Source organism: Bombus vosnesenskii, unplaced genomic scaffold (assembly GCF_011952255.1).
Source record: "Bombus vosnesenskii isolate JDL3184/JDL3185 unplaced genomic scaffold, Bvos_JDL3184-5_v1.1 scf7180000014105, whole genome shotgun sequence".
NCBI lineage: Eukaryota > Metazoa > Arthropoda > Insecta > Hymenoptera > Apidae > Bombus > Bombus vosnesenskii.
In genome coordinates, this window is record NW_022883371.1 from 1595831 (window position 1) to 2749263 (window position 1153433).

A 1153433-nucleotide genomic window follows, 5' to 3' on the forward strand; every position below is an offset into this window, starting at 1 on the left:
GAACATTTCTTTTACAGTAGGTGCCCTCGGATTCACTTTCGCGTAGCTCTCGAAATAACAGGGTCCATAGTAGCTGTAGTCAAGGATCAACGGACATGAATGTATGGCGCGCGCGCTTTCGTTCTCATTGCTCGCCAATAGATTCCTCGAGCGCGACGCTCGTTTACGCACAGTCTCATAGACACAGACCCATACGTGCATAAAGTACGCAACTGGCACACGCGCTCCCCCCGGCATATGGCGCGCACGGTCCCCCTTTTCAGTTCCGGGGGAGAAGAAACGAGGGGGCTGCGGCGCGTGCTCAAAATCCCCACTACCTCTTCCTCTTTGCACAACACGCGTTTCCCTCGCGTGCTTCTTGCTCGCTCTTTCGCCTTCTTTCTGTCCCTCGTAAACCCTAATTCCCCTCGCCCTCTGCACAGCGTCTCCCCTGAAACCAGCCCTCGGTCTCACTCTATGGTGCAGCAAAATGCTGAAACCTAACCCATCTATCGGATGTCCGCGTTCATTCTCAACGCAGACGCCATGCGGTGCGTAGCACGGAGGTCTGATCAGAAACGAGAACTGCCATTCGCCGGGAAGAGCTCTGTGAAAAAGTGACCGCTGACGAATGCCGAGAAATCATCGGCCACAGTGTCAACGAAATCTTGATAACCCGAAGGAATTTCGGACTGAGCTCTCGCGTGATTGTTTCTTTCGATCGGTTCGATGGGATCGAATGGTTCATGATGGGCTCATCGCGAGTGAGTTCGAACGTGAGATCGTGTTGGTAGAAATTCGCCATTCAGTGTGAGTTCAATATTTTTACAAGTTGAAGGTTGAATCGATTGACGAATTTTGTAAATGTGAAGAAAACGGGAACATTTGTAAAATCCTGTCGTAATTGTCGTTCGAGATTATTAAGTTGGTTTCTTTGATTAGACCGGCATTGGCTACGGCGCGTGCTTACAAAACCCCCCACCACCTAGTCCCTTTGCTACCCCTTTTTCTCCTATGCGCGCTATCGTACATAAGTACGTCCGTGTCATTCCGTGGCGTAGTAAAATATTAGACGGGATCTAACCTCTTGTCGAAGAGGTTTCCACGCTCATTTTGTAGTTAAACGCTATGCAGTCCGCGACGCGGTTTTGTTTAAAACGATGCTACTCTGATCGGTAGCGAACGCTCGGTAACAGTTTTATCGCCTGAATGGAGTTATATTTGTGTAACGTATGTGAATTTCGACCACTTTCAAGGAAGCAGAATTGCGACTGTAACGTTCGTCTTGAAAACCGTAATCGACCAAAAGAATTGTTAATGTTGAAATTACGCCAAAGAAGAAAATTTGTATGGTGCTCGAAAAGTATTAACGACCTATATCAAAATATTGATCTCAGGATTCTTGACCATTTGAATTACTTAATGGATTTGTGCCTTAAATTTTTAGTAGCAAGTGACCTTAGTCCTACAGATAGAGGAACGAAAATTGGATACAAGTGCCTTAATAGCCGAAATAGATAAATCGATTCGTAATAAGTGTTGAAACACGAACAATGGTTATTTGTACCGTTATAAATCATTAAGATCGTTTCAATGCTCTATTTGAAGTTATTAAAGTGCTTTCCTTTTAAATAAGAGCATTTAACTGGTGCTATACAATTCCTTCAGTCATATTGTGATAATACAATTCAAAGATCTCGATTCTAATTGAGACGTCACGCGACGTTTGAATGATATTCTACAATTTCAAAAGTTACTGTTTCGTAGCAAGAGATACGCGAATGAAGAGTTGAACGTTGACAATTGTTTTTGATATTATTAATGTTTTTAAAATGTAACGAATTCAGATTCCGAAGAATAATTTCCGAGGAGTCGACGACCGTCGTGGAGAAGAATAGACGGTGACCTCATGCTTTACTTAAGCCGTTGTGACCGACAACGAGACAATTGGATCTTGGTTCGGGTCATCAGCTTCATCATTTGGTAGAAAAAAGGCCTATGGCCTATCGAAAACTTTGGCAAAATCGCTCGTTTAGCAGAGATCGTAACAATAACAGCGTTTTATTAAATATCTGTTTATGCTTACCAATTTTTCAACAAGAAAGTATACGCTCTCGTACCTGTTATGTTATAAGTATCATAAATAATTTCAATCATTTTTTTGTATAAAAAGGATATATAATCTGTCGTTACTCATTGATACATAAAACGAAAGAAATGTCTTAGAAATAAATGGTACTGTTATTCTTGTAAAATAAAAAGTGCAAATTAGAAACTCTTAAAACAAAACCGAATGATACATAGGAGTATACCTTTATGCTGGAATGATATTTTTTAGTATTAAAGAAGATATAATTCTAAAAAGAATCATTGTCAGGCAACTTTGATAATCTTCAAGATTTTAGTCGTTAAAAGATATTCTGATCCAAATTTAAGTATCAAATCGAATAGTCGTCTAACCGTCTGTATCGATAAACATCTTTGTCTTCGAAGGGAGAGCGTGGTTTATTTATAAGTCTATCAATTAGACTCGTCCTCGAAAGGCATTAGAGTCGATAAGTTACTCGTTCTCTTCGCTATTCTCACAATATAAGCTCGTTCTGCAATCGCCACGATTCGAGCCTGTTATTTTTAAGAAAGAGCATTTTGTATTAAAATTACATTGAACGATTTTGCGTTCATACACTTGAAAAAGACTGATGATAACAGACTTTACCAACGATCGTTTCGACCACGTTGTAACGTTGTATGTATTCGCCCAGTGAATGAAACTTTTTGGCTTGGCTATTAAAGCAGAAAGGTGATCAAAATGACGACTATGGGAGTTACTGTATTTTGTAATAGGGTACAAATAAATGGAAATGATCAAGAGCAACTAATGTTGCTAAGAACGTTGCAAGATAACGAAAGCAACATAATCGGCAATCAAACTCATCTGATAGTCCCCAAAAATAATAGTAATACTAACGCAACCGCTTCTGCAACCGTGTTGCCGCCCTACGATCCCTCTAGATTGAAGAAACACGGAAAAAACGGACAGCCGCCGCCTGTTGCAGTTGCAAGAAGAAATGCACGCGAGAGGAATCGGGTTAAACAGGTGAACAATGGATTCGCAACTCTGAGACAACACATTCCGAGTCACATCGCTGCAGGTTATGGCGATAGAGGCAAGAAATTGTCGAAAGTAGAAACCCTGCGAATGGCCGTGGAGTACATTAGGGGACTTCAAAGGTTGCTCGCCGAAGCTGATGGGGTTGAATACGATTCGAATGTTGGTGCTACACAGTGTATGCCTTCGCCCACCAGCAGCGTTGTTTCATCGAGTCACAACGGTTCTGGGGAGAGACTCGTCTTGGAAGACGATGTCCTTGCTGCCGAAGACGATGATGGCGAACAGCTAGATGAAGACGAAGAAATTGGAAAACAGAAAACTACATCCAAGTAATTCTTTTGTTTTACATTTTATATTCTTATATTGATCAATATAGCAATTTATTTAAAATGGCCCAACTTAAAATTTAAAGTAAAAGTAAAGTATTGCCAGTAAAACGGATTGAAGTAATAACAATGTTTATATTAATGATTTTCAGATTGTCACCAAATCGAACTGCAGTTACATCGCCCCGTGATTACTACTCATCTTCGATAGGGGATGAAGAGAATCTCGAACCAAGGACTCTATCAAACACGCAGAATTTTTCCCGACTCTCGCCTAATTCGGTAGCATCTCCACCTTCGGAATATTATGGACAAAATGAAGAGAACCTCGAGCCTCAAATTCTATCGCCGTATAGTGGCGCCGGGGATAGCGAAGAGGGTGCAGCCACCGTTTATGCGGCAAGTCCGGAAACCTTTTCTGGAGCCCTGTATTATAAGCAGGAGATCACCGAATCCGGTGAATTCATGGACGTCGTAAGCTGGTGGGAACAAGAGCAGGGTAGGCTAGTACATCAGCAACATAATCAACGCCTCACACACGTGTAGTAGGAAGGTTCGTACTTTACGTTTTTTTATAAAATCTTTCCCATTTACTTTACCTCCCATTTCTAATAGAGAGTTTATGAATTTCATAACTGATTATAATTATTAGATTGCGGATACTTATGTAAATTCGTATTTTTATGGACGTAATTGAAGAAATGGAATCTCAACAGAGATTTATTTTACTTCGTAAATATTATAAATACTATATTTTGTATATATTTATATATTTATATATTTTTTCAGTTTTGCAAATTGTTTTACCTTTCAATTTCCCATACATAAAAATCCGTAGTCTACTGATTACACGATTACGTATTTACTAAAGTAAAGAAATCCAAAATACATATTTTGCATTCCTTATTTGCAATGTGGAATGATTACAAATTATCGATCTTTAAATGTATATAATTATACGTTCAACAGAATATATGTACTAATAAGTGTTTGATACCTATACTATTTTAAACAAAAGATATACAAAACAAATAAACATAAACCAAGATTTAATTTTATATAAATCATTCATAAATAAAATCATATTTGGTTAAAAGAGTTACAATTATACATAACGAGGCACGACAAAATTATATTTGAAACATGTTTCTTCTTGAATCTTATGTCAAAAATTATTCACGAGTTTAATAGACATCTTATTAGGATATAAATAATTACATCCTTGAATATCTATATTGAGCTATAACATATGTTAAAAATATCATTTCATCGTGAGAAGTATTGAACAACGCGCGTGAAATAAAGCTGCATCATTATCAAAATTCAGAAAAGTTACACGTGCGTTATGGTCGTGCATCAACGAACCGGATGAGCGACAATAGAGAGCCGCGTAATATTGTTTTACGTTCGTAAAACTCGCATGGTTCGAGTAGAAGAGTGCTCATTGAAGTACTTTAAGTGGCTTGAACCGACAGGGCTGTTGATCGGCGCCGCGCACGTGACAATTACTCCGAGGAAGCGTCGCCAAGTGGAAACTCGTGTACGGCGTTTCCTTTCGAACACGTGCTCGAGCGTCGACGCTCCCAAAAATAAACTTTACACGTTATAACCACTTTGCGAAGTATGTGACGACGTGACATTCGAGTATACCCTATATGCACTCCAATTTCGAAACAATAAAAAAGCAATGTTGAGTAAAAATTTATTTGCAAACGACGATATGATATTCTGTTTTAAAGTTTATTATATTTATATAGTGGGCTCTTTAAATGGCTTATATTGAACATAATCATGCATATTGTGGAAAAATGGAAAATAATAGATAAAGAATCAGGATAACTATTGATTTGAATCAAAGTCTCATAGCTTGGATTAAGATTAGATAAAACTACATAATTATTTCCTTCAGAAAAAAGTAGTAAAAGAACATACATTTAAATGAATTGATATTTTATGAAATGTTGATACATTGAGCATTCTTATATGCTTTAGTTGGTGTATAATATTCACGATTAATGTTCTACTATATTATATTAATGTTGTATTAAATTATACATATATAATTTTGCATTATACACATATAATTATACATATTAATGTTCTACTAAATTATACATATATAATTTTTCTTCGTGAAATTATGATTTCCTTTGAAACAGCACTTGCAAGAAATTAGTATTTAAAGAGTGATAGATTTTTAATATATATATATATTACAATACATACACTTTATATAAAATATTAGATTATAACACTCCAAAAATTACTTTCTTCAGTTGAAGTAAATACAAAATAATCTGAATAAACATCACAAGCTAATTTTTCAGACACCACTGCATGGAACCAATTTATTTCTTTTGAATTATATTTCCAAGGGAATTTTTAAATTTATTTTAAATGGAAAGCAATTAATTTCTCTTTTTTAATATTATTATAGAATCAGATAACATTTAGATGAAGCTTGTTCTTTTATTCTGTGTAGTTCAATAGTTGTGACGGAAACTCTAAAGTACTTTTGAAAAATTAAAAAAAAAATTTTTTATTCTATATTTTCGACTTCGTTTTTCGCGTAGAATCACCCCCTTTTCGCTTGTTACCAACCACCCTGTATATTTAGGTTATTGCTAGAACAAGATAAATCAAGAAATTCTTTTGTGTTTACATTATTCTATTTTTCTTCGTATTTATAAACAATTTGACCTGTTTGCTTATAATGTAACGTATCGCATATCTTTAAGAACTTATTAAGTTATTAATCGATGAATGTATTTGCTTTCGATAATAACGGCGTTAAATTTTAATGCATTGCGTCTCTTCTCTAAAACTACCAGAAAAAATATGTTCCTATTATTAGTATTCTATTATTAATAATTGGTAAAGAAAATATTTTTTCTACAGCACAAAGTAATTTAATCTTAAAAGGATTAAAACATGCCAAAGTTTTCCTACTCTTTAGTGTACAATATTTTGTAATTTTTTGTTCATAATTGTTACACACCTTCCACTTTTCTCATATTTTTGCTACGTTAACACACATATTTTATTTTTTGTTCTTTCCTGTTTTTAAGGGAACGGTAGAAAATTGCATGCTTTAATGATTTTAGTTGGTTCAACAAAGTGAAGTAAATAACATTCATTTGTATTCTATTTCGTTTCTTCGTTTCGTTCATTTCATAAATGCACAGTACTACATAGTAACTTATATCTCGTGATAAGATTACGCTAAAGTGTACTTACGCCAATACCATGAAGGCAGCTCTTTTGCTATATAGACGTATCAGGTATACGAACAAACGCACGTCAAGGAAATTTCAAGTTCATATCAGCTTATTCTACTAGTCGGCTCGTACGTTTCGAAACCCTGCTGCCACTGTGGCATGTAACATCAAAAGTGCGCTCCCATAAACGGAAGTAGTTTACCATTTTACCATATGTTAGCTATCCTCCTCGAAAATATCTCTCGACCAGACCTTTCTCAATCTTCGTGGTTTCCAATTGCTCGACATTGATCCGTTTCTTTTCGCGTCGCTCACGCATATGCTCGCCTCCCTAAGTTAAATCGTATTTTATGTTTTTAGGTTGTTTCAAAGATGTAAAACTTTTGTCGTGTAATGAATTTGTTAATAGAATTTTACAGTTAATGTATACGTGCATTACATAAGCAAATATTTAACTAAGAAAAGTATTATTTTTTATCAGGTGTTGCTAGTTTTTGTAGGTATTGATTAGTTGTATTAAATAAGTTGTTCTTTGTCATCACTCTATAACACAATTTGTTACGGAATTACATTGAATGTTATTACTGTAGAATATCCCGTACAATAATTCCGATTTTTCAGATAATTACTAATGATTAACATTAGTTCTAATTTCAAATATGCAAAGATTGATTACAAAATTTAAGTTACATGAATTATTTATCTTTCCTTAGTAATTAGATGAATGATTATCGATTTTATGTGTTAATAAATGACATTTAAATAAGATAATTATTATTAGCTAAGATAAGATATTAAAACGTTGACTGTTTTATTAAAATGTGTTACTTAATATAACGTAAAATCCTAGAACAAACGATAGAAATATTTTTGTATAAACAGATGTTTCCAGACAATCTAACTTTCTAACACGAAAATTAAATTTTATAATATTAATTTTATAATATTATAGGATAAAAGTTAAAAAGGAATTGATGCAGTTATATAACATATTAAAAAGGGGGTTAATTATCATGGAAATAAATTAAAAACATTTTTCAATTTTTTCGCATCTCGGTATTAATGAAATAAACGTCGACGGAGATGCAATGCAGAAATCGAGTTATAGAGAAAAGAAATCAGCTTGCTGTGCAGTCGAGTTATAAATAGAAATCATGATTTCCTTAAAAACATTCGTAACCCACGTGCCATATACTAAGTCTGATATAATGTTTGATACATGTGCACATATCGGTACTCAAGGAGGCCATAAGGCGACAGAAGCTCTTCATATTTTTAACATATGGGTGGCAAGAGGACAGTCGTTAAGTAAGGAATACGGGAGATAATTTGGAAACTAAAATTCGAGTTTAAAAACCGGAACAAGTATTTATTTGTTTCTTCGATTCCTTTTTTTTGGATAAAAATACCATATTTCTAAATTTGTTTTTTAAATTTTGCACAATTAATATGTATAAAATAATTTTAATCGAAATAATCTTAAAATATTATAATAATTTTATTAATCGACTGGTGGAAAATTATATAATAATTATGATATAAGTAAATTTTTTTATTTCAACTCTTAAGTTTCATAGACAACTGTATTAGTTTCTATATATTATTATAGTTGTTTTTTACTTTCTCTCGATAGGAACATGCTTTAGTACCTTCGAAAAATATATAAGGCTTTTTATACCTAAAATATCATTTTATTACAAAATAGTATTAGAAACTGATATGATTCTTAGTTCACCAATCGTAAATGGAATATTTAAACATAAGATTTGTAGTGTAGATGGGATTTTATACAATAATATAAATATTGTAGATGTTAAATGTATTGTGACTATTGTAGGTATTCTTGAGGGTGCAAAACAAACAAATATTGTTCTTATAATTAACAATTTCTCAAAACAAATAACAAAACAAGTAAAACAGTAACTAGTTACACAGAAATATACACACACGTGTGTACACATATGTATCTGCATTTACTTGCAGTTATCTGTATATAATTATTGCACATATAAGGATTGTTCTAATAATCAAAAATTTGTAGTTGAATAGTAGAAATATACTAACCTTTTAAAACAAAATTTAATATGTGTCTATGTTAGCAGTTAACAAGTATGAATAACGTTGTAAGATATTTATAAAAAATATAACATTCATGTTTTATAATGTCATTATTACTTATAAGATTGATCTGTTATTTTTAACTTACTTAAAAAGTGCCTATTTGAAACTGCTCAGATCATATCTAAATACATTTTTTTGAAGATTATTTTTCTTAATAACGTAAAATAATGGAATCTATTTTGGAAATGTAAATGAAGAAATCTTTCATATAATATACTAATTTCAAAACGTATCATATATTTACTGATTACAGAAGAACAACTAAAAAGTTTCCCTTAATCCTTTGTATTGTGACATTATTATCTACTATGAGAAAATACATTAAATGTTTATAAATATGAATTCTCTTATACTTAACTTAAACACTGAAACCCTCAAGTTTCAGTGCCATATGGGTAATAGCACTGCGATTAAGAAGCTTTAGCGAAACGACTACCATATGTCAAGTAATATATTTGTGCATACCCGCCTTCTTTCCAACTTCTCATTTTGAGATTGCCAGTATTGAATCAACCTCTAAAACGTATCATTATTGAAAGAACATATCGATTCTGTAAGAATTGTAACCTTGCTACGTGCAAGGTACAATGTCGAAATTTTTTGATAATTATTAGCGACTTTAGCGAAATGACCGATATTAACTTTCACGTTATACGCAATTTAATTTCCATTCGTCCTACTGGCCAAAACTTTTTTCACAAGGTTCACCTTTAAAAGAAATCATTAACATGTTTGCGTTCTTACGGTCCTTATAAAGTCTCTTTTTCGTTCCTTACGTCGTTCAATTACCTTGGCCTTAAAACGAATTCCCCGCGTCAATCATACAAATTAAAATGATCCGCTTCTGGCAATAAGCAGTCCACCAGTTTCGATTTTTCTTTTTTCTTTCCGGTTTTTACGATACTCGACGCGGAGGCCTGGTTCACGAGAAATTTCTGAATACCGGAGGCGTAGTTCTCGATGAAAGTAGCAATAAAATGTGTATCCTAGGGAGTAAGAAGTTCCACGCGAAAGTCGGGCCGAACGAGTGGACAACCAAGCAAGTAATTCTCGACAATTATAAAGTGAGGTCATCTACGAAATTTACGAGATGCGTCGCCGCGGCAAATTAATTTAATAAATTCCTTCCTTGGCTCCCGGTCACGTTGATATCGTCCCGTTGCGCGCGAGCCCATCGGCCTTCTTTCGGCTTCTCCATTTTACTCTGCTCCGCACTACTCTCTTTTGACCTCTTCTTTCTTCTCTTTTATTCTTTTCTTTTGTTTTGTTTCGTTCTCCTCTGTCTGCACTGTTGTGCTCGTAACGAGCACGCCGAAACTTTAACCTTGCTATAATCGCGACTATTTTTCTCCGGCGACCGTACGAAAAGCCGGAAGCTGTTCGATGAAATTTCTTCTTTAACTAATGATTATGCATCCTCATACGCCGACCGAAATTTCTTATGGCGGGTAAAGATACGCCGACATCGGTAGCGTTTTAATCCCGCTGTTAATCGAGAGAATTTTTCTTCGGGGCGCGTGACATACAACGTGCGATTACGTTTAGTCGTAAGTGATAGGTACAAATGTTATTCTTGCGAACGTAAAGGATGTTATTGCTGGAAAGTGTAGTGGAATAGCGACAGTCTGTTAATCTTTGTCCATCGTGATCACAAGAAAAATATGTTCGATTAAGTTTCACGATTGGACAATAATCAAGCTAATTTATATTTCGGAGTTTTATGTTGCTGAATACATTGTCGTTGTAAAAATATATTAATTTATATTTATAATTGGGAGAATATATGACTTATGTGCAGAAGTAATATATTTACGTAATAGGATTTTTTAAAAAATAAATAGTTAGGGAGAATTACCTATAAGATATTAATTATAGAAGAAGTTACAGGAAGGGCAAGCAGATGATTTCTTTGAATTATTTAGTATTTGCTGAAGCCAACTTAATAGTATACGTATCCAGTATTTCCATTTAAAAAACAAACGTAGTAAGACGTGCAACTGCGTCATAAAATAAAATGGTAGTAACATTTATGCAAGCCTGCTGTTGTTCTTCTCCTTCGACTTGGTGCGCCAAGAACAAAAGAATTTAAAGGTTTACCATGCTGGTAACCCGCATGTTGCCTATCTTATCAATAAACATTACCAGCATGACAATGTGACGGCGTCCGTATCGGCGACGGTTTGCAGCCGATTATGCTGTTTAGAAATTAAACCTTTTCCGCGAACGAGATCCGTGTTTTTAAAAATTGGAATTGTTTTATTTATCTTTTAGAAACATTTTAATATATGTGTCTAGTATTACACATATATACCATTAATTACAAGTCACATTGGAACATCAAAATAATTTTTATTTCTGATTTTTGCGGCTGTGATATTTTCACATATAATAAAACACTAATATTACTAATTTATCATGTACATTATATATTTATAGTGTATCAAAACAATGAAAAAATAATTTTCAAAATTATTTTTTTATTGTGTTACCGAATGTCCGCAACAGACATACATTATATATAATTAATTCCCAGATTAATTATTGTAACTAGACTGTTTCCTTATTATTGTGAAAATATTAATTACGTACCTTATTCACTGTGTACTTTAATTATCTACAGAAGTTTAGAGTAAGTTAAATATAAAAAAAGACAATAGAGTTACAATTAAAACATACATTTGGGATATAGAGATATATAATAAGATAATAGAATAAAAGATAGATTATTCTTCGCCTTATTATATCTATTTTTTACACATTAAATGATTTTTATTTAGAATTAGTAATACGAATATTCGAAGTTTAAAAGTTTAAACAGATCATATTGTCTACTTAGTACATACATATACTTATCTGCATACTAACTGCATATTAAGAAATATATTATTAAAATTATGTATTTAAGAACTAGAGAGAACTTAAACAAATATAGAATAAATTAATGCGATTATTGTTATCTGAGTAGTTGCAGTAGGAAAATAAGTATTACTCTAACAAAGAAGATATATTATTTATTATACTATATTGAATTCCATAATACTGTTAAATTCCTGATTATGAATATGCCAATAAATTTGAATAAATTTGATACGAAAAAATTAAGTCAGTAAAATAGGTACATAAATTTGATAATACAAATAATAATAGTACATAATGAAATTTATGCACCGAGTGTTAAAAAATTACTTATCATGGCTTTGACAGGTGATTCTACACCTTCGGATCGGCACGGTGAAGATTTATTTAAAAAAGTATCCGCAAAATTAACTCCGATATCGGATTTTAAAATTAAATTATTTTTCATTACATTCTGTGGAATTTGTTACCAGATATAAAAGTCGCAAAGGGACCATGGGTCCCTCAACTCAATCGTTCTCTTGGAAAGAAACTGTTAAATTTTCATTAATTGTATATACTAGCTAAAACTAATTTTCATTATAACATATTTCTTTAAAAATAATATATTTGCCTTACAGTCAGATGTAGGGTAAGCCTCATCTATTGTCGCACGTGGATACTCGGATACATTATTCGATATTCCATGTTTTCCTTTTTGTCCTGTCGTATCTGTGTAATGTTCATGTCTACGTGGCAACTTCTACATGGTCACTACTGTCGTTTAAGCAACGTCGGACACGCATTTTCATATTTCGCCTAAGTTTCCCCAAGGTATTATGTGAAATGATTTTACATGATGGAAGGTATATTTAATCTGATGTTCGAATTGTTCAACGGATGTAATCCATCCAACCGAACTGAAATCCATTGAATGGTCCAATCGTTGAAAATCACAACGATCTGAAATTTTTTCTGAACCGCAGCGGTCTTCCATTGTTGTTTGCCGATTGTCGATATATTTCACGTACCAAAGAATAAGTGCTACTAGCTTCATCAATAGCACGCTATGTAAATTCTACCTGACTGCGAGATTTAACGTATTATAACCAAACTCAGTTCTATGTGTTCTACGTCCCTTGTGACATGACTTACACGATGTAATAAAAAAATTTGAAATTTAAGATCAAGATCAATTTCGCCGTTGCTTCTTTAGCTCTCTACTACGCCTACGTTTTCCACTAATACGATAAAATATGATGTGCGATAAAATGAAAATGTTCCAGACGCTTTTCGGTCAAAGAACCACTTTCTGTGGTTCTTTAACATTTCAAAGTGTTCCTCTTAAAAGCAATTTCAAGTCGCGCCCTGCTACTGATAAGCAAATGTCCTTGCAGTGTCTTTCTCGTTTTTTTTTTTTTTTTTTTTTTTGGTTTTATCTGGAAGCGATACTCTTCAAGGATCGCAACTTTATATATAATTAACGTAATTTATTTGTTAATGGTAATATAGCATGTGACATTTTCCAGTAGAAGTGCTATTAATGCTTTTATTCTAACTTCACTGCATTTATGCCATTTACATGAATAATATAGCGATATGTTCCCTAAATATTCTTTTTTACTATGAGTTTCCGTGAAATGTAGCACATTAGGAAATTATTAAGACTCATAAAACTATTATAAAAATAATATTTTTTTGAACATATAAAATTTATAGTATCAGGTGATTAGTTGAAATCAATAATGTTATTCCTGGAAATAAATTGTTTAACCATAATAGTCGAAATTGTCATAAGATAAAGAGTACTATAATACATATTATATAGTCTTAGATTATTTACGGAGAGACTGTACATCTTGTCTAATATTGCATAGTTTTTGTAAAAGATCATATAGAATGATTTATTAAATAAAAAATATATTGCATTCTCTAAGAAGCACTTTCATTAGTTAATCATGTTTTAATTAGTATTTGGCAATTTTTATGGAGATTCAAGTAAATTATAAATGATTATAAATGAAGTTAGCGAAACAATTGTTAATTGGTACTATGTAAATATTGATTTGTAAAATTAACTTAATTCTGTCCATGAATCATACAATACAAATTTTGGTGAGGAAAAGTATAAGTTCCTTTTGTCATCAAGTGATGGGTACTTCCGTGAATTCTCTCCCAAATGCGTATACTTTTCCCACGATCTCTGGAGTTGCAACAGGGTGTCTCTAAGATTCGTCTGTTCGTTTCCGTACTTAATTCTCGTTGATCCAGGTAAATAAGGATCTTCACGATCGAGCTGAAAGAAATACAATGGCCAGGTGGGATAGTATCCCGAGGTTATATAGGAGTCTTCTTCCTCTTCCCGTAGAAACTTTTAAACCATTTGGGGAAAATATAAAAACTGATTTCTGAAATAAATCACTCAGGAAGAATTTGAGGGGTTCCGTTAAAATAACTGTTTCTCATGAGAAAAAATTATCTTAATAATATGACTATAGCTAATCATTGTCGTATTGTTTTTTTCCATGTCCACGATGGCACATAATAAGTAATTATGTAGTTCATGGTAAATGATAATGAAGGGAAACGTTTCCATGTAGACCTGTATACCGGAAGGAAATTAAATTACAAGTCAAATATATATCATATTAAAAATCACATTGATTTCATGACTATAACATAGTAAGTAGCATAATAAAATATTGTAAATAATAGAGTTTCAATCTAATTTAATTATTTGTTTTTTAGAAAATATCATTTCCTATCCCTTCTATGCTATGTTAAACATTAAAAAGTATCAATAGTTCCTTGTTATACTGGAATAAAATGATTATACATCTCTTAAATTATTTTATGTATAATATATTTTCTACTGCTATAAATAAATACTTCTTCCTTAATTTTTAATCCTTTTGTAATATTTTCCAATATATAATTTATTTTAATTCAATTTAACATTATGAAAAGTATTTAATTAAAGTAATTGATCTTGTTGGATTTGAAGCTGATAAAAATTTGCTACATTCCATTATTGCTGTTCCATCATAATTCGTATTAGTAATTTCTTTATTTCTTGTATGTTACAGGTCTCATAGAAAGTCTTAGACACACAACTCGTTTGAGTGATCTCACGAAGAGTTGCTTCGGAACCAAATTCCAATCGATTTTAACGTGGCAGTAAGAATAACGACAAAACCTGTACTTACCGCACAAAGTACTTCCACAAAGACACCACTGCCTATGATGTCTTTCCGCCTCGGTTTTATCTTTTTTATTTGATAACACATATAGAATATGCGTGATCCAATTCGATAGCAAAACGTTTCTCGCTCGAGTGCCTTAATACAACTATTTCAACTATAAGCAAAGTGATTTCTGCATTAATTAGAGTAATTCCTTAAAATCGTAATATGTGTGTTTGAATTACGAGGAAAGATTGACAAATTTATTAAATTTTTATAAATTCAAGTATAAGTAAATAAGTTTTTTAACTACCATAGTGAATATTTAAATTCTTTAAAAAATTCAGTATATCTAAGTACATACCTAAATACTGTGCAGAGGTAAGAAATTGACTAGCAAAAGAAATTTTTGTTACTACCATATTTCTAAACTGCGGATGTTTATGCAAATTTGGAATTCTTCTTCATTTCTTTGGTATTTTGCATTCGTAGATTTCTCGTAAATACATAATCATCCCGATTCTACATACTTCAAATCAAATAATGTATGACATCGCGTGACGAAGAGGACAAGTAGGACTTTTTGAGATCGAATAAGATACAAACTTCAGAGTATTCTGTGGATCCAAAGTAATTACCGTTAATACAAGGTAAAGAACAAATCAACAAGGTGGAACGTAATTATTCCTATCTATCTCTGTGCAGTTGAAAATAAAATAATGAGATTTTCGAATGTACTTTATTTTGCTTCTATGCCATTTCACTAACCATCTTCTCACTTCTGCATAGTACTTGCATTTATACATTTTGTTGTCTTTCAACGTGATTCAGATATAAAGATACAGCTGATGAAAATTTATATCTTATTTATAAAACAACTGTACGTATATTACATTTCAAATTTTTAAAATATTGCATAAGTACACGTTCTATGGTTTGCATAAGACATAATAGTTATATACATATGATATTTTAACGAATTTTTAATTATGCTTTTCTCGTCACTCAATACCAATAAATATACGATACCATTTAAGATCTCGCAAGCAAAAAATTTAAGTATTTGTAAACCATAAGCAAGAAATAACAAAGAAATTTCTGTTTTTTCTTTCTTTTTTTGCCATTTAATAAGATTTTAAGATATCTACGAACAAGAAATTTTGTAAATATCGTGAAATATAAATGGTAATGAATTAGTTTTAACACATACTGTTGTCCATGTTATTTATACAGGCTAATTGTGAAATCGTGGTACAATGGAAATGAAGATGACTTCTCACGCAAAACGATGCCATAAATATAAATTAAAATTTTTTCATATAAAGTTTCATTTTCGAGAAAATCAAATTTGAATTTCGTTAAATACGGTTCCACTTTACTGCTAGATGCTGCTTCCTTTACTCAATCGGACTAGTCGTCACCAATCATGTTTGCGTTAACAAACAATATCAGACATTCAAAAATTAATAAACAGCAATATCTTTTTTACTTCATTTACATTTTCCATCCTGATAGTCAATTTTGGCTATAAATAAAAATCCTCGCTGTTCATTATTCTCTACGGTCCTATTAACTTCTGACTGATTCGATATTATTCTGTAAACGGAATATAGTGATAACAAGCAAAATTAAGCGAACGAAACAAGATGGAACAGGTGTAGGTACTTAGCGAACGTTTGAATTGGGAAAATGAAAAATATGAAATTTTATTTTACTTTCAAGTTAATTCTGCGTGAGAAACCAACTTCCGGTTATGATTATACTACGATTTTACGAACATTCTGTATATGCGAAACATATTCTTGTTAAATAAACATATTTTTAGAGAAATACTGAAACTTCAACAACAGGATATTATAGTAAATTAGAAATACGATTTACAAACGAGAGGCGGTACTCTTATTACTCATAAAATAAAAATTCTTATTAAAGTTGATTTATTACTACCAAACTTTGACGCAATGTTAGGCAAAGCAATAAATTTTCTGAAAAGGTGATGTAGTTTCACGTCCAGGATGTTATGTTTGACCTCGTACTAGTATTATGCGAATTATCATTAGACTAAAGACAATATAAGAATGAAAAGCGGTACAGTAAAATCGAAGAATGTGTATATACGGAAGTGCCTTAAATGAAATTGAGGGGAATTGTATTTTTTCTACTTTAACTTTTTAACGAGTATTTAAGAAACGTTTTAATATTTATATTTATAACGTTGTCCACTCATTAGGAATTAATTATAATACATAAGGCAATACGCTTCGAAAAAGGAAAAAAAAAGTAATTTCGCGTGCCAAAAATGGAAAATGTTACTCCCACGATATTATTTAATTACTATTAAGTCTTGGTCAGTATCTGTTATGTTAAGAAAAAGGAAAATTTTAACGAATTATTATACAAATTATACTGGTTCTTGATCGTTCGGTATTAGGAGTACATAATATTTATCAATTAAATTAAAATTGCATATCTTTATAAAACCTGACTGCGAGTTTACGATCGGATCCATTGTAATTAGTTTATTCTTATACAAGAATGTTACGTGAGTTACAAAATCATTGGAATAATTACAGTAAAAGTATTGAATATATGAAAAATTAATCTGAAATTTTTATAGTTACATATATTCAGATAATAAAGATTATATTTAAATAAAATTTGGAAATATCTATTATATAAATATAAATATACAATGTTTATGTAACATTTACCATAGAAATTTATTCAATTGATAAATTGTTAATATATTAATTATTATTAATTGAAATTTCGTTGATATAAAATTCACATTTGATACCAAATATATTACTTTTTCATGATTATCGTAGCTAGATACATAAAATCATATATCAAAGCTCATGAGAGTACTTTTCTAGGAACTTTTTGTACAAAAAATTTTGAAATTTCATCAAAATTTTACTATTATAATCACGGTAGTCGTATTTTATTAGAGTGCTAACTAAATTTCAAAAAGTACGTAATATATTCATAAAAGAATTCTATGGTAAGTGTTCAAATATTTCCGTGAGCTGCTGTAAAGCAGTAAAAGATTTACCAATGAAATTTTAGGATCCTACCAGATCCATTAACATATTTTATTACAGGACAATGAGATAATTCAATCTTTTATTAAAGGCTAGAACCGTATTATATTCGAATGTCTTTGTAATTCACTGTGTATCATAAACTTTTTTTTTTGTATACTATATGTATGTATTTCATTGGCACATTTTTCACTATGATGAAAAATATCGATTTGTTGTAAATTCTGCATTAGCCTAAAGTACTTGTTTATTTCTATTAATTTAATTAAATGCGAACTTAAGTTACTAACGATGTAGCAATTTCTCCTAACTTAATTATAAAACGCACAGTACGTACGTCCAATTATATAGAAGGGAGGAAGTTTGCACAGAAGTCTTAAATTATTTTGCGTTCGTACGATACGATAAAAAAATCTTTGTAAATACAAGTGCCTTAAATATAACTACAGTGGTAGGAATTTTACTGGTAAGCTGTCTTCGATATGACGAAAAGCTGGGATTTTCGGTTGAGTTAGTTCCACGCATAAATTCATATAAAAATGTAAAGATATTATAATAGAATAATTCTTATACAATAAGATGTGACAATACAAAAAGATTTTTGCTCTCAATTCCAGTCAACGACTGTCCTGCGTGTAATTTTTTCTTATTATTATGAGCGAAATATTCTGTACTGAGTGGCGTATTTTCACTTTATTGCGTGTATTAGAAAAATTATAATGTATCCTTCTGATGTTGGACCTGTAGGACAGTGGAGCAAGGAAAGAATTTTTAAAACAGAAAAATTCCATATTTTCCACACAATATATACTGAAACTTGCACTTTTTCTATTTTACTACCACTGTCACTCAGTCCGATCTATGTAAATATTCCTAGAACACATTTGATCACATTTACGATCTTGGGTGATTGATCATCTGACCATACATGTTTCTTTCGTAGTCTAATTTCAAGTAATCGGTATCTTCCTCGCATTTTTATCGTTCGAAACTCAGCTACTCGCTATAAACATTTATATTAAATTCCCAGTCCTGTACCGTAAGGATTTTTTAATTTGTATCTCCTGTAACAGTTTTTATGAAATATTTAAAATACATTTTATTATTTATACAATTCCATTGTTATTTATTTATTATACCTTCATAAATGATCGTGGAAGACTCGTTAAAGTGCGTACGATTATAATAATGTTGTTTGTTTAATTAATCTTCAACGTAATGAAGGAATTTATTTACACTCTCTTTCCTTAGAATTTATAAATCAGATTCTATAGTAAATAGAATCTTGTACATTTTATTATTAAACAATAATTTCCAATCTTATTATTACCTGTTAGGCAGATAAGAACTATAATTCTAAAATTTTGAGAATAATTACCGATATTGATTGGTGTTTAATATCTATACATGTGGATATATGTGTAAGCATCATAAATATTTTCAATTCTCTCTATTCTTAATCCATTCACATATCATATAGTATAGAAACACTTTGTTATTTCTCTTTTTTAATTTATTTCATTTTTCATTCGCGTTACAATGGAAACTCAAGTACAAAATTCTGCAAATATCATTTTTAAGATTATAAGATAATAATTTCTAGAAGATACACTAACCAAATAGTACTTTTATTCTCGACATTTGTAAAGTATCGTTTTTTCATAAGAAAACTAACTAAACTAACCAAACATTAACCGGAACATTTTATAACACATACATATGTATGTATACCGCAAAAGAGGAAAAGAAATTATTTTTCATTCGAAATGGTATACATATATGATAGAAACATATGGCGTCTGATATTCATTATTGTTTCAATACTTTTACATTCAAACTGAAATTCAAATACAGTATTTGCCGATCATGTCCGCGTTGAATAATAAATATTGTTCACCTGCAATTAAAATAAATGACTCACGTTTATACATTTATACATATACATAAAATTTTATTTTTATTTACATTACTAACATTTTCCTTTAAATGATCTCTTTATGTCTTTCGTATCTTTTATTTATTATATTTTTTAAATATAGATTTTAGTAAAAATATAATTTGTGTAACTTTCCTAAAAGTATCGGTTATGATATCGAATATTAATTGAAAGGTGTTTAGATATAATGACAGAATAAGATTAAAAATGTTTGAATTTCATGTTACTATAGACATATCTCTAATCATCAAATATTTTTAATTTCCGTATGTATATATAGAAGTATTTAATGATATTCTGTATTTAATAATAATAATTTTACAAATTTACATAAATGTATAATAATAAAAAAATGCGATTATTTTCCATAGATACATACATATGCATAGTCGACTATTATGACGTAATAAAATTAATTTTTACAAATGAATATACATGTAATAAAAAAATTACCATCCGCTGATAGTTAATCTTATGAGATTGTTTACATGTTTCAAAAGTTCTTTATTTTATTTAATTTTCATATATACTATTAACAAGCTTTTTTGATACATAATTTAAATCCGTAATAATCCGTGATAATCGATTATATCATTGGTATGTCATTATTTCATATATCCTAACTCCATTGGTGTGTTATTGTTACAATTCAACCAAAGTATCTAAATATTTGTAAACAATACTATTTAATTAATCTAACAAATATCGTATGACTAGATTATACGAGTATGAATACAATACAATAATTCTATAATTTTTATTTCTAATCGGTATCGTTTATTTGCAACCCACATCGTATTTATTTTTATTTTGAAAAAATAATTTCAAAGAATGTATTGTGCATTTGATGGGTTACAAACGTATTTTCATCGAGGCGTGTCAGTCGCCTGTTTGTGAACAATTCGGTTGGTCAGGAAGTAGCGCCGGTAGTAGTAATAAAGGGTGGTTGATTTGGCGTCCATCGATAATTTTGTAATTTCGTGAAATTGGTCCCGCTTAACCGAACTTGACGAGGGAAAGTTCCTTTTTCTCGCCCCCCTATTTCGTACCTTTTCTATCTATACAACCCTCCTCGTTGTTTTTTTATTATCTTACAGGGTCGATTTCCGGACACGTACCATGTAGGGGGTGATCGGCAAATTGCTACGTCATTTCCGGAAGTACTTGTTTCCACATCAACGATCTAGCGGTTATTGTTATAATCGTCTTTTCATCTTAAGGTACGTGTATACGTGTATGTATAGCATATTACTTACTTACACGTAATGTAATAGTTAAAAATGACTATACCTTTCACGATTAGCATTTTTTAATTTTTCACCTTTTAAAATATAACAAACTATAGCTCAATTTGTTGAAATTAATCTTTGTTTCGCACATCTGTATTCACGTCTTATTTAAGCATTAAAAGTAAACAAACGAAATAAAAAGAAATAAACGTGTTGCAGAAGGATGGCGCAAATGTAAATGAAAAGTATAAAAATCTTCCAAAAATGCATTATGTTAGAGATGATTTAGACGATATCGATGAAAATGGTATTGCTGAAAAGAAAAGATTCGCTCTTCTGGATCTTTTATTGGAGCTTTCAAGAAATGGTGCGAAACTGACCGATCAAGAAATTCGAAAAGAAGTAGATACTATAATGTTTGAGGTAATAGAAGTAATCATACATTCCTTCCAAAAGTTCTTAAAATAAAGTATATATATTTAAATAAACTACGATTTAACGAAAGTTTCATATGTAAAGCAGTTCAATTAATAATTATTTATTATATATATTAATATATATTAATATATATAGAAAACCTCGTCGCTTAATTTTATGATAAACTAAGCTAAGTGAATTCGAAACATGTTTTCGATTGTATGTTACTCTCAATTGTCCGGAAAATCATGTGAATAATTAATCTTTCATTCTTCGTATGTAATATGTCATAAGAAAATGTTTAAACCAAATTTATTCTATAAATTTTATGCAGAAGAAACATTCTAAACTGAAAATGACACTATTTTACAGTGTTTAGTACAAAGTTATAGCTTTTTGTTTTAAAAATAAAAGCTTATAAATTTTTAGATGTTACATAATCTCCTTTTATCAAAAAATTTCTTTCGAATAAAACAGAAAATAAATATAAAAATGCTTTTTTCGTATAATGAAAGGACGTTACATACATTTTAGGGTCATGACACTACCGCTGCAAGTTCTAGCTTCGTTCTTTGCGTGCTTGGAATTCATCAAGACATCCAGGTGAGTAGAGTAATAGTGCATTAAAATATGGGCAACAAATCTAACGAGTCATTTTTCTCTAATTTTGTTAATTTATTATTTATTTTATTTGTTTATTTTCATCGAACTAACGCTAAGAATACCTTATTTTGGTCACTGTACAAAATATTTCACATAAGTAGATGCAATTTTTCGAATTTTCATTTCAACGTTGCTAAGAAAGCAATTATATCTCTACGATCTTCCGCTTTTTTAATACCATTGAACATCATTTTCGTGCCAGGGATAAATTGCTTCGGAAATTGTAAATATTCATTTAAAGTGTTCTCGTCCCATACAACACCTTTTTTCCTCATCGCATCGGTAGATTTAAATCCAGATACAGCTAAATTTATAATTTTTTATAAATGATTTTACATGAACTTTTAACAAATATGATACTTATAAAGCGATAAATTAAATAAAAGGAGGTTTTTTGCTCTCTTAGGTATTTTTTTACATTTTGTTAAACAAACATTTTATTATTCACGACATATGTATTATTAAATGTACCTATCGCCTCTATGAATGTGTGTGTCGATATAATTTGGGTATACGAAGATAACGAAAAACCAAATAGGAAAGAATTTTTTCATAATGAGAAAGATGGAAGATACTCCTATTTTCTTAATTAATTGGAAACTAAGAGAAACATATATGTGTAGCATAGTAACATTTGTATATTTATGATCCACATATGGTTATATTAGGTTAAATGTATATTTTAGAAATAAAAGTTAATAAAAATGGGATAGTGTATTGTGCGAATGGAATTTGAATAAACGATATTTATAAGTAAAATTATCATATGAAATTAAATATTACGTCGGTATATTTGGAATATAGATTGAAGACATAGTTTTTTATATTGTACTTATATATAATGTTAAATACGAAACGAAAATAGTATTTAGTTACCATTCATATATAATATATGATTGTTTTGTATATGTCCCTACATAAATCATACGTATATTTACTCGTATCCTATACGTACGTAATATACATGTAATATACGCAAAACATATTTTTCCGTATTTCAGTGTAAAAATTAATCAATATACAAAGATAATATATACATACTGCCACATGTTTTGCCAAATATTCCAAAAAGGTTAGGACCTATTTTATGTCGCTCGTTTTTATTACACGTATGACACATGCCACACATTCTGAGAAATAAAGTTTTCCCATGTACTGGATCTCCCATTCTCGCACAAAAATTTCCTCTCGGTGAAAAAGGTTACATCGATTGTCTGTGTAATAATTGAAGGTTAATGTTTTACCATTCCTCTAAGCCCTAAGTTGATGTTGATCGATTACAATATAACTTGAAGTTTTCAAGTAAGGGATATCTTGATGAATTTAGTTTTTTATGGACATGAATCTATTTGTCTTTCTCAGATCATCTATAGTTTTATTTTAAACCTACCATTAGACTATCGTACAGATCGTAAAAGAAATTGCAGTTGAGTTAATCAGTCCATGAAACTAATCGATAATTACAGATACTGTTAATTAACTTGACGTTGATTAAAAACATTAATTATCAATTGCAATTTAATTAAAACTTTATTTGTTGCTAAAGAACTAAATTACTAATTTAATTTTTTATTTAATTGATGATTACTTAATAAACTATTTCAGTTGTAATTAAAAATTGTTAAACGTATTAAATATTATTCAATCGTGTAAAACATATATTATTAATTGTTAATATATATTTTCGCTTATTTTAATAAGAATGTATTGCTTTCTACAAGTTCTTCTTTTTTTTCTTTTAACAATCATCGTTACTAATTTCAAATAATTTCTTTTATATGAAAATAGGTTATAAGAACAAACTATTAATCTTTCATTTATTATATTTCACTTAATTATCTATCTTGTGAAGCTTAATATTTTCTGTATTTTTATTATCTGTAAAATACAATAATTATTACAGGAACGAGTATTCGAAGAACTAAACGAGATTTTCGGGGAATCAAATAGGCCTTGCACTTTCCAAGATACTCTAGAAATGAAATATCTCGAAAGAATAATTTACGAAACATTAAGACTTTTTCCACCAGTTCCCGCCATTGCAAGACATCTTAACAACGACGTCAAAATAGGTCAGTTTTGTATTTTATCTAACAAACGAATATTATTTGTTATTTATTTTTCCATAATACATAATACATACAACTAGAAGTTAAAATCTTGCTGCCACATTTCCAGAATTAATGAACATTAAATAATAATTATTTTACTATACTCTTCATTATTGCAAAATAGATATTATTATAAACTGGCATATTTCTATTATCACTTAAAATAACTTTTCGAAATGTCCCCATTGGTTTAAAATCAGATTAAAAATATTAAAGCGTACAGATTAATTATACCTACTTGCAATTTTAATTTATATAAATGATATTAATGTAAATAATATAATCGACTACATTTTTAATATGAAAGATACCACTTGGATATTGGTTGCTGATAGTTTGCTGAAATTTGTACAGAAATTAGTTTTTTGGAAAATATTACGCCTTCTTCTATCAAAAATCATTCATAATTAAATCCGTTACAAATGAACAGGTTTTGTCCCACGAACAGTTCTGGCGATGAATTAACATTGCCTGAAAATGTATAATATTTATTCAGTTTATTCGAATTTGTAAAAATTAATTCTATCAAAATCCTCAGTATCAATGATTGCTAGTTAAAATATCGTTTAAAGTTCGACTCTGTATTATCGACAGTTTATTGATTAAAACCGTATTAAATAGAATTCATTTGATGTATTTAACGATTCTTTTACAGTGACGGAATTATTTATTACCAAAAGGTTGTACGATTTTGATTATAGAGTTCACCGATTGAAAAAATTCTATCCAAACCCTGATGTGTTTGATCCTGATAACTTTGTGCCGGAAGAAATGCAGAACAGACACTATTACTCGTTCATTCCTTTTAGCGCAGGGCCAAGGTATTTCTTTTCTTCATTTTCGCATCAATTCATTAATCTTATCGTTATGTTTATCATTATTCTTATCCTTATATTTTACATAATGTGAATTAAGTAATTAAAGTATGTATACAAAGTCGCCTTTGCCCATACAATGTCAGCATTACGTACCATTGCCTGACAAAGTCCGACGAAATAGTTGAATAGCGAACATGGGAGGTTTATAGTGGATACATTGTAGATAATGATAAATTCATGCGATCACCGTCGTGTTAAGTTGTTCCTGTTTCATTCGTTTTAGTTATACCGTTCCTTTTATAACGAAGTATCGGTATTGGGTTATGCATATAAATATTTCTTCTAAAATTTATACCAAGTAATGTTATTTAATAATAAACATCAGTTCCTAGAAGTGAATAAAATAAGAACAACCTGTCTCTCACTGACCGCACATTTTTATATACGTATCGAAACTCACATGACTCTAATCTGATCTATTTCTGCGCTTAATGACAATATTATTTGCCGGTGATTTTCTAAATTTTCATCTAGTATTGCCAACCTTAAAAGCTGCAAAAGTTTCATAAAATTCAAAACAACGATGTTTTCCGAAAACATATAATGATAAAAACAACAGAAATAATAAAAAAATAATAAAAGTAAAAGATGTACAGATACTAACTTCCATTAATAAATTTACTTTGATGGAAAGCGATAACGTATTTATGTTAACACTTTACCAACCGATAGTCTATTAACCGGCTTTTTTCGTTGCCGACGTTCACCAACCGATAGCCTATTAATCGGCTTTTTGTCACTGACAATCTTTCTCATTATTTGAGCAATAATTTGTTATTTAGTACTAAGGTACCTTACTCAGTTGCGTCAGTTGCGTTGCTTTGTACGCTTCCACAGTTTTATATCAATTTGAAAAATTTACCGTTCGCGATGAACGAAAAGAATGGTATTAGAGAGTCTAAGCCGAAACAAAGCCGGCGCCAGTGAGAATCTGCGCCTGAGATGCCGGTCGGACGTGCGTATGCTTTGAATCGCTAGCGGTCGGTAAAGTGTTAATTAAAGAAAACGTTTCATATGTCAGAAGTAGACTGTGAATATTTATGCATTTATGGAAAATTTAAAGCTATGAAAATGTACAGAATGCATGTAATACGCAAAGGTATATAAAATACTCAAAATATGACACTTGTTATGATACTTAATGAGTAAAACAAACCTCTGCGAAGTTTCATTTCCGCTTTTTATAAATGTGATTGTGTCTTATGTTATTATATTGCGTTTTTTTTTTAGGTGATGCGTGAGAAGGAAGTACGCGATATTGAAGTTAAAGGTTTTATTGTCGACGATCCTGCGGAACTACAAGATCCTGCGGATCTCACAGAAAAGGACTTCCGGCTGAAGGTTGACATTATTCTCAAAAGAGTAGGCGGCTTCCGAATAAAAATCGAGCCACGAAACAAAAGCGACCAGAAGGTTCTCGTTTAAATGAAGTTCTCATAGATGATTCGTACTACATTATTAACGTTAATAGTAATAACATGTTCAAAATATCTGCACACATTTTTGTGAGTAATGTAAAATGGATTATGATATAAGTAAACATTATATTAGGTATATATAGATATGTATAGGTATATTATAAGAAAAACATTCAAGGCTCCTTATATGTGTGAATAAATTATGTTTATATACAATGATTGCATATACTATAAATGGCACAAATGTTAAAATTATATCTAGGTTTAGTAATAAAACTTTGCATAACATTTTTTGTTTTTTGAACTCTTGAAAAGACGTAGAATACTTAAAAAGGACCTATCTATAGCATGTTGCATAGAAATACAATTCCGAGATAATAAAATATTAAAGTAATAAAAATTCATTTCGAGGAACTACCAGTTCACGGTTATTTTAATCTTAGACTGGCAATCATCATCTACTGACCATGTTGTCAAATTACCTGTTGTCCCTGTGGACGTAAACAATATTATACAAAACTGTATAAAAATATGTGTAATATTAAATGAAGAAGTAACTGTCATTAAATATCACATTCCAAATTCATCTTTCGTTTTTCATAGTGATTATCGCTATATATATATATACTTACATATATGCTATATAAGATATATTATTATATATATATCATATATTATCCTCCAATTTTTCTTATTATTTTTCATGAACCACATTTAATCGAATTTAACAAATTATGAATTAATATATAATTAAAAAAATTAAAAACAAATCGTTTTTAAAAGTCATACACAAAGATTATTATACAATGTTCTCTTCATTTATTTCTTATTTTTACATTTAATAATAATTGCCACGATATGTGCAACAACTTGAATATAAAATATTCGTTTCAGTGTCATTCGCGACAGACTTAGAATTGGATACAAGATTTGTCTATGTACACCCGATATAATATTATGGCTTATACTTAATAAATTTAAATTAATTGAAATTTGTGGTTTTCCCGATTGTTCGTAAAGCATTTTACGATAGGATATGTAAAAAGTTTAACTGATATATATGATCTGAAAAATATAAATGACTACATATCGTTGTAAAGATCTGTACATTGTATCTCACACTGCAATAATTAGCGCTATGGGTAGTAACCCCCAATTCACAACAATTTCCATTTTACGGACAAATACATTTTGTAAAAAAATATTTTTAATTGCCGTAAAAAAATATCTAAATTTATTTTTGTACAAAAGAGTTTCTACTATCAAATAGTAAAGACGTGTATTACACACAAGGTCTTTCTCCCTCTCTCTCTCCTTTTGCATCAATCTGTAGAAAAGGAACCGGAAGTTTGGGCAGCAATTTTATCCATCCGTTCCTTCCTCCTCTTTGGTAAATCTACTGAAAGGAACTGTACTGCCCATGGAATAACGAACAGGACGTTCATTAATATAAGGGCAAGCTGGCAGACTACGAAACTGTTGGTCCAGTCTTTCAGGAATCCTGAAAGAGATCATTTATATTTTAAAATTCGCTTTCATCTCCTTATAGTAAATACATATGCTTTTTACATTTCGTTCGTCATTAATATTTGAGTAAAACATTGATTTTGAGTAAAAGTGATTAATAGTGATAAAACATTTGTATTTACAATATTTTTATTTTTACGGCCGAATCGTATTTTTCTATTACTAGACAATTTTTTAAGTTTGAGGGAAATAGAAAAGAAACGTTATCGCGTGTTTCAATTTTACGTTAAAGATCTTTTTAAAACATTAAAAGTCTTCCTCTCGACTGAAGCGGAAACGAAACTGAGACGTAAGAACGTCGGAAATCACATCAAAGTAGTGTAACTAAAGTTACCATTAATTTTTAAGATATTGTTTTCAGCAGATTATGGTAATTTTACTTACCAACAATTGGACCAAATAATATAGAGATCACTCCGTTAATAGCGCCAGCAATTCCGTACGCTGAAGCAAATTTATCAATACTGATATCTTCTATAATGGCCAATGGCTGAGGAACCAATAACCATGATCTAACCATTCCTATAATTGTTATCATCACAAATGTACCGATCAAGGTATCATTGTACAGCAAGTATCCTGAAAAATAAATTCAGACTTTTAGAGGTATACATGTTTTTATGCAACGCGATAGTAGCTTGAACCGAAACAAAAAATTGTTCATAATTTTGAGAATATGTAGTAAATTTCCAATCTATGTTTACTAAGATTTAGCAAATATGATTTACTTTCAAAATTTCGAAACACTTTCTTGCAGCAACTTTATAATTTGTGCTTTTGTGATTTACAATATTGTGAAACGCAATTATTGTATTATATTAAAATTTAATGCATATAATTTACTGACCAACTTTTGCGAACGCCATGCAGATCATAGCGACGAAGAACATGTACTTCGCTTTGACTTTTACCAACAAGATGAAAATTGTGAGTAAAATCTTGGATACCAATTCCGCGGTTGCGGAGATAGTAATCGCTTGGGCTGCTTGGCTCTTCGTGTAACCATTGTTAGTTATCATTAGTGGCAAAAGATAAGTAAACGTGAAATCGCTCGACATAACGAAACTAGTGCCCAGACAAATGTTTAGGAAACCACAATTTTTTAAAAGTGAGATTTCCAAAAGTTCACCCAATATTTCTCTACAATGTTAAAAATTTTCTTATTGATCTTCGATATTTTTGAAATAAATTAGATATTATAAGAAATTTAATAAAATACGAAAAGTCATATTCAGTAATTGAGTTATTATAAAGAAATTAAAAAGGAATAGAGAGCTGAGAATGATAATGGTGTAAGTCAGTTCATTGCTCGTTTCTATAAAATAATATTCTGTATATGTTACTGCAAAAAATTCATGATATTTTCTTAAATCATGGGATCATTGCGACTGAGAACATAGTTACTTAATTATAAAACTTAATTCTAAAACGAAATGTATAGTAGTTTCGAAAATTGAAATGTATGAACAAATTCAAATTTCTAAAAACTTAACTTACACCATTATGATTTTCAATTTAACAAATGCAAGAGATGTTGCAGAGTGTTTAAAGGTTAACAATAAAGAAAATTATGTAAGAATAATTCACGTACTCTAATTGACCTTTACCGATATCCTTTTCTTCCTGCATAGAAACTTGAATTCCTTTCTCTGTTCGTTTTTCTTTAGTTTTCTCAGGATGATGTTGCCTAGTATCTCCTAAACTGCCAATACTTGTCACCAAATTCACTAAACTTGATGATGACAAGGTCGATAGTCGTCGTGTTAGCAACTCGCGCATTGATCCAGATCTTATTCGGTTGCATATTCTGCCCTCTAACTCCGATATCGAAGCTACCCTTTTTGCAGGTGACTGTATTTAACAGAACATGTAAATTTAATAAATAAAGTACGAAATTGAAACCTTTATTAAAGATAATTGTTCTAATGTACTTAAATAGTTGAAAAACTTATAATAGAAATGACTCGTTTCCATATCTGCATTTTTCCAGGACAACAAAAGAATACTTTGCGAACTTTAATTTTCGTTCAATACATTTCAATTTTTTAAACATAATATTCACGATATTACACAGGGTGTCCCAGCAGAATACAATCGTTTAAATATCTGCCTTCTCCATAGTTGTATGAAAAAACTTTTCAAGACAACTGCTTTCTCTCATGTCTTTCTTAATACATATTTCTTCCTTCAAAGTAACAATATCAGAACAACGTATAAAATTTACTTTCAATGTTTCAATTAAAAGCGGAACCTGTTTTCCGCTTTCGCCCTTGAGACTCGTTAAGCTGCTCCATCTGGTTTTTGCAGGAGTTCGTATAACTTCACTGTAACGACGATTTGAGAATACTATACCGCGCAACTTCCGTTCTTCTCTCTCGCGCATCTTTTCCACGCGAACTTCTTCCGGTTTCTTCGCATGCCATTCGACAGGGTGCATCATTGTCATACCGACGATGCAGTTCAAACTCATGGCACCCGTCATCAATGCTGTTCCTATAACACAGTAAAAGTTAGCGATCAAATACTGAAAATCTCAATATGTCGAAACTTTCTGTTATAGCTGCGATCAAGAATTCTCAAAACCCAGATAATGCTTGATGTAGCGGCATATGAAAATCTGGTCAATTAAGTGGCGAATTTTCTATTTGCAAATGTATGAGTTGTGGATTTATAAACTGGTCGAATGGTTGAAGAATTGTAGACTGAGGAGAGGAAAGTGTGGCTGAAGTTACAATGTGTCATTCGATTATATTGTAAGTGCGACAAATCGTTTTTGTTGTTGAAATGTGAAACATTCTGAATCTTGATATGTACCAGCATCGGGGATACATATGGCTCATTGATCAATTCGTTTATACAGATTAAAGCAATTTAAAATTCATTATGCTCATTTTCAGACTCCAAGGACGAATTAATAGAGTACCATAGTATTAGTTAACTATTATATTATTTAGAAAATAAAGTATTTAAATATCGATAGCAAATAAATTCTGACATTTTCGAATGAATGTTTCTTGAAAATGAAACCTCCAATGCAATTGTGTTGTTCGTGATTTTTGTCTTATTTTGAATGGCAGAATCTCCCTCAATTAATTTATACCACGATTAAACCTAAAAACCAAAAATGTTTAATGAGCGAAATAAGACAGATTTAGACAGCCGTGTTTGTTGCAGTGAGCGCAACATTTTTAATAGTGATGCTTCATATTTTGCATGATTGTTATGATCGAGCAAATGGAGCTTGACTATATAAACTATATAATTATATAGTTTAATATTAATATTTATTAATATTTATTAATATTTATTAATCGTGTTATCAATATAGAAAGAAATTTACCTCGAAACCCATACATCCTCATCATTTTTTCAATACATATAGGATAGGCGATTCCTCCTAAGCCGACGATAACTTGGGCCGCGCTCATTACCTAAATAGCAAGAATTTCTCTAAAAAACTAAGAATATAAGTATGTTAACAATTATATCGGCCAGCGGCCCTGCATTTACGTACTGGTGCCCTTTTCTTTACGAAGTAAGCATTGAAGTTCGTGTTGCAAATGGTAACAATGAGACCAAGACCCATTCCTTGGAGAAAATTTAAGAAGGCCATTTCGTAGACATTTGTAACGAAAGCCAGACAGACATTTGGTAAGGAGAAGAGCACCGCACCAAATACCCCCACTGGCCTCATAGAATATCTCTTTATTAGCGAGTTGGTCATTAAACCTGAAATTTAAGTTACAATTATTATATTTTATCTTCTAACTGTTGAAATCCGTGATATAGTCCTTACATAATTGTGAGATACTTTTGTTTAAAATAATTTTATATTTTTCAATCAAATTTGAAGTAGGTGTTGCAATAAGGAATCAATAAATCAACAAGAACCAACCAGGAATCAAGTACTTTCTCAAACATATAAATATTAATAGTTAAATAATATTCATATTAATAACGTTTTGCAACTCTGTATATAAAACTTCTAAATATTGAAAACTATACCCCTTTTCCTCTGCAATAAATACAATTCAAATATTAGGAGTCTCTTTATTGCTGCAAATCCTTTATCTCCCAGAGTCTAAGTGTCGTAGTTTACTTAATTTTTCACTTTCAAGTGATCGCAGCACATTCACCAATTAAAAAGTATGTACACTAATAACAAATATAACAATCACACCACCGTAAGCACTATACCTATTCATAAATCTTTAAATCACTTTTATGTGATTTACAGATTTACAGATAAGCATCGTAGCGTATAATAAAGAACGTTCAAATAAAATGTAAATTACATTAAAGTTGTCAACCGGTTTAATTATTCTACAGATAATCAAATGGTTAAGTGGATGCAATAATTAGAATCTGCTGATTCATCTCTCATGTATTGAAATCCCAGTTCTGCATATAGTCTATAGCTTCGACACGAATTCTTTATCAACATTGTTCTTTGATAACAATGAATGAAATAAAAATTTGTTTTAAATGTAGAAGTTATCAATACGAGAAATTAGATCCATAGTGCAATCAAAACAGTTCATAGCATTCTGAGCTCTGGTTGAAGAATTAGTTCCACTTCAGACTAGAATCATTGTAAGAGCTATATTAGAAAACAAAATACGTTTTCCTAAACTCCTTTACACTTTTTAGCTTTGTCGTATTTTTCGGTTCCTTTCTTATCATTCAATGCAAATATTATTTAGTATAATTCAAAATACGGAGAGTTTGAAGGAACATTTTATTTTAAACTTTAACATTTTAATAAGTCTTTCATAGGAAGGCAAAGAACTACTAAATTAATAAAATTGATATAATATATTCAAACTTCAATTTTCTATTTTGTGCAAACATTAAATAATTAATTATTTGTCTATTGTTTTGACTGCTTAACTTATTACTTGGAAGTACCCAAAATTATTGTGTTATGTATGTAAATAAATTATATTAATAAATTATATGACATATCCAATGCAAATATTAGCAATAGAAACAAAAATGTAGTATACTTATTATTAAATTATATTGTTATTTTGCCATAAAATCGTTAACTATAATTGTTTCGCAATTTCGCTCTTATCTAATAGCTGTAAAGCTATAAAAGATTTACATAACAATTCGTGAGCCGCCGTCATACGCTTATCGGTAATGTTTTCAGTATTTAATAGTATTTAGTAGGAAACACACGATAGTCTTTGTGATAATCTAATTGCACTTATAATTATATTAAGTAACTCTAAACACTACATAACATCTTAGTACTGAAATACACAGAAAGATATATAATTTGTAATGTAATACAGATTTATTTTCTAATATAAAAAATCAGGTTTTATTAAACAAATTTCGTTTTATTTAAAACAATTTGATAATATATAGTGAATAATGAAATTATTGAAAATTATATATCCTAATTTAATTTTGATGAGAATATTATTTTTATTCACAAGGGCGATGACACCATCGATTATGAATAAATCAATGTTAAATATAATTTATATATTCGAAGGAAGAAAGAATAGTAACCATACAAAGTACAACTTATAACATCATGGGAATAAATATTGTATGAAGTGTACCTATTTTATGTTTCTTTAATTAATTATTCGATCAACTATTATCGTTATATAAACTATTATTATCATGAGATGGTATTATCAATTTAATTACCAACAACGAGAATTACACGTGAGTCTAAAAATATATTGTATCAACACGTTAGGATTTCCAAGCATAAAGTCTAAAATTATTCAATGACGTTTATCACTTTTATGTTCTTTTGTAACAAAGCATATCAAAAAGTAAATATATCTAACTATAAAATGTAATTGTAAAGTAGATATGATTAGCTTCGTAATAGTTATTTTCCATTAGTATTTCCAATTTCGTCTGTTTCAATATTTCAAAATCAATTATTGAAAGACACATTGTTTAATATATTTCTTTTCCTGTTAAATTTCAAATCCTTATTTTTATGTTTTTATTTTAATACCTTACAGTAACTGAAAAACTTTTAATTTTTACATACATAACATAATTTAATTATCTCTTTATGTTCTTTTATTTTATTGAAGTATTATATTAAAAAATAATTTTTTTTATAGAAAATTTGTCTCTGTAATCACGAATGTTATGGATATCTATTATTGATATTATGGATAAATAAAAAAGAAATATGACATTGAATGCGTGTATTAAAGCTGTAAATTAAGGCAAGGCACATTATTTGTACGGACAGACACGATTTTCACTTCCTGGTGTCTAGACATATTCATTCCACGTAGATAAACGTAAAATACATGTGATCAAATTGGACGAGTAATAATGTTACATCTTTTACAGTTTGAAAAGAATTCATGCATACATGTACATGTATACAAAGCGAATCATAAATATATGTCCTGTTCATGTCCATATTTCAGGGAGTGAATCTACACAAAAAAAAAAAAATAAGTAAGAAGGGTTTTGAGAACATATGTCCTACATATTTTAGTTTTCAAGTTATGGATAATTAAAGAAAATTTTCGAAGTGTCTGCTTCGTGCCTAGGCATACAGTATTACACGACATTGAGTATTCTTTTTGAGTATTCACGGAGTCTCAAATCCATTTTTCATCTGTTCTGTTAAGGAATATTTTTGCTGTAAAAAGGAAAGAAGGCAAAATTTTAAAGATTTTTTGTAATCACCCATAACTCGAAAACTAAAGATACGTGGGATATATGGTCATGCTTTTTACTTATTTTAATGCATAGATTCACCGCTTGAAGTATGGAGACATGGATATATTCATGACTCACCCTGTATATTGCACCTACCGATTCCATTGCAATGATAGAAAGAATAAAAAGTGGGACAGGCTGCTTACCAGCAATTGAAAATGTAATCATAAAAACAGAATTGAAAAGTGTCATTGTTGTGCCAGCTTGACCAGTTGCTTCAAGAAAGTCTCCAAATATTATTGCAAATGATGTAGTTGGTCCAAATGTTGTAATCTAAAAAAGAAAAAATTAATTGCATATTATAAAAGTAATCATAGAAAGAAAGATGACTCTTATACAATATTCTATCATTTGATAATTTTCAAATGTTATAAGAAATACTTATATCACGATAAAATTTCTGACGAATGAAATAATTATTGTTCTGCATTATTTTTACTATACTATCTTAATATATGAATTACAATTACGTCTTTAATGCCTTATTGTCCCAAAGTACTAAACGCTATTTTATTCGTAAGTTAAAATTCACACACTTAATGACATTGCAAAAATAAAATTTAAAGAATTGTTAATAACTGAAGAACAATATAATCGGCTATTAATAAAAAGATACTTTTGAAATATATCTACCATTCTCTTTACTAATAAAAAATATATGTACACATTAAGTATAAAATGCGAAATATTTGCAAAAGTAATGACTTTACTGAATGGCATATTGATATATTTTATGGTTATACATACGAAATGATACCGATATTGTCTCTTAATTGTTATAAGAAATGTGAATGAATAATAGAAATTAAACGATGAAAGAAGAATCAAAGGAGAAAAATTGCAAAATTTATGTTTAATACTAATTGAACATAAATACTAACAAATACTACTATCATAGCAAAAGCTACCATCCACCCCCAGCCACCATCTGGAGCCAAGTCTTCTAATGTAATTTCATCATCGTCATCTTCATCTTCTCCTCCCTTGTAGGGTAACAAAGCGTTACTTTGAAGTTTCTTTTCATTCTCGGTAAAGACGGTCGTAGTTGGATCCATTGTGGTTGTTCCATTACTCGTAACTACCGTCATATTCTTATCAAATCTATATATAATAGAAAATATTTGTTAATTAACTGCTTTGATTATTCACTATCATATTAAGAGTTGTGTTTAATATCTCTCAATCTTTCTCTAACACAAACCAACAAATTTCTTTAAAACTTAAAAAGAATTTTTTTAGAATTTTACATTTTAATCATCATCAGTTTTATATGCAAATACAATTTTAATTAACAAGTAAATAACTAAGTTGAAAACAATAAGTTAAAAATTACTGTCTTAGTATCAGTATTAAGTATTTTTAAGGATTATAAATGGAATCTAACAATATAAGGCGTCCCTGGAAAAGATATTCTTTTTAAATGAAACGAGGGAAAAACTATCTTATACACATATGCATAACGGCATAATTAAATGAATATTATAATATATTTTCGGTATAGTTACTATCTTCGTTGTTACAGAACTGAAATCATCATAAAAGCGATCCAAATGTCTGTTGGGATACATCTAACACTTTTACTTATCATTGAATTTTATGATCTCTCTTAATATTTTCGAATGCGTTTGTTTAACCTCTCCACAATTCTATTTAATAATTCGTTAAACACTATTTATTTAATCGGATTTACATTTTTGATATTACTTTGATAAGACAGCTTTTATTTTATTTTCCATTTTTTTTAAGTAATCTTTCTCAAGGACGACCTGTATATGCCTACGTATATTTAAGCATGATACTGCAATAGTACTATATTCATAAATTCTGTATCACTCAAAACTTTCTAAAATTTGCACATACATATAAATTAAAAAATAAGAGGAAAGACAAAATTTCTTGAATCTACTAATACCTAAAACTTGTTTACAAAAACAGTATCCACATTTTGTGCACTAATAACAATCGCAGGAGATATTTTTGAATGAATGAAAGATAATTATTTTATATATTGACACAATCGAGACAAAGTTGAATACATAAACAAGGATCTTACCAGCTGAAAGTCTTCAATTTCTTCCAATTGATAGATAGAGGAACTGTGGATATAATTAATAAATTTTATACAGTATATGACAGTCGGCTGGATGGTTTTTGACTGAACGAAACAGGGTACAAACGATTTCGAAGACTTTCTTATCTATGTACACAATGTCACCGTACTAAATACCTATCCTTAATAAGAATGAAATATTGCTACCGTAGCATCTGGAATTAGGAAATCATTTGAGGAAAAAATCAGATTGTAAATGAAATTTTGCAATACTACGTGCAAAACTGATTAAATCGCGAGATAATAATAAGGAAATAATAACAATACAGTAATATGTTTTCATACACATATACGGTGCTCTGTTTTTGTATTCCGCTTCTCTTATGCTTTTACTTTAGCTTATAATAAATAATTATTTCATAGTACAAGGCATAATATAAAGAAGTATTTAGGATACAAATATGTATTTACAATGATATAGCAAAAAAGGAGAAAATATAATGTCTCTATTAAATATATCTGTGATTTGACAATATGTATTTTAATTGTTTTAAAAGATATGTAATCATAAAAATGAAAATAACCGACGATATATATTTGTTTTAGTAATCTTTTGTACATTTTAATAACATGCAACATGTGTACATTATAAACTGTAATTTTAATTAATGATTCTAATAAATTAATTTATAATTGTGGTAGGAGATACATAAAATTTTATAATTATCATGTATTATTTATGATCAAATGATTTAAACAAGAATTCTATTAAAATCAAAAATATAACACATTCTCTGAAATATAAAAGTGAAATACAGATAACAAAACATCTAAGTTCGAAGCATACTACGCGTTTCAACTTCATATCTGTGCCTAAATGTGTAGAAACATTTTGAAAATTTCGTTAAAGGTTTGAAATGCTAAATTGTAGATAGTAGTAAATTTTGTTCGCTCGGAATTTTTTAAAAATTACTTATTTTATTCATACATACACACTACTTTTAGACATAATTTCATTATGTACCTGCATGTTTCGACTATTTACACGTTTATTCGATCACCGGTTTTTCTGATATTCACAGTTTATCCCTGTTAAAAATATTTCATCTTTCACATCATTAGAAATATTTCAAAAATTTTACTTTACATTTGAACGATTTTACTCCATAAATAACAACCATTATTTTTTCATGATACTTTTCCTAATAAGTTTAAAAACTTTATTTCACTAAACGAAATCATTAACCAAAAATTCATTTCCATGTAATTTAAAATGTAATACAATACGTTAAACTTTAAACGATACTTCTTTTTGATCCTAACATATGCACTGCAGTTTCCACTGTATAGATATGGTTGCAGGAGATAAGGCGTACGCAGACTGTAAGCTCTACGCATTGGAAGATTTGTAAAATACCAAAGAAAATCGATGATACATCACTACAATATTTACGTATTATAAGTGTTGCACCATATATCATGTGTCTTATCGCCCACATATGATACGAATATCCCCTCCAGGATAGATATAGTATATCTATCTATTTTAGAGATTTATATTCCGAAAGGAAACAATTTTGTAAGTTTATGGAAATATTATAACTAGACTACAGATATTTATATAGATCCATATTTTCATAACCATAACTAAAGAAACGGAATCCAAATAATTTGTTCCGCCTAGCAAATGTAATTTTTCATTTTATTTATATCTTTGTTTAAATTTTGTTATGTTTAAAAAAATGAAGAAAAAAGAATGAACACATAGCAATAAAAGCTATTGAATGATTTAAAAGACAAAAAGCAAAAATAGCTGCATGGACTTAAACAATCCTATATGCAGACGATTATTATTTTATTAAGACGGTTATTAAAAATTAGGTGATAGACGGAGGGTTATATTTCTTGCACATTGTGTATCTATGTATTACTGCATCTTCAAATTTTCTATAAATACATAAGCATATACAATCTTTTTATAGTAATCAATTGCTGCTTTATCGTTTGTTTATTTTCTTATCTTACTTCCTTAAAGTTTCGTATTTTTAATCTTCAAATACTTCATAGAATTATATTTGATGTCAATAAGGATGATATAAGTAATTGAATAACGATGTATCATACTCTACTTTCTTATCGCAACATTTCAAAGCTGTTGTAGCAGTTGCAATACATTATGAATATTTAAATAGAAATGAAAGTCTAAAATATAAGTTAAATTAAAATATAAATTAAATTAAATATTATTAGAATGTTAACTCTATACGCTAATACACAGTTATTGTTTATACGTGTCTATCTTTATTCTTTTATAATTTAGTGCTCCAAATATATCGATGTATTAAAAATCATATTTTTAGTCAATAACTTCATATGCTACATATGATAGCAGTAAAATTGCGTTTCTTGGCGCTTTAAGTAACATAATTAACGCGTTCCGAATACGTTTATCACGTTTCAACGTGATAAAATACAATATATACAGTCTTCGCACGTGATAGATCGTTTGTATGAGAAATATTATGTACACGTTGACATTATTAATATAATTCATGTATATGTACATGCCTTTCTATGTTTAATCGTATGGATAATATACCTACTGATATTTTTACTAACCAATAAGTAATTTTTTGTAGCCTTTCGTAAATTTATTACCAATTATTTGAATTGACAACAAAAAATGAATTTCGATAAATCTCCTCTCATCATTTAGTTTAATTAATCTTTAAGTTCAGGGTGAATAATATTATAAATGTTGAAACATTGATTGCGATCAAAGTATATTTGCGGTGCAAAAATAAATTTGCTTTTAAACCGCAGCTAGTTCATACCGCAAGTAATTTAAACCGTTGGTAAAAAATATTCTTAGTGGTCATGTTAATTAATCCATGTAACGTACAGTTACTACTGAAGCTAATAATGAATAATTTAACTGATTTATATAACTCTTTAATGATTAATCACATTGACATTGTTGTCTATAAAATTCTGTTTATATTATTATATTTTTATAACTTTTGTATAAAAATAAATTTGTTGTTATTCAGTTTCTCCTTGCGATATATTTTATTTTTAATTTGTTGTATACATTAGAGGAATAAATTTAGCTTACACATTTATTTAACTTAACATGAATAATCGTAACAATGAAGTCATGAAAAATACGTGACTTCTCAATATAAAGCACCTCACATTTTAAAAGTGGAGAAATTTTTTAATGTACAAACGGGGTGTTATTCGCTTGTGTTATCAATCTTATTGTAACATGTACATATGGACTTCGCGAGACATAATATGATAAGAATAATAAATAATAAGAAGATAATTGAGAAATTCTTGAAATTAGATCAGAATACAATTTTTCTTTCGTGTAACATGACAGAATAAAATAATTTTTACCATTAAAAATTCAACTAGCAAATGTAAGTTTTTTCAGTACGTATGCATCCATAGTAGTTTATGTATTGAATATTCATGTTAGTTGTGCTAGCTATGTTCCTCTTTTAAAGATTGCAACCAGACCATAAAAATAATGCTAGATTTGTAATGCGAATTATCGAAAATGTTTTATATGTGACTGTATCTATGGTTTACTCTTTGAATAAAACAAAGGCGTAAAATTCACATACTTGAATTGTTTTGAATTGTGCAATCAAAGTGTAATGGCAGTAACAAATAAAGAAATTAGAGTAGTATTGATAATAACACTAATGTCAACTGTGAAAGTGATAAAGCTATCTATTTCTGAAATATTTCATTTTGAACCATTATATCAACATGTATTTCATTTTATTTGAGCATACCTGTTGAAAGATATTGCAATGTAAATATATTCGATATAAAATAGGCATTATCACACACATCCACACATCCACAAATAAACAACCGGCGAATTTATAAAAAAAAAAAGGAGAATATGAAAAACGACGTCCGTTTCTTCACTTTACTCGTTCTCGTTCGAGAGAACGAAAAAAGTTAGAAAGGAGCAGGAAGAAAGAAATGATTCATGATTATGAAGAAGAAGGATCATTAGTAATCAATCCATCATTGTTATCACCGTTCCAAACAATATGTGTGTATCTTCATTTTAGCCTAAATCGATTCAGTTTTTGATTTAAATTCCTTGGTGTGTAAATGACCGCTACGAGAAGCGTGTTTCTATTAAATGCAAAATGAAACAATATCGTGCGGCGATATTGACGCGGATGTTCGAACGTAAAGCTTTGTCAACGTCAATGCACATTCCGCCGGTAATGCTGCGAAAATCGATCTCACCACGCGCGTACAGTGTCGCACTCGGACGAAGTTCACGTAATAGAACGAGGTGTGCACGATGCAACGAGACAGTCAGTTCCGAGACCGAGTATAATAAAAATCGGCTGCGATTCGGGAAACGGAGAACAACGAAGAAGTGACACTCGGGGAAACCAAGGTTGGATCGACTGATCGCCTGCACACTAGCCGCGAAACGCGACGAAACGAATGCGAGGCAGCAGTGATCGTGGTCAAACGAGAATAACGAGATATCGGTAATCTCTTGTGTCTGCTCCGCTTCGGGCTTTCGTTCCTTCTCGTTGTCGAACGATCTTCCTCCAGTGTATTCACTTATCACGAACTACGATAAACATAGCAGTGAAAAAGGACGTGTGTGACATTACGAAGACTTTTCAGTACGCGACATTCGATGTTCACCATCCTGGATGGCATCTGTTCATGATCATTCATAGTGAACGCGATCCGTAAAACGGGAAGACGAAATTTGTGTGCGAAAAATATACAATTCTGTGGTGAAATATGGACAATAGGACGAACTGCTTCTTTCGTCCGACTCTGGTTATATTTTTAATGGAAACACGAGTTTTTGAGACCGAATACGATTATCAATATGTATCTGTTCTATATTCTGAACTGTCCTTGTAAGTACGCGTTTTCTTTTAGCTTAATTTATGTTTTTTGGACAATTGACTTCATATTACGTTATAATAGTGAAAATGTTATGATAAAATTGCGGATATGTGTTTAATACGGTGTACAATTTGCACATTTTCTTGGATTATTATTTTACGTAATATTTGGCCCTCAGAGATTCACTGAATTAATTCATTGAATCAACGTTAATTCTATGTGACGTAAACTGGCATACTTTATACAGTACATTAAGAGAAATATGGTCCTTTTAAAACGATCTTGAATTTTGTAAGATAATAAGAATAGATTAAGTTTAAATAAGAGACATAAAGAAATAAATTTCTAATTTTAAGATCATATTATAAAGTAAATTAAGAGAAGGGGAAACATCATATTTTTGTACTATCTACATTGACATTCGTTTGATATTAATTTTACTTATAGGAGATATTATTGCCAAAAGGTAACAAAAATTATATTTAAGTTCTTGGCGCATGATTATATTAAGAATTGAAAAGTTTTAATATTTTTAAAGATTGAAAAATTCCAGAGAATCTATTTAACATTTTCGTACATCCGATCTCGACTGTTATTGTACGAAAGGTACATTGAATATTGAAAGAAAGATAATTCATCATATTCAAAATACCTTTTTTTAACTTGCATATTTTTCATAGGAAATAATTAAAAACCTTTTAATATTATTTAAAAAATGTTTGATAAACATTTATGAAGTAAATCTTTCATTAATTACAAAAATTACAATAGTAATTATCTTATTGAATCTATTTTATTCTTCCAATATTTTTTAATATCATTCAACATTTATCATAGTAAACATAATGATCATGTTGGAACTTTCTATTTTATTCGACATCATTTGTTTGCTTATATTTAAGTGCAAAAGGATCGTTACTAAGAGATTGACGTTTTTTATTTTATATTAATCAAACACAAAGATTAACGAAAATATTGGATTTAGAAATATTAATTAACAAAATGGATACATTATGTGATTACTTTTATTTTTGTTTCATTTTTTTTTTTAACATACTGCCTGGTTGTATTGTTTAATTAACATACTGAAAGCCTAATTGTGTGGATGGTAAAAGATCAAAAAGTTGTGTATTTAAAGCTATAGGATAAAGCTATAATTTTAAAATACGTAAGTAAGTTAATTCATAACGTATATTAATATTATATATAAGTACTAATTTTTGTAATAAATGAATGATATTAATACGACAAATTTTATAGTAAGCGCATTTTATGTTTCGAAACATTCGACCATTCTTCAATTAAAATTTTGGATAAAGATATATTGTGGTAATTTTGAAATATCAGTATATTTATAAAGCTATCAGAACTAGATAGGATAATTATCAGTATTATATTGGTACAATTTAAAATTAACGTTTATAAAATGTTAACCTTAAAGATACATCAAAATTATCACTAATGAATGCACATTATATATTGTCAATTTGCATATGCATTAAAGATGGTGTAATTAAATAACGTAATATGCGTATTATGAGTATATTTGTAATTGCTACTCTTAGATAATTTATGTTTATAACAAATAATTTGTACTATGTACAATAATTGTGTTATTGCTGTAGATAATATTGCATTTTCTTCAAATTCTGATAACATCAGTTTGATGCTAGTTCTTTAAACTTATTGTTAGAAATTGTATATAAATTAAAAATTTAATTTTTTACTTTACACATTCAAATATATTTATGTTTCGGGCTGGAACTTTGATATTCACCAAAAATTCTTTCTACTAATAGTATAACCATTCTATGCTTGAAATCCTCTGGATATCCGTTTTATATTTCGCGATCGATTTCCTGCGGTTACGTGTCATTGGAGGAATACTGTGTCTCTTTCAAAATACTTCAAAGTTACTTAAAAAACCTTTATCATTCTTGTTCTCGCTTAATTGTTTACGATATTAAAGATCATTCGTTGTTTTTCTTCTTCTTCTGTCACCTTGAACTGTGAAAATGATGGGAAACGAATATCAAAATATAAAATCTAAATAAAACGGAAATTGAGATAGAGAACTCTGCGCATTTACATATTAACAATCAACGTCATGTGCCTATGTTACTATGTACGCATCAACGTTTCAATGAATCTATGAGTTTTTATAAAAACGTTCGTTTCTCTTGTGCTGTTTAGAAACTATGCTGATGTATGTAACTTAGTTATAATTGTACATAGTATATTTCAGATATTTAAGCAGCCAATCACTATAGATAAGAGATCTAACCTTTTTACTTGTCGTGTTCCCAATTCACTTCCAAGTTTCATTTTTGGAACACCTGTGATCTATGGAATTTTATAAGAGATATAAAACCTGAACTGTTACGCATGATCGAAACTTAAATTCAAAATATGATATGTCAAATTTTATGTCTATAAAAAATATATATAAATTCAGTTCAACTCGTCTAAAAAGAAATAAAGGTGTTATTTTCTGTCTGCTGTCTAGTACTTTCCCGCGAAGGAGCAAAATGTCCAACTTAAGTAACACGTAATTATATTTATTAGACTGAAATTTCCATGATTGTTTTCATAGCAATTATAATATAAAATGTAAGTATCACGAGTTATAATTATCTTATAATAACTTGCTGTGTAACAAGAGTGTCTTATTTGCATTTCTACACGTGTGTACAGTATAAAATGTGACTTGAAAGGTGAAATAAATAAAAGTTACAAACAAATGAACGTGTACACGAAGGAGTATAATTGTAGTAATGGACTTTAAAATTGTACGGATCATTACCGATCATAAGATAACTATTATATATGTATATTCTCATGGAGCGAATATGTGATTATTTGTATAGCTGCTCAAATGAACAATTAATTAATCATTTTGCTAGGAACGATATAGTCATAGCGAAAGAAATAGAAGGTGTTATTCGATATTTTAAGTATGCATAACACGTTATCGAACATTTCTATTTATTATATTTTACATATGTATCGTGCATTTTTGTATTTTCAAATTTCCTGTAAATGCATAAAAATCCACAGTCTGGTTATTACGTCTATTAATATTTCGTTATATTTATTTATGAATGGAAAAAAGAGAACATGCTTAATGGTTCTTGCAAATTCTGAAAATAATGGTTGCAGTTGAGAAATATTTTCTTAAATTAAATATAGTAATTAACACGAAAGATAATATTGTATTTCTAACAAACTATGTGCTACGCTTTTACAAATAATTTACTCTCACCTCTGCTTTGTATTTACTTTAATTCTATACATCACTTCACACTTCTTTTACATACATTTACATAATATAATAAAATAATAATGAAATAAAAGATAAATAAGAATAAAATGAAATAATAAAAATTTACGTAGATTAAGCAATTGAAGAAATAGCATTAGTAGCATTAGTATTACGAATGCATTCTTGAAGAATGTACCTGTAAAAAAATGTCCTCTCCACATAAGTAATGTTAGCTGCAGACTCGCAATATTTTTCATTCCTTGAATCGCATGAGACACCAATCCATATTAATACCGTTTCATATGAAATTATTTTCTTGTTATGAGTCCTACAAAAGGATGTAACTCGTATTTTTCCATGGGCTGATAGAACAAAGAGGGGCAAACGTGAAACGAATCGGTTCGAGATGGCATTGCAGTAACTTGCCAGTACTTAATCGAAGCAAGAAGTGATAGAAACATCGAGCCGGCCTACCAGACTACGTATCGGATCATTGAGCAGTGAATAAAGAGGCGGTGACTAAACTATTCTGGGATATGGAATAATCAGCGTATGATCGCGACAAGTTCATTTTACTACACGTATTGCACGATATCGGTTAGATTCCTGACAGTTCTTGCATGTAACTCGTTCATATGTGGAAAAATAGTTGGAAGCAAACAAGATGAATTCTGGTGACAAGAAGAAGAAAGGGCTTGATGGCGGTTGGGGATGGCTCGTTTGCCTTGGCAGTAGTCTCATCACGGTAATAATATTTACTTATAATTGTTCTTTGGGTTTCAGTACCAAAGATTTCTATGGGTATATTATGCGTGTTGTACAAAACTTTTTGAGATTTTACCTGTATTGTACTGAAACACGACTATCGTAATTATATCGATAAAATATAAAAATATAAAACAAATCTGAAAATGTATGTGGAAATTAAATGTGTGTTTGTTACAAATGTATATTTCCATTTAGTGAAAAATTAGTATGTAACATAAACGATGGCCTTAAACATATAATTCATGCTAAAGATATTCTCAGTACATATTATGGGTTACTAATATGATTAATTGTTCAAACACTTTGTGCAACACTTTGTTCAAACTACGAAATGTATGTTTGTATAAGTCGTTGTATGCATATATGTTATATACATTTTCAGATTCGTTTCTACCAATATGTATAGTTATAAATGTCGTGTCTCATTACACCGCGAATGAAATTTCAAAATATGTTATGTTACATAATATATTCTTATCATAAGGCATTACATAAGAATATTACATAATATATTGATAAAAATTTACTATATATGTATTTATGAACATAAATATGCGCACTATACATAAATATATTTGTAAGCCGCTATGCATGAACTTTCCGTTTTAGTTGTATATAAATGTATATATATATATATATATATATATATATATGTTTGAAGTCTTAGTAACCTATTTTTTCTAGATTCTGATATCTACTAATTCTGATATCATTATATCTTTGTTATCAAATCGATTTGCTTTTTCAGCCGGCACCTCTACAAATCGATTTATTCGTAGTTATATGTGTTTATTTCAGCGCGACCTCTGATGGTTCGGGACCCACTTTAACCTGTAAATCTCACATGTTTTGCGATTGTACCAAAATTCATTATTGCTCTGCGAGTACTCATAAAAACGTTAGACTAATAGTGTCGAAAAACAGATATTCATGTGCCCCAGAGTACTAGAGCTTTTGTACGCGAATACCACAATGTATAACTCACACAACAACTGTGTGCTGTATAAATCAAAGTAGTCGCTAATGAGCTCACAGTTTATGCGATTAAAATAAGTAACGCAAACAAATCGACTTACCACCTTTGTGCTTTTAGTTTCATAAATCTCATTGATAGGTAACTTCAGGGGCGACGCAAGGTAGGTTCAGCGCGTTCGCCGGAATTCGGCCCCGTGTTTTGAGAGACCCCGCGGTCTACAAAAATTACCCAATTAAAAAACATCGATTTCGATTAACTTTTTACAGAATGATGATACCATTAACAGATGCAACACATTTTTTTTAGTAGCGTTGATTCAGTTTAAAGGAGTGAGAAAAATCATAAAGGTTCAGTGTAACTCCATAAAGTATCTCATATCCTGGAAACTACTTTAGATAAAAAAAATCCAGGCGCTATCAGAGCAATGTACTTTTTAGAGAAATTAAACTACATCAATAGTTTGTTGCAAAAATCATGATTACAGATTTTCTACTTTCATTGAATTTGTTGCCCCTTGAAAACGAATTATGCATGCGAAAAAATATTACTTGGATTTGTTTAAAAAACTGCTTGTAAAAAATATATAATATGTAACAGAAATTGTAAATAAATAATTCCTCGTTGTAAAATTTAAGTGTAAGATTTGAATATGTATTCAGGCTGCGCAAAATTTTCTAAATTGCGCTAGCCCTGGGTTACTTCGTGCAATTTTGTTGCATTAATGTTACATGGTGTTGACTTTAGTATTATATGAAGATACATTTAGTAGCTATTATATACTATGTTGTTTAATATACATATATTATGTATGTACTAAATATTTAATTATTAATTACTATGTACTAATTATTTAAAACTATGTACGAATATTCGAACATTTTTAAAAACTATTTATGTATACATACATATGTTAGACAAAAAATCTTGAAATGACATTAAAACTATAACGAGACACGACTGTTCTGATTATATTGGAAAAATTTGAAATGGATCTGATAATACATATATAGAAAATATGTAAAAGTTGAAAAATATTTAATTAGAAGCATATACTTCACAAAGATGACCGAAGTACTCGTATAGCCAGTTATTCAGTATATTAGTAAACTACAACATGTAGTGAGATCATTTGTAGCACTAATTGTATACTTAAAATTACTATTTATGCAGCGCATCAATCTTCCACTAAATGTGCATATATATATATATTTGTCATAAATGTATTGTAATTTCTATATACATTTGCGAATTGGTTTCAAATTTTACTATTCTAATCACGATAGTGGTATCTCATTATAATGCCAATAAAGTATCAACGAGTTTCGTATAACGCTCATAATAATGTATCCACAAAAAAATTTTATAGTAAATGTTCGAATATCTTTGAGAGCTGTTGTATATTTGGCTATCTTGTTTATTTTAAAAACATCTGTATCAACAATATGATCGACTTTTCATTTACAAATATAATTTGGATATTATACGATTGTGTATCCTTCCAGCTTTCTAGTTAAGAATGAGTACATCTTAATAATGGCGTAAAAGTTATCGCACAAATTTGAATAAATAAATTAGTTAGGAATATCAATATTTCGGAGTATAAGTATAAATAATAATAGTAAAAAAAATTATTCTTTTTATTTTGAATATTTATTTTTCTCCATTAAAATATATTTATGTTACATAATATAATCGCGCCAAATCACTTTAAAAATATTAATAAAAGTGCGCATGCACTAGTAGTACTGAAAATGTATAAAAAACTCCCAATATGCATAGGAGATTGATAATTATTCAACGTGATGAATATTTACATGTACATTTTTATTCAAATCTACAAAACTAAAGTGACGCTTTTATGATAATTACCTTAACACAGAAAATATGTAATACATAATTTTAGAAATTTGGTTTTCAGCTTTCTTTAAGATCTTTGGATCCCTCGTTTGGACTCCTTTTCCACGACCTCTTTATAGAACTTGAAATTGACTCCACAGGAGCGTCATTCATAATGAGCATTCTTGATGCTATTGTTAATTTCTCAGGTATTAAGGAAATACGCAAATAGATCTAAATACAATATAATTTGTTTACATATAACGCCAATTGTTGTTTTATAATTACGAGTAATTATAAAATATATATAGTGTTATTTTCTACATTAGAAAACATAAATTTTTTCATTAATAATTCATAAATAATTGTCATTAGAGTGATTTCTGATATTTAATTATACCGTATGTTGATCTATAAAATAATTATATTTTATGTATTTTTTATTTAAATTAAGTTTACCATAATAAATTTAATTTATTTTATTGTAATTCTTTTTTGTTTGATTATAATTTAGGTCTCTTAATAGGACCGCTATTGAAAAAGTATTCTTATCGACAAGTGGCATTCTTTGGATCTCTTTTAAGCTGTACTGGACTGATATTGACGTCGAGAGCTAATAGCATGTTCCATATTGTTTGCACTTATAGTGTTTTAGGAGGTATGAAAACAAGATAAGCCTTTGAATTGTAATACGCTAATTACATGTTTTTGCACGTAAATTTTATATTTACATTATATATATTTTTCTGGATTGGTCTCTCGTGTATATACATATGTATAACCATTTACATAAGGTTAATGCATATGAAATACCTTTGTTTTTCAGATAAAATATCATAACAACATAAAAATTATACGTAGTTTTTTACACATCACATTTTAAACATCATATATTTCATCAAAATGATTTTTATTTTATTATGTGCAGACTTTTTAACAATCAATTAATTTCATTATCCCGACTTTCTAAAAATTATAATTCTAAAATCCAAAAATTTTTCTATTGCTACTTTTACAATTCCTTTACTTGAAAATAATGTAAGTTTAAGCAAGATTTCGAGATTTTAGTTGATTTCTATTTGTTTATTAAATAAAAGTTGTTTTATTAATAATTCTACATGTACTTCATCCATTTATTTCTAATATGTTTCTGCCGTAATTGTAGTTTTAGATTACAGAGAATGATAATAAATAAAGAATAATATATGACTATCTACAAAGAAAGCGACAGTTTTGGCATACATTTTGCTTCTTCATCTTTGTCAAGATCTTATCTTAAATGTTTTCAATCGTGACACATGGCAATTTGTTTTAAAACTCGATGCTATTTATTTCTTTCAAATTTGGTGATTACATCCATTCTGTTCAGTTTCTGTACATTAATTAACACATCTGTCTACCTTCTCTACTTTATCCTTAGTTTTTCTTATTTGAACCATATGAGGAATATCAATGGAATGCCCTACTTTCATTTTATACACTTATAATACCTTGCTGTTTCGTGAACTATTTCCTTATAATATGTAATTAATAATACATATAATATAATATAATATAATATAATATAATATAATATAATATAATATAATATAATATAATATAATATAATATAATATAATATAATATAATATAATATAATATAATATATATATAATATAATATAATATAATATAATATAATATAATATAATATAATATAATATAATATAATATAATATAATATAATATAATATAATATAATATAATATAATATAATATAATATATATATATAATAATATAATATAATATAATATAATATATATATATATAATATAATATAATATAATATAATATAATATAATATAATATAATATAATATAATATAATATAATATAATATAATATAATATAATATAATATAATATAATATAATATAATATAATATAATATAATATATATAATATATTATATTATATTATATTATAATATATTATATTATATTATATTATATTATATTATATCATATTATATCATATTATATTACCATTGCCTGTATAAATAATATTTCCGTAATATGCCTTATTTTCAAACGAAAAATCACTCTTTTCCAATTTCAAGAATCATTGTACTAACATTATTATTATATAACAATTATATAACAAATGTACTAACATTTATATCCATTTGCAAATCAAAAATTCTCATTTTTTACAAATTCTACGATTGTTTTCCCAATTTTAATTTCATATAAATTTAATCGTTTCTTAAAGATCGCTTATAATTACATTTTGACATTTCTTCTAGATATTTTATTCGTATTTGATTTATGTATATTATGAAAAATTTTTCCCTTAATGTAGTTAATAACTTTTTAAACGTTTTAAACATTTTAATCTTTTAAACTCAATATATCTAACATTTTAATGCGATTATTTATAAGAAATGATAATCAATGTTTTTATTCATAACAAATAATGAACAAATATACCTCGTTATGTTCATTTGTTGTTAAGTATTACTATATTTACTTAATTTATTTTGATATACTTATGACAGGCTTAGGAACTGGACTGGCCATTGCATCAGCGTTCGTGGCGTTGAATACATTTTTTGAGAAAAAAAGAGGACAAGCTGTTGGCTTTTCTATGGCTGGAACAACTTTGGCCATGATGATAGTACCTCAGGTACGAGATATTTTTGTTTTTAATTGTTACATTTTTAATTATATAACATTTTTAATATATTTTCTTTATACCATATTTTATATCACATAATAGTTTCAACCAGATTTGAAATACGATATATCCCTATAGACTTTTCTGTAATCTTTCTAAATACATAATACGATAAGTTATCTTCTATAAGAATGATTTCAATAGATGTATGATTCAGATAATTATAAAAATTATATTCATCGATGGTTTCTTTCTCCTCTTATAGTTAATTCATCTTCTTTTGAATTCATATGGATTTCGTGGAGCGATGTTAGTGATTGGAGGATGGGCGTTGCATTCCACTATTGGCGCTTGTTTATTACGTCCATTTGAATCTGAAATTGAAAGTACAAATGCCGATACAAAGGTAAGATTATATTACTATTGAAATTTAATATTATGTTAGATCTCATTGAAAATTCAACGTAATTTGTGATGCAAATATGTACATATAAAAACAGGAAGTTTTGCACTATAAAATAAATTAGAATTGCAAAATTCCGATTCTTTTTGTTTAAAGTATGAAAGTTTTTTTTCTTTCGAAAATACCTTAAAGGTTTGGAGACTTAGAAATTTACTAAGTTAAATTAGATTTGATCAAAAAGATTTAGAGATATCAATCTATTTGATTACTATAATAACACTCGAATTCACGAAATAGATTCACTTGAAATTGTTTAACTGAAATAGAATTCCCGTGTCATTTTTATTTTTTGATCCTATTATATCTTTCAATTCACCGTTTTGCATTTCGAGTAATTCTACTATACGAAGATTGAATGAAAGAAAAGAACAGATTAGTTGACAATGGCTTGAAAGGAGTTTTAATGCTGAATAAATAATTCATCAAAGTCACCTTTGTACTCTTTATAACATTTCCATGGAACTATTACCGATGAATCTTTCTGCAAACAGAAATAAGTTCAAATATAATTTCGTTTAAATATTATAGTATTTTGTTTTACGCCAATTTGAATTACTATTTCTTCATTCTTTTAATAATATTTGGTTTATAAAATAATTCTTGAGAAAATTTTTATAATTGTTAAATTACATGTTAACGATAATTAATTATTAAATCATTTTAAAGTAGTGTTGTATTTTTCCATTTCATCTCAAAATGTTGGAAAGTGAAATATATCATATTTATTAATAAGTAATATAATATCATTTGTTTAGTAATTGTTTAATTTTTCTCTTGGGAGTTTGTTACAATTTTGACAATTGGTCAGTTATCGTTTTTTTACTGTGTTAAATTTTTTTACACTTTATATCATCTTATGGCAATCAAAATGAATAAAAATTTGTCGAGGCTGTTTAATAAACAAAGTGACTGATGTAATAGCTTCTAATAATACTCTTTTATTGTCACAAATATTTTTTTATTCTATGTAATATTTTCAACGTGTGCGACCAAATATTATCATAAATTGAAACATGAATGTCCAGTTTATTAATATGAATTACTTCCTTGCTGATGCTATTTGTCACTTCCTTAATTTCTGTTTCTAAATTGCAGCGATTACCATTCAAAGTACAAAATAAGAAACGATATAAATTATCGAATAATTGGATGATTGAACAAAATTGTATTTAAATTTCTTTTTATCAGAGAAATTTTAGGAATCCAACAATATTAGCTTCATAGATTTAGAAACAAATATAAAACTTCAAATTTCTATTATCCAATGATAATTGAATATTAAATTAATATTTTACTGTCATCGACTAGTTATTCGAATATGAAATATCATTTGTCGTTGTTTGTGTTAATTCATACAGTAAAGATATGGTGGGTTGACTACACGTTAAGCGGAAATAAATATATATTTAATCATTTATCTAGAATCCATCGTCAGGCATTTACTCTTACCATTTTACACAATTAATTCATCAAAGTGAAGGATCCGTGTCATCTAAGATTGACTCATACCATGATGATTCAATTATTAATGAATTCTAACTCCACGTTTGTTCTAACTCATTTCTATTCTAATTCAATTCTATTCTAACTTCTGTTCAAATTCCATTTTTCAAAAAAAAATCAATCCACGTATATTTCATTGGTATAAAGGGTACAAATTTATGAAGATATGAACCATGAAAATTCTATTTAGAAATTAACAAATATTCAACTCTAACTCCAGGCAATAATATTAAACTTCATAAACTTTGAACTCAGTATTCCCAGTTTACAAACTAATGGAGATAGAAAACAATTAAGAACTAGAGTGACGGCATATGCACATATTTCATCTTATTGTTAGAAAAACTTTGTTAATTGAATTATTGATTTTTTTACAATGAAAACGATATAATTATATTTAAATGATATTGGAAAAATAAAGAGCACCTTATGTATCATCGATCTGCTGAAAGCGTGACACGTAAATTATTATTATTGTTCCCTACAATAGATAGTTCGAAATATAAAATTGTTAACATTTTAATGTCATACTTCATATCATTACATATCATATACATATACTACATATCATTATGTTTGGTCAAAATTACATACGTAAAATTACGTAAAGCACTTCTTTTTCACACATTTCTCTAAAAATCAATGAGCCCTAAAGGAGCAATATATGAGATTAATATATTATCTAATATTAATATTGGAAATTTAGCAATGAAAAAATTTGTTAACTTTTAGAATTCAGATACTAATCTTTGAATCGTAAAGGTCTGCAGTTATATTGTTCCTGTATTATATATATTGTTATATATATTGTAAGTATCTTAAGATTGACAATTTTTGAAATGTGCCATTCTCCTAGCAAATTGACGATACCTTTCATTCAGTGTTCATTGAAATAAACAAATGGGGCAAAAAACTTTCTATTTTAGTGGAAATTTGTTGGAACGAATTACGTTTAGTTTCTAATAATATCTAGTCTTATCATTCGTAAATTTGTATTATGATCCTGAATAATATTCTCATTTGATAAATATCGATGACCTAGGCAAAAAAAGAAAAAGGAAATTAATGGACAATTATTACTTATAACAGCATAGAAATAATTCAACTAGAAGTGACATGTTATTACAAGTAGAAAACAATGGAATGATGAAGGACGTTAAATGTGATACAAGTGATTCCGAGAATAATATGCTGGAGTATAATAAAACGGAGAAGATAAAAAAGAAATCTCAAAATGAATACCTTAGGAAGATAAAGGAAACCTTTGATTTGGACTTACTTAAAGATGGCATCTATCTAAACATAGTTATTGGTTTGAGTTTATATTATGTTGCTGAATCGAACTTCAAACTAATGACACCATTTTTTTTAACTAGCATACGTAAGTAATTCTTTAAAGGTGAACTTAAGTATGATTGGTACCGTAGCAGAGGATGTTGTTAAAAACTATTGAAATTTATATAAAATGTTTTAATATCGCATTCGTTTAAATATTTAATCTTTGTACAAATAAGTTAATAAAGTAATAGATATATTAAATATTTAATATAAGAACTAGAAATATTGTATTGATAAAAATAGTAACAATAATATTGCAATATATAACACAGTAGGAAAACGTTTATGCTTTATGTAACATCCTAGCTACGGTACACAGTGGAGCGAACCCCGAAAAAACGCGACAAATGGTCAAAAACTTGATTATAGAATTTCTAATAAAATATTATTAATCTAACGGCATCATGTGTTGCGAGTATAACATACTACATATCTAATATATGTATGTTATAGTTTAAGGATTATAAAGTGATATACCATAAATACATAAATAAATAAAAGAAAATGATATTATGAATAGAAAAGTTTCATAAAACGATTTTCATCAAAATATTATAATGAATATACCTAATCTTAGCAGTAAATGAATTAAATAATAGTTAAATAATAGAGTGGGTTTAAAAAAAAACTGTGAAACGCCAAAATCAATTTTTCGATCATTTATCGCGTTTTTCGAGTTTCGTTCCACTGTGCTCCATTTTTTAGGATATCGGTAGACTTTTCGAAGGAACTTGGTCGACAGGAATGAGCAAAGCGGAAGTTGCCTCTTGTTTGTCGATATCTGCATTCACCGACATTCTTGCCCGCCTTTTACTACCAACCATTTTCGATAGATTGGGATTGAAGAACAGAACCATCTTCTGGATTTTCTGTATTCTAGTTGGAATTGGACGATCTAGTATGTACTTTGCATTTATATCTACCATGTTCTTTCCACATACAAATACTCCATACGCATATAAAGTTTCTACGTTGCCATTAATGATACTTTGTATATCAAAGAAACTCAATGTCAATATCGAGAAGCATGAGAACAATAATTAGTAATGCAATAGTAGCAAATATAATTAAATCGATATATTTTCAATAGTCAGAAAGAATAGCAACATGCCTTTTGATAAATTACATTTATGTAAAATTACGTAGTAGGTATTGGTAATGATTAGCATACTTCTTTATATATATTTTGCACATTTAAATTTTCCATAAATGCATAGAAATCATCAATCTAATAATAATCTATCGTTAACTTTGATGCGAATTCTCAACTAAATAGCGATCGGTCAGATTCAACCGATCGGTTGATATCGCGAATTTCGAATCAGTTAACACTCAAGGTAGAAGTAAATTGAATATATCGAGTGTTAGTATAATTTGGTACTTTATTTGCACTTTTAGTATACACGAGGAGTTTGACGTTCTGATCACGACGGTTGTACGATCTTGTTGAAACTGAATACGATGTAGTATCACACGAACGGTACGACGCTCTGATGAAGAGTGTTCTTGTTGTTGCTCTCTCCACCAGAAGCTTCGTCTCGTTAATGTTTTGCAGCTTGGGGAAGTAAACAATTCGAACTTTCTCAAAAAAGGGATATGTATCGTCCGAGTCATAAACTGACGGCCATTCCAAATCCCAAACAAACTTAAAGCAATAAATAACATATCGCTGGTTCTGTGAAACCCAATATTCTAATTAAAGGATACATATCAAAAGTGGCACCCTTAAAATTTTTAAACTTTTCAGATAGTAACACATACCGTTTTTATCAGAAGCTATATAAGCTCACAGCATGGTGGAATTGATATTACAAAAAAGAAAAATGATCTATATCTTGATTCCTTGTCATATTAAAATTATGCGATTCTAGAAAAAGCTTTGACGTGAGGTCGACATGATTTAATTAGATATAATTCTTTTGTGGTACAATTTCAGAGTTGTGGTACACTCATAAGAATTATGTAATATAATGAATAAAATTAAAATTCATTAACAATAGGTAAAAATTAAAGATACTAGAGTATCCCTTGGCTCTTTTATAGAAAAATAAACATGAACAAACACCTTTTTTGTTATAAGTCTTTCAATTTTCTTATAGTTCTTCTAGTATTTAGATAATTTTCTTATAGTAGAATCTTTCTTTTTATATTTTTCTTTTTATGCAACTTCTTGTTACTGAAACTACATGCATATTTTGAATAGATATTTACCATCAAAAGTATTAATATTGTTCCTTCATTTTTTCTAATTTCTGTTTATTATACTTTTCAGTTATGGCAGCGCAATCTAAAGGAGTACTTTTGATAATAACATTCGTGATAATAGGGTTTCTACGTGGCGCCACTTTGGTAAATTTAAACCTTACCGTTTCCGAATATTGTCCTTTAAACAAGCTGCCAAATGCCTTTGGGATGTTTATGGTATTTAAAGGTTTATTCGTTGTAATGCTGAGTCCTTTAATTGGTAGGTCTTTAATAATTTAATTTAATTGAATCCTATACAATACAGGATTTTAATTTTATACATTTTATATATATAGAAGTCGAAAATATAGAATAAAAATTGTTCGTTTGAAGCTTTATTTTTGAGAAAATCGACTTTGAATTTTCGCTCGGTACGCGTGCGGTACGTTATAACGGATCTCACTGTAGATCGTTGTCTCGATGGAAAAATTAAAAAAAAAATTTTTTTTCTATATTTTCGACTTCTTTTTTCGCGTAGAATCATCCCCTTTCCGCTTGTACCACCAGTTACCAACCACCCTGTATATATATATATATATATGATAAGTTAGTAAAAGAATATAAGTCGAATTTTGGATAAAATATTGTAGGATTTGTACACTAATATACTAATCATTCCCTTCATAATTGAAATCAATTATAACATCTTATATGAAATCAGGGGTTTTAATACTTATAGAGGGGCATGCATAAAATCATATATTCACGAGGGAATAGAGCAAAATGTAGAGACGTAAAATTAGTTTATGACATTATTTAATATTGTAAAAAAGATATATTATACGATAATATATTATACTATTAAATATGATGGAAACTTTTTATGTTAATCAATTTTTATTTTTATCTTAGGATACATCAGAGATGTCAGCGAAAGTTATGCACTTTGTATACATGTTATGACATTAATGATAAGCATCACGTTCATTACATGGAGTATCGAGTGTATGTATAGGACATTTAAAAACAGGAAATCTGTTTTAGCTAAACAAGCACAAGACATCGTGATAGAATAAGTATTACTTAGGATTTAATATTTAGCATTTTCATAAGAACTGGTAGAACACAATTTTAATGAAATTTAGACAAAACTTCATCTAAATAGGTAATGGATATTTATTATGATTTGACTAACAAATGAACACTGCTTCATCAAAATATTCTATTATTTATATATTTGAGTATAATAATATTTTATCGAGCGATGAATATTCGATTATTAACAGATTATTTATTATGAAAATTTATATTAATATGTTAATTAACTTATAAAAAATATTTCACAATATATACAGCTTATAACTGTTTGCAACATTTGCAAGCATGAATATTGTATTCAATAATTCCGTCTCTTATATTTTGTTTACTTTTAGCAGTTTAGATTGCAAGCCTTGAAATACTTTTGTAAGTAATTTTACAAAAGTAAACATTAAATACTAGATAATGTTTTAGTGGAGATAGATGAATTTTTCATTTACGTTATATAATCACTAATATACATCACATAGTTTCGATCTAATGCAATATTATTTTTTTAATAAGAAGCTATTTTTAATAAACGTAACTCCTTCTTTTTTATTTTTATCTTCTTTTTTCTTTTTCTTTAAGATCGCATTCACTTGTAAATGTTATTATTATTATTAGTGTACCATAATATCATTAGTACCATAGTACCTACATAGATGCATTATATAGGCTTGCATTATACTATATTAAGTTCGTACGTCCTTAGATTATCGTAGATATGTACAATATTTACATTGTTATAACGAACATTTATGTATAATAGATGCCAATTAGGGGTGAGTGGCGTAATACCGATCGTTTTAAGTTCTTTTTGTTACATCTTGGGCTAAAGTCGGTAAAAAACAACATTTTTCAAATGAGTTTATGATACAAGTGGTATTTAACGAAGGGAAAGAAAAATTAATTTTATGAAATTCAATAATACAAATAAATAATTTGCAAGAGTAAAAATGTTATGATTTGTAAAAAACGAAAAATTGTCGTCCAGTACCGAACAATTATTTAATCAGTAGATTTTTCGGTCTAAATGATTAATAATATTAAAAGAAAACATTTATATGTTAGAATACATATTTTCATTCAAATATTATCTTTACATATATAAAAAGTAAAATAATCAATATTTTTTTGGACTGTGCATTCGACATGTGCCCAGCCTTCACATTCGTTGCTTTTTGAAACATTGAAAGCCTCAGCGTCCTGTTTCTGGATCATTTTATTTTTGACGCTTCAAAGCATCATTCATATTCTTTTTTGTATATTTTCCTTTTCTCTACTTTGAAATATCGGACATTTTTCTGCGGGAGAACGTACAAGAAAGATTAAATGAATACCTTTTAATTTAATTTCAGTTGCTAACAAATTGAACTTACAGATAGATAAAATTTGGAACGTATTGGTCTATGGCTGATTCGTTGGTACAGGATGACAAACACGTGGAAACGTTTTAAATCATAATGTATATTTATACATTACATGGAATTATTATATTCATTTGTTTATTCAAATAAAAGTGCTAATATCTGGTAAAAAAGGTCAATACTAATTTTGATCGCTGTATGCCGGTCGATACTGCACGACTCTCCTCTACAGATTAGTTGAAGAAGGTTTGTGTCTTTTAGGAACCTGTCAGTATTGCAACTTCTACGCGTGTATCCATTGTTACATAACATGCAAACTAGTTTATCTTTGTGATATTTTAAATGTTGATATCCTTAAATTTAGTTTTGCTGTATTATACAGGATACTCCACTTAGCATGGTCGGCTGAAAACTATGTTGTTGCTAAATTTATCTACATTAGTAAAATTTTGAAACTGATCTAATTATTTATATATTTTGTGAACCTCAACATGATCTCATAAAACTAATTTTCGTATCACTTAAAATAATAGGTATATTTCAGATGATCATGTTAAGTGAGGTAGGCTATTCATTAATTTTTGTCATTTGTTTTATATGAAATTTTCTAATATAATGTATAATTTATGTTACTTACAATATGACAATCGAATTTAAATTTTTAAACTTTATTTAATTCGTTTATTGGAATCTTATTAAAAAAAAATATCTGTATATGTATATTACTAACTATTTATATATTAGTAAATACCAAAACACGTGTAAATATTGTAACTTATCATAGTGAATTTAAAGATTAGATATTTCTTTATTCGAAATAGCCAAACACGTCGAAAGGAAGTGCAATGAAAGTCGAAAACTGATGTGATCTTTGTATTTACAACTAATTTCAAATTAAATATATTAAAGTATAACGAACACAATTAATAGTGTTTATATAAATGCTATGATGTTAATCATAAATTTCATGTTATTATTCTCATAATGAGATGTACCTGACATTTTGTATATCGTAGGGATCTTTCATGCACCTAGTTTTGGAGCACTTTTGATGAGAATTTAAAGTGAAAGAATTAAGAAAAATTGTCGCAATCTATTATAATATTATGACGAAAATTAACTGCTAGTCGATGTATTGTATCTATACATATCTTCCTACCTCTATAGACAAAAACAGTATGTCGAATTTAAATTGTTATTGTAGTTAAAATTATATAAACTTCCTAATAAAGAAAATAAATATAAAACACACCCAGAACAAAATTTATTTCTATAAAATATCAATATTGTTTACATAAATAAAATAACATTCTTCGTAGATTTAAAAATACATACAATGCATACAATATAATAATATATGTATATACTTAAGTACAAATACATACAGAATTATAGAAAATAATATTTCTTTTCATTTAAAATGAAAATAAAAATTCATATTTAAATATAAAGTTCTTAAATGACAATTCAAAACTCTATTTAATTGAAAAAGTCTGAGGAAGAGTATTTCTTATTACAATTAAAACGTTTTAATCTCTTAAATTTGTAAATATTTCCGGGGACACATTTATTCAATACATTTGTATATAAGAACTTTGAAAAATCTTACTGCAATAAAGCTCAAACTATTTTGTAATCTGCTATTAGAAATTATTCACTAAAAATTTATATCAACAACATATTTATGAATACGTACATTCCGAAAATATTTTCTGGCACATAACAAACATGTATAATGTATTCGTCTTTGCTCTTCTAAAATATTTCTATTTATCTGTTTTAATATTAACGTAAATAATATCAAGGCTAAGCGTTGGCTTGTCAGATATAAAATTGTTGCTTTTTCTGTTTGTCATTTAAGAGTTTTAGACATGTAGAATCCTAAAATGTAAGTCTTAACTTTAGGAATCCAGCGGTTCAAAAATTACACGTATGTAAAGCTGAGCGTTTTTAGCACGTTTTACACATTACTTTGATGCTTCTGATTTTGAGTAGAGTTGCTAGCATGTACAAGTGCACGTGGCTGGTGGCCATATAGGATAAGTCAAATGTTTCTATGTATTTGCATGTGTATTGCAGATGTTTGGCTTGTTGGCCTAATATGATTCAGTTGTCTTGCAGAATGCAGGTAACAGCTTCTTTCAGTTTATGCAATGCGTTCGGAGTGTCTACATGTGTTTAGCTTGTTCTCCTTCTGCTATTTTTGTTGTTGTTGTATGTGTTTATATAATACGGGATATGTAAAGTGAAATTTGTGTAATTTGCAACTTCAAAGGGAGCGACTATTATTTGTATAAACGGATATGGCCTTTTGCGCACAAGAAAAAATTGATCGGTTCATAGAAAACCGATGAAATTGTATAATCGATCAGAAAACGAAGGCGGAATTGGACGTTTTTATCGCAATATTGGTCAAATTAAGTGTAATTCCGGCTACAGTTGATTCAGTTTCCAAGAACGCGCGGTTGCCTTTAGATGAAGTCATCAAGAGATTCCTCTGCTTTATCAAGTAAAACAATCGTCGCATGGTTTCACTACCGTCGAGAGATGATAGTGGACCATTTGTAATTAGGGAAATTAGGGGGAATTTCAGAATCAAGCTGTACGATTGATGTTCAAGTAAGTTATGTAACAGTTCGACATTTTTCTATTTTTGTGTTACTTATTTTTCCACCTGAATGTTGCTATTTTTATATGATTTAAGAGTCAGGAAAATTTGCTTTCTTGTTTCAATTTGGGAATATATGCTGACTCCACCTCTGCTTTCACCGATCTATATTATGGATTATATTTCGAACTCATAATTTTCTCCCACCTTTTCCCCTTACACCTATCTCTGCATTCACATTCTAGATTCTGTTACATTCTCAAACCTGCATGCATACCCCATTCTCTCCTCACGTTCCGTCTCTCTAACTCCCACTTTGATCGTTCCATATTTCCCTTATTAGTTTTGTTCCTAATTTCTCGTGAACACAGTATCTTAAGTTAATAATAAAGAAATTATATATTTCAAAATTAAAATAGACTGCATAAATAAGCTTAATTACTTTTTAAGAGAGATTGTATAGAGAATTGCATAAATTGGATAACTGTAATCTCGACTTCAACTTTATAACAGTTGCAAACATACAATGATGTAATAAATAATATGATATAATCGTATTACAATTTATCATATTATGGATAATATATTTCTACACACTACACCCTATCTCAACTAACGTAATAATTTTATTGCGTAATAATATGATTAACGATAATCACTGTTTTGGAACTTATATTTTCTTCTAAGTCTTAATTAAGCATTTACAACATGCGTGACAATGGAAAAAATTACTTGCTAATTATTCCGAATATCATTTCGCGTTTATACTTTGATTATTCGTGCGGTAAAGCACGTAGAACCGCCAGCTTCAAGCTGTTTGTGGCAAATCGACAGCGTTGGAGGAACGGAGATATAAAATTCTTCCGTCTCACAAAAAAAAGACACATACATATGTATTTCTCCGTTCTTCCAGCTAGCCATTGTTGCGGCAATTTGCCGCAAGCCACTCGTCTGAAGCTGGCATAATGATGCACGTAAATGAAGCCACAAGTCAAAGACCAGACTCGGCTTAGAGTCGAGTCACGAAGCCGGTTTTTATCGGTTGACTTCCCTTCATCGAGCCAGTAACAAATAGTCCGCAGCTCAGTTCGGAGTATATGTTGCTTATTTTTGTGCCTCACTCGAGCCAGGACGCGACGCAGCAGCTACCAGTGAAAAGTTTCCAAGAATGCGTTCGACCAGGAAATACGGTAATTTCCAATAGGAAATTGTATTCGTTGTAGTTTCAGTTATCGTAGTTGGTAGTTACGTTCATGAAACACGTTTTTAACAGTGATAATAATCTAAGTGCGAATTACAATGTAATCGCTTGATGTATCGTCATAATTCAAGCAATGCAACGAGAAATGAGAAACTACGTTTTATTTCAAAGAAATTGTAAGTCTATTCTCCTTTTCATTTTCTCTGATTTCCGTTTTCTGTCATAAATTTTGTTATGTTTTTCTATAAATAGTGAGTCACAACCCAGTTTTTTCATAAATTCATGTATGCTCAAATGTTGTGCATATACAAAATTTGTTTCTCTTCCCTTTCATTTTTGTATTGTATTGTTACTGCGTCACTTGTACTGTACCGTTAAGAACACTTCTATGCGTTCACAGCAAAGTAAGTGATGATAATTTCGATTATTCCTGTTTTCCGAAAATCGAAAATTGTTTTGTATATTCGTAGCTAAAATTAGTTTATTCAATTTCAGACATCTTTTTGTGTATTGTTGTTGTGTTTGTATATTATTTTATTATTGTATTGTATGTATATACACGAAGTAAAATAAGGATTACGAATTTACTAATTTATTTTACATTTGTTTCAAAACTACACTGAGTCAAACATTTTACTTATTAACAAATTAATAAATCACAAAAACTGTAATAATTTTATATATGAAATATATATTATTGCTATACATTGTTACACTTTTGATTATAAATAATTAATTTATCTTGGTTTATCTTCTTAGCTAAATAATCTTTACTTTTTAAATTTCATTTATCATTGTTTATTTATTTTATTATTTTATTATAATTATTATTAGTCATTATTTAAAAGAATAATGTCACAAATTATTAAGAGAATCGGACACATCTAAATGTAAGAAAAATATTAATATCAATAATAAAATATAAAACAAAAATATCAATAATCAGCGAGTTAGGAGGTCCTGTATGTCCTTTTACAACTGACATGTCCATAACTTCCTTTCTATATAACCAGAATCTTTTATCTATTAATAATAAAATTTCATACATCGTAATGTCATCGAATTTCTATAAACAAAATGTTTAAATAATTTAAAAATTAGTATACATCTTGTTATTTCATCTTGCCAATAATTTCCATAAAAATGATATACACTTGAATTTCATTTTCTTTGCAATAATTTAATTATTAATTACTTTTCAGTAATCCGAATATAAATTGTACTTTTTATTGTTACTTATTATGAAATAATTCATAATGTTTGTTAAGAATTAATTATTTTTAATATCTGTTATATCATAGATTACTAATATAAACAAAATTTAAAAAATATTTCAAACGTTCCCTTAAAATAATTAAATCTTGAACTCAATTCTTAGCAATAATGCAATTACGTATTACAAATCGTACGTTTTGAATTAAAAGGCCGTTCCTAAATCAACATTTATTAAATATCTTGCTAAAGAATAAAACGCATAATTCAATTCAATCCAATTGAACACTTGAAGCTAAGGAAAAGTATTATCAAGTGGCCATTTTCACTTGGGACAAATGCTTACCTAGTTGGACAAACTAGTAGTAACGGGGCCATCAAACCATTATTAAACAATAGGCTAAAGTAGGATACATGATGAAGAATTTTATTCTTTGTAATTGAAGCACTTGTCATTAATATCATCTTATCGCGTTTAAAAGCTTGTGTTTCAGATTTTTTCACTCCATGCATAAATACCTATCAACTAATATATGTATAACTGTCTAATATCTATCTTATCTATCTATTTTAGAGATTCTGAATTTATTTAAGAAACAAAAGATATTTATTGGATCATAATGTTCTATTTTAAAATTAATAGTAAATTAAAAGTTAATTTTTTAAAATACGAAGTTAAATAATTCATATAACCAGGTTCAAGTAGTAATGTTCATCAGAATTTTTTCCAATTATATTTTGTGATTATACTATTATAGACTCATAAATTTTATTTGTACAAAATATTATAGTACTGCTAATGCGAAATATGCTTATATCAATGCAAATACTTTAAGAGTGTATTAATAATCTTTTTAGTACAATATAACTTCCTAGTATGTTTTCTTACATCTTTTTACTCGTCTTTACATTCTCTTTTTTTGATATTAAAAAGTCATACAACAATTAAGATAATAGTAAAGATTTCTTACTGCACTTATCAATTATCAAGTACTATTCTATCGTATCATCATTACTAGTATAAAAATATACATGTATACTCTCAATCCCCCTTGATAATTTTCTTAAGAGGCAATATTTTTTGGTATCTAATATAAGTTGTGCAAAAAGTGTTAAACTATTTCATATCTCATAAAGATCAGTTAAATACGTATTAACAATATTATCATATACGAATAATCATATTAACTCGTATATAGAAATATGTTTAATAAACTAATCACTTTCTACTTTGAGCGTTGGATTATAGATAATGTTAAGAAGAACCATACATTTGAGGTGTCCTAAAATATAAATATAACTTCTCACAAACTTTTCCGTTATTCTGTTATCTTCTATAATTTGTAGACCTTAGGTTTTATAATGTCATACGAAGTATGCTATCTGTAATCAAGAAAACAATATTTTATGAATATCAAACAAAACGTTGGAGCCGAACTTTAAGACAAGTAAAAGATAAAGTATATAAAATACTGTTCCTCTAACAGATACATCGTTTAATATCGTTCTTTGAAAAAAAAAGAAGAATAATTTGATTTTCTCGTTTTACGCTTTACAATTATACATTATATTCGAAATTAACAATTATTTAGACAGATAAAACTTTATCAAAATGAATCTTAGTAAGCATGAAAAGCAGCAAAAATATTTGTTTGTTATTATAAATAATTTTTGGTTATCCAATCCTGTAACGTATTTAAGTAAATATAAATTACATAAAACAAAAGAAATACATTTAAAACATTAATTTAAATATAGTGCTTAAATTAGTGCTCGGTATATAAAGTACGCATTATAAGAAAATAACATAGGTTGGACATTATAATAATTTATAGGCAGTGTTTGATTATTTTCTTGATTACAAAAATATACAATATTAAAAAAGATATATTTTTTTCAATAATATTTAATATCATATAGTGTAGGGGAACACACACTAATCCGAGCCTCATCACAGATCACAGATTATGTATGATATGTAAAGTATTTAAGATACTTATTGTTATTATATTTGATCTCTACTTTGATTACATTTTTAATAAAATCAGATTAATCCGGAAAAGTGTCTATACATTTTTCATTTAGTAAATTTTAAAAGATCGAAACGGGACCGATCCAGAAATGGTCATTACTTTTGCGAATTAATGTGTATCATTTTGTACGAATATACATACTTTATTCATCGTTTGAAATAATATAAATTTTGTCCTTGTATGCTGTGTTTTTCTTTTTTAGAGTCATAAATACGAAAAGTAAGTTACATGAGAGATAAAGTAAATTATTTTAAATTATGTAAAAGATTAAGATACGTACAATCACGGTAAAAAATATTCGTACAACAATGAGATTCAACAAAAGATATCGTTCGTTAAGAAAATTTTAATAAATGAAGGATCCGCAGAATAATTTTCATGAAAGAAAAGACGGGATATCTATATCCCATGTGAAAATATTAACAAATATCTAAAAAAATGGCAAAAATATATGAGGAATAAGTATTCCTACAGTTACGGTTTAATGGGAAAAACTAATAAGACTCATTTATTACGCATATATTTCTACCATTTTTTAAATATTTGTTAATATTTTGACAAAGAATATAAATATTCCATCTTTTCTTTCATGAAAATTATTCTGCAGGTTCGTAAGAATATGTAAATATCCTTTATTTATTCAAATTTTCCTAACGATATTGTACAATATTTGTTTTTGAAATAAATTACTGTACGAATACTTTTTACGCTAATTGTATGTGGATTTTATAAGTGCATACATTTAATTGTATTTATATCTGCTTTCATCAAATAAATTCCTTACTAGAGAAACCCATCTTTTGCTCTAACAAAATAACAGAAAGGTTTCTCCAATAAGTAAAGTAAAATAATAATAGGATTAATTAAATTTGTAACTGCCTTGTTATTGAAACTTAATTTCACAATTATATCTAGAAACAATTTATATATTTTACCGATTTGAACAATTAAGATATCGATTAAAGAGACGCAGACCGACTCTTCTAAAAACATTTTTAATTACAAATAATGAACACGTAATTACGAATATAAAAGCGAGCATCACTGACTGTTCAAACAGCAGTACGGTTCGATTTCTCTGTGGTTATGGAAGTTATGGAACTGTAAACAGTTGGTATATACACATGTCTCTGCGTAGACGTAAACGTCTAGTACTTATCCAAGCTAGCGCGTATCTTATCATTTACCCAATCCGTCTTGTATTTGGTCGACACGTTAAGTTTGCAGTCTGCGATCGACTCCAAGGCACGAAAGAAACAAAGGATCGACGCCGTACGCTTGTCATTCCTATAGGAATCGTAACGTGAAAGTGGAAGCAGTATCTCGATGATGATCGATAAAATGTCACGTGGTAAAGCTGATAGAGGTTGGGCGTGGATAATCGTCATCGGCGTGACAATCATTAATGTGAGTTTCCCCAGTGAGTTTTCTGTTTTCCAGTCTCTTATACGAGCTATAGGCATAGAGACATCGCGTGCTCTGAATTGACTTACAAGATACATACATATGTACTTACTATGAGACATATTCCACACGCATGTGCTTTTGTTTAATTATCAAAATATAAAACCGCAATGAAACAATATTATGGTTCATTTTATGTAATAATATTATTGATTTTGAAATTATACACTACCAACGTATCTACATTTACGGCTACATTTCATTCTATGCAAAATGATGATCGTTATAAAAAGGATGTCAGATTCATTAAAGCATCAATTGGAAGTGTAACGACACTAGTAGTTTTACCTGAAACCGTTGGAAATTTAAAAAATATTACCATTTTGTCAAAGATCAATTATTTTTCATGTATGTTACAAAGCTCGATATTTTGAACACCTTTTTTTTATACATATAACTGGTGGTCGACCGTAATTTTCGACCTTGGCTCTAGTTTTCAAACTAGATTGAGTTAATAAGTTAATATAGTAGTGGTTAACCCGGTGTTGTAGAGCGCCATGAAGCGATCAGCCAGCGTTGTTTATATAAATGCCAATAAGGGAATTTACTGCGCTTGGCCGCCCCGTCGTGTTGTCAAATAGCCGATTTGTATTATAATACTAACTCAATCCAGAACTGAATTTGAAGACTAAGGCTGGGCAGCAGAATATTTTTCCGCATAAGCCGAAAACTAAGACCTTGTATGGTAAACAAACTTAACGGACTTGAAAGATTATATTAAAAGCAATTGTTTTGTCACTTCCTTTCTTTTATGTTTATTTATATAGTAGATATCAATAGCGAGGATTAGTATGGAAGTATTGTACATATTGTATTGTATAGAAATATCTATATGATATAAAGTAAAAATACAGCATAAAATATATTGTATAAATATTCTGTGAAGTAGATTCATAAATTATTTATGATTATTTCCCCCCAAAAATTGTAACACATAAAATATTGATACATCTATGAAAAATTCATGATTTACGGTGATATTTCTTAAATAAATGAAATAGCTTTTATAATTAAATAAAATTTAATTAAATTAAAATAATATTTAATAAATTGTAAACAATATAGTTATATGTAGAAAAATTTATGTTTACTTTGAACTATGTTCAACTATATTTTTCATAAACACTCCAAATAACATATTCTGTTACAAGCTCAAATATGAGCTCAGCTAAAATATAACATTACTAAAATAAATTTATGACATGTGAGGTGGATAAACTATTCAAGGACAGTAAATAAGAAAAAGGATATACTGTTTTTACACTTGAAATCTCAAATTATGCAATTATTCAATTAATCAATTTATTGTCTGTACTGTACAACTCAGCTTATTCTCCTTTCCTTTTTACTGTACACTAAATCATATTATTAATGCAAGAGAATATAAATGTATTTATCAATATTTAATTTGATATTAAATAAATTATATACACACATTAGATTGTTAGATAATATCTAAGTATCAAGCTTGAACATTTATTAAACTGAGATATTGGTAAAACCGAATCTAGTCCATATTTATCAAACACGTGCAACAATTGTTATAAAAACCTGCTAAATTAACAGATTTTTGCATTTAATGTAAAGATTATACTGTTATATTGTAAAATAATTTTAAATGGCTTGAAACGATTTTATTTTACTACATATGTATGTGGGAGCACGGATACATTTCTAACTACTCGGTAAAAATGAATATGTTATAGCTGGCGGTACTTCCAATACAGCAAAGCTTCGGGCTAATCTTTAGGGAACGTTTTTTTTCACTCAATATAACCGCAACACAGACATCGTTAATTGTTCATTTGAATGGTACCATTACAAGCAGTCTAGGTCTGATAAGCGGTCTAATGATGAAGAAATTCACGTTTCGAAAAGTTGCCTTTCTTGGTGGTCTTATCGTTGCCATTGGAATCTGTGCGACTGCATTCGCAGTCTCTCTTCCCGCCATTATTATCACTTATTGTATTATCGTCGGTGAGTAATCTCTACCGGATGTTTGCTTTTTTTTTAATCCTAATAAAACAGCACATTATTCTCGTGGTGTACTTGACTTTATATCTATGACGTTATATGTGAGAAATGAAAATGCAAGTAGATTAAAATAACATATTTCTTTCGTATTATATGTTTGCAAAGAATAGAAACTATGTACATAATTAATATCAAAATTCTGTGAAAATCAATATGATGGTGAATTTGTTAGATAATAAGTAGTCAGAGATAGTAGTAATAGATAAGAAATATCTACACAATAAATACATCTTGAAGAGTATTTAAGTTGAAACACTGTTGCAATGGACTCTAACATAATCATCTCTCTAACATAACTAAATTAGATCTTTGAAACAAAAAATCATTAGTCTTTCCATTAGCTTGTGAGAGAAATTAATGATGACTGATAGAAAAACACTTTGGGATAGTTTTTTAAAGAAGATACATTTGTAGTAAAATTTGAGATTAGTTTAATCGAAAAAAGTATATACGAATATATCTATCTTTTTAGTTTGAGTTTAGTTAAAATACAATGTTGCTTATACGCAATATCGAATGTGAAAAGATTAACATTTTTGTAGATGTTAAACGTTATTTTATTAAGCTAAAAGGTTCTGCCGAGAAACATAGATATTGATATTAAATTGTAATTTATAGGTATCGGTCATGGTATAATTTTTCCAGCCACGAATCTCGCGATGAACACTTATTTTCGGAAAAAACGAAATGTAGCTATGGGATTGTCAGTAACTTTAACTGGCCTTGGACCTATTTTGATGCCACTTCTAATAGCAAAATTATTGGAAAATTATGCTACCACTGGGACTCTTTTGATTATCGCAGGTATAGCGATGCATTCATTGATCGGGGCAGCGCTATTGAAACCATTTAAGGAAAAAGAAGTGAGTTTAATAAGCGTATTAGAAGAATAATGTGTATGTGTTAAGAGGACATTGAACGATGTATTTAGTACTTGAAACTAGATCTTAATTTCTTAGCAATTATAGTAATTCGCCTTTCACAATTAATTGAAATTTATATCGACTATTCACTTCCTTTAAACTTATTTTTTAGTTTACTTCGTTGACAAAAGGTAGCTTAATATATAGTTGAATTAGATTATTCAAAAACATTAATAAAACGCTTGATATGAACTTTGCATATAAATTTAGGAATGACTTCTGGCATGCAAATATTACGTCTGAAAATGATTATCTCAAAATGTTTCCTTCTTTTTATCGATCATGCTTATCTACTTTATTATATTAGTATTGTGTATGCACTATCATTATTTAGTTGATACAAAATTTCATTTGATTTTATTGGGACTTTATATTATTATATATGTACACTGAATATTTTTTTCTAAAAGGACCACAAAAAAGACAGTAAATATAGGTACAAAACAAATAGGAAATAAAATTAAATAAATGATACATCATTGAATTATCATTTTGTTAACATATACATATACGTTTCTATATACGTTTTGCATAAGTCTTTTCTACTTCTTTATACAATTACATTATCAAACAGCAATAGTGCGTTCATAGCAATTTTAATACAATAAATTAAAAACCTAATCTCCGCAGTCAGACGAATAAACATGAATTATTTGTAAAGTTACAAATAGTATTCATAACTTTATGCACTAATTTCGTACGTCCAACAGTTGTGTAAATAATAATCATGTACACATGTTTTTACAAACTAATAAGTTAAGTAGTACATAACAATAATATATTGATAGACAAGTAACAAGATACTGACTATAGGTATGTATGTATATTCTATAAAAAATATTTTACGAAAGTACTGGAGAATAGGTACAGAATAGTATTTTAATCTAGCTGTGTAAGATGTTATCTTTATGTATAATTGAAATCTAGAATTCTTATTTCTAACAAAATCTATTTAATAGTAGGCATATAGGCAGAGAAACAGGGTTGGTTTTTGTTTAAGTATATATCTTTCTGCAAACATTTTTATATGCATAATATATTTAAAATGAAACTTTCTGATTCTGATCGAGTTTACGAGAATATTTTATTATTCATGATTATCAAATATAATTCATTGATTATGATTGCTAGTAATTATTAAACTATGAATGTTTATGCAAGTTCTATTTTTATATACATAATTATAAAAATGTAATTTATACAAATATTTATTGCACACAATAAATACATATTATAATCAGTACTTTACTACTTTTCGTATAATAATTGCATAAACATCTGCTTGCTTAAATATAGCCATAATACATCCTTTATTGTTCACTGTCTTCTTATTACATAGAGATAACAATGATTAACGTTCACGGTCAAGTTTAATTTGTAATAGATTACAAGTATAACAAAGGACAATGACATCACGGCATCTTCCGCAGAGAGCAATGAAAACAGGATACTAAAAGAAGTCAAAAGATTAAAAATTGAAAACGTAACTGATGTCAAAAACGACGGTGCTAATTCTAAATTATTGAAAGAACGATTGGAACAAAATACGAGCAATTTTGAGCAGAATTTATCAGAAAATGTGAATAGCGAAAATAGCAAACGAGAGAAGAAGTCGATTTTGAGAAAAATAACACAGCATATGGATCTTGATCTTTTGAAGGATAGTCGTTATGTCGCCGTCATCCTAGGTAATACTGCTTAAAAAATTATTTGATAAATGTGGCCTTTTATCATTTATTAATTATTTTACAAGCTCATTCTATGCAATATGTAATAAGATAACATAAAAATTAAAAAAATAATTATTTCTTCCTCTTAAAGATTTCTTGTAGGTTTCCATATTTCGTGAAGCTATCTTTCTAATACGAAACATATGAAATATTATATTTTCAGCTCTCAATGAATAATATATTTTAATAATTTTTTAATGTATAATAACATTTAAGATATGAAATTTTCATCTTTTACTACATTGTGAAAGAGTTATATATCATTAAAGTTAATTTTTTCTTAAAGTTTTGATATTTTCTACAAATTTATATTATTCTCGATTATACAGAATTCGGACAAAATATTAGCGTAGCTCTAAGAGGATGAATTTATATAAAAATTGACCCGAAAATATAGAGTAGTATCTTTTCGCACAAAGCTTTATTTTTTAATAAATCAATGTTGAAGATTGATCAAGTACGCGTATGCTTAGGTACGTACTTATACATCATCTCAAAAATTTTTAAATAAATAACTAGTTTTAAATATAATTTATTATAAAATAAATTTTATTTCATATTTTTTTAATTTATTTCATTTTTATCTCCATCATTTTACTTTTATTTTTCTATGAATGGGACCTTCGTTGTAACTGAGTCGATAATCTCAGACTACAAAAAGGTTTAATTCGGTCCTGATCTCACTTATGTCTACGTTTAACAGACATCATCGCAATTCTCCTGACTCATTGCAACACATAGTAAGAGATAAATGACCGAACAAAAATTTTTATTCAAGAATTTTTTATTCTTATTCCACAGTCCTTTCTATTTTCTTACTTTTCTTTTTATAAATATTTGTCCAGTTCTTATAATAGGAAGATGACAATTCATTATCGATTGTTTTACGCAGTCACAACGATAGAATGACAAAGACTCGGAGTCTGAATTGAGAACGATAACAAGTTATAAGATTGTTGATGTTTATAAATGTAAACGTAACTAGCACAAGTCTGGAGCATATTCAAATGTAAGCATATTCGATAAATCTTTAGCATTAATCTAATCAGAAATAAGGCTGTCGTTCCGTCATTTATATTTTTAATTACACCGATTCGGAAACATCCTGTACACGCGTATTGCACAAATCTTCAAAATCGATTTTCTTGAAAAATAAAAGCAACAGAATTTTATCTTAATCTGCTCGTTTATCTTCGCTGATTTATCTTCTCTGCACGTAAGAACATAATCTAGTCGATTGACCACGTTATGCGAGACTCTTTGTATATAAAGAATATAAAATATACATGCATAATAAATTCTCCACCATTATCGCATTTTATTTACGACAGGTATGGGAGTGTCTTTAGTCGCTGAAACAAACTTCAACATTATGATTCCTTTCGTCCTAACCGAACTTTCTGGTCTTGAAAGGGACTCGATCGCAACCATAATGTCTATCCAAGCTGTGTCAGATATTACCGGACGTCTTTGCATTCCACTCCTTGCGCACAAAGCTGGTTGGACATCCAGGAACCTTTACGTGTTGTCTTTAATAGGATCCACCATTGGAAGGACCAGTACGTAAAGCAACGTAAAATATTCGAAAATGAGAAATCGACCCCTTCATGGCAACGAATATACGATCTGCTGGGTGGGTTGATTTCAGGTTTCTGATAATCTGCATAGAACCAATAGAAGTTACGAATATTGGTTTTACCAAAGCATTTATGAACGAATTATTTTATTTTTCTGTTGATAAGATTTTGATAATATTTTATTGATGTTTTCATTGATGTTAATATTTTATATATGTTTCTTCTTGTACTATATATAAAAATTTTATTTCATAAATCTCTATGACATTAGAACTTACATCTTGTTGGTCAGTTCATACGGAACGTGTCTTAACTTTTTTCGCAAAACATTGTCAGCTTATTCTATGAGTAAAAATATAATAAGTAACAAATATTATATAAACATAGATTCATAAGTGCTTTAGTAAAACATTATAATGAAAATACCAAATGACAATGAATGGATTTTTCATTTAGATATGATGGTTAAATGAGCATTACCCACAATAGATATCATTCTATGAAATTCATTTTCTTATTTCGTCCTATGTCAATAAATAAATCGCTTATTCTTATCAGTTTAATATGCCCATTTTGTTAAGCTCTTATATAAAAGTCTGCTAATTTCAGTAAGTAACTTTCCTTTTTATCTTGGTGCTGTTATATTGTTTTATCTTCTTTTTATCTTTCTTTTACTTTTTTCTATTTAATCTAGTTTCAGACGATCTATAATACATACGTACGTATGTTCATCAATACATTTTTTCTTACTTTATATATAAAACATATTTACCAGGTTTGATCGTAAAAAACTGCGTCAGCATAAATATAACAAAAAGATAAAGCAGAATAAAATATTTATGACTGCCAACATACGAATAAAATTCAATATTTGCAAAGAATAGATATTAATTTACAACAAATATTAATATTAATTTAAGGCAAATTTATAAGTTAAAATAGATAAATAATAATCGTATAAATATACAAAATATTTACATATACCAATCTGTACATGTAGACACATAAATAAGTAAGACAAATAAATAAATAGTACATTAATAAAATTTTATTAATTGTACAATTAGCAAATAACATTTTATAAAAGAAATTCAGAACTAATAACGTTAATTTCAGTATTATCAACGTGGGGCAGTACGTACATTGTGGTAATCGGCGTTGCATTAATTATTGGAATCGCTAAAGGAACGAAAGCTGTCTTCCAAACGCTAATAATTCCTGACTATGTATCTCTTGACAGACTTCCAGCTGCATATGGGATGCAAATGGTTTGCAATGGTATATTATCTATTGCCATAGGCCCATTAATAGGTAAAGAACTATGTTCAATTTCCTTATTTTATATTTATTTTTTAATACTTTTTTATTGTTCACAATCGCATCAACTAGTACAATACGCTGTTAGCGACTTTGTCCATTCCTACCTTTATTGATTAATTTACCTTTCACAGATTCACTTTTTTGTCTGATTAAAAATTATAATTGCTACTATTGCCTGGTAATTTTTTATGCATATCTCTGCTCTTTAGAAACTTGTTTTGTTATTTTATTACTATTTCAATTATTCCTTTTCGTTATTATCAGAGATCTTTCTTTTCTGCAATACGCGATAAATAAACAAATTGTAGCTTCATTCATAATGAAAGTAAACGAAACTTACGAAATTAATTTTAATTTTAGACAGAAAATAAACGGAATAAAACTGGCAAATAAGTTTACACCGAATCTTGTCTCACCTGATTTCATTCTTCTTGTGCTTTTCTTTCGCATTTTCTCATTTTGACCCACATTTTATGCCTCACCTCGATTCGCTTAGCGCGTTTTCAGTGTGTAAATCTCAATGTGCTAAATACTTTTGCTTTGCTGTGTGTATAAAAATATAAAAAAGATTATTAAATTTTTACATCTTAAATATATAGAGTACACTCCTTATTGGCTATCCTTCGTACGATGGAAAGTTCAGAAATGCTTCACACACGAATAAAAATATAAATAAATATATCAAAGAGTAACATATGAATACTTATACAACTCGGCTACACAAAATGCTTGACTTCCAATTTCAATCAACTATTATCCCCATACATTTTCCATACGATATAAATGTGTAGTCTGACAAATGTTTTCGTAAATACAAAAGGCAACTCATATTTTTCAACTAAACGATATTATGTGCACCTTCTTTCTCATTTTCGCGTATTGCATGTAACCAATAGTGATTGAAAATATTTAGATTTCCATAGCTCTATGCTCCTGTATATGAAACGCAAACTATATATATATATTTATAATCATCGAATGATTATCAAAAATAAAATGCACCATCTTTGCAATACATTATACGAGACATTACACAATTACTTTCATTATAAAATATTAATACATTTTTTATTAAAAATTATGTGAAATACAAAGCAAAATACATCGTGTAATACAGTTTATTATATTATCACATTTTTAAAGCTAGATACAGTATGTGACCGATGGAATGGATAGAATTTATTGAATAGAATACATATGTACAAATATTAGTATCATACTGCATCTAGAATACTTATTAATGCAACTAGAAAAATAAGTTTCTGAATTATTATTAATTTTTTTGTTTTAATATTTAAGGTTTAGTACATGATCAAATGATGAGCTACGTAGGCGCACTCCATTTCACATCAATTTTAAGTTTATCTTGTGTTGTTTTATGGTACATGGGAGGACTTTGGACATTTAATAAAAGCATTAAAAAACATAGTGCAAAAGAAGAAATGTCTCAAACACAAGAAAATTTGCCTGAATGTAATGCATAATCATTTGTTATATACAATTGAATCGATTATAAACAGAATTTCAATCGGGAGAAAAAGTTTAACAAAATCTAACAGAAGAAATATTTAGTACAGTATTAATAAAATAAAATGGTTAAGTATCTTCCACGAATATGATGTAAAATTTAGGCTTCGTGATTTCGAAGCATAATATGGAACATTGGAATCGGAATAATATTGCAAGGTTTAGAAAGAGAATATTATTAGTATTAAATATTTATGTTCAACGACGTGCTATTTAATATTAAGTTATTAAATCAAGCTATCTACGACTGATTCTTATATAATGTTAAAGACTCCTCGAGTGATGAAAAACTTAAATTATTTAATAGAGTATATGTGTAAAATATAGTTTTATGGTATATTACAGTTTTGTAATAAAGCCATATAAGAGACAAATTGATTAACTCTGTTAGAATTTCTCGTTTAATTTCTGAAAAATTGGACGTTACCCATCTGATAAAATCTAGTACTAAAATTGAAGATCTTTGGGAAAACGATGTTTATCACTTTGTCTTTTGAATGGCTGAATTAATAATATCACATAATGTTGTCATAAAATAGTTATTTTATTTTGCTATCAAATTTTATGCTGTACGGAGCTACGTAAAAACTCAAAAGAAGAAAAAATAAACAGTACAATGTTTGCAAATACGCTATATTTCTTAAACTTCTTATTTTATTTTCCTTTACAATTTCAAGACTACGAAAAGATTATAGAAGTTCTACATTTTATCACTGTATAAGACATCACTTTTTTATTTACTAATTTAATTAGAATCTGATTTCACAAGAATAATAAACATAAAAAATTAAACTTAGAATTTTTAAAAGAATAAGAAGAACGTTCCCTTTACTATTATTGAATGTTTAAGTATAAGTATAGGATACAGAAAAAACTATGTTAATCGCGATGTAATTACTATTTTAAAAGATTTTTTCTGTATTACATAAATCTTCTATTAAAAAAGATAATCCGATAGTAAGCATGTAATTTTAATTAATCAATTGCAACCACATTATTATTAATTTGTGATTACTATTTGAAATATTTACACCGAATTTAAAAATAAAATAAAGTGATGGAATAGGAGAACTGTACTTTAAAGCCATACGCGCGATTTACTTAATTAAGTTTAGTCAGAAAATATTTATTTTTATTACCTCTAATCTGTGATATTTTTGTTGCATTAGAAAATCTCTAATTTTTTCATATATTAAAAATAACTTTCCTAAATTAATGATTTTAAATCATAGCAATTCCGTTTTTTAAAAACAACAATTACAAATTATAATTAAAATTTTGCTAAATTATGTTTATCCTCAACATCTAAATTCCTGTTTCGAAATGAAACCAACCAATATCGAAATGTTTCATTTCAACGCTTATTATAATTTATTTACGCGAGAAAAAACAAAGAAGAAATGGAAGGAAAGACCGAAAGGATCTTAAGGTGATTCTTTTATTTTGTTTATATACAAGAAAGCTATAACGAAATAAATATTATGTTGATGATTATCATTGTGGTTTACAAATTTAGACATAAAATTTTTGTGCTATTTTAAACGTTAGCACTTAAAGAAAGAAGGTGATTGACAAATATATTTTTTATCCATTTATTTAAAGAAGCTTTATGTAATTATATAAATAATATATCATGATAATAATAGTTATCATCGGCTAGATTTATACATAACAATAAATTTGCGAACTAGTATATGTAACATTCTTACTTTGATATCTCTACTTGATATTGTTCGTAATGATTCGTACGATTATTTAACAATAAATACTTTAAATTATAAATTGAAATTATATCAATAAAAACTGATATGGCATCAAAGGTAAACCTGTGTTGTTTCGGAATTTATGATTTTCGATATTGAGTTTTCCACGATTACAGTTATTTTATTAGCGTGCGTTTCTGCCGACTTCATGTAATACCGCTAATGAGACTTCATAGCGTTATCAGAAATCGTAACGTAATCAGAAATCGCTGAAGTCCGTGCGTGCTCGTATGTGTACGCGACGAGCAGCTTTCTTTTCTACTGCTAGGTGAAGATGCAAGAACCAGTATCTGCGTTCACTAGCGGCCGCGGCAAACTGGTATTTTGCCAACTAGTAATCGGGCGAAACGATGCTCCAATAATCCAATGCTATCCACCTAACGGAATAGTACAGTATAATACTATTACCTTAAGGCTATCGAAGGCATTAAAGATGCATCTTTTAACAGTAAAAAGTAGGAACGTGAGCAAGTAAGCAAGTGAACACACGTAAAACATTTATGCTGGAGTTGCATGGCATCCGTGGAAAATCTATGAGTACATACTGTTCATGATTTTTTGCTTAACAAATTGCTACAAATTACATATTATTTTGTATACTCAGTTATCATACTGTTGACAAACATGAGTTTAATCTTGAAGGAATAATTTTAGAGTTATACTTCATAGTTTTTCAGAGAATCCTGTATGCTATATAATATAACTATATAACTTTAATTTTTTTATAATCGCCAAGTATAGTTGTGGAAAATATAGAAGTAAAAAATGTCCCATTTTAACATTATTTTATCACGATTACTATATATTATACCACGCTGTTTGTAAGACTTACTTATTTTTCTTACTATTGCAAATAAATATTTATATCTATGATTTATTATGAATATAAAAATATAACGAATACATTTATTTATTTATTACAAAGATGTTTGTTTGTCAAATTAGTCATTTTAGTAAGTTATATTAATAAACAGTATTTAAGAACTTATTAAATCTATATGACTTTTCCATACGATTAAATCCACACACAGTAAAATACTATAGAAGAACCACTAAATTATACAAAATTGTCTAAATTGTATGGTAACTTAGAATCGCAGTTTTTCATTTTTTTTTTTTTGCGTTGTTCTCAGTTTAAATAAAAATAAGTAATGCAAAAAAAGAAATAGAAATCTACTCGTTATATTAATGTAAAACATAAGAGTTTACTAAAAGAATGCTGCTAATATCAGTTACAACTGCTTATGTTGTGTATGTTTCTTGAAATCGAATACAAGTTATCGAGTGGATTATCGTGACACATACATACATACATATATATATGCGGTAACGAAAGCGTTGCATCTTTAGTTGCGTCTTTGAATGGTCGGTGCCTCCGCATCACACAAAAGCAAAAAAATGCAGTGAAAGAGATTTCAAGTGACAGTGGTTACGAGGTCAGTGGAACACGCAGAAAGTTTCGTTGGAAGCGTTAAACAGCATTTACGACCATACTCCGCAGAATTTTTTTCCTTGTAAATAAACAAAGTGAACAAGGAATAACCACGAAATGACAGAAATTTCAAACAGAACTTTTTTACAGGTGCAGCAATTGTGCAGCATTATCTTTTATACTTTTTCATTATACATGTTAGTACTTTGTTTTATTGTTAGAGAATAGTATATTTTACATGTAAAAATTAAATAAGATTTCTATCAATTTCAAATAAACTCTGATATAATGTTACTTCAATTTCATATAACAAAATAAGATATAACAAATAAGACTGAAGCGTTAAGTTTAATAAGCATTAATTACTTAATTATTATCAATAAATAACATTGGTATAAAGGGAGCTATCCATTTCTCTGTAAGTAATCATGGACTGGATCAGTATAAACAAACAAAAATGTAAATATTCAAATTATTTATCATTGTGAATATACAATTAACTATCTAACGTACCAATCAATATAAACGAGCTGGAGTAATAATCGTTATTAATTAAAGGTGAAGAAAATATAATTAGTATACTGCAATAAAATCAATTATCAGTAAAGTTCTTAGATAGATAGATAGATTCTTTTAGAAAGCTGTTAACTGTTTTCATAACAAACGTTAATTGTCAATTTTGCCAAACAAACGAGCATCGTAATGTTTTATGTGAGAAACGAATTAGCAAGATTTTAACCAAGCTCTAACATGGGCAATATGATAAGTAGGTTAAAATAAGTAAATACCTAATTGTCTATACGATCTTTTTTAAAAAAATACATATGTATGTTAGGAATATTTACGATACTATTTTATTTCCTTGATAGCTACTTTTCGTCTTTCACGTATTGAGCAAACATAATTTGTTGGATTCTTTTCCACTCTATTACACATTTCGCATCTACATATCGACAAAAGACGAATCCGTGAATTTTACGAACTGACTAATACCGAGCTCTACTTTAATTACGTGCATTTCCCCTATACGAATGTTACACATAGTTGTATGTACAGTTGAAATGAATCTCACGTAAGGTTTGAAATACCTAATAAAGGAAGAAACAATTGTCATGGGGGAAAAGGCGTTTAGAAACAGAAAAAATGTCTGGAATCTCAAATTAGAAATTCGAAAAGAGAAGAGACGTGAGGTTAGAGAGGGACGCACGATAGCACGATCCATTAACCTTCCTCAAACAACTGATCGCGAGCCAAAAGATAATGCTAAAGAGAAAGGATATAGTGACATGTCCGAAATCCCACGCAAACGGTGGCCCAGAGCGAAAGAAAGAAAAAGCTAGTAGTACCACAGATTCGCAAAAACGATTAAGTAGCCGATATTGCGCCAGATTTCACCAGTTTCGAACAATATATATAGCTATTTCTGATGATCGCCTAGAACAATAATCCTCGATGTGAAGCGAACAATCCACGAGAGAGCAATTTTTAATATCTTTGGATCAATTAGAAAAGTATGTTGCATTCGTGACCTGCATCAGTGATAGAAAGTTAAAAGATCATCATTGTTTTATACGCTAACAGGCGCTTCATTCAATACAACATCTTTATATGCTATTAGTTTTCTAACTACCCAAAGGATACGCTACTATTAATTAAATAAAATGAACATTTTGTCACAATTCTATTAGGACCATATAACAATTTGGGACATAAACGACCTTTTGTATTCTCCAAATTTATATTTATTGAAAGCAGTCAAATTAAAAACGATTTATCCCTACGCCCCTTTCTTTCTTCTTTACTTGACCTATCAACATTATACGCCGATACTTTTGTAGAATTTGGTTGACTGTTATATTATGGGTGGGATGAAAGCCTTTGAGGTATTGCGGTGGTGCATAATTAAGAACGATCGGGAAGAAGCACTGCGCTAAGGCTAAAGGCACGACATACGCTCTATTAGCTACCTTTCTCCTAATTGACCGAGCAAGAAGAGGTCTGTTGCGCCAGCGCCTAGGAGGGCCCTTGCTACGTCACTGCGGGGCCCCGTGACACACATCAATGGGCCGAAATGTAACGGTACCCTCCGCGGTGACCTACTCACCGGGTGACGCGCGCTCTCTCTTCCCCGTTCCTTCCTCCTTCCTTCTCGTCTCTTCTCTCTTCCTTGCACCCTTTCTCTGTTCGCCTCTATCTCGGTTGCTTCTCGGTCAAGCGAGCGTCGAACGCGAGCGGTTCGCTGTTCTCTGCTTCCCTGCTGCTCTGTACTTTTACCGAGCGAACCCGAACCCCTGGCATTGCACGCGACGCCGGCTGATTACACGGTCAGTAATGAAAGCGTCCTCCTCGCGCGCGGAGGTGCTGTCATGTAGCCGCGAACCACCGTACCGCCTGTCCCTGTCCTTTTTTACGCCGGCAAACGTCCTGTCAGTGAAAACGGTTTACGTCTGCAGACTAGTAGCGTGATCGCCGATTAATACTCTTGGACCTCTCTCGCCGGTCCAAAGCTTCGAATTAACATCAAACGCGAGTTATGAATGTGATTGTGCATCTCGTCCTCCAGGTGAGCGTTACTATATGTTTCACGTTTTAAACTCCTCTGTTCGTCGCAAGGTTTTACTAAGTCCAGTAATAAGTATACAGATCCCGCGTGTTTATTCCTTTATTTGTAAACGTATGTTACGGTAAGCTTATACCCTTAAGCTATGTAAACGTGTATTATCGATGTCCAGTACGCTTTCCTATAAGTAAAAGCTTTCTTTTAAAGAGCTTGAGGAAGCTTATATAACTTCATTTGAACATTCATAACATAGAAATTATAATAATAGATTGGAAACATGTATTATCACCGCAAATCTGTGAAGTGAAATGCGTAAGATAAATTGTCATGATTAAAGCATTCTAAGTATTCTTTATACAAATTGTCATAAGGGAAAGAGGACACTGATACTGTAGTCGGAATGATCAAATTTACATTAATTGTACATGTTACTAACAGATTTTTCAGAACGTGACTCGATATTTTTGTATCTTATTACTCTTGGGAAGGGGGTGATCGCCTCTTTGGATCGGATTATCTTGAATACAAATATGTATCTTGTAGGTTTTCTTAAATCAATATATCTTTTGTAATTGTTATAGATAATTTATAATTGCGTTTCAAAAATACCTATTGAATAAAAGAATAATTTCGCGACTGATATATATCATGAATGTATAAAGAAATATGAAAGAAGATGTAAAATAACTATTCGGAGAATCATATCAATTTTAACATTTTTCTATTTTATCAAAGAAATGAGAAGGTCAACATTATCAAAATATTTCAGATCTGTAAATGAATAGAAGATACAACACTTAAAAAATAATAAAGGATAGATTTAAAATTATCCTTATGGTAATTTTTTCCTACATATCAAAATATTACTTAGAATGTTATAAAATGTATTCAACTGGATTTCTGCTGTAGATAAACTTTCAGAGCAAAAATTTATGTAAAGAAATTATTGTACCTAGTTGCCTTTATCCAAATGATTATCGGAGAATAAGTTCTATTATATTTACTATGCGTTTATTTATTCTTTACTCTGCATAAAAATACATATTATGATGCATTCTACATCTTATCCTTCCTCCTCAAAATAGAAAGTTTCAAACACATACTTAAGGTACACCCGGTAATATTCAAAGCATGTATAAAAGTTCACAGAAGAAACATAGTCTATGACGTAGTTCGAGATCGAGGAAGTAGTTAGATTAATCGATTAAGGAATAAACAGATATAAAATTACTAAAACCTATTCCTTTTAAATACATTAAATTGCGTTTAAGAATTTAGAAGAAAGCGAGGCAGCATACGTAAGTGTATCTAACATTAATTCGATCTTTGCGTAGGTGATCACATATCAGCTTGTAAGATGTCAAGGAGGTGGACCAAGCACCTTTGGATATGACGCATCCTCGGCTTGCAGTAAACCATATTCTAGAGCTGGCCGCGCAAGATTGGTAAATCTTCCTTGTGATTTTCAACAGCAAAACTGGTGTACAGTAGCTGGTAGCTCTTATCCCTGGTAAGCCAATAAAATCATTTGTCCAATGAAATGCTTAAATAAACCGATATTAGCTTTTAAATAGTTCTTTGTGCAATATTACCGGCTTACTGACAAATATACAGAACTGAAGATTTCCAATTCAGATGTAACTTTCAGACGTATATTATATTTAATATATTTCATGTATTAATTATAATACACTTAACGTGTGATACTAAATGTATTTTATTTTGGAAATCGAAGTGATGTTATGTACTTCATATATTGAACAAAAAATTGTATTTATATTATCATGATTTGTGGAAGAGGATAAAGGATCTTAAAGAAGAAAATCATGAATCATGATATTCATCGTTTTGAACTAATTAACCTTGTTCTGACACAAGTTTTCGTATCGATAAAAGTAGCTAAGATATTAAACAATCTGAGATAAACGAAACACATAAAATTCAATTTCGAGGATCTGCAATAATGTCTAGAAATTAAATAATCAAACACCAAGAATTTTAGTGTACTAATTAATTGGATCACAAACTGATAATATCAAAAAACGAATATCAATAAAAAGTTACGCTGAATTCATTGGCAGTAGAAAGTTAATTGACAATACGGCCAGAGACATATTCTGGGAGTTTCACTATTCAAAGGTATCATTGCTGATCTGAATTTTAAGCAGGACATTGAAGCTTCAATTATTAAAATCCTACGTGACTAAACTGTGAGAGTATTGAGGAAACGACGTACTTTTACTCTCGACAATGCGTACACAAACTTGACATGCTATAATTTCGATGGTACAAAAGGCTCCAAGCGATGACAACTGCGTAAAATAATATTCATTTCATTTCACATTTCATTCCTGATTTAATAAATTTGTTATATATGTTCAACCTCATTGACACAAATAGTTAATATTGTCTGTTGTAACTATGTGCATCGTTTAACTGAATTTTAGTTCAACTGAACAGATTTATTAAACGATAATAAATTGTTCGTAAATTTAAACTAAAGAAATTAGAAAAATTAAAAATTAAATTTAAGATTAAAAGAATAAAGAATTTTGTTTGGTAAAAAGCAGTGGAAATACATCAGGTGTTTCAAATATAAATAAAGAAATTTAAATAGAACTTCTTTAAATAATAAATGATTTAAATAAGATAGAGATACTTAGGTTTCCAGTTTAGCAACTTTCACTGAATATACACATGTATATGTACCTCAAGGTTTAGACGTTTTTATAACTAAATATACATATTTATATCTATAATAGAACTAAATATTGATAAAATACTTATAAGAAAATAAAAGTTTGCGTTACGCTTGTGCATTGTTTGTTTAACATGTTAGGTTTAAAGACGTTAAAGATTACATATTGAGCTATAGTACAATTATGCATACTTTGTATGAATATAGTCGAAAATTGAAAATACATTTACGAAGATAGACCCACGAAAATACATCAACATATTTTGAAATAAATATTTAGGCTCTTAACTGAATTATTTGAAAATATTTAATAATTACAGAATTTTTTCTTTAAAGAAACCATCATATGTATATAGATAAAAGAAAAGAAAATTTGTGTTCTATTCTATGAAGCCAATAAAGAAACTATTTTTATAATGTCATTTCTCTATTTAAGAATGTTCCCAAAATATTTTGTAACTTTTAGTAAATACTTTAAATTAATAATATATTAAATTAACAATAATAATAATATTTTTTAAATATTTTATTATCTATTAATCTTAAATCACACGTGCAGTAATACATATGTACATACATGTTAGAAATTTAAGAATACTATACGTTTCATATATTACTCGACGTGAAAGTAAAAAATATTGCTTAAATATTATTGAAGAATAACACTTAGATCGAATATTTTAGTAGCAAGAGAATCGAAATTTTAGTATGAGTTTAGACTACAAAATCCGTATCCGTATGAATTATAATATACCTTAAATTTATCAAACATCAAGATGGTAGAAATTCTTCTAAAAGTTATCACCGAAATCAATATATTAGAACGAACTATCTGAAGATATTTATTATATAATTTTAGGCATGCGGTTCGTCGTTTCGTGCAAGAAAACAAAGGATTAATGAGGCGCATGTATGGCGATGAAAGGCATATCAATGTATTAAGAGCCGAATTCGAGAGAAATGACATCGAGTTAAACTACGACGATTATTACCAGCATCTTGCTGACGATCATAGGTAAGTTTTTGAAATAAAATAAGTAGTGGTAATAAATATTATGTAATTAGGTACAACAGTATTTAATAAAGTAGACGAATGACCACTCAATTTTGTCCCTGACTGTGTATTCCAGACTTAATACATTTTAACGAATTTCTTTCTTAATACATTGTTTTCTTATACAATGCGTAACCTATTCACGAACAATATTTTAGAAAATATCAGTACATGCACGACTACGAGTACTTCGAGTCCGAAGACGATTTGAAATTAAACGGCAATGAGTTCGAGGGACGAAGCTTTACGAGCAGATCCTTCAATGACAATGCCGCGAAACGGGTAAACAAATTTCCAAAATTAAGCGAATACACGAGGCCCCATTTCCGACCAACCGAGAAGACTACTACTTCAACTTCGACAACGACCACTAGCACAACCACAGCATCGACGACTACCGCCTCTTTTACCAAGGAAAAGACATCATCGACGATAACGTCAACTGCTTCGCCTACCCGTGAAACAACCACTCAATCCACGCCTTCGATAACGAGTTTAATAGTAAATAGGACAAATGAAGAAAAAGGAAACTCCGCGGACGAAGCGACGACAAGCTCTTACGCCGTGAAAGAGCAAAATTTCAGCATCAACGAAATTCTCGAGCAGATAGACAGAGTCGACGAGGTGGTGGGAGAAGCTGGCGAAGTCGTAGAGATCTCTGAATCTAGCCTCGATGAAACGTCGACGGTAAATTTGTCGGACACCACCGAATTTCCGGATGAAGTCGATGGCAGCGAAAGTCTATTTGCGACGCCGAAAGGAACAACTGTTCAGGACGAGACGTTGAGTTCGATCGACGAACAAGAGTTCAGGCCACGACCGGAATATCGACCTGCCATTAAACCGGAAGCTTCGACTATGGGAGGACAGTTGTATCAGGATGCCGCCGCGAAAGATCAACAGGAACAACCGGTTTTGAAGCTTCGAGGAGTGTAAGTGTCTCTCGGTTTGTTTGCATTAGTTGTGAATTTATCGAAGGTGTTTCACTCTTATTCAACACACTCTTAATACTTCCTTAACACTTGCCTATGATTAAAACAATAGAACGACATAAGCTGAAAACGTGAAATTATTTTTTAAGATGATAGAAGAGAACGACAAAATAGACAGGAAAAGGAGGAACGGTAGATCAATGAATAAATTTCTTTTAGATAAGAACACGATATTCGAGAACTATTTGTCACGTGCATCGTAGCCTTATTCTACACCTCGCATCGGTAAAAATCTGTAAAAGAAAGTAGATGCAAAATTGGCCTTGAGCTAGAAATTCAAAGTGAAATTTTTTGTTGCGTCGTATTCTACTCATGACGAGGAAGAAAAGTCTCAAAGGAAGCGTAGGTCGCAACTTCTTAACCGTTCTCCTGGAAAAAAATATTAAAGTTCCATTAATTTCCCAGCTTGCTTTAACTGTAACGTGTTTAGATGCTGGGAAAATATCATCTATTTTCGTACGTAGTTACCCTAGATCTACCATTACATATCCCGTATCTTCATTTCTTTCTTTTTCTTCTTTTCTTCCTCGCTATATAAGCAACTATTTAAGCGGATTCACAATTTTATATTCCGGTCGTGTTTCTTCCTAAGACTACGCACCAATTTTAAACGATGAAAACATTGGCGAATCGGTCGATGATGGTGCTCTATCTCACACTGGTGAAATGAAATGTTTGGGTCGCGACGGGCAGTATGCAAATCTGCTGCTTGCTTATGGCCTCCTCGTTCACCAGTTTTGACCAATGGATTTCTTCCTTTGGGTAGGAAATTACGTAAAATTGCGTGAAAGAAATTGTTCATCGTTTGAATGAATGGGTTATATGCGTTAAACAATTGAAATATTGGCTCGAATATCGCTATCATCATCTAAAGTCAATGCACGATCGTGGAGAGAAACTTGATCGGAATGTAGAAATGCGAGTTTGAGACTACTTAAATAGCGAGAAGGAAAGGAAGAAAAAAGAAAGGAAGATATTGGATACATAATGATAGATCTGGATTAGATACTATTTTCCCAGCATCTAACTACAAAATGTAAACACATTATAACTAAAGCGAGCTGGGAAACTAATGCCACTTTAACACTTTTTTTCTAGGAGAAAGGTTGAGTACGAATGATTGAGTATCATGGTTCCTTTGAGACCTTTGATCCTCACGATGTGTAGCATACGGTACAACCAAAAATTCAACCTTGAATTTCAAGGTCAAGATCAATTTTACGGCTACTTTCTTTTACAGATTTTCACCGATGTAGAGCTATAGAATAAGGCTATGATGCTCTTGAAAAATAATTTCTAAACGCCCTATATATATATATTGATATGATCATTTATGTATTAGTTTATGTGATTAAGAAGTTATACTTATTAAAATCGAATTTTGTTACATCTTTATTTGCATTGCTATGAGTACAGTTATATTCAATACATTTCATATCGTAGCATACTTATGTAGGTCATACCTACATCGAAGTAAGAGTCTTCTGCATAATGTATACCTAATCGATATTGTTTTAAAATGCATATAAAATATTTCTTATCTATTTATGGTAATATTTCTTTACTTATTTATAATTAATATGTAACAGTAAATTTATATTTTATTTTAAGAAATCACTAGGACGATTAAGGTTTCTTTCCTCAAACAGTAAAATCTCATTAATGATATCCATACTTTGTAAGAGATTTTATTAAAAAAAAAAAAAGAATAGAGAAATAAGTGTAGAGAAGTGGAATTAAAAAATGCGCTGTACGATTTCACAATTATAGTCTGTTACGATTTACCTCTTGAACTTCGCGTATATAAGTGTATATGTAACAGATATAATCTAATCTGACAGTTATAATTTATCTTCTACATATACTAAAAATATTTCAGAAATGCTTGTCCTGTAAAAGAGGAAGTGGTTGCGCCATTTTGGGCGAATAATACCAGGGGCGAGGTATTGGCACTTTTGAATCTTTATCCGTTCGAGCAATACGTTCACTGGGAAAAATGCACGTGAGTATTATAATATCTTAACTGCTCTATCACTTCAAATTGTACATTCTAATTCATGCTTTTGTAAAATATTTGAAATATTTGTTAGTATAAGATAACACTAATTAAATACTTGTTGATATTATAGTATTACACATTACATCAACAATATTATACAATATCAACACTGTAACACTTTTAAACAGGTTCTCTAAAAATGTCATGAAAAATAAGTAATTATGGAATTGTGGATATTTATGCAAATTCATATTTTTATAAAAACATATAAAGAAATAGAACTTAAACAGTTTGGTTTATCTATCAACTATTACAATAGCTAAGTGTAAAACTTTGTATATTTTATATATTTTTACGTATTATGTGCATTTTTAAATTTCCCATAAATGCATAAGAATCCGTGGTCTAGTAATTATAATATATATTTCCATCTGTTAGTTTATTATCATATCGTGTCGCTTTGAAAGAGAACTGTTTTGAAATCAAAGCTGTCCAATTTATTTATATTGATATGCATTTCATTCCTTTAAGTGGATCAATACACTTATACATGTATTTCAACAAATATTTTTCAGTTTTTCAGTTTTAATTAGTTCTTAAAACACTTGTAAAAGAAGACAGTAAACGTTACTATTCCTTCATATATTTTTTTCAAAATGCCGATAAAATAAACTCCATAGATCTCTTACAAAAACCTTGAAGAAAATGCTTCAAATAAGATATGTACCGCTTTAAGATTCTCATCTTCAGTAGCTTATTGGGATTATATGGGATTATTGACTATCATTTTGTTTGTTTAAAGACACGAAAACAAGCAGATGTACTGTCGAGATGGATGCAGATGCGAACAACAATACAGACTTCATCGGTTGTTAGCTTACGATCCGAACAACGAGTGTCGTGGTATCTTCAGCGATTGGTTTAAGTTCCCGAGTTGCTGTGTTTGTCGCTGCTACGACTTACCTCTTGAATTTCGCGTAACATCGCGTTCACCTCGCACGCAGAAACAACGAATTAAGGTACGACCGCCGCAAACTCGTTAGATATATTCAAAGAAACAAATTTTGTTTCGTCGATGTAATCCATTCTCAGTGTAATACGAAAATACAGCCTGTCACTCTCTTTGATACATGTCAATGAGAATGTAGCAAATTTTACTTCTTCTATTTATAATACTGTTATATATAAAGGAATTATCAAAATTTATTTACTAAAAAAAAAGTAAAATGTATGACGTCACAAATCTTAAAAGACCTTGACAACAAAAAAGATAATTACTTTCTAAGTCACTTGTTCCGAATGCTTCGTTATTTTATTACATCGTAAAAGGGTTAAAGCAATTTAAGTAAAAACGGCGGCCTATTAAATATTAGGAAAGAACTTTTCACTATTTCCATCACTAGTTTAATATGAATATTGAACATTTTGTAAATAATTCCATTATCAAATTTCATACCTTATTTTGATGAAGGATTTCAACACATAGGATGATGCTGGAACGCATAGAATGATAGGATGACATAATTTGTTAATGCGATTAAGAGGGAGATAATCTTTCATGCAGAAAGAAATAAAGTTTTAATAAAAAGATGAGTAACTGCAGCTACAACGAATATTAATATGAAAATATTACTCCTTGACTCCAAAAAGCTTTGTTATAGAAGTACTGGGCTTTCTAGTCGATTATATCATAAAAATTTTTGAGTACGAAGGGTTACATTAAATTACGTCGAATCGTATGTGTATCAAGTAAATTTTCAAAATATTTTTTCGTAAAAACGAAACAGTACAAAACAGTACATATGTTCTCTTTGCATGAAGAATTTCGTTCTTTTTCGTCTTAGTATGATTTACACTGTTATTGTTATTTCATGTAACAAGAAACATACTGCCGTAAAATTTGAAAGAATATGCATTAATGTGTGTGGTTTGAAAATTTACGAAAATTTAATGGCTCCAGGCTAGTCAAGAAATTTAGTCTTCGTTATTGTTATTTATCACAAGGAAGAAATTTTCTCCCATACAATTCATTTGCCATAGCCATTTAATGTTACGTTACTTGAAATATATGTAGTTTAATGTAAATATAAACGATTGAAATGAAAAAGTATAATCCACGAAAAAAACATTATCAACACAATATAGACTATTATTCCTTTTAATTGTTTTACAATAAAACTCAATTGTCGTAAATACCAATTGACACGATTGATAGATGTATTACATTATGTTTCTATAGATATTTACACGTAAAAGTCACTAAAACTCGCTTAAGCAACGATAACTTATAAGAAGATACGATATATATACAATGAAACGTCTGAAGGTGAAAAAAATATTTGTCTTGGTATTATACACTTGAAACTAAATTTTCTTTTAAACGTCTTAAGAAAATACAATATTTATATTAGGTTTCTATTAAATTGGTAATATTATGTTTTTAAAGATTCTTCTTATACGCGACACGAAAGTTCAATTGTATTTATATTTCTTACAATAACATGTATATACAACGTGGAAAGAAATTAGTAGATTCTTTCTATCAACGTTTTACTGAACATTATTCTTCAGAAGTAACGAAAAAAATACCTTTAAAGGTTTTGCAAGATATGCATGTATTATTATTATTAATCAATATTTAGAAACTATATATCTATTACTTGTTACCGTTAATTTTATCATTACTTAATCATTTTAAAAAGTACTTTCAGATCGAACACGAATATTTAAGAAAAATTTCTTTACCGATGATTTATAAAACACCTCTTTCCATATCTTATTTTATAAAATATACATACAACAATGATTGTTATCATAAGTAAGAATCAAAATTTATGTTAATGTTTCATCATTTATAGATTGTAATGTGATCTTAAAATTCTTGTAATGTTTCGAAAACTTTGAAAATTAATGTAATGCTACTGAAAACTGTCGGCGATCTAAAATACTATGTTAAAATGCATAAATTTTCAAAACATTTTTACGTAAGTAAAGTAACAAATAACGTGGATTAAAACACACATATGTTGTTCAGATTAAATTCATATTGCCATAGTTAAACAACGCTCTAAACGCTAATATGTAACATCCTGGTTAAAATATCAAAATTATTTATGGTAAAAATAATTAAAGAATAACAAGTGAAATACAAATTAGCATAACACGAATAATACATTGATAAGTATTATAATACTTAAGGTTTCAATATTACAAAAAGTGGACGAAATCAGATTATCATTAAGTGAAATGTTTTATTATTCTATGAATTAGTTTTTCATTCAGTTGATTCTGTAGCAATTCTTTTATTAAAATTGTATATGTTCAGTGTAATGTTTTTTCTTCATAGTATCGTTTATAGCATTTTCGTCCCAATGAGAAAAGATAATTACATAAAAGCACTTCGAGATACAAGCAAATACACATAAACACATTTATCTAATATGTATACATAGTATCGTATTTAATTAATTTATTCGTTATTATAATTGTATCGGTTTTAATGCCTATATTATAGGAACTTTAAGGCTTGTTTAAGATGTTTGTTAGATAATTTGTTGCAAGATACTATAAAAAGATAAGGCTCGTGAATAAAGCTATATAAGCCATGTTTTCGTTGCGTTTGTCGTTAATTAATTTTGAGTACTAGATATTACATACCTGATCTTAGATTATATACATTCGTAACATGTAGCAGACAATGGTAATGGAGCTTTGAAATGCAAAAGTTTTGTAATACTAAATCATATAACATTGTTACCCGTAATTGTTAACATCTAGTTAAGAATGTAACTATTTATTTAGCAAGTAATTACATGTTTTATGCCAAAAGATTAATGTAAAAAGCTTTGCATTCGTTGATTTTGTAACCATCGTAAGAAATCTGGGTCGACCTGATTATATATGTATCGATGTTAATTTACAATAAAGAATAAATACATTATAGTATGAGCAATTTAATTCAGCATACAATTACAATTTCTTGTATAAGTAACAATCGAAAATTAGAATTTTCTCAATGGAGTAAAAGCAAACCAGGACTAACGATAACAGTAGTTTCTAAAATTTGCATGAAAGAAGTTATTAACAAAAGGATAATTTTTATTTAAATGAAAGAAAGTGATCACTAAATCTTAAAGAAACTCTTAAAAAGTTAAATGATTAAAAAATATTAGTTTTTAAATGTTCTGATTACGAATAACCATTATAAATGATCAAATATTTTTGGTTACTAGCAACCATTATCGATGAAAGACTTCTGTTTGATTATCAATAATCATTATCAATGACGAAATTTGTTTTGGTTCTGTACTTCCTCTGTCGTTTTGATCCCCAATCATCATTATCGATGGTGGAATTCTTTTTTTGTTACTGATAACCGTTATCGATGAAAGTATTTTCTAACTTACCTTCAGCCACTGTCAGTTTTTATTGATATTAATGATAAGCAGTACCTACCTACTCTTTTGTGTACGTATAAGGCCCTTACGTAATTTCACACAAAAGCTTTGAAATATTTTGATTATAATGTTATAGATAATAAGAAAATTTCAAATACAATAAAATTTTGTTAAATTTCATATACATGTATATAAATATATGTATATGTAAAATAGTAATTGAAATAGTTCATAAAATACAAAGCAATACCTTGTGAATCAGAAGACACTTCTGTAGAAGTTCAAACAATAGACAAGTTCTCAGAGCATTAATATTATGATCGATTTGTATAATATCATTAAATTTTATTATATGTCACATCACTGTTCTGAAATTGTTTTTAATTACATTGAAGTTTCTTTGTATTATAACTCGTAGAAATAGTTTCTACACAAACGATTATAATTGACAATATTTACTGATAATTTGATTTATACTATAATTAGGCTTTTAGATTTATTCGTTCACATAATTTGTTTACGATACACAAATTAAATCGAACAGTTTGGCTACACTTTTAGCTGGTTCAGAAACTTCACTTGTTAAAAATAAAACTGTTACGTTCGATGTAATTTTCATGCTCTATAAAAGAAGGATCATAAGTCTACTACTACACTATAGTAGTTCAGACTACTATCATAAGTAGTTCAGAAATTATTACAAGTTTACATTCTATTTACATTCTGTAAACTTATTATCTTAAATTAACAACCTTATTTTATTTTATAGTATTCTTATCACAATCAATAATATCGATTATATGACCTACTGAGGACCTCAAGACCTCGAGTTTAAAAAACATTGCTGTTCAACACAATATTTACATGCACGAATAAAAATAACATCACGTATCATACTAATTGCTTCAGAAAAGTGCTATAAAAGACAGATACAATTATAATAATAAATTAATTAATCAAACACAATACTATACGTATATACCTATAAGATAAACATTCTTCTCGTGAAACAAATTACTAACAAATGAAAAGAATAAAAATATTTCAATGCGACTAAATAAGATAAATTACAAATTATATCTTGCAAAATAAAATTACACCGGTTTTTTTAAATAATTTAAAATTAAAAATTCTGAATTTTTTTATTACGACAATATTTGAGCACTAAAAATTCGAATCATAAAATTGCAATAGGTTTTTTTAACAAAATTTTAACATTTATTGGGTTATATATTCCTTACGTTTTAAACAGTTTGGTATATCACAAATTATTTTATGTAAATAACGAATGTTAATTTTCTGTCATTCTTTTGACAAACAATTTTTTAATTCCTCTTTAGTGTTTATTACGCTTACGTATTTATCTAAACTATAAAGCTTATCAGTAAAAATTGAACATAAGTTTGAATATTTTTATAATCGATCGCATGTTATAGGTCGGAAGAGAATTTTGAATATTGGCAGAAAAGCTATTCAAAATTATTTCCATACGAAACAAGAATCATCCATAAAAATTTCTTCAAGAAGAAATAAAAATTTGATTTCTCTAGAGATAAAGCAGAGAAAATAAAATATTAAAGATAAGTACCCCAAAAAAGCAAACTTCCGATGAAACGTGATATCAGTGACGTATGGGTGTTATATAAAACATATGTATATAACGTACATGCGTTAATAATAATGATATATGTAAAACAATCACTCTCTATTAATTTCTTACTTGAATAAAAGAGAATTGATGAAAGAAGCTTTCGTTACAATCGACTTTATTTCCTTGCTCTCCTACATAAAACAACTTGTACGTTTTACAAGAAAGAAGGCTTACAAAGAATAACGAACGTCGATACGTTAATATTTATTATAGGGGCGTTCGTGTGTTGCTGGAACAGTCTCACAGCAATACCGATACATCCCTTATATTATACATATTAATCAGAGTGTCACATATACATATATATTATAATATTACAAAGATCGCCGACGGTCCGTGTATCGTCGCGTTGCAAATATATGTATGTACATATCATATAACGCATATATATATACACACACACATATATTCAATATATGTATTTATATGTATATAAAGGAGATGCTTATATAAATAGAAGTATACGTATTTATAAATTACGGGCTATAACATTTGGTATCAAAACCATTGCAAAAGAAACGAAGGAAATTGAATGATACAATACAGTTTTTTATATATTGTTATCGTAACCAAGGAATCCTACAGTGATCGATAAATTAGTCGCATGAAAAACAAAGAAAACATGTTCCATGTTCATTATTCTGCTAGTAATTATAAATAGATTACGAATTACATAGTAGATTGTTTAAGAATTTTCTTTCTCAATATACTGTAGTCTTGTGTTTATTGTTAATTTTGATACTTTGTTGTCGTTTAAAAGAGAACAATTCAAATTACGATGTCTATTATTATTACCGTATACAAGCCTATAAGAAAACTTTCTGTCGTTATTCATGAATTCATATCTTTAAGATCAAATTGGAGCTCGTTTTGTTTTCTCATTGAGTTTCTGCAAAACTCGAATTCTATTAAGTAGTGTTTAATTGTTTCTTTTTTTCAAATTTCTTAATCGTTTAGATTTCCAAAGGCCTACGAATCCATATTGTATATTCGAAATCTTTTAATAAAATTTAATTTACTATAATTCGGTTTCATACACTGTACGAAACTTTACCACACAAATTGTTCTGATCTTAAGGAATTGACAGTTTTATTCATACCATGTGATTTTTATTGTAATTTTTATCGTATTTGATAATTGCGATATTTCTTTTTTCGTTATTAGGTACAATCAGATAATACTAACTGGCATCAATATGGTATTTAGTTGTTACGGTTAATAAAAGATTTTAAAAATAATTTTCACTAACCATGAAAGTAATGTTGCAGTTATAATCGTATACATTAGCATACAAATGTGATGAAAAATCGTGAAGGTTTGGTAGAAAATATTTCCAGGGCAGTCAACGCGTGGCAGGAATAGACACAGGAAGACTTATTTTCTTTCAAGGGAACGGTGTAAAATTGGACATTTGAAGCATGTACTTAGTAGTTGTATCAGCTATAAATATTGAGCTGCAGCTTGAATTTTAAATAAAATTCAAGCAAAACTCGCGCTGTAAATCGGATTCTTTTCAACACGTAAAATCAATGTATCATCTATTTGTGAAATTGGTATAAGATGATACGACAACATATCGGATGTGTTGCCAGATGATAACGTAAACGTATAAAATCTCCGAAAATGTTGAATTGTTTCCTCATTACAGAATCGCACTTTTTATAAGATTATGTTACGTTTTCGTATTGTACGTAATATGTGATGCCAACAATTTTTCAAGAAATTTAAAGTTGACTATAAGAAATAGAGAAATAAAATTAATCACGTTCCATTCTTATGTATAATATTTACTTCGTATTCGAACGAATAATTAGCTCCAATAACAATGAACAACCGTTCCAATAAATATTGCATAAAAATCTTGCGATTTACTGTCATAGAACGTTTTGATATTCGGAAAATTTGTCGAACCATGTACTAAGTTCTACCACTAATTTCGTCTCTCGGTACATTAAATACGATCGGCTACCGTCTGAGCATATACACCAATTCGTATAAAAAATATTTGCATCTTAGTATAATCGCAAATTTCATGCTGCTTATACGTGTCGATATATATTGATCACAGATTCTGAAATATCCTATCCGTTCGATCCTGATAACAAAAAAAAAAAAAAAGGAGAAAAAGGAAAAAGAGAGAAAAAAGATGCTACAATCGCATAATTGTATTACACTGTTAGTTATCAAGCGCGATAAAAATATTATATTAATAATCGTGCACGCATTCACTGTTAAAGCTTACGCATACAAAGCACATTGGTGGGAAAGATCGAATGACGAATACTTGAAGGATTTATACAAATGTACATTACGTTGTATTAGTTTATCAGTAGTGGATTATTGGACGTCTTGATTACAACCTTCGTGATTAGAATTAAAATGCGAGAAATATTTTGAGTGATTGATAAATACTCTCAATAAAATATCTCTTCCTCCTTTCATTTAGTTTGTTAACCATTCTCCATCTATACGATATAAGTATGAGTAAATAATATAAAATTCAATAGAAATATAAAATGTAAAAATATATAAAATCTTTGTATTTTACGTGCAATAAACAAAACGATTCAAACATGCTGGATAATTACTGAGATAACAAGAAAACACGTACTCTGAAAATAAACAGACAAGTTTATTGCTGACTATGTAAGAATTTAACTATAAATAATAAATAGTTGAAGATGTAATAACTTAATAAAGGCACTTGTCGTGCGGATTTTCGTGTGAGTAAATAAGATTTCGGTATTTTCTTTATGGAAGCATATGGAAAACTGCGTTACCAATCAAAATTAAAATGATCCTTAAAGCTCACTTAAAGTAATACGAAAACTTTCTCTTTATACAATCCATGATACATTACGCACAAATATGCTACATATGTATATACAATACATTTATAAAACATAATATTATATCACTATAATATTACTAAATAATATTATTTAACATTATTTCAATAATATTGTATTAATATAATATTATTTAACAAAAAATCATTTACAATCAAATCTCTTGAGTTTCTTCTTAACTCAAACATCCGTTTATGAACAATAAGTTTTTACAAGACGATTTTCCCACCACGATGCAAGTTATTTATCTATCTTTTCTCCATAACACGTTTCATACGTATATTTTTATTGCATTGCAAATATTTAACCTTCTCTATGCATTAGCAGTATAAAGAAACAAAAGTTAAATAAATATTTGGCAGTGAATGCGTTTATAAACAAACGATACAACCATATATTCCGATTTTTGCTTGTAAATGGAGACTTCAACAACCTATGAAGCACAACGTTTTCTTCTTTTAGTTATTCAAATTGGTAAATTGATCAATGTCTCATAATTCTATCACCGATAAAATAGACACAAATTTGATGATTGATTATTTTATAAATCAGTCTAGGTTTATCTGCACTTAGTAACTATGTATACAATTCCATTTCAATAATGCACTCTGTGTGTGTAAAAACGTAGAAATGTGATTATCAAAAAACTAGAAACGTCATTCTGTAATCTAACTTTTATAAAATTTGATTTAGTCTGAATTTCTTGCATCCTGATATTATGTAGTCATTCATTTTGTAATCGATTAACGCATTTCTTTTTAACAGCCATAAGTAGTACATTTTAAGAGTCAGTATTGTTTGTTTAGTTTTTCTTAACTCTCTGATCGCTGAACATTTCACTGTTTTCCTCTTGAAAAGTCATTTCTTCAAAAACGTTTTCAAACAATGGAAAAGATCAAAAATTTATACCGTGAAAAATATAATAATATAATCTATAAGTCTTTCAAAATTTACAAAAACTTTATCTGTACACAATCAAAGAGTTAAATATAAAAATTAAGTGTTATTATCGATAAATACTCTTCACTGAAAAATACTCAAATCTAATTTATCTACGCTCGCAACATTGTTACATTTGTATTTATACATATTATACGTTTCCTTAGTCAAAAGAAGAATAAATTTTACTACTGATGAGGTAATACTCTGATTCAAAGACGGTTCTACCGATGAGGAGAGACGAATAAGACACTTTGCATGCCCAATTAACAAACTTTTCTGTTGTTCATCAATGAATTCTCTTTAGATTCTCTTCGAATTTACCGAAATCGTAATAATCTTCATTATCTCAATAAGAATCAAAATACATACGTATGTTAACAAAAGATGTGTATACACATACAGATATAAAAATTTTAAACCATCCAATATCATAGTTCCAGGATATGCACAAGTGCTTACGATCACATTAACTGATAAGAGAATATTCTTAATATATGTGTATAAAAACTAATGTAAGAAATGTGTAAGAATAAACAGCACCAAGTTGATATTATTACATTATACATTTGCGAGCTCTATTCGCTAATTTTTCAATAAGTATAAGAATTTTATTGTTCCAAAAAATATGCTGATTAAGAGGAAAGGCTACAGACAAATTAAGTGTATTTGATTAGACAATAAATTTAAATCCATTAAAAATTTTGATATTTGTTTTGATAGCTATAATCACTTTTGTTACAAGATAAAAGACTCGTAGAATACTTGAAAAATATACAGATATGATAGAAGTTTAATTAGAATCGTTAATATAGTAAACTCATATGTTCTCATAAATTACAAATTTAAGATAAGTAATTTGTTTTTTGATATTCATCAAATTTATATAACCATATTGATTGGGTGATAACGATTTACAATTGTGGAAATTTGGAAGACAAAAGCAAACAATGACAATACTTCCTATTATAGTAAGTCGTTTCTCTATATTTCAGCATTTCGCATTTCAAAAGTAACATTTTTAATTAAATCTGAGTTAAAATTGAAATTTAATTGAAATTGAATTTTTTAATTAAAAAAAAAATATAATTAGAGTTTTTCATTTTTAGGAACTTTTATATAACACAACATCTAAATTTGTTAACTTCGAGTTTAATAGAAAATATTTGAAACAAAATAAAATCAGAGAAACGAAAGAAATAAAACATAAAGTCAAACGTGCTTTTAGTTAAGTTTAGAATAAACTCTTTTCAGTGATGATGCGCAGTGTAATTGTTACGTACATCGTTATTGGTTAAACAAATAGTGCGATACAAATAGAATAGGAAACCTATGGGGAAATAGCGAATATAATATCGGACACAATGATATTAAGACGATAAAATTTCAGCTGGAGCATACAAGTTATACTGCGAGGAGAAATTCGTTATAGAAAATAGAATACTATTGAAGACTAGTCGCGATTGTCGTTTGAACAAATCGCTATTAGAATCATAAATCATCGATCTATATCGCGCATTTTTCAAACCCAATCGTCAGGCTTTGCTTCTTGTCTAAGTAATATATCACCATAAACGCTTCAATGATTGCCAGTAATTAATGCTTCTATTATCGTACATTTAATTGTTTGTTAGTGCACCACTCAGCACGTGTGTCAATTACGTCTCAAATATTTTTAGAAACATTTCGAGTGAATAATACTTGCAAACATATTTGATTTATTTCCTTCATTAGACAAATTCAATTACGCTCTTTTAAAAATACATTAAACAACAAATGAATAAATGAATAATAACAATAAATAATAACAAATGAATAAAAGTTCAATGATCGTTAGAAATAAGTAATTTGTAATCTGAGATAAATAAAAAGATATAATTGCATTATACTTTCATTTTAGTCCGTTAAAAAGTAATAAATTTAAATTTTTCATGAAAAACATACTTTTATAAGTTTTATCCTTATACATTTTTAGATAATATATGGAAAATATCTGGAATTTTTCATTCAAATTCAATCCACTCGAAATTCTATCGAAAGAAGTGTACATCATACATCCTTCGTTTATTAAGGATGTATTTGCGCGCACTAGTGCTATGTATGTGGGTATTGAATGGTTCAGAATCACGTGCTTATGAAAAATAGTAAAAGTGCTTAGTTAAATATATATAACATTTATGTATATGTAAGTATTGCCCAAAATATGTATGTATATTTGTAATAGTAATGTAGAAGGATTGTGAAATTGATATGTTATCAAAGCTGTAATGCTATATGTATCACAGTGCTGTGATTGAGAATAATCATAATACAAAATTAATCTTTTCTCCCTCCTCCTTCGATACTGTTTTCTTTTTTTCTCTCTCTTTTTGTTATTTTTGGCATTTCACTTCGCCCTCGACCTATCTTAATTTTTCCTCTTGCACCGCACAGAAATTATGTTTAATTTAAATATCGATAGTTTCTGTTTTTTAAAATAGGATAGTTGTAGATGTATCAAGCTATGGGAGAAAACAAACCTTTTAACTCTCCACAAACGAATCTTGCCCGTTATACAAGATTCTTATGTAAGGTGAGAGTTTTATTGTTTCGTTCCATTTAAAAGATTATTCAATACGGCACAATTGCAATAATTAACAAAATTTTATGAAGTTACGGTTTACTCTTCAGTTACATTATACCTAATTTTAATTAAAAAATATATTACTCAAGGCGCGACTTATGATTTGGATATTTTTTTAGAGTTAATATCCATTGTAGTTTTATTTTTAATATAAATTAAATAACGACGCGTGCTGTTTTCATAACAAACTGAGTCTTATGTTATATTTTGCACTTCATTTATCGTAGATACTATATATATATTAAAAAAAATATCTATACATTAATATTTTGCTATTTTCTTTTTAGAATTAAGTATCTCAATCGTGCTTTCGTCAATTCAATAGTGAAAAGAAAATTACTGCCATTCTTACAAAAAGTAAACAGATTTGTTGTATTTTTCAATTCGAACAATGCCAAAATAAATTAGGAAAAATAAAATCGTTATAAAAAAAAATATAATGTATTACTCTCATAAGTATTGTACGTTTGTAATATCAGCATATAAAATATAAATAAAATTGTCGATTTAAATAATTTACTTCACCCCACACATGTATAACGTTCAAGATTCATATGTGTGTACAAATATATGCAATATATAAACGTACACACACATATATTATCATATCCTCTCTACTTATTAAAAGAATAAGAATTAAATATTCTTTCCCGAAAATATTTTGTTATATTAGTTCGCTAGTAAATTCCTAATTTTAACGCCTAGATTGTCCACGATAGCCTTTTAAAGAGTATTTACCTTGGGTGCGAAATACAATAATTCCTTGTTATTATAAGCTGCCAAGTGTGTACGGCACTTTTTATAATTCATAATTTTTCCCCTTTTTCTTTCTTTTTGAGCCTTTTTTATTACGAAATTCGTACCGATGATTTCGCAACGTATCAAAAAGTATATATCTACACTTCCGCATTAAGCATATCGACGCTAACGATACGAATAAATTTAATTGTAATCCTTATGAATTAGCATAATATTCTTTTAATTTTTGGTCTCACTTTGATAACTTACGCCTAAATATTGTCTTTGTTAGAAAACTAAATTTCTGTTTTACAAAAAGCAATGTTTAACTTCATTTGTTTGTCTTCCACTCTTACTGGATTCTTTCTGTACGTACAAATTGTTATTAAACTTGATATTCGATATTCATCGATATCATTAAAGAACGTAAGCCTCTTTTGAAATTAGAAAGGCTTCATTTCGAACAAAAAAAAAAAAAAAGATTATGTATTTAAGTATCGAAGCATCGTTACTAGACTTTTACGATAGCTATTTCTTTTAGCTATTTCATTTAATGTACTCTTAATTTTTTCTGATAATATGTATATACGAAACTTGTATCTACATCCAGATATTGAAAACAATATAAAAAATCCCGCTATATTTATCAAAATGTTTAAGAAGAAAGCAAGAAATGGGGCAATTTAAATATAATTTTTAAGATAATAACAGTAAAAATTATTTAAAAAATGTATGTCGTCCTTATATTTAAAAATGCAATAAGAAATATGTATTGAATTCTGAATGTAGATACATAATGATACGTACTCGCATTTTAAATGTGTTCAAAAATATGACTGCACCTTACAAAGCGTCTTAAACTCGATTTAAAAACATTACAGTATAAATTCGTAAAATAATTCGAACTACAGAAGTAAAAAAGCAGTAACATACTCCATCATACGTTTCGTTACGAGCGCTTTATATTGAGTTTCTCTGTGTTGCGGATATCTACTGCTTATTATCATTTCAGATATTTACAAATTTAAAAAATGGCAAAAACAATCCATTTTTTGTCAATTCCGTATTCAATTTCTTTACATTTTTTAATTCCTTGACCTACAACATTAAAATTTTAACCCCTCAAACCAATTGCTACGCAACAAATGGATTATAAACAGTTTTATGAAACAATGACTAAAGTATCACTTAAATTTAAACATACAATTAAAGGATTCATCTAAACTAAAAATTAATAAACATATAATCCATAAGTTTCATAAGTAAATTATATACAAATAAGTAACCTCCTTTAATTTATAACGTCCTCTGTACAATAATACTAATCACGCAAAATTATTCTGTACAACGAAGTGATCTGAGGGGTTAATAACATCAGCCAAAAACTGAATGGCTGAGACTTATTCACTAACTAATGAACTTTACATTTATCCACCAAATGTTTTATGGGCCACAATACGATGAATATTTTTATTTGCTACATTAATTCATTTATGGTCTCACGCCAATTGCAATAGATAATTTTCACATTGTTGCATACCTTATTGGGAAATTATGATCGATCGAGGTTCGAAGCAGCAAGCAAAGTTTTCAACTTTTATGAAGCATGAAGAATAATTTTTGCACATGTCTACTTTTGCACATACTATGCTGATTTTTTTCCATAAAAGTGAAATATTGAAATGTAATACATCAATAGTGTCATTTTCATGAGGAAAGTAAAAATCAGGGAAATTAAAGTTGAAAATATAAGATAGAATTCGTATAAAACGTACTGTTTGTTTCTCTTCTTTTTTAATATGAATGTTGACTGCATGATATGTTTAAATATTAAGAGTTTTATATGAAGTCTTGTTTATCTCGTAATATTTTATAGGAAATGTCAGTGTTGTTTAAATAGCATCAAATATTTGCTGAAATAGTGAAATACTTATTAAAATACTTATGACAAAGCTTATTAAAATAAATTGTATAATTTGTATCAGACTTCAAAGTAAAAAATAAATGAAAAAAGGAAGAAAGACAAAAAAAAATATTAAAAACTTTGCATAATTGCATTACAATAAGGAAATAAATAAAAATAATTAAAAAGATCGTAGTAATGGAACCATGAAAAGAAAAATTGAAATTCCTGTATACTGTCGTGACAAATAAGAGACCATAAATAAAAAAAATTGTAACAATTTTACAATCGTACGACGTAAGGGCCCCCTGGTGGAATTTAGATTGATTTCCACTGTGGTTTGTGGGGACCCCCCCTTAAATGTCAGGGAGGTCCTCTAGGAACCCACAGCGCTTTGCTTTGTTCTTCATCTACTGCAGCTTTTACTTGAGTACATATGTACGCGACATTTACTCCAGCTGGAATTACAGCTGAAATGCGTGAAAGTCGTATCAACAAAAATGCAACAAATTCACAGTAAGACATAAAATTGCATTTTTATTTTATAGATATTCTTACCAGAAATATAATGTTTATACTCAGCTTCCAATTTTAATGCTTGTTCATACATCTCCTTGGCCGCTTTCGCACTAACTTTATCGCTTGGGTATCTGGAATCTTTGACTTCCTTTATTTGTTTGGTACTTTTAAATTTAATCAACAAAACTATAGGATAGATCTGATGTCGATGAAGTCGCTCGATCGACGCAATTGATACATCCAATATGCAATGAGTATTCTATAAATAAACATGTATCAACAAAGTTTTAATAAAAGGTAAAAAAGAAATAAAAATAAATTCGCAGAATTATATAAATTTTAAATGATCTACTTTTAGGTGTTTAACCTAGTGTTTATACGCTTACTATAAATAACGTTATCAATATTGTATAGGCATTGGATAAAAAAAGATACCTTCTCACAGATGTCCTTGACAGCTTGTACTGTGGTACACTCGAAATAGCTTCCTTTTTTTCTATAGTCCACATAAAGCGAATCGCGCAAACCTTGTTCGAGCGTCGCTTGAGAACAGTGCATAGCTTCTGCGAGACACCTAGTGAACTCCCCTGGAAATTCTTGTAATAGTTTTGTCACTACACACTCGCTTAATGGTCCAATGATCAACACAGGTCTTAAAGCTGGATCTGCATAAAAATAAAAGTATAAAAACGAATTTAATATTTCGATAGGATAAATTGAATAATGGTTAATGATAAGTAGTAATAACTGCGTATTAAATAAATATTTGATGTAACAAATATTTACAATCCAATCTTTCAACACGTTGATAACTTGCTGGAAGAGTTTCTTCATTTAGAGTTCCACTATCACTATACCAACCCAAATTTACTCCTGTAAGATGTGATAATTCTTTACTATCCCTACTAGAAGAACGTTGATGTTTCTTTCGACGAAAAAAGCTTCTTCTTGCGCTTGTGCTACCTCTTCTAGTAGTATCTGTTTCTAAATCGCCTAATGAACGTCGTAAAAGCAGTTCTTCTTCGACCCTAACGATATTATGGATACATATGAGATATAATAGAAATATAAAACATAATCTTAAAAGAGATTCATACAATATTTGATTTACCCAACATACTTGAATTTGCTCGGAATTATACCACAGGTTTGTCTTCTTCCAGCTTGATCAACTATCCAAGCTCTCCAATGACCCGGAGTACCATTAAACATTGTATTATCGACGTATAAAATATCATCTTTACTAAACCTAAGTTGTAGGCTATCTCCAACTTCGCCTACTCGATCGAACATTGCCTTCACATAAAAACTGTCTCCAGGTTTATCCTTTACTTCGTTATACCTTTCAGGTACATATTGAGCAATCAGCGTTACTTTATCTGCTGGTCTAGCCAATTCTAAAGCAGCTTGTTCTGCGGTTGCTTGTCTGAGATCAACACCATTATATTCCAGGATACGGTCACCGGGACGTAATCCTGCATCTTCCGCGAGGCAACCTGGTTGTACCGAGTGTACGAATATTCCGACACCATTACCACCAACAAGGGAAATACCTAAATTCGAACATTTCCTTGTTTCGATAAAAAGATACCTCGGTTCACTTGGTGGTGGGCTTTTACGATTTTGTTCTTCTTGTGTCGGACTTCTTACAGTTGCATTTTGTCGTTGTAACGTGGTCGCTGCATTAAGCTGTGCACGTGTAAGAGTATTAGCAGTACCACGTAATGTATCAAGAGTTGCGGAATTACGCATATTATCTAACGTAGCTGAACTACGAAGTTCCGGCTTTCTGATATTAATATCCAAAGATGCTGATGCTCTAATTTCTCGTTCTCTCTGTTGCGTACTTGGTACTTCCAATGAAGCAGAGTTTCTGATATCTCTTTCTCGAATTGTACGAGGTGGTTCTAAAGTATTTGAAGTTTCGCGCATAATAGTCAAGGTATTGGAAGTATCGCGTATTGTACTTAAACTAGTAGAAGCGTCACGTTCAGGTTCTGAGCTCTCCAATGATTCAATAGTTGTTTTTCTAGGAGCTTCAGGGCTATTACATGGAGTGGGTGATCCACTACGACTACCTCCTTCAGCACCACCAGCTTCTGATGAACTCGAAGAAGCAGAGCCTTCTTCTAACTCATTGTATTCTAGCAAAAAGAAGTGACATATAAGGGTGATGTTATATCAAAATAAGAACCATGCAATAATGATAAATAATGATCACGTTTAATAAGAAAGGTGCAAGAAGATTTGTATAAAGTGCAGCTTGTGATAGGGATATTCTACTTTTTCTAACAAAACACTGTACTTACTGTCTGGACTGTACTGCACCAGCATCGTAATGGAATTACCGCACTGACGTAACACATTGGCAGCAAGTTGATAAGTAGCACTCCTCATATTGATACCACAGACTTCAAGCAACTGGTCACCGATTTGAAGACCGACTTGAGATGCTAAGCTGTGCTCGCTAACGGTAGAAACGAATACACCGCCGCTCTCTAAGCAAGAAATCTGGATACCTAAAGGTTCGACTGACTTGTCTATGTGAACTCTGCGAAGTTCTCCAGGTGCTGGCCTAGGTTGAGAGTAGCAATAGTCCGGCATGCTGGACCGTTTGTTGCCACTACTTCCTCTGACAGTTCCACCAGAGCTATTTCCGCTACCGCTACCAGGACTAAGTACTTCCACGTGGAATGTTGGCATCGGACTGCCTCTTTCTGAAGTTCTTTCTATACTGCCCGTAGATAATTTACCCACGCTGCTTTTTGAAGTCACACTAGGATTTGATGGTATTCGAAAACGTTGATTTTCCTTTTTTCTTGGAAAAGTTCCACCTTCGTAGCCATGTGTGTACGCTGGTACGTCGTATGTAGTGCCAATCGGTGGAGCGCGAGATTTGTGGTAATGCAAATCTACAGAGGGTGTGTGCAAATGCCCGAATCCTGTTTGCGGTCCGGGGCTATATGAAGGTTCGAAACAATAAGATCGTGCATCGGGTAGTCCTATTGACTCCCCGGACTGTGCAGACGGCAAAGACGGCGGGGAAGGGTATCTCGAAGGTAAAGAATTTTGTTGATGGGGATGCGGATGCGAATGCGTATAGGGAGGAAATGAAAAATTACCAGTCAACTGCTGTCTCGTGCCGCTAGTCGACGAAGTTGATGATCCAGCCCCGGAATAAAGTTGAGATTGCACTCTATTATGCTGTAGTGTGTCTACTTGACTCTCGTTGCTAGGAGTATACTTTTGTGTTCTTTTCTTCGAGAAATATTCTACATCTTTTCCCGTATTTCCAGACTTCACGGAAAAATCGATGCTAGTTTCAGATGGTGTCAGCGTAGAACTGAGTCTATTTTCCGTGTTCTCGAATTCGGTTGCTGGTTTCTTATCTATCGGGATATCTTTGAACTGCACCACTGGAGTAAAGGATTTCTGACTAAATAACGGTCCAGTTTTAAGGAAATTTGGTAATGGTTTTTCTACAGGTTTATAAACCGTATGCCGATTGTTCATATTGGAAAAATTGGTTAAGGGTATAGGATTAGAAATACGATTATAATTATAACTTTCATACTTTGGTGGTTGATTAAGGAGTACACTTAAGGGCAACCTTTCTTTTGTCTTACGTGGATGTAAAATAGTACCAGTACCATTTTGAATCAGAGGTCCACCTCTGGCTTTCGGCCACGTACCTCCATTTTTCTCAACCTTTTCGGTTCCGCGTCGCTTACTTCGTTTCAGTACTCCATTATTTGCTTTCTTGTGGTAGCTCTCTATTACTGAATCTAATTCCGCTATTGCATCTTGCTCTTGCTCAAAAGTATTTGGACTTGAGTTGCGGTGTCGTTTCTTCTTCTCCTCCCGATCTTTGCTATGTTTACGTCCTCGTACTATATCAATCTTCTCTCGTATATTGTCCCAAGCATTGCTAATTCCACTTGGTTTTTCACCACTAATGGATTTTGAAACTTTGTAAACACTTCTATCACCAAAGTTCGAAGCAACGTGTCTTCTTTCATAATCGTCCGATGGAATCTTTAACAATATTCTTTCTTGTTCTGTTTGAGAACAACTATTCACCATTTTTTGTTTCTCAGTACCAAAGCTACCATCAATGGTCATAGTTTCAGAACTAGTTGCCGAAGGCAATGGTATTCCTTTCAGGGTCGTAATAGTTAACACATCCGTACTTGTATCATTCAAAGTTGCCATCGCTTCGTGGCTGGAATTAATGCCTTCCATTGGTTTACTATTAATCTATAGAAAAAAGAACTATATTAATATTCAAGATGAATAAATAAATAAAATCAATACAAAATATGTATAAGACATACATTTAAAACTCTATCTCCAACAGCGAGGTTGCCATCTTTAGCAGATAAACTACCCGGTGAAATCTTCGAAATATATACTCCAAGCTCCAAAGAAATACCATGAGGAACTGAACCAACAGGCAATTGCGTTGTCCTTAATGACCTTCTAGTTAAACGCCGTCTTCTTATCGTTAATGTAGCTGATCCCACCGAACAGGTACGTAAAGTTTCCATAATTACACGCGTAAAAACAGATGTACAATCTACATTGTTTACTCGCATAATGCAGTCATTCACTCTTAATTTACCATCAACAGCACTTCCTGATGTTACTTGAGCAACATAAATTCCTGTATCGTTTGGATAATATGGATTATCACGACCTCCGACTAATGTCAATCCCAAATCACGATCAGAATCTAAGCAAACTCGACTAAGATCCAAGTGAATAGTAAGAATTTCCCAGTCACTAACATCAGTATCGATCGCCGAATCATGTGCATGCGCTAAGCTTTGCGCAAATTGACTTGCTCTTAACGCATGATCACCAGATTCTATCTTTTCTTTGAGATCCTTTAATTCTTTCGATGCTTCGTTCCGTTGCTTTTTAATATCATCAGAATCGCGTAACGCACCCGCTAGTTCCGAAACAGCACGATCACGCTCTTTTCTTAATCTATCGCAGAGAGTTCTAATACTTTCCCTTTCTAAAACTATTTTATCCCTTTCACTGAAAGCCCAATCTCTTCTTCGTTTTGATACTTCTGCTTCTTGGAGGGCTTCCTCAAGTTCTGCTTGCAATTTATCGACAGATTTCCGAAGTTTATCCAATTCCAAGTTAGCTTGATCCAAGTTATCCATACGTTCCTTATCTCGTTTAGTGTAATCTGTAGTGTTATTTTCTCTTTCAGCTTCTTTGTTCGAATTATCTCGTTCACGATTATATGAGTGTAATTCCATACGATTTTTATAGTCCCTGTTTGAGCCTTCAGAATAATCACCAAACTTTTGGCGTAATTCGTTACATTGTTTTAAAGCATCGTCTCGATCTTGCAAAGCGGATGAAATTTCTCTTCTTAAAGTTTCAATTTGATAGGATAAAGCTTTTTTCTAAAAATAAAGAAAACAGATATTAAAATACAGAACATTAATTTAAAAATAGTACACGTAGTAGCAAGTAATGTGCAGTGTATAAATAACTAAAACCAATACAAAATCTATGAGAAGAAAGTAATAATGAGCCGATTATTGTACTTAGTAATTTCTAATTATATTATACTGATATTGATATCATGTTTTATAGCACATTAAAATGGTTAAGTAATAAATAAAGATATATATATATACATATTATTATTATTATTATTATTATTAAATTTAATAAAAATAAATTTATCATTGAGTTATTTACATGAACAAATTAATTGTTTTTTAATGACTAATTTAAGAAAATTTACCTCTTCCATAAATTGTTTATTCTGATTCTCTAAATGTGTGATTTTTGTATATGCTTGTGTAAGATCATCACCAAGTTTTTCCATTTCTTTATGCACTGTATCGCGCTCGCCCATAATTAAACTGTATTCTTGTAATGCAGCATTTCTTTCTTCTGTTAATCGTTTCATATCCTTACTAGCTTTCATGCGTAGTACCATTGCATGATTAATTTCCTTCACTGCTTCTTCGTGTTGTTGCTGTACTTTGGCTAAGGCTTCACGATATTCATTTCTTTCCCTTAATGCAATATCCCACTGTCTAATGGCAGCAGTACACTGTTGTTTTAAACCATTACGCTCACGAACTGCGCTATTACGTTCTTGAACAATTTCATCATATTGTTTTTTTAACCTGGCAGCCTCTTCTTGAGATAATTCCAACTATATTGAACCGAATATATAAAATTTGCATTACAAATAAATTTTAATATGTGCATATATGTTTCAACATTTTGTAAATTAATATTTTGTACATACCTTATTAACGGCCGATGAATGCGATGATATTAAATCATCGTACCGTTTCCTAAGGGCATCGTACTCGTCTTTAACTGCTTCATATTTTCGAAGCGCAGATAGATAGTGCTGATTCATAGTGTCACTATTACTAGCATCAGAAACGAGAACTTCTTGATTTTGACACCTTAATTCAGACACTTCCTTTTGCAACGCTTGGACTTCCCGATCTAGGCGTTGCTTGTCATTTACTAAATCTCCATATTTGCCCCGCAGTGCGGAACTTTCTTGTGACGTTGCCTCTAATTGATTCATGACTGCTATATGCTGTCCCCTGTAGTATTCCAATTCCTTCATAGTATGTTCACACCTGCATTTTAAAGTACTTCATTAAATAAATGTATAATTATTTAAATTATATTTGCTTTGTACAAAACATCAAACACAATATCACAAACAATTAAGCAATACCACATTAAACAAAACCAAGACAAACCGTCTTATAGTATCGGAGTGCTTATGCCTAAGTAGCTGAAGCTGATGCATGGCTTGATCACATTGAGCTTGCAAACCATCATAATCACTACGACATTCAGGCCCACCAACAGGACTGCCAACACTGCCATAGCCTCCACTATCTCTTTCTGCATGCCATACACCCAAGTTATATCCAATAATGCAAATTGCAAAACAATAGATACAATGCAATTAAATATAATTTGTGTATTTCTACATATAAAAGTAATATCAGTGCAACAAAGTGTGCATTAAATTGAAAATAGCTTATATTAAATGCTTTTGTGTCAAAATTTATTGTATATAAGGATATAATTTTAATTTGCTTCACATAAAGGTATAATTTGGATTAAACACACATCTTAACAGAATACATAGAAAGATAGTAATATAACTTGAATACTACAGTAAATGAATAATTTGCTCATTTTAGATAAATTCTCTTGATACAAAATAATTTGTTACACAACACAATTTGATTGACATTAATTTGTACTTTCTTCACATATTAATCTTACCCATATTGAGTGCTCCATCTGCAAAAAAACAATGAATAAAAATGTAAGTAATTGTAAGTATAATATATGATCCACTATAAATATAAAAGTGAAATGACTATATTTATACAAGTATACACTATGTTGTTACAATTGGTAGAACAATATAATCAGCGGTCTAGCTAGCTTTCACCAGGAAAGAAACTCTATGTCACGCATGTAAGCATCATGATTCACTGTTTTTTGCAAGGTGAAATTATAAATACTCTTTAAGTATCACACACCTACAACTACAATGCTCCATTTATTCAAGAACTATAAAACTATGTATTTAAATTATACATTACATTATTTGTCCAAAATAAAATTTGATACTACTTTCTGGCAATGAATTTTTGTAAAATGATATAAATATATCAAATATTATATTATATGAATGTTTACATAAGACTGTCTTTTTTCCATATTTAGATATGGATAGAATATTGTTGCTTCCATTATTGTTTCTTTTGCTGTAGAGTTTAAAATTAAAATAAATCATTTTTTAATAGCATTGAAATTATCAGATCAAACTTTCCATTTAAATCTGTACCTATAAGAGTGGACAACTAATACAAATATATATTAATATGTAACATAGAAAACTAAAAACTACACTTACCACTACTTCCAGCACTATCCAAGGAAGATGCACCAGAAGCCATACTCTTGATTCATCGAGGATCTACCACAAATATTTCTCTAGCAAGGTACGTGCTAGGTATTGCCTGGAAAGTATCCATGCGCTGTACTTCACGGAAGAGTGAACCCTTTGTGAATTACTAAGAAGTAGCCTTCGGGATGACATTATGGCTATGGTCTAAACGGTGCATGGCTCTCATCAGAGGGATGCAACAGTGCACCTGGCACACATACACACAGAGTAGCTCTTACTCCAATACAGACACGTGCCTGGTAATATCGAGACTTTTCATGCATCACTTTTTTCCGCGCGGTTACTGATACGGGAGAAACAACGGGTAGACGTATGTTTTCTGAATGGACGTAATAAATTAATCTACGTTTTGCTGATGTGTCTCAATCTTTTGAGACCGCGTCGTATCCGTTTCTTTTTTTCCTGTCAACTGCGAGGTTATTGATTCTCGTACGCAAGCGAGTCCAGACAAGTATCGATCACCGGCTAGCTCATATCTAACAAACTGAAAACTTGTTATCACTGTAGAAAAAAAAGGAGCCAACAAGCCTTTCAGCAGTAATCTCGATCGCGCACCTCTTCAGATAATCCATTAAGCCGCTCGACAACACTAAAATCGACACAATTTTCACTGATTTCGACTGTTCAGATCGCTACAAACTGCGCACCGTTCATCCCAAAGCGACTAATGTCCTGATATTAACGATAATTGATCGCTCACCTGCTACACCAACGAACCTGACAATTAGCCATTTTCATTCCGCCACTACAGTCTGTTTCGCATTGTCGATAATAAACATACTTTGTGGACGAGCTTGTTACTTGTGGCGCTAGTATCCACATGAAATCAGTCGATTATGTCGTTTAAAAAGGCTCATTCTAGAGTACTCATTCTATTAATGCATTCCTAAATAATTTTATTCAAGACATGCAATATGTTGTAGTATTTTATTCATTTTATTCACGAAATGATTAATTCATTTATATAAAATATCACTTTTATTATACCACTATTGTTGTTGTTAAAACTAAGTTATCTTAGGAGAGAAAATTTTTATTTTCATGTATTTACTTATAATTAGAAGAAAAATAAATATCTATGTATTATTTTGAGATTTTGAAAATATAACTAATTAAAAAAATTTTTTTAGCAAAATTAATATGAAATTAATTAATTAATACGAATTTCAGATGTTATATATTTAAAGCAATACATATATGATAATATTTACTCCGATATCAATAAAATGGAATTTGTAAAATATGTATGTATATACATACGTACATACATAGTTACTGTATAACACCATATTAACCATCGATCACCTCATTTTCTTCTGTAGGACATTCTCAGCCGAAAGAAAGAATTGCGACGTCGATTATTGTATGCAGAAAAGCATCAGTGACAAAAAGGAGATACAAAAGCTACTGAGATTTTAAAAAAATACAACGTGTCTTCTTCAAAAACTATAAATATTGTCTCTATAGATTAAGTGGTTGATACGACTTGAAATAAATAAATGACAGAAAATTAATTAAAAAACCGTATAAAAATAACTTTCTGATTATTTAAATATATTTTATCATAACAAAAATATCAAAAACGATTGCAAAATTTTAATTAAATTTATCGGCAAAAATTATATTTATCGGTTTTATATTCTACTAAAATATTTTATCTATTTTTATATGATAACGATAACTGATAGAAAATCAGTAATAGATATATTTAATCCTATATTAAGAAGTATTTTATATACATGTAATAATTACAAACAATTGGTTTAAATTATTTTATTTATTGGCGAACATCATTACCACTGATTTTCAAGTTGACAGTTGTGCATAGAAAAGAAAAAAATATTATGCGAATACTTACACCAGTCATAAGAAATATATACTTTCGTGTCATAGTGTCAGAGAATAATAGTATTCGCAGTTTTGTTAGATAGATTTGGGCGATTAATATTAAATACAAAATATATATTTATAGCAGTAATATTTTATCTCTCTCTCGTTCGCACTCACACTCTCTCTCGTAATATAATAACACATATCTCTTTGTAATATAGATAATCTTTCTTTGATTTTGCAAGGCCAGCATAGAAATCACACTAGAGAATGGTAAACACAGTTTTTTTCCTAAATTTTAGACAAAGAGACGCTCTCATCAGATGACCCATTATTTAAACGCAATTCACGTTATGTACATACATTTGTAAAAGTAATCTCGATTAATTCCGAGCTCTTCATACGTAAATATCAAATTTAATATGCAGTAATAAAAGTTTTTGAGTACCTGCACTGATCTTTAACAGTGAAATACATTCTATTAAAATCGCGTTTATGTCCTGCAGCTTCAGATTTATTTATCGTATGTATATGCGTATGTATGTGCGTGCTTTCTTCAAATTATTGAATGTTTATGGTTTATAAAGAGATATTTTAAGATTCAAAATAATTGTAATGCACAGTTTCTGATATTTGAGATGTTTTGAATATTTTGTTCTATAAATTTCACAAAACCAAATATTCGGCTGACCTACTTCACGCTCATTCTAAAAGAACTTTGTAAAAATACATTGATCGTAAACCGTATAAAATATACCATGTGTGCTCATCTTTACGACAGTTAAAAATAGTACTACTGGAAAGTGTTCGCAGCGATTGCTATTTCTTGTGTATCTTTTTGGAAGCTTCATTTTCCTGAAGATCTCAGCCGGCATTACAAAGATCATCATTTCAAGTAAATTCGAACGTAAATCATCATAAAATGTTTGGAGACGTAGTTTGCTCTTTATAATGACGATTCGTCGATGAGAAATCTTCATTTATATACCACGGTTCTCTTACATATGGGATAGAGATCTTCGTGGATAGAAGTTTTCCGAGATAAGCAATGCAAGTAATTGAAAAAATCGTATCGTACCGCGTAAATTGCAAACCAGAAATTTAGTTTAAAATGGAAAAATGTTATACACTCCAAAACGACATTATACAGGCAGTGATAATCGTAATATGTCTGCAAAGTATTTGTAAAGACATACAAAGATTCATTGAAATTCAGAAGAAAACTTGTACTTGTAGAAAAAACGTTTGCTTGAGGAAAGTATATGCTATTTTTATACGCAGGTTTTAGAGGCAAATATCGTATGAAAAGGAATGTAGAAAACTAAGAGAAGTAGATTTTACTATGATAAACTTTGGTATTATATATGAGTGAACTTTCATGTCCCTCTGTCCTTTCTTTCACAACACCCTCGATCTTTCTGTGTAGAAAGATAGTCAATTATTTACAAAAGAAGAAAGAATGCTATAAAGTAAAACGAGATTAATAGTAATAATAATAATAATAATAATAATAATAATAATAATAATAATAATAATAATAATAATAATGATAATGATGATGATGATGATGATGATGATGATGATGATGATGATGATGATGATGATGATGATGATGATGATGATGATGATGATGATGATGATGATGATGAATGATAATAATTATAATAATAGTAATAATAATAATAATAATAATAATAATAATAATAATAATAATAATAATAATAATAATAATAATAATAATAATAATAATAATAATAATAATAATAATAAATCATACTAATACCATTGGTGAAAGATAATGAAGAAAAGGGTGCATAACTAAGCAAATGAAATACACTTAGTTTACTTTGCGTATTTTAACAATGAATGATACGTGTCTTACTCGCATGTTACTGACACATCGATACATCATGTGTTATTAAACAATTTGGTGCATTTAAATCATTATAACCGTTAAAACGGCTAGAAAACCTAATCTTATTCTAAGCCGGCTAATGATGCCGTAAGATTAACTAACGAGGTGTTCTCATGTTTCCTAAAGTTGTTTTGAACTAATACTAAAAAACTAGTAATGGTTTCGGTAAATTCACCGCGACGAATACTGCAACTAGCGATACATATCCTTGTTTCAATGTGAGACGTCAGGAATATATCGATAAAACACATATTTCTATAGCCCATAAGCGTGTGGACACTTATACTTAAGATCGTTTTATGGGACAATACGCAGTTGTCTCATTTGAAGACGGTACGAGAACTGTAACTGCTGCTTTATATATACATATATATATATATATATATATATATATGTTATATATATGTATATATATCATATATCATATATATTATATATATCGATTTCGATTTATGCACATTTAATTATTACAGATAAAATATGTTATATTAATTTCTGTATATTTACTCTTGATTTCAGAAACTAAGTCTAAAGGCCATTTTACTTTTTATTCTAATCTATCTATTATATAATGACAAGATGTACCTACTTTTTTAAACATTCCTATTGATATTTATGTGTTGCGTGTGCATGTGTGATCATTTATTTGTATCTATATTGACTATTAGAGATTAACTTACACCTACTAATAAATTAATAGATAAATAATATTGTTAAAAGTCAAACAAATATTTCTACAAGTAACAATTGGCGTCTACATTGCTAATATTTCGAAAGACGCATCACTATAGTTATATCGCAAAACATTTCCTCTAAATATTCTTCACTGACCCGTCCTTTTGTAATATACAGCGTTTGTATCAATTTCTACCTAAAGAAGTTCAACCACAATGTTACAACATAACATAAAGCATTTCTCAATTGCGAGTTTCAAACTCTTTGCAAACTACTTCGGAAAAATTTCTTTAGAAGAAGCAATTCCGAAAAAGTACGATGTATAGAGTTTTCAACTACTGCACCTAACTAATTATTAAAATCTAATAATTGCAACGGGAAGTTTTATTCGCCGACAAAGGCATATTAAACGTATCTCAAGGAGATCTTTAAACGGTAGACGTTTGCTGATTATTGTTATCCAATGGAATACTCGTCGAACATTCTTTCAACATTGCTCGCAATCGAAGAATTTCTTTTGAAGCAGCTGCAAGGTCGGATTGCAACTGAAGTTCCTTTTCTCGTAGACGTTTTATATCACGTTGGCAAGTCTATAAAATAAAATTATACTTAAATCATCGCAAAAAAAAAAACATAGAAAATTTCATATCTTTACATACGTACCACATTTTGCCTCAGTAAATCTAACTTATCGCATTTAAGCCTAGTGACTTCCATTCGTAAATTTTCATTTTCTAAAACGCCATCCTTAGTGGTACATCTTGCTGTATCATGAGTTTCAGCTGAACTCATTGATTCGAGGCCTGTATCGCTGTCGGGATATACAGCTTGGTCTAGCTCCAGCTCGCTATTTAATGAGCTATCGTCACTTTCCGAAATAACACGCTGTGTTGTTTCTGTTTTCTCGGATCGCTCTTGTTTTCGTAAATTTTCGTGAGTCAGTCTTTGAACAGACGATACAGAAGTTTTGTCCACCAACGTCGTGTCATTGCTAGCACAAATTGAAGTAGTGGATTCTCTACGATCAACTTCATCTTGTTGTAAGGTAGCCAAACTACTATCTTGATTGTCTGTATTGGATAAACTACTGTCCTGACTTCCTAAGCTAGGGCTTCCACGTTCTGAATCTCTTCTAAGGGTTAAATCCGGAGAACCTAAGGGACTCGAAGGTTCTACCGAACGTTTGCTACTAATTTTCGTGGTCGATTGTCGATTGCTCGGTGGACTAGGCTCTGACTGGCCCTTTTTCGATAATTGTTGTGGTACGCTCTCCGTCGAGGCATTTCTAACACGCGATATCAGCGCCTTTCGAACGGTATCAATAAATCTAGAACCACTTCCACCGCTACCAGATCCTGACGCATCACTTGCTGTTGGACTTACTGGGCAATTTCCTCCAAACCCCATACCGGTAGCTCCTAAGCCGATCGCTCCACCGAGAAATTCCGCAGTCTTTGCTTGTAATTCTTCCGTTAAAGATTCTAACAGAGCTGACCTCGTTCTTAGCTGTATGTTGAAAAATTCTATTATTAGTTTAGTATTTATTTGATTTTCATTATTTAATAATTTATAGCTATTATCAAAGCTATTTTTTTTTATATTATCATAATTATTCTACTATGGCTAAGAATATACTTAATAATTTTGTAAACGTGTGATAATTACCTCAAGTTTTGAAAATTTCTCAGCTTTATACGCCGCATTCTCAGCGTTCACTAATTTCGTCAAAAGGAATTCCTTGAAATCGACTCCCCGCAAAAATACAGCTGGTGTTGGCAAAGCTGGACCAAACCAGGGAACATCATTTCGTGCCGTTATACTGACCTTGTACCTACATACAGAATTCAAATGAGTGTCTACAAATTATTTATCACGACAAAAATTTAATATATGAACGTGTTAGAACTTTGATTAATACTAGATTATTAGATTAATACTTTATTAATTGATAAAAAAGAAAACCTATTTTCTGTACCTGAGAAAACGCAACATTTAGCGAACTAATTTAACCGGATGTTTGTTCAAAGTTAGGAATAGCGATTTCGTAACTGACGCACCCGGACTTTATACGACCTTACTACATAGACATGGTTCATACAAATCTAAGAATATACCTTGTATTAGGAGTGCAGGGGTCGACGACTTGTACCACGATGAATGCATGTAAGAAGTGACTGGCGATCATATCTGGACTGAAAGGGGTTGGCTCCTCTTGGAATATTATCGCGACGATGTCATTGCCGATGTGTCTTTTACGCTGCAATTGCTGAGAGTCTCCTGGACTGTATGGCAACAGAGAAGCCACATGAAACAGCACTTCTCGACCTCGAAATACTTCGTATACCGCGGAATCTCCGGTCTGTCCATGTCGAGTATCCAAACCTCCGCGGTATCTATAAACAGTGATACACATATTTGACCATACAGTAACGTCATTGCTTTCAAAAGAGGCGAAAAATAAAATTAAGGACCGATATTAGATTATATATATAATATGGCGATTATTACCTATATATAATATTTAATTTTATACCTGAATTACATTTTTAATTAGTGAATTTCTTGTTAAAGTGAAAATATTTTTTAGTGAAGTGAATTCTTCAGTAGATGTAAAATTACGGGATATTTAATTCCAAATTTCATTAAATTCACTAAATTTGTTAAATGGGAAACAAAATACGTAATGATAATTATTAGAAATGTTAACTCTCAATGTGTAACTAGGACACTAATAGTAGAATATAGTTTCTTTAAAAGTATTGTTCGAGCTTGTTTTGAAACTAAATCAAAATGGATTGCATTATTACTATTTAAATATAAAAAAGATTTTGAAACTTTTGTGTCGATGTATTTTTAAAAATCATTTATGCAAACATTACATAATGTTACCCAACTTATATATAGTAACAGATTTTGTATCGCAATTTTTCATTCGGGCTGCGTTTGTAGCAATAGTGTCTACATTTATTCTATACATTATATATATATATATATATTTTACAACTGGGTACGATATATGTCTTAAGAATAATACATTTTTTCTTTCTCAATATACAAGATGCAAAGTAACGAAACAAGTAGAAATAGAAATATATAAAACATTACAAAATTTATCAAATTCATAGATAGTCTTATTTCGGCTTTTTTAAAAATATGTCTAAGTTAAGATCTTCGTTTTAATAAATACATAATAATAAATATAATTCTTTATTAATAATAAATAATAATTTTATTTAATAATATAATATAATAATAAAAATAATAAAATAAGATAAAATAATAATATTTTATAATAATAATTTTTTATGATAAATCATATATAAATCATAGAAAAAGACGTTATTAAATATATAATGCAAGAAAATAAAATTCTATGTCTAGACATATGTACACATAGCGACTAAAGCTTGATTACTATACTACCCTCTTACATAATAATTATGTATCTATTAGTATCTATTATGTAATATTACGAAATGTTTTATGATTATGTACCTTGTCAATATATCAAATAGTCTGATTAAAAATCGGTCTATTACCGATAGCACATGCAACACAAAACGTGTTAACCATATAAAACATTTTATAAAAATATAGGTTCTTATATTAAATAAACAAGTTTTTTTTATTTGTCAGCCATAAAATCGCATAATTTCATATTAAACAATGTATGCATTACCGCTCAGAAGTATCCGGATACATTGATCAATTTGTCTTAATAGTAGTGAATTTTAGCGAAGTCTAGAAGTTAATGATGGATTAGTAACTGGAAGTAACATTTGATACCTTTTTACGGAATCATTGAAATACCTCTTAGAACACAACAATAATATATTTTACCATTTAATGTATACAATACGATTACGTGCATTTACTATTTAAATATCATTGACATTATTAAATATCATTGATATTATTAACATTGACAGTGTATCAGTTTAGGTATTTAGAAGATCCTTATTAATCTGACTTCTAATTTAGAAATTAAAAGATCTATGGACAAAAAGCATGTTAAATAATAAAATAGTTCTATAAGGTTTGTCAATTATAAATACCGATCTTATTATTGCATATTGTCCTTTAAGAACTAATTTAATGATTAGAAAGGACTATAATGATTATAAGGAATAAAATCATTGCAGTTTGGATTATCCATAATTATATAAATGACATACATCACGTAGAAAATAAACAAGTGTCCAGATACTTTTGAGCGGTTATGTATGGGTATTTATTATTTTGTGTGTTATGCTATTTTTGAAAATATTTTTAATCAAATATCTTGTAACAAATGCTACCAACCCTTTGTGATCTTTCAAGTCGATTTTCTGACCCAATAAGTCAAGAAACTCTTGGAAAGCTGGTGTAATTTGTCTATTTCCAAAGAGTTGTTCTTCGGTAACTTGGCCGGCACGTTGGTGAAGAACACCGAATTTAAACCTCGATACCAAGGCATGTTCGTCATACCGTGCTATCAGTGTACCAGCACCGGAACAGACAACCGGCATCAGCGTGCTCACGTTCAGGGATTCGTTGATCGCCTGTAAAAAGAAACTACGTCATGCTCCACCGTGCTGATAGATTACGGTCTTTTTCTTTTACTTTGGGAATGTACATATTTGCAATCATTTTCTCGCATGGAATTATAAATAAATCTGTTAACATTATATCTTGAAAATTTAAGTAATTTCGAGAGAAAGTTCGAAAGAAAAATAAAAAATAATTTGTACCGGACTTTTCATGTGATACATGTGGCAATGATTCAGCTTATGATTAAAAGTTAGCATCTGGTTCTCTTTTATTGACCATGACAGTTGTAAGCAAAATCGTTGATAGTATTAAACCGTTTTATTCAAGACTTATCTGTTGTGCATTCCAGTCCTATGCATTGGCGTGAAATAGTTAACAGATAGAATTTTAAACCTTTGCATATGTTATTAATAGAAATGATATAGTAACTTGCAAAAAATTGGAAATCTAAAAATAAATAATATAAAATTAACGGATTCTCTATTTAAATCTGTTTAATTGAAATGGAATTTATAAAGTATTTATGTAAAATCGAAAAGTTAATTTTAATCTAATGAAAATATAGATCATCTAGAAATTAATATAGTAAACATTGATTAATAAATCACCGATATAATAATATTTAATATGTTAGAGATATTTTTATATTAAAAAGATTAAACAAAACTAAATTAAAATTTTTTTGTATTAAAAAATCAAACAAAAATGGGTACCTAACATATTTATTTTGCCAACCAACTTTTATTAAAATTACAAGCAAATAACATTGAATTCACAACTTGAGTGTTACTTCTTTTTTCAAAACGAAAGAAGCTTTCGCAACACTTGCTCATATGAAATGTAAATTTATGAAAAATCATTTGAATTGAAAATAAGTAACAAAATTATAAACAGTAACATTTTTCAAGCGATATGCATAAAATATGTACATATATGTACATATTTGCATAATGTAACATACAGCCTTGCAAATCTCGACGATTGTTGCAAATACCAGGAAGCAGAGACTGGAATTGCTACTTTATGGGTTCAAATTAAGGACAATTAGAAGCCTACAATTAAAACGCAGATTCGAATCAAGTTCTTGCAGTAAACTATTGAAACATTTATAAACAATTTCTATTGTAAAAAAGAAAAGAGATTTTTAAAATTCATAAGAAACATTATTATACTGCATTAAACGATCTTTCCATTACTATATGAAAATCTACTTTCAAAATGTTTACTAAGATATATATATATATATATATATATATACACACACAAGACCTGTTGCATTATTGATGTGACAATAAATAATAATATAAATTTATATATATATATATGTTATTACAATAATAAAGTTTCTTTCAGCTTTTCATATTTTTCTGATTGCGTCAATTCTCAAAGTGAATTTACTGTCTGGATACGTCAGCTTCTGTTTCAGTTTTAACGATTTTCAAAACAACAACTGTTTGAAAGTTTAAAACCCATAAACCCCTGTCTGAAATTTTCCATGATCAATTTATAAAACAGTTTTAAAATACCTCTAATTTCAATTCCTTATTTTCTTTGGAACTGGCACTAGTCCAAGTACATAATCATGAGAAAAGAATATGCCAGACACACTGCTGTCGAATTAGTATCTGATTATCCTCACAGATAAAAACAAAAGAATTGTGTTCGAAAAATTAAATAATGCAAATTTCCTTTTGCTGTTGATAAAAATTTTTCAGATTAAACAGCTTGCAATTGATAATTGATAATTTGATAATTGCAAATGATACATATTTATCATACAGACTAATGTAAAAGCATGCTTAATATTTTTTTTATTTGTACGTTCATATGATTAATAAATTATATGTATTAGAAATTCTGTCATACATAATTATTGTCCTTCTTTATTCGTAAAAAATGAATGTTACAAATTTATTCGACCTGAAAACTCACTCGTTTCGATATCGATATGCAAAATGAGTTTCCTTAAATCTCATCTTATCACTTTTGTTATAATCTTTATAAATTTTTATTACAAAGTTTATTTGCAATTTTCAAAGATATTCCGATATGCTCATTAATAATTTCCTACGCATTTTATACATACTTTTTAAAAATATATTATGTAGAATGTTAAAACAATATCTATCTTATTACTCATAATAATCGCTTACTGTCAGCATTTCTCTCGGTTACTTGACCTTCCATCACAGGCTCCTAATCACGAAAGGGTAAACAGTGCAATTTATCTGCTCGATAGATTCTAACAAGCGTAGGGAAACTCTGTATAATGGTAAGTACTCTAAAAGGAGAAATTCGCGCTCGGTGAAAGCATTAGACCAAAAGGGGTATTCGAAATTCCGAGTTTCGCTAAGGAGCGGGTTACTAAAAAGAGATGAGAGACTTCACCTTGACCATTTTCGCAGGTGATGGATTCGGGCCGAGATTCGCGGCCGGTACCAATTCGTGAGTCGAACCCGCTCGCAATCGCAACAAGACTCTCCAATGCTCCTGTCCAGCAACCGTCTCGGCCTTCACCGAGACGAGGACCGGCCCGTTCTCTCCGTCCCTTCCCACCAGATTCACGTGCTCCTGTAAAAGAAAAAAGTTCAAGTTGGTTGAAACGAAGCGGGTCTTTTTACGATCGAGGCCGACCATCGAAAGTCGCAGCAACTCGTGCGAAATGCACCAACCGCTGCTTTTGTCGGCCGGCTTTGATGCCCTTCTACGCCGAGTACATACACGGTGAAAGGTGCAACATTTTCGTGGTGGCCCAAACGGCGCACTTAAGGGTGCACGTGTCTTGAAAAGTCAAGAGAGTTACGATCAACGTATCGATTCCTTCACTTCGCTTCGGTATCCTTATATAAAAGATTCTGCGACACCGTGAAAACCATGGTACGATATATGAAGAACAGACGAGAAAAACACAGAAAAATGATAATACAGAAAGATATATAAAATATCGAGAGCACAGTACTCATTATGATATTTAGTAGATATTTGAAGCCAATATTTATCTAAGTTTCTACTTCAGTGTTCAAAGAAATAAAATTTCGCATAGAAAAATGCGGTCATTACACAATATTTTAGTATGACATAATTCAAAATGAAAACAACGTGTGACGTTCAAAAGGGAAAGTTTTTTTAAAAATAGATAAGTGGATGATGTTTTTTAGAAGCTAAACTAAAAATAAACAATGTTTTAAACATTTTTAAGGGGATTATAAACACACGTTTAGCTCCAAAATTAAATAGAAAATCAATTTTGATGACATAGGATTGATATTAAATTTTAAAACTGCGTCTCTGTCGAAAATGGGAAATTTGATTTATCATGTCTTCCCTCTAGCCTTCGCATGCATTTATTAAAAGTATAAAGAGCGTTTGCAATTTTCAAGATTTTGAAGTAGATGTTACAAACAAAAATTAGTCAGTACTTTTCCTTTAATAAAAACTCAGGCTCGCCTTTACTTTTTAAATGGTAGCACGCAATTCTTTTATCCAGTATTGTAGGTTGCATCGTTATAAATTTAGCAATGTCTTATGTTTCTTTTAGAGTACTTTGACGAGGAAGGCATTTTGAAATATAATAAAACTCCTTACTAAGACGTAAGTCACATATGAACTTATAAGATATCAAATGCATTGAGAGAGACAGAGAGAGATAAGAAACCTTAAGGAATCTTATATTTTCAAATGATCTTCTAAGCAGCTTATTCAAAGAAAGCGACTAAATGAGGCATCCGTGAAATTAGCCTGATATTACCTAAAAGAAGCCATACATATTTGACTCCCCATTGAACAAATTTGATGGTATTATAGTATTTTGATTTATTGTTGATTATAATATATATTTGTTAGATCACTGATTGAAAAAGCGTAGTGACTGTTACAAAATAAACACACTATATACAGTGATCTGGCAATAAACCGATCAACTTCTTCAGCATATTTCAGAAATCATTCTAAACAAAAAATATTATATAAGCAATGGATCATATTAATTCCTCTAGCGGGTTATGATTCAAAATACTAATATGTACTGTTTACATACTACTTTGAAATCGTTGTACTATCCTTGTAATATCCTCATTCTGACTGAAATGAGCTATTTCCTAGAGTATTTATAGTTTGTATTGATAAGAGTAAAACATTGGTTTAGTTGATGACATCCAGTTAGAAGACAATGACGTTAACACATAATAGCATTGCTTTGTTAGGGCCTGTTGCTTGATGGATAGGCAGCGGCCGAGCTGAAACATAACTCCCACGGTTAACTATCCTATTCTTCTTAAATTTTTTTGTGATGATGCAAGATATTTTTATATTATACGAAGTTTGGATTATCTTTATTGAGTTACTTTGATAATTGAAAAGGATGATATTTGACAACCAGCGTGGAATAATTAAATCAACGTATATCGCGACAGAAAAATAAAAGACGATCAGTTTTTATTGATATTCTGGATATTGATTAAAGAAAAAATATTAATTATAGAATAGTCAGACGTTACTTTTACCGTTACCGAAACTTTTTACAAAGTGGACTGAATTATCTGAATAATTATTGCGTAGTTATATATTGTAAATAAGAAGAATATGAATGAAAACGAGGTTCGATCCCGAATGTTTTTAAATATAACATATGTATAATATGTAACTGGTAATTTGTTAAACACGTGCAGCATTTTTTGACCAAAATAGTCCGGTAAAGAAAGAGAGTATATCTGCAAAATTTTTCAATGATAGTGTAAAATTTAAAGAAGCGTAGAAATTAATGATTGATAAAATATTATTCGACGAGCATTTACATATATTATAAGAGGAGAAGTAGGAATTCTAATAACTCAAGACGTAATTATGTGCTTGGATATATAAGATGTATGTTAGATGATATGATGCACCGTGTGTTTTGCGTTACATAATATGCACTACGGCGTAACACGTTGCAGTATCTCATTATCGTACGTTAGGGTAGCGCGTTACATTATATTACAGCACTTGAAGAGATACCTATGCCACTGTATCACGAGATAATAGAACCTATTAATAAAGATAGACTAATTAATTCTCTATATTCTCATATAGCTTAAGACCTATATTTTTTATATACTGTTTTGTCTATTCACTATTATACCACTATATTTTAATATTATATTATTATATTGTTAAAAAGGGATCTGTTTATAGCAATTATTAGTTTCTAGCTTTTCATATTAAATGGAGGAATTTTAAGATTAAATTATAAATTGAACTTCCTCAATTGAACTACTCAATTTCTAATTGAACTTACTCAATTTAATGGTATACTATTCATTTCTGGTTTATTTACATTATTAGTATACTACCATAAATTAATGTAAGTAATGTAATTAATGTAATTTATTTCTTGTATCTTCAAGTATCCTGGCCCTACTTTCGACTGTCTTCAAAAATGTATCAGCTATAGTACTTTTGGTTATCAGTTGGTAAATTATAATGAAATATATTAACAACATCTATTTATATTATCTCTTAACTGGTATGATACCAGTTAAGGTTGAATCATTGGAGACCATAATAATTTAGGGTTAGATTACTTAATTTTTGAATTTTTAATTAAACTAATATATTAGTATTGATCTCTACCACAGAGAATGTAAGATACAAAATCAAATTCAATATCCTACATTTCCATACTCTAATGTAAATTATGATAATCATCTATAATTCAATAATACTATTTGAGGATTACATGTATATTTGGAAAATCATTATCGATATGATAGTTACAGTTCTACGAGATGAAACCAGCATAGTTCATAAACTATTGTTTAATTTTATTATAGTAACAATTAAAAAATAAAAATCAACTAACCAAAATTCAAAGCAAATGAATCTAGAAAAAACAATAATAGTGATAATCTTCGTGCATGTCGTCACCAAAAATATAGCGTGAGCTGCTTGAGTGAAGATTGAGTATAGTGTATAAGATGTGGTGGATAAGCACACAAAGGGTACACCATCTGGAGATTCCAATAAACTAATAATTCTCAATGTTACCCTTGTCAGTTTAGATATCGTGCAGTGTATAGGGCTTTACTCAGTCCACGTGGCAAAATCAGTAAAAGAAAAGATTTCCTTTTATCGTCCATTTTTCTTTTTTATTTTTATTAAGCCTTTTAAATCATTTTTAAATATTAGTTTTGTTATTTGATATTCATTATAAAAAATTTGGTAAATATAATTTGTCTCATAAAGTGTGAAGTTATAAACATATATAGAACCTTAAATATATTGTATTTTGTATATTTTCTTATTTTCTTCTGTATACCTTACACTGTATACAGTTTCTCATAATTCCTTGTTATAATTTCTGTTATATCGTATAATCGATATTTTTCTCATGTATCTTAAACAGCAGATTGACATACAATGCATTATATTGAATAATGTACATAAGAAAGTACTAACATCAGAATCTCATGGGAGATCTAAAAACTTAAAAGGAAAAAACGATTCTTGAACCAATATTAGCTATTGTGATAGAAGACATCAAACAGGTTATTTTCCAAGTGAAATTCTATTTAATTTCTAAACAAAGACCTGCTGCATTGATGTACGTTTTGAAAAGATGTCTCACGACTTCAAATTTTTTCCTAAGACCGATTTGCGACTCATGAAAGCGTTTCACCGTAAATATATTGTGTACTCTTGCAACGAGAACAGGATGCGTGCACGCATGCACGCACAATGAGCCCACAAATCTACGCAGTGACGCAACCATCAAGGAACTCCTATTGCATGTATAAAACGACAAAAATACTTAGTTACTTATACGTAATTCGATCCAGTCGTCACTCGTGATTACTTTGCATAGAATATTCGAAGAATTCATAATTTTAATTCGGACGCACGTCTAATCAGATATCTAGTGTCGGAAATATTTGATAACAGAATGTAACCCATTAATTTTATGTGTATTATATCATAATAGATATTAAATATTAATAAAAATAGTTTCATAAGTATCGTTAATCCTTTATAAGCAGAAGTTTGTTTGCTTACAAAGAAAGAGATTGTAATTGGCTAGGAGATTATGCATGTTTATGCATTTATTAGAAACTTAAGAGGGATGCGACATGATATTATAGTATTGTAATGTGGTAAGTAAGAAATACATTTTTATTTATGTTCTTTTGTTTTGGTTGCCCCTCACGAAAATACAAATTTGCACAAATATATTTGCATAAATATGTACACAATCTATTGATTAACGATTTTTAAACAAATTTGAAATTTAGATACCAATAAATAAATCGTTTAACGCTAATATGTTATATTAATGAAATAGGATAATATTTATATAGATGAAATAAAATAAAATTATTAAAATACATATGGATATATACATGTAGTTAGCGTTACAAAATCAAATCATACAGCTACTATAGCATCGTTCATAGATTGTTATGTATTTAAAATATTTTAGGAATTTTGACAAAAATGTCTTTATATTAAATTATATTCCAATTCTATAGAATATTTGTCTTTCATTCATAAATTTATTTATGTTTATTTGCAATATAAATTTGTATTATAATAGCTATAAAATCAATAATTTAGAAAAAATAATGTCAAAGGAAAGAGACAGAGTAATCATAATGCACAAAAAATAAGATAATATAATGAAACATACCGTATGAATATTAATTAAATACAATTATACATAATTGCTTGTTTGTATTTCTATAATTTTCTATATAAATGTAATAGGTACTGTAGGCGAGATACTAAAGATAATTGTAAACTTTACTATTGTGTAATTGTTATACAAACAGCAATAAAATAAACTTCTATATTAAAATGTGTGAAGTTTACAAAGATGGAGTTATATTTAAGAATAATTAAGCGGTTGTTGAGAAAAGCTTTTATGTTCAAACATGGAAGTACTGATAACACTATCTTTAGCCACGATAATATCGACGGGGTACTGCGTTTCCTTTTTCACATAATTAACTGTATTCAATCGAATTCTATTGACACTCACCTGTATGTTTCTTTCGTTTCTGTTATTTTTAGGAATTTTATTACGGAGATAGAGAACGAATTTGATATCAAAAGACAGAATAAAAAAGAACAATAATCGACTTTTCAGGGAATTAATTTTCATCCACATCAAAATATTACATAGTTTGATTTCTATAAATAAAATTCAAGATTAACTATTTAGTTGAACATATAGAATGTAAAGAAATTTTGTGGTAAGAACAACATTAGTTCTATTTCTGCAATTGCTTCGTATCATATTTTGCATAATATGTTACAAAGAAACAGTAACAAATAATTTTTATACAGCGCAAATTATACTTAAGGGTCAGATCAGCAAACATGTTCGTCAATAAATTATTTCGCAAACTTCATTCCTTTTTTCATTTTCAGATCTTATCACAAATGTTACTTGTAACAAATATATGACCATTCCTCTCTCCGGTGATTTTTCAATCTCTACATGAGCGACATATAAATATAAACAATGCGTTAATGAACTTGAATGACTAATACATTGTTTGAATGTATTACTGTGAATGTGTATTACTGTGTATTTACACCATTTAAGTATGTTAAGGGCATCTCTTGTGTTTGAATGATATCTACTAATGAATGTTGGAGAATTTCTGTGTTTGATGTTTACTCTTCGAGAGTTGGAAAATGTCTGCTTATGTCTTTTACTGAGAGAGTCCGAACCTTGCTTTGTATATTCAGGATGCGTGCTGATTGATTATCGTTAAAAATGTAATTTTCCAATCAATAGCACCCTAAGTGACGTGATCGCTCTCCACGTGTTCTTACTACGCCGTCTTCTACTATGTGTGGAGCTTTATCTAAACTAACGCAAGACGTTCAGTTTTTCAGAAAGGTTCCAGGTCAGAAACTTCAGCAACTGTTACTGTTATGTATAAGTACATATGTGTTTCTAAATTTCCCTCCGGAAATACCAAGTATATAACACATCCCTTACTACTCAGTACGAAAGAAACTAACGATAAGATTCTAAAGAATATGCGGTTTATTACTCTATAATATATGTATATATTAAGATTAAACTAAAAATGAGCATTTTTTACGAGCACGCTACAGTATTTACTAACGAGACTTCACGTGCTTCTTTCGTGTGTTCCGGACGGAATAATAAATTTTCGAAACTGGCAAAGACATGTTATATATGCTCACTATACTGTGTTCGAAAGAGTTTTGATGAGAATGCTTCAGAGAACTATATTTCAAGAAACATGCTCACGTACATTATGCAAAAAGTATTCGTTAAAGTCAAGTAATGCGTAAAATGAACAAATAGAAGTATATATGTAAATAAATAGATACTATAGAATGTTTCAAGGAGGTAGACCAAGTTATAGTTTTAAATCAGTAGAAGATAAAACAAGATTTTACTAGCCAACACGAAAATCAAAACAATGGATTCGAATATGTCTGCTTTGGAAATGGATACGTTTCAACAATTTGTAGGTCGTATTTCTTTAAATGCAACTACATATTTTTTAATGCACTGATACATTTCCTCATTCTTTATAAAAAAATGTTAAAGTACTTATATATCTTGAAACGATTACACAGTTCAAAAAATATATGGGTGTATTAATTTTAATTTAGCAAAGTAGTATCTGAATTAATAAGCTATCAATGACTGAATTTGTTAGTAGAATTTAATATCTTCTTACAAAGAAAAGTCTATCAAAATTCACGTTGCTTCATGGGAAATTCCCTATCTTTTATCGTTTTAGAAGTATGATTTGATCTAATTACATAGGATAATCTGTAACTATATACATACATGTATACAAATGACATGAAAATATTTAGCTTCATAAAGATTAGTAGCATTAAAACATACGGAAAAGAAGTATTACAGAAAGAGACACGTTTGTATCGAATTAATCATTCGTAATTACAATATCTACTTCCACGAGTTCAACAACCGTAAACACTCAAGGCAAACCAAGGTTACGTACGATATTTCTACAACTCTTATCAACAGCAAAGCGTACAAAAATTTAACGTTAATACTAGCTAACTTATATGCACACTCTGTTTTTAATCAATATTGCTTCGTCTCGCTATCAACGAGTTTAAACATGAGCAAAATTTCACCGCATTCCAGTTCGTAATAAATAATTTCGGAAAGAAGTTCATACGTATAATAGTTGAATAAACTCCATGGCAAACGGGATGCCTTAATAATTTGCGTTATAATACGCGTCGTATTCGAGCGAAAGAGTTAATTAGGTGAACGATATTTTATACAACGAATGTATGTACATACATTATTAACGGATTGGTTGGCGGGTAGAGCATTCTAACCGACACTGTCCTAGGTCTTTCCTATATGAAAGAAGAAGAATATGTGGCATGTTCTTAGATTCGAGCTAATGCAATAGCACGAAATATTCCAGGAAGTAGAATAATAGCAATCTTTTTAATTATACTTTTAATTGAAATAATCAGATTTATCACGAACAAAGTCCATGCTGTGTGGTTTCTTTTCTTTCACTCCTAGTATCGTGTATCACGTAGCTTTGCAGGATTATGCTATCACTCATTTCTTTGCATCGTGATGTTAGTGTCTTCGTAGATTCGAGTATAACCTCTTTTATGCGTTAAAAAGTTGCATACATATTTTTTCTTTCTTTCTTTTTGCCACTTGAATGTGGAATTGGAGCGTTATAAGAGAAGTTAAAGTACGTACATACTCCGTAAAATATACTAGAGAATGTCTACACTTTTCGAGAATGTATTTTGCTTTCTGTTCTTCTACATACAAGTGTATTTAGTAATATGTAGCACGAGGAAATATACGAGAAATACTTTTTAGATTCTGGCAAAATTGCATTTTGTATTTTAAATGGTACTGAATTCGCAAGAGAACATACATATTTATATTTCTCTACTATTTATTACATCCGCTAGAGTTAATTGCCAATAAAGCTTACAACATGCAAAAACGACTCGTATTACACTATGTGCTCAGTTTCCTGTGACTAGATACGAGAATGATTTACTTTTCATAATTTCCTTGTTATACGTAAAAATACACCTTGTATTTAAATCAAATAACTTTTTTGATACATATACCTAATACTCTTACATAAGTTTCTGATTATTTTGCTACGCAATAATGGAAAATCATTTATGTAAAGAAAACATATACATATGATGCAACGGTAAATCGTTAAAATAGAATATAATTCCCTATAAGGTAAAAGTTATAAAGTTAAAATTGTATAAGATGTTAGTACTACTGTATTTGAAATAAATAATACACAATATCAAACAATTTCTTTGCTGTTACTCTTAACTCATCTGTCAATTTTTGAATTAAAGCTATGTTAAAATTTAAACACCAAATAAGCATTTAAATTAATATATATCATGATATAATATCTTCTATAGAGCTAAATAACTGCCATTAAATAAATTGTTTTCAAAGTTTCATAACTCTAAAAATATCCGAATGTTAGTAGTTATCAAACCTGTTTACGTAATAGGATGCTAGCAAACATGCATATCAATGACGAATTAGTAAAAATAAAACCGAATATTATACTCAATGCTAAATTGATTAGAATAAAATGATTAGATTAGATAAATGATTAGAATAAAAATTGAACTGTGAGTGTTCTTTTTTCTCTTAAAATTTTTTCATAATATATAATCATTAACATTATTTTCTTATCTTTCCGATGTTAATAATTGACCTACCCGATACGATTCGGCCATTACTGATAGAAGCTACTCTGTCAACATGCATAAAAAAATATCTCTTTCTCCCCATTTTCTCTCTCGCATGTGCCCCTTCGATTCGGTTATCCGAGTAAACTACGGTTATCGTATGTGGCTGATATATTTATGATGATTCTCCAAGCGCTTTACTATTAGCTATCGAGACCCGGATATTCGAGGAAGATAGATAATGGGAGTAAGTAATTGAAGAAAGTCTTAATAATCCTAATGCTTTTAGGATTGTTTAAAAGAATCTTCGTTGCTTCATTAACAATACGACAAATTATGATCTAAGAATCTCTTGCAAGATAATTTTATTAATTGCTTTCATTGCTTTATTGAATTCAAAAAATATTTAAATACGATGTGCTTCAGGAAACGGTAGAAAAGTCGATAAATATATCCTATAGAATACATGCGAAGTATTCAATGAAACAAATAATGTTTGACGTTGTCAGATACTGTATTAAAGTTGAAGAAATTATTACCAATTACTATTTTTGTATCTCCCTTTCCCATCATACAGACATATATTTTTCTTGAACGTTTCAATTTTAATCATAATTAGAAAATTTTGCGTCACCAAATGTAGGAAGCAAGATATTAAAAATAAATAAGATAAATACAAAATCGTTGCATCAGATATGCACTGAAAGAGATGACAGTAAATGGATGGTTGGATAAAACGGAATGGAAGAAATAGCGCTCATTATTTCCTAGAAGAGTAGAACAGTAAAACTGGGAAAGAAATAAACATATCAGTAGCTACAATGCACCATTTCGTATACTAATTGGAGAAGAAAATTGATCTAACCATTCTCCTAACAGTTCTTTATTCATCACTATTCGAAGTAATTTCCGCGTTACTTTATGGCAATTACAGGCAAATGTTATTATATTGATATAATTGTGCAAAATTATAACTGGATATGTTAATTAGTAAAATTAAAGTGTCTATAAATGCATTTAATAAGAAAAATTAGTATATTTCTTATTAAGAAATTGAATTTAAGCAATGTTGTAGCTGTTGTTTTCAATTAAAGGACAGTTTTTAGTTAAGCACAAAGTGAATTAATTAAACAATTCAACTAAATGGTATAACGTACTCACTGATTCGGCAAACAGATAAAAACAATTTCATTTCATTAAAAAGAAAAGAATGTACTTTAAGGTAATTCCTGAAAACACTTCCCAAAAGCACAAAGTTGTTTCCTCATGAATTCCGTCTTCACGACTCTATGAAATTTACAATAGCTTAGAAACTTTTCCTCTTCCTTTGTCCGCTAAATTTATGTACGAAAACTTTGACTCCCCTTATTTTTAAAAAGCGAGACACTTGAGAGATAAAGTATGCTACTTTATTTATTTTTATGAATTTTAATATCAAACTTTCAATCTATGTTTCTCTGCGTGGCAAGCGAAAGTAATATTGTAATTAATTCTTCGATCACTTCTAGAATAATTAAATTAATGTAATGAATAATTAAAAACTGTTTCTTAATTTGAATTTATATTAAGAATTATTTTTCTAGAAAAATGTCCTTATGTAAGAATAACCCACAAATAATAAATCTAAATAATTAAACCGTTTGTATATAATACATCAGCTTTCATTCTACTAAATATCAATTTAATAATTCGAAATATGTATGATGCGGAAAATATCTATATTATTGGAACAATAAACTATTTTAATAGATGCACGATTAGGATTATGAGTGAAAATACTCGGTTATATAAATTATTGCAATAACAGTTTCAGTGATCTACAATCAACGAGAATACAATTATGTGTACTGTACAAAAAATAAACGAGAGATCTAGAAGTACAATTTGTAATAGATCGGAAATTTGATAATCGAAACTAGCATTAACTCCAACTTCGAAATAAACATGTTTCTCATTAATTTGTAACAGTAAAGATAAATCACTATACACGCATGAGTCTCTCGGTATTCTCCAAACAAAAACGCTCAACACTTAATTATACTTTATTAATTCCTCATTATACCTTATTAAATAGAACGTTTACTCGCGATTTCCGATATTCTCACGTCACAGAGGAACGATCGGCGCACGAAAGCCCATTGGAAAGGTAAAGAGAAAGCGAGCAGTTATATCCTTCAGAATTCCGCGCGGTCTCCCGACATTTCAATGAAAACCGCACAAAGCTATAAAAGAAAAACCCCGGAAGAAGCGGACAAAAACAACGCAACTGAAAGAGCCTGACCGTAGCGTAGCCAACGCAGAGTTAGTATCTACACAAATAATTCCGCGTTGGAAAATGAAGGACGAGAGAGGAGGATGATGAGCAAGAGGGCAAACGGAAGAAAAGCGGAGGTACCTTAAAAGCAGTTAAGGATGAAAATCAGGGATGTTGAAGAGAGGAGGCGAGGTGAGTTTCTTCTTATATAGGCATTGCTTGTAGACTATGAGAACGTTCCCACTCCCACGCCCGAAGTACTCTTTTCCTTCACCTGCGCCTCTTTCCTTCTCCTTTTCTTTCTACCTCGCTTCATCTTCCTTTTCTATCCACCTTCATGATTCCTACGTGTGTAGAACGCTCGCATTCGCAAGCCGTACTACAGGGTGATTGTAAAGTAATCTCGCGTTTTCTTATATTACGCAGGAATAAGATCGAGATTGCAAACCAACATAATAAATTCATAAAAGAAATCAAATCCGTAAGATATTTATGCAAAATCCGCAAATACGTAAATGCCCGGATATTTGTGTAGTGTAGATATATAAGAAGACGAATGAAAGTTGGGTCTATGTTAAGGTCGATGATACTTATCCCAGACTGGTACACTGCAGCTGTCTTTTATCAAGATGAGACACTTCTTACGATATGGAGTGTATCTTTTATTTTTTGTGTGGAATGAAAACGAGAAGTTTCAGATACTCACTAGAGTAACTCACAACAGCATTCCTGTACAAGTTTATTTGTCTGCTTTTTAGCTTGATCCTTTTTCTCTCTTCATTAACTATGTAATTTTATTAACGTTGTTATTTAAACTAATTTTAGTGATTCAAGCTTGGATATATTTTGTAACAGAGATACATTTATACTCTCTATGTTTATTTTATCAATATTTTATTACAGGAAAATAGAGTGAAATAAAACAAAGTTAAATACAACGAAATATGCAATATCACACACATAAAAATAGATTAATATCGTTACGTTATCATTACTTTGTAAAAAAATGATGCGAGTAGATGTATTTTTTTATCTAAGGATCAAATTTATTTTCTAATCACCCTGTATTTACCGAGAGCCATCATGCTTTGCAGCACGCATAGTGTTTTACATATGCATGTCTTGCCCATTAATCGTACTTGGAGCAGTTGCGGGAGAAACGGCAGAAATTAGTTCTTCGCGTGATATTTTTCAAAATGCGTGCAAATTTTGCAATAAAATTAGAATTATTCGGTTCAGCGATCGACGTTATCAGTTTTTCCAATTTATCTTTAGCGACTGTATAACCAAAGGAATTAAATAGATTTAATAACTTTGGAATGTTAATTTTAATGAATGAATAGTGTTGTAACACGACCGAGATAATTAGCACTTAAAATAATTCGCTTAATTGTTACTCAAATAAGTTAACTGGGACTTAAAATCTCGGTTAAACGAACTGTGAAACGATCGCTCGGTGAAACGATATCAGTCGAATATATTTTTCACGTAAAATCTAATTTGATTTAATTTATCTTTTTTATTTTCCATTTCTATCGGAAAATGTCAAAGATGCTTTGCTATTTTTATACGTCTTTTATTGATTAGGCTTAGTAATGTAATATGTAGTAGAAAATCATCTTGTAAAATCACCGCGAGCCGTATGAAAACCGTGCTGCTCATTGAATTTCAAATTTTCCATTTTACAATTTTTCAATCGGGCTGCTTCTTCGGAATAAATTTCGATACTCGTTTCCGTAAGTTTGATATACTCGTGCATACAAGTATTTCAATGATTTTCCCATTGTATATGCATCTTTGATCAACATTCGCCTCTTTTTAATCAAACTATGTAGATATATTGTTCGTTCCCTCAACTGTATTGGGTGCATTTGCGCTCATAAATATAAGAACGTGTTTCCATGATTCTGTTTATATTCATAAATATAAGAACGTGTTTCCATGATTCTGTTTAAATAACGCCATTACTCTTGGGTACAATGAAGTAATTAGCAAAAGGATACGGACGGTAATGTTCACAATCATCAGTGCTTGCTTCAACCTGCATATCTAGGCATTGTTTCAGAGTAGAATGACTAATCGGCTCAAGGTACACTGGCTAATCGTTATAATCTTATAATTTCTTCTCAACACTGCCCAATCATTATGGATTTAGAATTTTAGTAGCTACTCCAAAGCGATTTCGTACAACGTGTAACCATAAAATGGTAGTAAAACATACACGATGGAATTTATATTCGACTAGTTAAATTAATGGGCTAATTAATCTACAAGATCGAGCATCTATCGAAAGACATATGCAAATTAGTACAAATTATTGGACAACGAAGCTTTATCGGTTCGCAATTCCAAAGAGATACGAAACTTTTAGGAAATCGGTATATCTTGATACATTTGAACATCATAGGCATCAATCGATAACCAATATTGAATTCATGTACGCAATACAGTTTATGGAAACCTAAACACGTTTCCATTTTGCATTATTCGCGTATCGTAGTATTAATTAACTTCTGTAACGTTTAAAGTTATTGTAACTTTACGGAAAGAGGATGGGGTGCAACCAATGTTCCCTGCGATGCTAACGTATGAATTTATTTTTTAGGTATGCGCATGCATATATTCGCTATAATTTTACGAAAACAACAATATACGACAGTATAATTATAACTTCCATAGCCTCGGTATTTTAGGGAATGCTTTGCGAGGAATAAATATGTATAATAAATAATGAAATACATTAAAAAATTAGAATTTTATTGCAAAAAGAAATTATTATATTTAAAGCAATTTATGATTAAAATAAATTACCTATGATAAGCGTTCGAGTTCTATTAAAGTATAATATAATAGCAAATATCAACTAATATGTTATGTAAGTTTATTTGAAATTATCGGATATTTTAAGGAAACTAAGTGATATTTTTATATTTTACGTTTGCAGATATCACATGAGAATTAAGTATAACGACTAATCTTTTTATTGATCAATGTTTCGTAAGAGTGCTCGTGAAAATTGTACGTTTCTTAACGCCACAGATTGGAGTCGTTGCTATTAAAATTCTTAAATTTATTTTTGATTTAATAGTATAAATAAAATATGATTCTATTAAAAAAATAAAATAAGATACTTTTGGCAATTTATATTTATGAATAAATAAGTATTCTTCTGAATACCTTATATATATGATAGTTAAGGAACTTCAAAACACATGATGTTTAATGAAATGTTTCAATGAAATTGTATAAGAAAGCTCTATTTTCGCAAAAAATGCGATTAAGTAATGTCATAATTGTAGTTTAAACAAGAAACCTTTCAGATATTTTATATATAAACTTATCTCGTTGTACTTCCTTTATTGAAACCTATTCAAATTCGTCATGTGACGAAACATAAATGAATATGCATAATGAAAGTAATGCATATAAAATTGTAAACATTGTACTCCGAACGAAAAACAATTTCATAGGACCAATTTTCGATTCATATTTCGTTAAAGTAATGTTCAATTAATACTTTATAAGACTTTAATTTTCAGTTATAATTTCATAAAAATACTTTCCTACGCTCGCACTTTCGACAACAGTGTAATTAATTTATTTCAAAAACAATTAATTTCGTCTGTTATATATCGTATAAAAAAATATAAAAAAAATTGTAATACTTATTACACAATACTAGCAGATTCTACACAATCTGAATGAAAGTTCAAACGGACAATGAAATACTATAGCGCAACTGAAAAATTTGAAATTAAAAACATTTTGTACGTAACATAATCATATTATATAAGAAAACATTTATATTTACAGAATTGTTTACATTTCCCTTTCTAAATTTTATACCATAAAAATGAATAATTGATGAGCTAATATTATTTTCAATATAATTAAAATTTAACTGGTTTTGCTTGTTTGCAAAACTTACGTACATATTCCAACACGAAAGTGGTAGTAAATTACAACTTACGCTAGAAGTCGTTAGTAATAAGCATGTAGCGTAGTCTGGAAACCTGTATCTTATTAAATAGTGAAAGAAGTATTTGAGTGCATACATATATAAGTATACTTAACATCTGATATTTAAGCAACGCCTAGCATTTAAGTTCCATAAAAATAAAAGTGAAATGATATATAATAAAATTATTATAAGTCTATAATCACATTTTCTTTCTCAGAAGATCAGAGAGTTAAAAAATTATTTTCCTCAATCCTGAATTAATAATAACATATATCTTTCAGTACCTAAAAAAAGCAGATATTTACTTTATATCTTTATAAATACTAAATAAACACCTAAACAAACATTGAATATCTCCGTAAATTGTAATTTTACGAAAAATTAATTTAATTTATACTTGAAAATCTAAACACCAATTCACCATGTACAAATTGTTTCTGTCTTCGTGTTTAGTTTATTGAAAATCATTTTCTTACATTTATACATTAAAATTATTCTAAAATCCCCAACTTTTTAACACGGGCATTACATGGAATTACTCTCTATATTTCATACTTTTCATTGTTTACGTTGAGCTTTTAAAGGTATTAAGGGTGTTTTAGTAATTCCTCCAAGAATGAAAAGAATCTAAATATAGGAAAAAGCTCCATAATTCACATTAGAAGAAGCTCCACATCAGTCCTAAATTTAATATTTAGAAAATGAAATAGGTTAAAGTTCTGTAACTGATATATTCGTTTCAATTAATATGCCTACTCTGCTTTATTCAAAGTAAGTATTGTTAAGTAATATTACTAAATATTACTAAATTTATTATCATTTTTTAATTTATTTTTTAATTTATTAGAAGCCTGACTTGTGGTCTGTAAAATTTCACTAATAATAGTTCAATCGTGCAAGTCGGCCCAGGAAGTATTTCAAAACAGTATGAACAAAACAGAATCTGATAAAATGGATATAAAAATAAAATTCACGATTAATATGTTAAATGTCGAAGAACATATTAGAGAATATACTCGTACATAATTTACATACCCTTCCAACGAAGAATCGCCTATAGCATTTGGCTGTATCATCTTGGTCTATCCTGGGTTGCCATGCAGGCTGCGCCGGAAGTAACGCCCTGCCAGCTGAGTCCAGGGCGTGTCGATGATCGGTACCGTCGACCCAGTATCCAGGCGGTGTCACCACAAGAGGTGGCTGAGTTCCGGAAGTGGCTTGCTGAAGCGCAGCCTCCATAAGAGCCCTGCCAGCGGGTGCATCGCCAACTGGTGACGGGGATGGCGTGGGTGTGTGATTATTCTGATTACCAGGACTCGACGCTGCCCTGTCCTCCCTCGGGGTCTGTAATCACGGCAGGCCAGTTCGATATGAGCTCAAATTCACCTCCAATGTAGTCTATCTTTTAAAAGCCCTTTCAGAATTTTAAATTGAATCGTTAAGAGATCTAGAACTTTCCGCAATTTAAGCCACTCTAATAATTGTCATTTTCGCATTTTGCTATCTTTAATAATACCCCGAAGAAAAGATTAATGGTGCAACGACTAAAAAAGCTTTTATACCAGAATATCAGAAATATAGAATCAAATATATATGAAGCATTTTTTAACTTGCGGTAGTTCTTCTATCAAAATTCTTACTATTTGTGTTATTTAAATTATGTTGGACATTGTGACTTATTAAAGAAACGCATGTGAGCAATTTTACACGTTCTTTCTCCTACCATTCTTATTAAATCTATAAAGAGAATCGTTTAATTTATGAAACCAATTAACCAATTAAAGCGCATAATACAATTCCGCGCATTGTATTATAAGATACAGACATACAAGACCTTAAATAAGGTATTAAAGATATTAAATAATTTCAATTATAGTATTCGTCTATTCTTCTTATACATATGGCTGCAGAGGCTCACAAAAGTATTTGAGCACTAACCATAAAAAATTTTTTTATACATTTTTAAATAAATTTTATTTATGTGTATGTTGTGTAAACATCGTCTTCAATATATGATAAATTTTTAAAATGGTCCCTCTAAATACTCCAGTTTATTAATATTAACAGTATTTAATTAATATAACGTTTTATATTATATACATGTAGTTAATATGACTGGTCGTTTAAATACTTTTGTAATCTTTGGAAAGCATACACTTGCGCTGAATATATCCTGTTGCTTCTACATATATATTTAGACTTGTTCCAAACTTTATTAATAGTTTAAAATGTTAAAAATGTTTCGTATAATATAAGTACATAATATATCCATAACAGGTTTCTACAAGTGTTCGAATCGGTTCATAAGTAAATATATATGTATGTACGCACGATGCAGTTCTAAATATGTACTCAATCGACATTGAAGAAGAATATTCATTTATTTTAGGATATACGACGTAAACTAACTGTACATTACGTGTACTTGCCATAAAATATTGCTGAACGGTTTTGTTGGCCGCGGGGGAAGCAAGCAATTATTCTTCTTTCTTCTCGCTTTCTTTTTAACTATTATTATTAGAGTACCGCGGCTGGCGCGTATATTTCTTTATTACATATGTGCTTTTTAATGAATTTCATTTGGCATTGTTACCAGCAATACATGTTGGTCCTATACCATTAACGTATGGAACTTCCACACTCGCTTTCTATGTTTCTTTATCGTGCCACCCCTTTTACGGAACTTTGAATAGTTTCAGTTACATAAAGAACCAGAATAGGATGCAGTCAATTAATGCCAACTACATATTCAGTGTAACAGACGCGAGCAAATGATGTAACAAACTAATTAAAAACAAATTGATGAAACTCCATTTTATGCTGTTCTGGATTCATTAGTGAATAACATTCGTTTGATACGTATACCGTATAGTAAATATAATACATATATTACATTTTGCCGAATGAAATTTTATCGTGTTGCTCGTTTTATAATGTTTTTGACAGTCGATACGTTCTGTTCTGTATATGATGAGAATGGAGAAGAATTATTTGTTATGTATTTTTGTCAAATAACGTTGAAATTGAAACATTGAATTTGGACAAACGCTACGTTAAGTTGGATATATTAAACGTAGTAATTAAAGAAAAAATCCGGAATTAGTCAACAAGTACTATTTTTTAATAAGACAATATTAGACATTGTCTTATCGACAAAGTGCAAGCAGACAATTCTAGGTCTTAACTGGGATGTTCAATCTTAATTGCCTTACTCATCGCGTATTTTTGCATCTACGAATCTTTTATCATGACAAGAAATCAGATACTCTAGAAGTCTGTAAAAGCTTCAAAGAAACCGCTAACGGAAAAGATAAGTTAAGTGCAAAATATAAATAAAAAACATTGATACTCGTTGTACTATTATTTCGAACCAAATTATGTTCTACGTACAGTGACTCAAGTTAATAATATTTTTAAAATCGAGTAATACGATTATGACTGAAGCGTAAACAAGGAGAGTTTACATATCTTACTATATAAAATAATTTTTTTTATTAATCCTAGTCTAATTCACAGCGAGCAGAAGCGATAGTAAGTAACAGTAGGAAACAAGAGAAACTTGGGTTGAATGTAATTTCACAGCAATTACTCAACTTTTACTCAACTATGTAATCGCTTTAAATTCCTAACGTATGCAGGGACTCGCGTTACTATCTAGTATTCTGTTTCATTCTGCGTTAGCTGGTACGTTACATAAATAAAAGTGCACTTTCATACAATTTCAATCATGTCGCAACGCTGGCACTGAAGCGATCGATCGATCCACCGGAAGGGAAGAGGCAAAAGAAATGGTCGTATTGCAGGAAATCGGAATGTCTTCGACAATTCCGCATGTTCATGAAACCAGAACGACTGAATGGTTTCTCGGATTGAAAAAGAAGGCGAAGTAAGTGCATCGATGAATGTCAGTTAACATAAATGTCAGTTAACAATAAATAAACAGAAGGCGATTCGTTATGAAAAAATAAATAAAAAATGTGAAATAAACATTTATCATTCGACGTTTAGTTTTCGAGAAAAGCAATTCTACAAAACCGTTGCGTATGTACACACTAATATTTCTATTTCTCCTCTTTTAAATCCAATAATTCATGAAAGTCATGTAAACGTTGCATTAGAAAATTTAGATATTATATTAGAAGTATGATAGATATATTATTTGAATTATAGAACTGCTCAGCGAGCCTTACTTTAGCTATATATACACTACTGAAAATATTTATTGTATGATTCGATTGTATGATATTAAAAGTATAATAATCTAATACGAAATTCGTTTTCTGCCCGCTTGTATAATACATTTGCCTGTTGAACAATCTGATCCCAATCATACGCAGATTTCCTCCTTGAAGTATCTCGAATCGATTAAAAAATGTCGTATTTATTTCGAATTAAGAAAAAATTGATCGATCAAACACATTTTCCTTTTTATAATTTTCTTACTAATATTTCTTTGTTCTGCTCTATTTTGGTACAAATACATAGTGATAGCTAAACTATGGATGTTTATCGCAAAGGATATAAGCATTATATACGCAAAAATGTACAAAATTCATCAAATATGAAAAAATATATAAATATTCAAAGCAAGCTACTTCTCATAGTATGAACAGATGAAATTAATTTTCATTTAGATTCCTATCATTTTTTTCTTGGTTAGGTATACCTGTCCACAAAAATATGAATCTGCATAAATATGCGCAGTTTAGTGGTAACGTATATGTATAGCATATAAAATATGGCTTCCGGTCGACAGTAAATTATTGTTGTTAAGTTTATGGAGAAATTATACGCGGATTTTCAATTACGTCGTCTCAAATCCTTGTGTCGTTCAAGGGTCTGCTATACCATATTTTCAACCGCACTCGGTACAAATATTCGGTCTGTGTGTAGTTTGTAGAGCAGTTATGCTGTTATTTAGAATGTTATAAACTATTTCTAATTCTAAGGCAAGATAAAGACTACTGTTATATGACAAGATAAAACGAGTTATAGCATAACGCTTGTATTGTAACGCTGTAGAACGAGGCTATATAACACTACAGTATGCTCCATTTACAAACGATACACTTTTAGTTTTACTCTCAATTAGATTTAATAAGTAACGTTCTGTTAGACTTATTACACGTATGTATTCCTTTGTTGTATTCTTTTCATGAAAAATAAAACCATTAAACGGCCTTATAATTACATATGTGAAATTAAGGTCGATATTAAGGCAGATGTAATTCCTATACGTTCTTCTCATTATGATATAATTGGTGATATGAAAATTGTAAATAAGAGAAAACGAATGATCGAGTAAAATGCGTAGCGATACCTTGCGAAAAAATATTTGATGAAGCAAATAACAAGTTATTGTGTAAGTACGTAGTATCGCACAATTCCGTAATACAGCTAAATACTTTGTCCTAAATTGGTTATATACATGTGTCTCGGTATACAAAATGTTATTCGATGTAATTACCCCATCTTAATAAATTATGTAAGTTTACTTTGATATGGAAACAAAAAAAGCTGTTTATCAAAACTATGCTTTGTTTTTCAGCAAAAATATTCCTTTCACGCCAACTATTTGTTAATATCTAGAACAATTTTTCAAGTAGCTATAAAATAATCAGTATCATTTGAAAAAATTAACGCCACCAACGTCGTAAATAATACATTCAGAAGCAATATCGTAACGTTATGAATCACAGATGGTCTCGTCGCGATCATAATCGTAAATTTTCATCTTTCGATCTGCTAATTCCAATTAATTGCGCTATCTAGCAGAACCTATAGTGCGAAAACGACAGTATACATCTCTACCAAGCAAATTGGATCTCAACTATTTATGAATCTTCTGTTCAAGTCATTCTCAACGCGCAATAGAGCTTTATAGGTTTATTCTTTAAAAAGTCAGAACATTTTGCCCTTTTCGTTTCACACATACATACATATATAATATTTCAAAACCATGCTTTTTGCAATTCTTCTTTATGATATAGTATATTATATTATGTCAATATAATACAATACAATACAATATAATGTAATGTAATGTAATATATGTATATTATATTCAGTCGGTCATAAAGTCTGAACATTTTGATTGATTTGTAATAAGAGTGAATTTAACAAAATCGCAGATATTTATGACAAATTAATAATCATGAGTAATATTGATTATTTTCTAATGAAATCAACAGAGCATAGATTATAATTATCCATATACAGTCCTACCAGTAGTATATTACAATTATTAAATAAGCAATTCACGTTGATGTATGCATACCTACTAATCTTATCTAAATTATACATAGTTTGAAATTGAATAATCTGAAGATAAGAAGCGTCCTATAGTTTCAGTTCCAATAATAGCTTTACAATATTTAAAAATTACAAAAGCTAAATTCCCTGTTACATACATATTAGCATTTAAAATTCAACCATATTGTATCATAATATTCTACTATAAACGACTGTAATCACCATGAAGTATAAACTGGTTGAAAAACTTTTATTCGCAATTTTGTAATTAAATTGTACGGTACAAAAAATGAGAAAGTACCTGAGTATTTTTTAATTATAGCATATACATATGTGTATATAAATTAAAACTATATTATGTATCAAGATAAATGATATATAGAACTACATTAATCGAGGAAGCACAGATAAATACAAAATTGAAAAATACTTAATATATGCTCCTTGTAATATGAAAATATAGTACACATAGACATGTACATAGATATGTCTAGTATGTGTCTCTGTTTAGTGAAAAGTCTTAAATTTACTTTCGATATTTACTGAAAACTAATTGTGAATAAAATGTAGTTTGGAGAATACTTGGAGCTATTAAAGTTTGAACGTATATATACAATAACAATTCAATCAACAATATAACAACAATAGCAATTCAATCAACCTTTGTTTCTAGAACGATGCCAAAAGGAATAACAAATTTATTAGACTTTTCAGTCGGAATATTTTCGAATTGAAATAGGAATAGAAAGTGTGGATCGAAACAAATTGAAATACCCTCGTGAGAATTCTCTAAAATTTTCATTTGTACTTCAAAAAGAAAATAAAAGAAAGTCTTGAAAGCGACAAATAATAAAATTTTAGGAATACAGATAATAGATGAAAATGAATTGTTATATTTAATAAAGTAACATTATGTTTCAAAAAGAAATGTATACACACGTCACACGCTTATAGAAAATTCTTCCATTTTCACGTGCAGTAGATTATAAAACGAAGTATTAATAATAAGCACTGCAATGAAAGCAATGCAAATTCATCATTTTAGGAAATAAACGAGTAGTACGATCGTTGAGTATCAGCCTTTGAAAGAGAAATATACCTATATGAAAGTATTTACGTAACAGTCTTCCGCCGATTCAATGAGAATTTAAACAGTTCCCGTAGGCACAGAAATTCAAATTGGAATATATTCACATGTCAAAACGGACGGCGTGTACACACATCTACAGTTAACAATGTTCAGGATGCTCTAACGTACATATACGTACATATATGGTAATAGATACGGACAACCGATAGAAATACCGGTAGTTTACTTATCAGACATCACACTGAAACATCGACTCGTTTGTCGAAGTACTTAGCATTTGCGTAATAATATTCCAACATGATCAAATATTTCCTCCTTCGCCCCCTTTCTCTCTCTCTCGTAAAACTGTTGTTATTATTTAAAGCTGAAATAAACTTGGCTCTCCAGCACCTGCACATCAAATTTATATAGTCTACCAAAAGTTTTCTTTTATTCTTTTACTAATATCACTCCTCAAACTGTTATACTTATATTATCTTAAACTGATGCGCATAAATTATAAAATGACTGTTTTACGCAAAGTTATATAACAAAATTTAAATTCAAGAGATTTAATCACAGTATCCAAAATTTTAAGTTATTTAAAATATTACAATATTTTCCTTTTCATATTTAGAATGATATGCATGTATTTTATATATATGTGACATATGTATTATAATATTTTGCTTATTTTCCTTTTTAACTTAGGAAATATTTAGAAAATTATTAATCGTATCACGTTAAGCACGATTTCAAATTAAAACTACATTTAACTAATAATTTTTTTAAGTACCTGGATAAAAAACTGGGAAACATTTTTAAAAAATAACATGAAAATTTTGATAATTGGAAGAAAAATTGAAAAGAATTTTGATGTCTTTGTGGGAAATATAAAGATGCGAAGATTCAGAGAATGCATACTATGCATATACATAATGCGAAGATATATATACCAAATACATGTATCACTTGTTATAATATTTAATGAATAAAACAAATCTTTGCTTAGGTTTTATCTCTTTACTCGTGTTCAAAAATATGAATTTACATAAATATCCGCAATGTAAAAATTATATTATATGTTAAAAGGATTAAATATCAGTATTGACATGACATGTTTAAAATACTAATATTTTGTATTTTAATATTTTAAAGACTATAATGATTAAATTATGCCTGCTGGTCAGTGTTATAAGCTCTTAAAGTTTCATTATAAGCTTTTTTTTTAATAACTAATAACTTCAAATTAGTACGTATGAATGAATATATTAATTTTAATTAAATACATATGTATGTCAATATATCTCAATAAAGACATTGATATGAAACATTTTTATTAACTACTGATAATACCTTCTATAAAAAATAAGCGAGGATAAATGTTCCTGATAAATTATATTACACAGCTGACAAAATACGTACATGTACAGCGGGTATAGCGGAAGGCATACGTAATGTAGCACATACGTTGGAAAATGCATCGAATACATAGCGTTGCAAGCAGGTGGCATGTGCTGCCGAAATATCAGCGGTTGAACGTTATCATGTGTCACACGAAATATCGATTATTGGAGACCGATTTTCAATGCAAGATGCGCCTTCGATAATTTCTCTCATTGTTTCTCAATACTCGATTAACTGTTAGTGAACTAGTTATTCATAAAGATAACTACCTATTGATTTTAGTACTTATAAGTATAAATCCAACATATTATTTTAAGTAATAATTTTTCGCCTGTTTTTAAAACTGATAGTATTGCAAAACATTAATTGGTTTTAATTTGCAAATTATCGGAAATATTAAGTATCAGTATAAGTATTCAGGTTCTATTTTAAAATATCATTATCTTTTAACCTAAAATTAATGTTGATAAATTATCTACAACCTTCACCTTAAAAACTTCTAATTAATATAAAACATAAAATTATTAAGGAAATAAAGAATTATCCAATGGGCAACATATAGATTTACAATAGCTTTACAATAACATATTTTGTTACCTTGTTATTCTTGTTATCCTTGACATTAGTGCTAGGAATATAATACGAAATTACACCAAAATATTTCCTATTTATGTTTATATAATGTCTTTTTCATAAAGATAAAATTTTATTTATGATTGAATATCGTAATTGACTAAATTTTCCATTAAATAGAATAAAAATACCAGGAACAGATTACACATGAAATGATAACACAGTAAAGAATGTTCAAAATAATTTAATATTTCCTTTTTATTGTAAAATTAATCAAACAATTGGATTTGATTATCGCGTATGAAACGATTTTAATAAAACCGGCTGGTTAAACCTAAAGCCTATGGTTGTAATTGTGAATCGACAGTGAATCGAATAATTTGATAAAACTTTATTTTTTTCATGAGAACTGAAATTTTGCGTATTATTTACAACGTGTAAACAATTCATAATTATAAATTGCAATGCTGAGCACGTTGCAGGTGATACATGACATCGTTGTATCGTAATATTCCGAACAGGTGTAAACGGGTGCGGAGCAATAAAATATCCAGTCGCTGTCTTATTCTAATTGTTAATTTAAACGACTTAAATTTCGGAAAAGTTATCCTTGTCCTCCACCAATCTATCAGAAAATCGATATCTATATAGTATATAATGAACATTTTCACACACACACACTTACAATGAGAGTGCAAACGTTTCCTATGAAAATCTTCCAAATTCAAATTTTAATTTAATAACGTGTTTAATAATTAGTTTTATAAATTTAATGAATTCTATACCATTTCGACTGCAAATTGGAAAAATTAATATTAAAATATCTTTTACGCGCTTGATTTCTGGATATGCAAAAATAAGAGAGAAACGAATTTCAATTTCGTAGCAGAATGGGCTGCGTAGCAGAAGCTGACTTTTCGTTCTAGAAAGAGGGAGTTTTGTTATTTCGTACAGCGATGTAAGCACGATTTTCTTTTTTCTCACACACGTATATCCGGACAGAGATCATAAGAATAATGAGAAATTCATAATATCCAAAATAAAGTATATAATATTTCGATGGATTACATTATTCCAGTAAATTAATTTAATCGGTCTTAGGTCTATTCGCGTAAGTATTGTAAGAAAACCGAAAAAGGAAAACCAAAATATTCCAAATTTAACTAAATTTATTTCGAAAAATATGCAGATCATTTTATTTTGTTATCTTTATACATCTGTAGGCTACACTTAGTATATTTATGAAACATTGATATAATTGAATTTCCTAATAATGCAACTAGACATTTTGAATATTGTGGCGGATATAGTTCATCAAAAAATTGATTTTGATACAGAGTATAGAGAATTTGTGTGCCGGGATTTGTCCACTCAATGGATTGGTTGTACAGTGGATCTCTAGACAATTACAACGTGAAACGTTGAAAGGAAGCGATTAAGAATTAAGAGAAATTAAGTTTGTTAAATCATTCGTATTGAACGACACTTCGAAGCCCTTTTCCAGCGAAGTAAGTTGATTATGCGACTTCGCCTCTCTTTCGATGGAAAATAAACTAACCGAGAATAGCAATGTTAACGTTATTTCAGGGAACTAAATTTCGACCATTCTATCGAAAGCACAAATAAAATGTATTCGACGATCAGGTAATAAAAACGACATGTACTGACCATAAAGGATAGTGAACGCTAATAATAGGAACATATGGTGTTGCGGCAGGTGATGCTATAATATGAACGACTACTCGTGAATATCAGTATTTGCACGATATCGAGCAAGCAATCAGTTATTTCAGTTTCCAGCTGGCTTCTCGCGCACCAAAGCGACGTGCTGGCCTTTTCTCGTTTAAAACATTTCGTAAGCAAAAGGAACGATTTCGTTCCTGGTCTCGGAGAATGGCACTTCCATTTGGATCTCGGGTCTAGACGTGCAAGTGAACGTCGTCCCTATTTCGATTTTACATACATGATTCTTATTTCTCACGTATTCGTTATTTTGTCAAGTTCTACGACAATAAATTGGTTCTTCATCGTTATGAAATATTTATAAGCTTGTAATTCTTAAGTGAAAAACGGGGAGATACAAACATACTTTTGTATACAATTTATTCACATAAAAATTTATTATGGTATAATTCCATATAAATTATTTGTATAATTACATATGTTTAACTTAATATGTTTTAGTCAATTTTAGCTTTGACACGCGTAAATATAATCTACAGTTAATTTTTAAAGAACAGGGTAGCTATAAATATAAAAAGTATATGTTACACCCAAGAAATTAACAATCCGAGTGACCAGTTAATTTCTCTTTCCCGGTTAACGGGACGACCCTAGTCCGTTATTAAATTGACAACATCTCCACTGTAAATCCTTCCTACATAATCTTCTAATTTCTACGTTAGGTACTAAAAACAAGTTGGATCTCAAAGTTAGATACCAGAAAGAACCAGTTTAAAGGAAAATTATTTCAATATAACACAATTTTGTATTCATATATGTAACGTGTCTACTCGTTAACTGGCTCATTTCTGCTATTCTGTTAATAAATTAACAGCATTTAATGGTATGTAAACAGATATTGATTTTGTTCTTGATAGAGAATGAAAAATATGTTAATTACGAACATGGCAGTAAAATAATACAATAACATATGATTAAATATCTCACGTTAATATTTTATTATTTCTCCCTTCAAATCCAAGCTGTATAAAGTAGATGTGTGGAATAAATAATTAAACGATTATTCAAGCATGTGTCGGAAACACATTTGCTCCCGTTAATTAAACAGTCGTCGCCTGTTCCTGGCCGACACTTTAACAGGCCAAGTATTCGCTTCGACCTTGCTGCTATTCATTTCGTTTCCAATTATACGTAACAAGATTGCTTTCTCGTTAATACACATCTGAATAATTTGGTTTCCTGTTTGAAGTTACGTCGATTAGTTACCGATCAACCCCGACTCATGCCAGCCAATAGTTGACAAACATACAACTAACCAAAGAAGTTTGCCTTTAAATAGAGTAAGAATATCTACACTGTAGTAATACCATATCCTAATAATCGTAAATATATTTCTGAACACTGCCCATAATTTATAGGTGTACATGTTAGGAATATAATCCACGTTAATTCAATTTTGATGTAATGTACAATTTCCTTTATTCCAAATTGACTCGAATCTATTGCACTGTTTTAGTATAACTTATTCGAAAGCATAGTACAAATGCAATTTCTTTTATTCTCTCGGACATTGACGAACTTCGCGAGGTTGATTAACTAACAATTAATTCATAAGTTAATCTCGATAAGTTTTCGAATTTTTAAGAGGTAATTTTTTCCAATTTTACCTTCTTCTAATCCTAATTATATCTTATAATAATTAGGCATGTCGAATTGTATGAAATAATAATTACCAAAGCGATAATAAATTTCTTTGACTAAAACTTTCATTAATAACAATAAACGAAATTAAGAATTGATAATACAAACATTCGAGGTCTTTAGAACTAAAAAGAATTCAGTCCTTAAACTAATTAACAGCAAAATTAATTCCTCTAATATGAAAACATTTCCATGGAAAATAATACAAAAACGATCAATGATTTTATGTTGATGCAAATACAAGAACAATACCACAAGCTATTTTCCACCTAATAACTTAATATTCATAAACAGGTATGTTTTCCATTCCTCGTGTTTAAGCTTTCAGAACATATACATAGGTCAACCTACTTTAAATTTTGCAAATGCTTCGATTATCTGAAGCAACGGGATTCCCCTATGGAATCGGCCGATCTAAAGATAGTTGAATAGAAGTCGCGATGGAGTTGCTGTCACTGTTTAACTTTTTGTTCCACTTCCACGATCCTTTCCCCCTGGTAGCATTGCTTCTTCTTCCCCAAAGCTTCGAACGGCTCCGGTTTATATTTGGCAGTGAAGGAAAGGGAGCGAAGAAGCGTAGAATGACGGCGAACCAAAAGATCATCGTGTCTTCCTTTTCGTTTTTCCACTAGACCATCTCGTATATGGTTCATCCTTTTTCTTTTTGTTGCTCGTTCCCTGTCGTACACGAATTTAGAGCCACTTAAATTAGTGGCCGAAGGATAGGGGGAAACGGGCAGCAAGTTCTTCGACAACGAATGGCACACGACTCGGCATCAGAAACTACAGGAAGTTGAAACCAGACGAAGACTTTGAAACGTAATCCGAGCACCCACATCCGCATTACTTTTAAACTCCACCGTGTCTTTGCCCCTCCTTTTCATTGTCCCTATGAAACCGGCTACACCACTTTCTTTTCCTTCAATTTAATATTTTCCTTCTTTTCCAATACCTTTCGTTTCTCTCCCCTCCACCTCCATTTTCAGCCGTGTTCAACCACTCTCAGTCTTGTTAAAATCCTATTCATTCTTGAAATCCGTTGAGATGGAACCGCACAGAACGAGAAAGTTTCGCGTCTACGTGCTTGCACGCGCATTAATACACAGCTGAACTAACGGTAACTTTTAAAACGCTCTTCAACCAACAGATTAACCGTAAGAACGAATTTTCGACTGTACGAAATTTCGATTTTCCAGAACGAAGCTTGTATGTCGCGTATAAATACGCATGACGCTTTTTTACTTATTGTTTGATTTGTTTTTGTAGCTATAGAGTAATTCATTTTTAAATTTCTGTTTAACATATAGTAACGAACAATGCGAATAATACGAAACAAGACAAGCGATGAATGTTTAATAATTTCGTAAAATATCGTCAAATTTACATAATTTTCGTATATTATACAAGATATGAGTCATAAATCATTGGAAAGGAATTTCTGTATGTCGTCGACATACATATTTTAGGATAAAAGTATATTTGTTCTACTAACTAAATTCTGACACGCTAACGTTATTGAAATAATAAAAATTAATTAATGTTCCTACTACGTAACTTTGATTATAGAATATTCCAAAAGTAATATTTGGCCAACTAATTAACGTTCGCTTTGCATTCATTCGAAAGTGCCTTATCGTTTTAAATAGAAGTGCTTTGAACGCTTTATTTCTTTCTTCGTTAAAACTATTCCTAATGTGCGTTTCTCGGTGGATAGGCGATGGAAACGGGCACGAAATGGGCAGTTCAATTACGAAATTTCGTTTTCGCATTTAATTAATGCTCGGAACGAGTATTCAACACACGTTGGTGGTCCTATACAGTATACGCAAATAACGTTAGTATACCTATAAACCGCGTAATATTTCGCAAGCAACTGGATAATTTTGCGATGCGTTGCATTCGGCGGCAAGCAAGCAAACGCAAATATATATGTGTGTATGATTAGAGAAAGGGCCGAAGTGAAAGAATTTCTAGCGGCAGCTTTCTTTTTTGTGGAAACTGCGCCGTGGGAAGACCGAAGAAAAAGACGTTCCACTTGCGTTTAACGGGTTAGAAATTATAACATTCGTGTTCTGTTCTGGGAGTTCAAGAACGATGAAAAACAATTGCTATTATGGCTGCTTTTCCTGGCGATTTTCAATGTGGAAGAGTAGATAGGAGAAACAAACGAGATGGCCTTAATCACGATTTAAATATTTAAACATGACGCCACGCGCTATGTATACCTACAAAAGTACGATTTCACGATGATACGATAGAGAACTACCACTTTGTATGCATATCCAGCGATGTTGTATTAGTGAGAATCCGAATAGCGAGTTCTAGAAGTCAACTTTTACAAATACAACTTTTACAGCTGAGTGTTAAAATGAATTAGATGAATTATTAAATACTATTAAATAAATGAGAAATACACCGTGTCCCACAGCTATGAAGTAACTAAGAAAAAAAAATTGTATAACAGGAAGGAATAATACCGAAATACATACAGAAAAATATAGCTTTATTTATTAAAATAATTACTCTTCTTTCAATAATTGATTTTTGCATTTTTGGCGTTGCATTCCTACATTCTTTCTCTGCGTCTATAAAAAACTACAGAACTAATATGTTATGTTATACCTATATTTTTACATGTTAACGTGATAAGGAACGAAGTATGTCATGTTTGACATCATACTGAGAAACAATTTATCCTCTTCTCCTCAAAAAGGAATAAATTATATTCACTGGTAAAAAGAAAAACTAGTTCATTCCTTTTGTAAGTACAGATCCAACGTAACAGAATATTTCGTTACACAAAAATTGAATTCAGACTACAATGAAGTAAAATTGTATTGATAACCCTTATAACTTTAACTGTTGGGTTGTGTATTCTTCAAGTCAGTATTTATCATGTTACATCTTGTACTCTGTATATATAAATTGAACATTTTTAAGTTTACAATTATCAGACGCAGTGTGTCATCAGATTCTCCTTGTTTCTATTTATATTAATCAATGATTATTTATTTATCGTATTACACCATTTATTTATATTAAAATTACTCTATAAAACTGTATACATAGTACAAAATTATACTTGAGTACATATACATGCGTATCACAAAATTTTCAGTGTTAAGATGAGGCTTAAAAGTTGATACAACCTTCCTATCGAACGGAACGGGTCTCGCTGCAAATATCAAGCTAGTATTTAAGTAAATATCACCTATCATCGGTTGTGTGTTACTAGGTAAAAGCTATTTCCGTATAGTGTGACGTAATGATGCACAATTTGTCGAAAATGTCTAGAGGTGAACGCAATTTATAACACGCTCATATTTACATGTAGTGATTATCAAATTGCAAGGATATTCGAATTTGAAACATATACATATTCTCTGTGTATTGAAAAATTGTTTCTAATTAATAATAAAAATCAGTTATAAAAGATACAGCGAATTTTCACTCTACGACATTAAAAGAAAAAGAGAGTTCACGTGCCATTAAAAGATTTCTTTTTTAATTGAAGCTTTTGAAGAAAGAATAATTTGGAGAATAGAAAAGATTAATTTCACGACGTAGAAGTTAAATGTCGGTCTATTTAAAAGAACATTTAATTCAATTTTATGTAACTAATTAATATACGGCTAATAAATAACTATATTAGCTTTTACACGTACCAGCTTCGATTCATTATTCACAGCTAGCTACAATTTTCACGATTATATCGTTAAGCAAAACGGTAAATGGTAGTGCTTGAACGAAATGATCTACACGGAGAGAGCAACTGATAAATTGTCGGCAATTACAAACTAAGCATCGAATGTATCGGCTTCCCAATTTACATTCGTTCATACAAATGTTACGGGTTAAAAAATAATGTTTATCGTCGTGTCAGCGCACAAACATATGTTTACTTCACACGCTACGATGCAGAATAAATCGGTCACATCGTACAGTCTGTAAAGCATATGTACGTGTATATTTCATTGCAAATGAACGTTTGATCATTGACATGTTTTATTTGAACCAAACAACCAGGAAAACCAAATAAATGCTCTCATGTGAGCAATTTTTCCATAACACTCTGCCTAAAGTCAAAATCTGAACAAACTACCCCTATTTAAATAAGTCTTAAAAGATTTTAACGGATAAAAAATAGCTTCAAGTATCTTTATATTAATTCGCAAAAACAAACCATTTGCGTTTTGTGAATGACTTAAGATTCTTTCACAATACCGTATATTATTAATATATTCCAGTTTACAAGAATTTCAATATTCCACCAACTCTTTTGTAAATACCTTTTACGTAGGTATTATATTAAATGTACTCTAACAAAACTTTAATATGTCTATCCAGAATATTTCTACAAACATTAATATCCCTCTTTTTCTATTATATACATTTAAGTTAAAATTACAATTTCAGAGATAACTGTATCAAAGAAAGCAAGAAAAACAATTGCGTTTATTTTAACTCTCATTAAATTTAAATTTCCCTCTTTTCGATTTTAATTACCTGCCACTTCAAAGTGACGACGCTTCAATTACGTTCTCCAGTTTTCAATAAATCGACTTTCTGACAGAATTAATTATGCAATGGATATCAACACCACAACTGGAAAATATGTTTCCTTCGACTGGTGACATTGAAAAACTGTTGTCAATCGCGTTTATGCAACTTCAGGTCGACTTCGTTGGTCTGTTTCGTTGCGTAATATTCGCTTTAAAATATCCAGAGCGATAGACGTGGCCACATTTTTCATAGATATACGTCAAGTTAACTGTCTATCTGCTTAGTTGTACGGCTGTTTCGTAACAAAACTTTAAGGGAATTTGAAAGGCAACGTATTTTTAAAGCACCAGAATTTCATTAAATAATACATGTACTTCCTCTTTCTTTGTATTTTTTGCTATTTATCGACTAGCTCCGCAGTTATTTTTTCGAAAAACGCTCGTTCTCAACAATGTATTTTTTTGAGGTATTAAGTATCAAATAATTACATATGGAATAGTTAATTTTAAAAACGCACGAAATTTTTTAGAACTTAGTGGTTGATCTTAATGCTTCGGCTTAGAGCTTTAAGCTCGTTAAATATATTACGACTATTCTATTATAAACTGGAAAATTGGATATTAAAGCGAAGCATAAAGTAAAAGTGAATTTTTAAACACCCTTCTATGTTTATACCCTTAAACATAATGGTGCAAAGGCCGATCGTAATATCGATACAGATCAATGCAGAAAAGCTACAAAATAAATAATCTATCATTGCTGAGAAAAATCTAAACCAACCTACCAACCAAAAATCTAGACCAACTAAAAACCTTAACTGTAATGATCACAAGCTCATCTTGTATTCAAGATGTATGACAATTGATATACATATGATATACTTGATATATATATATACATATTTTGCTTAATATTATTCCCAACAAAGTTATACCTACACATATTTTACCATGAATTCGATTGTTCTTATATAATGTAACATAAAAAGCTTTAAAATAAACTTCCAACGTTAATACATCTTCAAGCAAATGTATACGTGACAATGCTTACGTTTGAAAGATCGTCACGTGTCCGTCGGGTAATTTTTTAATGCGATAATGCTAGTTCCTGTTCCAACCACTATGTCGATAATGAACACATAATTAACCAACTTACTGCGATGTAAAGCGTTGACCGTGCGCAAGCGATAGCGGCGATTACACGCGTGAACGTCGATTACTCTCCTTGCATAATCGCGACCGCGAATTTTCTATATGTTAATTGTGATACTTATGCTAGCTCATATGCATGAGGCCATTCTTAGAATTCTAACGATGCGATACTAATCAAACGACAGACGAGAGAAACAGATTGTGCTAGACGATTATCTTAAAATATAATAATTGCTGTTCGAGTATCGTTCACAGACAACAACCTGACTTAATTTCTAAACAGGAAATCTGCAAATCGCTGAACTGAAGAAAGCTCCTGGCTGAGACTTCATAACCGGGGAAACTCTAAGGGAACTTTCAAAGAAAGCCATTATCCTTCTAACCGCCATCTATAACGCGATACTGAAAGTTAGCTACATACCTATCTCTTGGAAAATTGCCCAGATTATATTAGTTCCAAAACCAGTTAAACTTACGGAAAACGTTCAATCTCACCACCAATAGCCTTGCTACCAACTGCATCAAAAGTATTTGAAAAACTGCTTCTGACGAGACTTTTACCCACACACTGAAGCAAGAACGATTGATACCGGAACATCAATTCGGGTTTAGGCATAAATATGCCACTACTGAACGAAATCACAGAATATCCGACAAAAATCGCGAAAAATCTAAATGATAGGAAGTACTATTCAGCTGCTTCTTTCGACGTATCGCAAGCTTTCGATGAAGCATGGTGTACGGTTCTGCTAATTAAAATTAAACAGCAACTTCGCTATCCATATTATCTCTTTTCGAAATCGTATTCGACCGACAGACTTCTCGAAGTAAAAATTCAGTACACCATTTCCAACCTGTATTTTATATACTCTGATGTTCCACGAGGAAGAGTGCTCGGCCCAGTACTCTACACTCTCTTTACTGCCGATCTACCGACAAAAAGCAATACGGTAATTGCAACATATACTCACGACACAGTAATCTTAGCCACTGACGTTAATCCAGATGAAGCCGCGGAGAAATTACAGTCACAACCCAACGAAATCGCAGTCTGGTTGAAAACATGGAAGATGGAAACTAATGTCGCCAAGTTAATACATATTACTTTTACAACGAGAACTAAAACTTGTCCGGCAGTCAGTTTAAATGCCGGCACGGCATCGCAACAGGATACGGTTAAATACTTGGACGTACACCTCGACAGACTCACATGGGAAATAAACATACAAAAACCTATGGTGAGAAAAAGTCACATCTTAATACTACAAATTATTATCACACAAAATGATTATGAAACCAATCTGGATATATCTATTTGAAGCAAATTGATATTGCTTGTTTAATAAAATTATCCGTAGATTTCAATATTTTACAATTTCCAGAAGTATATATGTATCAAGATTGTAAAAAACTCATTTGACGTTCAAAGGAAACAAAATTTTATAGCGGAAGATAAATCAAATTATTTGGATAAATTTTAATTCTAAATTTTCTTTCTACTAAAGACTTACAAATACAAGGACGAAATAAGCGTCGAATAAATCTACTTAAACGATCCAAATTCTTTTTATTTAAACATAGTTTGAGTGCTCATGTCAACTTAACCGGTATTCCTTAGGATATGAAACTTTCTTTCATAATCTTAAAGAATTACTCACCGTCTGTTTGCTTTAAACAGTAATTTATGCTTTTAAAGTGTCAAACTATTTTCCCAACACTTTGCATTACCATTTACGTCCGGCAATGTGTTTACTTTTTCATCATAGCCCTATTACGTCGCTTAAAAATGTTAACAGAAAACTGTTAAACACCTGTGAATGGGAGTTAGGTATCTAGGACAGGTTGGCCAGAGTTTAGAGTCTTTAAAGATTAAATTCTGACGAGGACGTGTCTCTCGAGGCAATAGCTTTCGTAACATACATACACGTACATACACATACTTAGATATATATTTTATAAAAAAAGAGAGAAAGGTAGAACCACAGGAAATACTTTGCTTTCATGTAGGCAGAACCACGAATGAAATCGCAATGTGAGCATCGCTCTAACAGGTCATAAAAGCGGAACTATAATACCACACTATCCGATTGTTACCAACCTGCATTTTCAATGAGAACAATGCTCCTCGACGTACTTTGTTAACGTGTTCTGAACTGATACATGTTATTTGCACTTCTAGACATTTTTACCGCACGCTAAACATATACTTCTGATGTAGAAAAGTGTTGCATCATTTTCCAAAGTGAATTACATGCAGTGCTATTTATTTTCTTGCAATGAGTGCCTTAATGCACTGATAGATAATCAAAGATATGCAAAAAAGTAATTATCTTGTAAAGCATAATGGCAAGTGTATCTCAGAATATCCGGGAAAAAACCATTATGTATTTCAGTGTAGAAAGAAAAGAAAATGTTGCAAGATAAGTTTCCGGTAATGCTACCAAAATTAAGAAGAATAATTATTAGAAAATAATTATTAATTATAGCATACCTTCATATATTATATGTACATAATATGCCTATTTTTAAATAATACAAGAAGATAAATAAATAATAGTAGTTGATTAACAAGTTACTAGTTGTAGGTTCTAGGTTTCTTTAGAATCTCATAATTTTTCCCCAAATGGATAACTTACAATTTGTAAAATTTACTTACAAAATTCAATTTACTTCATTTGTTTTACTACCAAACTTGTTAGTGTCATGTAAAAATATTTATTAATGGCGAGAACTTGTAACTTGTAAAATTTCTCTAATAATATTAATCAATTCAGGGATAAAATAGATAGAACGTATATATTTAACTTCATAAAAATGTCCAATGACATTAGACGCGACACTGTTCTGAAATTTTTAGTAATCATTTATTAATAAAGTTGAGCAATTGTTCTTCAATTACTTCAAGCTGCAAGGAAATTACATGGAATTTTACACGGTTTGGTCAAAAAGGCCGAATGCAGTAAAAAATCATAGCTTAACTGTGTTTCAGATAAAAGTACGACAGGTCTAACGATTCATTGATTATAGAGATTGATGGGGGTAGTATTCAAGGTTGTAAATTGAAATTTGATTTGATTTCGCAACTGAAATTTATGATTCATCTATTGTATAACTGTCGCCCAAACGAGTTAAATAAATAGCAGTAACTCAACACAGAAAATGACAGATTTTTAGTAAGGCTTCTGCAAAAAGAGAGTTAGGTAATGTTTGCTCATTTATCACGAATATCTACGTATAAATATTAGCTTCGATAAATCATTGAAAGAGATATTTTGAAACAAACATTAGTTTAATAGCTCTTTAATGAATCTATGAAGATAAAACATGCTTGTTTGCAAAAGTGTTACATTTCATAGAATTTTCATCATTGGTGAGAAGGGTAAACGAAACTTTAGTATAAAACTTTACTTCTTTATTATGAGACAAAAAATTAAATTGCGTTAATTTCGCATTTCAAGCTTCTCAAACTTGGATAATAGACTTATTGCATTACATAATTACGGTGTTTCATGGATCATCAAATGCCACATTATAAAGACCAAAAGTGCAGCTTTAGATACCTCAGCTTCAGAAAAATATCAATGCATTTTATGGCCTTAAAAAGTTCAGAGGGAATAGAGGTTACTGTATAGTTCAGGATATTTTCAAAACCAACGCGCTTTAATAATAATGTTTTCCAATAGAATTAAAGAGCAGACGAATTTGTTTTATGAAATCCAACGTACACTAGTAGATCGATAAGCGTGCTTTTAATACTACTTTTTAAATATTGTATTAAATGTTACTACTTTCATATTTCAAAATTTACAATATCAGAACAGACTGTATTTCTTTTTATTCTATTTTATTATTTTTTGTAAGCGTATTAAGCAACTTGTTTATTTTACCTCTGTAAAATGCTGTAAAATGGAAGGAATGTGCTCAATTCTGACTGGACAATCATTTCTACAATCCTTTATAAATTTCACGCCTATAAGTTTGTTTTAAAGGTATGTAGGTATATTTCGGCGATCACTTTGACGAAAGTTTGTTCGATCGATGATCGGTGAGCCTTAACGTCTTTTTGTGACATTTTACACACGCCAGAAAAATTAAGAAACCTTTAACTCTAGTACGCTTTCATACAATTTAAAAAGTTCAAACACATTATAAAATTGTGTAATACCTATTGAATTAACATTTGTCCCGTTTTTATATCCTTCACACAATATTCACAATCTTGCGGCATGTTTTTGGTCTTTTGGTACTAAAAAAGCAAAAAAAGGTAGTAATATGACAAAAATGTTCTCTATTTCTTGGCACATTTAAAAATTTCATAAGCAACAAACATAGACAACAGATTTTAATCATTATGTCCGTTGGGATGTAACTTTAAAAATTGTATATAATATTTGTAGGCGTGAGGTTGGTAAAGGATCATGAAATCCAATTTCATTCAATTTGATTCAAGTAATCCATGTAAAACCTACATTTTAAGTATGTACACCACATACTTGGAAATTTGGAAATTATTTGAAATTTTTTAAATTTAGTCTTCAATATATTTATCCACTATAGTAGTAATATCTTTGTATTATTCCTTCAAATGCGTACATTAACGAAATATGAACATGTTATTCTTCAACTTATAAAACAATCCATATTGTTTCATTTGACTCACGAAAATATTCGAACATTTTTAAGAGCTTCACATATTGTATTATATAAAAGATTTTGAAATTCGTAAACACTATAGGGAGACACAGCTATGAAAGTTACCAAATATTTATTGGAAGCATATATATACTTCGCAAAGATCACGGAAATATTTAAATAATCCATTATTCGCTATATATATCAATAAGCCACAATATTTAGTCCGTCCAATTTTAGTATTAACTGTAAGATTACTGTTTAAGACTACTGTTCGTGTTGTATACTAATTCTCCTCTAAATGTATGTTTGTAATAAATATCTTGTAACTTCTACATATATTTTCGAACTAGTTTCAAATTTTACTATTATAATCGTGATAGTCGCGTCTTGTTACAGTGGTAACCAAATGTCAAAAAGTATCGTATAATGCACACAATGTATTCGTACAAATTTTCTACGAGCTACTGTATATAATATTTTAATATCCAATATCACCCAACTTATACAATATTACGAAGTTTCAGAAAACTTTAGCTTTATAATTTCAATAGAATGTTATCATATAATTTAATATTTTCATTAGATTCTGCTCGAAAGAACTCGAGCAAAAGTCATGAGAAAATTAATCAAACACTCTTTCGTTCAACACTCTTTGGCTTTCATGCTATTATCTCCTTTCTGTTTATGGAAAATAATAAAATTGAATTGCAACAATGAGTGAAAATGTATGGCAAATAAAATGTGCTATTTTACTCTTTTTTTTCTCTTTTGGTTAATACTAGTAATTATTAATGATTGATATTAGCGGTGAGATTTCGTTATGATACAATATTTTTTTAGGTGTTTTCAACTAGTATATTTTTGGACCGATATGTTATCACAAGACCATTTTACCTGGAAAAAATTGTATTGTGTGACTTCAAGTTTTATTATTATCAACACCCTATATACCAGAGAACTGGTTGAAAACACGATGTAGTTTTATTTGAATCTCTCAATTTATTTTGCATGATTTTATGGAGGAATGTGATACTATTTAAATACCTTTAGTATTTCTTAATGCTATTATCATTGTATGAGAATTTACTAACATAATATAGATACAATCAATGTTTTATAACATTATTATTATTACTACTTTTATTATCTAAAATTGTTCTAGTTCGATACTTTCTGAACATGTTCAAGTACGTGCAATTATCAACAAAGTAATAATTCATTTCAATGAATTATTTGTACTTGTTATTATAGTGTACTAAATATTCAACGTATTATTAAATTAAGACTATAAATTAACATGAAAGAATATAATTAATAAATATATATAAATACTTGGCACATTTAAATGGAAGAAAATATAATAAAAAGTTGAAGATTGGTAAACACAGCAAAAAATAGAAAAGAGATATTAAAAAGGATAACAATAAAAGTTGATAAGAAAAAGCAAATAAAGAATTTCTCTGAACAAATTGTAAAATTTGGCACATAGTACTTCTTGGAATAAAGATAAGTCGAGAACGGCAGAAATACAATTTTTTTCGTTTCAGATTTCATTTCCGAGAATCTGTACAATATACATGCACTCAACTATTTTATGATTGGACACATTCATCGTAGCTGTCGATAGTCAACAGTGTCCATGACTCGTATTTTAAACTTGGTTTTCTCGAAAACCAGACCTAAAAGAAAAGGTTTTATTTTACACTTTCGACTTATCTTTAAATGCAGAGTAACATTCTACACAATCCTTAGTTATTGACAGTTGGGAGTTATAGACGCATGCTGTACTATATGTACAGTAGCGTGCAAAAGTTTCCAGTCGGATATTTCTCTACTTTATTTTTTTAAAGCGATACGTGAGAGAAATTTAACTAATATTGGGTAAACATTTGTAATAAATGAAAGAAAATAGTATGACAAATAAACAATACTCCTTATGAATTTTTTTACAAAAATATCAAAATTACGCGTTCAAAAGTTTTCAGCCACGCCATTTTACAGAAGAAATTCGAATTTTAACTTATTTTATTTTAATTTTTAATTCTCATCGTTATGCTTTTTGCTTTTATGACTGCAGGACAGCGGTGCGGCATGGATTTGATTAATGTTGAAATATAGTCTGAAAAAATTGCATTCCATTCTCTTTTAAGATTCTCGAATAATTCTTTCTTGTTGGAATGTTTAAATTTTGTTAACTTGTCGTTTTACTTATCTCCATAAATTCTTTATTGGGTTTACGTCTTACAATTATGCTGGCCGGTCTAAGTCCTTTATTTTTTGGGCAATAACTACGGCTCAACAAGCTTTGAGGTATGCTTGGGCTCATTATCATGTTGAAATACCCACTCCCTTGGCATCTATCTTTCTGTGTAGTCTAATAAATGTCTGTCTAAGATATCTTAGTACACGACACTGTTCATTCCCTTGATTTCCACAAATCATTTGATGTCCACAAGTGGACCAACCACTTGAGCAGAAAATACTCTCCAAACCATTGCATTTTCTCTATCGTGCTTTAATCTTGATATCCAATGTAAGTATTCATTCGCAAATCTTCTATTCAGGCCTTCTGATTCTTTTTACTAATGAGAGATCTTCTTGTACCTGATCTACCGAAAGGACCTACTTCGTGTAGATGTCTTATTATAGTCGAGTGACTAATATTAGCAAGTTGTTCCTCGTGTAATTCGTGGGCTATTTCAGAAGCAGTCTTTTTTATATCTACCGCAGATTTTCTTTTTATTAATTGGTCAATTCTTCTAGTAGTTTTTCACGGTTTCCCACTTCGTAGCTGGTTTTCCAAACCTTTTTCAGAACGATATCTTTTTATAAAATCATTTACCATGGATTTCTCGATTGTTAATATTAGCGATCTCGCGAGTAAACTTGCCAGTTTTTGACAAATCAACTATTCTCTCTCGACGATCGATAGAAGTACGTCGACCTGTGTTGGAGCTGTGGCGAAGCATCAGTAACTAATTCTGATATGTTGGCATTCATATGCAACATAACTAGAGCGTAATGGACTTTGAATACATTGGGAGACACGACCGACCGGAGACTTTTGACCCCATCGTATTAACAATTTTGCAAATATCTACATAAAGGGATAACAAAACGTTGTTATTTTGTGGTTCTGTTTTCTTTTAGTTGCCATACCTGTAACAATTAATGTAGTAATAGTTAATATTGATCTAAATATCGCTTTTGGGAAATAATATCAAAAATAAATCTGGCCAGGAACTTTTGCACACTAGTGTATACGTATATTATATCTACAAGTTTTCGAATCTAACTTTCTTGGCAGCGAGACCTTAAAAGGCTTTATTCTTTACTTTCGACTTATTTATGTAGGTAAAATGATCTTTGGCCTGGTTGTATTAACTTTTCTGAGACACACTGTACGTATGGCGACAAATATTATGTGATAATATTATATAATATAATTGATTTACTAGAAATATTTACTCGCGCTTGATTATAAATATATCCAAAGGCCTACGGCAAAAAGAAGTAATTTTGGTAAAATTAACTGAAAAATCGATCAAAAGAGTACAAAAAAGCAGACTCAATAAGCTGACCGAACGACAAGCCCGAGGCGAACGAGAGATGCGACGGGCTGATAGATACAGATAAAAATGAAATAGAGATGATGTATAGAAATATACGTACGAACTTCGATATAGATAAAAGCAGAATTGAACACCGAAATCTACGTAGAGATAAAAAGCGATATACATACAGATATATACATAGAAGGATTAGTATTAAACTCGATAGCGGCTAAAGATTCTTCTTATGAAGCAAAAACAGGAAACACAACAATAAAATATAAAATAAGAATGAAAATTATTTTCATATTCTTTTAGGTAGTAAATTTTAAATATTCTCGACTATCTGAATATCAATATTCACAATTTATATTTGTTTCTCAGGCAATGTTTATAATTTCTGGGAAATAACTGGAACGGTTGCTGTTTTTTTCGTGTGTTACGTTAAGAAGGAACAGGACTCATCGTAGAGCTATACGCAAAATGTTCCTATACAACATCGTTTTTTAGAAACGTGAAAAATTCAGGGGATTTTCAGCATTTTGTTGCGACGTACATTCAGAATCGTCGCGACGCGTCAGCGTGAACCTTATCGCGATAATTTACAAGCATGGACTTATTCACAATAACTCCATTATTTCCTTGTTTATATTCAGGGAGCATAATGCAGCAAATGCGTGTCATATTGAATGTATGCCACCCTGTACACCAATGAGGAGGCGTATCCACTTGAATTATAAATAATGACGTGTGACTGACAAAAATATACGCATTGGTCGTACTCTAGACGGGATGACTGAGCTAGGAAATTGAAAGAAATATGGAGGAACAGACGAGAGGAGGAGGGAGGTGAGAAGACGACAAGTAGGAAAACGAGGAAAAAGAAACGAGCCAGGCATCGGAATCGAGACCAAGAACAGAGAGGGGACGAAGGAAAGAAAACGAGGGAATAAGACTTCAGCAAGAGGCGCAACGCATAACCATGGTGTACGACGTGACTCATCGAGTGGCAACCGTAGAAAACCCTCGATTGCATCGACAAGGAGGAATACGAGAACGCTATAACTCGACGGAGGACTGCATGAACTTACGGAATGGATGGCAGAGCGGGAAGCAGGATCGAGAGCAAATGTGCGAGCATTTGTGTTTAGGAGAAAGTTCCCTCCACAAGTTCAGAGATATATCACTCGTTCCAATACATGTGTACACAGTGTCTTCGACGAAGATACCCTCTCACCAACTAGTTCATAGTTCGCGATCTAATTTACCCAACAGTTTGAATGACTTCGAGATTGCTACACTAGTCGGTCAATGGAGAATCGATTGACTCAGCTAATTGATTCGTTGAATAATTAAATATATCGTATAGCTCCCTGCTGATGGTACGACTCAAAAAGTGAAAATGTATAGGATACATGTATTTAAAAAATTTATATGCTAGTAGAGCAAGGCTACTCAAACTTTTATGGACCGAGATCCACTTTCGTAAATGGCGATCTTCTGCGGCCCAATCGAAGATTACATAATGTATAACTGCTGTCAAGAGTTTATTGATAAAGATTGGAAAATTTATTTGATATATATCTGTGAACTGACAGAGATTAGATAGAAATATTAATTCTCATGATCTTTAATCGAACCGACTTTGAATTGTTTATCAGACGATTCTCCATGAGTAAACTCCTTCACACTTTAGGAATTAATGTTGTAGAGTGTGGAGCATTGAACTTTTTATAACTTTTAAATCTATTAGTTTAACATAGCATACAATAAATGGTATATGTGTAAATATATGTCACTAACTTTGTAAGTTCTGTCACTTGCATATTATGCTATTACGAAATTACGTGAGTTTACAATCACTTCATTACGGTTACTCTTTGGCGTGAAAGAATATGTATCTATTTGTAGATTCTATGTCTTATTTGTAGATATTGATATTAATACAAAAAGCAAATATGATTAAATTTAATACTATTAACTCTATTATGATGTTCGAATTATGTCTCAATCTCGCACCCATTTCAACAATGAAAGAACGCAAGAAGATTTTTAAGAAAAATTGTAACATGAAACATTCTTTTATATTTCTCTCGAGCTTAAAAAATTGTTATTGGTTGAAAATAACGAATAAGTAGAAAATATCTTAAAGAATGTAGCGTGGTTAAACGCACCCTTTTGTCGATTCGACGTTTAAACTACAATCTTCCTCTATACGAGAATGAAAATATTTTTATATAAAAGTACATGAAAATAAAAATACTTTAAAAATAGAAATTCGAGGGTCACGCGAATTCAATCCGACATCGTTTTCTTTTAACCAATCAAATATGTATTGAAAGCTTGAAATATAATTTGTACGCTGAAATATTATTTCATACAAATATATTATGATAATGAATATTTACTACATTCATATCAAAATTTAAATATGCAAACGAAATGTAAAATATTTATGAAAGCGATTAAATCTTTTTTTATTAAATTATTTTAAGTTTTCAACTGACACACAATAAGTCATTTAATAAACGTGATCTACGTCAGTATGGCGTGTGAAAAGGTACACGCAGATTAATAGTCCTTCAGGAATAGACTTACTGTAATTAATTATTTCACATTAGATCCTTGGGCTTTGTTCTATTTATCAAATATAAATTTAAATGATGTTAATTATAAATTATATCTATTAAATATAAATCCTTGCGACTATCTTGAACATTTCAAAAATAATTGTCATAACATTATGCTATAGCTTTGTTAAAAAATTGCGTACGTTCATCATCTACCTCTAAAAAGCTTATTTTTTTTTTAATTTAATAACTGTGTAGGTACCTGTTATTAGTAGTATATTTACTATATTATTTACTACATTAAAGTACTCTCTTAACTCTTTTCCCGTGGGATTCTTAATTAATACAATTTATATAACAACAACTATAACATTTGAATTGACGTGAACAAAAACTGTAACTTTATTATTGTATATTACTATACAAGCAAAATCACTTAATTAGTCGATATTTTTCTACAAAATCTAGATTGAGAGTATCAAATACGAGTGGTTGCGTCATTGGTAACGAAGCAAACATAGAAAAGGGAGAGATACCCTTGACTACATCTTAGTCATATCTCTGTTCCTGGAATTTTAGGGGAGAATGCAAACGACCGTAAGGGGAAAAGAAAAAAGAAAAGTTTCCTAGGCAAGGACAAGTAATAGACGGCTCCACCCACCCTTCGATACGATTCTTATATGCCAAAGAAACGAAAGAAGAGACTAGCAGCTCCACGAATCGATTGAACCACGGGTAGTCACGATAAGAAGCCAATTTCGTGTCTGACTCATGTATTGCTTGCAATACCGATGTCGAATTTATTGAAGGAGCATAATACTTTGATAAAGGCCGATCGCCCCGATCACAGAAATGTGTTTCGTGCGAAACTCAACTGAACAAACCTATCTCCAATGCTGTTGTTTAACTTGTTAGAGACCCAATGAATTCTTATCTCTATCAGAGCTATTTTTCACAGGACGTGTCATGAAAGACCATAGAAGAAAAGCAGTATATATACTGTCTTATTGATTTTCCTTTCACTTGTCTAACCTTGTAGTTTTTTTGTCGCGTTGTAATCTACAGTTTCAAATAGTGAAATTTTCATTGAAACCATGCGTACACCGCGATTTAAAAGCTTCGACTGAATTATTTGATGAGAAGGAAAGCTGGAGTTTTTAATGTGAAAAAGAACGAATACACGCCCCAATTGTTCTATAGTTTAAATTGATACGTTTAACAACATACAGCAAAAACGTTATTTTATAATTATCAGTTCATACAAAATGTTTTAACGATTCGATCCTTGAAACGAGGTGTATTGTCAATTCTTTCTGCTCATATTTAACGTTGCGTAGTTAAACATATTGAGTATCGTAAAAAGTTAATTATCTAACGAGGACACGAAGTGCCATAGATTTCTCTTACAATGTATTAAAATACTTTCGAATTGGAGAATTCTACGTTCGAGGTACATGAAATAAACAAAAATATAGTAAAATATTATATACTCGCAAAATTAATACATATGACAATACAAAAAAAGCCACAATAATTTATTAAAGACAATAAATAATGAATTATGTTAGTTTAGATTTTATTTTCTTTCATTAACCGTGAAAATTAAAAGTTATTCCAAGGTTTCGAACGATAATATTTTGAATTTCATGTTAAAATATAAGGCACTCATACAGAATATTGCTCAGAAAGATACAGGCGAATTTAGGAGTCAATGTACATATTAATGAAACATCTGAAACGAACATTCAGACAAAGATAAGGAAATTAAAATCGAATGCAAAGAAAAGCAATTCTAATGTGACAGAATAAAATAAGGTTTTCCGTTTCAGAAATGAAAGTACCGAGCTACTTTTAACCGTAGCATGCTACATGAAAACAAAGGCTTGTCATTATCAGCGCAACCACTCTTATTACCCTTTTATCTGTATTTTTATAATAAGATACTTTACACGCCGTCGTGCCGTTCTATTTTAATATAGCTTTGAGAAAAGGTCCAGTTTCAATGAGTTTCGTATTATGAAAAATTACTCCTTAAATTAAGTTTACTAAATTTTTTGTTACAATCAAAACCTTCCTTTTTGTTACGAATAATGATTAATCTGCACTTTGTTCGTGATTACAGGCCTTTCATCTATTTATCTATTTTATCTATTTGTGTATTTATATTATATTATTATTATTATTACTATATATCAGTATATACATTATATGTATTATATTATATTTCTATCTATAAATATTGATTTTAGAATAATGAATATTTTACAAAGGAATCTGTCAAACATGGTTTATGAAAAGTAAAAGATTTTTTCAGACACCAGAAGATTATAACAATGAGATAATAGTGCTTTAAGCTTATTACTTACATCCTTCTTAATTGCAAGTTAGGAGGTAGAAGCTCTTAAGTAGGAAACGTGACGCAATCAATCGTAATTGCGAAGTATATCACAGCGAGGAAAAGGATCGAAGTTAATAATATTCTATCGTACAAGAAATCATATTTGCAATTTAATGTTACGAATGAAGTGTAACGTGTTTATCAAAATATAAGGCGTGAAAAATTACATCGACATAATGCATAACATCTAAATCTACATTATTTTTACTGTACATAGTACCTGTAATATTTGTTCAATTTGTTTTGAGTAACTTGAACTATTTAACATTTTCAACAGCATCTACGATTATATGTGTTAAACCCCGTTCTCTTGGTCTATGAACATGTACTCTATCATTCACAACCATCCGAGAATTTTGATTGATATGTAGTAACAGCATGGAAGTTTTATCAAATTATACATATTAATCACTAAAAGTAGCATTTACTACCTTGTGATAGACTCAGCAGTTTTAAACTATCGAACTGTCTATATAATTTAACCCTGCAATGTTCTTCAATGAACTTTCATGTTCTAATCTTGTTCTTCTTCGACCAGTAAAGATTTTTAAAGTTTCGAAAAAAACATTAACGTAAACCTCAAATAACAAACTGGATAACTATTTTGCCATATTTTCCTCAAATTTAGTGAAAAATTTCCTTAATAATCGAAACACGTAATTTAAAATAACGTTAGAGCGGAAATGAGCAAAAGGTTATCCTATAAGTGCAAGAAGACGTAATATTTATATAAAATATAATATATAAGTAATATGGTTGTTTCTATTATTTGAAAATAAAAAATTACTTGTTGGTATTTGACCACCAATGCATTTTCGCTTATCATTTTGCAATTATTTATCTTTCTCTATTAAGTTCTCTATTCCAATTTCATCGCGAGTTGCATTAGACTAAACTTATCTCTCAGAAAAACGGCATTATTTATGCCATGACTTAATCCAATACATCAGAAGAAATGCCATTGACATAAATATAGCCTATGAATCATTCTGTGTGTTATAGCATTGATGCTTGTTTTGCATTATTTATTTACAGTTTTCATTAAAAAGACCAAAAATGTATCCAATTCACAAGCGTGGCATAAAAAATAATCCACGACGAAGGGACAAACACTGCTTTACGAAATATTGCCAGTTGATATTAATCAAAGGCTTCTTAATAAGTAGTTGCCATGAATTGTCTCCGAGTATACTCATCCTTAAATAATGCAGGACTTTCTAATGCGTAGGCGGAGAAGGCAGTGGGTATATGACATGCTTCGAGCACGTCTTCTACATCTATGATCGTCATGGAAGTTCAAATGTTTCTTTTAATGAAAAAACATTCGTTAGACGAGTTAAAATAACGCATATCCGAATGTTGGTATTCGACGTAGACGAATCGGTAGGTCGAATGAGTTTCGCGCAGTGTGCCATTGCGGGCAGAGTTGAAGCTAACCGAGGAACGACAAGAGTAAACAAGAGCGTAAAAGAACGAAAAAGGGATGAAATAGAGAGAAAAAAACGGAGAAGAGAGGGATAGGTAGAAAGGCGGGAAGGAAAAGGCTGAACGCAACTCGCGTATTAATAACGCAAGTCGTGAGGGCGAGACGGAAAATCGGCAAAAAGAGAGGCCTTTTTAACCCCTGACAAACCGGGGAGTTTGCTGCATTATCCCTCGACCCTAAGCAAACTGCGTGAGTGCAGATTCATCGTTCTTCCTTCGTCTCCTCTTTCTTCCCCGTTCCCTTTCCTCATCGTGTGTGCGTACCATCGCTCATCTATGTGGTCGCATAAACGCTACGGCGCACGGTGTGACTCGTATTTACGTACCTTTATGCTAGCCACTTCTGTAAACGTAGCTGCACATCCCCGATTTCCACAAATCGCGATTCTCCGAGAAAAGTCAAAGACTAAATCACGCCCAGAATATAATGCAATACCGATCGGCGAATGCGATGGGCGCGCCATCGACTTTGCATAGCATCGCCTTTCTGGGTATACTCAAGTCAAACATTTCTACACGTATTAGTGACAAAATTAAACTTTATCTGGTCTTAACCGGTTCAAAGGATCGAGAGAAACGTTGTTTTCTTACCTTTACCTCACTTTGTCAACAGAATTCAAATAACAGTATCTTAAAAATTTCCTATTTGCCGTAAAAGACACTTAATGCTTTCAGAATGGATATTTTGTTCGCTATTATTTTTCGATCCAGTAGCCCAGTGCGTTTTTTTATTTGTTGATAAACTTTCTTCTCAATATCAAAAGGATATTTAGGTAACAAATGTAAAGGATTAAATAATGGAGATCCATCAATTACCTAATTTAATAGAAGTAATAATCTTATAGATCGCTGGATGTTATATACTGATAGAGATGAAGATTGTTATTTAATGGAGAACTTGCAGACTTACTCAGAAAACGAAATTACCTGTGACTTAATCTAATATATGAAAACGTACTCCGTGAAATCCTGGTTAAAAGGATACTCGAATTACTGCAAAATTTCAATCTGTTCCAGAAATATTCATATATAATTAAGTGAAGTACGCTCATGCTGATTAAACAAATTTACTAAGCAACAAATGGCAATCATCTTTAAAATACATTAGTAGCGTTAAAAAATAATGATATTCAATTTACAACGTTTATCATATCGCGCATTGCCGATACCGTGTTATCAATTTTTTTGTGACAGACAACTTACGATTAATTATACTCTATACTCAGACAATTTATGAACATTCATATAACGAAACGGAAAATCCAATATGTCGCGTGTCATATAAATTTAATAAACCTCGGTGAAATCAGTTTTATTGGATTTTGATAGATGATTTGTAGAGTCTCGAATAAAAAAGACGAAAGTGTATGTCAGAGGTTGATTCGTTGGCACGTGTGAGTGACACCGTACAATGGACGTAAATGCGTCTGCAAATATCCCCGTGATGCTCCGCGATACCGACGTACATACGTGTTGCATATGCAAAGTCACACCCATCCGAGCAAACGCGACGCTGTACACTGTACACATATATAAGTGGTTACCTATGGGGATTGTGGTATAAAATGACAGAAACAGGTAGGCAGACGGAAACACGGACAGAAACTGTCAGACGGAGGGGATATTTATCATTAGAATACGAACCGCGGAAGAATAAGTACTAATGGTCGTTTCAGAACACGCGCGGTTACTGAAATAGGTACGGTACTTGTACACAAATGCTCGCAAATAGTATTACAAAGCAACCTATAAGAGCGAAAAAATTACTTGAAGATTATACAAAACTTGCTAAAGCATAACGTATCCCATTTTGTCGGAGCACTTATTACACGCTTTACACCAACCTTGCTATTTTCCTTCTACGCACCGTTAGAAGGAAATTTAATTTCCATAAAACGACTGAATGGGAATGGAAAAATATGCCGCCTAAACCTGTAGATTTGGAATTAACAGGAAAAAGCAAATGGAGGCAACAACGAGAGACAGTCAGAGATGAAAATAGTGAAATACAACAAATGTTAAAAGCAGCAAATGCTAATTCATAAGCTCTCATGGAAATAATAATGTGCATAAGTACAGTAAAATACCCTAGAACACATACATCCCAGATATATTCCGCGTTATACGGCACTCATAGCATAAAAACTAAGATAAATTCTTGTTCTGCAGTAGTAACATAACTAATTCTGTACTAATTGTGTACTAATTCTATGTAGAGATAACTGTCACGTAATACGTAAAAATCTCCTTGTCGTACAAAAGTTAACTCATGACCACGATCTTCGAGTCAATTCAAAAACGCACACACTTGCATGAAACGAATGAATCAAGCTTGCAACAGCAACAGAAGGCAAGCGCAACAGATTCATTACAAATATATACCGTCGTTGTTTACTTTGTATACTCCAAGCAATCATTTTGCACTTTTAAAATTTACTGTCACATGCATAAAATTTTTTTAAGCAATTTTGCAATCGCGTTATACAAGGTCACGGTAACAATTTTCTGATCCTGTTGTACGAGTACCGCGTTCTACGGGTTGCTACTGTATATATATATATATATATATACACGTGGCTCGAAAAATATCCATGCGCTTACATACATGTCCAGTTACAACTGTAAAGACGTAGTCATAGAATATACATATGTGTGCGTGTACACGTTACATACCAAAGAATGCTGCAGCTCGAACCAGTCGTAAGCGATGATGTAACAAGGGGAAACGAAGCAATTATGTCGCGTTGGTAACTCGCGTGAGATTCATCGTCACCAGGATTTTAAACAGTCCCGAATATAATTGCGCAGAAAGAGAAAAATTAACAGAAAGATAAAACTTCTTGCGTATCTACGTTAATTACGTCAGTGATTGACTACGTACCGATCACGCGCGATAATTAATTCCACTGTAGTAACTACACGGTGCTGCATCATCGATCGGTAATTAATCTTATAGGTTCTCGCATAATTAGTATCGCCGATCTCTGTCTCTTATACTCACTTTCATGGCAAAGTTTAACGCCATTAAACAACATCGTCTATCGCATAGCGAGGATTTTAAAATTAAATATCGATTTATGATATTTTATTTCACGTACCTGTTGTTTAAAATAGCATCGAGTGTTCTTTAGTGTTTGGTATAATGAATACTCGTGATATTCGAATCATTTTCTTTCATTTTAAACTGAGTTGTTTCACGAGCATATTAACTATGATATTATTAACGTAGTTTATGAAGAGATTTCTATTCAAAAGTCTGTCATCGCTTGTTGGCTTCCTTAATTCTCTTTTAGCGATAGCAAATAAAATCTCGCAACCAGTCTCAACTAACCTTGAAAGAAAAGAACAAGGTTGGTGTGCACAGATTTCATAAAACTCAGCGGGACAATATTTTTCGGGAATAGCAGCTGTCAAAAATATCGTAGATATACACCTTCACAGTAAAAGTGTACCGATTCTAGTACAGTATCTACTTGAATTTAACAAATTTACTAGGGTGAAAGGGAAAATTACATTTACTTTAACCAAGGGAAATAATTATTTCACATATACGATCTAATATTTATTTAATCCAATATCTGGATTATTATATACATAAATATACATTGTTTATTTCTCGACTAGATTTTATTTTTCTGATCTTTTATTTATTAAGAAAGATAAATAAACGAATTCGGAGAAGGATAAATAAAAAGCGTTCTTGCACAGAATGATAAAAAAATTTCAGCCACACCGTTATAATGGCCAGTATCTTCGTTACTTTCTTCGGTAACAGAGTTGCAGCAAACAAAAAACATAAATTGACTGCATTCACAGAAGAAGACTTCGCGTCGCGTCAGTCTTACAGTATACCTATATACAAAATCGCTTTCCTACCTCGCAAAAAATGTTTATGAAGGCAACGATATCAGCGATTACACTAAACGGTGCAATGTCCACATTTCATGCTCGTTTAAGTGTTAGAATTTTCTGTCATAAAAATTTATTAAGTCACCGTACAATTCTTCAATATCTTCGACGAAAGACACTTACGTGCGTCGGAAAATTTTATGAACTCATTATAGCGACATTGCAAGTCACTTCTTCTCAATTCAGAAGAGCGAGCATTACGAATAAAAAATTGGGAATATGTTTTGCATAAATAACAATAGAGGTGGGATCAACATAAAATTGAAAACCGTGCTTGATGGAGGTACTTAGTATTTACTGCGCATACGAATGCAATAGAATATTGAATATGCACATATATTAAATATTCGATATTCTGAGCTTTAGCAATGTCATTTATCATTTTTATGAATGGACGAAGCTATGCTGAACTACGCGAAAACTGCAAATATCGTTCGATTTTGTTAAATCGTAAAAATTATGAATTTAAAAAATACAATTAAGAATACAAATATTTTAACGCTTCGCGCAGTTAAAATTTCATTTCCTGGTTGATTTCGGTCAGGTATGTTATACCGATTTTGAAAAGCTTTTAACTATGTTAAATGGACGAAGAAAATTTATCATTTCTTTTAAAAGTCAAGAAACGTATCTCTCGATTGTGACAAGAAAGTAAAGGAATTTGGATACAATAACGCTTTCGAGTGAAACGTATCTTCTCGAATCGGTTATCTTGACACGAAAAAATAGGAAAGCGTTCTTTTCTTCGGGAATTTCCTGGGAATCTGGTCGGAAAAAAAACAAAACAGCTTCGACAAATAGAAATTCTAGCCGAGAAATCCGTTGTTTGACGGAGAAGATTCGCGAGAAAAATCAAAAAAGTGATTCTGCTCGAAGAATCTCCAGAATATTTCGCCAACTAAACGGCCGGATTTCCTCTTGGCCAGATTGTACGTCCGAAAAAAATGTAGATAGAAGAAAAGAAAGGAGGAAAGTCGGGGAAAAAGGAGCCCTCTTCTCTCGTCCGATACGGCAGAGAAGGAGAAAGAAACAAGAGAAACGCTGTCTCCCGCGGGAATGAATAATTCAGTACGGGCGCGCATAGTTGGACGCGCCCATGTACAGTCTCGTATATACATAAAGCAGAAGGTGTGCCAGGAATGAAATTGTCGTCGTGAACCACGGTCATTCCACTAACAACATCCAATCTATACCTATCCGTACCACCGAATGTCACCAAGTCGAAGATGCTCTCTATCTTTACAAGTAACAGCTTATGCTTTTCATTTGCAAAATGAACCACTTCCGTCCTGCGTGTAAACTACGTGTCGTTTACGCCTTCTGTTCCGTCTCATCGATAAACAGCGGAGGAAATGTTACTTCCTTTAATCATCGTATACCGTTGGCAAAACAAAACCTTCCTGCCTACAGCTTGATCATGATCGAGTATCCATCTGTTGCAGGCATGAATCATCTTTGTATTAAGTTCAGAATTTATTTTAATTTGCTTGTGTAATAAGGTCATTCGCATTTCTTTGAAGAAGCGTCCAATATCGTTACTCCTAAATAAGATCCATTTAATTGACTTCAACTTCCTTAAGTGGATTAACGCTTAACTAAATTATTTAGCTTATGTTTCCAAAGTATTTCGTTCTTTTATCAAAACGTGTTCCAGTAAGAATATTTTATCAAAAATGTCCAATACAATAAAGTAAGAATAACAAGAATAAACGATTACCGGCTTGTGAGCAAAATATCACAAATATTAAAACAATTGATGTTTCAATGTTAATAGTATAGCAAATAATCTCAATTATGAGTTGTCAGAACGACAATGTAATAATTTTTGCTGTGTCATAAAAGAAATTTGTAATCTGAGCTATATATCTGTAATAACAAACAATTTTTTTACTAAACATTTATAATATTTAGCTTTATTTCATCGTTGACATTAGGTTATTAAGTTACAAGCAATATTTATCCATGCTTCTTGTTATAAGCGACGTCTTTTCATTATTTCTTAATAATGTAACACTGCAAGACGAACGATCTTATTACATAATATAATAGAATGAAAAATAGAACGTAAACGATAAATTGCAGCTTTAATAAAAAGATTTACTTCTCAGTTTAAAAGCTATCTACAATATCAGCAAGCTAAAGGTGTTTCCCTTTCCCACAAGCTCCTATAACTTTCATAATGTTGTAATTTACTATTCTCTTAATATGATCTCAATTTTGTAGTAAAAAGTTATATGGCGGCATTTTTATAGCAAAGTTTCATTGAAGGAACTATTACTTTCTAAGAATATAGTAAAGTTTAATTGTCTATCTATAATACTGTCATTCACTAACATTTAATTCTATTTGAACTGTACATATAATACATATCTATGTGTCTCAATTTAATGTTGTACACTATGTTTCTGATCGTATGAGAGAAATATTAATAATAATTCTTTTCTATACATAACAACGAAAATATGTGCTTTATAAATCAAAAAGGATAATATAAAAAATAACATAAAAATATATAAAATATGACGTATACAATAAATGTTTGTTTATCATTAAACTTGGAAACTGAGAAAAAAATTTAATGGCAAAAAATCCATAAAATGCTGTAAGAAGTGGTTAATACGTAAAACGATAAAATTTGACAAATAAATTAAAAAAGAAATTAAATTAAACAACATATTTGAAACATACGTGCTTGCATAATGTCTAATTTTATACGATTATTAATAATGCCGCGTAAACGATACGCGATAAAACAAGCATGTTTCGCGATATGAATTTGAAATAAAGATTTACTAAAGAAATAGAAGTTTCATCCCCACCATGAGTCATTCTCCGACAAAGCGAACTATCAGTTTGATGTTATATAATACTATTTTCATATTACGTTTCGAATCGCTCTGAATGCAGACCTATAAACAGAATGAGCAGAGAAGAATACTCTTGAATTTCGTGAATGCAATTGATTATTTTCAAATTGTCTTTCTGTTTTAAAAATACAATGTTTTCAGTTACAGGAATTTTTATAATACCAAACAAGACCAAAACAATTTTCTAGTATATCACGTAACATATTTTTAAGTTCAAAATTTATATACTGCAAAATTAACATTAAATAATTCTTAAGATTTGTGTTTTCAAGTCATATAATGTTTATAAAGATAGATACATTTAGCTCGAATAATTGATAAACATTTTGTCGGATAATATGTATGCAAGAATTATAGAGGAAGCTGTGATTATGATTGTTTCTCAAGAACATCCGCTAGAAATCTGGAATGATTAATTATGTTATGACAATTTATTACACATTCTACAGCAATATTTATATATTTTTGTCTTTTATTAATTGTAAAATGTTAGCATTTCTATTATTAAACAGAGAAAAATTAAGTTCTTAAATATCGCAATAAATAAATTTAACAATAGAAACCAACGAAAGATATTAATAAATTTGCGAAATGTAGACAACGGGAATTTTCATAATAATCTCCTAGAATATTCCATCGAACTTTTATAGTCCCTTCTGAACTTAATCATTATTTAATAAACTAATTCTCTGTGGAACTAAAAATATATCGTCTGAAACTATCCCCGATGGAAAATTTACGGGAGAATATCTTGAATGCAGCCATTCTCTGCACGGCGGACGATGAAATTTGTATTATCCTCATGTGAACTCTAAAGTCGTGAGATTTACTTGTTCCCTTGATATCGGCGCTTAATGTTCTCAAGCAAAAAGATCAAAATGATAAACCGAATGCTTAATAGGGCACCAATCAAACGCGTATAATACCAATTAACGCTTCAGTGTTCGTTAGTCATTAGAGATTAATGAGCTCACTATCGAGTGAGTGGCATTTAGAATTATAAAACCACCATCTGTCCGACTATCCCAACTAATTATGGTGCAAATATAATATGGTACTATATAGTTTGATCATTTACGAAATACCTACCAAATAATAGGTTTTTTTCTGTTGTTCCTATTTCGATCAGTTAAATACTTGATACGGATAAATTATTTTATTACAAACTTTGTAATTTTTACATTTAATTTGATATTTTTGCATTTTTCATGAGTTTATTCTTCAAACTTATGCGCTTAAAAGCTTGTTAGATTTCCTACTAAAAACCTAATTTACGCAAGACGTATTTTGGCTGCGGAGAAGCAGTTTCTTACGTCCAAATACTTATTCGAAAATGATATTTTTATTTATGTATAATTAGAAAATTTATCATGAATCATTATAATATAAAGCTTCATATATTCATAATAAACGTTCAATTAATTAAAGCCTTGATCTTAATACTTACTTGATGGCTGTTTGAATATACGAAGTTGATACTTTTTAAGTTTCTGCCCAATATAGATATAAAACTCATTAAAAAACAATTTCAACTTCTTTTTGGATAAGTACGAACTTACATCATAACGAACATAACTCTGATATCCTCGAAAATTATAAAAATTGGAAAAAGTATAAAGAAGCCATAGATTCAAAAAGCTTGATACACATTTACGAAAACTTCAAAGTTAAAAAGTCATTAGGATATTATCACGTTAGACTATAAAGAATCCATATTTAATATTAGAATAGTGTTTTCATAAACTTGATATATATAATAGAATTATATACTTTTCTCTTTTCTTTACATCTATCTATTATTTTGATGACATCATATTATTAACATTCATATTAGTATTGTATTTGCTGTAATTCGGTTGTATGCATACCATAAATGATTTTGCAACACATTTTTAAATTTTAGGTATACTTTTGAAAGTTTCGTGTTCAGTGCAACTCAAATTTTTGCAATAGAATTTATGTTAGAAGACTAACACGTAATTATTATATTTTACTATGTTTGGCAAATAGTTTTAACAAATTTCCGCTATACATATATATATTGAATCTGACAAATTGATTGTTTCCTTGATAATTTAGATTATTTATCATCGATTTATTTTACATGAAACCAACAGTTATCCTAATACTTATAAACGGTAGTATACATGTATAATGAACAAAAAAGAGATACATATAAAAGAAACTCCGTTTATTCGAATTTCTCCCACTAACCTAATTAATTCTATCTGACGCCGGATGAAAATTTGTATTGCGTTTATTGTCCTTTGTTTTGAAGGAGACAAACGTGTCGTATACTCGTTTCGAAAGGAGGTGAAGGTCGATAACGTGAAATTAGCTACACAAACGATCACACGATCCATCGTAAACATGGTTACATTGTATTAGAACATCAAGCTGTTTTCATGTCAGTGAATGAAACGTTCAATACCAGATTGCACGTATTCACTTGCTTTTTAAGCTAATTCGAGCGTATTATCTTTCGATCCGACTACGATAACCTTTCGCGAAGCTCTCAACGTTCATTTGAATTCCACGATAAGATCGATAATTACACCGATGTTATACATCATCGTGTCACTAAAGAAAAGAAAGGCATCGAAAGAAAGAAGTAATTGGGTCGCTAGAACAATTTTTTGTTTATAGAAACATGTAACTCTGACCAAACCAAAAATAATAATGTAGCAACTAGCAATTTCCTTTTAATATTTGCAATTCATTAGTGAATATTATATTCAATATTAGTGAATATAGAATTTAATTCGCCGGTATTAACTTTTGTCCATTCACATTAACCTTCCAAAAAAATCCAAATATTCGAAGAATACGTTCGTTTGATGTAAAGAGGAATTTATATTTATGTTTCATTAATTTTAAGCCTGTGACCCATGGGGAACATTGAGCTGAGGCAACATATGAGAGAACTGACTTGCAAGGATGCAACGTCAACATTCCATTTCAAATAAAGAAACTTTCAATTACGCGAAGGTTGACAATTCTTTATGAGCTAAGAAAGGAATGTATCGAGTGCTTGAAAATTTACAATTAATTTATTGTACAATTGTTTTTATACTATTATCAACTAATCGTTAATTATTAATTGACAAATGCCAAATTTTAATATTTCAAATATCATATATGTATGTAATTTAGAGAAAATATATTTGTTGTATTGTGGAATGATGTACTGTATTGCTAATTTAGCATTGCACAATTAATAAAATAAATATGTCTTAACGAGTGATGATTGTATGTCGCATACTAATTCTTAATATTATCAGTGTGTATTAGTGTGTAATAATATTTGTTTTGTGAAATTCATTTTTATTTGATAACAAACGCTGGTATATTGCAAAATTCTACTCTTTGTTCCAATTTTGATTTATTTTTACATTACATAGAACCGTATGATATCAGAAACTAGATTCATATTGACTCTGCCAACATTTTCCAAATGACAGCATAAACAGTAATTCAGACTATAGTAAACGTCTTTTAATTAATAATATAGTCTGTAATAACGTCTTCTTTTTTTGCATCACTAATAATTCAAGCGATTTTCAAATCTACTGTTTTTCAATTCTTCTTCATGTATCACTTCATATGCCTTCAGATATCTTCTTCTTGAATTTTCAAATACTTTATTCATGAAAAGTGTAAAATGCACCAAGACTAATAAGATATAAATCTATTGAATACTAAAAGCAAATATTTAAATCTCGAGTCCTCGAGAAAAATAACAGGGTGGAAAAAATTGAAAAATGTAATGAAATTTAAAAAGATGAACATCTTTAATTAACTGATTATCAAGCATATACTTATGTGTGAAAATGTGTTTATTTCTATTCCAAGCACCAACAGGCAATTTCTTCCACTGACGAAATTCGTGTATGCGTGTATGCGTCACATCAGGGAGGATATTGACGTTGCATATGGGTTAAAGGGTAATTTAGTGTATCGATTTTCTGGCCGCTCAGTGGACTGCACACACGCTAGGCGAAAGCTCGATTCCGGTCTAGGATGGATCGATTTTTCGCCGTTTCGTTAGTCAGTAAGCAGACGGTGTATGGCAGCTGCGATACCCTTTGCACCTGGCTATCTATATGGCGACCGAGCAAACGTGTCGTTACGATGATGGCGACTCACTAAATCTCTCTCTCTCTCTCTTTCTCTCTCTCTCCTTCTCTCTCTTCTGAAGCAGCCATATCCTGCGTATACACGAATCTCCACCTTGGCTTCGGACCTTATACGTCAAAATAGGGAAAAAAGAAGAGAGAAGGAGCCGTACGAACAGCTGTGCGGCCCCTTTTGCGAAGCGCCTTTTAAAACGAAACTGAGCTACTCGTACGACCGACCGGCTTTTACGGTTCAACTACACACACTTCTTCCATGCTCGTATTTTGCTTCGAAGAATGCAGCGGTTAATACGTTGATTATAAATGAGACCTTTGCCCTCTCTTAACATAATCGATTATTTCCATGCATCGATTATTTAAACTTTTTCTTAAATGTTCAAGGTGGAATGTGAAGCCATGAAATTTCTGCACAGCTTGAAATAATGAGTAAGAATATAGTAAATCTTGTTTTTTTTCATTCTGTTACGTTCTTTGGCTTACTTTCGACCTACTAACCGCATTTCTGTATTTTTAATAAAGTAAGTTCAAGAAAAATATAAAGGAACGGCTCTGAATACATGGGATTTCTCGTTTTCTTTTTCTTTGAGGTGTTTCTCTTAAAACGTTACAAATCTTTTTATTTGTTTGAACCGAAATGTGACTGAAGGACAAAAACTCAAGAGTCAAATTAGGATTAATTTTTTTTCATTATTTTTTGTCAAATAACCTTCCTAATTAAACTTTTTAGTTTAGTCAAATGAATAAATTTCTGCATCTTTGAAAAGATTTCCGAATAACAAATTCAAATTAAGGTACTGTAAAGGAGACAGGAGAATATGTAAGTATGTACATACTTTGCTATTCCAACATCGCTGCAGTTAATTTTGCGTAACTCTATTTCCTCATTTAAATGTAAATAATTATCAACGAATAAAGTTGCATCATTTACTTAAAGACAACCAAAGAAGAGAACTGCATATAGATAACTTAATATAGGAATATCCACTCGTTACATTTATTTTATTTTATTTAATATTTTGCATAACAAGGTACGTATGATGTCAGTGAAATAATTATAATAAACTAACTAGAAAATAGATACAAGCAGAGGAAAGCATTCAATTTACACTAAATATCAGCAAGAATTTTAACACTTATGGCTGATAGTGTATACATATGGAAATTAAAAGAAAATGTTTATACAAAATTTCAAAACACGAAGTTCAAATGTAATCGTTTAAATTTTAAGTATAAAAGCTTTTAAACCATTCTGTATGTTCAGTGTCGTTTTTCTAAAAGAATCTCTATGTAGACTAAAACAGTGGTGACGGAGAGAATATAAAAAAGGCTCAGCGCTGCTTTTTAAAAATGCATTCGATATACATAGTATGTATGCCCGCATTTGTAGTCACGGAAAGTATTCTCTTCTAGAGTTCCGTTTATCTTACAATACTTCCGGGAACAATATTTTTATGCATTACACACGGTTGTAAATTTTGAAATTCTTTGAAGAAAACTTAAACATTACACCTGTATCATGATGGGTCTTCGTATTTTCCAGTTTAACGTTAAAATTATGTATACGGTTCCATCTCTTTCAGTAAATTATTTATTTATGAATGTAAACACACATAGCTATTAAAAACACTATACCTATGTGTTCACAAAATGAAAGTTTTTATTTCATTTGTTGAATGATCGACCATAAAAGAATGATCGATTCTAAAAATTTCTGATTTTATCTAAATTGTCTTTATCTTCATTAAAAAAAATATTATGTTATATTTTTATTGTGTTAAACTTATGTTCTAACTTAAAACATTTTTAATTATACAATCTTCAATTAACTTTTCATTAATCCGCTATAATACTACGCTACTGGACAGTCACACGCCTATATAGCTATATTTCCGAAATTTTATTTTATTTACTCAAGATTATGGTTTTAAAATTATTAACAGCTGGATTTCAGGAAAACTAAGAAACTTATAATGATTTATAGTCTCTTTTATCATAAACGGACAAGAAGTTATGGAGACTTCTAGATGTATATACATCAGGAAAATTCTTTAAAATATTCTTGAATAAACTTAGTTTTACTGGACAAATTCTAAATGAATTATTTGTCTCAAATGGTATAAGTGTTATATGTATATATATTTATTTCTTTTAAATCACATAGAATGACACTGAGCTCGATGTTTTCTATCGACTTTAAATCCATTTCAACTCCATTTCAAATATGGTACAAGTCCGCCGGGAGTAGGTACTGTCATACTGATTTCGTGATCGGTAAATCGATAAGTCACGTGTATCGATACAACGAAGGCCGTAATAACACAGTAACCGTTTCGAAATATTCACCATACGAATTTATGTCAAGAAAATTGGTACACGCAGCTCATGGTGTTTTTACTAGATGAAATTATATGTAATTATGATAAACCGTTAGTTACACGTAACTGAGATTAAAACAATTTATTTCGTATGTTTTGCACAGGATATCTCTATTATATCGAAACCAAATTCACCCGTAAAAATAGATATTTGTAGAAAAACGCTAGCAATTTTTTTCACGATATTTCTCTTCGAACTTCGTGTGAAGAGCAGCGTTACGTACTATTGTAATAAACCGTTAGCTGCTTGTAATCGCTTGTAGAATATATTTTACGCTTGCAAAATATTATTCTTACCATAGGCAGTCAGTATAACGAAAAAAATTCGAGGAAACGAACTAAAAAATTTTCTGCGGCATTTACTTTTTCAACGATGCCTAACTTTTAGACGATTATTAATGTAGAAATACGAACTTCTACTGGCTCAGATATATACGTATAAGATATTGCTTAAAAAATTTAAGCATGAAATAGTGGGCTAAAAAACATGGTAATTTACGTCGGTCTTCGTACTACTTTTCATAAAATTAACTGTAAGATATTCATATGTTTGCAGCACGAAACGTAGATCAGTAGAGAGTGTTAAAACCTAAATTGATTATGAAACTAAATGGATATACGCTTACAAATTTAAAAAACATTAACTCAAATTCCTTTGAGTTAACCTTTGCATGGTACCACTACGCTTGATAGTATTACATGTTCGCGGATTGGTTACAATTTTTTAATGAAGCTTCAAATAACTTATGTTTATATAACGCATTTCTTTAACTCATATTCAGAGAATATATCAATAATGTTCAGCTAGGAAAAGCTAAAACATAAAGACTCATTTAAGCGAGCAGAAAATGATATAGAACCTTATCATTTTCAATATTTTTAAAAATTTGCACGTTTTAAAATACGAACGAGGATTTCTCAACGCTGGATTTCGTATCATTCGGGATAATAACGTCCCCCTATAACCAAACATTGAAAATTATACGATTCCAGAACATGTAATTCTTAATTCAGAGAACGCGATAATAAAACTCAATGTGGAAAAAAAGATGCATGTAAAACCGGAGTATATACGATTCCTTTTAAAGCTAGTCCTCGCTTTCATGGCTACAACAAACGTTCTCTTCGTTGGCCACGTTTCTGCCCGCCGATACAACGCGGAATTTTATCTTTTGTAACTCTAATATTCCTTACCAGTGTCTTACAATATTTTCTCTTAATATTTATCACGTCCAAAAAGTGGAAAGAAAATACGGAAAAATATGGAAGCCAACGTTTTCCTACAGGGAAATGCAAATGGAATATTTGATATCGTACGAGAATATAAGTTACAAAAACTACAGGATAACCTTATTTGCTCACTGTATCACGATTACTTTGGTACAAGGTTCCACAATTAAACTACAACTTTTTATGAGAATATAAGTAGAAAATTATACTTGATACGTCTGAAACACTTTTCTAAAGGAATATTACGACATAATGAATAAATGATAGAGTTTCTACTTGTTAATCAAATAATTTTGTTTCTGTATGCATTCTGTATGATATCTGAGGCATTGATAAAGATATTTCTAAATATGAATATCTTATAAGTACGATTTTACTCTAGAAGTAACCACAACAAATGTATTGCTATAACAGGTTTTTCTTGTTTTCTTATCTTAACTCCAGCTTAAAAAAGTAAGAACTATTCAATAAATTATTCATATTTTGTAACTCCAATTCTTTTCATTTAGATAAGAAATATAAGTTTCGGTAAAACGTACTTTTCTCCCTCTTAAATGGAAAAATAACATTCAAATAATACATAATATCCTAATTTCCAAATGTTTGTAACAAGATTTTATAATATATTTGATTCTTATGAAATATGTATTCTTAGCTAAATACTCGAACTTCAATAGAGAATTTAATGAGATATACGAATTAAACAATACATATAAACATTAAATTAAGTAATCCCGCTATTTCAGTCAGCTTATCGAATTCAAAGAAAATGATTAATAATGAGGGGAAAATATAAAATATCACTTTCAATACTATCATATAATCTTCAAATTAACGTGAATGTAAGTATGACAGTTTATCCACAGGGTCTATAAGTAACTATTATCGCTTAATTTAGTACCATAGATACATTTACATATATCATTTACACCAGCTACCGAAAATATATATATATACCCTTATTTTACAATGAAACAATTTTTTTCAGTTCTATACATTTCATCTTCGTAGTATCGTTATTTTAGTTATATGAAAGTACTGCAAAACAATACGAAATTTGATAATATTTATACTTAATTAATTAGTAGTATGTGTTATAATACACTGGTATGCAAATATTTTTTGGAAACATTGTTTTTTCCTTCTGTTATAATGAATAAATCAATAAATTTATATTAAATTCCGACATTGCTCCCTTCTATATATTAATCATATATTAATTTCACGGAACTAAATATAAAAAATTAGTTTAAATACTACTCAATTTTTCGAATATTCTTGAGGTATTAATAAAGTATAATAAGAAGTATTAGTATTTTATACAAATATTTGATGATATTTCATTACCACAAATATAAAAAATCTTTTAATTTTAATTTGATGTGTATTGTGTAGCTAGTAACAGCGTACTCTCACTTCTTCTGAGTGTTTGCTTTACTTATAAATTTTTATTCGTTATTTTAATTACGTCATAATAGGCATAAAATGTAAGCAAAATCACATCAAAGGAAGAAGACAAAGCAAATGCGATACATAAAACATAACACAAATAATATTCAAACATATGATATAAACGTTAATTAAATAACATAACATGTACAATTTGTAATTAGTTGTTTGTATTTCTACAAAATAATAGATTTCCCAGCAAGTATGGCCGGTCGAAATGTCACCATGACAGTCAACACATTAATATACATGTATGCGTATTACTAAACAACGCATTTCTTTTATATCAACTGTAAACGATGATGTTTTCGTAAAGCTCGAAACAATTACAGCTACCAAGCAACCACTTCCATAATGAAACCAGTCGTTTTGCAATATAAATTACGACGACAATTTTTTAATAGGCTGTTGAGAAACGGCAAAGTATGAATAACAGTTTCACAGGCGACGTCCGGGCCTCAATCTTTTACCACGCACATGCAAATGAAGAAATTTCAACGGGCGAATCCAGTCGTAGCTATTTATGAGTCACAACTGTTTTTTCGCGAGGCATTGAAGGCTACTCTGGGGTTACGAGAGATGAAAGCAACCCGCGGTTTTCAAAAGGAAATTTGAAAGTGAATGGAACGTCGATACAAAATGCAGCTACGTGGGGCGTCGAGAGTGCACGCGAGAAAATGGAGGATTTCATAGAAAATCGAATGAGCCGAGGTTCGAGTGCAGCGTGTTTTACCTGCAAATTGTACCCATCGCTTTCGCAACGGAATAAACTATTGGATTCACAGTTTAATCATTCGAGAACACGTTTGTGTATCTTTCGAAAGATTTAAGTGGACGCAAATGTCATTAACACTGCCACGCGAGTTGGAACGAGGCAACTGGGCAGATATAAAAATAGAAATTTCTTTATGTAGGAGATTAGTCGTAAAGTGCTAACGAGCGACATAACAGAAGATTGTTCTTACTAGTTAACTAAAAAGGAAACCAGAAAATGCTGGCAACACTTAAGACGTATGTATTCGCATACGAAATGCGACCAGACAAAGGTAGACACGATTTAAATCACTAACGCGTACAGGCTGCGAGGGAAGATTGTTAGCTAAATTACAGCCAGTCTATTACGTAAATTATTATCGATCTCAATGTCATACTAATGCGAAGTGGGTAGAACCAATGAATCATATCGAGGGAATCGACTATTTCGAAGGCATGACGAGTTCTTTGTCACGAACCTTCCAGCGTTGAAAGCTTGCTCATTTATTATGCAAAATTCAAGAATTTATCTTAGGTCATGTTCTAGTTTCCCTAAGAAAGAAACCTGCATACTTCATCGATCACGTGCCAGAAAGTGCTTAAATAATTCATGAATTAAAAAGTCTTAGCGTTATGAATAACAATTATCTTCTATACTTATTAATCGTTCAATTAAAATAAAACATGGCTAAACCACGAGAGAAAATTTGATAAAATGGACAAATTTCACGGTACTCGAACTTCACATTAATATGTACATTATTCTTGATGATATTAGGATAAAGATATATCAAGCTTAAACCGTCGATAAAGTGATTATCAATGTATTACCTGCAACACTTAGTAAACGTCCTCTATCAGTAAGTGACGTCATCGTCGAACGAAACGACGTGCCAAGATCTTACATTCGAATCGTATTCAGTTATTAAGCGCTGAACGAGAGATCCTTGCCAATGAAACTAGTCTCAATTTCGTTCTTGTCAGGACAGAAATACAATCTGCTGATGAACATGTGCTGTTCTACTGTCAGACGCGTTATGCCGCCAGATTCGTGTTTAATATAATACATTAAACCAGGAAGATCAAATTACTCATTAAGAAAAGTCAAATTTAAAATGTTCGAACAATAACATTCGTGAAAAATTGATTTTAATGATGTTCGACACATGTGTAGTTTACAGAGAATTGTTTCTTCACAAACAATTTCTCAATAATTCTTGCGTTACGGCAACGCCGTTTTCAGTTTGCATAAATTGCAAACACAATCGAATGCAACAAAACAGTGTATTAAGAGAACCGAGAAATGGAATGTGTATAGCAGAAAGCGACTAAATGAATTTTAGTTGTTTTAGATAAACCCCACTGGTTTTTGTGGCAAACCATTTTGCATCGAAATACATATATACATTCGATGTTATGTGTCGAAACTGTTGATTCTCTTTTGGCTTTTCGTGAAGTCCCAAAATTTGTAGCAAAAAATATTATTTTAGATAGACATTTTTCTCTCAGTATAAGATAAGTATTTAAAGGAATTTATTAAAAAAATTTTCAATTTTATAGGCAAAAAATAAAATAAAATAAGGTTTTGATTAAGAAAATTTATTTATCCCAAAACATGAATAAAGTCATATAACCAGTTGCTATTACAAAGTTTATAATATCATTATGTGTTATATAAAGAAATCATGCCAATTTCTTGTTGTGAAGAAAAGGAAATAAAAAGAAAACGAGAAATGTTTTATGCTATATATTTACTCGTTCATTTTCAGAATTAGGAGGTAATAAAGAATGATGGATCCTGACGTACCCTGATGTTTGCCGATAAATTACAAAAAGCAATTAGATTACCTATTCAAACAATGTTATCGTCCGATAAAGAATACATCTAAAAAGTCTCAACATGTCATATAAAATGTTCCAACTTCTTTTGGAATAACTTATATCTATTAACGGGTGTTTTAAAAAACAATAATAATGAAAATAAAAGTTTCTTTTTATAACACAAAAGCCTGCAATAATAAGTCATTTAAAACAGATGAAGTATATCAACGTTGCGAAGAAAATATGTTTCAATCTTTCGGTATTAGTACACACATGTATAGGTATGTATATGTAGAACCGGAATCCTTGAAGATGTAAATTCCTTTTTAATATTCAATATTATTTTCAGTACATTAGTAGGAAATTATTTAAATCTCCAATATAAATACTAAATTCCGTTTAATAGTCAAATCAAATATTTCTTTTTTGAAAGGTAGTATAATTTCGAAAAGAAAACCTAAATATTGTATAATCTTTACTTTGCAACGTGTTTCCATTCTGCGCTACAAATATATATTTGGTTCTTCTCGTGGCACAGATTTATCTCTCGAAACGTATGCGTACAATCAACATTTTACTTTCTCCTATGTAAATTTGTCAAAAAGTTATTAGTACAACGAATTCATAACACTGGCCCCGAAACATTTGGCTTTAAATCAAATTACATTGGCACGTTACACAATTTCGAATTTACACAATACTAAATTGCGTTACTCGCATGCACTCAAACAAGCAGAACCAAACAAATACTCCTAGTTACAAAATGGTAGGAACAAATGCAGAGAGCTAGGCATATTTTACAATCGGAATTTGCCAATTACCCGAGCAAACCTAAGCAACTCAGCAATGCGTACATAGTTAAAGGGTAGATGGCAGGTAGAAGAATTCCTGTACTCGACCCTATGCATAATAGGACTATCGGTGAGATCAAACACAACGAAACAACCAGCAAGTACCGTGCACGTCATTAATAAGTCTCGCTTTCGTGATCTTTAAACAAACTTTAATTCGCTTTAGACGACGACAAGTGTAATTCTTGCCAATCAGGGCCAGTTCGTCTTCGGCAAGAATTAAAGTGCCTGTCGTCGAGAGCACGTGCTGGCAAGTCGTTAAAAGCCAGCCTTTAACTCGTCGGGCAGTCGTGCCGAGGCCCGTCGAGTAATTACGCGAACGTATAGGTTTTCACGTGTAGGCGCACAAAGCGTAGAAACTCATATACACGCGTATTAAGACTGATTCAGACAGTTGTTTAGTTAAGTAACAGGTAAAGCCGAATTTACACTGTTCGCTTTAATTCTATTCATTAAACGAGGATGAAAGCGACGTTTTTCGACGAATCAACAGCGTAAATTCGGTTTAATTTGCTATTTGACTAAACTAATGGCCGTGTCTGAACTAGTCTTTACTGTCAAGACGTATCTTGAACGGCATCTAACTGTCTAAAATTGTTTGCAACAGAAGCAGCAGCATGATGCTACAAGTTGTGAACAGTTTATGAGTAAAATATAGTTGGTTATAGAATTATTACAATGTCCATATATAAAATTATTGTAACTTTCAATTGATATCATTTAGTCATCAATGACTACAGTAGTTTGGATTATGTTACTGAATATTTTTCAAATATTATATATTCAATTAATTAATTATTTATTTAATGAATATATTTCAAATATTTATCATACATATCTTTATCTTTATCTTTATCTTTATCTTTATCTTTATCAAATAAGGTACAAGATATAAATTGAAATTAGAAATAAGTGAATTGAGATATAATATATGTATATATCCAATATATAATATTCGTTCGATGCTGATGAGTGGTTGTTATTAAACAAATTAAATTTTGGTATTTAACCTTTCAAATGAAATTCCATTCTTGAGCTTCTTTCCTTTAGATTTTTACTTGAAAATTTGATTGTACAGCGAAGTAAAGATATTAGTAAGTATTCTAGAATTTCTTCAGGATTTAAAAAATGTAGAACAGTAAAAGATTAGACTTGAACAGAAACGACTCAGTTTATCTGCGAAGCGTGAAAAATAAATTTGCTCTACACAGAGTCAAAGGAGTGTATAAACAAAAATTCTTGCCCGTATCAGCTATATACACAATAATATAGATATAGCGTCGGATGAAAAAGAGAACATCCTAACAGAAGAAATATACTGACAGAGAAAAGTCTTCAAACGAAGAAATATATATTTCTGATAGAAACTAACACAGTAATGTTCATTTTATAACCAACCACCAATCACAGATCGAATATAAATTGCAAATTGACAAGAAAAATGGTCAAACGTGCTAATAACGTGTTGCATCGTGTGTTACACACGTTCTAATAATGATCTCGCGAACTCTTGAGCGAATATGTAGTCGCTGGCAAATTTATAAGCTGTTCACGAAAGTGACCACATTGCTGGCAAACAAACTTCAGAATCTGTTTGCGAGCTGATTGCGAACTTCAGTATGAACTACAGATGCTGCTAACAATTATCGATACATTATCGATAACTTCTACATACATATTAAGATATCGATAATATCGTTAATTATATCGACTAAAGTAAAATGTAACATATAGATAATATATTTATTACTCCTTTATCCCCTTTTGTCTGATTGTGATTGTTGGTATACCGTAACAGTTGCCTTATTCTCGCATTAAAACGAATTTGTTCTATTTTTAAGAAATAATTTGTTAATTGGAATAGCTATATCTATTAGCAGTATACATAAATATTTAAAAGACAATCATAAGTAAATTACGAATATTTATGTACATTCAGACTTTTCTGAATATACCACCAATTAAACAATTGGAATCCAGATAGAAAATTATTTTATGTATTAAATGTTATTATTAGTACTCCACTTTGGATACTTTTGCATATGATATGCATCCTATGCATTTTTATATCTTCAAACTTCCCACAAATGGATAAAAATCCGCAAACTAAAAATAAGCTTGAGAAATTTTTAACTTCTTTCGTATTTCATTATGTCATTCGATCATATACATTTGGATAATCATATCATATAGATCATATAGATCATATCGTCTTGACAATACAAGTTTTCAAACAAGGGACACACCTCGTTTGAAATTACCACGCGTGCACGTAGTCAGTTATCGATATCGTTAGGATATTATCAATATATCGAGTTATCTTAATACGTCGAGATAACTTTTCGATATTATCGATATTTATCGATAAGGTTGTAACAGCATCTCTAACGTGAACGCAACATTACGCACACATAACCAATCAGTCGGCCGGTCATGGGAAAATAGGACTTTTTAAAGCGTCTCGTAGCGCAGAACGATGGAGTAACGGGTTGTTAGAGGAAAATTACCGCGAAGCTGATCTTTGTGGTTACAGTTACCAGGCTCGTTTCTCGCTGCTGCTCCTTTTCTTTCCTTTCCATCTCCCTCCACCTTGGAACCTTTCTTTTGTCTGGACGCCGCCGTTACAACGCTGCAGCTAAAGTTTTCTGCTACTTTTCCTTCCGACTGGTTCAAAGCTCGTCAAGCTTGCGCGCAAAAAGCGTAACAACGGTGTTATATACGTTTTCTCTGTGGCCCGGCGTGGACGTGCCACGGCATTGCTCAACGTATGAAAACGAAATACACGGAAGCGTACTTGGCATGCGCGACCAAAAGGAATTAAGATCGCGAACGGATCATCCGGGAATGTGCGAACCACGCATCGAGCTGTTACGCGTTCCTACCGCTTCGGCCATCATTGCGTTTACCGGTTCGATCGACGATTCTCTACATCACAAGACAATGACAACCGGTTGGTATAATTACTGCTTGGTGGATTCAAGTATATACATCGCAAATAGATTCGAACATCGGTCGAATTCTAGATTCGACTTCTAGATTCGAATTCTCTATGAAAGTTATAGGAAGTAGCTTTCACAAGTGTATTATCAAGTACGCTTGATAATCTAAACGCAACAGATCCAAGACTCTACGAATACTTTGGCAAATAAAAAATGCATTCCCAAATAGAATTGGACGCTGCTCGAATTTACACAATATTTCACAAATTTATCGTTCTTAAACAGACACAAGTGCAGACGTTCAAATAAATTTTTAGGTATCTCGTTTATTGTCTATAGATCTATGGAATTTTATAAATGATTATGCCTTTCTAACTGTTGCAATTCGATTGCTATTTGCAAGAGATTCGATTCTTTCGAATATCGAAATAGATGGTTACAAGTAGATTTTCGAAAGTTGCGAGTGTTCGCGAAACTAACCATTAAACTAACGAACCATTATATCTTACAAGTAATATTCGTACCCTATGAGGGGAAACTTGGATATTGGATTTGATTCGGATTTATAAGTTACATATTGAACTTGATCCTATCACTAGTAATTACTTCAAAGCATCCGTGGAAGCACGTCCGTCGTGGAATTTCCTCGTTATTTGTGAAACGCGACGAGTTATTTCGGTCAGATCGTTTAGATTTCGTGGATAGGTTTATACCCAACTGCTACGCTTGTATCTCTGCCAAACGGTCGAAAGTTTGGGTGAGTTTAATTTTGCCAGATGCTTATTTCGTGTCTTTGTTAGAATTCTCGAAATTCCAATTCTATATTGTTTACGAAAACTAACCGGGTAAACAATATGTTATCCAATGGTTAAAGAAAATATGTCGTAATTGTAATTGTATTGCATTTACAACTATAACGTACTTTGTAATTTATAAGGTATGATGTACTTCAAAATAATCTCTTTATGGAGGTTTAAATCATTATAATAAAAGAAAGAATAATCGCTAAATCATTGTAAATTATTGTGAAAATTGTAAATAGGAATTATTCGATAATTTGTTAAATAGAAAATTATAAAATGATTAACAATTATATTTTATCTGGCTTTTGAATCATACGCATACATCCAATTCGATAATAACCTAAAATGAGAGATTTGCAACTTCCTATCTTTTTTTTCTAACATCTTAATGTAAGTAACTTGCTGAACAAAAGCTAAATTAAAATAGATAATCAAATAGAAAGGTACTAGAAAGTACCATTTCACAATGATAGATCTTACAAAAGATCTTCTCATGGAACATATGTTCCATTCATAAAACGAAAGGATGCCAGTAAGCCGTATAATATTTTCCTTTCATAGATCGACATCTGTCGACGATAAAAACTCGGCCCCATCAGATCTGATCAAACTGATACCCAATCCCTTGATTTTAAAGAAAATCCATCTTATTTTTAAACCTCCGGGGTAACGGAATAATGGGAAGAGAAAAATAGAAAAAGTACAGAAGTTCGTAAATTAATTCCTGTCCGTTCGATCGGATCTAAGCTCGACACTTAGAAAAAATTCTCGCGAAATAACAAAACGACTAATGAAATAATCGAGTGATCGCAGTTAATTTCCGTGAGCGCGGGAAAAACTCACCTGTGATATAAGTTTCGGCAGTGTGTGTGTATGCGCGTGCGCATGATTATTGTGTCCTGTCGAAGACCGTTCGCTGTTAGGCCGTTGCTGCTGCTGTTGGCCGGCATCCGATCTAAGATCGTGCCTCCATCTCAATACACCCATCATAACCGCCTACTGTATCCTCTATTTCAAGACTCTACCAAACGCGTATCGTATCAACGTCCGCACTAGGGGAACCAGTTCGATCTCGACGCTCCGACCTAACCTAACGCGAGTGTCCTGTTGCACCCTTTACGAGGCTATGCTGATCCTCGAAACGCCAGACACCTTGACGTCGACGTACTGTAGCAGAAATACGACTCTATGGAAGTTGACGTACGCTGCACCAAAATTCGAGTGAAACATACGTGATACGTTTCGCACACTCGTTTTTTTCTTTAATTGAGAAACGCGCGGGAAAGATTTTCCGAAATATGCGTAGGTAAGTTCTTCTGTCACGTATTCACCGATAAAAATCAGGATTTCAACAACACCAGACTACACTCTATCTTTTAGTAATTTCCGATTAAGGCGTAGGTAACTCAGCACTGCGTATCTGCTGACATTATTTTCGTTTATATCCTATATACGCTCACCAGAAAACTAAGAACCCACTCGATCCTTCACTACGAATTTGATCGTGTGATTGTTCGTTTGGTCACTGAAGTTCACTGTCATTTTCATACTTCGATCTCGTAATCGTACGATGGATCAAACGCGCAGGATATCACTTAACGGTGCGTGTCACTTTTTCCTGGCTATTCTAGCTTTGTTCGTCGCCCACGTTTCGATCAACTAAGCGAGGTCAGAGTAGAAAGTGTTTACACCGTGGGCGCGTTCGGCAGACAGGATCGTGTACACACACACACATACATACATACATAAGTACGTACGAACGAAGAAACACGTAAACGTGCCAGAACGAACGCGTACTAACTCAGTTCGGTAGCGTAGAAGTGCAGGAGCGCGACTGGCACTGGCATCGAGACCGTACGGTTCGAGGCTTGCCTCGTCTGCCGTCTCTACTTCCCCACCACCACCTCCTCGCGCTCCTCTACGCCCCGCGGTGCTCGTAGCTTGAACGTCCTGCTGTTCTTAAAACTCCCACCACCCTACTATCGTACCGTGAACAAACGTTGCCATGGTCGCCATCAAACGCGTAAACTTGGTTTCACGCAACTTCCATCATTTTCTTTCCTCGAGATTAACGATCGATCGATTCGATCGAAGCGTTTTCAAATTGTCTTTCTTAGTTAACGCCATGTCACTTTTACAACAGCTGCGAAAACGATATACGTTATTTAATAAATATTTCTTTTGATCTAATGTTTTAACGTAACCATCGAACGATTTTCTTTTGAAGTATTCATCTTAGTTTGTTGCCTGTTGTTTGACTATTGCCAAATTTAAGATTTTACAAATTTATTTAATTGCTTTTTGTTTATTAGAACGTAGATCAACGTAAAATATAAAATGGCTACAGAAAGTATTGGTATATGTGTGAATATAAGGGTACGCCCTTATATTCCAATGAAGTATTTCTTCTATCAGGATCTGCGATATGTAAATGATACGTAACTTAATATATTTGAACTTATTTAGTTAGAATATAATGTTTGTGGCCATTTTATGTATGTACCTATGTACACTTCGATTAATATTTAGCTGATTCTTGTTTTAAGTTCTTCATATTTAATCTCTACAGCTAAGTAAAGCTTCAAATTTCTCTGCAACGATAATCATATATTTTTTCGAAACGTTCGAATCGAGAGTAAACTTTCAATTAATGTACATTGTAGCCTTCGGCATTAACCCCTTGTTAGTATAATGTTCTCATGGTGAAAGATAGTTTTGAAGTGTAGTTGTTGATTCTTGCAACTTAATTATTAACAACCAAGTATATGATCCCGTCAGATGTTTGTACATGTAATACCAAAAATTATAGGAAATGATTCTATGATAACAGGAATATTTTTAACGATCGAAAAATTGTAAACCTTTTAATGATTACTATTAATCGCCTAAGACGCCATATAATTTGAAAGTTATATATCCAAGTACTTACATATTTAAATTTAGAATCTTATTTTGTTCATCTATTAGTATAATATACTATTGTATTTTATTATATATATTAATTAGATATTTCCAACGCATATTTTTTAATATGTAGCCATACATATAATCGAAAACTTCGTTAGTAAGCGATACACGAACATATTAGAAATAAGTAATTAACGATTGGTTCATTCAACAGACTGTTGAATATTTCAAAATATTTGTATTATCCTACATCCAAATACTGTAAGAATTACGTAAATCCAGGCATCGTACGCATGAGCGATATGCATAAATTTTTCGATATTCCTGATAATTTTATTACATTCGTTAACTGTTTGCTTTTTATCGACAATGTTCAGCGTTTTAATTTTTTCCGATGGAAACACTGAATATTAGAATAAAATCAAAAAAATAAAACATCGAGCAAAAACAAAATATCGGGACGATATCTGACGCGTTTCGAAACATTAATTATTAATTTTGTAATTGTGTGCTAATACTCTTGTTAGAATAGCTGAAATTTGCTTAGATTGGATAAAAAAAACATTGTTGTTTTTATTTAGCTATTATACGATCCTATAATATATTTAAAACGTATAAAGGCAAGTGATAAATTATCAGTAACTACACCGATGATCAATCCATGATATGTTTTTTAAGTATTTGCTCACTGTTCACATAATTAAATACAACTCTTTAATTGTTGGATAATATCAATGAATCAGATATAATAACTTACGATAATTTTCAAGCAACAAAAGTTGGCCAACTCACTATCATAATTAAGTCACATATTACAATAAATTAGTTCCAATAATTATATTTCGTTCGTTTAATTCTGAGAATGCTTACTGTTTAATTTCAATAAAAAAATTTGTTTCTTAAATTACCTTACTAATCACTGACGTTTCTAATTTTGAAGAAAAGAAATTGTTTCATAAATACATATTTCCTACATAAATATTTCATAAGAAACAAATACAAGAGCTTAAAACTGTTTATAGAAAGCAAAAGCTATTTAAGCGGTAGGAAAGTTAATAACATAATTTCGCGAAAACATTTTTTCACAATGACTATGTTGATGTTGCTAATATGTAATTTATTGTCTTACTGCGATTCTGTGATATATCGTCATCCATGACTGTATGAATATTATAAATTATGGTACATTTTAAATTATGATGAACTTACACTGTTCCTCTCCTGTATTATAAATTACAGAATGTCATCGGAATTAATGATACTAGATTTGTTTCTCTGTGTAACAAGCTTACTGAACTTTATTTGCTCGACCTATTTTGTAGCAGGGGATCATGTTAAAAAGTATCATTAATATCGAAAAGACTATTTTCGAACGAAATGACGATATAGTGCCGTGTGCATAGAATGTTATTGATTTAAATTAAAACTGTACCTCATCTTCCTTTTTAAATGATTTTATATTGAAAAATATGTTTTGGTTTGTCAATAAGACACCCACCTTTTTCATAAAACGAAACATTAATCCTCAAATAGCATCGTTAAATGACTGTAATAATTTGTGATAGTTTATTAAAATTTGGAGTACTTCATTTCATTTCATACATCACATTCTTCGTGATAGAGATCAATAACAAAATTAAAATGAATTAAAGATTCTAAAATTAAGTAGGTAATTTAAATTATTATGGTCCTCGGTAGTTCAAAGGCACCAGTTAAGAGTTAATACGTTTAATATTGAAATGATTAAAATTGATACGACGATGGAAACTTTGTAAATCAATTCCTTCGAACGTTTGCTCCGACAACTCTAACAAAGAACAACTTAATACTAAGAACATGACGTAGAATGGGGAACAAGGTGTCCGCAATCTGATTTAAATAATCGGAACGATGCTCGACGAGAAGTTCTCAAGCGGCGACGATGATCAACTCTAAAGGAGCAAACCGCAATTCAATCCTGTCCGAGTCAATTCGTTCGAAATGTATTCGGTCCAATTGTAGCAATTTGCAAGCACGGACGGAGAATGAGTCTTACATGGCGAAAAGAACGCGATCACATGGTAAAGCCGCACGCTTCCGTTAAACCGAAGAAATCAAGAGACAAATTCTTTGGTATTCGAGAAGAAGTTAACGACAGGTGGAGGGAAGTTGGGGGGAAGGTGAAACCAAAAGGAAGCAGACTGCCATGGCAGCGAGAGACTGGCAGCAGAGCGGATGTCATTTCGTGGTCGACTTATTTCGTTACCGGTAGGTAGATAGTACCAAGGCTTCCCATTCCTTTGTGTCCACCTCTTTCATTATTTTACCCAACTTCCTGCGTCCGAAAGCGACAGAAGACACAACAACGCGCTCCTCGGTTACGAGCATGGATCGTCTCGCGATGCGGTCCCCCTCTTCGCCACTTCCTCTTTCGATCCCTGGCCCGTCGTCTCTCCTTTCCTTCACGGTCGGCCCATCCTTTCCCCCTTTCACCGTTTCTTCCCGCGTATCTTCTTCCACGTCGCGCGACTCTTTGAAAATGCTAACCTTGTTCCATTCTTAACGACTGCTCTTCAAGTCAAAGACATTGGGCAATAAGCGTCGACCGAACTCCAACTCGAACTCAGACCCGCTGTCTCGATGCGTGGGTAGACGTTATTTTCTATATTCTTCTCGAACGTCGAAGTTTCTCTCTGAGAGAATAACTGGTCATAGGGTAACGGTGAAGCTTACTTTACGCGTGAAAATTTGTGCTATGATTTACGGCGATAGGCTGAGCTGCAGAAGTCTCGGAGACCGCGACTGTGCTCGACTCAATGAAAATTATATCGGACAAAGCGAATAGATAGCGATATCGGCTTCCTTTTACGCATTTCTTTCTGTTCTCACAGAACTAGATTCGAATTTAAGATAACAGACAGGTGCGCTCCGGTTAAATTACTATTGTTGAAGAGCAACGTGTCGAATCACACGTATCTGTCGATACACGGATATTTTATTTCGGCAATGTTTGACTAACCGGACGTCTGTACTTTCTCTTTTTCAATCACAGGCTCCTTTAGTAACTTTCTTGAAGAGAGAAGAAACTCGTTTCGAAAGAACGATGTTCTTCCGTTCAGAATATCAGAATTTTAATGCTCAGAAAGAATGATCGATAATAACTGGAACGTTGAAGTTTTATTAGATACGGAAAATTGCAATTTAATTCGGCGAAGATAAAAGATGTAGTTAATGATGCACGATGCCACGTGGGCACGAAATGTATTACGCAAATAAATGCCACTTTACAATGTTTCTTTGTGTCAAATTAAGAGGGTATTCTATTGTTGACACAGGGACAATTAAAATTAGGTAACAGAAACGAGAATTGTTGATTATCATGACAATACTTATTCACACGTCTCACTTTTAGCACCGATGAAAACTAAACGACCTCGATTAAAAAATTTCCTCATATCTCTCTTCCCTCTCTTTCCGCAAACACTACAGGCTTCCTTCTGCTTTTCACCATTTAAATACTGATTTTAAGAAAGATATCCTTACATCAACATCACTACTAGAGACTAGTAGAATTTTACGATTCTATAGATTTATCTTGTTTCATCAAATTCGTTTATATGAATATTTATAACATCGAATATATTATAGCATATTAAAATTAAAATTATTTTTATATTACGAAGGACAATTATTTACTGCGATTTCCTCTATTTAGTAGAAATTTTCTTTACAGTATTCGTAACACGGTCCAATAACATTTATTTAACAATAAGCCTCTACTTTCAGCAATAATCATCGTATAACGACGAGTTATACATATGTATTGTACATACCTAATTATCTTTTTAATTAAAAAAAATTACTTTGAGCTATCTTTTCATGTATAAGAAAGAGGAATAGCTTAACCTTTATTTATGGCACTAAACTAATTAATTCACTAGTCATGTGTTTTATGCATCACTTACAAATAAGAATTTAATATGTGTTAATACGACACGCAACGCGTAGTATATCGTGTTACAAATAAACGAAACTATAAAATGCAGAAAACCTGATCATTATACTAGACGCAGAAACGTTTTCATAAAGCGCTCAAAGCGTAACGATGTCAAGTTCGGGCTCTGTTTGCGCTAGTTTCGGGGTCATTCCCACGTGAAACCAGCGGATACAATAACCTGTTGTATACCGTGAACGTCGCCAAACTTGGATCTCTGATCTTCACGGGTTGCGAGCAGACAGAAATCAGAAAATCTTCCCGGCCATTCGGTTAAAGCCACACCATGACGACCGGTCGTGGTGCTTCAACCGACACTTCCGGTGTGCGTACCTGCACGGCCGGAAGCGCGCTCCTCCCCCTTACATCCTGAGAGGATCATATATGCACCTTGCTTTACCAATAACAACAACCCGCATTTCGAACATTTCGGCCGATGCCTATACCATTTCCAGTAAAACATAAAACCGATTTACAGCCTGTAACTTTTATATACCTGCTGCTTTGTCGAACGAACGTAGAATTTTAAAGGTTTCAACGCTTCGAGCGATTCAAAGAAAGAATGATGAAAATGTGTCGAATTAGTGACCCTTTGAACAAGTAAAATTTTCATAACCGCAATATAATATAATATATAGGTATCCTAATGTAATATAATGTAATAGATATCCTAAAATACCGCAAGAGTACAATTACTTATGGCAAATGTAATAGGAGAAAAAAAGGTAGAAGTTGGTGAGTGGTCTGAAACTTGGAACTTTCTGATTACAAATGATCGTAACTTCGGAATGAATGCATGAAATTATAAACATTCGAACGCTATTTCGTAAAGGAAAATCGATATTTATGTAGTATGTGAAAACATATCGTTCAACTCGTTAATAACAATAAAACGCGACAAGTTAAGGCAAGGTATTACGATACAAATTTATTCTGTGAAATATGTTCGTTATTATAGTATAACGCACTTATTATAAGAATTATTGTTATATTTCATCGTTTTCTTTCTTGAGCAGTTTTTTAACAAAAGCATCACTAACCACAAATTATGCAATATTTTTAACTTTAATAGAATTTTAGATGCATAAATTAGGTACAAATTTGATACTTTTTGATCATCCTTTTGTCCCATTTTTAACTCTTTAAAAAACTACGTTTTTATGTAAATTCGGCTTATGTAAATTCATTTGTAAAATTTATAAAGTTAATTCTCGTTTTGTCTTTTTTTCTCACTGCCGACTACAAATTTTATATAATTCTTTTTAAATGCTTATTAATTTGTTTTCAATAGCCTTAAAATCTCTGAATTGAAATTTACAGAATAGAGTCAGTTTAGAACTTAAAATAAATTCAAATAATAAAATAAATTTTTCTTTGATGAAATTTCATCTAGAAAAGTATAAATACTCGTACTTTGAAAATTAATTCACTATTCGTATACTTGTTTGATGCTTGCAATTAATCTAATTTATTATTACCTATATTTCATTGCAGAAAATGTGGATGGTTTGTTTGATGATGTGAATGATTTGTTCGTTATCAATAGTCATCCGTATTGCCATCATTGCTATGAATTTATATCCGACAACATGTATGACAAAAAATAACGGGCAATGCAGACAGCCATCTCCCTTGCGAAAAGTCAAATTTATCTAAATATGTTTAATAAACAAAATTCATTTCTTTATATGCCTTTAAATTATCTTAACTTATAAATAATAAGCAAATCATTCCGAATGTCCATAGTAAAATACAATACACGGAGTAGCTATAATACTACGTATACACGGAGACTTATAAAATAAAATTAATCATTTTAAATCCTTGTCTTCCTTGTTTATCATACATTTCCTTACAAAATAGTTATGTGCTTATTTGTTTCTTTAATACTTAATAACGTTAACGATTGTATTGCTTATATTAATTTGAGTTGTCATTATTGCCTTTTTTATGTATTATTTTATTAATATGTGTAAATATGTATACATAAGACAAATTAACATCCTGTAATTTTTTCGATTTGGCTAATTGGATATGGCATTAACATATCGATAAGAATATTGATACATTGTTCTGCTCTTAGTTTATCTGTTATAATTTATTATTATCTGTTCGTAAATTCTTTATATATTATATTTTATTGTTAAAAAAATATTTAAGCTTGTTGTTCAAAAACTAGGAAAACATTGCTTTGTTTTATTAAAATCGGATAATTTTTATCTACTACTTTTTATTTATGAGTAAAATTTCGTATGCTTTCTACTTTTCGCGGAAAATAAAACAGATTTCAAACAAGTAAACCTGAATTGATCACAGCGAACAGAAAAGGTTTTATACTAACCAACTGAAAGTGTATCAGCTGTCGGTAAGTTTCCTTTACTTGTTGCACGTACTTATCATACGTCGCTTTTTCCATGATAAAAGAAAACTACTATACCGATACACGGTATAGTAATTGGTCAATCGAATAAATTTTCTCAATACTCAGAAGCAGAAAGCTTAAAAACTCTTGCGAATCCAAGTTTCTCACGACATCATCGTCACACGTGTTATACACATGAGTACGGGCTATTGCATTTGGAAGCCATATGAAGTAGAGATACAAAAAGGCAGATGGGATGTACTTGTCATTTTTATTTTAACCTGTGTAAATGAGAAAAAATTTAGATTCTTAACATAAGGTAAGCACACAAATCTCTATAATATACATATAGTTTTATAGTTTCATATTTATATGTCTATATTATAGAAATTTTTATTTTACTATCATACTATTGCATTGCCGCCAAATTATTTTGTGTACGTTTTGTAATTTTTCCACATTTCACTTACAAGATTCATTAGTATCAATCGCTCAATTATTCCTGTCAGTTTCCAACACGCTGCAAACGTGAAAAAGGGTAGACTTCCTTATTTTTCACAAACCTGTGTCAACAGTTTCTAGCCAAAAAAGATACCCAGTTCTTCTTGCCTCGTCATTATATATATTACACTACAATGCCAAAAATTTGTCAACCTTTATCTTCGTAAACTCACGTTAATCTCCCATCAAAGTTTTAATTTCGTTGTTAAACAAAGAAATAGTCTTGTCGTTAGGTTTCATTAGATAATCGCGGTTCAAAACGCCCCAATGAACGAGTTCCATGATCATTTTCGTTCGCGCGAACTCTCCACTTGGAACGGTTCAACACGTGACTAGCAAGATCCTCCCCTAGAAATCGACAGACCGAAAATTTTATAGACACTAGAAGGACTAGAAAGGCCGGCAGACAATCCTGATTGAAATTCAAGCAGCGCGTGACCAAACGATTCGTCCTAAAGCTTTTTGCTACTCGCACCGTGGATGATGACGTTCATTTATCTTCGAGTCATTCGTGGCAGACAGATTGAGATTCCGGCTGCACGTGGATACTGACCAGACAAGTAAGCAAGCGCACCGTTCCAAACCGATTCTGCATACGAACAGATTTTTCAACCACAATAGCGTCTTAACTACTTGGGCCCCTTGCCAAAGCCTTTGGTCGTGCGTTTCTTCTCTTTCTACTGGATAAGATATACATTTGATTCTTTCGACTAAACAACGGCAGAATGGATCTCTGATTAAACAAGGTAAACTAAGTGGATTGAAATCGAGGTACATGATTGGTCTTTCGATGAAAATGACGAAAGTGTGCTTACCATTATTAGCCATTATTTACTTTTATTAATTCCTTTCGATTATTGCTCGATGCATACGATTAAATGACGACCGTTCGATAAAATTTTCTCTTTAATTCAATTGAAATTTTTAATTTGACGAAGTTTTATAAAATTGAAAGCTACGAGTATTATTTTAACATTAATTTATAAATGTGTAAAGTATAGTAATATAATAAATGAATTTAATTAAATATAGAAAGCTAAGTAATTCTAGATCTACCTCGTAAATAAAATAGTTAATTACATGAATTCGTATCATTTCATAGAGATGATAAATATACATTTAGAACTTAAATGTTATTCATTATCTTATTGTTATGTGTTTCAAATGAATTTAATTCATGTGTAATATTTAATAAATTTAAGATTTTTATACTGAAAATTTATGAAATATATAGACGGATACTCCCCTAATTATATTGGTTGTTATCATTAGCTGTTAATCTCGTTATTAGTATCGTATTGTTTTCAATTTTTTTACTTCAATATTAAGAATATTTTCTTTCATATTTTTATTATTTAAAAAAATATTAACCTCTAGAAGAGATCACATAAAATAAAAGGAATATATATATCTCCCTACAGAAATTTCATTATTTAAACAATACAACATGAGTCCAATGAGAAATCGCTAGACAGTTGCCAATTTCAGAAATAATGTTTATTAAAATAAACCTTAATATTATGTATTTAATTTTCTACCAAAACCAATGAAAATGACTGGTCTTTAAAAAATACGTAATAATAGAATATTTTTATATTTATTGATTTATTACCTTCTTACAGAAGGAATTCCATGTTACATAGTACATTTTTGGTATTATTAATCCATCTAGGTCCATGACCCCTAAACGAGGGTTGACACATTTATAAAATTGTAGAACCAGTCATTTTGACTGCTGTGGTATTTCTAGTATTAACGCACGTCACTTTCAATTCGTTTTGTAAAACAAAAAGTTTTATTACGTACATTTATTTACATCCTAGATGTACTAAATGTCCAATAAATTGTTCAGTAGCATCAGAAAAGAAATGTATGATACTAACTGTCAGGACGAATGGGAAAAATACTTTCAAAGCTAGAAAACGATAGAAGGATCGTGAAAATGGCAGTATTTGACAAATTATTTCCGGTATTAGGAAAGAACACGATTAACACGTAAATAAAATGCTGTTCAAGTTGGCATCATAAAATTTGTGTAATTTGTTTAATAACAAAAGATATGAGACTTATACTGAATTAAACAAATATATTACGTTACCTTACTTTTTCCTAGTACGTGTTTGCTACTATGCCATTATTTTTTTTTTGTAGATAAATATTTCTCTATCAGGAAATACCCTTATGCGAACGACGATGCTGCTATGCTAATCCGTAGACTGGGATTTCCACTAGAGTGCTTATACTAACTACGCCTAGTATTATATTTGGATCATGAGTGGAAACGTTAGATATTCATATCATGGATAACTTAATCCAATTGTGGTTATACGACGTATCAATTAATTAGAATTTATGCATTGATATTGATAGTAACATGTATCGGAGTAAAATAATTTGTGCCTGATTAAGCTATTCGTCTCTTACAAGCATTAGAAAACTAGTAGCTATATTTCTAAAGAAAGTATCCCATTACGGTACATAAATAAATTTTTTAAAGCTAAACAGTAATTTGAAATAGTTTTCATACGATGTAATTTAGTTATAGACTATGGATATAAGGAGTTGTAATAATTTTATTCTATATTGTCATTGCAGAATACTATAATATGAGGAAATAAATTTTGAAATTAAAAAGTTAATTCCTAATAATATAGGATAATGTAATTTCTAAGTTGCAGATCACAGACATAAAGCGAAGATTTTTTCAAGCTTCATTAAATTTATAACAGTTTTCATTTCACTTGATTATTTAACTCTCTACTAATTATTAGTTACTGTTATAATAATGTACAATTAAAATGATAATTATATGTCTGACGGATATTTTATTAATACCTATCTTGTTGTTGAAAGTGGATATAAATAGCCTTGCTCCACTTGAAATCCGATCAGATCATAAAATATAATCATTTGATATAATGAGCAGTTCGATTGTATATTTTGTCTTTACAATTCTCATTGTGGGAATTTTTAATTACGATGAAAATCATATATGTGAAAGGCAAAGCAACTTGTTACACGAAAAGTAAATTATGAAATCCTTGAAATTTCAACTAGTTATATATCGACAGCAATAAAAGTACCTAAGTCCCTTAACGAACTGTAAGAAAGTAGAAGTTGAACAAAATAAAATATTTCAATGTATATGGTTGGACGATTACAGATGATAATGGTTATTAGCGAAAGATATTAGCCTTCGTAAACTTCTTAATGGAGCATTTTAATCCAGCCAATCTTTCTAGAACCAAAGCTTCTGGAAAGCATGGATTCGACTCAGCAGAATGGAACATGAATAAGCATCTTAATGTGTCTCTTACCTGAGAGAAGTACGGTGGTAAAACGCATCGTTGATCATCAAGACGCGAACACTGCACTCTTTCCAGCAATTCGAATAAATCTTGCGTAGTACCCTGCAGAAACAGAAAACCGTAGCGTTGACACGGCTAGTTCGAACGAGTTTCCATCGCAGAATCAGTCGCGACATTTTGGAATTTTTGCTAGAAATTGTTAAATCTACAGTAAGTAGAAGAAATATTCATACAGTAGTTAATTTCAACGAAACGAATTTTGTAAAACTACTCATATTTGGGACATTTTAACTAATAAGAAATGTGTACATATTGTTAAGAATCTGGAATATGGACTTCATTAAAAAAAAATATTATTTCTCGTTTATTTCGAGCACAGCCTTACCTTTATCTTTTCCTGGTTGGCACCTTGAATATCTTGTCTTTCATCTTCGACAGCAGTACGCCGGGATTCAGCCTCACAATACACCGATTGTTCGAGCTGTTGTCTCCTAGAAGAAAAAGATTAAACGTTTATATAGAGATTTCGTACATTAAATTGTAATGTTATACTATTATTTATTATTGCATATTATTATATACTAATGATATACAATATTAAATACTACAAATGTAATTCACTATGCGTAACATCTATATTCTTGTTATTTTAAATTATTTTTAATTTCCACTGTGTGTTATACGGCATTAGGATTCAAATTAAGCTTTCTGTAGAAAATATCTCTTTGGACGAAAGTGCTTAAAAACTTCAAAGAGAGAATCTTTCTTCTCGAAGATTATTAATCTACAGCCGCAAGTAACAATTAACGTACAGAGTATTAGAAAATACGAATTTAACGAAATAACAGATGACGAATCTTTATTAAATCTTGTTAGGATTTTATATAAATTATCAACATCGTATTTTACTTCTATATGTATCCTTTCGTGTTACACTCCGGTTTACAAACTGCTCTAATCGAGTTCCGTTCTATTTTTGATACCATCCATCACTCCTTATCGTATCGAACGGTTAAGACACTAGGCTATTTAGAAGTGAAACATCAAGAAGCAGATGGGCCAGAACATGGAGTTGTTAATGGCTACTCTCGACGTTCCCGAAAAAGTCGTGAAGATCACCTAATTCGAGCCTCTCCTACGAAGATTCTCCGAAACAACCGCGCATCTGGTAGCAGCTGCTGATTTTTAAGCCATCGCTTTATGTCTCACTATCGAATCTTTCTGTTCGTTTAATTTGTTCTCACATTCTTCTAATTGCAATTATCAGGAAAAAAATAACGTTGATCGACTCGCATCGGCGAAAAAAAGCATTGATTTTTTAAAAAATGCAAAAAAATATTTCTGAACGTAACAACGCACCACTTCGTCAATGAAATTTGGCAGCAAAAAGAATGATGCTCGTAAAACGTTATATTTGATGTAGTTCGTAATTAGCGAAAACTAATTTCAAATTACGATGCTAAGCGTATATTAGGAAAAAATTGTTTGGTTAAAAATAAACCCAAACTTTCACTTTCTTTTTTTTTCTACACTTTGTAATTTGTCTATGTTGTATGAACACATAATATTATAAATACATGATCACCGATAACCTTTACGCACTATGCTTAATGAGTAAAGGGCAGTCATTTGATTCTACTAAAATTTTATGTCATAATATTGCCAAGCACGGCTGATTGGTTGGCTTTTATTAGTTACTTTTTTACGCATCCTGAGCATCTACGTAGAAAACAGATTCTAGCTGGCTCTGTTTCAAATTATTTTAAAATTTTGTTTAAAATAATCGATACTTTGAAAATATCTAATATAAGCATTTTGTGAAATTTAGAATGCGCAAACGTTGGATTTGTCTTATCATAATCGATCGTTTCATATTTGTCATTACTTGTTTGCCAAGTATTTGTGTTTAAATTCAATTATTACAATTTTAAAAATCTTATAAATATATGAAGCAAATTTAATGTATATTTAATATATATTATAAATTTTATATTTATATATCTTATATACATATACGTATATTTTATATAAAATGATACATTGTATACATATATATATATATATAATATATAAAACAAAATAACAACTTACGAGTAATGGTATTTTGTTTGAAAATAATAATATATACATAGAATCATACACTCATATATCTATATTTTTTAAATTTTTATCGACCGTGGTTCTGTATTTAATTTAATTAGTATATATACTAAAACTAAACGGTATCTTTGTCACAATTATTATTTTTAAAAACTAAGACAAATATGAAAAAGTATAATCTTTTTTCTCGTAAATAAATAATTATAATGGGCTATTTCGAATAAAAGAGGTTTGTCAAGCAATAACGAAAAATATGAAAATTTATCGTAAAGAAAGGAAGAGTTTCTGGTTATAAGCTATTAACGAAGAACTTTTAACTCCTGAGGAAATTTTCAACATTGTTTCGTGTTAAACAAATTAATTTCCAATAAATTCATTGTAATCTGCAATAAATTTCAAATAACCTTACACCGCAGCGTTAATCTACTCAAGTATATAGAAGTATAATTACGTTGTAGACGAGAGAGAAAATTTACTTCCATTTACAAATAAATTCCATTGCAAAGTAGAAAAGTGCATTTCTTGCTATTGAATTCCCTCTAATATAATAATTTATTCTCTTGATGTTAGAAATGTAGTTTTAGAAATTTCTTTAGAAAACATTAATATTTTCTACGATTCGTCACTATTTTCTCTTATCTCCACTTTCCTGTGTTACTAGACACAAATGCACGTATCTGTTTACAATAGGTCGCGAACAACCAATTTAAGTGTGAATTCAAGCCGATATATTATGCAAATTCAACATCGTCGGGGTCGACCTCGCTTTCAACCAATTCTGCCTTCGAAAAATTCGATAGTACGGCTCAAACGTACAAAAGCAAGAACGTTCGAATCTCTTGTTGTAAACCCTGCGAAGTATTGATTCGGAGGTTCCAATCTTTTCGACAATCTAGTTTGGCTGTGAAAAATGGAAAAGTTACAGAATCGCTTAAAGGTAACTGGGTTATGTTACTTTGAACAGGATACATATATTTTACGTGGTTCAAGTATAATATTATCAATAAGAGAATTTGCAATAATTTCATCCTTTAACAAATATATTTATAAACATATATTTATCCCGTACCCTTAAATATAGCTACATATATAGTAGAATATTGTAGAATGATAAAATTGGGTTTTGAAAATGTACAATATATAGTGACGATATTGGTATCTGTAATTGCCAAGAGCTACTTGAATATCTAAGAAAGCGTTAATCTTTAAGACGTTTAATTTCTATGCTACATATAAGTAAGTTAAAAAAGATTTTTGTTAACTAACAAAAAGGTTATTACGACTACTTTAGCAGTGACACAACTAATGGACATACATATCAATGTATGGTTGCTAACTGTTTTATTAACCCCAAGTTAGTGTTACAAGAACTGACTTTCTTTTATTTTTATAAATTTTTAATGAGAAAGATTTCGGAGATAACAGACTCCTTAGCTGATTTCACAATTTCATTCTTCTTTTATATCCTTCAAGATTTTTTTAATTCTTGGGAAATTAATACACAGAAATGGATGACTCAGTAATCGTAAAATTCGACTGGTAATGTAATTTAAATGTATTATCTACTAATTCCATGACAAAGATAGTACGTGGTATTGATTTATTATTGCACAAGTTATTAATTTATTATTATATGTTGTATACTTTGGTAAAATTCAGATGTTGTTACTGCAAATCGATCGAAATAATTGGATACGAGCGGTGGAATTTAAGTGGTATTCTTTAATTTAAATTAAACAATGAAATGAAATATCAAAGGCTTCGTAAATTTACTCGGGCAGAGAATTTAACTGTTTGGAATGCAAAAATCTCGTATTGCACTCGGCGACCGTAATATGGAAACTACCGTTAAAATTGTATTTAAGCGAGAAAGGAAATCAGAACTCGATGCGAGACGAATAATGTAATTTTCGCGTTGTAGTTGAAATTCTGGGGAAGAAAGGCATATTTATTTCACAAAGCTGTAATGCGCTCGACGATGCTAAACTCGATTAGGAGAAACGAAGCGCTGGTGTTCGTTCCAGTCTCGGTTTCACAGTTTTAGCAGAGAATTGTTCCATTTTGATTAATAAATTAAAATACCAAACCAGACTGGCTTTATAACTTTAAACAAAACAACCTAAACACACTATACTTCTTTCTCGATTTTTGAATTGCAACAAATATTTTATCGTTCTGATATTATTCTACAGGAACAAATTGAAAGGATCGCGACAATAGGAAAATAGTATCGTATATTAAATATCTTATCTTGTAAATAAAATATGATCATTCGCTTAATTATATATATATCTCATCTGGTGAAGAAAGATAATAAAGATCAAGATCTTTCATTTGGTGTAAAAGGAGCAAGCTTCGAGCGATAATTGAGACTTGGTAGCAAAAGAATAATTATAAAACCGTTTTGAGATATAGATTACAAATTGTAAATTATTAAATTATAAATCGATTATATAATTGCACAAAGCGACATGTGGTTTCGTAATAAGTAAATTGGAAGGTACAGATAACTTGAGATAGTATAATTTAGGCAACATGGGATGTAATTTGTTGCGACAATTATATAATGCATTTTAAAGGTGACTTTATTCTTAAAATTTTTTATTTCATTACTAAATTTCGTTCGCGACTTAGTGCGTGTAGAGCTGGAGAAAACTGATATTTTTTCCTGTTTTTATTTGATATTATAATACTTCTATATAAACTACAAATTTTAGTTCTATTACTGGTAAGAACTGATATTGATTTTTTAAATTTCTTTTTTAAACTTAAAAATAAACCGATTATGTATAATTATCGGTAAGAAAAATATTCTTCTCTTAGGTTGGGCCTAATTGAGGCAGACGTTATTGTGTGATTAAGCCGTTGATGGAATCAACCACGAATAATTTTTTATTCCTCGCTTGTCACCATACATTCTCAATGAATAACCGAGTTAAGCTAGCTCTCGTTTTTATTTTCTACCATAGGATGAGCCTAAAAAATGTTGTTTCTACGACGTCGTTTTCTTCGACGAATAATAGAAGCAAACAACAACGTTTTCTCTTCGAAATTCATTATGTTCTTAGGCTTGTAGTGTGGTTGTTTGTCGTCGGTACGGTCTTCAAGCGACCAATAAAAAATGGTTCGTGAGTGGTTGATTCCACCGACAGCCCAACCACACAATAACTACAAACAACCACCGTTTTGTGGTTGTGACGTGTTCTAAAGTGGTTCGCCTGAGTTAGACCTTAGACCTATACCCACATACCACTCGACTATCAGTCGAGTGAGGTGCAATCGTGCGGTGGAAACCAGGCTGCGTTAATTCAACTTGAGTCGCATTCGTGCTCACGATTCGGTTTTCTGAGTAATAAAATAATGTCTACCTGAAGGAAATGTACTTTCGCTTCTAATTGTGCGGTAAGAGAATTATGGAAATCCGTTGAATAGTTTCTGAGATTATCTCCAACATACATACAGACTTTTTCTCTTTATATAATAATATTAATGATATCATATATAATATATTAATATTTCTAAATACACACACACAAAATACAATTACAATCATTTTGATTACTAGATCAACTTAAAATTGACTTGCAAGAACAATTTAACTGCTAACACACATTTATCATTTTCTTCCAAATTGTTTTTTCATCTCGTTCAATTTTAACTTCGCCTGCTTTATCATTGTTATAAAATGTATACATTACCCAAACGTCTGTAATAATTATCGGGCATTATAGGATAACATCAGCAGTTGCAACGTAAGCGCAAGCATCATAATACTAACAGAACTTTCACGGTCGAAAGTGTTAACTGCAGTACTCTTAACTGTTCGAATGCTCCAAATTGCTCGAGCAGATGTGCGTTCCGATTTGAAGTGTCCGCGCCCAAAGGCCAAGATATTTCCGGCAATATGCTCTAACATACGGTGCCTTCGATGTAACTCTAACCTTGCTTTGTGACACTTTAGATGACTGTCCTCGAAATCGACCGAGTGGGAGCGGTACCCTTCCATTGATGGAAGAGTCGATCAACTGACTTAAACATTTTTTTTAAAGAGAACTTTAATATTCAATATTATTGTTGTAGAACAGTAAGTGAAAAAATTGTACAGTATCACATCCGATTGTCGTATGAAGTAAAATAAAATAACATAAATAAATCGGTTAAACTCACGAAACTTATACATTCGCGTAAGTCTATCTACGATCAAATCATCGTGAAGTAAATACATTCTTTGAAGCTCCTATAATATCACATGGATTGAAAGCTACATACTGTATCTATATCTATGATTTATAAGTATTATTTTATACGTTTATTACTGTACAATTTTGTCTTATTACTACATCATTGCTGTTCAGCAATCTGTTTATCTCTTTAAAATCAAGTTTTCCATTTGTAACACGTATAATTGCCAAATAACCCTTTTTTTTTGTTTTTTAGAGATTTAAAGTTTATTGAGTCCAAGAATACAGTTTTAGGTACATATTCACAGTAAACGGTGATTTTTTTGTAATGGTATGTTAGGCAAAGATACCGATACGCGGCGGTACGACGTAGCCATGCTGTATTATGTGTCAGCGCTTTACATTTTTCGTTGTATGATACAATTTTTGGGGTTAAGCCGCTGGGGAGTGGAGCTTTTTTATGTATATTTTTTTTATTTTTTTTCTGTCCTGAAAACTTGGTCGCAAAACAGGACGTTTCGGTAGTTTGCTGGACGCTTCGGTAGTTTGCCAAATAACCCTCTTTAGCATCATGTGATTTGAAAATCACCTACGTACGTTACATGTCTATGTACGTTTATACTTTGTTATACCGCTTCGTCGCTATATTATTGCTATTAAGCATTTTGTTTATAACGATTATTAGTTTCCGTTAATCATAAACGGAAACAACAGAAATAATGCTAATAAACCTAACAAAATAGACGTAATAAATAAAAGTCACATTAAACTCACGTATTCACACCTACTTTCTAAGACCGAATGTCCCATTTGCAACGTGTATAATTGCCAAATAGATCTCTATAATCTACAGCATGACATGATTTAAAAATTACATGCTTATATGCATCTATTATACCTTTTAAGTATTAGTTTGTACGTTTATTACCTACTCTACACTATTTCCTTTTATTACTATATCGTTACATCGCAATTACGCAATGTATATGTAAGAGTTACTAGTTTCTATTCCTCGCCTCAGAATGAAAATGTAATCAACCGTAATAGTAGCTGCCTAGAAGCGCGGAAAAATTCGATTACAGAGTTTAAATTGCTCAAAGTAGATGTACTGATTATATACTTCGCTGTGTACCTGTTCTACTTTCCAAATTAATAAAACTTCCAATGAAAATTTCAGAGTTCATAAGCAATTATTAAGAGTATTCTCTATCTTAAGAGATTTAATGTTTTATATACTTATAGCTTGAGTTCCTCTAACTCGTAATGCTTTTAAGTGAAAATTTTCAACCTTTATTCATTTTAATAGAGCTACACTACCGTATTAAATAAAGATAGATTAACATACTTTATTAAAAATTGTTTACATACGCGTATTAAAAAATATTCTATAGGAAAATTCAAATTCTCATACAACCATGTTAATGGATAAAAACATTGCAAGGATCACGGGAAATACGCGGGATAAGTTCATTTTTATGGACTCTTCTGATTTTAATATCACTCCATAATTCAAAAGAAAAATGGCATATTGAATCCAAGAAAGGAGAAATTTTTAAATAGATACAGGCTCACGAAATTTTTCAAAAGATCAGCGTATTTCTCATATTACGGCAAACAATATTTCTGAAATATAATAAAATAAACAAAAATAAGCAGTGTCTTGTTTGTTTTGTAATTATCACTCTATTTTAATTACTTGAAAATCTCAAATAAGAAAGAAACCTATATCATCTTCTTTATTATCATCTAGTCTTTATTTGTTTTAATCCTAACACTCATTAAAATGAAAAAGATAGAAAAAGGTCTATAATTAATTGGTTCTTGAAATTAATCAAATAAAATATACGACGTATAATACGATTTCGTGTGACACCTCGATGCAAAGGAAATCGTAACTGTTATGGGCCAAATAAATGACGCGATCTTATCGTTAGCAGCGGCTGTTCGTCACCTCGTGGCGAGCAAAAGACATGGGGGAAAAATAACAACGACGAGTCGCTGGATTTCTGCAACTCATCCAGTTGATCATCCATTCGATCGCGATTGACCGAGTCGTATTCTGCGAGAATCGTGGATCGAGGATCTCTCGCGGCGCATCTTGCCGGTATTTCGTAACACCATCGCAAGAGATAAAGAAAGAGCTGTCCTTTCAATCGCAGAGAAAGGAAGACTGTGTGACGTGACAGTAATTTAAATAACCTAACTCTAAAGAAGCACCGTATCGACGTATCCCGTGATTGCTTCTTATTTTTCTGTCACTTTGATTACGATATAAAACGACCGGGTCAAATAAGACCCTGGCAATTCTATCTTATTATTTTACGTTCTATTGCCTGCATTCTGTTTGTATTTCGTTGCGATTACATTGTATTCGTCTGTAATGCGTCGTTATTAAGAAAAATCGGAACATATTTCTTTGAGATTTGATCGTCTGTTTACTAACAGATGCAATTTATATTTAAATTAAATTAAAACAAATATATGATTGCGGTTATTAAACCGCGGATATCTAAGTAAATCCAAATTTTTGCAAATATAAATAAAAAGAAGACCTAAACAGAGATTTGTTTTATTCGCTAAATATTATAATGATTACTATACTCTGGACATTTGACGTATTTCTGTATTATTAGGCGCATTCTGCGAATTTTTATACAAAAATTTTTCGACTCGATTTTTCACAAATGCATAAACATCTATAGTATAATGACGATTTAAAACTTCTAATTAAGAAATGTACCTAACGTATTGAAATAAATCTTTTATTACAGATTTTGTTTCATTTTTACAAGATAATTGTTGCCTTTCCTCTTTTTTTTTTTTTGCAACGTTAGTGTTAATTTTTAAGCAAAATCCATTATGTTCCTGCTCAATTATAATTTGCTATCTTTCGTTCCTTTTCTCGATTCATCAAAATCACTTTTACTGTGACGATCATTTCTAGAAAGAAAATGAACCAGAATTACTACACTCAATGCTAAGCTCTTTTTATAAGAGCTTACACAATCGCGAGAAAAAGCTCGTAAAACTGTCCATTCGACCAATCGATGAAACATTAAGTCCTATCTGAAGTATAAATTTACATGTTATTAAATCCGTTCGATTCACGCCACTCATCAGCTTTCATAATAAATCCATCACCTTGATCAACGATATTTGGATCATGGGCGAATCTGGATTATCTTCAACGCATCCCTGAGCAAGATGAAAGGACGATTCGTTCCTGTCGAAACGCTATGAAAAGCGTTCGAAAATTCCACGTGCAACCAGCATGAAATCGCGAAATCTCGTTCAATAAGGAAACGTACACAGTTGTTGCCGAGATTTTTACGCAGGATTTAGAGATTCAATAACAACGCGTGCACGTAGCCGACGATTGAACGTTGCGAAAGAAGGTCGAACGAGCGAGAAAGCGGACAGCCAGGCCGGTCTGCCTCGACAAGGCAAATCGGCGAGCTTCTAAAACGAACTGCAATCATTCTGCGACTGGCATTTATCGTCGTATCTGTCGATAATCGCGCATTCCGCCTCGTCGAGTGCCATAAAGGAGCAGTGGCATAGCTCGAGTCGCGGGGTGTCCTACCATAGCTGGCTCTTGCCACTCGAAATCGGCACAGACTAAGAAAAAACTACGGGAAAAGTAAATGTCCCGGTAGTTATTTCACCGTGATAGGAATAGCTTTCCGTTTTTTTTTTTTTTTTTTTTTTGTAACGTTTAAAGTGTTTCGGATAGCTCGAGCTTTTCCCCTTCTCGCTCATCTTACTCCTTTGAAACAAGTTTTCATGTATAAATTGCTTTGAAACGAAACGGTATTGTCACTGATTATTCCAGTCTTTTTAGTGTGCACTGAACACAGACTGAGACCAAGCCTATATTATTATGTCATTTCACAAATTCTGTCGCCTTTCCTTTATTAATTTTTAATGAGGTATTGATCGAAGTCTGTTGAAACCATGTTGTTTTGCCATTGTATGCTCTTTCTTAACTAGTATTTATTTTTTGGCAGATGTAAATAGGTAAAATTGGTAGACGAAAGAATGACAACCGAAAGTCGAAATCGAAATTATTTGCAACAACACTGTATCCTTTATCAATTTTGTAAAAGGATGAAGCAGCGGTGGAAATCGAAAATGTTGATTCAATTTATCCGCAAATGTATAAGAACACACTGAAGATGGTTTCGAAGTTTCAGAAAGGAAATTTTTAGTACAATATTTTGAGCAAATTCTGAATTACGAAGATTTTATAAGTTAGAGATCAAAAGTTAGATTTTAAATGGAAAAGGATAAGGGAAAATTCATCGGTAACTGAACTGGATTCTTTCTTCTAATCTCATGTTAAACTTTGATTAAAACTTATTAAGTAATCTAACGTAAAAAACAAATAATACGAATATCGCAAATCCGAGTAAATTTCAGTATCTAAATTTCTTTCGATAGATTTGAAATATTACTTGATGCAGTAACGTTTCAATGATTATGCGTACATACTTGCAGTGAATTGTTAGATTTATAACTGGTTTAGAAATTCAGAGTGATCTGTGGGTTTCGAAAATGCTAGTAATTCAATGCTATGTCAATTGGTCAAAGTTTGAACCTAGTTGCGAGTAAATCCCACCATTAGTAATGAGCAAACATAGCAAGCATTAAATATTGCAAATAAATTTGAATAGGATTGAAAAATTTCGAATCTTATATATAGATATCTACCTTAAAAAAAAGTGGACATTTTTAAACAGACTCGAGAGAACTTTCTTAACGATTTGTAAGTACTTTGAGAAATGTAAAAAATAAACAGATAAGTACTTTTACTAAGCTTCTTATAAGCACTTCATCCATTTTATTTTATACAAATATGTGAATAGTACAGACTACGGTACTCTTGTGACAGTTTACTGATAACAACATTGAATTCGAACGAAATCAAATTGTAAGTGCATAACACTTACGATATGTAGTTTCTTGTCTTCCAGAGCACTAGTTTCATGAAATTAGATTTTTTCAAATATCATAGTAAAATGCTCTTTCCATTTGCCAAAATAGATTCGTATAATTCGAGTACTTTCTAATAATATGAACTTGTAAGTTCATATTGAAATTGACCTCATCCCTAGTAACGAATTATTTCACATTGGCAATTGGTCGTTATGACAGGAAAACGAAAGGAAAATTACTTTGCTTATTCTGTTATTTAAAAATAGCAAAGAGAAGAGTATTTATTCCTGATAGTATAATTAGCGCATATTTTACGTAAACGAGTTTAAGATAATAAATACTTAATTGTGTGGCAGCAGACCAGTATGATAGCGACCTTAAGCTGTGTTATTTAAATTATGAAGGACATGGTATCGCTGGTTAACTTTAATTGCTGCAACGTGGTTACGAAAGGATCGAACCTAATTTGTAAATGGTATAAAAAACGTTCGATGTTTGCAACACGAATGCAGCCCGTAGATATACTGTTAAAATGACCATTTAGCGATGTTGATATCTTTTTATAGATATTAATTACGAATTAAACGACTAGTCAATCATCACAAGCTTATCAGAGATAATGTAATTGCAGCTTTCATAAATTATCTTCGTATTTTTCGAATAGTACAAGTTTTACCTACTTGATACTTTGAATGGTTTCATAGTTAATTTTCATGTTGTTTTTAGAAAAAGCATTCAGTTATTATATACTAAACTTCGAATCCCTTCTATTTATATAAATAGAAAGATAGCACGCTTTACATTTTACTCCATTGTAATATGTAATTTTAATATCTTATTTAATTCTCAACTATTTAGTATCACCGGGTCATAAATAATTACAATAGTCAACATTAGAATATTTAATTCTTTTCGTAACTATTCTTTGTGAATAAAATACGCGTATAAAAAGTAGCCGATTTTAATCTAGAAATGCGAATTATTAGTAAATTATCTGCTGTACGAAAAAAAAATTCACACAGAAGTTGAATGGTTTTAAGAGTGACATAATTTGGCGTAATTAGTTTTTCTGTAGCTAAACGCTTGTCTAGCTGAACGAGATCATATGAAGGTGACATATATAAGTTCTTAAATCGAATCATATAATTTTTAATGTACTAGTCGGTCGGTCTTGACATTTTCTATAAAAATTATTAACCTATTCATGTCGAAGAAGTATTTAGCTTAGCAGGTACTTTAATCTTTTTGAAATTAATGATTATTTATGTAACAATATTTAGAATACCTCTAAAACTTTCTGTCACTCTGCTTATTAGCACGAATCAACAAATATTTAAAACATAAATCGAAACAAAATAAAAAGCATTATACGAGTAGAAAACAAGGAATCTCTAACGTACTGTACTCTTTCTTGTTCAAGGATATAAATGTTTGATTTTTAAAAAAGAATTTTTCAAAAGGTGGTCCCTGAGAAATGATATTTTCATTCTTCTAGTAATAACAATTTCTCAAATATCCTTAATATGCAACGATAAAAACTAGAAGATACGAAGAACGTGGATCAAACTTCTAGAAGGTACATCTAATGCTAAAAATTTTCTATTGTTTACGGAAGCAAAACGACACACGTATTTCAGCTTTACTATGTAACTTTAGAACCTATCATCACATTTGAGAGAATTGGTACAAAATTATGCGAACAAGTATCGATATCGAAGCTACGTTTCGTGAAAGCAAGCGGTAATGGCCACAAACTGTCGGAAGCGATTATTTGCCTTTAAAAAAGCATAGTCGCCCTTGATATTGCATTAACTAAATCTTCCAGTTTACAATGTCAGATAAACACAGACTCGAGCCTAGAACAAGATCGAGCGCAAAAGAAAAACTATAACGCGTATCCTCTGTCGTAACACGGATAATGTGTACGCTTTCTCGGGGTAAAAATGTACTCGATAATGAAAAATACTTGCTTCTCGATTCTTGTAAACGCGAAGCTTCCTATATTTAACTAAAAAAGAAGAGGAGAAGGGGCAAAAGAAAAGAGAAAGAGAGGAAGAAACGTGAAACGAAAGCAAAGAACAAAAAGACGAAAAAATCAGGGAGAACGCGATGATGACTTAATTTCTGGAATTATCCCGATCATAACGGACGAATGATACGCATCGACGCATAATGCTTGCATCCTGTCGATGTAGGAGAGGGCTGTCGGCAATTAGTTTGGAATTACGGTGTACCACTTATGCGAGACGGATGAGCGGCAATGAGCGCGTTTTCGATGTACCTCGTTCAACTCATTGCCAGCGACATCGATCAAAACGAACAGCAAGTAATAACAGTCGTTAGATGGATACTAAAACTAATCAAAGCGCGACATGGGATACAGTTACACTACCTATCCAATCGATTTAGCACAGATCGATCGGCCCAGATCACCGTCGCTACAACCGACTCGGTCGTTCATATGCTTTGTGTACACACTGACTATCGAGAATTTCTGCTTTCAGCATCTGGGAGGAGACTAGTAGCGGTCCATTCGGAAGAATTTCATATTCAGCACCGTTCTGCTACTGCTGTTACTGCATGATACTCAGCTCGTATCGCTGGCAACGGAATATAGAGGTAGCGGATAAAGCACAATCGCCGACCTAAATAGCTATGATTTTTGTAAATTTGACAGTTGCTTCGTGCTCGGGAACTTGGAGTCGGCTGATTACGCCGATGAATTTCTTCGTAACATACAGCAACCATACGAACCACACGGACGTAAAGAGAGAGTTACATAAAGGTTTCATATCTGTTGTTTACTCTCCAGCTAATACTCGGTACTTTCACTGCATGCAGGAAATGCTTCATTGAAGTACAAGTACTGTAAATCTGGTCGTCGATTTGAAAAAAGTGACATTTACTTTTTATTGTTAATCTCAATTCATTTCTTGAATAGAAGGATGTATCGAAATGATGTTAATATATGTAGCTGGGCATAAAAATGTATTGTCTGAAATTATAAATCGTTACTTTTGTAAGGAAATCTATTTTCTTTGTGTAGCAGATGAAGAGGAAAATCTTTCGACATAGGAATACAATACGATCGGTAATTTTCGGTAGCTTTATTCTTGTCCTTTATATATGATAATCCATTAAAATAAAGACGCCCTAACGTTTCCCTATTAGGCTGATTTTAGAAAGAAACTTCATTAATAGCGCATATGTAAGTAATTAATTTTTCGAACAAACCTGTACCTTTTCAAATTCATAAATAAATCATACGAAGATGTATTTCTTTCTAAATCAAGATATTGTGACTTAAACTTTCCATTTTTCCCAAAAGTAATATAAACTTATTCTAATACTGATGCAAGATCATTTCGTTGTATTTATAATTGATACAGGATTCGTTAATATAACATTAATAGTTAATTTTATAATAAACAGAAAAAATTAAAACTCCAAATATTTTTTGAAAACGAGGAACCCATTTACAATTTGCAGAGAATGTAACTTACCAATTTTTAATTTGTTGTAGAATTCGTTAAAAAAATGGATTTAACAAATTATAATACATAAAATATTTAGCAACAGCACTAAATATATGCATTAAAATTATTAGTAGCAGATTTTAATCAAATATATTGCTTTAAGGATACAATTATGTGAAACCATAGGTATTAAAAAGAAGATAGATTATAGTAATTATACTTTTTAAATGACTAGTTATTTACTACTTAGTTAGCTCTCCTTAATTCCGACTACTATGCTATTATTATACCTTTACACATTTCCACTTGAAATATATTATTTGTCACTGTAATTTCACGTAAAAGTAGATTCTCATTCCAATTTAATGCTCGTTAATTTTATAAGTGATATACTGAAGACGACAGTATTACATGATCGTTTAAAGATAAACCCTATTCAAGCCTATTTATTTAATTACGAAATAAGATGTTAGAAGAAGTAAATCACATTTCATTTAGAAAAAATGTCTTTATGTGATATTACCTCCATATTGTCTATCTTCTCATTTATTAAACTAGACAAGAAATGTAAATATAGAGACTACAAATTATTTTAATTAGTATACTTCTCAAATAGAAATCTAAAAGACTTTGTAAATGAGAATTAAACTTCATTCACGTGAAAAGTTGCACTTGAGAAAAACTCAAAATAAGATTTTTGCTATTTTTTTTCCGAATTCATCAACCATAATATAATGTATGTTTCGTACAATCTTACAATTATTTCACTAATTACACATTAGAAAGCGGAAAATTCTTGTATAAATAAGATATTCGTCTGAAACAATAGCAATCTAGTAACGAGTTAATTCATCTTAACAGCTAAAATAATCTAATTGTCTCCTTTTATATCTTACAGTGGTTTTGTTTCTAATTATGAGTTACTTTATATATTGAAATAACAAGAAAAATTGATACACTTTGTTTCGAAGAAGATAATTCGTTAATTCGAACATGATTCGGAATTCCAAGTAGCTTGGTCGTTATGGTCCTTCCTATCGATAATCACGCATTCCTTTTCGTCGGCTACCGTAAAAGATCGGCGTGCTTGAGTGTCACGGTATGTATTTCGTGCACATTATCGTCTTACGTGGTTGTAAATTGAATTATACTACACTAAATACTGAATCTTATCTCTAGTGCATTCTCACCTCAGTTTTAACGAGTTTTACTCTGCGTTTCCGATACACACTCACGCGTGAAATTTGAAATTCTCTCGTTTCTTACGTTGTATTTCTCCTTACTTAGATTTACAAGTATATTGTAAACTTATAATGTAAGTCATTTAAAGAATTTTATTACACCTTGTTCGACTAATATTATAATCAATCGTAAATTGTTCTCGTATGTTTTCTATGACTATAATTATGTAATGTATCTCGTCTTCAAAATTTTTACGTTTTTATAATAAACGCAAAAGTACTTTTATAAAAATTATATTTATTATGTAATGCTGGGTAACATTACTAGGTATCACAATCGTAATTTCGATATTATCAATCTTTATATTCGGTAGTGCTTGACTTTAATCAGTACTACTTTCAAAATATGTTAAACGGCAATAAATAAATCCTTTGAACTCAATTTATTAGAAATTTCTTAGAAAACTTTCCACAAGACATCATTTCTCGTTTTCTAAACAGGGCAACCATAAAGATAAGTTTTTCCTAAAACAAGCATTATGTAAGAATCTTGAATGCGATAATAAAATATAGTCTTCCCATTAAACGTATTTGTTCGAAACAAAATACTTAGAATTCTAATTGTATTAAATGTTTAAAACATGTTTAAAACTAATATTTATAGTACCCTACAAATCCAATGAATCAATTTTATCAAAATAATAGGCGAACTTCTGTTTGAATAATCTAATACAAATAACTGAAATGATATTTTCTTTCTTGTTGTAGCATGCAGAGTTAAAGCTTGTTACGTGCTACGTATTTTGTCAATCTATCGTAAAACGTGTCCATACCGTGTGACTGGCAAAACTAGCAAGCTGTTCTTCAACGAAGCAGCTCGCATTTGGAAGTTGGAAATAGTTCTAGCTTCGTTCGAGATAGTAGAAGAAAGAAGGGTAGCACATAGGAGACACGAGGAAACTATGGAACGACGTTCGTTCTCATAGGAATCAGGTTTCTACGGGAACTGCACGTGCGGTCGCTTGGTGAAATAAAAGGACGGGTCCAATTAAACGAGTTAATTTAATAAGCGCTCGTGACGAAGCGTACGAGAGAATAGGCGCGGTTAGGCCGCTAGGACAACGAACAAAAAGACCATTTACGCACGCCAGGTTGAACTTCCTAATAGATTTCTTATTTTCGAACACGTCGTGGCGACAATTGCAGTAACACTAAACGCCGCTTCTCATTTTACAGATCATTTCATGAATTTATGCCATGATTGGTTCATATACTTCACGATATGTTTTATTATCTTTACCTTCACGTAATGCAAAACAACCAGTATTAAAGGTAATCGGAAATGAGAAGAAGATTTAATGCGACAACCGCAGAAGAAATCGATAACGGATCAAAAAAGAAAAAGATCTCTTACAATAATGAACAAAACTCAACCTATATCCCTGTCAAGTTCTTTCTATTTGATGGAAATTTCAAGTCAAGCATTTTTAATATTAAACATTTAATTTCGGAGAATACTTTAAAATTATTTGTTTTTGCTTCTGAAAATGTTCCAAGTTTGATTGCATGTCGTTTGTTGATTTCTTTACAATTATAATTATCAATAATATCACTTGAAAAGTCGTCCATTTTATCTACAACTGTTTCTCATATTTTTAGTAATGTGATATTAGTTTGGTGCATTTTGGTGATGCATTAAGAGGAGCAGGATTATATTTCTTCGTAGTGAGGTGATATGTCGTGATAGGGTCGGAAGGAAAACTCAGATTTATTCAACGATAAATGTTTATTCACGCTAATGTCAATGAGTACACTTGACGCAGGACTCGCGATTATATTCGGTTCGCGGATGCGCGGTTACAAGTTAGAGCTCGGATAGCTATGATTCGAGATGCGCTACGAGTGTGGACAATGGTTGCACGAGGTGTCGAGAGCTTAGGTCGTTGTATATTGACTCGCTGTAATAGACTGACTTTTTTGTCGCGATGCTACTGCGGAGGAAGACTGCGTTGGGATGTGTCTAAGGATGCGAAGGCATCGGATTCGTTGAGAAAAGCTTTGGTTCGGAAAGTGAGGGAAATGTACGTTAATGTTTATTGGCTAATTCGTGTTGCTCGTTGGAAAAGGATGCCCTTGAGAGGGTGTTGCTAGCGGGAAGCATCGTACGTGAGAGATAGCAGATTTCTCGTGTGTCCCGGTGGTGGGTGGTCGACTTCGAGACTGATAAACAAAGACTGTTTGTCTCTTTGGAGGACCTTAGCTAAAATAAATCCTAAGATTTATAGCGGTCCTTAGGCTAGCTGGAAATATTCGGTACGAATGTATCGACATCTGGCAATCATCTTGTCCGCAGGTATAGAGTCTTTGTGTCGTGCGTCACACGACGTAAACTGTTGGGAAGTTTACTGTCAAGTGCTGTCACAGTAGTACTTATCTTTCTCATATATTTACAACTCCCTAAAGTTTGTTTTCGTATATAACAATATTATAACTTGTTAAATACCTGCTTGTTTACATGGTAATTCTAAGTCTTACTCAGTATATGCAAGCATCTAATTGAAAATTATTACTGTCCATATACGCAGAGTACATTGGAAACATTGTATTTCAAATACTTGTACATACATGACGTTAATAAATTACGGAATAACATTCTAAATGCACGGCCCTAAACAACAGAATAAATGCTAAGAATTGTTAAAAAAGAATCTAAAAATCACATAATTAAGAAACATATTATTTGGAGTAATGGAAAACCTGTGGATGGAACATTTAAATAAGAATTTATTGATTAATTCATAAATTCTATGTGGCAAATGAAAAGGTTAAAAATATTTATATTTCCAATATTGAGTTAAATATGAGTATAATATACAATAATTGATATGATCGGTCTTAGGGCGAAGTGATATATGTCGATTGTCGAATTGCGTAACTATTTTATCTTACGAAAGTTATCACATCGGCCGTTTAGATCTAGTGGACTAGACGAGTTTATCAGTTTCGGGGAAAGTTCCTTTGGGTTAACGTGACCTCTGCTATTGAACAAGGTACGCAAACGCTCTGATCCGCCTTAGATTCTGACTGCGCGGACCTTTCAGCTCTCGATTGCAAACCAACCAATTCGAACGCGGTGGTCTCGCGCATATTTCACGTACTTGAAATACAATCGCGTTTCTCGTTTTTCTCATAAAACACTCGTATTGAGAAATAACTATCGTGCATGAAATGCTTAATGCCACTGGTTTTCTTTGTACATTTATTTTTCCTTATCCTCTTGATGCTACATTTTTATGATATAGTATTATCTTGGTATAATGAAATTATTACAGTAGCATTGTTATTTATATTATCAAATATCGAAAAACCTATTATAAATGTTATAAACAATTTTGTAAATAACAATAAATAATTATGCGTACCATTTTTAATTAAGTATTGTATCAATATCTTAATATTTTACTATATGTGGAGAAAATATGTGAATATAAAATATCTTTTTTAAATTTATTGTTATATTATCTATATTTTTAAATATCTATATATACAGGGTAGTTGGTAACTGGTGATTCTACGCGAAAAAGAAGTCGAAAATATAGAATAAAAATTTTTCGTTTGAGGCTCTGTTTTCGAGAAAATCAACTTTGAATTTTCGTTTGGTACGCGTGCACTTTATCACGTCTCGTTATAACGGATCTCACTGTAGATTGTTGTCTCGACGGAAAAATTAAAAAAAAAAAATTTTTATTCTATATTTTCGACTTCTTTTTTCGCATAGAATCACCTCCTTCCCGCTTGTACCGCCAGTTACCAACCACCCTGTATAAAGCTACTTATGCCAAAAATTAGTTTTGAAGAGATTTAGAACATTTATTTGTGTATCTTTACTAAAGATTAGACACATAAAATTCAGCCGAGTAATAGACACGGAGGAGACATTTTAAGTTAGTCCGTGACAGGCTTAATATTAGAAAAATAGATCGTAAAGGATTAAGTGCTACAATTATCAAATTTTTACGAACGAAATCACTGCCAGTGAAATTATATTCAAAAACAAGACTTTGTATTGAAGTTAAAACTGTGTTAACTAGTGCTACAAGTTTATACGTACAGGCACTAATGAAATTTTACAGGAATGTGAAACAACTACAGCAGCATACGTAATCTAACGTAGTGTAATATGTATCTAACCCCTAATAAATTCTTAATTAAATTCCGGATGAAGCTTAAAATTAAATTCTGTTGCATGATAGAAATCTTAAAGTAGAGATATGAATATTTAAAATCTAAAATAAGAATTAAACGTAAATATGTATAAACTAATGGAAACTAAAGTAACAATACGTTGGAATAGATTATTAAATGTATAGAGCTATTCTAAGTACATAACTTTAACGCTGTAATTTTATTTTCGACATTAATGCTAATTTTTCTTTAAATACTTGTTTTTCTGGTAATTTGCAACTCACCTTACTTAATCCCTCGCTAAACAACATAATTAGCTTGCCATTTACTACAGCTCGTTATCATAATTATTAACAACACTTTTACACGCATATATATGAAATAAGAAAGCGTAACATAATTTCTGTAACATACTTAACTTTTTCCCAAGCTAAATACCAAGCATCACTGAAACAAAACTAATAAAAAATAAACACATATCTATTCCATTGTCAGTTAAACCAAAGGTTAAACAAATATTAGGCCTTCATCTCGTGTAAATTCCAATCTACTCAGGTTGTCAGTGCTAATTTTCTTATTTAAAATCATCAATAGTCGTATTAGTGACCCCTCTATTTCAAGACTGATAAATTGCAACCGTCACGTCATGATATTTCTCACCATCCATACCAGAGTTCGTAAACAGGTTGGCAAATAGTGCGAACTACGAACCCTTTATTCGTAAAACTGTTCGCGAACAGTATGCGAACTGGACCCAAGCGTTTAATTACATATTTCGACATGTCCTATGATTGGTTTGTTCGAAAACTGTTTGTAGCTAGTTCGCTTTCAGGGCGAATCTCGTGTAAATTCCAATCTACTCAGGCTGGTTGTCAGCGCGAATTTTCTTATTTAAAATCATCAATAGTCGTATTAGTGACCCCTCTATTTCAAGACCGATAAATTGCAACCGTCATGTCATGATGTTCCTCACCATCCATACCAGAGTTCGTAAACAGGTTCGCAAATAGTGCGAACTACGAACCCTTTATTCGTGAAACTGTTCGCGAACAGTATGCGAACTGGACCCAAGCGTTTAATTACATATTTCGACATGTCCTATGATTGGTTTGTTTGAAAACTGTTTGTAGCCAGTTCGCTTTCAGGGCGAACTTTCCGCTTAACGAACACAAGAGAAAAATACATTTGGGTATCCTGGTTATAATATGTCTACAATAGAGTAAAAGAATGGACTATATTTTTTAATATATTAAAGTGAATATTGTAATTGGAGAAACATTTACTTTATCCATTTAATTACTTCAAAACATTAAAAAGCACAATCAATTCTTTTACACTATTATAAACAGGTATATTCAGTAATATAATATCTTGTACGCCACGGTGCCGAAAATTAATATGTGTCACTATATATTTTTGGCTATTTATTGTAACCAGTTATGAAATGATCGTATAGGATAAGGATTTTGAGGTAGGTATAACGTCTCCTTTGTTGATTTCATATTATCGATGACAATTACTTTATATAATTAAAGGTTTTATACTTTTGTGCGCCGTTCTTGATGCTTTAATGACAAATTATAAATCAGAGAGGCCCTGAAGCATTTCTCCAACGTACGATGAACAGTATTCTGGAATTCCGTTTTTCATGTCAAATAGCCAATGTCATTGCCAAAAGTCAATTTTTCAAATTTAATATTTTCTAAGAAACTGCAACAGAGTGTACGATAATGGTGCCCGTTTAGTTAATAATGCATAGGTCCGAAAGATCATAACCGAAAAATATAATTATTTTATATTTTTTATTATATCACTACGAAGTGGCCTTTTATTGTAGTTGGATTCATGAGATTCGTAAGAAATGACCTGACTCCGTAGTATTTTATTTCACTCCGCCTATTCTGCTTCACTCGCACTGTCGAGGTACTTCTCACCCCGAGCGCACGCACGGCGTTTGAAAATCTAAGGAGGTACTTGGACAGGTCCTTAAAGATACATACCACCGTATGTATACTTGGTGTTCGGTAACTATTCGTCAACTTGAACAAGCATGTTCGTGAGAAATCGACTAGCGGCTGTAACAACATATTTGCGAACTGCTCGCAAACATGTCTTCTAGCGTGACCCCCATTTTAATTACCTCGTACACTTGTCAATTCAGAACTAATCTCATACGCATATTCTACTACTACTAAAATTTGTTCAACTAACAACTTATTATCCTACTTTTACTCAACTCACTTTAATTGTTCTTTATACAAATTATAGCCAATTATATACAAACTCTCCAACTATTTAAATAGTTTTATCTAATTAATAATTTAATATTAACAATATATTGTTCACTATAGTAATGTAAAATATCTAAGATTAACATGATAAAAATTCCTAGAAATCCAAAAAAATAAGTGTACTTTTAGAAACAAGAATTCAATAATTTTAAATTTGCAAGATTTTCGTACTGTCAATATATTGCACGATATTACTATGTTTATCTTCTATATTACATTACTGAGTTCATAATAAGTTATAGATAATGATATTATTTGCAAAACAAATAGATTTATGATTACTCATTTGATATTCAAACATTTGATATTAGAATGTACGCGTATGCGTAGTGCATAAATTCCAGTTCCAATTATCAAGAAAACCGTAACGATAAGAAAGTGTATCAGCAAAAGTACCATAAAAATCCAAACACAAATACAGCCAGTCTTCCGTCACAATCATGTCAGTAATTATAGAAATAATTTGAACTATACAGGGTGTTTCCAATATATTGAACTGGCATTTTTATCGAAAATAGCAAGTTTGTGAAAAGAAAGCGGCGGAGGGAGACGTGTAATGTCTTTTATGGGGAACATGCATGATTTTTTCACATTTGCAAAATGATTTCATCGTCACGGAAGTGAATTGGAAAAGCCATTGTCGATTTGTGCGAAATTTCGTTCCGGTATAGCGGTTTCCATTTAAAAAACACGTAACAGAGAACAGAAGGGTACAAGTTAGAAATTGACGGACAGACAGATGCGTCCAGAGAGCATGTATCCTCGCAATGTCACGCATGAATATGTTAATGCATATCAGCCATTGCTACACGGCCGACAAGCTTACTCGATGATGGATTACAAAGCTCAACCGTGTACGCACTTTCTCTTTCGTCGTTCCTCATTTTCCATGGTCCTCTCCCGACCCTTTTTCTCGCTGACTGTTAGCTACGAGAACGAGCACAACAAGGGGGCACACCCGACTCACATTGTTGCCTCCGATTACTGAATTTCACCTGATCGATCGATCGATCGATCGATTCGCGGCCTCGTCTCCAGCACCGTAATACACCCGACAGCGAATGCTCGATGACAAATGCATCGCGTTTCTCTCCGTGATCACTTTATTACGGGGTACGGTTCGTGTACACTCGTCGATATTTAACATCGACCAATGACGCTTTGATGTTGGTTCAACACGAGAGAGAGAGAGAGAGAGAGAGAAAGCGAAAATGGAAGAGACTATCAGTTAAGAGGAATGAGCCGACTCCCGCAACGTACATCGCGACCATGAAATTATTAGCGAGTTTGGGCTTTGTGTAACAAGAGTGGATCAAGAGTAGAAAGTTCCGAAATGTACAAAGCGGAACGACAGTTCCCCGCAAACTTTCAACCAATTTTGGTAATTTTATCATGCTATTAATTAACGATCTACCTGCTCCTCTGTCTGGTGCTCCTTTTCGTATCACGTTTCTTTCGATATCGTTTTTCAAACTCGCTTTATTTGTATATTTATTTAAAATCGCAAACTGGGAGGTTACTTTCATGGGAATTACAAAGGATAGAAAGAAAACCAGCCGTCCTACTTATTTTTATTCGAATCGCATATTTTTATCGATGTGATGTGCAATATGGCTAGTAATTGTGTTATGTTCCAAAGCTTTTTATTAATACTACTATAAAAGAGTACAATGATTGAAACGATGCGATATATAGTCCCATAAATGGTCCAATAAAAACACATCGATGTACAAGATATTTAGAATATATAAAATATAATTTATCATTTGATTGAGACTAAGAAAAGACAAAATAAATATCAAATATTTCTTGTAAAAGCAACAAGAATGCATGCATTTTGAAGAAGGCATACTTTTTAAATATTCACTATCCCTAACTAAACAAAGGAGATTGTCAAATAATTAAAGCTGATAAACAAATCTACCAATAATTTCTTTTGTTCTAAAATGTATCGTGATTTAAATTTAACACACTTATTTCTAAAAAAAATATATAATTACTTCTAAATTTTAGTTATTTTTACATTACAGTAATAAATACAAATTGATAAAAATGTTTAACCTCTGAGCAGTAAAATTTTAAATCGTTAAAAAATAAGTAAGCTTGATGTGAAAAAGTAAGGCAAAAAATCTTGCATTTCTTAAATTATCCGATAGCATAAAATACAATATCATATACGAGAATAAAGGAAATCAGAAAATATTATACCGCAGTTTACGACGCGTAGTCAAGCCTCGATTACATTATGAAGCAATATCCTGTTGCGCTTATGCGTTTCATCCCGGAAACCACTACTGTATCGCACGCAAAACTCCGCGACCCAAAGAAATTTTTACGATCCGCCTCGCAAATCAAATTCCAGCAGAACTCGCCGAAAGTGTGCAATTAATTGCCGTTGACAAACTTGAAAACACTCAGGAAAATACTTAGTTCGTGCGTGCAGTCGAGTTGCTTCTCAAAGGGATCGATATTTGTTCGGATTCGACGCCACGCAAATATTTGCCAGGCACGAGATGCATTGGTGTCGATCAATCACCGAAACACGGTACTCCTTCGCAAACTACAATGATCGGCGCGACAACTTCATTACGATGCATGGAAAATCAACGAATCGATAGGACGATGCGTCAACGCCAACGGGCGTTACCCCATTGTGATTTATGGCAGGCAAGTTTGCCAATATTAACGACACTGTCTCCACAGACGAGGGGCTTCTGAATAGCTCCGATGATTCGTCCCGGTTGACCCCTGGTCTCTTTCGTTCAACGATCGAAAGGGACCGATTGTTCCGCGAAAACCGCGCGATACTTGCGTAATTTTCTCAACGCCCACGTGTTTTACGTCGAAGAACCTCGTGAAAACACGCTCAAGTTCTGGACACATGCTACTTCTCTTTTCCATTTACCGATGCCAAATCGAATAAACTGGCGAATATATTGACCCGTACGCTGGACGTTTCCAAAGGTATAGCCGATCTTTCTCGATCCTCCCGTGAATTTAGATACATGAACATTCCATGATTATATTTCTAATGTATTCAAATTTCGCTGGCTGGCGCGCGAAATGTACGTCCAGGCGAACACGCCTGCGCGGTTTATTCGAATAGTTGGGCACGAGCAAAGCGAGTTTATTGTATAACAGATTCTTGAATTAAAATTGTGAGCATCAAGCCTAAATATTTTAGTCAAATATTCTATTGCGCTTAAAATTACAGTTGTGAGAGTTCATCACGTTTTGTGGCTGGAGGAAACTTTATAGCCGAATTTGAAATTCTAATAAACATTAAAGTATTGAATTTAAACATTTTATTTTCTCTAATTTGAACTACTGGAAACCCGCAGAGCAAAGAATTCATTAAATGTTTAGATATCATATAAAATTTTATTTATTTTTATTTTATTTTGCGTATGTATAATGAACTAAATTATCCGTATCTCGCAGCACAAATTGTCTTTATTTACAACATAGTAAAAATCGACTAATTTTATTTAAATTCACAAATTTAAATAAATTTAAATTTTATTATTCATCTAACTGAGAGAATGATCAATTATAAGAGCACGTTAGATCATTGACAAAAATGCAAACTGCGAGACTTAGTATGGTATTAACGCAATAGCATACACGTGTGATTACGCTGTTTCTTAAATGTGCAGCACTCTATCTGTTACATAAATCAAGGGTTAAATCAAAGTACAACAGTGTATCAAGTGCACGAGCATTTATAAAAACGAGGCGCCCCAATTATTTTGCGCAGCACATCGGTTATTCGTGCTGACAAATACCGACGCGACCTGCTTTTAACCTTGATTCGAAACAAGCTCTACAATTTTTTTCCGAACGTACCCTGTAATTTGTCACGTAAGTGACCATGCAACGCACCACTTAAACATCGTCCGATATCAACATCGTTGATATCCTTGCCCATGTCCTTATACATGTCCTTCGTGTTTGCTCATTGGCAACAACTGGCACGCAGCTCGTTTATAACCAAGCAGCAAAACAATTAAACCTCTCGAACGGATACGCGTGACACGAGGAGAAATAAAAGAAAGACCGGAGGCGTCGAAAAATAGTGTTACCATAGGACGCCGTGCGGAAGGATTTGTTTATCTTGAGACGATTAAACAAGAATTAACATGGAGCCGCGAAAACATCGGTCGAAAGACGCATCGACATCGCGCGCGCCGTATGTTTAGACAGAGGGTACCGACCAAGGAGATGAAAGAAATAATAAACAGTGGCCCCGTAATTTCGGGGGTTCGGCTGCTCGAGGGGTTGACAACCACGTGATATATGCGCAACCCTGCGTCGGGCATATGTCGCCTCTACCAATAGCCGCATGCCTTTAATCTACACGAGAAAAATATGAGACTGCTTTCCCTCTCTCTCGTCCTCGCTCTTCCTCGTTTTTACTTTCGCTTTATCTCTCTATCGCGCTACTGTCACCGAGCTTCTCTACCGTGTCCTGTCTCTGCAGACTCGTCCTTGCATTTGCATAGCCCATATTTCTTTCTTCATTACCATTATTATGAGTATTTCGGTATTGTGCATCGAACATAATGCGGCCTGCCGTTCTCTCCCGGTGACATTTGCATCCCGACAAAGAGAGCATTCACGCCTCTTGATGGCACCCTCGAAATTCTCTGCTCGAGAGACTTCTGGATCCTTGATATCGCTCCTCGTCGAAACACATTATCGAACGTTTACGCTTATGCGATACGAGCCCCTGTTCAATGCGATCCGACAAAGCATATCGATCATGGAACGCGGCGTGTCTGCCAGAGACGTAGGAGGAACGATGACTTCCGTCTATAGAACAGGCGCTGTAGTCGTACTGCATACGAATTTACACGCGTTAAAGATAGTTTTTAAACACGAGGAGGTGTGAAGTATTGAATTTGTCATGGAAAATTTGTCATAGTTTAAAATCTAGTACAGGAATAGAAAGCTTTGCTTTTTACATCGAGTCTTACTTTGTTACTATGTCACATAGAGATAATTATATGTATTTTTATATACAGCGGTATGTTATTTATTACTTGAAATAGCTTTGTAATCTTGAAAAAGACGTGGAAATTCAACTACGTACTAATTGAAAACCGTTTAATACAGTGCGATATAATTTAAAACATTTCGATCCAAATGTCTATATATATGTATGTATATTGACAATAATATAATGGATATGTGTGAACGTATAAAAAAGCAATTATTTAAATAATTTTTAATTAATGCAGTTATGAAGAATATTCTTAATATGTGTTTAATTCACGTTTACATATTTCATTCCAATCAGAGAGAATTAATGAATTCTTCAATACAATAATTATACTATGTCATTGTATCGTATTAATTTTGATCAAACTAATTTAAATAATATGAGAATTGCTTCTATGTAAGCTTGTGATATATGTGTCCATACTCGTTTGAATACCACATATGGTTGTTATATACACTATAAAATTTACATTCAACTGGCAACCGCTCTCACAATTGGTTCCATTATTGCCTAAACGTATAATAAAATGATATTTAATTACACATAATTTCCCTTTGTATCACAAAGCGTAAATTATTACTTCCAGCCGTTTTTTAAATTCTTGATATACTCAAAGAACCTGTGTTTTAATTACAAAAAAAAAACGTTCCAACGTTTCTCTACGGCAAACACGGAAAGCGCATAAAATGAGACTCGCAGCTGCTACTAAGATTTCCCTCCGGAACATCCACAATCCACAGAGTAATAAGTATAGGAAAGGAAAAGAATTCGAATTCTCGCAGGAGACTATAACGCGAGCCTAATTAAAAGAGAAAATATCATAACAAAAAGAGACGACTGTTCCACACTCTCGTCCACACTCTCGTGAGCTCGGTCTATTATGACGACGGTCATAAACGAGAGACGACCGCGCTATTATAGAATTCATTTGTATGCATCTCGATGTAATGACACGAATGTTCAGATCTAAATCTTATTAGGCGAGTTCCCAAAGCAGATGACGGTCGAAACACGAAGGCCGCGACGATTGCACACGGTGTGGATTACGTATCTCTATCCTGTATCGAGATAGAATCGCAATCGTGTCGTGTACACGCGTGCTCGATACACGAGGCATTTGCAGACCCACGTGCTCGAGGGCCTTGGCTGGCGTTTTCATTTGGTCGACCACGACGCGGCACGCGATTCCAGCGATTGCTTCGACACCAGTTCCGATCGGCCAACACGCAACGATCGGCGTGCCAACGGAACGTCCATATGCCGAGAGACCATGATTCAACCTAGAATATATTATTGCGCGCCGAGGAATTTCATGTAATAACGCTGTGTACGATATCGTGTTGTGTCTGCCTCATGTTCCGTCAGTAATTACCTGAAAGTCTCGAAAGCCTGACAACAGTGCGCTGGAGCCGTGCATGAGAAACGATGGAACTACACATCCAATCTCAAAGTTCTATTGCATTAAACCAGGATACTGTCAAAACTGTACAACAATTTAAATCCTTCATAGAAATAAAGTGTAATAAATTGGATATTATTGTAAAAATGTTTCTTATGCAGTAAAATTATGTATGTAATAGAACTCAATATCTGCATAAAATTCCAATCTTATGTAGATTCTACCCAAAATTACATAACGATTTTAATTCTCCGTATAAATAAAGTATAGAAAATTGTGTATTACATTGCGAAGTTCTCTACTGGACTAAAATAATTCGATGCACATTGAAATACAAGGTTCATTATATTTCTTCGACAAATTTTTAAGATTTTTAATATAATAATTTTTTAATATTTGTGATGGAGTTGGTTTATTTGAAAATAGCTTATGATGAATGCAATAGAAATGGATATACAATTTTCTAGGTAATTTATCTGTTGCATTAACTAGTTTCAAACAACAGATAGTGGTAATTGTTATGAGGGTCACTGGTCAGTTGATTACCAACATTGGTTTTTATATTGACGTCATGGAGGTCATTGATAACAGGCGATACCGGAAGTAATTATAACATTTAAATGAATGGTTATAATACAATTTTCAATATATTTAATATCACAGTGGCAAAGTAATAACAGACTAGATGTACCATAAATTGCTTAAACACTATTAATGCGAAATTAATGTTCTCACAATACATAATCTTTACTTGTGATTCTTTCATTAAATTATGTACTGTCAAGAATAAGCAAGTGTCCATACACATTTGAGCGATAGTACTATGTACGGTATATGTTGCGCCCTGTTTAAGCTAAGAAATATGGTGTCTGAACCTCTGCGTACTTTGAAGTGTCGCACATAATTCTACATGGTAAGTACTTTACACGCGAAGGAAAAACTGTTTGATGTGGCGATGATTCAACATGCACCTTATTATTTTACAGAGCATTTACGTTGCTGGTTTCGCGATGCTAATTCGCCTTATTACTCGAGTACGTTTCACGGGGCGTGCCCGATTGACACGCTAAAATTCTCTGTTCCGTCCAAACGCGACAGAAGCGACCGTCGCTGTTATTAACGGTTGCCACGTGTGTAATTCCAAGTTATTTATGTCCCGTTATCCCCATATGTTAGATTACAATATCAGTTTACCGAATGATATTTAATAAATACACCGTGACATGGATATGACAGTTTGGATAACGTTGCAGAACTCGACAACTAAGAAGATGCTAATACCCATTACTTTTAATTACTTTTAATTAACCAATGTCTTCGTTCCGTATGCCTCCACAGTCCACACACGCTTATCATCAACGTTTATTAACGCGTGTCATCTCGAGGATAATGGATACAGCACGGTGTTTAAAACGCGTGAAATTCCTATATATCGAACAGACAAATTTGTAATTTAGGACGACAAAGGAAAATAGATAAAAAAAACAGCGATAAAACGCGTGAAAGTCTTGTAAATCAGGCAGATAAATTTGTAATTTAGAACGATAAAGCTGATACCTAAAGAAACAACAATAAATTATAATAGGATACGGCATCTACATGCAACATTATGTTCGTGTTTAAAAATATGTTTTTATGGAAGTTTATTATTAGTGTATACCTGTTAATATGCTAAAAAATTAATTCGAAGCTTTTCTCACATTTTATTTTTAGAAATTAAAGAGTAAAAAATATATCACTTTTGGTTAACCCATTATTGTTTTGTCCTTTAAATTACAGCATATGATTTTCCATTCATATATTATATATAATTGAATACGTATTATATTCTGCATATCTGTTGTTCGGATCTGATATTTCGCGTGACCTCTTCAATTTACTGCGAAATACGGATTCCAATTTTGCGGCTTGAAATGCTTGATTATAAATTGCACAAATATCATCCCGTAACTGGATAGCTTCGATTTGTCAGATATTATTAATTAACGTGTCAGCAAGACGTGTTTCGATTGCTTAAGTTTGTTTATAGATGACGCAAAATTTGATTTAAAAAAAGCAATCGAAGAAAATTCATCTGTCTTAAACTAATTCCTGAAAATTTGAATAAAAAACAGTATTATTTTTGTACGTATGTCTTGGCAATTAATTCAATTTCAGCAATGGCAATAATCAATTCATATTTATTAAAGCTTATTTCATAAGAATGCTGTCCACACAGCGCAATGATATTTATAACCACATAAAACTACGCGTTACTTCCAAATATTGCAAATAAATTAAAAGATATAGAATGCATATACGTAATATAAAGTGCTGCAAGATCTTGACAAATAACCAATAACTAACGATACAGCTATATTGGCTTTTGAAGTGCAGAAAAACAATCAGACGTTAAAATAGAAACATTTTTATTTTCGAGAGCATCTAAAAATTTCGAAAATACGAGGAGAGTTATTACACCTTTTAGTAGAATTGAATTCAAAAATATTTTTTTCGTACGATCTTTATCACGAAAAAGGATATACAGATACATATTTATTTTTTATTGCGAATTACTTATTACAAACTTTTTTAAAAATAATCTAGCAGGGTGTATAATAATAATTACAGGTATACTTAGTAAAAAGTTTAATTTAATAAAAGGTTTTAGAAAAAGTTTGAAGAAAAAAAGAAATGAAATTTCTTTGAACTTTGATCAAAGATACACCATAAAGTAATTTATCTTTGCAACTTATTTTTTTAACTTCCCGCGTTTGCTTACCTTCATTCTAAACTAAAACAAGTTCAATGTAGTATATATAGTACAGCACCAATATAGCAACTGCTATCAACGTTCACGATATCGTTTCAGTGACTGGTTTATCGGTTTACTAGCCATCACCTTTCTCAATTATTCCATCGCGTTCACGCTGCAACCAAATTTACGACGTGAAAATTCAACGCGTGTATATAAACCAGCGCTTGGCAGTTAATCATTTTTAATTGCTTGTCGATAAAAGGGGCTGCTTTCAACGATCGAGAAATTCCTCGGTTGAAAGGGAAAATAACGCGCCCCCGCGTAGCGTCCAACGTCTGTTATGCATCGCTGCGTAACCACGGACGAGCATTTCGTGCATTCTTTTCGATTGTCTGTGGAAGATTAATTCCTCGCGTGGCTTTCGATATTATCGATGAAACCATCAGTAACGCACCGCTGCCTCATCGTAACCTCTGCTTACAATAAAGAGTGGTTATGAATATCTACGCTACTCTGTTATTTGGATGCAAGGTATACCAACAATTTAATACCGGCAATAATTCTCGATCGCAACTGCTCGGCAAATTTTCTTCTGCGGCTTACTCGTGGCCAACTAAATAGACGCGCACGACTCGATCGTATACGATGCATGCGTGCGTATATATCTCTTGTTTTTCCCGCAACCTGCTACGAATCGAAGTCTCAATAAAATACGAACGCGTTTCATGCTCGTACCAACCATGCAGAGTTAATGTATTCACTGTACATTAGATTTTTATTACCTACAAATAATTTTCCTGGTATTAGTAAAGCCTCAGTATTAGAGTGCGGATTTGTATGAATTTATGGGAAACTTGAGGATGCAACAAATATTTGTTACAATATCTAGTAGAGAGAACAATTCTTTACCTAAGTTTCATATTTTTTTATTATATTTATAGAACTATGAATTTGCATGAGAATCGTATATCATATGTGCTTTACATATTTTGATATATATATCAAAAATATGCAATACATTAAAAGCATTAATACGTATGTTGAACAGATACAAAGAGTTGATTGATTAAGAAATGAAAAAATGAAAGAGACTGGTTGATTAAGATGAAAAATCGCACTAGTAACATAGAAAATGCAAAAAAAGTTGAAGATTAAATAATGTTATTCTAAAATTTACACCTTTAAGTGAAATTAGTCACACAGTATCAAGGTCAAGTGAAACTATTTTTGTTATTCAAAAATTATTACATATTTCAAGATGCGTTCAGCGAAGTTTATGAAGCCTATGCGAGGATGATAATTTATCGGATATCTCTGTGCATAGATGAACATCAACAGTGCAGTGAGGCGAAGTAACGGAGTACCCATCTTACCCCTATGTTGCAGTACCATCTCAATTTCTCATCTGTGCACAGTACCCGAACTTGATATTAGCCTTCGATGTTTATAAAAATATCCAATAAATCATTTTTTAGACCTATACTTCGTACAAATTCAGGATAATAGAAATATGTATGCATAGGCAAAAAGACGATATTGAAATCTCAATATAAAGGATTAAACAAATTCGAAAATTTCAAATATTAAGTTTTTTTTTGCTAAAGTGAATAATTTCATATGAAAATTTTTAGTAAATATTATTACATCATCCTATATAAGTATTTAATAAGTCTCGTTGCAATGGCAGTTTTAAGGGAGATGAATAAAAAACTATTTGGTATATATACAAAATGTAAAAATTCACTTCTATGTATATAATACTATGAGAAAATATTTCTTAGGGATATAATACTACGTGAAAATATTTCTTGACGATATGACTAGATTGCTATCTCGGTTGACCTAAGACTTTTGTATACTACTGTATACATATGCATGTCTTATATATAGGAATGTAAAAACACCAAGAATACGAATGATGTATGAGTGTATAGAAAACAAAAGAAGGAAGGTTGGAGGTTACTGCAAGAAGATATATACGCGCAGGAAAGAAAGTTTGTCTGACAGCGAAAATGCGTGTTGTACGATCACATGTTTTATATCCAACATATATAATATTTCATCTTTAACAAATACAGTATTAACATTTTTCTTGTTTTCTTGTATGTACTCTAGGTTGGACATTCAACAATTACTGTTGAACTTAATTAGTAAATCTAAATATTTACTAAATATTTAATAATACCGTGTACGTGTAAAATTATACCGGGTTTATGCTGCCAATGATCAGAATTTCATCATTATCTCGAAAGCATCAAATTTCATGAAGCTTCTAGTCGTGACGTAGCATAGCTAACAGAATAAGTCCAATTAGAAAGCATGGCCACATTAATGAAAATAGAACATCATTAAATCAATTTTGTTATTATCGTGAGATTATTTTAAAACAACTTTTAATTAGTTTCAACACGATAGTTGCTTCTTGCATGTCTATAATAACATACTTAAATGATATGTTCAACAAATTTTACACATTTTCACAGATAATCTTTTATTATATATTTATGAACATGTGATACTTTTTAATAGGCTTTAACGTCGCATCAATTGCGCATATGTGATTATTAGCGACAACTTTAATATATAACATTAACGCTTTTGTATGTAACGTTTTGTTATGTAATATCACGTCTTTGTGATTGAGATTTCTACTTAGTTTTCTTATCGCAATTCACAATTCTTTTGTTGTATATTAAATTTCCTTACCTGCAAATATAATATATAAATTTTTGTGTGTCGATCACAAATTTCATGATACAGGAGTTACTGCATACAAAAATATGCTTAGTATTTTCATACGAAAGTTTTACGAAAGATATAAAACATATCGTGTTTTGATTATGTTACCTATAGCTAATGTAGTGTAATGTAATAATTTTCATATATACGTTATGTACATAATAATTACTTTTAAGGGTCTCTTTTCTACTTTCTATTATTGGTCCATTCAAAAAGACTAAGTTTTAGTTAAATAAAGAAATTACTTTTATGCTAATCAAGCTCGTAAATAACAGCTTTTAATATTTTTAGTATTTTTGCTAATTCTCGTTCAGTACGTTGTAGATTATTTATAATTAATATCTTGATTTTATCATGATGAATAAAGGACAATCTTCCAGAGTGTTCTTGATCTTTAATATCGAAGTTGCTGTCCCTAAACTTCGTAAACCATTTATGAACAGTTCCATCAGATATTATACCTTTCTCGCAAACATCATTTACTGTTTCACTGACACACTTTCCACTTTCTGATCAAAGAAAAGCACTAAATATGTCAAATGTATTATATCTTTCCTTATCTTTAAAATATTATAACTTCTAGAGAAACGAACCAAGTTTATAGAACCAAAACCAAGTTTGAAACTTTGACAAAGGAAATGTTACACGATAACCTTTAAAATTATACTCATATTCGTTTTCATTCGTTTTCATTTATTTCGACTCAGTCAATTGTTATACATTAAATATATTGATACGAACTTTTCAAACAATAGGTACATCATAAAATATTAAAAGTTATTAAAACAATAATATTTATTGTATTAATTAAAAATTTGTTTGTATTAAATTTTATCTGAGATTTAACTACAAATAAATTAAAAATTATTCGCAGAAATATGACAGCATATAATGAAAAAGAAATTCTATATTGCTACAATTTTATGTAATTGGTGTAAAATTCGTTATTACAACGAAATTTAAATAGATATTTAGCAAAATTACAATTATTAAATCGCGAAATAAAATTTAGCAACGAACATTGGTATATTAACGTTCCTCGGTACACTGCAACCATCAACATTTGCTAAAATCAATGTTCCCAACTCAATGAATTCCCTTTATACAAAAATTGATAAGTATATAATTCAGTTTCTAATAGACTTATCCGCTAATCGATTACAGGCTCAACAAGCCAAAAGAAAGAAACAAGAAAAAAATGAATCGCGTAAACTGAATCGCCGACAATGATGATCCCTAGGGCTGTTGCAGCGGATGATGATGCATGACTCACAAAGTGCCCACTGTGCCGTACACATTGTCGATTATCATTACTGTACGACTACAATGGGTCCAATGACCAGTTTCTACCATTCGTTGCGTAATAGAACTCATATTTCACGTATGAAAACGTAATAACGTAAATAAATCAGCGATATTTGGCCTAACGCGGGTACTGTTGTATGCCCTCTGTTCACATTATTCAACAAAAGTGATGGGAATATATAGTTAGAATAGAATAGAACAATATAGAATATAGTTAGTTATAGTTATGGAAAATTAAAAATATTGTTTGAACGTTATAAAGAAATGATTATAAATAGACTAAATATTTATGTAGGTCACAACTACATAAAACTAAAAAAATGTGAAACTCAAATAAAAATTTTCTTCGTTTGCCAAATGTTATAACATTTACTTAAATTTAGTTTGGGTTCGATTTAAAATTTACTTTGGATATTCTATATATTTTTGCATATTATATGCATTCTATACAGTTTTGTATATTCAAAATATCCCACAAATACATAAACACCTACTCTCTAGATACAAAATAATTGTATATTAAAAATAACTCAAAGGTAATAACATAAAAGTAAAAATCTCGCAAATATCTCGATTTATTAATAAACATAATACTAATTTCTGTTTACTTCGTTCGTTCTAATATGAACGCACTGCAAATGTTAAATTATGACATATGGCGATACAAGCTCGTTGCTCCACCCATTTCCATTATTGAATTCATTTTATCAAAGTCTATCGTCAACCGCATTTCGAACGCCTGCCTGTCCGAAACGATTCGACAGCTAGCGAGCGCGTTAAAAACGAGATAAAAGCGAGATAAAAACGAGACAGAAAAGAGAAGAAAACCGAGGCTGTGCGCCTGACATAAGCTACCAGCATCCCATATCATGAATCGTATTTAAATAACAATCGGTCACTCTCGAGTTTGTATACGATAGAGCGAAGTGCACATAGAAAGAAGAACAAATTTCACATATAACTGGCCAAGATAGAATAAATACGAAAATGATAGGAAAGGATATGAAAGAATAGGATAGTAGAAAAAGAGAAAAGTATCGAACGCTTCCCGCAGGGGTCGTCGATGATGATCTCGGGAGGGATGCATCAGTGGATGACGCGTGACTCACAAAGTGCCCACTGTCCCGCACACCCTACCGATCTCGTGGTATTGTCGGAGCCCTGACCGGGCAAAGGGATATACGCAGTCCCTCCTCGGTATTATAACCACGCTTCCGTATACGCCGGAATTGCGGTTACGCTCGACGACTCCATTCACCAAGATTACGTGCTCGATAACGTCTGTTTTGTGCAAACATGACTCCCTGGTCCGGTATAATCGGATTGATTTAATAAAACGTTGATGCGAGGTGCGGAATGTCGATGGCACGTTAGCGATGATTACGTCTGCGACTCTAAGGCAACGGTTTTCTATTATGTATGGTAGGGCCATAGGATGCTGTACATATTCGTATAACGCGATTAGAAAATTGCTATCGTATTTTCGTGATCATAAAATCCTTTAGAAACTTTATATATGTATATGTAACAGCAAATTTTAAAAATGCAAGAGCATATTATTGCCTTAGATATGCAAGGTAAATGAACCAGAACAATATTTGTAATAATTTGGTGTACTTCCCTTCTGTGTTTTCTTGCGACTTACTCATTTCTGGCAGACGAATGTATATATTTTTTAATCGTTTCGAAGATCACAGTTGCGCATGAACTTTTGTACAATAAAAAGGACTTTATGCATTGTGCGACAGTTATTTTTACACATAATTAGTTTTGGTAATTTGGAAGAGAATTTATCTCAGTTTTTACCTCGTAGATCTCCTATAACACAGAATCTCCTACTGTAGTTTATAGAAAATTATATTTATTTATAGCGGCTACAAGAAGTATTGCACAATTGTACTTATTTTAGCATTTACATGCTAATTAATTAGGCAGGATAATATTAAATTTCATATCACGTAGTTATACATGTAACATTCTCATGTAACTACAAAAATTTGATATTAAAAAAATGAAATGTAAAACCTGATAAAAAAATGTTTCATTGGAAAATTAAGATATGTGGTAAATACTTTTTATAGTGAGTAAAGATGTAGTGATTGTATTGTTCGATATGCAGAACTGTGTGAAAGCGAACTCTAGGTATGCCACAACTGTCAAGTATCGTATGGTCATTCGGTTAATGTCTCTGTGTTTGAGAGCTGTGCGTGCTTCCTTCTAATACCGTGTCATCTACGTGGGATGTATCTTAATCCCTTTTTGCTACTACAAGCAATGACTCTCTCGATACTTTTGGTTTGCTTTTATACTCTAGACGTAAAATAAGTTTGATATGTTTTGTCGAAACGTTTAATGAATGCTGAATTAAAAAAATATTGTATTATAACATTTTCTTATATGTTTATGTATATATAATGAAAATAAAATTAATGTAATAATATATATAAATAATTATTATAATTTATTGTATATTATTAAGAATATAATAAAATTATTATAATAATATATATTAGTATAATTTATCTAATCTCAGATAATGGTATAATAATGAGATATAATTATTAAGTAACGAACAAGTAAAATAAAGTTTTAAATATAATGGTACATGACTATGAAAGTACCAAGTCACATGTAATTATAGAAAATGAAACAAAAATCTATTTCATATGCATTCAGATATAACAAATTCAATTAATTTACCATTATAACAAATTTATAAATATAATATAAATACAATTATAATTATATTATATTATTATATTTATAATATAAATACAAATCAAGAGTTTAAAATAATTTAAATAGTTTTCAAGAATTTTAAAGTTCTCTACCAGAAATTTCTAAGCATTTACAACTTAAACCAAAAATAATTATGTTTAATAAAAAAACATATTTCACTTCACAACAGAATAATTTTATGTTATTTCTACTTGATTTAAGGATTCATCGACCAGTGGGTTTACGTAATTCAATCTGTTTATCTTGGTTAGATTTCGCAGATATGGAATCTCCTGGAACAGATTTTCCGTAATTCCACCGGATTAGATGGTTTTATCGTTCTGTTGCCGATCGTTAGTTCTGCCTCGTTCACTAAACTGCGATTGATTTTCATGCATTGAAAATCACGTTTACTTAGACCATGAATGAAGTAATGTGATTTGCCAGAAGGAATTTACCGCATAGTAATCCGAAAATAGCGACATTTAATTACTGATAATGAGTGATAGAAATAATTGAGTTTAGCGACGACATTGGAATTAATTTCTGCATATAGGGGACTTTTGACGTTTTAAATGCTACTAATGTGATGGCAATTATTTTCGTTTAATTACATAAATGTATCTTTATTTAAGGCGTTTTATTTAAAATGTGTCAACACTGATAACAAATACTTCAAATGTATATTCATAGCTTCATGAATGCATTTAACTTTTTCATTTAATATACTTGCTTTTCTATACAATATATATTCATTATCATCTATATTCATTATTATCTAATTTGTTTATATAAATAAATTATTTTCAAATATTATAATTCTAATAATTCTATTTTCTCTACGTAATTGTAGTAGCAGTCTTTATTTCGGAGAAACAGTTTATTAAAAATTATGTAATGAATAAAAAATCTAAAAATGTTAGATAAAATACATTTTGTGCAATTTCTTAAACATGTTATACTTGTCATGCTACTTTTTATTTTTCGTACAGTGAAGTTCGTATGATTGGAAATCTTCTTCTGACTTCTGACACAATTGTAAAACAGTCAATATAATGTAAAAATAAATAGTAAAATTTGCAAAACCTTTTTTTGGGTATAAAATACATTGTTTACAGATAACAGAAAAATTATATATCGTGCCAAATTGGCGCAATAAATGGATGAAAGTTAAAAACAATTTACTATCTGGAATTAAACACAAACAAACTTTTTATCTACAATTCAATCGAATCTTACTCGAATTCCGTGTAATTGTATCACTCAATGAATCAGAGCCAATTGAAAACTCGAAATTCCGATTGTTTGCTCTGTTTGTCTAGAAATATTACTGGCCTCGTCTATCGCTATTCAAGAAATTCTGGTTTCTTAACGACACAAATGTTAGCCTGTGTTTCACGAGCAAAGTACCGTGACACGTTCGACGCACCGCGTAAAATACAAGCGCACGACCTAGCTAGTGGCGCGAAATTTGTTGCAAACATAAAATCAATGCTAGACAGATTTATCATTGACACCCGGTGCGAGCAGGGACAAAGAACGCAGAGCAAGAGAGAAAGAGAAAGAAGAGAAAGGGGGAGAAAATTCTTACGGCAGCCAATAAACGGCCCTTGGAAATTCAAAACCGGGACGCAAGAAAATTTCTTATCTCGTGCAAGCGATCTACGTGGTAAATCAATTTTACACATCTTCGATTATTCGATTTCTCCCGGTGCACAGCTCCAACTAAATCACCGATTTTATTGCACCTGGATCGGAGAGGGTCCGTAAGCATAGTCAGAGATCGGCTCTTATGGCATTCCAATCACGATCGTTTTACAGAGAACTCGTGCTCGCTCGCGCACACCACACGGTCTCGCGCCAATTCGTGGACGAGTTTACGACCTCCTTTTTCTTTTTCTCTTTCCCTCGCTCTGTCCTTCCTCTTTGCTCCTAGCTACCCTTTGCCAGCCGAGGGCCAAGCTGCTGCCTTGCTTGCTACTTCGTCTCTTGTGTGTGAGATAAGCTTGCTCTGGCCACTTAATTGCTCGTTTCCTGTCCAGAAGCGAAACCAACTGAACGCCTTTCCTGCACCGGAGTCGGAACTACGAGACCCGGCACCTCTCATCGGAACCACCTCGCGATACATCGACCAATTAACACGGGAATCGACTCGCCTTTCGCGAGATTCTTCGACCGTTTCTCTGATTCTAATCAGATTACAAACGCATCGCGTCGTTACAGGCCGACCCTGTAACATGTCCAATCCTCCCGCCGCGCCGCAAGATCAACATCTGTGGTCGCGTTCCAATCAAGGTGGTGTAATAACCACTGTTATCAATGCTAAACGTTCTGCGATATACAACACGTTCTGAAGCAGAAAAACTCGAAATATCATTCGCGTTTTCTATTTGTCAATCGAGAACAGTTATTACTCAGTATCGAGTTAGACGTTGTTCGATGATTTATTACGGCAATCAGTCTTCGTTAAAAACCAATTAAACATGGAGATTGGTAACAAGATTGATCAAATTATAGAAACATATGCAGACAATTTTTTTGAAAATACCATGATGATGTCGATGATAATGATTATTTTTGAGAATAATTGACTTTTACAGTTTAGAAAATAATAACACGGTTATACCATAAAGAAATTTTGAACAGTTTGAAAAAAAATAGTCGACGTTCCAAATGATATTGATGACGATTGTAGTTGCGATAAAATCAATATAAATAAATAAAATGTAATAGAACTAAGAACATTTTTACAATAACGGATAAGAAAAATAAAAGCATGTATTATAATTTTGAACTATTTCTCTGAATTAATATTTGACATGTCAATAATATTTAGCAACTGTCAAACCATAAGAGATTTAAAAGTATTTGACGCAGAAAAATAACTAGTCACCGAACGCAATTCCTGGAGCAATGAAATAGACCGCAATGTATATATATTATGTATTAGTATACAGTGTCGTAAGTTAATGAAAATGCAATTAACAGTGAATGCGTTAATATTCAAATTAAACGAACGATAAATTTGGAATTTTATTAAAGAATATAATGACTATATTTAAATACAGATCTATAGTTAGAAAGCAATGTTGTGTAAATTAAGCTATAATAATTTGTCAGTGGTACATTGGGACTTGAAAAAGAATGTCAATAATATTTATTTTTATCTATTTGTCCAGCTGAAGCGTGTACAAACTTACGGGCATTGCAAGTAATCTACATACATTGTCATATGTAGGCATATGATATCATATGTGGGCTATTACACTGAATTATATGTATATCCTGTGTCGCATAGTATGTATGTATGTAGGTACACACTTGTTTTGTGTTCATATTTTACAGAATTCTGTAGTCTGGACAGTTTATTGATATCCTTATATGTAATACGAATATGTATCTGCAATGTCTGTAACTCCATGCACGGCTTAAATGAAGGGTATTTTTAATTGTTTATAACTTACTTCGTGTAGTTTGAAAGTGACAAATCCACGATGAACTATACTTTTTAAATACGTTTAAAATACGTACTTTATTTTGTTCTTGCGTTATTGCTTTATCACTCAGCAATTTGTTTATATCAGCCATTAGTTCTTACTTAACTATTTTCATTTGATATATATACTTATTTCATATATATATAAATCTTAAAATATTCCTATAGAATTCAAAATGATCTGTGTACTAAAGAACAGATCTTTCAACGATTCTTAATTTTCAAACTTTGTACAAATTCCTAGAGATATTTCAATAATATGCATACTGAGCATATGAATTATTTAATTCCATTACCCTCTCATATATAGTACAATTTCATGAATAGTGAAACAAGTTTCAAATATAGTAAACGCATAATAATTGAACTCCTCAACTGACGAGAGGCGTAAGTCACTGCAATCGCGTAAGACTTAACTCACTTGTCAATTAAGGAGCTCGATTAAAGCAGTATTCCCGCATTAGGAAGCTCAAGTTATCTTTCAGAATCTTTCCCTTTTCCTTCTATAACGAAACCATAATTAATAAAAATCTCTTTGACAGAATTACATATATCCTTAGTTATTATACTTTAAATATATTTTTAAAATCTTTTGATTATTAATATACTATAGGACAGTTGGAATATTCAATTGTTTTAATCTATATATGTGTCTATGGTTGATAATTGTACTTGAGAGGTTTGTCTAAATAATGTTTAGCCCAGATTATATTTATTTACATATTTTGTTATATTTCGCGACGAAACTATTCGCCAGTATAATTTTTTAATTAGTAAAAAGATATTTTAATAAATTTATTTAAATAAAAAACAATTAGCGTACATCATTCTATGCAAAATCCAAATTTATCTGAATGTAAAATTTATTTTCAGAATTCTGAATGAAATACATTATTTGTGAAAATACTGTGTTATGAATAACTAAACTTAGAATCAGTGCTATTTGTAAATGAATACATTCGCCATTGTACTTTTTTCCATATATTGTTATCATAGGAACAAGGGGAGTCAGAAAAAAATTACTGTCAAATAAAAAGCCCAATATTACGTTCTTCCTTTGTTATCTCGCTCTTGGAACAATGCATGAGATATAATAGTAAGAACAGCCTGTTTTATTCACGAGTATGACATGGGCAGCATTGCCTTAAATGAGTGAATACTTGGATGTCGTCCAACAGTGGATCAAGTAAATAGTGCTATTTAGGCTAATATGTACAAAGTTCCTATTATAAATATTCTCCAAAGTAAAAGTAATCTCCTGAATTTCTCTACCTCATCAGGTGGCTTCGTCATTCTAAATGACGACAGTAATATCGAAAAACAGCTTGCATACTTATACTAACTGTAAACTACACGTACTTTCACATTAATTTGTTCACAAGAGCCGCTGTACGTCCCACGTATTTTTAATTTATGAATATTTGATCTTTCACATCATATTATATTAATTATACCGTTATTATATTTTAACATTTCTAAAGCAGGTTTATTTGAATCAAGGTAGTTAATTTAGCTTAAATGGTGAAAACAGGCTGTTTAACTCATTATTAACGTGGCATTATGAACGATGAAATACATCATATATTATAGTACGTAGAAATACAAATACATAATCTTATACGAGAATATAATTTCTACTCACCAACGTAAAGATGATTATTCAGCTAATGTTAATACTCTCAATTGTAATTATCTTAATTCAGTAGCGCGTGTTATTGCTTCATTTCTAAAAGTTATTTTTTTATTTATTTTATTAGATTTTAAGTAATACCTTCTCACTGACTTAAATACCCTTAACACAGGGTTGTTAAGATCATTTTCTCGTTTTTGATATTTTTTCTTACGTTTTTTTTTTTTTGGACCTGAAGTATACAATATTTTCTTATTCTTTCGTTATTATATTAAAGACTAATAGTGTCATAATATACAACAAATTTAATTATTCTATGTGATGTTCTATCTTGAATTTTAAGATGACGAAGTTAGCTGACTAAAATAACTCTGTTTTACTATATGTATCATTTTTAATTTTATTTAGAAATATGAAGATACGAATGTATTTAGCATATTTTTACAATCCTAGTTTTCTAGTTTTCCTAGTTTACAATCGAGCTTTTCTGAACTCGTTAAGCCATTAATGTAAAAAGCCTTGTTTATTCGAAGCTACAATGACAGTTCTATATGCAAAACGAATACAAGCTGTCTACATTCATTTTCTCATTTCAAACCATATATAATTATATTTCGTCAAATTAACTTCATCTTCACTACTGAATGTGTCTCCACTATAAAAAGAAAAATACATTGCCATTACATAAAAAATCAACTCATAATAACATAAATCAACTCATGCGAGTTAATAGAAAAGAACTGTGTAATGGAATTTTTGAAGATTTTTCATGTTATTCGCGCGATAAACTACATCAACGAAAATTCCTGTGGTTGATTGCGCTTAATCTTGCAATAAAAATAAATTAAACAATACTTTTAGTGACAAAAAATTCTATGAGAACAAAGTTAGTATATTCAGAATGACGAACATTGTGATTCACGACATTTTCTCCTTAATGGTTTTTCTTCGAATTTTCAAGATCATCGACATTTTCTTTCAAGCAAGCTACATATCTTTTCATACATCAACCGATGTCTATAAAAGAATGTTTCATTTTCAACTCCAAAGAACTTCGTAATTTTCTTTGCAAGTTCCACACATTCCATCGACATTTTCCACGCAAAATGAACATCTATGATGCAACTTACACAGCGTTAGTGTTACGAGAGAGGAAGCAGATGCTTAATTAATTCCTCACTGCTCTTAATGGTAAAATACGTTTCGTCTGATCCGGCAAGTGGTGACGCAATACTTTGAAAAACATTCTTTTTCCCGCGATCAACGAGTCCTCGTCTGTCTGGATCTTTGACCCGGCTTAATTTCGTTCAATTTTCAGAAGCGTTCCACATTCCTGTCGGATCGTGTCACTTCTTCCGGTCTGTGTCACGAACGATGATGTAGCAAAACAAAAGTGAAACTTTTCTGGGAAACTTTTCGCTCTTCCACTAGCCATTATAAACGTGACTTCTCTGCATTATAACCTGCTTTCAGTTCTTTCGAATGTCTTGAATATTAAGATAGGCAAAATGCGCGTTAGTTGGAAAGCGCGTTGATACAAGTTGTGCATTGTGGAAAGTTTCTAAATAGACAGGAAAAAGGATATAGTAGGTACGCATCTGCCTATGCATATATTATTCTTAACGAAAATTTCGATACGTGTATAAAGTATTTTTATACAAATTTTATAGAATCTAATTTCAAATACAATAAAATATTATTGCGTCTTAAATAAAGATAATATTACGGCGTCTTTTTATAAATGTCCAATTGAATTTAATCCTTTGTATTGAAAACTTTTTCGAATATTTCCTTTTTGGACTTTCATCATAATTTAGTTTTACGATATTCCTGGAACGTAATGTACCTATTTGCCAGCTGTCAGCTGCTTTTTTGTATTTTGTCTACTGTTTTAAGGAAAGTTTCGTAAAAAAGAAAACCCATTTCATTTTTGATCAATACAAAATGGAAAACACTATAATAATTATAATTGTAATAAAACGCTGTATAATTTGCCACAATATCTTCTTAGTGTGTGTAAGACGAGCGCATATGATAAACTGATCACAAAATTTGGATACATGAAAAAAAAAAAAAAAATAGCAGAAAGCATGAATAATAAAGGGCCAAAAGAAAGTATAGATCAAGAACATATGTTCTTTCGTTTCGCCCTAACAATTTCGAAAAATTGCCCATGAAATCGAGAAGACCCGACTAAATTTGCGTGTAATTTCCCATAACCAAAAACCTACGACTAAATTTAGAGCAAATGCCAACGTCATGTAATAACTTATACCTCGTAATCGTATCAATACTTTTAAGAAAAAAATGAATGCGACAATCCGGAATTTTTTTTATTAAACTGGATCTTGTCAGTCTATGATTTCTAGTTACGAAGCAAAACATATGGTGTATATAAACTGAACGTCTGTCATTTATTAATTATTTAAAACATAACTAATTAAAAATGAAATGTTGATATAGTTTAAAGAAGACAGTTACATTCAAAATTATTATCTTCAAACTTATTATCAACGAAAATCGCGTTTATGTTCCCCAAGGTGCAACTCCATACATTTTCCTTTTTACTTTAGATATCGATAAACTCGAACGAACGCGATTAAACGTTTTATTATTATTCGATATTAAGTAAAGAATAAGAACGTAATTGCTTGCAAATGAATATAGATACATTAAATAACATCATCACGAGCCGATAATATTAAAGTAGAATTAACATAGGCTAAGATTTCACTAACAATCGCCTTTAAAATTTAATAATTGTTAATTACATTCAACATACATGTATAATTATTCTAAATATAGCTGAAGTACTATAACGTTGATAAATCGCTCTAAAGCAGAAATGCAAATCCTATGAAAAGTTGATCGTAGTTTGAATTCGAAAATAGAATGGCGACATTGACTAAATGTGGATCAAGCAAAATCCCGAGAAATCAATAAATATGCGTCAGCTAAATATACAAGGTTGTAATTTGAGCGCGTAGGATGTAAGTAGGAACATAGAGACTAAAGTGCATACATTAGAACGCGGTGTGATGAATCCGACAGAGCGCAGCCGGCTTCATGAAAATGTTGGGGCTTCGTCACCCCAGTCCGGTGACTTAAGCACGTGCTAATCCTCCCTCGTGATCCGGATTTTCGAATCAAGGGTCGAACGAAACCTCCTGCCGTAGACGTGGGGACTCTTGGTCGAAGAATGATTTAGTGTTTGGTCCTCTTTTAAGGGGAACGAGCACCTCTGCCTTCAACCGTGTGACGAAATCACTAAAATTGAATCGTTATTCACGATGTTTATTCTAATTAGGATTCATTCTAAAAAATGTTTAGAATGTTTCCACTTTTTTGAAACAAAGGTAGAACAAAACGTAATTCCCTCAATTTTATAATTAATTGATTATTTAACACGTTCTAAATATCCACTTTGCTGTTGACATACCTATAGTAGAAGAAAGACACAAGGGATTATACAGCTGTAGTTCATCGATCGAATAGGAGAATTTTGATCATGATATCTTATCCTATTTTCTAATTAATTATACAATTGTGCTATAATCTGATTTTTTAATTCGATCGTTTTGTGATAGCTTTTTAAAACTTATCTACCATTGGAAAAAATGTGGGATAAAAACAATCAATTATTATAATTACGTCCACTATGAAAGCATCTGAAGACCAAACTGGAAAAATATCCTAAGCTCATTCTTGTTAATTTTCGGGCTTCTGTGTCGCTTGATGGTTAAAAAGAAGTATTTTAATATGAAATAATTGAAGAAGAGAAATAATCCGATCGATTCGAAGATATACCCACATCTTTTGAGAAAATTAATAAATGATATTTTGTAAGAGACGAATAATATTGGTTTACATGTGACGTTAATTTAACTTAATTAATATTAGTCTACAAACCTTTAATGTTATTAATATTTTTTTAATGTTTTAGAGGATGCCAAAACAATTAATAATGTATATAATTAAAAAATTACTCTTCTATAAAGGTACTTACTTACCATGTTTCTTACCCCTTTCATTTGATAAATATAGTTTTAATTGCACGATTTGTTTCGTAAATTAGAATCTTAAGCACCTATACTATTTTGTACGGGTTTCCCCCATATACAGACTTGCTTAATGATTGTTCATTAAAATACGAAATAGCTGCAGCATGGCTGAACTTTTGTGATCGGAGGAAAGCTATTGTGAATAACTTCGCACTGTAGCATGAAAATTCCCAATGAAGAGAAACACACAGGAATAGCGGGTATAAAGTGTAATGGCTCCTATCGAGACTATCCCAAGCATTAATGCTCCATTAAATGACTTTATACTGTAGCTGTAAAGTGAATGATACTGATTGCGTTTAATAGAAATAATCAACGCGATGTGTTTCTAGAGATGCTGCGAAGAAACCAAGACACATTGTGAAACCGAATAAAAGCTCAATTATACCACACTATAGACATCCGTAACAGCAGTTGAATACATTTCATACGGCCGGGGATTTATTCAATGGCATACGGAACAATTAATTGATTGTATTTCTAAACATCTCGAGAGAATAAATTATATCGCATAGAAGGCATTTGTTTTCAATTTTGATAGCGGTATATTATTCCTTATTAAGGGTAATATTTTAATGAATAGATATGTTCATTCTAACGATGATATTCTACTTCAATATGAAATTATATATTAATTTTTATACACTGACATTAAAACTTGATTCATTGTTACTTTAATTGTAATACTAGCAACGTCTAATATGAAACAATTTGCAATAAACTAGGCCACCCTTTCACTGCCTATAAAATTCAATTTCTTTCAGTTCTTCATAAATAACGTACTTTGATTGTTCCATACATATAGTATACGTATAAATCACATAGCCCACCGTAAAAATCCTTATAAAACGTAATCTTTGGCATTTTAAAAACGCGAATTTAAAACTGATCCAAAGGCGGTTTAAGTCGGATTCTACAAAATAAATTTAAGTGTCTCAACTGTTTGCTTGCTCTATCCAAATCCTATTTCACACATTTCATAAATCTTCTATACGTGTAAACATCGGAAAATATTTATGAAATACTGAAAAATAACGCACACACATAAAGTTAGACAAGCGTGTAAATTGAACGAAGTAAAAGGCGTAATCTATAGCTGGATGATCTAAGGATTACTTTCTGTAAAGGGAATATTGCAGCACGGTTTTTCCATCCTATAGAAGAATTACTCACTTTTGCTGTACGAATATTATAAGCTGGAAATCACATACTTAATTGGATTCGTAATTCTGGGAATCAGGCTTGAGGAATCGTCACTGCCATTACACAATGAACCATTCTATTCCATTATTCCTCGTTTCCGCGAAAACCACCGAGAGATACGGATATCGTCGCGATGCAATAAAGTTAAGAACGAGGCGCCTGCACGCATGCCTCGAATTAATGAATGTAAAATAGGCCAACGTTCCGGACGTCTTCCGGCTTTTATGCAAAATCAAACTTCTACAACTATGACATCACTCTTTCTCCTACGCTTTTTTTACTATAATAATACACTCATCTTGTGACGTATAAAAAATTCTCAAGTATGTATCTCCACTATAGCACATACTTTAAGGGTTTGCTTGTTAAATCGTTGAAAATCGCAAGACAATTAAACAATTATGGATGTACTTACATTAAAAAATAAAGCAAAAATTAAATCATATAGAAAACTAACTGTTACATTACAAAATAAAATAAAAGTATATTAGGTTTGAGTGCTAAATAATTTTATAGGAATACCAATGGAGAGCTATGAAGCACTGTAGGAAATTAATTGATCAGCTTATATAATTATCGCATGTTAGATTTTCTTTCTCTATTCTTAGCTTCAAAATACACGTTCCTTACATTTGGCACTGCACTTTATTCAACCGTATCACGGAGGTGACCTAAACTGTGCTTGCAAGATATAATTTTGAATTTCAAACGACCATGTACTCGGACGGACTAACAAAGAACGTTGATAACATTTTAGCATAGATAAGAATCGACTACATTTAAAACTCGTTTCTTATCGTTAATTGCAAATATGTAGTATGAAAACGTATTATCTAAATGGCCCACCAAATGGACAAACCGAATGTTACACTGATCTACGTATTGTAAAATATAAGGTTTTGAAAAAAACATATATCGCTATTATTTCTATAGCTTTTACAGGATGGTGAGTTAGAAAAGAGCTAAAAATATAATATCCGCATAGGTGAGGATCAAAGAAGTAGTTTCAGTGAACTTTAACTATAGACAATAAAATTGATAGTAATTATTTTTATATCATGGCATACTTTACCAATTTTAATGATCTTGAAATATGTTGTCAAAGTTATTCTGAACAACTTTCCTCAACACATGTTACCGGCCTTAGTTTTTGCGATATTTACCAAGACCTTCAACTAAATCTAGTTCCAGTACACTTCATTCTGGTGTATATAAAAATGCATCCAGCTACTCCAAAATAAAATGTAACCGTAAATTAAATTCTATTGAGGTTTTTTGTGAATACTTTGAAAATTAAGGACAGGGGCGGTAACATGTGTCGGGGAAATTGTTCAGAACGATGATCTTGACAACATACTTCAAGATTATTAAAATCGATGAAGCACGCCCTGAAGTAAATAATTAACCAAGCTTAATGTTCAAATTGTTCAGATGAAGTATTTAATAATTTAGAGAATGAAAAAATTAATTTCTAATTTTTAATAATAGAATTATTGTGATGTATGTTTTTAATTTTCCAGTTGTGAAATAAAATACCAGTTTCGAAATAAAAATAAAGAAAATATGTAAAATTGCAGCATAAACAACGTAACACAGACAATAAATCCAATTTCTTCGGGCTATTAAACATCCAACGAGATTAAAGGCAGGAAATGCGAAGTTTTATGCAGATGAGTTTTGCGATAAATCAGCCTGACTGGGGCTGTCCTTCTTTTCTAATTGCCGCTCGAAAGTCTTCGATCTCTAGAGAAAAAGTGGCAAAGAAGAACAGGAATAGTCGATTTGTTTTCAGCTCGGGTCACCGGGTCACGTTTTATATTCGACGTGAAATAAGAAATTTATGAAATAAGCGAGAAAGAAGGGAAAACGCCGATAGTTCGTGATTTTCTTCGAGAAAAATCTCACTCCGACCTTCACGAGGCTTTCAGAATCGATACAAACCGCGCAATGTCGATGATGCCAATAAACTAATTAGTCAACTACTTACAACGTCATTACGTCAAACAGAGTAAACGAGATAACGCAGTGCACACAAAATTTAATTATAATATTATCCTCTCTTTCTCATTCAGCTGAAAAAAATATGGAGACTATATTTCTTACGTAATTAATTGGCGTCATTTCTTTCATTTCTCTTCTTTCTTTTTCTTAGTTTCTTTGAACAACATACGCTAGCAAGCAATTTGTGTAATTTCTTATCATTTTATGTAGTTTTTATATTGTAAAGTAATTTCTTCTTTTAACTTCAAGAAAATAATCAATATAATAAACAATCGATTAATCCTTAAGCATAACGTTCGTATTTTTGTCATTACCAGAGTCATGTATAAAGTAACAGAAACGTTAGAACTTCCAAATTTCTGCATTAATTGCAAGTTATGATAGTAAAATAAAAATTTTAATTCTTCTTAAAATCGAGTGTTTCGTAATTAGTGTCAATATAAACAACAAATTAGTAATCAACATCGTATTCCACCGTGTCCATTCAGATCATCTCCAATATTTTCATTAAAATATATCATTATTATATTCTCAAGAAAAAGGCTACATGTACCTGTATTATAATTGAAACTTACTGAAACTCAAAAGGGCGGCAAAAAAGAAAAGATAAGTAACTTCTTGCGAATAAATTTTATCCTAATTTTTATCCAAGATATCCTGGATATTTTAATTAAAATATGCAAATTATCACATTCTCTAGAAAGAAACTGCGTTGTTATCTTATTGTCACTGTAATTTGATCTCGCTGAAATTTAAAAGCGGGGAAAAAAGGAGGAGATAGGTAGGTAACTTTGTACAATGAAACTTCCCTCGCGAGAATCGAGTGCCACAACTAGCCACAGTTTAACGTTTACCGATATACCAAGGAACTGTCACGAACAGCTCTCAGTGTTCGAAGAAAGTTCCGATTCGACGAGTTTAACGACGCACGGTTTCCTTCGTGCGACTGCTCGACCGATTGAAAATTCGCTGAATACCGTACGAGTCACAGTGGTTCGATTCATCCTGGAGGATCGAGGGACGGAAAGGGGTGAATAAACGAAACAGACTTCGCACGAGACGGGAAAAAGGAACGACAGGCGTAGAGACGGAACTCTGGCAGCTGCGACCGCGAAGAAAAGGAAGGATCGAGGAGAGAAGCTGGTGAAGATATCACGAACATACGGTCACTTGTTCTCTCGACTTACATGTTAATTTATATCTGTGTCCCAGCCTTCGCGACTTGTACTACGGGTCCATACAGATATTCTCGTGAACGATCGCAAATATACAAAAATGTGTCCAACATTTCTTAAGTCTAGTGTCCGTCCGCAGTACGCGCCACGTGTAAATCATCTATTGTCATTGTAAGCGCGTTCGAATATCTGCTGGAAGATCTCTTACCTACGGTTAAAAGTGCGATCATTCATCTTAGTTAGCTTCTTATACTTGTCTCGGGGTAAAACTTTTCAATATAATATGTACTGCGTGATCTTTGCTGTTTCTTGAGTTATGTGTGCTATAGTCATCGAATCTGATATATGAAGTACAGAAACGAAGTAAAATGTAAGAGTAAAATGAAGAAGAAAAGAAATTATTCATTTTACATAAGAAACACAAAAAGCTTCTTTTGTTTAGGTATATATTTATTAAAAGATTTATGAAAAGATGTTCCAGTTTTCAGGATTACCATATCAATATATTTATTATATCCGTTGTTGCAGGAAGGGAGATTAAATGGAAATCTTTACCTAATATAAATTACAGCTCCTCGTGTTAAATTTATGTTTGCATTTTTTCAAACTTTAGTTCGTAATGTTTACATGTGTGAATTTCATCTCGCTTTATATTCAAATGGTTTTACACGTTTTATGTTAAGCTTGCGTTGTTTTCCTAGTAATAGGATATTTATACTCGATTGTAAATAGGTATCGAGCAATGCATGAATTGGTTGATATCAGATCATATCTTTTTCGCCATATAAAAAAATATTATCTTTTATTCAAAAGCTATAGAGAATTAAATTATTCAATATTACGTTTGATATTTGTAAGGCAGAACACTAAAGTTCTTGTAAGTGAATTTGCGATCATATAAAATATTAATAAAGTAAATGTTTATTTTAACATGAAAGAATAGAAATTAATTTTACAATAAAGATTTTGCATAATTGGGAATTCGATAATATTAAAGATATGATATTAAGATTTCAACGAAATAATACAATCGTTTAATGATTAAGAATAAGATATGTTTTAAATGGTTACATATATACGTACAAACTTCATATGAAAATTTTGGCAAGATTTAAAAATAATAAGGTAACGTTTACTTTAGATCTATGACATTATCATAATATTTAATATCTACAAAAGTATCAAGATTCTACGTTTTACAAAATTAATTACCAATAAAATAGCCGTATAGTTGGAACAAAATATGTAAACTGGATAATCTTAACATAATTCACTTTAGTTTCAATCAACATATTTTGTGTATATGTAATTTTCTATGAATCTATCGTGTCCTATAATTTCATGTAAAATTATAGCATTTTGTCTGCTGTATAGTGTATAAGCAATGAGCGTGTATAACCAATTACCCGCAGCACAATTTTTTCAACATGGATGAGTCGTATTATCCCTTTTACTTGAGCAAACTAACATTTCCTATGAGATTCTTGATATATCGTATACCCTTGACCAACCAATAGATCTCCGCTGATGATAAAACTTGTTGCGGGTTCTGCAGATGAAAACGATGATGAAATCCAATAAGGCGATCTCAATAACAACGATGATTGAAAGGATAACGAAATGGTTGGAGACATTAAGGTCGATATATCCTTCTCGACTGTACTTATATTGAAAAAAAAAATACTAATCAAAAGCACGTATGAATTTATAAATCGTATAGAATTTCTATATAAATCTAAATACTAAGTAACAATGTTTAAACTTTTTTACAAGACGTTTTTTTATAACAGAAAAAATAAATGTACTGAACTGAAATCAATTTACTTTTAGAAATTTCAAATAGCGATAAATGCACACTGGCCAAATGAATGAAGTATCAATGAACAATAAACTTGAAAAAAATACTTTAGAAAATATTTCCTCATTCCTATCACATCAACTGATTCTCAAATTTGACCTTATATTTGACAACATTCTGACATTGATTGAAATGTAAATTCCATTGTTGTAAAATAGTAAGCGTATACAAAGTAACAGTAATAGAAAATATCAATGTAAAAATAAAAAGAAATTCCACTTTCGAATTTTTTTATATAAATGACTTTCCTCGATGCAAAATATGATATCTACAACTCACGTAGATCTATGTAATTTCCGTAAATACAAAAATTTATGAAGTTGCTCGAAAAATGCTGCTGTGATATATACTTTTCCACTTCCTTCGGAAAAAAAGTTTTCAAACGTTTCAGTCGAATTATTCGATATATGTATACGAAGTAATACAACATTTGTAGACGTAAATCCTTCATATTCTTGTATATATGGGAGCCAGTAAAATCGACGAATTCATATTCATCCTTCCGTTACAGTTCATCTATACGTTCAATTCCTGACGATCTCGGCGCACGTTCAATTGGAGACCTTAAATAATGCCTGGTGTGTGGCTACAGTTACCCACAAAACGTTTCGTTCGTGGAAACAATTATGTACATAAAATATATGCCGCAATTGTGTATTACAGTTTGGTACACTAAACTTTATCATTAACTCAACATCGAACTTTTATTTCAAATTTATAGATTCCTACTTTCATCAAAAATTAAAATCTGGCAGATAATTAGCTAAAAATTTTGTTTTTTCTTCGCTACTAAACGCTTTTGTCCTATCGATAATTGTAATATCGATAATATCAAATTAATAATATTTAACAAGAAATTAGGAGACGTTACAAAAAGTGTATTTTATAAAAATCTACGATAGAAGGAAGAAACAGACCGGGCGTATAAAGAAACATACAAATATCTACATGCTACGGAATTATAATAGATCCATTACGAGAAGCGGGATAAATAATATTTCGGAATCAAGGATAAATGCATCATAATATATTAGTAAGAGTATGCTGTACGTAGGTACATGAGATATTTCGTGTTAAATAGAACTTCAAAGGGCACTCGCGTTGCCGCGATGTGCATTCGTAACGAAAGAAAAGGGTCGAGGATTTATTGGTTCAACGTCGACTTAACGCTGACCGGCTTAACAGACTTTTCAATGAGTAGACACGCGTTACCGAAGGAACATGTATTACATAAAAGGGGTGCACGGACGATATGTATTTGCCGTTCATACCTGCACGCGCCCCAACCATCCCTTTTTCGTCTCCTTTCAACTAAATCTGTATTAATGTCAATAATTCCCGGGGGTTTAACCGCTCCATCTGATGTCATAATTTTCATGACGATGTAACGTGTCGGTTAATTTACCTCAACGATATATTTCCCTTGTACGTTGCTCAAAAGAAAATTCAAGTCATCGAATCGGTTAGCGTGTTCGAATGAAACCGAACACATCGGCTTGATAAAGGGACCTTTATATTTGCTAACCGTCATGAAGCACGTGTATGTTAGCAATAGAGAAATGCAGAATCATAATAGGACCATCGATATTCATACTAATTGACATATTCGACTGTTCTTCAATGGGAATTTTCATGCAGTATAAAACATCGTTTAATATCAATTTGATATGATCTTCAAAATATTGTACAGTATATGTACATACATAGTAGATACTATTGTAGTATTTGAAAAGAGTTCTTTAAATTGTCCTTTTGCGTGGAGAAATTTGAATGAAAATACGTATCTTTGCTTTTTAGTTAAAAATGCTTTCCAACGAGGAGGTAACACGCCATTTATGTATCTACTTGTAACGAAAATTCATGTTCATTGATAAAACCACACTTTTTATATTTCTGTCATGTGTGAAATAGTTGTTTCCCAAAAAGTTGTTCAGATCTCTAAATAAATGAAAATCTGTTAAACAAGTTTTATGAAGGGAAGCAGTATCTTCTCACTATAAACATCGACTAAAATTTTTTCAAAAGGCACAAAACGACCAGTTCATAGCCCAGACGAGTCCAAATAGTTATCAGCCGAAATCAGGGCTCTTCAAGATCTCCCGCTCTTACCTTCTATGAAAAGAACCAACCCAACAATACGAAGAGTGTAATACACAAATAACAATAGACCACCTGATTTTGTACTACCCAAAGTACAGTATGCTGCGCGAGAAACACGGATCGATAACCCTTTTCTAAACGAGGGAATATTTTCCCACCATCCGAAAGATAACTTGAAAGGCAAAAAAAGTCATGACTTATTAAGGTTTATCACGGGAGCTGGGCTATTTAACGAAATAGCGTAATGTAAAGTACCATACCATCCCTCTCCATGGTTTGGCTTGTAACTGCGCAGTTGATGCGACTGTAAATCTTAATTAAAAAAAAAGTTCTATCTTAGAAATGTTTCATGGTTGAATGAAATTTTGTAAACCAATTTCTGACTGAGCTACCAGAAATGGTTTTTTCTTCTAATTGATCTTTAAGCTAACCTTACTGTTTCAATTGAATTGATTCCACTGTTAAAACCACAAAATGTACATAAGTAATTATTTTATTTTGATGCTAATCTATCTCTTCAAGGGTAAAGAGAATAATAAGATCGTCTGTAATATCTCTTACTTGACTGTATTTCTTTCCTATGGTTCTTTTATGGTTCTTGAAAGGCAGTTATTCTTCTTGATAATTGTTATTATATACTTTCTAACTAACTACCACTTCAGACTGAAAGACTTACGTATACGCTGCTCATTCAATACGAAGAAATTTTGTAGCTTTTCCACGGATAAATCATGTACTACCTATGTATTTAACAAGAGAGAAATAATTTTGCACATGACATTGAATAAGAGTGTTCGAAAGCGAAAACAAATATGTATGACATAATTCCTATCTCTAAAGTGCACTTCTGTACATCCATTGCAGAGACACTTTCTTACAACAAGGTTTTAATATTTCCAATTTGGAAGTAGCATTATTACGCTAATCTTACTGCGAATAAGCTTACAATGAATAATATATTGTTTCATTGTCGAGTCAAGCATAATAATGCATAGAATATTACTTTAGTAATCACTGCTGTCTAAATGGTTTATTCGCACAGTCATGTGGATAGATTTATACTAACAATAAGTTATGCAGATACTTACGCAGGTCTCATAAACGGAATGTTGTAGAATGTTTGTGATTTAGAATAGGTAGAACATAATATTACGAAAGAAGAAGGAGCGTTTAAATCGAGTATTGTTCGAATAACGAAAGTCCTTGTTCACCCATAAATTTCGACGTTTAAATTTTCCACGTTGCTATTTTTAATCGGATTTTAGTATCTTGATGATTCCATGCAAAGCACCTTATTTTTTACTGCTTGTCTCCGGTTTACTCTCTACGTTAATGGCGACGTAAAATTTCCGAAACTGTAGTCGAAGGGAAACCGCGCGCGCGTGTTGACGTTTTATATATTTTAGAGCTTTGTACACTTTTTAATGTTATTTGCATCTCATGCCAAGAGAACAAAACAAGTGGAGTTAAAACGTAAAAAAGATAAAAATACACGACAGAGTAATTTTAATCGATGCGTATATAATTTGAAAATAAATAAATATTTTTGATTTTCATTACTTTCTATTCTTTCCGGAAAACTGAAACACCAATTTTATTTGTTGCAGTATTTAATCATTTCTTTAATTACATAAATCTCTTTGTACATGTAATTGAAGGAAAATGAAAATACGTTTGAAAATTATTGTTGATATATGTACATATTGTAAATATTAGCATTAAGTCAATAATTGCATTACGTTTTACAATCGTAACTTGTCAGTAGTAATAATTGCATCAATTGGAATATTTGTTATATCCTATATACCTCATGCATTAATGCATCAGTTTAATATAAGCTTAATATAAGCTACTAAACTTTAATTAAAACAGGCCTTTTACCCAGGAGAAAAATAAATAATTCTATTTGAGAAAATGCTTATTTTAATGAGGACATTGTTTGCAGGCCTCATTTACACCAAGAAACTATTCACCTTTCGTTTCGAATATCTTTTAAGTTTCTAACGATAAAGGAAATAATTTTATGTATTCCTTTTTCTTAAGTACATATCCGCTAATTTCTAGGAATAACATGACACCTTCCGTCAGTATGGACATTTCAATTACATCGTATACAGGAAAGAAATATAATTCGAAAAGGACATTTAGCGAAAAACGAGCAACCATTCAGCAAGTTTGTAATAATTCGTGGCTTCTATTACCAACTTCAATAAGTATATTTAATTTAAAGAAATTAATTTGTAGGCTAACTTATATTAAGATAAACTAAATATACTAAGATATAGAAATGCTGCTTTCCCCAAGTTTTCTGTACATATACACAGGTAAACAGCAAAAACAAAAATAATGTGAATCATTTGAATATTATATTACATGCATTTATCACTATTATTACCACTGTATGCATTTATGCTCTAATTGTAACAAATATTTATACTTAAAATATGTTATTTGAACAATATTCAAATAGAGCAAGGATTGTGATAAAGAGTTACCACGACATACTTGTTTCTTTTTGCTTTAACTACAATCTTAAAAAATTCACAATATGTTGCATCTTCTTTAAGGTTTGAATTCATCTTCACGATATTTCTTGCCCATTACACGACAAAACCTGTGTATATTTACCATTTTCTGGATTCAACTATGGATTTCAATAGCACATTAAAGGAACATCAGACAAATTTTCTCCGTGGAATATTTACCGACCCATCTGTAATTAATTACTCGACAATTTTCGATGCGACCACACCGATTCATTCGCGGGGCGCGTTTATATTTTTGCCCGTTTCCAGTGAAAAGGATCCTCGAGTCATCAAGGTGGTTATCATATTCAGTCGTAATCGGATACGAAAAATTTTCACCAAGAACCATTCGGAATTCTCAATTCGCTCGTATCCGCATCTATGTAAATAGTTTAACTGCCAGGTTCTGCATATGGATGAATATTTATGGCAACGGTACACCGGATCTTGGTCCTCGAAATACCATAATTTTACCCACGATCGTCGTTGTAATATTTCATATGTCTGTTTCTTAATTCTAATGTACGTTTTATGAAAATCACAGGACTGGAAAATTCAGAATAACATTATTTGTATATTTTGTGTATAAGTATGTATAATACCATTCATAGCCAATAAGTACTATATATTCTAGCGATGGACATTAACAATAAACAGAGCTTACACCGATCAGTGTAATTAGTAAAAGATTAGGAACATCTTCTAAATTTTAGCACCTTATGTCAAAGTAAGAATAAACCAAGAACCGATCCTGACTGTAGACGAACAATATCAAGTTTAAATATATCGTTGCCTTTGTAAATAGTTGGGTTAATTTAAACAACAACTATGTATAAAATTTTATAAAAGATTCGTTTAAATATTTTTAAATAAATACAGAAATAGACAGAATAACAAATCTAAATCTAGAGAAGTTAAAATATAAAAAGCTCACATTAACCCTGTTCCATTTTATGAACTTAATAAAAAAAGCGTTAATCGGGCGATTGTAAAATGGATACTGTAAAAGTGAAACGTGTCGATATCCTTATGGCTCCTGAGACGTAATTTATTTGCGACGATTCGTCAGTGAATTTTTTCGCGGTTGTGAAGACACGTTATTGCGAAACCGAAAACTAACGGGTAGATCAATCTGGCGAGAGCATGGGCGGATATGTCTGGAGTTATATTACTGGTATCCCTCTGTGTGGTTTCTTTTTTTAGTTCCGGTGATGGTGTGTAAGGATGAAATATAGAGCCCTGCATTTGACTCAGAACGGGTCACGCTAACGAATATTTGATAAAAATGTCACACGTTTCGAGAGACCGGGATTTAACGTTAAACAATATTAATCAATGCTTAAATAAAAGATGTCTAGATGAAATTGCACGGGATAGATTTATTAAGCTGTACGGAAAGTTCTTGCATTTTTTATCATATTAGATACCGCTATATTTTATACGTAACACGTGAAAGTTACGTTTGAATACTTTTAAATACATTACATTTTTTATATTATCAAGAAATATATCGTTTCTATGCAGCATAATTTACATAAAATTGAATTTTTCTCTCTTTTTATATCTTTTATAAGAAATTCTTTCAAATGTGATATCAGCATCTGAGAATAGATTTGAATTGTTAGAAATATTGTTAATATTGATAAAAATGTCATTAATACTTGTTAGTGCAAGTAATATAATAGATACGAAAATTATATAACACCGAAAAACCACCGTTGTGATAATTACTGAATTAATGAACTATGCATATCCAGATCAACTCACAACAAATGATAATTTAGTGGGCCATTATTGGTATAATATATCATAATTCTTTAAAGTAAAAAGGAATTTTACTTCCAAGAATTGATGGAAAAACTACATAAAATATTTCCAAATTCAGGCAACATAACATACATTGTCTGATTCTATAAAACACAAAATAATACTTTCTAAAAATATTGTCGGACGCATTATAGTTCGAATATGAAAATGTGTCATTTACAGTCGCACGTATTTGCTTCAAGTAACAAACTTAATCTGGTGAAAAATAAAAGCACATTTATATTTAGAATCGAAAACGAATTTTGTTTTTCATATACATGTGTGCTACAATCTAACATTATGATCTATAATGTAATCTACATATGTTAGCCTCTATTATTACTTTTTAATGTTTCACCATCTCTTTGTTTTCTTCTGCGTAGATATTTCTTTGCTTGGGCATAAGACAATTAATTTTGAACAGCGATATTGACTTTCACGTACACTTTGTATTTTTTCAATTCAAATGATTCTTTAACTATTTGCATGAATAATAATCAAATAGCGCTTAGAGTGAATAATCAATTTAGTTCTTCTTTCTTCTTGAATTGTGAGCCATAAAATTCGCATATAGTCGATCCTTATGCCGATAGAGGACGACTTCTTCTGCGTTAACGAGATTTTCAGAATACAATCACAGCACGTAATAGAATACTAGATAAGGTTATGAAAGCAAAACAATAACTACGAACGAATTATTTATAGTAGCATCCCATACAAAATGCAACGAACTTTCGTTCAGCTAGATATAATTCGTTTCATAGTATTCATTAGAATACTATTCTTGTATGAATTTTTGTATGAATTTTTTATTTTTCTCCATAGGTAGTATATACACATAACATTAATAACAATAGTAAATAACAATAATCTTTAACTAATAACAACTACCATTTTATTCGAATTGCAATTAATATTTTATCTCAGTTGGTTTATAATTCAATAAACTATGTTGATACTCTTCATGATCTGACTGTATTTCCGTATGTTCGTCAGTTGTAAGCATTGGTGTATATATATCATATATTTCAATTAACATTAGAACTATCGACCTCTAACACGTACCTACATTACACATAGCGAATTAGAATTAATCCAATATGCAAGTATGAATAAGTATGTATATGTAGTCATATTTATGTCTCAATAAGAGTAAAAAGCAATGTTACCAGAAATACTTGCATCTTGTTGGTAATTACGAAAAGAAAAAGTCTGTTATCAATCATTTTAATTGGTTTGGCAGTTCTAGAGTTAAATTATATTACAACGTAAAGAAGTGATATTTTGTATGTTATAATTAAAAGAATCAAACAGACTAAAATATCGTCTCTCTTCAGCCTTCGACATACGACCAAATAAGTAATATAACCACTACCAATCAATATTATTTTGAATAATTTTAACTAAAATGGTGTCAAAATGATGAAATTCAAGTTAACGATTTTGCAACAAAAAGCTGCACCGTTTAAAAATGATGAACGAGACTAACCACTCAACCCAAATTTCCAATGTACAAGAATTAATGCGGATATTAATATGAACAATTTTATCATTCTTGACGTTCAATGTATTCTCCAGAATCGGATACTTAATTTCTCTCCGAAACGCGAGATCCTTTAATTACTTCAACAAGCGTAATTATAGCTATATCCATTACTCCGGCCGAATTGATATTTAAAATGACGCATAACAGTGATATATGTATACCTCATTTCCATTTAAATGAATTGCCCAAGAAATCGCATTTTTTCCTGGCTGAATCTTACGCGAAATCTCATGGCCGCCGAGCGAAGCCTTTTAACCCGATAATGTGAAAATTAGACGCTAGAGTATGCATCTGTTGATATTCAAATGGTTGCAAACGCGCGTTTATCGTCGACGATAAAAGTTCCAAAAGTCAAGTTATTTAACTGAAACATGGAATATAGCTGTAAACATTTTCTGTATATCGAATGGTCGTATCTTGAAAGAATGTTCAATTTAGGACATTTACCGTAGTATTCTACTGTTGTGGTTAGATTGCGGATTCTTATGCATTTATGATAGATCTAAACACGTAAAAATGTATTAGGTTGTCCGAAAAGTTTCTTTCGTTTTATAAGGAAATAATAGATGTACAATGTTTTTTGTTTTATATTAGTTTATTGAATTATGCACGAACGTAATAATAGAAATACAACGAAATGGATCATACCTAATTCAATAAAATAATATAAAATAGAAATTGTTGTTCATCTATTATCACCTTATGAAACGAAAGAAACTTTTCGGACAACCTGATACCTACAGAATGCACAGAATATTCACAAAAATGTATAAAATAACGAAAGCAACGTACTTGTAATATTTAAAGACTGAAACAAATTTCGATCTATGCTCCATTACTTTAGTGGTATTCAAAAAAATATGAATTTAAATAAAAATTCACAGTCTAAATGTGATATTCGTAAGCTTTGTAATATCTGTATTTATAGAAACTAATTGATTGTAATCTTTACTTTTGGCTTCGTATGTTTCTTCTGAGAATTCATCAATTCTCACAAGTCATTTATAGTAGTATGTATCTAATATGATTGTGGTAATATTTATACTCTTTGATACGCTGTTCATACGCCGTGTAGTGCCACTTGACAGTAACTATAATACTTCAACTGAGTGAAATCTGATTATTTGAGATGAGAAATTACACAAGTGACGAACTACTTATAAATGCCTAGAATGATTAAACAGAAGGATGTAAATAGAAAGATGACTGTAAGTTGTGTGTATGTTTTTGACGATTCTAAACTTTACTTTTCGTCCTAAATTTTTGTCAAATTTTCTTATTTACATGTATCAATAATAAATTTAATCTAAATTACTGTTAAATCCCTAGCTTTTTCTGAATAAATTGCTTTCTTGAGAAACATTGAGTGCAAGTAACGTATTTATATCTACTGATACCCGCATGAGATAAAGAAATCGTAAAACAAGATAGAGATCAATCCAATTGCCAGTTTCTTGGAAACTAGCATGAGGTAGAATTGTTTGTGGCTTTAGGAGAGGAAAATTCCTTCTTTCGTATATGCTATCAATTACACCCACCACAAATGGTTAATTTTTTTTACAATGGTTACAATTTTTTTTAATTAGCATAAAGTTGAAATTTTTATTACAAACTATGTTGTCCAGATACTGTCATTATTTTATATTATAATATTAATGTAATAATATTAAAAAGATCGTTAACATGACATTATGGATTTAATAGGATTTATATTTATATACAATAAACTGTGTGATTACTATAAAAAAATATTATATCTCCCAAAATACAAATAAATTCAAACTGCGAGAATCATGGTATAAGCTCATAATAAGCGTTTAAGTGTTGCGATGCCTGGACTCTTCTGACTTTGAATTAAAAGCGAATATTACAAAATACAGTTTATCATGTTATTATCATATATCATTTACCGTGCCTCAACATCAAGATATTTTTAACATTAAAAAAATACTACTGAATCAACCGAATTAACGATACGTTTAATCACTGATATTTCTGCGTTTGTAAAATTAATCATTTCTTAGATGTAATTTTCTCTCAAAAAATATAACCGCTCAAATTTCCAACATTACAGAAATCAATTTTTGATTACCGCTGGTTTGTTTTATCCGAGTGTATTTTATGGCGAAACAAAGAGACAGCTTGATCGGCAAGCATTCGAAGACAATCGCGGTTGTAACGTAATGCGTCGCCATAAAAAATCGCTCGTGTCCGCGCAGCGCATCGAAAAACAAACACGTTTCCGGAGAACGTGGTGCATCCGCATGTATCGCGTTACAGCGTGCATTCCGATTTTCTGAAACGCCGCCGAGCCGGGAGAGTCCTCCTCGTCCCCGGAATTCAACGCGACTCGCGTACCACGTATACACACGTACTTAACGTATGTACGTACATACGTACATAAAACGTGAACAGTGATTACAGTTAAGAAAGGGGGCGAGGAGCGTCAAGACAAAAAAACGCCGAGTCGATCAAACCCGTAATCACAATTTACCAACGAAATATTTATGGACTGTCATTTTGTAAATTACTGCGAGATTACGGCTCGTTACGTGGCTTCATGCAAACTTCACGGTGCTCGTACGCTCCCGTCCAGGATGTAACGGACATGCTCTAAACTCTTAACGACATACACCGTAGGGGAAGAATACTTGCATCATGCTACCCTAATTCGCATCCCGAGTTGGGTGCTGGATGCGCAGGATAGCCAAACTGAAGTGTTATCCTGAGGACATCGTGCGTCGTTTTAAATAGGCTAACGTGATCACTCAGCGTAAAAGTAGATCGGACAGTGATAGTCATAGCGTGTGCTTTTGAATTAAAAGCAATGTACAAATGAAATATTGATGATAATTATTAATATAATGATAATCTTAACGAGTCGGGCAGATAACTGTGAAACATAGCGAAGTACTAGGAACTAGAAAAAAGTTTTATCGCGGAGAACACTATCCAAAACTTAATGGATACTTCTTGTTGCAGGTAAATAAAGAAATATTCGAAATATTAAAAAATTAAAAATTATTAATGTTATTAATTTTCGTCCTTTGTTTTTTATATTTATTGTTTGTAACAATAAATAACGATTAATATGAAATCTATCGTTACTGATTCAATTGTACTCTTTACTGGCGATACCCAATTCGATATAATTTTTATCATAATAAAAAAAGTATCTTTTATTAGTAGCACGTATTTTTGTGATATCAAATAAACAGAAATGAACATAAGTTTCGTTTCCATGAAACGTTTAAGATTTTCAAGAGAATCATAAAATTTATACTTGGAAGTTCTCGAGATTTATTTCGATAATTCAAGTGAACTATATAATGTTTATATATATATAATGTTTATATTATTTTCAGAATGTTAATACCGAATAAGGGCAATTATTAAATCTTTAAAAACTCTCGTGTAATGCGTGATGTATTATTGGAATTCAAGCTCCTGAAATGATACGTTTTTAGGATAATACGTATAATTTATTGCACCAAATTGAGCAAATTATAACTCTATATTTAGAAGCTATGAAGTATTATGTTAGTATACATTGAGGAAACTGTCATCCCTTGGCACTTTATAAAAGAAGATTTAAAGCCACTTCAAATTCATGTAATTTACATACATTTTTCGTAAACACGATTCGAAGATCGAAAGAACATATATTACTTAAATTCGCTTACAAGCACTGTATATTACTAAATAAACATTTATATTTATAATATTAACTCAGAAGTATTAAAATGTGCAATTTACTGTTTCATATAAAATGTCTATGCATATACTGTATGTATTTTGCAAATACTGTAAGTTAAATCTGTGTTAGATGTTGTCATTTTAAATTGGTATTATTTTTTATATTATCATATTATTATTGTTTATATGCAGAACGATATAAAGAAGGAAGATTATTATATTATTAAAAAACAATCATAAAGAAATACAAGTTACATCATAAGAAAAGATATATGTCATGAAATGCTAATTACGTAGAAGAACAAGTTCTTTAAAATTGCAATGTAATAAATTATAAAAATTTTCTAAAAAGTCATTTTATCTGATCTAATCCAATTTTTCCATTTTACTGTAGATTTAATATATGAATCAGAACAGATGTTATAGAAAGAGGTTTTTATAAAAAAAAATTATGACGAAACTTGATGTTGTCTACATTTTTGTTCCGCGATATTAAATAGCCAGACATCGATAAATTACAGAACTGCTTAAACGGGGACAGCGAATACATTCATCGCAACAAGGCTAATATGTGGTAAATTGAGTAAACCTATCTGCTGCCATTCAAAAACCAAATGTATCAGGTGTAACCCATTAATTTAAGCATTTACATTATATCTTTCCACATTATGTGTCATCATACTATATCAAAAGTTTCCGGAATTAATACTGGTAGCAATGACTCATTGTAATTAGAAAAATATTAAAAAGTTGGCCTCAGTTATTTATTTGGTTGTCCAAAAAGTGTCTTTCTTTCGCAAACGTGTTTTTTACAACAGTGCACCTTTATACAAACGTGAAACCAAGTCTGTGAAATGTCGCGGTGTCTATCTCGACAGAACAAAGTGGATCGTACGTAATTCGACAAAATGATATAAAACAAAAAACGTTATGCGTCTATTATTTCCTTATAAAACGAAAGAAGCTTTTCGGACAACCTAATATATAGTCAGTTTTGTCTTTGAGACAATAACAGTTTTTAGACCTTTAGGTTTTCAAGGTTATAATTTACTTTTCAATATACTTGAGCGAGGGAGTCGTAAGTCATGCAAAAATGTAATAGATTATTAAGATACTAACAAAATAGTATGTATATATATCGTAAAGTATCATTCTCGCTTAGCGGACAATACGCGAAAATTCTTTTCTCGTTTAAGATTTAAGATTTATAAAAATTAAAATATACATATACCCATGTATTTGAATTAAAGACCCCTAATTTGTAATATTTTTATTGCTTTAAAACACGTTCCACGTGTTTCGTCTAAGTAGACGTATCTGTTTAATACACGTTCACAACTAATAGAAACACAGTTAACCTATCGATGTGTAACACCCTCTGCGATTTCTATGATTTCAAAGTTACGTTGCACAGCTCAACATTCTGAACAACTGTTTCTTGTACATATAACCGGCGATCGGCCTTAGTTTCCAATGTTTTCAATCTGGTATGTAACATTAATCGGACCGCCGCGCCGCACGGTCGGCCCCATGAATCTCCTTATCAATATATCGCCTCTTGGCATTGATAGTGGCGCAACTTAAAAAATGTAAACTCTAAAGGAGAGGCTTTATTGATATAACTGCCTTCTGACGGAAAACTGATAGAATTATAAATTTGCTGTTTTACATGATAAAAATAGAAACACAGCGTAGACCTTGTATGCAATAAAAGCATATACGAAATTTGTTGAGCTGTGTCACCATTATTGTCAAGCAGCGATATTACTATAAACAGTGCGTAGCGACTGGATATTACTACATACTACATACTAACCCAATTCAGCTTGAAAACTAATGCCGAACGGAGGAATATTCTCGTATGCAACTGGAAAACTATAGCCGATCGCCGGTTATACGCATTGGAAAAAGTTGCTCAGAATGTTGAGCTTTACGACATATTTGAAAATCATGGAGGTCGGGGAAGGCGCCACATATCGATAGGTTGACCAAAAACAAACTATTACAACTACAAATGGAGGAAGAAGTATGATAAATTACCGTTTCTTGGATAGGAGCGTGTACGACTCCTTGGAGCCGGTGCAAAGTCTCATCCGCATTTTGCGAGCTGCCCTATCGACACTTCGCTTCTTAGCTACACCACCCTCTAAAACTGGCATCCAGACCAATTCGACGCGCGTCTACAAACGACAAGATGCAGAACAACACTACAATGATCATTGAACACCGCCCACGACACACAAGATACGCACCACTCCCACGCACCTTGCGCCCTGTGCTTTCGCTTGGTGTTTTTAAAACTGACCGATTCACAGGGTCCGGCCGGGAATAACCGAAGGTACGATTAATCGTTTTCCACTCGCCACGCACTAGGTAATTATTTCGTCGGTGATTTTTCCTAGCCAACAGTAATATAATTTACTGCTGATAATTCTTGCTTGTTGCTGGCCTTATCGAGAAAAGAGCTCTTGCTTCTCCACCCACGATTCTCTTCGATACGTACTTGCACCACCTCCTCTTTCTCAATCCTTTACTTGCTTTTCTCTCTTTTCCTCTCTCCCTTTCTCTCTCGTTCTTCTAAACAACTATTACCGCGATAAGTGAACGCCGCTTTCAGCCAAAAGCCTATATACTTTTCATCGATAGATACTCACTCGTGACACGTTTCTGTTCTCACAACCGTAGCGAGAATTGATTTTCAGATCGCAGCTAATGCACCGCGCGAAACCTATCTGCCAGTCTACACGGCCGCGCAGAAAAAAGCGTGGACCTCATAAGTGGCCTTTTTGTTCGACGATCGAGGCAGAGGCTAGATAAGCATAAGTGCAGTGGCAAGAACTCGCTCGCTTCCCGTTTCCTGCCGAGATCAAAAGCAGCCTTGACAGTAATGTCTTTCGGTTGACACCGTGTGGAATTGTATCGCGTGCCTTCGATATTTTTCTTGCCGCGTCACTGTCCCGTTGAAACGCTCTCTGTTTACTCTTTCGACTTAAATTTTCTTCTTCTCTCGCGACCTTATTGCTCAATCCGCCGGAAACGAACACGCCGCGCCACAACCAACGATCACTTTCTAGAGTTCAGGTACTTGTCGAGCGTTCACCGCGAAAACGATAACGTTGTCCGCTTAAAGGATGTTTGACACGCTCAAGAATACTCTCGGTACGGGTAGTCATTCCTCTCGCAACGCGAGAAATAAACGATAGCGACGATACGTGAGTGCACAAGCAATTCATCACCGCGTCCCCGGCACAAAGAACCGCTCACGCGCTTTATCGCATCGACGAGGATGCCTCGTGTCCACGATTAAGCACAATCCACAACAGACGGCGCTATATACTTATTTTCCAAACGAGCCGGCGACAACGCAACGACAACGACACGCACGTTCTCGCACTTATCGCACTCAAGATGTTACACGCGGCCGAGTTCCGATTTGTGAATGAAACCGACGACACCGTCAACTGTTCGAGATCGTTAAATTTCAGTCCGGTCGAGTCACGCTCCGTTCCGCTTGAAAACTGTGTCGCTCTCTTCCAGTCAAGAGTCCTTTCAAGAAACACGATCACGCACGAAATTCAGCTTCCGAATGTTCGCGAAGGAACAAGACGCTTGTAACTTGTGGATCTTGTAATTGGGGATATAGTTGGAAACGCTTTGAGTCGCATAAAAGCGGAAAACTTCGAACGAGAACACTTTCTATTTAGAACATTTCGCTGGATGAATTGACAAATTTAAAAAAAATTAAATTTAACTTATATCGTTAATGTCCAACAACAAATTTTCCGTTTAAACTATAAACATTCTTTATAAGTATATAAAATATATAACGTAAAGCAGAGATAGTGTAGGTAATTTTAGTGGAATTTCACGACACGATATTAACCTTCTGCGGTCTGAGCCACATTCTACGTTTTATTGCGATCGTTTCATATCTAATATATTAAATTCGAAGGTATAATCGAAATTTAACTATAACTACAAGTGTTTATAGTTAATAATATCTGTACATTAATTTATTTTTATTGAATCCAGTTTTGTTCGATTTATGATTTGGGAATCGCGAAAGGTTAACTTAGTTCACAATTCACGCAAACGTCTTAAACTTATCTTCCTCTTGGAACGGAACGATACTCCTGTCGGGTTAACTATTTTTACACGAACAGTTCGATTAAAATCTCCGATCGTGTTGAATAAAATCGATGCACTATACACGTAACGCGAGAAACACGTTAACTACTATAAACAGCAACTGTGAAACGAACGCGATGCTTGCATCGCTACGTATGAGCGTGCCAATTGCAGATTGTTGGACGATCGTGGGGCAGAGTATGTCAGCAAAAAGAGGGGAGCCGAGAGTCCTCTAAGAGCCCGATGGCAAAAGTCAACAAGAGTTCTCGTAGGCGGCCGCGAAAAAACTTGAAGACGTTGATAGATACCGCGATGTTCCACACCCGCAACCTCTGATACGCGTGTAAATATTGCGTGAATATCAGTGAGTCGTTCTCTGTGTGACGTCACGTGCCGCCGTAAGCAGACCAGGGAAACTCGTCAGCGTTTCTTGCTGTATTCGTCTGTTTTATTCGAACCGAATTAACAGTTTGAATTTTCTAACCATCTCGAGTTCAAAGAACTTCACACGTGAGATGTGCGCGATGAATCCACCCGTATCGTCTTCGCTCGGACGTGAAACGCAATCTGCACGTGTGCGCGAGAAACGGAACAAACACAAAGGCAGCAGGGTAGTCGTTAGACCATATTATCACGAACGAAGTTGGAAAACGAGATTCAAAGGTGTACTTCCAACAAGCAGAATTCTACGATTTGTTATGTTAATAGTCAACAATGCCGGTCGAAATAGCAACGGAGAAAAAGTATTCCCGCTTATCGTTCAATGTCTTCTTCGAACACTTCCACTTCTACGAACAATGTAACGTCTTGACAAACACGCACGTGCCACGTTGTCCTTCACACTCGCGAACCCATATCCGGCCGATTCGTTCGCTGTAATTTTCGATTACGTGAAAAATACATACAAGAAGGCGGTATGTTCACAGCAGGGATGAGAAACAACTGAAAAACCGAGCTTCGTATCAGCCGGTGCAGATTCTCGGACAAACACGCACAGCCTAGGCTAAGGAAGGATTCCCGCACGTACACTTGAATGGGCCTCGGTAAAGAACGCACGTGCGTACGCGCAGCCCGACGAAGCGAGTATGAAACAAGAAGGCATGCGTCACGCTCTCGTAAGGCCCCGATCCTAGTGGCAGTGGCACAACTGCACCGGAGGGGGCACGGCGCTCACTAGGGGAACGAGAGGAAGGGAAAATCGACGAGTAGGCCCCCGGGGAGGAAATATCTCTCCCCCTCCCGGCTTTTGCTTCTCTCTTTCTCACTTCTGTGGCCTTGCGATCTTGCTACTTGCTATCTCGTTTACGCGATTATCTGTTTCGTATTTCTACTGCTGCATGTTCCCCGTCCCTCTCCATCTGCTGCTTCGAGCTGTTTCTCATTTACTCGTGTCGTCTGTTTCCGCCCTCATGATTCTTGCGAACATAGTACCATCGATTTTTCTTGACTTTCTCTCGACTTTCTTAAACACGTTTAGTGTTTGTCATTCAGCTTTATATGCTGGCACGCTGATTCACAACAAGATTCATCCATTTTTGTGAATATTCGTGGTTGCGTAGCTATGTATGGATAGTTCGCTCGTATATGCATATTCGTTCTTAGATCTTCGTTATATCGTTTTATCTTTGGAATCGAGCAACGAACGCTATTACATCAAAATGGAATGCGTAAAGTAATTGATAGTACAAGAAACCAAAAATCGATGTCTTACGTGCCACACATGTATTCCATTTCACTGGAAAATTCAATTATGTAATTTTACTTATCTCTTCCTCACATCTAATCTGAGTAGTATTAGCTTGTATTATTAGACAATCAAGTTAATATTATTAATGAAATTTTATAAGTTGTAAATTACCAACTGATTGCCCTACTTCATGAAAAATTGTAAGGTTATCGGGACAATAGAATAAAACCACACCTTGTTATTTATTAACGTTATTGATTGTTCGTAAATTATTACGTGAGACTCTATTGCTCAGCATGAAACTAATACAGGAAGAAATACACAATTTCAATGACAAAAGATCCGCATTTATGAAGCTCGTGTTTTCAATAAATATAAAATCGATTTTTTTAGTTTATACTATACATGATAATCAATATAAATTTACTATAAGTCAAGTTCAGTATAAATCAATTTAGTACAAATTAAATGTACAAATTTTCTTTGTTTGTTCGCTTATTTTATCATAAGTTCATATTTTCATAAAAACAGCTAGAACAGTAGATCGCAGACAGCAATTTCTTACATTTAATATTATTAAAACGAATGCCGTAGTTTGTATTTATATATTTTTCCATATTATATACGGTTTTTGGATTTTTGCACCTTCGTATGTTCCATAAATGCATCAACAACCGCAATCTAATTATAAACTCGCTATTTTACTCGCATCATAAATATGTGCTTTATCATGTAAAATACTGAATAGAGTAAAAGTCTTTTTCCAGTAACGAGTACATAGATGTTTTAATATTTATGACTGGCAGTGTATCTTCTCGTTTCGTGCTCCGGAATTTCGTCCGCTTCTTTGGGATTCGTTTCTCTCCGTTTTCCGTGACCTCTGCTCGTCTATTACTCTCTGTAGGTTAACTCCATGTCACGCGCTCTCTGCAAGCACTGTGTGTGCCGTTATGTGTTAAATATGCGCGTGCATATGTTTCCGTGGCTGTTGGCAGCGAGGTTCAAGACTGTAGGTGGTAATCACCGATGATGTAAATCGAGGAGACTTATGACCACCCACGACCTCTTTTCCCATCTCGATGTCGTGACGGTGTGTCCTGCTACTTTTAGGTGATATCCGAGATAATTGGTTTTACTTGTAAGGAAATTGCGAATGATTCACTTGTTTTTATAATTCGATTCATTCGTCAGTAATTATTTAATAATTGCATGCTTATTTCAATGCTGTCAATAGCAATTATTGTAATTTGTATTTCAAACGACAGACTTTCTGTGCATATCATTATGAATATATATGATAATTTATTCCTTCGAGCAAATACACTTTATTTATTGTATTTCATTTATATAAACGAGTATTATGATCTCTTTCGTTGTATTTCCCTCGTGGGACATTATTTAAATTAGTATAAATAAATAACGCTTAACGAATTTAGATATAATAAAATCATTCAATTTCATGGAAACATTTATGAAAAAAATATATCGGATAATTTAATTTAATGAGTTGTAATTGCATGTAAGACGTTATCAAACAAAATTTAGAAGAGCGATGTTATGAAAATATATAAAATGTAAAAATGTAAAAATACATTGCGTTATTTGGTTAAAGCGAAAGATTGGAAATATATTTTCTACACTTCTTTCACTCTTTTACGATTTTCATTAACGGAATATATGTCATTCGTTCGTCATTTACTAGTTTATTAAGCGCGTTATAATTTAATTTTAAAATATTCATGATTAATATGTCAAACGATACTTGTTTCTGTTTTCGTTATAATAACAAATTTACGCGGACAAACATGAATTGCAATGTTTTCACAGGATTAATAATTTAAATATCACCACATAATTATCTGTTGAACGCAATTATCATATTGAATAAATGTGCAAAGCATCGTAGTATAAGCTCATTACGAGTGTTTTGCTTTTCATAAATACCTATTTCGTTTATATTTTATACAATCGATTATTATGAATTGCAAAATACGATAAGCTCTTGTCTGAATATCCGAATTAAGCGAAGGTAAAACTTGAAGTGACATGTATAATATTGATTACTCTTAATATTATTATCACTGTTGCAGCGAATAAGAATTAATTAAAGGCATCAAATGACGATAATCTTCAAATCATTTTAGCATCAGAAAAACAAACACGCAACGTGCATAACGAACATGGATTTAAATGCTAATAGCAAACCGCCGTTTAATTTTCTTTCATTGCTTCTTATTGCAATTATTCAATAACACGCGCGATAAGAAGCACGGTTTAGCTTGAAAACAGGGTCATATTAATTATACCGTTTCGGCAGTAGCAAATCAAAGGAAGCATGCGTCTCGTACAATTACCTGAACAAATTTCCATTTATGTAAATGAACGGCGAGAACAGGTGCTAATGTAAATTATCATAGCTTTCACAGACTCGACTTTTCATGCGTTTCAGCGTGTACGCGCGCATCATGCCGTTAAAATCCTCTCGAGATGGTCGCAAAAGAGAATGGCTGCATAGGCAGACTCATTTTTCCACTGCTCTGAAATTCAATGACGTTTTGGCTACGCTCCATTATCCACGATCCATAAACTTCCACATAAGTGGAAAAACGTGCTGCGTTTCATGAACCCCTTCTTCCATTTGACGAAGGTAACCATTCTCACGGGAATTCGATGATGGCACGCGACATATGCGCTCCACGGTCGTTCGATCCCGCCAATTTTCGGGAGAAATTGATGGGAAAGCGGACCCGGCTGCCGCAAAACCGCGTAGGAATGAAAATTAAACGCACGCCCATTGTTATCGATAATCGACGATTCGCCGAGCCGTAAGTGATTCTGATTCGAGCTCGTCGAACGTTTCGGTCAGAAATCATTATGCGTCAATAGGTCTAATTCGTCGGCGAATTGAATCGTTACCACGCTTAATTATTCAAACGCGTTTTACCTGCGGCTACCGTTTCGGTCCTTTATGGTGGCTGTTCATTTGCGGGATCATGGGCTGCGTAATTTCCGTTCGTTCTACCAAACTGGATTTCTTTATTAACTCGAACCTTTTTCTTATTTTCTTCTTTTCAAAGCCATTTCTCATTTCTCATCAAAAATTAATACTAAAATATTTCCGCGAGTTACTGTACAAATAAATAGAAATAAAGCGCTGTATAGCGAAAATAAATAGATTATATGTATGTAATCATATTTCTATCTCAAATAAAAATTAACATTACTTTTTTCAAAAATACTTATATATGGTATTCTTAATAATTACAAAAACGAAAAATTCGATACATATTATTTTGATAGTTTTGCTAATTCCAGAGTTAAGTAATAATTGGTAAACTGTATGTAGGTACAATAGTGATAAAATGGAACAATGCCTGTATATTGATTAAATTCAATACTGTATTTATTTTGATTTGATAATATTGACTTTGTACATATGTTATCGGAAAATAAACGGTTTCTGATATAATATTATACACATGATTGCGTAAATTAATTATGATTATACAGTTCCTGTTGACCAATCTTTCCTATTTTGTGCTAAGAAATATATTAGCGCTATTATAGTGAAATAGATATACATTAACTCTGTTCCGTCTATACCTGTTCTATATCTGTTCTATCTGTTATATCTATATCTATGTTCTATCTGATATATCTATACATAATAAGGTTTGAGGTATCACAACAATGAATTTTATTGAAATCTGGACCTACAAGGTATACATAACAATAAGTTATCAGATTCAACGATATTATCTCGATACTTTCGAACGATAGTGTAAATGTTAATAAAAAATCATGTGATAGAGCTAAGAATAGTACAAAGTAACAATAAGTAAAGATAAAGAGAAAACGAAAAGAACAGAACTATCGACGCTTGTAACTAACGAAAGAAAAGTGGATTGCTGGAATCGACACCAATGTCACGATGATGATTTACAGGTTCTTTCACAGCTGACGTCGAACAGTGTCCCAACGTGGAAAACACGAACCAGTAACATACAGGGCAGCATCGAAGCATATGTGCGGCACTCGTAAATTACACAAGCACAATACTAGTCTTTTGGTCTGATTACTATTGTTCCAAACGTGAACAAACAGAATGAAAGTCAGCGATCCTATAGCACTTGATAGTTATACCGCGAGAATATTGTTTATGTAGGAAATGCATCGTCGGGAATACTTTTGTACGTTGCTTACTCTTAAATCGATTCATCCAACTGCACGCAGAAGTTTTGGCACGATGACTTTTACAACTTCAGAAAGCTACAGACTTTTCCGTGTCGCAGTGTTTCATTGTTATTTCGTTTATAAATATTTTGTTTCAACAAAATTTAATATGTTTTATGAAATCACAATTTTGGAGTTTCATCGTACAATTTTTTCTTTAGATATAATATCTTTAAGGGAAGAAATATTGTTTATTTCTCTAAATTAATGTTAAATCTATTTGTTTAAATAGTTTAAAAATTGTCTCATATCGATTATGGTAACCTTGTGAAATAAGGCAGTAATAATATATTTTACTATATTCATTGAAAATAATTAAATCAAACGCAGGAATAATTTTATATAAATTTTCAGCTCTAACTTTCAGCAAATTAACTCTCAAGCTTTAATTATTAAACTGTTAACAACATATACATATTTTACAATCGTGATCGGAAAATATTATCGTTCAATCAAATATAATACAATTAGACAGAAAATATAGTTTCACGAAATGCGCAAGGTACATTCTACAGAACGATGTATATTTCTTCAAAAGTGGAAACTTTCTGAATAAACGCACGATCATTACTTCCGTGTACAAAAAAATGCAGGTACACGGAAAAATCAACATTAAACAAAAGATCGGGCGTATCAGACAAAAGATCACTTTTTAAACTGATAATAACTCATATTGTGATATGGATGTCTATTATTCGACTCGGTAGCTGCATCCTGTGCATTCATTTCAATCTCCGGGGTGGCACGTGTGCGTCAATGTGCGCAAACGTTCCCTCTACCTACACGATGACAACCGCTTGCCCCAGCTATCTGCCTACCTACCTACCTACTCACCTACTCGTACATATCCATTCACCCAACCTGTCCCGTTTCTGCAACGCTTTGCTCTCGCTTAATGCGAGCAAACTATGCGAGTGTAGTATCATAGTATCCCGTCTGTGGTAGTACGCACTAAACGGGCAAGAACTTTAAAAGCGGCTCACATACTGATAACATTTCCGATACCGCGATTAATTCGGATAAGCTCGAATTTTTTCACATTTTTCGAAGTAATGTCATTTTGTTTTTATTTGAGGTTTAAATCGAATCTGTCTAAATATATCAAACTTGACTTTTATCAATAAGTTTGATATGAGCTATCTATTAAAAATTTATGAAAAATTTGATCTGAATACAATGCTGTTTATTCTGAAAATTACATAGGAGTTATGAAAGACGTTACCACACGTTTGTTACAATTGCAGAGATAAGGGAGATAATAAAAGAATGCTGATGTAAGGGGATCATTTAGAAACTGAATGTAAATGAATATCTAGATGGAATTAAATTAAACGTGAATTTAAATTCACGAGGTGGCTATAATTCCAAATGTATTTTACGCTTTAATTAATGTCATTCCGTTCGCTTCTCGACATTTTCAGCGCATAGCTATTTAAGCGTCGGTCAAGGTACTATAATTTGAAAATCAATTCGATATTAAACGTTCTCGTATTCGTATAGAACGAAAATTTCAATAGCGTTTGATATGAACGTGCTAGGGACGCTTCTACCGCGTTATTGTCGCAGAATATTTCCCTTAAAATTGCTGGATAGTGCCAAGCTCAAATTTCAAAACTTAACGCCAGGACAAGCTCAATTTAAATATTAATTTCAATATAAACTTTAAAGTGTATCTTGTACATTGACGTCTCGATGCCTTGTAACTCTAATTTATGAAAATCTTTTAAAAGCTCTTCTTTGCGATAAGTATAGTGCATATTATACTGGTAAAAAAATTGAATTAGAAGCAAAGCTGAATACGTACTGAATGAAATACGATGTAATATAATTTTTAAACGTTTAGTAAAGTGAAATAGCGAATGAAATAGCAAATGTAGGTAAATGTTAGAAATTTTCCTTATACCTTATCTCAAGATGTCAAAATCATTTTCTAGAATATTAGACAATGGCACATTAATATTATATTTACAGAATTGCTTGCTGACTATGAGTACAGTTGTCTGTTCATTTACAAACAATGCAGTTAGACCTCCAATTATTTTACTTCATTAAAATTTCGTGCTCAGAAGGAATAAACAACGATATATAAACTTTCGAGTCTATTGAACTAATGATTAGAGATATATGTATACAACGGGAAGGAACGGAAATTCTGAAGTAAAGAATTGCACTTAAAAAGGAACATCTAATCGGACATCAAGATCGCTACGAGGGGTGACGCTCGAGCCCATTGTTACAAGACCGGAAGTCAGGAACCCCGTAAAAATCAGAATAACACGAATCAAGATAAAAGTTAGGATAAAATTGTACGAAGTAAGAGAAAAATTAAAAATATGTTAAAATTTTGTTTCCTTTCGTTGATGATGTCATTAATCGTTTAATTTTTAGACTTTTTATAGGTGTTTTCATAACATTGTTTGTATCTTTATCTGAAACATTTGGAACAATTCCTATAGCTGTTTAACGTGCTTTAAGTGCACAATCAGCGCTTATACAAGTATACTTTTACTTTCCTTTTACTAATATGTAAATGTTGTTCGTAAATTTGTTTTATTACAACATCGAGTACATATTTGACAAATAAACCAACATACTTTCTTTTTTAATATTCCTTTCTTCAATAATCTTTGTTACTGCCTAATGGCTATCGAGATTATTGAGAATAGTTCAAATAAAATATTTCAATTAGAATTAAGCAAAGTCCATTATACTCGCCTATAAATGTAATATGTCGTGCATCATAGATGTAAACATGTTGTAACCGTAAGAAGAAGTCCCATTGCTATGATCTACGTAATAAGCGTCTTTCATTAAAAATATACAATATACTTGAAATCTCTTTGTAATCATTCTTGTATACATATATCATTCTTGATCACACTTTTAATAACTTCTATATTATTTATTTACAGCCTATTTAGAGATCAGGAATATATTCAGACAACGAACACGCCTTACCATCTTAAACATTGTATCAATGTCGATGTATATGATATAAAACACAATATATACATATACATATATACAGGGTGGTTGGTAACTGGTGGTACAAGCGGAAAGGGGGTGATTCTACGTGAAAAAAGAAGTCGAAAATATAAAATAAAAATTAAAAAAAAATTTTTTTTTTTAATTTTTCCATCGAGACAACGATCTACAGTGAGATCCGTTATAACGAGACGTGATAAAGTGTACGCGTACCGAGCGAAAATTCAAAGTCGATTTTCTCGAAAACAAAGCCTCAAACGAAAAATTTGTATTCTATATTTTCGATTTCTTTTTTCGCGTAGAATCACACCCTTTCCGCTTGTACCACCAGTTACCAACCACCCTGTATATATGTATGTATATACCTATACTATCGTCAGTATAAATCATGAGACACTTATAACAATTAGTACCTACGCTTAAGATAGTCATACATATATATTGCAATTACACAATTATTTAAATTATTATAATATTAATATTTTTCATAAGGAAACTATGTTTTGCAGATTTTATCCCTGGAATTTCATTTTATTGAAGCTTATGTTTACAATTAAGATGAGAATGAGTACAAGTACCGAATAACATTTGTTTGTTATATGACTTTGTTATTTAGTGATAGAGTAGTTGTCTGTTTCTTTAGCTATCGCATGACGTAATAGAATTTCTTCTCGTTAACTTTAATTTTTAACTTCATAAATAAATTTCGAAGAACGTTTAAAATAAAACGTAAATCAAAACTTATGCTAATAATCGTGCTTCATATATCACAATTCTTGATTTTTCGCTGGTTCTGTTACGGTCTCATGCAATTCCATTGCACAATATAACCAATATAACCGCCCGTAGCGTAACTACCTTTGCTTTCTCACAAACGTGCAATAAAAGAAAGGGACAAAGTTGCAAGCCAGTACGTTGCAACGAACGTGCAGTGGATTTCGTAAACAACGAGATTAGTTACCGACACGACGCAATAGTGATAAACGAAGAGGCGTGGACGCGACTACGCTCGCCACGATAACGTAGATGCCGTAGGCGATAACCTGTATTATGAATCACAGCGTTCATTAATATGAAAATTGTATTCGTTATTCCTCTGCGATTCCTTTATCGCGCAAGAAAGGACAATGCACTCAGCCGAAGAACCTCGGAACCTGTCTGCGGAAAATGCGCTTGTTCCGCGCGGGAAAGGAATAAGCACAGTTACGTAATGAGTCGCATGCGCCGAAACATGTTGCACGGGCGTGCGCTAAGAAAGACTAAGATAAGGTCCAATATAAAAAGACTAAGATAAATAACGTGTCGGTGGAAGATGTAGTAACGTAGGATTATTTGATCCATCTTAAAATTCAGGCCTAGACATCTTAAAATTCAATTTTGAACTTTGCATAGAATAGTGAAACTTGTTGTATATCACAAGACGCTGTTACTCTGTAATATAATAACGGAAGAATGAGGCAATATCGCGTACTTTACGTTCAGCAAGAAAATATATCAAAAATGAGAAAACAAGTACACGTATAATGTCATACGGTTATTCGAGTCAGCGAGGAGATATCGTATAAGAAATTATAAAATAAACAACAAAGTAACTTTCAGAAATATTATAATTATATAAAAAATATTAATATTAGCTGAACAAATTTTCCTTTTCACGAATAAAAGTTATGTCCTGGTAGAAAACCATGGCCATCGATCAAGGTGTTACTCACTGTTTATCACGCCAATAATAATCCATTTTCAAATATAAATTGGTTAAAAATTGTTCATAATCGGATTTGACGAAACACAAGGCAAATTACTTAGCTTGACTTAAATATTCTTCAGAACATATCCTATCTTACCCTACTGCACGATTAGTTTCACGTTTTCCGTCTTCCGAAAGCGCACGGAGTTCGAATTGCTGTTAAATCTGCCACGATGTTCGAGTTTTTATCTTCCAGTCTTATTTTTGTTTTAACAAGAAAGTTTTAAATGTTCTATGAACCCATTTATATTTATTCTTTCATATTCTCTTCAAAATTAGATTTCTGAACAGTAACATTAGTGAAGGTATTTAACTGATTAGTCTTCATAAATACCTTCATTCATTGACTTAACAAAATACTCTGATGAAAAATTGACACTGATTCGTTATAAGCCTATGAATATCATGTACATTGTGAGAAATTAAAAGGGAAAGTCTTTAGTTAAAGAGCTTTTTACCTTCTTTTTCTCGATTTTGGATCGTTTTATTATACTAACTGTAACTCATTGTTTTTAAAGAAAAATATTGTTGATTGCAATAACAGTAAGTTTATTGCAAACCATTAGTTCCATCTTAACTCATTCTTTATATATATATATATTAAAACTAATTGTAGAACATGTGTTCGCACCATCTTTTTTATTCCTGCAATTAGATGCTAATTAAATAAGTGGGTTGAATTGCCAATTTTTATGTAACTATATCTTCGCAAATAAATTTCCTCGTAACTAAATTACTTTTTAACGCGATGCAAAGAAGGTTGAAAATAGATCTAACTAAAAGAAAAATATAGTGTACACAGATAATAATTTGCGTATGCATCGCACATAACTTTCTTCATAAACTCTATTTAGTATATCCATAATAACAGCTCGGAACTTTCAATTTGGTTTACCACGTACTCTATCTATTAAAATTTCTCGATAATACGGGTTCGGTTAATTCTAAGATTAGGTAACTGTGCTATTTCGCGAGAATAACTTCAAACTGCGAGCCAGCAAAACCGAATACCAACAGGAAAACAAATAACGACGGCGGTGAGTTGTTGCAAATGGAACTTTGAGAGGAACTAGGTTTTCCCTTGTAAATCGAATCTGGAATAAACGAACGGGATAATGGTAAAAAAAAAAAAAGGAGAAAAAAAACGTGGTGCGACGCTAGAAAAACGGGAAAACAAAAGGCGGGTGGAAGGGGTAGAAGCCCCTTTGGCATGAACATCATCGTTTTGACAGGCCTTGACGAATTTTGACAGGAGCCACCACATGGCTGCTCGGTTTCGAAAAGCCTCGCCAATGGTATCCTGTGGAGGAAAGAAGGGGGCACGAACCGTAGCGAACAAACAAACGAAATAATAATGTAACGCACACTCGATCGTTTTCGCTTCACCGTTGCATCGTATCGCGTCGTTTCGTAACAAATGGAGCAACTGAAGTAACTGGAGCAACGACATTTGGGATGTGCAATCGTGTTTAGATAAACGATTCCCAGTGCGCTTCATAATTCACGGTTCTGCATGGGCTGCGAACTCGAGATAGCAAAATATTATCAAATTTTGTAAAACACCTGGATGGTGTAGAACAGCAGCAAAGGAAAATGCAAGGACGCGAAGAGAATACGGAAGAATAAATAATAATAATGGCGTTATTATTTCAGAAAATGTATAATTTAGGAGAATAATTTTATGTTTATTGATTAAGCAACGAGTAAGGTATCTGTTTCTAATTTTCAATTTCAAGTATCTATCCTATCAATTTACTGATAAAAGGCTTCAGAATACACCAGTCGAATTATTCGATTATTAAATGGGTATTCGTGTCATATGCTTTTGTAAAATAGATGTATCTTCAGTGATACACTTATTATTACTATTTAGGTTTATTTTTGGTTCTATGTAATATTAAGGTTCATCTATGTACATTGGAGAGCTGCGAAATAAGATTCAGTATTTTATTTTCTAAGATTAAAATATCGTTGAAATAATCTTTTGAATATTAAAACGAACATTATTTGATTCGTTTGAAGCGTTATTGCTATTGCTGTTTGTTGTAGATTGGTTTTAGTGATATTTCTTAAAAATATTTTAGATTTATTTTCAGTAATACTTTTTATTTTATCTATATAAATCCCCTATTTTAAAAAAGGTCATTCGATGAAAAATTAAAAAGGAACTGGCAAAGAGAAAAAAGATTCTGTAAGAATATTATAAGAAGAATAAGAAGAATATTGTATGCTAAAGGTAGATAAAAAAACTAAAGAAAATAAAAGAATGATAATCTTCTAACACATAGATAATAAATGTAGTCAATTCAATAACAGATATAAATTATGAAAAATTATAATGAAGATAGCGAAAATGATACGGAATATTAATTTTTCAACGGCAACTATAAACATGATAATAAAGTAGAAAAGTGTGCACAACATGTTGTTGTATTTCTTGTTTTCATTAGAGATACGACGAGTTACATACGTCCAATGTGTACAAAAGATAGTAGAACAAAATAAATTTTATAAAATGAAAACTATTCGTTTATTGGTTTGTTTTATGTAAATAAATATTAATTTTTAGTAAGAAAAATAAAGCTTTTGAATTTTCTTTACAAATTATCTATCCACTTTCTTTACTGTAATTTCAAAAAATTTGCAACTTTATATATTTTATTAGCTAAATATGAATATCTATTAATTTTGTCGGCTTATAGTATTTTGTTTCTTCGGTTATTTATGATCGTATTAATTACCTGTATTATGATTATTAGTGACGCAAAAAAAAAATTGAAAAAATAGGATTATATATTACTACATAATTGACGATATTTCAATAATTTGTATATTGATTTATGATCTTTTAGATTGTATCGTTTCCATTAGAAAGAAATATTTCTTTATGTTGTGTAAACTATCACAATCAGATATTTCATATTCTGTATTTACCCTGCTTGAAGGAATATCACACACTATTAATACCTTAATATTCGAATCTCAAAATACCGATAAAAATGCGAGCATTTTCATAAATGACACGTGCGCGTATGTACAGCACCCAACGAGGGATACAAAATGATTGGAACGCGTGCTTTGAAAATAGGGTCACATTGAAGGGGAACACTAGCCATGCGGTTGAAGGAAGACGAAGGGTGCCCCATAGAAACCTGTTACAGCCATGGAACCTATTTCTGTGCCGTTTATCCGACCGTCACACGCGTACGAGCCAGTACCAGTAAAGATCATCAGACAAAATGATGCGCGTGCGACAGGCAGACGTATTGCGTTATTGATGACGACGAAGGGCCAGTTGCTTCCGAACAAAACTTCTATGGCAGAAAAATTTTCTCGCATGTACTCCTGTCACCCTCTTTCATTGGGCTTCGCATGTTTTTGCGAGCTCGTGCCCCATGCTGAGTGTCAAAGTTCATTTTTTGGCGAAATTACTCTCAATCTCATCGTATCAGGAATAGGGCGTTTTCCCTGGAGTTCCGAATTACCACCATTTATTTTCGTACTGCGTAAAAAGATGAATTTGAACGTGACCATCAATGCCCCAATCACCACTGCAAATGTATCCGACATCAGTGAATAGCCATTCATTTCATTCGCCGTTTCAGGTTGACAGCTAATTTATTTAAACGAAACATCGTGCATGATACGCATTGGATATAATTGTTGGTAAATTTTTATTTCGAATATTTTGTTTTATTCATACGATGCAGAAATGAAATTGTCTCTGTTCCTCTTTCTCGTGAAATGTACGTGATAACATAGTGGTTATAGAGAAATTTCGACTATGGTATTTTTCACGTAATATTATGTAAAAATCCAGTTACATTTAAATTAATGAACAGAACGAACTGATTGCATATGTATTCTATGTGTAGATTATGCTTATATAGATAAAATCTCAATATTATTGAATACCGATAATGGTCAAATAAACTCTAGCAATTATATAATAATCGTAAATGCTATTTGTTGCTTTCACGGTATGAATGATTCGTTTAATTAAATTTATCAGCCAAGTGCTTATCAGCAAATTGATTATTCATAGTTTAACATACTTGCGTTAATGAATTAACAAGTAAGCAACAAAGTATATAATAACTTTTGTCTCATTCCCAAATCATCGATGGTGACATGCAATGATAATTTAAGCTTATTATTATCTTATGATAATTTAGTTAACGCGATGTTTCGCGTTTTTGCGTACCATCTGTCAATTTGCATTTGTTTCTATGAATCTTTATTATTTAAAAAAGTTGTAATCGCGTGAACGCAAGCAGGAATGGATATAAAATTAAATCGACATTTTTATTTAATTTATTATGTAATTTATTAAATTTATTACTTAATTGACGGCATTTAATTTAAGAACTGATTCTAATTACATAATTGACATGATGATAATTTACTAAGCAAATGTATATCATAGACTAGAGGCGATCTTACAAATTTGATAAATAGAACTAATTAAATAGAAATATTAACTAAGCGTAAAGAGTAATTAAAAATGATTAATTGACAATGCACACAATGCAAACTACGTTTGTATTTTAGAAATTGCGTTTAAACACAAACAAAATTAAAATGTAATTAAGTATAATCTATTTATTGCATTTTAATGTTACTCAAATTTATAAAAACATATAAAGTTATTTATAAAGACAAATAAATTCATATTTTCTGTCTGTGTCTTAAATGATTTTTACCATGAATTTCTTTAATTATAAATAATAATTATAAGTATAGATATTTGTTAAATTGTACCATGTTAAATTTTATGTAATAATATGTTCTCAAATGTAATGTATTTACAAAATTAATTATTATAATGTAATTGTTATTATCATAGATATATTTCTTAACGAAAAAGTTGCCAGCAAGTATATAATTATTAATCTAATAATAATTTAATAAATTATTTTAATAATTTATTATTATTATATATAATTATCGTGTTTCTATATATGTAAGTTATTAATTTAGTATTGTTATCATATCCATAATAAAAATAGTTTCGAATAATTTTGTGTAAAATTTAAATATTTGTTCCAATATAATTAATTTAATATATAGGCGCATTTTTTTCTCCCACTAAAGAATCTTACATCTTGATATAAATTAACTTATATGCGTAATCTACCTGATAACAGTTAACACGACTGTAGTACAATGAAACGTGTTTCCTCTATCGCTAATGTTTAATTTCGTTTCTCCCAATGATGTTGCTGAAGACGCGACGTGCAGTACAGGCATAACGAGGGTCAACTGGTGTGACACTAGAACGACACCATCATTCGAATCACGTTTCGCCATCGGCATTTGCTCGCTCTCGTTTCCGGCATACGGTTTCCGGTAAATTAAATCTGCGTTAGCGTGCGCATCGAGATCTTCGGGCACCACGAAATTTCTTTCCTGTGCGACGTAAAGGGCACTTGCATCGAAAGGCGGAAGCGGAAACGATTTCCTAGATTCGAAATCTGCTTTCTTGACGGCCATTTCTTCCTTTCATTCCACTCTTTTACATTAAACGGTAATCATGATTCGGAAAGTGATTGCAGGAGCTTACGATTTCTATCGGCGAGGAAATGAATCGAAAGTCCAAATTAAGATGTAATGATAGCGCCATATAATTGCAGGTTGCCGTACGTTAGAATCTTGTTGTGATATTCTTCTAGAGCAGCTAGTAGTAGCTAGTTAATTAGTATCGGACATGCTCGAAGGAATTTTGAAAAAATGTGAAATAATAAAAAAAGAGTCAATTATTTCGAGTGATTATTTGAGAATTTATTATTAATGGAATGTAATGTTGATGTTGAATATACTAAAATTTTATGCGCAATACCATGAAATAATACCATACACCATATAACATACATACATAGTGACCATACATATACAGTATAATAATAACTTATACAATATACATATTTTTATTTATTATATATGTATATATATTATTTAGTATATCTATTTAGTATATACTAGATTTACTTTCCAGAATTCATAGCTAAAAATGTACATCAATCATACACGAAATTATGAAGATGATCAAGTACGAAATATTTTATTAACTGTTTCATTATAAAATGACACATTTTGTGTCAAAGAGAATTGAGGAATTAAGAGGGACCGCAAATGTAGATATCTAAAAAGGTATAAAAGAATTTAAACTTCACGCGAATTATAGGCACCACAAAGTGTCGCCTATGGTTGAAAGAAATGAAAGTATAACGTAAAATGAGCAAGTTTAATTAATCTGACATATTTTATTCTCCCTCTGAATCTATAAAGATAATAGATGCTGAAGCTCTATATTGTTCAAGTAATAAATTATGTATGTATTAGGTCATCCGAAAAGTTTCTTTCGTTTTATAGGGAAATAATGGATGCACAACATTTTCCGTTTTATATTATTTTATCGAATTACGTATGATCCATTTTGTTGTATCAAAATAAAGATCATAACGTTTGACAGATTAAATTTCATATTTGTATAAAGATACATCGTTGTAAAAGACACGTCTGTAAAAGAAAGACACTTTTCGGACAACCTTATATATGAGGAAAATACGTCTTTTGTACCTTTTTTACTCAGAATCTTCGACTCAGAAATTTCTAATATTTGTTCAAAACTGAATGCGAATTGTTTATTAGTTTTTAGTGCATTTTTAGTGCAATTGTTTATTAGTATGCGTGGCGTAACAAAAGTTACTGATAACATTAAGAAAAGAAGAAACGACCTTCTAAAGTTAGTATAGAGGATTTAAATAAAAATGAATCACCTGGGTAAGAAATAGAAATGATTGATAATGATCAATTAAAGACTTTAATCGAGTTGAATACACATCAAAGCGTATCTAGTAGATATTGCAGATAAATTACGTATGCATTATGCAACAGTTTCTCGTCACCTTTATAAGCCATACAGAATACTAAACAGTTAGACAAATGTGTTCTCAACGATCAAATGGATATACAAAAGCAATGATGGCTAGTTCTAACACGAAATCAAACTCTTTTCTTATATAAGATCATCATTTACGATGACAAGTCTATCATGCTTTCCAGAATTTAGATCACATCTTAGTCGAACAAAAATTTAGCAACAAAACCATAATATAAAATACTTCCAAAGACTTTCTCGTATTTGGAAACGTAAAATTATTAAGTAAAACTATTTAAAAAACCTTGTTTTACGAATATCAGGAGCCGGCATATTAAACGAGCATGTTAAACAGATAGTGTTGTTAATAAATATTTTCAGTGAAATAATAGAATTTAAACATTTTTTTTAAATTTTGATTACTTAATTTGCAACAAACCAATTTTTAAAAATATTATGTCCCTTTAGGAATTATGAAAAGTTTCACAACAGATATTTTTCTATGTAAGTCCGCTACAATCTGCATTATCTTAGTGCAGAATATAAGCTAAAGTTCGCTTAATCATAATCTGTGTTAGACAGGTAACTACAACAAGAAGTCGCTGTTCAGCTCAAAGAAAGTTCAGCTTGTAATACAGGGCCAGAGGCAGTTAAGCTGCAACTCATTCTGTAGCCAGATCGGAGGTTAATAATAGTTTATTGAATTAAAGCTTAGCAGAAACACGTAAATATAACTTGGAGTAATACTTGAAAGAAAACTAATCAATTAGTGTGTGTTGCATAGTGATTTTTATTTTGCAAAAATCACGAGTCTTCGGATCTCTTTTATGAATCGATGGAAGTACATACGATTTTAAATGAATAAAACGAAAACAAATTAATCAATAATGCCACGTTCTAAACAACAATATCTTTAATCTCAAATAAAAAAATAGAGAAATTATTACTGAAAATAGAAACTTTCACTTGATATAATTGATGTAATGAACATATTACATACTCGTAAGTATTCACGCTTATTTTAATAATAGTTTCTAACGCTATATAAAAAGTAGTTCATGGTTCATTTAGAATACATAATAATAATAATTTCTAATGAAGGGATTTATACCTTTCAATTTATTGGTGTGTTCCAATAATAAGAAAGTAGTAGAATAAATATAGGTTTGAAAATATTTTATTATAAAATCGTATTAAAATTACCAATATACCTACGTATTTTTCTCGATACAATATAGTAAAACTCCGTTTATCTGACACCGTTTATCTGTTTATCTGTTGGGGGACAAGACGTGTTGGACAACTGGATCAGTCGGATAATGGGAGTCGGATAATAGTTCTCCCTTCCCTTGCTGTTTATCATTTGAAGTTAATCGGAGTTAATTTTCATGTAACTGGCTTTTGCTAAGCTGAAATTTGTAAATGCTGAGGCAAAAACCTTTATTTGCCTAGAATCAGATAATAGGTAACATTTTGATATGTAAATACAATAGATATACCGAACTGATATCATTATAATACTCGATTTACCGAATATATTCCTGAAGTTTTATTATCTTATTTTCAAATAGTGATTTGATATTAATGAAAAACTGAAATATTACAAACTTTTGTTGATTATCCTTCGTTTCAACGAATCCATTATCAATTGTTTATATTAATATTAAGCCATCATGTAAGTTATTTTGTCTCAACGTTGATCTCAGACCTAATAATATCGAATTAAGTTCAGTTAAACATATTTATAGTATATAATTACGTACGACAGAAATTTTAATAATGCATTACAAACACGGACTTGCATTCTCTTTTACCAAAATCTCAGGGCTGCAGTAACTGAAAATTTTCACGGCTAAAATATCGATCTCATTCGATTTTATCTCTGACAATGTTTATCAAAATATTGCGCTAAAGGAAACCACTTCATTCTTACTTCGTATGCATGTACTATGTATATGTTTTTTAACAGAGTATTTATAAGCCGACGTTTATAAAATTTCGTTTCGTATTTTCCCTCGTACAATAACGGACGTCATCTGACAAAAAAAACCTAAAACATCGTGTATACAATTTATACACAGTAGGAAAATAATATTACAATAAAACATTCCTCATAATTGATGAATGAACAAGAATGTTTAATTAAATAGACTCGTTAAGAGCGAATTCACACCTTCGCTTACATGGTATCGCGCGAACTGGTTACACATTCTTCATACTATGTTTTCAGAGTTCGTTTAGAGGTCCATCAATCCTTTGATAAGTCTCTTGAAAAAATACTAGACAGAATGACACGCGATTGGAAAGGCCGTGCGAGCGGTACATTATTTCCCGCCTTCGCTCGCACTTGTGGATAAAACGAATGAGTATACTTGATCCAGGATGGAAATCCTTCTTCCTGTCGGCGGATCGTAAATCGACCTGACGTCCGTTTTCTCCGAGACAGTGACTAACGAGGTGTAAAGACACTTGCTGAGGCCCCGTGTAAGTGGGATACGATGATGGAAAGGAACGCGAATCGGAATTGGAGAGTGACGCTCGCTTCGTCGCTCTATTTGCTATTTTCCCTCCTTTCCCTTAATTTGCTATGCTATGCTAATGATCATTGATAATTTCAAACAAATTGATTTGTCTAACGCGATAATACAAATCACGTTTAATCTTACACGGCGTTGTGATGTATTTTAAATAGCGACGAGACGATCGAAGCTTCGAAACACTCAAGCTTCGAGATTTAAAAAAGTTTTGAAATCTCGTCGTGTCATCTGAACATTCAAAACTTCGTTCTACGATTCACAGATCCAGTACTGGTACGTTATACATTTGTAAGCATTATCATTTGTGATATTAATACGTTCATTTATTGTCATTAGTGGGTTGAATGTAAATGGCAAATTAGGTTTTTCAACATGCCCGGTATCTAATGATTCCTCTTACTGAGTAATAGGTATCATTTATGTTTTGTCCTCGAACGTTTTACATAAAAAATGTAAAAATTTTGCAAAAAGGGTGCGACAGATGGCCCACTTTATAATACGATCAAAAATAGATTTCATTTTCTACATATAGAATAACAAACTGCGAGTAATATTTCTCTATCACTATATATCTTTTACGAACAAGCAAAAGGATTTTCAATATTTTAAGAGTCACTTTAGCATACACTTACAACGAGAAGCCATACATATCAATAACGTTTTTTCATACTTTCCTCAAGCTTAAAAAATTAATTAAGAATAGAGAAATGTTTCTAATTGGGTGTAAAACGATTTCTAAGAGTAATTTGTTAAGAATATAAAAAACACCCAAAACATGTAAAAAAATGTCTAAAATAATGCAAAGAATGCAACAAGGTTGATAAAACGATTTTAGAAAAGATATCTCTTTCGCAAAGAAAGCGATTCTTAAGTATTTTCCAATTGAGATTCGTCGCGAAACGATTTAATGGCATGCAGATAAAAAAGAACGTATATACATACACGATGTTTTATTGCTTCAATATGTTGTACGTCGTATCGTTGTGGTTTATCAAAAGATGCGAAAACGACGGAACGGAGGAATAGCCGTATCGTTGTACGAGAAAAATCGCACAATACGCGCAGCAGAACAACACACCTGTTGCACGCACGCTGACGGTAAATCAATCGAGCTGGCAGTAATGCGGTTTGCGGGAAAGCCGTAAAAGCTCAGTTACGTCTTGGACCTTCTTTCGTTTGATCATTTCGCCTATACGTACGTTGCGTATACCTCGATCGTTTTGCGTAATATAACCTGACTCGTTACGCGTAACAATTGTCACTGTCATGCGACACCGCGTGTAACATCTTATCGCACGATCTCGCGCCTTTTGTACCGGTTTATAACAGATAAATCGCTTTCACTTCTAAACTCGCGTTGTCCGATTTTTGCTCGTCGCTGCGAACGCTCGGTGGAAGCACAAACATAAGACTTATGCGAGAAACCGATGGAATTCGGTCGTTAATTGTCAAATTTATTTATGCATTACCGCTTACTGTATTTACCACTGCCAGTGGTAAATGATCAAAATATATGATGACGGACCATCTTATTTAATGAAACACAAGTATGTAATCTTCGTATAATGTAGTAGTTATAGAATGCGGTTCCGATATAACGCGTGTAATATGAAATCGTCTATTTTACGTTAATCTAACAAATAGCCAACGGATATTTGGACAATTTCATATTTTTATGAATATAACTGAAGAATCTAGATAAAGGAATCTAGATAGAAGTTTGTTTCAAATATTATGATATCTTAGTTTGAGCAGTCCACATATTCTATACATTTTTGCACATTTAAATTTCCTATAAATACATAAAAATTCGCAGTCCACTCATAAATTTTCTTTCAAGCAGTATGACGTGTCTCTCGCTTGTAGAATACACGTATACAGTTACACATCACCAGCAGCGAATTTTATGTATCGGAAATTCTCTTTTTGCATAGATCTTAATAATAGTATAAGTCGCAATTGTGTTTTTCAAAATAGCATTTAGTTAATTAAACAATTACCTCTTCCCAATTCGATAGCTAAAGTTTATTCAAAAGAATCGTTCTTCCAGTGTAAACCCATTCTTTATATATCTTCGTACTGTTTTTATGTCTACTTTTCGTACTTTTGTATGTTACATATTCTGAGACTAACGGTCTTTAACATATTGTAGAACGTTAAAAGCTTAGGTGACTCAAATAACCCTATCTTGCTATACATATGTATATAATTATGTACACGTGTCTCCTGCTATAAAATCTCTTTATTAAGATTTTTGTTTTACCGTTTTTGAGATCCTGTATACACGAAATACGCTTCAAGACGCAACAAACACTGCTTTCGTTTCTTTCCACAGAAATGGTGCGCCTATTTGTATTGGGTTGCCTGGTTTTACATATGCGGCCAAGTATATACAGCAACAGTGTTTCTGCATATGTTTCCAGATTCAACGATCATTTCTGCGCGCACCGGTGAAAAGTAAATTCTTGCGGGCAGTTCGCGCACAACTCGATATACCATAACGCGGGCGTACGATATAAGGAAAGAGAAAGAGAGAGAGAGAGACGCTGGTGCGTGAAGCTAACAGCCGAAGCGCTTGTGTATTGGTGGCCGACGTTCTCGTTGCTGGTGTCAAGGGATTATTGCTCGAACTCACGAGCACGTCGGGTCACTGTACACTTCATAGATATAGCCTCATTCACAAGAGGCCGCTCACTTGTTAGTGGCTTTGTTCGAGAAATTGTGGTCTGTACGTGCACGTTTGCAGTTGCGCCCCGTGGTAATAGCCTAACGATATTTCGTCGTGCAAAAGGAAAGGATGCTCCCTTGCTGCGCAAGGCATCCGTGAACCATCTTCGAGAGATCCTACTATGGAAATTAACTGCTGCATTGTATTATACAAATTGACTTTTTGTTTACCTTGAGATTCTTCGGCTTTAAAAGAATCTCAGGCGCGCGTTCAATACACGTGTTAAAGCGCCTGTAATAATTTCTTTGAATATGATAATAGCGCGTTAAGGAATTATCCAATGAATGAACAGAACGGTATAGTGTAATTGCATATTTTAAACTTCCAAACGCACGCTTTACAATGTATAAATTATTTTTATTACTGCGTAACGAAGTTTGAATTTATGAGAATCTGTAAAAATTTCGGCTAGGCTGATATGACTAAAATTTCGTGACACGCGACAATTCGCACAGCAGGATAAACAAACGAAACTAGTTTATTGTCAGATAGTCTTTACTTTTGTATTTGTTTGTTCAGAGATATTAAATTTGACATTAGGTACGTTGAAATTGTTCAACAACAATTCTCTGGCTTTTAATCGGCGATATCATAGCCTATAGACACGTTGAATTTATAAACCGAGTTATTGTGTTCTAAAAGAATAATAACCCACCCTTAAACGAGTGAACTTCCTACTTTTACAAAATTGTTGAATACGTATACGACAAAGCCTTTTTTCTATTATGATCATATCGTAAAGATTTGTGTTATTGTATAACTTTCCGTGGCGTGTTATTGTCTTAAACAAACCTTCCAGAGTTATAATTAAAGATTCTGTAATTAATTCAATATAAGTATTCGACTGTAAAAAATGCATTTCTTATTTGTATTAAATAAAGCAAATAAATTCGCTACATCTATTCTACAGGGTGTCCGAAAATGATTTGTCACGGACATCGTAGCGTTCGCCAAATCTTGAATAAAATATTTGGATCATGGTAGATAAGATGCAGACCTGTCTTTCACTTGTGGTCTCCTCTTTCCCTAGTTTTAGCACAAGTGGATTTCTACCTCTGGAGAGTTATAAAAGAAATTTATAATTCGGGTGAACAGATTACATCCGTTGAACAATTTGAAACTTCGAATTAAATGTGGTTTTCATCATCTATTTCAGTGAGTAATCTTGGGGAGAAACTTGACCGGAATGTAGAAATGCGAGTCCTCGGCCGCTTAATTAGCGAGAAAGAAAGAAAAAAAGAAAGATACAGGATATATAATGGTGGATTTCGAGTATTCACGTGCGACATTAGATGCTATTTTCCCGGTATCTGACTGCATAATATAGGCACATTATAAATAAAGTTAATTCAAAAACTAATGGCACTTTAACATTTTTCAAGAGAATGGTATAGTTGTAACCTATGGCTTCCTTCATGATTTTGATCCTTCTAACAAGTACAATATGCTGGAAGAAAAAGAAATTTGACCTTGAATTTCAAATTTCATTTCAATTTCATTTTTCTGATACAATTTGTAGCAAATCTTCACTGATTCAGAAATATAGAACAACTATGCTACGACACCTTTGACAAATCATTTTTCAATCTTCATGTTCAATATTGCATTTTATCATTTATATATAATTCTTAAGTTTCTCTGATATTTTTTGTTATAATTAAATTCTTGATATTGAATGAAAGGAAACTTTAAACGTAAAACTATTTGACATTTTTCTAAACGTTATATATTGAATCATAGAAATTTGATCATCGAGCACAAACTTTTAAGATGTTTACCATGATTACATACACAATATATGCATCGTTGGCTATAAATACTAGGGTACTTAGCCGTTGCACATTTATTAGCAAATTTTATCATATTTTAGTTAATTTAGAATCTTATATCGTAAGATACATATGATATGACTGAAGTAAAAAATTTATGATAACATAATAACGAAATAAGAACAGTAAAAATCCTTCAATTTGTACTAACTGTAAACTGTAATTAATTGTTAAAATTACAATAAATATAAATTGTATTCAAACACATCGGTATTTACGGCTAGCAGTATACATGCACACATTTATATATGTACTCTATACAATCTATACATTAAAAAATTATTTTTAAGTAAATGTTTATATCGGTTACTCTTGCTTTGACTTTATTGGTACAAACTAACGAAATAAATTGTTAAAGTCAATACCTGCACAAAATTCTTACTTTATTCCTATTATAATAATAACAAAAATTTTGGCATTAGGTATGTTACGATCTACATACACCGTTTTGAAAATGTTTCCCTCGTTTTCTTAGCAATTGCTCAATATAGCATTTGATATATCCGTCGTTTTTACAGAATGCGCGTAAAGGAAAAAGGAAACGCACGATTTGCTTCGATGAATAAATTACTGTTTGCACGGAACTGAAAGCCGATCGTAGCGGCACATTAGACTTTTTACAGAGGGGAAACGATACGAGAGTGACATTGAGAAAAATAACATGACGAAATCACGGGGACGTATTATCTAATTCCATCTTATCTCCGGTCTTTTACTTTTCGTCATGACTGGTTTCAGGACTTTCGTGGACACTGCGTGCAGATTCGTGCCACGTCAACCTCTGTAATTATCTTGACACAGTTTAATTCAGTGTTTCCCAACCATTTTCTGATCGTGCCTCAATGTCTCAAAGATTTCGATGCCTCCTTGCTACTACTTAGTATAATAATTAAACAAATTCTAAAAAAAGTACGATATAAATGGATAATTCAAATAGAAAAGGAGGAGGAACATAATAGGTAAACTGTTTTTAATTTGACTGCCTTTGATGAATAGAAATCTTTAAAATATGAAAGATTGTGCTTATGTTTTCAACTAATGAAACCTAATATAATTGTAGCAAAGTGTTCATTTTATTTAAATTAATAGTAGCGCAACTTCTGGGTAATCCAACAGCTAATAACATATACAAATGTTACATAAAAAGAAAAAGCTTGCTGGTATAAAAAACAAATTCTTTACTATGTCGCTGGTGAAGGTGATGAATGTAACATAATTTTCTAAGTGTCCCTGAAATATTAAAAATTCGGGTTTACGCGCCATGTTGGGAAACACTGATTTAACCGAACACTGTGATCCATAAGCTTTTTCCCTGTGCAATTGTGCCTATACGTTTAAACGTGATTCCAAATTACTATCCTTTACTCGATACATCTAGTAAAAAGTGACGCGGTTGAAAAGGGGTACGCGTAATTGTACATTTCAAACACGGGGCAATTGAACGTGTGTACAGAGCCTGGTGTAAGTAATATTAATAGGTCAATTATACTGAAATCTTGAAGTGGTTGGAGAATCGATTACGCGTTGCACGATTTCATAATATGCGTTGCTTTTATTTTCTGCGAATTAAACGTGTCAATGTATTCTAATCAATTGATATATCGTACCCGGGTCCTTGTGCACAGCAATTTACTAACTAATAACGTTATCGAATTGATGGTGACAGACAATGACAGGTGATAATGTGTCATTTATAAACTTCAGTGGGTTAAACGGTTTTGTACGGTTTTGTGAGTTTTATTTGTTTCAATAGCGTGCTTATTGCTGTTACGCATGAGATTTATTGGAATTAGCATTACCCAAATATTTGAAATGCTTGTTACACATCGGTTTAATGTAATCTAAATATTGATCGATTCATTTACATACGGAATTTAATCAAAATTAATATTAAAATTATCGGTTTAATCGTATCAATTATTATCAGATTAATTTTCCACTTCTACATTTCATCGTTCGTACTATATTTTTTAAATTATACAGATATACTGATACTTGTATAGAATTATTTTTACCATATTTGCAACTTTATTAATTTATTAATATAAATAAAATGTTAAGCAAACACGACGAGGTAAAATTCTGTGAAACTAATGGTTTCCTAAATCAATAAGAATTAACATCTGTTCTTAATTAATACAAAAATATCTCTAGATATTTTGTAGAGCTTTTATCATGAGTTATTATATCTTATTGTAAGGATTATAATATAATGGAACAGAAGAACAGCGAATACGTTTCTCGGTTAAAGTCAATTTCCTTTGCTTCTTAAAAGAATTTTTTGATTAAGCTTCTCAAAGAGAAACTTTTGTACTTTAATACAGTACAAAAATAGAATACAGTTTTTAAATAATGTTATACACACACACAGCACATATGTCAATATTTTATATTATATTTATCTAAATACGTGTAACAAATACACTTTTATAGTATAATAAAAATTTATTAATCGTAACCATAATCATAGCTCAAACTTTGCCCAAACTTTTCTTTCATCAAAGTCCAAGCGTACTTACGAGACACAAGTTTTTTAAGATCAAATTGAAAGGAGCATCCCCTTTTAATCTTCTTCATATTGAAGTAGCGAAATGATCAAAGTGTAACCGTCCCATCGGAGATCGCTGCGATTCTTTCAAAAGATTTCCCTTACCAAACGAAACTGGTCGCCGGATGTAATACGCCTTCTTCTTCGTTGCAACTTCCTTTTTAACCGGGCATAGATCGTGCACGAACAAAGAACAGCAGGTTCAGCAGGTAAAGGGCCAGTTTGTACCCCATTTTCATCGCTGTCTACGATACGGTGAATGTATTAGATTCAGCCGAGTACCTGGCAAGTACACATTAATTCGTGTGGACCGTTTCAACGGGAGGCCTCTTTCAAACCAGGATGTAAGGCGAGAAGAGCGCAAAAATGAAGTGGGCGTGCATGAAAATATCGGTAGGGCTTCTGCGCTAAGAGAGAACACACCATGAGAACTCGCTGCTTAATATTCCAGAGGTGGAGAACTTTTTATGACCAGGTGAGTGACGGTTGAACAGATTTCGCATCTCTGCACGTCATTCGAACTACAATGTTCACGATTACATGAGAAAAAATTGCGACAAGGTTATTAAACCGCGATAATATCGCCGGTGTGACGCTATTAAATCTTGTTCCGACCTCGAGCTCCTTCCGTATCCATTCAAAAAAGAAACGGCGCAGCGGATCGATATTTCGCTTTACGCATAACGTGTCGATGTAATTCCTCTCACGTGTTTATACACGTGAATTACGTAAATACACGCGTATTTCGTAAATTGAATTAATGCGAGAACATAGCAATTGAAATAATCGCATATTCCAAAAATAAAAGATCGTAACATCGATATCTCAATTTTGTGCTCGTGTTATCACAATGGAGATGATCAGCGCGGCTAATCCGCTTCTGAACTCAAATGTTTCTCTTGAGTTTAAATTTATCGATCCGTTAAATTATATAACATTAAGTCGATTGTTAGCAAACCCGTTAATGAAGGAAAATTTTACCAAAATACATGCGTATTAAATGCTAACAAGGAGAAGTAATGTTAGAGCCTCATTATCAACCGTTAGGGATAATTAGAATATTTATGTGATTTTTTTAATATAAGTTTAAACTTTTGTCAAATATCGTTTGTTGGAAACATAAATTTAACATTCGGAGAAAGTTATAAAAATGTTACAATAGTCGTGTGTTACTTGGTAATCCTTCGTCAGAAAATGAACCAAGAAGAATACCAGAAAATATCATCGAGAATACTGTTTTGAAACAAATATTAGTGAAAATGATCTATGAAAAACAAAAAAAGAATTTCCAAAATGAAAATAAGCTCTTCTATTATTATTTGTTGCTTGATTTAAGCAAAAAAAAAAAACAAAGAAAATGGACGAGCTTAGATGAGTAGTTATGATAATCATTAAATGTGTTGTCACTTATGGTGAAAATTTTATCTACATGCAATTAATAACTAAACTTTTCTCTTTAAACGATGACGTACATTTTTTGATACTTTCTTTTGTATATGGCGAGAAAATTCGATTTATACAAAAAATAAATTTTCGTAACAAAGATAATAATATTATTAAATATACATCGATCATTGTGCTTGCAAAGAAAATAATTTTACAAATGTAGTATTCTTCGAAGCATTCATCTTTCTCGTTTAATACTATTTTTCAATTGAACTGTGAACTAACCTACTCTCGTGCAATTTTTATACTGCGATGTTGTTTCTTTATCTTACGTGGCGATATAACGAAATTCAATTTATATTAAAAAACTAAAATAAAGAAATTACGTTTAAAAAGAAATTGGCAACTTTTACTATAAAATTCAAAATAGCAGCGTAAGATTTAATAACAAAAATAACAATTTCGAACGTGATAATAGTATTACGATTTAACAGCAAGTACATAGCAATTTGGAGAGAAAAAAAATACAATTAATTACATCACTCAATTTTATCATCCATATAATCGATATCCATAACGTGTATATACGATATATAAATTTTGAGTATAATTTGAAATATATATTTAGAGTGTAATAATTTCGAACATATAAGATAAAAGAAATAGCGTTATATGCTCATCAACGTAAGAACCCCATTATACTTTGTATCGAGGAGAATTTATATCCATAATCGAGTTAATGAGATCGTAACGATACCGAGTTTCTCAGCGCAACGTGTTATTTCGTTAATATTCCGCATAATAGCGTAATTGTTTCGCATACAATCGCGATATCTTCGTAATATTTCAACTTTGTATCCGGCTGACCGACGCGACGGTTAAATTGAAATCTCGTCTTTACGCTGCCGCGAGGATTTACATAGTTGCACCATGCGGCGGGATCACGCTGAGAAAATTGCATTCAGGTTATTAATAAGCAGAATATCGAAAAAACAATCGATTTTTAGCTTCTCTTCCAAGTGTTTCCGCACAGGTGTATCACGAACGATAAATTGCGCGAAACCGGCGTCGATGCAATAAATAATCGACAAAAGGTGTTGAGTCAAACATTAATTTCGATCGTGCAAAAGTTTCACCTTGCAAATTGTCATCTATTATCGCTAATTGCAAGCGCACCGGGACCACTTTCGAATTGTTAATCGTGTAAACGATTACGATACATGATCGGTTATCAATCTTCGTAAACTAATAATAATTAACATCGTACTACATCGTACTACATCGTAGACATCGATCATTAACAAACGATAGTCGTACTCGAACTTCCCTCCTACAATCTTTACCAACGTATTCTCGAATAAACGCGTGCATTGATATCCAGAAAATGCCGGCATTTTGGCGAAAAGAAACTATTGAACAGCCAGACAAACTTCATATGCGAACCATCTCTGTGCATCTGCGTCGGCCGGTCATAATGCGAAATTGCGCGTTTGAGAAGCTAGAGACGAGGTTATTAAAGAGGATAATATCGGCGGCGCGGCGCGGCTGTGCAACGAAATCGAGTTTCATACGATGCATGAAATTCAATTGGAAAACGTACTTCGGACGGAGACTAACTGCGATCCAATTACCATAGTATATAAGTAACTAAGAAACGGACCTGCAAATTGATTTTACTCGGAAACTCGTATCGCGTAACGACTCTTCGCAGCTTCACCGTGGGGGGAGGATACCTGGCCGTGAGCGACTGTTCATCAGATTTCGCGGCTGCTCCCTGTTACTCGAACCATCGAACAACCGTACGATTACACGTGTGAAAAGATTGCAACAAGGTTATTAAGAACGATAATATCAGGGGTGTCATACCATTTGCATACCTTGCCGATCAACCGACGTCACTGATGTCGTGCCTCATAACGAGCGTATATATACACGTACGCATGAGAATGCCTAACAAATTGTTGCATACAATATAATCTTCTGCGGTAGAAGATGTTGTTCGTTCATCTTCTTGCTCTCGTTATACCTAATAAATCGTACCATTCGGGCGTCGAGACGAACGTGATTATTAGAGCGCCTCGGTATTTTGAAGGTCTAGTTTATTGACACAGAACGTGCAATGGAAATGCAAGCGATTGAAACAGACATCGCGATTTTAGTTTGAATGTGACAGAGTACAAAAGTATTAATTTTTCATAAAATAAAAAATATAATGTTATTGATAAATATGGATAACTGACATGCTCTTTCGTTAAGATACAAAAATGTGTCAGAACAATACATGCTTTACGCAAAAGTATTGTATGGATTGAGTGCATACCCGAAAAAGAAAGAAACAAATTATTTGTTAGGTATAATGCTAGTTTATTACAGCAAATATTTTAATTTTTTAATAATATCGTAGGATCTAAATGGGAGAAAAAATATTAAGCAGGTCCCTTGCATTCCCTTTTATAATAGCGAACGAAATGTTCTAACGCAATATTGGTCCGGAATCAACCAAAGGAACAATGCTCATAAAATAGAATCAAATATCGGTTTCGTCGTTTTATTATTATGACCTCAAAGAATCATAAAAAAACTTATCCGTGTAGCGATAAATGAAAAAACTGTTTTTAACATTGCTTTATTTTTGTAACAATGCGATACCATTATAATCAGTCTATTGTGATCGAAAGGTTTGTCAAACGCCTTATTAATGAGCTCTGTTACGATGGAAAAATTAATATATTATTATAGAATGTTTCAGATATAGATATATACATTTTTCTATAATGTAAAAGTAGTTGTATGATGTCATTAATTATTCATTTCCTTAAATATTTAACTATAGATGTATTATAAGCAGTTAAATTCGGTTTGCATAATTACTTCGATGCAGTTATTGACGTAATTGCGAGAATACAATGTTTGAGAAGCAAAGACAATTGCCGAGTTAAGAATACGAACATTGAAAACAGTAAAACAGATTCATACGTATCATCAAAACTTACAATATTTCAATTCCGTCGAAATAAAGCTATTTTTTTCATTTGCAAGTATTCTTACACAAGATAATTCGTATCACGATGATGTCGGAATTTATGTGTTGTGTTTATTCATAACGAACATGACAATGGTTAATAAATATAAATATAAATTTAACAGCGATTAGAACTTCCTTCGTAGCAGGATAATTCAGTTAGAACTGAAAAATCAGGAGAGATGAACCAAGTGAATGTATGCATATTTTTCAAACTACTACTTCTTTCAAGTGCGTAATATGCCAATGTTATTTTAATGAATGTATCCGCAAATTTTTATTTCTAACAAATCAACATTTTAGTTTCTAATAAAAAATCACAAGAATTTACAACTTCTATTTAAGCGATCCTCCTTAAACGCAATAATAATGGAGAAACCATAACCGATGTAACCAGTCAACGAATCATAGATATATAGCGTGGCGATATATTTCATTGGACGGTTATAATTTCAATACTTTCAACTGAAATAAACATAATCCGAAATTTCAAATGCCGAATAAAGAAGAAAACTTTTTAAAATCTAAGTTCATCTCTCTTCATCTCTGAATTATTGTATATTATGCATGTAATACTCGAAACGTCGAAAGGAAAGAACAAACTTGTGCATCGTAATATGTATGCTCAAGCAACTGTTCATTATGCAAATATATTGTATTTAATGTTTCCCTTTGACGAACAAGTAATCAGCGCAAGTTTTGAAGATTGATTGAAGAGAGAAGGGTGTTGCATAAAATTTTGCGTTTCACGAAGGCAGCAGTCGGTCTGTTCTTTTTAATATGTGTCAAAAGAAGAGAAGTCGTGTGTGATTAAACGAGTAACGGTTATACAGATTACTTACATTGTAAGCATGCACTTGCATATAAACAGAAATTAACACGAAGTACGGAAGATAATATTCAGGATGGGAAGAGATCCAAATTTATTTCGTGCACGAAATGATGTTTGAAATTGCATCATAAAGCCAAGTGGAAACCTCTCAAATATATATAATGACATACAGAAAGATTCAAACTTATGACGGCTTGGTATCAAGCGATTTTCGGCTGGAAAACAGTAATCCGCCTCCGTTTGACTATCGATTACTAATTTCTTTAAATTACTGAGCCTGTTTTCTGAGAATATGCATAAAACGAGTGTGAATAATTTTATGCGTTGTATAATGTATTTTTTATATATACACCGGATATGAAAGAACATCGGAGCCTTCCCTTTGGAATTCTTGAGAAAATCCCCAATACTTTGGTCTTTACTATTTAACCCGATTATAATTGTCCGAGATTTGTGATAATGAGCTTAGGCTCGAAGTGACAACTAGTCGCTGAACGTAGCCGCGGTCACAGGATGAACGTTTTTACCTAACAGAGATATAGAGTAATTGTATAGCTCTCCTTAAAAAGGGATAGTTGTAGCGGCACTCGACAGCAAATATTACAACGGTTTCTGTCTCGTGGCTCGGCATACACCCTATTTCTCGGGCAAGATGATTACCAGATGTCGATGCATCTCCACACTACATGTTCAGTTCGCTTGAGGACGAGCTATAAATCTTAAGATTTTGTTAACTAAGGTCCTCCAAACAGTCTTTATCCTAACAGTCCCTAAATGTATCAGCTACTACGGGAAGATACGGGAAATCTGCATTTCACACGAACGACGCTTCCCGCTAGCAATTTTCTCTCAAGGGCGGTTAGCATCCCTCTTCAATCATCAAATAGAAATTAACCAACCAACAGGAACGTCCATTTCCCTCACTTTCCGAACGAAAGCTTTTCTCGACGAATCCAATGATCTCGTGTCCTTAGACACACCCTATCATAGTTTTCCTCTGCTGCATCATCGTGACAGAAAGACGCTCTCTCGTGCGATCTCATCAGCGAGTAAAACAACGTCTTTACGAATATTTCACGTTTTTAACAAAGGATCAGACTTAGACTTTGGAGGAAAGTACATTTGCTATCCCGTTGATCGCGGATTCGTTATTGAACCTAAGATCATTGCCATTAGCATCTCGAGTATCTAATTACCACGGTTACTTGTCAAATTCTGTATTGATCATATTTGTACTAGTAAATATCTTCTCTATTGCATAACAACAATGTCTAATCCAAATGAAGATTCGTTACACGCCCCTGATTCTAATCATAATGACAACTCGACATATATAAATGTGTTTTTTAGTATTTAATATTCCACTACAATTTACATAGAATATGAAAGCACTGAATAATGAAAAAGTACATCGGTATTAAATTTAATTTAAACATAGATATATATTTCGGGTATCAATTTATTTTATACGATTACATTTTAATAATTCTTTACCAGATACTAAATATACCCCCATTGATGAATATTTCGTGATCTACGATGGGAATACTGTGACAATTCACTCGTATCACGTACTAGATATTTCAATTCTATTATACTAGATGTATCGCAAAATTCAATAAATTTATTTCGAATGATTTCACGTAGGGGAAGAAAAATATTGCATTTGTATCATGACCCATAACAAAAATAACCATTATATTTTATACATTCGCAGTCTATTAACACAAATTGAAGCGATTTCGCTAATTGGAATGCCATGAATTAAACTGAATCAAATTTACATTTATATCATTATCAAATGAATTACATGTATCTTTAAAGAAACATCGTACTTACGATACGTTGTATTATCTATATTAATGAATTTTAAAATTATGAATTTTATTAATTCAGTAAATAAATATCAATGAAGATATCTCATTAAGTTTACATTCTTTATCTCCGCGTGATCTGATGAAAAATTTTCGAAATGAAAGTTGTATAATTTGACTAAATATTTGCATGATTAAAAGGTATAGTTTTCGTTGTCTTGTTTCTTACAACTGTTCTTTTAAATCTTAGCTTACATTCTTGGAAATTTCACTGCACTTCAACTGTTCGATACAGTAATACCTAAAAGGAACGGCTGTGATTCTCTTCACTTTTTATGGCGCTGCCAAAGAGCTTTTACATATTTGTACGTGTACCTATATACATAGAGCGTCTTCTTTTCAACAAAGAACCGAGCCTTTCAGATATTCTCCCTGTTCTCCATGCTTACTTGTCATCATCACGCTCCGAGATACGGAACACGTGATGTATACTGACATCTTTGAACATCATTTTCTGTGTTACTCAAATTTTTTTGATGTACGAACACATTCACATTATTTGTCGTAACGTTGCTTCAAGGGATTTTAATATACATTTTTAAAACGCGTCGTTATACATTCTCGTCTGTTTTGCTTTTAAATTTTATCTCAAGTTATCTTTGTCTGAGAAGAAATTTAAAAATATTCTATTTTCTATTACATTTTCCCAAGCCAAAACATCGTCATCTAGCGTTTAACTAGCAAATCATCATTAATTAAAGATTTTACAAACGTAATAAATATCGCAAAATTCCGTTATCAAAAGAAAATTAATTCTATTCTCTTAAGATAAAAATAATTTGACTGGAAACTAGACATAATTTAAAACAATATACTTTATTTGGAAATACTAGGAAGTAAAACTTTTCTACTAAATTTAACATAAATAATTCTATAACGATGGAGAAGAGAATTCCTGCACGAACTGGAATGATGAATGTAAAGATAACTTTTGTCTTTTTTTTTTTGGCGAAATTACCCTTGCTGTTGAATTTCTTTTGCAAGGACATATATAATTACTCCGGAAGTTAGGCGTTAATTAACGTTCCTTTTAAGTAGGAAAACCAAAAGGGACGCGTAACGTAACCTTGGCGGAATAAGGGTTCACATCACTGTCTTTCGAATATCATTAGCGTTGACAGATTCATTGGCTCAATTGGAACCCAATCGATCGAATTGCGCCAGGCAATTACACATTCATCTATTCATTAGAACGTACAAGGACGACTAGAGCTACGAATAGATGATCACGTAGCAAATCAATTTATGTCGATTAAATTATAATTACTTGACGAAGTTTCGAACTGTTCAATCGATCAGCGATGCGTTGTATTATCGTAGTTAAAACCACTCTTCAATTTCCTCGCCGATATATTAAATGGCGCTACAAGTTTAATTTAATTCGAAAGTTTCGCACAACCAGCGAAATATCCAGTTACTTATCAGATCTTAATTGAAAGAAACTGAAAAGAACTTTGTTTGCACTCTGTACGGTACAGTATAATACAGAAACAGGTATTTAAAATGCGTTTTGTCCTTTGATTTAAGTGGCGTGAATGTTTGTGGAGCAAATTATTTACATGGCTATCTGTTAACTGTCTATGTGATAATACTTTATGTAAAAATTAATTTTATTTAATCTTTTATTCTGTACTTTGTGATTTAGCTTTTTAATGAAATTACATGTAGCTATTCTTCCCTTTTATTCTTTTCTAGAAATATACGTAATTTAATTTTCATGAAATATAATATTTTAGGTAAATGTAGTATACTTGTGAAAGATGAAATGCATTTCTTTAAATCTATAATAACTAGAAATTCAGAAACGCAAAGCTTGAAAGTCAAAATTTTCCGGTATGTTAACGTGAAAAACAGGTAATCGTTCAATCTACAACAAGGTGCTGCTTGTATAATTTATACGTGTAATAATTCATACTTAGCGGTAACATATACTATACTCATACCTAATTCACTGTAGATACTAAATGTTGAAGAATATGAAATTCAAAATACTGATTTTGCTAACAGCCATAACGGAATATTTATCTAGTATGGAAAGTATACAATTTCATAGGTGTAAAACAATTTCTACAACCAAAAAGAAAATAAAAGAGCTGAGCAATTAGACAAATGAAACATCGAATCAAAGATAAAAGTAATAACGTATACTAATTTATATGTACGTTACAGTAATGCATAATAGTAAATGCAATCGTTTTAATAACACAATCTGTTTGCTTCAACATTGAATTCGATATTATGTCGGGTAGCGAAGCTCAAAGAAAACAAAATCCAAGAGAAAGAAACTGAAACGAATAACAGAACAATGTAATTAAAAAATCTAATATTTACTTAAAGAAAATAAAGCTGAAGAAAGGAGAAAACTATGATTAATAACGGAATAACATAATTAAAAAATTTAATATTTGAAAATAATTCTTGCTTTTAATTTTCTGTGTTAATATTTACGATATACCTTACCACGAGAGATATGATACGATAATCTCCATCAATTGTAAAAACTAACGAATTAATTATCTTACTATAAAAATGTAAAAGAAGAACAAATTTTTTAATCTTATTCAGATTTTAATATTATTGTAATAACAGACATCGCCGCTCAAGCAAATAAGAATTACTTCTAAAAATTAATATACGAAACATGTATTAAGTAAGTATACAGTATGTGTTAGTATGTGTACAGAAAAATAAAAAGAAAGCTATACATACAAACGTATGCTCATAAATGCCTGTTAAAGAATTATAGAAAAAATACTATGTAGCTTATTCTTACAAATAAAATAAAAAGTAAAATCTGTCATATTTTGAATTCTTTGTTGATTTCCTTTCATTTCAACGCACTGATTATAAACTTCTTATTGCATTCTTAAGGCTTATCAATTTTTAATAAACTTTATAATAACCTCCGATATTCTATCTTTCAAAGTTTTCCACGAATAAAAATTCAATACCGTGATATTCAGTAATCTCGGTACGCGAAGAATGCATGTTCTACGACCTGGCCATCGTCGAGAATTATCGCTTCTTTAACCATTATATTGAACCAGAAAAACCAGTCTGTTGTTATTTCATATTTTTATTGTAACTTTCTAATAAAACATTTACAAGCCTACATTTATATAACATTTTCTCCATATTTTTATTCGTAAAACACACTTGCACTGTTTGTCAAGCGACACGCTATATAATATGCTGTTTCACAATAGCAATAATTTCGAAGGAATACATTAAACAATGCTACGAAGTATGAGCATTAATTACAAAAGATTAAAAAAAGATGAGTTAAGACGTAAATGATTTGAAGTGAAATTCCATTGAATTTAATAAGAAAAGATTATAGAGATAATTTTATTTTCCAAATCAGATCGAAAACAAGTATATCATAAATCATGCTCGGTAAAACAAAATGAGGTTTATAAAGCTGAAAAAATGAACATGTTATAAAAATTGCAAATCAAAGCAACATGAAAATATTGCTTCTAGAACAATTTGTAGATTTGATAGCAGTACGTTGCAAGTATAATACAAGTATATATACAAGTATAAATATATGAAACGTCAGAGATTTATACTTTTAGCTGTCCTCCTGTTTTAAAACATTCTGTATACCTGCGTACATAGAAACGTAGGTAGTACCTAACGTAGTTATACGAACTGGACAACCTTGCCCGCGAAGTATCATTTTCACGAATACCAACGTATCCATATGCTTACAGGCTACATATTGGTGCACAAAATAAAGGGAGTAAGGAAGAAGTATACCGCGATCGCGTGATATTTTGCGCGAACATACGCGCTACTAACCACCGATAAGTAATTAAAGCTTTAGAATCGCGCTTTTCATTTCACTTTTTAAATGTAAATTTTACTAGAACGATATTTTAATTTATCTACGATGCAAATTTTATTACGCGAGAAACTTAATTACTTGCGTAAAAAGTGACGATGATGATGTCTGAAAAAGAAATCTACTATAAAATGTAATAAGAAAAGTTCGCCGCTTGACTTTTTAAATCTTACTTTTACGGAAACAATATTTTAAATCTATTACGTTGTCCGAAAAGTTTCTTTCGTTTTATAAGGAAATAATAGACTCACAATGTCTTTTGTTTTATATTAGTTTATTGAATTATGCACGAACATCATAATAGAAATATAACGAAATGGATCATATCTAATTCAATAAAATAATATAAAACAGAAATTGTTGTTCATCTATTATCACCTTAAGAAACGAAAGAAACTTTTTGGATAACCTGATATAATGCTAATAAATGCTAGATGAGAACTTTTATTCCCAAGTAATAAACGATGATAATAATCGTTCTGATGTTTGAAAAAGAATAGAATATTGGGATGAATTCGAAAGAATTATTATACTTTGCGTGAGAGTAAAATAGGAAAAGTAAAGTCTATATAAATGAACTTTGTTTCATTGTATCATACGTGAAACCGTAAGCTTAAAATGTCATTAAAAAAGTCTATGTAAACGAACCTTTTTACGATTTCGTACATGATACAATGAAACGAAGTGTGAGTCGATCAAAGTTTATACATTTTACAAACGAGCAATTGAAGGTATTGATCTTTTTGCTACGTATAAACTTGGTTATCGAACGATGACCTACAATTGATATCTGTAGAACGATAAATCGAATCGTACAATTACACGCATGTACAGCAGATGTTCCATTAGAATCAATTTCCTCAAAAACAAAGCTTCCTTCCATACGATCAAGCTGTTTTATTGTTTCATAATCTTATCTTATTTTTGTATAAAGTATAACTACAGAAAATTAATATGATATACGTTGTACCTGTCTTTATTATAATAAAAGTTATCACTTTTGTCGCTAAATTATTAGAAGAATATTACAAATTTTTCCACAGCTGTTTCTAAGGTTCGATTGTAAATAAGGTCAAACTTTTTTATTATAAACAGATCTTGCAGTACACGCGAATAGAGAGTCAAACTCAGCTCCATGTAAGTACAGTTCGAGCGATATGTGGTTTGAATGCGCAACGAACGACAGCCTGAATATATAACGAGTGAATTAATAATCATGAATACACTTTAATTATATTTCAAAAAGTGACTCATTCGATATACAACGACGAATATAGTAAGAGGCCGACCTACGCATCGAGAGTGTAGTCTTGCTATTAAAATACAACCGCAACTGTTATCTGAATGCTCAGCGTGTTAACAACTAATAATTTCCAGCATATTTCGCTCTCAATTAAAAGCTTGTCCACTTTATCTGAAACGTGTACAATTGCCCGACACTGATTACTATGTATCTCAGTTTCTCATTATCCGTTCATTTTTACCAGACCGATGCCTTTCAGTTGAATAATCATTTTTCAACCTCGCTCATTTAAATAATTTTGTAACTGAATGACTATTTTGGACACTTCTTAGAAGAGAAAGTTCTTTACAGGATATTTTTGAAACTGTTAAGTCCCATTTGCATTAATCAGGTTGTTCAAATTCTATAAACATTGAACTTTTAGTGGCTTCGAATCATACAAATCGAGTTGCTCGATTCAAAGTCGTTTCATTTTAAGTATTTAACTAATTTAATTGCAAGTGGACTACCCAGTAAACGAGCGCAAAATTACAGGTAACATTATATTCTCCAGCGACTGTTGTTCGTTTTGAACAGATTTCAGTGTCATTTGAAACTTGAAAGTTTATTTCAAGCCATATGTAACTGGAAAGGTAATTTCACATTGCTTCGATTCGGCAACTACATAATATAACCGAAACTATAATCCAGTTATTTGACTTCGAGTCGAGTGACTTTGACTGAAGCGACTGTTCCTTGCCACGAAATACGTTTTAAATGGTATAAATAATAATATATTATTTAGTACATGTATTAATACACATATAAGTGAAACAACGAAAAAATTTCGAAATTTTTAAAAATTTACAAAGCTATGACATTTCATAGAATAGACAGATGCATATACGCAATATGTGTAGTGTCAAGTACCTCAGCTTGTGTGAACAGGAACCTGAAGTCTGTAAGAAGTGAACTATATACCTCAATTCAAATAGTTTCATCAACTTAAAAAGTATATTAAATGCGAAACGTGATAGAAAGATTCTGAAAGCTGTAAGAAAATGAGGAAATGTGATGATAATTAGATTCATGAAAATGTAACGCGTCTTCTTTTCATTTTTTTCAGATAATGATTCTTTGTTTAAAAAATAAAAATGAAAGAAATACCTGCTGACAAGTAGAGCGAGATTAAAATATATACCACGACTATACTTTCCCAATTCCTCAAAACGTACATAGTATTAGTTACTAATAGATAGTACTTATTTATTAGATAATACTCGTAGATGCATAGACAAACTGCATTTTATAATATTTTTTAAGTATATCAATTCCATTTACCATATTGGTTTACGAAGAATATAAATTATCTATCTAACAATAAGCATACATATCTAAAGAATGTCTGCCTAATATCAATCACTAGCAACATCATCAGGAAGATGCGTAAATTGCAAAGGATATAAGATTTCGAGTAATATCGTAGATTGAGTAATGTAGAATAAGGCTAGGTTGCCAACTGTATTTTACTCTAAATTGCTTTCTGAAGAAATCAAGAATACGAATTCTGCAATCTTGTATCCCATCTCATAACTTCCTATAGGATGTCATAGCGTTCGCCACATATCCACGATGGAACAACCGCCACGCCGCGCTTGGTCTGGATGCGCAATCGAATTTGCGAGCTTCGGCTGGTAATCGTCGAACATACATAGTCAGCGCAGACAATGTGGACAGTCCGCAAAACCGCACTCTAAAAGCCTGCACCCACTTTGTTCGCGGAAAATCCGGCACAACGTATTGTCGTTTGAAAAATGGAATTTTCGTGCTGTGCCGTTTATATATATGTATGTGTCTGCATTTAAACGTAATTTAAAATTGCTCGTATCTTCTATGCCTTGGATATATGCGAAATAGTTTATTTATTTATTTATTAGTTGATGTAAACCAGATACATGTACGAAATATGTCTTATTTCCTTTGAATATTATTATTTTCCAATGTTCCTATGAAATATAAACATCTGAATATTAAAGACAATACTAATATACTTATTAAGTTAAAAACATTTTTGTGGTAACTTCTGTAATTTTAATCGTTTTAAAAAATAATTTGAAGTTTAGTTAAGTAAATAATTTCTGATTAAACAGTAGATATTGAAATATTAATTTTAAATATACGCATCGCCTTCTATCTTTTTCAATAATAAATTAACGATTTTCATTTAAAACTGAGCGAGCTGAGTGAGTATAACATTTCGAACTACTTCCTGGATATAAATGTGAATATATGAGTAATAGTAATGAATCATTCTTCACAGTCTTTTCTTTTGAATAAAATTTAATCTGAATATAATCTGTTATATTCTCTCTTGTATATTCTATATCTCCTATATTCTATAATAAAAAAAATTAAGCATTAAATTCCAGAAACATTATTAATTTTCTAAAAGTAAAATTTATAACAACGGTTGACATGTTTCATGTGAAGTACGAGGCGAGATATAAAATATTATTTTATAATTATTTCATTTATTTCTATATCTGTTAACACTCTATCGACGAGATGCTCTTATCATAAAGAATAATATGTTATCAAGGATATTTTTAGAAAATTGAAAGAAAGATCCATCGTTTTCTTTGAATCGTATTTTATAAAAATTAATTGCGATCTCACTCCTCGTAAATAATATAAGAATTGCTTAGGAAATTAATTGGCGTACCTCCATCGTTAAAATGTTAAGGTGTTTTACGAACTTTCTGAAAAGTATTTGTTTCTGAATTTTGTTCGTATGTTAGTACAGATTAATTAGTATAAGTAATTACACTTGTGTTACTATTTCTACATATAATATAATTATATCGGATGGTATGTAGCAAATACATCAACTGTTATCTGACATCTAATATTTATAATTAACAATTGTATTTTTATTCTATTGAAACACACGCAAAAACACAATTTAAGTACCATTAAATGCGAATAGAAATTCGTTAGTCTAGAATTTGCCTTTGTTTTTAATTCTGCATTTAAAATACAAACGTAGAAATCGACACTTTCCAACTATAATACGATTCTTTTAATTATATCAGGAAACTTTTGACCAACGTATAAATTATAAAGGCTAGAGCGGCTTAAAAATAACGCGTCACGAAGCGAGTGCTCTCGTTCTTGCCGCTTGAAAAAGTTTCACCGAGTGAAACCTTCTGACGCCTCTTTGCCTTCCTGTTCGAGCATCGACGACCTCATTAGATCAATTTGCCAACATTTTGCACCCACAAACCGGCCTTTATTATATCGCGGATAAATTGACGGTGTGGGTCGTGATGAATAAACAGGAAATTAGAAACGTATTCTCGCGGATTCGCGCTTTGACCATTCCATTAACTACCATTGGAGAATTACGCCCCAAAATTAGTTCCATAGAACGGACAATAATTGATTTCAAATGGATAGAAATATATTTCAATGAACAAGTAACCACGCTTTCAGATAATTTCAGTAAGCAAATTTGAGTATCGAGTACCTAATAAATATTTCTATAATTATGTGTTAATCTCATGAATGTTTCATTTATAAAGGATGACATACATGGACCTGTGTGATTTGTATGGGAACAGGTATTTTTGAAAGAGATAAACACGTATAAATTGAAACTTAATTGATTACATATATTTAACAGAAGCTACAAGAAAATGGAATTTAAAAAATAACTACATATTGTGTTAGCAAAATTACACTGTATATTGATAAAAGTAATATAGCTTTTTGCGATTTATAGAAAACACAGGTAACTGACAGTTGTGTTCGAAGAAACGTTTTTCGATTGTGCGTATTTACAATCGTAACAAAATCGATTGAATAATTTATAACTTTCAAAAAAGCACTAATAATATAGAAAATGAATTAATAAACGAAAAAATATGTTTAACCAACTGACACCTAATTAACAATATCTACACTAAACAAACTAAATGAAATTTTGCGAAATAAAGAATTTACTCGGTAAACTCCACATTTAAGAAAGATACCACGAACTAGTATAATAATAAATGCTTAAATCATGTGATAAATAATATCTTTCAAGATTTGTTACCTTAAAGTTAGCAATAAAAAAGAGTCGTATAACTTTAATTCTATAAGGATGTTAATAATTCCCAAAAAATTATACTCAATCCAATATAATGTTGGAAATTTCTACGTCTATATTTACGCAATATAAATCTTTCTACATATGCTACCTTCTATTCGTCATATTTCAACTACGACATACGTATGTATATCTCAATAACTAGACGTAAATATATCTCTTCGATTGACAAGCGTGAGTAATAACCTAACAATCATTACTCCATAAAATGTGTCTGTCCTATATAAATTGCAGTAAAAAGAACAATTTGAAGTGTCATTAAATTATTTCTTTCTGCATACCATAAAGACTCAAGCTCATGAGCCTTATTATGATGCCTTAAAATAAAACTTCAAGAGTATTTTCTTTTCTTTTTACTTAAATATGAAAGCTATGCTGAAATAAATTTGTAGATCATTTATACAATCGATTCAGTGAAATAAATTTATGGATTATTTATACGATAATATAACGCAACAGTACTCCAAAAATCATTGAACAAACCGATCTTCAAAAATTGTTCTAGTATTCTTAAAGGGAGATATAAGTTCTTGGATTTCCTGGTACAATACATCTATATTCATTAGGTACATTGCATACAGATAACTGTCTAGAAGTTCTCGCAATTGCGTAAAAGGATCTTGCAATCTCTCGATAATTCAGATTTGAGTCGCTTTTCCATTTGAATATTGTAAAATCCGGTGCCATTGTATCGAACGACCAGGAAGACCAATTAAAATTGCAAGCTCGCGAAATGAAACGATTTCCAAAAATTTCTCCTAGCAATTACATCGTGAGTCTGGTTGCATGAGTAGTTGCCCCATCTCGTTACCACCGAGTCTCAGATACACTGTAGTGAACTCCTTGAAAGTCGAAGTTAGCGAGAACGTCTTCGAATGGATGTTCCAGGTTCTTCATGAACGCTCTCCTGGGAACGTTCAATATTTTCCTCCATACGTACTGAACGTGGTCACCGACAGAACCCTGTTGATGGAAACGCTGCACCAAATGACGTATCGCTAGTTTTGTCGGTTTTATCATTAAAATAACAAGTATATGCTCTCTGCGTTCGAATAATGGAGCACTCGTTTCGAAAATAAAATTCAATTATCTTTGCTCGTTGCCCCGTTGTAGATTTTTCCATTATAAATTTCCAAAAAAAAAAAAAAAATGGATTTAAAAAATCGGGAAGGAAAATCTAAAAATACACCTACAATAAAAAGAAGGTTATGCACTTTTCAGATGGGAAAGCGATTTATGGACCACTCTGTAGAAACGGCAAATGTATCGACGAAGCGCCATTCGATAGCTCTTGACAAATATTTAAACGATAATGGTGCAATTACGTACGAAACAGCGTATCGTAAATTTGAGAGATTTAAGGTTATCTGGCCGTAGCGAACCCTTTTGACAAAATGAGGTCTCTGCTCGTTCTAATTTCGTCTTAAATTTTATCTACGTTAAGTACGTTGCAGAGCCGTCGTTATATTCGAAGAGAAAAAGAATATCGGTCTTGTTCTCAAGCGTGTTCATTAGTATTCCGGACGATACATTTCTAGTGGTCGGCAGCGAGACAAGTAAAATGGGTTCCCCAATCATAATTTCATTCCAAATGCAAATACCTGGTCTGTTCTTAAAAGCATGTCATGACAAAAAAGTACACCTACTACTGTGGGATTTAAGGCGTCGAAATATGCTAACCCTCCTACTCGTTCGTTTAATTGCCCTCAGGTTAAGTAAATCGCGTTCCGCACGAATGAAAAATAATTGGGAAACGCGAGACACGACCAATGTTATATACCAACGTACCGATAGAAAATAACGAGAGGCTGTTATATGTAATTTTGACCATTTTTAGACGATTTTATCTCGCGTACAACCAGTTTTCACACTCCAAAAATCGAAAAAACCAGTTTCCCGTCGACCTTACTGCCAAATGCAACTTTCAAATTGTTTTGTAAAAGTGCATGGATATCCCCGCAGTATGGCGATGTTAAAGCAGAACTGTACATTCCATTTTTTTTCCCACCTCTTTTCGGTTACACATTTTTATTGCAGAAATAATACGTTTTTCTACTAAATTCTAGAATCTCTAATACTTAAGTATTCTAGTATTTTGGTGCTCAAGTAATTAATTTAGAGCTCAAGTATTCCACACGTAAGTAAAAATATTTTGTATGTTATAGTTTTGATGCCACGTTAAAAAATTTTTTAAACATTTAATTAATTGTTTAACAAAATTAAACCATTAAAATAGATTATTAACGACTAAATCGATCATGTATTGAGTTTTATAATTTGTTGGAAAGGATTTGCTCGTTTTAAAAATTATAATAATTCTAATACCTCATTAAAATTTGTTGTCTTTTATGAAGAACTTAATCGTCCATTTTTAAAGGAAATCATCGCGTGAAAATATGTTAATCTGAATAGTTTTCAAGAATTTCATATTCCAACAAGCATTTTAAACATTTTAAATAATTATTACTTTTTTAGAATGTATCATATGGCAGAACCGCGACATTCTTTCATCAAAGAATTTTTCTCTAAAAAATGTCAACCAACGACATTTAACGAAATTAATTAAAACACGTGAACACAGTCGATATTTTGCGTCATTCGCAAAATCGCCTAGGGATTACCAATTCAATCTGGGCCAAATATCAGTCTCTTTTATTAACATAAAGTAATCACCTACACGCGCAAATGAACGTTATTGCGCATGCCGAGCGACCTAAAACGAAGAATCTACGCTTCAACCCATCATTTCGCGACTGGACTATGAATGAGTCTGTTCACGCTCTCACAAAGCTACGCGAAGGTAAAGGCATCGTCGCTATAAATGCATATGCTACTTTACGTTACCGTACAGAAAGCGTAGCTAAGAGCTTAGTAAAGTAAATGCCTGCTAGTAAAAGTTCATTCTTTATGAAGATTCGAAAAGGATATTAATCTTCTCGTCTTTATGCGATCGTATCATTAACTCTTTTATCGTAAGAAGGACTAATAAATGAGTAATATACTTGATTATTTGATAATTAACCAAGATGAAAAAGAGATTAATAAACGTTGGAATAGAATTTTCAAGATAAATATAAAAATACAATTAATTGGACAGCTTTCTAAAATAGGCTTATATTAGCTATGTATAGGGAGTGTGAATTTGAATGGAAAATGATTTTGTATTATTAGGAACTATGAATCTTTCATAATTTTCAACGAATTTCAGGATTTGTAAATCATATATGTCTATTGAAGATAATAAAGTACTCCGTGATTTTAATTTGCAATGAAGATAGGAAATATGTAAAATATGAAAATTTATTGTTGTACAAATATACTAAAATATTGCAACGAATACGTAACGTATGCAATAAATAGTTTCGTATATTGAGAAAACGATATGATAAATATTTTGTCTATATTAGTAACAATTAATCAATAAGTATTGTCAGTTAAAGTTATTTTATACTAACTCGATATATATTCATAGTAGATATCTAAATTTATTTCTCTTGAAGTATATTTCCACGATTTTTAAATTTCATTAATTCGTAACAGAGTTCTTTGAAGTTGGATTTCTCTTCAAAATCGTATTTTACTCCGACATAATTTCTCCAACATCTTTAGCTCATCGTTAGATTTCTCTCGATATGTTTGTGTGTGACCTTGCACTTAGAGTTTGTTCAAAGTTCTAATAAACAATATTGAATTAGATTTAATAAAAACAAATATGATAAACATATATGTGAAAAATAATAACATAATGTTAGTGAACTACTAAATAACAGATAATATAATCTTGCATAATTCCCTAAGAGACATGTACAACACGTACGAAATATGCAACATTTGCAAAATGAAAAATATATGATTAAAGTCTTCTAAAAGGAAAACAAATCACTATACAAGTTCCACTTCATTGACAATTTTTTATAAAAATTGTAGTCTTGCAATGAACAAGGGAACATTTTAAAACTAACGAAATTGACTAATGAAATAAAAACCATTATGTCTTAATCAATATTTTAAAAGGTTTCCGAATAGGTTTAGTTTCGTAAAACCCTTTTATAAGACAGTATAAGTATCAGAAATAATTAAAGAAGTATTATTGTTATAAAGAAGAATAATTGTCAAAGTAAAATCGAGATTCGTTATCGTTTGAATAATTACAAGCAACACTCTGGGCAATGGAACCTCGCTTTTGCTTAATGCATGCATTTTCACGCACGTCAACATAAATAGCGAAACGATAATTATTACGCAACGCACCGATTAGGAGCGCGCGTCAGGGACATGCCGCTAGTTCACGACTTTTGATCTGTCAAGATCAAAGCTCGCAGTTATGCGTTGAAATATTAAACAAAATGACAACTATTAACTGTCGCAAGAACACTTACCCAGTGTCCCCGATGTAATCCAACATGCGTATCTTCAGCATCTCAGGGCGAGTCGCACACGAGGCAATTCCAAGGAAAATCGAATGGAAGTTGCGGCGTGAAGCAGCTCGTGGGAATCGCGAAATTCCCGGTCGTCGAGGAACGTGGACCGTGGAACGACCGGAAGGTGGCCGATATCGACAGAGTCTAACACGAAGAATCAAACGGTACCACGTCCCCGAAGCCTCGAATCGAACACGCGTGTAAATACGTGATGCTCGATACGCTCGGCACGTGTGTATGCACTCAGGATCTTTCAATTGCGTTATCGAACACTTAGATTCGACGGCAACCAGTTCGAAAAGTTCGGAAAAATCCTTTGCAGATTAACAGACGTCCAAAGTAAATCTTTCTCGTTTGCTCTCTTTCTTGATTCCTTCAAATATGTACCGAAGAACACGCAAAATGTTTATTTCATTTGCTCTTCGCGTGTATGTTTTATGCGCGATCCACTCAGCAATCTGGTGCAGTACACTTACGACGTGTAACTACGATATCCGACGATTGATTTTGAATACGATTGAATCGTAATGTCGAACGTCGTAAGAGAAGCAAATGCGTGTTCTTATGGGTGGCGTTTAATTAGACAACGTTCTGTTCGATCAGGCCAATCGTCCTTTCGAAAATCGGCAACGTACGATTTCCGCGTTTCTCGTAGCTTCTGTCGGCCTCGTGTGCGACGCTCGGCATTCGATCGACAATCCCCTCGAGTGTTTAATCAGAGCCCTGTGTCGGATAGCAGAAAAAAGCGAACTGAGTCAGAGCGTTTCCGCTAGCCATTTGTGGCAACGAGTCGCACGATATATATCCTCATGTTCAAACGTCGTCGTGAAACTTTGATGAAGTTGCAGCATCTTTTACGGAAACGACAATCCAGTACAAGATTCATTTCGCTTGGTAGTCGATCTCTCGTTCGATGCTCGCTCGTTCCACGTCGTTCGTCGCGCTCGGACAGCACGATGAGGTTAAATCTTCCAGAAAGAACTTGTAATTTACTTTAAAGCGTAGATAAAAGCGTGCGCATCGAGAACGTTTCGCCGGCATTATCGGAAACCGGAGGCAACCTCGCCGTGCGTAATCGGTTCGCGAGCGAGAAGAGGGAGCAAGGAAAATCTGTACGTACAACTTCGAACCCCGGCGAGATGTCTATTGCAACATTTACATTTAACGAATGATCCACTTAAAGGAGTCGATCGGACGGCTGTGATTTATGCGGGAATATTCCGAACAGAATCTCAGCCTCGAGACATTTCAATTACGTTATCGCGCCACGCAGAAACGGATACCTGACCAAAGAAATTCTCGCGCTTTCGACAATTTTCTCTTGCCTCTTCGGTCACTCGGTATTTATCGGTTAACGAACGATCCTCATGAACGGTTCGAACGACAAAAAGGAACACTCTCGGGCTTCATCTTCCGGACGTTTCAATTATATTATCAACAACGTCCGAGGCTATACATCTCCAGTGGATATAAATTTCCATGCACGATATCCTTGCACCTTAATTATTCGTTGAAATTTAATTCATACGCATAATAACCGAACGTTGAATATCGAAGCACGAACCGTCGAATCGAAAGTGACTCGTTTACACGATGAGTTATTAAAAGCGAGCGTCGAACGTGTGGCGATTAAATTATTATTTTTTGAGATGACGATAATTTATTCTGCCATGATTTATTTATCTGTTGCGCGATGCATCCGACGCGCACGACCGGATTAACGTCATTTTATCTACAAAAACATCCGTTGAATTTTCGATGTGTCTAACAACGCAGACTTTAACTTTGAGATCATTCCTTTTTGTAGTGTAGGTGTATTTTATCGTGTAGTGTCTATGTCATATTGTTCTTGTCAATAATTTTAGAAAATACGGGACGCTACTAGCGACTGTGTCGAATTATATCTCCATTCTGTAAGAGAAGTTAGAAAAATGTCGTAGAGGAAAAGTTTGCCCTGTTTAACAAGCCCTATCATCCTGTCGCGTGATGTTTCTTACAAGTGCATCGGTGAACAAGACAAGACCATTAAATACTGAATTCACGAGATATTTTATTTTTATCCGTTTCAACGTAATAATATAAAGAAGTAAATGAAAAAGTTTCTCTATATTTTCCATTACATTGTTTAATTATCTTCACAGCAGACACATTCAACGATTAGGATGTTAGAATATTAACGTGAAATCAACAATTGTTATCGTGTTTTCTTCGTAACTATTGCAAAAGTATTTAAATACTTGGTTATCTTTGAATACAAATTTAATTACAAAATTATAAATAGAAAATTTATCCAAGACAATTTTGTCCTTTGTTGGAACTTATATTCTGACACGATAAAATTTACATGGCTACTTTTAATATGCAATAGAAGAATTGGAATTTGTAATTGTCAGACCGTATCGAATAGTATGATTATTTAAAGAATTCATTATCCTTTGTTCGTATGGTTATCATTCTATAAATAAAATTTACAGAGACTATTACGATTATGCGATATAATTCTAACAATAACATTTACGATCATATACAACACTGTCGCGTCTTTCATTTCAATCCACTACCATTTATATTCCATATGATATACATACATATATATATACAGGATGGTTGGTAACTGGTGGTACAAGCGGAAAGGGGGTGATTCTACGCGAAAAAAGAAGTCGAAAATATAGAATAAAAATTTTTCGTTTAAGGCTTTGTTTTCGAGAAAATCGACTTTGAACTTTCGCTCAGTACGCGTGCACTTTATCACGTCTCGTTATAACGGATCTCACTGTAGATTGTTGTCTCGATGGAAAAATTAAAAAAAAAATTTTATTCTATATTTTCGACTTCTTTTTTCGAATAGAATCACCCCTTTCCGCTTGCAGCACCAGTTACCAATCACCCTGTATATGTATACTATTCATTTTACAAAAACATAATAAGTATAATCATTAATCATTAGCATTTCATTAATTCATTTAGTTTTTAGTTATTAATATAACTTTTTCAAAATACTTATATATTTGCATATGATTATGAGCGACGATATACGTACTACTTATGTTATTTTATATTTACATCTACATTTAATATAATCTTAATATGTTAGTAACCATATGATAAAGATAATGACGATGACATGTATAATGGGAAATGTCAAGAAACAATATCAAGGAACAAAAAACTAATCTGACTTTATAGCTTTAGTTGGAACAACTCGAAGAATTAATTTATACAGAAAAGGTTTGTATAGTTCCACTGAAATATAATTTCATTTTACAAGAATTAGATATGAAAAAAAGGTTGTGGTATGAAATGTTACAGCTCGTTGAATAGTACAGAATTTTTTCCTACCACTTTTGTCTAACTCTACTTCAAATACAGATAGAGCTTGTTCAGTTGTTAGGTTCGTTCAGTATACAGAACTGAATGTTTTATGCATTTTCGTACGATGCATTTTTGAGAAGGCGTTACCATTTGTAGGGATCTATTTCTAAAGAATCGCCTACTTTGTCTTGTGAAAACAACATATGGTTCTGACCTGGGTAGAACAATTTAAAAGAAGAAATAAAACTAATTAATAAGTTCTCGAGTTGCAGAAAATTAGAGGCGCAAGTTGTAAAGACAGTTGTTGATGATTAGAGATATTTGTAGTAATGTGCAATGTTGAAAATTCATAAAAATTGAAATGCAAGTCCTACTTTAAGGCCGCCAGGCTGGAATAAAACTATCTATCTATCTGATAAGTTCTCGTAACTCGTAACAAGCAATATTGATGAAGAAACTTGAACGCGAAGGTGTGTTTGGTTAATTTAAGAAAGACGAACAGTAAATATGCAATTGAAAATTTCATTAAAAAAGATCGTTGAAAGTTAATATCCGATATCTCAGTTAGAATGAAATAAAAAATGTTACAAGAGGATACGAAGCGTTTTCTTCGCTTAACCAAAAATGTAATGTTTAAGTAAACCTTATAAATCTTGTACGTAGGATGCAACAAATTGTCGATGGAAGTTTCCAATAAATAAATTTGTACATAATTTACTAGGAATGATCTCAAGCTTGTTGTCGAACGTAGATTCTGAAAACTCGATACGTTTCACTTTTCAAAGTTTCACATGGAACTTTAACACTTTCTCAATCACACATTAGAAAGTGAATGTAATTCCGACTAATTAAATTTATTATGTGTATAACGATATACCTATTAAGACAAGCGAATATTAAACCATTAACTTTGTACCTAATCTAGATTAGAATCAACTGTTCCCTAATATTCAATCGAAATTTTTATTGAAATTTTCATTTTCTAAAGAATTGCATATTATCTGAAATAATGAAATAACTGAAATAATGGTATTGATGATTGATAACTTTTACACGAAAAAAACGCAACAGTAATGGATGATAACGATTTCGAATGTGTTAAAATTCCTTGATATTTTCTATCGCGTTGAGGATGAAATTTCAGTGTAAAATTTATTGTACGATATTTCACCTTAATTACCTTTCTCAGTAGCACGCTTTGCTGTATAAACGTAGTATCCAGCGAATGTTTAATATTCACAGTACTTGACAAGGTATATACTGCTAGTATCGTTCAAATTTAATCAATGCTTCCGCTTGGTCTCCTTTAAAATAGGATTATATTTTGCAATTTGTTCTCGATCTTCCTTTAGAAATGACACGATTCCGATAAAAGTCGCTTCTTATGCTGTCTACGGTGAAATCTGTTTTAAAGACTCGTCGAAGCTATATCTCATCGTCACGAAATTCTAATATAACGAAATGTTGAACTTGAGACTTTTCTATCGAACAATTTATTCTAACAATTCTAGAAATTTAAATATTCACGAGATATTCGTCCGTGTCTTCCAACGTTTGATAATAAACGTTTAACGCATTGGAGAAATTGAATTCTGGTCGAAGAGACCTAATGTATGTCAATATATGCAGGCCTCATTTTCTTTGCATCCCACAGCCTGAACTTAAGCGGCGATCCATCTTAAACCCTCGTTCGAAACTTGCTTAAACGTTGAATATATCTTTGATCCTTCTTCTCAGGATAAGCTTAAACTCAAAGAAATTCTGTTGGCCGGGTGTTCATTCAAATTAAGCTGTCCAGAAGAATACAGTTTAATTGCATAGACGATAGAAATAGCCGCTGCTCACTGGAAACTTCGCAGTCTGAATTTAAACAATAATTAAATTCTCTTCTTCAAGAAGTTCCCGTTCTAATCGCGTTTGCGCAAAAATGCAGTAACAATTTTCTCCGGATACGTCTTCAACTTCGCTAAGAAGAACGTAGCAATAATGATAGATTTAAGTGGAATCGTAACAGCAAACGTTACGATCTTCCAACCGGTCAGTTAATTGAAGCGTCGTAGTCCGTCGATCACTTCATAATTTTCCAGGCGAAATTTTTCTTGGGTCGTCGACTATCGTGGATTTCGCTGCAGTCAACTCGTCAACATCTCAGTGACAGGAATTCCTGTTCGGCCGTTAGACGTATCAATCGGCTCGAAGTCTCAGCACGAACACACGATGCCACAGAATCACGTTATAACAGTTTTTGTTGATCGCAAAGACGAAAGAAGAGCGTGTTTCGAGATCGATGCTCGTTACTGGAATACAATCTAGGGGGTAGGTTTACCGTTCGACTTGGTTACGTTGCTCGTTACCCGTTTCGCCGAATCACGTCTCCGCGATTACACGTCCTAAGATGCACCGAGATCCCGTTATCGTTTGCGATCGATTAATTCCCTTGGTGTGTTTCTTCGTCGGCATGACAGATCAAGCAGATCCACCGATCTTGGACAGGGTACGAGCGATTTCGTTTTTCTACGCTATCGTATCCGCCGATGCATCACTGAAGAATAATCTTTAGTCACCAAAAAATATGAACTGACACTTGCTTGCGATCCGTTCGCTTCCCCAACTGGAGTTTGCGTACTCCACTTCCGTTCCTTCTTCTTCTTGTTTTTCTTCTTCTTCTTTTTCGTTTAATCGAATGCGCGCTTAACGGCAACGTCTTTGTTCAAATCCCGCCGGAAGAACGCACGACCCGTCCGCGACGTAGCAGCGATATAAAGGCACGATACGTCTACACGAAAGGCTTTTTCACATTCTCAACGTCAGCACACTATCAAACTCGATGACACATTTTTCCCCTTTTATCTCGCACTGCGCTTGCCATCGCGAAAAAGATGTGCCCAATCAAGCACAGGGCCCCTCCCCTTATTTATCCTTCTTTCCTTTTCGTGTGCAACTCATCCAGCTTTCGAAGAAACCTCATTCACCGAATCGATAACTTCTTCGATAATTCTTGAGAAACGGCGATAAAGATATCACGATAATAGAAGACAAGAAGAAATTAACCTGCGATGTCACCGATGTTTTTAATCACCAAAAAGCACACGAACGATTCCAGGCACGCGTTACTTTACACCTTGCAAATTAGCGCGCGGACAGAGCAAGAATAATTACCGTTAGCGATGCGGTAATTACTGCGAGCCAAGTGACTCGTTATGGTCAAGTAAAATGCGATTTTTCCGGTCCGCAGCAACCGGACGGATACGTTCAACTATCTCGCCGTTTCTGTAGATTAACCTAGTACGCTACATCAGCCGACGCTAATTAGTTGTCGTTGCAGCAATTGCGAGCAACAGGCAGATAACATTGTTTGCCAACTGGCAAACTGCTCCAAAGCAATTGCCTCGATACTTCGCCACCGTACTAGCTCGTTTGCATAGACAACAACTAATTTTATTGGGCGCGCACGCGAACCCCGTGCATGAGCAACTCTGACCGATACTTTCTCGTTTAATAGCCATGAAAAGCTTCGTACATTTTTCTTACGAATAGATCGAATTCAATTCGTTTCTAATTGATCTGTTCAACGTCCGCAGTACTCACTGTCTACCCCAAAATCTTTGTTTCTGTGCGTGAAAAGATCGTGATACGGCTGGACTATTTCGCGCATTTACCGTCGTTTTCAAGAACTCGGTGAAACTTCGTCGGGAAGATGATATCGATCGCTGGTTTCCGGTGATTCGAGGGCGTCGCGCGTGGAATCGAGCAGCCACGCGATAACCTTTCTATCCGTGCACACCGAGAAACAGAAACGGAAAGGAACACGAGGTAGCGAGCGTTCGATCGATCTTGATCGTCTGATCGAGGAAAGGCAGCTTGTGCTCGGTCGGCACGCGCTACTCGACCTGACAACGGATCGAAGTGCCGGAGGACTGTTTTAGTGGCTGCTCAATGCATCGCCACTGGCAGTCACTCCCTTCTCTCGATCTCCAACATCGTTCTCTTCTCTCTTTCTCTCTTGCCTGTGGACGCCACCTCCACCTCCGCAACCACCTCCAGTCTGACAACCGGAGGCTTATATGAGAGTAAGCCGCCGGTGGAGGGAACGTTGCGCGAAACATGCATCGGTTTAACCGCTTGTAAACCCTCAGCGCGTCACACGTATCTATACTTCTTGTTGCGCGGCTTATCGTACGATCATGTCGTCGAGAATTTCGCAAGTACGCCCCAATGAAAATGTTATTTTCATCAAGATCGAACTGCTTTCTAAGTAAATGCTACGAATTCAATTTGTCTTGTTTCGAACTTCAATTGCACAGTAGCAAACAATAGCATTGAAAATATTATTATTAATCATAAAATGAAGATTATTTGCGCTAGGTACTGGTCTTAACTAATTTTTCTTAAATCATTTACTGCATGTAACTGTTAAAAAATAACAAGTAATGTAACGTTTTAGCAAGATTGTGTATGATTAAAAGACAACGAATTGGATATAAGAACATGGAAATTATTTATTTCGTTTGATATTTTCTATAGTCGATTGAATCGACTTTTGCTGGCTTAATTACGTAAAATAGTTTTTAGAAGAGTAAGCCACCTTTCGAATAGATTCCAAAAATACTCGCGAAATTTTGAAAGTTGATTACTGTTTTCCTAGTTTTCACCGTAAATCATACGTTTCACAAGAGAGCGTTATGCTTTCTGTGCGTGCTTAATTCAAGCGGAAGCAAAAATTTCTAACAGACCGTTTTGTAATACTTTTTCTAGGTGAAAAGTAAAAGATAGATAGAAGTGTTATACGCACGTGATATGTACTGTTCTAATAAACGATGTACCAATAACGAGGACTTTTGTTTGCAACATAATATTTATTATCTTTATCTATTTATAATAATATTCATAATACGACTAAAATATATTTATTGTCGTCTATTGACCCTCTATTTAATAAATTTTGATATGTTAAATACTATTTACTATGTTTAATTACGATTTAATTTTAATTGATTATTGCATTCAGAAAACAAATTTCGATGTTCCATGTGAATTAAACTATGTATAATCTTATCTGACTCAATAATATATTTAAAAAACAATGACACTCTACATACTTTATTTCAATTGATATTGCATTTAACAATTTCGCTAAGAAGTTAAAATATTTCAAAAGTTCTTAGGATAACGTGAAAAAATAACAATTGAAATGGAGAAACAAGTACATCGTTACATCCAACGTGCGATTATTTTTTTACTTCCAACTTCCGACAAACCCCTTCGCCGTTTCTCTTTCTCCATTATCCTCCCTCGTAAAGCGTCAGCTCTACTTTCACTTTCATTCTGATGGGAGATTCACGAGACGAGTAGGAGCATCGGTGTACGCAAGCATAAAATACAGGTTGATACATAGCTGCCGAGCGTCTGCTTCATATTATTCATTTTTCATCTTTACAGGAAAGAAGTGGTACTTCTCGCTTTTCTGCAATTCTGCAATTCTGCAATTCTCAGTTGGTATGAAGTATCGTTTTTTTCGTTTATAATTCCTAAGTTCCGAGAAAAGCTCGCAATAAAGAATTTTATATGAAGCTCGGTTTCCCGACTCCTCCGCACGTAATGTAATTTATATTTCGAAATGTTTATGTACGATAAATATGGTAGCTCAGGAAATATCCGAAAGCTTTTATAAATATATTATGCATGCTATGTGAAACATTTAGAAATTATTAGCACTATAATAAATCTCGAATATCATCATTATATTGATAAAGTTTGAAACAAGTTTGAAAATACATACGGTTATACAAAATAAAAATTATTAATAAACCTCGATATTCGGTGGGACCATTTTTGACACTTGTTACATGTTTAAAATGGCCACTCATGCTGTATACTGATTTTTTACTAAATACATATATGTTTGCAATAAATATCTCGCAAAAAATAAATAATTTTTGTATACATTCCAAGATTTCAGATTTTACATACGTAACACGTACACACACAATTCATATAGAAGTTTTCTAAATGTTCAAATACTTTCGTGACCCAAGGTATGTTTAAACGTAACACGTTGAAAAATATAATATATGAAATTTTAGAAAATATCCTTAATTTTGAAGATGTAGTGAAATATTTGATAAAGTAAACGCGTTTAATACAAATATACAAAATGTAGTTGTAATTTTGAAAATACAGTGTTGCTGCTTCATAGTTCATAGAAAATAGTAATAAAAAAGAAGAAAAGCTTCTTTCACAAATGTTCTAGGCGAATATTGCGTGTGTAGTCTACAAACGGATGTTGTATGAATTCCACATCGTTCAACCTACAAAATTACGGAGAACGGTTTCATACGCTTTTTTCACATGAAAAGTAGTGCAGCTTGTGTAACATTAGGATTATACATTCTTTGTACAGTAATCAACTACTTGGGCAATCTGTCCAACTGTACGCTATTCACACGCAAAAAAAAGTCATTCTGCCGATAAAGAACAAGTTCTGCAGTTTTATTGCATACACGTGCGTTCTTATTTGAAAAACGTAAAATATAATCAGGAACAGTAACACGAAGAAAAGAGGAGGATTCGTTTTCTTTCATATCATATACATTTTTCTAATAGTACGAATATCTTACGGCAATATAATTTCAATTACGTTTTTTACAACACAAACAACGTTCAATATCTCTGCAATTAAAAATTTCCGACTTTTATTACAGGATTATATTAATTTAATACACATGCATATTCAGATGTATGTATAGATGTATGTACACGTGCACCGATAAAATAATACTTTAACATTTAAAATCACGTGCAGTTTTATCATCGTTTATGTTTTCCATTTATTTTTCACATGGTTAAATTATCTTTCAACTTACAAAGCTTTAAACAAATTTTAAAAAATTATTAATTAATGTTTCTCGGTTCAAGAATCTTTGATTATTGATCTGTAAATAACAAAGTTATATTTACAAACTTGAAAATATAAAACAAAATTAAAAATGTACTTTGTATTTAATTAATAATTGCTTTTCATTCCTCTTTTTAAAGAATATATTTAAGACATTGTATAACTGTAATTAAATGTAACAGAAATAAAAGTAATATATTACAATATACATACTTTCCGTTTTAATGACGATATAATTACAATACAGTAGAAATTATACTACAAATATTATACCTTTTTATAAAATCCTTTCTTTCTCTCAATCTAGGTTTAAGTAATTCGCTTTGGATTAAAACACATGGTTTAGTTAACTGCACCCCGTAATTAGCAGCTATTATTACTTGATACGTTAACAACTTGCAATTAACTATGATTACCCCACATTGGTAATATACAATACACAATGGCAGGCAAAAGAAAGTTTATAAAATAAGAAGCACAAAAGGATATCATAATTTAACGAGAACAATGAATAAATATAATAAATGAATAGATATATATCACAGAGTAGATGACTATTATCAACATCGTAAAAAATTGTTAATACAAAAGTTACTAAGATTCATAGTGTACCAATTTTAAACTTTTTTTTATTCGTCACTGTGTAATTAAATACATACTGTTATAATTACATACGTTGGTGTTTATATCATATATTGTTCATTATTTTCAAAATCTCTGTTCCAAGAAAAGGAAAGAGAAATAAACAATTTTGATAGTAGAGACACGTAACAAGAACGAATGTTGCATCTTCATTTATGTTAAACTATAAGTTGAAAATAAACACTACTTACTCATGTTATCAATATTTTAAATTCAGTCATTTTTTTAGGCTGTGAATTACAATCTTTTTAATGTATTAAAAATACTACGATTGTCACATTTCCATTTGAAAGTAATAGAACAACTTAATTCGTTCCTATTAACTTTCAATCGCATGTGTAAAAACATTTCAAATTAAAACATGACCCAGTTAACGCACGAAATGCTCAAACAGTACTGTCAGTATCATTTTATTCCGTTTCGAGTAGTTTGTATGCTTGCACACCATGTATATATCATCAACATAAAATTTCCATACAAGAAAATGACCCGATTAAAAGCAAAAAACAAATCACAATTCTTGGTATCTGGAGGATTATTATATCTACCTAACCCGTTTGCAGACAACACGTTACCTTCGCGTGAAGACAGCATGGAATGTCGAATATACGAACCAACAATATGAAAACGACAAATGAAAAACGTTAAGGTAAATATTGCATAAACTGATATATCACAACAATAATAAATCTATTTCAATGTATCACATACCGCTATATTACAACAACAATAAGTCATATACAATTAATCTGAATCAGCTTAGCAATCAATTATCCAATGCACAATAAAAGCTCGACGGTGCTGCAGTTGCTACTTTAGAGTGAAGAAATAAGAGAAGATCCAAACATCGCTATAGTACACGAAGAAACAACTAGATCAATCAATAGATACAAAAGAGAATCGACGCACGATCGAATCACTAGCCAACAAAATGCAGGTACAGATAATTAGTAGGTACACGTAATATATAGTTCTCCTTTGAAAATTTCAAAGAACACACGCTGCACATACTACACATAAACGTATGTACATACAGGTAAATTAAATCGACAGATCTCATCAGTGCAAATGTTATCTCAATGGAGAAAGTGTCTACGAAATACTCTTTAACAAAAAATGTAACAATTTACCTCGTGTCTGTACTAACAAATTGCAAAGAATACCGAAGATAAAAGAAGAGGAAAGAGAAACATTTGCAGACACACACTAGCTGAAGGATTTCGGTTCTCATCGAATTCATCGCCAGTGGCAATGACTCTCCTTTCAGCCCTCAAGCTGTGTATGCCTCTTTCTCGACGATCTTTCTCTTTATCCCCCCGACTCTTTCCATCTTGTTCCTGGAGAAGCTCGTGAGACCGAAACGAGGCGAGGGCTCGGTAGCGTGTACACACGTATAATCGAGAGCACACACGGTGACCGGAGGTACCGCATATTTATGGTGAACATAGGACCCACACGACTAACAGCGGAATCTGTACTAACCACGTCAACGTTCATTGAATATAAGTGGCCTGCTCTCAGCGATTAACCATGCTGTATTCTATGGTCCGCTTTAGTTCATGGCAAGTAGCCGATACCAGTTTAGGAATTTATTCACTAGCCGAACTCGAGTTTTTGGAATTAATGTTACGCGGAAGAACGATCAAGTAATGATCATTCTGGAATATTTATGATATTAGCTGTCGACCTTTTTGGAGCAATTTGGTTCTATGTATTATTTCTTCGATGTATAACTCGTTTTTCTTTTCTTCTTCCTTTTAATTTCTCGACTTAACGATGCTGTTCTTTTGATGAATTAATTAGCCGTTCTTATTTAGATTTTAATCTATGTCTGTTTCAGAAGAAATTTTAAATGGTAATTTAACCTTTACATATGATATTTCCGTGTATTATTCATTAGTAATGGAGCGTTGAGTGTTTTAATTTCTGATACAAGGTACTTTCTTTGTTCCTTCTGAAACTTGCAAATGAAGATTTTGAATATGTTTAAAAGTAATTCCTAACGATACTTAACTTTTTTCATTAATAAGATCTGTATGTAATTACAGACCTAGTTGCGAAACTTGTTACAAATTGTACAAAGTAGAAGTTGCCTAAATTTCATCAAATATTTTCAAACGAATAAGTATATGGATACAAAAAAGAAAACAAGACTGTAATAATATATAGCGAAGGTACAAGAATCTGTATTTTCTACTTTTTATATTGTGAATTTATGTTTTAATATTTAATATGTACATATACTTCATATACTACTTCTGTTATTGTAAAAGATGCATTTATAATACCTTTCACTTTGCATATAAAAGTCACAATCGCAATCTCTCTCTCTCTCCTTTCTGATTGAAAAATGTAAATATTTATGTTGAATAAACCAAAATAGTATGCAAGGGAAATCATAAAAAATATTCCAACTAACTGAGAAAAGAAAAAAATTTTATATTCTAATTTGCAGACGATAAATAATAATTATTTATTAGCTAACTAAAAAATATCCGTACTTTATTTTATATATATTCCATGAAAGTTTTCGAACTGCCTTATTACCAAAACCAGTCGATATCTTGCCTCATCATTGACGAATTCGAAGAAAAATCTAGTTGCCATGCACTGAAACTGCCAATATACTGCTGAACAGCCGTAATCATAAAGCCATAAACATTTCGCTTATATCGATTGCCTTGGTATGATTGCTTTGGTATGTATACGCCACAAAATAAGACGAATTCCTTCGAGGTAATATTTTTCAGATAATATAGAAGCAATTAAAAAAATAATAATAATGATAAGAATATAATTCAAAATATCTTATTTTGTAAGAAAAAGATATTGATAAAAATAGATTAATTTTAGAATAACTTTTTATTAATATTTGTAACAGAACAGAAGTAAAGCAACTATTAATAAAAATGTTATCAATTATTTCCAATAAAAATAATATAAATAATAATATTTTTAAAGCTCATTGATAGAAAAAATGTATATCTATTTTCTTCAATAAGTCATCAGTTGCCAAATAGAAAATTGTAATGTAAGAATAATTGTAAAATTGTAATTGTATTGTAAAAATAATAATAAACGTCCTAGAAATTGATATAAATAAATATTTTATATATGTACGTTAATTATTGTTTTTTATTTTTTTGAAATCTCAACTCTATTATACCTGTTGGTGCGCGCCTAGTAGTATGCAATATGTATCACACATCACTGTAATACGAATGAAAGTAAATACGTAGGTACATACAGTAGTCCAAGGCCTAACTCATCACTTCAAACATTTCTAATATTTGTGCATAATTGTCAAATTATTAAATATTTAATTTATTAACGTTATTATTATAATTATTGAAGTTGTATAATAATTTTAGTTACACGTTAATTAATCATTTCTTTAATTTTATCAATAAAAAAGTTTATAACATGGTCCAATATCCAGAATAGGATTTGACAAGTAAGTAAATTTTCTGTTAATAACTCGATCTTTTTGTTGCAGGTACATATTACAACTGTGTTGAAGATTCATCGTGGTGAATTTCAGAAAGAAAGAATATCCATTGTCTATAATTATATGTATATAATTCCAGGAAATACCCAGATTAATTGGCCGTCACGTTCGCCCGACCTTTCAGCTCCCGATTACGTCCTGCGCGAATACCTGAAGGAGTGGGTGTACTTGAACAAACGGAGTACACTTGAGCAGTTCGTGGACAATATCCGTGCAGAAATTCGAGAGCTAAAGCTTAAACATTAACCAATGCTATCAAGAATGCAATTGAATGGCTCCAAATTTGTGAATTGGCTACTGGAACTCATTTAAAAAATGTCATCTATCATAACATCTTTCATAGTCAAACAAATTTTCACGCGTTAAGCATTTATTGTATGTAATATCACTGAAATTAATTTATTAATAAAAAAGTTATTGACTTCTCAAACTCTAATTAAATAATATAGCAAATATTTGTGATTATCATTAGGATCAACATTACAGGCACTTTAATAAGTGGTAAATCTCATTATGTACTTATATGTAGATAAAGGTATTCAGAACTGTTGCAAATCGTAATCATAAATAACACCATTACGTTCATAATAATTAATTACTATCAATACTATCATAATACATATGTAATTGCATTACTTATAATGTATTGCAAATAAGAGCTTGTTAAATGGACCATACTTTTTACATACGTTTTTATGTTCTTGTAGTCTAACTCAATATTATAGTCATCAAAATGTTGAAAAAACAATAGGTTTTAATTATAATATATGAATATACATATATAGATGTAAGTTTAATAATGAAAATATAAAGATCGAAATTATTTACATAGAAACCTACCATTAAGGTTTTATAACCGAATTTAATAAGAACAAGTGATATTTAATCGACAGTCAATTACATCAATGAAATGATAAGTTTAGATTATTCATCGATTTTTAAGTTCAGCTTTACAATCGTGCCTTAAGTGGTTCACTTATGTACCGTGTTGACCTGTGATTATCTAGCGCGTTGATGTGCAATAAATATGTGCCACTTTCTCATGCTTTCAATAAGCTCATATCTATATATACATTATACAAAGTATCCCCTTCGTGAAGTATTAAAAATGTGAAATTACATATTTAAAGTATACTACAATGTAAACAAACATTTGACATTTCAAACGATAGTGATTGCATCTAATTTGGAAATTTTAAGTAAATTACGCATAACATATTTGATTATTTGTATGAATAACCAAAAGAGAAATTTTAAATAGTATTTTTGAAAAAGAATAAAATTATTACAAAAGAATCTTTTGTAACATTACTATTAAATACATAATTCTACATGAAATTTTCAACAACATGTATAATGTTTATAAACTGGAGATTTAGAGCAGTAGGTAGGTACACAACTTCTTAATTAAAGTAAACAAGCACTGCACTACAACAAGTACTAATTACACATAATTCGCTCTCGATCATGTTATTTTTTTTTTTTTTTCATGCATTCATTTCCGCTCATTCTCTTTCTTTGAAACATTTTCGTTATTTCATTGTAATTCTATTTCCGCACTAAAGATTTTCATTTGAACTCAACAAAAATTCCAAATAATCTGAAATCTTTATTCAATTTTCAGAGGAAGTTACACGTATGAAAAGGGTATTAAGCAAAATTTAAAAATCAAATCCAGCATATAAATTATTGCAAGTAATATACGTCAGAAATTTTAGAAGAAAATTATTGAAAAGTGTAAATTAAGCGTATGTGTGAGCGAAAATCAATAAAGGCGCAAGGAGGAAGGAAATTCTAGCTAGGAACATTGTTCTAAGCGAAAATTTTTGTAAAACTTCATTACGTTCTAGAAGCACATTATACAGAAGCTGTTACAGCAGCGTGAACTTTTTAATTTTAGCAATCTGTGCAGCAGACCGGTTGAACTACCTTTAGTCAGGAAATAGTATTTTCTATACGATGAAAGTCGAAGAAAAATGAACTTCTGCAAGGCACAGAATTCAGCCAAACTACGTAGAACATTTTTCCAATTAATGTTGTGTCTTATATTCCAATATAGTACAGGTAATTCTATTACGAAATGGAAAAACATTAAGGAATTCATAGAATTTTTAATTATTGAATAAGATATTAAGCTGAGAGCTAAACATTAAGTAAAATAGAACAGAAATAGAATAGAAATAGAAATAGAAATTGTTTCGATAAGTTGATATTTTATAAAATAATACCGATGGTATTTGTAATAATACTACGAAATGAGTTTATATGTATAGCTTGATATTTAGAGAACGGAAGGTCACACGAAATATTAATTATTTCAAGAATTAATCAAAATTTTCTGGATAAATTATCAACAATTCTTTAACTAAACACTTCTTAAAAGATACAAAGTTAAAATAACATCAGAATTCTCTTGTATAATGATTTATTAACTAATAATATAAGTGAATTGAAAAACGATAAATTACAGGTTATAGATACCTATCGTATAACGTTATTATTTTATACTTTATTCCTATTAAAATAACACAATTACGTGATATGTAATTTCTAAAATTGATACGTACAATATCATTTCTTTTATCACCAATCTCGTTATTGTTATACAATAGAATTTCTTAGCCCCGGTAATTTGCAACCTAATAATTTTATATATAACTTAATAATTTGCAACCTGTAACTTATACAATTTTGCTAATGATATATTGATTCATTTGTGCAACCAGAACAAGATATCGCTATATTAATTCATAAGAACGACACATTTTTGTTTAGTAAATGTTTTAAGATTTTTTGTACAGTACTGTATAAAAATAAAAATAGAAAACTACTCGTACGAAGGGTGTTGATTCAAATTATCCAGTACCGTTTCAAGAAAATATTACCGTTGACATTCGATCAATAGAAGAACTCACCACCAATCAGTCAGTCATTTCCCTTTGCGAAAAAAGATAATTTATGCGGTCATCTCGAGTCGAGTGGAATGGAGTCGAGTTCAGTATACGAGGCAAGTTATACAATTCATACTTAATGCAGTCAGCCAAAGCAATCATCTTCGAAGCATGGAGCAGAGTGTTACTCAGGTTCGGTAACACAGCCTGTTGTTTCCGTGAGTCCCGTGCCCTCTTCTCTGTGTTATTATCCCACTCGAAAATGATCGGCTTTGCCAATGTAATAATAGCTTGACCCGGAGAACTGTGGAAAAACGGACAGTCGCGGTCGCCACGAAAAAGAAAGAAACTCGTGATCGACTCTTTGGCTATCCGCTGCGACGTTACACGAGTGTTATACGAGATTCAATTATCGCGTACATCTCGTTTGCATCTCACTACAGAATCACACGCGGTCGGGAGTCTTGTAATTAATATGTACGAGACGCGATATACACGTTGAGAAATAAATGCTAACGCAATCGGAGATCGGTACGAGAGGATACAACTCTCGGTACAATCGTTTGATTGGAAGTAACGAATCCCTTTCGGTGGTGCGCGCACCGAGATGTCTTCCATATCTTACTATTCTTACTATGAGATGTACAGGGTGATTCCAGTAATTAGGCCAGACTATACTACCGACCATAAGTATCAGGGTATTAGAACACACACCTGTTTATAGTAAGAACTCATATAACGCGAAAGATACGTTACGTAGTTGTAGAAATTACGCGTTATATGAGATCCACGACGCAAAATCCAAAATAAATTCTTTGTTTGAAGTGACACAACTACCTCTGTATAGAAATAAGTATCGTACAATGCGTGAAGTCTTCGTTATTATACAGAAGCTTGTGCATATCTACGGTTTTCAATCAATTCAGTAACATACATTTGCATGTCACGAATGAATCAAGTCTGCGGCAAAGCTCAAAAGAAAAGCTCAACAAATGAATTGCTCTGGTTTGTTTGCTTGTGTGTTTATAGGAATAATATGTTTTTACACCCCTAACAAATATTGTAACGTACATGTATTGTAGTCTTTTTAAAAATGTTTGTAATCGCGTTATACGAGCACTACATTATATGGGAACCTATATTTTTGGAAAAAACTAACAAATTTTATCTTATTTTATTTAGTACTTTACATACGACGCGAATGAAATAGCAGGCTTTTTATTTATATTTTATTATAACTAGAAAATAAGTATGTACGAGTGTAGATTTTGCACTATTTAACAAGGTCGTAAGGAGTAGCTTATTCTTTCAAAAAGGTATAGCAATATTTCATCGTTATTTTACATTATTTAGCTATTTAGTAGTCATATGTAGAAATAAATTGCCATGTTAATATTGAATCATGATATATACATATCAATATCATATTTGTATCGCAAATAATAAAACTTTATGGAAACTCTCGTACTCCTACACACTGTTTATGTCATTGTAGATTTGAATGAATATTAAATTCAATTAGGGATCATACGGTAACAATTAAATCACGTACTCGAAAATAGTTTAAAAAATACAGAAAATTGCACAGAATGTAATGTTGAGATATCTAGAAAAATGAAATATCTCATAAAATACAGACTTTTTAATTGTTTACCTTTTATTCGTATAATAACTCGAAAAATGTATGCAAAAGGTTCATTTGATCTCACTTAAAACATTTACGACAAGAATCATGCCGCATAATGATATAGTTTATAAAACAATGTAAAATTTTGTACTACAACTTTCCAGCTTCACTTATAATAGAAATATAATTTGCCCCAAATGTTAGGATCATCCTGTATAAATCCGTTTGTACGTACGTAACATAGGTAAAGAAACATCGGAGATAAAGTTACTTAAGGTCATCCGGTTTCTTGTATTACTGATTCTAATGTCTTTTAAAGATTACACTAAGTATGCTGAAACTTGCAGTATCCAAATTAATGAGAAATTATGATGATATTGCATAGGATAATATCTTTATATGATATTATACATTACTTTTATATCGTTATACCTACGTCGAGAAAAAAATAACAGCGATAACATCAGTAAGCAAAGAACATAAGATGTAGTATAAATGTAACATGTCTTCTATTATTTATAGATTACATAGCTTTTTTTACTGCGAAATCGTACAAAATTTTTAATATGTTAGGTTGTGTTGTACTATGTTCCATTTATGGTTTAAACTAATCTAAATGTCCCTTTTCCAATATTATAAACGTTTCGGAATGCAGATACCCTCAACGTTATATATTTTTATGACTTTCCCCATGCTTTTACCATTTCTTCGTCTTTAAGATATCTCTCGTTTCGTTGCAACAGTTAGTATAATATCATACGTTGCTTCTCTGATGCCATTGCACGTTATGGCACAACACGCTGGTAGTGCTGGTACGTATAACCCCAACTTCGTATTAAAATGGTGAAAAAAATGTACTGTTTACATAATGGAACTTTTGATAGGGGCACATTAGAATAATACAAGACTTTGGATAGTAAATATTCAAATAATGATGGTCCTACTACATGCATTAGATATTTAAATAAATATATTCATGCCTTTTGTATGGTATATAGTTTACTATTGGCATATTTGCAACTAATATTTTTATATGTTAAAAAGTGAACGATACTCGTGCAATATTTTTAAAAACGAGGTAACAAACATCCCACATCAAATATTTAGATTATTTTCTATTTTTCGGAAAATGTATGATGTTAATGGAAATATAATCTATTTATATAAGTAATAAAAATAATGTTAAATGTGAGATATTTCTAAAAGATAAGACTATTAATAGTAATGTACGGAGTAAATATCGTTTTTATAAACCTTTTATAAATCTTCTAAATTGTTTAGTACAATTATTTATATTTCTTTTTAGCTGGACGTATTCAACGTGTCGATTTCGGTATACAGTAAAAATACCTTAAAGAAGTATTCTTTCTCTCTTGATCCCTCTTGCTGGGTAATAAAATATCCGTACTGTTTTATATTATCTGTAAAATATATTTTATACGACCTCAGTTTATTGCAAACATCCGTCAAGTTAAATTACAGAAAAAAGCTACGCGATAAAAGATCCGCGTACTGTTAGTCATAAGATACTTTTTACGAACTAAGTCAGCTTGCTACAAAGTTCTGTAATACTAAATTACAGAAAATTACTTCCTCGAATTAAAAGCATCAAACACTATTGCAGTACATAATACATATAAATTGTCGCACATTACACCTAAACCATGAAAATAAATATACTTCATATTTTCAATTTTACTGTAGCACTTATATTAATATTCTGTACATTACATAAACTGTACTAAAAGTACAGTTTAGAAGTAAATACAATTGCAAAAAATTTATGATGCCATTGATCTCATTACTCAAAAAATTATAAGTTACGTTCGCTAATAAAAACACAAACAAGCAGCTGAATTATACACACATACCTTACAAAGAATTTAAAAATAAATAACACACTTTTTATTATTATTTTATTTATTACTATTACTTTAATAATTAATTAAATTTTATTAAAGTAATAGTAATTATTACTTAGTAATATAATAATAGTATAATAATAATATTACTTAATAATATAATAATAATATTATTAATAATATTAAGCAATATTATTAATAATAATAATATTACTTAATAATATAAAGTAATAGTAATTATTATAAAAATTTTATCAAATTTTTATTTTATTATATATAAAATTGTATTATATATAAAAATTAATAACATTTATTTTAATAATTAATTAAATTTATTAATGCACACTTATTATTCCTTGTACACTTATGTATAATAGTTATTGATAGAGCCTGTTGTGAAATAATGGCTATATATTTTTAATTGAAAAAAATAAAAACGGAAATAGCAGAAAGACAATGATGAAACTTCAATTTTCCCGGACGTCTTGAAATTTGAAATAGAACATTTTGTAGTAGTCTAATAATAAACTTGTGTTTATTCTCTCTAGTTATTCTCCGTATTAAAAAATATTAAATTATAAAATGATCCGATTTCAGAACAAACATGACATATACAATAACCATCGTTGCTTGACCTCTACCCCATATGGAAACATATACTACTCAGATCCCAAGCTATTTCTCAACTGTTACAAAACAGATCAAGATGAAACATAACCCATTTTCTTTCCCCGACACTAAGCTATACAACAGAGAAAACCCCATCAAAATCCGCTCAGTAGTTTTTACGTGATACTCATATCAAGCGATACGATACGAGAGACAAACAAACAGAAGGACAAAAGCTCAAAAAGTTAGTTTTTTCGATTCCGTACCGTATAAGTCGTTCCTTGGTAATTCGTTTTTTTATTTTGTTTTGTTTTATTTGTTTGTTTTTATCGTATGTACGGACACAGTTCTTCTACCGTTTTATTATATGCATGCAATATAGAGACACAACCTTTCTAATTTTTTATTATGCGTATAGATAAGTCAAAAGCAAATAACTGAATCAGACTTTAAAACGTAACGAACAATGAGCTTCTTTAATTTAAAAAAGACGCGTCTCAGTTGGTAATCATAGTCTATACGACTCAGAGGAGGGGGATAAGAAAAAAACAAACTAACGGTCTTTCGTAACGTGTGTGCCACGTTTTTCCAATCTTCAGGTCGACACAAACGAAGATACGAATGTATTTGTTTGCGGTAGATTCTCTTGGGAAGCCACCCAGAGATAACAACTCCAGTACTGCAGGAAGTTCCACTAGCCGCATGCAGGCGACATTTCTTTGCTACAACTAGACGAGCAGATAAAGCAGCCGTATACTACAGAAAAATGTTAGAAAATTACAATAGCTTTCTTTTTCCAAGCTTCATATAACGACGAGTTGTTACAAAAATTACAGTTATCCATAATTCGTATCTTATTAGATTCTTGGACGAAATGGAGCGCCATTCTAGTCACGACACGATCGTGAGCTGAAGTAAATTGAAATTAAATGTTTCTATCCCTTTTGTATCTTCCCCTATTATACAAATGCACGCGACTTCAAAAGAGACACGCTTCGTTCTGTAACAACATTGTTCTCGAAATATCGCGTTCAAAAATATTTTCATTTTGCAGCTGTGCACTCTGGTTGTTTCCATAGAATAAGAGATACAAACGTATTTTTACGTAGTGTAAATGCTTTTGTAAAATCGTCTGCTTATTTTTTTACGATTACCCACAAAGGAAAAACGCACGTAGTTTAAGGTCATTTTACTAGAAATATAAAGATATCATCATAAAGAGTATGTATTTATATTTCGTTATTCTGTTAATTAAAACAGAGCTTTGAAGTAATTTCTTTATTTAATCACATTGTATCTGTACAACACAAAGGATCGACCAATTCTTGGAAAGTTGTAACTCGATATGAAAAATTAAAACAGAACTGTTTTATACGAAACTTGTAAAAAGTAAAGTTCCGCTAAATACTAAACTTATACAGGGTGTCTGATAACCGCTTGTGCAATCGGATGGGGGGTAATTCTATGTGAAAAATAATTCGAAAATAAACGACAAATTTGTTTCTTACGACGCTTCATTCCGGGAAAACCGAGTTTGAAAATTTGACAAGTGTATTTATACTTCTAGTTCTGAATGGAGCAAGAGTACATAATCGATAGGAGGTTATACTGCACCAAAGAATAAGTCAAAAATGCAGAATAAAATATTTTCATAAAATGCTATGTCTTCGAAAAAAAAATAAATTTGAAAATGTATCGTGCGTGTGCGCTAGATCAATTTTTAACTAAACATGTTCAAACTTTATCCTCTTGAAAATGAGGCCTTAAATGGAAAAATATTATTTTACATCTGATTTATTTTCGCATGTAGAATAACCGCCTGCTGATTATTTACTCATACCTAATCGATACTTAGCCAAGTTTAAGTATACCCGACAAATTTCCAAACTTGATTTTCTCGGAAACGAAGCGTTATAGAAAAAATTTCGTTTGTCGTTTGGAATTATTTAAATTATTCGATGAAATGTAGTCGTTGATACAGTAAATCTGTAGATATCTGTAGATGTAAATCTGTGGGTAGATAAAATCTGTTTATAAATTAAAATATTTGAGACATATACAAAATAGTTTAGACATATGTAAACAAAAAGAAAGACCAGGTCATGCCTTCGATAGATTTGAAATTATCGATCGATAATTGCTCGAGCGGTTCGATCAAATCGAAGCATAAAACTGCAATTGGTAATGTTACTTTTTATGCATTTCGTTTTTGAACGTGAATCGTTGAATGTTTCTGATCACTACATACGTGCTCACATGTAATAAAGACGATTTTAAGACCAATCAACGAGAGACGAAAACGGGAAAACATTTCTTGTTGATCACGATCAGGGATGAAACCCAAACGAACATCGTTCTTTTCAATCGCTGTTGTATTGGGTTGCCGCAAAAGTTTCTTTGTTCTATTACTACAAAATGGATCATCATAAAACGAAAGAAACTTTTGCGACGACCTAATATTTTCGACATATTTTTCCACATAGAATCACTCCTTACGGGTTGTAGCATCAGTTTCAGAACACTCTGTATAAAGTATTAAAAGTTTCATAAAACGACGTTTTTCTAGATAAACTTGATGTGTAAAATCACATTATATAAACGTGTTCCAACTTTTTCACAATTCCTTGATTCCATTACGTAAGTACACGATTAATGTTCAATTCTCAGAAAATGACTTATTGCTATAAGTTGGTTTATTGCAACAAAATGACATAAAAATAGTGGATTTTACGATAAATTTGAAAAATAATCTTTGTAACATCACTGTTTCCCTCTTCTTTAAAATTTACGGAGTCGTTCGATGCTTCTGAACGCTGAAAAATAGTGCATATCTTTCAACACCCTGTACAAGGCACGGTGAAACAAGAGAACAACGGTTGTACAAAACGAGAACGCGAGATATGTTCCATCACGTGGTAGTTTCGTGAAAAAAGAAGCAATTAAATCAACCGGGGAGGATAATCGTGCGAGTACTTCTAGGTAACTCACTGTTTCTTATCTGATGAGCACCTAGGGGTCTTCGCGCCTTCACCAGACCCCTACAAGGGTATTATCGGGAGAAGCCATAAACGGTTACCTCCCACCTCGTACAAATCTCTACGTTTAACCCTCTTTCTGATTTGCGCAACATGGTGAGTACGGTTTTTTCCGACGGGCACGAGGCTCCCTCGTGCGTTCGAATCACGTCCCACTCGGAGATCACTATCTCGATCTGTGGATTGAAAAATCCCATACGGTCTAATGTTGTGACACACGCTCTTGTGTACGTAAAAGTCTACGTACGCCGTTAAAGTATACAATTTTACAGTAACCGTTAATTCTACGAATGGCACGCCAAGACACGTATTGTTAAAATGTAACACACATGATTCATTCTCCTTCATACTTATTAAGGAGAAAGAAGTAAAAAAAAGTATATATAAAATGCGATGTTACAAAAATTACATGAACCTGCTGTACATACACCTAGGTACACCTGTTGTACCTGCGTGAAATCATAAAAATAGTAGTCTTAATATAATTTTATATTAATCTCTTTACAGGTCTCCTTCATCCGTCTGTAAGCATCAGTAATGACCTACAATAGTATCTCCTTGATATTGATAAAATTGAAAATTTTGTAATTTTTGATGTAATTTTAGTCCCAAATATTTGTTGGTTAAGTATTTTTATTATTTTAATGCCCTTTAGAAATGCATTAATAATTGTTATATCGATTTGCAAGTGCAGGTAATTTTCGTTTTGTTTCTTTGGTAACTTAGATAGGCGTATGTAGACTTTCGTGATTGACTATACGCAAGTATTGCAGGTTTAAATAGGAAAAGTGATTTTATGAGCGTGTTTAAATGTTTTTAGATTATTATTGTGAAATAGTCGAGTTAATTTAATTTAATATACGAAAAATAATCAAGAGACAGATGTACAAGTAATCACGTACGAAATCATAAAGCAATGAGAGAAAAGAAGGATCAGAAGTGGAAAAGTATAGAGTGAACTAAGAATATCCTGACAAAAAGATCATGCCATTCAAATTGAGCTGAACAACGCACAAAAGATACATATTTCTTTCTCTTTCATCGAAGGATGAGAGACCGAAAAATTGAATAATTCTATAGTCGACATCAACGAATACGCGTATATTTTATTTTAAGATTGGAAACGTCGTCGAGTAGAAAATAAGCAATCGTACGTAGGATAAAAAATTGACAGCTGTTAAAATACTCGTAAGATGGGTTTTATTTTAAACCACGCACCATTAAATAGCATCGATCGTGAGGAAGTTCCATGATGGAATTAATCGCTGGAGTTGAACAAGAAGATTGATTGAACTCAGTGCTTTCATACACTGCCATCGAATTGGAAATATCAGGATTTATTTAAGAAATTTCTCGTATTCGCCTGTCAACATTAATAACACGGTAAAATTCCTTTATAGTATGTCTTTATGTATACAGCAGTTTTCATCCACATAAATTGTTCGCTATATATCGCTGCATATTCCAAAAGCGATATCTAAAAGGATTTTAATTAGTGTTAGGTATAAGAGTATAACAGATAAAGCAAAATAATGCGACAAACAGACACTGTTATAGAATTAAACGATATTAGTCAAAATTCTTCTAGGATATCGCATTTGGAATATCTATCTGATCGAAAGGATTACTGTTGCACTACTACTGTATGCACAACTTCCTTTTATTTCCATTTTTAATATATTTTTCAAACATAAGGTTTTGAGATCGTTATCTTCAAACGTACGAGAAAAATTGCAATATAAGACGAGTCATATAAAAAATTCTTAATCCAAAGTTCTTTATATTCGGTACACGGAAATGTTTGTATAAAAATGATACGGATAATGAAAGTTATAATGTCATTAGAAACACCGCTAATGTTTATAACTGTCAAGTATCAACAAATAACACGGAACTTCCAAGTTCCGAAGGTCTCTTCAAGTAGAGAAAAAAATGTCGGAAATTGTATAATTTCAATCCTTTAGATTTCAAAGTATAAGTTTACCTTCTATAAACCTATAAAGACTGTACTATGCACTGGAAAATTGCTAAAGCGTTATGTAATAATTAATATTCCAAGAAAAGTTAATAAAGATAGAAATTAAGCTTTACTTTGCAGTTTATTTTCTGTACCGTTAGTGAAAAGCAAAATTTTCTTTCATTTACTTGCAAATCGGCCAGTTATCTCGTCTTCTGGAATTGAAACATCTCAAACGTAAATTATCTGTTTCGGTATTTCTTGCTCTTTAATGTACCATTTTACTTCCATCAAGAATAAGTTACGTTTCATATTCCAAGAACCAAACCGATCTAATGGAAATCCGGCTTAATCAACTTTTAATTCCCTAAGCAAAGAAGCTTTCGAGAGGTAATATGTTACGATGTTACGTTATTATTATTTTCATAAACTTTATTCAATTTACACAAAAATAACATTACGATTTATATACGATGAATAACAATATTCTAAAGAAAAATGCAATGATATATCGTCGACTATCATCTAACGATGCAAAGCCCTGATACAATTTAACGCAGCTTCGATCTGTTTTATTTTTCCAGTCAACGCGAATGCATCGCAAAACAGCATAACATCCCTTAATAATCCCTCGCAATAAATGAATTACGGTTAATACCTCGACGTATCTGGATCATTAATTAAACTGATCCGAAGCTTACCCGTGACAACGTTCTATCGCTGTGTTAGCCCCCGTTTCAAGCACGGACAACGATCCCCTGGATCAAAAGGGGTTTCGTGGTCAAAATCGAACGCCCTGCAACCCCTCGCTCTAACCGAAAGGATAGAAGAGAATAGAATCCTTTCGGACGATTCAATTACGGCAACTCGAGCAGGGGTTGTGATCTGTAGCTAGTACACGAGGCGAAAAAAGGGACAGGGAAGGATGGGATGCGCATTTCGGGGTGCATTTCGACTAGAATAGTCAATTACGGTTGCGTGGCGCGTGCTTTTTTCGCGAGCAATCTCACGGCATTGTGAAGGTGAAATTTAGCGGAATTATCTGGCTCCCTCCACGTTAGCCGACGCCGATCATTAATCTTTGTCGAAAGTTGCGAGTGTCCTTGAACCTTATGCCCCGCTGCGTTCATCAATTCTCAATGCAAAAATTGACGGCTGCAGCAGTGTACCCTGGCCGCGGAAACTTGGTCGGAACAAACGATATCGATTTCGAGACCGGATCGGACAGACGACGTTGATCCACTCTTTTTTGCGGCGAACCTGATAAAAGTAGAAGTGGATAATCTAGTTGCGATGTGGGCTCACGTACCGACGTGAATAGAGAAAAGAGAAGCTATATACCCTGTAGGCCGTAGGTATCGTGTTCAAGAGCTCCAGAGGCTCTTCAGAACGAAGGAACAGAAGAGACGAGATAGATCAAAGGAAAATTATACGATGAAAAGCTTGCGCTCGGTTTAATGAAGCAAAACGATTCGAAAAACGATTCGGAACACGAATCGAATATTGTTCTACGGGATTTATAAACCATACAGATTGGCATAATAAGCTCGTAATAACTGTTCGTTAAACAATTGCAGTTATGATAATAAATTGTGGTTCAGGCTGGGTTGTGCATAATAGGGTTATTAAACGAAATGTGTCCTTTTTATATGTCATACGCCGGGATATGTGCTGTTTGTGTATTGCAACATTATGTACGAAACGAAGTAAACACCGGTAGTTATCTAGATTTATAGACAAAATGTTATTTTGACAAGAAGTTACGAAAGTATTATGTGAATTTTAAATCGTAAATGTAGCGAATTTATAATTGGACAATTTGGAATTAAATAATCAATATATATATAGTGTAATATTGACTGAGTTATATTCTTATATTTTCAGCATTTTTTAAAAGCATTGCACACGTTCTTACTAATCATACTAATTACTATTTTAATAGTTGTATTTCAAATAACATTTACTGAGAATGAAGAGAAAAAGATACGTTTAGTATACAGTAAAAAAGTTTATTGCCGTAAACATTAACTCCTAATATACTCACACACAACATACCTATCTATTATACTTGACTACTACTACGTAAAATGCTTGAAAAAGGACATGCTTTTTAGTTCATTCTATACTTGCAAGAATTATTAATTTTTCTATCTTGAAAAAGAACCTTAAAAAAACTTTCTTGCAATTTTTTATTTCTCGACTTCTCTTGGATTGGTTTTAATTTTATAGTCCGTTCGACAACAATTTTACTAAGTTTTAATAAGCAATTTTAATAAACAAAAACATCTGTTCAATTTTATCATCGTGAGCGACCCAACTTTTACATGAATTAATATTTAATTTCCATTTCCCGCGCAATATCGACATGGAAGACGGCGTCGAAGCGTCGCTTACAATGTCGCGTTACTTCGAAACCCCCTAACAAAAGCTTTAATTAAAATTCTTATAGCGCTACCGTCAATAGATTCGATTCCATCGACGAAGCGGAGCCAGTAGAAAGAGAGAGACGTGCGTTATTTCTTATTAATAAACTTCATTTATCTATAATTAGTCCTGAACCGCGTACTAATTACAAAACACAAAGCGGTCCCCATCTAACTGTATCACGGTTTCTTACATTGAGAATGAAATTCCCGAGAAACTACTTCCTGATTCGGCACGTTACCATCTACGAAGCGAAATCCTACGGACTGAAGTTGAAACGATCCTCCTCGGGATTCTCGGACGATTTCTCGAGCATGCAATTCCTGAAAGAGAGAAAACGAGATCTCCTCACGGTATCTGCTTCGAGGCGGAAACACGAGGCACCAATACAGAGAAAAAGCAGCAGGGAATGACTGGACACGCGAATGGACATAGCACATTTACCTATGTAGGAGATCAAAGGTATCGTGGAGCACGCGTGCAACCTGCTACAACCGATCCTGCTCCCCATGGAGTCGCCTTCTTTTCACCGAAGTACCGGGAAGTACGCGACATGAATAGAGGTTCAAATTACCGCTTAATCGTAACGAACGACTAAACACGATGGACTTTTGGTTTAATTCTTCGTGGCCTAGTTTAAAGTTCGAAGAGAAAGATTTCTATCCTGAATAGATTCTATCCGATACGCACTCATAGTAGCAACGCAAATATTTTCAATAGAAACTAGTTCTATTTGACCAAGGAATTTAGTCGAATTTCATTGTCGCGTAACCATGGTACTGTTTTCGGAAGTTTTTTTAATTGAAAAAGATTACAGCAGAAGAACCCGATAAATAAAATTTTACTATATAGTTTATTTTATATTTGTACGATAAGAATTTTAAGATTCAGCACGTTGTCAGTCAAACCTTATGCTATGGAAATTATCCTTTTATTTGGATTTAGAGCTAGATATACTTTTTTTCATTGTCTTCAAAGTCTTAAAAATACTGCGTGATAATATTAAAATATTGAAGATAGTAGAATGCTACTTAAAATAATTAGATGATCGACTTTCGAAAACTTCGTCAATCTATTAGCTACTTTTAGAGCACTAACATTTTTGGATCTAACAGGTTGTTTTCTTTCTCAGTAGTGTGATATTAAAACCCTCCTGTTTGCTCATCAAGTGGCTTTAAAATCGGAAAATAAAAAAGAATATGATCTTCAATCGATATCGTTCGATACGATTATAGATGGAAAAAAATGTTTAACTTTTAATGTTTTAACATTAACGTTCTTCATGCGTTATTTGTTTGCCTCTAGATACAGCTTTGCAGTCTTATGACAAGGAATATCTACATAATTAAACAGCTTCTGAGAGAAGTGAATTTCCTTGACATTAAAATCATTTAACTATTAAAACTTCTGCCGCTTGTATCTTTCGCAAACTTGACGCAACTTTATTATTGCAAATGAATAACGTGATGAAAATACTAGAGGTCTCTAGGATAAGTTAGATTTAAAAAATTTTTAGCATTTTAATCGTCGATATAACGATAAATCGTGGCTTCAGCGACGCTATAAAATTCTAATAAAATCCTATTTTTTACAGAGAAACTTTGTTCTCCTTCCAAAAAAAACTTGCTTTGCGGAATGGACTTTAGATTTAATCATTTCCGAATTTCGACGAATAAATAAATATTCACAAAGAGATCAGACTGATTGAATTAAACGAAAGTAAAGCTAAAATTTTTATCTTCTTTTTTACAAAACTTATATTTTGTATTGACAAAAGAACATGTTATGTCTATACGGGGTTATAAAAAGAGACTCTAAGACTTTACGAGTCTATAGTCGTCACCAGGAGAAATAAGAAACGTCGATGTTTTCCATCAATTTGGATATAAAACCGATATACCACATGTGACATTTACCTTTTTTCCAAGTGTTATATTACACGATATACATTTTCTACCCTTTATCATCAATCTACCATAATAATCGATGGATGATAAATAAACGAAAATCTGTAAGCATCTCTGCGAAAAGAAATTCAACGAATAAAAATTGGGAAATTACGAAGTTCATTCTCATTCTGTCACCACCAGAGGTTCTATAAACTATTCTTTTAATAAACTCGTATAATTACTTAATCCTCCATCTGCATGCTGGGTCGTTTTCGGCCAGTAATTTTAAGTGACTTTTCATTTTCCCCATATTTTTGTTTATATCTTGCTTTGCTTAAAAAAATAACACGTAACAATAAAAACCATCAGATGTTATTCTAGAAACTTGGAGGAGTATTTAAGGATTTTGGAGGATTTTCTCAAACACAAAAACCTAAAAAAAACAACTGCATGATCATAAACGACCCAGTATACAGAAAAAAGTAGATAAGTATGTCGGAAAAAGTAAGATTGCAGATGGAGTGTTAACTACTTAATTCACGTCATGAATTTAAGATAATAAAACAAAGGCTATAATACTAAAATATCGGATGAAGTTAAGCAACTGGAACAAGTTCGAAGATGTCGACACTACTCGATCTTGAGATTCCTAAATTCTGTTATTGCCTACCAATAACAATGGAAACCTTGTTCGCAAGTCGTTTGCCAGACGAAATCCGCTAGAACCGTACGACCTAAGACTGCGACATTTACGTCAAATGTATTGAAAGAGGAAAAGTAAGTGGGACGGGATGTACGAGTAGCTTGGAACAAAACGAGCAAACCGTCTTGTTCAGGCTTCCGTTTCCGACATTTCCGGACCGTAGTCAAGGTCATCTCCGTTCTTCCATCAGATCGTCCCACTTATTGGCACCGATTGCATAATCTCCCGTGTTACCTCCTGGCAAAACTAATTTATTACTCAACGATCATCTCCGCTCACCCGATCGACTATCGCCGGTGGAATGAGGATGTCCTCTATACTCTATACCCTTCCCTGGTATTTCGCTATACACGACCCCCTTGATTATGTAAAAGAACAGTTTGTGTATGTCACGTTAAATATTATACGTATACACACGTGGACCTGAACGATGTTACATCGAGAGAGCGATCATCAGACACCCGACGCGTTGTAAACGCGGCTGTGCTTGACAGCCAATTTCAAACCATTTCCATGGTCAACTAATCCAACATCAAATAGGGTCAAGTTATTTTACACTCCGTTATTCATAGTTGAAAATCATTCATCGCTTGGACCGTGTTGGTGAACGTTTTAAAGTTTGTCTTAACGGAACTGGGTTAATTTTATATACTATATTATACTATATTATATTATATATTAGGTTGTCTGAAAAGTTTCTTTCGTTCTGTAAGGAAATAATGGATGCACAACATTTTCCGTTTTATATTATTTTATCGAATTACGTATGATCCATTTTGGTCTATCAAAATAAAAATCACAACGTTCGACAGATTAGGTTTCACGTTTGTATAAAGATGCATCGTTGTAAAAGACGGGTCTGTCAAAGAAAGACACTTTTCGGACAACCTAATACTATAGCGCGGAAGGTGTTAATCATGATCAAAGAATCATAAGTTATTTTACGATTCATTGTGTGTTGAAGTAATTTTTATTTTACGGTATGCGTAGAGAAAAAGAAATTCGATTTCTTTACATCGCGGTTGTAGAATTTTAGTCGTACGATACGCAACGTGTGTGATTACGTTACGTGTTTTTTACGTTATGATTTTTTAGAGTACTCTCTATGCTAGTGGTTATTTTGTTGAAATATTTCAGATATTCGAATTAAATTTATAATTTCTGATCGAGAGATTGGGTAATAGTTACTTTGTTATAAATTGTTCAGGTTATTTCGTAATAGTATTCACATTCGAGAATTACTCGCCGTATGTTGCAAATATTCCTGAATTAGTTATCATCCAATCTCCACCATTCCATTATATTTATCGTTTGGAGTACACGATTTGCGGCTTTTGAGTAAATCTGGTTAAAATCTTGCTCGACTAGCAAACAACGAAGACAAATAATAAATACCTAATGGTCTTTAAACTATTAAATACAAGTTTAAACAATAATATATTAAAACAAGGAAATTCATTCAGAGTTTTCTAAAAATTAAATATTCTACGTATTCAATTCATCATTTATATAATTTATATAATCAATAATATGAATAATTTCAAATAGGAAATTAACTGCTATTCTGCTAATTATTGATTAAATTTACTTTGTATTCCAACGAATATGTAAACGAAACTGATAGGACATTAAATCAATTAAAACTGATTAAACAATTGTACTACTATGTTTAATACGTAATTAACGCTACATATATTTAAAAGCGTTAATCGTAATAACGAGACGAGGATATAGGAATTGTTACTTTTACTAAACATCATAATCAAGAATAAATCATGAAAAACATGTATGTTCACACGTATTTTAATAATTCAGCCATTATTCTAATAAGCACATTAACAAGGTGTACCAATTAATTAGATTTTGTCGCGATAATGAAATCAGAAAGGTTAAACTGAAATGAACTGATGTGAACAAAGCAGCATTGTTTAGAAGCTATTATCACGCACAGATGACTTGATATCAGTCTTATAATCAGAATATTATTTTAGCTTTTAATTATAGGCTGCATTCTCGTGTAACGAATAAATGCTAGTTTTTACTTCAATTCCATGTGCGAACGCTGCGTTTCCTTAAGAAGCAGCAATTATTATTAAAACTTCAAACACAGGTTTATGAAAAGAAATCATTGTTTATAAAATCACCTATTTATTAGCATTCGTTACGTAAACTGTATCATTAATGATAGTTTTACCTCACGCTTATTGCTTTTAATTTCAGAACTCTGTCAAATCTAATATTAACATTAAATTAAACAAGTAAGTATCACATATCTTAGCAGTTTTGTTCAGATATTGGAAGAAAGAGAACAAATAACAAAATATAAAAAATTGAAAATGTCCTTTCCAGACATATATTAATATCTTATTTCAATAAATGACTTGAAAATGATCGGTGGTAGTGTCTAAAGTGGAGCAATATTTTACGAAACATCCTAGAAATATCGAAACAACTGTTATATTTTTTAAAGCTATTGTTATTTTTCTTGAAATCATTCAAAATATAGCCAATGAAAAACTGAAATCTTTAAGAAAAGTTTGCTACCTGTTCAATTCATCTACCTTTTACACGTACATATATATATATAGCGAAATAAGAACAAGTCACTAATTCTTAATGGAACATGAATTTTATCACAATAATATATATACACAATATGTAATATACAATAACGATATATAATACTAAATATTTTGGAAACGAAAATAACGAATAAAAATAATTGAGAATTTTCTCAATTCGATCAATCATCAACAACGCATCTGTTTCATTAGGCGGATAAAATTGCTTCTACATCACAGATACGAGAATTTTTGATTACATAGACACATAATCGAAAGTCAGGTGATTGTACTTTGTGATTATCAGATTCTCGATAAAAAGTGTCGCTTCACCGTAGCCAAAATCAATAAAAGAATTTCTCAAACATGTCAACCGCGCTTTTATCGAAGTTTTAATAAATGAATGCATCGTGTGTTCTCCTGATACCATCCTTATCAGGTTATCAGTAATCAAATACGCCTGATGCGTTAACATATGAAGGATCTCAAGAAATTCTAGCGGCTGAACAAATGTGACTTAAAAGGGCACAATTTTTATAATGCATCCAGCTTGGAGAAGCATTTTGGTGCTTCCGCTCGAAAAAATCAGTAAAAGGAACCTTGCATTTTTCGCGTTTTTAGTCAGCTTTTTATTTCCAGACAATCTTCTTGAAGAAGCCAGCAATGAAATACGATCGTGGCCGAACTGCTTCTTTTCAGCCTCATATTTATTCAACAGGTTAGACGGAACGAGTATAAAAGTGTTTACACTTGTTGAATAAGACACAAAATTAATGTAACTTATATTTTCCGCACTTCGTCTACTTCCTTCAAGAATCAACTTCTGCAAGTAAACTTCTCTTACGTAAAAATATCTAAGCATATCCATCAAATATGTATAGAATCGTTTAAACATATTACTTCTCCATGAAATTTAGAAAATAAAATTAATGAAATAAAAATTATCATATGAATTAAACTTTGTTCAAACCTTTTAAGGGAATTACAGTAGTTTCCTCCATATTCGAATCTCTATATTAATATCCTATGCTTCCAAATAGCTTTTCACTTTTTCTGGAAACCTTGTCTAAGTTGTATCTTGAATTGTATCTGAGTTGTACTTTTGAAATACATGTAGGATATGTATGATATGTTTTTCATATTTGCAGAATGATCCCTACTAAAATGCAGGATCAATACTTGCGAAGATTGATCAAATATATAAGAAATTATATTTAATTTCGCAGTGAGTCAACGCTTCGTTTATAAGCGACGAAAATTACATACACGTAAGTTTTACACAGATTGAAATTGCAAACGAAAGTAATCAAAACGTACCTTCTTACACTAAATCATCCGAAAAACTCAGAGAAAGGCTTTTGAGGTACAAAAGAACGATTTGTGTTAAAAAATGTATGTAATCAAACGGCCGAAAAAAAAAAAATAGGATTTTTAAATATTGAAGCTAACAATTTTCTTATGATCAGAAATGTGGTTCCAAAAGTTCCATTATTCGGACATTTTTGTCCAACTATCAAATCAAATATGAGATACTTTACTGCATTTATAATAGAAATATAAATTACAATTCAACAGGTTAATATTGGCAGAGTAAGCATAAGTGTTTACACTTGTTGAATTATATATATATAAAACTATAATTCATAAATATATGTATACATAAAAATTTGCAAACTCATTTTAAATTATTATCATGTAACTTGCAAAATACATTTCTCTAAAATTGTTATTTTGTATAATAATATATAGTTTAAGGAAAAACTAAATGATACAGTTTCGATAAAAATTAGAAATTGTGATTTTAAATATTGTTGTTTCAAACGAATTAATATAGATGTTTAAACATTTCTGTACGAGCATTTGTTTGAAATAAGAAATTGAAGGAAAAACATAACGAGTGATTTCTTTCGTAGAGAAAGAACTTTTTTCAGTTAGAGAATAAGATTAATGGGATTTTTACTTTCCAATTTTATCCTGTTTTTCTTCCTGCAGCTTTTCTTTCTAAAATTGTGGGCAATTGTGCCTGCATGATGGATTATATCGATTCGAATGCAGCAAGCGATAAGCCAGGTTCTTTCCTTAGATTCTATATTACGAAATCAATCATAGATGAAGGGTTACGCGTATCATCGAAAGTAAATAACATTGCCTTACGTCAAATGTCCCCATCGTTTAATTAAATCGTCATATATTCTCGACATTCTAATAACAGCCAATAAATTTCTGAGATATTGAAGGATATTGAAAGATGAATGGCTGATTCTACGTATAAGAAATCGTAAATGAAATTTCTGACATTCTACCTTACAGATTCCACTACAAACAACCTCGAGCTTCTTGAGTCATATGTAGAACTCGTTATGTCATAAAATCTACATACTACGTAATTTTTTTTTCAAGAATTAATCTGTTATAACCATGATCTATAGGAAGATCTCCTTATATGAAAAATCAACTTCCTAAGATTATAAAATAACATTTGAATATATAGGTATACTAACACGATAGATCTCATCATGTATGAATTCTGCTTCGCTTCCCTCGCATATTCGATAACATTCCGCGCAAAATTGTTGACCTTGGTCTCGTTCTAAAATCAAAAAGGATTATTTTCATCGTACATTTGTCGCTGACCTATTTCAACTCGAATTATTTACTGTTTTCGTTCATGGTACGAGTGCAAACGAGCAACAAACTTCTACGACTTCGCCTGTAGTCGTAGAGACTAGCCGAACCGGAGACACGTTATTTTCCTCAAATAATTCCAATCGTTATTGTGACAACTTGACGACGCAATAAACATTTCCACGAGACGTTCGTTCTGTCGACAAATGGTACCAACTCGAGCACCCTGCGTCATTTAGAAAATGCACCTTCCTCGGATATGACCCAAGAGGATTTGGGTCACGAAATATAGAACGCAGCCTTAATTCATGCATAAAAATATGTGCCCAAGAAAATATTCAGCTTTTTTATATTTACATTTTCGCCTCGATATGGCTCGAGAAGCCACTCGTTCCCTAGGGTAATTTAATTCGTACTTGAGCACCAGATGAATTTATGAAAAAGAAATGTAATTACATGGACTTTATACACGTTATTTAAGACATTTTATTACATTACATAAATATTAGACACGATAGTATGCGTTTCTTACTATTAGTATTAGGAAACATTAAATAACTGAGCAATACAACAGAATTGCAACGAACTATCTATAAAGTGTGATTTGAGGAAATTTCTACAGATTTAACTCAGAAATTGTTTTATAATAGTTTTCTTCCTTAAAACTCGTGTAAGTTCGTGGCCGAAGCCAAAGTATTTAAATAAAATGGAAAAGTATAACATATTAATATTATTGTTTATCGATTCCGTTCATATTTTATCGCATATTTTTTGTTCGTAAACAAATACTCATGACATGACACAATGCTATTTCGAGTAATTTGATAAATTTGCTATTCTTATCTATAAAAACATAGTTTTGCGCCTATTCAAAATTAATTGAAGAAACAGTTATAAAAAATATATAGCTTATTATCTTGGCTAAAATAAATATTACTATGTACTAATTGCACCTAACTAAATTTAAATTATCTAATGAATCTTACAAATGTAAGAATGATACAAGAAATAAGTCCAAGGCCCTCTTTCACAACTGAATTAACATCATTAGCGAAATATCCCAAGTTATAAGTTACAAATCATCAGTATTAATAAATACACTTACATAAAATAATGGATTTTGTAATAGAACAAATGAAATTTTACAAGTAAATTTTACAAATTATAGGTAAATTATCCGATTATCCTATTTAATGAAAAATTATAAAATCACAAAAACAGTCTATAATCTATAATTTGAAACCTGTTAATTCACCAATATTATTAGTTAATAAACTATTGTACAAGAGAACCCAAGAATATATATACCTCGTACGTGTCGTGAATAACGTAATTCTCCTAAATATGAAATTATTCCTGTGACAGAAGAGTGTAGTAATATGTTGTTTAGTAAAGAGTGTTGAAATGGGCTAAAGTTGAAATTTATAGAGCCAGTTTTAAACTCGACGTTTGTTTCCATACATTTGATTCGTCTTTATTTGTAGATTGTAGGGCACGTTTATTTGTTTTGTATGTGTACGTTTACATGTACAGTCGGTCACAAAAAGATTCGGACGTCGTGCAATCTTAATCTCTAAGTTCTATATTTTCAGTAAATGTGCAAGGATAACAAAAATGTATTACATTGTATTATTTACTCTATATAAATAACAGTAAAAAAAGAATTTTTGATTTATTATTTATAGTTGTCTAAATATTAAACGAAACACTGAAAAGGTGTGACTTTTTATGTCACAAAAAATTTCGGAGACTAATACTAATTATACACATAAAACTAAATAATTAAATTATAGCACGCTAACAATTAAAACTGATAATGATTAGTCACAAATATTTAATATCTAGTCGGTTATCCCATATGTTCGATCGCATGGTGTACCTAAACGTAGGTTTTGGTACAGTGAAAATAAATTCTTTTAAATAATCAACGTTGATTTATTTCCATTCTACTTCCAAATGTTTTCTTAATTGTTTCTTATCATACACTAGGTATCATGAATTGACTTTTCCTTTTCTTAGTGAAATACATATTATACAATTTGTTCGGGACATACGGGATATGCAATGTGTTCCCGAAAATCCATATTATACAATACAAATATACAGGGTGGTTGAAAATTTACAGGGTACAGAAAATTTTTTTGTAATTTTTTTTTTAATTTTTCCATCGAGACAACGATCTACAGTGAGATCCGTTATAACGAGACGTGATAAAGTGCACGCGTACCGGGCGAAAATTCAAAGTCGATTTTCTCGAAAACAAAGCCTCAGACAAAAAATTTTTATTCTATATTTTCGACTTCTTTTTTCGCATAGAATCACCCCCTTTCCGCTTGTACCACCAGTTACCAACCACTCTGTATATATATGTATTCAAAACTCGTATCTCGACTTTTGCGACTTTTGGTTCATTGTGAAGCATTCTTTACAAACATTGTATACAAACACTGGCACTACTTAATGGCGAATTAAACTAAGAAATTTCTGAATATTTATCTTGCGTCCGCAATTTTTTGTAAAAAAATAAATAATAAATATTCGCTCTTTATCAGTATTTCGATTAATGTTTAGATTAATGCAATACAATTTTGTTGATCCTCGCACATTTACTGAAAATATGGAGCTTAGAAATTAAAATTGTGCAGTGTCCGAATTTTTTTGTGTCCGACTGTATGTATGCGGTATACAGTCTGTGGAAATGTTCAAGGTACTTGAAAGGTCGGTTTGCCTACAGGATTAGAAGATATGCAGAAATATGTGAACAGTCGATATGGGACACTGATTTGGAAAAACTAAATCGTTCTAATATTTGTAGGTTGCTGTTATATATAGATTATATTCAGATAGAAAATCAGTGAAGATAACTACATTGACAATTCAATAATTTATGAGAGAATTAAATTCAAAATAATATAACCCTCATTTCTCTCTTTCCCTTATTCACTGCACCGATTTTCCGTTTTTAGATGAAAAATTGAGATTATCACATGTATTTTAGGATATAAATTTATCCGGCTCTATCTGCTAATCCTTAAATAAATTAAGAAAGAATTATCGGGTTTGTGAAATTTTTGTCAAAATATTTTAACAATATCATGAAATACAAGGTAAGATGTAAGATGCAAATGTTTGAAAGTAATTCTTGAAAAGAAGAACAAACTCATCGATTGTTCCATACAGAATTATATACATTTTTAAGAATAGCAGCTTTGCAGTAAATTCAGATATAATATACAACTACTTCATTATGATTGATTCAATTTTTACAGACATTCATTTTGTAACGAATCTTGCAACGAATATGGAAAGAAGCAGATATTTTACAGTATATTAATAATTACTGTAATCTGATAAATAAATATAATTTTTGCCAGTTCTGCAACATATATATGCATACATTTAAAAAAAATCATCACTTATTAAGTATCCTATTGTATAAATTATAATGTTTATTACATTCATTAAAGATAAAGAACATTGTTATGAATTAGAATCTAATCATATTATGAATTAAGATCTAAAATTACTCTGAAATTATACTTTGTAACATAAACTCAAACAAAACAGAAGCATCTAAAAGCGATATGTTTTATTACCCATTATGTATAAACCTAATCTATAATAAATATTTCTTAGTATTTTTTGCTCAAATAAATAAAACAAAATAAATAAGTAAATAAAACCCTAATACGAAGTCAAATATTTAAGTATCAACATTTCAAAATTGATATATATCATAACTAAAGTTAATACATATTGCGTAAGACATAATACCAATTATACAAAACGATGACTACCATAAAGTTTCAACATTTAGCTCATTTAAAAACAGCCCAATATATAAGACCTATGAATTTCACTCTTATCATTTTAACAAATCACACATATCATAATTTTTTCCAAAATTAACCTTTTTTTAAACTTTGAAGAAACAAAAGGTTCCCTGAACGATTCTTTTCTCAACCACAGATAAGTCAGTGCGCGAGCGCGGTTACCCAGAATGAGCCCCCGAAGGATGCACTGACCCGGACAATTCCGGAGCTAACCTCCCCTACCAACATAAAACGCGACTACTGCTGATCGAAATCGGCCTACCTGTGGATCGCCATTCGTGGTTCCGGTGACGTGGTATGCCCGCGACATCCGAGGGCTGTCGGAACCTTGAGAAGGTCGCAGGAAGACAGATGATGCCCATATTCACGACAATTCCAGGTGTAACTGCCACGATCGTCTTCCTTTACGGATTGCTGCCTCCTGGGACCGGCATTGTCACCTGTACCGCCACCACCCTCTGAGAGATAGCGAATTAGGGGACGACGCATCGCATGAGGATTCTATTTCACCGGCACATTCGAAATACCGCCGCGCGAAATAACAAATGCCTCGATCTCTTCGTATTCGAATGAATCAACAGATATCACGTGACTATGACAATAACCTGAAGTAGTTTGTCCAACAGATCGTTCAACAGGAAAAATCCGTAGCAATTTCTGTCAAGTGTTTCTGATTTACACGGCCGTTTCGCTTGAACACTACACGTCGATCACGTTCATATTCCGGAACGACGTAATCGCGGCACGAGTCCTCGCGAGACTATGTACGTACTTCTTGCGCGAGTGTTTACGACCATACACCCCCCACCCTCCTGCCCTACCACTATTTGTCTTACCTGCCACCCACAGTCCTGAACCGTACCGAGCATCAAACGTTAGCCGGTAAGGTGGATAGCTTTAAGGGGTTGATAGTCGTATTCTGTATTATCGACTGCTTTTGTAGATGTCATTACTAGTCTTTGTTTTAATGTTTCTAATAGTATAGCTAAGTGCAATATACCTATTGCGTTATTATTAAATTAATTGTGTCATAGGTGTAGAAAAGAAGTTGTATAATGATATAATAATAAGTATCCATTATCTTGTAATTATTTAATGAACTATACACATAAATGCAACTTCTATATTTTGGAGTGATTTTATATTAATTTATGAAGTTAGAAAAGAAAATATGGTATTTTATATTTCAATCGTGTACTTCTTTATTTTATATTTTACTTTATATATTATAGGTTACGTGAACCATGCAGTATTGATTAAGGTTTTCAAATACAGTACCTTAAATGCAAACATTATGTTTATCACAATTGAAGCAATAGGAAATTGAAAGCAAACGCTCAGCCATTAACCTAAAAAAAATTTGCATAAATAACTATTGAAAAATATACATATTAGATGAAAATTACTCTATCTTTATTTCCTTGATATTTATTTAACATTTAACATTTTCATGTAAAATATTTAGCCATAAAAGTAACAATTTATATATCTGTTTAATACTTGTATATTCCCTAAATTCTTCTGTTCAGCAAATGTTTCTAATGAAAGTATATCCATACAAAATAACCAACTCTGATAAGAAAACCCACATCCGGTATACTAGAATTCACAAACTGCTTTACAAGCAGTAGATAACGAGATAAGATTTGCATTATGCTAACAAAGTATCCATGTAAATAATTTTACATTGAAACAAAAGATATATTACTAACGTTATTAGAAGTATCAACATTCCATTGTTCTAAATACACTTTGATAATGGTTATGCACCTATGACATTTACGTCATAGGTTTAAAATAAGTATGTACTGCAGATGATATTACACAATGACACTCTTGTGACATTACTTGGTAGGTAGAATGCAATAGAAGAAACATCTTATGATTTTGTTTGATACCACATTCACTTTTACGAGTATACATTTATTGCTACGCTGGTCAATAATTTAAATAACAGGAAAACTTTTAACATTATGGAAGCTGCGTTGAAAGTTAAAAGTTTTTAAACCGAATTAAAAATTTGATAGCGGAATAAATAGACTAAATCAAAGAATCACTGTCTGGTGTGTTCCAACAATAATTGGCATAATCAGTCACATATTCTTAGCGATGAAAAACAAAATTAAGAATAAATTTCATACCCATTCCTGTAAGGAAATTGCAAACAAGTTCTTCCTTCAAAACATATCTATCTGCGAACGCGATTTAAAGATTTCAAGGACAACTAAGGCATAGATCATTACAAAGTCAATTGCAAAAATATCTTCAACGAACACATGTATTATGAAATATGCATATACATATGTATATTACGCACGTAATCGATTTTTAATTACAATGCATATAAGTGCAATATAAAGATCAATTGCGTAGTCTATTATTAAAGCTTCATTATCATTAGATGATAACATTCTTAAAAATTAGAGCAATTATATATGGTAAAATTGTAAAATACAATAAATATATTATTGCTACCATAATCTTTTTATTGAGAGGAAGAAGCAAGAAACATATTTCAAAAGCGAAAGGAATTAATTTTAAAATAAAGAATAAAATGTCAAAAATAATAGTATTGATCCACATTAAGATAGTAATTTGAATTTCCCCTTCTTGTTGTAAAAATTGTTTTAAGATGAGATACTAAAAAATATTTATACTAATTGCTTTTATTTCCACAAAGTTCCAATATTTCAAGGTTTTTATACAAAATATATAATTTAAAAAATATATATAACCATCACGGAAATGTTATGACACTCTTACCTTCGTCTATATTAAATAATTAATACTTATAGTAGGTGTAAATTTAATTTTAGTATTCACTTTTGAGTTCAATTTAAGTACTCACTGGTATATTTCTTTTTTTTTTTCAAACGTATACTTTTTATTATCATTCGTAAAAATATACCACGATACATCAATCATGTTGGATTTTACTTGAGTTTAATTTAAAAAATAACTCATTATTTTGTGTTAGTTATCTTTGAAAATAAAAATAAAATCAATGTCTATGCTATCTGTTACATCTATATAAATTGATCAAGAGAAGTATGTTATTTTTCTTAATCCGCTTCAAGTTGAAACTTGAAACCTTCCAAACTTTCGTAATCAATGTTATTTTTAAGGTAAATATTCATAAACTTAAATGTCATTCATAGTATAACATGAGCAACTATAATATGTTTTTCTGTAATAGAATTAAACCATTTTAATTATCAAATTAATTACGTATAAGAAGTTTAGAATAAACTATATTTAATAATCACTGGTTGTGTAATAACTTATATATTAGGAAGAAAGAAGAGACCTTCATTTAAAATGTGTTACATAAAGAAAATGGTCCTTGAGAACAGAGAGTTAACAATATGAGATCATTGACGTACGTATACATATAGACTTACAAACTTCAATCATTGTCATGCACGAATTGATGACCTCAGTGGCTCATAATCGCGTGGAAGTTATATATATATGTACATATGTTAAATTATAATTTTTAATTGAGGTCCTTAATAGCTCTCTAATGGGTTTCATTAAAAATTAATAAATACTTAGCAGTCTATTGTTTTGTACTTGATATATCACACACCTTGTAAAGAATCATATCTATTCTTAACCTATAAGTGTGACTCACTTTCGTTTATTATTTCTCTGCCTCCGTATGCTCCACAAATGGTTCGTAGTTGTTAATCAATTACACTTCTTTCAGTGACTTAACTTGAACTACGCATAGTATTGCGTAGGTGGTTAAAAAAAAAAGATTCCATTTCGTCAAACTTGAAAAGCAACTACAGAGTTTTCCAAGGATAGAAACGAAAGTTCGCTATAAAAACTAGTATTCTATACTAGTTGCATAGTGCAAACGAGTTCTGTGGTTTATTGGCTGGATATAAATCAATAAACACTATCTTTTGACAGAACAACGTTTTATTATTCAAAGATAAACGTACTTCTAAAAGTTCTGGTCGCAGTTCCACCACAGTGTCGCAGTAACGGAGATTTTTTCCTGGGATGTCTGTAGGATTGGCGCATAAAATAGTGAATCGCGCGTTAAAGCAAATATTGAATTTATTTGTCGATTTGCGTAGTCATAAAATATATCGATCGATATTAACAACATTGACAGATTTTCTTAACAATTGCATAAGAATAAATCGAGGAGGGGATGAAATCGGATGTAAATTAGTGATCGTAGATACCTGAAGCGCGCGCGATATTATATGCTTCAATAGGAGTAATTTTTAAGAAATAAATGTAAAATATAATGTTATACCAATTTCAATATGCTTTTCAGTTCTTCAGATAGAATGAAATTTAATAAATTTCAGATCGAACTAATCCATAACGAAAACATAGGAGGCAGTACGATTATTTATGTTCGTACAAAAATAGTTAATATTCACCGGTGTTAGATTGTCCTTATCCGCAAAAAAATCGATACTGTAAGAATAGAGATATAGACAGGGAAATGGAGAGAGAAAGGGGTAAAAACAGAGGAAGAAACAGACAAGTTAAAATAAAGTAACAAAAGACAGTTTGACAATGAAGGAATGTTTTGAACATAGCACCACGTTATATCCTTATCACTATTCACGTACAAGCTAAAAAACCGTATTTACTATGGCAGGTATTCGTACACGCGTGCACATGTAACCCGTAACTCCAAAGGTAAGTGAACTGAAGAAGGGGGAGAAGAGAACGTTGAGAGGATATATCTGGAATGGATCACCAGCGACGTGTTGCGACAAATTACCTCCGATTTTGAAGCTTACGCGCTAATTGATGGTTCGCAAATGACCAATTGATTAACTGGAACCCGGGACTGCGCTCTATGTGCAACGATGCACACGCGTGTATACGCACTTACAAAAACGTTTACCGCTATGCGCGTATACGTGAGAACGCGCGTATATGTAATTTCGTCTCTACATAAGTAGGCGTAACGTAACCAGTACGACGCCCGTGGCTGTTAACGTGGCTGTTATTGCGTAACGCACTATAGTTGAGCTAACGTCGGCCGTCCCTACGTTACGAACCGATCACCCTATGGATAGGTAATTCACGACCAAGAGGAAAGGGTCGCCGAATGCACCTGTACACGTGTGACCATGCGTGCAGATACGCAAACGAGCCTGGTTGCATAAGTGTAGGCGCAGGCTATGCGCTCTTATGGACACTTGACACGCACGCGCTCACACACATACATACACACGTGTACACGGTCTTTTAAAATTTTTAATTCGTTAAATACATCTATGAGTTGCGGCAAGAGGTGCTCGCTTTCCATATACTCGGCTCTAGCAGCCGATCTGGTGAAGCATCGAGGCGAGGCGGAATACACGCATCCAGGCGAACATCCCCGTCGACGGCGAACGACAGATCGCGCTCCTCGTCGACGAGCTTGACAAATTTTTGCACTCCGTCGATGTCGAGTGACACCGCGCTCCTCGATTCGGTGTCGCCGCGTCGATCGAGCAAATGTCGCTCTCCGACTTCCTTTCCTTTTGCTGCTGCTGTTGCGGCGAGTACTTCATCACTGTATCATCATTGGAACAATTAATCAGCATTGTATTTTCTCAAGGTTTCCCACCTAATTCGACCATAATGATGTAACTATGGGAATCACGCGCGCGTTTCATGCAAAAATTCTATATACGCGGAAGCATTGAAGGAAGGAAGCGTTTCACCCGTCACAGTTTCAAAGAGCTACGCTACGTGTGCTAATTATTGTAATTTATCCGCGACTTGCTTTCATTGCGTGTTTATTATCTTTGAGAGTTAATTGATCAGACCTCGCGTGCGTCTATGATGTTCGCAGTTTGTTTGATAATATAACATTCAGTTATATTTTATAAGATTTGTTACATTGTTTAAAAACAATCCAAGCATGTACCACCTCCAATTTTGACATAATTTGATAAAATAAATTTAAATAAATAGTTATTTATTAAAATTATATACCATTATTTCTTAATGACGCTATAAAAAAAGAAAAATTTGGTATGTCAAATGAAAAGAATGTCTATAAATTAGTTTATTTTTTAAGCTGATTCGTATACAGTATAATAAAATAGAAGGCACCGAGCTTGAAAATAGACTAACGATTTTATGATCGCAGAATATAAGTTAACTGTAGTAGATGGTTAAGTAATGAGATTTTCCCGTATGTCACTGCACTACTTTTTTTCTCACGACTAATAATGAAATTCCTTTCACTAGCAAATCTTCTTTTGTTTAAGAAAGTCGTTTTATGCAACAGAGAGAGCGTGGCGGTGGTACGAATGAGCTGCATATATGAAAACGAAACCATTCTTCTCATTATTAGATGTATTTATTTTACATCATAAAGTGGATGCGGGATGGATGAAATACAGTTTCAAAATTTCACGGCTTTTTACGCAAATGTCAGCCTTGACTATGTTTATTTGCGCTAAACTCTCACTCGGCCATGGCCAAAGATCCGTTACGTGTCATTGCAATGTGCGCTGATATGACAGCTAAAGAATACGTGGATTACGTTGAAATTAAAAATTTCTTTTCTATAAATGAAGAAACAGAAAATAGAATTAGAGAACAAAGTATGAAGATACAATTGCTTTGAGTATAATAAAATTCTATTTTTGAACTCAAACTTTTATCTATTATATGATAAATTATTCTGTTTTATTACACCTTTTTATGTTGAGAGAGGGAGTACATATAATACTTTTATAGTTGATTCGTGTTGTTAGTGTGATATACATATATATGAACTACTATGTGAATCAAATATGCATGCCCTATATTTCTAAATATAAAATATCACTTATGTCTTATGTGGACGTACATGTACATGTAGTCAGAGATTGATTAAACGAAAGTTTTTGTAGGTTTATCAGTATCCGCGTTTCGAGAACTCTTTTTTTCTGGGATTCCAGGAGTAGGTGTATAGTGGGCGTTTCAAATGTGTTCTGCTTTTAGTGAAGCGCACGCGCCTCTTTCGGTCAGCTGATTCCCTAGACCTACTTTTTGTCCGATGATGCAGGCTACAAATAGGTATGGTTACGAACACTCGTGTGTGTAAATGAACGTGTATGTACTTCTTGTTCTACTGTGTACGTATGTGTACCTACATACTTTAGGAAACACTACGTCCTAAATCATACTCTTTGCTCGAGGCCATTCTCAGACACTCGAAAGACTGAAAGTATAAAATGCGTTTTGCTCTGTGATCGCAGTTTTCCGAACATCACATAGAGTTCTCGCAAACGTTATATTAAAATTTATTTCAAATCAAAATTGCTTGCAAAGTGATTGAAAATAATTTCTTAGATAAACAAACAAATACTATATGAAAAAATAAAATATATTTAGCTTCAAATAATAAAATAATTTTGAATCAAGATACGTGTAATATATAGCATTATTCTGAATAATAACATTCGTGCACGTACGTACATTGGAATTTCTGTTAACAGTAGTATGTGGAAAATATAGCTTTGACCATAAATAGATGGTTTGTATTTATGAAACGGATAAATTACAAATTACAATAGGTTTCCATCGCGGCACTTGAAAGAAACCGTTACATGGATGAATAAATCGTTAATGAATAAATCGTTCATGAATAACTCTAAGAATAACTCACACAATAGTTACGGCACTAGTGTTTTGATAATGCATGAATAAATAGGTAAAACCTGAAAATGAAACTACGGATTTTTAAAGCCATGAAAAAATACGTTTCGCGATTTTTCTACAGTGCTTGCATATTTGGAAGAGTCCAAGCAAGGTTTTCAATGATCCATGTTTGTATGTGCTTTGCGATACGCGCGCGCGATCACTTTGCATGATAATTTTTAGGAAATGACTTTGTATATTCTATGCTATGCAAAAGCGCGGCAATTTAATTGTCACTATTATCATTATATATTTTAACATTATAAAATACAACATATACAAAGAATTGCAATTGTGAAGTATCATATTCGAAAAAAATAATCGACTGCATAAACAGGCTACGATTGAAGGCGCAATCAGTATGAGTTTAATACATACCTGTATTTTATTCAATTCCTAATTCCCCGCGAGGAGGTAAACGCGACAACGGCCCTACTTTACTGCAAACCGTTCTACACTGGTTCGAGGCGCTTCGTGTAGTGTTCTGCGGAGCACAACGAGGTGCATTCGTACGACAAGAAACAGAGACGAGGAGCGAGGAGGAAAGAGAACAAGAGATAGAGAAGTAGAGAGACTCTTTTCCTCTCACTCTATCTTGCACACTGGATGGAAAAGAGGGTACACGTCGACGCGATCGTTTTGACGATGAAGAGGATTGGTGGGGATATTCGTCTTCTTGGTTATCTTCTGCAGCGCCGGCGCTGCATCGACCCATTCGCATTTTGCTACCGATGTCTGTTCGTTTCAACTTTCAACGTACCTTCAAAGCACCTATTTACTTTTTCCCATTTTTACGCTTCATGTTCACATAGATTTCTTTTTCTAATAATTCATCGAAGGCTATTTAATTTTCATTCACTTATCTGATACTAAAATTAAGATTGTGTAAACATTTGCATTTACGTACGTTAGTTTCTTGATTTGATAAGACATTGCTGACACACGACTCTTCTCTAAATAATATTTGAAAACACTATTGCGATCATAGCAATGTGTTCTTTTATTGAGATAAAAAAACTAACATTGAATGTTACTAAAACATCATCTATATCATGATATATAAAATATATATATATATATCTGTCAAAACTATATACATGTGTCCTTACTTATAAATATTCATGCTGAGAATAGAAAGCTTTTAATAAAAGCAATTTTTAAATAAATAATATTTTTGCTTATTTATATTTGAATTAACGTTTAAATCAGTTCGATTGTCTTTAACTTTATTTATACTCATCAATTTATAAGGAACTTACCTTTCGTTGATATACCACGTTGAATAAGGAGAATGCGGCGAGGATGAACTAGTTGGCGAATTTGTAGGACTAGTATTTATAGCTGATCTTGAAGATGTATCATTTTCGAATGCACGTAACGTAGAATACTCTTTACTAAGTGAGGATAAATTCCACGAATATCTCGCTTTCATACGCGGACTATCGTAACTAGGACTCGAACATTGAGAGCTCGAAATACTTAATGGACTTTTTGGACTCTTTAAAGTTCCAGAACTAAATACACGAACTAATTTAAGCCTTAATGAATTTTCTTTGTTTTTCACTATACGATGATTAGTATCACTCAATACCTTTTGTTCTTTGCAACAATCGGAATTATTTTCCATTATAACTTCAAAATTAGTGGAAGGAACGTAATTTCACGACTTGTCGAATTGAAATGCAGTTGTTCTTACTGGAAGACTGCACAAAGTCTCGAATAAGGTATTTCCTGGCGTTTTTAACCGCATCCTTCCTCGTTCTTATCAAATACATAGACTAATCTAGATTAATACTTTTAGAGTGGATTTTAGTGTTTAAAATATTACAATTAAATGTTTGTAATTATTTAATTTATTTTACTTCCATTCATTTGTTTTGAATAGGGTTCTTAATATTTTACTATAGATACTATTTGCTCCTCCTTCGTGTAATTAATACAATTCTTTTAATATCAAATAAATTTAGATTCAAATTATTGGCAGGGCGTATCATTTCAGTGCTATTTTGTACTTTACCATATTTTTGACATTGATATACTTATTGTTTGTTAATATAGCAAAAATGAACATTACAAATTCATTGTTGAATCTGTATTTTCATATTCTTGCATTACAGTTCAATAGTTCATAGAACGATTTCAACAGTGTACAATCACAAATAAATAATAGTGCACAATCTACAGATGGCTCAACCACCGTGAGAGAGCACCAAAATATCTTTAGCGATGAAGCAGAGTCAGATCTAATCCAACTCCTGTCAATGTACATAAGTTACATGCATGATACACCTACTTATAATTAACAATAATAATTTGTCACTATTCAGACTTTGTAAACGTTCGAGTACCAGATGGAGAAAATAAATGAATGAGTTGAGTGAGATGTAGCGGGATGTTTATGAGGTTTGAGATGATATTAGTACTAAATTCCTCTAAACCCGCCAAACACGTCTAGCGTGCTTTATCACTTTTTTCCTAGGTATCAAGCTTACTTAGATGCTTGTTCAATATATGCAATTAGATCAGCACGTTCTTGTGGTTTTTTCAAACCAGCGAACACCATTTTTGTACCAGGAATGTACTTCTTTGGATTCTCAAGATATTCGAATAAAGTGTCCTTATTCCAAGTGATACCTACAATAGTATGTATACAATTTGAGCTTTTTTCAAACATTTAGTATTGTATTAAAAACATTTTAATAAAAGGTATACCTTTAGATTTGTTTGCATCCGTGTAACTGTAACCAGGAGCTTGGCCAGTTTTCCTACCCATTACTCCATGAAGATTAGGTCCTACTTTGTGTTTACCACCAGCTTCAATTGTATGGCATTGTGCACACTTTTGTACAAAAAGCTAACAAAAAAGATTACTTTTACAGATATATATATATATATATATATTTAATAACTATTAACAATTTGATAAAAATTTTATTTTAGATGTGAACAAAAATTGCATAATTATTTAATGTATTAAAACGTTAAATCCATATTACCGATGAAGTCAAAATTATCGTGACGTGTAGTCACGTGTATACGTATCAACGTTTCCATACGTCATAAGAGATTAAATTATGTGTGCATTTTTCGACATAAATTTCAACTAACGAAAATTTTTAACGTGTTTCAAATTGAATAACAAATCAAACAATCATTAAAATTTTATATTTTTAATTTTTACCTTTTTGCCTTTCTCTGGATCACCAGCAGGAACACCCATAGCTTTATAATCTGGGCAAAATTGTTAAAATATAATTTTTTAAGATATCGATAACATACACATACCAACACTTTTGTCAATCTACTATGCATAGAAGGTAAATTTTTAATAACTTTGACTTTCGATTCGTTTCTTGTTCGTTACGTAAGTACGAAGCATGTGAACAAGTCTTAGATTTCATAATATTCTTACATGAGAAATTTGTATATAATTTACATATTAAAAATTTAATCATCAAATAGAAAGACGTAACATTTTTCTGCTGCATTGAAAGAAGATATTAAAAGACATTTCTGTCAAGAGTCAAAACGTTACGTTACATTTTCTGTTCAGCACGTGTCATTCTCAAAATGATAAGAAAGAACGTGATAATTGAATATTGTTACATAGATAATAAAATTCACTTTAAAATGCATAAGATAACAATAAAATATAATATTTTACATAGATTATAAGAACATTTGATTTAAAAAAAAATGACATTGTGACATTGACGTAAGTAGTTTGTCTAAAGGTCAAATAAGTTACATTTATATATGGGTATATGCCTGGGTGCAGCATCGCCCAGAATTCAATCTAATCTAATCGGAGTAAGAATTTTATAAATTAACCCTCTTACGATTAATGAAATTCTTCATGAAATTGCACTTCGCGTTCTAGTTTTGCGATACTGAATGCCTAAGTACATTTTTATACTGACGAAATTAGCACTAATTTTAACTTAACTTAAATCTCACGGAAATTTATAAAACGAAGTTTTATAAGAGAATGATATAAGTACACATTTACTTCTCAATAGCTTATAATATAATTTATAAATCCTAATTCTTTTATATTCTTGCGAACATTAGTTATTTGTGATAAGAAGACTAAATTATATTACAAGATTTAGAATTTTTTATTAATGGAAATGCAATAATAGAGTAGCAGCTCGGTAATAACCGCGTTACGTAACATTAATTTTATACTTGATTAAAACAACCGAAAATTATTGCTATAATAGAACAAAAATTTCACGATTTCGATAGCTATGGGATTTCAAGGATTCAATTACACGTGTTGTAAACGCCATGCACATAAAATTGTTGTTTAAGTTATTTAGCAACTTATACAATTTCTTAATAATTTCAATGAAAGATATTAATAAAAATAATAATTATATTCGATAATACTTTTGAACACTTAAAAAAAAATGAGAATCGAACTTACTTTAAGTGACTAACACTCACGCGAACAAGATTTCACAAGCGTCTGAGGTCTGACCGTGAATACACGCTTTGATCAATGTATGTATAACTACTGATTTCCTCTGGGCTTCAATTCGGGGTATTTTAATGGCTGATGCAATAGTTCATGGACATTCGAAATGTTCTACCAGAGGGCGCTCAGGTAAAATATTATTAAAATTCTTGCTATGATTGGTAAAACATTTTGTGCAACATTTAAACTTGCTCCATAAATTCTTTTTCTTATTGGAATGAACATAAATAAATACTGAATTTTAAATACTTATAAATAATATATTACTGTATTTGGTAATGAATATAAATAAAATATATTGCTTTATATGATATTATAATTTTACTGAATAATATAGAAAAAGTACTATTATGAATTTATTATAATCCTGTTTTCTTCATTTACGTATATGTAATATGATAATATGTAATATGAAAATATTGTTAATTTATAAATAAAATATATTTATATTAGGTTATATAAAATTTCGTTATCAACGCCTCTGTTGATGCTTGTCATGTACTAAACGAAATAATTTGAATCATACTGATTTTCTCATCTAATACTTGGAGATGAATATACTCAATGACTTGTAGTTATACCTATAAGTTTATATCTATGCTTATAATTTATAATAGTACTTTGTACTACACATGCGTGCAGACGTAAGGCAATTATGAAAAATCTAGATATCTGATCATTTTTGTGGAAGACAAAAAAGAAAAAGTCATGGTAAATGTTACGAAAGGGATTTTAGTTGAATGGTATGTATAAAAAATAAAAATTGGTTTAAATTTCAAATGTCTTTATTCTTTGTAATCTAAGTCATCAGGAATATTAAATTGTTTATTGAGACATTCTACAGATATGTCAAATTTGTTTTTACACCAACTTTGAATAGCAAAAATGTTATCTGTCCATATATTTGTAACTTCTTTATATTTCTAAAAGATAAGAAAATTTGTATTAATTTAATGTAAATTTAAACCTTTTAATACTCAGGTATAAGATATACCTGTACTTTTTCTCCAAGTTTAGCTATAACTTCTGGATCAGCATCACTGAATTTAGCAATTTGTTTATTTAATTGATTCTCTTTGGCTTTTAATTCTTCTAATTCACGTAATAAAATTTGTCTTTCCTCTGTATCTTCTTTTCCTATCTATACATTTTATACCAATAAATATATAGAAAAAAACATAACCTAAGTTTTGTAATTATATATCAACTAATTTCCTGTAACAATATTACCTTTTCTTTTTCGCAAGTATCTTTCAGTTTTTGAAGTTTAAATTCTGCTTCTACTATGTTTTTTGATGCTTCAGAGATTCTTTGTTCTATCCTAGTAAGATTTTCTCTGCACAACATATTTATTTATTATTACTTTTAATGTAATATTATTTTTATATAAAACAGAATTATATACTTTGTTCCTACCCTGGAAAATTCCAAAAATATACAGAAGTACCAATCTTTTCTGATCTTACTAATCCATCATCTACTAGTGTTTGAAGTACATCTTTTACTGCCTGTGCAACAATCCCTTTTTCTTTAGCTGCGATTTTTTCTAATTCTTTTAAAGTAAAAAATTCTTTTCTTTCATAAAACAGTTGAAGCAGTCTTATACGTTTTTCTTCGAAAGAAACTCCTTTTCGTTTAGACATTTTATTTAAGTGACTGTAATAAAGTAATAAATTTTAATGGAAATTATTTATTATGTTTATAGCGATGCAGCTATGAAGCAATTTCTTTTACATTTAGATGAGACATTTGCTTTAGGACGAAAATTTATTATTCAAGATCTAGATGAGAGGCATTTATTTATCTCTGCCGATATTTTAGACACCTTACAAGCAAAAGTGGATGACCTTATGGATCAAATATCATTTCCTCTAGCTGAGAAAGGAATATAAGAACTATCAAAGAATGTCTTATTTATAACCTATTATAAAATAGATTAAAAGATTGTGAATTACTATAAATTAATCAAATATGGCTGCTCGAGAATCTGGTAGAATAAAAGATGCATATCAAAAGAGAGTGCTTGATGAAGCTGCTCGTAAACGTAGACAGAAGAAAGCATTGGAGGCTTTGGAGCAAGATAATTTTCATGATGATCCGCATGCGGATTTGGGTATGTAAATACATTGCACAATTCTATTTGTTTAACAATTAAAATATAATTTTTTTATAGCATTGTGGGTGTAACAATTTATAACATTTTACAAATACTATAATTGTTTCAGTAATGAGCAAGAAAGTTCCAAAGTTTCAAGAGACTCTAGATAATAGAGGTGGTAGAAGAAAAAAGACCAGATCAGCGGAGTATTATAAACAACGATTTCGTAAAACTTTTGCTCAGTTAGTGGAAGAAGATCTAAATATTAATCCAAATCCACCTAATTATGCATCTGCTCAAGCACAACCATCCCGATTTCCAGAACGACAATTTTGTGCAGTTTGTGGTTTCCCTAGTAATTATACTTGTATTCCTTGTGGAGCTAGATATTGCAGTATGAAGTGTCTAGGTACTCATCTTGACACAAGATGTTTAAAATGGACAGCTTAATAAGTATGTGGTTATCATGAAGCTTATAGTTCAATATTATAAATAAAACATATTTTTCTTATTGTAAACGTAATAAGACTAATATATGTAAGAAAAAAGTATTCAATAAAATTGTGTATTTTTATATTAATATTTGGTACTCTTTTCTCCTTTTATGATGCAATAAACTAATATAATAAATTAAAAATTTTTAATAAGTTATAAATATATAGTAATTTCATATAATAATAGTAATTGTAAATATATTTATTGATATATAATTATGAGGAATTTGTGTTTTTTCATGTACTAAAATTGTATTACATATACAACATTATGTAAAACATTATTTATTATTTCAACAAACTACCGTTATCGATTGCTTTAAAACTTATCTTAATAGTATGTATTGTCAGATAGAAGATATGTTTATAGTTTTTTATGCATTATTAAAAAACACTGTATACATACTGATTGCTTTGTACTTTGTTTATTGTTTACAATATTACTTACGTTTTAAAGGTTTATAAACAGTAATATTGCACGTCTGTATTATAATATTACGTAAATATTAACCTCACAAATTATTTGGATTATAATATAACCGAAAGAGCGAAATAAAAAACACGTGTAAAATGAGCTGTTGAAACGTAGTTTCAGCTAACGTATTAACTGACTAATATAAATCTCTGAGAACAAGGCGGGAACGATTTTCATTTTATAAAAACAATGGCCCTCTGGTGGAATCTAGAAGAATCTTTGTACTGTGACGAAAGAGGCAGCAATAGAAAAGTAGAAAAACGTCTAGTGGTAGGACATGTAATCGTTTATAATTATGTGAAGTTTAAATTCGTGAATGTAATCTTTGTTCCGCCTAATATACGGACGGATTCGAACGAAATTGTCTATGTGAAAGTGTTACGTATTCGAGCATACTATAGTGTTGTGGACGGTTATTGTATAGGTTATAATAATACATAGGCATGTAAAATGTCATAGATATAACAATTGTAAAAGAAGAGTGGCTAATAAATTATTCTCCTGTTATTTCCAATAAATGTACGTATGCTTTATATGAGTTGTATTTTATGATTCTTTCGAATGCTCAAAATGTCGATTCCTAAAATGTTACAAATTTCCTCGTATTAATTAATGAATGTACGTGTTCATACCTTGTAGAAGTAGTTAATCAGATAGAAAATTGTTGGAATTTAATTTAATTTTATAAATACTGTTTTTGCTAATATTGCAGTTTCAAAAGACGAACGAATATCACGATTTGTTGGTAAAAGCGCGAATTTAAAACATTCAGTTTTCGCAAACACATTCTGCCCTCTACCGATCTAGATGAGTATCTTGATATGATGTTTTAAGCGTCGCGCGAAATGTTTGTTCTAACTTATTTTGGTTTTCGATCATTTGAAAGAGCATCGAGAGACTGCACCTTATATATTATTCAGTGTGATGTGAATTTACCTGTGATACGCTTAATCAAAAATTTTAAATTGTGGATTTTCGAGTGAGAAAGAATAATCGAAGGTAACATCTATTTTAAGAATGAAAATATCGATATTGTAGCACGATAGAATTTCCATTTTGTCAAATGAAAAATACGAGACATGGAAATTCTTTTAAACAATGTATGTACATGCGTAATTTTTATGTAATAATTTATTTTTATTCTTTAGGAACTTTGATATTAATTATGTTAAATCATGAACGCTAATATTAAAATTTGATATCAAAAATGTAAATGAAAATAAATGTAAAATGTAAATGAAATTTTGATATCATTTTTTAAGAGTTACTTTTGCAGGCTTGTATGCTTAATTTATAACTGTAAATCATATAGAAAAGTTTCACATTTTTATGAGGAAAATACGAATTTTATTCGCGTTTTCTTTTATTTGAACAACGAATAATATAACGTATTGCAAAATATTATGTTGAAGCGTAAAAACGTTTGACTTTTAAAAATCATTCAGTCAGTTTAATAGTATTGCAATCTATAAGAACATATAATTATACCTAAGTAACTGGTCTGTTGAACTTCCTCATCAACTGAAATTTGTATTTATAGACGGAAGTAAGACAGCTGAAGATAATTAGAATAAGCTTCGATGACTAACTACTGGTGGCTAAGGTGGATTTTGCAGCGAAGATAAGACCTTTGCAAATCGTGCAACCCTTTAATTGCAGAAGTAATTACTGTGTACCACTCATTGCAATAACACGATGACATTAGACTCTCAGACCGATAAAAGTTTATGCCATCTTGATAAGCTTTCGAACACGGACTTAGCTGAAATTCCATCCAACTATGGACTTCCTGCTGGAATAAGCCCGTTGGAATCTCAGGTAGCCGGACATCCGTCGTTAGATATCGAACGACAGACTATTGGTAAGCATCTGATCGAATTAAATGCCGCGGAAGATGAAATGCGGAGAAAACAGATTTATTGAATCGTCTCGATACTTAGTTATTTGATAAAGGAAAGTAGCAACTTCAAATGCGTCTTGGTTCTTACCTTCCCAAAGAAATAATGTTTTTCTTTATAAATCTCCCTTATTCATGCACCAATTTTACTATTTGTAGACTTTTTACACGATTTATACTTATCTTACTAACATTCAGTCGATCCATTCATTTTGTTCTACTTATTCTTTCTACATTCGTTCGTATTTGTACCTCTCACTTTCACTAGTGTTCCAGCAGGGGTATTGGGCATTTGTCCAATAGATGCGATCTGCGTAGTCTCCTTAGTAGGGGTTACGTTTAAGTCTAAGAAGCTGACACCGATACCAAGTTCACCGATAATGTTTCTTTGTTGACACGCTGAAGTCATCGACAATCACCTCATCGACAGTCACTTCATTGACATTCACTCTTGCTGGCAGTTCATTGTTATCGAATATTACATTGTCCGCATATATATGTTATCATTAATTATGTATTTATATCTAAATATTCATTTTCGCGCATAAAAAAGATGAAGGGGAAAGGAAAATGATACAAGTTATATAGATAAATATTTATAAAAACTTGGTAAATTTTTTAATACGCTGCCAAGGTCATTACCCCGAATCGTGTTGAGAAGGTTTTAATGGAGGATATATGTAGTAAATCAAATGCGTGGGCGGAGGAGGAAATAACTACCTTCACTTACGTTCATTTCTGTTTAAAATAAAATTAGATTTGGATTAGCTTAAATCCTTTCAGAATGTTGATCCGGGGGAGGGATTCCATCCTCCATCCACTTTTTTAATTCACTACTATTTGTGAATCATCTCTTCTACGGAAAGTCATAAGAACTCAGTTCTGCCAATCATAAGAAACAGGAGCGAATGTAGATAAAGGTGCATAATCAACGATAACATATGATGGTACGAATAATAATTACCGGTAAAAAACAATGTCAGTGAAGTGATAGTTGGTGATTTCAATATATCGGCAAATAGATATTGTCGGCGAACTCGGTATCAGAGAAATTGTGTCGATGATTTAGAGATAACCCCCTTGGTGGTGGTATCACGCAGTCTTTTACTGTCGGATTTTGAAAAGAATGATTTGCATTTCTTGTATGAGAATTATGCGTTTCTCATTCGTTTTATTTTAATAAACATCTTCTTCGCACTAGAAATATGATTTGATGCGACTTTGAGTTCGTTTGAACTGTTTAATCTGGTAATAAAGATATTTTTTCCATAAATTGCATCACTTCTCCTTTATTTTGAGAATTCAACCATAAAATTGCACTATATACCTATATAATGTCTCTTACATGTAAAAATATAGGAAAATATTATATAGATGTACATATAGGTTCAAGGGAGCTTAATCGTGATTTTGACAAAATGAGACAAATAATAATTTGTTGTTATAACTTAGGTTTGATGAAAATAATTTTTATTATTTTGTTGTGAATTTCATATTTATTTGATATAAACTCTATATAAGTGAAAGTTAAATCGTGAGAATTTTTCACGATAACATATACAGTTGTGCTACCTAAAAAAGTAAATATTGAATAATCATTTTTCTTAATATATGTAATCTAGCGGAATATTGTGTTATGAGTTTCGTTGATAACGGTTGTGAAAAGAGTTCCAACGAGCGAGTTGCATAAATACTTTCAACTGCAATTCATGAACGACAAGATCATACGTGATATTTATTTCATACTTATTGCTATTTATTTAATACATTATTGTAAATTTCTCATTAAGTATTTGTGAATCTATATTTACATGGTACTTTGTTATTTTTATTTATGAAATAGGAAACAAAAATTATTTAATTTTTATTATGTAACCAATGATGTTATAAAAGATTAATAAATGTTGTAGGCATGTTACGTAGGTCGGACGGCTGTGTGTTTAAACCTGTTGTTAAACCGTTACTTGGGAAAAGAGAAATTTCGTTCTATGAAAACTTACAAACATCTCAAGACCCTGTTATGTTACAATTGAAGAATTATGTTCCACGATATTATGGCACAACAGAGTTACAAATTTTTGGCAGACGTAAGATATCAAAAATATCGAATTTTTAATTTGTTTCTTACATTTCTTCTTATTCCCTTAATTTCGTTCTCCATATGTTTTTCATTGTCACAATTGTATTTAAAAGTCATTTTAAGTAAATTAATATAAAATAGGCGATATTATACAACCATATTTTTTAAAACAAAATATGTAATTATTTTTTTTTGCAGTTAAATTCGATAAAATATTCGAGAGAAAAGTTATGTAATTTGATAATGCAAATAAGAGGATCTTTTTCCGAATGTTCTTTTTTTTTTATTACAGTCACTGTCACTGTTCTTTTATGAGAATACATGAATATTTTATTACATTCGGTGTTATCATATCTTTTATTTGAAAAACATAGATGTTATTATCTATGGTTATTATAAAATACTGTAGAATTAGAAAAATACATATCTATTGTTTCTTTGTAAAGCTGTTAGTGGTTCTAATTAATTCTAAAAGAGGATTTTACTTAATTTACGATAACAAGTCATTGGATGTTTTTTCGAATAATTTCTTTTTATCTTTAACAGTAAAGAAAATAAATAGATCTTTTGCTTCTTATGGACAATTTTGCGTAAAATAGAAGATGAGTTGTGGTTACATTGATATATATTCGATGCTTAGTATGTTATTTATTTACCATGCATGTATTAATAATTATTAAAGAATTTACCCCAAGATTCTGTACCTACAATTAATTGCTGAAAAATCTCGGTTTCGTACAGTTTAACACAATATGATTAATCGTTTTCGTAAAATATTAGGAATAACATTCCTTACGCTGAAAGATATTACTGATGGTATGGCGGAACCGTGCGTGATGGATATAAAAATAGGTAGACGAACGTGGGATCCTTTAGCCACGCCAGAGAAAAAAGCAACGGAAGAGTTAAAGTACGCCGAATCTAAACGCATTTATGGATTCTGTATAACCGGCTTTCAAGTATATTGCGTTTCTTCCGGGAAATTAAAACAGTTTGGCAAACATTATGGCAAGACTCTTGATGCTAATGGTGTCGTGGAAGGTATATCATTAACTTCAATTATTTTATAGGGAATTATACACAGCGTTATGAATTTACGAGCTATCACTAGCTGTTATAATTCAAATGTCTTTTAATGTTTCATTAGTCACGTACGTATAGTTGTATAAGTGGTATACATATCACTATTGGATCATATGAGGAACGATTGTAACGAAACGCTGGAAGCCGTTTCCAGAACACTTTAAACAATTTACTTTTTTTATTCAAACTATTCCAAATGGTGCCTTTTCTTTCCTGCGCAGCGCTGAAAATCTTCCTGAATATAAGTCCAGAAAGACCGCCCTGTCGTCAATTGATTGTGATGCTGCTCTCTTTCTTGTGGAAGATCTTACTATTCTTTCGTATGCAGCGGTTGTTCCGCTTTTATTCTAGTTCCTTATTGGTGGCATATGATGCAAAAAGGTTGCGGCATTATCTCCGCCTAAATAACACGAACGTCAATAAATTACCTAGCCACGTATCCACGCCATTTTCCTCCACAAGTAATTATGCAACCACATCGAATGTGTTCAAACACACGAATGACGCGACGAGTAATTCAGTTTCAAGTATCGAAAGCAACAGGAATCGGACGATGGAGAAGGCACATTTTATTAAGAGGAGTATCAGCTTGAGTGGCGAGAATGATTCTTCGAGCAAAGAAAAGACTTTGAATAGAAGTGGATCGTGTAGCCCGGACTTTAAAGTGGATCGACTCTGCCGTACACATTCGTACGTCAACAACTTCGACGACGACATTAGAAGAATGAAAGAAGATTACGATGATTTGCTGAACGAACTTACCAGTTCGATGAAAGAGAAACAGAACTGGGTTAGAATTAACATGATCGATTTCACGCACGTCTTCCCAGCGGAGGATCAAAATGCTCTTGATCTAAATTATCTAGAAGGAATCGAAAATCTGATTAAACTCGTGGAGATGTTCCTAGTCTCCAAGGATACCACTGCATGAACCATATTTATTATAATATAAGAAGTTGTTACATTTTTTTCTTTTAAATTGCAATACGAGATGTTACATAACTGTATTTTATATTGTTTAATAAAATTAGATTAATTTTTGACGATAGGTTAGAGAAATCGTAAACCGGAAGTTGTAAATCGTGACAATGTATGCACATTACCACATAAATAAAATACGAGGTCAAAAATGTTCCGTGAAAGCTTATTGGGTATGTAACACGATCGAACAGTAAAATATTTATTGTTTTAGAGCTTTCATGGAATGTTTTTTTGTACCTGTAGTTGATCATAATGAAAGCACTGAAAACTGAATCTTAATTGTTTCGCACCAGATGTAACAACATTTCTAACGTTCACATTCTTCGATGCACCCTCACTTGTCGATATTCCATTTTACTAAAGACCATATTTGTTGGTTTTATATACCTGGTCATACATATGTATTCGTCATTCGTACAACAATTGTTGTAATCATTGATTCCTCATACTATTTCTTTACTTATCTTTTTATCGTACAAATAAGATTGTGTAATCATACCTACTAAATACGAAAATTGTTATATTAATATAAATACAAAACATCCAAGTGTTAATGTAAAGCTTGAATATCTTTATTCCTACCCTTTTGAATAAATTTAGGATTCTGATAAAAAAAGATATTGTGTCTTATAATCTTTTCAAATAGAAACAACAACAAAATTATATTTATGGAAATACATATGTATATGCGTATGGAGAGGAACCGATCTCTTCTTCAAGAGATCAATTTTACTACCATGCTATTTACTTTTGTATTTATTTTTAATTCTATTGTATTAAGTTAATTCGTATGTTTGTAAATATTTTATTAACGAGGATACAAAAATAAAGATAAGAATACGAAAGCAGTTATGTGTACCTGATTAATTAATTTTTCTGTAACAATTAGATGTAATGTACGCAGTTTTTAATTTTTTGCGTTTTCTATTTTTGAAATTCAATAATGCAATAATTTACAAAGTTATAAGGATATGAAAAGTTGTCATGATCAATACTTGCTAATATGTTAACTAGCAAATGCAGATATTTGATATGAGAAGTTATTTTAAAGATATTGAAGTAGTCATGTTAATTACTTTTATCACTTAAAAATTAGAAACGTTTGATACGTTTTATTAATATAATTAGTAAAGTTTTGTCTTCTGAGTGCAAAATTGAAAACAACATTTCATTCATTTTGAGAAAAGTTTAATCACAGGAAATAACAAGTTATTGTTATAATAACGAGTTTAGTTATGCCCAGATAATAAGAAATTAGAAATTATTTTTCATTAATATTTAATTGTCAATATTATGGGTACATTAAAAAAATTAATTATTCATACATCTGGTAGGGCAAATATAAAACAATTCATTTTTCAGATTTTTGTAATTGAAGTATAAAATTATCATGTGAACAAAATGAGAGATTTGCTAGAAAAAAATGATAGAGAAATTAGCAGAAAAGTAAAAATACAAGATAAATTCGCTATGAAATAATATTATTTACTTGGTATTAACAGCTATTAATAATTGGAAATTATACTACATACATACTTTATTTCAATGTAGATATTACTAGAAGCAATTATAATTCTTTTGTAGATTTCTAAATGAAGATAACGTTTAAATAAAATTAATATATAATTAATTTCATAAAAGTTTTGTCCAATGTCACATTCCGTCTGTGATTCCTTTTTAAATTTTTGTATAAACTATTTATTTATTTATTTAGAAAACAAGATCGATCTGTTAAAAAAAATTATTTACAATCCCTTTTTGCAATCGTTGCTGCTTAATACTATCGATAAATTTAGTAATTTTTTAAATTCAAAGGCAGATTCAAATTAGAAGAAATAATTATTAATTATAATTATTTAATAATAACTCAGTTAAGTGGTAGGTTATTAAAAAAAAACTTTTCGTTATTGTATATTTTATTCGCCATTCACTCGTAAACAGTTTTTACATTGTCGCTCGAATCGTCGAATCAGCGTACCGGCACGACATGTCAACTGATAATAGTTCATAATTTGCTTAATCTCTCGTAACATTTATAATAATATTTATATAGAATATTTATATTTGTATTTATATTCATATTTATATTATACATATATTATGTGTAGATTGCTTGCTGATCATCGGCTATATTTACGTGGCACATTATTTACCATAGTATATCTGCTTATACATTTCAGCATTGTATACATCATACGTTCTTACTCTTTTTCATTCTTACGTACTTACACTTTCAAGAGTTCGGTCATCTCTCGCTCGCGAGCTGCAGTCTACACTGTTTACGGCATCCGATGATTTATAGGATTACAGGTCAGTCAGCTTTTCCATTTTAATGTTTCTTTTTACGCGTTCTCTGGACGAAGATAGACATAAATAGGAATTGTGTGACAAAGTGTAACAAAGACCGGAAGTATAAACGCCGGTTAATAGAAATCGAACGTGAAGAACGACTCGACTCAACTTCGTGCGATCTTTTTCATCGGCAATCGGTATCCGACACACGTGATATGTACCTACGTATGTTCGGGTATGTTCGGATTTCAATCCGTTCACCAAATATCGTCGAAGATGATATCCTAGTGCTATAAATTCTAAATCTTATAACGAAACGCCATTGGAATTGCGAGCTCGATAAATTCATGACGATTATTAGTGCCTGAACAGAGGAAACCTTCGAGGGTATCGGTACCTAATGTAATTACATACTGGGAGCGCGATTAATGGTAAGGGGTTCCGTTAATCAACCCGCAAACGCGATTACCACGGTTCAAATTGAATTACGTGTTCCGAATAGCAGGAAAGTCTCTGATAGCAAATGCGCGACAGAAACGATCGCAATGTACTACATTCGTTTATGTCACTGTACATTATGCGACGTGTGGTAGAAAGGAAATTTGATTATCGATTATACTTAAATATAACGATATATAACAAAGTAATAATGTAGTGATGACAACTGCGTTAATGATAATGATATTAATATTAATAAGAAACAATGATATTCTATACCACATAGTGAACGTAGATGCAACAATAAACAAAATAAGACTATTAAATACTTATAAACTTAATATATATATTGAACGTAGTAAAATAAAATTTAATTCCTGATTGATATAGATGTATAAGTTTGTTAGATCATACGTGTTCAATTTTTTGCTTTATATATTTGCATGAGTGTTTCATTATTCAGTCATATCTGTGGATCTTTTGCAAAATAGAAATTTTGTTTCAAAAGTAACTAGATTCAAAATTTCGTTGATTATTTGGTTAAAGAATTGGCAAGTGCGCATTATATTAAGAAACCATAAAGATTTCCTCTAACGCGATAATTTTTTCTGTTGTTGTTGCGACCTCTCAACAGGTGGTGATCAGTTAAATTGCAACTGCTCGGTTGGGGTCGCGAACCTTGAACGATATTAACGCTCAGGTGGAGGGAGATTAAAGATGCTTGTAATTTGTATGTTTATTTGAAGTATCTTGTATGAACGTAAGTCTGGTTTAAACGTAAATGAGAGTCTTTAAACGTAAGGTGGAGCGTATTGAACACAAATTCTTATTCTCGAAGCGTCTGATGTTCATATTGTAGGTGTCAGTCTAAGGGGTGGGTTTTCGTCGACGTTTACTGCGAGGTGGGAATCTGTGTCTGTCCAATCCTGTAACTGTCGAACTGTCTCGAGCGTTTCGCAAATGGTGCGTCTTGTGCGTACCTGGTTAAGGATGCGTAACGTAACGTCTCGTTAGTGACATCGTCTAGTGGTCTATTGTCAAGTTCTCATCTGATGTCGAAGTTTATGACACGTCGTTTGCTATTGAGCGGATCTGTCGAGCGCTTAAGATGCTAATTAAGTTGTAGACGTAGTACGAGTTGTAATTTTATAATTTGCAATGTGAGAAATTTCAACTTCTCAAAAATGGCAGATGTGCTGTCCGTATCGTAAACTGAGGATAATTTTATATCCTCAACATTTGTTGACAGATTTTAAATTATTAAAAATAATTAACACAAATTATATTTATTTATAATAATTTAAAAAGATAAGTCAAATGTTAAACAATACCTATATGTAATAATAATATTTTTAGGGGAATATTTCCGTGGCCTATAAAGGATTCTTTTCTTAAATCATTTTCATCTTTTTATCTGCAACTTCAAACAATAAGTTTAGAACAATAATTGCAACAATTGTGTATACTTATAGAAATTAAATTTTTCTGTAGCGAATCTCAATTTTTCAATATTTTTAGTTATTAGGTATTTCTCCTCTTTCAATTTAATTCATACGTACCGTTTTTTAAACAATACGCCAAGTAACAATGACAAATTCTCTGTTTTACCTAATGTCGATAATACAATTTATACAAACTAATTTTCGCTTCAATGTTTATGCTTTCGCTCAAAGTGCGTTAATGTACTCAATTTAACTCAAACTCGATTTAAAAAAGTAACCGAATTTTCTAAATCTACAAGAAAAGTACAAAATCGTGCAGTTACGTCTTCTTCTTTAAAAATGATACATAACGATACGTGTAACGCAATAAAGATTGGTTTCACAACAAATTTCAACCGAATGACCGCGACAGAGATCGCGTGATAAATTTAGCATCTCGATTGCGGAAATGGAAGACGAGGAAACGTGCACCCGCGCACCCATTTGAATTCTGCGGTTGTTAACCGCATGAGAACGCGAGTTCCGTTCTTCCTCGGTCCATTCTATTGAGAACGTTAACTAAAAAATTTGTTTCACGTTCCTCACTCGTTTTGCATCGTTTAACTAATTTGTCTTCATTACGTGTCTGAAGTGCCCCCTTTTTTCTTTTGAAACTTTCGATTTTGCAAAGTGGAAGGTCCCGGTTCCGAATATTTTACGCTTAACTCTTCCCCCTAGTCTCTAATTGTTTTCAACTCGTCAACAGCTTTTTATACCATCGTACATATCATTTATGCATCACGTGTCATATCATAACATTGTTATTATAACGAAATGAATAGAAAGGGCATATTACAAAACATAACAGGGGATAACAGGGCATAACATCAAATTTGTGTATTCAAAAAATTTGTGATTAATTCCAAATATTGCGAAACCACGTTAAGATTCTATTCATATATCGTCAATTTTTTGTATTTTTATAAGTCTTTTGGTTCCATTGGCTACTTAGTAGCTGGTTTTGAATATTTTTGTGTCGTAACTAGTTACAACATTTATGGTTAATTAACTTTTACTGCATATCATCGGTTGCTTCAGGATGAATGCGAGATATTTACGAAAAATGTTTTAAACGAATAGTATACGTAATTTAGGACTTGTTACTGATGCACACGTTCAAACAATTCTTTAATTTACAATTCAGTAAATGAATTATGAGCATGTTAAATTCGATACTGTTAATTTCAGAAGCTACATTACCATTCTTAATATATCCACAAATAATTAATTTCTTTTAAATGCATATTAGAAATGCTTATATTTTCAAGTAAATCAATTTCTTTGATTTCTGTAACGTTATGAAATAAATTTACATGTAGAAGTTTATGCAGAATATAAATTTTACGTGACACTAGTAACATGTATTAATTAGTATTAATAAAACGTTCCATATACATATTAGTTTTTGCAGTACATTCTTTTTTTGTTCGACGATATTCAATACAAGTCATAAATGATAATAAAACAAATATAATCTCCAACAAATAGTATAAAAAATTTACTTTTGCAAAACATGATACGTACACACAGTACATTTTCTTTTTATATATTTAACAAAATAAAATATATAAATAAATAAACGCGATGATATAGTATAAACGTGCATAATATTAATTTTGTGAGTAAATTTTGAAGAAAAGGATAACATACACACAAATATATAAATGTGTGTTAGTCAAGAAAAATTTTCACTGATGTGGCTTTTACAAGGAAATGACTGACAATTTCGTAATCATAATTTATAATTTGTAATGAATTCAGAATGTTACGGAAATATAAATGCATTCTCCTAATAATATTTTTTTTTAAAAACTCTCTTTTGAACTGAGTTATTCATTTAATCAGATAACTTTAGGAACTCCAATATAAAATTTCGATTTCGAATGTACACGTTTAACTCTTTACTATAACAAAACGTTATATATGGCAAGATCACATGATTTATTTTTTTCCAAATATGTCAGAGCTTAATTTCCATCGAAATTGGATAAGTTTTAATGAACTTACTTAAAGTTAAATAAATTGAAATTCTATAAGTTCAGTGAAAAGGACGTATTCACAAAGTTAAATCAGTCTGCATAAAGTCATTTACTAATATCATACGATCGAATAGCGTCGTATCCGTTGCGTATCGTATATATATGCAAATGTATCGTAAATTAATAATTCAATCGATAACTATAAATTTATTTTCTTATAAAAACATAACTTAATAACAAGCATAATGTTTTCACTAAACATAATCTAATTATTAACGAACGGTTAATGCGTAAACTATTAATCAAATATATTTCATGTATATTGTTTTAATTTAAGTCTCTATCTAATGAGTATAAATCAATGGAACGTCATGTTCTAATAAATAAATTACATTTAAATATAAGCGCAAACTTAACTCATCCTTTTTCTCCAAAATATGTATAGATAATATTTATGAATAGAACAGTCATGAATTGATCAATTTATTTTGCGAGAATTTTAACTTCATTCGGCAGCGAGTACCGTATTACAATTGCATAATATTAAATTTCGCTCATCAATCATATGTAACTTCGATCAGTATACTATAGATAAGTAAAACATGTAAGATAACTAATTAGTTACACGTGTTCATTAACAATTGTAATTCGATACGTTTCTAATTCTACCAAAGCTCGCTATTTAACATAATAATACAAATACTGCCAATTCTTACAATTATCTACATTTGGAAATAATAAAAAAAAATCTATTGTAAGATAATAAAGATTAGCATTAAAAGCAATTGTCAACAATAAATCTAGTATTTTGCCTTTTCTTGAACATAATATAATATGTAGGGATAGAGAGAGGAGCGATGACAATGTACGAAACCAACGAAGATGGAAAAGTCGGTAAAGGGGCCATTTACGACATTCGTGACAAAGAATAAAATTAATGAACACGCGTATAGAGCATGCTGGTCTGTTCAATGCCACGTAATAATTTTTTCTCCACGGCCAGCCAATGGACCATGTCGAGGACAGCGGCCAACGTTTAATCGAAATGATTGATCATGTAATGTACGTTCAACAGAATTCTCTATTCGCGTACAAACATCGTCCAAGAAATTTACCGCGACTCTTTAAACGACTACCAATTAACGATAAAAGATCGACGTAAATGTCGCAATTATTAGAATTTGTTTCAAAATTAACGTCTTAACGAATTAAAATTAGTTATGTGATCGATACAATACATATATTTTTATTCGTATTGAATAAAAAATGATAAGAATTTTGTTATATTTATTTCTTTTTTCTCACTTTTGGAAACTTAGTAATTTTCTACTGAATGCAGAATAAGCGTTTGTCGAAGCAAAACATGCGTTCGCTAAAATCAGAATACTTCAAGCGAAACACTCCATATCGTTTATGTACATTTACGTAATATATACATACACAAATTTAACAATATATTATAATAAAATGAACATAATCTTTTGCAAGTAAATATGTTGAAAAATTTATTCGATTACTCAATGACTGTTATTCATTTAAAATATACCTATCTGATTTCTTATTCTTCGAAATAAGGTGATAGTAAACCTATTACACATTTCAAACATCAGAAAGTTTTGCACATTTTAACATTACAAAATTTCATTATCTAATTATCTATATTTTTGTTTATTATTTAGACAGTAGAAATGCTATCTTCCCCTTTTTATAAAATTTGTTCTTTCCTAATCCAAACCCAATTCTATCCTAACTCAAACATCCACGTTAGACATCCTATTATGCAGATGTATTTACATATGTACCTCGTACTCTTCTATACAAGTGTATATTTCGCAGAGATTACAAAGGTATTTCAACGACGAATTATCCGTTATATTAGTAAGCTTCGATATTCAATTGGACTATTTTTAGCGTGATTCGATACAGTGTTAACGAAATATCAAATTCTTTTATATGATACACACAATATTCCATGTACATATATGTACAAATCTTCTGTGATAGGTGTTTAAATACTACCGCGAGCCTGTGTACCTTTCAACATCGGAATTTCCCGTAAAATTTTGGCGAAATCAGCGTCTGCAGAAAACAAATGTTGCACGATGTGACTTCGATTCACTGGAACGAAATTAGCCGTGGTTCGGTGAATTCGTTCGCATAATCATAATTTTCGAGCATAGCCACGAGAACGAGGCGCGACATTTCAACCTCGTTTTTTTGCTTATTTATTGCGGTCTACGCGGCAAATTGAAAACGGATGCGGGCTAGGTGGCAATCGATAATTTCAGGCTGTTTTCGCATCACGCTTCTCGTACGAACGACAATTTTGAAATATATATTGACCAGACGGCGAGTAACCGCTTCGATGCCATGGAAGCGTATGATGTTTGCGGCGAGTTAACACGATCGCTGTAGCAAGATGTATTGCTGGTTGCTGTGGTTCTGATCACATAGCGACGCGCCAATGCTCGTCAATCGTCGCTATTCAACCAGTAAAATTGTCTGGACCGTTCCGTCAGAACACTAGCAGATTTTTGTTTGCACCGCCTGGATGAAGCTACGGTTTCAAAGAGCTAACCATTCTACGTTTCTTTTTTGCTTTGTTGATTATTTCATTCGTAATTATACCGTGAAAATGGCCACGGTTTTACTAGTGTACGTTGTTATATAAATACTTCCCCAATGATCTTGTGCTTTTTTTACGTTTGTAATAGTTTTGAATATCTATATTTATCTTAGCAGTGTTCCATAATTTTTCATCCGTCATTGAACTTCATTTCGCGAGATGAAAGGCTTCGTTTCACTAGTGAACGACGTTTTATAGATGTGTAGAACGAGTGGGAAGATCAACTTCCGATTTATCTACCAAGTAACTACTTGGTATAACATAATTACGCAAGATTAATAAAGTTTTAATAGTTAATGGTTGATTTCCTTCAAGAAAGTCTATATGTTAAAGAGTACAAAATTTGTAGCGATGATCCAGACCAATAAAAAGTATTTGATCGTTATAAATCATAAAATAGATATTTTGAAAATGTAAAATATAATTGTTATATCTCCTTGTAAGAATATTCGATGGAGTGGAAATATAATAATGAGTAAAGAATTTATATATGTTAGACAATGTGTAACAATGTAATTCTTCAATGTAATTCATATCTGTGAATGTATATATTTCAATGCAACACAGGGCAAGACGCATTAAGCGATACTTATAAACAGGGAAATAATATATTGCAAATATGTTGACAAATATCTACTTACATGTAAACAAACAAACAAACAGGTTACGCAAACAAAAAGGTTAATTGATAAATTTTTTTCGTTAAAGCAATGAAATTTCTATTCTATTTAACACTTTGATGATTGCTATTTGTTATTCATATCTGTATAAGTTATCCTATATTCTGTAAAATCATTATTATATTTATTTATTTTATTATTTTATTTCATAGGTAGTATAGATACTCAATATTCTTGTATACCTGTCTTACTTTTTTCGATCGATTATGGAATAGATAATTCCATAATATGCAAAATAATAAAAATTACGATAAAAACATATACAGTGAAAAAAAAGGCACAGATCTGTTTTAACGAGGCATTTTACATAATAGCAGACAATAACGATTATAACGATATAAATGTACAGCGTGTACTTTCATGTAATTATAAAAATGTTGCACGTATGTACTAAGGGAAGTGAATCATTGGAATGTACTACGCAATCATGTTGTATCCATGATCGACCTCTCGTTAAAATAAGCTCGGCAAAGATGAATCTTTTCAAACGAAGTGCGTCATCAAAGTGTTAAGAAGACAGACATTTTGTACATTTTCTACACTTTTAAAATAAAAGATCTCGTTCAGACTAATTATGTTACCTGACTGTAATCAACTTGATATCGCCTTATCGATACAAAACTTTTTATTTACTTAATTCGACGTATCCTTTCAAGTTTCAAATAGAGCTAAGGTAAATGATTCCTTAATTCCTTAATCTTGTGTTTCGTTTCTCGCGCATCATTTTTTTCGACGTCGTTTTAGTCTATCCATATTTTTCATCAGATATCCACGAAAAATCAGATTATTTGAATTCAAGGAACTTATCAGAGAGGTTTAAAACTTGAATTCAAATAATCAATCTGACCGAGTTTGATACAGATGTAACGTTAAAAATAAGCAACAAAGCAATCTTTTATTTCACCATAACAGAGAATGTTTCGATTTCATTTCTGCGTGGACGTGAATGTTTTGCGTTCACGAAATCTTTCGCAAGACAGACGTATCGCGATAGAACGAAACGTTTCGGCGTAAGTAAATGAGACGAAATGTAATTTGACGGTATCATTTCGAGCGTCTGTGACACAGACCAGACAGACAGAGAGAAAAATAACAGAATAAATGGCACGACGTTCTTCTGTGTATCGAATAGTACGGATCGATCCATGTAATTACATAGAGAACCGTGGTATTACAAATAGCAAACTTCGAAATGGTGAACGTAAAAGCGACTGTTTTATCGAGATTTTATTACGTCACAAAGAGACGCGATCGTATCGCGCAGACGATTCCTAATTTCTTTATTTCTGTGGATCCGTTTCCTGCGATCTCGAACCAGTGTCATTGCGACGTAATTAGCGTTTTTGCTCGTAGATGCAGAGCTCGGATTAGTTTTTACGAATATTACGTGAAAATAGTTATTCGTACGTCCTATTTTAGTCGATTTTATTTTGGTATACTAAAAACATTGTCAATTGTTTGATATTGTTAAATTAAATATTTTTTGATTTTTATATATGATCTTGAAAAATTTTATTCTGAAATAGCAAAATTCATGAATTTTATTTTCAAATATTATTCGTCAGTAATCTTCGTAACAAAGAATTGTGAAATTCCTTAGGAATTATTTTAGAAATATTTAGTTATGTGTAATTCGTTGATAACGTACGTGTTATGTTAGTTGAAGGATTCGTTACAAAAATAACTCTTGTCAAAATTTTCGACTTTTTAGATAATAACGCGTTCTGTTGTATTGAGTAACATAGTGGTATTGACATTTTAAAAAATCATTTGTATCTTATTGTTGAATGAAAATTAATCGTTTCTATAAAATAAATTATTGTCACGAGATCTATATTTTCATAATTTAGTTAAATGGTTAGTTAGTAATATGAACAGTTACGATAATGTAATAAATATGCGTGCATAAACATATTTTCTTTAGGGAAATTGAAATATATATTGAACATCATTAAAGATGTTAGAGTATTGTTTTCATTTTCTGCAAAAGAATAAACATGGACAAAAGTCGTTCTTTAATTTATACGTTGCAACTTTGAAGCGAAGCCTTAAGAGACGCGGAAAAAAGTAAGTCCTACGTATTTAGTGGTAATAATTGATCGGTCAAGTTTCCTAACAAACTCCTGACGGAATCTAAGATCAAAAATTAATTGTTGATGATTATAAGACGTCGATAAGATCCGTGCATTATTTAAATCTAAGCCGGATAAGTTTCATGAAAATGTATTGTTACTCACAAAACAACGTAAGTAGGTAGTGATCGAAGATGATGAAGAATGCAATACGATTTGATTTATGAGTTATAAAAACGAAGGGGACGAAACACGCTTTAATTTCACCTTTCAACGGCAGAGATGATTCTTAATCAAAAGAGTCCGCAAAAAATGAATAAAAATGCGTCGATAAATGTACTTTACCTTGTTCAACGAGGCATGATTTCTTGTCAATGACGAGAACGTATACAATGACTTAAACGACGAAACATTTCTAAACTCTACGTTTTCTGATAATCTACATATACGATTTATTAAAAGTAATAATATTTTTTGAGATTGATATCAGGAACATTGTGTTCTAATGACGAAACTGTGTCTATTTAGAAAGATAAATGCATATTTAATATTAACTGACGAAAACGACTATTTCATATATTACGATCTAACGAGTAGATAACGTTATCATTGCGATAGAAAACCTGCGTATCTCTTTTGGAAATTACCTTGACGACCTTAGATTGCTTTCCAAGGAAAATATCTCAAGAAAGAATGACGCAATTTTAAAGGAGAAACTGAAGATTATTATGTACGATTAAGTAAGTTAGCAAAGAAAATAATATACAGCTTTGCGAGGAAAAGGAAACTCAAAATTGCTACTTGTACATATGACTATACGAGTATTACGTAATAACTTTCGTGCTAGAAAAGTTTTCACTGAAACATTTTACTATTGGTAAGTCATCCATTCTGCCGTGTACATCATGTTTATTCATAGTTCTTGTCAAATATAATACAGTGTTGTAAAATTATAATGTCTTTTATATCGTTTACCTATCTAAACATTTTCTGTCCCTTACTGTAGGTACGTTTAGAGCTATGAAAACCAACAAACCTTTCCGACAGACATAATATTTAAGCAAGTAAACTGTGATTGCCGTGACTATTTTTACTTTTAATCGAAACTTTAATCAAACGTGTGAAGAAAGAAGAGCGGGGAGGAAGCGTGAAATTTAATGGCCGAGCTTTTTCTTCTAACGCGTGTCGTGAGAATGACTCTTTCGTTACAATGTATACGAGTATCTCCGAAAATGATAGTTCAATCAAATTCAGTCTACGTACACACACGCACACGCGCAGAGAATCCAGTTTTCAATTTTGTTTTATTATTGTCCATTCGTGTATATGTACAAACGCGAGGAGATAGACTCGAAACCTCTTGAACATGAAACGAAACACTTGTGAACTCGTTTCATCGAATTCATTGATGCCCGCTAACACCATTGTTCCAGTTAATCATTCCAAGATTGATTTGCACTTTCTCTTTGTTAAAATTCTCTTTCCTTACATCGTTTGAAATTGCGATTGCAGCGGGATAATCGTGCTGTTGCGAAAAGAAACGAGGCAGGCAAATCGTTCAAAAGGGTGAAAAACGAAGAGGACCGATTTTTCGTTTCAAAGCGAAACGAATTCGGCCGCGACATCGCAAGGAGCAGCCGCGTTGGAAAATGTTGCGATTATGAAGCGAGTTTCGAGTTCCATTTTGAAACAATTGGCACGATCTAGCGAACGAACAGTAGCGACGAATCGTTCATCTTCGCTTCTACGTTGCTTGTCGCGTATTGTGTCAATGTCAAAAGACAGCTACACGAGTTAACCCAATGCCTTATAATGTTCAATGGCATCCATTGCGCGAATTAGCAGTCCAAATACAACGATTTCAGACTGTATTTGCATCGAAGTATAACTTTTAGTTTAATTAAAGTTTAATTAAATTTCCAGATTATCGAAACGCCTAATATTATTGGGTTGTTTGAAAAATTCGTAGAGAAATTAAAAAAATATTTAGAGGTAATGTATCTACATCAAACCACCATTTTATCGAACAACGCATGCATCGTGCTTTCCAATAATTTTTGGTTATCGAGTAGCTTCATTGTTTTGGACAACAGTTAATTTTTCAACTACTTTCTGCAATATTTTGTGAACACCAGAATTTATGTAATATAATATACTGCTAGTAAATTATTAGTCTCTTTATATTCGGTGTTACATACGCAGCGTTATACTTCGACAAGTTATTAATTAAGCAAACATTAATGTATTTGTTTTTGGCGAAACTAAAACATCAGAGAAAATATGTGCCGATTATTAATAACTAGTACATTGGAAAGCAAAACTATTCCTATTAATCGATTCCGGATATTTCTCTATAATGTTTGCATTTATTCTTCAACTTGGAAACAGAATTCCAGTCGTTCGAAATTTACAATAAAATAATATATTGATTGTCAGAAACACTGCAAACTTTTCAGATAACGTAATGGTAAAAATTATATATATGTATTACAGTAGAACTTCATTTATTTTAACTCATCAATAGCAAACAGTATAACAATCTGTATAATAGAAGTTCATTAATTATTATATTATCTGCGATTTTTCGTTCACAGAATAAAAATTCGCATTCTACGGTAGGCTCTCTTGTACAATAATTTATCAACTAATAATATTAGTGAATTGACAAATTACAAGCTGTAGGCTATTAACTACGGTTTTATAACATCACAGTTTTACGTCAAATCGCTTACAATGATTCATTCGTAAAGTTATTTCATATGTGTTTGCTTTATTATTAAACGTGTTACCGTTTCGCAGAAGGATTCATTGATTCCAATAACTTGTGATTGATGACTTGTAAAATTTTCTTAATAATATTAGTTCAATCGTGCAAGAGGGCCCAAATAAGTGGATTTAATTGATATTAACCAAAATATCATTTCAATAAATGGAGTTCTGAAATGGATCGTATAATTCAATTTTTCGCATCGAACGTAGCGTTAGAATAGCAAAAGGCTGACAGAATCGAAAGGCAACGGGTTGAATTACCTTGCTTACGGCATCATTATTTGCACGGTAAATTGGCGTGATAATTACGTTACGATTAATTGATTACCTGATCGAAAATGCGTTACTTTCTCCACTGTTGTTACGATTGCTCTTAGGTCGATGGTATTAATATATATATATGTATGTATACGTATATGTATATGTTTCTATATATATATATATTATATTTATAATATATATATGTATATGTATATTACGCGTATAACATATAAATACAACACGCATTCACTATTATATACAGGCTCTCTCAGCTTCATTCTCTCTCTTACTTGTTCATATACATTTTCTTTTCCCTCTCTTTTCCTCCCTGTTTGCTCACCGTAATCCTCGGAAAGAGTCCAGACTGCGCGTTCGTTCCGCGATTTATTTGTCTTACGCGTGAAAAAATTACAGGAAAGCTGCGCTGTGCAAGAAACTTCAGACGAATCCATAGAGCAGGACGTTTGGCTGTTGCGCAATGTTCGAGCTTAAATTTTAAATCGGGAAGAAATTGTTTCTTTTTCTTCCATGTGGATCAAGACGCAATCGATTATCGTGTTTCTGTAAGATACACGCAGTACGGTGAGTCATACGACGAACATCGTTTTACACGGATTAGAAATATTGTTTAGACATTGAAGGCGATCGAGAAATGGTAATTATTTCTAAGATATAGTTTATTTTCCATTGAATTTTTAATAGTATTTTTAATTCTTTCTATATCGTTCGTTCCTTGTTGGTTATTCGCGGATTTGCTAGATATATCAGTTAATGAAAAAATATGAACGAAGAATATTTCACGGTTTTCAAATTATTATGATTCGTGTGATAAGTTATATTAACTGATTTGGAGAAAATTAGACAGATAGTTATATGATTTATACGGTAATTGATATAAATATCGGATGATGAAGGCGGTTAAAGCATATAAATGGTAGATTATTAGTAAATTATTGTACATATAATTGTTAGTTGGGTCACAGTTAACGTCAGTTATGTGCGTATAAGGCAGTGTTATACGTTTTATTATATTAACGTATTAACATATTTTTATATTAAATGCATCATACTTGGTAGATAAGATTATAATACTTTAATTTCAGTGGCTTTTATTTCAATATCGTTTGGTATATTATTTAAGTAGATTATTTTATTCAAATAAAGTATTTTAATAAATTATTCCGGAATAATTGAATATAGAAATGTGCTTCCCACGAATGTGAGAAATGATTTGTAAGATGTGGATTATAGGTAAGTACGTTTCGTGAAAACAAATTGAATGTTACGCAATATTTTGATATGCTTGATAAAAGTATAATAATAACACATCTTATATTACATTTTATATCAAAAAGATTGTTTATAATCAATGAATGTTGTATTGAATTTATTTGTACAAAATCTATAAAATTTAACGTGTAACAATAGAAAAGTAATGAATAATTAAATTTTGTATAATATATTCTAGAAAAATGATTCTTCTAAATATGTTAATATCATACGAAGCTATTTACGATTTGAGGCGCTTTAATATTTTCACAAGAAGACATTTTCATTGTGACATTTTTACATAAGGTGAAAATCTATTTTATTGTGGTATTTGTTATTATCCATTCGTACATATTTGGTTATCTTGCACGTTAATTTTTCAAGGAAATTGAAACCATTACCGACAATTCTCAATATGAACATCGCCGTCAAAATAGATAAATGTGTTTCAAGAAGCAGTTTTGTAAATCACTTCTTTTTTTCTCAGAAACATAATTACTTTTGAGAAGTCTATTTGATTTAAATTAAATGTTGCCTCACTGCTTCGAAAGATATTGCTCGTTTTCAAAATTTTTCAACGTGCCTCGAATAATTGTATACTTGTGCGTAGATTGTAATTGCGCTGCTACTTTACGTATTTTCATGTGTCTCGTAAATCATACTCATAATTTTATATCGATATCAACGAAGAAGAAGAAGAAGAAAAAAGAAGAAAAAGAAGAAGGAAAGTGGAATATATTATTTGATAGAAGCGATAATTGCTAAGTATCTGCAAGCAAAATGTCAACGATTGTAAAATCGATTACTGAAAATTAAAAACGTTAACGCCCTGTATTTTTTAAATTTCTCGAATTATCTCACAGATATTCTAAAAGCTGGATGATATACAGTTTCGTTAAGACGCAAAATTATCACGTTTGCGAAACAGGATTTCTGGAAACTGAAAGCGCAATTCTCGGTTAAGCACCGGCGTTACGGGTTTCACGATGTTTTTAATGTACGTACGCAGTTTCGCATGGAATGTTGAATGATATTTGCTAATAACGTTTTAACCACGCAACATTAATAAATGTCTCGCCGTGTCGTAAATGTCATCGTATAATTAAGAGTAACCACGATGAAATTGAAGTTTTAATCGCGCGACATTTCCTCTTTACCATCGATCGTGCCGCAAATATCGGACGAAATGTAAATTAAAAACCTGAACTATTTCTGGTAATTTTAATCCATATCCGATATTTATATGTAAAATTATTTCTCGCTAAAAGACGATAGTTCGATGTTTCTATTTTCAGTATTTATTTCTTTTTCAACTGTACGAATCGAGATGTTTATTTGAAAAAAAGAAGCATTTACGATGGTTAGCTAGAGCGGATTAAAAAGCAGAAGGTTCTTTATATCGTTTGATGGTTGTTTAGCATGATGACCCAAACTGGCTATTAAAATCAGTTATTAAAATACAAAAGGTTAAAGAGTGACGGCGCGACGAGTCAATTGATCAGCGTTTGTTAAAATGGGGGATGTGACCGCTTCCGAAGCCTTAGCTGGAATGTTCCTCGAGTAATAAATTGCCGGTCGCGCGTATTTAATCCGGTTAATTAAGCTCTACTTTCGAGCAAACTCGTTAACGCTTTCACACGAGTAAACGCGTCCCTATGGCTGTATATGTAAATCACGTTATACGGATACGATTTAATGTAAATTACTTCTTCGTAAAAGCAATTCTATTTTTAATTCCGTACTCGTTACGGGCGCGTTGTGGTACGTTTAACGGTTTAGCAAATCTTATTTTCATAGCGCGAAATAGGCGCGTTTCAGACAGTGTGTATACGTTTTATTTTTCTTTTATTCCACTTACATATGCAGTCTCGCAAAGTGTAACATGCATTTGCTGTTTTACCGTGATTAACGTAATACGAGAAACATTGAATTAGGCCTTAAATTTGTGCGATTTACGCGGTTTGCTTGTTCTGGAGTCGTGACGGTAGCGCGTTACTTTAATAGAAACACAGACACAACACAGCGCGACGACACGTAATTAGAGGGTGAGAAATTGTCTGTGCGTATTAAGTACGGATTCTGTGCGTTTCTTGCGTTTCTGTTTCGCCTCTAATTTCTACACTTTATACTTTGTATCTGGGCGACATGCAGCTGGACGCTTGTAGCTAGACGGCTAATGTGTATCGCTTTAATTAAATTCGCCATCGGAGCTATTCAACGTTCAACGAGCCAATTTAAACGAGTACAATAAGTTCATTCAATGATCCAACCGTTCGTCTGATTCCACGTGTACTTGCTATTTGCAAGAAATCAACTTTTCTAAATTTCGTTTACGACGATGACGACATCGACCGATCGTGTAGATCGCGGTCAAGAAGAAGCGAGACCGTCGCATTCCAAGTATCAACACAGTTCGTTTGTTTTAAATATATCACTTTTATTTAATCGCAATTTTTTTTATTCAGTGTAGCACCACAAAACATGTATAACAAAGAGCATTATAAATAGGTGATCGATTTCATAGTGTTTCAACGATGCTTTGATAATTGAAGCGAAACAACACGAATCGAAGGAATCGAATGTAAGGCCACTTCCTTCGTCATCGTATGTCGTGTTAAAACGACTCCATACAATTTACAGGAGGCGTGTGCCGTCAAAAGGGATATATATTAATATCTCCGCAATCAAAAGGGTCACGCAGCCGTACACGAGCAACGAGGCGAGTTTTTAGGGATCACTTATCTCGCTCGTTGCCTAAATTCGCCCGACAAGCAGAATAATAACAATTATTCATCGAATAATTACAATTATAAATTCTAACAGTTATGTCCGAGTCGTACTAAATTGGGCTCCTCCGTCGTCGCGTCGAACGTCGACTGTATAATTAATTGGATTTTAAAAGAGTGCGTGTATCGGTTCCTCAAATTCAAACGCTCTTCCTCTATATCTTTCGTGGCTGCGTTGCGTCGTAAAAATATCTTCGTTCGCTCGGAAGATACATCATCGAATTTACTTTCAATTATCACAATTTACTTTTAATCAAATTTCGTTATAATCACGTATCTTTAAAACGATTCTACGGCTTTTGAGATAACAAAGGCTCGTTGAATATAAAACGATATTCTCGAATACCAAGCTAATTCATTCATTATTTCGATATTTAATTATTATTGATACCTAGAACGAGTCGGATTCGCCAGCCGATTCGTTAAATTAACAATAATCCTTAGTGGACGTTCTTCCTTATTCGGTTGTTTATATAGATCAAATAATAAAAAGTGAAACGTCAATCGATAAGCAGTTTTATATCCTGGTAGGACGTGCAAGAGTATCGATAGAACGGTTCGTGTGAAAAAATTCGCCCGATCTGTGAAGATCTCGTTTTAGCGTTTAGCAAATAATTTAATTTTATCCGCGCTGGTCGATAGACTAGTTTCTTCCGCGTATCATACTTATCGTTCATATAGTTAACTTTATAGAAGTAAACTACGCGGCGATTGATAATAGAAAAAAAAGCCTTTCGGTCCAAAAGTCTACTCGTTACAAAGTTCGCGTCGATTTAAGTTGAAACACAGTCTGGACCCTATCTAAGACGGCGATTAGTCAATATCTTTAAGTTGACAAGGAAATTTTTCTTCTTGGCTGCTCGAACTAACGCGAAATTCCAAAAGCGTTAGTTGTTTCTTACGTTACACTAGCGGATATTTCGATCACCCCAGATTAAATCGAATTACTTTCTTTCTTTCTTTCTTTCTTTCTTTCTTTCCTTTCTTTTCTTGTCAGAGAAGAAAGAAATTACAAAAGGAGGAAAAGAAGGTCGCACGCGCACACATCGTTCTCTTCAGCATGAATGCCCTGTACAGTCGTATTTATATCGATGGCTTTCTCATTCCTTCTGTCGGGCGTGAGATGATAACACGACGTCACGGCTAGGGATATTCAAAAAGGCACTAACCCTCAAAGATCCGAAAAATCAAATGTACAAAATCAGTGCGGCCGCATACGAGTCGACGCATACGAGGTTACACCGACAGGCTCTTGTCTCCTTAGCTCTTCCTACTTCCTTACACTAGCCTAAGTCGATTTTTTTTTTCATTTTTTCTTTTTTTTTTGTTTTTAGTTGGAAAGCAAACCGCCAAAATCTAGGTCCGCCTCGAAGCTTACGATTAGACGTCTAAAGCGTTTTCGCGTCGAGGAACTTGCTCTCGCTTCGGATCGCGAGACAATTTTTATAGTTAGCGCTCTACTTCGCGTTCTTTTTTTTTCTTCTTGCTTTTTGGCACTTGACGATATCTAAATGTATGATATAGTAGAAATAGAATGAACGGAAAACGATACATCGAATTTTAGACAACAGAGTCAAAGAATACGGATGATCTTTTGCGTTTCTATGAAATAATAGGAAAAATTATGGCACTGGACAGGTGGCTGCAAACAATTTTAGTACCTCAAGGACTAAAAACACAATGCTCGATAACAACGTCTACACGTTTTACTTTCTCAAATACTATCGTATCACGCTTTATCGTTATTTTCGTCGGGGTCTCGATAAGTCCACGCTTTCACTCGGCAATTTCAATTCGAATCATTCGCGATCGGGTTCCGAGTTCCTTTCCAACGATTAGACGTCCAAGAAGGAATCGCTGATTCGCTCGACTATATCCAATCGATCGTACGATCTTTTATACGCTCTCGTACGATTAATCACAGCGTATCAAGCACTCCGTACGTATCCTACTCAAAAAGTTATAAAAAGTCGAAACGATCCTCCACGAATGCTCCATCTGCGAAGAAGGAACGCACGTTATTGGCGATTAATGGCTGGAGTGGGGATTACGGTGGCGCGGAAACGTCGCATTTGTAAAGATAGAATTAACGTCGAACTTCTCGTGACTATCCTTGGAAACGACCGTCTCGAGACGATGCAAGCGGAAGGCGACGCTCGTTTCGCGTGAAATTCGAAGTACGACCACCGGATCGCTTGACGAGAAAGCAGCTTCGGCCGCGTAACTGGCGTTTTGGCAGTTGGCTTTGATTTATGGCATGCACGCGCGATATCACCGACGGGAATGACCCCGTGATTAGTCTGTGTATCGACGTCGACGACAAAAAGCGTCGCCGCGAACGAGAGGCAATTCATGCGTGACGAAGAACAGCGCAAAACGCGAGGCACAAGGGTCGGAGTCTCGTTGTTCGGCTCTGTGACTTGGTCGGATCGTTTAAAAGCCGGAACCGCTGCTACTGCTGTTGATGCTGCTACAACTGTCGTCTGATATTTTCAAAAAGGAAAGACACTTTTGATTTTCCCCCGTGCGACACAAACGCCGTACATTTTGCCTAACGGCGATTCCTCGTTGTTCGGAAAGTATTCACAGCAAAGTGAAGTATCAACGACGACGATTATTGCTTGTGATTGTAGCTTGCCCGTTCTTTCCGCGTTCGTCTCGTTCGATCTTCCGGTGAAAAAGAACATTTCCAAAGCGTAGCGTATATGTATACGTAGGTGAATAAATACGAATAACTTTTTGAACGACGAATCGCGCATTTTGTACAACAATTCGAATGCATGAGAATCGTCAGAATAAGTCGTGTCTGTCTGTTTACACGGTGTTTGCCTTATTTCACTGTACAGAACGTTTCCTGTAGATTTTTAAATACAGCAATTTCCTATGCATCACTTTTAATAGCATAAATAAATGACAAAACTTTTTACTCTCCATTCGTCCGAAAGCGCGGTATTGTTCTTTTTCACCATTCGTCGCTTTGCGTTATTATCATATCTGATTTCTCGCAGATGTAACGCGATATTCTGCAAAGATTACTGCTGGAATTTTTTCGTCTGGCTCTAATTTCGTACAAATAGGTCTCTCTTTTCCCCTTCAATATTCCAATTCCTCGACAAAAAGAATATGCGCTGCACAGAGAAGCAACCTTCCATCGTTTCGTGAAATCGCAGTGCAGTCAGTTTCGCCGGATGACCGTCGTGCTTGTTATTATGTTCCTGTAAAACAGGAAGGGACCATTTTTACATGCACGTTGCTTTTGACCTTCTGTCTCGCTTGACTATTCTCTCAGCGCTCTTTTCTCACACAAGCAACTCGGCTAACTCGGCTTCTTAATTCTTTCCGACACAGTTTCACCTCGTTAAATATAATTCTTTCCGTGGTCGTTTGCGAGCAACATGACACGCGACAGATGAGAATCGGTTTTCTCGTTGTTCTTCCATGCTCAGTGCACCATTTCCAATCGTTCAAGTATTCTCTCGATCCTCGTACCAGCCATACGGTTCCGTGGCTCGATTCTTGGCAAATCGTTAAAGGCAGGACACGCCATTGCTGGTGATTTCCGCTAGCAGATACTCGACCAAGAGTCCAACTCTTTTCTTACACTTTTGTTTCCGGCCATTCGACATCAGATAATCAGATCCTATCCTAGCCTACGACGATTTCCATGCGTGGAACGATCTTCCGGAAAAATGTCTATTCAGCTTTGTATCGACACTCGTCGAATATTCAATCGCGTCGGCCAACGAGCCCAGAATGATTATTCGAACGGGAACGATTTTCAGAATCTTGCTCTCGAACTTCGAATACGAAACACAGTCTTCGTTCGACCGATCGACGCACATCGATTCTCAGCCACGAACAATAAAACAAATTCTCCGTTGTTTCCGGACATTCCTCTCAGCTGTTCCGTTTAGGCGGCACGATAAATATCTATAAAGCAGATTCGTAAGTTCCGGAATTAGATCGATCCCTCGTGTCGAGCAGGATCATCCTGTTCGCCGACGCGGGCACCAAAATCGTTTGTCTACATCCATGTCTAGGTCGTCGAAACGTCGTCCCCTTCTTTCACGCCGGCTTCCATTCAACTTAAGCGATCAGCAATGCGCAGGCGATCGCCATTGTCACGGATGACAGGAGAATGCTTGATGCCCCTGCCGTGGTTGGATTCTCACGATTCGTCTTCAACATTGGATCTGCAACAGTGATTAGTTTCGATTAATTTGATGGATTAATCCGTAATTAAAATTTAGTGGCAATATAAATGGAAAATATTCGTGGTAGTGAAACCATACGACGTCGTATTAGTTTCTTTGTATGCTGCCATTGTTTTCAAGAAGATAGAGCGTATGTTTTGTATAGAAAAATTGGAAACAATTCTAAAGATGAAGATTACAATTCACCAACATTGCGATCGTTGTAGTTGATTTATCAGATTCTTATCTGCAAAATTTTTTATCGATATTTTTTAACAGCTATGTGTTAACATTATTGGACAAGAAGTAGCCATTATATGACGTATTAAATCTGAAATTTATTTATTTCATTAATTGTTCATTTTTTATATCCCTTCGACAGTGAATGTGTATCTCTCTTTATCACAAAAGAATATTTATATTTTACAACATGCAGAATTAACTCGGGAAAATGAGTAGCTTGAACGAATTGTTAAAAAAAGCTACATTAGTAGATATGTTTCCAAACGTTCGATTAAATTAATTATTAGGTTGCATAATAAACTACCATACCAGATTTTGTTTCGGGTGTTTTAAAATCGTAAAAGATTTCACAATTACTTTCTCCTGTATATTATTTAATTCAGAAGATTTTAGTTTATCATACAGCTTAGTAGTAGTTTGATTATTTTCTTAAAGCAACAATGCCTTACTTTTTTAAAGGTATGATTTTTTAGCTATTTTTCTTTACGAATACAAAACTTTTCATCCAATTTGTCGAGAATAACAACGAGTCCTGTAAGTTCTTACCTTATTTTCATTTCACAAATTTTCATTTCAAAGCAAATTATAACCGGAACCTTTTATCTTGAAAATTACGTTTATTATGTATTAACTTAACGACGTTCTGTCAAAATCATTAAAAAGAAGAAAAAGAACGCTATTTGTAGACAGAATAGCAGTATGAAGCCATACAGGATAACAGGACAAAACCATAATAATGGGTAATATAAATTTGAAAAATCTCGAATCTGTACCTGGTGTACTAGGGCCCATTCCTGATCCAGATGCCTCTTCATCTTCGTGACCATAACCACCATGTTCATCTTCATCATCGTTATCGGCATCTTCTCCTCTGCCTTTCTTCCTCCATATTGGCCTGTCACCGCTTCCTGAACCATCCAGAGCTTCGTCGGCGAGCAGCATTCCACTATCCGGTGCCGACGCCAACTGAGACTGCAAGATCTACGAAAAAGGAAAGGGAACGTTTACATATGATTGTCATCTTGGATACTAACTAAATAAGCTCAGGAAGCAGAGAGAAATTCATCGACAACTTGGATCGTTCGATCGACCAACGTTAGTGATGGCATCAAGCTCAATATGTACATATACATCCAAAGTAAATTCAATATTTAAGGCTTCATAGGAATCAAACGGTACTCATAAAGGCACGTACTTACAGACTAACAGTTCACAAACACTGTCCGCGAATAACATAACGTTTGCAACATGTTCAAAAACATTTCATGTCTACTCTGTGACACGACTATGTTTGCGAACAGTATACAAACGAATGAAAAATAGAAGACCAGCTGCTCGTGAACTGTTTGCAAAAATCAGCGAGGACGCACCTTGCGATAGAATGAATCGAAATTCGTTCATTTTACACTTGCCAAGTATTTGATCTTCAGAAACTCGCAATCAGTACTCGCAAGTTTCGAGAATCTACTGATAACTATTTCGAACGAATTGAATCCTTATTGTGATCTACAAAGGTTTACTAGATACGTTTTCTTCTAAATAGAAGTATATTTCTTTATGGATTGAACGATGCATGTCGAATATCGATATGAGAGTATTAAGTTGCGTATGCCGAAAGCTAGCACAGGAAATATTATTGCTATTCGTATGTTCTCTACTTATTCACCTGCGGAAAAGTTAATGGCATCAAATCAAAATGGCCCACTTCGATGCAATTCAACTGTTGCTCGAAAGGTTATTTTTACATAGTACGTAACTTTTAAATAATTTGAGATTATGAAATTAGGTGCTCTAATGCTATATAGGATGGATTGTCTCACGCGCTGAGAAATAATTTCCAGTTTCTTCATTAATATGACGTTATTTACTTTCTATCTGACTGCAAGATGCAAATATATTATAAATAATGTCAGTGGAGCCAATGGAAATTTAACATTATTATTCAAGAGATTGGCCGGTTGCAACTTGTGGTTGCTTTGACAAATTTGGTCCTCGTGACGAATAGAATACGACGCAAGCAAAAAACATTTGCTCTTGAAATTCAAGGTGAAGATCAATTTTCCTTGAACCTCTTTTTTATAAATGTCCATCAATGCAAAGGTATAGAAGCTCGCTGTGGTGGTCTTTACATTTACTTTTCATGCACTCTCCATGTGTTATTCCAGGATTGGACCCTGTGTAACAGTTACCCAGAAATGATAGATTTATAAATATATTTAAATTAGACACATTATATATTAGATCGTACGAAAAGTTTCTTTCGTTTTATAAGGAAATAATGGATGCACAACATTTTCCGTTTTATATTATTTTATCGAATTACGTATGATCCATTTTGTTCTATCAAAATAAAGACCATAACGTTCGACAGATTAGGTTTCATGTTTGTACAGAGATGCGTTGTAGAAGACGTGTCTGTAAAAGAAAGACACTTTTCGGACAACCTAATATATCATCAACGTCATAGGGAAGTTCATATGCCTAACTATCTTTTTCTTTTCCATACATTTCCACGAAGAATTTTACGCCGGAATTTTTTCTGTTCGCCGAAATTAACTTCAGTTTAATTGGAATTTACAGTATTCCCTTTCCGGACGGTTGCACAATGTTAATAACGTTGTTGAAAATTCCGATCTAGTTGAATTGTTTAATTAAAATCCAGCACGTTCGATGTTACGTTAAGCAATATGCAACATGCACGAATTATATGTATGTAAATCGCAACTGGGTAAACGTTTATCCCACCGGAGGAAAATAGAAGAAATAGACGATCGACCCCCGAGTATTCATACTCGACGCTGTCGCATGAACTCGCTTATAAATGATTCATGAGTTCGCACATTGTCATACGTATCGTTACGCGCCCGTCACCTTCTTCTGGCTCTGTATAATTTCAAATTGGATTACACAGGTGCGATATGCCGCAGTTGACGGGTGTGCAGGTGTCATACACGCAACGAGCGCAAATCACCTGCCTGATTTCTAGACATGCGAATTAACGTGTGCTTAAGTGTTGGAAGATGCCTTGTCAAATGACGGATAACCGATGATGGACATCGAACGATTTAAAATGTTGCATTGCACGTCGTAGTTGGCTGGGCTTTTCTTCAGAATTCGAGATCTTTTATGATCTCGCGACAGCATCTGTTATAGGTGAGTCGCGTTCATCAATTCTATAAATTAAAATCTATAGTACAATGACAATTGCAAAAATTATATTATATTACTTATCCTATCTCTACGTAATAATAAGTTTTACGAAAATAAAACTATTTTTTGAAATGTTAAATAACAATTATGTATCTGGATAATATGAAGTACAGTTGATCGATTTGGCTTCTCAGATCCAATTATGGTTCGCATAAATACACACGTACAATCGAATCAATCGTATAAAGTGTTCGGAAACAGATTGCAAAATAATGTAAAATAGATGGATAACTATAGATCAACTATAGCTATGCGTAGGTGTGTATCCTTGCTGATTTTGATAAGGTTTGATGCTGCAACTATTACTAAATAAGTTTTAAATTAATGAAGGTGGATATATTTGGTGTAGATATTTTATGGGGTTAGGTGGGGGTATTTCCTAGTTCTAATCCTGAACATTTTGAAAAACCTAATATTTCAATATCAACACGAGAACGAATCCAGATTATGTTCTTCACTTTCTCAAGAAAGAAAACCAACCGTTTCATAAACTGTGCAACGCTATGTTCACACAATCACAGATACATCCTCCCATGTAAAACATATTCTATAGACAGCAATACAACGTGAAAGCGACAATAAAGGATAATTAAAAATATTCTAAATAAGTACAAAAGTTACTAAATTATCTAGAATGTTCTAAATTATATAGTAGATTTATAATCATAACTTTTTGTTCTTTTGCTGATTTCGTTTCATTGCTGTTAATTATAAATAATAAAAAGGAGAAAGGAACCTAATACTGAATAATTTAACGAATTATTATTCCAATGAAACTACCCATTCCAACCATGATTACAATCGCGTATCTACATTCCTTATTAATCATTCAAACGTGTATTCCGTAAACGCACGTCTCACAATTGGACGCATAAAACCCTCACTCGAGACACTCGATCGCGGCGCATTCACAAGAGAGACTCGACGCGTCGGCGTTGTCGATTTCCTACATATCAGATACCTGCCGCTTGCACCTGTTCGCCAATCACGAACAATCAGAACCGACTCGCAGCACCAATCTCACCCACGCACCTTTTAGACGGATCTTTCGCACCTTCCTCCTGTGCTCGACGTCCACGCGCCAGACGCACACCGGCTACACAACTCGCGGCTCGTATGAATAATTCCAGATTAGAAGGTAATTTATGGGTGTCTGGTGACTGTGTGTTCATGTACACGACGGTTAAAGCGACTACTTACTTGTTCGCCAGAGTATTTCCTGTGTTGTATTTAATTTCGAGACGAGCACGAATACAAATGAAACGACACACACGTTTAACGTGACACTTAAGGGAAGTGGAGTCACGACAATGCAAGTGAAACGACACGAAATTTAAGTGTCTTTAGAGCTTAATTGAACTTTAACTATGATAAGTAGTGTTTATTAAGATAAATGTGAAGAGGGTGTTTTAATGTCTTATTAATATTAGGTCTGGCGGAAAGCTTTGTCGCTGTTATTATACAGTAATATATTTAACAGAATATTACTACCATCGTGACGATACCACAAAGAGAAGTTAGATTTCGCATTCCAATATGTCACTTGCAAATTGAAGAATCATCTGAAGGTAACGAAGTGAAGAGGGTGTTTCAATATCTTATTAATATTAGATCTGTCAGAAAGCTTTGTCGCTGTTATTATATACAGTAATATATTTAATAGAATGTTACTAGCATCGTGACGAACCACAAAGGGAAGTTAGATTTCGCATTCCAATAAGTCACCTGCCAAGTTGAAGAAACATCTGAAAGTAACGAAGCTGCTTAGAAATTATACGTTGCCTGAATAATGATCTGTGTTCTTGTTTCACTGATCCAATTAGCTAAGACATGGAAAAAATAAAACGCGAGTAACGTGAAAATTCATACAGATACGAAGGATTTCAACATTTGTTGAAATGCTATCAGCCTTAAACGGACGTTGATATATTTCATCTAGCAAATCACGTTGAGACAAGTTTCCGTTCCACGAAATCAGTAATTAATGAAATCCTTATTACGTATATACGTCTTACGCATGGTTACGCGGACTAATCTAACTTTGAAACTAATTGCAACCCTTTCCTGTCCGGAAATGCGCTGAAATGTCTGTCTCCATTAGCATGCGATAAATATCTTACTAACGCTTTGCCGTCCTTTTGTTTCACACAATGGCTTGTCAGCGGATCCGGTTTACGTTAACGATTATGAATTCGCCACCGCGGATGACTGTCTTCATAAACATATAATATTTCATATAATATAAAAGGGTAGGGAAAAAGGACAAAGAATGTCACAGAAGAGCTTTATAGAGAAAATGAAGTTTTAATATCTTAGTCCATCATAAGGAAAAAGTTTAATGAATTTAAATACAGAAGCTCACGAAAATATTTGAATATTTATAGAAACTTTTTATGAATATATATTATTATCATTCGTTTCATGTAGGATATATGTATTCTAAAATTTCATTTGTAGTGTGAGACAAGACTCAATTATCATTTCTCGCATTTGAGACAAATTTGAGATTGTAAATAATACATAAATAATATCTGTTTAAACAAAGTAAAAGAATGTTATCTTTCGAAATATATACATATAACGATACATATAACATTCGAAATATATACATATAACGTATTTTTATATTTTGTTCCATAATTATTATGTTTTTACAGAATTAGTTAATAAAAATATGTAAATAGCGATCAACTGCCATTATGTTGTGACACCTTTATGAGGAAGAATTGAATAAAATATTAATTTATGTATTCACAGCTAAAATTTGTGGAAAGTTATTGTAGATGTTGTAGAAATAGATACATGTTGTTGGCCAGAGTTCATCGAAAATAATAGAATGTCAGAATATCGTATTTATTCAGCGTATTTATTCAGAGATTGCTACCAGTTTCATTGGTGTTTTATATTTTCTGACATAATTTGGTCGTACTAATGCTATATATAATCAATTATATTTGCAAGAAATTCTCATAAGGAAGAAATTAAAATTAGAAAGTCGATAAGGCCATAACATTAGTATTTTATTTAAAGTATTTATTTATTTACGATTATAGTATTATTATTCACCAAGTATTTATTTATTATTATATTGTTTTTGATGCGAAAATGAGAGCGGTAAATGTGGAAAATCTCCTGTAATCCCAAAAGAAAAAAATGATAATCTCACAATCAGTAAGATAGCTTTCGGAGAGAGCATGTCATTCGCGTTAATGGAAACGAAAAATTGTTTACTAAGACATTTTCTTCTCCATATGACGAGTGCTGTTTTTAAAATTTTCATCTCTTTTCTTTGTTGTTAGTTAAATTATTAATTTATTTGCAATGCTTAATTATTGATTATTACATGTAGTGACGGAGGGAAAACAAATTAATTTGAGGGTTTACAGAATAATCATGACAATGTATATAAATAAATTTGGAGTGTGGAAACAAAGAGGGAGAAAAAGCTACAATATTGTGACCATTTAATTGTTAAACATTTGTTCTTCATTATTTAAATTACCAAAATGTTATTTCTTATAATATCGATAATAATATGAATTTACTATTGCTATTTACTTGTACAAATAATTGAAATCTTTTTCAAAGATTGGTTTCGCGGAAGGAGAGAGAGCGGATATCTATGATATTCTGATAATATTTAAATAAATGTTTTTTTCCGGTTATGAATATCTACTACAATAACCAGGACAAGCTATAGCTTTGAAACGGTAGAAGATAGAAATATATTTCATGAATCGAATTTCATCAATCGAATAATACATGCAATATACAAATATACGAATAATACGATATATCCATTCTGGAACTGATAGTACTTCGAAGATTTTAAGATCATCTATATTTTTAAAGATAGATTGATAATTTTTTTTTAACCAGAGGTGATTTTGAAAACATTGAGAAGATGTTTAATTACTCAAAACGTTACAGCTTTCGGAACAAGTACCCTGTACCAGATTATAATCTATCAATCGGAACAATTCAATTTCGCGTAAGGAAATTTTTTTCTATCTCCTATCGTTCCACAGCTATAACTTGTCTCAGTTGCGTGAGATACCCTGTATGATATAACGTAAAAATTATTCCAGGGAATAGCGTGTACTTTCTTATATCCTGCAGCTTGTTATAAAATGTTATACATAATCTGCGAGTAATGTTAGTCTAAACTTTCATGTGTCTCAGAAGCACACTTGAACCACAACGCTTGACGTTGTCTGTGCCCGGAAGGTACATTTGGATTGCGAAGGATTAAACGCTGCTATCCGCATTTGCTTAAAGCGATTTTCGCGTTTAGCTAATAATCACGAACAAGATTACGCGGAGCTAAAGTGCAGAGAAATGCCCCGTTTCGTTCGTAATTACAACCGCGAGGCTACTATTGTATTATACCGAAGCATAAAGGCATCTTGGAGAAGGATTAAGAATGTTGGTTCGCCGACTGTCTCTTTAGAAATTGCTATACCGGACGCTGTGTTTAACGTTCTACATTTTACGGTCTTAATTTTAAATAGCTGGCTTTTCGATTCTTTTCATTGCAACTATAATTGAGATATTAAGTTTAGCGAAGTTCCTCAGTTATTTCATATATTTAGTACGAAAATTGTAACTGATATTAACATATTGCCTGTCTGTTAAATTTTGTATCTAATATTGCTTATACTGTTTAATGCGATCACAAAATAGTTATTGTGTAATTATTAATTAAATAATATAATTTTTATTTGACTTAATTTAATATCAGTTAACATTATTTAATTTATTATTGAAAATTTTATAATTAGTTAATTAATTATTTAAAATATTGTATTAAGTAATAGTAATTTCTCTTAAGTGCTTTAAATAATTCCATTACTATCAGAGGTCAAACCTCGAGAACAAATAAATATTGTTGTAGTAACTATTATACCTTCTAGTTTCTTTATAACAAATTATTCTTTTTTTCCAATAATCTTTTACAGGGCGTTATCAAATATAAATACCCTTTAAAATATGAAAAACTTATTAATTTCTTTTTTAATATTACGTGTAAGTAAAATTTAATAATAAATATATCAAAGAAATAAATAATAAGAAATAACAAAAAATTAAAAAAGTTAAATACCACTTTCTTCGTTTTGTCCGTCATTATAAGCATTTAGTAAATTAATTACAACAAAAGTCGTCACTTAATTTATATAATTGATAATAATTTAATAATGTGATTTTATTTGTTTTACCGCAATTAATATTTGTTTTATGAATACATAATTTCAAGATTTGTTAAACTATAAAAAAATTTGTTTTAAAATAGATTAATATACGAACACTTTTTACACTTATTGTACGTATAATTTGATTACACGTATTCTCCGAAAGTTCAAGAACTGGTAATATAATGTCATCACTAGACTATGAATATTTATAAATTTTCATATTTTTATATTCGTACAATTCAGATCTTTATAAATAAGATAAAAGATATAGAACCTAACTAGATATTTGTTGTACATTTTAAACAACCAATACTTCCATTTATGTATTTCACATGTTTTTGTACATTATATATATATATATATCTTTATTTCTTTAAACCCATAAATGTATAAAAATCTACAAGTTTAATTATAAAGTTGACGACCATGTCGAACCGGCAATAGACAAAGTAAGCGCATCTCGTCTATCTGGCAATCTGAAGTCGCAAGTCGAAAACAGGATGTGAACGAGAGACAATTCAATCGGAAACACGGTCAGCCAAGGCTGAGTCGAGGAACACATTACGGTTGAACGTGGACTCACCTGATTAATGTGCCTCAATTGGTCAATGAGCACGCTGGTGTTCGCGTTGCCGTAGGAAGTTGTTGTCGGCGACATTGTCGTTATGGTGAACTCAGGATTGTACCTCTGCGCCATCAAACTCGAATCCGCTACCGTCTTTGTGTATCTGCGAATAACGAGAAAATATGTGAAATTAACTGGCTTGCTAATGACGACATGCACGTACATACACAGGCTCACAAAAATATTCCGACACTTGCATATGCTTTACGTGTGTCATACAAAACGTTTTGAAGTTTTATTAACGCTATTATGATACTCATCTATCACGATTATAAAAGCTTGAAACAAATCTAAAAGTATATGTATGTATACATATTTAGAACAAGTATACATACATGTATATTTCACAGAGATCATGAAAATATAATAAGCAGCCAATTATTCGTTACATATAACATTATGACGTACAAAAAAATAAAAAAAAAAAGAGAATTGTGCACCAGAATCTGAAAATTTGTTAGCTTTGATCACATGATAATTTCGAAGAACCATGTATCTTTATTTTCTGTGTTACAAAAATAATACAATGTTGGCGCGACATATATTCTCCGATACGACGAAATAATTCCATAAGCTAATCCATATTACGAATAATGTGCTCGATAAGTAGGTTAAACGGAAATTTACTATTCAATGAGATATGTAACGTCGAAAGACACGTCAACGTTACATTGTTATCGCAGAGCATTTTCTCCGGAGAGAGTAGACGATGGGAACCGTTGATTGATCGCGGTGTAATTGAATAAATATCAAGCATCGGCCGTATCCGCGCGATCAAAACGTTTTGACGGCAGATAGAATCGCGGCCTTTTGCATTTTAAGCGACTGTAAATTCCGCGCGGCGACGCACTGCGTTTTCCGGAAACGTAAATCCGATTTCGCGATTTCCGTTGAGTGCGATGGTAATTGGATAAATATCGAATGGTAGCCACTTCGATATCGAGCGTTCCCTCTATCTCCACCCCTCGCTTTCTGTCTGCCGATAAATTCATCGGTTTAGCCGGACGTCGTGTAGATACGTTGCACGCGAATACATTTGTTGCAATCTTAATGAGGTGTTCATAGAAGACGAACCAACTCCGATTCGTTGGTCGACCGCAACAATCTCCCACCGCGAATTGGTCGACAAAAGGAATCAATGATTACGTTCGTTCTGTCACGTTTCTTTAAATGGAAAACGGGACGATTTAATTTTTAAGGTAATCGGTGAATGATTGTACTCCTATTATCGAGTCATTGAATTTTTATACTCAGCACTTTGCCTTGGTTCAACAGGCAAAAAAAGGCTGAGTATTTTAGAAATGTTTCCAGTATAAAATTGTAAGGAAATTACGCATATTGATAGTAATTTTTTAATATATTATATATAAGTTAAAGTTAACTTTTTAAGGGATGAACCAGGCTAGGGAAGATTTTATTTAAAATAAAGATGAAAAATAACAATTATAACTGTTTTATTTTTTGAAATAATGGAAAAAGTAATTTTGATGCTTGTCCAAAATCAAGTAAAATATTAAATTGAATTTTAAATATTGTATTTTGAATGGATAGAATCAAAGCATATTTAAGAGATCATTTCAGGAAACATTTACTGAAACGTGAGATATTAAATAAAATAAAAAATTGTTTCAGTTAAATAATTGTTAACAGTTAAATAATTCAGAGAAAAGTCAATCGTTTGTTCAAATAAAATACTACAATTATTTCAAAATAACATCTATCTAACAGTCAAATAAAACAACATATCGTTCAAATAATCATTTTTCGTTCCGAATTTTATTCAAATAATACGGAAATTTAGGTTGTATGAAGCTTTTTTTTTATAGTAGCCTTCCTGTGATATATCACTGATTCATTTGCAACATTTTGCAGTTTGTATAATTTTGTGATTTACTATTGCGTTACTCGTTCCATTAAATGTTTCGGATTAACATATTAATGGCGTACTAATTCACGTATTTTTCCTGTTAATCTATATTCTTTGTGTTAGTTACAAAAATAAATTAACATATTCAAATTAATTAACACTTGATCGAAAAGGTCGATTTGTTTATCTTCTAGGAAATCGGTTACAAAGATCAACATTTTTTTATTAGAATTACTGATACAACGATCCGATCTATTTATATATCTATGCTCTGTGAATATCAATGCGGAAATACATAATTATATTATGGCTTTCAAATAGCTGTAACGAAATACCGTTTATAGCTTGCTGGCAATAGAAAATTAATTCGCAACGGTCACGGATTAAGATGAAGTTCTCCCGAGATTGCTTCAAGTTAAAAAGCCAAATTAAGAAAATTAGTTTATAGAACGGACCGAACCCCCTGGGAATTGCTGACATAAACCGTGGCTCGTTAAGGAAACTGTTCGGATAATCTTAAAGACGGAACTTACGATATGATCCTAAAGAAATTCAAAAACTTTCAGATGGAGTTTCAGTTTCTAATAATCTCCTATCAACGTCACATATAAAAAGAAGTTGATATTCAAAATAGTTGACGATCAAAAGTAGTTTAACATGTATGCTTAATCGTTAATTGATATCATCCAGTTGATCCACATGCCTTTAAGAGATAAGTTACTTAATTTCAAAATACTTCAGCCCAATTTCTATTTTATATTTTACATCATAAAGACCACCCATAATATTTATCGAGAATATAAAAAGCAAATATAAAACAAAAATTAAAATTAGATAATTTAGAACTAAATATAACCAAATTCAAAATCCAGCGATAGCGATTGAGGTTTAACGACACAAAAATGTTATAATGCATATTTTTTATGTGAATGTTAGTAAGTTCGGCAAACAGCCATCACAAAGTAATAGGACAACAAACAATTGATATTATTTGACTAAATTATAATCATTTGACTAAAAGAAACAAGTCATCTGTCTTTCAAAACTTATTGCACCAGAATGATTTTTTTTATAAGAAAAATTTTTTCGTACATGTAAAATCATCTCATAATAAGTAGGAACAAATTGATTTCTCCCATTATGCATTTTTCCTCGCCAAATAATTATAACAAAAATAAAAGGTAATACTACAGCGTATGAATGGAAGATACTATAAAGTAAAACAAATAACAAATAATAACGCATAATCCCATAAAAGTTAACCAATGTCAAATCAAAAGATTGGTATATGTGCATAAATAACAGTGTTATAAATATACCTGTAGACAAAGCGTTTAATTACACACGAATAGTGACAAATGTCAATATTGCCATTTTGAATTGAATTATTAAATCATCAATGCGTCGAGCTAAACTAACATCACGTCAATCGAATGTTCCCTTCCAAAATGACGCTTGAAGCAAGTGTCACGGCTAAACTGTAATTCTATTAGTACATATCATTCTGCCACAAAAACCGTTAGTCGTGATCAGTCAAATGATGCGAAATCAAGGCATTCAATGTTTTCGACATTGACGCTACGGAAATCGAGCATACGCTGGCGGCACTGAATTAATCCATTCGCGGTGTAAGTAGGATTTTAATAATGTAATTTCGTTGCGCGTTCAATGCATACTTAATTAATAACTTTGCAAACATGGAGATATAATGAAATTAAGGAGATCTACACGCGTTTCGTGCAATAATTTCGTGATATTGATCGTATCGGTTGTATGAGATTTCATTTACAAATTTGCGTAACAAATTTATGTGAAAAATTCTCGGTGACTGTTTCATTTGGGAATCATGAAATGGTGATAAAATGAAATCTAAAAATATATATTTGCTGTATATAATACACATATGAATATATACTGTGCGGCTATTAGGATGTTTACTGAAAGTAGCTATTTAAAATTTCACGTTGAAAACAAACATTAAAAATTTATCTAAAGAGATTTGTAGCTTTTTTTTGTATAACTCAGATTTTTTGTGCACTATCATAATTATGTTGCAATGTCCAAGAAGAATAGCACTTTTCTTCCTATAGAATTCATCAAATTGGAATATTTTGGGGGTGACAGTACTGAATATTGTACTTTCTTTCTATTTTTTTCAAAGAATGTTCTGTTCGAGTTCCAAAGATAGATCTAGAGGTAAAAGAAGTCATGATTATTGACATAAAAGATCAAGTGTTTTAAAAACATTTTATATGCTTTCTTTTTCAACACATTATTCTATATGTAATATTAATGATACTATATATAATGTTATGCGATATAATATTTCATATATATATATAATGCTTAATTATATAAAATATTATTTTACATCCAATAGGATGGATTTAGCTGTTTGCATCATTGTCATCTTTGAGTACCATTATAAAATATCCTTTTTTTCGCTATATGTACATATGTAATTATATAAAAAATGAAACTATTTGATTTCGTAATAAGATATATTTTGGTATTCGAGTTTTTGACATAGAACAAAGTCGGAATCCAGTCACTTAGTTTTGCAACTATATATTTAAAGATGACAGAACGCTTCCACAATATGTGTTTGAGGAACATTAAACTTCATCGCGGGTTGTCTAGTAGTAATGCGACGATTTATGGTAATCGTCGACTGTAAATTATTCCAACATATCGCTTTTGATCGACCAGAATAATTATCTAAATAAAAATCTCTTGATAAGAATTTATGGAACCATCTGACAAGTTTGAACCTTTGTTCTTCTCCACATATTCTACAAATGTTCTTTACTGTTTCCATGATCGCAGAGTGTTAGTCTCTTCGGTCTTTGTAAACCAGTATGAGTCGAATAAGCAGTTACCAACAGGCATTTTGTATTTAAGTATTTATTTTGAAAGGGAAATTCTAAACTCTAAAGTCTTAACCAAATATCATTAACAAAATTACAGCTATATACATATAGTGGGGGACGTTATATATACGTATATATAATGTACATGTACAATACAAGATGTACATATGCATATATGTATAATACATCTATAGTATGTTAAAAAATGAATTTCTGTAAAATAATAATTTATTCTGTTACTCTAATTAAAAGTAGCTGTAAATTCTACATCATATTTCGAAAAAATTTTAACAGAAATCATTTTAATTTTTGGTAATAATAATGATATGTTATATATTCATAAGTAGACTGTGGATTTTTATGCATTTATAGGAAATTTGAAGATGCAAAATTTCACAGAATGTACATAATATGAAAACATATGTAAAATATCGAAAGTATAGTATTCCCTATAATACTTAGTAGGAAAAACAATTTTCTACCGAGCCTGTACTTTTTAAATTATATTCTGAAAAATATAAATTTACAATATAAATACTCGCAATCGAGTCATAAGAATTAATATAAATGTTTGTACCATTTTCATAAAATGACTCTTCTAACTCTTCTAACATGTAGCTATAATATAATTTTAACTGATAACAGTTAATTCGAATCCAATATAATAAATAAATTAATTTAATAAAACAATACAACTGTTGTTAAGGTGGATCAGTAAGAATAAGGGAGAGAATGGTAATAATTCAAATTATTTAATAATTAATTATCCATTAAATATAACAATTACATGGTATAAAAAATATACAGTTTGCTATAAAAATGAGTAAGTACGATATGTAATATTATAATATAATATTACAAGCATAATATTTAATATTATCAAATAATAAAATATTTAAATTTAACATATTTAAAACCAGAATCATCTTTTTCACTATCAGAGTTACCCTACTAAAAGTACCACCGAATAGATTATAAAAATCGAGCACGGAATAAATTCTTGCCAGCTTTGCGAAATGGATTTAGCTCGTTTCACGAAACTTCGCAGTTTCATGGGAAGCACGCGCTCAGCTTATGAGCTGAAAGTATCATTGAATACCGTCGCTTTATGCGAGGACGGAACGAGATGTGCTATCTTCGATGCAATAATAGCTGGCAGGGGATACGAGGAGGGAAAAATCGCGGGACTTTTTGCAATAGGGTAGCCAGGACTCGCGAAGTTCGGACAAGCGGTGCTTCGGGCGATCGTTCGCTGGCCATCATGTTCCTGCACTTATGCATGCAAATAGGGGTTAATAATGCAGCACAGCCGCGAATAATAGCACGATAATAATTACGCGAAAGCTAGGCCAGCTGTTCGGCCGGCTAAGAAAATGTTGCTATAATTGCAACAAGCTCATTATGGAAGTTGACGATGAGACATGTGCGATCGATTCACTAGTTTGTTTCCATGAAAATGTTGTTTAAGCCCTTCAACATGGATCACTGTTTACGTCACACATCAGTATCGATAGGATATCTAAAGCGCTAAAACATGTTTCACATCTGAATATATTTTTGGATTTTTAAAAAGATCGTGAGCAAAGTATAGGATACCGTAATACGATAATTGTATAAATTATACGATAATAATGTCATATGGTAATAAAATAATGTCGTAGGTAATTCACCGTGGGAAAGACTATTTTGCTCTGGTGTAATAAATATGTACGCTACCGCTCTGGATAAAAAAATTTAATAGAATAATTTCACTCTGCAATTATTATAACTACGCGTAATAGAATATTGCGGCGTGATTAAATTGATTTCTGGAAGATTTTTAACAGATAGTAATAAAATTGGTGTATTTGTAATTGTCAAACTTTAATTACTAGTTAGTGTGATATTTGACAAACTCATCTTTAGATTCTGTAATTTCTGAATTAGATATTAGATAAAAAAGAATCTTCTGAACTGATAGAAAAACTTTGAAAGTTAATACAAGCAATGCTATTTAAATATTAAATATATGTAGAGAGAAATTATTTATGTAATATATTATTTAATATATAATATAATATATATATTATAATATTATGATATAATAATATTATATTATATAACAATATATAATATATAGATATAGAGACACCTATATAATATATAGTAAAGTATATTATCACTATGGTTTCAGGAAGTTGCTTCAGGTTCATATTAAGTTGTCCGGAAAGTGTCTTTCTTTTACAGACACGTCTTTTACAACAATGCATCTTTATACAAACATGAAACCTAATCTATCTAATTTTATCTTGATAAAACAAAGTCGATTATACGTAATTCGATAAAATAATATAAAACGAAAAATGTTGTGCATCCATTATTTCCTTATAAAACGAAATAAACTTTTCAGACGACCTAATAGATTGCTGACTTCATAAGAAACGGAGCATGTGCTGCTTCTAATTATTCATTTACATTGTCAAAATTATGTGAATAAATTATATGGGTTAAAATAAAACGCATCAGTTAAAAAGTACACACATTCGTACGAAATATGTACCGTACTGAAACAGATGTAGGCACAAGTTATCATATAAATCCGTTAATTGCAGAAGGTATTGAATTTTCTAACTGAAAACTATACGAGAAAATTACGATAAGTTTACTTTGTTGATTTTCGGACTATTATGTCATTTGTTAAAAAAAGCATTTTACAGTGGTTGAAAAAAAAATAATCCAAAATAAATTCAAATATACATATAAACTTTATGTGCCTGCTTTATTTAATTATTATGTTTGTTAATTTAATATTCTGCATAACTCCCCAATATTAACATTCTTCAAATGTTGAACAGGGTGATAGAATGTATATTTCATACTTTTATTGGATTTAAAAATTGTTGTTCTGTAAAAGACATGAAATGTGAGTTAATCCTATTTTTCACGTATGGCCTTCAATTGCACAAGGTGTTCGCTTCAACGCATACTTTTGCTCAAAGGAAACGATTACAGACTCTGTTGCACGCACATAAACGTTTATAGGTTACACCGATGGAATTTTTATTGATGCTTACATATAGGAATGTGATTATAGGCCAAAAGAATGGATTTTAACGTATATATGTAGGCGTTTATAGGGTCAAAAAGTTTAGAAAGAAACAGCTTATCGATCAGTTTTGGATAATTTTGTCGCTCGTTCGATAGGATCGTATGAAAACCCCGGAACTTGTGACCATGACGTGCTATAACTCCTTCCGTGTTACCTTAAGCTAACTTGATATAAAGGGAAGATTGAAAACGATATAAAGGAATATCTTGTACTTTGATATTGTACAAGATGTTTCATAAAAGTTCGCATAAATTTTGCTATCGTGTTCCAGAGTTGAAAATATATAAGAATGCGGTATAAGCAGAAGCTTTTAAAAGCATCGTTAAAAAATTGTAACAAAAATATGAGACGAGAGAAGCATGATAGCAAGGTTACTCTTTGTATAATGCAAGGCAAAAGTAGGTAAGTGATGTTTGCGTTACACGTTAACAAAAAATAGAATTATCGAATTAATATTTCACTGGCCGAATAATTTTAACGATTTGATTTTAAGCTTAACTTCATATCATACATTGCATATATATTAACACAAGATGTTCACATTCGTTTATTTATTTTATGTGTTGCAAATCCATCGTCGTTCATACTTTTATTGTGATTTTCTAATGAAATATTTATTTGTCTGAGTTTATATGACATATAAATCGTGTTTAATTAATTTTGTTCAAATCTGAATGTATCAGCCTTTATGAATACATTACTGTGTTCATTATTAAAAGAAAAGTTCATCTTAAATGATTTAATGCTAGTAATATTGACTTTTTTCTGCAAATACCGATTCGTGGATTACTATATGAATAATTCATGATATTAAAATTTAAAGATAATTGACTAATAATCATTATAAACATAATTAACTAATAATAACTAATGATCATCGTAAAGCGACTGTATAATGAATATGTTGAATGAGGCATCTATAACATATGATAATAATCCATAAAAACTACAAGTATATTAGCAAAATTAGTAAAAAAAAGTATATTAGCAATTAACCTTAAATCGACTCACGAACAATTAAGTATAATTTACTGTTATAATCTTGTACCTGTTATGGTACTAAACAATTTACAGTAAATGCAAATGAAAATAAAATTTCGTCAGCTAATGGACACCACAATCTCTTGTAATATATACAATAGATTATCGCTTAATCGCATAAGAGCATGCCATCATCCGACAACAAACTTCAAAAACTCGCAACAACATTGGAACCGTATTTTCTCAAAGAATCCCACTGAACTTTTCAACTGCATAAAGCCAGTTTCTTTTCTCCCATTCCCTCAGTCCTCTCTCTTTCTCTTTCTCTCTCTCTTTCACTTGAACGCTTTATCAGCCGGCGTTGTTTAACGACTCCGCTAGAGCAGTAAATAACAGCGAGCAGTTAATTAACCGTGAAACGTTCTAAAGTTGCAGGTTGCTAAGCAACAAGTCACAATTCGCGGGTATTCGGGTTCAAACGTCTGGGAAAGCAGAAACTGTACGTACGGTATTCGCCGTATCTCGTCCCTGGCAGCGCACCGTTTGATATTCCCTTGTTCGTTCGCTCGTCGAGAAGCGCGAGGAAAGAATTATCCGCGAAAGAGATAGGGTAGAGAAGGAGGAGCGACCGTTCTATTTGCGTTAGCTATTCTCAGATCATCACTTTTGAAGCGCACGCTCCCACAGAAGGCATCGCGTGCCATTCATTAACCAACCCACCACGCCGCAAATACTACCAGGGTTCCGTCTGTGTGCATCCTTTCTCCGTTTATCGTCGACTAATCACGACTTTCCAGTTTTTTTCGTTCTTTTTCTTTTTCTCCTTTTTTGATCCTATCGTGTCTCAACGATCCTTGGACAAACCTATCTTGCGTGTCCGATCTATCAAACGAACCAACCTTCCCCTAAATTTTCCGTAAGATTCTCGCGGAATTTTCAGATAAGAGTACGAGAAACTTCCTGCCAGGTCCCTATCCCAATGAGAAGATAAACATTATTTATCTTTCCTCGGTCATTCTCAATACGGAATCCAGTCGTTCGGAATCCATCGCGTTTAAATATAATTAGTATAGATATAGAATCCAGAAGATGGAACGGTTCAGTACGATAAATCGATTTATGAAATCATTTGCGCATTACGTGCAATCGCGTTACTTGCGGATTACGTGGCAGTCGCTTGTTCGAAGGTTTAAGTTCGGCGATGAGGATTGAAGAGTAAAAATTACACGAGCGTTTGATTCGGAGAAAACTGTGCTTTTGAAATCTATTGCCGAATGTGAATGACGCGTGTCTCGCGCAGAATTCGTGAAAAGTGGTTTGCAGTAAAGTTTCCAGGCTTCGTATGCTTCCTTCCATTACGTCCTCAACGCGTTATGTCTCTGAAAGAAGTACATTGGATCTGTATGATGTGGAGGTGACTGACACGGACGACCCTGCGGAATATTCCTCTCACACTGAATGTGCAAGAGTTAGGCGATCGATGATCAATAGCTTGATCGTTCGAAAAGTCCGTCTTTTTATTCTTGCTGTATATACTAAGTGTCTGTTTCGTTTGGAAACACGAGACAATAGTTCAAAGAAGTAAAACATTAAGCTAATGATTTTTGTATCGTTTTCCAATAAAAGTTTGCACGGAAGAACCTGCAACCTATATTTTCAAATTCCTTCGCCTTGCTAACATCTTGATAACAATTCGCTTATATTCTCCTCCTTCCTTACTCCTTTCTCTGTTTTGCGTGTCTCGCTGATTCGTATCTTTCGGTATGCCTATGGTAATCATAAGTCCTTATTCAACACTCAGTTTGTTGTCCCTTTCGTTCTTTCGCTCGATTTTTCTTAGGTTCGTTCCACCTTCCCCTTCTCTGTCTCTTTCTTCTATTTTTTATCTTTCTCCTTCTCGGTATGTTTCTTTTCCTTTTTCGCTCGATCTTCTCGTGTTCCGTTTCGTGAGCGAAGAAAGCTCCTGGCGACATTTTGATCGATCGCTCTTGCGGTCGGATTCGTTCCCTCGCACGCTACACGCGTGCAAATTAATATCGAATCGGCGGATGATCGATTACACTTTTCGCGCAAATCGAACAAGAAATTTTATTAACCTCGCGCGCCTCATTAGTGTTCATGGTTCGCTCGTTGGCAGGATACGATTATATATACACACGTCATTTGTTTATCCGTTATGTACTTTGTATTGATGTTCAAATAATATCGAATAACTTTACCTAAAAACGGTATGCGACACGGCATTGCACAAACATTATCTTTGTCAGTAATGAATGCATCGATACTTTTAATTCCTCACTGTACTTAAATTAAATATTAAATATATACTCTCTGAATGTAGATGTATTATTGTTTTGTGAGTGTATATTATAAATATTAAAATACTTGAACGAACTTATGCAAAACCTGATAATAATTACGCGGCAAGTTATAATATGCAATATATATAATATATAAGATATAATATACATCTATATAAAATATGTTTTTATATATGTGAAGTATTTTGCAAAGAATATCAGATATGTGTATATGTTAGTTAGAGACGTTAGTCATAATTAATCGAGAACCTTCGTCGATCAATTTAACATACATTTATATGGGAATATATTTTAATATGTTGCATTCAACTTCATAATATTTTTTCGATTCGTAATATGAAAACTGAAATGTCTTAACAAATTTGCATTTTATTTCAATATATCTTTTTCTTCAATATTTCTAGTTATACATGTATATATATGGATTCATTAGGTATTTTTCGATATCATTTCACAATTATTATGAATCGTTTAATAGGAATGGGTAATAATATTTGGATAAAAAAATAGTTAAAATAATGATCGAAATACGTAATGAATTTAACGAATAACACTAAACATATGAGTTCTTTACAATCTAAGGTTCCAAAAAAGAAATAATAGTTCTTAAAGATTTTAACAATTTTGCAGTAATTTTTCAAAATTATTTCATTTTTTGGTAAATGTGTTGAAAGTATCTATTTACGAACAGCTTAGTTTTTATCTTACAAGCAATTAACACAGAAGCTTAAAAACTAATTGACTTTACTTATACTTTTTTATACCATCTTTTATATCTTTTTTTCTATCTTATTATTGGAAGCTTCGATGAAACAAAATGACGGAATTCTTCTCAACTTTGAGAAATTCGTCCCTGTGAAACTGGAATAAAATATATGAGAGACGAAAATTTCTGTTAGTGAGGGGAACTTAAATCTTCACAACCTCGTCGACAGTTCATTTTAATCCAGGTCATTTTTCTAAGACAAATACAACCAGGTGTAATATAATTTGCGTGTAAAGGAACAGCTTGATAATAATTTTGAACGTCACGTCGTGGATGTATTTGACAAGAAGAAAAAACGAACAAGGAAAAACGGAAACGTGCTGAAAAATTATAAAGATTCAGTAGGATACGTATCAACGACGAAAAATTTTCTGCAAGTATTGCGTTGCAGCTGCGCTTCTTGACGCTTCTCAATGCCAACCATTCACGTGCACATACTCACAAACCTTTCCTGTCCTGTATTTCTTTACTGTTCTGTCTTATACCTACATTTCGTTCGTTTCTTCCAGCTCGTATTTCACTTCACGCTTTCTTTTTTTGCTTTGGAAGTAATTTTCCCATATATTTCTCCGTTGTTATTTTCTCTCTGCCACTAGTCTTTGTCTACGATTCCGCTTTTTAATTTACTTTCTTATTAATCATGTTTTACCTTTCGTCTCCTCTTGTTCTTTCACCTTAGTCTATACACAGCGTGTACAGTCTATACTCTATACAAATGCTTTCACTGGTATACATTTCCGTACTCCTTTTTTACCCGCCATCCGTCTCGTCTGAAAGCATGCTAATCAAATGTAAGGAGATCTAATTTAATTTCGAAATTTAATTACGCGCAGTCGTCGGTACACGTTTCATTTTACGCTTTATGTCGTTCAAATATTGCTCGCTAACGTCATTCGAGTAATGAACAGTATAAGATTATATGTATGTAGAAAATGTCGGATTTTATGAGTACATATGCCGCTGATTTGCTAGACGAGTAACAAAACTAAGAAAATAAATTTGCTAGGAAATCACTTTAAAATAGAAGATCTGAAGAAAAGAATTACCAGTTTTTCAACGATGTAGCCATTTAAAAAATTATTTTTTTAACTTTAAGCCATTGGTAACCAAAGCTGCGTTAAAACAGTATTTTATTTCCAACTTTTAGGTATGTTCATTCATACCGCGTAAAATAGATGAAAAATTACATTAATGGACAGAATTATTACCCGATATCAGTTCGCTCGGGAACTTAAAAGACTTGGTTGAATCTCGTTGGATAAAAGGTAACCACTGGGTAAATGCCGTTCGTTTTTCCCGTTATTCAACCACACGTCGTCCTCGATGATTCTACTCGCTAATTAAGTCAATCTCCGTATATTTGAAGGATCCTCGGGAATCCCGTAGCCGCGTAAAACGAGATCCGCACACGTCCCTCAGACTATCATGCCCGCTATCTGTGAAGGTTTCGGGTTCGGTAAGCATTCGCTCTACTCTTTGTCTCCGTACTTTCCTATTATTTTCCTTTTCCCTTTTCGTGTCAATTCCAGTTCAACGATCGTCGTTCACGAACGAATCCACGAAGCTTCCATCCATTGCACCACCGTGCTCGAGCCATTTTTTCTCGGCCCTTTCTCAATTTCTCTGGCGGTCCTCGATTCGATTCCCTGCCATTCGACCACCGAGGTGTCGGAGCTTCGGCCTCCGCCACGATTTCTCGCATTCTTCTGCTTGTTAACGATCATAATTCGCCGTTGATGCAATTTTGACCGTCCAGAATCGAGGACGTACGAGAAGAGAAGCGGTTCGACAAAAACTGGTTCGCTGCGATCGAAAGCTATCAAGAGTCCAGTCTCCACCTTGCTCTTTCGGTATGTGTTAGGTTTTCCTTCGTACGGTTTCCTATGGGACAGGGACTTTTGCGTACAGAGTATTCTTTCTTAGTTTCAACGGTCAACTTATTTTTCACGTCTCGTCAAGAGATTCATCCTGCCGAGTTCTTGTCAATCGGCGCACACGTGTAAATTTCACCGAGCTCGAACGATCATACAGATCAACCGATAGTAGAAACAATATTTAGCTGGATCAACGCGTCTCTGCCTTGTCGCGCTATCTTTGTCGCGTAATAAGATCTCGGTAGGCGAATTCATGGCAGGAAATTCATACGCAGCATTTGAAGTGACGAATGTTCGCTAGACAGCTTGTGAATGTATGAATTTTGGTATGTGTCAAACGCTTTTGTTCCTCTTTGTTTGGTTTTGGTTGATAAGGGATGTGACGTCGCTAAACCGTGTATATCTAAGGAAATTTATATTTTTACGAATAAGAGAGAATCAGAACCTAAGCATAAGTTTGTTTTACCAACAATATATTAGAACGCGTACTATACGTTACGCTCTAAGGAACATTTCATTTTTGTATTTTGTTTCAATTTTCGTCAAGTAAACCAATATCCGTAAGGTAATTGTATTTCCGCTTACTTGTCATTTTTCGCCGGTCACGCAGCTTATACGCTGTTATATGCTCGTCTATCTTCAATTTCAGTTCGAACCTATAATAAATAAATCAGCAACTCCACCTATATACCAGATTTTTGAAAATTTTTCCTGGTTTTAGTTGACCCTGTAGCTGTCCTAAATGAAGTCATTTGTCTCAGAATCTTACTCAGCTTGAACTATAGAAGGGTTTACACTTTACAATCAACGATCTACTCCGCCTAAGGAAAGAAACCTAGTTTTAGTCCTAACTATACTTTGTAATAAAAGGAAAGTCAGTATATTTTATTCTCAACCTTTGAAAACTCTAGAATCAACCAAACATACGAAAGTTCGGAGTTATGTAATAAATAACGTAAAAATTCACTTTTATATCTAAAATGTGATTTTAATTATTCCTTACAATGTGACGCTGTTGAATGAACTCTGTAACAGCGTCTTTGTAACAGCGTAAATACCGTATCATTTGATTATGTTTTTTTGCAGCTTATAGATTATAATATTAATTCTGTAATAGAGAAGCTTTATGTTACTTTTAAGAGAATTAAAAGTAAGACTGTACTTCAAATGTTCACAAATTGAAATAAATTTTAATTAGCTGCATGATAAGTCAGATACGCGTCGTTCATAAAGCGAAGTAATTAAAATTTTAATCGAAAGGAAAGAATGAACGTTAATGTAAAATGATATTTGTAATGCAGTATTTAAAAGAAAATAAATAGTAGTCAATAGTTTCATCGTTATTTCTCTTTCCATTTCTCTTTAAAGGATAGATATATTTTTAAATATATATTTTTTTAAATACGTTTATATTTCTTTCATTTTATATAATTTGACTACAGAATTTCACGCAAGTTATTTAACAAAAGATACCTAAATTTTGGAATTGTAAAAAGAATTTCGGTACTTATTTTTATATATTTAGTTTTACTAACTTTGGTATTAAAACTATTTATTTTATGTTGTACCTATGGTGTAATTTATGTAATGTGCAGAATAACATTTCGAAACACATAAATACTTTGTAACAACGATGTAACATATTTTATAAATAACTTTTGTTTAATATTTCTGTATTTTGCAATATACATATGTATAATTATAATTTTTCTTATTTCACAAGACACTTCATATAAGTATAAATTAATATCATAAAGATTTATATTTTTTGTCTGCATTTGGCATATAATTCCGCGGTTAAAATATGTCGAATTTATCAGCCATTAAAATCATGTCGACGATCACGAGATTAATGTTTTTTACGTGGTCTCTCGAGAGTCGAGTTGTAAGACATGTTCAAAGTGATATGAATCTAATTGACGTGGAAAAAGAAAAATGGATAGCTTTCACGTAAAAGTTATAAGAGACGGTATACGATAATTTAATATTCATAAAAATGTAAGTAGGTTAAATTATGTTAAATAACACTTTCACCTTAAAAAACTGAATATGTATATTTTTTTCTCCGACATTAAATAATCTTTATTAATATACATAAACGGTTGTTAGCTAAAATTACTGATATTATTATCTTCTTTTCTATCTTTTGGATTAATTTAATTTTAAATGTATATTTATTTAATCGTCAAACTTTTTTCACTTATTAATAGTTAATAAACTATCACTTAAGGATTACAAAGGTCTTTCTATGCTCATAATTGCGACAATATTATACTTTAAAGTTGATTTGTTTGAGAACTCTATTATTTACAATTTCCATAGATTACAAAAATGCGAAACTGATCTTAGCAGCGATATATTTAAAATTTTTAATAATCGATAATTGTTGAACAGGAAAAAAATGTTACTTTTGCTATACTTTTCGTTAAATTAATATTTTTTATTCATGTTATAGCAATGTAATATAATACGATACAGGAGAATATTTTAAATTATAGTCACAGTAGATAAATTGGAATTTAATATCCCTGTAATAAACTAATAAACTTGTGTTTTCTAATGGTAAAAGTGTAACGTACTCATATTGAAGTCCTTCATCTTTTAATCTATTAATTTATATTTTAATTAGAATCTATTACCTTTTAATTAGAAATTTTTATAATTATAAAATTAAAAGTTTACAAAGACAAATTAATTTCGCGTAAATAGGGCGATTGTAATCCTTCTAAACATAATTTACTCCGAGTACAAATGGAACGTCTCGCATTAAAATATAAGGGATCCAGAAATATAGGAATTATTGTATCTGAAAAATTAAACGATCAATTTTATCGTCAAGTTAATTCACCCCTCTGGATAATAGATTAAAAATCTAACTTAAATTCACATATTTGCGACTTACATTCGATGTATTGGAAACTGGACGTACTATGAAACTTTGTACAAATGCATACACGACGATCGATTTGTCGAGGAAGTTAGAATAGCACATGCTTTACGTCGGATTAATATTTCACTGGCGTCAGTGGCGAGGCTCAGACACGTTATTTGAGCCACTTTGAAAACCCTGGATCTCCGTCTTCGTGTATAATTCAAAAGCCCTTCATTGGTTGCGGATCACAGATCCGAGCACCTCTGTGCTGGAATATTCGTGAATTAAAGCCAATGAAATTACCTTTATATGTCGATATGACATTGTGTGTCTCTCTGTTAATTGATAATCTCATAAATGTTGCGATCGATTCCATCCCTTTCAGATACGCAAAGCTACTGAAGAATTCGTTTCCTTAATGGTGTAATTTAATCAGGTATGTTTCAAATTTAATATACTTTAACGATCTTTGATATGTTTGTCTCAATCGAATAATTATTGGAGACTGTGTTTTCAAATGAATTACATCTCTAAGCAATGCATATATGATAAGTGATAGACGTTTTTATCACACGAATGTATAGAGTTTATTTAATTTTCACGAAATTGTTTTAATAAATAATATCGAACGATGTTTATCAGGAAGATACATTAATATGCATTAAAATTACGCGAAATGGTTCAGATTAAATAGCTAGAATAAAACATTAAGAATTACATTAAGGCTTAAAAGTATACAAATTTGTATACCTTGTATAAGTATTTTTACTTAGCGTAACTATGAAGTCCAACTTATTGAACAGTAAATTTATTTATCTCCGAAATTAGCATTTACATTTTATAAGTGTATAGATACATATCTATAGTATTTAATACACAAATGAATTTATCTGAAGCCTTACCGAAAGAAGCTTGAAATAAAGATTTTATATATGTATCAGATAAAATTCAAAGAATAGATCTTTAAGATCGTATATTTCTAGAAAATTTAAGATAGTTTGTCAAATATTACTGCATTATAAATTTCTTTTCTGAGATAGTTGAATAATTTAAAATAACATATTATGAAATTAAATATATCTTGATAATGGAAATATTTATGAAATTACACTTCAATACCTATGTATTTATTTTCTCTATATTTAGAATTTTATAATACATGTCTCTTCCATATTAATAATAATAAACAAGTTATTTACATACTCCATTTATAAGAAACCTGTATTTTTAGTGCAGATATTACACATAAATCTTTATATCCCTATATTTTTTTGTAATCAAAATTTTAATTGTAAGATCTAATTGAAAAACAAATATTTGACGAATCATGTTTTGCATACAAATTGAAGCGCGAGATTGGTACCATTTTGATAACTTCATAAATAACGATGTTCATGATGACTTGCTACAGGTTTGGATAGATTTTTAATTTCGTTTTTTCTACGTACATGCGTATCGTATAATTCTTTTATACTTTATAAATTATCGCTCGATATAACAGTATTGATTACCGAAACTGCAAAATTTTTATAATATATACAGTATACAGGCAGAACTAATAATTTCTTTTTCTATTGAATAATTCAAGAATATCCATCAATTTCGAAAGAGAACTGAAAATAACCAGAAATTTCAGAGAGAAGTTAATCCACGATGTTACGGGAAATTCGATAAAATCGTTTATACATTACGATCGTACGATGCAAATACATGTATCGACATAATTCACACACCGTACTTTCTATTATTGTGCATACTGACAAATATCGAAATAAATATCGCAACACACCATTTCAACGTAAATAAATCGGTTCGTACTTTGCTCTATTAATTACCAGAGTGCTAACTAAAGTACTAAAACTGTCTTACTTAAAATCATTTACGCAAAATTATAGTTATCGAATCCTCTACATTTTCCATGCTTTTATCGGCCCAATTTTACGTCCATTTAACTTTCTAATATAATTACAGATTGTTCGTCTCTGAAATTTTATTTCATTATTACGATTTAATAGAAAATTTTAGATCTTCCCGTATTTAAGTATTAATGTTTAATTATGGAAACTTTAACAAACAAAGATACGTACATTACATCAAAAATATTTTATATTTAATACGCTTTAAATATGTTTGTTCAGATATATGTATCATAGAATTATATAATTGCGGATAAATCAAACTGCAATGATTTTACTTTTTATAATCACCACAAATACGAGTAGCGATATATTAAAACTAAAATCTTATAGAACTATTCTATTACTTGACAAACTCCTACCTACAGACAAAGAATCTTTAATTATTAAAATATTTTATACACATACGTATAAGTTAGAAATAAAAAAAATCTTCTAGCATGATAAAAGACTTCCTATGTTAATAAAAGACCCAATTTTTAATAGATAATTTACATCATTATAAAATAATAGTAAACGTTGCATTCAATTATTAATTCATTATTAATTTATACACTTTGGCAAAATTCTTTCATTGTTACTACAAATCGATCGAAGTATCTGGATGTTTATGTAGTTCGTAGTTATTAAATAAAATAGTTATATCAGATTAATTGCACAATGATTTAATATATAAACAATATAGATACTAAATGTCTGCGATAGTTGAAAAAATACGAACGTCTGCAATTAGGAATTAAGAATATACGCATTCAAAAACAAAAACATTAATGAAATAGATATGTATATAGGAAACTTAGATTGATTATTTAATTAGCACTCGAACGTATGCCTTCCATCTGTCATTCCACACGATAGATAACAACGGATGCTGATAGAATTCGTAAATGATATTAAAATTCTTCGGTTGAATTCAAGCAGTGGTTTCCTTTAAATATAGATACATATAATATGCAAATTGCAAGTTACTTTGAAGTGTTTGATAAAACTCTCTTTAAAACATGTTGTTTATTGTGAAGTTCGAGATACTTTGCCGTGTACTTAATTCCATGGTAGTTTTATCTTCTTATCTGCACGAACAACTCGTATTAAACTTGTTCCCTCCTTAAGGGAATGCGAAGCGAATAATTGGTTTATCGAAATGCAGAGTGACGTTGGTATTTAACTTCGTTTCAATTTTGCTCTCGTCTTTGAACGCTACCACTGATATAATCTTTCTTTCCTAACGATACTTCGTAACAATTGTTATGATTACTCTTACTCTTTTGTTAAGCTTTCTACAGGAATTTATATTTTATAAGTAAGTATAGAATGTATATTCTCTTTTTTATTTTGATAATTGGATAATTAAATTTTTTCTATGATTTATGAATAGAAGTTATTTTGATATAACTGCAATAACAAAAAGGAATTGATTAATAGAACAGTTTATCTAACAACATAATAATAACAAAAAGGAATTGATTAATAGAACAGTTTATCTAACAACATAAGTATCAGAGCAGGCGCAATGTATCTTTTGTTAGTCTATAAGCTTTTAAACTTTTTATTGATTAAACATTGAAAGTATCTTCACTTATCTTTTAATAACTGATAGATTCTATCGATTAGGAGCTTCCATGTAAATAATAGACTTTTACTGAAAAAGCATTTTATTTAGAACATATTACCACAATAAAATAGAATATTATTTTGCAAAAATGTTTCTATCAATTTTTTCTTTTTTAATTCATTTCATATCACTGTGTTGGAGATATTCCTCATAGATAACTGAAATCCATATATTCAATACGGTATACAAACGTATTTAATTCAAGTTATAGGCTTAAAGATTATGGCTCAATAGAACTCAAATAGTAAAATTTTATAAATAAATTAAAACAGATATACTTTTGTGATATTAGTCTATATGATACAAAGGCATTAAATATATATTTTTTACAGGATATCCAAAGAAAGAATCTAAGATTCTAAAGGCTCGTAGTACCTACGTACCAAGAAAAGTAAAAAAGAAATTACATAGTCAGTATACATTCTAAAAAACAGTACTTTTAATGCGAAATTTGTAACAAGTATACGCATATTTTGTATACATACATACGTGCATTTTCTTGTAAAAATATTTAATAAGCTTAATTTGCTTATACATAACAAATAACGTAATTGAATTACAACAATAACGAGAGAAAGGTGTACATAAATTAATAACAAAATGATCTGTTGATGAAAATAATTTAGGGTACTGAATAGTTTTGTTACTTATTGCACTCGTGTATTTTGCCCATACACGTGACTTCATATTTTATAGTTAGAGAGGAATATACAAAAATTTACTTTCTTTGTCCGACTGTTACGCTTCTATAGATATTACAATATTTATTATTGCAAAAAATAAATATTTAATTTCTAATTTCCATTTCGTTGATTTCTACATGTAACAAATTACAGCAAAAGTTACTCTATGTAAATAATGCAAATACGTAAATAATACATACACAATAATATATTTTTAATACCTAACTTCCCTCTCGTTGTTCTATATATTTAAGTTAATCCGAGAATCAACAGAACATTACGCTAGTATCATAATAAGGAAACCACGTGTTCACAACTTATCAACATTCGCATTACAACGACAGCTTACAAACAAACCGAAGTTCGAATTTTCAATGTCGATTTTTATCTCTCCATTAAAATAATTAGGCCGAAGCGTGGAATTAGCTTCCGTTATTTTTGGAATTAATTACTTCTCGCTCGCTTGACCCGGAAATTTCGTTTGCCCTGACTAAATTTGCATTTAAATTTTCTGCCAAAAGCCGCAGAAGCGGTATTGCCTGACCCGAGACAGTTGGAGAAAGCCAGTTCTTTCTTCGGCGTGGCCAGCCTTCAATCATTGAGATGAAAGGCATCGCCGTTGCATTTGCAACGATTGCAAAAGGATTACGGTGGGATTAGGATGCAGCATGAAAGGCTAAATCTTGGTAATGCGTTATAATAGACAGAGGAATCGAATTCACGTTCGCATAAAAGGAACATATGTTAGCTGATACGTGCTATGTACGAGATTCTCATAATGTAATAGGAAATTCAATTCGGCCAGAGTTTCGAGGTGAATCGCAGCGATGAGAGCGATTTTTCCACGATTGCCAATGTTTCGACGTAAATTTCATATTCCATAATTGAATAAAAAGATACACATTTACATAAGTACAATTTAGATAAATTTATTTCACTCGTGATGAATATATTGATGATGAAAATGGATTCATTTGTTCGTAATTTATTATGTTTAGTTTATATCAGACATAGTATCTTGTATACGATATCGTACAAAGATTTTATATTATCGAAGTTACAATAGCAATATGTCACCTATATGTATAATGGCTATGAAATTACTTTCATAGAAAACATTTGTGGAAGTGTTTTTATTTATTAAATTAAGATAGGCATGACATTAAGTTGAACGTTATAGGACACATGTAACTAACGGGACTACGTTTTTAGAATACTGATTAAAGAATAACGGTAAATACGAAACGAGTTTATTGAAAAATTATTCCACAGACATTCAAAATATCGCTTATTTTAAATTCCAGAAGGCAATTATTAATTCTTGAACTAAACAGTTTTTAGAAATTACTGACAAAATTAAAATAATATCAAGCACTGTTACGTCCAATAGTGAAAACAAAATACATTTTTTGCCCCTGTTTCTACATTTCGAATATCTAAAGATTCAACCATCTGTTACATAAATGGTTGGCTAATTGAATTTTAAAAATCATATTTCAGGTAACATTTTGGCTGAAAGCTGCTTCGGTTTTAATCCACGCTCTATAGATATACATATGTATGAATCTTCACTCATTAGCGCTACATATTGTTACTTTGACTGTATTCGCATATTATCCTAGTTTCGCTAGATATGTTTGTCATTCAATATTACGGTAATGGCATTTAATATTATTTATTTATTTGTTCATTTAAAAATCTATCGCGAGCGCATGGATTTTTTAATTCCTGATTTCTCTTATTGTTAGCGTAAAATAACGATGAATGCGTATGAATACATTAAACGCTACTGTACATCATAAACGATTTTAATTCACCTTTTGTTATCAATTTTACTCGCTAAAAATTGAAATAAATTTCCTTCGAAAGAGCAAAAATTTCCATAGCTATTCAACGGTGAATATTGAGACGTATGCATGGAAAATTTAGTTGATAACTTCGTTTAAGACGATTAACGGGCGATTTAATCTCTTTCGTGGGGCATTAAACAAATCGAACATTAATAATATGACGTAACCATTGTAATTGAAGAAGTAGCCGGAAGCAAGAGACTGAGGCACGTTTAGCAACAGACGAGCCGATGCAATTACGCTTTCTAAGGTTCATGCAATTTCTATAGATTCGTTCAATGGAACAAAAAGTAGTAAAGGTATACGACACATGAAACATTTGTGCCTCGAGTGGCTCGAGCTTGTTTAACCTCTTGTTTAAAACTTTTGTCCGAACTTCCGTCTCTCTAATACAATTACTCGGAACAAAGAAGAGAGGAAACTGGGTATGTACGTAGGAAACTGTCGATGTATAACTTTTATTAACTATCCACTGTTAAAATTTTCCGCAGAGATAATTCTTAAAGTGGTGTTTCTTCTTCTACGTTTTACAGTATTTCTGGTATCGAAGAAATTTATTAGGAAATATAAAGCTATATTGGTTTTTTTTCTGTTTCTAAATATGAGTTTTTTTTAAATCGGAAAAATGTGTTGCGAATTCTTACAAAGAGATTCATAGAATATATAAATAAATGTTATTTTGATAATAATAACGTAATAAGTGTGTCGTTTTCTAACGAGGCCTCGTTTCAGTCATATTGAAATCATCAAATATTGGACAATTGTTTCCTTTTATGTGCTATATTATTGGAACCATCAGTTTCATTGTTTTATTCACTGGTTTAAACTTTATATATGTATATACTTCTTTCAATTGCAACATTCTTGGAAGAAACTTGTTTTTCTGACCATTTCGAATAAACTTGATCGAAGTATACCGATACGGCAAGAGTTTTACTAGAGTTTTATGAAACTGAAATTGGCAAATTTATACAATAGTAAAAGGAATGTTTCGTATAAAATCGTTCTTTTTCTGACTAAAAATTTGCATTTTAAAACATATTAGGTATATATTATTTATTGAGTCGTTCCTATCGAAATCGTATTTATTATGCAACTAATTTAGTATTTTCAAATGAGATGTTTCGAGACTAAATATGTCTCGATAAAGAGTATAAAAGTGCATCAATTGAGTATAAAAAAAAATATGTAGTCCCTTTAAAAAAAAGAAACGAATGACTCTCAAATCTTTAGAAGACCTCCACTTACAAAGCGGACACAAACGGGATGTTATACAAGTTGCATCATGCGACCATTTCGCCTGATGAAACTATTCTTCCTTTTGTTATTCTCTAAACGTATGGGTTAACTCGTGGAATACTCTGTACATATATATAATAGGCAATGAATGAATACTTCATTTTGCGCAACCACAAAATACATGGAATAAAAACTCCGCGCGTATTTCCAATTTTATCAATCAATATGCAGACAGTTACGCGGTGACAACAAATGTGAATTATAGGACGAATGAACAGATATAAATTCTAAATTGATATAAAGATAGGAGAGATATAAAAAAAAGGGCAGGGTATTTGGACTATACAATTCACTAATTGAAATTTTATGCTACTTAGCACGTTATGCGTATGGAAATAAAGCTGATTTTAATAATTTCTCGTTTAACGCAACGTTAACATTACAAAGGCATTAATAATTCTTGACACACAATCACGATAACTAGCATCATTAGCCAGTAAACGTTACACGGTTCGGCATATTTTTCATTCACGTTTTCACACTTTTCCACGTATTCCCCGACTCGCCGGATAAAGCAGATTTTTCTGGAAACGGTTAATGTAATTTTAACGGCTAATATAAATTTTGTGATAAGGAATTGACAGTTCATTAGGGGGATGGCCGTTAGCTAAGAGAGCCGGAAATTCAGGTGGTTCTTCTGCTGATGTATATTTCGATGAGAATTTCTCGGTGTTGCTCGAATTCAATGCCCTTATTATATGATCGGTCCATTTCAAGAACGTTATTAATGTATTACATATATCACCACGCACAGATTCGATAAGGCACATGATCGAGCGAATTTAGAACGAATTATTCGTATTAAATCGTTAAACCTCGTGATTGAAATTTCGCGATACGAAAACGGGGAAAATTCAACCTTATAGTATTTTAAGTTGGATCATGTAATTTTGTTCTCTTACGATTTCCGAGATGAAGCAGGGCTGTATCAGCATTTATTAAATCTTATCAACATAGGTATGGTATTGGTTGTGTACGATCTGAGAGATTGAAGAACTCCCTTGCTGTTACGGAGATTATAAATATTCGTGGAGTATATTGAGTAGACATTCGATAGATTCGGAAGAGGATTTTTATGATACAGGGCGTTTTCTCCGGTTGATCCGTTACAGTGTTTATTGATGGGAAACAGTTATTCAAAAATATCAATATGAAAGTTGCAGTTCCGTTGTTGTTTTGTATTTTAAAGTAATAAAATTAGAGAATATTTATAATTATGAGTTACCGTTAATCGTAACTTTACCTGTAATTATAATTTCAACTTTATTATTAATTATAATTTTATCATGAATTTTACTAATATATGTATACTACTTTCGCTACTTGCAGCTATATTTATTATAAAATGTAAAAAATTTAACTAGATTGTATTACGTTATTTAATTCTGTACAAAATTTTCGAGGCGGATACTTTGTCTATTGTTGGTCTTTTCTCTCTCTTTGTTTCAAATCTGCCTTAGTTTTAGAACTAAATATTAGTACTAAATATTAATGTGACAGATCATGTATAAAAAAAATCATTTCATCTATATATTCTGTTCAGATAAATTCCCTTAGTAACTACTCAAAATTTGTTATTTTATAATAATTTGTTATTGATTCAATAACTAATCTCTTAATTATTTCAGCAGTGAGAAAGATCAATGGAAGACTATTCAATAACTTTCTAAAAATTATAATATAAATCAAAAAACTCATGTATGATTAAATTAATTGCCTGAAGGGTTCTAGGTAGGCTGAAACTTTAACATTCTACTATTAAATATTTAATAGTTCGTAAAATATATATAATACATTTTTACATACGAACATAATTTGTGTTCTAAGATGAAAATATCTAATCAAAACCATCTAATATGATAGATATATTTTTCATAATTATATAAGTCTGTTGATTTCATTTGATTTTTCGAGGCAGTTTGAATCAGTTTGCACATTTGAAATGATCCGAAAACCGCATGTTGCATTCTGAAAGAAGTAGAATGTACGTGCTTGCTTTAAAAGTATTACGAAACCAATCAAGGGAATTATAAGACTGAAGAAAGACTGTAAAGAATATGTTATATACGAAAACAAAAATAATTGTCCAGTATTAGGCGATTTTAAAGTAACTAAAATAATTGAAAAGCTCGTTAGAAAACGATATTTATTATAGAATAACGGAATAGCTTTTATTGCGGAAGTATTTCCATGCGGAGAGTGCAGGAAATTGGCTATTTAATTTTCGATCTGATTTTTAGAACTCTTACTTGAGGATGCAATTAAATTTAAATTTCCTTTGAGCGGAAACTAGACTTATTTTTAAAGACTGATCGAAAGGAGAGCACAAAGTCTCAAGTTTCGTAGAATCTACATAGATGATGGATTCATAAATACATAATGAATGTTTTCTACTTCGACGAAGTTGAAATTCATGAAATAGAACGTGGTTACGCCTTGCTACTTTTAAACGTGCGTGCAAGGAGTGTTTATCGCGAGCGCAGTGATTAATCTGCAAAGTAATACCTTCATTTTTGCACCAATTATAATGGAACGTGTTTACTTTTCACGTCGCTTCCTGAATTAAACGCTTTACATTAAAATGCACCAGACGGTTTCCATCGACGCATGTTAAGCTTTATAATGCCATATAAGAACCTAATTCCAAGTTATAAACTCGAAATTTTAGGCATTGATCTTCTATAAACTCGAATGGAAGATATATTTGAATTGCTAAACAACTTAGAGGGTGTAAATATTTGATGGGATTCATATGGGATTTTTGCAGGACTGAAATGAAATTTTAAACGAAAATAAGGGATGTATGTACACGTTGTCGGTCCAAAAGACAATTCAGGTTTCAAAAGATAAAGAAAATTAATTTGCACTCATGTTTGATATTGAAAATAAAACAATTATTAACACGTTTTAGTTACTTTCGGTTACTACTTAGATGTTGCAAAATGTTATTAATAAGATAAATCGTTATCACAATATTATAATAAAAATATTATTACGCCGTAAAAAAGATAAAACATCTTTCTGCAATTACGTAATTGTTATATTAAAAGAATTTCCAAGACCGAGGGCTATAGTTTTCCCACACCAACGATTACATCATAATTCCTTCTTTATATTGTTCCGTTTCTGTGCTATTTACTTAATGAAAGGTTTCACATCTTCATTCCTTCGTAATCCTTCCCGTAATCCTTCGTAAATGTACATAACAATTGACAACAAAGAAGGAAGCATATATATATATATATATATATATATACTCGTAAACAATAGATTTCTACACCATTTCCGAATTCTGAGCACACACCGATACTACTCCCGTCTCACTAAGCACCCTACCTTCGAAAAACCAATTTCGCAATAACTACAGATTGCGTTAAACCGTTTCCGGGCCATTTGCAGACGAGTTGCCGTCATTTCGCCGGAACGTATCGAACCCAACACACTTCCAATGCCACCCAAGCGCGAAGACAGATCCCCTCGACCGACGGCTAGAAATAAGTGCCTGAATTCCTTTCCGTCATAATTAACGACACTCCGCGTAATTAACTGTTCGTCTTCGATCCCGATGACCCGCGCCCGGCATCCTCCAACAGAATCCTGGCCAATGAACGAGCTCCTATACTAGTACGTGCGGACTTACGGACTATAGCCACGAGTGCCGATGGAGCAGGAAAAGAGGGAGGAGGTTTGAAAGAGGAACGAGAGAAAAAAAAAAGAAGTGAAAGGGATGAACGAGAGAAGGGAGGAAGAAGAGAAAGAGAAAAAGAAAGAGAGAGAGAGAGAGGGAAAGGGGTGGAGGAAAGAGGGGAAAAAGCGGATAGAAGAAAGTGAAACAAAGAAAACCACGGGAAAGAGGATAGATCTAGGAGGAAAAGGGCCAACCAATGAAAGAGAAGAAGACAGAGGAGAATAAAGAAAAGAGAGGGGAGCACTGTGTGAAGGCAGCTTGCGCCAGCGGGATTATTAATCAACGAGCAGGCGGCGGCTCTTTAAGCCACCGTCACACCGAAACCAACGTGCTCAGCTACGATGATTACTCTTTCTACCTCTCACGATCTTCTTTTTATTCCTTCCTACCGAGCCAATCACCCGGTGACTTGCAAGAAATTAGCCCTGCAACGCGATCGATAAGGAATGCGTTTAACCGCCGGCCCGAAAGCTATATCCGTATTTTGTTTGAATACTGATCGATAATCTCACCGTTCGGACGAGAAAGCCAGAAATACGCTGGAATTACGTACGTCGAGATTTATCTCCCGGTTACGTTCCTATCTCGATATTTGCATAGTACTTAGTGCGTCACGGTAAGTCGTTGCCGATTATTTATTGAATATTGGCGCGTTCGGTAAGTGTCACTTAATCGAAGTTGTATACCATTTTTGTTTATGGAATAATATACACGGGGAGTTTTTGATGAAAATAACATATAGGGGCAGTTTCTAATGAAAATAACTTTGAAATGAACGATTCAATATATTTTAATTTAATGTTTGATAATTTGCAAGCTGCAAGCTTTAATTTAAAAATGGCAAATTAAACGCGTTTAATAAAAACGTGTTAAATATCAGGTAGAAGCAAAGCTGTAATAATTGAAAAGAGAACTTATTTCTTGCTGTTTAATGGTTGGTCATCCTTCGTCTGCTTTCTTATACGTTTTATGTAATTACAAACGTTGCTTTAATTTTATCCAGACTAATTAGTATCGAAGAACGCGAGCTAGTATTTTATCACTATAAAAACTGTAAAAGGTACAATGACGTTGCAGGAATTGTTAGTAGAAGCAGGATGGGAAACGTACTTTGAAAAAGATTCGATGCAATATATTCTATAAAATGTATGATTTTGTATTCAATAAAATAGAAAGAAAATCAAAAAAGATATAAACACTTAGAAGCATAATCCTTCTACACATTAGCAAACTAGCGCAGTTGAGATAGAAAACTATTAAAAATTCGCATGTCGAGAAATTCACAAAAATATTTTTAGTATCTGCTTAGTATTCGAAAATCTCATCCCGTTTAAGGGAAAAGTTACAGAAAGTCTGAGTATGTGTTTCTGATTGGTAATACTGAAAATATAGTATCTATAAACAAAACAAATATATCAAAAAATTAGGCATAATAAATTTATATTTAAATAATTTTAAAAAATTATTTTTTTTATAGAGTTTAACGTCACATCGACTGCGCATTCTCGTACGTATGTAATTATCAGAGACCATAACGAGAATTGAAAATATTATGAAGATTTATGAACAACGTTTATATATATATGAATTATTATAAACATATTATGAAGACAATTTATACGGAAATACCTTGCAAGTAATATATGATTTTAAGTGACATTTGCTATATTTATTTTCGTGGACATGGTGAATTGATTTTCCAGGATGAGAGGAAATACGTATATAATATATGCTTTTAGAACGAGGCAATTTGTTTGTATAAAGCCTTGTCTCTGGTGGTTCAATTAATGATAAATTATACAATTCGACAGTCTCTCGACAGAAGAAGGATAATTTATGTTCGAAGTTTATTATAAATTGAATTTATTCATTGTAATAGCATTCAGTACATAAGCGCTCCCTTGAAACCGCTGGAAGCATTATATTTGTGAAGCTTTTAATGCGACGAAAATATCGTAAATGGATGAGAAATACTGTAAGTTTGAAAGGACATGTTCTACGAGCATCTACAATATACATAAATAACGTTATTTATTGTGATATTGTAGTAGTATTCAATATCCATTAAATTACGAAAAAATTTAAAAGCTTACAATAAAAGATGTAGTTAAATTGTATAATTCAAAATGGAAACTTCTATAATGATCATAAAGTGGTATAAAACTTCAAATAAAACTTAAATTTGTAGATCTTTACCTTAATGTATCTTAATGTATCTTAATGCACCTTAATGCATCTTAATGTAAAATATCTCAAGGATTATACGTAAGTTATATTAATACATCTAATGTATGTATGTATTAGATTTATATATGTATTTTAATCTTTCTTATAGCAGTTGGAATATATTTTACTAGTATAGATTCTAAATATATATGAAAGGAATATAATTTTAGTAGATATAATAAAATTTAACACATCACACTACGTTTTTATACAAATTAATTAATTTTTTTACTTTAAACATTACGTAATATTTTATGTTATTAATGCAAAGACCACATTCGTATTTCTGTATCTTTGCAAAATATGAATATAATATCACAGATTAATATTGTGAGTATTGCAAAGGTAAAATTAAGAAAGAAGTGATAAATTCCTGAACTTTTACGAAACTCTAATAGGAAAAATGACGTTGCAGTAATCAATGTTTATTTGCAAAATATTTATACGCTCATATTAGAAATACATTAGAGATAGAATCATGAAAATATAAATCTCTTCTTATCGTTAAGAATTATTCCCTATCGTTCTAAATAAAAGGCGCGACGAATAGAGTAAACTAATAATTTACATATTTTGCTTAAAATATAAATCTATATCTTTGGTGACATATAATTTGCGATAAATAATGTTTATTTTACATTTACCAATAAATTTTAAAATAATGAAATTTTAAATGCTAGTATATCGTAAAACACAGTATACAATAGCTATTGGAAGTTTCTGGAGAAAATGTAATTTTATTATAAAAGTATAAATTGATTTCTGCAAATTAAGATTTAATACATGAGCGAAAAAGGTTTCCTGCTGTTGTTTCTTTTCTTTTGTTGACCCTTTTCTGCCGGTGGTCTGCCCCTTTTTCTTTGCTCCCACTTTGATATACATTCTAGCTTGTCTTCTATTAACCTGTCACCCATTGTCGACTTCATTTTTTGATCCATATCATTTTCTTCCTCGTTTTCCCATGTTTTGTATACAGCTTATACACCCCAATTATTCTACCCACCACAAACTTACCTCTTAATCTATTACCTACTACGTGCTGTCCACCCTATTCTTATTCTTTTGTTCTTAATTTCTTTCTTCCCTATTTTTGCTTCCTATCATTATTCTTCTCTCCACCTATTCCCTACCTCTTTGTCTACTTCTGACTCTGTTTGCCTTGAGAAAAGGATATATTTTAACTTAAGGATTAGATTGCGGATTTTTATGCATTTATGAGAAATATAGAGATGTAAAAATACACAGAATATATAAAATAAATTTGGAGTAAAATACTTGTTATAACATTTAGTAAGTGAAATAAATTTTTTTCTTTTACGTTCCATATTTTTAGTTCTGTTCATAAAAATATGAATTTGCATAAATATTCGCAGTCTACTTATAACAAATACTACAACTATGTCAGACATTTTCTTAAAATATAACAATTTAAATTGAGAATTAATATTTTGAAAAGATGTAAGATAACGGAATATTTGAACTAATATTAGCTTCCGTAAGTAACGATTGAACCTTATAATATCGTGAGTTGTGTAAAGATTGAATACAAAGACCGTGTAAAAATGAACAAGAAAAGAGATATTGCGTAAAAATGTATATATTGCATACATTTCTTTAATAACATATTCCACCTCCTCGAGAAGTATTTGATAAGGCAAAAATCAGCAGTCTATTCATCAGAAACTCGATATTTCAACGCGCGAACAATTAGGAACACATTCACCGCGTTTGGTGGCTAGCCCGGTGCAGCGTAAGAATAAAATCGTTAGCCGAGAACTTTTCCAATTAATTTTTATCAAGAGGCAACTTTATCGTCTGCGTCGTGGCTTTTCCTTTTCACGCGATTATTATCTCCCTAAAATATCGAACAAATTGATGCTAAGAGCTCCAGTCGTTCGAACTGAGGGCTAAAACTGTCGTTCACGGCATTAAGCCAGCAATGTTCAATTATTCACGTATCAATGCTTTTTACTGTATATCTAATGTATCAACGTCAATGTCGATACGACGTCAATGTTATATCACCAGTATAGGAACGAGCAAGAGTCAACAATATAAAAATAAGTGACAAACTCTATCAAGTTTTCATCAGCCATTATCCTGAAAAGAACACTGCAACGTGTTTGCATTGTAGATGGTTATTAAATAATCTTTTAAATTTTATTAGATTAATTTTAGATTTATTAGATTTATTAGATTAATTAATAATTATCTTATTATATTTTATCATACACTAATACTTATCTATATCATCTAAAATAAATTTCCGTTGTTTTGTTGTACGTAAAACACAACAGGCAATTAGTCTGTTATTGTCGCCTGATCGGTAAGACATTTATATCGAGAATTTTCCTGCTGTCAAGGCAATGTAATGAGTGTCATTGTCGTCGTTATCGATAAGTGCACGTAGTTATATCTAAGTTATATACATACGTAGTTCTGTCACAATTTTTTTACGCAATGCAAATATTATTATCTCCGACAGAGAGATGATATACGACGCATCATATTACAATTCATGATAGTTATACTGCTATAAACATAAATAACAATAATCACTTTTGATTATTTGTATCTTCTGTACAATAATAGAGGTAGATGTAAGAGAAAAATAGCGTCAGCGGAAACAGTATCGTAGACTATCTTGTTGTAAAATGTTATAATGTTCTTATGAATGGAAAACAGATTTAAATAATATTGTGTGCGAAAGAAGATTTAAATAAAATGTTCAAGTACTTTTACTCGCTCTGTTCCTAAACTCACGTCAAAGTAAAGAGTAATTTCGAATAATACATAGTATTATATATATTAATAAATTCTAGTTTAGATTCTTAACACATAAATTTTTCATTGGCTTATCGATAAAAATGATTATGATTTTTCTATAATAGAAACCATATAGTAGAAACTATGAACAAGAAAAATGAGTGATATACGTTTTATGAAATATACATTCTGATGCAAGACATTACAGCTTGAATTCATAAAATAGCTAAAACAAACAAATTATCAAACATTTGTCAATTGTTAAGGCTATGCTTGTATATATCACAAGCATGTAACAGTACCTCATGCAAATATCTGAACACTTACCACGAAATACTTTTTGTATGAATATATCATATGCCTTATACGAAACTTTTTGAAACTTCGTTGGCATAGTAATGAGACACGATTACCGTGATTATAATAGTAAAATGAAACCGATCCGTAGATGTATATAAAAGTTACAAGATATTAATTGCAAATATTCACTCAGTGAAAAATTAGTACACAGTATGAATAGTAGTCTCAAACATAGAATTAGTGCTAAAGATGGTCTCACTAAATATTATGGCTTATTAATGTAGCGAATTGTATGCTATTAAATGGACGCCTGCCTTCATTCAGAAAAAAGAGAATCGATGCACCTCTTCGTGTAGTACTCGCTACATAAAGTTTCGTATTCTTTTATTATTTAGCCCGTTCATTTGTACAGTTAAATTGCGCTTTGTAATTACCATCCCGCACGAACCGCGCCGGATAAAATTTGGTCACGAGAGAATGCACATAAATCATTGAAATTACCGAACAAGACAATGGCAAGCAGACGTTATATGTGAATGTTCGTCGCGATACAAAGAAAACGTGCCATTTCAACGTTGTGAATGCTTTACGCGCCGACGACTAATGAAAATTCCAGTATCATTTGGGAATATTATAATGAAAATATGTCAATTGGTATTCGCGTATCGCATAAATGGAAATTTCCACGCAATCGAGTCAGTTGATCGAGTATATCGATTGATTAATATTGCGTTTACGTAATTACGTTCTCAATGATTCGTATGAGTTTAATGAGGTATTAATAATTTCAGTGCGATAATAAGGTTAATTACAATGCCGTATAATGTATAATTTTGAGTCTTACTAAACTTACGGTTTTACTTGACCTACATATCTCTACATATACGTGTGCACTTACATACACGTTCATACGTCGCCGGATATTTAGTTCATTCAGAGCAAGAACAAACTTTTTTTTGTATTCAGTATCTGAAACCTAAGAAAAACTTATTTCAACTATATATAGATAAGTATATATTACGTATGCAAGAATTTTCTTTTAAATCGTAATTTTCTAGTTTTTAAAGTTTCGTAACGCACATATCCTCAGACGTTACTTACAACTTTCCATAAAGATAAATTAACCTTACAATTATAGAACGTAATCGAAATTTATTAATTGTTCAAAGAAACAAATTTATATTGTGTTTCTGAAATTATCTTATAAATCTATTTTAATAAATACCCCAATAATTTAAAATTGATCGACGACATATATACGTATATGATGCGTGCAGGCAAATAACTTATTGTGGTTAAAATGTTTAAACAATTTTTATATAAAGATCTAAAACTAATTTTGTTAAAACTAAATATTAAAAACGGTAAAATTATAATAATATATGCAATTATAAAAATAAATGTCGAAACATAAATAGATAATTATAATAATAATCTTCTAGTATTCTTCCATTTTTGTGAAGAAAGAATATAATTTACTAAAGCAAATGCACTGTCTATCGATTGCTTTTAGAAGTGAAATAGTATTGTTTCAAACATGCATAAATATACCTGTTTTAAGTGTATAATGTTTGGAAAACTTTCGTCTATTATTTATATGTATAAATAAATGTAATGTAAGTTGATTGCAAATAAGCGATTGATTAAGCACAGGATGTCAAGAGAAAAGATGGAAAGCGGCCTTTCAAGGCTCCTTCAAGGAGTAATTTTACATATTCTTTAATGAAATCAATTTTCCAGATAATAAAACACCGTAATCATAGTAATTCGCATGAAAAAATATGATATAACATTTTTACACATTAATAAATATATTAAATGTAAAAATTATTCAGATTACGCTATACGTATATAAGATGTGAGTTCTTACGCAAAAATAAATACATAAGAAACATAGAATACGATTTATTGTATACGTACGAAATGGTTTCTTAAAATCAATTTTTTTCGGAAGTTAATTAAATGTCAGATGACAAAATTTTATTCTGCACTCTTAATTTATTTCTACATAGGAAATCACTCCTAATTCACTTGTATATGCGCAAATATCTTCTCATAAATAAGCTAATCCATATCAATTGGAATATTGAAAGTATATTTACAATTTTTGCAAACGTACAAATCTAATGTATAAACACGAAGTCATAAAGTACGATCAATTAAAGTATATGAATTCTATTCTGAAATCGTAATAATAGTATCAAAGTAGTCAAATATTTGTTGAATATTTTTTATTCCGTAATACCTATATAATATCTATAATATCTATAAGTCATGGTCGCTATTATTTTAATATGCAATACTGAAAAGCTAATTTCATTGAATTACCTATATGATAAAATCGACTCATTACTGCCTACGCATATAGGAATTACACATGAGCATAATCCATTTTATCGCGCTATTAGCATATTTCAAAATTTTCAAACATACTCCAAATATTCACTATTCAAATTTATTCGCAAATATCGGTTTTCAAATAACAAAAGGAACGTGTATAATCAAAGAACGTTCGATAATCCTAAAGAACATTCAGCGGTATGTGTGGTTTCATTGAAATTTAATCGTAAGAAAAAGAAAGGTAGTATTACAGAAGACGGGAAAAAGAGACATCAGGCAGAGACAGAGGAGCATGTAGCCACGTATATGTAAAGTCGCATTAACGGCATTAATGCATCGTGTCTAATTGAACAAGAAACCGGCTGACAAAATATGCGAGTCCCTGGGAGACTCGGCGAAGAGAAACGGCGGCTGTCGGAGGGGCAGAAAAAAGGAAACGCCACCTGTTCCACGGAGGTTGGCTGGCAAGAGAGAAACTAGTCCGAGAGATTCGAAAAGCTGGACTGGACAGTGTCGTATAAATCGCGGACGATTACCGCGCAGACAGGAATGCCGTTCGCATGCCGTCGAACTCAAGAGAGAGAACCTCGGAACCGACGTCTAGTATCTCACGATGGAAATCTAAATGAGATTCGATCCGTCCAGGAAGCCTCGAGCTTCCACGATTCAATCCTCGTAGCCAATCGAGGGAAAAGTGAAACCGCCTTTCTCGCCCTCCACGGTAATTCGATTCGATCTTCCGCAGGGCTGTCTTCCTCCTCCCTTCTCCTCCCTTTTCCTCCCAAACTCTTCCTCTCCTCGGTTCTTGCCAGGCTGTATGTGTGCGTTCTCTCCTTCCTTTTACCAGTTTTGGCTCTCCTTTGGTCGCGCGCAGCCTTCTTTCACGCAAAAACATTCTGGGAATATAATTGTCGACGAGCAAAACAGCCTATAACACATTCACCAGGTGCCTGGTGGAAAACATTCTTTGCGTTGGTCAACAGCGGTGTTGCAAATTGAATGGAGGAGACGCGTCGTTTGCTGAACGAGCCTCGCAATCTCGAGAAATCGTTAAAAGACAAGGCTTCGAGGAAACTGCCCCTTTCAGCCGTTTTCTTTAAAATATCTATAGATTCGTTGTGAAAGTTCGATCATTTATGCAAGACGGGTTTTCCAGTTGTACATTTAATTGTTTGGGAAGTTCGCGGCGAAATTTAGAAGAGATATTCTACCTTTTAAAGGTCCTTTTTAACACGTTTTTACGAATACTACGCTAAAAGCTTAGAACTTCTTCGGCCGGTATTCTTCATAATTATCCATGTCTCAGTCGCGTTCAGGAATTTTCCCAAAGAGAAGTAAACAAAATTGGCGTTAGTGCCAATCTTTGAATGCACTCGTTGAAGAAAGAAAACATTCTCGAAGTTTCGAAGAATGAAGAATCAAGATCATCTTTGATTAAGATAAGTTTGACTTTAAAAGTATGAAGAACAAACTTAAATATTTTCTAATTTCGATTATTACAGAAAGTGTATAGAAATGTTTCGTTCAGTTCAATAGGAACAGTCGTATTTCGAAATTGTAACTATCTCAGTCAGTTTATTACGTCGTATCATTACAATCGATACGGATTCACAAGAAATGAAAAATATTTAAATAATAGATAATATACTGCTGGTTGTGCTCCGTAAACAATTGCATAATACTATGCCAACAAAGCAGATTACAATACCCGCTCTGAATTCATCCTTTCGTCGTTACCCACCGTTATTCGTCTATTTGCATTTTCGTCGATAATTAGATCGAGGAACATTAGCTATCGATGGTAAATAATTATCGCGTAGCGATTGGATTGGCAACACGTTCAAGGAACGGCATTATGCACGCGAACGTTCTACAAATAATCCGACGGGTTAATTTAGCTAGCAGAAATCAGGGATTGCACAGTTAACGTGACGATAGGCCATGTTTCTTCTCCATTCAACAGTTCCACTTTCTGTTATCGTCGACACTTTCCTTTTGTATAGGACGATCTCTGCATAATCTTCGAACGACCAAGCCTGTCTAAGAGATTTATCGAACGAATTGGATGGCATTGCACTCTTGCCATCGAGGAGGAAAAATATTGCGAATCGGGGCTGAGCACTAAACTAAGGGTGAGCGAGAACTTGGATAAAAGCAGGGGTGTGTCGCCTTGTATATATGTCATACATGTTAATGTGCTTCTTTTGCTAGCATGTCACTCTGCTTCTTTTTTCTTTTTATTAATGCAATTTACTTTGATAACGTTGATTGGAATGTAGTGATATAACGAAAATATTAGAAGTATAATGGTTATAAAAAGTATTTACACATACCGTTATTTTGTAATGAAGCATTTTTTAAACAGGTTCTAGGTACATTTCATGCTCATAGTATTAAATTTTTATAGTCGTATTACCGCTTACAATAGTACTAAATTATACGAAATTTAATATACTTGAATTTCATTCATTTAATATGTAAATGATAAATACAATAGTGTGGAACTACTTTCTGTTGCCATTGTACGCTACCACTTGAAAACGTGTGGATATTTGCTTATCTTCGACAAAACGTAATTTAATTATTAGAATTATATAATAATTTTAAACGATTTTATCATTTATCACACGTGCTGCTAAAATTTTGTAGCATGATAAAATTGTTTTTGAAAGTTAATATGCAATGAAGAAATTAACATCTGTACCGTCATTCTAAGTTAAAAATGCTCTATTTTTATATTTTTTCAAATACTTAAATTTCACCATGTTTCTTATGTTTTAAACAACAAGAGATTTAAGTGCAGCTTTCAAATGAAAAACGTACAACTTTTCGTACAAAATGTGCAATTAAATTAGAAAATGCAAGTTAAACTTTCGTTCACAAGCAAAAAGTTTATAGCTCTACAATTGTGTAGATATTACTTTAAGAAACACAGATAATTACTGATGATAATAGAAATTGTTCCAAAATTAGAATTTTCTTTCGTTCGTTCGTAGAAGAAAAATTTTCCTTGTAGGCATTGAATATAATGTAAGCTAATTTCATATGAAAATCAGTATTGCTAATCTCCAAGGTGCACGTGTACGTATGAACATATCAAAATGTAATATTAGAATTTTACCCTCGCGACCCTAGCAAGTCAAGAGTCATAAACCATAAAATCAGCCTGCCATTCTATTTACATATTCGTGTCAGTCATAAAAAAATACAGGCTTTCAAAGTACATTGTATTTGCTTTCAACGAATTGTATAAGTAATGTAAAAATAATCTACCATGGCTACAAAATGTATGTGCACATCAGGTTTCACATATCATTTTCAATATTAAATTTTTGGTTTCATTTTCTTAAAATAATTTTAGCAGATTTACTATTCATATATATATATTGTGTCGTTTGATTATATTGATACTCCAGTAGTTATATATATCTAAAAGCTTTCGACGCTATCTGAACACATTATACATATACTGATACGATATTGATATCTTAAATATAGTATCTCAAATATGATAATGGAAATAAACTTCTGAAATCTATCACTTTAGATGGAAATGTATAAAGTTCCAACATTTTATTATAATCTGAATTATGGTAATTAAGGGGTTGAATTTTAATGATAAGATAAAAACGAAACATCAAAAATGCTACGCGACCGCTAGGAAACGCAAGAATATTTCTTAGCAAAGTTGTGAACGACACAATATTGCCTGAAGTAAAATATCGTTGCAATGATTCACGCTTACAAGCAGCAATTATTAGGCTATTAAACAAGACCGTAGGGCAGTACTCCTCGCCATCCACGCTGTTTTATCATCCCCTATCTTTCTTTTCCGCGTCGAGCTATTGCACAGGGAGATTCGAACATAATCTCTGGGACGGACGGTGTGGCTATAAGGATTTATGGAACGAATCGAAATGTGGGACGCTTCTTATATAGCAAAGAAAGGTATCGTGGAACGAGATTGAACAGCGATAAAGAAGGGAGAAAGAAAGGGATAGAGAGGAAGATCGTGAAACTCGAAAAGGATAAAGGAGGAAAAAGAAGAAAAGGAGGAAGGGAAACTGAGGACCGTGTCAGCTGATACTGATGTCAGGATGTATGGTCCGAGAATATGTTCTCGCAGAAATGCGTGACACGCTTCGGAATGTTCGTATATTTATGTGAACGAATAAAAGAAAGTTGTTGCCTGAAACACAACGTATAGGCAGTGTACGTTTCCATTTCGCGTGCTATTCTTTTTTCCCTTCCTTTTCCGGAACAGTTTTGATTCCTTCTTTTATTTTAGTAACAGTGCAATAATTCAAGGATATAGATAGTCGATGTCAATGTTTCTATGCATATGTTTCCACATACTCAACTATATAAATTACCAAGATGCATATCAACTGGTTTTTTTAGAAAAATACAGTTTTGCCTGATTCATTTAAAAAATATAAGAAATATGCATGTTATGGTCATATGTTTAGAGAAATAGAAATAGTTGTAAATAAGTTGATAACTGTCGATCTGCGTCGTGTATTTTTTAACATTCCAACAATAAACATTTAATCTCTTTAGTTTTAGATATAGGTGCGTATTAATTAATTATTTGTAGGAACACTTTTTCCGTATAAATCTATTTAAGCATAAAATGGGCTGTAGTTAATAAAAATTTATATTAGTATATCATATATGTATAAATTATTGTAAATAAATATCAATTTGCTATGAACTATTGTTAAAATTACTTTGATTGCATAAAAATATTGCATAAAAAAGTGAAACATTGAAAATTGCAAAATGAAATTTTCATCGGTGCTTCTATCAATTCCGCCAATCATTTATATTATTTGTCTCATTATTAACCATGTTGCGGTTTTCGAGTCACTTTCCATCCAATCGTATTTTTCTATCGCCAAAAAAGTGTTTAACTTTGGGAAGAAATGCAATAATCGTAATAATACCAAAAAAAAAAGATACTTAGAGATATAAGTGAAACTAAAAGAATATATTGGAAGTGCTTTTATCATTTTATTACTAACAGTTTAGAGATGGAAAAAGATATTCAGGGACGCGACGCCCCGCGAGTTGTTGACATCAAAATACGTCAGCGTGAAAAATAAGCCGTAAATTTTGCGAGAGAAATGAAAAGAATTTTGACGCGCCATTTTTCACATTTCACTCCTCTTTCGTATGATACATAAAGGTGTATCCGTTCCAAGCATTCGCTTATCATGTAAATTTCCACTCGTACACAATGCTTTCCGTGAAATGGAAATTAACTTATCCCTTAAAACTAAATACTGGCTTTACATGTACATAGCACAAAAGAATTGATTTTTTTTTTTTGATAATAGTAACCGTTTGTAACTTGGCTTATAAAGATAAACGTATGGAAAATTGTTGATTAAATGCAATGTTACTGCTCGATAATAAGTATAAAGAAGATATACAAGAAAGATTGGTTCAAAAATTGTATAAATATGATAAGATTAGGGATTATTTATTTCCGAATTATCGAAAATTTTTCTTTACTCATATACATGTATGGTAAGTGTCATTTAAAAAACATGATATTCGGTGTACAAAATTAAAGAAATTGAAACAGTAAGTAAAAAACTGTTTGAAAGATCGAAGAAATTTATTTAATTATATATTGAGAGATGAACTACATCTTTAATGAACATTTTGCATACAATCTGTTTATCTATTAGTTGAAAATAAATAATTTTGAGTAAATCATAGATTCAGTCTTTTTCGTAGATTCATAGATCTTATTTCATAGATTTTTGATAGATTTACCGAGCATTCATGAGGTTCAATAATTCTTTTAATATTAGGAATTTAACAAAAGTAAGTTGTCTTGGTCTATAAATTCAGTGCATTTTATAACAATCGAATAATTACTAAATTAAATAAAGAGCTGTATAATAATTGAATTTATTGGGAAGGCTATATAAAAAAGGTATAAAAGTTATAAATATTTTTACATTTATATTTTTAATGTTATTGCTCTATTGAATGATATCGGATATATACATAATTGAAGTGCTTTGCATTGAAAAAGTGTTTTAAACTTTTACAATATTTTACCGTATACATTATTATACGACAACTGAAAAAAGCTGCAGCTGAAAGAGAAAATATGAACTTCTAAAAAACCTTTGCATAGTTCTCTCTTTTAATGTTTTTGAATTGTGCCCAGCTATGTTAAAGCTATGCTTATTGATTCTCAGCTAGTAGCTGCGTTTTCGATCAATACCTAAAATGTTTGCGGTTATCTTTCTTTATCCACTATCAGATTTGGAAAGATTTTGGAAATTACATTAGAAAATTAGATAAAAATGTAAACAAATAAATATATTGAAAATAATGATTTATTTTTAATTTAAGTAACTTGTAAAAAATAGAAAATTATATTTGATATTTATTTGATACAATTACTATTTGTATGGAACATACGAAATATTTAATTAAGCAGTCTGATAAGTATGAAAATTTTCTGCAAACATCTGAGAACATATTTTTTCTTGTTAATGTGTTGCATCAGTCATGTGTGTTAAGTACAAGAGTATCGTTTCAACAAATTATTCATTTACAATAGCGATAATAAATATATCATTATGAATGTTGCATTATTAATAGTATTTTATCATTGCCGTCATTGCTTTATGCGTACAGGAAGTGAGAAACGTTTCTACAATGCAGAAAGCATAAAATTGCTTCAAACGTTTAAAGAATTACGCGTAAGTATAAATATGAAAATTTTAAAAATAGTTACAGCATTTATTATAACATTGGACGATGCAGTAAAAGCATCAGAAGAAATAAAAAGAGAAATACTACGTCGAAGTCGTTTAAAAAACCACTCCTCGCAAATTACATCAATCTATCGCAAATTTCCTGTTCTCAGAATTCGTTATAGATATTACGAGCCATCATTTACCGTACGTAATTAGATTTCCAAACGATTTTACATAATACTATCTCCTAAATGAAATTTCTTGCAAAACGAAGAATAAACCAATCGATTATACGCTATCGGGTTAAACCAAGCAAGACTGTCGAACATTACAAGAATCGCTATCCGCGTATCATTTTTCAGGTATAAATGATACAAAACGAATAAGAAAAGTTCGATCTGCGCTTAGCATGGGACTGATCGGTTCGCCACCATTAGCTTTTGAGGAAGTTATTTATAAAATGTTAAAGGAAGTTGTAGATCTCGTTTGATGCAAATCACTTAGATAGGTTTGATACTTAAGTACGATATAGTTTGGCGCCAACGACAATTATTATCGATAATCGACGTACCATTGGCGTGGTTGGTGATTTGCATAAAAAAATGTTAACCGGCAGGTTCGTTCGATTGCCAACATTTTGATTGGGCGAAAGTTATATCGTTAAGATGCACGGTCCCATTAAATCCTCCGTCCGATCTGGCTTCAATTAAAGACTTACAATGTCGTTCTTATAATCGGGCGTAAGGGGCTGGAAAGTCCATGGAAGAACCGGCGACAAGAAAACGAGGCAGCAAGGATATACGTGTCGACTGGGCGCCGTATGTACAGGTTTTTAATGGGAAAGATTCAGAAAGTGAGGATGAGTAATGGTGCTGAAGATGAGAGAGCGGATAAAAGCAAACGGTGAAATAGACTGTGGAAAAGGGGCGTGAAGAGCAAAACGTGGACGAAGCAAGAAGATAGGACGGAAAAGTTCTGTAGGCGCGGTGACTAGTTTCTTCTTACGGGAAGCCGGTCGATAAAATTAATTCCATTGATTATATTTATTTTATTGCAAGGCGACGCGACACGTTGTCACACGGATTAATCTCTGCAAGGAAATTTCAACTGGAAAATTCGTATTACGATTGTTTGCATAATGCACCTGTACTTTGATGAGTAACGAAAAGTAAATAGAACGAGTAATTTATGATATGTGTGCAGAATATTTCCCTCGAACGATTCAAGTATATTAATTCTCAATATACTTAGAGAAATTCAAATTGCGTATGTTGTTCTTCAATTCAAGTAAACAGGTCATAAATAAAAATTAATTAACGTGTTAAGCTGTTCGTCCCTACAATACTCGCGTGCATGTTTATAATTATGAAATTAAATACTATTCACACCGGAATTACAATTTCGTATAAGAATAATTAAATGAATTTTATTTCATTTGTAGTTCTACGCTGTGCTTATTTACCAAGTAATAGAATCTTAGAGAAATATGTATTCGTAACTAAAAATAATTTAGGAACGAAAGAGTTCAATAACCAACGGCCGGTTACTTTTTATTAATTAAGAATTCTAATAATTAAGCAACGCATCTTATCAAGTTTCTCTTATAAGAAACACGAGAATTATGAACGACACAAAAATCTTACAGTGGCGACTTATCGATGTAGATGGACATGAATAATGAAAGACAAATAAGGGAAACTGCATTGCGGAGGTCAGGATTTGACGCAATAGTAACACAGGCGAAAAAAGGTCATCAATAACTACAGTATGTAGGACGATGGATCAGACAGTCTGGCAACGAGGTCAACGAAAGTGAGCAAATAGAGCAATAAGATGCGCAAAATAGGTGGCCACGCAGTGAGCTACGGAACTAGGAATCTTGAAGGCTGCATCGTGCATGCCATTATTAGCACGTATTTTCTACAGGCCGGTGTATCTTTCGAACTAGTACAGGTCTCATCTGTGGATGTAATGTCAGGAAGTTTAATATTTTAATGCGAGTGCAGATAAGTTTAGTAATATAATGATAAGTAAATGATAAGGTTCCATATTATGATTAAATATTCTTTCATTTATCATACGTTATTAACCATAGCAGCAACTGATAATTTTGTATATGATTTTTTATCTTATCATTGCCTGGAAACTTGCTTAGGGTACGTACATAACTGGAAAAAGAAATATGTGGTGTGTATTTACTAGAATTTTGTACCAAATATCAAATATGTATAACGAATAGCTGTTGCAAAATACCAAGTAATTACAAGACATAGGACCTTTTTCGGTGAGACAACAGCTACGGCAACACACTATACATATAACGTAATTTTCCCCGTAAAAAGCTTCTATGCAGTTGACATTTGCAAGTACCATGCGGGTATCGCGTCATCCTCAAACAAGCAAATATCAAAATCGGGCTGAACGATTCCCAGGGACGATCAAACAATCCACAAAAGGAATGCCAACGTTAATAGCGTAATAACGAGGTTGACGCGAGGGTAACATAGTCGGAGTGCGTGTACGATCAACGAGGAAGGTAATCGCGTATCGTGATAGCATCGCGAATTAAACTTTACCCTTCGCCCTTGTGGACGAAAGGAACGCACGTGGTGGATCGATGTTATCCCCCAACGTGTATCGCGATGACAAATGATCGCGGGAATCGAACGAAGACCGAAGGACTGTCCATCGAACGACCATCCTCTCTTCGATGGTGGTGATCGCGAGACATCGCGTGTGTGGGAAAGAACGAACAGCGAAGAGAAGAACAAACAGAGAGTTAAAACGCGACGCGGCGTCGCGGACGTTGCAGTTAGAGGCGATAAGAAATAACAAACTAGTGGTGGGAGAACGGTACGGAACGGGAGATGCGAGAGAGAGAAAATCGGAGTAGCCTGTGGGACGCCAAGCCGCCAAAGAGTCTGGCAACGAGAGCAAACGGGCGCCAGGACGCGACGACGTCGCCTACTTTTCTCTTTCTGTGTGTTACATATGCAATGCATACACGTGTATATAATCATCCGTACGTACGGAAAGAGGAACGAAACCGGACCAAAGGAACTAACAGGGACGAAGCAACGCGATGCGGCCTGATGCGTTCGCCACGAACGTGGCCAAACGCCTCGGCTACGAGGTCACAATGTTGCAACGTTCCCCGTGCTATTTTTCGCTTCTCCAACCTTCTCGTTGCTCCTTCAGTCTATTGCTTCTCTCTTCCATTTTCTCTCCTTTTCACACCCCTGCTTTCCTCTCTCGTCATTGCATTTTACGTTATGTTCTTATGAACTCTTAAATCGATTTTGTTCCTGCTGGCTCTTTGCTGGCTGACAAGGAGGTATATCGAGGGGAACGTGAACTTTCCTCAAGGAGAAAATAGATTATCGCGTTATTTTCACGGAGATGTGGGTACGGGATATAGTTTCAACGAATGGCTCGTACACTTGGTAGAAATCAAACTTTGGAAATTATAATGACAGATCAGGGCTCTCTCGATTTTTCGCACGATTGAATTAAAATTATTATTGAAATCCTATGAGTTGCGAATTTTCAATTGCCAGTGAAGTAAATTCTCTTGAACTTGGTGGTAACAAGCTTGGTAATAAAACGAGGTATAAATGAACTTTATAAATTACAGACGATTATTTTACTCGTCGTAAGAATAGGCAATTGGAAAAATTACTTGCGTAACAGAAATCTGTATAATCTACAACATGACAGTTTCCAATTCGCTTCTTGCATAATTAAATTAGTACCAAGTTCCAAATTCACAGTAGCAACAAGATTGATAATAGAATACTAATACAAATTTCACGTCAATTGATTGCTTTATTTGATATACATAATATATCAGGTCATAATGATATACAACTTATTAGCAATTTAATTCGTTGCTTGCAAAATCATAAGGATTGTTTATTTAGCAGAATTCTACCTATAACTTGTGTGTATCTTCAAAAGATATCAATATGATAGATAATGCTAATTGGAAAAAACCAAAAAATATGCAAAATAATATATATATATATATATATATATATATATATAGGAGATTCATTTTTTTTATAATATGTATCTAATTTCTGAATAAAAGTACATAATAAAATGAATTTTCTTTTTGTTAAGCGGTTATTAGACGTCTTCAATTTTTACAGAGTTCGTAATTACTAATCAAAAACCATGGAACATATCGGTAGGTAAAAAAGTTCCGTAAGTAGATTAACCTTTTTTTGGCTGATCCAATGTAGTCGTCTGTAATTTCACTACTCCGACCGAATACATTTGCATGATTTAACAATTTGAGTCGCTTTCCGCGTAGATGTAAAACGACGCCAGTACGCTACTGCGATTCGTTAAAATACGAAATGTATCCTCTGGGTACTGGTTTAGAATTTACAACTGCTTTATCAAGACACGTACTGCGAGAGTACATACTCATCTAAAATTTGCTCAATTTGTATAGTCTGTATACTTAAAGATAATTAAGAATTAAAAAGGTATCTATAATATCTTAAAGATCATTCTGATTAAATCGTGTAATAAATTCGTTCACCTGTCAGTGTTATATTTTGGGGAATAATACAAAAATATCACTTATGTTAGTTGCAGTGACGAGTAATTATAATTGAACCATTTAATGATAACGATGAAAGAAAACCGAACATTATGACTGTTTAATATAAAAATTGTTTATTACAATGCATATAAAATTATAGACTTCTTTTATGACACAGCAGAAATTATTCAGTTTCGTTCTGGTTTGCGATATTACAGATTTATTGTACTATTAATGATAAAACGAATTGTTTAATCGTTTTGATATTTGGGAAATATTGTTCATAAGTGATCGCTAAATAATGTAAAATACACGTATCAAAATGTTTTGATAAAAGGAACAAACGTCTTTGAAAGAACATCGTAATGTATTAGATAACCTAATAGTATTTACGTCAGAAGTGATATACATACGTACTGCTTGTGATAACATACTACTGCATTAAAAAAATATATGATTCCATTAAAAAAAAAAGCCAAGTTGATCTTCGTAGGTTCTCTAAACGTCCTCATGGGGAAAACTTACATCGGATAATGTGCCCCCTGAAACCATTCAATTTTTGTCTGACGCATCTTTTAGTATCGTCAACAGTTTCGAAGAAATTCGAGTGTGTCGATTTAAATGGATCCACCTATATAGTTCTATCTTTATGCTAATGAGCGGGACTTCTTTTTAATCAAATAAAAAAAAGCTATATGCAACTTTCGTTTAAATGTTTAAGACAGACTCACGAGTAATGTGAATAACAAAAATGCGACTTTTATTCATATATATATGAATATGAATTTACTGTTGTCGGTCTTAATGCTCTCTATACAATAGACAATTTTATCGTATTATTTATATGTATCGTAAATATTAAACGGGATTTACCCCAGTAGCAGACGTTCATTCAACTTTTCATTATCTGAAATATGATGTCAACACCGTAATAAATATTTCATTTCTCTTTTTCGTTCCCGTTAAAATATGCACAATAGATCGTAAAAACGATCGAATATTTATAGAATGTGAGTATCTATATGTTAATGATATCGCGATATTATATAACGTAACATGTGATTGAAAACGTATATCATTTATACACATTAAATACATATGTTTTATTTTGAATTTAAAGGTTTATTTTTTAAATAAAATTTGTATTTTTTAGAAAATCGATGTTGCCAAATTAATAATTAACGTAGAAACGATCAAGAAATTTTATCGGTGATACAACGATTGTTTCTCATTTATATTTGGAAAATACATTATAATTCTATCTATTATAATTGTATTTCGACTTCGACCTTACGTTGAAGTGAATAACGTGACAAGTTCTCAAGTTTAAAATAAAAGTGGTGAGACAAAAAATGTAGAAACAAATAGGAACGTTTAATGAAGAAAATTAAAAATAAGAATAACGATCAATAAAAGTGTTTATTAAGATTTATGTTACTGCGTTCGTAATCTCTTTGCATTTTGCAATTAACAAAAATAAATCTTTTGTAACCGTTACACGGGTTGCCAAATTTTTCTCAAATCTTGCCAGTACCTATAATGTGACGAACGACTATTTGCAACTATCATATGTAACAATATAAATATTTGAATTCAGCAGAGCTCGTCATTGTGATCTTTGGTAAATATTTTATGCATTTACAAATTTCTTCATTCAATATCTTAAGCAATTTCTTAATTTGCTCTCTTATATTTCGAACAATTTTAATAATTTTACAGGATAGTTTTTGTTAATCGATTTCTCTTATTGATTTATCGATTTAATTTGCACATCCAAGTTCTTCAGGTTTTTCAGGAAACAGAAAATTGGATACGTTTTAAAAAAAGACTTTAGAGATTATTTATAACAAGATTAATTAATATGTGCTCATTTCTGCCATGGTATTCAATTTCAGAATAAAAATGTATACTCTTCCAGTTTTTCGATAATAGTGTGTAATAAAATGCACCTTCTAATAAAATTCTAACACGGTAAAACTCAAAATTCCTGCTTCTATATCTTTCTACCAGTTCATACAGTGATTCGTGAAAATATTTGAAACCTGTTCTTTGCTTGTAGGAATTTTGTTTTAATACACTATGTGTATTATGGAAACATACACATCACAAAATCACACAATTGAAACAATCAAGTACTCATTATATTGATAATCTTTCATATTTAATGAGACCACCTTCAAGATTAATTATCGTATTTCTAAGATAGCTATTCATGCCCTATGCTCTATATTAATTTTTTATTAAGTGTATGTTTGCAAAAAGACGATTTGTAAATTTTACATGCATTTTATATGCTATAATCATAATAATCGCGTGTCGATGAAAATGACACCTGAAAACGTTTTGTATAACATGCATATATGATAAGTGTCCGAATTATAAGCATGGATGATAAAATGGGCTGTAACCGCAGTCACAATGTCCGTCAAAATTCGACATCGCGTCCGTTAAAACATTTGTAACAAAAACGTTCATGTGACGGAGCTCTTATATTTAGCTTCCAGTTCGCTTAGGTTTCCCTCTCGCGATATTTCAGTAAGTATTAAGTACATCGCACAATAAGAAATCGCACGCAATGTGAGTCATTGCATTCCAAATGTCCTTGTTTAATAAACAAATAACGGTCACGTCCCGTTTTCAACTCAGCTTTCGAATCTTTTTTTACTCGTTCATTAAACACGTTTAAAATAAAGCAGTCCACATTTGCCTTTTTATTTCACCTCGTTAATTGCAGTGCTTGTATTGGAAGTTCTAACAGATACGAAGCGTACGTGATAAACGTTTCTCTTTATTTATTTATCTTCGCTGCTGAGCCACTCTTTCTTTGCTGGTCAGTTGTCAGAGCGGTTTTCCTCCGCTACAAAACTTTCTACATTGTAGTTGTAAATGTTTCGATTTTCGTTTCATGTTCCTCGTTTTTCTCGCACAATTTTATTACACGTGACAGGAGCAAGTATTTCGGACCCGAGAACGAAATCTAACGTTTTCTTTCAACAACTGTGCTATTTATGTTTATCTCTGACAGTTGAGTGTCAATATTATGTTGGCTTGCAGCGTTTTAACGTTTGAGTCTCCGATTTTGAAAATGCAGCGCTCAAACATGTAACAGTTTGTCGTGCATCAAGTGTTAACATTGGCAATAGTCCACGCAAGCACAGGGAAATAAAGATGACACGTACGAAACTGTTTTTAAGAAATTCTGCATTACTGACAAGCGAGTACACATACGTCATAAATACTTAATTTTCATTACGAAACTTGGAAGCTTTTGACATATGGATGTGCATGTAGTTAAATGAAATACTTCAGTGTAAAATAATTTTATGGATTTTTGCCTCGTTTCGTACGAGATTGTTTAAGAATGCCATTTGAAAACGTCAAACTAATGCTCTTCAAACTGATTAAATTGTATTAATTGACACGTTAGAATGCGTGATATTTCTTCTGACAAATTATAGTTGGCAAAATGCCGTTGTTCCATAATATTTTTCATTGCGATTACAAATTTAATTTCAAAATTAATTTCAATGATATCTACCGTATCATTCGGTAATTAGGGCCCGGTTTCTCGATTATGATTTCACATGCGGACTCACGAGTCACGAACATCGCGACGATGAATAATTCATTGAAACTAAATATATCGAAAATCTTTGATATCGCTATTTTACAACGCGTTCGATGTATTCGTTGCATTCGTTACAATCACAGAATAATAACAATATTAATTTTTATTGCGGCGCTGACCACACGACCACGCTATCTCGCGTATTAATATTCGAAATAAAACCATTGGTTCGAATGATTTACATTAATCACAGGAGAATTTGCATGCAGTTGCTGTGGACCCCTCACGAATATGCACGACTCGCGTTACATACACGGTTACGAGGTGTGCCGGATTTGACAAATTTTTTACGCATCAGTTCCCACGGTTATTATTCCGTTCACGTTTCCTTTTCGCCCGCATATTAATTGAAACGTTACATTAAAATGCGCTCACATTACTTCCCTCGCCTCCTTTTTTCTCCCCCACCCCAATTTTTTTTTACTCTTTCTTTTCTGTTGTAATTTCGTTTTATTCTTGGGTGCAACGTATACCGGAGCACAACAAAAAACTTGCTTTGTCGATGGTGAAACATTGTAGCAGTTTCTCCTCTTCTCTCACGCTTCTCTCTGCATTCGGTTGACAGCTTCCTGTTCCGAATTTGCACATGTTTGATATTCATGCTTGTCACTCGTGATATCCGGATTGGTGTTCCTCTAAATGACTTTGACATGATACATCAAAATTTCTTCTTTTTTAATTTCCTTTTTTGCTTTTTATTTATTCTTTTAGGAATATATTTCCTTACGCGTACGATACACATGATCAGAAAAAGTTGATATTCTGGTAAATTGTATAAATTAAACTGTGTAGGCTGCTGGGTTAAAATTATTTTAACGATATAAAAGCAGAGACTGATTTATTCAAAAATATGTTATGAGGCTACGTTTATTATCTATTTCTCATTTATTTTCCTCTTTCTTTCATAATTTGTTTAAATTAGTTTAAAATAAGTTACGATGAATTCTTTCTTCAAGAAGCATGAAATTTTATAAACTTTCTTATAGCGACTATTGAAGGTACTAAATTTGATTAAATGAAGTTACTTTACAAACTTTCTGGATAATCTCGCTGCGGTAATTTAATTTGAAGCGACGACAAGAATTCTTTTTAAAGTGAGGTTATTCTAAAAGGATTAAGTTCTGATCTGAACATAATATATAATCAAATGCCATTTATAATGCGATATTTTATTTTTTATTAGATTAAAAATTTACTTAAATTCTATGTAGAATATTTGCTTCTAAGTTTCAAAGTCAGTATGCAATTAATAGCAGAATTTATTTACAAATTTTAATTCAAATCGAGACTCAAATTTTCGTCTCTAAATTTCCGTGTAAAACCGAAAAGTGTAAAAACCGAAAATGAACTGTCCCTGTGTTAGAAGAACATCAAAACTGTCAAGGGAGCATTATAAGGCCTGAGAATGGAAAATTACAAAAATAACATTGGATTCTAGTTTTCTAAAATCAAAAACAGTAAACAATTTGTGAGTAAATAATTTACAGAATTTTTCTACTTATCTCGTAGGACCTTTTGTCTTCAGACCTTTATATTAATAATTATTTATTTATTATTACTAATTATTATACTAATACTTTATAATAATTTGATACTAACTATTGCTGCATAGATTCTGTCTGCTTCTTTGCTCATGTAAGTAAGACATCGATATTACAATCGACATAATAGTCGATATAAACTGTGCTTCTGAAATTTACAGACGATACGATAGGCTTTTGACCTATGACAAATGACAAATTTGAGATTAATAAATTTTCATTTTTTAGGTATTAGAAGTGTAGACAGTGAAGATTAAATACTTTTGAGATCGTAAAAAATATTGTAAGTCTCTCTTTTTAATGATGAATCCAAGATTTCGTATAAAAAAAAAAATGTCACAATGTCGACGTTTGTGGAAGGTATACTCTGAACGAGAAAACTTACACAGTAATATAAGGCTTTATACTCACTGAAGAAACAATGAGCAACTTTTCGTCGTATCTTGTTGCTGTATCTACTAGCAATAAACATACACAGAAGGAACCTTAGTTTCTGCTGCTACGCATTGTCGCGTATTTCCTATTTTTCTTTGATCTTTACTGTTCCGGATGAGAACAAGGAACATGCGACGACATTTGTTTCCGGCAACAGAAACACGAAGAAACTTGGAGAAACATTCGGTAACAAACGGCGACTTTTCCAAGATACACGGAACATCAACGAAAAGGTCCTCATTGTCGCTTCGGTGAATACGCGGCTTTAGTTATGATTTATGGCATATTTAGTAGTAACTTCGTCTTTAATTTCCTCTATTCCTAGATCTCGATAAATATGTATGTTGATATAGATATTTCGTACGATGGTGAACAGGCGATTGTTCGTAGCGTTTTATCTTTGAACCTTTGCGCTATTTTAAGGTTCAACTTTATGCAGCCTCGTAATCCTATGACCCACGCGTTGTAAATCCATATGGGTCTTAATGTTATTTGAAAATTCCTACATGTTAAAGACCGGATAGAGCTACTCTCCGGTATGCATAATAGCTGTTGGACTTGACCTTATCCACCCTTATACAAATTCCAACCCTCGGAAAGGAAAGTCAGGATAGAGAGAGGAATGAAACATTGTACAGAGAAAGAAAGACTGTCGCGTAAACGTAAAAAGAAGTAGAACTGGACAAACTCGATTTAAAGATTAGCATTCCAGCTAGAGAGTTAGGTTTAAAGGCTTAGTCGATACTATGAATCGGCTTCGTTGTCCCGGGGAAACTAGGAAGGAACAGTCGAGAAAAGGTCGTTTAAAATCTGAAGTCTGGTCACGAGATGCAAATGTCGTCGCTTCTCCTCTCTGCACTTCTGACGCAGCTCATTTTTGCCTGATGTGTCTACGAAGCTGATTCTATCGCGGGTCTAAAACCGTATATCGGCGCGCCACTGATAGAGAGAGGATCGAGAGAGAAACCGAGAATAGAGTAAAGGGGCGAAGAGGAGAACCGTGTACGTGCTTGGAAATCGTTTCTCAACGATGACTCGATCATTGACGAACATGTTCCACGCATACTCTCAGCCAACACACGCTTCCTTACCAATCCTTTCCGGGCCCAAACCATTTACTAACACAATCGTTCACAGTCGTGCACCTGTTTGCCGCGAATGCAAGTGCAATCGGACCAATCAATTTTTATTTTACTTGACAGTAGACAGTGTTATTGTTGCGCGTATCGTACAATTCGAGATGATCAATGAAATAAAACGTTTCTAGTACGATTTCGTTTAGCAGAAATGGCTTTTCTCCAATGGCTTGTTTAAAATTGTTAGAAAACTGTTCGTACAAGTACTGTTATGTTGTAAAAAATTTAATATTTAGTTTGTTTTTTAATATCGAGCTTCCCGAAATTACACTTAAAAGAGTGATGAACGAGATGGAACACCGTATTAGTAATACGATTGACAAAGTCACAGCTGTGTCTTGATGTTTCTAATTACCGATATGTTTGAAGTTTATTAAATTTTCAAAATAGTAGTATCTCAGGTAAGATTAATCAAACATAGAGATTTTGAAAAAAGAATGTGAAATTCGAATTTAAAAAATTAATCAATGACAGTTAACCAATAGCTAAATTTAACAAGTCAGATATTTTTTTTATCATTTCTATTATATCTTTACGAAGATTTTCAATTTTATTCGTTAATCGTCATGAATTGAACCTATGATATCCTAAACTGAAGTATTTTAATATACATATCTTACAAAGAATATATATCATAACTAATTTTCAGTGTTATTTGCTTCCTTTTCTTTTATAAGATTTAATCAAAATTAGCGCATTAGGGAATTGAATAATATTTGTGGCAAAATCTATAGAAAATTGACAAATTCCAAGTATCACAGCTCTAAAGATAAAGAAGAATTATCAAGCAAATTCAAAAGCTATAATAATACTTTTTCAAATTCCACCATTTCATGCTTTTAAACTCACTATTACTGTTCTTTTTGTGTGTCAATAAACTATGTACCTACTTATACCTTGCAAAACCATACTTCTAAAAAATGGAACCTAATATCGTTCAGTCACGAATATCCAGCCGTTTCACGGAGAATCAACGACAATAAAAGCTTCGCGGCTCGTAAAATCGTGCGAGTACTGATTCAAATATGATTTTAATGGTTTCACTGGTGAACCCATAAACTTCAAGCCTGAGTCGCGGCAGAGGCGTGTCCTTTGTTAACAATTTACGGATCTCGCCAGTGTACAGTGTATTAAAGCTAAAATGGTCGTCTGACCGCGCAAAAGTCATGGGACGCCGTGCAAACTAACATCATGCAGCGCTTAACTATTCAAGTTACTATGTACATATATTAATTCTTTTATTTATTTCTCTTTTACAGCCCATAATAATAACCCGCAGATACGGTATAGGATAGCAATTGAAATAAACAAGCGATGTTCGTATGCAGAGTATTTGTAGCGTTCGTGAATTTCAAGATTAAAAAGCTGACAAAATAGTGCGCTTGATGTTTGAAGAAACTAAGAAACGAAATCTCTCGCCATTGTAAAGTAGCAGTGAAATTTTAACCAATTCGTATCGATCCATACAATTTTACCTAAAGAACCAAGTTACACGTATTCTTTAGTGCATGTTCTTTAAAGTTATTTATCTTTTAGGTTTCTCGGAAATGTCGTCTTTGCGTAATCTTTTTTACTATGGAACTTAGATACGTAATCTTTTTCCATAGGTTTATTTTAAACGTTACCTTTTACAAACGACAAAACGTTAGTCGCAATTGTTTCAGGCAACAAAGACTATTAATGCCTGATGTCAGTTTTATAGGAAAATAATATTCTAACCGGGGATCCCTGAGAATTTAGAAAATCGAAGAAAAACAAAAGTTAGATAAACAAAGTTATGACATTTTCCTGGTTAGATGGTGGTTTTAACACACTATGCAGCGTGGCGCGGCGTCTGGTTGAAGACGCGGTAATAAAATGGCAAATGTACTCACTCTCCGATGCGTTCGCCATTCCAACATCGTTTGTCCGGATACTCTTCGCAGATCGTGTCGGCCAGAGTGCCATAGAAGGTCCGAGACCTGACGACACTGGCCAAGAAATTACCCAGCTGCGTGTGCAACTGCGTCGGTAATGTTCGATGCGTGGTAGTCGGCGCAGCTGCGTGCATCTCCAGCCCGGTTGACGTCGACTTCTCAGTTGCAGCTGCATCCGTAACGGTCCCTTGATTCGATGGCTGTAGTTCCGAACGGCCGCACACTTTTCTCACCTGAAACACATCGCCGTCGTTTCTTTAGTTTCTTTATCCTCCATCCGCATCCGTTCATCGTTTTACTAAAAACCATGGGACCGAACGTCCCTCGAATAAAGTTTTATTTTATCGCCAGTGCCCTTGATGCGCTACGACTTTCCTCTATCGCGTCTCCACAGATGATATTGCAACGTGGAAGAGGGTGTTTTTCTTGAAACGATGTCCTCGTACATAGAGAATGAGATCGCATCGTGTGTTATGTAATGGGGTTATCGATAGGTTCTTACATTTGCAAATTATCACATATATAATGAAATATATTTCTCTGTGACCTAATTTTGGCTACCGATCCAATGGTAGTACAGACAACTGTACGAATATTATAAGAGAAACATATGGTAAATTAATTACGAAAGTATGGAAGAAGAAAAAGCAATAAATTCGGAAATAATTGAATTAATTGAAAAGGAAATTCTGCACAGTGAATATAAAATTGTTGAAAATAAATGAAATGTTGTGCTTCTAAAGAATAGGTGTTCTTATCCGATGCACGAATATACATAACTTGTTAAAATTATTGAAAATTACACGCTTTATCGGATATCGAATTATCTGACTGAACAAGTTAATTACTCGAAAAAGCACAGAATATGAACTGAAAGAGGGAAAGAATTCATAAAGGACAATGGAATAAAATATGTAGTTGTTAAATTGATCAAGTACAAGTATATAATTTTCCGCCACTTTGCGTTTATTCCGTTAAAAAAAAAACAGCGAGAGAACCAAAGTACAGAGTTCACATCCGTTGTTTTTCGAAAGGTCAAACGTTTTTCATTTCAAGCATTTTCTATTCGTCATTGAAGTCCCGTTTTTGGTTGTAATAAAAACGGCCAAAGCCACGGACAGTTGAATTCGCAAAAAGCCGGTGAAAAATTACTGCTGGAATAGATTGAACCCCTCCGCGATGAGAAATGAATATATTTATCATGTGCGAAGTTTCGTCCCCGCTTTCGCAGCGGGTACTTCATTTTTCTCAATAACAGGGTAAAATTTCGCATTCGTCGATCCGGCGCGGACAGGAAGCCGCAATTAACTTTTCCCCACGTTCGTCCAATTCGAAAAATTCCGCCGTTTCACCGGGATTTTTACATTTCTCGTGGGTGGATGTGTTGCACGCGGGTCCCTTATTTTCCGGAAATTACGGCTGCCTCGTGTTCGCCACGAAATCGTTCATCCGTCACGAGGCCGACGTTAACGCGGCCGTTTGAAAGGAACGCCGGGGACGGCCCCGATGGAAAAGAGTTATCGCCGCCAATATCAGCCTCACAATTTCCATGTGGCCGGTGTTGCGCGCGTTTATCTCGAAGCAACGCTTTCGTATACGCGGACGTTTGCATACACGATCGTCATTAAGGTTATCGTTCGTATCTGCCAACGTACTTCTCCACGGTTTTTCGTCCTAATTACTTTTTAACGCTGACTATAAAAGGAAGTAAGCCGGCGGTCGAGCTTCTCGAACCGGCATAATCGTAAAACCAGCCGCCAGGCCTGGGCGTAATTAAGACGGCACGCGTGGGCGTGCAAACGTCGCTCTCCTCATCTTCGCCGATTTTCTTTTTATCTTTCGTGCTATCTCTCGTCCTTCTGTCCTTTACCCTTCTTTCTCAGCCTTTCGTCGATATTGCACAGCACCGTAATCCTAGTGTTCGTTTGCTTTTTAATAGTCGACTTGTAATTTTGCCTTCCACACGATGTTTTGTTCGTTCTGTATCACGGATTAATCTCGCAACAATCTTCCTTTTAGGTTCACGATACGAACGATTGAGTTTTATCGTATGATACCAGAAGGTGAAAATGTTGTTACAAATTGCTTTCAAATGAAACATTGGTGGGGAAGATACTACACTTCTGATTTTGGCGGAACATTGCAATTTCGTTGCAATGTCAATGGCTATGTTGAAATTGTTATGTAAGAATACACAAAAGTAAACAGGAGAAAGAAATTTTTCAGATAAGAAAAAAATAATTGGAGAAATTGACTATTATAGAAAAATCAGAATTGTAACTGTATATTCTATGTTATACCCTCGATAGCTTCTAATAAATAAAATCTTTGTGAAACTGAATTCATAATTCAATAATGGTGAGAAAATGTGAAAATGAAATAAAATGTAAAACAAAAAGAAAATGTTACCACAAGATAATAAAATCTATAATTTTCTATTTGATATTAGTTTATTATCTGCAATAGAGATAATAATATTTATTTTATATCAAATATAGGTTTCTTGGAATAAAATATTATAAAATGTATTAGTTATTTCAATAACGTAGAAGAGATGATTCAGTAATGGCCAACAAGTAACTAAATATCATATACTTTAGTTATTCTATATTCAAAAATAATTAACCGATGAAAGCGAATTCCTCGAAAGTAACGTCATAAATGACTCCTGTTATAGTTTTGAATGCGATCTGACTGTTACTTGATATACCAAACTGAAACATGCGAATTTGCTTTCACTATATCTTTAAAACAGCGATAAGATGGAGCAAACACAGAGAAAAGTAATAAGAGATGTGATGAATAACTAAGCAATATGGTTCGATATACTTTTCAGTGACCTTCTATGCTCAATGTTCACGTAGTTTACACGTCAGAAAGTTTCTACATGAATCTATGGAGTTTACTGAGTTTGTACGGAATTAAATTGTCTTTTTCTCAAAAATAATTATTTTGACAAACAAAATGTGCGCTTATAATATTGTTCACCATTTAGAATAATTTGTCGAATGCTGGATTTAAAAAGGAAATCTCTATTCCTAGTTTTGATAACTATATGAGTAGAATAGTCGACCGACAAATAAAACAGTATAAAGATTTAAATTTTACCTATTGGATGGATTAATATTTTTCCATACTGCCAAATCAACATTTGAAACTTTACAAGAAACGTTACAAGAAGATGTTTGTTTTATGAAATGTAATAAATTTTACAGACAGTACTTTAATTTAAATTTGTAGGATGTTCGTTCGTAACAACATAAAATAAGATTAGTATATATAGTAAAATAAGATTTTACTACTATTCCTATTAATCTTTTAATTTACATTTACAGAATATTTACAATCCAATTACAAACTTGATCTCGTCTCATCTTATACGTACATCAATTTTATTCGACTTTTCAACTTTCTCAATTGTCGTAACAGATAGATAATTTGCTATCATTTCTTGTTTCGTAATGTTCTTATCTTTACGGGTGATTATCGCGTAGAATAGTGAAGAGTGTTGAAAGTGAAGGTGTTTAAGAATTATTAGAGTTAAAACCAGGGAATCGAGTCCAAACTAATAAAGATATTTAAAGTCGCTTAGACTTTACATCCAAGGTAACGTCTAAGATGATAATTGGAATAGGCTATAGTTTGATCAAACGGAAAAGCTGATGTTACAATCCAGGGACATTGCTTAAGTGCTAAACGACGTTTAACAGTCGGGATATGTGTATATGCTAATTTACTCGGAATGAAAAGTATTGCATGATATTGAAATGAAGTGTGGCAGTTTCCTTTGGTTGAACGCAATAAGCACACCGCTTTTATGACGCATCATAAAAGCAACATTGTTATTGCCAGGTATATGTTGCGAAGCAGATGGAAATAATTATGTTTCTATAATTGGGTTCACCTTCTGTCAAATAAATCTGCTCCAAGTTTTGTGAATACAAGTTGCAAATCGTCGCGTTGATTTGTTTGGAAAGTGAGGCATTTAAAAATCGCGCAATTCTAAAATATCTGCAAGAACTAATTCGAAGGGTGTGCTATTTGTTAGGAGAGGACAATGTCTAAGAAAGAGAGAGAGAGAGAGAGAGAGCAATTACTTAATAAAATTGTAATATTTAACAAGAACGATATCGAAATTTGAAATAAAGCCTTCATCTTCTTTCTAATATGTAGTAAGAAATACACAAAAAGAATATTTTATTAGAAATCCTTAAAATTAAAATGATCTTAATTATTTAAATTACAAACGAAAGATTTTTCATACAGATTTTCAAATAGCCGAATAATTAATAATTTTCTATTTCAAAGTGACTTCTTAAAACAGTGTTGAGTCTAAATTTGGTTAATAATACAACAGTAAGTTTAAATTTATATTACAAATTCGGAATTGCTTTGAACCATATCCAATTTGAGGTATGATATCGCTGGTGTTAAATAAATTCTATTCTTAATGGAACTTTGTTGTAATTATCTTGTTTTATGAATGAATCACTTAGAGCTGAGTGTTTATATACATCTCTTTTATAAATAACCTGTTCTTAACTAACTTCTTCTTCTTACATCTCGAGAATGAAGTACCCTGTTTTCCCTTATGGTTTTCATATACGATACATAAAAAATGTATTATGGATGTACTTAACATCAAACTTCCCTTTTTCAATATTAACTTACATTACATATAAGTTAGTTCCAAATTTAGAATTTTGAACTGATTCAGATTTTTTGTATTTTTACAATATAAATTTATTACATAGATATCTGTTTGCTTATTATTATAGCTTATTATTACAGCTTATAGCTTGTAATTATGTTGTTAAGAAATTAGCGTCGGTTTTCGAGTTTTTAAACTTTAACGCTTAGTATCAAGCTAATAATTCGTTTCATTCTCTTTATTTTACAATATCATTTTACAGTGCAGATGTCCTTCTACATGCTTCTAACTATACTTTTGTTTTTACCATTAATTTGTTATTATTACTCACTTTGCTCAAATTACTCTCAAATTACTGACTTCGAGATGGACAGAACCTATCGACAACCGACGACCATTTTTTTCGAACACAGCGACCATTACTTACTCTACAAAGCTCTTCTTCGCTAACCAAGCTGTTGCTGAAGATTCATCAATTCTAGCACACCGGAATTTTACGTTAATGCAATTAGAAGACTTATTTCTTGTTGGCAAAAATGTATACATTGCGATGGATATTATTTTGATTGGAAAAGTTTATTCTGAGTCGAGACGAGATCTGTGGTTTTGAAAATAGTTTGAAAACTGACATTAATTTCTTATCAACCTAATGTATTTCCTGAATTTTACTATCAAGAACTTTTTGTACTTATTCCGATGCGATACAATAAAATCGCCCGAATAGAGTCATCGACGAGAGGAGAGAATCGTATTTGACCAAATTTTTTCCACTTTATGACGCATTAGTTTCAGTTAAGTCAAAGTAGAGCAAAGAAATATACCGCGTGTACTTTTGCAACGGCAATTACACCAACCAAACGACGAGTAATGGCTCGAGAACGATAAATGGTGACCTGTTTTTTCCCTTCTACAGAAGACCAGCTATCCACCACGAAAATGAGATCCTGTCATTTCTCTCTGACACCCGTTTCCTCTTCAATATTTTCGATACCGGCTGCAACTCGATCGATATTTGCACGTAAGTTTCACCCGCGTTTTTTTATGCAATCGACGCAATAAATTTCTATGGATCAGGTCATTTGGAGGAAGTTAATGCGAATGAGGAATTAGTCAAGAAACAACATGAAGATTTTACTAATTTCGCGTTACTATCGACCTATATTTTCGAAGCTCCAACATCTGTCAGAAAGTGGCTGCACTATTTTTTTTCTAATTTGTTCGTTTTTCTGCCGAGCAAATACTTTTAAAAAATATAATCTTCAAAATATCGGTTATTAAAAAAGTGATATAACCAAGAAGTTATCGAATTAATTTCCTGTTCAAGATTGTAACAATTTCGCGTTACCATTAACATAGAATATTCGAAGCTTCAACGGGAGAAACATATTTCAACATCCGTTCGAAAGAACGTGTGTTAGTTAGTTACGGTTGACTTTTCGTTCTCCTCCCACGTCGACGTTGGCGTGCAAAGATGACGAAGACGCAGGCGACTCAGGACGATCTTCCGCCTCCTCCGCGTGCTCTAACTCGCGTTTACCTTCGCTTCATGCCGAAGGAAGAAAGGAGGCGGCCGAGTAGACGCGTCACCCTTGACCCGGAATATAAACGATAATAATGTGTTCCGTTTCTGCGCCGCGATTCAAATGAAGAAGATTAGAAGATTGGCGGATTATCTCGTGATAAGCGCGCACGCATACCAAGCGTCCTGCGAGCTCTTCGAGCCGCCGGTAATAATGTATGATAATGGACCGCGTGGTCGGGGACTTGAAACGATTTTGTATCTCGATAGAGTGATGTTTCGTGACACGAAGCCGCGTGGGAGAAGAATCGTTGACCATGATCGTCGTACCGTGCGAGAGATTCTCTATTCCCCTTCTTTCGTTCGTTCGAACCTTGTCTGATTGTAAGAATTTCATCCTGAGAATGAAAATTTCGTGGCATTTTGAATTTCCTTTACGTTGTATCTCTTTTCTTATCTCGCATTTTGTTGCAATTTGGAAAATAACCATCCCGAGGTAGAGTAATTTTTGCCAACAATATTTACATTTACGGCGAGTTGAAAAATATCGTTCGCGAGACATTGTGTCAAATCTTAAAAATCATTGTGTCAAAATATCCTAATTACTATTTTTCGAAACTGAATAAAATGGAAATTTTATCATTTTCTTCGAAACATCCTTCTTTTTTGATAACAGTCTATAAAATATATAGGGATTACAAAAAGTATTCGCACGTAACCTTTCATTTCTTAAGGAGGCATTTTTCGACCAGTTTGTGTGTACACACGTGCGTATAAATATTTCAGTTTTATAATATCAAATTTTAGTAGCCGTATGAAGGTATTTACTATTAAATGATAGGAAATTTAATACATTTGGATCCCATTAATTAATCACGGTGTATAAATAGTCGTCGCAGCCACTGTAACTGTACTTAAAAAGCAAAAAAACACCGGGGACTTGAAACAACTCGACAAAACACGGTAGGCAGAAAATTGTAACCGAGCGGAGCATACCAATTGCTTAAAATAGTTAATTGCTTGATAATAATTGATTATAAATAAATAATAATTGCTTGAAATAGTTAATTCATAAGCAATTAAAATCGCACGTGAGTACGCTGATAAGAACTACAAAATGATTAACGTTGATAAAATGAGCTGAGGATACAAAAATCTCTGAACAGAAGGAAAAATAAATCGCGACATTAAAGGATGGAGTAAATGCCACTTCTACACAGTGTTGAACGGCTAAATGTCGAGAACACGGTCAAGTCTGTGTGGAAATAATTATTCCCCATAGTTCTCTACGTGCCGGCTCGTTCGCGATAATCGCTATTGCCACGAAATCAGAACTTTCTCGTTACGTGATCGTCGACGTGAGAAGAAAAATACAACCGAACTACTCCGGGAAATCCTGTCTAACGCGATATATGTATAGTATATCTCCTTCATGTATGCATACATTCATTCCATCGTCGCGTCAGGGTGGCCCCGGTGAACGATCGATAGATGGGTCGATGTTACCACGAAATCAGGCTGACGACGGGGTATCGATGTCGGATGATAACGCGATATCGATAACAGGACGAGGGGGTGAACGAACCAGATTGTCGTTTCGAGAGGCATAGCAATGTCATTAACGAGGGTACTGACATGAAATCTTACTGTTGGACTGTAACGCGATATTTCTTACATGTTGCACAGGTTATTCGTTCGGAGCCTCTTCTTTACTTCCTTCCTCCCCTTCTTCCGCCTTCCTGCCCTTCGTTTTCCGTCCCTTTCTCTCTCGACTCGATTGCCACCTACACCGACGATCCCCTCTCGCAAGTGAGTCATAGCTAAATGGTAATCGAAGGTACGAATTCGACTCCGTACGAGAGCTGTGGTTGAAGAGCTTCCAGGAAAAACGATTTGGATGAACCATTTTTTTTTTTAATTTGGAAGTAGTTTACAATCAATTCTCATTGAGAATTATAAGTAAATTATTCTGGAGAGATACTATAACGTGAATAATAAGTTCTAATAATAATAATAAGAATAATAATAGTAATAATAAGTAACATGAATAATAAGTATGTTATTATGTTTGATTCTAGCTGAATCTAATGTTTAAATCTAGAGGGTAATGTCTTTTTAGCTTGCGGATCTCATCCGTCGTGTCAAGTAATTGAGTAACTAGTGGGTTTTGGTGGTTGTTAATTCCTATGTTAATTCCTGTTACTGAATTTGGATATTTCTTCTTTAACTGTAGGTATCTTAAGGTAGCTATGTATTGTTTCGTTGGTAACATACCAAGGTGCATCTATAAAGGATCTTAGAGTTTTTGATTGGTGATGAACCATGACAGCGAAGGTATAGATCGCGTCTTACATGTAACGAAATTCTTTTGTAAGGAAGTTGCTCAGGTGGTCAGTTATTAAAATGTTAATAATACGAGATTATTGAGGCGATTAAACATTTTTAAGTTTCACAATTGGAATCGAGATTTATACGTTTGTTTGGTTTCAGTTGTTTCGCTTGCGTGTATAGTAATACGTGTAAAAATATAAATTCGTACGCTGAAGAGAGACGTAAAAATTATATGGCGAAATAAAGTCATTTTCGGGGCCGCTTATTACGAGTTTTGATGCTGTTTTTCTGGCCGATATCAAATTATTGACTGGATAATATTCGTTTTATAATTAATATATATAATTTGTAGTAACACATATTTAAACATAAATAAATATTAAAACATAATAAGACATAATTAAAATATAAATAATTTCTAGTCTTTATTATTCCTTCTAACTATTGTAATTGAACATTGCTTGATTCATCATTTTGGTAAAATACTGGAAAAATTGTTGAACAGATAAGCGTTTATAAAAAATTATGTAAATCTTAGCATAGCTTGACTTTGATTCAAGATATTCTAGGTAGGTAATTTTTCATTAGAAAATTAAATAAAACAGAAGAAGGAAGATCAGAAAATATCGTTGATAAGAATGTTTCAAGAGACATTACCTACTGCCATTATTTGCTATTACTCGTTACCTGGTTCAGATAGAGAAAATAGAGGCAATAAATTACCGAATTTGTATAAATTAAACGATACACAAACGCAGAGTTATAATACATAAACGCATGTAGATTATAGATGAATGCAGATAGTCACGCCAAAGTACAAAATATCCATTTTTTAAATTGTACTGCAATGTGTTTATACTGCAAACGAAATTCTATATGATAATCGAAACAGTACAGAATAATGATTTAATAAAAGTAAACATGCAAAATATGGGAAAAATATGACAATGACAAATATTATAAGATTATAAACTGTTTGTAAATTTTATTCGTTATCATTTTCTATAATCTGAGAATATAGTTATAATATAGTATAATTATATTATTAAGAAATAAACGAAATACATATGGAATCGACGAAGAAGCCATTCACATTGCTGCATAAATGAAAATTAGATCGATTCTGTTTCACGATAACGTGATACTTCATACGCTGATAATATTATATATTTTTGAAACTTTGAAATATTATACATCTAGTTAGATATATACATATATCAAATTATAAGGTAAAAGATATGCTCTGATACTTCTTGCGTTACATAATTTGATGAATCTTGAAATTCCGCGGGATCTTATATACTACTGAGATTTTATGAATTAGAATATCAGATTTTATCACGTTCTCTCAATTTTCCTGATCCTACAATTGTGAATTTTCAATTTTTTAATTTCTTAAAATCTTTATTTTAATCCCTCTAATCCATCAATCGTTCCGAAGTGAATGAAAAACTTGGGAATTCAGAAATTAATAACTTCATAAATAAATTATTTTTGATAAAATGATGAAATCAGTTAATCCTTGGGAAAAATTCATACGATTATGTGAAAATTATTTTAATTGAATATGTACGTATATGGTATTTCGAATATATCGCAGTTCAAGTCTTCCGTGAGGAAACGACATTTTAAATGCAGCTACTTGATTTTTATAATTGTTATCAAAGAACACCAGCTTCTCCTGCTTATGATTATTGGACGAATAAACTATAAAAGTTCTTACATATCTATATAATATATGACAAATATAACAATATATAAATATAACATATCAGCAATATGTAACAGTGTTTACATACATATACATATATTCGTATACAGGGTGGTTGGTAACTGGTGGTACAAGCGGAAAGGGGTGATTCTACGCGAAAAAAGAAGTCGAAAATATAGAATAAACATTTTAAAAAATTTTTTTTCTTTTTAATTTTCCCTGTAGATCGAAACAACGATCTACAGTGAGATCCGTTATAACGAGACGTGATAGAGTGCACGCGTACCGAGCGAAAATTCAAAGTCGATTTTCTCGAAAACAAAGCCTCAAACGAAACATTTTTATTCTATATTTTCGACTTCTTTTTTCTCGTAGAATCACCCCCTTTCCGCTTGTACCGCCAGTTACCAACCACTCTGTATATCTTTTAAAATAAAATTATCATTATAGTGAATTACGATTTTTGTAAATATCTGTACTAAAGGTATTGAGTTAGTTACTGAAATTTGTAGTATGAACCAAGACAATTTTCTATATTTGTTAATGTCTTACTAAATATGTAGATGAAAAAGTTGATGTCACGTATGTACATATACGTACTTAGATTTCCATACTCATTTTCTTTAAAAAGTGAAGGTCGTTACAGAGAATAACAAAGTAACATATATTTTGTAAAATGGTAATTAAATTTACCTAGATAAGAAATTTAAGGCGTTAGAAATACTAGGAATAAATTCATCGCTTTGAAGAATAAATATTTGTTAAATATTTTCATCGAATTCCAGAAATTTTATTTGTATTTAATTCGATTAACAATTAGCGGATAAAAACGGAGAGATACAAATGGTATTAAGAGTATGAAAGGCTGGGTAGAGGATATGTACATATTCAATATTGAATGAAGGCTTTATGGCTTTTATAGAATCGAGGAGGATGAATAACACTTGCGGATGTAGAAATATTCAACGTTGAATAGAAAAGAACCTTTCAGCCATTTTCTTAAACGAAAGATTAAATTTAGTTGAATATCTTTCAGTTGGAAAAGTATTCTCTAGTTATATTTTATGAGTGAAAAACACACTTTATGAGTGTTAGAAAGATACATGGTAACGTGTTGAAGTACTTGTATTAAATATACGATTGATAAATTATTATATATGTTTTACTTTAAATGTATTTTAGACATTTTTTACTGGCCAGGTAAGTTTTTTATCGACAATGATTGATTATAATACACAAAACACTTGTAATGAAGAAAGATAAATTTATATTTTCATTCCTCACAGGCATCCTACCTAAAAAGTTTCCAAAAGAAAAGTGTTGCTTAATCTTGCATTACAAAATTGTAATTCGCAACAAAAATAATGATTAGGAATGGCTTTTTCTATTAAAAACTGTAGCTAAATATTCTGCGACTCCGTGTAAAACCTTTATTTCAAAGCCAAAAGAAGGAAATTAATGATACGCAGACTAATGATATAAAATATTACAACTTTATAATATTATAACGTCACTTTTCACTATTAATTTCATATTTTCGTATATCTAAATTAAAGAAGTATGTTAAAAGTGGAATTCCTTTTACAGAAAATATTTAATTCTGTAAAATTTTTATTTGAAAATACTCGGAGAACATTCAGCATAGTATTTTTCAATTAATTAACAAATCTTGGTATTTAATGAGACCATATTTAACACCTATTATAAATATATTTAACACTTGAGATGGCTATTCATGCTGTATACTAATTTACATTATATATTATTTATACATTTATTCATATTATTATATGTTATCTATATTACTAAATACATGTTTTACTAAATGAATAACTTATAACTTCTATATACATATCCAGATTGGTTTCATATTTGACTAGTATAATCATGATACACACAAATACGAATAAAAGTTTTCTATAGCAAATGTTGAAATACCTTGTTGTCAGTGTACAGGTACACTCTAAGTTCCTTCTCCTCTTTGCTTTGAAATATACGAGGATCATTACTTTGCACAACTGGAATTTCGCCGATTGGAAAACGGTATCAGAAGATTCATCCCCTTCCGGAAACTTTCGCATGGAAAATAATTGAGGAAAATGTATATGGTTGTTCGAGTGATATAATGTGATTCCGTTCTGTTCGAGTTTATGCTTGTGGATGTTGAACGTACCTGGGAGCAACGAGGAATCCTAATGCGGATAAAAGATGTGCTCGATGCTGAAAACTTTCCCGGTAAGTACGAATCACGTCATTTCGTGGTGTCTTCTTCACCGCTCGGAGTTTTCGCTGTCTCAGTGAGATCGATTACAAAACTCTCAGCAGCTTGTGATAAAATTCAGAAAATTTTTCCGCTCGAAGTTTATTCGGTTCAAGCTTGTTTGTTCTGTCTTCTATGTTTGCGTCAGTGTTAAAGTAAAAGTTTCGAGTAAAATCGTAACCAAGTTTAATTATTTTTCTAAGAAAAAAACATTCGGAAACTGCTTTCAACTTCTTTTTTCCTTTGAAAGAATAAATCAACTGTTGGAGTACAATTTTTCGTTTATGTAACTAATTATCGATATTTGTAAAATGACAATTTAAATAGATACAATAGAGGGACTAGATTATGATATATATCACTAATTAACAATAAACAAATAAAATAACTTCAGTTTAATTATTATTATAAGTCCACTATATTTTTTAAATAGCGATAAAGTGCCATACGATCTAGTGAAGAAGAAATTTTTTTTTAATTGTAATTATATGCATCGACTATATTCGTAATTATATTGAGATAATTTCGAACATCTTATCAATTTTAACTATCTAAAATTGGTAGAAGGTTAATTAATACAAATATGTTTAAATGAAAATAATTATTACGAAGGCAAAATATAAATAACCAACTTTGTAACAATATCAACAACTGTAATTATTGTTACTCTTCGCTAAATCCGTCGATAATTAAAGTAATTAACAGAATAGTGTATACAATTCAAAAAAATTCTGTTTCATTTCATGAAAAAAGAAAAAACGTACGACCATTATCGTGTAGTAAACATAATGAAACCGAAACGAAATTTGTCCTGGGAATTGTATTTGAATTCCTTCCGTCAACAAGTGGAAGTCGGAATTTGAAAGATTCATACCGCTATGACAGGCATTCAAAAAACTTGTGCAGAGAGTGCAAGGCTTGTCCTCAAATACTGATGAATAACGCATCCTGCCCTACCTACGAGACAATACCATTCCGAGGGTCCTCAACTATCCACACACACGACGCCTCTATGTCCTGTCCAGACAGCTCGAGTCATGGCGAAGAATATAAAATACCATATCTATCGGAGACCATGCCTTCTACGATACGCCATATACATAACTCGTCAAATGCAGTGTTCTCCGCGCCTATGTATGCACATGCACTTACACCAGTGCCAGACCTTCTACGACTAATATGAATTTCGTCTTACAACTTGTTAGAACTGTAACCGAGGTATACTACAAAAAACCTTTTCACTGTTTACATAGCCTTTTAGAATCATTCATAGCAAGAAGCTTAGTTGACTTATGGAAATTAGTTATAAAAAGATCGTTAATTAGACTCAAAATATACAGTGAGCCACGAAAGTCTATATATGTACGTCTTTCATATCAAATATTACAGGAAGAACATTAGCTGCACGTATTTTGTCGACACCATTCACCATTATCGAGGAAAGAAGTAACAAAATATAAAATTCTAAGAATTACGTACATCTGTCACATCTGCGTGAGATCAGAAAGATCATAAAAGATAAAGATTGTATTAATTTCTTGTAAATGACTTACGTAAGCATCAATAACATTCTGCTATTTTCTTGGCAATTTTGAAAAATTGATAAAGGATTTGTAATTCCTAATGTAATTTTATCCCGAAATCTTTATGAGTTAAATTTTTCAATATTTGTAACTCCTTTTAGAATTAAATTAATAATAGTTTATTACAGTATTGCATATTTAGTATAGTATATTAATAAATTTAGTGGTAAGGTATAAATAATTTGTCAGATATATATTATAAAGTGCATTTTTAGTTTCTTTGGTAAGTCAGATCTATAAAATTTGATAGATGTAGAATTCCATGACTAAATGTACGAATAGCCTTTGGTGCGGTGTGTGTATTATGAATGGCTACGAAGATGGAGTGAAGTATAAAAGATGAGAGATGAAATGAGAATTTCAAAGTTTCGCCAATGACTTTTCTCTGAGAGTTTCGAGTGGTAGACAATTATGTATTTTTAAAGGATTTTAAGGATTTTTTATATGAGACTTTAAGATGTATAATCTCTAAAGAAATTCGACTAATACGTTGAATATAAATTGTTGTATAATTATTGTACTAATTGCAAGTATTCATTTATTATATGAATAGTTCCATTTTCTGTATTCAACAATGGTTTAAACTTTGTATTTTTATATCTATATATTTCTTTAAATTACCTACCTAGATATGTTTGTTACAAAATTTGATCTTGATTTTTAAAATTTTTATTTAATCGAGCAAAATATGATTCCACCAAACATGATATACCTTACATTAAATACGTCTTATATCAAAATTATATGAGATGTTCAGTAATTATTTAGTAGGATAATCGAGAAGGGTTAATTCTATATGAAAGAATAAGTTGGTTATTTTAATTTGAAACCTACATGCTAATAATTATTAAAAAGATATTAGTTGATAATAAGAAAATTGTCTACTAATAGAACGCAACAATAGAAATTTAAAAATGATTTAAATAAGATTTAAAAGAATGTTTAATGCTTGAGTACATAGATACTTAACTTTTAAGTTATATGGTATTAATTAAGAATTAGAATTAAGTAACGAGGAAGTTTTAAATACAATATTAAATATTACCGATATTTTACCATGAAACACGTATCAATGCATACTAAAGTTAACAATGTAGTAGATATCTATATTCAAATTGTATAGATATATTTATGTACAACATACATAATTGTTCATTTCGGACAAACCAGGCGAAAAAAATAAACTAGTGAAAATATTTGCAAATCCAATAAACTGCAGGAATCGCGCAGTTCAATATCACCGTTTGCATATTGCTTCGACGCTTTAGGGTGTACAGATTGTATGTATCTATGCAAATTTTGACACGGCTGGAGTCCAAGGAAATTTTGCTATATGTATGGTGCATGCTGCAAAGCTGATAACTGAATTATTGCCTGAATGCCTTGGTCACTATAACTTTGTTGTAAAACAGCATATACATACATTAATTGTGTGTACACATCAAAATGACAAACTACTCTCAAAATATGCATTTTTTTTTTTTAATTTTAAAAGGCATTAAAAGATGTATCATTACGTTTTGATTCATTCAATTGTTTAAGTCAGGTACTCGAACAACATTTTACAAGTTGTTTACGTAAATGAATTTTTGTCAGTCAACCTAAACGATCGAATAGCGAATCATTTTTCATTTCAGTTTTAATATAAACTTTTTTCAAATACTTGAATAGGGTTAATGATTAGGAAGTTACATATAGAGTACCATTTATAATTCATCATTTATAATAATCATTCATTTATAACGAGCATTTATACGAAATTTAAATTGATAATTCTTATATCGTCCAACCGACAAAGTCACAAATTTCCACTTTGTTTTATGTCGAGATCGAGCATAAAAAGTGTTAGTTTCTCTCAAAATATTCTACGACGAAGTGCAGACGATTCAATGCAGTATAACCTTGTAAAGTAGCAGCTGCGACGATACAATAATTTAAGTATTTCCTACAACGTTATTTTAAATACAAATACAGCTCATACATCTATCATTACATTTAGTATGTCGTAAATTTATCATTTCAATAAATTTACATACCTACAAATGCACGTATCTACTGCATATACCTACAAATATTACACATTGCACATGCATATCTACAAATTCGACTTTTTTTAGTCCGTCTCAATTATCTTCATTTCCATTCTGGTATATACACAGCCCTTTAATATTTGCATAAGTAAACAGTGCGAAGCGAAAATATTAATAAATGATAACAAGAGGGTGACTCGTTTGCGCTGTTCGCGCATGAATTCCTCAAGTGAACTGGATTAAAGCTGGAATTTGAAGGATTCCCATCGCGGCATACCGGACGTTTATTAAGGCCATGTACATGTCCTGCCCATGCCAGCAATGTTAATGCATAATACCTTCTGCCTTCTTGAAGGTGCCGTTGCGTGTTCATAAGTAGAGACAAGTTTACTTCATGACAAACTTCCATTAGCTCGATCGTTTCAACGCGAAAGGAGACAGGGAGAGTAACGCAAAAGAATCGCATAACATTTTGCTCTCTCTACGATACATAGATATCTTTTCCCTTTTTTTTAATTTAAACTTTTATATCTTGTACAGACACGTAGACAGGTGTTATACTTCATTCGTGTCTTACAAGGTAGAGTATTAGCTTGGCAACAACGAGAGCTTTTACGAGGATCGTCTACCGTGATAACGATGGGCTTAATTCGATTATCCTATGCAAACTTTCGATCGGCTCGAGTTCCAGAAATCAATCACTCGGTGATTGACGAATAATCGAAGTGCTGATAATACAGTCCTTTGAGTTTCGTGAAAATGAAGATAATTAAGAAAATCTGAGATCGTAAAATAAAGCGGTGTATATTTTTAAAATTTTCAGTTTAGTATATTGTTTAACTCCCTGTCCTTTATTTTCCAATCTTAATTTCCTTCTTGGTATGGTGATAAAACTCGATGTACATAATTTCTGCATGTACTCAGACATAAAATTGGTAGCATTGGTTCAGAAATAATAAAGACAATTTTTAACAAACTTCATTCTTCTACATTGAAACAACAAAAATTAGAATCAATAATTATGCAATTATATAATATTATATAATGTACTATTTTACAAGTATAAAAAAAGGGAACAATTCAAATTGTTCTCAGTTCGATTCACAAGTGGTTTCTATTAATACCATTTATCTCGAATCAATTATATTGAATCGATTTATTATACAACAATCTATTAACTACAATTACTAAAAGAAAAAAGGGAATATATTGATTCATGTGATTCTTATTCCGATAAAAGATGTTCGTATTAGTATTAATAGCTTAGTATGATAGTAGTAAGTTACGCTTATTGATCCATAGCAAAACTATATATTTGTTATGTAATAATCTAACACTATTTATCCTATCTTACATAATATACAGTCATACATTCAGTCGTCTTTATAAGACATACGCCATTTAAATTTTTCAACCATATTAACAATATTGATCAATCTTATTTCGTTCAATATAATATTAAAAAATTTCATTCTCTGCTATCATCATAAAAATCTTGATATCCCAATACAATTTCAAACGTGATATGGTCGTAACGATAGCTATTCTCAGGAATGCAAATTTAAAACTCTCCCACCTTGTTTATGGTACTTCGGTCTTTAATTCATTTGAATTCCACATATAGAAAAACGTATGATTAATTTCCTTCTATTTGCCGCAGTTGAGCTGATTCTATTATCGAGCTTGGATTTTGTTCACTTATCGTAATAGAATGTAAATGTAACGCAATAAAACTCGAGGTTCAGATACCCTCGTGCACACGAGCTAATGTTGCGGCATTTGCCTTGCGTTGCTATACTCCAATCCTACTTTAAGCCTATTTTATTTTCTCCACCCAACTCGTAGCCTGTCTCAGAATAACACGCGGAAACCGCTGCTACGACTAATTCGGTTACCGTATATAAACTTTCCTCCGATGCACATTCAAGCGTTCGCGTTAAATTACTATTCCACCGTGCTGAACGATAATTGAAATAAGAAAATAGGTTATCCCGTACTTTTACTGGGTGGAAACGAATGTACTCGCGTGCGTTTGCACTCTGTACGTAATTGGATTACTTCGATGTAAATCGTAATGATCGTTGTAATATCTATAATTTACGAGGAACAATACATAATTCATAAGTAAATTATTAACGATCGTATGAAAACATAGTATGCAAACACCTTAAGAATTTGCTAGATTTAGGGATGCTGTTCATAATTTACGTGGAAAAGGACCTATCCACTTGTTCGTAAGATCCGCACCATTCGGTATCGTGATAATCGGTACAATGCTCTGTTATTGCATTTGGCTAGAAGGAAAGATTGTTTGTTATAAACAGACTGCGAATGTTTATTCTTTTGATAGAGGACGGATGAAATTTATATATGCAAATATGTATAAAATGTGCATATTAGAATATATGTGTATAGACATGTATAAAATACTCAAAATAACTTTATCACAACATTTAGCGGGTGTAGCAAATCTCCATCTCAATTCTATTTTTGTGTTGTATTTATAAGAATTTAAATACGCACGTATATCCGTGGTACGATTAAGAATTTCTGTTATATAATAAAATATCAAATTTAAACAAATATCTTTCTTACTGGGTTATTAAATGTAGCAATTAATACATACTCGGGTGCGATTATTTTTTTATAATTTGATATTATTATATCACGATTCACTACGCGTTGTTGGAAAAAACGATTAAACAACGTTATAATAGAAATAGTATAGTATTACAATATTATATTAAGTACAGAATACAGTATTAAATACAAATGTTAAACTTTAGCTGGAATGTTCTATCTTTTAATTTATTGGGCACAGAGATTGCAGGTATCACTTACTTTTGACAGAAATCTTTAATCGTAAAGGAATATACTAGAAAATTGAAGGAATTCATTGTCGAAAAATTTTTCCAAAAACGGTTCGTGAAATTACACGTTAAATGGTCAAACTACTATTTTAAAAAAATGATATATATTAATTATGCGAACATACGTTGCTATTAAAATTTTCTTAAACTTTTCAATCAATCGAATATTTTCGGTTTTTAGTTTTTAACTATTACGTAACTACGATTACCTTATGTCTGGCAGAATTGGAAAAAAGTTTTCCAGTAATTATCGTTAAATAATATCGGTGTCATTCACAAGATTTAGTCTCAATGTAAAATCAAAACTAGTGGTATCATAATATTCATAGACTTTTACTAAAAAAAGTATAATGTCAGTCATTATACGAAATTCAAAAGTAAATTATTTCTGTCTCGAATAAAAATGCTTTTCTGGTGCAGAAAATACATCTATTCGTCCTATTCATAGCTTCATTTAGAAAGGTAATAATTAACCGACACGGAAAGTCAAATTTATTAAGATGATGAGGGATAATGTGGAGGCGGCGGTGTTGGTTTGTCTGTCTTCGACGCGTGATTAATCCGCGTGGAAAGAGCTTTACGTGGAAACGGATGAGCCATAAACGAGTTAATCTGGAACGAATTTTGTTCAAAGGAGAGTTTCAAATTCTCTCTGCGTTATAATAAACTCGATATTTCGAAATTAGTTTCGGTTGATTGCAACTTTGTGTTTGCATTACGTTATAATTGGTGATTATCTACTAATTCTATACACGTCTCGAGAAACCGTGTCCTCTATGTTTATCAAAACTATTTATTAAAATATTTATTTAAATTTATTTTCATTTTCTTCTTATTACACAGCCATTACATTATTACTTCGGACAGAAACAATTAATTCAATTTTATAGAACCGAGTACAGCTACATACATATATAACACCGAATTCTTTCAAATTTGCAATAGTATGACATTAAACTTCACATGATCAAGAAAACTTATCGTTTGGTTTTTGTTTAATTAGTATTACATTTACAACAACTTTCGATATTTTTTATTAACTATATCATCTCCATGGTCAGTCATATAGCAACATAATAAAGCAAAATGTTAAATTTTATCATAAATTAATCATAAAATTATAAAAAAGTCATACTCTATTTGTGAATAATCTTCATCTTAACATTCCGAAAGATTAAAATCCTTTGTAGAATTTGCTTATTTATTATGTAATAGGAAACATGATTTACAAATTTTGTGACTATAAATAATTTAGATTTAAATTATATATATAATATTTACTTCCTTTTTATAATCAAGTATTTGAAGGATTAAGCAATACAACAATGAATGACTAATGTTTATCGCAGGTAAGAGAAAAATATATTACAAATAAATATTTATTGTAAAATACAAAACCATGAATAGCAAGAACGCAAACTTTGTTTCTCTTTACTTGATAATCATTAAGCAGTTGCCATCACCGAAGCATACGTTATGTCGAAGCAATTAATACTAAATAATAGCTACTGCTAATGCAACTGTTACATTTCTATATTCAGCATGTTTCGATAAAACGTCCTAAAAAGTAAAATAAAGCAGTGGACAAAGTATTGGAACAGTCATTATCATTTAACCTCTGAAGGCTGTCAGGAATGAAAATTCCACACGAATTCTCTTTTAATATCATAGTTCCGTAATAATATCATGTGTAAACGACCATTTTTCTACCTTTTGTTTAATACTGAAGAGTAATAAAACACTTAATTCCATGTAAATTACTGATTTTTCAAACAAGGAAAAAGTCTATCCTCCTGTACAATTGAACTAATACTATTAGTTGTAAATTTTACGAGTCACAGTTTATATGTTGCTAGTATCATTAAATTTAATTGCATAACATCAAAAGTTTGGCAATAAAACAAATTAAATTCTACTAGTAAATTTTACCAATTATAAATTATCTGATTGTACTATTCGATGGAACGTTAGAAAATTATGAGAAAGAAATCTATCAGCTGCGACTTCTTACTTACCAACTTGTTATTTGTTACTTCGCTACTATTGCATATTAGCCGATATATCATCGTGCAAGAATAACCCTGATTGAAATTTCATATGATTTCCTTAATGCGATAACTTTGTAGGATTAAAATGGAGAACTGGGAAAAAATATTATATATATAATTTACTGAACTCTATTATATCTAAATTATTTATAGTCACCAAATTTATAAATCATGTCTAACAGGGTGATAACCGTATTTCCATACTAGTAAATATATCAAACAAGGAATGACAACTTTCTGACAAGAAATGTCAATCACTGTACAAAACGAAATTGTTCAAGGATTCTATTCAGAAATTGTAAACTACGTTCCACTGTTCGATAAACGAAGGCACGAGATAGAGGTAATACTAAGCGCGTCATGAATGCGCGTCGAAACTCGATAAGGAGAACGGAACCTAGTTTCAACGTGAAATTAATTTGTCTGTTTTAGCCCGGGCCGGGCATAGTCAAAAGGCTCATTTATCAACGTGACGTTGTTTAAACCCATTTGATTTGTGCAGGTACAAACGAGGCCGGTCCCTCCGACCAGAGGGGGATTTCAATGCGAACCGCCCGCACAAAAGCATTGCCTAAGCAGGAACTACAGATTATCCCCATTTGCAGAGGTCTGTCTCTATGTATGCATAGTGATCCAGTTAAGATTTCCCATACGTCCCGCGCAACTCGTAGGCTCTCGTATTATCCAATAATCGCAATGCCATTGTTATGTTCGGGCCAATTCCCGATTGTCGACTAACATTCCTCATCATCACTTTCGCGATTTCGCTAATTTCCTGTAGATCGCGGATACGATATTATTATTGTACTCTAAACCACAAATAACTTAAGCGTATAAAGTTAAGTTAATAGGCAATTGCAATTGTGTATTTAATCCTGTATTTTCGCATCGTGATATATATATTTGTATTTTTCGCTAAGGACACGCGACACGGCGTGTAAGATATCAACCGTCTACGTGTACCTACGATATTGCTTCGTGTTAGCTACTCGAGCTCTGATTAGGTATCGGTACCAGTTTCTAGCTCACGAAAATGATATTTTAATTATCTACCAATAAGAGTCGCCGCACTAGTGACAATTTGTCATGCAAAAGTTTCGTCGAGCAACAGTTTTGTGGCGCAACAGTTTCGTCGCGCAACAGTTTTGTCGCTCACGAAAAGGGCATTCATCTGTACGAACGTGCGCACATTTGACGACGCGACGTGACTGCAGAACGAATTTTTTGTTTTCAAGACCTAGCATCTGGTTAACGATTGATCTATTTGCATGTCGTCGCCGGTCTTGTAAAATTAATAAATGCGCGTGCACTAGCAACGAAGCTGTCTCTCTAATACCAGTGATATATGACGTTGGAAGAAGAAGAGATTGAATTTCTGATTGATGCATATTAATGTTACAGCCAATCTTCCGATAGTATAGCCAATCGAAATGTTGTTAACAACTCTATTGGAACAAATAACGTACTCAGTTCTGCAGTTTCAATGTACATATATCACAATTATGTTGGAACATGCATGAATTTAAAATCAATTCAAGCGAAGACCACAGTTAATATATATATAATACTGATTATTAAATTGACTATATTTATATACCCATGGTAGAGACTTTTCAAGAAGATGTTGGGACAGATACAATTTTTGGAGCCCTTAGATCCTAGATCCTAGATCTTGATCCCTTAGGTCTGGTTCATTGCAAATCAAGGGACAAATTGCAGTTTTATTTATTCCATAAGGATAAGGAATATATACTTTTTAAGAAAACTTCTCTGAGAATTTACTTGTATTCCAGTCTACGTTATCATTAATAGGGATTTTGAAATTTGTATTTAAAAATACAAAGATTAGAAACCCTTACAAATGATTTCAATCGTTCAAAGTCGGCGATATTTACCTGACTTGCTGTAGGTATAATTTTCTCGAGAAAAAAAAATGAAACCCAATTTTTACATGCTATTGCATCATCAACTACACGATAGACCTATAATTTAATTATCCGTTACATTTTTTTTTTGTCTCTGGTAACGTCAGATAACGTCAGCAGTAATTAACTGAAATGCGAAAACATGAAAAGTTTGCAGAGCGTTTAGTTTGAAGGGGACTAAAGTTACGGGATAATTAATCATCTCTTGGTAACGTTTTTTGCCCATTTACTAGGATGGCACTCGAGCCGATCAAATTCGAGCGAACGAGCATGAATAAACTCTAACACGGTCACTCGGAGCTGGCATGTGTTGGTTCTGATAATCGAACTTTCCCGTCGACTTTCTCCAAGGATGGTGTTTCGCGATTTTTCGAAGAAGCCGAGGTGCAGGGAATAGTATTTATAAGTCACGTCACTGGTTGACGTGGTTCGAGAGAAGAGAAGAAAAGAAAAGAAGAGTTCTTTCGCAGGCTGTCGTGTACTCGTCCCTTGACTTCGACCAACTGGATAAAGAACGAAATGCGAGAAACGACGACAGGCCGATTACTCACAAGTTCAAAGTTCAGCCAATTTAACCGAGTTGACGTCAGAGGCACTCGTTCACCAGTTGGCACACGTTCCACGGCGTAATGCAAACTGAAGGGAAAGATATCGACCAACGGGATGCGTTTCCGGAGAAACTGATGCTCGTTATTAACGATTCCATTAACCCTCGAACAATAGACACTCGCGGCTATTTCACGCCACTATGCTTTTCGTTTCTACAGTAGAGCTTCATATCGAAGACAGTTTGCTATATCCAACTTTGTTCAAAAGAATTTCTCTTTCGGAAAGATCTAAATCACGTTTGTCGTTTCGTCTCAAGTAAGCCATTTAATCAAGTAATTTCGAAGTTACGTATAGTCTTGTTACATACATTTTTATCCTCATCACGTTGGACGAAATTATTCAAATTTTTAAGAACTAAGTTTTTCGAGTAGTTATCTTGTTTGGGAATCGCATCTGTAAAATTAATATAATCTATAGGTAATCTTCGCTAGATAATATAATATTATATATATGTCACAGACGAAAGGACGTCGGAGCCCCTTTGGAACTTCAGGATAACCCCCTAACATTGTAATCTAGAGTCTACTATAGACGCTTCTCCAACATATAATTTATGATCTTCCAATCATTCCGTTTATTGTTATTGCATGCTGCGAATAGTCAGATTTAGATACTAAATAAGCTTTCTAGAGTTTTTCAATTCATCTCAAACTTTTTTGTTTAATGGGATTCAAATGATATTTGCTAATTTAGAAATCACATTGATTTCTATTAATTTGTAAGAAATAAAAAATTTATTAATGCATGATATCAATTAGAGGAAACAAAAAAAAGAACAGGAGCAGGAAATAATTTTCATTATAGCATTTTAAGAGATTGTTAGATGTTGATAAAAATACAACGAATTATTCAAATGATAACAAGTAATTCAAAAGTGATAACGGGAAAGAAAACCTAATGATAACGAAAAATATGAAGGTTTTTAGAAAATTCTTCTGTACAAGAAGACACATAAAAAGCGTAAAATTCATAATGAATATATAAGTTAATAAAATTCAAGTGAATATTACATATTAAAATATTAATATTTTACATTGTATATGTGTATATTAAAAGCACGATACAGTTTGTTATATAATTGTATTAACATACAAAATTAACGAATGAACTATACTAACTTTTCCTTATTTTGCTCATCAAATTGGTTGATAATATTATGTTAAATTGTCTTTATTCTCAATATTTCATTATGTTTTCTTTTATCTAGAAAGAAATGGAAATCGACATATCGTTATCTACTTCATTTTTCAATCGTCGCGTCGTACGAACATTAATCTCATAAAACGATTGCTAATTCCATTTATATTACCATTATATTCTCCAGAAAAGCAAATTTCAAATGAAGTCATTGAGTTATTTGATTCAGCTGAAATTGCTTTTATGCAAATTCGTTTGGATACAACGAGAGGAGATAAATGGACGATTCGCATCATCGTGTAAATTATAATTATCATCAACAATGAAATCAGTATACAACGGCAATACCAAATATTTATGCAAATAATAGGTATACTTTTATGATCGCAATTAAAAAAAATGAAATCTTAATGAAGATCTGTATCACCTATTAAATATTACAATGAATTCTTTACTTCAGGTATCTATTATATGTACTTTTATAATTTACATGCATTCTGCATACATAAGATCCGCAGTTATGAAACTGTTTTATTGTTTAAAAAATTCTTCATCCTTAGATCGTTTAGATTCTAAATTTTTCATTTGACGAAGAAACATCTTTTAAAATTGACTCAAGCAGTAATATTCTACAATAGTCAGTACGCTAGTAAGATAATTACGATACGTTATTAGTAATAAATGTTTCGAATCTATAATTTGTATATTAATTCCTAATCTTATAATCTATTCGTTCAAGCAGACGACACGTATTGTTTTTAATCACTAGTTTATCGTGAAATTTATACATTTTACAGACATTTACATATTGTTTTTATTACACAAATTAACCAGGGACGGTAATGTAAATGCTAATGTTAAACAGCAACAGAGCGATCGTCGGATTTAACGCGACGATACCCATAAATCTCGACAACGTTTATTCCGTCGTGTAATTAACCGCTTAATCAATTTAATGAAAACCCGGCGAATTAGATTTAACCAATTTACAAGAATCAGATGCGAGCATGCCGCCAGCGCCGGCTAGACCGAGATCATGCAAAACCTCCCGGCAGAATTAACCGCGGCCGCGAAACTTAACCGTGCGAATGATCGTCAAAGTAGTCGAGCAACTAACTTAATTCGTCTTCTTAGCGTTGAGCGGGCGAAAAGGCAAGGGGCGTCCAAGACAGGAAGAATTCCTAGGATGTAGTAGTGTTCTTGTCGAAATTTTGCTGCAGGCCACGCGGCGAATCTCCTACCCTTTACGTGAAACGACGGTGGCCCGCGAAAGGCAGTATTTATTACGCTCCGGGGACAACCCTTTATAAACAACGTAATTATACGCGCAGTACGCGTAACGATACAAATGGTGGCTACGTGTACCTCCATGATAACCAGAACCGTGGAGCACGGAACAGAAAGGGGAATAAAAGCGGCGGAGACGACGTTGATACAGACATATAAAGGTGATGAAAGTGAAAGTGTTTGTATTTCGTATGGGGATGTGTATGTGCATATTGAGAATGGATGCTGGCACAGGGGTGAACATGTTGGATCCTGTATATGGGCGAGTTAGTGATTTTGAATGAATACACGCTTGATTATTGATTATTGATCTGAAGACTAAAGGGGAAGTCTAGAAGTGAAATTTCATATTTTTTACAGGGAAACAGTTCTAAAATTCACTTATCTGGTCAATCAATTTTGAAATAAAGGTGTCTTATACTCCTGAAAATTTTTAAAATGTTGCTCGATATAATATTAAAATATCGATTATAACGATAATTGTACCTTTGATTCCCATAAAATTTTCTTAACTTATCAACTGTTTTGAAAGAACTTACATCCGTGGACCTAATACGTAAAGTGCTTTCGATTTTAACTATGTGGTATTAAAATCTTCCTGCTCGAAAACAAAAGTAACATTAAAATGAAAGAATCAACAAAAATATAAATATAATGTTCTTCTCCTGTGTTCTACATATAATATCATGTGTATTGTGTGGATTACAGATTCAATTCCCTCAATTAAGAATTTAACTTCAATCATAATTGGGGAGTTGTTTGAGCAAACAGGGGGGTCCGCTTCCCAGTAATTTGAATAAGCTAAGAGAAATCAACTAAATCAAACTTTTTCAAACGTATTATGAATCTATAGTCAATTAAAATTCATAGTAATAAATTTAGGTATAGCTTTCATATTCGAAAGTATAGAAGCATAAAAGAAAGTATAAAAAGTACAAGTTATATATTGCAACTTCCTCATTAAAGCTGTAAATCTTTCTGTCTTAGTCTTAATTCCTCAGGTTTCCCTTCTTGCCTAAGATTATTAAATACAATTATGTATAATAGCGAATAGTTAAAGCTTATTTAAATGTTATAGAAAAATTGTAAGACGAAAGAGTAAAAACATGTAGTTAAATTTGGTTCGTATGAACGTGATAATTAATTAATATAAATTTAATATAAGATATATTCGCATGACGATGAAGATTGCTAACTGAAAATAGAATAATTTCAGATTATAGAAACTTGTGACAAATTTTTAATGTAATAATTTATAATTTAATTATTTCTGATTTATTTCAAATAGACATTCTGGCATAGAAACACTGCTATATTCTACCTTACTTTTTAAGTAGTTATTACCATTATAAAATAGTTTACTTATTTATTTCATTTTCAGTTGTTACTCACATATGATAATATTGCAATAAAATAAACTAGTAAAATAAACTAATAGTACAGAGGAAGATTTTCAATTGTTGCGAAGATTGTTGGAAAAATAGAGACAAAAAACATAATTCAAATCTTTTACGATAAGTGACATGACTAACAAAGTATAAATAGAAACAATAATTACAATAATCTATATTTTAAATTAATATAAAATTACACCTCACGATAAAAACAAAATATACAAAATAATATTTTTAAGAATCTATATGAGCGTAAAATATAATATTTATAAAATCGCCGTATATTCGTAAATGCAAATATAAATAAAAATGTTGTATGGTAAATTATCATAAAAACTCGTTTTATATTATTTAATTATATCGTCGGTGATATCTAACGATAATACGAATAATCTGAAAATTTATGAATCAAAGGATAGTGTTGTTTTTCGGATGAAATTGCATATGAGAAATTGTTATTTTGCTTCGCACTCACAATCGCATGAGGGAGCATTCATTTTTTACTGCATTACATATCGCTCTGTGCATCGCGTGTTCAATTAAAACGGAAGTTCCAAACTCAAACCATAAACATTCAAATTAGATTAGCTACGTGTATGCACAATCTGCGACAAATTGCATAGGGGATAAAAACCGTCGTCACGTATAAACGGCAAAAGCTCTACTTTTATTAGCTTTTGATCACCTCTGCACAGATTCTCTCCCCTCTTTGTTCGTTGCGTAATTTCGCGATTTTGCATTGAATCAATATCGCGTGTGTTTCAGCTGAATAAGTAGATTGCAATTTATCGGAAATAGTAAAATAAAATTGAAATAACAAATTTGCTCATATTCAAGCGACCAGCTTTTTTTAGTCGAACGCTAGAGTGAGAAGGAAAAATATGATGGTAGAAGTATGTACATGTACTATGTATGATACGACGAAACACACTGCGAGACAGAGAGGAAGAACGGCCAGAAGAAACGAAGGAAGAAGAATCGCAGACGAGGAGCGAGGAAGATAAAAGGGGAAAAGGGAGTGAAAGAGAAAAGTATAGAAGAGAAGAAAGGAGGAGAGAGAGGATATAGAGAGAGGTAAAGGGTGGAGGAAAGAACATCACCCCGTGGCGCGCCCATTGCATTCCACACATCCTTCGCCGCTGCAAACCGCTTTGACTCGCCGACCGTAGTCGAGGATCAAACTCGAACGCTATCGATTGTACTTCGGTATTTTGCGGGACCAATGCTTCTACTCCGGTTTAACCCGCTCCTACCTTACTTCGCGATTGGGCCTCGAGGTCGAGACGATCGCCGTGCCGCGCCAGTTATACATATACCTCTCGAGCTTCATTTCCCCATCGCAAAGTCTCTCTCTCTTTCTCTCTCATCAAACGGACCGCATTCTTTCCAGATTTGCCTTTCGATCCACGTTCTCCGTGAAATCGTTAACCTTTTACGTTCTTCGATACAGTATCCTCTTTACGAGAATTTAGCTTATCATCATGCTCGAATATTAATTGCAGATTATTCGTGTCTTCTACTTACGCGTGCGGTCAACGATTGTTTGAATACGATTTGGATGATGAGCGAATGTAGTGATTCCGGAGTGATTTTTTTCAGAATTTTAAATCAGATTCTTGCCTCGAATACGAAAGATACATTTTCTTAAGTAGTGTGTAGATAATCAATTTGAAATGCAACTAGAGATACTTGTGTGAAATTAATTGAGAAATGCTGGTTGGAAATAAACTTCTTTAAACTATGATTTTCTTAGCATTTTATATGTATTAATGCTTTTTTTACGTAACATATACTGTGTTAGATTTGGCGTTTACTTTGGAATTACATTCGTTAATATTAATACACGATATTAATATCGTATACTACGATACTAACATAATATATTCGATAGTACAGTCTTTTCCCCTAACTAATTTCCGAATTCAATTATGAAAAACATGATTTAGGTTTCGATATGATGAAGTCATTATTGAATTTCCGTACGTTTAATAGTATTTTATAATAATTCTCTAATGATAGTAATTATAATAAAAAATATGATATAAAAGAAAAATAAAATTAATTGACAATTTTTCAACTTTGTTTTGAATTAATTAATAAAATTCGACAAAATATAAATATTTTTTTGTTTCATTTCTATATGTGAAAAATATCCTACATAGTGTAATAGGAAATGACAAAGTGTGCATTCGACGAGTATTTGTTAACAGTTGACACATTGACATGTTGATTTTGTAACATTTCACGAGACTCGCTCGAAAAATATGAAATGGATTCCATGTGTAAGCATGAATTTATGCATTTAATGGAAAGAGGTACCTCGGTGTATTTTCGTTCAGTAAATTAGAGAACATAACGTTAATCTTTCTCCATTTTTCCAACCGATATATGTAATCCCATCAAAGTGTTCTATTTCATATTTGTGTATGGGTAGATGTAGAACGTAGTAGTAAAACGTAGACGCGATATAACGAAAGCCTTTGATCAAGTATTATAAAAGTTTGCAAATAATTTAATGCAACAATGTTTATTTTATACTACAACTTCAATTCGGTGGATTTGTTCCAAACAGAGAGAAGAGAAGAATTATGTAAAAAATATAAAAATACAGTATTTAAGCATTCTCATATTTTTTGATGGAATATTTTTCTAGATCTCTTGTTTCTATAACATTGAACTTATTTATTCAAATAAAAGTACTATTTGATTACTTAACTGAGGCTGATTAATTAAGATGCAATAGTCGTATGCAATAGTCGTATGCAATCATCTTTCCCACCTATAACTGTTGTATCAGTAAGTTATAAGTTGACAATGTATGAGTTACTTCAGATTGAAGAAACTATAAAAAAACATAAAAGCAGTATTCGAAAAATTTAATTGTTAATTATTATTTATTTAACTTATAAGAAATGAATGATTGTTATACGTCTGGAATATTAAAACTAATTAACTGCTGTTACATAAAGATGTTCAAATAAAAATTATTTTGATTAAACATGCGCTGTGAAGAAATTGTACGTGATTAAATTTCTCTTTGAAAAAACCACACTTCATATGCCTAATATGCATATCTAATTCGAGACGAAAATTCCGCTCAGTTCACGAAAGGATAGATAACGAAGTTCAAAATTAGTTGGAGAGTGGTATCATAGGTGACAGAAACTAAGAGAGTTTAATCTCCTTAACATATTGTCAGTTTTACTATAGTTTATGTAATTTTATCTTAGTTGTTTTTCTTTAGATTTTAGAACGTGGAATTGGAGATCACATGAAAAAACGCGTGATAAGTATATTTTTTAATTTTCGATTTCTTAATTTTCATATCATATTATGACAAGAGAAGAATATTTTATTATAAAATAATTAAAAGTACAAGAGTGAAGGACTTAGCCGACGAAATTTTGTAGAATCAAAGGTATAATTGTTAAAACAAACGATACTTTAATATTTTTTGATCATTTTAATATTACGATAATCAATATTTCGAAAGATTGAAAGATGAAAAAAGATGGAAAAATACATGTTTCGAAATCAAACAATTTAGAAACACGGGATTAATTGAAAACATACTCAACTTTAAAATTGTTAACTTTTCTCTACACAAATGGAAAATATTCTTTATCTTCTCCTCCACTGTTGAATTAGTACTTACATTGAAGTAAACTGAAATTTTCGTAACTTTACTCTGCATTTTTGCACTCGTGGAAACTTGGAACAACTACAATCGCATGGTATCGTCGCTGTTTTGCTTGAACGATCGTGCTGCAAGTTTCTTGGCTAATTGTGAGTCCGGTGAGTTGATGCAACTCGAAATAAGTCTATAGAACTGGAACAACCGTACATCGAGTTGACGAGGACAATGAAAAAATTACAAGCGGGCAGTTACAGTGGCGAACTACAGAGTATAGCTTCCGTAGAGGCGGAGACGAGAATCGAATTCGAACAAGCAGAATCCTAGCAGTGTGTATCCCTGAATCGATCGTAGTCCATTGGACTCTGCCTCGTTTCCTCGCTATATTTCGCGAGTAAACCTCTTATTCAGTGTAGGTTGGTACGTTGAACTCTCATAATCGATTCTTAGAACACTTTCCACGATGATATTCCCGAGATAGGTATTCTATAGACGTTCACGATCAACTTCGTGTGTCTTGGGATAGCCATCGATCGAGCATACTAGTTTAATTTCATTTCCGAGTATGCCTGCTACGGCCTTGTTCAAATTAGTTCACGTAACATTCGTTTGATGTTAATCGACTACCATTTCAGGGATCTGTCTTTTTTCTCTCTTATATAAATCAATCATAGTTTGAAGTTTATAATACCGAAGAGCAAGAAGAACAACAAACTAATTATATAAGCGTGCATTCGTAATTTATTTTTTCATGTAGCATCGGGTTAATGGTAAATTGGCTATCAATAATCGTAAATTATTATACTGGTCTTAAAATATAGTAGATTCATTTTCTTTGATAATAATCTGTCGTGAATATAGATTTTAGTGAAATTAATAGAATCATACGATGTAAATTCTGTATCAAGAAAACACGCGTTTCTAAGTAAGTTACGATTATTCAATAAGAAAAGCTGTTGCTACTTTCGTGATTCAGTACAATAAGATATGCTCTTCAGCAACATCCAATTTCGTAGCGGTTTATCGTCCGTTGCGATCGCGTTAATTATATGCAAAAATAATTCGCGTAAAGTAATTAGACAATTAAAATGTTAAATGTAAATGGAAGGAATACGTGGTGAAGGATGAGTTGCAGTCGAGCAACATTGTTTCCAGAATCGATATAGCATAATTGAAGCAGCGCTGTTCGTCACTGTGGTCTACACGTAAACTGCATATAAAATAATTACATTAAGTACATGGTTATATACGGCTACATCTCGCAGATACGAGAGATAGATAATAACTGGGCGAGTTATTACTCGCGTTAGATGTTGTTAAGCATATCGTTTGCATAGCCCCCGATACCCGTACATAATGCCATTAACAAGATACGTATTCGAATAATGGCAAAAAGGAATTGCAAAATTACTTGCCTGCCAATACATTTCACGGTTTAAACCTTGATACTTTTATGAATGAACGACGAAACAGGAAAGCGTTAGTCCTAGATATACAAAATAATCGAAGATCGTATTGTCATAAAACTTGTTTTCTTTTGAATTTTGAATGACCATACAGTATCAGAGGTGGTTAAACATAAACCATTACAGCTCTTTCAGTTTATTTTCTTCAATTTCGATTTTATAGCTTATATTTATATTTTCCAATTTATAATTAACTCGAATTTGCAAGAGTCATTTCTTCAATGTCTACATTATGAAATGATTTTATTGTTTTTTGCTAATAATTATACGGAATGTTTGAGAAATTTTTGATATATAGTGACTCTACTAATATATGGAAATCACGGTGTCCGAGTGATTGTTGCTTTACATATTGATTTATAATAGTGTTATTGAATTGCTTTTTTTTGTTATATTAGAACATGTATTGTACTAATATTTATTGTAATTATGAAAAATTTAAGGTCGTGAAAATATTCGTATAAGGAACAAGTCATATTAAATTTATATGGTATATATTGTGTATTTTGTATACAGGGTGGTTGGTAACTAGTGGTACAAGCGGAAAGGGGGTGATTCTACGCGAGAAAAGAAGTCGAAAATATAGAATAAAAATTTTTTTTTTTTTTTAATTTTTCCATCGAGACAACGATCTACAGTGAGATCTGTTATAATGAGACGTGATAAAGTGCACGCGTACCGAGCGAAAATTCAAAGTCGATTTTCTCGAAAACAAAGCGTAGAATCACCCCCTTTCCGCTTGTACAACCAGTTACCAACCACCCTGTATATATATATACTTCATATAAAATTAATATAACTTACTGGTTACTCAGATATTTTTACGGCATTAAATTTCTCCCTTATATACTTTATCGCTTATTATGCAAAAAGCTGCGTGCATGAAATAAGTTGAATCTATGTTGCTACTACCTACGATAAGAATAGTATTGTATTAAAAAACAATCAACTCAATAACGCAAATATTATTATAAACAAATATATGGAATGTAATAAAAATTAATAAAAATCGATACATCTGTTACTGGTTTCCTTTTAAAATAAAATATATCTTTTATAACTTATAATTTCTCAATTATACATGTTACGGATAATCGAAATCTGAATTATTTTTGTACTTACTCTGAGAAATCGTTACCTAGAAAATTCGACAAAAATATTCGCTCACCTGCAACAAAGAAAATCATACACTTGAATATAAATTTCAAATAAATGTAAATTCGGGAAGATTCTTATGATTATATTGCGGATGTTTGTGCACTTTTATGTTCATATGAATGCAATGAAAATAGTAAAACCTGTAGAAAGAACTGTTCCACTTACTAGATACTGAATACTCTATTTTGCATATGTTACATGTTATTATGTATATTCTGTACACTTTTGTATTTTTTAAATTTCCATAGATGCATGAACATCCGCAGTTTGAACATTACAATTGCTAATATTTCTAAAAGAAACTAAGCCTTTCCAAAAAGTATAAGAACTCAATCTGTAATTTCGATTGAGTCTTGACAATCTCTTATAGTAGTCGATTCGATTGTAAACAATCAATAAGGGAACAATTTCTTGGCACACACAAAATTCTTGGAGTGGAACGACATACTACGTGAAACTTCTAAGGCTATGAAGGCCAAAAGAATTACCATGCAATCTTCGGTAATGGGAATCGCAATTCTAGGAAAGCAAACTTCTAAGAATAATTAATTCCTGTGAAAGAATTATGTTTGCTTTGTTAATCATACATTTTTTACATAATTCTCGTTTGATGTTAAAATGAATAGTAATTAAAAGCAATTAAAGGAAATTATAAAATTAAAAATAATAGGATAATTGAATGAAGTAATTTAATTTAATCATCAGAAGAAATGTTAATTTATCTCTTACTTAGTAATATTATAAGAGAAATGTAATATGCTATTAAAGCGCGCAACACTAATTGGACAAAGTGATTTAGTTCGGAAGAAATAAGACACCTAATTATTTTCCTCAATATTAAAGGCATGGAGCAATGTTCATGATTAAGTTAAATGGTTGTAAACGATTTTTAATGTAGATAGTATCTCTTTAAATAAATCAATGCCATTCGTATTTTCCAAACCAGAAAATAAATTTCTTAAGTGTAATATTTTATGTAAATGTAATATTTTAAAATGTAATCGGTATTATTACATATATAAAATTAATGTTTTTCTGTTGATTTTTGTTTAGACTATTTAATTAGAAATGTCTTCTATCAAAGAAGTTAAACTGTTCTTTGCTACAATGTTACATATTTGTTACAGCTACCAAAAGGTGTAATTCAAAGCCATTTTTATGGTTTATCCTTTACATGTGCATACATTTTTTTTTAAAGATATACTTGAATTTTCTTATCAAATTATTATAATACTAAAACAGAAAGTAAAAAATTTTTAACAAGTACTATAAAAATATAAATAGGTATAAGTAAAGTAGCCCATAATTATTTTAAACAATAACGAGCTCTAATTTCAAGCTACATAAGTGTTACAACTCAAAAATTGTACAAATTAAATATTGACTACTGTCTTTGTTATAAATATATACTTGCTTATATTCTAGTATTCGTTGGACATAAAAATTTAAAATAAGTCACTGGTTATATAAATTAAAATAAACGCAACCTGAATTTAATCTAAAAATACTCGAACTGTCCCAAAATCCTATTCATTTCATTGTGCTTCTTAATGAACAAAAGCATATCAATTAATTCAAGAAATAATTCTATAAAAATCTTTTCAAAATTCAATCATTAAGAAGTGTTAATCGGTAAATCATACAAATTCGGAATTTAGTACAGAATTTTTCTTAGTATTCGGAAATTATAAATCAGTTTTTATTTCGTAGTTCTCCGCTCTCGCAGAAAAATGGTATGTTTAAAAGTCTAAAGATAATGCGTTTACATATCAATTTCTATTCAGAATTCCCCCCTTAGATCAGATGTTAAATGTTTGTATATGCAGATAGATACATATCTGTGGCTTTTATATACTAAAAATAATTATCTTACTTTATAAAGCACAAGCGCAAACATTATAAAGAAATTATTGTACTGAAGAAATTATTACAGTAAAGAGATGAAATTCCTGAAGTTGTGGAGTTTTCAACAAAATTTACGACAACACGTCGCAGAATATTTAGATGCTAGCAATATTTGAAAAATATTGATAATGAAAACCAATAAATATATCAGTGAATCACGCAATGGGTTTCAATATATCGTCGAAACCAAATAACTAAATTTTCCTTATGATTTGTTGACTACAAAAAGATAATAAGTATTGCTTTTAGCCACTAATTTCTCATTAATTTATATTCATGTAGTGTTGCTACTCGACTAAAACGTACGGATATTTATGAGCGATGGTGTATGTAGGCTCTCGTTCATAAGTAATAAGTACTAGAACACCTGCTGCTTTCATACGGAACGTGGCGATTAATCTAAAATATCAAGGAACCGATTAATCAACCAGAATTTTATATTCACGCAATATCCCGTATAATATCGTGGTCCAATATATGTAAAAAATAAAAATTTGTTAGAACTGAAAGACTTACAATAATATAGAAAATTATAATAATTATGTGTTGGCGCCTCGACAGTCTCCTAATCTAAATCCTGTTGATAAAATTGAAGATGAATTAGATAGAACGTTTCGAAAAATCTGGTAAAAATTCGAATCTGTATGGTGAAATTAATCTACAGCATGCATGCATCCAGATAACAAGAAATAGTAATAATGTGGATGTCAAAATCGATGAAACCGGTTCACAACAGCAGATATACATACATAGTCATACATGCATACATAGACAAGGATAGAATTCATTTTCTTATACCAAAGTGATAATATCGCTGATATCGAATATATGGTTTTCTTATGGTCTACCATTTCGAATGAAACGGCCATTTGTAAAAGTTTTGATAATTTCCTAACGATTTTTCGGGTTTACTTAAGAAGTATGTCTTAATATTTAGGAAAAGGGGTGTACACTTATACAGACAATTTCAACATTACTATATGGTACTATATGAAGGGAACAGAAAATTTATTCGAATTTTACGTTATACGTTTGACGAACGACAAATACGGCACTTGGCTCTTTCATCATTGCCGATCAACTTTGTATTAAATTTAGCTACACGAACGAGCTGCGTGAGTTTAGCAACAGCCCATTCGGCATCTCTTTAAGCCACGTTAAACTTTACTCGCGTTTACTCTCTTTTTCCTTCCACCTCTCGTCTCCCATTCCTTCGCGACTATGAGAGCGATTGGAATCGATTGAAAATCCACTCTGCAGAATATCTCGAGTCGAGTACGTCGAAACGGCTAGAAATCGATTCTTTTTGCTCGATGAGTGTTAAGTCTCTTTTCCAAAGGACGACCAACAGGTCTGACCTTTTTTTACGTATACATAGAAGTGTCTCTATAGGCTGCACGGTACTATACACTGTGCACGCGAGTAAACGAGTCATCGACCTGACCCGCGATTTTGTTCACCGTAACTGAACGAACGGATCAACGATCCAATCTGGATTAGCCGGACGAAAAAAAGACCGGTTTAAAGTTGACTAATATTATCCGTTCAGACACGAAATGGTAACGGGATGATTTCGTTCTGACAAAGACAGCCAGTGTTTATGGCATCAGTACATGTCCAGAGGCTCGCGAAAATATTCGAACAGTTGTACACACATTTATGAATATATTATGAAATTAATATATTATGAACATAGGAAACATTTTGAAATTTCATTAACACTCTTATGAGACTCGATTATCATGATTATACATGGCTAAGCTTTGTAATTAATCTGAAAATATATATAGAAACTACAACATTATAAGATATTTAGTACGTGTGTATATTTCACAGGAATCACAAAATACTTATAAACATCCAACATTACAAAACCTCGATATACAATGAGATTATAATTATTACTATGGGATTAAAATCGCTATTCATACCGCATACTAATTTTTTACTAAATATATATTTGAAAACAGTATTTGTAATTTCTACATACCTTCCCAAATTGCCTACTTTTTTTTTGTTCTAAAAATATGTAAATATGTTTATTTACATTCAAATTCTCCGCCGACAAAAATATACTTTGTAACGTATTCATCCCCTGATATCGTTCAAGTGGTATGTCATATACCTATTTTTTGTATTATCACAGTTGAGAAAAATATTTAAATGGCTGTCTTTACGTTTATTGTCAAAGTCCTTAGGTAATTAGTATTATAAATAAATAATTAATCTGACTCCTGGCAACGTTTACAATTTAGTAGTTATTTACTTTTTAATGCGATGGTTCGTACACTCGTAGTTGCAGGACTAGTTTACAGGACTTATTTAGAGTAATTACAGTTAATACTTATTAATAATTAATTTATACATAGCAGAATTACAATAAATGACTATCTTTAAGTTAGACATTTTGTATATAAGGAGACACATTTAACAATATACGACAATATTTGTCGGAACGGAATCATCTCGTTACCATTCCGTGTCTGAATTGATAATATAAACCTTTATACGGTTGCTAATCCGAAGATCTAGCAAGGCAAGCTATGTCAACGGAGTTACTGCACTTGTCAATGTAATATGACAGCGTGATCAGAGACGTGATAGTGCACGCTTGGCTATCGCGAGATTGAAATCGAATTGCGATAGTTAAATGTGCAGGTATCGCACCTGGAATTGCTCCCTGCTTCAGATAAGCTAGCCAAGAGTTCAGTGGGCAACCAGGTTCAGAAATGAAAATGGACGACATACAGCGAAATACTGTTAGATAGATATCGATTCTACACCATTGCTGTCGAGGCAGTAAAGTACAATTTCAGATACAAAATTTCATCTTAAATTATATTTGTATGATCGTTTTATTTGCGAAATTCTTGAGCCTCAATTGACGGACTGAAGATAGCATAGTGTAAGCAAGATTTGAAGAGTTTAAATTTAATCACACATTTAGATTCTTGCAAGTATCGTTCCACTAATCTCATAGTTAATGACGTTATACTTTTACTTCCTGCTATGACGTTTTTTCGTAATTTCAACAAATATAACGAATTTCTTATAACAATAGATATAAAACACGATTTTATGAAAAATAATAAATTTTCATTAAAATTTATTTCACGTCAGGGAGATTCTCGTTGGAATATTTCTCTATTGTTAGAAGGTTTTTTTAGTCTGAAAAAAATAAGAAAGGACTGGTATGCATTTTTTCATTTCGACTCTACGCTGAAGGTTCTCTGAAAACATCCTTTATTCGAACGGTTGAAACGAAATTCAAATTGAGACATAAAAACTTCGAGGATTCTGGTTAATGTCCACTTTATGGCATTTTCTGGTTTATCGCTACTTAACTCTCGTCTAGTTATGGTTGAATCGTTTGAGACCAGAGCGTTAAACGAAACTAAAGAATGCAGTTTGATAGTCTAGTACGTGGAAAAGAAAGAACGCACATATTATGCAACATAGTTTTAGTAAATTTATATAAACCATAATTTTTGTTACATAACATAATATGTTTAATTTATAGTTTTATAATCTTCATATATTAGGTTGTCCAAAAGGTTTCTTTCGTTTTATAAGGAAATAATAGACGCACAGTGTTTTTTGTTTTATATTAGTTTATTGAATTATACACGAACGTAATAGTAGAAATATAACGAAATAGATCATATCCAATTCAATAAAATAATATAAAACAGAAATTGTTGTTCATCTATTATTACCTTATGAAACGAAAGAAACTTTTCGGACAACCTAATAGCTTCATAGGTTTACGTTAAGGATGGAATAGTTACGATAAATAAATGTATTTTGTAAATAAAATTTCCAACTGTAATTTACTGTCCTTGTATTTTATGTAATGTAGCGTAGAAGTACTTTGAAGAATAAAATGATAATATAATACACCGTATAACCCTTAATAAAATAATAAGGCAAACTCGTTCAGAAGAGGTAAAAAGTGGGCTAAAAACGACCCAGTCATCGTTGCTCACGATCTGTTTTCTCAAGGCCAGATACTTATTCTTTTGTTAACTCTACATTTTCCAAGAAACTTTACACCTTAAAACGTGAATATGAACTTTTTTGCAAGTTTCGCTGACCGAGGTAAAAGAAGCTTGATAGGAAAAGTGATTAAAACGTTGAACGCTCGTGTCTATAACGAATGAAAAATGTCGATAACTGTATAGCGTAAAGAAAACTTTTTCGTTCAAAGAAATACAGGAGCAAATTCTATTCCAGTCTTCGACAGCTTCTTTGTATTTCATAGTTATTTCGTACAATTCAAATATGAAAATGCTCTTAAAGAGAAAATAATTTTATGCTTTATACCATTTTTGTCTTAAAATCTCCCATAATCCGAATTTTCCTTCGATCAAATAAGAATGCAATTTAAATAAATAACAATGATAAAAACTGTATTTTTCCATTTTAACATTGATTAATAAATGACTCATTGTTAATCATGAGTCTTAAGTACTCAGAAGGCTTATTCCAGCAACTAAAGTGGATAACTCCACGACAATTAAGCGTGCAGTATTGTATTCTGGTACCGTGGGTCTTCAATTAGCCAACAGACCAGGCTACGATTTGCGAGACATCGAATGCCATTTTATTATCTTTTCATTGACCAATACCATACTCCACTGATTGCCCATTGTTACGTTGCTATTAATTTTCAAAAGTGATTAAGCAAGCACGCATGGATCATACATATCGGGAATAATGGTCTATCGACGATTTTATAGCATACATTCAGCTCCTCCGTCTTTCATTATACTCGCATAAACGATTAAATATATTCCTCGGCGCTACCGTTGACGTTCGTCCCGCGATTTAATTAATCGCACATATATTAATTACGTTATTAATTCGAAACATTTATCCGATGTTACCGACATGGCAAATGTCCTCTGTCGTTATGCGTGTCATGATTCTTGCGTTTCAGAAATTAGATAGTCAATGGAAAGCAAAGAATTAAAAATGATTACAGCCATAAGAAGTAAAATTCTCAGTAGGTGTTCGAGAAAATTTTACAAACGTCGTGAAATTTGATATTCTTTTTTGCAATGATTTTCCGAATCTTTTTACGAACTTTAAATGTCTTGTAATGTCATTCTCTGTTATCCGCAGCTGTTATCTCTTGTTATATTTAATACACCAAATTACTTTGTATCTTATACAATCAAGTTTACATATGTTTGTGCATATACAAATTTTCATACATGGTGTCCCAATATTGATGGTACGCCCATGGAGTTGCTAAGACTGATGGAACACACAAGAGGGAATTTTAAACGCGAAAATGTAAGTGAAAAATGTAGAGTAATATTCTTCCATTTAAGGCCTCATTTTCAAGAAAGTAGAGTCTGAACGTATTTAGTTAAGAATTGGACCGATACAAACGCATGATAAATTTTCAAATTTATTTCTCTCGAAGAAATGTTATTCTACATTTTTTACTTATCTTCATATGCAGAATAACCTGCTACCGATTATCATTTATTCCTGTTCAGTCCGCAATTAACCAAGTTCAGGTACACTTAGCAAATTTTCAAACTCAATTTTCTTGAAAGTGAAGCATCATATGAAGTGTTATTACATATTTCCGGCTTGTTTCTTTTGTTTACGTAGAATCATCCTACTATCGATCGTATCACTATTGCTGGTACACCCTATACAATTGTGGCAAGCATTCGTCGTACAATTAAGCGTGTAATTCTCCGAAGACAGAATAATTTCATCAATTTTATTAGAAATGACTCGTTCGTAAGATTGTGCGTCGTCGCGTAAATTATCGTCAGGAATAATTGTCGTTCGTTGGCAAATCTATAAGTGCTTCATTTAAGAAGTCTCATGTTTCAAGATTATGTTCGTTATGTTCTAAATCTCAAGTTGCTTCGATTCAAAGAACGCGCACACGGACTGATGATATTTGCTACGTGAAACGTGACTAACGCCTTAACAAGACGTTAAGAACTCGCTGTCAAGGTGCAAAGAACAGGAACGACGCAGGGATGGAGCAAAAGAACGAACGCAGAAGAAGAAATCGTTCCGGTGCAAGTGCGTCGATTGGCTGGAAAAATCGTCGTCGTCGATGTATCCGCAGTCACATGGCAACAGCAATCTCTCGTTTGCCATTCTCCCACCTTTCGCCAACCCTCTCCCATTCAACTATTCCATATCCCATCCTGGTTTCTCTTGGTTGTTCGTCCGACCAACCAACAAAACGGACGAGGACGAAATGCTTCGTCGAACCACCGCCAAGATAAAGAACGAGTATCACGAAAAGGGAGTCTCTAATAGGGGAAAAGAGACGAACGATTTAAAAAGAAAAAAGGGAAAAAAAGAAAAAAAGGGAGACTTTCATGAGACAAGGTAAAGAGGTACGAAGAAGAGAGGAATGATAAAGACAACGGGAAGCTCCACCGGGAAGAAAAGAGAAACAAAGCTAACCGTAAAGAGAGAGGGAACACTTAGATGCGTGCAAGGTTCCTTCTGGTGTAACTAGCGATGGGCTAAAGTACGTCGCAAACTCGAAGGTAGATTCGAACATTGGCCGATATATATAGAGTCGAACCGTCTAAATATTTCGATATAAAGAAGCAGTGCTTTCAGGCGCAAGTAGACGCGAACACTTTGTGTACTTCGATAAATGAAAAATGTACACTCGAGTAGAATCGAACACAGCTGTCGAATAAGTGGGAAATTTTTCGTTCGCTTAAAATTATTATTCATGACTATCATTTTTTAATACTTGCATAGCTGCAAACGTTCAAATAAAATTTGTTAGAATTCTGTTTATTGTCTATAACTTTGTCGAATTTTCCGAAATTCGTCTGAAGAATTCAGTGAAATAATGATGCCCTTCTGACTCTCGTGATTCCATCGCTACTTGCAAGATGTTCGATCTGTTCGAACACGTAGCCATAAATGAATTTTCGGAACTTACGACTATTCGATCCAAGGTTCGAAATTAACTTGTGAAGATAAAATACTTGGCAAGTATAATACAATGAACGAATCATTACATATCATGTTACGAGTATTTAAATTTCGTAAAATCCAGCTTGGGAAATTTGGGTTTGACAGAAATTTATAAATACATAGATATCGAGCTTGGTCCCATCACTAGGTATAACAGGTTCGCTCAGGCTCCCTTTTTAAGGAAGGCTGTCTCTCTTTCCCTCTATATCACTGCACGCGAGTGTCTCTCTCTCTCCATGCACGCGTACTTACACGCGAACCTACGCCTGTACGTGTTCCTCCTTCCTCTCTTTTTCTTCCTCTGTCGCACCGTTTGACTTTCCTTCCTTCAAGTTTCGGCGTGCCAACGACCAGGATCGGGCCCGGCCCCCGACTCATCGAGACTTAATACGTGTCCTTCGGGAATTCCAGCCGCGAAGAAGCCGAGAACAGACTGGCTTCCTCGCCGGTACTCGTAACACTGGGAGTTTGTTATCGAATCAAGTCGATTTTTTATTATCAGTCCGCATACCGTGCCAATTAAGACGATCGCTAAGTGGTCCACGCGATTATTTATCGTCAACGTGGAAACTTTGTCGGTTTTCTTTGATCGAGGCTTCGATCTAGTCGCGCCGATTGAGCGATTTCATGCTTTAATATACCGGGAATCCTGATGTTTTCAAGCGTATTCGAGATAACTGATAGTCAGTGAATAACGATGCGTAATCATGGGTTCCGAATAATTCTCATACAGTAGATGAGCTCCTTTTTAACTGCGATCAGTTCGCGTGGCCATTACACTCATGTTTGCTATTATATAGGATGTCTCATTAACTATGTTACAGGATGATAACTTCGTCGCTTTTAATGATGTGAGGAAACGCATAATGAACGAACTGTTTGGTTCAAAGAGACACATATGTTGCGAAACATTTTTTTTTTGTTATGGTCATATGTTTCGAGATTTCGAGCTTTTTTGAGGAGGAGGATTTTGAGAGGAATGAAACCTCTTATTTTTTTATAAGCCAGTGCGTTTTTGTAATTCCTGTACAAGAATATTAAGGTATTTGTGTTGGAATTAATTTAAACTCGTGTCCGCTTAATTTAATAATTCAACTTTAACTTTTGTAAATCTTTTGCATATGACGTACATACACAGCAGTACCGTTGTATTTATGTTTTCCTTCCATATAGAAAGTATAGTAAATTTGCTTCCTCGTTTAGTCTTTCATATAGCAAATTTTATGAAATTCATATTGAAATATCTTTTAAACTAAGCAGTTTCGGATCTTAGTATTTTTATTCTAACAATAAAAAAGCATATCGAATTATATATAAAAATGTACGTATAAGATTCGATTTAAAAAAGATTCCAGAAACATCTAAATCTCGAAAAATATTGCTACGAAAAAAATAATAATTCGCGTTATAATATATGTTCCTTCGAGCCAAACAATTCATTCCTTAAGCATTTATCGTTAAAATCGCATCGTATTATTAAAAGTAACGAGGATATCGCGTTGTAACAAAGTTACTGAGACACCCTGTACCTATGCGTAACGTAGAATTACATTATTACAGAACATCAGGTACAACGAAGCCTGATCTTTAGTCTATCCAAGGATGATGCGAACATTTCAATCTGAAAATGTAATAAGTTGTACAATCTTAATGTGTTTCTCCATATTATCCGACGTGCTTTCGTCGAAGCCATTTACTACAGTCGTAAAAACGACGTAAAAAAGGCTCTTTAATTATCATGATTCGTTAGAGTAACTTCGACCAATATGTAGTTTTCATAATGAACGTTAGTTGGAGTGATTCAGAGGTAGGAAGTCTTATTAGAATGTTCTAGCTAAGGTAATCCAGATAGAAATGAGACGTTGGGAGAGGCGGGCCAAATCAGTTTCAGGCCATTCCTCTAGTAATCTAGTCTAGTATTATGTACTTTGAATTTCTTGTACAAATTTGAATTTGCATAGGCATACACGGTCTAATCATATTAGAGAAAAATTGTATTAAAATAACATAAATAGCTGCGGAAATAAGTCTATTATATAATCTATCTATTAAATATTTTATAATAAATCTATTATATAATAAATCTATTAAATCTATATACATTAATTTATTAATTCATTAATTCATCGAGTTATTAATTATTTATTTATTACATATTAAGTAAGTTTGTCAACATCACATTTTTTGTGTTCATTAATAAATAATTTCTTGAATTATGTTTCATATTTATGGTATTTTCTGAGTTGCTCTTTCGGAAAATTGTTAAGAGTTAAACACAAAATGTTGTTAAATTAAGTTACTCTTTCGAGGTAAAAATTTTCTAAACCACGCATCAATATGTATAGTTTATTTTGGGAAGAGATTTACAAATGAGTGGAGACAGTAAACAAGACAGCGAAATATTTTCCAAAATCCAGCGACCCGACTTCGTATATCGTTTGAAGTTTATTTGTCAGTGACAATGGTATTTTTTCAATATATTGACCAAACTATTCGATCATGAATGTCTTTTTAAAAATCGGAGTTGTTAAAACACTTGCAAATTTTATGTAACAAGTATAATCGTATAATTGAATGTTCAATTTATCTTTGAATTACGCTCATGGCAGATCAAGTTAAACGGTATTTAATTAATCCAAACACGTATATATATAATCATTTTATACAAATTAACACAGAATTCAGTAATAAAATCATTAATATTAAATATAGTGTATATACCTATGTTAGCAATATTTATGGATTATGAAATTGAATGCACCTATTAGATAATATACATATAGTACAAGCATTAGGAAATTTCTAGAAGAGAAAATATTCTATCGATTTTCATTTTTATCTACATTTTGAGTTGCAATTAATATTAATAATTAATTTGATACATATGAAACGTTATTTCTGTACAGCTTAAAATTAACAATTAGACATTAATCAATTTTGTTTGATATATAAATCACATTGATTTATACACATTATTAATGATCACAAAGATATTTATAATAGTATACGAATTTTAGAATGACTATATTCTTAAATTTGTTAAGATTTTCGAGGTATTAGAGTAACTTTGTTATAAGCTTAAAGTTGAAAAGCGTATTGTAAAAGTTGCTTAAGGTATAAATTTGGTATTTGAAGAAACTTCTGTAAATGTAGGCATTGTCAACGTTGATTTTTGGAATTCAAGACGGATGATCTTTTGTTGGAGAACAAGCGAAGAGAAGGTCAGAAAATGTCATCGGCGACAGAGTTTTAAACAAAATTAGGTATCGAATGAAACTAAGCTATCTACGCTCGTTATACCGGATGTTCTGATGGACAAATTGTAAATTATCTCGAGCAAAATAAAAAAAATTTTATTTCACGCTTGACGTAAATAACTGAATTGAAGTTGAAATACGAAGAAAACCGATAAACATGTTTTGCATAAGTTTGGTCATATCAAGAAACCGATACAGGTAGAGATAGCAACCTCGTCGTTATTTGAAAGTAATAAGGGGATTCATTTTACAATCATATTGTCATTTTGACTGAAAAATGAATTCTATGTCTAATCAAAGACATACAAAATATATATGGTAGTTTACTTTTGTGTAAGTTTCCACTTTGTGCTCAGTTATAGCAATTTGATGCTGGAAAGTCACATTATCCTTTGTGTACAAGGAAATAGTTTTAAAATTCAATATGTTGTCAATCAATTTCTTATTGCCAAAACTATTGAAATTCTTCCATCCTATTTATAACTTTAAAAACAATATTGCTTATCATAATACATATTAAAATATCAAGGGCATTATTTCCTTCAACAATTATATTTTCGGCTTCTGTAAAGTTTTGCCAACTATATCTTCGAATGTTACAGATCCTTTCTATTTCTATCTATTTTATGCTAATATTCTTTTTTAGTCGTGAGGTGATATTAGAATTAAAAGAATAGCTAAAACCTACTTACTATGTAATTCTTAATTTATTTTGTGATCTCCGCATATGATGATAATGTTTTACTACAAATAAAAAAAAGGAAGCGAATAACCTACATGTTATGCGCATCAATCTAATAGATGCAATCTAAAACACTTCGAAGTTCAAAATCATAAAATTGTAATCTGGCACATCATGGTAGCGCAATAATAAAATGCAAGCGAGCCTTATAATATGCAGATACAAATGTATTATCCATTCGCCACTTTGTTGTTATTAAACGTTATCATACATCATCGTTACACGGCTTTTGATCATATTACATTGTATGTCTTGCCGCATCTCCGGACAGGTTTAACGAGCAATTGTATCATTACAAAGAATTGTGCCACGATAAATCGCGTAGGCAAACCGATATCCAAGAATCGCATTATGAAGTCGATAATAATTTTTTAAATAAAGTTACCACCGTATCGTTTCGTGAAATCATAGGCAAAAACATATTTGCCGGTGTTTCCACGATGATCGACCAGCCCAACCACATATCGATTGATATGTACATGGAAATTAGTGATCACGGTATGTGCTTCGAATCTAGACTATGCGATACACATGTATATGTGTATTTGGTGGTATTGTTCCTCTCAGATATCCGTGAGATTGTTTCATTAAACGAATTCTTGTGCTTTAGAATGTAATAAGAGCAAACCAATTTCGAAAATGATAGATTGCAGTATTTAGTTTGTGAGCGGAGCATCAATAAAATTAGATCGAAGGACTAATAATTTCTATCTCTTCTTGTAGTATTTTTCATTTTAATTTATTATTTGTCCAAAAATATTGTTAGAATTACCTTATTCGTTTTATTTCTAATTTTCGTGAAATCCGGTTAATGATATCAACAGGACAAATGAACAATGATCATGAAATGGAATGAACCAAAATATTGGAACGAAATTATTGGGGAGAACCGTATGAGAATATTTATAGACCCAATCTTTATCATATTTTCTATCTAAAAGAAACAGAAAGGTCCGCAAATTTGGTATCTCCAAATCCCTCTCAAATCCTCGATACTTCTTCTAATAACGATAAAATACCTTTTTCGTATTTTAGTAGCAATAAATTATAAACGGAATGGCTATCTTCGTCGTATAATGAATTTTAAAATCGATCATTGTAATCGATCTAGTTTCTGTAATAAAAATAGCGATTTCATACATTCTGTTACTTTTATTTGTAAACCTATATTCTCCCTATCTACAGTTAGAGATACCTTCGTCATCTTTCTAACATATGCGCATATCTCCCATATTGTATCTCCCATATTCTCTGTATAAAAGCACCGAAAAAGGATTTCTCTTTGACACGTTCCATAGTTTCCTTCCTATTTCCCGTTTGAATAAAAGAACTCTTTCAAAGAGATCTTTATAATTATACGTAGCAAACGCGCGATAACTAAATGCAGTAGTTACAAAGATTTCGTAATTGCGCTCCCTTAATTCCAGGATCTCAAATTTGGTAAATTAAGGAAATACCGTAACGCGTGTAGGATATATCGTAATCCGTACAGACCGAGCATATCTAGATGAATTAATTCCAGGACACGATGCTCGGTACGTATTACCCGTGCGATGCAAATAGAACACCGTTCTCTTCACTCCAAATAGACCTTAAATAGGTTGAAGCCAACGACTGAAAGGATTGAAGGTATTCAATTCTGCATCGAGACGCTCTATATATTAGATATATCGTATAATATAAAGGATATTTGCAGAAATTGAGTCGATACTTTGATATCTGTGTCGTTGCTCCTTCTGGTCTCGCCTTCCTATCGAGAAGTTCCTTCGACTTGAGTGTTTCGGGTTTCTAACATAATCGATCTGCAATGTACTTTGAATTCCGACGTAAATCGGGGACATGTAAACGCTCATAAACTATGTCGGCATGTTTACTCGAATTTTCTAGTTTGCACAATTTCTACGTACAGGCAAAGACGTTCACGCGAAAACAGTTTAACTTTGTACGATATTTGTACGTAATAATGTTTACGGCGCTACGTTTCTACTTTGACGGTTCTTAAAGGACCAACATATAAGTTGCACGTAACTGCGTCGAAGGAACAAATTACCTTTACGCGTCTGCCTGGGTGACCAACGTGTGGAATTATTGCAATTTAACAGCTGTAAATATAATGGAATCCCTTTTTGGTGTTTTAAACTGAAAGTTAAAAATGTTCAATGTACCTGTTAGTAGTGGTATTCGTATCAATGGTAGTTTGTAAAAACAATGTAGAAGGGCTATAAAAATATTCGAAAATGTATGTAGATATTTGCTTTCAATGGCTGATATAAACGTATATGGGCGTACATTATGAGATAGGAAAATCTCCTCAGTGAAGCTTATAATCTGCAACTTGTTATATTATAAAAAATCTCTTACAAATAAACTTGCGTAAAAATGAAACAAAGAATATAAGCGCTATTATTCATGAAATAAAAAAAAGTCCGGATACATTAACTTTAAAATTTGCAAGGTTGCTTGCCAATGTATGTGAAACACTTTCTTATCCAAGATTCTATCAAACTCATATGACAGAATAATTTTCACGCCAGACGTATCTTCAAGACAACGATCGCATGTTAGTACGATAGATAAGAAAAAAAAGCTACATTTTACAAAAGACAATGTTACAAGTTTCAGGATGTAATTACATTCTCGAATGAAAGCGAAAATATTTTTAGATATTTGAGTACTTACGCAAATAATTGTAGATATTTAATGGACTTTTGCAAATCTTGGATCCTGATATATTTATTACTTTGTGGTACCAACAAAAATAGTAAAAATAATTACAGGGAGGATAAATACAAAATAAACTAATTAATTAGAAAAATTAATGATAAATTATCGAAGATATAATAACAATTGATATTCATACGAAATATAGCTGATTTTTAGATTATTATCTTTTTACATTTATCAGTACCACTTCTTTCATTGTGATTTCTTTACGTTCTGTTTTATTCTTTCAAAATGCCTATCCTTTTTAATGTCAAATAAGTAACAATTAGACGTGTTATGAGGTCAATAGAGAAGAGAAGAAAATCATTCGTTATAAACTAATGTCGTGAAAAATATTCTATACTCTGTAACTTTTAAATAACTTTTACATAAAAAATACGATCGAAAAAAAATAAATTATACGTTATTATTATATATTTATACATTCCGTAGATAACAAAGAATAATAACCATATCAAAGCAACAAAGTTCCCTCGTAAAACAGAAGTTGCAATTCATGTTTGCCTCCCTTAGTCCCCATGAAATTTTACGATTGCACGAAATACAACGTTTCATACCCTGTTTCAGCTGTAAGCTCATTTTTATGATAAGAACTACTCCATCAGGGAGCGCAGCCACCCTCCTTCTTCCTGACATTCTCATCTCGCTCTATTTACATTTTATTAAATCATAACCTACTCTGTTCCTGAAATTCCAGCATCCATATGCCCCTACTCGACACGTTTCCAGCAACTCAAAAACTCCCAAGTAGCTGACTAAAGCCGAGGCCTCCATCATCCAACGATCTCGTGCGACGTTAAAGCAATTCCCAGAAATCCCAAAACTCCGATATAACCGGGTTCTAAGTCGGGCAGGACGTTCGACAGAAATTCCAGTGAGAAATTCCCGCGAAAGACGAGGGGGAGGGGGAGGAAGGAAAGCACGATCTCGGTGAGATTCGTGGCGATCAACGAGGATGTCGAGGTATCCGGTTGACGAGCCGGTTGGAAAGAGTGTAGAGTTGCGAATTTGTCGCGTATTCGCGACCGTAGCACGCAATTATTCGAAGTAGGCACCGAAAATACCGATGGAGGAATGGGTCATTGATTCCTCGGCCGGCATCGTGCCAGTATTTCTTCTTCCACTGGCTCGTCGTTCGCCTCTTCCGTCTCGTCTTCCTTCTTTCCTTTTTTTTCGGCGGTCTCCACGCATCGTTCTTCATGGGTCGTAGATGCCGGATGATTATATCGACCGCGTAGGAGGCTGGAGCGAAGCCAGCAAAGTCGCGGCTAAGTTCGCTATATATCTGCTCCGGCGAGCGAACCGACCGACACACGCACACCCACAACGAAAAAATATTTATTACTTGCTCGGGGATCTGGTCCCCTGATACCGTTTCACCGGAGTTACAGCAAATTCTCCCTACATCCCCGTATCGGCGACTCGGGTAATAAGTCCCGCTTGGATTTTCGAGGGCTCCGACTTTCCAGAAAAATTACGTTCAAACAAATTACCGAAACTAATTTCGATGCACGAGTATGCGTATATAAAGCAAGAACGTTCTACACATAGGCGGTTTTTATTTAAATCTGTGCTTGTCCGATCCAGATTAGTGTCAGAAATATCGGTTTCCGATGTTTCCGATGTTACGATTGAGTGTTAGGTAAATTTGATTGGATTCGATTAGATTTAGCTTGAAAATTTGACGACGGTTTGTAGTTATCTTTGCCAGTTCAAAGAGTTTCAAAATGTAGACTGTAGGTGAAGAAGAATATGGTAAGTCACAGTTCTTGTCCTTTGTAGAAAAACAATTTCTAAACTCTGTTTTATTTATACATTGTCAAGCAATTCTACATCTAAATTATCTTTCCATTTAATTTTAGGTGTTTTTAATTAAGGTAATTTTTAAATTAAAGTAATTATTAAAGGCAATTTTTAAACTAACATAAAAGGTAGCCTAATGTTATTCCTTTTCTTCGTTCTTTCATTCAGTTAAGTGACATAAAAATAAAAAGATTAACAAAAATACACTTATCATGTTCTCCCATATACCTGGTCTTCAAATTCACATGTTCATACATTACGAGATAACAAAACTATTATGGGGATTATTCAATTTCTATTAAACACATACACACACAAACATTTCATAATGCTTCCGTTGTCTTACAATCTTACAGTGAATGAACTACTACATGAATACCGAATGATCGTAATGATCTCTTAATAATAATCGTTCAATGATGTGAAAAAGATATTGAAAAGGGATGAAACATTTTGTACTGAACATGAAATTGATCACAAAAGTATCTGCAATTTTGCACTCAGTTCCTAACATAACTTTACTATACATTTTTTCTTTTTTTACTAATATAGTACCTATAGTTTTATACATATAACATATTGTGCAAAAATATCTAAGAACTAAAGAACTAAACTAATTAACTAAACTAAGAACTAAAGAAAAACTTTTGTACTTAATTGTACTTTACACAAGACAGTTAGTTTTCTTCCGTTTAAATGTCTCCACGACAAAGAAAGATTATTTTTGAATAATTAATTGACACATAGAGTGTAAATCATCTATGAAATAATAAATAGTTCAAACTGAGTTTATATTAAAATTCTCCATACCAGAAAATTAAACAGATGCATTTTAATATAAATTTCGATTGTAAACTCAAATAACTAATATAGAGATGTATGCTCAATCCAATTAAAAATGTGTCAACGGAAATATGGTCATCACTAGTGAGGCAAAAAGAAGAAATCGTCTTTCGTTACGACAACGTTTTATTCCATCCTTTATAATAGGAACTGAACTTTATTTCAAGTTTTATTAAAGATCCCTAATGGAAAATGGTGCGAGTTGGAAAATCAGAGAAATCGAAAGTACAATCTACTTTCTCGGTTCCTTTTTATAAATGCTACAGAATATAACCAATTTTAACTCTAAACATATCTTCCAATCTCAACTATGTACTCCAAATCGTAAAAATTTTAATTAAGGAAGTTGGAAACTAGATCTGAAGAATGAGTCTACCTTTTAATTCTGATATAGAACCGTACGACTGGCGAAGACAATCCTAACGAAATTAGCTTTCTTACGGAAGAGCACAAGCTCTGTTAGGACATCGACCGAAGTTAAACGATCGAATTCAGCGAGAAAAGAAGTGGAAAAACTAGAGAAACGAAAACAACGGAGAACGAAATCGAGGCTTCCTCTTTACAGTGACTTGAACGTCGGCATCGACATTTTCCAAGAGAAGCCTGGTTATGACGTACGTCATCGAGACGCTAAAACCAAGAAGCGGGCACAGGGTCTGGACAATTTGCCAGAAGTGTAGATTATATATGGCGCCGATAAATTGTTTGCTCGGATGATTTACGGTATCCACGTAGAAGGAAAATTCGCTTGAACGGAATATCTATTTTGCATGTATTTTCTTGCCAGCCTTTCGAACCGATCACCTTTTTCTTTCCCTCGATATCGCGTGAAGAAAATATCCGATGAAAACAATAATGTTCGGTTAACTTTCTCATGGATAAATTTATCGAAGCCAGAAAGGAGTAAAATTTGAATTTTTATTTTTTCATTATAATTACTTATAATATAATTTAAAAATATTATTCTTCTTTTATATTATTTACGTTTATTGTAATCTTTACATGCTTTTTGTTTTTGCGAACTGACAAATTACACATTTTCTTTGAAATCACTAGTTTCACAAAATTACCTTTCTTTCCTGTTTCATACCTTCTATTGATTAATATATACTATATATTATAATATATATATTATAATATATTGTTTCATAAATGCTTCTGAACGCATTAGTATATGTATAATATACAGTATGTATATACAGTACATACAGTACATACTGTAATATACAGTATTTATATACATACTGTATATTATACATATATACTGAATGCTTTCTATATACTATACTTTATATATATTATACTGAATGCTTTCAATAATTTCCTCGTCACGTATAAGTCTAATTATTAATGACGAATGGAGAATCGATAGCCTGATAACTAGAAAGAGTGTGATATAGTTGAGTATACTATACGATGAGTATATTTATTTTGTATAATTATAAAAAACACTACTAGATTTATTATTAATATATACAGATTTTTAGTGTTGTACAGTATACAATATATTTCAGTTTTTAATTAAATATGACTTAAAATACTATGTAAGAAAGAACATAGTTGAAATATAATTGTAAGGAAGGTGAAAAACCAACGAAAGAACAAAGAACTAAAAACCAAACGTTGACTCGTATTTTGTGAAAGTGAGAAAAAAAATAATTAATTGGAGCGGAAGCTGTATACACGGTAGCTGTTGAAAGCCGAAGTTTAGATTTTCGTAGAGATGTAGTTTCTTAAGAATGTAAAAGAAATGGAGAAAAACTAGTTCTGTGTTTCATTATTTATAACGAACTTTGCCCAGGAAAAATATAACATGTGCTAAACAAAGAATTACAATATATAGTCTTACTTTTCCATTTCCATTTCCAACCCAAATCCTTTCGAACGAAGAATATGTAAACATCATAATAACTAGTTCGCAATCAATATAAATTTATCTTTAATATAGATCCACATTACTTAAAATTTATCAATACCACAGTCAAAGCCACGAGACGAACACTTCGAACGTTTTCTTTAAACACCCGTAACTCGAAGACTCAGGTATGTAAAATATATATGTTCGTACTATTCTTTTTACCTATTTTCGTGCATAGATTTATTCCTTGAAGACGTGCATTTATGAATAATCCTGTATATGCTGTATATACGGGGTATTACTCTGTTACTTGTAATGATAGGAAGCAATGCTTAAGAAGTGGTGTCTGGTTTGAAGGAACACATATTATGGAACGAAACATTTTCCTTTCATAATTATATTTTTCAAGATTTAGGTGCTTACGTAATTTTTTGAAATGGAACTTTATATTTTCTTATATACCAGTCGATATATTCTTCTTTTTTTTATTCCTTGTACAAAAGTATTGAGATATTTGTGCCTGAAACAGTATGTAACGTATATATATACCGTACACTGTAATTATAAAATATTAAATAATGATTTCATGTTAACACAAGCACTGCCGTAAATACCTGCTACCCCTAACTAACTAAATGTGTTAATTGACTTTGTAATTTTCTACCAGCTATGTATCCGCATTAATTATTGGAATCGAATATCGTAAAGGCATTAGATATCCATTTCGAAATAGGTTTATAATTAAGTTATTGCTGCACGGAGCATGTCAGTCGAAGTGCACGAGCAAATGAATCAACAACTCCTAAAGGAATCGACTGTTTATCCGCGCATCTACCAGGCAACTAAATTGCAGTACACACGATTATCCGAGAGTATACGAGCCAGACGTATTACGTTTCACGTTTAATTAACCAATTGACTCTACGCCATGTAAATGCGCGTATGCAAATTAAGCAATAATCTCTTGACTATCGAGTTTCAATTAATTAATGAACGTTCAAGTGAGAATTGCACCGACTCGCTGTTCCTCCGCTCGATTCGGTACAGTTACTTTGATTCACTTCGATCGATTTAGCTTTTACGAACGGATTGAAAAATCATGTTACTCTCGAAAACAAAATATCGTTCGTAATTTAGACGTTCACACGTATGTAGATGTACTATGTAGGTGCGTTATCGTCTAAAAATTACGAAACTCGAGTTTCTGTCAAGTCGAATCGAATATAAAATTTTTGCTTAGTTTCTGTGGATACTTCTGATAAACGATCGCAAGTATTTGCACGATTTACGATCACTAAAATCACACTGCGATTCGATGTAGAGTTGCGACAATTGTTCTCTTACTTTTCATGTTCTGACATGTATTCGCCAGTGAAGATTACCTGTCAGAGGAAAATAAAGAATGTCGAGGAGATCGAGAGTTTCTCACTGCTCACAGCTTTTCTGCGCTTTCTCAATATTGTTTTATTCTTTACATTTCCGGAAAAATTAAATTTCTTTGCAATACGTTTACATATTCTTTGCGGGTAGAATAATATATTTGTTTAATCCAACATTTGATACCAGATATATTTGAAAAAACCTGATACGAGATTTATTCCAGCGGTGCAGATATTTACGATGATGATATATCATAATACAGAAATTAAAAAAATTTGATTTGTTTAGAATTCTAAATTCTAAAACACATATCCTACTGCATTAATAGAATATTTATTAGAAAATATTGTAGGTGTTATTCGTACAAAACAATTTATCATGTAATTACGAGAAATCCTCTATATTAGATATATTTCAATACCTACGATTTTGTCTGTATTTTGTCTATTTTAAAATATTTTCCAAATCCAAGAAAAAATGATTTTTTTTAATCTGAAATTTATATTCTCTTCTTCAATGCTATAAATATAAATATCATGACAATATTTATGACGCTAGCGATAACTGTAAGTAATTGGGAAACATAATTTGTATTTACATCACGTAAGAGCTTTAGAAAGAAATAATTCAAAAACTTTTAAGTATCTGTTCCTATATAGAGGTGATTTGTATAGAACAAGAAGTCCAATAGAAGACGACTCGGGGACATGAAAGTTGTATTACAATCGACGATCTTCTTAAAGTCTTCTTACAAGAATAATTGAGTTCGATCTTCTTTACTTGTACTATTACAAATGTTACAAAACGAATTTTTACATTCGAAGATCACACAGGAAAATCTGCAAAGCCCATTTTCATTGATTTCTTAATTCTTAATTAGTGGCCAAAAAGAAGTATTTGAATATGAAATATTGGGTTGGTAACTAAGTGATCGTGGGTTTTGTCATTACTATCTAATGACAAATAATTGAAGGTGATAACATGACAGGTACTTATGTACATGTAAGCTTTCCCAAAATGGATGGTAAATTCACAATGTGCTGTACGAAAGAAATAATATTAATTTAGTTATTATGTCAGCACAATTCAATTAATATCAGTCTATGTGACCAATATTATTAATATTTTTTACATGTTCAAGGAGAGAGTAAAATATACTAATATTAAGCAGGAACTGATTAACAACATATCGAATTTTAAAATTGTTCTTTAAAAGACAAGAAATTTAACTTGCTCACTTCACGTCTTTTATCTATAACCTTCAGCTAAATTTCGATTATGCATGAAATAAAGATTCACAATTTATACAAAATTATTTATTTAAATTTATTTTAATGCCACATAAGAATTACCAACATCGGAGTCACTTAATAAAACGCCTATGTTTGAAAATGCGTATCGAGAAGATGTCTTATCTAAAAGAAGATTGATACAATTGCATCGCAATTGGATTAACTTTATCTCTGATATTCATAATGGTCACCAATCGTTCGTTCGCCAATCTATATTTCGCAGCTGCTTAAACGCGTTATATTTCGCCTCTATTAAATTCCGTGGAAAAGAGGACACGAGTTAAAATTACTCATCACTCACGTATAGCCTGCACGACCACTTGCACGATTACCGCTTGGAAACAGAGCTCTTTCTAGATATCGAACGAATACCTGCGGGAACAAGTTATAATTCCGCTGCTTAAGTGCAACACATTTCTCCATCTATGAATTAGCGAACGTAAAAGGATTCCGCGAGTACCAATCGATCGAAAAAGCCCACTCGACTAACATTTCTCTTCCTCTTTCTTTGCTTCTTGTTCTATCAGGACTCGTCATCTCGTTATCGTTCGATCGAACTATGCCCTAGGCAGATTTCTGGTAAAGGTCCCTGTGTTTCACCTGTGATAAACGAGTGCGAATTTCAATCTGTGTAATTTTTAGTACATGGGTATTCGTGTATTTCTGTTTCACAGCAACCTATTTATTTCTATTACACGCGCACCTAAATGTACGTGTATAACCGTTAAACGGTTAAACGTGTAGCGGTCCCAAACGTGATTGAAAATTTATTGCTTTCTAGAAATTGCCGGGACGATAATCGAAAAACGTGTGAGTTCGATCAATTGATTTCACGATTTCGTTAATTATACGTACGCGTAAATAACCGCGTATATACACGTTTATGGAAACATAAGATTGAGGTAAAATTATAAATCTAGAGTATAGTCAGTTAGGTAATATAGGAAAAGCAAATATTCTCTCAAAACGCCGTTCCTCGTCGTATATAAATATGTATATATCAATGTACCAATATCCATGAACATGAGTATTTGTAATTCGTACAAACGTGTATTAATAACATAAATCTTTAATTGATTTCTAATTTTTAGGCGAATAGTCTAACTCTGATACACGCGCGCATTTTCGTATTCAATTTACCTTTGCTTCGTTCTTCTCTCGACAGTATCAGAATCGTCGATGACGACGTGATGGTATGCGGATTTTTATGTATTCGTAGAAAATTTAAAAATGCAAACACAGCATGCGCGTAATACGAGAAGATATATAAAATATTCAAAGTATAATACACGTTAGTTTCTTTACTGGATGATCCAAATTTCTACGTTCGGTCTATTTCTTTAGTCGTACTGACAAAAATATAAATTTGTATAAACATCCGCAGTCTAGAGATAACCAAACTCAAAGATAAATCTTCGTCGTGTGTACGTCTGATACATTTATTGTTGCGAAATATATTTATCTTTTGTGTTAAGCAATTGCTTTCCGGAGATGTATTTTTTATTTGGGTGCGACTCAGGTGAATGTTCGCTGATAACGCGTATGTGTTTTTTGCTACGGCAAAGTTCAACAAGTTATTACTTAAATCTTATAATAAGATGCCTATGCTTTTTGTTTAACATTATGAGATCAATTTATTCGTGGAATAAAGTGACACATTATTGATTTTTCAATTATTCTATATTCATCGGTCCAATTAGTGTTATTGGATTATTGATAGCTCATAATGATTGGAATTAGATTAATCATTTGTTCTACATCCATTAGTGTTAATATTCAATTAGTGCTACTGAATTACATATACATTTATATATACATATATAATTGGAATTAGAGTATTCAGTTTTAAAGTACTTAATTTCTATTTGTATTGTACGTTTTACGTGATAAACACTATTGCTGATCCAAAATATGTAATATAAATTATAATTGAATATCCTAATGAAACTAAGTGATTTAAGTTAAATTTCTAACATATATATGTGGAAATATCTAACATATTTATACTAAAATTAATACCATTTATCGGATATTGTTTTCTCAAATGAAATTAAAAGAGTCGATGCTGATTTGAAAATACACCTTGAAATACTGTAAAAAATAAATTATTCGTTTAATGTATCGGTATAAATAAATTATTCTCTTGAAAAAATCAAATAATTATCCTATGAAATTATGAAATTTTCTCTGTTTTATGTATCATATAGTCGAACGTTACGATTCAATGTTAATACACATGGTTGTATATTAATACAATGTTAATACAACGGTAATACACATAGCCACCTCTAGTTTCTGTTGATTTTATTAAAGTACATATGTATTCTATTTTTGTTTTAACTTCAAGTTTGGTTTACTATAAAGCGTTCGGAAAAGTTTCATCGAATAAACTTTCCGTCTTCTTGCTGCACTTTATTTGTATTTTTCATGTAACGAAAACTTTTATAAACTCTGATCTTTACAAACAAAACAATTATAACAATTAATGTAAAACAATTATAAATGTAACTGTAACTTTTCTCTGATTTTCAAAAAAAATTTGAAACTTTATCATCTCCTCCATAAGCTCGTTTATAAATATTCTGAAAAAATATTTATTTAAAACTTACTTATTTGCCCATTTATAACACGAAAATGTATGTATATAATTGTATTGATAAATATTGTATCAAAAGGTACTAAAAATATGACAGCAATTATTATCTGTGAACATAAAATCGAATTACTAAATTTAATATTACATACATATTTATTTCAATAATTTATCATTTGATTCTATGCGTAATTTTAATTTACATTTTATAGAACTATTTGATAACATTAATTAAAAGTCTACATATATGTTCGACAAGTTATATAGAGAACAAAAGCATGTCTGTATCCCATACGCCATACGCAATACTTCTTCGCAGAATACTCTGGCAGCGTAACGCGCTAATTATTTTGTGCAGTAGAGAACATGGCAAAAAAGGAATTCAAACAGAGCACTTTGCAATATTGCCCCATTTATGCATCGAATAAAAGAGGGGAGCTAAAACGAGGAACGTTGTGTCCGAGTTATGAATGCAAAAAGCAATACAATACACGCATAAGTGTTTCACGTTACAAACAAAAGTGAAGAATGAACATTTTTTCGTACGTTCACTTCCTAGTTGAAATGTCGTAAAAATTAATCAGACAAATGAACAGCATATCCAATACTTACGTTAGTGTGCTAATCACACGTAAGAAAATCATGTTCTTTGACAAACTGCAATTTACGGATATTTCGTTTTGACAATATAACTTAAATTATACATCAGGGAATTCGTAACTATTTTATTATTATGAAAATCGTGGTTATTATACATTGTGCGCGTATACTTTTGGTCATTCTAATACGATAAAAACCGATTTTTATGTATGAATTATTGAATTAATACGTAATAACAGAATTATAATTTGTAAATGTCGAACTTGATAAAACTGTTCCCTTCCCTGAGAATGTCCTTATCTTCAGATTATTTGATAGTCGAGTCAGCAATCGACTAACAACAATTTTTCCGGGCCGACAATTTTTTCGAAGCAACATCGATTCAAGTACAAATAGTATCCGTGAATGTGGAGGTTACATAAACAATTGCAAATTTCGAATTAATTTGCTCCTTGGTCTGAAATTAACGGAGCAGTAAAAAATGTATACAATGTAATGATAAATAGCCAAATATACGAACACTTTCATCGAAGTAATTTTTATCGAAATAATTTTTATTGAAATAAAAGAATGAAATTTTGGTACGTTCTGACGTATAGTTACTCGTATTATCTACAATTAATAAAGCGACGTAGAGAGCATTACTGTTTCACTACATTTATTGCAACGTGTCATAAACTGAAACAAGGAACGAACGAGAATTAATATCCTACCACTGACTTTCGTAATAAGCTGTATAAACTCGTAAGCTGCAGATTATAGCATTGCTTTCGGTAATTAATTTGTCATTAATTCCTATATTTAATGTTTACGTACCGTTAATAGAACTCGAGCGAAGTGTCCGGGTACTTATGAGCGGCAGTATATCTGTTTGACATAACTAAACTTGAGGAACGTTTGTTCGTGCAAGCTATGAATATTCCAGCGCATCCAAAAGTCTCCTCTGGGAAATACAAATGTTTGCGAACGTTCTGAACCATTTCGCGTGTTCCCTATCGACGTGCATAGGATTCTGCTCCTACATCCATAATTCCTACAAGCGAATCACAGTTCCGACTCATCAAGAATAATCTATTTTCGATTATCTTCAACTTACTTTTCGTTTAACCGCATATTTTTCGCGTTTTCTCTTCCCACCTCGCGTTTGCGGGCTGCTTTTAAAAACATTAAAACGCGTGACCCCGTTCAAACAATGCAGATTCTACGTCATCGTCATTTCGATTCCGCGATATTCTCGGCTCCTGGGCCATTCGTCACTATGAACCAGCCAACCGGAAAATCAAATCATGAAGAAACCTCGTGTCTCCTGCCATTATGAAACAATTGTCCATTCTTTTATTCCTCTACAATGTGGCATGCGCGTGACATTTGGATATCTCTGGCCTGACCCAGAAAACAGGAACAAAATATCAGAATTTCGGGATAAGACAAGCATTATAAATAGAAAGAAGATCGAAACGACGAATAGGAGGAGCGTTGCTAAAAATTCAAAAGACCCTCGCTGTGTAGCTAAGAGGACAACGAGGGTGTATCCTGCCAAAGTCCTCCACGGATTCAGATATTCTTTTCCGCGCACGTATGACGACGACACGACGTTCGTGCACCAAATTGAATTCGACTGTGGATTTCTTGACGGTTCACCGGGCAGTTCACGTTCTCGCGGAATAAAATGTCGACAACGGTGACACCGTGCCAGAACGATCAAAAGAGCTTTTGCAAAATTTGGTATAGGTCAGCCTTGGATTGCCTACAATTTTGAAACTTCGTTTAAATTAAGTCAAGCGAGTAATGCGAGTTGAATTATTTGAGTATTATTTACTTGGTTTAAAATATCCTTTCAAATTTTTGATCTCATCTTCGTTAACTGAATCATTCGACTGCAAGCAATTTAAGATACTACTTCATTGACGGGAATCCATCGTATTAATTCTATTAGGATGCGTTTTCATATTTCAAGTAAAATTGAGATTCTTTCATCTCTTCGTTAATACTAACGTCAACTTAGCGGAGAGAAAAAGGTAAAAAATTGTTCGAGACAAACGTTGTGATGATTTTTTTATAAAATTTTGTTAATTTAATTATCATATCGAATAAAATGTAATCAATAAGAATAAAGAAATTGGATACAAAGAGAAACTTTAGGGAAATTGATACAAAAGTTTCAATTCACTTCAAACGTATGTATTTCAAATTTTCAAGCAAAGTCAAGATCCTTTCAATTATTCCACGATTTGGACGGAACGACAGTTGCTACGTAGCACAGTGTTATTTCTAGATTATGCTGGTATCGATTCTTTAAACCGAGACAACCTTATGTAGACATCAATTTACGCCTGAATTTTTCATTTGCAACTTCCATTTGCAATAAGATAATTTGACTTGTATGAACGAAGTTTAAGCGATTTGAATCGAACTTCACGAAGGAAGCTTAACGAGCACAGACAACGAACCACTCATGAGGAAGATGACGCGAAATATCATGGAATATCGTGGAATAATAACAAAGAGCTTTAATTGTCACGTTTCGAACGAGAGATAAGCAAGGATACGTAGTGCGTGGGAACCGCACCACTTGGCGTGACTCTAATCGAAAGGCATCCCTTTTGAACGTGGTCCGATGTCTCCGCGATTCTTCCATCAAAATACTTGGAAGCCGTTGGAACTTTATAAATAATTCATTTCCTTTTAACGATCCTTTGAGATCTAACTCGCTAATTGCGCGCCAGTGAGCCTGTCTCTTTTTCTCCGACGAATTATCTCGACATAAATGAAACCTGTCCACGTCGAGAATTCGAACCGACGCTAGAATTCAAGATTCATTCATAGATGAATTTTTGTCTCTGAAAATTGATAGGAAAGATAATTTATACATGCTACTACTCGTGTGAAAATATTTCCACATTTTAAACGATTTGTAGCAATAGTACACGAATACTATATAAATAGCGTAAGAAAATTAAAGTACGTGAATTAATGACAAATTGATGATCGTATTTCGTTATGGATATAAATTATTTATCAAAGAACGTACCAATAATGGAACGTACCAAATTAATAATGAAAAATTCGCTAATTTCATATTGATAACTTTTATATCACACGACTCGTTTGAATCGACTATGGTAATTCTTTTACCACTTCAGGAAAATCTTTCTCGTTTAACATATACTTAAAAACCTTTTTAAACAACCATATGATTCCATAGAGTTCGATAAATTTGATTAATGCTTATTACGTTTATGAAATCATTTTTACTAATTTCATTATCCCATTGACTACATATGATCGATATAAAGGATCCAAAAGAGATTCACGAGTTTTTTATACATGTGACATTTTCTCGCAAAATTATTAAAATCGAAATCGTTGAATCAGTCAAGGATGAAAAATATCAAAGTGTGAACGGTCGTAATCGTCATGTTATGCTTATTTTTCGAAAATTGGAAATGCACCAACGTTTCCCACGCGTTACGTACTTTTTCCTTCCCTCCCTTTTTCGCACATTTTCACAGTCCTCAATAGGTTATCCAGCTTCCCTTGTGGATCCCTTTTCGTCTGCCGTACGAAACATTTTACAGTATAATTTTGGTACACGCTTCTAGCGAACGAGCATCAAATTTTTCCATTTTCATACACTCTCCTTGCAAACAATACCCTCGCAATTATTTCCAACTATTACAGCGAGAGCTCGTCGTGCCGTTGGAAATAGATGCAAAGCATTTCGAGGTAGCTCTTGCGCGACGCAATTAAAGCATCTTTGTTATTTGTAAAAACGCACCGCGGCGCTTAACGCTGAAAGCATATAATTAAAACGACTTATTGAAGCTGCATGCGTATGTGTAAATTGAAGCAGATTTTGCAGGGAAACATCCTAGAAAAAAGTAGGCACGTATAAATTAAAAGGGGTTTCAGGCAGCCGTTATTTTAATTTTAGATAACGTTCGTTCTTGGGACATACGATGCAACTATGTATCTCATGGACGAGGTATACTAAACAGCACTGTTAACGAGTGGTAACAAATTTTTACGAAACGACATTGGAAATTAATGCTATTACTATACTTTTACTAACTGTGTTTTATCGTTATCTTTTTTTTACTAATTGTATGTTTAATAAATGATAGTTTGTAATTACTATATATTTTTTCAAATTGATTTCCAATTTTTCCAGTATAATCACAATAGTCGTGTCGCATTGCGGTGCTAATGAAGTTTAAAGAAACTTACGCTTACAATTTTTCTGTTATTCATGTACACACTGTACCTAATTATCCTCGTTACAAATGTCGACGATCTGAACGATCTTACCTGAATGAAGAAAGGTAGGTATAATAATATTATCATACAGGAGTTCGTGTGGGTTGAAGATAAATCAACTCGATCCAATTATCCAAGGTATCAATTTCAAGACATTATAACAGGTTCACAGCCATAACCGTCATTTGTTATAGCATTAGTGGGCTTGTCTACGATCTACTACGAAAATGTAGTTAGAAAAGTATAATACAATGAGAAGCACGATTGCAAAACGTAAATGTGAAAACATTTTCAACGTTCAAAACCAGTGAGTAATCGATCGTTACTTGTCAAAACTATATTTCCCTCGAGAGAATTCACCGAATCTTTTTTAGAACTTTCCTAGGAAGCGATCATTTATAACTCAGCGTTAACTCGACTTAAACACCCGATATTAGCCTGCTCTAATTCGAACGCGTTTAAAGGAAACTGAATTAAGCGCGTCACAATATCGGTATAACGAACGAAACTAGCTATTGCTGTATAATTGCGCAGTGAAACAGAAGGTAAGAATTTCACGAGACATTAGCACGAAGGATATCGTTTCAAGAAAAATTAACTAAAACAAACGTTCCTTAATTCTCGAACAAACGAACCGCTAAGCGTTTACGAGTTTCTCGAATTTCACGATCCAGATTCATTATTATCTTGGTCGATAAATTCACCGACGCTGATAGAAGCTCCAGACGACGTAGACGACGACGACGGTGGAGGAGAAGAAGAACAAGCAAAAGTCTGAGGGTACGGCTCGCGGCTGAGGGAGCAAGGTAACGCGGAGGACCTTCGCATTGTATGGAGATAAGAGCGGACGAAGAAAGAAGAAGGAAGAAGCATCGGGACAAAGGGGGAAAGGAGAAACACTAGGAATAATAATGAGGGATTATGATTCCTTTGCTGCAACCGTGGATGAAGAAAGACAATGGCTTCTTTTTCGCTCGTCCAATTACCGGAACGCTTGAGAAAAGCGCCTATAGAAGTCACTGGGCGCGATCGAGAGTACAGGAAATGAGGTCTATAGGCGATGCTGTTCCTACATAACAATGCTTTGCATGCTCTTCGAAACGGCAGTCGATCGTTGAATAACTGTTGTTGCAATCAAAGATAATTTCGCGCTGCAAGCACCGAATAAAAAAGCAGATTAAAGCTTTAGCGGAATAATAACCGCCTTCCGGGATCGATTGGTCGCTCTGCACCCTGTCTCCAAATCAAACGAGATATTCTTCCGATCTCTTCAGATTCTGACTCGAGGGGTTGCACCGTCGAGCTAAATCTTCTCCTCCCGGTGAATCGTGTCTTTAAACGTACATGATTGAGAGAAGAAATAATCTAGAAATCGCTTGCTAAGTGTACGAAACATGGTTTTGGAAAATTATTCGAACGGGAGATAGAAGAAAAAGGCAAACAGCGCATGCTGGATGAAAAAGGTTGATTTATTATAATTTTAATGAATAATCGTGAATAAATATTAATGATATTCGGTATGGTGATGATGCAGCGGTTTAATTTTTATATAGATTTATCTTACGTAGGTACTGTAATTTCATATGCTTATTTAACGAACTTTAACTTTGTTGCCAGGAATTCTAGATTCATTTAACGTGTATAGTATTATGTTTTAATCTCGCCAGTTATAAGAATTATTTCAAAACAAATCGCAGAACTTGTTGACGTGTTTTTGGATGCCGCAGAAATGATAGTTGAAGCTATGAAATTTATGAAACAAATAGATATTCATATGGGAATTATTAAGGAGAAATGAAGCCCGTATATTTCCTTCAAAAATAATAAAAATAAAAATATATTAATATTTCAAAAATAAATTAAGTTATTATTGATACTATATTAATTGTATCCTTCTTCTTTGTATATGTATAATAAAATATATTTGAAACATCTGCTGAAAAAAGTTATAAATATCCGTATTGTTTCACAGAGATTTAGAAACAATTGAATACGATTTGTAACAAACGAAATAAATCTAAATGTTACCTTTTCTTTCACTAAAGGCATAACAAAATTAAACATAATGCAATCAGTTTCTGATACTGTTTCATAAATAATTTCATATGTTGTATTTTATCAAACTATATTAAAATATCATTCAATGATATTCCAATCCTGTTCGTCAATTTTGTTAGCTTGGACAACCGGATTACATTCAGAGAATATCACGCAAAGAAGATGTGTCAAAATGTTCCCGCGGTAATATCGACATAATAATAATTCCACTTAATAATAATATTATTCAATAGAAAATGTAATGATGGTTCAAAATTGATAAGAACGTTCTCTATAAATACATTGATGAATAAAACTGCAGCAGTCTTAATATAATAACGTTTCTCGAAATTAATTTAGATAATACACTTTGACTTATATGAAATCGTGCCGATCAATTCGAGAAACGTAATTTCAAAGAAATTGTATTTTTAATTTTTCATAAAATTTATTAATATATAATAGCTACTGTACTTGAAATCGTTCGAAAAAAAATCTCCTTCTACAACTTAACACCAACAAAACGAAATCTACTAAAATATCGTTGGAGAGTGAGGTCTCAAATATTTTCTTAGGTAGATTGAATTTTCATGCGAATCAACAGCAGCGACAGTCTCAAGCACGCAAGAAATAAACAAGAACGAGGAAAGAGAGGAGGAGACAGGCTCTTAAACAGGTATGCAATTATATAGAGAATTTTCAGAATTTAATATTATCCAACGTCCATACAATTTTCTGTTGTATCTTCGTTTGCGTTATTAAATAAATATATATTATGCATAACAATATTTTACAACAAATATAAAGATGGAATTCTATCGATGTGAATCATTATATAATCAGATAGTTTAAAATAGAAATTCTCGAATTTCGGAATATTCGTTTTTGTCATATTTTTTTAAACATATCTATATTTTAAACGTGGTTACGATCTAAATAGAAACTCAATTAAATTGCTGCTTGAATAAAAATAAATTTATATCGTGACAATATTCTTTGTAAGTTAATTATACAAATTAAATCACAATTACTTAATTATTTTTTTATTAAATAATTAATTATCTTTATTTATTAACTAATTATTTAATTATACAAATTTCGAACTATGAAAACGGCATAAGGTTTCGAGTTTGGAAGAATTTCAAGCGTTCCAACTGTACATGAAATTAAATTTCAAAAATTGCTGCAGCTTACAATTTTGAAATCTATAAATTGAATCAAGTTAACAAGTAGCTAATTTGTAGCAAAACTTAAAAGTATGCAATACTTAACAATATGCGATTTTTCGTCCTTGCTAAAATATGATGCAGAGAATTATCACTAATTATGTCTAATTGCCTTACTTTACGTATTCTCGTTCTGTGAGAAGTAGTCCATATCTTCCACCACTAACCTTCTCTAATGAATTAAATTATCGCTATAAATATTTTAATTACATACTGAATATCGTGATAGAATATTATTATTGTTATATTACACGTACTAACATTATTATATTCTTTTATCGGGAATCTAATTCGAAAGTGATGGTTTAGATATACTTAATTTGCAAACAAGTTGTTATTAACCGCCAAGCCATTATGATACCTTCATGTACAGAGTGCTTTTTGAAATTTGTTTAATAGACTAATTTTATAATCATACAAAGATATAACACTGATAGAAAAGGAATTTTTACATTGCAACTTTGTAAACTTTTCTAACAAGTACGTTATAAGAATACGTTCAAGGACATCTAATATATAAAAATTGATATTTTTTTTTTCCTAATATCTTTTACAAATTAGTCAATCATATTTTACTCATGCCTGACAGCCTTCTCAAATCCACAAATGTTTTCTTAAATATCTTATGTTCATTAGATTTTATCTATAGTCAATTAAAATGTATCGATTTTAAACATTAAATTTTTTGTGTATAGACTTAACTGAAAACTAGGGGTAAAAGAACCGTAAGTTAATCTAATGACTTCTTAGCTCGTCATAGCATTTTATAAATGATATTTATATGTGAAATTCATGCATTTTTTTTTAATGAACTCGGGACAATGTGAAAGAATCAGATCGAAATTTAATATGAAATTTAATTAAAAATATGATAAAGTACTTATGTGTATTCTTTCTCTTGCGTTTTGTGTATTTGACCTCATTTTTTAATTTTATGTTGTGGATTTCAATGGAAAATCGAATAGGTATTTTGAAATTAAAGTCTTTGAAATTTTTCACAAACAAGTTAGTAACCTAATTTGTTCGATTTGCGATTTACTTTTTACTTTACGTCTACGTATATTTCGCTTTTCTCCGCTAATAGAGTAAGACCGTACAAGAGGAAGATTGTATAAAAGTTTTTAAATGCTTTATCACATTTAAAAGCGACAGGACTTTATGAATTTTAGAAAATATATAACACGATTGTAATATATAAAAATGTATGCTTGTTTCCAATATTTTTGTAATTCTTGTGTGTTATTAAATATCACTCTGACATTTTTCATCTTCTATTTCATTTTGTCATCGTGTTATCGGATGATCTACTTACGATCATTCCTACTTCTTTCGTCTTTATTCACGATAAAACCCATAATCAATCTCATCTATTTTAAAGGAACTCATTGACAACTCAATAAGATTTCCAATTACGATAGAAACATATATATTTCTCTCACGTTTCAGATTAATATACTTTTTTATATGATAAAAGAAAACATGTTTTATATGCACCTTTTTAATTACACCATGTTATTAAACGTGACAGATTTGACTGTCAACGTTATTCCGATCTCAAAATTAAATCATTTCTTTTTTTTTCTTTACGTAATAATAAATTATATAATATATGCTATGTAATTAGAGTATAACTAACATAACATATAGTATATAATACATATACAATAAAACTAATATAAGGAATTATTTGGCACTTGACGTTTTCTTGAAGATATCTACTCTTCAGACAAACTGTCAATGGCCTGAAAGTGAAAGTAAAGGATGAGTAATCCACATTCAGGGTCGTCGAGACACATAATGTATCAGTACCTGAAAAAAGCCTAGTCAAAATCGACCTCGAACGTTGAGGTCAGACTTATCCTCTAGACACTATAGCAACATATATGCACATGTCCAGTGAATGTCATAAACCAATTATTATATACGATTATATCTATGAGTCTGATGAAATGTCACAAATATATATCAGTAATATACTTAGAGTATACAGAAAAAAAAGTATACTTCACCTATTTTGCATAATTTTAATAAAAAGTCAGAACAACTTAAGTATGTTACACACGCAACATGTGATTGATACTGTACAGTATGCGAATTATTGTGCTTGCATGATGATCATAGGAAATTGAATATGTGTGTATAGAAAGCATTCATATCCAAACATACATATTTAGTACTCAAATTCATAACTGATATCTAGCCTGATAATCATTTCAGCACATCGTAGTACGATAACGTCTACAAGAACCCAGAGAAATGCTCGGAAATTTACAAATAAAGTAAATTTTACTGTAGTTATTTCGCATCGTGAAGCGCATGTAGTACGAATGAGAGAAATAACCATGTGATGGCGAAGTAACTAGAAAATAAGAAGAATAAAATGTACTCAATTTGCATTAAGTATTAACCTTTTACCACACACTGTTTTTGTAAACGCTACTTAATACAGTTCGGCTACACAGCCGTAACTTGTAACGGCTACACGGCCGTAGTTTGCGGCCATGTATTAAATATGAGCAGATAATCTGACGCGTATGAAGCGTACTTATTATTTTGTTTAGAAAGTAATCATGTTCTGCGCTGATTAACACGTACCAGCTAAAAACAACGTCTGGCGACTGATATCCCTCGTACTTTCCAAATTACTACAAAACAAAATCTTGCTAATAAACTCGAGCGTAGATGCCGGTCACGCATAAATTAAATAAACTTTTTCCAAAACTCCAAGCGACAGAATGATCCAGAAAAGAAGAAATTCAGAAGAAAATATGTGCGTGGGAAACAGTACGGCAAAAAATTGCTGAAGATCGGTGTGGCCGTGGATGGTGGCAAGCGCAGGCTGATTGAATTTTCGCGCGAATTAACAAGAACGAACGTCTGCCGCGGTCGGCGAGAAGGGTCTCGAGTAACGACAGGAACCGCGAGCAGGAACGAGCAAGCACCGGAGCCATTTGCAGACAGGTAAACGCGTACGCACACATCGTCGGCAGCCAGCACACAAAGAGACGCGGTCGGTGGACGCGGGGTGAATAATAATGAGGGACGGCGGCCCGCGAGAACACCACCTCGGGCGTCTTTTCGTAAAAGGGCCGTTAAGGTGCTACCTTAACGATCCCTGAGGCCCCGCGCCGGGGTGGGGCCAAAGGCCACGTGGAATGCAGACACGTAATGCAAGCAGAATGCGCGCTCACGGCTGGCCGGCCCGGGGAATTATTACTGGATTCAAGGGGACCCATGGGACCCCCTGGGCGTGGGTTCGGAACAGGTACAGGGACGCCTGGATAGAATTCGTAGCCGCTTTCTGCGATCCACGCCAGGAAAAAAAAGTGCACATCCTGCCACGTTCATATTGCGAGAGCTAGCGTGTTGGTTGTTTGGCTTAATTAAGGGAATCACGATCGTCTATTTCTTTTTGGGTGCATCTAATGTGGACCGATTGAGATTCTAAGATGAAATATTCCAGATAGATTAATTTATTACATGTAGTAAGGAATTCTGCGCTTTAATCTTATGGTTTATCCCGGTAATTATCTATAGCACTCATATACTATTCATGCGAGTGTCTCTAATGTGAACTAATTGAGATTTTAATGAATTTGAAGTAATTTTCCTTACTAGGTACATTTATTTATTAAAACTGTTATCTGGAATTTTACTGTGCAAAAATTTACAGGGTCACAGAAACAAACCTGAGAAGTACGTTTCCGTTGATGTTTTTATTTAAACGTTACTTTATGACTAAAAGGGAATACTTTAAAATGGAAAGGAGCTGATAGGCCCAATTATGTAAAAGGATATTTTTTGATACCTGTCAGTTTGACAAACATTTTTAAGAAGAAGCGCAGAGAAACAAATATGTAGCTTGAAAGCCAAATAAAAGAATTTTGGAAGTCTATTTAAAAAAATCTTATAAAGCCTTTCCAAACCCTATTAAAAAAAGAATCCTATAAAGAACGGAAAATGTAACTTATCAGATGCTTGTCCTGTACTTTTCAAATTTTAGTTAAAAATTGATAGGTAAAAACAAGACGAGGAATTACTCGTTTAATTTCGTGAATTAAAGTCAACGAGACGAACATCCATCGCAGACAGGTTTAACGAAGCCGTTGGAGCGTGTCGCGCTAGGACGTGAATTTCCATACACGCGTTCGTTCCCGTGTGCAACGCGAAAGGGGTCGCACGAGAATGTTCGTACGAGTATAAACTTGCATCAACAGAAGAATGAGTCCCCAGGTACGAACAGGTACGCCAACTCCCAGTTCCACTTCATCCCCTGGACCGAGCAAAAAGTAGCGCTATCATCCTCTTTTCTCCAGCGTACGCAACACATGCACACACCCACGTGGTCATTCGGCTACGCCTTTGTCCCCGATTCGAAACGAACAGATCGATTCGTATCGATTACATTTGCAATCGTTACGCCGGCGCATCGGAAACGCCCGGAATTCCGAAACAATCCCGACCCGCCGGAATCTCCGCTGCATGCCCAGAAATTGTTTTCTTGCATGGAGGGTCCTTCGGCTACGACATCGTTACCGATGGAAAAAATGCCGGCTGTACAGCGTATTCCAGACTCGAAATTGAATGTCGACAAACGAAACCAGTTGAAAACAAAGTTGTCTATTTGTAGTAAGATTTGTAGATTCATTGCTCTCGATCAAAATGTAATAACCAATCGATTAAATATGTAGTAGCACGTAGCAATGGATTATTTTTATTTTAGAAATTATAGGCGAGAAAGTTATTCTAGTTTGTGTTAGGATTGAATAAAGTGTAGTCTGGCGTTAAATTAAATCAAGTAACAAATAATATAACATAAAGAAGGTAACGCAAACTATAGTTAGTTTAGAATATAACATCATTTTTTTTATTTGGATGAATTTTATCAATTGAATCAATTCTCATTGAGAATTATAAGTAAATAATATAACATCATGTGCTTTCAAAATTGTTTAGATTTCAATTATTCTTGAATTGTTTGTGCGTATAAAACAATTGACAATACATATTAATGTAATATTACCTGCACCTAACTTCTGATTAGAACTTGTTTGATTTGAAAATGAAGATATGGTTTATACGAACGACCGTATAAAATTTTATAATTTTATACATTTTTTATGATAATAATATTGAAAATTGTCTAAAAATATTACTAATATATTCTTTATAATTATATTTAAATTGTTATTCAAAAATAACAATTATATTTTTTATGATATATTTTTTATAATAATTACATTTATATTATTTTGAAGTTGTATTTTATATATTCAGTCGTTGATAGTCACTGAAATTTATTGAGCAACTAAATTATGTACTAATAATTACCAATTATCTGACTGGTTGATCGTCCCGTCAAAGTCATCGATTCCCTTATTGGAATTTTAAATTTTTGCATCAGAATTTTAAATTTCCACACATTTCCGATCCCGCGACGAGAATCTTATCAGAAGTCACATTATCAACTTAGTGTTGAAACTATCGTAAATTTGACCGTACGGTCTTTCAACGGTTTTCAAACTTTAAGCTTCTATATTGTCTCAAACTAGTTTTAATATTTACATATATTTCGTTAAAAAACAAGATTAATTTTATTTTTATCGTATTCCATGTTTTGAATGATTTTTAATCTAATAATCACGAATACGATGGATCCATTTCAAGGAAATACATTTTTGAAACACGTCGAATAATTTGACATTTTTATAAGTGTTTTGATCCATAGTAAACGTAACAAATTATTAAAAATGTATATCAAAACAGTGAGAATGTAAGCACGAGCTTGATGCGATGCTTACTGAAAACAAGATTGCTTTCTAAACGATGTTTTTGCATTCAGACATGCATATTCATATCTTCTATTACATCAAGGATATTCAAGAAGCAAGATGGGGTGAAACTTGTAATACTAATAAATTAACAGGCGTGAAAGTTGTTTCAAACGGTAGTTAGATTTTTCTCATTTAAAGCGTGTGCTTTTTCTGTTAACGAACAAGAATATTGGGAAAAGTCAATAATCTTACTTCTTGATCTAAGTAAATTGCAGAGATAAGCATTATTAATAATTTAAATTCCGCATAAACGCGTTTCATAATTAAACTTTGACTATGAGATCCATAATTCATATATGATTTACAACTAAACCAGTTACTATCAGCAAAATAATTATTTTTATAAACACCATACAAAATAATTACAGCATTACATATCGTAAATTTAAATTTGACGTAGATAGCGATATTAAAGATGAAAAAGTTTGAATCGTAAAATAAATTATATCAAATGATAATTGTGTGGTTTTATCAGAAAATATAATAATTCTGTTTAAAATTTTAATACGACTGTGGAATACACAAAGTTTGATTTATTACAATCAAATTAGATATCTACATCAAAACGTACAGAGCGTTACAAACGAGAGAAATAAAAGACGTACAATTAATATAGAGTCTATAAAATTTAGTATACAGCATGAATACCTATCTTAAACGTTAAATGTTAATGATAGTTCTACTAAATATTGAGATTTATTGGTAGAATAAATAATTAACTGTTTAAATACTTTGGTGATCTTTGCGAAATATATACTTGCACTAAATATTTTGTAGATTCTATGCGCATTTTCAGATTCATTTCCAATCTTCGTTCTTATGTATCTGAAGCCAATTGGATCATCTTTAACTTTCGTTATATACTTAAGATGATTTTTTTATGCTCTATATTAACCTTTTACTAATTGTATGATTGCAATAAGCATTGAAACTTCTATATACATATGTTTTTGTATTAATTCCAAATTTTACCGATATAGTCACGATACACACATATGTAATACATTCATAAAACACTTCTACAAGTTTTCAAATATTTTCGTAAACCATTGTATATTGGTTAGACATTTTTTACTCTTCTCGGCGAATATAATACAACAGCCTACATAATGACGTACTTAATTATTAAACTTACTCGAAACTCTAGTCAATCTATTCCTAAGCGTATAATTATCAATATCAAAAAAATAATCAAAGAAAGAAATTCTTAATAATTAAGATGAAACGCTAAAAACAAGCAAAGAGATACGAACATTACGTATACGCGAAAGCCAAAAGGCATGTGATTCAACAGACTATAGCAGATGCAAAAGCGGTTTTCAACGTCTGTCTCAATGAGGTGCTCGTAGGAGTAATCTCTTGTTAACGAGCAGAGAAATTGAAATCGTGGAAATTGATTCAGCGTTTAATCGATCCGACATTATGCGCGAATATTCCAAGAACACTATTGTCATGAAAACGGGACTCACTGTTCGTGTCATTTAAACAGATGTTACTTGGACTAATTTACCTTCATCATCGTTTACAATGTAGAATCACGTTAGAAATAATTTTTCTCTCTCTTCCACTTACATTTTAAAAGTTATTATTTTACGGGATGACAATTTGCGTTGTCCGATCGAATTATTTATGATGAAAGTTAGCAAAGCTCTTTCATGCCTGGCTAACGAAAGCGGCGTGAGTATCTTTCACGATTGAAAGTCCGTTAAACGAATAATCTGCGCTCCATGTGCCTCGCGACGCTTTAATGGGAAATTTTACTCTGCACATGTATGAAACCTGTTATGTATTTGCAAAATGTTAAAAGCGTACGCGATAGAAAAAAGAAGGGAACTATGGAGTATCCTCTAAAAGCTATATGCAGAGTGGGGAAAGTAAAGCACGATAAGTGAATCTCTTCGAAATTATCGACAGAGAAAGTTTCATGCAATTTATTTTAGACATATATGGAACATTTTACCCAGACGTTTTAAAATTTAAAATTCTAGTATTTTTAGACATATATTGCGATATAAAAACTCTTTTTTGTACAATTTTCATTCATTTTTATACGTATACCAAAATATTTTCGATATCGTTAATAGGGTTTTATAAGGCTTTTTCGCATTCGCTCTGTGTATAAGTTTAAAAGGATGTAAATGAAATATACGATTTTAAATTTTATGTAGAACAATGGTTGATTTGAAGCTTTATGTATATAGAACATAACTGAATACGTATTTCATAAAAACATTTCTATTTTGTACGCGTAGTTGAATTAATAAGCTCGCATGCACTGTCATTATTTTATTTGTTTAGTTTCATAGTTAAAAGTTTTATTTGGACATGTAGTAATATATAATTATCACGAGAATAGATCAATAGAACATAGAAACAAATTAATGTTTTACAGAGAAGTACAATATTATCTCAAATGATTTTTAATTAAACAAGACAATGAAATTTAGACGATATAGAATTTTTATTAAATAATTCGTAATTCAGCGTAGAAACGGATAGAATAAATTGTAATGCAAATTTCTCGAAAAAGATAGTAACATTATCAATGTTTAACATCTAACGAAAAAATCATAACGCAGAGAAATATCCAAATCGTTAATAGTAATATTCGTAGCAGACAAAAGTAAATGTAAGAGCGCTTATTATTTCTTTTAACGACTTATAATATTTCAATGTTAAAATTCTTCTTCTTACAAACCAATCGTTCTTGAATGTAATATCGTGCGTTGACTGATAAATGCAAATTAATTGTAGTATTATGCAGCTTTATATCGAAGCTAACGCAACTTCTCATTTACCGCTAGCCAATATATTTGCAAGCAATCGAGAAGAAATGAATTATTAACTACATTCGAAGCAAATTAATTTAAGAAACGTATCTTCTGACTTGTAACAATAAGTAAATAACGCGTATTAAATAACCATATTCCACGTTTTCCTATTATTCGCTTGTAATTGAAAAATGATGTGCAAGAATTTCGGGAAGAGAGATAATTTCTAACAAAAAAAGGACATGATCAATGCCAGTAACGATATCTGTGCCGTATATGTACCATTTTTAATCCTTTGACACGTTTGGACGGAATATCTTGCACATCTTTCGCGTTGCGGACGAATAGCGAGATATCTCGCGTTTCGTATTCTACTGTCACAGACCTCTGACGAGATATCATTTTATGCGTATCAATCAAAAGCAATCGTAACTCAACAGCACGTAGCAACAGTTGGCAACACCTCAAAAATATTTTATACGAAAAAGATAGCTAGTTATCGGATACGATTGTGTACTAATAAAAAGTTCGATTCGCAATATAATGACATTTCGTACACAGATTCTCGGATAAAAATTACGTCGCAGATACGAGGAAATTAACGATACTACACATACACAAAACATATTACATATCAAAAAATAAATTTTGTTTGCTTTTTTCCTTTACATAAAACAAAATTTAGTTCCAAATATTTAAAAATAGACACGCAGGGTACTTTATCGAAAGCATTGCAATACGCAAGATATCTCTGGCTGCGAAAGTTTCAATCCTGTCGCATTCTTTCGCTCATTTTTAGTCCTATCGTATTTCCTTTCATCGCTAAAAAATGTCTCTAATCTGAAGATAAGCTTTACGTATAAAAATTTTCTCAAAACATAAGATTTTCTGTCTTTTTTTTCTTTTTTTTTTTTTTTTTTTGAAACGAAAGTTAGACGGGGGCGCGAAAATTCGACGAGCGCGGCAGTTAACATATAAATTTCCAATCTCTGTCGCTCTCATTACGAATCGATCCGTCACCGTTAGCTCTACCTGCGCTCAATCGAGCGTAAGTTAATAACACGTAAAATATAGAATGGTGAAAAAAGGGAGAAAAAAAAGAAGGAGACTCGACTGGATGGCTCTATCGCGTAAACGGGATGCGCTTTCCATAAAGCAAACTCGAATCAAAAAGGCTGGCTACGGAATAATGCACGTATCCCGCCGTTAAAAGCCATTCCGAATAATCGTCGCAATTAAAAATGCATTGGCCGCGTAATCCCCTTTTAAACGACCGAAGAAGATATAACCGGAACGGTTGATCCATTCGTGAATCGATCCAGCACTGTGCCCGTGGGATGCACGATGAGAAAAGAAATCTCTCGAAAGGGGATCGATCCTGTCGTCGTCGTCCCTGCAACGCCGTTCTCTGAGAAACTTTTAATTGCGTTCCACGCGCTGCCGTCTCGTTCGACCGGTGGGAATGAGAAGGGCAAACAGAGACAGCAGGGAGAAACAGAGAGAAGAAAGTGATCAGGGATCAGGAAGATCGAGACGAAGAAATGGAGTTGCCGGAGAAAGCCAGTCAAGGGAAGCAAGTGGCCAGAGAAACGGAAAACGAGAAGGTTTGCTGGCCTTGATACTTATGCTACACCCCCGTGACCGTGAAACGATATTGTCTCGGCAAATAAAATCGTTTCCCGCGGCGTTCGGCGTTCAATCGGTAACGCGAGTCGCAGCCAAGGGAAACGGGACAAGTGCCTTAAATCGGAAACGCTTCGAATGCACAACCACTTCGTTTCGTCGTTGAGAGGAGTCGCGTTCTAAATGTATGTGAACGTGACTGACGTGTGAAATAGCTAAACAGATACTTATTTGTGCCAAAGTGGAATTGTTCGCGGAATTTAACGACAAGTCTTGGGATACCCGGCCAAACTTCGCTAACACGCTCCAGTTACTTTACGATCCTTCCAACAGAGATATAGGAATCTTGTTCTTTTTAGAGTAGGTGCAGTTTTGATTTGGTGCTGTGGCGGTATATGGTATTTCGCACGTAAGCAAAAGTACGTTTCGAATTTACGTTTTGAAAATTATTCAAAGCAGTTGATGTATATCTTATAATAATTATATTGATAATAATTGACAGTTATAATTAGTTTATGATGACGACTGTATGACATTTCATAATCACGATAGTAATTGCATTTTTTACGATTTATTTTAATTTTTAATTAGTAATTACGGTAAAATATGATTGCGCTGTATTTTGTTATGACATCGGAAATATTGTACACTAAAGTTTGCGATTAAGGATATAACACGTTTATTAGATATTTTTATAAACCGTGATCTAGGAAGGTTAAGTTGGCAAATAATATGCATTAGGTTGTCCGAAAAATGTCTTTCTTTTGCAAACGTATTTTTTACAACAGTGCACCTTTATACAAACATGAAACCAAGTCTGTGAAATGTCGCGGTGCTTATCTCAATAGAACAAAATGGATCGTACGTAATTCGATAAAATAATATAAAATCTATTATTTCCTCATAAAACAAAAAAAAACTTTTCGGACAACCTAATATATTTAAAAATACTTAGTGTTCCCTTTTTTAATATGTATCATTTAAAAAGACACGTTCCATTTTTATGTGAAAAGTAAATAACATTTGCAAAACTTTATTCATCTACTTCTACTTAGTAAACATTTATTCGACAAATAAAATATATAATATTACGCGGCTAATTTTATTTTACATATAGGTGTATGGTGGCTATGGTACAGGTAAGTATATACATCTAATTGCACAGATATTTCTAAAGTTCTTCAAGCGCTATCTTAATTCTAACACAAACCTTTGGATTTTAATTATTGGTTTCATCCCGATCTTCAGTTTCATGCTTATCGTAAAATTGATATTAAAACATTAAGAAGACATAAGCATATAGAACGTTCCTTCAACTCATAGCAAACATTATGATCCCGTATAAGTAATCCTAATATGTACAGTAGAATCTCGATTATCCGATGTAGAGATGAACCGAACCTTACCTCGCATAATCGAATACTACGGAAGGGTCCATGGCTGTTAATAAATCGTGAAACAAAATTGTAAAAAATATTTTGATAATGTAATATTGTATATGTACTTAAGTTTAATTAACTACTCAATTTATTGGAAGTTTGATTAGCTGTCTTAACAATACCTGACCATTTAGGGAATTCTCGTACATTTTATGCTAAATCTTTTAAAAAGAACGAAGTTATGGTAGAGTTCAAAGCACCTCGCATAACACGAAACTTCGGTTAAACGGGACTCTGACTTCGTATGGTAGATAAGTTTCTAACAATAACTTCCTTATAACGTTATATGAGAGTAGGGTTATCGTTATATAAAATTCACGACGTGATTAAAAATATAGAAATCGATAAATGGAGAAAAGAAAGGGCCAGTTGGGAGACTAATTCGTATAGAGACGTAGAAACAATAACCCAAAGAGTCGATGAAAGACTATAGGACGTTTAGATCATGATAAACGTAATAGAACGGAACAGAAGAGAATAGAGCAATTTATTATGCGTTGAGAACAAATCGTGTACTATGATGAAATTGGATACTATCGTAGAATTTAAAATGCAAATTACTAAAATATGAGCTGTAGAAATGAAAAAGAATTTATATCCTCTACCGCGTAAATTTTTCTTCACTTTGTTGATACAACGATTAAGTGTTTCTATAATAAAAAGATTTATGATAATGGATGCAATGTATTCTATCAGCTTATCTTGAATCCGTAAGAATCAGTGGCTAGAATAAATAAACTGCCAAACAAATGCATCGATTATACTTATACATAGTAATCCATGCAATTGTTATAGGCCATTAATAAAGATAGTTTTCTATTATTTTACTCCAATATTCTCATACACAAAACGACGAATCAATTCGGTCCATCCAGAACGAAATATACATCTCCATTTAAGAAGATAATGCAATTGATGAATGCATGTGTTTCACTCTTTAAACCATCTGTCTCTTTTCTACCATTTTTTTTTTCTACATACACACATACATAAAGAATTATGCTTCCAACAGTTTCATGAACCATTTCGTAAGTATACGAAACAGACAGAATTTTTCGCTAAATCTTATGCAACTCGTACTGAACCGTAAAAGAGGGATAAAAGAAAGAATAAACAATATGCTAGCTTTCACCAGAACTTCTAAACAAGACTTTTCACTCCAAGACAGAAATTTATAAGCCCCAATTGCAAACGAGACGATTAAAGAAATAATAATACTGGAAAATGTTTCAGGAAGGATTAAAATACCCAATGAAGAGAAGGGAAGGAAACACGAGCAAAGAATCCAATATCAGCTATGAAAGAGCAAACAGCTTAACAAAGAGGTAGGAACAGGCATACGCAAATACGGGAAGAAGGGGAAAAGAAAACAATAACAGAAGGGAGAAGGTAAAGGAGTGTGTGCTGATATTCGCTCCGAAAACATACTTCTACCGAGGTATTCCAATTTAATCAACTGCCGAAAAGCTTCTAATATCGCAGAAATGCCTTTACCTATGCTGGCTAAAGCCGTTGGAAAGAAGTACGGAAAACGTAGAGGGTTGAAGAAGATAACCCGTGCCAGAGGTAAATAACATCCGGGCTAGAGGCGAATAACGGTAGCAGAAGAAGAAACGACTAAACGGAAGAAATACAGGATTTGCGGCATGATTACGCAGCGGTCTGATGAGTTTCTAAGCGCTGGCCATCGATGAAAATGCTAATCCGTCGTTAGTCCCGCTCCACGAAGCGTGTAAGTTGTTCGAGTTGTAAAATTCCCCGAGCGACCTGGATGACGCTATTCCATCGGTCGCTCCTTTGGAATAAATCACACCCGCGTGTCAATGCTGTTCCTTATGCAATACGGTGCAGGCGTTCCGCTTTGAATCGCTCTAGTCACTGGTATCTTGAGATTTTATCAATTTCGATCGGACGTGTTCGACATGAAATGTTGATTTTTATCTTGTGGCGTGGTTAAAAGCAGATCGATGCGACGTACAAAACTATCGGACTGGAGCTACGAAAAGCTAACTTTTCCAGCATATAATTTTGACTTCGTGTAATCGCTTACAAAGGATCTCGTTCGAACGTGACACATCGATTTTGATGAAATTTTACACATGCATAATATAGTCAGAAATGTTCCATTTCTTCGTCAGCCATCGTTACGCTCGAAGTCGCATTTTTTTGGAATATTTCGGAAACTATTCAAGATAGAAATATGGTGTAAACGAACGAGTTTTGTGTTTGGGGAATATGACTGCAAGGACTGATTTTTAAAAAGTCCATTTGTTTAAGTAATGCATTGTAATCTTTTCGTTAATATCTTTCGCAAATATTTCTCGATTTTCATATGAAGTTTTCTTTGCAGATTACACACCTACTCAAACTACGGATAAATCAGTTTTGATTTTTTGCAAATTGACAAATACAATTTTCATTGGAATTTTCTTAAATGAAGTGTTTTTCTACGAGCAAATAAAGCTTTGCAAATTAGTTTAGAGTGTTATCCTGCATGAAAGATATCTAATAAGCGTTTCGTTACTTCTACCGTACTAAAAATTGCTTCTACTCTGTTAAAAATGTTCATTCCAGGTGCAAAGTGCCTGTAACGCTCGTTGCCATTGCAAGCGGTGCGCAAGGTAATCATCTGTCCTAATTATTTTGTATTCATAGAAAATTTCTATGTATAATTGATTTAATGGCACTGATTTCAAATTTGCACTTAATGGTACCTGATCGACGTAATTGTGCTCTAGGCCAAGGAATATCCTCGCGTAATATTAAAAGACTGCAGTTAAGTCTGTTGTCCAAAAGAATTATATAGTCATTTTTCTTTGGATCGAGTATCACAGGTGGTATCTATTTAACAGTATTACGAGACGACGTCATACGAGCTCTTGCTGGCCTATTTTCAAACGAAGAGTACATATTGCTTTTAATAGAATATGGTGTACCTCAACATTATCAACTCGATATGAGACATTTTTTAATGTCACTTTATCCGGAAGATAAATGGTTCGAAGAGGAAACGTGGAAGTATACAGCTCGATCTCCTGTTTTAACACCAATAGATCGTTACCTATAGTGTACTAAAGAACGCCGTGTACGTCATCAAGAACATGGCAGAACCTGAAAAACCTAATTGAAAATACCTGTGCTGCTGTTCGGATGGAAACAGAGTAAAAGGAAAAGAAAGTAGTTCTGTTATACACAGCTGCCAGTGATGCGTTAACGTTGTTCACATTCATTTTTCACATTTATAATTTTCATGCAAACAATTATAAAAGTCAGAAAAGATTAACATTTACCCATTTTACTTATTAAAATAACTGCTATGACTAATGACTGAAAACTGAAAGACGCTATAAAATTGTTTACTTCTGTTCAATATATTTCTCTTAACAAGATTTTCATCATATTGCATAATTGTGGTAAGTTTATTTATAGTTATCCATAGAAGACGTTGTTAAGTTAAATGCCGTATGTTTAATTAAATCAGGATATTATAAAATCTTGATAAAGGTTATATTTATACTCTATCATATGGTGAATCTCGCTTTTGACTTTTGGGATAAAAGTATTATCTGAAAAATTGAAAAATTTAACAAAGACGGTCTTTGTTACGAGCTCTTCAATTGAAATAACATTCTTTTTAAAGCAGCCACAAATAGCAGTCACATATCAACTAAAATAAGAATCATCTTGTACATACTTACATAAAACAACTTGTACAAAATCTATGAAAGTAAAATTATCTTATTTGTATAATTTAATCTTTTCATAAACTGTGACAACAATTCAAAACAGATAAGCATATGTAATAATAGTATAAAAATTGACAAATACATGTGGAACGCACTTTTTAGTTTTGTTAGCAAACCGTACTTTACACCTTTTACGATGCCATTCTTTTTACCATTGGTAAAATTGGTACAGATTTGTGCTTTTAAACAAGATATAAAATTATTTGTATATATTCGCTTCTTTATATGAGACTTCTATATGAGACATACATATATATGTACTCGTAGTTACCTACATGTTTATATCAGAACTTTTAAACGACTCTCATTATGTTTTATTGTAATAAATATTAGAAATATACGGAAACTATGTCCATACAGAAACCTTGTATTCATATAAAGAGCTCGATACGTTGCTAAGCGAAGATCTCTACGATCGGTAGTATGTAAATTGAAAGAGTCAGTGGAGAAGTAGTACAAGTAAGTATATTATATTTTTTCAGAAAACGAGATAAATAAAATAAATATATAAAAGCTATAAATGATCTTATCGTACATTTCTTCAAACATTTAATAAATATAATATAATATGGCGTACATAGGTGAATAATTATAATAGCTGAATAAATACAATATTATAATTATAATAGAATAGGTGAATAATAATAAAGTGTTTGAATGCTTAAAAGCATGGTAGTCTTTCTATGAAATATTAACTCACAATTTTTTCAAATGAAATATATTTATTATTTGTACCACATTTCTGCTGAAACCGTGAATCATCAGGTAAGTTATAACATAAGAAACAGTGGTATAAGTGAATTTTTTTCTAGAAACAAAAGAGATACAAAGGAAACGATATGAAGAATGTGAACTATGCGAAGGATCTATATTTATCTCGAAGATTTTAACATAAATTTCTTGAAACCTTTATGAATACAAAATAATATACTTTAGTATTCGAAACCATATCAACTTTGTTCAAAGTTGTTGTCATGTTACATCAATATTTAATCTCACTTACAGTTTTGTCAAACTAAAGATATTTGTCACTTATATCATATTTTTTCGAACCTCCGAGTTACAGAATACTAAGTTATAATAAGCTGGAATAATTTTAGCCTAAAATTCCAGCAAAACACTCATCAGAGCATTTAATTCTATTGTTAGTGATTTATCTCGAATAATTCCGATCTATCTCGCAAATTTTCTCATTAACAATAGATTGCACGCGTCAAGCACATCTGGCGCGAATAAAACAATCTACGAACTATACTTACGTATTCGACACAACGCGGGTGCAGTTATTGTATATATATATATATATATATATATATATATATATATATATATATATATGTATATACATTACGTATTCTTTTTCAAGCATGTTTTAAACCGTTTCTTCTTACCACCTCCTCGGTACTCGTTGTTCAAAGTGCATTGTTACGACGCCCTTGGTGTCATTCGCCTATCACGCGTGTAATACAGCACGGCGTGGCACGGATCGGCGTGAAGTCGGATGATCGGCCGCCGTGAAATTTATAGCGCGCATCAGAATTTATAGCGTCTATTCATTTCGTTTCTATCCGTTCCTCTTCGCCGGCTGATTTTTTCTCCGATCGGACTAGCATGCATTTCCCATTTCGACGCCGACGTGTCGATCATCCAGACAAAAAGAGTCGATGCACAGGATTGATCGACGCGTCTAACGACCGATGCGCCTGATACATTCTATCGTGAAAATGCGAAGAACCCGAGATAAGATCGCTCTATTCGTCGCTTTTCCTCGTCTATGTTCAACAAAATCAGACGATACGAACAAACCTTGAAAAAGATACTCAAAGATCACAGTTGCTCCAAAAATTTCTTCTTAGCGCTGTTCCTTTTTCTTTCGATTAAGCCATTTAGACCTCGCGAGAAGTTTATTTCAACAATATATTTGTATAGACTAAAAAAGTACATAATCAGATAAGTTGTTATTGTCTTAGACTTTTTCTTAACAGTTAACTTATATAGATTTAAGAACTATACTTCAAAGTAAAAGATTATTTGGGATTAAAGCATTAATATGAATAAATGTATACAAGTTCATGATCATTTTTATGTGAAAATGTGGAATTTTAATAATTTCTATGTGCATTAATAGAAAACAAGATTGTTAAAAAATTTACTTCATTCGAATATCAGGAAATTATATATTACTAAATTATATGGATCGGTTATATATGTACATTGTATTATATGTATACTGATGTTGCGTAAGTTATATGTACCTTTTTTTTAAATGCAAAATATGCATTTTTTGCAAAAAAAGAAGCTGTTAAGAGCTATTGATATTGAAGTAAATAATAAACTGGTCATTAAAACGCTTTAGAATCTGTAAACTACTAATTCCAATTTTTCTAATCGTATGTAAAATTTGTAATATATTGTTTAACCTTGTCAGAAATATGAATCTTTTAATCTTGTTAAAAATTTATAAATTTGTGAACTTCCTTCGCCTTTATTCATCAAAATTTCAAACTGAAACAACGATGTGAGCATTTTGCAGAATATCTACGATATTATAGGAATTGATTAAATTATTGGTTTAAATATTTTCATGGGAATTGGTTTCGATGGAACGAATGAGATATGAATTTAACAAATTTCAGTACGGACAAATGGGATTTATGAACGCAAGATTCGTATTTAACAAAATATAATATTGCAGAAGCAAGAAATACAATCCAGAAACGAGCTGCTATTGATTTATGTTTTTATTTTTGAACAGGATAATCTCGTAATAGAGGCAGAGTGATTAAAGTAATAAGTATAACAAGTATGGGCAATATAATCTGGTTGTGAATTTGAAAAAGTGACAACCAATTTTGTAGTATCAAGTTAGGCTTTGATAATATCAGCTGAGTTTGAAGTGACGTATTCATTATTCTACTGTTTTATTTTATTTCCTTCAGTTTTATTATTTTTTATTTGTTTTATTTTATTTCATTTTATTTTACTTTACTTTATTTTATTTTATTTCATTTTATTTCATTTTATTTCATTTTATTTCATTTTATTATCTCACTAGCACCCAGAAATTAATAGCAAAGGTTAACCTCAGGATATCCTCAGAGCTATAAGCGTTTTTAATAATACGGAAAAAATAAATCATGAACATTTATACATGCTGTATATAATTAATTATCGTATAACACATAAAGATGGAAATAGAAATAATAGAAGATATACATGTACGGTTTGAACAAATAATTGCCCGATATTTGGGAGCGTGCATGAATGTACAACACATATGTATATGTGTGTATATATATATATATATATATATATATATATATATATCTTTATAGCGAAAGGATTAGATTTTAGTTTGCAGTTTTCTACTTGAAATAAAAACAAACTTCTCTTGCATACAAAAAGAGTGCAAAGGGAAAACGCGATAAGTCACATTTTCCACTCTTTACAAGAGAACAATTTTTAAATTCCGTATGTTGACAATCAATTTCGCGTTACTAAAATTATCTTTCTTTGGTTTTTACGTTCTCTCAATAAGTTTAAGAATATTGCGTGCCATAATATCAAAATGTTGCTTGTGATTAGCTTTTTCACTAAATTTTCTCAATCTATAAACTATTTTTAAAAACATCATCCTTGGTCCTAAACGATTCTTTTCATTTTCAACCATGCCATATTGAAACACTTCTTAGTTACATCGACACACTGAAATACAAAAACCAGAGAAAATGTACGTAGAAAAATATAAGACTCATCAGTGAGACATTCGCCCTCTTCTTTTATCTCCAGTCTTCTCCATCGCATGTTTGCAGCTCTACAACTGGTAACCCCGATGTGATCGCGACATTATCATTACTACGCAATAGCCTCATCATTACCTGCAAATGTTGTATGACGCATTTCTAGTAAATTATCTGCAACTATACACACAGAACAATAGCGAAGCTACTGCATAGGTGTCGGCACGCCGTGAACCTTTGGTAGCGGAGTGACCCTACAATGCATTTATCATTTTCTCCTGCGATCTTCAAATATTTCATGAAGCATTAAATGAAGTAAATTCTAACATTTTCGTTGTATATTCATTCTAATTACGTGTATGTATTATTTAATATCACAGCCCTCTCGTGCCCTTTGTAAATTCTCGCCATAATAATTTTATACGAATAATTCTTTCCACTTTCGAAATGAGATTACTTACTTACTTGGTTCCTGCTGCAATTAATCTATTCCATATATACGATAAATGTACAGTGTACTTACGTATAAGCTACGTAACAAAGGATATGAAAGGAAATAACGATGCGACAAATAACCAGGTGGTGTATTACGTACAACTATCATGTGATACGTTTCACACGCCTTCAGACTATATGTGTAACATACGACATTCCTGTTCAAACGAAACTACACTGCTAAAGAATTTCAGAAATGTTATACGCGTCGAATATGCCTCACGGCCTTTCTTTTCTTCCGTATCAAGCACGACAAACGTTCGAGTAAGTTGTCTCTGTTTCTTACCCATATCTCTTGATTACCAAAATTGCCTTCATTTTTTAAATTGAAATGTACTATATTCTTGATATATTCTTATTGTACAAATCAAACGCTTATTCGTAAAACATCTTTCCTTTGTGTTTTACTTACACGAATGTGTATTTTCATTCATAAATATTAGTACAGTTACGAAAAACTAGATGAACCAGAATAATCATTATAAAATTATTATCATTTGAAGTTTTATAATTATATTATAAAGAGCTCGTACATTCGATATTAACTCTTCAAAACAATAGAACATATTTTTTTTTAAAGAATATATTTCTCGATTTTTTACAAGGGAGTAGTATTAAAAATTTAATATTTTTCTACTCTCTTCGGAATTTTAAAAATATTACTTATCATAATATTTGATTATCAAAGACATTAAAATATCGTTTATCTTAAAAGTTACACCTTTGGTTTTTAATTCTAAGCGAAGTACTTCATTAGCTATGTATATTTTTGGACCTAACTATTTTCAGTTATTTTATACCACAATATTCCTTTTCAGTTATAAAGTGACATTAAAATCAGAACATCAAAAAATATCTACTTATCATATTTTCTTCTGTGACCAATTATTTTTCATTAAATTAAATTCTTTACTCTTATCTTGATAACTATTTCAACAGATCTCGATATTGGTATCATTAATTATTATTATATGGTTATGAATTATTATAACTTATGATGTATATAATTCTAAGTAAAAAGTTAATAATATCTACAGATGTAAACTTTGGCATAAATCTCGTACCTAATTCACCATAATCAATTAATTCAAATTTTCTCCATGATCTTTGGACCAAGAGATTATAATATTAACACATAATCGTTAATCCATTATTTTTTTACAACCTATGTACACAATTTTTGCTACCTTTTGTTACATTGTATTTTGCATCATCGTCTTATATAACGTAATATAATAGAAAATTCTGATTGATAAATCATTAGTGATTTCAAACGATTAATATATTTCATACGAGATGAAAATTTGAATTTCAGTTATACCTTCCATCTTTATTTTTGAATTATGAAAATGTGCTATCGAAGATACTTTCACAGAAGTAGCTTACAGACTAATGACATAATTTCGAAGCCAAGTAACATTTACTTTCAAAACAGCTTGTGTAAAATACACTACATGCTTTCGACGAGATATTAGTAGGTAAGTGGTTTGTGTATAAATTAAATATTACAAAACAGTTGGCACAGATCTTGCAGAAACGTGGAAGTTTTAATATATGTGATACAACTTATGTAATTTTGAATAAAACACTCGGAGATGCTTGTGAAATAGCGTAATTGTTAAATTAGCGAAATAGTATGTAACTAATGTAAAAATACCAATTCCTAAAACTTGTTAAAATTGTTATAATATCATCGACTATGTTTTCCACTGTTTTATGAAGCAATTATTCTCTTATTAAGTCATTCTATAAGTAATGTGTGTATCTATCTCGAATTTCTAAAGTAAAATCATATGGTAGCTGTCAGAGCTTGTAATTAGCAATTGAAAAGATTACTAATAACATCGACACATAAATTATCGATGACAATGACTTGGAAAAGTATAACATTTCATTGCGTCAATGTTCGGTCGTACGCAGCAAATAACATTAAATAACATGAGAGAGTATAATTAACAATTACTATGTCATTCACTCTATTCTCTAAATTTAGCGTGAACAAATTTTCATTTATTTAAATGAACAAAGTTCATACTAAAAAGTTCTATACAAAGTTCTATAAAAAATAAAAAATTTAACGTAACGAAAAACCTGACAACAGCAACCGAACATTTTGCGACCAGATCTTAACAATCTTTCGAGAAGTGAATTAGAAAATTGCCAAAAAGATGAAACACGGTCTTGGGAAACAACGGATAACGGATTAACTGTGAATAAATACGATATTTTTAGATTTTAATGTTGCATAAGTAAGCACAATGTAATCACACAAACATTCCAAGTTGTGAAAATTTATGTTGCAAGTTGTAACAGCAGATAAAGATATTAGTAACGATATGAATCGTACAGAAAATATTTAATGCATGTTATTCTTTAAATGCTGTTCTCAATGAATCTATTTAAAACTTTGCACGTGAAATATCAAACAAGGCATACAGCGTTACATACTTCCATAATCACATTAGTATTCAACTTATTTTCAACTTGTCTTATCTGCACCAGTAACGATTATTTTATTTTCTGCAATTATCTGTTTCTACTGTCAATAATCGTAGACATTTTTAATCAGTGGCAATGATTCATAAGTCATATTCCTCGATTATGTATACATATTAATACACTCTGAAACGAAAATATACGTTCTAATTAATTAGCACGTTATCACTGAATTGCGGATTTTTATGGAAATTTATATTTTTATAAACGCTGCTAAACAAATAGAATGGAAATAGGTACAAGGCAACCAGTAGGATAATGCCTGATAAGAATTTTTCACAATACGAAAGAAACATGAGAATTAATGATACAATGGTTCAAAGTTTCCAGTATTCTTAGCTATGGAGGCAATGAGGCGATTTTCTAAACTTTTGACTACGTGGCCGTTTTATTATACAGATATACATTTTGATCGGATTAATTCTTCAAGAAAAACAATTCTTACTTTTATTGGATATCGCCATATGGTTTACTCTGAATATTTTGTACATTTTTGCATATTGTATGTGTTTTATGTTGTACATTTATGCACATTGATATTTCTTATAAATACTTAAATATCCGTAGTCCGATGATCATTTATTCACGTTTATATTTATATTTCTGTATAAACGATCATACCACGTTTGGAATATTTTGAAAATAGATAACGTCAACTGGCACAATATGAAAAATCAAACTGCGAAGTATCGTAAAAGCTGTTAGCATGGTTTGTTTTTTATTAATTTTTAAAACAAACCAAGGGTTGTCGGTGCTTTTATATATACAATGCATCAACAAGCTTGGGAAAAAATTTGGTAGAAATTCTATGTGTCGAAACAACAAAAAGAGTTCATAGAAATACATGTCCGTATATTATGTCCCGAAACGCGACTTTATCGAGTTAGAATTTCATAAAGCATTAAAGTCTGGATTTGTATCATGTATACCAAAATAATATATATGTATATATACATATTATAATAATGCAATATATACATATATTATTATAAAAATGCTGTCCGATATTTTTGAACGAGTTCGACAGTCTATAGCGAAACATGTATATGCGTGCATTGAATTTCGTGGAAGATATTTCGGGTATTTGTTTTAGGAATTCATGTCTGTGAATTTTTCCCCTTGTTTTCACATGTAGGATTTATACCTAATACGTTATTTATTAGAGTTTATATATTAAACATAAAAATACGATCTCCTTTCTTTAAGTCACGAATTTGACCTTGTTAAAGTGCATTTTACATGACATTATTATAGTTCATCAGAAAAATGTTATTAATTTTTTAACGAATATTCTCTATCAATTGATTTATCGGAGCAATTCTCAACCATTAAAAAACTCAAAAAGAGAAAAACAGAGAAAAGAAGAAATTAGTGGCACTGTCATTCGACGACCTGGGCGGGCAATTGATGTCACCGGTTTCGGACATTAAGATAACCTGAAAGCAAGTTTCTCGAAAGTTACATAAAGTTCGACTCGACCTTATCGCTTGGCAGAATTAATTTAAGGGAGTTAAGGAAATTAAGTTAATGAGTTTCTATCGCTATTTAAAGAAAAACATACAAATCAATTAGACGCAATTCCAATTCAGCCAGACCGACCGAAGATGACCAGAATGTGGTCTATCTACCAAGTATCAAGCGGGCGGGAATTCTCAGTCAAACACTTAATTATTTTATGGCTAGTCATATAATTTTAGTTTCGCATTTAATTAATAACTTTCTTCTGTTAAATCTAAATATACATATACATATAAACATACATATTTTAAAAGTATTGGGCAGTTTCTTACTTTTAATACAATATAATTTAATTGTAGATTAGGAATTTAATTATGAATATAAATCAACCTGCAATGATTTTATCCGTAATAATTTAATAATAGAATATTATGACACAATTAAATTAATTTTTAAAAGTCAGATAATAGACACATTCAGTCGTATATGTAATAATTAGTAAAATATATTACTTCTAGCTTTGGTAATTAATTTGTTTAATTTATAGTACACTATTCCAATTTTCATCCTACGATAATGATAAAATTCATACTTATAGATACTGTAAGTAAAATCCAAATTCTCATGAAACAGTGTATATTCTTCAGTTGTACAGTGTTCCATGGCAAATTTCCTACGTGTCTCTCTATTTGCAACAACTAAATAACGAATGATTCTATCAAAGTTGTATCATGTGAGAATGAAAACCAATTAAAGTAATGGAACTGCCTTTCAGGACATCCTGTATTTTAAAAGTATCAAAAAAGAGAAAGTCTGATGGTAATGATGTGACATTAATCGTTATTTTTAATAAAAAATATTTCAATGCTCTTTTTCTTTTATTTTTACTAGCGTAAAATTTTATTTTCTGGACACTGTGTCGATTTAAAAACACATTTCATCGAGTAAGACATTTGACCAGTTGACGGGTTCAGGTTTCCAAGACATCACTAAATCTTGGCAAAATATGGTCTAGTAACATGTAAAGTCATCGAACGGCATATCAAGCGCAAACTAGCGTTGCATGTCGCACGTTGCACGCTCGTTGAATATGTCCAAACGAGCGTTCACGACGGACTGCTTTCCCTTACGTGATACCTTACGAACTAGGACATTTTAATCAGCTTTTCCTTACGTTTCTTACACGATAACATGCCACTCTCTAGTTGCGCATATCAACTTTTATCGGGATTTTTTAAATTTAGATCGCATTTATTTCCGTAAAAAGAGCATCACGACATCGAGAACGATATCGGTTTAAACATCGTTTCGATCATTGATTTAATTTTAATCACGTTCTGTATTGACTTTTTATTCATACATGATATTGGCACGTATGTAATATAAAATAAAAATAACGGCTTTTGCGAATTTATAGAGTTTTGTTAACAGTTTTCCATAAGTCAGATAATTGAATGCAGTATAAATCTACCGTTTGTTTGAATAATTTAACAGCTCAACGTTTAAATATTTTCTTTGTATTGTCTACTTATTCTACTTTTTTATAAATGCTCTTAATGTAAAACAAGATTTTTATATTAATGCAATAATTATATATAATAAGATGAAATATCGAAATATAGTTATTTCAGTTATATCTGTATTATTTTTTCAAAAATATCTAAAAGCTTTCTGCAATGTATTAAAAGATCGCACATGCCACTGTACAACTTTTAATGGCAAACGCTTGAAAAATAAAAACAATTTGAAATATCAAAACGATTTTAATGGATCTTCTATAAAATAACTACCCAAAAAATGGACCTAAAATTATTAATATATTCATTATCCACAAGTACATGGAAAGTTGCAAAATAATTTTATCAAATATACCGTCTCCTCAATATATACATATACTTTATTCATTTTATGTATATTATATAAAGAAATTAAATAAAAGATATTTTATATAAATATGCATAAAATTTTATAAAACAAGTTGTCGTTCGTACCAACGCTTTTATACATCAGCGCATATTCGCAGAAATTAACATTAAAATTGATACCAGCGTATTCACATTTGCAAAACCTCGTGAAACAAATGTGTACATCTCTTTTATGTTTTATTTTCTGTATCTTTTATTTCTTTTATTTCGTTAATTTTTTATAGCGCTTTTTATGTATTTTACAGCAATCTTTTGCACGCTAATAGAGGTTTGTTCCAGTAAGGGGAATAAATAATGATAAAAAGAAGAAAAAACGTTTTAAATGCACTTGCCGGAACAAATACTTTCTAAAGCCGAATGCCCTTTTGTATAGAATTTCGCAAACGGTGGAATTCCTTTAAAACGAACAACACGAACTCGAAAATTCGCATAAATTATAGGGTAAGTACCGCGTGAGTCAACAATAATGACCGTTCGAAACGCATCCTTTGGAAAGTTCGGCTTGCGACACGCATACACATAATGCAAGTATATGCGTAGATCGGTTGGTCTGTTCCTAAATTCGAAATTAAACGAGCGAGAGTGTAGTTTCCTGAAAGTTCTCGCGATCATTTATATGAACAGCCCCTAATCCGCGACAGATTTGATATATATGGAGGCCGCAAATTGGTTCCGTCCGTTTCTCTCCTAAATAAAAAGCAAATTTATGGAAATGCATACAATGACGGCACGGTGAGCATATAATGCTCGTTCCTCGCGTTCCTTCGCCTGCCGGCGCTAATATCAATAACAATGAAAACAAAAATATAGCACGCACATGTCTGCACGCAGGTAGACGCCGTGCCAGCGTAGCGATTCGAATCGGGGACTGACAAAACGATCAAAAGAATCGAAAGAATGTCTGCGCCGGTGCTCGAGAAATCGTCTGGAATGGTCCCCACGAGCGGGGACCATTCGTTTATTTTACCAAGTAAACCCGAAAAATTTCTCCAGTTTACCGCTGCGTGGTTTTACAGAATTTCATTTTTCTTGTACTATTACAACGATTAAAAATATGTCGAATCGACGTAGAAAATAAATATGAATGTTCGTGAATGTCGTTACACTTTCTGATTAAAAGGCATGATCTTACGGAAAGATCTTTCTATTTCAAATACGTATTTTTCATTCAATCTGATTGCTCTGGCACGTAAAATAAAATACAGAGAAATAGTCGATTTTTCGTTTAAAATGAAAAGAAGTATAACAGATTTTTCTATATTTTGTTATTTTTCCTTTAAACTTTACAAATAGGTTTTAGGCACTCGAATTACTGAAAGATAATATTGCGCGCATATTTCCATTACGTAATAGATAAGGAAATTATATTATTATTAATATATAATTTCTTAAGCTGATAGGGAGAACATCTGTCGCATAAACTTTTGAATATCACGTGGTAAATTATAATACAAGAAACTTTTTGTAAAAGTTTAAAAAATATGCTTCCTTTCAATATATTCGGTTGGCAATATCACCTATTGGCAAAATCCGCAATCACTTAGCTGCCAACCCAATACTATCCAACAAAGCAAAACGTTCAAAGTGTTTGATAAATTACACCATCCGCCTCCGTTCACTTTTGATATAAATATTTTTTGTTCACGCGTTCTATCGGACCTAGTTATATCGTCATAATTAAGCAATTAGCTCTAGCTACAAAGTGACAAGAGGAAGACATCGAAAACGCGTAAGTACTTATTTGTTTTATGGCTTTCCCGTACGTGGAAACGGTTTGTAAAAGGTGAATGTTCTATCGATCGGCGTGATTGTTACAACGGTTATCAACTAAACGTGATCGCACACGGAAACTCTCGTAATAATAGAGTATCAAGAACCAAAGATCGCTATCTTCAAAATGATAATTTATCAGCATGACTGAACGAACGTTTGCAAACTACGATACAAATAATAACAAATTTCCCGGTAAACAATTCGTCAAACACGTCGTGCCTGTACTATCGTGCATTGAATCAATCTCCTTCAACACTTTGCCTTATAATATCAGCCGATATGCATAGATAAGTGGCACGAATTATAATTCTGATTCAACAAAGATAGTCTGTGTTGAAGGGCTTGAGAAAAAAATGGTACAATGGACAAAATCTTTGATACGATACCTGTAAGTAAAGTTAAAGTTTAACAAAGAAATCTGTATACGTACTTTCGCACGTTAAGATATTGTGCGATACAACTACTCATGTGTTGATAAATCGATTGGAAATAATTCACAAAATTCTTTGGATTGATATGGATCTTATCGTTCACTGTATTTACTCGAATATTGGTTTTAAGAAAAATGATATTGTTCCATATTTTTAAAACAGTTTAGAGGTTAATATTAATTTCAATTCTTCGGAAAAATGCACTTCTACTACTTTTCTAGTTTAGTTCGAATTCTAAGATTAATTTCAATCCTTTAGACTAGAAATGAATAATTATAAAATATATATAATTTGTTCATATTTTCTGTCTGACTCACTGACTAAATAGCTGGCTGTATAATAAATTATAAGACAGAAGGTAATGATGACAAAATACTAAAATAAAGTCAGCGATACACATACGAATTTAAAAAGAGGAATATAACGTCAAGGATAAGGATGATGCAAACGTACATTCATTATACGCCCGAGAGAGAAGATTCACCCTGTATATTGGATGAAGATTATACAAGTGTTTGAGTTCTTTTGGCGGATACTCACCTTCTCCTCGAGTGCAGGTCCGTTCTCCATCGCGTGCATAATGGCGTCCGAAATGCGGGTGTCCAATTGTCTGACAGCCCTCTCGGCATTCAGACCCAACGGATCCATACGACCGTCGACCGCTACAACGAGCCTCTCCACCGTTTCCACGTACCCGGACCATGCGAGGTCCAGTTCAGATGCTGGCTCTGTCAGACAACCTCTGCAATCAGATTATATATTTTCAGCTCCGATTTTCGTTTCGTTCCCTCTGAGAACGATATTTTATTTGTCGACTTTTTCCTACGACTCTTCTCGTCACTCTTTACGTTTAACAATAATATACGGCCAGTCATGAAAGTATTTATTTGATTATTTATGATAAAAAGCTTTTATATGAATGTAATATGTGTAGTGTGTGTTACATAAAAGATTCTCAAATTTCAGTAACACCAAATGAGACACGATTGTCACGATTATATTAATATTCAAAAGTAATTTGAAAATGTATAGCTGTTTACTGCTACGAACATACATTTAGTAAAAAATTAGTACAAGACACGGACAGTCATCTTATGTATGGGTCAACGTGTAATAACCGCGTATTAAAGATGTTCACGCTGATTATTAAGGTTTATTAATATAATGGATAATTATTGTGTAAATATTTTGTCATCTCTGTAAAATATATACTCGCAGTAAATATCTTGTAATTTTTTTAACTCGACATTTGAAAAATATTGTTGAGTTTTAGGAATAGTTTGGGTTTTCTTCTCAACATATAATGAGCGGACCGCAATGTAGCGCAATTTTACGTATTAACAGAGCTAATATCTTACTCTATTCGCGTTACGGTTATTTTTTCTTTTTTCCATTTACTTACATTTATCTATCGATTAATCTACCATGTAAGATAGATATCTGTGATGAAGAAAAATAAGTGCGATATGTATTGCTTATAAACATGAAATATCACCAATGGTGAAAAAGATAAGTACGTAGAGTTTCTATCATTTATAAAAATATAAATAATCTGGAACGATTATTTGTACAAACAAATGTTATGTAATGATGTTATCGATAGTTATTACTTAGAATATTACTTTAACGGAACAACCGATCGAGTATACAATTGTATATAAAATCTGACGGCACAAACTGATAGAGAAATAAAAATCGCCGGTACAATTTATTAACAATATATTCGTTATTTTCATATATGAAAAATTTCCTATATAATATCACGTATTTATGTTTTTTCAAATCTTGCATTTCATTTAGTTATTAATGTTTCATTGTAGTTTATTAGCATATTATTCTCCTGACATTAAACATTTATTTATCGTGGCCTCCAGATTTCAAATTAAAATCAATTGCATCAATACACGGAAAAAAATCGCATCTTTTTTTCATATAATCAAGCAACATTCCGATTATAAGAAATTAAGGCAATAAACTTTACTAACTATAATTTTGTAAACTAGAATTTTATATACTTATGTGCAGAATATTACACAATGATACTAGTTTTCGGAAGTATGCGATAGACATAAGTAAAACTTTGAGAAAAAGTATTGTACTCGGATGAATATAGTCAAGCATACCTTTCTTTGAAAAGTGTGTTTGCTTGCATAACCAACTACTCTTCAAAGTTCCAAGTAAAGCAATTACAAGTTTCCGCATGTCTGCATCTAGTTATACCAATATGTCACGGAGAAATATTACTTCAAGAACGCTGTGACATCTTGTTTAATAGTACAAATCATTTCTTATCATCATCATGGTCATCGTTTGCCTATATTCAACGAGGAAAATGAGGCTTTTTATTTTAAGCTAATCAAATGTACATACTCGAATGATTTACGAATTCACGAAACAGTTGTTATTTATTAGTAGACCGCTGACATTTGTACAAATTCTTACGTTTTAAAAATTAAAATTAAAAATACTTTGCCTTCGATGTTCGAGCGTACGTAGAACATTACATATTTCGCAACTTTTGTTACCATAGTTAACATCTATTTCGAATTTAGATATGTTCTCATATTAAAAACAGGCTACTCCATCGATGAATTTCATAAAATCGAGAAATAGGAAAATTAGTATGAAAATTAGCCATAACGCAATTTCCCAAATCGGAAAGGGACACAATGAAATCATCTTCGACACAATTTCAAAACGCATTTTGATTCACACCCACGTGACCTGTGTATATTTAGATCTCGAGTGAGCGATTTCAGTGGTTTCGTCAGACGTGGATGGCAAAAGAATCACCATAATCCCAGTAATCCGGAAGCTGATCGATCAAACTAATTACTTTTATTTACAATTAACATCTTACGATTTTAAACAAATTTATTTCCTCTTCTTTGTATAGCAAAAATTTCTAGCTTATCTATTTATCGGTCTGGTACTATTTTTCAGATATTTTATACTCGTTTTCTTGTTTACTTACAATATATTTGTATTAATGATGATTAAATTACAAATTAAATTAAATTGATTTATATAAATAAATTAATAATAAAATAAATATAATTAATAATAATATAAAATTTGTAATTATAATAAAAATAATTAATAAAATTTGTAAATTAATCAATAAATTAAATTAAAGTATAATGAATTATTTTGCGTATTTTTATTGCTATAATTTATTTAAATATACTACTTTGAATTTTATAAGCTCGAATAAAAAGATTCTAAATAAAACATTTTTTATTGGATTATATAGATTCGTCCTGTTTTTATATTTCTTATATAAACAAGAAAACTAGGCAAATATATGTTACGATTTAACATCTGTTTACAATGGAATAAATTACCACGATGAAATATTTTATAAAATACAACGAGATTATAAATATCTACGGAAACTACGATTTTGCAAAAACAAATTGAACCTCAACTCGATAAATTTAGATACTGAATATTTCACGTTTAATATCTAATCGAACGCTGTGAAATATCGCGAGATGAATTGCTTTGAACGTCAAAATTTTTATTTCGTTGTTTAAACAAAGTTAAAGGTTTCAGTATTGCATATATTCGTTCTACGAATACGTGTAAGGAAATGTACAACTAAAATGCACAAAAGTGTAAAGCGCGAGAACTTAAAATTAACCTTGAAATTATATTGGCCAGATAACTCAAGGTATTTCTACAAATATCAGTCCATACACGAGGAAACGGCTCATCAAAGGTGATAAAAGAAAGCGAAAGTAACCGATGTCAACGTGGCATATAGAATGAGTCGTTAAGGTTAAAAGAAACGCGTAAAAGAAGGAGTCTATATTCATTTTTTCCATAAATCTTCATTCGCGAATTTAATAAAAATCTGTATCACAAATGGTTAGTAGAGTTAAGTAAAATAAAATAACGGTACTAAGATAATAAACAGGAAAATTACATAATTACAAAAATATTAACAAAATCACGTTTTTAAACATTCTAATTCTTATTATAATCCTAATCCTAGGTAAATTGTCATAAAACGAAAGAATCAACACCGGTAAATAAAACTTTAAACTTCAAACTTTGATAAAGAAGAGTATGGCATACTTATTAATTAATTGAAAATAGATTAAGATATTAAAATATAACTAAATAAGCAATTCATCCGCCAATACTTTTCCGCAATAATTTTTTTTTTTTTGTAACAAGCGTAAAATTTTATAACATTAAATAGCAGATAAGAAAATCTTTAAAACAAAATAAAGAGTCTCTAAACATCGTCCAGATATTTCATATACAAATTAGAGCTTCGCCATCTCAGATTTAAAAAGTTCTTATTAAGCTGCTTCGAAGCTCCCGAGCTTTGCACGATTTCGTAAAACTCCGGATGTGTTACATGTACGATCATTTTATGCAACAAATTAAACGTGCAGGAGACATTTTATTCCACGCTCGAATAAACTTTGAATGGATTTCGTCGTGAATAGCAGAGTTCATTTCCGAGTTTAGATGGTTTGACTTGTTAAACGCGATCCCACGACGATTACGCGAAATTTCAGTAATTATTAATCGAGTGTAGGCAGATTAGAATCAACATGTTCAACTGATGTTTACGTTGCATCAAGCGGTTGTCAACATTTATATTATTGTAACAACACAATTCGAAATTGCAACAGCAAGCGTTTCACCTAATTTAGAATTTAAAAAATAGTCGTGTTTGAACTACAACTTCGAAAACGATAATTACGTATATATCAAGTTGTTTCATAGGTAATGTTACGTCTATATATGTACAATGACTTATGAAAATATTCGAACACTGACCACAGGAAATTTTTATAGCGATTACATTGGAAAAATTTGAAATGAATTCGGAAGAAATATTTAAAAATTACAAGATACTTGTTGCAAATATACACTTGGTAAAAAGTTGATATTCAGCGCGAACAGTGCTTTTAAACATATGATTAATGCCAAGGACTGAAGCTTACTAGCATAATGAATAACTGACTGTTCTAATATTAGATATAGTTTGATGATCTACGCGAAGTGCGCGCAATAAATATCTTAGAACTTCTATGCATTATCTGTATATATTTTCAAACTCGTTTTAAATTTCATTAGTAGAATCAGGATAGTAGTCGTGTATCACTAGAGCGCTGATAAAATTTCAAAATACTTTTTATATAAAATTGAATTTTATAGACCATAGAAGAAAGAACAATAATATGGCTTTCCAGTTTTATATTTCTTCTTAAAATCTAATTCATAACTTAAACTTCTTTAAATTTTTGCATAAAATGTACATAAACTGATAGTGTTATCTGTGACGAAAGGTGAATGTAAGAAAAAAACAATATAATTGAATTTAATATGTATTACGAAAATAAGTCATTTCTAGAATCAAAAAAGAGTCATTTTTGGTAACACTTTGAGATCAAAGGTAAATAGATAAAGCAAAGTCTTCTGTTTATGTACAAAAATCGCTCATATATGTGTTTCTTTTTTTTTACGTTTGTGTACTCGCTATGTACCCGTTGTGAGAACAGAAAATAATGCGCGAAACATTCGTATTGCTCCAGAAATTCACGGTCATCCGACGCAATTCTCGCCACCATAGGCGTCCTGAGTTTTTAAAGTCGTACACATTAAAACGATTCCCACAGGGCCGCAGCTACGTGACAATGACTAATGCGATTGAAAATTAACAAAGGCCGCGGTGAATAGGCCGACCTATGAGGCTTAGATAATTACCAGAGTTGGAAACACGGTGCTTACCTCATGACATTAGTGCAGAATCCGCTGCAGGGCCTGACAGAGGGACCAATGCTCTGGCACCTGGGACAATAGGTCATCCTGAGCAGTGCACCGTAGCAGGCTTCCTGCTGAGGACTGGTACCGGAAAACAGCACGCTGTCGGTTCTATCCAAGACCGTTTTGCCAAGAGTCAACGCCTGCACGAGCACCCGCGTCGCTTCCAAGCTTTTGCTCACCGATTTCGCCACCTGTTTCGGTATGTCTCCGAACGGTTGAATTTCATCCATAGTCTCATACAGACAGGTCTTGAATTTTTCTGTGAAATCTTGCTCGTATTGGTGAGGATTCACCGCGTTGTGATACGCGATGGGGAACAGTTTGGTGAAGAATTCGATGAACCGTTCCTGAAGCATATCGCGGGTCAGCGGTTGCTGCAAGGTGTCCGGCGTGTTACTCGGTGACACGTAATCGACCATCGCCTGGTACAACGCTTTTATCGAGGGCCTGCTCAACACCGCCATCGTGCGATACACTTGATCGAACAAGGTTAAGGTTTTGTTCTCCGACTGTCTCGCCAACATCGTCACCGTTTCTGCAAAACAAAAACATCCGAGATTAAAGCAGACCTTACTAGCCTAAGAAACAAATTTATAGCCTCGTTCAGATTATTGTGCTGAGTCGTACAAAATGTTCGTGGCGAAATTTTACAAAAAATTCCTGGTAATCTTTTTGTGAAATTAGTATTTAAAGACCGCATGGAGAAAATACAATAGATTTGTTCTCGTTAATTTTTTTCCTTCTATTATATATGCGGTGACTAAAAAAAAATATTTCAACATGAAACAGTTGAAAAAGGGAATAGTCTGAGCGAGTTGAAGATATAAATCTTTCGGATATAGGCAACAAATGTATAATGTTTTGTTTCCTTTGAAAAAGGAATAACATTAGTTTAGTTGGTATATTAATTGAACTGATTTGATATTCTACATTAATATATAAAACTGCATTACTACATTAATATATACTATATATATACTACATTAATATATAATTGATTCTATTAATATTTCTTAATGCTTAGGAAGTTAACAACATATTAGAGTTTTAAATTGCTTTTCTATTAAAGACGACAAATATGACTTATCATGTTCTCCACCTTTAACCTTCGTTTTATATCGTTATACTGATGAATTTAATAAATCTTGTAATTAAAAATATTTAGTGGTAAATTCAGTAATGAATTTTTCCACGTTGTATTTGTAGGTTTTTAAAGTATTCAATCTTATAGCGATAAAGCAACTTTTGTACGGAATAAATGATGATCAGATGATGATTGCACAGTAAATGTAATCAAATAGAATGTTCCAGCGAAGGTTTCACATTTTTCTAAATATCTGAACGTTTTCCTTTGATTGCCGTATTTAATGTCCTAGCAATAATATTTATCTGAAATTACATTACGGTGTAACTCTATAGGTACTCGTATTATTCATGGCGAATAAACTGTCTAAAAGACAGATATTTATCAAAAAAAAAAAAACTCATGGATGCTAATTAATAATACCGTATGAATACTTTTGTCTCGATGAATGTATAATTATGTGTTGTAATAATTATGTTGTAAACAAAGTATTACGTGAATGTTGTTTACTTTTGTAAGTTATGAAATAATTGTGTTATCGTTTGTTCGTGCATTTATTACTGTAAGCTTCACTATACAATATTCAGCTTCACTATACATATACATAGATATATTTAAATATATTTAATAATATAAGAAATATTTCTCTTTCTATCTTTACGTTCCAATTGTACGAATACTTTCGTCTCCCACGGTACGTGCACGCAGGAACGTTTAGTGTGAAAAAGCTAGTATGTCAATGGATTAATATGCCGCGACAAAAGATAATAAATTTCTTTCTAACGAAGATATAATAGGTGGAACGAGGTAGTGCTTATTCTCGGATTTTCTATAGTCGTTTTCTCGTTACTGTGTGTTCGCCGATAAGGATTCAGAAAATTGTGTATACGTATGTACATTGGATATTAATGACGTAGTTACAACGTATAGAGAAAAATACACTGTGATATTACAGGAAGGAAGAAAAATCGCGAACGAGGCGCAGCAATTTCGCACAGAAGAAAATCTCGCATTTATCGGTAGGGTATATCGATCGTAAAAGTATGGCAATAGCAGTAACAAGTTCCTTGAAGCTGCGAATTACAAGGGTGAGAAGATTTTATAGTTGGCGCAACAGCGTGTACATCGTAAAGATGAGGTAATAACGTTAACGAGAACGTTTACCGAAGTAATCGGAATTTATTGAGACGAAATAACTCTTGTAATTGCTAGTACATTATACAATAGGATCTAAAGATATTGTAACGACAATAATTGAGGTTCCTAAAACAAGATGCTACTCTTTAGGTCCGATGAATGAGCTTTATATTTTGACGCGTTCATCGTCATTCCTGATAATTGAGGTATCGTTCGTTGGAAAGATTCTGTTTTCCCCGTCAGATTATATGTTTTTCTCATAAACGCAGTTGTAAGAAGTTTCTATTCTCCTGCTCAAAAAGCACAGGACATCTTCTATGTTTGATAAAATTTTGATACTTAGTATGGATTATGAATTTTGAATTGTATGCGTTTTCTACTAAATATATTAATAACAAACTAAATATACAGGGTGGTTGGTAACTGGTGGTACAAGCTAAAAGGGGTGATTCTACGCGAAAAAAGAAGTCGAAAATATAAAATAAACATTTTTTTTAATTTTTTTTTTTAATTTTCCCATCGAGACAACGATCTACAGTGAGATCCGTTATAACGAGACGTGATAGAGTGCACGCGTACCGAGCGAAAATTCAAAGTCGATTTTCTCGAAAACAAAGCCTCAAACGAAAAATTTTTATTCCATATTTTCGACTTCTTTTTTCGCGTAGAATCACCCCCTTTCCGCTTGTACCGCCAGTTGCCAACCACCCTGTATAATGGTAAACTTGATCTTATAGAGAACGAAGTTAAATGAATTATTACGCCAATTTATCGGTAATTATTTTTAATTTTGGAGCGAATATAATAGTTGCTCTAATACTTTCGTACAAGAATGTATGGATAATATCGTTATTCTGAACTATCAAATATATCATAATGAAATCTTTCGGATTGAATGGAGTCTTAACACAAAAAGTTTTATATAAATTCATTGAAATACTTTCAGGTGTATCTAAATTAGAATTTTGAAACTATTGTCTCCTTCCAAGAAAAGTATTAAAAAGTTCATATTTAATTTATTGTTTTTACAATACGAAATTCCATGTAAATTTTCAATGTTAAAACCGCATCTTCGATCATTTCAGATATCGCGCATAAATAAATTAAGTAAGTAAACAAACTTGCACTTTCGGTTTATTATTTCTATAGCATCTCTTTGAAGATACATTAACAGAGAAAATAATGTTCAAAAAGCCTTGAAAATATAATCCTATTCTAAGCGACAGGAGATACAGCGCAGACGTTCGTTGTGCATAGTGCTGCAGGAAAGCGGAATATAATTATAGAAAATGACAGAATTATCGATGGGCTTAAAATAAAAATTGTACACCGAAACGTTATTTTATTTAAATAAAATAAAAATTCGCAGACTTCGTATGTATAAGAATAATAAATATGCAAATTATTTTTCGGCCATATTTCGTGTCTAGTCGAACAGAAGAAAAGTTAATTTAAAAATGCTAGTATCGCTGTATACAAATTTTTTCGCGTGTGAACAAATTCGATTAGACGCAGACATTACAAACAACAACTCCAAACAACTAACTTTCAACGAATCCATCGTTAACAAGATTTTTTCGACGTACGATTGTTTGGATTTCGATCGGTTTTCCGATACAGTAGATTCGCAGACGCGACACGACGTTCGTGTGCGCTAGTTGGTGAGCAAATCCAGTAAAAATGCTGTCCAAACATCAAACAAGCAGACGTTGGAAAACTCTATGGATATCTATGAATTTGTTCGCGTCTAGAGTCACGGGTAGCGAAAACAAATATCAGGCTATTACAACAACCATCGAAGAATAATGGACTTGGTCCGCGCGATGTAAACCAGGGAGGACCATCTCGTAGCCTTCGGACGATGACTAACGTAAGAACAAATTGCCGACGCACAGACCTGGGACCTAGTAACATTCCTTTCGTCTTCTTTCTCCTGCTCCTTCGCCGCAATCGGCTCGCGATCTGGTCCTCGAAATACCTCGCGAAGAAGGAAATCGCCGGTAAAAGGAGAATAATGGAACAGGAGGAAGAACGCAAAAGAAGAAACAGAAGCGACAGAAGGAAGAAGTGATGAGAAGGGAAAGCATGAGAAACGAACGATTGAAGGAACGGAACACGTCGGAAGGAAAAAGGAAAAGAATACAGGGGAAAAGAGAATCGTCGCGATGTCTACTATCCTGGCTCGACTCGAGCATCGGTACCCAGTTCTTCCAGCACCTCATCGTCTTCCTCTGTCTCTTCTACTCTTTCTTCCGAAAGGCTTCTTTTACCTACGTACGATTTCAGCGCTTCTCTCCTCCATCTCCTACTCCTGATCCGCTTGGTCGCTACGGCGCGTCTCGTCCTGAGGCACTTGAGGCCATTCCGCGGCACAGAGGAGAGAGCTTCGGCATTCCTCTCGCCGGTCATTTTATTTTAGCGCCACCGTGTGGGAGAGAGCCCTTTTATCTCTATCTTTCTTACTCTCTCTCTCTCTCTCTCTCTCTCTTTCATTCTCTTTGTCTCTGTCTCTCCTTTTTTTTTCTTTCTGCTTCTCTTTCTTTCGCATACTCTCGGTTCACAGAGCTTCGCTCGGCGTCCTTCTCTTTTGTCCCACACTGTCTGTCTACTCTCGCTTCTCTTCTCTTTGGATTCTACATCCACGCCGAAGTCTCTCCTACCCTCCGGTTTGGAGGCTCGTTCGTGCGAGGCCGATGGACGGCGATGCTGGTGTGCTTGCATGGTATCCGATGGTGGCCATGTTGCGGAGCACGGAGGGGGTGCAAAAGGTACGTGGGAACTGTACCACGCAACTTGGTCGTTGCCGGACCAGCCTCAGACCGAACAAAATTTTAACCGCTTTATGTCCGAACCCGAGGAACTGCCCGTCGTTTCGGACACGTTCGTTCACGATAGCCAGGAATGATTTATCACTTTATTTCAGGAATTCTCGGCACAAATTGCGCGTACACGTACAGATAAAAAGCGGATATTTTTTAAGTAAGGGAATTTTTAATTTCTGTCGTGCAAAATGACACGTGAGATCGTAGTTCTCGATTTAATTGTTAAACGTTACTAGAATTTATTTTTGTTGACGAAAGGTACCACTTAAGATGTAGAAACTTGTTTCTGGGAATGTCTTTTATAATATACAGCAGTCGTAAATGGAGAAAGGCTTTGTTATTTAATATGGCAATACATAATAGATTTTCCCTTCGTTTCTATTTACCTTTATGTTTACTGTAAACACATTTATTGTAGTTTAAATGTAAAAAATAGATTTTTCATAATGCGATAGATGGTTGACTTAGCTAGAATCACTGTAAAATTACAGGCTTTGTCAAGCAGCATTTTTAAAATAACTAAACGTACAAAAATCTGGAAATACATATAATTAAAATTATTCAACACTGTCTATGATATTATACTTTTTTATAATGTCGTTTACTTATTTTACGTATAATTTATTTACATTTTTATTACCAATATATCATCAAGCAATATCTATTTGTATTCATATCAAATTAATTCTGCTTTCAGAATTTAATCTATTAGACGATCGATGCTTATTAATATTCAGTATTTTCGAACTACTTCTTACAAGTGGAATAAAAATATTAGAATACATAGCATTAACCTCAACCATAACGCTCGATTTATTCTTTAGACTGACCCCCTATTTGAATAGTTTTGGACGTTACCGCTTATTCTATTCTTATTCATGCTATCCAGCGAATTCCGCCTGTGTCGTTATACGTGCATTTCTAAAGAACAAATGTGGAACGGACGCAACGTAGATATGTGTAAATCGACTCTAATTGTAACATTACTGCATGCATATGTATATGCTTGTAATACAAGAGTCTCGAGTTTATTAGGGTATACGTAATATATATGTATAATGAATATGAGTACACTGGCCCACGGAAGTATTTGAACACTTGCCATAGACAATTTTTAGGTCCATACTGCATACGCTACATAAAACGCTTAGAAATTTCATTAGTTTCACAATGAAACACAACTGTGACATTTATACTAATCAATTCGGGAAATTGAAATATACTAATCTGACAATACGTAGATAGGAATATACAAATGTATATTTCATAAAAAATTAGTACAAGCTTGAGTAGTCATCTTAAACATGTAATAAGTATCAAATATGGTCCTACTGAATGTTAAGATTTATTAATACGTATAATGAATGTTGGGCAAAATGATTTGACTGTTTAAATACTTTTGTCATTTCTGGGAAATATATATAAATATATACCTGTAATAAATATCTTACTCACTAAATATTTGGATATCTAACACCTGCACTATCTATTTGCAGACTGATATTCTAACTTTGCCGATACAATCCTGATAGATGGTTCTCATAACAGTACCAATGAAATTTCAAAACGTTTCACATATCTAATATTTATGATATCTTCATAAAAGTTGTCTACCAGAGTGCTTTCACGAGCCTGTGTATATGTACATTATTATGTAGATGAAGATAGAGCAGGTGCATGTTGCGAGTATGCAGCGTATAAGGGTAGAGCACGGATACTGTAGACCAGCGTAGGCCGTAGATTGTGAGAAATGACATTTTTCTGAAGTAGATGAGCGGCACGGCTGAGCTTAATTACGATGCGTAAAATAGACAGAAAGAAAGAAGAGCCGCTTCGAGAGTTCGACAAGGTGCTCTTATCCGTTTCAAGTGGAGTTAAAGAGTGGCGAACACGTCCTCTACTCGATGACAAGAGGGAATAATTATTACTGAGATACTTATCTGTGGTATTCTAACAGCGTGCTCAATAACGATTATTATTAGGCTAATTAATTATCCATTATCAAAGCCTGGCGAAAATCTAATTTTCGTTGCCATTAGGGTCCGCTCTTTGCACTGTACTCGATAAGATTAAAATTAATAGGATTACTCGCGAATTACATATAATTACAGCATTTTCATTCGCTTGGTGTACCTCAGCATCTTAGGATCGAACAGCGTTAAACATTAATCAAAAATCTGCTCTAACAGTTACCATGTGTAAATCCTCATATATTGCGTGTTAATATTGCTTACATATAGACAAATCTTGATATTCAGAATATAACAGATTTCCTTCGAATAGTAGTAACTTTAATTCTTAAGATCTTTTCTTCCTCTATCATAAACAAAACCAATGGTTCTGGATGTTGATCGAATATACCAGTAAGTTCTCTCAAAGGATCCTTCTAATATAAAAAACACAAAAAATCATTCAATTTGTACTGAATATCAGCAAGCGACTTGTAGCTAGCAGTATCCACCAGCGAAGACGTCGATATATTCGAAAACTTGCCTCGAACAAAACACAAAGCAAAAACATGTAAGCGCATGTATACAACGTTGTATACCCGGCGCGAGTCTCGGACATCTGGCCACCAGACGAGAAGTTGGCGCGTTAAAATTGACGGAACCGATGTTAATTAATTCATTGATCCGTCGGTGAAACCTGTTCCGCCGAACGTGAACAACCACGAACGAATCGTAACGCCCACGCAAGACTAGGTGGGCGCGGCGCACAGCGTCGCGTCAAACGCGAACGCTTCGACGCCGAGGGAATCGAAAACGCGTGACCCGCGCGCGCCACGTCGCGATAAACATCTCGAACTCGCGGTAGAAACGCGTTTTCCGCGAGTATCGGAAATAGAACGGGCCAGAGACGAAAGCCTAGAGACTAGTAGGTTGCCGAGGCAACGACACGCGCGTACATGACTTTCGTGTCCTCTTCCTCTCTGCTCTCGCTTTTCTTTCTTTCGCTTTCTTCTTCGCAGTGTCTCTCTGCCTTTACGCCGAGAGCCACCTCCTCTATTTTTCTACCGTGTGAAATTACTATACGTCGCGGCGAATATACTCAACCGACGACCATATGTCCGACTGTGAAGTCATGCGCCACGAAAATCACGGAGATACGCGAAATAACGAGTCTAGGTGCGCGTCGCGGCTTCTCCCTGCTTTCCTAGTTTTCCTTTTTGCTCTTTCTTTTTCTCACTAACCTTCTCTCTATCTATCTCTCTTTCCCTGTCGTTCTTTTGCAGTGCTAAAGAAATTCAACTAGTCGCTGTATAAACATGCACGCATATGCACGTATGTAAGTACGAGCCCGAGCTCGTCGTCAGCTCCGCAATTCACCGTGCGATTTTCTCCGAGATGCCGACTCCGAAACCGAGGTCGGAGCTCTGACTTCCAACCAGACCGCGCGTTGTGGTTTACTAAATATATTTTCTCTTCATTTTATCGTGAACCGTATATGTTGCATGTCCGGTGTATATTTCACTTTCTTTCCTTACCTCTTTTTTTCTCCTTCCTCTCCTTTTTCTTTGTTTTTTGGCATTTTTATGTTTCGTTGCTTCTGTAAACCGTCAAGAAGCATATGTCGTGGAAAGTTTATTGCACGCGTTTGAAAAGATACAGCGAAATCAATGACTCTGCTCTTTGTTGATACATTGTTTCGTTTGTGTTATGGCTTCGTCATCTTCACGCGTTTTAATTTGTTAACACTTTTGACCTTATCCTACACGAGCCAAACAAAATTCATTCGTTTGATCTATGAACGTACTATATATATGTCGAAAGACATATATATCGTTGTGTTCTGTAAACCATCGTTGTGTTCTGTAAACGCTTATATGTGTTCGATGAAATTTATATCCTGTTACATTTTTAAGACGCGAAATTTATAATATACACGTTATATTCGATTTTTTCCTGGAATTTCGAATAAACAGAGTTCAAGACTTTACGTGGTATTAAACTCAACCCTGGCAAGCTTTATCTACTTCTATAATCGGAAAACTTCTGCTAGAAAAAGTCTCATTTTTCGAGTCGCGCCTATACTCAAAAGGAACGCCGAAAATTCTGAGTTTAATGAAACTTGGTGTATACACGGCGCAGATTGAGGTATGCAAAGAACAGATTTTTGTGCTGCAAAAAATCACTTTCAGCAGGTAAAATCCACGCGAAAGTTTCTACATTTTTTCATTTTACGAACAACGGTACAAGACAGAACAAAGTTTTAATATAAATCGTTAAACTTTTCCTGCTCCATGTATGTAATTGCAGAAATTTCTCTACAATACGTAATTTTAAAATAAGTAGCCTCTCGTATCATTTTAAATAGAAATGCTTACGTTTCAGGAACATACTAATACATAAAAACAAACTGAGCTTTTTCAGAATACGTACAGGAGAAATACCATAGTTCTTATTTTAGTTACAAGAAAATCTTTATCCTCCGACATAATTTTTAAACAGTAGGCAAAACTCGTGCTCTGGCCAACGGTAATTATCTCACTTTTTGATTACGCTGACGCAGTACATTTTATTCGAACGTCATTTACGCTTGCATTCAGAGAATACAAATTGCTTGCCTTCGATTCTCTTTCGACATCCATAAATTCGATCACGTCTCTACTTATGTATTTCCATACATCCGGTTGACTAACTATGCAACAATGTTTTATCTGTCATCTTTGTTACATAACATTTAAGAAATATAAGATTTTGTGCAAAAGACTGAGTATTACCTAAATAATGTTTTATGAATGTATATAAGGGTATTTGGTATTATTTTAACATTTCTTCTATTTGTTAAAAAATATTTGATCTACGAATTTAGTATCCATTTGTTAAATATCTAATTGTAATTAGCGTTTTAAATAATTCCTAACTTTGTGTTACCTTTTATCTTTTCCACGCACGCATACAATGCTGTCGGGTAATTTTTCAATAAACCCGTTCCCATGAATCGATCTCTTCGATTATTTTGTGTATAAAAGTATAAGTGGTAGACGATTAAGAATTAAATAGTTCACGAGATATTTCAACTTTCTTCATAATCTTTTATCCATACTTTCAATTCCGATCTCTAACACCCTACATTCTCTACATTTTAATATATTTTGAAAATTTACTTCAAAGATACAATTTCCCCAAATTATATGCCGAGATTCTCAAAATAAAAGTCGGTGAACATATTCTTCTCTAATCATACGATATGTCACCTTTTCAAAAATATTCCACCAAGAAACTTGTAATAGCAACAACAAGTACGTACCACGATTTTATTGCATGCACATGAAAAAGACTAACCAGAGCAGTGTATACGCTTTGAAAGGAAAATCGGAGACCATAAGTTCATTCGAAGTACCAATGAAACAGTTTCCGAAAGCGATATGTAAAATCTGTGATGTGATCATAGTTTCAAACTACTAGTTGATGGTAGCTTGGAAACACAGTGCTACAATTCGAAGTCCACCGAACGACAGAATTGCAACGTATAATTTAAACTGATCACATGCAAACATCTGCGCATCGTAACAGATCATTAACTTGCATACACATTTGTTCACGTCGAGGAAAGTTTCTTTGTAAGATTCTCCATAAAGCGAGCAATTGTCTGAAGAACAAAAAACCATGGAACATCGAGGTAATTTTATTCGAGTTGTTATGCAAAGGATTATCCACCTTTGACTTAGAGTGCTCCACAGAATTTCTCGTAATTTATGGTTTCGTGTTACAACGTTTCGCGTACCTACGCGTAATTCTTGTCTACGCTTTTCAGAATCAAGCGGAAACTCGCTTTTCATAAATGTGGGTATGCGCATACAGTCACAATAGTCTATATACATCCCTTAAACTTCAAAGCTATAACTTCAGGCAAATTTTCTATTAATTGAACTTGGCTACGTGTTTAACAAATTTCTTGTGCATATTAAGGAGAAGCGAAAAGAACTGTTTTAAAGGATTATATCAATTTGTTATTATATTCTTCTTTATATTCTATATTATATTCTTCTTAGTATTGATAAAGTTGAAGACTTTACAAGTTTCCGGAATAATTTCATCGCAAGACCTTCGCGAGCTATACGTTTACGTAATTTTCAAATTAGAAATACGTTAGTGTACTGAGAAAAATTAAAATCATTTCCTGTCGATATGTAAATGTGAACAATTGTATTATAAAGTGCAATTTCTAGTTTCTTCCGATACAGCGGATATACAAAATTCGTGAAGCGTATACACAGACCTTATGAAGTATTAGACTGTCGTTGCTGACTGTACTATATACGTCGACGAAAATTTTCTTCCTGAAACCCTCGCACCGCACTAGCTTCAAAGATTACATCAACGCTGAACAAAAAAGGAGAAAGAAAAAAAGAAAGAACGAGGGGATAAACGGTTGATTAATAGACGTGTATGTAGCATATTCCGCAATACGCGAGGCCTTCTTCACGCAGAAATTAATTTACATGTAAAAACAGTGAAAAAAGTTGATGTAAACATATGTATTATTTATCCTTGTTCGTGAGATATGGGTTTTGTGTTCTGTCATTTTAGGATCACAAGGAAGCACCATGATAAATTATGATTTGTTGATTTTCTAATTTGAAGACTAATTCGGCCGAGGAGCCAGATTAATGACAAGGCGTCTACAAACTTGTCTTGAAATGCAAGGTGATCATTTTGAACATCTTCCGTAAGGCTAACCACTTAACAAACAAAGAACACAGGAGAAAAATATGATAGGTCATATTTTTTGTCTATTGCAGGAAAGTAATTTAGGATATCGTTAATCAATCTTGCTCTCCTTCAAATAGAAACTTGATCGTGGGATGAAACGTAAGTTTCTCTCATCCTCTGAATATCTACAAGATATCGATAATAAAGACGTTGGTCAAGTTCTTGATCTTTTTTAAAAAAAACATGGTGGATTTATTAGTCATTTTTAAACTACTTATAGTTCTCAGGAAATTATTTCCTTTCCCAATTATGTGTATATATTGAACTGTGTATATATGTTGAAGCACATCTCTTTAGCTACAAATTATTGCGTATCGAAATTAGATACTCAACAAGCCATAACTTCTCACGCTGTTTCCATGCGGTCTTCGTGTGACAAAACCCAAGGCTCGTTACGTCTTAAAACGGGAAGGAATGGAAGAAGTGAGCAGTTCGGAAGAAACATTTATTAACCTGGTAAATTGAATAATTGCGAAAAATGGTGATGTCGTAAACACTGTTTCTTAAATTTATCTTAATATCTTATTCTATGAAGCAATTTACAGGCGTCACTTGTTTCTCCACAGCTGAATATTAATCGCGTACTTGTGTAATGTAATTGAGAAATTAGTAGAAAATGGAGTTAATCTAGTTTCTGAGAAACCATTATCTTTATATATAAACGTTCTTCGTTGTTTTCGGGTGTGTGCAATCAATTGCTGAAACGGTTCCCAACATAGCCCGAGACACCGTGTATATTTTGCGGAGAATTTCGCAGGATTTTCTTGTAATTTATAGTTGCACGGTTCGCGGTATCGTTTATCTAAATATAGATAAGGCTTATTCTCTGTCGTTCTCTCTCTCTTGGTGGGCAAAGTCACGCGGCGCGAAACTCACGGAGAAACGCGACATAATAAGGCCGGAGGTGCATGTGCGAAGCTAGTGCAGCCACTAGTATTCCCAAGTACGCCTATATATTCGCGGGACTAACTTTATCGGTCGACCGAGTCCCCCTTCGCTCTTTGCCGATGCAAATCCGAAAATCCTCGGTTAGTATTTTACCTTCCCACCAATTCTCGAACGAGCGCGGCGAATACGAGGGTGTAACGGAAAAATGCAAGGGGTAGCACGCGGCTTGCGAAATGCGGATTCGCGTTTAACCGCATTATCATACGTTTAAATAAATTCCGGCGAACGTACGGCGTGTCGCATCGCGGGCATAGCCACCGTAAAATAGCTCAGGGATAACCGACCGTGTAAGGAAAATTCACGGGAAAATTTAGCTTACAGATTTCGGTTCAACGTTTTCGCTATCCTTCGAAACCCGTGAGAACGTGGACGCGTGAAGGTATATGCAAACACCTGCGGCATTTCCATTTGCAACCGCAGGAGCAGAGTTTTAATTTCAACGATGTGAACTTTTAACAAGTACCGCTTCGTGTGTAATGAAATAAATAATTCGTATATAATGATATAATGATATTGTAATGTACATAATGACATGTAATAATATTATGTAACAATATAATAATAGTAACGTATAATAATAGCAATCGGTTAGTTTAATGAGATAATTACTATTTATTCGTATTATATAATTCTTTCACAACATTCTGTAAATAACAGGTTGTTGTGTCATTATTATGTATGATCTAACAGCAGATGATTTATTTAATATAGTAAATAATATAATTATTTAATGTAATAAATATTAGCTTCCGGGGTAGATGTTCCTATAAATTTATAATACAAAATTCAAATAGGGAAACACGAAAGGAAATGTAACAGTTATTGAAATCTTCTATAAATGGAAATTAGATTTTCGATTGTAATCAGAACCACGGAAATAGAAAAAAAACCTAATAATCCGTCGATCAAATTCTGCAAAAACTGCGATGCGAATACATTTCTAATAAGATAAATCTCATAAGCTTTCTACAATACTTAATATGAAAAAAGTACGCATAAATATATCAAAGCAAGTGTTTCTTTAGAGTAAAAAATAATTTAAGAAGGTATAAAAAATTGTACAACTTTTCGGATAATGGTTTAAAATATTTAAATTATTGAATTTTTATATATGAACTAACTTACAAATAATTTTTTGGGTAGATTATTTTTATAATGCGTACATGTGTTTAAATATTACTTAATATTTAGAATAATCTATTCCAATCGCTTATCGTTGTATTTTTGTATTTTATTGATCTATCATTATAATAGAACTAAATGATCTTTTTTGTAGTAATTATTAGTGTCGAAATTTCAGATACAAGTAAGAAGCTATAATTAGTTATGATGTTTCCTCCTATAAATAAACAAAGTTCTAATTTCAACGCGTTGAATATGATATTTTTTTAAATGGATTAACTAAATTTTCATTCTCTCTGTCATCTACTGAAACAACTGATATTGATTAATAAAAATAGTGGTTTATCTTTTGTTACGAAAGATTGCTGCTGTATATCTTATCCTTGATGCCATAAATCCAAGTGACCTCAAGCATAAAATTCTGCTATATTCATTTCTCTTATTAGCCATCGTCACTTTTTCCATCGCTGAAATTATTTCTGAAGAAGATCGCTTCTGTTGATAAAAATATAGTAAAATCCCATGTATATAGACTTTGAATTTACTACTACACATCAATTTAGTAATTTTCAATATATTAAAGTAATGAGTAACAAAGAAGGAATGTTTCTAATACAAGTTTGAAAATAAAAAAAGAAGAGAACTGATAATCCATACAACAAAGTATAATAAAAGAGTAACTGTAATTGGAGGGTTCTTTTTATTAAAAAAGCAAGATAAGTTAACTTGAGTCAGCTAAACTCCAACGTCCTAAAATTCAACCTTGAACTTTGCACAGAATAATCAAACTGGCATATTATGAGACATTATTAGTCTTCAATATATGATAACGAAAAAAGCAAGAAAATATTGTGTACTTCACATTCAGCAAAAAAAGATAAAATAAATATTATTTTACAATAAGAAAAATTCTCAATAATGGAGCTGATCAATTTTTACATCGATTCATCAACTTATCGATAAATGTCAAACTTTACGAATAATACCAGATCGAACCACGATGTATAGGGACATTTGCGGTGAAATAAAAGTTTGGAGCGGCTCGTTAGAATTTTTGCGAATTGTTATTCCGAATAAACGTTTTCATGCGCGCCAGGCTAATTCTCGCGACACTTCGCGGTGCGAATAATGATTAGCGGGATGGTCCAGAAGCAAGAGAAATGCAGGTAGTTCTCACTTTATGAATTTTTCTCGCTTTACGAATTTCTATTTTTACGATCTTTCTTCCCCCTTTTTTTCTTTTTACGGAGGAATTTTTATTTTAAATTGAGCACGACCAATGCGATTGAAGGCGTTCTTTCCCCTTTTTCTTTTTTCTTTCTATTTTTTTTTAACGATGCACCGAAGTTTGCTAGTACATATATCTCCTACTACATCGACGGTTCCCTTCATCCGATAATAAAGAAACGAACAAACTTTTTCAAAGAATCTTTTTTAATTAAAAAGTTTCCTTATATCATTTTCTCTGAAGTATGTAAATCTTCGGCGGGTAAAATCTCTACCGATCATTTAATATTCGTATAAGATTTTATACATATTCTCTCTTACGAACATAACTCTCGCTTATAACATTACAACATTATTTCTAACGCAAATAAACTGCCGCTTTACGACTTCGATTTACGAACAATCACCAGGAATCAATTATATGTGTAATTCGCAAAGGCGGAAGTACTGTAGGGAGATGAGAAGTTAGCTAGCAAGATAGTACAGGGGCAAGGCAGGTATTGCTCTTTATTGCTCAGCAGTATATGTCGCTATATTGTCTTGTTTGTATAGTGTGACACTCTCAGCCAATACTTATGTTTAAGATTGTATTGAACCTATCGGAAATAACCAATCAGACTCGTATTCCTTTACCTAATCACTATTTCAGTATCGTTCTCTATTATACTCTATTACTACGTATACAAAGATGAAAAGTTGGCTAGGACAGCACAACAGCAACGGAAGTATCGTTCTCTATAGCTCACCGTTACGTGTCGCTATATGATTTTATTTGCGTATGTGATACCTTCGATCAAGCACGCAGCTTATCTTTACAATTGTACGAAGTTTATCACAAATAACCGATCAAACCCGCATTCCTTTGCCTAGCCATCATCTCAAATACGGTAAAGGATGAAGTCGCGGATGCGAATTTCGCGGGGAAACGTGATACAACAAAGTTAGGTACATGCGAAAATTCCCCTTTGGCTCGTCTATATGCTCGCGTATAACTATATGTATGCGTATGTATGCGATGGGCCAAGTTCGACGGTGCTTCGTCGAGCCCTGAGGGCCCCGATGATGTAAATGCGGAAATCTGATACTATTCTTCTTTCTTCTTCAAGCGCGAAATTTCGAATGTACATCGAGCGAAATTGACGAGATAGCGGAGAGATGAAGGGAGAGACAAAGAGAGGAAGTCTCGCGGACTGTGATGGCGCAGGTTCAGGGACGAGAATTTTGAAAGTTCTCGCCACGGTTGGCTTGAGTTCTTGTTCGAGCAGAATACCGATTTGTGGCATATCGATCGATTCGGGATTAAATTCGTATGCTATATCGATCAATTTCAATGGCTGGCTACTACGATCGTCGCAGAGTTTATAACAAAAACTAGTTCCTGTAATATTCAGTTGATAGGCAAGTAATGTCGACTTTTGATGGTACTAAGAAGCACAGTTTCCAGTGGCTCATATTTTACAGTTTCAAATAAATTCACTTTATGGGATTGTTCGAGAAATCCGTAACGTTTTTATTATGAATTTATATCAAATAATGGGACGTTTGTTTTAATTGTAGTTGAGATGATCATTTCTATCGGATAAAACGTAATATAGTCTCGTTGCTATTTATTGAGATCTTGACATAACTTATTCAATAGACATAAATATGACATGAGATAGTCTGGAGCCCACTGAAGCTATTTGAAGGAATTCTTTGTCGAAAAAGGTGAAAAATTTTTCAAAAAAGGTTTCATGAAGCTATAAACTTTTTTAACGATATAAAGTTGACATTCTGTATTTATACATAAAATACCGTTGATGCATATTTGATATTTCATGCATAATGAGTTAAAATATCTGAAAGATGAACGAATGCTTCCAAAGAAGATTTACTTGTGATAATAACGAACGGAAATAGTCGTACATATCCAAGGTATCCCGTAATCGGTGGTATAACCGAATAGGGACTGATTCTAAGCGAAGGAGTAAGTTGAAAAGGTACAAAGGTTTCAAAAGGAAAGTTCAGGTACAATAAAAATTGTTCATCTAACGCTTCGTTTCTGAGAAAATCGAGTTTAAAAATTTTGCAAGTATATTTAAAGTTGGTTACGTACCGACTGGGTAAAAACAAACAATTAGGAGATTATTCTGCATGCGAAAAGACGTAAAAAGTGTAAAATAACATTTTTCCATTTAAGAAAAAATTATTTTCAAGAAAATTTGAACATGCTTAGTTAAAAACTGGTCTAGTGTACATACACGTTACATTTTCAAATTTACTTTTCGCGAAAACAAAACATTTTATGGACAAACAATTTTATTCTACATTTTTTATCTATGTTCATATGTAGTTCTTCATGTACATATGTAGTACATATGTAGTTCTCTAACTTCTTGTCGATTATTTGCTCCTGTTCAATCGGTTAATTACGTACAATACTGCATAATTAAGTTATAATTGTAACAAAAATTCTACTTATTCTGATATTCCTAAATCAAAATTTCTTCTACACAAGTTACTGCTTTTCTTTGACGATACTCAGCGATCAAAATAGTTTCCCATTAAGATTCCAATAGCTGTTTGAAATACATTTCAAATAAAGTTTTGAACGATTGGATTGCCCGATCAGCTTCCGTGTTTCTTCTACATTTCAAATATTTTGACAAAGGAATTTTTTTACTGATCAAAATAAGTAAAAATTAAAAAATAGAACATAACAGAAGTACTGTCAAACGAAGAGCAATGTATATCATCGCAATGTTACCATGGTTAACATTACTTTTTCTCCTTCCGGTAAATAGCGTCTGTTGATGTCACGTAAATATTTGGATCAGCTGCCGCATGATACCAGTACGACAGTGTAATGATAATAGAGAATATCGTAATAGAAAACGTCTTACTCAAACCAGCTTACAGACATTCTTTTCCACGCGATCACTTCCATGCGCTGTCATAGACATTCGAAGATTTACCGACGTCTTCTTTTTGTTTGTCTGTTCTCATAAAACGTATGCAATTTGTTTCCTACTGTCGGTTACAACTTCTCATAAACTGTTACTCAACATACAATACCATTAAACATTGCCACTGTAATTGATATTATTGTACGCTGCGGAATACTTCAGGAACAATGCAAATTTATTATTGTTATAATTATAACTATAGTATTATAATTGTACAAATATAGCGGGATGAAATTTTCATTCGATGACATTCTCGAAAAAATTATGCCATCTTAATAGATGACTCCAATGCCGGTCCTAAAAGATTAAAATTATGGAAAAGACAAATATAGATGTAAAATTACGTTTCTGCAAGATTTTAGATTCTGTATTGACGAAGAATTCTTTTCTCCTCTCAGCGAATACCACAAGTCCGCATGATTCTTATTTTTTAACACCTTGAATACCGGTATACCGGTCGGTTAAGTAAAGAAAGAGAAAAAGAAAAAAATAATTGCAGAGAGTCGCAAGATATTTTCTCAGTAAGCTGTGGGTGAGTATTACAACTTCGCAGCCGCGGTCGTGAAGGGAGGAGGACGAGTCGTAGAAAGAAACCACGCTTGACCCGGCGAGACGACGATAAAGATAGAAGCAACCGAATGAAAAAGTAGCGTTGCCATTGTAAGGACAGAGAAATAAGAGAAAGATGGCCCCGTAAGCTACCGACGACACGGGTCATCTCGCTTATCTCTGGCTTAACCAGCCGTTTAGCTTGGTTACACACGTACACGCAGGAACAAACACAGGTAATACACAGGCAAGCTTACATCGACGATTTTACTATACTTGTACGTGTTACCTGATCACTCGACCCACCCACATAAAGCGACTAGTACCTTGTAGAATTGTACCGGTATCGGAGATTATCTTTGGCAGCAGGGGAATTGAAAAGGAGCCACGCTTCTCCAGCACACCGTTTCCAACCTTATGGAATATAATTACGCCGAGGCAACTCGCTCAACGCTCTTCTTCCACGGTTTTTTCCACGCGATTTCTTTTGCGCCTCACGTATTTCTCTTTTGCAACGATCCAATAACATGTGTTTCGAATCGCAGTACCATTTGGTAAATTATCGTAGGACCAATTAAAACGCCGCTTAATAGGCTGGATCGACATTCTAAGAAATAGATGATATTGTTATCAATTTAACTTCCCTCTCTTTCTGTTCAAAGATACTTTTGGGCTGTAATCGTAGAATATTGTAAGTGAACAAATAAAACAGGAGAAACAATCGAAGGTGAAGACTGATACAAGTAGATATTATTAATCGTCTACAACACAGTTAGTTAAAATTTTAGTATAATTTTCGATTTATTTGCTTATTAAAGTCAACATTTGGATTTATAAACTTTAAAAGAGGATATCTATAGAGCCCGGCGAAATCCCATCATGAAATTCATACACGAATTCTACATGTATTTAGTAATAAGTAAACTGTGAAAATTCAAGTGCTGCTACTGAGCTTGATACACTTTATTTCTAGATCGTTTATGCGTTTGTTGTGATCAAATTTGACATAAAAAATACTAGTGATGTGTCCGAATTAGAAATTTCAAAAACTTAGGTCTTCTAAAAATAAAAAAGAAAGAGATCTAAAAAATCGTAGATCTATCAAGATCTAAAAAAATTTGCCGAACGCGACGATAAAGCAAAAAAGAAGATCAAAGTTTTCTATTTTGTTCGTACGTGTTTCAATAGTATTTGTTGTTTTCATATTTATATCTATTCCACAATTTATATTAAATTTTATGTTGTTTCAAGCCCAATCGAATTTATTTTATAATTGCATTCATAAATGGCTTGATCACTTTAGAAATAATAATTTGTTACTTGAAGCTCTTTGTATTTTAAATAAACAAATTTAAACGGTCTTCGATCTTTTTCCATCTAGAATGTCAATCAGTGCGCCGTACTGATGTAACACGATCGGAAAATACCAACCGCGTTCTCGTGTAACGTGATTACAAATTCTTTTAAAAACGACTCGTGTATATGTAAACATGTATGTGACAGTAAATGTTAGAGGTACGCAAGCATATTATTCTGTTAAACATACAAGGTAAACAAACAAGGGTGAGAATATTTGTAATTGTCTCGCTGCGCTTGCGTTCCTGCGCTTTGTTGCGAGCTTGACTCATTCGTGTTACGCAAATGAACACATTTTTGAATTGCATTATGTGACAGTTGTTTCTATGCAGAATTGATTGTGTTAGTTCAAAAAAAAGAATTTACTTTACTTATTCAGTTCTGCATACCGTACAATACAAAATTCGTATAACACGAAACGTATTTCTCGCGTTATAAGAGCTTCTCCTCTAATTACGCCGAGAAGACTCGTCCAACGCTCTTATTCCACGTTTTTTTCCACCCGATTTCTTCTGCATCTCACGTATTTCTGTTTTGCAACGATCCCATGAGACGCATTTCGAGTCGCAGCTTCATTCGGCAAATGTCTAGTTTTAACCATCTTCGTTTCTGTTAACAACGTAGAATCTTGTAAGACGGAATCTGTATTCAAGCTACCGAATCGATAACTACGTCTTCTAAACTGCAGATGCTTACGTAAATCTATGTTTTTCTGAAAACTACTGGAAATATAGGAGTTGTACAAAAAGGAGACGAACATTCCGCGTATCAAATATCATGAGTTTTTACTTTGGATATTTTACAGCTGAGCTTTCCAAACTTTTACGAATCGAGACCCACTTACGAAAACGGTAATCTTTCGCGACCCACCTGAAGATTACACGAAGTGTAATTACCGTCGAGAGTTGTTTGATAGGCAATTTAAAATTGATTTGATATGCACAAATCTGTGAACTGGGAGAAAGTATCGATAGATACCTATATACGTAAAAACAGTAATTCTCATATGATCTTTAATTGAATCAACTTTTATTTGACGATGAGTAAAACTCTCCTAAAAAGCATATACGTTCAAGATCATATGTCTCATATAGAAATCATAGGAAAAAAACATGATAAATATAATCTTGTTCATTTTTTTTTATTTAGTATTGCTTTACGACCAAAAAGAAATATTTATACCAAAAAGAAACTTTAATATAAAGCAGCTAGAAATGGAAAGAATCCCTCAAATCCAAATTTATAGTTGACAAAATTTTTCAGAAGCCAATGAAAGTTATTTCATAATAGTTTTATTAAAACAATATTATTCCAATCATATATTCCAAATATATATATTTCTAGACTTTATCGATATTTTCTCCAGCAGATTTTTCAGTTCAAAATTGTAACACATGGAATATTAGTGATAGAAGAAAATAATTTCTTTGACAGTTATACGCATTGAAAGATATTTCATTGTATCTATTTTCTCTGTAAATGGTCTTCTTCACTATTCTCGGATTGTTTCTTCGGTTATCATTTCTTCGTGCTCGATTTCCTGAATGATATAGGTAACGACTTTTCTTTGTCATCCGTTTTTAATACACAAGAAGTTCTTCGTGTATCAAGTAAATCTTATTGCAAAACTAAAGAAGAAACTTCAATTTCACGTAAGTGTGAAGAAAGTTCATCAAAGCCAGTCTTACGTGCTTGGTGATAAACTGAACGTTAGGAAAACTGAAAGTGCAAGGAGGTTATTCAGACGAGAACAAAAGAAATTAAATCGGTATACAGTACCGCTTATCAATATCAACTTTGGTATTGTAGTAATAGTTGTAGTAACAATACATGAATGTTAATAAAGCAAATACGTTGATTGTAAATTAATAGCTAAAAATTATATTTATTATCTTCTAAATTTAAATTTAGATATAAATTTAAACTATTTATTTGAAAGCTTAGATATAATGAAATGTTGACACCGGTTTTTAAATATTATCACTCACATTAGTCGTCATAGTCGTTCTATCCTAGTTCAGAAGAACCTTTCACACATGATCCATAATTTAGGAACCAGATAATTTGTGGATAAAAAACGCCTAAATTAATACAATTGTTTTACAACATTTGATACTTACCTACAAATGCTAATTTTGTTAATCACATAATAAACGTTTTTATAAATTAAATTCAATATTATACGATATATGTGTATATATAAATAATAAATAATAAAGTCATTGTTGATCTTTTCATTCTTAGTTCTGTAATTAGATTAAATAAAACTTCCTGTTAAAAATAAACAATTGCTTCGAGCAGTAGTGTATCTATTAAATAAGCGAGAAAGTTCCGCCGTTTTTTATGGTAGAAAAGAAAAATACAAAGAATGCAAAAGGAAACATTCTATTCGCACATGTAATTAATCCAACGCGCAATTATCTTTTCTCAATAGGAAACAAGCTTATAAATACCGGTTTAATGAAAGTCACGATTTTGTGAAATAAAAAACCTTCTCAATCTCGCTTTTCTGTATACCCTTCTCGTCTTTGAACTGTGTTATTTATTACTGCGGATAATTGTTCAGATTTAAAAAGAGATAACAATCCGACAGACTCAGTAGAATAAAAGAAACACATAGCAAGTTTCTATCTACGAGCTAAATCTTGTCACAGATAACTCATACAACGTGCATCATTATGTAGGAACACAATTGCATTATTATGTAGGTACAGAATTGCATTATTACGTAAACCTTGCGATTCATTAACGCTAGTTATGTTTTCACGAGTGCTTCGCAAACCGGTTATGATTAGACATTCTATGATTAGAAATTCTATTACTTTTACAAATTGCTAACAATCTTATTATTTCTCACAAAATTCTGCATCCGCAAAAATAAACAATTCTATCTATGTCGTTCGATGTTTTCAAATTTCTAGCTATAGCCTGTAGCGCAGTTCTTTTAATTTAAACAGTATTTCGCAAAAGCAATAATTTAGAAACGAAACGGCTGCCGAAGAAGAAGGGATAACAGTCCCTTTATTTCCCAAAAATCGTCATTTTATAAAACTGATATTTATAATCATGATCGTTATTGAGAAAAAATAATTGCGCGAAAATAACTATTTTGAGGAATAAAGTATTCGTTTCTATGCCTTAAAAAAACCACAGAACTTTCTTTGTTGCTTGATAGATAAGCATCGCATAACCATAAAAATGTCAGAGATCCTTGTCGTAAATCAATTCACCCGTTGCCGACGATTCTATTATTCACGCGATTTTAATTTTAAACCGTTTAAACAGCTCCACATTTTATTCAAACTCGACAAAGAGTCTGTTAAGTTCGTTTACTTTCATCGACCACTGCTTCTCGTTTCTCAAGACTCGATAACGTTGAACGAAAGCCGGAAACGCGCACATTTTTCAATGCTTTTAATAGCACGCCGCGCCGTTTTCGATTCATTCCCATTAATGGAGAAACGCGCATCGCTGCGAGATAAAACTTAATCATTGTTTCCTCGACGGCCCGACTCGGATTCTCCCTGCTCGTTACATTAATTACGCAAATGTCTTGATTATCGTACGGTCAATAACGTCAATATTGGTTGTTCGCCGGTTCAGCATGGTACGTACACGTGCATTAATATCTGCTTTTAGAGAGGGATTTCCAGCTGAAACGCGCGAGTTTACGAGCGATCCATGATAACGTTCTTCCACGAGGACGATTAATTATACGTGACGTATCATCACCTTTTTACGCATCTTTTTAACCATCTAGTACAATGGTTCTCAATCTGGAATACGCGGAAAGACTTTTAGAGATACATAACGCGACCACTTCATTGACTGCTTATCAACGTTATTTTAATTTTATAAGATTTGTTCAACGTTTATGTCATTCTTTTATTCATCGATACATGTCATTGAAATATATAAAGTTTAATGAGTATGTACGGGTATGTTTTATTTTATTGCCATATTATATATGTAGCATATATATTTTTATAGATATATATTTAATTCAAGAATCATGTGAAAAGATAGTTTTGAATTGATTAATAACACATTGAATTTTAATATCGTTCGTCTATAAAAGACAGGAAATGTAACTTATTACGTTTTCTCACACGTGGCATTCAATTACAAAATCATGGATAACTGCAATGATTTTCTGTTTGAAGTATGTTAATCGAACTGATTTTTAACGGCCAATATACAATAATAAAATTGGTGTACGATTGACGTATCTCATAGAAATATTTTATTACTTAAAGCTCCTCATCTTCAGATTCTCTAACCTTCGAATTGTGACTCAGATTAAGAACATTTTTCTAAACTAATACAGACACTTCTAACGTTACTACAAAGAGTGATACTTTAATAGTATTTCTGTTTATGTATTATTAGTTTACTTTAAACTGTACCTTTTGATTATTAGGGATTAATTATATATAACAAGGTACAGAAAGTTTCTAATTATTAAATTTATACATTTTATTACAACTCGACTAATTTATGTACATGTTTCTTCTCTTTATTCAAATATCAATAATAATGAACATTTTCTAAATTTCGGATTTATAAGAAGGATCATAGTGAATTACAATTTTTCTTTCTCACAGGCAAATGAAACTAGTTATAAAGGCAACGTAGATAGAGAAAATTGAAACGCAGCTTTATATACGGTGTAGCTTAACGTTGAAGCTTCTGCAACTGACATTTTAAGTAAACGACGTAAAGATGGAAGCTACGTTGAATAATTTATACAGGATTCTTAAATTAGTGTGGTTACTCACGTGATAAAATTTAATTGATGCTGAGAATAGCAACCGCTGTTGAGAACAGCAATAACGATCGTCTATAGCGACACGTGTTTAGAACGAGAGAATTTCCGCAATTGTGAAACTGTATGTACTTATATATAAAAGCAAAATTGCATCCCAAATATCGCAAAGGCTAATTCAATATAAATATTTTCTACTTTCCACTGTATTTTATTTTCTTATTACTATAACACAGATCATGTTATTTTCTTTACCCCTGCTATTACATTAACATTAACATCAATTGTCACTCACAAATAAATCGCTTCGTAAATATCGTAAATATTCGTGAAAATAGAAAAAACGATAGAGAAATATTTCAAGGAGATATTCAGTGTTTAAAGGCAATAGAAAAGAAACAATAATGGATATTTTTCTTGTATCTTTTTTAAACATTCAAAATAGTATAATTAACTTATACAAACTGCTAACTAACAGATGGCGTTTTATTTTCACGTCTAATGTAACAACTTAGTATGTTGTTAAAGACTTAGAAACACTTAATTTTGATAGCCGAGTCTCCAGGTCACATAGCCTTTAGACTATATATATATATAGATAGACTATAAAATTTTAAAAACTTTAAAAGTTTTAAAAACATGTTTATAATACAAAGATATTTACTTAAATGTAAGAAGATTAGACAAAATAGAGAAGACATTCAATTTACAACGTATTTACTAGCACCTATATAGTAATTATGTAGACATATATAGTTATCAGACTTGTATCGATAAACGTTGAATGACTACAAACATGTACACAAACAATGAATACAAACAATGACAAACATATATATGCAGCATACGTGTAGTGTTTAATTTACGTTTCACATTTCTGTTGTATCCTTTTTATAAAGCATTTACAGAATTTGTCAGATGACATTTCTGTCCCATTTTTACCTATAGCATATACTAACGAATTTTGTCCAAGAAATTTCCAGAATCCTAATATGTGCAATCATTATTTTATTGCCTTGAAACATTGAATTCCCATTCCTGTATCGTTTATCAAGTATTAACTTATGCCCTGTGTATTATCGAAACTGCTTAAAGGCTGTCACTTTTGGCATGCGCGAGCAAAACACGAGAATGCGTGCTTTCGATCGTTAGCACCTGGTCTCATGAATTTATGAATTGTTTTTGTTAGCATCTGTTACGTTAGCGCACGGGCATCGTGATGACAGTTACGTGCCCGCGATATATCTTCTACAGATAATGTAATTTATAATCGTACAGCGTTTCATCCTTCTACGACCTGAAACAATAGTTACCCGACTGCGTTATTCATACGCGGAATTATACGCGATCGAACGTGAAATTGGTTACGGTTATTTTAATGGAATTAATTAAAGGGTATGTGACATGATATCTCACCGTGATTCGTCAATGCTATTAATCTCTGTTACGGGCTAATGTAAATTCATTGATAAAATAAGCATACGCGCGGTGTTACCTGTGCTTAAGCGATAGGCCAGAATTAAAACGATTCGCGATACGATCTCCGAGCTTTCGCATTTATTGTCATACCGATGGATATCTGCGCGAGATCTCGCGTGTTTTATTTTCAACACTTGTGTCGAGCTTCAAAAGTAGACAAAAATCAAAATAACATTTTAGGTATTTACGTATTACGCGCCACGTAACGATTCTTTCAAGGAAATAAATGAAACAACATTTTGCACAAACAAACTTATAAATGTCTAAGAGATGAATTTTACATGTGAATATCAGAAGTAACCGAAACAAGTAGTACGATTAGTGTAATACACATGTAGTATCGGAATACTTAAGGCTGTAGATGTCGCTGCTGGGTACGGCCGCTTTTCTTCTCATTTTTTGTATCGTGAAAGAAAAATCGGGTTTCGAACGTTCGTAACCTAAGGCGCTAACCACTGCGCTGCTGTCGTCCAACAGTAGTTAGTGTGGAGTGGTAGTGTTTGCTATCGAGTGCCGCCACGGGCCTTTTTTCCACGATACTACACACATTTAATAGTTTTGTCATATACAACTATTTCAGTATTTTTTAATTAACGTAATAACATATTTCGTTTATTCGTGATTGTTTTACGTACTTTTCATCATTTTCCGATACATTTAATTTTTGTTCAGAAATGGTTACTGAATAGCCTCAACTAATTTATGAAAATCGTTTCTTCGATTTCAAATACACGATGCCATGTAACTTTATCCTACAACTTTAATATAAAATATACACGCAAACATCGATGCGCAACAATTTCCGATTAGATAGATCGTTTACTTTATATTCTGCGAGAAACGATATTTAAAAAAATTTTAATCAATATTGCGTAACTACGTAACAATGTCTATTCGTTGTACAGTTTTCTTTTATGCTCAATATTGATTAAAATTCTTTTAGATATTGCTTTTGGAATATAAAATGAATATATCTGACAGCAAAATTTTGCACATCAATGTTCAATACGTACGCATATCGAATAATGTAACGATTATGTAATTTTGACATGAATCTTGATTGTTTCAATTTGAAACAATTTCTACAATTTTACCGATTAATAAAAGTAATTAACGTAACATTACACTGGATATGATTTTGTTATTTAAAATTTCACATTGATATAATTCAAAATTGAAATAAATATGTGTATATACATGAGTACTTAATTGAGCTGAAATTGAACCAGCGCTATCAGTTTATTTAACAAGCTTTATATCCTACCTGTTGAGAGTTAAGTGGTTGACTGGTGTTTCGTGTTGCGGAATAAGTGGCTCGTGACGTGGGAAAGAAGGAAAACCTTGGCGCAACAAAGCTTGAGGAAAATTAGAAAAATATTTGATGTACGACGTGTAATTTTCGGAGAAACCATATTTTCAACAAAAATATTGTTTCTACGTCGTATCGTGTATTACTCCTAGAATTTTGATCGTTTTATAAAACAACGAGAAATTGTGGAATTATATGAAATAATATCCGAATTATTAGTAGCGATTTAATCTTTTCCCTTACATATTAATAAATTATACATTGTAAACAGATTGATTAAAGTCGAACGATACAAAATAACACTTTTTTAAAATCCAAGCCAATTTCTTCCCATGAGAAGAATCTCTCAAAACCTTCAAAATGATAAAAAATCACAGAAAACGATAGATATTATATAACTGAATAAATAAAGCAAAATTGATCGGTTTTTATCGCGGCTAAAGTACAGAAATTTTATATCCACAAAATGGACATTACTTTCTCATCTACCCGATATTGCATTATGGTAAACGGTTAAAAAATCACCATTTTATTACTGCATGGCGGAGTGTACATAAATATTGTATGATATATAAGATATTATATTTCTCTAATGTGAAAATAGTTGCAGAGAAGCGTGTGGATTAGCGAATAAAAAAGGAAATAAAAAAGCTTAAGTTAAAAGACTAAACATTCCTTATATTAATACGATACGTTCACCCAGTGGGCTGTTTAAAAATAGTGTTCTTCCGTGAGTTGATCGCGACAAATACTAACGGTTCCGTAGCGATCGAGTGGAATTTTCGCGGTGGCACTCCCGGAGCGTTCTTTTGAACGGCACGGCATTAAAATTACGGCGCAAAACGGGCTCCTCTCTCTCTCCCTCTCTCTCTCTCTCTCTCTCTCCTTCTCTCTGGAAGAGGGATTTATCGAGATTTCGAAGAGCCCTGGGAAGCTCGGCTTTCTAGAGATATTTATCCGCGCCTTCGAGCGCCGCGGATCGCTTCAATAGATACTTTTTTTCCGCGCTGGGGACAACAGATCCGCGAGGATCATTAGAGATAAGAGAGGACCATTGTCCGCTTACAAACGTGACTCGTATGAGATAGCAGAATAGGCAGGGCCGGGACAAAGGCAGAGGAGCCGGAAAAGAAGGCAGGAGCCTCGATTCTTTTCTCCATTCCTTTCCGTCGCGGCAATTAATGGCCCGCCAACGTTAATTGTCACCTGCGGTTTAATACCATAAGTTACGAACACGGCATTTTGCACATTTTCTACGTCCACCGGTTTCTCCGCCCTTGAGCCTTTCCTTCCTCCAGATAACTCGCGGCTGCCCAGACTCGAGACTCCATATTCGCTTCTCTCTCTGCTTACCGAGAGCTTCGTTGTAGGTGTAAATACATTTCAAGCTTAGTTACGTATTTCGTACTCTTTTTCCTATTTTCTTCTCTTTATTCTTTCTTGACAGAAGCGTTCTAAATGGTGCGTGAAGGCACGGACTATAAGAAGCAAAGAATTTCCGTTCTTCTTCCAATATCGAAAAACATATTTCTTGCTAACTAGACTATATATTTTTGTACTATCGTTGGAAAACAATAAATTTAATGTTAGCGTGTCAAATAAGTCTATAAGTTTAGAATTTAAAACTTCGGTGTATTTATGCAGTCGAATTGTTTTATATGGCATGCACCTTCCATGGTAGTTCAGAATTTCAATTATCCGAAATGGGACATTACGCGCACATTATAGAATTATGCTTGTTTCATTGTGTTGTAGTTAACCGTCACTTGTATAATCATTTTCTGCTAAATGCGTTCGCATTATATTAACAGTCATCTCGCTGCTCTTACTAAGTCCACACTTACGCAAGAAATGAAAGAGATAAACGATTTAGGCCACAGTGCTCCAATGAGCAATTGAAAAATGCAAACAATATACTCGAATAACATTTTGCTGCGATAATTATAGTCTATGAATTTCACGATGTAGCTTAACAACATTATTGTAGGTACGTTGAATGTAAGTAGCAATTAAAAGTATATGTACGAGAAATTACTTTATAAACAGTTTCTAATTGTTACATAGAGTGAAACGAGAACATGTTTACGGTTAATAAATCGCTTTTGATCTTTGACTACACAGGCTAACAGCACAGCACAGCACACACTACGGCTACGGCTTTTAACCTTCTTGCGTATTTACACATTCGCATTATTTTCGACCGAATCGTATCTATTTTTCTTAGAAAATTTAATAAGTTGGAGAGTAATAAGAAATTGTCGTTATTGATATGCGTTATTTCTCGTATCAATTTCATATTAGATATTTGAATAACTAAATAATATTAGATAATTTAGATATATAAATAACTAAAAGCAATAGTTCACATCCCATACGTAAAGTCCATACATTATACATTATGTAAAGTTTTTTTTTTTTTTTTTTTTAGTTGTTTACATTCACAGTTTGTCCGATTTGAACATTTGGTAGAATTTTTTGGCTGTTTGGTTATCATGTGGGTGGCTACCCCCAGCGGGGTACCATCTTCGTGTTTGTTAGGTTATATCCTTTGTGATTATGTAAAGTGAAATTATTTTTTAGCCAGTTTTCAGTAGTAGGTACGCTAAAATTAAATACGCGATTCACCATTCTCTTTCTCTGTCTACCAATATACCCATCTGTTTTAAATATTATCACCTGAATTAATTACAACAACCTGTTTTATTAATTTAACAATTTTTTACTTCCTACGAATGTTTCAAACGATGTAATAATTTCTTAATGTTTAACACCCACGAACACCATTTACGTTACTGCATATTAATTTTCAGGAGTCAGCTTTTTTACGTTATTATATTCTAGAATCAATTATAGTATTAATTATAGTGTAAAACAATTAATTAAAAAAATCATTGCGAGTTTTTTTATCTATAATTTAGTAACTGAATTGTATTCTGTCAATACGAAACAAATATTCTGATTCTTTTGATATATTTAATGACCTTTAGAATGTAGAGCTCTATTCTTCTTACGAAAAAAAATTAATAACAAAAATAAGAAAAAGAAATCAATACCAGTTATAATTAAGATTCTATGTATAATGGAAATGAAATAACACGTAAACAAAATAAACAGTGAAATAATACAGGAAAGCATACAAAAATTACGATTGCTACTAATTGAAAATTAAAGAAAAAGATGAGCAATTTTCAAGCGTGTTTGTCGGGACATTTAAAATACGCCGCCTCTTCGGAGTTGTATTATAATCAGATCCGACCTCGAACGCATAATATGTACTTGCTAACATTTCCAGAGGATAGTAAATGGTTGAAATAATCTTCCCAGCATAAATTTTGGGTAGAAGTGATTTATAACTTTCATTCTTCCCGCTAATTGTATGTAATTCATTGAAATAACTTTAGATCTTAAATCTTTACATCGTAATATGTAAATTTATTCATAAAAACAGGTAGCGATCATGATTTAAAATAGAAACTTCGCTACGTTTTTGTTATTCAAATAGAAGCAAACATAAAAACAACATAGAAAACAGATGAGCGAAATTATAAAACTGTCATAATAGATTTGTTATTCGCTAATTACTTATTATAATAGTCGATACAGTCACAAATAATCAAGGAACAAAATTACTAATAATTTATTAATTATAAAATGTTTAAAAATATTTATCAAATTTGTCGAATTGCTTAAAATGATAAAGGAAATAATTAGATATCCTGCCTACGTATCTTCTTCAATTCTTGATTGATTATTTCTTTGACTTTTATAGTATTTACTTAATAATATCATAAACCATTTTTAACGTGTATTTCAAACTGTTTCTGTTAAAATCACCTAATTTAAACATCTTTGTTTCGCCCGTGAAATATATAATTTTTACTTGATATATCAGTAAGTTACGAACAATAGTTTAGATTATTTCTATTTTATTCAAAATCTCTACATAGTTACACACCTTGATAGAAGAATAAATACTTTAAAGTATTTTGTTTAATTCAAGTCTTTAAAGTAAGAATAAAATTTAAATTTAGCGTTAAAAAATTGTAGAAAAAAATTTTTCTATTTTGTTGCGCGTGCTTCTCCAAAAAGTTATATATTAATAATTATCCGTATTATTTAAAAATTACTTATTCTGAGAGATTATTATTTTTACTATTTACTACACTGATTCGTAGAAATTCAATCAGATTCAAATAAATTCAATTGACAACGGCTGGAACATCTGTGTAGAATTCTATATTTTGGTCGATTTTTTAAAGATTTCCAGTCTTTGTAAATGCTTGAATAAAACGTATTTAGCCTTCTTGCTGATTCATTCGTAGGGAAGATCACTACAAAGTGAAGAATCCATAGTTTCCAATTACATTTCGTTTTGATTAATAATTAGCGAGTCGCAAAGCTACATTTTTCCCAACATAATTTTATTTCCCATAGGCTAATGAAAACGACACGTGTACTCTAGTTACTAGTTACGTACATGGAAGATAAACATGTAAAAACAATAGAATCTAAACATTTTATCTCTTCAGAAATGAAAATATCAGGCAATATGAAATCGTATTATCGGTACGATCTTCGATTACGTATTCAACAAACGACTAAATAAATCGTCATGCCGAGCATGCATTCCTATAGTCGTGATACGCATCGAATTATACGCATGCAGTGATGTGCGCGGAATCGCCGCCCGTTGGATACTTTGATTTCTGCCTTTCCACTAAAAAAGAAAGCGGCGATAATACAACTTGACATCATCGACTCTACCGTCTACAGATCCAAAGAATTCTGACACGACTCTCGAAATTTAAATAAAAAAAGAATACCCGTGTGTGTGTGTGTGTGTCCATCCAGTGGCTAATCGAGATCCTATCCGAATAAAATTGATCGCGCATTACGTCACGCGATGATATATTTTCACTTACACCACTATTCATAAATATTTAAACACCTGCCTGGTACAATCAAATAAAAAAAGTGTTTGCAATTTTATTACGTATGTTTTCAAAGTTATCGCTGAAGAAGTTTTTTTACTGTCAATTCTTTACTTCTTACGACAACTGCGATAGAATACACTGCTAAATTTTAATTGAAACGCATACCTGCCTTCGCTTATACACGCGCGTTGACGTCCATCTATAACGAATAGTTGAGGTTTCATAAAATCTATGTAAATTTTTAGAACGCAGCCAGAGGCATACATTTCAGTTGCTCTAAGATCCCAACATTAAACAGACACGCTTGAAATCAATTAAGTCAGGTGTTTCCGCCCTCCTGTTTCATCCTCCTTTCATTGTTGTATGGGAAAATCAATTATTACGTGGGAAAAATATGATAAATACATATTGTTATTATATTTTGTTATCTAACGATCGCAAGGGTGTTGTTTAAATCGATCTAAAAACATAAGCTTTTTAAACAATAGATGACAAGTCCAATGAAATTTTATAAGCAAACTAACGACGTACCTAATGATTAAAATATCATGACCATAAATATTTTATCATAAATATGGAATAACAATAGAGTAAATCGATATTTTTTATGTAAATATTCTTCGTGAAAATCCCATAGCCAAATTTAGAACAAAAGCAATTTTGGTAACATGTGATTGGTTTGATAGAATTGTCAAATTACTCTCATATGAAAAACACAAATCTGAAGTATCGTGTCTTCCCCTTGCAGCCTTCATTTCTAATAATTAATATCAATTATTGCTTTTATCAATACATGTCTACTAATTGTATATGGTAACTTAAGGCAAGATCAGGGCATAAAATTAAACAGTTTCATCTATAAAGTAGATGTAGTAGATATCACAAAAGAGAGAAAATTCCGGTTAAGATAAGAACAAATAACAACTTAAAATCATAGTTCATGAAAACGATCGATTGATACATTTCATCTATATTAGTAAATATTGAGCATTATCAAGTTACGCAAGATAACGATGGAAAATATTTGCAGTTACACATGAAAATATTTTAACACTTGTAGACACCCATTATATATATGTCGGGTTATCATTAGGATTTAAGGCGCGTAATGATTCTTCGTTTGAATTAGCCATTGTTTTACGAAACAGAGAATATATTTACGCGAATAAACAAGATTTTACAAAATATTATGAATAATGAGTTTAATAAATGATAAGATTAACAAACGATAAGTTTAACTAATAATTAGATTAAAGAATAATAAGTTTAACGAACAATAAGAGGAACGAATAATATGTCTTACGAATAATAAATTTAACGAATAATGAGATTAACGATTGATAGGTTTCACGAATAATGAATTTAATTAACGCTATTAACAATGTTCCGGGGTTCAAACAAATCCACGGTCAACGGAATAACTCTTTACTATGCGTAGAATAATTTTAAACACAAAAATACGATTGCTGAGACACTCGGTAAATTGCTCGATGTATCACTTTCCAAGGCGATCACACGAATGAATATCTGATGAAAATCTTTTTCGCTATACGACTGCATTTGTTTGTTATATGCTCGCTGGAGGCATCGAGAAGGTTCCAATCGTTGTTGCTAGGCAATTTCTGTCAAAAGTTTGTTGTATACTCTTTGGAAACATCGAGAAAGATTCAAACGCCGTTGCTAGGCAGTTTCTGTCTGGAGATTGATTCCTAATATAACGTGTGTCCCATTATATCGACATCTCTAAAGTACAATTCTATGTGATTTCTAGGGAGAACAATACAACCGATCCACACCCTCGTCAGGCAAAACGTATATCCCGTGATCGTGGCTACGTTCGGCGACCAGTTGTCACCTCGAACCCACTTTCGCTTTCACAAATATCAAACAATTACAAATGACAATTGCTTAATTACAGTTATGATAAAATCTAGGCTAAAGCATTAGAAGGCTTCCTCAAAATTGCAAAGGGAAGGCTCCGGTTTTCCTTTCATCTCCGACATATATATTGTGCGTGTTATACAATTTTGAGCTTTCATTAACACTTATTATGGCCACAAAATGACTGCTCGTAATTATACTAATTTTTTACTGAATATATGTGCAATAAATATCTTGTAATTTCTACCTACATTTTTAAATTGACTTCAAACTTCAAATCATGGCAGTCGTGTCTCATTACAGTGCTAATAAAGTCTCAAAATGTTTTACAGCTATAATAGATAAACGTTTTCTATCGATAAAAGTGTTCAAATACAATATATACAATACCCTTTTACCATAATACAACCAGTTCTTGCACTGTAAAATATTTCAGCAACTACCACTCTACTTTTCCTCTTTCCGTAGCTTATCCCCCAATATTGATACCTTTTTCCTCGTAAAATATATTCTGTCGCCTGTATGTACAATTCATAGAAGGTTTCAAGGGTCGACAGCCTATATTATATGAGAAAGTAACTTTCTGACAGTAAATTTTCTGTCGGAAGCAGAGGACATTTATGTTTAGTCGATGGAAGCTCGTTCGAAAAATGTAGCACAGAGACTCTACAAATATCTATAAATATGCGCTTAAGATATTCTGTGCGCTCAACGTTCGTATAACAAAGAGAGCTGTCAAATTCTTCTTTTCTATACAACAGAGATACGTATAAAATTTTAAGTCACGTTTCACAAACAAACATTTTGAAATACGAATTACGTTCGATTAAAGGATGAAACTATTCAATTTATATTATGATGCACATATCATAGAAGAGAGAAAATTCTGGTTAAGATAAAAACAAATAACAACTTAAAATCATAGTTCATGAAAACGATCGAATAATACGTTCATTTTCACGTTAAAAGAAAAAATAAATTGAAACTTTTAGTACCATACGTCACATATAACATGTATTATATTTAAATTACAAACAATAAAACCACGAATTATTTTAATCGTCTTTCTCTGACGCAATAACAAGATTATAAATTATTTGAACGACTACCTCGAAATATAAAAAATATTTCACATCTTCAAGGAAAATTTCATTTTCTTGTTCAAATTCACCAGCAGCACAATGTGATGTCGGAATTAAAATTTCTCTGTCTTTCTATAATTTTTTGTTAATATTAATAATAATTCTTGCGTATGATACAAAATTTCGTCTCAGACATATTTATTCATAAATACAAAATTACATTTTCTCCGAAAAAATTATTTTTGCTATGTATGTAAATATTTGCCGTATACATATCTTTTAATTTGCCAATATGTTCTCGAACTGATTCCAAATTTTGTCAATATAATCGCCATAGGCGTGTCTCACTATATACTGCGCACGTTTATGCAAATCTATACTTTTATAAATACAAACATAAACGTAACCTACACAAAAATTTTTTTTACCGACTGTATAAACATTGTAACGAGCGTTATACTTTAACTATTTTTTGTATTTTCACGTATAACGGTGTTAAATTCTATGCAATGTTGCACCTTCGAATATTTTATAAATAGATAGACATCCACGCAATTATTCACAACGCTAATGAAATTTCAAAAAGTTTCGTATAACATAATAGCACATAATACGTTCGTGTAAATTTTGTATTGTTCGTAATATTGTGTGTGAATGTTCGAATATTTTCGTGAACCGTTGTATATTCGTCCCACGATTTTCAGATAACAATTTCGAACTTTAGGGCAGGTGTTAAAGCGTGAACGAGACGACAAAAGTTACGAAAGAGAACAAGAATGGGAGCAAGTGCGTAGAAAAGCGTCGGATATTGAGATAGGAGGTTCGAGATTCCCTGTACGAGAACCTCAGTCGTGTAGGCGGCTCGTTCCGGATTCCTCGTCCACCTCCGCCTCCTTTGACCGTTGTTTAGTCAGTCAGTTTCGTCCTCCGCCTTCGCTGCTCTCCTCGTTTCGTCGCACAGTGGGTGCGTGCCTTTGTGAAATCGTCACTGCGCCGACCCTGAGACGTCTCGAGGGTGGACGACTACATCGACTTCTCCACTTTTCAGACTACTACGACTACGTGCAATACGCGTTACGACCGCTAATTTGCCATGTTCCTTTATATCTCACCTTGCTGCTGGATCGTGCATTCGCCTGCTCGCCGAAAGTCACCGCGTGAATTGCTTTCTCGATTCTCACGACTCCAGTTCATATTCAACGTGTGTTTAACCCTTTGTATTATGAGGTCACCGTTGGCGACTATTTTTCCCCAAAATTCGTGAGTCACCGCGGGCGTCACGTGTTATTCAGCTCGTAAAACACATCAACAGAAGATTTTATTCAAAAGTTGCTTTAGAAATATACATGTGTATGCGTACACCGCGTAAACTTTTGGCCATTCTTCTGAATTACGGCAAACATATAAAATATATTACAGATGGAATTCTTTAATATAATTTTAGCATCTGATCTTATCTCGGGAAATCGCGCAGCTGGTAGATGCTGATAAAAACAATAGTTGATATTACTCGCAATATTTTATACAATAATGATCTCCAGAAAAACAAATACAAAAGTAGTGGATTATGTCTTTCCTTGTTTTTCATATGACAGCTTTTAGGAAATAAAAATTAGAATATCTACTAAACTAGTAGCTTTTTGACATAAGTAAGTTCATAACATTTTTTATAGTGAATATCGAGCTGCATCGACTAATGTCTTAAGGAATATATAAATTTTACCAGATTTTATATTAATATTTATTAATAGAATTCCATGCTCCCTCGAGGCTTGCTCTCATCTGAAACACTTTCGCTAAGGATAATAATAGTGACGTAAATCAAGATGTCAATATCAGGTGAGACATCCTGTATACTGTATAGAGTTGCGCAATAATGAATCTTTAGACATTTGATTAAAAGTATAAAATAATTTTTATCTGATATATTACACTACGAATAATAATTTAATTTACTTCAAAACGATGTACGGAAAATCAAGATATCTTTCTAATCAAAATTACAGTAAAACATATGTTCCAGTATTCGCTGTCCGTATCGGGACAGAGTGAAACTAACTCTGCAGGTTGCATATTCTAAAAGTATCGCAAGTATATCAAATTGGCAAGGCAAATTCCATGTGAAGATAAAATAGTGCAAAATATAGAGCTCGAAGAGTTGAAAGCCTCGTAAAATAAGCAACAACTCTGCAGGGAAATCTCGGATATTTTGATATATAAAATGTAGTAACTATTCATAAACGAGAAAGGATCGAATAAAAGAGCGAAATCGCGCATAAAGATTCAGTAAAAGTAAAAGAAAAATTTCACTGGCCGATTTAAGAAAGTGTAACACGTATCCTACACCTTGCATTATCATCTATTAAAATAGAGTAAAATTATAATTGCGCATCGCAAATCCGTTAAAACTGAAAAATTACCGTTTACAATGGTATAAAATCATCAGTAATAAATGTAGGAATTTGTGCAGAAAAAAAGGACACATTCGATTCTCTTTCTCTTTAGAATTGGAATATTAAATGTAGAATTAGAGAATTAATATTAACATACTAATAATAAATACTATATTTAGAATTTCAGAAGTAAAATACCATAAATTATTACAACATTGTTTAGCAATTTTTCGCATTTATTTTGCCACTGTTTTACATTAACTTTTTCGTAACGAATAGATTTGTGAGAGAAGTAGAAAAGAATAAAGTTTTTATTAAGTTGGTGAATTTTTTGTTTAGTGACGAGACCATAAGTATTTTTTAACTGTCAGCTATAATAATTTTCCATATTCTATAAAAGCGATTGATAAGACAACTTCAGTAAGCTACAGAATAGTATTCTGTTAGTTCTAAAGTATAAAGGTGAAGGAATTTGACAAAATGTTATAAAATTTCAATAATATCTACTTAATTGTTAATTGTTGTATGCTGTTGTCTATGTTGTTGTAGATCCTTAAGCTCATCCTAATAGCTTTCATATAACAAAGATATTACATATGTACAACTATAAATCTAAAAATGAATTTATGTATCTACTTTTTAAGTCATTTGTGAAACAATTGTTAATAACATGAACGCTGCGTATGCTCTCGAATTATTCTGTTTTCAGTTTTCACTTTGTATTCACGTAATTAGCCATACGCTCACACGAAAACTGAATTCAATTACTTATAATATTTGATAATTAAATATGCAAATAAATGACTAACTAATAAATACAAACAGTGCATAACCGTATGCACAGTACAACATATGATTATTCCTATATAAACGTACTCGTATGTTAATTTGAAAGATTCGTTATTATGCCCTAAATTGTAAATACGAGGTAGCAAAAAGCTGTTTGCCTCGAGTTGCTGAACAACTCTATCTTTGTTTGCATTAAATTACGAGCGTTCTTGCAAACTTGATCATATTTGAAAATATGCCAAAAGTAGAACTTTCAACTAAGTTGTTAATTGACCTCTCTACTCCGTCAGAAATGAAGATGTGTGTGATAACTTTATAAACGTAAAGCACAGCGTTATAAAGTTTATAATTTTTTTGAAAGATGATCTTTCATCGATGTAATAAATATCTTTACGTTAGGTCGTATTTTTTTTTATATTAAATATGTATTCGTATTAAGTCGAAGATGTAGTATAAAAAATTGATAGATATACTTTTTGATTACTACAAAAATAATTTAAAGTAACAGAGCATATAAATTTCAAATACACGTGCATTTTGAAAAAAACGAGTACTAACGATAAAATTTTATTACACATTGTACGTTGCACGATTAATATACATAAATCTAATCTGATAAATAATTATATTTATACAAACACTGTTGTTTTAATTATTATTAATGCTACGTTTATCTGTGTAAAAAAGAAAATTTTCGTTCCATCTCGTATTTAAGGTTTTATCTTATGTATACTTCGTTCAATTTCGTGCTCGCTGATATATGTATGTGCAGTGAGATCAGATTACACACAACTTAAAACATGTGCCACACCTTTTGTGTGCCCAATTTGTCTTTCCACATCGTTCGTAAGGATCGTAGTCTCCGTCGCTATTATGTTGTTAGATTACTCATCTATCATGTATGTATCTTATAATTACAAAACCATTAGTCAACACTTGAGTAGTGACATTGACTCGAAAAACCTGCGATATGTATACGTGTGAACTTTCTAAACGGGCTTAAGAAACAATATTAGTATTCTTTTGCAGCTGTCACGCCCATTTATTTATTACTTTTATATCAAATACCCAATTGAAATTCAACAAAATAACTACGCATCTACTAATTGATTTATTATTTAATAATCTAACGTTTACAGCAAAACAGATGTAAGAAATTATAAATAAGAAAAGAATAATTCGAAAACCTATAGAAGAGTAAGAAATGGATTTGTAAGCAAGCGATGGAATACTTAGATATAATTACATATCAATTTCGCCAATTTATTGTCGTAATTAATAATTTGTTATTGTTACAAAATTTTAAGTATTAAATTGTGAATAGTAAAACAAAAATTACAACCCAAAGAGACACACTTCTGAAGATGTAAATAATATAAATGAACTTTTTCGATAATGTTCCTTTTAATTGGGAATGCACAATTAATTTTAAATGATCAAAGTAGCATATTAATCGAGGTTCTACGATACTTGAGATTCTCGAATTTTAAGATTTGTTTAGTTTATAATCACCTAGTGAAATTTGAAAATATTTCCTTCGTTCTTTACGAAGGTAATTCGCTATGCGAAGCTACGATTCACTATGAAAAAAAAATATTTCTGATATAATTAAAAAATAATTTCTCCCCTTTTTTAAAGAATTGCTCTTAAAAACTTCGTTCTAAAAGGATCGATACCCGGTGGCGATGTTATATTATGCATATGAGCATATGAGTATCAATCCTCTTGGAACGAAGTCCTTATGAAGAATTCTTCCAAAATGTTCTTAGAGTTGTAGAGAATGTGACCTGAAAAGCTCACGGATTCCACTACAATTTTAATCTCTTTGAATTAAATCTCTACAGCTATATTCTGATGTTTTTTTACGGACGACTGCACACACTACGCTTTGATAGAGCTCTGTTGCTCTATAAAAGGCGTATTCGTATTTCTCCTAGTTTCGCTAATGTAAATTTGTCTGTACGAACTCGGTATCTTACAAATACTTGATAAGCTCGATCTTCAGGAAAGAGATATTTACTCAACCTTTATGTACAGTCTGAATTCTTCTTTTTTTGTGTGTGTTTCGTTACTTCAACGTTTTACGGTTGATATATGCATGGAAGATGTATTACGAACCAATTACTTGGTTCCGGTGTTCGTAATTAACTTTCTCACATTTGCAGGTGCTTAATTAGTTCGAATTACTTCGTCCATTTTTCATGCATTACAATTATTGATACCTAATTAATTCTGATAATGTTTATTTTAATTAGGATTTTGCATTTTCTCTAATGATAGATTCGCGATACATCCTGAGACCGAGAAAGGAAACTGAATAAACAGTTACGGTTAATTAACTTTTATGGGCGTATTATTTTATATAATAAATGTTTAGGTTAAAATTTTTATTTGAATACGACAACAGTTGCTCTTTTCTTCTGTAGCTTCTTTTCTATTAACGTCATAATTTTTTCAATTCAACACGCAAAAAAAACACAGTTACGTGTAGTTAACTTTGCAGAGTGAAAATTATATGTTTCATTATACATATATATATAACAATTCGACGCTACAGTTACTTGTATTTTAAATAAGTTCAAAGTGCTTTTTAAAACAAAGTTCGCTTTTCCCGGAATTATCTTACATTCGAATATTGCAGGCAGATTTCTTCGTTCAATTTTACAATACCTCCTATCGCCGGGTTCCGCCACAAACTAGGAAGGTAGTAAACGAAATCGAGTAACTAACATATATCCAGCAGCATAAAAAACTCGACCATTACCACCATCATATAGATATATACCTACATATATGTCTTTCGAGCGAGGAGCTCATCCGCCGTGACGAAATGGCCACTCCACCACTGTCGGAGATCCTTGATGTTGGTCAAGACGGTACTTAAAGCCAGGGGTTCGTTTTAAGGTTACGACTTGAGACTTGCCAAGATACGTAAGCGCACGCCACTACCGATTGCTATTCGAGAAAGAGTCATTGCGATTCCTCTTTTCTCAATAATTCAAATGTAGTTTTGTACTGCAACCTGGTCACGCAGCAATTGCATTTACAATTTATAATACAGGACATCTGCAAAGCTTTGCTCCAGTTTCAGTTTCAGCTTGCCCTTGTCAATTGGTACTAAAGATGGTAATAAAGCAACGCTTTTACGAACCCTGCTACATCAAAGTATATAAAATTTATAGAGATTTTCTTGAAATTTATACGTACTTCTCGCATCCTAAGTTTTAAAACGACGAATATATAATTACCTACATGTACTATAGCTTTTGTTCGTAGTTTTCGATGTGTCTGTATAGCAGAGTTAAGTAACAGGTAACTCTATTGAAGAGGAAATGAAGTAAAATATAACGTCGATTATCCCAGAATAAGGAATGTTCCAAAAAGTAGAATCACTCGGCAGAAAATAAATATTGAATGAACATTAGTTTAGAATAATAGATCATGCCACTTTCCATTTTCCTGAAGATTGAGACGAAAATACTTCTCATCCATGTCAAATTCGAGGAAAAATTGCATCTGAATCGAATTATTATGATACCTAAGAAATACACGAAGAAAGACTTGAAGCGATGATGCAAAATATACCTTGGGTTAAAATTGAAACAATCAAATTTTATTTTCTCTCATGCATCTAAGATATTTATGATTATTTTACGATTTCTAAAAATATTTACAAAATATCTGCTTCTCTGATTTTAGTAGACATTTAGATATTTCTTCACGAATATACAATACAGGTTCTGTTACTTGGTTATACCTCACTATTGCAACGATTGTTTGTAAAGTAATTTGTAAAAGCTGATAACGTATCAGTCTTGAGTCGTTACTCGATACATTTTAAACAGGTACGGAGTATAGAACATAATTCTACAGTGACTAAGAAAATATTTGTACACGCCCTTACTTCGTTTCCTACGAATCGTTATCGTAGAAGATTCTATATCTCATTTTAACAGGATACGGTAGAATTTCATTTAGTTGAATGACATTGTACTGAATGCTTAATTAAATGAACTCCTGCTGGTTGAATCTACGTACACTTGCTCGCGAAACACTTCATTTGAACACTTGTAGAAAGCTTTTACGAATATATTATATTGTAAATACGTTGTACGAAACATTCTGGAATTTCATTAGCATTGTTATGTGACTCGACCAACATGTTTATGTTAATAAAGCTTCAGGCAAATTTGAAAATCTACTACTACGTAGAAGCTATATAGAAGTATATACTGTATTATTTTTCACAGATATATTTAAACAATCAATTATCCATTATATCGATGAAGCCTGAATATTTAATGGAACTATTCTTAACATTTATTACGTGTTTAAAAAGGTAATCCGCGCTGTGTATTATTTTGTTTACTAATATATATTTGTAGTAAATATCTTGTAGCTTCTATATACATTTTCAGATCAGTTTCAAACGTTATCGATATAATCAGAGCAACCCCGTGTTTGATCATTGCGAGGACAAAATTTTCAAATATTTCACTAAATATATTATGCTCTTCGCGGGCTGTTCTCAAACAGCAGCGTAAACAAATTTTCATATGCGATTGATTAACGTATTTTACAAATTTGAAAATTGTACTTTTACGAAAAACTGACTTAACGTGTGTCATTCGCTTTGAGCTTCTCAGGGCGTAACAATTTTTCTACTCGAAGGTATCAAAGAACTCGTCGATTGAAGAATAATCATAAATACAAATACATACCAAATATTGTCCATTTATTTCCTACCAATCTCGTTAGCTAACATTTGGTAAAGAAACGATGTGTAAGTAATTACAGAATGTATCAAAGGAATGTATGAAGGGGTTTTATGTGTTTAGAAGAATTCTCGGTGAATCAATTTGTCTTGATACAGATAGCACTGACAAATGAATCCAGGAGTTGTGTGTACGATTAGCTATACGCGAATGATAAATGCTTGCTCGTTTATTTTGATCTTTTCATCGGATGATACTCATCTAAGAAAATGCAAATTATTTTGTATAGTAAAAACAATTCGATAATAACGCTACCTTTGGCATTCTCTTAGAGAACAAGAGAAAAGAAGGGCATCAAGATCGTTCGTAGGTTGCTTTTTTCAAGAAAACTTGAAGAAAATGGAAACTTGAGTTATTCGTAAAGATGCAAGTTGACAGGAAGAAATTAATTATCCTTTTCACTAGATAGCTGTTCAAAGTTATAGTTACGTTAACTAACATCCAAGATCGTTAGATAGACGATTCGTGCAGAAAGTAATATTTCAGAAGCGCATTCTCGTATGTCGAAGAAGCAAAATGTAAATTTCTGATACGACGATAAATTACGTAGCTTACAAATTGACAGAGCCGTGTGTTTCTAGAACGATAAATATACAGTTACGAACGTAAATTTCATTTGGAATAAAGCAATAAACCTCCCGTAATTTATCACGGCGCGTAATAAATTACTAGTTGCTCCAAGCCAAAATCGTTTGACGTATTACTTTTTTGCTACGAACGCGAATTATACGCAGCTTAAGACGTAATGATATTGAGAAAATAATAGGACGATAGGTTTGTTTAATGAGCGATAAGTGATAAAAAATTACCAGAGCGAACAAAAGGTATAAATGTCCTTGATAGGATTTAAAGGATTTCCTTGATAATCTTCATTAAAACAGAGAAAAGATTCTTTATATGAGTAGATTGAAAAACTGTCGTTTTAATATTTGAGATACATATATATTGAGAATATTTGAAAAATTTGTCGTTTTAAATATTTCAGAATGTACGTGGGACGCGACAAAATTTTATATTCTATATCTTATATTTTCGTTCTTTAGCTATTATAGCAAAATAATTAAACGACACGATTGACAATAATCACCGAAATTTGTATGTAAATGTGTACATGCTATTAATACATTTCTTCGTGTACTACATTTCTTCGTATATCTGCTGATTATTACCAGAACATCATAGTACCCTCTTGAGATTAGTTGAAAATAGAGCTGAGACATTTAAAAACAAAATGAATTTGTTAATTTATTAAAACATGTGTATTTCATGACAGATAACTAATAGATACGTTTATTAATATTCTACATATATATACTACATTTATACAGAAAATGATTATTATCGAATAGTCGTGAGATCTTTTGAATTCATTATATGGAAATAAATTAGTGACTTGTCGTAGAAATATTGTTCGTCCACATCTTGTGAAATCTAAGTTGTTGTAAATGCTACAGATGGACTTTTTCTTTATACGATATAACAATCACATTTATATCTAATTTGTTTTCTACATCGTTTGTATTTACATTGTATTTACATCCACTTCATAAATTCGTCAAAAGGAATATCTTTATTTCTTGTATTTAGCGTATACAGAGACATTTTCAAGAAATATAATTCAGCTTTATCATTTTATGTTCTTGAAAGGGACCAATGTACAATTTGCGACCAATTTTATAATAGTTGTTGATTGAGACAAATACGATACAAGAATAATTATTAACAGTAAACTTTGAATTTGTCTGATTTTCTACGTCATTTATTTACGTACTAAGAGGATAAAAATCGATTGAAAAGTTAGCAGGCTTCTTCGCAAAGAAATACGAATACGAATTGGAATATAATGGAAGAAGCAATCTACGAGATTTTTCCGATATAATTTTCCACAGACCTTGTACGGTTGTCTGGCAAGTCGAAGGCGACAACTACAAACGTATAATACAGGAAAATCAACAAGAGAGTAATAAAGAATACCGTACCGTTACGTTTCACGCCATTATTCAATCTTTCAGATATTCAGAAATATGATTTATGTTCTCTGCCTTAGGAATCTGCGCTGTATTTCCCAGTTGCGATGGCTACGATTTATCGCTTCGCTACCAAACTTGTATTTTCATTCCCTTCTTTCGCAAAAAGATCTACTTCAGAAGTTTAATGCAACCGCGCGTAACCTGTGTCCATACATATTCAGCTTTGTTAATTTAATTTATGGAACTGTCATACAAAGTGTATTACGGTCACGTTGAAAGAAGTAATCGATCGTGAAACGACATCTTTCGAGCACTTTATTCATCGGTATGGTGATTTTACATCGCTTATCTTCTTTTTTCTTTTTTCTCCTACAGAAATAGGAATATTATGATCGTAACTTCCATTTTTAAATATGATTAACGGTAATTATGATTAGCTGTAACGGAATAATATTATGAATGAAATATTTATTTACTTAAGGAAGTCATTATTCTTTTTTTTTTTTTTTTTCAAAATCCTAATCCGCACTTGGTGGTGTACACATCCGCTCAAAAGTATATAAACGTTTGCTTACTTTTTACAGAATGCAATTTAGTTACGGCATTACAAACAAAAAGAACCACAATTTCATCCTCTAGTGGCAAGCTAATGATCCGTATATACTTGAACGCTTATTATTCGCCAATTTAAAATCATATTCTGTTCCGAAAAAAAAATAATTTTAGATTCTACGTTGATTAAAGATAGTTTTCTCTCTTTGGTATTATAAGCCACTTGGAAAAGAACGCTGTACATAAAATTAATTTGTTTTCTGCATTTAAATCTTGTCCAATGTTAACAATTTTACTACGATAATTAAATATCGCAAAATAAACAAGATTATGTTCCAAACACTCGATCATCAAATACTACTCTTCCTTAACCCTCTGAGTGTTCAGTTTGTACATCGTTTATGAGCGTTTATCGGTTCACGAAAGTATTCAATCACTTACGATAGCAAACTGTTTTGTACATATTATACGTGTTATATAAAATAATTTGAAATTTTCTTAACGCTATAATGAAGTATGTTATCATATATATATTGATGAAAGTTATTTAAAAATACATATGAAAGTTAGAAAATATTTATTGCGAATATGCAGTTACTGAAAGATTAGCATACAGTATGAATAACTATGTTGTAAACATATAATAAAAGCAATCCAGCTAAATATCGAGACTTATTAATGTAATAAGTAACTGGCAAGTATGATTATATTAGTCATATCATGTCGTATGACTTGCAAAATTTTTTGTATAAGTGTTAAAATATTTTCACGAGCCACAGTATATATTTTAAACAAATTAACGACGAATAATCTCGAATTAACAGACTATATTTATAAATTTAGATTATTTATCTGAGAAAACTGAATACTATCTTGAAATTAAGTACATCCCGATGCTCCTAGATGTTTGGTTATTTTAGTGAACACTCAAAGAGTTAAACACAGTCTACAAGAGGATTTTACACTTTCTGATCCTTATTAATCGTATTTTACATACATACATATATGTAATATAAATCGAGTATGGATATTAATTGAACGTCAATGCGATATTAGAGTGCAAAAGTTTTAAAAACCTGTTAATACGATCGTAGCTCTATAGTTCCCTAATACGCATTTATAATTAGTAACGCGAGATATTTGCAGTGAACGTAAGGAAACTGAACGCGCGAAGCGATTGAAATGAAATATTCTTATCCAGGCGCCGATTTTACTAATTGGTCACGAGAGAACGATAAACACACGACAGAGACAACCGAAACTGACGGCGTTGCGCAACGCCGAGAGAAATTTTGTCCGACGTTCTGTCATGAGTTTAAAATAAATTACTGCGATGCAGGCCGATGACCTGGCCCGCCCAACACGTGCAAAAATCTTTTTCTCCCTCCAGCAGCTCGCCACACGCGGAGCCGAAAACGTGCTCGGAAGAACACGATCCAAGAACGAAGATTCTTAATTGAGAATGCTATCGCTAAGTAGCGATTTCTGTTTGATACTTCGTTCCATGTTCCTTCGAGATTTTCTAATACTGTACGAATTCAATCATTTCGAATGTGATTCGATATTTTAGCCACTACATGCTAAATACGAGTCCGAGTTGTGATTTGTCGAATAGTTGAGAATATGAATTATATGTTAACACATTGTTTATTTCAAAGGTTATTTGCTTTTTATGATCTCCTAATTTAATCTAAGAGTATTCTTTTTAATTAGATTGCTGATTAATTTAGACATAGGTACTACGTGAAAAGTGAAGTAAATCAGTTTTACATTATTTGTACATTTATATTTCTCATTTTTTATTAACGTTTTCTTTTTTTAATCCCTAGATACATGCTTTTAAACGTTAAACATATCCCATTACGCACTACTACCACAAATCTATCAAATATTCTGAATAGCATTTAAATTCACATTAATTCATATTAATTTAAAAATTTGACTGAATATATTCATATACTTTTCACACAAATTTATTAAATTAGCTGATCAATTGTTGATAGATCGCGGATATTCGTGCATTTATGAATAAAGTCAGAGGTACAAAAAAGCACAGAATGCTTATAATATGCAAAGACGTACAAAATATTCGAAATATCCTACTCGATAAAATATTTAATGGGCGAAACAAATCTCCCCTTAAGTTCTATTTCTTCAATTACATTGATAAAAATATATACAAATCTACGAAATTTAATTGTAAAACTAGCGTACCTAAAAATATAAAACTATAGCGTATGCGTATAAATTCGAAGAAATTTAAATTATTTCAAATCACGTCACTAGCCGCAATCTTCTTTTAGCAAAGTCAAAGGTAAAATTTAGGGATTCGCTATCGTCTCGAGCGGTCTATCGTAACTTTTCGCACTGCAATTATCCACGGAAATTCGACCCGACATAATTGAATCGTACAATTAAAAATATTACAAGCTCCGCGGCACTTAAGCTCATAACTCTATCAACGATACCCTTTGCAGACACACGTAAAACACGAGTGCATAATGCTTGCTCCGAGGACGTTGTCACGTTCGCTGGCAACTTTTAATCGTGCATTTAACCCTTTCCCATCCACGGATAAGATATTTCGTGACGCAACCTGTCTTTCGTGCGACACTTTCGACGGGATATCAGGCGTGTCTTTTCATTAACATATCCCAGACAAACTTGAGATATCTTGTCTTTCGAATTTTACTGCCAGAGACAGTTCGAAAGATATCTGGCATTTTCTATCTATTAGTCACCAAAGTTAATCCTACGATTCCAACGAAGGAAACTTCGCTTGCCTCTCATCATAAGTATAAAAACTATGATCGTCCAACTTAGACATTCGAAAGACTATCGAAAAAATTTACGTAGTCTTACCATCTTTTCTTTTTTTTTTTCTTAATTAAAAGTTTAAGGTCACCTTAAGGGTGCACCTTGCAAGATTATTAGCGAGCAGAGTGAGATAAACACGCTTTATCTATACGACTATTGTAGATATTTGTACAAGTGAAATGGAAATGGAATTAATTATTACTATTTAGTTGTAACATTAATTTCTTACAGAGCATTGCTGAAGAAAATTATGAATATGTTTCAGACTTTAGACCGTCGATAACAGGGTTGCATAAGAAAGAAGTAACACAGAGAGCGGAGAGACAGGGCTATCTGGTTTAAAAGAATAAATAAATAAATAAAATTTTCAAATACTGAATAAAAGAAGAGGAATTATTACCCAATAACAAGACTACAATATTTAGAATCCTTGTACTGCTTTGTCGTGTGAGTTACCTTCTAATGTAGATATCTCGTCTGTGGATACAATGGGTTTAACAAGAAACCGATTTTAACAGAAAATCAAGATCATCTTGTATCAACGGTAGACAGTCTGATGTTCAATTTAACAATACATACGTTTTGCATCACAATGTACTTCGTATTACGCGCACAGCAGACAAACGCGATACAAATTAACTGCCACGGCATCCATTAAATATGCCCAAAACCAAACGAGCCGATCTCCGCTGCTCGATAGTCTTAATCCCAAATACTCGTTAAAATTTCGTTGAAAATGCGAGGGGATCGAATGCAACTGACGTGTACAAGCCGTAAATAGTCCGGAATGGAAACATTAATGTAATTCGATCTCGAGATAATTTTCCATATAGCCGGGCAAGACTCCATTGTTCGGCATTGTCCGCGCGAAACGTGTCTCACGCGTGTCGAGGCTCATGAATGCACCAGCAACAATAATAGCAACGCTCTCCTGCTGGGTAGAACTGCGAGTGCACTTAGAATCGCAGCGGTCGTACTTGTTGATGTTTTAACAACCCCACGTGCGAAAACGGAATGTAGAAGGCAACACTTTTAACCCCACTGATACCATCGACATTCTGCCTTTTAAAGGAATACATACCTGGAACGTGGGGTTCGCTCGATTTGCTCCAAGTCCGGATCGTTTTGCGGTTCGACCGCGACTTGCCAGCTAATTGCCCGTGTAATCGTATTGTTTGCGGTAGAAATATTAGTTACAGAAATGGATCGACTCGTTTTGAATCGATGTCATGGACCGTGTTCCGAGCTGAGATCGCTGCATCGAACCGTAAAGCGAAGGCAAGAATCAATCGAGTCTTTTAAAAGCCCGTTACCGATCGATTCCTCTTTCTGTAAATTTCTCAATTTTGTTACCAAGCTGCACGATTAACGTTCAATTTCGAAACAACAAACGATTTATTTCCATAAATTCGTTCATCGCAATGGTATGATATACCTAAATAGTAGCGAACTCTTCGTCCTCGGCAACTCTCTTAAAACACTAACATTCTCAAGTCTTAACAGGTCAAGATCATGTTGAGGCAACCGTGAGTTTCATAGCAATCGAGGTAAAGAAGGTACACAACGTTCTCAACTTTCATATCAACAGCGTTAATCCTCACTAAAAAGGTAACTCCGATCCGGTAGGTAGCTCAAAGGCAGTTATCGGCGACAAACGAGGACAAATGAAGACATTGTTAGAGAGCGTGTCCCGATACGAAACTCGCACCTTGCAAAGAAATAAATTTCTCGGCGTATTGTCGACGCGTAGCTAATCTCATTACGGCAAACAGAGTTACGGTACAGCTCGACAAAAGACACCCATACCCGCATGAACATTAGAATTGAATACGGCTAAAGTCTAGCCGCTTCTCTAGAGTTTTGTTAATTGAATAACACCTAGCGAGGCATCAACGCGTCCGTGATGCATCCACGATGCATCCGCTTTGCAACGGAGAAGTATGGCCGCAGGGTGAAACAACCTTCTCGCGATAATTACTACTAGCACATTGCGTGGCCGAATGGGCTGGCCAGTCTCAAATTCGTGGCCCGGAGGTTTCGTGCAAGCTGTACTTTCCATAAAGGGAGGAAGAGAGAAAGAGAGAGAGAGGAGGAGGAGGAGGAGGAGGAGGAGGAGGAGGAGGAGAGAGCACCGAACAGCATAGCAAGTTGCAATGCACGCACAACCTTATACGGATGCGAGAAAGCGAGCTCTGCCTCTCCCTCTTTCCCCTCCCGCCTCAGCTGTTAACCCTCCTGATCCGGACCGTGGAACCCGGTCCTGGACATCAAACAGGACCAGATATGCTGTGTTGCGGCGCCAAACTGGTGTATGTGCGACTACGCTCCACTCTCTGGACCAGGTGCAATCGACAGGTCGCTGCCGTTGCAACCGCAGGATAACGTTCGTTTATCGATCGTCGTGGGATCGGAAACGAATACGGCTGTTCAAAATCTTCTCGAGATCGTTGCCCATCTCGCGTTACAACGTGTCTAATTTCGAAAATCTTTTGGCTCGCGACATTGCATTTTTATGTTTTCTCTGTTTTATTTCTTTTCTTTCCTTTTCTATGGAATGTTAATCTTTTCTTTACGTGGGTATACGTATACCATATACATATAGACGTTCTTAAATTATTGCCAATATACAAGATATAATTTAAATGAAACTCTTTACTCTAACTTTTGCCTTTGATCTTATTATAAATATTTTATTGCCTGTTTATGTAACACAGTGATATTATATAAATTAATATAATAGTAAATAATATTAGGTAAAATATATTAATATGAAGTAAATAATATTTTTCAAATATACGAAATGATACGAAGATATCGATGTATAACATTATATAACGTGTTATAATACGCTACATCGTAAATTGCATTGATAGTAGAGTAAAACGTGCATATTTATAATTAGAGAAAGAATTTTGAAAGTTTTTAAATTAACCGTGTTCTAGGTTTGTTTCACAAAGAAATGACTACCACCCTTGCAGTGTCTTTTTACACAAAACTAAGATTCATACATATAAATAAAATCTAAATCAATATTATATTTCTCGTCAATAATCGTTCTGAACACTAACGATATGAAAGACCTGCAATTTTATAACTTATCATTTCGTATAAAAAAGGTAGATAATATATCTTGTTAATGCGTTTTACTCTTGAAAACGTAAAAACGCACGTCTTTACGCTTACACTAGCCATAGATACTTGCAATGGCTAAATCCTCTTAAGCCCAACGAACTGTAACAAAAGCATTACAGAACAATAAAGGAATCCGAAGTCAAAGAGACAATGGCGAACGAAGTTACTAAATAGATCGTCTTCGCTCCGCAAAGCTTTTCTATTCTTACGATGGAACGTCAAGAGAGAGAACCTACGCAAGAACTTCGCCAGGATTAGAAACCGACTATTTTCAGTTTATTTCTCATACTTCGCTTCCTATTCTTTTTCCTTCCACCTTTCTCTATTTTCTCCGCTTTTGGTTACTATTATTTTCCAAGTTACTAATATTTATTTTCTTACTCGTGGCATTCATAAACGATTTAAACTAGCAATTTAATTTCGAAATATCTTGAAAGATATCAAAACTAAAAGATAAATAATATATTTAGATCGAAACTTAATAAATGATTCTCAATTATCGTTTGGATAATTAAGCTTTCAACGTTTGGACAGAAAAGTCTCGGATTATCAAGTTAAAGGTAACAGGCTGGAATATCATAATGATCAATTCTAACGTAACAATGTTTCCGATATGTCAAATTTTGATGTAATATTTATTTCCTAAGGAACAGAAAATTTTGTATAAATAAATCATTTTTCACTGAAACTGTTGTTCAAATAATATAAGGTTGCATGTAAAATTCATGAATTAAGCAATTTTAAAGTGATCTACCGGTCCTTTACTCAAAAATTGCCAAATTAATAATTTCGATAGGCAGTTTCATCGAAAAATGAATAAGCTAAAACGAATATATTATGAAACATAGAATCACAAAAGCTTCGATAAATCATATTTGTGCCAGTGACAATGAAAGCCACCTGAGTCATATATTTTTCGTTTCGAGATATTTAAAGTTTCGCGAATTCTGAATTCTGTTAACGACGTAACAACCGACTCAGTGCAACGGTATCATCAATTGTTACTGCTTTGCAAAGATATTTTCAGATTGTTACAGCGTTAATAAACGTAACTCAAAATGAATGATAAATTTATTTTTTTAAGATCTTCGATTTAGGTCACTTTCATAATCACCGACACACTTATACAAATCATTACGCGCGTATATGTTACATCTAACAAACTTGATAAGCGCGCAAATTTAAAAAATTGAAACGCATGACGCGAGACATTTTTATAAAAACTTTGCGAAACGATATTGTTTAGCATGTATTCAATATGCGATCACATACAGGGTTTCTTATACTTCTGACGAGAATTCTCAGCTTTCTCCCCGCATCGGTATCGAATCGGGGAACTTCGCGGAAGACAATAGCCAAGTTTCGAGAGTTCGGCATTGCTCGCGTTTCTTATTCCAACGATCGCGTAGTTTTAGCTACGCTATTTCCCAGTTCCTGCTTACGAATTTAAATTTACCTCGACCACGCGTTTACAGAGACCATTCCGTGAAATTCAGCCGGAGACCCGTACCATTTTTACGTCATATCGCAAAGCGAATCGAGCAGCGAAGGAAAAAAGTCACCGGCAGAGGAATAGAGGGGTGAAAATGGAAAAGAGTAACGAAAAGGGACCGAACGAGGGTGTGGAACGCGTAGAAAGAGACGAGGGAAAGTAAAAAAATTTCGAAAGCTGCAACGCGAGCTGAACGTGTCTAGAAAGAAGACAGAATAGACGAGGGGAAGCTGAAGGGCACGCGCCAGGAAGAGAAACTGAAAGAAAAGCTAGGAAAACCACCACCACCACAACCACAACCGCTACCGGCATCGGCGGTACATCTATAGAGTATTGCTATCGAGAGCTCGATTCATATTTAGTCGCGCTCGTTCGTTTCCCGCCAAGACTTTTTCAAGCGGTTACGATTTTTGCTTTTCCAGAAATTTTCCAACGATGCTGCTGGTAGGCATACTTTAACAAATGCACAATTTAAGAAGAAGGAAATATTCGGGATTTACTAAAACTCGATGGATCATGAGCCTTTACAGTTGAAAGACATTTTAGTATCTCGTTCCACCAATCCTTAATAATTAAAAATTAGATTCGTGAGAAACGAATTTATTTTACTGTCACTAAGAAATAAATATATCGATATACATTTATATTTTATGTCTTAAATATCTTTTGAAATAGTTGAACGATTACCTTTTTTTTTTATTCGCACTCCAAACTCTAATTGAACAATCGGTGCATTTTTTCTGGAGTGAAACATCCCATGAATTTTTTATTGAAAGATATCAAAGTAATCATCACATGGTCTAGATCGTTGTCATCATATCATTTTGTATATTTCATATATATATTTGAGTATGTATTTCTTTTTAAATGCGACGCCTATAAAGTTTACGCGAATTGATCGTGTTAGAATATTTTCTAAAAGAAAGAAAATATTTTTGAATATAAAGTAAAGTGGACAAATTCATAAAACTCATATGCTGACTACGGATAAATATGTACGGATAGGTACAACAATATGCAAGGGTAAGCATACGTGTAAAGATAATGTAAAACATCAAACATAAGATATATTTCATAACATTTCGAAGATAAAACATACTTTTATTCAAGTTTCGCTTCTTTGTCCGTATCAAACATAAAGTATAAATGTCCTTGCCCTATTCACATGACACAAAAAGAACTGTGCCAAGAAAATTGTCGTTTCGAGCACAAAGGATTAAAATTCTTCCGTTTTACTCTGTGATAAAAATTTTTCGAATTTTACGACGCGAACGTTTAATTAAGATATTATGAATCGACGATGGACAATTATCTACATATTATAAAGTGAAGTATCAGATAATTTATTTAAACATAGGTAAATTACTTTTCTACAGTTTCGTCCATAGAGAGCTCTATAATTTTTAACTGTGACAACAATATGCTCTTTATTTTAAGATATCATTCTGTAAATATTAAGTTTGAATTTAAAAATTTCGCATAGCTTTTCCTTCAGTCCTTTAATAATAATAATAAAATAAGTCCCAAATTTTTATCTTTAAGATGAATTTTCTCCGTCTTCGTTTTTCTTCCAACATGAATATATAACACAATATCTAATATTATGTATCTGCTACTAAATGGACACATTTACGGTAGCAATGAAATTGATTAATTTACACAGGAATAAGATTCACAGTACGTCCGATCACAAATATGGTGATAACAAAGGGAAGAAGAATTCCTAGCAAACAACTTGAAAGAAGAATATTCCGACGAGGATGAATTTAGTAAATCACCAACTACGGTACTTATCCAAAGTCGTGGAGAAATGCTAGATCTAGATGGAAAACAAGAAGAAGCAATGGAGAAAGATAAGATGATAGAAGCGGTGAAGGGGATAAAGGAAGATAGACAGAGAAAGTGCGAGATAGGAGCGAGCAAGGGAGAGAAGAAGAAAGAGAATGTGCGCACGTTCCAGTTGGCACGTAAAAATAGTTACCTCGGTTTGGTTTTGCCAATTTAAGAAACTGTTTCGCTCAATCCCATTTCTGGAACTTTCAGCAAGGCTACAAAATGCCCCATTCGAACGAACTGTCGTTACTATGCTGTTTCTCTCCTTCCCACCCAATCAACAAAGAGAAGACAGATAGATCAACCTCGTGGTTATGGCAATCGCTCACTGCTGTCTGTTAATTTCACCTCACGAGAAACCTACTTGTTATCTTATGCCATTATTGCAATAGAAATTGTATATCGCTACAAGACAATGAGGGAACCAGGTTCGTGCATAATTCGAAAAAAAAAAACAAATTTTGGAGATGAGAAATATATCGCTATCAGGTGTAATAATTAAATTAAATATTATTCGCACATATAACAGTTACTTGTTCGGGTAAAGCACCTAACATTGTCAATGGCGAATTTAATGCATCGATAAGAAAATAATAAAAATAAAGAAAAATTGATAATGATGTTAATGATTTGTAACAGTATCTCAAATTTCCTCTTGAGATATTTTGGCTATCAGATTAAAAGATAAAGGCATACTCTGGTACATAATTAGCTACGTTATGAAACAAAACCAATTAAAAATTATAATTGTTAATTCTAAAATATATACAATATTGCTTTGACAAAATACGTTTCCAATGTTTATAACGATGTCTCGTTTTTTTATCTTGGACTACTTTAGATATTAGACTCAAGAGTATATATAACAAATTAGATCCTTAAATAGTAATATATTGTAGCTGGTTTACGTCCTTTCGTTTTGAAACATATTCCATTAGAAGATATTTTTTACAAAAAATATAACGAAAGAATATTTCCATTTTTTACTCGCTTGTTGAAAGGTTTTAATTACTCCACTTATAGTAGAATATGTTGGACTTACCCCTTAGTGCATCCGCCGTTATTGCCAGAAGACCTTGCAAACTTCTGCTGTGGTGATGGATCAAGTCATGAAAATCTGCCCTGGCTTGATGTCTTAACTGTTCCTCAGTCTCCCGGTTGCAGCACATGCCATCACAAGTTGCTGAAATAAAATTTGATGTTTAAGTTTATACCCAAAGTTCTTGAATACTTCGTCCAAGATACATATACATATAGGTAAGTTATATAATTACAAAATTTTCTAAATTATTTTATTAATAACAAATATTCTAGTAGTATTATTATGTTCTTACTTATGCAACGACTAACTTACATGGTAATTGAAATAGCAAGATTAAGCGTTATTTCTTTGCTGAAAATAATTATTAAAATTATTTTTTCTTGTAATAAACAATACCAAAATATGATTCAATTTAATGTTATTTACGCGTTATGGTTTTATAGTACATTGTAGCTCCTATTAAAGCTATATTTAATTTCTATTATCAAAAATTTCAACAATTTTTTAAACTATTCTTATTCTACCTTTCTGAAGGTATAGCATTAATTATGTGATTGTCATAGAGTAAGATGAGTGGAAAAGTGTGTATGTCGGGGCTGAGAATGTGCGACAGAGATACATGAAGTTTGCATATGGTAATTAAGAAAAAATTGTAAACCAAGTCCAATAAGTAATATATATGTATATATTCTACTCCTTTACATAATAGAAAGCCTCTTCTGAAAATATTATATCAAGAATGTTAATTTACATTAATTTCTTGAAAGTATTGTTTTGTAGAATATTGCACGGATACATTTATTGACAATAACTTTCTCAAAAAAACGATATGTAGGATAAGTCACTGTTTGTAAAATTTTACAAACATTAATTTGGAAAATTTAGAAAAATAAAAAGTAATTTTTATCGTCTAATTTAAAAATTTTATAATGATTTGCAAAAATGATTTTAATTTCGAACTTTTCTAACTTAAAAAAAATGCATCTTTTTAAACATCTTTTTAAAAGCAGTGCATAAATTACGCATGTATTAAAAAAATAAAAAACTACAAGCTTGTAAAATAATGTGTGTGCAGGTATATTATAAATTACAATCAAATGAGTATGAAAGAAGAAACAGACGCTTGTTTACAAATGAAAGAACAAATTAAGAATGTTTTCGTCGCGCCTTATCTTTTCTTATAATGATCAAGATTATCTTCGTATTGCTTTTTTTCACTTCATTAGCAAACCAAAGTTTTTATCTACTTTCATTAATCATACCAAAATGTGTTACTATCTAATGTTAAAAAATTTGTATCTTGTACTACAAATTAAATAATCTAATATTTAGAAAAAATATCCTGTTTCCAACTGTTAACAATTCATATTAATAAATTTAAGAAAACTTAGATTGGCCATGACTATCTGCTTTTATTAACGATGAAATAAAAAGATCAGAATTGCACTTTTAAATATATAAATACGTAGTAAATATGTTTACAAATTTTACAATAGTAAAAATTATAAAATATATTCTATTTAGTTAAATCTAAGTAATATTTTGAGAATTTTTATTTACTTCACATATGGAAATATATTCTATTTCTAATATGGAAATTGTAAAAATAAAATATGATTTAATATTTGATAATATTTATGGTAATATCTAAAATAACACAGAACAAAAATTATAAGCAATATTGAAACATTAAAAAATTAGAAATTATGAATTGTACCTTCAAAAAATATGCTTCCCCTACAATATAATATTCTATTTTTGCGTGCAAATTACAACATTACAAACAAGTACAATGTATACGTATTAGTCAAAGTGTCGATGACGAAAGCCGTTGTAAGAACGAAATAAGTATAGGGAACAAATGTTTAAGTTCGGTATACGGTCGTCTTCGAAACACATAGTAATTCTCACTGGGGAATTATTCAGGAAGTCACGGTAATGATAATACATTTCAAAAGAAAAGTGTGTAGCAAATAGCAATTTACCTCGTGGCAAATAGTACCTACACCAGCTTATACGCCAATTTAAAAGAGATCGAAGCACCATTAAAGCTTAACAAACGACGCGTCATCGAGGTAAATAGAGTTCGCTGCTTTATGGAGCACGTAGTAGACAGGATTGGTCGTTGAACGTTTCAACGTTAATCGATCGAGCAAAGGTGAAAAACGATTTCAATAATCGTTCGACGGTTCTTTCTACAGCCCAATTTACCGTGACACGAAAACGCGAAGTGGACGTCTTGCATCCCGTGGCGTCTTCTCGTGCAATTACAGCACCACGACGATTGCTCGATAAAATACGATAGACTTGCATCTACGTCGCAAGGGTCGTGAACGGACAAATAGAACGAGGCTAACGGGATCCTCAAGAGATCCTGGCTCGTTCGAATAGGTCCTTCTGGCCTCATTCTACTTTTCACATCATCCTACCCGCCACCAATTGTTCGTCCTTACTGCAAACCTACATACGTGCGCCCCATTTTACCCAACGTGCGCCAACGTCCATGCATATAATTCCATCCCTCATGGTCATTGCGTGAAAGTTTTTACACGATCACGTGGTGTGCCTTAAAACGAAGCGAAATATCAAGAGAAACGTTTAAAGCTGCATAAAATAAAATAGCTTTAGGAGTGTGTGTCAATTTTCTATAATTTTAAATTTAAAACAATACGTTTATAAAGATTGTTTGGCGTTTGAAATACTTTCGGAATTTTGTATTGTTTACAACAGAAAAATGCATTCTTTATTCATCGTTTGAAATATCAAATCAATGTTTAAGTTAATACTCGAATGTCCTTGTACTTATTGAGATTATCACTTGTTTGTGATCAGTTGGTTTTAGGTTTTAGCTCTAATATTGTTTATAAATAAATTATTACAGTCTTATTAAACATCGCAACGAACAATGAACGGGATATTTTTTTAAACTTACACAAATTAGAAGTAATGCAAGTATGAAAAGTAGGAATTCCAGACGCGTTTCGGATGCTTGGTGACTTTGGAACAGAACGAAAGATTCTAAGAATATTAATCGAGAAAGACGTACAGTGTGTCTGTACCACGATTTGAAAATATATCGCAAATAGAAACACGAATATCTATCTTCTACTGTCGTATCTTAGAATATAACATTTTATAATTGGTCGAAGGTAATCTTATAACTGATAGTAAGTACATCAATCATTAATGTTTCTTTTTAAAGAGAATAGTACTATCATAATTATGATTTGATAAAGTGATGATTTATTGCTATCTTTTAACAAGAAATAACGTTCAATATAGGCTATTAAGGCAAAATTAAATACGTTGATAATTAAAAAAAGAAATTATCTCTTTCCTTTTGTATCATGTATAAGAATATTTTATAATCTTAAAGCAAAGTTGCAATATTATAAAAATAAATATTACACTTTACCAGTCTAAATGAATGATTTAAAATTCGGCTAAAACCTAGTTTTATAGTTAGGAGCTAAATATAAATAATTCTGAAAATAGTTAGATAACATATTTGATTTAGAAAACTTATGATCACATACACACAAAATAGGAAAGAATTTTGAAGTTAAAAAATTCGAAAAAATGTATAATAATCATTTTATGTGTACCTAATTGGACAAAATATCGCGTAACAGGAACTATAAAACCAAATTAGCTTTCATAATTGCTGTACACTCACAGAGTTAAAAAAATGAGTTATTGTTCAACTGTTAGTAAATTCGAGAATGACAGCGAATTTAATTTATTATGTATATAAAATAAATTACATTTTACTAACTTTATAAACAGTCTTATAATTAGAAACTGATTCCATAAAAAGGAATAAATTATAACAGAAATACAACGATGCAAAATTTAAATTTTAAATTTAGTTTAATATTCTGTAAAAACTTCTCTAAACATTATTTCTATATTTTCGACTATATTAAAACCATTTGAAGGAAATAACGAAAGTGAAACGTATTAAACACAAAATGCTTCCAAACAACAAACCAAAACGCTAATTGTCTCTTATCGTGTTCCCGATATAAAGTATATCGTATAAGAAAATTTTTCATAACGTCCTAAAATTGACATCTTTGATAAAATTGATAGAAAATTAAAAATACTAAAAATTTCATCAATTTACGTACTAAACAATTAGGTCCAATAATACATTATTAAATTTCGTATCATTTAGTAGTATCTTCGTGTGAGAAAAGTGAAATGCAGAACCTTACAAGAAAACGCTTCATTGGAAAGTAAGCATATGTGTAAATATTTTTTCTAGTCACTTTTAAGGACACTTAACGAATCAAAATTCTGCGACGTAATGTAGCAATATAACATGCATACACATTTTGTTACAACACTCACAAAGATGAGCATCAGACGATTCCTTCAATTTAATTTCATTTAGGACCACTTAAACGGTCACAGTGCAACAACCGCCAAAATACCAGAAGGCGACCGAGCACACCATTTGGGAAATTTAAAAGACTTAAATGTACGCTACAAATTACTTTTGCCAGCGATATTAGTCCAACCTTGAAACACTGCGTAGCTTAAAATCATTTCAGCGTCTTCGCTAATCTCTAGATACTTATTGTCCACATAAATAATAATAAAAACTCGGCCGAATATAAAAAGCACCAATCTTGTACAGTACGTTGAATCGCATATTTTGCTTCTACTATTATGCAATTTTTTACTTTTTATATTTCATATATATGGTTATTTGTGAAATTTAATGTTAATTTATTTATTTATTATATTTGTTATATTATAGTTATTTATTTGGGACTTTTACACTACGCGCAATATGATTTCATAGAATATTAAATAATTTAAAATATATCTAAGAAATCATAACTAGCAAAATACAATTTTCGAGCTAGACATTTCATACAATATCAGCGTTACTCTTCAATTTGCTATCCCACTATAAGTAAATATATGTATATTATACAGTTACATTAAAGAGGAAATAATGAAAAAAAAACGTGTGTTCATTATAGCTTTAATTATACAATTGATAAAAATTCATGCTAAAAGGGTACATTACATCCAGTATGCAATTTTAGCATGTAATTAGCATGACATTAAAAAAATTCAAATTAATGAAAGAATGCAGATCCCATTATACTTCGAGTAATTATCTTTAACGTGAACCATCTTCGTTTAATAGATATCGATCTAAAATTCCATTATAAAAGAACAATAGCGAAGTATTTATTTATAAAATCTTATCGAACTCGAAAACTACAATTGTTTGAAAATGACGGCTCTGAATATTAATAAATACTTTTTTAATACTCTTATAAATGATTTTGTTAGCAACATTGTATAAGATAATACCTTATTAACTGCGTAAATTATTTTTGATTAAGTAGAACATTTATATAGAACAATTATGATACATTTGTAACAACGTCCAAACAAATATATAACGAATCTTGAATTATAAGGATAAATAATAAAAAATGTTTAAATCTTGTTTTCATTTTTAGATGGAATACTACACATAATTTAATTTTTAATTTCATCATAAATATCATAAATGGTGGTATAGAATTTTATACATCTATCTAAACACTCTTAATTACATATTAAGAAAAATCTTTCACAGCTGGATTAAAAACTTGCAACGAGTGAAACATAAGAATATTGCTTTGCGTCTTCCTTTCATACAATAAAATTTGCAACATTAGAATTAAAACATCTTCAAAACTAATGGGTTCTCTATATAAATAAATTCCCTTTTTGTAAAGCAATACCGTAGATTAACTACTTGCATCGTTATATTTTTTAATTGCGTTAAAAATAAAATAACTAAAAAATATATGATACCATTAAAAAAAATAAATTTAACATTCATATGCCCTTTCTGCATCTACCTACAAACCAGGTAATTATATTAAATTACATTCTCCTTGAAACAGAACAAGTCTCATTTGAAACATTTTTCGAATAACGAACATTCAGAAGATAATTTCAGATTAAATTTGAAGCATTCATAGAGTAAAATTGATCATTCTCTGTATTTTACTATTCATTATATGTACATACTCCTACATATATCTACTTTTTAAATATTGCTACTTGTATTAACATCCGAAATCTTTCCATCAACATAAAAGTTCCTTTTCGGTCTAATTCCTAATTCATAAAACAAGGAATCTAAAAATGAGGAATTTTTCAGGTAACAAAATAATTGTACATATAAGATTTGATAGTTACAAATTTATTTTATTATTGCACATCGTCTTCGCAAAACCAATTTAATTGCGTCAGAATATTCTACTACAGGTAATTGCGACGATTATAAAGCATAAAGCCACTGCAGTTCGAATTATTCGTAATTTTGTAATTAAATTAAATCTCGTAAAAGATAAACAAATGCCGCATACTTGACAATGACTTCCAAAACTGTTGCAACATCCTTTGAAATTGAACAACTTTTTTAAGATTGATCAAAACGACTTGCGTTTTTCTGAGAAATTAGGAGAATTAATTTACTAGATGGCGTAGAAAGAAATTGGAATCGCCAAGAAAAAAGGTAAAGGTCGTATTTTTTAACCTTTTTACCTGGGCCTGTAACAAAAACTTAAACAACACATTTTGAACATATATATCGGTTATATATGCTAAACGTTTTATTGAAATTGATTAACGTTGCCATGAGCTGTAAACGATTAAAAATGACGAGAATCACAGTTTTCACGATTTCCTGACCAAAATCTACATCTTTCAACACCTGTCGCTTGTTTCCGCATCAACCGATTTCAACAAAATTTTCAACGCGTACATATCTAATATAAATGTTCAAAACATGTTGTTTAAATTTTCGTTACAGTCCAAGATAAATAAATTGAGAAATGCCATCTTTACTTTTTTCATCCCGACTAATTTCAATTTATTCAAACTTCTTTTTATACGTCATCTAGCGAACTAATCCTTCTAACTTGGCGAAAAAGTCCAAGTGATTTGGTCCAATATTAAGAAAGTTATTCAGTTTGAAAGGACGTTGCAACAATTTCGAAAGTCGCTGTATCTCTCGCAATCAGATTTAAAAACATTACTCACAGATTAAATTACATCCTATGGACATACACCGTAACGATGAGAAATAGATTCAAACATTTGAAAGAAACACGAAAAGCATTGAAAACGATGCAGCCAGCCCCATTATTCATCCCTGCTGACGAATCATTCGCGCGCAAACTGAAAACGATAAATTGGTGTGCGTGTGTTCGGAAGGTATAACCCGTCAAAAGAGTCAAACAATAGAAGGCGGACGATGAATCATGAAAAATCGTAACGGAAAACAGGAGAAGATTTTTTCTGCATACCTGTCTATTCTGTGTGGCGCTACCTAGATCGGTCAAGGTATTCCTAGTAGCGAATACAAAAGGACCGAAGCAGGAATGAAAAAGAGAAAGAAAAAAGGGAAGGACACCGGGACAGTGTCTCTCATGACAGGGAACTTTACGATTCCACGCCGGTTTTATGGAATGCTCTAAGACGGTATCGAAGAGAAAACGAAGACGTTCCGACTCTACGGACGGACAGGAGGGCTCAGTGTTTGCTTACCCAAAAATAACCCGGCTAGGGATAAACGGACGAACAACACGACAAATTATATTTTCCCGCAAGAATATCGATTTATCGATCGACTTTCCTACAGTTTTCGCAACAATTCCGATAACATGCTTGCTTTATTTCATTGTTACAATTACACGACCGATACCACACGACGCATTATATCGTATACAGGACATTTCTCGCAATACGATCAAGCCATAACTAGACCGCGGATTCTTCTGCATTTTTGGTAAATTTAAAGATGCAAAACTCTACAGAATCTACATAATATGTAAAAATATACAAAATACGGAAAGAATAATGTTCATTATAATATTAAACGAGGAAACCAACCTCTGCTTAAATTCCGTTGCTTCATTCGCGTTCATGGATATATGAATTTGCATAAATATCTGCGGTCTAGCCATAATGTTCAGATGGCAGAGGATAGACGAGGATATCGTTAAAAGTAAACGTTCTGAGTGCAAGGTAGTTTATATGTTTGTTTTGGGCCTTTCGAAGTTGTCAACGTTATCCTTATTCTCGTCATTTTGCAAAAATCATGGTAAATTTAAAAAAATAGCCAAGCTATCTCCTTTTCTCTATCTTTTTCACGGATTCTACCATTTATGAGAAAAGCGTTGAGGACTATCTATGCATACGTAATAGCGTAAACGGTGTGTAAAGAAAAGTACTCGATCTTATTACAAAATTGAACTATATATTCCATAACAAACTATTATTTTTTATATTAGTAATATAATGACTAAGTTATCTAAAACGAGGGATTTTTGAAGCAAATAATCTTTCAATTAACACGAATTATCCAAGTCTCATCATACATATATATATCACATATACACATACATATATCTTGTTCATTGTTTACAAAGAACAGCCCTTGCATACGAAAACACGTGAAAATAAAATAAACACTATCCGAGATTGGGTTGAATAATTCCTACAATTAATTTCAATGTGTTTTAACGCAGTTATCTTGTCAGTTGTCTTGTCATCGAATCAACGTTAATTATCAAACGGTTTTGTTCGGCTGAAGATTAAAATAAACCGCAATATCGTGAATATTGTTGTGCTTCTAAACATTTTTTCTTCTAGGTACTAACAAACATAATAATGAATTTCAGTAGTCTAAAAAGTCATTTGCCATAAATCCTGTTGTGCGCGCTGATAAATGCATATGAAAGAAAAACCAACAACAAGAAGATTAACACACCTAAAAGTAAAACTTTTAATACCTGCGTTTACTACTCATTTTTATTAATACTCAAATGTTCGTAATCGTTTCCCTAACGAGCAGTTCTTTTCATTACTAAATCGTATCGCCCGCAAAAGCATGAAAACCGCAAACTCGAAAAAAACGTAATAAAAATTTCTATTCATCGATACGAACACATTCCACGTAAACATTCTGTTCAAATATTTCCCCTCGTAAAAAATCTAAAGAATTTTTAATATTTATAAAAACGTTACTAGCAGCTCGTAAAAGTATTCTTCAAAACATGTTTCACAACCTAGCCATACATGTTAGCCGCCACCTCTTAATCGACACTCTTTAATTATTTGAAAATTATCTTTTAATTTATTACGCATAATGTTAGACCTAATGTTGCGTCCAGTGAAGAAAATAACATAGGTGTAACTAGTTTAAGCGGATCTTAATCAAACGATTTACCAAAAAGGAGAAACATGTCCGATTAATACCGATTCGATGCTAACCTGTTATAAGTACCAGTTTCACACGATATTGACTATGCAAGGTGTATCGTAATCATAATTGCTGGTATAACCAGGATAAGAGTAATTCGTTTTCGAACTTTGTTTTCGAGAATACATATAGATTTTACATATGTAATCCTTGGATCTTTTTATATATTTTGACCTTGCTATAAGCTATGTTTTTATTTTACATTTACTGTTTATTTATTTATTGCATTAGATATACTTCATATTAAAAAAAGGTCCATTTCATACGAAGAAAAATTTCATTAGTACGATAAGCAGAATTGCAGGTATATTCAACAAGACGAAAAAAATATTTTTGACAATTTTTAAAATAAGAAAGTTTACGTGCGAATGGTCTGTTTCAGTGCATTCTCTATTTCTGCAATAGAATAAACGCAAGCATATGAAATACCTACTAGCAAGATCATTATGTCAAGCAGTGTTGAACACATTTTATTTTCAATGAAAATAATAAATAAAGAATAAATAAATTTATGTGAAATTACCAAATATTTGATTACTTCAAGTAATAACAGAAAATAACGAATAACAAATCATTTTTTTCTTGATCACGTAACTTCCGTGCCAGATAAGTTTCCTCCAAAATTCTAACATGTAAGTCTACGCATACGTCCAGATATGTAAATACACTTCTTTTCATACTTCTTAACTTTTTTCGCGCTGCTTAATTCAATGAAATGTTTGAGTGACGTTTGAGTGCATTTCGTACCAATAGATATATATACACGTTTTTTCTACACGAAAAGAACAATTTTTCTTATCCTTGATCTTTTATCATTATGGGAAATGATCAAATATTCGACAAGTAAATTAGCTGGAAATAATTTACTTCTCAAATAAGATTTTGAAATTTAGTTACAATCAACTTTATTCTGAAAAATATTTATTTGTTACTTTATTTATCCTTTTTATTTATTACATTTACATCAAATAAGAAGTGGCTAATCCTGTCCCAGGTTTTACCACTGGTTACAGGACACGCTGGTATATGTACAGTATACATCAATCCTGTATCCTGTTAATGTCGTGAGGTCAAGAATCCTTGTACCTGTGCGACGAGTTCCATCTTGAATCGTTCGAAATGGCGGAGGCGCCACGAATAGAGATAGAAAAGAAGGAAAAAAGGGAATAAAAGGGACCGACAGTGAGAATGTCTCTCGAATGGTTTACGATGCGTTGTCGTTGTCGTTGTCGTTGTCGGGGTGTGGTGCGGCTCATCGCGAGGCTATGAAACGGCTTCGTTCTCACGGCAAATGCCATACGCTTTTTCCCAGTTTTTCTTTTTACGATACATCTACTTACTTACGTGTCAAACGCAAAATAACATTCCAACTATGTATGTATATGTTTTTAAGTACTCGGTTTTCAAATTCTCTAATTGGCGGACTGAAAATTACAACATGTAATGTAAATCAATGTGTTACTATGTTTCATAAAACGACGTTTTGTATTTGTTTCGTGCGAATCGAAAGTTTAATATATTTTTTGACTTTATAAAAATATGTCTTCATACATAATGAAGCTATAACGTAATTAACTGTGAGAAAAACGACTGATATTTTTGAGAATTAAAATGCCTGACATTTGCAGTATTTACCTCTAACGAAACTTTTATTTGTCGAGTATAATATATTTAATTTTTTTTCATCGATCAATATTGTAATATAAACATAATTAACAATAATTAATAACCTTGCGACCCGCATGAAAGGATGCAATTGGCCATAAATTAGTCGAAGACGCGCAACAGGATTTAATATATAATAATATATAATAATGGTAACACATAGCTTATCATGTAATCGATATATGTGCATTAAAATAATTCGTATTAATTATGATATAAATTGTAAGTTCGGATCGATAGGTACATTTGATATAATTCAAAATAATTAACAGATCAACCTACAAAATTAATGAACGTGACGCTATTATTCATCGGCATTTAATGTTTTGCAAGCTTTAATTTGTTGAAAAAAATATGTATGCGGTAGTCACGTTGCTTCAATATGCTGCGTGCGTAGATATGTGGTAATAATATTAATATTAATATGATGTATTTAATTCTTGACTTAAACAATTCTGATTTTTAAATTGTATAAAAATAATTTCGCTGATTGCGATTCAAAAATAAAGAAAAATCGGAAAATAGAATAAAAGTTATCAATCAAAAATGGCGAAAAATGCGTTAGTTGCACGCTCCGAATGGTTTTAATCAAGAAACGTTCGTTGAAGCTGAATCCTGATTGTGCCATTAATTCGATCAGAGTGAAAGTTTCACGGATTTTTCATACTACATAGGATAACATGAATTATAATAAATATGACATAAAAGAGACTTGATAACTCAGGATTAAAAATAAATAAAAAAATATCAAGATATTTAACCCTTTCGACCGATTGTTTTCTACTTGGATTTTACTATACTTTCTTGTGAAAATCGACTGCTAGAAAGAAATTGAATTATTCGTAGCTACAAATGGGTACAGATCAGTACCTTAAGAGTCACGAGTGCACCAATGCTCGACGGACAATAACGTAACTCGATCCGGGATCGGATGTCAGTGTAAGACAATGCTGATGAGATTCTTTTACTTTTACTTTTTACGTTCTTTCTTTATGAAACATATATCAACGTGCTAGTGATATGCCCGATTAAAATAAGACTAAACAGAAATGACAATGTCGACAATATTCGGGAATAAGAATGAAAACATCTAATGGGATATGTGTGCCCAGTATAGGCACTTCTATGTTCAATAATATAAATAAAAAGATAACAGTTTAAAAACTTTTTTAATGAAAACAGTTACATTATGCTATACATTAAAAAACTGCGATAATAAATTTCAGAGAATTGTTCAATTACGTGTGTAAAAAAAAAATAAGATTTCATTCATTGCAGCTCTGCAACCACATATTCTACCAAAATAAAAATTATCCAGCACATTGTTACGTTGCTTGTTCTCATGATTACTAATCAAATATAATAATATATAGCAGTCAGATTAAGTAATGAAGAATGATATAACGCACATATGTAGCACATATTGTTCCACAGAGGATTGCAAAAATTCACTGGAACGTACATATGTGCCTCAACAGGTCGAAAGGGTTAATGTAGGACAATTTTAATCTGTGAACAAGCGAAAATGAGTTGACTCGTCAGTTATTATCTGATCAATATCTTGGATAGACTAAATTATTTATTTAGGGAACCTCTTATTTACTGATGCATCGCTTCATTTCTATCAAAAACATATTTTATCCTAGTTATTGGATATATAAAACCGATCCAAATAAAATTGAATCACATTAATTTATTTAGGCATATTTGATCACAGCAGAAATTTCGAACTACGAATTAACGCAATTAACAGACTAAAAATCGTTGAAAAATTATAGACATATATAGAAAAGTTCAAAATATTTCATATTTATGTACAATTAATTATATTGAAATGTAATCGTTTGATTATTTAAAAATAATGATAAATTTTAAAGGCAGAAACTCTTTCGATTAACTCTAATTATCAAAGTTTCATCTCATGTTATTTGCGTACATCGTATTGCGTACATCCTTAACAAAATCGTTAAAGTCAAATAAAAATCAGTATCCGAGATTTGAACCGTTAAATAAATAATTCCTATACCTAATCGTTTCTATTTTCATCATAAAGTTGGCTGTGGTTAAGTGTATAATTTTCTGAATACTAACTACTTTTATATTCACTGCAAAGCATGTCATTATAACCCTTTCCATTAATTTCCTTTTTTACTGCTTGCGCTTGTTTAGAGAATGGGAAAATATAAAAAAGAAACCCAAGTATAGTCCTATTTATACTTTTTACAATTTATATAATAGTTTTTTAATAACGGTTTAATAACTCTGTTATGTTTCATATGTAACTATTATAACTGATGATTTTACACTGACTGTTAAATTTAAACGTGGACCATGTGTTTTAAAAGTAACCTAAAAATGTATAGAGGTTACAAGATATTTACTGTAGACATGTATATTTGAAAAATTAGTTACACCATAAATAACTATCTTCAATATAATGTATAATAAGTGTTAAAGATAATATCAGTGAATACCAAGACTTGATAATTAAAAACTTTTATAATCTCTACGAAATATATATATATACACTTGTATTAAATATTTTGTAATTTATATTGTGCATTTTCAATTTAGGTTAGTTCAAGTTCAGGTTTATTTCACTCTGGTTCAGGTTAGTTTTAAGCACAGATCAGTTTTAATTTCATTAGTTTATCAATATAAGCATCGTGACGAAGTCGTGTCTTATTACAATGTTTATGGAATTTCAAAATGTCTCGTATAACAAGGTTTACACATCAGAGCATTTAAATAATACTTTCATGGGCTATAGCAGTCCAATAAGTACATAAAGGAGGCCAGATGTAAGAACACTACACCGTTTCCAAATATCTTAATCTCCACGCGCGACATATGCATCGTTGTAATTAAATTAACCACCGAAAAAGCGGCGAAGTGATTTCGTAAGCGATTTATCGATTTAAATTAAGAACATTAGCGTCATAGCACTCGAATCGGCTACTCTACGCGTAGACGATTATCTCTCTCCATTTTCTCCGGTAGGTGTGATGTACGGCACTTGATGCAGGGAAGTGCATAAAACCGGAAGCTACATCAGCGACCCTTCGGCCTCGATTCGACGAGTGGCTACAGTCGTGTAAAGTGGGTTAGGATACGATAGTCCAGAGAGAGTAATTCGTTCATTCAGCCCTCTGATCGAACAACGTAACACAACGTATCGGAAATCGGCACGCGATCCTTCCCCTAGGTAATATCGTACACGACTTCGCGATCTACTCGTAACACCGATACACAATTTTCTCCAAATATAGTCCGTACCTCAGCCAACACCAATTTACCTCGTGTTAACAATTAACAGTCCACTTCCGGTCTGCTCAAGATTATTCGGGAGAATCTAGATGAATAAACGAGATCCTTAACCACTCACCGCATACTGCGGTATCGGTTTGGTTTACCTTGAATATGGTACGTGCGATTGCGGGATTTGCGTCGATTATGGCCGAAGGTTACTAGCACCTAAATTTTCCAAGTTTGTCGGAATTGAATATACTTTTATAATTAAGATATGGTAGCTCACGAAAGGATTCGGACACTTATAGAAATCTTTCATGAATATCTTATGTGTGTCGTACAAAATCTTTTGAAAAACTGGCGTAATAACCCAAATGTTATGATTATATTCATCAGGTTAAAAATATATTTGAATATATATGTATATAGGTATTACAAGATATTTAGTATAAGTACATATGTAAGTACTTCATAGAAATCACAAAGTATTCAAACTTATCTATTATTATCTTATATACTATTATCCATTATATCAATAAATTCCGATATTCAGTGGTCATCTTCTCACTTATTATGCACTTAAGATGGTTATTCATACTGTATACTAACTATATCTATACATTTTCAGATTGGTTCCAAATACCAATATAACAGAAATGATGAATACTGATGAATCAAAAAAGAATTCTTTTTCCCCTCTCTCTCAGCTACTTTTCACACAACGAAGAGTTAGATAAAATAAAAAGAGTATAACTTGAAATTATCACATTATCCATTTTATTCTCTAGACTTCTAGTTGATAAATTTTAGTTTGTACCGTTCATTACAAAACAGTATGATGAATAAAAAATTTAACACAGCAAAGAAAATATATATTTTACGTTAACATCTTTAAAATAATTCATAAATTATCAAAAAGTCGACACTTCTAAAAAAAATATACAACAGTTATGAAATAATCTGACAGAAAAAATGCCATTTAATGAAACTTTTAACCGCTATATTTTGAAAAATGTTATGCGTTTATTAAATCGGTCATCAATAACCGAATATTTCATTAAATTTAAAAATAAACTGGCATTTATAGCAAATTTTATAATATTAAAAAATATAATATGGAATTTTTTTCTATTTAAACAAAGAAAACAGAAGTTTCTTAAATAACCTAAATATCAACGTGACTTTTAAGAAAGCTGTAAATAGTCGCGCCAAAATCTTCTTTATGAACGGACGTTATTTATCAGGCATATGTCGGTAAAAAACTTAGGATAAAAAATATTTATGATATAAGATTTATTGCTCTCACGACAATTGAAACAGGTTTTTACAAGAAGTACTCGAGTGGTATTTGATGTAACAACATTAAGTGCCGTTTAATATAATGACTTCTCGAGAACTATTAAATAAAACTTCGTAATTAGAGTCAACCGACTATAATCAAGTCTTTCAGTTCATTTCCTTCAACGAATGGCGAAACACCTGCCACTCCATGTTTCGCCCATTTCCGAAATTTCTAGTCAATAGGAACTAATGTGATTCATCGGTGCAACAAGGTTAGCTAATTTAAAATGAATATAGTCCATGTCTCGTACGACTCGACTCAGCTCGATTCGAGTCGATTGGATTCAATATTTCAGCTTCGATAAGATTTTGGCGCGATAAAATTACCAAATCGTAAAGAGAAATTTTAACGCATGGAAATTATCATGAAAGACTAGTTATTATAGGAACTGATTAAACAACATTGAAACCGATCACTTACTTTTCGCACTATTCTCCGTTGCAGGTTCCTTCATAATCACAAGTGTGATATTCTTGCTCTCGAAGAAGGGCCTTACACGCTCACAATCGGTAGACGCGAAGTCGGTATCGTTTTTTGACATTTCACCGAAATACCGTGATCGAGATGACACGAGATCGGTGCAACCGCATAATAATATCACGATCGACACAGGTGCCAGAATCGCACGACGATGCCTCTGAATTATTTTCATTTTGACAAAATGGCCAAATCGGCAGAACAAATCGGTGAAAAAGAGGGAAGAAAGCGAAAGAAAGAGAAACTGAGCGGAAACACAGTGGCGTACAGGGGCTGGTGGTAAGTTCCGTAAATCGTGCTTAAGAGCGTGAAAAGAAGAGAGGAAAGGAGACGAAGCACGAGCAACGAGACAATTCAATTTCTCCTTCTCCTCGTTCGTGGTCGTCGTCGTCGTCGTCGTCGCGTATTTGGTACGATGTGATCGTTCGAAGAGTCATCAACCGCGGAACGAGACGCGGTGGCTTCCCCTTTCCTCTTGGTTCTTCGAATCGGCCGCGCGCTATCAAACGGCACGGCAACAATCACGGGTGTTACTGCGAGATCTCGAGACGCGCGAGACGTGCATTTGGTGTGATCGCGCGATGGACGGACAGACGAGACGATGGCTATAGTAATCACGGCATCCACTGTCGAGATCGCGCAACAACGTGTTACGGCCCGCACACATACACACGCGACCACTCCGGGTACACCACAATAATAAGCACACACATGTACGCACGTTTAACCGCACGCAAGCATGCATGCATGCACTACGCGACACGCTTTCCACGAGTAGCTCGATGCGACTGAACTGAAGTGCCGAGTGTGCCGAGAACCGAGAGCGGCACCGCGTATTCACAATTCGACCGACCGGCACTCTCCCACTACCTACCACACTACATTCCCTCCGATTCGTTCGCTGCTCGCTACCCTCTATGCTCTCTCCCACCTAACTTTCAATCCACACCGAACTACTTGTCCACCTACTTGCTTACTTACCTACCCAAATGGCACTCCTGATACCTTCCGAAGACGTTACGGGCCGCCACCGACTATTGTCTTTGCTCGCCTTATTTTTACGAAATATATACACATCATGCAAAATAGACTATTATATTGATACATATGTTTTAGGTGATGTATAATTAAAAGAATTCATGAATATATAAATAAAATTTATGCCACTAACATACAAAGTTTTCTTATAATGATGAGTGAAAATATATAAGAGTACTTTTCAAAATATAAAAGTATAAAAATAATGTTTAGCGGCATATTAAATCCACACGAAACGAAAATTTAAATAAACGTAATTTGTGTTCTTGTCTGATTTACTTGCCACACATTCAATGCCTCGTATTCTTCGATACAATCGTTAATTTGGTCGGGTTTAAATCCTTTAGTAGTACATCGTTCCAATATATCTGATACTTTAACAGTTTTCATATTGCTTGCTAGTTCTTTAATAAGGTAGAAAATTCGGCTCATTGGGTTTTCTTGGACATTTGTTGATAACGTTTCAGAATAGTTAATAGAATATTTAGACATCTCTATTAATCTATTCGCCTCAATAACATCCGCCTTTTCAACGACATCTGATAATCTTAGACGCGCCAGTGCAGTCGATAGACGTAAAAGCGCTAATAAATTACGTGCAGATGTAAAAGTTTTGTCCTGGCTGTTACGAGCTGCTTTCCTCATTTCCACGTAGGACTCTGGAAATAACAATTGTTCAAAAATATAATTATGCATACTGTGATAAGTATCACATTAGAGAAATTTAATAAAATTCTCACCAACTATATAATCAGTCAATTCTTCTGGAACAACAGGCTGTTTCGTTTTACATACAGTAATATATCTTCTAATTAAATTCATATCCAAAGCTTGCGATTCCATAGGTGGTTGTATGCAATGCTGATGAACGTAAGTTATGTGTTGAGCCATTCTGAAAAAATATATTGATTAAATTATTTTATATTCTCACACTTTTCTACTAGTTGAATAGTAAATCCGTGAAAATTCTGTATATGTAAATAAAAAAATATATTTGTACAAATACTAACTTCAAGTCATTACCGCGATCTGCACGATCCTGAATTAACCATAATAAATCAAATCGTGATAATAAAGCAGCAGGTAATTGAATATTCTGCTCAATTGTTCTTTTTGGGTTATATCTACCATAAGCAGGATTTGCCGCAGCTAATATCGAAACTCTTGCGTTCAAGCGAGTTGTAATTCCTGCTTTGGCAATCGATATAGTTTGTTGTTCCATCACCTCATGAATAGCAGTTCGATCAGCATCTGCCATCTTATCAAATTCGTCGATGCAACAAACACCTTCGTCAGCTAATACCAAAGCTCCTCCTTCGAGCATCATTTGGCCAGTTAAATTATCTTTCATAACTGAAGCAGTTAGACCTACTCCAGAAGATCCTCTACCAGTTGTGTACTGAGATCGAGGAGCTAATCTCGTTATAAACGAAAGTAACTGAGACTTGGCAACTCCAGGATCACCCATTAAACAAATATTAATATTACCTACAAATGATAGATATAATAAAGCGAAAAAAAAAAATATGTATATAAACAATAATCTTAAATGTTAAACAACCTCTAATTTTAATATCCTCTCTTTGTTTATCTGTACCACCAACTAGCAGTAATAACAGCGCTTTTTTAACATCTTCAAGTCCATAAATTTCTGGAGCGATAGAACGAGCTAATTTACCATAAAAATCTTCCTCCACTATTAAGGATAATTCATCGTTTGTTAATACTGCGTTACTATCATCAGCAGTTTGTGAATTAGTGAGACAGACAATTCTCTAAACCATAAAAAATATATATATTTAAGTATGTTAGATATATTACGATATTATAAAATTATTAAAACAATCGATTACATACATGTGCATCTAAATAAGTTTCATTTAGAAGAGCTGCACCCACTCGAACGCTAAAACCAGATTTTATAATAGGTAAAAAAATACCCGTGATAAGTACATGATCCCCAGGTAAACATTTTCTTGTTGTTTCACCTCTGCAGTATATTGTTAATGTTCTTGGAATATGACCCACTGGAACTTGATCGCTCTTAGAATTATTAAAATATGATTACCACAATTATAAAAATTATTACCAAATATTTATGAATATAAAAAACTTATACACATATACAAAACTTACATGTTCTTGTATTTTTATTTCCTGAAATTTCACAAATTTTGATCCTCTTGTTTGCATATCTAACACACCACCAGCTTTATTTATACGACAATCATCACTGGGACATTGTCGTAATGGCATATATTTGAGAGATTGAACCTAAAAGTTTCAATTTTATTAAATTTTTGTTCCATCCTGTAACATAAAAGAATCATTCATTTCTTACTGGTTGGAATGTCTCAGCACCACATTGATCGCATGTATATGTAGCAACAACAAGAAGGGGCATTACATCACTGCATCTTGTTACTATACCTCTCACTGTAACTAGTTTTCCTATTTTGTCAGCTTTTATATCTCTCACAGAATATGCTTTTGCTGTCTCAAAATCCTTGAAATACACTTCACTGAAATGTTCATAAAATTTGTTTGTATTATATAATATTATATATTTATATATAGAGACAAAAATGAATATTAAAATGATATACAAGCGTCTCATAAGTTCTGGGGCATATTTATTTCTCGAATCTCGTTGCTCTCCGTCATGTCTGTTACGACTTTCCATTAATAATCTATGTTCAATATATACATCCAAAGCATCTTTTGGTGGTACAGGTCTTTCTTTTAACTCAGGTAACATCTCTTGAATAAGCTACGTAAATGTAAATACATCTTTTCAATCAATGTAATAAATAACTTCTCAATGCCATATTAAAAAATAAATATATTAACATGTTCACAATGTCCATATGTGATTTATGATATTCCTTAATCAAATATAATAACAGACGATATGATAAACCTGAGACAGGTCCACTCTTTATAAAATAATTTATGAATGAATGACTGAATTATAAGCATTATACACATGTAAGAAATAACTCAATTGAACATTATAATTTAGCAGAATAAAATGAAACATAATTGATTCAATAACAATATAAGGAACGTAATATTCTTTCTGCAAATTCACCAATATATTCTTCTTTATCTTAAATTCCTAAATTTCTAATCATGTTTGTTGATGAATGAACAAGATATGTATCATATATTTGGGTATAAGAGAGAAGTATGTTTCTGTCTTGCATTATGAACATATTAAGATCCCTATATATTATATCCATATTATAAATATAAACTTACCTCCAAAAGTAAATTGACATATCTTCTAGTATTGTTTGCAATAGATATCGCTAATTCATCATCGAAGTCATGTATATCATCTAATTCTATTAGTAAATCTACTTGTTCACGGTGAGCAATATTACTGAGTTGTGTCTTATATTTAAGTGCTTTCTTGCCAGTTTCATTATCTATTGCTACAAAGCTCGTCAAAAAGAGCTTTAATTGTTCTAAAATAACAGAGAAATTAAACAACTTGTTAGATGTGTCTAAATTACGATATATTCTTTTGTAGTGGTTAGTTTATAATATAAATACTCACCCCTAACTTTTGCATAATCCATTGATATTTTTGGTGGCATTGTTTTAAATTTATTTTTACAATTATTTTAAAATTTAATGTAAATATTATCTTTACTTGAACAACTTAGGTTCTGTTAATGCAGTATAAAAACACACACTATTCTTGGAGTAATCTTCCCGCCTAAACCGAACCGAATATTTACTTGACTGTAATATTCACAATTTTCGATATTCGACTGTAACACCGGTAATTTTTTAGAATTCTAAAACATACAAATCTACAACTTCATAATTAAATACGGAATATAACTGCAAATCATTCTTTTACTTAAAAAGTTTTTAACATTTAATCTCTTAAAATTTTATCTTCATAATATATCTTTATGATTATCTTTATAATTATCTGAAAGTTTAACAAAGCTTTATATTTCTGCTTATATTGCTGTTCATAAAGTTTTCTTTCAAAATTTTGCGTAAAGCTTACTAAATATTTAAATTGCATTAATATATTATATCTGAGAGGAAATCTCTCTGATTATATAAAGAATTTAATTAATAACATTTAAAATATTTAAAATGTTCTATTAGGTATAATTTAGATTTTACAGCTTGGATCAAATTTACAATATGGATATTACAGATAAGTCCAACATGAAAAATTCAAATCTCCCCTTAGCAAATCTCTGCACCACGAGCACTACATAAAACAATCTGTTAAAATAGATAAATAATAAAATAGATATATAAATCATATAAAAATAGGATATAAACCAGAGTTACAAATATAGTATGTATATTAATATCACAAGTGAAGTTAAATCTCTTTATCTTTAGTAACGATGTAATTTTATTAAAAATAAAAATTTATTTATTATTCGCATACAATATAATAATGTTTTAGATTATGGTCACGGGATACTTGGGGTCGCATTGATCATTGGTCACTGATTCAATAACGTATATTAAAAAGAAAAAATAAACCAATTATCCAGTTTTACTGATTCACTCTTATTCGATCAAAATAAGATTGCGTTTGCCTGATCATAACCAATCACCGATGTGGCTCCAAAATATCACATTTCCCGCTCCTCGGAAATGACTTCAGTTATTGCTTGGTTCCTATTCTTTATATTTCTATGTTCATGATTTGTGTCACATGTTTTTCTTGATTGTATGAAGTATTGTAAAATAATAAGATGGGCAAAGCAAAAAAAATAAAGGTTTCTAAGCAACCTAAAACAGCCTTAGGTGATCAAATAGAAGAAGAAAAAGCTGTAAAATCGAACAACAGGCGAAAGGTCAGAATTCGCCACGAAGATGATGATAAGGTTAGATTTATATATCTTCATTTTTTTAATACAAAAATTATTTTAATATTTTATTATTGAGTGTGTTATTCTTAAAACACAGTAGCAATTCTGATTGATAAAGTTTAGTCTTTTAGTATAATTTGTCATGGAATAAAATATAATATTTTTAAAATTAATTTACATTTACATCGCTTATATTATAATAAATCATTTTAGATATTTAGTATAAATTAATTTTTAATATATAACTTTGATTGCAACTGTATAGTTTGTGGACCCTGCTCTTACAAAACGAATCTTATCTCAAGCCAGACGACAACAAATGGAAATTGAAGAAGAAAATGGAATTGGACAAAGTGCAAGATCTATAAAGAAACCATTAATAAAACTTGACACTAATGCTGAATTTAGTGATTCAGAGGAAGTATCAAGTGAAGATGAACAGGATACTGTACTGCATTATGAACATTTTGAAATAAATGAAGAAGATGAAAGAGCTATACAAATGTTCATGCCTAAGGATGCTGCCCCTATGAAGACATTAGCTGATATAATATTAGAAAAGTTAACAGAAAAGAAAACAGAAGTTGAAACTCAATTTTCAGATGCAGGCTCAATTCAAATGCAAGAATTAGACCCAAGAGTGAAAGCAATGTATGAAGGTGTTAGAGATGTATTAACAAAATATCGCAGTGGAAAATTACCTAAAGCATTCAAAATTGTTCCTAATTTAAAAAATTGGGAACAAATATTATATATTACTGATCCAACAAAATGGTCAGCTGCAGCAATGTATCAAGCTACTCGACTATTTGCCTCTAATCTCAAAGAAAAAATGGCGCAAAGATTTTATAATTTAATATTATTACCACGAATTAGAGATGACTTAGCAGAATATAAAAGATTAAATTTTCATTTATATCAAGCATTACGGAAAGCACTGTATAAACCTGCTGGTTTCATGAAAGGAATTTTACTTCCACTTTTAGAATCTGGAACCTGTACATTAAGAGAAGCTGTTATTATTGGATCTGTGCTTGCTAAAAATTCAATACCAACTTTACATTCTTCAGCAGCAATATTAAAAATTGCAGAAATGGATTACACTGGAGCTAATAGCATTTTTCTTAGAATATTTTTAGATAAAAAATATGCTCTTCCATATAGGGTTATTGATGCTGTGGTATTTCATTTTCTTAGGTAAAAATTTAAAATTAAGATATAATTTTAGTAATGTTTCAATTTCAGTAATAACATTTATTTTTAGATTCGAAAGAGATCCTAGAGAGCTTCCAGTTTTATGGCATCAGGCATTATTAACTTTTGTACAACGTTATAAGGGTGATATTAGTTCTGAACAAAAAGAAGCTTTATTAGGATTATTAAGGAAACAATCTCATCATACAATTACACCTGAAATAAGAAGAGAATTGCAACATGCTAAATGCAGAGACATAGAAATCACAGAACCTAAATTAGAACCTATGGTTTGCTAGATATTTGTACTTTATTAATTTTGTAAATTAAAACATTAATAGTTATAAAATGAAATTCATCTTTTTTATCATATGTTTCAATCTAACTTCTAACTACTGTTACTATACTTGACATTTGATCCATGAATCTGTACGCTGCTGAAAACAGAGTGCAATAACATGTAAATTATTAATCCTTTCTAAGTTACTTCAGGCAATAAATAAATAAATTTTAGTGCAATCCAATTTTAAGAATCAGAAAAATTTCTAGACAATATATGGTACATTGCAAATTTAATGACGATAATGGAATTGTTGTATATCAAAACAATTGAACATAACAATTATATACATATAATAAAAATGTCAGCTAGTTTGTTATATTATTATATTATGCTATATTAAGCTATGTTCGATTAGAATTACAGAAATACAAAATTTTAGCAACTAATCACGATTACTTTTGATAAACATAGAGTACTCAATAATTATATTGTATTGGGTAATTATAACCATTTTTGATAACAAAAAGTTTATATAACTTACAATATTCCTTGTAAATAAATGTTACATACATAGATATATAAATTCAAACATTTGTAAATAATTAAAAAAAGTAAATAATTTTTCTTACAGATGAATATTTATAATAAGTTATTGAAGATTTTGATATAAATGAAATATTCCGTTATTTTGCTAAATTTTGTATAAAGATGTTCTATAAGTATAAGAAAAGCTACTAAAAAGTTGTAAGAAAAATACAAGATATAAAAGGAATGGTAATGGACTTGCAATTAGTACAAAATAAGAAGAGTTTCATAATTAATGTGATCTATAAAGTGTTAATACCTGATGTCAAAACGTTCATCACTGCTATTAATAAAAAACTAATAATGATTAAAATATGTATTTATTATGTCACAAAGTTTATTTTAATGTGGCTTCACTTTAATGAATCAATCTAAGTATTTTCAATCTCCTAATTTAAGTACTAAGTATCAGTTCATTATGCATATTCATATCTGATTTATCTTTTTTCAAAATACTTAAAAACTCATGTGTGTGAAATCGAACAATACTAATTTCCTAAATATTGTTCACTCCATATTCTTTCTATTTTGACTCTTCAATATTACTTTAAATATCATCTTAACAAAATTTAGTTTGAGACAAGTTAGTATATTAACAAATTAAATTATATCACTTTGTATTAACATAAAGCTTATTAAATACTATTGTTCAAATTAGTATTTATTATTTGAATTTATTGAAATGTTTCTTTTCTTAAAATTTTATGACTTTCTTAGTAACTACAAAATACATGTTAAAATTTTTATTCATTTTTTTTATGATGGAACTTGAAATATCTACATTAATATTAGGCTTTTAATAGAAACAAAAATTGATAATTACATCACATTAACAATATTTTAAATACATATACGATACATTTAATTTTTTAATATTTTACCTTTTTATTAAAAATGACTGATTGATTACAATTATTTTGAGCAGTAAAAATATGCCAAACAAATACAAACGCTTTCAAATATTGACATATTTGACTGTATATGGATATACAAAATATATACAAAAATATTGAACTTTGAGATGTTAAAATCAGATGTTATTTTTGTGCTTGTACTATTAGATTAGTTTTCGAAATTACATGTAGAAACATTCAATAATACAAATTGATGAATGTTGAACAATATTGTACAATTAGATTTTTCAATTATACACAATCTCAAATACGGATTTAAAAATTTAAATAAAAGTTCTGATATTTTGTTATCAATAATGGTAATTAGTATATTTGCTGTAATAACTAATAGATTTTGTTATATTTAAGGCCACCTTCGTGATCCTTGGTAATTGATTCTTCCAGATTGTTTAAGATATTTTACAATGAATTTTTTTCCAATGCGTTATGAATTAGACATCATATAAGTTTAATATTAAATTATCTATTTAAAAGTAATCCATTTTAAATTACTTTTTAATATATTTTTTAATTTAAAAATAATGTATTGTGAACACGACCAATACTTTTACATGTTCAAACTTGCTATTTTCAAAATTTTTATGTTTTTTACAATATATTTTACGTACATCCAAAATTATAATAAGTACTTAAATATTCTATTCCCCAATGTAGAGAGATTGCAACATATATATTAAAAAATATTTAAGAAATTGCTTATTGATTAGAGTTGTCTATTGGTTAAACAATTATTTAAAATATTTCAAGATATTTTTACAATGTTGTGAACCTGGTTCTGAATAACAGTGCTACAACTTGAGTGTATACATATTGCAATATTTGAGATTTCAAAAATTTTTATATATTTAGATTTCTCAAATTACCTAAAATTTATTTTTTCTTAAAGAAGCTAGTAATGCTCTTGGATCCAGCTGCTGCTTTTTGTCTAGCTAATTCTTTCTTACCAATTGTAGCTTTTTGAGGCTATATAAAAAGATACATCATGAAAACCTATGTTATAAACATGCATTGTAAGATACAAGTACCCTTTTTTAAATTACCTTTTCTAATTTAGTTGACTCAGGTGTTTTTGGTTTTAATACTGATTCATTTTCAGTTGTATCTTTCTTAGGTTTCTTTTCTTCAATAGTATCTTTAGGACTATTTAATTTCCGTTTCTTATTTTCTGATTCATCTGCTAAATTTAAATGTTGTGCTAATTTTTTTGATAAATCTTCTTGAAGATACTCTGATACAATGCCATGTGCATATTTTAAATATTCTAAACAAAAAATGAGTATATTAATACCTTTTTCCTAATGCCAACATAAATAGATATTGTTTTATCTCTGAATGTTTATTGAAACAATAATTGAATTTGCTATTTACTAAAATTTTTCATGCATGAAATTTATTTCATATCTTACCCACTTCTGAAGCAGTTTCAAGTTTAGTACTTTTAACATAAGTAGCACTAATAGCACCCTGTGATACATGAATGCCCTTCTGTTTTAATACTTCAATTACTCTTTCCACTTTCTTATGCAACCAGATTAATGCTTTTTCTTCATTAAATTTATAAGCTTGTAAAGATTCATCTCCCTTGCGGTCGGCGACTAGAGTCAGTTTTAAATTCTGACATTGAGTAAGACGAGTCGTTTCTATAAAATCTTCATCCCAAAGACATTGTTCTAATGGTTGTGCTTGTTGTGACTACGAGTGTAATATTTTTACTACTACTTAGAATATTAAACCCATAACAGTCAATTAAATCCCTACATTATGTCACAATAGATTAACATATATAATAATAAGTAAAATATAATAATGGAGATTTACCTTTCTTAAATAAGGTAATATTAAAAATATTGGATCAATAGGAGTAGATAAATGTAACTTTCCATCAGACTTTACATTATCATCTATAAACCATGACCTTTTATTTTCATCAAATGTCAGAACTTCTTGTACTGTTACATTGCCTGGACTAAATACAAACATTGCAGGTTGATTTGTAGCTGGATGTCTTAATTTAATAACATCAGGTACACCACCATCTGTATTATTTAAACTATCACCTGGAAGGCATAGAGATTATGTTGATCTATTTTATGAATATATTATTAAGAAATATAGTATAACTAATGAAACAGTAAGAAATAGGAAAATATTTAAAATTAATAAATAATAGGAAAATATTTATAATTATTAATAAGTTTAATCATCTTGGGTAGTGCTGGTATATGTCTAACGGTTATAAATAATATATAATAGAGAAATTTAAATACGAAATAATTTTTATTTATGCACCTTTCATTAGGAAAACCCATGTATTTGTGCCTGGATGTGAATTTGTTGTTTTAACACATTTTTTTGGTGATGCTTTGGTACGCGGCATATTTACGCGCGTTTTACACAAATCGATATTACGTTAGGTTATTTATTCCTTTCACAGAATTTTCCCCTTGTATTAATGCACATACACACAACAAATTTAGCGATCAGCCATTTTTCGTAGAACCCTCAAATTGTAACGTCTTATTACTAGATAATTGAAATATATTATATTGTGTATCTCTTTTAATAAATAAACAGGTTAAACGCGACATGCCGCCAATGTTGTAGGAAACAACATTTGAAATCTCGATGCGTAGTCGAACATCAGTGAATGGTCGATGATCGGAGTATTAGCAGAAAAGAGGCGTTACCGCGCTAATGAGCCATCTTTTAAAAAAGAAAGATACATGAAAATCGTACTCTAGTGTGAAAGATTTAAACTACACATATGTCATTTTTACTGATATGATATATGTATATTTAATTCCCATGTAGTTTTGTATAAAACACATTTTAATGTTTACATACATAAAAATATATTGATAGTTTAAAAATATAATTTCAATCTATTTTAATTCAATAGCATGATTAACACTATATATTTTATTACGCTTATTATTTTTTCGTATTTGTATGCCTGTATGCATATATATATTAAATTTTACGTACATCGGAATATAACAATTATAAATATCCTCTATCCTATTATGTATATTTCTTTCACAATAGTCATACCGGGTAAATATATCTGTGTAAAAACATCCACACTTAACTAACATAATTTTAATAAATTATATATAAATAATTAAATCAGCGGGTTTCGTTATATTTTATATAGATGATCCGATTAAATGTTTAAATCTTATGTAATACATCAATATTATATTATATAAATACCAGGAAAATCATTTAATTATTTGGATATATAAATTTTAAATTTTTGCAATAAGTAAACTATAAAAGATGTAAATTTGAATATTTTACACTTATAACTTGATACTGGAACTCCTTCTTTGTTGATATTCCCTTACACAGACAAAAATAATATTTAACTGCAAATAAAAATAAAGAAATTTATTAAAATAAATTACATTGCATTCTTCTTTTTGTAAGAGTTGCTAATATAGAATGTACTAAACAAAAAAATTGTGAAAGTCGAATAACCTTCTAAAAATTATCGAAAGAAGTTGTTATAAAATTTCCAATTGAACTATAGTTATTCTATTATTATATGAGTATAAAGAAAATACAACAATATAATTTCAAACTTAAAAATCCACGTATGGTGTAACACAAATTTAGTAAACATAAGAAGACATACAAAATACATTAACTGATGACATCTCCGAATCTTGATTTCATAATGATTAAGTAAATATGTAAGAATAAGTATATACGTTTATACATATAGTATCCGTTATGATGTCATTGGAAGCATTGTGGCCTTTTTTCTCTTACTCATTACTCACACTCTAGTTAGTAAGCACCTTGAAAGAACTATGTACGTATGTACATGACGTGATGCGAAAGTGGGTGTGCCCATCATTGGTTAGCCGGCTATCAAACGTAAAGCTCCTCTCCGTTTTTATTTTTCGGAAACAGTTTATTGGTAAGTTTTTAAAAATATTTTTATTGTAAATACATTTTCATGCATATAAGCATAAATTAACATAAAAAATAATATTATAGACTATATTGCAATGTACAATACAGATATTTATATTATTCTTTGGTATTGATCAATTTAACTAACAATTATCTTTATTTATTTTAGGCAGTTCCCTGCGTAGTCAAAAATGTCACAACAACAGTATTATCCGTTTAAAGTAAGTATCTCTTAATTATTTATTAGAAGCTTAAAACATTCTTTAAATGACTGCTTTTAAGATTAGTCTATTTTTGGTATGAGCATTGATCGACCGTATTTTTATCGCTGCTTCGCTTGAGCTAATCAATCAGCGTTCAACTTCTCTTCGTATTATGAATATATATTTATAAAACAGTTTATGCTTTATTAGAAATTTAATATTATTAGTGTTATAAATTCTTTATATCATAATAATTTGCAATAAAGTACTTATGTCCTTAGCACGAATTATTGGAATATAAAAAATTAATTTAAATGGAAAAGAGTTTATTATATCTTATATATAAGAGTTATTATATCTTTCAAAAAAGATCTACACACACACTTTAGATATAAGTTCCATATTATTTTAATATAAAAAAGCTTTTTAATTTTAGGTATATATTCAAAAAATATATGTTTTTTGCTTTAATTCACTAAATATTGTTTTACTAAAATATATATATTAGACAAAAATTTGCATATTATTTAATGATAACAAACATTTTTCTTAATATTAATAAATTATATTTTTTTAAATTTCTTACATATCATAGTACCAACTTGTTGATAGCTTATAATAATGATTTAAGTAAAGAGATAATTATTATTCATATATGAATTGTATAATATAAAGACATATAAATCTATAATTATTTTAATTTATTTAAAATGATATAAAAGAAATAATCCTCTATAGTGTACTCCAACGGTATACCCTGCGGAACCATTTGATGCAAATGCAGATGCTACAATGTTGCGTAAAGCAATGAAAGGTTTTGGTACTGATGAAAAAACTATTATTGATGTACTTACAAGGAGAGGAATTGTTCAGAGATTAGAAATTGCTGAAGCATATAAAACTTTATATGGAAAAGATTTGGTTAGTGATTTAAAAAGTGAATTAACAGGGAAATTGGAAGATGTTATAATTGCTCTTATGACACCGTTACCTCATTATTATGCTAAAGAACTACATGATGCAGTTAGTGGATTAGGAACTGATGAGGAAGCAATTGTAGAAATTTTATGTACATTGAGTAATTACGGTATACGTACTATTGCAGCATTTTATGAGAACTGTAAGTCTAGCAATTATTTATTTTAATTAAATTTTAGAAAAATAAGTTTAATATAAGTTTATATAGGACTATTATATAAAACATTTATATTTATTAATTCAAAAATATTTTGTTCTTAACAGTATATGGAAAATCTCTTGAAAGTGAATTAAAGGGAGATACTTCAGGACATTTCAAAAGATTATTAGTTTCTCTTGTTCAAGCAAACAGGGATGAAAATCAAGGAATAGATCAAGCACAAGCTATAGCAGATGCTCAGGCACTTTATGAAGCTGGTATTTATAATAATACAAACTATTTTTAATAAAAGAGGATTATATGATTATTTTTAATAATTATTAATAAAGTAAAAGAAATCTGTGTTTTGTTTTGATATAAGAATTATTAATCATAAGTAATATAATATAAGTAATATAATATATTTACTTGAAACATAATTATTTATTTTGGTATAGGTGAGAAACAATGGGGCACAGATGAATCACAGTTTAATGCTATTTTAGTAACACGTAGCTATCAGCAATTAAGACAGACTTTTATTGAATATGAAAAAATATCTGGTCATGACATTGAAGTTGCTATTAAGAAAGAGTTTTCTGGAAGCCTTGAGAAGGGTCTCCTTGGAATAGGTCAGTATTTTGTTTATAGAAATGCCTAATACAGTGTTCCCTGGATCATTGTAACAGTCATATTCTCAATACATCCTCATCATATTTTGCTAGATCAGGTCCTCAGAGTCATGTGACTGATTATTAAAGAAAACAGAGCAAAAAGTGCATAACAGAAATAAAAGTTTCTATCTCTTTCTTATGAGAATATTATCAATAGATGGATGAAGTCTTCCTAATTAAAATGAGTACAAATATGATCTTACTTAGATTCACTTTCATTGGGAAAACCTTATCTGTACGTTTGTAGTACGTTTATTAATGTCTAATAAACACTAGAAAATTTATTTTTGTTGTAGGAAATCTGAACAATGCTCTATTTATTTGTAACTTCTTGATTTTGAATATAATTACAATGATGTGTGGGAAACACTGTACAATGAAATTGTAATATTGACATTATTGAACTATATACTATATATTTATGTTTTAATTTAAGAACTGTGTTTTATATAATTTAATATAAATGCTATGATTTTTATACAACAGTAAAATGTGTAAAATCAAAAGTTGGTTTCTTTGCTGAGCGATTATATGCCAGTATGCATGGTATTGGTACAAAAGATCGAACATTGATCCGCATCATTGTTTCTCGAAGTGAAATTGATTTAGGTGATATTAAAAAAGCTTTTGAAGAACGTTATGGAAAATCATTGGAAAGCTGGATTGCGGTATGTATTCATATTGCTCTTTCTTCAATATTTTATGATATATTATTAGTTAGTAAAGTATTGTAGTATGTTGTTAAAATATATTTCTAGCAATACACTGTATATATAGTTCTATAATAAAATTATTTTAAAAAAAAACATAGAATAGAAGTAAAGCTTGATTTTAACTAATTAAGTAATGCGATGCTCAGATGATACTCATACTCATGAGATATGTATTACATTATCGATCAAACATTTAGTTCAGTATGTTCGGATTTATACCTTATTCATTAAGGTAAATAATCTCATAGATGTATAATGGGTTATTCTGTGTATCTAAAGAATTAAAGATAACTATATATGATTTCAAAAATTTTGCTCATAGTACTAAAATTAGAAAGTAGTAAAAATTTCATTCTAATAAAAATTTCTAACTGCAGATTACATCACATACAATTGAATATTAATGTTTAAATTAATACCTAAATTTTCTGTTCTAGGGTGATACATCTGGAGATTACAAAAAGGCTTTACTCTCACTTGTTTCTACTTAATTAAGAGAAAATATTTCATGATAAATTCCAAAGCTTTAATAATATTTATGGCTCAAATAAAAGATGAGTGTCTTGCACACTTTTGCTTATACTTTTGCTTTACATCAATCTATTAATTAAATATATGGGTATAAAGAATTATGCATTTTACTATATTTTTTACACAATTTTGGAATCTCGGAAGAATCTTTATGGTGCTATACTGTGCTTTTTATGATATACTAAAATTTATTTTTTATGAAATATACTAGTTTACTAAATTGCATAGTTATATACTATTTTTTATTAAAAATGTTTATATATATATGTATATTTAACGATGAAAACCTACTATTTGTACAAATTGTTATAAAAAAAATCTTTATGAATATAAATATATTAAAATGTTAAACATTATATATTTAGTATGTTGAATAATTAGTGGCTAGCCGTGTTTTATAGATATATAAGTCTTAAAATATGTGTAAGTTATATCAGAGAGGAAATTTCCTCTCTGGTTTTATATATTTATCAAACATACTTTTATATAACATTTAATTTCAATATTTATAAATTTTACACATAACATTATTATAACATAATTTACTTTTAATAGTGTTTATTTTATACGTTTAAAAAATTATTTTATATTTATTTAAAAAAAGACAATACTTTTATTTTTATATACACGTAAAAGATACGATAAATATTTATTTTTTTATATACACTTAACTTGTTAAATATACAAACTTTACAGCATCTAACGCAATGCAAATACTCAAATAAAAAACAATAATAAAAAAACATACAGAGAACATAGTAAGGGGAGATAGCATAAGCCCAATTGTCTTTTCACTATCCTATCTTACCTTAAGAAACCTTAGAAAATGTATACGGCTGATAATTAAGATACTAGAACTGAAATCAAATCTGAAATATACTACACTACAGTTTTATCTCGAAATAAGTTTTGCCTATAATAACTGGTTTCTGACTCAAAATAAGCAACTCGCTATCCCCTCTTCTTCACTTGAATTCGCCGACAGAGTGAGAGATTCGAAACGAGTAAGAAGTCTGTGAAAGCAAGAAGCCATACATTTTTGTGATCGAATGAATAGTGACATCATTTAATAGAAAACGAATAGAATATATATAATGCTTTCTCATTCTAATATTAGCGATCCTGACGTGTTATATACTGCTCGACTAATCACTTTATGAAATTGCCGTTATCTCAAGCCTCTCATTCCTTCTCCGTGTTCTTTTTTGTCTCATTCGAGAATAAAATTAAGCCATATAGTACCAGTATAGTCTCGAATGTATTGCTTATTTCGATCCGAAACTGTATATTACGATATATTATTTGTTATTCCATAATATATGGTAGATTGTGTTTTATTCTGCTATATTTTATTATATTATGTAGTTCACACAAGATACAGGAGATTATACAGATGCAATAGCAATTTATTATAGTTAAAGTTAAAAAACAATTAAAATTACATCAAATGTATACATTTGTAACACAGATTGTATCAGACTTTAGATCTTACTGTAATAAACAAATAATAATGGCAGCATATAAAATTTAAAATTTGTGTTTGTATATTAAGTAGAGAAATAAGACCAATAGAAAAAGCTAATTTGTTAAAGAAATGTATTTCTCCACTTATGTTGATATTGAATACTGATCATTTTTTCTTGTTATTTCTTAAACTTCTACGTACAAATCCTAAGGAAATATTAATAACATTAATTATAATTATCTTCATGATCATGATTATATAGTATTATATACTAATCCTAAGGAAATATTAATAACATTAATTATAGCTATCTTCATAATCATAATTATATAGTATCGTATACCTGTATTACATTTGGTGCGTTTTTTATTAACAGAAGATGTTTTATTATTCGATGGATAAAACAAAGCTGGCATTCTTTCAAAATACTTAAGCATTGGAGTTGGTAAGGTTTTGTCTAATGGAATCCAAGGTGGACTAGGTAAAGTGTGAAATATTTCATCATAAATTGTATGAATATCAAGATTATTTTTTCTGCAAATAAATAATGGGACAATAAAATTAAATAATACATTATTTTACAATCACTTACCCTGAACTTTCTGCTGATTTAAAAACAGCAGCAAATGCTCCATTTCTTATTGTATGTCTCAAAATATAACGTCCTGGAGATAAATTTGCAAGAGATTGAATAACATTATGTAAAATTATCAAAGTATTTTCAACTTTCGTGTTATAAAGTCTTTTAATTTCATTATTTATAGATATTGCTGTACGATGTTCTATTTGTAATATTTCTGATGTTTCACTTGATATTCGAACTAAAATAAATATACATACATTGCATTACTTTTGGGTGTATTATTATAACATATTTCTATGCAAATATAATACAATTAATTTATTATACCGATATTGTTGATTTCAAATAATTTACCTCGAGCTAGAAATGTATGAGGCCTAAATATCAAAGATACCCATTGTTTCAATGCTTCTTCTAATGTTACAGCTTCAGCACCAAGATCAGGCTGATGCTCTAATTTTGGTGTTAACAATAATAATCTTTGTACTTCATTCTCTAAAATCTGTAAAAATAAGGTAAATAATTAACTCAACACTATATTATTAATTTTAACTGTTTTCCTCAGACTACCTTTTAAAAACATTTCAATAAATTAAAAGTATATTAAATTTTACATAGCAAACACAAACCTCAACCCCATGTGTTTTTGTTCGAACTAACATTTTATATTCTTTAATAACGTCTTTCATTAATTCATTCTGTTCTGAAAGTAGTGGTCCAATTGTAAACAAGTTATATGATACACAATTTTCCATCGCTTCAGAGGTTCCATTTTGTATATCTATTAATTCATAAAATTGATTACTTTTAATGCTTTTATTACTTGTTCTTTTTTCAGTTTTTATAGCTTATATAACTAGTAATTTTCATGAAGACATAACTTAGGAGACATATATCTATATAAATATTAAATATATTTTTACCTTCATTACTTGTAGAACTAAAGGAATTACAAAAATTAGAAGCAGTTGTATGCAAAGATTCTTCACAGTTTGTCAGATTCTGTTGAGTTAAAATTTCTTCAAAACTTTTATCCTCTTCTGGTGCATTTGAAGATAACTCATTGTTAATTTTTGTTGAAGCATTTTCATATTCTTCTTCTAATTTTAATAGTTTTTCACAATTAACATCATCAAATATATTATCATCTTCATTACTATTATTATGTAGTCAAAAGTGTAAATTGTAATATTATTCATAATTAATTAAAAAGAGAAATACAATTTAAATAAAAATATGTGGAAAGAATAAGTTTCTATCTTACCTCTCTAAAGCTAAATGTTTGGTACCAATAAAAAAATATTTCAGAATATATTTATACATCCAAGTATTTTTTTCTGGTATAGTACTTGCAACTGGGGGTGCTGGCTTATCTATGTAGATAACATTTTTATCATTGTGCCTTTTAATGACTATGGGTAAAATCCACGAATTTGAATATGTTGGACCAATATTATTTACTAAACAATTAAGACCACTGGATGAAATTACCAAATCTACATTATTATCTTCAGCCAATTTTTGACAATTTGCATCTTCACTTACAGGTAGTTTAAAAAACATCAATGATTCTTTGACATTTTCTTTTTCAGGAAGAAATCGTTTTTGTAATTGTTCTGAATTTATATGTAGCATACATGGTCTACTAAAAGTTGGCAACACTATCTTTTGTAATTTACCCTTCAAAAAAGAATAAAAAAAAGATTTGTAAGGCAATAAAACATAATATATTGTTTTCATTAGCCACATCTCTAATTATATATATTATTTATAACTACTTATAAATAAAATCTGTATTACTCACCAGTCGTAAACAATTAGAAAGAAATTTTACTTGAATATTTTTATCTGCTACAAATGGAATGCTTGTTATTTCAGTGTAATACCTAGGTAATTTATAAATACATTGTAACTTTAATTTCCAATGTAAATTTATATAATCTTCACATGTGATTTTAAATGATCTTTCATGCCATTTACTTTTTGCAAACTCCAAAAATTCATCTTGTTCTTTAGATATTATTTGTTGTAAGTCCTACAATAACAGACATAATTATATATTATAGAAAATAATTTAAAATTACTTATAATTAATTTATAACTTCTTTATTAAGAGAGCAATTTCAATAATTTTTTATGACATTATGCTTTAAGTACCATATATACTTTTAATTCTTTTCTCTCTATTTGTGTTAGCTTCGGTTTATCAGATTTTGAAAATTTTAACAAGACTCTTAAACACATTGCTTGTTGTTCCTTGTTTAGTTTGGATTTCTTAAGACTTTTAAACATTGGTTTAACAATACCAGGTATATAACATTTGGTCTTTTTTGTGTGCTTAGGTTCATATTCTTTTTCCATTTTACTTAAGTCCAGATCAGCATCCTTCATTAGATAGATTTTAACATTCTTGTAATCTTCTTCAATATCTTTAAATGGATCTTTGAAATTCCCAGTCATAATTCGATACATCACACTTTCTTTCTCTAATCTTCCTTCATTAACAAAAGTATTATCTATTAGGTCTTCCAATGCAGTATTCCTATTAAATTTGATACATAATATTAAAATTTTTATTTATTATAGTTTAGAAATTTACAATTATTTTATAACAATTTCAATAATCAATATTTAGATAATAATAAATGTATTTAACATGTACATACATTTTTTTATGGCAAAGTATCTTAAACAACTCAAATATGTAATTAAGAATAGAAACTTTCATAATAATATAACAGATTACATATTTTTAATAAAGAATACGAGAAAATATTTCTTAAAAATATTTTCTTCAAATATTTTTTATAAATTATTACATAAACATATGGAAAATAATTTATTTTATTAGTAAAATATAATTCATAATAAGGTTGAAAAAAATACGAAAATTAAGTAAAAAAATACAAAATTTCTGTTTTGCATAAATAAAATTTATGGTTGTCTATCTCAAAGTATGAATCATAAATTTCATTAAAATGATAAATATCATCTATTTTCTGCTAAAGTAAAAAAATAGCAATAATCTTGGTAGTTTCTGCTGATTAAAATATATACTAATTCTTAATAAGTTAAGATATTTAAAAATGATTCTTCGTACTTACCAATCAATACTTGAAAATCTATCCATGATTAATAAATTAAAATAAACTATTCATGAACTGCATGTGCTCAAATTATCTTTTTAAATCATATTATTCTTATAGACCTTTTTCTTTTCTGTTGTATCAAAAATTTGTTTAAATTGTATAATTTAGGTTATCATACATAAGTCGTTAGCGTTTAGTTTCTAAATTTATAGATTTAAAGTACGCAACGCTCTCTGATAACCCCTAGATGACAGGTATGACAATAACAGATAAGACATAACTATCATAGTCATTGACATGCACAAAATTTATTATGCTTTCCGTTTTACAAATTTACTATCATAAACATCATATTCTATTTACTCTAATTACATTTGTGTCGAAGTAAAGAATTCATAATTGCTTTACGATGTTCTCTTTCAGTAAGCTGTTGGTGAATGGTGCAGTTTTAACCCCTTTATCTTGCTATACCTCTTACTAATGTCATTATTTAAAAAATACATGATGTAAAAAAAGGTTTCCACGTATAAAAAGAAACAATCTGTAATGATTTTAAAGAAAAAAGTTTGTAATGGGAAATGTAGGTATTAAAAATGTAAGAATTGATAGTTATGTTTTCAAAAATAAATATGTTTCTTTCTTCTGAATAAATACAAGTAAAAACTTTATAAATTTGTACAAAAGTAACAGCCAAGATTGCACGATTGTACATTTCTCCCCACGCCGTGCATATGTACGTTTTTCCCAAGTACCGATGACGAGATGTGCTGATAGTGCAGCCATTGATCGCGAGAGGCCCTCAGTGTCCATTTTGTAGCAAAATTTCGCCGATAAGCATTGATGATCTCTACTTATTTGTGGTCATACTTTTGGCTATATTTCATCGTGCCATGGTTAAATCAATTAATTTAACCTATATATAAGTGATGTATAGTGACAATAAATAATGTCCGATATATATTAATTATTATGGTGTGTACAAGCTATCGGTAAGATTCACGATTGACAATAAATAAACGTAAACATTTTTTCATATGAAAAATAATTATAAAAATATGTTTTATATTTAGTATTTGTCTTCAATATGAATACATATATATATTATTCGCAAAATTTTACACAATATGTTGAGTCCAAATTTTTTAATAAGATATTTCATAAAATATAATTAAACAAAATGTATAATCAGATATAATACAAAAACGTATTATTATTTACCTAGTGTCCACTTTCTTTCACCATTATTAAGAAAACAGTAAGTACAAACTTGTAATGTGAAATAGAAGTAAATTTTTTTTTTAAATATATTCATTAATAAATTATATTTAATCAAATGAATAATGTATTGTAATAAATGGCATTGTTATATTTTGACATTTGTATTAGAAATGTCAACTTTAATATTACTAACTATTACAAAATAATTGTAATTTAAAATATTTTCAAGAAATTATATGTTGTTCATTTTTGTGTCTATTGAAGAAAATGAGTATATTGTAAATGTATATGCAGTTATAAATTCAAAACAGTTATAAAATACATTATAGAACAATATTGTTATATAGTAGGTTATTAATATAAATCTTTCAAGCAGGCCAAAGTTATTTTGAGCATACATGCCTTGAAGGTTGGTTGCCAACCTCAGAAATTCAGAATCTACTTCTTCAATTTTATGTATGAAAACAATTTTGATTAAACTTATTTAAAAATGGACTCAGATTCTACAGAAATGGTGAAAGAAATAAAAAATAAGGTAATATTACATTGGAATTGTCGAGGTCTTGTGGAATTTCCTGAAGCAATAAGGGTCTATGGTGGCCACATTCAAGAAATATATTTGAAATGGAATAAACTTACTACCTTACCTCCATGGATTATAGAACTCTTTAATGTAACTAATTTATATATCTATGGAAACTTAATCAAAGAAGTACCTCCAGAACTTTGTCAAATGACTCAATTAACAGTTCTTGATTTAAGTGCTAATAAATTAGAACAAATATCTCCTTCTATAGGAAACTTAGTTAGCCTAAAATCTTTGTTATTAAATGATAATTCTATTAACAAATTACCATTTGGTAAGTTGTTTGATGCCATAAGAAATATCAAATGTATAACTTCATTTAACTTGAATTTGTATATAATTCTTATAGAAATGAATCAAATGCATAACTTAGAAATTTTGTCTATTTCTGGAAATAAATTTGTTGCATTACCAGAATGGATTGGTTCCTTACCTAAATTAAAAGAATTAAGTGCTGATAACAATTGTTTGAAAGAACTTCCAAACAGATTGACTCTATCTCCACAACTATCAATAATTTCAGTATGCTCTAACAGGTTGTTATATTAAATAATTATTACATTAAATTATATTTTATTATCGATAGATTTTTGTTAACATTTTAAATGCTTTTATTTTACGCAGAATAATTTTTATGTAGGCTAAGATATTTACCATTAAATGGATTTGTATCATCCCCTTGCATTAGATTTGATGCAAATATATATTTGAATTATTTGTCTTATCCACTTCTTCATCAGTTAACATCTCAAATTCAAGATTCATATATTCAAAGTCAAAGAAATATCTTGGGCTATAGGTATGTACATTTTATAGAGTATATACAATTTAAAAATAATATAATGAAAAATGTAACCTTAAAGTATGTTAAAATCCTTTAAAACAAATTTATTTGCATTTGTTATTGAATCTATAAATATATATAATCACAGATGTTTTACAACCCATTGTGAGAACAATACATTATATACAAATATAAAATTAAAGATAAAAATAGATGCTTTACATGAAAAAGATACTGGTCTCATGATTGATTTACCACGCCAGCTTTTAAAAGTTCATAATATACATGAAAATAAAGTTATTTCTTTATGGGAGTTAGCTTTAAGAAAAGTTTATACTGAAAGGTAATTGCTTATTTTTAGCAAATTTAGACTTCTAATATCATTTGATATTCTAAGAATACATTGTCTGATTGATACTGAATTTTAGATATAAACATACACTTAACATTTCTGTATCACCTATAAGCATAAATGTTCAATATGAACCAATTACAATAAAAAATTATCAGAATCTTGATTTTAATGTTTCATGTAATTTGCTAATGAATGGTCCAACTAGTATTTGTGTGAATTTTCAATGTCAACAACCAATATTTACAGAAGCTTGGATCATTGTTGGTGTTAGCCATTACACAGAGTCTATAACAACAGTTGCATTGTGTTGTTGTAAAAGGTAAGATAAGTATTATATATAGATCCATGTATGATAATGGCTTTAATTTTTCAGATGTGCAGCTGAATTTTCTAAACATTCCAATATGACCATCAGGCATACTTGGCATTGTATAAATTAATGATATTTTATTAAATAATTCTGTAAATAAATTGCATTAAAAAAATAAAAGTTTAATGTTTTAAATCAGAGTAAAAAGCTTTGTATCAATCTTCCAATATCAAAACATTTACATATTATTTTATCTTATAATAGCTAGTACTTTGCACTCCCACCATACGAAAAAATTAGTTATTTTATTTATTATATAATTGTTTTTAAAATAATATATTTCTTTAGGATTTTAGTTTTTAATTATTTTACATGTTAAATTTTTACTTTTTGTGCAGTAAAATATTTGTTTAGACCATTCTAATAATTATTTTTTATAAAATTCTATATTTACGCTATTAGGAAATCTAAAGCTCTATCGCGGTCGATATTACATTTTAAAAGTGCAGTAGATGCCTTTTCTTCAGGGAAACCTAAATCTCGTAAGACACATAGATTTTCATAATAAACTTTGGCTTTTTCTTGATTGTATTCTGTAAGAGCAAGAGCTTTTTCAGCATCTTCTCCGGAAATTCCGATTTCTTCTAAAGCTTGCACAGCCAATAAATATTCTACAATTTTTTTATTATCTTGACCACCTAATTCGCGTATAGCACGGGCAGCTCTCGATAAAGGAAATCCCATGTCGCTCAAATGCCGAGCTAATTTTTTATCTTCCTCTGTTAAATCCAATAATAAATTCATAATAGCAACTTGATTTGTTAACATAGGTTCTTCTTGCTTTAATGTTTCATGAGTGCTAGTGTCGGGACTTTCTAAATTTGGCCAAGGTTTCCAATCCTATTATACATATAATGGATAAGTAATTTAAAAATTGAAATCATTCAAAAGTATGCTACATTTTATAAAAAATACTATTACCTCCATGAGTGGTCTTTTTAAATCTCTTTGAAGTTCTTGTACAATCGCAGATACACTACGATGTTTGACATTCTCTTGTTCATTAACTTGGTCTTGGTCAATCGTTTCATTTTTGACATTATCATTTTTTTCTTGTGCATGAATTTTCGACTTATCATTAACACTTAAATCATTCAATAAACTCTCTAATTTTGCTGGTGGTATCCATTGAGATGTAGGCTGTAATACCTAAAATATGAACAATATATGTGTTAAGATTATGATTCACTTCTTGATTATAATAATTAAGAGATATTTTATTAACCTGAGCAAGTTCTTCCATTTCATTAATTGTTTTTAATTCCATATTATCAAATGGACTGCTTGTATCATTATCAAAATCAGCATAGTCAAGACCATTTGCTTTCACATGATCTTGAAGATCATTGGCAGGTGGAGATAAAGGCTGTGGAGTAAGAATTGTTGTTTCAGGCACAGGTGCATTTATAGGCTTTGTAGTATCAGGTAATGGAGGTGGTGGTGGCGGTGAAAATTCAGTTTTTTGTTTCTTCCTTTTCTCATCTAATCGTGCATGCCGCGCTTTGTTATTTACTTGCCGAACATTACGCCATTCTGTCATCTATAAATTAAGTTATTGCAAATTATACTTCATTTATTTCATTGAATAACATACAAGTTTATGTTTGAAACCAAATTTAAATTAATAATGATACAAATATATTAAGAAAGATCATAGGATTAATCTATATGCATTGTAAACTGCAAATTATTTTCAGATAAATGTATATCACAAGTTTATGTAAAGTAATACTCAACCTTCTCAAGTACTGATCGTTCCAAATTGAAATCATAAGTTAATTTGGATACATCTGGTAGTTTATTATTATATGCAGCTGGTAAACATATTTTTCTTGGAGGTTTATAGGCCTCTGCAATTTTAACATGTACTCCATCCATGTATGATGCAATTAAGTCACATTGTGCTGATACTGAAGAACGGGCCATATCTCAACATTAGAAGTTCGGTATTTTTAAAAAATAGTCAAAATTTTAGTCACTACTATTAATCTTGTATCATAACCTCATATCGTATTATTGTAGTTATATTTGTGTAGTCAAATTACTTTTCACTACTAATAATGCATATTTTTAGGAAGATACACAAAAAATCACATGTTTCTTATTATGTTATATGTTAATTATACTAAGTTGCATTTGACAACTTACGATGATTTGAATTTCTGATCTTCAATGAAGCCATATTGAATTCGCTACACACTTAAAATCGATAGAAAAACGAGAGAAAGAATCGATAAAACATTAGTCTTTTAGATTTTTAAGTAAAATACATAATTTAAAACTAAAATATGAAAATTTATTTTGACGATGGTTGTTTAACAATCATTTATTTTTTATTATTTATTAACAATAAATAAGTTATTATCAACAGTGTCACAATAAATATCACTCGAAAATTTAACAATAAAATTATGTCTTTCATACCTTCATGATTTTGAACTGTTATCAATTTTTAACTATACCTATTATAATACAAACATATTATCTACATATATATATATATGCATAATTAAATCTTTTAGTTCATTTTGTACTGTAGACAACAGGTATTGTAATTGACCTTGTTGTGCAGTATAATTTGTTATACAGATATATTTACATGTACATATTGTATACATATACATGTATGTAAGTTAATCAATTGTGCTAAATAACTGTCATATAAATCTTTATCGTATAATGGATAACCTTTCATTTTTATCTTCTTTTTGATCAACATTGATACTTTTTTGACTTTTGTGTTTTAAATTATTGTCACTTTTTAAATCTTGTAAGTTCTTTGCTTCCAAAGCTTTCATATATGCAAGGAAAGATGTCCAGATTAAACTACAAAAACTTACATAAATTACACGATTATGTTCTGGGACAAAAAAAAAGTTGATTGTTTGTAAAATGGGCCATACACAAACACCGACCTAAAAAATAATAGTTACTTATAATTTTTTGCTTATTTGTAGTCAGTGTATTTTATATTAATTACATATGTATATATTTTACTTTGTAAGTAGGCCAAAATTTATGTTTGACTTCTTCAATACATTCAGCCACTGGTTTCATTTCAAGTAAGTTCATACCAAAAAAGAAGCAACACATTGCAGTAGGACCATATGTGACTTGTTCTATTAAAGCCTAGAAAATAAATATTATTAACCTTTAACGTTACATCTTGTGAATACTAATTGTTTCAATTAATTTTAATATACTTTGGTAATTGCAGACTTCAGGTCTGACTTTGGCCAAAAGTATGAAGAGCACCGCATCCAACAATATAGTGTTGGAGCTACAAAAAACCCACCGTATAAACTAAATCTTAATGCTTGCATATAATTTAATTCGTCGTGTCCTGTTAATTTTTGTTGTATTAAACTTCCAGTCGGCCATATGACAGCATAAGAAACCATTCCTCTTACAATCGGATATTTTTTCGATACCTCGCGGATTTTTATAAAAATAAGACGCATTTTTGCAGTAATCACTGAAATATAAAACATTTTCATTATTAATAAAATATAATATTATAATATTATTAAATGGTCTTCATTATAAATAACTATAAAATCGATGAAACAACGCATAGGCAAACTAAATGAAGTTTGAAATCTGAAAAATTAAATAAAAAACTGACGCTACTGTTGTCTAGAATATGTATTTGTGTTAGCATATGTACTATATCATTGTGTAATTTATATTCGTATTAGTTCGTTCCAAAGGATTTGATAAATTTCATGATTTCTTTGTTCACGACACGTGACAAACTAATTCAGAATGAATGATGCTGCGCGCCAAACAAAAGAGTGCGTGCAATGTTTCAGAGATAGAGTTGTATTTTCTATATATGTATATATTATACGTATACACCTACTTTCATGTACATCCAGAAAAAATTTTTTTTGGAAGTTATGTCAATGTAAGTTATTGTATCAAACTGTCATCTAAACTGCACTGTTTACTTTTTTTAAATATTCTGATAAGTTATCAAATATGATAATGATAATACCATATAGCATCAATAAGACTTACAAATGACAAAATTATGATATGTAAATTATCTGTTTATTCGTACTTCTTTTTTATTCGTACCTTTTTTTGATAAGAAGTTAAAAAGTTGATAATGTTACCGCGGTTTGTTTGAATGTGACGCGAGAAAGCTCGCTGCACCGCGGACTTGTATGAAACAACAATTCTATAAGGTCGATACATCTGGAAATGATTCACTACTAGGGAAACACGCGCATACTGGCAATCGCTGGGACGAGACTTATATTCGACACGCGCAAAAGTACCAGCGATGACGAAACTGTTCGATCCATTCTTATCTGTCCTTGGTAATTTCGCGTCTTTCGAGTACAGTTTTCCAATAGTTTCATATATCGTATAAGTGACTACACATCACAGTTTGATTACGTATGAATAGATGATGTCGATAACAATGCGTAATGAGAGCAAAACAATATTGGAATGCCTGACGTCAGAGAAATTTGAAGTAAGAAGTAGATGTAGGTCTAATTATTGAGATTTAATCTATTCGCTCAAAATGGATGCAAAAAAGTTTTAAATAAAACATTTATAGATAAATTGTTTTTCTATAATTATATAGCATATATATAACAGTATTGAAAAACATGACTTCATTATAAAGTAAATTATGGGTTCTTGGTTTCCTTAGTTAAACTTTGTTTCCATTTAAATTTATTTTTCTTAACTAACTATAATATTCACAAACTTAATTAATGTCATTGAATGCAGTAACAAACGTACAATATACAACATGGGAAGTATATTATAAAGAGAGTACAGATACACTGTACTCATTTACAATAAATCATGATGATCTTATACATGGTCTAAGAGAACAAATTCATACAATTATACAGAGAATGTACATTTTATATTATCTCAAATAATTGTTATCTAAACAAATACGTAAAAAAATCATACGTAATTCAATAAAACATGTACAAAGCTTATAAAAACAATGCTAATTTGGACATAATATATCATTCATAAAAATATTTATCTTTTTGATGCTTTCCTTGTATGTAATAACTATAAATAAAAACACATTTTTTCATTTTGAATGCATACAAGAATAAAGTTTGTAAACAAACTTATAGAAATAAATCATGCGTCATAGATTATAAAGAATCTGTTAATATTTGGAGCTTTTGTTACTTAATTAAACACAGTTGCAACAAAATTGATTGTTATAAACATTTTTCTTTATAACTTGTATTATTTTTTTATTTCTACTAATAAAAAAATACTGCATGTATTCAATGATCGTTATCCATATCCATTCTTTAAAATTATATACATAGAACAGCCTTTAGAAATTGTCAACAAATTTTTCTGCAATTTTGCACATTATTGGCACAGTCTGAACCATTCAATCATTTAAACTATATAACTTGTTACTCATTTTGCTGTAATATCAAACAAGTCACAAATTCCTTCATTTTCACTAAGATTAAAGTGGTAATCTTTTTCACTGGGTGGAGGACTTAATCTTACTAATGGTCCATAAACTAAAAATAAAGTTTAGAAAATTATGTGAGTATTATGACTTATTCAATTGTCCAATCCGGATATTGTTATTAACTTTTTACTTACTGTCGGAATAAATTTGATCAAATAACTCTAAGTCCTTTTGAGCAATATCTAAAATTATATCAATTAATTGAATAATATTATTTACTATATTTATGTTTTAGGAGTGAATATTATTTACCTGAAGTACTAACATCCCGAAGTACTATCTTTGCTTCTATTAATTCTGCATCATCCTCTTCATCTTCATCAGATATAACAGGGTCAGGCTTACTGGTTCCTTTTGGGGGCCTAAGATTTAAAGTGAAATTTGTAATTAAATTATAATTGATAATTGACTTTTTAAAGGATTGATACTGAAGCATATTGCAAATGTAAGATCTATACCAATAGAATAGATTTTTCCTTAATATCTATTCACCCCTATAAAGATCATTTTACTCTATGCTCTCTGCAGATCAAAAATAATATCTTACTATTTTTGATGCGAATAGAGCAAACTTTTTTACATTTATAAAGCTACTTTTACCTTCCAACTCTTCTCTTTGGTTTAACATTAACTTCTTCCTTTTTCTCTTCTTCCTCTTTCCCTCTTTTTGTACCTTTTGCTTCTTCTTGTAGTCTCATCTCTAATATTTTATTATCATATGTTTTAGCTAGTTCTGGTTGAATCATGTACACCTTAATTTCTCCAGAACTACTTTTTAGAAACATTTCATAATTTAGTTTCTCATCATCTTCAGATGTCTAGCAATAATGATATACAATCAAATGTACTTATATTAATACACTTAAGATTATCCACAAGTATATATTTCTTTAAAAGTAAATTAATACCTGTGTTATATATTTTGGTACGCTTAATTCTGTATCAGGTGGAGCTTGAATTCCTAATACAAAATCATCAGGAAAATTTTCTTTAACATCCTCATAAGTAATATATGCATATTTCCTATTAATTAAATCATTCTCTATATTTTTAATACTTTGTTGAATCCATTGAGTATGCATATCTAATAATTGTTCATGATCTTCTAATTTCTTTATTTCATCTTTCAAATCGGTTAATTTTTCACCAACTTCTTGAGTATTACAACCTGGACCTGCTCCTCTGATAATATATTTAGAGCATTATATTAGACATGAGATATACAAAAATGTAGCTGTGACATGTTAAAGGGCATATAAAGTATTTTATAAAGAATGAACATAAGTGAAACATACTTCCATTGGATGCTATTTTTGCTTTTCTTTTCAATGAGTCCAATACCTTCAAGAACGTTAGTAATATCATAAATTCGTCGTTTTTGTCGAACTTCTAAGATATCAGCTGCCTAGAACATTATAAAATTGCTATCATACGTTATCAAATACAATCGTGAATTGTGTTCTATCTTTTAGGTTATGTAGGATAGCACGTTGAGATATTAAAACTAGTAACATTTTTACTGTGTAATGTTAAATAAAATTAATTTGCGACATAGAAATTATCTACGATAAAAACATATCGCGAATGAATATGAAATATTGACTTCAGTGAAACTTATTTCAAAATTCCCGCAAGCTAGAAATGGCGTGTACGCCCGCGACAACTTAACCTAGCAAGTAGGTTAACTTTTTATACTTAAGCGTTTATGAAAGCACTTACTACTTTTAAATCAAGAACACCATCTTTTGCTTTCTGTAATAAAGTGACAAAACGAGTTGTTAACAGACCAAGGGACTTTTCAAATCTACTTTGTTGATTATCTGCCATCCTCGAGGTCGTTGTCAAAATTTTCAAAACTCACTATTCCCTTCGAAATTGCCGCAACACCACAGACGCCATCCTAGTTAATGCGCAAGAAGTATTTAAATATAAGCGCGTCTCTAGTGTCGACATACCGTTAAAAATGTTGCTTTATTATCTAAACTACTGCTTTATCAAATGATATTTTCACTTAAAATGTTTTTTAATTTTAAGCAATATAACATAGCAATTTTTATTTAGACATATATTTTTAAATAAGTTTATAAAGTTTTATTTGGGTCAGTTTTATTTAGTTTCAATATCTATGCTCTATAATTTGTTACCAATATTCTCTTATATTACAAGGATGGTTGTTAGTCCAGTCATAATAAAATATATATAAAGAAAACAGTTTTAATTTTTAGTTATTTTATTTAACAAAATAAATGAAAATAGTTTTTGTATAATATATTTAAAAATGCGTATTTACAATTTCTTATATTTGTTGTCTTCATTTATGATACATTAGAATGTATCTAAATTATATAAATTATATAAGATGTAAACATGTAAACAATTATGTAAGATGTTAAAATTATATAAGATGTAAACAATGTACTGCTTATAGTACGTTTAAAAGCTTATGGTACGTTTATTTGGAAACTACTATGGAAAAATAAATTCGTTAGTAACAGTCGTCGCATCTGGACTGAGACTAGAACTTGCTGAGCTTAAAGTTTCTTCTTTGATCTTTAAATTTGAAGAATCTTTAGTCTTATCTTTTTCTTTCTCCTTTTCCTTCTCTTTAACTTTGTCCTTGTCCTTTTTCTCTTTATCTTTGCCGTGTTTATGATCATGTTTATGTTTATGTTTGTGCTTGTGCTTTTTTTTGTCCTTTTTCTTTTTTTTGTTCTACGAGATAAATAATATAAATAAACACAAAAGCATATAAATTATATATACGAAATAAGAATATTAATAAAGAGAATTTTTAACATGATTTACCTTGTTAACAGAATCACTTTTTTGTTTATGCTCTTCTCCCTCTTTTTTAAACATTCCTGGTTCGAAACCTACTGGTCCTGGTGTTCCCATAATACCAGGTAATGATGCAGAATTATCACTATAATACTCTGATTTTACTTTTCCATCACCAGTTACAGAAGGTGTACGATCATCCTTTTTAATAGACAAATACAAACAATAAATATAATTTTATAACTGCATTTCTAAAACATTGCCTAATTTTATTTTTTTTATTGGTTACCTGTTTCTGTCGTTTTACCTCTGGAATATAATCTACTAAATTAGAAGAACCTGGAATATCCCTATTTGGAGAAGGTTTTCTTTTGCCTGTTCCACTTGTATTTTCAATTTCTACTATCGATGATTCATGTTTTATATGCGATACATTTGGTTTTATCTAAACGTCAAAAGCCAAAATGAATGACATGTTTTGTAATTACCTAAAACAGGATCTCCTTAAGCATAACTTACATCTTGTTCTGGACTTGGAGGTCCTGCTTTTTTTGGTTTAGTAATAGCAGCAAGCTCAGGAATAGGAAGACAAAGTGGTCGCTTTGATCCATATAAAGTGTAATATAAATCAACTAGATCACATCGGATTTTAGGATCATGAGAGAGCATGCCACTGTAAGAATAATTTTATATTGAACGTCTTAAGGAAAAAATTGAAATAAATAGCAATTAAAGTTCAACATACTTAATCAAATTCCATATACGGTCAACCAATTCAGAACGGTCTAAACGATGTTTATGTGCCCTTTCAAATGGTGGGTTTTCAACCATAAGCCTCACTAATCTATGTTGTACTCCAGGATGAGGATCCATTTCTATCATATCTAACAAAAATTCTAAATCTTCCCACTTACCATCTACTCTGGTAAAGTCTACTAATGCCTCTAAAGCTGCAATTCTAACATCTAAAGCAATTATGATAAGCTATGAATTTCGGCATTATTAATATGTTTGATATAAAATATAAAACACCTTATATACCTATGAATTGTCCATATGTAGCATATGCTCTAAAAAGGTGAGGATTACTTGGAAGATGGCCAAATTTTTGCAAAATTCTTATGACTTTAAGACAAGCAACACTGACTGTGTATTTATAGCAAGGCAATAATTTTTCCAAATTTAAATTTCTGGTGACTTCCTCTAATATAGCTCTAGTATCAACTGATAGAGATTCAGCGGTAATAGCTGTCCTAAAAAGAGATTAATATATACATAATCACAAAAGTATAATAGATGTTATTTTTTTAATGTTTATTATACCCTTGCTGCACACTAATTACAGGCGTAACAGTAGCTCCAAGTGCTTCAATTAATGCAGCTCGATAATAATTATCCGAATATCTATTTTTACTGTTGTCATTGTATTTAAATAAATCCATCAAAAAAGCCAAAACTTCTGGCGGACATATACCGTGAGCATTACGTAAACCAGCCATCGCTACAGGTATAGTCTAAAATCAAAACAAACTATAGATTACAGATTACTATATAAAATAATAGCCCGTTTATCATAGAAAACATTAGTTAAACCTTTTGTAAAAAATAATGTTGAAAATTTGAGAAATTATTCTGTTTAATTATCCGTCTGCATGAAGCCGAACCAAATAATTTCCGAAATATGGCTAACATTGCTGGTGGGCCAGCCCATGTTGCAACCATTGCATTAGCTACCTAAATAATTATTAATATAAGAGAATTGTATGTAAAAAAGTAATTTTAAATCATGAATATTTAAAATATAGATAACCTTAGTTAAGCAATGTGCGGCTCGTAATCTAACTTTATAATAACAGTGTTCATTTTCTATAGTATCAGTTAATGCTAATCGTGTAGCAGGTGTGGCATGATTTTGTAAAGCTTCAATAGCTTCCAATTGCGCAGTAACGTCTCTTTCATGTCTTAATTGATACTGCCATTGATAATCTGGCTGTTCAATTTGAACAGCACGCAAAAGTGTCATTTCGGGATCTAATCTTATCCATAATACAGGTGAATCACTGCAAAAGAAATACAAATTTATAAAGATTTGTTTTTCTATATGTAATTACTACTATAATTTTTAGTTTAAAATAAGAAAAAAAATAATTTTAATAGTATTAGAATATGCATCACGTATTGAAATAGTACTTACTCCATAGCAGAAAGGTCCATATCTACTTCTTCTCCAGTACATAGTGGGATCTTCTTCTTTTTATTTCTACGGCTTTTACTGTGACATGTTATGTCTGCTTTTGCCACGGTACCCTCAATTTGTAGAGTATGTTTAAAAGTACCATCTAATTCTTGAATATTAACTAGGAGTGGACCAACGTATTTTCTAATCCCTCTTTGGTTTGTAGTATCTTGTCGAATTTCTAATTCTACAGTATTTCTATATAATACGTTTTAGCTTGATAAATAACTAAATCTTATACAAACTTAAACTAAATTTAAAATAAAATTTACTAACATAAGTACCTTTTCCTATTAAATACAAAACTTAAACTAAATTTTGCATGACCACCAGTTCTAACCCACTGGTCTATAAAAACTGCCATATCTTTACCAGTTACAGTAAAAATTGCTTTCGTAAATACATTTGTACTAATTAACATATGGGACCAAAGTCCAGAATCAATTTTTTGTTGTGCAGCATTAGCAGCAAGAGATAATTGTTTGTTGAAAACCTGAAAAATAATAAAATAAGTTTTAACTTATTTGAAATTAAGAATGATGTAGTATTTGCCAGAGTATATACTTGTAGAAGTAATTCTTGACCAATCCGATGTTCTAGCATTCTAATAACTAAATGTGCTTTTTTACGAAGTACTTCAATATACTTTGGAGACATTGTGTGTAAATTTCTTATTGGAAAATAAAATCCAGGGTCTGGAGCTCTAGGTGTAGGTGCTGGTGTATTAGCTGCAATAGGTAATGGAGCTGGTGGTTGCGAAGGATCTAATATTATACCCCCGAATTGCTCTTCATATTTTACCACTTCTTGCAGTTCCTAAAAATATCAGTGGTATCAAATTTTTAGAAAACTACTTTAATACATGGCAGCAAGAAATATTTATTTACGGATTGTATCCACTCTCTGTATTCGTTATTTCCAAAACATTTCTTTGCATATAAACCAGTTAGATAAGTTGAAACACCTTTAGGTAACCATGTATCAGACCAGTTTTGCATAGATATAAAACAACCAAAAAATTGTTCTGCAACAGCTTGGGCCATAGCTTTTTTTGTAATATAAACTTGATCAATGATGGCAGTTGAATGTAATAAATTTGTACTATAAGTAAACAAACATTTAATGTACAGTTATTATGGAAATATTTAATGTTAAAATTATTTAGTTTAATCTCTTACTTTAAGATACTCATAGTAGCATATGCATTTATATCTTCATCTAACTCATCTACAAAAACCTGTTTATAGCAAGAATAAGGATATCTGTTTGACAATGTTTCTTCATAAAATTCAAATGCTTCATGCATATATTTTGCAGAAACTTTTAATGATGGTAGTAATTGTGGCAAACAAAAATGTGTTACTTCATGCATATATGGGTCCACAAATATTTCAAATGGTCTGAAAAAAAGATATATTAAAAATATAAAATTTGTTTACTACATATAAAATTAAAAAATATATATAACTTACCCAACTGCAAGTGCAATATTCGGTGCACATGCTGGTGTATTAAGAACGTAATGAAAAGTTTTTCTACGCATATCTGGAGTATATACTACTTCTAAAAGATCACCACAAGATACAGCTGTCATAGAATCATCAACGGTAAATTCTAATTTCCATGTACATGGTTCTGCAAAACTATCAATGCATGGAAACCACAATCTTGAAGAATTTTCATAACTATATGTATACATATGTGCACCTCTCTACAAGAAATTCTTTAATTGTAAATTTTACATAAAATTAAAATTAATTTTTGCATGCAACAAATTTATTATACCTCCGCTAATGTTCCTTCACAATTTGGTACAACAAAATGGACTCCACCCTGAGGTTGTTCTAGAGAGAACTCAATGCTAATTCTTAATGTTCTACCTTCTGCAACTACATGTGCAGCATCTGGTGGAATTTGCACAACTAATTCTCCTGCATTATTATCTGGATCAACTCTTTGTGCTGCTGCTAAATGCATATTAGAAAAGAACTCCAACGATCGTCTAAAAAAAATATCAGATGAATGTATTATATAGTTTTAACCAAGTTTTTGTTGTATAAACATTATTTAATCGATTTCAAATACTTACTGCTTGCCATCTCCTTGACAAATATCTAAAAATGGATCAAAATATTGGAATGGCGCTTCATAAATATCATTTAAACACACTCTATAAATCCTACATTGTTTTGCATTTAGTTTCACGAGTCTCAATGTATCCCTAAGTGGAACTATTGTTAGCTCTACAAATCCCTGCACATGAAATAGATTTTTTAAATAAGTTAAAATTAAGATAATTTCAATTAACTACAATTATTATGCTTACGATAATGCTTTTCCTTTGGAAGCTTATACCGGTAAGGCTCAATATTTGATGAGCTGTATAATGAAAAGAAAATGTTAAACAATAGTTAATATAATAAATAAAAAAGACAAAAAATTAAATAAATTTGTTTATAATTACAAGGAGGTTACAATTTAATGTTATGAAATTGTAAAAATTGTAGTTATAAAGTTTTGTAAACGTGATCTTAATATAATAGTATAAGAATAGACTTAAATATCACGTTAATGAAATAAATTAGCAAAAATACGTGAAACTTTGCTTATTAGAACTTTAACCACAATTAATACTTTTGTTTACATTACAGACTCTTGGAGATACTTATAATTTATATGGTCGGCTATTATCGGCTGTTCTTTCTTTCTTCATATTTTAACATTTATATAATTCTACTACTTCGTTTTAGTAACATATATTTATTTATATATTTTCTCGAATTTAACCTCGCACATAAATATTTTTTACATTTTCACGTATTAAAATCAGTAAAAGTGAAACTGAGGCCTGTTTTCATGTGAATACTAAGGAATATGTCGGAATACTATAGTGAATACTAGGAATATATAAACGTGTATGATAGGAAAGCGTAGTTGATTTTTCTGTACTGTTATTGGTTAGTAACTGTCGGTAAATATTTTAAGTTTTACCATAGACGGTTTTACTTAAGAGAGAGCTGTTACTTTTTAGTTTAAGTTCAGTATTTTATGGCGAAATTAATACATTATAATAGAAAAGGATCAATGACTGTGAAGTATTAAAAATTTATAATTTGTAATTGTTCTCTTAAAAAGAAGTTACTTCAATTTTTTTCATTCCATAAAACAAAGAAATAGTATGTAAGATGTACAGTTTCTGTTACAATTTCAAATATAGTGAATGTTCTACCTGAGATTATATCTTAACAGTTTTCCTTAAAGTTCTTATTGAAGCATATATTACTATGCTTTATTCTTAAGATTCTTCTAACAATTTGTCTTCTACTGACTTCACTGCAGGTCGTCAATTATGGTTATAAATGACTGATATCTTTAAGTAATTTATAAATAAATAAATATATTTAGATCTTACAAATGGACAATATTCAATCTGAAAAAATGTAAGTTTTTGAATAAACAACATTCTTCAAGTTATTATTTATATATGAAAATATATTTATATGTATTTTATCAATTTTTAATAACTGAATGTTTTGTCAATATTTGTGTATTTGAGAATTTTAATTGAGATAAATTGTTTAGAAATTTCTTTTAGATAAACAATTTAATACAGTTTATCAAAAAGTAAATTATTGTAAATGCAAATTATATTTTTCAGAAAAGATGTACATAACATAGTCGATAGTAATTTACCTGAAGTTATGGCAGGCTTAGAAATGCTAACAGTAAATGCAAATTTATCACCTTCAGAAAACAAGCAAAGACTCAGAAAAAGAATACCTGCAACTGAATCTAATGAGAATCTTAATAGAAGGTACAACAATATATATAACACAATATCATAATTTTGATAAATGTAATTTTATTGCATAATATATATATTATTAGATGCAGTTTGAGACCAAGAAAAAGAACATGCTCAGAAATGGAAGATAGTAACAGAAAAAATAAATGTCAGACAGAAGAAATTGATTGTAAAGAATATTATTTAAATAAAAATTTAAAAAGAAGATTAAATAATTTGGAAACAATTTATGAAGAAAAAGACGAAACAAGTGAATGTATTACATACATGAGTGTGAAGAGGTACAAACGTATGATCCAATTCCAAGAACAACCTACAGATAATAAGTTAAAGAAAAGAAGGGCAAAAATTAAAAAAGTATTTGGGTCAAAAATCAATTTCAAACGAAGACGTGCATCTATGCAGATGTTGCTTGATAAATTAAATGGTATTAAAGTAGAATCACCTGCAAAAGTTGAAAATGAGATAAAGTAAGAAGATGTAAAAACATTAAGTTGTATAAGAAATTTTTTTACAATTAAAATAGAACAGTAGAAAAAGAAATTATCTTTTTTCTTAATGATGATTTGTTTATAACATTTTATCCATTCTTTACGTGAATACTGTACATGATAAAGTAAACACTAATAAGAAAGTTATGTATTCCTAAAAACAAATTTTTTACATTAAAACAATAATTAAAGCTTACACGTAATTCTATCTTAAAAACAATATAATTTGTAAATTTATATTAATTTCAAAATTTTTTTTTAGTTATATACATATTTATTAAATTTTGATTATTTAGTGTATTTACATCATAACATCTTTATGTATATAAATGCATATGTATATAAAGGTGTTTATATATGAATTTCTGGATATTCAACATTTATCTTTTACACGTTCATCAATGAAATGTACGGAATAAATACATATATGTTTAATAAAATTAAATAATAATCGAATAATAATAAAAAGTTCTATGAATTTTAAAATCACTATACAATAAAAGACTGCATATATTTAAAGATAATATGAATATTTATTTTTACAAAATCGTTTTTTAACGATAAAAATAATAACTATTATATTTTTCGTGATAAATATACTATATTTTGTATTACAAATTATTTACAATTGTAAGAATGCTACAGAAGATATAAAAATGATTAGTTTCAATCAGAAAGAATAGTTTCATAGATGTAAGAAACAATCAAATTAAATAAATATTTACATATAATTGTAAATGTCAACATTAAAATTTATAATATGTCTTTATTCTTTATTAGTGTTCTGTCTTCACGGCACATTTTGTTGAAGATTTTGGACATTGAGAATATTCTCTCAACATGCCTTTGGTCTCTTCATATTCTTTACTATCAAGTTTTGTGCAAGCACATCTATATTCCTTAGAATTTGGAGATTCAAATAACATTCTTGGTACACCAATCCAATCTCTTTCTATTCCTCCACTAGAAATAAAAGATAGTATTGATTTCAATAAAATTCTAGATTTTTACACATTGTAGCTACCTCTTTTTAGTACACCATACTACAGTTCCAGAATCTGACTTCCATTCTACGTTACATGGAGGAAACATTTTCTTTTTATGTGCTTCTTCAAATTGTTTCTCCTTTGCATTTATTAATATTTTTTGTACATTATGAGATTCCTCAGTCGGGGAACCATCTTCATTATAATATCTACCATTTAATTTTCCTATTTAAAAAAAGTAAGATAATAAAATAATTGTGAAATAAACACTTAGTTTCTAGGTACCTTTATAAATATAGTTTTTATTGTAAAATTGGACCCAATCATTCAGTGCTTTAACTTGGTGTATAGATAATGAGGAGATGTCATCTGTTAAGCCCTTATCATTAAATTCTCCAGTAATAAATGCTAAAGATGCATCACGACCTGCAAATACATAAATACATATACATATATATATGTGTGTGATTTGTAAATACATTGACACATGTAATCTTATAAAAGATTATACCAGTGAATACATGATAAGTTGCACCAGGACCATAATGTTTTGCACCTTTTGTGACATCAAAAATTTGACCTAGTATTGAAATGTATAAACCATCTTTCAAATTTGTATATTTCTTAAGCTCAGTTGATGTAAATACTTTCTGATTTGTATCTTTGTTTAACTTTATATTTGATTTTTTAAGACTAGAGTACACACTTTTAATAATATTTAACCATTTGTCCAAGAAATTAAATTTGATGCCATTGAAATAATCATTTGAGTATAATAAAATAGATGCAAATAATGGTAATAACCAAACATACTTAGGTAACATAATTCTTTTAACAAAATTTTAAGCAGATTCGTTAATAAATTAATAGTGTTTGGAATGTAGATGCTATGCACGCTGTAAATAAAAAATTTAATAATGAAGAAAATGAGAAATTAAAAAATTAACGTAAATGTTTGTTTCCCTTCATGTAATAAAATATTAAAATGAATTTGAGGTAATGATCATAATCTAAACATAAAAAATATTTAATTATTGAATCTAATATAATCTGCTGCCATACTTTTTACATAATTTTTTGTGAAAAAAAACGGATAAAGAGATGTACTATATCAGAATATGTGAACATATTTTTGGGACAACTTCTTATTTAGTACTTACTGCCTTATGATGCATCAGTGGTAGATGTCCTTAAATAAATCGGCGGGTTATATAAATTTTTCTTTGATGAATTAAATAATCTTTATTTTAATAATTTAGTACATATTATATTTTATTACATTTTATGAAAGTACGTATACAGTGATGCGTATTTAAATAAATGTTTGTTTTTCTATATGGTAAACAAGTATACTAAATTGTTTTAAGAAGGTATTACGCTTAATCAAAATATTGTTAATCATATTGATATTTTTATTTAATAAACTATATGTATCTTAGTATTTCGAACTTGTAAATTACTAGATAAAAAATGATAAATAAAATCATTAAATGCAATTAAATTAGGAATTATATCTATTGACAGATAATTTTAATAAAAAAATACGAAGATTCCATGTTATTGTCTGAATAAACACAAAAATTATGTGAAGATGACAGATACACTTAAACATACCGTTTAACCAAATCTACTGAAACATCCCAAGAAAAGAATTGTATATGGGAGAAACGTTAGGAATGATTTATGATTACTTAAATGTACTAGCGGAAAATGTCCTTGAGCGACCAATGCACATGATCTCTACTATGCGATCTCTTTAGAATAAGGATAAGATGACGCACAGAGAGGGAAGCGGGACAATGCACGCAGGGCGGAAGTGAGAAACCACTCGTTGCAAATGGCAGACGTATGATAGTGTCTACTTATTTTTCTGGTATACTTGTGCCAGTGGATTACAATTATTCGTGGTCGTATATCGTAACGGGCTTCAAGATTGAATATTGTCGGATTGATAATTGTTATTAATAGAAGAATTCAACAGTGATGGCGAAGTTAGTGGACGTTTGGCGGGACGATGACCCGGTCGATTTGACACGAAGACAAATGCCGTTCATTGTCGATGAGAATCTTACGGTGAATATAATCTTTTTCTATCATTTGTTTCTTAATTACAGTTTGTGGTTATTAAAAGCTTAAAGTTCAACAGGACTTACGTAATGGCATTCCATGATATTTCTGACTTAACCTAAACGTGGCAATGAATGCATGCTTATACCATAATTAATTCGGTGTGTTATGTTTGATATCAGTGCTCTGCTTAATATTTACTGATTACTGCCACTTCATAAAATTGAAATTTTCGTAATCATTTCCAATCTTTATTTGAACACACGCGTTTATCTTGATTTTAAAGTTATTTGTTTTCTTTTTGAAAAAAAGAATGTCAAAATGATTTGTTTTTTTCATTCTTTGATTAAATACCATTGAACAAATGGACATAAACATGAAAATATGAATTATAAATTCATTGATAAAAATGTTGACGATATACTATATTTTTATTTCATATATAGGAAAGACTAAAATAAATACAAATATATAATTTTAATAAAATATCCTATATATATTTCATTTGTTAATTGTAATTTTTTTAATTACTCAATTTAATTTTTTTTTAATTACACAAATTATCCAATTGCACTAAATTATTAATTGTTTAATAATTACATAAAGTTTATATTTTCCATGTAAAATGATATATATATAGATACATACATATAGTGTTGTGAATAATTATAAACTCAAGCACTTTTTCTGTTTTCTTTGTCTAAGATTTCTGACTGATCATGTTTGGATATGTTTATAATTAGATAAAACTTTTGTATGTAAATAATTTTGTGTTTTTATCTGTAAATACAAGCTGGTTGTTCAATGTTATGAAGCTAGACACATATTATTATATTATAAATTATATGTTTAGAATATATTATAAATTAAATATATAATTAGAGTACATTATAAAAAGAATATTTTTTTTCATAAGTATAATTTAGCTTTAATGTTCAAGAAAGAATAAAATTAAATTTAATCTTATAATGTAGTATTTAATTTTCTGTAGATGGTTATGGATATAAATGGTTTAGGAGCAATCTGTGATAGTCCATTAGTTTGTGGTAAAGAACTGGATGAATTTACGAGAAAACTTAATATGCTTACAAAAGAAGAAATTAAGGCATCATTTGAAGTAACATGCAAGGATATGCTTGCAATCTTAGGCCAAGCTGTACCATGTGTTGGTTGCAGAAGAAGGTATAATAAAACATTTAAATAAAATATACATATTGAATATGTCAATTTTTTATATTAATTGGTATTGTATACATTTAGTGTTGAGAGATTATTCTATGACCTCATGAAATCAGGACATCCAGCATTAGATCCACTAGTGATTACACCTGAAGGTTTATTATCAATAAAAGATGATGTTTTAGAATCACCACAGTTGCTCTGTACAATGTTGCAAGGACACAGGTAATACAATATATATGAATATATATTGCTTGAATATATTAGAGATATTCAATAATTCTAATATTTACTATAGCACTAGGTTAAACAGTTTAGTGGAAGGCCAACCTAGAAATAAAAAATCACGGAGATGTGTATTACATTCATTAGAAATTCAGCGTATGAGACCTCCTCCAAGTGCATGGAAAGAAGTATGGGATTGCATGGATCATTCATGTCGTTTAGCACTTTCATTGATTGAAAGTAATAGCCTAGAGGCTACTTTGGATACGTATTTACGTAAACATCGGTAAGTTCATAAATTTTTATGATTGTCTACAAAAATTTTTGTATCATATCTACAATTATAGATTTTGTGGCGAATGTCGGACGAAGGTATTGCTGGCATTTTCTCTGTTAACAACAGAGCCTGAACCAGAGAAAGAAAAAGGCTATGTTGCTTCTTTATATTATGGGATCAGACGTTGCATACGTGATAGACATGTACATATACCTACAAATCCATATTTTATGGATAATCTTATGGGACGTATACAGCCAGAATTGATGGGAAGGTATAGAACTGCAAGATATTGTCATTCATAATTATATTTTGTAATTCAATTGTGAAGTAACCTTTAAATTACAGGGAACGACATGCAAAAACGTTAGAAATTGCTCAAGAAGAAGTACTTACATGTCTAGCAATGTGTGTTGCTGAACGCTTGCATAGAATTCATAGACGATTAAGAGAAGAGGAAACTGTATGCAAAGTATTAGCTGCTGTTGCAGTAGATGCATTATCTAGGAATTTTCAAGTATAATTGATAATGAAACTTTATATTACTGAATTAATAGAATTACTTGTAAATGATTATGTGATTCTTCACAGATGGCTGTAGAAGTCAAACAAGGTATTTCTCAACTAGAACTTCTCTATGAAGAATTAACAAGAGAAGAAATAGCAAAACAACAGAGGCGAGAAAAGTTACGTTTAAAACGCAAAAAGAAGAAAGAACGACGATATGAGATAGAAGAAAAAGAAAATACATGTGATGTATGCTATTATCTGTAAATTTAGACTTCCCAAATTTATGTATTTAATATTCTGACATAAATTAATTATTATTAGTGTTCAAGCAAAAAGCAAAGTGGTAGTAGCGATACGCCTTGTGTTTGTGGGGATTCAAAACCCACAACGCAAAACATAGATCAACATAAGGTAGATAGACTATTATTATATTTCTTTACTTAATTATAAGTGTATGTATCTATTATTAATAACCATTATTTGTCTATTGCAGTTACAAGTATTAGATCCAAAAAATAAGGGACCACCTACATGTAAATGCCCAGACTGTGTAAAAAAATCGAAGTCTGGTATATCACGATCACAAAGTCAAACACAATTAGCATTCCCCAAAAAATCATCAAATATGCAAAAAAATACGGTTAAAAAACATTCTGAATTAAAGACCAAAATTTCTGCAAATCAAACAAAGAAAAGTAATATACCTGTCAAAAACCTTTCGGAAGAAGAATTATTTGATGCGTGTGAATCGTGTAAGGTAATAATTTAATGTGTCAGTACATGTTCTAAATATCGTTTATCGTGCGTTATAAGATTTAAATATCTTTTATTGTACAGGATCTTTCGGAAAAGATTGAAAATGATCATTGGCATAATCTAGGAGATTATAAAGATTCAATGACTAAAGGAATAGTAGATGCTTGGATCGGAAAACCAAGCAAGAGATGTAATATGTGGATAGAAATGAAGAAACGTTTCGAATTGTCAATCTCAGAAAGGAAAAGTCGTTCTTCAAGTGAACAATCGTCGCAAGATTGTGGTTATTCGTCGGAGCATAATATTAGCAGTTCTTCCCTTCCTAGTACTCCAGAAGGATCGGAAGTAGCTTGTAGCGATGGATGTTGTAACCATGAGAGGGACTGTCACGATATAAGACCATCTGAAAAACTTGTTCATTCCAGTTCTAGTATCTCGTTGTTAAAGGAAAGGGGCGGGGGTTTAACACTTACACAAATGTTAGAAGTAAGTGCGTAATTTGTTCTAATTCAGAACTTCATCTAGGACTTTGTTTTTATCTCCAATATGATTTGTTTCTTTTTAGGATTCTTATTTATCAGGCGACGAAGAAAAAGAAAGTTATATTCCAGCTGAGGAAGTATTGGAATTTAAATCTCGAATGTGCCAAGTCCTTGAAAAGCGACAAGAACTGCGTCAAACACTGAGAAGACGTTTTGCTATTTTATGCAGTCATCACAAACCCTTTACCATTCCTAATTAAGAATTCCTACTAGGTACAGTTACTTAATAGGATACAATCTTTCTTTTTTATATTGATTTACTGCCAGTAGATAAACAGGAGTGCAATAGATGTATTTCATATAACTGTTATCATTGGATGTCAAACTTCCTATGTGAATAAGATATTGTTGAAGATATACATCGTACGAACATCGTATGGTATGGTTTATCTGTAAGCAAAGAATTGCATCTAATAAACTAGAGGTACCAAGAAACAATTATGCCTTGAATTCTGTTGTTTTCTATGTAGCTGAATTTATAAAACTAAAAGACATTTGTAGATCAAAAATGTAATTGTAAATGAATGAAAGCAAAGTTTATAGTCAAATATTAATTCTGAAAACTGGATTAAAAGAAATACATATGAATTGTCGCATTAATGCACAAATATTTGTCAGTGATCAGAATTAAGAGACTGATTTCTACATGCTTGTATGTATGATTAAATATTAAATGATAATTTTTGTGAACATGTATTGGTCATAAAATATGGCGAATAATGATCAATTGCACGTAGTAAATAATTGTATAAATTACTATGTACTTTTAAGAGGATTTTATTTTTTTGGATTTGTTTCCTTGCAAAATGAATGTAAATGTTGTAATAATAAAATGGCCAAGAAATATTAAATATTAATACAAAATAAATATTGTATTCCATTATGTATTATATTATTTCAAGTTATGTCTTTTTTGTACAATTTTCTATAATAATATAAAATATTTTGCTTTCTTCTCAGATAATATATTACAAGAGTTTCATATTATACATTAGATAAAAGTATTAAATATATTTAAACTCCAATCTCAAATGTATTTTCTTATAAAAAAGTAAAATTATGCATATATATCGTTTTTCAGATGCGACCTATGCCGTATGGAGCATTTTAATGGGAACACAGAAATATCTTCATTATTAATGGTCATATGAAAAAATTCAAGAGTTAAAAATTATACTGCTTAGTAATGGTAGATAAAATTTTTCCTGGAAGTCATTCTTTTATGAGATTTCAATATCATCGTCGTCTGTTTTATTGGGACCATCTACTTTAATAGATTAATCAATCCATCTCGGTATTTCTTATAAAAAGGTAAAAGGTATTTATGTTTATGTATAAACTAACTATTGTTTAGTTCTAATTTTAACTTTAATTTTGTCAATTATAATATATGAAAGACAAGGGAAGAAACGAAGTGGTATTCTCGTGTTTACATTATCTTTATCTTTTATACATTTGACAAAATTAAGGTTAAAACTAAAACTAAACTAAAGTAATAGCTTTTGACATAAATAGGATAATATATTTTTATAGAGAATGAAGAGATGAATTGATATATTTAATATATTAAAAAGTATATGCTTCTATTAAAAAAGATGATAACCTTAAAATCTCATTAAAAAAAATGATTTTCAGAAAAAATTTTATTTACTATTGTATGTACCTTTAAATAATATAACTTTGTGCTTTGGAGATTTTTCAGACAACTGCTAGTAACAGAAATATTTCAGTGTTTCTATCTAAATGCCCCACCATCTATATATGTATTAATTAATGTACATTGAGGAATGACTAGTTTAGATTACATTGTGTATTATGCTTTTTTTCAAACTAGTTTTAGTTTAATGATCAACTTATTCATTATATTGTGCAAAGCATAAGCATGCATTTGTTCCACCAAAACCAAAAGCATTTTTTAATGCCACGCGTCTAGAGGTTGTATTCCAATTTTTCTTTATATTAGGAGCAAAATTTAAAGATGTTTCTGTATCCAAATTATGCAAATTTAATGTTGGTGGAATTACACTCTCTTTTATTGCCAGAATAGTAAAAACAGCTTCTAAGTTTCCTGCTGCACCTAACAAATGACCATGTGCACCTTTTGTACTAGAGACAGTTACGTTTTTACTATGTTGTCCCATAAATGATTCTATAGCTTTCAGTTCAATACCATCACCTAAAGGGGTTGAAGTTGCATGTGCATTAATAAAAGTTATTTCTACAGTTTCTATACCAGCATCTTTGACTGCTCTGTCCATGGCTAATATAGCACCTGTACCATCTTCACTAGGTGCAGTCAAATGTGTTGCATCACCAGATAAACCATACCCTAACACTTCCGCATAAATATTAGCTTTCCTTTCAAGTGCATGATTTAATTCTTCCAACACTAGTATCGCAGCACCTTCTCCCATAACAAATCCATCCCTATCTTTATCAAATGGCCTTGATGCTTCATACGGAAAATCATTTTTGTTAGTACTCAATGCTCGAAGTCTACAAAAAGCAGCTATAGCAAGAGGACTGATGCATGCTTCTGCCCCACCACATATCATTACACTTGTTTCTCCCCCACGAATAAAACGAAATGCATCACCTAAAAATTAGTTATATTACATAATCATAGTAAACAGAAAATATTTTTGGTCTTTGTTCAAACTTATAATACCAATTGCATGTGCTCCAGTTGCACATGCTGTTGACACAGAATGATTCGGGCCACGAAGACCATATTTAATACTAATTTGTCCTGCAGCCATATTTGTTAATATTCTTGGCACAAAATAAGGACTAACTTTGTTATATCCTTTTTTTAAGGCTTCATATGTTGTGCATACATCAATTAAATCTATCATTCCAATTCCTACTGCTACTCCTGTATCTCGTTTATCAGTTTCATTGTTTGGTTTCCAATTTGCATCATTCAATGCTTCTTCTGTAGCTATCAAAGCATAAGGAGTAGCTGGGCACATTGTACGTAATTCACTTTTTGTAAAATATGAATCGATATCCAATTCATTAGGACCATTTCCTTTAGGTACTAATGCAGCTATCAAAATATTATTGTATTATATATAGGATAATTCACAAATGCATACTTTAGATGTTGAATGTACACATTAAAATAAATAAGAAACATGATATAAACATGTATTTCTACATAATTGCTTACTTTAGCATTGAATGTATATATTGCAGAAGCTTGTCATGTCTCGAATCAGATAGAATTTTAGAGAATCAATATTATGTCCTTGCAAGTTCATTATTCATGTATTGTAGAAGTAGAAATAAGAAAAATTATAAACTTTACACAGATCAAAATACGTTTCAATTGTGTATACAACAATATTAAGACTTGCAATGTATATATTGAGATACAGGACAGACTTTGAACATTTTCGTTGATCATCCATAACTCAAAAACTAAAGTACATAAGACTTGTGTTCATATGATGTCTTTTAGTTATTTCAATGTATAGATTCATTCCCTGAAGTATGGATATGTATTTATGAATCACCCTATATGTTAGAAATTTATTATAGAATGTAAAAATTTGAAATATTTATACAAATTTATTTAGAACACATAAAAATATATAAAACACTTACCAACTTTGCAAGGTAGCTTGTCATATTCCGGATTAGTCAATTTGGTGATACCTGATTTAGAATTAATAAGTGCTTGCCAAGCATTTTGTACACCAATTCCCAGAGGACATACTATACCCATTCCTGTAACAACAACTCGCCGTTTGCATCTTGCAGCGGTTGTTAATCTACGATTAATAATAACAAGCGGAGTAAACATTTGACCGATAAGAATAAGTATTTGAAAGAAATATATAGTTTAACTTCGGTTTAGGGAATATAAAATTGTTGACTTGTTTTTGTTATCTAATATTTTTCGCCGTGGAGAATTAAAAAATGCTAGCCTTAACTCTAGAAATTTAGCGGTTCAGGAATTATGTGTATATAAAACCGAGCATTTTTAGTGTATTGTACAGGTTAGTATGATACCATATTGTTTCTATCCATCATGTGATTGGTCCGTACAGATGAGCATTGAATTGAACTTCATCGAATATCAGTTTGTATAGGTTTGTACATACAAATGTAATCGGTCGGCTCATGGCGCGATGCCCGGAGAATAAAACGTAACTCAAACCTGTCCAAATGTATAAAAGTCTATGTGCCCAAACCTAATCCAATACTCACAATTTAAAATCCCGCCACCCACGTGCATTTGTTTACAGTCAGCGACTCCACTCATTGGATGAATCATGGATAGAAGCCAATATGGTGTCAAAGTAACGTGTAAAACACGCTAAACTTCTGTGCTAAAAACGCTACACTTTACATATGCATAACTTTCGAATCGCTAGATTCCTAATGTTAAGACTTGCATTTTCGGATTCTATGCGTCAAAAATTGTTATAATACATACAAAAAAGAGACAATAATTTTATGTCCCCTAAACTGAAATACAGTTAAATATATTAAGGTTATATATTATTATATCATTACTTTTTACTAAGAAAAACTCAATATTTTACATTTTACAGAAGTCTCTTTTATGTTCATATAATAATTGGCAACAAATATAATGTAAATACCAAGTAATCCTTAAAATATATGCAATAAGAATATTTTTGTAGAATACAATAGATATATAACTAAATATGACGCTAAAATCTATAATCCTGAGTATTTGTTTAATCTTAATTTTATAAAATTGATTTTATATATTTAATACCAAAATGAAATTTTGTTACTGTTATCTATAGTTAACTTTTTATGAATGTGAAATAAATTGTTTTATATGTATAATACTGAAATATATGCATATACGTACAATATGTATATTTGTATATATATCATTAAATATGATTTATCTTTTATGATTATTTATAGTGTTATTGGATGGGTATTACGTTACTATTATAAGCAATATATTAATTTATTTTATTATTATGTTCTTATCAAATATCATAGAAAATGTTTTAGTCGAGTGTGATAAATTTTAAGAAGATCGTTTTATTCTGTTTGAATAAACAGTTGTAAAAATTACTTTAATGTGCAATATATAAACTGTACTATTGCATTTTTTTAAGTAAAATCATATTTTACAATTAAATAATATATTTGTTCACAATTATTTTTAGTAATAATAAAATATTTAAATAAACAATAAAATAGTTTATTAAGTAGTATGTAAAATCTATTTCTGCTAATATTTTTTATTGTTTATTAAAATTAATTAGTAATTAATTCTAGAGTTTTTGTATCAACCGAATACATGATTGGAAGTAAATTCTGATTTTAAAAAATTTGGATGTGATTGTACTTCAATATGGCGAACCGCGACAAAGGACGCAAAAAGTGGGGAGAATTTTTACAAGGTACCTTGAAAAAAATTATTTCGCTGAATAATATAAATATCTTAATTTGTAATCCCGTGATTATATTTTGTGTGTACGTAATAAACACACATGCCCCTTTTCAATTCTATTGGGAGCATTTACAGAGCTAACCTCACCAAACAAGCTAACCTAAAAATACAGCGGGAATTATGCTGTGATATGTTGTGAAATTTAACCAGTGTAAGAAGTAAATCTAGCATATATTATAATTTGTATTAGACTTTTTTAGAAATTGCAAATTTATCTTGAGCAGTTAAGGATTATATAACTTTTATTCCTAATTCTCGTAAATTGATAACTTCAGTTACTGTCAAGAGTGTCAACAATCACTATTAGTTATTGCACTTAGCAAAGTGTTATATTTAACTAATAGCAATACTTAATTATCGTATATGAACGAACTTCTGTCATCTAATATGCTAAAAATATTGGGAAAGACTATTACAGTTATAGATACATTATACATATACCTCCAACCGTAATTTAATAAATTTTAGAGCAATCATTTATGACTGAAATATATAACTTATATATGAAATATTAATGCTTTCATAAACAGGAATATTGTAATTTATTCCTTATTCAAGTTGTGATATGAATTATTTTTTTTTTTTCATAATATTCAGTATACATTGCTATCGTGTAAGATCTAGCAATTTTAGTATGTTTTTTCTTTAGATATATCTTTAAGTTTAATCTTTCAGCTTAAACAGCGATAGTGTTTAAACATTGATTATAAACATATTATCATTTATTAAATTTCATTTAATATAATGCTATACATATTAATAAATAGTTAATAACTCCAAACACAATTTCATTTATATTTAATTTATTCAACATATTATTTTTAATTTTGTATCTACTTCAAATTAAACTAAATTATAATGTAAAGATAAATATAATATATTAGATAATTAAGATATACATACTTTACTTAGAAGATGTGAAATTTTATATTTACAGATAATTCAAAATTAGAAGAGGATAGGTCAATAGGAATGAAAGGTGGAGGAAATAGAGCACCTCAAGCTTTATATAGGCCAGGAAGTGGACCTCTTCGAAAATCAGGAAGATCTACAGATGATTTAGATAATGAAAATATTTCACGGGAAAAACCTAAATCCAGCTCCGTCCAACATCGTTTAAAACAGTCACAACTCAATAAATCCAACCAAAATCAAAATAATCCACCATCGTCTAAAGTTGAAAATGTAACAGAAAAATTGAATGATCTAAATATTAATTACAGAAGCATTACAAGCATTGAACAGGCACAAGGTTCTTCTCAAAATAGTAATTCTGGAGATTCAAGAAGGAAAGCTAAGAAACCAGAACAGCTATTATATGTACCTAAAAAAGTAAAAGAAGCATTGGCTGAACAAGATGTAACAAATAGGTGAATTCCATAGAAAATAATTTTGTTTTATTATTAATGGGTTGAATAAAAATATAATTCTTATCTCTTAGATCTCCCAATCAAGGAGGTTGGGATCAGGATCAAGAGAGAGAGCATAGTGAAGATCGTGATTCTCATTCCAATCGTAGTCATAAAAGTGATAGTCAACGTAATCGGTTAAGTGGTCATGGTAGAAGAGATAGCGAAAGTGGAAGTAAAAACCGAGATGAGCATGATAAAAAATATTCAGGTAATCGAAGAACTCGGCATGGTAATGAAAATGAAGAGCGTTGGCGATCTGATTCTCCTTTATCTAGCAGAGGTTATGGAAATAAGAAAGATAGTTCTCGTGAAGTTAGACAGGTCTGAAATAATAAGTTGATATTTTACATTGTCCAAAGAATTCCTTTATAAAACTAATTTACAATATTTATTTGTTTAGTGTTCAGAACCTCTTTTTGCAACAACGAATCACTTAAATGATTTCAATCGTACTAGAGATACACGTAGCGTAGAACCTGCTGGACATCCAGAAAAGTTTCAAGGCAAACCACCATCAGGCAAATGGGGTGGCACTAAAGATAGTTTGCCAAAAAATATAAAAATAGAACACTTACCACCTAGATTCCAGAAAAAATACCTTTTGGATAATGGTTTGCCCCTACCACCAAGTTCCTCACCATCTGAAGATACATGGAATAGCAATAGTGCTTCATTTCAGGTAAAATTAATATTATCTTATAAAATTTGATTAAACCGTGTTAAATTTTTTGTTAAATATAAATTATCTTTTTAAAGGCACCATCAAACTATAATTTTCCACCTGCAATGCAACATTCACAAACGATGCAAAGTTTACCTCCATCTGGTCCATTACCTCCACAAACTAGCTGGTCTAATACAGCACCACCACGAGCTAGAGGTAGAGGTAGACTTAGACCAGAAGATTTAGAAAGTTCAACAAACGTTTTTAGGTGTGTTACACCTGATCAGTATTCAGCTCCAAGTTCCAGATCTCATACACCAAGCCAAGAATTTATGCAAAGGTATATTTCTGCAGAAACATAATTTATAAATGTGTATTATATTTTGTGATATTCTTAACATTGTATTTTATTGTATGGACGATAGCAATTTAATATAATTTTCGTATCTTTTAAAAGTAGATCTTACGATCGTCGTGGCAGTAATAGTACTATGTATACTAGTATGGAAAGTTTAAGTCGAGTAGATAGTTCAACAATACCACCGCCATCATCAGCATCACCCGTTACTTCAATGTCCAGTGTGAACAAACGTCAAATATCGCCAGAGAGTCATCGTCGAGGAATATCTCCGTCTCCAGCTTTTCACCGCACTCAAACGTAATGATTATTTATAAATAAATATTTATCTTTCTAATATCTTTATTAATTATGTTTTGATTTCTTTAAGGCAACGGTGTAGCAATACATCTGAGCGTAATACAATACAAGAAAAAAAGAACGGTCAACAAAATTCAGGTGTCAGTTCATCAAAAGGTGAATCTATCAACACTGCATTAAATATATCTGCTGAACATCCATTTGTAAGTATTTCATTTTAAATACATTTATCATTGTGCAGAAACATATAATCGTATTTGGATACATATATTATACATAGGATTGGAGTGAAGACGTTGAATTAAGTGAGAAGCTAGAAGCTGAGCGTGCAAGTCGTAGTTCATCTGTATTGAGTTTACGTGAAAATGTTAATGTGTCAGGAAATGAAACTACAACAAGTAGTCATAGTCGACGTAAAAAAAAAAAGAAGAAACATACGGCAGATCGAGGGAGGTAAGAATTGCCAAAATTTATAGCTATTATTTATATACTTTACAATTTACATATTAAGAATAGGAATTTATTTTATAGTAAATTTATTTTCTTATATTTTTTAAGGAGTAATAGCAGAGATAAAGCTCGTGTTAATAGTCGTGATCGGCAAAATAATCAACAAAATAGAGAAAATGATAACTATAACAATAATCAAAAAAACAATAACAGTAGCAGGAGATATGACCACAAAAGACACCGTAATATTATACAACGTAGTCGAGAATCTAGCAAAGATAGAAGTTATCGTGGTGGTAATCGAAACTTTGATGACCTTCATCGACATAGGTATGTATATGCGAGGAACGTCCAGAAAGTAATATCCGTTTTAAAATTATAACAATATAAATGCATTTTTAAATGTTTTCTTCATTTATAACTTTAGTATTATATAATACTTAGCTATTTTTCAATACAACCACCGCCTCTCCGTCACACACTTCCGCCACGAGTTCAGATAACTAGTGTTTCACATTCTTTAAATCAGTGTTTCCTACAAGGCGTTTTATTCACCCAAAAACTTTTTCAATTTTGCTTGTCTTTTTTTTTAAATCAGAAACTATTGTAATTTGGCGGTACATTTCTTTTTGACGAACGTTTTCAGCATTCGAAAGGTGTAAAGGTATGACAGTCCATCATTGACGTGATTTTCAATTCGCATCGCCATTTTAAACGTATGAAACAAAGACAGTACTAGTTATTTAAACATGAAATTTCATATGGAAATTTCATATGTCAGCATATGAATAAATCCTTCTATAAGCACATTCAAACAGGTATTACGTTCTGGACCAGCCTCATATAAATTGTTTTAAAAAGCATATATTTGGTGTTGTCTAAGTTAGGAATTAAAATCATTATTTTATTGATACATGACTTTCAGAGCGTCCGATCGATATCTAGATGAAAATTGGAGAACAGGTAGAAAAATGTCAGTTTGTGATTCTGACGATGGTCGACAAACACCTAGTGTTTCTTCACATTCTGTCCCGTTAGCAAATACTTTGACAGCACATCAAACATCACCTACTGGATATACCAGTTCTCAACCACCGGGTGTTTTAGTGTTACCTGATACTAGCCAATCTCCACCTAATCATCAAACTTCGAGGCAACAAGGAGTGCAACAACAAAGAACGTTATTTGATCCCAATAATCCTAATAAACCAATCGTTATTATCTCTCCTAGTAGTAGAGCAGCAGTACAAAGGTATAAATATATAAAAAAAGATTTCTGTACTTCTTAATTCTTTATTAAGTTAATTAATTTCTTTACAATAGAGTTAATCGATTTATTGAATGTTTTACATTCAGAGAAAGTGAAACTACATCTCAAGGTTCAAGTATACCAGTGTTTCAATCCCATGGGGGTATTAGCTCTACTCATCATAACTTCCAGGGAACGCATTTGGATGGCGTGCCACCACCATACATGACAAATGACCAATTTGGAAATATAAGACCTTCATGGTATGATCCTTACTCCGATAGGTATGTAAAATCAATAAATATATTGCAAATCATGAATAAAAATAAGTATAATTATCCTAATAATAATTTATAATTCTTCATTTGACAGTTTTCGAGTAGCTAAAAATCCTTACTTACTCTTGGATATAGAACGTGCAGATTTAGAATTGCAGTGGATACTAAGTTCTGGTGGTTTTACATCAAATTGGGAGAGGGTTTTGTACATACGACACTTTCTACAAGAAAGTTTAAAAACTTTGCTCGAGACTGATATCAAATTTTGTCAAGCTGAGAACGTTGAACAACATTTTTGGAAAATACTTTTTTATAATATGATCGAAATGCTGCGAAAAGGCATGCCTAAAGAAAGTTCTGAAGGTCGAGAACATTATAAAAAAATTATGTTAAAAATTATTGACGATGGTACCGTATATTTAGAGAGTTTGTTGACTGTTCTTGAAACGAAATACGAATTTAAATTGGATACATTTCTTGCATCGTCGACTTTGCCTAAGGGTCTTGGGATCTTAGGTTTAGCCTTAGTAAGTGCGCAAAAAATATATCTATTTTTGGGTGATTTGGCGAGATATAGAGAACAGGCAAATGAAACAAATAATTATGGAAAGTCTCGGCAGTAAGTAGGAAATAGACACATTATTATTACGTCCTATAAAGATGACATTATTTTATGCAAAATTTTATTCTCTTTTAGGTGGTATTTGAAAGCGCAACAACTTAATCCAAAGAATGGAAGACCTTACAACCAGCTTGCATTACTAGCACATTATGCTGTACGTATTTTCACTTTGTGCACGATGAATGAAAAAGGAAATAAATAAAATTAAACAAATTAAATATGAATTTTGATTCTAGAGGCGAAAGTTGGATGCGGTGTATTATTATATGCGATCTCTTATGGCATCTAATCCTTTCCATTCTGCAAGGGAGAGTTTAATAGCACTTTTTGATGAAAACAGGAAGAAGGTAAGACAAAAATTTATGTACTTTCTTATATGTTTGTATTAATACTAACGTTAATAATATTTTGATTTTGTTTTGCTGCCAGTATCTACATTATGTAAGTAAATTTCGATACTTGGTGTGATATCTCTAAGTACCGGTTATCTTAACTAAAGCTTGAAGTAGTCCTCTTTATTTTCGAACCGTTTAATATACCTTTGTTTTATTTGCATTGGATTTTTCTTATAAATTTTCTTTGCGCATCATATGCCTCCTCGCACGCTTTCGACTATTAATAGTCCAATGTATAAAAGTCAATATTTTTCGCACAATCATAATTACTTGAAAGCAAATCATTCTATGCTTAAATATAACTGATAGCGTAATTAGTGATTTGAGACGGTAGTATTTACGGAGAATAGAAACATATAGTTTGAACATTTTTTGAGTATAGTCTGCTGCATTTTGCTGAATTATTTTTTATAAATAAGAGCACCATTTCTGTTAGTTACTAGCACTATTTCGCACATGATACTAGCATGCATATTTTTTAAATAGGTGCAATCGAAAGATACAAACATTTAAAGAGCCTTTTATGCTTTACACATATGATGCTTGTATCTTTCATTAGTATTTGAGAGAATTTAGGTGTAATAGGATAATTGATAGGATTCCTATAAAGACAATGAACTCTCATTTACGCTATGCCCTATGCTGTCCTTAATTTCATAACAAGCTACGTATAGGATTTAATTGTAATGTATTCTAATAGTATGAATCGACGGAACGGAAACGGAAAGAGGAGAGAGAGTGGAAAGAACGAGCCAGGATGAAAGAGAAAGAGGGAGCGAACAATATTGGTGGAGGATTAAGAAGAGAAATTTGGATTCATCCTGGTGGAAGACGAGTTCATCGTACAACTACTGCAGCCACTGCCAATGAAGCGAGATTATCTCATAGCGATTTAGAAGAATTGGCACAATTAAGCAGCGTTGAGGTAAAATGGCATAAACAAACTTACTTCTCTTTTTAATCGTAGAACACAATATCTATATCATAGAACACAATATAGTATAGTTTCAGCAACATATTTTTAAATACATTTTTAGATATATATCTCTAAATAAATCATGCCATTAAATCGTATTTTAATATAAATTGTGAATCTTACATGTTTTAGGTAAATAAACGGTTCGTCACATCCTACCTTCACGTTCATGGAAAGCTGATCAATAAGATAGGGTGAGTGATTTTATTGTTTATAATTTGTAATATTTATCATTTTTAAAATAATTTAAAAAGCTATGTATCTTCAAAAGTAAAAGACGCGAAATGCATCTCGTTGATCATATACGAGATAATACTTCGTACGATAAACTTTTGAATAGACGAACGGGGATATAAATATAATTTAAAACAGAAAAGAGAAATTATCGCTGTTTCATTTCTGTTTAAACGCATAACCGGTAAGCTAATATGATTCGAAGAAACAACTTGTAACTTTTTGTCGTGTTTTCACCGAAGTACGTTTTTGCATACTTGGTAACTGTTATGTTTTCTTCTATAAATACACGGTGGAGAGTTAACTGCGGGTTTGCTGTGTTTGTTCAGCATATTTCCGTGAAATGTTGGCTCGTTTAACCGACTATTGTACGTTTCGAAAGAAAGGATTTATATTTGAACTATTTCATTCTTTTTTCGTTGTTTTTATTCCATGAAATTTACGCGATATTACGTGTTTGAATTCATGTAAGAAAATATATGTACATCATGTGTTCTCGTTAGGCTGTGATATTAACCCGTGTACCGTCGTTTGTTACGTGAACATAGTTTTAATGGCTCCCAGAAGAGCTATAACGAAGAGTTCCCGCTCAGCAAAGGGCTTACTGTGTATAACTTTGATCACCATACGGTCCATTATTAATTGCACCGTAGAGATTCCAAGTTCCAATGCTGTCGATAAGTCGCTATTAATTTAGGGGAGTTACGGCGTAGATTAAAATTTAATATTTATGTTTTGAGAAATATTATTAAATGTTTTTTAAATCTTTTAATTTTGTACATTTTGAATATTCCATTCTTGTGTTATTTTCTTAAAAAATTAAATATTTAAAGAATAAGGCCAAGTGTTGTACTTTAGATTACTATCGATTTGGACTTTTTTATTCCAAGAAAATTTACAAAATTTACAAAATTAGAAAACGTCCTAACAATACACGTAGAAAAGCTTCTTCAATCATAAAATTATTTGACTAGGTGATCATCTAACTGTCTTAAACGGTGCACATATTTAGTAGCATTAAGAGGTCTTTGACCGTGTTCTCGCTTTTATTTGTGGTCTTGTTTAGAGATTCTCGTCGTTTTCTTCTGCCTTTATTAGTCGTCTTGAAAAATGAGAAAAGCAGAAGCGTTCTGGATCCCTAAGTAACATTAACTATTGGCTAGTTATGCATAAAATGCTGACAGAAGAAAAGTAGCCTGTTTTATGGCAGTTAATATTAAATGAGCACCGTATGAAGTCGTGCCGTGCTCTTGAATTCATGGAATTGCACATTAGACGGTAATTCCATTGGTATGTGTAATTGTCGGGTTGTAACATCGAAAACTGATAATGGTATACCTTAAGGTGCGCGTTAGTGGCAACGTATGAGAAATTTCTCATAGCGTATACGTGGTAAGCGTGGCTTTAAAACGAGACACGAAACATTGAAATGAAAAGTGAAAAAGTTGCCTCATTAAAATAGGTGCTCGAAACATGTTCGAGTAAAATTGGCCGTAAATGATAAGGTGTTAAACGATATAGTTATAAAGTTGTTGACTCGCCCGTGTTAAAAAAATATTCATGCAAGAAACCGTAAATATCTTCTTTCTTTAATTATACCTGTTTACTTTGGTATTTTCAGTCAGAGATATAAATAACTTCCTTTATATTGTATATAGTTTGAGGTATAGATAGGTCGAAATTGATATAAAATACAAGCTCGAAATACCTTTTGAAGATGTGACATATCGTTAGAAACTTCATTAAGTTCAACAACTTATAATTAAAATCATTTAGCTCTTATCATAGGCTCATATCTTATCATAGGCTCGCTTAACGATCCATCGTATTCGAACACACCCATTTCGTTATTCTCGCGAGGTTAACAAAAATCTGGTCCGCATTCGCCTGGCCGGTAATCAAGTTCTTGCGTGTCGCGCGCCTTGCTCACGCTTACAATTCGCATTAATTATTTACGTGCTCGCAATTCGAAGTACCGGTTTCCCAGGCGAAAAAGTAGCGTCCCTCGAAACCCTCCTCTTCTCTCCTGTCCGTTTACGTTTCTGTTTCACGGAGGCTACTGGGCGCGGTGGCCATAGCGGCCGCGGCGTTCCGTTCGCTCGTGAGATGGATCTCGCCTGTGCAGGTTTGCGGCGTTGAGATCACCGATCGACGCACGGCATTGTCACAAACGAAGCAGTGAAACGCTTGATCGTAATACGTACAATATGTTAGCAATCGCTATTCGTGGCTGAAAGAAAGGCTAGCGAAGGAAATTCAGATCTAATTGACTTATAATCTAATAAAACTACCGGTTTTCCCTTAATACAATATGATCGTATCTACAAATTTGTCGCACACATATCTTTCCGTTAATAAATTATCTTCCAAGTCCACTTGGGATCGGAAAGTTACAATAATCTGAGGTAATGGAAGTTGTCATCACTTTCATAAGCACGCCTCTTAAAATAAAGCCAAGCATTTTTCGTTTATTCAAGTGTTTTATGGATACCAGAGCAATTAGGTTCCTCAGATACCCAAAATCTTTAAATTAAATTACGGAGTATCTTTCCTGTTCCTGAACTGTCTCGCTCTGTTTTACTGTTAGCTTTGAAGATTACTATATAAACGCTGCACGTTACAATCTTATATCTTCGGATATCTCATGAATAATAGTGCGAGTAAGCTTCTTTTAGTCGAATATTTTGTGGGTATCAGGGTATCCAGATATCACGGTTACCCAAAATCATCGCTTTATATACCATGTAGTTGGCGATATTTTGTCCAACGATCCGAATTGTGGATCGACAGGTCGTCTCGTAGGCAGTAGGTAACTTGGAACTCTGCGGTTTGCGGGGCTGTTCGCCACGGGTGTCCCAGACGCATTCTACAAAGTCACAGATGAAGAGGGACACGCTCGGCACAGTTCACCGGTAGCCGAGTTGATGGTGCGGTTGACTGGCTGTCCGACTGCCCGATATTTGCATCTCGTAAAACGCCACACACCCTTCTCTGCACGGGCATATCGTGTAACACGCGGGGCAACGAACGCCGATACGGTTCGATGGTGCCACCGACGGCAACAGCAACCCAACACGCCCTTTGTTTCGCCTTTCTTTTTAAAGATCTTGTTATGTTCCCTATAAATTATCGTTTTGAAAGATTAGGTATGCTGGCACTCGCTTCTTGCGAGTACATAAATTGTTTTATAAAGGCATTTATTTGCCGTGTTTTAAATACTTTGTCGTCATCGGCTCTTCATTATCTTCTTTTTTTGTATTTGGTTGACAGAATGTTTGAATAGTATTACATGTATTGAGAAAATGAGGATGCTATAATTGGTTTTGATTGTGTTCTTTTTTATAAATAAATATTTTATTCAGACATTTATTTGCTGCGTCGTAGGTAATTTCTTGTCATTCTTTCTTCGATTTCTTTTTTCTTCGTTCTCTCTTTCTCTTATTCGTTTCGTAATATACTTGAGTGGGATTAAGAAGTTCAACGATCTACAACTTGTAATTTGTCAGTTCATTAATATCATTAATTGATAAATTATTGTGCAAGATGACCTCGATTACGCAAACCGATAAATCTTATTCAAAGTCGTGCGTCGTCCGTTGGTTATACCGTTCGAAAGAAAGTTAAAGAAAAAAAAGGCGGGCCGTCAAAAAATTTCATCGTGTAATATTCCGTGTAATAGAGAGCGAAACCGATACCAGCTTATTAAATGTAATATTCGAAGCTATCGCAGCTTCTCGTAACGTAATATTACGAGCTCTATAAGAGCGTCGTTGAATGTAATAAAGAGCGAGTAATCTGGAAATACCGACTCATTTTCCAGCAGTATGTATCGATAGCTGAATTCTTGCCACGGAAAGCTAACCATAGACGGAAGGTAACAAGATTCATTGATAAAATCAGCGACAAAAGTCCATAAATGTACAAGGAGATATACAATAAATTCCTCGGACGAAAAGATCAAGCAATAAAAAGAAAATGAACCATATAGTGCATGCTAATAATACTAATAGAGTCTCTCGAATCCTTCCTCGAGCATTTTGCGTGGAAAAATTCTCCGTTCCCACGTGTGAAAAACGAGCCTCACAGGTTTCTATGCAAGTGATAGCGTCCGGTGCTGGGTTTGCTGTAGGGGCGCGGTCTGGAGGCGCTTACGATTAGCAATCCATTGCGCGCATAATCGTAATGAAATGTATCCTTACGATTCTTTCTTTTTTCCCCTTCTACCCTCGCTGCTCCTCTTTCTCTCGGACTCTTCTCCTCCAGCCAGACATAATCCTCTTTCTTCGTTGTAAGTTAGTCCATCGAATGGAATACGGTCTTGTTCCTCGTGGAGTCTTTGCTTTCTCCGTTTCTCTTCGGGCTCCGTGATCTCTGGAACCCTGTCGAGCTCACCGTGTGCCGTGTGTGGTGGCCACGTACGCCGGCACGTAACTTCGTGTTTTCTTGCACGGCGGTAAAAATGTTAATTGACAATTGCGTGGCGCCACTGACCACCGCCCCACCTCTCTCCCAGGCTGTTGCATCTCTCTGTATTCTGTATATATCCAGTCGTGCCATCCTCCACCCGTTTCTACGCGTCTGTGTCTATATACTTACGTTCGTACACCCTCGTTCAAAATTCAAGACTACAGGGAAAAACATAATAAACCATATTTCCACTTTTTATAGGCATATAAATTTTTGAACTTTGTTACGCTGTTAACTAATCCAACGATTGTCTCTTTATTTGGTTTTAGGTTTAAGTTAAGTAGCTTTTTTTTGCCAGTATCTTGAATTTTTCAAAGATACTAAACGTTATAGAGTTAGGTTTACAATAATAATGTACAATATTCATGCCGGTTATACATGTCGTTCTCACGAAAATTCATAGATTTGTCTCCATTTCGACTGTTTCATATCAAAATACAAGCCATTTACTCTCTTTTTATACATCAACTAACTTCGAAATCAGAAAACCAATAAAAATAGACTTATCGTCTTTTTTCCTGTGATCTTCATTTATGAAGACACTTGCATCTTAGCTACTAAATAATAAAAGGGTCAGAAAATTAACAAGTATGGACTTATCATATCTTCCCCGTGTGATTTTCACTTATTATATGAAATCGTAAATGAATTTTGAGTGTACAAAGTATTCGTACGATGAAATTCATAAATTTGTCAAAAAAAAGCAATGATTTAACTGACTTTGCGCTTTTAAAATTAAACATCCGCAATGATTGAAAATCGTAAGTGCCTGCATACTTTTGAACGGGGGTGTACCTATATAAGTGCATATATACATGGACACACCTGTGTGTCTGTGTATATCCGGTGTTTCGTAGTTGTAACGACCTTGCGGGTACCTTGCCGGTCGTTTAATTGTAGCGACGGGTAGGATGGAGCACGTCATACGTGATAGTCGTAAAATCGCTGTCGATATTCAGCGGCGGATCCGCTGCGCTGGCGCGATTTATGTCGTCCCTCGTGGTAAAAAGGTGTTCCCTTATAGTTCGCGCGGGGATTTATTCGCGCCGGACGGCCGGTTTCTTCGTGGAATTTATCGACGACCGGTCGTTTTGCTCCAGCTGGACACACGTCCAACCTTTCTGAAAAACCGTACGCGAATCGCTCCTTGGCTCAGCTTTGTTCTCGAGGTTAAAAGGGCTCGTGCGACGAGGGTGCTTCTTCTTTATGATTATTTCTTTCTTTTTATGGATAGATTTCTTTGTGAGATCTTCCCAGAGATACGATTGACGGACCGTTTTTATTTTAATTGGTTTGATATATCAAAGGTTCGGTTAGAGGGTTGGTTTCTCAATGGAGAGTGCATGTTTCTACATGTCTACATATTCATCGATAAAGCCACGATATTTCCTTCTGATAAGTGGTCTAAAGTTGTTTCGCACAACACTATATATATCCTCTTCTCGTTAGCAGTTTCGTTGAAGCATCACCTGATAGATTCCGCCATCGGTTGGGGGCGTGAGCCAGAAGTTTTCAATTTGGTGCTGCACGATTCTGTGCATAATTGGTTTGGCGGCGATCAGGAAGCGAAAAGGGGAAGAGATCGATGGGCGGAACGGCGGGATAGAGGACGTGCAGGGTGGAATGACGACAGTTCGGCTCCGTGGAATATACTTACGATCTATAATTGGAATTGCCTAGCGAACCGGTGCCATTGGTTAGGTGGTTGTTACCGCGCGATACGTGCGTGGCATAGATACACGCGTGTATGCCGTGCTTCTCTCTTTTATTTCTCTGTCTCTCCTCTCCTCTCGTAGACTAAAGAATAGGGTAGGGGAAAAGGCTTGCAGCCAGAGAGTCCCGAGGCTGTCTTACGGTGTGTTGCTATGTTGCGTTGTTGCTGCCTAGTGCCGTAATGGATTTGGCTCATTACCGGCCGAGCATCGTCCTGCACCTCACCTGTGTGTTATATGCCCTCAAGGACGGCTTCCATGCACCGCGCGCCCTTTCTCGAACTGTTTCCTCTCCGCGTCGAGATGTACGCGCCGCTCGTCATATCTCGCGGGCCGCATTTATCACGAGCCACGATGCGTCTCTATCTGCCGCGTTCGTACATTGAACCCTTCAAGAGTGAGCTAAAAGTGACGAAGTATGACAGAAAAATATATAGTTCGGGCCATAATCGTGAGCATAAAATCAGGAGTCAGGAGTCAAAAAGAAATATGCTCTGGGTATGGGGACAATGGAGTTAATAATACAAAATATAAACAGGCACGGAAAGAAAAGTATCTAGTTGGTAAGATCTTTATCGCAATGTTGAGTATACAAGTTCCATATGGTCCAGGTTCGGTAGGTACCAAACGAGATTTAGTAGATTTCTAATGATATGTAAAGTTTGACTATGTTGCCTCACGAGCGCGCTAATACTTACTCGCCAGGATGTACGTACATACTACCGAACAACTAAATGTTATTGATTGAAATCATTTTCCAATGACTCGTTTTCCATTCGTTCTACGGCGATCCTAAGCGATCGTCGACGTGTATAAAGACGCGATAATTAAATCTATAAATCGGTATCATGAGAGGGAGAAGGGGGATGGAGGCAGGGTGGAGGAAGGTTCGCCGTTTCATAACACTTGTAAAGTAAGAGCTGAGGCAGTAGCCTCTTTTATTTCACGAGCACGGGGCAGAAGTAAAGAGAAAGAGAGACGAATGAGAAGCGCATGGGCGCAGGAAGGATGGAAGGGGAGGGAGAAAGAAGGAAGGAGGCAGAACAACGTCACATATACAGATGCAGAAAGTTAAGTAGTATCAGTGTAAGATACGTTATAAGGCCTCGGCTGCCTAACACACATGGATCCTGATGGTCGTTTACCCGCAGCCCTCGAGTGACGACCCCGCCCGCTTCAAGGACACCCTTGGTCACCGCAGCCTCGGACCAGAACCCGACCATCTTCAACGACCGAGTGCACGTATGCATCGTGCCATGACTATCTGGATTCCTGTTGCCTGTCGATAGCCTCTGACAGACGTTTCGAGTTCTACGCTTGGCTGATGAATCTGTGACGAATCCTACCATGATTTTGATTCGCGCAATAGGTTTCTAATTACATCCCTTCTTTTCTTCAACCTCGTCGTGTTTTTTCAAATCTGGTTGAACTTGAGGGTAGATTATGGGTTTGATTGATTTTGTCATTCTAGTACGGTATGGAAGTATAGATTGACGGAGTTGTCGAGGGATGTTTGTTGGTTTGTACGATCGAGTAGACCTAATCGTATTTGTCTATCATTATAAAAATAATCATTATTCATAGGTATATGTTACTTTTTGTTCCAACCTTTTACTATAAATTTTGTTAAACCATTTGTTTGTTTGTTGAAATAAGAGCGAGATTTAGATATAAAAATTTGAGGACTGCAGCAGGCGTAAAAGGAAAAAGAAATATAAGCTCCAAATCGACTAACTAAGTGTCTAATTTATTATTCGAACAGATTTGCTAATGCAACAAATAATTCTGATAAATTTCCAAGTCCTAATCCGTCTGGAAGATTAACGCGATAGTAGAATACTTTCCCCGGCAGCTTCTTATTCAAAACAAGATCCCTAGCTCCCAACCTTTCTGACAGAACCATCATCTGCTTCTTTCACCCAAGTAGGAGGATGCGCATTTTGATACATCATCCCTCCGCTTCTCGACTTCGTTCCCTCCATAATGGATGTCGATGCTGCTTACCCTCTTAGAACTGAATATTTGTCTCGTCTCAGATAATTGAAAAGTCGCTTCTTTATCCAAGAATCCACTTAATCCGACCCCCTGGATATTTTTAGGCCACACGATATTTTGCCCCGTCCCCTTGCGAAATCTTCTCAATTTCTCTTATTTTTTGGCTACAAAGGTATAAGTTCCACTCAAAGGTTCCATATTCAAAAGTGTAAAAATTTATCACTGCGAATATTAACTGATTATAAATTTACATTTATGAATAAAGGCACACGTGATTTGATTTTGATTGATTTTGGTCTTGGAAAGGGACGTCTAACGATATTTTTGTACGTGAACTTCCTTCGCTGTTTCGATGCCTAGGATCACGCTATAAATATCGTCCACTTTTTCAACGTTCTATGCGTAGGACCATGGCACCATTAAATTTCATTGAAATCAGCGGTAACAATGTTTAAAATAGCTCTACTTAACTTTGTAGTCGAATTGAAGGTGTCTTTGTCGATGAAAGGCTGACTGCACTCTATCACTGGTTTCCGACGTAGTGGATAATGTGCTTGGTAGTAATAATGCCTGGTCTTAACTCTGATTTATGGCGGTCAATAAAGAGATCATCTATAATACCGCGAGCTGCTTATTAAGCCTTGGCTGCTGATGTGTTTACGAACTCTGTTTGCTCGTCCAGCCCTCCTAGTCTTCGGTTCTTCCCCGTTGAGATTTCCCAACTGGGTTTTACTTAGTATCAGTTTTCTGGCGCACGCACGCCACGGAGCCGACTCGCAGCCGTTGATTAGAGTCCGTAGCGATCGTTGCCCTGCAACAACACCTTTCCAGTGCATCCGTTCCAACCCTGTAATCTCGAGTTCTAGCTAAAATGGCATGGTCACGGGTGGCGCCTTCTCTTTGTTGCGTGCAGCGGTTGTTCATCGGCACGACGATGTTCGATGATCGTTTTTCGCGAACTTGTTTAGAATGAGATATTCTAATGTTCATAAAACAGGCGAGAATATTTAAAGACCATACGGAAAAACGCGATAAATTTATTTTTCTTGATTTCGTGACTATTATGTTGCTTGGTGGTTGAAAACAAGGATTTGAATATGAAATAGTTGAATTCTCTTAAGAATGGATAATAAACGTTGTTTTGTAAGAAAAAGTTGTTATGTTAATTTAACCGAACTAATATTCTTAATATTTTTTAAACGTTCAAGAAAACGACAAAACCAATAAAAATTGTAATAAATGTTCTTGTATGTTCAACGGCATAAAATCATAGATACCTTCTACTTAGAAGGAGGTTTGTTTCACGGAATTGAAAGGCATCTCCTAAGGCTCCCCGTAAGGTGTAACAACGTGCACGATGTATCAATCATATAAGAACCTCGATATTGGCGCCGTGGGCGATGGTAATAAGGCTTTAAGCTTGACACCTTATTACAGACCGCCTGGATCTTCTCGCGTTGATGTCGAGATTGATTTAGATGTAATACGTGTCATTCGAGATCCACTTCCTATTATTTCAAGTGTTTTGATCCCTTCACATTGAAATTGTGCCGTAATGGTCGTGCTGAGACTAGCGGCATTTTGAAAATATCTCATTCTTTAGTTTCCTTTTTTGTCCGAGTATTTTATGGTGTCGTTATTTGAAAATCTATATAGAATAGTTATTTATATAACAAAGAAATTATTTAAGCCTCGAATTTCGACTTATTTAATAATTCTTTAGTTTCGTTTAAGCTATTGTAGGGATAAGAAAGAAAACAATATAAAAAATATAATAATATCGATATAATAAATATGAGAAAGAGATGTGAGAAATAGAAAAAAATGCAAGAAAGGAGATTAAAAAGGTCTTTAGATCATGTATTAACATGTTTAACGAGAAAAATAAGGGAAGTAATAATTAAAACATTCTAATTGTTGCGATAGCACTACGATACCATATTTCTCACGCATTAATAAATGCTTTATTTAATTATAAACGCAGAAATTCATATTACTAGGATTCCTTTTACTTAAGCCAACTAACGAACGCGTTAAATAATATAGCATCTTGTGAATATATATGAAACTTCTGATTGTGAGTTTTCACTTTTTTCACATCCTTGGAAAAAATTCTTGGCATATACAGGATATTTCTACCTCTTTCCGCAAAACGACGTCAGTTTATCTCACAAGTAAAATTAAGGGGAAAGATGTCGTATATATATAGATTCAAAAATGTTTTCCTAAAAAATTATAACAAGAATTCGGAATATCAAGTTTTCGTTTGATATGATATAAGAACTACCTGGCGATATTTATGCGCGTTAGTTCCATTTCAGTGTTTGCTACTTTCGCCCGTTCTTACAAATACGGAACAGGCAAATGTCATTGAAATGGAATTAACGCATGCAAATATCGCCGATCTGTTCTTACATTATACACGAATGCTAGCTAGTCCGCTGTTATTTTGAATTCTTTATTATAACTTTTTAACAAAGCATTTTCGAGCCTATATTTATATGATATTTTTCCCTTAATTTTATTCATAGAATAAACTGGCATCTTCTTGCAGAAAAAATAGGGGCACTCGTACACAAATATATTTGGTACAATTTCTGATTTTTTACGCTTCTAACTCATTTAACTCAAGAGATGTACAAAGTATAAATAGAAAGTAAGTACAATGAGCCACATATGGATCAGCAGACTGTGAACGTGTTAATAATTATGATCATAAAAGGGTATGAAGCTAGATGATCTCGCTCTCGATCTGGTGTGATGCATTGATGGCGGTGACCGGGCCATTTAGATCTTGTAATCGAGATAATATCCAGTCGCATTATATTTCTATCGCGGCAGTTCGATATTAATAGCCAATTAATCGTCACCCGTAATCACGTTACATCGACCCAATGGGCGTATAGAACGTGACGGTGGAATTGGAGAAAGTGAGGATAATTTGTTTGCGTTCGTTGGCTGCTCGTGTTTCTTTCCTCCTTGCGAGATAAACGCTTATATTATATTCCTTTTGGAAAACGAAGCTAAATCATTGGTGGATTATGCGTACGTCGTAGTCTCTTGATTTATCGATTTGATCTTGTGGAGGGTGGTTCGAGAAGATCCGAACGCGTGTTTCTTCGCGATGAGTTATCATTCAAATTGTAGGTTCCAGTGAGTCGTTTAAGCGGTAATCTCCTTTACTGGTTGATCTTGTCGTGTTCGAAAACGTAATGGAGGATTGGTTATAGCTACGTTTCTGTTAAGTGGTTCTCGTGTTATGAACTTTGCTTTTCATTAAACTTTTATGTGTTGTGCAACCTTGTTGCATAAATCATATCCTTTAATACGTGTAATTTCAGTTCGCTGTTTTATGCAGGTAAATTTACTACGGAATTATCGCATCGATATAAAGAGTTGACCGGTTGATTTTAAATGTTACAGTATTTCGTAATTTTTCGAATATTTCGTTGTGTTATTTCTATTTAACACTGCTTCATATAATGAAGCATTATTACGTAATAAAATTTATTGTTAAGGGCTGATATGCTGTAACATAACTGACGTTCGTAATTCCGAATCCTTTTGCTCCTCTTTTGTTACTTAAGAACCTCTTCACCCTTAGATTATTTAATTCTGAATTACGCTCAGACGAAGGCTTCTCTAAACTCATAATTTAAATGGATACATCAACGAAACACATATTTAGTCGTAACGTACTGTGCTAAGCTTCCTAATAGATAATTTAAATTTATAGTCTGGTGATTCCATAAGAAGTAAGTAAGCACTGCTTCTAGTCATTAATTTGCCATTAATTTCACACTTTGGTAAAATTTCACATACTGTTACTATAAATTAATCAAACTGTCTACCTGCTATCTGTATATGTTATATTTATGAACGGTATTACAAATACATATCCTCAAGTTATGAGACATAGTAAAGAATCAATTTTGACAACATACCGCGTTTCATAACTGTATAGAAATATATAATACGACATATAAAAATAGAAAATTGATTAATTTTATAATTGTGAAACGCAAAGTAGGCACAAATATCATTTCAAAGTAAGCACAAATAGCATTTAAAAGAGCATCGTTATCTCTATTGCCTATAGAGTCTCGCTTTGTTCCATTCGTCGTAATCAAGGTATCGTTGCTAGCATCTTTCTCTCGAAAGATTCGATTCGGTTTGTTAAGTATCAATGATGCAAGGTGGCTCGTTACAGCGAAGCATAAGGTCTCTCCGTGTGGGGCAACGCGCAGTAGCGTTGGCATCCTGACCTTAGCCTCTTACTTACACGACGACCTTACCGCGCTGAGGTGATTTCCTGATGTACGCCTTCCTCTGACGTTACCAGTTACTTATTGAGAGAACTGGGCAATCGCGACGGGACCTAGCGATTTATGGCATTCTTCGAACGGGCATAAATTTGAAGGAACGCAACTGCGTGCCGCGACGCACGCGACGATAACCCCTGACCTCGGAAAAGTATTTTCTGGTTTTTCTGTAATTTGCTGATGATGACTATGAGTGGATACTTGGGAAATATCGTTGTGTTAATGGAGGATAAAAGGACGCGTTCCCCGCTTCTGATAGTTAAGTGGAGACTTCAGTATTTCTAAAAATACGTTTTTGTTTTTTCTGTATTTTCTCGATGAAGAGTGCGAATATAGCTGAAATTCCTTGAAAAATATCATTGCGTTAATGGGGTATAGAAGGCCACGTCTTTTTCTCTTGATAGCGAAGTGGAGGGTTAGGAATTTTTAAAACATATTTTTCACTTTTTGGTATTTTCTTGATGAAGAGCATGAGAGTAGATATGTTGAAGTTACTTGGGAATTATCGTTCTGTTAATGGAGGATAGAAGACTGTTTTTTGTTCTCCGATAAATGTAAAAAGTAAACGGGTGATCGAAATAGTTTTAAAGAAATTAGATTGTTATCAAGAACACAAATTACAGTGAAACAAACTTCACTTTCATCTCAGAAATTATCGTTATTTTTCACCACTTATCTCCAATTGTAATATTTTTTCCTTTTTACATCCCTTTACCTAAACCTGATCAAAACGAAAGCTAAGCTACAGATCTAATTTACATTTCAAATTCCTAGTCTCTCTTTTCCTCACTGTCCCAAATCTCAGTCAATAATCAAATCCTCTATGTACCACAACCATCCATTATCGTATTCGATCTTAACCTTCGAACCATACTTCCCACGAGAAACTTCCACTAACAAGAAAAAGAACACTGAGAAGAAGCAGACGAAGAAGAAAAAGCTTCGTTCCAAATTCTAATGGTCAGGAAGAGAAAGAATATGAGAGAGAGAGAGAGAGAGAGAAGCCATAATGGGAACAGGTATATAGCAGCACACGATCTCCGATCAGGTTTAAGAAAAATGGCGATCCCTGCGCTGCGCTGAGGAAGTTCGAGGATAATCCGTTAGCGCGATTATCCGGTGATCAAAAGCAGCGAAGTCGGTCTACGTCCCGCGATAGAAGGAAGTCCGTACCTACACTATCGCTCAAAAGTATTCAGATACTTGCGTGTGCGCTGACTTCGAAATTTATTGTCGTTCATGCGATTTCCCTGTGGTAAACAGATCTACAGAAGTAAATCATCCGTTTCTCGAGAACCGAACGTTAATTACGTTATCTCTAAAATGAAACTGAGAAATTTACGAAGAGTCGAGTTGATCATTTTGGTTTTTGGAAGGCTCGGTTACTATTTCCTTACTAATTTGTACACTTTGGTAAAATTCACATACTGCTGTTACAAATTTACCAAGGTGATCGAATACTTCTGAACGATAATGTACATGACAGGGAGGATAGATAAAGCCTTATGAAGAGCAAGGAGAAAAGAATTATTCGTGAGACGCAGAGAAAGGGGCGATCGTAGAGGTGGAAGAAGACGAAGAAGCTGGAAACTTAATGCTCGTGGTACCGTGGCCACGCCGTCGCTATATCGGCGAGGAATGGTTATGGTGCCCGGCCCACGCAATCCGTGGGTCATGGACCATGAGCTATGAAACACGCCGGAATACCCCGTTATGCGCTAAAGTGCAAACTTGTTAGTCATAGAGTTGCTTGGTGTCGATGGGACATTGGGGCCTTAGCTAGCTGCTCTCTCGACGCCGCGGCATCGACGCAACGAGCTCGTGCTCGAGGAACGTGCTCGTGTTGTAGGTGTAGTTGAGACTGCCCCTGGTACTCTTTCTTTCTTTCTCCTCTACCTCTTCGTCCGTTCTGCCGTGGTCTTTGTGCAAGTATTACCGTGGTTCTTTGCACTACGACACAGAAACTCCGACCGCATCTCCGTGACACGGCGACCGTGGGTCGTGGGGATGCCGTTATGCCCTAAAGTGCCATTCTCCCTCTTCCTCCAGCCTCTCTAATCCTCGTTCTCTATCTGTCGGCTTTCCTGTTCCTTTCAGTCCCCACGCGCTCGAGGGTTCATCGGGTTCCCTCGTGATTCCGCGCACCGCGTGAGCTCATTGTGTGTTGCTAAGTGGAATCGCGAAGGCAGGCGCGGGCTTTTGGTAATTCCGATGTCAGAGGTCGGGGCTTGAGGAATATGTAATGGTGGCTTCAATAGCTCGATTGGCAGGGTGATTCGTAGATTGCGAATGTCTATGCAAATTCATATTTTTTCTTTTATAAATATCACATATGAAAGATGGAATTTAAATAAAGATTTATTCCAGTTTGTAGATATTCTAACGAGTATTTTACTTTCGATATTTTCTATATTTTTTCCTTGTGTTTCGAAAGTTTCGGATCTCAAGAATAGTACGAAGATTCGAATTTCGGGGGATTTCGAATATCCCATTCCTACTTAAACACGACAAACTTGAAATATTTCAATGTATCTTGTAAAAAGAAAAAATGCAAAATAAACTTCTTCCACTTTCCTCCGGATTGAGTAAATCTCGGCGAGACTGGACGACTGTCCTCGTGTCAAGTAGCGGAAGAAGCTTATCGCATGGAGACGCGGCGCATAACAATTCGAGCAACAACCTGGTCGCTCTACCATAGCTCGTATCTCTTTGTCGAGCTAATGGTGAATCACGGAGGTAGCGGGATGGCCGTGAGCGACAGTTTCACTGTCGTGAGAATGGTCCGTGTTCCATTGGTGGCGAAGGCGCCTCGAAACGGTCGTTGACGGTCTTGTTGACAGTCGGTCGGCGGCGCCGGGAACGTGAAAGCAGTACGCGTTTATCGCGGCCTACGTGGTTCACCGATAGTCAACCAATTCTTATTAAGCCGTTGTTACCCAACCCTGTATGTATGCTAATCACATTTTTAAAATGTCGTAAAGCTAATCAAGTATCGTACACTCGAAAATCCATCAGACTTCTAATCTTGACCAACAGATCTTAACTGAACTGATCTAATCTTGATCAGCCGTTCGTTTTGCTATCATTGAATCAACGAAATGATTCGTTAAACAAGTTTTTTTCTGAATGAGCTCACGAGGATTCGAGTCTCGAGAAAGGGTAGTTTCACCTCTTAAATTTGAATTACCGCAGTTAAAAAAAGATACGTATCGTAATATTTAGGCTGTTTTTCGAGTCTACGATATTTCGTCCAAATTAAAGCCGGATTGTTCGCGTCCTTTTCTTTTAAGATCAGTCCAGGCTAGCGGAGAAACTCTTGTTCCTCGTGCAAAGTACGAGCCAGCAGCGGAATAATAAAGCTTTGCTAATGAACAGCCACCGGTACGCGGCATGAAGAATACCGTCCGGTGTTAATAATTACAGCGTGTTTACGCTGCTAACACGTGCGTATTCGAGCTGGCTGAAAACTCGAGGCAACAGAAGTCTCTGGCAGGATTTGCGTGCCAGAAGCGTCTGCCGGAGCCAGTCGAGTTGCCATACCGCGTAACATTATGTACCCCCGTGTAATTACAAACTGTGGATGTGCACGGCTGCGTGCCAGTTCGCAATTCTCTGGGAGGTTAGTTGAAAATCGAGTGGCGATCACCGACTCGGCGAGCAGAACGATCGAAGTTAACGAGTGAACGCGACGATATCGCTGTTTCGATCACGGGAAGTTGAATTTCAAATGCTCGTCAAGTATTAGGATATCGCATTCGTTGACTTCAGTGATGAATTTTCTCATATTTTTCGTCATTCTTTTCCTATTAAGTCATTTATTCCGATATTATGAAACTTCGATAGTAATAATTTCTATTAAGCTGAAAAGAATAAAGAAACTTAAGTAGAGCGGCTTAAAGAAGCGGCATTTTATAGAGAGGGTAGTTTATGCACTTATAGACGATTTAAAAGTGCAAAAATCTATAAGATGCTCGTAATATTAAAAAATGTATTCGATATCCAAAGTAAAGTATGTGTTATAATATTTAATACATAAAACAAATTTTTATTCAAGTTTTATTTCTTTTAGTCTACTTTTTTTATTCTATGCGATGAACGTACATAAGTGATATGTTTAAAGCACGATTCAAGTTTTCAGTATGACATCGTATCTTCAAATATATATAAAAAATAAATTAAAAATTGCAATACTTTAAAATTAATAGAGATTTCTTTGTTGAGATTTGTCTACTCTTTCTGTTCAAAATACATATTTTAAATTGAATATTACTACAAATTTCTAGTTTTATATTTATGGTGAACAGCCTTGTAGCCAAATTTTCAATATTTGGAGCTATCTTTTAAAGTATGTAAGTAACTTCCGTGGGTTAGTCTGTAAAGCTGATAGAATCGCGAATCTTCCTCTTGTATGAGGTAATAGAATGAAGGTATCGTTCGATTCTCGTGTAAATGGTCAAGCGAAACGGTCGAAAGGATGTTCGAGTATCGAGAATCCGTTGAACGTTGAGATAAAGTTATTGCTATAAAATTTTCTAAGTGTGTAACTGGATCTCATATTGGATCTGTTACATGGATCCACAAAATGGCTTCAGGTCGAAATAAACAAGCTATTTGACGAAGTCTAGCATCATGAAATTGGAATTCTGTCTACGGAAGTGTAGGTTCTTAATAAAGAAGCGGGTTTTATGGCTGTTTCCAGGCAAGCTGAAGTCCATTCTGGATGGTTTCAGATACCTACCTGCTTGGTCTTGACCACAGAACACGTGTATACATATTTCTTTGCATTTGCAATCAATTCTGGTGGAATAGCATGGAATATCTAATACATTCCTATGATACTTGTGATCTTTTAAATCTCTAACTAAATGTATTTAATTTTTGGTTGATTGGGAATTTTAGTAGGAGATATATTTATTGATCGTAAAATATTTCTCATAATGAAAACAGTAGTATGTTATCTTGATCATTTCGCACTAACTGGATAGAAATAATATCGTAACACAGATATCTGGGTATCTAAAATTAATTTTCCTGTGTAATAACAGATCTTAATCACTTTAACGATATGATGGATTAGCTATTCTCGTTGAGTGATTGTAAATTAGTGTTGCACTTAGTTATGTTGCTTTAAAACCTACAATAAGACTTAAATTGCCTGGCTAATACTTAAGTTGAACGGACAATATTATTATAATTATCAGAGTAATGACGGTTTCATTATTCTTGAAATAATAACGAGATCGTTAACGGCTTGCTAACGAATAATAATGAATTGTTTGGTAATTATTATTGCTAGTGTAACGAACTGCATTCAAGTTAGCCTGGTTCAGATATTTCCCATGTATTAATCCTTAACGGTCGTACATACGAGTATGTCATCTGTGACGTGACACTTCTCCGTATCTAAAAGATTAAAAAACCTCAAATCGTATTGAATTATAACAGGCTTATAGATGGTATGTATCGCGCAAATCATTGAAATGGCGGTGCAAATATTTTTTGAGACGAAGAAAGACAACTACGTTTATCTTCGTGAAACGTGTAACAAAAAACTATTCCTGCATGTTGGCAAGTGTTTTAAAGGATATTACACATTATATATCAAACGTTGCGTAACATGTATGAATAAACAATTAAACATGCACGTTGTGATAGAAAAATATTAAAACAAGTGTTTCACGTGAAATAATGTTATTGCAACACTTTTCACGCAAGCATCGAGTAAAGCGAGGACCTAACAGCAAGTCATATGCTATTTTAATATAAATATATATAATTGGTAATATATTATTGTATAGAATGTAGCATTACAAATGAACGTCGTAGTTCAAATATTTTGTATATTCTCGTGGATTATACGTATTCCGTATATTTTTATATCTTTAAATTTCCTACAAATGCATAAACATTTGCAATTTATTCATATAATGTTCTCAGTTTATTGAAGGTTAATAAAAAATTCTGTCTTTAAAAATCTACAGTTTAACATCAAACATCATATTATATTTTCCGCTCCGCCAACCGTCTAAAAGTTACAAGATTGCCAATTAAAACGCGTAAATAAATCAGCCATCGAAGCGACTTAGTCGATCGCATCCCTACAGGGATGAATCTACCGATCAAGCTAAAAGACGGCTTTACGTTACGAATTCTCTAGTTTGCGAGCCCAGGGGAGATCGAGATCGAGACGTTACTAGCGTAAATTCGCGATAAAGGTAGCACACGGTGCGGCGCGGCGCGGCGCGGCACGGCGCCACGAAGGAGAGAACGAGGTTGTGGGAAAGATAGCACCTAGCTACGTGAGATCTCGTCGTTCCTTCGTGGCCGTGTTTACGAGAGGATACGGGCTGTTCAGTAGGTCTCACGGGAGCATCGCGACGATCCGCTTTATCATTCGAATTCAACGGAGCGAGATTAACGTTGGCTCGGAGGACCGTTCGCGTCGGTGTTAATTCGCTTCCTCACGTTTCTCGCGTCCTTCCCCTTGATCCTCGTCAAAATCAATCTCGGTGATCTAACATTATTTCGTGTTTCGGAGATCCGTGTCTAGGTATTTTAATTCGACGATCTTGAGGTTTTTAATTACTCGCGAGATTAGTTTCACGTCTCGTCTTTATCTCTTGGTTTGGTGGAAGGAAGTCTTGCTTTGCTTATTTTATTCGCATATAGCAGAGTGTTTGCGCTATTAATTCTCAACGTACTTCTTGTAAGTAGCAAAATTTGGAGATACAAGATAGAGGATTTTTAGTTTAGTAAATTTTACTACAATGTCTTGAATAGATTTTCAAATTTGATATAACCTTTGCGTAATGATAATATTATTTCATTAAAAGAATATAATATTCTATTTCATTAAAAAAATCTATTTTTATACGGCTATGTACGAAGAATAATGAAACTTCGACCTTTTCTATTTTTCTTAGAAATAGATATAGTTCATACAAAGAAAACACTGAAAACTGGTAGTGCAAACACTCTATAATATGTTAGTACATATTTTAAAGCAACGTCTGGAAATAGTAACTGGCTGAATTAGCCGGGCTGATATTAATGTTAGTCTTGAGAATCTTCATGGAATTGGTAGCGGTCAGTGGTTTTTTTACGAGCGTGTAGAATAAGACATCGAAGTTAGTGTATCAGTGTCAATAAACGATAAATATCCTGAACAGCATTTTAATTACCTTATGGTGCAGCAGGTAACATGGTGCAGCAGGTAACATGGTGCAGCTCAGTTTCGGTTTATTCCATCGAGCGGTCATTTGGATGTTGTATTTCATATTAGAAGAGGTGCTAGGGTATATACGGGCGCATGAAATCGTGCTTACCGCGAAGGTAATCGTAAATTTACGGCGATCTGTTTGCTCAACGTGATTATCTTGTATTTTATGAGGTTAAGCGCTTCTTAAGACCAATTCGTATGCGATCATTTGGATATTTGGAGAAATTACGAGCTTAGAGTATTAGAGAATTATTACGTTCATTACATAAATCGTTACGTATTCACCGTAAGGTTATTCGATGTTTCAAACATTTTTCTGATGATCTGAAAATTTGTAGAAATTTCGGGCAATTTTAAATTTCGGAAATTCGAAAGTTTGGGATTCAAAACATTGGGAACTATTATTAATACCATCCAAGTTACCAGATCTTACATATTTTACCTTATGTAACATTTATAATTAGACATTAGATATATTTATTACTATTTATACACTCACATCAATATACACGAATTCATAAATCCTTCTCCCTTCTCTACCTCCACTCTAGCATATGTTTCAAATCCACATCACCTACAAACTACTTACATACATGTAACAGTATCCATCATTAAATCAGAACATTTTACAGCAGTCTTCTTCTCGAAAAGTAACACCATTTCAACGCAACGTGCGAAGAATATCATCTAAATTGATCAGATACTTTATTCAATGTTCCTTCTTAGCAACAATTCACAAGAACCTGTCTGTTGAATAATTTTCGTGAAAAGAGGAACAGTCGTCGGCTCTTTTGAAGTTCTTCCAGCGTTCATTGCGAAGATCGTGCTGGAACCGCATTCTGGCATGTCTGAATCTCGCAAGTTCCGGTATATCAGATGATGTACGGAGTGTTAAAAAAGTGGTCTATATTTATCAAATATGATTCTAGACGGCAAGACAATGAAGAAAGTTTGTATACAAAAATGTCGTCTGAGGCTTATTTTCTGATCCTATCACTGGTTATGAAACGCACTTGAACTCGAGGAACTTTCTTATCACGAGTCACACCCGCGTCGACGAATTTCCGGTGATGATCACTTGGTGAACGCTTTTAGAATAGATTACGGGAGGGCTGTCCTCGTTAATGAGAGCGCTCGTGTTCCAGTAATTAGCCATAACTCGCATTATCGTTGGCCCGAAGTTATCACAACCCGTCCAATACCGGCGCGGGCGTTCGCCATTTTCTTGCGGACGACGTGTCCAATAAATTCCTCGCATTCTCAACCATCCGATTAACGGGCGGACGAGAATCAGCCCACTTTAATTAGAGTATCCGATTATTTATTTGCGAATTCCACTATAAGTTGCGGCCAGCGAAAACACGCACGAGACCCGAGCGAGAACGCGTCTCGACGTCGAGCGCGCGCCGATTTAATTAACCATACCGCCGTTTTTCCGGCACCGGCAGAATTTATTTCGCCTTCGTAACGGTTCCTCGACGACGTCGTTCCTTCCTCTTCTTCTTCGCTCTTGTAATTACGATGATTTTAACTAGATGGATATGCTAGTTAATATCATGATCGTTGCGTAAGAGGATGACAGTGTCTCAGGTTAACTAGACGAATTGCTGAAACAGTAAGAGCTAAGTAGTGTCTAAAAGTTCTTCGATTTTTTGACGTTTCTTAGAGCGTCATAAACTCAGTATCATTCATTAATATCATTCATTCATTCTCAGTATCAATTATTAAGGATTAAGGAATTTACTTATTGTCATTTTCTGTTCTTATAAAATATTACGCTGGAACAGTTCTTATTTTCTTTAACAAGCCATGTGATTTGATCACTTAACTTACGCAATTTGATCATTTAATCGCATGATTATCTTTGCAAATAATCGTTTAAAATGACGAATGACGATGTACGACGCGTTTTAATGTTACGTTTACAGCGCTGAATCGAGAAGAGGATCTGTCTATCTTTTTTGGATTTGCGCGATGTTATACGATGATATTGCTATTGCTTAGTGTGCTATCTTGATCATCAGCTTCACTGAGAATTACAGATACAGGTTTCCTATCTATGTATTAACATGAAGGTAGTAGGATGAGGAAGATGTAACAGGTTAACGATCTTTGACGTTCTTTTAAAGAAACGCGAACGAACTCATTACACAATTTAATACTATATTACCAATACAATGATCATCAGATTTGAACTAAAATTCGACGCCGTTACAAACATCTGCAAATTCATCTTACCTTATTCCGTTCATCTTCATTACCACAGCTTCGCACGAATCACGTGACTTAATACATAACTCTTACGAATACGGTACACTTAAATTAATCACTATACTTGAGCAAAAATTGCAACCTACTAGAACCGTTTGCAAATTCACAAAGGCTCTTTTCGCACGAACGAAATTGCTCAGCATCCCACGGTAGATACACTCGTCGAGTATATCTACTTTTACGAAAGTTTCACGAAAGTTTCTCAGATATTCGAGGAAGAAGACAGGAAATATTAGGCGAACGTAGTCCGCCCTTCTTCCATTGTTTTAAAGTTTTCAAGTTGCGGGTCGATGTCCTTATCCAGACCAGTATGCCTAAAATATGCACGATCTTGCCAGTTGACTGATACGTGCCACGGCTGCCTTTTCATTTATTCATTCACCCTTACCATCGCGGTCGATTTTCTGTCGTTTGTGACTGATTTCGCGATGCAACTTCAGAAATAGAACCGTTGGTGCAATTACCTACCCCTCGTATTTTTTCTTGATTCCCTTTCGAAAATTATATTGCTTGTTCTACTTGTTCTCTGAGACCCTTTTATGCTATATACGGTAGAATGGAACTAAAATTTGAATTTGATCGATTAATTTTTTGAAGCATTGCGAACCACTCAGGAGCTATTTTTATCGCTTTTATTTATTTTATCGTGATTTATATAACGTTTCCTAATTTCTAGTGTAATCTATAACTTTGTTTCAGAATGGAGACGTTCCAAGAAGCTGGTGTTCAGATGTTAAAGGAGTTCAGGGCGCTTCTTCAGCATTCGCCGCTGCCTCTTCCGGGGACGCGACTTCTTCAACTCCTGGCGTTAAACATGTTCGCCATCGAGTCGACGCAGTTAAAGGGTAAGTCGCCATATTTCTTTTCCGCGTGTTTATTTGATCTCCTCTCGTGTTGCTCTTTTCTGTCACGATTCGCGAAACGTGACGTGGAAAAAGGAAGGCAGAAATTTCTCTTCTCTCGTGAAATGTCGAAGATGGAATCGAAAGTTTCCAATTCGCGACTATTATCGTGGAATTATTCATGCAGGGGTCACGTGTGAATTATGTAGGTACGGATGGAATCGATACGTTTGCTGGTTCGCGATTCGAATTTAGATGGATTTGTATAGCACGGTATACAGAATTTCTGAGAAATGGCAAACAGTGCATTTGAACTTTGAGAATGAATTTTATTGAGTATTATTTGATTATCAAAATATAAAAAGTATTATAAATTAATTTCATCAAATATTGGTTTCTAATAGGATAACACAAAAGGTAATCTGAACGTATTAATTTTACCAGCATTTTTTCTCAGCAAGAAAAAAGCCTATTAATAATTTCATAAATTTCAACCTGGTTTCTACACCTTTTCAATTTCTACATTGTTAATGTTAATCAAAATTCAAGTAATCCCCAATTGTATTTATTAATATATCTCTTCTTCTATTAGTGGTAAACTATTATCTTGATTTGATCATTGCATATGGGGGTTGTTGCTCTTTTATGAACCGTTTACCTGTTTCCTCCAACATAGTTCCCTAATTGCAACCATAAGAAAGGCATGACTTGTCCAAGTTACGCGAACCACCGTACACGTTACAAGGATATTGCTATCATTTCTTATATATTGGCATGACTTCCTACATCGAGTTATGCTCAATTTTTCGCGCATATATTCGTTTCTATGATAAACAACATGTAATGTAAATAAAGAAATTCGTAATTTCAATAAACTGTAAGGACATCTCTTGAGGAGTACCTAGTCTCGTCGTCATTCTTAATTCTCAAACTCTCGCGTCCTCGAGATTACTAACGGGTTCGTAAATCGAAATATCACACCTAATGGCGGTCGTTCTTCGAACATCGTCTTAGCCGCCGAAAGTGAATATTTCTTACTTTATTAACACTTTACTGACCACTAGCGGTTCAACAGTATACGCACGTCCGACCGACAGCTCAGGTGCAGATTCTCCCTGGCGCCGGCTCTGTTTTGGTTTAGAATCTCTAATACCATTCTTTTCGTTCATGTCGAACGGTAAGTTCTTCAAATTGGTATAAAACTGTGGAAGCTTACAAAGTAACGCAACTGACGCAACTGAGCAAGGTACCTTAGTACTAAATAACAAATTATTGCTCAAATAATGAGAAAAATTGTCGGCAACCAGAAACCGATTAATTGGCTATCGGTCGGTATAGTGTTAATTAACACGCAGAATCGCCACTCGGTAAGCGATAGAAAATATTCTATCTAATTACTCTGTTATACTCATAGTAGAAAGGAAGGAACCTCTTGAAAATCCTTTTCCAGGATGGAAGCGATGTAAATTGGGAAAAGCTAGGCTGATGATATAAGATGGTCGCATATTGTATGCTTTTCTCTTGTAGTGTTCGTGTATAAAAAAGAGGAAAGGAACCAATGAATAGGATAAAAGAATGTACAAAAAATACGATTAATATGGTGAGAAGCGAAACGACTGATCGAAATTACGTCTCCACGAGGAAGGCAATCGAAGCAAGGAAAAAGCTTGGCTGGCTGATGATACGACATGGTTAGACGTTGCAGTGATAGATCGATAAAAGACACGGGTTCGCGCTTGTTCGCGAGAGGATAAGTCGGCACTGTTGGAAGGCGGAGAAGAAAGTTGTTACGACAACGTTGTAACCGGCACTTTAGATCGAATCTCTTTCACGGTCACGTCCGTCTCTCGTTATTTAACGTTGGTACGTAAGCCCCGCTCTGTGGCCCGTGGCTTTATTGTTTCACGTCGTTCTGTCGGTGCTTGGCAGCGGCGGACGGCCGCGATAAATCAGAATAACGACTACGCCTGCTGCCAAAACCCATTCGAATTCAATTCGACGTATCGTCCCCGAGGATCTTTTCGTTTTCAGACGTATGTATACGCTCTGTCGATACAAACTGCTTTGTCTTGTCTTTGCCCCGTATATCAAAGTCTCTTTATCGAATCAGAGCATAAAACGCATTCCTGTACTTTCTTCTCGGATTCTCTGTGATGGTTTCGCGAGTGTAATGATTTTTATTTCGTTAGCGTTTCACGTTACGTATAATGGTACGAGTTATTGTGTCATTAACTGTGAATTAATCGTCAGCATCTGTTTTTTTATTTAGAAGATGATTCGTTGTGAGATGTTAGTATACGTGGACTTTATAGTTTTCGATTTTACGATTAATTGTTGAATTCGTCGTTTGATGTGTTAAGTGGGGTTTTCAAAGTGGTTCTGTAGAAGAATAATGGCTGATACATGGGGTTCAAGCTTTTAATAAGTTTAATCTCTTCAATGTTATAATAAATAGAGGAAATGAAAGATAAAAGATTCTTACAAGGAAGATTTATATATCAAAATTAATCATTTTGTTGTCAGTATTTCCATTTTGAACTGAACTTTTGTTTGTGGAATTGTTTCTGTTACTTAAATGTTAGAACATTCATTGAAAGCAAGATAAGCTCAAAATAATGGAACGAAATCTTTTTCTTTTCCTTCAATATCCACGAATGTTGATTGTTTCTTGGCTCTATGTATCTCATAAATGATTCTACAGATAAAAAATAAATATTTCTCGATAATTTACAAAGGACTATTCAACGTTTCAGTCAAAGGCATGTGTACCCAACGCGTAATATTCCTCAGTATCGTTCTTTATTTCGAATATTATTTACGGCTGGAAGCCTTTCGAGTCTTCGATCTTCAAAAAATTCGTAGGAGTGTCGTGGGCGTGAAATGGTGGTCTGCCGTTCCATTCGGATGCATTTATACTCTTTCAAAATGCGGCGTTCGTAAATTTCTATGGCAACGCAGCTAGTTTACGACTCAATACTCAGAAGAAATTCTCGACGACGTAAAATCGAAGGGGATGAATGCGCGGGCTCCGCACTGCCCAGTCCGATGCTCACGTTTCCACCATTTTTTATTTTACGTGCTATCCGCTCCCTAGATTACGTTTCGCGCTCGAGTTTTCCGATTTCGAGATGTATGTTCGATTTATGGTCGTTTTATTCCATTTTGTAAGTGCTCCGACTTTGTTCGAAAGAACGCCGAGAGAATTTGCTTGCCCCTGTAGGTGTAATATTAACATTTCTGGAAAGAAATTTTTGGTTTGATTCGGACGTTGATTATTTCCGTACGTAATTTAAAGCTGTATAGAGTTTGCTATAAGAATCTAAAAAATTATTAGCGGTGATTAGGTTTATGAATAATTTCAATAGGCGTTTCAAAACATTTTTTAATATCTTCAATTCATTTAGAGAAGTCTTAATTTACAGATTTTTCTACCATATATTTTATAATATCGGTAAAGTCTGCTAGCATAGATAGGAAACGGAAATTAATTACGTTTTGGTAACTAAAATGAAAAGAAAGTGTGCGTGTATTCCTCTACCATTCTTTAATATTCTCAACCCTGCGAAACGAACGTTTCTTACGATTTCCTGTAATTCCTTTAGATTTCAACCGGATTACCGCGTCCAGGTAACTTTGTTTAATGTCCCTTTGAGTCATCCTCAGAGCGACGTGACTCAACGCCGCTGGAGCGGTGTACAAAAGCAACAGAAGCAGCCAGGGCATTCCAGGTTTTTGCGGCCGCGTGCAGGTGCTAGCCCCATATAATTATCGCTAATTCCTACACGAGAGCGAAACCCTGGTCAAGGACTCCTGTCTGTTCTCTTTCTCTTTCATTCGAAGACGAAAGCCACACTGAGTCATCAGCGGGGTTTGAACTCTTGCTGCTCTATTTCCGATGTAAAACCGTCTGCGCGGATCTTTTGCACCTGCGCCCTCTTCTTTTTTTCCGCTGGCCATTTAACTGCGTAGTTTCGTTGCAGAAGAACACGTTCCTCCGGCGAAAACTCTTCATCCACACATCTCCGACTCGTTTCCACGGAAACCCTTTAGCGTTCTTTCATTAAAGCCATTTCCGCGTATACCAAACGTGTCTTCATCCTTGTTTCCTTCCTCTTCTCGTATCCTAATATTTTTTGCAGAGTTCCTTCTTGCAGCATAGTAATAGAATCGTCTAGCGTATTCAGGATTCTAGAAATTTGTAGAACAGCTTGTTCAAGTTTTCTTGAATGACCAGGATTCACGAGATGGATTTGGAGTTGTAGAGATCCACACGAGACTCGATAGGTTCTGGTTTTATTGGGACAGTTCTTATTAAATGGTCCATTGTCTGAGAGTTAACACTACCGCGTCCTTAAAACCATAATTATCGAACTATTTTTTTTACACTTTCTTGTCTTCACCAAGAAATAATATAGATATTACATACAATGCCGATAATACACTTCTTCTCAAATCGTACGTATTTGAACATCTATGCAACACGATTGGTTCGAATCAAATCATCGATCTTACTGCACCTAACGGACCAGTTTATGGCTTTCTCGACCTGGTGATAGGCTATAGTACGCTTTAATTATCTAGCAGCTCGTATGATCAAACATAGAGAAGTACTTCCTGATCATTGGACGTAGTAGAAACCGATCGGGAGTGACAGAGATACAGCCTGACACTTGCCAATGAATAACCTCATCTTTGACACGCTGATGGTCGTGCAATCGGCCAGCCAGTAATTGAAATCATAAACACCGCTAGTAATGGGCCATTGGGTTTATGGACTCGTGTCGACACTGTCTGCGGTCGGATGTCGCGGACCACCAGGGTCCTGACTTCATCATCCTTAAACCGCCACGGCGCATCCTTGTGGTTTGCTCTATCGATTTTCAGTCGGCTCTTTCGCTTCTTCCGAGTTACGAACGCTATCTTAATGCCCAGTGATAATTACGCTTGGTGCACAATCTTTTATTGCCTTACGTTTGCAGATTTAGGCGATGTGTCTATTATATCTTCCGGTACCATTCTTGAATCAAAGAAAAGTTAAACACACACACGCATTCGTCAAGAAGTTAACATTCGAGAAGATCTTGATCACGGACAGATGAATCGTAGGAACGACAAAAAAAAAACCGGAAATCTTAAAATCTTCTATATTCGTCTCGAACGCTTCTTCACGCAGATTTGTAATTATTTCAATAAATTTTGTATTGTACGATTTGGTATTGAAGTTGCTCCCTGAATAGAAGACCAGACAGAAAAGCGTAAAATCACATTCACAATTACTTTTCACGAGGCAACGAGATGGAGGGAGGGAGGGAGGGAGGGAGGGAGAGAGAGAGAGAGAGAGAGAATCTTAAATCTGCAAAAAAGCGAATCGAATCCCACCGGTACAAGACGTCGTTCGCATTCGTCCTCGGTGGAGGCCTATATTTTTCAACGATTTTAATCTCCTATTCGCCGCGAACGTAACTTTTTCATACACGTGTTTCACCCTGTAAAAACGAAACATCCGTTTTCTCGGGTCAAAGCATCGAGTCATCCTTGAGACATCCATCAGATCCACTTTGTCATCGATGGAATTGAAAGCACTCGAGGAGTCGTCTTTATAGCCGAGTGGTAGCCGAAGATATTGCACACGGGGCAAGATAATCCACGTCTTGGCCGTGGCTACTTGATGATGAAGAGATTCCTCTGCGGAAAAGGGTAAACGACCTTCCACGGCACCTAGCCGCGAATATACTTTGCTGCTTTCGAACCACCGGGTTCGGTTGTTACCAATCAAGTCAGGATCTAAGAAAGGCAGCGCCCAGATTACAGGATAGCCATCGCTAGGATCGTAGTTTTCGTCGTTTGATTCGCCTTTTGATTCCATTTGGCTGCCATATTTCAGGCTCTACTTTGTCCAATATCGTAGTACAATGTGTGTATTTAGCATAATTTCTACGTCTACTTTTTGCTTAGATACATAGCTTATTACGTGGAATTTTACCGCGTGGATAATCATTTATTTTATTCCTCTTCTTTACTTTATTTTCGTTTTAATTTCGTCGAGTTATTTTAAGACGAGGGTGTGGATATATATTCTCTCTGAAGGATCGTTTTCTGGGGTTAAACATTGTTAATTGATTTCAAGGAGCTAAGGATCTTTAGATTTTTATTGATCTTTTATCTTCTTCTCTTCGTTTCTTTATCTTCTCTATTAATCCTTTAGAATAAGGGTAATAAAACTATGAGAAACAATTTAATAAATATTCATTCCTTCTTCTTTTTATGAATTATTTACATTGGGAAAAGTAAATTCTACAGAGTACGATATAGAGAAAATAATACAAAGTGTATTTAATACAAATTATAATATCCACAGTTCATCATCGGGAAGATTTTGCTTTATTGATCACCCATTTTTGTCTATAACCAAATACTAAAATGAACTTAATAAATGTGATAAAAATTCACGTACGTGAAATATATTAACGTAAAATTAATTACTCTTTTCAGTCAAAATCGTTAAATCAGTATAAAAAATCGCATTAAAGAGTGGAAATATATATCCGTTTTCCATTTCCTGGAACAATTTACGATAAACCTGTCAGTCGTTCAAATGGGGTTGGAGCGTGAAACGACAAACGAGTCGCTTGATGAAAATTGGCACGTACGAGCGCTAATTCGAAATGGAAATACGATCGATACGGATGCAGTAAAAATCATGATAATATAGTGTACTAGACGTGTTCGTATAAATATAACGTCGCTAATGTTCCATTCGTGACCACTCGGATTCAGTTTTCCTTCAACGCGATTACGTTGATAACAGCACAAGATCGATGCTGATTTGAACGTGTACCGTCGCATTGTACATGAGTTATTCGACAAGGAATCTTCCCTTTCCCTTATAAATAGCGCTCGTCTGAGCGGTTCTTCTCGTATCTTTCTTAAGCCAAGTTCATACTTAACAAAACGACATCGAAGAACATGATTTACAGCTTGTTGATACATCGAAGGAAAAGGAATTGTAGCGCTTTACGTTTTCTCTTTTTCTGCTATCTTTTTTCTTTCGTTTATCATTTGTAGCGATTGTATTAGGAATACGATTATGATTATATTGTTCTCTGTCGAATTATTTTCTTTGGTATAGATTTCGTAGTACGATTGTGGATAGCAGATAAACTAATAATTGTTTCATCTCTACAATATTGTAGTAGTACATTGGTACAGAAATAATGTATTGTATCATCTCAGTACTTCATTCATGCTCTTCGTCTCTGCAAGCTCCTTCATCAGGTATAAACCCGGCTTTATCCCTGTCCCGTTCGTCCATTCATTTTGTCTGCTCGTTTTACCTCGAAGCACCTTGCAAGCTATAGCCTCCACGGTAATCGGATCTTCGAAGGAGATAACTGAATTGGAAAAGATGGTCAATCCAGGGACCAAAAATCGTATCACGAATGAAATTCAATCGGGGGTTGTACGAGGACAGTCATCCCGCTTCACTTGGTCGATCCATGTCAGCTCTGTGATTCGACGTTTGGGAAAAGAAAGATCGTAACCGAGATATTTATATCCTCGGCAGCTGCACCTAGTCCCGAAAAGTCGAAGAACTCGAGTACAGTGCAAGCGTATGAAGGAAAACTTACTTTATTTTCGATTGATCTTCAACGCAAAATCACCGCCTTGTTGATTGTATCCTGATTACTGGGACACCCTGTATTGTTGTCTACCGGAAAGAAAGATTATTTATTGTAGAAAAACAGAAGCATATTTATAGCCATTGTACCGATATACAATGCGTCTGAAGCTTATAGGAAATCTCGCCATAAGACAGAGCATCTTCACGTTAGAGTTTATCTAATTACGTCTAACTGTACCGGATATCAGACGAGTATTATTTGCGATAATACGATAGACATAGCTAGCTAATTCCCTCATCATTTTGTGGGTAATTCCCTCGAACCCCCTCTCGTTATCTTCATCGTACCGTTGCGTTGTATACTTCGTCTCGTGCGAGGAGACTATCAGCCGCTTTCCTACGTTGTAACTTTATTCTCATATATCAGAAGGATTGAAGGTATCTTGGCGATTCGCTGATAGAAATAAGGGAAGATGAAGTGAAGATAACAGGCAGAGACCGGGCGTAGTATAGTGAATTCAGTTATTCAATTATTGTTTCGGTGGAAGAAATACCGTCGCAGATTAGTAGCGTGCGAAGGATTTTTGTACTGTTGATTTCAATGGCTTAGAAGACGGAAGTCGAAGAAGTTTTACCTGGTAATTGAGAAAAACGATCGGTTTGATCGCAATTTCATCTGAGCGATTTAGCGAATTTTTTGATCGGTTGAAAGATGAAGACGAGAAATTGGAATGAATCGAAAGTGATAAATAAATAGAAATTGTTGTTTACAGAAGAAAATCGATGAAAATTTTATGGGATAGTTTGAAGTACATACAAATACTCGATATAATTCGATGAAATAGACAGAAATATTCATAAACTGTATTTTTATTCAGAATTAATGCTGTGTGCAGTTAAATGTATGCTTAATTATAATAATACTATAGTAAATCGTGATACTTTAAATCCCGAAAATCTCGCGTTTCTTTTTTGGGCGCCGAACGCACCTACGTGGTTACCAAAAGCTGACTAAAATAGTCCGCAATATATATCTATGTCCAAGGATTACATTACCAAGGAAAGTAACTAGAAGTGTACAACTGGGAGGAAGATAATTCTACATAAAAAAAGGAATGGAAAATATACAATTTTACTTTTTCTACGCGAGACTTTGTTTTTAAGATGTTTATTATTTTTGAACATATTCATCTAATGTTACATATAAATGGAAATATACTATAATATACAATATATAATACCATCATATAGATGATAATCAAAATGATACGACGAAGATAAATAAATTTGATAAAAGTCGACATTCATGTTTCCAAAAGCTTCCGCGTGTAAGTAGTTGCAAAAGGCAGAAATGAAATTTATCCCGTTATTTTATCGGGTTCGGTAGAATTCTAACATTAAATAAGACTAAGAAGTTATAAGGCGAGAAATAAAATAAAAAAATTATCATTCCTCTATCAACACAAAAATGGACGACCTCTTGATCTCTATGAAAGTAGCCCGTGAGGCTAGCATGAAACGCGTGCAAGGGCGTCGCGCTCCATTAATAACCGCGATAGCAGGCCCCGTGACTTACTACGTTGGCGGCAGTGAAATTCGCAAATTACGCGGTTCGAATCACTTACTCGCTGCGAAGGGTGCATATTAAGCGGCGACGACGATCTCCTTGGCGGGAAGCAGAGCAAAATGCCCACGCGTGAGGTACGCACCACCGCGGGCTAGACAACGAACAATCATACCTACCGACGTCCAGACTTAATGTACCTAATGTCTATAATCTCAGATCATCTGCATTCAACCGTGTATATCCGTGCGCAGCTCTTTTCCACATACTCGACTTCTCGATGTCGACGTTCTTCTTCCATGCAACTCTACGACCGCTAACTTATTACATAGGATGTTTCAAAAAGTTGAGGTCAAACTTCAGGAATGCATGATACTCATCAAAACGGATATATTTGTTTTAATAAGCGTGAGTCTAAATATTATTAGCTTTGAAGCTACAATTGTCTGTAAGAGTTTTGTTCCTATTGCTAAGTGATATCGGAACAACTACTTAATATGCGTGTATTTTATTAATTTTTGATTTCCGGATACTAAATGGATTTTTATAACTTTCTATCTTGCGTATCATTGTTTCTCTTTTTCCTTGCCCTTTCTTATATTCCTTTTTCCATAAGTCGCGTTTCCATACATATATATATGTATATAGTATAATTAACTATATTAACTAAATCGATGTGTAAGTATAATCAACTAATGCATATCGTACTGATTATGCTTAATCTAACAACAAATCTACATGATTTACTCGATAAGTTAGATATATATACAATAAAGTTTATTATGCTGTTACTCGTTACAGCCCCAAGATTAGCGATATGTATTCGAATCCATGTTTATCAAGACCTTTTTACTTATTTGGTTGACTATTATGTGCTCCTAAAGTTTGACCCGACACTTTTGAAACATCTTGTACTTTCAGACAAACTGTTTCTTTCGTTGTTTTCCTCTGTTGATCTCGTTTGATTTTCGAAGGGGTTTATCATGGCGTCAGTTGAATGAACGTCCGGCTGTTTCGCGGTTAACCGCACGTATCGCTGTTATTAAATTGCCTCATTGTTTTTACCTTTGTTCCCTCACGGTCGCTCCTGTTTTTATCGGATACGGTCCCCCGGCGATCATTTAAGAATACTCCTCTTCTACTCTGCACCTTCGACGGTCGTTGATTAAGTCGTTCAGGCCTCTGTTAAATTTAGGGTTTCCGGTTAGGCAGTAGACGCTGGAAAACGATGGTCGATAGAGTGGGAGTGGATAATGATCGCGGTTAGTTCTTTGTGGTTGCGTTTTCCTTTTTTGGGGCGGTTTGAATTTTGATATCGGCAGGAAGAATTCTTGTTAGTTTTGGGCTATACTTTTGATAGAATTTTATATGTTTATTTTAGTAATTTCGAGTTTGCAGTAATTGGGGTTGAATGTTTGAAATTTGAAAAGAAAACAGAATATCGTCAGTAATAAGTATATTGAATTAATTATTTTAATTTTAAGATCCTACACAAGTCGCTCTAACTAGGTTTAGGGAAAGATTGCAAGTCTTTCGAAACCATTTCCAACTATTAATTCGCTATTAATTTGAAAAATTCAAAACTCAAAGTCGGATATGTTCACAACATATAAACCGAAGGGTTTGCATACTTATGAACTGCAGCCTATACTGCTTGAAAATGATAGTTACTTAAAAATGGTTTGGCAGGACCCACGTCAAAATTGCTCGAGCTTCGGGTATATTCACTTGAGAAGATTACACGAAGGTAGTAGCTTGGGCTAAAATTTCAGCTAAAAGAAGTGTCTCCCGTATGCTGCTCACGTGCGCGAATCCGAAGTTATATTACCGATCGAGGCTGGCAGAGGCGAAGAGAAGCGCGCCAGGAATCGGTTCCGAGAAACTCGCGGCGAGACCTCGTTGGCATAAATTATCGAAAAGTACAGCCCTCGAAAAATCCACTGTTCGTGTGCGTGCGTACTCGGTTCGAAATTGCCTCTCTAAAACACGAGAATTATTGCCCTCCGTTCTCCGGTTCGTTCTTCGTTGGATTCGTTGGTTGGTTTCGGCCTGTTTCAATCCGCGCCCCGTTTCCCCTCGCGGGTTCCTTTTCGCGCGTGCTCTCCCACACGCGCGCTTTGCCTTTGTAAGAATGTCCCGGCACTCGCTGGCAGCGGCCATGTAATTTCATTTCACGACACTCCGCTGAACAAACGAAAAGGGAAGAAGCTTTCTCGAGCCGTCCCGTTCAGCCTCGAGCCCCGTTGTTCGACGCGCTGAAAAGAATCGATGTGTATAGAGGTTGTAAAAGGTTGGAGGTGTAACTGTTGCATGAGATGGATGGGAGAATTCTCTTTTCAGAATGGTTGCTTCGGGTGATGTTTGGTTAAGGTTTGTTTTATTACTTCGGTATTTTGAAAAATTACGCAATAAAATACAATTACGTTTGCAAGTAACGAGTTTGCAAGTAAGTTATTCTATTGTTGCTTTATTTTAAAATGTGATGTAATAAATACGCATTTATAAGTATCGGGACAAGTAGATTAATAGCTTTTTTAAAGAATAGGATAAAATTTGTAATCGAATCAATTAGGGATTACTAGGATTACTGAAAATTCAGTAAAATATTATATTTTCCTCAAAGAAAATCATAATATTACACATTTTGTTATTTATATCTTTTTTAAAAAATTATGCATATTATATGATCGTATTTGTTTTTTAAATAGCACCACGCATGAAAAATTTATTTCTATATTTGATACATTTGAAAACACGAAACTGGTCGTTAAGCGGTTGTCTACGTTTCTCGAGTGCATTTTCCATTTTCTCTTCCCACTTCGTCTGGATTGTCCGGACTATACGCTGTTCATCTATATGTGTGACCCGTTCGCATGATTGCGGTACAGTGACCTTTGAACTTTGCATCCGCCCAGACACGGCTACATCCGAATATTAGGAGGGATCATTAGGAGGGATGCGAATCCTGCTGGATTACCGCAGATTAAATTAATCCAGTCTGTCTCTCGGACCGGTGCTTATTCCACGTGACATTTGCACGCGGTGAATGTAATGTTACTGGATTTGCAGCTTCATTATTAAATCTTAAATTTGCATGAATATTTTTAATTAACATTTCATGTCTATACATGAATAATAAAATTTAATCTTTTTTTGCAAATTAACATTTATTATCTTGATAATAATATCTGGATAATAAAAAGTATACTACTTTCCACGATTTTTAGATTAATCGATATAGTCTTATGTAGTAAAATAGGATCTCTATTTTTGTAAAAATAGGCCAAGGATATGGTAAAAAAATAGAGCAATCTAAGACATTGCTTTTATCGTTGTGTTCATTAGAACTTTTTTACTCCTTCATAAAGTGACATTAAAAGCAAAAAATACGAGGGAAAATATATTTATCAGGTTCCTTCCCTCTGATCTCCATATTCACTCAGTAAACTCAAATAGGTATGCCAGGATAATATAAAGGACAATATAAGGGGCAATATAAGGGATAATATAAAGGATACTATAAAGGATAATATAAAAGATAACATACCAGAATGTACATAAGAGCTTAACCACGAAAGTTTACGCGAAAGGCTGGTTACACGTTCATTCGGTTGAAACCGGGGAAAGAATAGCATAAAGAATAGTAAGATAGGAAAGGGCTAGAAAAATAGGCAAAGTCGATGAAACAGTCGACGCCAATGGATACGCATCTCTGGATGCATCGTCGTGACTAAAAGGTCTCCGAAAGATGTTATCAAAGCGACGAGAAGACGGGTCACGAGCGGGTTTTTGCACGTAACAAGAGGGAATTTCGTAGGATCTTGCGGAAGGAGCGAAACGTATGCAACACTTTGCACGGGTCATTAACACCTCGGTCAAGGCTTTAAACGAATCTGATTGGAGGGTCGCGCGCGAGCTCGTAAAAACCAGGACGGTGCTCATGGGGGAAAGAATAGGCTTCCTGAGATTGTCCGTGGATAAACCTTTGGAACGAGTAAATTGCGCGTCAAGCGGAATTACGTAAGGGAAGAACCCGAGAGAACGGAGATCGCGTTCCGATACGTAGCGACATTTACTGCCGGAGGTCTATATCCTTGTTAATTGCTTGTTCCACTTGATTCGTTGTTTCTCGTTAATATGAGACCAAATTGTCGCATAGCTCGCTTTATTGGTTAGACCAGGTCCCTCTTCTACGATTGAGAATATTTTGAGAATATTGATCTTCCACATCGATACCTTAAAAATAATAAATCTAAACGTTTTGTACAATAATGTTATAACGCGGTGACAATAGCGTAGAATGTTGAAGGGATAAAGGAAGAAAAATCAAAATGCTAACAACGAGTTGTTTTTAAATTAATTAAGACTGTCATATTTTACAGGGAGCTTTTATTTCCGAGTGCTATCGATTCTGAGAATATTAATTTTCCTCATTGGTATGTCAAAAATAACGAATCTCGATATTTTATACAAGATGCTGTATCTATCGCGATTTATCGGTGAAAGAGCAGAGGGAGAAGAATTAAACAGAAATGGAATCCCCGATGATGAATTATCGTTCTCCAATTAATTAGGATTGTCACACGGAATGTCATCAGTTTTTATTACACTAATCTTCCTTATTGAAATCTCGATGTATTATACAAAAAACTGATGGCTAATAGAGTAAAGAAAGAAAAACTGAACAAATATGGAATCCCTGACGATAAGTTCGACTTGGATTGCAATTGTCACGTCTTTCGTGAGATCTTTTGCTCTCGGGTGCCACCGATTCCAAGAAGATGTCAGCCTTGACAAGGCCACTAAAAACTGACTCCAGTTTCTTTCGTAAATTCTTTCCATGGATGGGATTGGCAGGGAAGATGACGTTCTGGCTGATCCTTCTTCGTATCCGTCTGGCTGTGTGCACGTTTCACGGGGAGGATGACGCTGTTTTTGCGATCCCGCTTCTCACGAATAATTCGCGGTTGGCAAGGGACAATTAGGGAAACGTTTAATAACACGATAGAAGCTGATTTCTTCGCTTTTGCGATTTGGAACGCATGCAAAGATACATGTTCCTAACTTGTACTATACTGTGTCAGACTGCTTGTTAAACTAATCGCCCTTCCTACGGTTATTACGTTTACTTGATTCGATTTGAGGATACTATCATTCCGTCTGATGCTTTGATTATTTTAATATCCATCCTCAGAAGTAATTTTCGTGGTCTTGTTTTCTGACGTGAGCTGAATTCAATAGTTCTTGCTTCTCATTTTATTGCTAATTATTTAATAAGTTACCAGATACTAGTTACTTACTTGGTGAAACTCAACTGTTCTGAATATCATATCTCATCCTTCCCATTAAGCTTCGTTACTAAATACCCTGATGCAACTATGTGGTTTATCATACAAATCGACAAATCAACGACATCCCTCAATTATGTTCATAACCTAAGAGGATGAATGTTACTCAACACACGTAGAATAAGCTAGGAGACTATTAGTAGGTATGAATTCTTATTTTAATAAGACCCTTACATCTTCTATAAGACATTCAAAGTTTTACCAATATTCCCTCAATATGCGATAGGCGTTTTAGAGGATCCAAAGGATTAAAATAATCGAACACATCATCGATACTCAGAAACATCAAACCGCTAGAATCACCCTCAGAAATTCTGTATCTCTATCTCTATCCACTTTCCGAATCTCCCAACGGAATTCTAAACAGCAATTTTTCAAGCGTCGACTCGCATGAGAAACGTTCGGGTCGTCACGGTATAGTAGCCAGCGCACGCTACTACCTCGAGATCACATAATCTCCGTTGCGGTGTACGCGGCGCCGTGCCTAATGTAGTGACATTCGTCATTTTCCCACCTGGCGTTCCTCCGGGCTTCTTCCCACAAGCGGTCTGTGCCCGCCGCTTTCAACCCACACGCGCGCGCGTTACGAGAGGACACGCGCGCCTCCTCTGCTCGCTCGTGTTCTCGTAGCCGCGTGTCGCCGGAGATAGATGAGGGACTCTATCTTCGGCACGGAACCAGTTACAGCTTGACGAGCTGTGTGTTTCGCGTAATGCCTCGCGATCTTATCGTCCTATTAATAATAAACCGCGAACGGCGTTACACGCTGCGAGAGGGAAATGTCTTTCAATGGTTGTCGTTTGTTTCCATGGACTACTAGCACGCGCCTAAAATTATGTCTTAGAAAGACGCCTGGTCTCTTTCTTTCCCTGTCTTTTCCAAGTTACCTGGCTCGCCAAAGAATTCGAACATTTGTAGAAACTTTTAAAAAATATACAGTGATTATAAAAAATATCTGTACATACACTTGTCTTCAAAGCGTTGGTTTTTATTAGGTTCTACGTTCTATTTTTATAGTGTCAAGTTATAGCGATACGAAAATACTACTAAGTAGTATGAAATTCAATATATTTGGATCCGATTAATTAGTATTTAAATGCTATAATAAATACAATGGTATGTAGTACTTGCCGTCGTTACTGTATCATGTGTGTTATACGAAACATTTAAAAATTTCACTAGCACTCTAATGAGAGCCGATTGTCACGATTGTTTATATTAGTAAAATATGAAACAAATCTATATGGAAATTGCAAGATATTTGGTATAAATATACGACTACATTTTGCAGAGATACTAAAAGTATTTCAACACAAAATCAAAATTCAAAGTTACACGTTTTTCTTTAGCTTTTCTGGTTCTATCTGAAGATGAAATCGGAAGATTTTACAATAGATGTCAGTTACGTGATTTCACTAGCGAACCCGCCAGGAAGATCGATTTGTATTCGCATTAGCGTCTAGTCACGGCATGGTCGCTTGAAAATTGGACTGTATTAGCCCGTTTAAACAGCATTGAATAACCTGGAACGAACCGTGACCGACTCGCTAGCGTAAATCAAACTTAATTAAGCAAAACGTAGTAACATACGAGCTGGGTTCGCTTTCTCGGTCTATCGCAACTATCAGGTTAATACGCACATATGTACATGCCTCGAACAGTTTTTAAGTAGAATCTCTCCGTGTATGTCGACCATGAACTCCTTCGTATAAACTCGAGATTCCCTTGCCGCTGTCATCTCCTTTCATCGATAATTTTATTAATGCGAGCAAGAAATATAGCTGCCTGTAATTCAATATCTTTGAATTTACACCAAGAAATTAAATTTTTATACATATGACATGAACAATAGAATATTGGGAATTACCCAATATATATATGGTATATATAATTATTTATGTTATTTTCATATAGACGTCTTAAACATTTTTTTATATACCACTCGATACTTTTTTTAATTATCTACAAAAAGTATTCAGATACTTGGATCGAAAAATGATAAGCTTAAAAGGTATTTTTATTACGAATATTACTTTATTACTTAGTAATCGTATAGAAGGCAAGGAATGACAATTTAGTATCTTTTTATTTGTTTTTTCTTTTACAACGAATTAAAAAATGCATCAAATGGTGTACAAAAGAATGTTCCATTTAAAAAAACAAAGCTGATATGGAAATTTTTGAAACATCTCAGTTTTTGGAGAAGGCACATACACTATGTGATGCTTCTCTCGAAACTATTTAATTTTGCTTAATGAAATCTTGTTTTATCTTCTATCGTTTTAACGCTATGAATTATTCCGGTTGCATGAGACACTCTGTATGTGATACGATCATATTTATAATAAATTGATGAGTATATCGATAGAGTATCGAAAACAATTTTAAAATAATTTTCTGTCGGAAAGTATTTTTGCTCTCACTCCCGCGTACCTCTTCAACGTTTTGTTCAACCAGTTAATCACACGTTATTTCACCCGGAAAAGACTCACCTGTGGTATACGAGGTGTACCTTGACAAACGTTCATGAACTTGCGTTGTAATGTCTTTTTTTCGTCTCGTCCAATGCGAATTAACACATACTTTCGAAAACAGGACGTAATACGAGTTTTGAACAAGACGTTGCCCTAATGCTTTGATCAGAATGGCAAACAGAGTTGAAAGCTACGTAAAAGGTATCATCAAGGATTATTAAGATACAAGTGAAAAATGCATTGGCTAATCAACCATCTTCTACCGTTAATAACTGGATGCAATAACAGTACAGACTAATACGTTCAAATTTGAAAAGATATAGATCATCGAATATAAATCATAATTTTTTAAATAGGATATGTAATTCAATTTATAATATGATCTTGCATCTCAATAGGTCTCAGTAGTGTCAGAAAAATTAGGACAGTCCACCTACTTTTTTCAAAAGTTACTTTCAAACGTATTGTTTGCATTTTGGTACGAGCCGCGAAACGCTCGTTTCACAATCTATTACCAATCAGTACGATTTCTTTCCCTCGTTTCCTACCCTCGTCGCTCTTTCCCCTCGAAGCATCTTTCGTAGCTGGAAAATGACTGACAATTACGCGTCGTTCGAACCTGAAGTTCGAAACCGAAGGAAGGGTCGAAATTTAATTGTTTCACGGACAAAAACCCCTGGTTCGGCTGGTTATACCGGCGATCGAGCTGGCAAAGTTTCGGGGCTGCAAATATTGCCACTCTGAGCATACAGAGCCCCAGGCCTCGCATGTTTGAAGAATAATTCGAAGAGGCGAGCTGCATCGAGATTATTGACTCTCGAGCGTATTCGACGAGCAAATAATCACGAGCCAGCTGGTTCAGAGAGAAAAAGAGGGAGATTTACGGATACAAATACACGGCTCGATGTTTGACAGAGCGTTATATTCAAATCGAGCACTTTCTAACTATATCGAGCCATTCGCGAGGATCATTTGGACTTTTGTGGTGGTTTCTAGGAAAACGGATCTTTTATTGGAGTTGCAGTTCGTTAGGTTATCTGTCGGATATAACAATTTTTGTTTCAGTGACTTGTTTATAAACAATTGATTGTACTTAGTTATGAATTATGAGTGATCAACTTGGTAGTTTGGATATTGCATAATTATGTATTAGGAAATGTGAGAAACTTAAGGGAAAGCCTTGTTTTCTCTTAATTTAGCGATAATTATATGTTTAATATGTTGGAGATGAAAGGACACCGGAGCCTTCCCTCTGGAACTTCGGGAAAATCCGTAAAATTGTAATTAAAGCTTACAGTTGTAATTAAACAATTTGTCGACATTCTGCCCAATGGTACTTGTTTGCGATTTGTGATAATAAACTTGGGCTCAAGGCGATCATCAGCCGCCGAACGTAGCTGCGGTCAACGGGACGGGCGCTTCATCTAACCAAGGTATGGAGCGATAGTATGACCCTCATTAAAAGAAATACCGATAGAGGTACCTGACAGTAAAACATTCCAACGGTTCCTTCGGAATGAATACCAGATGTTGAGGCACCTACACAGCACAAATGCAGTTAGCCTGAGGACCCGCTATAAAACCTGGGGTTTTGGTAATTAAGATTGTTCAAACGAACAGGCAGCCTTTGTTCCAAATTGACCAATTGACAGCAACGTCAATTTCCCTTACTTTCGGAACGAGGGCTATACTCGACGAATCCGATGATCTCGTGTCCTTAGACACACCCCATCATAGGTTTTCTCGATGGCATTATCGGGACGAAAATTTATTCTTTCTTGCGATCTCCTCGACGAAGAGAGTAGCGCCTTACGATCTGTGAGTATTGTGTGAGCAAGTATATCTATCCTCCTGTTAACCGTGGATTCGTTATCGAACCTAAGACCAACGTCACTAGTATCGCGAGTGCCCAACCACCGCGGTTGATTATCGAATCGGTAGTATCCATACTCGTATTACCAGGCCGTACCTTCGTTATAACTCAGCGATGGTCCATTCCAGTGAAGATCTAGCAAACGCCCACGACTCTATTCCTGACGCTTCTCTGACAAATACAATGGGCAAAAAATTACGGAAGATTACGTTTCCTAGAAGTTTTATGAAATTTTCAACAATATTTTCATACCACGATACTTTTCTACTACCGAAAAGATAAAAACACGCGGTAAGGTGGACATTATAGGACAAAACATAAAAATCGGACGAGTTTGTGTCGCAATTAAGTATATTCGAATCTTCACAAAATATCGACGAATTTGGAATCGTTTCTAAGATTCCGTCATTTTCCTTATGTCACAGTAACGAGCCTCACGACTCTCTTTCTCTCTGGATAACTAAGCACACGCGAGAAGAGCCCTAAGAGCGTCAATAGTCGAGAGTCGATGAGTCGATCTCGTATCCGTGCTAGTGCCACTAAATAGTCGAGGAATAATTATCCCCCGAGTTCGTTCCCTTTCGTGGTAGCTTTAAATTAAACTACGGTTTATACACCGGTTTATCGCGCCATGCTAATTTAACGTTGTCACACAAATGAAGGCTTATATAGAGGTTGGCCGACTGTATGGCGAACCTTCCGGGCTACGAACGCCTCGGAGACAAGCTCGCGTGGACCATTAGCCGTGCATAAATTGATTCCACGCTCTATGATCCTCGTGTTCGTGCGCTGCTTCCTCCTTTGTACCCTGATTATTGGCCACTTATCGCGGCTATTAATTATTCGATGGAACTCTAACTGCTCCTGCCACCACGATCACGCTTCGCGTTTCTACGTTGAACGTTACGCCTCCGCTACAACGCCTCCTCCGTCTCTTTTGCGGGACTATGCTTTTGAATGGTAATCAGTAGGTTGAGATTTTTTTTGTATTTATTGCTGAAGATATAAATATACGCAAAATGCATACAGCGGATATCTATAAGGTGGAATTCCAGATATCAAATCGTTGAGAGAAATTCATGTATAAAGATATTGTTTGAGGTTTATCTTTCAAATTGTAAACATTTTTATTTTATGTTAAGAATCTTGCTTTATGTCAGAAATAATTGTTAAAGTAATAACGCCGGAAACAACCATTTCTTTTATTGATTTTGAAATGAAGTAAGTCGATTAAATTCATAATTAAATAACAAATCAATTCGATTACTAACTTTCAAGCCAACTGCCTCGCAATATCTCGTAACCTCTCTAATAATTTAAAATTTCTCGTATATAAAAGATACTTGGCAATAAGAAGAACGAAAGCAAAACTTAATATCAAATCTCACTAAAATCCCTATCGTACTTCGAACAAGTCCGTCCGTGAAATCCCAGCTCGACACCGCAAACCTCTCCTCATTCCCCAAGGTTCACCCCGCACGACAAATTGCTCGCATTCTATTCACGTCAACGTGCCCATACGTGCCTATACCTTGCCCTAACTCTCCATCTCTGAACCAACTTTACACGTTTTCCCTCGAGTATTATCCCAAGACTGAGCCAAGAACCTAACATCTTTCAGTGTCCTACCATACACTGCAGTTCGCATGTATTTGGACATTTGCTTGTAATTTCGTTAAAAGATTTATATTTTTGTTATATCGTTAAATAAAGTCTCTGTATTATTAACTTTATATTGTTTACCATAACTAGGATCAAATGCTTTGCTAAATTTATATCAAAACAAGTAACATGCTTGTATTATATTCCCTTAGTACTACATTTATTAATAACAAATAGCTGACACTTCATAAAATCTATATAAAGTTATAGAATATAGATTATGGAACGTGTGTAGAACTACATACTGGGTAAGTCAATGTGAAGAAAAAGATTTTAAACGAATTATGTTGCCTTTGAGGTTTATCTTATAATAAGATAAATGCAATTTACTTTGATTTTTTTTACAATCCTAAGATCAAATAGAAGTTACCTTATTGCAGAATGAAATACAGATGAATTTGCTTTTTCATCAGCTACAACGCGATATTAACAAAGATACATTAATCCTGAAACAGCTCAAGGTAACAACACTACTTTGATATCTAAATTAATAATATGACACCTAAACAAATCAAATTGCATACGTCGAATAAGTGTCTTCAAATACAACTTAATACATATAGAACATTTTTTGATACAATAGATAACGAGTTTTTATCATTTTTATTATTTATTTAATTCTTGCTTTTCGGCTTTGAATGGCTTCCAGCTATCAGTCTTGCAACTGTACATAATCTCTACCCAATACAATAATAATATTTTCCCTTAACACCTTATCCTTATTTTAATTATTTGTAACACTTCGTTATTTCTCTAGTTTTTATTCTTCTAGTCTTTTATTCGGTGCAACTTCCTCCAGGGAACGAGTTATTTTACATAATAGTTCTTAGTAATACTAGTACGTATACTAGTATTCATAATAGTACGATGTTGTCAACATGAAATAATCCGAAAAGAAATGCAGACAGAGATACACCAAGAACGAGAATTTCCTGATGATTTTTCAGATTTGATTAATTTTCTGTAAGTGTTCTCATAGCTTTAAAGGGAAACTTTACACTCGGAAACGAGGGAAAGCAGCTCGTGTCTATCTATTTATGACTTATCGATGCTCGGTGGATTTCTCGCTTGTATATTAAGGATGCACAGGGTTTCAGAGAGGCGGGGGGATTAATACGATAGCAGGGCGAGCGGGGCAGGCACAACTTGCATGTTATAGATAATTGGTAATTTCTGTAACGCGATTCAGCTACTATCCGTCCACGGGAAGGTTCGACGCGTCGCCACGTTTCGCCGCGACCTGCGCGCGGAAAAAAGAGTCGAGCCGGATCGGTATTCCCTCGACACACGTAATAATGCTAACACGTACAGACAGTGCCAGTAAATTTATGTAGGCACGCCGAGTGGCTGGCTGTAAGCCCTCGTGTACCTACGAGCTCACGGATATAACCGAGAGAGCGTTTCTTGCTGGTCGGTGAAAGGCGCGTAAGAATGTTCTTATTCTGTCTCCTTCTGTTTTCCTGCGAAGACGTGGGTTTGGTCGCGTCTGCGAAATCAATGTTTCAGTCGAAACGTACCTGTCAAGATGGCCGCTTTTCGATGGACGTGGGAAGGTCTTCGCTGCTCCAGGGAAATAGAGGGATGCCCTCCATGAGAGATTTGTGTGTCAGTGGAGCTTCGGGTTTAGGCTCTACGCCGTAGAACTTATTCTACGGTGTTGCTCAGAGAAATTTTTTGCAGGTTTCTAATGTTTGATCCTTTATCGTTCCTTCTTTTTCTTTTTTAACTCTTAGTTAGAATGTTTGAGAGAAGCACGAATTTTTATTTTGTTAGTAGAATTTAGTGGAAGAAATTATGTATTTGATTACTTAACTGAAAGAGGTTGTGGTTTTTTAACAAAGTTTCTGTAAAGGTTATTCTCTTATCTTATCGGCAGACTACGAATATAATACGAATTCATATTTCTATGGATATAATTAAAAAAATGGAAGTTAGATAGGGAATTGATTTATCTACTAAACGTTGTAAAGAGTATTATATTTTAGATATTTTACATATTATCCCTTTTCACTCGAGAGGTGAGTCTCCCTCACCATGTTGTGTGATGCCGCAACTCGAGAGGTGAGTCTCGCTCACTACTTGGTTTGCTACATCTTGGCTGAAGAATTATTAAAATTGAAATGCCACCTCACAGGAACTATTTTAACGAACAGAAAGCATATACCAGAACAAATAAAAAGAACAAAATTCGGAAAAAAATCAACAGTAGCATACCGGGAAAGAAGTACATTAGTTTTAGCATGAAAGGAGAAGAGGGTTGTCACATGCTTGACTAACTGGAACAATGCAGGAATGACGCCTGTGAAGCGAATTTTATGAAGTGGAGTAGAAGTGACCGTCAAGAAACCTAACGTAAATAGTAATAAATTATATCAAACATATGGGCGGTGTCGATCGTGCAGATCAGTGTGCCTCAACGTACTGTTTCTTAAGAAAATCGCTAAAATGGTGGCGTAAACTGTTTTTTTTTTTGGGGCTTAGAAATTTGTTCAATAAATTCATATATTTTATAAAAAGCTACTAAACAGCAGAGAAGCGAATAGATGCTTAATAACTTGCGATATTTGAAAACATTAGTCCACCAATTGACTGGAGATTTTCGCCAGCCACGCGATCGAGCCTCGACTTCAACCTCAGATTCCGAACATATCCCTTTGAATGGAAAGTTACACAAAATTCTAACAGGAGTTACGAAAGACTGAAAAGTTTATTCTCAGAGAAATAAAACGGGAAAAGGGCATCAAACGACGTATTATTGTAATACTTGCATGTAATACATGCATCTTGGGAATTGTTACATGAAATATCATACACAGAAAAATTACAGAGACTAATATTTAAGAAATTATGTTTATAAAGGTGTAAAGATATATAAAATGTTAAAATATAAAAATTTTATACATTAATTTGTGTGTGTAATGATTTTAAGTTATTGATAAGAAATGCGTCAAAAAGACTACGAAACGTCTCGAGTTGCTGGTGCGCCGCGCGAAAAAGGTCCCGAGTACAAAGGGTTATTATGTATATTCTTTGCAGTTTTGCAGCCTCAAATTTACCATAAACACGTAGAAATCTGTAGTCTATTTATAAATTTGTAAATTCTGCGTTCTCAGTGAATTATAGCAATAATTTGTTACAGTCTCACGAAACAAAGTATCCTTTCTTCATCGTCATGTTTATGATTATAAATATCTGCTATTTAATTAAATCCTGTTTTTGCTGTATCATTTAACCGTTTCGCTAATAGCTAACATATAAATTTCGACGTGAACTATTTATCTTAGACTTGGACTGGAAACTGAAGTTATGTTTTTGAATGAAGATTCAACTTAATTTGTAGTTGCCTTAATAGCAAGCATAAATGGTAAATGAAACATAGTCCAAGATAGGTGACAAGTTAGATGCGCGTAATTCAAGGAATGTGTGCATAGATTACATTCATTAATGCCCCGTCATTAACACGACGAAGTTTATTCATTATTTAAAACAAAGCCCAACGGTGTTGTAAATTCTCTAAAATGTTTTTTTATACGAGACTTGTGTTACATACGCAACTTAGAGAAATCTGTTATTAATCTCAAACCTCTTGCACAAAAGATTATGACTACACTGCGAATGTTCGTGCATCTATGGGAAATTTAAAAGTGTAGAAACGCATATAACACACAGACGTATATAAAACTTCCAAAGTATATGTTAGTTATAATGTACATATTTAGGTTCCAATTTATGTAATTATATAGGTACATAAGAATTTGAATTTGTCTAATTACATTCGCAGTCCAATTATGGCATATCTTTCTAAATTTTACATCGTTCGACGTCCACAGCGAGTATCACCCTCAAACCTTCCATGATCTTCCTCCGTTTTAGAAGCATCGTAAACACTCTCGACCTTCTGCAATACTTTGCTAAAAGGGTTAATATTCAACGTAAAAAAATATAGTGGGACGTCCGTGCAAGAATTTATTCGGTCTGGGTTAGTGCACGGCCGATAAAGAAGCGGCGCGAACGAAGCGTATGGTCACCATTCTTTCCGGCCATCTAAGGCAGCCGGGCGATTTTTCAAGAGCGTTCGTCGATTTATGTACGGCTGTTGGTACTCGCGTAATCGTCGTGCAATTGGCGTACCATGGGGAGGACACGGCGGCGCACATCGCGATGCACAGCCTTAATGCACCGATATAAATGCGCGTCCGGTATCTGGTTCTCTGCTCGGTACCTCTTTCTCTTCTCTCCGCGCTTGTCTCGCTCTAGAGTCCCGAGCATCGCGTAATTTAGCGTTCCTGCTCGTCCAGTCGATATCGTCGGTCCCAGGAAACTCACTGACCGGCCTTAATGAACGGCTTTTGCTCCATTTCCGGCTAAGGCGTTCGCCGGCGCTGTCCCTGACAGGGAAAAAATCTGTCGCGGCTGACATCGGACCTCGAAGTAGAAAATAAACGCGACTCGCTTTTCCATGACGGTATTCTCGTCGCTTAATGTGCCGTGAAGAATCAGTGGGTAACCCTGGTCACGTGTACGTTTAGTTGGATTCGTTAGTCCTTTCATATTTCTTTTTTTTTTCTGGCATTATAGTTTGATGTATAGGACGTGTCAAATGTTACTGAAATTATTGTGAAATTAATAAATTATTCTGAAATTATTGGGATTATTGGTATTTTTGTTGTATTGTGCTTTTCCATGGTTAGAAAATTTCTTAAGTTTAAGGAAAATACGATTGCTCGTTTTAATTCGATGCTAATATTTTTAAGGGCCTCCTCTAAATTGAAACTAAAGCAAGAATAAGATATACAAAAAACGTAGAAGTATATTAATTTTTACTCATCACTATCACAATAATTCGTCAATATCAATCAAATAAGAATGAAAAGAAATCAAACGCTACATAAGGAACAAAATTCTATTATTCTAAAAATGATAACTGATAATTGTTCGTATTAAGTTATTATTAATTATCTCTCACAAATCTACCAAAATGAACATCAACTTAATACAAAGTTCTTCATAAAAATACCGGCGAACATCACGATCGTCACCGTTAAGTCTCATTAACATACTCGCTGCTCCGTTTATTCGCAGTGCTTTTACTCAGAACTGTCATCTTCGCGTGCATACGTCTGCACTGCAAAAAACATTAGCAAAAACCACTGAACATTAATTCATAAGAAATTAATCCCGTATTACCACGATCAAGCTGATCAAGTCAGATAGTGGAACGATACGGGATCGTCGCGAGAAGCGCGGAAGGCGATCAATTTACACGACAAAAAGCGTGTAACGCGTTACGAATGTTATAAGCTCTATGACAAAATGTAATGTCGAACGTCACTCAAGGTGAATGAATTAGTAATCTCAGTGAGAAGCGTGGGAAGCTTAATTACTGATACAACTAAGGATGTAAGAGTATGATACACATTGATGATATTTAAACAGTTTGATATCTAAGTATTGAGTTGAATACAAAGTAATGTTGAACTTTTACAGTAAAGCTTTTTTTTCCAATAATAGTCGTCGACAAATTGTATTTTCGAGCAAACATCAAGAAAAAGTTTGTCAAGTACATGTTAATGAAAGCATAAACGAACTTACGATTTAAAGAGGACCCAAAAAATTTGTTATATAGAAGATAAAAAAATGGATAATCTTCGACAATGTAGCGAGAAGAAGATATTAAAAAGAACCAAGATCAGACGCATTAAAACTCTTTTTATGGTACAATCTTTAATTCTGTAGAAATTCGTATTGTCATACGCGTCCAGATTTTTTGCAGAAAACTATAGCAAATTTCAGAACTAAATTTCAAAACGTTTGATACAAATAACATTAAATTCGTAAATTGGTAATTATCGATGGGGTATCAATCCCAACACTACTTGCCGCGTTGTCTTGCAGCCACTGTAGAAAATGTATACGACGAACAGAGAAGAGAGGAGAGAGAGAGAGAGAGAGAGGAACCTAGCGAGAGGGTGTCGGGATAGAATCTCAGCGCGAGGAGAGGGCTATTATTAAAATTGATGTTGCAATGGTAATAAGCGGAATTGCCGGGTATTAAATTAAATTATTTTAATGCTGCGACCGGTCATGGTCCAGAGTGGGAGTGACGAGGACGAGGGGATGGTATATCTGTCGGAGGTGCGGCTTGTAATATACACCACGCGCGGATTGCCGAGATTGAACGGTGCGCGGATGAAACTGCAACAATTTTGTACATTCTGATACGAAATGACCTTCGCGACCTGGCGCCGCCGCTTTAACACGTTTCTCGTCGCGCGCGGATTTTCATCCCGAATCGAAGGACGCGCGAGAGGGGACGCCTGTTAACTTCGGATTCAATTTCGCTAGCGTGTAATTGATGGTGGTCTCATGGAGAGAAAGGAAAGTTGCGAGAACGAATTGTGGGAGGAAACTGTGAAGAAACTTTACGAGTGTTGAGGGTGTAGAATTTACACAGTACATCGTACACGATGCACGGCGGTCTGTAGATTTATGTATTTTATGATACGTTGATTGTATGCATGCGAATGAATGGATTAAATTAAAATTTGAAAGATGCAGATGTAGAATGGACGATAAAAGTCCATGTACTTTAAAACGGCGCTAGCCTACTTTTTGATAATTGGATGTAAGACAAACCTGTCTTTAATTATCAACATTGATTCGTAGTATCGGTGAATAATAACAAATACCAAGAAGCGAAGGTTCTACGAGAAAAATAAAATTACTCGTATTATTACTGGTATTAACAATAATTCATTGTTCTCGAAAGAATTATTTATAATTCATGAAGAACGTACGAATTATCATTTAGTAGAGGTATTACCATGTAAAATACATTTTCATTGTTCCTGAAAGAAATATCTCTCCATTCCTTCCTGTTCTTGTATACCCGCATAAATTCCAACCATTCATTTCGATTCATCTTTCATTTTTATCTTTCTCTTCAATATTGAACAATAAATATTCTTCACAAAAGAAATTCTATCCTTATCTGCATATGAAATCCAGTAAAATTGAACGTTCAACGTAAGAAACACGATTTATTCAAACACTAATTAATCGATTATTCCACAGTTACTTCCGTTTGCACATGGAAGGCATTAGAATTGTCTAAGAACCTGTGAAAAATCATGAATTAATAGAACGCGTCGATTACACGTAATCTCGCATTAAACAATTTTTCTGACAGTGCTTGGGAACCTTTCTTGCATGCAATGCAGCTTTATACTTTCTCACACGAAAAACATTAATAATCCTAGGTTGGTCTGTTACCGAGAATTGTAATAAAATAATTTCTTCTCGAAAAGGAAAGTTAAATACAATCCAAACAGCATTAAACACATAACAGGGCCTGAAACATCAAGCGTCAATTTTCAATATTAACTCACGTCCAACAGAAACTAATAGTTGATACCAGTGTGTATTTGGCAACTTTGCCTCACCGACAAAGTTCCGTATACACGATCGGTTCGATATATCGTTTACCCGTTACATTAATTAATCTAACTTGCGGCAATCGTCGTTAACTTACTCGTATAACTTCGTTATTTCTGCCCCGATATCGTATTCACCGTCGACTGTATCGTGTTCCCCTAATTATTCGCCGAGCTTTCGAGCTCTCTATTAAAATCAGGGAGAGAAGTTAATTAACCCTTGATCAATTTTTTTGTACATATAATGTCGTCGTGTTTTCACTTAGCCTAACACTTTTTCGAGATTCCATTTTATCTAAACGTCCCTGTTACGGTCTCATTATCGTTGATACGCAATCGCGAGCTTATAATCCTTTTACACGGCTACTTAACGACAAACACACGCCAACAGGGTTTTCTCTTTCTCTCTCGCTATTTCTGTTCCTTTGGTTTCTCGGCCAATCCAAGGGCCAACGTATATCACGCATAGTAATTACTTCTAATTAGTAACGTATACAACGCTTTAACAAGACGCTCGTACACGCTTGTACCGCTTGTAACGTGCGATAACCGTGCTGCTAGCCCGGCCGCCGGCAAGATAGCAGTTTTTTAATTGCCACAGCATAATTAGCGGCCTGTGCGTAACCCTTGATCGTTCGTTAGTACCTGCCTATTTCCCGGAGATTCTACCGGGAGTTTCTTTCGCGTTCATCGTTGTTAAGCATGTCTAGAGCCGCAGTAACAGACGCTAGATTCGAGTAGAGTTCGGTTGTTCGTTCTTGCGGTTGTCTTGTAGAAATTTGTAGTCGGATCATTTCTGATAAAGGAAGTGTTATACAGATGTTAAATTAGTTTCAACCCTCGATTGATATCATTGGATCGTGATTCATAGAAATTGTTTAATTTTAGGGCACGTCATATCATTCATGTTCCAAATCCTATCGCCCATCGTAATAACATTTTTCTAAGATTTAATACATTAATTCCATTTTGCATTCATGCACAAAAACTTTACTCTACGATTTATTTATTTTCGACTTGTTCTTTCATGAAGAGTCACCCTTTGCACCGTTGTACCAGCGGTTACCGAACGCTCTGTATAAAGCCGGAGTATCAAAAAGGAAAAGAAGCGATGTTCGAACGTCGAAGTATCCGTACGTCCGGTTTCACGGCTCCTCTTCTGTCAGCTGGCGAATATTTGCGCCGGCTGTTCGCACTCCGTTGCAGGCGAAACGAAATCGCCCTTGAGGCGTGCAGGGCTCTTTTCACAGCCGACCAACGGGCACAGCCCTCTGTTTGTCCGCGAGGCGCGAATTACGACTCCCTTGTGTCAATATGTCAGCAAGGATATTTCGTTCTCGCTTTCGTTGGTTCACGCGGGACCGCTACTTTTATCGAAGCCGGCCCCGAGTCGTCTCGCATAAAGCTTATTTGCCGACTCGTGATGCACCTCGAGCTGTACTCTCGCGCTTCACCTCGCGTTTCTCTACGCTCCGTTGCGCTTCTCTCCGGCAAACATCGGGATTTGCTTTTCGACGCACGGCTACACGAACCGACGAGGAAGCGTTCCTTTTCTTCTTGACAGGTTTCCGAAGGTGCTCGAACCGGATTTAGAAAATTGAAAGATTAACCTTTTAATACCTCGATGGAAGATTATGTAAGGTGGAATGTTCCATCGGAGCCGAGCAATTTGTTGCAGCGATAAATTCCATATTTCGATACTGAGAGTTCCAATATCTCAATTGTATCGGAAGAGGAAAGTAAGGTATAGATTTGGTATAGATAAGATATCCAATTTGAAAAAGTCAGTTAGCACGAATATTAGTTGACTGTGAATTTACAGTGTGTCCGAAAAAGTAGTTGATTTTTAGTTGGTTTTTATTGACTTCGAACTTTTGGTCGGCTTATTTATTTGTTATTATACTAAATCCTCTGCGAACACTGCGTTCGTGTTTATTTCACGCCTCTTCGTGTTCATCATTTCAGTCGAACGACCATTGTTCCCCTTTCGTGCGCCTTCAATTACTTACTGTAACGCATTGCAAACAGCGAAATTAATGCATGCAAGATGCCGAATCGACTTTTCCAATTTCACATTTAATCGTAATTCAATCACAGAAACGATCCATTACAATTATAGGATTCAAGCATAAAAATTCGGGAACCATGGCAAAGTTAAAAGGTTAAAAAGAAAGGCAAATCTTTTTTATAAAAATACAATGTTCCTCCCTGCACCTAATAAATCGATAAATCTAACGTCTGATCGATAAATCTGTATTCAGCGATACTCATGGACGATCGTTTAATCCAAAACACGGTTCATGAATCGGTGATTAGAGCGAATAGGCATCCGCTCACTGCGCGGAATTTATCGTTTGTGCAAATGTAGATATGTACCAGCAGCGATGCGATATTTATCGCGTGTACGCGCATTAAAATCGACAAGCAATCGACGGTCCTTAGTTATTTATCGCGTCGTTACCGGACATGCAGAACCGACCCGTGTCGGCGGTGCTCTCAGTGCAGCTACATCTTCGTTTTACGATTTCCTCGTTCGTATACACCGAATGTTACGACAAGGGTCCCGCCACGCATCCACAGACGGTGCATCATCGACAAATCATTTCGAACGGCGATATCGTGCCGGCTGTCAGCACGTTCGTATGCGTTGCTGCCGATTAATATGGATCACTCCTTTGCTAATTTATACCGGCATACTTGTAATCATTCGAATCGGATGGTGCAACATCTGAACGCTCCTCCTATCGACGAATGAGCTACGGTATCTTTATCGATTCGTTAGTCGTTTGGTACAAATGCTAATGAAATGGGTTTTGGCCGCTTAGAATTTATTTTTAATTCTTAAATGAAAGGCTCGTAACTATTTAGATTGCGGATGTTTACGGGAAATTTGGAGGTGTTAATATTATATGGATTATACTGTAACTATTTTGAATATTTAAAATATTTTTGCATGTTATGTGCATAAATAAACAAGTGCATAAATTATCTCAGGTTATCAATAATCAGTGCATCATATCAATACAAGCAAAGGTCCTCAAAGAAGATTCCAATGTAATTACACAACATCCAATTATCGAACAAATTACTTCATTTAATCACAAATTCTACAATTCCAAATTAAACTATTCCCAATCGAGTGATCAAGTTGAACTCAAGCTTATAATCACCTACTCATTTGCCTCTAAAAGATTAAAATCAAATATCGCTATACCTTAAAATCTAAGAAATCAGTGATGTAGCATTATGGATCTCTTCAAGTGTCCCAGCCTCGCGCATCAAATATTTCTGCCTTCCGTCGAAAAAATGACGAAACACTGGTTATCAGTTCCCTCATTTCTCTTTGCCCTCCATTCCCAGGAGAAAAGTCGTAAGGGCCCGCATTTTATCGGTACGTGAATCGATTTCCGATCAGGCCTCTCAACCCCTGTTCATCCTCCCTTGAGCCGCCCTCGCGATAAACTATTCTCGTGCGCGAGATCGCGACGTCATGAATTATTCCAACGACTTCTGGAGCCGGGCAACTCTCAGGGACGATTTCGTTGTCTCGTTGGAAGAAGGACGGAGCATGGCAACGGGGTGTAGAACAAGAAGAGGAAAAGGGCCAGCCATTCCGCTAGACAAAAGGCCTCCGCTGCAAAGAAGATACCGATCCACTGAAGATATCGATTGTCTCCGCTGCCTGTGTTTTCCAAGATAACTTGCTAACCGTCTACGAGCGAGCAAGAACCATGCATCTCAATACGATCGGTGCGTCGCGTCGACGTGCCATTTCGATGTATCGAAGGTTATTTAAGGTTAGTGGAGTTGGATAGTTATGATAGGTTTTTAAGCTTTTTTCCCTTATAATAGTTGGATTACGTTGATTTTTTGGTTATTATTTCATCGAAGTATCGGTGTAGTTTTTCCTAAGGTTGTTTTAGGTTACTGCAGTTTCATGATTGTGACAGGCTTATCATATCGATGTTTAAGTCATTGTTTCTTTACGTAATGTACCATACCATACCAGCGACAGGCTTGTTGGAATCATTTTCTCCTTTTTGATATCATTTCTTCTTGCACCCATCTTGTCTCATTTTTTTCGCTATTATCTTAAAAGCTAGTGACGTCTCATAATGTATAAAAAGCTTGATCATCACGCTCAAAGTTCAAGATTGAATTTTAAGATCTCGAAATGCAAGTGACTCGAACTTAAGCTACTTAAGTGACTTACTTTACTATATTATACTAAAGGACCGTAGAACGAATGTAACATCACCGTATCGAGAAACGACCGGCTCCGATATCCTGGCGCTCGTTCCGCGATTGTAATAGGGACATTTGTCGTTATACATATATGCGACTTACGGATGGGCGCGGTTGCAGGCATGGAAGTCCTCGTCGCGAGGATGATGCTGGCGGCCAGTCAAGGTGGAAGGAATAAAAAGAGGAGAATCTCCCTAGGGCAGTCGTCCTTGCCCTCGCCGGTCGGCCCACGTCAAGGCCACCTTGCTCCAGGCGCATTGCACCCGTTTCTCTTTCTTTCCTTTTCCGTTTCCTTTTTCCTTTCCCTCTTGCCACGTTCGTTCGTTCGCCCTTTCGTCCCCCTTCGCCTTTTTCTCCCTTCAACGTTCGTCTAACGCGTTGTATCGCTCCACATGAACTACCCCCGTGCAGTCCGCGACATCGCAGTGATCTAAAAGCAGCATTCTGTGGACAAAATACAATTTTTGTGGATGTTTTCCTGTAAACTGATAACTCGCATGATAATGCTACGAAGACAAAATTAGGAAATTTTTAATGAAACTAGTTGAAAATCTATTTGCTTGTCTGATTTTCGAATCAACTGTATGTTCTTGTCAGTACCTGCGTTTTCCTAAATAATTTGCAATAAAATCGTAGTATATCATAGAAACCAGATTTATTTTGCAAAAAGTCAGCGTAAAGATGTTTTCAATTCTGGATTCCTTCCAGATCATCGTCGACTCGTAGACCACTTTCCGTTCTCCTATTTCCATAGCTGTTTGTCGCGGTTATAGGTTGCACACATTCGCAGCCATGTCTCTCGTTATTCCTCCCCTCCTGTCATCCCTTTCTGTTCTATCCTCTTTTCTCTTGGTTTCACTCGATCCTCATCTTGCTTCATATCGTTTACGCTCCGTTCGTGCGACAGATATCGCCTCCGATCTGTTCGATGCTCCTACTACTCTCTTCTTGGTTGTACCTGTTGTTTTTCAAACGTTTCCCTTCCTCTCTCTCCTCTGTCGCTATAAATATCCGGCAAGGTGTTATTTTTAACTCGGTATCGCGCGACACGCAGCAGCATGGTTACAGCAAGAGGAACACGATGAAGGAGGAAAGGGGAGGAGGTCGAAGGGTTCTCGATACGCGGAGGATCGACGAAAACGAGTTCCACCGGATACTGCGCTTGTTGCACCAACCGAGTGTACTCTTCGCGCTGAACCCCGACGCGACAATAAAGTAACGAGATCGAATGGGTTCCTCTTTGTATGAAATTCGTATAGTTGCAAGGTATTTTTAGTATTTTACTATTGGTTAGGATGGTGTTGTTGGAAGATTAAATTAAGAGTATCATTTGGCTGACGATGATTGATATTGGTGGATCTCTTTCTACGCTATAGTAGAACTTTATCTGTATCATTAGAATTCGCTAGAGAGCAGATGTTTCGCATCTAACTGAAGTCTATATGATGGCAATTCATTCACCAGTTTTCCTCGATATTTATTACTTTTCGTTCACGCAATAGGAATTCATATTTAGATAAGTGAATTCAATTAGATGAAATAGTTAATTGGTTATCAACTAAGATTTTGTTTACGACTGAATTTTATGGTCGCAAGGTTCAAAGTTGTAACGGTATCGTTTTTGTAGATGTTAGGGTTTCAAGTTTAGTAACGAAGACAGTATTCGAGTGTGGTACTAATTGATTTTGACAATCAAAATTGATACGTGTATTCATTGACACGAGATTATAATGTAATAATATTATAAAATTTATTAACTCTTCAGAATTTTGTCAACATCTTCCACCCCGTATCCTCTAGCTTTTGTTACCTAAAGCGATTCTATTTCCTCATTTAACACTACTTCTTCTTCATCGACCTCGCACCTCATCCACCGCTTCTTCTTCACCAACGTTACACCTCCGATCTCTTCTCTGCTCGTTTTTTCCTCAGTGCAACCTGTCCCTCTCTCCCTTCCTCTTTCCGCCTTTCCTTCCTGCAGTGTTCTCTGGAGCATGACTCTGGGCGTTGATTAGACCCTACCTTTTCCTCTTCCTCCGCGAAACCTCTCTCCTCTGCTCTTCCCTCTTCCTCCCTACAGCTTTCCTTTTTTCATCCTAGCTCGGTGACCTTGCGAAGGTCGGGTGAACGAACAGTATTGAGGGAGAGAAAAAGAGAGAGAGAGAGAGGGGGAGAGAGAGAGAAAAGAGAGATACGCAGAGATACTAGCAAAAGCTAGCTTCTTCTTCTTCTTCTCCTATTGCTTCGACGCGTCTGGACGCTGTAGTATACAGGGTGGACTGTAAATTAAAATATGAAAGCAGTTAACAGTGTATTAAATTTTCTTCACTGCTTTGGTTCAATAAATGTAATCGATCCGTTATCGTTTATTCCAATTTTTATAAAATTCTTTTAGCGGCTAAAGGTTGAGTAGTCTAAAGAGTCACAAAACATTGCATACTCTAAGAGTTACAAAAGCTATTTGAGGGAATACTTTGATGAAGAATACGAAAAGATCGGAAGATATCTCGTAAAGATTACAAAAACTATCAAAAGGAACGATTCATATCTATGTGATATAACATTATTTTGAAATTTTTCTAAATTTTCCTCACCAAATCTTCAAATTAACCCATTATTCGTATGATTTACAAATGCATTTTTGCCCGATAACGAAGTTTCTTTCGCAATTTCTTTCTTCTTCACTTTTGTCTCATTTTGAACCGTAGAATCTTTCCTATCCTATTGATACTACGATTTACGCTACTTGGTATCCATGTATGCGTGAAGAAGGAACTCCGCGCCGAAGGCAGCGCGCGATACCAGTGTAATAATAAGCTAGTGCACGGCCACGGGGGAGCTATCATTATTCCTGCCAGCTTTACGCAAGACCGGCGATACTCCGGGTCATTTGGTTATCTTTCGGATCGGACATGAATCTGAGCGTTTCGACGCGAGCCACGAAATTATTTTCATGCTCACGACCACCTGTACAAGGAAAATCTTTGTTGTATGTGTCACATGTACGAAGAAATTCCAAAACTCGTCTTTGATCATTTCCATCGAGCACTTAGACCAGCATTCTTGGTTCACGCGTTCCCTAGGATCCGAAGAAAACACGTGACCACGGCCCGGCAACGTTTATGCTCGCTAAACGACTCATTAGTGTTGCTAGTAACGAGTTGATGCACCGTTTTCTCCCTTGGTGCACGCTTTGCGGAAGAACACGGCAGTTATTACAGGAAATATCGTGCAAATAGCGATCTTCGATGCCGCCGCCGCCGCCGCGAAGACGGGTAAATCATTAGTCTTGACGTGTTTAGGAAGCCAATAACCGGCAGCAATCGTTCCCATCGCCGGCCTACACGGCATCGCGTAGTCTTCATTGCCTCGGAATTGAATGTTACCGTAAGATAGATTAGCGTGGATAAGTACGTATGAAGTTTTCGATGTTTCCTATTCGTGCCGTTCATTTTTGATTGTTGTGTAAGAAGTTGATTCGATCCGCGGAATGTATATTCAACAATTTTTCAACAATTTTATATTAATTTAAGAATTAAGTAGGGTTTGACGATACTGTGAATTTTACGAATTGTTTTCTACTATACTTTTTTTTATAAATTCCTAACTTTGAGGTTGAATTTCACCCACTGAAGCTACTATTTTATTTTACTTCCCTCTAAGGATTCTCTAGGTTTAGAGCATAACTATTTCATTTATAAAAAATGCTCTTCACTCGTAAAGTTCTCCCTTAAAGTCTCTTTAACAATTCGAAATAAAATTTGTTCTACAGTTGTTGTACTGTTCCTGTATAGTTGGCCGTGTTCTATGAGTATTCAACGAGTATTTCAATATTTTTTTTATAAAATATTCGTCAACCCTGTAATCTCTAGTTGCACTTCTTATGTTTGGTCAATTGTCTCGCGAACTACATTAACAACCCCCTTATTGAACATCTTAATCGCGTAAATCGCACGTGTCGTTGGACAATCAAGGTACACGTTCGTCTCGTTGGTGCGCATATGGAATAATGATATCACAATTTTCTCAGTTCACGAGAACGCTCCTTTTACGGAGGCTGCACGCTCCGCGGTTACGTGTTACGTTTAGTAACCGTCGGCTTTTCAAGATTAACCCAGGTCATTTGGGTCATCGTTAAGGGTAGATCGCCAAGTTTCCGACAGTCGTTTTATAAACGCTCGTTACGCGGTTACTCAGACTCGTTTTACGAAATGTCAAGACGTCTTCTGGTTATTTTGTTATTGCGATTTGTTTCTATTAATACGTGACAAAGGAGCAATTTTAATAGTTTTACTTTTCCGGAGTGGATTTAAAAATTACTCTGTATTTTTTACTAATCTTTGGATGTTTATTATAGACGGTCAGCTTATAGATTATAGACAACCTTTTCTATTGTAATCTATTAGTTAATAATATTAATGATTATTGATAAATCACAAGCTGTGGGTTATAAATCTTTCGGTTACAATTTCACAACATTATCGCTGCAAGTGTTTATCTCTATTATTACTAGTTACATCTCGTTTCTTTTATCACCAAGTTTAACTAAATTTTTTGATATATTCAATTACAAAGCTTTTTGTACCCTAAATTTGACAAAAATATGAAAATATCATAAAGGCTTTCAAGCAAGGAACGCGAGATTTAAAGGAGAGCAAATATTATTCATCTAAACATAGGCTTTCTTCTAGCGCTTTAAATTGATCTACAACTTTTTGTCGATAAAATATTTCCATATGTATATCGGCTTCTTAATCTGTGAACGAGTTGCCGTGGAAAGCAACAATAAATAGTCATTGACACGCAAAACCGTAGGAAATGATACAACCGCGAAATTGTGTTGCGTTTACCACATCGAATTATCAAAGCAACTCCACGCCAATTTACCTTCCATTTAATCCATTAAATTGCGATCGTATACGTCTTGCAACTGCATACATGCTACGTATAATCATTCGAGGGATCGAACAGGTATTAATCATCGGCAAAACATGACCAAATGGGTAATGACTGCTTGTTTCTATCTGTTCTACGCCAATCTTCTGTTATGTACATTGTAACGTGCCTGTTTTATGTACATTGTAAATAAATTGGAAAAGTTGCCGCGTATCATACAGTGTCAATCTTTCTGCACCCGAAAGTCGTATCGAGGAGATCGTTGAAATTTCTTCACGAAATTTGTTGCTTTACAATTTTGTTATGCACGAAGGTTATTATATGATTACTATGGTATGTTAATCCATATATTGTATAAAAATAAAAAATAAATCCTGCAACTTGATATAACGTTTGGAGCATAAAACAAGTCTTTATTTTGTTTCTAGTTTCCTAGCTGTCTTCATAAAACTACGAATTTTCATAAAAATTTGTCGTCTATTTATCGTTGCTATCCTCTCAACCGTAAAATCTGTATCTGCTTCTGAACATTATTTTTCTAAATACACCATCAGACAGCCATTCAAAATTGCACTTCAAACCTCATTGATCCTTGGACGTTTCTAAGAATCCGAAATCGGAATAAGCCGGTACGTTGAATGGTGGCGAAACCGCGGTGCTTTGTAACTAAAACGTCACATATATTTGTGTCGAAATAGGGCTGTAACAGCGACACAGACGAGGAATAGGCTGGAAAAAGAGTAAGAGAATCCTCCAGCCATCGACGTCAGAACGGAAGTCTGGTCGTGACTGGTAATATCTACTTTCATCCTGTTCTATCTCTTCGCCGCTTCTCATTGCTTGAAAGAATAAACGAACCGCCACGTCTCGAAATAAGTCGTAATTCATTCTGTTAAAAATAATCGTGTTTGAGTACCCAGAACTCGAAACGTAAATTCTTCTTTCCTGCTTCTCGTCTACTTCACACGGGTTTCTCTCTTTCTATCGCTCTATCAGTTAGAATTAAACGATCTTCGAACAAGGATCGAGTGAAAATGCGGTGACGATTCGCTGGCTCGTCTGCAAGCTCGTTTCTACTTTTACTATGACCAGTCGTAGTAAATCTATGGAAACGTCTCGATAACAGTCGAGGAGTCGAACGGTCGTTCTCTGTAGAATTTTCTATTACACGTTCTAACGAAATTGGTGTATGCGGTGTGGGCACGAAACAGATAAAGAAAGAAGTTTTACATATTTTATCTTGTAGTAAGACATGTGAATAGGCGATAGACAATAAATGGTTTATGGTGAAATTTTGCTATTCTAATGAATTATAAACGATAATTATCAGAAAGATTAATAAGTTATTTCCACCAAATTTATTGTTATTTCCTCTATTTATAGTCCTTTCACACTTATTTTGCCACCCTCGTCGTATCTCCTCATTCCATTCTTTACCTCACAGCATCGCATCCAGTGACATTTCCTCGTGACAAGATGCGCGCGAAACCGCGGGAGCTCGTCGAAACACGCGTTTACCTTTGTATTTGCATGAGCGCTTATAGCAGTTATAGCCGGCAGGCAAATAGCCTCTACGAAGACTCGCGCGTCGGACCATTTACGACCGTTAAAATATAACTTGCCGCGAACACGTGGATAATAACTATGAATGCCTGCCATAAGGACTTGATCCGCCGTGGTGCCACGGTCGACGCATTAATGACGCATTCCATCCGCGTGGCAAACCACGCTGTTTCCGTGCCTTCTACCATCTTTCTTTTCCTTTTGATTCCTCTACTCTTGCTACCGGCGTTTCTTCGTGTTTGTTTCTCGCGATTCTTCGACGATGAGTCGCGGTAATTGTTTCTATTGTGCAGGCGATGAAAGATATCGGAATAGACGGTGTCGTTGATCGTGTGACATAAGATCGTGTGACAAAAATTGAATTGAAAGTATCTACTGATGCGTTTTCGAAGTATCGGAGGGACATCGTTTCTTTTTTTAATTTTGTCGAATTAATGACATAGTAAATATTAGGAGCAAAAAATTGATCGAGCGAAAGGGTCGCCCCTTTTTATTATGACATACGAGAAAAATGTGTAATGTTGATCAGCATGCGTTAGTAATATTTAATCCAGAGAATCGAGCAAAAGGAAAAAGGAGAAGCTATACTATGGTCGATGAACGGACAGGTAATCTGCATGTGTAATAATCTCGTGGTCATCCTCGATGCAAATGTTCCCTACCGCGTTTATTTTGACACTCGTTCCTTCTAAGAAGTTAGACGAGAATACTTCGAAACATCGTGTTAGGAATTTTCTGTTGGCGACGACATTGACAACGTTGGTTGTTCGCGTTTCAAATTGTAAATTTAGTACGTGACAGTAAATCTTATACGTAGCATGATTTGATTTATCAATGGCGCGAAACATGCTGGTTTCCCGATGGATTTGCCACGAACATGTTCTACTAAGCGTGAGTTTTTCTATCGTAAATTAATAAATTTCATGATAATTATTTGACTAGAAAATGTACTATATAGACACCTGTATATTTAATATAATCCACTAGATTCTTTTATCGAAAAGCTCCTCAATTGAGACTGAAAATAAAAGAACCAATATATTCGTCGTAGGATTACAATTCGTGTTTAATGGCGTAATAAACTCATCCTCCGCCCATCGGTCTCTGCCAATCGTTAGTCAAGGTTTGATCGACCAGAAACGATTTTGCTTCGGAAGGTTGCTCGTGCTTGCGTTTCTTTACCAATGGCCGACAAAAATACGGCCATAAAGTATATTGCGCGCAAAAGTGGGCGATGGTACGTCGAAAATATATCCACGTGCCTGAAATTTACGTTATGTAAATACGCGTGCAAGCACGAGAAAAGAGACAGAGGAAGGATAACAGGGACTGGTCGATACGTAACGTAGCGCATACCGTCGTGGTACGTGGCTGAAGTAAATTGGTGGTCTCTGTAAATTGATGTATGGCAGAGTGATGTTATGAACAGGACATCGACTCATGCATATTCATGCGATGCAGCCTACCTTGTAGCCCCTGGCCATGGGATTCGGAGCTTAAGCTCATTCACCGATGGATCTTTCGATCCTGTTCTTCTTTGAATGCCGTGTAAAGGGTATGAGATTCGGTGATTTTATATTTATATGCATTTTGCTAGATATTTTCTACATGATAGATACATTGTAACGCAAAGTTTTAGGATATTTTTTATAATTAATAATTTTTCGGTATTTGTTGTGCACTGTAAACTTTAAATTACATTCATCTTTTAATCTAATAACATTTTCAATACGTTAATTACATTTTCGTCGTATAAATTATTAATTTCAATTGTAGTTCGCTTCGTGTATTTTTAAAGAAATATGTTGGAAAAACATAAAGAAAAAATATTTAGAGCTTTTGTGTTGTAACTTTATATGTCTGTAGTTGTAGGATGTAGGTTTTCTGGGTTTCAGGCGAAAATTTATGGAATCTTTATCACGGAGTATTATGTATTAACATGAATATTTTTAAGAATGGACTAAAATTATCTGTTACAAATTGACAATATATTATTCAGTCGTCATAAGGTAATAATACAGCCGGTAATTCGATTATACATATATCGAACGAGGAGAAGGGTGCATGAAAGAAAGAAAAAAGAAAGGTGATTTTAATCACGACCAATAGCGACGAGCTTATTGGAAGGAGAATCGCGTCTCGACGTACGTTTTGATGGAAAAGATTAATTGTATCGCATCTGACATTGATGAATCGCGCGGATTTTTCGTCAAGTGGAATTGGCGCACGTGAAATTGTAGACGCCGCTTTCATTAATCCTAACGAGGCTCTCGCTAACGATCCACTGTTAATATAGATAAGGTAATCGGAACAACGTGATCGCAAGCGATAATGCCAACGGGAGAACACTAAAGAATATAAGCTACTTTGTTAAGGGTTATGGTTAGGCCTTGGCATTCACCATGAAATATCGTTATATGAATAATTAATTAAACGAAAAATCAATTTCAGAGGATTAATAATAGTATTTGGTGAAATCCTTAAGAATTCGATACTATGGAAATGAAGAGTAGAATCTGATAAAAAGAAGGCTTCATTGGACAAGAAGTGTGTGGTTGCGTGCCAATATTTTTTGTAATATCATATACGCAGTGGACGCATGTAACATTCGAAGACGTTAATTAGAATGCCCATTCGATCTTTCTTTTTTTTTTACGTCTATTTCAAACTAGAAAAAAACCGATACTTCGACTTGCAACCCAATAACTATCAACTATAAATCTTGTTCGCACTGCACACCAACCACTTAGTTAGCCGCAAGAAATGATGGAAGCAAATGTCGCGTGAGAAAAAATCGCTCGAGTACAAAAGATAATATTAACCACAGGGTAATTTTCCACAAAGATGACCACGATCATCCAACGTGATGCGGTCGATTCTCGAGGAGTCTCGTTTGAAACAGTGTCTCTATATTGTCACCATTGTTATCCAACTGCGGTGATGCGTTTCGATTTGTGGTTTGTGTGCAATTAGTGAAATATCGTTTCGTCTCTCTTCTATATATACTCTGTTTCTCCCTATTTCTCTAGCTATCCGCTGCAGACGATGCTGCGGGTTGTTTCACGAAACCATTATGAGTCCAAACTCGAGACATGGCATGGCTGGCTGAGCCGTTCCTTCCTTCCCTCTTTCTTTTTTTTTTTTTTTTTTTGCACATAATATCTGTCCCTTGAGCGTATAGAAGTACGAAAAATGAATCAAACCACGCGCGTGAGATAGTTTCGATTGGTCACGTAGAGTCATCATGGTTTTCGCTCGTGCAGAAAAGCCTAGGATGGAGTGAGATGTTTCACGGGAGCCGCAATGCGGATAAAAAGACGTAGAAAACGAAGGTTGGTTGCGTTTTTTTCTTGTCCTTTCGTGAGATTTCTCGTGTTATTTGCGTCGATAGAACGACAGGAACGATAATACAGCTGCTACAAGTTGTGATATATATTACTGTTCAAGGATTTGGAATCGTTTAGGTTGAGAGTTGAAGATCATAATAGTACAAGTGAAGATTTTGGGAATTTGAATTTAACAAAGTATTTCAATTTTTGCATGTTTCGTTCCATTAGTTTTATATTTAATTATAACTAAATTGCAAATCCAATAACGAATTTTTATAGATACAATTAAAGAAATGGTATTTAAAGTAGGAATTTGATTCATTAAATTGCTACGTTAATTCTACATTATCTGTCTATATGCTTATCTATAATAATTATATAGAATGTTATAAAGTAATGACTGAATATTTTCATTTGAACGAAGAAATGCTACATATGTGATAGAAATGGTAGATAGGACATTTTAACTAAAGACGACAGTGTTCTTCACTGATGGTACAGAACAATGAGGGAAGTTCTTTCGCGACCTTCGTCGAAGCTCATCGATCGATTGTCTTAGGCTCGTGTACATAGCGCAATAGGAATGCACATAGTCGGTGTAAGTAATCGGCCACCCGTACGAGCAACGCATCTTGTCGCAGATAGATAAACGTAATAGCTCCATTCATTCAGCAACGCCGATTATTGCTAGCGCGAGACCGAAGAACGGGCTTATTACTCGTGCGACGTTCATCGAATTCCTTTGTGCCTCCCAGCTGTTCATTTTCCGCTTGACCATTCTTGTGCTGGCCAGACTAACGTGACTTTTACTTCCCAGGAATCAAGAAGCTTTTGCCTTGAGTTTAAGCTTTGTTGTAAGAAAGCGATACGTTGTTAATAAGTTAAAATTGAAATTCCTAACAAGTTAAAGGAGTTTATATTGTTTGATGAAAATTTCTAAAGTTACTTGACTATGCGCGATTCGAAATAGATAGTGACTTTTATCGCGTAAACCTGGATTTTGATCCGCTTGAAGCATAATCAGAATTTAATTGAAGATACAATCATGTGAAGTTAATTATTATATATCCGTCAGCATTAATATCGCATGAATGTTAATCAAAAGCATAAGCTTTACGCCGGTCGAAGTAATTGGTGGATCGTTACCATGGCATAAACATCACTGCAATTTAATTTAACCTACCATGAAGTTAAACCTCACTGGTAATGGTAATTCAAATCGTTATGATTACACCGTTCAAAATAATTGCAGGATACTGGTGAAACGATTTTGTATTTTAAACGGTCTGCTGAGCTACTGGTAGTTTCATCTTTGGCATCTTAAATGCCATGAACCATGGGCTACATTGTATTAAATTAAACCTAGCACGCGGTATAATATATTATTTGTGCTCAAATATCCATCACTACGTTTCTATCTTTTCCTTTGTCTACCTTCTGAAATAGTAAAAATTCACGCAAAAATCCACTTAAATATTTGGTTAGAATTTTATTCTAGTAAATCGAACGGTGCTCTCACCAGAATATACTACTCGTGCTAACACGTTCGTCACCACTTCTCTCTCCTTTGTCCATCTTGTGAAATGCAAACGGAGCGGCTAACCATCGGAACAGGCGCGTGTCGTTTATTGCTGTTCGCCCCACAAGGTATTCCAAATACTCTGAGGTATTCCAAAGATGCGAGGTATTTGTAGCTCCTTTATTTGTCCAGAGTTGCTCTTTATTCTTCAAGAAAACGATCACAGTATTCGAGTAGATTTTACGGTTGCTTCAGGGCATGGGCATAGTTTATTTCACGTTTTTAAAACGTGGAAACCGATGAAGATCCCTCGCTGAATAAGAGATTATACTAGAGTCTAGAGTCTCAGTGGATGCGTCCTTTGTCATACTTACTTTTTCACTAATAAGCGTTTTTTAAATGAAATTTTGATGTTTTGTTTACACCTATGTGAATTACTGCGATAATTACTAAAATTAATAAATATATGGTATAATAATATTACTTGCATGCATATTAATATTAATAATATCAGTAAGTATAATACGTATAATATGATAAGATGTATTTTTTATCATTGCTACGAATGAATAATAAGGGACATCGATATTATTCGTATTGAATATGACATGGTGACATTTCATCACGTTGAAGTATAGATCAAAAGTACTAGTTAGTCAAGGCTAGTTTTCTTCTAACGCTATTCCCTTTTATTCTTAGCGAGAACTATTGTCTAAAACAGACCGAATATAGTATCCTCGTAGGACATAGGGTATCTTTGGCTCTGTAACTCATAGAGCGTATTAGCATAAGAAGAGAAGCAAGAACCGCGTTAAGAAATCTTTTATACTAGATTTAATGAAGAAAATATTCAGTCTCTGTACAAAGATTTCAATATGTGACAGGGAACGTATTAATTAGGGAATGCGTGCAATGAAACTGTAAATTCTGAAAACTTCAAGTTAGGTAGATTCAGATTTTGGCCATCGCAGTGGCGAATAAAATGAGGTGAGGTCATTTTTGGAACATGTTACTTGTTCGTTGTGATGATCTATTAGCCTCATTACGGCTACACGGCTTAGTCCTCTTCTTTCTATTGATATTCGTCACCGTCTAAAATGAATAATGTACGTGTTCGACGAACACGAAGTTCTTGTTGAAAATTCTGCGCGTCCGGATAGGAATGTCCCTCGATCAGTCACCTGTTGGTGAACGCTGATTCTAGAAAGAGCGTCATTGATTTCTTGTGATCGATAGATCTTTGTACCGCCGTTGTTCGATGGTTTTTGATCGACGTGTAGAATGGTGAATACGTGTATCTATACGGTAAAACATGTTTCTTTTCAGCGAAATTCGTTTTTTTTCATGATTATATTAGTGATGTTCGAAACAAATCTGAAGATACATATATGTATACATATATGGAAATTACAAGCTATGTTTTTGTGTATAAGTATGTATAGAAATTACAAGTGTGTATGTACAAAATTACAACAATATTCACATAGTTATTCTTTAGATTAATAAGGCTAAATATTCAAGTGGGATCATCTTTAACATTTGTATGCCTAAGACAGCTATTCGTGCTGTGTATTAATTTTTTAACAATTTCATGTTAGCGGTGAATGTTTTGTACTCTTTACATACATTCTTAGATTAGCTCTAAATTTTACCAGTAAAATCGTAATAATCATTTCATTACAGCGCTAATGAAATTTCAAAATGTTTTATATAACACACACAATTTATATATGCGTGTAAAAGGTTTCTGTTGTAAGTGTTCAAATATTTCCGTGACTCGTTACACATACTTACGTATATATCTGAAAATCGTGCATCAAATTACCATATTCATAAAACACACGTCGACATACATGAAAGATTCCAGTTCAACACCTCAAGAACCTATCCAGTACGAGTGTTTTATTAGCACTAGAGTATAACACAATTTCCATGTTTTTACCATAATTTTCACGCTATGCGCGATAAAAAAGTGTCTACTACAGAGACTAACAAGAAAAAGCAAATTCCGTCGACGATGCAAAAATGGTGGTACACGACCCTTTAAAGCGGCTGAGGAATCCCATTAAAAACGCATCGCCACGCACGCTTTCTTCAGTTACTAGCGTTCGTTTCTCACAGACGCAAAGGCAGAGCAATTGGCTGTTGGACGCTTTAAGTCGGCAATAATTCGGTCGTTTCTTAGAATAGTGTCGGTAAGGACGAAAGGAATGAAGAGAATCGAATTCGATGTTCTCTTCTCAATAGTTGATCCTCTTGTTGGCTATATTTTAGAACTCTCGAATACTGTAATATTATGAATTTTTTGCATTGTTTGGGAATATATGTCCGAGGAATTTCGAATCGTAAATTTCATTGTCTCATTTGCCGATCATAACATAGCCTTATTTATGCAAAACTTACTCAAATATCTAATTACGAAGTATTCGATTATTAAAATATCTAAATGCAAAATATTCGTTCGTTAAATAATCAAATTCCAAGATACCCGGTATAAATATTAAAATAAAATATTCAATAAAAATGTGAGATAAATCAGCACATCGTTGTAGCTGACAAAACGCTCTCACGCCATTGAATCGCTTCAAAATTACTCGGAAGCTCGTGAGACCATTTAACACAAAATAGGTAGATGATGCAAGTGCTCGAGTCGCGCATCGTCTCCGCCGTTGTCGATATTGTCGGAAGCATCGACGTTAGTCGATAGAGCAGCTCGTTAGTTTCACGTAATATGCACGATCATTACCATGTATCGAAGTATCATTTCCAAGCATGATTATAGGAAGCTCGAGTCTTCCTGCCCCCGCTGCGTATCCGCGCGTATTAAAAGAGGAAAATTACGAGATACGAGTGAAGGGAAAGGGACGACACGACTCTCGAAGAGGAGGACGTGCTCGCGTGGTTTGACGTCGATGCAAAATCGTTTCCTTTTCCCTTTTTCTACCCCTTTTTCCTTTGGCCGACGTTAAACGTGTCCCAAGTATATAATTAAAGTCAAAATGAGATTGTTCGCCACACGAGACGACTCTGCCTCTTCTGCTGGCTTTTTTATCGTCGCGATCGTTGCGAAACGATGCTTCTTCTTCTACTTTAGAATGACGTTCATCTCGAGGTTACCTTTGTAAGTTTCGGACCCTGGTTGAAGATAATTGAGTTTGTGATTTTGTAACGCTATTCGTCTCACTTAAGTGGATTTGTATATTTAAGGCAGGCAAATTAGTGTTTGGTCATCAAAGTGCTGTTTTTGTCTAAGTTCATTAAAACTTGGAGTTATCTCATAAAGAAGAAGGTATAAATAATAATAAATTCTGAGATAAAAATGACAAAAAATAATGTTTGTAACATCATCACTCAACTTTGAGTTGATCAATGTGGTTTTTCAATGTATGTAGGTATTCATATTCGTAAAAGAATTAAGCGATCTCTGTCTTTCTTCTCTTTGCTTTACCTTTTAGGATGCTCTCAATGTCGTTTTTTTCGCAATACACTCCTTTTCCTTCGTTACGCGGCAGACTGTCCCTTTCATCTTCCTTGGCCTAATCTCTAACCTCTCCTCGCCAGTTATCCTATGACAGCCGCACAAAACAGAACAGAATGGCGCCAAAGAAGAAACAGCTTTGTCCGTTTGATACATTTCGCCCATGCTACGATCCACTTAAGAAAAACCCGATAAAAATCTTGGTCCTCGCGAGTAGAGGATCCACGTTCTGAACTCTGCTCAACACGAGAAGCTCGTCCACGTAAACAGGATTTCAAGGAACTCGTTAGAGAAGAACGAGCACGCACGCTCGGATCCATGACGTCTCTAGATTCACATAAATTACGTATCTTCTTTGCTGAAAAATAGCCCTAGCTTGGTGATTGCGCTGGAAGAGAGAAACATCATCGTATGGGAAACTTGTATAGCATCGATAGGCGTTCTAACATTTATGAACGAAGTTGTATACGTACAATACCGTGAGAAGTCTTAACAAACGAAAAATATTTTGTTTTTATGAATGGATACAAGGATACTTGATATTATTTTGAATCAATTGTTACTTTCTGCGAAATATTTCGTTCAAAAATTATTGATAATACGTTCAACAAATATCGACTAATTCGAATTAATTAACGCTTCGAGTGATTCTTCCTTCTTCTCTTGACAGTAAAAGTTCTTCGTAGATTTTGATAAATAATTCTTAATCTTTTTACATTTACGACTTACGTATTTTCGCGCGTGACATGATTTTCTGTTAATCCAGCCAGAGACGAGTGAAATACACGTCGCAAATGTTCAAAGTTGATTTTTTAAAAAATGACGTCTCTAAGTGAATTTTGTTCTTCTTAACTCTCGCCTTGTTTCGAGTCGTAGAATTTTCCTAACTTCAATTGTACCATGAATTTAGGTCTATGCCGTGTACATAGATAGAACGTGGAGGATGATAAGAGGTAGTAGTTTCTTCAGCCGTTTTCCTTCTCTCTCGTTCTATCTTGTACCTTTCTCCCTGCTTCTCTCCTAATCCCAAGCGATCTTTCGAGCTCGTGGACAGGACGGAATCATGTCAGCGACCTCGCAAGGCCTCGCCAAGGTCGTACGTTGAGCTCTCGGCCTGGCAGCAGGAGCTGTTCACCATCACCAGCATCGCGGCCACCACCGTTCGTGGCAGCGCCACCACTATTCCTCGCTTTACCACTGCCACTCCGATCCGCCGACTTCGTGACTAATTTGCAGACGAATAAACCTCTCTTTCTAGCCTTCCTTCTTTTTCCTACCCCATGTTCTTTCTTGTCGGTGATGTTGTTGTTTCTGGATCGTCTTATTCTTCTTTTGAGGCTTCTTCTTCTTATTCCTCTACAGTTTGGCATGTCCAGACGAGATATACGCTGTTGATCGAAAGTTAGGGATTACCAACTTGTTTTAAATGGCGACTATAGGCAAATGATAACGTCACCTGTTTGAGCATGTTCAAGTTGAAGAAGGTTTATTTTGTTGCTTCGATGTTTAACCATTAAGCCTTATCGCCACAGATACCCGCGATAATTTAGTATGTTCTAAATTTTATTTTATTCGCTTACCGAGATATCGGTACCATTATATTCTATTATATACATATATTTATATTTACAAGACAGCGAACGAGGGTACAGACTGGTTTTAATTGTTTCAAATTTTGGATTGAATTCAGATTTTATTTTTGGGCCTCAGTTCTGTCTACGCGTTTTAATCACATCAATGCCCAATAGAAGCAAGAATTTTTCGTTTCTATCGAGATCAGAGCTAATATACCTAATTATAACAGTCGACTCTCATAACGGTGTTAATGAAATGTCAAAGTGCTTCGTGTAATACACTGATATATTCATAAAGAGTATCTAAATGTAAGAATATTCACGAAAAGAATCAGTTCGAACACATATGTGAGCTTGCGTAGCTACTTAACATTTCCAAAAATCACTCAGTACGATCGGAGGACATCATCACCAGCGAACAACGAGCTTCGTGATTCGTAAGAGAAGGGGTGCTATTGATAACTTTTGAAAGCGGTTTCGTACGATTAGCGGTAGCGTGGAAGGGCATGTTAACTCGCCGTGTCCAGGGTTATCGACACGCGACCCACCGTTTCTCGCGGAATTTATCAGCAGCCCGATGCCGGCGCTGTGTATATCGTAATCGGATATCCAGCTAGGCTGGCGCCATTTTATTAAATCGTCCTCGCAATCCGCGCGCCATTCCCCCAACCCCAAGCAAACCAGTTTACGATAACTTAACTCGCGTATACGATCAGCGGGCATAACGACCACGGTTTGCCTCTTCCTCGTCGTTTCTTTTCCTCGTGGCCCGCGTGCACGCGTTGCCCTCCTTCTTTCTGGGGACCGTGATCGCGTTCGCCTCTATCCATGGTGAAAAAGACCACGCCAAGGACGCCTCGCATTATCCACTTCGACCGATGTGTACAGAGCCGTATGATACATTACCGGCCAAAAATATCTGGATACTTCCTTGATCTTCGTAGCGATTTACTTTGGTTTAAAATGTTTGAGATACCTAAAGCATTTGTGGTGATTGAACTGTGGATATCTATGGAATCATAGGGTTCATATTTTCGCGTACAAGATCGAGGGCTAATATCGCGTTTAATTTACGTAATAATTTAAGGTTATTGATTTCTGTTTCTGAACATTGTGATTATTGGTAGAAATTCCATTTGTTTCATATCTCTTTCATCGCAGCTTCTTCTTTTACTTTTATCGTGCAATAGCGGTTCTGAACCTTTTGTTTACCACGGATCCCTTTTAAATAATCTTTTGTCGTTCAAAATTCAACTCAAAATTGAAGTCCTTAATGTGCAAATATGTATATTTAAAACATTTATCAACTGCTCGCCAAGAACCTTTGCGGAGAGATGCGATTCGTTGTAAATGAATAAATACACGTTCTAAGTATTTTTTGTTTGAATGATGCAATAATAACTTGCGTGTGCGAGGACTTCGTTGCCCTTCGAAGTTCGTGGAGCGCGGGTTAAGAATCCCGCTGTCCAATAACATTAGCACATTTCATTTATGAGTTTTTTTAAAAGTCAATTTACATTATAAAATTTGAATAATGTCTACGAGTATCTAAGTTCTAAGCGTTTGTACCTTTTTTTTCTTCTACTATGAAGATTCGTCAATTTTATAAAGTTTGAAAAAAATTGAGATATTTATCATAATAATATCATATTTTTAGCTTGAGTAAAAATTTGTTGTTTGTATTTTACCTGCCCAATGATCATCTATAAAGCATCTATTATTCCGACATACTTCCTATATCCCAAAAAAAGAAAAAAAGAAGGAAGAAGAAGAAAAAGAAAAAAAAGAGCACGTAACTCACTTTATTTACATTCTCCGCTAATATTACGTTCGCTGCTTTAATCTTAATGGGTTAATTGATAGTCTGCCTTCGTAAAAGGATAGCAAATGACGTTCCTAATCATTCATTTGCCTCTAATTCCTACACTTTTGTAAAATTCATCTGCTGTTAGTGCAAATCGACTAAAGTGTCGGCATAGTTGTGAGTGGTCGGTTCATACGGCGCCGGAGGCATGGCGTCCGGAGCGTCTGGAGGCGAGCTGTCTTGGCGCCAGGCGCCTTTAGGCGATCAGCTTCTTTGCGTGCCACCGTCACTCCTCCCGTTTCACTCAATTGATGCCTCTCGTTATACCATATAGCTTGCCAGTCCATAGAGACACTGAAATCATCAATTTTCACGATAATAGGGAATACATATGCGGATGTTGAGCTGTTTCGATATGGTAATAGGGATTAGTTGTCGACGATGACGACGTTCGCGCGCGAGCCTTGTTTTACTTCTGCTTGCTGAAAAATTTCCCCTGTTGATCATGCTTTGGTTGTTCTTCTTGTTTCTAACATCTTTATGGCCGCGTTGAGCGAATATGTTTGGCCACTGAAAGATTTCAGGGATTAGATTGTTGAGAAGAAATATTTTCGAGGGTATTTGCTTGAATTGGAAGTTGCGAGGAAATATTTGCTTATATTAGAAGTTGTAAAGAAACGTTTATTTTTACTATCAAACGTTTCCACTATACTTCCATAAAACACTCTGTAGAATCAGAAACAATAAACTTCAAAGCCTCATGCAGATACCACCAAACCCTTAGGTACAAAAATCATTCGAAACATCAAAGAAATCAATAAGCTCTGCTCTCGCGTATTTCTAGTATCTCATAGCACCTAACATAATTGCAGCGAGTGAAATTTATGCATATTTATGAGAGGTATCATTCACTGATGACCGCCACCCTTATAAAATTCTGCGACGTCCAATTATATATTCCCAAGCAACGGGTTGAACACCCATCATCGCAGTCATCTCTCTAGGAGATTCGCCATGAGTGAAACACGCCGTTTCGTCTCGATGTTCCAGCTGATCAATCTGCAGTTGTAACATTGAATATCCGTTGGCGTCACGGTTCCAGGACGGACGCGATAAGTATCTGGATCCACGACTGATGCTGTCCTCCCCTTCGTATTCTCGTCGTCTTTTCTTATTCTTTTTCTTTTATTTTCTGTTTTATTCTCTTTTTGGCCTGATGGTATTCCCCGCTATTCTTTTGCTATGAAACACGTCGTGCAGAAAATAATAGCGGCACGAGCGAAAATACGCGACGAAGCATTGGCGCTCTGCAGGAACGATGAAAAGTTTTCCTTGAAATTATACATCGATTGGACCGATTAGCTTTGTATTTTTTTAACGAGCTTATAAAATTGTATTCTATATGATTAAATAGAGATCTATATACAGGGTACATCCTCTAAGATTAACTACCATTTTTCAGGCATTTCCAATAATTTGTCAAAAAATGTTTTGTAAAAAGATTAGTCTGTTTTCGGTTCGCTATATATTTGGATATTAAGAATTTCCAAAAAGTTTTTTTCAATAAAGGTCAGCTTGAGTTGCGCACATATACAGATGTTGTAGTTGACGTCGAAACGAATTTAACGACCTACTATATTATGATTTTGATGACCCAGAAAGATTGTTGGGGAAATTTTTAATATTCAAATGTACAGGGAACCGAGAACTAACCAACTTTGTTTAAGATTTTTGTCGACAAATTATTGGAAATACTTGAGAAATTGTGGGTAATCGCAGAGTTATGCTTTCTATGCGGTAGTTAAAACAGGAATTAAAGTAATTTTATGTTATAAGACAATGAATACAAAAAATCATGTACAAACCGTACAGATTGCAATCTAAAGGTAGATAATTTAATTACAAAGAAACAATTTTAACCACGAGTTAAGATCTATAGTTGTCTTTTCAAGGAAATAAGTAAAATGTGTCACAGGAATTATTATTAATCTTTTTATTTGAACTTCAAGGTTTTCCAAAAATTGAAACTCTAAGTTGAGTCTCAAAGCCCCAACCTGAAAATATTGGAAAAATTTGAACTTCATATAAAGTCAATCTTAAAAATGTAATGTTTAAGATGTAAATGTTTGATGTATCGTTAAAGCTTCTAAGTCTGAAATTTTATTCACCACTGCCGTTTGAATCGATATTCATGCGCTTTATAAAATCGTAAAATAATGGAGTCAACAGTCATTCCTCTTAATAACGATAATTATCATCGTAATCATTCGTTCATGCAAGCAGTAACCAAGATTATTTCCGCACGAGAAAATGGCGCGCATACGCCTGCATTTGCGATCTTTTCCCTTGGGACGAGTGTTAAATCATAAATCCAGCAAATTAGCTGTTGGCCACGACGTAAAGCCTTGTTCGCACCTACGTGCAACGCGAGTGCCTCCACCAAGAATTTCGTCACAGCCTTCACTGGATTTCGACGCACGGACACCCGTTTTCCCGCGTTGTCACGGCTTGTCCCATGACCCTTTCTGTCCTCGATAAACCCCTCGTTGTTTTCTTTAACCTTGTGATATTACTAGTGGTGGCTTGTCCTTTTTTCTTCCAAAGATTAACACTAGAACTACCACACCAGTCAAATTGACTAGTTTTACAATTTTATTATAAAATTCCTACTTCGTGTTATATCTTTTTTCCGCAATGATGTAATGACTTTCGCAACGATAACTAAAAGAATAACATAATGAATTTTATTTTGTTTTTTATGTATTCAAACTGAAAATAATTTTGTATCAAAGCTACTTATACCGATACCAATCAAAATTACTGGTACTTGTCAAAGTGTAAAAGGGTCCTGCAATGTGTTTATCGAACCCCAATTAACCAGTTTCCTCGTTTGGTACAACTTCCCACACGTTTTTGAAATGTTTACTGCGTATCATTCAATATGATGATATCAGTTATCAGGAAAAATCCGGATCGATAGCCAGATCGCTGGATGCTAACATTAAAAATACCACACCAATCAAAATGACTGGTTCTACAATTTTATAAATGTGTCAACCCTCGTTTGGGGATCATGGCCCCAGATGGATTAATAATACCAAAAATGTACTACATATTATGGAATTCCTTCTGTAAGAAAGTAATAACTCAATAAATATAAAAATATTCTATTATTACGTATCTTTTTTTTTTAAAGACCAGTCATTTTGACTGGTTTTTGTAGAAATAGCTTCGTGTTAACTATCGGTAGTTCTAGTGTTAAATATATAGGGTTATAAAATGATACATGAAATTGTTTTAGAGAGTTTCGTGCAATGTCTGTCAAAGAATTTAAATCGGATTAGACCAAGTGTTGCGTCGTGCAACACTCTACTTGAACCTGGCCATATACCGCGGGTCAGACAGATCCCAGATGTCCGCTCATCCTTACGGCGTACCCTCAATAGCCTTACGTACCCGTCATAAATCCCAATAATTTGCTTGGTCAGGCTCTTCAGACCGAACAAATATCTTTTTCTAAAACGCTTTCTAAGGACTATTGTTTACCACGGCTGGACAAGGGAAAATTGGATTTTTCCACGTACGATGCTTCCTAACAGCAACTTTCTATCGAGGGCAGCTAAAACCCTTCCTGGTCCACCAACCTTCGTTTAACCAATTAACAACCAATCCGAGAGTCTCGTGCGCTAGACACACCTATCCTTAGCTTTCCTCCGCGACAGCATCGTCACCGAACATCACTGATTCTTCAACCTTCAAACATACAACATCCTTCGACCGGGTTTACACCTGAAGACGGTCAATTACTTACCTTATACATACGCACCAGAGTAACTATCTTCTTCACAAAGTGTTGGAATAAACTGTCATTCACACCTTGTTACATCAGTGTCATATTCAATTAACCACCTCTATTATCCTAATCGAAATAGGGGATCGATCATTTCGTGGCGTCGATTATCTAATCGTAACGGGAATTTACAACTCCAGTTGGCGTGCTTCTCGCGATCGCGTCTCTCCGCGAGTGGTCGAAACACCAAGTATACTAATATTCTTTACCATATTAGTAATAGTTTATTTAATGGGATGGCAGATAAACGAAATTTTAAGTAGAAAGTAGTACGAGACAAACAATATAATTTTAGAAAATGGAATTATATTATACAAGAGCAATGAATAGATGTAACATGAATCTTAGAATAGGCGATCATCTTGTTATTAGTATGGCGAATAATTAGTACAAAAGTTACTATATATATATATATATATATATATATATATATATATATATATATATATCTCGAACAATTACAATCGGGGATTGAATGACTACAATTGTTTAATTCGCCACACAGCTATCGTAGACTACTAGGAGTTTCTTATCTAATTGTTGTTCAGTTCTATGGATTATCCAAAATTCCAAACAGACGCCTCTAACCCTAATTCTAATGTAAACCCGACATATATATATATATATATATATATATATATATACACATACATACACATACACAAGTATAGTACAATTCTATGTACTGGTACGTATTTATCCGAACCGGCCAAGGTACAGTTTATACGTATAATATATACTCATAAATCATTTTATTATATCACATTTTAATTAGCATTCGATTAAATGAAATGGTATTTCTACGTTCAGAAATTAGTAAATTTTTGTAACAGAAAAATTAGCTACTTCTAAGACTAGCGACGCATTTAACACAAAATTTGCATTGTTTTTAATTATATTATTATTCCATCGGATGGACGATATAGTATTCTCTTTCTTCCACGACATTCACTTCATCCACCATTGCAGCATTGGTAGGCAGCATTAATTTGACAACGAAGAGATTTCATTCTCGACGTCGCGTCGGCGAATTAAACGTCTCGTGAAAATTCATTATTGCTGGAACGACGGCCCCGCGTTGCAAATACGGCGAATCAGTCGGCCGCTAGAATCGATGCTAATGGAATTATCCGCGCAGCTGGGCTAACTCGATTCTCCGTTCGTTTTCGCGTGGTAATCGCGTTAATATCGGTCCTGGAAACAGAAAGGTTGACCTCGGTACCTCGCCGACTTCGTTAGACGGCACACGCGTTTGCACGCCGCTTTTCGCCAGAGACGATGCGCTCAAAGTTCGTTAGGAGAAAAAGATGACGTGTTTCCTCGTTGCGCTCTTGTTCCGCGCATCAATCGAATTACCAGAGTCGTCCTCCGCAAACTGTTGCAACTTTCGGCTTTGATACTTTGCGAGTTTGGTAGTTCGGAGCGTAGGTCGAGGTTTGAGAGTCGGGGAAGTTGTTGAGTGGCAATCAAATCTCTCGTCGACGGTTAATTGCTTGTGAGTTGATCTCTACATCGTTTGTGTTTGGACTTCCTAGTTCTCAGTAAAGTTTGTGGAATGAAAGTTTTAGTAAAGAAAATGTAAGGTGAGAGAAGGAAGAAGTCGATGGAAGTTTTTTTTTTTTTTAAAGAAAATTTATGAATTTGATTAGATTATTAATATAAATATTCGTTAGTAAATTAAACGTGGAATTAGAATTAGAAAAATGAAAAACGGTTTCTAAACGACAATAAAAATTATTTCACGAAACCGGAGGCCTTCGGTTCTCGCAATATCTAGTGACTAACAACTAATAACACCCCGTCAATCATACACACTACCTCGCTCACCCCACGTCCGTCCGTTTTCGCCTCCTTTACTCGGGGTTAATTCCCAGTTAAACGCTTGGTACTCGCGAAACAGAGAAGCCAGTCGAGTAATTAATTGCCAGCTCGTAGAGGGACGATGGCCTCGGTCTTCGTTGAACGATAACGATTGATAAGTTATACTGTTATCCTTATATATAGTGAGCTACGTCTTTCCTTATTTTCCATACGTAGAACGAGCTTTACAAAATTGAGATTTAATTATTCCGTGTGATATGGAATATTCATGTATATAGGATGTTCGGATATGGATGTCAGGAAGTTTAAGGGGTGATTCTTGAAGCCGAAATAAGACGAAAATCAGGAATAAAAAATTGCGTTTTCGGCTTTGTCTTTTAGTTATTGGCAATTAAAAATCGGCCAAAATATCCCTGCACGCGAGCAAACCTCCTTACACGAACGAAAGTAGGTCAGCCTAAGCAACGGGGTACACAGTGATCCTCCAATCGAATGATACATGGACAGAAGCTTACCTCGTAAGAAAAATCGCACAGTAAAAAGATTAAAATCCATAACAGCATATCAAAAACCGACTCAAAATTTTCGAGTAGAGAGGATTAATGTTTCCTCTAATCCTTCGTCCCCATAAATAATTAATAAATAATAGCGCACATAAACAATGTTTATACAAACTTCATACACACACCGAAATCGTCCCGTCTGCGGGTGTCCACAGAAAAATTACATACGCATTAAGTATTTTGGAGGTGCTGCTAAGTGTGACCGAACGCTGTCTTATATGAGCCACACACATTTTCCACACAAATTACTGATCACTGCATATTACAATATTCACATACATACACATAAAATAAAAAAATAAAAGAACCAGAAGAAACTACAAATTTTCTGACACCCGTAGCTGAACACGCTGTGTCTATACATCATGTTTGCAGTAAATGTGTTGTAACTTCTATGTATATATATTTTCAAATTGATTTCATTTTTGTCCAATGAGGACAGTCTCTTTACGGTGCAACCGAAATTTCAGTATTTTTTCATAAAAGATTTTTATGAGTATTGGGACAGCTTGGCGAATAACTAAAAATTGTTAAAAACAGTTGTTGTAAATGTTTCGAACTTTTCATCGAATTTGATCGCATCAATAGCTATCCTGCTCGTGGCAGGTACGCGTAACGTATTCGTACGTTCGTGGAATAGTAAGAACGACCTAGGGTTGAAGAAGGAGGGGATGGAAATCGAAGAGGAAGTCGACAGAACGATACGCGTAATTTTCGCTAATGATCGTATTGGTAATTAGTCGAGGCCTTTCTATAAATCTTCCTAACTAATTACCCTTTACACTCCCAACTCTGGAAGAAGACCACACGGGTCGCGTGGTTCGAGTGAACCTCGAAGCTAAACACTAATTATTATCCTCGTACGCGATAAATTAAACTGCCAGACGCCATGGGTATCGTTGGGAGAGTACGTTTCGCGTACTTATAGCTCGCCACGGACCGCGTTACAAGAGAAGGGACACCGAACACATTCGCCCGGTTGCCCTTAGCAAATTCAATTTACTCTATTGCTGTACTACGTCTCTCCCTCGCCACAGGACGCCTAAGTACGTATATTCCTTTGTACGTCTTTATTCAGAGTGAAGAACGTGTTCTGGGAATATTCGAGTGGTTTGCTGAAATCACTGATGGATTTTGTAGTACAGTTTGGTTTTGTAACATCGGTAGCGTTATATCTCTCAGGAGAGGATGCTTGATGCTAGATTTACTATTTGTACGTGAAATGTTCAATGGCATTAACGAGCGATTATTATTCAATTAATCAAGGCTTTTCTATTTGCAATTTACGTTGAATTGTACTAATTGTATTAATTTGATCCAAGAAGAAACAATATTTGATAGGGTAATTTGAGAGATAGATTTATCGTTGTATGTTAAAATTTCCTCTACTTTCGATTTTGTATTTTTAAATTATTATCACGATTGTAAACATCATCATCGATAAAAGAACGAAAGATATTCTGAGAGTATTGAAGTAGTTTGGTGAAATTGTTAATGCAAAATCTGCGATGTTCTTTTTTCTTTTTTAATTTGTAACGTTACATTGGGAAATGATAGTTTTATAGCGTTTATTGCAGATCAGGATAGTATCATAAAGTAGATTTTTAGCTGATTATGTCATAAAACATAAAAATAACAATATTACAGTGAAAAAGTGTACGAAAAGCGGAAGGTTCTAGCGATGGGAATTCAAACCCGCGATCTTCGGGTTCATAGCTTCACTGGTCAGCCGCTTTAACCATCTATAATCAAATTTTTCTTGACTCGCAAGAAAAAAGGATTGATTACAGTTTTTCATTCTGATGTGAGAGATAGGAACTAATAACTAGTATAAATTGCTTCCTGGCAAAGTAATGATACAATGATAAAATAAGGTGGTACGGTAATAAGCGTGCAAAATAATATTGAAAAAAATGCGGATACATAGATCATTACGTTCGAGTCACACGAGGTTATAAAAGGTTAACTACAGTACAATTTAACCTCGAATTTTCAAATTTTATTTTCGTATCTATTAAATTACGAATAATAAATTAGTTGACTCTTGAACCACATGCGGTTTATGGACATTATCTTTACAGTAAAGGTCCGTGTATAAAATCCTTGATTGACCAACAACTTGCTATAATCTATTATTAACTAAAAAAAAAGAAAAATCGTCTTTAGCGACGAGAAGTTTGAAAACTAAAATCAATTTCTAAATTTTTTTTTTTTATTTATTTGTTGAAATTACAATCAATTCTCGCGTTGAGAATTTTCAGTAATTTCTAAATTAGCGACGTAACTGTCCTCTAGCGTCCCCTAGTAATAGTCGAAAAATTATAAAATTCGTGTAATGGAAAAATTAGATATTTCCAAGACTAGCGATGTGTATGATTAAACATATTTGCAGCTATAAATTTTTCTCGACAGTTGAACTATTGCCATTAGCAAGAAACCTTTTAAAAGCGATTAGTTGGTGTCCGTGTCGCTAACGGTCCTATCTTTCCGTTTGTTGTTTCAGATTCCCAAATGGAGCAAGGGTACCGGTCCGAGGTCCAAGAAAGGGCACTGGTTGTATCCTTGCAGATGTTCAATCTGATTTTAGAACGTGGCGTGTCCTTGCTCAAGTCTCAGTTGGACAGCGGCGAAGAGTCGAGGATGGTTGTTAGCGAGGACATGCAAGTCCTTTTACCAGCTATCAAGGTATTTCCGTTATCTCTGGCATATCTAATGGGCCTCTATCAAGATCTCTTTTTCCGAGAAACTTTCACCGTACCGGGAAAACCACGCGTCATTCTAATTGCACAGATTTTAATCGACGTGTCTAATCTCGAGAAAAATGGCAAGAATAAAAAGAAATAGAAACATAAAACCACGTGTATTTATACGAGAGATTCAGATAGTTATTTTGATCTTTTACCGCGTTTCGCGCAAATATGGCGTGTAATGTATGCGGCCGAAGATTCCTTCGCGCGTTATCCCGTGCATCGATCATCGATCGATCGATCAGAAGAATCTTGACTCGAGAAAGTCAGCCTCCGTCGAGGATGATGAACAATCGTCGTTATGAGTCAACTTGGATTGTCGTATCAGCGAGGTCTAAAAATAACGTGGAATGACTTAGCGGTCAATCAACAGCGATGTTGTAAATTGAATTTTGATTAATCATTTTAGTTGGATAAACGGTATAATGAGTGTCGAGAAAATCGATGCGTAAATTGATAATATATACAGGATGAAGTGTGTTAAACGAGGTTTAGGACTAACAATCGTGTAAATCCGTGCTTCACCTATTAGTTTTTATTGTAAACTAAGAATACGAGTAAAAGATACAAAGTTATTTTTAAATTCACTTTATTATTTTCCAAAAAAAAAAAAACAAAAAAAAACAATGTTTTTCCTCTTCTTATTCTTCTATTTTGATTGTATCTCATTTTCATTGATCTATGAATCGAATGTCACAACTTGTGAACTTCAAAAGATCCCGTTAAGCTAAGTTTATACAACGGTCAAGAATAAGCGCTTTTTTCGTGAGATACGATTTGAGCGCTTTGGTCATTTGGGTGCCAACACTCAAATGGTACGTGACTCAGGGCCAATTTTAGGATATTAAATAACACGGCTGTTCGTATTATACTATTTCTTCACCCATCCACTAACAACGTCGGATTTCTGTCTGTTTTCCACTATCGCTAATTTATTTACTAATCTACTATACAAATCATTCTTGACAATGCAACCACGTTCGACATAATTTATTATCATTTTTAATCGACACGCTTTAAGCCAATCACGTGATTCACAAGCTTCCGTATGAACGTATATCAATTTTTCGTTGAACTCGATCCGATCGTAGCTTGTCGACATTCTTGTCATCGTTATAATCCCGAGCCGTGAACGTGTATGCGCACGCGCGCGCGCATAAGCGGTCGAAGATTTATGAAGCAACGGTTGGTTCGCACCCACGCAAGATTCGTCCGTCGCGCCGGTGGCCGTTGTCAGGCCCAGGACCTGGTTCGTTCGTGTCTCGACTTATTATGCAACCTGGCGTTCGCGATTAATGCACCTATCGCACGTAAGCTATGCACGCACGCTCCATCGATAAAGGTCAACCGTATGACAAACCATTGGAACCGCGACATCACCCGTTTCTTCCTGGTTCTCGAGCTGGTGTAGCCTTCGAGGATGTGCACCGTTTCGCGATACCGTCGTTGTTAAGGATTTTGTGATGAGCTATGTCTCTGAAATGGGTTCAGTTACAGTGTTTTTCGTTTGTTAGAGTTTTCTGATATAAATATCGTATAAAGAGTTGATTATTCTGTCTGCGCTTTAGCTGTAAAGTGAGATATCGATAGAATTAGCAGAGTGGTAAAAATAATCAATCTGAAATTTCTATAAAAGGAACAAATTTCCAATAAAAGAGATCTCCTTCAGATGCGTGTATAACGATGGATTTGTAATTTTTCACAGAGAAAGGTTTCTAATAGAAAAAAAGGTTCTTGTAGACTTATTACGGTGCACAATGTTTCACAAGTCTATTAGATTTATTACAGTGCATTCGACTGCTAATCCAAGTACATCGCGTACGAAGAACTTCCGTTACTAAAGTCATCGCATAATTGAGAGTGGATCTTCCTGGAAAGAATTTCGATCGCTATCGTAACACAGGAATAATAACAACAGTTTCGCTCTCGTCTCACGTAAGACCATTAATATTAGCGATAAAGTAGACGTGATACACGACTGCTGTTATACGATTCACTTTCCGGAGGATGGATGAAGTAAAATGTCTCCTAGATATTCTATAAATAGAAACAGTTTCCAACATTCCAACATAGTTTCCTTTCACGTTGAATCTTTTTGTTCTAGATCTGGTGCGACTGGATGCTTTGTCACAGCACCGTTTGGAATCCACCACCATCTTGCACGGACTATAGAGTCGGGTAAGTCATTTAACAATCTTTTTACATTTCCTTCTTTTTCTATATGATGACTCGCGAAAGTATTTGAACGCTTATTCTAGCAAACTTTTACGTGTATATTGTATGGGTTCTATAAAATATATCGAAGTTCCATTAACGATATAACAGAGGCGATTGTCACGGTTATATGTATTGGTAAAACTTGGAGCCAATCTAAGAGTGTAGATAGAAGTTCCAAAACATTTGCTGCGAACATAAATTCGACCGAACCTCGAAAATCCACAACTCCCAACATTTACGACCGAAGTTACACATAATAGGGGAAGTTCTGGCGTTTTAGTCGGTTTTCGTCGTTTAAACGCGAATAATTCTCGCATGTACGGCTATTCGAAACTTTCTCGTTATCATCATGCAGCTGGCACGCTACCATTAAATGCCATCAAGGGATAGAAATTTCTCTAGGCTTGGCTGTACGTATTAGGATCAGCCGGTTGTAGAAGGAACATGTGATATATCTTGAACTCGCTGATCCTGTGGTTTTGCGGTTTTGTGGTCCGAATCCTCGCTCTCTTCGAATGGAAGAGAGAAAGAGAGTCCAGTCGGTAAGCGCGCGATGCATACGCTCGCCAGCAGATTACGCCACGGCCACAAATTATTCATTGCAAGAGATTCAATTTATTTATTTATTTCTTTTTTTAAATCTTTGTTGTACCTTTTTTATTGTTCACGATTGAGCCTATCGATACGATTGTTTAAGAGCGTAAAAGGAGCAAGTATCTAATCAGAGAACCAAATAAAAATATGGTATCGCTGATATAAAATTATATTTAAAAATTATATTTTACAATTTTTCCCTTATAAAATTCGCAAAGTATGACTTATCATGCTTCTTTCCGTGATATTTAACTAAAATTCCATCGATTCTTGATCTGGGATAACGCGAAGCTTCAACAACCTTCTCTCGCATAGTGAAGACCAAGTCGCCCTTAATTCGATGAGGAACACGCATGCAACGTCGTCTTTATACGCTGCATTTGTCAAACCGATTAATCTCTCGAAATTCTAGCGCCTGAAAAAGAGAGGAATAGAGAGACAGAAAGATATTCGTAGCTTATAGCGCGCTCGGCTATGAATTCATGTTGACACTTCAGGTGTTGTGAATTATGGCTGTTGTGTTGGACTATTAATTCTCTTCGTGGTGCATCAATTTCTCAGACCAAGGAAGTTCAGGATGCTAGAGACATCATGCGCGACGACGAACGCTATCATGGTCTGTGCTCGTGATTTATCGCGAGTGACAGCACGAGAAATTTCGATGAAAACCGCTTAATTGTTCGAATGAACTTATCTTCGTGGGGGTCTCGTCTTCTGGGATGCTTGATCGTTCGTGCGTGTCGGTGGTTCAAAATAATTAATGATGATTTCGTTACTGTTTTGTGACGAAGCATCATCATTTGGACGAATGAGATAATTATAAATATCATCATGATCAGAAAACCAACACAAATAGACCTATCGTGTTTCTTCTTGCGGTCTTTGAACGTAAAGCAAATCCACAAGTGTAAAATATGATATACCACACTTTTTATTTGTTGCACGTGAGCAATTTTTAAACCTAATCAATCAAATATTAGCAAAACTGTCTTAATGATTATCATATTAATGGATATCAGGTGTATAATTATCGTTTTCATGGAAATTCATGAATTTCTAAAAGACGTATTATGTATCTTCAAACCGTATAAGTTATTTCCGTTTTTAACTAAGCTAAATCACATTAGAATAAAAAAATGTAATCTTCACTTATGATAAAATGTCGAATTCGGCTCCTATCCGACAAATCTCTCTTCAACATCGTCCTTCGACTGGAAAAGGGAAATGTGCAGCTGGGTAGAGTAGCAAACGTCCGTTAAAGTATCTTAGCTAGTGAACCTGTTCCGTTCTCGAAACGTCGAGCGTGGGAGTGACTCATCGAAATAAAAGTACACAGGATACCGATGCGATGGCAATGGAAAACACGGCCAGGTTCGAGGAAACGCCGATCAACGTGTAATTATTTTTTTGCGTTCTCCCTCTCGATAGCTGACAAAGGAAAGCCATACCATGGAATCGCCGGCGAGGATCGACGCGACAGGTTGTTAGCGATCACGGTCCAGCTTAAAGGAACGAGGGTCTCGTCAGTGCGCACGTGAAACGATAACGTGTCTCGTTTCGACGGTTATTGAAATTCGATGTTGTCGAGAAAGGAGCAAGCGATTAAAAAAAAAAAAAAATCAATCCGAGGAAATAAATGAGTTCGCAAAAGTAAGAAATCGCGTCAAAAACCGCAGTCTAATTATGGTTGATTGTGATTACAAACGAGTCGAAGATTATAAAAAGCGAGGAGGACCGTTTTAGACGTGCGCCGGACGTCTTTTCGTCGATGATTCGAGCACGATCGGAGACAAGGCTTTTTATTCAGGATCGAGCGGGGACCGAGGGAATGTATCGATCCTCAGGATCTTTCTAACGAGACGAAAGAAAAAAGACCGGTCTAAAAGAGAGAAAACAGTCGTGCTTGGCCGACTGATGCGATCTATCGTCCATTAAACGAGTTTCAAGGCCCCTTTAGTCCCGTAACTGCGCGAACACTCGCGATCCAAGACTCAGCCTCTTTGCGCAACCAACCCAACCAACCAACTCGACCAGCCCAACCAACCTAACTTACCATACTATACTATGTCCGCCTGGATAAGTTAATTATTGTTGCTCGTTAGCGATTAACAATTATGCGAGCGAAGCGTTTCCTTGGCAAGGACGCGATCGTAACATCGTCGATCGTCTTCCATGTCCTCCTCGATCCTCTTCTTAGCTCGTTGAATAACGTGAATTTGCTCTACGATGTTATTTATAGAACTCGGATCGCAATTAATCTGCCGTCGAATCGCCACTCCGTCGATCCCCTTGCCGCTCTTTTTTCCTTTTCTCTCTCTCCTTCCCTCCCTCTCCTCCTCTCTTTCTATCTCTTTCCCTCTCCTTTTTTCACCTTTTCCTCTTTTTTTTTTTATCCTCTTCTTCTTTTCACCTCCATTCATCGAGGATAGCAACTTTGATCTTCCCACCGCGCGTGCCTGAGAGCGTGTAATTGCGAGATCAATCACTGTCACCGTTTTTTTTCATGTCCTCCCACTATTCCCTTCTTCCACTCAAACTTCTCTATTTATGCTCTATGGCGTTGTCTGCCTTTTTTATGCTGGAAGGTTGGTCCAGTTTGAGGTTCCAGTGTTTGATGGCGTTCTTGAGTGTCTTGCGAGGGAGAAAAGAATGTAGGGAATATTTATTGGAGGGAAGCCATCGATAAAAATGTGATCTTTACGGTTTAACCCAATGGGAATGTTGTGTTAATGCAACATTTCATTTTTAATTCTTGTCGGTCAATATACATTATATTTTGAGTTCTGTTTTTTTAACATCTGAGTATGAAAGAGAATTTCAGAGATCCGTTTAATATTCTTTCCTATCTTAAGACGTAAGACTTGTAAAATTGCGAAAAGAAGTTCTATATACCTATGATTTACAACTTTTTAATTTACTAATACAGGGTAACTGCATCCTGGAATATGGAACACTTGATTGTGAAAGCTTCCCGGAAAGCGAAACAGGCTTTTCTTTTCAATGGTACTAACGTTAAAACATGACAAAATTAATAATTAATTACTGAGAATTAGTTATTGAATTTGTTAAATATAAGAGACATAATATTATTAGAAGTTTAGGTCTTGAAGTCATGGTAAAAAATGTGAAAAAGATCAAATGGAACGAGTTAAAAAGAAATCTGAGATACTTTTATTTTTACTGTGAGAAATGAATATTTATTTAAACAAAAAAGACAAACAAAACAATTGTTCTCTATTTTTGTTATTTATGTTACATTATATTCATTTTCTTCGTGTTCTACATATTGATATCGTGAATGACGCATGCAAAGTACATTTTTTGTGACCTCAGTGAAAACAACGATTACATTGAACTCCTCTTACTCTGGACTTACTCTTCGCTATTATTATCTCTTTTGTAATTTCCGCTATAAAATAAGTGTAATTCTGTATCATCATCGTCAGTATCAGCATCATTGACAAGTTCCATATTATGCATCGCTAAACGTGTTCCGTATTGGCTACATACGTATTTCGACAGAAAGAAGGTAATTGTACTAAGAAGAAAATAAATTTAACTATAAATTTCTTTCGAACACTTAAAAACAGACGTGTTAGATGATAAATCATGCAAAAGTAATATCTTACCTTCGCTAAAAAATTTCACTATTTTTAACTCGCCTTTTAAAAAGTTTTACACGCTTTCAAATACAAGAATCAACTGTATTCAATGACAGGTTTCCTAGCGAAGCGCAAATGTGGATAAGCTTGTCTTTTGCTTTTAACGAAATATTTTACTCTGTTATCGATTGATTTTTTTAATTACTTGCCGAGATATTGCAATGTTCCACGTTAGATTAAACACGGTAACTCTAGCGGTCCTGGTTTTAAACACACAACTTATCCCAATCACGATATGTACACAAAGTAGCCTATAATAACTTTCAATTCGCAACGAACATGCTACTGTATCTCTTCTGTACGCGTTAATCGCAGGCATGCAGTAATCGTAGCATTTGCTAGTCAGCCATTCACGGCACCTCGTCTCCGTAATTCAAGTATTTTTCCGAGGAACGCGTTAATTTTCAATAAAGCCGCCGCAGAAGCGGTCGATAATAATTTAGCGATAAAGAGGTTCGCCGATTGGACGACGAACGGAAACGTGTGCAGCACGCGGAGAGAGCGCAATTAACGAATGACCTTTCATGACGGCAATCGATTAATCCCGGCTTGGAGCTAAGCGTCGTGCGCGTTTCTTTTACATCCGCTTCTTCTTCTTCTACTACTACTTCTTCTTCTTCTTCTTCTGCTTCTTCCTCCTCTTGTTTTTCTCCTTCCTCCTTGTCTTTCTGCTTGCGCGTTTCTTTATCGCCGCCTCCAGGGCTGTGCACGATAGCATCGAATGATCGATAGCTTGGAAAATGATCCCCCGCGCACTGCCATTCATCGCGGTGAAAATAATTAAACGGACGACTTTGGATTTACAGTAACACGGAAGTGGCCGATGGATACGCGCTCTCTCGCGAGAACGTTCGCGCGATCGTCAGAGAAACACCGGTGGACCAACATTTCGTATATTTAACAATGTCACCGATACGACGAACGCGAAGATCGTGAAATTCTGATGAAAACTTTCTTGTACAATTGAGCTAATATTATCAGTGAAATTTTACGAGTCACAGGTTACAAATTATCCGTGCTATAAATTCTTTTGCATAATAGCAGTAAGCTAGTAATAACGAAACGAGTAAAGTCACTTTTACAAAGCACAAGCTGTTTAATTGTCTTATTCGATGTGATGTAGTTGGTTCGTTGTTCTGGCAGCTTATTGAATCATTGCTGGAATATTTATTGCAATAGGGAAGTATCATCCGGTTGAATCCTTCCGGTTTCTAGTTACGCGATTTCAACCGATAGCTAGACACCTCTAACGATGGGAATTTGACTCGTTCCTTATTTACGTTGAACGAAACCTCTGGTCTGGTTGCAGGCCACCTGGGGACGCCTGGAGCAGGCTGGCCATGATGGTGAACCTACTGGAAAAATTGAATTACTCCAGAACGATTCTTATCCAGGCCAAGGACGCGGAGGGTCGAGAAGACGGTGAGTGAATTTATAAACTGATATCCCCGAGGGATGCTGTAAAACACGCTTTTGAGATCGCTTTAATCCATTTTCGTACCTACGATAGCTTGCCTTTTTTTAAAAATTCTCTGCCTTTGTATGTTCGAAACATATAGAATTTTAACTAAATAGATCTCTCGATTTTTCTATCATTATCCTTGTTATTCCTTAATCACTTCGCAAGACAGAATTAGATTTTGCGCAATCTTACATCTACTATAAAAATACGATTATAACTGGCATCTAATAAAAAAAGGAGACGGTAGAAAAAATTCCATCTACACATAATAGGCTGATATAATTCAAATGTTTTTCACTTGCAAATAAAATTTCTCGTAAATTGATGCATTTCCTTTCATAAATAGCTAAACGCTGTTGATTTCTTCAACATTAAAAATTCCCAACAAAAACATCTTCTTAGTAGAATATCCCAGGACCGATTTAGTTCGATCATCGTTAATACACGTTCAACTAAACCGAGTGATTCTAGAAAACAAAGTGCAGGTTAGAAATCCATCAACGAACCAATTCAAGCCTACCACTTTCGATTCGATCACAGTAATTCAGACACCATTCTTACCACCCGTTCAGCATTCTTAAAACATCGTTGACACGCCTTGACATGACGATGATTGGCACAAACACAGCAGATAACGATCAGATGTTCTGTTAAATAATGATCTTGCTGACGGCTGGATCTGCCGTTAGTTGGCATTGTTTTTCATTACACGGCCACGAAATCAAAATGTTATCTTAATTAGGATTGTCTAGACTTGAGTTTGGTATATCGACTGCCAAATGTTTCCGGATAAATTGTAATGTCTTACGTGGTTAAGACGAAGAATAATTGAAATTTACATAAAAAAACAAGATTTTTAGTAGTCATGGAGTTGCTCTAACGAAGCAATGCGATGATTATTGTTTATTATACTGTTCCTTTTATTTCACAAAAGAATCTAATAAATGATCGTGTTTCTTTTACAAATTCGCACAAAGTCTTACAAGAGAAGCTGGTCTGTTCCAATACCTTTATCAGCATGTTTGATCCTAAACATTGGTCACGATAACATGCGAGTGGTTCAGAACCTACATCGATCAACAACTATATTATTATTAATAAATTGAAAAGCAGAAAAGGGTGATAATATTGAAAAGGAACTTTGAATTTTACCTTGGAGTTTTCTATTATTTATATCATCTCCTTCTAATAAACATTCTCAAGAAAGTCAATGATCTTGTTTTTTAATTGAACATTAATCTTGTGCTTATATAATGAAATTGAGAAAAAGCGGATTCGACCAGTTTGGCTTCTGAGAGACTCGTGCATTGAAATCACTGAAATCGAACTGTGTCCTCTGCCACATAATTATCAAGAAATTTCCCTTCAAAGAAAAATGAATCTTAAATATTTTATTTACTCAAATAAGAAAACGTGTACTTTACTTAAGCATTTGTTATCTAAATCAAAGACATCTATCGATTCGGTACCGATCGATAGCGTTATTCCTTAATGTCCGATCACGCCTATACGGACATACTCTGTAATAATAATCCGTGGCTCTGAATACATATATCGAACACGAGGTATAAGATAGGTTGATGCTCTTATTTCAAATCCACAATTTTAATAGAACTTTACTATCTGTGGGCTTTACTGTAATGATACGGCATGCACGCCATTATAAATGTGAGTATGAGCAAAGCAAGTGGAGTAACCGTATTATAATTGCACGACTAATGGCCGTAGGAATGCAATCAGAGATTCAGGAACTCGGTTTTTGTCGAACGGATTTTACTGATATCGCCAGTCATACGTTTATTACTAATGTCACGTCAATAATTCGCCGACTAATAGTATCACGCGGATGCACACAGAGGAATCGAGCTTTTTGTTTGTTCTCGTTTCGCATCGGTGCTAAATTAATATTCCGGCAGTGATTTGCATGGTGAACGTTACACAGGAATGCGTATCGTAACAATAGTAATCTTGGACAGGGTTGATAAGAGGTTGCGTGTGTAACCGTGCTGCACTTTTCATTTACGAAGAACGTGACTGGAGTGATCGAAGAGAAGAGAGAGTTCTTTTTGGGAAGAATAAATGGGGGATTCTGTCAAGTATGGAGAGTGTTGATTAGTTTGTTTTATGGATAGAATATACAGTGTACTACGCAGTTAAACAGAATACTGGACGCTGAATAAATAACTTATTATAGTTTGTGAATACGAAGCATAGTTTGTGACGAAAGAAATAAAATTTCCGAAAGAAAGGGATACATATTTTTGAAAATAAAGAACTTGTTCAACGATTATCTGACTAACACGCCTGAGGGTAGTTTGACACAACTACGATGGGAATGTAGTTTGCAAAATAGAGAAAGTAAACTCAGCTTGACCGGTTCACCGGATCGTTAGTCATGAGATTCTGTTTGACATGAAATTTGAAGTAATTAAAAGCGAATTAATTTTCGCTCGATCTTTAGTTAGATTTAGTAGTGATCAATTCGAAGACGGAATGAAGTAGCAGTTGGATGAGATTATAATTTTAAGTATAAAACAGAATGAAAATAATACAAGTAGAAAGTAATTAGTAATTATTGAACGGAGTTTTCAGACATGTAGATAGTTTTATAGTCGAGGAGTTAACTAATGGTTGTACACAGGAAGTCCACAAAAGTGTATTAATTTCCAAAGATAAAAATATGAATACGAAAGATTTTTTGAATCAACAGACCTCGACGATTCTTCCTGCAAGAATCGCTATTCTTCTTGAATTTAATCCAAATCTACACCAGAAATATTTTCAACCAAAAAAATCTGTTCAACTTGATCGAAATCAAAAGAATCTTCGACTTAAAATACCTGGGAACTAGTTGAAACCAATACGCAACTTTCTCAAACATATCGAATTGTCTCTCCAAGCATTTTATTGACGAGAGAGAAATTGTCGGATCGATCGGTCTGTCATCGTTCTCCTTTAGTCTCAAAAATCTCTCTTTGTGACTTAGCAAACGTCACCCACGTCATTCTGATGTTCATTACGCGTTCTGACCATTCCGATGCCGCAATTCCCGAGAGCGAACGTTCATGTGCCAGTGACGCGACGATATCCCGCGATAACGCGTCTCTCTCGAAGTCCCCTCTGGACCAGTCGTTTAATCGAAAAACCTAAGTTCCTCGAACGGTGAAGCCTCTGGCCGTGTGTTGACCCGCGGATAGCCGCCGGTTACGTAACGGTGAATCCGTTCGATGTGACCACTGCAGTGCCATATACACTCAAAGTCTTGGCCGACCGATTACGAGTCGCCAGCCAATCGTTTTCCAGCGTTTGCTCTACAGGAATACGCCAAGTTACCGTGTCTGTTCTTCTGAGTTTGCTTTGCTCCCTTTTTCTATTCGTTTATGCCACTTCAATTCTTTTTGTAATGTATTTTAGATTATAGGAGACTTCGTAGCAGATTATAGATTTTATAGGTGCATGTTTAAATTATGATTTTTGAGTTCGCGTTGGATCTCAATCTCTTTGATCATAGTTTCTTGAATTTATTTCTACATTTGCGGATTCCAAAAATTTCCAGGATATTCAAATAATTGTCATTGTTGAGCACATTCGTACCGGATTTCAAGATTTTTAAAGATATTTAAACGATAGTTTTTAGCTCATTTGTGACATATTAAAGTACATTTGAAGATATTTAAAATATAGTATTCAGGCGTTGAACAGTTTTTCTTCGTTTCCCTTAGGTGCGTCGTTTTTCTGGCAAATCGATGATATAATTTGTATGAAAAACTTCGGATATTCTTTGGAACAGATTGCCAAATCGTCCAAAAGTACATGTCAGTAATATACAAATTTCATTGTTCAGCAAGATATTCGGATATTTTTCGAACAAATGATATCAAACAATATTCGAATTGTACAAATACAAGGATATTTAGGCATTAGGAAGGAAGTTCGTGTTACGAGTTAATGAAACAGGTGTGTTGATGCGTTGGATGTATTTCGTATGCAGCATGATTTATGAATGCACGGTAATGTTTCATAGGGTGAAGTTACACGCTAATACACAGGTCGTGTTGAATTGACGCTTCTAAAGATGGAGAATTAAGGGGGATTTTGGGTTAATTGATTCCTTGGCTCAAATTCCGCGGATTTTTCTAGGTTTGTCGCGGAGGTTACAACTACAAAGATTGATGGTAGTAACGGTCCTTATAAAAAAATGCGAAATGAATTTTGAATAAATGGGAAAATAAATTTTAAAGTAATCCTGCTGACCTCCGATAGCTGACTGTGGGAACTGTGGCGTGTTGAACTTGTATCTATAGTACTTCTTCAATTCGTTAAGTATTATAAGGTATTTATGTGGATTACCCTATACTGGAGAAGAAACTGATAGTCAAACATTAAACATAATACAAAGTTACGAAATTAAGTGCAAAATCAAAATCTATCGCGTTGGTTACAATATATTTCACAAAAATGAACAAGGGTTAATAATAAATATACCATCACGTTACAGATGTAATACTATTTCTAAAATTAATCTCTATTCGTTACAACTTTAATATTTTACAATACTTCATATAATTCTTTCGTATTCGTGGCAGTACTTTATTATATAATTTTCCATTTCTCTAACTTTCATTGCGATTCGAGAAATAAACAGGTCTACCAGTGACGAGTCAGTGATTCAAGCGAAAATTTATAATCGATGACAAATCCTCGGGATAATTATGATCGACGCGTTAATGAATTTACCGGCTCAACGAGCATCTAGCTGCGTTTCAATTTTTTCACGCTTTACCCCGTACTACGATGGCAAATCATGCGAATTGCCGATTATTTGTGCGATCTTAAGGAGCATTCATCGCTGTCAATCGAAAGTTTTTCGATATCTCGTCATTTTCACTAATTCGCATCGCCTCGATGATATAATGAAAAATGGCAACTTAAAGGCTTTGTAGCTTCATCGTTGCCGATGATATTAAATCATAGTGTTACGAACTTTTCTTCGTAATTCCATGTAGAATCGAGTCTTCCAGAGTTAGAACTAGGTCTACCCTAACGGATCTAGACTGCTGGGAAAGAGCGTTCCAGTTTCAAGGCGCGTCCTTGGTCGTGTTATACTTACTTTTGAGACAGGTTTACACGCGATAACAGTACATAATTCATAGATCGTATCGTGGTACGTATCGACGGTACAAGGTGGACCGTTGTTAATTCATTAAATCACGGTTGTTCTCCTTTGAAAAGTGGACGAAAAAGTGTTTAGCACAACGTCCAACAGTGTTCTGTTATCCGCTATGGATTATCCATCTCGAGTCGACGGAGTCGGTTAGATGGGAAGTTTATGGCTTGATACGGCGACTCGATTGCATTATGTTAAGCAGTGCATGGTTACGTGCTTTGAATAGAACTATAGTTGTTACTCGAATTTTTGATGAAATGTTTAGATCTATCGTATATGGTATAGCATACAGTATAGAATAGTATAATATATACTGTATAGAAAAATGAACATAAGTATTCCAAATAATATTACTGTGCTCAATGTTCGATTAATTGAACTTGTAGCGGTTAAATCCATCATGTAATAGTGGACTTCTATTATATGAACGAAAAATAATAGGTAGTAAGAAAAATTGAGCAGTTATTATACGAACTCTAGTTCTATGAAATGTTAAATGAAATGAAAATATTAATACAGACAATTCGATCAGTTCTCGTTCTTTATTGGGACATAAAATCTTTCCCTCGTAACTTAGTACAATTTTATATTACTGTCTCAAAAGGTTTTTACAAGCGTTCGAATACTTTGTGAGCTCCTATTTAATCGACTTTAATCGACTAATCGATACAGTTTAACTACGAGTGAAGTAGCAAATACCAAAAAATTCTTTCTCTTCCAAAAACGCAACCAATCATACGCGAATGCATCAACTATCAAGTAGTCATCTATTCCGCTTTCAGTTAGCACGAGAACTCTCAATCCTCCTACGAATACCGCACCACATACGCGCGCATACCAAGGCGACAAATCCATTCTTCCCGGTTGAAAAGGAACAAAACCAAATCCCCGGAGAAAAATCACGAAACATCGAAAGGCTAAGCAGCAGGAACGTCCGGTTCTGCTGGATCGCGTGCAAGCGAGAACGCAGCCGGCGATACGATTCGAAAAAGGAACTGAGACAGTAACGGTACATCCAGTAACGTGTGCCGTAATGCCAATTTGTTGGCTCGGATGGTTTCTTGCGTTCCCTTGTATTCCTCTCTTTTCCCTCTTTCCATCCTTCGTTGTCCACTCGACGATCTCGATACGTTTTCTCTCTTCTCTCTCGATTTACCCGCGCGTTACACCCGAGGCACAATGGATAAATTGGACAAAAGGAGAAGAGGAGAAAAGGATGGTGGCTGCTGCGTTGGGCGGGCCAATGCGTTGCGAACGTGCCCACCGGACCCGAGAAAGAATGTTATTGTGAAGATCATCCAAGATGTTTCTTCCTCTCTTTCCACTCTTCTTTTTTCTCTCCCTGTTTCATGAGTTCTTTTTTTCTCTTACTTTCCTTCTGCTTTTTCTTTTTGTGTTGGGCAATGCTGGTCTTCGACCGGCTCGAGAAGATAGGTTCTCGCGGACTCAAGCAGAGATGCTGTTCAGACGTTCGATGGAGGAAAGAGTTTACGCTGCGTCATGTTACTAGTGGTTGTTGTTTGATGGCAGAGTTTCGTGTGAGATTATGATGTTTCAAGGGCTGGTTGGATGGTATACCTACCGGGCTCCGAGTTAAGCTTTTTGGTTCTGCAAACTTATTTTGCTCTTCAGAGGTTTGGGATCGTTTGATGAATGAGGAGACTTGGATTTTTTAACTGAAAAAATAAGAATGGATCTTTGAAATTTCATGTATGAGTTAAGTTAGTAGATAAAATTGCAACGAAGAAGTTGGGTCATTTACAACTCATATACAACCCAGAATAGTACTAAAAACTTTACATCTTAGATTCTATTACACACAGCATAATTATTAAAAACAATTGCAAGATATAAGCAAGATAAAAGTACATATATTTTTTAAACTTCCTATTGTTTTTATATCTCTATGAAGTTGTCCCCTTATTTTTGTATTTCAATATCTTCTTTTCATTCATCCCTAAAGTCATGCCACGCGGTTTAGAATACTCTGTTCATGAAAGTATGTAACCTCCGCGTCGTTAGCACGAATGATACGGGTTTCGCATGATCGCGAATGCCACGACACCTATTTGGAATTCGCATTAACAAGGCGAGCACGCTCTCTATTTCGCCTGCGCGATTAGGTTTCTATATTTCCTTGCACCAGGCTCGGGACGAGAGCCAGGCTTTAATCTACCTCGCGCGAGGTCCTCCGGATGATCGATTGCGAAGGCTGCCACGCTGATCCTCCTAACTCGATCCTCCTCACGTTCCGCGCGAGTTCCCGGCCACGCTGACCATGAACTTCGTGTAATATTCGCGATAAATGCAGCCTGTGTAAAGCGATTCAAGCCGCGGTCAGCCGAATATTAATGGCGACTGGCGCGTTGCATTCGAAATCGCTGGTAGTCGCAACATCATCCTGGGGATGTCGAACACGAGCGAATCATGAATTTGACAATACGATGCAAGGTATCTATCACGGTTCCATCAGATTTTGGACATTGTTATAATAGATAGGTTTGGGTATATATATGGTTGGGGTATTTCGAGAGTTGCTAGGCGTTCGAGTATCAGATATTGAAATTTTAGATAGGCATATTGAATATTGAAATTTTGCGGGATCGAATTTACGGAGTTTGAATCGACGGAAAAGGGAAAGTTTGTTAAGACAACTATGTAAACTTTTACTGCATGAAAATTGCTGTCTAGAAAGTCGTATAATGCAATTCCATCTTCTTTCGAACATTGCGGATTAATAAATTGTATATTGTAAAATTTATTACATAAAACAAATACATATAATCAAATTCAATAGCTGTATAAGATATTGCTCTATTAAGTACCGATTATGTTAAACTTCATAATTCAATTTTGGCTGTAAAATCTGGGCTACCTTTAATAAAATGTACAAAAGCTTTTGCAGTTGACTGTATATAAACTAGGCCTCTCCTCAGTAAAGTTACGTTATACTACGCCCACGTCTTTTTTGTTTCTTTTTTTAAATCTATATTATACATATACAAGGACTACCATAATTTTCGTAGCATACCACGGGTACGAAAAAGCATGCCTTCAAAGTACCATCTTGTACATACAGGAACGATTACATATACCTGTTCCGGACAGTCTCGAGGCAGGGCTGTTCCTCCCGTCGTTAAATCGTTCCATTATCGGCGATCAATGACGCGAGGTATGCGCAGCTACAATGTAACTCGAAGGAACGGATCGATCTGTACACGTAGACCGTGTCATCGGACAGGTTGAATATTCTTAAGCCCCTTTCATCCGTGGTTGGGATCAACCGGAACGCCCTGCCACTCCCCGGTAGTTGTTGACCAATGTTTATCGTTGGTGCACTCGCTCGATATTTGCATGATAACAGACTGCCGATCGTTATTATCTGTCGCTTCGATTCAGCAGCATAATTTTCGGGAAACCGTCTGGCTGCAATACCTAACTGCTGTTCGTAACTATTTATTTCGATATTTATATCGTAAATTTTCGCGCAACGGTACTAACGTTGTATGCGCAGACTGTTCTACTGGTAATCGTGTTCACAGGGTGTAAGCGTTCTAACTGTAGTTACGTTTTCTGTTAGGTTTTCGAGTGCATTTTTGGTGGAACGTGACCGAAGAGTGGCAATCGTGGTTGTTGGAATTTTTTTAATGATACGTGATACCGTGGTATTGGTGTTCGAAGGGAGTTAATGTAGGGTATTATTCGTAATGTTTCCAGGAGATTGGTGATAAGATGATTTTTTTTAGCGTTTGTGGAATAGAAGAGTTTTATTTCTGTTTTGAATGGCACTTGTTTACCGTTGGATGTGTAACGAATAATTTGATTGGGAATGTTTTGAAAATAGTTATGATATGCATAAGAACGATCTTGATCCCTCGTGGGACGTACGTTTGATTCCTTTATAAATTTTATAATTGGAATTGGGTGCTAGAGGTTTTTCTATTTTGTGGAAAAGGTGTGACTTTATTATACAAAAGTAGTTCGACCCCTTAAGATTCATATTTGTTGTGCACTAACATATCCTCTGGATTATAATTCTTGGATTGTCTTTTGGCACTCAATTTTCTTAAAAATCTAATTCCCAAAGTACAAGAAGTGTTTAATTAACAATCTTTCGCGATTGCGATTTAATCTATGACATGAAGTTGAAAAACGGTACTTTACTGGTGAACTACGCTCATGCATATTTAAGCGACTTCCAAGTTGGAGAAGCTGCTGCGACAGGGTGTGCGATTAATTTTGTTCTTTAAGCGTGAAATTCGCGAAATTAGCGATCGTTGATTGTAAATTTGCGATTTATTAAAGAATTTTCGACTAACTGTTTGTTTTAGAACTTGAATTGGTAAAACTGCCGGAAGATATGACCTTGGCAGGATTCACGCCGCTGATGTCGAATCCGCAAGATCCTTGCTACGCCGAAAAAACCGAAGATATGGTAGGTCATTTGTTATGTATAAATATATTACATACAGATGTAAGTAATAATAAAATATTCTTGCTGCATTTTCATTAAAAGCCTTATAAAAAATTGTTCATATGGTGAAGTATCGAAAACGTTAATAAGTACATTATAACATAGTATTTTTCAACTTACTTGTAAATTATCTTTAAATAAATATTGCTCAAAATATTCTAAAATTTCCATCAAACTTAATAGGGACGCAGATATCGTTTCCCGTAGCTTATTTGTAATAAACTTCGAACAAAGGTCGATCTCTCTCGTGATTGAAATTTCAAAACAGACTTGCGTCCTCCGTTCTCTCTTCCGTCCACACTAAGTCTTGGCTCATGTTGTATTCCAGGAAGTTGCTCAAGTGTGCCTCAGGATAAACAAGATTCTGTTCTTCGGCCAAGTGTTCCTGTGCGGCCTCGAGACGCCGGTATTGAAGTTGCAGAAGAGCGAAACTGGCATTAGCGAGTACGTCTCCGTGGTGGAGGCATCGAGCACGAGCACGCCGAGTTCACCACCAGAGCAGGTAACTAACTTGCAAAAAGAAAAAGGAAAAGTCAATTAACCTCCTATGATCGAAATTTTATTTACTTATGAAGAAATTGCAGATTTTATGCGTTGTTGATATAGGGAGACCAGATATTCAGTTTCCCATTATGTTGAACAGATTTTAAGGATATAGCAATTTCATTATTTATACATTTCGTGTCTTTTAATTCATTGTATCATCTCTATTAAAAATAAATTACATCATATTTAGATTTGCAGACTCAAGACCTCAAGAATCAATTTGTCATTATTAATAATTAATTTTATAACTATATAAGTTTTTGGTTAAGTAATACCTTGATTAACAAGTTGATCCAAGATCTAATAATTATTATAAATAATTTTTCTGTATAATCATGTATTCATAAAGTTCAATAATCTGATAATAAGTTCAATATAAAAAATAAAAATTTCAAAACTTGAATATTGTTGCACTCGAATTACGCGCGTTTAACGTTAGCGCTCACCGATACTGTAACAGTGGGCGCCACTGCTGCGCCGAAAATCGCGCTGCACTCCCACGCATGCGCGACGCCACTTTGCTTTCGCGTTTGTTAGTTTTATAAATTTACGCGATATTCTCTTTTTTCGTCAATATTTGCATTAAAGTTGATAAACTTACTTGATGCATAATAATTATCAACGTGAAGTTTATTTTGTGCTCTATATCAGCTTCTAATAACGAACATATTGATATGTAAATTTTACAACAAGTAATTTAGTAATTTCTAATAGTATGTACAAGGTTATGAAAGGTTATCACGTTACACTACAGTTACAGTGGATGCGTGATCTAATGATTGAAATATTTGAAGATCGAAATGCGTAGGTATGTTCATAAGAATTTATATACATATTTCATAGTTTTGACGTATTCCTCGGAAAACAGTAAACTTAACCTTATTAAGGACGATAGTCATACGACAGTGCTTATTTAAATTCCAACAGATCAGGGGTTCGGATTGGAACAGGCGTAGGGATTTTATTCCAGGAATATTCTCAAGAATTTGATCAACGAAATACAGTATATCAAAAAGCAAAAGTTTTAGTTTAACCAATTGATTATTTTTATTTACTCATAATCAGTAAAATAAAGAAAAATTTGTGTATTAAGGGGATAAAACTTTACTATGCTGAGTTTGAGACATTGAGTAAAAGGAAGTTTAGTGAATCTAAATCATTTGAATTTAGGGATCCTCTTTTCAAATTTACCTTATTAGAATCTAAAAAAGCATGACTATATTTCACATTTCCTAGAAAAGCTAAATTCTCTCATCAGTGTCCATTTTTCCACGACACGAAATGTATTAAACACGTTAGCACAGTTACTTAGCGGATCTTCTTCGTTGAAAATTTTCATTTGGCGAGGAAAAAGAATTTTGTTTAAGGACGATGGCAACGATCTTTATTCTTCGTTTCCCCTTTGTGAATTATTCATTCGTTCATTCGCGTTCGTTCAGGGGCAGATGGAATTTTGATGAAAAGGGATTAACGTGTCGTTTAGGGAAATTGAAGGGAAGGGGTAAATGTGGTAAGAAGAAGAAGGGAGTAGCTGTTTGGCGATATCGTTATGGAGGATTTTCATTATTGAATATTGATATTGGGAAATGGTAGATAATTCGGAAGGGTAACGTAAATTGTGAAATTTGAGCTACTCAAAATTATTCTTCTAATTCAAAAAACGACATTGCCTTTCCACCAATGCAATAAACAAACACAAGTCAATTTATACAAAACACTCTAATCATTTTCATCAAAGGAATTTAATTTCACGAAACACATCTAGAAAGATCAATAAGAATAAAAAACTGAGATGAAACAAAGTAATTTATGGAGAAAATTAGTTCCAGCTCCCTTTTCTCATACTTGTCGTCCCGAGTAATGAATTCAAACGGAATCCTTGATTCGCTTTCAGAGCGACTCGGAGCTCCTGGTGGAAAGTTACAGCGAGGGTGAAGACGAGCCAGTTTCCACCCTCAAGAGATTACCCTCGTGCACAGACGTACCTGACGATAGCATCGCGCCCGTAGCCGCGGTTGAGATAAGGTCGTTGATCGAGAGAAAAGAAGAATTGGAGAGGCGGCAGCGGAAACAGGATCGTCATAGACAGCGAGTGCAGGTGAGTGGTAAACACCTAATACCTCCAGACTGTATCGTTGCTCGTTAAACGCATAGATAAATGATCTATCGAGCTGTCCGATCGATATCGAGTATCGATTGATCATTGTTCGCTATGTTGTTGTAGACGATGTATTTGGTCGAAGCTCGATGTTGAAACGAACTGTGAGGAAGATGAAAGCGAGGAAATATTTGTTTAATTGATTTTTGAACCAACGATTTGCGTTCTTCGTAAAATATTTAATATATCATCATTTTTACTTCATTTTACGAAATAAGTTTTTCTTATTGTTATTTATGGGGAGGACATGCGAAATATTAGATAAAACTGAGAGGTTTAGAGGATAGGAGTGATAAGATTGATAAAATTGTTATTTTGGGTGGGAGGGGGATTGTAAGTTTAATAAATTTAATATAAGTATATCGAATATCTTTTGTAAAATCACGTTGTAACGCAATTTTACATTTGCAACTATTCATTCTGTGATCAAACATTCTTGGCCAACCGATCAAACTGGAAAAAACCAAAATTTCCAAATTCACACCGACCTACTGGAAACTTCTATAAATAAAGATGTCAGCTCGATATCGCGGGGTTCGATGATTCCAAGTTCAAGATACATCCATCGGTTGTTTCTCGTATCTTCATCGTTCGTTCGCGAAGGTAGCCGACAAAGTGGCCAAGGGAACACGTACCATGGACCCTAAGTCAAACTAAATCAAGAGATTACCAGGACACGCTGGTTGCGTACAGTTGCCTGGTCGTTTCTTTCGTTCGTTCCTTCGTTTCTTTTCTGCTCGTATGCTCTCTTCTCGATTCGATCTCGTCTTTTTATTTCGGGCCTCTTTTTCTTCTTCTTCGTCTTCTTCTTTTACGCGCGGTGATCGCAGCACGCAAGCCCACCATTTTTATTTACGGCATCGATGCTCCTCCTTTTTGCATATTTATTATTGAACCCCTGACTGAGGCTGGATTATGCGTGAACTATGTAGTCTTTGGGTCTCCGTTTTGCTTCTCTGCTAGCTAGAGCATATTTTTTATCTGGGTGAGACGTAAAAGGAAGTATATCGATAGTAAATTCGTTTACGGCTGCGAGTACATAAATTTTTGTATTTCGGTGATTGATAAATTTATGAATATATTATTGGTTTTATTAATTTAATACTTTACGGGGAACTCTTTTCAGAGTAAAGTAAAGCCTTTTATGGTAAATTAAGTCTCTGGCAATAATGTCACGTCAAGCCTGCCGTCGATCATTTAGGCATATCTGCAGCTTAAAACGAACTAACTTCGTATTATATTACAAATAAAACTGATCTAATTAAGGAATTTATGGACAATAAAAAGATTTAACAAAGCTATACAAAGAACGTTTTAATAATTAATAGAACTTCGGAGTAATTAAGAATTTTACGTAATTATATAAAATTAAATATTTAGTAGTATTACCAATTATAGGATCGTATGTGATACGAACATCTTTCTTGAGATGTCGAATGTAAGGATGATATATATATGTTGATTTTATCTTTACAATGAGTATCCTGTATCTTAAATAATGTGTAATACCGAATTAATGTTTCTACTTTGTTTCGTGGACCGTGTGAAATTTTTAGATATTGGGTAATTAGATACGTGTTAGACGGTTTGTAGAACTCTAACTGATTATTTCCTGTTCGCATTTAAAATGATGTTCCATTTGTATTCATGAAACAAACGTAACAACATTTTCTAATTTGTTTCAAGTTTTACGAGCATAATCATGATTGTTGTGTCCCATTGCGGTGCTGATGAAATTTCAAAATGTTTTATATATGTCCATAAAAATCTCCTGTAAATATTCAAATATTTTTCTGGGCCACTGTAGCAATCGCGAATCATATTGCATCGTTGATATAATATACACTTTATGATTCTTTTAAAACTGACCATGAATTACAAGTGCTATAATTCAAATCTCGACGGAATTACAACAAAAACCATTTAATACACATTCGTTTTCCACCCAGTACCACCAGAGACTCGTAATTATCCACACTGCTTTCACCGTAATATCTTTTCTGCCGACATCAACCTTTCAACTTTAATACCCGTCCGTTTCTCATTCTCTCTCGCTATACACACTTTTAATTCTTCACACTGCATCAAAATTCTCTTTCCACTCGGCCAACCAACGAAATCCCCTTCAAGAGTATCTACCGAATTCGTTTCGCCTTGCTCGCATTATCTTCATCCGCGCCCTGTCGACTTTTTTCGTCCTTATGCGGGGAGGTAAAATAAATTCGCCTGTATCTGCTGAATTTTTGCCAAGCCGCTGGTCTTATCGCAGTCACAGTTTCGCCATGGAACAGGGAATATCATGGTAGAATATAAAGTTAGCTTGGTTGGACGTGGAACGATAAAGGGACTCGGTGACAAGCGCGCCGAAATAAAGGACACCTTTTGATATCCGAATGGTACACGGCTCGGTAGTCTGTTCGATCGGATCCTGGTTGTTGTATCGCTGCTCGTTCTTCTTTCCTGAAGTATCCCAACCCTCGCTTTCGTTGTCCGAAACGTTCCGTTTTTATGAATGCCGTGTGGCTGATAAGTTGGCGTTGTGTTTCAGTTGCATTGTAGTAGAATGTTGGTATTGGTCATTGACAAGAGATTTTTAGGTAAAGTTTTGTTTGAAAAATTGAGCAAGTTTTGAGAATGGTTTTCTGAGATTGGAAATTCCAGAGTTTCTGATCCATAGTCTATTTAGATAATTCCATAAATAACGCGAATAACTTGTTACGATGAAACTCTTTTCATAAGGGAAACTTAACAGAAGGATGACAGAGTTGCAGAATTGCAGAAAGCGCCTTCTCTAAAACAGCATAAGATAAAAGAAATCACTTCGTCTTCTAAAATGTACTTATCGTATTTTTCTCCTGTTATCTTCATGCATGAATAGATTAAAAAAAATGTTTGTCATAAATTGTTATATCACTTACGTTTCAGTACAAGCAAGCTATTATACTTTAATGTGTCACTGGTTGCAGTAATTTTCGCAAGTAGGTTCACTTAAATGCATGTTTTATTTGCATAGCCACATAATTGAATGCATAATTGGGCCGGTTTTTATTCGTGTCAGACTAACTGTTGATTTGTCAGATTCTCAGGGATCACAGTGGGAACGAAATTGTATCTGCTACGACCCGTGCCGGTATTCGCGTTATCTTGTTTTGTAAATAGGTACACTTAATGTTGAAGTCGCGTGCGCCAATTATCTCTGAACCGAAAGCAGCAACCTGTTCGCGTATATCTGGAACAATTTCCACGTCAAGTGGAACCTGTTCCACCTGTGTCGACGTCCAATTATGTCATTCGTCAAGGGGATGCTCCGAATTCGTCCGTGTCCCTACCGGCCAAATGTAAATTGCGAATAAAAACATCGTGTATTTAATTAGCTTAAAATTTCGTAAAAATAATGTCGGTCTTCATTTGCATCAAAAGCATTTGCATGAAATTAAGCAACATTTCAGGTTTTGTAACTGTTTCTGATATACAAGATTAAAGGGGTAAAGCAAAATATGGAAGTAAAAGTAAGGTATGCGAACATAGCTGTTCTTGCTGCTTAAAGAACGGTTCAAATGAAACTGTTTGGCAATTAGTATTTTTATTGCATTTCTGTTACTTTGTCGAACGTTGAAAATAACGAAAAGCCAATAGCCTTTGACTGACAAAATTAACTGCGCTTTCTAATTATTCTTTCGTTTACTTTCTTGCTCGTGTAATTATTGCATCTAAAAGATTATAAAAAGTGATTTAAAAATAGCAACTTCTCGTCTAAAAAATCAAACGGCATTTCTTGATTATTATCTTCCCATCATCTTATTCTCCTCCGATCGTTGCAAATCTAAAGTTTCAAAAGGCGAAATAAAAAGCAGCCGTATCGAACACAGTCATAAATCTTCATTTTTTCCAAGATCCAAAAACAACAGTTGCCCCTATCATCCTTCGAGCCAGAATACACTCGAGACACGTTGCAATTACTTGGCCGGGCATCAAATAATCACGCACCGAAAGCAAACTAGTGCCGTGGGTACGTCCGAAATTAACTTGGTGTTCCGAACCCGTTTCTCCATTAGCGACGTCCAATCGTTTCGGTCATCAGGGTGGCAGGGGGTTTACTCTAAATCTCCGCGATACTCATCCTGATAGATTGCGCTTGTTACTTTTTTTCTTCTTATCTCTCCCGCCGAAAATTCATTCGCCACGAGGGATATAAATCTTGAAGGAAATAAAGGCGTGTCCCGCGCGCATCCAGTCAAAATTTCGCGTGTTCTCTCAGAGCACGTTCAACTACCAGTTGGGTAATGTTGCCTGTTTAATTCTCTTTTAATCCGAACAACGATGCGACCACTGTATTTTCAGCGACACCAATGCGAGCTGCTAGGAGCCATTCCGCACGCGATTTCGCGCCGGAACGTTGTAGCGTTTAGTGCTGGAGAAAGCTATGATTTTTCTTATTTTCTATTATCTGATATCTGTCTTTTTCCGAGTTTTTATACCCTTAAGAAATCTTAATCAGTAATCTCAATATACACTTTCAACTTTCAGCACTTTCTACCTGAGTTTTTACAGAATTATTCTAAATTCGATATTTCTATATATAAATAGTAAGAAACAATTCTTTTATGAAATACTCATAACGTTTAGTTTTCATCAAGAATCGCCTTTCATCATGTGTTTTCGCGAAACAATTTTAAACGAAGAAAAATCACGAAACAATTTTAAACGAAGGGTAACAAAGTTTTGATTATAGCAAGTGCCCGAGTGACCCTCGATTTTACACATGAAAAGAACCAGTACCACGACCATGTCCATGAATATGTTAATTTCATTTGAAAATATTTGGCAAACAACTCAGGCATAAAGAACCATATTCTATTGGATCAAGACGCTATAACGGACGCGTGAGAACGAAAGCCCGAAAATGCAAATTTGATTGCTCGAAAGAAGCGACGTAAAAAGTGGTTCTGGGTAACGTGGCCGCGGGAATTAAAGACGGCCCAAGAAGCGTTGTTTCGGATCCGAGGATAAAACGAACGATGAACGGAACCGTTAAATCGGACGGGAATATTGTTGCTCGTGGGATTCAACGATATTGCGAAACTTTCGGTATGGAATCCTGTTAATCTGTTGGTAAATATCGGGTTGTTTTGCAGCGATTACAGGCTACGTATAACACTTTACGCGATGATTTGATGTCCCATGTGAATTCATCTTCGAAAACACGAATGATTGCTATTTATTGTTTCTTTTTTTAGATCTTGGTGATTGATCGGTTTGATCATTTTACGGACATTGCGTAATATAAATTCAGTCATAATATAAATTCATGCTACGCGTTCATATTTATTACTTGAATTTGTTTTATATCAATTTACATTACAATTTATGTTTATATTTACGACATCCGACAATGTCCTAGCGGAACTAGCAGAAATCTTGGACGCTGTTCGCATCCATTGCGAAATGTGACCAATTAATTTCTCGCTTAAAATATCCCTCGTTCGCAGTACAATCTCGAACGGTTCCTCTTTTTTCCCTTTATTTGTAGCTAAACCGTCATGGTTGGTCGATGAACCTTGGATCGACGATCTAGAACGTAGCCGGGAGGTCTGTCGAGAACCTTTGCCGCTCTGGAAATATTTCACGTGCGGCGTTTCGTGAGGAAACGCGACCAACCGATAGGCTCCTAATTACGCGTACCGTTAAGAAAAGGCCATTTATTTCGGACGAAATCGGCGACTGGTTCGAGGATAACGCGTTAGATTCGGTAATCTTGTTCGCCGGAGTTTCGAAGAGGCGCGTTACCCGAAGAAGTTGATGTCCGTGAATTGATGAGATTACGTGTTACGTAGGAGTGTAATTAGGATGTAGGATCAATTATGTCCGAATTGCCATGTAGTAAATTTACTCGAATGTTGGTTTGTTACGTATTATCGTTCGATCTGGACGTTAGTTTATTTTCGGCAAAATATATTTCAATTACGAAACTATTATCACAGCAATACTGATAAAGTTTCAGACAGATTTGAAAATATATAAGACATATTACAATATTTATTCTTAAGTTCTTATATCTTTCTTCACAAACCTTCTCAAAATTCTTGTAGCTTTTTACATCGACGTTTCTATATTTGTTTCCTATATCTATACGTGAATGTTTTAAATCTTCCATTCTCTTTTTGCGAAGGTACCTTAAAAGTGTTATCTTTACATTCTAAATCCATTTCTACGATATTTTCCACGAGTTTTTCTGCAACCTTTCTACCAGACGTTCGTAGCGAGTAAATTCTAGATTCTTGGGTTGCGAAGAATCTGTTGTCAGATGAAAGTGGTCCCCTTTCTCTCCTCGGAAACGACGTCGGTCATTTTGCAGCTTGGTGCTAATTTATCCCGCGGTGCAAGCTCGAGATCTTCTAAAGCAATAGTCGTGGAAGTCACTTGAACCGCGGAGGTCGGCGAACTTTTCGTCGCTAATTAGAAATAATTGCTAGAATAAAGACTGTCGCTCTCTCGGGCCACGATCATCTGCTTGCCTATCGATTAGACCCGCTCGTATTATGGAATTTCTTCTAGGTAGACGTTGGTGTCGTTTATAATCGGACAAAGGTCAATTTATCACGTCGGAAAGCCAATCAACGTGTTGTTGAAATATCGAAGATGGAATTTGCTGGAACATAGCTTGAGCTTTTTAAGCTCCTGTTTCTTCTTCTACAGATTAATGTACTAGTTTTCGTCAAGACATACTTAGAAAAATTGAATTTAGTGAAGTTTTAGGCTTCGTTATGAAATTAGTGGAAAGAACTAGGTGGACTGCTATTATGTTAATGATCATGTCATATAAACGGGGTTCTACGGTAATATTATTAATAATATTATTTCACAAAATTATTCAACACGTATTACATTGCTGCTAATGTAACAATTTCATTTGTATATTACAAATTCCATTCGAACACTTGGCCACCATAGCAGTCCATGAAATTTCGTCTCCCTTGCGAAAAGTAAATTCTCCAACTCGTGCAGCAACCGACGGAGATCTATTTACATAAAACAACGCGGGTCCCCTTCTCTTTTGAAAGAGAAGTTCAACAGCCGGGCTGTAAATTAACTCAAGACATTGTATTTAATTAAACGTCCTGGAATAAAGACGTTAATTAAAGCCGGGCTCTATTATTTCCGGAAAAGCGCCCGAACCTCATTCTGTCATGTGAATCTGGAACGTATTTTTAACTAGTTCTGTGAATTTAATCGTAATAACATACATAGTCCACTTTCCTAACTAACTTGGCAACGGTAATCTATTTTCTCAAAGTTTAAGTTACAAAGTTGAAGTTAGAACAAAAAAGAATTAAATTAGGTATGAGACCGTTTGAGCTGGAAAGAAAATAAATTACACGAACTGCTTAAACGATCAAACAAATAGGAACAATACCGACTACGAACTGATTATACGAACAATGCCATTAACAGAACCTCTGTACCCGATCGTTAAAAGCCAAACAAGTACACACGAACCTTTCCAAAATGCTTGTGTCTGCGATGTTTAAGCAGATTTCTCATTAAAGTCGTTTGGAGATTGTGAAGCCAAGGGAGCACGCGAAGTTCTCTCGGTTCTGTGTCAATAGCCACGGTATCGTGTTATTAAAGGACAAAAAAAGCACAGAACAATTACTTTTTACTATCACGAGCGCGTTCACTTTCGACGGCGGGGAAAAAGCAGAACAGATGGAACGCGAGGGCAACGAAGAAAAGAAAAACGCGGGGAGAAGTGAAACAGCTAATTACTCTAAACTAATTACCTTTTGTTAGCACCGCACTGCATCAACGGAGTATCTCGAGACCCTTCAGCTCGTGAACCTTGAGCGACAACGCTGGATGAATCGTTCGATCGTTGTTCTTTGTCTTTCTGCGATTGTGTGTGCACGTTCGTATGTATATGCTTATGCGTGTGTCGTGTAATAAACGACGGAGTCGACTCGGTAGGAATCGTTATTTTTTGAGCAATTACAACGATGGGCCTTTTAAGGGGAGTTCGTGACGAGAAGAGACGAGAAAACGAAAGGCAGACGTTGAAAAAGCTTCGTGGCCGAGAATGGCTTTGATTTAACCCTTCGTAATTGGATTGTTTTGCGGTTATACAGGTTATACAGTTCTATTTGCTATGTTTCCGTTTTTAGTTAAGATGTCCCATCAACCATTTCGAAACATCCGAAAAAATTGCTTCCGATTAAAAGATTTATCATATATGTCGGAGACGAAAGAACACCGGAGCCTCTGGAATTTTGGATAATCCCGCAACATTGTAATCTAGAGTCTACGATAGCTGTAATTAAACAATTGTAGTCATTCAATCCGATTGTAATTGTTCGAGATTGTGAGCTTTGGCTCGAGGTGACAGTCTGTCGCCGAATGTAGCCGCGGTCACGGGATGAACGCTTTGTCTAACAAAGGCATGGAGTAATTCTATAGCTCTCCTTAAAAAGGAAATAGTTGTAACACTCGACAGTAAACATTCCAACGGTCTCTGTCCCGTAGCTCGCCACACGCAGACCCTATTCGAGTAAGATTTAGCTAACTAAAGTCTTTCAAACAGACAAACAGTCTTTGTCCCAATTACGGGAAAATAGGGGAGACCTATTTTTCAACGAGCAGCGTCTTCCACTAGCAACTTTCCCTCGAGGGCGGCTAGCATCTTCTTCTAACCACCGATATGGAGATTGACCAACTAGCAGCAACGCCAATTTCCCTTACCTTCCGAACGAAGGCTTTCCTCGACGAATCCGATGATCTCGTGTCCTTAGACACACCCCATATAGTTTTCCCCTGTGGCATCATCGGGACGGGAAAGTCATTCTTTCTCGGGATCTCATCGACGAAAAGAGTAACCCCCTTACGACCAGTGAATATTACGCGTCCGACTTAGATTGTGTGAGCACGTTCATCTATCATCCCGTCGACCGCGGATTCGTTATTGAACCTAAGATCATTTTCATTAGTTTCTCGAGTATCTAATTACCACGGTTACTTGTCCAGTTCTATGATAATCGTATTTGCACTAGTCGATGTCTTCTCTATTGCATAACGACACGTGTAATCCAAACGAAGATTCATTTCACGCCCCTAACCCTAATTCTAATGTAAACCCGACATATATTATAATTATTCTCGGTATATTGATGAAGTTATAATAAAAGATCTCTCTACTGTTAATTCTTTACCAATAACTAAGATCAAATGCTCTGTTAAATATAAATTAAAACAAGAAATATGCCTGCAGGTAAATAACCTATTTTAACTAAAAATAATACTGTAACCCATTCATCTCCTACCTTTCACCTTTAAGATATTCAAATCCACAAATATTTGCACAACAAACATCGAGATATTAATTAAACAGCACGTAGAATGTGTCCATCCGTAAATTCTCCCTATCAAACGTGACCATTATTACACCACCGCCGTCACCAACTGGTCAAATATAGCACTAGAAATCCATGCAATTCCAATTTCTCTAACTTTCGACCCCATTCGTGGTCGAATCTGTTCGCAAATTCCTTGCGACACGCTTCGTCAACCACTTGTACAGGAAGAACGCGATGCAAAGGGGGACAACGGTAGGAGTTGGAACAGCAACTCGCTGAACGACTCTAATTGCATATATTTGTCGCGTATTTATATGGCCATTCTATTCAAATGCAGGTTGCACGAAGGCTGGTCCGGGTGTTACGATCTCGTTTAAAATGGCTCGCGCCGCTGCGGCATTCAACGATGGTAACAATTGCGATTCGTGCTTTAGCCACGTAATACTTGGTTGAAACACGGTGAAATAATGGGAAAATCGTATACAATGACCGTTTTCCTCCTTTCCCTTGTTTATCGCGAAAAAGCTTAGCATTGGTTTTGTTTGGTCGGAATCGATGAATAGTGTTTGGATAAGGATGCGTTCCGTTTTTTCTTAACGCGTGTAATATCGCTCGAAACACGGAGAATTTGTGTTTAAATGGCCTGAGAATGAAATGATGCAGCGGATTTTGCATTGAATTTAGTCGCTTGATAGCGCAACCGTTCTATAACACAATGCTCAGCAGCACAACGTTCCGTAAGAAACAAATAATAGGGTAACAGAAATACATATTTAATCTCAGAATCAAACAGAAAAATGATTTCGATATATATTTGAACGTCGCAGTGAATATGAAAATTGCTCTCCTATAAAGTACAAGGAATATCGCTTATAATGTTTTTCACCCGTGATCTTCGTATGAAATGGCTGCTTTCAGAAAAGGATAAAATCATTCGCAAATAATATCATGAAAGTATGGTTTATTAATATTTATTAGACGTTAACAAACAGTCGCTGATTGTCGATTCAGTGAAAACGTATCTCAACCAAGCCACCATTGCGAAGAAGGGTGTTTCGTCGTTGGCGCGAGTACGAGCGACCAGTTGAGCGCGTAAATCACAATAAAGCGTATCGTTTATTAACGATCTCATTTATGCCGAGCGGCGAAGCAACGGCCGCCTGGAGCGGGGTTGCACGCGCGCATGCATTCTGCATGGGAATCGGCCGCACGCCGCCATTTATATTCCGACCGGTGCGGTGGCCGGGCCTGCCTAAACGATCGCGCGGAAACGCCGAACGCGCAATAAATTATCCATCGTCGCCGGGCATCGGTTGTAAGTATACATATATCGGTACACCGCGACTTCGCGCGGACAGCCGCCGGCTACTGGCGATCCGCATCGCTCGCACCGCTAATAATAACGAGGATCACGCACCAGGATAGCGTGCGAGGTATTGCTATCACTTGCGACAAAGATAGTGTCGTAATTGTCGCGCGCGATCCGCTCGATCACAATCGATTCGTCGTGGTGTTGGTTGCACGTGGATTGGGTTCTTTATACGGTAGATTCGAGCGTTCCAATATCCTGGGAGAGGGTGAACAGAGCGTGGGAGTCGGTCGTGCTTGTGACCAGTTAACGGGTGGGAAGAGCGGAGGATTTGAAATAGAAGCGAGTCGCGGTGGTTAGGTTGTTAAAAGAGCCATCGGTGTCCTTGGTAATACAAATGCTCGATAACATGACTGCAACCTGCTGTCTTCGGCTAGGTTGTACGAGTTAATTTTATCGATGTAACAGTCGGTAGAACATCGCCCATGCTACCTTGACTTGTTGTTCCTTTGAAAGTAGCAGATGTCATGGTGTTATCGCATCCCGAGTAGAAATTTATACGAGTAGATAGGTGACATTTTCATTAGCCACGGATAGAAACGTTACTAACGAATATTAACCAGTTATTAATGAACTATTAATGAATCGCACGGTGTTGACAATTTTCACGTTTAAGCATTACTTAACGAAAGAAGAGCAATCGAGCTTTCGATTCGCAAACTAGTTTGTCTTTTAATGCTCGATCGACTTCGTGGAATCGCGAGCAGCGTAGATAACGCGTGTAATTCATTAAGGCAGGTTGAGATAATCGTTTTTACGCGCGATTAAATAACAGCTACCGGAATTTATTAATTTATTCGACTGGTTGTCAGTGAGAAATGGAGAATTATACGTTGAAGATTATTATTAGACTGTACTGATATAATATTAAAATATTGGAAATTATTATAAAATATGGAAGATATTGAAATATTGCTTATTTTGATAGCTGCACCGTTGGTCTGCAGAATTTCATCTGATTATATGCTACTTTTAAAAGGCGTATAGCTGTAGACTTAATAACTTGTTCTCATTTTCAACAATATTGCTAGAGATTAACTTCTCATTTCTCGATACCATAGTACTCGGAAAAATATCGTTTCATTCAGAGAGAACCAAATCCCTATTACAGCGTTGCAACGATTTCCCATTTCCACGTGGAAAAAACCGCTATGTATTATTCGAAATGCTCCAATACATTAGTCGAGAACGTTCCCCGTTCATCTGGTTCACAAAAGAGTTGATCATCCTTCCCCCAAAACACCGTCGCTCGTTATACCTTTGGATCTCCAAAAAGCGGAAAAAGATAATCCTTGATCCTTCTAGTTAATTTTATCCGATAGTCTGCGCGTTTCGTCCTGTCCACTTTTCCGTAACGCAGAGTCCATATAGGGCCTTTAAAAAAAAATCCCATCGCGGCGAACCCTATGAAACCGAGCGTTCTCTCGATTCGTCGCGCATTCACCCTCGGCTCACCGGCACCCTCGCACGTTTCGCAAAAAGGAAAAGCACGGCAACACGGTGATATTCAAACATTTATGGTCGAAATATTACGGGGCGGACGATCCCGTGGGAGGCGATCTCGCATCCTCGTGTTCACCCTTGCGTCATCTGCACCAGCGAGATAACGTTTTCCGGCGTGTCAACCCCGACGTAAGGGTAGGCCTCTGAGCAGAAGGATATTGTGCTGGTTGTTCCCCAACGCAGTCATGGCTAATGGTCTCACCCCTCTGCGGAACGAGAGAAATCTTTAATTTCCACGACATTAAGAGACACTCGTTCTCCCTGGGGCCTCGTACGGAGAAACGCGCCCCCGTAGAGTAATCTGGCCGCACGCTTGATTCATGGAGCACACGGCGGCTTAGATCGGACCGCACGGTCTTTTCTTCCCAATGTTTTACGCTCTAACGTTCTGACAGATGGGTTATAGAGTGCGTTCCTCTTTTGTGTCGAAACGTGAGGAATGAGAATGGGAGGAGGCTGTCTCATTCTTGGAATTTTTTCGTGCGTGGTTCTCTTGAACTATGGTTACGATGGATACGCGTAAAGGTGGAAAAGTTAGGTATTATGTAGAAAGGCACTCTTCGCGAATTTTATTATTTCGTAGAATTTCACATATATGTACGTACAACCCCTACTTGGCTATAGTTACCAAGATATATTCACAAGTATTTTTTCTAAACAGTAATCTCTAAGTGTATAATATTTTCTCAAATATAAACCAGTCTTTTATTCGTCTTGCCAGCGGATGTAATTGCTCCCGTGGATTTTAGATTGAGTTCCACGACATTTTGAACGATACACGTTTCATGCGTATTCGGTTCAGTGATTCTTATTCTGCGAGTGCAATCGATTTAAAAGCTCGACATGGAAGCACCGAGGGAATTGAAGAATTCTGGATTCATCAGACGAGATAATAGAATCACAGGAACGAAATTGGCTTTGTGTACTTTCAACTCGTAAAACAAATACTGTTTTAAGATCATTGCTTGATAAAAATACATTTTTTCACTTCTTCGTTACAATAAGTTCACGATAGTTTTTATTGATATGTTTAAGTACCTATATTATACAATTTATTGTGACGTATCACAGAAATATAAGTAACAATAGAAATCTGAACAATAGAAGACCATCTCAAGAAAATATACATTTAAATATTTATTAATATTAATATTGCTTTCACAATGGATTAATATAAATGATAACAATTAAACATAAATATAAAAACTAAGAATTATTAATAATATATTCTATATAAGAAATAACTTTAAATTTTATACATTCCATCGTTCACATAAAAAAGACAAATATGTATATATACACGAAAAAAAATGCAATAATATATACAACAATTTAGGAAACTCTATAAAAATATCTTGAGATATACGAAAAAGTTTCAGTAACTTCGAACCAAACTAAAACCGTGCACGAAAATATTCTTCGTCCATTTCTACATTATTCATCTTTCCATTAGCATTAAGATTTGATTCTGATCTCAACGTATCCATCATTTAAACTCAACTAACATTCCTGACAGACACTTTCGTTAACGGCCATAGAATTTCTCTGAAACGGTTTTCCATCAGACCTCCTGATTTTTCTGTCTCTCTCGTTTCGAGTTAAAGAGAGCTCATCTCTTCGAATCAGAAGTATAACCTTTCTTGGAAGGAGAGCCGGCTGGCTGTGATGCGTTCGACAAGCAACCTTTTCTTCTCGATAGATTTTTCCTCAGACTGTTGAAGCACCCTTCACTCATCTCGCCATCTAGTCGCCTGTGTACATAGGTGACGATTTACTTTTTCCCGATGTGTCACAGTCGAAGGCGTGATTTCCTTTCCAATTCGGTGAAAACTCCTCTCCTAGGTCAATATTCCGCTATCTCAGGGACAGGCGTGTCGCCATGTTGTATCGACCACTCACTTCGCCCTTTGTATACATGTCGAGGGTGGCGCGAACGCTTTCTACACGGGATTCAGGATGAAACGTAGGGTTCAGGGTAAACGAATCGTTTAAGAAAGCACCAGGTAAATTTTAAACGTTTACAATTGACTGACTGAGAATTAGAGTGATACAAGCCAATGTTAATTTTTGCAATAAAATAGAATATAACAAACAATTTACAAATGGTTTAAGACGAAAAGTTAATATAGAAATATGTAGAAAATGTGTTGAGAGTTTATTACTTGATTTATCAAATCGTAGAAAGATATACTTTATTTGATTGTCAGTGTCATTTTTAAATTCTTGTTCAGAAATTGGGGCTATAAATCTCATACGTCGAATCCTGATTTCTACTACGATCTTTCGATTTATTTATTCTTATCATCCCAATAAAGAGTAGATTTGAAACCATCCACACTCGAGCTTCCACCAAACTGTATAAAATAAGAACTTAGAAAGAAACGTTCGCCTGGAAGAATTCGTGTTTCTGGATAGGGAAAAGCATTTACGGAATGCACGGTTCCTAGCGTGGAAAATCTATCCCACTCGTCGACACCTGGCGAACATTCCTGGCTTTGGTGGCCAGCCGTGGCGAGAAGAGGGTACACGCGAGAAGGATCGTACCGCGTCGTTTCTATTAGTTCAGTCATCGACAGTGCAAACACTCCTTTGTGTTGCGCGTGGTACGTTGTTCGAGTCGGGATGCACTTGAGACTGCGGATGCTTCCCGCCGGGTGCTATCGCGCGATTCCAAGCCGCGAAGGGAGGAAGATTGAGCGTGACGAGGAGAAATCCCTGGTTCACGAACGGGGTGAAAGGAACGGAGAAAAGAGAGAGCGAGAGAAAGGGAGAGGGAGAGAAGTAGAGGGATAGAGAGAGAGTGTGGTATGGCTCGTGACAATGTCAATGTTTGCGTCGTTGCACCGAAGCACTCTCAGGACGGCCGGAGACTGAGTGTCTTCAGGTTGTACAGGAAGAATGGATTCGTGTCGAGGGTACGTAGAACTAGTCGCTCTTTGCGGGGACTACCTCAATGAACCTCCATTAATTTCCAAGCTTTTCCCCGTGACTTGGTATCTCTCCTTTCCGTCTTACGAGTCTCTGTTGCTCTTGGTCTGCCTTCTTCCTGCCGTGGAAACGTCAACGGTGCCTGCTTATCCGCGCCTTCTCTCTGCGATCCTTCTTTATGCCTCTAAGTACGTTTATCAGACGTACCGTTCGATGTTGGAACGTTGGCTAGCGGAAGGAATGCAGGTCTTATTGATTCAGCCCACATGGAACTAATGACGCGATACGTTCCATGGTACGTTTCAGAAAAATTAATCGACTGTTATAATTTTTCGAACACAAGTGAGACATATTGAAATATAAAATCACGTTATTGAATTATATATCACATTAAAAAGTAATGATCATCTAGTATTTTTTCAAACTTGTCTGTATTATACTTTATACTGTTATATCATTGCGATGGCGCGAGCTCCAAATAGAAACTACAAAAGGTATTTCTCAAATGTCAAATGAATACGGTTTTGAGAGCTTCTTTGGATAGTGACAGTAAGCTCTCGGCAAGTTTTATACCGCGTATCTCATAGTAAAAATTCTTGAAACTATTCTATGTAGATACACAATTTGTACCGTAATTGCACGAAAATCGTGTAAAGTGCACAGTTGTGCTTAGGCTGAGTACAAGCGGTTGGATTAAGCGATTGATTGGCGAGAAATTTTAGTAAGTTGCTCTGTGTGGAAGCAAAAATTTAATCGACTAACTTTGTCGGTGATCGACTAACTGACTCGACCAAGTTTAGTCGACCGATCTAGTCGACCCGTATGTAGTCGCCCTTAAACATTTCACGCTCGTCTTCCGCTTGTCGTTCTCGATATTCGAAAAGTTCAAGCCAGCAGAGATGTCAGTGCATAAATTACGGGTCGCTGGGAAGCGTACACGGTTCGAGCTTTCCGCGAGGCCGCTTTGCAAACGTACGGCCCCAGGGGATTACACTTTGACACGGCGGGATACTTGTTCGGCGTGTAACAGGTCCTCGCGGAGGTGGCGTCAGCCATCAGCTGGCCCCTCCAGGTGTTCCGGTATTTGTCGTCGAGAGCCGATTTCAGCGTGGGCGTACTTTACGACTGCGGGGAGAAGAGACGATCGAGAGGTGGGTGCGCATGAAGATCTGATTTGCGAGCGCCATTACACGCGGTCCGATCGTTGTAGCCGCAACTGTTGCATTTATGAATGCGATTACCCTTAATATATCGCGCGTGTAACTCTGCCTGCTAATTCCACGGCCGGGTGGAGCGGCCAATAAAGTCTAGACGGACTTACGAGAGGTGCTTTTTTTAATACTTGTTAGTTCTTCGTCGGTGGTTTGCTTCCTTCCTTTCTTTCTCTTTTATGTTCTCGCCGTTTGCTATTTTCAGGAAGGTTTATCGTTATTCCGTGCACGGCATGGGATTTGGGATGACGTATGAATGGCTTTTTGGAGAATCGAGTAAGTTGATTGATGTGATAGTAGAAGTGAAGTAGAATGTTATAATAGGTATATTGGCACACGAAAGTCTACTTGAAACTACGGAAAACTTTTATATCTATGTGTGTTGTATAAATTTTCAAATGAATACTAACGAGACGCAAATGTGGTAATTGTATTTGTATCTACGATTTGAAACTACTCTAATGGCGTACGTAGAAATTACAAGATATAGAAAGTACAAGTAAAGGTAATAAAAAATAAAATAAAATGACATAACATAAAATGAAATAAGATAAAATAAAATAGTTTCTATACTTGAGAACTTCAGAGAATGCGCCACAATTAATCAAGTCCGAATCTCGTTGCGGCCATGAACGAGCTGCCGTCGCATCTCGTTCCATGATCCCAGTTGCACGAGGCTCGTCATCCCAATTACCGTGTCCCATCGAATCACGCAAAGCTGATCGCATGTTCGCGTCTCGGTTATTTACACGCTTCCTCGAGAAAGGAGCACGGGTAGACTCTCCACTCTTTTCCATGTTCGTCCGTTCGCTGATCGCGCGCGGAGGATGTCCACGCGCGCACGCGCAGGTGTAGCTCATCCGCTCGCGTTCTTGCGCGCGCTATCTCTGAGAGGTTAAGGCGTTTCAGATAAGAGAGACTGCGGAGGACGTACAGATACGATCTTACTCGCACGAGTTAGCGCACGGAACATGACGCGTACACGAGCTGATCGGAGGAATTCCAGGCGATAATGCAACGGATGACGCGATCTGAAGCTTGGTCAGGCGAATTTATGTGGCTCGGTAATGGATGTTACGGGGATGGTGTTACTATTGCTTGTTGCACACGTTTGATTATACACTTGAGTATATATGGTTGATTACGTAAGAAGATGGTATATATTGGATGAAGCTTTGGGTTGTTTATATAGAGATGTAATAGAGCGGAGTTGTGGGAAAGAGAGGATGATAATGACGACAACGATTTGCGATAAGCAAGTGTGCAATAAAATTAGTAAGGATTCTTTAAATTTAATGTTATTAGTATCTGGATTACATATATTCTTTAACGTTCGTATCTTTCGATAATTCTCCAAAAAATGTGTAACGAAATACACTCGCAATACGAAATAAAAAATATAACCTTACCATAGCAAGGGTTTAAAAGAGGTCAAAGATGCGCTGAATTTTACAATTTTGTTACAATCATTGGCAATACACCATAAATGAAATTTAAGAGTTCAGCAACCTGAAAAAATATTTGATTCAAAATTCGGAAAAATGATGAATATTGATTTCTACATTACTTGGAGCTACATATTTTTATAATAGCGAGCTTTATAATAACGATTCCGTTCGACGAAACATACTTTTTATTCGGCTAGTATACACGTTCGATTCAAACGATCGTGTATAATCCTATGCACTATAAATTCGAACGATTTTTCTTCCATCCAACCGGTAGAGTGGTTATGCCATTTCCGGTCTGCAATTTATAATTACGAGACAGCCGGGAATGTACGGTGAGTCCTGGCAACTATTGCGAGTAATCGTGTTCGAACGTAATCGCTGCTCGGCACTTCATTTATTCACTGCTCAATCGGAAGTCCATCGGGATCCATACGCCTTCTGACCTAGTTACCAATTCCACCAAACAGATCGGCTATGTTTTTAATTATGGTACACCTTATCGTTTATGGTAGGTGTAGTGTCGTTTCGCTGGAATGTGATACCGTTAATTGATTCTCATCCCGTGGTAGTTGAATGAAATTTCTTACGGGCGCGGGAATACGCCATGAACGCGTTCCCATCGCGCTTATGCTAATTCGAGACCAGCAGGTGTCGTGTGTGTAACATTGAAGAAAAGAAGAGTAATGTTGTCGGGATTGCGTAATCGGTAATTTTAATCCTTCGCACTATCAGCAAAGCATTTTAGCGTTTCTTCCTAATTAATTCGATACAATGAAACCTTCATCATATGAACTAATTTCATGACCGTTTTGTTTCCACAAACAATAGGAGCCAACTAATCAGGTACTTTAAATTTCTGAGCAAGCTCTACTAAAAAGAAGAAAATCCAAGAGCCAACATTTCCAAAGAGAGATTAAATCAATTAGTCGATCAACGAGTACCTGATTCCACTCTCGAGATACTTCATTTTATCAGTCAATCGTCGATCCCAGTTACGATCCACCGCACCTAACCGCACGAACTCGCCCAACTTCTCAGAACGCCTCGCCATACAGGTTGTCCGGTAAAATTGGCGCGATCGGCCAATGTCTGGTGTTCTACGCTTCTCTCTCTCTCTCTTTCTCTCTCTTTCTCTTGAACCGTGAACCTGTCCTTAACGTGACGCGAGTAGGTTTCCGCGTCAACGTGGACGTGGAACATTTACAATGTGGCTAGAGGCGCGCTTAATATGCGTGGGTGTTGGAGCCGCGGTGCGTGATTCAAGGCGGGTTCTCACGCGCCACTCGTGCTCGAGGGACGGCGTGGGGTACGGGGACGATCGGAACGAAGGAAAAGTGACGAAGACGCGGACGGAGGCGACGGGCACAACGGTACGTGCTCGATCGTTTAGGAATTCGCGAATGCTTTAAACGGGAGTAAAAGCGCGACCGGTACTCCGCTTCGACTTTCGTCGCGTGCTATCACGAACGCCAAGGAACAAAGGCAAAACGCACGCAATTCGCGCCGCGTATCACAATGTTCTGGGAAGCGGCACTCTCATGGTATATATTTATCGACTATTTAAAAGTTGAAAAATGGAATTTGGCCAGGAAATTCCGCTTGGTTAAATCTTTGCACATGGAACTCCAGTTATGCTGGCACGATCTTTCCCATTTCATATGAATCGTTGAAACGTGCCGTGAATTTATAAAATTATCAAGTGCGAACTTTGTATTCAAGAATATCTTCATTCTTTTTAAAGATATTCTTACGTGGTTAATTTATATAAATATCATAGATGTTAGATTTCGAGCAAGATAAAACATCAAATATTGGTATATATCGTACGAAAATGATATGATAACAGGGATACGAACAATTGGCTGCTATGTTGATTTTTCCAATTCATGAAATATTTTACTCTAAAAGAAAATTTACATGATGGATATACAATGACGTACAGAAATATTGGCGATGGTAATCTTTATTTTGCGCACGATTCATATAAAAAGAATTTATTATTCTTGGTTCAGTTTTCTCGAGATAAATAAACAGCATATATCGTTTACGCGTACAAATATGCAAGCAACATGTTCGATATAAGTTTTACCCTTTATAACATTTTGGCATTTGATATTGCGATTGTGTCACGCGAAACGAACGACTCATCTCTTACGTTTCGATAAGACGTCCAGTTCCGCGCTTAATTATCATGTATTGTGCGTTCGTTGCGAGCTCGTGGAAAGCTAACATTCCGGAATTCACTGCCATTCGAAATACCTACGAATTCGTAATATCACCGCCGCGAGACGATTTTCAACGACATTCGTTCATTATGCATCGTCATGCAGACGCCATTCCTTGCCGCAGTGAATATTTTCGATTTTTACGATCGACAAAACGCTGGAGTAACAGTTCATAGGAATGCATTAATTTTATAACTGAAAATAGTCAAGTAAAATGTTCTATAACAATTCTTGTATCGTTTGTTCTAAATGATAGGTCTGTGACCGTTCGACTGTTAGATCCTCGATTTTTGCCTGATTTGGAATTGTATTTCTTGAGTTGGTGTAGGTACACGTGGCTTTGTCTCTGGGCGCGTGACGTCATCCTTTGTTCTAAACAAATGCGCGTGTACATCATCACGTGCAATTTGCACGTGGAGATCGTACGTGCAGGAATATTTCCCTCTTCGGGAGGCATTCTTGGAAGCCAAGGCACTTCTGCCCATCACAACTAAAAAGTATTAACTTTCAAGCGGTCCGGTTTGAATAACTATTATAAGGAATGAAAATATTTTTTAATCATTACCAACAGTTATCGATAAGGAAAATTTGTTTTCATTACTTTAGAAAGGTACATTGGCTACATTCTATTATACCCAGGGTGATAGATCCCCATAAAAAAGATATCATTCGTTAGAGCATCAATAAAGAAGTATAACAACACTAGTGATCAAATTTATTTCTACTCATTTCTACTGACCCAATTCTATGAACGGAGTATAATCTATATTATCACTAATTTATGTTATCAAATAGTCGGATTCATATTTTTTCGATCTGTTTACTTTCCAAGAATTCTTTCCTTATTAATTTCTCGGAAATTTATCGGTTCGAAATCCATCTCATTACAATTTCCTTATCGCTGGTCGCGATTACTTCCTGCAACCGTCAGTTGCAACCGTAAGTGTAAAGAAGAACGCCATAGAAAGCTATATATACGTGGTTAGAAATGGAAACAGTTATTAGTCTGAAAGTCGCGCGCTAATCATCAGGTAGTCGACACTAGAGAAGTGTGAGAAAATCGTTTAAGAGTTGATGAAGAATAATCTCAAAAAGACGTTCTAATTACTGGAAAGTATCATGAAAAGTGTTATATCTATATCATTTCACGAAGCAAGGGCAACATTAGAGGGCCATTATCTTCGTTTCCCTCGGTATAACAATGGCTACTTGGCATTCGCGTTATGCCTCTGGCTCAATATTATTCTACGCGATGGTTTCACTGACAATGAGGACATGCGTGGGATTCAATCGATGGCCAATGCGTCTTCCATTACATCCCGCCTCCTTCTCGATCCTTAAACAAATAGTACAAGATTCGTATGGATCGAACTGAGAGAAGAAGGAGATCAGATGTCTCATTTTTTAGTTTCTCGCGTTTCTTCCTTTTCCCTTCAATAATTTCAATTTATTCGAAGAGATGTGTTTATTATATTATTTTATTCTTTCTTCTACGGAAATCATTTGCGCTAGGAATCGTACCACCGCTGCCGCGAAAGTAACTTAAAGTCATCTTTTCGTATTGAATACTAAACAGTCTAGTCAATATTATAATCATATTTAATTTAAGCGTCGCGTATAATAACCTGTTTCGTTAAAATATTTCATCCTATTTTTCTTACAATCGGTGTAACATTGGTTTAAAGCATTTTGGATGCATTTGAAATCTTTACGAAAGGTAAGTACAACAAATATGGCATAGAAAAAAGACTCATGTATTGAATTTTTATGTTTTAGCAAATCTTGCAAAAGTCTTCAGTTTCGGTGGAAATCGAAGTGAGACCTAGACAATTGGTGCCAGATACTAACTGCTTTATCGACTATCTACCGCAATTACAAAATATCGCGAAAGCAATTGCTGGCGCTCAACCGATTTACACGCTTATGGTGCCACTTGTAGGTAAGTGTGTAGACTCCTCTTAATTGCTTTTTAGACCAAGTATGCCAAGTACAATTTGTGCTTAGTAAATTTCCTACTTCTGGTATTATCAATCTTTCAGAATTTCTTAAGACTGTAAAATTTAATATCCACCGTAACTTTTACCATTTTTAATATTCATGTCAATAATTGGTGTCGCTAATATCGAATATAAAACATAATTTACGTAATTTGAGCTACGAGAAAGAGACGAAATAATTCTCCTTCAAGAAAATCTCTGAACCGGTTGATTTCGGTTTTCGCGATGGGCGAATTTTTTTTTTTTTTTGAGGACAATCGACGATTATCATATACGAAGTGGAGGTGTGTAATACCATGCGAAATAAGTCGCGAAAGGAAGAAAAAGTAGAACGTATGAAATCGTCGATAAATAACGAGCGAGAGGTCGTGACTCGTGCCCGAGCACGCGTGTCCCAAGGTCTGTGTTCGCGGATCGAAAATAAAAGGCGGCCCGATGCGAATCGATCGGATCGAATATCGTAATCCCGACATGTTTCTTATCTTTTTACTGCACTCTTTTTAAATTTTTTTTTTTGTCTCATGCAATTTTCTTTTTTCGTCAATGAAGGTTTGGAAGATATCCTAGAATGAAAATTCTTGACACATAATTTATGATATTGTAAGATTATATTTTCTATTTATATTCGAACTACGGTAATTCCTATCGTATTTTTTTCTTTGATTCCTTTTACGCGCGTCTTAACACTCTGGGGACCGGAGACGCGAATTCGCATCTTTTATGCATCATGCGGTATCCTATAAAAATGTTAACTGTCGTTAAATAAAACAGTAAAACAGTAAAAAAGCAACGGATGCTACGAATGAAAGTGTTTTTTTATTACATGTTCACACGAAACAATACGAAACCGTTATCAATATATTAGATATAATATTGATTGCCTGGAAAGTTCTTTTTCGCTCCAAAAAAACACGCGGGAATTTAGGCTATATGCTTGTCAGAGCAGACGGTCCCCAAAATGTAAAGAAGTATTCGTGTTCTTCGCAATCACTTCAATTGTTGAAATCTGATTAACATAAATAAGTGTACAAATATTTGAGAGAGATAAATGTTAGTTCAGTTTTTATGTCATGAGAGTAGTTTTAATATGTTCTGCTTTGTTTTACCTGCTGACTGTCGTAACTTCTTCCTGTCAAAAGAAAGAGTAGAACATTTTTCTATATAAAGCTAACATAACGAAAATTGAATCTTCAAGCGAAAATAACAAGAGTAATCAGTCTCTTTACTATTATTCAATTTCTAATATAAGCAAACGTCATATTAAATCGTGTCAATTTCTGAAATATATCTTCCTCAAAATTTTCAACAGATTTTTATATTATCGATATTGAAGAGATCGCCAGAGGTTGTTCATGCAATATGTCAAAGTAATTATACTGTAATTCCACACTTTTACGTTCAAATCACCTCAATCGATTATTATACTAACCTCTGTGAAACAGCAGCAATAGTGAGTCGTTCTTCTGAGATAAAATATACTCAGGAGATTTCAAGGTTATCTAAAATGGAAGGCTCACCAATCACTGTTACACGATCACAAATTAGTGATAATTGGCTCGATAATTCAGGCGAATCAATTTCGAGACATCGCGCAGTCATTATCACGAACTATTCTGTGTTTCGCCAGTAGTAGCGTTAATGTCCATTACGAAATCCTATCTAAGGAATGTTTTATAAAATTTGGTTTAATATTCTCTATTGTATTTTTAATGAATTTCAAATTATTATCGAAATATTCATCCCATATGAATGGTGGGTATCATAGACTTAAATCTTTGTTGACAATTTTTAACACTTTAGTCAATATTTTATCTTATTATCCACCCCATAGATTGTCACGAACTGTGTAATACAAGTTTCTAGATACATTCACAGGTACAAGCGTTTTCATTATCTGTTTCGTTGCATTTGTAATCTAACCGATCCGCCGATGAATCGAGGAAATTGTTGCGAATCCATATCGAATTTTACACTTATATCGTAGCAAGTGAATGTCGTTGAATCTCCAATTGAAAATGTTTCGAATGGGTCGTATTTGTCGTTGAAACCACGTTTCGGTATTTTCGGCCCTCGTCTTCTGTGTATACGCCAGTAGATTATTGGATTTGAAGGGATTCCGCTTGTTCCAAGGGGGTGGACCGGACTAGAAGAGAAGGAAGCACATAGAGGCAACGGGTCGTGACAAAAAGACACGTTTGCTTGTAGATTCTCCGAAACTTTTTGGCGGCCGAACGTCGCAGACAACAGTTTATTCGAGTAATCCGGAAGGTACAGTTCGACCCTCGTTCACTCTTTTCCCCTGATTTTTCATGAATATGGATGAAAGTTTGCTTCCTTCCTGTCGTTCTAGTCTACTCCGACAGTGGGTTAATTTATTTGGGCTTGTGGAAGAAAATGTTTCTTCGACTCGTCTTGGCGAGAGGGGGATCATTGGTTGTTGAAACTCCATTCGTGATGTTGAGGCCGCATCGGAATGGGGAAAGTATCGTAAGTGGAGTAATTTACTAGTGTCGTTACGATCTCAGGATCACATCAAGAGGTCCACAAAATCAAAGAAATTCTTCTCATTCACTTGATAATATCATCCAATTTCCAATAAAACACTCCGCGTATCAACATCCATACCTACATTAAAAAATTCTTGGGGACGCTTCTCCGAACAGTCTCTGTCAGAAGTTTGTCTAAGGGGCATCATCTAAAAAATTCTTCAGAAATCTTCTTTCAGAAATTATTGCTAAAAGAACGTTCTAGAGATGCATTGCAGAAATCTCGTTGAAAGATTTTGCCGAAAGAATTTGTTTAAAGATGTTCTTTAGGAGCTTCTTCTGCAGCCGAGAATTCCTCCGATTCCTCCGAGAGGCGGATCGGAAGAAAGAAATAAGTCGATGGTGTCCGAATGAATATTTTAATCATTCTCGTGCTCGCCTTCAAAGGCGACAGTTCTCTTGCTAGTTTCTCTCTTTGGTCTTCTTTTGCCACCCGGGTGGCACGGAAAAACGAAAGTGCGCGTTCATGCAAAATCGACTGGCGCTGCCCTTTGACCCTGTCGCGCATCGCGGACAGCCACGATCCGTCTGGTCCCAACAACGGACTGCGTTCACAGTTAGGTTCTCACGGCTCATACATGAATGCATGTGTATACTGGCTGAAACAGTCGGCGATTGGCCCGACGCGACACGGCCACGTTGTTCAGCCACGATCCGTACGTGGGCGATGGCTCGTGGTCGCCGACCGATGGAGAATGCTTTTTCGATCTTTGTCCTTCCTATTGCTCTATTTGTGCTATAAATAGGGTCGTGAGAGTGACAAATGATCTGAACATCGTTATCAGAAAATAATTTTATTGAAACAGAACATGTGCTACTGAAATATAGAATATAGCCTTCTTTTTCGTTCAAGATTCCTCGCGCAACATTAGCGCCCTTAAACGCCGTTCATCGAGCCCGATTCTTCATGACAATTCGTCTCAACGAAAGTAACTAGCAATGTCAATCGATACCATCAGCTTTCCTATTTTTTCTTTTTCATGGTTAGCAGCGACCAACCCTTACATTGCTGAAGAGATGAATTGATTAATTGGAGACAGAATAAAAGTCGTTAATTGTTAATTGGCAATGAGAGAAAAATTTGCATAATTGAGAAAGGACAGAAAAGAAAATTAGTTTATTATAATGTTATAAACACTTCAATCTTCTGGAAGAAGAGATTAATGATGAAAAAGATATTCAGGAAATTCTTGAAATTCACAGCTACGACGTTAGAAGAATTAAATTCAATAATACAAAATGATTGGGGAAAAAATTTGACCAAATTAATGGATTTATTTTATATGATTTATTTTGTATCTATCTTCATTCTTGAAGTTTCGATGTGGTCGTACTTCTCGCGAGAATTACAGATTAACTTATTTTCGTAAAAATGATCTTTTATAGTCAGTTATTAGCGCAGGCGCTACAGGTTTCCATCTTTTATTAATCAAGTAAACATTTCCAACTTTATTAGGCAAATAACCTGTTTGTCATTAAATGCTATTTTGATGGAAATGTATAGAAATATGTATAGGTCCTCCTGTGTCGTCGGCTCCATCGTTTCTAGTTATCTAGTAACAATCGGTTGCTTTTCGTTAAATTGTTTTACAGTGTATCGAAACATTGTTGCGTTGCAGAATATACGAAGACGTTTCTTTCTTTCATTGCTTTCATATTTTGTCGAAACAGGTCGAGAAAGCAGAACGGTATTCTGATCTCGTAAAATTACTCAGAATAAGCGGAGTTGAACAAAACAGAATTTTTGACAAAATTCTGATACAACAAATTCTGGCACAGCAGAAGATACCTAAGATCGCGAAGGATGAGGATCACGAGGTTGAACGTTTATGGAGCAAAGGACCTTACTATTCCAATTCCTTTTCTCCGTGTATGTCTAGCCATAATTTGGATTTTTCGACATTTTCCTCTATTATTGAAATGCGTATACAATGATCTTGCGTTTTTGGTCCCTTCTATCAAAAACGTATTTCAGCACCTGTACAATAGCATATTGAATGCTGTGTTACTTGGTCCTGCCTTCATCGTGGATAAGGTCATAACAAAGAAATCTGCGCTCAATCTGATTCCTATGGACATGATAATCCCAAAACCAGTTGCAATGTATTATGAGTTGATTGCTGACTTGATTTTGCCCAACGATGACCTGATTTGTGTTAACGTACCCGAAGGTGGCATCCCTAAACATCAGGTATCGCAGGCAAGACACGTCTATACCTCCAGACAGTTTTGATATGGTAATTGTTGAAAGTCATAATGCATACGAATGTTGTGTTACCTCGCGGCTGATCGAAGCAACACTTCAGCAAAATCGGGACGAGACGTTTGGACCTTGGGATCCACTACCCAATAGTCCAATTATCTCAGTTATGTCTTGGCAAACAGGAATCTTGTTGAATATTGTGATGTCGGGAAATTCAGCGATGCAGGACTTAATGCTATTTTGGGGCTGATTTTCCCCGATCCCAATGATACGTTGGGGTGTTTACGATGGTGTCCAAAACTGGTTATACAAGTCTCCACTCATTTGGAAAAATTAAGAGACAAATAGAGTATAAAAATCGGAAGATCGTTAAATTACATTGTATTATATGTCGGAGACGAAAGAACACCGGAGCCTCTGGAATTTTGGGAAAATCCCGTAACATTGTAATCTAGAATCTACCATAGCTGTAATTAAACAATTGTAATCATCCAGTCCGATTGTAATTGTTCGAGATTTGTGATAATGAGCTTGGGCTCGAGGCGACTATCAGTGGCCAAACGTAGTCGCGGTCAAGGGATGAACGTTTTATGTAACAAAGATATGGAGTAATAGTTTAGCTTCCCTTAAAAAGGAAATAGTTGTAACACTCGACAGTAAACATTCCAACGGTCTCTGTCTCGTAGCTTACCACACGCAGACCCTATTCTTCGAGTAAGATGATTGCTAGATGTCGATGCGTCTCCGCAGTACATGTTCAGCTAGCCTGAGGGCCCGTTATAAATCTCAAGATTTAGTTAACTAAAGTCCTACAAACAGACAAACAGTCTTTGTCCCAACTACGGGAAGATAGGGGAAATCTACTTTCTCACGAATGGCGGTTCCCGCCAGCAACTTCCCTTTGAGGGCGGCTAGCATCTTTTTCTAACCACCGATATGGAGATTGACCAACTAGCAGCAACGCCAATTTCCCTTACCTTCCGAACGAAGGCTTTCCTCGACGAATCCGAGGATCTCGTGTCCTTAGACACACCCCATATAGTTTTCCTCTGTGGCATCATCGGGACGGAAAGTCACTCTCTCTTGCGATCTCATCGACGGAAAGAGTAACGCCGTACGATCAGTGAATATTACGCGTTTTATTAACGAAGAATCAGACTTAGATTTTGTGAGCACGTACATCTATCATCCCGTTGACCGCGGATTCGTTATCAAACCTAAGGCCATTGTCACTAGTGTCGCGAGCGCCTAATCGCCGTGGTTGATTGTCAAGTCTGTGGTATCCATATTTGTGTTAATAAACCGTACCTTGTTATACCATAACGATGGCTAATTCCAATGAAGATTCATCAAACACCCACAACCCTATTCACAACGCTACCCCGACATGTATAATATATAAATTATTGCAAAATAAACTTGAAAATAAACTGAGTGAACAAATAATAATTAAATAATAAATACCAATTCTTAATATATTCGTATCTTTCTTTTTGACGGAAAGACAGGTAAAAAGATTAGTAGGAAAATCGTCGTAAAAATAACCCAGAACCGTATTACACAACATTTTTTTTTACAGAAATATTTGATTCTTTACTTATTGAGTCTTCTTTTTTGCATCGTGCTGCGAGAAACTGATTCCTTTCTCCTATTTGAGAGATCCAAATTGCTTTTCCGCGAGTTTATCAATAATTTGCGACGAGATCATTCTGTTCTTATGACCTTTGCGTCTTTATTTCGAAAGAAATCGAGAAATTCTCTCAATATTTATACACGATGTTTCCTACTAGTGGTACAACTGAAAAGGGGATGAATCTAAGTAAATATTTTTGCCTACGTATATCCATCCCTGATTAATTGGATATTGCCAATTCATGAGGTATGCATACTCTTGACTATATTAACATTTCCTACATCTTTTAATCTTTGCCATTATATCGATGCATTGTTAAAAAGGACACTCTTAAAGAACTCTAAAATTTTTAAATTGTTGAATAAAATTTTCTGAGTAAAAAAAGTAAAAAAATATTTCATTGTCCATCCCTACTATTCAATAAATTTGGTTAGTAATACGAGCGGCACGGTGATATCTGTTTTCTATCTTACTTAGGTAAAGTATTTTATCCATCATTTCTTCATTTTTCGAGATATATTGAAATATTTCAAGTTCTCCGTGTTCTTTTTTATCTTCTAAGCAAAGTTGGAAAGTTCTGAAATTTCTTTGTAGAAATCTAGAGATAGTCTTCGATCTAATTGTTTATTAGATGATTTTAATAGTTTGTAATGTCGCATATATTATGTATTAAGTTAGATAATCTTAGTTTAGATGCAGATAGAACATTTGTTAGTGCAGCAGATAAGTCACTAAGTCTTCGCCACTCTTTAACTTTTTAATGAATTTTTCTTGCTTTCACTTCCATTTTCTTTTTCTTTTTGCTACCTTTGTCACAGTTGCGCGCGGTGGGACTTTCTTCAAAAAGAGAAGCTAATATCGTTAGTTTGAATGATTTTAAATGTCTCTCATCTGTAATTCAGTGACGTTCTGTATAATATTATTATGAATGTAGATGCGTTGTTACCTACCTCTTCCTAAAATTTATTTTATCTCACTTCTTTACTTATTTATTTCGCGATACAATCAACCATTCAGAACTATTATTTAGCAGAATGAATCGTTATTTCTTCAGCAGTCTCACACATATCCGCGTCATTCAACAGCCAAGTTACCCTCGCATGACTCGACAGGAAGTTCGTTAGGGGCGTTTTCACGCAGCGGGGGTTGGGCAAGCGAAGTCCGAGTAAACACTATTAAGGTTCCTTCGTTGAAATTCTGCGTTGACGCTTGTTTTCCCTGGGTAACAGCGTCGATGAAAAAACTTTTCCCACTTCCCACGAATAGATTCATCCCTCTGTTATTCCGTCCTCCCTTTCTCGATTTTATGTATCTTGCATGCTCCCCCCTAAAGACAGAGAAACTTATAGAAACAATTGAACATAATAAAGAAAATATTGCTTTAAGATTAAGGAAATTAATCTTATAACTGTTCTCTGTTTTCTTCGTTTCTTTATACAAATGCTATTATTTCTCTAACTATACAAAAACTCAAACATATTTTGTTTGTTGGACGAGAGAGGTTCAATGGAATATTTAAATCGCTATTTTTTTTTTATTGTTATTTATACAGATGTCGATACCAACAAATTTTTTCTGATGATATAGTTTTATTATTTTTATATACAGTGAATTACCAAAATGTTTGTACATATATTGAGCAATATACACAGAAACTTTTATAAAAAAATATATATATATAAAAGATATGAATTTATATAAACATCCGCTGTGTAGCAATAATCAAACGTTTCTATTGTTGTTGCAGTTCTGAACGAGCTCGAGGGCTTGGCAAGGGGTGCGGACGCCAGAGATTGTCCTCCAGCTTCGAGGGCGACTTTGGATCCAGAACACGTGGCCAGGGTGGCTGAGAGCGCAAAGGTAGCTCTGGCTTTCGCGAGAAGCAGAAATCCGGCGATTCGGTGCTTGACCACCAGAGGAACTGTGCTGACGTCCAGCACGTTTACGGTAGAAGAGGACGTTGACAAGGTGAGCGAATCAGCTTGGTTTATGCAGATGAATATGAGACTGCGGATGTTTATTCATTTATGGAAAACTTCAAATATAGAAAATGCAAATAATACATAGTATAATAAATAATAAAGTAAAAAAAGCAACTAATAAGTGTACAGATCATAATAAATAATAATGACGTTATACCATGTTCGGTGAATGAGGCAGATAAAAATAAGCATTCCAATTAAAGTTCCAAATTTCTTAGATATATGATGCTCAACGTTGTTTCATTCAAGGAAGAAATTTGTTTCAGTAACGAATTTTTTATGTTTCTCTTAAATTTTTTTTTATTATAGTATACAACTAAGAACAGTATTTTTTCGAACGCTTTAATACTATTTAATACAAATTTATAATGAAGATGCAACCGAACTTTTCGAACAATCCAATCTGACTCATGAAGTCACGTGCCGCTATAAAAGGTTAAAATTCTGAAACTAACAAGAAGAATCTTTTGAAGGTACAGAAGCGCCGCCAATTTAAATTCCCGCGATGCTGAGTCGCGTGTCATTTTATAAAAATAATAAGCGGAACATCTGTAATTCTGTTGCAGGACGGGTTGACAAGAAACGATGACAGAATACTGGCTACGTGCTTGAGCCTCTGCAAGGCGGGTAACAAAGATCAAGTAAATGCAGGTACGTACATACACGGTGCCACCGCGCATATTTCTCTCAGAGGGTACTCTGAACACGTTTCAAGCGTTTCCCGACGCTTTGATGGTGATTAATACCGCCTCTGGCCGATTGTAATGCTCGTTCCGCTCGCGGATAAACCGTTATCGGTGTTGACAGTACATATGGTCTCGTGATCGACCTATTCGTTACTTTTGTTCGCCTTTATCGGAATAGAACTTATTAATTGATAGGATGTTGCTTATTCGTCTCAATTTGTAATATTGATAATTTGCTATTACATAATTTTTGTTTTATCTTCGAATTCCTGAATCTCGGAAGTTTCTTCATTGGAAAAACGTTCAAGAACATGGCATGATTGTGCAAGACATAACGAAACTACATCGCTACCTTCCTTAGTTAAAATGTCCTATCTAATATCTATTCGTTCTTTATAATTCTCTACAAGTATCCAAATACATTCGTGAGCTACTATATATTAAAACATTTAGATTGTGGTTTTACATTTATATTATATAGATTGTGTTACGAAATAATGGATAAATATTCTAAATTGACGCCAGAAAGAGTAATAAAACTTCAGTTTTCTTGGATGTTTCGAGATGGTAGGTAGGACGTTTTAACTAAGAAGGGTAGATCAAACGAAATGTGTCTCTGGATAAAAGGAATTCGTTTCCATGATCTAACAAAAACTCCCACCATCTCAACCTGAATGTCACACTCTCCATGCAACCATCGAACCAACAGTTCCTTCGGAAAGCTAAACAATCCCGGAATTTTCGTTTCAACAGAAGAGGGTCAGCCACGACGACTCAGGAGGGAAGTTGTCCTATTAACGGATGACAGGAACTTGAGGGTGAAGGCGCTAGCAAGGGATGTTCCCGTAAGAGAGGTGCCCGATTTTATGCAATGGGCCGGCCTTGGTTGAGACGCTTTTCCGACCAAACATACCCGCTAACGAAAAATCTTCCGTTACCACCCCCGCCGAGTAAACTTGAACAACAGCAGCAGCAGAAATAGCAGCAGCAACCATCAACAGCAACAGCAACAGCAGCAGCAAGACAAAGAAAAGGAAAGAAAGCGTGGAAGAAAGAGCATGGAGGAAAAAAGGGGAATCGAAGAAAAGAGGATATCTCGCATCGTGCTCCCTCAATCGTGGCCGATCAGCCGTCGCGCGCGTGCGACGGATCTTCCGTTCCCACACGTAAGTTCGTTCTGATTGTCGAGGTCGTGCCTATACCCGCGGTGATGCATTCATCGTGTCGGCAAGGATGTCAAAGAGATCGGCAAAGAATGTGTGTGTGTGTGTGTGTATGAGAGAGTGCGTATGAGTAAGTAAGTGAATGAACGAGCGAGCGAGTGAGAGTGAGAATGAGAGTGAGAGTAAGTGAGTGAGTGAGTGTGTTAGTGAGAGAAAGAGAAAAAGAGAGAGAGAGAAAGAGAGAGAATATGACTGGTCATTTTCCATGGTGACATTGCTCGATGTAGATCGAGTTTTTAGGAGCGACCGAGACTAGGAGAAACACAGGGAGAACGGTAGTTTGTAGTAGGATCAGAAATAGAGGGATAAGAGAGAGGGAAATAGATATAATTAGATAGAAACGACGATGCGTGATCGCGACGCTTTCCATCGTTGATTTCTTTTTCTTTTTTACTTGTTTTTAATATATTATATTTAATAGTTATATTTAGAGAAATATAGATTTCTGTTCTCTTCAATACGATTAACAGCTACTATGAAGATTTTCTTACATGTAAGGAGAAAAGGGGATGTAAAGCGGCGCGAGAACGTTGATAGCTGAATCGTATCGGGGCAAAGTAATTTGTCCGAGAACGGAGACAGGAAAGTATGCTACTCAATCTGAGAGAAACGTACGAGAAAATAAAGCAAGAAAATGAATGAAGCGAGAAACGAAACGAAACGAGACGAGACGAGAGGGGTCGATATTTTTTACACACGAGAATATCTTTTTTGGTTGATTTTTATCGATGACGACCGCTCTGCGGCCGGCTTCATTTTTCTCTACCTTTTATCATGTTTGTAACGGTCTATACACGCGTATATATGCATATATATATGTATATTTGTACGCACTTTTGAATATTGTATACACCGTATGCGGTCGTTGGAGGATGCGTTCGGAATCCGCGTACATCCCGCCTCGCGTGTGTGTCGCTTGTCTTTCTTTTTATTCTCTTTTCTTATGCTGTCCTTTTTAGCAAGCTCCCTCCCTCGTACCGGATCGTTCTGGAATTAATTTTCTTTCTTTCTCCTCTTTTCTGTTTTTCCTCTCCCTTTCGGCTGTCCCTTCGTTTCTTTTCCTACTCTTTTTCTTTCTCGTTGTACGCGTAACGAAAAAGTTATCCTTGCACGCCGTGTATTATTCTTTTTTTTATTTTTTTATTTTTTTTTTTTTTTTTGATGCAATTTTCGATATTTGTATCGTACTTTTTCACTTTTCTTCACTTTTTCTCTAACGATTTCATGGTTTTTTCGTACGATGGTACGATTTCGATTCCTTTATTTTTACTCGTTGTTAGCTTCTTTTTCCTTTTTACGAGTCTCGTAACGCCTTATGGACTTTATCGAAGTTTTTCCAGGCGTAGTTTCCATTGTAGTCTCGAGCAGAGAAAGATGTGTTTGATATATATATATTTATATATATAGATTTGTTAGATTGGCGGGGGAGAGGTAGATATGATCAACTGAGAAACGGGAGTAACTACCGAGTAGCGCAAATTACATAAAATAAATTTAATACGAGTCTTCAGATTCTTGTATCCGTAGATTTCATCGTAAAGTATTTCAGTTTACCGGAGATATTCTCTATCTTTCTTATTAATATTTTTCAATTAATTACTTTGTTAATATTGCTTTTAAAAAGCCACCGCGTACTAATTTAATTGCTAATATATTTTGTTTGCTAATATTCGTTAATCGTCAAAATAAAGAAGAGTGATGTTTAGCTTAGTGCTCAATTACATAGAATTCGAATAATTAGACACTAAGTAAAATCTTGTTCATATAAACTATTATACTTGCTTCTCCATTCATTTTATCATAGCTGAATCTAGCATATCTGTGGTCCGTAAGGTATTACGAGAAGAATTTTAATTTTTTTTATAGAACAATTTACGCGCTCGGTGTTGGCGCAGCGAGAACGAGTGCGATTTTTACAACACAAAAAAGGTGACCGTGTTTTAAGCCGGATATAATCACGATAGACGCTCCCCATTTGCATTCCCACTAAAACAAAGTTTTCCAGAGTGACGGCGTAGAGGTCCCGAATCCTCGTCGTTTTCCAGCGACTGCTCGCGTGTCATTGTCGAGAATGTCATGTGAATTTTTTAATCGAGACAATTTGCTCGCGTCAAAATGCCACAGACACGAAATTGAAACGCCATTTGTTTCGCTTATAACTGCCGCCAGAGATGGTTCCTTCTGTTGGCGGATGCCATTTTGTCGACTAACTTTGCTACCATTTCCGTGTGCCAATGAATTCGTGAAATTTTGTCAGGGGAATCAAGAATGTTAATTTGTAAATTAAATAGGTTTTGTTTTGTTGGATTAAATGGTATTACTTTTTTGATTAAATGTCCATCATTTTGTTCGTCAATACTGCTGCGGTGTTAAAATTTTTACGCTTCGATCTTGTTTTTGATTTAAGTACCAAAAATGTTCTTAATATTTTATGAACTTTGGCATAAAATAAAAGCTTGAATCTTTCGTGGTTTCTTCAAGTTTAGAAAATTTTTTGAGCTTCCGTTGAAAATTACTTAAAGGGCGTAGCAAATAATATAACATAAAAAATTTTTTTTCACATTTGTATTTCGTGAATCGACTTGGTATTTGATTAATTTAGGAATATTATTCGTTGATCAAGTAAATGCCATTGTTTATTTTGTCAGGCGAATGATTACATTATTTTATAAACTAATTTATAATGTATTTGAATAAATGTAGTATAATAATAATATGTCTTGAAGCACTTTGTTTGTTAAACAAGATTTAATAATTTGGTCGACAAAGTGGTTGTTATTTTATCAACGAAGTAAATATCATTTAATGAAGCAATATTATGTAATTTTTTTGAAAACGTAAACTGCATCAAGTTATTCGTATTATTAATAATATTAGTGAAACTCGAATTATTTTGTTATCAAAGTTGGCATTGTCTTACTCTTTAGACAGAAATGGCGTCCTTTCATTCCATCAAGATCACGTGTATGTGGAGCAATGAGCCGCTTATTAATTTAATTTGACAAAGTCAAAGATTGTAATTGTGAAATTATAACGCCGATAATCTTACGGGAAATGAAATATCTTAATATTTAAATTGTAAGAAAATTAATAGAATGTACACGGTAGATTTGATCGGTAGGTTTCGCCTCTTTTGTGACACACGATTCTTCATCATGTTTTTTTACTATCTTTACTCATTTCTACCATCTTAAATGATTATAGAAATTTAATGGACCGAGTAAATTGTTAAAACACCGGTGAAATATATTATAAATCTGAATTATTTTTCAATTTATATATATGTATATACATATATATATACATAAAAGGCCAAGCTAAAAAAAGGTAAAAAAAAGAAGAAAGAAAGAGAAACTATTAATCATACGTGAAATAGTTAAACTGATCGTATAGCGTTGCAAAGGGTCATCGTAAATCGTACGTCAGCATAACAAATTAACAGTTTAACAGTTCTGCAAGACATAAAATTGCTATTGCGTTGTAAAATCATCGATCAAAGAAGAAACTATCGATCGTAACGTTGCATCGTGATCCACCGTACGTGAGCGGATAGAAATCGAACAGAAGAAAAAGAATATTTACGCGTATGTGAACAAAGCAGAAAGCAACGGAAGGAAATGTAGAGGAAACACTGATTCGTGTATACGCGCTTGCGCTTTTTCTTCTTGCCTGTGTCGATGAACTTTCTGAGCTCTCGAACAGTATAGAGACTAGGAGAAATAACAGAAATCTATTGTCGCATGTAGTCGTTGATTTCGGGAGGTTTTGAATGTCCTAACACGATCGTATGACTTTTGCTCGATTGCATATCAATGATTAACCCCTTGCGGGAGATTAAGCTTATAGAAAAGAAACATATAATAAATAAATATATATATATATATCTATACATAGAAAGAAATATTGTACAGTGTATCAAGGAATAAGGATAAAAATTTAAAGTGCTTATAGTATTCATCAAGAATAAGTATACAATTCTTAATCGATATAGAATTTAGAAAGTCTATATTTTTTGCAGTAAAATGTAATTTTGTATTTGCTAATATGCAATAACTGAAAAGTAACATACATATCTATCCATTGCATCTTAAAACTTATATATTTGATATAGTTTCCATTAATTATTATTTCCTATGGATGAGGCAAATCATAATAGTATAAAATTAATTATCCTTGCAAAATATACATACAAAATCACATTTTACACTAAAGGTATTGGCTTTTGAACTTAAGTTAATGAAACATTTTTTTTATTCCATCTGACACTATATAAGTCTACAAACTCTTAATTCTTTTTCCAATAGCACTCTGTATATTTGTCGCGATTTTTCATGTGATAGAAATTTTCATCGCTAGGTCACCAATGTCTACGATACTTTTCTACAGTACACGCTGTATTTATTTTTCTAGAACACACTCGCCATTCGAACGAATCCATAATCATCGTAAATGTGTACATTAAATGAGGAATCGTGAGTAATTTATACACACATACATAGAAAATGATCGACCACAAAGGGTTAATCGACTCGAATCAAACGCGTCTAAAATGTATTTTAGGATTCGGTACGATCGAGATCACGAACATTCCGAATAGAAGGATTGATATCGAACCGGTTGAACGTGTCGATCGTGAATAATTTTGGTATCGTGATGTTTTTCCACGGAATTCGATGATCATGTCATGGTGGGACGATCGCACGCGATGTGATGAATCGGGAAATTATCGTTTAGCTTTATTCCGATTTATTACTTGGACGAGACTCGTCCGTTAATTGTTATCTACAGAACTTGCGTTTTTTAAGCTGAATTCATTAGTAAATTATTCGTTGATCTATTGATTCTCGGTCATTGTTACCGAGTAGAACAATTGATAATGGATTTTTTTAAATGAATTTTTTAATCTATAAGATAAATATCGTCCTTCAAACTTACAGACTTTCAAATAAAAAAAATCTGTTCAAAGATTTCTTTAACTACATGTGTATTTATAGGGAAGTTTTTCAGGCCCTATATGGCCTTATTTCCAAGATTGTTCCAAACTGTTTCATAAAAATGAAAAGAAACAAAAAATGGTGATGATAATTGAGAGTCAGCAAAGTAATCGAGAACAATTGTATCCGTTCGTATTTAACGTTTTAGCCGCCACAATTCATATGTATTAATCCTTGAAAATGGAGGAGAGAGGATGAGAGAGAAAGAGAGAGAGAGAGAGAAAGAGAGAGAGAGAGAGAGAGAGAGAAAGGGAGAGAATGAATGAAACCGATAAACAAGGGACCGTGAGAGATGAGAATGCGACGTGTCCTATTTTTCGACGAAAACTCTAGTTACTTAACGATCCGTAGCGATTAATTCTGCAAGAAGAGAGCGAGTGCAAGGAAACGAGTGAAAGAGAAAGCGATCAAGAGACACGAAGAGGAAATAAGAGCATTCGTAATCGACTGGAACTCCTCTTGATCGTATCTTTTCGACTGGTTCACTTTTATTTTTTCTTTTTAAGATAGTTGTACACATCGTCGATATTAATGTTACTCTTTTCCTCTTTTCATCATGTAGAACGTATGCATTAAATGGTAGAGACGATCAGCTCGGTGCTGCACCATTTTCGAAGCTTCTTTAAAAACTGTTAACACAATTATCCTTTGACACTAGAAATACCACCACAGTTGAAATAATTTGTTATTGTCTTAGATAAAACACGTATTTCTAAACTTTTATTATTCTAGCTCTTATCTCCAGTTACTGTGCAATATGAACATTTTCTCAATATCTATCTCTATTGATGTAAAGCGACAAAGTTACAAGTAAACTATTCTGCTTCGTATTTTATTACGAATTACAATCCTTTTATCATATTTTATTGTTTTGGCAAAAAAGTTGGAAACCAGCTAAAAAATAAACTAAAACCGCAGTACTATTACGAGTTAAAACACCTTCAGTGACCCAAACAAAACAACAAAAGCACAAAATTTACGAATAGTTATACTTGTCAGTGGCAATAATACCTGACACAATTCTGTTCATTAGTGAAACCGACTCTATTGGTCTTTCTAGCGTTAATGGCGATAAACAGAATCAAAACAGTCAGACTCGAAACAGAGTCAAAAAGTCCTACCACCGATTGTAATCATTATATCACGTTGATTCCTCCGCAATAGCCGAATAGTGCAATAACAGGTGGCAAACTGGTAACACGTTTCCGGTCGATCCGCGCGAGTCCTCGGTGTTGTGATCGACGAATTCGATTCGACCAACTGGATAGTCGAATATCTACATATATTGCAGAAATTATAAGAGATTTTATCTAAAAAATTTCAAATCGTTTCTTCGACACATTGACGAAGATGAAGTTACAAAAAAGAAAAGAAAAGAAAAAGAAAAATACGAAAAAAAAATGCTCGTTTCAGTTGACAGATTTTCTTGATGGATAGATTGAAACGCGCGTTTTCTTTTCTTCGCATCGTATATCAATTGTTGTATTCTTACAAATGTAAAGCTGCCGAATCCCACAGCGTCACTGATGCAAAATCGCGTGGACATCGCATCGCTCCAGACGAGCTCAATGCTCGTTAAATCGTGCGTCGAATAAATTCAGAAAATTTGTCGCGACTTTTCCTTTGGCAAATATCGAGGAACGCAGCGTGTCGAACCTCCGCAACTTGCCGTCAGTTCCTTTGCTTGTCGAGATGCGCCGACGCCAAGCTCAAGAACGTCTTAAAGCGTCTATTTTTCTACTGAATCTCTTCTGCAATTAAAGTCACGGCGTCCTTTAATCTTGCTGTGCTCCGTGGGTCATTTTCGATCGGATCGTAACTTTTATCACCAAGAAAATTTCTTAAATTTGAGGAAATTATAGAGCAATCGTTTTTGATTTCTCGTTTGAATCGTATGTTAATGATTTTTTTCGAAAAGCCTGAAGGATCGCAGTAGGGTTAATTACGAGCGGTTATCGAATAACATTCGCAATAAAGTAACTGTGTTTCTTGTTAAAACCGAAATTTTACATTCCATTCAGCCACCACATCAGGCTTCCTTGGCGAGAATGACATTTTTTTTGTATCAGCTTGCGGAGGATCGAGATCTTCTGTTTCCTTTTTTTTTTTTTGCCTTGATTGATTTTACTGGCTGGTTGTAAAAATTTGGTGAGATTTAAAGAAGAAAAAAGAAGAAGGAAGAGTCGAGAGATAGACGATGGTTAGAGACAAGTGGAAATAGATTTAAATATGGTGTCTATGAATACGATCGATCTGTGCAACTTGTTGACGTCGCGATTTTTATAGCACGTTTTATATGCGTGCCGAAAGCTGTGGTCTCTGTCCCATCCCGGGACGATTTACACCATAAGTGTACCTATGAATGCATATAAAATATACGTTATATATAAAATACGAATACACGCGAACACAAATATACCGATTACACACCACTGGCCATCGATTTTAATTCAAGATTGTCGCAATACCAATTATATGCGTATAGTAGTTAAATATCTAAAAGAACGGTGTTAAATGATACGTTTATATTTTGACTCGGAAAGAGGATTTTCTTTTTTCTTTTTGAATAATGTGACGAATAATTGTCGACGATAACAATGATTATGGCGACGATAAGAACGACGACGACGACGATGATGATGATAATCACTACGATGCAGCGGTAGAATTTTTAGGCTAATCATTTATTACACTTATGAAGAATGTCAGTACTATAGTGTTACCACTTTGGTTATTCAATAAAACGTGAAGTTGACGGAATCGCTGTTACATATTCACGTGTAAGGTGTATTATTTACTCTTCTGATCCCATTTCTTATAACCACCAAAATTCATTTCAAGAATTTCGAATTGATTTTCAAGAATTTTGAATTCAATTCTTGAAATGAATTTTGATGGTGTTCTAGGATTATGCAGTATTTATGCACTTCACATTATATCACATTGTATTTATATACTGATGCAACATTTACTTCTACCTAAGTTGGTTATCGCTTTGTCCTTTCTTTATTATTAAAAACAATACAAGAAAACATTTTTGTATTATTAATATCCCTATATACAGGGTGGTTGGTAACTGGTGGTACAAGCAGAAAGGGGGTGATTTTACGCGAAAAAAGAAGCCGAAAATATAGAATAAAAATTTTTTGTTTGAGGCTTTGTTTCCGAGAAAATCGACTTTGAATTTTCGCTCGGTACACGTGCGGTACGTTATAACGGATCTCACTGTAGATCGTTGTCTCGATGGACAAATTTAAAAACAAAAAAAAAATTTTTTTTTTTAATTTTTATTCTATATTTTCAACTTCTTTTTTCGCGTAGAATCACCCCCTTTCCGCTTGTACCACCAGTTACCAACCACCCTGTATAAAGGCGCCAGTAGGGTACAAAGAGTTAAGAAACTTGATCTCAACTAAAATTCCTCTTGCTCTTGTACGAGCATTACGTATCCATAAGCATGGCAATACTTCGAACAGGCAAAGCCTTCCATTATCATTCTTCACCATTTATGAGATCGAAGAATCTCGCGCAGCGATTAGTGCGCGCTTCCGAGTAATTGCTCGGCCTTTTCCCGGCTCGATTCGACCCCGATGGCCCCGCGTCATTGGGATCGTTTGCTCGCGTGCTCTTTACCCACTTTGCGATATTTAGGTCTATAAAGCACGCGAACTCGAGCATTGAAAGCCGATCGAACACGCTCGGCCTCGTTACAAAGCTTCGCTGAGCGCCGGACAGTTTGAGAACGAGTGTTTGACCGGAGAAAAGTTGCGATTTTTATCATTTTTTACACGTTATCTGATCTTTGTCTTTTTTTAAGTTTTTAAATTCTTGAAGATGCTCAATTATTATGTTATTTGGCAATAAAAATTATTTAAATAGCACAGTTCACGCAACTTTATTGATTATAATCGTTACATACATGTGATTTTTGATAATAATAATGTTTCGAGCTTGAAGTATTTGGGAATGAATTTGAGAGCACAGTGATCGTGTAGTGCTCAACGAATTAATAATTCTTTATTTATTTTACCGTGTATACAGGACAATAACTGTGCGCTACTGATGCAACGTATTACTATGAAATTAATTGTATACTTTATGGAGTATAGAATGATAAATGATCTGTATTGTAAAAATTCACTCGTATAAATGAAGTTTATATAAGCAGAGTTTTACAGTATACCAAAAGCAAACTCTTGTTTGCTTTAATATGAGTTGGGGCATTTGAATTTTGGCCAGCTAGATGATTAGATAGAGCAGCTGAAATTAAATACTTCGCTGTGGCGTCGTTCAGGCCGAGTCCAGAGAGTAAGCTATGTTCGTGCGGTCAGCTCGTGTTATTAAATTTATTCTTGGGTATTGTCCTGGCACGGGATGTCGATGACGTTTTTTATGTTACGAACAATTACCGCGTATAATATGCATTTTCGACGCGAAGTTATTGGCTATTCGTGAACAACAAATTACGGCGCTTGTTGTTGACGTTGGTGACAATGGTTGGGGCATAAAGTTGGGGTAGATTAAATTAAATCCCTTATTGCAAGGTTGATTAAATTTAGTAACGATAAAATAGGTAGCTTGGAGTGGTGATCGTAGAATGTGTTTGATGGTGTAGAGAATTATTGAGACAAGGGTTGGTAGTTGAGTATTGAGGTGAAATAAATTTATTAATAATAATATAGGTAGGTTATCGTCGGGGCTAAAAAATATGACGATATTTAGAATTATTGAGATAATGGGATCAGTAATTTACAGGCTGTTGGAAAAATTTGAGGAATTGAAACGTACAAACAATACGAAAAATAAAGGATAGGTTGGATAAATATAGATTGGATTAGATTAGAAGAATTATAGAATGTTTCGATAATATTTGAAATTATTGAACTTGATTAATGAACTGAGATGAGTTAAATTTATTTCTAATGAAATAGATATCGTAGAGTTAAATTATACGTTCAAAATTGTTAAGATAAATGTATAATGATTGCTTCAAATATAAGTACCAGAGGTAGTAGTGAAATTGTGATAAATCTATTCGCAGTTAAAGAAGCATACTCATCCTAAAAATGATTAAAATTAGAATAACTTTAGAATCTTTAACGTTCGTTTTAATTCAAAGAAAATTGCTCCAATTTTCATTGATTAAAATATGATAGATTCTGCAATTTTCTCGATTATTAATATTCACCTGGTCGAGTCTGCGCTATAACCAGCAAGAAATTAACGAACACATGGGAAAGATGTTGGAATGTTGTTGGAATCTATAATTTATAGTCCCCCTAATAATTAAGGAAAATTCGAAATTTATTCATATATAGATAATGAAAAAATATCAAACGGAAATACCAATTTTATAATGATACTATACATGCTACACGAAGAACACATCGCTACGTAACTATGGAACAGTAATTGCATTAGTTTTAAACGAAGAAGCGCCGTTAGAGGTAATGAACCATTAGGTTGGGTCATGCATGTGTCTCGGCGGTAATTAATAACTAGATACTTCGAAATTAAACGAACGCGCTCGAAATAAACGTAACAACCGTGCGTGTTCGATAATAAAATAGAGTGCGTACACGTGTAATAACGTTTCTCGAGATTATCTTCTCCTAGAGAAGAAAAAGATCTCTGAGTACAACATAACATATGCAAAGTGATAAAAAACGATAAAAATGTGTATTTACTGTAACGTAATGTTAACAGTTAGGCCGTATGGGATGTTTAACATATCAAGCGAATAGTACTCCTAATCATGAAAAATGATACATCCTTTATTCGCGTCGTTTGAACACATTATATCGCACACACAGTCTTTCTCATAAAATTATATCGTCATATTATTCCGAAGTTTACGTCGACGTGTACGTATATCGGCCAGGTTACAATATCGGTAATTAGATAAACAGTTATGTCATAACACGTCGGGCTAATGTGCGTTCCAGTATGCTGAAAACTCCATGAATAGTTTTTCCACCGATGAAGGAAAAGCAATTCTTCTTGGACGTACCGTTACTGAGTTCATCGACGAGCCTTATCGATCATTTAATTTTCTTTATTCGTATATCCATCCGAGCTACGTATCGGAACATTTGTTCGAAAGCATATTGTCTCCTATCTGGACGATTTTTGGATAATACACCGTGCATCATAACTACACTCCAAATGCTTATACATTTTTAGGGAATTAAAATCCATACAAATTTACACAATACATATAATACGTTCATATTTAAGTTACTTCGGTTATTCTCAATCAAAATCGTTTAAATTAAGATACTAATTCTTATACAGTAACATTTTCAATTTGAGTTACGATTGTTATAATCCCTGTAGAAGGATTATCTGTACTACTTTCAACATTAATTCTACTCCGATCATCCACCGAATCGCATCTGCGCAATACAAATATCCCAACTTACTTTCACGAGGACGATCGTCGAGCGACGTTCGTTCGTTCGAATAATCACCGTCTCTCTGTCGGGAAGCCACGTAGGGGAGCTGGAAACTCGGTTCACCGTCGGACAGTAGATTTCCGGTCGAGTTTATCCAACGGAGGGAACGGCAGCAGCAGTTCTGTGGCGAGCGAGAGTCCGCCAGGCTGGTTATTTTTAACCAGCCAACCTTGAACTTGCTGTGCTGCTCCTGCTCCTACTGCTCCTGCTGCTGCTGCTGCTGCTGTGATCCGATCACCAATAAAGGGACTTATCTAATTCTGAGAAAGGCGATCGGCTCTCTCGGCTAAAGGTAAGTACCCACGCTGTATTCCCAGCAGCAGCCTACCACGGACGTACGTTATACTACATCCTGGCCTCGGTACCGTGGCTCGGGGACACGCTCGAAAGGGACCTCTTAACATTCGCCAGTATATGTCCCACGACGTAGCTTGCACCGCCGGGGTTATGTTTAAAGATGTGCCTTCCCCATGGAACAATCGAACCGAGATATTTGTTTGATCTTTCCTGGGTTCGACGTTGCTTCAACTATTTCAGTTCTTTTAACAAAAATTTTCACGCTCGTTTGCTAACCGGAGCATATGGGTATCCTTAATGTATCATTTTCATATACCAAATATACATGCAACAATAATCTCATTTTCATTATAGCTGTAATCTAGGTAATAGCGTTTAAAAATTTTAATAATTCTAATACTTACAGATGAACTTTCAACAAATAGATGCCGTTTGAGTATTGTCGAAAGTAAGATCAGGATGTTTGAAACAGTAGGAACTTAATAATTTACCGTAATATACGTGTTTTGGGATCAATTTCTATTGGTAGTTGCTTGTATATGGCAAAGAGTAACTGCCAAATATGATCATCATTAAAAATGTTCAATTACTTGTAGAAATAAGTATAATATAAGCTTTACCCTAGCATACGATTTCATATAGACTGCCTTACTGAAGGGTACGAAAGAGTATCAAAGAGTACCGAAAGAATACTTAAAGATAGACAACAATACTAAAGAAAAGAGTGTTCTTTAAAATTGGAAGTGAGATGTCAAGTAAAACGAAGATAAGGATCAAGGATCGTGCCATTTCGCCGGAAACCCTCGTGGTCAAATGGTTTTCCCGACACACCGTGCACATCCAAGGGCCGCTAATCGGAGTTATCAGTCCACGTAGTTGCACGTGTTCCGTGCACGCCGTTTTTCATGAGGAAGCGCAACAAAAGTGACTGTCGCGGCTGGTAGGTGCAACACACGCGTAAGACACGCTCACACCGCGGTGTGTGCACACGGCTGTACGTCAGGAACGCCGGCATGTCCGTCTATGGTTCCCCCCTAGGTGGATGCTCATGATAACTCCCGCGAGAGTTATGCGGTAGCCACCGCGAGATAACATAAACTCGCGCGTTATCTGATCAGACAATGCATCCGGTGATTTGTGGACTCACGAATGGGGTGACCTGCATACCGAGATACCTGGTGTTGCGCTCTTGGGCCCCCGGCCGTGCTCTTGGTCACCTGGAACGTCGAATCAGCCCGTGGAACTTCGTCTTGAACGTTGATCTTCAGGTATATATGATCATTTCATTTGTCATTTATGTATATTTATCATTCACGAAAGTATTCGAACGTCTACCATAGAAAATTTTAATATTCATACTGTATGTGTTGTGTAAGACGTTTTCAAATTTTATGAGCACTGTAATGAGACACGACAGTTATGAATATATTGAAACACTTTGAAAAATATGTATTGCAAATATATGTCTAGCAAGAATCTAGTATATTACAGCATGTGCCATTGAAAGCACATAGTAAGCGTTAAATATGGTTCTACCGAATATATCGAGGTTTATTAATATATCCAATTTAAAATGAATTTACATAAATAACCCGAGTCTGATTATTATTAATTGCATATGAAAATCTATTGGTTCTAGTTAAGTATTTCACAACATGGCAATACCTATCATAATCGATCATTAAAGTCAGATTCATCATCAACCCTTTTTCTTACTCATGAAAACGACCTTTAAAGAATCAAAGGGTTAAATCCCCACGAGCAAGCCTGTCAAAACAAATTCTATTTTTACTCATTGTCAGACGTATTTCTCTCTTGTTATATGTAAGTAGTTACATAGTAGAATTGTGGCCAGAAACGGTTGTCCAGGAATTACGTTTATAGGAACACGTAATCGCGAAAGGCCTGCACTTGACCGACAGGAGCATAAAGAGAATGGTCGGCGTGCGCTGGCATAAAAGGATCCCGGTGTCCTCCCGTGAATCTAAAATCTCTTCTATGCCGTACGGCCAGTTTTCGAGCGGAGCTAGGAGGAGAGGAAAAGACACCACCGAAGCGGAGCAGTTGCGCGTAGATCCGGCCAGATTCTGACACGCACGACGGACCGCATGTGTTGTTCGCGTCGTGTTTCCTGGTAGCAATTAAAATTGCGCGCCTCCTTCTCTGTCCCTTTACCCATTTCCACGGTGAAGAACGAGCCTTCTCTCTTCTCCTTTGTTCCGTTTGCACGTTCGACTCTTCCTTCATTCTTCCCCTTTTCTCTTCGTTGTGATTGCATTTAAAATTCCTAAATTCTTGCGAATGTTTCCTAGGGCTAGGTTATAGTTGGATCTTTTCATAATTTGTATTGTATTGTAACATAAATTTGTCCTGTTTCCATTACGTGCCTTTCTTTAGTAGAAAAATAAAACTGCGAAAATTTTCTTAATTTTTTTGACATTTTATCAAAGCTTCAAAGTAATAAGGTGATATTGCATACTACAAAAATCAATTTATACGATGAAGATATATTATAAAATTAATAAAGCTAACGATCATATAAAAGAATAAAACACAATATCTCTGTTTGAAAGATCGATGTTCAAAATTCACTGCATGAATATTCGCGGAAGACAAAAACTTTCTGCATAAATTGAGCAGCGACTTATCACTCATTTCAGCACTCGACTCCTCGTAGAACGTCTTCATCTCCCATCCCCTAAATAAAAAGAAGTTTCCACAAAAACTCACCCTTTCATCTTTCGTGTCCCATCCCTCGAAATTTCCCCAACTCCGTTCCTCGAGAAAAGGAACACAATTACCGTCGGGGAGGCCACCCGCGAGGGTCGAAAGTCGTTCGGCTCGCGCTGGTCCCAGCGCATCTGGCTCGTGGCCAGCTGACTCCGCGATAAAGCACGACTACACCTCCGCTCTCAAGAGCACGTACAACGACCCCGTGATCTTGAACTTGTCGTAATTCTTCGCTCGACGGACTGCTTCAACGAAATAATCGTGTGAACAGGGAGAAAAAACGCCTCGTAAAGCTTTCAGAGACAAAGAAGATCAAAATCTAATCTAACAAAATCCCGTTTATATTTTATAAAGAACGAAATACTTAGTGTCTAATCACTTGAATTCTAGTTGAGTTCTGAACAACTACCGAGTATCACACCAATTAGGCTAATCTGACTGACTTTTTCCCATACTTTTATTATTCATATTTTTCTTTATGGTTAAATTGTACAATACAGATCTTTTTATATTCTATTCTCTAAAAAGTATTCGATTAATCTCATTTTAATACATCGCATCGATTGTCTAAATTCATTGCCCTGTACTGTGTCTTTATACGAGTGTCTCCGTATAAAATAAGTTGACAATTAATAATAATTAAATAGAATCTAGAATTTAGAACTTGTATGAACGTGAATTTCTATTAACTGGATTAATGGCAAAATTATGTTTAAAAAGTCGTTAGTAAACGAAAGAATTAAGTGGACTTCTATCGTATGATCAATTCGATCATACGAACCTGCTTGTCTCTCAGTTCAGATAAACGTAACTCTACTGTACTTCTATCTACCTGAAAAAAATAAATACAGTAACTGGAATAGTTAAGCGCCAGGCCAAGGTTCGTCCACTTTTTCGCAGTCAGACAGTCGTTTTAACACACGGCGATGTCTGTCTCTCTCAGTTCGTTCGCGGTCGAATCCCACGCGTTCCGTTTCCGAAGTGTTGCGTAAGAGTCGGCGACGCGGACAGGCATCGCGACGCACGCCGATTCCCGGACGAGGTTCCTAACCCTCCGGTCACTCGGATGCGTTTTCTGTATTCGTCGGAGGCGCTCCAGCCTCGTCTGGGTTACGAAATGCAGAAGACGTACTGCGCGAATGCGGTAATCGCATTCCCCTCGTCGCGTCGATTCGTGCTGAAAGCTCCGCTCTTTCGGGGAACATGTCCGTTCGCGGAGACGAGCCGTTCGATCTACGGGGTGGTCGAAATGTCTAGAGAAACGTCGCCACACTGGGCCAGAATAGAAATTTAGTGACTTAGCTCTTCAATGACCACAAAAAATATTTGGATATATATATATGTAAAATATATATCGCACATTTTCATAGTATTAAACTGTTCTAGCTTTCTTTCTATGAAAATATTGTATTATTAAAGGATGCGAAATATGCTTAGATCTAGTTAATTGACATACAAATTCTATAATAGATGCAATAACGTGAAGATTTCTTTTTGTAGCCATCGTAACTGAAATAATTAAGAATCTTTGTACTAATGAATTGCAGTATGTTAGAAATAGATACGAAGATACATTAAAAGAAATATAATACATCCGTCATTTACTCAATTAATGATTTACTGAAGTATAATTTTGCGTATATGCAACATTAAGCATGAAAGAGTTAATTATTTCAGTTCAAGATACTTTCTCAATTAAAAATCTTGTCCAACTAATTTCTACTACATACAATCATCGATATCAAACGTATCGCGTATTACACAATTAGTCGTAAAAGAGTGAACAAAATATTACCTACTTACATTTCTTCTTAGTTTCTACAAGGCATGCGCCGTGTGATAAGACATAAAGTTAACTAGCTGCCACGAGCACCGCAGGACCACACAGTCGTGGTCGTGGTCGTAACTCAGGCTTATTATATTTTGCAATTCGCAGTATTACCAGTCTTTTTTTACCATTATTTCGCTTTATCTCTTCCATCCCTCCAACTCTCAAGTTTTCCCTCATTTTCACTGCTTGTAGCCGTTGCTGATTTGCTCGCGGGATGAGAACAATTTCATATCGTATCCCCCTTGGCAGAATTTATACCACGCACGGTAATTTTCCGATAGCCGATGTATTTATACGTAAAAAGTATGCAAAACCCGGTATACGTTTCCCTGGTTGGTTGATAAACGATGTACGCGTCTAACCTGTATTGGGTATTAGGGAGGATGAAAGTTTCGATCGGTTTACTGGAGTCGGGGTTGATCCAGGTATCGTGGGTGCAATTTCATGATACGAAAATTCGAGTTTAGAGTAATATTAGCTGTGGAATATTGGTTGGAAAAAAGCTAATCCTAAGCTAAATTTGTTTAGTATATAAATGGGGATGTTCGATGGGATTTGGATCGAAAGTTAGGAAGATGGTGATAGGACTGTTATAGAAAATTGATATTTTTAGAGACACTGATAAACGAATAAAACTTGCACAGAGATATATCTTATGTTCCAAATGTTATAAAGTATATGTTATATGTATCAATACTTATATAGTATTATTATATTATTATATTGTATTATTATATTATTATATGATGTATTATTATATTGTACTTTGATGTTTTATATACCTTTGAATTCTAGTATCTTAAATATTTTACAACTTTTGAATTTTATTCTTATTATTTTATGTTTATTAGGAAAATAATTAATAAACACAGTTTCGATCACACAATTTGTTCCATAAGTGAAAAAATTATAGGCGCAGAATCCCAAGCGCACATATGATTCTGTACGGATTTCCTCTACCATATATCAAGGTCAATGAAATCAATAAGTTAAAAGTCCTGTCCTCTTCTGTGTAACTACGATAAAATCTACTGTTATATATAATTGTAGAATTATAGTAATATAATTACTATAAAATTGTTTTAATCGAATAAAATAATCTTGCTCTCATTCCCCCCATGAACTATCAAACAGCACAAATAACCCACATAAAGTAAGCTCTATCGCTTCTAATTCATTGACGCCAAGTAACCAGACAGCCAATCAGCTAACCAACCTACTCAACTGCTCCACGAAGTATCCTGAGCGATTGACGAGCGGATCGCAGGCATGTCGACAGGACAACAGGTACACCGTCCCGCGAAAGACGAGCAGGACATCGATACACGTCCGTATGAATTCACGGAATAACGTAATGGCGGATATACTAGAGGAGAGCAGAGAAAGAGTAAAAGAGAGAAAGAGAGAGAGAGAAGCGGCGACCTCGACGTTTAAAGAGGATACTCGTCCATGGTGATTCTTATCTATGTAGGAAGTCATCCAGTCGCGTCCTCTTCTCTTTCTTCTCTGTGTGTCTGCGTAAAGGAGATATAATCTTAAGGCGTGCGTTAGGTAATACCACTGGCGACCAACTAAATGCATATTGTCGTGCCGTTGACTTCTTCGTTCGCGCGGTGCTTTACTTAAGTTCCGAGCGACGGAAGCTGGCTACGGGTCTCGTCAACGGGAAACTGGTCTTCCGCTCGGAACACCGCGCCGGTTCACGCACCGGCTGACACGTGAATACGTCCATACGGCGACTGCTTTCTTAAACACTGGAACTAACAAACTGATTGTAACAATCAGTTTGTTATTATTCATAGCAATGTTACATTTATATTTGCGCCGATGTATCATATCCTGCGATTCTGAATGATTTTTCGTCAAATGTAGAGATAAGATTCCTTTTCTGACAAACATAATTCGTATTATTGAGACACGTGCTTAAGATAACTTACTATAATATATTACGTTACGATAATATATTACGTTCCTAAAGTACAAAAGGTATATTTAATATAATAAATATACGGTAAATATATCCCATTATAATAGATACTTCACCATGAATCAAAAACGCAAGAAAGATTCCTATGACTTATGGTTAAAAAACAATATATTACAGTAGTTGTTGTAATTAATCCAATTTCTTCTAATATCATAAAATTCTAAGATACAGATACGATAAAAGATATAGTGACGAGTATAACATTAAGCAAATCCCTCTTTCTTTCAACGATAGAAGCTCAGCAGCGCAAATAAAAACTGAAAGAATCAAATAAAGCACTGCCTCAACGAATGATCAAACCTTTATCTAACACTGCGATGCCATATCTGACACTTCACGTAACAGAGGAAGATTTTCCGCCACTCTGTTCGTACATCATATTAATAAACGCGAATCCACGATGGGATTCATATCTGTCTAACAGAAAGGAACAGAAAAAAAAAGAAAGGAAGGAGTCTGGTCCCCTCGGTGGAAGTTGGAAGTCGTTTAACGAAGTTCCGCTTGGATCGCTTACGCATGACCGGAAGAACGACGTCTGCCTGACTAGCTGACGTTGGTATCCCTGCGCTTGTGGTCGGTGTAACAGGGGACCAAGGGCCCAGGATCGAAGTGGAGGAAGAAAAAGGAGGAAAAAGGCGCGCGCCGCGGCACATTGTTCATTCAGGAGGCGAGCGCCGCGGCCATAAGTCATAGATTAGATTCAGATCGCTTTGAACCATTGTATGCGTATCGTCGTCGGAGACAATGCCCCAGTGAATCAAGCCTACGATCGCGGGGACTCTGGGGAATCCCTGTCTCTGCAGTGGCCGGCTGTGGCCGGCCCTCGGGTTCACAAGTAATTGTCCACCGGAGGACGAAAGCTTTGAAAGAGACGGCAAGAATTCCAGCGCCAGCGTCTATCTCGAAGAGATACGCGCGCCGGCAAAGGCGATTCTATTACCCTGACCGACGAATGGGAACGTACACCAAGGGTGGCTTTTTTCCCCCTTTCTTTTTCCTTTCTTTTCGCGAGGAAAGCATGGCACGTGAAGAAACATTCGCAACCGCTGACATGAAATTTCGTCAGTTTATAATGGAACAGAGGGATGCAGAACATAGGGATGCATACCATAAAGGAAAATATGGTAAATATACTTTTGTTGAGGTTCTGGTTTTGATGTTATTTGGCGCTGGAAATAGAGTATTAAGTGTATATACAGTAGGGCACGTTGGAGCAAATAATATTACAATGAGGGTGTCCTATAGGTAGACTATGGAGTTTTATGCAATTTAGGGAAAGTTGAAGGTAAAATATATGTAAACACATAAAATTCATATCATATGCAAAAAAATATAAAATTTGCAAAGGGCAGTACTCTTTGTAATATTTAATAGGTAAAACAAATCTTTTTCTGGGTCTCATTCATTCAATTGTATCTATGAGAACATAAACTTGCATAAAAATTCGTAGCTCAACTATCAGTAGTGGTTGTTATCAATAAAGTGAAGATGCTGAAACAAAAACAGATACTGCGATGATCGAGGTTTACATTTTTCACGTGTGTTAAATTATTTATTCTTTTTATTTTTATCCGAATTCGCGCATTTTCTTTTTCTTTAAGAATTTACATCGCCCTGAGGCGGGCGTAATTTCCTTTTCGAAACATTTGCATCTCTGTGAACAGCATAAAAACGTACTTCTGATTCTTCGTTAAAAGGAACCGTACGTGATGTAAATATTTTCTCTTACTTCAAAGCAACGAGTTTTTACCTTTGCTCTTCACAATGCACTTTCTCGAGTGTATCGACAAAGAAAGTTTCGTAAAATGTTACAAAAGATCCTTTGGCACCGAAAACATTTCTTCACACTTGTCAACGTGATAATGTCGCTTTAACGTGAGTTTGATTGTATTAAGACTATAAGTAGGAAACAAGTCAAAATGACTACTACCAGATATTGTATTTTTAATAATATTAATGTTTGTCTTTAATGTCACAGAAACATGATTACGTACATTTACTAATAGACTGTAGATCTTTATGCCAATGTAAAAAATATATGAAATATCCAAAGTATAATGTTTTCTGCAATACTTGGTGGATAAAACAATTTTCTACCGAGGTTCTTCTTTTCATATAATATTTCGTATAACATATGTATTTATGGGCACGTATTAAAAGTGCCACTTGATTACAATTTTTTAATTTTTTTAATATGGAACTCGGAAACTAACAATCGTTATAAATAAATCATTTGGTGTTAATATAATTCCGTATTAGTGAAAGATAGAGGAAATGCTTTTAAAAAAAGAACTGAATGGTAAAGAATACGTTATTCAGTCGAGTCCGATACTTGACTTTCATGTAATTAATCGTCGTTACATTGACACCACTACGAACGTCGTCGAATTCGATCGACGAACAGACATTGACACATTCCATCGGAATGTAGCAATTTGGGGAACACGTGTTTCGTTTCTTCAATGGATTCCAAAGTTTCAACGAATTCGCTTAGGAATTGTTTTACCAGTGATTATGTCTGTTTTAAATCCGTGAACGCGTTTAACGCGTTTCTAGGAAGGTGACGCGTGTTCGCCCGCAACGGAAGTGAAGAATCTGCGCTCCCTTTGACGTCTGATGAGGAAGGATGACCGCACGCGACGAGCGGATGCGGAATTTTCGAGGACCGGTTGCGGCAATTTGCGTACTATGATATACGCAGAACGGCCGAGCAAAAAGATAGAAAATAAACAAGTTGTAATAGGAAAAAAAAAAATTGAAAAATGCTTCGTTTCGCTTTCTAATTGTAATTTTTACTTTGCATTTATGTGTGTTAGAAGACACATAAAATCGGTGTAATTGCGACACCTGTTGTTACCACGAGCGTATCATTGTTACGTATTGTGCCATAATCGCGAGAGGTCGACGTTACAGCTATTATTCTTTCTTATCTCGACCGCCAAGCGATTCAGACGTATAAGAGTGAAATGCAAAATACAGAACGATTCAAATTAACCGTACGAAGCATTCCTTTCAACCTGTTAAAATAGAACAATATGTGAAATTATATTTAACTTTATGTTGAGAATATTGGTTAAATGTGCAAAGTACGGATTGAAAGTTTTTTAGTTTATTCAATATGAAAGATATTTTACATATTTAGGAAAGGTTTGTAAAGCTGATATTTGTTTCGTAATTTCAAAGTTCTGCGCATTGAAGAAAGACATAATTTAGAAAATAATTGCAAGGTTTGTTAAAAATATGAGATTTAAAGAAAAATATGGAACATACTATATAGGATGACTGCAGCACTCTCAGGTTTATTGCTCGATGGAGTCACTCGTCTGATACAGGTTAACGCAATTCCCCACGACGATCTCGAAAGCCCAGGGACCGAAGGAGAAGGGAGGAAAGAAAGAATGAAAGACAAAAAAAGAACGAAAAGAAAGAAGAAAGACACGAGAGAAAGAGAGCGGAGAAGGAGCAATTCTAGCAGGTGCTCGCGATTCCCATGGCCCTGGTAGACGATTACGGCCGATTACCGCCTACACGTAGAGGAACGACGCCCGCGTTCGACGATCGATCACGTAAGCGGTTTGCTCGCGTCCCGCATACCAATAGGCATTATTTATTTATATTGACCAGCTGGTCAATTCGTTCACACGTGATGGAATTGCTCGCGCGACTCAGCGAACGCCTGACCGGACTCGATGACTATCCGTGACTCTAGCTGGGACTGATGTCTCGTCTCTGTTCGAGCTCGTACTATTTAACGCTATTGCTCGTTCGTCCATTCAGCAGGCGATGCGTATATGTATAGACGGATGCAGCTACTTTACATCCATCGAAACGCGCGCGCGAATGGATTCCGGTGTACGAGCTCCGTTGTAGTACATCACTTAGCGGTCGCATTACGGACAGACGCCGGGCTTAATGGCTGTATCAGTGTCCACGCGCGAGCTAGGGTCGATGTCGATTTTAGTCTAATAATGAACGATTCTGGAATAACCGAAATACGGTAGACTCATTTATTTGAGCCTATAGTAGAACTGCGTTTATGTGAACCTGTCGAGAAGGTAACAGATTCATCTAATCCGGTTGTTTTATATAACAAGAGAGCATTTAATTCTTCCCATTGCTTATGACTTTTGAGTTTATATAAACAAATTCGATCAAACATTTGCTCGGAAATCCATAGTAGTGTTCCGAATTTTGAGAATTTGTATTTAAAAGATAAGGAAATGGAGGAGAAGCTTCTTTAAAGAAAAAATTTTTCTTTTTTACTGAAAGGTATTACTTTTGAAAATCTGTAAAGTTTGATTAAATTCAGATATAAGAGAAATTTGTGCGAAATAATAAGAGGTCAATAGAAGTTCAATAAATCAGGCGTTATATAAGATTTTGAGCTATTTTAATTGAGCAATGTTATATTCACAGTAGATATATGTAAGTACTTGGTTACATAGTAGGGTAAATTTTATTCAGTTAAGGTAACTCGTAAAGTGTCTGATAGTCTTCTTCACATTATTCTGAATGAAAAATCTCGTATTCACTGTAGGTATAGTTCACTACGTTGTTAGAATAAATGCTATTCGCTCGAAATATTCCATGAAATATCCAATAGATTCCTTCAAACCAATATGAATTTACTTCGTTTCATTTCTCTGTCAAGATTCTTTCGATCACTATGTTCTCTAATCCATAAAAAATATGAAGGATATTATCCAAAATTATATATTGCAGAATGATAAAGCGTGATCTTCTTATCTTTAAAATCGTTCAATCTAAATTGAATTACGTTGTGAAGGGACTAAAATCCAAGAAGCTCCATAGAAAAGGTCCCCTTCAAAGCATTCCCTATCAATTCCCCTCACTCATATTACATCAAAACTATTCTAAACCTAATCCACTATCGCCTAACATTCTATTCCCTATCACCACTACGATCAAACTTTCACCGCGTACTTAACCTCACTGATTTTTTCGAAACTGTAAAACGCACCCATCGAGAGGTATCATCCTAACCCCGGCAAAGTCCGAACCGTGACAGAAGAACTCGTTCGGCTCGTGTTTTAACCGTGTCTCATTGGCCAACGAACCGCACGAAGCTATACAGTTACGAAGGCATAAATTTGTCTGGGGATTACAGTATATCAGTCGACGTTGAACTTATCAATGATCCCGGCTAATGGTGCATTCGTTAGACGTGTCAGGAGTATGGTGGCTGACGCGCGCGAGCGCACGCGATCCGGGAAACCGATCAACATGGTAGAAAAGCTCGGCTACGATCTACCGCTACTTCGAGCTCTTATCGCAATTTCGAATCGGCTTTATCGGCGGCGATCGACGGTTCGCCGACACTCATCCTCTGCCGGGTACGTAATCCAACCGTTTGACCGACTAGAGCGATTCGAAACGCCATTTATACTCATATTCCGTATTCTCATATCGTGAGCGGAACACTCGTCACACATGTTGCTCGATTTACACGTGAATCGGTGGAAATGTTCTTTGGATGTATTATTCGATTGCTAAGATGAACTGTTTTATTTGCTGGTACTATAGATTGTGATATCTTTCGAAAGAGTGGTTGATGGGAGAAATATAGGGGAGGCTTGGATTGAAGCGTCAAGTAGCGGTACTGACAATCACAGGCGATCATGAAAGTCGTGATACGTATATAATGAGGTTGTTTTTTTGAAGTAATTTTGTTAGAATCTTATCAAATTCTGTGGTAATGTTGATATATTCTGTGCTAGGGAGATTGATTGAAAATTAGTTTCGAGGCGAAACGACATCTCCATAAAATGTTGAATCCGAATAATTGGTTAAGATAATGGGATTTCGGAAACCAAGTCTTTTCCTATTTATCCGTTCGAAGACTTTTGCGGAATTACAAATATCAATTCACTTTAGTGGGCGATTTATTTATTAACACTGATTTAAGATTTATTGTAACAAAGATAGTTACTTTTATTGGATATACGATGACTTCTGTGAACAACGTGACGTTCTAGAATCTTTGATAGGGGTTGGTAAGGTTCCACATGTATTAGGATTTATGACAAGTGTCTCATCTTGATATATACGTAAATATATTTTATTTATTTTTTCACTTTACAGCCAGGAAAAAGGACTTAGCTTACGTATTTCTAACTCTCACTCATTTCCACTGTCTCATTCTAATGTTCGAACTGGTAAATCTTCTTCTACTGATTATAGTTTGCAAGATTGCCAATATTCTTTTGTCATTTAAATGTTGGAAATTTTTTGACGAATCCAAAGTTAAAATTATATTAGGTAACTGTGTTATTAAGAAGCGAGTACTTAACCATTATACCAGACTGAAAGATACAAAAGGTAACAGGAGACACAGGATTATTGATATAATGGCCACGTAGTACCGCGGGATTTACAGTTTCAGTCGATCGGTCAACCGATCGGGGAGCACATTTTCCTTTATTCCCATGCACTCGGTTCTCCAACTCGGCTGGTATCCTTGGACAATGGTATATGCGACGAGCAGCACGGAAATTTGTCGCGTTCCTTCTCTTCCCTTGCGTCCCTCTGCCCGTTCGTCTTCTCGCACGCTCGGTAAGTTTGCAGCGTGGCGCCAATAGAATCGAGAGAACGCACGAGCGTTGTTCTCACGAGGCGTGCGTGCGTGCGTGCCTGAGTAAGCGTGCGTGAGCGTGTCTCGCGAGTTCCTCTCGTGGGTGGACGCCGAGGTAAGGCGACCACTGGTAGTGATGGTCGTTCAATTCTTCTTCCTCCGAGTTTTCGAACAATTTCAGTTAAGGCAGTAACATTACACGATCGCAATGTTTCATTTGCAGCTTTGTTTTCAATTGATTTATACCAACAAATCGTGTTTTCTAATTATAGTTATGAAAAGAGATTTCAAGGACTCGAGGGATATTATATGTTTTTCGTTACTATTTTTTTTCACCTAGATTCTACAATTTTATAAAATTAAAAAACAAAGTATTTGTAACATTATGATAAATCGTTGCTTGGTCCTTGATGAGTTAAACTTGAAGTAATGTTTAACCTGTTAACTAGGTTATTTCTTATATTCTATCTGACAAATTCATAGATACTTTCAATCTCTCTTTTAAAATATAATTTTTTCTTTCAAAGAGTTTCGCTGTGAAACATGTAAATCGATTTGAAGCGTTTTGAGGCTGTTGCTAGTTGCGGGGAAGTCACGCGTAAAGCCATGAGCCTACGGGGTCCGCATGACAATGGGCATGGAGTCTGCACTCGTTTAGATCGGTCGATTATGCCGATTCCGTAGACGTCTTCCGTACAGTGTCTACTCAACTGGAATTAGGAAAAAGCAAAAGTTTGCTGCAGTGAATTAGAAGGTGCAACGATATGTTAATGAATTGCAAGTGTCAGTAAATAGAAAGTAGGAAAGATATAATTATATCTAACTAAACGATAGAAATAATACAATAACGGTGGGTCTCATTCAACAGCTGATCGCCAATATGATATCTTATATTTTAACTTCTCGGTTCTTTTCAAAGAATAACGATAGTAAACAATATATTCTTGTAGGCTACTATCTCTATTTACTAGTAGAAGCGGGAAAGTACATATGTTAATCGGTATAAGCTACGGGTACTTTATTCTTGGATACAGTTACTTTATTTCAGCTGGCGATGCACAGTAGTTACTCTGATCTCTTAAAAGCAGAAGTTCCATGACTTCGTTACCATAAACCCATAAATATGAAATCTCGTTACTATCCATAACTCTTGAGACAATTATTATTCATCTTGTGTACTCGGCCAACGATATATCATTTCCCTTCAAAGAAGACGTCAAAGTTCTGTAATCGCGACATTGTCAAAATTTACAAGCTTCCTCGTTTATGAACTAGAAATTAGTCGTAAGCAGTTTTATATTTGATTCATGAGCAAACCTATACTTTTTTTGGAAGTTTGTTTCGTCCATTTTGTAATTAAAGTACATTTTAACAAAGTAAACAAGTATCCAGACATCTTTGAGCGGCATTATACGTAATAAATATTGAACGTTTCATAAAAAAGATATAATTGATTCTCACGTTTGTTACATCGATCAAGGTAGATATTTTAGACATGACTTACCCTTTCATAGCATAACCCTCGTTCTTTTCAACCATGTTTGTTCCTCTAAACAGAAATTCCAATTTATAACGGTTTTGAAATCACGACGAAGTCAAGCGGCTGAATTCACTTCGGCGTTCTTCATCTTCCATTGGTATTCACTGAAGTACGTTGCGCACACGTAGGAAGTCGAACTTCGACAGCCATTTTTGTCTCTTGACATTTCTTTAAAGTTTTATTTGACGTTTCCAAGCCTTTCTACCAATCGAATTTTTACGAAATTCTTCTCTTTTGTTCAACGGTGACAACGCGGTTCAACTATGCAAGATACGCTTGCAAAAGGAAATTCAAAGAACTGCATCTTGCGACTTAATCGAGTTCATTCGATTCCACGGTTCAAACCCATGGAAACGTCCTTCTGTATGAGGGACCACCTACGGGCACCTCTTCTTATTAATGTTAATAGATGTTTCGTCCTCGACTGGCAAAACTCGCCGGGTTAACGGTACCACAGCCTCTGTGAGAGAATGGCGGCCTTGTAGATGGCCCGGAAGATGTTGCTTCGTGAACAGAAACTGCATGTTCAAGGATACTTATGATGCTGTAACTTATACGAATCCGTGGGCTTGTACTGGCGGCCGATATTTTCGAGTATGTGTTACACGACGATGGCATGTACGTTCTTTGGACAAATGAGGACGGTCGTGGTGAGATAATGGGGAATTAACAGCGAGAGAAGATAACTGGAGAATTGACGCTGAAACTAAGTATTAGATCTGTCGAAATGATAGATTTTAGCTTTTTCGTTTCTGTATAGAAGCATTCTTTTGACAAAACTAATTCTGATTTTTATCATTTAAAGCAAGGTATAATTATATATTTATCTATTTGAAGATCACAGGAAAGAAACATGATAGGTATACATACTTATACAAACATGGTGATTTGTTTATTTTAGTATCATTTTAGTGTCTTATCTGAACGTGAACTCCTACTATATGTATATCAATTATCCAGTAAAATATTTGTCTCGGGTCAAGTTTATATGAAATTACCGTAATAGAGTTCTGCTGTGCTACATAATGTACACATTTACACAGATAAAAAGACTTATGAACGAACATAATACTATTATTACATTCCAATTATGTAGTCGTTCCTTTATTTTATTATTCGTATCAGGAGATGTTACTTACATTCGTATGAATAGAGATACGATCAAACTAACGCACAAACCTCATTCATCAACTACCATCGTTTGTTCTTCAAAACTACACCGACCGAACACAAGAATACAAACGTCCTCATTCGCGCACTGGCCATTGTACAATACGTTCACTCTACCTATTCTCTTCAACATTCAACTCGCGTCTCTAAATCCATCTATTCGAATCAAATTCACCAATTAACTCCCTACTCCATATGGTATCAAACGTATCTTTCCCACAATCAATACACTGTCCTAAGAACTGATAATATACAGTAAAGAATTTATAGAGCACGTTCAATATATATATATAAACAGGGTGGTTGGTAACTGGAGGTACAAGCGGAAAGGGGGTGATTCTACGCGAAAAAAGAAGTCGAAAATATAGAATAAAAATTTTTCGTTTGAGGCTTTGTTTCAGAGAAAATCGACTTTGAATTTTCGCTCGGTACGCGTGCGGTACGTTATAACGGATCTCACTGTAGATCGTTATCTCGATGGAAAAATTAAAAAAAAAAATTTTTTTAAAAGTTTATTCTATATTTTCGACTTCTTTTTTCGCGTAGAATCACCCCCTTTCCGCTTGTACCACCAGTTACCAACCACCCTGTATATATAATAAATGTTGAATCAATTATCGTTTCCAAAACAAAATGGCTATTCGTATTACGTTCTTTTCTACCTGTATATAATCGGTGATATATGTACATATATGGTTCACACAATTTTCTCAATTCTTCCAACTCAGAAATAATCATTTCAATCGTAGAGATCTCCTTCGAACCCTAATATCGCCGAACCGCTGTTAACGCGGAAAGATAAACCCAAAGTCGATTATCTCGTTAAGGGTGACATCCCCTATTTCCGCCACCGATAAGATCCTTGAAGATGAATCACGAGACGAGAAATACGGGGGTGTATTAAGATTCAATTTGGCTGTCGCGGGACGAGGAGGCTCGTCATTGTATCGTAAACGACCAACCAGACAGAAATGGATACATATTCATTCCCCTTCGGCGAGATTCTTCGCGCGGCCCTAGCCTGAGGATCGATTCGATCCCTCGAGCAGGGAAAGCGTCTTCGAGGGGATGCTACGGTCTTGATAATGTCTAGGGGCGAACTGGCTCGAAGGAACGAACGTCCCTTCGAAATCTCTGGCATGTTCCTTTTTAGTTGATTTAGTTGGCATCGTGAGGGAAATGCTTGCCGTCGTCTCTCTGAAAATTTCGTAGGCGCGATTTAACGGCGCGTAAACAACCCTGTTACGGAGAGCAAACAATTTACTGATTTATCGGGTAGGAATCGAGTTGTTTACGTCTGTCTTAGTCGATTATTAGGGCTGAGGGTTGTAAAGGTTATTGCGAAAAATTTGAGAATATCGTGAATATCTTTTGTACATTCTCGTTCAAAACTTTTAGAACACATCTGTCTTTAACGGGATTATGAATTTTAAATTCCACGCATGTTTTAACAAAATTGTTAATACATCAGTAGCGGATAAGTGAAACGAACATTATTTAAATTCCAATTCTTTGTGCCCAGAAGAATACAAAGTACAAAAATCCACTCGTAATCTTCCAAACCATTTATCGTTACAGAGTACATAAAAAGCCGAATTAAAGTAATAAATCTCTGAATCGTTGCCATCTATACTTTTCATTTAAGCGAACAAAACTCTTCAAATCATATCTTCAACAACACCTCGATATTTCCACTAATTCGCGTTAATATCCCACGTTAATCTTTGCCTATCGTCTTTTTCTCTTTAACAATTCAGATCAACTCGCTAGAAGAAAATTCAGTCTCTCTATCCAATTACGCTCGCTTAGATATGTAAGTACGTTCGGTGATGATCGGCTCGGTTAGTTATCGATGCGTTCGATAGACGATCATCACGCAACTTAGATCCCGCCAATCATGCAAATACGACATGGAATAGACAGAGACTCGAACGAGAAACGAGGCAGTCGAAGAAAGAGGGAAAACATAACAAGCTGCGGGCTCTCTGGAAAACCTATGACCGCGGCTTCCCATGTACCACATAGGATAATGGCGTATGATTCGTGGCATCGTAAACCAATAACCGTGGTCGGCTAGAGGCCTTGCCTCGTGCATCTTGTTCACCAGGGTTCAGGCCACGAAGCTGGTGCTACGTGCCACGGGAGGAGTTCGATTCCTCGTCGAACTCGCCGATTTTTCGTGCTCGAACAAAAGAAAGAAACAAAGACACATAGTTGGAACCAATAGGCGAGCGGGGCGGAGAGAGAGAGAGAGAGAGAGTGAGGGAGGGAGAGAGACAAAAAATCAATGGGAATAACGGTGACACGCATGGGTCAGTGCGTTTGTAACCTTTAGGCCTGTTCGTTGGTTAGAAGAAGAAAGAAACAAAGTGGAGGGAAAGAAAGAAGAGAGAGTCGAACGCGAAACGGTAAACGCGGCAAGAGTAGGATGTTTCCCTTGACGTAATTCCATTCGACATTCTCGCGCGGTGATACCAAGCAACGCCAAGCACCTTTTGCTGTATAAGGTTCAAAGACCTCCGCGCCGCGGGAAAAATCCGCCTCTTTTCGTATTATTATTCGATTAATTGCCCACGACCAAAACCTTCGCCGCTGAATCGCCCGTTAAGGAGCTATACGGACAGCGTTCGATCGCACGCATGTTGAAATTCGAAGGTTATGGTTGAAATGTTTCGTTGACCCGTGGATCGAGCAGCTTTTGCAACTGTGGAAACTTCAATTTTTGGACGATCATTTAATTTTTATTAGTATGATTTGACTAAATAGAGTTTTAAGACATTTATTATAATTTAATAAAATTTTATTAGTAAAAGCATATTGAACGACATGGAGATTATCTTGACTACTATTATACTATTATACTATTTGTTGGTTGTAAGATAAATATGTTCGGCCAAATAAAGAAAAATATCGAGTTTAATCGAACTTATTTATGTTACAATTCAATATTTAGGTAAAGTTCGATATTTTTCAGGAAGTTCTGTGACTCAGAAACGAACTACGTAAAATTAATGTTTTATATTTCGTAAAACTAGATTTGATATACAGCAATCTAATAATCATAGCCTGACCTAATAAACGAGTTAAAGTAGTCCTAATAGAGTTTACAGAAATGCGAAGGATAAAACAAAGTTAAATTTCGTATGCTTGCAACTTTTGACTTCGATTTCGTATACTCGTCCATGAATAGCTTTCGATCTTCCCGATAAGTGACAAGATCGTAACGACGAGACCGTGGAACACACGAATCGAAGGAAATCGAAGGATCGTGACCAAACTTCGATTCGAGTATCCGCGAAGAATTTTCGACCGAATCCAGACGATCCAACGGTCGTTCATTCTCGGCGATTCCTTTCATTAAGTATGTGCCAGGGAATACGTTATGTTATGTGATCGCGCGAAAGAGAGGAGAAAAGAGATAACTTGCGGAACGTAAGAGAAAGATAGGCTAGGTGACATCAATGTTTCGTGGGACATTGGTTCGACACGCTGTTCACCTCGTTTCGCGAATTCGTTCGCCGATCACGATCGACGACACGTCTCCGTCGAATTATCGAAATACCTCGCACGATTGCCGGATGGAATGTTAATCCGCGCTATCGTTCGGTCGCTGTAATCCCGCTATTTCTGCTCACTCCGTGAAATTTGAATGTTTCTAACCAAAAATGTGGCCGTGCACCGACGTGCCGTGATTTGCCAACTAGGGATGAAGGTAGGAAGAGCTGGAACAGAAATAAAACGCGCTCTGGCCAATGGCCAATCCACGATACTTCTAATTTTGTATGAAGTACAATATTTTTATTATTATTATTCTTACTTTTTAGTGGCGAACTTCCTGTGAAATATCGAGTTTCGTATCTGTAATTTTTACTTAAAAACGCGTTTGTCTAAAAAATAGTTTGAATCCTAGTGTCTTCATGGTATAATATGATATTTCGGAATAAGAAATAAACAAATATTTTTTGACATAACATTTTATAACAACTCTTTAACGATAGATGAATGAATCTCCTTTTACGTAATACTTTAGAATGACTCTTCTCGATTTGGCTTTTATGACATCTAATCAATATTTGCCCCTCTTGTTTTTATCGTCTCTCTTTCTCAGTGACGATCTCGTGCTATCTTCAAATCGATAATACTAAAAATACTCTAAACTATCTTCAATTTGGAAGTACTTCAAATTAAATTAAATATCAAACACCGATACGGCTATCCTGACTGAACCGGCATTCCCGATAAATTTACCGAAGACTTAATCTGTAACACATAATCTTTTTTATGTCTTTAATCTAAACCTTTAGTTTTAGTATACCATCGATATCTTGACTTATATGATAATAGGTCGAATGATTTATTATAGAGAATAATTATTTTTTCACTGTTGAGATTTCTTTTATATCTAATGTTACTCGTATGCAATAAATGCTAGTACTTAATCACATTGTGTATAGGAACTAAACTGAAGATGTTTACGAGATATTGAAACTTAATCCTGTTGTCTTCTCTCGGGCATCGTCGACCCAACTGTAACTTGCCAACGTTAACAAATATTTCGGGTTTGAGCAAGATATGAAAAAATTCTTATCGGTTTACATGATTCTTTGCTTCATAAATATCTTCATAAAAGATAACGAATTATTCTTGTTTGTTAAAGTAAAAGAAGTATTGAGATATAAAAATTGTACAATCGTAAACAACAGCTACCTCTAATTCTAAAATAGAAAACGACAACAGTCATATTCTCCTATCACACGCCATATCTCGCAAAATTCTATCGTTCTCGATAAACAGACACAAGAAATTTTCATTCCCAGAGGCATAATCACCAAACGTTTAACAACCCATTTAACAACGCGTCCGTTTTTCCACTCTTGACCCCCTCTTTCGCGTCTTCCATTCCCAAAGCATACATCTTCGTTATCCGAGCGAGCCGCGAGGATGAATAATTTCGATGCGGCGCAGCTCGTTCGTTAGCTATGCGGCAGCGGGTCAGTTTTTCACGGGCACACGCGACGCGACAAAATAAGCGTCGAGGAGAACCGGCTGATTGCGTTTCTTGTGATCCCCTGCACGCATTATCGGCGAACGTTCGGGCATAATATAGAAGCTCCTAAACAACGACGACGACGACGACGACGACGTCCAAAATGATGGCAAACGGGAGAGAGAGAGAGAGAGAGAGAGGGAGAGAGAGAGGGAGAGAGAGAGAGGGAGAGAGAGAGAGAGAGATACAGAGAAAGCGACTGGATCAAGTATCCCGTTCATTTTTCACTACGATCCAATTTAACATGGTGCTGGAAGGCCGCGTGAACGGGGCGAGGATGCAACCGCGAGGCTTGTACCCCCATTATTAACCGTCGAACCCTGCGGAGGCTCGAAGGTGCATCAATTATTTGGTGAATCGAGGAGGGGCCCCTAATCCTTCTTATCCTCTTCGCTTCGTTCGTTGTTTTCTCTTTTTTACTTTCTTCCTTTCCTCTCATTTCTTAGCTTTTCTCTCCTTTTTATACAGGGTGTTCCAGTAAATGTATCACAATTGGCAAAGAGGTGGTTTATAGCGTGAAAAAATAAGTCGCAAATGTACTTAGATTAAGATTTTCTTTTATACGAGGGATGCTAATTATATTTGGCTAATTTAAGGACTCCGTTCAAGGCCTCGTATTCGAGACATAAAGTTTGAATATATTTAGTTAAGAATTGGTCTGGTACATGCGTATTTGATACATTTTTACGTTTCATTTTTTTTTTTTTTTTTTTTGGAAACGAAGCATTCTATGCAAAAATTGTGTAGCGGCACATGAGTCAGAAGACGATGCGAATCAAGAGCGACTCATGTTGTTGTTTTGCCTTGGGACATTGACACCGTTTTAACGTACAAAACGTAACGATAAACAAACTCTGGGCAAAACAATGTCACCGTTACGTGCAACCATCAACCGAAGTTAAATTTAAACTTTCCGGTACTCCAGTATAAATAAACGAACACGATCGTTAAGACAGTCAGTTAGTATCGGGCATTCTTATAGCGAATTAGTATCGAGCGAACGTAAGCCTTACCTTGTATACGCATATCGAACAACACTGAGCGAACGACGATCAACTCTGTACTGCGAGTAATTTTAAATTCATTTGACTACACCAAGTATCAATTCTCATCACTATATATACCAACACGTTTAATCATAGCTCCACAATTGTATCCCACATTTTCGATTTATTTTGAACAACCTCCTGTCGATTATTCACAGCTGCCTAGTCCGGAATTAGGCAAGTTCAAGTATACTTGACAAATTTTCAAACTCAATTTTCTTCAGGATAAGACGTCATGTGAAAAAATTTTATTTTGTATATTCGACTTACCTTTGCACGTAGAATCGCTTCCCTGCTGACCGTACCTCGATTGTCGAGACACCCTGTACCTGATTTCGTTCGCTTCTTTTAGAGAAGTAGGTTCGTTCGTTCGAGTTCTACACCGAACGAGCAACTGCGGCCATACATCAGCCTCGCGCAATATTCGCTAATATAATAGGGAGTTAGACATGTCAGCCTCTTTTTCGTCTCTTATTGTTCCTTTTTGTCCGTCTTTTGACTTTCTTTCCGTACAGGCTGCTTCTTCCAAACTCGTTCCAGCATCGCGTCAACGACGCGGATTTTTCTATTTTCTCCCGTGAACGGTTAAGCAGGAATGTTTTAATTGCCGGGGTGCACCAAGCACAAGAGAAAGCGGAGAAACGAGATGTTGTACGATCTGGCTGTGCCGTGATTCGAAGATTCGAGATGATTGCAGGTTTGAATGATTTTCGGGAAGGGTTGAATGGACCCTGGATAGGTTCAACCCGTTTTGGACGAGTTTAGGTTGAGATTCTTGTGATTGAACCCATTCAATGTTTAATATGATGGAATGAAATGTAGAGACTTTTGGTTATGCTGTTTTAAATTTTGAAATAAATAATATTTGATACGTGTATAAAATACGTGAACATTTAAAGTCAGCACTGCCTGTTTAGTAATTAGAGGTTAAAATCTGATTAAAGGTCACAAATTATTGCACAATTTCTTTAATTGAACGATCTGCTATGAAAACGAGTCAAATAATTATTTTGTAAATGCACCAGACTTTGTTTAAACGAATAAAATAGTTTCTTTCATCTTCATCATACCAATATTCCATTGTACATTTTTTACAATAGTAATCAGTTAGAATCATTTTATCAGAAAATCTATATCTAAGAATCTCACAGGAAAATCGATTCATACCTGTTCACAAAAGCTGCGGACAGCTGTAATCCCTGTAACCACTACGAAAAGAGTTCCTTTTTACGTCAAAAAATCGCCTCGGATGGAGTATCCATGTAGCTTGACTTTCAGATATTTGAAAAATGCGAAGGATTCGCGTGAGATCTCGTTTCTAAGGCGCGATGACAAGACGCCCGATGTGAAATTCAATGAAGCCAGGCGATTCCAGGGTGCTTAAGTTACTCTCGCGCAGGAATGCGTGTTTCGTTAATGCGAAAGCAAACGAGAAGAGTCGGAGCGCATCGCGTGCCGCATTATGCGCATACGAGCAACTCGAGCTCTTTCCCTAGAGCCACGTTCTCGCTCGACCGAGTCTTGCCACCGCTGAAATATTTTCATTACCCACCCTACCCTCGTCGAGGTGCGGTTATTGCACAAGTTTTGTGGTATCGAGGGAGATTTAACATGGGAACAGCTTCCTCGTGGCCTCAGACTTCGGCCAATTTTAAATCCTTCGTGTTTTTCATTCTCTCGTTTGCTTCCTTTTTCTTTCCTTTTTCCTTTTTTTTTTTTTTATGATGCGTCGATGTAATGCAGATTGAGAGGCAAGGGTTTGCGTTGAGAAACTGTAAGGAGCTGGTTTTTTAAAATTCGTGTACGGCAAGGTGTGGCGTTATTGGCGATGGAAGTCTCAGTTCTGCGGGTAAGGCTGAAATTATCATTCATATTATATTATGCTATTATATCGTAAATATATACATCGTGTTATACATGTATAGATTTGTTTCTTAACGACATGCCAAGTGAAAAAGACTATTCTTTATAGCGTAAGTTTTCAAATTATTGGAATTTAATCAATTTTTCATAAACGTTCCAAAGTTTATGAACCGGGATGTAAATTCAAAAGTTTCTATTATCCGCTTTCGCATGATATAAAGAAATATTATTTATTATTGTAAATATACGAGTTTCAAGCACAGTCCTGTTGTCAAGTCTCCCAATTTTCCACTCATACTTGCTGCACGAAAAATCATGTCTTGGACGATCGCGGTGGCAATAGCGGCGGAGACTTCAATGCTTGCATAGAAAATAACGCGGCGCGTCGCCGCTTGGAAATAATAAAATACCGTGGCCGCAAAGAACATCCGTTACGTGAACGCGCGTTGGATAGAATAAATTTCAAGGTCGCCGAAAGCATAATGGATATAGGTGAAAATAAAACGTACTATTATGCAAATGACTGCGAGATGCAAGTTGCACTAGGAAGTGTGTTACGAAATAAATTACAAATGATCGTCTTTCGATTTAACGCAGCTCGATGAATCGCGGAATCACCAGTACGGATAACGTGGGTTGTTTCCTCGGGAGAATGTAACAAACGGTGAAATTGCAGGGTGTTCGTTTCGCTTGAAAAGAAACTCGAGTATCAAGAATACTGTTGTAGTTGAATAAAATGAAAAATGCACGGATACTGTTTTTCTAGCACCCTATATTTTCTTCACTATTTAATCAACTATTATGGAGAATTTCGCTCGTTCTTTAAATTAAAAACAGTACCCTATACTTAGTACTTATTTTTAATAACCCATTATGTAAAAATGCATACTTCTATTCATTACAAAAGTTTAGCGTGGTGAAAACGAATCTTGAAGTTTTATTAATACGTTTCTCATCGTGTTGGTTCTGTATTCATTGTATAGTTAACATATGTATACATCAATATGTCGATACAAACTAATCAGTGATATAAATCTACCATCTGTTTATATCGTCATATATCTAAAATGACCATTATCTACTTTCATATAAAAGCATCTCGATATAAAGAATTATCCGTTAGAAAAAGTTTTTCGAAAGTCATAGTTCGTTATGTGTCTTCTTTGTTCATTGGAAAGGTTATTAATAACGTTATTAATAATTCATCGATCGATCGTAGAAGTCATTGGCGTTGAAGACGTTGGTAAACATAGGTAAAAAGAGAGAAACGAAAGGGGCCTGATCGAGGCGATGCGGTGGAGTCGACGTAAGGCGCGGACAACGATTATGCGTTTCAAGGCCGTCGTGTTGTATAACAACGTGCGTTTCACCTTAGCCGATCGCGATATCGACCTCGTCTGGAATGTCGACACGATACCATTCGCGACTGAAAAGGTATTCGAGTGTCTGGATTTCTTCCTTTTTTCAAATTATACCCTTTATTTTTCGTTTTCTGCTATTTGTATCACAAAGAGATTCGGTTTATGCTGTCATCAGAGTGCCTTTGTAATATATCAGATTTACAACTTGAATAAGAAAGTCAATTATTACGATAATCTGTGAGAAATATAAAATTTATTAAAAGATTGATTTAAAAAGACAGGGATATCTTAAATCGTATTTCTTATTTTTCTTTTTTTCTAATAAACGCATATTTCATTGATGTTCAATCGAATTCATTAGCAATTTATTTATGTCTGAAATTTTGTTTAGCCTTCGTTTATTTTTTGTATTTCGTTATCTATACCTAGATACATCGATGTTAATTGAAAAAATGTTTCATCCTCTTTTATGTATCTTTTTATCGATATTTATGCCGATTCCAAAAATATAAGGAGATATCGGTCTTTTAAAATTATCAGCGGATTATTTTACGATTAAAAATTTGTACGCGCGATTTTGTCAATTTCATGGAAAGAAGATGAATCAAGGACAATAAAGCGATAAATATTCATGAACGGTTAATTCATCCCATAAATAAGGCTAAATGCTGCCATAAACAGCTAACATAAACTTTTTAATAGAAATAATAGCAGTATTTAATAAAATGAAACGAAAAAATAGAATTAAGAAAGAAAAATATAACGTACTAGCTTGATTACCAAAATATAAAAAAATACAAGATTCAAGGGACTATAGAACTCTTATACCTATCGTTCAAATGTACGCCGTGATCTTAAACTTGTGTTGTAAGTAAAGTCATGGAGATTTTATGATTTAAAATAAAAAAAATATAATCTTGATCTTTTAAACGCATAAATATTTTCGTGAGTCATTGTATCAATTATCTGTCAATTATTTATTTTTACCGATTTATTACTTACTACTTGGACATACTTGACAAGGTTTTAAACTCGAATTTCTAAAAAATGGAGCCTCTAACGCAATTCTGTTATTCCTGACTTTCGTCATATTTCAAGCCATAGAATCTCTCTCATTTCGCTTGTATTACGAACTTTAGACCACGGTGTATAATATAATCCGGGATTTATTTATTTTTTCGATAGTATTCTTCCAGCTATCACATTCAACGAGTGTTACTACTTAATACCAGGATTCTTCAGCCGGTATATTTATACGTGTCAAGCAATTCGAAACGGTCTTATCCCAGTCGAAAAAACGACCGATCTAATGTACGATCCATGGCGTTACGGTCGAAAATTTCGAGCATCTTTCATCGTGTCTGATCGGGCAGACATCGACCTCGAAACAGATTAACCGTAATCGAGCAAAATAGTTGAACCTTCGTCCAAGGATCCGCAAGGATGTCGACCTCACCGTCGGTTCTTTCGTGAACCTCCATTACCTCCTCTTCCTTTCTTCATCCTGGCATCTCGGCTCGAGCCACGTTTTTGTTCGCTTCTTTTTGTCTTCCTATTTTTTTTCTATCTTTGTCAGCGATGTTTAATTGCTTTGTTCGACTAGATTCCGTTCCTCGATCAAGTTATGTCGTTCACGTTCCGACAGAGCTCGATTAACGTCAATTAAAAGAACGAACGGAAGAAATCCGTATGTGGGCGATACGTTCTACCGCGTGACCCTTCCGAACGATCTGTCGGGATCTCGTGTTGTCGCCTATGGGCGATCCACGTTACACGTTCGATCATCGTAGAAATTGTCGAGATACGATCGTACACTGTCGATCAAGATGTTGGAATTGCTTTGTCGGGTGTAAAGTAAGAATACAAATTACTGTGTAGCGGTGAAAACGACAAGAGATTATATCGTTTGACTGCGACTGTATGATGTAGGTAAATACATCAAATGGATAAGATGTATGGAATATAAGAATTGGGTACATGAAGATTGACACGTTTGAAGACCACAGGGAAAAACGCGATAAATATATTTTTGAGAATTATTTAATTGCAACGCTACTTGCTAATCAGTACCTAATATTCTGATATACTTATACTCACAAGATGATTCGTTAAATCTAAAGATACAAGCCTTTTAATAGCTGTCAGATGTGCCAAATTTCGTAACAAAAATATTACGACAATCAACACTTTTACAATGTTGACGAAAGTGGTAAAGATATACGTATATACTTAGAACTAGAAGCAAGTGAAACAAGAAAAATGAACTGTAAAACATAAACAATTTTAGCTTAATATGTTTTTCTTCTATAATACTTCTTTCTCCTAGACTAATAACATTTCAGTCTTGAATGCATTAAGCAGAATTCTAAATTGACCTTTTATAAATGCTCAGGCTTTATGAAGTACTTAGTGACTTGAAATTTTTGATATATAGTGTACATATAGATATATACGACAGTTCAGTTGCTCTATTTAGTTCTCTTGTAGTTGAGTATCCGCAGTAATTATGGGTGGAATGATTGACGCTTTGTCGTGTAACGGGATCGGGATGTGGATTTTGATGTAATAATATAATAGTTTGGAGGGACGATCGTTTCGGAGGAGATCGTTACCGGCGCGTTTCGAAATTTTGTCGGAGAATAGGACGAACGTGAGGAATCAGTTTTTTCCTCGATGTTCTTTGACTTTCTTTAAATGATTAGAATGTATCGATTGATTACATCTAGCTTTTGTTACGAACGTTTTTAATCATTGTATTTAAATTGTCAGAGATTCATGATATACATATGTATCCTGAAATTAATGTTTATTGTAAGAACAGTCATTAGACAAGAATCTTATAATGTGTACTCTAAGCACTTGTTATTCATAAAAGAAAAAGATACAAGTAATCTATGTTCTTGGGTAATAATATTTCACTATTGTTGCAATTCAACATCGAATATTCTGATTTTCATTTTTATTCTTTTGTTATACATATTATTTTTTCATTAAAATTTTAAGTAATACTTGTTAAAGTAATATTTTTGAGGAATTTTTGAGTATCCTTTTTAATCTTCTTTTAACGTATCTATCTTTCTTAGAAAGTTAAATAGAACCTTATTCATCAATGAATTTAAATCAAATAGAATAAAATAAAAAAAGAGAGAAAAATTATTCTTCCTATTTTTAAAATAAACATATTAACATTTATCTAATCCACTGATTAATCGCCTAATCACCTTAAACCGCCTCACTTAACTACCTCTAAGTAACTTCACAAGCAAATCTGCATTGATCCGTATCCACTTACCTCTAATCACAGGATAGAAATTAACGGGAATCTTTATTGCATTTTTCATAAAGAAAGCAGTAGGGAAAACTGTTTCGCAACGGTGTTCCTATGGTGGAAAATCGAGAGGTCTGACGATGTGAGTCCGATCGCGGCCAGAGATTCATAACTTTCACAGCTCATAAGATTCAGCTTTTGTATTTAGATTGTTGTTGCGTTGTTTCGCGGAGGAAAAACGGTGCGACTTCGTACCGTTCTGCGAAGAATTCCGCTTTTATTTCACGTTGCTCCTTTTTAATATGATCTTGTAACGGAATCTGAATGAATCGTTAACCACGAGCAGGATATTTGACCTATCGTAACATTTCCAAAACCTGTCCCTCTTAATAAGGTATGTTAATTAAGTTGTGTCGCAACGATCTGCTGGCTTCCCCTTAATTCGAATCTCGAATTACTTGATCGAATTATAAGAGCTTCTCTCTGTTTCTGTCTTCGCCTTCATGTAGCTATAATGAAACGAAGGAAACGGGTGATGTAATTAATGTTATTCAACATGTCTCGAGAGACTGTGGAATTTAACTTTAATTGAGTTCGTTGTTCGGGTCAAAGACATAGTATTTTATTCGAACTCGTTTTTACGTCATTGTATTTGTTGTACATTTCGATATATTACTTAAATAATATAATTAAAAAGTTTTCATTCTACTAGCTAATTATTTCAACTATTTTTAAATGATTTTGATTTTACGAGAAAATCTGCATTATTCAATTTTTAACTATATTTGCATTTTTTATGTACGACTCGTGCAATGAATAAATTTTAATAGTGAATAAACAGAGAATAAGTATATTTTAATAGCAAGTGCATTAACGTGGATTTAGAGAGTAAGTTTTTAATTTATATCAAAACATTATCTAACTCGCACATAAATGACGGGAAACGGTTTAATAAATTTTTCAAGCTCTAATATATATTTTGTTGAACCAAACACGTGTCAAAAAATCAATTAAAAAAATACATAACCGTAGATATATACATATACATACAGCACCTCAAAATTTAAGTCGGTCGACAAAAAATAAAGAAAAATATCTATTCTCTTCTCAAATCGAACACTGACATCAATAAATTTCGTTCGTCGTTAAAACGAGTGGCTGTCCGATTTTTCGAGTCAAATTTCTGCACCCCCAACCGATGGATCACCCTCTTCCCTTTTGTTCCAGGAGCCAGCAACGGGACCAGGGATATTATTCCTTCTCAGCAGGATTTCTCCAGCCATTATCGTTTAATGGCCCTGCTGTTAGCAAAATCTATTAACAAGACGGCCGTTTCGAGAACGTTTAGCGTCAGACAAACGCCTCAAACTTTCGGCTAAGCCTTCACCTGCTGATCGTCTCACGGTCACAAGCATAACGCAAATGCTTGTTACGTGCATTGACATTTTAAACGGTTCCTTGATGATATTCAATTATTTTTGCATATTTAGAATATATTATAAACGATTTGATTATTAGGATTTTACGATCTTTACTAATTAGTCTATATTTGATACTAAATGTAACAAATCAATGTTTTTTGTTTTATATTTTCATTTTCTGTACATGGTATTTAATATTATAAGAAATATCTACTATACAAAAATCTAAAATATTTTATAGTATATTCTCTACTATTATTCCACTCAAACATTTTAATTAATGCAAGTTTTATTGGTTCTAGATCTAATTGTTTGATCGGTGAACCAAGTAATAAAACATTGTCAGGAATGAATTATTTATCATCGTCAGATAGTTACGATTCATCACATCCGTGTTAATTTGTAAGCACCCATAAACAGACCCGGGTATCTTTCATTTATTCATCGTTCCAATATCTTAGCCTGAACTCCTTTGCTACTATTTAAATCGCGATCATCTTCAAGTTCTCGACACATTTTCCCAGTTGTTGTTTCACATCTCCAGAATTAATTAACAGTAACACTGAAAACTTGCTATTGGTCTCACTTGCTCCTGATATTATCACCATATACCTATGCCGTATAAATAAATTATTCCATAAACATCATCTCGATTGAGAGCAGTACAATTATGATAATAACGCGTTTTATTACACATTAATGTATACGTATGTATATATTTTTACCAAATTTTTATCACACGGATCATAAACGGTAATATAATGGAAGAAAACGAGCACGAATCCGCGCACGGTGACTAAATTTAAATCCACGTTCCGCCATTAACGCAACACACTGGAGAGCCTAAGGAATTCCCGGGGTTTAAACGCGCTATTTGTCGAAGATTTAACTGGTCGATTTCTCAAGCTGTTCCTTTGGATAACGCAATGATTTCGTCCCCGTGCTCTTCGCCACAGTCACGATAAAGTAACATAAAGAAACACGGTAGAAATACATTATTTAGCAAGGATCCAATTTGTATAATTTGCGACGGCCGTTGTTAAAATATTGTCTCGAATAAATTTCGCGGAGATCTGCTTTCGTGATTACGGCGTGGCCTTCCCCTCCTTGCTATGCGTTGATCGGTTCCATCGTCGACCAACTATTTACCTGGTCCCCAGCAGGATGCCAGAGATCATTATATGATACTTAACGATAGTCATTAACCACTTTCGTGCACGGTGGCGCGTACGTTTCGGGATGTTATCGTACCTTTAACCGAATCGTTACCTCGCGCTGCTGGAATGTTGCTCGTTCTCGATTCTTGCGATTTTTATTCGTTGCCAACGGCGAGAATCGCGTGTTGCGAATGCCTGGTAGCTAGCGTTAGATTGCCAATACTCTCTCATTTTCGAAGGGATGTGGTTTGTGATGCATTGAAGCAATTGGACTTTGTTTGAAGCAATTACGTCTCGGACGTGATTCTGAATGTTTCGTGGATTGGTCAGGGGATGCAAAAATTGCCTTATCCTTCTGTTTCGATCTGTGTCTTTCGGGTCCTTGCGTGTTGCGTTTGCCTTAGTACTTTTCGTGTGTTAGTTGCGATTTAGAGTATTGGGGATTGTATGGAGTAAAGGTTTCATTTGGAATAATTTATTTTGTTTAAGGAACGTTAGCTGATTTAGTATGAGAATGATTTCTTGTGAAAATTTAATTATTAATAGCCCGTTAATATTTTATCTTATTTCATAACTAAATATGATGATCTTGGGAAATAACACTACTAGGAAGTCTATAACAAATACAATTTTCGTACCATTATATGATACAAAGCTTTACGCCATTACACGCTCAGAAAAATCTGTAAATATTCAGGTACTTTCCCGAGCCACTGTACATTGCTCGCAACAAAGTACCCAAAAACTGAAAAAGGCGCAAAGCAACTAATGACTCAAATTAAGCAAATTACCCCATCGCATCGTTTGGCTAATAACAGCGGCAAACTGGCTCTCTCTTACAATTACCCCTCGCATACTTTCAGTCACTCACGAGTTCAACCATACATCATCATTCCACCAAAAATCCACCATCAAAGCCTCTTAAAAAACCATCCAGCCTCGTCTCGTTCGGACCACCGGTACTACGATCCTTTCTCTTTCCCTCTCTCACCATAAATTCCGCGACGTGTACCTTTCGTTCCTCCCCTTCGTGCACGACCTCCCGTCGAATTTCTCGATGACCCTGGCAAGGATAGGTGGGTGAAGCTCGCCTGTATCGAGAACGATCTCTCGCCCCCATCTCCTGTCGGTTTCACCTTCCCCCCCACTGTGTGTCTGTTCAGAGCAATCTAAGAGGGCGATCGCGGGGGTGGAGGGCGAAGGGCCGGGTCACCTAAACGCGTAGGCCTCGCGTGGGCCGCCCTCCAAGGGTTCGATAACCGAAGATTCGCGGCGCGAAATTACCGAAATTGCAGCTCGACCTGGCTCGAGTACTTGACCTCACGTGGCCCTCCGACGTTCAAGGGTGAAGTACCTCTGAAAGAAGCTGCACGGTTTTATCCGGCTCACCGTGGGATACCTTCCGTACGCTGGAATTATTGGAGAATCGAGAGGAATGAAGTCATAAAAACAGGCGCATTTCCTCCAGTCATTTTTCCGCAGATCCAACGTTGTTCCGGATTCTTTTTTTCGAAAGATATCTTTCGGGTTCTTTAAGCGGATTTTTTAAGTGCTTCGGTTAGGAGACGATGTACTTATTTTTTAATGTATGTACATTTCAATCAAAGATCCACTCAATATTTTCCAACTGGGATTTTGTTTCGTTATGAGAAGAAAAGTGTTAATTGATTGTAACTTTTGCATATCTATTTTTTTATTCTGTCTCCGATATTCGTTATAATATTACCTTAATCGAAACAAATTGTTAAGAATATCTATTTTGTAGGAAAAGTTAAAAAATTATATAAAAAATTTACAAAATTTATAAAATATTCCGATATTTCGTTGATTCTGTCTCCAAGTAACAGCCTCAGTTTGAGCAAAAAAATAAATATTTTCTATAAAATTACAATTACAATTTGCGCACTAGCATCTTCTATTAATTGATATATTTCTTTTCCTACAGAAAAACAGAATTCAATTAGCTAATTATGCGTGTGAGAATTAAGGAAAAGATAACATGTTTTAATTCATCAGTTCTCTTTATCTTCTTTTTATTTTCCTTCCGCCTGGATAATTGTAATCGTATCTCAGTCATATATTTCCGGTACATTTACTACCCTCGTAAAGGAGGCGTTGCGATCGTATAAATCAATCGGACTTTTACAACATTTATGAGGGATCGTTCTATCAGTTTTTACTGCTTGGGTTGCGTGAATTTGTATTGTCTTATCGTGTTTCGAATTCTATCGCCGGTAGAGTTCAATGATCCTCTTACGTTTAAAACCGCTTAAGGATAATTACATGCATCTATCGTTCGCGTTTTATCGACGCTGGAACGAATCGTCTAACGGACTCGGGTCATTGTGTCGAATATTTCTAACAGCTTCCATGAGACCTGCTTACTTTACGCGGTGCCGTTTCCCGGATTCTTTACACGCTTCGGGAGATCGTAAATTATTTTGTGAATGTTTCTTCGACTTGATGATCCTCCGTGAAACGTTGTTTCGTATCAAACAGCAACAAACTAATTATATGTATTATTCTATCGTATTATCGAGGTTACTATAAATTCTTTGAAAGTGGAAAGAATTCTTTGAGAAAAGCTATTTATTATAAATACTTAATTCTTTCATTAAATTTAAATGGTACTCGTATTTACAGTATTTATTAGTTATTATAGATATAGAAAAGATATTTCAATAATAAACAAGCATCTTTGATTAGATCTTTCCTGTCTTTTTTATTATCATAATATCTGTAAAAATAAAGTATTTTGAAATTGTTGTTCTCGTACTTAAAGTAGTATACTCTTTCTCTTACAAAAATTACTTCACGTAATCTCATTCCGTACGAGCTCTGATATAATATAAATTTAGTATAAGAACCGTAAGACACATAAACAAGCTAAAATATGGCAGGAAACAAAAATGTTCCGAGTTCTGTATGAAATATACCTGCGGATCTGACGCGTGATTCCGCCAGGAGAATAAATGCAAATGTCCGTGGGATCGAAGTGTAGTACGCGTCATCTTCCGGTGGCAGACGAAACGCGAGTTCCGGAACACGGATGTACCGTTAAATCGTTAATTAAGTCGTCCAATTAAAACAGATTTAGTTGTAGATAGAACGTTATCTGCGGAAATAAATTATGATGTAATTTTATTTTCGAAAGAGATAAAAGAATTATTGATGATCGAAGACGTTCGATTATAATTGCCAAAAATTCTTTTTGATACGTCAATTCGTTCTGAATCGCGCATCCTTTAAAATTCATCGTGTGTACTGCAGATTATTCTGCTAATATCGTTCGATATTTTAATTAAAAATTGATTTAAGTTTATTGGCTTGTCAAGGAAAAGTTCAGTTAGGATAATCTAATTAATTTTTTCATAAGTAATCCTCCGCCTCGGTAAAACCGGAATTAAAATGACGGTATTATAATAAAATAATATCGTCGATTAAAAATAACCCGATGGCATAACATAAAATGTTATGTATCTATAAGATCGCGAAGAGTCATATTAATAATCACGTTATTATTATTAAAGAAGATCCGTTTCTAAAATGACGTTAATTTCTAAGAATTCTTAGAAACGATTCACATAACCACGATCGCTATAAAACCATAACTAAAAATCGTATAATCAGCCGCTTATTCAGCAAACGCTAGAAAGTGAAACAGCGTGAATCTTATTCTCTTACTGATAGAGAATAGTTGATCGAAAGTACAGAACTAAAAAGCTAAATGTTAAAATATTAAAATATAAAAATGAAAAAGTATATAACGTATATATATAATACATATTTTATATTTCATACTTCACGTTTGATTTCATTTCTCCGCAAGGTTCGACAATCCTCGTGATTTACAAACAAAACAAAAAATAAAAAGCGAAAGAATCAAACGAATAAAACATCATAGAAACTCGCTAGAAATAATTAAGGACAGAATAGTTTAACATGAATTTATCGTTCGTAAAACAGGTCACCGATATTTCAATCGATTCCTTTCTATTCATGCAATATTGATGAACCTCATGGTTCATAGGAAGGAAGAGGATCAAATCAGTGGCTGCAGACGCCACGATCTCGAGCATCCCCTAATTCTGCTACAATATCGTCCGTTTAATGACTAATATAAATGCAAATGGCGGAGGTGGATCGGTAGATGGGTGCAGGATCGAGTTTTGATGCGAAGCTGACGATACTTAAAGATCATGGCGCGTGCAAGTAGCTGTTCGCCAGTTGGATAACGGGGCGAGACCATTTGAATATTCACCTATTTGAATAATCAATAATATCGCGAGAATGGCACTCGCGCGAGTGTACGCTTGCAAATATACTTGCCATCCATTGGACAGATTAATCTAAATGTAAATGTCTGTAATGGTCGGCGTAAAATTTAAAATTACACCGTCTCTCGGCTTGGTCGGAACGCGAGGCAACGAACGAGCGGCTCTCTCGGTTAACCGAACCTCTGGACCTTTTTACATCGTGTTCGACCGTGCACGTGCTTTGAATTATCGTGATTTCGAGCACGTGCTTGAAATTGGACCGCGCCACCGCTCTCTGCCACTGTTTCCTGGACATCGAGATACATCGTGAAGCATCTGGTATGAACTAGATATCGTCGCAATATTAAAAGAGAATACTACTTTTATGTACATTGCCATACATTATGTGATACATTATGTTACATTACACTAACTTATTTTTATTTTAAATATACGTTGGCTAATAGTATTATAACATTTATGTACTATTCAGTCAGATTCAAATATATTAAACTTCATACTATTTTGGAGCACTCTTAGGTGACCAGAAAAATTTGATATTATGAAAATGAGACGTAGAACCTGATAGAAAAATTGACTTTCATTGGAAAATAAGGATGCGTGCAAATAATTTGTGTGGTCACTGTATAAAATATACCTTTCAAATGAAACCTTTTAACTTAGTTGCAATCTCTGATTTCATCTCAAGTAACCATATACAGTTAATAGATATTATCTAATAAAGCGATAGTGAATGTTAATTAGTGTAAATAAAGAAGTAATAATTGATGGTGAATGAAAATTGGCTCACACGATTTACGTGGTTTTAAGTAGGTCTATTCAATTTTTGGATGTTGTGGCAATCGAAATATGTATTTCTAGTCAAGTATTTCTAGTTCTAAAACTTTATACAGATTTTATGAAATGTTAATTATTTATTAGAGGTAAACACGGAACTCGAATGAACGCAGATCTATTTATAGTTTCAGTTTGAATATAAACTGATCAGAAATTAATTATGTCTATAGTTATATCCGCATTATGTCTTTCTTTATGCCGCGAAAACATTTAAATTCCTTAGAGTGTTATAATTCCAGGAATACAGGTTTTACGTAACTTAGCTTCTCGCTTTAAAATATAAGATATTTTCAGGGGACTCGTCTAAAGAAGATATCAGATCGTCAGGGTCAGACCTCATTCGCGAAGAACTCATAGAATTTACATTATTCTTCGCTAGTCTCGACGATTCTGAAAATAAAATGGCGAGCACCTTAAAATAGAAATCTAAATTTAGAAACGTAGAAGATTAAAAACTGTGTTATGGAGAACATTACGGTACATGTATTCAGGTTACTTACACGCGAATCAGACCAACATCCTTGTATCTCGTTTTATATGTGCTATTTAAAATCTTTCTTCTATATTAATTTTTAATGAGAGAGAATTTTTTATAAAGCTTCACGTGTCAAGGAAATTAAAAATTTAATTTCTCTTCTTCTATATATTAATACAAAGCTAGACATTATGTACACATATATTTTAAAATATTTAAATAATCCAACAACCAAGACAAAACTAAAATATTTCCAACAGTTCGTAGCATTCAAATAAATTAAAAGCTAGATTAAATAATCCCCATTGAAAAGATAAAACGCCATTCATCCGATAATATTGAATGAACACGCTTCAACATAAATTATTACGATCATTATCTTCGCCAAGAGTATTTTGTAATGTTTCGACACGTCATACAGAGAATCTCGTATAAATGCATTCGTGCAATTAGACTGTTTTTTTTATTGCGAGTTATCGCTCGAAGTGGCTATTGTTACGTTTGTATTATAGCCAGAGCGGAGATTCTCAATGCTGTAACTACTATCGAGGAGATACGATCCGAAACAGCGACGGAATAGCAACATGTTAACAATAACTAATCATTCGACGATTCTAATAATCGGTAATTAGAATGGTAATGGACAATTTTCCTCGTTGAGTAAGTGTTAATCAAGGAACAATTAGATTTCGATGATGAATTACAGAGAAAATAATTATCACGTATGATTTCAATTTCGATTTCGTCGTATTTGTCTCGGCTGAACTGAGTAATTATGTTGTTTTGCAATTTACGCTTTATTACGAATATCCTCTCAGTTGTTGCTTTTGACAAATTCGTGTTTTCGAAAGATTGAAGTTTCCAGATTTCGAAAGATTTAAGGTTATTAAAGTTAAATAAATATATGATTTTTTTTTAATGTTTTGAAACTTGTCTTTCATAATATATTATATGCGATTTTGTGCGAATTGCAAGAAAATTTTGACTGTATTGTAGTGTTTATAAAAAGGAATTGTTTTCTGTAGAAGATTGATGAAGATATTTGTGTTTTGTAATATAGCATTATCTGTATGTTTGATGTATAATGGCTGAATTATTTATTTTTGTGCATTATGTGAATTCTATGTATTTTTTGCGCCATTAAATTTTCTATAGCTTAAAAACAATAAATACCTTAAAATTCCATTATTGAAAACTCCTGGAAATTCAAGACCTAATGGATCACGTCTTAATAAATGTCAGGTATAATTTTGGCAAATCAATTTGAGAATCTGAATAAAGGTAGCTGAATATTTCGTGTGCAAAGATACTACGGCAATTAAATTATCGGTTGGATTCACCTTCGCGTAGCTTTAGCTCATTGTTTTATTTTATTACGTCATAAAAACAGAGGCCAGCGCACGTGGTTTTTTAAATATCTTACTTCCTTTATTTTCACGGACTAGTAAGAAATAAAAAAGAAGCATAAAAAGAAAAAGAAAGAGAAAGAAATCATTAACCTTCGCAGTTCAGATGGCCTTCCTACGCTACGTAAAGCGTAATTAAGGAGTCTAATGTTGGACCGTGACTATAGTGCAGACGTTAAGAAACACATAAGTGTCATAATTTTGCGTAATTTAAGGCTGTCTTCGAGAGAAAAGAGGGACGTACTTAATTTCACTTATTCGTTCTACGACAAAGATATAAATAACATTCGAAAAAGTGCAGAAATTAGGACGATATATTTTTGCCCATACTACTGAAAGTTATAAAACATAATATAACATTTAAGTACAAAAATGAAAAATAAAGGTTTACCAAATCAATTAAACTCTGCTACATCCAGACAAACTTACCAAATCCAAATTCTCCATGTTCTCATCCGATCCAAGTTGCTCAATCAAAAAATTAATCAAGATCGTGCGCCTCGATATTTCTCCGTCGTTTACACTTCAATCTTCGAGATGAGATCACCAGTAATCACAACAACGATGGTTCGTTCGGAATCACGTTGTTTTAACCCGCATTGATCGCTGAATCATCATTGATGATTCGATCGATTAATAATCCCATTTCGAGTTCCAAACGCGAATCGAAAGCCCTCAATAATGTTCACAGTCCTTCACATCATGCGTACACGATGATAATCGATAGAAATAAAAATTATCCGATGTGAAAAGAGAGAGATAGGAAGAGAAAAAATAAGCTGTTACGTAAAACGAAGGGGTCAGTCGGGGAAAAACGTGGTTGGATCGACGATCGAGTAGCGATAAACGTCGATTCTGCGCACTTACTTGACCGGGGACGATGATAGTCGAGGTACATAAATAATCCGGCATAAATCATCCTCTCTTTCTATTCTTGGATCATCAGCCTCGTTCGATTCCTGGCACGTTCTTTCTCTTCTCGCATCATCTGTAACCTAATGCTGTAACTTAACATCCTCGTTAAGTTACATACATACTTTACGATACTGAACACATGTTACTCCTTTACCCCTTTGGGGTAAGTGAGATGAAATTTTGACTTCAGGAATTTTTTTTAACGCTAGAACCACCACACCAGTCAAATTGATTGGTTTTATAATTTTATCTTAAAATTCCTACTTCATGTTATATTTTTTCCCCGCTATGATATAATGACTTTTGCAACGATAACTAAAAGAATAATATAATGAATTTTATTTTGTTTTTTATGCATTCAAATTCAAAATAATTTTGTATCAAGGCTACTTATACCAATACCAGTCAAAATAATCGGTACTTGTCAAAGTGTAAAAGAGTCTTGCAATTTGTTTACCGAACCCCAATTAACCAGTTTCCTCGTTTTCTACAACTTCTCACACGTTTTTAAAATTTTTACTGCGTATTATTCAATATGATGATATCAGTTATCAGGAAAATTCCGGATCGATCGCCAGATCGCTGGTGCTAACATTAAAAATACCACACCAATCAAAATGACTGGTTCTACAATTTTATAAATGTGTCAACCCTTGTTTAGGGATCATGGTTCTAGATGGATTAATAATAGCAAAAATGTACTACATAACATGGAATTCCTTCTGTAAGAAAGTGATAAAGCAATAAATATAAAAATATTCTATTATTACGCATTTTTTAAAGAACAGCCATTTTGACTGATTTGGGTAGAAATCAGTCAAAGGCGTGTTAACTATTGGTAGTTGTAGTGTTAATACTTTTATTTGTTACTTTGGAAAACTTAGTTGTAAACGTATAATTTTCTTGTCAATGCGCTTGCCACGTAGAATATTTAGTACAAACTGGAATATTTTTCAATTATTACAAAAAGGAAGAATTACAAAAATTATATTTATGTTATCAGTCTTTACATATCAGTAGACGAAATAGTCTCTTTGTTATCGCATATATTAAGAAATAATGAATTCCGGTAATATAATATTATATCATTAATAGAGATACTATTAAGTATGTCACCCTTTAAATCTCAATCTATAATTTTCTCACTTTATTTGCTGTCGTTCGTTCAACAACTTATCAATCTAATCGAAAAATCTTGAATAACAATTATTATAAATATTTCCATAAAATATTTCTCATAAATTCATAGCGAGGTACGAAAAGCAATAACTTTATATTTTTTCATCAAGCTTAAAATCTATTATTTATTTCAATTTGGTTCCCTATCGGTTAACCAATTTAGCACTTTATAATCTTCGTTATTACAAGTAATCGTTAACAGGTTTATCAGGTAGAAATTACACGTCCTTTTACTGGCACGAAACACGTCGACATTGATCAGCAGCCCTTCATGTACGATAGCCGACGTCAACTCGTCGACAATCATCGAACAACGAGTAATGAATGACAACACGAAACCCGTTGACGATTTACGAGCTCGTTTAAAAGCCAGCCCGATCCACCACTTAAAGAGTCTTTTCCTTCGCGTGTCCCGCGTGCGTATTCGTAATTCAATATTTGAATTGCAATTAAAACCGATGACTTCACAGTTAAACCGTCAATTTTATCCTTCGACAGACACCTAGGATACTTATATGAATAAAGCTGAATCCACCCCTTTATTTTTAGTACCCGATGCATGAAATAAATTGTTTTTTAAATTTATAAATTAATTTCTACAGGGTGCGGCCGAATAACATATAACAAGTGAGAGTAAGATGATTTTTTATGAAAACGTAAGAAGAAGATATAAGATAAAACTTTTTCATATAATTCTTTATTTTCAAGACGATCGAGTTTAAAAATTTATCGAGTATACTTGAACATGATTGATTTCGGACTGGATAGGAGTAAATAATCGACAGATGTTTATTCTACATGTGGAAGTAAATCGAAAATGTAGAATAAAATTTGTCTACCAGATGCTTTGTTTTTGAGAAAAATGAAGAAAATTTATCGAAAACATATACCAGTCCAATTCTTAACAAAACGTGATTAAATTCAATTGTCTTGAAAAAATGTAGAATAAAATAGTTTTACTAATTTTAATTTATTTACTAATTTTTTTTACACATGTACAAGTTATTTGGCCGTACGCTATATATTATTAGATTTCTACTTCTATCATCTCCTTAATTAGATTCATACGAAAAATATTTGCAAATTTGTTCAAGGTAAACCAGCACATAAAGCATACAATCTCCAAATTGAAATTTAAGGAAGCGATTAAAAATCGATAAAACGGCACACGCGTACAGTAAACTACTGCTATATGTAATAAAATAGTACAAGTAAGAAATCAGTATTTGTTCTTATTGTTAGTAAAAGAAAAAGTAATCAACTCGAAAGTTCCAAGAAGCCACTCGCGGCTTCCTTTCAGGCGGGACAGAGAGAAGGAGGTATTTGAAATTCAAATCGAAGGACCAATCGCGACCTCCGGCACGCACCGTGCAAATTCACCTCGCTTTCGACAAACACGCCGAGCTTTCGAACGACGCTTAATGAACACGTCGCAGTCTCCCTACCGCGTTATTACGCGGTCTGCGATCAAAGAACGCCGGGGAATCGAGCTTCCGATATAGGAAGGGCGTACTCGATTTTTGTTTGTCGCTCACGGGACCTTTCGCGCCATTTCACGTGAAATCGTTGCCGACTGTGGCTGGAAACGAAGGTACTTATTTTTCGCTTCGACGCTTCATCGACGATTATTTCATTTTGTGCAGTAAAACGTGTTATTTCACGATTTAACAGTTATCGTTTTGCATTCGTTTTTATAAATATATTAGTATATATTTAATACCTGTGTGAAATGCTTGTATCATAATATATGTACAAGCTGAAGAAATATTTGTATTTCTAAAAGACTTTTAATTATCGCATTTACGTCAGATGTGACTGACGGTTATTGGAAATTCCACTATAAATAATGTCGCAAGTATCGCGCTTTTATGATGATGCAATAAGTAACGTGTTACAATAAACATTATTGAAGTAGAAACCTTTTTCTAACAAAAAAGCACATGCAACTTCTGTAAAATTTGAGTAGCATCGAATTCCTTGAACGAAGTTGTCCATTTCTTTCTTTCCTTATTCCTTAAGTTCTCCAGTAAACAAACCCACAAATTTAACTTGTTGCCACTCGAAGATCCTTGAATATCAATCCCTCCGAAATAACATTTCTGCAGAGGAATTTGAAGGATAATTTTATACCAAACCCGCAATTAATAGTATGCTAAAACGAAAGAAATCGTCATCGATTGGCAAACGATGTTAAATTAAAAGGCAAAATCGATAAACCGAAGTAAACTTGTGAAACGAATCAAGTTGCATTCCATGGTCGTCGTTAACACCTGGTATGGTCGACTACTGTCAAGGTGAAGGGTCGTTCAGGCGATTTTCGATGATCGAAGCACCATTCCGCTACGCTCGAGGCGACCAAAAAGAAGAGAGAAGAAGAGAAGAGACGAGTGAACGCGAGGAAATTACGAAGAAGACGCAGGTGTCCCCGCGATTTCTATATATAGAGATTACGGCGCGCGATCGCCAGCCAGATAAAAGCGGCAATAAATTCGATAAATCGATCTGCTCAACGGTGACGACGTGGTGGCGCGAATCCGCGGCCATTACGCTTTTCAGTATCGTACAAAGCAATTCAGAGATGCAAGAAATTTTTAAAATACAGCACGTATTAATATATAATTATATTCCGATAATATCGTGATATAAATCACGATACAAATTTTATAGGGAGAAATAAATCGAAAATATAGAATAAACTTTTCTATGACACTTGGTTTTTCAATAAATCGGCTTTAAAAATTTGTCAACTGTACTTTAACTTGCCCAATTCAGAACTAGACATTTTTAGGAGTGACATTTCATATGCTACAACACAAGCAATAAATTTTGTAGAAAGGAAAGAAAAAATGGAAGGAAACACATCCATTAATAAACCACCACGAAATTACATTTCAATCTAATTTAGATACATTCCAACTGCAACAAGACAAACGCAACATAAAATTCCATTTTAACAAGATATCTAAAACTGAATTGCAACATAGGCACAACAACCAACGGAACGTCCAATTAGAATTTCGTTGCATTTGAGCGAGCCTGTATTCACGTGTGCACGCAGCCTGATGCATATATTCATGTGGTTGCCGAGGCTGGACCGAGGAGGATTCCTGAGGATGATCTAAGTGCCTGAGATTAATTATTTCGTCGCGTCTAATTAATGCCCGCCGCTCGGTACGTAATTGCCGTGGCGCGTTGTGTATGGAACGCATCGGCCCGGCTGCTTCGGTCCAATCTCGATCGATTATCGAACTATAGTTAGGATTAAAATCTCAAATGTCGAATAAACTAAACGGTGGTGAAGATTCAGGAGACAGGACTGGTAAGCGGAAAAATATAATCGACAATAAGTTGGTTCGATTGAGATAAGAACGGGAAACTCTTATAAAACCGTATACTTATCATTACACTGCAAATATTTATGCAAATCCATATCCTTATAAACATAATTAAACAAATGGAACATTGGTAGAAAATTGTTTTACTCGCTAAACATTATACAGAGTTAAACACTATACTTTTGATATACTATGTATTCTTATAAATTATGCGCATTCTATGCATTTTTGCAGCTTCAATTATTCTGGGAATGCGTAAGTATTCCGTAGCCTACCTATTACTTTGCCATCATTCCACTTCGAAAGCCATTAAAAATTCCTTTTTTACCACTGCACCGTCATTCTTTAAAAACCCAGCAAAAAACCCACCCTGTTCGTAATGACCTTCAACCAAACAACACACCGAAAAAGGAGTATAATTAAGTTTCCTAATTTCGAGTATGCTGAAAAACTGTAATGCAGTTACTAAAGCATAACCATGTAGCCAACGAACTCAGGGTGTCCCGTGTGGGTAATTAACCCACGGGGTTAATGCTCTGGTGCCGCTTGAAGGAAGTTGGTTCGATAACGAACTCGCGGAGCGGCGTCAGAGGCGGCGCGCGAAATTGAGTTCCGTCCGGTGCGTCTGATATTCCTGTAAATGGGAATTGGTACAAGGCAGGGCGTAATGATTGCCACGAATCGCCATATGTAGCCGATCGGATCGATCGTTGGGTTCGCAGCTGCGAGCGCGAGGCCTCTCGGTCCACGAACGTAATTAATCGGATGCTGGCAATCGAGCAATTTAGTGAAATCAATCTGAGGGCTGGTGCTTCCATGTGATCTACGAGAGCCTTCAGACGCTGAATAAAGATTTAGACGTTGCTTGTTATACGTTAATATAGATGGTTTTATGGTGAATTAAAGTAATTTGTAAGAATCTCATAGAAGGTGTCTACGATTAAATGTCTTGATCGAGTTATCGAGTTAACAGGCTTTCTTCCCTTCTCTTGTTGTCTCTTCTTTGTTTTCTCATTTCTTCCCGTTTATTCGTCTCTTTTCTCTTATAATTTTATAACGAAATAACAGGCAAGAAAATTATTGTAACATCTAATTTGAATTTCGTTGAGATGAAACGTTTCATTAAACGAGTAGATACGATATTTCTCAATTCCGCTGGTTTAGCTGGTAAAGTCGATAGCTGTGATTCAAATCGACAGGTTGGCAAATGGAGCTTAGGCAGACGTGAAATATTAGGCATTCACCTAGGCATCCTCTTGGCGGAAGTGAATAGAACGAAATAAATTGCCGTCTCGAGGACTGTTTATTGCTTGGACAAATTAGAATTCTGTTAAGGCAACAGTCATAGTCGAACAGACATCACAGTTACTTATGTTGCCATAAGTCACGACGCTCAACGGCATTCTCTTAGCCATTTTTGATCGACATCCCTTCGAGGCGCGTTTGTAAATCTGCAAATTTCTTCTAACTAGGACCGCGTGAATAAATTTTGCGATAATTGTAATCAGACTCGTCTGATCGATCGAAGAAACGTTAAAGTACTCTTATTGTCATTTATAAATATCTACGCATACAAAAAAGGTCCTTTCTACCAAATTTTTACAATTAAACATTGTATCTGCGTAAAAGCGTGACAACTACCATTTTATGGTATTGCAGACTATCTATCAGAGAAAAGATATTTTACTTCTTAAATACGGTGTAATGGAGTTTAATAGCAACCTGTCGAGAAAAAAGTTGATTTGTATTGGTATCGTGAACGAATCGTGCAGGTGTCGTTGGAAGGACAATACAATATAGCAGAGGAAATTATGTATAAAGAAACGGCCAGGATCCCCTGTCGATCGAGTTCGTTTTTTCCAGTACCGTTTTAATTGAACCGATGGCGATCGGAAGCCGTTGATTGAACGTGTCAAACTAGAGACTCGCGTCTTATTGCCATCGAAGAAGATCGAATCAGATAGCTGAGATTTGGATCGATAGAACCTTCCTTGCTTTATATTAAATTCTTTCTCTCTCTTCCTTTTTTCTGTTTTTTTTTTTTTTTTTTTTTATATAATGCGCTCTAATCAACGTTTTCTTGTGTCTGATATTTCATTTTGGTATTTTATAAATGTTCAATGAGATTCTATGTATTATTTTGTGATGTTCCTCTCCATATGATAATTAGATACGTAATGTTTACTGTACAATTTGGATCTTTCATTGCGATGCATCGTCATTTTATTTATGATTATTAGGGACCATTATGTGAATGAAATTCTAGTTTGTTTAGCGTTATTTAACCCTTACGATGTTCCCTAAGGCTCTAAATTTTTTATTAATTTTAATTAATATCCTACCTTTCTTACCTATCTTATCTTTTAAATAACGTTTAGCTCTTCCCATTTCCTCTAATTCTTTCCGATCGTCGCATAATCTTAACATTTTCAGAATTTCTTTTCCATCACTCGATTTATGATAATATATCTCAAGTTTTCACGGTATCAATCATACTAAGTGTTTTCTCATTTCCTATATTTAACGCAATCCCGTTTCACCAGTTCATTATCCTTCTCATTTAATATTCCCACATCGCTCAACAGATGATTATCCCACGCAACGCATTATACTTGCTTCTTTCGTTTAACATCTCGACTCTTGATACCTTTCCAACAGTTTTCTCTTGTTTATTACAAATTGGATCTTTTTAGCATACATCAAAGTTACGTACTAACGATGCGATTAGCGAACATTTCACTGATAGATAGCAAGACCTCTTAAACGACGATTAAATTTTCCTCGTGCAAGTAATCAATTTAGTTTTCGTTTATTAATAACTGGCGTCAGTATTAACGGTGTATGGTATAATTCATCTGTCGTTGAAACAAGCTTATCGTCTGTAAAGAGCTTCGATCGACAGATGAAAAGGTGTTGAAACAATGCAACGCGAGAATTCGTATTTCACATTGTAGTTTTATTAATCGTTTATGTATGCAGTTTTAATCATTTCATTATTACAAATTCACGCGTGTACTCTGATAAAACGTTTACTGTGATTTAGAGATTCATACACGTGTTTGAGTAAAATTCTGCGTTACAAGCAATATATCCACGTTTGTGTTCGATATCAGTATGTAGAATATCGTATGTAGAGAAATATATTAACGATTCAAAACGAGATTTCTCGATTTTCAAACATTTTATATTTTATTATTAATTATAAAATTGTATTCGTGTTGTTTCATTAAAATCTTTATTGTAAAACATTTAAACTTTATATCTTGAACGTTCGTTCATCATTGTTCAACACGTAGCAAAATGTCAATAAAATTCCACCTGTTAACAATGTGTGAAGCATGTATTATCAAATAACAACGCGTATTCAATGAATCTGGTAATGGAAATGTAAAAGGAAAAAGAAAAATTCGTGGCACTTTATTAAACCTTATCCGATGTCTGATTATATGGGCTCCTATTCTACTTAAAATACATTCGACTCGTACTTAAAAATATATAATAGATATTTCAAGTTAATTGATGGTAGAGAGAAGTTTTATAAATAAACGGTATGATTTTAAGGATTGAAATAAACTATACAATTGTCACTTTCTCCTTAGCATTAATCTAACTATCTTCCAATGCACCATAAATACATCAAAATTTCATAGAACATATATAGGATGAAGCTATACGATTCAAATTTAGTTGTATTTCCCTTCAGATTATCAAGGTATCTGCACGTTTAGTTTCTTCCACCAGCAATTATCGCAATTATATCGTATGGTCGATTACGGTAATCGACGGTCAGCAACTTTACCAACTCTCTGTTGATCCACGTTTCTCGCTTGTTCTCCGATCCTTTTTTCTCAACCAATAAAACAAAGTTATCATTAAAGTCTTTCATCTGTTGCCACTGCAGGCTGTGAGATGACGAACGACCATGCTATAGAGTAGCAATTGCGTTTCTTCGATACGTGGAACGAAGTTCATTAGGAATCGCGAAGAAATGAGCGAACTTCGCAGTTGAATTGCGGAAGTCGCGTATAAAGAAGTAAAAAGATTCTGGTAAACATCGACCACTCGCAGTTTCTTCCTTATTCCACACTCTTCTCGTTGAGATGGTTCTTTTCAATTGTAGGGACGAAGTTGGTGTTAAAGTATACGATTTATCTAAGTTCATTTTCTTCTTTCCAATCTTAATGAAGAACGATATTTTTTTAGATATACATAGCGATCTATCTGTTATCGATCAAGTCATAAATTCTACGATTTAAATAATAATAAGCTTGGAGTGGTTTTTGTTGATCAGCATGAGATTTCATATTATCTTCCTGGTTAATAAAGATTGTTGAATTTTTTGCAACTTTTGGAATATCAGAACCATTTTTTAATTCCTCAACATTTTATGTATTTAATGATACCTATTAAGATTCGTCTATTTTTCTACGTTTCTTTCATTACAGGTTTAAATTACCTAGGTTTACCTCATCCAACTTAATAATTAATCTCGCTGAGTTTCATCAACTTCGTTTGGTTAATGCCGGTTATAAAATCAATGCTCGCGGCCCGAGTGAAAATTACCAAACTCAGCCAGTAAACTCGTTTCTAACACGGAAACTCGAATCTGAAACGGACTCACGCGAATGTTAATTACATCCCACGTAAACAGTCAGGTAAAATGAAACTTTCGATCTGCAATTTGTCGGTGTTGCTGTCTACGTATACTGGAGATACTTTTGCAAACGCGTAGAAATTCATTTCCGGACGTACACAATTACTATGTTTGAAATTTTTTTCTAATGATTTTAATTGTATTGCGCGAACATGTAATTATAAATTAAGTCAACTTGGATACATTAACTTTCTTTATTCATATAATATACATATTACAATTTATGTAACTACTTTTCTTGTATTAAAATATTTTTCAGTGTTTCAGTGAGTTTCATTTACAGTGTGATTTATAGTATTTAACATTTCGTTTGTGAAAAATTCTTATAAAAATTTGAATCACACAATCTCTGAAAGAGGCTGTGAAAGTTGTTTTTTAATTTTTGTTTGTTAAAACAACAGATATCAGATTTTTCTGTTTCACAATTACTAAAGATATATAGGTACTTTTGTCAAAATTAATACCGATTTTTATTTAACTAGAGACAATAGAGTTCTATTTACTTTAATTAATGTCACTTGAATTATAATGATTTACATATAAAATTTAAGTAGATGTGACAAAGCGGTAGTTTTAGTGCTAATTCCAACATAGAGGCATTGAACTAACACGTTTGTTAATTTATGCGTAATAGTACTCCATTTTTCATTATTGTTTCTCTAGCAGACAAGTAAACGTTTTCATTGCAGGCAGCTCTAATACGTTCTTCTCTCAAGATTTATAAACCATCGTCAACTTAATTCTATTTACGCTTATACGTAGTATAATCTTGTGTAGTATAATCAAGCGTAGGCTAGGAAACGCTATTACAAGATTCTTTTCGGCTGTTTCAACTATAACAGCCATATGCATACAGGTTTGCTTGTAAATCGCAGGCAAATTTGTTATTGAAGTCTACAACGAATCAAAATTGTAGCTGCCTATCAATATGTTAGAAAACTTGGCGGACAAATTATAATAAACAAATCCATCATCGATAACATTGAATATGTGGAAAGTAATTGGAAGAATGGTCGCATATGCGTGCAAAAATACGTCATTTAATTTTGTGTTTTAGATAAAAGATACTAATACCAATGTACCTAAAAATATTAATAGGAAATACTAAATGTTTTAAATAAAAATATTAAATTAACGAAATCAAACTAAAAGTCAGAAATTATTCGCACCCTGTACGTGGCTAACTACTCGCACGATTCGATCGCCACTCAATAATGCCAATTTTTATTAGCTTTTGTTTCCCCAGGTTCTTTTCCTTTTTACAGAAAGGTATATAAGGTTTTAGTCGTGTTTGGTAAATAAGGGTTAACGAGCAGTCAAAGGAACAGTTAGCCGGGCATAATTAACGAGTTTTTCGCGCGAACAGCCGCGAACGTGCGGCATACAACGCTGATTAGGCAGCGGCGCAAAGAAGGCTAATTAAACGTTCGCTTACGATGCCGTTAACCCGGTCTTTATTAACCCCTTCGGTGATTAATCCGCTCACCACGCTTTTCAGTTAGATTTCAAGCGACACGGCGCTCCAGCTTTTTCCCTCGGCAAATTCGCCTTTTCCGCGCTGGGTAGTTTGTTCACGCTGATTTCACGGACTGATAGATAATAAGGGGTCTGATGGGTCGCGTTGATCTTGTCGCATTTTTCTTTGTGCCGGAGAAGATGACGTACTGTTTAAGCAATTAGTTAGAAATGTGCTTTGGTAACGGTAGCGACGATTAGCTCGGGTGTAATCTTCTGTTAAAGTAATGACGGGTTCTCTTTATTTTTTAAAGGGCTCGCCAACTTTGCACGTGGACGCTCGATGTTTTGTGTTTTGCAGTCGATAAAGATTTCAGAAATAGCTGAGTAATGATCATCGAGGAAATAGATATATATGATATATATATATAAATAGGAATATCTGAAGTTTCGTTAAATACGGCTTGTGTACACAAACATGTAAATATTAATTGCAATTCTTTACCAATAAGAAACTTATGTACTATAGGAATATAGAGTAATTAAAACTTAAATATAGAACTACTACTACATAGTTCGATTAAACTGATATCTACTGATTAAATCGATATGAACAGTGTCGTGGAAAAAATTCCACTGAATAAATTTACATTAACTATCTATTAGAGAAACGGCATTTTAAAGAATTTGAATTAATTACAACTATATAATTATTAATCATATTCTTACGCAGAATATTGTTCAAAGTTACTTTATTGTATTCTATTAGATATTCGGAACAATATTCTAGTTGCAAATTTTTCCACATCTCTGTACTTCCATTATCTGTCCACTTATTTTTGCTCAAGACTGTATATTAACTCTGAAAATATTAGTAGATATTGCAATAGCTTCCACGTTGGATAAAGATCACTAGGAGAGTGCATCGGCTAATGTAAGAGGAAGGATTCTTCCTGGGCACTGGAGGTCGAGTTAAATCGAGTGTCTGGCGATGACTTATCGATCGAGCTCCGATGATCGGCGACAGGTTATTGTTCCACGGTGTGGGCAGAGTCGCGAGCCACGAGAGCGTCTTGTGGGTCGCGTCGCGCGATTTGTCATCGTTCTCGTCCTCTTCCCCGCTTTCCAACTGGAAAACACGGGACAGGGATGATGCTCGATTAATCACGATCGATCGCCCTTACGAGGAACGGAAACGAATATTCATCGGGGGATAAAATAGACGCGGATGCTAGTCCGTAGTCATGAGCTTTTGCCATGTGTCTTTATTGGTATTGAATCTGCGGAAGGTTTTCAGTCAGGAGCGTACCACTCGTTTTAGCCATTTGCCATTTAGGCGGTGAGCTATTGTTGGTGGATGTGTTGCGCAAATTTTGAAATGGGACTTTTGAGACACTGTCGATGATATAAAAATTTTGACCGAATGGAGACAGTATGGAGATCGGTATTCGAATGTTGAGCAGTATTTAATGCAATTAACGAATAATGATTAAAATCATTTTGTTAATTTTCTTGTTTTAATGCTACCTTATGATTAAACGGGATGATTTTAATTTGACGTAACTGAAAATAAGGACAAACATAAATGCAGAATTACGTATAATCATTGGAAAGACAGGAAATGAACAGAAGTTTAAGTTACAATGTCAATATTTGTAAGATGAATAGCAGGTGATTGCACCTCCCCGTCGCTTTCGCCATCGATTGAGTATTTGAAGCTTCCTTGATCGTAAAGATTATTCGAAATTCCCACATCTTCGGCCGCAAGCCACCTTCTTTCGTAGTAACTTCCGACTTGTAGCCAGCGTTATCAAGATCCAAGATGATATCGATACGGTACGGTGAGAAAGGAGTCATACATCTTACCAGTAACAGTTAGAAAAAATCTGCTGCTAAAATCATGTTTTCCTATCAAACGCCTGAAACCCATAAGAAGAAGATAAAGCAAAAGTGTCTAACGAAATTCTTCACATTTTACTCATACTCAATTATCCACCAAGCTAATACCAATTAACCGAGTATATTGAGAAAAAGAAAAACATTAATCAATCGATTTATCGATTACCATTATTCCGTTTCTTGAAAAATGACCAAGGTGATTTTACTTAGATTCTCGAGAATTCTCGTATGACGTTGTAATAACTTCTTGTCATAAAAATCAATCACTGTTTCATAGTTTTAACATACCAATATGGGTATAATGATACATTGTGAAACTGATAATATCTTGGAGAATAGGACACTTACCGGATTTCTACGTTCGGTATATTTTTCGAAGGAAACATTTAGTAAGAGATGGAAATGAAATGAAATAAAGTAAAAATAGAAATTAAATAAATAATCAGACAAATCTGTTTTCTTTCTAGTAAGCGTTTGAAACCTCGGTCGAAGTGTATTTCGATTAATATTCGAGAGAAAGACAAATCACGAGTATGTTATTTTTAAAATATCTTATAATCTCAGTTACAAGTGACAAACAACAAATGTTTCTAAATTTTATCAAGATGCTTCAAAGTACAGCGATATAGCTTTAGTGGAAACGCGAACTTATCTTCAACGCGAGTTCATCTTCTGGCTGATTTAGTACTAGTCATTTTTCACTACATATTACTAAGTTAACAAAACGATAAATTTTCCATTCCAATCTCGAAATTGTTAGAACGAATGATCGACACGATGACAACGAAATCTTCGCGAGTAATCTTCCACTAAATGATCGAGCCAACTGGAATCGATTTCTTCGTCTGTCAACGTAACCAAACCATCATCGCTCTCGTCCTTTCTTTTTCTCGTATTTTGAGATCATCCTCGAGGAGATCGACAATCGAATGAAATTAATGCTGCTTGACAAGCAGCTTGTCATCGATGTCGATGTTCGATGATAAGAGATTCTCGCGACTGGTCGATCGAAATTGGCTGATAATTAAACACTCGCAGCTCGAGCGATAATTAAATACTAATTATTCTTTTCCTCTCTTTTTCTTCGCTCGATCTTCGACGCGGCCGCAACGCGTTAGGCATTTTTCATCCGTTGAGTCATATTTACTTAGCATAGAAATTAACGCATTACATAAATGGGTGAACATAATCGACGATACATAAGCAAAAGAAGAAGAAGATGAAGTGTATGGCGCAAATCAAAGACAGAGAAAGATAGGCGAAGGGGAGGAAAGGAGAAAACTTATTTGCCAGATAATCTCGTTGTGAAAGACAAACGTTTTTAACGTGGTAAGAATGAAGCTGTCAACGAGGTTTGTCAAATAAACATCTTTACAAACCGCGTCGAGTGGCCGTGGAAATGCACGCTTGATTTACGTCCTTGTTTTCTGAATATGGCGTGAGTTAATGTATAAGTGTTTTATTCTGCGTTGAGTACTATTATAGATATAGCGGAGATTCGCTCGTCTTATTTTGTTTCTTCTCTTTTTTATTGGGATATTTTATTTTCCATACTTTCCAATTTTATTCTTTATGCTACCGAACGTATGCAAAGGTCTTTAATATGGAGAAATTGGAGATTTTATTATGCATATTGTTTTGATATGTTATCTTTATAATTTTTTATTTTCTTAAATATTAAACACTTTGACAGATTTTCGAAATGGGAACATTTTGAATCATCATTCTTTTAAAGGGATTTTCTCCTGTCTCTACGTTCCATTTGATTTCTGCTTTAGATAAAAGATCTCTGTCAAGGTTAATTTTTTAAATGCGCAAATAAAAGTGATGATGCGATGTACAATATTTTTAAAAGTTCTTTCATTCAGGGATATTAATATAGAATCACATAATTTCTTTTTTGTACCTTGGAAAAGTAAACGGATTAATTGCATGGATTAAAAAGCTACCTACATACGATGACATAAAAGCTTTTTGTTGCTACCTTATACCGAAGACTCAAATAAAATTCCATTTTAAGTGGAATCCTATAATTTTTTCTTATGTGAGCTAATTAGGTGGAATATTCCTAGGCAAATCTTACTTAAATCACAAATAATTTAGTTATGGAGGCTCTAAAGTTGCAAGACGAAAACGTATTAATGTCAGAGGTCAGGAAATAAGATGATCTAAACAGCGCGCGATTATATGTCAGAGAATTCATCTTTCTATTTTCTACAAGGACATACGAAGGAGACTTGCGATCCATCACTATTACAGAAGAAAAGGTTCTTCTTCGTTTTCAGGATCCCGAAAGGGCAAAGGTAGTGGGGAAAAATTTTTGTTTAATTACGTAGAATTTTATTCTTGACCTATTCTGTAGAAGGGATTTAAAGAATTATCCTCCCTGTCATAACTTTTTAAGTATCATTATTATTTCTGCTAATAGTACTTCTTTCATTTCCCGCTATAAGAATTATAATAATATCATAAATTTACTATTAAGACCTCGAAAGGGCAAAGGTAATGGGAAATAATTTTTGTTTCGTTATGCAGAATTTCTTCTCGGACTTTTTCTTTAACAAAGTTTATATAATTATTCCTTTCGTTTGTTCTTTCGTCTCTGCTCTAAGAATCATAATAGCATGGTAATTTTATTACGATTATCGTTACTTCTTCTATTATCCTTAGTACTATTCCACGCCTACTATCGTTACTTTTTTTTGCTCTTTCCATTAGTTTTATTACTGTGAATATTTTTATTACGTCTGATATTGCTATGAATATTGCTGTCACTTTTACCACAGCTAACACTATCGCCTTTATTACTATACCACCGTCATCGCAACTTCAATTACTGTTATTAATATTACTGTCATCAACCTAATCTCATACTCTACCGCCGTTGCTAGTCCTCCTCATCTTTTATTATTTTTCTTACCATTATCACTATCGCTGCTAACACCCTGCTATCATTACGATTTTCATTATGTCTACCGCTATAATTTCTGCCACTCTGATCGTCATTAACATTAGCCTTTATCACTGCTAATATTATTAGGATTTCTTTCTCTTCTCACAATGGCTGTAATCTACTAAAATCTAGTCTCATAGAACAGGAATTGCTTGATTGCGCTAGAAAATAAAGTTTCTTTAAGAATTCTACTTGCGAAAAATTTGTTTCATCCACTAATTAACATAAAAGTAAAATGAACTTGAGAAAAGCTAGAAAAAATGAACTTATCGTATCTTTCCCTTGTAACGTTCGCATTGCAAGCATTCGTCAAGTCAAGTTCTGTGTATAATATCTTGCTTCAATAAAATAAAGATTTGAAGGGACAGAAGGGGTGGAATTTCGTTTTGGTTATTAATGAGCCGCATCGTCTACGAAGGTTTAACCCACCTAAAATGCGTGTCAAACTTTCACAACTCCTTCCAATCAACTTCTAACTTCGCAATCGTTAATTCAGCCAAAACAGAAAAAACGTCACACGAGATTAATTCACGAAGAAATGAATCAAAGTCGGCTGTAATGAAGTTTTCGTCTTCGCGACCTTGACACCGGAGGTTCCAACATTAGCGTGTGCACATTTAACGTTTCGTCGCGTTAGACGACGAGAACGCGGACGAAACGTGGATCGATAGATCGTTAGACGTTTGGCAGGCACGAGGACGAACAGACACTTCAAGGCTTCGTGTTCCACGATGATTATCATCCGCGCGGATGACGTCACTTTCGCTGACCTCGGCAATCCCGACGTTTTGTAATTCCGATTTCAATAAAATACCACGACACGGCGCGTTTTATCGTCTGCCGTGCTTTAACCGCGCTGGAAAACATCGTTCCCAGAGGCTATGTCACCGGTGGCAAAGTCGTCAAAAGCATTCGTTATCGATATCGTAAAATTTTGGACGCCTCCTTCGGGGTTTTAATATTGCTTCGTGATCGTAGACACAACGATTTTGTTTAGCCGTTAGCCGTTTTTAATCTGTTATTAGCGATTCACCTGCTGAGCTCTCATCTTTGATAAAATGCATAAGTAGAATAATAAACTTTGAGGAAAAATTAATATGTTAATACCTTGGTTTTTATATGATTGTGATTGTAAGGTAGAGTTCGATTTGTAGAAAAATTTTATCAACCAATTGATTGGTCAATTTATTTATGTTGATTATTTATGTTGATGATTGATTATTGTCACAAAAAGGGCTGGAGGTGTATGCCATAATTACGTATCGGATGATTTTTAATTTTGAAACTAATATTTGAAAATTAACTAATTTGTCATAAAAAGTTGTCATAAATTTTAAACAACATAAATCACATCAGGTCTATTAAGAAATATTCAGTAATTGCGTCCAGCTAACAACTCCAAATACGTCACGGACCAAACCGGTACAGATACAAGACAATTAAACAATTGCTACGAGCCCTATGAATAAAACATGGAACAGTCGCATTAACTTGCTTGCCATATCGTTCGGTAATTCCAAAAATGTCACAGAACAAATCAATAAAGTGATAGAGAAGATAATTAAAACCGCGCAACATGACAATCTCATCAATAACAGAGTTCTATCAAATCCACAAACCCAGTCCTTCGACGCCCATAAAATCCGATAGATTCATGATACTCATTAGAAATTTCCTAGAATCGCAAGAATCTCATTAGAAGATCCGACAAGAGAGTGGAGCTGGAATTAGACTTACTAGAAGTCGTAGGTATCGAGGCAAAACCCAATTAAGTCGTTGCCGTGACGACCAAATAAGATCAGAACTAAATGGAGACATCTCTCGAATGAAATTCAATGAAATCACAGTTGCACACAGGTTTTGATTCGATTGAGACGTTTCTGTTAGCGAAAACCTCCAGCTTTCCGGAATCTCGTGATCGAACCGAGACTATTTTCCCTTTTCGAGGCGTCGTGACAGCTCGTTACCAATCGATACAGGAACCGTGATTAACGAGCGCATGTGACAGCGATTCGCTGGCGATTTGTCATTGAATTTAATGAAACGAGAAGGAGAAAGATTCGCAGAACGTTTGCATTCTCAGCTGCATCACAGGTGTCCATCGTCTTTTTTAAGCTGCAAATTTCGAGGCTGATTCGGGGAATCACTCGAGGCGTTTTCGCACACTTCCTGGTGCGATCAAGGACGAATACCGCCGTTTCGTGAAACCATCACGAAACGAGGCACGGTTTAATCGTACTGAAATGAACGTAACATTGCTCACGTAGGATGGAGGATTGCGAAACTCGACGAAAATTCGCGTCATTGGCGTTATTACGACAGATGGGAGCGTATTTGATCTCCCAAGGCAGATGATCTGTTCGGCGTTTCCTAATGCGTGGCCTCTGCCGTGTTTGATGGGACTTTGCTCGAGGAAGTGGTCTGTCACGCTTGCCAGTTTGTGCACGACGACTGTGAAAATAAAGATTGACCGATGGGGTTCAAGGGTCGAGGAGTCGATGATCCTCTGGCAGATTCTAATTCGTTCCTTAAAACCAGCGTGAAAATGGAATCGACTATCGAAATGTTTCTTTGTTTGCCTTGTTTCTTCTGCAAGACTCTCGTACACAATAATTTTTCAATTAATTGTATTGCATATGTATATAATCGTTTGCAATTTTATAATTTTTCGGCTAATGGAATGATCGGGTAACATATAAAATTAATTGGAAAATGCATTTAATACGTACATTGTAAAATAAAACTTCGTTTTATCACGAACCTTGTCGATGTTATTCGATGATATCTATTAATATTGGTTACTTGTAATTTGTTATTATCAATAATTTTTCTCGCTAAAAATATCATTTTTTATCTTCTAGAATTTACTCCTCAGTAGAGAACCTACTCCAAATCCTTTTAACTCGACCTCCAAATCCAAAGCATCCCAATTTTATCTTAACGATCATTTAAAGAGCTATCAAAGCCTAAACCACATCAATCTAGCCAGTTTCTATTTCAATTCTTCTTATGCACCGCAACGCAGCCAAGACACCATCGATATCCCGTGTGGACGATAAATCCTGCAACCCGTATCCCTTTAAAAACCCACTCCAGACAAAGAATATACCACAGCGGTGCATTCCAGCAGCGTCAAGGAAAGAATCGTGCTTATCAGATCGCATTCAACGTCCGATGACAAACGTCCGCCAAGTCGAGCCAAGCGAACCAAAACCAACGAAACAGCAGAGAAAACGACTCTCTGGTCTTCTTCACTGACGAAGAATTCCGTAGCCTCTCGCGGTGAAACGGTCGTCTTCTCGTTCCGGATCGCTCATCCTTGCAAGGACGTTCGCGTCCCTCTCCATGGCGGCTCGACTCGACCGTAATTGCTGCCGTTTAATAGCGCATAATCGTTACTAATCGACCGCGAACGCGATTGCGGCATCCGCCGCTTTATTATTACGACAGCCAGAGGATAAGGTCCCCTTGTTCATTTGTTACGGGCTGATTGTGTCGAGGCTCGCAATGGCCACATACCAAACGCACCGTCTTCTTCGTCTGTTCGTCTGTATGTAGTGATCTGGAACATCTGGACTCACATATAAGGCGTTTCCTATTTTTCTAAACTCACCAGGTTGTAGCAGGATAATGTACAAGTAAGAATAAAGAAAAGTAAGTTATACGAAAACGCTTTATTTCAAAAGCTAATATCAAATAGAGCGTGAAATAGATATGTGCGCAGGAAGAAAAAGTTTGTTATCGCAATATATAATGGCAAGAAAAATATGGTTTGTTAGAAACAAAAGGGAAATTACTGAAATTACGAAAATTTCTTACGCTACTGGATACTTCAAAGAATTTATTAGTCAAATTCAGATTCTAATAACCTAACGTGTCAACCACCATAATTGTCATCGATTATTCACGTTTACTAGATTTTGTAAATTTCATGGACTAAAAGGTTTTCAACAATGTGAATGACTTGGATAACATTGTCAAAAAGGAGTGCGTAAATACATTGGATTATATTGCAATAGATAAAGTATTATGTTATGTATTATACTGATACTGTAAATGTAATATGTAATAATATAATAAATAATATATAATATAATATTTTATCCATTGCAATACAACTCAATATGATGTATTTACGCACTTCTTTCTGACAATGTTATCCAAATATTTTTTCACTTACAGCATCTACGATATAAATATAGTACGTAATATAATATTTTATCCACATAGCAATAGCTGCCAGGGCAAATATATAAAATTCGTGTGGTAGTCTTGTTAAATACTACTATAGAAAGCAACTTTTGTTTACCATCCAGTGTTCGCTGCATCTTCTGTTCTATCGACTGTGCTGGCTTCAACTGGAGCCACCAGTGGTGAACCAGTGGAAACCGTGCAAAAATCTATATCAATTAATTTTCTCACGGCGGGGCGTGACTGCCGCTCGTGACTCGTTGCACCAAGGACCTGGCCTTCGAGCTATCGTCTGCCTTAATTCCCGTCGCCATTGCGCGACATCGCGGCATTCTTTCTTTCTCTTTCTCTCTCTATATTTCTCTTTGTGTCGTCTCTGTGTATACCTGTTCCCTTATGGTGAGAAAGAAGATTCTCGTAGCCCTTCAGGGACGTTTGTTCGAAGCTTCAGTCTCCTTCTTTTCAGTTTCTTTCTACGCTAAGGCTATCTTTTGACGTGCCATGGCCAGTTCAACCTTCCGCGCCACCGACTGCTCTCAATGGGGTGTCGCGTGTTTTTACAGTACAGCGTTCGAGGGATACCGCGACTGAATCCTACGAATGGAAGGAACGACCTTGAAGATTTGCGGGAATTCGTTCGTTCAAGAGGGACACGCTGGAGGAAACTGTCGCGCGCTGTGTGTTGATTTTATGGCGATTACGGTGGTGGATGTAGGGCTTTCACAGTACTCGTTTAACTTGAGCGATGCTGACTTGGAAGTTGTCGGTGTTTAAAAAACTGTTCCGGAAATTTTTAGTCGAATTATTTTCACTTTTAGACTAGAAACTTAAAATTAATTGTCAAATTTTTCGTACTTTTGGTTATTTTATTTTCAGCTATTATCTGAAGAATATCCACGATATTCTTTCGAAAATTTTACGATCCAAGAATCAAATTCTTATTAAATAATCTAAAAAATTGCAAAACTAATTTTTTTTACTTAATTACTTCATTTCTGATAATTCTTCCCTCATTGCCACAACTATTTAACTTTCCTCAGTTCACCAAACACCAAAATTTGCATGAATAAATTGCACGCGATACTAACAGTTATCCCTCTACATTCTCCAAAAAATTCAACGAATCGAGTATCATTTTGCAATTTAATTTCCAAAATTCCAAAACGAAACGATTCCTCGCGATTCGATTACAGTGCTCCATCCTTTTCCCTAAACCCTGGAACCAAGCTTCTCCAGTTCACCAAACATCAAAACCTCAACTCCGTGTGCAACATAAATCAGCAGTTGGTTTCCTCCTACATTTTTCCAAAAATTCAGCGTACCGAGGACCAGCATTCGGACAAATTGGCCGAGCAATTACCAGCAATACATAACTCGTCAGCCGCCTGGAACATCAATCGAAGAAACAAGCGAGCAGAGGGCTGGCTACGAATGCATTTCTCACGATCCGCGTTGCGTCCAGCAGCGGGTGTCCGGTATCTGTCGGCTGTGGAGCTCGTCGTGCACAGCAAAGCGAGCGAAAGGTTCGATTTTTCCCTCGGCTTGGACTAGGCCACGGTGGTTCGTGGTAACGGAAGGCGGGCCCGTTCTCCTCGCTCTGACGACTCAATCGCGGTTCCAAGCCAACGAAGAAAATGATGAAGGCCGCCGATAAAATTCATGAGCCGCTCGCGGGGCCCCGAAGTAAGAGAGCACGCGAGCGATTAGCATAAAGGAGTCTCATTAGCAGCGGCACTCGCCGAAATGTCAATGCCTAGGCCGTCTCTCGACGTCCACCCGGAACCGTGTGTAACGTCCCTATGGCGTTCCAACGGAAAAGGGCCCCGTTCGTGGCCACTCGAACGAGTAATCGACGAAGACCATCGTCCCGGTCCCGTCTTCCGACGTGCAGCGCACGGAACCTACATAATCGCGGCAACCTTTGCTCTTCGCGCGAATTCCCATTCCACGGATGCTTCTTTCTATGATTTTAGATCGGCATTCAGATTGATGGGCCTGATTGCATGAGATTGGAGCTTATTGAACGATGAACGAAGCTGATGCAGTGATTCAAAGAATACTTGTGATTTGGGGTGTTTGGTAGAGAGTGGAGGAGGATATGGTTGTCGACGAGTTCTGAGACGAGTTGCTCGGTAGCTACGCTGATAGAGAGGGGTAAATTGAAATGCAGCGGAGAACGATGATTACTGGTGTAATGTTTCAAATTTACATTGATTGCGATTATTCGTACTATCTTTTTTTGATAAATAAATTGGTGTAAGAGAGTTGTTTTTTGATATGTAGAATATTAATTATGTATTTAAGTAATGAAATCGAGGAGTTCATAAAATGTGAAGTTGATCGCTTTGCCTCTTAAGAGGCGCATACGGGAATTGAGGTTATTTCGTACATTATTTGAAGGCCGTATTACCGAAACAGGAAACAAGCATAAAAAGGCGAAATACATGTGAAAGGAAATAATAATATCGAGAAGTGGTAAAAAAGCGAAATGTCCCTTGGTTAAAGAAATTCTGCCACCTGAAAAGGTCACCGGGCGAAGCTGCACTGGTGGAATAACCCGTTTCCGTTCCGCGTGTCGAAGAGAGCGCATGCATGCGGCCGCGCGCGCGTTCATAGCGATGTTCGAGGGTGAAAAAGTCACGCGAGTACCGTAACAATGAGTCGTCATGGGAAAAGGTGGCCTTAAGACGGCGTCGAATGGACACTAATCGCAAATACCCGGCGGCGTAATCCTGATGAGGCTGTTGTTTGATTCATCGCCGTAGCCGGCACGTTGCTCGCCTCTCGCCGAACGATCGAACCTTTGTCCTCTGTCCCAGTTAATTTTACATAATTCATAATCTAAATTGCCGTTCACCGTAGCCATCGTGCGATCCACGTGAACGTTCGTCCGATGTTGCAGGAAGTTCCAGGGTGTTTAATGTTGAAAAGAAAGGATAATCGTTGAATTGGAAGGTATTATATGTGGGGAAAAAGTTCTTGACTTTGTGTTTTCTGATTTGCCGCACTGTATGCTTCAGCTGAGATAGTTGACCGGTCTTTAGAGTGTTTATGTCGTCGAGGTTGAGTTATTTGAATACGGCGTCGTTTGTCATTTTGTTCCTGACTACAAATATTAAAAAAGTATCCGAATATTTAAGTATTTACATTGGGTGCAAGTTGTATTTCCCTTAAATATTTAAATATCTTTATCTTTGTAGATATATCATTTTAAAGTAGAGAATTTCGTTTTATATGTATTCTGTGTAAAATCTAGCGAACCATAAATCCTTAAAAGTTGAATGTTTCATAAGATACGACTTAATACTATGACAGCTTCTAAAGTGCGTATTCTCGTGAGTATCGTTGAGTTATTTGCTGTCTTTTGTATTATTTCGTTTGGTAGAAACGGATTTAGAAAAATGGAAAGAAGAAGAATGGCGAGCGTAATATAAAGTTGTATCGATTAGCATAATATAATTAGCTACCGTGAAGGAACAAGCTCCAGCATACAGCCTGGAGGAATTATCGGTGAAGATAATGGATAGTTAGTTACAACAATATAACGATGTAATATAAATGTATCGCGCAATTAGCTATAGCAAGAAGTTGTTAAAAGAGGCATTGTATACATGTAGCTATCGCAGCTTGATAATACCAACTAGCTCCGCAAAAAATTCAATTACTTTCTGCTCATAAACAACTCAAGCTGAACGTTAAAAAAGGAACAAATTGAAAACTTCGATACTTCGTTTGCCATATTTTAAACGCAAGTAGAGCTACTCCTTCACAAAACGAAGATGAATTATTAACTTTTGCAATCCTTCAGATTTTAAATTAAAAGTTATCTAGCCTACTAAAAAGGAATTGCATATTAATAACTATAATTATCAGTAAAATAAAGTGTCAAGGTATTTTACCTAATCATGTTAAAAAATACAAACGATTTACCTATTTATTATTACAAGAGTGAACATAATAATATACGTTTACTAAATATTTATATATAGGGTGGTTGGTAACTGGTGGTACAAACGGAAAGGGGGTGATTCTACGCGAAAAAAGAAGTCGAAAATATAGAATAAAAATTTTTCGTTCGAGGCTTTGTTTTCGAGAAAATCGACTTTGAATTTTCGCACGGTACGCGTGCACTTTATCACGTCTCGTTATAACGGACCTCACTGTAGATCATTGTCTCGATGGGAAAATTAAAAAAAAATATTTTTTCTATATTTTCGACTTCTTTTTTCGCGTAGAATCACCCCCTTTCCGCTTGTACCACCAGTTACCAACCACCCTGTATATTTGTCGTAAATACCTTGTAATTTCTGTATACATCTCTGAATTCAATTCAAATTTTACCAATATGAACGTGGCAGTCCTGTCTCATTAAATGTTAATGAATTTTTGAAATGTTTTACCTAGCACATACTTGGACTTAACATTTTTCTATAGTATAGATTACGGACATACAAATTCTTATAGTAAATGTTCGAATACTTTCATTAGACAGCGTATATATCAGGATTCGTCCATGATTCGTCAAACAGTGTGATGCGTCAGTATTATTGAGAATTAACCCTACCTTTCTGCGGTAACACAGCGGCGGCAACGATCGTCGCAGGAGTCCTGGGTTTCAAGCTTATTTTTATTATCGCCTGCCGCGACACCCGCATATCCGGCGGCGCGCGGTCGTTCTTTCGTTTCGTTCGGATAATCCCCCTTTTCTCGGCGATTCAGTCGGCGAGATTCCCTACGTACCACTGCGGGAGCCCCGACCAGGCTATAATGACGCGAGATTTCCGATAATTTAACAATGTTCTTGTTATTGCAGGCGCTGGCGTCGCCGGCAGCGATCGTTCGATTGCCTATCGCGGAAATTCCAGCGTCTACGCTCTTGCGGGTGTACAAGAAAATGCAGCTGCGTGGGAAGAAGTGTATATTTTTCCGTGGGTACAGAAGATACGTGAGTGTTTAATTATGTGAGCAGAATGAAATTTTGACACGTCCGATTACGATCGAGAAAAAATTATGGTTAGACTTACAATCAAATTATAATGTAAATTTAATATATATATTTATTATATATAAATATGCAAATATATTATATATATATATATATTTATATATATATATAAAATTATTTAAAATGAAATTATAATTAGAATGCGGATTTTTATGCATTTATGGAAAATTTAAAATATATATATAATGTGGAAAAATATATAAAGCATCTAAATCATATTCTCAAATCATCATATCATAAATCTATCATAGCCTCAAAGATAAGTATGTGTTAAAAATCTTCAGTCTAAGCTTGGAATTGAGATAGAAGGTTTAGAAATATTATTTTTATCATCTTTTTATTTACACCAATATGTATTCAATGAAGGGCGTACGTGTACAGTATGGAATTTTCTTTTGCAATTTCGAAAATTCCTAGCTACTATTCAGCTTCTAATTAAGCGGTGAGGCATTAAGTGATGTATCATTGATAGAAGCAATAAAATCCTCGCAATTTAGAAAATGCCTCTGCTCTTAGCCACAATCAGATTCGTTCTCATCAGCTTTTGTAATTAGTGATAATATATGCACGACTGATACAACTGAATACATGAACAGTTACTTTAATTCTTTAATTATCTTATCTACGCCTCGTTTAGACTTGTTCCTAATTAGACATTGATACATCGATAGCATGAAGTATTCGAACTGTTATGTTTCATTATAGGAACGCTACTTTTGCTTAACCTTGTTTGATCAATCGAATAAAATGTCTGAAGAATCGTGTTCGTTTGCTTATTTTATTTGATCGCAATCTTAAGAATGTGGCTACTGTTCTACTTTGTTGGCAAAAAGTGTAGAAGCATCACTTTTGCAATACTTTCAATATAGTTTTCAAGTAAATACTGTTTGATGGGAGATAAATATTGAAAAATACTTATGATACATTGAAAGAATATTTTAATAACAGGAATAAAAAGAAAGTAAATGACTTATAAGAAGTGAATAAATCGTTGGAAAATTGCTACACATATAAGTTATAATGAACATTACATTAAACTTAAATTGATACAGACTTCGTTAAAGTAGTTAATTTCTTTCCTTTGGATAAGGAGGAGCTTCGCAACTTTTCGATCAATTTAAGTGAATCTAAAAGGCAATCGTTCTCATAAATCAATTTTCTCGCAAAATAGAAAGCACCTTATACTATTCTATAAAAATCTCATAAAATCAATTTTTAGTTGGAGAAATATCGTTGGAAGAATAGTAGAAGAAATCAACTATACAACTGATTCACTGACACGATAAAAACATACCAACTCAGCATCCGCGTAAATCAACGAATCGCCCGTGAATGACGATTATCCAACTCTACCATCATTCCCAATGACTCAAACTCGCAATTTCCTTAGCAATCGATCACCACGGGATTGATGGCATTCCACAACCAGCAGATCTAAACAAAATAAATTCGTGTACCTTTACACCCAACATACGCGCATGTCATCGCTATAAACGAGAGACTCGCGATCACGATTTATTCGCGATTGCGCGTCTTTCGAAGAAAGGGTTAAGGTCGACGCCGTTGGAATGTATCGTAATCGTAGAAATATTCGCGCCGTTATTGTTACGTCATCGATATGCGAAATTCTGTGCCGGTAACATTTGCTGATACAATCGAACGATTCTCTTCTCTGTGAATTGTGAAGCATGCCACGGCGAATTCTTGCTACAGCATTCGAAACTTGCTGCGATCGAATTAAATCTCGACTCGTGTGGTCGCGTTCTGCTTATCCACGGAACTCGGAAATTCCTCAATGTTTGGATGTCTTGAGATTCCTCTCGTGAATTCTTGGAAAATTCTTTTAGTAAATTAGTAGTTGCAAGAGAGGATTGATCGATATTAGTTTCTTTAAGCTTATTTGTTTTTTGGAAAAGAATCTGAACATTTGTTTTTTTCTTTGGAGATTGTTACAACTGAATAGTGCAATATGCACCATTTTTTTGAAACGTTTTGTTTTAACAAGAGAAATTACTGAAATATGTTGTTTTAATTTTATTTATATAGCGTTTTATAGTATTTCTGCATTTTATCATTTTAAGGAAATTGCTGTTTTTTATGAGATTATATTAAGTTATGAGATTATGTAGTAAATATTATATTTAACCTGAGTGAAGTTAATATAAACTTCACTAGAAATGGATAAGAAAGAGTCACAATGAATGAAAATTTTAAATAATCAAAAGTATTTATACGTTAGATTCAATTTTCGAAAATTAAATAAATTTAGTCGATATCTGCATCTAAATATGCCAATGTTTCGGCGTCAGTTTGGAATGCTTCCAGATCTTAAACAACACGAATACCAAGAAAAAGGAACAAATAAAAGGGAGAGAGGAACGAAGGTGTAAGAAGTTTCGATTTTCTCGGCGCGCATTGAATCACAGTTAAATCAAGGGACGAGTAAATAGCCGATGCGGCGGGGCCCGCGTAGCAGGTCGGTGTTGATCCACTGATCCTTGGACAGGACCTCCAAGCGCGTTGGATTCCCTGCACGCGATCCCTCGCAGCGATGCGCCGCGTAACGTGTCGTTCGCTCGCGCCCTTCTCTTCTTTCGCTTCCACGAAAGACGAACATATGTAAGTTTAACGATCCGATAAACGTCACCGAGATAAACGCGGCTATTTTGGTTGGCCGTCCAGTTGTCTCGCATTTGCATTTGTTTCATAAGACCAAAGGAAAAGAAATCGAATGAGCACGATCGTCATTTAGATCTAAATTGTAATTTTCATAGATTACCACGATAATTACAACCAAAGCTAACGCGTGAATCTACTTGGTACAATGGCTCACGTAAATATTCGAATACTTACCTCAGACAATTTTCATATGTTTTATAAGAACTATAATTACTGGATACGAAATAGATTTTTCGAATAAGAATAATATGTTGTAAGTTTAAAATAAGCACGGTAAAAGGATGTTTTCCAAAATAATTCAGCTCAAGAGGTAAAATATGAATTTGTATAGACCGGTTTTATTTATGACATGAACTCACTGCCAACCTACTTTCGAAAAATAAGAAATAAATTTAGAACCATGGTTTCGCATCAATCCACGATCCAGTTTCTATTTATTTTAAGCTTTTATTATTTTGAGGGGCTAAAATAAATATTTAACTAGTAAAATGGATCGTATTAATGCATCTTCGGAAAGTAGAACACCGGATACGTCCTCCTCAATCATCAAGTGTCTTCTCTTCGACGTCTAAACTTGTCCTCCTCGAAAGTTAAACGTGTAAGCACTCTCGTGCTCATCTTGCACACAGTACAGAGACGAACAATGTCATAACATAAAATGAATACGTTATGAATTTTAAAATTATTCGACGTACAACAACCACGTATAATGCTTAAAGTTCAAGCACAGCTAATGGAGTTATAAGACTGAACGTTTATTACTAGGTATCGCAAGACCTGTCAACATTACGAAATTCAAAAGTTTGGATTTACAAGGGGAGCAAATTGGAAATACTATAACAAATCACATTTTATCAATATCTAATTGGTTATTCGCGATTCCCTATTAAATTCAATATGGTAATTTACACTGGATGTATATATGTTCTTTTTTAAAGGAAGTTATAGATGAACTATTCATCATCACGTTTAAAATCATCCTAGCTTGAGAATATCTTATACAGAATATGATTGCATGATTATCAAGTACCGCGAGTTCAAAGGTTGTCAGAGGCAGTTTTCCTTTATCTTGCAACCTCTTGCTACGTTGCATATTGCTGTCTTCCGTACTTTCATTCTCCTCCTTTTACTTAGAACTATTACATTATATTATACACCATAGCGTGGTATAGAACAAGCGTAAAGCTTTGTCCTCAGTGAAGTTGAAAGTGAAAAAATAACTGGTAAAAAAGAAAGAAGAACCAAGTTGAATGCATGAATGCAATATTTGTACAAAAAATATCTTTTAAGGAAGGAAAGGTATAATACACAAAAATGTACATTTATTTTATTTAACACATTTAGTAGTCATTAATACTATTTACTGCCGAACCAAATCATCCATAGTTTACCAATCATGCTCCAAAATTACTTCCATCGATGAACTAAAAATTTTGAACCATTATTTATAACATGCATACAACATTTATAAATAGCTGCCTTTGTAATTTCCAACAAATGATTCGGTTAAATTATCATCGTCGAATCGAGGTCTCCCTATCGAGGTTTTTCAATGTATTTCGTAATTTCTCAGACGTATTACATTACGGTGATATTCTAAAGCTCGCATATTCTAAAGAGCAGGCGAACCGTACGTGGATACCGTTAAATCAGTAATATCGTAACTGAAAAAAAATTAAAAGTCAGTGCATATTCATTGAATACGACGAAGTTTTACAGGAAGGGCCTTGCTTTATAGGCAGCAAGTGTCGATGTCGATCAGGGCCTCGTTGCGTGAACCTAATTTCCTTTGTGCGTTACAGCACAGTGTTCAGCTCGCCTACGCAACCGTGGGTGTTCGAAGTGTTGAATAATGCTTGTCCGGTGCACTCGTTACCACATACGCAGATATTCGGATAAGCACTCGGTAAGAAACGGCCTTGTACAAAGAGAGATTGAAATCTGTGAGCATCAATCTTTAGATGAGAGTTCTTGGTTTTGTGGAAGATTTTTTATGTGACAATACTTTGAGATTTTTGTTTTATCTTTAACATTTTGGTATTTTTTTTTACAAAAAATGGCATATACTCTCGCTTAAAAAGAACTTAGATCTGTTTTAAAATATTCAAGCATTTTCTTATTAATTAATAATTGTATCGCACTTATCTTTTTTATACTAAAAAATCCAGTTGAATGAAAAGTCTCATTCTCGCGCAATTTCTCCAATAACCTGCAGCAAAGGATAAAATTAAAAAGAAAGATCAGAACTCCGATCCCCACGCCTCTCAATGATCCCTAGGTTCCTTCGTTACTGTCGTTCAAGTCCAAGAAACTAAGATTAAGGAAGAAAAGCAGATCTTCGATTGCTGCCTTCACCTTCAAATTCAAACGTCAATCAACATTTTTTCAAATTTGCAATTACATACATAAGTACGTCACCAATCAAGTTTTCTCGAATTCCACGAGATGAACGATCGAGGAGTATGGTTTGCTCGCGTCTACAATCCGTTTTCGAGAGGTCACGGTCGCGCGTGTTCTCCAAGCGGACGCTGCTCGCACGATGAGTTCTCGATGTATGTAAGGCGGATGGCACCAATAATGGATGAACAGCGGCGGCTTGTAAATCCTTGGCCAAGCAGCGGCGACTACTCCGCGCTGACACGGGAGACTTCAACGTGGCTCGTTCTTCTTTGCCATTCAACTTCAGCCCGACGACGCGACGCGGCCATAAGAGCGACCAGATCCAAGATAGAGGCGATCTACAACCCAACGGAATAGTAAACACTCGGCTAGACTGGGATCCTAGCTCGTCCGACTTTCTTCTTTCTGCCTACACAATTTTACCTATTTGTTTATTTATTTAAAGCCGTATCCGCCTCAGTTTAGATTAATGGCGACTATTAATCATTAAAATGTTTGCCATATATAATCCATATTTTCGTTAGATGAAACAGTTATACTAATTTTTCTAGTTGAAAAACTTCTTTTCTAATTTATATCAAATAATTTGTATATTCGTTTTATAGAAATGTCCTCCTTTCAGTAAACATTACTATTATTACTCTATTATTATTATTATATTATTTATTTTAATCGATATCTTTTACCTTGAACGACTAAAATATTATATAATACTTAACATAAAACATCAGAGTTCCTATCTTAGAAAACATCGTTTAATATAAAATTAGTAATAAAATATAGGCAAATAAACGTACGGAAGAATAAGCTCGCAAACTTTCTAATTTCCGGAGAAAAAAATTCACAAATTCTTTAACTTTCCAGTTACTTCTCGGAGAATAGGTATCTCTCTAACCATACTTGAATACCCATTCTACCAATTTTCGTTCGATCGATAGCCAGGTTAAGTGAACTCGAATGTATAATCGGATGAATAACGCGACTGCAATGCGAAAGCAGAGGCAGAAGAAGAAGAAGAACAGGAAGGGACACAGTGGCAGAAAAGATCGAGTACAATCGGCGGCGGAGCGACAAGTGGCTGACGACTTTATTTTTAGTCGCGCCGCTGCAGTACCACCGCGATTATTTCGTTGGCAAAAAGCTGCCGTGATTATTGTCGAAATGCGGCAGGAACGTTATTGCGAGCGATTATCTCTTTGGGCGCGGTGACAATTTGCTTTCAAGCGCGCATCAATGCAGTTCTCGTTTGCGATATTGCGAAGGTAAATTTCTTTCGTTTCATAGAGATGTAATGTCTTTGATCAACGCCGAAAAACGGAATTTAAAAGATGGTATTGATACAATTTTGGAGACAATGCTCCATAGATAAAAAGGAAAAGTGGTAACCCTATTGCTTTTATATGCCTAGTGTTAAATTTATTTAATTAATTACTTAATTTTATTTTAATGTATTGAACTTTAATGTACATTTGTATCTTAGTATACCTTTATACCTTTATATCCTATATAACTTTAAAAATTACAAAATGCAATCTAAGATAAAATGCAGTAAGATAATCCAAACTATCGTGTCTCAATGCAAAGTCATGAGATTGATTGAATTTTAAATTACTCATAAATATATAAATATCTGCAGTTTAATCATAATGTCGTCGATGAGAAAAGAGTCTGACGAAAGTATATAAATAAAGCTTTTACTATCGAATATATCGATTCCATGCACCGTTGCACTCGGGCAAGAATTTAATTCAATCAAAAAAGGCGTGGAACTGAATTCGATTGAAGGCAAGGATAAAGAGAAGAAAATTCATTTTGCCTGCATTCTAAGCCGCGCCATGTCCATCTCTGACAATCCTTCTTCCTTCTTCTGTCTCTCAGCTGACGCTTTCAGAAATATTTGCTGGCAATTACTCCCGAGGCCTTTAAGTGCCACGGAAGAAAGAGGAGCAAGAAAAGGAGCAAGGAATCCGCGTGCATAACGTCGACAAGATTTATTGTCACGCGACCAGATTACGAGATTCCGGTCCACGGAATACATCGAATGCCCCGTTAACGTTGGCCAAAAAACAGCCGTAAAAATTCTTCTGTTCTTCCGTGTATTTGCTCATATATGATTTGTTTGCAATATCTATCAAGTCTAATTAACCGGAAAATTTGATTAAGGCGATCTTAAATTTCTACGTGTTTTTCCTTTTTTTGATCCTCCAATTCATTGTATTTTAATCTCACTTTCGTTATGATCTAACAAAATCGTTTTATAACGACTTCAGAAAATTTTGAGCATAACGTTGAAGAAAAAAGTTACGTATGTACGATTAACGATTCTTTCTTATTTTCCAAATTTTAACAAGTTTTCTAACGATAGAGAAATACAATTCGGTCAAAAATAATCCGAAGAACAGCAATAGGTTCTAGGAGAAAATTTTAGAAAATTTCAATTTTTGTTTTAATCAACAAAAAGAATCGATGGCGAGAAAATTTCAATTTATTCTACGACAGTGTGCAAACCTTAATTAGAGGGATTCGCAATTAAAAGACGTTCCAGCGACTAAAGGAGCTGGCGGTTTCACCCTTGCCCCGTGTCAGAGTGTCTGAATTCTACCGAACGATCTCTGGATTCTTCGCTAATTGTACCCGCGGACCGGAATGCTCATTGTTCGGTGAAAGCAAAAAGGGAGGACACGTTACGTTTGGACGATAGCCCTTTCTGCGTCTCGGTTTCATTATTTCTCTTTCACTATCGCGCATATGTCGCATACCGATCCGATCGCCGCTCGACTCCAATTTCCCGCAAATTTCTGTGGAATACTGCGTGCACGGGATGAGATAAAGGAAGCCAGAAGAGAAATGGATCTTCAGGACAATGGTGGACCATTGTATGCGATGCAATTAATCGAAACGACCGCATTTTTCATTCTTTTACTTTTCTCATAATATTTTCTTTCGTAAATCGGTTATTAATGTAAGAGATGACTTGCGAACTGTTTAAAGTAGTATTTAAAATCAATCAAAAAACAAATCTATAAAGAATTACAAGAACTTCCCTCACAAAGTGTATTAGTTTCTAAAATAAGTTTTCGTATATTAGAGGAAAATCACTAAATCTTCGACACGATATTACGTAAACTTAGATTATCAAATTAAAGAAGGACACGAAAAGATCAATCTATTAACTTTTAACTCAAAAAACAAAAAAATCTTCTATTAACAACAGATATACTCATCATCTTTAATATATATATATATAATAAACAAAAAGCCCATGTTAAAATATATACTTATCTTCCCCTTAAAATTCCACAAATTTCTTACGTTAACTGAAAAAATTCGCTCGATCAACCCATTACGCCACTTGCAGCATCTTCCGGCGCTCTACCAGTCTTCTCACAATCATCCCATTCCCGCGGATGACTCAATGCATCTCCAATAGTTGGACTAACGTTCGTAGTACCTTCGTTCGTATAGCCGGGAACGGGTCACGGCGATTCCTATCGTTCCAGAAGAATTTAAATTACTTCGACCGCCTAACGCGTCCGTCGCGTAAACTCTCGATCGAGCCTCACCCTCTCTGTCTCCTTCCCTCCACTTTGGTTCTCGAGCCACTTCCGGCTTCACGCTTCTTTCAACACCGTGTTTATCACGCGGAATGTGACGGAGGCACTCGAAATGCACGTAAACTGGCTTCCAGGATAGCCCATGCTGGAGCATTGACTCGGTAAATAAAACCACAGAAAGCTCGGCTTTGGATTCTGGCTCCCGTTATCTCTTATCGACTGCATGGCCACCCTCTAGTTCGTAGTTTTGCGAAAAAGATTGAGCAGTAAAGATAACGGGTCTGCTCTCTACCTATTTCGTTGTCCTCCTGTAACGATTACGAGTCATTCGAATCGTTATCGTATATTTGCTGGAAGAATTCACAGCCTCCGCCCGATGTTTTGTGAAATGTCACTCGGCACGAAGAACCGACGCGATACGACGCCGGAAACCGACATCGACCTTCAGTTCCCACTGAAACACGCTATAAAATGTTGTGTAGATGGTTTCGAATTTCGAATGATTTTGTATGGGTGAGGTAGAGTAGTATATTTAGGAGAAATAGACTTTAAAATGAAGTTTCAGCGAGAAATTGAAATGGCAAACGATGTACAATCGGACACCATTTATTGGAACAGAATTGTAGATAATGTTTGATTAACTGAACTCATGCTGGTTAAATTTATTTATCTGAACGTGAGTTTCTATTGGGATATAAAAGAGAAATATTAGCGGAGAAGATTGGCGAACTCCTATATAATAATGAGGTGCAATTATATAAACTATTTATACCTGGGTAAGTTCAGGTAAATGAAGTTCTATTGCAAGTGTAAATTTTCAGTTAGAAACTAAAACAAATTTTAATAGAAACTTTCCAGATGTAAATATTTTCAATATAAATGGAAAAACGTATTTCTATTAATTTTGACATTTTTTAACGCTAGCCAACAGTTTAACGTTAATAGACGTCATATGACTGCCGGAAAAGGAAAGAACACAGGACTGAGGCAAATAAGATTTTTTATTTCCTTGAAGTTCAGTAATTTCTTTGTGTACCACATTTCCGTCCTATCGCGCCTTTATCGCCGGTACTTCCGTCACGGTAACGACCTCCAAATTACACGCGTTCGCTCTGAACAATTCCGTGTGAATACGGTCTAACGCAAGAAAAGCCAGTCGACAAATTTTCTCTACTTTTCAACAAAGATCAACACGTGAAATTGACAAATGACGGGGATAAAAAGAAGAGATAATTATGACTTACGTCTTATGATGCCATATGCACCTTCAACTTAGAAACGCAAAAAAATTATTCACTGTGTTCATTTTGTTTGTGATAGTAACTGAAAACGTATTTAACTTAATGATGCACATTAACCATTTCCCAGATTACCGTAGAATTGCGCAACATAGATTGCTTCACACGTAATTATTAACGTAGATTGGATTTGAGATAGAATTGTACATTAACATAGAATATTCAACATAGATTGCTTCAACGTAATTAATAAGATTTATTACGTATAAATATTTTAATTCATATGTTTCGATACACGTAGGCCAAAAATTGAAAGATATTGTAATATCTTTCATGTAGATATGCGCCGAAAATTTTCACATATCAAGTATGATTGATGTATATCTCTCGATGATTCATCCACACAGGATGTCTTAGGATTTGAATCCAGCTAATGATGATCTTGTCGCTTTTGTTATTGATACACGCCGATGAACATTTCATTCGAAGAGCTTGTCAGTAGTGTTGGAGCTAACTAATCGTCCATTAAACACTTTTATGACATTTATATCTTTTGTGCTACCATATTTCTAGTCGGATAATGTTTTACGTTAATATGTACACAATCTTTTTAATTAAACCTTTAAAATTTAATGCGTTAGTATATTTAATGACTATTAATTATTTTATTAATTATTTATTATTATTATATTATTAATTTATTTTATTAATTATTTATATTCCTTATAATATTGGTAAAATACTAAATTAAAATAATAAATTTAATAAAATATTACGAAGAATATGAACAATTCAAACAGTGCAGTGATCACACGACGTAATAAAGGTTCATGGTCCTTTTTATTAAAGTTTCTTCGAGATATTCTATGACCATTCTTTTTCCTTTCTTTACCTTCGGAAGTATAATTCATTCTCGTGCCTGCACATTGCGTCCTTGGATTACTTAGAGTTCTCGACGTGATCGAAAACGGTCGCATTTGTCAGGATAACGGAGCTGTAGACGGCAGCCATTTGGAATATTAGATCGAGGAAGAAAGAATCAGTTGGCAGCTGAGGTAGTTCAATCTGCTAGAAAAGTTGTCCAAAGAAAACTGTTATTCTTCTCTGCTGAATTCTACAACTTTTCTAGTTACTGAAATAGGATTCATTTTTCTCAGAATCATTCCATATTTCACACCTGCAGATGATTTAAATTTGATAGAAACGAGAAATGTAGGGCAGACATTTTGAACACAGGAGTGGCAGACAACTGCACAAATAATGGGGCAAATTACTTTTCCTAGTTCATATTACATTACCAAATGCTAATCAATCATTATTTTTGAATCAACACATTCGAATCAGTACCTGTAAACCCTATAAATAAATTCCTTTAATATCCATATGAATAAACTTTCTTTAACTGTTTCATTCAATTGGACTGTAACATCTACCTAATTATTATCAACTTTTAACCGTATACTTAACTAAAGTCTAACTAAATTTTCTGTAATAAATAAATAACTTCTCTTCACAGTCTCCTCAACTTTTCTCTTAACGTCTAACTAATTATATATACTTCACGTCTAACCATATATTTAACTTCAACTTCTAATCTCCAAACTTGCGCAAACCATCAATTAACCATCTTATTAACGACCAAGAAAATTAAAAAAATCGAAGCTCGATTCGAAGGCAAACACGTGATTATAGCCATGGCGGTTCGGCAACAAGGCGCAACAGATGTTCGGGCGGCGCAACTATAATGGAGATTTCACCGTGATAATGACTTATTGTCGTCTATTGGCATAACGGTGCCGGGTGTTCGTCCGCGACTACAAGGGACTTGACTTTTCACCCTGAAAGGGGACGAAAGGCTCGGGAGCGCGATTATCAAAGGTCAGCCGGATCGTTAGCCGCGACTCCCGTAAATCGGCGTAGGTCAGTGAATCGCGAATCAGCGGCAACCGCGCCGCTCGTGCGAACGCCGTTGACCCGATTTAAGGGAGTTTAGAACGCGATCCTTCGAACAGAGATCGCCGATCGGTGATCATCAACCACAGGATCCATTCTATCGATATCCTCCGGCTGTTCTCACGCTGCGACGATTATCCAACGACAGCAACGAAATCCTGTCTTCGACTTCGCTTTCTAGGTAGCCTCGAATCTGCATCCATTCTTTTCGTGACATTTTTGTCAGAAAAGGAGAAGAGATTAAACGTTATAGGAGAGGATGTAATTAGTGGACAGAGAATATCTATGTGTTTACAGATAATACATTTATAAAGTTGCTCATGAAAAATCTGTTCGTTTTTAAAAGTTTTCAAGAAGAAACTTTTTTTCTAAAGAAAAATAATTTGAAACTGATGTTATTTAAAACGCTATCCTTTAAGATTCACCAATTTGTATAATTATTCTTACTAATTATTAAATTGTCTTTACTGCATTCGAAATATTTTCAAACTAAGGAATATTTTCCGAAATTTTCATCTTTTATAGGGCATTTAATCATTCAAAATCGTTTTCGAATGAATATCGTACACTACGCGGTAGACAGAGTTCAAAGCCATTTCGAGCAGACAGATTAGATTAACGCACCTTCTATCCGAACGTTCCCATTGTTCTTCTTTTCCTGTACCTTCGTTATTTAAACGTTTGATTGATGGATTGGTATATTTGTCGCTTGGAATGGTGTCGTGGTCTTTCTTTATCAGCAATAAATTGCGACCTGCTGTCAAACGGACGAATTGATTCTCGTTTTGACGAATATTGAACGTGTCCTTCAAAATGACTGACATGAAGAATCCGATTCAGTTTGTTATGGAAACGAACGGACATTTAATATCAAAATTCTGGACATATCAATAGAAACTATGTTTTTCCAATGTTTTAATCAAATTGAAAATATTGGATTTGTGCAAAGATATTATATTGCACAAAGACACTTACACGATTTTTTCTTCAATTTAATTCTTTCTCCATTTTTAATTCTTCGTCCATTTTTAACGTAGTTTCGAAAATTGTATTTACTACTTGGAAAAACTCGCAGTATCCAAAATCACAGAAAATTTAAAAGTTACTTCTCCAAGCTAATTCTTCAAGCAAGTTAACAAACTGAATTTCTTTCCGTCAAACTAAACAATCTCCACCGATCCGATACTCCATCACCCCCTTCCTCCTATTCCCATCGATCAAGCGTTTCGCTATTTTCCATCAGCGAGCAATCAGCCGTCTCTTCTCTCGATCTTCCGTTCAACTTGCTCGTCCAATTGGCAGCGTCTCGAAAACTGCATCGGAAACCGGCCAGTCAAAAATCGCGATTAGCAAGTATCGCATACTTTCCTCGGCCATGAAAACCGTCCGCGGACCCATTCAAGCTTCCTGCCGATCTAACAACCGCTCCAAACCTCAACCGTAACAACGTCGCGTACATTATACTTAACGGACGATCGATCTACGTGTCTCGATAGCCAGTCATCCATCCAAGACGAAACAAAACGTGGTCGGTCGGTCAGCCCTTCCTACGATCCTAGACAACATCGTAAAACGGTCGGTTTCCTGCGACAACGAGATCCTGGCTGAAAACCCATAAATGGACCCCATTGCTATGCCGAAAACCGCTCGTTTCTCGATCATCTTTCACCGATTCAGGTTCTACAAGTCGACGTTGCTTCTCTTAGCCGCAAGATCGGATGTTATCGAAGACGATCGATCGTACAACATGCGTGCGCAACACACGCGTCCCGCAAACTGCTCTTTACGACCTGCCAAGACCTCGCCTCGCCTCCCCTTGCCTCACCTTGCCACGCCTCACCTCAATCATCCGGTAATTACGATCGCCGGTCGTCCGGAACCAATTACCCCGCGGATTTTTATCGATATAGCTGGACTTTCGCATCGCAAATAACGTAACCTGTAACCGATAAACCGGCACGATGTCGCGTTGCGATGCCAGATAGCTAAATTTTCGCAGTTCCTTTTTAACCTTTTCGCAGGAAACGGAGTACTGTATGATACGACGTGATGCTTAACGTAGATGTCGTAATGTAACCGATTTCGCACGGTTTGAAAACTCAATCCATCGCAATGAGTTTTTTTTTTTTTTAAATTATTGAACTAGTCTAGCTTTCGTTGCCATATATTGTAGTATGCATCTTTTGATACCAGCAATTCGTAAAAATGCGATATTTTATCCAAATTTCATATCTGTTCACTTTCTGTCTGTTTCGAAAATTGAATATCGACATTTGTTTTACTTCGCCTATAACAATTTTCGGAATGATAACTGTAACTTAAAACGAATTTTAATGAGCAAAATGTTACTTATGTATGTAGGATGGATTATGTAAAAATTTATGTAAATTATGATTGTGCTTTAGTAAAATATACGAAAATATTGTAACTGATAAATTAAATTCCAGTAAATTTGTCTAAGAAATTAATTTTTCTAAACTTGATAATAATTTCTAAAAACGTAATAATTATTAAATAGAAATAATCTTCAACGAGTGCTATATCTATTAAAATATTGTGACATTTTTCGAGCTTTAGTAATAAATTGAACTAATGGACTTTCATTGCTTAGGTTTCTGCGCAATCAGTTGACCAACTTTTAATGATTTCGTCATACCATTATTTCAACATTGTTCAATTCGTGGAATGATTGCGAATAAAAAAAAGAATCGTCTTGTCATGGTCGGATTATGAGTTTTGCTTTTTACGATGCTCGATTGACGATGTTTAAAGGGAATTTCGAGGACGAGTGGGCCATGGCCCACATGTTCTTGTAAATATTGGCTTTTTCGTGCATAAATGACTACGTGTGAACAACACGTACGATTTTTTTCGTTCCAAGTTTCAATTCATTCTTTTCTACGATTAATGAATTTCTATAGAAATTGTGAGATATCATTATTTGATTGTAACTAAATGTTATAGATATTATTAGATTACTTGTAAGATGTTATTATTAGACTGTAACGTATAAGATGTTTAATTCAATCGTGTTTCACCAAGTCAATTGATTTAAAAAAATGTATTTGTAATCAGAAAAGTTTAAAAATTGGAATTGTATATAAAATTAAAAATATCATTATTATTATTACAAAGAATGGTTTATAATGTCAAATAAATTGGCGGGTGACGTGTCTTACGCTTCTAAAAAAAAAAAAAAAAGGAGAAATAGGAAAATTACGCACAGATATTAGGAGTACCGAGAAGTCCTTGTGTCACTTTCGATATTAAGTAAACGTCGATTGAATAAAGCAATTAAACGTTAATAAAAGTCAAACATTACATCAGGGTGAAATACAAATATCAGGGCAAAATACATCAAATGTAGTGAATATACATTTCAATATACATATTTGCAAAATCTTGCACAGAAACCCGAGTTCTAAATTATATAGACATTTATGAATTCTAAATACGACCCAGTGAAATCAAACATTCGGAAGTTAGATCAAATATTTAAAACTCCATTATCTATATTAAAACTTCATCAAAACCTATTCGTTCTCCTAGAATATTTAGATAATCGTTTTTGTCCTTCTCTTGAAAAGTTAACTTACCTAGAAGCACTCTAGCTACCTATTATCAAACAGAAATTGCTCGAATATTTTTCTGGTCGAAGTACTAAATGTGATCATCTATAAAGAATTTACTTATGCAAGGATTTTTGAGAAAATCTATTTAATCTCAGAAATCAGCTAAATTTCGTTACAAGAAATTAAAAGATAATACTGAAGTTGGTATTTTTAGGATAAAAATGATAGAAATGTGATTTTTAAATTAAATAAAAAGATCTATTATTTGTCGTAATTAGCTTAAAATATACTGGTTCCTTTGTGATTTTCTATGATGAACGTAAAAAATGTAATAAGAGTTGGATAATTTCGCGCAGCATAATTCTACAAAATTTTAGTGAAATTTATCTTACAGATTTTTGAAATATTTTTCTTTACAATAAAGAAATCTTGATATAAACTTTTATACAAATATTTAAAAACTGTGATATTCCAATATTTCCAGCGTAAATATTTCAGAATGTTGTACTTTCGAATAAGAAAGTATCCCAAACAAATGTCAGAACAGAAATTTCGACTTTGCCAGTAGATGCAACTATTCTCTTAAGTAACACGAACAATCCCACGATATTACGTACTATATAAAATTGGAATTAAAACTATTAAAACATTCTATTAACCTACGCAGTCATGACTCGTTATGCATATTCAGCTTTTAACATCCATCAAGCTTCTTATATCTTATAAACCAGCGTAGTACAAGCATACAAGCTACATAGTAGCCAACTTTAGCTATTATCGAGTCGCCGACTCGTTCAATTTCGCGCCATTGATGAGGCCCCGTTGATGAACTTTTATTGATGAGTTATACCGTACAGAGCAAAAACCATCGAAAGAACTTGCTACTTTTCATCGATCGTTCTTTCATCGCACCTGCCGTTCATACGTCGCCATTATTCTCACTACAGTGGTGATTTCACGCGACCATGGTGCACATGGTTCATCGATGAAAAAACACCGCAGACATCGTCGAGACTGTGCTCGCTATTAATCTAGAAAACTAGCAAAAACCGGGCTACGAGACGTCCTCGTCGATGGAATTGTTCACGACGTGGAGCAACCCGCCGCGCTGAGGAAACGGAAAAAGGAGATTCGTCTCGCGCGTCAATCGCTTTTTCTGACACGAGACACGATTCTTTCAGGCCACTTTGTAAGTCAGCAGGAACTTCACTCGAAAAATAGGGCGCGAACGTACGTATGATATAGAAAAATTATCATTCTTCTGAAAAAAATTTGTTAATTCCTTAACGGATAGGATACCTTTCAATAAATATAAGTAAAAATAAGAAAGGTGTTAGATATACGGCGAAAAAGAATTATTTTTCTCATGAAAATAATTATTTTATACGTATCTTACTAATGTATAATGTATCTCGTAGCATATTTTGTAATAAAACGATTTCTTCGTGACTATTTCGTAAATCTACAATTCTATTTATATATAAAGATAGAAAATAAAAGATATACATAATGGAGACAGTGATATATAATAAAGAAGAATTAGTTTTTCGTGGAACATTTTTTTTATATTGTATTGTAATAATATTAGATTCATAACTGTTTCATAATACAAGGATGGGAAGAAAGGAAGTTCTCTACTTTTTTGATGCAAGATATATTTTTATCGTGCGCGTAAGATAGATTCGCGTGTAGATTTCGTGGAATTGAATTCGGAATATCGCTTGATACTGCCTCTTAGCTTTCCCTTTTCTTGTTTTGTCTAGTTTCTTTCTTCGAAGGCTATAGTCGATGGTATATTACTGGTTATAGGTAAAAGACAAGGGACTCGTTAAAGAATCTTCACCTTCGACGCTTCAGGCGAAAACAGGTAGAAACGGTGGTTTATGACTGGCCTAGATGTTCTCGGGGAAAACCTGTGATTGGTCGGAATAGCAGGTACTTCTGTAAATTACTTAATTTCGCCTCCAAGATTCTGTAAGGAAGTGGAAATTGTATCGAAGTTCCTCGTCTCTCGGTTCTCTGGTATTTCAGAACAAAGTGAGAGCAAATTACAGTCGTATCTATTTTTCTCTTTTCTTTTTATCTCTATTCACATATTGTATTTATCACAAAATCTAATGTTATCTAAGGCGCTATCCAAAAATATCTAAAAGTATAAAACTACCAATCTCGCTTGTTTAAAAAAAGATCAATAAAATTAAAAAGTAATATAAATATTTTATTATCCATACAAGATCTTTAATCTTATTCAGTCCAAAAAGGATCAGACGAACTTTTCCAGTCTTCTTCTCCTTTTAATTACTGTCTATTAAGACTGACACGACGTAAAACAAACATCTAGATTGTTTATGTGAACTCATACTTTTATGCTACTAAATTATTTACTAAGTATTGTAATGAGTATCACATTTCGAATATTTTATGTCCTTGCAAATATGCAAATAATAATATAAATAATATAATACCTGCAAAATACCTTATTACCTGCAAATAATAATATGCAGGTAATAACCTGTACTCTGTACATTTTTGCATCTTCAAATTTTCCATAAATGCATGGAAATCCGCAATCTATTAACTGTTCTAAAAATTTCGACTTTTTTGTGAAATCTTCTTAACATTTTTAATGTAGTTGAACATCAATTTCCCGGATCCACGAAACAAGGCAGAAAGAAGCATCGGTATATATACAGTTTGAGCGTCACAAGGAGCGCGCTGTCTTTCCTCTTGAGGTGTACAAAGAACAAACAGAGAGCGGGTCGCGTGGTACATGCCGGATTCCCAAACGTGATGAAACACAGCCAGGACATTGACATCGCGCCGGATGACGAACTTCTAACCGAGAGGAGCTCCAGGAAGCGGACAGGTTCGTTCGTTTGATGTTCGAGAAAGGTTGAAAAGCAGCTTGTCGATAGGTTGAGGCGGAAAATTTTAGACAAAAAAAGAGATGAAAGAGGGAAGATGTTGGAGCACGAAATTAGAATAAACACGATATCTGTGGTCATGATTAATATTCACTATCGTACTATAATCACGAACACGATGAATCACATTTTATTTCGTTCGTAGAAGAACAATTTTAAAATTCAACATGGTCTTAACCAAATTCATATGAAAACCATCTTTTTATTAAAAACATTAGTAACCTTACTTATGCGAACTAATATTAGTTAAATTAAATTAACAGGACAGCTAAACTAAAATTATTCATTTCTTATGAAACATTGTGGATTTATCACCGTTTATCTGTAAAAGGCTTGTATATTCGAATCTATCGAGTTACTTTCTTCTGCAACTATTTTATGTAAAAATATTTCTTTTTACCTATCAACTGACGTAAAAGCCGAAAAATTAAGAAAAATTGGCACATCGTACTTAATTATATTATCGGACTATTTCTATTGTGTAGAAATTCTAACGGTGAAAGAAAAGAAAAAGAAAATGTTTCGGGTGATGGTCGAAGAATGAGTTGAAGGCACCGGAAACACTTCACCTGGAAGTACGAGTTCAATTATCAGCGAACTCGAGAGCCACGAGCACCGCGGTTAATTAAGGCTTGTTGTTACAATCTCGTAAATTTAGAGTAACGAACTGAAGGAAGAAGAGGGAAGGATGGGAATGGGGAGACAAACGTTGCTGGTTAATCCTGCGGGAACATTTCGTTGGGCGTTCATTGGAAAATTGCTACTGGCTCATCGAGTGGTTCAGGTGTGCGGTAAAAATATGTCAGTGGTAGCTGGTTTATTGGTGGAATTGTTTTTTATCGCACTGGTTTATCTTTTAATTCAATTAGTATGGAGTTTATTTCGAGGTTGTTGACTTTTACGTTTCTTCTTTTCGAGGAAGATATCGAGGAACAACGTATATATATAGTAGATAGTGCGCTACACTAATTATCCTTTGCAGTAGTAATTGAAAAAAATTCGAAAATATTTTGAGAGTAAATTTTAAATATATTAACTTCAATTGTGTGTTTGTGTCTACGTTAACAGTTAATAATAAAAATAACGTCAAGATGAAGCAATTTTATAAAAATACTAAGAGATATCCTGTTCATTAGTTCGTGTGTTTCAGAGATTCAACGTTAGATAAAATTGCCCATAGAGCGTCGTAGTTAAAAAATCGTGACTAAATCTTACTGTCTCATCCGTTTCTAACAAATTGTATTACGTAATTTACAGGGTGTATAAATTTTGAGACATGCGTTTACCTACACACCAAGGTATATCAAACACATATAAATGTTCAACATAAAGATCTTACTATATTTTTTTTACTTCCATATTCGTTACAGTATTTCAACAAATAAAAATTCATTGAAGTTCACATTAATTTTCCAAAAACACCTCTATTTTGTTCATTTTCGTGCCTTTATATTTCCTAAAAATACACAAACATCTCCATTTAGGTAACAGACTCGAAGCTAGCACTCTCGATCACGAGGGCAGCGAATCGAGCCGGCGACAGCGGCGTCTATTCCTGTTCCGTGGATTATCGATCACATAGTTCTTCTATTTCAGAAACGCAGGCTCGTGCGAGAGGTCCAGGCCCTTCTCTATCCGATACATTCGCCCGTTTACTCTCCATTGTATCGGCGACGCATATCGCGATATGGTTATCATTCATCGGTGGCTAACAGTACCCCGAGGACTGTTGCCAGGATAGGAGCGCCTGAGCTCTACCACGCTTATATACCTGCCTCCTCTCTCGATCGTATCGCGGCCATACTGACTGGTACCTGCTGATATTTTACTGTCAACCGATGCTTCCGAACCGTTGTCCTGGGATCAGATTGTTTACCGACACCGGCTACCGAGAATTGCGAATGATACGTGCCCTCCTCTTCTGTCCACCATCTTTTCTTGGCCCAGTTCCACTCTGTTGGTCACCTCTTTTCACTGTTGCTTATTGGGTTATTGGACAAGAATCGAGCCAGTATTGTTGGAAGAAATACAGCGAGGTCGTAAACTGTATAATCACTAACATGAAACGGAAAAATTATGCAGGTATGTAGAAAATTAGCATCTATTCATCTGGATCGAGTATGCAAATGTTTCTTTCCTTAAAAGGAATTTTTGAGATGACGCAAGGATTTCGTTTGAAAGGAAGAAACTGTGTGAGATAAATATTCTAATTATTTATGAGATTTCGACTTTTCGAATTATTTATGAGGTTTCGTCATTTTTATTTTTGATGACGTTCACAAGGTCAACTAAAATAAACTAAAATCAATCAGAAAAAGGAAAGAGGTAACAAACATTTCAAGTAACTAAAATAAAAGGCAACAATTCCTAAATGGAAAATATTAAAAGAAATATTTAAAAGTTACTATTAATGACTCATAATCGACGATTGCTCGCCTGAAACGGAATAAACAAGAGGGAAGCAGAATAAAAACTGCGAAGAGGGAGACAGTTTGTCTACGGGCCGCGCATAATTACGAGATCACGTCTATGCGAGGCGTCTTTGTCGCGTCTGGAGTCTGTTAATGTTACCTAAGGGCTCTCAGGTTCATTGTCATATTCTGTGTGAGAACTCTCCTTTGTTTACTCCCGAGTAGAGTGTACTGAAACGTCAGCGCACTTATCACCGTCGATCTGTACTACGTCTCCTCTACGTCGTCTGTCTAACGATCTGAATTCCGTTGCTCCTGATGAGCGTCATTTTCTGTTCTTACCGAAACGGTACTACGAATCAACGTCTTGCAATTAGAACGATCCTCTAACGATCGAAACGTGAGGATTACTTTGTCCTCGTATTGTTTGTTCTGTCTTACAGTTAGTTATCTCTCTATCTGTCTCCAATTGTTTGTAGAATGTAACGTTATTAGGCAAATAATATATCTTACCGTTAATATAAAGAAATTGTGGAAATACAAACTTGATATCATATAATTATAATGCTTAACAAGGATTATTTGCAAGGATTTTTGTAATGTATCAGTGAGAACAATAACAAGGAATTGATAATAACAAAGATTTTTTGTATGAAAGACCAGAAAATAATCAAACTATTCTTTTAATTACATACTGCTAATTTTTGGAGCGTGGAAAATTGGAAGTTGAGCATTGCGTAAAATAATTCGAGTTTAAAACATTAATTACTTAACTCAAATTATCGATCAAAAAAAAAAAAAAAAAAAAGAAAAAATGTTAAAAACTCCGTATCTACAAATAGTTGAGATAAATGTTCTAAACTTCTATGATAAATGTTCAAATACTTTCGTCTGTGATTCCATCACAGTTCACATGCTAACTATCCGATTAATTCCAACTATTCCTTCTCGATTTTCAAAGTACCCACGTTCTTACGGACACACGGTGTTCTCGCGAAAAATTCGGAGGTTCGAGGTCAAGATTAGTATGAAGGTCGAGCGCATCTCGAACGCTGCTCCTAATGTCAAATCGTTTTAGAAATGCGCGTAACGACCTAGATCCGATCTAACGGAGCGACCAGCGTGTCCCTCCTCTCGCTCTCTTTATCCTTCCCTCCCGTTCTTTCACCTTCACCTTGTCTTTGTCAAATTCAACAAGGCTCGTAATATCTAACGGGCCGAACGTATAGATCGTATATACCAACGGGATTATAATTTTGTGCACCTTTCAATCTCGACTTACGTCGATGGCGAAGCTAGTCCATCAACCGAGTGAACCGAACATGCTGCGAACTCCGAAGAAGATAGTTGCGCGTTCTAGAGTCATGTTGATGGTAATTAGACGACGTAATGGAATATTAGTATTTGATGGATTGCTACATATGTCAAACATGTTCCCTCGAGCGCGCAACAGGTGTTTCTATAAGTAGCGAAGCCTTAAAAGGTGTTTGAGATGTACATGCAGAACATGTCATCGTTTGTTATGATTTCTTACTGTTCTTTGATAACATGCGCTGTAATCTATAATTCTATGCATTGCATGTAGTATTTATGATAAAAGTCATAGTAATATTGTAGAAATATTCTAGCGTAGAATGGTGCTTTTTAGGCTTATTTTGTGTAGAATATGAGAGGGGATGAAGGGATAAAAACGCATTCAAACCTTGATAATTCCATTATTTTAACGAATTAGAAAAGATCTTTTTGTAGACATAGTTTTAGGAACTTACATTTTCAGAACATGTAAATTTTTCTTGGAAGTTCTAGTCTAGAATACTCCCTTATGGAAAGAGAGAAGTAATCGAAAGTAAAATTGTTAACTGAGAAATAACTATTCAATTATTTAAATACATTTGAAATACATGATGCATGAAATTCAGCAATTTCTACATAAATGGAAGAACAAAGGTTCTATGAGAGTACAGATATTAATGAATTATTTAAAACTTTCATTTTCATAAGTATTACTCTATCTACCTATAAATATTACTCTATCTACTATATTTTCAGATATAGATTAGGTTCTTTGGAAAAGTGTCGTCAATTGGAAAATTCAACAGAACGAAATCAATATTTTTTGATTATTTAATAACTGTAGAAAATTTACGTATAATTTCAATTATTATTAATACAAAAGTAAACAATTAATTAGCCAAATGATGCTTGAGCATAAATGCATCGTTCAATTTACAGAAATACAATCTCGAAATCGAACGGCTGTCGAATAAATGACCCATATCTTCCTTGCAACTCTCAAACATATAAAATTTAACGATCAATGAATGAGTTAAATTGCTCTTTTCAACCTGTCTCGTTGCTGCGGTGCTCGATATACTAGACATAGTAAAACATATTGGAAAGATATATCAATATGAAATGAGATTTTATTTACCCGGTCGGGACGTGGATTATTTATGCCGAACCATTAAACAATTACTGGATAAAAAGGGTAAACACTTTTTTTATTCCAGCTTGTAACGAGAGCCATCAGTAAACTTAATGCTCTGTTGGAATGAGTCGTTTTCTAAATGTGTCCTTTATCAGGAGGATTTCCTTAATTGCCTAGAACCAGAACGATGCAATTAAAAACGAACGTTAACGGAAGATGGTTCGTTAAAGAGGAACGTTCCTTAATTGATACTTTACTGTGCCCAAGAAACGACGGTTTAACTACCAGCACCCGAGGGAATCTTAATGCTCTATCCTCTGATATTAATAGTTGCAAATATTAATAATAAATCACTGACTTTTAATCTTCGATAGAAATATACTTTACTTCAATCCTTTATAGTTGCGAGGAATTTCAAAATTTATTCTCAATGAATCTGTCTTAAATATTGAAATAAACTGACAAGTTTCTGTTGTCGTTCTTGTATCTAAAAATTTCCAGACATTTTTATCTATCTATTCTGGAACGATCTACTCTATATCGATTCTTTCATCAAAAAGCAAAACAAATCTAAATCTAAACTATTGATACCTCTACGTCAACAATCGTATTATTCTTATAAACGTACTAATCACTCAATAAATTAATCCATCCCTCTAACATCCTCGACGATCTTCTATCAAACCCATAAGTAACCAAAAGCTTCGTTCATTTATATTCGTCGTATGTCTACGCAACATCCATCAGCGATTCAAACGACATAATTTAGCAGTTATCAACACAGCGGGTGGACAAATGAAAACGTTAACACCAATTAACACGTACCCATCCACGTCTGATTCGTACGTCTCTGTCGCGATACCCGCATACTCGGCCGCCATTACACTTTGATAAGGTGACTTTTCATCGTTCACTCCATAACCTTCCATCGCGATTAACCGCGGTTCCGCCAAATTAATTACCAGCAGCCAGCCTTATTGATTTTTCGAATCGCGGATAATTCATCGTCCGAGCTCGACCGCGATTAATCTTGCACGGCTAATTCATCGCATTACCGTGAGCGCATTAATCTTGTACGTTACATTCGACGGCGATTCCGCGAACGTAAGAGAGCGGGGCTCCCAACAGGCATCTGTGCAGGCGAATCAGATCACCACAATACGCGCGTAATCGCGTGCCGCATTAATTAGCGGCGAGAGAAGTTGAATGCTCGATATTTAAAGCTCCGCGCGGATTATCGCGGCACAGATAGCTGACTCACGCGGATAATATGTATCTTAAAGGTATTTATCTTTTCAAAAGGATATCTATTCAATGTCGTATTAAGAACGAATGATATTTTTTAGCTTTTTTTTGAAAAGAAAGACAGGAAGGGTTTTAATCTGCATTTTTGACAGTATACCCAGATGTATTTAAAGAAGATTTACAATTTCTTTTGTGAATGAATAATAAAGGAAAGGTGTAATTTATGTGTAGAAGTAAATTCTTCTTTTGGTACTATATGGTGTTCATATTTTTAAGAGAAAAAGTATTTTTAATAAATTATGTATTTAAGGATTTTCAAGGTTTTTCGTATTTTATGAAGCAGCTAATTAGCTCTATGTAAATATATTATTTGAAATATATATGTATAGATATGTTTGTATATAGTTAATCACGTTAATGTTCGAACACACTGTAAAACGGAATCATTTTTTTAAATTTGGACCAAAAAACTTGAGTTATTTTCAAAGGAAAAGAGGATTAATTTACTAGATGACGCGTAAGAAGGTTTTGAAAAAATTGCAAGTAGTCGGAATCACAAAGAAGATAGTAAAGTTCACTTTTTGCACCTTCTTTATTCGAGTCTGTAATGATGATTTAAGCAGTACGTTTTGTAGATTTGTACCAGCTACCTTATACGGTGAAAATTTCACCGAAATCGATTGATACAGAAACATACAATAGGCGTTAAAAGATGGAAGATACTTTAGATTTAGTATGGGTCGAAAGTTGTGGAAAATTGCGATTTTCACTATTTTTAACCGTTTATAGCTCGTAGCAACATTAACCAATTTCTATGAAATTTTCAGTGTGCATATACTGGGTGGTTGGTAACTGGTGGTACAAGCGGAAAGGGGGTGATTCTACGCGAAAAAAGAAGTCGAAAATATAGAATAAAAATTTCTTTTTAATTTTTTTTTTAATTTTTCCATCGAGACAACGATCTATAGTGAGATCCGTTATAACGTACCGCACACGTACCGAGCGAAAATTCAAAGTCGATTTTCTCGGAAACAAAGCCTCAAACTAAAAATTTTTATTCCATATTTCCGATTTCTTTTTTCGCGTAAGATCACCCTCTTTCCGCTTGTACCACCAGTTACCAACCACCCTGTATAACTATATATAAGTCCAAAAAAAATATTGTTTAAATTTTCATTATAGGCTCAAACAAAAAATTTTGTAAAATGTAACAAACTTTTCTTCGCCGTTCCGACCAATTGCAATTTTCCAGAATTTTTCTCATATTCACTGTTTTCTTTCCTATCATCACATATTGTACAATATTTCACTAAATTTATAATTTTATAGTCATCCTATATTTTAGTTGGCTAATTTTCTTAATTCATCTAGAAACAATAGGAAAGGGGGTTAAAGATATTAACCCTGTTTACTCAAACATTCCATAGTTTTCCGCTTATTCTTCTAACCCGACATACATACCACACCTTTGACAAACTGGCCATTAATGTTTAACGAAATAATTACAAGAAACCGCATCCACCGCGGAATTTATGGAGCGAGTGAAACAAGACTTCGAAATGAATTGCAACGCGGTCACCATAGGAGGACCAGGGAAGGAGACCCGGTTTTCGCGACCGACCGAACGGCACGATTCAGTGTTTCAAATCCGCGATACGGATTTAGCCGACACTGTGGTATATTTAGCATGGGAAAGATGTTATCGGGACTGGTTAAACCAGCGTGTCCGATGTAATGATTATGCGCCGTCGCTGCTGGAAAAAAAATCGATTCGGACGCCTCATAAACCGGCTTCGATAAGTCCGTAAACGAGCCGTTTTAACGGGGATGCGAAGAACCATCCTGCGTTAAGGCTAGCCGCCACGGCTATGGGATTTCGCTGGATAGTCTCTTTCTTGCATTTACCATTCCTTTCGTGCCGCCAACATCCTTTCGCTGTTGGAAGGTGTTAATCGTCTTCTTTTCATATTAATTCCGATGAAAAGCGACAAGCGTGAATTTTTCTTTCGGTAACAATATTTTTATGGCGACGAAAGTAAATTATTTGGCACAGTAGAATAAGCATGCGCGCAGAAAGTATTAGGTTGTCCGGAAAGTGTTTTTCTTTCGCAAACGTGATTTTTACAATAGTGCACCTTCATACAAACGTGAAACCAAGTCTGTGAAATGTCGCGGTATTTATCTCAACAGAACAAGGTGGATCGTACATAATTCGACAAAATAATATAAAACAAAAAACGTTGTGCGTCTATTATTTCCTCATAAAACGAAAGAAACTTTCTGGACAACCTATTAGAAGAATTCTCACGTGAGAGACAAATGTAAGTATACATACTTACAAAAACGAGGTATAACATTGACTTGCCTAGAGATTTACCTATGTGTTTTTACAACTAATTTGTATTCATACATATTTTACATCTTCTCAATCAATATTCAGTTTATTACCAATATATATGTTAGAGTTTTTGAGTAAATGTCGTACTTTCAAGGTTTACACTCATTTTTGACTATCAAAGGAATAATTAATCATAAAAGAAGTGATAGTAAAGAACGGATATACTATCACTTACAATTAGATATATTAAAGCTATGTGTAGTAAAAGTACGTATGTATGCGAAAAGTTGTTCGATTATATCTGAAATTGTATCAGCACAGCTTCGACAGCGTTGCGTGTAGTCGTTTAGAACGAGTGATCAGCAATGCCAGGAAGTACAACGACAATCATTTCTTCGTGATAACTACGAACCATGGATTGCTCTCCAGACGATAAAGTGTATCCTGACAATTCCTGTTTCTCACGTTTCTGCTTAAGGACACCGTGGGGATTTGAGCAAGTACCGCGCACGGACGTCGTACTTTACGCGTTTCCGAGTGCTTGATCACGATTACGTGCGTTACGCTTATAGCGCATCGAGCTAGTTTCTATGAAGAGTGAACGCTGTGTATTGAGGGATCCATTAATCGAATCTTTTCTTATATCTTATGCAATGTTTGAAAGTGAATAATATTGACGAAAAAGAATCGGCTTTTCTTTTATGAGTATTTACAAATAACTTTTACTTCCATCTAAAAACTTTAAGAACACATTTTTTATTTTGAATAAGTAGACTGTGGATATTTATACGTTTATGAGGAACTTAAACGTATGCAGATTCACAAAGTGCATATAGCACGCGAAAATATACTGTTATAATTAGTATTATACGAGTATTTGTGTATATAGTTATATATAGACAAATCGAATCAATTAATGTTGGATAAAAATAAGTTTTTAGGAGCCGATGACAAATGTGATATGTTGCTAAGTAAAGATTCCTATATGGCGACTAGTTGACAGTTGTGGGGAAGATATAAGAAGTGAAATGAAGTGATTGTAATGTAATTAATTCCTGAGTTTAATAATTACGATTTAATAACTGTAATTCAAGGTTGTTTACTTAATAATGATTGGAAATTCAGGACGTATATTTTAAACATTCCATCGTGATTAATCGTAGGATTGAAATTGTCATTATCAAATCGTATCTGTGAAACCGTTGTATCTCATTTGTCACGCAGGCAATTATCAAACCATAAGAATGCCATACATTTATAAAGGCACTGACAAATTGGTAATGCAGCGATTAGGATTCTAACACGTGTTAGAAGTGCAAGTATCGGTTAATCAATCCTTTTTTCCCCTCTAATATAAACTTCATAATAAGCTAAACTAACTGTGATTCTAAAGCATTAATGTTAAAACGTGGCTACTTCGATATCCATTAAAATTTGCTGTATAAAATTCCTAGAATGGTCAAATTATTTTAATAAGTTTAAAGCTAAAATTATGCACAGGCCAATTTTCTCAACATCTTCCTTTGTTAATTGAATTTTATTCCGAATTATTTCATCCTTACTTTTTATTGCTATTCTTATGCTAAACACTTAAATGTGGTTCATATAGCAAGGTATATTATACCTGTTCGCTGCCCTTCCCAATTGAAATTTCGCTTTGTAAAATTATGGTGTTTCTTTTCCGTTTCATCCTTCGTGATCTGTATAATACGAAGGTATATACGAGTATATTATATATATTCTACGGAAGGAATATTTATAAGTACCATCAGAGCTCTAAATATATTCATGCTACTATCCTAATGACAGTGGTATACTTACTTTAAAGTACCTCGAAGATGAAAAAAGATAAAGCAATACTAAAACTCGTACAGAGATTATAATCATATAGTCGTCAGAATTTCCTGAGGAAAACTTCGCACTGAGATCTGAGACCGACTGACAAGTGAGTTGAACTACGGTAATAATCAGCTTCCTCGCCTCAACCACAAGTAACAAGTTCCGAAACATCCTCGATCGATCTTAATCGAAGGCCTGAAGGGCTAAGAGACTCGGAAACTTTCGTCCTTCCATCCCTGCCGACTAAATATCTGTTCCTTTTTTCATCGACCTCGCTCATTCGTCACGAAGACCGCGCTAACCGGAGTAAGGTGAACTACTACAGGACCTTACTGTCACGTGATACGGTTAACGTGACAGATTAACGATTACACAATTACCCGAGGCTAATTGATTTTAATTTCAATCTCACCTCCGTCGTTGGAGTCGATCGTCCCTTCGGGGTCCCAAGGTGTTCCACGTTCTCCAGAAGCTTCCAACTTAGATTCTCGACCCTCTCTCTTGTCTCTTCTCTTTTCATCCACTTTGTTCTTTTTTTCTCTGCATCCACCCTGTGCCTCCTTCGGTTGTCCCTTTTTTCTTCGATGGCCTCTTTATTTTTCGACTTCATGCACGCACGCTCGTTAAGCGTCCGTTCTCTCGAGTCCGCGCGTCTCGAAAGGTGACTGGAAAATCGTCTCATTAAAGCGCGTTTAATTCGTTGTTGGTGGCCAGAAAGAGGCGAGCGAGAGACGGATGAAGAGGAAAGCGAGAGAGCCGCTAAATTGCGGCAGCGTGACGAGCAGAGAGCAGGCCAGCCAGCCGAGCGACGCAGCCCCGCGTTATTTCTGACAATGATAATTGCACTCGTTACGTCCCTCGTGCCGTGGAACATCAATTTACCGGATAATCGAGCAGAAACGTGGCCCAACGACGAGACATCAGCTTCTGAGGAGGGAAGATTCTCGCCTTCTCCCAGCCTCCCACTTCGATGAAACCCGACGACGTTTCGTCGAAGATGTTCCGTCGAATATTAAGTATCCTGTCGGTGAGATTAATTTCTCGGTTGATCGAGAATACCTTTCATGCGAATAACGCGAAATAATTCGGGTTGAAGATCCGAAAGGGGATTCAATGAAAATATTCTCTCAATATTTTAGCATTTTAGTATTATTACATGAAGAGCGTGGAAAAATGTATATTTAACCCCAAAGTGAAGTAAAGAGACAATTTTCATAATATAGACGAATTAAATGGCATGATACAAAATGTCGATTAGTGTTTCTGTAAAAAATGTTCAAGCATTCATTAGGTTCATGGGCCAAAATATGCGAGGGCGTATATGTACTTTAACAATTTTCCTCAACGATGATCGTATTGCAACAAAAAAAGAAGATACAGCGCCTTAGAAATTGCAGTCTGTTCAAGATCGAACAACTGGCAATCGATACACGTTTTTGCCACACATATATTTCTTCTTCATCTATGGAAATTCCTCGTTTGTAAACGGAATTGTGGCTTCTAATTTTTTTCCTCTTCTCCTTCTTTTTCCCAGTTTTTTCTTTTAGTTTTTCCATGCTGGGTATTTCTTCTCACGGCTCGGGGTTGATTCAACGTTCACGGTTGTGAGAAACAGGAAGAGCTTATTTCTATTCGGAGAGAACGGGCAATCAGACAGGCTCGGGGAGGATTAATGCGGTATTCTTGGATAGACAGACGCGGGATTATTTTCGTCTCTAAACATGTTTCATCTGTTATCTGTGTGTTGTGATTGTGAAACGATTTTAATGTAATTTAACGCGCTCGTATCTCTCTGTTTTTCAATTTCCTCTTCCCCTTGTGGTTCTTGTTTTATCGCGATTATCCCTATAATGTGTCATTCTTGGATGTCTGTTACACAGTTTTTTGATTGTATGGTTGCATTCAGCATTCGTTTATACTCGGTGTAGTTTGTCGAAGTATAGAAAGGAATGAAAAGGACATAACGATGATATAGGATCCTAACTTCATTCTGATGGATTATACGACTATGTAGATTCAACTGAAATAGGTTTATATATGTTGATCGTGTTTCTTATTAACGAATTACGTACTGCAGTATATATTTAATAATATCAATAAGAATTTTTTTTAGTTTATTGCTTGCTTCAGGATATATTTAATCGGATAAATAAATTCTATTGTAGCTGAGGAAAATGTTACTCTTATGTCTTTTCTTCCAAATATCACGATAAACCTATTCAACTCTATGATGATGTGGGAAGCCTCCTTATAAAATCAAAATTGGCACACAAAAGAATTATCGTTTCGCATTTACAAAATACCATGTTAAGGTAACCCTAGGATATAACTGCCACAAATTATTTTCGAAGCTAGCATTTTCACCTATCCTCCCTTAAAAAGGAACAACAGCGCATACCATCTTCCAAGATCACCCCCCACACTTAACCCGAGCTATACTACCGCGCCGTGCGCCATAAACCCTCGGAGAAGGCCGACATTCTAACCTCAAATTTTCCCCCCCATCGCGTAATGATCCCCCGGTACTGATTTTTCAACCGATTCCGCATCTAATTCCATCTGTGAAATCCTTCTAAGACAAGTATCCGGTAGCTGATTACCCTTCGCGAACCATAACACGCACATCATACCAAGGTAGAACTTGTTTTCTGAATGCCTTGCCTTGGTTGGTACGAAAAAGGAGGAACGTATCGGTGGACGTAGAAAGAGGTAAAAAGGGTAGGGAAAAGGCGTAGTAGCGCGAGCTAGCCGAGGAGGAAGAGCAAGAAACAACGATGAAGAAAAGGCCGAGGCGGTCATGGTCCGATAAGCGGGAATCCACGCACGCAGAAGACACTTTACACGAGGCAATCTGGGCTAAATATAGCTCGGCCAGCTTCTAAAATTATTACGTTATCCTAGTTACCTGCCATCTCGTCATACCTTGGCTTGCTCTGTTTTCGTATCGAAGGATTTTAAGTTGACTGATACTGGTTGAACGAGAAAGGATAGAGGAAGTTATATGCTTATTTTAGAGCAATTTTGTATATTATATTTTATATTGTATACGGAATGCGGCCGAGTAACACGTAGATAGAAGCGACCATGAAATGGCTCCTTACGGAAAAGGAAGGAAATTTGTACGATGCTTCGTTCTCGACGCAATCGAGTTCGATAATTTTTTACTTCATACTTGCACTTGGTTAATTATCAATTGACAATGAGCAAACAATCAACAGAAGGTTATTCTTTGTGCGAAAATATGTCAAAAATGTAGAAGAAAGTTTCTCCGTTTAAGGCTTCGTTATAAAATACAAATAGAGTTTGAACATGTTCAGTTAAAAATTGGACTGGTACGCGAGTACGATAAATTTTCAAATTTATTCTTCTCGGAAACAAAGCGTCTTGCGAAAAGAATATTCTTAAGAGACTTCTTTTAAAGAATTTTCTTAGGAAATCGGATCACCCAGTGGCTACAGAAAATATTTGAACATTATTGTACTTACTGTAACATTTATATACCAATTAATTAAGTTCAAGTATGTTATATAGCATTTAGAACAGTTTGATACTATGAAAATAAAATGCGTGGAACTTCTTATAACCACTGTAAAAGTAATTTTAATTCTTATTGAGATTCCTACTAGGAAAGGATCTAATTATATGACAATTTTTTTCCTTCTTTTCTCTACAAGGACGAGATCAGTGTATGTGTATTGTTAATTAGCTAAAATAAATACATTTTGTTAAACCCAACTTTTTATATCTATCCCTCTTCCAAGAAGCTATTTTTTTCTTCAACTTCAAATTCCCAGGCAGCGGGATCGTTACCTGGAAATCGAAGGGCATCACGGCTGTTTAATTTATCGATAATGGGACTAGATCGCCGGAACCTGGTTTAATTGGCTTTTGAAATTACTGTGCGCTTTGTTTTTATAACCAGGAAGGAGGTATCCAGATAGTTTTAACGTATTAGTGCGCACAAAAAGCTGCACGCGTTACTTGACACGGTTTCTGTTCAAACCTTCTATTTGCTTTAATGTTTCTGTTTATTGCTTTTAAAATCTGAATGAGATTTTTAATACGTTTAACTGTAAAGATACAAATTATTTAATTTTATAGCAATATTATCTTAAATGTACCTTGTAATTATTATTATGTTATTTTATAGGATACGTACATTTTCATTAATGAAATTTTTATTCTAATTTCATTTAAATTTAGGTTCTTAATTATTTCATATCTTTATTTTAATTCTTCGTGTATTCTTCCGCGAAGACTCTGTTGATATATTTTAAGATAAAAAAGTTATGAATTTAAGTTATTAATTTCATAATGTTACCATTCAATTTTGCTGTAGAATATTACTACGATAACATTGCGTGCAAATTAAATAAACATCTAATAGTATTTATGTAGTTGCTTGAAGTGTAAAAGTCGTTTGGTTATTGATTTATTCATTGAAAGAGAGTACTAACCACATATAGTTATCCATATACAATTTCCAATTACACAGTTGCAAGATAAAAACTAGACACACTTCGAAACGCAAGAATATAATTAAATAGCACCTACAGTTTCAAAGACTGTTTGTGATTATAAATTCATATTCGCATATGTACATACTACTACTACATATGTATTCGAACGCTTTAACTGATTTATACTAACAGTACATGGATTCTACCAAAGGGTATAAGTTATTGGCGAGTTAATCAATGGATGTAGCTTCTGCTTCCTTATAGAATCAGAACTATAGATTGTGAATTTAAAGTATCTATTAGGAAGCTTAGTACACATTAATACATCACAATTAAATTAATTCATTTCTAACTATGGTTAAATTATTACTAAGTCAATTCTAAAACTAGTTTTTCTATTAGTCAAGTAGCCTTTACTTTTTTTTATAGCCTTTGAATTAACAATAGCGTCTAACAAAATTACCAACGTCGATGTTGTTATTGCCTATTAATATTCATAAATCAATGTTATCATCATAATACTCTATCATTAGACAAAAAATTTAAAAAATGAACAAAAACCTACTTACCACAGTTACATTTAATTTCCAATCTTTAACTTTTAAATATCCTTACCCCTCGACCGCCAGAATGAATTTCTTCCACAAGATAGGAATTAAAGTCTTTTCAATCCTTATCTTGTAACCATAATTTATCAGTTATAAAGTTGATATAAAAGAAGGACGAACTGGGTACGCCTCCCCTCGCGAATCCCACGATCAAGTAGCAAATAAGTCGCAACATCGTTCACTGTCATCCGCGAAGCTGTAAATGGCGCCCGTGAGCCGGAACCCTAATTAACATACGGTAGTCGTTCCATAAAATGTACAATGTCTAAAGATAAATACACCCGGGAAACGTTATCAGTCTTCTAACGGTACGAAATAAACAGATTTTCACAGTGGCAGCGCGCCTTTAATTATGATACCGCCACCACCGCAGCCTCTTCTCCGCCGCGTTTTTCGCCGATAAGGAAACATGTACCCGCCATTTATCACCGATTACGTCGCGATCAGTAAATCACTCTATTCCCTGGTTGGCGGTTTTCTTTCGGGTCACGACTACTTCATGAAGCGGACGACAATTACTTATTCCGACGCGTCAACCACCGGGTAATTAATCGCTGTCCCCCACCCGAGTCTCTGCGAGTCAATCGACGTTCCATCTTTCTCTATCTCTCTTAACGCGGTGCACCTAATTGCACCAAGGATAATTATCCACATAGCCATCGGCATGTACGTGAATCACGTTGCCCGGGAACGAGTAAGTCATCGAGAGGATCTCGCGGGATCGAGGCGAAAGATTTACGTTCACCATACTGGAAACGATAAAACTATGCGACTTCGGCTCGTTTAAGTTAGATTTTCACGATACGAGAATCAGGGGGATGGTTTTGATACGAAAGTACAGCAGCTGGATTATCATTATTTAATGGGGAATAAAATAGAGAAATGAGAAATGTAAATGGGGGTAATAATATCATTATTATTATTATTCAAATCACTACCTTTTGCAAAAATCTAATATCTACCCTTCAGTATGACACATTATAAAAGTCTGAGGCACAAAGTCTTATAATTTTCTTTTTGCTATAGAAAATATTTATAGATATATCCTTTGTCTCCATCGTGTAATAAAATGAGAATATACCGTGATTTTGTTAGAAGTGCACTGAGATACAAGATAATTATATAATTCTTTTGACGACGGTAAACATGATATGGAAGAGAAAAGAATTGATGATTATCTATTTTATTGCAATCAGAAAATATCTAATACACATTATTGAACATGATTTTATTTGATAGTAGGATACCGATATGAAATGTACATTTGCGCTTTGCGAAGATTGTTTAGTATTATTAAAGACATTAATTTGTTCACACGTCGTCGAGAAGCACAGTATTACTTAACGAGTGCTTTCAATCTCGTCTCCTCTAGATCATTAATCCTGCTATCTCTTTTATTGTTAATCATATCTACCACAGCTCAGCCGTGTAATATAACGTAGTCAACGATAAAACTTGTACAATCCAAAAAGAACAAAGAGATTAAGCAAAGAATAAAAATTCCACAAAGTGTAGTTTACTCATCACGATTATCAATCAATAATTCTTCGTCAAACCTATCGACAAGAAATTAATTCAATCCCTGTCTTGTACAATAAATTACCTGAAATAAAGCAAAAAAAAAAAAAAAAAAGAAAAGATAGAAAAATACGATAACACGTTTCGAGTTAAAGGAAAAGAAAATAGAACATACTATATTTAGAAGCTGTACCAGATTGATACATTAATGAAGCAATTTTCCAAAGTCACTTGATTTTATTAAATAAAATATCTATTCTAGGAAAAAAAATTTGATAAAAGCGTAACGAGGAAAATAGGGAAGGTGACAGTTTGATGGAAATGAGGTACCATAGATACGAATCGTGTATCACGGCGTAATTGCATTATCAACCATTAATCATGTTAGTAATACGCTCGATGAGCGTCCAGCTCGATGAAACGCATTACACTGGATTTCACCCTGAAGGCCGCCCTTCTTCGTTTACCTTTTAGCCTGGCGCCGGGTTGTCGATGTTCTTTCAGCCAGACGAAAGAAAATTCAGGGACATAATCGTAACGAAACGACGGAACGCCGCGGGCAAATGGCAAACGTTAGGGAGAAGCAAAGGGTGCGCGGAAACGAAATTGAAGGGACGCTTTTTCTCCTTTATTTAATGGCAGGAATTGCGTTGAATTTTTCCTCGTGCCTTGCCTCTGTTCGTTCCTCTGTCACGAAAGTTCATTGTTGGAATTTTCGCTTTATCGAAACGGCTCTAGTGCACCTTAATTTAATTATTCCAACTCGTACAAATAAAGAATTGTTGATTTAATACAGGGTTCTTAAACAAGAATAGAATAATGTATTACCTGTAGTAGGAGCTTACTTGAAGTAGAAAGCCGATTTTCATGGTGTATGCATAATTGTTGATTGTGGAGTTTATTCGTAAAATTGTGAAAGATAGTCAATGCATATTTGTACCCAATTTAGTAAATAACTTGTTAATTGAAATTTATTGATAATTTGTATTATCCTTATCGAAGGATATCTGGTGTTAGAAGTGTCACATTCTTGAATTAATGGTCGAAAGAAGAAAGTTAAAAATTAAGCATGCTTTGATTAAGAAATCTGTACAATTCCCTAATGAATCATAACGAGAATTGCGTGACAAAATTTCTCAACAAATTATCTTGCCTTTCTAAAATGTTCTATTCTTACAGACATCGCATTCCTTTAAGGGTTATAAAGTTGGAATGAAACGTGAAAAATGAAAAATGAAAAATGAAAAATGAAAAATGAAAAGACGACGAGTTCATTATACAGCTCCAAGTTTAATTTCTCTTTGTCGATGTTTCCACGGTTATTGTGCATAATTAATATGCATACTCTGTAGGAAACAATTCAAAGAATAGGGTGGTACTTTCTTGCAACGATGCAATGCAAAGGGCAAGTTGAACAATAACGATGAATAATGAATAAGATGAGAAAACAACTGTCAGAGAAGAGTTATCGACCGACTATTTAATGACTCATAACTAATAACAGACTAATCACACAATAGTATGATAAATCTTGAAAATGCGCGAAACGTAGATCCCGGACAAAAATTAGTTGCTTGTCCAAAGGATCCTCTATTCACTATCGATCTTTAACACTGAAACAATAGAATGACATTCACGGGATCTCATAGAAATATAAGAGAAATTGTGAAGTACACAAAAGAATATAAGAAATATACTTATCACTAGATTAGGGACGTTTAGACAAATATACAATATATTTTTATGAACACAATTAGAGAAATGGTATCTAAACAGAGATTTGTTTCGTTCCTTAAATAATATTATTAGTATATTTTGGATATTTTATAATTTTTGCATGCCATATCTATTTATCATATTATCTAAAAATAAAAAAAAAACACACATTATAAACACTTTACAAATCACACAATTAAGCTTTTCTCCGAACACAGAACGTGTTAACCTTCCTTGGATCGACTTCTACGATACCAATTTCATCTTCAGCTTCTTTGTCTTATGTCAGAGACAAAGACAGAACCGATCCTATCTGCACAATGTCCGACACAAAAATTGAAAGGGATTACAGGTGTTTAGCCGGCACCGATGAGCTGTGCCGATTATTTATATCCGTTGCGTAGTCTCGACGAATCCGAGTAAAAGCCAGCTAGAGATAACGCAGATCGGCTATTAATGTGTTAACGTATCGAGCGATGAAAAATGACGCGCCATGTCGTTGGTTATAATGATTCACGTGTATCTGGTTTGCAGGAGCGCAGATTCCGGATCCGGTTGTCTTTTCGAGCTAATGAATTCGAGATTATACTCGATTAAATCTCCGTTGCATATATTCATTGAACACTGATATAAAATGGGATATGTAGAAGGAAAAGTGACGAATAAGGGAACACCGGCGATGAAGTCGATGATCGTCTCTTATCTAAATATCTTGGATACAAGTAGATTAGAGATTATAAAGTGTTGCCACCTTGGACGTTTGTTTATAATTTATGCAACCTGTGAAAAGATTTTATGAGTTTGTGATATTTCTGTACAAGTAGATTCCGGATATTTATGTATATTCATATTTTTATGAGTTTTGAAAAAAATAGAATCTACATGAATGTTTTATCCTCTAAATATTATAACGAACTAGATATCTACTTCGGATATTTTGTTTACTTTTGTGCATTTGAATTTTTGAGAAATGCGAAAATGTTCGCATTCTATTTACGAATGTTTGTTATAGAATATAATACTGTGCCAATGAAATAACAAGCTATCATTTATAATCTTCTATATTCGTAAAATAAAATAAAAAAGGTAAGAAAAGATTATATAAATATTCAAATATTCTAGATCATCTATCTACAGAAATTCCATAAAATTCTTTTATTAACACGATAAGCTTGTTCCCTGTATAAGCAAGGCTCAAATTATGTGGGAATTTTGAAAACAGTTCGCGAGATAAGTAGACGATCTAATATAAAGGATAGCGTTTGATTAAAACATTAAATACGGAGTAACAAAAAAAAGCAATGATATGAGTTTATACAATTTATACGGGAAGTTACAATAGTTCACTGAAATAGGCACATTACCCTCGTACTGCTGTTAAGGCCTTGAAAATTTGCCGTTTTTCAACCATAGTTTATTTAAACTAATGAGCTTTAATATAAGAAGCTAATCTATCGTGGAAAGAATCTCGGTGCGTACAAAATTGATAATAGTATAATTATCCTGGTACTTTAAACGCGCGCGAAACTAGAAATAAACTACCAGGAAAGTTGAACTCGGCAGTCGCTGACTCTCCGGCCGATATTAACATTTTCGCCATAAAATGTAACGTTATACATAATGCAGCGTATAAAATAATATTACGCTTACGGCCTTTCGTTTTATGTCTCATCGTGAGTAATTAAGCTTCTTTTATCTGGCAGACCGATTTATTTTATAGTGCGACGTTCGATCCAGACTTCCTCTCTTTCTCGTCTGTCCACGACGAAGTTATAATCAATAACCGATAATATATTAGGTTGGTTCGTAAGCTCATGTAGTTTTCATATCGCATTGAAAGTAATAATATAAGTTATAACACATTGTCTATGGCCTATGTATTACAGTATTCTAGCTATTATTTTCTAACTTTTATATATTTCCTTCTCTTAATGTTAAAATATAAAATTTTATGTCGACGTCTGGATATTGCAATCCGAAAAATTGTTTTAAATTGGCACGATAACGCGAGACCTCACGTTGCAAATTTAACCTTTTCGCAGTGTAAACACAGTTTTATTATTATTACAATTATTTACATCTTCTTCTTATGTTGAAAAGTGCAAAATTCTTGATAACGAAAACGCAAAGAATATTCGTTTTAAAAATTATTATTTTCTTAACCATTCCCTTTTAATTCATTCTCATTGTATTATCTGTTTACGAGATAAAATCTTTGATATAATAGATTATATTGCTAAATGCTCAACAAAAATGGCTTTTTAAGACTTTGGATAAAGTTCATCAGCATCCGTTTTACTCGTGGAACTTTAGTCCCAAGCTTTATCATCTTCTTTATTTCTTTCAAAATATTTTTAGTGAAATTTCCTTCAACAACGCTGTAGAATTGCGAGAAGATCGATTTCTTTACTTACGTAGAATATGAATGTCTTAACATTTGCAATCTAGTAATTAATTTCAAACAAGTAAATCTTTGTTTAAGATTTTGCCCGAAATATTGTTCGTGTTGATTTCGTGTAACTCGAAATGAATGTTACATATAAATATTGTTCGTTATTCAGGAAATTATTGGAACCAAGGTGATAATGTGTTGATTTACAAGGGTAATACGCGATAACGATTTGATGAGGCAGTTCTGAGTGAACGAGTTTCATTTAAGGGAATGGTATGTAGGATGTACATGTGTGTCGACGATAATGATGATTATTTACCAGATTACGTGTTGTAATAATGGGATTGGTGTATCCGTGGCTAGATGCGAACACTTTTCGTATAATTCATAACTGGCAGGGAAAATTATAAATCCCTGAAGACTGGCAGTTAGAGCATTTTCATTTGCTCGACTGAAATGGAATGGCCGTGAAATTTTACAGTTTTCAACGTAATGCGCGAGTAATACCGGATTACTGGACGACTTAATACCATTTCAAGTTCAAAACTCCGTACTACCATCGTACACGTTCTTTGAATCCACTTGATATTCTTACCATTTCTGGCAATTTCAAAGTTTATTTCATATTAGATCGTGTCATATGAAATTGACATTGTTGTAAGTTGATATTTATTTTAAAATAATAATTCTAATTATCAAATAATTATAAAGATACATTTATTTTTAGATAATAATTTTTATTCAATCAATACATTCACACTGTTAGCGTTAATGGTTCTCTCTTAACACTATAGCAATTTAGATGTTCCATTGTTATAAGAAAAAAGAATTAATAATTAGATAATTGGAGTAGATAGATTCTTTAATTATTATCCTTATCGAATATGAAACATTTTACTTTTTAGAAACAGTTACGCGTGGTTTATTAAAAGAACCTGCTAATCAAAAAATTTATTTATACGTCTATCTTTTAATTCGTCTCTCGTGTGAAACTCTCTGGAAGCGAAGTTCACAGAAAAATTCCCAGCGATCAAAGATAGAAGAACGAAGCGAAGATTCCGTGACAGAAAGGAGTACTGGGTCAATTCCTGCTGCGATAGCGAAATAACCCCGATGACCAGGGAAGTATAGACTCTCGTTAACCCCCGTGCTCCGCGAACGGTAACGACGCTTCAACGATCGACACTAATCATTCCGATGACGACGATCGAGCGTGGATCGGGCTAATGACTGGATTCATCATCGGGCATAGAAATGGATGCCTGGGAAGCAACCTGTCTACGATAGACACGGTCAAGAGGTGTTCAAAGAGGAGATTACCTCAAAGGCAAAGGATGCTAATATTTTTCTCGCTTCTTTCTCTTCATAAACTACCATAAACTACAATCGTTCGCCATTTTGATCGGAAAAAGAAACAAGTTGCTAGGCTAATTGTTACTTCTTCAAGCGGGCTGCTTGTCTTGTTAACTAACGGTCACCGGTTATCGCGAGTGGAAGTAATTTAGTTATAAAATTATCTTCCCGTCGGAGGACGCCGACAGAGATCGCTTTACGGTGGGAATTCGCCTTTAATGCCTGATCGTGACCGGCTGCTTGTATGTGGGGCACTCGTGAATACATATTTCGATGATTGAGCGGAAATGGAGGAACTCCGGTTGAACTTGAGGCTGTGGTATGATTAGTTACTCGAAGAGACTGTAGAGAATTTAGTTAGAAATATGGAAATATTATTATTTATTATTGTCAATTATTGTTATTTAATAACGTTATATTATTTAATGTTTAATAACGAATTTAATATTGTACGATTTTAATAATTCGTTTGAATATTATATCAAATGGATATTCATCGATTTTAAGGCAGTTAATGCATTGAGGATTAATTTTCAAGATTGTCTTTTTCGAAATCAAAGTCTCACACGTAACTTTTTCGCAAGAAATCATCTAATTTTCAATCGTATCACGATTTCCACGCCTTCCTATGTAAGCTTCGAGCGGAAAAGGAGAAGAAACGCATATCTTTCACTCTATAGAACAGTATACCTAAATCATTCGAAAGGAAAAAGTCATCACACCATTATCGATACATTGATTTCTTGAGGCGATGCGGTGGTTCGCTCGATCGACGAAAGAACTCGCATACTTATGACGGCGACGTGACTATCTTATTTATCAACGTGTCAACTCCAAACACGTCCGGGAAACACTTCTCTACGTTACATCGTTTCGAGAGATCGATACCAGAGTTCTTTCCACCGGGTCTCGACTTCTGGAAGTCCGGAGTGTGGGATCGCGATGCTCCTGGCTGTCAGCCAGGAATCAGCAGGCGCCTACTTTCTGCAAGTCGCGATTTTCAGAATCGTCCGGCGAATGATAATCGTGCACAGCCCATTTCACGCACGTCTTTATGTAACCGCGATACACCGCTGGAAATATCGACCAGTTCCAAGAGTTCGACGTTTCCCTCGAAAGCAACGGAACGTTTGTCACGATTTATATTATACTGCCGTGAGCTAAAAGGGCATGGAAGCATAGTTGGCGACTGTATAAATCACGCGCTGTCGGATAGGAAGCAGGATTGCTTGTAACATATTATGAGCGGAGAAATTGTTTTTTATCGTGGTTCAAAGAGTTAGTAGTTTAAGTTTGAATTAATTTACTATCTTCTTCTTGAATTATTGCCAGATTCTATTGTTCGTTTTTGACAGTTGATGCAGAATTGGTTGAATGAACTTACCGATACTAGAAAAATTCGGAATATTGTATCGATGTTGTAATGATGTACAAATTTTACAGATACAGATTTCCCTCGACTCTAAATTTCATATCTAGATTTTACAAATATTTGTCTCGGCTCTAATTTTCGTATCTATCGCAATTGCCCTCGATAGAGAAAACGAAAAGGTTCACGAAAAACGAACAGGCATCGATCAAACACATTTGTTCTACCGCCTACTGTACCCAAATACCGAGACCCTGCCAATCAATACAACACATGGAGCGTCTAATAAATCACCGAGGCCTCGTAAATCGATGATTTTTCCAGTCTTAATGAAAACCATGATTCTAGCATTTCTCGTTCCACATACCCGACGAGATGTATGATGAAGCGGTTGAACGAAGAAACTGACGGTGATTGTGAGACAAATTTTTCCCCGGGGGCGAAAAACTTGCGAGAGAGCTTGTACAAAAGTAAAATGTGCGAATCCCCCCTTCGTATTGGTATACAGGTCCCCCCAGATTTACTGTGGCGGTGGCGCAACTCTAACGGGACACGTATTTAAGTCTCCATTCACAGGACGGTTGTCCTTTCAACGGAACAAGCGTCAACTCTTCGTGGCTTTAACCTCTACGCGGCTATACCCATTAGATTCTACTAGATTTACCGAACCTTCCTGGAATTCGCGCACACCACTGCGAACCTGCGCAACGGCGCAGCTTCTATCGACTTCTTCACGGTAATTAGAAAGAACTCCCTCTCTTCTTGAAGCCGCTGTTAACGGCTCGTTTCGCGTTTATATGCTTGAAATAAATCGTGGTTGGACAACCGAGCCATTATTCGGCGAGACTCCTACGAGAAATTGGTGACTTTGAAGCAGCGCGATGCCCTCCTCGAGACCCCCGATAAATTGTAACGAGGTGCGTCTTCCAGAAGATCGTCACGTTGGTAACTGGTGAACAGGAATCTGAGATCATTTCTTCCTTCCCTTTCTCCCTTCTGTATTCACATGTCACTTCACCATCATATCGCTTGATTATTATCGTCAAGCAGACAAAAGATATTTATATCTTATCAAAAGAATTAGGTATTTCTAGGATTAGTCGTATACGTTAAAATGTTTCAAAATGTCTCAATTTCGCACTCGTATGTTATTCTCCTTCTTTAACTGCGATATTTTCCGAATAAAAAAGATCACTTAATCGCTGCAAACCAAATTTCATACACTCTATTTAATCCGTCAAATCTATCCTCCACAAAACGCGTTCAAAAACGAAACCGAACATACTGAAACAATCGTTAAACCAGCATAATTTCCCATCGGTGCTCTCAACAGTCAAGTAGCCCTCGAACGGTAGGTCATCCGATCAAACAGCAATAAAGCGTTCCACTCGAAACTTCTCCTCTCTGTTCCCGACAGCGAGTTCTCCAACATTTATTACAACCCCTTCTGAGCCGGCTCGATATCGATACATCCAATCGTCGAGAGACACTTTTACCACGGAGATCGAACATCGTAACGGGACGCTCGTCTCCCTGCAGCACTTATCAATAGGAACGCGATTCAGAGGGCAGAAAAGACAAAAACGGATACGATCTACGGATTCTGTGGAGAACGAAGGACTATGAGACCCGAAGCTATAACCATTAGCTTCCATTAAATTCCACCAATCCCCCTTGGAAACGTACACGGACTACCGTAGTTAGAAGGTTTGCTCGATACCGGCATTCCTCGTCGAACATCGCCGTACATCGAGCGCCGTACGTTTCGTCGATCCGTCTTCCCGTGTCCGCGATCCTCCGACTCTTGATCGGCTGCGTTCCGCGCGGAATCACGCGACGGATTTATGGAATCGAGCGTGAACGCCGTGCGTAATCCCCTTTCGATCGATCGCCGGTTCAGAGATTGACTTAGGGATCGTTTGATAACAGCGTACGACGATCGTTGAAGAGGGGCTTCTCTTGTTCGATTGATACTAGGAATTACGAGCACTCGTTCGTTCGTGATTGCTTGATTTATCCTTGAACATGGCATCCAGTAGAATTGAAATCTATCGGCGAATTTGTACTGCGTAGAATTGGAAAGTTAGCTTGCCACATGGTATACGAATGGCTGGTATGTAGATTTTACAGATGGGATTGAATATATCGTAAATCGGTTTGAACGTATCTAATTGAAAAACTTCGAACATTTCATTAGCATTCCGAGAAGAAAAAATATCGTTTTGTAGATTCGGTCTTACTGCTACATAAAATAGGCTCGAATCCTTTAGTAGTATATGTGATCTTTGAGAAATATAAATGGTGTTCCACGTGATTAAGTTGTTGCATAGAAGTAGAAATGTAGATAAATTCTAACTCAGATTATGAAAGATGATTCAAGATTATGAAAGACCTATTTTAGACCTGAATTCTATACTGGATATAATCGAAGGAGTTTATTAGGTCGTGCGAAAAGTTTCTTTCGTTTTATAAGGAAATAATGGATGCACAACATTTTCTGTTTTATATTATTTTATCGAATTATGTACGTATGATCCATTTTATCCTATCAAACTAAAGATCACAGCGTTCGACAGATTGGATTTCAAGTTTGTATAAAGATGCGTTTTTGTAAAAGGCGTGTCTGTAAAAGAAAGACACTTTCCGAACAACCTAGTACATTTATTTATTAAAAAGTGTTTGTTGGCATAGCGAATAATTCTATTGACTTTTTGCATCAATAAGTATTGTCATTGTACGATACAATGTAAAATGAATATAGAAATTTGTTGTGAACCTTGGAAGAGACTTCAATTAGTTTCTAAATGGAGAACGTTGAAAATCAATTTCTGTCCTATATTCATGGATTACGATTTATGTCAGGAATTTCATATTCGCAGTCAGGGTTCTATACTAAAACTTGATTAGACAGTCGCTCCGATATTCTGAAACTATGGCATACGAGACACGACAAAAGGGATACTGTTATGGGAATCCAAGAGTTAATTTCCTCGGTATACCTCGGAGAATGGAGCTAATATCGTCTGTAAGCCCCGTCATTTTGAGGAGTATTATATATTTTGCCAATATCACGCGTAGCTTCATTAGGAGCTTGACGGTGAACCTCGTCGTTCGCCATCTGATTAAAATATTCTCCTCCGGTTACAAGTTATACCTTTGTTTTAAGCAACCAATCATAAAACACTATTATTATATGAAAACATCTTGAATGATAATGTTAACACGTTTCTAAAGAAAATATTATAAACTTTAAACGTTAAGGGGATGTCCTGAATTAGAATGTTTTAAAACAGCGTTTTTTTGTGATTTTTTTTTTAGAAGGGAATGAAGGGAATTTTAAGGTATGGTTTTATATACAGGGTGGTTGGTAACTGGTGGTACAAGCGGAAAGGGGGTGATTCTACGCGAAAAAAGAAGTCGAAAATATAGAATAAAAATTTTTTTTTAATTTTTTTCTTTTTTTTTTTAATTTTTCCATCGAGACAACGATCTACAGTGAGATCCGTTATAACGTACCGCACGTGTACCGAGCGAAAATTCAAAGTCGATTTTCTCGAAAACAAAGCCTCAAACGAAAAATTTTTATTCTATATTTTCGACTTCTTTTTTCGCGTAGAATCACCCCCTTTCCTTTTGTACCACCAGTTACCAACCACCCTGTATATTTAACGAATACAACAAAATTTTTTTTAAAGTAGAAAACAAATTATAACAGATTTCTAAGACTATTTCATGGGCTGCAGTCTTCAATCGGCGGGAAAGATCCACCTCGTAATTCTTGACTGAAACAAAAAACCAAAAAAAAGTTTAAATTATTATATATTTTTGTTCTGGATGAACTAAACAAAGGTGGAAAAAAGTTTATTTAAATAATTGTTACAGTACCTTAAATTTTATTTTCTTTTTTTAAAAAACTCATTTTTTTTTAAACCCGTCAAAATTCTTACTTTCGCATTTTTTTTTTCTGCCGTTGTTTAGTTCACCCAGAAGAAAAATATATAGTAATCTAAACCTTTTTTGGTTTTTTGTTTCAGTCAAGAATTACGAGGTGGATCTTTCCCGCCGATTGAATACTGCAGCCCATGAAATAGTCTTAGAAATCTGTTATAATTTTTGTTTTCACTTTAAAAAGAATTTTGTTGTATTCGTTAAATATATATAAAACCATACCTCAAAATTCCCTTCATTCCCTTCTAAAAAAAAACCCCAAAAAAACGCTGTTTTAGAACATTCTAATTCAGGACACCCCCTCAATAAAGATATTATACATATGTATACTTAAGTGGAGATTATAAGATGAAATTGAAGATTGATTTAAATAGTAATAAAATAAATAATTTGAACAGAGTGCGTAAGGGTAAGGTTCATGTGATATTTTTAAAAAGCCTTGAGAACTTCCTACCGATTGTAAATGAAGGCAGATTTCGTGATCGACTGGACGCTCACAGCTTGTAATTCGATAATTGATAGGCTGGCCGGTGCTTTCATTATGCATTCGTAAGCAACGTCCGGTTGGGCGTACTTACAAATTATGTACTCCGCACGGATTTTCCCTTTTGCGTTGGGCCGCACGCGACGACGCTAGGCCAATCTCGATCAGGAAGTGGAAACTGGTTTCGCGTGGGCGGATACACGCAACAGTTGGGCCAGTTATGCGAGGAATTGGTCGTGGCCGAACCGGTAAAATAGAACGACAAGCCATGGATTATTCCTTTACATGCGGGGGATGAACGAACGCGACGCGCCCTTTCTGAGCACGCGTCACAAGTTCACCAGCAGTTTGTCCATTCAGGAAGCTACTTATTCTTATTGCATATCTTATTCTATTTAGATAGAAAACATTCGAAGAAATTTCGGGATACAACACTATTGTAGGAGGAAAATATACAAAGAAAGTTTAAGATTGGCACAGTGGCTCACGAAAGTATTGAAACAGCTCCAGAAAACTTTTATGCATTATATAATAACATTTTGAAACGTCATTGACACTGTAACGGGGCTACCGCGATTACGGTAAAGGTTGAAAAATGTTCATGAAAATGATGGTAAAATTTGAAATGGACTTGGAAATGTGTATACAAGTTACAAGCTATGTATAGGAAGCATAAGGTTCTCAAAGATCACCAAAGTATTTGAACAGCCAATTGCTCGGTCTATTAATAAACCACAATGTATATTTGTTTAATGAACCCATTTTCACCATTCATTGTATGTTTAAGACTACTGCCCATGCTGTATACTAATTGTTCACTAAGTGTATGTTTGCGACGTTTTGTAAATGTTTTGTAAATTTCATATACATTTTCAGGCTGGCTTCAAATTTTACTGTTATAATCACGAGTCATTATAGTGCCAATGAAATTTCAAGAAGCATAATGCACTTAACATATTCATAAAAAAAATTCTATATGATAAGTGTTCGAATACTTTCGTGAGTCACTGTATGTAAATATTAATAGTTACTGTGCTGCACAGAACTTAGCATATTGGTAATCAAGTACATTATAATCTCTGTTTAAAATATCTATCCAAATTCTCTAGACAACTAAAGAACGTCGCAAACGATTGAGAACCTCTAATTCAAAGCAAAAGCCAACTGCCACTAACCACATTCGCAATAATTCATCAGGCAATAACATTTTTTGCGTGGGCAATTAAGGATCGACGTTAATGTCTAGTCGTTGGGGACATTCGGATTCCGTGGACGTATGATTAATGCACGCGCTCAAGAAGCAACTTCATCGAGGCAGGATATCCCGATTCCCGTGGACTTTTCCAGTTGCACAACTTCATCGGGACAACAGCGATTATCCTCCTTGAACAGCATTATCTAAAGGCAATCTCGTGGAACCGTTATCGACGAGCAACATCGTCGGCGTTTTCAATAACAGTGCCGCACATCGTGACACTGAGTTGTCATTAAACTTTGGAATCCTGTTCCTAGCGTGGCTGTGAGCCTTTAGCTTTTAACCTTCGCCGAGATCCTGGAACTCTTTTCAGCTGATGTAAAATGAAAAATATAGTTCGCTTTATTAAAACACTTTATCAACGACAACTGATAAAACGGATATAAAATTCGATATTTCAGGTTTTATCTAATTACGAAAAAAATGTATCACATACATTATTTATGTATGAACCGCTCAAAGGCCAAGATGATTAATTTTACTTAGTGAAATTTTCGAAATTTTAGTGTCAAAGCACTTGATTCTGCATTTCCCTATTTTATGTAATTTCATCAATTTTTTCTACTTTTTGTTGCATGAAAGTTAATCGTTTTGGTAAATAAGCCGCTCATATGTGGAAAGTGAATACAAAAAGAATTAACTCACCGTCGTATTCATTAAAAACATTTAATTACTAATTACTTAGATCCAGCTATACTTCATTTCGTATCACTTAGTAATACTTTCATATCACTATAGAAGCTTGTTACTATAAAAATGAAACGTAGAACCTGATAAAAAAAACGTTTCATTGGAAAATAAGTCTAGGTGTGAATATTTTGAGTAGTCGCATTTTGCTTTAACTAGTGAGCTCTATCGTATTAATTTTAATCCATAATAGGTATAGTGTATTATTATTTGTTATGTTATACGCTATAAGCATTCAATTTATAACTGGCTGCTAGCAACAACCAGCAATGACGATTCGTAAAATTTAACGTCATTCGATCGGAAATATGAGTGAAGCTGGATTCCGCAACCTGAATGAACATTCATTCCTTCAAACGACTGGAAACAAGTGTCGTCGGACGAAATGGTTCCTGGGATCAATTGAAGCGACTACGTAAATTTTGACGGGCGAAGAAAGAACATGACTTGGGATAGTATTTCGTAGCAATATCCAATGGCCGTTCGTTTGCATCGTTATTGCGACAGGTACCTATTTACACAAGTACGAGTGATTGGGTGAGGTGGAATGATAACCAGGAAACGGATCGTGGATATACGAGCGTATTATCAATGTAAATGGTCCTGCGGGTGTTACTTTAGCTGAAAGTATTCCAAGATTTATGATTTTAAGTGACATTAATAAATGACGATCGTTTCTCCATTTTATCGATTTTATTACTCGTAAGAAACGTGTTCCATTGGCGATTTAAAATTTACAAAGTAAATGTTCACGAAACAGAAGTATATTCAACGGACGCAACACCAAAATTCAGGAAATGATACTTTTAATTGGTACAAAATCAACATTTATGAAGTGCAATCATAATCAAATGAAACAAAATATAGGAAACAAAGAAGTAAACCGACAGTACTTCAAAAGGAATTTAAAATTTTTGCGATGATTAACGTACACGATAACTTCCCACGGGTTTATCCGCAACTGATATCTCCTGACTCGATTAAAATTCTGAAAACGATATCACCAGCTAAACGACACTCAAAACTAACAACCGAAACAAAGATAAAAGCAAGCATTCGACTCTTCAATAACCACGTATGCGCTCTTAAAGCCCTATATGCGCCGAAAACCCATTCAGCCTATTTCTCATTCCGCGCAACAGACATGGACCCCGTACAGTGTACAGAGTCTCATTCGCCGCCACTTCCTGAATTTCATCCCACTACTTTTAACCACTTTAACATTCTGCATCTCCGAACTCGGGCAGCCAGGAGCCGGTGAGTGCGTTTTTACGATTTTCCCCGAAAATATTAACGAAACGAGGGAACATCGCTGCAGCGGAGACGGTAGGCGCCGTTTGAATTCAGCCGGGTTGCGTGGCGTAAAAAGAAATTGGCCGCGGCGACGTCCATTTTGCGACGAGAAAGGAATCGTCCGTGTCGTTTCCATGCGGCCACGCGGCCGCGGAAAGGGACGAGTTCCGCGGATTACGAGGCGCATCTTGATGCGTTTCCATGGGCGGTAGCAGAACGCTACCGCTTTTTGGATGCACGCGCCGCCGTGCCAGCATCGATATTTCAGTCGAAAAAGAGCAGGGGAAAAAGGAAGAAAACGAGGAGAGCACGGGTCTCGCGTCTTGTCGCAGGCCGTGCACGAACCACGCGGAATGGACCGTTAGCAAAAATATAAATATAATTGAACGACGTCGTTTAGCGCGACTTGTCTCGTGAATCAGCGAGATTGCTACGCGGTTTGTAACCAAATACGTGGGCACGAAATGCGTAACCACCGGAGAGAGAGATATATATCGTTATGACGAACGGTATTTAATGTCCCCTCGCTTCGTCCGTTCGGGGTAAAAGCGTTGTCCATAGGTTCAACGTGTTCGTGAAAATATTTTTTGCCCAAGTTTGTTGGACCAAGCTTCTATTTTTTGGTTAGTGCGTGGGAGTTTTTATGGTTGCGGTTGCTCGCCGAGGGTAGGTTTGTTACAGAGTGGATAGGAGTGAGACGAAATTAGGTAGAATTGGCCGAGTGTTTCGGTGGTTATGTACTAACCCTCTGTAATGGTTTATACGTCCCTCGAAAGTGATGTACGCTTATGTACTTGTGTTTTTTAATTCTTGTTTCATTACATTCACTTATTTATCATTATTATACTAACAAAATGTTACCGTATTATAGTTAATCTCAAAGTTTTAGATGATACGTGACTGAATAATTCTCCAAGTTTCACTCGCATCACTATGAATCAACTCCGACAGTTATTACGATGAAAGATAACAAATTCTCTCAAAGTCTCAAATACAGCAAGGAGACTCTCAGAAGCTAAATAAATATCAACCTGACGTTTTCCCTACTTTTTCTCTGACTTCCTTTAATTTCCATTTGCCGCCCAAGCTAACCATTCCTGATCAAACAGTACGCCATCTACAAGACCAACAAATATCGTATTCCACCGACATAGAAGACTCATTTTCCGAGTTTATGGGCACATGGAAGTCTGTTTGGAAAGGGGGGCCTAAAAATAACCAGGAAACAGAGGGAGAAAAATCGAAGATCACGTTGATCCCTATATCTTCTATCTTAGGCCGGACGTTTTTGTTACGGATGTCTACATTTGTAGAAAAAATACTTTAAGCAGTTAGTAGTAAAACTGTTTTATGGAAGATTTATGAAAAAGTTGTGTTCAACATTTCTCTAACACTGTCGGTAGAATATTCAATCAATATTCAATTGCATTCGTTCCAATGATTTAAGAAAAAATGGAACACAAATGGTTCGACACCTTCATATATATAGATAGAATTCATTGGTAGACTTTCTTGACACGAACATTTTATAGGTAATTATAATCGTTATTACCAATGAAAAGATTCGGATTCATAAAAAGCAGACCTGATTTTGAAGTTCGTGTGAGCCCAGCCTTAATCCGGAGCAATGTAAACACAGGAGGACCAAGGGACCAGAGGACCAGAGTCTTCGTTTCCTCTCGGTGGGTGGTTCGCGGTGACTTCAGCAGACCTTGACATCACGTGTCACGGCGGCAAGAAAGTTTACGAGCCTTCGCCAATCCGTCAAAGGCGGTAACCCGACACTGATTACCGTTTCACGAACCGAACTACGTAGTACGGAGTTGTTCGACTGATCCACATGGCATCGAGCCAGTCACTTTCCTCTGGAAGACTCGTGTCGCTTGTTTGACAAACGTTTCGTGCCCTGCCGCACGAACACCATTTGTCATAAGGCGATTAGAGAGTTGAGGGTTGAAACGTTTTGTAAGAAACGATGCTAAGTGTATTATACAATTGAAATAGGACAGAAGTTTGAAATGATTTTGCTGTTTTATGGTGAATGTGTCTGTTTCAATAAAGAAAATATTTGAAAGATGTAAAGGTCACCTTTTAAAGAATTGGAGTTAGCAGGTTACTTCACTTGGAATAACGAGATTTAAAGTATATGATACAAAATAATTAAGCTTGTTCCACTAGAATACGGTTCTACTAATTCTCTCGCCTCGTCTGATATCGTTATTGTTGAGGTTATTCGGTGTGTAAACAGAGAAAACACGTGGATAAATTGTAAGGTAGAAAAATATATTTAAATAGAAGTGTAATAAGTAAAAATACAATTTGAGCTGGTCCAGATCCGCACGCTAGCTGTGTTACCTAATAACTGAAAACCCTGAAGCCAACGTCGCCTGTCTACTGTTTATGGCCTGACTTCGTCGCAGTCTTTTGTCTACACGCTGTCGATGGCTTCGGTGCTTGAGAAAACTAAAAAGGACCAGATGTAGAGTTTTCTTAGAAGTGGTAACCACTTCAACACCCTCCCTAAAACTCTACATCCCTACAAACAATTATCTCAAATTTACAAATTATCTCTTAATATTTTCTAACTCTTGTCGTAAATATCTGAAAATTAATTTGTCAATGCCTTCTCAAGTACATTTGCCAGCCGCCTTTCTCTTTTCCATACAAATTAATTTATTACACAAAAAAAAAACTAGAAGACTAAACAGATCATGTAGAGTTTTTCCTCTTTTTTTTTTGAGAAGTAATAATCACTTCGACACCCTCCCTAAAAATTCTACATGTTTACAAACAATTACATCTTAATATCTTTTTTACTTTTCAAACCTAACTTTTTCCTTAAATATTCAAATCTCGGTTTTGGCAACGCCTTTGTACATATATCTGCCAATTGCTCTTCGCTTGTTACATACGTTATATCAATTTCGCCTCTATTGTATAAATCTCGCAAGAAATGATATCTTACGTCAATATGCTTACTTCTTTGATGGAATTCTGGATTCTTAATTAATTTCACGGCACTAGTATTGTCTACACATAGCATATACTTAAGGATCTCTAATTTACATTCAAGAAATATTTTCTTTAGCCACATAATTTCTTTCGCTCCTGAGGCTGCACTGACATATTCAGCTTCGGTCGTAGATAGAGCTATACATTGTTGTCGCTTACATTGCCATGTGATGGCCGCATTCGCATACTTACATACAACGCCTGGTGTCGACTTTCTTGTTTCTTTGTCGCCTGCATAGTCAGCGTCGCTAAAGGTTTGGAGACTGCCTGCTTTTGTATATAAGAGTCCCATGTCTGCGGTCCCTTTTATGTAGCGCAAAATTCGTTTGACTAATTTCCATTGATACTGGTTTGGATTCTCTAAGTGTCTCGCCGCTATGTTTATTGCAAAACTAATATCTGGCCTACTTACGGTTTGTAAAAACATTAAGTTCCCTACGGCTTCTCTGTATGGTGCGTTACAATCATTATCGCCTATGTTACTTTCGTTCCAATTAGTCTCGATAGGTGTAGAAACACTGTTTGCCTCATTCATATTAAATTTTTCCAATATGTTTTCGATATACCTACTCTGATGAATGAATATTGAACCATCTTCTAACCTATTAATTTCAAGTTCAAGAAAACTCTTTACTTCTTTCGAACTCGTAATTTTGAATTCTTTATTTAAATCATCGAAGAATTTATCAATTAAAGATTCGTCTGAAGCTGCTACCAGTCCATCGTCTACGTATATGGTCATCAACATTAATTTGTCGTCTTCTGTATAAATATAAAAACAAGGATCTGCGTTACTCTGATAAAATTTTAAGTTTGAGATAAATTTTGTGAAACGTTCCGTCCAACATCTTGGAGACTGCTTTAAGCCATATAGGTTTTTTAGCAATTTACAAACCCGATTTGTACCATCATCATAACCTTTAGGTTGTTTCATATAAATATCTTCTTTCAGACTTCCATATAAGAATGCGGTTTTAATGTCGAACTGTCCGAGGTGTAAATTATTTTTGGCTGCAATACTGAGCATTAATCTAATTGTGTCAAACCGAGCAACGGAACTATATGTTTCCTTATAATCTATGCCTTCTTTCTGTGAACACCCTTTTATTACAAGTCGCGCTTTGTATCGTTCCGAGTTGTCCGGATTTAGCTTTATCGTTAAAACCCACCTATTGCTAAGTACCTTCTGATCTTTAGGTTTTTCTACAAGTATCCACGTCTTATTTTCATGGTGCGATTTCATTTCATCATTCATAGCTGTTTCCCATAACTCTTTCTTTTCGGATCTCATCGCTTCATTAAAATCCACCGGTAATTTTTCCGCCACGTACGTTACTGGGTTAGGTTAGGTTCGTTTGATCTTATCTCTATCTCTCAATTGTCTCACATTGTCGCTAGTTCCATGAGGTTGTTTTTCATGTTCACTCTCTGCACTTTCATACGTACATGTTCTATCGCTCTGCGTACTCACATTTTCGCGCTCGACAATTTTCGGTAAACTTAATTTTACGAATTTCGCATTTTCTAGTTCAGGCTTAAATATTACGTCACGGCTTAATATTACATTTTTTACTGTTGGCACGTACACTCGATACCCTCGTTCGTCATCTAAATAGCCTACCAAATATCCTTTGTTAGCCTTTTTGTCAAGTTTTGTCCTTTTCTCCGCAGGTATGTGAGCAAAGCACTCAGTACCGAAAACCCTAAACTTTTCTAAATTCGGCGGTTTCCCGTACCACAGTTCATATGGTGTTTTCTTATCTTGTCTTGTCGGCCCCGTCTTATTTATGACATGTACTGCTGTGTTCATGGCTTCGGCCCATAAGAACAGCGGTAGATTTGGTTTCGAATATAGCATCGACCGACCTGCCTCTACTATTGTTCTATTTTCCCTTTCTGCGACACCATTCTGTTCAGGAGTGTATGGGACGTTAATCGTGTGCCTAATTCCCTGACTTCTCAGAAAATCTTTGACTTCTTTTGTTATTTTTAAAACAGTTTTTGCTGGTGTGGCCTTTCCTTTTGCATATAAAGCATCTAAAGCAATCCTTCTTTAGATGGCCAACTTTTCCACAGTTAAAGCAACTTGGTCCTTGTTTCTCGTATTCACGTTTACTTGACTGCTTCTGGACCATATTTAAATTCTCATCCGACTTCATGTCATATACTGTATTCAGCTTTTTCCACATTTCATGCGCTGTCGTGCAACATAAAAGAAGATCCAGCGGTTTCTTTCCTACTGAGGTCACGATTAATTTTCTCGCTAATCGATCTGCTTTCAAAAATCTTCCACGAGCGATTTCTTTCTCCGCGCTGTTACCTGGATGACACAAATTCCCTTCACACATCGTTGATCAGGTCGTCATCTTCCTCCAAAAGTGTACGCATAACAAAACGCCACTGGAGCCAATTTTCTTCGCCGCGTAACATCTCGACCTTCGCACTTGCTGATTCCATTTTAGCACTATCCCTTATTTTACTAAGCACAACACTTTAACAATTTATTCACTTCACGTTGCTACCTTGCAATTTACAGCCCTGGGCCCATAACCTGTTGAGGTTATTCGATGTGTAAATAGAGAAAACACATGGATAAATTGTAAGGTAGAAAAATATATTTAAATAGAAGTGTAATAAGTAAAAATACAATTTGAGCTGGTCCAGATCCGCACGCTAGCTGTGTTACCTAATAACTGAAAACCCCGAAGCCAACGTCGCCTGTCTACTGTTTATGGCCTGACTTCGTCGCAGTCTTTTGTCTACGCGCTGTCGATGGCTTCAGTGCTTGAGAAAACTAAAAAGGACCAGATGTAGAGTTTTCTTAGAAGTGGTAACCACTTCAACAGTTATAAATAATTATAGCACAAATATGTATAAGAGTACAAAAATCACAGTCCTCCGAGGAATGTGACTTAAAAAGAACTTTAACTGCATAAAGTATGACAATTCTACAGAATAATTATAATTCTCTGAAATTGCTACCAGCATCAAACGTAAAGAAAACGTAAAGTTCGTAGACATTTTCATGAATTATAAACCATTCTCGGAAAGAAATACCGGAGATTTCGAAGAATATTGCAAAAGTGTAATAAATAAACGATTACCAAAAGGGATCATAAATTGTATCGGATGCTTCTCTTTAAAAGAAAATATCTACTAAAATCCTTGATTCCTTGAGTTTCCACGAAATATATTTCCCCAGAAAGGGTCGGTCGAAAAATAAATCCTGTTGCTTATACATAACCGTTAAAAAACATACAAGAAACCATAAAGCAAACCATCTCGTGTCCATTTCGCGCGCCAACGATTAACACGTAACCCAAGAAAACCACTAGAAGCTCATCGAATGACCAGAGAACATATGATTAATTTCGCCATGCAACTCCTCCATAAAGGCCGCCTTTCGTGGTTGTGTTCGAGGATTTTTCTCCGCTCGAGCTTTCTTGTCGAACCATAATTTAGAAGGAAACACCTCTTTAGGTGTTCAATAATTCTTTGCCCGGCAGAATTACGAAGTAGAAGCATCAAAAAGTAGCATGTAAATCTCCTCCTTAGGTGTTCAATAATTCCCCTCATCGCAGAACCATCCTGGTCCATTGGTGCTCGCATCAAAGTTGCATGTAAGCCGCTCTTTAACCGTCCGGTAATCCTTCGTCTCGTTTAAAAGCTACGACCTCGTACGAAACATCAAAAACCCGTTTCCCTCTTGTCTCGAGACAATTAACCTTTGCATTTTGTACAATCATTGAATCAAATCGTAACATAGATGATTTCTCGATAATTTCTAATAATTTTTAGCCGAGAATATATGCTAAAACAAAACGATCAGTTAAATATTACCATAAATCTCTATTTATTGAAATTTTATGGTTCCGAAATTTTAATGTCTCGCTAACACGTCCGATATTATTGACGCATATGTTGCATCGTTTTAATTATCTCAACGTAGCTGTCGTATTCTTAGTAATAATTTCCGATTCAACTGTTGAATTTTTACTTTCCTGAATTTTAACAAACTGCAAGCAATTAAGTTAAAGCAAAACGTATTAGTTAAATTAAACAAATAAATATCCTTCGGGAAAGGATAGCCATATTTTGATAGCAACGGAAATGTTACTATTATAAATTCCTGTCGATTATCATTATCGTCCGAAAAATAATACATTAAGATAGAATAAAGCTTAGATTAAATTAAAACATAGATTAAATTATAATAAAGAGGATCTCCATTGTAAGGTTTCGTTCAACTTCATTTACACGAACTATTCATCCCGCGATAAGTTCAGATAAATTTAGTCCTACCTATAGCCGAACTACAACTACAACTAAACCACGAGCCCAATTCCCATTTGTAAACTCTGTGCTACAATACGCACCACAAGCGCATACATAACTTGTGTCATTTACATTCGGTCTATAAACTATATCGCGAGTATCACCCGACACTATGAGCCAAGGGATTAATACGCAGTTAACAAGATGAAATCGCAACGAATGAAAACCGCGGAGAACTTGGTGCATGTATTTACTTACGAGCAGCTAATCCAACGTCCTATAAATCGATCCTTTTCCCCTGATCGACCATAACGCGGGAAAGAACGGGTGGTAAACAGCGAATAATACAACTCGGTTATTACACCGTTCGCGAAGCCGACGGAACGATAAAGTATTCACTTGCAACGGTGTACATTAGCCTCGTGGCGCGGTTGAACAACGTCCTGAGCCAGGATGTTCAACGACCAACGGAGGTTAATAAATAAAAGCAAAGGCCGACCGGCGGAGAGAGGTGTCCACGTTTCCCGTGGGCTTCTCCATAATTCATCGACCGATAAATAAGCGGCGCGGATAGTCGTGGAACGACCAAACCGAGCGACAAGAAATATTTCAATTACGATTATGATTAACTTATTCCGCGACGATGCTCAGTCCTCCACGCGAGATCCTCTGTCGCTGAGACTACGATGGACGTTCACCACGGGAAGATTCTCTTTGGCGTGTACCACGGAGTCTGGCGACGAACGTAAATCAGACACAGCGAGCCATCGATTCCGCGAGCTAACGGTTAATTTCCTTAGAGACAATCGCGATCCGATCTAAAGGACAACCGCGGGAATCGTTCGATCCAGCGATGACATCAGCCAACGGGGATGCCGATTCCGATCCGGCGGCGAAAATTCAAGTTTTACGTATACTATAATAATTTACAAAAGTATCTGAACGTTCACCGTAAGTTTTGGAGTCTTCTTGAAACTTTTTAAGACTACATTAGCATCGTGATAAACTTTGAAATCAACCTGAATGCGACTATAGAAGCTACAACTTATATATTGCGAACATTAATTTCTTAAAAAGTTATTATACAACATAAATAACGGTCTTGAATGAATATAACAAAATATTGTAGCTTATTAATATAATAGTTAATTTACTGTTCAAATGCTTTGGTGATTTTTGCGAAGTAAATAATTTGTAAAAAATGAAATGAAGATAAAGAAAGATCGAAATTAGGAAAATATATGAGATACTTGTTTTAAAGTGTGTTTTGAAAATAAGACAATTCGAACATAGTGTTTTAAAACGTGCGAAGAAATATTTTTGGACGTACCTAATAACGCACTATTTTCTTAATGAAAATTAACAAGGAGAATGAGCTTCGTAAAACAAGATCAAGCGCTGTTTATGTCTTTCTTGAACAAAAAGTATATTTACATCCTAAACATATATTATGCCATTTATAATCTTAAATAATTCTAAACAATATTCTGATTCATACTAATAATTTGAAAAACGTTAATTCTCGCAAGATTAACAGGTAATTTCGACCAAATTGGTCTGGCCGAAACTACCTAAAACAATAGTAAACAAAAAATAAAATATACCCTTGGAGCAAATCAACAAGGAACATTACATAATTGAAGGTCGTGAAAGAGTATATGCTCTTTTAGAAAAGACAAGCATTAGGGTAATCAGCATTCTTCTTGGTCGAACACTTGCAAGCAGCAAGGTGGTTGACCCTTTTCCCTACCCTCGAGGCGAGTTCAACGCGACGCACGTTACGGCCACGCACTGGTCCTTTCGATTTCTTTCTACCCGTGCGTACCTAGAACGTTCTGGACTTCCCTCCTGTCGCATGTCGGCCAGAAACGGACGGGAATCTCGCTGCTGGGATTACTTAATCGTTCCCCGAGGTCGACGACACTTCCTGCTAGAAATCGAGCCGAGAGGAAGAGGTATTCCGGGAATCGATCGTTCGAGAGAAAGCATATTGGTACAACGGTTCTTCCGTCACGTCGTTGACCTTCTATTTTCGGATCAAGTGCATGGCTGCGTCATATACAGGAAAATTTGTGCAGAAAGATTCAGATATAGTTTTATGGTTATCGCGTTATGGTTTTATAAAACAGATAATGAAGAATTATCTTTTTCTTGTTGCATATAGTCAAAATTTGGACAATTTTTAACGTCAATGTTCATTCTGTCAATTTTTTGGTGAATTAGACACGTACCATTATAGCGAAATTTATTTAGAAAAAAGATTTGATAAACTTTATTTGTATCGAGAGATACAAATCCATAAAAGGCGAATTAAAAGTATATTAAGACTTTATATATATGTCTTTTTTTTTAATAATAATGATTGTCACATTCAACTGTATAGAGCAAGATACAACTAATCGTAGATTACGGCAATATGTTTACTATGCTTTATGATGTAACAGTAAACGAAGGAAATTATATCTAACAAATTGTATCAATTATTTAACGCGTTTTTCTATAACCAATTACTTTCGTCTTCCTCATTAAATCAACACCCTTGTCTGGTGAGTGCATTGAGAATTATCGGTACAGTCTGTTATTACACCGCCTGCAGCAGTACGTAATAATATTTGCCAAGTCCATACGTTTTCATTTTCACCGAAATGAAACACGTGTAACCGCGGCAGCTCATGTACATTCTGATTATAATTGATGGTATGGGGATGTAGAGGTGAACGAACTTTATCGCGGAAAAAGCCGTCGTTGATACGTTAACGAACTAATATTTGACTTAAAATCATCTGCTAGTTTTTAGGATCCTATCCGACTAGCCGTGTTTGTAAAACTTCGAGGTGTTAACATTGCCAAGGGAAAAGATAGAATGAAACTGTACGCGTAACCGGAATACACGTGGTCGTACCTCATTATTTTTAGAATCCGTTGAACTTCGTTTCGTTAGTGCTAAAATTCAAAATGAGCCATGAATGAATATCGGTTGTTATGATAAGTATGTAATCTGTACGAATATAAATTCCTACTTTTACTGAAAATAGTTTTAATTTATATATTTAATTTCGAATTTAATTTCATATTGTAGAACTATTAGAAAAAATTAACATTAATTCCTATATCGAATTTTAAATAATCTCGTATTTTACAAAAATATTACAGACCTACATATCATAGAAATATATTTGCTAATGAAACTAATTTTAATTCCAATATTTAATATTGGTTCAATATTAAATCTATTATAAAAGTCTGATTGACAGAACTTTAATTATTTAATTTTAAATAATTTCCTATTATAAAAACATTAATCATTCTTAACAGTACAATTTTCGCTGTATTACTTGATTCCAATAATAATCCTATGTTATAGAAGATCGTAGATCAATCGTGTATCGTACGTCTATTATAGAAGTACGTTACCATGATCCCTAAGTTCAAATATTAACCTCTTCTGTAACGGAAAATGCAAAAGCGGAACTTCATCCCTAACCAAGAATAATTCGTGATCTTAATCAACACAGCGCGTCAACAAATTGTCAACAAATTATAATTAATGTGTCAATGATTAATTGGGTGAGAACTTCTTTAGTGGGAAAATGATAAATCGTTGGATACTCATGATTAGTCCCTGGTAACGAAGGAAGCTTATAATCTAGTCGCTACTTCGTACACTATTCGTGTTCCAACATTGCAACTCCCTAACATTGTAGGCAGAGAATGTCAGATGAATAGATTTCGCGTCGTGGATGACATTAATCTTCACCGTTGTGGCGTTGTGCAACTTGTACTACTCTTGAATCGCGTGCAACTGTACGTAGAGATGAGAGAGATTCGCAGAGACTTTGGTAACGGAAAACCTTACAATCTTGCGATTAGATTTAACTTTCAGGTACAATGTTAGATGGTTTCATTGTGATGAACGTTGAACGTGGAAGATTAAAGCGCACTCGAAGTTGGAACAGATGAATCAGATTCCTTCGTCTACGAGCGTGGAGGAATGAAGCTGTCGGAAGCGGGCTTGAAATAAGAAAGTTGAAGACGAAGAAAAGACGAAGAAAGCTCCTTCCAACGAAGAAAGCTTCGACAGAAGTTTGAATTTATATTTTCATATCGTAGAATGTATTCTCCGCTATTGAGTTTTAAGAGAAAATGATAAATAAAACTGTGAAAAGAAGCTATGGAATTCTTATTGGCCTTAGAAGATGTTTCAATTTACACAGATATTTTGATATTTTAGTTACAATGTATTCTGCGCTATCAACTTTTAAGTGTGAATATTCTAAACGAAGATATACATTCATAGGTTCATGGGCCCATTGAAAATTTTTAAATGAGAAAATTCAATTAGATTCAAAAATCAGTTAACGATTAACAAATTTCTTAAGTGAGAAAAATTCTCAAAAGTCGTTCAATTTTTAATATTTCTACCAGAAGAGTCATCTATTGAACGCATATACAAAATTAAAAATTAGAAATTTTAGATAATGTTTTAGCATATAATATCTATACAAAATGAAAATCCAATCATGAGTGAACATGTTAATGGACAGAAATTACAGCAAAAACATTCTCTTCATTAGTTCTCGATTCATTCAGTGAATAATGCCAATAAAGCTATTTACTAATAAAGCCACCAGATTAGGCTTACACCATCAAGTAGCTGTATCTCGTTTTTGCACTCTAATTAACCCGCAATCCTTCATTCGTTTTCTTATACCATTCACTCTATTAGCTTACATTGTACCCACCCATGAAGCAATAAAAACTCGCCATCATTATCACAGTGGTAATTCCTAATTTGACAAGTCTGTCTAAAGTATCGTTTCTATGAAACTCTCTAACAGAAGAAGATGAACGTCATTGAACCTCGACAAGTGTACATAAACCTTGATCGCGACTTTCCAACCGTTTCGACATCCTCTTTTCGCACTTAGGTATTACATTTTCGCCAGACGGTCGGCGGCCGAACATTTAACATAGTAACCGCCACGGGGATTTTTTGTAGCTTGTCTTGGAAGTCGTAATAGATTGAAATATACTACATCAAATATTATATTATATTTGTGCACTTTTTCCCGACGACGTCATCTAACTGATTCACATTGTTGAAAATTTGTTAATCCATGGAGTTTATCTTATTTTAATTATCCTAAAACCAAAGTGGCAGTCAACGTGTCAGAGATGCCGCATGGATGAGCAAACATCTAATCGAGAATAACAGAATTCAATGGTTGTATCACAATAGGATTTTTCTCTTTCGAGTCATGGATTTCAGAGACAGGGAGGAAGAAGAAGCTTAGCGAAGAAAGAACCGAGCTCGAGGTCTCTCAAGGATGTATTTATTAGGCCGGTAAGGTATCGATTATGCCAATAAACGACTGCCTTCCTGTAACTCAGTCATCGATTAATCGATCTTTAGCTTCCTTCAACGTCTTCCCGCTCGTTTTTCTCAATTACGCTTGACCGATGGTCGAAGGGATTTAATGGTATTTGTATCCGTTTTCTACTATTTCACAGCTTTTGAGAATAAATAGATTTTACGATACTACAATAATTTACGCCATTCTGCGTTTTTTCTGTGAGAGAATTTAAGAGTGTCGATATGAATCGAGAATTAGTTTCTAATTAATTTCATTCATATGAGAAATTACAACCAAGCAATAATTTATGAGAATTAACAAAGAAATATTTGACTGAAGTAATTTCAACCTATATTTCTTAGATATGACATTTAGCTTCAGTTAGGTATTAATAATATTCTTCTTGCAAATTGTTCAACTATTGAAAATATTTGACCAAAGTGATGTTTAGTTTCAGTAATATACTATATTAACAAAATTCTTCTGGCTGAGATAATTCTTTAATAAAGTGAGATTTTAGAAACTAAAATGATCTATGTATTATGTTGGCGTAATGGGCTTTTGGGCTTCATCTCACAAGGTAATAAAATTACGGTCTACCCAAAATTTGTTGGCAGACGCATTACAGAAACTTTCTGATTTTGGTCAATCAATCAAAGCAATAAAAGTGTTAATTATATAACAATTAATCACAGGCTTCAAGTAGTTATGTCTTCGGAGAAATAATATTTTACGCCTTCGCCTGATTTTGTGGTTATTAATCGATTTAAAATGAGTATTGTATTGTGTAATCGTATCGAGGAAAAAATTTGAACTTTGACTCGTTTTTTTAAATCTGAACAGGTTAGTGTATATCGAGGTAGGTTGTTAGGTCTAAAAGATATGAGAAATTTTCGAAAGGTACAATTCTATTACAGGTTAAGAAATTTTATTCGAACGGGAACATAGTTACAAGATTAAACATTATATTAAAATGTTATGTTGAAGATTAAAATTTAAGAATAAAAAGATTAAAAATTATAAAAGAAATATAACTATAAGTTTTTATACATATTTCAAAATTCTACTCATCTCTATGAATAAAAACCTAACTTGGACGTGCTATTGAATTCATTCAATAGATGTATGTAATATTTATTCACCTTATCTATTTTATATCAACATAAAATGTTTTACTTCACTCATTTATTATTCCCTCAAGAAATTTGTTAAACAAGACATTCACTATTGTAACTCTCAAATGACACAATATTGAAATATCATAATTTACTATTCAATCCGAAGAATTGAGAAGTTCTTTTTCTGAATCGAAATTATAATTCGTGCCATAACTATAACTTGATATCACAGACGAAGAGCCTCAAGTGTAATTCAAGCTAATATTAAATCACATTAAATCTAACTATTTCTTCCTTTACTTTATATACATTTATCATATATTCCTAACAAAAATTTAATTTAAATACTTGAGAAGTTTATAATAAATTGTTAATAGAAATTTTCCTTTGCTTTCTATGTTCTGTATTTAATCCATGTTTAAATGATTAGTTTTATTTTGTATATAATAAATAATTTTATGCACGTTCGTAATATTTTCTATGTTCCGCATTCATTCTATATCTAGATAATTAAAAAGATTTAATAAATTCATGAAAGAATATTTTCTTTATTAAAATTTCATTCTACTATCCATAAAGCGTGTTAACCGAGTTAACAGTAAAAACTGGGAAACACCCGTATTACATGGACATTATACAAAAATCAAAACATAACCGTTTCCAATATCTTCTGTAATGTACACGATATCGCGGCAATAGGCTGTCGTTAGCACAAACGCATTTGAATAGCAATAATTAGCATCTATGTTCGACCGGGAACGATCATCCAGTGGCAATAAAAGATCCGAGACGTCCTGCTGTGAGAGAGCGTATCGGCGTGTAGAAAGTGAGGCTCGCAACTTCGCGTTGTTGTTGCCGAGTAAAACATAGTCGACGAGTTACGTCAGCGATAATAAGCGACGGTAGTAATCGTTCTAAGTAGATTTACTTCGACGATTCCGAGTGCAGGCTCGCGTATTTTTTCGCCCCTCATTTATCGATCCTGCGATTTCATTTAATTACTTTAATGGTATTTACGGTAAAAAGCATCAAACGTGCAATCCATGACCAAGGAAATGTTTCGTGGATCTGCATAGCATGCACATTGCACAGCATACAATTAACGTTCTTGGTGGAATCGTTCTTAAGTCGTTGATACCATTCAGGTAGGATGTCTTTTATGAAATGCGGAAATGTAGATTATTTGTAACGTTGTTCCTCGACTCGATTGATTCTCTCTGTGGTCTTCTTGATAAAATCTCTGTTCGTGGAATGTTTATTTAATCGATTAAAGACCAATGGTATGAACGCACTATATTATTCGCAATCATTTTGCAGTCAAGTCATATCATTAAATTATGTTTTTTTTAATATTGAGGTTACGAAAGAAAACCTCAGAGATTTCTTTATTGTTTGTTATATTACGATAAACTATTTTGTTTTTAAATCGTGAGAAGCTAGCTACATACTGCAATTAAAATTTAGAAGAATGCGAAAAGCATTTCAATACTGAACAATCCTCTATCATTTACGTCAAAACTCAGTTAATCTGTTCCTTTAATCTACTAGGAAGGAGTTTACAAATTCACACGCAATCGCGAATACGTGCTACTCGTGTTAAACACTTCACTGCAATCAATTCATCAAGAACTATCTGACGACCATCTCATTAACTCTTTTCGATTCTCTGTTGGATCTTTTCCAACGCTTCAATTTCTACCAGAGCAACTCCAACTTGTTTAGCATTCTAAGGAATACATACTTTGCATGCATATTCCAAGGAAATCTATTATCAAATCTATTATCTATATCTAACGTTCATCGTTCAAAAACTAAACCAATTATTAAGCATTCAGCTAGCTCGTTTCTCAACTTGAAAATTTCTTTAATCACGGAATTGAAAAATAATACAAATCAATTAATTTTCATTCTATATAAGTACTGATATAGTATGATAGACGCTGATTATAAATTCTTATAATAATTATATATTAAGAACATGATATATTAAGAACAATATATACATATACTTAAAACCAATAAAATATCGTCTAGACATCTACTGTCGAATACAATCAATATATATAAGAGAATATCTACAAAATTTATGGTCGCCTAAAGTAAAAACTCAGGCAAAATGATTTATATCCAGGTTCTAGCTAAAATAATATTCCCAGAGATTTTTATATGTTCCTAATGATCTGTTAGATCTATCTGATTTTCTGTAAATAATCTAATACTCATGGACGAATGTCTAAAACGAATGACGCAAATCTATACATTTCTAAGAATCATCCACTGCTAAAAAGATTAAACCAAACCGGTCCACATCCATGTAGCCAAATAAATCTACTCGACAGAAACAAATCTATCTCATTCAGGATCCCATCGTTCCACGATCACCAACGGAAACCGTATCGCCGGAATTGACCCGTTACTCCTCGATCTACGGTTGAATCTCGAGGCCGACCACGGATCCTTCCGCTCTTTCACTCGCGATATAACACGATACTTTCCAGGACTCATTATCCGCGGATAATACCGTGCCGCAGCCTGTTCGTACATCGAGATTTTAAAATCCTCAGGGTAATACCCTTCATTACCAAGAGGCCTCGAGATATCCCTCTTCTGGTATAGGAGAAGACACTAATTAGCTGAGGGCCGGCGTCCGATTGGCGTGCGTCGATCCACTCGAGGAGGTCAGCACCGTCGTCGTGAGCCACGATCGTCTAGGATCATCCTCCGTAACCAACGACGTCCTTGCCCGAGGCTACGCGAGTATTTATAGGCGATGATACCCTAGACTCTTTCCACCTCGGTCGTCGTGCTCATCGGCATCGTCATCGACGCCGCATCCGCTCCTCGCCGCCTCTAGGCTGTCCTCGTGTCTTCCACCTATCGTTCCACCTGCGTCGTATACACGCGTGAATCATCGCGAACCAACGTCGTCCGTCGTATCGTAAGTGCGATGCGTGTGTCGTAGACGCGTCACGCGACACCTTCTTGGTGCCCTTTCATTCAAGTACCACGTTTCAAGTATTCTTACCACTCAAAGTGGATCACGCCGGATAATACTAACACGAGATTACGAGCAGTACGATGGCTGATAGATTATGGACCGTCGAGATCTGATCATGATGGTTTCACGAAAATATTTTGTTGCTATCGTCAGGGTTTTTTTAGATGTTCGAGAACTGAATAAGAAGTAAGGGGTTTGGTGTGGAAAATACAGTAACGTTACAGTTTGTTGATTTGGACGAAGAACGTTAAGATTGAAGCACTTTTATATATTCGTATTATTCGTTGTTTATAAATATCGGAACTCGAAATAGCAGAAAATGAGATACGCTTGAAAGATTATTAGCGATTGGCACTTGTATTAGTGAATTTTCCATTGTACACATTTGTTATTCTTTGTATTATGAGCCTCATGGTATAGAAGATAATTGGAAGCTTCGAGTTCTCTTACAAAGAATCCCTTTATTTTCTCTTTTTTTTCTTTCTTCTTATTTTCGTTCTCCGAGCCTCTTTCGTTTCTTTAGAATCTTACTGTGGGGTGGAGCAAGCGTGGCTTACACGATAGAGGCTTGAATTATCGGCGCGCTTGATGCGTATGCATTTAGATTATGATTAATAGAGGGGGTGTACGTGAGGATGAAGTGTGAGGTACGTTGTGTTTAGGAGGATGCGAGGTCTTGTATTGATGATGCGGATATGCAACATGTTTTTTTTTTTATTGGTCGAGACTAGACGTTATGTAATTTGAGAGTGGTCTAACGAAGCGAATGACGTACACTATACGTTTGTAATTGATTGCTGGTTGCTTAAGAAGTAATGTCATGGATGTCCAGGATTCCTGCGATATGTCCAAGTCTGATATCTCTGACTTTTATTTATTTATAGTATTTTGTGTTTGATTGAGTTTGATGTTGAATCGGGAATTTAATCTTGACGATGAAACGTTTATAAAATTGATGAAAATTTGAGATCAATGACAGTATAAATAGTAAATATTTCTAAGGTACTATATATTTACCGTTCGATTGATACAACAACTTTTCTGGAGTTTACTCTGTTAAAAATTGTAATCTACATTTATAAATTATACAATACAATTTTTATGAAACGCTACGAATTGTCCTGATTACAATTACAATACCAATATTGATTCTTATGCACAAGTTTCTTCTTACGTAGAAACATAGTTGCGTTAAGAACTGTTCAACATAAAAGAATTCGCTGGAACTTTCATTATGGAACCTATCGGTCACGTATGTAGTCGAAGAACAAAAAACCAAATAAGAACTCCTTCCTGCATTGTTCAGCGTGCAAGAATTTTTACGGTCCGCACCATCCTTTCAAGAAGCGATATATTCTCAGTTAGTTCAAGAATATCCTAATATTTGAACAATGATATCATCAATTGCAAATAATCATTGAAACACCGACAAACGATGCAACAGATACCACCGTATTGTTTTTGCCACACGTGTCTGCATTTTAATGCCAAAATGAAACACTCGTGTTATCTGAGTGATGAAGACGTGCTCGGTATATGCAACTCGACTATTTCTTATCTAGAAATAATTCAAGCATGAAACAAAATTGAAGATTCTTCGGAATGATTGCTAGCAAATACTCCGATCGGGTTTTTGTCGTATTTCTATTTATAGTACTACGAGTTTTCATCGACATTGGCTCATTATTAAATAAAAAGAGCTATATAACTAGAAGAAATACATTGTTTAGGAAAATTTTCAAACAGCGAACTTAAAATAGAAAATTATTAATAAATGGCCCATTCTGATAAAAGTTTTTTCCTTTATAATTTGAGTAATAGTTTTTATTGGGCTTTATATTTCCTTCTAGCACTCTTTTTGCTTCAAATGAAAATAAACGAGCAGAAACCGTAATTTCAGAAACTTCCATAATTCCCCCATTTGCATAAAGTATCTACCTAACACTGGCAAAAACTAACCAGAATAAATCAACAAGAGCATAAATCTAATACGAAAAAAATTATTCCAAATTAATTTTTATATAATATTCTAACATACAAACTCCTACAAACTCCTCTTTTATTTCCGCCAGTCAGCCACGTAACACGTTCACTTTTACCATTGTCACAATGTGATCGTTCTGATCTCTGTCGCAGCATGATCGACACCAACCAGATATCGTCATAATAAATATCTCGCTGAAATTAATCAGGCGTCAAGCAGACAGGTGCAATGCCGTGTAAAAACGTGCCGAGCTAAAAAAAGGAACGTTGTTTACGCGCGAATGAACCGATCAACTATAAATGACTCGATCGATCGCGATCAACGTGACGCGATCGCGCACTTACTATCATGCCGAGTGTTTCACCGTGTTTCCTCTCGCGTGGAAAACGCTCCATTAATGTCAATGACGAGCCTTGGCATTGCTACGCGGCAGGCAATGTCCTCGCCTGTCTTTCGCCTCGACCCGTCAACCGAAGAGGAAACAAAGGGAGTGAGACGACATCCGGTCCCGGCGCGCTTCTGTGTCGTTCAACTCGCAAGTTATCTCACAAGAAAGCGTCCGGCCATCGTGTACCTATCGTCTTGCTGACTGCACTGTGACTAATTGAAATTGGCAACTTTGTTTTCTCAATGGAGAATTAGTGGAAGAAGGAAGGGCCTAAAAATCATCAGGATTCTACTGTTTAGAGAAACAAAGAGAATCGTATTGAAGACTAATGATATAGTCGATGGCAATAAGAGGAGAAATATACAGGATAATTGATGACGTAATCGACGACGAGGTTAAAATATAAAAATCTGTGACATAAAGTATCCTGTTCTTCCCAATTCTATTGTTTCAAAGATGGAAAGGATCACATTGAAAATCAATGATGTAATCGATGACAATGGGAGAAAATATGTATAGGGGATGACTGATGATATAATCAATGACGATATTAAAATATGAAATATAAAATATAAGAAACTGCGTCATAAAGTCTCCTGGTTTTCCGATCATAAATCCAACGATCAAAAAGACGAGTTTATCACTTCTTAGAAGAGGTTTAATATTTCAACGAGATTGATCAAGCCTCACATTAAACCGCCACGTCGCCCAAGCCAGAAACACTCCTCAAACCTGATCGGCGACTAAAACCCGCGTCTCAGGAACAATTACGTCACCCAGCACGTATAGCATTTTAATACACGCCTGCTGGAATTACCAGCATCCAACCGCCCCATAAATTTCCCCGAAACGCACTCCCTTATCTTGGACGATCTTGAACGTCTCCCTGCTAATTGCAGTCGACTACTCGGCTACCTGTAAGCCGAAACAAGCTCGTGGAAAACAGAAAAACACGATGGCTACATGTTCCAACAACGTCACTGGGGGTGAGAGCTCGTTGACGTCATCCACAGGGACATTCGTATTCTTCGAAAACGGAAATATTGAGTGACATCACCAACCGGTCGCGAGCTAGCTTGAGCTCGAGTTCCGTCGAGATTCGTCGACGATGTCGTGGCCTGTCGGCCCGATTGCGATCTTAGCTGCTTCTTTTCTTCTTCTTCTTCTTCGTCTGCTGTTGCATCGGGTTCGTGTTCTTCCTCTTCCTTCGAGGATGCGCATAGCCGCCGGCTGGATGACTAAACGCGAGAAGGATCCTCTTCTCGGGCGCGAACGGTCAGGGCCGATGAAGCCTGCATATCTCGGTGAATCGATGCCCAACCTCCCATCCAGAGCGAAGAAAGGTTCCTACAATGTTGCTAAGTGATTGTGTATTTCTGACAGGATGTTTAGCATCTTGGTGTTGTTGCGTGGGAGTATTGATAAATTTGTGCAGTGGAATCTTCCATCATATTTTAATTAATACGTTTCAAGTTTGTTCCAATGTTTGAAGAATGATATTTTTCTAATTGTTAAATTATACACATGATATTTGTTAATGCAAATAACTCTATAGTGCGATATTCTTTTTGTGCCTCAAACAATGCTGAGGTTGAAGGTCGGATTTGTTACATTGTGGTGACACGGAATCTTTGTGAGACCGTGGTAGATTTTTAGATGAATTTCAAAATGTACTAAATATTAAGTGATACAATAACAAGACTTGTAGCCTTCCTGCGTTTGTTTATTGTCATATAAGTTGGATAATGCCGACGATCAATGACGTTTGTATGAATATTAGATAGTAATTTTGTAACCTTAGATTAATTGATCTTTGGACATTAATTGATCTTGGAGATGATAGTCATATCAAATTGAGGCGGATAAGATGCTATTTATATCTTGTAATTATTCAATATAGTCATTTAATTTCCATGCTAATAAAAACATCCTATATAATTTAATTTTTAATTATAGTCTGTCATATTTTTACCTAAGTACTTATCTGAATAGATCTCGTACATCAAATGTTACGAGGTTAATAGACTTATTTGATCATATTGTAATTTGCGTTTGATCTATAGATTTTCTTCGTTCATCTTTATAAATATCATATAGAGTTACATCTTTAATATCACTGCATGTATATGTATACCTAAATAGACGATTACGATATAAACGAGAATTAATCCAAACTTTGTAATAAAGCTTTGGAATTAAAAGTTCGAACTTCAAATCTCAAAGGATTAAAACTTTTAAATTTATACTTGAAGATCGGCCACAACTGTGATATCGACAAAATTATCGTGGGACCTACGATTATCTGCCTACATGGAATCGTCTAGCAACAAAGACTACAAGATATATCTGGAATTCTAGGAATAATGAAGCCCCTGCGCGAATAATTAAACGTTACATAAAACATTACAAAGACCTAAATACCAGTACGTACTCAGCAAATATCCAGTACGTTGCAAAAATATTACGTGTTTTACGACGAATCGACGTATCCGTTCCAATCATTTTCCACTTCACTCAGCTTCTAAGCGGTCTAAGAGATTCCGATACTCCGGCAAACTTCTTGGTAACCATAAGTAAACTGTTAGAAGTAAGTTGTCACATGTTCTTTCATGCCTTCAGGCTATAACAGTCATTTCGCGAGACGACAAATACCGTTGATGGATTGTCCGTTGCGAATCCATTGAAATTATACCCCTCGGCGGTTTCTTTCCACGATTTTCACAACAATAATCGTAGAACATGTACAGCCATCGTAGAGTGTAATTAATGATTGGGTTAATAGAGTCGGTTCAAGGAAAAACTGTGTCTTTTCCACGTTTCAGTATCTTCGGATTTATTTACTGTACGCTGATTTAATTTCATGACAATAGCTGATGCGTTCTACGAACGGTTGTAAGACTCATTGAATGTGGAAGTACGTATAATATTATTGATATATTGATGCAGTGTGTGCAATGAGGTTGGAGGAATAATATTTATGATACAAACCTATGCAACTCGAAATTTGAAAGATTTATATTAGGTTGCCCCGAAAGTTTTTTACTTTTTATACGGAATTAGTAAGTGCATAACATGTTTTGTTTTATATTATTTTATTGAATTATGTATGATCCATTTTGTAGTAATAAAACAAAGTGGATCATATACAATTTAATAAAATAATATAAAAGGAAAAATGCAGTGCATCTATTATTTCCTCATAAAACAAAAGGAACTTTTCGGACAATCTAATACATATAAAATATTATCCAATATCTACACTACGTCAGCCAATATAAAATTTCAAATAATATAAACCCTCCAAAAATTGTCTGCTATAATTACACCACCCAGGTACGCTTCAAGTTCTTTCACTTTTTCTAAAGGCGTTACTACACGTAATTCAATAAGAACATCTCTCCCCTAGATTGATAAGTCGTAGGATTTCACCGCAGGGATTCACGATCCTCGCACGCTATCTCTTTTATTCCTTTGTCCCTGGTCGAAGCTAGCCGTTTCTTTCAGCTCACAACTGATCCTCCTCTTTCCGTGGATCATACCCACTCCACATTTTTCTTTCCTTTCATTTTATTTTTTTATTCTCCTTACTCGATCTGCCTGCATATTGATGAGAAATTTTAGCCGGCCGCGCGTGAGATCCTGGAGATGAAAGGCGCTGTAAAAAATGCAATAAACTGTAAGCTAATTTCCAGGATCAAAGGGGCCCCGAGGAGGTCCCTCGTTGCACACCCTTCCACGATTTCTTTTCTTTTTTTTTTCTCCTGAATTCGTACGAAACGCAGCCGCGTCGACTCTCTAAGTGCCGTAAAAACTGCTGCCGCCCGCTTCTCTCTCGTTGGACCGTCCATTTTCTCTGTCTTCTTCAAACTTCGCTTTTTATCTCAACGCACTGTCGGATTACCGCCGCGACAAAACGCTCTCACAAACGTTCTCGGACATTTCTCCGAGCGATGAAAGGATCAAGACTTGCTTTTTTACTCTTGGAATTGAAAAGGAGTTAGTTCAAGTTATGAAACAAAGTTCACTCATTTATACTTTTCATTCGGTTTTAATGGAATTGGGAATAATCTGAAGTCAGCGCCTAGAGAGTTAATCTCGAATTTAGAATCATTATCAATTAGCAATTTTTTATACGAAACGAAAAAACGGGGCCATAATGTTTCATATTTTTACATCCTGCAATGCCGTAATACTCAAATTGTTCCCTGTATAGAAAACTGATTATATGGTACTCGATTATATTTAATAAATTCTTTGTATTTTACACTGGAAAAATCGGCTTGTAATAAGATGTACGGGGGCCTTTGTGACTAACTATACGTAAAGTCCCTCTTTCTCATATGGTAAAATAAAAGAGCTGCCATGACAAGACAAACAGTGTGTACCAATTCCAACAGGCACACGTTCTTCGAAAAAAGAAAAAAAGGATGAAAACGATACAAGCATATTTTCTGGATCGTGAAATCGTATCAAAATTTCAAAGATACGCTATTTGATAATTAGCTAATTACGACTGTACATTTTGGGAACGAGATTTTCTTCTGTGGCTCGTTTTCCCACGGAAAGTAGGAAAGATAAAAAAAAAAGAGACAATAGGATACCTCTGTACGCGTTGACGTGGGCCAAACGTTTCGAGGGAATAAGACTGTATTAAAAGCCGTCAGGTTAGGGATGTGAACGAACGAAGGGAATTCGCCAGCGGAGCAAAACGAATTAAATCTAACATAATTGCTCGAGGCACGGTTTCGTGGCTCGAAAAATGAATTTACGATTAATTGTTTACGTGGAACTTGAGAGCTGCGAGATAGATACTCGCACGATACGGTGGTTTACAGATTTTCGAGCTAAGTTGGTAGTTCAATGCGGAAATTGCGTGGTCTCTAACTTGATAGCAAGGGACAATGGGTCTGTACTTTCTGGATAGAATTAGAAATATTATGAGACACTATGGGACAAGGAATATTATGAGAGAAAATTAAACGGTACGAAAAAAAATAAATAATCTCTGAAAAGATATATGGAAGAAAAGGAGTTCTTGAATAATCGATCTACTTAGATTGCAAATTCCCTTTGAAGGAAGACTTCCGTTACATTTTCGCTTTACTTCATTGTGTATTAAAATTGTATGCAGCGGAGCTTCTAAAGTATTAAATTCTCTAACTTTAAGAATCCCGTTAACTTCCCTAAGAATTTTTAAGAAAGGGCAACATTTTCTGTTAGTATAAATAAAATTTACATTGATCAACCCTTCATGATAAAACGTATTATCCGCTACATTTTAAAGTTTATGAGAAAAATGTTCCTCTAATTCCAAAATTTATAAGATGTTGTATAATATGAGTATATAAATATGTTTTAATTGAACGATATGTTTCGACTATCTAAGTTGAGATAACGATATCAGATATAATTTGGAGTTAAGGATAAGCCGTAAGTTCGACGATTCCATGGAAATGTCGGAACAGTGGGTCTCTGTAGGAAAGTTTCCAGAAAGCCCATATGTCGGGCGAAGATTCCAACGAAGTTGAATTTGGTGAATCGTAGAACTGCAATTAGGACCATGTGTTTGTTAATGGTGCATATCACAGCATCCTAATGGGATATGTGTTCAAGAAGACTCTCTTCACTGCAACGTGCATTTCTTACTCCTACGAATTAGTTTTTGCAGCGAAACATTCATCGATTTCATCAAATACATTAGACAGGGCAACATTGTGTTTTTCAATCCAGAAATAATATAAAAATATTAAAAAGCATTTAATGGATTTATATATAGATTCCAGAGCCAGAATGTACTAAGTTTCACTTAATTTAAATTTCTCAAACTTTGAAGGAAATCAAAATTGCAAAAATTCGGGATAAGATATAAATGGCACAGAATGGCAAAAATTTTACCATTGGGAAGAGAGAAAAATATGATTCAAAAAACATATAAAATGTCTTTCTTTTTTAAATAATGCACCCAGTACCCTCTGGCTTTAGGGTCCAGACATAAAATTAGTTTCTAACAATTGAAGGACCCAGGTAGAAAACATAATTCAAATTTCCTATGTTTTATAGAAGTTCATTTAGTGCAAAAATATACTAAAGAATAAATATACAAAAATAATATTGTTCATCAATTTCAGTTTCTGCTACGTAATAGAAAATATCAATGTTCCCGGAAATATCAGATTGCAGTCTTTCAATACAAAAAATTAGTATCTATTCCCATCACGTCGTAAGCAACCCTAGCCTACTCTATTACTGCCCCCATCTCAATTCTGATACGTTTGAACGAACGATCGGCCTCCGATGGATGCTTTCTTTTCCCTCGGGACGAGAATCAATTAACTAAGCCGGCGATGGAATTTCCACGATAATGATAACAATTTCGTCGGGCCCTCGTTCGACCTGTTATCGAGGCGAGGATGAAGAAGAATCGGATTATACCTCGTAACGAGATTAATCCGTGCCGCGTGGACCAAGGGACACGGGGAGATGAAAGTATCGTTCGATACGGAGCTCTGAACCCTGAAACACGGCCGAGGGGGAAGTTTGTTATCGCGACGCGAAAATGGATAAATTAATTCGATTAGAAAGGATCGACACGTGGGTGGGAGTTTGCACGAGAGTTCAGCATAGGCGTGCTATCTGATTCGTTGGGAATTTTATAATTAACGGATACGTCGATCTCGAGCTTCCGGCGATAATCAACAAGACTTGAAAATTGACGGTAATAAGAGATTAATATGACCGTGGAACTGGCTTTACTAATCAGTGGAAATTTATGTACAGAATTATATTTATAAAATATGGGAGGTTATATTAATAGAAAATAGATGATTACAATTTTAGATCTGTGAGAGAACCCGTCCCTTTATATCGTGTCTGGATCTGAAAATTTTATAGCAATAAGAATAAACGTAAAGCAAATTTACGAATAAACATAAAGGCAAAATATAGGTAGAAAGTAAGATTGTCTAAAATTATTAACTTCTTAGAATTCTATTTCTTTATCTTTTTTTCACTTATAATTGAAAATTGTTAGACCTGCAATGGGAAGATTGGAGATAGGTTCGTTCATTTCGCCGAACAATAATGTTCGTATTTTATTCGCCATTACGAGACATCGATGGAACGCCACTTTTCTCACGTGGTATCGCTGGAATTTCTCCATAGTATAAAGCAGACATTCCAGTTGAACATTGGCGAAAAAAGAAATAATAACGGTGAAACACGGTTTTACGCGAATTATCTTATCTTCCAGTTTTACGGAATTATATCGCTTTGTGCGTTCCGCGAAAGGTTTCGCGTCCTATACGAACGGTCGTGTAAAACCTGTTTGACCCCATAATTAGGAATTTATTCCAAATAACCGGCGCGTTTTGATAACAGAACCTGATGACTCTTGAACCACCACGCCTGCATGCGACCCTACCAACCGTTCGCGTTCCTATATATAAATCGGGACGAATCTATAGGAGATATTCGTTTCCACGAACTTGAAACGATAAGCAGCTATTGAGTCTATTAGGCTGGTGCATATGGAATGCCGTTTCTTCGAAGTTTCAACTAGTTCCATTTACTAAATCTGGTCATATCGTTATTTATCAATCACATTAAAGGAGAAGAAATTTATTATAATGCGCAAGATATGTCCGACACTACAAAATTAACAATATATACATATCGACAAAGATAGTTTAATTTATGTGAAATGAACTATATGAGCCGAAATTATAGAAGGAAGATGAGAAATTGGCTAACGGGTCGGCACAGAGACAATGGAAGTAAGTTGCTATATTGTCTTATTTGTATATGTGAAGATTATGGATTTTGGCAATTACCCACATTTATCTTTACGATTGTATTGGGTCAGAGATAACCAATCAGTTCCCAACTCCTCTTCCTAACAATACCATCATCTATACATATAATCATCCAGCTCCTAAAAAATAGGATATTAATTACGTATTCTGATATGAGGATAGAGAAATAGAATTGTCAGAAAATGGAGTCGATTGATGTGGCTTCTGTGTATTTTATATACCTATGAATGAAAATTTAATCGAAGTTAGATACTACTTATACGGATCTATTTCTTAATTTAATCGTGTCAAGAAGTTTTATTTTATTTTACGAAGAAGAAGTCTTATCATTTTTCATTCAGTTTCCTTGCATTCTTTTTCGGTACGATCAAACAAAACAAACCGATCTCCGATATATGCGACGTTAATGTTCTTAAATAACTTCAAAGTTGTAAAGTAACGACGCGCGTTAAGTAACATTCTCTATTTTCGAAGCTCACATTTCCTAACCTGTGCGTATTCCTCGGCCCCCTATTAGGTGACTAAGAAATTTACTGCAACGAGCCATCACAAAGATAACAGGTTTCCTACCGTAATACCATTCGGCGGTTTTTTCATTTGCAATTGCAACGTCGCGGCGTCGTCAGATAAAATCGATTTCAATAAACTGACCTCGACTTTACACCGTGCATATGGCGCTAAATGTCTTCACTAAAGCATTTGTTCCAATCGTAACAAATAACTAAGTAACAGGTTTTCAACCTGCGGGACTCGCCGTTGAATGTTCCCCATTCCTCTCTTTTTTTTCCTTTCGTCGTGTAAAATTGATTCCGCGTAGTAAGCTGAATGTGAAGCCGACATATGGCGGTAACACTAATATCTTCACTGTCGCATGCGTAATATCAAACAATTTATTATTATCTACCTTCGGATGTTTCGTCGCGTAAATTTTCGATTTCAATACGTTTCTTGAGGTAAGACTTCGCGTGCAACTACATCAATTTGAATTATTTTATTTCATGTACATTTTTAATACTTTTGTCGATGTCAGAAAAATTAGAACAATCTAGCGACCTTTGTAAAAGTTATCAATCTCTGCCGTCAATTGCAGAAGCGTCTCAACAATGACACAGCTATTCCAATCCGACAAAAGAGAATCTCAGACCGAAGCTTCGGAGCCTTCATCGTCGACTTAAATTTATCTACCTCCTACTGTGATCCAGTTTATTCGATCAAATTGTATAAAAAATTCAAATTGAAGTCACAGCTGATAGACAAAGTAACGCAATTTGAAAAAGTACTCTTGCCTACAAGTAAGAAACCGCCTAAACAACCATTTCCACCATTACCCAAACAACCTAAATACCATCTATTGCCAACCGCGATCCTTTCGCACCCCATTTCGAGGGTCCACAAGCTTCCTCGCCGAAATTTCCTCATCCACTTCCCCATGAAACGTATTCCCGAATGAACTGTCGTTCATCCTTTATAGCCGCAATTCGCCAGCGAAACCACTGTTCATGCCAAAAACACCAGCAGCATGGAGATCCCTCGAGCGAAAGGGGGAGAATCGTTGAAATTTGCCAAGTTCGTCCATGTATGGAAGCCGGTTTCCACAGTGGAACATCGCGGCTCGATAACCCTAGCCGACCACACCCACGCGTCAAGCCTCGACGAACAATTATCGTCCCCTCGGCTTAGCTAGGGGCTGACCTTGACCGTGAGAGCGCCGCGTTCGAGGTTAGAAGCGTACATGCGGCACGGAGAGCGTAACCGGAAGTGCGGGTGACACGCTGCACTGGAATAGAGCGAGCAGGCAGAACGTACGCCACGCGCGCCGGTTCAACCTTGCCAGCTTACTCGCTCGGTTTGTTCGGTCAGACGGTAATCTTGCGTGGAATCTGGCGAACGGTCCGTTCGAAAATGATGTACCAGTTAGATAGGGGGCCACCGGTCTAGCGGTTTCTTTTTTTGAAGCGTTATGGACTAGGTAAGCGCGTGCCAGCGGTACACGGCCGCCTGATAGACCAGGCTAGCGTTTTAAAGGCGTACAGAGGCCACGGCCGAGCCTTGTCAACCATATACCTGTCCTCGTTGTCGTTGGACATCGTTATTGTTGCGTATATACGTGCATCGGTCCGACAATGTTTCCAGGAAACTAGGTAAATGGATCTGGATCATTGGAGTAAGTGTTATCGAGCCGGGGAGCGGCGAGACACGTCCTAGGTGCGGAGGGCTGGAAGGTTGTCACGTTCACGGTCGCGCCGGATGTTTTATGGAGTTAATTTATTATTCGCTTGTTTAGACTGTGGACCGTAGCGAAGCCGATGGTTAATGGGAGGAGAACTTGGTAGGTTGATGTTGGCTTTTGTTGGTTTATATGACACGATGTGGGTTTCAGGAAGGTCTTCGACTAGATTCTTTTTGACGGCGTGATTGAGCGTTTTTGAGAGATATAGGGGCGCTCTTTGGTCATTTTTCATGTGGGAATTTTCCGTGGGAAACGTGTTCATGAATACATTGATCATTTATCACATCCGCAGTCGGAAGTGCACACGACCGGACGTGTACGTTAAAACATAAACAAATATAAAGAATTTCACATAAAATACAGATATTAATACAGTATAATATAAACTTGTGCAAGCGGCAATTTATCCGGTTTGCACAACGATATTTCGGAAAATATGATTCTCGTAATCATTAAGAATACAAAAGTATCTTGTTACTTGTATCTCTTTACTTATCGTTCCTTCGATAGCCGATATCGTTAAGATCGCATACAGTTATTCTAACTTTTAAAAAAATCTTTTAAAGCGCAAACGTGGAAATGGCGCAAAAATGTTTAAAGGCCAGAGAAGAATTTTCATCGCGGAGTCATCGCCGTCGTAGCGCGAACGCACACCATACAATTATCGTACGTTTGCCAATAACTGCTTCTAATAACATGCTCCGCAGCAATCGTAAAAAAAGGTTCGGTGAAGTAAGAAAAAAACAATCGACACACGTTGCGCCTCTTTACAATCACTTTCTTAATTTCCACTCATCGCGAGTATTAATTACGTATCATTATCGATCGACGCGTCCGTACGATCGTCGAAAAGTCGATGAAGGAAACTTGGAAAAATACTGGATCGCTCTTTATCCCAGCTGATTCTAATGATTTACTTCAATTAAACCGTGGCGTCTAGCTTTTAAACTGCAACAACCGTCCAGCTATTCAATAGACTTTCATGGACCATATTAAATAAGCGTTGCAGGGAAAATTGCAGTGTTTCAAGACTGTAAGAATACGCTGTCAGCTGACGCCGCGTCAAATCGAATCTTTCTTCGCGCCTTCCGCAACGCGGAAAACCAACGGTTGTTATTCTGCACGATATGTAAATCTATCTAGCCGGCGGTAAACTTCGAACCGCGCATTAAAATGCCAATAATGTTAACTTACAATCGGGAAATTTGTCGAAACGAGAATAAATCTTGCTATCTTACGGAAGATTTCGAGAAATTGAGAGGGAAAGGATAGTTTGAGTTTTTCGTGAATATATGTCAGTCGTAATTTCATTTACTACAGGTTGTAAATTTAAGGTGTAGATAGTTTTAACGATGTAATGTTTAAAGATAAAATGTAATATATCGATTAGTTCTATAAAATTGACGTTTTTGTACGAATGGATAATTATACTAGACGTTAATATGCATTGCTTAAACAAACTTGAGTTAAAATAGTAGGACTGTATAGATATATTTGATTTATGGCAGAGATTAAACGTTTCATCGTTGGTTAAACATATTTCAACTTTTTAAGTATTAAATATTTTTAATTTCAAAATGTACAATTAGTGGAACGATACATAACTTAGAATAGAATACGTTCAAATTCTAGGTGTGAGACATGAATATTCTACCAATGATTTATATCGGTTGTATTTTTCTTTACAATTAGTATCTTTATAGCCCTACGTTAGTGACCAAAAGATGAAATTATAAACAGCTTTTACCTCCTGTTACCAAGAAACTGACCACAATTACTTATCTCAATTCGTCTGAAAATGCCAAGGTACGTCCACGAAAACGATCATTTGGACCTCTTCCATAACCTACCGTCACTGTACCAACATTTCAAACTCGTTTTTTCTCCATATGCACTCGCGTAAATCTTCCTTAACGCGATTCTCCGGGTCGTTCTCCAAGGTATCAATTTCTCCTTGGATCGGACGGAGAAACTTCCAAGCAAACCGAATCGAAATGTTGCGCGGCGCCCGGTGTTCGTCGTGGCTCTCTGAGCGGCGCGGATCGTCGAAACCGTTAGCCTGCATCCCGGTTACGCCGCATCCGGCCGGCACGTGGGTCAAACTGGGGATTAATCAGGTCTCTTTGTCTTGGTGTACAGTCAGAGAGTGCAGATAACATCGTCGATGGGAAAAGCATACCGACTACAGCTCACCGCCTATCATCCGATTTTATCCCCCGTCACGTGACGGTAGTTCACCCAGAAGAGAGTCTTGTACGCCGATCCATTTACCACGATAATATACCTACCAGTCGGCGTGTGTACAGCTGGATTAACGAGGCATGCGCCGCCTCGAATGAAGACGGTCAACCGGCTTGTAAATTCTCTACGATCGGGACGCGCTAAGGGTAACGATGTCGATACTCCGATCGATCCTTGAACCATGTTTATTGTTACAATTGATGTATGAATTGAATGACACTACCATGGAATCAAGTATTAATATAAAATATTATGAAGCGTTGAATTACGCGTCGTTTGCTTAGATTCACAAAAGGACTCGAGTATATGTGAATGCATTGAGATTAAATCAGTAATGATTACTATGTATGGTCGAGTAGCTAATGTTTGTCATATTTAGATGAAGGAATTATTAACAGTCAATTGCTACTGTAAGCTCCTGAAATATCTCAGAATCTTACGAAACTACACTTAGATTAAGCCTTCTAATTGTAACCTATAAGATAAGATATCAGTTTTTCCTTGAGATATCTCTGAATTATTATATTTCCATTTCGGCCTAACAATTAAGGGATAAATGTTATAAATTATATATTAATTATTATAATTATATTATTATTATAAAGTTTTGTGATACGATGACAGATATTATTTCTTTAAAATTTTGTCCGTTTCTTTATTTGTAGATCTATAAGTTATCGTACATTTTCTTCTAGAGAAGAACGGATCGGTTTCTAATTCCAGTTTCCGTTTAAGGGTTCGTAACATAGTAAATTTCCCTTTCGTATCACTACTCGATTTTTGGGATCGAAGCGGGCGGGTTCGGAAAATCCTACCGCGCGTTCCACGAAATTTTCGTCGACACGGTTGGAGCTCATCGGGAATGCGTCCCGCGTGCCAGAATATAGGGATTCCTGGTCTGTCCGAAACGAGAATTCCGTGAATTACGTCTAGAATCAGAGCTACTCAGAGAGGTGCTCGTGGAATACCAATGACGAAAGACGTGCTTTCCTCGTGCGACAAACTCGAATTCTTGTGCACCGATAAAAGGGGCTATCCTCGGGATCGTGTCCTCGTCGAACTACAGCTTCACTTCGGGAAGGCGATGATCCACGGAATGAAATTTGAAATGGAATATTTCGAACATAGGCGAGATTCCATTTGTGTAAACGATATATTTGACGATACAGTATTCTCAACAATTTCCTCTTTTATATTTTGTTTGAAATAGAGGTTGTTCTATATAAACCTGTAATCCAAGTTTCGTGTATCTTTGCAAATGAAGTTGTCTTCGAAACTTATCTTTTTGGGAAGACTATAGGAATACATATCAGGGTTACTTGAAGTCATGGTACTTCCCAAAAGTATTGACAACAGTTTAAATGTTTGTCACGTTTGAGTACATACACTAACAACTTTTGTCAAAGATTATAAGAAAAAAGGAAAGAATAACTAATTCTATATATTTTGCAGGTTTTACGTGCATAATAAAACTCTCATACCAACATTATATCAGCGATAAATTCTGTTAATCCTCTGGCTGGTTATTTTACGAGGTATTTACGGCGCAAGTATTCCTATGGATGAATAATATTGGAATATATGTATATAACCTGCGTGCAATTTCATACATGGCTACAAGATTAAAATCTATAATTACATTTTATCTGAAATATAATTTATTCCATGTGAACTTACCATCCAAGTTTCCTGTATCTTTTCCAATACCCATAAAAATTCAATTTCTATTGCTATTTAATTTCTCTTAATTTCATTCAAGCTTAACAATCGAAAGTAAATCGATCGTAAAATTATCAAAATATTTCGAACGTTGGCCGATCATCGTGCAGTGGTTTGGCAATGCAACGTTTCCCATGGATGACTCTGTTTCAACGAACACGCACCATCTCGTTGTTAATTAAGATTCAGAGAATGAACAATTTCTCGATCAGTAGCCAGCGTATAAATTTAATTACGATAAAGCAGCGGCGCACACGATGTTTATCTGACTAAATAAATCCCCGTTAAGTGGATTTATTAATCAGCCACGCACATACAACGGCGTGACCGTTAGCCGTGCTCTTGCCACTGCTCGTTTTGCGTTGTTCCGCCGCTCCAAGCAAGCCGGCAAAACCGCCGCGAATAATTGTCGTTTTAGTCAATATTTATGTAGCCTATAGCGCGACATTAAAATAATTGCAACGTTCATTATTGGCAATCGTGTTTCGCCGCGAGGTCACGAACGCGATGACCAACGGAAAACCGATCTACGGTTACTTCGACCGTCTGTTACCACGATTTCGAGGAATGCCGCTTCAATAAAGAACTGATGATTCGGAGCCTTTCCTTTTGTATATTAAAGCTGAAGATATATAGCATCCGCTGATACAACAAATTATTGAAGAAGTTCACAAACTGAAATTAAAATTATTTAAATCACTATTTTTCCTGAAGATTTTCAAATTGATTTGAAACAATGATTAAGAAATAGAGAAAATGATCTTTTGAAACATCTGCCTGGATCTAATATACTTTTTAACAGAATACACCTTTTTTTGTAATATACTTTTCAATAGAAGAGATCAGATGACCCACGAAACCGAAAATTGAGCGCAATGTAACACACTCGCACTAACTGATCGAAGATGATCCAAAAACGCACAATCATCGTAATTGCATTATATAAGTTACAGAAATGTTTTGCAAAATAGAACCAAATCTAATATCCCACCTGAGTTTTATGTAACTCTCAATGAAACATTATGTAAAAATACATATACTTTCGCAAAGATACCTATAGTACGATAAGTTGTAATATTATAAATTGAGTTCGCTATATGTGTGCGAGTATGTTTCATGTATACTGCTGTATCGATGTATTTAGTTATATTGTGTATAGTATATTTATATACTATGATATGTGTAATACATATTATGTATGATATATATTATATTATGTATAATGTGTATAATACGCTATGTATTTATATCATATATTGTGTGCAATGTGTTATATATCGTTTAATGGTAATTATCACTAATGAGCGTAAGATCGACACGGCCTTAAATAAATAAATAGACTAATAATAATAATAAAGAACCGTTGCTTGAATGTTTCGTGCAAATCAGGAGATTGCAAAGATTTAGAAATAGCGAGAAAAATACCTATCGAAAATGAAACTAAAAGAATTTATTCTTCGCGAAAGGATGTTACGCACGACACTAATTTCTCGTTATGCAAATTTCCTTTCACTTATTGATAGTCACACCATAAAGGTACATGTCTCGCCGCGTAGTCACTAATTCTAAAAATTGCCATCATCGGTAAGGATGGTGAACACATCGAACCATTATACCATTAACTGTAAAATGTCTTTGTATTAAAAAAAAAAAGACAAATTATTTCTGTTCATTTTCCAGTTGTTAATTTTTCCATCCGTCAGTTTATTGTATACATCCTAAGGCTTAAGGCTTCGAACAGCAGATACTACCAACCCCTAAAATTCCTCAGTAATAACCGATCAATTCGCCAATCCCTCTTAACGCATCTCAACGCTGGACAATCCATCCATAAAACCAACAATCAATTCCTTTTTGTAAAATCCCATACTGGTCGTCACACCTATCAACAGTAACCATCCGAAGGAACAGAGTCGAGCATTGTTCAAAGGACCACTTCTCGGCCGCCATAGTTCGATGAACGGTCCGACAACGACGTCCAACTCCTATCAAAACGCGATTGTTCGCGGCAAATTGAGCTAATCTTCTAGGAATACCGCACGGACGAGACGATCCGGGCTTGAAAAGGAACAGGAGGAGGCGCTTGGTCCGCGCGTCGCTTCTGACTTTTCATCGGGCTGCCGCGTGTTTATAGCCAAGGAAGAAGACGTACGTGGCGCTGGCGATCCTGTCTAATTGTGAAAGGTTCGTCGCGTGACAGATGCTACGAACAGGCAGCTTCACCATTCTTCTGAAAAGAAGGAGTCGCATAGTAGGTGGAAACGATTATGCGAGATCATAAATTAAAATATTGAACGTCGACAACGATTGATATAGTCACATTCAGACGCAGTTCAGAGACGCACGTCTTCCGGTGCATGAGAAATGTTTCTATGATATTTGAATTGGAGGGTTTAATATGACACGTTAAGAAGTTTGTCTTATCGACAGTTTGTTACAGATTTATCTTTATATCCTCTCTATGAAATTACTTGTTTGTAGAACCCGTTTCTCAAACTGTATGCTATATTAAATATTTTTTAATGTATTCCAACAGAAAATGTGTTGAGAATTATCGTACAATCATCATACATACGTTTTGAACGAAACTCAAACTGTTCTGAAAAGAGAAAAGCGGAAAGAATTAGGAACAAAAGGTAGCAGAGTCTTTTACAATGTAAGGCAATCGTATCAATGAAAGGAAATGGAGGGGCTTCGATTTCAACCGAAAGTTCTACACGAGACCATAGATCACAAGCGACCAGTTATTATAGATCCGTAATTCTCTCAGGAGACTTCTTTTCAGCTCTGCACAATAAACCCCAACGCCTAACCAATTTCAGGAACCCATAATGTCGCTTCCATCGACTATATTCGATCCTATATCGCGAGGAGCAAGCAAGGCCCGGTTGGCGGATGGGCGAGCGACGCGGACGAGAAGCCACGGGCAAAAGGAACTTCGATATTTATAGTGCCGTGGGGCGGGAGACCCGCAAAAACTGCCGGCGATTCGCAGTCCTGAAATAACAGGTTAGCTCGAGTCGGTCGACGGGGAGAGACTCGGGTGCTGCGCTCGCGCGTAAGAAGAACCCTAAGCGCGAAGAGGACGAGCAACGTGGACGAAGGACCTGGAGAACAGGAGGAACAAGTGGGAAATGAAGAAGAAAGAGGCAGTTGGTAAAAGGGTGGGGAAGATGAAGAGAGCAGAAGACCAAGAGAAAGGCGAGGAATGTGGAAGACGATGCGGGGAAAGATGAATAAGACCACAACGACCGCCGAGGACGAGGACGATGAAGAAGAAGAAGAAGAAGAAGAGAAATAAGAGGAGAAAGATGAGCAAAGAAAAGGGTGGAAGATGGAGAGAGGGAGAGTGGTTCGGCTTGTAGAGGCAGCGGGTTTCTATTTATACCGCGTCACCGTGGATCAAAGATCCTGCGGGTACGTATAGTGCCCTGTCCAGAAGCTTTTTCTTGGGGTGATGATTCTTACTTGTTCTGGTCCTTCTCTGCGTCATTCGCTGGCTTTCTTCGATTGAATCACTTTCCTCTTGAAATTTGTTATGTGAATTGGTGATATTTGATATTTAGTTTCTGATCTTCTTCTTCTTCTTCTTCGTTTGGAATGATTCCGACTGAATCATGCTGTTTACGCCCTCGAAAATTTTTAAACAAATCTTTTGTGTCTAAGGAATTTGTCCAAGTTCTTCTCCGTCTAATAACGATCTTCTCTCGATTTTGTCCTCCTCCGTTTGTTTTAAAAAATTACTGAATGACTCGTTGGTATCCGGCATTTTGTCTCCGACGAATTTCTTTCAATTCTTCTTCTTTTCTTTCCTGATAATAATTCTAGTTCTCCTTTGTTCCTCATTGCTCGTTCACTTTTTCCGATGGAACCTTGTTATCCTCTCAAGAATTGCTAAATAAGCCCTTGGCATTCGGTATTTGGTCTCTGACCAATTTCTTCAGATTCTTCTTTTTCGATTTGTTTCCACGCGGCTCGTGTCGGGTTTCAAGGGAATTCTTACCATCGTCCATTCCTGATATTCACTTTCTCTCCGTTTTTCTCGATTTCATATTCCTTTTCTTCCTTTGATGGTTGATTTCTCGATGTTTTTATTCGCGAATCGACTACCTGTTTCACGACACGAAGAGTTAACGAGTGCGACAGGTTTCGAAGCTTTACACCGGTGACTCAAAACCGGAAGCGACAGACCGCCGCTCTGGGTCTCCTGAGAGTCGCTCTCTGCAGCAGAATCGCGTGTGAGAAAATGGAATTCGGATCGATTAAGTTATTCGGACGAAGCAGATACTTCTCTGACAGGACATCCTTATTCGGAGGATATGTTCCTTACTTTTTACTGATCATTCTCGTTCAAAATAAATGATGTTACATGTTTCGCAAGATGTGTGGGAATGGAGTAACCTGTTCGAAGGTTTCTCAGCGATTAATTTTAGATGCAGCATAAATCGTTCACTGGAATATCGAATGAAATATCGGGGATTTTAACAACTTAATCATTATTTACATATATCGCTCTTTTTTTAACGTCTTAATCATTATTTGAGAAAAATTTCTCCTCATTATTTATTTACTTATCGACGAAGACACTGACCTTTAATTTTCTGATTATAAAAGTTTGTCTCCACTGAAGCTGCAATCGAGCAACTCTTTGTCGCCTCTTGTTGTTGTGTATTCGAAAACATTTCCAACAAAGAGCAACTTGTACAAACACTTCGTTCACACTGAAGCAACATTTGGCAACTAGCGGTCACATTTCCCAGAAACACAAACAGGAACAAAATGTTATTCAACGATATTAGAATTATGATATCATTCAAACTCAAGCAACGATTATGAAAGCGATTGGAAACTTTTGACTGGCAGTGCTCGATCTTCTTATTAAACTGTTATTTCGAAAAATAATAACAATCCTCATCGCGAGGAAAGACAACTCGAAGAATCATCGTTTGGTCTGACAACGTCATCATTATCTTCGACGATGCATCGAATCGCGGTGCGGAAGACAAATTGAAGGAGGCAACTGCCCGGCAATAAATCGATGACAACAAAAGGGATAGCCGAACGAGCGACCTGACGCGCGGCGTTGTCCCTCTTGCGAGTTCCGCTTAATAGAAGCACCAAATCGGAAGGAACTGTTAACGAGAGGCACGATCCGCCACGAGAGCCGATAGAACCGCCGCGACACGACCCAAGAAACAAGTGGTTTGTCGTTATTTGCACACAATGAGCACGGGCAACCGTGGCTGGTCCGTGAGTGAAAGACGAATGGCTGGAAGCTGGAGATCGCCACGGTTGCCGTGATTTTCAGAGACTTATTGCCCTGCAGTTTTGACAGCCGTGAGATGAAACCTCCAGAGAAACCTCAGTGGATTGAGACACCCGATTGAAGATGGATGGATCGCGATGGACATTGAGTTTCGTCTTCGTTTCGATTCGTTCGTCCGCGACAGGAGGAAGGAGAATTCTTTTCTCTGAGAAAGGCTCTGTTGAAATCTCATTGAAGGAAAGCATACTGAATATCAGAGTGTGGCTATTTATATAAATTCATATTTTTATGGAAGTAAGGCTGAAATTTGTTTCGTCTATTAAATATCGTAACTACGTTGCGGGATTTTATGCATTTATAGATCATTTGAAAATGCAAAATTGCAGAGAATGCACATAATATGAAAAAAATATGTAAAATATCTAAAGTATAGTGTTTCCTATGGTACTTGATAAGTACAACAATTTTCTATTTTTTTAATTATACAGGTATAGTCTGAAAAATATAAATTTGCACAGAAATCTGCAGTTTGATCATATAAAATATTATACTTTGGATATTTCATTTACGTAGTGTGTGCATTTTCGAACTTCTAAATTTCCTACGGACGTATAAAAATCCGCCGTCTGCGATTATATATATGTTTCATACTGTAATACAATATATTGTATCAATACAACATGGAAAGGAAACAAAGAACATAAGCAAAAAAAAAAAAAATAAATCTTCTGGAAACCAGGTGATTCGTGAGGGAATGGAATGAGAAGAAACGCGACGTGTCGTGAAGTATGCTCGAGTATGTAAGTACATACGTGGCTGAAAAGCACGAAGAATCGTGGAAACCTTCTTCGTGGTTACAGTTAGCCTATTGTTAACAGCGTGGGCCTACGTGTTAACACTTGGAATGGCGCTGACTCGTTAACCGGCGCGCCAGCTCCGTGCTCTGTGCCAATGTCACGTTCTCGCGATTAGAAAATCTTAATAATTAGCCTACCGGGAGAATTACACTATACATAACATACTAGCAAATTCGATGTGTAATCACGTTTCTTCTCGATTACACGATATACTTTGTTCCTTTGACTACAGGAATTCTCGAACCATTTCTAAAGAAAAACTTTTCTTGGCAATTTATCTTTCAGTACATTTGTACAAAAGATTCCGATTAAATTTTATCACACAACTACATCAAAGAAGGAAAAAATGGCTGTAAATGATGCATTTATTTTACGTACGATGATTTTTCTAAGCAACTGTATATAATTAAATGATATTTGATACTTCTATCGAAGAAGAAAGATTAGTATTATGAGGTTATTTTGGAATTATCGTACCTTTGTATAAACTTGCATTCTTATTGAAATTTCATAGAAACAGAAGTAAACGATATGGGTATCCTATGCTTCTGTTCATAAAACGCGGAACAAATACCAGGTAGATATTGTGGTAGAGTAAAAACATGGGGATAGATAAAAAGACATAGAGAAGATACGGAAATACATGGAAAGAATGCAGGAAAACGGTGGTTTGTAATATCGGACTGCAATATCGAATCGATAATGTCGTAATACCTTTTAACATCTAGCGACAATCGGTTGACTTGTAATGCTTCTTCCATCCATAGAAGATAGAACGTTCTCCGAATTGAATGTCATCAGGGGTCACATGACGTGACACCGATCTCCGAGAAAGACAAATCTAAATTAAAGTCTATCGAGCGACGGTTCCGGTACATCCGATTAGATTTGTGGCAGACAGAGATTGCATCAACGGCCATCACGACCGCGGAAATTCCATTTCCAACCGAGTCACTTCGATAAAATGTCACCGGAGGAAGCGTGTTAATGAACCTTCGGCTGACTTTTAACGAGTAATGTGGCACCATCACTGTCCCAGCCAATCCGTCGTAATGAACAATTTATCGGTCAACGATCATCCATCGTTTAATTACTTATTCAAAGCAAACATCTCGCGCGAGATCAAAGTAACGTTACGTCGAACTGTTTGAATTACACGGTATGAACCAGCTGGAAATTACGCTGACGTCGTTCCACAAGTTTCATATTTATTCGTTCAATTCCCGTTAATTTATTCTTCATTTGTATGCGTGCTACGCCTTTTACCGTACGATTTTCCTCTCTTCGACGAGCCAAGAGGTTAATTCCCAGGAATATATTCGTTTCACCCCATCGAGAAACTGTTTGCAGAAGATGTTACAACGTCAATCTGTCGAATCATAAGTGATTATATGTATGTACATATTTTACGGGAACATTTTATAGCTTTTAAATAGTAGAATAATTATCCTCAAATGATTCAATTAGTTAATAGATACGTGCTTATCGTGTACTAGAAATGTAAAGACGAAATTCCTTTTCAGAAGTATGAAATATGCATGCATGTATTTTAGATCCCAATGATTGGTGGAATTTATGTGTATACATGGAATAAACCTGTTTTTACGTTGAACGAAAGATAGTTGCATTTAATATCTTATTTGATCGATTAAATCGTAATTGAAATTGAAGTTAATATATTAACTCGTAAATTTTAAATATTTATATGTACCTATAACTGAGTCAATAAACCGATAATTTTTAGCAGAAAACGTTCGTTCACTTCATTTGAATTCGATGTAGATATATATATATATATATATATAATTATCCCTATATATATTCAGACGAAATGTTCGAACGTTCTCTGCTAAAAATGATCGGTTTATTGACTCAGTTATAGCTATGCATAGATATTTAACATTTATATATATAAATAACTAATTCAGTAAAATGATAACATTAACCGGTTTTATCTTAATTCATTCATAATTATCGCATTTGCGTTATCAGTCGTTGAAATCTCTCTTCTAAAACCTCTCTTTACATTTTTGTTTCTTTTCTTGATAGTTATCTTAATAGGTATACGAATCTCTTAAAAGGTCTCTGCTACGCACATGCTGAATACATGAATTAAGCATATTCATGGTGATTTGAGTTGCGAAAAGAATTTGCCAAACTCCGCAGAGCCATTTGACATTGTCAAATTTTTAAGAAAAAGTCCGCTTTCGCGTTCTTACCTTTTCTCGTAGTGTACAACGTAAATTAGCTTACAATTAGCGAAACAAAAATGAAACACTTCACTTTCTAAAATAAGCCCAATTCGATTATTATGCAGTCACTGTTTAGGCAATAAAAACGGTATAAAAGTCGACGAGTGGTTATTTAATTTCACTATCAACTTACCAATTTTCAAATGATACGAATAAAAGATAAGCGAATTGCATATCGCTGTGCTCTGTTTACAAAAAGGTGCAGATTCATATGTTAACTGTTCCATATAATGACAGCACACTACCAATCCTACCATGGTCAGAGGGTTAATCAAGTAGAGTGGTCATAGATGCAATTATGTTGATTCTCAAAAGACCCTAAGGAAATTCACTTGCAGGCCACAGATGCGTATTATTCTAGTTAACTTCTTCTACATCTGTTCATTTCCATATCTATTGTATCGATCATTCAAGCCGATTAATCGACGACAAAGGGGAATGGGTACACGAGGAGAACACGAAACGGTGAACTGTGAATCGTACGTGCTCAAGGTACTTTAGGGCCGTTACTGTTCTCCGGAGGATCTATTGTCGGTAAAAGTCGGCACGACCGGAATGTCATTATGTCCGTTTTGAAATCATTATCCTAACGGATGGGTCGGGTTAACCAAGGAATGCTTAAAAATGGGCGAAAGCACGCTCACGCGTTTTCCATGTTAATCGAAGCAACCGAGAGCACGCGCGTTTTTTGTCTTTCACAAAACCTACGAAACGATTCAATTTCAACGTATTTTATATCAATGACGTGTTTTTTGTATAAATGTCAGTGATATGTTTAATGAATGTAGAATTTAGATTTATATCTTCGTTATTTCTGTCCTTAATTAGTGACTGAAAATATTAAATTAACACTGTGGCTGCTTTGTGAGAAACGAAATTTATTATGTACATATCTTGTGACATATAGAAAATATATTTCACCAAAGTGACAAAGCTTGGAGCTCCGTTGAATATGTTCTTTTGGAAAGGATTAAGCAAATATACATACATACATATACATCTTGGCGAAGTTCGAGCGTGAAGTTCACAATTTATCATCACCACATGTGTGTGTTCTTTTATAATTCATAATACTACGAAGTTTTTTAAAGCTAATATGATTAATAGTTTCAAGTATCGTCTGGTTTTATGACAGTGAACATTCTCGCGTGAATGTATCGCTTACAGCGAGATTTACGGACGCCCTCCGCGATTCTAGACCACGTGATGCGTGACATTTCACCCGATGGACCAGCATACCGGAAATGTATTCTATACGCACGCGATATATTTTACTCTTAACGTTATTCAACCACTCGTAAAGGTTGATCGAGGTGGCACCGGTTTGCCGGTTGAAAAATGTTACGAAATACTGCGTCTCTCCCGACGCGTGGAAACATTAACATTCGCATATTTTTGCGCTCGCGTTTAACGGTCACTATCCACGGAACGATAAATCTCGTTGGAATTCATTATAACTGTCAGACGATAAAATTTGATGCCGAAACAAATGGTTTCTCTCTCTCCCTCGAAACGTTCTTGGAGCAGAACGAGCATCGATTTTTCAAGAATCAGAAAACCAATAATTCTTTCATCCGTTTCCTCTTGTTCGAATTGGATGAGAGAGCGAGGATGACGAGCGAAATCGATTAGTTCGAATCCAATAGGAATTCCGTATGAATGGCTTTTCTCAAAGTGCCATCGACTATCGTGAGATAACCTGAATTACTCGAAACTCTGCCAGAGAACAGCCTGGCGAATTAACAAATTTCGTTTTGGTCCAGTACACTCAAATACCGAATGTCTTTAGAAAGATACTTCTTTCCGAAATACGAGTCAGAGGTTTTAGAAAGATTCTCGACTCTATCTACGTTTTTCGATTGGTCGTTATTCTTGTTTTGTGGACGTTTTTCCACTAGCTCTACTGTGATAATTATCTTTCACGTTGTTAGAAGTTTAACAGATAAGAGATAAAAGACAATAGTGTAGTATCGTAAATTATTATGATTAATTTATTTATAATAAATGGATTAAACAGATGTTAATTAAACAGGAAACAATGGTTATTTAACATGAACTAACAACAACAACGTATTATAATTAAGACAACTAAATAATTAATTAACAACTCTCGCCACCACAGATTCAGCTCTCTCTCAACAACGCTAACAACTCTATCCCGACAACGCAATTCGCACTGTCTGGCTTCTCAACTCATACTCCTGTTAATTCGTTTATCTCCCTTAGCAACCCCTTGTCTTGTTATATCTTTTGTCTTAGCCGCACCACACACATGCTCAGCAACCGCTTGTTTATAATTCGCACGACATCCCCAGACCCCTACGATACTACATAGACAAAACTTTTTACTTCCTACGATAGAAGATTATTTAAGTAAAATATCGATTGGAAGAAATGTTTCCAATTCAAAGGAAGTGAAAAACTTTTAATATCAATGAAAACGTAACGATACATTTTTTACTTTAGAATACATTCTAAATTTATTCTAAAGTTCCATTTTGAAATCATCTTTATCGAATACTGCCTCGTATATCTTTGGACGATTTATACGATAATACAAAAATCTAAATATCGTAGAAAACGTTAGAGTTCCCGCCCTTCTCATTTATAATGTACTTTTGTTAAATGAATGTCGCAGAAAGAGAACAGGAGAATGAATTGCACTTGATACGTTGAATGAAACTTAATTTCTTCTGGCAAGATTGTCCTCCTTGCTATTGAACTGTTCGTTCAGAAAAGATCTGAAGAGCAATTAAAGTTTCTGAAGCTTGATCCTTCTAAACGCATCGTAACTTCGTCTTCGAGATCGAAATAAGTACATGCATATATACTAGCACAAGGCCGAGTGTAATGGGTTCCTGGATTAGCGGACTGGTTTTTCCTTAATTAGAATCTGTCGTTATGATCTTGCATCGCATATATGATCAGCCAAGAGAACAAGTTCTTCCTGTACGTGAGCAGTGCATCACAAACAGCTGAAGAATCCGAAATTAGCATCGACGAACTATTCATACTTACTGCATATCTACTTCGATGGTCTTAAGCTCTAAAAATTGCCATCATAAATATAACATCAATGAAGAGGGCATATTAAATTTTTAAACGATTGTTACAGAAATTTGCATGAAGATCGTATCATCTTATTCTAAGAAGATAAATATTACTTGCGATACTTAAATTATCGTCAAACATAAAGTATAATTATTTCGATATTCCAAGATATAAAACTCCTTTCATAAGTATGAGAAGTCCAATAACAAAGATCTGTAGCGAAGATAATACCATAAATATGAGCATATAAATAAAATATGAAATAATATAAAAAATTTAACATAAAAAAATGAAATAAGCAAGACACCATCGGTAAATGACTTAAACGGTCGATGTTGTAGATGAAACTGGAGAGAAAGATGAATATATTCTACAAAATCTTGATAAACTGACCTGAGAGATTTAAACATAACCAGAAATTAAAAGTTTCATCATAATTTCGATATAAACCATCACATCGTACATAAACGAATTCCCTCATTTCCTATCAAAGCTCGCGAACAAACCATTGAAATCTAAACGCTCGTTCGACCATCCCAGCCAACAGAAACACGAAGAAACGGAAGAACACCGGAGAAATACTCGGGAGACGGAGAATCGAATGGCCTAGGGGCCTCGAAACCGTATCCGGGCATTTGGATCGACCACCTTCCGCGCTCGATTCACTTGCACGAGTCCGTTGACCGAAACGGCGCATATGCAAAGTGTACAACGAGTTACCGTGGCGGATACGGTAGGTGGACTGTGCCAGTAGTGGGCCCTGTGGGAACACGCAGGCCCCGACCAGGAACAAACTGCGATTTTATTATAATCGCGGCAGACCTGTCCTTACGTCCTTCCTTTTTCTTCCTGCTGAAGCACCGCCGCGAGGTCCTTGCCTGTTTAATGGCGACCCATCGGTACCGCCCTCGAACGCGTCGCGCATCGCGATGTCGTTACGTTATCGGAAACTCGACCAGGTCTAACTACACGAGGACACACAACGATCGGTAAAACCAATTTTTTCTCGATCCATGATCCCTTCTCTCCGATCTCTGGTTTCGTGAATCATCCGAATATGCAGGCTCTACGTGGGTGATTCAACCGGTACGAGGGATTTTTTGCTGTGATTTTGTTCCTCGAAGGCTGCGGGAGGATGCTGGCCCATTGGAACGTGGCCGTGTTTTCCCTGACGTGACTAATTTCATTTTGTCGCAGATGACGAGGCATGCGCTCTTATGGTCGATTCTTTGAACCCAGTAGTATTAGATAGGAAGCGAAGAGATAGGGTAATCTTTATTAATGTCCTGCGGTTTAGCCTATCTTGCGGTAGGCTATGTCAGAGTTATTCTCGAAATGCTGTTGTACGGAGAATTATGCTTCGGGGTAGGATGATTTGAAAGTAACGATAAGCAGTAAACTTTGGAACTGACTGTGACAAAGTTGTACGTATCGTGGAGCAGATGGAGAAGAAGGGAAGTTGGTCTGATTATACGAAGAACAGTCTAGGATTATCGACAAATTTTGGGGAATAAACGAAACGAATTTTTGACTTTCTGGCAGTGTTTATAATAACACGATTTATAGAATATCGTTATCGCCAAAATTCCTTGCATGTTTCATACCGGATGCAAAAGATATCTACTTTCAACTTTTTGTGGGAAATAAATATAAATACCGCTCAAATGGAATTATTAAGATTCAAAAGAACCTAAATACGCTCATATCATTTTTCAGCTTTACGACTCATTTCTAGATCCCGATCCAGAATCAAGCCAACAAGCAAATTAAATGGGATGTCCCAGAAACTCGAAAACTACGGAATACACGACTACAGAAGATAGAAGATAAACTGTTAATCGACTATAGAATGTAGATAGTTCATCGATCGAATGGTTCGCGAGCAATTTCTTGAAGAAGATGTAGTCGAAACCTCTCGTTCGACATCGAGATTAAATTATAGAGGCGAACATTTAAACGGCCGACAATTCGTAGGGTATAAATGCCAAAGTCCTCGAGGGCTGAACAACGTGCAATCGGCAGCCGTAAAACCAGTCGCTGTAACTAAATCTTCCGTGACGTTATCCGGTGCACGTAACGTTTCGGTATCATTCGTCCAACACCTGTTCGTCCGTAAACGAACGGCACCGAACGACAAAAACGGAATTGGAGGAAAGAGACTCCTCGACCGTGACGATCGACAATCGACAATCGACGTTTCGACTTCGGCCTTCACTAGGGCATCGAGAGAGATCGTCCAATTCACGGAACCCTGACATTACATTCTATGGAATTCCTCCTTTTTCTATCAAGGTCTTGTAATGGAGAGCCGATTTGTATAGATCGATAGCTAATCTCGTTCTGATAAACGTGATCGAATAGTTTTTCTAGAGGAGACCGTACGTGGAGATATTTTCCTTAAAATTTCCTTTGTTGAGGAGAGTGACTTTTCTTAGTGATAATTTGAGTGATTTGAAAAAAAGATTGATGAAATAGAAAGACTTTCGAATTAAATGTAAACTTTAAATATGTTTTAAAAGCGTATCAAAATGAAAACTACGATTAACCTAGCCGAAGTAGGATTTTTTAATAAAAAGTTTCATAAGTAACTTCAATTAGTAGTAACTAAAATACTCGTTTTTATAAAATGGACTGAAAACTTAATAATATTTCAAAATTGATATTCTTCGTATCGATATAACTTTTTATATTTGAATTTAGATCATTTAGTCGCTGCTATTTCCGTTCTAAATAGTCGTACAATATCACAGGCATCATAGATGTAGATCACGATATGTATATTCATATGAAAATTGCTCAAAAATGTTAATACGTTCTCAAAATATTCCAGTTACTAAATATGCTATGATACAGTTACTATAATATATGCCCGAAATTTTTTCCTCGAAAAACGTACATACCTGTTCTTCGGTGTGATTCATCATAGCCTTAAAAATCAAAGCGTTTTCGTTGTTATTCTTCAGGATACATTGAAATATTTAAAGTTCTTCGTGCTTTTGCCTCTTAAGGAAAGTTAAATTACGGAAGCTCTTACGAACTAGTGATCAAATACTTTTAATTGAATGAAAAAAGACAATGACAACGCAGGAAGGAATTTCAATTTTCTCTGATATTTCAAGATAGTAGATAGGATATTCTATCCAGGAACCAAAAATATAGCAGCCATTTACAACGATAAAATCTTACTAAAATTATTTAAGCTAAGATATGGATTCTTATACTGTACAAATTTGGGTTACGACAGTTATAGTCCCCAATTTTAACAAACCGGGTATCATATAAAATAGCCTATCCTGTAAGATAGTTACTACGAATCAATATGTACATATCATGTATTATCGTTGATTGACTTTATAGCAGTTAACGATTATTATTCATTCTCCATGGAAATAAATCACCTTAATGGTGAGCTGTATAGCTATTTATTCAAAGTCGATCGGGAGAAGCGTTATCGTGTTGTTGGTTCGCGACGACTCTCGATCCCTCCGTGATGTTCAGCGACGAAATCGAGCACGGTCATTTCGTGAATACCGGTACTCTCAGTCCCCGTGTAGAATCATAACGGTGCTTCTTAAAGAGAGAAAGAAAAAGGGAAAAAAGCGGCCGACTGTTGGAAAAAGCGAAGCGTCACTCATTACCTGGAACGCTCGTGCTTCCACAAAAACGTAGGATCAAATTGCCTCACGTAGACGTATGGTACCCAGGATGCTGAGTGTCTTTCGTTTTTTGCCCTTCCGCTAGCGGTATGGAATGTTTCGATACAATGTAGCGGCTGCTTTCCAAGATGACTCCAATGGAACCTGGAAACGGGAGAATCCACGGGGACCCCTTTGTCTCCAGCTTCGACGACGAAAGTAATTTTACGTTTGGATGTTCTAGTTTGGATTTTTCTGACCAGCATTGTACTTGGCATATCTGTAACTTTTACAAGCTAGTTATCAATTAGACGATAAAATAAAACAATTGATGTATATACATATGTATGTACATATGTGATTAGTAAGTAGCGTATTAGGTTCCTATTAGATTAATATTTGATGAACGTTCTTTATTAGAAGATTTGGAGTACTGAAATATTAGAAGATTTTGATTTGACAGAAATGAGGAGTGGAAAAGGAAAAACGTAGGAAAGAATATTCGATAAGTATACAGAATTTTGAAGATGAAATGTTAATTAAAACAATATTTATTATAAAATGTATAATGTATAACTGAACGCTACTTAAATCAAAGATCATCTTGAAATTTCAAAAACACATCTGCTTAGACAAAATTTATGCCTATTATCAAAATAAAAATAAAGTGATGTTCACGAGATATCTGTATGGATAGACTAATTTCTAAATTAGTAGAGATATCCTGTATACAAATCAAGTAGTAGAAATATAAACGGAGATATTAATATAAAATTGTGAAATAAACAAAGAATATCGAATATCGGATGCCAGTGTAACTTTAAATAAACTTTCGAGAAATCGATTTTGGTTCATAAGATTCTCACGAAAATTACTTATATCATCATGAAATAACCTAGAAAATCGATATTAGACAAGGTATAAAAAATCCAATAACCTGCAAGCAAGTAAAAAGCTACTATAATTCATCCTTAAAGAAGCTACCGTCACCGCGTGCAACGTCTCCCCAGGTACCAAACAACCACTGTAAAAGCCATATTTTCTCAAGTTCTAGACCATCAAGAATATTCCAGCCAGACAAATTACCCCATCTCACACGCACTACACAAAACCATGCAGCGCACTTGCGCCAAACTTTCCCTCGCATTTTCAAGCAATGCTGAGGAACTTTATATTCACTCGATCACAAACTTCTTCATATATCTTTCATCCTGATTTCTTTGATACAGTCTTTATATTCTACTTGTCGATGAGTGTTAAATTTATCTAACGTGTTACGTTTAGTACTTGATATCACTACTACCACAATTTTTTCACCATATTATTGTGGAATACATTATATAAGGGACACTGTATAGTGACGGCCAAACAAATTTTTTAAAATAAAACGGAGAAACATTATATATAATAATAATTCGACAAAACTGAATTATAATTGACAAAAGAAATGAATTTACAATATAATTATAATGTAATTATAGGACATATTATGTATAGAATAGGCAAGTATTTAATGCAGAGTAAATGTTTAATATAAATTTTACTTAAAATTTTACTGAATTTTATACTTTCTTCTGTCTGTCACTGTATTTCTGAGGTGTAAGTGTTGTCCGTGATAATTGTAGCTGCTGGCTGTAACCGAGCGACAATCAACCAATCAAATGATAAAATCCCTTAAAGCATATAAGGGAAAGCAGACTACCTCTTCTTCGCTTCACAGATGGCATTTTCATCCAGCGGTTCTCCACATCTCAGCAAATAGGAGTATTAATAACCATGAAGAAAAATCGGACTACCGTCGCTGGGATTTGAAACCCGGGTCCCGAACGTTCGTAACCTAAGGCGCTAACCACTGCACTGCCGTCATCCGGTACTAGTTTGTGTCAAGTGGTGGTATTTGTACTGTGTCGAGTACCGCCACATTTCAATCATTGCACTCTCTTCAACGACGACCAATTTTCCCGAACAAATTAATAGCGGAAGTGATCTTTCAGTATAGCGTAACATTGCGTAATGAAATTTTCATTGGTCCACGTATTTCGACTGAGTTCGTTATCGGAGAATTAACAACAGAAGAGTGGTGCGGCGGTTCGTTTGAATTCCCATGGTCGTTATCAGAGGATTCAACTTTTGTATCCTTTTTCTTGCTTAATCGAAAAAATTGTTATCGAACCAGATCCTACCACCGGGGCAGGGCGACAAAAAGACGAAAAGGGCTGAGGGAATGGTTCAAATGGACAAGAAGAACAGAGGAAGACGGAGAACACCGGCTGGCGCCACAGAGGCACAGGATCGGCCGAGCGTGACGGAAATATGCGAGACACATTGCGCTCGCCAACGGTGCGTCTAATCCGATCGGGATTGCCGTGGAACGTGTGAGGCCATGCAAAAGCGTTCCGCCGATTCGGGCCAACTTTACGACCGTTCCACCAGAGGTGCTTTCCTGTCGATGAAGCACGCACGATCTCTTTGAGTTCGCTACGTGATACGAACTTTATTTTTGGAGAGTTGCATCGAATATAGGTGAAGTTTATATTTTGTACACTTACAGATGATACGATAAAAATAAATGTTTTATGTACTTTATAATATAAGTAAATTTTTTTTTCTGTTGAATTACGCGCGAGGTCGATATTGTCCCCGTTAGTCAAAATATCTTATCTACAATTTCAAGATATCTAAAAATATTGAAGTTGGGAGAACAATTAACAAAATCTGAGAGTATCGAATTGAAATTACTTCCTCTACGCTGTGTTTGATTTTCTTCGTTCGATTTACAAAATTTAGTTAGTACGTCACAGGCTGCACAATATATCGCTATATTACAGACTGTATATATTATGTATAAAAGATTAAGAAATATCGAGTAACTTAAAATAATCGATATATCTTGAAAGATGATAAATGATTAAACTACGTAAACTCGAAATCAAAATGAAACTTATAGATAAGATATAAATATTATGAAACAAAGGATTAAATAGAATCGTATCCCTGTACATAGAGAAATTAAGAAATCAGTTATCATCTAAAAAGTCACAGTATAAAAGACTACATTTTATTTCACCGACTTATCTTTCATACACAATATATGACACCCTACCATAAAAGTTAATGAAACATGTCTGCCTTCCCTTTTTCACTTGCAAACTTACCGACATGCACGGAAAAAGAGCTGTAAAAAGTGGTCACCCTTAAATTAACGGTGGCCCATAAAATCAATAAAACACCGGACAAAAAGAATCTACCAAACAGCACGTACCGTTAATGCGGGCACAAAACAGGCGGCGTTCTCGGTGCGCTTCGTCCTGAAACACGGAAGGCCATCCGAACGCGATTACAACGCGGTGTGTTGAAGCCGGAGGAAGTGCTTTGCCGTGCTCGAGGCGACGCGATCTTTTTTCTTATTACGGACGCAATGAATTCTCCCGGGTGGACGCAATGGATGACGACGTCGGACATTGCCGGGTACACGATTACACGCCGCGTGGCGTTTGCCAAATGTCGGGGTCAACCGAACTGCTGGGACAATAATGCAAAATTCCAGCGAGGTTCCCCTCGAAAATGCGTTGTGGGGCGCCACTTGGCAATTTTTCTTTTATACGTGCCAAGTCGCGGAGCGGCGAACGCGGTTGAATTGTTGAAACAAAGTCTCGATGGATCATGGCGCGAACGATAAAAATAGCAAAGCAGGAAGAATGCGAAAGATCTTTATATCGCTGGCACGATTCCGTGAGCACGTCGATCAACCGTCGCCCCGTGATCTGGATGATCGTCGATCGCGGATCGCGATGCTTTCTGGCAATCGCTACTGCTATGTGGTACTACTTGATGCTACTTCGTGACTGTAATGATCACCTGACTTTTCGTGGAAACGGTTTCGTTAATTCTATTTGTGTTTATCTTGCTTATTCTTGGAAATACGAAGTTTGGCGAGGGAGACAGAGTAATTGGAATTCTGCAGTTTTAGACGTGTGAGTGTGTTTAGAGAAACGCGAAGATGAAATAAATATGAAAATATCGTTGGGTGAAGAGCTCTGTGAACCTTTCTGCTTGAGATTTGAAAACAGATATAAGAATATTACGTACGTGATTATGTAAGATAGCATATTTCGTCCACTCTTGTCCTAAATTGTAAACTTTATTTTATTCATTAAATTTAATTACACCAAACATTTAATTATTTGTCTAAAACATTTTGATAATCAAGTAAGTTCGTCGTACCGTTTCTATGCTCATCTCTATCGATTAACGTGGCATAAACTTTCTTCGTTACTTAACAGATACTGGCATTTATTGCTAGTTATTCACTTTCGACGAAAATTGATTAAATATTATTGCAATAATTTGTAAACTATAAGTCGTTTCATTCTTTCTTAAATTGCAATAATTTTATATTGTACGTTTAATATCGTACATTAGATACAACGTACCTATAATAAGACACTATAGAAACCTGTGGCTGCCGTGATGACTGGCAACAAATTTTCCAGAACCGTTCCTGCAACATTCGCCGCTGTAAACACTCGAATGAAATCGACGACATTCACATAGAATTTCCATGCGTATCGCAGATATTTTACAGTTTCAAAGATATGGATTTCTATAAATTGAGGGTGGAATTTCTCGGGAGTATTACCTCTCACGTCCATAAATACAAATACTCCGGCTGCGTCTCGAATTCGATTACCATTCGTGTCAGCGGCATTTCTTTGTTGGATGTTGCACGACTTGCCTTAAAATCGACCCGACTGGTGACGAATGTCCTCGATGCGACATCGTCGCCGCTGGTCCCATCTGAACAGGGGTGGAGAATTTCGGTGGTTGCTGGAGAGAGCGGAACCCCTGCTAAAATCAATACTCGCATACCCTCACCCTCGTTGTCATAGGTCCAGACTAGGATTATCGTTTATTTCGGTATTTAACGTGGCTCGACAAAATAACGGACCAGTCCTTTTGTTCGGGGATTAAACAGGAGCCGAACATTTATTAGGCGGCAAATTAACGTTCGTTAAATATTTTCGAGATTTCACTTAATTCTGCCTCATCGATGAGTCGTTGCCACGATAATTTTATTCCATCGGATATTTGGCGAGTGGATTGTGGAATGTTCGCTAATTTACGTTAAATAATTTTAGGAATTCCCTGTTCTGATTATTTATTATAATACATTATTAGTTATTAGCTCGACTATGCGTTTTAATTTTTATCAATTTATTTAAGTTTTAAATAAATTGATAATGCACAGATCTTATACTCTTTTAGTGATAAAAATTCGTGAAAGGATTGAATACATGACGTTCTCTCCGAGACATCTCCAAAGCTTTTGAATTTGCAGATTCAACATTTCTTCAAATTAACAATACAACGTTTTATATAAATATAAATTCCTACATTAAAATTATACAGAAACGGTAACGTAAACTGTGTTAGAATCACTTATGTATTATTCAATACATGAGTTTCTAGTTACCATTAATTTACAATTTGCTTAAATGGTAATTATGAATTTGAAGTCTTTTCAAATAGTTTAACCCGTAACGCAAACCGCATTCGAGCTATTCGTGTCTTTGTTTTCCACATTTTTTCTTGAAGAATTCTTGCACATTGTTACGGTTGGTAATTACTTCTTGTAAGAAATTTTATAGAAATTATGTTTTTTTTTTAAAAAAAGGAAACGGATACTTGAGAAAATGTATATTTTTTCCGAGAAAAATTTTTCGATGCTATTTATTCCAAATGAAAATACATTTTCACCTATCTATTCAGCATCGTGACACTTGCGTTCCTAATTTAATGATTTTATTATGCTATGGTAACAAAATTCACAAAATTATTAGAAACATGAAGATAGAAATTTCACATGAATACGCAAGGTTCAACAAGTGTCATTTATTGCAGCCACAAGTAGGAATAATCAAAACCTTTAATGACAAACCTACTAAATAACCCACCCTTTTAATATTCTATTCTAATTCAATTCTTAGGGATTTTGTTCACTGTCGATATCGACATATAAGCCGAACCTAAGGAGATGAAAACACATCAATGGAAGATTAGGAATCAACTAGAAATATTATTCGTCCGATTTTAACACCTTATTTACCAGAAGTTCGTAATAAATAATCCTCTTCCAATCTCATCGAATACATAAATTATCAAAAATGTCCCAAGCTTCTCAATTCAATAAAATATATGGAATATCAAAAGCATTTTTTTCAAGTAACTCAATATGTACCATCCTAGACTACTAGACTGCTAGACATATATTCTTCAATATATTCAGTGCCAGTTTAATACATTCAGCTCCAATTTAATATCAAAATCCAATCAGCCAGCGATATACCTACTAAACATAAGAATCTCAAGACTCAACAACGACGCTCCATCTTTTCTCTAAAGACCGTCAAAAGGAGCGTCGAAGGAACACCACGAGAGGAGCCGAGACTCCATGAAACACGATAGGCTTTATGTACGTTAATTTCTCCATGAGACGGTAGCTGACAGAGCAGCATAAAGGAATCCAGCACAGAGACCGTGCAACCTGAGTTTAATTACGCCACCTTCAGCATCCATGGCAGGCGCGGAGCAGCTTTGCTATCCATATTTTCACGGCCTGCCGACCACGTCCTTCGTTCCGTTCCAGTACACGTCACTAGGAGACGATCGAATCTTTCATGAGCTTTAGCGTTCGAGTTCTCCCTCCGAGGCTTTGCCTCGCGTTTTCCGCGAGAGTCCGCAGCCAGTCGAGGAATTCATTGCACCTGAAATAATCTGACCGCGCGTTACGCCGCCGCGCGAATGAATATTCCGCGCGGAACGAATAATTCAATGGCTAATTATTTCACCGTGTTATCGCATATCTATGTCCCAATGAACGCGGTACACGAGCCGCGCGATGAATAATAATAATCCGCGATGGCACTACTGTTACCATCGTCTTATGCGTTTGTCAATTATCGTAGCCACAATTGTGTCATTGTCATTTTTTGGGGCGACGGGAGTCGCGAATTGACAGACGTTCGATGAAAATTAGAAAGAGAATGCGTGAAATGTTTAAATGTGGAAATGAATTCTGTGATTAGGAAAGTTTTGAATAGTGTATTTTGAGAATACAGACGTGATGTACTCTTCTATAGACTGTAACCTTCAAATACTATTACCATAAGTATGGAAGAGAAGTATAAAAGAATAGGTAAATGTTGACGAACTGACGTTTCATCGTCAATGGAAGTTATAAGTTCCATAAGCAAATTAGTGTAGACTAATTTCAAAAATCGAACAATGAGGCGTTGATTGCGTGCGATCAATGGAGGCTAGGAGACAAGCTTTGATAGATAAATCTGATAGATGTATGATTAATATTAGGAGCCAAAAGATAGGTAAATATAAACGAACCAATAGCACATGATTAATGGAAATCTTTGGTAACTTTGGTAACTGTATTTGATGAATAAATGAACATAGACCAATCAATGATCGCTAGAAACCACTATTACTGTTACTACTATTGTTCTTATTAGTTAATGTAAGAAAAGCTAATGAAACAAAGATGAAATAAAGCATATACTTCGATTATAAGGATATCTTCGCAATATCGCAAATATTTCGTTATGTGAAGGATTTGACGGTTTTTGAAATTGTCTGGTATACTCCATGTTCAAACTACAGGTGTCCACGTCGCAACTGATCGTAGATGTCCTAGTTATAACGTATTTCTTTGAGTTTTTCCCGGGTTTTATAGCTCAGCTTCCTCGCTACGGTTGCATGAATGTTCGAAACTGTTTGTATGCAAACATACTGCAAGTATACTGCTTTCTTATCGCTTACTATACAACAACGTGAGCCAATAAAAACATTGAGTGAGCGACACAAACCGATAACGAACAAGTTTAGGCTCTTAACTTAATAGACTGATAATATATACATTCTATAAGCCATTTTGTGACAGAAATGGAATACGGTGGACTGTTAAGAAAATCATCGACGAACCAATCCACCATTACATCATCTCTGGAAACCCATTGGGTTAGGTTGATGGACCTCGTAAGCCTGTTATCAAATGATATATCTTAAGTGGTTAAAGCATATCCTCGTGGAATACCCGTTAGTTCTGCTACTAAATAAGAGTTCAGACGTGGATTGAAATGGATTACATAAATTAAACCATGGAAAATATGTTTTATAGGATACAGCTGGAATATTGAGTCGCAGACAGAATTTATATTGTGCAGTGTTAAACAAAGCGATGGAAACTATGTTTAATAATAAAATAATAATATAATAACAGTTATATGTATATACTCAATATTAATCTTTAATCTCTCTAATATAATCTCTCTATTCTCTCTAAATTCTCTAAGTTTGAAGTTTCGACGTTTGGTTCTTACTTTAATTTTGACTAACAGGTACCGTTAATTTCATCTACGATTCATCTACGTAAAGAAACGCAAATGTTTCAGACAAAACTCAAATTCAAGAAAAAAGAAGTTACGGTATGTCCAACTCATTCACATATTAAAGTCATTAATACAATTAATTTTATATTCTAATTAAACATTAGAATTCTAAAAATAGCACTTGTGTTACGTTTTCTATACCTTGATTTTCTTTTATATCTAGTATTTTGCCCGACCACTATAATGAAGAATACTTTGTTTCCCTAATAAGCTATCGCGTACTTACTAACCTGCCGTGAGCTGCTGTCGTTACTTTTCAATTAATCCTCCAACACGAAGAAAGGGAACATAATACTTGTTATCTGATACAATTTTGATGTCAAATTCTATATATTAAACTCCTAAAATGTATCACTTTAAAGACTACATCATCTTCTCAACACGTTCTAATTACGAGAAGCAATTACATAAAATACGATGTAAAAACGAAGTACTAAATTGCTTTGCATTATTGAAAACAGCCAGTAAAGCTACTTAGTATACTACAGGGACATCGAAGTACATATAATCACGCTTTGGTTATTCATTACCATCACGACCGGTTGCCCTCGATAGCAGTAAATTAACGTAATCGCAACAATAACAGGCTTGTTAAGTCGCCTTTTGCTTCGTTCTGCCTCGCTACAACTATACTTTAAGGTACAGCTGACCTGGCTTCGTAAATTTGTATGACAAACCATAATGACATAGTAGTCTTTCTACATATCGCGAGAAACTAACTGTTCCTCGTATTAACAATTTCCCTTCTGATAAATTTTCTTTCTCGCGAATAAATATATTACATAATAATAAGTTTCACTTTCATCAGATCATACATTTCCTAATAATAATTTCTTCTTAAAATTAAAAAAAAGTTGCACGTAGAATCTCTGCAAGACTGTGGATGTTTATTATATAAATCTTTCAGTTATCGACAAGCGAAAAGTAAATTGGTACACTGGAAAACATTTCAGAATAAAACGAACAACGAACTTCGACTATGTGCAGCAATCATTTTATATATTTCATATACATATTACAATTTGAATTATTTAATATTTTACGAAATAAATATCCGTACAGTTGGAGACCGTCATTTCTGGAAAATCTCTGTTTAAAAGCAATATCTGGATCCATGAACGGCGCAATATCGTCTGAAATATGCAATCGTTTATCCATGGATCGTTTGGAGCGTAAGAAGCAGCGTTATCAAATCCAGGCAGCGACTCGGAAAATAGCAGATCGCGAAAATATGATCCTCGAGGGTACGTAACTCCTTATTCGAATCTCTGTGCAAGGTCGTATACCTTCGAAGATAGTGAGAAACCGTTCGGTGAACTTCTTAAAACGAACGGGCTGTGTGATTGGATTGATAATCTATGGAGACCCCATGGGGCACCAAATATAATGGCTTAATTCATGTAACGGATGCTGGAGCGATCCGGTATTGGTATTGAATCCCACTATCCGGGATAATAAAGTAGAGTAGTATCTTGCCAAAACGATACCGTTAGAAGTCGTTCTGTTTGTAACAATTGTCAAATTTATCCGCTTGATGTTTTGAATAGCATATAATTGGATCCGCCGAGATAAAATGTTTCTGCTACAATTAATCTGCCTTCGATTAAAAATAAAATTGTCCGATATATTGATTTTACTATTCGTAGTTCTTCTTCGTTTAAGTTAACAATAATGACAATTGACTAATACCGTTCTTCTTTCTTTCTTCTTTTCTGTTCTTAACTCTTTCGACCTGATCTTTTTCTACCTAATCTTTGTTCTTTTTTTCGAGAAGAAACCCACAATATCAACTTACGGATGAGTTTAAAATTTTAAACTTAAAAAGCTCGTTACGCGATTAACGAAAAAGTTTAATGAAAGATTAGATATATCTCCGCGTTTGGAATATTCGCAATTCACATTCCACGCTGAAACTTACGTACACGGTTATGCAGCATTTTCAAAATCACGTGGAACGTTAATCTTTATTTTTTAAAGAAATCTGACACCAGGATCGAAAATCTGACCATCCAAGGACTTGGGATCACGACGGGGCACGTTCCATGGTTTTATCGTGCAGGTGCGATCCTCTAACGAGAGGATCGAGTTAGATGCGGTAAAATGAGTCATCGAGGATTGATCGAAGGAAATGAGGTTTGAATGTGTGAAAGAGTGTGGTCAAGGCACGTGGAATTTCAACAGAGATAGGAATCGTCATGTAAGTAGAGACGCGTGGTACGTGTATATTATTCAAGTCGCGCTGCGTTTAAACGGCGTGATTGGAAAAAGACAGGCGATTATTTTTGCGCCGTTCCGTGTATTCTGAGACTATGCCTGTTAATGATAATCTATCGTTACCGAGAAAAAGACTATTTAGAAAAAAATACTCGCTTTCAATGGCACGCCGTTTCAACGCGCTTTAGCAAAACGCTGCTGTTAAGAAGATTCGTGCAAATGCTTGGAGTCTGACATATTTTCAAATCCTCTTTCGCATTTTATGAACGATTTAACGTTCGTTACCGAGAAGTATTTCTAATTTGTTTTTGAAAGAGTGATAAAATGTTTTTCCACGAAAACTGAAAGTAGGATTCTGGTAAAAATTTTTTCGAAAATACAATTTTATTTCAAGTTTAACCTTCAAACGATATTTATTATTGTCTTGTGAATTTCGGTGGTTACTAACTTAATTTTGTAGATACTTTATTTTAACTTTTATTCGTTTTATGCGTTTCACGTGATTTGTGATATGTAGAAAATCGAAAGTATTTTCGATATTTATGCTTGGTTATTTCAGAAAATACTTGCAACCTGATGTTTCATATAATAAAATTCTGTAAATATATTGGAAGTAATAACTTCTTATCTAACATTATTAGATTTTAGATATGCAACCAATTTTTAGTGCGGAATGCTAATATCCCTAAACAACCTCCAACTAACTATTCAGGAAATTCGATCAAGAGAACATATTGCTCCATTCCTACCATATTTCAGCATGGATTCTTCTACAAGCCCAAACACAATAAGAAGGAATCCCCAGTACTATCGGAAGAGAGACCTCTCAGTGTAACGAAACCTTTCATCTCTTCCATATTTGCTTCTCCATTCTTCGCCAACCCATCAACAAAATAAAAAAAAAGTGAAAGAATCCTCAATTCTATCTCAGAACTTAACTCACAATCGAAAGAAATTTCACTCGAAGGTACAGGCCATCCCGAACGAGTTTCCGGTTTTTCCATCATATCTAGCCTGGAGGGTAGCACCAAAGGACGGCCACTGAAAACTCGCATGAGCGGCACATCGAGAAACAAATCGCTTCTGTTCATCGTACATGCTCGGGGCGTTCTCTCAACCTTCCTCTCCGTCTTTCTCGTGTCTCTGCTAGCCAGCAGAAGATTCGTATCTACGATCCTTTCTCGAAGCGAGCATCTCAAACATAACCGCAGATGTCCATAAATACGCGGCTGGAAGCGTGCGCATTGAGATTCGTCGGTGTTTGCGGCAGGTTTGCGCACACAGTGCCACCGAGGCGAGAGGGCCTCGATGCACACGAATCGGTCGTGCAAGAATCGTGTGTTTCCAGGGTGTTTCCGTGCGCCTGGAGCGCGCGCGCTGGAAAAACTACTGGCAATTTCGCTCGGGCCGGGATCGTGTTTCTCGTAATGACGTTACAGCCATGCCGGGGTCCCTGAACTCTTTCCTTGCGATCGATACGACCGAGGAAAATCGGCCCCGGGAATTTCTCATTTATCAGCGCACCGCGCCGCCCGCACCCGCGAGGAACGCCGGAACACGGCTGTCAGCGATTCAAACCACAACAGGAATTCAAACCAATGGGTCTCACGATTCGCGAGAACTCCTCCCTTTCCTTGAATTTTATTCTATTTTTATTTCCTTCTATTTTATCATATAGTATTCATTCTCTATTAAAGAAAAAGAGAGAGAGAGAGAGAGAAAGAACGGAGTCTATGAATTTTCTCAAGTAGACATGAATATTTAATGAGTGGAGAGGAATTATTACATCTCATTGGTTGTGTAAATTGTGTACATGGTAGAGGAAAGAGGTAATGAGACTTTCAGTCTCTAAGTACCTGCGATACCACGAAATTGGACCCATCAGTAATAAACGATAATTACTAGGGTGACCGATGGTCCTTTGACACATTTGATAGTCAGCTGCCCAATATTCAATAACCAAAGTTAAATTACAAGACTGTTCAATGTATTCTGTTGTATACTGCAAGTGTGTTCTCATCACATTTATCCTGTCTTATTATTACCAAATTATTCTGTCTCTACAAAATGTCTTCAAGCATATGCATTTCCTTTGATAAGAATTCAATTTTATTCAAAAGTATTATCGATTCAAACTGTTCAGTTCTTCGAGATTATATAATACATTGCTCGACAGAATGAGAGGATCCTTTTCTGCCTTTGTGATTTTTATACTCATTACTTGTCTCTCTATATCTCTTGTAATAGGTAATTATCTTAAAGCCAATTTTTATTACAATATTATCTGAATAACATGCCAATTTATCAAACTTTTAAAGCTCCTTTACTTCTGTTTGTTTATATATTACCTTTATTACTTTCTTTGAATCAAATATTTTACGTAACGATTAACAAATTAATACTAGTTTGGCCATGTCAACTCCATTCCTTTATTTTCTTCTTTATTTTACTTCGCCTTTTTTTTATCGTTTTGCGTCCTCGAGTGTAAAATTCAAGTACCTCTCATTAACGCTCGTCATCGGAAGCCCTTGCTCGTTGTAATCGTCGCGCTCGGTAACCGAAACGTTTCCTAGAAATGTAGAATTATCCTTCGAGCATGGAGGGACGAGGTGAGAGAGCGTCAAGGTTCCTCGGGACAGAAGCCGCGAATTCATCTCCACCATTCGTTTCACGGGATCCGCGATCTCTTCTCGTCGATGATACCAGCCGCCGCTGGTACGATCGTTTGTGATGGCCCCCTTGGCGCCTGCGTGATTCAGGATTATTATCCTGGATGGTGAAGCCGCGATTTGCATGAACCGTGCGAATTTTCAGACATCCGCGCCGGGTCACTACTACAACTGCAATTTGGTATGTCGAAGAATCGAAAATTTTCTTCTATTAATCGTTTTGTGCTTGTAATGGATTTGATTATCAGTAATATCTTGCCAAATTTTATTATACTTCTACGATATGTTCTGTAATACTTTTTTTTTTCTTTTTGACACGACTACATGTATAACACTTCAACTAGGCATATTACTTCTGAGTATAATATCTCTTGATAAGGAAAAATTTTTTTCAACGTTAATGCAAATTCTGTACTTTTATAAAAGACACGATAGTTCAAGTAAATAATGTAGAATTCAATTTCTTGTATATTTTTTATGTATTTTTATGTAGTTTTGCAAAGGAAGGGATCGATAGTTTTGTTTGGTATGTATCATAATGATTAATACAAATCAATTCATCGTAATCTTATAAATGAAAACTACTGGTTATCTGCATATACATCTAATGACATTGAATATTCCATCCGATGATATGATCGATTGTTAAAATTCCGACAATGCATAAAACAACGGATGAAGTTGTTCGAAAGCAACAATATGTATATAAACTTCAATTATGTAAATATAGAATGGTAATCTAACATGAATTTCCAATAAGCCTGTTCGAACACATCTAAGGAACATAATCATTTCCATGTTTAGATAATCATCTAATTAAATATAATCTATAATATTAAAGGTTTTTCTGCACATTGCACACGCATCAAAGTATAATTCGAGTTTACAAAGTACTAACTAGCTAGCTTAACGAACTTTTTCACCGTACAAAGATAAAGTTAATTAGTTAATCAAAGATACTCGATGAAATCACGATCGATCATTTTTCCCAGGGGCAATTTAACAGTTCATACCCAATCATTGGAGGAAGGGGACAAAGGGAAGCCAATTAGGCGAAATTATATTAATTTCGAGAAATAGCAGGCGAAGATTAGTTAGTCGCTTCAAGGAACGGAACAATGAGCGCTACTGTGAACCGCGATAAAACGAACGCCAGTGTTTTCGATCGTCTGTACACATGTACGTATGTACGAAGACAGGATGTTATGGTTAATGGTGGTCGGACGCGAAAATGAATATGCGGTATTTAATCTTCTTTTCGCCGGAGGCGCGTAAACAAGAAAAACAGTGAAACACGCGCATTCGCTTCGCACACCTCTCAAACATTAACTGTTTGAATAACAGTTTGAGCGTCGTGCGCGGTGTGAAAAGTGCCGGTAAACGCGATCGAGGAGCTCGTTTCTACACTTCGGAAATTTCACGATGCACGTACACCTTGAGTATTCCTTCCCTTTTTGCCTGGCCAATCAAACATGACGCTCCATTGAAAATCGAGTTGTTATATATCTTTCTTGTTTCGACGATTATCTGCACACCTTCGTGATTTAATTAGATGCAGCTCTTTACGTAATCCTAACAGTAATTATATAATTAATAAATACGATCGATATTTTCTTAGAAAAGATTGGAATCAGAAATGAACATCATTTTGAAGAATGATAAAAAACCATAAGTATAGGTTTTGCTTTAAAACTTTCAATTATTAGAATTACAATTTTTCGCACATTTGAATGCGATAGTATATTTATGTATACTACATGCCAATTTAATTTAATTAAGTACGTGAACGGATGAAACACCTTTTTATCGTGATCGGTAGATTTTCAATCTTTTCGAAGTAAAACAAATATTTGATTTGACACGAGAGATAAGTGGAGTGTGGTTTATTCGCAGGGAATCTGATTCACCCAGGCGTACATAATAAGGCTAAATTATGTTGTTTGGTATAATTGTCAGAGGCGAAACCCGGCAGTTTAACGGTCATTAACCTTGTAAATTGTATTTATCGTCGACTTGCAATTTGCACCTGTAAACACCCCAGGATGTTCTGTTCCCGTGCCTTCGCAGGTCTTCTTATCGTTGACAATCAAATTGCTCAGACAATTTGCGATAATGAATCGTGCACAATGGAAACTATCGACCATTGCATCGTGATGACTGGAAATTAGTCTGAATTATTTCCTGGAATAAAGATCTGACAACAATAATTTGTAAGCTCAATGATATCTGATCTCGAAAATAGACACGACCAAATAAATATATAGAAATAAAATTATTGGAAAATAAATTTCATAAAGGTAAGTAATAAATATTGAATATGTTTTTAATACAAAAATTTTTGCGAGTTATAAGAAAATCGATTTGCAAAATTACGATTAGTTAAGTTTAAAAAAATTAGCTATTAACAGATCAGCGTTGCAGCTCTTCGAAGCCGTAAATTATATACAATAGAACAATCTCAAGGCAGTAGAATTTTCTTTTGAGTTCCATCAACCTATAATTGTGAGGTCGTGAGATACTGAACTTCATGAAGTCAGAGTCGTGGGATCAGCACGGACTCTGAGTGATGGAACTGCAAAGTGTATCATTCAAAGATGTAAGATGAACCATAATTTATTGCAAGGAATTGGAATATCGAACTGCACAAGACATGAGGCAGATTGTAGATCGTTTCCAGATCGTACGATCACATCATAGTCCTACGCTCATTATAGAGATATGCACCAATGGCACAATTCTCAAGTCTTCAGTTACACAGAACTCGTCTTCCCTGGTTAACACGTTAAAAAGAAGCATGTTTATTCCAATTATTTTGCATCTCACAACAATGACGCTTCATTCAACAATCCATCGTTCTCGAGCCACGACATGACAAACGGGACTAGGCGCGTTAAATTCTCATCACCGCTCGTTTTGGTTGATTTATTTTATAACCCAGAGAAATTTCCGAGATTGAACGATTCGAGCAAAAAGAAAAAGATAGGAATCCAGAGATGGAGGAGGATTATTTATAACGATCAAACGGTACCCACGAGTATTGTCCCGCGAGCATATCCTCCGTGTATACACGCAACGTAATCTGTCGAAACTCGTCCAAGATCAATTTCTGATCTGATTGTACTAAATAAATAAAAAGTTAACGCTCTGGCAAAGAAACAGCGGCTAATTACGAGAAGTCTATTGCCTCGTCGGCCGTTAGAACGTCTCGTAAATCTCCTTGGCAATGAATGAAACTGTTGGTAATACAGTTTCGTTCGAGGCAACGGTACCTCACGAACATCTATCTACTTTTTTGCCGCGTTTCTTTTTATTACTGCTGGTTGCTCCACTTCCGTAGCTCACCGATATTAAATGAATAATTACAGGGTACGCCGCCGACTCGTTCGTCGCGTTTTACGAAAGCTAACGCCGAATGGTATTTTACACCTTCGACTTTTTATACACGTCGATGCACAGCAATGCCACGAACTTTTTCGAACAGCTGCTTACACCGATCGTTTATCTCGATTTGTATTCTTCTTTTTGTTTTTCGTGTGTTTCTTTCAAACTCTATGCTAACTACTATTAATAATTGTCAGTTGTCTCAGGTGATGAGAGATGCGCGGTTTTTGTACATCGAACGTGAGGATATTGTTTTACGATTCAACATTGACGAATATTTTTTCAAGTTTATTCAATACATACAAAGCTCACGTAACTTTGATTCCAGTAAATAACATTAACCCATTGTGAACCAAGCAGTAAAATAACGAGCGAAAGTTATTACTTCTTTTCTTTCTACAGATCTATAAATCTGTAGGAAAATCTTTTAATGAAGATCATCTTTTTCTAAGTGATTTCACTCTCAGTATCAGCTCCATCCCTCCTTCTATAAAATATGGACCAAATTCTTACTCATTTTCGGATATCGTGTATACAAGTCAAGATACAACGTAATATTCTCAGAAGGATAAAAAAGTATAGGTTTCATTGTCACTAAGATATCGCTTCAGACACGTCTAGAGTAGATAAATAACTGCAAACTGCTACCAAACGAGTTTAAAATTCTCCTAGCGTCAAGAAGTTTCATACAGAATATAATACCTTTACTATGGACCGAATGAAATATGACTGAAAAATAGTAAGGCGGAACATCCCTCGATCCCCGGCGAACCACGGCCGCACAATAAACTCGCTTTGAATAGGGGTGAGTATCCGTGTAAGGGAGGACATTCGAGTCCATTGGCCTAAGTCGAGCGGAAACTCGGTGCTCCCTCTTTCGCAATTTAATACCTCCTCGTATCAATAACCTCGTATCGTGGTAAAATATTTCCCTCACCCTCGTAAATAGAACGTTCATAAAACTGCCGAAAAACTTCCTGGCGAAGGTCGTCGAGCCGGCGAGCTCTGAACAGGCTCGAGTTCCAGTCAAATTTTAATTAAATCCGTCGACGTAACCTCGGTACTTTCTCTCGAGAGCAAAGGTCACGCGCAGATCTTGCTGAAAAGGGCTCCACTCGAAACGTCACTCGCACACACAGAACTTTAGAGATCCAGGCGACCAACTACCTTCGTAATGTCCCAATGGCGATTGTTAAACGGCGAGTTCGAGAGGGTAACGGAGAAAAGGAGACAGATAGAGAGACAGAAGGATAAAGCGAAACAGCAAGAAGCCAGAGAGACAGAGAGAGAGAGAGTCCTTTCCCTCGTCACGGTCGACATGCACAAAGGCTTAAACGGTAACAGAGCGGAAACGCGTCGAAATCAAACGGCAACCTGCACTGAGGAGAAGAGGGTGACGCGAGCAATTGGAAAAACGAGCAGGCAAGCCACGTGAACTCCGGACGCCTCCTCGAGGATCCACTTCACGTCAAAGGGCCTGCTTTTCTTCGCTTCTGCGAATCTCCACTCCCTCCATTCCGTAATCAACCTTTGCCTGCTCCTTCCAATCCGTACCGTCCTTGTAAACAGAATCACCCTCTCTGAAAGACGAATCAATTTCTCGACGGTGAAACAGCGGTAAGAAAATCAGGCTAGTAGCCACTCTGAATTGAACTCGACGTCTGCTTCACGGTATATATGAAATACACGCGAAGCACGAGAAGTTGTCGAGAGACGTAGATAGATTAGGATAGAGTGAACATAAGTCTGTCTGCGTGACGATGGAAGGGGTGAAGCATGTGGGTCGATGGGTAATGCTCTGCTTGAAGTAATTACGGAATTCGCTTGATCTTGGAGGAGTTTATTACGTGAAGAGGTGCTTGATGCTTTAAGGGATGTAACACGCATCATGGACTTCATTAACGGTCGGTTTCTTTTCCTTGAGACTGTGCAAACGTTTAATTTGTTATTTTGTAATAGAATTCAGCACTTTTAGATATCGCTAGTTCTATCTATCATATATGAAATATATTTCGTTCTCGTATGAGGTTAATTAATAGACCATGGATATTTATACATGTGGTGAAACGTGTTGTTGGTTAAATTAATAACGAGACGAGTTAATTTCGTTAACTATATTTACAGATGTTCTAAAATGTAGAATACAAAGTTAATCGCAAGCGTTGCTCGCTCAATGATATTCCTTATAAGATTACGCGATACTGCGATACCGATACTAATTGTTATGCTGATTCGTTAGACTGATTCGTTATATTATTCGTTCGACAGATGATCTCGATAACTCGATACTGATATTGATTCGTGCGACTGACTATGTCTCGAGAACATCTATTTCTGGTCGTCTATTTATACTTGTCGGAGGGGGGGGGGGGTTACCGGAAAGTTTGAACTTGGTTCCGATTGACGGTTGCACGTAGCCGCGATATTGCTCTGTCCGCAGTTTGTTTATTACGTTATGTGCGTCGTATAGTGTTAATTCTCTGTGGAAAAACAACTACGTGAGGCATCTTGGAATCGAAACGTCCTGTGACGCATGTGCCGCTACATACATTTTTAAGAAATTTGAAAGTGCAAAACTTCATAGAATGTACTTGATATAAAGAAATATGTAAAATATCCAAGACAAAGTGGTTTCTATAACACTTGTTGAATGAAACCATCAATAAACCTGTACTGGATGAAACAATTTTCTACCGAGATTCTACCTTTTTTAATTATGTTCTCAAAAATATGAATATACATAAAAATCTACAGTTTATCAATCAAGTATAAAAATGTAAATTATCCTTCAGTGGAGAATATGACTTAAATTTTAGTAGGTGAAATTATGTGCATTCGGATGCATATCGTTAAACCGACCATAATGCACCTATATCAGTAGAGATATAAACTGACAACCGTAAATTCTGCATAAATTCATCGTGACACACACGTGTCGTCGCGAAATTAACATTTTACTTGAGAAACGTTTTGCATGTTTTCGACAACATTAACTTTCGCCACCCCGTTTAAATAACTCTCGTATATTCAAATCGTGGCGTTTTAGATCCTGTCCACGACGCGCGTATATCATCCCGCCGGTTTTGCCCTAACCTTCGGTAGACACGAACGCCAACAAATCCGAATCGATAAACGGCAAACAGCGGCGAAGGAGTTAAGGGCGAACAAACTCGTGGTACGATAAATCAGCCGGTGGCCAAGCGAGGGTTAGCTCATCGTGCGATTCCCATAGAGCTCCTCTTTTATGGTAAGATTGTAAAATGATGCGAAATTACCAGGAGTCTGGCGTTACCTGGAGTAATTCCCTCGTAAACGTCGAAATGAAATAGTTACACTTGGTGGAGCATCTAAACTCGAGCCTTGAGACCAGGTAAATACACCTAATTCCAAACGTTCACCATTCGGGGTAACTATGACGATCGTTCCTGGTAATTTACGAGTCGGGTTCAGGGCTACGCTCCAGAAGGCGTTGAAAAGTAAAACAGTACATTTTTTAGCATTCTGTCCAGTCAAGTACGAATGTATAGTCGATGAGGTTGAATTTCTACATTCCAAGATTCTACGAAAGCTTTGTTACTATTGTAGAATATACTAAAAGAAATGGAAAAGATTAAGATAGAGGAATTCTACATTAGGAATTCTACATAGAGGAATTCTACATCAAATTAACCTACATACATTTTCTTAAACGTGGTTATTAGACATGGTTGATGTAATTATAATACTTAAAATTATAGAACATGTTTATAGTGAAAAATTCGTAAAATGTAGACGGACGAAGATGGGGGATGACAGTTACACGTTAGCTAGGTCTCTATCCTATGTTAACATATTATAAACTCAAATAATCATAACTTACTAATAATACACTGATATTAAGTTTGCGATTTATTAATATCTTCGTCGCTTTAAAATACTACTATATAAATTACTAGTAATAATTCCTGTGTTATTTCAGGAGAAATCTCTATTAGTTTTAAAAAACCAATCGTTGCAATCCTCTTTCGTTCACAACTACCTATATAAGTGCATCGTTTATTCCATCAACCCAGTAACATATGTATAGCAATCAAATCCGAATAGCCCTCCAGGTATCAGAAAAAAAAGAGAGAATTTATTTCCTGAAATATGCAAATCCCTTGATTCTGCAATGGAAACCACGCAAATCACATGAATCCAACATACGTAAATCTATCTTTGCAATGTGAAACGCTTTCATCCAATTCGCATGAACGAAGGTACATATCACGGGCCGGTACACGCAGACAGATGGAATTAATCCATCCCGAACGATAGAATTAATGAGTACAACGCGCAATTAATGCGTAACGAATACCCGGCCTTCCCCTAAAATCTGACGCATTGTCTGCTGGGAAAACCTAGCCGCACGATCGCGAGTCGTACAGTCATTCAATCGCGAAATCGTATTGAATCAACTGTATGACAAGGGAAGTTACCCAGATGTTGCAATCAGTTGTGAAGAAATAATGGGAATTGTTGAAATCTGATTATTGTTATTACACGACAGGAACAAGTCGATTTCCTTGGTTATGTTCTATCTTTCTTTTATTATGATAAATCCAAGAAAAGATTATAATACCAAAAAGATATTATTTCCTAGTAAGTATTATTTCCTAGATGCTACTTTCTTCTAGATACGTATTTTTTAATTGTGTCTTTCATGGAGATTTAAAGTGTCAATCTATTAATATACACAAAATACGCATATCCCTGTACGTACAAAGTACCTGTTAACCTTCTACTTATCCATAGACTGTCGATATCAATTGAAGGTTCCATGAGAAAAAGGGGGAATGTCAATTTTAACGAATTTTGATTTTAACATTTATCCGTGGTCCTGTGTGTGCACTCTATTCCTGGCTATGTCGCATAGCGAATTGAAATTTTTTTAGTTTTATTATAACTAAAAGAAATGAACGTATACAATGGAAAAGTGGAAAACGTCAAAGAAGAACAACGCAAGAAAGGGAAATCTTTCGTAGCTTGCTATAGTTAAAAATAATGCAGAATAAAATGAAATATAAAATGATGTCTTATCTTGTTATATGAGAAAATGTGAAGTTATGACATTTCACGTTATACATATATTGAAACATAAATTTTCATTCTTTGAGGAATGCTGAAGCTTAATATTCTCTCTTTTCTTTTCTAACACAACTAACGCTAAAACATTTATTAAACCCAAATAATGCAGTACCGAAAAAAGCCAACCAACCAACGCTATTTTCACAGGAAAAACATGAAAATGTCATTCAAGCACTATTCATCGATCACTGCCAATGATGAATCGAACGTTCATACGACCCCCGTAATCTGAAGGTTTCTGTCATCCCCTCGACCTCTCGAAATGAATGCAGCAGCCTGACGTCATCTTATTTCGTGCACACATGTCCCAACCACCCCCGCGAAGGGGCTTCCAGAATCCTTTGTGATCTCGGTTCGTTCGCAGATTAATCGGGATCAATGAGCTGACGAGACAGCTGCGAGGCTAAATGGGATCGAACGTCGCGGTCGGAATCAAAATTTGAGCACGGGTGCACGTGGCATTCGCGAACGAATACGGCAAACATTTCCCGGGAATTATCGACGGAACGGCCACGCAGCTGTTCGAAACGAGATTTTTGCGAAGGACCGAGCTTCCGGCATCGCACACATCAGCAGCCTCTAATAATCGTGCACAGAGAACACGGTTCTGGGATCCAACTCGCCGCTGACGCGACGTTTGTTTGATGTCTGTTTTGTAATTTTCGGGGATTTTGATGTAGCTATGGTTTTGTGGAAATTGAATGGACGATACGAGTGTAGTTGTGGAAGCTTTGTTATCTTGCAATGTTGACTCACTGTTACGATATAGATCCCGTATTTTGGTACAATGTTACGTTGGAGTGGTACGTGGGAAGCTTACGGAATTATTTCGTGAGAACTCGATGCGTGTAATTAATATATCACATGGAATGTTATTGTCGGTAGAATAAATTGTTTGGCATATGCAGGATGGTTTATGAAAATTTGTCGATATACAAATTTCAGAAAATGCTCATTGTTTGGAAAAGTTGTGTTTTTAAAGGGATTCATTAGTTCAAAGAGAACGTGTATGGAATATACGCAGAGATTGAGATTCAAAGGGAAGAATATAGCAGCGGGGATATTTCTTGTTAAATTTTGAAAGACTAAAGGGAGGAAATAGGTGTCTGGTCCGGGAGTCGAGTTATTTTCCGACGGGTCGTAAATTATCGAAAATCTCGTAGTTTTATTGTCATCGCGCGTTCGAGTCTAGATTCCCTTCCCTTTCGTTCACCCTCGCGCACATGACACACGAGCCACCCCTTAAATCGACGGCTCAACTTGAGATTAAAGTCGTTTTTCATTTCGAGGGTGTTGTTTTGGTTGGTGACACTTCAAAAATGAGGAATGTCATCGAGGGTGCGCGCGGGAAAAACAGGTGGGGACGATTTCCCAATTACAATGATAATTGTGGCGCGGAATTGTACGTGGCTAATTACCATAAATTGTTGGAAATCCTATCGTAAAGGGCTCAATTCGTTTCTTTCTGTCTGCTAATCTAATCAAATCTGCATGGAATCAGGTATATGACGGTATTTAAATACACCAGGATGATTCGTATTTATATACACATACATTTATTAATTTAAATGACTTTTTGTGTAAACATAACCGCTTATCTATTTATTTCTCTTTCGTCTTAGAGTATTAGGTTGTCCGAAAAGTGTCTTTCTTTCGCAAACGTGTTTTTCACAACAGTGTACTTTCACATAAACGTGAAACCAAGCCTGTAAAATGTGGCGGTGTTTATCTCAACAGAACAAAATGGATCGTATGTAATTCGACAAAATAATATAAAACAAAAATCGGTGTATGTCTATTATTTCCTCATAAAAGGAAAGAAACTTTTCGGACAACCTAATAATATTGGTATGAATCTCTCAAACCACAACTGGACAATATTAATCATTCTCTTCTTCGCTTCTTTCAAATATTAAATATCAAATAGTAAATGTACCGCGATATTTCCCTTACTAACCAATAAAACTATCTGTTTAAATAGCATCGAATAAAGCAACCATAACGACACTAATTTCGAGCATTTCGTTTTATTACACGTATCAAGATTACATACGCCTTTTTGATGTATCCAGTTAGAATTTTAGAATTCACATATTTTCCCCAAAAAGGGGAAAAAGACATAAAAAGAAAATGAACGCGGTAATTCTCGAAATCCCTAAATGGGGGAGGGGAGGTGGGGGTGGGGTGACAGTAATCCGACGGAACGGAAAAATTCAACGGCGGAACGCGAGGTCGCTGATTAAGGCCGATTTTATGGAGTTACATTTCCTAAATGGAATATTTGAAAGGAGACATCCGACGAGAGCGTGTGTTAAGAGCATTCTGCGTACACAGGGCTCCGGATGCTTGGGCTTTAAAAGCATCATCGTCCCATACTCTCCGACCAGCCCTAGCAACGCTATTGATTTCCTTCGTCCCCCTTGCGAGAACTATCTCGCAGAATTTACCCTCTTTCGTGGAAAAGCGTCCTGAAAGTCCATGAAACTCCGTCATGTCAGGGGACAAGACATTCGCCGTGCGCCACCCTTCAGCCCGGAGAAAACTGACAGAGGTTAAGGGGAAATAATACGAATGAAATGGAAAAAAAGCGAAAAGTAATAAAGCGAGAAAACGAAAGAAAGGAAAAAATAAGGGTAAAATATGCGTAGTCGAAGATGAAGGCGGACATTGCCGGCAGGACATGCATTTATTTCACGCAAATGAAATTAAGAATCACTTAAGATTTACCGAGGCAAACGTTGTAACTGCATGTCATTTATCTTGTTACGAATGGGATTAAGAATTGCTCACGATTTACAACCGTACCGAGAGCCGGCGTGATGAATACTTGAAAATATGAACTGTAGAAAATTGGTATTCCGCAGATTGCGCGCTGTCCATTATGTTTTTAACATCGTCGCGTCGCGTCGGTGCGAAGAGTTCGAACGATAATTTCTTCTCTCGCGACCACATTACGAGAGGCTTCCGAACGTCCTGTATTTATCATTGGAAGCTCTCCTCGGGTTATTCTCAGAATTTTGGAGTAATTTTCGGGTTACCAATTTTTGCAAATCATGGTTTCTGGATGAAGAGCGACATATTCTTTTAACTTTTTTTAGTTACATGTATATAGAGGATTTTGTTTATTTGGAGGAAGGAGAGATTATAACCGAGGTTTTCAGAAATCTTACAAAATATGTAATTAGAGAAAATACAGGTAAATATGAACCTTAATGCAAAAATCTGGATGCTTCCAGATATTAAAATACACTGCTATAATTATCGTTCTATTAAAAGTTCACAAACAAAAATCGTCTAACTACACAGTGAACATTATGTACATTATGAATTGCTTTCGTATCTGCGGAAAGTGACAAAAACTAGAAACATTTCTATTATACACTGTATACTCCTGTTAAGTGGAAGGCAAACTAAACACGTAGTTTGCACTCGAAATGCGCACAAATGGATACACGTTGTACGATTAACGAACACTAGTCCAATCTCTATGCACTAAATCGCGGTTTCTCTGCGATAGGGCGCCTTACAGTGAGTTATCTACGACGTATTAGGACCTCATGGGCATTAGAACCCGAAGTAATATCCGATAATCGGAGGAATTAGTAATTCCAAGCTCTACTCTGTCCTTCTCTCTTTCTCTTCCCCCTCTGTGTTTCTCCATCTAAATCGTAAATGGAGCTCTTTAATGCAAACTCATTGAAGCAAACTAAAAATAAAGAAATAACGTCCGGATAATAATTTCCAACTTTATACTTCATTAGAAGATTTTTTGCCCGAATAGTTCTTTATCTTCTTTCTTTTCCTTTTTCTATATCTCATTTATTCGCAATTTACGGTGTAACAGCTAGAGTACAGTTATGGTTATTATTAGATCGCGACGATGAACTTAATTACCTCGCCTTGGCAAGTGAGAAAGTTCTCAGAATTTAGCGGAGTTATTGATTTAATCAGCATAGAGATTGGGGAACGCCGCGGCTTCGTTCGTTTGACCCGACCGCACAAATAAACGATTCAATGGAATTAAGGAAGATCTCTCTCAATATGAACTCTGGTATTTACGATTTATTCAACAATAAACGTGCTAATTATAGTCTCGGGCCACTCTCCGTAATGGGGATATCTGCTTACGTACGTTTGGGTTTTCTGTAAATGAGAAATTTATTAGTCTTCTAAACCATGACTCATTTATTTCCTTGATTGTCACTAATGAATATAAATGAAATCTTGCGCCAAAAATATTAAATAAATGAATAGTAAAAGATGAAGACAAGATATGTATCTATATTCCCAGATTGTCATTAACTGGTATAAATAAAATTTTATAGCGAGACAAAGATGTATAAAAGATAACAAGTACGATATAAGAATACGATCTATAAGAAACCAATTTGATATTGGCAGAAAATTGACTATATAATAATAGGTTATCTTAAACATCAACTATTATGACATACGATGTTAATTTATAAACATGTTAATGGCAAATAGAAGACATAAATGGTACAATTAGGCAACTCTCCTCTCTATCGTACGAATTAATTCTTACTATACCATGATCAATTTTCTAATATCAACTCGCTTGATGTCACACTACGAACGAGATTGTATCCAATTTAACGATTCATCCTCTATTAATCAAGATACCGTTTACTTTGAGATCGCGAGAATTGAACGAGATCGTAGTCGTATCGTATCGATTGGACGCGCAGCCTTGAACTCTAGTTGTCGGAGCAAATGTCAATGGCATTTCCGGTTAGGTATGGACGCGTATACCTTCCAGCATAGTACAGGCAGAGCATATTTCCTCTAGTTTACACGTTCCTCGATATGGTATAATAACCTTCGGATCGGAAGACTGCTGCTGCTGCACATTTCCATTCGAAACAGCGCGAAATATAAACGACCCGGTTGGAACAATAATTTCTCCATGCAACAATGCAACCGTCGAACTGATATCGTATCAGATATAATCCTTAAGAATAAATTGTGCGATAATATTGCAATAATTCTCACGTAAGTTGGTATCTACTGAAAGAGAAAGATTGGTCTTTCTCGGATGAAACTTTCGATCGTTCGACCAACAACCAACCCAACGAAACTTTGGGTTTTGATCAACGAAAGACCAAATTTGGGTTTAAAGGTATAAAAACTGTTTTCATTTGAAGATAACAGAAGAAACACATGACAAGTACATTTCTTCGACGATTTTCTGATTTTAATACCACTTTATTATTAAACAGTAAAATTGTAAATGACATATTTGAAAATGAAGATAACGTGTTAGGTTCAAAGATATCTTGCAAGATACTGTCTTGGAAGAAGCCTTTTGAAGATATCTAACTGATCGATTGGGAAATCTTTATGAAGGGCGAAGGTATAATTATTAATACAAGCAATGTTCTAATTTTATATTGCAATGAGTAATATTAGTAAAAAATTTGAAAGGAGTGAAAGAACATATTTTTAGCTCAAAAGCTAAATATAGAAAATTTTGGTAATATTAGATCCACCAACAACTTCAATAGGCCTGCTTTCCTATAAAAAATACAAAATGTAAGTTATCTAATTCTATAGCCTTCATCTACATTTTATCCAAAATGTACAACGAAAGAACATTTACAAAATTAGTATAGAAAAATAGTATAGTAAAATGAATTCAATTGTTGAACTGAGTATAATAAAGTTTTCTATTTTCTACAATTTTCATCTTTCGCATTCACGGTGGATGAATCATCCGTGATGGACGTCCAAAGTGTAAGAGAGTAAATTCGTCTTAATCTATAATAAAATCGATGCAAAATAATTACACTCTCTGAACGTAATGTTCTTTTGTAGGGCGGCTGGAAAGATGGTTTCCGCGATGCTCGCAGCATGCTTCCTCGAGTTCGTTGCCGCGATGTCGGATCGATATTTCATCGAATAACAGTAAACGATGTTTCGTCGCGATGGAATGCAGCCGGGAAGCGGTGGAAACGTCGCAAGGTCGGTCGTCGACATGCCCGATCGCTGTTACGTCTGTGCAGAGAGTACGGTGGAGAAAAGTGGCGTACACGAGAGCCGCCACTTGCACTTGCTTCGATTACGTTCAGTTGCTTAACCGCCCATGCGTTTCGGTTATATCGTTATATTGCAGCCACGTTATGTTTACGCTGGCCGATAAAACTCGAGATTAGATCTTGTGAAATTGTATATTGCGTGTATATGAGTGTTGTTGCTTTGGTAGAAGACTGACATATTTTTAAAAATTGTCAATTCTATCCATAAAGGATATTTATAAAGTTAAGTCTAAGAGTGTGATAGTTATTACACAATTAGATATCGTCTAATAAAATTGTAGAATTTGATAAGAGAATGTCAGAATAGAAAATAGAACTGCTTTAATTACCTATTTACTTAAATGTCTATATAATAATAGTTTATCATCATTAATAAGCTTGTTAGTGACATCATTTGAAACACATGCTATATGTAATTACATTAGATTAATTTATTTTTTGTCTACATTAGTCCCATTAATTTAGTTTTATTATTTATTATTTTATCGCGCAATTTGCTTCCTCTGGTAAATTTCAGAAAATCATGTGGTTTGTAAATAAAGATTACAGCAGATATTATTTCCAATAAACAACCGGGAGACAGGCAATTTATATTAAAAGAAAATTACATTGAATTATCTTGGTTCGAGAAATATTTTCTTCCATTTTGAATTTCCTCAATGTCTGTCGAACAGTTCCATGAAACGATAATGTGATAATAATACTTTGTATCAAGATCTTAGATAAAAATTCCAATATTAATTCCAATGAATAATCGGTATTAGTATTCAATTACTATGAAAAATGTTTTCCTAGATTCTCGAACCTCCTCGATTCTTATACCACTAATTCTTCGATTAATATTACGAACTGCTTCGCAGTACGGTCTTCATCTTATTATTTTCTACAGAGATCACGAAGGCAGGGTTCTTCCTTTCCGCAATATCATTCGATAAAACAATAGGGAACAATGGAACATAGCATCGCAAACTTTATGAAACATCATACAATAAGCTCCACGTGAACTCGTACGAGCCAATATAAAAATCGACGAATTAAATGCCTGGAGCTATCCAACCTACGCCTGTGTTCTATCGAAAATTTTGCCTCCTCTTTTAAAGAGGCATACACACGATTAAATAATATCGTCAATTAGCTTCAATTTGTTTGAGACTGCAAACGATCGATAATATCACTAATACCTTGCAATATTGTCAATATTATTCTCGTGTGCGGGTTCCTTAAGACTCGATCAACATTCTCAGCGAAGATTCTCTCTTCCGAAAGTCAAATTAAAGTTGAATCAGAGAGACGAAATGGAACCGATCCGATTGAAAGTCACCCAGAAAATCAATCGATTGTGAACTTGCCGCAAGGCCGGGGTCATCGAAGGTGCGGCCTTGACCTGCGGAAGAGTCACGTAACGACAGGCTGACCATGGCAGAGGAGGAAGGAAGCGGCGACGACGACCTCGCCGAGGCAGACACGAGGGAGAAAGTGTAACCGATCCCAAGAGTTCGAAATCGAAAGTAATTTCCTCCATCCCGCTCTTTCTCTCCTTTCTCCAGTTCCACGGTGCCCACGACGATGATTCTTTCTCCCAGCCCGTAGATTCAGGTCAAGTTCACCGACTGTCTGTCCCGACTGCCTGTCCTCTCCTCTCTTTCTCTCGTCTCACTTTCTCCAGGACGTTTTTCCCCGATATCGCCACGATTCTCTCTTTTTCTCCTGCTTTCCACCTGATATGGTTGATAGAAAAAGTACGAGACTTTTGGATCATTGGCTTGAGCTACTAGCCGGGGGAGATATGTTAAGTCATCGCTCGAATTTCTGATCTCTTCAATGTAGTAATTTTTTTTATTTATAGATCTATTATTTTTTGAATGCGTTGTACCATATCTCTTAAGACAGTGATATGTATATAATATTTGTAACATCATTATTTCTGTGCTTCTTCTAATTTATAGAATTAACCACAATAGCTTTCGAGTTTGGTTCACGTGACTGTATATAGTTCATCATAAAAAATGAGAAGTTCGTAAGAATAGTGGTAGGAATGACAAAATCATCAATCAGAGAAATTTGCAAAGTTAAACTTTGACAGAAATATCTGTACATCTCTGAACATTAAAACACATTACTATACAGTGACGTGCAAATATCTTCGGCCACAATGAATTTTTAATTTTATACTAATTTCATATTTCATATTCGAAAAGTAATATTACGTAATAATGCTATGATAAATAAAATAAAGATATGAAATGATAGAAAGATATAAAGAAAGAAATATTATGTAATAGTATAGTATAAGCAAAAGAAGATAATATAACACACAAATGCTACTGTATGGTTAAATAATATCGTTTAAAATTCATTAAAAATTACTTTCAAGCTTTCAGCAAAAAAATATATCTGCCTGGAAATCTTTGTACACCACCGTACGAACTTATAAATCTTTGAAAAGTCATAATAAAATTCTTTAAATAAATGGAAATGATACATGCCGTGTTGAATCTAACACGAAAGCGTAGATTTCACCGGTTACACCAACCAGTCGTAACTGACGGCCGCGTTTATTACGTCAGTGTCAATGGCACTGCGATCCGCGGAAGCACGACGGAGTTGGAGGCTTGTGAGCACAGGTAAGAGTCGCGTCGTGTCCGCGGTTCGCTGAACCGAATTCCCCCCTGGTTGGCGAAGAAACGCGAAGCGAGGTGAACCCAACTGGAAACGCCGTGTCTCGGGTGTCCCCAGCGTGCTCCAGAGGGGACCAACGACTGCTTTACGACAGCTTCTATACACTGGCCGGGATGAACTTCCTCGCGTCGCGAATACATTAGGGGACGGACACGCACGTATCCAGTACTTTCGGACGTGGCACTGCGTCACGCTGCGTCCAATCGAGAAAACGCGACATTAGGTGTCGAATGCCTTCTTCAACAACGTAGAAACGACTGATAAAGCGACATTTACATTAACTTCCTTGTCCTATCAATTTTTCTATATAAATTCGTGCTATTGCATTATTTAAAAGCTTCCAGCTTAATTACTATTCCTATTTTTTCTAAATGTCAATGGGTAGTTGCTTTCTAAATATCCAAGAATTTGAATGTCTTTTGAATCGATAAGTTTCTTACTTCATCCAGCAAATTACGAATTCTACCTTCATCTATCTGAGATGGATGTGTAGAATGTGACTGATCTTCGAAATCAAACTTATGTCTTCGGAAGCGATTGGATCACTTTGGGCAAGTATAAAATAGCCAAATATCTCTATCTGATTAATTATAATCTGTGTGTCGATCTTATGTTGTTTAATTAAAAAGTTTATAATAAAATCTCGTCTTGTTGCAGTTTTATCGTCCAGAGTAATTAGTACGCTGCTTAAAATAATGTATTTATTATTTTGTCTCGTCATCAAAATTACTTACTTATGAAAGGCATTAGTATAAACTTTGTATAAATCCCATTAAGAGACGAAGCTTGGATACGATGGGAATCGTTTCCATTTAATGAAAATTCTATTTATACGTGCGGACGACGAGCGACGCTGAAAAGACTGAAAGTAACGTGGGAACGGAACTTGCAAAATTTTATGACTTCGTGGACCCAGAGGGAAATCTGCGGCAATCGTAAAGTAAAAAGAAGTACCGAAAGTTGGGCGGCAGAGCAAATAAACAGAAAAGCTTGTGACTCGTGACGGGGACGAATTCTCCGGAAGCCGGCCTTCCTAGACTCGTCGAGGTTTTCTTAGAACGGTTTTACGAGAAACTGAATTTCGAATCATCTGGCGAAGCCGCGCGTTCTTTCGCGTTCACGCGCTGACCGATAATGAGTCAGCAGATTGTGGATCCAATGCGGCATTGACCACTCCGTCGAACAAATATCTCGAAACGAATTGTCGGATAGACCTTAACATAATTTCAACATCGTCCTTATGTGCCGGATACGCGATCTATGAATCATTTGACGATATACCGTAATGGTGCAATTAAACATTCAAATATTCGAGAGTGACGTATTTCGATCTAATTTCTTCGTAAATCCGGTCTCTTGCTTACCTTTCTGCACTCTGAATATCGGTCATGGACCTCGCTTGAGACGCAATGAAACGCTAGTTTGAGTGTATGCGCACAGTATGTCATAAATTGTATTAACATTCATTTCTTCGTTCATCGTAATATGTCATAATTTGTGAATCGTAAGCTTCATACTGTGGCATTCTATTATAGTCATATATTGCTAGATATTAGTTCTACATATAAAATTCGCATCTCTCTAGTCTACTTATGTATCATGTAAAATTGTTTCTTTCTTCACTGCAACGATCAATGAAGATATTATTGGGAAAAAAATTCCATGTCGATCAAATCCACTTATATGGATGTAAGCTTATATTATCTAAATAAAAAATCATGAGAAGAATCTATTACATGAACCTTTCCCGCTCAAAGTGTTCAGATATCTAAATGAAGTTGTACCAAATGTTAGCAACATAAAGAAGAGTCAAGGATTAAAGAATCTTCTATTGTCTCTAAAATTACCACATTTCAAGAATATGTTCTTTCAACCTGGTTTTCCTTTAAGAAAAAATTTCGCACAAAATCGAAACGAGAAATTTCACATATCATCTTCTGTATTTTTCTCAAACTTCTGAAATCTTTCGATAATACGAATGAGTGAGAAAAAGAAAATAATTCAAAGAACGCAGCAGAGTAAAATCTGCATCGTGAAAATAAACTCTTATCATATTCACTAAAACAATTCACTACGCGTATATCCTAAAACAAAATCACTTACGATATCTCCTCCTCCATCACACGTTACACTGTAGGAATGAATTTCTAAATTCAGCATATCATTTCATTACTCTTCTAGGAAAATACCCTTCCAAACATTCTCGCATTATTGTTATATCTACATGAATCTTCAAATAGTTACTTCAACTGCGTACCTGACGATTGCAGCCAACAGTTCGAGCATCGTTGGAAGGATAAAGAAAAGGGACAACTCCACCCAAAAAGTAGATGCGCTCTCAAAGACGTGCGAAGCGCGAATGCGCGACAGGAGGCGCGCACCGCGGCTCCTGCGCCTCTGCGCAGCGGCTTTCGCGCACCGCACTTGTACCGGCTCTACGTAGCTCTTCCTCGTCCTCTTCCTTGGCGGCGCGCCGCGACACCGACCCTCGAGGATTCGCGCGACCGAGTCCAGCTACAAGCTGCATCGCGTGCATCCAAATCTATACACCAAAACCACATTTCTCGATAAACTTTAAAATAAAACCGCATCCATAAGAACGCTACCCTCTTAGATGCAACGTTCCTCCCCATTTCGGGGAGATTTTAAAATGAGCGAAAGCAGAAGAAGAATAAAAAGAAATTCGAGTTCCTCGCACGTACGCGTGTTAAAGTCCTACGGATACGCTAACTCGGCGGTTGAATTACCGCGAAGGGAAATAGAAAGAGAAAGAGAATCGTAAGAGAGGGAGAGTTAGTCGCAGGGAGGCGAAAGAAGAAGACGAACGAGATGAGAGAAACGAAAGCAGAAATCCGGGGGGACAGAGAAAGAGGGAGAGAAACGTTTACAACGATGAGACGAAAGGGAGAGGGGAGGCAGAAAGAAGAGAAAGAGAGACTGAGAGACAGGATGGCGCGAGAGAAGAAGAGAGGATGCTCTGATGTAGCCGGCGGGCACACATCGGCTCCTCTCCCTCGCCAATCGGCGCGCGCGGCGTGGGGCGAGTTTGAGGTAGGGGGCCGCACGACGCACAGCGGTGGTGGCGGTGGCGTGCTGCGGCGGTGGCGGCGGCGCGGCTGCCAAGGTATTTAAGGTACCGTGAACCGGCGGCGCACGAGTAGTTCACTTCTGTTCGGTGCGGTGTCGCGGTGATTTTGAGGGGACAGAAGAGAAAGAAAGGGAGAAAGAAGAAACAGGGGACCAGGGAAAAACGGGAGAAAAGAACGGTGCTCGGGACTCGCACATCGCTCGATCTTCGAGGGTGCGAGAGACCAGCCAGAGAAATAAGAATTTCGGTGTGCAACTTGGATCCTTGTTAAGAAAAAAAAAAAAAAAAGAAAAGAAAACGATAGTTAACGATAGTTTGTCGATCGGTAGTTTTTAGATCGCGATCTGCCGAACCCGTGTTCACCACGGGACATCCCCGTCGAGAAACATTACGCTATCCTTTCGAAGAGTGAGACCGAAGGTTCATCGACTCTAATAACAGTTCCACGGGAAGATCTCGAAGCACGATTACAACCGCGACACGTAAAGAATTTTCGAATCGAATCGAAACCGGCCACGCGTCCATCCGGAAGAACACGTCGCCGGACAGGATCGTCAGGGTCGTCTGCCGTTGACGACCATCCTGGATAGGTAAGTCTTAAAAACAGTGTGGTTTATTCATTAGTGCGATGAAAAAGCCGGCGAAAAAGGGTGGAATATAATTCTGTGAGCTCGATACGTTCGGTAACGCGCGCGCTCACGGAACGGCCTCTCCTCGATCCTCGATGGTGATACCAAGTGATCAAGATCAGTGATTCTGTTGCACTGTGCTCTCTCTCGCGATCAAACGGACCATGCTTCTCGCTGTTCTCCTGTTCTCGTCTTCATCGCCGTCTTCGTCGTCGTTGTTCGACCGTGGATTTTATAAACTGTGACCAAAAAATAATATGTGCCTCGACGCAGGAATACGTTGATCTCAAAGTGCTCTTTCAATGGAAGTATGTATTGCTATGTACAAGGGATAAGGGAGGTCTTCGAAGAATAAGGCTCTCGTTCGCTGTTGTCGAGCAATGATACGAACACGAACGTGCGAAGTGATCCGATTAACTTTCGAACGCGATCGCACGAGTCACGTTGAGTCATCAGAAAGAGATCGATAAATCCGCGTCGAGTGTAAAATCACCTTGTAACATCGTGGCCGGTCGAACTACACCTGTTATGTATCGGTTAAACTCGATAATTACGAATGAGTAGCAACGTAACAACGAAATACACCGGTCACGGTTAAACATTATCTTATGTCAAACGATCGCCTTCGTTCTTTAATAATAAAAAAAAGAGAGAGGGGAAAGGGAAAACGTATAAAAAGGGAAATTTCAACTGCGCTACGGGAAAACGGGTGACTAAAGGCATCTTTCCGGCGTGGGTGAGTCGTTCGCAACAAGTCACGCGAGGATGGACCGGTTCGTCTCCGGAACGGAGTCAAAGAGGCCCGGGCCTAAATAATTCAACGCAGCGGTATAATAGGTATGCGTGTCGACTTGCAGCCGTGAAGGCTAGTCTCTGTCGTGCACGAACACCTCGTACAATTAAGAAACCGTGTCTGAATACCGAGGCAAACACCGTCGATACGTGAATACCAAGAAGCAACACAGCGAATCTCGACAACCTGTAACATCCGTATAATCGCCATTGATTAACATTACGAAACCTCGAAATCGATCGAAAGAAAACGAATAACAAAACGAACAATGAAACAGGAAAGAAATAAAGATAGAAAGTTCTTTCCTGATTCTGCCAACTATTCGCGGAAAGTTTGCTTAGAACGAGGGATCTTCAGAATCTATATAGTCGAGAGATCTGATCGTTCCCTTCGCCTCTGAACAAAGGGGAGAATAGTCGAAACGGTATCGATTTTCCCGTGGCGGGTCCGCCGGTTACGGAATATAAAATAGGGTCCGCAAAGGTAGAACGCGCGTCAGCATAATGAGTTAGAAGGAATTCCAAGAATCGAAATAATGGATCGTTCCCGTGAGCGACACGCCGGCAGAGACGAAAAATGTAAACTAGGAGAATCTATAGAGGCGCACGGGCTCCTTTGTATCCCGTCGGCGTAAAACAGACCTCGGGTTTCCTTTCCTCGAGAGCGCGACACGGTGTAACGCGCGTGAATGAGCCTCAAATGCCTCCGTTAAATCAAATTCTCAATGTTATATACAACGACGACGACGACGACGACGACGACGACAAAATGAAGACGAAAATTAGCATGATATTGTACCGTTGCGGAGAGCAAAGATTAAAGTCGAAATCTCGCGTAAAGCTTTGATTTCAGTCTTGAAAATGTAAATGCGATGAATGGTTCGCGAATTGAACGAAAAATCGTTCTAGAAGAAACGATCTTGTTTCTTCATCGAGGATAAAGAGAATGAATTTGTCACGGTCGAAGTACGTCGGAGAAGTTACGATTGCATTATGATCCGTGATCATTACGTTCAGCGAGCGTGCGCGTAGTCGATCCGTGGCATCCATGAATCACCTTTGCCAGGAAACGCGGGCTTTTTAATCAACGATTTACTTTGCTCCTGCGTACTATATAATAACAACAACCAAATTAATTATGCGACCGTGTGTTATCCGTTAATTATCGCCGACCGTGGAAGCCATCTCGATGTTTCTACTTCACGCTGTGCTACGAGTCTTCGTGAACTCCTTCTTGGGAGAGTTCGATAACCGATAGTGCTTCGTGCGCTTAATGAACGATGGCTTATGATATTATTTTTCATGACTTTGAATTTTTTATTAAAAATTTCAAAATCTTGAATTTATAACTCTTAAGGATTTCAAGATTTTCAAATCTTACCTTTCAGTTTATGCATGATGATCTCTGTTAAGTCTAATGCAAATAAGTGATGCTAGCGTATGATTAGACAGCTTTATGTTTCTGATAATGCAATAGCGCATGATCGTGTTAGATATATTAGAAATATGTACAAAGCTACCGAATTGTACAGTATCACTAATATATTGTGTAGATTATATTTATAATGATGGTATCATATACTTAGGTGCACCCACTGAATTGCAGAGATTCATTGATACTAAATGAGACATGAATCCATGATTTTGCAATCCAAAAGCATTAACCGCATTATCAAATTTCTTACTTCTCGTATGCATGAATCTTTAGAAATTTGAACCAATTGAATTGCAAAATATCACCGATGCGAAATAGTAACAACGTCGCATCGCTAGTGTACTAAAACGTTACATGTTTCTGTGCATTGCTTCGTTAAAGGTATACACGCAAAAATATAATCACGAAACATCACCAACGCGAAATCGTAACATCTCCAACAATTGCTCGTTCGCACTGATTTCCAAATTAAACACTTGAAACATCAATTTCGATAACTTACAATATTTACGAATTTCATCTCCAAATTTCTCATTCCTATATAATTCCAATATCACATGCTCGCTAGGAATGTATATGGAAAAATATGATTATAAAACGCCACAATTGTAATTCTATATCGCATAAACGTTTCATCGTTCATCGTGCACCGAGGTCCTCTACCTCTTCGAGACTCGTAACGGTTTTAATCGATGAAGAGAAAAGAAAATATTGCTTCCAAGAAAAATGAAGAGTTAAACTACGTGAGACCTCGATTACATCGTACCATTTGCATGCGTATTTTCTTCGCGACGGAAGAAGGATCAGCGTATTCGTCGTACAATACGTTGATTACCCGGTTTCTTACTTACGGCTCGACCAGCTAATTGCTAATTACTAAACGCTAATTACCAAGACCATCTTCTGGTCGTGTATTGCACGAGAGGGCAGCCACGGTTCTGGCTACCTTGTTAGACACAGCGACGAAAATGAAATAGAGTAATGGAGTGTAAGTAAGGAGCTATCTCAGGCACGCGATCCGCGTGCAATAACCGTGGAGAATCGATCCTACAAGGGAGAGCTTAATTGCGATCGATCGCGGAAGAAGAAAAGGAGAAAGATCCTTTTTACGTAAGCCGTTTTCGTACTTAGGTATAACGTGTAATACAAAATCGAGTACTCGGGACATCTCCGTGAACATTAGAATTATTTCTGCAAAGTATCGTAAATAAATCATTTAAAATTACATCTAAATGACGGATACGATCTTAATTAATAGTCTTGTGCAGTTTAGGCTAAGTTAGTTTGATTATTAATAGATTTCTATAATGAAAAGTGTCGATAAAATGATCGATATACTATTGATAATTTTGCGCTATCTAATTTACTTCCATCGACTTTTTGACGTACGAAAATAATTGCTTCCATATTTATCGAATACGATATTCATATTAAAGCTTCCATATCATATTGAAAAACATTTTCTTCGAAGTGTATGCTTCGTAATAAAGCAAACATTTTTTACGAAATTTGCATCGAAAAATTGACATAGAAACCATTAATCTTAGAACGAAACCTGTGAAAAATCAGCTGACGCAAATTTATGACAATGTCGGTCATGATTGAAGTGCTAAAGTGCTCAGTGAATAATCGAATCTATTAAAAGTCAGAATGTATAAGCTGAATTATTACTTCACGTGATTGCTCTCGTCGTCGTGAACGAATTGCAAGACGAATTAAACATAATTGCAAAGGAAGAATAAAAACTGAGAAAAAGGTAATAGGAAAATGGAATGGTTCTTGTTTTAAAGAGAAAAGCCAACCGTGGTAGGTTTTGAGTTAGGTGTGCCACGAATTAATTATGGACGGTAATAGCTGGCTGGACTATAGTTGGCTGTGAGTTTTTCTTTTCTTCTCGTCTGCTTCGTAGTTCCCCTTTCGCATAGGTAGCCGTTTTTGCTCGACCAGACGCACACAAGCTTTCTTTCGTTGTCGTTAGCGCCGTCTAGCTTTTCAAACAGTAGGCAACGCGATGAACCGATGTCGCACAACTTCTTGGTACGACACGATCACTTTTACACCCGCTTCGCCATTTCTTGCTGCTGCTGCTGTTGTTGTTCTTGTTGTCGCTGTTAAATAATTAACCGCTGATTCCCGGGCAAGCGGTGCGTGCATGAATCGCACCACTACCATTAAGAAGGGAGGCAATCTTCGCGCATTAAACGAGTCAAAACTACTCGATATTATCGCAGTGAAAGTAGCCAAAGTAAGACAGAGATCATTGAGCAAGAATTCGTGCTCTGTTGCTTGCGCCGTCATTGGGCCTCTTCTATTCGGCTCCTCGCTTGACCGACCGTTTGAATCACGTATCAGACCCACACGAAACGGTAAAAACTCAGAGATGCGGTTACTGCCGCGCCACGAATTTGGGTCGTGCGACCGACAGGCCGCCTTTGTCCAGAAAAAGGCGATCCTCTTCGATCGACCGCTTTTGTATAACATTCAAAAGTCCTCGTTTTAATTGATCTTCATAAATATCCTCTAAATTTCAGGGTATCCTGAAATTTAATTATCGGATTTTTATCGAGGCTACTGGCTTCGTGATGCAGCTTCCAGATATTCAATTCTACACGACAGGAATTTTAAATACTTCGAATCTTTATTCAAGGATATGCAATCGAAGGTTCGACGATTATAATAAAACTAAATATAAATCGAGGCTGTATTTATCTCCCGACTCGACGCTTCTAATTTTATCCATTATTCGATAAACGTATTATCCAATAGACTAAAATGTAGTTCGTTAAATTTAGATTCCATTTATAGAATCTCAGAGCGCGTTCGATCGATCATTTTCAGCAACTCGAAAGTGTCACTGAACGCTGTATACCTAGGTGGTATAACAGACAGCCAGGTTATATACCGTTTGACGAACGTAGTCGGGCTACATCTTTTGAACGTCAAACTATTTAGAAGCGATCGAGCATTAAAAGAGGCAGCGCTTCCTATCGACCAGGCTACAACACTATATAGCAGTTCAAAAAAAAAAAAAAGAAGACGAACACCCCGCGAACGGCCGGCTCGTCGGCCACTGGCCTCCGGTCGCTATCCAAAAAGGGCTATTAAAAATATCGAGCACGAAGACTCGACCTATCGGCCCGTGAAATCCTGTATTCAACGTGTGCTAAGGCTGCTCAAAAGATACGACCAATTATTCATTCTCCCTAAACGTCCAGCAAACTTCGAAAATTCAACCGATCCGCCGGGAATTCCCCCAAATTACCGCAAGTTCTTTGAATTTTTCACATTCCATCGTGAATATCCTTTCTGTCGGCTAAAACGTTTACATTAAAACTCACCTAACCCTCGTAAATATTTTTACCGATCACAGGAACAGGAAGATCCGAAGTTTCCAATATTGGCAGATTTACCAATTCTATCGTTAACAGTTCCTTTACAAACATTTTTGCAATTTCTAAAAAATCACTCTATGCATACAAAAAAAAAAAAAAAAAGAAATAAATTTACAACGAAGTGATGTTAGTCTACAGTTACCGATGATTCGAGACTCAAAGTTGGAAACACTACAAGTCAACGACTTGCAATCGTAAAACAGAGCGACAATAGAGTTCAGAAAGTTCTTTCAAACGAGGAATCGACACCGATCACGTTCGAATTCTATTCGCACGGAGCTTGCGGTACCAACAATGCGACCACCTCGTATTCCAGGCACGCGTGCCTCGTACACGAAGTGCTAATTCAACGTCACGCCTTGTTCCCCGTAGCCGAATCTTTCAAAGAGAGACCAACCACGATACGCTCCTCCGTCAACATACGGTTTCCTCCTACGATTATCGCGGAATTTGGATACGCTCGGGTTCGCATACGTGAATGCGAATGAACCAGCCCGTCGAAAAATCCGCCGGACAGGCCAATGACTCGTACAAGGGAATAGGAAGTTCAACGATTTTCATTTTGACGGCCCTGGTTCTTTTCGTGGATGGAATCGGTTCCGACGCTCTGCCGAGCCGTCACATACGAAAGAACGAGAAATAAAAATAAAACGAAAGACTGGATATATCGACTTTCTGTCGGAATCGTGGATTGCTCGCATCGTGTTCCATTCCCGAAGAAGAATTTCTAGTATCGCGGAAATGAACGTTCTATCAAGGGAAGGACAAAGAAATTCAATTACAGAATTGTCTGTTTTGCGAACGTTCTTGTCAAAGAGTTTTCATTTTGATGTTATCGTTCTGGGGTTACACGAGATGATACGATCTATCGATTGCTGTACCTAAATTGTGCTGTGTATGCAGCGATAGTCTACAATTGACACTTTTTCCTATGTATTTAAGTACTATGCAGCATTTATAGTTTTTTACATTATGATATAAATACGAATTCTTTTTTAGTCCTTGATATACAGAATGTTAGAAAAAGAGGAAGAATAATACTTACTGTAAGGACCTATAGTGTGCACTGAGGGTAACAGAAAATGTTTAATCTAACGTAGATCCCTTTCAGTGTAGAATATAATTCTTAATTTTCTCGAAGAGATACTTTATCAACATAATTTTTAAACCATAAAGAATAATCGTGATAGAATATTTCTGTTAGACTTTTTTAGTGTCTTTATTTTTAGATATGTTTCTTCACTTCGGAGATTTATTTGTGTACTTAAGTTATTGGACGTTTCCTAAAACAGAATTACAGAATTACATTTTTTTCTGAAAAAAAAAGAAACAGATCCTGAATGAACCAATTCTTACATCTTCTACTATACCGCCTTACAGTCTTACGCTCTTATTTCTCAACACCCAGTATACAATTCTTTCGTGAAGAATGTAAAAAGAACACAACGAAACTTGCTTCGAGATTACGTTACTCCAAACGTTACACGACTTTTCGCAACCCTCAACAAACGATCGTCAACCCGAGCGTATTAATAGCCCAGACCACCTATCGATAATGCTCGTGATCAAAATCCGATACAACCATGATATTCACGATTAATAGCATGATTATCGTGGGGTTGTCGGTGACACGCTACTATCGTGCTGGAATTCACGCGGCACGGTTTCATGGTCGGCGTGTCGGCGCGTTCGTGGATTCGCGGTCTGAACGGGTTTCGAACGGTTTCTGTCTGGCCGATTGAAATACCACGAATGAATTTACCTTGTGATACTTCGTATTCCTTACGTGGTTACTCGTGCCTCGATGTCGAATGCGGTTTATGAGGTCTGCCCGGTAACCGGTCGTGTACTCGATAAAAATCGGCTACTCTGTCCGACGAGATCCAAGAGAATTTCAATGCGCGCACGAATCGACTCCGAGCTTTGGACTCGTCGCACGTATTGCACGAGCGCACGAACGGTTTTTAGAACGTTAATCGACGAGAGCCGACTCGATTTCGTTCGCTCCGAATTCTCCCATGGTGGCTGTCAATATTTTCGATAGCTGAGAAATCTTTTATGAAGCCGCGCAATCAAGTACGTTTGAAATATCATCGAAATAATTGAAATCTCTTTTAAATAATTAAATTGGTTAATAAATTCTTGCGTTCCAAAATACATGAATAATAATGCTGGTAATCAATCGGATATTGGTTTTGTAACTTTTGTATGAGTTATATATAGAATTGTTTGAAACTGAAGCATAATCGAGGGTTGGTTAAAGTTTGAAGTGATTGTAATGAGAGGTTATATTAAAATTAGTGTAATATAAAGTAGTTTGATTTTTCAGGCAACATAAATGTTCAATTCGTTAGATGCGTTTCAATGTGATGCAGAGGCAAACTCTTTTACATAGAAATAAAGCAAGTGCGTAATTAAATCGAATAAAATTGAAAATCAGAGAATAATTGTATAAAATTCTATGAGTTATTAAAACTGTTCCTTTAGCTGATTTTGAAATTAAATATGCATGTATTTTCCTCACACTTCTTGAGCATTTAGAAAATACTAATTAATTATGTTACACGAAACGTGCTGGGCTTATTCTTTTGACGCAATAAATTTATTCCTCTTATCAGCAGTGTTATGTTAAATTAGTCAAATGACATAAAATTTAGAAAATGAACAAGAATGGATATTTTTTATCCATGTGTGGTCTACATATATTACTTAGATAGTTCTTCAAAATTCTGTAGGATCTGCTTTCGTATGTTGATGCCATGCTTTTTTTATGCAGAGTTCAATGAACATCGAGAAGCCAATGAACCTGACTTTATATAATTACGAAAACATAAATTTCTTCCTTTAAGAATACATTAGTCGTTTTTAGAAGTTTATGCAAAATTCGCATTTCAGAATAATTCACGAAATACTGGATTCTCTGGAAACTCTTATAACACAGTTTACGTCACCCTCAATACGTAACACGACTCCGAAACCGATTACCATTCGATCGCCGTGTTGGTTCCTCATTAAATAAAAGTCACAATCGAACGTTCTTTCCGAATTGTCCTTCGCTGAATCATTCAACTGATTCACTCGCCTCGAAAAACCTCTGCCAAGAAAAACAAGAAAGAGAAAAACATCGAAATTCGTGAATCGTGCACAAAACGTGTCCTCTTGGATGACTAACACGATGCAAATCAGCTGTCGTCGGGTTTTACGAAATTCGGTTGACAGCTGACCTAAAACACTACAGATCCTTTGTTGTTCCAGAGCAAACGAAAATAAAGGTGTATAATCCAGTTCGCGGTGGTTTAGTGAACCTGCACTATTGGCCTAGTTCCTCCAACAATGTAGATATACCTGGACAGCGGTTGTGTATCGCGCGTTGGAATTGTCACTGACAACCGGTCGGTGACCTATCCGTCTTTGTTTCACCTCTTGTTCCCTTCTCTTTCAGCTTGTTTCCTCTTCGACGTATTCTTTCCGTCTCCAGTGTGGTATAAACGCGAGGCACGAACATGCACGCGACACACGTCATTTTATTCACGAAATAATCCGGTAACCGGTAACAGGTTACCAGGGCCGTTTTATTGAGCTGTGTAATGGCCTTTATAGATCGTTCCATTTTATAACACCGTCGACCGTCACTCTTCGTGAATCGTTAACAGGTGGTTCGATCGTAGATAAGACGCAATGCCTTTCACGCTTCTATATGGAATTTTCCGCGTCTTTTACTTATCCTATCGGTGTCATTAGTTCCGACAGGTCTTATCAAACCGTTCTCGATTTGTCACATATAACCGGTGTTAACTTTCGCGCATAAAACGATGGCACTCGTTGGCTAACCTGTAACACGGGCTGTAACATGTTACTGTTTAATGCTGTTCTAGATTATATCGGATTAACTTGATACAAGTGATAAAGTGGAATGTTGGATTATCTTTTTAAGTGCTGTGTAGAATAAACGAATGTAAACGAGAAAATATCCACCTTCTTGGGTCTTCAACTGCTCGTAATATGGAACTCGACCTGTTATTTACTTATACCTATATTTTAATATCGTGCATGTACATTGTACATAGCTTGGTTCTTTAATATTGTACTTATTCTAAGCACTCAAAGGATTAAAATTCAATAAATTAATCTACTTCATTGCTTTCACACATTTTCTCGACTCTCTTGCATAAAGCTACTCTTTTCTGCACATTATGAGAAATTTTATAGCAAATTACCATTCTCTGAAATGTATGAAATTTAAGAAAGTCGTTTTGCAAAACGAACCATGACCAAAGCAGCTCGAAATAGTCCTGTTATTTTCCAAGCAGAAAACTGACGCGCGACAAACCGCTCGAAAGGACAGGCAGGGCCGAAAGGGAAGAATCGACTCGCTTCGCTATCAGCGAGAGAGTGCGATTCAATTCCAGCGAATCTTCCATATCCGGAGCATCCTCGAAGGCTGCTAGGCTTATTTATTAGAGTTGGCAATGAAAGAGCGACGTTCGCAAAGGGACGATGCCGGTGCACGCGGTTCTGGCAAACAGGGTACCGTAAGAGCGCTGGAATTAAGTACAATAGCACGTAACATTATACAACGAATCAAAGGAGCACGCGTACGCAATCAGATCGACCAGGCTCCGTTTATATACAGGGTGTTTCGTCTAACTGTATCATTTAAAATATCCCTTGTATGAAAATAAAAATTTTAAAACAATTTTTCGCACACGAGTTGCAGAATTTTTCGTACACAGTTGTTTTATAGAAGCTAATATATGAGAAAAAATAATTATATTCTATAATAAAAATTTTTAATGAGATGGAAAGGCCAAGTATATTTTATTTGTCTCTATAATTTTGCCGATGATTACATAATTCCATTTTTCGACTTAATAATTTGACTTTATAGAATATTATACAAGATTCTCAGAAAGATAGCGTTCCATAGAATATTAATTGATAAGTTTGCTTTCCGGGTGGCAATCCCAAACTCTTTTCAGTAAAATAAAAATATCGTTCCAACATACTGGTCTCCACAAGATTATACAAGTTCAAGTTAGGTGAAACACCCTGTATATCATTCGTTCTTCGCCTCATCGATTCATCGTGGGCTCGCTTCGAGGTCGAACGGTGTTCAGTTAATGAGAAACGAAATCGTGATTTCGTCCTCTTGACTTTTTCTCGCCACACAACATGCGCAGCTTGACGCAAGTCATCGCGATCCTGGGAATTTTTTATGACGTCATCCTTTATCGAATGTAGGTATGCCACGAAACCGGTTTAACCGAGTGATATAAATTAAAAAAAGAAAAGCAGAAGAGGAAGTGGAAATAAACCGAAGAGAAAAAGGGGAAAGAGGAAGAGAAATAAGTGTAATGTAACTTTGTAGTAGCTCGTTCTTCCTGTAACCGACGTCGAAGAATCATCCGGCGGAAAGAAAAAGAAGAGGAAAAATAAAATGCCCGACGTGCAACTCGAACTCTGACTCGATTACAGAATTTATGGTTAATTCGAGGCTCGAGAAAGATCGATGAGAACGTGGAGCAACGATTTATAAACTGGTCGGGGCTTTCGTGATACGATATCGTGGCATGCAGCAGATACAAATTCCCCGTGAATCGATGGAACTTTACCGTTGATGAAACGCACGCGAGGAGAAAGAGCGTCGGCCGATTTAATCGAGTTTAGAATGAAAAGAAAAAAGGAAAGGAGGAATGGAAAAAAATGGCAAGGCAGCCCCTAACATCTCGAAGCTGAAGCAGATATAAACGCGATCTCGGGCGAGAACTAATCTCCAATGGTAATCGGCCGGTGCTAACGGTAAATTTTCTAACCGGTGCTTAGTTTCTGCTTTAACGCTATTAGCTGATCTCGTAGAGCGATCCAAGAGACTGATTTCGAAGTATGGAAGCCTTAAGAGACTTTTCTGAACACGCTCGACCGTATTTCGCCGACATTATGTACTTCCTTCTTCGAATTGCTAACTGACATTTTTATCATCTCGTACGAACGAGTGAGATTGAGACAATCGATAGATATCGAAATATTTTAAATTAACGTGTCTATCGCTGAACAGAATCGATCCAAGTTTCATTTTTACTGGAAAAAATAATTACGGTATTGTTCACTGTCTTTTTATTTTAATTTAAAACCTAATTATTTTGAAGCCTGGAAATCAAACGAATGGCAATTAAGTAGACGAAATAAGGCTTAAAATTTACTCAATATTTGCTTTCCATTTTCATCGTTCTTTACTTTAGCCTCTTGTTGTTTCATCTTTTTGTCGTTTATAATTTCTTCGCTGATTTCTTATTATCCATATTTAATGAATCATTTTAAAATCCAAGTACCTTTGGAGTAAGTTTGGTTTCTATCATCATCGTTCTTTAATCTTGTCTTTTGTCCTTTACACTTTTCATGGTCAATGTGATTTCTTCGCGAATATTTTTATTGCTTATCTTTAACCACTTATTTATTCTGCGGTTGTATCCCGTATTCATCCTATTTCGTCACGAGAAGAGGAGAAAATGGAGCGGAACCGTGACACATAGGAAATCCCCGTGATCAGTACACGTAGGTGATTGGTACATGTTGGCCGATCTTCGTATGCTCGTCTATACCCTACCCATTACTTCCTACGATTGTTGTCAGAATTTTCGCACGATTATTTGCGCGAGAGAAACGAGAAAAACTCGCTGGCAATGGGCTAATTGGAAATTATGTAACTGTCGGTACACGCTTGCCCGACCATGTTCTATTTTCTATAAATCCAATGAAACCGTTATCCGATGGGACGATATTCCTTTTATGCTGCAAAAAGAGACAACTCTCAATGCAAACTATATAAACTAATCGGTATGACATTTTTCTCATAAGAGTGAAATTTTGCTCCTTTATAGAATGTTAAAATTCCAATTGCTAATTTCATGCACAGGTAAAAGATAGATGGAATTGCTACAACAAGTTTCGTAAACGAATAACGATCTGCAGTTATAAATGGTTAATATGAAGCAACGTTGATCTCGCGTCACCACTTTCACCAGTTGTCACTCTGAAATATAGATCAACTTGAGTAACCATATATATCGTTCGACGAATCCACGAAATATCGATGTGTAAGTAATAAAGGGAGAGAGAGAGAAACTGTCGCGTAGGACTCGTATCGTGGCGGACAATCAACCCACATCTTCGTCCCGGTTCGAAGGCAACCGGTCGTGATCCATGGGGAAATCGATTTCTACCTACCGACTTATTATTAGTCGTACGACCTTGGCTCTCGAGGACCTCTTTCAGATCGCCATCGTCGTCACGTACTCGATCCACGATTCTACGAAAGTGTCGCCCGATGCTCGTGCAGCTCCTTTGCCTCGTACACATGGCGATAATGTATCCAGCCCAGAGTCCGGATCATTCGTCTTCGACCGAAGGGATGATCTCGGTGTACCAGTTTCATCTTCTTCTCCTTCTTCTCATTCTTCTTCTTCTTCTTCTCTCTTCATTGGAATGGTTGCCTGGCCGCTATGCTGGTTCATCTCGAAGGGAGAAGAAACTGTCGCTTAACGAGCGCAACGCGAGGTACGATCGTTAATCGTCCGGCATTCGCATATACGCAAAAGTCACCCATGAAGAATGAACTGTGGAACCCGTAGGCCACTTCGATATCTACACATCTTGATGACCGAACTATCACGGTCATGGCCGCGTCTGACCACCATTCTGAGATTAATAACGTCGAATCGACTCCCTTTCGTTCGCGTCTTCGATAACTCTTCTTCTCGATGCTGTTCTCCGTGGGCCACTAGGAGCCGAAGTCCATCCACCTTCGTCCTCCTCTCACCAAGAAAACACGCGCTGAGTATAGTATAGAAACGATGGATGGAAAAAGGTCGAAGGGAATGAGCGAAAGAAGGCGGAGGGAGTATTAAGCTGGTAGAACACGGCCTTACCCTGATGAAGATCATTTGTAGAGATTCGTAATAAGATAGTAGCAGAATATGCTTCGTCTTGGTCGTTTTATTCGAACCAGCTAGTGCCACATTTCCTTTCCTCCCTTCAAATCTATTATACAGTGGTTCTTTCTTTTCCCTGGCTTTTCTTCGTAAGCTTTCCTTTCGATTCACTGCACACCTTTGCTTTTCTCGTCCTATCTGGTTTTCTTACGCTCTCGTCGTAAATCAACCATGGACGACAAGGGAGGAATCGATATTAAAGCGTAAATTCATATGGTTTCGATGAAATATCGAGATGAAACTTCTCGCCGGCCTCGTAAAGCCCCGATTGAGTAGAATCGATAAGGATTCGAGAGCAAAGAATCGAATAGGAAACTATAGGATTTGGTAGGCGCTTCTTAGAAATAATTTTCTCATTCATACAATACCACGATATCCGGCTGGTAGAAATTTCGAAGGAAGAAATCACGCGGCGAGGAAGATATTATTACAGCCCGGCGTCCCTTAAAGCATTACCTCTGCCGGTATCTTAAATCGGGTCGAAGGTTCGCCGTAAAACTTAATTACTATCGCCCCGGAACAGGCGTACCCTCTCTCTAGGGTCAAGCAATAAAGGAGTGGAAGAGAAAATACAGAGTATCGTACCACGATACCATTTATAAACGTATCGATTACCAGGCTCGATTGTCTAACGACCGCGACCCGTTTCGTGGGTGTCCTCGTGAAGCGACGATTATCATTCTTTCAAGGCTGACGCGTCGACAGTCGACAGGTTTTGTCTTCGCGTTGAACCTGTCCCCGAAGGTGGGCTCCGATCAAGGGGGACACGAATCGACGACGAAGATCGTATCTGGTTCTCTTACACGGGGTAAGACAACCACGCTACGGACCTATAACGTTGGGTGGCTGTTCGTGGTTCGCGCGATTCGTATCCGGTTCACCGTCTCCAACATTATTTCCCGTGAGTCTTGTCCCCAGGCCCTGCAGAGAAGTCGATCTTCACCGGTCCGGTACACGGTGTTGCCTGCGCTCTTCACGACGAGCGAGTAACCTTTCATTCCGTGGTGTTGGTTGCTTGGTAAACGGAGAGGAGGGGACGCGAGGGTGGCCCTGCACCTGGGCCACGGGGACACAACAGTGTCCCGCTGTGTGGCTCGTGCACGAGCCGACCGTTCTGTGCTTCTCTCTTTATAGTCCACTAACACCTCCGGTTGCCTCGTTCAAGTACACCGACAGGCATTATTCTGATCGTGCGCGGCCTATCTTCTCTCTGACGGTATATATATGCCGTTCCCTAGTCAGCCTTCTTCTCGCCGTAACAATGAGGCGTCTGGCGCGTTTACATACTCCTCACGGCAGGAATTCCTTGCTACGACTCCTGGAAATCACAGAGACACTGTTATACGTCAGCTGATGATTCTGCTACCGTTTTCGAATTCGATCGTTGTATCGTGTGCATTATCATTGATTCTTCCGTTTTAAGATTTGACGAAGTGTTAAGAGATAGTAAGATTTATGTAGGGTTTGATAGATGATTTTGTAGAATTGAATATAGAATTTGAATATAAAAATCGCCGGGAAAGAGCGCGATAAATTATATTTCTTATCTTCTATAGCTTAGCGATGTTGAAGAACCAAGTTCACATTATGAAAAGTATATTTCTATACTCGATATTCACGTTACAGATGAACTTTTGTCGCTCTTTTGGATAATTTCAAAATATTAATTGTCGTAACAATATCTTGTCCTAGATTCGTTTACCTTTGTGTTTATCGCTAATTTTGAAAATTCTAACGAAAGTTTAAAAATCTCTGAAACAACTTTCTTAGTTCGTGATACGCAGAGTATATTCACCGCAGACTCTTTTATTCCATGCGGCCATAAAAAATATTTACTTCTTATGAAATACAAGTAGGAATATCCGTCGGATCGTTCCAGCCAACCGGATGTACGAATATTGATCATCAAGCACTCCGCCATTCTATTTATAGAGGGCCACCGGAACAACGTTCCCGTTGGCCAGTTCGTACACGAGAGCTCGTCGATCTTCTCGTTTTCTTTGCGTGTCACTGACAACGCATCGCGCCGGCATAAGCTTCGTTACAGAACGCGCGCCGGTGAAAATTATTCCAGCCAGCCGGATGCGCGTATATTAATCACAACGCTGAGCCCGTCGTGCCTTTCAACAAGGGGGAGAAAGCTCACACCTGGACCACGAGGACAATGGCGAGCAAACGCGGTTGTGGCTCGTGCTCCAATCCCATACACATGTACCTTTTCCGCGTCTTTCTCCTTTGTACATCGCCGACTGGTCCCACATAGATCAGAAAATCGTTTATCGAGTTAGTTAAACCCCATTTTCCATTCCCTGCCAATCACCCGGGGATAAGTGAATCATTTCCCTTGGCACATGCCTCGTTACATCTGATTTACATACTCCCCTAGTTTACATGTTTTACATACGCGGAATCTATTTACGGCTACTTGTAACAATATTCGAAAATTTTTAATGAAGTTCGTTCGGAGCAAAACCTTGTTAGAATTTCGAAACGAAGGTGAAATGATTCTATTTGAAATATGGAACTTTTCGCGTACAGGCTACCATATTTGGAATGTATAGAATAGAAATTGATTTAGCTTCGAGAATTCTTATCACCTTCGACTTTCTGATGCATTTATCATATATATTACGGAAAGAAAAGAAAGAAAAATAGTAGTTGGCGTTCTAGATGACGGCAAAACTCGGCTAGTCACGTTCGATTCCGCGAAATCTCATGTACATTCGACGTAGCCACTTCCTAGGAGTGCAAGCTCTTCCAACGATCGTTCTATACTTCCTTGTACTGGTTTCCTAGTCGGGATGTCGCGTCGATCTGAAAACCTTGTACAAGAAGGTCCGGCGATCGTGACTCGCTAAGGGATCGGGCACGTTACATCGGTAAAGCTCGACACAGGTGCGCATGCCTGTTCCAGGGAGGACAGGATCACCGTTTCTTTCACTCTTATCCCGTCCCCTTTCTATCCAGTCATTAAGGTTCCTTCACCCCGACCTTACGAGGAATCACTAGACGAATGTGATGGTCTGTCTGTCCGAACGCGTGGCTGGATCAGACATCCTGTCATTTCCACGTTCGTTTCCTACGTCGATGATCATATCAAGCGTGATATTACCTTAGGACACGGTAACTTTAGCAACGAAATTGAAATACATTGTCCTGAAGACCGAGTAGATTTCATTTAAAAGGTAACCCCGGAAAGAGGGAATAAAAGACTAACAGACCTACCTAACGACCAAGACGTATTGATTAATCAACTTTATAGTCTCTCGCAAGATTCCATGGCTACAGCACGTAGGTATGGCAAAACAATTGTACAATTTATAGATAAAATTTTATACCTGCCAGAATCTCCGACTCTTTGTCCATATTTCGTTTTCGTTTCAACAAACAAAAGTTTCAATGTTTTAAGAAGAACTATACTATAAAATTGGGAAAAGGAATCAGCAATGCTCCTCAAATCCTTCATATGTTTCTCAAATTCAAGAAATAGTTCAACGATCATAGAACACGAAAGGGTTGGAAATATCTCATAGGAAGTTAACAATCTGTTGAATTATATAACGAATCTTCAAAATCGAAGGAAACATACATAAAAGCCCTTTGCGATATGCAAAATTCCACAAGCTCGATGTTCGCGCGTTCGCCATCAAAATACCAGAGCATCAGGTGTCGCGGCTATTGATTCCCGTTGTTTGCAGAGTTGGATAATTGAAACACGGGGATTAATTGTGCCGGCCGAGTGAGACAATCCCAATATTAGCTTCCGCATCCACGCTAATCCAGATTAAGCAAATCCTATATGCAAAGGGGTATCTCTACACAATACATGCGTGCATACCTTGGCAACTTCGTCATAGCAATCTGCATACAACAACCTCTAAAGTGAAGTTTCGTGGCCGTTGTGTCGCGTGCATTCCCACGGCGAAGACAAACGCAGTGTCGAAAGCATCGGGCAAAAGATGCGTAAAGCCTTGTTTACTCTCAACATTGTCTCGCTAAGTGGCACGGTGTCTTGAACTTGGATATGTTCGTCTCGAAGGCAGTCACGTCGGCGACGAAACGCATGGAACGCCGCGCCCAAAGCAAACTCGGTATTTCAGGCTTTCCACGTAAACGCAGGGCAAACAGTGCGGCGATGCAGCAAGTTCGAGGGTTTCCCGATGTGCAAACACGGGTTGAAGAACGAAGTTAAAGTCACGTTCGATCCTTTCTTCGTTCATCGGAGGAACCCGTGGGGGCACGCCTCCATTATTATTCTAATTATTCCCTGTTTGGATACGCGATGCCTACGCCCGCTGTTATTTGCATCGAATCCCGTCTCGCCCCTGGACATACGTTCGCGTATCGAGTACGCCTCTAATTAGAGAGTAGCTCGACACACAACCGCCGCGTCCGAGACCGAGGCATCGGTACTTTGGGGGGAACGGTACTTTGAAACAGTATCGAAGTCCTCGTAATGTCAGCCCTGCACTCTGTAATCTCTCGAAAAACGCGAGGACGGTCCTTCCAAGTCGGTTGCCGACCATTCTCCGAGCTTTGCCATCGATATCTCTATCCGAGTAGCCTGCATGGTGAACGTGGTATTACGGATGAGAATATTACAATGTTCTTCCAAGCTCGATGAACATTGCAGGGTTTATCTGGCGGAGAGATTGGAAAGAATTGTGGCTGTAGAAAGTCAGCTTCGTTTTCCAGCAATTTGCGCTTACAGTACTCGTCGACAGGGGTAGAAAATTTCTAGTGAACATAGTGTAAAATCAATCCTTGTGATAAAAATCATAAAAATTTCTACAACAACCTGTGTACGACTAAATGCTTATACGAAGCAGAATTGTCTTCTTATTGCTACAATTCCTTTATTTCATCACAATACACTCGATATCCTTCAATCTCTTTATCGTAAAGCTCGCGTTACTCAAACTCATTTTATAAGGAAACCTAGCAAACTTTCATTTGCGTATTTTTGTTCTAGAAGAAGATCAAAGTCATTTTAGTAGCTGTCCTCTAATTATTTCGAGCGTTATGTTTCACGTTATCCAAAAGAATTCAAATCAAACAGTCCACGAGTTGTTCGCCAGTTTCCGTGTTGCGTCAGCAGATATTTGCAATTATCCGTTTATTTCGCTTCGCGCACCCTCTTTCGTATCTCCCTGACTCGGAGGTGAAGCCAAAGGCGTCAAGAGACTCTCGACGCCCTGCTGTTGTACTTACTACCTAGCGCAAGCAACGACCAATCGACATTCCAGAATAGAAGGATGGTATGCTTTTCTCGACGGATAAGTCCCGAGAACTCGGATTTGTCATCCTCTTCGAGGCTGTGCCAACGTAGTCAGCCATCCTAACGTAAATCTTGCGTCGGCCCTCTGAGACGCATCGATTTAACAGCGAGAGAGCAATCGAGGATGTTACGCAACGAATCAACGTCGACGCGAATCCAATCGAGCCAGAGAAGATACAGAAACGATCCTCGGAATACAACCATTGCAGTTGTCGAGTTTGTTTTGGAACGAAGTAGCATGTCATGGAGAAAGATTGCTTCTGATCGTTATATCGCTACGTTCTCGTCGGTCGTCGCATTAAGCAACTTTTTATCGCGCGGAACGGGGTAAAGAAATATTGTGTTACGCTTTGGTAGTTACACCGTGCATAGCAGTTAGAAAAAAAATTAATCAGAGTCGAGGCTGAACGATGCAAGGTGTCAAACTATTAGCTTTTTTGTCACGGTCGAGTAAAAAGTTTGCTTAATATACCTGTCGATCGTATAATCTCTTCCGTATATTAAATCATCACTCGCCAATATCACAAACCACTATCCGCTATATTTAGTCGTTAGAAATCTTTTTCTGTTGCCACGAACATAGAACACGGATATTAACGTTCGCCTGAAACATGAGTTACCTATGAGGATAATAGTCGCAACAAACTGTAATCGCGAGCATAACACCGGCAGGATTAATTGACAAGACATCTCCTTCGCGATACCATTTGCCTCTGAATAACCGTAACATATTGCCCATCAAGTAACGTTCTACAGTCTTCAAGGATCAGAGACGACAGGCTGCAATTGAACCACGTAGAAAAGCCCGTCAGAATGGCATTCCACATTCTTCTCGCCGTGAACATCGGCTATATGCTATTTCTGTCAAACGTTGCGGCCCAGCCGTGCAAGTCTAAAGACACGCCATTACACGCGCTGCCGCAAGAGGATCAGCGGCATCTTAGAGACGCTTAAAGGATGAGAAACACGGATACCGCTAGTTTGCATAATAATTAATCACCGGAGCTCCTCATAACGGACAATTTCCGGCGCTCCCTGGATCGTAACTGGCCGCATCTGCCAATAATAGCAAAGGAAGAGAGGGAATACTTGATAACGGAAGAACGCGGTTCAAGTTGTCGAAGAGCGAGGAAAGAGCCTAGATAACTCACGAGGATTTTTCAACGAACGATCCAACTCTTAGTCCCATTACTTTACCGCATCGATTATTCAGACGAGGATCAGATCCCATTTGCATGGACGACGTTACCCTGTCGTTCGATTAGGGCTTTAGGTTGGAGCATTATCCCCAAAGAAAGTTAAGATAGCGGAGAAAGGACGTGAAACATTACGTAACGCGGAACGAGATTAGCCTGGTGATGGCATTGCGTTCGTATTACACTCGCCGAACGTAAGGAATGGCTTAAATGGCGTTATATCTAAATCCATACGACAATACTCAGGGGAGATATAATGACATTGAGAATCAGGAGAGACGAGAGTCGATCCCCTGCATATTTTTCCATCCAAACTGGATTCCTTAGAGATTTCGCGGCTAGCTTTTATAGAGATCGTGGAATAATCTCCCATCGTTGTAGAACAACGACGATTTCCCCTACTTCCAATATATTTCGGACTAACGCAAAAATATTCGCAGAGAGAGCAAGATGTACTTGAACGTTCACATTTAAATGCGAAATTTTAGTATCCATCGCATCACTTTAAATTCCGCTATAGACACTTCGTATTCAGCTTCGGAATATCAAGTATTCGTCTGTTATGAATTTATAGTGGCAATAAATGTTTTGAGAGGCGAAATAAATTTGCCATGAAAAGCAAACATTGCCAATTCTCAATCATAATCGAACGATATGAGATCGTTACCACTTTTCAACTTTTCGTTGATGTTGTACAGTTTAATTGCTTTCGATCTTTAGCAATTGAATTGGTCACAGTTGCAAAATTAAGATAATATCGTATCGTTTGTTTGCATCGAAACTTGAGAAAAATCACTCGCATCGACGTGAACAAACGCGTAAATCGTTACGTTCATTATAGCGCTGCGAATCTATCGCCATGAAATCGCTTCAACGTAAATATTTTACATTCGTCCAAGAGGTCCCTTAGGAATGAAAGAAACGATCGCGTGAAAAATTGCTCTCGGTGGCAGAAAAGCTGTTTGCAGATAAAAACTGGACTATCGTCTCTACCATGTTATATCACCCACGGGAATAGACCTTGCCCCTGTCAACTAATTTCCTCGAAATCCAGCTACGATCAGAATCCATTATGAGAGCGGTGCTACCGCGATTGGATCATTAGGGACAGGACACAGACCACGTAGTAACAAAAAATTTTAATCGAGAACGGGCCAGAGGAGAAGGATTCGCGAGCTGCTCCTCTAAATCACGTGCCTTTCCAGGAACCTATCGATTCATTGGCCATCCAAGGGACCATTATCGCGAAACACGTCCTGAATTATGCACTACAGATACCGGCCAGTGGATTCGCTTCAAGATGCGCCTGGTTAAGGGAGGGGAGGTTGTAATTGATGGGCTCTAATGGACTGAAGATTACAACGTGGTGTGTTTTAATTACCGCGATCACAGTGTACCTTCCTGTTATTACGCGATCTGATCGGCTGCAGCGCGTTCGAAACGCCCTGATCTTTCCGATCACAGGGTTAAAGAGGAACAGAGAAATAATGAGGAAGGGCGCGCGTCCAGCTCAAACAGAGCAAAAGAGATCATGAAAAAGGAAGGAAGAGAAAGAGAACGTAGGGAGAGACTTGGATGAGCATTCCTGTCCATGATCGCGATCGCGACACAGGGCTACACATCTGCCACCAATCATCTTCCTCGCCGATTACCTAGCCCCGATTAGCCCTCCCTCGCTCGATACCTCTTCTCTATACGTGGATCGCGGCCACTTTAATTTCGTGCAAATTGCCTCTTTGATCGGCTCTCCCGATCAGTGTTTCAATGCTATTTACTTACGTAGCTCTAATATCGCGCCTCGTATTATGCGGACCACGCGCAACTTGACAAAAAAATGTCCATAATTGGATTACTAGTCCTTTAGGAGGGAGGAGCCGGTAGAGAAATATATCGTAAAAAGTGGTAACCGAAGGAAAAGGGAAGACAGGATGGAGAGGAGACGTCAACCAGAGAGTCGCGGGAACCTGTTTTTCCACGGCTTTGCTTCACTTTGTGGTAAAATTAATTTTACAATTACCAGCGTCTCGGATCGTAGTCATCCGGGAAACGGCTCGAGGGGGAAATCTAAAATTACAGGGAGAGGCACGATCGACCGACCGGGGAAGAATCCTCTGAAATTACGACAAGACGTTGCGCGAATAAAGCGGAGCGCGTTCGCGGATGCGTGCCACGAGATCCCGGGAGAACTGCAACGCAATAGACACTGGCGTAACAGCAGCAACAACAACAACGGCACACGGACAAGGGGCCGCAGCCACTTATGGATTATCCGTGAAGAAGTCGTTGCATTCCCTAGCCGGGGCCGTATACGAACGGGCGTTGTTCGTGTTTACACGAGCTCTAGGCACTTCTCGCGCCGGAAACTCAGACAGCTCGGTGAGTTTGCCCCGTCCAGGCTGCCACCACGAAGGATGGAGAGGCATCTCGCATGGGAACGTGAAAGACGCCTGTGGAAAAAGGCTCTCGTCAAACAAAGAAGGGACCTTCGCTTTTATCGCGGCTTCTAAATTCCCTCTCTCTTCGGTGGTTTCGCCTCTCTGTGTTCTTCGTTATACACGCTACGTAGAACGATACACAGATAGAGAAGTGGAAAGCTGACAGGGTGACTAACGACGAATGACGGGGAAGAGGAAGCTGAGTCAAAGGAACTCTGTCGATAACGAAGCTCGGGCAAAGGAAAAGGATGAAAAGTGTGTTCGTGGCAGAGACGTTAACGGATTGTACAAACGCCAGACCAAAAAGCAGGAAGTCTTCGCCGAAAGGGGAAGACAGGGACTACGAAGGAGAAATTAGATAAGGAGCGACTTCCGCTATAAAAAAAAGACGAGCTGCGAACGGAAAAAGAAAATAACACGAGTCTTGAGAGAACATCGCGATAGACGAAACGGAAATTGTTTCGTCGTTTTGCATGAATTTTACCACGATCTCTGCCGAGGGAAAACACGACTTTCAAGAAGATGGAATCGTAAACGAGGAAGAAGAATAACGTCTGGCGTTGAAGATGGGATTAGGCCTTTATTACTTTTTCCAGATATATAAGGGAGATATACGGAGGCAGGATGCGAAGAATGCGAGTAACTTACGGCCGAGTTATGTGTACGCGGTAATAATATCAACTTAATTGTACGCTGGCGTAAAGTTGTTTCGCATAGCAACTTCGTGCTGCGTTCGTATATAACGATAAAACTTTGCGATCCTTACAGGAACGGTGACTTCCTAGATCTTTCAGGTACACCGTGTTAAATTCTTTCGGTATTTTTTTTTTCTATGATATAACGTTCATATATGAATAATTAATTAAGCATACAGAACAGTGAGAATTATAGCGGTGTGATCGTTTCATCCTAATGTGTAGCCTTTAAACTGAAACATTTTCTCGCAATTAGTGAGTAATTTAGCACACATTTTGGTAACAACATACGACAGAATAGTATGTTTCTTTTTGCAGTATTCATTGATAGCATATTGATCGTGATACTGATCAATATCTTCTTTATTATGGTATTCGCTGACCTCTATTATTGGAGTTGTTCCCTACTCAACAAAAACGTATCTGTAAAACTTCAATTTTCAAACACTCGTTACCTCCATGATCCTTCGTTACGCTCAATCTTCTCCGACATGGAACATAAATGTCAATCAATTTGTTCGTCTCGTTACCTCGTGCGCTTCACCAGAAACATATCCGCTAGTTAAGTCGAAATTCCTCATCAATTCGGTTCAATTTTCGTAATCTTCCTCTTCGCGCAGGCAGCGTTCCGCTCGAGCAACTCCGGTCTAGCGTAATACAAGAACACGTACGCCGAAATAATTTCCCTTTCGTTTAACGAAAATGAACGCGCGGTGAGCGAGCGTATCTGCGCGCGCCTCTTAACGCGTATCCATTTTACGATGCGCGGCGTGTACCACCGGCAAATTGCTCAAATTTAATAATCACAGTAATGAATGTACACCGCGGCTTAAATAATAACAGTAACATTACAGTACGAAAAGAAGTATTTCGATGCATCGCGTTAAACGTGAGCGTAGCCGCGTGTTCCGTGACGAGGCATCACAGGGGATGAATCGAGAGATGGGAGAGGAGAGAAAAAGAGAGATACCTATCGAGGTTGCAGGCATCCAGCCCCGATGCGATCTTTCGACAAGATATTATAATACCAGGGGAATCGCCGCATCTTGCGGTAATACTCGTTATTACGTGCTGCTGAGCGATCGAACGATCGATCGACACAGAGGGGACGTTTCAATCGCGACGCACAACTCCATAGGATGGGCAAGATAAATGGGGAGGGGGGACTTTGAATAGCCTGATGCGCTCCTCCAAGACTCTCTTACGACATGCTCCAATGGTTTCGCGTCGTCTTCGAAAAACGGAATGATAGTAGTTCGAGGTTATTACGTCGAAAACGATTAGACTGTCCGGCCAGTGAAGGAATCTCCTCGTGCCTCGATTCGCGTATCCTGCAACGATCCATTCTACTCGTTTCGTGTTCGATATCGATTGATAATTTGGTGATGAAATGTCTTTTTTCTATTTAAACGATGTTATCCGAAAGACTACTGAATTGATATTACACGGTATACAAAATTACTTGATTCGTATGATTTGTTCAAAGTATATTTTTTGGGACTTACGTAGTTAAAGTAGAAAAATTCTTGAAATATTCCTAGAAACGAAAATACTTATCTGAAAATGTATTATTAACATCGATAAAAACAGACGATGTTATTTGCCTTAAAAATTTACATCCAAAACGTATAATTATCAAGAATCCTAAGGGTAAGGAACGCTAATGGACCAGGTAATCTTTTCTTCATCGTGGTTTATAGGGTCTCGCATTACTAGACGGTTACGTAGCCAAAATTCTGCGAAATTCGCACAATGAAGTTCCATGGAACCGATAAATTTCTGGAAGTCTATGGCGAGATAGAAGATGGGGAAAAACCCGGGAGGGTGGAATAAAAAAATGCGAAAAAGGAGTAGAACCGGTTGATCGGTCGGGGCGAATTCCTAAGAACCACCGAGTGAAACGCGATTTGCCGGTGCGAACGAACCAAATATGGCCGAAGAAGGGTAGCGACGAGAGCCTCGCAACAACCTCGTCGTGGATTCAGGTGAAGACGAGGAGTCGGCAGGCTTATCCTCGACCCCACGTAATTCTAGCTCAGGTAGATCTATAAATAGAGGCCCGTGTACATGATGCCGACCTGTTGCTCGAGCACCCTCGTGTGAACGTCGAGGCCCTGAGTAATCGAACCCCGTTGTTCCGAGAGTGCCTTCTCCGACCGTGCCGCTGCCGCCTCACGTTCCATCGTTTCATCGTGCCCAAAAGCACTCGCCGCTTCGAGAGGTCATTAGGCGTAATGAATACCCGATAGCCCCTTAACCCGCAATATAATCGCCTCGCGGAGCTCTAAACACGGCCAAGCCGAAGCTTGCCTCCGCTCTTAGCCACAGCTTAGCCCTGTGCTAATGATTTCTCCGGCGTAATATCCGCCGTACGGATATCGTGCTTTGCTGAACCTTTCTGCGAGGAACCCGCGTTCTCAGACTGACTTTTCTTCGTTGCGTGCAATTTGTGCCGTTTCATGCCAGCAGTCGGATGATTCTACGTTTTACAATAACGTTGATGAATCGGACGGACGGTCTCGTCGCTTGATGCTTCTTTGTGTCGGAGAGACCAGTCGTATATTCATCGATGATGGAAAATTGAATGTTACGCGAACTTTGAGAGGCACATAGCCAATGTAATATCCTTTACGTGAGGATCGGACGATCAGTGGTACGCAGAAGCCACTGCTAGCTACGAATCCTCGTTTGTATCGAACAGCAAGGGCCGTATGCAGCTCCCCGTAGTGTACGGCTCCTTTCGAGTTCAGATTGCCCGCCGATGATCGCGTAACGAGCCGCTCGCCGTCAACCTGTCGAGAAGCCTCTGGGACCAGTCTGCAACTGTTCAGTACTCGCGGCATGCGGAAACGAGATGGCTTGCAGGGGTGAGACGAGACAGGGAATTTTCTCCAGACCAAACCTTCCTCCTAAACACGCGACAAGTAACAGGAACGAAATGAACGGAGATCGCTGCAAAAAGGGAATTTTCATAATTAATAGCGCAAATAACACCCGCGAATAGGGAAGATTAGAGGCGTCTATTGGAAGAGTCCAGTGCTAATGCCTGGTGCAGAGTCCCTGCTAATGGTAGCAGAGTCACGGAAGTTTACAGTATACCTGACAATTTACATAACGTCATTTACTAGCTTCGACTTGACCGAGTGTTCACCTTCACGCCCTCGAAGAGAAATAGAGAAAGACAGATCCCTGATCTTTGAACCCGTTTGCGCCCATAAACTGAAACGTGCAGATCACGACGCAGCCGCTTTTGCATTCGGTCCACTCCCGGTTACCGGCTCGACCAGGATTCTTGTATCAGATACAGCGGCACGGAGCTTGTTGCCTGCTTCTTTGAAACTTCCTCCGGTATTAGCCATAAAATTACTTTTTCCTAGCGACCACGTTAAACCTCGTGTCTCTTTAACCTTTGGCCGCGATGTGCAGTGAACCTTGAAAAATTAATTTGTAATGTTAGCTTTGTCTCGTACGGTACTCTTGTATGGTTTAGAATTATAATATTTTCGAGCTGTGTATGTCCACAGATTATTTTGTCTATATATACACTACCGTTATTCTAAGATCTTTTAATGGATGTTTGAGCTTTTACGCATTTTAAATTAACACGCATGACAGCGAATGGATAGATTATTAACCTGTATTTGACGCTGTCGTTTAGACGATTCAATTCAGAATTCGCATTTAATTCTCAACAGCTAAAAACTTGCGAGAATTTCAAATTAGACAATTCTGTAACGTGTAGAACTTGTTGCTTACCATTTTTATCAAATATTGCTGCATTGAAAAATGAAAAAACGATAGAGGCGAAATCTAAGAAACCTATTGAAAGCCAGAAATAGCATACTACGTAATTTCCTATTTTATTTTCGTTTATAAACCGAGAATACCAGAACTGGCTCCAAACTCTTGTACCTTACAAATAACCATTTGTCAAGAGACATAATAATCTCGACTGTGGTTTGATTAATGTGGGAAGCACACATGATTCGAACAGGTTTCCAAGGACACTTTATAGCCAAAGCAGGACAACCAGTTACCGCGTAGGATTCGAGATAACCGACGAGCCTGGCCTGTCAATTATCGAGCTTTTGGACGTCGAATCATCATGTTGTCCCTCTAAGAAGATGAAGCATCGTTTCAACGGGCCAGTCTGCCTTTTAGGAGAGGCGGACAGGTCCGTTAGTCATTGCTCGATCGGCCCGATACTCATTCAGGGTATTACCATGTCGGAAGTAAGAACCTCGCATCGTGTCACCGTGCCACGTCCACTTCGTCCAGCACTTTATACGAAATATCACCGTTATGCGCACACTACCGATAACAAGTTAACAAAAATAACCCATCCCAACCAAGTCATCACGATTAAAAAAAACTTCGGTAGCCATAAAACAGGAATGGACAATGGATAAGAACGGTAAGGAACGTTTTATCGCGCGCTTCTCGAACTGGGACCAGTTCCAATGTCGCGATCTCGCTCGTTGCACGCATGCGAGTCCATTTGCATAACATACAACGCATATAACATAACGAAATCGAATTAACTGTACGTGTAAACGATGCCGTATTTGATCTGATTTGTCGTCATATTCCGAAATCTATGATCTCTGAATTTCAGGAGGTATTAAGGTTATGCTCGTTGCCGATTGTAATCGAGGAAGTTGACTTAGGTCAAATTAATTGTGAGTTATAAGTTCAAGCGTGAACCAATGTGATCTTGAACAATTCACTCAATTAAATTACTAATTGAAGAATCTTGCTGTGTTCGTACAAGAAAACATTTCTATATTCGCATTTGTTTGCTATTGCTGGTGTACAGAATGGTGAATATTTAATGTCTTTTATTAGATTCTGCGCAAAGTTACAATATCCGCGTGTTAAGACTGTGACGATCTTCGAGTTACAAAAAGACAACTTTTGGCAACATATTCCGCTCTATTGTTCACGGTTTCGGAACTTCTGTCGGAGAACGATACCTTTCCAGAACAAAAAAGATCACTTTTGCTTCCAAAATTAAAACTATCCAAAAATAATTGACGAAATTTTACGCAACGTATGGATCAATGTGCAATACCTTAATTAACACTCGACTAAATTTAATAAATGATACGCGTGCTATAAAATCAAACTTCAGAGATGATATTTCCTATGCACGAACCTAATATAACGCAGACTTAGAGTCAGACCGCATGATCTCAATCTCACGGCCTGGAACGTCGGAAATCGTGCGGAGGTCCAGTCTTTACCTAATCACGATACATCGTCGAGTATCAACGGCTAACCGGGACACGGGTTCCGTGGTGGAAACTTCGCCCACGGTCTCCGCACCGGAGGGGATACGAACAGTTTGTTCCCAGGTGAAGGTAATCATATTCCGCGTTCCACGGTAATGGTGAACGAACGCAGCCTCCGGGCTCTAACGGAACCTCTGGCACCAGGCACCCCATTTCACCGGACCTGTGGGTGCATCTACCTGCACCTTATACTCAAACCAAACTCCTATGTTGTTGCAATTATCGCGCGAACAGCTGTTATCCGGGATAGAGGAGATCATTCCTTGATCGTTATCAGCCTGTTGTTTCTAACTGCGGTTTCTAACTGTCCTCTCCGTGCCCTCTCGATCTACTTCTAAATTTCCTGGTTAGCCTCAAATTTATCTGTACTTGGGCGCCTTATCGAACCACAGTTTCTACCAGATCGATAAGAGAATTCTCCTACTTTAAAAGAGCATTTATTGCTCTTACTATCGACACTCTACTTATTATCGAATTTGAATTAGCGTAATGAATACGCTTTTTATACGGAAGTGATATAATCTTATTGTTTGCTGTATCAGTAAATGCTGTATGTGTCAGTAAATTACAGCGAACAATATGTTACTTACGAGGAGCACGAACTTCAAAATTCCATTTTTGAATCTTAAGAAATTATTGTAACATTAAAATCTGGCACATTCACAAGAGACTAATTATACAGCTAACGATGCGTTATTTAGAAACAACAAAAAATGTAATGAAAGAAAATTTCAAACTCCTAATGAGGAGCTCCCGTATGGAGCTCCATTCAATAATGTTCCACATATAGTGAATGACTTCTTAAAGAACCTGATCTAGTGATCCTAATTCGAATAATTGCCCATGACTCGCTAATTCCATCAGCGTTCCTATTTAAAAAATCACTTGCTTCTCACTTTTGGAACGTGATTACGCTTATTTAGTTGTCAGGTACTCATCTGTATCCGTATCGCTTCGTGAAATCGGGTTTTCGGTTGCAGCACGGCCGTATCGAGAGCGTAAGTGAAATTAGTCGCGGTTCGGCGAGTGTGGCTGCAACCGGGTCCTGCAAGAAGGAAAGTAACGCGACTCGCGACGAATGAGGGTGAATCGACGCGAATGTCGATCTTACGACGAAAGGGAAGTAGACAAGACAGTGGGGAAAAAGGGGAACGATGCTATGAAAGAGAAAGAACGATCGGCCGGTGAAACGAGGTGTGCGCTCGCATTTTCATTCACGACGTGTCATCGTGTGGGCGTGCCGTTTCTGGCCTGTTAGAGCGTAACGGCGTCTACCTTGTCGTCTGTGTTAACAAACATACGAGCACGTTTAGCTAAGAATGCGATAATAGGACAATGGGACGTGAATTCATTGAATTTCGAAGAAAATAGACGCGAGTAGAAAGTGGCGGCCCTTTTAATTTTACGGAATTTCGGTGGCTAGCATACATATCGTTGCGACGTGTCAAACAATTCCTCCTTTTCTTTGTGTACGCGTACGCCGAAGGGTTGTAAGCATTACTGAAATAATTTGTATGATCCCTGCTTTCACGCTTCTGTCAATCGATTATTCATTGAAAATCCGATAGCCAAATTTCTACGTCAACTACAAAACTGTATAATATTAACATATTCACGATTCAACAAAATCTATAAATATTTACGTATAACATTCATAAGAATCAATTATTGAGTTTCTCATAACGTTATTAAAATGTTGATGCTCATTTAGAGAAAGGTAGAGTACACTGAACCACATATGGGTCAACGGACTATGCACTTGTTAAAGAAGTTCTGTCACAATACATTTGTCCAACTGTTGAATTTTCATCGACAACCACTCAATACAAACCGCAAAAGCCTAACCCCCTTCCACTTCAACACTCGACAGTGCGTCTGCATTTATTCACCGATGAATACTTCGGCAAGGGATCGAGACGCTCATCAATGCATGTTCATACCCATTCACCGAATTCCTTGGTTCAATGGGCCGTATCCTGAATACGCAATGACACGCAGCTTTTGCCGGCTCGTGAGGAACCAGGATTTTCGCATCTAGCCTCTGACGGTTGACTCCCTCGGTCGTTCGTTGCATATGCAAGGGAAAAAAAAGATTAGAGGAAATCCATCCAGCAACGACGAGGATTCATTACGATACTTGCAAGATGTAATTTACAGCGTCGTTAACGAGCAGGCACGAGCTTAGGTGTCACGAGTCGCGTTCCTTCCTCGCTTCCATCCTTTATTTTTCTCTGTCTCGCTCGTTCGATCAACAATGAAATTCCAGCGGAGGGAGTACGTAGACGACGAGAAAAGATGAAGTCGAAGACTTAAAAAGAGAAACTACCCACGCTCTTTTATCTCGGTGGCCCTTTGTATTAAGCCGCTGTCGCAACTGGTATGCGCCGGCTTCACCAAAGTCCACCTTCTCTTCCTGTCAATTCTTCCTTTTGTTCCTTCTCTCTTGCTTCGTTCTCCCTTCGATCCCTCTCTCTTTTCCTCTTTTTTCTCTCTTTAAATGGTTAGTCCTGTGAAACGCGTTCCTAACATACGCAATTCGTTCTTCATGCCGGCTCTTATCACATTCGTCGTTCGTTGACTCCGGATGATGAAATACTGAATCTTCTCTGACCTCTTACTAAATCTTCGCAATTAATTCGCAATGTAAATTTTTATAGATTATTCAGCTACGATATTATCGATTTCGTATCTTTATTTTTGTATCTTTCGCAGCGCAAAGATCTGCAAAACACATCAAACGAGTTCCAATATTTCGTTAACATATTCTTTGATTCCAGTATATCGTTAAATTCTCATCTTTATCCTTGAATTTGTTAAACTTTAACCAGTTAACAGTATGTAAATTGTTCAAAACTTATGTTTTACCCAAACGCATAAATTTGGTCAGACTTTTGCTGAATATTATGCGAATCTCAACAGCTCCACGACAAATTCTTCGACTTTAGTACATCACCGGATCTTCATCTTTAATTTCAAATTTGATATTTTTCTCGTAAAATTTTTCCATTATCTACGTCATCTCTAACGAAATTCAAGCAATTAAAATTCATACGAAACACTGTACTACGTCATTCGGACACCCAAGTACTATATCTTCTACAATTTCTTATTTTTTTATTGAATTGATTTTGATTCCAATGCACTTCCAATGCAATGATTCCAATTTTTCATGGTTATCCTTGAATTTGCCCTTGAATTTCACAAGAAATTCCTGCACACATCACCGTGAAAAGACAGCCGGAAATCACGCGAATCCAAACACGCATTCCCACGCACCCACATCTCGTAAATTCACGCCCCACGTACACACGTGAAAGGGACTTGGTATTTAGTAATGTGAATCGGTTTCACTGGCAACATACAAGTCGTTCCTCGTGTTCGTGAATTTTCACGTCTCGGCTGACACCAAAATACGCGTGCTTATTCATCCGTCAGCCTGATCTGCATACCACGCCGATGTATCGCGAGAACTAGCCGGTCGAAGTGCGAAGGTATGCGATTGGCTCGCTTCCAAGCACGTCCAGCTGTCACTGGACGACAGTTACACTAGAATGCCACGTGACAGGATAAATATGACCTTAACATTCAGCGGAGAAAAACGAACAATGGCTTATTACATTTTGCTGTTGGTACACGGTCGAGTTCATAAGAACGAAGAAACGCGATCGACCAATGTGCCAAGGTATAATACTTCTAACCGACGTCTGTTTACGGAAATCGCTCTTCACTGAATGCTTGAAAGAAATTGGAAGAATGACAGCATCTTCTTTATAGACATGCCGTGAAACGAAATGTTTAAGGATGTTGAGTAATCCATTGGTTCGAACAGTAGTACACGTACACTTTTGGATTGTGTAATGCGAGAAAATAATGGTCTTTAAATATCATAAATTTGAGAAATTCATGAATGTACTAATTCTTTACTTTCTAATATTCATAGTTTTCCCTGTTTTTTTAATTCTATATTATTTACGTGTGCTTTGTGATAACTCTCTATAATTTTGAATGTAAGTCATACAATTTATGAAATAATTATTTTATGCTTATATATAGAATAAAGATTGTGGCATTTTTAGCTGTATATTTTATCAGATATATTATTAAAGAATAAAAAAATTCAATGAAATAAAAATAATAAAAATAATATATACAATAATAGCAATAAAAAAGAAATGAAAGAAAAATTTCTTCGTTCGAATTAAAACAATCAAACTTTATAGAAAAATATATTCAACTTTCGTTATATATTTTCGAATTAAACTTAAGTTTCAAACTTATGCTTCGTAGTATAAAGAATATCAAAAAGAATAAGAAACGTTATTCAAGAAGTTAAACACCCGAATAGAACAGATGTAGCTAACAATACTTCTTTCGTGGTTTCAGGAAACGGAAAAAGACTGCCGACATGTCGGCCTTGAACGCCGGGCCTTGTCGACCCGGGATTATACTCTGCTTGGCTGTTCTACTGGCATCGCAATCCAATTCTGGTAAGTTTTTGAGCGAATCCACTAGGAAAATTTTTTCACAAAAGAACCCGCTCGCTCCACAAGACTTTTATCTTCCCTTTCGTCTTGCTTCAACCAACTGCATGTACACGCTCAACGCGTCGGAACGTAACTCATTTGGCGGGGAACAAGTGTACGTGAGATGACACGAAAAGGAAGTCCTCACGAGGAAGAACGCTGACTTTCTTCGATCAGACTTTCCATTCTTCCAGCGTTCATTTAAAAAGATAAAATAATATCGGTAATACGCGATTATACGATTACGGTGATTTTTTGATTAAAAATTGTATTAACGTCATTATAAAAATGTTTAGATATCATACGAAAAGCGTACAAATAGCAGTTCAGAGAATAGCTGCTTCTAAAGAAAAACATTACAGTTGCACTATATTTGGGTCATAATGAGTTAAAACAATTCAATAAATAATTGTTACTTATTATTTACGTTACAATTATTTATATAAAAAATAGTAATAAAGGTAGTATTAACATAAAATTAAAAAAATACTATCCGACAAAGCGATCTATCCAGATAACCAAACTAAACACCTTCTGATAAATTTTCAAGGCACATCGGATAAATAACATTGTCGAAAAACAACAAGACACAAAAGAAAAGTTTCTCACGGTTGAATTTTGCCCGACATTCAACTTACACAAACACGCAAGGATAGAATTAATTCTTCGTCGACCATCAGCCCGATCGAATCTCTCCTTAATCTTCTTTTTCCAAACCACCGCTATGACTAACCCAACCAGGCAATCTCTGAATGAACAAGCCAGGCTCCGCCAGGACATCGAACCTATCTTTGTCCTCCCTTTCCCTTCGAGGAGAGAATAGTCTTACCTCATAATGCTCACCTCTGGCATCAGGCAAGTCGAGGGCCCCAGGGTGCTTTCCCATGGACCTGGCACACCATATTCGTTCTTCGACGGCACTCGGGTCGTCCCAGTGCGGCCACTCTTCTCCATCACAAGAGCCATGCTTTCTTCGGGGATATCGTATACGTTCTCTTCCGTTTACGTCGAGCCGGTTTCGAATTACGTATATACGCAGACTATCCCTGACCGCGCCTGCTATTCACGGTCAACGATAGATCGAACGTGGTCGACTGACAGATTCGATCGGGGACCGATTAGTCATCTCTGCCCTGTGGCCATGATGCCGTTGCTGCATCAAAAATCATTCCAAAAGGCAAGCAGGCAGAGACCACTTTCACCTGCATCAGGGTTACGTCACGTGAAACTCAAGGTCAAGTTCGTGGGAAAATACACAGTGTTACGTCGGTAAATTTATCTACTTCATTTGGCCCTGTACCAATGTTGAATTAAAATTGGTTCAGATTAATGGTTGGAGAAATAAATCGATTTTATTTGCTATCTTTTTTCGTTATTCGCGTACTCAATGCTAAATCTATAGAGGCCTGTTTCAATGAACGATCAAATGCTGACAATCTGATTTTGACAATCTTCGTATCTCTTAGATTGCTAGATTACTCGTTTCGCTGATACTCCAGATCAATCACTACATTTTTTTAGAGGTCATTGTTGGGTGATTACCTAGTCATCAATAAGATAGGCAATATACTCAAGATTCTTACGAAAGACAAGTTAATAAACGCATGTGCGTGTACTAACTTTCTAAAAATTAGTCTAAGATCATACAACCGAGTTAATTACACTATGTTCAAGAGCTAGACAGCTAAGATCACAATCTCGTCGACTAAAACACAAAATCCGTGGTAAGAAAGTCAGTAGAGAGAGTACTCTAAGAGCTGTTAATCCTCGAAATTATACCCGGACAAAATTATTACATAATTGAATTATGTATGTTCTGTACTATTATATCCAACACTATTACAAAGAGAGATATAAACTCGAACCTGTAATATCTGTGTGCGTCAGAATCTTCTATTTCTTCCGTGTTTGATCAATTTTAATTTCACTGACAAACAACTATCGGAATACAGAATTAACATTCGTCACTTCCTGAATTGGATCTCTGTTACGTCGATTTTCATTCTGTGTATTCAACTACCTTAATAGACACCTGTATCGAATTCTAATCAAGCGCATCGTACTTGATTCAGAATTTCTATTAACCTTCTCACAAGGGTTGTTGCAACATCTGATCAATCGATACATCTTCCGGTTTCACTCAAACGGTAAAAACGGACGGTAAAAAAATACGAACAACCGCGATCACTTGCTGGATCTTAGTCATCCTTCCCGCGATCCATCAACGCCACGATTCAGCATCGATCCTGTTTCCCGTCGCAACGCGTAGCCGTCGGGAATCATTCTCGGAACAGCGTGTTACCTCGAACGCAGCGACGTGCAAAAACGTTGCATCGTCAATGAGAACTCATTAGAGATGCAACGTTTTTGCCTCGAACCTGCCACTCCTCCACCCCGCCGACAATTGGCTGGTTCGACGAACAGCAGGTGTGGACAAATGGTCGTGGGGAGCGATTGAATTCCCCACGACTCCGTACATTTCTCTCTCTCTCTCTCTTTCTCTCCCTCTGTTTCTCTTTCCTCTCGCGATTCTTCCTTTTTTCAACTAGATCACTGGGTGATCCTGTCCCTCGTGCGCACCTATCGTCGCCGTTTTTGCCACAGCTTCCCTTTCGAGCGAGCGAGCATCCATCGAGATCGACGCGTTCTTCGATCCAATTCGATCCAACCAGCCGACGTGGTTTTCTTCCATCAAATCGGCGCGTTTGAGGGGCGTTTGCGGGGCGTTTGCATTCGAGAAAAAGGTCGATATTCTCGACGTATCGCCATCACCATGAAACGTTCCTTTGACAAAAAGCCACGAGTTTCGTTAACTCCTGGTTGGCCTCGGATATTCAAAGAAATCTTCTTGTCTTTCCATTCCGAACGACAATTTCGTTGAAATTATCCCCATCCTCGAGGGATTCGCCTCGATCGTTTCAAAACGAGACCGCGTGGAAAGACATTTTGTACGTATCTCGAGTAGCAAATAAGAAAAAGTTTGAATTCAATGAACCGAATCCAGTTCCCAGTGTAATTCATCGACCGCACGAGTAAGCCGTGATCATCGATCCTCGATCGATTCGACGTCTCTGATTGACGACGCGTTGGACGAGCGAGCTCGAAAAAAAGTTGACAGGAAAGTGATATCCGTGTCGTAACCGGGAACGAGATTTCGAAATCCTCGCGGAAACGATCTGTGGAACGTGGAGGAGGGAAGAAGAGAAAAATGCGTGTCGTTGCTACACAGCTGCACGAATAGCGGTTCCTGTACTTGCCTGCATTCACGTGATGCTGTGAATTCTGGTCAAACCTGTAGGTCCCGAAGAGATGGCTTCACGGATGTCACTGACCGCGTACCTCACCACGTTGCCCACTTACGGTCCATGTCGCCGCACCTGACCCTCGTTCCATATTTATGCCTTAATGCCGGCCAAAGTGTCGTTATCTTCGAGTATCACTCAACCATCGGACCATGCACGACTTCTCTTCGACAGCTCTCGAACCATTCGTCCGACGTTTCCTGAAAATATTATCGAATAATTTAGTTGCTTCAGCGAATGCGACGTCATTCTTGGAATGTCTGTTACGTGAAAGAGTTATCTCATCGTAATGTTAGCGTAATTGCTCGATTTTTTAGTTTGTTAAATTTTTTAGATTTATTCAGTTCTATCGATAAATAGAAAATTCCTTGGTTATGGTTTTGTTAAGTTTGGTAGTTAACTTGTAATAGGAATGAGATAAGTTAGAAGGATATAAGAAATTGAACCACAATTTGGTATTAAAAGAAATCTCAAGGTTTCTTTCGTTTAACTCTCACGGTAACAAAGAGATAACTGTGAACGACTACAGAATTAACAAGGGGAATGCAAAATCTTCAAACTTTACACATTACTAGATTTCCATTCTATTTATAAAAATACTGCATTGTAAGGATAGATAATTAATATACTTCATGTTTGTATTATTTTTAATTTTATTATTCACTCCTGTAATAAATAATCGAAGTTATTATTTTCGTTCCGTTGAGTTACTTAAACTCATAATTCAGTCTCAGAGTGCGACAGATAAAAATGAAATTTACTTAACATCGATTCATCTGTACAAACGTCTAACAGTAATAACTTTCCGGCTAATAATAACAAAATCGATTTTACATCCTTGCCGTTGGACACGGATATCTTTAATTAAAATCAGAGTAATTTCAAGACTCTTGGTCTTGGTCGTGTACATTTGCCAGATAAATAACACGCCGGTATCAAACATGCTCGGGCAAACACATTCGGTTTATTTGCCTCCTGAGGAGGGTCTCGGCGCTTGTTTGAGGATACATCTATCTTTCCTCGTTATCGCGGTAATTAATTGCTATCCTACTGTCTAGCAGCAAGTATTCGAATCTTAAACGCGATTCGAAATACCGAGAGAAAAGGAAAAGGTTTTGAGGTTGTTCACGCGTTTCGAACGGCGAATTCGAACGTCACTTAAAATTCGGGACGTGTAAAAGAGCGGTAAAGTAAACGTAGCGGTCAACCGTCATTAACAAGAGTACACGCACGCTGCGCTTGTACAAACACTCCTGCATAATTAGCTGGTTTTCCAAACGCCTTATTTTTCTTCTGGTACACGAGGGTTACATAATCCTTGTCGAGAATTCGTTGCCCCGGCAAAGAAAAGGGCATCGATCTGAATTAACCGTAGAAAGACCAGTTAAGGTATGTTGACCTATTAACGTTGGGATTTCTTCGGAATAACCACAACAATTAATCATTTTATTATAGAAATTTCAGTTGATTCACAACGGTGCATGTTTTAGGATTCCAATTCCCATAAAATAAAAAGTTAAAAGCATTTATATGTTGTATCTGGTAGCAGAGGTGCGAGGAATCTTGACGATAAAGTACCGCTCATAGTAAATTCTTCATTTTATTACACTGTTAAAAAGCCAACAACTGAGTGATTCTCACGAAGCTGAGTGATGTTTTATTTAAAATAATTGCATGTGATTCTTTGACGATTATTCCAACGGTATAAAAAGCAAACTTTAGTATTTCTGGCGTTAAAAACATCCGCCTACCGCGATAATTTCATTCCAATTACTATTTTCATTACCGCCATGAAAACTCTGTAACAACATAGCTCCAAGGTTTCTATATACCGTTCCCTATACACCCTCTCTATCGCGCCAGAGCATCGTCCCAACAAACGTTTACTTTCCTCTACTCTATTTGCGAACCACGGCTCCTTATCGTTGTCGTTTACGATCATCGTCACGGGCGTGAAAACACATTTCAAGACGGAAGTAACTCCTAAACGGGGAACAAGAACAAATGATGGAACAGCCCGGTTTTACTATACCGGTCCGAAGGATCCTCTTGGAAACTGGCAGGACTGAGAAAAGGGTTCCTTGTGACTGGTACGTCCTAACAGGTTCCCATATTTTCCGTCTTCGTTCATTCCTTCGCTTGATTCTCCTTTTATCCTCCTCAGCTCCTTTCTTCGCTACCTTACCGGAGGTGATGAGGTCAGCGGCGGTCATTCGACAAAAGGTATGGTATAACGGAACGCGTGGGTGCAACTTCGTCGTGACACGGATTAAATGATCGTATTAATTTCTCTCTGCCTCTGGCACGGGTCCTGGAATTCGAGGCTACTCTCCTGGGAAACGGTCTTCGTGCTTTAAACGCGTGACACCGGACCTTTCTGCGAATTTGCCTAGTTGAACGTGACGCGCACAGGCTCACTAAAGTATTCGAACAGTTACGAATACATTTTATGAATATATTATGCGCGCTGTAGGTAACATTTGAAATTTCATCAACGTTGTTACGGGACTCGATTATGATGATTATATTGGTAAAGTTTGGAACATATTATCGGAAAATGTACTTTGCAGTCGATCATATCGAATCTTCCGAGATTTTTCAATTTTGTTGAAATGCTTTCTTGAAATACCGTCCTTTACAGATCACAAATGATAGCTTGCACTTCGTTTCAGCTCAATCAAACAATCACATATTATTTACGATGAAGCGAAACCAATATTTCGTTCTGAATGGATTGAAACCATCGCTATAGCAAATCCTATGCCTCCATTAATAAAACATTATAAACCATTTCCTTTGAAATTATTATCTCTAAGAAAACTTGTTTGCTAATAACTAAACGATGTTTCGAAGATAAAGAATAATACGTAAAACAGGAACCGATGAATCGATAGATTTACAAGCAGAAGAGCTTCCGAATCTTACGAAAATACGTTTTCATCTTTGTTTTCTGAAGTAACCAACGACGATGAACATCTGCATTCAGTAACCACAGCTGTGCCATCGTTCATAACAGAACCGCAAGAAGAAGTTGCACTTGCTACCAGTTATTCCTCTAGCCACCTGTCTTCGAATCTCATTCTCGTTTTACCGTAGCTTCGCGATATTGTAAGCGGCAATAAACTCGATTGAAAATAGGAGATAATTTATAATTGTCCTCGAAACAGCCCCGTTGCTGCGAGCGAACGTTCGCGATATTACGCCAGAACCGGTTAGTCAACTTCTCTTAATGCAACACGCTCGATACCAATGACATTGACATTGAATGTCGGAAGAGCACAAGTAGCGATACTTTCCGACCCATTAGGGAAGCTTTAATTTCTCACGTAAACGCTAACGACGATAGTCATTCGTCATCATTTGCCATTCGTACAATTTATCGTCGCGTGCGAAGAGCTTGTGTATGTTAATGTTAGAAAGTATCGTTCTAAACATGGGATAATGAACAAGTTAATCGAGCCTCTTTGCGAAAAATGGTAAACATAAATGCTAGAAATTGAAAATTATTAATCATGTTGATTTACGCGAGATTGCTAGATGATTTTTCACTGTTTTTGTAGCTTCTGTTGAGAGAAGAGCTTCCTTCTATGGACGACCTAATTATTCAGGCATTAGTGGATATTTGATAAACGAGTAGCACACTGATGATTAATGAAACTCGCTAGTTAACCTAATCGTAGAACTTATCCTAACCTAACTATAAATATCAACTCTTCCATAATAAAGTGATTACCTACTTAAGGAAAATATTAGATCTCATCAGAAGGATGCAATAATTATGTATAAAATGCACATCAATGTACCGCCAAAAAGTTTGGCTTCACTTTTATCATCTCCGATTTATGGGAAGAATATGAAGCACAAAATATATTGTAGAATATAGTTCGCTATTTCATGTTTCTTTTCTACTACGTTATCACGTCCAGCTTTTATTTTAGTACAAACAGTAACATTTCATTACTCTTTCGTTTCCCATTTGAAATTTTCTTAATTCAATAAATCTTCCAAATCGCAATGAACCATAATGAACTTTCCAGAATCGTAACTTTATACATCATCCAAATGTCAACCAACAAACCAAATACTACCGACAAAATACTAATGACAGAAAGTTACGAAGTTCTCGATCTTCCAGTCAAAGAGTCTGTTCGTAATAGAGCTTTTCATCTGACGCAACAAGGGTTGCAATTACTTCATTGTGTTTTTCATCTTCCATCGCCATGAAGAGAAATCCTCATGGCGGTTGCGGTGCAGGGTAACCGCGACCTTGGGAGACACGTAGTGCAGAATTTCGTGCACGCGATACGCGCCGGGAAGCAGAAAGCCAGGTGCTCATCAGAGCGTGTGCGGTTGATGGTAATGAACTTTCGCGAGGCAAGGCCGCCGGGATGATTTCATAACGCGCGCGCAATGCCTTTGCTCTCGCTCGCCTGACCAACCTCCACAAACTCTCTCTCTGTCTGTCTGTCTCTCTCTCTCTCTGGCTCTCTCCTCTTTTCCTCTTCCGAGACCGCAACAGCTCGTTGTACGAGCCGTTGAACACACGCTCGACCGAGAGGGAAAGAGAATCATAAGACTCGGCAATAAAAAGCTCGATCGAAGGAGCGAGTAAGAGCTAAATAACCGGAGAACATTGACTTATATAATGAATCGTGCGTCTCTGAGGATGAATAAGAGCTCGGCCTCGATTACCGTTCCTACGAGAACGTATGAATTTTTTCCTCGCCGCACGAGGCGAGATCGCCATTATTGTTCAGAGATAATTCAAAGGCCGTCTGTTTGTCCTTGGTTAATTACATGCAATGCAATTCCGTGGTCGAAGAACCTGTACGTGGAACGAAACGACCGGAACTTTCCTTCTTCGATAAGCATATGTACTTTGCAAGTATCTCAATTAATTTATATTAGTTTCTTGATCGAACTGTTACATATTAATGATAAATTAATAAATAGAGGCAACAACAACTTTTTTTTATAGATTACAGATTGAAATGAAATATTATTGTTGTTAGAGTTCATCTTTCCGGGAACAGAAATATCTCTGACAGTCAATAATGCCGTTACTCCGTCAATTTATTCCACTTAATTCGATCGACTCTTTAAATCGATCAAGATCGAACCACTGGACAAACGGGTTACTTTTTTCGATCTTCTGCATGAAAATTGAATACAGAAGAAATTCACAACAAAAAGAACCGGTTCTCCGATATCTTTCGCCCTGCTGAGCGAACAAATTGTTTATCCCAACAATACAAAAACTTTCTTTGTGGCACCTGTCGTCCCTTCGTCCATTTACATGGCCGGATGTCAGTAAGCAGAGACAATGTAACGGGTCCTCGACAGACGTTCATCTAGGTTCTTGCAAATGCGGAGAAAAAAACCGGGCACAGTTGCCGTAAATTTGCTCGTTCATCGGTTGTCCGTTCCTGTTGAATGAATACAGAGTGATCCAAGATTGTAATCTCGTGCGACACGCCGACACCTCGATGAAGCCTTACTTGCTGGCAAGGGCCGAACGAGCCGTAATAATTTAGCACGACCATCGTGCAAGACAAGAATCGTCTCGATGGAGCAACTTATATATAGTATGTATATGTAGATATATATGTATACGCGTAGTACGTGCTGGGTCCGTGTAACGTGGAGGCACGCGGCTGGGATCCGTTCGTGGGACTCGCGACAGAGACACGGATGGCCCTTCCATTCACAGACCACGGTGTGCTTCCCAGTACAATTCAATTCGCTGGAAACCGACGCCTGCTGCACGCTCCGCACAGCGCTGGAATGCTGATTCTCGAATATGCCTTGGCTTGCCGAGCAAAGCACGTAGGATGGAAACGCGAATCTTCTACCGTGGCTGGCCGGGAACACCGTGCGGAAACGCACACGCCGCGCATTTCAACCTCGCGCCTTCGAGTCGCGGATCGACTTCCGATCGAGCGGTCTCCACGTCGTAGTGCTCGTCAGCTGGGATATAGGTTTTTTGGTCGAATCTGGAACGAAATGTAATCTGATTCATTGTGAAATAGAAAGGAAAATTTTTGTATAAAGAAAATCATCTGCATTCGTTACGTTCTTTCGGAGTGAGTGCATCTTAACGATGAATGAAATAATGTAATAACAGAGTTTATGGAACATGGAAATTTAAATAAAAATGGATTGAACGAGCATACAATTTCATTCATGTTAGAAAAGTTATACCAATTCAGCAATTGTTTTCTATTTTTTTAGATATATAAGATTTGTAAATGTTTAAAGAACTATTACATCTTTTAGGTCTATTATGTTCTAAAGAAGTTCTAAGATAAATGTCAATGTTTGAAAGGAAGCTTGAAATTAATTTGAATTTCAACGTTTCGAAGCTACGTCATATGATCAATATTCAATGAAATATTGTCTGTCGAAGAAAGATTCCACTTCGCACTAATCAGGTCTATTCGACTCCAGTCTCCGAGATGATGGTATTAAAATTTATCAAGGTAGTCGATTTGAAAAAAAGGAGATCGTAATATGAGCCATAAAAGAGTTCGCGAAGCATCTTCAGCGCCATATAATAAATCTGCCAGCACGGTTCGTTCAATGAAGGGATCATGCTGGACATTCGAATCCTTCGCCTCGCAATGCACGTATCCGCGTACGGAGACGTTTTGTGCATTTCAAAGAGTTCCTGGACGGTTTTCAAAGAAAAAAGTACAAGCAGAGACTTTCGAAAAGAGGACGGCGCGTCATTTGCGAATTCGTACATTCTCCACATTCACGTCAGTAGCTTATGAAACAAGTATCTCGAAATCAAAGTACACACACAGAATAGATAGAGAATAGAATCACCATTATTGAAATATTAGAAACATTTGCAGTTCAAAAACTGTATAGCACAAAAATATTCTAATAAAGATTTATAACAATAAATTCTGAAAATATTCTGAAATGTGAAACGATCACAGAAAGAAACAATTATTCCTCTATTCAGCCTATTGTATCTTTATTAATCTCGATACAAATTCTAAGGAATTCAATTTTCAGAAAAACCACCTATCTAATATTAAACAGTAAAATCCTGTATCAAAAGACTTCTGTCTTTCCGTTCTATCTAAAGTCTCTTGCAACTAGTTCCGCCAATAATAGCTTCGTACTTTCCAAATTCTTTCGTAACCAATATCCAACTTTCATTCTAAGAAAATCTGGCTTCGTTGAAATTCGCAATAAACGCGAGTCGAAGACGTAAACCGGAAAAAGAGAACATCCTAGAAAGAGAAGATCCTATCGGCGAATAGAGAGGCTTATTGTTCGAGTAGGAAGAATGGCGAGAAGCGATTGTACCTTGCAAAGGGTGGCGTGTCGCGTTTCACAAACAATCGAACTCTCGAGTCGCGCGCGCAGCACTTCAATTCCGAAGAAATTGCGAAAACGACGCCGTGTAAGGCGAACGATAAAGACGAAACGAAAGCGAAAGATAGAGATAGAACGAAGCTTGTGCACGTGCGTTTCTACTATGGATTCGTCGACGGTGAAAACTAGCAAGGATATAAGGATAAACGAATGGCAAAGACAGAGCAAGAGATAGAGTGAAAAAAATAAAAGAATTCTGTATTCCATGCACACTCGGCATACAATTCGTTCGACTGGGGCGAGGGTGTTAACGAGAATTCGCCCACGTACGCTCGCGCCATATGACGCTTTGACTCACTCCGTTGTTAAAGCCCGGCTCACCCTCCGGACAAACGCATCCCGCCGGTAATTACTATGATAAACTGCATGCAGAGACACGACTCGTCTCCCTATGAAATTTCATGGGAAATAGAGTTCCTTAGATTATTTAGCCTCGTACATACGCTATTTCAACGTTGGAATTTCTATAATGAATTCCAGGAAATGAATATTATTTTCGTCCTATGCACAACTCTGTTTATAAGTATTTCCATGCGTCTGGAAAAATTAAGAAAAATCTGAGAAATCATTAAGGAATTATTAAAATGTTTAAAAATTGAAAAGTTCGATACGAGTAAAAAGATATATATTTTGTTAATTTTGATAAATTGATCGATAATTTGAGCGAAATATGTAAATATAGAAACAAAATTAATATTTGGTACGGGATTTACACACTTTTCCACTAAATAAATTATTTCCTATTTACATGTTTGGCACGCGTACTATTCATAATTTAAGCGCTGCAAGTATTATCACCTTTGAAATCTTAGATTATTTTTAATATAGCTCTCAAATCAAAGAACTGTGGGAACTAAGTTGAACTATAAATACAAACTCCTGCTAATAATTTGTGTGAATTATTACGTTTGAATCATTGGATCATATAATGAGAACATGAAATGAAATGTATATATTTTTCTGTTACAGCGCCTGTATATGACCAGGATAGCACACAAGTAGCAGAATACGATGGAGGTACGTACGCCGTGACGACTTTCATTACTCCTAATCTAATCAATGTACACGCACGTTACCGACGACGTGAGGTTAATTGTAGCTTCTATCGGAGTGGAACAGACAACACGTGCCATTTTAACGATTCAATTCTTTCAATGAATATTAAGAACGTCGTGCACCGTTTTAACCTTCAATATCACATATTCACATAACTCTGTAATGCATATTCTTTAATAGAATGCAATCTTTCATTCTCTTTAAACTAATTAGAAAAATTCAATTATTCTCTTTAAATCCAGTTCAACTCAAAAAATTTAATCTCTATATAAATTTAAAAGAAAAACACAAATAAGTGTTCCAAATAATTTTGTTAATTTACAGCCACAGCTGGATGCTACTATAACTTTCAACACTATGCGGAGGGCGATAGAATCATAACGAACGAGCCATGCCTGAACTGCACGTGTCACAATCGAATGCTGATGTGTTACTTGAGGGTTTGTCCCTTCACCAAGGCGATTGGCCAAGACTGCACGGTTGAAAAACGCCCGGATCAGTGTTGTCCTGTCATCACCTGCCCAGAAGTGCCGGTACAACTGTTGACCTCGACTACTAGCGCGCCAGCAATTTCCGGTTCTACGGCGGTCGGTTTCCACGACAATTATGGATGTAATGTTGACGATCGGTTCTACGCGGATGGTGCCCAATTACCCACCGACCCTCAGAATCCTTGCGAACTCTGCTACTGTATCAGGAATAGGACTACTTGCGTCATGCAGGAGTGTACTTTACGTGTCGCTGGATGCAAGCCTGTTTATCAACCGGGAATTTGTTGTCCTGTCAAATATAATTGCGGTAAGTTTCTTGTAAACGGCATTAAACAGCGAAACATTGTGATAAAAAAAATGTGAATTTTTGTTACACCATGTTACTTGCGTTTTGAAAGAAATGTAAGATATCGACAAAATTTTGAAAAGCACTAATCCTCCCAAAGCATTTTCGTCGACTATGTAAACTATAAACTCTAACTAAGCTTACTTGAAAATTTTCTCCCTTCATTTTTTTTTTTATTTAATTGATACAATAAGATTATTTGTATAGTAAAGATTCACTAATTGTATTGATCAGTATTCAGCAATTTTGATCATTCATCAAGATTAATTTCTGTATATGTTTCATTTGGATTATAACTGTAAATCTTCAACAGAATACGACGAGGAACTCGCCACGACGGTTGAACCAACGCCCGGTCTAATTATGACTACCACGATAGCCCCAGGAGCAACACCGCAGTGCTACCACGAAGGAAAAGTTTACGAGGACGGTGACTTGATCTACTCGACCCAGCCCTGTCAGCATTGCTATTGTTTCCGCGGTGACATCGCATGCGCTGTGCAAGATTGCGGAACACCGATGAAAACTCATGGAAAGAATTGCACAGCCTTGCCACCGCCGGAAGGAGAGTGTTGCCCGACCACGTATCAGTGTGGTAAGAAACAACTTCCTTTATTACACTGCTTAAACGCAGCGAACATTCCGCAGCGAAACTAGTTCTATATAAACATTCTTTATTGCATAGAAGAAGATGGACATGGTGGATTCGTTACATTACCTAGAGGTGAGGAATCATCTACCGAGGAACGCGTTCCAGAAACTACAGCTGCAACTGTGACAATAGCTGAGAAAGAAGCACTGCATCCTGAAACAGCAGAAGAGACCTTCCCAGGTTCTGACAACGTCATTCCTCAAGATCACGAAATTGTAACCTCTCAAGCGCCAGTTGAAAACGCGCCGTCTACAGAAGAACCCAAAAAAGAAGAAGTTCCTTCTCTGGAAGAAACCGCTGCTCCAGAAACTCCAACAACTCAAAAAGAAACTGAAGATACTGTAGCAGTGACAGAAGCATCTAGCGCAGCACCAAAATTAACCGAATCTCCCGAGGGAACAAAAGCCGAAGCGACGGAAGCACCATCAGTAGAAGAAAAGGGCGAAGAAGTGGCCACTACACCTGCAGAAGAAACTACTCAAGAAGTCACCGAAATATCAGTTCCAAAAGAAGTACCAGAATCGTCACCAAAACTGGAGACTACACCGCAAGAGGTAACTACGGCAGGAGGGGAAGAAAGACCAGAGGTAGTTACTGAACAAGCAATGCCAGAAGAAACACAAACTGAAAGTAAAGTGCCTGAGGAAGCACAATCTGAATTGCCAAGCGAAGAGAAACCAACGAAAGAAAGTGTGACTGTTTCGGAGAAAGAGCCAAGTGTTACTGAAGAGACAGTACCTACAGAGGAGCATCTAGTGGAGGAAGCTAAGATGCCTACGCAAGCACCAGAGTTTCCAAGCGAAGCACCAGAAGTTCTCAGCGAAGAAAAGGGAGCATCTCCAGTTTATGAAGCAGAAGCGACAACAGTTAAAACATTGGGCGAAGGGGAAGTAACTGAAGCAGTCAAAACGACTAAATCTCCTGCCACTGAATCAGAACAGGGACTGTCTACAGAGGCACCCATTGAAGAGAAACCAGAAGAAGCCGCAACGCCTGAGACTGAAATAACAACTGAGAAATCTATTGAAGAGGTTCCAAGTACAGAACAAGTTCCCCAAAAACCTGAGCAAGTTCTCGAAGAAGAAAAGGAGAAACCAATGGAAGTGAGCACGGAGCAATTACCTACAGAAGTGCCTGCAGCGCCGGTAGAACACGGTATAGAAGCAATACCTACAGAAGTTCCAGTGGAACAGAAAACAGAACTACCAATATTTGGACACAAGGTTCCTGAAATGCCTGGTCTGGCTCCCAAGAAGGAAGATATGATTCCTCCTGAAGTACCGGAAACTAGTGAGCATCCAGTTGTAACAGAAGAGTACCACATGGAAGAGGGAACTCCTGTAATTCCAGAACGTGGTCCACCAGGTATCTCGATTACGGAACGTGTACCAGAGAGCAAGGCAGAAGATAAGGATGCAGTAACCGAAATTTACGTTACGGAAGGTTATGTTGACATGAAGCCACCAGAATTCCATGTACCAAGCAGTCTCGTAACTGAAGCACCTGAGCAGAAAGGTTCGTCCATGTATGTACCTACAATTCACGAAACAACAATTGCTCCTAAACAAGAAGCTGTTCCTATAGAAGAAGGAACTACAGTGGAAGCGCAATTGCCCGAAGAAGCGCCTTCGTCCACTTCGATTGCGCCAGAGAAGGCTATAGAAGGTGTTCCTCCGGTTACGGAAGCTGGTGAAGTTCCGGGTGAAGAGAAAGAGGTAGCAGAAGCTGCTGCGAAAGGCACTGAATCTAGCCCTGCAACAGAGATTTCAACATCAGCCCCGGAAATTCCAGAGGAAGTACCACAAGAAACTGAACGACCTAGTTTGCCAGAGGAACAAAGTACGGAGACATCGTCTTCCGAAGTTTCACCGGCAAAAGAGTCTTCTGAAGAACGGGAGTCACCGACAAAGGGACTGACTATCGAAGAATCTGGAGAAACCTCTTCCGAAGAAGTGAACGATTCAAGTGAAGAAATTACTGCTTCCAAAGAGAAACCGGCTGAAGAAGCCGAGAAAGCACCTCAAGAACACGTATTTGAAATATCGGTTCCAACTCCAGCTATAACAGAAGAATATCCAACTGAGCAACCAGCCATCGAAGAGCAAACCGTAGAAACTGAGAAAATAAGTACAGAAGTCAACGCAGTTCCAGAGGAGAAACCTGCTACAGAACAAGAAGAACAAGGTACTGTTGCGCCGGGAGAAGCTTTGCCAAGCGAAAAGCCTGGTATAATTTCGGGAGCTCATGAAGAACAGGCTACTGAGAAACCAATTACTGAAGAGGAATCTCCAGTTACTAAGGAAGCTGAGGACAAAACAATAAGTATAACACAAATACCCCCCAGCGAAGGTGAGCGACCTGAAGCAAGTGAAAAACCTGTCGTTGAAGAAATGCCAAAAGAAACAACGATTTCAGAACTCGAAGGTTCACCAGTAACTCAGGAAACGACGGAGGCTGAAGAACCAACGGAAGGCACTCTAACAATTACGGGTCACCCAACCATGGAGCCAGAAGAACAGAAAACAGAAGCACCAGAGGTTAGTGAACAACCAGCTCCTGAACAAACTGAAGCACCGATAACCAAAGAAACATCATCTGAAGGAATAGTGCAAGAAGAACAAAAAACGGAGCAGCCAACGAAGGAAGAGGGTCCAACTGAAGGACCAGTGACTCCATCTCCGACAGAGGAATCAATGACTGAAGAATTAGCAAAGGAAGGAACACAAATTCCTATAGAGGCGCATCAGCCAACTAAACCTCCTATTACTGAACGTAAAGAAGATGAAATGGGTGCAGAAAAGTTGCCTGAGCTGGAAAAAGGCGTTCAGAAGCCATCTCTTGAAGAAGAGAAGCCAACTGGAAAGCCTATAGAAGAAGAAGAAACTGCTGTGGCAGGAGAAGCTCAAATAACTGAAAAACCCCTTGAAGATCATAAACCTGCTGAGAAACAACCAATCGAGGGATCCGCAGAAGGAGAACAACCAGCGGAAGAAGAGAAACCAGCTGAAGAATCTGTTGAACAAAAACCTGAAGAAGAAGAGAAGGCAAGTGAAGAAAAACCAGAGGAAGAAGGAAAGACAGTGGAAGAGGAGAAACCAACAGAAAGTTCTATTGAGGAGGAGAAACCAACTGAAGGACCTACCCTAGAGAAAAAACCACCTGAAGAGAACGTTGCAGAGGAGAAACCAACCGTGGGTCCTATTGCAGAGGAAAAATCAACTGAAGGACCTGCTGCAGGAGAGAAACCAACTGAAGGACCTGTTGCAGAGGAAAAACCAACTGAAGAAGCTGTTGTCGAGGAGAAACCAACTGAAGGTCCCGTTGCAGAGGAAGTACCAACTGAAGGACCTGTTGCAGAGGAAAAACCAACTGAAGAAGCTGTTGTCGAGGAGAAACCAACTGAAGGTCGCGTTGCAGAGGAAGTACCAACTGAAGGACCTGTTGCAGAGGAAAAACCAACTGAAGGACTTGTTGCAGAGGAAAAGCCAACTGAAGGACCTGTTGCAGAGGAAAAGCCAACTGAAGGACCTGTTGCAGAAGAAAAACCAACTGAAGGACCTGCTGTAGAAGAAAAACCAACTGAAGAGCCTGTTGCAGAGGGAAAACACACTGAAGCACCTGCTACAGAAGAGAAACAAACTGAAGGACCTGCTGTAGAGGAGAAACCAACTGAAGGACCTGTTGCAGAGGAAAAACCAACTGAAGGGGCTGTTGCAGAGGAGAAACCATCTGAAGCGCCTGTTGCAGGGGAGAAACCAACTGAAGGACCTGCTGTAGAGGAAAAACCAACTGAAGGACCTGTTGCAGAGGAGAAACCATCTGAAGGGCCTGTTGCAGAGGAGAAACCATCTGAAGGGCCTGTTGCAGAGGAAAAACCAACTGAAGAAGCTGTTGTCGAGGAAAAACCAGCTGAAGGACTTGCTGTAGAAGAAAAACCAACTGAAGGACCTGCTGCAGAGGAGAAACCAACTGAAGAACCTGCTGCAGGGGAGAAACCAACTGAAGGACCTACTGGAGAGGAAAAACCAACTGAAGGACCTACTGTAGAGGAAAAACGAACTGAAGGACCTGTTGCAGAGGAGAGACCAACTGAAGGACCTACTGTAGAGAAGAAACTAACTGAAGGTCCAGTTGCAGAGGAAAAACCAACTGAAGGACCTGTTGCGGAGGAGAAACCAACTGAAGGTCCTGGTGTAGAGGAGAAACCAACTGAAGGTCCTGGTGTAGAGGAGAAACCAACTGAAGGACCTGTTGCGGAGGAGAAACCAACTGAAGGTCCTGGTGTAGAGGAGAAACCAACTGAAGGTCCTGGTGTAGAGGAGAAACCAACTGAAGGACCTGCTGAAGAGGAAAAACCAACTGAAGGACCTGTTGCAGAGGAGAGACCAACTGAAGGACCTGCTGAAGAGGAAAAACCAACTGAAGGACCTGTTGCAGAGGAGAGACCAACTGAAGGAACTACTGTAGAGGAAATACCAACTCAAGGACCTACTATAGAGGAAAAACCAACTGAAGGACCTGTTGCGGAGGAGAAACCAACTGAAGGTCCTGGTGTGGAGGAGAAACCAACTGAAGGTCCTGGTGTAGAGGAGAAACCAACTGAAGGTCCTGGTGTAGAGGAGAAACCAACTGAAGGATCTGCTGGAGAGGAAAAACCAACTGAAGGACCTGTTGCAGAGGAGAGACCAACTGAAGGAACTACTGTAGAGGAAATACCAACTGAAGGACCTACTATAGAGGAAAAACCAACTGAAGGACCTACTGTAGAAGAAAAACCAACTGAAGGACCTGTTGCGGAGGAGAAACCAACTGAAGGTCCTGGTGTAGAGGAGAAACCAACTGAAGGTCCTGGTGTAGAGGAGAAACCAACTGAAGGATCTGCTGGAGAGGAAAAACCAACTGAAGGACCTGTTGCAGAGGAGAGACCAACTGAAGGAACTACTGTAGAGGAAATACCAACTCAAGGACCTACTATAGAGGAAAAACCAACTGAAGGACCTGTTGCGGAGGAGAAACCAACTGAAGGTCCTGGTGTGGAGGAGAAACCAACTGAAGGTCCTGGTGTAGAGGAGAAACCAACTGAAGGTCCTGGTGTAGAGGAGAAACCAACTGAAGGATCTGCTGGAGAGGAAAAACCAACTGAAGGACCTGTTGTGGAGGAGAAACCAACCGAAGGGCCTATTGCAGAGGAGAAACCAACTGAAGGACCTGCTGCAGGGGAGAAACCAACTGAAGGACCTGTTGTAGTGGAAGAACCAACTGAAGGACCTACTGTAGAGGAAAAACCATCTGAAGGGCCTGTTGCAGTGGAGAAACCAACTGAAGGACCTGCTGCAGAGGAGAAACCAACTGAAGGGCCTGCTGCAGAGGAGAAAGCAACTGAAGGACCTGTTGTAGAGGAAAAACCAACTGAAGGGCTTGTTGTAGAGGAAAAGCCAACTGAAGCACCTGTCGCAGGAGAAAAGCCAACTGACGGACCTGCTGTAGAGGAAAAACCATCTGAAGGGCCTGTTACAGAGGAGAAACCAACTGAAGGACCTGCTGTAGAGGAAAAAGTAACTGAAGGACCTGTTGCAGAGAAAAAGCCAACTGAAGGACCTATTTCAGAGGAAAATCAAACTGAAGGGGTTGTAGAAGAGAAACCAAGTGAAGCCACTCCTTCTCAGGAAACTGTACCAGTATCTGTAGAAATTCCAACTGAAATTCCAATCGAAAAGAAACCTTTTGAAACTCCTGAAACAGCACCTACGGAAGTTCCTAGTGTAGAAGAAAGTTCTAGTTCGTCTGCTCCGAAAGAGGTACCTGAAGTGTTGACAGAACTTCCAGAACAAAGTTCAGAAGCTGCCATCACCACAGCTACGGAAGAAGTTTCGCACACCGAGGAAGCACAAACAGTGAGTAGTATGTCACAAGAGCAAACAACTAAAAGTCCCACTATTCACGAAGGAGCTTCTACGGAATCAACTATACAATCTTCAGAGCAGCCTACCGAGGAAGAAAAACTACCAGAAGGAGTCACTCAAAAACCAGAATTACCTGCTGAAGCATCAACAGCAACTATTCAAAGTGAAACAACCGAGCAAGAAGCTAAAGTGCCTGAGGTTGGTATCATGACTGAAACCCCTGAAGTCTCACCGGTTGAACCTGGGGCTGTTAAGACAACAGCAGCACCACCTGAAGAAACGAAATTACCAGAAGAGGAACAGAAAGTATCTATTCCAGAAGAAGCTCAAACTGAAACTCCATTGAAAGAAGAGGGAACGACTCAAGCTTCTCAAAAGAAGGAATCAGAGGCTCCTATTACAGAAGAAAAAGTTCCAGGTGTATCGCTTGCAACACCCAAAGAAGAAGAAATTCAGGAGACCACACCTTATGCAGAAATAGCGCCGAAGGCTACAACTGAACAAATAGCCGAACAATCCACTCTAGCTGAAACAATTCCAGAAAAAGGACTATCCACAGAAGCTCCTTATATACCACCAGCAATTCCAGGAGAAGGCAATTGTCTCGTCGAAGGACAATCTTACAGCAACAACTCTATAATTCCTCCAGCCAATCCTTGTCAGCTTCAATGTCGTTGCATCAGTAGCATCATTCAATGCGACCTTGTTCAATGCCCACCGCCTCCCAATCATTTATCGAACTGTATGCCAATTTATACTAGCAAGGATGCCTGCTGCCCGATGTACACCTGTGACTCGACGCCTACAGCAGGATTAGAGTCCGATAATCATATGATCGAACACGAAACGCCTAAATACGAAGAGGAACAGAAAACTGTATCACCGACAGCTGAAGTTCCAGTGAAGGAAGGCACAACGGAAGCTATCAGGGAACATTCGACTATGGCACCAGAAATGCACATATCCCATGAAGAAACGACTGAACAGACACATGCACCTGGTTTCTCCGAAGAAAAGCAAACGACGCCGAAATCTGAACACGTACAAACGGCTACCGTTGGAGAAGCTGCAAAAGAACCTGAAGAACAAACTCTTAGTCCAGTATCTCCACAGATAGAGTCTTCTAGTCAAATACCTCCAGGGGAAGCGAAAGAAACTTCACCAGAAGTATTAAGCACTCCTATGAAAATCCCAGAGGAACAGGTAACCAAGATTCCATCTACGGAACAGCCGATCGAAGGGCAGGCTCCTGAAGAGCAACCTTCAAGTACTGCTGCGAGTGGGGAACAGACAGTTGTAACGACAGAAGGAGTCCAAGAAGAACAAACTTCTGTTGGAATTGAAAAGGAAGCTTCTACCACGATAAGGCCAACGGCTGAACAACCATCTATTCCATCTGCTGAAGAAGGAGAAAAATCTGTAGAAGGCGAAGAACAAATAACTGTTTCACCTGCAGTTTCAGAAGAAGGTATAAGCAAGGAACCTGAAGTACCAAGCTCTTCCATATTGCCAGAGGTTGCAATGACGGAAGGTCAACCTTCAGCGAATGTTGAAACTCAAGGACCACTAGAAGAAGGCACTACTGTGGGCCCAGAATCGGTAACACAGCCCGAAGAAGAAGGAGTAAAGGAAACTAAGCCAGCTGAAGAGGAAAAACTTGCTCAACCTGAACAACCTACTACAGAAGGTGGATTACAGACAGTCCAACCTGGTGAAGCAGAATCTGAAAAAACATCCATACCACCTGTTGAAGTGTCTACTTCACAAGAAGGTGTAACAACAGGCGAAGAACATGAAGTGAGTCATGTAGAACAAGGAACTGTTAAACCAACTGAAGGTGAAACACCCGTAACGGCAGAAATGGAAATGACTGCGCCTAGTGTGACTAAAGAAGGACCAAGTAACACAGAAGCACTCGAAGAAGGAATAACCACGCCGTCAATCATGGGTGCAGAAACTACAAGGGAACCAGAAACTGTTTCAGAAACTACTCCGGAAGAAGAACATGCCGTACCCGAAAGAACTGAACAACCTTTGATACCTACTACTTTAGCAGAAGACGGAATTAAGGAAACTGTAGTTAAGATGACTACGACAACACCCGAAGAGCAACCTGTGAAGTTACCCGAAGAACAGTTACCAAGTTCTACCGAAGCTGCTGAGGTAAGCACTGAGCAACCCTCAACATCCACTAAAACGGAGGAAACGGCAGAAAAAGAGGGGGTCACTGAAGAACAACTAAATATCGTTAAAATGAAACCTGAACAGGAAACTACACCGCTACGTGAGGAGCAACAACCTGAAGTAACACCAGCAGTGAAAGAAACAGCAGGATCTGTTTCACCTGTTGCAGAGGAAACTACACCATCGTCGGAAGCTACGCAATCTCCTGTATCTCAGGAAACTATTACAGAAGCAACACCTGAAGCTAGTACAGTGAGAACAGCTCCTGAATTGACTTCTCCTCAAACACAAACCGAACAACCTTCAATGGAGAAGGAAACTGGGGCACCTGCTACTGAAGAAGTGACTACAGAAGGAATTAAGGAACAACCTATTGAACCAGAGGAGCAACCGGGTACTGAAAAAATAAATATAGCTCCCGTTGGAGGTGAAGTGCCTGAAATTACAGAGCCAACTGAAGTTCCAGAAGAGGTAACAAAGAAAGAAGAGCAAGTGACAGAATCTGTGGTACCATCTGAGGAAACTACAATACCAGTTGTAACTGTGGGAGAACAGAAACATGAAGAGGGAACTGAGGAACCAATTGTAAAAGAAGGTGTGACACCTGCAGGCACGACCAAAATGCCTGATATGGTAGGTGAAGGAATCACAGCTACAAGAAAAGAACAACCTAGTGCAACACTACCTCCAGTTGTGGAAATCAGTTCCACAGTAGCACCAGAAGAAATTCCAATTTTGCCAGAACAGACAACGGAGGGGCAGAAACCTCTAACAGAGGGTGTAACAGAAGAGAAGGGTACGACTGTGCCGAGTGAAATGGGTTCAATTCCTGAAGAACAATCTTCTGTGACGGAAGAAAAACCGGAAGAAGAAATGACGCAGAAGACTGGTGTACCATCTGTAGAAGAAGCAACAGGCAAACCAGTGGAAGAAGCAGCAACGGGCAAACCAGCGGAAGAAGCAGCAACGGGAAAACCAGCGGAAGAAGCAGCAACGGGCAAACCAGCAGAAGAAGCAGCAACGGGCAAACCAGTCGTAGAAGAAGCAACAGGCAAACCAGTTGAAGAAGAAGCAACAGGCAAACCAGCGGAAGAAGTAGCAACGGGAAAACCAATGGAAGAAGAACAGACGCCTGTTGAAGAGCAAACAACTCCAGTAGAGGAAATCGTAAAGGTAACTGAAGTTGTTTCTAAGGCACCTGCCGAGGTTGGTTCTACTGAAATACCAGTGAAGATAGCGACTGAAGAAACAACAGAACAAGGACTATCTGCGATACCAGAAAAAGCACTTCCTACCGAAGGACCAGTGCAAGCTGCTGAAGGTCCTGTGCAAGCTACCGAAGGACCGGTGCAAGCTACTGAAGGTCCGCAAGTTCCCCTTCAAGCACATGAAGAAGAATATTCGACCGAAGCTCCCGAAAACGTAACTCCTGCAGGAGAAGTCCCGACACCAGAAGTTCCAGAGAAAGAGATTCCAACTGCAGTACCAGAAGAAGCAATTACTACCGAGGCAGCAGAGAAAGAACTTCCTAGCGAAGTTCCAGAGGTAGCTCAACCTACCAGAGCACCAGAAGAGGTTCTTCCAGAAAAGGAGAAACCGACCGAGACAACAGGGAATGCTCTTCCTGAAGAAGAGAAGCCTAGCGAGGTAACTGAAAAGACACTTTCTGAAGAAAAGAAACCCGCTGAAGTAACTGAGGAGATTCCTGAAGAAGGAAAGCCAGTCGAAGCTGAACAGCAAACAGTTGAATCCGAAAAAGAAGTTCCTCAAACTACTGAAAGTATTTCATTCCAAGAACAATTCCCTGAATTAGTATCAAGTTTGACTAAAATTCCTCAAGTTGAAGAACACACAACTAAGCTTCCTATCACTGCCGAAGAAGAATTATCACAATCAACTACACCAGTAGCTAAAGCTGAAGCAACATCTCTTCAAGAAGGAGAAGTTCCAGTGTCTCCAGTTGAAGCTACGGAAGCTACAACAAAGGAAGCTGAACCAAGTCAACCTTCAGAGGAAACACAGCCTGCGGTAACAGAAGCACAGCCTGCTGTAACAGAAGCACAACCTGCTGTAACAGAAGCACAACCTGCTGTAACAGAAGCACAGCCTGCTGTAACAGAAGCACAGCCTGCTGTAACGGAAGCACAGCCTGCGGTAACAGAAGCACAGCCTACCGTAACGGAAGCACAGCCTACCGTAACGGAAGCACAGCCTGCTGTAACAGAAGCGCAGCCTGCGGTAACAGAAGCGCAGCCTGCGGTAACAGAAGCGCAGCCTGCGGTAACAGAAGCGCAGCCTGCGGTAACAGAAGCGCAGCCTGCGGTATCAGAAGCACAGCCTGCGGTAACAGAAGCGCAGCCTGCGGTAACAGAAGCACAACCTGCGGTAACAGAAGCACAACCTGCGGTAACGGAAACACAGCCTGCGGTAACAGAAGCGCAGCCTGCGGTAACAGAAGCACAGCCTGCGGTATCAGAAGCACAGCCTGCGGCAACAGAAGCGCAGCCTGCGGTAACAGAAGCACAACCTGCGGTAACAGAAGCACAACCTGCGGTAACGGAAACACAGCCTGGCATTCCAGAAGCACAACCTCCTACCAAACCAGCAATCGAAACTTCAACACAAGAAGCAGAAGAACGCCCAGGAACTGAAAAGGCTCCTGAGGAAGAGCACGCAGTTTCAGTGTCAACGGAACAGTCTCAAGAAAAGAGTACAATTGAACCACCGCTTCCTGAAGAGCACAAAGAAGGAGAAACTCACGAGCTGCCAACGGAACCATCGGTTGAATCAGCCGAGGAAGAAGAAGAAGAGGTAGAAGAAGCTGCATTGCCGGAAGCTCCATCGACAACCGAGAAAGAAGAGCCATCTGAAGGTCAACTACCTAGTGGATTTGGCGAGCATCTTCCACCAGTGAATCACACATTTGAAACCACTGAACGACCTGTACAACCAAGTCTATACGAACGACCTACGAGTACTCTAGCTCCGCAAGTTCCTGAATATCCTGATCAATCGGTAACTGGAGAAGACAATCCACACTTCCCTCCACATGGTGGCAGTTACTTGAGTCCCGACGAAGATTATGACGAAGATGATCAAGCTATTTACGGACCAGGAACTTGCCGATATGGCGGCAAAGTTTATGTCTCGGCGCAACAAATTCCAAGAGATGACCCATGCGACTTCTGCTTCTGCTTCAGAAGCGACATCATTTGTCTGCAACAAAGCTGTCCACCGCCGATCCCAGGTTGTCACGAGGAACCGATCAGTGGATTCTGTTGTCCAAGATACGAGTGTCCTGTGTCAATGGCCACGTCGCTTAATATCACCACAACGACAACCACGACGACAACCACGTTGCCACCGCACTTCCACGCTCATGCATATAAGGGAGCTGCGAAACGAAGCGGCTGTCAAATTCGCGGACAAGCGTATCGTGTTGGAGAAATTATTAGGTCCGCATCAGGACCTTGCCTTCAGTGCACGTAAGTTTAAAGTCTCTTTTTAAGTAATCATTATCATTTAAGGCTACTGTGTGTAAGTTATACTCAATAGGAATTACATATATCCCAAAAATATTATATTTTAATCAAATTCTATGTCATGTTCTAAACCGTATGTTTGCGGCTAGATTCTTTAGGAATCAAGTGACATACTGGCATGATATTAAATTATACTTCCTATTTAAAAATAACTACATCCGAAAACTCTACATTCTAACTATAGCAATATATGGCATCAAATGGTCCAACTACCAATCACTATCAAAAGTAAAAAAGCCACGAGCGAAATACTCATTGTCTTATAAAAAATTGTCCTCAAACCAGTAGTTTATCTCGAGCATATTCACAATCCCTGATTTTCAATGTAATCGTATCACGAAGAGTAATCTAATGAAAGTCTAATTGTTTTATAATCCGTGAATAATGAGAATTTTGCAATAGGCGTGACAATAATATTAATGAAACGAACGATTTTGAATTTCAGTTGCGGTGGTGATGGCAACATGAAATGTGATCCACGAGTGTGTAGTCCGGAGCCGATGTTGAGGCAAATGATCGCAGCAGCTACGGCCAGAAGGAGGAGATGAGCCGACCAACACGATCCCGGGGATCCGTCGAACAAACATACGCACAAGGAAGTCTAGAGCAGGATCAGTGTTGTATAAAAGTGAATTAAAAATATTCTAAACTATCTAAATGTCGCGGAAACACAGACTGTAATGTGCTTCGGCGATCACGAACTGAGTGGCCAAAACCGTAAACGTTTATATTATAATATTATATTATGTTATATAAAGAGAAAAAAAAGAGAGAAAGAATGAGATAGAGATAGGAATAGAGAACGAGAGAGAGAGTGAGAGAGAGCGCGAGAGAGGGAGAGATCGATGAGCACGTGTAATGGAAGGGACTAAAGGAACAAAAAAGAAAGAAACGAAGAATTTAGCTATGTAAAACAAGGCTCGTTTTTAGTGCCAAACGTGAAACAGAAACAAGCAAACCAGTGGAACGAAAAGGGATATTAGTGGAGAAATATTTCGTGATAGTTCCATGTCTTACGCCATTATCTTTTTTCTTTTTTTTTACACGTAAAAACGATGGTTATAAAGGAAGAGAAAAAGCGATTAATGAAAAAAAAGTTGCTGAACGTACGAGACTTATGACTGTGCCTTCGTCAGTGCCGACAACAGCGGCACTAAACTTTCGTTCCGTGACAGCCAGACACGGCGCTAATTTTAGCCACGATCATCGTCGTTGAAGCTTGATATTCTCGAGGAATCGTCGTTAGGAATTAAATGTGGTGATGGGATACAAACGATAAATGCGTTTCAATCGAACGCGACCAAAAAAAGAAATAAATAGATAAAAAAGCGAAGAAAATATACGAACCTTGGTACATACGAAACGATTTCCTATACAGTGACATTGTAACAGCAATATCAGAGATTGTACGAGGGATAACCACGAGATCTTTTTCTTAGCGTAAAGCCTTGTTGATTTCCCGCGTACGATCGAATGCGTGAGAATTCGATTCACGCGACAAGAAATGTAAGCGCCACGTAGCACATTGCTCTTGTAATACCACTGTAAAAACTTGAACAACGATGATCCAAGGCGATCTGCCGTACGATCGCGATAGATCCAAATCGTTTCATGGCTGACACGCGTCGTGCGCTAACGATCAGTCCACATCTACTCACGTCTGCTGACGTTCACGCGTGTTCGAATGCGATCGATAAGATACTAGAAATATCAACGCCGCAGATCCATGACAAACTTCCCAGTCAATAATTTCTTCCAACTATTTTTTACGCAACAACATTCCTCTATAGAATTTTTATAATATCCTTCGTCTTCCTATAAATCACGAACGCGATAATACACCGAATGTATAGAGTTGGTGGGAAAGACGTATTAAAATTATAAAATCCACTAACCATTAAAATTTAAACACACCATGTCAACTGAAAATTATTTCTTGCGATATATTTCAAAAAGTTTTTACAATATGCATATAATTTAGAATATAGATTCCAGACATACGTAACTTGTTATTCTTTTGATACATAAATTTGAAATATCATTTTATAATGTTTAGAGTTTGAGATTCAAGGCGACGTCAGTCGTCGTTTAATATATCGATTCCACCAATTGTACATACGAATAAATTCTTTTCCTTATCGCGATAGATCCGTGTAATAAGCTAAGATCGTATTCAAGCACGCGCGCCTGTATGTGTGCGTGCGTCTGTGTGCATGGTACATTTATATGTTTTAAAGATAAAATGAAAAGAAAGAAAAAGCCACAAAGACAAGACGAAAGGTACGCGTATCTCAAAGCTCAAACAGCGGCTCGCGCGGAGGACCGAACGCGAATTTGCTTCTCCGGCGAGCTGGCGTCATTATACATATATATATATAAATATATATATAAATATAAATATATACATTTATACGATTCTTTATACACACTGTACCCCCTAAAATAATAACACTTAACGATGTTCTATACGTTTGTATGAAAGCATATTAATTATATCTATACGATGATTGTTCTTCGTTCTCTAGTCTCAAAGTGTCGCGGGGATTGTGGTTCTACGATATAACGTGTCCACCACTTCACTCCTGCGATTTATCCGTAAACAGTCAATTAGAATTTGATACCCATTTTACTAAGCCATACCGCGTGGAAAACACCCGAGGAACAAGCGGAAAGTGTTCGTTCACATATACAAGGAGTCGAATGTGGAACACATTGTCAGAAACGCTTTGAGACTCCGGAACTTGGGGCCGTTTAGGTGTAATAGAACGAACGCTATTATTATCACAGAAAGTACCGCGCAAGATAGCTGTCCCTGTAATTTATAATACGAACGATAGACCACACGTATTAAAGTTCTGTCTTCCTGAAAAAATTCTGTCTTCAAGCGAATCCCGTCGAATACTTTTCTGTATATGCGTTCGTTAATTCAGCTCGTAATTTTCGCGGACAAACAATCGAACGTGAAACATTCGCGAGTAAACGCGGTCTGAAAAACGCGAGTATGAATAGGGAAGAAATTTCTGCCGGAAGGAATTAGGAGAACGTAGTGTAACCATAGTGCTTCCAATGGCAACTCGATCGTGATATAAATGGCCATATTATTACTGTCACTGTCTCGAAGATTATCTTTACATACGTAAACACATCCGATAATAAAGTTAAAATACATAGAATTCACGAAAACCTTCTTTATATCTAAACTGTCTATGCGTCGATTTAGTCCAAAGACAAATATTTAAGGAGCATTTAAAATAAAGTAGAATCTTTGTACATGAACCAATGCATGACTAATGAGATTAAACATTCAAAATGAACGATTTGGTTGGTGATGTAGAATCCAGGTTGGTCGATTGACACGTTCAATGCATATCTGAATTGACCTACTTTTACAATATGTACATAAGGGAATTGTACGTTTTTTAAGATATTTTCCTAATAATTCATATTAAGCAAATACTTGAATTTTACGATATAGAAATAGATTTTCTAAAATAATTATTTGTGTATAATAGTTATATGAGAAAAGAAATCATGTTAAAAGTCACAAAATTTGGAAAAAATTTTTTTGGGATAGTCTCGCGAAGAACACATACATAAAGTTTTATGATACCGAAATAGGACTGAAATGAAAATGATTCATTAGCATATGGCATTACAGGTAGTGGAAATTGAATCATCAATGAACGTATTAATGATATATTTTTTATAATTAAAACACGGTCGGGTGGCCACTTTGCGCTATCTATTCAAGGAATGAAAGTTTTTATTGCTATTCATAAATGCAGTCCATTAGGATAGTACGATAGCACAATATCTTTCTATAAAAAAGTTGAAGCTAACAGAACTCGACAATCTTCAAATATAATTTCCCCTGCGATTAAACGTGAACACGTTTCTCGCGTACGAACCAATCGTAATTTCAGTACTTACGCGCAATCGAATCGGCTCTTTTTTAAGCTAACGATTTTAGGAATTAGTCGAGCCTAGTATTTATCTTAATATCCACTCATAGCGATAGTATATTATACGGGCTAAGATGCAACAAGGTCGTAATTTGAATCGTCGAATAGTGTTACCGACTAATGTTTTAGGATTGTAGGTAGAACCACATAGAACCCTATACTAAATTCAAAATTACACAATAAAAACAAATGACGAACTATGACTAATCTATTTCATTTATTAAGTAGACAATTAAATGACTTTTTAATAATTAGAAATTAGATTATTATTAATCATCATCTAATATTATTAAATAAAAAGCTAAAAATACAAATTAGTACTTTAATATATTAAAAAACAGAGGGATTTTAACATATGTAAATATAAATTTTTATTCCATGTATTACATACATATACATACATGGCCATGACAATGGGTCCTTATGTGGTCATATTTCTATCGATTCCTTCGTCTCAGCACCATCATTACTGACTAATGAATACTGTCGACTACTGATAAGTTTCACAATCTCATTATATGGTGGCTCGTACTATACCGAAGGTAAAACAAGTATCGAGTTGTTACAACGGTACGTTTATATGATATAGATGTGTAACTGTAACGTAAGATATATTAATTATGATGAACACATAGGATGCATGTAATTAATTAACGACTGCGTGCTCAGCGTTGGTAAAAATCTTCCCCGTCGTGTCACAATCGATCAATCCGTCGCGGCTGACGAACGTGTTCTTTGACAACGCAAACGAGCCACGCATCTTTATACATATTATATATATAAATATAGATATATATAAATATAAATACATGATATTTATACACAGAATGACCAATTTTTATCTGGTGCCAATAATCTTCTAGCGCGAACGTTTACCGCGTTGCGATAGTTCTTCGATTATAGAAATCGATTTTCAATGGAAGCCGAATTGTAGATTAGAATTGATCATGCTGTGAATAGCGAGACGAATATTAACTATGCACAGTACGCGAATATACTCAAGATGCTCGTGATAAATTTCTCGGATATTTCTTCTTTCTGTTTTCTCTTCTTTCATTTCGTTCGTTCGTTTACTTTCTTCCTGCATCCTCTATCTGTTTCATTTTTGTAATCAATTACGAACGACCACGATGACAGTTATCCCCATTATTATCAGCATAATTATCCATTATTCGCCACGTGTAATAATATGTGATACATAAAGAAACGAGCGAGCCGAAGGTATCTCGGTGGTTCTGACTGTATGGAAGTAGGTTAGATTTGACAGTACGTGCTAGTATAAAGTGTCCTTTTATATAGAATAAACGATTTTGTATGTCTAATTTCGATCTACTCTCTGATTCTCACTACCTTCCCTTACAAGGGGATATTAATGGTTCGAGTTAAAGAATATTTGAATAAAACGTTATTCAAAAATGATACAACATAATTGGTTGTATGTAGTAATTATTAAAAAATTTGCTGATTTATTTCACACACCTGGTTAATAGTTTTGCTAAAAATAAACAGCCAGGAAATAGCAGCTAAGTTCAGTTACTTCTTCTTTGTTACTCCTGCCCACTTATTTTGTTTTCATTAAAATCGATCGTATTCCAGAAGTTTATGTTCGCGAAGTCGTTACTAGTTTCCATCTTTATGTTTCGCGGATTAGCTATATGAAGATATTAAAATTCTTTTTCATTAGGATCTAATGTTTGCCATTGAACATTGCCGGCACGTGGTTTACTGTATTTTGAAATTTGTATTAAGGATATATTTAAACAGCAAATCGAGATAATTAAAGAAAAAGTAAAAATTTAAAGTAACATACCCCTCTATAGCAAATGACGTGTAAAAATCGAGCAATATTTGTTGCATTTCCAAGTCATTCGGCCTCGAAACGTTTGAAATTCTAGTATCAAGCACAAGAAATGCATCATCTCCATGGCTTACCCCTAATCCATCCGGTAAATTTAAGAGAAAACTATTAACTTAATAAATACTAGTAAGGTTTAAGCTCAGAAATATATAGTATAATAATATGAAGTTTTAATAATACTAAATTTTACTAATACCATAATCTCGAGATTATAAAGTAACTTACCAAAGTTCTTGGTAGAACCACCACTCACAATTTCACTAAAACTATGCATAGATCTGTAACTGTAGTAATAAGTCCACACCGGACTTTTATTAATTTTCGCGTGCAAAATGACAGCTTTCTGCAAATCAACGCCGAACATCCGATCACCTATCATATGTGTCACCGACAATGATGTGTTACTGTCAATAGGTTTAGATCCCAAATAATACTTCCTAATTTTTTCCGCAACCTCTTTATGTTGATTAAGAGGAAGAGTATCGTTATAGTCAAGCAAATATGGTGCAATATTATCCCAGTCATCGTTCAACTGCTTCAACAGTTGATCATTACCAACAAATGCTACTCGAACAAAACTATGTATTTTACATGGCAGTACACATAGAATTAATACTATTATTGCATAAAATCAGACCTGCAGAAATGAATAATCCTTCTTCGCTAACTACTCCAGAAATCCAGGGAGCATCGTATGCTTCGCCACTAACGATAATATCGATTGGCGAACGAGTGATAAAAGGGTTGGGTCCATATTTGTCAACAACTGGTCCAAAAGGTACATAAAGATTCTGTGACTAAGATTCGAAACTTATATGAAAATAAATATAATTGTAATTGTACAATATCAAGATGAAAAAATAGTAACAATTCACCAGTTCGCCAGTAACTTGCGATATAATTCGCGCAGGGCGAGTTTGGAGACAATCGATCATTTCTTTTGTATTGCGTGTTGGACATCCTAAGGTAGCTGCGAATCTTCTAGCCTTGTCAGGAGCATATTTTGTCTGTGCCCAAGGAGTGAGTGCCCCGCCACTTATCGATATTCCTCCTATATAAAAATATAAAATATACAATATAAAATAAATTTCTCTTGTATTAACTCAACAATAACATAAAGAAAAATAACCACATACTTTGGAAAAGACCAGTACTTAAGCGTGACAAATAATGATAATGGACGCTAGCAGCACCTGCACTCAAACCAAAAATAGTTATTTGGTTCGGATCGCCACCGAAATTTCTAATATGATTATACACCCAACGCAAAGCCACGTTCTGATCTTTCAATCCCATATTTCCAGGTACTATACTGTCACCGGTACTGAGAAAGCCTTAAACAAACATATTTTCTAGATCTTGTTATAAGTATAACGTGTAAATACCTTTAGCTTTTCGTGATCGAAAGGTCTACCAATTTGAGTAAACCAACAAAATCAATTAAAAATCAAGCGGCTTTTAAATTTATTAAATTAATTAAATCTTTTAAATTAGTTGTCAACTAGTACTATTAATACTAAATTTTTTGAATAAAACCTTTCCATTATTGTTTTTACCGAAGGATGCTAGACGATAATTGAACGTGACCAGGATAACATCACGGTCCATTACAAGCGTTTCGTTAACTTCGTTTCCGCTACCAAACTGATAAGCTCCTCCGTGAATCCAAAACATCACTGGTAACAAGGATTCATTGCCATTCCTAAACGGTCTATAAATATTCATATATAAGCAATCCTCACATCCCGTAACTTTGTCTCCATTTTGAGGAGTACATAATATAACATATTGGGCGCAAACAGAACCTTTCTCCACGGCGGGTAACTCATTTATCCATTCTTGCACGGGCTGCGGTGGCTGTAATTTCACAATATTCTATTTAAGTATTGCGTTTCGTTAATCAAAAGGATTTTAGTTTCTTGACATAATCTTCCACGATTGTTCTACGTAGTTTGAACCTAAGTTTTCCAACGGGCGGTTGCGCATAGGGAATACCTTCGTACGCCTCGTATTTCCTACCATGTCGAGAAACCTTATAATATCCGCGTATGTCCCCGAGAGACGTCCTGACTCTGGGTATCCGCTCATTCTGCCACGAAAAGTTCACAAATCCCAGCAGGAGCAAAGCGGTAACTGATAGTTCCATTGTGTTCCTTTTGAAGTTACGTACATATCTGATCGGTAGCAAGCGTTTATAACCTCCACACAACTGCCGATAAGCATATGAAAATGCACTTTTTAAATTAACGATATGTTTTTACCGATTTACCAATATGTAAAGCATGTACATGAATAAATGTATAAATAGTATAGTATAGTAGTATATTTCTAATATATAGTATATTTTTTACTAAAATATAGTATCAAAATGTATTATACATAAATTGAAGAATGATTGAGCAATTACCGATAAATGAAACATTGTTCTGCCGTGATGCACAAGCCAAGAAATAAATACCGCGGATACATAATCTTTCCTAAAGCGAGCATTTTCTCCTACTATCGCCATTTTTCCGGCTGACAATGCATTCGTTGGAGCCAAGTCGCAATTTTGATGTGAAACTTTCACCGGAATTCGGCTAAGTACCGTACAATACTATTGATGCAAGGTAAATATTTAGCGCTCGCATTCTGATGATAATATAAATACATCGGAAATATAAGAATTTTCGCTCTCTGTATTTGAAGTTGAGAAAACGAACATTCTATTCTAGCAAAAAATTGGAAAAAAGGCATAGCGAAATTATTGGGAAAAATTAAAACATTTCTTAATATACACATATACACTTAATTTCATATATATATATATATATATATATATATATATATATATATATATAGAAATTAAACACGAATAGCGTGAAATTTTTAAATCTTGGACATTTCCACTAAAAAAAAAAACGAAATATGAAGGAAATGATCCAACTACTCACTGCTAGAAAATATATATTAATTTAAATAAATTGCCTTGATTGGTTTTATTACCATTTAGATTATTCAATGCGTGCATTCTGTAGATAGCATATCTTCAAGATAACTTCCCAACATTTAATGAGTTATTCATACAATAGTTACGTTACAACTGCGCAATTAAATTCTAACAAAGAAATTAACATCACACTACTAAAGATTATACACATGAAGAGGCCCCTCTATTACTTAAACTTTTATAATAAATATCATTTTCCCGAAAATTGACTTCGTACGAAATATCTAAAAATTAGTTTTCTGTGCGAAAAGATATGGTTGATGAACAGATCTTCACAATTTAATCGTCGTAACAATAAACTAATTGCGATCTATTATCTTGTGCGAGGGATCTTAAACCAGATACATAATTTAGATTGACAATATCGCAGCAGAAAACCCAACATTAATTGTAAGATCTGCTTCATTGCTTCATGAAACATACATCAAATATAATTTCAGACATAACTAATGTTATTCTATAATTAGTATTTTTCACAATTTGGAGACATATTACTCTTTGTTACCTTTCTTTATATTAGTTTTTTCGATGCTAATACTAGTATGAATAAGCATTGAAAGCCAAAAAATATCGTACATTCATATTATCGTTCAAAGTCAATAGTACATATTCAAGGTAGCTTTAAGCATATGTAAGTGCTTAGGCTGTAGATGTCGCTGCCGGGAACGGCCGCTTTTCTTCTCACTTTTATATTGTGGAAGAAAAATCGGACTCCGGTTGCTGGGATTCGAACCCGGGTTCCGAACGTTCGTAACCCGGTGTCGACACCGACACCGACGCCGAGGCTGCCACTGTGGCCGCCGCCGCCTCTACCATCCGCGGCGGTGCTGACGGCGGCGACGACATGCGGAGTGACGAAATGAGGATCGGACCGGTCGACAAGCAAGCAACCGTGAAGGACGCGGAACCGACTCACGATCAGGAAGAGGAGGACGTCGCATACCTACGAAGAAGGGTGCGCTTTCTGGAGAGAGAGGTCAGTCATCTTCAAGAGACGTTGAAACGGCTGATCAAGGAATGCACGGAGAGGGCAGCCAAAGTTGACAACAACGACGGCGAAGGACAAGAGGTGGGGATCACCTCTACGAGGGGGACGAAAGAAAATGCTCCCCGGGCCCCAACGGGAACGATTATGGGTCCCCCTCCTCCACCTCCCCACACCCCTGGTCGGCATCGCGCCGTTTCCGCTGTCCCGACGGGACGGGGAGTAACACACAAGAGAACGGATAGGTTCGGTGATCCAGGACCTCGAGATCCACTAGAGGATCTCAAGATCCTGTTCCTCCGCAAGTTGGAAGAGTGTTGGCGAGAAATAATGCCAGGGGGAGCGATCCCCCGGCTACGGACGCTGGCGTCGCCGCAAGAACCGTACAAGCACGATTGCGGTCGGCGAGAGACACCTCGCGGTCGACCGTGGAGTCGTCGGCCGACGAGGCAGGATTTACTACCGTCATAGGAGGAGGAAGAGGGAGAGCGAGGCGAAAGAACAGGAAGCCCACGACGCAACCTCTTCCAACGGTCCATGCGCCGACCGAGGACGTAAGAGTCAAGGGACGGGTATCGTCGTCTTTTCCGTCGTCGACATTGCAAACAGGAGCCTAGGCGCCCGGGACGGCGACCGGAAGCGGCGGAACGAGGGCAAGGAGAGTGGTGGAGGTGGCCGCTCGGCCTCCGGTACGGCCCCGCACGGAAAGGGAATCCATGAGAGGAGCGGGCAGCGGCGATGGACCCGGAGCTATAGGGGCAGGAAAAAGACGTAACGCTAGTGGGCGAGACGCGCACAGCGAGAAAGTGCCGGGCCTTCCCCGACCCCCACGGTGTGCTGTGGTATCGCTCACCGTGAAGGACGGCTCGGGCTTCACGTACAGAGATGCGATATCAGTGGTGAAGAGGGAAGTCAAGCTCTCCGAACTCGACATCACGGAGTTAAGACCGAGGAGGGCGATCACGAGGACACTGCTATTCGAGATCTCAGTTCGAGATCGCCACCAAAATTACTAATATGATCATGCATCCAACGCAAAGCCTGGCTCTGATACTTCAGTCCCATATTTCCAGGTACTACACTGTCTCCTGTACTAAGGAAACCTTAAGCAAATACAGTAATTAGTTAAAATTTTTTTCTAATTACTTGCTAATTACTCTAATTATTAGCTACCGTACCGAATGGTCCTAAACAGTAATTAACCGCGGCAAACACAATATCACGGTCCATTAAGAGTGTTTCGTCTGCTTCGTTTTCGCTAGCAAACTGGAAGGCGCCTCCGTGAATCCAAAACATTACCGGTAACAAAATACGGCTGTCATTCCTAATAGACGCGTATATGTTAATATACAAACAATCCTCGCAACCCTTAACTTTGTCGTCGTGTGATTTAAAAACCATAACGTATTGTGTGCAAACTGAACTTTTATTTATAGCGGGTAGTTCGTCTTCCCACGGTTTTACAGGTTGAGGTGGCTAGAAGTTCGTAGTATATTATTATTATTTTATTACGTCATAGTGAATAAGATTTTATTTTCTTACAGACATTGTTCAACATACTTGGAACCTAAACTTTTTAAGTGGAGGTTGCGCATATAGGACGCCTTCGTAAGCTTCATATTTCCTGCCATGGCGAGATTCCCTATAGCAACCTCGAATTTTCCCCAGAGACGTATTGGCTATTAGAGGCTGCTCATCTTGATACAAAAAATTCACAAACGCTAAGAAAAGTGAAACGGTCGGTAGTTTTATCGTGTCCATTTTAAAACTGTTTTAAAACGCTCGGTGCGATGGTCAACCTTTTATTACCTTTGCCATAACTTCCGATAAGCATGTGTGAATGTTTTTTCAAACCAGTACTGTATTTTCTGTATCGGTTATTAAAAAAATACCGGAGATTCGAATACCCACCTTTGATGGCACGCTCGAGAATTGGCAGTCATTTTACGATTCCTTCTCGTCAACGATAGATCAAAACGAACAACTAACACCAGTCCAAAAATTCTATCACCTCCGATCAGCCTTGACTGGGAGGGCCGCGCGAAGTATAGAATCGCTAGCCATCACCGAGTCAAACTATGCAATCGCCGTTGACATACTTAAGGAAAAATTCGACTGCCACCGTCAAATCTGCATGCGCCACCTAGACTTGCTTTTCGACTATCCGAAAATAGTCAAGGAGACACCCGAAGCCATAGATGACTTCCTCGAGACGGTCAAAATAAATCTCCAAGCGTTAAAGAACCTCGGTGACCCAATCACATCCGACACCGTTCTTCTCAAATTACTTACATGGAAGCTACCCCCAGCCATCGTTCGCAAATGGCAATGCACCTTACCAGACAAGAAATTACCGTCATACAAGCACTTAATAAACTTCTTGCAAACACGGACGAACGGCGATAGAACAAGTTCAGCATTTACCGCTACGAAAAGGGCCGCCGAACCACCCAACCGTCAGCGACCGAGCGCGTCGCGAAGTCATGCTTTCACCGCGACGCTCAAGACGCCGGTATGTCCGGACTGTCGAGGACAACACGAACTGCGGTATTGTGACGTCTTTAAGGCGAAATCGCCCAGGGAGCGTCTCGACACAGCCAAACGGGCGTCGCTCTGTACGAATTGTTTAGGCAAGGGACACGCTCTCAATCAATGCTCCGCCGGGTCATGTCGCATCTGTAGACAGCGACACCATACTTACTCCCCCCGTTGAGAGGGTACCGATCAAAAGTTCTGTAAAGGTAGAGTTAATTGGAGCTGCCGCCCAACTCCATGTTGATTGTTGATGACCCGTATTCTGCTGGATGAGCTTGGCTTGATGGTAGGACGAGCTGCGTGGCACCTCGATCCAAGGTGCTCCTTGCGGTGTGAACCACAGCCGTCCGGATGATGCTGTCGTCCTCAGGGTGAACCTGGCGATGCGGCTGAAGGCCCGTTGCCTGGATGGCATGTTGTCTCCCTTGTAGTCTAGATCGCCGCCTTCCTCGTCGATGCCGAGCGATTTCCAGGTGAAATTCACGACCCAAGAAGTGTCGTGAATCTTGCTTCTGGAAGTGTCGTTAAACACCTCGGCCCAGGAAGTATCGTCGAAGGGAACGTCGGTGGGGCTTGGTGAAGATTCATCAAGCGCGGTGCGGAGGTTTGAGGTTGATTGGGAGGCTGGACTCCCCCCGATGACCCGCTCGAATCGCATTCTCTTAGTGATGATCCCCGGTGGAGAATGACTGTTGGATGTCGTGACTGTGACTTGCCTTGGTGTTGGAGAATATGTTGGCATTTTTGGAGCCGAGGGTGACTCCAGTGAGATGCCTGTGATACACGACTCGTTCGGTACGGCGCTCTGTGAACTCAGTAGAGAATCGTTGGGATCAGATAGAATGTTCTGTAACAAATTGTGGGAGATTAAGCTCGGAAGCGATTTGTCGTCTGGTGAGACCCTCTCTTTCTTCGGGTCCGAAGGCTCGTTGAAGCTTGTCAAATTCAAGGTGATTAGTAGCGTTAAATCCGATTGTTCAGTTCCTGCCGATGCTAATGTGGCTGTCGTCAGGCTGCGTTTAGGTGACGCGTTGCGAGTGTGATACGATGAGTTGCGAATGGGAAGAGTTTTCTGATTTAAGGCGCTCGGCCGCGTTGTATCAGATTGTTGAGATAATGAGGACGCGAACTTGGTTGTCATCAAGTCGCGTGTAGGTGACACGCTGCTAGTATTGTGCAATGAATTGCGCGTGACTCGCAGCGAGGTCGGCGTTCGAGTCGATGCGATCTTCTCCGTCGGCGGAGTTTGAATAGCGTTGCGTGTTTTGTTTAAGTCATTGTTACTTCCCTTATCCGTGGGCCCTTGTGGCAATGGCGAAGGTGGCGTCTTCGCATTATGTCCAGGAAAATGATTCTCCGGTGATTTAAGCGAAGCAGACTCGCGACCGGCAGCTGATTCATCGTTTGTCGATTGTGACGTCGTAGTTAGTCGTAGGTTGCTCAGTTGAATAATTACTCGGAGTGCTAGTCTCTCGTACTCGTCGGCTATTTCAAAGCCGCGCGCGGACTCCTCCTCGTCGATGCTTACGATTTCATTTTGAATGGCGCGGAGCTCCGTCTCGTATATTTCCAGACGATTTTTGATTTGAATTAGCTCGTTCTCTCGCGGACAGCCGGATTGTTCGATTTCATCCAGTTTTTTCGATAAGCGTGTAAAGTGGCCGATGCAATAACTCCGGCGTCGACGCAAGGCGGTAAGTTCGTTTCCGGTGGCCATTATTTGTTCGATAATTAAGAGTGGATGGTTATAACTTACTTCTGTTGAAGATTGTCCAGTTGCGGCAGGAGGTTGCGTGGTTGCGTTTTAACCACCGAATTATACCTCTTCAAGGGTGACGATCCTTGACGTTAGTGACTTCGCTGGGGGGGTAACGCTTCCGCTGCTGGTTATGTTGGATTCACGTGGCACTGTATGATAGTGGGTGTCACTGGTATGCGCTTTTCACTTGACGCGTGATGCGGCTTTGAGGATCGAATGATTCGACCGGTTACGTGTCCACACTTATCACTTGTCACTGAATCCAGCTCGAAGGACCAAATGTTACGACCGGATGGGTGACAAAACTATCCACTGCCACTGATTATCCGGCTCGAAGGACCAAATGCTTCGACCGGATGGGGACAAAACTGTCCACGGCCACTGATGATCCGGCTCGAAGGACCAAATGTAGTACTCTTGGAAGACGATGCTGTCTCGGAGGAGAGCGAAGGATGAGTGTGTCTAGCGCACGGGACCATCGGATTCGTTGGTGCCGATGTTATTTTGGAGAGTGAGGGAATAGGCTTCGTTTTTAATTGGTTAAACGAATGGTCTTGACCGCCCTCGAGAGAAAGTGGTTAGTGGGAGGAAAGTTGCAGCGTACGTGACAAAAACTGACTTTCCCTTGTTAAGCCGTGGTAGACAATAGTCTCTAGAAATTCCTCCGGACCAGATGTTTGTTTCGTTTGGAGGACCTTTTCTAGGAAATCTATGTGATTTATGGAAGGTCCTTGCAATCATGGAAGATACGCTGCGAGTATCCGAAGACATCTGGTTGCCATATTGCCCGCGGTGTGTGGCCTCGGCTAGGTAGAATGTTACGCGACGTAACAGCATTAAAAAAATATATCTTTAGTGTAGATAATATTTTACAATAAAATCTTGTTAGATTTCAACGTACTGCGTATAGATTCACTGAAAAATCATTGAACAGACATTTATAAATAACTTATGTACTATTTATTTTCCCAAACCTTTACAACGTAAAACATATCTAAAGGCCTCTCTTATAAGAGAAAAGATATATGGTTACAGAACTGAAACATTATTAGTATAAATTAATTATAATAAATCCATTACGAATTCGACTGAAACTTAAATCAAAAGACAAACCTACTTACATTGCAGATTGGTAATACTATAGGAGAAAATCAAACGAATAATTAAAATAGATAAAGCGATAGACGTAAGAGGTGAATAATTCGTGCATTCAACATAAAAATAAAGCTTCAATTTCAATTAAACCTATATCTTTCTCAACCTATCTCCATAACTGACATTACGTGACAAGCGTGTTTTTCTTTTTACATCTTCAAATGCAAAAGTTTAAAAAATACGAACTCTAAATGTTAGAATTTAAATGCGAGTAAACATTGGAAGACAACATATTATCAGGAAAGATTAGTATAATTGCGCATTACTGTAATCGGAAATATCCAGAAATCCAAGATAACGTACATGGAATATCCAAGAAGAGTATATAAAATATCCATTAGTTTCAAAACATCTTGCTTTATTTCATATTGATGCAGACCAATGTCAAATGTAATTTTTTCTCCTTGTAATTATCTTTGACTTTCCTAATTATAAATTAGAAGATTTAACAAATTAAACGGTAATATACATATGAATATTGGAAAAACTAATCTATTTTATTATGAAAATATGCATATTTTTCAGAATGATTCAATGTAAATATCTATAGGACTACTTCATTATTTAGAGTTATAAATATATTTGCACCACCATGTTTGTTTATAAAATAAAATTTATTAATAATGTATTAATATAAAACATGTTCTTTATGACTAAAAGATAAGACATTATACATACGTATATTTACTTTACTTCTTCTTTCACTAAAATTATTGAGGCAACCATTAATTTTCGTGAGATTTTATTGTATCCCAAAATTTCTTTTGCGCAAAATTTCCATTAGATTCCATTTTCACATTTTTTGCATCAGCTATGTGTAAATAATGAAGATTATCCTCGCCAGATTTTAATGACTGCCATTTAGCATCACCGACACGTGGTTTTCTAATATAATTATAAATTCTTTGTCAACGTGATATTCAAACAATAAAAATTAATCATACATAAATTGTATTTCCAATCTCACACATACCCTTCAATAGCAAAAGAAGTGTAAAAATCAATTAAAAGTTGCTGCATTGCTAGGTCCTCTGAATTTGTCATATTCGAAGCGTCTTTATTAATCACAAGATAAATATCGTCTCCATGGGCTACCCCTATTATTCATTCATTTTACATACATATATTACTCCACACATTTTTCTCCGCTGTTATAATAGAACTCTACTTATTTGAACTCGTTAAAGATATACAGCTCATATAATAAGAGTTCATTTCGGAGATATTTGTTCACAAACTTCTTCTTTATTAATTTATTACTTTTTGTTCACTGTAAGTCTACTGCTAATTTTCATAGAATAATATACTCTATTTATTAATATAAAAAAGCTGTTCCAATAAATGAAGTTCAGATAAATGAAGTTCTACTGTGATTATAGTAAATGGTGCAACAAAATTACCGAGTTTAGTTGTAAAGCTAAGGTCTTCTTTAATTTTGTATGTATAGTAATAACTCCACACTGGATTTTTGTTAACTTTCGCATGTAATTTAGCAGCTGTCGCCATGCCAACACCATATGATCGATCGCTGAGCATTTGTATCAGTGGTGCCACTGTATTACGGTCAATTTTTTTTGATCCCAAATAATATTTTCTGATTTCTTCCGCCACTTGTTTATGCTCGCAAAGCGAAATAGTATCGTTATAATTAATCAGGTATGGCGCGATATCGTCCCAATTATCATTTAGATATTTCAATAAATCATCGTCTTCAACAAAATCTGTGCAATTAAAACTCTTATTTCAATAATATTTTAATAATATTAATAATTTCAATAATATTATTGTTACACGAAATCAGACCTGCAGCTTGAAATATTCCATCTTCGCCAACGACTCCAGTAATCCAGGGAACATCTTGAACCTCACCTGAAGTGATAATTTCAATTGGAGAGCGACTAATGAAAAGACTCGATCCTTGCTTCTCCACAACTGGTCCAAAAGGACTAGCAGGATTGTTCAACCAAACCTACAAACAAATTTTGTGATAATAATATCACATCTATAATACTATTCGATTGCAAAACGCAAATTAAAAACTACAGAGAAAGAACATCACAACAATTTCTATAATATATGTACTTAATATAATATAAATACATAGTATCAAAAAAAGTTCAGTCGTAAACACGTTAAACAGATAAAACTTCAATCTTGAAACTATACAATTTACCAAAAGCTTGTCGACGTTTTGTGATATGAGTCGTGGTGGACGCTTTTTTAAACAAGCAATCATTTTACTGCTACTATCAGTTGGGCACCCCACTGCCGCTGCCAATTTTTTAGCTTTCTCTGAAGCTCGTTTTGTTTGTGCCCTAGGATTAAGTGCTGTACCACTTATAGATATACCTCCTATGTAGTAGAAATTGCGAGAAAAGATAAGTATCATACAGTGATATGAAAATTAAAGAGTAATACACTTATAAAGCATCTTTGGTCTGAATGAATAGCGTGCTGTTATGTATTGAACTACCACGCCAAAAATTTAAAAATTCAGCTATTCAAATTAAAGTTACTCTATCAAATCGAACAACCTCTTTATGAACATTTTTCTCAATAATTCAAAAAATAATAGTCTGTGTACGTTTAAGTTGAACATATTGTATACGTACATATATACTTAATAAACTTACTTTGGAATAGACCAGCACTTAAAGGTGACAGATAGTGATAATGAACGCTCATGCCTCCCGAACTGAAACCGATTAAAGTTACATCTTTCGGATTACCTCCAAAATTCTCAATATTGTCGGATACCCAGCGCAGTGCCATACTTTGATCCTTTAATCCCATATTTCCAGATACTACATTGTCTCCCGTACTAAGAAAACCTTAGGACGAAATACTGAATTTAATTTGAACCACAAAGAATATCTTTTATAATTTATTATTCTTACCGAAAGCTCCTACACGATAATTAAACGTAACCAATACAATACTTTTATCCATTAAATGACTCTCGTCTAGATCATTTCCAGTACCAAATTGGTAGGCTCCTCCATGAATCCAAAACATTACTGGTAATAAAGTCTTAGTATTGTTTCTAAGTGATACATAAATGTTCATGTACAAGCAATCTTCACAGCCTGAGACTGTATCTCCGTCTGCACCAGGCTTAGTACGATACTGTATACAAATGGAACCCTTTTTCTTTGCAGGTAATTCGTATTCCCATTTCTGCACTGGTTTGGGTGGCTGTAAATTCACGAAGTACTTAAAATATTGACAAATATTCTATTATGATATACACATATTTTATTATATTATATAAGTATATATTATATTATATAAAGTGCAGTTGAAAGTGTAGTATGTATTTTGATATTAATTTACATGAACGTTATCGTTGTACGTACTTCGAACCGAAGTTCTCCAATAGGAATTTCTGCATAGGGGATACCTTCGTAAGCCTCATATGTTTTTCCAGATCGAGACTCTTTATAATAACCACTGACGCTTCCTAAAACTGTTTTGGCTTTTGGAATTTGTTCATGTTGTAACGAGAGATTCGTAAATACGAGGAGGAAAAATATCACTGATAACTTTATTGTGCTCATTTTGATATTATACACAAGTAATTCGTCGTAATTTGAATATTCGTCTTTTATAGCATTTCTCACAACTTTTCAGCTGAATGTACATATACGCGCAAATATGTAATGTAAATATTCTTAATCTCGTGTTCGTTAATCAACTGTTGAAACAGTTGCCAAAAACGTTATATCGGACGTAAATATCTGTTTTCTTTTTATTTTTAAGATAGGAAACTTTACGTTTTGAAGAGTGAAGCATATGTTAAGGAAAATTTTAGTTTTAACTAATTATAAGATAGATATACACATTCTGTATATTGTTAAAATTTTTCGCGATTCACTTGAATCGTTCACTTCTCTCTTTTGGTTCTTTTTTTTTCTTTTTTCAGGATGATATTCTTTCGCTGATGAAAAATTGTCGCTATAAAATGTGGGGTTTGCCAAACAATAACAAAGCAAGTGTAGAAGAATTTAAAATTGTGTAATGAGTGCTATTTTATAACTCTTACTCTATTTCTGTTTTATCGCTATGATCTAATGGAAAATCGTACAAGCATTTTTCTTCGAGTAATTTTAATTGTAAAGGGGTATAATAAATAAATATGTATAGAATATGTTTGGAGTTAATGAATGTTATCGTAGTTCTTTCACGATTCATTTGAATTGTTACAATCCCTAACTACATATTGATTGATTCCAAGAAGAACTTGACATTTTATTTTATTACTATAATCATTCGTTACTGTAACGAAGAAATTTAGAAGATCTAGTATTTTTAAAAGAATTTGTCAAGTAGATACATTTGAAAAACATGTCGGTGCCTCTATATCTGTTGAATTGAATTCAACAGAAAAATGAAGCAACATAGACTAATTTTTTTCTAATTTTATAACGAATCATTCAGCAAGAAAGTTTTTATTTTATTTTTAAATCATATTTTAAAGTCACGCTTTAAAATTCTGTATAAGCATGCTTCTCTTTAAAAGTTCTCTTTAAAAGTCTAATCATCAGAACCGTTCTTAAAAGTTGTTCAGATCGCTGATAAATCTTCCTTAGGTTTAGGATTTTAATCCTCAATTGATATCCTACGATGGTTTGGATGAAGTTATTTAATTCTAGTATACTCCAATATTATTTATACTTTACTCAATACCAAAAGTACTTATTATTAATTACACTTCCCAATTATATCTGAATTATATTTCACTAATGTAACATACCATAGATGTATTGATATGAACACCTAGTCAGAGTCGCAGCCAATTAGCTCATATTATTTGCCATGTAATTAATAATTATAGCAGTTATGCAGCTAATTGTTTTACTGTATAGTGATACAATTAGTAATTATATATCAAATAATACTGATTGCCCAGGTCTCACCACGAGGATGTGCTGAGAATGGAGGCCCACCCTATCCGCGACCCATCCACCCTCTTTTTGCAAAATAAAATCTTAATAATTCATCATCAAATAAATGCTCCTTTTAGTGTGCGTTTGGATAATGTTTAAAACAAACAGCAAAAGGAGCTTTAAGAAGAAAAACCGACGCGAGAACTAGAAACCTGACAAGGATTCATGAAAACGTGAAATCTAAAAATTACATTAAATCTTAAGAGTTAAACGAAAAAAACAAGATAATAAGATGAAATATGTGCCATATATAATTAACTAATACACAATATATACATTCTACAATGCCATGCTTTTACACTACCACACCATACTTCTTACTACCTATACTTCTACTTATTTTCTACCGGCATCTTACCCCATTTACTTAGATTACAACCTCAACCTTAGCCTACCTAAGCATAAATTGCATTTACATAAAAATCTAAATATTTGCTTACTCTCTATGCACGTAATAATCTAAATGTAATAAAGGGGAAGGGAAGAGATATTGTATGGAGTATGATAAGAGATGACCACAAAAGATCCTGAAACAAACTCAATCTGCGAAAGGTTAGTAAAATTCTATAAAATATATATAATTACTCCTTGATTCATATAAGACTCAAACATTATTTCATAATATTAGTTTCTTTCTTTCCTTTGTTCACTTCCTTTATTTCTCTCATTCTTTTGAGCCTTAAGCATACTACATATTTAAGATGCTATGAAATATCCAAATATATTTTAATATATTTAAAAAATAAATTTGAAACAAACTCATTTACTAGTGGATTTGATATATGAAAGAAACAGGTATCTCTAAAACGAGAACATTTTATACATGAAAAATATACTACTACTAATGGTCAATTATAGATCAAATTACTATTGATTAAATTTTTGCAAAATTAGAAAATCATTTGTATCTTTTTAATCGAAACTAGGGTTAAGTTGAAGACAAGAATTTTAAGTAATTGAATTTAAACTGAATTAAAACTTGAAAATTGCATTTGAAGTAACTAAGATGAGAGAAAATCCGATTATTATAAAATCACTTGCTTTGTCTCTTAATTTTTAGCACTATCTGTTATTTCCTACAACATAGTGACTCGCAACATAGTAAACCGAAAAATATGCGCATAAATTATTTTTTGCTTACAAACGTGACGATGATCGCGAATGAACTTTTGCTTCATGCAAATGAAATTCGAATATTTATAAAATTCTACATTACTGTTAAAAGATTGAAAATATCATGGTCGAAAAAATTCTAAAAGTCATGGTTCTAAAAACGAACAATCGCCAGCATTAATTCTAATAGCAATGAATTAAATTTAACAAAATATTTTAAGCCTTCGTAGCAACATTAAGATATTTCACTATAATATTTTGTTAACCATAAAATCGCTCACTTATATATATACGTGTATGAAATTGTATATATATATTAATATATATATATATATTACATTCGTAATAAAGTCCTGTATTTTAGCAGTCATGGCAACGTTAACAATGACAAAGGAATATGTCTTATAGCAGTATTTTCAGTAATAAACGTAGTAATAAGGAGCGCATTAATAAGGGGCGTAGTATTAAGGGGCGCTGAAAATTCTCAAGAAGCAGAAAATTCTCAAGATCAAACGCGAAGAGTGCTTCGTTACATCTGCAATATCAATTAATCTACCATTAAAAAAAAAAAAGAATTCTGAAAATTTCCGAAATTTGATGCGCACCGCTAATAAGTTTAAATCTACGCACTCGTATTTAAACAATACGCAACACTAATAGCGAGAGATCGCAGTGCAACCATTTAGGAAGTTGCCGATAAACGATCACACTTGTACAGCTCTTACAGCTGTATCTTGTGATCCAGGAATAGTGTCCGACAAATGCAGTCGGAGGATTTGGGCATTTTGTATACGCAACTCTACTTGACAAAACGCGATCATTCATGGTCGCAACGCTGAAGGGAAAAATACTTAGAACTCGTGATGAAATAATATCGTAACGCTAATTTTTATAATGAATTCAATGAAAATTACTATTTACTATATGAAAAAGCTACTTTAAATATTCTAGTATTGCTACTTACAATACTATAAAATTAATTAAAAATTAACATATTTATAATCTAATTTTAAACAGTAGAAAGCAAGATAAATTCTGATACGTATAGTTCTATAAGAAATTATAAAAATTCATAATAAAAATGGCGACAATCGCGATATCGTAATTCGCAACTTTAAAGCAAACGCGATTATCATTTTATCGCAACTCTAATTCAAACCGTAACCATTCTCTCGCGACACTAATAGAAAGCCGCGATGTTATTTCGCAACTCTAATTCAACCCGTAATTAATCTGTTGCGACACTAAGAAAAATCACGATTTGCCCACTGGGACGATGGACCGATATATACATCGGTCAAAAAAGCAAAGACTACTACTACTACTACTACTACAAATACTGAAAGCGAGCATAGTGACAAAGTAATAACAATAATGATTTCCCATGCTCTGGATGACCCAGAGGATGAGGAGCCATTAGTAGTTGCCCTCTTGAGTAGCAGTTTGCCAGGCCTCTTTGGCTTATAGCCTCTTCTTTCTTCGGGCGCAATGCCCGCTGAAACTTAAATCTAAACTCGAGATTTCTAAATCGCAAACAAAAAAAAAACTTGAAGAAAGAACGAAACGACGTTTTGACAATTTTCTTCTTTTTCCTATCGAACGTTTATTTAGAAAATACTGCTATTTTTTTACACTTAAAAATTATTATTAAGAAGTTGGAACAAGTTTCAAAAATATTATTTAGTTGAAAATTGTGAGATATTTCTCGATAGCGAACAAATGCTTACGAATACCGTGAATGCAATGCAATCGTTTGCAAGAATTATACTGTTCGCAATTCGAATATATATTGTGAATTTTCGTTATTAGAATACGAAATATACATTCCACTAATACACTATAGTCGCGTGTTATAAATATTGAAAAATATTTGCAAGAATTCAAAAGTTCGCCACTAAAGAATACTGCACAAACGCGCGCGAAATCTTGTTTCGAGGTATTTGAATCCAACTGTAAGTTGCAAGTTTATGACGTTATAACTCAATTTGAAACAATAAGATAATACGCTAAAATTTCGTTTGAAATAAGAGAATGATTTTATACATCGGAAATATAACAATAATTTATTTAACGCTCTTTACGTCCATCTTAGTATTCCAAATAATTAAGAAATTATCTATTATGAAATATGTATCAGATATATTTTAAAATAAATATAAATTGTATATCAAACGTTACCCATGCTCGAATAAAAAGACAACAGTTTTATTCATATTGTACAAAGCTGTACTAGTTAAAATAAATTCATGGAATTGATCATTAAATTGACCATAACAATTTATCGGATTGATCATTAATAGTCTTTGCGTACATATGTTAATTTTCCCGTTACTTTTATATTATCTCTACTATCGATAAATAACTTGCACAAAAAATAACTAGCATTTAAAATAAATGTAATATCATTCGCGATCTTTCAAAAGAATCAATGGATTCACGCGACGCATTCCTGTGCACAAAATAACAGCAAAATTCAGTGGAAAAGAAGAATAGATTTTTATACCTCGTTCCAAGTCAGATAAGTATCATTGAACAGAACGGGCTCAGAATGGATTCGACATAGTCAAGACATATCCCACGGCGTCCAACGATGTCCCACGATGTCCAACGGTGTCCAACGATGTCCAACGATGTCCAACGGTGTCCAACGGTGTCCAACGGTGTCCAACGGTGTCCAACGGTGTCCAACGGTGTCCAACGGTGTCCAACGGTGTCCAACGGTGTCCAACGGTGTCCAACGGTGTCCAACGGTGTCCAACGGTGTCCAACGGTGTCCAACGGTGTCCAACGGTGTCCAACGGTGTCCAACGGTGTCCAACGGTGTCCAACGTTGTCCAACGGTGTCCAACGGTGTCCAACGGTGTCCAACGGTGTCCAACGGTGTCCAACGGTGTCCAACGGTGTCCAACGGTGTCCAACGGTGTCCGACGGTGTCCGACGGTGTCCGACGGTGTCCGACGGTGTCCGACGGTGTCCGACGGTGTCCGACGGTGTCCGACGGTGTCCGACGGTGTCCAACGGTGTCCAGCGGTGTCCAGCGGTGTCCAACGGTGTCCAGCGGTGTCCAACGGTGTCCAGCGGTGTCCAGCGGTGTCCAGCGGTGTCCAACGGTGTCCAACGGTGTCCGACGGTGTCCGACGGTGTCCGACGGTGTCCGACGGTGTCCGACGGTGTCCGACGGTGTCCGACGGTGTCCGACGGTGTCCGACGGTGTCCAGCGGTGTCCAACGGTGTCCAACGGTGTCCAACGGTGTCCAACGGTGTCCAACGGTGTCCAACGGTGTCCCACGGCGTCCCACATCGTCCCACGGTGCAGTCCAGTCTAGATCATCCAAAATTCTTTTAGAGGCTTTTGGTGATCCAAACTGGACTGTTGCGTAGTTCTTGGCTTGGTATCGTTTTCCAAAGATTAATCGACTGATTAATTTTTGGAAAACGATGCCAATTACCAGGTCTCACCGCGAGGAGGTGACTACGCACGAGACCCGCCCATGAGTTATTTAACATTATGCATCGGTCTCGACATTCAACCTATAGGCAAGAATGTCGAGCTCTGACTCCACTTGATCATGGGCCTGCGTAAAGAGATAGTTGTTTCGTAGCCTAACTGCGAAACACATATCTCCAACGCAGCGCTTACATGAATCTTTACAAACGTGAAACAACATACATAACACACCATCTCCCACACAACGATTACATCGATCAGTACAAATATCGTACAATAATTCGCATCCCTACTGGCATCATTCGGTATCAAACACACATTTATCTAACTTGGAATGAAACGAAGAAAATGTAGCTACTGACACTGTATATACCATTTCGTGTCTCGCAGAAGGGACATACGAGTCGCTGTACTAAACTAGTTAACGTTCTATTTTTGCGACACTGTAAGATATTGAAGATACTGAAAAGTTATAAACTCTAACGTGATCTCAATAAGTATCCCTTAAAAATGGGTAAACAAGAAAATGCCCGATGAATCAGATGATAAAGGAAAAAATCGCGGCGCGCCCGAAACGAACGAGATCGCGATCTCTCGAAAGAACTAACAAACCTACACGACGTACCCCCGTACACGAGATAACCCCGAGGTTCAGCGGAAAGCCCAAGAATTGACCGTAACTCGATTCCTGTTTCGCCGTTCGAAACTTACACGAGTCGCGGTCGATGGCGCCGACCGATGATGCTAGTGATCCACGGGTAATTCAGCCGTGGATCCAGCACATAGGCCAGCAACTTAACACACTCCAACTGAACATGTGGAACCCGGGGATGGACCGCTGAACAGGATTACGAAGGCAAGAGGCCTCAACTGAACAGTGGGGTCCACTCACGGGGAGGGACCGCTGAACAGGATTACGAAGGCATTGACCTCAACTGAACAGTGAGGTCCACTCCCGCGGGCCCGAACAGAATTATGGAGGACGTGAAATTGCAGGTCCCTGTCCGAGTACCAAAGTACCAATCGGACAGGACTGCAGATCCACGACTGAATCCCCAACAGATTCGCAAGCATCACCGGCGCGACGACAACTCCCGCGATCCGATGCGAACGTCGAGCAGTCGTCGAGCAGTCACCAAGACAGAGGTGTCCTTGGGGCGACTTACGAATCCAAAGAGTTGTCCAGTGCACGTTGACCCGCACGCACGCGGAATACGCGCGAGCGAGTACGTCACGCTACGGTTTGAAAGAACTGAGTGATCGCGAACCGATAAATCGCGAGTACAATAAGTACTGTGTGGTAAGCGAGTGAAGGGAGACGAGATTTTTCTTTTTTTCGTTCTAAGGTGGATAAATATCGTTGTACAGAATGAGCTCACAATGCACTTAACATAGGTATCTACCTTACGATTAATTAAGATTAAAACGTACGCATCCCACGGTCTCCCACGATGTCCCACGGTGTCCCACGGCGTCCCACGATGTCCAACGGCGTCCAACGGTGTGCAACGGCGTCCAACGGCGTCCCACGATGTCCAACGGCGTCCAACGTCGTCCCACGTCGTCCCACGTCGTTCCACGGCGTCCCACGGCGTCCCACGTCGTCCCACGGCGTCCCACGGCGTCCCACGGCGTCCCACGGCGTCCAACGACGTCCAACGACGTCCAACGACGTCCAACGACGTCCAACGACGTCCAACGACGTCCAACGACGTCCAACGACGTCCAACGACGTCCAACGACGTCCAACGACGTCCAACGACGTCCAACGACGTCCAACGACGTCCAACGACGTCCAACGGTGCAATCCAGTCTAGATCATCCAAAATTCTTTTCGCGGCTTTTGGTGATCCACACTGGACCGACGATCTCCCACGTTGCACTCCAGTATAGATCATCCAAAATTCTTTTAGAGGCTTTTGGTGATCCACACTGGACCAATGGCGTCGCACGGTGTCCAACGGCGTCCCACGGCGTCCCACGGTGTGCAACGGCGTCCAACGGCGTCCAACGGCGTCCCACGGTGTGCAACGGCTTCCAACGGCGTCCCACGGTGTCCCACGGTGTCCAACGGCGTCAAACGTCGTCCCACGTCGTCCCACGGCGTCCACCGATGTCCAACGACGTCCAACGGTGTCCAACGACGTCCAACGGTGTCCAACGATGTCCAACGGTGCAATCCAGTCTAGATCATCCAAAATTCTTTTCGCGGCTTTTGGTGATCCATACTGGACCAATGGCGTCCCACAGCGTCCCACGGCGTCCCACGGCGGCCAATGGCGTTCCACGGTGTCCAACGACGTCCAACGACGTCCAACGACGTCCAACGGTGTCTAACTGTGTCCAACGTTGCAGTCCAGTCTAGATCATCCAAAATTCTTTTAGAGGCTTTTGGTGATCCACACTGGACCGACGATCTCCCACGTTGCAGTCCAGTCTAAATCATCCAAAATTCTTTTAGAGGCTTTTGGTGATCCACACTGGACCGACGATGTCCCACGTTGCAGTCCAGTATAGATCATCCAAAATTCTTTTCGCGGCTTCTGGTGATCCATACTGGATCAATGGCGTCCCACTGTGTCCCACGGTGTCCAACGACGTCCAACGGTGTCCAACGGCGTCCAACGGTGTCCAACGGCGTCCAACGGCGTCCCACGGTGTCCCACGGTGTCCAACGGCGTCAAACGTCGTCCCACGTCGTCCCACGGAGTCCCACGGTGTCCAACGACGTCCAACGACGTCCAACGACGTCCACCGACGTCCAACGACGTCCAACGGTGTCCAACGACGTCCAACGGTGTCCAACGACGTCCAACGGTGTCCAACGACGTCCAACGGTGTCCAACGACGTCCAACGACGTCCAACGGTGTCCAACGACGTCCAACGGTGTCCAACGATGTCCAACGGTGCAATCCAGTCTAGATCATCCAAAATTCTTTTCGCGGCTTTTGGTGATCCATACTGGACCAATGGCGTCCCACAGCGTCCCACGGCGTCCCACGGCGGCCAATGGCGTCCCACGGTGTCCAACGACGTCCAACGACGTCCAACGACGTCCAACGGTGTCCAACGGTGTCCAACGGTGCAGTCCAGTCTAGATCATCCAAAATTCTTTTAGAGGCTTTTGGTGATCCACACTGGACCGACGATCTCCCACGTTGCAGTCCAGTATAGATCATCCAAATTTCTTTTAGAGGCTTTTGGTGATCCACACTGGACCAGTGGCGTCCCACGGTGTCCCACGGCGTCCCACGGCGTCCCACGGTGTCCAACGGCGTCCCACGGCGTCCGACGGCCTCCCACGTTGCAGTCCAGTTTAGATTATCCAAAATTCTCTTCGTGGCTTTTCGTAATCCAAACTGGACTGTATTAGCGTGGTTCTTAGCTTGGTACTGAATTATTGTGCAATGTTTGTACTTATGGATGTAGTGGTTTTCCAAAAGTTAATCAACTGATTAATCTGCGAAATCGATTACATCTATCAGCACAAACATTGTACAATAAATCGGTACCGTACTGGCAACATTCTGTATCAAAGATACATTTGTCTAACTTGGAACGAAAGAATGGAAATGAAACTATTGACACTGCCTATACAATTTAGAGTCTTGCAAAAGAGACATACGATTCGTTGTACTAATGTTATGAAAATATAGAAAAGTTATATACTCCAACGTTACCGCAATATGCTTCTTTTAAAAATGGGGAAACGGGAAGAAGCCTGAACAATCAGACAATGGAAGAAAAATCATTTGGGTATCTAACATACATATTTAATATGCTATGAAATGTTCATATATGTAATTGAAATCTACTTTCTGCTAATTGATAAATTTGAAACAAACTCATTTACTTGATGTGGTATATGAAAGAAACAGGTATCTTTAAAACGAGAAAATTTTATACATGAAAAATAAACTACTAATAATGGTTAATTATAGATCAAATTACTATTGCTTAAATTTTAGCAAATATAGAGAATCATTTGTATCTTTTTAATCGAAACTAGGGTTACGTTGAAAACAAGAATTTTAAGTAATTGAATTTAATCTGAATTAAAAATTCAATATGAAATTCGAATATTTATAAAATTTTACATTACTGTTAAAAGATTGAAAATATCGCGGTTGAGAAAATGTTAAAAGTCATGGTTCTAAGAACGAACAATCACCAGCGCTGATTCCAATTGCAATGAATTAAATTTTAAAAAATATTTTAAGCCTTCATAGCAACATTAAGCTATTTCATTATAATACTTTGTTGCGCATGAAATCGCTCACAGTTCCATATATGTAAATCTATATGTAATATATATTCGTAATAAAGTTTTGTATTTTAGCACATATGATAACGTTAACGCTGACCAAGAAATATGTCTTATAGCAGTATTTTCAGTAATAAACGTGGTAATAGGGGGCGCTGAAAAAGGAACAAAGCAGTAGCCAGAAGGGCTACTAAAATTCAATCGTCTTCCATTCTATATAAACCCGATCAACACGCCGGGAGTGGAACTGAATATTCTTGTTTCGCAACACTAATTTACTACTAATATTTATGAAGCAGAAAATTTTCAAAATCAAACGCGATGAGTGCTTCGTTACATCTGCAATATCAATTAATCTACCATTTAAAAAAAAATTAAGCCTGAATATTCCCGATATTTGATACGCAACACTAATAAGTATAAATCTACGCACTCGTATTTAAGCAATACGCAACACTAATAGCGAGAGATCGAAGTGCAACCATTTAAGAGGTTACTGATGAACGATCACACTTGCACAGCTCTTGCAGCTGAACGTGTGATCCAGGAACAGTGTCCGACAATTGCAGTCGGGGGGTTAGGGCAGTTTGTGAACGCAACACTACCTAACAAAACGCGGTCATTTATTATCGCAACGCTAAAAGGAAAAATAAGCAGAACTCGCGATGGAGCAATATCGCAACGCTAACTCTTATAGTGAATTTAATAAAAATTACTATTTACTATATAAAAAAGCTACTTTAAATATTCTGGTATTGCTACTTGCAATACTATAAAAATTAATTGAAAACTAACATTTGTATAATGTAATTTCAAACAATAGAAAACAAGATAAATTCTGATACGTATAGTTCTATAAGAAATTATAAAAATTCATAATAAAAATTGCAAAAGACAATCGCGACATCGTAATTCGCAACTTTAAAGCAAACGCGATTATCATTTTATCGCAACTCTAATTCAAACCGTAATCATTCTCTCGCCACATTAATGAAAAGCCGCGATATTATTTCGCAACTCTAATACATCCCGTAATTAATTTGTCGCGACACTAAGAAAAATCGCGATTTGCTCAATGGGACGATGGACCGATATATACATCGGTCAAAAAAGAAAAAACTACTACTACTACTACTACTACTAAAAATACTAAAATCGAGCATAGTGACAAAGTAGTAACAATAATGACTTCCCATGCTCTGGATGACCCAGAGGATGGAGAGCCATCAGTAGTTGCCCTCTTGAGTGGCAGTTTGCCGGGCCTCTTCGGCTTATAGCCTCTTCTTTCTTCGGGCGCAATGCCCGCTGAAACTTAAATCTAAGCTCGAGACTTCTAAATCGCAAACAAAAAAAAAAACTTATAAAGGTAAAATAAAAATATAAACCACGGAAGCTGATTGAAGTGCACATGGACTGATCAACGATCACAGCAGTGATCGTTGCCCACTCGCATGTGCGTGCTCGAGCAATAAACGTTCGTTTCGACCCATTCGCGACCGCGACCGCGAAATTCGAAAAATCAGAAGGCAAAACCAGAGACGAGTGCATGCTCTACTCATGCCAGTTTCGCCGTCGATTTTTCAAATAAATTTCCAGAAACAGGTTGGTCACACGAAAACGCGCCTACCCGACCAGAGACTGTGCCAACCTGCCCGGCCCTACCTACTTATAATTAACAGACATACCAGAAAGTATACTACCTATCCTACCTAGCCCTATATTTAAAAATGGCAAAACAGGCACACCAACACACTCGCTCCACGGTTCTCACACAAACGCTCGGGCGCAAAGGTCCTACACTAGAGAGGACGTCCCGGGACGCCTCCGACACCCGAGCTTAACACACACCATGCACACTCTAAGGTACGTACCGTTTCCCTGAAATCGACTGACGAAGGCTAGTGACCATTGCGTAAGACGTGATAAAACATGTCTGAGGAAATGATATCGTTAAAATAAATGTAAGTAAACTTGGAATTGTAATTGTAATTTACGGCAATATTAAAAGCGTGGTTACACTTAACCGCGTGGATGATATTATCAGAAATTGTGATTGTAATGAGACGTAAATTAAATCGATATATGTCTCGATATTTTTAATATTCGAAGTTTTAACGAATGAGAGAAAGCGACGCAATTCCACAGCCTAACAACACACACACACACATAATGTGGAAAATACGTCGTGCACAATACACTAACGCATCGTCAGTCGCTGAGAAATTATTACATTACTTAATTCTAGATCATCGTGCCCAATGTCTTTCTCCCATTCAAGTAGCACCTGGGCACGTGAATGAGATCCTGACAGTGGGCACGGAAAGGGTTAAACCTGAAAATCCTAATCTAAAAAGATGATTAGTTCGTGTAATTTTTATTTAACGGACTAACGTTCTTTGATTTTATATTTTACTACTTCGTTTCTGATTAACTCTACTTTATTAATTTAATAGTAACTAAGTAACTCTACTTTATTAATTTAATAAATCAGAACAAAATTTTAATATTGCAAAAAAGGTAGCGTTAACTGAAAAAGACTGAGACTCGATCAAATGGAATAATCGACTCTATATATATTACTAAGAAAGAAATAATCTCAGGCGATCTCCTTATCAAAGCACATACTCGAAAATGCAGAAGTGTTCAAAACTATTGCTTTGATTAAAAAATCTGCCTGTCACGAAGTGTCTTCTTGCACGTAAAATTTCACACATTCTTGTACGGGAAAAAATGAATTTTGACTCACATTTTAAATTTTAACCGAAATGAAATAAACGAACGTGACTTGATATTGTCACGATTAATTCATTGCTTAAAATCAAGTATGTTTATGTTAAACAGGTATATTCGTGTACATATTTGCCATTTACAAATATTTATACGGAATGTTAACATGCATATTTATAAATAACACGAATATATTCTCAAGTGTATGTATTTAAACTAATTATTATATTCGCGCTGTGCAAGAAGACCTATCCTAAACTAATAAATTTAAAAAAAGAATGTTACTACTCACGGGTATAAAAATACCCGCGGTCACTATGCTCGCAACAAAATTCTACGTAATACAACCGGTCACCCGTGCCGATTCGGACCTTTCATCCTACGACATGATTGAGTGACCGGAGGAATAAAAATGCATGCGACTCACCGTTCGATGCGGAGAAACAGAGGACGTTACCCTGGATGCTGCGGTATCCCAGCGAATATCATCAGGGAGACTAACATCAGGCAGGAACCGTGTAAAGTTCAGTGGTGGAAATGGTGGTTGTTTAAGGGCGGGTGAGGGGGGAGGGTTGAGGAAGAAGCGAAACGTCGTTTCGACAATTTTGTTCTTTTTCCTATCGAACGTTTATTTAGAAAATACTGCTATTTTTTTACGCTTAAAAATTATTATTAAGAAATTGGAACAAGTTTCAAAAATATTATTTAGTTGAAAATTGTGAGATATTTTTCGATAGCAAACAAATGCTCATGAATAACATGAATGCAATGCAATCGTTTGCAAGAATTATATTGTTCGCAATTAGAACATATACTGTAAATTTTCGTTATTAGAATACGAAATATACATTCCAATAATACACTACAGTCGCCTGTTTTAAATAATGGAAAATATTTGCAAGAATTCAAAAGTTCGCCACTAAATATATTTAAAGAATACTGTGCAAACGCGCGCGAAACCTTGTTTCGAGGTATTTGAATCTACCTGTTACTAATTTGCAAGTTTATGACGTTATAACTCAATTTGAAACAATAAGATAATTCGTCAAAAATTGGTTTGAAATAAGAGAATGATTTCATACATCGGGATCTTTCAGAAGAATCAATGGACTCACGCGACGCACTCCAGTGCACAAAATAACCGCAAGATTCAGTGGAAAAAAAGAATAGATTTTTGTATCTCGTTCCAAGTCAGATAAGTATCATTGTACAGAATGGGCTCAGAATGGATTCGACATAGTCCCACGGTGTCCCACGGTGTCCCACGGTGTCCCACGGTGTCCCACGGTGTCCCACGGTGTCCCACGGTGTCCCACGGTGTGTCCAACGGTGTCCAACGGTGTCCAACGGTGTCCAACGGTGTCCAACGGTGCAACGTCCAACGATGTCCAACGATGTCCAACGTGTCCAACGGTGTCCAACGTGTCCAACGACGTCCAACGACGTCCAACGACGTCCAACGATGTCCAACGACGTCCAACGACGTCCAACGATGTCCAACGACGTCCAACGGTGTCCAACGGTGTCCAACGATGTCCCACGTGCCAACAGTCTAGACATCCAAAACGACCCAAACTAGACCAACGGTGTCCCACGGTGTCCCACGGTGCAGTCCAGTCTAGATCATCCAAAATTCTTTTAGAGGCTTTTGGTGATCCACACTGGACCGACGATGTCCCACGTTGCAGTCCAGTATAGATCATCCAAAATTCTTTTCGCGGCTTTTGGTGATCCACACTGGACCGCGTCCCACCAGGAGAATGACCCACAAACTGTCCCACGGTGTCCAACGTTGCAGTCCAGTGTGGATCATCCAAAATTCTTTTCGCGGCATTTGGTGACCCACACTGGACCGACGATGTCCCACGTTGCAGTCCAGTCTAGATCATCCAAAATTCTGTTGGAGGCTTTTGGAGACCCAAACTGGACCGACGGATGTCCCACGTTGCAGTCCAGTAGATCATCCAAAATTCAGGCGGTGGACCGACGGTCCCAGTCCCACGGTGCAGTCCAGTCTAGATCATCCAAAATTCTTTTGGCGGCATTTGGAGATCCAAACTGGACTGGTGCGTAGTTCTTAGCTTGGCATCGTTTTCCAAAGATTAATTATCTGATTAATTTTTGGAAAAGGATGCCAATTACCAGGTCTCACCACGAGGAGGTGACTACGCACGAGACCCGCCCATGGGTTATGTAACACTACACATCGATCTCACATTCAACCTGTTGGCAGAATGTCGAGTTTTGACTCTACTTAACCATGGGCCTGCGTATGGAAATAGTTGTTTCGTAGCCTAACTGCGAAACACATATCTCCAACGCAGCGCTTACATGAATCTTTACAAACGTGAAACAACATACATAACACACCATCTCCCACACAACGATTACATCGATCAGTACAAATATCGTACAATAATTCGCATCCCTACTGGCATCATTCGGTATCAAACACACATTTATCTAACTTGGAATGAAACGAAGAAAATGTAGCTACTGACACTGTATATACCATTTCGTGTCTCGCAGAAGGGACATACGAGTCGCTGTACTAAACTAGTTAACGTTCTATTTTTGCGACACTGTAAGATATTGAAGATACTGAAAAGTTATAAACTCTAACGTGATCTCAATAAGTTTCCCTTAAAAATGGGTAAACAAGAAAATGCCCGATGAATCAGATGATAAAGGAAAAAATCGCGGCGCGCCCGAAACGAACGAGATCGCGATCTCTCGAAAGAACTAACAAACCTACACGACATACCCCCGTACACGAGATAACCCCGAGGTTCAGCGGAAAGCCCAAGAATTGACCGTAACTCGATTCCTGTTTCGCCGTTCGAAACTTACACGAGTCGCGGTCGATGGCGCCGACCGATGATGCTAGTGATCCACGGGTAATTTAGCCGTGGATCCAGCACATAGGCCACCAACTTAACACACTCCAACTGAACATGTGGAACCCGGGGATGGACCGCTGAACAGGATTACGAAGGCAAGAGGCCTCAACTGAACAGTGGGGTCCACTCACTGGGAGGGACCGCTGAACAAGATTACGAAGGCATTGACCTCAACTGAACAGTGGAGTCCACTCCCGCGGGCGCGAACAGAATTGCGAAGGATGTGAAATTGCAGGTCCCTGACCGAGTACCAAAGTACCAATCGGACAGGACTGCAGATCCACGACTGTATCCCCAACAGATTCGCTAGCATCACCGGCGCGACGACAACTCCCGCGATCCGATGCGAACGTCGAGCAGTCGTCGAGCAGTCACCAAGACAGAGGTGTCCTTGGGGTGACTTACGAATCCAAAGAGTTGTACAGTGCACGTTGACCCGCACGTACGCGGAATACGCGCGAGCGAGTACGTCACGCTACGGTTTGAAAGAACTGAGTGATCGCGAACCGATAAATCGTGGGAACAATTTTTCCAATGTGGTAAGCGAGGGCATCACGAGAGACGAGATTTTTATTTTTCGTTCCAAGACAGATAAGTATCTTTGTACAGAATGAGCTTACAATGCACATAACATAGGTATCTATCTTAACATTAATTAAGGCTAAAACGCTCGCATCCCACGGTGTCCCGCGATGTCCCACGGTGTCCCGCGATGTCCCACGGTGTCCCGCGATGTCCCACGATGTCCCACGGCGCCCTCGCGGGGGGGTCTTAGTCCAGTCTAGATCACCAAAACTATTTTGGATGATCAAGACCAGACTATATTGAAGTAGTTTTTAGCTTGATATCGTTTCTCAAATAATAATACTAATATTCAAAATAGTACTTGGTTTATTATTATTTGGAAAACGATACCAATTACCGGGACCCACCACGAGGAGGTAACTACGCTCGGGTCCCATTTGCATAAACAGTTTTTAAGCATTGGAAGCAGAGATGTAAAATTATTTTATAATAAAGCGACATTGTAGCGGCGACATTGTTTTGCCCGGAGTTTATTTGTTCTAACATTACTTGTAATCTAACGGTCTTGATACTCCGAAGCAAAACAAACAACATGATTTGAAATGTCCTCTGACTCATGTGCAGCTACAGATAAGATGCGGTTGTCTTCGGTTAAATTGTACTTGCTTCCTTGATTCCATGAATATGGTGTTGTTTCCTTGGTTTTGAGCAGCCATGGAAAATTACATCTTAAAATTACACTCTGTGTTACCATTGGTTTTATACGAAATAGTGAAATGATAAATTAAATACTGTATTTAAAATTAAAAAATAATGCTATATAGAAATAAAATAGCACTTTAGGGACTTGAAAGATTTCGTTAATAAAATAAAACAAAAGAAATCATTAATTCACTCACTACGAATTGATGGTATTGATTTAAATCACTGAATGTAGAGTTGCTTCCGATTAATGGTACAACTGTTATAAATTAGGAGCATAATTACTTTGAATTAATGGGAGAATATGGTTATAAATTATTGGTATAGTTGTTAAGAATTAATGGAGTAATTGTTTTAGATTAATGACTTAAATGTTGTAAATTAATAGCATAAATGTTATAAATTAATAGTTTTGACGTTATAAATTAATACCTTAAATGCTATAAATTAATAGCTTAAATGTATAAAATAACAGTTCAAATGTTGTAAATTAATGGCTTAGATGTTGTAAATTAATGGCTTAGATGTTGTAAATTAATAGCATAAATGTTATAAATTAATAATTTTGACGTTATAAATTAATACCTTAAATGCTATAAATTAATAGGTTAAATGTATAAAATAACAGTTCAAATGTTGTAAATTAATGGCTTAGATGTTGTAAATTAATAGCTTAAATGTTATAAATTAATAGTTTAGACGTTATAAATTAATTGCTTAAATGTTATAAATTAATGGCTTAAATGTTATAAATTAATAGCTTAAGTGTTATAAATTAATAGCTTAAGTGTTGTAAATTAATGTTTTAGACGTTATAAATTACTGGTTGCAATGTTGTTATTTGATATTTTTTTTTATTTACCTTATATTTAAATTTTTCTTCGATGTTCTCTCTCCGGGAGTTCAGGCACGAAAAAGCTCGCGCGCGACTTCCGTGTTCCTTATATAACTTGACAAGGTGTCGGTTTGTCAATCAAACGGTAACGACTTTTTGACATAGCAGGTGACGGTTTTTCCATTATAACAAAATCAAATTGAACGATTTCTTAATTTTTGTCGTAAATTGGCGACTTCAACGATTTAATACGATATCCAGTTTTATCATTTTAATAGTTTCTGCAAACTAAGACTAAATTCACACTTCTTTAATACTAGTTTTCGACTATCAATTAGTTTGAACAAAATTCTCTTAGAGGTTTTTGGTGATCCAAACTGGACTGTTGTATAGTTGTTGGCTTGGTATCGTTTTCCAAAGATTAATTAACTGATTAATTCTTGGAAAACGATGTCAATTACCAGGTCTCACCGCGAGGAGGTGACTACGCACGAGACCCGCCCATGAGTTATTTAACGTTATGCAACGTTACATTAATTTTCTAACATTCAGAATAATACTTTGTGTATTATTATTTGGTAAACGATACCAATTACCGCGACCCACCACAAAGAGCGAACTACGCTCGGGCGCCATTTACGTAAAGAGTTTTTAAGCATCGGAAGCAGACGATGTAAAATTATTTTAGAGCAAAGAAGTAGCTTGTATTGAAATTTAGTCATTAGTTACCGAGTAGTTATGAGTTGTTAATTGTTAGGTGTGAGTTACGAATTATCAATTTAGTTGTCTTAGTTACATATTAAATAACCATCGTTTCCTGTTTAAACCACTATAAATAAATCCATCTATCAATAAATTTATCATACAGAATAGAAATCACTGGAAATTCTAATTTATAGTAATTCCGATGATTCTATTATTATATATTCTATTGTTATTCTATTGTTATAAATTAAATTCTATTGTTATAAATTAAAATCACAATTGTTAAAAATTAATCGAGTAATAGTATTAGGTTAATAATAAAATGTTATAAATGAATATCGCAATTACTATAAATTATTAGCTTAATTGTTACAAATTAATAATTTAATTGTGAGGAATTAATATATCAAATGTTGTTAACTAATAGTTTAACTCTTTTAAAGTAACAGTTTAAATATTATAAAGTAATAGTTTAAATGTTATAAATTAATGACTTAAACGTTATAAAGTGATAGATTAAATGTTGTTGAGAAACAGTTTAAATGTCATAAATTAATGGCTTAAATGTTATGTTCTTGTTTCGCAACGCTAACTTACTATTAATATTTATGAAGCAGAAAATTTTCAAAATCAAACGCGAAGAGTGCTTCGTTATATCTGCAATGTCAATTAACCTATCATTAAAAAAAAAGAAGAAAAGTTTGAAAATACCCGAAATTTGATACGCAGCGCTAACAAATATAAATCTATGCACTCATATTTAAAAAAAATACGCAACACTGATAGCCAGAGATCACAGTGTAACCATTTAGGCGGTTGAATAATCACACTTGTACAGCTCTTATAGCTGTACGTGTGATCCAGGGACAATGTCCGACAAATGCAGTCAGAGGGCATTTAGGCATTTTGTAAACGCAACTCTACTTAACAAAACGCGATCGTTTATTATCGCAACGCTGAAGGGAAAAATTAGTAGAACTCGCGATGGAATAATATCGCAACTCTAATTTTTACAGTGAATTCAATGAAAATTACTGTTTACTATATGAAAAAACTATTTCAAATATTCTGGTATTGCTACTTGCAATACTATAAAAATTAATTGAAAACTAACATTTGTATAATCTAATTTTAAGCAATAGAAAACAGCAAAAAATTATGATACGTATAATTTTCTAAAATGTTCTAAAAATTCATAATAAAAATTGCAAAAGACAATCGCGATATCGTAATTCGCAACTCTAACGCAAACGCGATTATCATTCTATCGCAACTCTAATTCAAACCGTAATCATTCTCTCGCCACATTAATAAAAAGCCGCGATGTTATTTCGCAACTCTAATTCAACCCGTAACCAATTTCTCGCGACACTAATAAGAGAAGTCGCGAGTGGAGGGTCGACATATCGCAGTGCAACCATTTAGGAGGTTGCCGATGGACTATCACACTTGTACAGCTCTTATAGCTGTACGTGTGATCCAGGAACAATGTCCGACAAATGCAGTCGGAGGGCATTTGGGCATTTCGTAAACGCAACTCTATTTAACAAAACGCGATCATTCATTATCGCAACGCTAACTCTTAAAGTGAATTCAATGAAAATTACTATTTACTGTATAAAAAAGCTACTTTAAATATTCTGGTATTGCTACTTGCAATACTATAAAATTAATTGAAAACTAAGACTTTTATAATCTAATTTTATATAATAAAAAACAGGATAAATTCCAAAAATTCATAATAAAAATTGCAAAATACAATCGCGACATCGTAATTCGCAACTCTAAAGCAAACGCGATAATCATTTTATCGCAACTCTAATTCAACCCGTAATTATTCTGGCACGACGCTAATAAGAAAAATCGCGATTTGCCCAATGGGATAATGGACCGACATATATATCGGCCACAAGAGCAAAGACTACTACTACTAAAAAATACTAAAAGCGAGCATAGTGACAAAGTAGTGACAATAATGACTTCCCATGCTCTGGATAACCCAGAGGATGGGGAGCCATCAGTAGTTGCCCTCTTGAGTGGCAGTTTGCCGGGCCTCTTCGGCTTATAGCCTCTTCTTTCTTCGGGCGCAATGCCCGCTGAAACTTAAATCTAAGCTCGAGACTTCTAAATCGCAAACAAAAAAAAACTTATAAAGGTAAAATAAAAATATAAACCGCGGAAGCTGATTGAAGTACACATGGACTGACCAACGATCACAGCAGTGATCGTTGCCCACTCGCATGTGCGTGCTCGAGCAATAAACGTTCGTTTCGACCCATTCGCGACCGCGACCGCGAAATTCGAAAAATCAGAAGGCAAAACCAGAGACGAGTGCATGCTCTACTCGTGCTAGTTTCGCCGTCGATTTTTCAAATAAATTTCCAGAAACAGGTTGGTCACACGAAAACGTGCTTACCCGACCAGAGATTGTGCCAACCTACCCGGCCCTACCTACTTATAATTAACAGTCATACCAGAAAGTATACTACCTATCCTACCTAGCGCTGTATTTAAAAATGGCAAAACAGGCACACCAACACATTCGTTCGTCCTAGAGAGGACGTCCCGGGACGAGCACCCGAGCTTAACATACAACATGCACGCTCTAAGGTACGTACCATTTTCCTGAAATCGACTGACGAAGGCTAGTGACCATTGCGTAGAACGTGATAAAACACGTCTGAGGAAATGATATCGTTAAAATAAATGTAAGTAAACTTGGAATTATAATTGTAATTGACGGCAATATTAAAAGCGTGGTTACACTTAATCGTATGGATGATAACAATTCGACAATTTTCTTTTTTTCCCTATCGAACGTTTATTTAGAAAATACTGCTATTTTTTATACTTAAAAATTATTATTAAGAAACTGTAACAAATATGAAAAATATTAGTTGAAAATTGTGAGATATTTCTCGATAGGGAACAAATGCTTACGAATACCGTGAATGTAATGCAATCGTTTGCAAGAATTATACTTTTCGCTATTAGAATATATACTGTGAATTTTCGTTATTAGAATACGAAATATACATTCTAGTAATACACTGTAGTCGCGTGTTATAAATATTGGAAAATATTTGCAAGAATTCAAAAGTTCGTCACTAAATATACTTAAAGAATATTGTACAACTGCGCGCAAAACCTTGCTTCGAGGTATTTGAATTTAACTGTTACTAAATTACAAGTTTATGACGTTAACTGTAGTAAGTTCACATAATATAGCAAAAGAAATTGAACTCGATAAGTGAATTTTTGTGATGTAACTCAATTTGAAACAACAAGATAATTCGCCAAAAATTCGTTTGAAATAAAAGAATGATTTCATACATCGGAAATAGAACAATAATTTATTTAATCGTTTTTACTTCCATCTTAGTATTCCAAATAATAAAGAAATGATCTATTATGAAATATGAAATGTATTTTAACATAAATATAAATTGTATATCGAACGTTACCCATATTCGAATAAAAAGACTACAGAATTGTTCATACAAAGCTGTCTTAGTTAAAATAAATTCATCGGATTGATCATTAATCGTTTTTGCGTTTATATGTTAATATTCCTGTTACTTTTATATTATTTCTGCTATCGATAAATAACTTGCACAAAAAAATAACGAGAAATTAAAGCAAATGTATAAAATAATTAAATGAAATCACAGTCAAACTTAAATTTTATTATAAAAGCTTACGAAAGAAGCTAATATTAGAAGTACAGTATCATTTAGTAAATAGACGACTGAAGAAAAATTAAAACAAGAAGTTTCAGAAAACCACCTAATTTCATTATCTTAGTGTTCAATGAATCATTAAATAAATATTTATTAATTAAATGATATTAATATCGAGATATAAACGATAGTAAAAAATATAGCAATGAATAGTACGAAAAATATAGTAATGATAGTAGTGAAGAACCGACACCACCAATAGATTAGAATATGTTACAAATCTGACGCAACGCGATCCATGATTCGTAAGACAGGAGACGACTGAATGACTCCTTGTACCTTAGTTTCTCTGAGCAACTTCCAAAGCGATGGGGTAAGGGTGGGAGGGCGAACGAGCCGGCGGTACAAACAGGTACACAGTTAACGATTACATTCAATTACAGATTAACGATCTACACAAAAAACGTATACAACTACAAAAACACTCATCTTCTACGCAACGCTTACACAAATCTTTCCAAATTTCAAACAAAACATACATGCAATATCTACATCCTATACAATGATTACATCGATCTTTCTAAACATCGTACAATAATTCGTAGCCCTACTGGCAGCATTCCGCATCAAAAACACATTTGTCCAACTTGGAACGAAAGAAAGAAAATGAAGCTACTGACACTGCATATACCATTTCGTGTCGTGTAAAAAGAATATTCGAGTCGTTGTACAAAACTGTTTAACATTCTATTTTCGCGACACTAAACTTTTGAAGATATTAAAAAGTTATAAACTCTAACGTGATCTAAATAAGCTTCCCTTAAAAATGGGAAAGCAAGAAGCCCGATCAATCAGACAGTCAAAGAAAAAATCGCGGCGCGCGCCAAACGAACGAGATCGTGATCTCTCGAAAGAACTAACAAACCTACGCGACGAACCCCAGTGCACGAGATAACACTAAGGTTCAGCGGAAAGCCCAAGAATTGACCGTAATTCGATTCCTGTTTCGCCGTTCGAAACTTACACGAGTCGCGGTCGATGGCGTCGACCGATGATGCTAGTGGTACATTGGTGATCCAGCCGTGGATCCAGCACATAGGCCGGCAACTTAACACACTCCAACTGAACAAGTGAAACCCGGGGAGGGACGTGAAATTGCAAGTCCCTGACCGAGTACCGAAGTACCAATCGGACAGGACTGTAGATCCATGACTGACTCACCCAACAGATTCGTAAGCATCACCGGCGCGACGACAACTCCCGTGATCTGATTCAAACGTCGAGCAGTCGTCGAGCAGTCACCAAGACAGAGGTGTCCTTGGGGTGACTTACAAATCCAAAGAGTTGTCTAGTGCACGTTGACCCGCACACAACTCGGAATACGCGCAGGCGAGTATGTCACGCGACAGTTTGAAAGAACTGAGCGATTGCGAACCCATAAATCGCGGGTACAATTTTTCCTGAGTGGTAAGCGAGGGAATCAAGGGGAACGAGATTTTTATTTTTCGTTCCAAGATGGATAAGTATCGTTGTACAGAATGAGCTCACAGTGCTACAGTGCTACAGTGCCCCCGCGCGGGGGTGTTAGTCCAGCCTAGATCACCAAAACTATTTTGGATGATCAAGACCAAACTTTATTCAAGTAGTTTTTAGCTGGATATTGTTTTTCAAATAATAATACTAATACTCAGAATAGTACTTGGTATATTATTATTTGAAAAACGATACTAATCACCAGGACCCACCACAAAGAGTTAACTACGCTCGGGTCCCATTTACATAAAGAGTTTTTAATCATTGGAAGCAGAGATGTAAAATTATTTTCTAACAAAAAAATAGCGTGTATTGAAATTTATTAATTAGAATAGCTGTAGTACGTGGATCCGCATAATCATACTTAAATATTGAGCTTATAATCGACGAAATGAAACCATGCAACTTACCAATTGTAGCACGCATAGATGAATGATGAGATTGCACTTGCACTTGCTTCCTTGATTCCATGAATACGGTGTTGATTTTTTGGCTTTGAGCGAACATGGAGAATTATATCCCATCCATAAACACTCAATAGATACACTCTGCTTTACCACTGGTTTTATACGAAGTAGTGAAGTGAGAAATTAAATACTGTACTTAAAGTTAAAAAATAATGTTACATAGAAATAAAATAGCACTTCAGAGACTTGAAAGATGTCGTTAATATTAAAAAAAACAAAATAAATCATTTGTTTACTCACTACAAATTGATGGTATTGATTTAAATGAATGGTAGAATTGCTTCCGATTAATGATACAACTGTTATAAATTAAGACATAATTACTTTGAATTAATGGGAGGATGTGGTTATAAATTATTGGTATAATTGTTAAGAATTAATGAAGCAATTGTTTTAGATTAATGGATTAGATGTTATAAATTAATAGTTTAAATGTTAGAAATTAATGATTTAAATGTATAAAGTAATACTTCAAATGTTGTCAATTAATGGCATAGATGTTGTAAATTAATAGCTTAAATGTCATGAATTAATAGTTTAAATGTAAGAAATTAGTGGGTTAAATGTTATAAATTAATGGCTTAAATGTTATAAATTAATAGTTTAAATGTCGTAATGTAATAGCTTTAATGTTATAAATTGATAATTTACTTCGCAAAGGTTTTTCTTCGATTTTTGTTCGATCTTCACGGTACGGGAGTTCACACGCAAAAGAGCTTACGTACGAATCGCATGTTCCTTATATACCTGATGGGTTGCATTTGACAAGGTGACAAAAGGTGAAACAAACAGTAACGGTTTGCTGATGTCATAAAAGGTTTTTTCATTATAACGCAATGAAATTTAGTAATTTTTTAATTTTTATTGTAAATTGACGCCTTCAACAATTTGTTACAATAACAATTTTTATAATTATAATAGTTTTTACAAACTGAAACTAAATTTACAGTTCTGTGATACTAGTTTTTGATTTAGAACTGTGTTAATTTATATTGAATGCCAGTTTATAATGAAAATAACTGTTGTATTATAAACAAACGATATAACTATTATAAATTAATAGCATGATTATTCTCAATTAGTGAAAGCCTATTGTCATAATTAATACTATAATTATTAAAAATTAATGGAGTAATTGTTTTAGATTAATAATAAATTGTTATAAATAAATAGCGTAACTGTTATAAATTTTTAATTTATTTGTTATAAATTAATGGCTTAAATGTTACAAAGTAATAGTTGAAATGTTGTAAATTATTGGTTTAATTTTTACAAATTAATAATTAAATTATCGATAAGTAAATAAAAGTTCTATTTCGATCTACATATCTTATGTCTACCTTACCTTACGAGCTACGTCCTTATATACCTCGTACAAGACGTAAAGAAGGAAAGCACGATATTTAGACATAAATCTACTCGCGCAATCTTTTGCAAAAGAAGTGGTAGATTGAACATTAAACCCGCTTGTTATTTTTAATAAAGAAAAAGATGTTTATATTATATGACATTTATTAAACATTGCTTACATAGAAAATAATACATAATAATCGTGTACGTAAAAGTTGGTATTTATTGCTTTTTCCTTAGATGCTATTCAAAGATTCGTGAGTCGAGTACGCGACCGCCTTAATTAAGGAGAAAAAGGAAAAGACAGAGACAACCAGGTTCGAGCTGTTTTTACACGATGGCGTCACACAACAAATCCTGGTCACTTGTATAGCAGGTTAATCGTAGTTAAAATAACCTATAACCAAGTGACAAATGGAAACCCGCCTAAGGCGCGTGGACGCCAGCAAAAGCGTCGCTTTCTTAGGAAAGAGAGGAACCGTCAGACAGAACCCATTAAGCAGTCGGAGAAAGTAATTGAGTGAGAAGTGCAAAGAATCAGCAAAAATTTAGTGTTTATTATAAATATTTGCAGTCATTACTCAAAAGGCCCTTCTCCGTCCTTTTGACTCCTAAAACCGTGTGCAAAATATGTACAGGTGACTAACAACCGCTATTCAGTTTTTTTCCCGCGAACAACTAAAGATACTTTACCGACACGGTAAGTATCTTGTGACCACTAAGAGCCTTACCGCCTCCACGGGAATTTGTAAACTTGTATATACAACCGTGGTCCCGATTCCCATTATTCCTATGTCATCAACCTTATATTTGTGTTATACATAATTAAATTACCAGTGGAGGGAATCGGCGAAAATAAGCATATGATAATGTTTATAGTACCATCACTGTGGTAGCATCCGTCATTTGTAGCGTACAATATTTCTCGTTCAGTGTTATTCGTACTAAATATTTAGTTATAATATTGTTATAAATAATATACCGATTTGTGCATTCATGTGTGGTTGTACGTGCATGTTTCTTGTTTAATCAAGCATTCATTGGTCTATTATAATTATTAGTAAATCCTCTAAGCATCTACGTCTTAAATGAGGTTATGTCACAAAAATTTCATAATCTTAAAAAAAAGGGAAATATTTAAAAACTACATATAACTTATGTCATCCAAATAAGCTGTCTTCAGAATGGATATCCTAGCAACTCAAATTTACGAAGATTATGATTCCACACCAACACAAAAAATTTCTTATTCTTCTCAACAAAGTGAAATAGTGGTAAAGATGAATCAAATACTTACGATTCCAATATTAATATTCTAGTAATACTCATATTTCATAACATTTTATTTTAACAATATTTATATTTTTAACGTTTTTCTAGACTAACATTGTTTCTTTCACTTCTCTTTTATTTTTCATATTAACTCTGTATTATTTTATGTTTTAGATTGGAGTGTTATCTATTGATTCTAAAACATTTCAAATCAAAGAAGGAATTACAAAAATTGGACGACATCCAGATTGCAATGTAGTATTAAATAATCCGGTGAGTAACCTTTAAGTAATCCTCTATATGTATATATATTTAAATCTCTTTATTTTTAAATGAACATACTCAAATGCTTATAAAGTATATTCAAATTAAATAGAAAAAGTGATCACTTTTAATATGCTATCGCAATAAAATTGCCAATAAAATATTTTTATATCATATAAATTATATTTAAACATTTGTACTTTTATCTTTCATATATTTTCATATTGTTTTGCTATGTATATGATATATTAAATAATGTAGAAATAAAAACATCATTATTAATCTTGAATTTATGCAATTTTAATATTTATGTAATTTAACAGAAATTTGTAGACAATATTCTTATAATTCTTCTCTTAATATATCAGATGCAGTATATAATTTATTTTCGTTAAAGTTAACAGAATTCCAAAAATCTTTTTGATCAAAATTTATGCTCCTACCCATCTGAATTTTATCTGATCCGGCAATATACAAATAATGAAATAACTTTTCATTTGGATTTAATCTTGGCCATTGAACACCACCAATATTTGACACCCTGATCAGTTTAAAAGATATACATATATAAAATATAACATAAATGGCTATAAGTAAGATTCTTTTAAATCATTTTAATATGCGCAATTAAAGATATTTACTCGTTTGTTGTAAATGATACCCAAAAATCGGTCAACATTCATTGCATTTTAATATCATCTGTTATTGTTGTGGGATGAAGATACTGAGTATCTACAACAAAGAATGCGTTGCATGCATGAGTCACACCTGTATAAAATATCAAATAAGTACACTTGTCTTCTTTTCCTTTTCTAAGTTCTAGCCTAGATAATATAATCTAAATAAGATCTAAATAATATACCATAATCGTTAGTAGTTCTACTTATGGCATCACTGACACTGTATGTGCCTCTGTAGATATATAATAGTAATATCAAACAGGTTGTCGATTAACTTTAGCCTGCATTTGGCAGGTTTCTCACTATCAACAACAAAGAATCTATCATTAGCTACTTGAATCAAGGATTGTATCGTTGTGTCATCAATTTTCTTTCATCCAAA

The 1153433-nt window shown here is 34.2% G+C and overlaps 34 protein-coding genes, 5 long non-coding RNA genes and 1 pseudogene across 79 annotated transcripts in view; 17 read left to right on the top strand and 23 right to left on the bottom strand.

Annotated features, from left to right (window-relative positions):
- Positions 1–739: 739 nt before the first annotated feature.
- On the top strand, positions 740–15143 carry LOC117239618 (achaete-scute complex protein T4-like). The gene is made up of 3 exons (XM_033505336.1): positions 740–3420; positions 3570–3970; positions 14678–15143. Exons 1-2 carry the CDS (start codon positions 2789–2791, stop codon positions 3961–3963), a joined length of 1026 nt encoding a protein of 341 aa, XP_033361227.1. The 5' UTR covers positions 740–2788; the 3' UTR covers positions 3964–3970; positions 14678–15143.
- Positions 15144–21168: 6025 nt separating this feature from the next.
- LOC117239568 lies at positions 21169–26570 on the top strand (annotated as a pseudogene).
- LOC117239665 (cytochrome c-1-like) lies at positions 22038–23363 on the bottom strand. The gene is made up of 2 exons (XM_033505400.1): positions 23104–23363; positions 22038–22366 (listed from the first exon to the last, which is right to left on the bottom strand). The coding sequence occupies exons 1-2, from the start codon at positions 23228–23230 to the stop codon at positions 22182–22184; spliced, it is 312 nt and encodes a 103-aa protein (XP_033361291.1). The 5' UTR covers positions 23231–23363; the 3' UTR covers positions 22038–22181.
- A 695-nt stretch (positions 26571–27265) lies between the features above and the next one.
- LOC117239643 lies at positions 27266–37061 on the bottom strand. 2 transcript variants are annotated; one of them, XM_033505366.1, is made up of 10 exons: positions 36767–37061; positions 35595–35814; positions 34860–34986; positions 31511–31725; positions 31337–31427; positions 30221–30489; positions 29588–29847; positions 28844–29136; positions 28381–28575; positions 27629–27970 (listed from the first exon to the last, which is right to left on the bottom strand). In XM_033505366.1, exons 2-10 carry the CDS (start codon positions 35799–35801, stop codon positions 27792–27794), a joined length of 1836 nt encoding a protein of 611 aa, XP_033361257.1. In that variant the 5' UTR covers positions 35802–35814; positions 36767–37061; the 3' UTR covers positions 27629–27791. The 2 variants fall into 2 exon arrangements, with proteins under 2 accessions (XP_033361258.1, XP_033361257.1); XM_033505367.1 differs by lacking the exon at positions 36767–37061 and having other exon boundaries at positions 27266–27970; positions 35595–35801.
- Positions 37062–41043: 3982 nt separating this feature from the next.
- On the top strand, positions 41044–57770 carry LOC117239598 (monocarboxylate transporter 2-like). Of its 4 annotated transcripts, XM_033505309.1 has the most exons (10): positions 41047–41682; positions 45303–45678; positions 48596–48722; positions 49028–49171; positions 51048–51175; positions 51432–51572; positions 54222–54513; positions 55213–55368; positions 56743–56934; positions 57567–57770. In XM_033505309.1, exons 2-10 carry the CDS (start codon positions 45598–45600, stop codon positions 57728–57730), a joined length of 1425 nt encoding a protein of 474 aa, XP_033361200.1. In that variant the 5' UTR covers positions 41047–41682; positions 45303–45597; the 3' UTR covers positions 57731–57770. The 4 variants fall into 4 exon arrangements, with proteins under 4 accessions (XP_033361202.1, XP_033361203.1, XP_033361200.1 ...); XM_033505311.1 differs by lacking the exon at positions 49028–49171 and having other exon boundaries at positions 41044–41682; XM_033505312.1 differs by lacking the exon at positions 54222–54513 and having other exon boundaries at positions 41045–41682; positions 55176–55368.
- A 4891-nt stretch (positions 57771–62661) lies between these two features.
- LOC117239596 (monocarboxylate transporter 9-like) lies at positions 62662–77364 on the top strand. 3 transcript variants are annotated; one of them, XM_033505308.1, is made up of 8 exons: positions 62662–62899; positions 67376–67562; positions 69326–69596; positions 70272–70516; positions 71961–72264; positions 73638–73865; positions 75000–75194; positions 76503–77364. In XM_033505308.1, exons 2-8 carry the CDS (start codon positions 67482–67484, stop codon positions 76685–76687), a joined length of 1509 nt encoding a protein of 502 aa, XP_033361199.1. In that variant the 5' UTR covers positions 62662–62899; positions 67376–67481; the 3' UTR covers positions 76688–77364. The 3 variants fall into 3 exon arrangements, with proteins under 3 accessions (XP_033361199.1, XP_033361197.1, XP_033361198.1); XM_033505306.1 differs by lacking the exon at positions 62662–62899 and adding an exon at positions 62952–63086; XM_033505307.1 differs by lacking the exon at positions 62662–62899 and adding an exon at positions 62955–63086 and having other exon boundaries at positions 67383–67562.
- Positions 77365–82268: 4904 nt separating this feature from the next.
- On the top strand, positions 82269–90384 carry LOC117239623 (protein spaetzle 4). 2 transcript variants are annotated; one of them, XM_033505343.1, is made up of 6 exons: positions 82269–82488; positions 83820–83995; positions 86043–86198; positions 86396–87169; positions 89109–89231; positions 90031–90384. In XM_033505343.1, the coding sequence occupies exons 1-6, from the start codon at positions 82459–82461 to the stop codon at positions 90269–90271; spliced, it is 1500 nt and encodes a 499-aa protein (XP_033361234.1). In that variant the 5' UTR covers positions 82269–82458; the 3' UTR covers positions 90272–90384. The 2 variants fall into 2 exon arrangements, with proteins under 2 accessions (XP_033361234.1, XP_033361233.1); XM_033505342.1 differs by lacking the exon at positions 82269–82488 and adding an exon at positions 82962–83024.
- An 11017-nt stretch (positions 90385–101401) lies between these two features.
- On the bottom strand, positions 101402–113663 carry LOC117239728 (disks large homolog 5). 6 transcript variants are annotated; one of them, XM_033505540.1, is made up of 14 exons: positions 113542–113663; positions 112788–112893; positions 112148–112165; positions 111610–111757; positions 111135–111483; positions 110619–111038; positions 109183–110271; positions 108541–109105; positions 107158–108264; positions 105969–106992; positions 105635–105876; positions 105284–105513; positions 104888–105107; positions 101402–104799 (listed from the first exon to the last, which is right to left on the bottom strand). In XM_033505540.1, the coding sequence occupies exons 2-14, from the start codon at positions 112828–112830 to the stop codon at positions 104693–104695; spliced, it is 5562 nt and encodes a 1853-aa protein (XP_033361431.1). In that variant the 5' UTR covers positions 112831–112893; positions 113542–113663; the 3' UTR covers positions 101402–104692. The 6 variants fall into 6 exon arrangements, with proteins under 6 accessions (XP_033361431.1, XP_033361430.1, XP_033361427.1 ...); XM_033505539.1 differs by having other exon boundaries at positions 108499–109105; XM_033505536.1 differs by having other exon boundaries at positions 107158–109105.
- A 2835-nt stretch (positions 113664–116498) lies between these two features.
- Positions 116499–367411, bottom strand: LOC117239736 (rap1 GTPase-activating protein 1). 8 transcript variants are annotated; one of them, XM_033505552.1, is made up of 12 exons: positions 333180–333510; positions 330772–332642; positions 326238–327002; positions 209263–209368; positions 208887–208979; positions 140751–141059; positions 124180–124362; positions 121564–121802; positions 119376–119654; positions 118927–119092; positions 117925–118767; positions 116499–117851 (listed from the first exon to the last, which is right to left on the bottom strand). In XM_033505552.1, exons 3-12 carry the CDS (start codon positions 326276–326278, stop codon positions 117690–117692), a joined length of 2421 nt encoding a protein of 806 aa, XP_033361443.1. In that variant the 5' UTR covers positions 326279–327002; positions 330772–332642; positions 333180–333510; the 3' UTR covers positions 116499–117689. The 8 variants fall into 8 exon arrangements, with proteins under 8 accessions (XP_033361443.1, XP_033361444.1, XP_033361442.1 ...); XM_033505553.1 differs by having other exon boundaries at positions 330772–332588; positions 333180–333501; XM_033505551.1 differs by having other exon boundaries at positions 330772–333501.
- A 3150-nt stretch (positions 367412–370561) lies between these two features.
- Positions 370562–375335, bottom strand: LOC117239744. Its single transcript, XR_004494521.1, has 2 exons — positions 374690–375335; positions 370562–372188 (listed from the first exon to the last, which is right to left on the bottom strand). It is a non-coding gene; the product is annotated as an uncharacterized LOC117239744 (long non-coding RNA).
- LOC117239746 lies at positions 372804–374683 on the bottom strand. The gene is made up of 2 exons (XR_004494523.1): positions 373479–374683; positions 372804–373191 (listed from the first exon to the last, which is right to left on the bottom strand). It is a non-coding gene; the product is annotated as an uncharacterized LOC117239746 (long non-coding RNA).
- A 1053-nt stretch (positions 375336–376388) lies between the features above and the next one.
- Positions 376389–378874, bottom strand: LOC117239742 (cytochrome c). The gene is made up of 4 exons (XM_033505567.1): positions 378741–378874; positions 377493–377542; positions 377024–377165; positions 376389–376945 (listed from the first exon to the last, which is right to left on the bottom strand). The coding sequence occupies exons 2-4, from the start codon at positions 377529–377531 to the stop codon at positions 376800–376802; spliced, it is 327 nt and encodes a 108-aa protein (XP_033361458.1). The 5' UTR covers positions 377532–377542; positions 378741–378874; the 3' UTR covers positions 376389–376799.
- A 461-nt stretch (positions 378875–379335) lies between these two features.
- LOC117239743 (general transcription factor IIH subunit 5) lies at positions 379336–380710 on the top strand. Of its 2 annotated transcripts, none has more exons than XM_033505569.1 (2): positions 379336–379534; positions 380497–380710. In XM_033505569.1, exons 1-2 carry the CDS (start codon positions 379500–379502, stop codon positions 380681–380683), a joined length of 222 nt encoding a protein of 73 aa, XP_033361460.1. In that variant the 5' UTR covers positions 379336–379499; the 3' UTR covers positions 380684–380710. The 2 variants fall into 2 exon arrangements, with proteins under 2 accessions (XP_033361460.1, XP_033361459.1); XM_033505568.1 differs by having other exon boundaries at positions 379341–379435.
- Positions 379559–383865, bottom strand: LOC117239740 (meiotic nuclear division protein 1 homolog). Of its 3 annotated transcripts, none has more exons than XM_033505565.1 (5): positions 383847–383865; positions 380208–380447; positions 380022–380127; positions 379786–379932; positions 379559–379714 (listed from the first exon to the last, which is right to left on the bottom strand). In XM_033505565.1, exons 2-5 carry the CDS (start codon positions 380432–380434, stop codon positions 379577–379579), a joined length of 618 nt encoding a protein of 205 aa, XP_033361456.1. In that variant the 5' UTR covers positions 380435–380447; positions 383847–383865; the 3' UTR covers positions 379559–379576. The 3 variants fall into 3 exon arrangements, with proteins under 3 accessions (XP_033361456.1, XP_033361453.1, XP_033361454.1); XM_033505562.1 differs by lacking the exon at positions 383847–383865 and adding an exon at positions 382491–382628; XM_033505563.1 differs by lacking the exon at positions 383847–383865 and adding an exon at positions 381832–381909.
- LOC117239741 (zinc finger HIT domain-containing protein 1) lies at positions 380710–381469 on the top strand. The gene is made up of 2 exons (XM_033505566.1): positions 380710–380904; positions 381017–381469. The coding sequence occupies exons 1-2, from the start codon at positions 380763–380765 to the stop codon at positions 381337–381339; spliced, it is 465 nt and encodes a 154-aa protein (XP_033361457.1). The 5' UTR covers positions 380710–380762; the 3' UTR covers positions 381340–381469.
- LOC117239739 (inositol polyphosphate multikinase) lies at positions 382082–388515 on the top strand. 2 transcript variants are annotated; one of them, XM_033505561.1, is made up of 5 exons: positions 382082–382377; positions 383399–383719; positions 385666–385842; positions 386616–386876; positions 387140–388515. In XM_033505561.1, the coding sequence occupies exons 2-5, from the start codon at positions 383554–383556 to the stop codon at positions 387847–387849; spliced, it is 1314 nt and encodes a 437-aa protein (XP_033361452.1). In that variant the 5' UTR covers positions 382082–382377; positions 383399–383553; the 3' UTR covers positions 387850–388515. The 2 variants fall into 2 exon arrangements, with proteins under 2 accessions (XP_033361452.1, XP_033361451.1); XM_033505560.1 differs by lacking the exon at positions 382082–382377 and adding an exon at positions 382721–382857.
- Positions 388516–389683: 1168 nt separating this feature from the next.
- On the top strand, positions 389684–400366 carry LOC117239745. The gene is made up of 3 exons (XR_004494522.1): positions 389684–389694; positions 397088–397096; positions 399996–400366. It is a non-coding gene; the product is annotated as an uncharacterized LOC117239745 (long non-coding RNA).
- A 5816-nt stretch (positions 400367–406182) lies between these two features.
- LOC117239738 (division abnormally delayed protein) lies at positions 406183–648907 on the bottom strand. The gene is made up of 8 exons (XM_033505559.1): positions 648007–648907; positions 632045–632185; positions 575858–576428; positions 570647–570848; positions 475226–475500; positions 419974–420118; positions 411762–411969; positions 406183–410745 (listed from the first exon to the last, which is right to left on the bottom strand). Exons 1-8 carry the CDS (start codon positions 648236–648238, stop codon positions 410639–410641), a joined length of 1881 nt encoding a protein of 626 aa, XP_033361450.1. The 5' UTR covers positions 648239–648907; the 3' UTR covers positions 406183–410638.
- A 296-nt stretch (positions 648908–649203) lies between these two features.
- On the bottom strand, positions 649204–652988 carry LOC117239737 (DNA replication licensing factor Mcm7). The gene is made up of 10 exons (XM_033505558.1): positions 652664–652988; positions 652363–652571; positions 651708–651871; positions 651443–651623; positions 651238–651375; positions 650959–651144; positions 650663–650876; positions 650112–650589; positions 649842–649993; positions 649204–649760 (listed from the first exon to the last, which is right to left on the bottom strand). The coding sequence occupies exons 1-10, from the start codon at positions 652701–652703 to the stop codon at positions 649345–649347; spliced, it is 2178 nt and encodes a 725-aa protein (XP_033361449.1). The 5' UTR covers positions 652704–652988; the 3' UTR covers positions 649204–649344.
- Positions 652989–653744: 756 nt separating this feature from the next.
- LOC117239669 (bystin) lies at positions 653745–655511 on the top strand. The gene is made up of 3 exons (XM_033505403.1): positions 653745–653972; positions 654223–655154; positions 655222–655511. The coding sequence occupies exons 1-3, from the start codon at positions 653841–653843 to the stop codon at positions 655448–655450; spliced, it is 1293 nt and encodes a 430-aa protein (XP_033361294.1). The 5' UTR covers positions 653745–653840; the 3' UTR covers positions 655451–655511.
- A 1368-nt stretch (positions 655512–656879) lies between these two features.
- On the bottom strand, positions 656880–659694 carry LOC117239674 (ribonuclease H2 subunit B). The gene is made up of 5 exons (XM_033505410.1): positions 659223–659694; positions 658752–658990; positions 658340–658625; positions 657974–658194; positions 656880–657896 (listed from the first exon to the last, which is right to left on the bottom strand). Exons 1-5 carry the CDS (start codon positions 659308–659310, stop codon positions 657804–657806), a joined length of 927 nt encoding a protein of 308 aa, XP_033361301.1. The 5' UTR covers positions 659311–659694; the 3' UTR covers positions 656880–657803.
- A 1023-nt stretch (positions 659695–660717) lies between these two features.
- On the top strand, positions 660718–664447 carry LOC117239673 (annexin B9-like). Its single transcript, XM_033505409.1, has 7 exons — positions 660718–660858; positions 661024–661075; positions 661796–662177; positions 662300–662452; positions 662633–662806; positions 663335–663516; positions 663999–664447. Exons 2-7 carry the CDS (start codon positions 661046–661048, stop codon positions 664050–664052), a joined length of 975 nt encoding a protein of 324 aa, XP_033361300.1. The 5' UTR covers positions 660718–660858; positions 661024–661045; the 3' UTR covers positions 664053–664447.
- A 1030-nt stretch (positions 664448–665477) lies between these two features.
- LOC117239668 lies at positions 665478–669470 on the bottom strand. Its single transcript, XM_033505402.1, has 10 exons — positions 669245–669470; positions 668298–668682; positions 667945–668175; positions 667405–667820; positions 667064–667296; positions 666770–666921; positions 666495–666642; positions 666150–666378; positions 665901–666091; positions 665478–665763 (listed from the first exon to the last, which is right to left on the bottom strand). The coding sequence occupies exons 1-10, from the start codon at positions 669268–669270 to the stop codon at positions 665723–665725; spliced, it is 2052 nt and encodes a 683-aa protein (XP_033361293.1). The 5' UTR covers positions 669271–669470; the 3' UTR covers positions 665478–665722.
- Positions 669471–670044: 574 nt separating this feature from the next.
- LOC117239670 (leucine-rich repeat-containing protein 28-like) lies at positions 670045–672656 on the top strand. 2 transcript variants are annotated; one of them, XM_033505405.1, is made up of 8 exons: positions 670045–670218; positions 670300–670484; positions 670821–671307; positions 671383–671569; positions 671674–671832; positions 671966–672160; positions 672246–672491; positions 672546–672656. In XM_033505405.1, the coding sequence occupies exons 3-8, from the start codon at positions 670938–670940 to the stop codon at positions 672610–672612; spliced, it is 1224 nt and encodes a 407-aa protein (XP_033361296.1). In that variant the 5' UTR covers positions 670045–670218; positions 670300–670484; positions 670821–670937; the 3' UTR covers positions 672613–672656. The 2 variants fall into 2 exon arrangements, with proteins under 2 accessions (XP_033361296.1, XP_033361297.1); XM_033505406.1 differs by having other exon boundaries at positions 670824–671307.
- LOC117239671 lies at positions 672644–674814 on the bottom strand. Its single transcript, XM_033505407.1, has 5 exons — positions 674691–674814; positions 674280–674452; positions 673768–674082; positions 673464–673691; positions 672644–673382 (listed from the first exon to the last, which is right to left on the bottom strand). Exons 1-5 carry the CDS (start codon positions 674722–674724, stop codon positions 672933–672935), a joined length of 1200 nt encoding a protein of 399 aa, XP_033361298.1. The 5' UTR covers positions 674725–674814; the 3' UTR covers positions 672644–672932.
- A 57-nt stretch (positions 674815–674871) lies between these two features.
- Positions 674872–676914, bottom strand: LOC117239675 (mpv17-like protein). Of its 2 annotated transcripts, none has more exons than XM_033505413.1 (4): positions 676623–676914; positions 675746–676017; positions 675540–675671; positions 674872–675457 (listed from the first exon to the last, which is right to left on the bottom strand). In XM_033505413.1, the coding sequence occupies exons 2-4, from the start codon at positions 676001–676003 to the stop codon at positions 675212–675214; spliced, it is 636 nt and encodes a 211-aa protein (XP_033361304.1). In that variant the 5' UTR covers positions 676004–676017; positions 676623–676914; the 3' UTR covers positions 674872–675211. The 2 variants fall into 2 exon arrangements, with proteins under 2 accessions (XP_033361304.1, XP_033361302.1); XM_033505411.1 differs by lacking the exon at positions 676623–676914 and adding an exon at positions 676397–676503 and having other exon boundaries at positions 675117–675457.
- A 300-nt stretch (positions 676915–677214) lies between these two features.
- Positions 677215–679936, bottom strand: LOC117239672 (transcription factor E2F4-like). The gene is made up of 7 exons (XM_033505408.1): positions 679738–679936; positions 679314–679423; positions 678927–679200; positions 678619–678836; positions 678271–678380; positions 678153–678200; positions 677215–678067 (listed from the first exon to the last, which is right to left on the bottom strand). The coding sequence occupies exons 1-7, from the start codon at positions 679843–679845 to the stop codon at positions 677958–677960; spliced, it is 978 nt and encodes a 325-aa protein (XP_033361299.1). The 5' UTR covers positions 679846–679936; the 3' UTR covers positions 677215–677957.
- Positions 679937–680243: 307 nt separating this feature from the next.
- LOC117239667 (transcription initiation factor TFIID subunit 2) lies at positions 680244–685817 on the bottom strand. 2 transcript variants are annotated; one of them, XM_033505401.1, is made up of 19 exons: positions 685702–685816; positions 685359–685413; positions 685122–685285; positions 684818–685034; positions 684505–684743; positions 684211–684432; positions 683920–684133; positions 683597–683848; positions 683317–683525; positions 682991–683230; positions 682607–682856; positions 682390–682530; positions 682120–682310; positions 681838–682049; positions 681542–681761; positions 681316–681469; positions 681086–681241; positions 680824–680997; positions 680244–680730 (listed from the first exon to the last, which is right to left on the bottom strand). In XM_033505401.1, the coding sequence occupies exons 1-19, from the start codon at positions 685743–685745 to the stop codon at positions 680485–680487; spliced, it is 3600 nt and encodes a 1199-aa protein (XP_033361292.1). In that variant the 5' UTR covers positions 685746–685816; the 3' UTR covers positions 680244–680484. The 2 variants fall into 2 exon arrangements, 1 of the variants encoding a protein (XP_033361292.1); XR_004494508.1 differs by lacking the exons at positions 680244–680730; positions 680824–680997 and having other exon boundaries at positions 681171–681241; positions 681316–681471; positions 681557–681761; positions 685702–685817.
- A 215-nt stretch (positions 685818–686032) lies between these two features.
- Positions 686033–687400, top strand: LOC117239646 (protein tantalus-like). Of its 3 annotated transcripts, XM_033505375.1 has the most exons (4): positions 686033–686122; positions 686372–686472; positions 686691–686846; positions 686921–687400. In XM_033505375.1, the coding sequence occupies exons 2-4, from the start codon at positions 686447–686449 to the stop codon at positions 687309–687311; spliced, it is 573 nt and encodes a 190-aa protein (XP_033361266.1). In that variant the 5' UTR covers positions 686033–686122; positions 686372–686446; the 3' UTR covers positions 687312–687400. The 3 variants fall into 3 exon arrangements, with proteins under 3 accessions (XP_033361266.1, XP_033361264.1, XP_033361265.1); XM_033505373.1 differs by lacking the exon at positions 686372–686472 and having other exon boundaries at positions 686034–686127; XM_033505374.1 differs by lacking the exon at positions 686033–686122 and having other exon boundaries at positions 686156–686472.
- A 606-nt stretch (positions 687401–688006) lies between these two features.
- On the bottom strand, positions 688007–690066 carry LOC117239693 (neuferricin). 4 transcript variants are annotated; one of them, XM_033505467.1, is made up of 6 exons: positions 689929–690066; positions 689475–689503; positions 688826–689210; positions 688600–688740; positions 688353–688539; positions 688007–688291 (listed from the first exon to the last, which is right to left on the bottom strand). In XM_033505467.1, exons 3-6 carry the CDS (start codon positions 689136–689138, stop codon positions 688105–688107), a joined length of 828 nt encoding a protein of 275 aa, XP_033361358.1. In that variant the 5' UTR covers positions 689139–689210; positions 689475–689503; positions 689929–690066; the 3' UTR covers positions 688007–688104. The 4 variants fall into 4 exon arrangements, with proteins under 4 accessions (XP_033361358.1, XP_033361356.1, XP_033361357.1 ...); XM_033505465.1 differs by having other exon boundaries at positions 689475–689535; positions 689929–690061; XM_033505466.1 differs by having other exon boundaries at positions 689475–689521; positions 689929–689986.
- A 35-nt stretch (positions 690067–690101) lies between these two features.
- On the top strand, positions 690102–694320 carry LOC117239691 (gametogenetin-binding protein 2-like). Of its 3 annotated transcripts, none has more exons than XM_033505458.1 (11): positions 690102–690387; positions 691373–691563; positions 691642–691785; positions 691859–692071; positions 692133–692336; positions 692411–692579; positions 692654–692818; positions 692894–692983; positions 693066–693329; positions 693410–693814; positions 693894–694320. In XM_033505458.1, exons 1-11 carry the CDS (start codon positions 690298–690300, stop codon positions 694068–694070), a joined length of 2112 nt encoding a protein of 703 aa, XP_033361349.1. In that variant the 5' UTR covers positions 690102–690297; the 3' UTR covers positions 694071–694320. The 3 variants fall into 3 exon arrangements, with proteins under 3 accessions (XP_033361349.1, XP_033361350.1, XP_033361351.1); XM_033505459.1 differs by having other exon boundaries at positions 690132–690387; positions 691356–691563; XM_033505460.1 differs by having other exon boundaries at positions 690132–690387; positions 691398–691563.
- Positions 694321–695423: 1103 nt separating this feature from the next.
- On the bottom strand, positions 695424–698156 carry LOC117239692 (3-oxoacyl-[acyl-carrier-protein] synthase, mitochondrial). 3 transcript variants are annotated; one of them, XM_033505463.1, is made up of 4 exons: positions 698086–698156; positions 697480–697646; positions 696539–696919; positions 695429–696466 (listed from the first exon to the last, which is right to left on the bottom strand). In XM_033505463.1, the coding sequence occupies exons 2-4, from the start codon at positions 697598–697600 to the stop codon at positions 695724–695726; spliced, it is 1245 nt and encodes a 414-aa protein (XP_033361354.1). In that variant the 5' UTR covers positions 697601–697646; positions 698086–698156; the 3' UTR covers positions 695429–695723. The 3 variants fall into 3 exon arrangements, with proteins under 3 accessions (XP_033361355.1, XP_033361354.1, XP_033361353.1); XM_033505464.1 differs by lacking the exon at positions 698086–698156 and having other exon boundaries at positions 695424–696466; positions 696539–696811; positions 697480–697873; XM_033505462.1 differs by lacking the exon at positions 698086–698156 and having other exon boundaries at positions 697480–697873.
- A 1009-nt stretch (positions 698157–699165) lies between these two features.
- On the top strand, positions 699166–840719 carry LOC117239690 (telomerase-binding protein EST1A-like). 5 transcript variants are annotated; one of them, XM_033505454.1, is made up of 28 exons: positions 699166–699269; positions 700257–700689; positions 700761–701052; positions 701132–701410; positions 701488–701735; positions 701856–702053; positions 702124–702256; positions 702334–702506; positions 702612–702833; positions 703429–703755; positions 703860–704036; positions 704125–704649; positions 704728–704806; positions 704889–704999; positions 705082–705093; positions 705748–705972; positions 706156–706217; positions 728943–729088; positions 788206–788387; positions 790554–790627; positions 796232–796344; positions 805883–805986; positions 806354–806527; positions 808466–808669; positions 830537–830699; positions 838887–839107; positions 839688–839772; positions 840561–840697. In XM_033505454.1, exons 1-28 carry the CDS (start codon positions 699221–699223, stop codon positions 840695–840697), a joined length of 5148 nt encoding a protein of 1715 aa, XP_033361345.1. In that variant the 5' UTR covers positions 699166–699220. The 5 variants fall into 5 exon arrangements, with proteins under 5 accessions (XP_033361345.1, XP_033361346.1, XP_033361348.1 ...); XM_033505453.1 differs by having other exon boundaries at positions 699221–699269; positions 701853–702053; positions 840561–840719; XM_033505456.1 differs by lacking the exon at positions 699166–699269 and adding an exon at positions 699369–699470 and having other exon boundaries at positions 701853–702053.
- An 83995-nt stretch (positions 840720–924714) lies between these two features.
- On the bottom strand, positions 924715–945710 carry LOC117239630. Its single transcript, XR_004494496.1, has 3 exons — positions 945364–945710; positions 925013–925311; positions 924715–924937 (listed from the first exon to the last, which is right to left on the bottom strand). It is a non-coding gene; the product is annotated as an uncharacterized LOC117239630 (long non-coding RNA).
- Positions 945711–1013625: 67915 nt separating this feature from the next.
- On the bottom strand, positions 1013626–1017768 carry LOC117239607. Of its 2 annotated transcripts, XR_004494493.1 has the most exons (3): positions 1017488–1017768; positions 1014229–1014505; positions 1013626–1014160 (listed from the first exon to the last, which is right to left on the bottom strand). It is a non-coding gene; the product is annotated as an uncharacterized LOC117239607 (long non-coding RNA). The 2 variants fall into 2 exon arrangements; XR_004494492.1 differs by having other exon boundaries at positions 1013626–1014505.
- Positions 1017769–1047922: 30154 nt separating this feature from the next.
- LOC117239711 (titin-like) lies at positions 1047923–1109672 on the top strand. The gene is made up of 7 exons (XM_033505508.1): positions 1047923–1048467; positions 1081392–1081495; positions 1093192–1093239; positions 1093603–1094076; positions 1094429–1094710; positions 1094801–1106339; positions 1106842–1109672. Exons 2-7 carry the CDS (start codon positions 1081414–1081416, stop codon positions 1106942–1106944), a joined length of 12528 nt encoding a protein of 4175 aa, XP_033361399.1. The 5' UTR covers positions 1047923–1048467; positions 1081392–1081413; the 3' UTR covers positions 1106945–1109672.
- Positions 1109673–1111453: 1781 nt separating this feature from the next.
- LOC117239627 (venom carboxylesterase-6-like) lies at positions 1111454–1114378 on the bottom strand. The gene is made up of 8 exons (XM_033505350.1): positions 1114168–1114378; positions 1113773–1114073; positions 1113353–1113550; positions 1113092–1113267; positions 1112854–1113013; positions 1112442–1112780; positions 1112169–1112292; positions 1111454–1112083 (listed from the first exon to the last, which is right to left on the bottom strand). The coding sequence occupies exons 1-8, from the start codon at positions 1114360–1114362 to the stop codon at positions 1112023–1112025; spliced, it is 1554 nt and encodes a 517-aa protein (XP_033361241.1). The 5' UTR covers positions 1114363–1114378; the 3' UTR covers positions 1111454–1112022.
- Positions 1114379–1117150: 2772 nt separating this feature from the next.
- LOC117239628 (venom carboxylesterase-6-like) lies at positions 1117151–1118041 on the bottom strand. The gene is made up of 3 exons (XM_033505351.1): positions 1117751–1118041; positions 1117369–1117666; positions 1117151–1117293 (listed from the first exon to the last, which is right to left on the bottom strand). The coding sequence occupies exons 1-3, from the start codon at positions 1117949–1117951 to the stop codon at positions 1117151–1117153; spliced, it is 642 nt and encodes a 213-aa protein (XP_033361242.1). The 5' UTR covers positions 1117952–1118041.
- A 4323-nt stretch (positions 1118042–1122364) lies between these two features.
- Positions 1122365–1125212, bottom strand: LOC117239629 (venom carboxylesterase-6-like). The gene is made up of 8 exons (XM_033505352.1): positions 1124996–1125212; positions 1124537–1124834; positions 1124273–1124470; positions 1123813–1123991; positions 1123443–1123608; positions 1123040–1123360; positions 1122613–1122736; positions 1122365–1122524 (listed from the first exon to the last, which is right to left on the bottom strand). The coding sequence occupies exons 1-8, from the start codon at positions 1125194–1125196 to the stop codon at positions 1122365–1122367; spliced, it is 1647 nt and encodes a 548-aa protein (XP_033361243.1). The 5' UTR covers positions 1125197–1125212.
- Positions 1125213–1151569: 26357 nt separating this feature from the next.
- The window catches only part of LOC117239720 (mediator of DNA damage checkpoint protein 1), a 10723-nt gene continuing 8859 nt past the window's right edge, over positions 1151570–1153433 (top strand). The window contains exons 1-2 of the mRNA XM_033505518.1: positions 1151570–1152109; positions 1152282–1152380. Of these exons, the coding sequence (XP_033361409.1) occupies positions 1152020–1152109; positions 1152282–1152380 (189 nt within the window). The 5' untranslated portion in view covers positions 1151570–1152019. The remainder of the gene's footprint in view (positions 1152110–1152281; positions 1152381–1153433) is intronic.

Excerpts from the sequence above, each read along its gene's own strand:
- LOC117239618 (XM_033505336.1), top strand. The coding sequence starts at position 2,789 with ATGACGACTATGGGAGTTACTGTATTTTGTAATAGGGTACAAATAAAT. Across the intron at positions 3,421-3,569 it reads AAACAGAAAACTACATCCAA|ATTGTCACCAAATCGAACTG; the intron begins GTAATTCTTTTG and ends AATGATTTTCAG.
- LOC117239665 (XM_033505400.1), bottom strand. The coding sequence starts at position 23,230 with ATGGGAGATCCAGTACATGGGAAAACTTTATTTCTCAGAATGTGTGGC. Across the intron at positions 22,367-23,103 it reads ATTTGGCAAAACATGTGGCA|CTGTATCTGGATTTAAATCT; the intron begins GTATGTATATAT and ends TTATAAATTTAG.
- LOC117239643 (XM_033505367.1), bottom strand. The coding sequence starts at position 35,801 with ATGACGGTAGTTACGAGTAATGGAACAACCACAATGGATCCAACTACG. Across the intron at positions 29,137-29,587 it reads ATCGGTAAAGGTCAATTAGA|AGAAATATTGGGTGAACTTT; the intron begins GTACGTGAATTA and ends TTAACATTGTAG. Across the intron at positions 28,576-28,843 it reads CATGGCGTTCGCAAAAGTTG|GATACTTGCTGTACAATGAT; the intron begins GTCAGTAAATTA and ends TTTATTTTTCAG.
- LOC117239598 (XM_033505309.1), top strand. The coding sequence starts at position 45,598 with ATGAATTCTGGTGACAAGAAGAAGAAAGGGCTTGATGGCGGTTGGGGA. Across the intron at positions 45,679-48,595 it reads TTGGCAGTAGTCTCATCACG|CTTTCTTTAAGATCTTTGGA; the intron begins GTAATAATATTT and ends TTTGGTTTTCAG. Across the intron at positions 51,176-51,431 it reads CCATGATGATAGTACCTCAG|TTAATTCATCTTCTTTTGAA; the intron begins GTACGAGATATT and ends CTCCTCTTATAG.
- LOC117239596 (XM_033505308.1), top strand. The coding sequence starts at position 67,482 with ATGATGATCGATAAAATGTCACGTGGTAAAGCTGATAGAGGTTGGGCG. Across the intron at positions 67,563-69,325 it reads TCGGCGTGACAATCATTAAT|CTGGCGGTACTTCCAATACA; the intron begins GTGAGTTTCCCC and ends AATATGTTATAG. Across the intron at positions 70,517-71,960 it reads AACCATTTAAGGAAAAAGAA|ATTACAAGTATAACAAAGGA; the intron begins GTGAGTTTAATA and ends AATTTGTAATAG.
- LOC117239623 (XM_033505343.1), top strand. The coding sequence starts at position 82,459 with ATGAATGTGATTGTGCATCTCGTCCTCCAG. Across the intron at positions 83,996-86,042 it reads GCTGGTAGCTCTTATCCCTG|GCATGCGGTTCGTCGTTTCG; the intron begins GTAAGCCAATAA and ends ATATAATTTTAG. Across the intron at positions 89,232-90,030 it reads GTTCACTGGGAAAAATGCAC|ACACGAAAACAAGCAGATGT; the intron begins GTGAGTATTATA and ends GTTTGTTTAAAG.
- LOC117239728 (XM_033505536.1), bottom strand. The coding sequence starts at position 112,830 with ATGGCTTCTGGTGCATCTTCCTTGGATAGTGCTGGAAGTAGTG. Across the intron at positions 109,106-109,182 it reads TTGGAGATAGAGTTTTAAAT|ATTAATAGTAAACCAATGGA; the intron begins GTATGTCTTATA and ends TTTTTTCTATAG. Across the intron at positions 105,108-105,283 it reads TCAAGGACATCTGTGAGAAG|AATACTCATTGCATATTGGA; the intron begins GTATCTTTTTTT and ends GTTTATTTATAG.
- LOC117239736 (XM_033505549.1), bottom strand. The coding sequence starts at position 367,141 with ATGCGTCGTCCCCTAATTCGCTATCTCTCAGAGGGTGGTGGCGGTACA. Across the intron at positions 209,369-366,914 it reads CCACGAATGGCGATCCACAG|GAGACAACAGCTCGAACAAT; the intron begins GTAGGCCGATTT and ends TTTTTCTTCTAG. Across the intron at positions 117,852-117,924 it reads ATTTACTGAGGCAAAATGTG|ACTTGCCAACGTGATATAAA; the intron begins GTACGTATGTAA and ends TTTATTTTATAG.
- LOC117239742 (XM_033505567.1), bottom strand. The coding sequence starts at position 377,531 with ATGGGTGTTCCTGCTGGTGATCCAGAGAAAGGCAAAAAG. Across the intron at positions 377,166-377,492 it reads ATCCAGAGAAAGGCAAAAAG|CTTTTTGTACAAAAGTGTGC; the intron begins GTAAAAATTAAA and ends CTTTTTTGTTAG. Across the intron at positions 376,946-377,023 it reads GGATGCAAACAAATCTAAAG|GTATCACTTGGAATAAGGAC; the intron begins GTATACCTTTTA and ends ATACTATTGTAG.
- LOC117239743 (XM_033505568.1), top strand. The coding sequence starts at position 379,356 with ATGACTTGTAGTTATACCTATAAGTTTATATCTATGCTTATAATTTAT. Across the intron at positions 379,436-380,496 it reads TACTACACATGCGTGCAGAC|CGATGCAGCTATGAAGCAAT; the intron begins GTAAGGCAATTA and ends TTATGTTTATAG.
- LOC117239740 (XM_033505565.1), bottom strand. The coding sequence starts at position 380,434 with ATGTCTAAACGAAAAGGAGTTTCTTTCGAAGAAAAACGTATAAGACTG. Across the intron at positions 380,128-380,207 it reads TATTTTTGGAATTTTCCAGG|AGAAAATCTTACTAGGATAG; the intron begins GTAGGAACAAAG and ends TATGTTGTGCAG. Across the intron at positions 379,715-379,785 it reads AACTTGGAGAAAAAGTACAG|AAATATAAAGAAGTTACAAA; the intron begins GTATATCTTATA and ends CTTATCTTTTAG.
- LOC117239741 (XM_033505566.1), top strand. The coding sequence starts at position 380,763 with ATGGCTGCTCGAGAATCTGGTAGAATAAAAGATGCATATCAAAAGAGA. Across the intron at positions 380,905-381,016 it reads TGATCCGCATGCGGATTTGG|TAATGAGCAAGAAAGTTCCA; the intron begins GTATGTAAATAC and ends TAATTGTTTCAG.
- LOC117239739 (XM_033505561.1), top strand. The coding sequence starts at position 383,554 with ATGACATTAGACTCTCAGACCGATAAAAGTTTATGCCATCTTGATAAG. Across the intron at positions 383,720-385,665 it reads TATCGAACGACAGACTATTG|GCATGTTACGTAGGTCGGAC; the intron begins GTAAGCATCTGA and ends TAAATGTTGTAG. Across the intron at positions 385,843-386,615 it reads GTTACAAATTTTTGGCAGAC|GAATAACATTCCTTACGCTG; the intron begins GTAAGATATCAA and ends GTAAAATATTAG.
- LOC117239738 (XM_033505559.1), bottom strand. The coding sequence starts at position 648,238 with ATGAAAATAATTCAGAGGCATCGTCGTGCGATTCTGGCACCTGTGTCG. Across the intron at positions 576,429-632,044 it reads AACGGCGGATGCACTAAGGG|AAACGGTGACGATGTTGGCG; the intron begins GTAAGTCCAACA and ends TTTGTTTTGCAG. Across the intron at positions 410,746-411,761 it reads AATGGGCCCTAGTACACCAG|ATCCAATGTTGAAGACGAAT; the intron begins GTACAGATTCGA and ends TCACTGTTGCAG.
- LOC117239737 (XM_033505558.1), bottom strand. The coding sequence starts at position 652,703 with ATGCCACCAAAAATATCAATGGATTATGCAAAAGTTAGGG. Across the intron at positions 650,590-650,662 it reads AGAGGATATTAAAATTAGAG|GTAATATTAATATTTGTTTA; the intron begins GTTGTTTAACAT and ends TATCATTTGTAG. Across the intron at positions 649,761-649,841 it reads ATTGACTGATTATATAGTTG|AGTCCTACGTGGAAATGAGG; the intron begins GTGAGAATTTTA and ends TGTTATTTCCAG.
- LOC117239669 (XM_033505403.1), top strand. The coding sequence starts at position 653,841 with ATGGGCAAAGCAAAAAAAATAAAGGTTTCTAAGCAACCTAAAACAGCC. Across the intron at positions 653,973-654,222 it reads GCCACGAAGATGATGATAAG|TTTGTGGACCCTGCTCTTAC; the intron begins GTTAGATTTATA and ends GCAACTGTATAG. Across the intron at positions 655,155-655,221 it reads GTGGTATTTCATTTTCTTAG|ATTCGAAAGAGATCCTAGAG; the intron begins GTAAAAATTTAA and ends ATTTATTTTTAG.
- LOC117239674 (XM_033505410.1), bottom strand. The coding sequence starts at position 659,310 with ATGCCGCGTACCAAAGCATCACCAAAAAAATGTGTTAAAACAACAAAT. Across the intron at positions 658,991-659,222 it reads ATGGGTTTTCCTAATGAAAG|GTGATAGTTTAAATAATACA; the intron begins GTGCATAAATAA and ends TATGCCTTCCAG. Across the intron at positions 658,195-658,339 it reads TGAAACTGCTTCAGAAGTGG|AATATTTAAAATATGCACAT; the intron begins GTAAGATATGAA and ends TTTTTTGTTTAG.
- LOC117239673 (XM_033505409.1), top strand. The coding sequence starts at position 661,046 with ATGTCACAACAACAGTATTATCCGTTTAAA. Across the intron at positions 662,178-662,299 it reads TGCAGCATTTTATGAGAACT|TATATGGAAAATCTCTTGAA; the intron begins GTAAGTCTAGCA and ends TGTTCTTAACAG. Across the intron at positions 662,807-663,334 it reads GAAGGGTCTCCTTGGAATAG|TAAAATGTGTAAAATCAAAA; the intron begins GTCAGTATTTTG and ends TTTATACAACAG.
- LOC117239668 (XM_033505402.1), bottom strand. The coding sequence starts at position 669,270 with ATGGATAGATTTTCAAGTATTGATTG. Across the intron at positions 668,176-668,297 it reads AAGAATTAAAAGTATATATG|GACTTACAACAAATAATATC; the intron begins GTACTTAAAGCA and ends CTGTTATTGTAG. Across the intron at positions 667,297-667,404 it reads AAACATTTAGCTTTAGAGAG|TAATGAAGATGATAATATAT; the intron begins GTAAGATAGAAA and ends ACATAATAATAG.
- LOC117239670 (XM_033505405.1), top strand. The coding sequence starts at position 670,938 with ATGGACTCAGATTCTACAGAAATGGTGAAAGAAATAAAAAATAAGGTA. Across the intron at positions 671,308-671,382 it reads TATTAACAAATTACCATTTG|AAATGAATCAAATGCATAAC; the intron begins GTAAGTTGTTTG and ends TAATTCTTATAG. Across the intron at positions 671,570-671,673 it reads ATTTCAGTATGCTCTAACAG|GCTAAGATATTTACCATTAA; the intron begins GTTGTTATATTA and ends ATTTTTATGTAG.
- LOC117239671 (XM_033505407.1), bottom strand. The coding sequence starts at position 674,724 with ATGGCTTCATTGAAGATCAGAAATTCAAATCATC. Across the intron at positions 674,453-674,690 it reads GATCAGAAATTCAAATCATC|TATCAGCACAATGTGACTTA; the intron begins GTAAGTTGTCAA and ends CCCGTTCTTCAG. Across the intron at positions 673,692-673,767 it reads AAATGGAAGAACTTGCTCAG|GTATTACAGCCTACATCTCA; the intron begins GTTAATAAAATA and ends TTCATATTTTAG.
- LOC117239675 (XM_033505413.1), bottom strand. The coding sequence starts at position 676,003 with ATGCGTCTTATTTTTATAAAAATCCGCGAGGTATCGAAAAAATATCCG. Across the intron at positions 675,672-675,745 it reads TGAAGTCTGCAATTACCAAA|GCTTTAATAGAACAAGTCAC; the intron begins GTATATTAAAAT and ends TTTATTTTCTAG. Across the intron at positions 675,458-675,539 it reads AATTTTGGCCTACTTACAAA|GTCGGTGTTTGTGTATGGCC; the intron begins GTAAAATATATA and ends ATTATTTTTTAG.
- LOC117239672 (XM_033505408.1), bottom strand. The coding sequence starts at position 679,845 with ATGGCAGATAATCAACAAAGTAGATTTGAAAAGTCCCTTGGTCTGTTA. Across the intron at positions 679,201-679,313 it reads AAAAATAGCATCCAATGGAA|AGGAGCAGGTCCAGGTTGTA; the intron begins GTATGTTTCACT and ends ATATATTATCAG. Across the intron at positions 678,068-678,152 it reads TGATCAAATTTATTCCGACA|TTTATGGACCATTAGTAAGA; the intron begins GTAAGTAAAAAG and ends CTTTATTTTTAG.
- LOC117239667 (XM_033505401.1), bottom strand. The coding sequence starts at position 685,745 with ATGAAGAAAGAAAGAACAGCCGATAATAGCCGACCATATAAATT. Across the intron at positions 683,849-683,919 it reads ACAGAGAGTGGATACAATCC|GAACTGCAAGAAGTGGTAAA; the intron begins GTAAATAAATAT and ends TGATATTTTTAG. Across the intron at positions 680,998-681,085 it reads AGGTAAAACGACAGAAACAG|GATGATCGTACACCTTCTGT; the intron begins GTAACCAATAAA and ends TCTATTAAAAAG.
- LOC117239646 (XM_033505373.1), top strand. The coding sequence starts at position 686,081 with ATGGCGAAATTAATACATTATAATAGAAAAGGATCAATGACTGTGAA. Across the intron at positions 686,128-686,690 it reads AAAGGATCAATGACTGTGAA|AAAAGATGTACATAACATAG; the intron begins GTATTAAAAATT and ends TATATTTTTCAG. Across the intron at positions 686,847-686,920 it reads AATGAGAATCTTAATAGAAG|ATGCAGTTTGAGACCAAGAA; the intron begins GTACAACAATAT and ends ATATATTATTAG.
- LOC117239693 (XM_033505467.1), bottom strand. The coding sequence starts at position 689,138 with ATGTTACCTAAGTATGTTTGGTTATTACCATTATTTGCATCTATTTTA. Across the intron at positions 688,741-688,825 it reads AACTTATCATGTATTCACTG|GTCGTGATGCATCTTTAGCA; the intron begins GTATAATCTTTT and ends ATGTATTTGCAG. Across the intron at positions 688,540-688,599 it reads TAAAAACTATATTTATAAAG|GAAAATTAAATGGTAGATAT; the intron begins GTACCTAGAAAC and ends TTTTTTAAATAG.
- LOC117239691 (XM_033505458.1), top strand. The coding sequence starts at position 690,298 with ATGGCGAAGTTAGTGGACGTTTGGCGGGACGATGACCCGGTCGATTTG. Across the intron at positions 691,786-691,858 it reads ACAATGTTGCAAGGACACAG|CACTAGGTTAAACAGTTTAG; the intron begins GTAATACAATAT and ends TATTTACTATAG. Across the intron at positions 692,819-692,893 it reads AAAAAGAAAATACATGTGAT|TGTTCAAGCAAAAAGCAAAG; the intron begins GTATGCTATTAT and ends AATTATTATTAG.
- LOC117239692 (XM_033505462.1), bottom strand. The coding sequence starts at position 697,678 with ATGTTTACTCCGCTTGTTATTATTAATCGTAGATTAACAACCGCTGCA. Across the intron at positions 696,920-697,479 it reads CAAGCTACCTTGCAAAGTTG|CTGCATTAGTACCTAAAGGA; the intron begins GTAAGTGTTTTA and ends ATATTTTGATAG. Across the intron at positions 696,467-696,538 it reads AACTGGAGCACATGCAATTG|GTGATGCATTTCGTTTTATT; the intron begins GTATTATAAGTT and ends ACTAATTTTTAG.
- LOC117239690 (XM_033505453.1), top strand. The coding sequence starts at position 699,221 with ATGGCGAACCGCGACAAAGGACGCAAAAAGTGGGGAGAATTTTTACAA. Across the intron at positions 830,700-838,886 it reads GCTTATGGTGCCACTTGTAG|TTCTGAACGAGCTCGAGGGC; the intron begins GTAAGTGTGTAG and ends TTGTTGTTGCAG. Across the intron at positions 839,108-839,687 it reads TAGAAGAGGACGTTGACAAG|GACGGGTTGACAAGAAACGA; the intron begins GTGAGCGAATCA and ends ATTCTGTTGCAG.
- LOC117239711 (XM_033505508.1), top strand. The coding sequence starts at position 1,081,414 with ATGTCGGCCTTGAACGCCGGGCCTTGTCGACCCGGGATTATACTCTGC. Across the intron at positions 1,093,240-1,093,602 it reads AGTAGCAGAATACGATGGAG|CCACAGCTGGATGCTACTAT; the intron begins GTACGTACGCCG and ends GTTAATTTACAG. Across the intron at positions 1,106,340-1,106,841 it reads GGACCTTGCCTTCAGTGCAC|TTGCGGTGGTGATGGCAACA; the intron begins GTAAGTTTAAAG and ends TTTGAATTTCAG.
- LOC117239627 (XM_033505350.1), bottom strand. The coding sequence starts at position 1,114,362 with ATGGAACTATCAGTTACCGCTTTGCTCCTGCTGGGATTTGTGAACTTT. Across the intron at positions 1,112,293-1,112,441 it reads TGGTTCTACCAAGAACTTTG|GGGTAAGCCATGGAGATGAT; the intron begins GTAAGTTACTTT and ends CGGATGGATTAG. Across the intron at positions 1,112,084-1,112,168 it reads ACGTCATTTGCTATAGAGGG|TAAACCACGTGCCGGCAATG; the intron begins GTATGTTACTTT and ends TTCAAAATACAG.
- LOC117239628 (XM_033505351.1), bottom strand. The coding sequence starts at position 1,117,951 with ATGGACACGATAAAACTACCGACCGTTTCACTTTTCTTAGCGTTTGTG. Across the intron at positions 1,117,667-1,117,750 it reads TTAAAAAGTTTAGGTTCCAA|CCACCTCAACCTGTAAAACC; the intron begins GTATGTTGAACA and ends ACGAACTTCTAG. Across the intron at positions 1,117,294-1,117,368 it reads TTACTGTTTAGGACCATTCG|GTTTCCTTAGTACAGGAGAC; the intron begins GTACGGTAGCTA and ends TATTTGCTTAAG.
- LOC117239629 (XM_033505352.1), bottom strand. The coding sequence starts at position 1,125,196 with ATGAGCACAATAAAGTTATCAGTGATATTTTTCCTCCTCGTATTTACG. Across the intron at positions 1,123,609-1,123,812 it reads AAAACGTCGACAAGCTTTTG|GTTTGGTTGAACAATCCTGC; the intron begins GTAAATTGTATA and ends ATTTGTTTGTAG. Across the intron at positions 1,123,361-1,123,442 it reads TGGAATATTTCAAGCTGCAG|ATTTTGTTGAAGACGATGAT; the intron begins GTCTGATTTCGT and ends TTAATTGCACAG.